The 1,136,128-nt window shown below is 47.0% G+C and overlaps 26 protein-coding genes, 3 long non-coding RNA genes and 8 pseudogenes across 84 annotated transcripts; 19 read left to right on the forward strand and 18 right to left on the reverse strand.

The window, feature by feature from the left end:
- Nucleotides 1-2,857: 2,857 nt before the first annotated feature.
- LOC308645968 (obscurin-like) lies at nt 2,858-99,835 on the forward strand. Its single transcript, XM_081288417.1, is given in 82 exon segments — nt 2,858-3,074; nt 4,302-4,576; nt 9,072-9,347; nt 10,381-10,656; nt 13,526-13,569; nt 15,088-15,319; nt 16,374-16,649; nt 20,328-20,603; nt 21,665-21,673; nt 21,676-21,939; nt 26,139-26,385; nt 26,387-26,412; nt 30,395-30,670; nt 31,920-32,195; nt 36,187-36,462; nt 37,635-37,919; nt 38,038-38,304; nt 38,457-38,726; nt 39,482-39,748; nt 39,994-40,260; nt 40,441-40,553; nt 40,646-40,799; nt 40,984-41,145; nt 41,234-41,338; nt 41,973-42,239; nt 42,520-42,789; nt 43,326-43,592; nt 43,679-43,945; nt 44,031-44,296; nt 45,272-45,545; nt 46,156-46,259; nt 46,263-46,422; nt 46,593-46,859; nt 48,631-48,903; nt 49,348-49,614; nt 50,160-50,426; nt 50,523-50,786; nt 51,075-51,338; nt 53,180-53,443; nt 56,326-56,589; nt 57,040-57,303; nt 58,813-59,079; nt 59,718-59,723; nt 59,726-59,983; nt 60,110-60,285; nt 60,289-60,382; nt 60,928-61,200; nt 61,697-61,893; nt 62,078-62,153; nt 67,488-67,760; nt 68,595-68,704; nt 68,708-68,867; nt 69,412-69,699; nt 69,833-70,114; nt 70,475-70,848; nt 71,243-72,113; nt 72,931-73,203; nt 75,065-75,143; nt 75,393-75,511; nt 75,779-75,976; nt 76,604-76,636; nt 76,861-76,959; nt 77,171-77,389; nt 77,817-77,877; nt 78,105-78,175; nt 78,731-78,853; nt 79,022-79,161; nt 79,708-79,908; nt 80,059-80,138; nt 80,522-80,695; nt 81,553-81,709; nt 82,096-82,212; nt 82,303-82,467; nt 82,603-82,761; nt 82,949-83,126; nt 83,589-83,702; nt 87,985-88,152; nt 88,416-88,518; nt 88,796-88,925; nt 89,700-89,811; nt 96,203-96,245; nt 98,644-99,835. Coding segments are annotated over 82 exon segments (17,529 nt in total). The 5' UTR covers nt 2,858-2,910; the 3' UTR covers nt 99,800-99,835.
- A 1,245-nt stretch (nt 99,836-101,080) lies between these two features.
- Nucleotides 101,081-111,973, forward strand: LOC308646355 (obscurin-like; the record flags this gene model as incomplete). The annotated part of the gene is given in 20 exon segments (XM_081289139.1): nt 101,081-101,136; nt 101,755-101,843; nt 102,995-103,094; nt 103,421-103,551; nt 104,005-104,117; nt 104,359-104,527; nt 104,724-104,805; nt 104,890-105,090; nt 105,761-105,821; nt 106,140-106,217; nt 106,502-106,674; nt 106,878-106,904; nt 107,658-107,810; nt 107,906-107,951; nt 108,319-108,396; nt 108,662-109,963; nt 109,967-110,564; nt 111,249-111,323; nt 111,541-111,651; nt 111,732-111,973. Coding segments are annotated over 20 exon segments (3,870 nt in total). The 3' UTR covers nt 111,959-111,973.
- Nucleotides 111,974-112,068: 95 nt separating this feature from the next.
- On the forward strand, nt 112,069-115,688 carry LOC308646404 (obscurin-like; annotated as a pseudogene). The gene is made up of 9 exons (XR_014024371.1): nt 112,069-112,129; nt 112,767-112,922; nt 113,081-113,251; nt 113,765-113,849; nt 114,048-114,287; nt 114,486-114,709; nt 114,952-115,027; nt 115,246-115,395; nt 115,496-115,688. The product of XR_014024371.1 is annotated as an obscurin-like (transcript).
- On the reverse strand, nt 115,272-554,187 carry LOC308645983 (obscurin-like). The gene is made up of 9 exons (XM_081288440.1): nt 554,086-554,187; nt 553,839-554,005; nt 552,816-552,938; nt 552,488-552,658; nt 551,890-551,974; nt 551,452-551,691; nt 551,030-551,253; nt 550,697-550,787; nt 115,272-115,300 (listed from the first exon to the last, which is right to left on the reverse strand). Exons 2-8 carry the CDS (start codon nt 553,903-553,905, stop codon nt 550,708-550,710), a joined length of 990 nt encoding a protein of 329 aa, XP_081144566.1. The 5' UTR covers nt 553,906-554,005; nt 554,086-554,187; the 3' UTR covers nt 115,272-115,300; nt 550,697-550,707.
- On the reverse strand, nt 126,729-127,352 carry LOC308652853 (guided entry of tail-anchored proteins factor 1-like; annotated as a pseudogene). Its single transcript has one exon. The product of its transcript is annotated as a guided entry of tail-anchored proteins factor 1-like (transcript).
- LOC308646469 (melanoma inhibitory activity protein 2-like) lies at nt 179,789-181,906 on the reverse strand (annotated as a pseudogene). Its single transcript has one exon. The product of its transcript is annotated as a melanoma inhibitory activity protein 2-like (transcript).
- LOC308646517 (obscurin-like) lies at nt 321,462-554,030 on the forward strand (the record flags this gene model as incomplete). The annotated part of the gene is made up of 17 exons (XM_081289544.1): nt 321,462-321,783; nt 322,935-323,034; nt 323,361-323,491; nt 323,945-324,057; nt 324,299-324,467; nt 324,664-324,745; nt 324,830-325,030; nt 325,701-325,761; nt 326,080-326,157; nt 326,424-326,596; nt 326,800-326,826; nt 327,580-327,732; nt 327,828-327,873; nt 328,241-328,318; nt 328,584-329,592; nt 330,277-330,330; nt 553,951-554,030. Exons 3-17 carry the CDS (start codon nt 323,401-323,403, stop codon nt 554,028-554,030), a joined length of 2,415 nt encoding a protein of 804 aa, XP_081145670.1. The 5' UTR covers nt 321,462-321,783; nt 322,935-323,034; nt 323,361-323,400.
- Nucleotides 330,580-334,057, forward strand: LOC308652137 (obscurin-like; the record flags this gene model as incomplete). The annotated part of the gene is made up of 8 exons (XM_081299861.1): nt 330,580-330,679; nt 330,760-330,926; nt 331,827-331,949; nt 332,107-332,277; nt 332,791-332,875; nt 333,074-333,313; nt 333,512-333,735; nt 333,978-334,057. The coding sequence occupies exons 2-8, from the start codon at nt 330,860-330,862 to the stop codon at nt 334,055-334,057; spliced, it is 990 nt and encodes a 329-aa protein (XP_081155987.1). The 5' UTR covers nt 330,580-330,679; nt 330,760-330,859.
- On the reverse strand, nt 349,466-359,301 carry LOC308643395 (E3 ubiquitin-protein ligase TRIM11). Its single transcript, XM_081283256.1, has 6 exons — nt 358,790-359,301; nt 356,786-356,881; nt 356,099-356,329; nt 351,997-352,019; nt 351,804-351,904; nt 349,466-350,774 (listed from the first exon to the last, which is right to left on the reverse strand). The coding sequence occupies exons 1-6, from the start codon at nt 359,195-359,197 to the stop codon at nt 350,227-350,229; spliced, it is 1,407 nt and encodes a 468-aa protein (XP_081139382.1). The 5' UTR covers nt 359,198-359,301; the 3' UTR covers nt 349,466-350,226.
- TRIM17 (tripartite motif containing 17) lies at nt 359,428-368,288 on the reverse strand. Its single transcript, XM_081283251.1, has 8 exons — nt 368,126-368,288; nt 367,614-367,776; nt 365,730-366,163; nt 364,693-364,788; nt 362,972-363,202; nt 361,423-361,445; nt 361,224-361,327; nt 359,428-360,831 (listed from the first exon to the last, which is right to left on the reverse strand). The coding sequence occupies exons 3-8, from the start codon at nt 366,156-366,158 to the stop codon at nt 360,281-360,283; spliced, it is 1,434 nt and encodes a 477-aa protein (XP_081139377.1). The 5' UTR covers nt 366,159-366,163; nt 367,614-367,776; nt 368,126-368,288; the 3' UTR covers nt 359,428-360,280.
- LOC308643407 lies at nt 364,234-367,080 on the forward strand. Its single transcript, XR_014020742.1, has 4 exons — nt 364,234-364,619; nt 365,708-365,916; nt 366,020-366,175; nt 366,976-367,080. It is a non-coding gene; the product is annotated as an uncharacterized lncRNA (long non-coding RNA).
- Nucleotides 369,640-370,050, reverse strand: LOC308655137 (histone H3.1-like; the record flags this gene model as incomplete). Its single annotated transcript, XM_081304986.1, has 1 exon — nt 369,640-370,050. The coding sequence occupies one exon, from the start codon at nt 370,048-370,050 to the stop codon at nt 369,640-369,642; it is 411 nt and encodes a 136-aa protein (XP_081161112.1).
- H2AC25 (H2A clustered histone 25) lies at nt 383,856-384,546 on the reverse strand. Its single transcript, XM_081287341.1, has one exon. The coding sequence runs from the start codon at nt 384,391-384,393 to the stop codon at nt 384,001-384,003; it is 393 nt and encodes a 130-aa protein (XP_081143467.1). The 5' UTR covers nt 384,394-384,546; the 3' UTR covers nt 383,856-384,000.
- On the forward strand, nt 384,695-385,983 carry H2BC26 (H2B clustered histone 26). Its single transcript, XM_081287347.1, has one exon. It carries the CDS (start codon nt 384,706-384,708, stop codon nt 385,084-385,086), a length of 381 nt encoding a protein of 126 aa, XP_081143473.1. The 5' UTR covers nt 384,695-384,705; the 3' UTR covers nt 385,087-385,983.
- Nucleotides 390,277-390,811, reverse strand: LOC308650288 (H2B.U histone 2; the record flags this gene model as incomplete). Its single annotated transcript, XM_081296342.1, has 1 exon — nt 390,277-390,811. The coding sequence occupies one exon, from the start codon at nt 390,809-390,811 to the stop codon at nt 390,431-390,433; it is 381 nt and encodes a 126-aa protein (XP_081152468.1). The 3' UTR covers nt 390,277-390,430.
- Nucleotides 398,978-410,619, forward strand: RNF187 (ring finger protein 187; the record flags this gene model as incomplete). Its single annotated transcript, XM_081299874.1, has 5 exons — nt 398,978-398,992; nt 403,493-404,182; nt 405,514-405,606; nt 408,669-408,890; nt 409,522-410,619. 5 exons carry the CDS (start codon nt 398,978-398,980, stop codon nt 409,522-409,524), a joined length of 1,023 nt encoding a protein of 340 aa, XP_081156000.1. The 3' UTR covers nt 409,525-410,619.
- Nucleotides 434,098-440,054, reverse strand: LOC308654137 (butyrophilin subfamily 1 member A1-like; the record flags this gene model as incomplete). Its single annotated transcript, XM_081303143.1, has 6 exons — nt 434,098-434,859; nt 437,132-437,350; nt 437,827-438,108; nt 438,672-439,025; nt 439,250-439,336; nt 440,018-440,054. The coding sequence occupies 6 exons, from the start codon at nt 440,052-440,054 to the stop codon at nt 434,264-434,266; spliced, it is 1,575 nt and encodes a 524-aa protein (XP_081159269.1). The 3' UTR covers nt 434,098-434,263.
- Nucleotides 447,421-489,698, reverse strand: LOC308645979 (uncharacterized protein). Its single transcript, XM_081288428.1, has 4 exons — nt 489,600-489,698; nt 463,167-463,293; nt 455,823-455,915; nt 447,421-453,984 (listed from the first exon to the last, which is right to left on the reverse strand). The coding sequence occupies exons 1-4, from the start codon at nt 489,600-489,602 to the stop codon at nt 452,225-452,227; spliced, it is 1,983 nt and encodes a 660-aa protein (XP_081144554.1). The 5' UTR covers nt 489,603-489,698; the 3' UTR covers nt 447,421-452,224.
- LOC308657582 (tumor necrosis factor receptor superfamily member 21-like) lies at nt 477,895-480,152 on the forward strand (annotated as a pseudogene). The gene has a single exon. The product of its transcript is annotated as a tumor necrosis factor receptor superfamily member 21-like (transcript).
- Nucleotides 489,855-509,779, forward strand: LOC308645990. The gene is made up of 3 exons (XR_014021291.1): nt 489,855-489,925; nt 502,266-502,392; nt 509,579-509,779. It is a non-coding gene; the product is annotated as an uncharacterized lncRNA (long non-coding RNA).
- Nucleotides 507,210-509,079, forward strand: LOC308652152 (dolichyl pyrophosphate Glc1Man9GlcNAc2 alpha-1,3-glucosyltransferase-like; annotated as a pseudogene). The gene is made up of 2 exons: nt 507,210-508,149; nt 509,042-509,079. The product of its transcript is annotated as a dolichyl pyrophosphate Glc1Man9GlcNAc2 alpha-1,3-glucosyltransferase-like (transcript).
- LOC308652159 (guided entry of tail-anchored proteins factor 1-like) lies at nt 522,185-522,583 on the forward strand (annotated as a pseudogene). Its single transcript has one exon. The product of its transcript is annotated as a guided entry of tail-anchored proteins factor 1-like (transcript).
- Nucleotides 527,157-535,303, forward strand: LOC308652168 (E3 ubiquitin-protein ligase TRIM11-like; the record flags this gene model as incomplete). The annotated part of the gene is made up of 6 exons (XM_081299908.1): nt 527,157-527,219; nt 527,889-527,984; nt 528,441-528,671; nt 532,750-532,772; nt 532,865-532,965; nt 533,995-535,303. 6 exons carry the CDS (start codon nt 527,157-527,159, stop codon nt 534,540-534,542), a joined length of 1,062 nt encoding a protein of 353 aa, XP_081156034.1. The 3' UTR covers nt 534,543-535,303.
- A 106-nt stretch (nt 554,188-554,293) lies between the features above and the next one.
- LOC308646556 (obscurin-like) lies at nt 554,294-560,502 on the reverse strand (the record flags this gene model as incomplete). The annotated part of the gene is made up of 14 exons (XM_081289664.1): nt 554,294-554,322; nt 554,414-554,488; nt 555,173-556,181; nt 556,447-556,524; nt 556,892-556,937; nt 557,033-557,185; nt 557,939-557,965; nt 558,169-558,341; nt 558,608-558,685; nt 559,004-559,064; nt 559,735-559,935; nt 560,020-560,101; nt 560,298-560,447; nt 560,499-560,502. The coding sequence occupies 14 exons, from the start codon at nt 560,500-560,502 to the stop codon at nt 554,294-554,296; spliced, it is 2,166 nt and encodes a 721-aa protein (XP_081145790.1).
- On the reverse strand, nt 560,495-563,511 carry LOC308646614 (obscurin-like; the record flags this gene model as incomplete). The annotated part of the gene is made up of 5 exons (XM_081289795.1): nt 560,495-560,820; nt 561,274-561,404; nt 561,731-561,830; nt 562,991-563,326; nt 563,442-563,511. The coding sequence occupies 5 exons, from the start codon at nt 563,509-563,511 to the stop codon at nt 560,510-560,512; spliced, it is 948 nt and encodes a 315-aa protein (XP_081145921.1). The 3' UTR covers nt 560,495-560,509.
- A 139,721-nt stretch (nt 563,512-703,232) lies between these two features.
- LOC308646672 (melanoma inhibitory activity protein 2-like) lies at nt 703,233-709,964 on the forward strand (annotated as a pseudogene). Its single transcript has 2 exons — nt 703,233-704,768; nt 709,956-709,964. The product of its transcript is annotated as a melanoma inhibitory activity protein 2-like (transcript).
- A 43,403-nt stretch (nt 709,965-753,367) lies between these two features.
- LOC308646719 (guided entry of tail-anchored proteins factor 1-like) lies at nt 753,368-753,766 on the forward strand (annotated as a pseudogene). Its single transcript has one exon. The product of its transcript is annotated as a guided entry of tail-anchored proteins factor 1-like (transcript).
- A 14,481-nt stretch (nt 753,767-768,247) lies between these two features.
- Nucleotides 768,248-899,928, reverse strand: LOC308645737 (obscurin-like). 43 transcript variants are annotated; one of them, XM_081288142.1, is made up of 113 exons: nt 899,770-899,928; nt 895,774-896,776; nt 894,853-895,122; nt 894,359-894,619; nt 893,748-894,056; nt 893,090-893,356; nt 892,483-892,761; nt 891,858-892,133; nt 890,455-890,730; nt 888,997-889,272; nt 880,574-880,849; nt 879,072-879,347; nt 874,067-874,342; nt 872,758-873,033; nt 869,616-869,891; nt 868,097-868,372; nt 866,755-867,030; nt 862,817-863,092; nt 861,481-861,756; nt 856,975-857,250; nt 852,731-853,006; nt 851,208-851,483; nt 846,940-847,215; nt 845,483-845,767; nt 845,098-845,364; nt 844,676-844,945; nt 843,654-843,920; nt 843,142-843,408; nt 842,849-842,961; nt 842,603-842,756; nt 842,257-842,418; nt 842,064-842,168; nt 841,163-841,429; nt 840,613-840,882; nt 839,810-840,076; nt 839,457-839,723; nt 839,105-839,371; nt 837,858-838,130; nt 836,981-837,247; nt 836,544-836,810; nt 834,499-834,771; nt 833,788-834,054; nt 832,978-833,244; nt 832,618-832,881; nt 832,059-832,322; nt 829,964-830,227; nt 826,819-827,082; nt 826,104-826,367; nt 825,389-825,652; nt 823,609-823,875; nt 822,717-822,983; nt 822,318-822,590; nt 821,500-821,772; nt 820,807-821,003; nt 820,547-820,622; nt 816,997-817,269; nt 815,779-816,045; nt 814,953-815,225; nt 813,842-814,114; nt 812,997-813,284; nt 812,582-812,863; nt 811,848-812,221; nt 810,585-811,455; nt 809,489-809,767; nt 807,549-807,627; nt 807,181-807,299; nt 806,716-806,913; nt 806,056-806,088; nt 805,733-805,831; nt 805,303-805,521; nt 804,816-804,876; nt 804,518-804,588; nt 803,840-803,962; nt 803,532-803,671; nt 802,785-802,985; nt 802,555-802,634; nt 801,995-802,168; nt 800,981-801,137; nt 800,478-800,594; nt 800,223-800,387; nt 799,929-800,087; nt 799,564-799,741; nt 798,988-799,101; nt 794,249-794,416; nt 793,883-793,985; nt 793,457-793,586; nt 792,571-792,682; nt 782,158-782,352; nt 780,898-780,997; nt 780,441-780,571; nt 779,875-779,987; nt 779,465-779,633; nt 779,187-779,268; nt 778,902-779,102; nt 778,166-778,226; nt 777,770-777,847; nt 777,313-777,485; nt 777,083-777,109; nt 776,177-776,329; nt 776,036-776,081; nt 775,591-775,668; nt 773,423-775,325; nt 772,664-772,738; nt 772,336-772,446; nt 772,088-772,255; nt 771,065-771,187; nt 770,736-770,906; nt 770,138-770,222; nt 769,700-769,939; nt 769,278-769,501; nt 768,960-769,035; nt 768,592-768,741; nt 768,248-768,509 (listed from the first exon to the last, which is right to left on the reverse strand). In XM_081288142.1, exons 2-113 carry the CDS (start codon nt 896,753-896,755, stop codon nt 768,332-768,334), a joined length of 25,854 nt encoding a protein of 8,617 aa, XP_081144268.1. In that variant the 5' UTR covers nt 896,756-896,776; nt 899,770-899,928; the 3' UTR covers nt 768,248-768,331. The 43 variants fall into 43 exon arrangements, 42 of the variants coding, with proteins under 42 accessions (XP_081144268.1, XP_081144246.1, XP_081144257.1 ...); XM_081288120.1 differs by having other exon boundaries at nt 812,582-812,860; nt 892,483-892,764; XM_081288131.1 differs by having other exon boundaries at nt 780,898-780,994; nt 892,483-892,764.
- Nucleotides 899,929-917,173: 17,245 nt separating this feature from the next.
- LOC308644149 lies at nt 917,174-926,331 on the forward strand. The gene is made up of 3 exons (XR_014020910.1): nt 917,174-917,351; nt 918,374-919,167; nt 920,115-926,331. It is a non-coding gene; the product is annotated as an uncharacterized lncRNA (long non-coding RNA).
- On the reverse strand, nt 919,167-932,365 carry IBA57 (iron-sulfur cluster assembly factor IBA57). Its single transcript, XM_081284910.1, has 3 exons — nt 931,908-932,365; nt 919,859-920,199; nt 919,167-919,707 (listed from the first exon to the last, which is right to left on the reverse strand). The coding sequence occupies exons 1-3, from the start codon at nt 932,246-932,248 to the stop codon at nt 919,316-919,318; spliced, it is 1,074 nt and encodes a 357-aa protein (XP_081141036.1). The 5' UTR covers nt 932,249-932,365; the 3' UTR covers nt 919,167-919,315.
- A 5,878-nt stretch (nt 932,366-938,243) lies between these two features.
- On the reverse strand, nt 938,244-945,979 carry GJC2 (gap junction protein gamma 2). The gene is made up of 2 exons (XM_081302753.1): nt 945,326-945,979; nt 938,244-940,274 (listed from the first exon to the last, which is right to left on the reverse strand). Exon 2 carries the CDS (start codon nt 940,253-940,255, stop codon nt 938,948-938,950), a length of 1,308 nt encoding a protein of 435 aa, XP_081158879.1. The 5' UTR covers nt 940,256-940,274; nt 945,326-945,979; the 3' UTR covers nt 938,244-938,947.
- A 359-nt stretch (nt 945,980-946,338) lies between these two features.
- Nucleotides 946,339-957,870, reverse strand: GUK1 (guanylate kinase 1). Of its 4 annotated transcripts, none has more exons than XM_081298933.1 (8): nt 956,815-957,410; nt 949,045-949,158; nt 948,668-948,709; nt 948,075-948,171; nt 947,466-947,604; nt 947,313-947,397; nt 946,854-946,939; nt 946,339-946,683 (listed from the first exon to the last, which is right to left on the reverse strand). In XM_081298933.1, the coding sequence occupies exons 1-8, from the start codon at nt 956,936-956,938 to the stop codon at nt 946,648-946,650; spliced, it is 723 nt and encodes a 240-aa protein (XP_081155059.1). In that variant the 5' UTR covers nt 956,939-957,410; the 3' UTR covers nt 946,339-946,647. The 4 variants fall into 4 exon arrangements, with proteins under 4 accessions (XP_081155059.1, XP_081155061.1, XP_081155060.1 ...); XM_081298935.1 differs by lacking the exon at nt 956,815-957,410 and adding an exon at nt 956,670-956,796; XM_081298934.1 differs by lacking the exon at nt 948,668-948,709 and having other exon boundaries at nt 956,815-957,870.
- Nucleotides 957,871-980,766: 22,896 nt separating this feature from the next.
- Nucleotides 980,767-984,373, forward strand: MRPL55 (mitochondrial ribosomal protein L55). 2 transcript variants are annotated; one of them, XM_081286399.1, is made up of 5 exons: nt 980,767-980,922; nt 981,149-981,312; nt 982,616-982,687; nt 983,028-983,229; nt 984,139-984,373. In XM_081286399.1, the coding sequence occupies exons 3-5, from the start codon at nt 982,662-982,664 to the stop codon at nt 984,292-984,294; spliced, it is 384 nt and encodes a 127-aa protein (XP_081142525.1). In that variant the 5' UTR covers nt 980,767-980,922; nt 981,149-981,312; nt 982,616-982,661; the 3' UTR covers nt 984,295-984,373. The 2 variants fall into 2 exon arrangements, with proteins under 2 accessions (XP_081142525.1, XP_081142524.1); XM_081286398.1 differs by having other exon boundaries at nt 982,619-982,687.
- Nucleotides 984,374-985,924: 1,551 nt separating this feature from the next.
- LOC308644736 (multiple myeloma tumor-associated protein 2) lies at nt 985,925-989,132 on the forward strand. The gene is made up of 7 exons (XM_081286366.1): nt 985,925-986,952; nt 987,068-987,113; nt 987,196-987,278; nt 987,349-987,421; nt 987,556-987,638; nt 988,229-988,363; nt 988,531-989,132. The coding sequence occupies exons 1-7, from the start codon at nt 986,708-986,710 to the stop codon at nt 988,655-988,657; spliced, it is 792 nt and encodes a 263-aa protein (XP_081142492.1). The 5' UTR covers nt 985,925-986,707; the 3' UTR covers nt 988,658-989,132.
- A 731-nt stretch (nt 989,133-989,863) lies between these two features.
- ARF1 (ARF GTPase 1) lies at nt 989,864-1,004,762 on the reverse strand. Of its 2 annotated transcripts, none has more exons than XM_081286376.1 (5): nt 1,004,612-1,004,762; nt 991,755-991,938; nt 991,555-991,665; nt 991,210-991,334; nt 989,864-991,135 (listed from the first exon to the last, which is right to left on the reverse strand). In XM_081286376.1, exons 2-5 carry the CDS (start codon nt 991,900-991,902, stop codon nt 990,974-990,976), a joined length of 546 nt encoding a protein of 181 aa, XP_081142502.1. In that variant the 5' UTR covers nt 991,903-991,938; nt 1,004,612-1,004,762; the 3' UTR covers nt 989,864-990,973. The 2 variants fall into 2 exon arrangements, with proteins under 2 accessions (XP_081142502.1, XP_081142501.1); XM_081286375.1 differs by lacking the exon at nt 1,004,612-1,004,762 and adding an exon at nt 1,000,000-1,000,164.
- A 19,548-nt stretch (nt 1,004,763-1,024,310) lies between these two features.
- On the reverse strand, nt 1,024,311-1,064,753 carry WNT3A (Wnt family member 3A; the record flags this gene model as incomplete). Its single annotated transcript, XM_081295951.1, has 4 exons — nt 1,024,311-1,024,790; nt 1,029,044-1,029,309; nt 1,049,661-1,049,902; nt 1,064,683-1,064,753. The coding sequence occupies 4 exons, from the start codon at nt 1,064,751-1,064,753 to the stop codon at nt 1,024,311-1,024,313; spliced, it is 1,059 nt and encodes a 352-aa protein (XP_081152077.1).
- A 28,166-nt stretch (nt 1,064,754-1,092,919) lies between these two features.
- Nucleotides 1,092,920-1,120,697, forward strand: WNT9A (Wnt family member 9A). Its single transcript, XM_081298609.1, has 4 exons — nt 1,092,920-1,093,118; nt 1,112,823-1,113,079; nt 1,113,856-1,114,118; nt 1,116,095-1,120,697. The coding sequence occupies exons 1-4, from the start codon at nt 1,093,024-1,093,026 to the stop codon at nt 1,116,575-1,116,577; spliced, it is 1,098 nt and encodes a 365-aa protein (XP_081154735.1). The 5' UTR covers nt 1,092,920-1,093,023; the 3' UTR covers nt 1,116,578-1,120,697.
- The last annotated feature ends 15,431 nt before the right edge of the window (nt 1,120,698-1,136,128 follow it).

A 1,136,128-nucleotide genomic window follows, 5' to 3' on the forward strand; every position in this document is an offset into this window, starting at 1 on the left:
GAGTACAGCACTGATCAGTGGGGTAATTGTGCCCTCACATTATATTTTCTGAATATTGTAATCATGAAATCCTATATCTGAAATACATGCAAACACACACCTATTGTTAGGGTTTAGATATGAAGTGTTCCCCAAAAGCTTATGTATGAGACAATGCAAGAAAATGTAGAGGTGAAGTGATTGGATTATGAGAGCCTTAACCTAATCAATGCAGATGATTAACCCTAGATAGGATTTAACTTGATGGTAACTGTAGGCAGGTAGGTTGTGTCTGGAGAAGGTGGGACACTGAGGACTTGCCTTTGGGGTTTGTATTTTGTATTCATTGAGAGCACAACTCTCTCTGCTTCCTCTTATGATGTTCTGAGCTGAATTTCTCTGCCACATTCTTGCACCCTAGTGTGCTGCCTCACTTTTCACTCACTAGGAATGGAATCTGCCTTGTATGGACTAAGACCTCTGAAACTGTGAGCCCCCAAATAAACTTTTTTTCCTCTAATTTTCTTGTAAGATGGTGACAGTGACAAAAAAAAAAAAAACTAAGTAAAACACACACACACACACACACACACACACACAGATCAAGGCTCAAGGCACAGGACAGTATTTTCTTAGGTCAACATAGAGTTTTAAATTAGATGTTGGCCTGCATCATATTTTAATTAGATGTTTCTGAGAGATAAGTGCCATTCTGTATGAACTCACCTCTTTTGTGTTTGCTTTCATATGAAAACAATTTATGTTTGTAAGAAAAAGGATATATTTACTATAAGAGACAAATATATCCACATGCATTTAAATATAATAAAATTTCAAAACATAATAAACCTCTGTAATCTCCTTAGTCATATACAACAATACATATTTACTCTAGGGAAATGGCCTCAGCCTTTTTCTTTATTGTGGTTTGATTTGATTTGACTTCCTACCTAACAGCATTAGACTTTTCAAAACCTTTAAGGAGCACAACTGCATTATCAATTCAGATAAGGATTAAAGAAAATCATAAACTAATGCAAAAATATTAGGTGAAAATGCATCTTAATACAATAAGCCAGAGATGAACAGAGTAATTCAGAGTTACATCAGGAACAAATTTATATCATTTCACAGCATGATATGTTCTAAATGATTGAAATGAAATTACCCTGTGTACTAGAGTTGACAGCAGAGCCAGGTATGTGTCTCTTTGTGAATTCAAATACAGAAAACCCCTCAACATTGGGAAGTAAAGTCAATTAAAATGTATGAATGATTTTACTTTCCTGTACAAGCAAGTGTTATTTTCCTAAAAACAACCAGACGACAGGCAAAAAAAATTTACCAATAATAGAGAGTTGGTAGTCAAGGTAGAGTCCAAGAAGTTTTCAAAGAAGTGTAGTCTCAATTTGCATCAACATCTAATTAGTTCATTTAATTACTCCATGCTGAGAGTAATTGATTTTAGGCCTAGAAGGAGAAACATGTCTACTATCGGGAAAAAAGTAATTTTGGCTCTTTCAATTGGAATCTGGGCAAAGGTTGCATCTAAGAGTGTATACTTTTTCACATTTTATCTACTATTTCAACATTCTTTCTAGTTATCACCAACATTAAATACCAATGTAATTTAGGTCTGATTAAAAAATGCTCAAATTATGGAAATAAACTTTTATATTATCTAAATAAAATAATATAATGACATAAGTTACAATTAAAGATTTAGATACTTTGTTGAAAGTTTTTGGGTCATTTTTATTCACAGATATTATTTTTATATGGTTTCATGTTTTATTTTAATAAAGAAAAGTTTTTGTTTCTTTTTTTTTTTTACCACATTTCTTCTGATTTCAAACTGCAAAAAGGTGAAAATCCTCCCTCTACCTTAATCTCCAGTTATCCACAGATATCAATTAAATGTTTGCTTAGGTGAAAACTCACTCTTCCCTTACCTCATCCTGTCCTTAAAAGAGTTTTATGTTATGATAGGGCACTTCATGGGCCAAGAAAGAATTTCTGGGGTGACTTCCTTCAGTAACAATCAGAAGTAGAGGCTGAACTTTTTCTTAACAGCTTTTGAGGAGGGCAGGGACTCCTCTCAATGTGGATGTATTTCTTAAAAGAAAAGACTTTAAAATCCAGTCCAGGGCATTGAGAGTTTCTGCACACTTGTGTTGAGATCTCAGAGAGGCGTCCCTAAGGCAAAAGTCTCTATTAGATGACAAAGTGTGAGGTGGCGGGGGTACAACCAGCCAGTCTGTGTGTCTGGTCCCACCAGTGTGATCGACTTCTGTAGTGTGGAAACCCTCTTTTCATGAACAACAAGAGATGCTGGTGGAACTGTTACACAGGAGGGGACGTCAGCACCTGACCTTGAAAGGATAGGGGGTTTCCAGGTAGTGGACATGAGGAGGGGACAGTTATGTTCATTCTCTGTGGGCCTGTCGGTCTGGGAAGCTGGGTCTTCCTTACACATGTGTTCGTCAGCTTCTCCTCATTGAGAGGGAATTCCCAGCAGCAACGAGAAGCAGAGACATGATGACATTGTGTTCCAAGTTGTAAGGGTCACCGGTCAGCCGTGAGCCCCAAACCCAGCTCAACTGCATTCAAAAATGAGGTAAACAAAGAATTTTCAGAAAGCATGTTTAGAGAGCTTACCGTCCACAAGATGGCCAAAGAGTCACCAATGTGTGCATTGTATAAGGAAGAAGATCCAACTTAGGCTAATGAATGGATCCTACAGGCACCAGAATTTGAGGACAAGAAGGTGAGCCCTCATTTATTTATACCAATTGAATTCTCCAACTCTCTGTCCCCAGAGCCCAAAGCTGTGTTTGCCAAGGGGCAGCCGGCACAAAGCGAGGTGAAGGCCGAGGCGGGGGTGAGTGCCACTCTGAGCTGCGAGGTGGCCCAGGCCCAGACAGAGGTGACATGGTACAAGGATGGGAAGAAGCTGAGCCAGAGCTCCCAGGTGCGCATGGAGGCCTCTGGCTGCAGGCGGCAGCTGGTGGTGCAGCAGGTGGGCAAGGCGGATGCTGGGGAGTACAGCTGCGAGGCTGGGGGCCAGAGGGTCTCCTTCCGCCTGGATGTCACAGGTGGGTTCTGCTGGGGTTGGGTGAATGGAGGGAGGGTGGTAACTCTATGGCACCTGTGGCAGCCTAGGCTCTGTGAGGCCTGTGTACTTCCTGACCTTGGACCTCAGCATCTGTGGCCAAGCTTTGGGTGGAGTTGGGCACTGGGGGTTGTTTGTGGCTGGGGAGTGTGTCCTGCAGGGGCAGGGGCTCCCTCTACCTGCCTGTGCCTACTTGCTGGGCCCAGAGCTCCAAAAGCCCTTGCTTGGGCCCTTTGGAATCCTGCATGTCCATCTGTCCTTCCCCCATCTCCTCCCTCTCCCCTCTGTGACCTGTCTCTGAGCCTGTGAAGGGGCCACAAGGGGCTCAGAGCTTTTCTCCTGATAGCCTACCTGGTGCTGGGCTCTCTCCCAATGATCTGCCTGGTGCTGTTTTTTTTTTTTTTTTTTTTTTTCTGATTGGCTCAGGATGATGGTTCTCTGATGATTGGTTCACACTGGCACTTGGCTGTCTACTGATTGGTCCATAGTGGCACTTGGCTGTCTGCTGATTGGCTGGCACTGAGCTCTGTGCTAATTTGCCCCATCTGGTACTGAGTTGTCTGCTGACTGGCCCACACTGTTACTGAGCTCTGGGCTGATTGGCTGGCACTTGACTCTCTGCTGATTGGCTTGCACAGGCTCTGAGGTCTCTGCTGATTGGCCAGCACTGGCAGTTTGGTCTCTTGCATTCCTTTGGTAGCTGTGGCCAACAAAGATGTGGGTTTCTGGTTTGGTGCGGGCAAGGCGGACGCCGGGGAGTACAGCTGCGAGGCCGGGGGCTGCTGTGTCTGCCTCCCCCTGCTTTTGTGCCCCCTGCGTAGTGGTAGAGCTGGGAAGCCACTGATGGGCTGGGGTCCCAGGGAGGAGAAGGGTCATGGTCTATTCCCAATGTCTGGGAGGGTGATGGCATCAGGAGGTAGGCCTGGCTGTGGTGGCCTTGTGGGCCGTGACAGTGCAGTTACCTGCAGGATCAGAGTGGATCAGGAAGTGCTTAGGGCTCTGATGAGGACAGGCTGCCCAGCTGTCCACCCACCAGCCTTGGAGTTTGCAGCTTGGGTCATGCATAGGATAGAACTTAGGCATGGCCATGCAATGTTCTGCTCATGATGGACACTCTGCTTGGCCATCCCTGGGGTGGGCTCAGGCTGTGAGACAGGGCTGGGTCTGTTCTGGAGTCCCTGACCTGTGTGTCCTTTCCCTCTGTCCCCAGAGCCCAAGGCTGTTTTGCCAAGGGGCAGCTGGCACACAGTGAGGTGAAGGCCCAGGCGGGGGCCAGCGCCACCCTGAGCTGTGAGGTGGCCCAGTCCCAGACAGAAGTGACGTGGTACAAGGATGGGAAGAAGCTGAGCCAGAGCTCCCAGGTGCGCATGGAGGCCTCTGGCTGCAGGCGGCAGCTGGTGGTGCAGCAGGCGGGCAAGGAGGATGCTGGGGAGTACAGCTGTGAGGTCGGGGGCCAGAGGGTCTCCTTCCGCCTGGACATCACAGGTGGGTTTCTTGAGGCTTTTCCTTGTGTTGCTTGTGATAAGTGTCAGGAAGTTAGGGTGTGTGCTACTGTTGGCCCCTATTCTCACGAGGCCTCCTACCACTATGGCCTGCCACTGGAAATTCACCCTGAAGACCTGGAATTTGTTGACTGTTGTTTTGTCTTTTTACTTGCTTACACTTTACAACAACTATATGTGGAAGGATTATGATTATACTATTTTAAGATAAGGCTCAGGTAAGCTCTATAACTGGCTAAGATTTGTCTAGTAAGGATTTGCACCATCAGGGGTGTGTGTGTGCTTGAAGAACTCCGGCTTCCCTATTTATGTAGCAGGACTGCTGTGATATAGAGTCCCCGCCTTTTGCTTGTATGAAAACAAGATCTCTTTCATTATGAGGGATCTTTTCTCTGGGTATCAAATTATAGTTCAGCAGTTACTTTTTTTTTGAAAGAGACACTTATATATATTTTTTTATTTTGAAGACTTTTAAATTTTTTAATTTTGTTCTAATTAGGTATACATGACAGTAGAATGCATTTTGACACATCATACATAAATGGAGTAAAACTTCTCATTCTTTTGGTTGTATGTAATCATGTATGAACAAAGGGTATTCTATTGTCATTTCTACCTGCATACGGCCTGCTCTCCCTTCATTCCCTTCTGTCTAGTCCAAATTATCTCACCCCTCCCAACCTTATTGTGAACTAGCATCTGCATATCAGGGAAGACATTTGGCCGTTGGTTCTTCGTGATTGGCTAATTTTGCTTAGCATATTTGTCTCTAGTTTCATCCATTTACTGACAAATGACATCATTTCATTCTTCTTTAAGGTTGAGTACTATTCCATTTTGTATATATACCATAGTTTTTTATCCATTTATATGTTGAAGGGCACCTAAGTTGATTCCATAGTTTAGCTACTATGAATTGAGCTTACTATTTACTTTTTTCCTATTTAAAGAGGCTATTCCATTGTTTTGAGGTGGTGGGTCTGTTATGAGGTGGCTCCACCCTCATGAATGGATGAACACTATCTCCTGGAGGAGGGCAAGTCATGGTTTCCATATTGTACTTTGAAATATTTTCACATTAGGTTTATTATGGTTCCTTTGAGAGTCAGGTATTTTTTTTCCTTCTGTTACTTTTGACTTTTTCATTTCAATTTTGATTTTCTACAGCATGACCTTGATGAAACTTATATGGTTTCCTTTGTATTCATCCCAGTGGGGGTTGCTAAGCATCTTGAATCTCTGGGCTTATATCTTTGATCAGCTGTGTGTGTACTTGGCCTTTGCTGTCCTGTTCCATGTGTGTCCCCTTTCAGGACTCCTGTTTGGCTCTGTTAGACATTTGCATGTTTTTTACATGTATATCCTCTCTTTGCCTCATAATCCTTTCTTCTTTCTTTGCTTTAACCTGGATATTTTCTTTTGACCTGTTTTTCAATTTACTAATATCATGTCCTGCTATATCTAATTGTTTGTCAGTCCCACCAAAAGTGAGTTTACTTTGAGTTATTGCATTTTATGATTCATAAGTTCCACTTCATCAATTTTTTATGGATTCTAAGGTTTGAGATTCTGTAGTGGAAGTCACCCTATAATTCCTGGGTCTTGTACATGTTAAGCCCACATTCTACCAGTGAACTCTATCTCCAGTAAGTTGCCAGATTTGATTCATTTTCTTATCTTTATTTTTTCAGTACTACTAAGCATGGTTATATGCCTGTCCAATAGCTGTAATAACTGAGATCACCTTTCCTCTAGCATGGTATTTTTGTGTGTGTGTGTGGGAGTTTTGATAATATTTATGCCAGTTCCTGGCATGTCAAATAATTTTCAATTAACTGGCATTATATGAGAAAAGATGTTGAATATGGATGACTTTGTCTTGCTTCAGAGAGAGGATTCCTCTTTGCTCTTCTAGGCAGGTGGAAAATCACTGACCCATTTGGGCACATTCCAGAATCCTCTGACTCGAGGCTGAGTTGCAGTTTGATCAGGGTCTTTTAGCTCTGGTTTGCCCTGATCCTGGGCATAGTCCTCCATGGATTTCTCCAAAGATTAGGGTACCAGCAGCTGTAACCATTGTTTCTTTAGGAAAGCAAGATGCTGAAATGTTCACACTAACTGTCAGAGGCTTTCTGCTTCTCTTCTGCTGTAGTTCAGATGTGTTGTATCCAGGATGTCTGTGTGTGGGCTTGGTACCTAGTGCACTGGTGTTTTGAGGTGGTGGGTCTGTTATGAGATGGCTCCACACTCATGAACAGATGAACACTGTCTCGTGGAGGAGGTCAGGTCATGGCTTTCAGTTTTGTGACCAGATCATTACTTACCTGCAGGTGTTGGGCAAGATGTTTGGGATGCATTGGTTCTTGTGAGAAAGGGTTGTTTTAAGAATCCTGGTGCCTCAATGACACCTCACGTACTCTTGCTATTGGGATGCCATGAGGCCTCCTTAGAGCTACAGCAGTGCCATACCATAGCCTCAGACCTGCAGGTCTTAGCAACATAATCTTTTCTTTTCTAACATCTGGCCTCAGCCATATATTTTAGCAATACAAAACGAACCATGACAGCTCTGTAGCCTCCTGCCCCCACGCAGCTTCAAACTCCTCAAAGTCTGGATTGGAAATGACTCAAAAGTGGGCTTCATTCTCTACTGCTCTTTTCCTTGGGGGCTTGGCTCCTCAATATCAAGATTTATTTTTATCTATTTGTGTGAGAAGTCCCTACATCTTTGGCTCCCTTCTTTCTTAGAGCTGCACTGCACCTGGCCCTTTGCATGGGTTTTCACTATTCTGTCATAGAAGCAAAGACAAACAGGGGCCCAGTGTGAGCACACCTCTGAGAATACCTCCCTCAGGACTTTTCCTCCTCACACCCAGACTCCTTGGACTGCTCTGAAGCACACTGCTAGGCGCACATGTCCACTGTCCTGCTCATGCCATGTCTGTTGCTGCAGGATGATCCTTGGCACTCACCAGGGCTGAGGGTCCCCAAATATCACTCTGACCATGGTGTTCCCTGGCTCTGCATCTGCATCACCAGTCTCCTCCTCCAATTTAGGGCACTCACTGATCTCACAGAGTGTGGGACCTCCTGCTCAGTCTCCTCTTCCAGCATGGCATCCTGACCAATTTCACGGAGTGTGGGACCTCCTGCTTGGTCCCCTCCTCCAGCATTGCATCCTGACTGATCTCACAGAGAGTGTGTCCTCCTGCTCAGTCCCCTCCTCCAGCATGGCGCCCTGACTGATCTCATGGAGAGTGTGTCCTGGTGTCCATGCTTTATCTGCCTTTGTCTTCCCCTTCTGAAAGTGCTGTGGGAGCACAGCCTTCTGTCTGACTGGGGCAGCATCTGCTGAGGTCTGCAGTTGTCTGTGGCTGAGTTCTCCACAAATGGTAGCCGTGGAGACCAGTGAGTCAGTGAACACCACATCCACCGGGTGGACTCTCTTCAGCATATTTACATGCCAAAATGGACAGGGATGGAAACTAGTGCTGTGAGGGGGCATATGATTCAGTTGGAGTGGGATGTACACAGTTCAAGAACCTCGAGGTTGTGGGAGGTTGGAGACGGGAGCTGCCCACACTGCTGAGAGTGCCACTTGGTGCCCTGTTTGAGAGGTCTCCTAAGGCCATGCACATCCTGTGCTGCCATGAACATCCACAGTAGCCTTCCTCATTGTATCCCCATCCTGGAAAAAGCCCCAACAAGCCCCAAGAGTAAGGGAATCCCTCAAGGCGCTATGCAGCACAACTCTGTCCCAGCACAGAGACCAATGCCTGTGCGGCCACGTGGTGGTTCTCACAGACTCTGTGCTGGAGGAAGGAGACCAACCCCAGCATGCTCAGCTGTGGGCCTGCTCTGAGAAAGGCTGTCAGTGGGGTGCCGCAAGGTCCCACGGGACCATCATGTGTGCTGCCGCTACACGTGCACAACTGACTTGGTCCTTGAACAACCAGAGGCCAGGCCCTAGCAGGATGTTACAGGGGTCAGAGCAGCGGCTGCCCCCATTCTGCTGTGTGTGGGTGGCCCCTGGGTAGGTTAGTTGGTGTGTTCTGGTTGTGTGGAAATGGGAACACCTGAGGTCGTGGAGCCAATACCTTGATGTGAGCTCACACTGAAGTGAAAGGCACGATTGGTTTGTAGAGGACAAAGGTGTGTCAGCCTGGAGTGTGGTAATGAACAGCCAGGACCTGCCAATGCAGCCACTGTCCCGAGGCAAACAGTGAACCAGGGACCGGGAGTTGATGGTCCAGCCTCTTCCCTCCAGCTTCAGATCGCGCTTGGCTCAGGACATGGCCAACATGAGAAGTTGACCTCTGAGACAGGAAATGCTCTGTGAACACAAGCCTGATGGGAGTGAACACATGATGTCTCTTCATTGAGGACCCAGTTCACGGAGTTTGAAGCTTTAGTCCTGTCAGATGAGTTGATATCAGTACTGTGTCCCTGATCTGTGCGTCCCTCCCCTCTATCCCCAGAGCCCAAGGCTGTGTTTGCCAAGGGGCAGCTGGCACGCAGCGAGGTGAAGGCCCAGGTGGGGGTGACTGCTACTTTGAGCTGCGAGGTGGCCCAGGCCCAGACAGAGGTGACGTGGTACAAGGATGGGAAGAAGCTGAGCCAGAGCTCCCAGGTGCCCGTGGAGGCCTCTGGCTATAGGCGGCAGCTGGTGGTGCAGCAGGCGGGCAAGGCGGATGCTGGGGAGTACAGCTGCGAGGCTGGAGGCCAGAAGGTCTCCTTCCGCCTGGATGTCACAGGTGGGTTCTGCTGGGGTTGGGTGAATGGAGGGAGGGTGGTAACTCTATGGCACCTGTGGCAGCCTAAGCTCTGTGAGGCCTGTGTCCTTCTTGACCTTGGACCTCAGCATCTGTGGCCAGATTTGGGTGGAGTTGGGCACTGGGGTTGTTTGTGTCTGGGGAACATGTCCTGCAGGGGCAGGGGCTCCCTCTATCTGCCTGTGTCTATTTGCTGGGCCCAGAGCTCCAGAAGCCCTTGCTTGGGCCCTTTGGAATCCTGCATGTTCATCTGTCCTTCCCCCATCTCCTCCTTCTCCCCACTGTGACCTGTCCTTGAGCCTGGGAAGGGACCACATGGGGCTTACAGCCTCTCTCTTGATGGCTTACTTGGTGCTGGGCTCTCCCCCCTGCCTGGTGCTGGGGTCTCTCTTGATTGGTCCACATTGGCGCTGAGTTCTCTGCTGACTGGCCCATAGGGGTACTGAGCTCTATGCTGATTGGCTTGCACAGGCTCTGAGGTCTCTGCCGATTGGCCAGAACTGGCAATCTGGTCTCCTGCATTCCTTTGGTAGCTGTGGCCAACAAAGTTGTGGGTTTCTGGTTTGGTGCTCAGGTGGACTTCCCTGCTGTGTCCGCCTCTGCCAGCTTTTGTGCTCCCTGCGTGGTGGGAGAGCTGGGAAGTCACTGATGGGCTGGGGTCCCAGGGAGGAGAAGGGTCATGGTCTATTCCCAATGTCTGGGAGGGTGGTGGCATCAGGAGGTAGGCCTGGCTGTGATAGCCTTGTGGGCTGTGACAGTGCAGTTACCTGCAGGATCAGGGTAGATCAGGAAATGCTTAGGGCTCTGATGAGGACAGACTGCCCAGCTGTCCACCCACCAGCCTTGGAGTTTGCAGCTTGGGTCATGCATAGGATAGAACTTAGGCATGGCCATGCAGTGTTCTGCTCATGATGGACACTCTGCTCAGCTATCCCTGGGGTGGGCTCAGGCTGTGAGACAGGGCTGGGTCTGTTCTGGAGTCCCTGACCTGTGTGTCCTTCCCCTCTATCCCCAGAGCCCAAAGCTGTGTTTGCCAAGGGGCAGCCGGCACACAGTGAGGTGAAGGCCGAGGCGGGGGCCTGTGCCACTCTGAGCTGTGAGGTGGCCCAGTCCCAGACAGAGGTGACGTGGTACAAGGATGGGAAGAAGCTGAGCCAGAGCTCCCAGGTGCGCGTGGAGGCCTCTGGCTGCAGGCGGCAGCTGGTGGTGCAGCAGGCGGGCAAGGCGGACACTGGGGAGTACAGCTGTGAGGCCGGGGGCCAGAGAGTCTCCTTCCATCTGGATGTCACAGGTGAGTCCTCTGAGTTCCAATTTAACCTGCATGAAGGTGACAATGAGTAGGGCATTTGACCTCGGCAGATCTTTTGCCTGGGTCTGTGGCTTTCTTTTGTCTAGTTTCTCAATGTTGCCTGCCCCCAGTGCTTGCTGGGAGCCCTAGTGGGCCAGGTGGGAGAGGGCCCAGGGCTGTTCACACGGTGTCTCATGGAGTGACCCTTGGCCATGCCTCCTAGCACCCAGCACCTTCCTGGTGCTCCTTGGTATCTGGGACTCTGGCTCTGCCTGTGCTTGTGTTCCTGAGTTCCAAGGTGTCTGTCACCTGAGTGTGTGAGCTCTTCCTCTCAGGATGTGTGTCACCTGGCTCTGGTCAGAGGGAGACTGAATATCACGGAACTTTAATGAGGTGGAAGTTTGGCTGTAGGTCATGCTCTAAGGTGCTACAGGAGTGAGCTGCTCATGGTCGATTTCTTGTTTTGGACCCTTCCTCCCATGGGCCTGGAGCTGTTTTATCTTGTTTCCTATGTGCAGTGACATCAAGGGACCTCATTGTTGCTTGTTTCCAGAGGAACCAGGTATTGGCACTGAGGCTGATGGTGCTTATGCCAGATGCTGTCCACAGTTTTCATTGCCATACTAGGTCAGAGCTACCCTGCAGAAATGTAGGAACAAGAAGGAGCGAGCAGCTTCTGCCACAGTAGCAGGCTCTGCAGTGCATTAGTGGCCAAGCAGCTACCCACCTTCAGTGGTTGGAGTGTGCGGGCCTCGGTGGAGAAGCCTGAGAAGCTCAGTGATCTTCCTCTCTCTAGGGTCTCAGGGTGGGTGGGCTGCAGGGCTGTAGGTGGCGCCAGATCTGATTCCTGTGGCTTCCAGGAGTGTGCTCTCTGATGACAGATTGACAGGCTTGGCTTATTCCTAGTAAACAGTGAAAATGGACATAGAAAGTACAGAAATCTGCAGTCGTCCTATGGCGTCTAGATAAATGGAATTAGTGACCAGATCTAAGCCTGATAATTTTCTGGTAAAATATATGAGATACTAATGGAAACAATTATTCCACACGTGTGGAGATTGCCATCACGAGTAGAGCAAGGAGACACCTCTGTGAGTCATTTTAAGCTGAGCACGGGGCAGCAGGGCCAGAACCTGACAAGGAAAGTGGGGGTCAGTGCACAGTCCAGCCACCAGACTCTGGAGGAGTCTAGACATGGAGCACTGGCCAGCCCCTCAGCAGCAGGCAGGAGGGCAGCCTGGAAGCACCAGCTCCAGCACAGCTTTCCCAGCTAAGGTGCTAGACCAAGTCCAACATTATAAATCTAGAGATCAGCGGACGCACTTAGCCTGGTTGAATGGAGCTTTCTTCAGCTGAGGATGGGTGCAGAACACCAGGGCACCTGTCGGGGGCGCCTGGAAGGCCACCGTCACTGTCACCACCTTTGTCCAGCACCTTTGTCCAGGAGCAAGGGGAAAGAAAAGTGGACAGCATAGGTGTAAGAGTGTAGCAATGAGTTCACAGGTGATGATTATCAGTTGAGGAGCCAACAGAACTGCGGGGTTGGAGGTGTGGCTGGGCACGGTCATCACATAGACGACAACGGGCAGAAAACACGTCTTTACCTACACGCACAGGTGACAGCAGAAGTGAAACTCCAGAAAATTCACAACGCATCAAACCGGTCACGTTCCTAGTTCTACCTCTAATAAGGATCTTAAGGTTTGGGGGCATAATTTTTTTTTATGACAGTCAACAGGGCTAAATAAATGAATAAAAATTAATTAAAAAAATCAAAGACATTTACTAATAATCAAAATCCAAACAAGGGTCATTTGGGGGCAGGGCCAGTGGTAGACAAAGGACAAGTGCAGCAACCACACACTGGAGAGGACAGAAAGGCACTGAGAGGCTGTGAGGTGGACAGGACACTTCCATACAGGCCAGGGGTCAAGACAGAGCCACTGCTTGGCACTCAGAACCAGGCCTGCCATCGCCAGCCCTCTCCTTTTTCTTTCTGCCTTGCATTTGTGTGAGAGGTAGAGAAAGATGATGTTTTCATAGTGACTGGACCATTTGAATGTGTGGAAAGATGGAATGACACTGGGTGTGGTCCACATGTTCCAGGGGGTCAGGGCTTCGTGAGCTGAAGCCACAGACACCTTGTGTGTCACACAGTTGATGGAGATGTGGGGGCCAGGTGCCTACCCAACTCCATCCCTAACCCTGGGGCAAGAGAGAGTTATTTGAATGCAACATAATTGAATCCGTGGCTCCTAGGAAGACACCTTCGAGACAGAACAGGGCACGGAGGCCATGAGAAATCACAAAATAAATAAGAGCCAACTCTCTACCACCCCCACACATGAGCACCTCCAATGAAGACAGAAGGGCCACACGATAAGTGGGCAGAAGACTTGAGCAGACACCTAAAGCACCAGTAACTGTCATAGGTGCTCGGCTTTGTGCAGCCTCAGTGGGCACAGGAGCCATGGTAGCCTAGGCTCCCTGAGGAGCAGCCCACAGTTCAGAGCAGGCAGCAGTTGGGCCCTCCCAGGACCTGCCAAGAGACACACACCCAGCATGGTCCTGGGGAGACTCTTCCTGGTCACTGAGGGGCAGGTGCAGCATCAGGCTCTGCAGTTCCTCCCTGGAGGAGCCTGTGCTGGGGCCTGTCACAGTGTTCCCATCTGGAACAGCCCCATGCAGCAGGGGAAGGCTGTGTCACACACTGTGGTCCCTTGTGCTAAGGGTGCTGGGCTTCTCCAGGGCACGAGCTAGCGTGGCCTGCAGAAGGTTCTGTCCTCAACTGTCCAGCCAGAGGTCCTTCCCCAGGAGGCTTCCTGCCATAGACAGAGTCTCTAAACTGTGCGTCCCTCCCCTCTGTCCCCAGAGCCCAAGGTGGTGTTTGCTAAAGAGCAGCTGGCATGCAGTGAGGTGAAGGCCGAGGCGGGGTCGAGTGCCACTCTGAGCTGCAAGGTGGCCCAGGCCCAGACAGTGGTGACATGGTACAAGGATGGGAAGAAGCTGAGCCAGAGCTCCCAGGTGCCCGTGGAGGCCTCTGGCTGTAGGCGGCAGCTGGTGGTGCAGCAGGCGGGCAAGGCGGATGCTGGGGAGTACAGCTGCAAGGCTGGGGGCCAGAGGGTCTCCTTCCACCTGGACATCACAGGTGGGTGATGCTGGAGTTGAGTGAATGGAGGGAGGGTGGTAACTCTAGGGCACCTGTGGCAGCCTAAGCTCTGTGAGGCCTGTGTCCTTCCTGACTTGGGCCTCAGCATCTGTGGCCCAGCTCTGGGTGAAGTTGGGCACTAGGGATTGCTTGATACTGGAGACCATGTCCTGCAGGGGCAGGGGCTCCCTCTACCTGCCCAAGCCTACTTGCTGGGCCCAGAGCTCCAGAAGCCCTTGCTTGGGCCCTTTGGAATCCTGCATGTACATCTCTCCTTCCCCCATCTCCTTCCTCTCCCCACTGTAACCTGTCCCTGAGCCTGGGTAGGGGCCACATGGGGCTCAGAGCCTCTCTCCTGATAGCCCACCTGGTGCTGGACTCTCTCCCAGTGACTTGCCTAGTGCTGGTTTTTTTCTGATTGGTTCAGGATGACAGTTCTCTGATGATTGGTCCACACTGGCACCTGGCTGTCTGCAGATTGGTTCACACTGGCACTTGGCTGTCTACTGATTGGTCCACAGTGGCACTTGGCTGTCTGCTGATTGGCTGGCACTGAGCTCTGTGCTAATCTGCCCCATCTGGTACTGAGTTGTCTGCTGACTGGCCCACACTGTTACTGAGCTCTGGGCTGATTGGCTGGCACTTGACTCTCTGCTGATTGGCTTGCACAGGCTCTGAGGTCTCTGCTGATTGGCCAGCACTGGCAGTCTGGTCTCCTGCACTCCTTTGGTAGCTGTGGCCAACAAAGATGTGGGTTTCTGGTTTGGTGCGGGCAAGGCGGACGCCGGGGAGTACAGCTGCGAGGCCGGGGGCTGCTGTGTCTGCCTCCCCCTGCTTTTGTGCCCCCTGCGTAGTGGTAGAGCTGGGAAGCCACTGATGGGCTGGGGTCCCAGGGAGGAGAAGGGTCATGGTCTATTCCCAATGTCTGGGAGGGTGGTGGCATCAGGAGGTAGGCCTGGCTGTGGTGGCCTTGTGGGCTGTGACAGTGCAGTTACCTGCAGGATCAGAGTGGATCAGGAAGTGCTTAGGGCTCTGATGAGGACAGGCTGCCCAGCTGTCCACCCACCAGCCTTGGAGTTTGCAGCTTGTGTCATGTGTAGGATAGAACTTAGGCATGGCCATGCAATGTTCTGCTCATGATGGACACTCTGCTTGGCCATCCCTGGGGTGGGCTCAGGCTGTGAGACAGGGCTGGGTCTGTTCTGGAGTCCCTGACTTGTGTGTCCTTTCCCTCTGTCCCCAGAGCCCAAGGCTGTTTTGCCAAGGGGCAGCTGGCACGCAGCGAGGTGAAGGCCGAGGCAGGGGCCTGTGCCACTCTGAGCTGTGAGGTGGCCCAGGCCCAGACAGAGGTGACGTGGTATAAGGATGGGAAGAAGCTGAGCCAGAGTTCCCAGGTGCGCGTGGAGTCCTCTGGCTGCAGGCGGCAGCTGGTGGTGCAGCAGGCGGGCAAGGTGGACGCTGGGGAGTACAGCTGCGAGGCAGGGGGCCAGAAGGTCTCCTTCCACCTGGACGTCACAGGTGAGTCCTGTGGTACCTGTTTGGAGGTGATGAGACTGGCTATTGGCCCAGATGGACATTCCTGTGAAATGTTTTCCTATTAGATCTCATCTATCCAGCTTCCATCTTCCTAACTGGAGGACAGTAGCTGGCTGGGAATGGCTCACAGGGAGAGGGCTTTTTATGAACCCCTAGTGGGGTTTCCACTCTCCAGTCACCAGTCACACCACAGAGTCTACCCAGAGCCTTCCAGGTTCTACTTGGTGTGCAGGACACTGGCTCTCCCTGTGGTCTGACGTGGACCAGATGTCATGTCTGTGCGTTTCTTTCTGTCGGATGCCCTGGTGCCCTCCACGTCCCCTCACCTGCACCACGGCTAGTTCCCACTAGTGAGAGAGGTCTGAATTTCCCAACTGGGGTAATGGGTATTTCACCCATCGAAGGGTGTGTGGAATTGTTCAAGGCATATGGGCATGTTGGAGTTCTGGTGTTCTGGGGCAGCCTCCCCTCCTGTGAATGGTGTGGCCATGGTCTGTGACTCAAAGCTGGTGGGAATCCCTGACCTAATGTGGGAGGTTTTCCTCCTGTTCCATCCCACAGATAAGAACCAGCCCTTTGCCCAGTGTGTACATGCTGTGTGAGCCCCTGCCCACTGGCCAGTCATCAGGTGGCGTGGTCAAGGTAGTCAGAGTGTCACAGTCTGATGTTCAAGTAATGGCCCCCAAAATACAATGTGTTCTCATAATTGTGTGCTTTTGTTATTAGGCACTGTTTTTAATTTTTTACTGTGCCTAATTTTAAGATAAGCTTCATCATGCTGTGTGTACGGGGAAACCCAGAACCACACAGGGCTCTGTGGTACCAGTGTCCAGGCATCTGTTGTGGGTCCTGGGTGTGTTCTGAGCAGAGAAGGGGATGCCTCTACTGTGCTGAGGGTGCTGAGGCTTCCCCAGGGTATGAGCTGGTGTGGCCTGCAAAGGGTCTGCCCTAGCCATCCAGCCAGATGTCCTTCCCTAGGTGGCTTCCTGTCCTGGACAGAGTCTCTGAACTGTGCGTCCCTTCCCTCTGTCCCCAGAGCCCAAGGTGGTGTTTGCCAAGGGACAGCCAGCACACAATGAGGTGAAGGCCCAGGCGGGGGCGAGTGCCACTCTGAGCTGCGAGGTGGCCCAGGCCCAGACAGAGGTGACATGGTACAAGGATGGGAAGAAGCTGAGCCAAAGCTCCCAGGTGCGCGTGGAGGCCTCTGGCTGTAGGCGGCAGCTGGTGGTGCAGCAGGCGGGCAAGGTGGACGCCGGGGAGTACAGCTGTGAGGCCGGGGGCCAGAGGGTCTCCTTCTGCCTGGACGTCACAGGTGAGTCCCTGCACAGCACCTTGCCTTGATGGTGACAGGCCCTGTGCTCTCTGTTAGACTTCTGTGCTCGGCCATGCCCCTCCTCCCTCCCTCCTTGTTCATATGTAGCTGGGCTTGGTAGTTGCGGAGGAGGACTGCCCACCCCCTCACTCTGGAGTATAACTTCACGTGGGGTGCACTAGCACCCTGAACGCTGCCCTGCCCCTGCTGATGTTCTCTGCTGTCTGCATTTTGCTCCCTCTGGCCTGCAACCTCTGATAGATCAGGTGTCTCCCCAGGGAACGCTGAATGTTCCTCTGCCTCCTATGATCTGGCTGCTCCTGAATGCTGTCCCCAGCACCACACGGGTAGTTGCTGGTGAGGGACATTTTAATTGATGTCGGGTAGGGTTAGTCTTGGTGTTATCTCAAGATTGACCTTAGGTATCTGGGATGCTCCTATGCCCTTTCTCATAGGGCAGAGATCTCTGTGCACCGCTGGGCAACCTCTAGGCCTGGGCCTTCCTGCAGTGTGTGTGGGCAGAGGGTTGGCAGCCATGTCTGGGCTGCCCCTGGAGTCAGGGTGGGCCTTCAAGGGAAAGTTTGTTTCCTTTTTTTCTTTGGTTAGCACTGTTCTATGTCAGAATTTTACTTTGGAATTTGACTTACAGATTTAGAACTGCAAAGGAATACCTTAGTTGAAGCTACATCAGTTTTCCTTAAAGTTGAGTTTCTGTAACAGGATCCACTAGCTGGTAGAGCAGAGCTGATGTTGTAGAACTTCCTAGTGAGTCGTGTGTGTCTGCCTCCCTGACTGACTCACAGGGAGTCTAAGAGAGCCAAGTGTACTTTCCTTTCACTGTGGAGTCTTAACATCAATCAGGTGGGCTGTGCATAGCAGACCTCCAGGTGCCCAACAGAATGGCATGGCATAGCCACAGAAGGGGTTTGTGATCATGTATGGGTCCCCAACACCCTGTGTGTCTTTCTAAGATGTTATTTTAGGAACTCCAAGATGTTGTTTTATGATATTTATATGGTGATAAATTTGGAAAGTCTTGACAAATTGACAGATTCTTGGGAAACAATATGAAGATGTCACACAAGAAAAAATAGACAACTCAAACTTTCCTATAACTTAAAAAAATAAGAAATATTTTTCATAGAGAAGGGTGTAAGTCCAGGAGCTCTCCTGCTAAATGTTCTGGAAAGAACTGACTCCACCTTCCTTGAGGGTCTTCCAGAGAACAGAAGAGGAAGAAACACTCTCTATCCTGTTGGGCATGGACAGCACAGTCCACCGGGAAAGTGTGGAAGACAGAGATGCATCTCCTGAGATGTCAGCCCACAACTTCAACAGCACCCAGCAAAAGTGATGGAGCAGTGGCCAGGAGGAGACGGTGCACCCCCCACCCCAGGGCAGTGTCCAGGAACGCAGCACTGGCTGAGAGTGAAACACTGGGGAACCCAAAGAGCAGCTGCGATAAGGATACAGCATCAGGCCATCCACCAGGTCCCTGACCACGACAGCAATACGTGGACAGTAGGAAGCGCTAGCTGGCGTGCAGCGAGAGCAGGACCTTGAGGGGAAGGCACAGATGGGAAGAGGAAAATGGAATTGAAGGTACTGCAGTTGGAGTTGAGTGGAATTCTGTGGCTCTGTTCCGGAAATCTAAGGATATGTGATAAGGTGGAGTTAGTGGCTTACCAAGGTAGCCTGTGCAGATTTGAGTCCACTCTGCAGGAGGCGAGCAGTGAGCAGTGGAAAATGAAAGCTCAGAGTAGAGGATGAAGGCCTCTTATCCAGAATGTTAAGCCAGAAGTGCTTGGGTTTTAGATTTTCTTGGATTTGGGGATATTTGCATACACATAATGAGCTATCTTTGGGATGAGACCTGAGTGTAAATGTGAAATTCACTTGTTTCATGAACATTCCATACATAGCTTGAAGGCGATTTTGCACAACATTTTAGGAAGATTTTGTGCATGAAACGAGGCTCCTGGTGTAGGATTTTCCACCTGGAGCAATCATATAGTCACTCAGACAGTTTTGGATTTTGCAGCATTTTGGTTTTGGATCAGGGATGCTCACTTGTGTTTACATAAGAAGCATCTTTCTGATGCTAAGTGTAAAGCAAGACATTGAAAGGCTCTTCAGGGTAAATCAGACATTTTTGAGAGACACCAAATAATGTCTAAGTAAGTGGACATAAGGGCATGGAAGAGTCAGACCATCATCAGCCTGCAGGGTCCCCACGATGTGGAGCAGGCCTGGGTGCAGGGTGCAGAGCATGCTGGCCCTCAGGCTCTGACAGGCAAGCTGAGCATCCCCCATCGCTGAGAATTGACTAAAGCTACGGTAGCAGACAGCCAGTCCACGGTGTGAGACACAGGAGCCCTGCACCCAGCTGTGCCTACGGGACTCCGCATGGCCCTCACACAGGCAACACTGTATTCATTCTTGGGAACGTTTGTGAAGCCACATGGAAACACAGCTGTCTGGTACTTCTCACCATGTACAAAAGCTAGTCCGGAGAACTAGAGATTCAGGATCCTGGGAGAGCTGCGGTGGTCTTAGATGACATCACAGATGCTTAGAGACTTCGTGCCAAGGAAAGATTTCTAACAGAACAAGACATGATCACGGTGGAGCAAGAGTGACAATCTGACTATGTTAAAACAAAGACTCAAGACACGTTGGAGGCTTCTGGTTCAGTGTGCTTGGTGTTGCTGCATCTCAACAACAGGCTGGGTAACATATCTGAGAAGTTCCTGTGGCTTACAATTTTGGTGGCTGAAGGTCCAAGCAGCATGGAGCCCATTTCCTGGTGAGGGTCCCAGCTGCACCACAAAGAGAAGCAGAAGGGGACTGGCCACATGCAGAGGGGGCCAGACACACCAAGATTCGTGACAGCCTGCTCTTGTGAGACCTGATCCATACCTGCAGGAGCCAGCTTTCCCCGCAAACCTCGATTCACACAAGAGGGTGAAGCCCTGAGCTCATCAGCTTCCACTGGGTCCCCTCCAAAGAGTCCCATGACCTCCACACTGCACACAGGAACCAGCTTAAGGCACGGGAGTGTTGGGGGACAGCACATCCAAGCCACGCAACACACAGAGGGAGTCTACAACCATCTTGTGGGGGACAGAAAAGCTTGCATATGTAAAGAGAGCACCTAGATTAAAAGAAAAACCAACAACTGAAAATGCACATCAGGCTTGAACCTTGAAACAACAGAGGAGCACCACTGACGGCCAAAAACACGAGAAGGTCTCTACCCTCAGGACAGGACCCAGGAGCCAAAAGTGACCCATATGTCCCCAGAGGAGCTGCCAACATGCTCAGAGCAGGTAGGAGGTGGGCCCTCCCAGGTCCTGCCCAGAGCTCATGCTCTGCACAGTTCTAGGGAGACTCTTCTTGGTCACTGAGGGACAGGTGCAGCATCAGGCCCTTCAGTCCCTCCCTGGAGGAGCCCGTGCAGGGAGCTGTCACACAGCCCCCACCTGGAACAGCTCCATGCAGCAGGCTGTGTCACATACCATGGTCCCTTGTGCTGAGGGTGCTGGGTTCTCCAGGACACAAGCTGGTGTGGCCTGCAGAAGGGTCTGTACTCAGCCACCCAGCCAGATGTCCTTCCCCAGGTGGCTTCCTGCCCTGGACAGAGTCCCTGACCCATGTGTCCCTCCCCTCTGTCCCCAGAGCTCAAGGTGGTATTTGCCAAGGAGCAGCTGGCACGCAGCGAGGTGAAGGCCGATGTGGGGGCCTGCGCCACTCTGAGCTGCGAGGTGGCCCAGGCCCAGACAGAAGTGACGTGGTACAAGGATGGGAAGAAGCTGAGCCAGAGCTCCCAGGTGCCCGTGGAGGCCTCTGGCTATAGGCGGCAGCTGGTGGTGCAGCAGGCAGGCAAGGCAGATGCTGGGGAGTACAGCTGCGAGGCCGGGGGCCAGAGGGTCTCCTTCCGCCTGGACGTCACAGGTGTGTGCTGCTAGGGCTGGGTGAATGGAGGGAGGGCGGTAACTCTAGGGCACCTGTGGCAGCCTAGGCTCTGTGAGGCCTATGTCCTTCCTGACCTTGGGCCTCAGCATCCGTGGCCCAGCTCTGGGTGGAGTTGGGCACTGGGAGTTGTTTGTGTCTGGGGAGCATGTCCTGCAGGGGCAGGGGCTCCCTCTACCTGCCTGTGCCTACTTGCTGGGCCCAGAGCTCCAGAAGCCCTTGCTTGGGCCCTTTGGAATCCTGCATGTCCATCTGTCCTTCCCCCATCTCCTCCCTCTCCCCACTGTGACCTGCCCCTGAGCCTGGGAAGTGGTCACACAGGGCTTAGAGCCTCTCTCTTGATAGCTCATTTGGTGCTGGGCTCTCTTCCCTGCCTGGTGCTGAGCTCTCTCTTGATTGGTCCACACTGGCACTGAGCACTCTGCTGACTGGCCCATAGGGGTACTTGGCTCTCTGCTGATTGGCTCGTACTTGGCTCTCTGCTGATTGACTTGCACAGGCTCTGAGGTCTTTGCTGATTGGCCAGCACTGGTATTCTGGTCTCCTGCATTCCTTTGGTAGCTGTGGCCAACAAAGATGTGGGTTTCTGGTTTGGTGCTCAGATGGACTCCCCTGCTGTGTCCGCCTCCACCCGCTTTTGTGCCCCCTGCCTGGTGGGAGAGCTGGGAAGCCACTGATGGGCTGGGGTCCCAGGAAGGAGAAGGGTCATGGTCTATTCCCAATGTCTGGGAGGGTGGTGGCATCAGGAGGTAGGCCTGGCTGTGGTGGCCTTGTGGGCTGTGACAATGCAGTTACCTGCAGGATCAGGGTGGATCAGGAAGTACTTAGGACTCTGATGAGGACGGGCTGCCCAGCCATCTACCCACCAGTCTTGGAGTTTGCAGCTTGTGTCATTTGTAGGATAGAACTTAGGCATGGCCATGCAATGTTCTGCTCATGATGGACACTCTGCTCGGCCATCCCTGGGGTGGGCTCAGGCTGTGAGACAGGGCTGGGTCTGTTCTGGAGTCCCTGACCTGTGTGTCCTTTCCCTCTGTCCCCAGAGCCCAAGGCTGTTTTGCCAAGGGGCAGCTGGCACACAGTGAGGTGAAGGCCCAGGTGGGGGCGAGTGCCACTCTGAGCTGTGAGGTGGCCCAGGCCCAGACAGAGGTGACGTGGTACAAGGATGGGAAGAAGCTGAGCCAGAGCTCCCAGATGCGTGTGGAGTCCTCTGGCTGCAGGCGGCAGCTGGTGGTGCAGCAGGCGGGCAAGGCGGACGCCGGGGAGTACAGCTGCGAGGCCGGGGGCCAGAGGGTCTCCTTCCATCTGGACGTCACAGGTGAGTTCTGAGTTTGCTGGTGTGTGAGGATGAGACTGATATAGCGGATGTTCCTGGGTGCTCTTGCCCTCAAATTCCATGTCTCCACATGCCCCGTGCTCACCTGTGGTCTTCAATCCTAGTGTAAGTACCGATGGCCAATCCATGTGGACAGCTAGGCTTCTGCACCAGACTTGCCCTCCCAGGTCTAATGCTGAGGGGCGTTTCTCAGCACCTGGGAAACTATGCACTACGGGCTGTGGCTTTACCTGCTGCTTGGGCTGAGGTGGTCCAGAGACCTGAGGCCATTGGGATCATCGCCCTTTCAGTTCTCTGGGACACTCTTCCCTCTGTCCTCATGGACCTGAAAGCTCTCTGAGCAAGTTCATGGGGGAAACACACGGACCCTAATTTTGTTGCACTGTCTGTGCAACATGAAGGGCGGGGTGGTGCATTTGCTGGGAAGCTGGGAGGCCAGAAAGTCTCTTTTAACAAGAACTATTTTCATTTTGTCTCAAGTTGGAGCAGTCAGTGTCTACATTCCCTCCATGGCTTGGTTTATAAATTCAGAAATGAAAAGGAATAAACCAATGAAGTCACATCTGCATGCTTCATTAAAATTGATTTTCTATACTCTTAGCTGCTGAGGGGTAGAGCGTTAACACACAGCATCCCCCTAATAAGCTGTGTGTCTGCTCCCCCTGGCTGGTTGGCAGGAAAGCTGGGAGCAGCTTCATTTCCTTTGTCGAAGGAGTCTAATGTCACAGAGAGAGGATCATGGGCACAGTGCTCTGCAGTTGCATCTGCATTAAAGTTTTGTGGGTGTATGTGGACACCAGGGAATCCCACTGAGTTCACTGGAAATGTCATGGTGTGAGGATAAACCATTATTTTATACAAGGCAACAAGGTACCTTTTCTTAGTAATCAATTACTAGAAGATCATGTCAAACCTACACAAGAAAAACTAGGGAGTGGAACAGTCCTCTAATCTTCTAAAGAAGTAGAATCATAGTAATAATCTTATAGAGCCTTATCTTAGCCCAGTGGCTCTGCTAACAAATCATACCAAATATTATCCCATGTTAATAGACATTATAGAATGCTGAAGGAGGAAGTACACTCCCTAGCTCATTTTATGTAGGTAGTACATGATCGATGCTAAAGCATACAAGGTCAGCAAGAGGCTTATATCGCCAGTGTGAAGTTCAAGCTCCTCTGCTAATGTTAGCCCAATGAGTCCAGCAAAGTAAAGGGATTGTCTGCTCTAGGAGATGTGAAGTGCAGGAGTACAGGCCTGGTTCACCCAGGAACATCAGGTGGTCACCAGGGCCCAGTGCTAACAGGCTTGAGGGACAGGGTATGACTCTTCCTGGGCATGCAGTGACAGTATTTGATGAGTGTGACATCAGAAGTTGTAAAGATTGTTTGACACAATTCAACATGCAGCTCTTAGCAAACTCTGGATGAGATGATTCCTCCTTAGCTTAACAGAGTGGTTGTAGGAAAAGTGAGGGCAAAGGGACACCAGTGGTGCAGACTTCAGAGTGTCACCTTCAAGACCAGGAGTGGACAAGGGAGGGGTTGCTGTCAGCATTGGAAAGGGAAGGAATGGGGCTCAGACACTCGTGCTGGGGCTCACAGAGGATAGGGTTATCAGTACAGAATGCTGGAAATATCGTTAACTGTGTCCAGGAGGAGAGCAGGGGCAATGTCCATGCTCAGGTGTTAGTGTACAGACTCTTCTTCATCCACACGAGTAAGCAAGCAGATGATGGAAGTGGAGTTTCCAAGAACTAGCGCAGAGCCAAGAGCATGGCGTTACTGTTCCAGGTCTTCTCAGACACAGGCCCACAGACGTGGTGAAGATGCACATCACTAGACACTGGAGAGGAAGCAGAAGGGGTCTAAGTGCATGGAGGCAGTCTGTGGGAGAGCCAGAGGTTCGCAGTCACAGTCCAGGTGCCTGCTACTTCTCTCCAGGAGTAGGAATATCGACAGGCCAAATGGGCAGAGCCACTTCTGGAGAGCAACTGGAGGGCACGGGCGACCAGAGTCAGGACATCCGCATGGCTGAAGGCAGGAGCAGACAAGAGGACAGGGGCAACTGAGCAGTTAGCTCAGAACAACTAGGTAGCTGGTGGGCTGGCCATGCCTGTAACCCCAGGGACTCGGAGGCTGAAGCAGGGGGAGGCAGGTTCGAGGCCAGCATCAGTAACTTAGCAAAACCCTATGTCAAAAAATATAATTTTAAAAAGCAAGTTGGGGATGTAGCTCAGTGCTAGAGTGCTTGCCTAGCATGTGCAAGATCCTGGGTTCAATGCCTAACATCATACACACACACAAACACCCCCCCCAAAAAAAAAAAGGAAAGAAAAGGGACACAGCTCTGAGTGTAACCAGGTCCCTCTCCTCCTTCATGACTCTGTTCTGGTGCTACCAGGAGGTATAGAGAGGGATGTTATTTTCCAAACTAGTTCTAAGACCATTAAACTTAGAAAAAAAAATTGAAAATCAGATATCCAACTCAACACAAAAGGAATCCAATACAGGCTGTACCTCAGCGTAGAGGTGAAGCAGGTCTTCAAGGTGGACCTCAGTGGAGGTGAGGTGGGCTCTTAGCAGGTGTCCTGTGTTTCTCCATGACTTCAAGTTAATTGTACTTTTCTTAGAGAGAACATAGGGCATTGGCCATTAAGCAAACGGATGTATTTACCTGTGGTGAAACTGAAACTGCCCCATCAGAAGACACTCTATAGGAGGAAAGGGCAAGCCCCTTGGATGGGGCCTACTCAGGACCCATGACTGTCCACAACCTAGTAGGTAATCATATGCAGAGCTGCTAAGAAGGAATTGGAAAACACAGTGCTACTGAAAGTGGGCAGGATAGTTTAGCAGGACCAGCCCAGAGCAGCCCAGAGCAGCCCACAGCAGGACACAGCAGCCCAGAACAGCCCAGAGCAGTACAGAGCAGCCCACAGAGCCCACAGTAGCCCACAGCAGCCCACAGCAGCCCACAGCAGCCCAGAGCAGGACACAGCATCCCAGAGCACCACAGAGCAGGACACAGCAGCCCACAGCAGCACACAGCAGCGCACAGCAGCCCAGAGCAGGATGCAGCAGCCCAGAGCAGCCAACAGCAGCCCACAGCAGCCCAGAGCATCCTACAGCAGGACACAGCAGGACACAGCAGGACACAGCAGCCAAGAGCAGCACACAGTAGCCCAGAGCAGCCAACAGCAGCCCAGAGTAGTCCAGAGCAGGACACAGCAGCCCAGGGCAGCCCAGAGCAGCCCAGAGCAGGACACAGCAGCACACAGCAGCACAGAATTGCCCAGAGCAGTCCAGAGCATCCCACAGCAGGATACAGCAGGACACAGCAGCCCAGAGCAGCACACAGTAGCCCAGAGCAGCCCATAGCAGCCCAGAGCAGTCTAGATCAGGACACAGCAGGACACAGCAGCCCAGAGCAGCCCAGAGCAGCCCGCAGCAGCCCACAGCAGCCCAGAGCAGAACACAGCAGCCCAGAGCAGGACACAGCAGCCCACAGCAGCCCACAGCAGCCCAGAGCAGGACACAGCAGCCCAGAGCAGCCCACAACAGCCCACAGCAGGACACAGCAGGACACAGCAGCCCAGAGCAGGACACAGCAGCCCAGAGCAGCCCACAACAGCCCACAGCAGGACACAGCAGCCCCGAGTAGCCCCAAGTAGGACACAACAGCCCAGAGCAGGACACAGCAGCCCAGGGGAGCCCACAGCAGGACACAGCAGCCCAGAGCAGCCCACAGCAGCCCACAGCAGCCCACAGCAATGCAGCAGACATCGGCAGCGTCTACCTCATGGGGCTAAGGAGAGTGGGTGGGAGCCAGAGCAGTGTAGACACACCCAGAGGGATATTGGGCTGGCCCTTCCAGACCCTCCCCAGAGCTCATGCCCTGCACAGTCCTGGGGAGACTCTTCCTGGTCTCTAAGGGGCGGGTGCTGTGTCCTTAGGGAGGAGTCTGAGCTGTCACAGTGTTCCCACCTGGTACAGCCCCAAGCAGCAGGTACAGGCTGTGTCACACACTATGGTCCCTTGTACTGAGGATGCTGGACTTCTCCAGGGCACGAGCTGGTGTGGCCTGCAGAAGGGTCTCTCCTCAGCTGTCCAGCCAGTTGCCCTTCCCCAGGTGGCTTCCTGGACAATCTCTGACCTGTGGTCCCTCCCCTCTGTCCCCAGAGCCCAAGGCTGTGTTTGCCAAGGGGCAGCCAGCACACAGTGAGGTGAAGGCCCAGGTGGGGGCCAGCGCCACCCTGAGCTGCGAGGTGGCCCAGGCCCAGACAGAGGTGACGTGGTACAAGGATGGGAAGAAGCTGAGCCAGAGCTCCCAGGTGCACGTGGAGGCCTCTGGCTGTAGGCGGCAGCTGGTGGTGCAGCAGGTGGGCAAGGCGGATGCTGGGGAGTACAGCTGCGAGGCCGGGGGCCAGAGTCTCCTTCCACCTGGACGTCACAGGTGAGTTCCTATGGGACACTAAGTTGGCTTGTTTGGAGGTGATGACTGTCTGTACCCATGGCTGACCCAGTGGTCTTTCCACTTGACTTCCCCCAACTGCTTACCCCATCTTCCCCACTCCATGGTCAAGCCTAAGGCTGAGCCGGGGGTACTGGAAGGGAAGACAGGAAGGACGAGGGCCCTCTGTGCCTCAGAGGCTTGGTCATGCCTGGCACCTACTCAGAGCTGTCCTGATATCCCTCCGGGTCAAGGACTTCGTCTCTACTAGGCTTTGAGTTCTGAGGTAGGCCGATGTCACTGTCCCGGTTGTGAGGATTGTGACTGAGCTTGAACTGGAGGTTCTGGCAGCTCCAGAGGCCCACATCCAGCTTCTGATTTCAGTGTCTTTGACCCTGATGAGGGGAAACCCAAGCTCCGGTCATACTAGGAGTTATCTCAGGGTTGACCCACAGGTTATCGAGTCTATGTGTCTGGCCTGCTTCCCTCCTGGCATGTGGATTCAACGTTCTCTGTGTGCCCGCCGTGGCATCGTGCAGGTCCACAGTTGGTCAACACGCTCCTTAGGCAAACCTCTGAGGTTTGGAGTCTTCTTTTTAGAGCAAATTTTGTTTTTCTCTTTCTTTGATTAGAGCACTGTGCATCAATGTGCCTCTTAGGAGTTTAATTTGTGAACGTGGAAGTGGAACGAGTGTGAAGCTTATGGCATACCTGTGGGTTTTGTTGGAGCTGTGTCACTGCCACAGCAACCTGACTGGCCAGGCAGAGAGTTCTGAGCATTTCTCTGGCGATTCCTGTGTCTAGCTTCACTGCTGACCCCTGAGAGCTCTGGGAACTGGTGTAGTGCCCAGTGTCAGGGTGCACCTGGCGGGCAGGTGCCCCGAGCTGCTGTGTGATGGCTTGGTCCTTGCCCCGTGTGAGCAGTTGTTGCCATGGGCACCAAACACAGGCTCACTGTGTGTGTTCTTGTCAAGATATTTGTGACATTTTATGATTTAATGCAAGGAAATTTTAAAAAAAATTGACAAATTAGCCAATTCCTGGAAAACTACATCAGAATTTACACAAGAAAAAGTAGAGAACTCAAACAATCCTATAGCTTTTTAAAGCAATGGAGTCTAATTTAAAAAATCTCTCAAAAGAGCTAAATTCATTTATCATGGGTAAATTATACCATATATTTTTGAAATAAACTACTCTGTTCATGATCATCCTTCTAGAGAATAGAAAGGGGATATGTGCCCCCTGACTCATTTTATATAGATGGTATAATACTGACATCAAAATCTGGTGAAAAGTGCATTCAACTTTGCAATCACAGGCTCATCTCAGATGGATACCAGGGCCAAAATCCTGTGCAGAACACTGGCAAACTGCATGGGGCCCATACTGAGAGCACAATACACACTGGGTGAAGATTGGAATCCAGGACACAAAGTTGTTTATTGATCAGAACATCAACAAATCAGTATGATTATGGCTTGAAGAGACCATGAGAGAAAAGGCATGAGTCCCCTTCAGAAGATAGAGTGCCGGGTTTCAGTTCATGACTAAAATGCTCAGGGGTCACTCCAGGGAAACTGGGATGACTGGATTGTGCAAAATAACTACACAAGAGATACACATACCTTTTTCATTGAGGTCCTTGTGACGGCTCCTCTGACCTTAAGGGTCTGCAGGAAGACAGAGAGAGAGAGAGCACACTCTGACCCCTTTTATTAAGGAGAAGCTATTCAAATGAGGCAAGGGGTCAGGTTTCAGGGGTCTGAGTCTATCTTCCTGATGTCCACTGTCAGCAGGTTGACTGACACCTGGATAGGCCACAGCCAAGGGCACAGTAAGAGAAGGGGACACACATAAGGCACTTCCATGGAAGATTCTATTCTAAACAGGGCAAGGGGTTATATTACAAAGGAACAGATGAGTATAGCTCCACCCATGGGGCTGTAGCAAGACACACCCATGCACGAGACACCGACCCTCGGGCCCAAGAAGGGTGGGGAAAGCTCTGCCACATTTCTGTGACTGAGCGCCTCAGCACCCAGCTGGGGAGTATGACTCAGTCAAGTGCAAGGTTGGTCTCCCACAATAGAGAATGGAGTGCTCAATAATGTTACAGAAAATGTGGCACTGGAGAGAGACAAGCTATGCTTGGAGATGTAAACAGCAAGATTCTTTCAGCTCCTCTGCAGGCTCGACAGAGTCTTCTCCGAAGGCTGAGCTCTCCCCTTTGTTCTCAGCATCTTAATACAATACAGACTCCTGGGTTTCAAGACTTCCCTCATGCAAGTGGCCTTGCTCCCTCCTCGATATCCAGGCAGCTGCTGAGCAAGCCTGATTACAGAAGCAGAGACTTGCAGACTGCAACTGTTTACACAGAGAGACCCCTCAGGAAGGAGTTGCTGCTGCAGTAGAAGTTTGACTTCTCGCCTGAGAGACATAGTTTAGCTTCCTTTTGTGTTTAGACCTTCTTAGGCTGGGGTGTGGCTCCATGGTGGAGCACTTGCCTGTGTGTGGGAGGCCTATCAGGTCCCAGCACTGCAGCAAACCCCTGCTCTGGTAAGAAGAGGAGCTTCCTAAGCCCTCTGTGGAGGGCACCACAGCAGCAATCGCCACCCTTTAGCATAACTCTGAGCACTTCCCTTTTAAGGACAACAGGGCCACATGACAGTGTGTCCAGCCTCATGTAGATACTGAGGAGGAATATCAAACAGAGACTCACAGCTTGGGTAAAGTGAGCGTAGATTCCACAGAGGCGGTGGTCAACACTTCTGTCTGTAGATGGGCTGCAGAGTCAGAAAGTAACAGAACTACCATAGTATCCCCAGTACCATGGTTGTAACTGCATGCAGAGGAAGCATATTTAAGGCCTCAGAGGACAAATTAGTAAGTATGTTAGGGAGACACAGAGGTGACACGAGTCAGTGTTGAGAAACGTGTAGAAGACAGAGAAACGTCTGCTCCTGATGATCCACAGAGTTCTTTTTCAGGGAGTGTGAAGATTGTCAAGTTGAGTCCAAAGGCCAGGTGGAGACACCGTACCATGAGCAAAGAGAGAACATTCAATCTGTCTAAACCCAGACGTACTCTTCAGCCATAGTACAGAAGACAGCTGGGCACCACAAGGGCATAGAGACAGGGCCAGGAGAACAGCACATGGAGCCCAGAGACCTGAGCATCCTTTACCATGGCAAGGGTGTGGGGCACAGAAAGAGGATGGCTGTCAGGTGAGTGGTGTGGAGACCTCAGCCACAGGTCTGCATGGAAGAGAATGGAAGTGACGTCTCCCTCTCTCCACACACAGTCATCAATTGGGTGCATCAGATTCCCACCTGGAGTAGAACCAGCTCTTAGCAGGTGGTGTGGATCGTGTATGACCCCAGAGTAACAGGTTCCTACACAGGACATGATGGCGCTGCCCACAGAGGCAGATCAACATATGTCTCCTGAAACGAAGGACTATTATTGAAATATGTCACGAGCCCCAGAACAAACATGAAGGAGAGCTCACGCTACTGACTACTGAGTACAAGTCTCAGCAGGGAGACCAAGCACCATTGGCTAGAAAAGGAAAAGCCTCAGCCACATGGGCCTCAGGATAAGGCACAGGAGTGGCTGAACATCACCAGAGGAGAGAAGCTGTCAGGCTCATAGCAGGCAGGAGCTGGGTGATCCAGCAGAACTCATGCCCTGCACGGTCCTGGGGGGACTCTTCCTGGTCATGGGCAGGTGCATAATCCCCAGGGAGGAGCCTGTGCAGAGAGCTGTCACAGTGTTCCCACCTGCAACAGCCCCATGCAGCAGGGGCAGGCTGTGTCACACACTGTGGTCCCTTGTGCTAAGGGTGCCTTGCTTCTACAGGGCACGAGCTAGTGTAGCCTGCAGAAGGGTCTGTCCTCAGCTGTCTAGCCAGATGGCTTTCCTCAGGTGGCTTCCTGCCCTGGACAGAGTCCCTGACCTACGTGTCCCTCCCCTCTGTCCCCAGAGCCCAAGGTGGTGTTTGCTAAAGAGCAGCTGTCATGCAGCGAGGTGAAGGCCCAGGCGGGGGCAAGTGCCACTCTGAGCTGCGAGGTGGCCCAGGCCCAGACAGAAGTGACATGGTACAAGGATGGGAAGAAGCTGAGCCAGAGCTCCCAGGTGCGCGTGGAGGCCTCTGGCTATAGGCGGCAGCTGGTGGTGCAGCAGGCAGGCAAGGCGGATGCCGGGGAGTACAGCTGCGAGGCCGGGGGCCAGAGGGTCTCCTTCCGTCTAGATGTCACAGGTGGGTGCTGCTAGGGCTGGGTGAATGGAGGGAGGGTGGTAACTCTAAGGCACCTGTGGCAGCCTAGGCTCTGTGAGGCCTGTGTCCTTCCTAATCTTGGGCCTCAGCATCTGTGGCCCAGCTCTGGGTGGAGTTGGGCACTGGGAGTTGTTTGTACCTGGGGAGCATGTCCTGCAGGGGCAGGGGCTCCCTCTACCTGCCTGTTCCTATTTGCTGGGCCCAGAGCTCCAGAAGCCCTTGCTTGGGCCCTTTGGAATCCTGCATGTCTATCCTTTCTTGCTTCCTCATCTCCTCCCCTCCCCACTGTGACCTGTCTCTCAGCCTGGGAAAGTGCCACCTATGGCTGGAAACCTTGTTCCTGATAGCCAGACTGGTGCTGGGCTCTCTCCTGATAGGTCCAGGATGACAGCTGTCTGCTGATTGGCCCACAGTGGCTCATAGCTCCCTACAGATTTTTTCCACACTGGCATTGAGCTCTCTGCTGATTTGCTGGCAGTTGGCTGTCTGCTGATTGGTTCACACTGGCACTTGGCTTTCTGCTGATTGGCCCACAGTGGCACTTGGCTGTCTGCTGATTGGCTGGCACTGAGCTCTCTGTTAATTTGCCCCCATCTGGCACTGAGCTGTCTGCTAACTGGCCCACACTGTTACTGAGCTCTATGCTGATTGGCTGGCACTTTGTTCTCTGCTGATTGGCTTGCACAGGCTCTGAGGTCTCTGCTGATTGGCTAGCACTGGCAGTCTGGTCTCCTGCATTCCTTTGGTAGCTGTGGCCAACAAAGATGTGGGTTTCTGGTTTGGTGCTCAGGTGGACTTCCCTGCTGTGTCTGCCTCCCCCTGCTTTTGTGCCCCCTGCATGGTGGGAGGGCTAGGAAGCCACTGATGGGCTGGGGTCCCAGGGAGGAGAAGGGTCATGGTCTATGCCCAATGGCTGGGAGGGTGTTGGCATCAGGAGGTAGGCCTGGCTGTGGTGGCTTTGTGGGCTGTGACAGTGCAGTTACCTGCAGGATCAGAGTGGATCAGGAAGTGCTTAGGGCTCTGATGAGGACAGGCTGCCCAGCTGTCCACCCACCAGCCTTGGAGTTTGCAGCTTGTGTCATTTGTAGGATAGAACTTAGGCATGGCCATGCAATGTTCTGCTCATGATGGACACTCTGCTCAGCCATCCCTGGGGTGGGCTTGGGCTGTGAGACAGGGCTGGGTCTGTTCTGGAGTCCCTGACTTGTGTGTCCTTTCCCTCTGTCTCCAGAGCCCAAGGCTGTGTTTGCCAAGGAGCAGCCTGCACGCAGCGAGGTGAAGGCCGAGGCGGGGGCCTGCGCCACTCTGAGCTGCGAGGTGGCCCAGTCCCAGACAGAGGTGATGTGGTATAAGGATGGGAAGAAGCTGAGCCAGAGCTCCCAGGTGCACATGGAGGCCTCTGGCTGCAGGCGGCAGCTGGTGGTGCAGCAGGCGGGCAAGGTGGACGCTGGGGAGTACAGCTGTGAGGCCGGGGGCCAGAGGGTCTCCTTCCATCTGGATGTCACAGGTGAGTTCTTGTGGTTCCACCGTCACTGTGTTTGGAGATGAAGGGGAGCCTTGCCAGTGCCCACAGTGACCTGGTGTATTTTCCATCCATGTCCATGTCTGTACGTCTCCTGAACTCACACCTGTGGCTAGGCCACTGGGTGTGAGAGGAAGTGTGTGAGGAGGCCACGGCTGTGTGCTGCACTTGGCGTGTCCACCTGTGATGTCCATCTCATATTCCCATAACCTGTCCTGACCCAGCAGTGTTAGTCTTTTCTGGACTCTGCTCTTCCCTGGTGCTCAGGGCTTAGCCAACGAGGGTCCCTCTCTGGAGTATACCACAGTTCCTCCAGGACTCACCCAGCCCCCCACACGCTCTTCCTGCCAAGAGATTTTTGAGTTTGTTGAACCAACCTGGGAAATCCCAGACACTCAGCCAGATCAGGATTTGACCAATGCTGACATGGGCTATGGAGGGTTAGTTGTGTAGGTGTTCTGGAACACTCTTCCCTTCTTTCCAAGGACTTGGACATGCTGTCTACCCCTCTGTGGACACATGCTGTGCTACTCACAGGAGAGGTTGGAATCTTGTTTTCAAAGCAATTCATGTTTTGTGTTATTTTATCTCTCTCTCTCTCTCTCTCTCTCTCTCTCTCTCTCTCTCTCTCTCTCTCTCTCTCTGTGGTGCTGATAGACAAGTGCTCTACTCTGAGCTACATCCTCAGCCCCAGTTCCAATATTCTGGACCAGAATTCCCCTTGGTGTTCAACTTAGCAACTTAGAGGTAGAACATAGTTCTAAAAAAAAATGTAGTTCATCAATATAGTGCTTTGGCACAGTTGGTGAGGCCGGATTACTATTTGGCTAGGCTGTTCCCTTTTCCTGGGGACTCTGTGTCTGGTTCCCTGCTGATTCATGGAGCCTGCTTGTTAGGAGAGTTGAGCTTCCTGTCAGTGTGGGCATGGTCCACAGGGATACCACATAGCATCCCCGACCTTGCAACCCCAGATGCTCCCAAGGCAGAGGCTTTGTGCTGACATGACCCACAAGTCATGGGCTCCACATTGCACAGCTTCACTTCATATACAAAATTATTAAAAACACTGTATAATCACCTTCAGGCTCAGTGTTTAAGGTCTTCATGAAACATAAATGAATTTTGTGGTTAGCATTGGGTCTCATCCCCAAGAAAGCTCAACATTTGTCTGCAAAGATCTTGAAATCTTTTTTTTTTTCAATCTGTAATCCAAAGCACTTTTGGCCCAGGCATTTTGGAAAAGGGATTCTCAACCCATATTTGGTCTATATACCAAACCCTGTAATATCTATTTTTGATACATTATTTTAATAAGCATATACATTATTTTATGCAACCAGATTTGAAAAGTTTTGATAAATTATCCAGTTTCTTAAAGACTAAATAAAAACTGACCCAAGAAGAAATAGAGAGCTTACATAGTTCTCAGGGCTGTTAACAGTGGAGCCAGGAGGAAAGCAGCTTTTCAGGGGGCAGTAGAAGCCAAGTGGCTCCAGTGGAGAAGTCCCCACATGTGCTGGAAGTGAACTCTCCTGTATCCAGGGAGGTTCCTGTAGAGAATAGAAAGGGGTGCACTTTTAAGTCTCACTTACAGAAGTAGTAACATTGGTACTAACACCAAACCAAAAAAATAGGAGGAATTCATATTTTAGATCAATCTGTTGTCAGTATCAACTGAACAAAGATTTAGCAGGCTGAATTCAGTAATACATTAAGAGAATCAGAATGCTAATGGAATTCTTCATCCAGGGATACATGTCTGCTTAACATTACAAATATCAGGAAATCAACATGAAGCATTATCATATCTGATTGAAAAAAATGTAGTTCATCAATATAAGTGCAGAATAAAGTATTTGATAAAAATTTGACACTGTAAATTCAGAAGAAATGTTTGACAAAATGTATCCTCAATCATGCTATAAAATTCTTTTGTCTTAAGATTTGTAAGGCAGTGCAAAAAGATGTAAGTAGAAGGTTCTTTCTCAATTTAGTAAATAGTTTTGTACAAAATTCACAAAGGGAAACCCTGAGAGTGTCTCTGAGAGCAGGAACCTCCCAAGGCAGCAGCTGTCACAGGTGAAGCCGCAGTGCATAGCACGGTTAGGGAGGAGAGGAAAGGAGAGGTGTGAAATCAGGAAGAAGTGAAGGTTACAGATGGTATGATTTGTCCAAAAGCTAAACCACTGGCTCAATAAGATCTGAGACATTGCAAGTGCCATATATAAAAACAATATAAAGTAAGTGTGTCACAGCACACTAGCAATAAGTGATTTGAAAACGACCCCATGAAAGATCTGAAAGAGCTTCAAAAGTGCTGTTAGTAATTTCAAGCCTGATAAAAGACATCAGAGACCCTGTGTGCTTTTTTGAGAGATGACAAAGATATACATAAATGGACAGAAATATGTGGAAGGATCAGGGATGCTCAGTCCCAGTCAACATCTAAGCAAGTGTGTTTTGGGATGGGGTGCAGAGGTGAGCTCACACACAGACTTGTGCAGAGGTGGAGTCCCAGTACCCGGTCTGCATTACCTTTTCCCACTCTGCACACGTGTGAAGAAAGGATGGCTCTTCTGTAACACAGGGTCGTGTGAGCACGGGAGGGTTCCTGTCTCACAACCTGAGAACGAAGTATGCACACAATGCTGGGTGAGAGCTCGGTAGCAGATTTATCAGAAGCAAGGCCAGCTCCCACAGCATGGAAGGATCCCCAAGGGCACTATGGGGACCCTATGTCCAGGAGTCTTCTGTCCAGGAGTCTTTATACTGCTTTAATGAGGAATTAACCTTTGACTGGAGAGTTCACTTGACTGTTGTCTTCCTATGACTCAATTCAGAGTGTGCAATTTTAACTTCTTATTCCAACAGTGGGATGGTGTAATGTGTTTGTTAACTTGAATGTGTCTTGTTCTCATTCTTTAAAACAGAAGAATTGCCTAGGTTCAAAGCAGTTCCTTGGCATTGATCAATGTTGAGGTCATCAAGAAACCTGGGGGAACAGCAGGAAATGTGGGCTCCAAGCGCGAGTAGAGTCTTCCAGTTAGGAGCCAAAACAAAATAGAACCCAAGCCATCAGCTGTAGCCTAGGGTTTGAATCTGGGGTGGTGGGACCCCATTCTATGAGGTCCAGATTTCTATTTGCCTATGTGTCTCCTGCCTTACTTTGACAAATGGAGCTTTGAACATTTAACCACTTGAAAGAATTAGACCAGTAATTCACAGCTTATAGGGTAAGTTCAAGATGGGTTGGAGAATTCAGTGCAAAAGTCAAACCATAAACATCTGAGATGATGGTGTGTACTTTGTAAGGACCTGAGGAAGGAAAGCTTTCCTGCATAGAACCCAAATGCACTCACCACAAGAGCGAGGTCAACGTATTTGATCACATTAGAACTAAATGCACTGACTCATCAGAAGACTCTAGGCACAGTGAAAAGATAGGAAGACGTTCACATCATAGCAGTGGTCAGATCTCAGGCATTCATTATACAAAGAAGCTGAAAGTGAAGGGAAGAGGACAGTGCTACTGGGCATGGAGTGGAAACTGTGGACTGACACCCAGGATGAGTACACACTGGTGGCTAACAGGAGTGGCTCAGGCTTCAGAGGAGCTGCCAACATGCTCAGATCAGGAGGAGCTGGGCTCTGCCAGGGCCTTGCCCAGAGCTCATGCCCTGCATGGTCCTGGGGAGACTCTTCCTGGTCATTGACAGGGGGGTGCCATGTCCCCAGGGAGGAGCCTATGCAGGAACCTGTCAGAGAGTCCCCACCTGGAACAGCCCCATGCAGCAGGGGAGGGGGCTGTGTCACACACTGTGGTCCCTTGTGCTGAGGGTGATAGGGCTTCTCCAGGGCATGAGCTAGTGTGGCCTGCAGAGGGTCTGTCCTTAGTTGTCCAGCCAGATGTCTTTCTCCAGGTGGCTTCCTGTCCTGGACAAAGTCCCTGACCTGTGTCCCTCCCTTCTGTACCCAGAGCCCAAGGTGGTGTTTGCCAAAGAGCAGCTGGCACGCAGCGAGGTGAAGACCGAGGCAGGGGCTAGCGCCACTCTGAGCTGCGAGGTGGCCCAGGCCCAGACTGAGGTGACATGGTACAAGGATGGGAAGAAGCTGAGCCAGAGCTCCCAGGTGCGCCTGGAGGCCTCTGGCTGTAGGCGACAGCTGGTGGTGCAGCAGGCGGGCAAGGCGGATGCTGGGGAGTACAGCTGTGAGGCCGGGGGCCAGAGGGTCTCCTTCCGCCTGGACGTCACAGGTGGGTGACATCCTGCCAGGGCTGGTCAGGACGGATGCTTGCCTGACCAATTGGGGCAATCAATATTTACCTGCAGGGCTCTCTGGCCTTGTGCATGTTGGGGCCCTTGAGGGACCCCTTCCTGGAGCTTCCAGATGCTGGAAGGTCCTTGGGTCAGAACACCTAGTCATTTCCGTACATTTCTGGGTCTCCTGCCCAGGTTCCTCTACCTGTCCACCATAACTCTATCATAATTCCTGTGATTGAGGCTGGGGCACAGGAGGTGCAGAAAGCTGTTAGGGCCCAGAGTTGGTGGAAAGATCTCCTCCCCAGCTGGAGTCTCCATCTAGGCTAAGGCCCCCTGAATGCTGGGATTCCAGCTTGGCTGTCAGAAGTCTTGGCCCCAATGTCCTCTGCAGATCCTGGCTCTTGTCTTGATCCTGGGGGTCCTGACAGTCCAGCTCTTCTGAGGTGGGCACTGTGGGATGGCACCCTGCCCGCTGCACCTCAGTCTCATTCGCAGCCCCCTTCCCTTTCCTCCATAGCCCCACCCACCCATGTGGTCCTCTCTGCACTCTGTGGGCTTAGCATCTATTGAACACACAGTACCTCTGTCAGAAAGGCTGGCAGGAGTGTCCCTCCAGGCTGACACCCTCCCAAAGAATTCCAGCAGTGTTGATGCAGAGCATCCCACACCAGACTTCTCACTGTAGCAGTCTCTGTCCTTGACTGTGCTCCTGACCACTCGCCCACCAGCCGCTGACTCTGCAACCAATGCTCTATCCGCTTGCTCCGAGGGCAGGATGGGAGGGCCTTCTTGGCTTCCCTGGCCCTCTCTGCTCTGGTGCTCTCTCTAGTGCCCAAAGTCAGTCTCTGCTCTTGGGGTTTGACACCCACACAGTTTCCTTGGGCTGCCTTTGAGGATGCCACCCTCCCCGCAGTTGGGGGAGGCCTGATCTGGACTGCTAGCTGCCCTTTCTCCCTGTGGTATCTGTTTGTGGGTGGATTTCTCTCTGAAGGGCAGGACCTTGGGTAAAGAGCTGGTGGCCCCTAACCTGGTAGCAACTTCTTCTGGCCATCCTGTATGACCCTGAGGACCCTAAATGGTGGCCCTTAGGTGCTGGCCCAACAGAGGCAGTGGTTAGGGCTAGTGTGGAGAGTCCTACACCTTCATGTCAACTGACCTCCCCCAGAGCCAGCACCTGAGTCCCAAGCCCTGGAGAGATCTGGCCGCAGGGAGCCTCTGGTGATCAGGGAACATGAGGACATCGTCCTGACAGCCACGCTGGCCACACCCTCTGTGGTGGCAGTGACTTGGCTCAAGGATGGTGTGGAGATTCGGCGCAGCAAGCGGCACCAGACCACCAGCCTGGGGGACAGGCACACCCTGACAGTCAGAGGAGCCCAGGTGCTTGACAGTGCAGTCTACAGTTGCCGGGTAGGCACGGAGAGTCAGGACTTCCCAGTGCAGGTGGAAGGTGAGCTCCTCCAGGACCACTGGGCCTGCTGCACCCACCTGGTGCAGCCACCCATAGCAGAGCCCCGTGGAGCTTGGGATACGCAAGGTAGCTGACGGACATCCCCTTGTGCTTACAGAGGTGGTTGCCAAGTTCTCTAGGCCTCTGGAGTCCATCACAGGGGATCTGGGTGGCACAGTGACCCTGGCCTGTGAGCTGAGCCCACCACAGGCGGAGGTGGTGTGGTACTGTGGGAGCACGCAGCTGCGGGCGGGCAAGCGCTTCCAGATGGCCGCCGAGGGCACCCTCCGCTTGCTCACGGTGTCGGGCCTGCGTGAGGAAGACGCAGGAGAGTATGTGTGTGAGAGCCGTGATGATCGCACCAGCACCCAGCTCAGTGTCCGTGGTATGCTAGGTGGGGTGGGGGGTGTAAGCTGGGGATGGTAAGGGGATGGGGCAGTGGGCCACCTTCCAGAAACTTCCCTGAGAAGGTGTGCAAGGGGTGGAGATCTTCACACAGAGACACTCCTACCTCCTCAAGCAGACCTTCCCCTGCAGTGCCCCGCGTGGTCAAGTTCACATCTGGGCTGAGTGCAGTGGTTGCAGAGGAGGGCTGCGAGGCCACCTTCCAGTGTGTGGTGTCCCCCAGCGATGCAGTGGTCACGTGGCACCGGGACGGCATCCAGCTGCAGCCCAGTGAGAAGTTCCTCATATCGCAGAGTGGTGCCAGCCGCAGCCTGACCATCTCTAGTGTGGCGATGGAGGATGCGGGCCAAGTCACAGTGGAGTCTGAGGGCGCCGCCTCTTCAGCTGCCCTCCGGGTCAGAGGTGAGCTTGGGAAAGGGACCTATGGGGCAAGCAGCTCCCTGCCACAGACTCCCCTGCAGGCTGGTTCCAAGGAGCTGTATTGTTCCTGCAGCCAGCTAGTCTGGCTGACCTCAGGGGACACAGAACCTGTCCACCAGGAGATGGAGGTGACTTGGGTAACATGAGGAGCTGGGCGCCTTCTCCCTAGAAGGAAAGATACCATCCTGCAGATGCATCTGGTGGGGAAGGGCCAACCGAGGTTGAGGCACTCAAGGGAGACTTCCTGGAGGAGTCGGGGCCCAGCTGATCTGGTGATGGGAAGGTGAAGGGAGTGAGGCTGGCAGCTGGTAGAGGCAGAGGCAGGAGACGGGGAAAGCTTTGAGAGCCAGAACTTCACCTGAAATAAAGTGGGAGCCATGGCAGGTTCCTAAGTGAGGGAGTGATGGGGACAAATGCACTGGGGCACTCACAGAGCAGCCTGGGGTGGGGAAGCCCTCTGGAGTCTGCTTTTCATTCCTTTACACAAGCACATGTTCTTGGTTGTAGTAAAGTGCAGGGATTCTAGTGGCTCTGATGGGCACCACCCATTTGCTGGAGACCAGATACTGCTGGCCTTGGGCCACACTTGGTAGTTCCAGGCACTAGGGCATGGCACGGTTGTTCCAAGCTGGGAGGCTGGGCAACGTAGGGACCTGGTGGGGGCAGTGCGGCCATCTGGGTTATGGGCGGGCTGGCCCTGGGTGTCTAGGATGACCTTGGCTCTTGCGCCATCCCAGAGGCGCCTGTGCTGTTCAAGAAGAAGCTGGAGCCGCAGACCGTGGAGGAGCGGACCTCTGTGACGCTGGAGGTGGAGCTGACGCGTCCGTGGCCCGAGGTGAAGTGGACCCGGAACGCCGCAGTCTTGGTGCCGGGGGAGAATGTGGAGATCCAGGCGGAGGGCACAAGCCATCGCCTGGTGCTGCGCAGCATGGGCTTCACTGACCGCGGCTTTTTTGGCTGCGAGACACCAGATGACAAGACCCAGGCCAAGCTCACTGTGGAAAGTGAGTGTCGCTGTGCTGGCTGGGGCCTGGGGTGTCGGGAGAGGCGGGGCGTCGGGAGGGGCGGGGCGCCACCTTCTCCTGAGGGGCAGGTCCTGGGGTGTGGGTCGATGGCCGCTGGCCTCTGCTCACCTCTGGCACCTCCTGGGGAAGCTGGCGGTGCCTACCCTGGGGTCCCAATGCTGGCTGGTGGAAGGGCAGGGCTCTGGGTACAGCGGACCACTGGCGCCTCTCCTGCATCTCCACAGTGCGCCAGGTCCCGTTGGTTCGGGGCTTGCAGGCAGTGGAGGCGAGAGAACAGGGCACAGCTACTATGGAGGTGGAGCTGTCGCATGCCGAAGTGGAGGGTACCTGGATACGCGACGGACTGCGGCTGCAGCCAGGGCCTAGGTGCCATGTGGCTGCGCACGGGGCCACGCACATTCTCACACTCTCGGAGCTGCAGCCACAGGACAGTGGGCTAGTGGCCTTCAAGGCAGAGGGCGTGCACACGTCTGCCCTGCTGGTGGTCACTGGTGAGTGGGTGGAGGTAGCAGGACCTACTCCAGAGAGGCCTGCGTCCTTCCCCAAGGTGGCCTGGGAGGCAATGGGGACATTGAGGACCAGGATGTGTGACTTGAGACAGCTAGAACTCCCTATCACCCGCCTGGAAAGCACCTTCTAGACCATTGATCACCTTCCTCCTGTCTTCCCAGAGCTGCCTGTGAGCTTCAGCCGCCCACTGCAGGACATGGTGGCTACCCAGAAAGAGAAGGTGACCCTGGAGTGTGAGCTGTCCCGTCCCAATGTTGATGTGCGCTGGCTGAAGGTGCTTCTCTCCCACTCCTTTATGCCCTCCCTGCCTCTCACCAGTGGCAGCTGCCCTCCACCAGTGCCTGACCAGGCCTCTTGGTTCCACAGGATGGTGTGGAGCTACGGTCAGGCAAGACCATGGGCATAGTGGCCCAGGGTACCTGCAGAAGCCTCATCATCTACCGGTGTGAGATGGGGGACCAGGGCATCTATGTGTGTGACACTGGTGAAGCTCAGAGCTCTGCTTCTCTGAAGGTGCAAGGTGAGGCTTGGACAGGTGGAAAGGGCAGGGCCTAGGGTTGTGAGTGCCTCCTTGCGCACCTGCAGCCTGCAGCCAGGTGCTTGGCTGCCTGTGCCCTTAGCTCTCAGCAAACTGGAGCCCTGGGTGGGAGCACCAGGATGGCCACTGTACCTGCAGGCATGGCTGGGTCTTGCTCCCTCCTCAGGCCGAAGTGTCCAGATTGTGCGGCCCCTGGAGGACGTGGAGGTGATGGAGAAGGAAGGTGCCAGTTTCTCCTGTGAAGTCTCCCATGACGAGGTGCCTGGCCAGTGGTTCCGAGAGGGGATTAAGCTGCGGCCCAGTGACACTGTGCGTATTCGCCAGGAAGGTGCGTGTGGGGCAGGCTGGCTGCAGGTGGGGTGGACCCGCCCCCAGGCTGCTCCCTTCATTCCAGGGCTGGGGGCTTTTGTCCCTAGGAAGGACATACACTCTCATCTACCGGAGGGTCCTGGCAAAAGATGCAGGGGAGATCAAATTTGTAGCAGAAAACGCAGAATCGCGAGCCCACCTCCGAGTGAAAGGTGAGTGGAGTGTGGAGAGGGGGGGACTGGGGTGTGGGGGTGTACGGGGTATGTGATAGCCCCGCCATCCCAGACCAGACCGCTTGCTGGGACTGGGACAGCAGTGGTCAGGAGGAGGAACGGGAGTGTCACATCTTTCACAGGAAGATGTGGTCGAAGAGGGAGGAGCAACCTGGGGGGTGTGAGGACTCAGGGTCTCAGTGAACTCTCCCTCCTTGGGTTGCAGCCATCACTGGAGAGGAGGGTGTGCACTCCAGCAGGTGGCGATGTGGCCTGCCAGGGCAGGAGAGGTGGGAGGGTCTGAGGTTGTGGGTGGGGGTGAGTGCAGGATGGGGGCATGTGGGATGGGGCTTGGGCACTGGGACTGTGGTGTGTGGAGCTGGACATGCACATTCAGGGTACACATCAGCTGTGATGTGTGAGGCGTGGTGGGGGGCACGACCATGGTGCAGTGGTCTGTGGCACACAGCTGGTCCTAGACCAGCCTGGATGGGGACAGTCTGGCCCCTGCTGCCTCAGGTGTAAGTGCACAGGCTGTTGGGGGCAGCATCCAGTCCTTCAGCAGCCCTGCTGGGGGAGCCTGTTGCCAAAGTGCTCATGGTTGGGCCCTGAACCCACTGGCCACACACTGCAGAGTTGCCAGTGACCCTCCTCCGCCCGCTGAGGGACAAGATTGCCATGGAGAAGCACCGCGGAGTGCTCGAGTGCCAGGTGTCCAGGGCCAGTGCACAGGTGCGGTGGTTTAAGGGTGGCAAGGAGCTGCAGCCTGGACCCAAGTATGAGATGGTCAGCGATGGCCTCTACCGCAAGCTGGTCATCAACGACGTGCAGCCAGAGGACGAGGATTCTTACACATGCGATGCTGGCGATGTCAAGACCAGTGCCCAGTTCTTTGTAGAAGGTGTGTTCCAGGCCAGCGGCAGCTCTCAGGTTCTTGGGGGTGGCTGTGGTTCCCAAGATCTGTGCTGGAAGTCCTGGAGGTGGCCCGACTGGGGACATCCAGGCAGCTGGATGTGGACACAGGAAGATGTGGGTGCAGAGGGAGGAGCAACCTGGGGGGTGTGAAGACTCGGGGTGTCAGCACACTGTGGGGAAGGTTTGTGTTCAGCAAGGACCTCAGAGCCTGCGGGGGTGGACAGGTCCAGCCTCCAGGTCCACCGTGACTACCTCCTCTCCCACAGAGCAGTCCATCACCATCATACGGGGCCTGCAGGATGTGACCGTGATGGAGCCTGCTCCTGCCTGGTTCGAGTGTGAGACTTCCATTCCCTCCGTGAGGCCACCCAAGTGGCTTCTGGGCAAGACTGTGCTGCAGGCAGGGGCGAATGTGGGCCTGGAGCAGGAGGGAACGGTGCACCGGCTGACCCTGCGGAGGACCTGCTCCACTATGACTGGGCCTGTGCACTTCACCATTGGCAAGTCCCGCTCCTCTGCCCGCCTGGTTGTCTCAGGTAAGCTGAGGTGGGCATGGCTCAGGGCCTCCAGTGGGCGTGGCTCAGATGGTGGGTAATTATGGCCTGGGCTCACAAGGTGGGGGTGTGTGGGGATGCACAGGACAAGGTGGGCAGGATGTATGTAAGGGCTGGGCACACCATGGTGCTTGTGGTACCTGGGCCCGGGGTGGTGGGTGGACACAGCTCAGTGGTTTGTTGGGGGAAGGATCAGGGCATGGGAGATTTTGGCTGGAGCTGGTGCAGGGTTGGGAACCAGTGGTCAGAGGCCTGCAGAGCAGGGTGCAAGCACTGGGGCAGGGCAGGGCAGGATGTGTGGGGCCAGGGCATACATGGGTAGGTGTGTGGGGTGCGGGGTATCTTGGGGACAGGGAGGGGCATGTGGAGCAGAGTGGGGCAGGAGAGGAGGGGCAGGTCATGATGTGCAGGGCAGAACGTGGACTCAGTGGTGTGGGTAGAAGACTACAGAAGAATATAGCTCAGACCCAGGGCACCCAGTCCTGTGGCCCCACAGCCCTGCCTTATTCCCGCTATAGACATCCCGGTGGTGCTGACCCGGCCACTGGAGCCCAAGGCCGGGCGTGAGCTGCAGTCGGTGGTCCTGTCCTGTGACTTCAGGCCGGCCCCTAAGGCCGTGCAGTGGTATAAGGAGGACACACCGCTGGCCCCGTCGGACAAATACAAGATGACGCTGGAGGGCCAGATGGCAGAGCTGCGCATTCTCCGGCTCACCCCTGCTGATGCTGGCACCTACCGGTGCCAGGCAGGCAATGCTCAGAGCAGTGCTGAGGTCACTGTGGAAGGTAGGACATGAGGTGGGCAGGCCATGGGAGGGCCTGGGGTGGGCTGTGGCCGTGGGCAGCACTAAGGCCCAGTGTGTGCCTTCTAGCTCGGGACGTGACAGTGACGCAGCCGCTGCAGGATGCTGAGGCCACCGAGGAGGAGCGGGTGTGCTTCTCGTGCGAGCTGTCCCGCGAGGATGAGGAGGTGGAGTGGTCGCTCAACGGAACACCCCTGTACAACGACAGCTTCCACGAGATCAGCCATGAGGGCCACCGCCACACACTAGTGCTGAAGAGCGTCCGGCGGGCTGATGCAGGCACCGTGCGCGCCAGCTCCCCCAAGGTGTCCTCTACTGCCTGCCTGGTTGTCCGAGGTGAGCTGTGCTTGTGGGGTCTATGGGTCCCCTCTGTTCACGGACAGGTATCAGGCTTCCCTCACCAGCCCCATCTTCCCTGCAGCCAAGCCAGTGGTGTTCCTGAAAGCACTGGACGATGTGTCCGTGGAGGAGTGTGGCACGCTGGCCCTGCAATGCGAAGTGTCAGACTCCGAGGCCCGTGTGGTTTGGCGCAAAGATGGCGTGGAACTTGGTCCCAGCAACAAGTACGACTTCCTGCACATGGCGGGCACACGGGGCCTCGTGGTGCATGACCTGAGCCACGAGGATGCTGGCCTGTACACCTGCCATGTGGGCAGTGAGGAGACCCGGGCCCGGGTCAGCGTGCATGATGCGTGGCCAAGGGCTGGCCGAGGTGGTGTGTGGGAAGGGTTGGCACATGGTGGTCTTCCTGCATCCCAAGAGGCCCATGCTGCTCTCCAAGACCCCGGGGCTGCTTTGCAGAGCCGGGAGAAGTTGGGAGCTCCCACTGTGGCTGGTGCTTGCGGAGGTCCTGTGAGGTCCCAGAGTGGACAGGCAGGGGGATAGGAGACTCTCTGGATATGCCTAGGGGCTGAGGTCGGCAGAGACATTGCTTTGTGCTGCAGGAGCAGGTTTCTGAGCAGAAACCAATAATTCAGGGTCCGGGCAGGGCGTGCCTAGGAAGGGCTCCCTGGCCAAGGGCAAAGCCTGGTCATGCAGTGAGGGCAGCTGCACACAGATGACATGCACTTCCCTTCTTAAGGAGCCAGACCCAACCCTGAACCCTGAACTCTTGGGTCTTTTGAGTGCATCCTTTTCATCTAGGGTTGGGTTCCAACTGCAGGGCCAGCACCCCCTATCCAGGTTCAGTGTCTGGTCATCCTGAGCTTAGTCCCTAACATATTCTGTTTCCAGGGTGTGTGGTTGGCAGGCCCACTAATTTACTGACCTTGTGGCTGCTGGCCCAGGTTGGCCTTGGTGGTTTCTGATGAGACAGGAAAGGAGAGGGGGGTGGAGTGTTTGTCACAGAGTGGGGCTCATGCTGTCTGAAGGCTTTTCTCCTGGGGCTCCTGTCCTTTTTCCCTTGGGGTTTGTGAGTGGTGGGAAATGTGGGTGGTCCTTGCTTCCCCTTCTTTGGAGCTTATAGCCACTGGCTACACAGGCACCAGGACATGGCCAGCCCCAGGCCAAGGGTGCATCATGATTTGGTGATCGTGCCCTGCATAGGTCCTGGGCCTGGGGGCAGGGGGCCAGCCCACCTGCTGGGGCCAGCCCTGCCTGGGGTCTTGCATGGGCAGTGCTGCCGGTGTCTGGCTCTGGCCTGAGGAGTCTCTGTGGCTTGCAGACCTGCACGTGGGCATCACCAAGAGGCTGAAGACGGTGGAGGTGCTGGAGGGGGACAGCTGCAGCTTCGAGTGCATCCTGTCCCACGAGAGTGCAGGCGACCTGGCCATGTGGACTGTTGGTGGGAAGACAGTGGGCAGCTCTGGCCACTTCCGGGCAGCACGCCAGGGCCGCAAATACACCCTGACCATCCAAGAAGCTGCGCTCAGCGATGCTGGGGAAGTGGTCTTCTCTGTGCGGGGTCTCACCTCTAAGGCCTCACTTGTCGTAAAAGGTGAGTGTGATGAACCCAGTTGGGGACTTGTCACCAGAGGCCCCCAGGCTGCTGAGCCTGAGACCCTCTCCAGGTGGTCAGGAGTGGTTGAGGGACTGACCCCAGCCCTCAGTGAGCTTTCCTTTAAAGGATGTGGGGGCATAGAGGCACCTGCTGGACCTGGAAGAGATTCTGGCCCTCTGAGGGGGTCACTCTGAGCTAGTGTCCCTGGGCCAGGCCCAGGGTTTGGGTCTTAATCTGACTGCTCTCCTGGCTGGGGTTCCTAATGCACATGGCTTACCCTACTATCCTGCGACTCTTGAGCCAGGGCCACAGGGTCTATGCTTGGCTGGGAGGTTCCCAGCGGTCTGGACCTGTGCTCTTGGTATACATGCCTGGTGCACACTGCAGGCTCAGTGTTGGGTCTCAGGAGTGGCCTGAGCACTGCTGTGCTGGGTGCTTTCCCCTGGTGGCCAGGGCTCCTGGCAAGTCAGTGTTGGAGGCTCCTGGGGCCTGGGGTCCAGGCTCTGTGGTGTTGGTCTTGAAATGGACGCTCCCAATGCCCACCCCTGCCCCTGCCCCTGGCTGAGCATGTCTGTGCTTCCTGGGTAGACACTTTTGTTCCCTTCAGAGAGGCCAGTGGACATCACGAAGCCCCTAGAAGACCAGCAGGCCACGTTGGGGGAGGACGTGGTGCTCACTTGTGAACTGTCGAGGGCAGGCACCCCTGTGCACTAGCTGAAGGATGGGAAGGCCATCCGCGAGAGTCAGAAGTACAAGCTGCTCCGCGAAGGCACGCGGGCTGTGCTGGTCGTCCATGGAGCCTCTCTCAAGGACTCTGGCACATACACGTGTGAGACGGACGCTTCTAAGAGCACAGCCAGACTCCGTGTGGACGGTGAGTGCCCACACGGCCCCACAGCAGCTCTCCCTTGGCATGCCCAGGACCCCTGCCTCAGAGCAGGAGAGGTCTCTCTCAGGGCTCTGCTTCCACGGCAGGCAGGAGGGACAAGGCTGGCCTGGGATGTATGCAAGCTTTACACTCACCTCTTCTGTCTTCTCTCCCAGAAAAGGCCAACAGGTTTACAGAGGAGCTGGTTGACCTGCAGGTGGAGGAGAAGGGCACAGCCGTGTTCGAGTGCAAGACGGAGCTCCCGGCATCCACTGTGACGTGGCGCAAGGGCCTCAAGGAACTGCGGGCCTCGGGGAAGCACATGTTGAGCCAGGAGGGCTTGGCCCTGCGGCTCACCATCCGCACCCTGGAGAAGACGGACAGTGACACCTACACCTGTGACATTGGGCAGGCCCAGTCCCAGGCCCGGCTCCTGGTGCAAGGTGAGTGGCTGGTGCAGCCACAGTGCTCATGTGTGCCCTGGCTTGCCGCAGTCTTGGCTGGGCACAGAATCACGAGCCACCACACACCTTGTAGATTCAAACAGCAATTCTTTATTCCCAAACTCACACCGGCCTCTACACACGTTCTGGGGCAATCCCAGTTCTGCCGCCGCCCAATTCACCTACTCCACAAGGCTTTTTTCCCAAAATACTTTCTGAATCTCACGAGAACCCAACGGGAGCTCAGGTAGCAGGAACGCCCTATTTCCAGCAGCAATAATCTTCAACCTCCAACTTCCCTAAAACCCATACTGTCTTAAACCGGGAACGCCTTAAACTTGTCTTAAACCGGGAACGCCCTAAACCCAAGGACGGGGGATACTTTCTCAAACCTGATCAGCTCTAAACCCGGATCCGCCCTGGTCCTTGAGCAAGGTCACCTTACATGCAATGTCAACAGCGAAATTCCAAGGCAAGTCCATTTAACATGGGGTACGCTGGCAAGGAAATTTCGATGCGTCATTCCTACTTGGCAATGGCCCTCAGCACTGGCTTTCAGCACCTCGGGGGCTCAGGTGGGCCTTATTGAAACTGACCCTAGAGGCTCTGCTTGGCCGGCCCAGCCTCTCCATCTCTGAGGTAGAGGGGATGAGCTGGGGGCCTCTGGGGTGCTCCCTGTGCCTTTCTGTGGGTAGGTCGATGGCTTCTTCCCCTGGAGCTGTCCTTGCCTGCTGCATGTTCCTCCAGGGCTCAGGCGCACTCTGCTCTGGGCCTGCACACCTTTTTCCCTCTCCCTGCCCACCAGAGGGGCAACCTGACCCAGATGCTGACAGCAGGGAGCCCAGGTGTTCCCAGGGTGGAGCTGTTAGTGTGCCTGTGACAGTAGATGTCTAAACAGGTGGAGGGAGATTCTCCAAAGAATAACGATGTTACTCAGAAGAGCGGAGCATTGCAGGGCCATGGTAAACTAAGCATATGCCAGGGAAGCTAAGGCCAGGGGAAGGCTTTAGGGCACAGCAGGGAGATAGCCAGGTCCAGAGTTGGTGGCCTTGGAGACCCCACGCAGGTGCTGGCTTCTGCGTAGGTGGAGGCCACTGCTCTGCAGGTGTTCTGTCAGAGGTCTGGTTTGTAGTGCTGTGGTCTGAAAGAACGGACTGAGCTGCTGGGTGTGAGGTGTAGGACTGGGAGGTGTTGAGAATGTGCCCATCTGAGATGGGCAGGCAGAGCCTTCCCTGGGGAAACTTCCAGCTCTGGTTTTGTCAGTGTCTCAAGGAGCGTTCCTCCTGGATCATGGCCTTTCACAATGGTTGTGAGGGCTTGTTTGCATCTGATGTACTGGGTGAGAGCCACCATTTTTCTTGCTTTGCAGACAGGTAAGTTGGAACTAAAAGGGTCTGTGGTGGCCTGGGTTGCAGGATGTACCACCAGCATCAGGACAAGTGCGTCCCAGCCCTCCTGACCATCCTTCACCTGGCTCTGGCATCCTGGGCTGGCATCCAGGGCCAATTTTGCTAGAAGTTCTTTCTGGGTCTGTCTTCTGGGGATGGCAGAATGGTGTCGAGAGCCTTGCAGACCTGAGCTGGGAGATGGGACTGGGACTCAGAAGTCACCCTGAGTCAGACTGTTCTGCACTGTTCAGCTCCCACGTGCATCCTGTTGTCAACCCTGACTGGCTAACCAGTCACTTGCTTGCTGCTGGGAGCCCTCCTTGGGTCTGGAGAGAGCAGACTTCCCTGAGTAGCAGGCCCTGATGGCTGTCTGTGCCCTGCAGGGCAGAGGGTGCTCATCACGGAGGAACTGCAGGACATGGAAGTGCACGAGGGCTCCTCAGCCACATTCTGCTGCCGTGTTGCCCCTGCTGACCATGGGCCTGTGCGCTGGTTCCTGGACGAGACACCCTTGCATGCCAATGAGCTCAATGAAATCGTGGTCCAGCCTGGGGGGTACCATGTGCTCACCCTGCGGCAGCTGGCGCTCAAGGACTCGGGTACTATCTACTTTGAGGCGGGTGACCAGAGGACCTCGGCCACCCTGCGGGTCACTGGTAGGTTTTGTACCTCAAGGCCAGGGCCATTTGGGGTGGGGATGTCATACTGTTCATGCTGCTCAGGGTACAGCTTTGAGGAGGGTGGGCAACAGCTCAAGTGGCAGCTGAGTCATTTCTGAGCTTGGGTGCAGACTCATGGTGACGTGAGACTAGCTGTCCTCAGCATGGGGATCCTAGGAAGGCAGGTGTGTGCACTGGTGCTATTTGGGATAAACGCCCCTCGGTAATGCTCAGAATCCTGGTCAGCATGTCTCAAGGTGGCCTGCTCCCTGCCAGGGCGAGAGCCACACAGAGCCCACCCTGTCCCCTCAGCGTTCCCGTCTGTGGCTGCAGCCCGAGGCAGTGGCAGACATGGACAAGATGATGACCATCTGCAGCAGGGGCCCCTCTTGCAGTAACACCACAGCCCCAGGGACCCTTGGCTCCTTTCTCTTCCCCCAGAGAAGCCGAGCATCTTTTCCCGGGAGCTCACAGATGCCACAGTCACAGAAGGCGAGGACTTGACCCTCACGTGTGAGACCACTGCTCCTGACACCCCCGTGCACTGGACCAAGGATGGGAAGATGCTGCGGCCATCTGCCCGGTGCCAGCTGAGCTACGAGGGCTGCTGTGCCCAGCTGGTCATCACAGGTGCCACCCCGCAGGATGGTGGGCGATATAAGTGTGAGGCTGGCGGGGCCTGGAGCAGCTCCATTGTCAGGGTCCAAGGTGAGCTCAGTGCCTGTGGCTCCCAGTCTACCTGGCAGGCAAGGGCTGGGGTGCATGGGTGTCCATGTCGGTGGGTGGCCTGAACTGCATGGCTGCCCTCCTGCTGCTGACCTGCCTCGCTCCTGGCTCCCTGGCTTTCTGGCCCCTTGGCTGGCCTCAGATTGCTTGGGCTGCCCCAGCCTGGGCGGATGGGAACCAGGACCTCACCTCCCAGCCTGGAGGCTTAGGGTCTCGAGGTTGCAGGTTGCAGGGCTGGTGCCTTCTGAAGCCGCCCGCCTGCATGTTCTATGTGTGTCTGGAATTAGGGTCCACTTCTAATTATCTGCCTCCCACACTGTGTCTGGAGGTCCTGGGTCAGGCTCCGGCACCCAATTCTTGGGGCATGCTGGTCTGCCGCAGGTCTGCCGTGTGCCTGCCCTGCTGGCCTGCCTCCTGTGACCCTTCAGGAGTGCGGCAGCAGGGCTGGGACCACCCCCACCCTGGCTGAGAACCTTGTGGCTGGGGGTTCCTGCTCAGGGAGGTGAGCAGAGCATGTCTCTCTGTAGCTCGGCCAGTTAGGTTCCGGGAGGCGCTGAGGGACTTGGAGCTGCCGGAGGGTGGTGCCGCCACGCTGCGCTGTGTGCTCTCCTCGGTGGCGGCGCCCGTGGAGTGGCGCCATGGGGAAGATGTCCTGAGGTCCAGCAGCAAGTACAGCCTGCGCCAGGAGGGTGCTGTGCTGGAGCTGGTCATCCGGGACCTGCAGCCCCAGGACGGGGGCAAGTATTCCTGCTCCTTCGGGGACCAGACGACCTCAGCAACACTCTCTGTGAAGGGTGAGCACCTCTGCCTGCCTGCCTGCCCACATAGCTGGACTGGCTGCTTGCCACTGCAGAACAAAATGATGTTCTCTGTGTCTTTGGTCCCTTCAGCCCTGTCTGCCCAGTTCATAGGAAAACTGAGAAATAAGGAGGCCATGGAAGGGGCCACAGCCACGCTGCGCTGCGAGCTGAGCAAGGCGGCCCTTGTGGAGTGGAGGAAGGGGACAGAGCCCCTCACAGATGGGGACAGACTGAGCCTGAAGCAGGAGGGGGCTGTGTGTGAGCTGCAGATCCAGGGCCTGGCAGAAGAGGATGCTGGGGAGTATTCGTGTGTGTGTGGGCAGGAGAGGACCTCGGCCACTCTGACCGTCAGGGGTAAGGACCACTGTGGCTGTGCAGGAGTGTCTTGGTACCAAGTATGGACCCCACTCTCCATCAGCTTGTCCCTTTCCCTCCCGTCTGTGCCACCCTCCTCTTGTGGACCACAGGGTCCTTCCTGGGCTGTCATGAACCAGGAGACTCCAGTGGCCATGGCCAGTGTCCCTGATGTCACTGTGGCCTCCCCTGTTACCCTGCTGGCTCATCTTGTCCTTTGTCTGACCAGACAAACATCTCCCAACATCACAGTGAACCTGAGGCCCTGTGTCTTCTGACCCTCCCCAGCTCTGCCCGCCCACTTCGTAGGAAGACTGAGGAGTAGGGAGGCCACGGAAGGGGCCACGGCCATGCTGCGCTGCGAGCTGAGCAAGGCGGCCCCCGTGGAGTGGAGGAAGGGGACAGAGGCCCTCACAGATGGGGAGAGACTGAGCCTGAGGCAGGAGGGGGCTGTGTGTGAGCTGCAGATCCAGGGCCTGGTTGAGGAGGACGGCGGGGAGTACTCGTGTGTATGTGGGCAGGAGAGGACCTCGGCCACGCTGACCGTCAGGGGTAAGGACCATGTGTGTCCTCAGACACTGGCTGCTGTGTGTCTGAAGACAGTCTCAGGTTCCCTGTGTGCCGTGTCTGCTGTATCCTCCACTGCTGTGTGCTCTCAGGCTTCTCTCACACTTGCACTGTGGGGCCTGCTCAGACCCAGAGCAGCAGAGAGTGGGCTTCTCCCGGCCCCGTGGGTCACAGCCTGGGATGGAGAATGTGGGTGAGGCCAAAGCATTAAGATGGTGCAGGAGGCCTTCAAGGAGTGCACGCTGGAGAAGGGGTGGGTGGGAGACAGAGGAGGAGCAAGTGGAGGGTACTCTGACAGGCGTCCCTGCAGCCAGGGCAGCTGCCTGCATTGGGGCCGTCTGAAGGGCAGGTGAGGGCCCCAGTGTCTGTTCAGTGTGGCGGGAAGGATCTCCCCCAGCTGTGAGGGGCCTCTCACCCAGGATGCTGCTGTCTCTGCTCCCATGTCAAGAGTCAGGGAGGGACTCCTGGGGCAGTAAAGTGTATTGTGGGGCAGGGCATGGCCATCTGTTCACCTCCACCTGTAGTGGAGGCCCCACAATGTGCACGGATGTTGGTGACCTCTGTGGAGACGCCCCAGTGCCATGACATGTTGGAGCATGGACAGAACGTGTTCCTGCACAGAGGTAGACCCCGGTGTGACAGAAGCATGTGCACACCAAAGCCCACCGTGTTGCTGCAGGACGCTGGAGGGAGGCCACCGGGAAGATGCTCCCTCCCTCAACTCAGGGAGCGCTGCCTGTGGCTGGGAAGTGGGACCCTGCTGACCACCTGAGAGCTGCTTCCAGAACTGGGCATGGCCCAGGAAGGACCAGAGGTGCACAGCCCTCCTGGGCCCTTCCAGAGAGTGCTTCACTTTCTAGGATGCTCCGAGGCACTGTTGCCCTGAAGCCCCTGGGGTGGATGGACCTGGGCTGGTGGCTGGAGGGCCCCAGGAGCCAAGCTGTCCTCCCTTCTCTGTGGGGGCTACCCACCCATGTGCTGCCGTGGATGGGCTGTTGTTCAGTTGTGGGTTATCTCATCAACTCTGCTGTGGAGGCGAGCTTGCTGGCACTGTGAACAATGGGCATGGGCTCTGTGGCTATATGCTCCAGGGTGACAGTTCCAGGAGGAGAGTGGGGGCTTCTCTCCCTGGCCAGGATGCTCCTTTTCTTGGTTTGCTCTGGAAGATGGAGTCGGGTGTGATTATGGGAGAGTTTCAGACAGGCTGTCGATGTCCCCAGTCATCTATCAAGATCAGAGAACAGCTGTTACAGAGAGCTTCAGAGAGGTTGTGGCCAGGCTAGGCCCTTCAGTCTGGTGCTGTACAGAATCTGAGCTGGGCCAGGCCACAGAGGACACTGTGGAGGGGCACGGCCCTTCCAACCCATGTTCCTGCCCATCCGTCTGGGTCCTGTGTCCTTCTGTGGGCCTGTCCTCATGCTGAGGCCCTCTTCCACGTCTCACTGGCCTCCACATGAATGGACAGCCAGTCTGCTGTCCAACCCCCTGGGCCGCCTGGGTCTGGTGCTTCCATTCCTGTTTCCAGGTTGTCTCCCTTGCTGAGTGCCGTGTCTTACCCCATGTGTTCTGCAGAGACCCTGGTGTTCTTTGTGGCCTCCTCAGGCCAGTCCCGTTTATGCCAGGCATGAGGTCTGTGGATGCTTGGAACAGACCCTGGCTGGGAAGCATGCGGGCAAGACCACGGGAAGCCTCAGCCCACAGCTGGTGCTGAGCAGCCCAGCACCGGACATGTCCAGCTGGGCTCACGTCCTCTCTGTACTGTCTGTGTCCTGTCTCTTCTGTGCACTCAAAGAGCATAATTGCATCCATGTCTTTCTGGCCCCCAGCCCTGCCTGCCAGGTTCACAGAGGGTCTGAGGAATGAGGAGGCCGTGGAAGGGGCCACGGCCACTCTGCGGTGTAAGCTGAGCAAAGAAACAGCTGTGGTGTGGAGGAAAGGAACAGAGACCCTCAGGGAAGGCCACAGACACAGCCTGCGACAGGAGGGAGCCATGTGTGAGCTGCAGATCCGGGGCCTGGCTCTGGAAGATGCTGGGGAGTACTCCTGCATGTGTGGGCAGGAGAGGACCTCTGCCACGCTGACCATCAGGGGTAAAGAATGTGTCCTCATGGGTTGTGGCTTGGCATTTTTGTGTCGTCCACTGCCACTTTCTGCTCCATTTGTAGTACTGCTCCTGCATGGTCTGTGGCCCTGTCCTCTGCCTGGGGTCCTCCTGCTCTTGTTCATGTGCTGTGTTGTCCTCCCCTCTGGCCACTTCCCTCCACATTTGTACATTAGTTCACCATCCACACCGTGTGGCTATGTGTGTGGTTCTTTGTGGATCACATGTGCCTTTGGAGTCCTCCAGACTGCCCCATGTTCTCAGTGATCACTTGGCCCTCCTCAGCCTTGCCTGCCAGATTCATAGGAGACCTGAGAAGTCAAGAGGCCACAGAAAGGTCCATGGTCACTCTGCGGTGTAAGCTGAGCAAGGTGGCCCCTGTGGAGTGGAGGAAGGGGTCTGAGACCCTCAGGGATGGGGACCTGTACAGGCTGAGGCAGGAGGGGGCCACGTGTGAGCTGCAGATCCAGGGCCTGACTGTGGCAGAGGCTGGGGATTACTCGTGCATGTGTGGGCAGGAGAGGACCTCGGCCACGCTGACCGTGAAGGGTAATGGCCACTGTGGCTTCCCCGTGCCTCCTGTCTCCTGTCCCCTTATCAGGTGGTCTATGGCTTCCCTGTGTCTCTTGATGATGTCCTCTGATTCCCTGCCATCCTTCTGGGTGGTCCCTCCCAGGTGTGCTCCAGGGATGTCCTGGGCCAGAGTCAGAGTAGACTCCAGGGGTGCAGGGCAGAGACCTGGGGAGCAATAGTGAAGGGCTGCTGCCTTGGTCCACTCAGGCTGCTCTAAGGAGGTGCCACAGACTGGGTGGCTCAAAGGACAGGGGCATGTCTCTTCCAGCTCTGGAGGCCATCGTCCATCACAGCTTCTCAGCAGGGCTGGTCCCTCCTGAGGCCACTCCAGGGCTTGCAGATGCCATCTTTCCCCCTGTGTCCTCATCTCTTCCTCTATGGGTACTGGTCACCTTGGATTTGGGCCACCTGATGACCTTCTTCCTCCTTGAACAATCATGTTCTGAGATTCCAGGTTAGGACTCCAACCTGTGGCATCCACCAGTGACCCCCCCCCCCAGGTTCAGGTCCTTCTCACATGCAAAATACACTGAGTTAGCCCCACCCAGCATCCGACCTTGTCCAGTCTCATCTGAATGTCCCCAGGTTGAGACTGGGTTCCAGCTCACCCCAGGGCAGAGTTCCTCCCTGGCTGTGACTAGAGCTAGGCAAGGCACGTGCTTCCAAAGCGTGGTGGGCCCAGTGTGGGACAGACCCTCAGAGGAGCAGGAACAAGGATGTGGGTCACGAGTCCAGACAGTCGGGAACAGCAGGACCAAGCTCCCTGGATTTCAGGGCTGGACAGCACTCTACTTTGACTTGGTGCTCTGTCCTGCAAACCTACCAAGGTTGAAGTCTGCCCCCAGCCTGAGTGGAGCTGGCCGGTCCTCTGAAACCGAGCAGGGGACAGCCTCATGCTCTTCCAGGCCTGTGGCAGTGGTACTCCTGCCACTCTGACCACCTTCATGGCCGTCTTTTGCTTGAGGGGAAGCCCATGTGTGTGGCTAGTGGCTGTGCTCATCCTGTGGCAGTGTCCTTCATCTCACTTGACTGCTGTCCCTGCAGTCCACACTGCCAGCATTCCTGCTCCTATAACGTTTTCAGCCAGACATGGTGATCCATGCCTGTAATCTGAGTGACTCAGGAACCTGCGGCAGGAGGATGGAAAGTTTGAGGCCAGTCTCGGCAACTTAGTGAGGCCCTAAGCAACTTAGCAGGACCCTGTCTCATATAAAAACTCAAAAGGGCCGGGGATGTGGCGTGGTGGTAGAGCACCCTGGGTCCCATCGCCAGTCTCCAACCATGTGTGTATCTTTAGGACCTCTGTTCTGCCTCGCAGTTGTCGAGTGTCACACCTCTGGCACGTGTGTCCTGCGCAGGGCTTTCCTGTTATCCTTGGCAGTCTTGGCTCCGGGGGAGGAGCTGCCTGGTCACCAGCCACCCGTGAGTCCCCTTAGCAGGTGCTCAGCCACGCCTGACGCTCTCAGGGCATCTCCCACTCTCTTCACTGTGGATCCAGGTGTTTTCTAAGTCTTCGGGGCTGGTTCCTTGTTGATGGACAGTTCTGCCTTCTCACACTCTCCTGTGAGCCATAGGGAGACAGCAGGCCATGCCTGCCACACTTGGCTTAGCTGTCTCCCAGCTGGACATCCATCTGGTCCTGCTGTTTCCCACTGCTGCCCTCCACAGAACACTGGAGCACAATCTGGCCACTTCTGTGCCACTTCATAGCTAGGATCACCTTTCTTCCACTCCCCACGAGTGTTTCCCTGTGTCCATCTAGTCCTGGCCAGAAGCACTGTTAGTGTCTGTATTTCCTCTGTCAGGCCCTTTCTGGCTAGCTGGGATTTTTCTAGCATATACCTCAAAAGTCTTCCAGACTCTGGCCGCCATCCAGCTCGAAAGCCGTTTGTAGTTCTTGTGGGACCTGCTGACAGTGTGGCTGGATCCTGCAGTGAGAATCCCACTTGTTAGGCAGGGAGGCTCACAACTGGGAGCTGCCTCCCACAGGGTCCAGGGAGAGGGGTCACCACGTGGTACAGACGTGAGCTCACAGCTCTAGGCACCTGGTGTGCTTCCCGGCAATGAGAAGTTGTGGGTGGGCAAGATGCCCTTGAAGAAGGAGGACCTGGAACGGAGCACTGCTCCCAGCCACCTGATCAGGAGCAGGCGCGTTCAGGACCTCACTCAGACCCTCACGGATCTCCCACTCCTATGACCCTCCAGGCGTCCTGCTTTATTTTCCTTCCTTGATGTTCGGGTCTTGACCTCAGAACCTGCAGAAGGTTTGATGGCCTCTGTCCATGTGATCCTTCCTAGCCCTGCCTGCACGATTCACTGAAAATCTGAAGTCCAGGGAGGCCATGGAAGGGACCACAGCCACACTGAGGTGTGAACTCAACAGAAAGGCTCCTGTGGAGTGGAGGAAGGGTGTGAAGACCCTCACCAGTGGGGACAGACTTCTCCTGAGGCAGGACGGGGCTGTGTGTGAGCTGCAGATCTCTGGCCTGGCCACAACTGATGCTGGGGAGCACTCGTGCGTGTGTGGGGAGGAGAAGACAGCAGCCACATTGACTGTGAGGGGTAAAGACTATGTGGCGGAGTAATCTGTGTTCTGGTGTTCACATACTGACCTCATGTCAACTGTCACTCAGTCTACCTTCTCTTCCGGGTCTGTGACACCCTCTTACCCCTGCATGGGATCGGAGCCAGCTGGTCTGTCAGTCTGTCTCTTGTCCTCATTATTGTCATGTTCTGTCCCCTGAAGTTCCCCAACACACCTGAGGTTCTTCATGTGTTTCAGACCCTCCCTGGCCTTGCACGTCAGGTTCACAGGGAGGCCTGCGGAGGCCTCAGAGTGGGCCAGGGCCACATGTGCTCAGGCTGCATTGGGGAAAGATGAAGGCCCTGGTGCCCAGCACACCCAGCAGGGGGCTTATGTACAGTTGCGTTTCATGTCCTTTCTGTTGTCCACGTCCATCCTCTCCACGTGCCTGCAGAGCATGATTGCATCCATGTCTTTCTGGCCACCAGCCCTGCCTGCCAAGTTCACAAAGGGTCTGAGGAATGAAGAGGCTGTGGAAGGGGCCACGGCAATGCTGCAGTGTGTGCTGAGCAGAGAGGCCCCTGTGGAGTGGAGGAAGGGTGTGAAGACCCTCACCAGTGGGGACAGACTTCTCCTGAGGCAGGACGGGACTGTGTGTGAGCTGCAGATCCAGGGCCTGGCCCGGGAAGATGTCGGGGAGTACTCGTGTGTATGTGGGCAGGAGAGGACCTCGGCCATGCTGACAGTCAGGGGTAAAGACTTTGTGTGGCCATGTGAACCTCCAGCTGGTGTCTTTACCCTGTCTCTGCCTCCTACCTCCTGCATCCACACACGGCCCAGCTCCTGTGGCAGCCCCGTGGCCACCTGTCCTATCCTCCCCTGGGCTTCTTTCACCTCTCCTTCTCGTGTCCATGTCCATCCTACTGCGTACTCTGTTCCTCTGTGGTTACTTGCTTCCTTCCTCATCTGTGCCACCACCCACCTGTCCACACCATGGTCCTCTGGCAGTGTGTGGCCCCATGTTCTCAGTGACCGCTTGGCCCTCCCCAGCCCTGCCCGTCAGATTCATAGAAGATCTGAGAAGCCAAGAGGCCACAGAAGGGTCCACGACCACTCTGCGGTGTGAACTAAGCAAGGCAGCCCCCGTGGAGTGGAGGAAGGGGTCTGAGACCCTCAGAGGTGGGGCCCGGTACAGGCTGAGGCAGGAGGGGGCTGTGAGCTGCTGATCCAGGGCCTGACTGTGGCAGAGGCTGGGGAGTACTTGTGCGTGTGTGGGCAGGAGAGGACCTCGGCAGTGCTGACCGTAAAGACCTCCCATGACTGTGGGCTTGTTTGGGTTTCTGCCTTTGCTCTGTGTCCAGCCATGGCCATGCTGTCCCTGTTGTCCAGAGGGAGGGTGCCCTTTCCCTCTGTCTCATGCTGTTTCTCTGTCCTGCTTGGATTTCTGTCATAGCACTGCCCAGTGTACTAGTGCCTTGCCAGTCTCCCCAGGGACCTCATATGGCCAGCTGTCACGAGGGACAGAGTTCCCACCTTGTTTTCCTAATCACCTTTTGTCATTCCTCCTCAATCTCTGCATGCCATGTATAGCCCAAGATTTTCTTTCGGGGGCCCTGGGGGTTCTGATGCCCAGGGAGGTTCCCCAGCCTGGGCTCTGCACCTTGCCCCTGATTGCCAGTGTGTCCACGTGAGGCAGTCAGCACCTGCTGCCCCTTAGCATCTCAGGGGCATGAGGGACAATCCTGCCTGGGGATTACTGGGACAGCCTGGCCTGCAATGGGGAATTATGGCCTTTCCTGTGGACTCAGCCATGCCCTAGGGTCTGGCCTGGGGAGACACAAAGCCCTGCCCTGTGATCTGAGCCTCCTGTCCCTGTCCTGGGGTCTGGGAGGAACAGGGCCTTGTCCACAGTCTGGGAAGGATTTTGCCTTGTCCTGTGGTCTTGGGGAGAATCACCCTTCCCTGGGGTCTGGTGGGAGTGGGACAAGGTCTTGTGCTGGCCAAATGACTATATGACTGGACTTGGCCCTGCTCTGGTGGTCCAAGGGGGACACATCCCTCTGGCAAGGCTAGAGGTTCTGAGGGGGAGGCTGCCATTAGAAAAGCCTGTGGCAGATCTCTGCTCTGCCCCCAGCTTCCTCACCTCCCTCCTTACATAGACCCGTCCTGTGGAGGTAGGCCAAGGGGCTGGGAGAACCTGGGCTCCCCAGCTCTGGCCAGCTGTGTGCCTGATCTTGACCCTGCCTCCTCCCCATCTGCAGTTCCACAGGTTGTGTTCCGGGAGCCCCTGCAGTGCCTGCAGGCTGAGGAGGGCTCCACAGCCAGGTTGCAGTGCGAGCTGTCCCTTCCCAATGCCACTGTAGTCTGGAGCAAGAACGGTCTGGAGCTGCAGGCTGATGGGCGCCGGGAGTTGCAGCAGCGAGGCTGCACCGCCGAGCTGGTGCTGCGGGACCTGCGCCGCGAGGACGCGGGCGAGTACAGTTGTGCTTGTGGCTCCCAGGCTACCAGCGCCACCCTCACAGTCACAGGTGACTTCACAAGACAGGGCGAAGCCTAGCGTGGGTGCAGAGTCCCCGCTGACCCTCAAGGCTGCAACCTGAGGGGCGGGGGGGGGGGGGTCCCAGCAGAGAGGACCCGGCTCAGTGGGGCGGGGCGGACCTGCCCTAATAACTTTGCTCGCTCCTCCCACCTCGTGGTTCTGCCCGCCCAGTTCCTCCCTGCGCCCCAAGACCAAAGGACAAGGCTGTGGACAAGGCCCTGTTCCTCCCAGATCCCAGGACAGACAGGGAGCACCACCTAACCTTTCCTCTTTCTCTCTCCCTTACCCGTTGGGCGCCTCTTCCTGTGCAGTCCCCCAATTCCTCCTGGTGGCTGTGATCCCGCCCCCTCCCCGTAGTGCGGGGGTCCTGCCCCTGTGCGAAGCCGCTCCCGTGTGCTCCGCTTCTCTATATCCGCTCCAGGACCTCGCTTCCCTGGGTCTCTCCCTTTCTGGTAGCTTTGCTGGCCGGTATTGCCTCTGCCCCATGCAGTTCCCCAGTTGTTTCTTCCCAAGGGTATGCCTTGTGGGTCCGACCCAGGATTTGCCCGGATGTGGTTCTCCACCTACACGGTTCTGGGTCTTAAATGCTCAGGGTCTCGCTGTCATGTTCTCTTTCCTGCCCAGCAGCTGCGCCCTGCGGTTCCTCCGGGAGCTGCAGGCCTTAGAGGTGGATGAGGGAGCTACAGCGCACCTGCGCTGCGAGCTGAGCCAGGCGGGAGCGAGCGTGGAGTGGCGCAAGGGCTCCCTGCAGCTCTTCCCCTGCGCCAAGTACCAGATGGTACAGGAGGGCTCTGCCGCCGAGCTGCTGGTGCGCGGGGCGGAACAGGAAGATGCGGGAGACTACACCTGCGATGCGGGTCAGGCGCAGACCACAGCCTCTCTTTCCATCCGCTGTGAGCTGCCCACCGGCCCCTGTGCTTCCCCAGCAGCCTCATACCTCAGGGGTGGGCAGGCACCTTGCTCAAGGCGAACATGAGGTGGGAACCTGCAGTCTTAAGCTTTCCTTTCTTGTCCCTCAGCCCCCAAGCCCAAGTTCAAGACCCAGCTGCAGAGCGTGGAGCAGGAGGCAGGCGGCGTGGCTGGGCTCTGTTGCCAGCTGAGCAAGGCTGAGCCAGGGGCCCCTGTGCAGTGGCTAAAGGAGGGCATGGAGCTGCCTGTGGGCCCCAAATATGAGATGCGGTACCAAGGGGCCATGTGAGAGCTGTTGGTCCATGGGCTGGAGACCAAGGACACGGGAGAGTATGCCTGTGTGGTGAGTGGCCAGAAAACCTTGGCCTCTCTCAGGGTCAGAGGTGAGCCAACCAGGACCTCGTGCCACACCCTCTTCCTGACAGCTCCCCTGGGGGCATCCTGGCTGTGACAAGTGCAGCTCACAGGGTGGTGGAGGTCCCTCAGGTTATAGGCTCTCTTCTTGCTACTCCACCCCCATTCTGATCCTCCAAGAGAAGGGCTTTATGGGGGTAGGCATGAAGCCTGCAGCACTGAAGGCTGTGCTCGCTCCTGCCCCCCAGCTGGCAGCAGACTGGCCTGAGCTGGCCTGGTGGCCCTTTCTGGCACCTACCTGCTCTTCCTGAAGGTTTTACTTTCCCGGTGACCTGGCCAGGACTGGGCCTGCAGCAATGTTGGAGCCAAACAGGGCATCTATCCACTGTCCTGCAACCAGAGCTGTACCCTTGGCCTTGGGGAGATAGCTGCCCCAGCTATTTCTAGACTCATTGAGTGAAGCAGCTGGCAAATGCCACACAAGGCAGAGGAGTGTTAGGTGGCCAGGAAGGCTTTCTAGAGGGGCACTGGGGCTGGCCCAGCCTGAAAAGGGACCCTTCTTACCACCCACTAGAGCCTGAGGTGACCATCGTGAGGGGCCTGGTTGATGCCGAAGTGCAGGCTGACGAGGATGTGGAGTTCAGCTGTGAGGTGTCACGGGCTGGGGCCACAGATGTGCAGTGGCGCCTCCAGGGCCTGCCACTGCAGAGCAACGAGGTGACAGAGGTGGCTGTTCGGGATGGCTACATCCACACACTCCAGCTGAAGGGTGTGACACTTGAGGACGCTGGCACCGTGTCCTTCCATGTGGGCAGCCATGCATCTTCTGCTCAGCTCACTGTCAGAGGTAGCCAGCTCTGGGTGGGCCTGCCCTATCACTGCCCCTGGGAGGCTGTCCTGGCCCAGCCTCTGTTCGGGACAGAAGTGGACAGCAAGGGTCCCTGCTTTTGGGATCCTTGGGTGTTGGTAGAGAGAGGGACTATGAACTGGCCATTTCTTAGTAGCCCCAGTCAGGACAGAATGATTCTGGACTGAAGACTGAGTCATGCTGGTGAGCAGGCAGTGGTGGGCTTCCCAGAGCTTACCAGTTTTAAAGCTCCAGTTTCCCTTTCCTGATTTTCATGAGGGGTCATTGCAGACTGGCCGCCCCAGCCTTCAGCCATCTTGGCATTTCCCTTTGGTCAGAGCCCTGGCTAGAGGAAGGACTGATAACACACCCCCATGTACTGTCTTCAGGAATTGGGGTGGGGTCACCAGGGAGGACCCCCAGGATATGGAAGCTATGCTAAAGAAGGGAGCATCCTGGACACAGAGGCTGACACCCATGCCTACCCTGTGTCTAGTCCCAGAGGTGACCATCCTGGAACCCCTGCAAGACATGCAGCTGAATGAAGGCCAGGATGCCCACTTCCGGTGCCGGCTGCCCAGAGCTGCAAGCCAGGAAGCCCGCTGGGCTTTGGGAGGGGTACCTCTGCAGGCCAACGAGATGAATGACATCACCGTGGAGCAGGGCACGCTTCACTTGCTCACCCTGCACAAGGTGGGGCTCTGGGACCTGTTCCACTTGGACAGGGATGGTTCCAGATCCATTCAGAAAGACCCTCCACTAGGGGGTCGGGTTAGGGAGGTGATGAGCCCCATCACTGGGGGCTGGCTAGATGGACCAGTCCTTCCTGTCAGGATGAGTTGGCCAGGGCTGAGCATCTTCCTCCCTGTGTCCTCAGGTGACCCCTGAAGATGCGGGAACCATCAGTTTCCAAGTGGGTTCATGCAGCTCAGAAGCCCAGCTGAAAGTCACAGGTGGGCAGCTCTCTCCTATACCTAGGCCCTGGCCTATGGATGCCTGTTTTCTGGGCACCACAGCATCTTGCCTAGTGGTAGCTGGTGTGTGTGAGTGTGTGTGTGTGTGTGTGTGTGTGTGTGTGTGTGTGTGTGTTGGTGTGGGGAAGAAACCCTAGACTTAGCAATTTTCCAGTCCTTGATCCCTCAAGTCATGGAGTGGGGTAGGCTGGTGAAGATCTTGAGGAATGCTGTGTATGGGGGGAGCACAGGCCAGGATTGGTATTCTCTGTAGGAGAGCCTTGCTGCCTTGGACCCTGAGGTGGAGACAGGGTCTTCTGGACATCATCTTCCAATGCCTGTCCTTCTGATATGGTCCATGTGGGCCCACACACATCCATGTTGAAACTCTCTTGCATACCACACAAGCTCAAAGGTGTGGATGCAACAGCTGATGCGTGACACCTGTGTGGACTCAGGCATGGTGCACATGGCCCCAGAATGCAAACAGGACTTTAGGAATCTTCAACTTGGATTGTACCTTGACTCCACAGGTCACTCTTGAGTGCATTCCCTTGCTACCCTATTCCTGGCTCTCAGACTGGTCCCATCAGTCCACACCAATCATCCATTCATCCATCCACCCATTAACCACCTCTCCATCCACCCTCCCATCCATCCATCTCTATCCATACGTTTATTTATCAACCATCCATCCATCTACCATTCATTCATTTACTACCACCATCTGTCCACTGTCCACTCATGTACCCATTATCCATCTATCTATCCCTCCACTTTCCATTCATCTATTACCTATCTTCCATATCTAGCTATCCACATACCTTTCCACTCATCCTCTGTCCATCCATTTATCACACATTCATCCATCTACCACCAGTTCATTATCCTTCTGTCCATCCACTAACCCATTAACTATCCATCCATCCACCCATCAAACATATACCAGCCACTATCAAACCACTTATCTACTCACCATTGAGCAAGCCCCTACCATGGTCAAGTCCTGGACCTTGAGGTCCAAAGGTAGTTTTGCCCTCAGGGATTCCCCGTCTGCTTGGAGGAGCTGGACATGGAGACAGTGTATGTTTGAATCTCATGCTCTCCTCCCCAGAAACCTAAAGAATAGACAGATATGGTCAGCTCTGTGGCCTGGGGGCTGGGAAAGGCTGCTTAGTGCCTTAGGTTGAGTGATGAAGATGAAGTGTCATGGGTTTCCTGAATGGGAGCAGTGCAGGAAGGGCCTTGTGTGTTCCTGGGGCGATGACTATGTGGGGGTGACATGGCTCTGTGTCCCTTGCCTGGGAAAGATGGCTCATTATGCATCAGGACAGTGATCTCAGGGGGAGGGCCCTGGGCTTAGGTATGTGAATGGATGTCCAGGTAGGGGTGTGATAGGCAGGCCTGGGAACTGTTGCTCGGAGCAAGACCCAGGAGTTGGCAGAGCAGGAGAAGGAGGTGCAGATGTACACTTGGGGAAGGCAGGTGCTGGTGGGGTGCATCGAAGGGGAGGAGTGTGGAGAGGCTTCTGAGGGAGGGCTTGCTGGGGTGGGCATGGGGGCTGCCCCGCACATCACTGTCCTGATGGGCTCTGGTGTCTGCCAGTGACTCCCACCTGCCCCTTGTGACCTGCCTCCTGGGGTAAAGGCATCTAGGCCTTACCAAGCTGAACAGTGTCTCTGTCTTCACAAGGAGGCCCCAGGATGGCCTGTGGAAAGCGCTCAGAGAAGCACAGGGTGGGGGTGACATCCTCCCTGCCTGGCCCTAGGCAGCAGGTGGTGGAAGAAATCTCTGTCTGGTCCTACTGGCTGGCCTGTGGGGATGGGAGGATTAGACGTGGATGCTGGTATCCTCTTCCTCCAACCACCCTGAGTGTCCATCAGGAGGTAGACAGGATGGAGACTGTATGGAGGGCACGGGAGGGCAGCCATGATTCATCTGGGAAGGCCCTGAGCTTGGACCTTCTGTGTGACAGGGACAGGAATATTTGGATCCAGCATCAGGGCCCTGAACCCTGGTGCTGAGGGACTTCAGAGGAAAACTGGATGAGGTGCCCTCTTGGGATTGAAGGTGCCCCCAAGGACAGAGAGGTCCCCTTCTGAGGCCAGCCACCACCCCTGGGGAGAAGCAGGTGCTGGGGCCTCTGCTTCCTGCCCTAACCTGGGTCAGACGAGGCATCCGCACTAGAAGGAGCCCCAGTCATGGGGCTTGGGGATTGTCTGCTCTCCTGATGGATCAGGGTACCATGCATGGCATGGCCTCCTCTGGGTGAAACCTGTAGTGTTCTGATGGGGTGTGAGCTGGGCTCACTGTGGTGGCCTCTGTGCCTCCCTCTGTGATGAGGGTGGATTTCTAGACCCCAGGGCTCAGGTCATCCTTTTGGTCTGGATGGTGCCAGCAGGCCCCAGGGTGGCCCCACACCAGTGAGTCTCAGAACTAGGCCAGCACATCCCATTTCTGACATCTGTTCTAGAGAACGGTCACTATTCTCTTCCTGTCATACTTCCTCAACCTAGAACATTTGACCAGACACTCCCAACAGACATAAGCAGTTCTCCAGTGGACACCCACTGGGTGTCTTGTGATTCAGTTTTAACACTATCTACCCAGATTTAGCACAGACCCTGCAAGCTAAGGGCTCAGTCCATAGGCTTCCCCGGCTTCAGATGTCAATGGCAAATCTCAGATTGCTACCCAAACTTCTGAGTGGCTTCAAGTGAGGGCTCCCACTGTCCTCTCCTCATGATTGACCAGTTTGCTAGAACAACTCACAGAAGTCAGGGACACACTCATCTTGGATAGCTTGTTGCAGAGGATCAGGGACAGCCAGGTGAAAGACAAGAATGGGAAAGGACACAGATTCTATGTCCTCTCCACGCTGCCCTCCCAGCCTGTGTTCAGCATTGTGGAAGCTCATCTGGTCTTGTTAAGAGTTTGTCTTATGGAGATTGATGTCCAACCACCCTGCTTTCTCAGAGGATGGGGCTGAGCCTTGTAACCCTGTAATCACTTGATCTTCTTGGTGACCAGTCCTTTCCTGAAGCTGTCTCAGGGCTGGGCCTGAGTCACCCTATTAACATAATCTCAGGTGTCATTAAAAGAAAAAAAGATCCTGTTATATATAACGAAGGGACTTGCAGCATTTTCAGGAGATTCTGCTGGGTTAGGAGCTCTGGGCCAGGAACTGGGCATAAAGACAAAACCTGCTATCATAGGACACACCTGCATCAGTAGCCCCAGGTAGCCTCTAAGGGATGGACCCAGCCCTCCTTCTTGCCCTCTTATGCAGAGGCTGCACTGTGCCTGGTCCGTGGCCTGCAGAGTGTGGACGTCTTCGCAGGGGAGGTGGCCACGTTCTCCTGTGAGGTGTCTCGTGCGGGTGGGCCAGAGGCCCACTGGTGGCTGGATGGCACCTTGCTACAGGACAGCCCCCAGAGTGCCATCACTGTGCGTGATGGGACCTTTCACTCCCTCACACTTTCGGGCCTGGGGGTGGCCGACTCAGGCACCGTCACCTTCCGCACAGGGCCCCTGGTCTCCACAGCCAAGTTATTGGTCAAAGGTATTGACCACTGGGGACTTCCCCATGCTGGTGCTTCTGCTCCTGCTGCCACATGCTTCCTGCGGGCTCCTGGGGAAAGGGGGAGGATGGGCACTGAGGGTGGGGACTGTCCCCAGAGCCAGAGGTTGGGCATCACTCTACATGTGCCACCTACCCTGGGCACCCCCAGGAGGCACAGTGGGCAGCTCTTACTTTTGAATGGGAGATCTAGCTGGAGGCTAGGTCCACTGCCACCTGCCAGGTAGGGCCAGTGCATTGCCGCCTGCTTGGCCACCAGTCACCTAGTTAGCTGCACATCCCCAGCCACGGGGGCCAGTCCCTTTGGGAGCCTTTTTGGGATTCTGAGGGGAGGCCCATGCCCTTGGCCCTGGCCTACCTGTCCCTGCTCACATCTGCTCCTCTGCTGTGAGCTCAGCTGAGATCCGTGCCCTTCTGGGGAGGAGCTGGCCAGACAGGGAGAGTAGCAGCTGCTAGGGTCTCCCTAGCCTCTTCCCAACAGCTCTGCCTGGTGCCTGCTGTGTGCTGTCATGTAAAATGTGTTGAGATTTCAACAAATGGAGATGGAATGGGGGCCCTGGGTGGGCAGCAAGGCCCCTGGAGAGGAGCAAGCAGGGCAGGGGTTCTGGGTTCTGGGGCAGGCTCTAGGACATCCAGAGGAGCCTTTCCAGTGGCGTATGTTTCTGGGGGCCAGCAGGTATGTGGGGCCAGAGGAGCTCTGCCTGGACAGAGGTGAAGCCTAGGCACTATGCTCATGGGTGAGGTGTGTCTGATGGAGGGCTCTGGGCTGCGGTGTGGGTTCCCTTCCTAGCCACATGCCAGGCAGCTCCTGCTAAACTGTCACCATGAAGCTCCATGCTTGCAGCCGCTGAAGCCACTAACACTGAGTGGGGTGGGTGGGCCATGGTGGTGCTGTTCCTCAGGGCTGATGCGTGTCCGGCGTGTTGGCCGACAGATCCTACGGTGGAGGTGGTCAGTGCCATGCAGGACCTGGCAGTGGAGGAGGGTGGCTCTGCCGAACTCCTCTGCCAATACTCACGGCCGGTGCAGGCCACGTGGAAGATGGACGAGTGGGAGGTACACGCAGATGGGCACCGTGTCATCATAGAGCAGGACTGGACTGTGGCCAGGCTGACCTTCAGGCCGGCCCTGCCCTGTGACAGTGGCATCTATTCTTGTGAGGCCGCAGGCACTCGCGTGGTGGCACTGCTACAAGTGCAAGGTGAGGCCACCTGGCGGGCAGCCCAGGTCCAGCACGGCTTTGGCGTGGCTCTGGCCATGCAGCAATGGTAGAGTGGCAGGCAGCAACAGCCAGCTCCGCACTGCAGGGGACCTACATAGTGGGAACAGGCCCAGGAGGTGGCAGGCAACCTGCCCTGGGCCTGCACTGCTGCTGAGCTTGTGCTTCTGGGAGGAACCATGGCCAAGAGAACCTGAAAGGGAGGAGGGGACAGGGGCCGAGGACCAGGGAGGCCTCCATCAGCAGGGCTATGGGGGGAGTATACCTGAGCAGTGGCAGGGCCAGGAGTGCTATTGGGACACGAGGACAGAGTTGTGTCCATGCCTGTGACTGAGCTGGCTGGGTGGTGTGAGTCTGCAGTCTGTGAACACCTGTGAGTTTCCTGTGGTCAGGAGACCACTGTTGATGTGAGGGGCCCAAAGGGTGGGCAGGGTGTGGAGGGAACACTACAGGCCTGGGTGCCGCCCTCCTGAAGCTGCTGGCTCTCCCAAGGGACAGTGAGGTCAGCAGTCCCTGAGCCTTGCTCTCCCTACAGCCAAGAACACTGTGGTCCGGGGCCTGGAGAATGTGGATGTGCCTGAGGGTGGGGAGGCCTTGTTTGAGTGCCAGCTGTCCCGGCCTGAGGTGGCTGCCCACACCTGGCTGTTGGACGATGAGCCCGTGCACACCTCGGAGAACGCGGAGGTGGTATATTTCGAGAACGGCCTGCGACACCTACTGCTGCTCAAAAACCTGAGGCCACAGGACAGTTGTCGGGTGACTTTCCTGGCTGGGGACATGGTCACCTCTGCTTTCCTCACCGTCAGAGGTAATGGCAATGAGAGCTGGCGGGGCGGAGGTGGGTGAGACCTCTCCCACAGGAGGTTGGGCCACTTTCTGGGCAGCCCAAGGTGGCTTCCAGGACTCTCCCACCAGAAGGGAAGTTGCTCCTTGGGAACCCCCACTCTACCTCCAAAAAGAGTTGTCTGGACTGCTCACTCAGGGGATGGGGCCTGGGACAGGAGAGCTTGCAGGAGAGTCCTCCACCTGGGCTGGTGGCCTCTGGGAGAGTGCTGGGGCCCTGCACGGCTGCTGGATCAGGGCATGCTGCTGCTGAGCTTGTGCTTCTGGGGGACCCATGGCCAAGAGAACCCGAGAGGGAGGGGACAGGGGCCGAGGACCAGGGAGGCCTCCATCAGCAGGGGCATAGGGGGAGTGTACCTGCGCAGCAGCAGGGCCAGGCATGCTGTTGGGACATGAGGACAGGTTTTGTCTATGCCTGTGACTGAGCCGGCTGGGTGGTGTGAGTCTGCCTTCTGTGAACACCTGGGAGAGGGCGGGGCCTGGAGAGTTGGCTGGAGGCAGGACATCAGTCTTTGAGACAAGCCCTGCGGCTAGGGAATGGAGTGAGATGTGGGGAGCCCGAAGGGGGTCTCCAAGACTCCTCCAGGGGCTGGGCAGCGCTCCCAGGACTGGAGTGCAGCTTCCAGTGCAGGGCGTGTGTCTCCCAGGCCCCTCCAGCGTGGGGCTCTGCAGGTAGGGAGAGCTGGTGGAGATGGGATCTCTGTCCACTCCCACTCAGTGGGAGACCCAGTGGGCCGTGCTGGGCTTGCTCTCTCTCGACCCTCCTACACACCCGCATTCATTCCACCCCTGACTGCAGGCTGGCGCCTGGAAGTCCTGGAGGCCCCCAAGGATGTGGTGGTGCGAGCTGGCACACAGGCTCGATTCACCTGCATGCTCAGCGAGGCCCTGCCGGTGGGCGAAGCCACCTGATACATCAACGGAACTGCGGTACAGCCTGACGATGACTGGACCGTCACTGCTGACGGCAGCCACCACACCCTGCTGCTACACAATGCACAGCTACACCACGCTGGGGAGGTCACCTTTGCTGCCCGAGACGCAGTGACCTCAGCTCAACTTTCGGTGTTGGGTGGGTGGTTTGTGTGTGTGAAGGTGTGTCCCTTCTCTGCAGATTGGGTCACACTCCTGACACCAGGGTGGATGACCATCCTGGGCTGGGTCCTGCTATGAATCTGTCCCACCCCCAGAGTCTTAGGATGCTCCCTCCATTCCTAGGTGGCTTCTCCTGCAGGTGTGTGGGCCAGGTCACTAAAGTCTCAGGGCTGCTGTTGATCAGATGTGTCCTGGTTCAACCCTGAGTACCCCCTGAGGCCATGGTCCCCAGATCACCACCTACCTTCCCCTGCTTTGTACCTGGGAGAGGTCCAAGCTGGGCCCTGGAGGGGTGGGCAGGAGGAGCAAGGTTGCCAATCTATACGTGCTGGGGGCTCTCACTGGCCTCCCACTCAGAGTGGGCTCTGGGTATGGTCTCACGATGGTAGCATCCCTTGCTACCAGGGCTCAGGGGAGGTGATCTGCCCAGTGCCTACACTGTGTCCAAACCAGACTGAGGGGTTGCTGGAGGGGGTCCGCAAGTCCCAGTGAATACATTGACCTACTCTTCTTCCCTGCAGGCCTCCCTGATCCCCCAGAAGATGCCGAAGTGGTGGGTCGCAGCGGCCACTCCGTGACGCTGTCCTGGGTGGCTCCCACAAGTGATGGTGGAGGGGGTCTGTGTGGCTATCGGGTAGAGATGAAGGAGGGGTCCAAGGGCCAGTGGCGTTTGTGCCACGAGCTCGTGCCTGGGCCTGAGTGTGTGGTGGATGGACTGACTCCTGGGGAGACCTACCGTTTCCGAGTGGCTGCTGTGGGCCCTGCAGGTGCTGGGGAACCTGTGCACCTGCCCCAGATGGTCAGGCTGGGTGAGTAGCCATCTTGGTCCTGGAGAATGCCCAGCTTCTCCAAGGTGGAGGGAAGAGTTGGCAGGGTGAGGTCTGGACCCTGGAATGCCCCCACACCTGATGTGGCCTGTCCTCCGTGGACACTGTTCCCCAGCAGAACCAGTGGAGCCTGCTCCTCCCCCGCCCCCTACCCCTGTGAGCCGGCAGGTGGTGGCCGGAGAGGATGTCTGTCTGGAGGTGGAGGTGGCAGCTGAGGCCGGCGAGGTCGTCTGGCACAAGGGGACGGAGTGCATCCAACCCAGTGGGCACTTTGAGGTCCTTTCCCGGGGGCGGCAGCAGACACTGGTGATCAAGGGCTTCAGGGCAGAAGACCAGGGCGAGTACCGCTGTGGCCCTGCCCACGCCCTGGCCTCCATGGAGGCTGCTACCTTCCAGGGTGAGTACTAGGTTTTGGGCTGGGAAACCTTGAATGTGGAAGGGGGTGGCCTGTCCCACCCCATCACTTTCTCCCGGGAGGTTGTCAGTGCCCCACCTCGGAGCCTGATCCAGGTGCATTCCCTGTGCATGTGTCCCACCCCTGCAGTGTGGGCCTGTGAATCTAGGCCCAGGCTCACTGTGCAGAGCCATTTTCTGTTCTGGTCACCACATTGTCTGTGCAGGAGGTGAACTGACATAGGGAGGGAAGACTGAGGCTCAGTGCTTCTAGACCTGGTAAAACCAGGTGCCAAGTGGGGAACAGAGGTCCAGTGATTGGCTTGGGGTCACAGCTCCGGTGATACCCTCCTGCTCTCCTCAGTGGTGCTGACCCCTGGCTCTGGGGACGAGGCTCCCACACAGCCCAGCCTGCCCCCTGAGGCAGCCCAGGAGGGTGACCTGCACCTGCTGTGGGAGGCCCTGGCCAAGAAGCGTCGCATGAGCCGTGAACCCACGCTGGACTCCATCAGTGAGCTTCCAGAGGAGGATGGCCGCGTGCATCACCTACGGCAGGAGGTGGAGGAGGTGGCCCCTGACCTCTCTGAGGGCTACTCCACAGCTGATGAGCTGGCACGCACTGGAGAGGCTGACCTCTCGCACACCAGCTCTGACGACGAGTCCCGGGCAGGCACACCTTCCCTGGTTACTTACCTCAAGAAGGCTGGGCGGCCTGGGGTCTCACCCCTGGTCAGCAAGGTGAGCCTCTACTTGGCTTGCAAGGGGAGGCCCAGTGTTTTACCCTTGCCACTACCACCCACGTGCTTGTCCCTCCTTCCACCGATTTCTCCACCCGTCCATCATCCATCTACTGCTAAAGCCTTTTCCTATAAAGCTGGGGCCAGTCTCTCTGGTGTTCCTCATTACCCATCAGTCCCCAGTGGGGACTGTATAGAGTGATTTCAGGGAGTTGGGCTTGCTTTGTGATAGCAACAAGAGCCAGCAGGTACCTCATACTCCATGAGGCTGGCCCAGTTGCCAGGGCCTGAGAGGCAGAATGGATAGCCGTGCGGAGATCAGTGCTGGGCCCTGGTCTTGTGTGTCTGGCCTCGGGGCCCCTGTCTCACTGTGATACTGTGCTCTGTGCCCACAGGCCAGGGCCCCAGCACCCTCCTCTGTGGAACCACAGAAGCAGCAGGAGCACCCAGCCCAGGTGCACCCACCACCGATAGGTCTGAGTGCTGAGGATCTGGGCGACCCCTCCATGGACAAAGCAGCAGTGAAGATTCAGGCTGCCTTTAAGGGCTACAAGGTCCGGAAGGAGATGAAGCAGCAGGAAGGACCCGTATTCTCCCACACATTTGGGGACACTGAGGCCCAGGTGGGGGATGCCCTGAGGCTGGAGTGTGTGGTAGCCAGCAAGGCTGATGTGCGAGCATGCTGGCTGAAAGACGGCGTAGAGCTCACTGACGGGCGGCACCACCACATCGACCAGCTCGCGGATGGGACATGCACCCTGCTGGTCACTGGCCTGGGCCGTGCCGACACTGGTCGCTACACCTGTCAGGTGAGCAACAAGTTTGGCTGTGTGAGCCATAGCGCCTGTGTGGTGGTCAGTGGCACCGAGAGTGAGGCCGAGAGCTCCTCCGGGGGCGAGCTGGATGACGCCTTCCACCGCGCTGCCCGGCGTCTGCACCGGCTCTTCCGCACCAAAGGCCCAGCAGAGGTTTCTGACGAGGAGCTGTTTCTTAGCGCTGACGAGGGTCCCGCGGAGCCAGAGCAACCTGCGGACTGGCAGACCTACCGCGAGGATGAGAATTTTGTCTGCATCCGTTTCGAGGCCCTGGCCGAAGCTCACAGGGCAGTCACCTGCTTCCGAGAGATGTTCACCACCATGGGCATTGGGGTGGAGATCAGCCTGGTGGAGCAGGGACCCAGGGGGGTGGAGATGCGCATTGGCAAGGTGGCCCCCGCCCCTGCAGCACCTCCGGAGCCAGTGTCCACTCAGCTGACTTCTGATGCCGGTGAGTCCAACTGCTTCACAGAGTTGGGTCTGGAGCTGGAGTCCAAGGGAGTAGAGGAGGAGTGAGGCCAGCAGTGGCCAGCACCAGCTGAGAGGTCCAGGGGTTACCTGGGCTCCAGCACTCTGCAAGTGCAGCCTCCGAGGTGTAAAAAGTCCCGACTCATTGAACAGAGCTGAATTTGAATCCTAGAGCTGAATTTGAATCCCAGCTCTACCTCTTATTAGCTGTGTGAGCTTAGGGAAGCCACAGTCTATTGGAGCCTCGGCTTTCATGTGGGCAAAATGGGAATGTGAATACTTACTTTCTGGAGAGTTTTATTTATTTTTTCCCAAGGAGTCTTGGAGATATAACCCGTATAGAACAGGCACCCACTTCCACAAGGCACTTCACTTCCATTTCACCCACTGAGTTACTTATCAGCCACGCCACTGGGCCTGCATCTCTGCAGGGACAGGAGGTAGCTGGGATCAGTTACCCTGGCACGCCCAGAAGTTGCTCTCCTACACTCCAGATCCCGAACAGCCCTCAGCCTTCCACAGTTACTGCTCTTCCCATCCCTGTCTAGCGCTTCATCCCTCTTGCCTCCTGGTGGCCTGGGCAGCAGGAGAGACTTTTAGAGAGCTGGGAAGAGGGCTAAGCCTAGCAGGCAAGCTTCAGGGTCTGTGTCACGTCAGGTCTGCAGGTGCTCCCACGTGGCCTGTTGCCGGGCAGCTCACACATGTCAGACCACCCAGCTGGTGTGATCGGTGTGTTTGTGGCCACAGGCGTGAGTGGCATGCCCAGGCTAACATGCTACATGCCCTGCCTGCTGTTCTAGCCCCCATGTTCCTGACGGAGCTGCAGAACCAGGAGGTGCAGGATGGGTACCCCGTGAGCTTCGACTGTGTGGTGACGGGCCAACCTGTGCCCAGTGTTCGCTGGTTCAAGGACGGGAAGTTGCTGGAGGAGGATGACCACTACATGATCAATGAGGACCAGCAGGGTGGCCACCAGCTCATCATCACTGCTGTGGTGCCCACAGACATGGGCGTCTATCGCTGCCTGGCGGAGAACAGCGTGAGCTCCACCAAGGCTGAGCTCCGAGTGGAGCGTGAGTGCACTCTGGGGGTCTGTGTTACCAGGGTGGGGATGAGAGTCTCCTGAGCAGGGCTGGAAGAGTGATCCAGGGCTCTGGTCTTAGACCAGATAGGAGTTAGGGCCTCCAGGTCTTAAGCTGGTGGAGACTTCCCTTGAGCCAAGCTCAAGGCCACAGTTCCCCTGGGAGCCCAATGGTGGAGGGTGGAGATCTCTTGTGTCTGCCGAAGGCATCCAGGCTGGGGAGACCAGGAAGGTGTGGAAGAGGAACCAGGGGAGCCCAGCTGCTCAGCCACTGCCTTGGGGCTGCTCTGGAGCCCTGGCTATTGCTGCAGGAGACTCTTGGGCATGCGGGTGGCTGCTGCCACAGAGTGTCAGGACACTTGCTCTTTGTTTAGATTCCTGATGGTGCTCATGGGCCTGGGATCTCCTGGGTGTTGAGGGTTTCTGTTGTTCTAATGAGGTGACTCTTGCAGGGTCCCTGTAGCCTTGGTGGGCAGGCTGGCCAGGAAGACAAAGCTTTGACAGGAAGCCTGGAAAGGGCCCCACCCCATCCACTCAGGATGGCATGTGACACAGCTGGAGTAGGGTGCCCAGGCTGTGGGCCTCAGGGAACTTCGGCCTGATGGAAACAGAGGTGCTGGCAGGGGCTGTGCCCACCACAGCTTGCCCGACATGATCTCACATCTGGCTGCTCCTGAGGTGTCCTTAAGTCACCTTCAGCCTAGGCAACAGGACCCTTGGTTGGCTCTGTGAGCTGCCCTGGCAGGTTAACCCTGCCCCAGGGAGACCATGGGTCCTGATTTATATCCACTGGGTCCACCCCAGCGAGGAGCCTGGGCTTCTGACTAGCCTCTGAAGCAGGTTGTCTTGGGGCCTGACCTGTCCCCAGGCAAACAGGGTCAGAGCTGAGCTGGGCTAGAGGACATGCAGCTGGCAGGTGCCCTGGCCACAGAACTGCTGCTGGTGTGTGTGGGGTCGTGGTGGAGGCTCCCCTGCATACAGGTATGCTTGGAGCTGTGGCATGGTGGGCACTGATGGCTGGTCTCCTTCCAGAGCTGAAAGAGCTCTTCACGTGTTCCTGATTCCGGACTGCATCAGAGGCATGACCTTGGTCTTTCCCTTTCTTGGCCATGTACTTGGGGGCACTGTGTCTGGCCTGATGAAGGCTAGGGTCTCTGCTCTTTCTTGACTGCTTGGGCTTCGCCACACTTATGCAAGTGCTGCCTGAATGTGAGTCATAAAGACTCACATGTGTGCTTTCTTCTGGAAACTTGGTGGTAGCTCTTAAGTTGAGGTCTTTGATTCCCTTGGAGGGAATTTGTGAGTGTGAGGTAAGGCTTCAAGTTCACTCTTGCTCAACACCATTTGTAAAAGACTATTTTCTTCCATTTTATTGTCTAAGAAATCTTTTAAAGTCCCCCAATTTTACCTGAACGTCACTGAGAACGTGGCAAGAAGGACCAGGGGTCTCAGCTGCCATTCAGCTCCCACTGGCCCCAGGCCCAGGGCCACACCTCCCAACCATCCTGCTGGGGTAGTGTCTCAGCATGGGCACTCTGGGGACTCTCGCTTGGCCCACAGTGGTGGAAGTCCAGCTTGTTGCCCCTTCTTGGTCAGAAATCCAAGTCTCTTTCTCTTGGTTTTGAGGCTTGTGTCTCCAACCTCTCGTGCCCTGGTAGGATGGAACCAGAAGGTTCTGCCACTGTCCCTGTCTGCTGTTCCTGGAGACTCAGGTCATATGACATTTTGTGCTGGGCCTAAGAGGCTTGCAGTTAGTTATGGGTGTGGAACAGCAGGGGTGGGCAGGCCCAGGAGGGCGCGTCCCCCTGAAATCCCAAAGTCCTGAGCCTCCTCCACTCACTTTTCCTCCCCAGTGACCAGCACAGACTACGACACTGCCGCAGATGCCACGGAGACCTCATCCTACTTCAGTGCCCAGGGATACCTGTCTAGGTGGGGCCACACAGACAGCGGCCCAGGGCCTCCCGGGAAGTGGTGATCTGGGCTGGGTGGCTTAGATTGACTTTCCAAAGCCTGCAGCTTTCAGTCAGACCCTGGCCGTTTCTGTCCCTCTGCCCCTCCACTCAGCAGACAGGGAACCTCAAACCCATCCGCCTCTGACCTTCACCCCGTGGGTCCTCCCGCCTGGACCCTCAGCCTGCTCCACTTTATGGCTACCCCCTTATTTGTCTTTTTTGCCAGCCGGGAGCAAGAGGGAACCGAATCAGATGAGGGGCAGCTGCCCCAGGTGGTGGAGGAGCTGAGGGACCTCCAGGTGGCCCCTGGTACATGCCTGGCCAAATTTCAGCTCAAGGTGAAAGGTAAGGTGCTGGGGAGTGGGCACCGTAGCTGGAGGGAGGCCAGGAGCTGTCTCCCGTTGGTCACACATGGGAAGGGCCTGACCAGTGGAGGTCAGGAGGTCATGTGTGCCTGCTGCTGGGCAACAGGAGGCTGCCACCCCACCCCCACACCAGAGGCTCGCTGGCCTCTGAGCAACCTCTTTTCTGGGCCTTTGTCTGTCTCCCATCGAAAGAGTATAGTGCCCATTGAGAATGGTCCTGTGTTGACCACTCTCCTCCATGGGGTAGGCTACCCAGTCCCCAGATTGTACTGGTTCAAAGACGGCCAGCCCCTGTCTACATCTGCCCACATTCGCATGGCTGACAAGAAGACACTGCACACCCTGGAGATCGTCTCTGTCACCCGGGAGGACGCTGGCCAGTATGCGGCCTATATCAGCAATGCTGTTGGTGCTGCCTACTCATCTGCCCGGCTGCTGGTCCGAGGTGTGTGCCCTGAAGGAGTGAGCAGTGCCACATATACTGCATGCCAGGCCCCATCAGGCTGGGCCCAGCCCATTGCCCCTATGCACAGTGGCACAGATGGCAGAATTGCCCCACAGGAGCGGGTGCCCAGTGGGGCTTGGACACCCTGAGTGATGAGCAGGCTCTTGGGGGAAGCAGACGAACACTGGGCCCAGCAGACCCGCACAAAGCCCCAGTGGCAGCTCTGACAAGAAAACTCCTGTGTCCTTATTTTCCCAAACGTTCTGAGCACTGAGAGCTGACTCCCAGTTTGACCCATACTGGTCCTGCGGAGAGACTGTTGCTGGGTCCTCCTCCTGCCTCTCAGGGTGCAGCCCCAGCTGCCATCTCCTAGTGCCCATGTGGTTCCAGGCGGGGCCCCAGAATCCCAGTGGGCACAGGGAGGGTGGGGATGTCACACGGATGTACACTGGAGTGTGAGTTCTTTGGCCTCCTGGCCAAGGTTTCAGGCAGGGTAATGGACCTTTGACCATGGGTGGGGCCATGCCCAGGTCCCCCCACTGGGCAGTAGGACCAGGACCTTCCCACGTGTAGGGAAGCAAGGGAATCTGTGCGTGCTGCACATCTGACTCCCTCTGCACTTTTCAGGTCCTGATGAACCAGAAGAGAAGTCAGCATCAGGTGAGATGGCCCTGTGGGCAGACAGAGGCTGGGTGGATTGTGGGCATGAGGCCAGAGTGGACCAGCCCTGGGCCTGGTAGTGGTGGAGGTGCAGGAAGAGGGCTCTCTGGGGCCACAGGCACAGGCGGCAGAGAACTACCTGGGGTTCCCAGAACAAGGACATCAGGACATGGGAGCTGAAGGAGGGGTGCCGGGTGTCCCCATGGCTGTCCTTGCTCTCACAGATGTGTGTGAGCAATTGGTGCCACCCCGCATCCTGGAGAGGTTCACCCCCAAGAAAGTGAAGAGGGGCTCCAGCATCACATTCTCGGTGAAGGTGAAAGGTGGGCATCCTCGCTCCCCGGAGAAAGAGCACCCCCCCAGGGCCCCCATGCCACCCTCCCACGGGTCGCCCATGCCACCCTCCCACAGGCCACCCATGCCGCCCTGCATGGCCTCCTGCTCCACCCCTCATATCACTCTGGCCAAGCACCCTCTTCTGAAGGCCCATAGCCAGTGGGGCTGTGTACCCACTGAGCCCTCTCCTGCCCACAGGATGCCCGGCCCCCACCATACACTGGCTCAAGGAGGAGGCCGAGAGAGGCGTGCTGTGGATTGGCCCCAACACCCCAGGCTACACTATGGCCAGCTCTGCCCAGCAGCACAGCCTGGTCCTGCTAGATGTGGGCCGGCAACACCAGGGCACCTACACGTGCATTGCCACCAACACCGCTGGCCAGGCCCTCTGCTCTGCCAGCCTGCATGTCTCAGGCCGTGAGTAGGGAGCCTGGGTGTGGTGAGGGACCAGCTTGGGATGTATGGCCTTCACCCACCTGTGATCCTTCTCCTGCAGAGCCCAAGAGCAGTCTGGGCCCAGTGGTGCAGGCCAGTTTGGCCTGGAACCTCAGCCCTGCCTGCATGGTGCACAGATGGCCTGCGGGCCCTGCCCAGAGCCCTCTGTTCAGCCCCTCTGAGGGATGGTGCTTGGAGGGCAGGCCTGTCCCCCAACCCCATGGGTGACCAAGTGCTGAGAGTGGACAGGGAGGTGGGCTTAGGCATAGACCCTTGCCAGGGTTTCTTAGGGACAGTGCAGGCAGGGCCCCCAGGGTGGTCTAGATGTCCTGGGTAGGGGTCCCAGCCCAGGACTCAAGGTGTCGGAGTACAGGACTGGTCCTGACACTTCCCCTGGATCTCTGGACAGTGCCCAAGGAGGAGGAGCAGGAGAAGATGAAGGAGGCTCTCATTTCTACCTTCCTACAGGGGTGAGTGGGTGCCCTGACTGACTTACCCAGGGGGCTAGGGTGGTGTAGCCCTGTGGGTGGTCACCCCCTTCCCTGTGCAGCTTCTCCACACTATAAAATGAAGTTTTTATGGGCCCCGTCTGGTGTGGAGCCCCTGATTGTGGTGTCCTGGCCCCTAGGCCCCCCTCTATGGGGAGCAGAGTGGTGGGGTCCAAGCTGGGCTTGCAGGACACCCCTCCTCCCCTCAGGACCACCCAAGCCATCTCAGCACAGATGTCAGAGTCTGCTGGTCTCACCGGCCTTGCTGGGCAGAGGAAAGGTATGCCCGGGTTGGGTGCAGGGGGTGCCGCCCTTTGGACCTGAGCAGCCTGGGCTCTGGGCAGGTCCCTGCCCTCTCATGGCCAGCTCCCAGCTCTGGTTGGAGTCAGAGCTGTTCTGACCTCTGTGGTCAGGGGGCCCATGCCCAGTGGGCTATGTGGAGGTTTGGGTTCCAGATGTTAAGAAGAGCCACAAAGTCACCTCGGCCCCCACAGCCCCAACCCCGCCTCAAGCCTGATGCCAGGCTGGACCCTGCCCAGCCCTGTCCTCAGCTCCCTCACCATCTGCCTGTAGCCCTGCCTGCCACCTGCTGCCTCTTAGCTGTGCTTGCCGTTCTCTGGCCACTTGCTGCCTCTTCTGTCCAGACCCGCTCCCTTCATTCTCATCCCTGGTCACAGGCTCTGCATCCTGCTGACCTCACTGGTCTCTTCCTGCTGGCACCACCTCATGGTCTCCCTGCCAGGGCCTGGCCTCCTGCTCACCATCAGCCCCTAGGAGAATTGCAGTGAACTTTTGGGGGAAGCATGACCCCACAGTGTTGTGTTTGTTCCCCCAGGGGAGGCCCTGGTGGCTGAGGAGGCCCATGGCCACCTGTCCCTCGCTGAGGTGGGCACAGAGGAATTCCTACAGAAACTCACCTCCCAGATCACTGAGATGGTGTCAGCCAAGATCACACAGGGTGAGGGGGCCAGGATGGGCATCCAGGGTCCCCAGGGGAGGCTGGGACCCTGTGTCCTCGCATGGGGCCTAGCTAGGACTCTGCGCCTGGGAGCCCTGGAGACTGGCTGGGTGGTAGGCAGTAGGGGGACAGCCTTCCAGGGACATCACAACCTTTGTGTTCGCCCAGCCAAGCTGCAGGTGCCTGGAGGTGACAGTGATGAGGAGTCCAAGACTCCGTCTGCCTCCCCCCGGCATGGCCGGTCGCGGCCCTCCTCCAGTGTCCAGGAGTCATCCTCGGAGTCAGAGGATGGGGACTCCCGAGGAGAGGTGGGTGGGCTGGGACCCTTGGGAACAGGGCTTGGGGCCTGACCTGCTGAAGAGACGATGGGAGGCTGCAAGGGCCTGGTGCTACCAAGGGAGGGGCATCACCCCCAGAGACACCAAGGGACACCAGAGGTTGGAGCAGAGGGCAGGGTCTCTGCACGTGGGTTCCTGCAGAGCACTACCTCTGATGTCCCTCTCACTGCCATCTGTGGAGAGTGCACCTTTGCCTCCAGAGCCCACCACCTCTTGGGTTGCAGGGGGCAGTGGGCAGCAAGGCGCTGTGAGCAACCACAGTCTAGGCGCCCATCCACATGGGCAGGAGCCAGCCCTCTCACTGCCATCTGTTCAGAGTGACCCTGGGGGCTCCTGCCCTGTGGCCCTGGACTGGGTACCTCCTCGGCCCCTGGACTCAGCACCCTCCCCTCTGTGCTCTTGGGGGTTTTAGGGGGTTGGGAGAACCTCTCCCTCCTCAGAGGTGGGGGGCCATGGGGGGCCTTGGCAGGCCTCACCCCTCTGGCCCCAGGACTTAGGCCCATTTCTCTTTATCAGATCTTTGATATCTATGTGGCCACGGCTGACTACCTACCCCTGGGGGCCGAGCAGGATGCCATCACACTGCGGGAAGGCCAGTATGTGGAGGTCTTGGACTCAGCCCACCCGCTGCGCTGGCTTGTGCGCACCAAGCCCACCAAGTCCAGCCCCTCCAGGCAAGGCTGGGTGTCACCAGCCTACCTGGACAAGAGGCTCAAGGTATGGTAGTCAGGAGCTGGGGGAGGGTGCCAAGGCCCTGGGATCCTGGCCCTTCGCCAGAGAACCCTGGAAGTAAGGGACAGGAGCCCGGTGGCCACAGAGGAGGTGGAACAAACTGGTGCCCTGGGACAAACTCCTGTTTCTCAACAGCTGTCTCCTGAGTGGGGGCCCAGTGAGGCCCCCGAATTCCCCGAGGCCATGTCCGAGGATGAGTACAAGACCAGGCTGAGGTATGTGTTGGGGAGGGTTGAGGGTGGAGCCACAGCTGGCTGCTGGGCCTCAAGGGCCAGCTGGCGTTCTGCCCTGCTTCTTCACGGGGGACCTGTGCTTGCTGAAGCTGTGTGAGCCTCCTTAGGTCACGGTCCTGCCCCTGGTTTCTGCAGCTGTGCCCTCCCAGAGCCTCATGCGGGAGGGCTTCCTGGGGAAGAGGTGGTGCCCTTGCTCCACCACCTACCCACTTTCTGAAGCTGGGTGACAGGCTCCTGATCACAGGAACCCCGTTTAACTGCAGTGCAAGGGAGCAAGCTCTCCATGTGTCCCTAGTCTCCTGGAGACTAGGGACAGTGGGAGCAGGGCAGCTGCTGGGCACCCCCTGATGCCACTCTTCCGCCAGCTCTGTCATCCAGGAGCTGCTGAGCTCAGAGCAGACCTTCGTGGGTGAGCTTCAGTTCCTCCAAAGCCACTACATACAGCAACTGGACCGTGCTCCCCGAGCACCAGCAGCCGTGGCCAGCCAGAAGGCAGTCATTTTTCGCAATGTGCAGGACATCAGTCACTTCCACAGCAGGTAGGCAAGGCCACACACATGCATGTGAGGTGCACGCACAGCTGTGGGTCAGGCCTCGTGGAGGGTGACACTCAGCAGCTGGGGTAGGAACTCGATTTACCCATGGGCACATCCCACTTGTGTGATGCCCCAGTGACAGACGCTCGCCATATGGGTTGAAGGCTGCAGAATACCTGCCACCCATGAGCACTCACACAAGCCCATGTGCATGCACATGAATGTACACGGGCACATGGGAAGTCCCATGTGCACACCACATATGCTCACGCACCCAGCCTCAAATGTGCATGCACATGTGCTTGATATGTGTGTGCACATAGTGTACATGTGTGCAAACATACATATGTGAATCCTGTACAAAAATGTGCATACATGCTGGATACACATAGATATGTGCACTCACATGCATGCTGATCTCCATGCACGTGCACTCTTGCACACTCACACAAGCATTTGAGTGCATGTGTGTGCCATGTGCACATCCACAGACACATTCAGGCAAACACATGCACACATATTGTACACACATGCCACACATGCATGGTCACATCTGCACACTTGTGTATACATGCACAGTCACATGCATGCACACATGCACCCACACACGTGCACATGTATATGCATATACCCACATATACATGCTCACATACTACACATCTGCACACTCGTGGGCAAGTGTACATACCCATGCACTTCTGTACGTGCCCACGTGTCTGCACACCCAGCTTAATATACTCAATCTCACAGGCCCAGAACCCACTCCTGGGCAAGAACCATAGCCTCTCAAGGAGAGGGCCCAGGACTGGGCTGTGAGCTGTGCCTGACCCTGTCCCTGACCCTGTCCCTCTCTGTGGCAGCTTCTTGCAGGACCTGCAGCGCTGTGACACAGATGACGATGTGGCCATGTGCTTCATCAAGAACCAGGAAGCCTTTGAGAAGTACCTGGAGTTCCTGGTGGGCCGTGTGCAGGCAGAGTCCGTGGTTGTCAGCACGCCCATCCAGGAGTTCTACAAGGTGCCCGTGCCTGGCTCCATGGCGTTGGCCACCGGGCCCCTCCCTGGCTGCTCCCAGGCCTAGTGCTGGCCTTGACTCCCACCAGAAAACTCACTGACCTGAAAGTCCCCTGAGGCTTAGCCCTTGTCTGTGCTCATGGCCTTAGTTCATATTCCCTAATCTCTTCCCCCACAGTCCCCAGGGCCCCTTGAGCCTTGTAGCTCTGTGCTCCTGGGCTGGCCACTTCACTGCCCAAGTTCTGTGCATGCCTCCGGCTAGATGGTAACACAGCCATTGTCCAGGTTCAGGGCCAGGTGTGAGAGTGCCCCTGAGATGTCCTCTACTGTCAGGATGCCCTAACTGGGGCTGTGCTTTCTTGCCCGAAACCCGCCCTGTGGTGCCTACAGAAATGCGCTGAGGAGATGCTGTCCGCTGGGGACCCCTCGCAGCCACCCCCACCCCCACTGCAGCACTACCTGGAGCAGCCGGTGGAGCGGGTGCAGAAGTACCAGGCTCTGCTCAAGGTGGGAAGCCCTGTCCTGCCCCAGCCTTGAATATCCAGGCCAGGCCTTGGGGCTGAAGCCGTCTGGGTCCTGACCCTTGGTCCGCCTCAGGAGCTGATCCGCAACAAGGCCCGGAACCGGCAGAACTGCGCCCTTCTGGAGCAGGCCTACGCAGTCGTGTCAGCGCTGCCCCAGCGTGCTGAGAACAAGCTGCATGTGTCCCTCATGGAGAACTACCCCGGCACCCTGGAGGCCCTGGGGGAGCCCATCCGCCAGGTGGGGGGACTTGCGTCTGCTGCCATGTGGTGGGGTGTGGCTTTTGTGGGTGCTGGGCTCATAGATGACCCTGGGGTCTGCGCCCAGGGATGGGGCCAGGCAACCACAGTCCAACCACATCTACTCACACCCCAGGGCCACTTCATTGTGTGGGAGGGCGCACCAGGGGCCCGCATGCCTTGGAAGGGCCACAATCACCATGTCTTCCTGTTTCGGAACCACCTGGTGATCTGCAAGCCCCGACGAGACTCGTGCACCGACACCTTCAGCTATGTGTTCCGGAATATGATGAAGGTCTGTGGTGCCAGGGGCTGGGGGTGTCATGCAGGCCAGTGGAGGTTTCCCTGTTCCTGGGCTCCAGGGTGGCTACTGGAGCAGAACTTGCCATTGTTCTGGGGTGACCTGGGCATGGCCCTACTGGACCCTGTCTATCTGGGGATGCTTAGCTCTGTCCTCCCACTAATGTTGCACCCCTCAACAGCTAAGCAGCATCGACCTGAACGACCAGGTGGAAGGGGACGACCGTGCCTTCGAGGTGTGGCATGAGCGGGAGGACTCTGTGCTCAAGTACCTGCTGCAGGCGCGCACAGTCATCATCAAGCACTCCTGGGTGAAGGAGATCAGCGGCATCCAGCAGCGCCTGGCCCTGCCTGTGTGGCGTGAGTGTCCCTGGTGCTGTGCTGGGGTGGGGACCTGAACATCACTTAGATGCCCAGAGGGCTGCACCCAGGCCGGGCACGTGGGCATGGGTTGCTTTTTGCACTGGTGGCTTGGTTCTCCCTTTGTTCAGATCTAGCTGAGGGACCGGTGGCTTTGGCCTCCCAGGGAGCCCCAGAGCAGGAGTTGAGCTGACCCTGACCCAAATGGGGGACACAAAGGGATGTAGTGGGGACACGGCATAGCTCCAGACTTGGGGTATCTGACCAGGTCATGTTTGGGTGTGATGGTCTTGCACCTGGGTCTGTCCCTGCCTCGTGCAGCCACACCCAGCTTAGTCAGTAACCAGGCCCTTGGATGTGGGGCCACTGCTGCTGTTGGGGGCAATTTGCCAGGGTGCACCCAGGGGACATAGGCCTGACATCCCACCCTCAGAGTCCTCAGACCCCCACATGTGTCCTCAGGTCCTCCGGAATTTGAAGAGGAACTGGCTGACTGCACGGCTGAGCTGGGGGAAACTGTAAAGCTGGCTTGCCGCGTGACCGGCACACCCAAGCCTACTGTCAGCTGGTATAAAGGTACCTGCCAGGGCCTACAGACTGACCCTTCACAGGAACCCCCACCGGGGGTGGGCTGCACGGGGGCTGAGGACAGCATGGGGTCTGGTCAGTGGGCTGGGCATGGGGAACAAGAGACAGTCCAGGCCTGTTCAAGGGCAAACATCCTGGGGATGGACAGTGAACAGGTAAGTCAGGTGGTGCCATGGCCACCCTGGGGAATGAGCAGGGTGAGGAGTCAGCACAGGGCTGAGACAGACATGCCTGAGTGCAGCCGAGAGAGCACCAGGACCACAGACGGGCCACAGGCAGGCACCTGGGTGCAGGAGAGGCCAGGAAGGGTGCTGATCACACTGCACCTTCAGGGTCACGGAGCACAGGCCTTACATGGCTCAGGGATGGGAGCTGCCAAGGTCAAGGGAGGTCAGGTGTCTCCCAGGCCTGTCTCACTTGACACTGCCACAGGATTGGGGTCCCGAGACCATCCTCACTTCCTGCACCACCATAGGCTTGGGGTCCCGAGACCACTCTCACTTCTGACGTCCAGTCCACTGGTCCCCAAGGTTGCCTTCAGGTTCAGTGATTCACCAGAAGGTCTTGGAGTTCAGAGCTATTATGCTCAGGGTTAGCATAAAGACAAGACTGCAGCCCCTGAGAAAAAAGAAGAGCACTTCGGGAGGGTTCAGTGTCACCACTTGTGAGCTGCCAGCCTCCCGCTCCCAGTGCAGTGAGGAAGAGCACCTTCTCCTCCCAGTGACACCTGAGAACACAAACAGACCTATGCCAACCAGGAGGCTTAATGAGACTTGACGTCAGCATTTGTCACTGGAACTCTGTCAGACCTGCATGGCTGACCGCTCATGTGGCTGACCTCAGGCTCTAGTCCTCCTGAAGTCAAGATTAATGGCCTGAAGCCCACTATGAATCTCACGTTAGCATAGAAGACAACATGGAGCTCCACTAGGAAGCTCATTGTTAGTGTAGACGCCAGTGTGGCCTGGGTCATCCATCAGGAATCTCCTCATTGGTGTAGATGCCAGTGTGGCCCAGGAATCTCGTTATTGCCATAGACACCAGCGTGGCCCTAGTCATCCACTGGGAATCTCGTCAAAGGTGTAGACACCAGTATGGCCCAGGTCACCCACAGGAATTTTGTCATTGGCATAGATGCCAGCATGGCCTGGGTCACCTACTAGGAATCTTGTTGGCGTAGATGCTGGCTTGGCCTAGAGCATCCATCAGGAATCTCATTATTGGTAGAGATGCCAGCATTGCCCTGGTCACCCACCAGGAATCTCGTCATTGGTGTAGACAGCAGCATGGCCCGGGTCACCCACCAGGAATCTCATCATTGGCATAGAAGCCTTCATGGCCTGGAGCATCCTCCAGGAATCTGTTCATTGGTGTAGACACAGCATGGCCTGGGTCACCTACTAGGAATCTCATCGTTGGCATAGACACTGGCATGGCCTGGGTCACCTACTAGGAATCTCCTCAATGGCATAGACACAGAATGGCCTGAGAATCCCCCCAGGAATCTCATTGTTGGCATAGATGCTGGTATGGCCCAGGTCACCTACTAAGAATCTCCTCATTGGCATAAATGCCAGCGTGGCCCGGGTCACCCACCAGGAATCTCCTAGTTGGTGTAGAGGCTAGCATGGGCCAGAGCCTCTTCCATGAATGCCATTGTAAAATAGAGTGTCCAGTCTGGCCCTGAGCCACAAACCCCTAGGCTAGCCCATCTGTTGTGGCCCAGGGTTCCAGAAAATCCGAGGCTCTTCCCTGGCAGACTGTTCTCGGGTCCCGAGGCACCTTGCTGGTGCCAGGGATCAACATGATTCCTTTGGGCAGCATGGAGCATTGACTACATGGAAACCCCATGGTCTTGTGAGTAGCAGGGGGCATGGTTCATATCTGTCATCTGTCACCTTGGCTGTAGTGCCAAGGGCCTGCTTAGGGACATAGCATCATGTTGGTGGTGGCCATGGTTGCATCCTGGATGCATTTTGAAGGCAGAGCCAGCCAGATTTGCTGATGGGTTGCATGGGGTGTGTGGAAGAGAGATGGCATCCAGGGAGCAGCACAGGGGTTGTGGACAGCAGAGGCCACTGGTCCTATTCACAGAGGTGGGGCAGACCCACAGGGAGGCAGGCTGGTACATTCTGAGCTGGGCAGGGAGGAAAGAAACCCAGATTTGTGAGGTTTTGAAGAATCCAGGTGCCCATTGGGCTCCAGGTGGTTATGGAGGGGATAGCTTGAGAATAAATCTAGAGCTTAGGAGAGATGTCTGGCTGGAGGTGAGAGATGGCAGGCAGGTCCTTGGCATACAGTGTGTCTGAAACTATGGGTCAGGTCTAGTGCACAGCCCTCAAAACAATTCCAGCAGCTCAGGAGACTGAGACAGGAGGATGCAAGTTTAAAGCAGCCTCAGAAATCTAGCAAGGCCCTAAGCAACTTAGTAAGACCCTGTCTCTAAATAAAATGTAGAAAGGGCTGGGGATGTGATTCAGGCCTTTGGGTTCAATCCCTGATGAGAGAGAGAGAGAGAGAGAGAGAGAGAGAGACACAGACAGACAGACAGACAGACAGACAGACTGTGGTCAGTTTGAATGTGGAATGAGTGTGAAGAGATGAGGTTCAGGCTTCAAGGCTTGGGATCTGGGATTCACAGAGTCAGAGAGGTGAGGAACATAAGTGAAGGGGCGGCAAGCCAGAGAGATGGGAGGGACCCCAGGAAGCTAGCGAGGAAGGGCGACCAGGCAGAGAGGGCCCAGGAGTGCCCAGAGCTCTGGCCAGCCCCCAAAACAATGAATGAGTCCAGCTTCCCTTTCCTGGGTGATGAGACTAGCGAGCTGCCATGTCAGTGGGCTTCAGTTTAGCTAGACCATGCGAACCCAAGCCCATGAGTGGAGACCCTTGGATCCAGATTCTCATGGAGTCAGCTGCCTTGCATCAGGGAGTGGAGTGGAGAGCGGAGCCCACCCTGCCCTTGGGGGACATCCACTCATTCACAAAGCTCTCTTCCTTTTGATGAATGCGGCTGGGCAGCCCTTATCTCTTGTTCCTCAGGGAGTCCAATTGGAGCAGTTGCAGTGACAGGAAGAGAGGGGCTCAGGACCAGGCTGGCTTTTATAGCAGCTTGCTGACCTCTGGAGACCAGCACCCATCCCTTCCCAAGTCAGTGCCCTCAGTGACTGATTTCACTTCTGCCGGACCCCACCTCTCAGGAGGGGAGCGCTCCCAGGGCACCCCATTCGGAGCCACCCCATCTGGAGCTGCTGGGCTTGCACGACCTATGTCTGTACCTACCACCTGGGGCCATGGGGGCAGCAAGTGGATAGAGCTGGTGGTGATCACTCTAGCGGCCAGCTCCCTTTGGCCATTTCTGCTGGTCATACAAGGCCATCAAGTTGCGATTCATCTTCTCATTACCTTGGCTGCCTCTGTGTTACAGCAAGGCCTGGCACTTCCTCTACCAGCCACGCAAAGGCTGGGAAGTTGGGGTGTGGCGTCCACGCTCTACTGCCAGGTCTTTGCGTGGAGCTGTCCCAGCTTAGCTGGTTAACTGTCAAACCAAATGGCCATGCCACTTGCAGCAGCCCCTGGGTCAACAAGGGCACATGGCACTAGTGGCCTCAGGAAGACCAGCAGGATGCCTGGCTCCCCCTGAGCAGAAGGCTGGTGCTAAGGGTCCACCATGTGTGAACTCAGAGTCACACGCAGTTTCAGGCCAGAGTTCAGATGCAGACATTATCGCCATGGCACCCAGAGGTCCCTGTCCACAACTGGGTGTCCTGGTGCCTGTGTCCAGCAGAGCCATGGAAATCTGAGTTCCTTCTCGAAGCCCCCTGCAGATTGGATGGGTAGAAGGGCCCTCCATCCCTCTGCATGCTGTGATGAGGGACCAGGTGTGGGTGGGAGGGAAGGGGTGTTAGGCAGTGGATTATGTAGCTGTAGGCTTGGTGGGATTGAGTGAGAATGGGCCCATAGCCAGGGAGCTGGGCATGATCAGCACATGGGAGGTCCACAGGGAGTCACACTGGGGTGGTGGGGCTACCACGGACTTAGCTGTCCATGTGGATGTCTTCTGTCAGGTTCAGGTCTTTCCACCTGGCCCTGCCTCTAGCTAATGTCCAAGGTGGACATAGAGACACAGAGACAGAGGTCTGGGCCACACCAGAGAGAAAGAGAGAGAAACAGAGACAGACCCAGAGAGGTGCAGGCCAGCCCCAGCCTCTCATCCACCGGGGCAGGCTTACAAGGTCCCTGCTCGACGACAGCCCTCACTCCTCCTTTCTAGATGGGAAGCCAGTGGAAGTGGACCCTCACCACATCCTCATCGAAGACCCAGACGGCTCCTGCACCCTCATCTTGGACAACCTGACTGGGGTCGACTCTGGCCAGTACATGTGCTTTGCAGCCAGCGCCGCTGGCAGTGCCAGCACCCTGGGAAAGATCCTGGTGCAAGGTGAGCCTGGAGGCCCGTGGGGCAGGGAGACACCCTGACCAAGCCCACCACGTGGCTCTGGTGGATGGGTGGAAGGGCCCTCCATCCCTCTGCTCGCTGTGATGAGGGACTGGGTGTGGGTGGGAGGGAAGGGCAGGCAGGCAGGCATGTGGGGGTGGAAGCCCTATGTGGTCATGGGCTCACTTAGGGCTCAGGAAGGAATATGGGGGCTCAGACACCCCCAGCTCCATCAGAGTGGCTCCCTGTCTCTCTCCACCCTGCAGTCCCCCCACGGTTTGTGAACAAGGTCCGGGCCTCGCCCTTTGTGGAGGGAGAGGATGCCCAACTCACCTGCACCATTGAAGGCGCCCCACACCCTCAGATCAGGTGGGCCAGCACATGGTGGGGCAGCAGGGGAGGGTCTTCAGGCTCTTGTCTGCAAAACGGGGCTGGGCACAGTGACTGTCTGATCACTGAAGAGAGGGCATTGTGGGGCTGAGACCCACTGGGCATGGGGCTTCTGCCACAAGACAGCATGGCCAAACTGGATGTGGGCATCCACAGGGTGGGTTCACCAAGGACTGTAGAATCTGGGCCAGGGCAGCGGGTCTGCAGCACAGGGAATGTCACACCCTGCCTCATGGACTCTTGGGACGGGTTCTAGGTGGTACAAAGATGGGGCCCTGCTGACTGCGGGCAACAAGTACCAGATGCTGAGTGAGCCCTGCAGCGGCCTGCTGGTGCTTGTGGTCAGAGCAGCTGGCAAGGATGACCTGGGACACTATGAATGCGAGGTAAGACGGGTGGGCAAGGGGCCTCATGGCCAGCTGTCCACTAGGGCTTGACAAGGGAAGGGCCTGGGCCCTTGGCACAGGCCCGGAGACACCAGGCCACTGTCACCCATCATCCCCAACCCACCACACCATGTCTGGCCTTGCTCCTCTTCCACACGAGGCTGAGCCCTGCCACCTGCCATTGTTCTCACCCTCTCAAAGAAGCCCTTTGGTTTTTGCCTTTCTAGGGAACCCAGTACTGACCTCAACTTTCATCCATTTATGTAAAAAGTAGTGTTAGTTTCCACCTTTTCCTGGTGTCACATAGGTGGGACCCTACAGAGGGAAGAGCTGCCCTGTCCCTGTTCATTGTCCAGAGGCCCAAGGCTGGGGCTCCTGAAGGCAAGGCCCAGTCTGAGCCTCTGGTCTTCAGGGCCTGTCCTGGCACACAGTGACATTGAGCAGGTGTGTGCCTGCTACAGGGCCCCCGAGAGCCCCAGGCTCCAGTCTCTGGCTCTTGTCTAGAGGCCAGCCTCCTGCATGTGGGCCCCACATGCAAGTTCCAGGAGGCAGGGAGACCCAGCCAGCTCTGCACTTCAGGGGCTCAGAGCCACACACGGCCAGCAGCCATCTGCACAGCGCAAGATGCCTGGGCGAGGCCCTGGCTGGGAGCCCTGTCCCCTTTGGGGGACACAGTCTCAGTGGGGACCTCAAACTAAAGACCACCAAAGTGGACGAGAGACAGCTAGGTCCCTTGAGGATAGGGGTCCTGAGTGGTTTCTGTCCATCCTGCAGCTGGTGAACCGGCTTGGCTCCACTCGTGGTGGTGGGGAGCTGTACATGCAGAGCCCTGTGCTGCCGGCCCGGGAGCAGCGCCACAGGGAGCAGACTGTGGCTGCCATAGAAGGTAGGTGCCACCGAGCCTGTTGCCCATGCTGCCTAGGTGGGTCCTCAGGCTTGAGCCTTGTGTCACAGCTGCACAGCCAGCCAGGACTGGGGGGCAGCAGACCCACCATGTCTCAGAGCGGGTGCACTTCCTGCAGGGGTGGCTGGGCAGGCATTTTGGGCGGATGACCTGGCTAGAAGAGGAGGCTGCGGGGAGGAGCCCAGAGGCTGCAGGCCACGTGGTCTCAGCACCTGTGGGGCAGGCGGAGGTGGCCAGGAACCCGGAATGAGCGCTGGAGAGGCTGCTCTGTGGTGGGGAAGTGTGAGCCCTGCCCCTGGCCTGCAGGACAACCCACGGAGTCACCTCTGACCCAGGACAGCCTGCCTGGCAGTGGTCACACAGGCCTCCTGCAGGCAGCAGCTGGGATGGGCTGCACTTCTAGAGAAGGGGGTTTCCCCCTGAGGGCAGAGGCAGGACAGTAGGACGTCTGGGGAAGGGTGTCTACACTGAGGGCAGAGGCAGGACAGTAGGACGTCTGGGGAAGGGCGTCTACACTGAGGGCAGAGGGCAGGACAGTAGGACGTCGGGGGAAAGGACATATACACTGAGGGCAGAGGACAGGACAGTAGGATGTCTGGGGAAGGCATCTCCACTGAGGGCAGAGGGCAGGACAGTAGGATGTCTAAGGATGGGGTGTCTACACTGTGGGCAGAAGGCAGGACAATAGGATGTCTGGGAAAGGGGTGTCTAAACTGAGGGCAGAGGCAGGACAGCAGAACGTCTGGGGAAGGGCGTCTACACTGAGGGCAGAGGGCAGGATAGTAGGACATCTGGGGAAGGGCGTCTCCACTGAGGGCTAAACTGATGAGTGGAGAGTCAGATATTGGTCTGGCCCTTTCCCACCAGGCTGAATTGGCCTTGGAGAGGCCAGAGCATTTGTGGTTTAGTGTCCCTGCCCTGGCCTAGGTCACTCCCAGGGTCACAACAAGTCACTCCTACAAGGCCCCATCTGGGTGAGCCAGTGCCCAGGCCACCAGGATGGGAGGAGGGCCACTGTTATATGTCTTGGCTCCCAGGTGGAGTTGCTCCCCTGGAAGGGCTGCCTTGGCAGGTGGGGAGTCCGTGTCCCTACAGCCATGGAGCAGAGGCTGGACCCATGTTGGTGGAGCCACAGCTTCCACACGAGGGTGGTTGGAAAATGTGTCATCCAATTCCTGAGCACAGGCTCCTGTGGAGTGTTCCCACTGCAGTCTGTTCATCCCAGGGACCAACACACAGGGTCTCTGTCCCTCTGGACCATCAGAGGACCAGGCCAGCCAACGCCCTAGATCCCAACCCTAGGAACTTCGAAGCCCCCGTGGCCCTCATGGACTCTTTCTCCAAGGGCAAGTCCCTGTGTGAGGGCTTGTGACCCTCATCTGCCATATTGGACCTGTGTTCCTGGGGACCCCTGACATGTACTGTCCCACAACCCGGGGACAGCAGCACCATGCATATATGCTTTTGCCGCCACCGGCTCGTCCACTTCCTCTGCATTGCGTGTCTCATGGTTGGGGACGTGCCCTTCTCACTGGGGCAGAAGTGTCCTCTGCAGCTGTTCTCTTGTTGGTCACGACGGGTCCCTTTCTGGAAGAAGGCGGGTGTCAGCGTGAAGAGCAGGCCTCCAGAGCCCACTGGGGCCAGGCACATCAATGAGCGCTGGTTCTTGAAGGCCATGTAATCAGAGCCCTGTGCCTCCTGCTTCCTAATCCTGTCCTGCTGCTTTGTCTTAACCAGTGGCTCCGCAGCCAGAGGGGCCCTGGCTGTCTCCTGTCAGTGGCACTGACCTGGCTTGAGTGTCTGCACCGGGCCAGGATGCTGCTTTGCACGGCTGCAGCCCTCCTGTAATGGCAGACTCACTGGGGTCCACAGCTGGTCTGGGGCAGTTGGGGACCATGAATAAAGTGCCAGCTTAGCAACTCAAGGTGTCCTGGAGCAGCAAGATGGAGCAGTAAGCCGGGTCCCTGCCAGGGAGGACCCAGGTGGAGGCCCTGGGCTTTCCTGTCCTTCTGTGCACAGGAGCTTGCCTGCAGATGGCACACAGGTTGTCCCTCTTTGTGCCCAACTTAGTCTAAATACATACAGCTTCCTGACTGGATTCCTATTCCCGCCATCAGCCACTTCCCTGTAGAAAAGCCTGTGCAAACAATTTACACATATAAACGCACACATGCCTCAGCACAGCCTGTGCAAGCAATGCACACATATAAGCACACATGCCTCAGCACAGCCTGTGCAAGCAATGCACACATATAAGCACACACATGCCTGAGCACAGCCTGTGCAAGCAAAGCACACATATAAATACACACACACCTGAGCACATCCTATGTAAGCAGTGCACACACATAAACACGCACACACCTGAGCACAGCCTGTGCAAGCAATGCACACATATAAGCACACACGCCTGTGCAAACAATGAACACATATTAACACACACACGCCTGAGCACAGCCTGTGCAAGCAGTGCACACATATAGACACACATGCCTAAGCACAGCCTGTGCAAACAATGCACACATATAAACACACACAAGCCTGAGCACAGCCTGTGCAAGCAATGCACACATATAAACACACACATGCCTGAGCACAGCCTGTGCAAGCAATGCACACATATAAACACACACACACACACACTGCCTGAGCACAGCCTGTGCAAGCAATGCACACATATAAATGCACACATGCCTGAGCACAGCCTGTGCAAAGAATACACGCATATAAACACACACACATGCATGAGCACAGCCTGTGCAAATAATGCACACATATAAACACACACTCCTGAGCACAGCTTATGCAAGCAATATACACATATAAACACACACACACCTGAGCACAGCCTGTGCAAGCAATGCACACATATAAGCACACATGCCTGTGCAAACAATGCACACATATAAACACACACACACTGCCTGAGCACAGCCTGTGCAAGCAATGCACACATATAAACACACACATGCCTGAGCACAGCCTGTGCAAGCAATGCACACATATAAACACACACACACACACTGCCTGAGCACAGCCTGTGCAAGCAATGCACACATATAAATGCACACATGCCTGAGCACAGCCTGTGCAAAGAATACACGCATATAAACACACACACATGCATGAGCACAGCCTGTGCAAATAATGCACACATATAAACACACACTCCTGAGCACAGCTTATGCAAGCAATATACACATATAAACACACACACACCTGAGCACAGCCTGTGCAAGCAATGCACACATATAAGCACACATGCCTGTGCAAACAATGCACACATATAAACACACACACACTGCCTGAGCATAGCCTGTGCAAGCAATGCACACATATAAACACACTTGCCTGAGCACAGCCTGTGCAAGCAATGCACACATATAAACACACACAAGCATGAGCACAGCCTGTGCAAACAATGCACACGTATAAATGCACACACACACCTGAACACAGCCTGTGCAAGCAATACACACATATAAACGCACACATGCCTCAGCACAGCCTGTGCAAGCAATGCACACTTATAAATGCATACACACACGTGAGCCCAGCCGGTGCAAATAATGCACACATATAAACACACACATGCCTGAGCCCAGCCGGTGCAAATAATGCACACATATAAACACACACATGCCTGAGCCCAGCCGGTGCAGGCAATGCACACATATAAACACACTTGCCTGAGCATAGCCTGTGCAAATAATGCACACATATAAACACACACATGCCTGATCCCAGCCGGTGCAGGCAATGCACACATATAAACACACACAAGCCTGAGCACAGCCTGTGCAAGCAATGCACATATATAAGCACACACTGCCTGAGCACAGCCTGTGCAAGCAATGCACACATATAAACACACACAAGCCTGAGCACAGCCTGTGCAAGCAATGCACACATATAAACGCACACATGCCTCAGCACAGCCTGTGCAAGCAATGCACACATATAAGCACACATGCCTCAGCACAGCCTGTGCAAGCAATGCACACTTATAAATGCATACCCACACGTGAGCACAGCCTGTACAAGCAATGCACACATATAAACACACACAAACCTGAGCACAGCCTGTGCAAGCAATGCACATATATAAGCACACACTGCCTGAGCACAGCCTGTGCAAGCAATGCACACATATAAGCACACACTGCCTGAGCACAGCCTGTGCAAGCAATGCACATATATAAGCACACACTGCCTGAGCACAGCCTGTGCAAGCAATGCACACATATAAACGCACACAAGCCTGAGCACAGCCTGTGCAAGCAGTGCCCACATATAAACGCACGCACACACCTGAACACAGCCTGTGCAAGCAATGCACACATATAAACGCACACATGCCTCAGCAAGCCTGTGCAAGCAATGCACACTTATAAATGCACACATGCCTCAGCACAGCCTGTGCAAGCAATGCACACTTATAAATGCATACCCACACGTGAGCACAGCCTGTGCAAGCAATGCACACATATAAACACACACAAGCCTGAGCACAGCCTGTGCAAGCAATGCACATATATAAGCACACACTCCTGAGCACAGCCTGTGCAAGCAATGCACACATATAAACGCACACATGCCTCAGCACAGCCTGTGCAAGCAATGGACACTTATAAATGCATACCCACACGTGAGCACAGCCTGTGCAAGCAATGCACACATATAAACACACACATGCCTGAGCACAGCCTGTGTAAATAATGCACACATATAAACACACACTCCTGAGCACAGCTTATGCAAGCAATATACACATATAAACACACACACACTGCCTGAGCACAGCCTGTGCAAGCAGTGCACACATATAAGCACACACACACATTGCCTGAGCACAGCCTGTGCAAGCAATGCACACATATAAGCACACACTGCCTGAGCACAGCCTGTGCAAGCAATGCACGCATAAGTATGCACACATGCCTGAGCACAGCCTGTGCAAACAATGCACACATATAAACACACTTGCCTGAGCACAGCCTGTGCAAGCAATGCACACATATAAACACACACAAGCCTGAGCACAGCCTGTGCAAACAATCCACACATATAAACGCACACACACTCCTGAACACAGCCTGTGCAAGCAATGCACACATATAAACACATGCCTGAGCAAACACATGTACATGTGCTGATGTGCACATACATGTATACACACTTGTGTGTGTGAATGTGTGTGCAGCGTGTCTGAGCATGCATATGTGTGCAGACAAGTACACCTGTGTGCACATTTGTATGCAAGGTACATCCATGTGCAGGCACACAAATGTAGCCAGTGTGACCTCCAATGCACACACACACAGTGTCTAATTCTTGTGCTCATCATCTGAGACAAGCTTGAAATGCCATAGTTGCCTAGGGAAAGCCTGTCTCAGTGTTGCAGTGCAGTGAAGCAGAAAGTCCCCTTGTCCAGGAGATGTGGGACCATGTCCCAGTACAGGCCACTTGGCTTTGCTGGCCACCTCCTCCACCTTCCCACTGAGCAGTGAGAGGGCTGCTGAGCCTGGAGATGCCCTGCAGTAGTCAAGCCCAGGCCTGCCCAGAGGTCAAGGGAAGAGGCCTCAAGGTGGTTGGGAGTAGGTGCTGCCTGGTTCCAGATGAGTTTCATCCTCTCTGGAACTCCAGTCCCCAGCAGCAAGATGGAAACATAGGCCCCATGGGCTGGCTTTGGTAAGGGCAACAGCTGGGAAAACCAGGAAAGGCCACGCAGTTGGGACAGCTGCCCTTCACACTCAGACCTCAGGCACCCACCACATGCATGGGGCTCAGATGTGCCACGTGCAGCACTCTGGTGCCCCCTCCCCTGGAGACACTCACCACATGCATGGGGTTCAGATGTCCACATTCAGGACTCTTGTATCCCTCTCCCCTGGAGACACCTTTTGGACTTGAACTCATTTTGTGGCAAAGGCATCAACCATCCTGGCCCCATTGTGGCTGGTGGCCCACTGCATGGCCACAGGCTACTCTTCCCTTTCCCTAGGCCTCAGGGCTATGTTGGGCTACATGTTTGAGGAATTCACAGGCTTATGTCAGCATGAGGAAAAGCCTGGGCCCTTTTGAGTAGGCAACAGATGCCAGCTCGTTCTCCTCCCCACAGCTCCTGTGGCGCTCAGGAGGGAGAGTGGGCTATCCTTGGGGTGCCTGCTGTCAAACCCCAGCCCCTCAGGGCAGACGCTTTCACCCGTCTGTAGCTGAGGAAACTGGACCTCCTAGCTGAGACAGGCTGCTCAGGGACACATGGCCAGTGCTCCTAAGCCCAGCAGATGGCTGCACTGCAGTGCCATCAGGGAGTCAGCCCCAGGCACTGGCTTCTCTGTAACCCTTGCTATTCTGACTGTTTTCTTTGTAGTCACTGAGCAGGCGACTAAAGTCCCCAAGAAAACCGTCATCATGTAAGTGCAGGCGTGTTCCTAACCCGTCCTCGGACTGCAGTGCCCTGCATGCCACTAACCTTCCTGGACCTTGCTGTGTGTCCTGGCCACTTGCAGTGGCTGCACTAACAGCCTGGCTCACTTCTGGCCACCAGTGCCTTGCAGATTTCTCACACAGCCGTGGCCTCAGGTCCCTCCACACGTCATGGCTCTCTTGCTCTGCACACAACACAATGGCTCACCAGAGTCGCACCACTAGGGTGGGGCTAGAACTGAGCCACTTCCCTCAGAAGACTAGAGACAGACTCTTATCCCTTGGTACCCCAGGTCTGGGACGGTATCATCCAACAGAACTTGCTGCAGTGGTGAGAGTATTCTCTCTACACTGCCCAGTGTGGCAGCCACTAGCCACATGTGTCTGTTGAGTACTTGAAGTGTCTAGTGCAGCTTAAGAAATGAATTTTAGGGGCTAGAATTGTGGCTCAGTGGTAGAGCACTTGCCTGGCATGTGTGAGGCCCTGGGTTTGATCTACAGCACTGCACATAAATATATAAATAAAATAAAAAGATCCATTTACAACTAAAAATTTTTTTTAAATGAAGGAATTTTAGCAGTCTCCAAACCCAAGCCTAACCAAGGTTCAGGGAAGTGAGGAGGCTTAGGGTGGCTCCCAGAAGTCAGCTGAGAGCCCATTTCCCCAGAGCCATGCCCGTGGGCTCTTTGTCCTTCAGTACCTTCATGCTGTAGAAAATCTGAGCATGTTGGTGAGCTGACTTGGGGGATCAGAGCTGGGTGAACTCACAGAACGTAGGCTTGCTTATGACCTGGACAGTCCTGGAGACTTGCAGAGGAGGTATGCAGGTGGAGGTGTGGGGATCTGTAGGCAGGACTGGCTGAGGATTTTATAAGTTACAGGCTGGGATGCTCCAGGACAGAAACCTCCATTCCCCAGGGGCTGAGCAGCCGCCAGAAGGGCCTGAAGGTAGCTGTGCTACAGAAGAATTCTGTCATCAGAATTGATGAGGCCCTGGGTTAACTCTTCCCTGACCTCCCTTCTCCCCAGAAGTAGGCTTCTCCTACTGTGCCACCCAACAGATGGGAACAGTTGGGTGGTAGAGTGCCATCCTGGGTACAAGCAGGTGTTCTAGGGCCTCAGACAGGTTATTGCTCCCTTCCCTCCACAGGAGGAGCATTGTAGAGATGGAGCCAGATCCCATTTGGGAAGCTTCAGAGGCGACCTGAGGGGGACTGGGGATCAGAAACATTCTGGGAAGTACCCACCTTCATCCTGCAGAGAAGGCTGTGCCCCCTCAGCTTTGGCCCTCAATAGGCCACCAGGAGCCTCAACCTCCCCACCAGTCAGTGGAGTAGGAGATTCCCTTCCTCCTGGACAAGAGATAGGGAATGTAGGGTTCATCACTGCTGTGCACCTTGAGGGTGCCCATGTGTCTCTGGGCCCGTCCCTGGGAGCAACTCTTCCTGGAGCCCCGAAGTTAGAGCAAGAAATAAAAATAAGTGCTGAGAGAGAGAGATAGGCAGTGCCTTGGTCAAAGCACCAAGTCCTGACCATGGGTAGATCCTCAGCTGAGCCCCGTGGACTTGCCTCCCTCAGCTGGAGCCTGCTCCCTGCTCATGGCCCACTTTACCTCAGCTCCTGCTAGAGCCAGGATCACTGGCTGCAGAGGAGGACCTGGGCTAACCAGTGCATTGCTGACCCTTGGATCTGGGCATTTTTGAGCCTTTCCCCCTGTCCATGCCTGTAAAGGGGATAAGAACCACTGAGGGCCCTTGCTGAGACAGGCCAGGGCTGCAGAGTCGCTGGCCCTCCCAGCATGCACTCCTGAGCTATTGGCCTTGAGCTCTGCCCCTCCCACCTTGGGAGATGCCAGCCAGGCGGGGTACATGGCCATGTGGAGCTCAGTGTTCAGCCAGTCTTCCCCTTGGCCTGATGGGGCCTCACTGGCCTTAGATCCAGAGGCCAGGAGCACAGGCCACAGGCCAGCAGCCTGTCACTTGCCAAGGACTTCACGGCATGCGGGCACTTCCTGGTAGCAGGCTGGGCACCCTGCCTGAGGTACAGAGCAGAAAGCCTGCTGAAGAAGGGGACGGGGAGACAGTGCAGTCCTGGTGTCCAGAGGCTTCAGCTTGGGTGATGTAGCATGGGCCTTCTAGGTGCCTCCACATGTCTTGAGCAGAGCAGAACTTGAGCTTAGCCATGTGAAACACTGTGCTTGGTTTCCTTGGCTTCCTGCCAGGGGCTCTGCAGGTGGGGCTGAAGAGCATGTGTAGGAGTTTGCACACTCACCCTCCTCACCTGTTTGTACCTTAACTTGGTCTCTGGCATGTGCTGATGGCTTGGAGCTGGGTGAGGCTGCAGATCTCTGTGCCCATCTCTTCTTGGGCCCTCTCCCCTACCAGAGAGGAGACCATCACCACCGTGGTGAAGAGTCCCCGTGGCCCACGACGGTCCCCCAGCAAGTCCCCCTCCCGCTCGCCTTCCCGCCGCTCCACCAGCCCACAGAGGCCAGTTCTGTTGGCCCCTGACCTGCTGTTCCTGCTGGGGTCCAGGCAACCTCACAGGCCTGAGACAGAGCCAGGCCGGAAGCCCACTGTGCCCACACTGTACGTGACGGAGGCTGAGGCCCCCTCCGGAGCCCTGCCAGGGGGCACAGGGCCCCAGCCCAAGTGGGTGGAGGTTGAGGAGACTGTTGAAGTCCGAGTGAAGAAGTCAGGTCCTCGGGCTGTGTCTCCCACCAGGGAGGTGCCCAGAGGCATGGGGGCACTGCTCTTCACACTGCCTGGTGGGACACCAGGTGGGGACCCCAATGCCAACAACTCCAACAACAAGCAGCTGGACCAGGAGCCCCATGCCCAGGGTCCAGCTGTGGTCAGCATTGGGGAGTCCCTCGTCTTCCATGTGGATGCTGGGGGCAGTGTGGACTGGGCTGCTTCTGGAGCAGTCAGCCCTGAGCCAGAGGAGACTGGGGCTTCCCTCAGGGACAGCAGCACGGAGTGGGCAGGAGGAGAGGGTGATGGGGAGAGCCCTTTCGTGGTGGAGGAGCCCCAGGACACGGATGGCCTTTGCAGCCATGACCCCAAGATCCTCACACACAATGGTCGTGTGCTGACCCTGGCTGACCTGGAAGATTACGTGCCCCAGGCAGGGGAGACCTTTGGCTGCCGTGGCCCAGCAAGCAGCACCTCCGACGACATGCCCTGTGAGGTCTCCGTGCTCCAGAGAGAGATCAGTGAGCCCACCGTGGGGCAGCCCATCCTGCTCAACGTGGGGCGCCCACCCAGACATGTGGGTCCACCTGGCTTCTTCAGGACGGGATCCCAGGTCCACAGCCCTGAGGACCTGTCCTTCCACGTGCGAGGGGCCCGAGCTGGGCCTGTGGGCAGTGCTCCTTGGACCTCCTCCTGCACCCAGGTCCAGCACTCTACAGACGGCAGGCAGAGCAGCTTCAAGACGGAGGTTTCCACCCAGATGGTCAGCTTGGGGACTGTGGGAGAGACTGTCACTCTGCATATTCGCCCAGATGGAGATGAGGCCCCTGGCCCCTCCCAGGGCTGAGGCCACATACCCTGGCAAGACAGGGAGGCCAGGGCACTCTTACTGTGCCGTCCTTGCAGCATGGGGCCTGCACCCTGCTGGGCAGCAGCACCTGCTCAGGAATCCCAGCTCACCTCAGTCACCTGTGCTCAACGCGCTGCTCTTCTGAGCTCAGGGTTCAGCCTGCCATGCCCTCTGTCCTGGGCCCTTCCTACCTCACTGGACTTTGGTCCTCAACAAAGAGGACCACAGTGCCTACAATGCTGGATGCACTGAAGTCCTTCAAGAGAGCCCTGGCCAGGGGCAGCTCAGAGACCAAGCTCTGGGTTGTCTCTTCTGGCCTGCAGGAGCCTCCAGGCTCTGGACACAGATGTGGACTTGGGCCTGTGTCCTGCTCCCACTGGGCACAGCCTTACCTGTCCCCAGGCTAGGGATGGGACCCAGACCCCCAAAGCCACACCCAGGGCCTAGTGGCCACCAGCGGCTCTGCAGGGTGGACACAGGGTCTGTGTTGGGAAGTGGACCTGTATTCTGGCCGATAGAGCAATAAACCAGTCTGCGCCTCCTCTCTGCTCCTCTCGCTCTCGCACTCAGTACCCCGGGATCCCCTCCACCCATAGCCCTGGTTGGGCCTAGACCAACTGCCCTTGTTCCTTCACTCCAAGGTCAAGCTGGGAGCCACATGGGTGCCCTGTATTGGCTCCTGTGTGCCCAGACGGGCTGTGGCAGCACATGGGCCTGTCTTGTTCCCAGGCAGGGGCTGTGGGGCTGGTCCTGTGGACACATGATATGACCAGAATCACCCATAATTGTCCCTCTGGCCCACCAGGAGCAGTGTAGGCTTTCCTCTACCTGGCAGCTGAGGCTAGTGTCAGGACAGATGTGGTGTGGGCGTGTGATATGGTGGTCCCAAGTTCTCGGCATCTAGAGGTTTACCCCTTTGTCCCCAGCTGAGGTGACCCAGGACAACCTAGCATCTGTCAGAGGGGTGGGAACCACTCTGTGCTGAGCTCCAACTGTGAGGCTTCCCAGGGATCCACTGACCTCTTGGATGGGGAAGGGGAGGGTGGGTTCCCTGACCCCACAGAGGGCATCCTGGAGCTGCCTTTCCATTTTGGGTGCCCCTCCTGGGCAGGGGCTCAGGAGGGCTGGGGAAGGCTCTGGGAAGGGACCTTCTGGGGATGGGAGTGGTCAGCATCCTCAGGCTGCAGACGGTTGGCAGGTGGGAAGGGCAGGGGCCATGCCCGGCAGGGGCCTGGGGAGTCCTTCAGGGATAGGTGGAAAGGGCCAGGGAAGGGTAGCATGGCCTGGACTAGCTGTAAGTGGAGGGTGGACGGTTACTATGCAGATGGAGTTGGGTAAGGATAGGGCAGTGGGTCTGTCCCCAGGAGGGGGGCCAATGGCTCTGGCCACCTGGACACCAGCCCCATGATCCCTTGGACCTTGACATGGTATCAGGTTGCCCCCAGGTTTAGAGCTGGGGTTCAGAGTCAGCCTTGCAGGACAGCCAGCCTTGGGATGAAGTGTGTGCTGGGATTTGGGGCACATGAAGGGTGAAGGGTGGGTTCCCAGTCCCCTGGCCCAGGAGGAGGAGGAGTTCTCCATGGGGCCCCTGGGTGAGGACAGGCCTGAGCTCCAGGGGAGGAAGTAGCTGTCCCCAGTGTGGGTTCTGGGGCTTCTCTCTCTGTGCCAAGCCTCCATTCCTCACAGCCTCCTGAGCAGGCGGGTGAGTAAAGCAGGTGGGAGGGGCCAGCTGGGGTCAGCCCACTGGACTGTCTCTGACAGGGACTGGTCTCTGGAGGCCCCTACCTGGGGTCAGGCCACACCAGACCCTGGGCCTTACCATCTGCTGCTGACCCACCTCTTCATAGGTGTTACCCAGGAGGGCTCTGCCCAGCCCTCCCTTGGAGCCGACCAGGAAGTCCCATCTGTGCTGCAGAGACTGCTGGGCCCTGAGGCTCCAGGCCCTTCTGCAGGGACTTTGCCAGCCCCACCCCTGGCCCCAGGGAACCACTGGCATTTCAGGAGGCTGGCCCCCAGGCCCCAGAAGCCTCGGGCACACCTGGTAAGCCCTGCAGGGAACTGGCTGCAAGGACACATCCTGTGCTGACCCTGTCCTGGCCAAGGAATGTCCTCGGGTTCTGAATTGGCACATGGCGTTCTCAGCATGGTGTCAGTTAGGTGCAGGTCTGACCCAGTGTCCCTCTTGGACCAAGAGTAAGGCAGCTTCGTCTTGTCTGTCACCATCACCACCACCAGCTGTGACAGATTGGTGCCCACAGGGGATGGAAAGGCCAAGGCTAGGGATGGCATCTCTGTGGGAGGCTGCTGGATCAGAGTGGCCACAGAGTTCTGGTGTCCAGGAACGCGGTGATGGAGCAAACCCCTGGTGTTGCTTGGCCTGCCTTGGCACTGGTGTTCACTTTCCCTGCTGCTGCTTTGGGGAGCAAGCCGAGCCCCTTCCTATCCTGGGCTCCCTTTCCCTCCACTCATTCCCTGTGTCCTGCCTAAAGATGGAGGGGTTCCCCTAAGTTCAGCCTCCATCCAGCCCTGTCCTTGGAGGCCCAGCACATTGCCCCTCCCTGCCCACCCCTGTGCTGGCTCCAGCCTGAAATGCCTCAGTTCACCTGCAGCCAGCCTCAGGGCCCTGGAGAACCTCCCCAAGGGCACCACCGCCTGCTCTAAGTGGCCACCTGGTCACCCTACGCCCTACTTTTCTAGCCAGTCTGCTAGGCTATCCTCTGTTTTGTCCCTGGCCACTGATAGAGTGGGCCTTGTCTGTGTGCTATGGCCACAATACAACTTGTAGTGCTGGGTGACGTCACCTGCAGTCTCTCCGGCCCGTAGGAAGCTGCCAGAGCCTATGGCACCCATGGCGTGGGATATAGCCACTTTCCTGGGTCACCGACCTATGCTGTCAGGATGTTCCCTGGATGGCAGCCTAGCTGCTGGGCAGGGACACTGAAGTGGGTGTCCCTGGTGGGGCAGGTGCCTGCAGAATGGACCCCAGCCAGCATGCACATGCTGAGCCATGGGCTGAACCTGGGCTTTGGGGACAGTCTCACCCATGGCCCCCAGGTCCCTGCAAGCAGTGGTCTTGCTGAGCATACACACACCCTGGCCTGGTGATGTGGGGGACAGTTGGGCAGTGCAGGGCCGAGGAGGGTCCCTTGAGCCCCAGCCCAGCTCTGTCTCACGAGGCTCCTCATCTCCCAGCAGCTGAGACCCCAGAGGTGCCACAGCCTCTCATCCGGGAAGTCCTGGAGCAGGAGACGGTGACTGGTTCTGGGGCCCAGGGACGGACCGTCCCCATCCGGTAACCTCCCCCAGTTAACTGAGTCATGAGATGGGGGCAGTCCTGCCAAGGACAGCTCATGGGTGGGCAGGTCCATCCACTCTGGCCGTGTGGTACGCAGAGGTAATGGGGTGGTCCTGTGGCCTCCTGTGCACTCCTTGACTGCCCCAGGCCAAGCCAGTAGGCAGGGAAGAAGGCCAACCTTAGGGCAGGAGGTGCAGGAAGCCCCCACAGCAAGGACCAGGGTCTTCCATCTGCACACCTCATCCCCCCGCATGTGGGGAAAGCCTAGGACCCCATCTTGTCACCTCTAGCCAGCAGAAGCTCACCTAGCTCTGTGATTCCAGGGTGGAGGGTGCTGCCTGGCCAGGGGCAGGTGCCGGGCAGATGCTCTGGGATGTCCACAGCCATGTAATCACAGAGACCACACGAAGGACCTATGTGTACCAGCCCATCGACACCAGTGCTACAAGTTCAAGTATGGGGGTCAGGGGTCAGGGCGTGCTGTGAGGGTGGCCCTGCAGTGCCTGGGCTGGGGGCAGTTGCTTGGAGGGTGGAGGGGCCCGCTAGGTCCCCGCCTGCTTCAGCCCAGGTTCCCCACCCCTTCTCTTGTGCCACAATGGGGTAGGGGCTGGAGCTCTCCTCCAGGAGAGGCAGGCACTACAGATCTGGTGTCTGCTGGACCCAGTCCTGGAGAGAGCCACCACCCCCTAGCATGTTCTGCCTGCCTTGGCTTGACTGTTCTCGTGACTGCTGGGCCAGCTGAGGGCAAAGCAGGGAGACAGTGGTTGGATGGAAGGAAGAACTTCCCAGTTACCAGGGGGTCCTGTTGCCTGTTGCCCTGGGGTGTACTCAGAGCCTCACTGACCACATGTATGGGCTGTGCAGCCTGGGAATCCCTCCTCATGTCCCCCTTTCCACCTCTTCCCAGGGCCCCCAACCATGCAGGTGACCATTGAGGATGTGCAGGTCCAGGCGGGTGGTACGACACAGTTTGAGGCTGTCATTGAGGGGCACCCACAGCCCACTGTGACATGGTACAAGGTAAGAGCTGGCCCAGGGAGGCAGGGTGGGGCCCTCAGAGGCCGGAGGCACCTGTGTGTGCATGTGTGTACGAAAACTGCACCACACGATCCTAGCTGTGCTGCCCCTCCTGCCATCCCCAAGCCCATCATGGCTGGGCATGGGGCTGGACCGGGGGCCGACACACAGCAGGTGCCAGGGAAGGGCAGGTGGGCCTGATGCTGGGATGGGCTGATGGCGTCCTGGCCTGCTGGTGTTTCAGGACGGTGTCCAACTGGAGGACAGTGCCCGGCTGAGCCAGAAGAAGGATGGCACCACTCACTGCCTGCTACTGAAGGATGTGGCCCAGCAAGATGCAGGCGTCTACACCTGTCTCGCACAAAACGCTGCTGGCCAGGTGCTCTGCAAGGCGGAGCTGCTGGTCCATGGGGGTAAGTCGCAGAGCCTCCCAGGCCCAGGGCCACTCGGTCTCCACATGGCATCCCCAGTCCCCACAGGGACCCCAGCTCAAGGTTCCCATGGGCCACAGGCCCAGGCCCAGGGAACAGCCTGCCAGCTCCACAGTACTGGGGACGAGGGTCAGGGCAGTGCCTTTGCCGTCCTAACTATCTTCTGTGCTGACCACAGGAGACAGTGAGCCAGATTCAGAAGAGCAGAGCCATCGGAGGAAGCTGCACTCCTTCTACAAGGTCAAGGAGGAGATTGGCAGGTACACTCCAGCCCTTCTGGCCCCGGGGATGCCCAGGACCCGTGGCACAGCGTCACCATCCTGATCCCCCTCCCTCCTCCCCAGAGGCGTGTTTGGCTTTGTGAAAAGGGTACAGCACAAAGGAAATAAGGTATTCTGTGCTGCCAAGTTCATCCCCCTGCGGAGCAGAACTCGGGCCCAGGCGTACCAGGAGCGAGATATCCTGGCCACGCTCAGCCACCCGCTGGTCACTGGGCTGCTGGACCAGTTTGAGACCCGGAAGACCCTCATCCTCATTTTGGAACTGTATCCTTTCTTCTCCTGGCCTCTTGGGGTTTGAGGAGGGGTGCAGTGGCCACCAGGCTGGGGATTGGAGGAGCGTATGCTCCCTGGGCCTGGCAGGTTGTGAGGGCCTCAGCCCACCTTCCTGTGGCCAATGCTGTGTGACAAGCAGCCCTGTTCCTGCCGCTCGTGATGGTGTTGGTCAGGGGGTTCTTTCTCTCTGAGGGTGGTCCATGGGGGTCACCAGGCAGGGTCAGTGGCTGAGCTGGTCCTGAGGGTCCAGATGTCCTCGGTGGAGATGGCCAGGGGTCTCCTCCCATGGGTGACCTCTCAGATGTCAGGAGAGGTGTGTCCTACACAGGTTACTCCAGGTCTTTGCCCACTGCCCATAGGTCCCTGACTGGGGTCTCAGTGTGGAGGGCCTTGTGGCTGGATCTGCTCCTGTGTTCTTGTCTCTCCCCTGAGGAGGGATTTGTGCAGACAGGCCAGGTGCCCCCACCCTACCACTGCCCTGTGGCCTCAGTCCCCAGGCAGCCCCCCTCATCTGGGCTGGATGCTGTCTGGGGTTCCAGGGGCCCATGGCACCTCCCCTCAACCTGAGCACCAGTACCCCACCCTTGAGACCGCAGGAACCCTGTCCTGGCCACCTCCTGGTGGGTTCCAGCCTCAGCTGCTTTCCTTGACCAGGCCCCAGGTGCTCATCAGAGGAGCTGCTGGATCGCCTCTTCAAGAAGAGCATGGTGACAGAAGCCGAGGTGACCCTGAACCTGCCTGCCACTGGCCTGAGCTGCATGCGGGTCCCAGCCCCACCCAGACACAGCTGCCCCAAATGTGGCCCAGGCCCCGCCTCTCTGGATCCCAGGCCCCGTGGCTACCCGGGCTCTGTGCCCAGCTGCACTGCCTGGCTTCCTGCACACCTTGCTTGTTCCTGGGGATTTCTCTGGCTTTGGCACTTAGGGCTCAGGGTGCCACCTACCCTGTGGGCTTGTCCCAGGTGCTAGACTGGGGCACTCAAGCAGGATGAGTCAAGGTGGAGGGCCAGGGCCCCTCCCTGAGCACAGCATTTGCCACAGGTCAAGGTCTACCTCCAGCAGCTGGTGGAGGGACTGCACTATCTGCACAGCCACGGGGTCCTCCACCTGGACATAAAGGTACTGTCCCTCGGGCCCCTCCAGAACCTGGGTGGGAGAGGGGAGACCTGGGCCTACAGGATAGGAAGGGACAGGCTTACCGTGTCCAGTTTCCTTGACAGGGCTTGCTGTCCTGCAGGGACTGGATGCACTGCTAATTGGCAGCTCATCCGTGGGCTCTGCTCTGACAGTCTGACTGGTGCTCCCCATGCCCCACGTTGGCCTCATGGACCCTGAATGACTCCCTGAGGCCTGGAAACCCCAGGTGGCCCAACCCCCATAGACTCCCCAATACTTTCTGACAGCCCCCCAATATCCTGATGGTGCATCCTGCTCGCGAAGACATTAAAATCTGCGACTTTGGCTTTGCCCAAAAAATCACCCCTTCAGAGCCACAGTACAGCAAGTACGGCTCTCCAGAGTTCGTGTCCCCCGAGATCATTGAGCAGACCCCCGTAAGCGAGGCTTCTGACATCTGGTGAGTTGTCAGGCTGAGTCAGGACTGTGACCCTCCTGGGACCATGCTGGGGAGTCATCTGGCAGCCCAGCAGCCAGCCAAAGGGTCCTCTCTGAACCTCTGCTTCCTTCTGCACCCCTGGGATCCCCCATGCCTCCTCCCACATACTCCTTGCCTGTGGCCAGGCCTGGGGTGACTCACAGTGGGTGGTTTTCTTTCTGCAGGGCCATGGGGGTCATCTCTTACCTCAGGTGAGCACAGCCTGTTTTTGGCAGCTGCTTTTCAAAGCCAACCCTTCTGCAGAATCCTGAGGGCCACGTGTGCTGCTGGCCACACCCCAGACCAGAGACCCAAGAGCCCAGGGGCAGCTATCTTGGGAACAGGCGGTCAGCCAACCCTGATAAGAGGCTCCTGCCCACTGCTCCTCACAAACACCCTGTCATCACTAGGCAGAGCTGAGCTGACCCTGTAGGGTCTGTGGGATTTTTGTCCAGAGTCCACTGGTAGTGGTCACTGCTGCCCTGAAGATGCTGGTGGTACAGACTGATCCTTGACCTCTGCAGACTAAGACCTGTCCCCACCTCAGACATAGACTGGTGCCTATCTAGGCTCCCTGGACTCCTGTCCCAGCTGAGCCTGGATCCCTAGCTCAGGCTGAGGCCAAGTACCCACCCTGGGTTGAACCAGCACCCAGCCTTGGCATACATCCCTGCTTCAAGCTAGCCTGGGTCTCCTTTGTAAGTTCAGCCCTGTACCCACCTCTGGCCATGAGAGCCTCAGGTTAAAGCAGGGCCCCCAGGCCGGCTGACGTTTCCTTGATCCCTGTCCCAGCCTGAGTGGGGACCCCAACCCTGGTCTGAGCCCAGACACCCTCTTAGGCTTTGCCTGGATTGGTGTTCCAAGCTGAGGCAGTATCTGGGGAACCTCAGATACTGCTGGGTGGGAGTGGTGCCAGAGTTCGTCCCCAGGGGCTTTGTTTGAGGGCAGGCTCTGCCTGTTTCCAGCCTGACCTGCTCCTCCCCCTTTGCGGGAGAGAGTGACTGTGCCACCCTGCTGAATGTGCTGGAGGGGCGGGTGTCCTGGAGCAGCCCCATGGCTGCCCACCTCAGTGAGGACGCCAAGGACTTCCTCAAGGCCACGCTGCAGAGGGCCCCAGGGTGAGTGCATGCCTCTCTTGCCTGCCCAGGGTGCGGCCAGCCCTGCCCAGGGCCAGCTGACTGCCTGGCTAACCTGGGCTCTGCTCTCCCTCCAGGGCCCGGCCCAGTGCCTCCCAGTGCCTCACCCACCCCTGGTTCCTGGTGAGTAGGCCCAGCCTGGCTCAAACCCCAGGCCTGCAGGGAGGGACATCCAACCCAAGGTGGACGAGGGCCTGCCTGCATCAGCACATATGGTGGTGGCACCCAGGCCCCTGTGCCCCAGTTCAGAGGATACTTGTCCCTTCAGACAGGCTTGGGATCCTGAGACCCTCACAGGGGGTCAGGGCCTCCCCTGCGACCTCTGGCCTTTGCCTTGCCCTGTCTGGGCAAAGTAAGAGGATGAGCCCATGAGACCCCAGGGCTGAGGGCAAGTCCACCTGCCCCTGCCCAGCTGGGCCTCCATCCCAGGAGGGGCCCCCATCAGGGCGCTGGGGTCCCTCCTCAATGTGGCTGCTCCCACACACCCCAGAAATCCATGCCTGCGGAGGAGGCCCACTTCATAAACACCAAGCAGCTCAAGTTCCTCCTGGCCAGGAGCCGCTGGCAGGTGAGCTGTCCCCTGAAAAGGGGGTGAGGGCAGGGTCAGAAACGCAAGCCTAAGCCCGCCTAGCACACTCCCAGGCCTGGCACCTCATCGGATCTCAGCCATGAGTGTGCCAGGCGCACAGGGATACCCAGTGGCCAGGCAGAAGCCAAGAGCCCTGGTGCAGAGGTTCCCACTGCTCTGGGTCCCCACCGCTTTGGCCCACTGGAGGGAGAAGGCCTGCTCGGTGCCGCGGCCCCACCCAGTGACTGCTCTGTGCCGCCCCCAGCGCTCCCTGATGAGCTACAAGTCCATCCTGGTGATGCGCTCCATCCCAGAGCTGCTGCGGGGCCCACCCGACAGCCCCTCCCTGGCAGTGGCCTGGCACCTGCGCGCAGAAGCCAGCGGCTCCTCCAGCTCCTCCTCCTCCTCCGACAATGAGCTCGCCCCGTTTGCCAGGGCCAAGTTGCTGCCATCCTCGCCGGTGACCCATTCCCCGCTGCTGCACCCAAGGGGCTTCCTGCGGCCCTCGGCCAGCCTGCCGGAGGAGGCGGAGGCCCCACCAGCCTCACAGCAAGGCGCAGGGCCCCTGGCAGCCCCCGGCTGCATCCCCCGGCACAGTGTCATCAGCAGCCTGTTCTACCAGCAGGCAGGCGAGGGCCCTGAGCGAGGCGCCCTGGCCCCTGGAGGCCGCCAACACGCGGCCCAGAGGCGGCACCTGCTCAAGGGTGGGTACTTCGCCAGGGCCCTACCTGGTCTGCGTGAGCTGCTGATGGAGCATCGCGTGCTGGAGGAGGAGGCCGCCAGGGAGGAGCAGGCCGCGCTGATAACCAAGACACCCTACTTTGGGACAGCCCTGCGCCTGCCCAGCGCCAGTGCCCGTGAGGCCTCCGGCCGTAGCCACTCCCTGGACCAAGACCCTCCAAGTGTCATCAGCCCCTTGAGTGAGGCCTGCAGTGAAGGACAGTGCCCTCCCACAGCCTCCACATGGGAGGCTGGTGGGAGAGACCAGAAGCCCCTGAAAGAGCCCAGTCTGTCTCCATCACCTGCTAGAGACTCAGGGCCTGCTCAGCAAGCGGGGTCGTCCAGGCTGGGGCAGGAGGCTCCTTCTTGTCACCCTGAGCAGGGTTCTGCCCCCCAAAAGGGCTGTGGCCCACTGTCACCACAAACTCATGGCTGTTTGCCTCCAGGGTCTGTCAAGGAGATACTTCTGGAGCCCCCCTGCACAGCCCAAACAAGCCCCCTGCCAGGCTCTGAGAAGGAGCCTGGCAGCATCTCTCGACCTGGGGGGCCTTGGACCAGCTCCTCCAGCTCCCTGGAACCAACCTGCCCCACAGGCATGGAGTCCAGCCCTTCCCTGGACACTGGCAGCCTGTCTCAGGAGGCTGAGCATTCCCCTGACCCAACACCCCCCTTACCAAGGCCTCAGGAGCAGGCCACCACCCGGAAGTTCTCCCTGGGGTACCGTGGGGGCTATGCGGGGGTGGCGGGCTACGGTACCTTTGCCTTTGGTGGGGATGCAGGGGGCATGCTAGGACAGGGTCCCTTGTGGGCCAGGATGGCCTGGGCCGTATCCCAGTCCTCCGAGGAGTAGGACGAGGCTGCAGTGGGAAGCCCTCAACCCCAGGCCGACTTGGGGCCAGTGCCTGAGACCAGAGGGGCTACCCTGAGGGCTTCCCCAGAGCTGACCTCGTGGGAGCAAGATGGGCAGGTGTCCCTGGTGCAGATCCGGGACCTGTCAGGGGATACAGAGGCTGCCGACACTGTGTCCTTAGACATTTCAGAGGTGGATCCCGCCTACCTCAACCTCTCTGACCTGTATGACATCAAGTATCTCCCATTCGAGTTCATGATCTTCAGGAGGGTCCCCAAGCCCTGGGAGCAGCCAGAGCCGCCCTCTCCTGAGGCTGAGGCTGGGGAGGAGCTGGCAGAGTTCCCTGACGCTGCGTGGCCCTGGCCAGGGGAGCTGGGCCTTCGAGCTGGCCTGGAGATCACAGAGGAGCCAGAGGACCTGGAGGCACTGCTAGGGGAGGCTGCGGCCAGCAGAAACCACAAGTGGTCCCCCTCCCGTGGCCTATTCCAGTTCCCTGGGAAGTGTCTGCCACTGGAGGAACCCCTGGAACTTGGGCTGCGCCAGAGGGTGAAGGCTTCCATGGCTCACATCTCCCGGATCCTGAAGGGCAGGCCGGAAGGTAACCTCCTCGTCCTATCCCCTGGCACATCCCTGCCCCTTAGGATCACTCACCCTTTCGTGCTCAGGGTCCTGCTGGGCCCCCCCTCTGGTGCTGTTGCCCCTACCTCCCAACTGCATCCACAGCTCTACCTGAGTCCTGGGGGCACCTCTGCTGACCTGAACCTGCCTTACTGGGCATGTGAGGCCATCCTGGAGACAGCTGCAGGGAGGGCACCTGGGGAGACGGCAGCCAGGATCCCAGGCCTCCCCCACTGTAGACCCTCTGACCCAGGAGTCTTATGGCCCCACCCTCAGTGACCTCAGACCTTCTGAGCCCAGTCCTGTGGCCCCAGATCCTCCTGACTCCAGGTCTCTCCTGATCTCACAGCAACTCGACCCTAGGCACAGCTGACCCCAGCTTCCCTGACCCCTGAGCTGCCTGGAAGTCCCAACTCCAGAGCAGCCTCTGTGACCCCCACCCTCCTGACCCCGGCCTGACCCCGGCCCCAAGCAACCCCCTCCTGCACTGTAGGCCTTAGAGCCCCCAACAGCCCACTGCTGAGGGAGGTGGGAAGCAGGTCCAGCTTGTCTTCACACCCCAGTCCCTGAGACCTGGGCCTGCTGGGAGGACAGGCAGTGTGAGGTAGCTGGTGCTGCCTGAGGACAGACCTCCCTACTGAGACCCTTCCCCCTCCTCCTGCAGGCCTGGAGGAGCCCCCCAGAAAGAAGGCAGGCCTGGCTTCCTTACGGCTGTCAGGTCTGAAGAGCAGGGACCAAGGTGAGCAGGCCCCACTGGCTCAGGGTCCTCTCCCAACCACCATGGTGCCTACACCAGAGGGGCAAGCCCCCACCCACCTATGGGGCTTAAGCCCAGAGGCAGGCTGGGCATCGGGGCTGAGCAATCTTGGAGGCTTCCAGGAGGAGGCAGTGCTGCGTCCTGCCCACACTTTCTGGCCTGGACTTCCCTCTGAAGGCTCTTCCTGCCTCCTCCTCAGCACCAACCTTCCTGAGAGAGCTCTCAGATGAGACCGTGGTCCTGGGTCAGTCGGTGACACTGGCTTGCCAGGTGTTAGCTCAGCCAGCTGCCCAGGCCACTTGGAGTAAAGGTAAGGGGCTGGGATACAAGCAGGGCAGCAGGGGCCCTCACTGTCTAGGGGAAACTCAGATCGGCTCTGTGCTGTCACAGATGGGGCCCTCCTGGAGAGCAACGGCCACCTCCTCATCTCCTCCACTCTGAAGAACTTCCAGCTGCTGACCATCCTGGTGGTGACTGCTGAGGACCTGGGCATGTATACCTGCAGTGTGAGCAACCCTCTGGGCACAGCAACCACCACAGGCGTACTCCAGAAGGCAGGTGGGTGCGCTCTGCTAGAGGTCCCTGCCAGGCCAGGGAGGCTGGGCTGGGGGTGCTGAGCCTCGTTTCGTGAGCTGGACTGGGCCACTCCCTCAGCTGTGGGGCTGTGGAATTTGGGGTTCAGGAGGTGACCACAGGTGCATCTGAGTTACCGAGCAGTCCAGTCCTGATGGGCCGGGCATTGCATGTGGCTGCTGTGGGTGCCTTCTGGACTGTCCAGGATCTTCAGGGTTTGGCAGGAGGCAGGAGACTGACAGGAGACAGATGGAAGGCAGGGGTGGGGGAGCAGCGTGCCCAAGAAGGAGGAGAGCGGTGTGGCAGTGTTCCAGCCTGCTGTGCACCCTGCTGCCAGGAGCTGGCCCGAGGCCTCTGCTGGCCAGGAGGCGAAGCTCCCTGTGGAGGGTGCCACCTTGCCCTCCAGTGGTGCAGGAGGGAGGAGCCCCATCCTGTTTGTGTCTTCATCAGAGTCCAGTCAGGAGCTGAGTATGCAGTGCCTGGGGTGTGTGGGCAGCTGAGACGGCTGCTGGCCCAGTCTGGAACTTGCAGACTGACCTCAGGCCCTGTACTGGGGCGTTCAGCCAAGCTTAGAAACCAGGGCAAGGCCCCCCGACCAGAGCCTGGGCCACTCCACCGAGGCCTGAACATACCCTGGCGAAGGGCTGGCCAGGAGGGATCCTGGTGGGGAGGGCTGGGCAGACATCTGACTGCCCACTAGGGAAGGAGGCACACCCCTCCTCCCATTGCTTTCTAGGACCTCACCCACCCCAAACAAATGGCACTGGGAGAGGGTGGGCTTAGGAGCCTAACGTTTGCCGAAAGTAAGGGAGGGTGAGGCAGGGACAGCTAGAAATCAGCCCTGGGGGTCAGATGCTGACCCAGACCATGGGTGGCCTCTTGCAGAGCGCCCCTCGTCTTCCCCACGCCCGGACATCGGGGAGGTTTACACAGACAGAGTGCTGCTGGTCTGGAAGCCCGTGGAGTCCTATGGCCCTGTGACATACATCGTACAGTGCTGCATAGAAGGTACTGTGTGGGCCCTTTGCCCTCTCTCCCTGGGGCCCCTGAGGCTCAGCATGCCCCCAGGGTCAGCATGGAGGGCCCTTGCCCACAGCCTGCTCTGTGTCCTGGGGAAGGTCTTTCCTCCTTCCTCCCCAACTGCCTCTTACTCCATCTGTGACCAGGTGGTACCTGGACCACTCTGGCCTCTGACATCTTCGACTGCTGCTACCTCACCAACAAGCTGTCCAGGGGCGGCTTGTATACTTTCCGGACAGCATGCATCAGCAAGGCAGGAATGGGCCCCTACAGCAGCCCCTCGGAGCAGGTCCTCCTGGGAGGGCCCCGCCACCTGGGTGAGCCACTCCTGGGCAGCCAGTGGATGGGGTGGCTGGCAGATCAGAACTGGCACCCTCCTGCCTGTGGACCCTGTGGTGGCCACTGCGGACCCTATGGTGGCCACTCCTGCACTCAGCCAGCATTCAAAGCCTGCACATTCTGGGGCCCTCACCCTTCAGCTCCCTTCACTCACCCACACCCACTGGTGCCACCCCAAGAGTTGGCAGTGACTTCCTGGGTGCTGGGTCTGGGTTGGGTGGAAGAGTGGTTTGATGGATCAATAGTGTCTGTTGTGGGCCTGGGAAAGGATGGTGTGATGCCATGGCGGTCCCAAACACACTTATGATGAGGGCTTTGTTGTGTCCTGAATCCAAGTTCCCTTCTCCCCTGCAAAATGACCTGAGGGAGCAGAGGCCAGAGCGGGCACTCAGGCAGGGCCACTGTCTGGTGTCTGAGGAGGAGTGAGGGAAGAGGAGGGGAGAGCCTGCGTTGGGATCCTCCTGAACCTGTCACCTGCCCCTCCCTAACAGCCTCTGAGGAGGAGAGTGGCCAGGGGCGGCCAGCCCCGCCTCTCCCCAGCACCAGGAACTTCGCCTTCCAGATGCAGATCCGGAGGTGCAGGGGCCTCTGGGGACAGCGGGTAGTGGGATGGTTCCTCAAGCTGCCCTGCTGGCTCTTGGTGCTCCCACCCCCACATTCCCATGCTCAGCTCAGAGCCTCTTCCTTGTGTCTGGCTGCTGCCCCTGCTGAGCTTGGTCTCTGCTGCTCTGAGTGCATGGGGGCCACTCAGGTCCTGCTGTGTCTCTCTCCCAGGGGCCGCTTCAGTGTGGTCCGACAGTGCAGGGAGAAGGCCAGCGGGCGGGCCCTGGCCGCCAAGATCGTTCCCTACAAGCCTGAATACAGGGCAGCCGTGCTTCGGGAATACGAGGCGCTCAAGAGGCTACGCCACCCACACCTGGCCCAGCTGCATGCTGCCTACCTCAGCCCCCGGCACCTGGTGCTCATCCTGGAGCTGTGCTCAGGGCCCGAGCTGCTCCCATGCCTGGCGGAGAGGTGGGGGCAGAGGGCTGGGTGGAGGGATGGGTGGACAGGCAGATGACGCAGGGTTCTGGGAGGGAACGCCAGGCCTGCCACCCTCCTCCGCATGCCTGACCCCGAGCTGTGTCAGAACCGGGTGCCTTTCCCAGTCCACTGCTCCTTCCCTGTGCACATGCCCCCTCGGGGCCTGTCCTGAGCCACCTCTGCCCCCAGGACCTCCTACTCAGAATCCGAGGTGAAGGACTACCTCTGGCAGATGCTGAGTGCCACCCAGTACCTGCACGCCCAGCATATCCTGCACCTGGACCTAAGGTCTGAAACCATGATGGTCACCGAGTACAACCTGCTCAAGGTTGTGGACCTGGGCAATGCCCAGAGCCTCACGCAGGAGAAGGTGCTGCCCTCTGACAACTTTAAGGACTACCTGGAGACCATGGGTGCGTGTGTGGCCACTGTGAGAGGGCAGGCATGGGCGCCTGACCTGTTGGGGGGGGCAGGAGGAAGCCCTCTCCCTACCTGCTCTACTCTCCCCTCCCCTCAACTCCACTGCAACCCTCCAGCCTCACACCTGAGCCCACCCACCTGGGCCCACCCTCCTGTGCCCATCTGTGGTGCCCACCTACCTGACCTCTCACCTGTGCCCCTCCCTCTGTGCCCACCCACCCATGCCCCTCTGCAGCTCCGGAGCTCCTGGAAGGCCACGGGGCTGTTCCTCAGACAGACATCTGGGCCATTGGTGTGACAGCCTTCATCATGTGAGCCCTTCATGTGTCTGGGGAGAGAGGTGCTAGATGGGCAGGGCAGGGCTCCATCTGTCTGAGGGTGCTCTCAGAGCCCCCATGAATCTCCATGGAGCCATCCAAATATGACCTCAGAGTCCCTGCACCCCATCATCCTTCACTGGTGACCTTGGAGTCCCTGCACCAAATCATCAAGGGTAATGGAGAGCTCCCTGCGCTTCCTGTCCTCTCAGGCTGAGCGCCTAATACCCCGTGAGCAGCGAGGGGACACGCGACCTGCAGAAGGGCCTGCGCAAGGGACTCATTAGGCTGAGCCGCTGCTACGCGGGGCTGTCAGGTGGAGCTGTGGCCTTCCTGCGCAGTGCACTGTGCGCCCAACCCTGGTACCGAGCGCCCAACCCTGGTACCGAGCGCCCAGCCCCACCCCGTCCCGCCGCTCTCGGGCTGCTCTAGGCCCGCTCACCGACCCTCCCTCCTCCCCAGGGGCCGGCCATGCGCCTCCAGCTGCCTGCAGTGTCCCTGGTTGACCGAGGAGGGACCCGCCGCCTCCTGGCCAGCGCCAGTGACCTTCCCCACCGCACGGCTGCACGCCTTCGTGCGCGAGCGCGAGAAGCGGCGTGCGCTGCTGTACAAGAGGCACAACCTGGCCCAGGTGCGCTGAGTGCCAGCCCTGCAGAAGCGCGTGTGTGGAGTCGCTCGCTGGGCCACGCAACGCACAGACGTACCAATAAAAGTGCGAATCCGACTGAAGTGTCTTCTGCCTCAGGGAATTCCGCCGCTCAGGGTTCCGCCTCCCCCGGGTAGCTGCCCCCCCCCCCATGCAAGGCGGGCTTGGGAACAGTTCCCTGGGAACCTGTGCGCTCTCAACCCTGTTGAGGTCGTGTGCACAGCCCTCACTTGTGTGCGTTTATACTAGGACGCCTTAGTTCTGCTTCATCACAGGACCCCACACCCTGGCCAATTGCCTTCCCCGATGCATGCAGCTCCGCCCATTGGACAGTGCATCAATGGCAGTTCTTGAACAAAACCGCGGAGAGGCAGAGGGGAGTTGCTCCCCACAGCAGTCTGTGGGGTTTTCACCCCGCATGTGGCGATTGCTGGCTCTCAGCCATAGTGAAAAGTAGATTGACATTCCAAAAGATGGACAGTTACTACAACAAAATACCTGGGATAATTAACTTTATGCAGAGATAAAATGTATTTGGCTCACGTGTTAGAGAATCCAGGCCATGATGGATTAGCCAGTGGTGAAGCAGCACATCACAGTGGAGAAAAACCCTTGAGGTCATCAGCCAGGAAGCAAAGAAGAAGAGGAGGGAGCAGAGGTCCTACTGTGGATGAGAGGGGAGTACTGTAGAGGGAAACAGAGATGCATGGAGAGAGATGGCAGGATGACAGGAGTGATAAAGTGAACAGATGCAGATACAGGAGACCGAGATCAGAGACAGGTGCAGGCCTACATTCAACCAGAGACTGAGGGCTTCACATGGGTCGGTGGCTGTGGAAGACAGAGCAGGTGGATATAGACATGGATGGATGGATCGATATCTAGACTGACAGATAGTGGATGGTATGGAAGACAGACAGACACACTCACGCACACTCTCTAATTTAGAAACCAAGCGGTTTTCAGCAGTTTTCATGTGCTCACCGTTACCATGGAGTTCCCAGGGACAGGGGATTCTCAGGAGCAGAACCAAGGATGACAGCAGAAGCCAGAGCAGGGCATCTGAAAAGCAAGGGCTGCCCTGTCCTCGCCCAGCCACTGGCTGCAGAGCAGCGTCCTGGCCAACGGGCTGCAGGTGCAGGGCCTCTCCCGCCCAGTGACAGCCAGCACCTGTGTTGAGGCAATGAAGCTGCCCAACAAGGTGCCCCCAAGCCCATCAACCTGCAGACTGCAGAATCACAGCTGATGGATTTTTGGAGCCACACAAATGATTTCTGTGGTGCTGGGAGAGTCTGCTCAAGACGAACACCCATGTGCAGGAAAGTGATGGTCCTTGCAGAAGCTCGGCTGCCCTTGTGTGGGATCGGGTCAACACAGATGGCTGAGTGGCATAGTGCTGGCCACAGGTCTCTGCACAACAGGACAGTGAAGGGACAAGGTGCCAAGGTTTGTGGCCGGGGGTTCTTGGGGAGAGGCAGGTGCCATGGAGGTGCAGAGGTGGCCTCGAAGCCTGGACAGTGCCAAGCAAGAGCTGGACAGCAGCCAACAGGACGTCCTCAACACTAATGTTACAAAACAAGTCCCCAAGGATGTGGCTCCTGGGAGGAAGTGAGCAGTATTTAGGGAGGAAGGAGGAGCTCAGCCTGAAGTGCTGGAGGGAGACACTGAACAGCCACGCTACCACTGAGGGGACATTCAGGGACCTGTGAACAGCAGGCAGTGGACGGTGTGACTCATGGGAAGGGGCTTTGAACAGGGCCAAGCAGGAGGAGCTGGGCCAATGGTGGTGGGCTGGATCATGTTCGCTGGCAGAGGGTACATATGGGGATCCCACAGGGCGTCCCACGCAGTGTTGCTAACAGAGCCGTGGTGAGAAGCCCTGGGGTGTGGACCAGGGCAGGCGGCAGACAGTCAGGCTGTGGGGTAGGTGGTAGGGCATGGGCGGGCAAGCAGAGGATGCTGGCGGCAGGCTGGTGCCTGCCCTCGCAGTCAGGAATGGCATGGTGGCCACACGGTACACTGGTCTCTGTGGAGAAGAAGAAATAGTGTGCAAACCTGGCAGGAGGATGGAGGAGTAAAGCGTCCTCAGTTCACCCACATCGTGAGCCACCAGCCCCACCCTCACCTCTGCCCTCAGCTCCAACCTCACATGAGTTTGTCAAAATGTTTTTAATGAATCACAACTTACTCTTAGCTATACAGCACATACTTCTTTTATATCCTTTTCTCCCAGGGAAACCAGCTATCTCAAGCCAACAGTCCGAATGGAGCAAGGCTAGTATTTTGTGATCTTTCCTGGTTGGCTTACTTCCAAGCAGTCATTTGGGAGAGAGAATTCAGCTCTGTTAAAGATTTTCTCAGAAGGTGATATTGTCTGCCAGAAGAAGAAGTGAGCCCCTGACCATTCGCCTCCTAATCGTCGGTCTCCCTATCTGGTCTGTTTTGTGTTGCTAAGAGCACACCTGGGAGTGGGTGACATGGATGGAGGAGAAGGCTCCAATCGAGCTCCAGCATCGGCCAGGCTCGCTTGCTGCATCACCACATGGCAGAAGGAGGCAGGGCAAACAGGAGAGGGGATGAACTCACCCTCTCAGGATGGCGCGGACCCTATGTTCTCAACGCCCACCTCTCTGCTGCACACGTTTTCCCGGGACGAATGTTCAAACCAGGGTACTCTCAGAACTCGAGAGTGTTCGGTCCCTTTCATGGGGGGCCTTAGGGTGTTCCTAGCTAGGACAAGCTTTTGCCCCCTTCACAAGAACCCCAACAGAAGCTGTGGTCATGACCAGAGTCTCCAGAGCCCGGTTTGCCGAGAGCGGGAACTCCGCACCTTTCTCATCTTGGTGACCCTGTGGAGAAAGCTCCATCACAGGCTGCCTGTGTTTGTGCTAGACTCTTGCTAAGAGGTGTGAGCAGAGGAGTGAGTACCTTGTAAGTCCTGGAGGGTTCTTTGCTCAGTGGTTGTAAGGATTCTTTGTCTCCAAGCTGCCTTTGGAATAATATCAATGCTTTCCATGGCACACCGCTCCCCACATGGACCTCACAGACACTCTAGAACATTCTAGCAGCTGTAGACATTCAGGCTCATCAGACTGTGGTGCTTTCTCAAGGCCAGCCTACATCTTGGGCCACAAAACAGGCCTCAGTAAATTCAGAAAAATCAAAAAATCATTATTTTCTCAGACTGCAATGCAATAAAATTAGAAACTAACAAGAAAAATTGTTAGAAATCATACAGGAACATGGAAACAACATGCTCTTGAACAACAAATAGGGCAGAAATCAGAAAAGAAATTAGAGTTTGCTGGAAGCGAGTGAAGATAGAAGCAGCACACACTCAGGGTCGTGGAGTGTAGCACTGTCGGTCTCAAGAGCAAGTTCCGAGCAGAGGAGCCACATAAGAATGCACAAGGACTTCCGGTGAACAACCCAAGAGTGCAACTCAGGAGCAGAATGACGGGACCATTCAGCCCAACCTAAGGTTAGGAGAAAAAAGGAAATACCAAAGATCAGAGCAGAAACCAGTGAAATAGAGACCAAGAAAACCACATAAAGGAGCAATGAAATAAAGAGCCATCCTTTTAAAAATACACAAAATTGACAAATACTTAATTGAATGAACCCAAAAAGAGAGAGGACCCAAATAAACAACATTAGACATGAAAATGGAGACGTTATAACTGACACCACAGAAGTTCAAAGGATCATTAGAGAACATTTTCAAAAAGTACATGCTAATAAATTGGAAAACGTAAAAGAAAGGGACAAATTTCTGGACACCCAGGACCTATCAAAACTGAATCAAGAGGGCACAGGAACTTAGAGGACCAAGAACAAGGCGTGAGATTGAGTCAGCAATGACGTCTCCCACATGGAAAAGCCAGCATAGATGGCTCCACCGCCGATTTTACCAAACGTCCAAAGAAGTACGAACAGTTGCTTCTCAGATCTTTCCATAAATAGAAAGGGAGGAAAGAAGCCTTCCAAGCTCACCCTACCAAGCCTCACTGTACTCTGCTACACACACACACACACACACACACACACACACACACACACGAGAGAAGGAAAAGAAAACTACAGACCAATAAACTCAATGAACACAGAGGCAACAATCCTTAGCAAATACTTGCAAATCAAATTTAATGGCACATTAAAAAGGTCATACAACATGATCAATTTGGTTTCATTTTAAGTACACAAGGACAGTTGAACATCTGCAAACCAACACATTTAATAAAGCACATAAATGGAACCAAGGTGAGGCTTATGTGGTCATCTCAAGAGACCCAGGAATCTAACTCCCCTTCATGACAAAGTCCCTGAATAACAGGTGAGAGACAGCCCCACAGCCAACATCACACAAACAGAGAAGAACTGAAGCACTTCCCCCAAGATCAGGAGCAAGACAAGGGTGTCCACTCGCACCACTTTTGCACGAGTACATTACTAGAGGTTGCACTCAGAGCAATCAGGCAAGAGAAATAAATGAAAGGCATGCAAAGAGGAAAGAAGAGTCAAACTATCCCTGTTTGGAGATGATATGATGCTAGACAGAAGAACCTGAAGACTGCGCAGAGACTCTAGGAGCAGATGAGCAAATCCCGCCAGGCAGCAGAGAACTAACCCAACATTAGAAAGTCAGGAGCCACTGTATGTACAGCCACAGTGAACTCCCTGGCAAGAAATCCAGAGGCACTCCCACTCCTCACACACACGCCTGCCGGGATACAGCCCTAGCAGAAATCCGGAAGTCCTGAAGGAGGAGTGGCGCCAGCAAAAGAAGAAGAGATAGGACAACGGGTTGCAAGCTACAAGCAGCCTCCAGAAAGATCTGCTGCCCCCAGAGGGGCCTTTATTTTTATACCTTTTTTACAGGTGTTTTTTCGGGTCATTAATGGATAGCCTCAAAGCCTTTTCAAGAGTTACAATCTTTTCTGACATATATTGATTACCTAAGATATTGAGTACATTGTTTAAAGTATTTTTCTGTAACCTTAGCCAATCATGATTAAGCTTTTATGTTTTTACCTCGATCACTAGGTGCTAGGTTATGCAACTAGACTGCATATCCCCAGACCTATTATTCACTTCTAACTTTAAAGCATACCCATAATTATTTCATTAACCTTTAACTTTAAAGCATACCTATGATTACTGATAAACTTTCTTCTAAAGTCCCAATAAAACACACTTAAAATAGTGAAAGTCTATTACTTAAAAGCCTACTACTCTGAAGTGTCTCTAAAATATGTCTATGTTCATTATACATTATTTTATTTTTAATTTCCTGCTGCAGTCCAGCTGCAGCAAAATAACGGGGGGGGGGGGGTGACGAATAACTTGTGTACGTTGATACAGCAGGAGTGGAAGCTGTTTATTGTAGGACCGGAGTGGTATTTATACATTCCACACAGCTTATCTAATTAACATAAACTAGATACAGCAGTCAACCAATAAGGAATTTCCACACTTAATGGCTTGCTTTTGTTACTTCTTAAACCACTCCCTCTGGCATTTTGCCAGGCACCATCCAGACTTGTTTAAGAACTCTAACATTCCCCTGGCAAAATGCCAGGTGTTATTTTGACTTGTTTACAGACTCTAACATTTCCCCCTTTTGTTTAATTTAAATAATGACCATAGTGGTTTTTACAGAAACACCATAAATAACCTGCTACAAACAGAAAGGGAGGATACGAAATGCTACAATACCAAGCCAATTGATGGCTCCATGCAAGAAGCCCTTGGAAAAATTATACCAGCAATGACACCGTTAGCAAAGATACCGAGTTACAATTTGTTGTAGATTACAGTTTGTTGTCTCAGTCCAGGTAAAGCAGTGTCTCAATAGATTAACTCACAGTCCAGGTAAGTTCTGCAGGCAGCTAGCTTAAATCACAGTCCAGGTAAGTTCACAGTCCAGGTAAGTTCTGCAGGCAGCTAGCTAGATCCGAAGTCTTGTCCGGTTCTCAGCCGAAGTCTCATCAGGTTCTCAGAAACACTGGAAATTCTTTCACCTTCATTTTCTCCGGCACTGGGATGAAGGCAGGAACTCTGCAATGCTGGCTAAAGAAAATCCTGTAGCATTCCAGCAGGCACTAAGAAAACAACCTTCTGAGCAATTTAGTACATTATCTCAAGGTTTTTTTACATTTGAAATAGGCCTTAATGGCGCTCGTTTAGCTTCCAGGTGTGGGAGAACTATTGTAGTTACTGGCCTTGGAAATGATCAAACTTTAGGGACAGGCCTCTTCTGACGGCTGTAGCGGCAGCCCTGGATGGCCCTGGGGAGTGTCCCCACTCAAACTGCTTCTGGGCACAGGTTTGGATTTGGGCTCTTGCAGTGGCGTCCGCCCGCTGCCAGCACTTGGAAAGTCCTTGTTGTGCCATGACCGGCTTGCGCACCTGGCAGCCGCCACCGCGACGATTGATGCACCCTCCGGTAGCGAAAAGGATTCAGTAATATCCTTTTGCTGCAACTTTTTTCCTGATAATCCTTCTTCTTCTGAACTTTCTTTTTCTTTCTGATTAGAGTTCCTGGGCTCTTATCAACACATGCCCTAACTGCTCTTGGTTCCACTGGGGTGCCTCTTTCCCTTATCAATTTACTTAACACCCCTTCCATATTTTCATCACAAAGACAATACAATACACTGAGACAAAACAAGACACAAACACACTGTATCAATCTTCTCCATTTTCTCAAAATGGCCATTTTTCCTCTCGCCCTATCTGCCTAAGGACCAGCCTATCTATGGACGGGCAGCTTTTTTTCATCACTTACCCCCGAGTGTCTGGGGGCTCCCCGTAAAGGGCCACCAGCTGCCGCAGTCCGGCTGCAGCAAAATAACCAGGGGGTGACGAACAACTTGCATACATTGATTATTGTAGGACAGGAGGGGTACTTATACATCCCACACAGCTTATCTTAATTAGCATAAACTAGATACAGCAGTCAACCAATAAGGAATCTCCACACTTAATAGCTCACTGGCGTTACTTCACAAACCACTCCCTCTGGCATTTTGCCAGGTGCCATCCAGACTTGTTTACAGACCTTAACATTAACCACTCCCTCTGGCAAAATGCCAGGTGCCATCCTGACTTGTTTACAGACTCTAACAAACATATATTCTATAAATGGTTTAATGTAATGTATAGGCAAATTTAACATTGATAATTGAAAATACAAGCTAAAATAAGCTTTAAAATTTATATCATTGTACATGGATTTAAGAGAAATTTGGTTTACTTATAAAGGTAAGGTAAGGATTAATATTTCATTCTACTTAGGATTCTGCTTGCATTAAAGAATGAACATGTACCTTGGGAAATATAAATATTCAAAATAATATATGTGAAGATATTACATCTCTTCTAACACAGAGGAGAGTACATTCTGAGTCATGTGATCATATATTTTGTACATATGGGGATGTGTGTATATATATGTATATTAATATCTTACATTAAAAATTGAAATAAAATTCAAACATAAACTTTAAATTCATAATTGGGGTACATGAATTCATGTAAAATTCTCCTTAGATATAAAGGTAAGCTCAATATTTAATTTTCTTTGGAATTGGCTTAGGGTTAAAGAACAATAATTGGGAAATCTCAATATTTTAAGCATATATATATGTGGAAATAGGCATTAAAGTGTGTATAAACATACATGTTTTAAGACAGAAAAAAGTATAATTTGAGTCAGATGATTAAATATTATTTACATATGGGGACACAAGCATATAACCCATAAATGGTACATTGTAATGTTTATGTAAATCAAGAGACTCATAAAAATTCATACTGATTTACATATTTTTAAATAAAACATGGTTTAGGTATTGAGGTAAGGTAGGGCTTAATATTTAAATTTGTTTTGGGTTAGGGTTAAGGTTAAGAAATGATAATGTGTAACAGGAATTATCAATATTCATAAAAATGTATGTGTTGTGATATGTATCATAACATATATAAGCATGCAGGTTGTGACACAGGAAAGAGTCAAATGTTAGTCAAGTGATTAAAAGTTCTGTAAATATGGCAATGCAAGAATATATCTCATAAAATATGGGTAGTAATATAAATGCAAATTTAATATTGATGCATATTATGATTACATATGTGAAATACACATAAAATTTCATATTGGTATACAAGATTTTAAATAAAATTTGGTTTAAGTACTGAGGCAAGGTAAGTTTTTATGTAAAATGTTTGTTTAAGTTAGGGTTAAAGAATTAACATATATATGAGGATATATGAATATTCATTAGAAAGTACATGTGAAATTCTGTATGAAAACAGATACATACATGTTCTGACAAAGGGAATAATAAAATATGAGTCATGTGTTTACATATTTTATAAATATGGGAAATGAAATGATATATATTATAAAGGATTTATTGTTATAAAATATGTATATTAGATATTGAAAATTGAGTTAGAAGTAAAAATACCCTTTAATATTGATATAGGTGTACATGGATTTATATAAAAATTGGTTAATATGTAGAGGTAAGATTAGGTTTAGTATGAAATTTTGGTTTTGAGTTAATGTTAGGATTAAAAAAATTAGCATGTATATGTGGAAATAAAAATAGTCCTAAGAATGTACATGAAAATATGTACAAACATATATAAATATACATGTTGTGACACAGAGAAGTGTAAAGTATCAGTCATATAACTACACTTCCTGTATATAGGTTGATTGGAGGATATATACTATAAATGATATATATTAATATATATGCAGATTTAAATTTGATAATTAATAATGGAAGTCAAAATACAATTTAAAATTTATATTGGTGTATTTTGATTCAAGTCAAATTTGACTTAGATATAGAGATAATGTAAAGGCAATATAAATTTTGGTTTGAGTTAGGATTAGAGTACAGAATGGACACATATGCTGGAAAATATCTGTATTCACATGACTGACATGTAAAAATATGTAAAAAAAAACATAAAAGATACATGTCCTGACACAAGGGAGAGTGTTTTGTAAATAATGTGATGAGACATTTTGTAAATATGGAGTTAGAAATAGATACCCTATAAATGATATAGTGATATGTATGTAAATTTATTATTGAAAATTGAAAATAGAAGTCAAAGTACACTGTAAAATTCTTATTGGTATATAAAGGTTGAAGTAAAATTTTCCTTTCTTATAGAAGTAATATAAGGATCAATATAAAATTTTGGATTGTGCTAAGGTTTTAGTGAAAGAATGAATATTTGAATTGGGAAATATCAATATTCATAAGAATATACTATGAAATTATGTTTCATAACATATATAAACACACATGTTGTGACACAGGCATGAGTAAAATGTAAGTCATGTGATTACAAATTTGGTAAACATGGGGATGAAGAATATATCCTATAAACTATATATACCAGTATATATGCAAATTTAATATTGATAATTGAACATATAAGTTAAAATACACATAAAATTTTATCATAGTTTACATGCTTTTAATAAAATTTGGTTTAGTAATTGAGATAAGTTAAGTGTTTACATAAAATTTTGGTTTGAGTTAGGGTTATAATTAGCAAGTGTTTGTGGAAATATGAATATTTCTAACAATACACCTATGAAATTATGTACAAAACATACATGTAGTAATACAAGGAAGAATTAAAAAGTGAGCCATGTAATTACACATTTTGTAATGATGGGAATGTAAGGATACATATCCCATAAAGGATGTAGCGTAATACAAATGCAAATTTAACAGTGACAATTGAAAATAGAAGTCAGAATACACTTTAAAATTCATATTCTTTCCAGTCACAGTGGTGAACATCTGTAATTCCAGCCACTCTGAAGGCTGAAATGGGAGGATTATGAGTTTCAAGACAGCCCCAGCAGCAGCAAGGTGCTAAACAATCCTGTCTCTAAATAAAATACAAAATAGGTCTGGAGATGTGGCTCTGTCCTCAAGTGCGAGTAAGTTCAATTGTGGTTTAAAAAAATCATATTTTGGTATATGGATTTAAGTAAAATTTGGTTTAGATATAGAGGTAAGATAAGGGTTAATATAATCCTTGTTTGTGTTAGGATTAGGGGTAAAGACTGAATATGTATATCAGGAAATATAAGTATTCATAAGATTGTAAAAGTGAAAATATGAATGAAAACATAGACACGTGTTCTGACACAATGAAGAGTAAAATGTTGAGTCATGTGATTACATGTTAGAAGTCAAATAAGTATCAATTCAAATTAACTTAATCAGATTCCCTATTTTGTTTTTCAAATTCATTCCAATATATACAGCAGAAATATTAAATGTTTATAAAACATACTTAATTTGAAATGCTTTCAATACAAAACAATTCAATCACAAAACAATGCATTATGGTCTCATCAGTACATTTATAAAACACTGTAATGAAAAACTAACAGTTGCAAATAAGTAGATGATATACACTATAGAAATGTTCATCCAACTAATGACTTTAGACACAAAGAACACACAATGTCAATTAGTGTTATTCTTTCAATTTTACTACATGAGACAATAAACCAGATGTTCAAGTTCTAGTAGTTGTAATAAAACTTTCTAAAATAGATATAAAAGTACTTAAGTTTGGGCTGCAGTTGTATCTCAGTGGTAGAGCACTTGCCTAGCATGAGTGAGGCACTGGGTTCTATCCTCAGCACCATCTACAACTAAAAAATTTATAAATTAAAATATTTTTAAAAGTATTCAAGTTTTTAGAAAATTTTGACTTTCCAGTTGGCAACAGGACCACAATGTGCCAATAGAGCAAATCAGGAGTAAGGCATGTAGGCCCCCATCCTGTTTCAAATCTGGTGTTACTGTAGAATACTGTAGAATACTGGGATTCTTACAAGAATCTCACATAAAGCCCAAGAACATATTCAATACAAAACTACCCTATGTACTTTGGTTTTTTTTTTTTGTTTTGTATTTTTAAGCAGCAATCAGACTTTTAACCTAATAAGAGAATCATTTTAGAAGTCACAATAGCTGGGATAGGTGCGGTGGGGCACAAGTGTAACTCAAAAACTCAAGAGGAAGAGGTATGAGGATGGTAAGCTTGAGGTCAGGCTGGGCAACTTACCAAGAACCTGTCTCAAAATTAAAAATAAAAAGGACTGTGGCTGGGGTTAGGTGGTAAAGAACCTTTGAGTTCAACCCCCAATTTAACAACACCAACAAAATCCCACAGTGGTATTCATCTTTCTTTTCGACTGAAAGGGTAAAGTACAAGGGGTCACCACAACTTGTTACAGACTAAAATCCAACTAGTAATTCCAACACCACCTGCTGTTCTAGCAGGGAAGGCTACCAGGAGGCCTAGTGGTGTTATCCATTTCCTCAGCACAACAGTCACAGGGGCAGAGTAATACTTCCAAATGAGTGACATCATCAAGGTAGCTTGCAATGTACAGAAAGCAACACTTAAAAATCATTTTATCTTGGCTAGTTGAGCAGTCCGTGCTTTCACATAAGTCTTGAGCTGGTCCACCATCTTGTTGATCTTCCATTCCAGCCTGGCATATCTGGCAAACTCATCCATCTTGTTGACCATGGAGAACTCTTGCTTCATATCCTGGATCTCTGCCCTCATCTGCGGCTCTGGCTCTGCATCATTCTGCAGCACTCTGGACATGAAGGAGGACAAAGTCAGAAGGAGGATCAGAAGGACATTGCATCCAAACAGGAAGCAGAGGACCAGCAGCCACGTCCAGCTGTGGGACTTGGTCAAGTTCTTCCATTCTTCCCAGATACTCCCTGCAGCCCAGGCACCTCTATCAGAAGCTCCAAGGGGACCTCATCAGTAGGCGTACCCGCAACTGCGCAGTGAGTCCCACTAGCCCTGCTTCCTTGAATGAGGTTTGTAAAATTTATTCCTACACACATTACATTTTTGATGCTTTCTTTAATTGTTATAGCCCAACTTAGATTATGGATCAGCCCAATAAGCACCCTATAAAATGGAGGATATTAATAGATAAGACAAGATTAGATAATAGGATAAATAATGTTAAGTTATCCTGGCTGTACTTAAAAGAATTTAGCCTTTGGCTGGAGTTGTGGCTAAGTGGTACAGCACTTACCTAGCATTTGTAAGACACTGGGTTCAATTCTCAGCACCCCATATAAATAAAGTCCATTGACAACTTAAAAACAAAACAAAACAAAACAAAACCTTGCCTAAGTGACTCCATTTGGAAGTTCCAAAATGTAACCCTAGTTATATAACTTATTTCTTGTAAAAGTTGTTTATTTTTTTACTGCATGTGTTTGGAACAAGGATGTGGTTATATGCATTGGGTGGCTGATTGTTAACTTTAGCTTCTGCGTCCTCCTTGTTTGCTTGCATCTACATTTTCGAGTATGTTGTTGTCACCCTTATAAACCCCATAGAACTTGCACCCCGTACTGTTCCTGGCAGAAGCAGTTTGGGTCCATCAGGGAGCAGTCGCCAGCTAGCTAAATAAAGACTCTCCAATTTGGAAAAAATTCAGTTGAGAGTGTTTTCCGGGCTATAGACCCACAACAAAATGGTATCTTTTTTTAAAATCTCTATTTATGAGCATTCACTTCTACCATATATACAATTGATTTTTATTTGTATGTTGATCTTGAATCCTGCAATTTTACTATTACTTCCAGACATTTTTAAAAGATTCAGTGATTTTTACTATAAATGTTCATGTTTTCTGCAAATAAAGTTAATTTATTTTTTAATTTTTCATTAGTATGATTTTTAGTGTTTCCCCCCCTTAACTGAGTACATCGACAGACTCTTTAGTAGCAAACAGAAAGAAATGATATGTACAAAACCCCATTTGTTTCTGAGGATTTGCTTAAGTATTCAGTCTATTGTCATTAAGTATTGTGTTTCCGATAAGTTTTTAATAGATTCCCTGTGTCAGATTGAGGCACTTACTTTCTATTCCTAGTTTGCTAAAATTTTAAACAGAAGTTGATATTGGGTTATTAGGAAATACTTTTCTACACTTATTGATTTTACGAATATATATGTGTATATGTATATGCATATTACATATATATGTCATTTTATATCATTGATATGGAATTGCATTGATCAATTTTGGAATGTTAAATCAACTTTGCATCTCTATGAAAAACTTTGGTATGATATATTAACCTATTTCGTATATTGTTGAATTTTCTTTGCCAAGTTTTGGTTAGAATTTTTGCATCCAAGATCATTGTGTGGGGGGTTGGGGTGGGAGTGTTGGGGGGAATCATTAGGGAATTAGTGATCTTAGTTTGTAATAATATTCTCTTGCAATGCTCATTCCTGGGTTTTTTTTTTTCATGAAAATAATACTGGACCCATTAAGTGAGTTGAAAAGCACTTCATCTTTCTTTATAGTTTTGTGTAAAATTTTATTACTTCTTCCTTTTGTTATTGGAATTCAATATTGTTGCCACTTGAGATTGGATTGGTATTGGTACAAGGGTTTTTAACTAAAATTTCTATTTCTATATATACAAGACAATTGACCAAATCTATTTCTTCTTGAGTAAGTTTTGGTTTATTTTGAACTTTGTAAGAATTTATTCATTTTATAATAGTTGTCAAATTTATTGGCATAAAGTAATTCATAATATTTTCTGATTCTTTTTTTGAGGGGAATGTGGTTGAGTGCTTGTTTGTAGATATTCTGTCCATGGAAATAGACATGGAAGCATTTCCCCTGGTGAGCAAATTCCCAGGGGTGTTAACTGGTGCCCTGATTCCCACAATTGGCATACCCAGCCTCCTCCCTGTGAGGTAATTAGACAACTAAGCAGTCACTATCTGGTCTCCTTAACAATGTCCTTGGAGAGAAATTACTCTGTGTTTGTATTAAGGGGATCTTATCTCAGTTAGCTAGCACTTGGGTTAAAGAAATACTAATTAGAATATAGTCATAATAACAGGAAGTATATATTCTTTGAGTTATAAACCCCCAGGCAGGGAAGAGTGGTCATTTCACTTCTGTACTTCTTCATCATCACTTCATTTTGCTCCTCTCCACTCCTCCTGTTTGCTTGTACTTGTGTGTCTGTGTCTGTTCTTTGTGCACCTCCTTACAGGTATTCCTCCACAGGTGTTCCTTTACACTTGGTATTGAACCCAGAAGTGCTTAACCAGTGAACCCACATCCCTATCTCTTTTCATTTTTTTTTTTATTTTGAAATAAGGTCTCACTAAGTTGCTTAGGGTTTTATTAAGTTGTTGAGGCTGGCCTCAAATTTGCAATTCTACTGTCTCAATCTCCTGAGCCATGGGGATTACAAGAATGTGCCAACAGGACAAGCTGTCTTTTCATTTAATATCCATAGAATATTTAGTGATATAATGTCTCACATTCCTAATATTGGTAATTTTTGTCTATTATTAAATTTACTTGTCATTCTTCTAAAGATTTATCAAGGTTATTTTATTTGTTCTAGAGACAGCTTTTGTTTTTATAGATTTTAGAAGTGTTTTACTTAATTGATTTCTGTGCTGATAGTTCTTTTTTCTCTGACTTCATTAATTTCTTGTTTGTTTTTATTTTCTGCTGTTAAGGTGGAAATTTTATCAATACAAACTAATTGGACAGATAATACATGCAATAACATGTATCCACACCATACCTACCTCTCTATTACATCACATACTTTCCCCTGTGATTTTCATCTTGCATTAGTGGGACACATTTGCTGCAATTAATGACCCCAAATTGGCACTACATTATTAGCTCTATTCCATAACTTATATTGTTTCACTCTGAGTTACACAGTTTTGCGGCTTCTGATAGAATGCATAATGATAGAATGCATTCACCTCCCTAAAATACCCTATGATTCACCTATTTATCCTTCCCCTCTTTCCTCCTAAATTCCTGGTAACTATTGAGTTTTCTAACTCTCTGTATAAATTTACCTTTTCCAAAATGTTGTATAGTTTAAACTTTCTAGTATATAGCATTTTTAGACTACCATCTTTCATTTACTAGTATACATTTATAATACCTCCATGTCTTTTTATGGATTCATACCTCATTTATTTTTATTGCTGAGTATTATTCTGTTGTATGCATGAAGTACTGTGTGTTCATCTATTAACCAGGACAAAGACATCTGGGTTGCTTCCCATTTTGTGATTATCAAAAAATCTTCCATAAATATTCATGTGCAGGCTTTTGTTGAACATAAATTTTTGACTCATTAAGACAAATACTTAGGCATGAAATTGCTGGATTGTAAAGTAAAACTATGTCTTTGCAAGAAACTTCAGAGTGGTCTTCCAAAGTGAATGTACCACTTTTCATTCTGACCAACACCCATGAAAGTTCCTTTTACTTCATATTCTCACTTGTATTTGATATTGTCACTTTTCAAAAAAAAAATAGCCATTTCAATTGTGGCATAGTAGTGTCATGTTGAAAATCCCTAATGACACATGGTATTATGTAGTTTTCAATAAGCTTTTGTTCCATGTGTAGATTTCCTTTGGTAAAATGGGTTTTCAGGTTTTTTAAAATCTATTTACTAATTGTGTTTTTTCCTTATTATTGTATTTTTGGAGTTACTTTTATACTTTGGATGCAGGTTTTAAGAAGATATTTGTTGTGTAAATATATTTTCCAAGACTATGATTTGTTTCTTTATTCTTTCAACATTTTTTCCAGAGTATTAGTTATTGATTGATTGATTGATTGGTTCATGCATTTTTTGTGATGGTATCTCACTATATTGCCCAGGCTTGTCTTAAATTACTGGACTCACATATTCCTACCACCTCAGCCTTCCAGGTTCTTAGAGGTTTTCATTTTATCAAACTTACAATTTACTAGTATTTTTTTTCATGGATTATATTTTGCTATTGAATTTTAATATCCACTGTCAACATCAAGGTCACCTAGACACTTTGTGATGTTATTTTCTGAATGTCTTATATTAAAATTTGGGTTTTGAAGTTTAACTCATAGAAGTAGAGAGTAAAATGATTGTTACAAGACACTGGCATCAAAACAGACATGTCCTCAGTGGAATACCATAGAAGACACAGAGATAAATCCCTACATGTACAGTCATCTGATCCTTGACAAGATATCAGAAACATACATTGGAGAAAAAAACAGCCTTTTAACAAGTGGTTTTGAGAAAACTGGATAACATATGGAGAAAAATTTAATGAAAACCTTATTATATATTTCAAAATAACTAAAAGTAAGTTTAACATGTTTTACCAGAAAAATATCAGATCATTGAATGACTAGATAGATATGTTAATAAGCTTGACCTCTTAATAATTCCATATTGTATACATATATAAAAAATAATGTTACCCCATAAATATTTATAATTATGAGTTCCCAATTTAAAATAATGTTAATAATGTTAATAAAAATTACATCTAAGATGCAGGTTGAATAAATAAATATTTATTGAAAGGAGTAAGGATTGTTTTAGTGTTATGGTTTGGATCTAGTGTTATGGTTTTGGATCTCAAAGGGCTCATGTGCTGAAAGCATGGTCCCAAGTGCATCAAGTTGCACAGATGGGGATTTTAGGAAATTATTGGATCCTAAGTTCTCTAACCTCATCAAAGGATTAATTTATTGATAGTTGAATAGACTTCTGGGAGGCAGGACCTAGTTGGAGCTAGTAGGTCACTTGTGAACTAACCTGGAGATTATCTTCTCCATTGCCTGTTTCTTTGCCTCTCTTTTTCTGCTCCCTGGCTGCCCTGAACTGAAAAGCTCTTTTTTTTTCCACTAAATGCTTCCACCATAATATTCTGCATCACCTCAGGCCCAAGAAATGGAACCATCCAGCCAAGGACTTCAACCTCTGAAACTGTGAGCCAAAATTAATCTTTCCTCTTCCAATTTGTGTCAGGTACTTTAGTATCAGCAATGAAAAACTGAATAGCACAGATCATATCTAGATTAATTTTTTCTTTTTCTTTTTTTTTTTCACTGCTGCTGCTTTTTCATCTCTCCTTTTCCTCTTCCTCCATTTTCAACATATAAATATACAAAGATTTTACTTGGTGTGGAGAAATTATCTTTCCTGTATTGAATTGCCTTTGCTTTTTTGTAAAAGAACAGTTAACTGTGTTTATGTGCTTTCATTTCTGGATTCTCTGTCTTGTTCCATGGATCAATTTGCAAGTCATATAAGTTTTTTCTTTTTCTCCAATATTGTTGACTATATGCGTCTTAAGCCTTTCTATAAGAACTTTAGAATAAGTTTGTTAACTTCCATAAAATAAATTTTTTGGTGTCTTCACTGAATTGTATTGAATGTATAGATCATTTTGAAGAGAAATGACCTCTTGACAACATTGGTTTTTCTCATCTATGAGCATGAAACATCTTTTCATTTGTTTAAATCTTCTTTGATTTTTTTCAATTGAATTTTTAAATTTTCCTCATATAGACTCTGACCATATTTTACCAGATTATATCAAAGTATTCATTTTCTTGATACTAATGCAAATAGTATTGTGTTTTTAATTTCAAATTCCCATTGTTCATTGAAGGTATATAGGAAAGTAGTTGACTTTGTATAGTAACTTTATATCATGGAACATTGTATAACCATTGCTTTTTTTTTAAAGAGAGAGTGAGAGAAGAGAGAGAGAGAATTTTTAATATTTATATTTTAGTTCTCCATGAACACAACATCTTTGTTGGTATGTGGTGCCGAGGATTGAACCTGGGCCGTACGCATGCCAGGCGAGCTTGCTACCACTTGAGCCACATTCCCAGCCCACCATTTCTTAATTATAGAAGTTTTTCTGGTTGAATCTTTGAGATTTTCTACATAAAAAATCAAGTCATCTGTAAATAAAAGCATTTAATTTCTTTATCCCAAAGTTGTATACATTTTATTTTTTTATTTTTGTTGTTTTACTGCATTAGCTAAGAATCCAGGAACAGTAAAATGAGGTATTCATGCCATCCTCCTGATCTTTGGAGCAATCATTCAGTTGTTCACATTATGTATTACATTGCTTGCTGTTGGGTTTCTTATTTTTTTTTTGATAGATTTTTAAATCGAATTGAGGAATTTCCATCGTATTCCTAGTTTCCTGAAAGTTTAGTCATGAATGAGCATTGAAGTCTGTCAGATGCATTTTCTGGACCTTTTTATGTGATCAAATGATTTTTCTTCTTTAGTCTGATTGATGAGTTAATTACTTTAACTATATTTTGAATGTTAAGCTAGTCTTGCACACCTGGAGTAAATATCACTTTTTTGGTGTAGAATAGTTATTATTTTTTGTTATTTTGTTAAAAAAATTGTTATTTTTTTTGGTGTAGAATTGTTATTATGTATTGCTAGAATCTGTTTGCCAATACTTTTTTGAGGATTTAAAAAAAAAATCTTATGTTCCTGAAAGATATTGGTCAGCATGTATTTTTTTCTAATTTTGCCTTTATCTTGTTTTGGTATTTAGCCCCATGGAATAATTTGGGAAATGTTCTATGTTCTTCCATTTTCTGGAAGAGATTATAAGTCACTGTCATCATTCCTTCCTTAAATTTTTGGTATAATTTAACAGTGAAATTATCTGCACCTGGTATTTTTTTTCATTGGAAGGTTGTTGATTATTCACCCTTTTTTTTAGATATAAACCAAACCTACTTAACATTATCTATTTCTGCTTTTGTGAATGCTGTAGACTGAATTAGTATCCCTTTAAAATATATTAGTTGAAACATTGTCTCCTATGTGATGATATTAGGAGGTAGGGACTTTGAAAGGCAGTTAATTTCTGAGGGTGGAACCTCATGAGTGGGATTAGTGCATTGATAAGAGAAGCCACAGGGATCCTCACCCCTTCTGCCATGTGAGAACACATTCATCCATATTGCAGGAAGTGGATCTCATCAGACACTGAAACTGCTGATGGCTTGCATTGATTTTGAACCCACTCATCCTCCAGTAAGATTAGAAATAAGTTTCTGGTCAATTCAAAATAACATCAATCCACCCGGTTTGTGTTTTTCTGTCACATAGCTTCATGAATATATGAAGACACTGTGTTTTGGTATTTTGTGTCTTTCAAGGAATCAGTGCATTTTAAAATTCATAAGCATACATAATTTTCATAATATTTTTGATAACTTTTAAATGTCCATGACATCAGTGGTGATGAACTTCTTTTATTTCTGACATTAGTAGTTTTAAAATATTTTATGTCTGTTTCCTCTCCTCTTATCTTTCCTTCTCTACCTTTTTTTTTTTCTTCTCTCTTTGCTGTTTTCCCTTCTCTTTCAGTTACCTTGGCTTGGGTTTTATCAATTTTATTGGTCTTTTCAAATAATGAACTTTTAATTTTGTTGACCTTTTGATATTGCTTTCCCTTTAAAATTTTCATTGATTCTTGTTCTAATTTTTGTTTCTTTTTTTTCTGCTTTATTTAGGCTCTTTCTCTATTTTCTTAAGGTGGATGCTTAAATTATTAGTGTTATATTTTTCCAGTGCTAAACTCTTACTTCTAAGTACTGTTTTCTCTACATCCCTCAAATTTTGACCAAAAGTTTTAATTTTCAAAATGCTTTCTAATTTCTCTTGAGACTTTGGCTTATGTGTTATTTTGAAGTCTATGGTTTGATCTTCAATATTTTGGGAATTTTGGTGTATTATTCTGATATAGTTTTCTACTTTACTGTTGTTGTCCAAGGCTGTGTTTTGTGTGATCATTATTCTTTTAATTTGTTCAGTTGTTTTTTATATCCTAGCATGTGATCCATCTTGGTTGGAGTTCTATGTGAGCTTGAGAAGAATGTCAATTGTGCTATTGTTGGATGAAGTATTCTATATATGTCAGTTATTTCCAGTTAATGAGCAAGCATCACTCATCATACTTGGTCTCTTTAGACTGAAATATATGGAAATGTTATTCTCTTGAGAGTGGGAAACATAGGATAAACTAGCCAGAAAAGTGGGTGTGTACCTCTCCCTCCCTAGCATTGCTAGCAGCCAGCCAGGTTTAAGATTTACTGTCCTGGCCTGCACTTCCCTGTACTGCCACCAGAGCAGCCTGGACGTGGGGCTCTGCAGGTGTGTGGGGCAAGGAGTGCAAAATGGCAGATGAGTGCATGTGTCTGCAAGTTCCACCTTGGCCCCACATCAGAGAGGAGAGAAAAGGCGAGGAGGATGTGCGCCAAGAGACCTCTGCATCGAGTGAGATATTGGATGTGGGATGGAGGAACCTCAGATAATGTGGACGTGAACCCTGTTCCTGGAACATTGCTCAGGATGCTCACTCTTTTGAAATTGCAGACCTGCAGCCCAGTAGTGGTGGGGGGTACTTGGAAGTACAGCAGATATTTTAAACTTATATTGAAAACTTAGAAATTGTGTTGTTATTGTTAATAAATATTGACAAATGTAATCAGTGGTCTGTTTCTGAAAATGTAGCTTTAAAAGTATCTCCAAATCCCACCACTAAAATTGTTTTTCCTCTTGTTGCATCTAAAGTATAAGAAGCATGTTTTGACTTTTGTGAATCTAAATGTAGGCTGCTGTTTTGTATATTCTTTGAGTAAGTGCAAGTTCTAGTGAAACCTCAGATTAGCGCTAGAATATTGACAGGTGAGATGAGGTGAGTGCACATAATAGGAACTTGTAACTTATGCCATTTCATTACAAATGTGTTTCATAGGAACTATGTAAGAAAAAGTAATAGAGGTTGAACTGGCTCTGTCCTGCATAGTGTAGTTCCTTGCAGTTGCTACTCTGCAGAGTAGAGTGGACCAGAGAACTCTGGCACTGCACTGGCAGACACAGCATCAGGTACAAGAATAAATCTGGATTTTTCTGGCATTTTCTGGGAGACTACCAGCTCCTCTCCCTAGAGGGCTTTGGCTTAGTTGAAAAATGGTTTGTCATTCAGGTTGTTTTAAATGTTCAAATGCTTACATTTTGTGATTTGTTCTGTTTCTGATTTTTGTGGGTTCAGGGTTGTCATGTTGATTGCTCTGCTCTGCATTAACTCTATGATATGCTAGCCAAATGCTTTCAGCAGACCTCAAGGCATTTTAAAACTTTTTAATTAAAAAAAAGGTTTAAAAATCTGGATCACAGGCCTTTTCTTTTCTTGAGGAATTTTTAAAACATTCCTCATGTCTTTCACTCTCTCCATTCCTCGTTAAGTTTTTTTAATTAGTTGTGGCTGGGCATGGTGGTGCACTCCTGTAATCCTAGGGGCTCAGGAGGCTGAGTCAGGAGGATCATGAATTCAAAGCCACCCTTAGCAACAGTGAAGCACTTAGCAACTCAGTGAGACACTGTCTCTAAATAAAATACAAAATAGGGCTGGGGATATGGCTCAAAGGTTGAGTGTCCCTAAGTTCAATCCCTAGTACCATTCCCCCCTGAAAAAAAAAAAAAAAAAGAAAGAAAGAAAGCACATTGTGGGCAGGAGGACAAATTAATGTGATTTTCAGGAAAGTCACTTTGCTGCCATGTATTCAGATTAAGTTTTGTCATCATGGGAAAGTTTAGCCTGAGGGGAAAGGCATTGCAAAGTTACTTTTCCATCATTCATCCCTTTGTGCCAAATGGCTTAATGATTTCATTTCACTCATTTAAGACCATAGTGTATGTGAGTCCCTGAAACAAATGAACATGCAAATACTCACCTGTATTTCAGACACAATTTTAACTTAGCTTTGTGTAACCACCTCCACAAATTAATTAAAATGGAACATTTACAAAAAACCTAATCATTAAGTCCTCCAAGAAAACATTGTTATTTTGCTAAGAGATTTAAAAATAACTAGACTAATTAATTTGCTTGTAGAAATGAATTACCAGATAATTCCACACACAGTCACTGAAGTACAATTAAAAAGTAAGTCACTGGATGTCACTATTACCTGGAGGAAATGTGGCTTCAGAAATCTTTGCCATGAGAGGAGCAGACGGCTTTGCTGCCTTTCCTGTTTCCTTAGTTTTAATTGCATAATATTGATGTTGTTAACAGTTTTATTCTTTGTTTTCCATTGGTATTGCATTCCCTGGAACCCAAGGGGATGCCCCCTCTGACACTGAGCATTCTTGCTAAAGAGTCACATGTGCAGTGCTCTGTGGGGAGGGGCAGTACACTTGCCTGCAGTGAATGTGTTTCTATGCTCAGCTTTCTGTGGCTCTCTGGATGACTCTGTAAATTTCAGTGCTAGCTTTTTCATGTATCACCTCTTTTTTAATTTGTTGTATTTAGTACTCAAATTAATGTTAAAAAAATAAATTGACATTGCCATGAACATTTTAGATAATGAGGTCAATCTCCATAGGGAAAAGATGGCTATTGATGGTTCTTCAAATGTCAAGATTATATTTAAATGGCTTGTGGCTTCAAAGGTTCACAGAGACTAGATAAATTACATTTGATAATTCCTTAGGGCTCCCATTCTGATAGTACAAATTGTGGAAGTAGAAATAATAGAGAATAGGACTGGGGCTGTAGCTCAGCAGCAAAGTGCTTGCCTAGCATGCATGAGGCAGTGGGTTTGATCCTCAGAACCACATAATAATAAACAAATAAAATAAAGGCATTCTGTCCATCTACAACATAAAAAAAGAAATAATAGAGAATAAATGTTATTAATCTTATTAGGTAAGATAGATAAGCTAATATTTCTTTGTTTTCTGAGGATTTGGGAACTATTTGTGTGTGTGTGGTTTTGTGTGTATGTGTACACAAGTAAGACACTTAAAACTTGTATTTGAAATCTGTTATTACCAAGTCATTAAAAGCTATTCTCATGTCTGTTCTATCCTCTGAGAAATTAAATTATTTAATTAATTAATTAATTAATTTTGCTTTACTGAGGATTAAACCCCAGGGCACTTTACCATTGAGCTACATCCCCTGCCTTTTTTTTTTTTTGAGATGGAGTCTCCCTAAATTGATTAGTGCCTTGCTAGTTTGCTGAGGTTGACCTCAAACTTGCAGTTCTCTTGGGAATAGATCCAACATGGCGGCGGGCGCGGAGAGATCAAGTCTCTGACCTCTTCAGCTTTGCGGGCATAGGGAGTCGTAATCAGTCTAAATTCTGTTTGCTCAGGATCATTAGGCAATGCTGAGCTGACGTGGATCTGGGGCGAATAGTCTGGGCCTCTCAGAACACACACTGAGCCCGGATCGGCTGAATTCAAGCTCCCGTTCGCCTGCTTCCCACACAAACAGCTGTGACTCAGCACTAATCCATCCGGCTGAAACAACTGGTCGGCCCTTCTGATCCTATTCATAGGTAGTGGCCACAGGTTTGAAACGGGGCTTGGGAGAGACAGTAAGGACCCACCCGTTGCATTGGTCGCCCGGCAAAGGGAAACAAACTGTCGCCATTTGCAAGAGATACCACCATGGCAGAGAACTGACGTCACCAGACTGCGGCAGAGGAGATAACTTCATTGAAACCAGCGGCTACAGGTGTGTAATCCCCTAGCCTTCCCTTTCTACACATCGGGGAATACTTAAGGGCCACTCCCAGCTCTCCCATGAGTGCGATAGCCAGACCAAGGGAATCAGACGTGGCGCGGGACCCGCAGTGCAGAACTCCCGGCTACTGCTCCCATCAGTGATGACAACTGAGGTCTCTTGCACCAGCTACCGGGGGCGCGGCTACCGGAGGGCAAGTAAAATTCACTGAGGATTCTCAGCCCCAAGCTCTACAAACTTAGGGTCTGAGGGAATGGCAAACAGGGAGAGTGTGCCCAGTCGTTCATGAAAACAGGGCTCCCGGGAGCAGCAGACCTGGCATGTAGCCAGTATTGTGGTGAGCGTCACTGGTGAGAGGAGCCTGGGTAGAGGAGAAGTGGGAAAGTGACTAGACACAAGCGGAGGCCCTAGGCACTCAGGATTGGAGACTCGCCCAGTCTGGGAGGAGGAACTGCTGCACAGTGATTGGTTCCCGTGTATTGACAGGAGAAGCTTGGCCTGGTGGGCACAGCTCCACCTACTGGAAGAGAAGTTAATCAAATTCTAAGACTGCAATTATTAGTTTTTTTTTTTTTTTTTGATTTGGGTTTTTTTTCATTTTCATTTTTCTTTCTTGTTGTTTTTTAATTTTTTTCTTCTAATTTTAATTTTAATTTTTATTATTATTTTTTAAATTTTTTTTTCTTTTTTTATTTCCTATTTTTTTCTTCTTTTGTCTTTTCATTTCTTTTCAATTTTCTTATTCCCCCTTCCTTGAATTCTACCTGCTTACTCTCATTCTCTTTAGTGACTTCTTTCCTTCCCTTCTAATACCTTTCCTCCCAAGCATCAAATAAATTTATAGGAGTAAACAGTAACTCAGCAGTCAAACAGAACAAGAAGTAACATGAGCAGCATCAAAAATCAAGGAAGAAAAGGAGTACAAACAATGCAGGACCTAGAGTCATCAAAAAAATGGTCATATAAAGAACTCAAGGAACACCTTAGACAGATGGAATGGAACCTTAAAGAGGATATGAGACAGCAAATTCAAACAGTGAAAGAACACATTGAGAATGAATTACATAAACAGATAAAAGAAGAAGTTAAGCATCTTTATCAGGAGATAGAGATTATAAAAAAAATCAAACAATAATTCTAGAAATGAAGGAAATGATAAACCAAATTAAAAACTCAAATGAGAGTATCTCTAACAGAGTGGAACAAGTAGAAGCCAGAACGTCAGATAATGAAGACAAAATATATCATCTTGAAAAGAGTCTAGCCAACTCAGAAAGGCTGGTAAAAAACCATGAGAAAAACATCCAAGAGTTATGGGATAACATAAAAAAACCAAACTTACGAGTCATCAGGATAGAAGAAGGTACAGAGATTCAAACCAAGGGAATGAGTAACCTGCTGAATGAAATAATTACAGAAAACTTTCCAGAAATAAAAAAGGAAACAGATATACAAATTGTAGATGCATACAGGACACCAAGCACACAAAATCACAGTAGCCCAACGACAAGACACATTGTTATGAAGATATCCAATATACAGAACAAAGAGAAAATATTAAAATCTACAAGACAAAGGAGGCAGATTACATTCATGGGTAAACCAATAAGGTTAACAACAGATTTTTCAACACAGACGCTGAAAGCAAGAAGGTCATGGAACAATGTATTCCAAACACTGAAAGACAATGGATGCCAACCAAGAATTCTGTATCCAGCAAAATTAAGCTTCAGGTACGACAACAAAATAAAAATCTTTCATGATAAACAAAAGTTAAAAGAATTTGCAGCCAGAAAGCCAGCATTGCAAAGCATCTTGAGCAAAACACTACACGAGGAAGAAATGAAAAACAATAACCAAAACCGACAGTGGGAAGTGCCTCGGTAAAGACAGAGGGCCGGGGGAAAGATAATCATGGAGAAACAAACTAAATTTTAAAAAAAAGGATAAATAATCAAACATGGCTGGAAGTTCAAAATATATATCAATAGTAACTCTAAATGTTAATGGCTTAAACTCTCCAATAAAGTGACATAGGCTGGTATCATGGATTAAAAAAACAAATCCAACAATATGCTGCCTCCAGGAGACACATCTGATTGGAAAAGACATACACAGGCTGAAGGTGAAAGGATGGGGAAAAAATATACCACGCACACGGTCCTCGTAAGCAAGCAGGGGTGGCAATCCTCATATCGAATAAAATCGACTTCAAGACTAAGTTAATCAAAAGGGATAAGGAAGGACATTATATACTGTTAAAAGGAACCATTCACCAACAAGACATAACAATTATCAATATTTTTGCACCAAATAATGGTGCTGCGACATTCATAAAACAAATTCTCCTCAAGTTCAAGAATCAAATAGACCACAACACAATAATTATGGGTGACTTCAACACACCTCTCTCACCATTGGACAGATCCTCCAAACAAAAGTTGAATAAAGAAACTATAGAACTCAATATCACAATCAATAACCTAGACTTAACTCACATATATAGAATTTATCAACCATCATCAAATGGATATACTTTTTTCTCAGCAGCACATGGATCCTTCTCAAAAATAGACCATATATTATGCCATAGGGCAACCCTCAGTAAATATAGAGGGGTGGAGATAATACCATGCATTTTATCTGATTATAATGGAATGAAACTGGAAATCAATGATAAAAGAAGGAAGGAAAACTCCTACATCACATGGAAAATGAACAATATGTTATGAATGATCAATGGGTTACAGAAGACATAAAGGAGGAAATCAAAAAATACTTAGAGATAAATGAAAATACAGACACAACATACCGGAATCTATGGGACACAATGAAAGCAGTTTTAAGAGGGAAATTCATCACCTGGAGGTCATTCCTCAAAAAAAGAAAAAACCAACAAATAAATGAGCTCACACTTCATCTCAAAGCCCTAGAAAAGGAAGAGCAAAACAACAGCAAATGTAGCAGAAGGCAAGAAATAATTAAAATCAGAGTGGAAATCAATGAAACTGAAACAGAAGAAACTATTGAAAAAATTAACAAAACTAAAAGTTGGTTCTTCAAAAAAATAAATAAGATCGACAGACCTTTAGCCATGCTAACGAAGAGAAGAAGAGAGAGAACTCAAATTACTAACATACGGGATGAAAAAGGCAATATCACAACAGATGCTACAGAAATACAGAAGACAATTAGAAATTATTTTGAAAACTTATATTCCAATAAAATAGAAGATAGTGAAGACATCGATAAATTTCTTAAGTCATATGATTTGCCCAGATTGAGTCCAGAGGATACACACAATTTGAACAGACCAATATCAATGGATGAAATTGAAGAAGCAATCATAAGACTACCAACCAAGAAAAGCCCAGGACCGGATGGGTATACAGCGGAGTTTTACAAAACCTTTAAAGAAGAATTAATACCAATACTTTTCAAGTTATTTCAGGAAATAGAAAAAGAGGGAGCTCTTCCAAATTCATTCTATGAGGCCAACATCACCCTGATTCCGAAACCAGACAAAGACACCTCAAAGAAAGAAAACTACAGACCAATATCTCTAATGAACCTAGATGCAAAAATCCTCAATAAAATTCTGGCGAATTGAATACAAAAACACACCAAAAAAATTGTGCACCATGATCAAGTAGGATTCATCCCTGGGATACAAGGATGTTTCAACATATGGAAATCAATAAATGTTATTCACCACATCAATAGACTTAAAGATAAGAACCATATGATCATCTTGATAGATGCAGAAAAAGCATTCGACAAAGTACAGCATCCCTTTATGTTCAAAACATTAGAAAAACTAGGGATAACAGGAACTTACCTCAACATTGTAAAAGCTATCTATGATAAGCCTCAGGCTAGCATCATTCTGAATGGAGAAAAATTGAAGGCATTCCCTCTAAAATCTGGAACAAGACAGGGATGCCCTCTATCACCATTTCTATTCAATATAGTTCTCAAAACACTGGCCAGAGCAATTAGACAGACGAAAGAAATTAAAGGCATAAAAATAGGAAAAGAAGAACTTAAATTATCACTATTTGCGGACAACATGATTCTATACCTAGAAGACCCAAAAGGGTCTACAAAGAAACTACTAGAACTAATAAATGAATTCAGCAAAGTGGCAGGATATAAAATCAACACGCATAAATCAAAGGCATTTCTGTATATCAGAGACAAAACTTCTGAAACGGAAATGAGGAAAAACACCCCATTCACAATATCATCAAAAAATAAAATAAAATACTTGGGAATCAACCTAACAAAAGAGGTGAAAGATTTATACAATGAAAACTACAGAACCCTAAATAGAGAAGTAGAAGAAGATCTTAGAAGATGGAAAAATATACACTGTTCATGGATAGGCAGAACTAACATCATCAAAATGGCGATATTACCAAAAGTTCTCTATAGGTTTAATGCAATGCCAATCAAAATCCCAAGGGCATTTCTTGTAGAAATAGATAAAGGAATCATGAAATTCATATGGAAAAATAAAAGACCCAGAATAGCAAAAGCAATTCTAAGCAGGAAGTGTGAATCAGGTGGTATAGCGATACCAGATTTCAAACTATATTACAGAGCAATAGTGACAAAAACAGCATGGTACTGGTACCAAAACAGGTGGGTGGACCAATGGTACAGAATAGAGGACCCAGAGACTAATCCACAAAGTTACAACTATCTTATATTTGATAAAGGGGTAAAAGCATGCAACGCAGGAAGGATAGCATCTTCAACAAATGGTGCTGGGAAAACTGGAAATCCATATGCAAAAAAATGAAACTGAATCCCCTCCTCTCGCCATGCACAAAAGTTAACTCAAAATGGATCAAGAAGCTTGATATGAAATCAGAGACTCTGCGTCTGATAGAAGAAAAAGTTGGCCCCGATCTGCATATTGTGGGCTCGGACTCCAAATTCCTTAATAGGACACCCATAGCACAAGAGTTAATAACAAGGATCAACAAATGGGACTTACTTAAACTAAAAAGTTTTTTCTCAGCAAGAGAAACAATAAGAGAGGTAAATAGGGAGCCTACATCATGGGAACAAATTTTTACTCCTCACACTTCAGATAGAGCCCTAATATCCAGAGTATACAAAGAACTCAAAAAATTAGACAATAAGATAACAAATAACCCAATCAACAAATGGGCCAAGGACCTGAACAGACACTTCTCAGAGGAGGATATACAATCAATCAACAAGTACATGAAAAAATGCTCACCATCTCTAGCAGTCAGAGAAATGCAAATCAAAACCACCCTAAGATACCATCTCACTCCAGTAAGATTGGCAGCCACTATGAAGTCAAACAACAACAAGTGCTGGCGAGGATGTGGAGAAAAGGGTACACTTGTACATTGCTGGTGGGACTGCAAATTGATGCGGCCAATTTGGAAAGCAGTATGGAGATTCCTGGGAAAGTTGGGAATGGAACCACCATTTGACCCAGCTATTGCCCTTCCCTGAAGACCTTAAAGGAGCGTACTACAAGGATACTGCCACATCGATGTTCATAGCAGCACAATTCACAATAGCTAGACTGTGGAACCAACCCAGATGCCCTTCAATAGATGAATGGATAAAAAAAATGCGGCATTTATACACCATGGAGTATTATGCAGCACTAAAAAATGACAAAATCATGGAATTTTCAGGGAAATGGATGGCACTAGACCAGATTATGCTTAGTGAAGCTAGCCAATCCCTGAAAAACAAATACCAAATGTCTTCTTTGATATAATGAGAGCAACTATGAACAGAGCAGGGAGGAAGTGCAGGAAGAAAAGATTAACATTAAACAGAGACATGAGATGGGAGGGAAAGGGAGAGAAAAGGGAAATTGCATGGAAATGAACGGAGACCCTCATTGCTATACAAAATTACATATAAGAGGTTGTGAGGGGAATGGGAAAATAAACAAGGAGAGAAATGAATTACAGTAGATGGGGTAGAGTGAAAAGATGTGAGGGAAGGGGAGGGGGGATAGTAGGGGATAGGAAAGGTAGCAGAATACAACAGTTACTAATAGGGCATTATGTAAAATTGTGGATGTGTAACTGACATGATTCTGCAATCTGCATTTGGGTTAAAAATTGGGAGTTCATAACCCACTTCAATCTAATGTATGAAATATGATATGTCAAGAGCTTTGTAATGTTGTGAACAACCAATAAAAAAAATATTCCCCCTTGATGAATTTTCTGTGTGTTTTCCACATTCTAAACTCCAATATTTACCTATTTCTTAGTTTTAGAAAAGTCTTACACAATTTGCCCATAGGTACCAAAGTCTCTTGGAGTACTCAGAAAAATCAATATCTGAGTCTTGCCTTTTAGGGAGCATTTCAATTATAAGTGTGCAGCCTTTAAGGCAAGTAGATGAATGATCTGCAGCTGGAATAAACCTTTTCATCAATACCTTGCATTTAAAAGGCACTTCATTTTATTCCTTTTATTAGATACTGTGAATAAACCTACAATGAAAATGGAAGTGAAGTAATTTCTTTAACAAAAGTGTTCCAATTTCTTTAGATATATATCTGGAATTATAATTACTGGGTTATAGGGCATTGTTTAAACAAGAATTGTTATTTGTGGGTTTTTTTGGCACTTTACCACTGTGTTACATCCCTATTTTGTTTTTAATAATACAGGGTATCACTGAGGCACTTAAGCCATTGCCAAGTTTCTGAGGCTGCTCTTGCATTTAAGTTTCTCCTGTTACATCCTCCTGAGCCACTGGGAGTACAGACATTCACAATAATACACTGCTTCAAAAATTATTATTAGTGGATTATATGGGATTTATATTTTGATCTTTTAAGAACCAGGATAGTTTTTTCAAAAGTATCTTATTAAATTTATATTGTAACCAAAATTTTTATCTATACATATACACATATACTCTGGAGTCCCTACTATCGTTCAGATATTTGTTTGGTTTGGTGCTAGGAATTGAACTCCAGAGTTGCTTACCATTGAGTTATGTCCCCAGGCCTTTTTTTAGTCAGGTGATATATCACTAATATCTCACTGAGTTGCTTATAGCCTTGCTATATTGTTAAGGGTATCTTTCAAATCACAATCATCCTGACTCAGTCTCTCCAGTCTCTAATATATTTGCCACCACACCTAGCTCTTTTAGATTATTATAATTACCTTTTCAAAAGCACTTCCCAGGCTACAGAAAGTCTCTTTGACTGATGCATTTTATCCCTGTGGAAAGTTTATATGAAGTAGCCAATGTAAGACTATTCTGTAAAGATTTGTTGGAATAAACAGAGATCATTGGTTTTTAACCTCCTTCTGAACTACTGTTTGGTATCATAGTTCATAAAAGTTCTGGGAAAAGAATGTAAATTCATTTGTTTAAAATCTGTAGAGATTTACATAAGCTTACTCACCTTGTGAGTAAGCTTATGGAACTTCAGGACATAGTAAAATAAAAAAAAAATGTTAAAGTTGAGACATTCAACACACACACACACACACACACACACACACATAAAAAAAAATTCTAGGAGCTATTGGTAATTCTAGCATTATTACTAGTGTCTTAGGGTTGGGGAAGGATTCAGAAAGTGCTAAAATCTCACTCAGGCTAAGAGTAGTTTACTGGATTTCTCCCTATTTCATCTAAAATACAAGCTAGAGTGAACTTCATCTGTCAGCAATAGCAGTTTGGAATATATGCTAGAAGTTTTTTTTTTTTTAGATAAATTGACAGCTTTGATATTTGGGTATTTCTGTGTCTTGATCACAGCTGATGAAACACTTGCAAAGGCTTTTATGGCTCCTAGATATCACCATTTTTTTTTTATCACTTCTCCCATATTTCCTTCTTTTTTTTTTTTTTGTGGTGCTAGAGATGGAACCCAGGGCCTTGTGCATACAAGGCAAGCACTCTAAAAACTGAGCTACATCCTCACATCCTCAGCCCCTCTCTCACATTTCTGTTTACTATAGGTAATGATGGTAATTGGGGATTTTTTCCCAAATGTGATACATTGCTCAAGACAGGACTAATATCCAGTGTATGTAAATCTCTCTACTCACTCATGATTTTGCCATAGAGACACTAATAGTAGTTTTTTCTTAAATGTATCTATAGATGGAGGGAGAGTGTCTCATTTTAATATTCTGCTTTACTTTCAACATCATTCCCTCTTAACATTTGCCTTTTATAGTGTTGCTAAGGTTAGAACTGACTACCTTGCACATTCTTCACACACACTCTACCAGTGAACTTTGCCACTAGGTCCCAATTCTAACTTTAGGTTGGATAGATTCATTCATTCACGTCTAATGTTATTTTTCATATGGTCAGTTTTACATATGCCTTTCATATTGATTTTAACAATACTATTGACATGAATATGGCTTCAGATTTGATTCATATTATGATTTGTTGGTCTGTATTATTGCAATATAGTTTCAGAATTTATATTAAATGTGTCACATAACAATAACTATATTATTTGTTTTTTATTAAAGGTTTTGAGGTATTTTACATATTTTATTTTGAAGATAAATTTATATATTTTCTTGGTCCCTTCTTTTCTTTTCTTTTATTTAGTACTGGGAATTAAATTCAGGGGAAATTAGCCATTGAGCCACATCCCCAGACCTATTTTGTATGACATTTAAAGATGGTGTCTCACTGAGTTTCTTAGGGCCTCACTTTTGCTGATGCTGGCTTTGAGCTTACAATACACCTGTCTCAGGTTCCCAAGTTTCTGGGATTACAATTGTGTACCACCATGTCCAGCTCTCTTCTTGTATTTAAAGAAAAACATGATAAAATTTTGATGGGAAATTATTATATTTTAAATTGAGTTAAAATAGTTGTCTTTGTAATGATTAGTTTTATTTACACACATGGTATTTTATGTGCTTTTGTAAATTTTTATTTAGTTTGTGATAAATTCTACATATTTTTTAAAGCCATTATACATGTGATATATTTAACAGATGTAACTTCAGTATAATACTTATGTGGTATTTTGTACTCTAATTAAACCAAAAATATTTCTGGGCTCTAGAAACCAATTTTTCTCAAACTTTATTATTTTTATTTTTTTGAATGTACCTCCTCTTTCCTCCTAGGCACCAGATTTTCACTGTATTGACAAGTATAGCTCTAGCCTTATACTATCATATAACTGTATGTTGTCATGGTATACACATACGATAATTTCTACAGGTCTAAGCTGATTGATGAGGAGATATATATATATATATATATATATATATATATATATATATATATACAGTTTTCATGAAGAAATAACAGCAATTTCTACTCCATCTTTAGTTCATGAGAATTTGTTTTGAGTCCTCATAAATACTCTGTATTCTTTTGGTTGTTATTGTTTCTTACTGGAAATTTAAATCAGGGGCACAGTGAGGCTGGGTCACACATTGTTGCTTAGGGCCTTGCTAAGTTTCTGAGGCTGGTTTTGAACTCAGGATTATCTTGCCTTAGCCTCCCAATCAAATGGGATTAGAGGTGTGTTCCATGGAACCTGGTTCTATTTTATTTTTATATTGAAATATATATTACTTCTGAAAATAATTTATTCTTGATATTAAGAAATCATAGAATACCATTTTTCCACGCAAATAACACCTTTTTTGGAAAAGATGTCATTTTTTTTGAAAAGATGTCATTAGTGCCAGATGTATACTTTATTGTTGTCTAAATGGCAAGTTGTTTATTATTATTATTATTAAGCTATGTATTACTTACAAAAGTTTATCTGTTCATATTATTATAAAGTATATATTCTTTTATATAGCGTTATAGCATACATGAGTGGGTATCAAAATGACCTGTCGGGGATTGGGAGGGGAGGAGAGGGTTCATGGGGTTAGATATGGTGGTAGAATATGATGTATATTATTTTATAAAATACATGTATTAAGAAGTGACTTTGTGTAAATATGCTTTGTATAAAACCAGAGAAATTAAAAATTGTGCTCTATATGTATAATAAGAATTGTAATGCATTCTGCTGTCATATATAATTTAAAAATAATTAAAAATTAAAAATAAATGATGACATTATGTTCTAACTGGAAATAAATACTACTCCTTTTAAAAATTGAAAAAAAAGGACTGTTGGTCAGTGATAAACTTTATAAAGAATAAAATGTACCCTTAACATTTGGTAATACATAAACCTAGATGTAGGTATTTATAGTGTTGTCACCAAAATTAAGAAAGATATTACTGTATACTTAATGTCTTGCAATGTATACTCATAATTATATGAGCTGCATTTTGTACATATACATATATACTACCATTATATATAATTAATAAATGATTACTACATCTCACATTAACCACATTTATTTCAAATTAATTTGTCTTTTGAAAGCACCAATACATGACATTCTTTGGATATATATATATCCAAATATATATATGGATAAATATATATATATGGATAAAAAACATATATATGGATAAATATTTACTTGGTGTGTCTTCAAATTTGTCACTTTTATATATTATGTTCTTTTCTTTACTCTCCTTTTTATAGAATTTCTTTTTTCAAATTATTGCGACTAATGAATTTTAGACACTTCAGTTTAACAGTGCACTCTGTAGATTTTATTTTTAACCTCAGCTAAAATGCATCCTACATTTTATAGGCTTATTGTTATGTAAATGACTTCTAAAAACCTGCATATATAATTTTCTAACCTGACCTTATTCTGTACAATTGATATCTGAGTTAAGGGGATCTCAAAATGATCCATGGAAAAAGTAGAACAGGGATGGGTCAGGATGTAAGATTGGTGGATGCTGAGTATGTAGTAGTGAGTATTCATGAAAAAGTATTGGTGGAATAGATAGGGGTAGAGAAAAAAGTGCTGTGAAGGAAAGAGGGAAAAAATGACCAGATCAAGGATTCAGATTTAAAATGTCTAATTGTGGATCAATGGTAGCATGAGGTAAGGGGTAGTTTCTTTAGAGGCAGAAATAAGGTAGAAGTGAAAGAAGAAGGTAACAGTCTCCAAGAAAAAGAGTCAGATTAATGCGTTATGTGTTTATTTCTTCCCATCTTGGAGTGGAATTGATAATTCACAGAGTATGTTTCAGTAGGTAGTATAAAACCATTTCCAAGTAGCTTTACAAATTTGTGTGGCCACAATCAACATTTTACAATTGAAGTAACGTAAAATCTTTATACATTTTTATCTGTTTTTTTAAAATTAATTAATTAATTTATTTATTCATTCCATTTTTTCATCCACTTTTGCTTTACTGTTATTGTGTATACACTCCTGGTGAGTATACAATGTTATATATATATATATATATATATATATATATATATATTAGATTCCACTTTTCACATCAAATAGTGTCTGCTAATGGGGCTGATTATAAGATGTCATAGAAAAGGCCATTCAAGCAATCAAAAGCAGAAGTTTATGTAACTGTTTAGAGAATATGTTTACATGTCAATTAATTAAAGTATTATCAGTTTTTATGAATATTTTCTGTATCCAATATTTTTATATGTGTATATGAAAGTGAATACCACAAGTTCAAACATTTTTAAACTGACATAAAGAATTTTAATATTTAAATGTACAATGATGGTGGAGAGTTTTTGTTTTATTTACTATTTGAACATAAATTATTCTCTCTGTATTTTATATGCAAATATTCAAAGTTATTCAGTGTTGAACTTCAAGTGGTATCTTCTCATTTCTCTTTCCTCAGTGTCTCTTAAAATATGAATATTTTATAAAGGATAAAATGCAGAGAAGAAAGCTTATAAAAATTTGAAAAATATTTTAGAATTTTGGTGAATAATAAGCACAATATATCTTAATATTCAATAATTGAAGACACATGCATCAAAATAATTCTTTAAATAGAATTTTTGAACAAAAATATATTTATGATATTTTCCTCAAATCTGAGTGTCTTACTAAAAGAGGCAGTGCTGTAACAGTTTTATATTTTAAAACAAAAGGTGAGAGGCTGAAGATGAGGCTCAAGCAGTAGCATACTCGCCTGGCATGTACACAAAACTGGGTTCGATCCTCAGCATCACATAAAAATAAAAAAATAATGATGTTATGTCCACCAAAAAGTAACTAACTAAATAAATAAATATTTAAAACTTCTCTCTCTCTCTCTCTTTATAAAAAGAAGGTGAACAGACCACCCATAAAAATCACAAAGTCTTTTACTGAGTAGTTGTAATCACAAAGTCTTTCACTGAGTAGTGGTAATTTAACATGTTTTATTACTACACATATAAAATAGTATTTTGTGAAATATGTGATTTAATTGTCCTAAAAAAATTAAATAATTTTATGTATCAATACATTTTTAAAAAAATATATTTTAATTATTTACTATTAATTTAAGCTTAATTGAACTGAATATTAGATTAAATCACTATTCAAAATTTTTGAGAGAATTAAAGATTTCCTACACACTATAATCTTGATTTTTATTATAATTTTCTGCAGTTTCAACTTATTTTTAATTTCATGCAATATTCAACCAGGATAAGTTAACACTAAAAATGGAATAAATTCTTTTACAATTTCATGTTTATAGGCTATTAAAAATAACCAATAATGGATTTGAGTAAGAAAAACAAATTATATTTACTACTATTTAGTATAAAGCTGTTTTGTTTTTTATTTGAAATGCTCTCCAAAAACTTATGTGTTGAAGACTTTGTCCAGTGCAACAATTTTCTAGGGGTGAGGATGTGGATTTCAAAAATCTGACCTCATCAATGGTTTCATCCATTGGGAGTTCATCCATTGAGTATTCAGAGCTAAATAAACTATTGGAACATAGTTGAAACTGTAGGAGGTGGGTCATTTTTGAAGTCGGTGGGCTTTTCAGGGTACATCTTATATCCTTGCTTTTTTGATGCTATAAGGTGAGTGGTTTTTCTGTGCCACATTCTTCTGCCATGATTTTCTGTCTCAACTTGAAAAAAAGAAATGCAGTTTTATGACCATGAACTATAACCTCTGAAATCATTAGCCAGAATAATCTTTTTCTCCTTTAAGTACTTTATTATTTTGACACAGTGACATGGCTTTGAATAGCTAACATTCAGCTACTTTGGAAGAGCTTTGAATTAAGCATCATAAAACCTGAAATTATCTAGAATTTTTAAAATGAACTTTTATCATCAGGAAAAAGACACTTAATTTTATGTACTTCTCTTTAATAATCATGTGATTGGAAAAGTACATCCAAATTATTCTATAATCTTCCCTAAAAACATACTATATTAGTACACATATTTATTTATTTTCTTATTTATATATTTTTTTATCATGGGTTGAATTCAGGGGCACTTGATTAAAAGTCTTAATCATGATACTTGTTGTAATACCGAGCTGTATATATACCAGAGAATAACATTAATTTAAAAAGATAGGACATAATGACAATTAAACAGGAGTATTGCAAGTTCAAGGGCAGCCTCAGCAACTTTGTGAGATCCTTTCTAATAAATGATTCCATCTTTCACTTAAATATAATGTTGGGGATCTAGCTCAGTTGTAGTGCACCCTTGGGTTCAATTTCCAGTGTTAGAAAGAAATGAATAAAAATAAATGAAAAAATAACCAATTAGTTGATAACAGTTTAATGAAATGAACATGTATGTTTTTAAGATAATGTATTAAAAGTTTTTTTATTTAGGTGGAACCAACAAAAGGATAAGGGTTTTTTTTGTCCTAATCATAATAATATACAACTCATGGAATTTCTTTTGGTAATTTTTAAATTACTGAAAAATTGGAGTATTAGTTTAATTATTTATATTTCTCTGTGTTAATAACTAGTTGCCAACTAGTTGTACCTAGTGTATAGTGGGCATGGTTTGGCCACCATTCTTTGATAATATCAATCATTAAATAGTAAATATGGCTTAAGAATCCTAATCTGGAGGCTTACTGAGCCTGGGGTGTGAGTGGCAAATATAGAGGTATGAAAATAATAACAACTTTATAAAATGTTTTTCTCTCTCTCTTTCTCTGATTGATATGGAAATCTATCTATATGTCTATCCATTTATTTAGAAACATGTTTGATTGGAGATTGAAAACCCAATTTTATATTATAGCTTTTTATATGACAAAGGAGGAAACAGTCACCTTTTCCTCTATGAAGGATCTGAACATGTGCGTTCTCTCAAGTCAAGTCATCAAGATTTGAACCATTTGCTACTTAGAAATTGAGGCAATTTACTTATTTTTTCTGTGTCTTTTTCTCTATCTAAAAGGTAGCAATAACTATAACAGCTTGTTTATAGTATTTTCCATTAGTTTTAAATAAATGACTTGGAGACAACTGTCACGTAGACAGTGCCCAGCAAAAATAGCAGCAACTCTTACCACTATCATCCATCTTGTGGTTCTTTCTCGTCATATTACAACAGTGCTGTAGGTTCAGAGAGATTTAATCCCTGACAATATCATTGATTCTCTGTGATATAGATTTTGACATCTAATCTTTCTGGGTTTGGTTTGTCATAAATCAGATGGCGATGAATGGTTCCTTTCCCGCACAGATGTTTGAAAAATTTTATGCATTGTTCATATATTGTTGGGTGAAATTCTTGGAACACATCCAACTGCAGCTATTTGAAATAGTATTACTAACAGCCTTCCAAATTGTCTTCATGACACCTATCTTCTGTAGATTTTCCTATTATTTTTACTTACATCAGACTTTTTTTCTAAAAATAAATTTACTTTTGTCACATTACTTCAGATGTACCTTTAAGATAAAAATACATACAACAGTTACTAATAGGGCATTATGTAAAAATGTGGATGTGTAACCGATGTGATTCTGCAATCTGTATTTGGGGTAAAAATGGGAGTTTATAACCCACTTGAATCTAATGTATGAAATATGATATGTCAAGAGATTTGTAATGTTGTGAACAACCAATAAAAAAAAGAAAAAAAAATAAACTTGCCATTCTAAAAAAAAAAGATAAAAATACAAACACAAAAGAAACTAACAAAAATATAATGAATTCCATTTGTTAGTCAAGAAGCTAAACATATTATAGAAGTTCTCTAATTTAGTCCTTCCAGTGATTCTTCAATATGGGTGATTGTTTTCCCAATTTTAACTGCTGAAGAGACTGGCAGAAGTAAGATGAATCGTGTTCTAGTGGCATCATCTTCTCCTTTTTATTGAGACTTAATGAAGAATCTGTCAGTGATTTTTCTCCTCCTTGCAGCTTAGAAATTAACATGATTTTATGCACTAAAAATAAATACAAAAAATGAAATGTCATGTTACACACCTTTGTTAAGGGAATAGTATAATAAAAATCCTAAATATCAGCAGTCAGATATAAGGTAAAAATTTTTTTAAATATCTGCATCAGCATTTCTGGGAATAATTTGAAAAAGTGATGTAAGGTATTTGAAAAAAAAGCTACAACACTTCACTGAAATAAACAGCACTGTTATTGTTTTGGGGGAAAAAATAAACATTCTGGGTATTTTGAAGTAAAAGATAATTCATACGGTTAAGTTATAAAGGATAATACTTAAATAGTTTAAATTTAACAAAACATTTGTATAGGATGCATAAGTATGATCAAGTATAACTAATCATAATAGAGATACCTGGAAAATAAAAGTAAGTACTTCTACCAAATATTTAAATGTATCATGATACTATAGTAAAACATTATAGTGAGGTCACAAAATAGCAGATCTATTATATGAGAACAACAATGGAGAACTAGAAAATTTCTAATGTTTTGAAAATGAATCTGATAAATTAATTGTAGAACTTGAAATTTTTATACTATAAACTATTTCTAAAAATCTTGTGAGAAATTACAGAAAAAATGTGTGACATTTATGGATGATCACATGCATTGTAAGTTAAACAGTAGAACACATTGTATGTTCAAGTTCTTACAAGCATAACATTAAGCACCTTGCAGCAGAAGAACAAGCTGTAGGTAAATTCTTCTGAGTGACATTATCACCTATATCTTTAGTAGGACTGCATAAGCATCTCAATAAAGTTTAGTATCAATGCACCATTAATAAAGGCTGACAGTAATTTTTGTGTAATTTTTCATCTGCCATCTTTAGAAAAGTAATTAATATATAATTTTCCTACAATAAATATAATATTAACATTTCAACTATTTTGCAGAGATATGATTCATGTCTCAACACAGTGAAAAACTTTAATAAACTTAGTATAACCCTTAAAACATTTATTATAAATATTATGCTAATTCATTATTAATAAGAGATCAGTCTAGTTTATATTCTTTTCTACAAATGGTATTTTAAATTTAAAAATTTCATATTTTTACCTACTTTCATTTCATTTTCAGATGTGCATCTATAAAAAAAATTTTTTGTGAAAAGTAATAAAAAATTATTTTTGATTAGCTACTATTACAATATATATTATGCAATTTTCAAAGAACACTGAAGTATGTACACATTAAATACATTTAAGCATATATGTAAATATTTTAGTATATACATATACACAAGTATGCAACATAATGCATTGTTTTGATGTTCTAGAACAGAAGTATCTACAGAATCCATTACACTAAATTCTAAATCGGCAAGCTGAAATGCATATATTTCTCTCAATGCAATATAATTTAATAGAAATAAAGAAAACTGATTTTTAAATTAATTTAACAACTACCTGTTGTGTTAACAAATAGTGATGTACTAAAATTAGAATTCAAATTCATATCTGTATATACTTCAAATATTTGAGCTTTTTTCATTTTTGCACATGAGTCCAAATTAACAATGAAAATACCTAAATCCACACAACCCTAAGAGACCAAATTTTCACAATACTAATTACATACCAATTCTGTCCCTAGTCCTTGGCAACTCCTGACAATGACTAAAAATTTTTCTAGTAATAGTAGTAATAGAAGGTAAATGTAAATGTTTCTAAACACCAAAATTATTTTTTCAATTTGTAATCTCTTTATAATTTATCTATTATTTCTGCCCACGTATCATTAAGAGATATATGACAGAGCAACCCTGAATGGGACTACATAACTTTCCTGGGAGTTGCATAACAAAATACCACAAACTATGTAGCTGACAACAGAAATTTATTATCTCAAAATTCTAGCAGTCAGAATGTGAAATCAAGGTGTGAGAAACGCTGAGCTCCTTCTGTGACTCTGGATAAAATCCATCCATTCATCCTCCTAGCTTTTGTGATAACACTTAATCCTCCTCCATTTTTGTCAGCTTGCAGCTATATCACTCCAATCTGCTTCTGTTCTCGCAGGTCTCTCTCTTCCCATTATCCTGTTACATAAAAGTCCTTCAAGCATATTGGTTAAGGGCAACATTAATTTCCTCATCTTTACTGCGTGTGATAAAAACATAATGGATTTTACCATCTTAGACTTTTTTTTTAAACTCACAGATTATATTCTTCAAATTATAATTTAAAATAAACAATTTACAAGAGTGATAGGTTTATTTCATTTTTTATTTCACAATCCCACGCACTATTAAGTACCCCATTTTGTAATGCCATTTGAACATTCTTAAGGTAGATATGTACATAGTTGTTTTGCATTAAAATATGCTGGCATTTTAAATCTCTAATTTTCAGTTCAGATTGAATTAATTTAAATGATACTTAAGAAAAATCAAATAGTAATTTCTTTAAAATAACATATTAGCCATTTTAAGTGTGAAATAGAATAATATTAACAATTCATATTGTTGGAACAACCTGGGGTTCCCTTCAACAGATGAAGAAAGTATGGTGTATATATACACAATGGAATATTACTCAGCCTTAAGGAGAATGAACATATGGCATTTTTTTTGTTAATTGATGGGACTGAAACTATCATGCTAAGTTATGATATAAATTAGTCTCAAAAAAATCAAAGGCCAAATGTTCTCTCTGAGATATGGATGCTAACCCATAAAAAGGGAAGATAAGTATAGGATTTCACTTACTTGGACAAAAGGGAATGAAGGGAGGGTATAGAAAATGAAGTAGGATGAATTGTACATGATTCTCCTATGCTCATATGAACACAAGACCAGTGTACCCACACAAGAATAGAATAAAAACTGGAGTGATTTGCACTCCATATATTTATAATATGGTAAAATACATCCTAGAGTCATGTATAGGTAAAAAAAAAACAAATTTAAAAAAGGAGAAATAATTTTATAATTTCATTGAAATTAGAATATTTTATACTGTCAGTGATGAGAAATAAAACAAAGTTTTCTGATGAAAAAAAATCTGTATTTTTATATATTCCTTTCTCAGAATGTTTTTATGGTCATTTGCTTATTTTTGTTATTGCCTAGTATTCTTAAGTTTCTACTTGAAAGACTCCCTGTAACAATTCCCATAAAGTAGGTCTAGTGGTGATTTATTCACTCAGTATTTTTTTTCAAAAAAGATGTTATTTTTTCTTAAGTTTATAAAGGACATTATTGCTGGTGCTCTTTTTCTTTGTTGTCAAATTGTTTTTAATTTGTGTGTGCATCTTTTTTATTTGAAAAATTAATACATAAACTCTGACCTAAATTTTTCTTCCAAAATATCTTCTGATGATTTTCTGAAAGCTCCATTATAAAAGATAAATCACTCTTCAGTTCTTGTGTTCAGAATTCTTTATTTTCATTTAATTTATTTATTTAGTTAGTAATTTTTATTTGTGAATAGACTTTACTTATTTATTTATATGTCATGCTGAGAATTGAACAGACTTTTATTTATTTATTTATAGGAGGTGCTGAGAATTGAACCCAGTTCCTCAGACATGCCAGCCAAGTGTGCTACTGCTGAGCCACAGCCACAGCCCATCAAAAATCTTGATTTTGAAACTTTGGTAGTTACAATTTTGTAGTTACAATTAGGAGGAAGAGTGGATATGCTTCCCTCACTGTAGGTCCTTTGTGGATTTATCTTAATTATTGTTCTTTGAGCTTCTTGAATTTTAGTATCCATTTTCTTTCTCAGAATTGAAAAAAAATTCTATTATTTTTTCAAATGAGTTCTCCTCCCCCTTTTCTTTCTCTTCTTTAGAGATACATGCAAAACACATATTAATTTTTCTGATATTATCTCATAAGTCCCGTAAAGTTTTTTCACTTATAAAATTTTATTTTTTTTGCTTTTCTTTTTATTTCTATCAGTAATTTCAAAAAAGCCTGTATTTTAGTTCAGTGACTCACTCTTGTGATTGATCAAATCTGTTACTGAACACATATAGTGAATTTTTTTCATATATTGTTTTATTTAGCTTTTATACTGTTGTGTTGGCATTTTTATATTTTACATGTATTTTCCTGATTTTTTGTAGTTTTCTTTCCTTTTTTTGAGAGAGAGAGAGAATTTTTTAATATTTATTTTTAGTTTTTAGCGGACAGAACATCTTTGTTTGTATATGGTGCTGGGGATCTAACCCGGGCTGCACACACTCCAGGCAAGTGCGCTACTGCTTGAGCAACATCCCCAGCCCTAGTTTTCTTTTTTTTTTTTAATATTTATTTTTTAGTGTAGTTGGACACAGTAACTTTCTTTTTTTTCTTTTTTTTTCTTTTTTTTTTGTGGTGCTGAGGATTAAACCCAGGGCTTTGTGCATGCTAGGTGACTGCTCTACCACTGAGCCACAATCCCAACTCCTTTGTGTAGTTTTATGCCTGTATTCTGTCATAACACATGTATGTACTTTTAAGAGGACTATTTTCATTTCATGAAATTATTCATATTACCTTCAAAGTCTTAGGATTGGTCTTTTTTAATTGATTTATTTGTGTTTCTGTGTTTCTTCATGTGTCTTGTTCTTTCTGTTACAATTTTTTTTTTGTTTTTGCATTTGAAAAAACAGTTACCTCTTCCAGACTTTGTGAATCAGTTTTGTATGGGGGACAAGTTTCACAAATTAGTTGGAAATGTTGGAAGCCCCTCAAATCTTTTAAGAGAGTGCTTCTTTGTGGACTTGAATTATGGTTTCTGAATTAGACAGGTTTGCTGGTTTCTTTAGGAAGGTCTTGTACTCTCTTCTTCCCCCTGGTGTCTTATTGCAATATTGTAGAGTCTTAGACAGTCCTTTTGAGCTCTCTCTGGTTCTGAGCCCAACTCAGGTATTGAAAGTAAGAGATTTCCTCATATGAGCATTGAGATATGTAAGACAAATCATTTCCTCAGACACTGTCTCTCCCTAAACAACACCTTGAATATTGGAAGCATATCCACTCTTCCTCCTAAGAAAGTAGTCATGAATTATGTTTATCCTGCTAGGTTGGGCATGGGGTTGACAACAGGTTAAAGGAAATGGCTTCTTTCCTTTCTTTAAATAAAACTGTATATTCTATGGAATACCCCAATTTCATAACTGGTTTCCGGTATGTTCTTACAGGATCATTGGACCATAATCTTGCTATGTCAGTGTTTGTCAGAAAGTGAGTTCTGGGGCTTTCTACTCTGAAAAGTTGCAGACACCACTCATGAAAAAAATTTCATTTTAATAAAAAAATTAATACTGTTATTCATATTATAATGTGTCTTTCATTGAAGTATAATTTCTTAAATGTGAGCATGAAATTCATTTTATGGGAAAGCTTAAATACACTTCAGCTGCTTTTATCTTGTAACCCATTGAGTAACTATAAATAATAACATCATGATATTTGTGGTATTGTTTAAATATCCTAAACCTGTTGGGTTTTTCAAGTTGAAATATTTCATAAAATATTTACCATTTAAATTATTTTTCAATGCTGAATAGCTGAATATATTCAATTAAAGTCATATGCAATCTCCAAATTTATAATCCAATTTTCTCAAAAAAGATTAGTCAAATAGTATTTTTTCTGAGCCCTGAAATAAGGGAATCTGATGAGCACATTGAAGGTTCTTATATTCTAAGGTGTTAGATTATAAACCAAATCTGAAATCCATATAATTCCAGAAATTTGGGGAAGATAAAGGTTGAGAATCTTGGCAGGACAAGAAGAACCTTCTGGTTCATTTCAGAACATCAGATCACAAGTGAAGTTTTTCTTCAATGCTCCTATTAACTTCCAATTCTTTTTTATTTTTCTGATACTCCCCTTGCCAGCTTTGCAGTTTTATACCTACGCTTCCCATTTAATAGAAACTTCATGATTTATAATGCCTAACTTACTTTTTTGTCTTCCTAGCTAAAAGATATCATATAATTTAGAGATTGATCTTTATTTTTCTAGCATACTGTCATATCATGAAGTGATCTTTTTATGAATTAATGGGAAAAATTACTTTCTTTTACATTGAATGTTTTCCCATTTATTGTACCATATACATAATACACACATTTCATGGTTGCACATTTGTAAAATATCTTGATTGAAATCAAGATGTAAGACACTGAATCTAGTTTTCCTAATAATAATTAGGTTAATATTAACTGAATTGATAATTTATCATATACAAATCAGCATCATAGGAAAAAAAGTCTACTATATATCACATGCTGTGGTGATAATAGATTTTAGGCTATGGAAAACCGAGGTATTGTTTCGTAGCTTTAAACATTTACTTTTATCTTATAATCTGCTCATAAGTGTCATAGCCATACTCTAAAATACTTTCCTAACATAACAATGAAGGATGGAAATTAATTCCAGTTGTGGATTTTGATTATATGACTTTTGAAAATATATTAAAGTCTCTGAACAATTTGTAGTTTCTGAAGTTCTAATTTACATAATTATTTGGAACTTATTTTTCTTCCAGTGTGTGTGAAGAACTTATAAGTCATCATTCCCATGCTTCAACTGAGAGAAAAGAGTTAAAAAACTAAAAATCAAAAAGCCTTCTTAAATACATCACAGAAATGAGATTCTATGACCAAGAGATGCTCTTAAAACTGGAAAGGTTGACAAATACAGAGAACCATAGCTTGCAAGGAACAGAAGATGCCGGAGCAGAAATGGAGGAATGGTTGAGACCCATCATTGCTTTGTGTGAGATAGCTTGAGAGCAACAAACTCCTGAGAATTCAGTCTCACTGTTCATGCAGAGTTGTAGCTCGAGGAGCTCTTCCAAAATTAATGGTAAACCTCTGAAAAAAATTCATGCTTCCAAAAGAGGCAGAGAAATTCACTTGTGTGGAATATGCTCATGGTAAAGAAATCATTGTGAGAGATTCTCAGGGCATTTGTTTTTCTCTGCCCACAGAGAAAACAATTTCGTCAGTTTGTGACAATGTAGTGGCAGGGAAATCACTCCAGCCCCTTCTATCTTTTCTCACATCAACAGGCAGGTGTGGGGGTGGGAGAGAGTTGAGAAACTTAAGAAGATTTCAAACCACTGACAAGTGCCCACTGAACTAGGATTTATAAGTTTATTTCATGATTTTTCTCTACTCATAAATTGAGATAACTATGGTTAATATGCTACAAATTGTGAGAAATAAATTATTTGTGTCAACTTGCATAAGTGTGGTACTTAGTGTTTTAAATGTTGAAGTGAAGACATTTTTAAGATATGCTTAATATCAACAATCAGATTATTTTAATGAAGGATATAAGCCAAATTAAATATGTGGTCTCATCAAATCAGTTAGAAGCCTCAACAATAATAACTAGTTTTCCTGGGAAAAGAATTCTATCCCGATGCTGGAACACAGAAATACTGCATGAACTTCCAGTTTGGCAGAGTTATGATGACATTCTGACTTGTGAGCTGTGACCAGTGGTTTTACTACATGTTTACAAACTCAGAAAGAGCACAATTTGAAATCTGGCAATAAAGAATTACAGGGAAGAGGTATGGGGATCCATATCTCTGAATGGGTTAAAAAATAAGAATATTTGTGAGAAAAAATAACTCTGTACTGTTATTTCATATCACAAATATTTGGGATTTTTAAAAATGTTATTTTGCAGATGTATACCCTTACTCCTCCTCATTCTATGACTCTTCTGAAGTATTAACATTTTTGGCCAGTGATCTCTTCTCTCTGGTAAGAATAATAATGATGATTATAATTATGATGATAATAATAATATCCTTTTTTTCCAGTGGGTTTTGAGTTAGCTTTATTTTCTTTATGCAATAATCTTACATTGAAAGCACAAATTAAAACAAAAAATGAAAAATTCAAAAAATAATTTAAAAGACATTTTGTTTATTAGTTAAGAAATTTTAAAATTCTATTCAAGTCTCATTATTTATTTATTTTAGATGGAAAAAGAAATGAATTTGCATAAGATTATATTAATAGTATGCAAAGATAGAAGATACACAAACAATATTGTTGAAAACGTGGAACAAGAAAGTTGCAAAATATTTTCCATTAACAGAGAGGAAAAATACTAATTTTGTCTAAAAAGTTCTAACAAGGGAATAATATAATAATTTTTAATGTTAACAAGAATTATATTTGAATATTCATTCGATGCTAACATGTAATTTTAGTTTATTAAATTCCATGAAGTTAGGAGTTGTTTTTCTAATTCCTTAAAAAAATTAGAATGATGCAGGGAGTAAAATTGCAAAATAAATTTTGATAACATGAACCATAATGTCTGTGTTTTCATTAACTAATTCATAATCTATAGGACTATGTTTAGGACTATGTTGATAAGCAAATTGTGTTCTTTTAAATCTCTAGATGATATGTGATTTTAAGTGTAAAAATACATATTTCTCACGTAGGAAAAAACCTGTTTAAAGTTGTCTAAAAAAGCACAGTAAAATCAGAAACATATTTCAAAATTTAGGAATATAAACATTTTTCCAATTACAAATTTCAATGGCAGGTTAACATTTTTAAATTTTTATTTAAATATAGTACAATATCTAACTTGCCTCTATTACTTTTAGTGTTGTCTTCTTCATATTTTGTTTAATAGATGCATTCCTTCTATAATGTATGTTTATATGTCTTATTTTTAAATTTATCTAGTATTTACAATATCTATATAAAATATTTAGTTTTAGATTTTATTATTCTTTGATACACATGGTGGCGGGAATTGAACATGCTTTTCATGCTTAGTAAGTGCTCTACAACCTAAGTCACACACCCCACCCTCAAGTCTATTCTGGAGAGATATGATTTTGTTATATGATTGAAGCTATTACCAACAATTAGATAGGGGATGTTCTTATATACTGATGCTAGTGTTAAATATTTTTATAGTATAAAAAAGATTATTCAGCTAAATGAAAATTGATTAATTCAGAACACTATATTTATAAAGTTTAAATTTGTTTATACATATATCTTAACATGTTAAAATATGTTCTATATAAACTTACTACAAAATTTCTCTAGGAGACATATTATTGCTCAGCAAACAGTTTTAGAGTAGAAATCAATGGTAACACTACAGAAGTCAGGATCAGGGTAAGTGCTAAATACTTTCTTTTGAATATGTGAACCTATACTAGCAGCAATTACCAGTTCCCAACTGGCAACTGGCCTTGTGCAGCTCTTGGAAAATTTGGGTTAAAACTAACTATACCATTTAGTCACACATTATTTACAGATTTGGCAAAAAGTACCTGTTCCCAAATATGCATATTCCTGAAAGTTTGGACATTGTCTTAGTTTACCTTGTATTTCTAAAACTTCTTTAGTTGTGAGGCAAATAGAAAGTAATCAACAGATTTGTTTAAGAAAATTGATTCACTTCTAAAATATTCTTAATTATTTTAAAAAATTAATTTTGATAGCATCCATTATCTTTCAGAGTTTTGTATATATTATTTCAAGCTCTCCTAGTTTTTAAGGGTCTGGCTTGAAAAATCAGCTGAAATCATTTTTGTTTACTTCTAAATATGACCAGTCATTTTTTCTAGCTGCTTTTAGGCATTTGGCATATATATATGCCAAATGCCTAATCTACACAATACACACACACACACACACACACACACACACACACACACACACATATATATAGTATCCACATATATATGTGTGTGTATATAATATATATAATATAATATTATATATATATATATATAATATTATATTATATTCAATTTTACATGGACACAATATCTTATTTATTTATTTTTATGTGGTCCTGAGAATTGAACCCAGTTTCTCAAATGTGCGAGGCAGGCACTCTACCACTGAGTTAGAGCCCCAGCCCCAAGGTTAGGCATTTTTACAATCATGTGCCTTGGAATGGGTTTGTTATAATTTTGTATATTTGAAGTCCTGTATGCCTCCTGTATTTGATTTTCCATTTAATTTTTTAAACTTGAGAATTTTTCTCTTATTATCACATAGAAAATGTATTGCATTTCTTTAATTTGTACCTTAGAGCTTCTTTCTATAAATCCTAGATTTGACCTTTTAGTACTACCCCATATTTTTTTGAAATTCTGCTCATATTCTCTTAAAATTTTTTCTCTTGCCAAGATTATTTTTATTGCCTTGGTTACCTCAATATATATTTTTCAAATGACCTAGTCTGTTGGTGATGTTTTGTATTGAATTTTTAATTTGGTTTATTGATTCTTCAATTACAAGAATTTTCAATTGATTCTTCCTCAAAATCTGTATTTCCTTCCTGACAAGACCTTTCACTTCTTATATTTTCTCTCTGATTCTAATCCTTACATCATTTTTTTTACCTCTTAGATCATCTTGTCTATGAATTTTCTAAATTCATTCCTTGATATTTCCTGTACTGTAGTATCAGTGGAATCTATTGTTAAACATTCTGTTTTGTTTTGGATGTTTTTATCTCTCTTTTTTTATTGTTTAAGTGTCTACCCATATCTACAAATGGATCTGAAGCAGTGGGGTTTTTACTCTACCAGCTTTTATCCTGTAGGTTTCCAGTGCCTCAGAGATTAGGGGGAGTCAAATAACTGCAAAAACCTATGCATATAACACATAGGATTAAATTAAGCACTTAGTTCCTATTATGACATCTACAATGTTGATTGACACCATAAACAGAAATTGTAGGGTATACAATTTCTATCAGTAAAGATAGTAGTTAATCATGAATTTTGTCCATTGTAAACTCAAACAATTGGTATTACCTATGAGTTCCAGTGTTTTAACTGCTTCTAGAGAATTAGTGGTGGGGTCTGACATTTTACAAACTAACCAGTGGTAAGAGAAGTTAAAAACAGTGGTAAATAAGAGGAAAGAAGAAGAAGATATCAGGAAGACAAAGATTTGCAGTTTCAAAATAGGGCTGATCTATAGACAACATACGGTGCATTGTTTATGAGGAGGAAGAAAAGAAAAAATAGAGGAAGAGTGAAAGGGAGAACAATGAGTCTGGCTTCTTGGTGTATCTTCTGTTTGTTGAGAGCCACAGCCGAAGGGGCCCCAGCAAACTTCCAGCTGCCAGCAAACTTTCACCTGCTGGCTGATGATTGGCTCACAGCAGCCCCAGCAACATCTAGGTGATTGGCTCCTCTGTGGTGATCCCTTTCAGACCACGGAGCTGCTCATTGGGGGACTTTTTTGGCTCCGCCCATGCAACCCAGCCAATCGGCCTCAAGAGCAGGAGGATTGTAGGAGGGGGTGAGGCTTGTGGTTGAGGGAGAGGCTTGTGGGAAGCCGGTGGTGGCAGTTGGGCTCTGAAGGTTTTTCCTGAGGAGCTGTTTTGTTTGGCCTGTGTGGTTCTAAAAATAAAGTTTGTTTCTTTTGACAAGTGGCTCCTGAATTGTGCCCAGCCAGACTGCAGCATCTATTCATTTATAAATTTTTAAATTAGTGCATTATAGACATACACAACATTTGAATTCACCATGCTTTATTCATAGATTTACAGAGAGAGTTTGGTTTGTTTCATTCTACTGTTCATCCCTCTGTCCTTCCTGCCTTCCCTATAACCCCTTCCACAGATATCTCTGCTATTCATGTTGGATTCTCCCCTTTTTCATTATGTGGTCAAGTATTCACATATGAGGGGAAACATTTGACCCTTGGCTTTCTGAGTGTGGATTATTTCACTTAGAATTGTGTTCTCATTTGATCAATTTTCCACCTAGTGCCATCATTTAATTCTTAATGACTAAGTAAAACTATATTGTGTATATACACCAGGTATTCTTTATTCATTAGTCTGTTGATGAGTATGTTAGCTGGTGCTGTAGTTAGGTTATTACGAATTGTGTTGCTATAAGCACTGATGTACCTGTATTTCTATAGTATGCTGATTTCAGACATTTGGATATTTACCAAGGAATGGGACAACCAGGTCAGATGGTGGTTGTATTCCAAATTTTGAAAGGGATATTCATACAGTTTTACAGGATGGCTGTACTAATTTGCAGTCCTATCAACACTGCATTAGTGTAAATTTCACCACATATTATTCTTTTTAAAAAAATTCTTTTCAGCAAAGTGTATTTTGACATATTATACATACATGGACTATAACTTTCCATTCTTGTGCTATATATACTGTGGAGTTACACAGGTTGTGTATTCATATAAGAACATAGGAAAGTTATGTTTGTTTCATTCTACTTCTTTTCCTATTCTGATTTCCTCCTTTCCCTTTATCCTACTATGTCTAATCCAATAAGCTTTATTCTTCCTTTCCACCTAAATGTTCTCTCTGATATGTGGATCCCCCCACATTACTCTTGATAATTGATATTTTGAGTGGAGTGAGATAAAATCTCTATGTAGTTCTTTTTGAATCTAATAGTTTTATTGAAGTATAGGGAAAGAGTGAGGGCACAATAATAACAGACTTTGTCTTCCTTGTAGTTTTGATTTGCATTTCCCTGATTCCTAGAGATGTTGAACATATATATGCCACTTGTATTTCTTCTTTTAAGTAATGTCTTGTTTAGATTTTGTGCCAAATTAGTAATTGGTGGTTTCATTTTTAAATATTTTTTAAAAATTCTGTACATTAATTTTCTGAGATTCAGATGAAAAATATTTTCTCATATTGGTAGGCTCTCTGTTTACATTCTTGTTTCCTTTGTTGTGCAGAAGTTTTGAAATTTGATTTTATTTCACTTATTTACTCTTAGTTTTATTTCTTGTGCTTTAGAAGTCTTGTTAAGGAAGTTGATAATTTTGTCAATAATTTGGAGTGTTGGGCCTACATTTTCTTTAAGCAACTGTAGAGTTTCTGGTTTAATTCCTAGGGCTTTGATCCCCTTGGAGTTGGCTTTTTTGCAGGGTGAGACAGATAAAGTTTTATGTTTTTCTACATATGAATATCCAGTTTTTATAGCAGCACTTGTAAAAAAAAGTTTCTGTTTTTTCCAACATATATTTTTGGCCCCTTTGTTGCAAATCAGGCACTGTATCTTTGTGGATCTGTCTGTATTTTCTATTCCATTGGTCTTCAGGTATGTTTTGGTGCCAACATAAATCTGTTTTTTTTTATAAAGCTCTGTGACATAATTAGACATATGGTACTGTGAAGCTCTCAGCATCACTCTTCTGGTTCAGAATACATTTGACTATTCTATTTCACTTCTGGGTCAAAAAGAATTTGAGAAATGTGCTTTGTCTGTGTGTTGTGAAGGATCTCATTAATATTTTGATTGGGATTGTACTGAGTATGTTCACTGGTTAAGGTAGTATGATCATTTAGATAATACTAATTTTGTTTATTCAAGAACATTAGAAGTATTTCCACTTCTAAAGGTTGTCTTCAACTTGTTTCTATTTACCATTTTATAATTTTCAGTGTTGAAGATTTTTATCTCCTAGGTTAGATATTTTACCAAGTATTTATTTTTTAGGGTTTTGTGAATAAAATATTCTCCCCAATTTTTTTGAAGCAGGTTTGTTTTTGCAATATAGGAATGCAATTGATTTATGTATTATGTTCTTGTATCATCTCCTTTGGTAGATTTGTTATCAACATTATAAATTTTCTGATGGAGCATTTTAAATCATCTAAGTAAAATGTTCATGTCATCAGTACACAGAGGCAACAGGACTTCTTCTTTCCTATGTGTATGCCATTAGATTTCTTCTCTTGCCTGTTTTCTCTGGCTAGGGATTCAAGGAGTGGTGAACGTTTACTTCCTTGTTTTGTTTTTATTTTAGAAAAAAATTCAACTTTTTTTTTTATCTAGTTTGATGTTGGCATTTGGTTTCTCACATACAGCTTTTACAATTTTGAAGAAATGTCCTTCTGTCACAAGTTCCTCTGGTGTTTTAAATATGAATTAGTGCTGAGTGTTGTGGACAGGCTTTTCTGAATCTATTGATTATCTCATGGGATTTTTGTAATTAAATATGTTCTTACAGTAACTTTTGTATATGTGTGTGTGTGTGTGCATATGTATATGAACATATATATGTAATCAATTTTTTTTGTACTGGGAATTCAACCAAGTTATGATTTGCCAATTAGGTTCATATGCCACTATCCACTTTTTAATCGTTTCCAAATTTTTGTTAATGCATTATAGTTTTACAGAGCAATGAGATTTATTGTTATACATTCACATATAAATATATTATAAAAATAAGCAATATCATTCCACAGTGTTTCCCTTTCCTCTTTCTTTCCCTCCTCCAGGTCCTTTTACTCCTTTTTATTTCTTCTTCTTAGATATATGTGACAGTAGAGTAATTTGGAGATATTATACATACATGGAATATACCTTATTCTAATTAGGTCTCATTTATGTGGTTGTACATGGTATGGAATTTCACAGGTCATGTATTCATATATAAACATAAGAAAGTTATGTCCAATTCATTCTAATATCTTTCCTATTCTCATGCTCTTCCCTTATCTTCATTCCCCTTTATACACTCCAATAAACTTCTGTTTTTCCCTCCCCATTCCTTATTTCCCTCCCCATTTCCTCCCCATTCCACATATAAAAGAAAATATTTGGCCTTTGTTTCTTAGGACTGACAAATTTTTCTTATCTTGACAGTCCCTAGTTCCATCAATTTACTGGCAAAAGCCTTAATTTGACTTTTCTTTAAGACTGAGTAATTTTCCATTGTGTGTGTGTGTGTATGTGTGTGTATATATATATATATATATATATATATATATATATATATATATCCACATATTGTTTTGGATATTTGATTTTAAGAGAGACTAGGGTGAAGGGTCAGGAGCTTGGAAGAGAAAAGTTATTGGTATGGTTCTGCAATTCCCAGGTGTCTTCATGGAGAATAAAATTGATGCTTCCACCCCAGGCCATCTGTTCAAGACTAGAACAGTGTATCTCAAATAGGGTGCATGACAGTCAATTGGAGAGCTCACTCAAACTCAGACTTCTGGGCCTCAACTCAGAGTGTCTGACTCAGGCACCAGGGGTGGGCCTGAGCTTCTGTATTTTTTATAAGCCCCCAGGGTTTGCTAATGTTCCTGGTCTAAACAATTCGAACTGATGGTCCTTGTCTAGAAATTTCAGGGGAAATGAATGTGACATAAGGTCCTCTTTGGGTGCAGTCTTCACCTTCTTTACCTGCCTCTTTTCCCAGTGCCCTACCTGTAGTGTCTACTTAGATTACACCTGCATATGTTCATGATAAAATGGGGCACTTAGGATCCTCCATTCTCATGGGCATTTCTCATTTGCAGACCTTTTGCCTGAAGACTGCAAGCCCTACCTCTGTACTTCAACAACTGTCTACATATTAATTTTTAGAATCTCATCTTTTGGATTGTTGATTTCCATGTGAATTTCAGAATATCATTAACTCTTAGATTTCCATACTGAGTTTTCATCATATTTTATCCAGATCTTTGTGGACACAGGATGTTGATGACCACGTGAAATTCCTCTTTTTCCCTTTGGTGACAGGAAGCTACCAGTCTGGGACTAACCCCTCTACTGAGTGTTAAGGGGAAGCCAAACATATGGGCCCTACTCTGAAAAATAATACTTACTGGGTGTCTTAAAGAATCTGCAATATGTATACGGGGTAAAAATGGGAGTTCATAATCTGCTTGAATCAAAGGTATGAAATATGATATGTCAAGAACTTTGTAATGTTTTGAACAACTAATAATAAAAAATAAATTAAAAAAGATTTAAAAACTAATGTAATTAAAAAAAATTCAAAACTAATCCACTGGAAAAAAAATCAAGTTACTGTAACACAGTTGTGGAGTGTAGGAGTCCAAACTGAATTATTATAAGGTATATGCTCTGAAAGGTCTAGGGGAAATTTTTCCTTGATTCCTCTAGCTTTCAGAGGTTGTGGGGAATACTTGGCATACCTTCACATGTGCACTCATTTCTCCTTTTTCGGTCACCATTATCACATGGTGTTCTGTCTGCACAAGTATACTTGTCCAAATTTTCCTCTTCTAAGGTGATGAGTCATCAGATTATAGCCCATTCTAATTGACTATGGCCTTATATAACATTTTCATGCACAAAAACCTCATTTTCAGATGATGTAATAAGCTGATGTGCTGGGAAGGACATGACAATTCAACCCAGAGCATGTACTGAGCACTTAATGTGCGCTATTTCCTGTATTTCTCATGGCAGCACTGTGAGGTACACACAGGCATCACTCACACTAAATAAACTAGGATATGAAACTCAGTAAAGTTGTGGTCCAGCTAGAAGCACATGGAACCCACAAGATTGTACTCACAGTGTAGCTGTAGCATGGGTCCACCTGTCCCTTGAAAGAATAATTCTGTACCCCCTGCATCTCTGTAGACATGATACTGCTTCCCAGAAATGGTCCTAGAGTACTACAAAAGACTCCAAATCTTTTTAGTAGCTGCCTCTTTGAGAATCTTAGAGCAGGAATTGATGCATAAAATCAAATTGCTCAAATTTACTCATCATGTATCCCCAAAGTTACAATAAATTTAGATTACTAGAATTTCATTGAACATCCTATACAGGTTTATAGTATGAAATTTTTAAATTAATTTTCTTCACTATTTTTAGACATGTAAATGACAGAAGAGTGAATTCTGAAATACTATATATACATAGAATATAGCATATAACTTATTCTAATAAGGATCCTATTCTTATGGTTGTATATGATATGCAGTTTCACTGTGTGTATATTCATAGATGAACATAGGAAAGTTATGTTTGATTCGTTCTGTCTTTCTATTCCCATTTCTCCACCTTCCTTTTATTCCCCTTTGTCTAATTCAATCAACTTTTCTCACATCCTTGTCAACATGTTCTATTACTTGTACTCTTGATAATTGCCATTCCAACTGGAGTGAGATGGAATGACAGTGTAGTTTTAATTTGCATTTCTCTAATTTGTAGTGATGTTGAACATTTATTTCACATATTTGTTGGCCATTTGCATTTCTTTTATGATGTGCCTGTTCATTTCCTTTGCCCTTTTGGTGATTGGAATACTTGTTTGTACTGTGTTAAGTTTTATGATTTCTTTATATATCCTGGAGATGAACACTAAACCTGATGTGCAGATGCAACAATTTATCTCCCCTTGTAAGTTCTCTTCACATGCTTGATTGTTTTCTTTTCTGTGAAGAAGATTTCTAGATGGGAAACTCATGTAACTCTTGAAGCAATTCAATGATAAGTGAAATATGGAAACCAAAATATAACTTACATGTGTGTCATGCTCATTTAAAGAGCCATAATACACTCAAGAGATAAAGGCAGTGATAATCCTATTTAAAATCATGAATATAGGTTCACAAAATGTAGGCCCTTTTACCAAATCCCAGTGTCAGTAAGTCATAGAGTACAGATAGAAACCTAGTTCTCCTCTGTTATTTATGTTTTCTCTGAGGCAATCTGCAGTAACAGGCCCAACAATCTAATAAATTCAGTTTGTTTGAATAGACATTATAAGACATTCTTATTAAAACCCATCAGTCAAGATAATATGATGGTTTAACATTATGTCCTCTTTGCCAGTGTTAGATGTTGATGATTTAAAATATTGTTTAGCATTCATCACAGATTTTCTAAACACAGAAATTTGGGTGGATAAAGTAGGGGGAGAAGCTCTGCTAATGATCATATAAAACAACAAATTGATTCATTCAAAAGTTGACAGATGTTGCTGAAGAGTGTTAGAACAATCAGTGAAAGAAGCTCAAAAAACTCAGTGAGAAGTAAGCCTGTATTCTCATTTCAATTGATACATATATATAAATGTATTAATACAAACTGCCATTTGTTTTGCCTGCTTTATTTCCCCTTGTATTTCTTTACTTCAGAAGAAAAGGTTAAAGGAGAAAATGCATAAAAGTACACAGGAACAGATAAGAGAAGCAAAATCCTTAGACAACAGGCATATGGAAAAGTAAGTAAAAAGGGTCTTCTTTCCTGTACCTTATACCTAGGAATAATTTTATTGTGCTTCAGAGTAACAGATTTATAACTAGACAGGGCTCTTCTGTGAATTTCTCCACTGATTAACTTTCTAAATGATCACTAAATTTAATAGAGCTCAATCAGGGGGTACTTCAATAATAGTTTAGGCACATGCAGTGCCTTCTAGATAAAAACATAAGAGCTTAGGAGATAGTTAAAGCACCACTATGTGAATTGGCCAAGATCATTAATTTACATCACATGGTGAAAACAAAGCTTGTGTCCTGGAGGCACCTGACCTTTGTACAACAGCTGGCAAATAGTTTTCTCCTAAGAGTTGAAAGAATGTTGGGAGTTCATTTTGAAGTGTGAGGTTCCAGATTAGTTGGTATAATGATCTGTTGTTTCAAGAAGATAAAGATGGTCTGCTTCTGCACCCTGGAGGTGGTGCATCAAGAGTTATGTGGGCTCATGATTCTTTACACTCTTTACAAAGCGTGTGAGTACTTTGTAAGCTTGTTGAAAACTTATGGAAGTAAATACCATGCCCTACTGTACCTTTTGATTACTAGCACCCTGCAGAGTTGCTACAGGTGTAAGCCCTCCATTATCAGTGTTTCTTCACAAACCACTATCTGTATAAAAAGGGTTACTCTGAAAATAGAATAATTTGTTGAAACAGGAGCCTTTAGACATGAGGTAACAGGCAGTTTAAAAAAAAAAGAATTTGGAGTCATCATCAGTGATAGAGAAGACTTGCAGACTCCAGGTGTTACCAGACCCAAGTCCAGGCACCTCATCACTGGAAAACCAGTAGTCAGAAGATGTGAATTAGTGGGAAAGAAATCGGGTTTACTGAAGGTCCAGCACACTGGGGGATTGTGGGGCTGTCATCTTCATAGTGCCCTCTTGGGGATCTCAGGGACACAAAGGGTTTTTATAAAGACAGAAAGGTGGGACTGTGAGGTACTAGGAGGGAAGGTTTCTCTTAGCAGGATTTTTGTCATCCAGGGTGTGTCTCCTTTTCTTCATTTTTGAATGGACCATCACAATGGAGCTTGACTTTCTGGGGTTGGTACCTGTACTTCCTTTAAATAGACAAATTTATTTCTGCATGTAAAAAGTCACAGAAATTTACTTGCTTTGTGTTGATATATAACTAAAGACTAAGAAGAGGCATGACACATTTGATTTTATCTGAGGATCACCAGATGTTCTGGGTTTTTTAAAGGTGGTTATTTAATTAGAGTGCCATGTGAGGGACAGATAAGCCTACTAGAGTGCAGGCGGTCATTGTTTGTGGTGATGGTCAGATCATCGATGTCTGCCCTTCCCTTCTCAGGCTGACTGCTCAGCTAGAACCTTCCATCAAATACTCACTCTCCCTTCTTCTTCCTCCCTTTCTTCTTCTGGGAGAGAGATGCTAGTCTACATAGTAGAAAAACAAAACAAAAAATTACAATAAAGATTGTCCTGAGTTTATGAAATGTATCATTTTGTTATCTTCCATTTGCAAATCACAGAAAATCCAATTAAAACAGGTTTAGACAAACAAGAAAGAATAATATTTTGTATAGCTGAAGTATTCAGGGGAAGAGTGGACTGCAGATCCAGTAGCATCTAGGGACTCATCAGGGTACAATTTCTCTTCACTTTCATTTTTGCCTTCTGCTGTGCGTGTCCCATGGTCAGACAGGCTCTTCCCTCATGGAAGCAGCTCCAGCCTCATGTCACTCTGGGTTTAGAGCCAGAAGAACAGAACTTTCCTCAGGGAGTTATACAGGCCTAGATGTGTTCTAATCTTATCCTGAGCAGAAGTGGAGGGGGCCTGGGTCTTCTGGACTCAGTCCTTCTTAGGCACTTATCTACAGAAATGGCAGTGCACACAGTGGCAAGGTGACCAGCAAGTCCACTGCAGTACTCATGGACACGGGGGAGACTGTCACTGCCAGCCTGGGAAGCAGCAGGTGAGAGGAGGAGGTGCTGTGTTCAACTGATGGCAGGTTTTTCATATGTCTCCAGGAAACCATTTCAGGGCTTTAGACTGATAGCACTGGGGAGAACAGAAACTTGGTGAAGCCTCTTACAGACCTTCAGGTGGATGAGCAGACCCAGCACAAATCCTACTCCTGCTGTGAACTTCACCTTCCATTAGATTTGTGCATGGCAGTGCCACTCTTCAAGGCCACTGAGCTTATTTTCTGTGGGCTCTGAGGTCACATGGCCATTCCCCTAAACACTCCTCTGGTTGGAATTGTGTGGCTGACTCACTACCTTTCTCCTCCTCAATACCCATGATGCATTATGAACAGAGGATTTGCAAATGTGAAAATATGTGCAGACACCGTGGAGAGCAGTGTGAAGGTTCTTTGGAAGAATAAAAATAGAACAACCATATGGCCCAGAAAGACCTCTTTTGTGTACATTTAAAAGAAATGAAATCAGCATGTGGAAGAGATATCTGTACTCATGGGTTTGCTGCAACACCCTTCACAATAGGAAGGGACATAATCCATCTTAATTTCCTGTGGGTGAATGGATGGATGGATAAGCAAATTGGCAGGTGGCCTGTGGAATATTATTCAACCCAAAAAGGAAGGAGATGCCAGCACTTTCAGTAACTTGAGTGATCCTAGAGGACACTGTGCTGAATTACATAAGCCAGGCACAGAGAAATCTGGCACAAGCTCACTTACATGGGCAATCTAAAAATGTAAACTTACAGAGGCTGAGAATAAAGGGTGGTCAACAGGGGTGAGGGTGAAAAATAGGTGTTGGTCAAAGCTACATGGGCACATGTATGCCAGGTGAGTGAGACCTAGAGATCTGCACCCTAAGTGCATGTAGTTAAGAATGTGGTCTTTTGCCCTTTAAAACCTGTTCAGAGGACAGCTCTCTGGTTAAGTATTTTTGCATTACAAAGCAAAACACACAGGGGAGCATGAGGAAATGGCAGGAGGACTTGTGGCCCCAGGGTGTTCCAGGTGTGTGTAGTGGCCAGCCCACTGAGGTGCCATCAGATAGAAGGAATTATTTGTTTTTATTGTGCCTCCTACTAAGGAAGGGGTCATGAAGTGGCAGTGAAGGTGGCTTTTCCAGGGGCCAGGAGGCATCTCTTTCACCTGAGCTCCTAAGTGGACTCAGCTGCTCAGGCTGAACCCTTTCCACCTGCCCGCACCCTCCTCACTGCCTGCATCTGTGGGAGATGTGCTGCATGTGCACATAGATCTTTGGCCAAGGGGCAAGGACTGGGAATGTAGCCCTGCCCTGCTCTCCAGTCCACAATGGAATTTGAAGAAGGGTCCTGGGACTGGCTGCTGCCCTCCTCTTCTTCTCTGCTTTTCTGCTGTTCTACTTGTTTTTTTATCATAAACAGATTAGTAACAAATCCCCTGATTTTTTGGGTGTGTGTGTGTGTGTGTGTGTGTGTGTGTGTGTGTGTGTATGATAGGATGGCCTTACGCCTGAGCCTAAGCAACTCCATTTTAAAAAACCTGCAGTTTCACCAGGCACACCCACAGATCCCTCCAGTATGGCCTCAAACAGTTTCTTTCCCTTACCCTGATAAAAAGAGTGAAGCCCCTGGCAGGCTGTCCTCGTCTGATAAGAGGGAAAGGTGAGAAGATCAGGGTGGAGACCCAAAAACCAGATGTTTCTGACCACAGGGCGAATGATGTCACTGAGAAATCTGGTGGTAGCTGATAAGGATTGAAAGGGAGGTTAAAAAAAAACCCAAATTTAGTATAAGTGATAAAGCAAATGAACTGGGATTCAGCCAGCCAAAAACTGAAATCCCAGTGTCAATGGAGACCATCTGGATGTCTGGACTTTCCCCCTGTCTGGAGGTAACAAGGCTCTTTTTCCTTCCCAGTGAGTTGCTGCTAGACACAGCTAGTGGGGCGGGAGCAATATATCCCTGCTCAGAAATGACAACACCATCCCACAGCACAGCACCACTGGGGACTTGTGAAGCTATAATGAAGCACCTCTGCCCCTCAGTTGAGGGTGTTTCTAGTGGAAGTTCAGTGGGCAGTTTGAACTCCACCCAAATCTATCAGTGATGAGCTTGCATTGAGAAAGCTGGACTTCCTCCTCCATTGGGTGAAAATGGAATGTGCCTCTCACCTCCCAAAGGAGTGGTACCAATGCGACCAATGAAAATAAAGGAAGTTGGTGCCTGCATCTTCATGATGGAGTGTTAACCCTCTGTTTTCTTCTAGAAGTTGCAAGGTTTCTATTCTAATTCCCAAGTTTTGGGTTCATTTAGACTTGACTTTTGTGCAGGGTTAGAGACAGGGGTCTAGTTTCATTCTTCTACATATGCACATCCAGTTTTCCCAGCACCATTTATTCATGTGGACACAGAGGAATGGGCATGAGGGCTCACTGAAAGTGGAGTCCTCAGAACATGAGGTCCAGAGACAGCCCAGCCTCTGGAAGCACAGGCTGTACCTATAGCTTCAGGTGGGCACTGTACAGTGAGCCGGGAAGGATGGAGACAGCAAACCTGTCACTGAGGGGCTTTCATAGCTCCTTATCCTGAAGAGCAAATCATGTATGAATTTTTGCAGAAAACCCTTATGTGTATGGTCAATATTATTATGTGCTGAGGCATCACCAAGAATGAATGGGCATGTGAGAACAGAAAAGAATGGAGTCAGACTCCCTACATCACTTCATACACACACACACACACACACACACACACACACACACACACACACACACCCTCAAAATATATCACAGAACTCAATACAAAATTAAAATTACAGACTCCTAAAAAAATAAGAATACATTATTTTGGCCTTACATTTAGAAGTGGTTACTAATTTAAGGCACTAGCTATGCAATGAAAGAAGTAATAAGTAAATTAAACTTTATTGAAAATTATAGCTTTTGAGCATCAAAGAATGCACTAAAAATGAATTGACAACTCACAGAATGGAAGAAAATATTTGCAAATCATAGATTATAACTCAGAACTGATTGTTACCCCAAATATAGAAAGAACTGTTACAACTAAACAACAAAGAAAATCCAATAAAAAAGTATCCAAAGACTTGAATATGCACTTCTCTAAAGATCATTATGTTTCATAAGTAGTCATCATTTATCATTTATCATTAAGGAATTGCAAATCAAAGTCATAACAAGAGAACACTTTATGAGTAGAAGGATGGCTACAATCAATGACATGGACAATAGCATATGTTCTCAGGGACAAGGATACACTGTGACCTGGTGAAGAAATGTAAAAGATGTGCCTGCTTTCTAGCACAGTCTGGAAACTCCTTCCATGTTAAACACAGACTTACCAAATGACCCAGCAATACCACTCCTAGGTGTACATCCAAGAGAAACAAAGTTATATGAGTGTTCACAGCAGCATTATTCAAATAGCCAAAAAGTACAAGTGACTAAGTCAACAAACAAAATAGTTTAATAAATAAGGCATATCCATCTAATGGAATGTTGTTCTGCAATAGAAAGGAATGGAGTACTGATGACATGCTATGACATGAATGAACCTTGAAAATATTATGCCAACTCAAAGAAGCCAGTCACAAAAAGATAGGGTCTCACTAAGTTGCTTAAGGCACTGATTTTATCCTTGATGAAGGAAGGGTCACTTGGCACTTTGTCCCCCATGCAGACAGCCACACACCTCTCCAGGCACAGTTAGAAACATGCTTACTGAAAAGTTCCTGGGAGAAGCCAGGTTTCACAGCATGCTTTGCATGATCCTCTCCCAAGTTCCTTGATGCCACAATTCCTTTCAACACCTGTTTCTCTGCTAGGTCCTCCAGACAGAAGGCAGCATCTTCTGGAATATTCCTTGTCATGCTATGCCATTACCCTGCCCAGACTTTTCCATTCCTGCCTTCCTCTGGACCTCACCAGAGAGCCACTTTCAAGGTTGCTCAGGGCAGAGCACACTACTCTCAGGGAGCATGCCCTGCAGCCTCAGAAGATGCTCTCCTTAGAGGCATGAAATAATGGAAGAAAGGGGACTCAGGAAAAAGTGCACCATGTAATTTATATCAGAGGATTTTTCTATGGATACATAAAATATATTCATATTTTGAATAGAGGTTTACATGTTCCAAAGGAATTGTCATTTCTTATTTCCAGAAATCTGTCACTTTAAAACTCTAACAATAGGAGGCCACGTTTGTCATATTTTTGACCTTCATAAAGTTGTATGCTGAAAAAAAAAAGTTGCATGTTGTCCTCTGACCCAATATTAATATAGCTAATGCCATAATGACTCATTCAACCAAAATTTCAGGCAAGGATTTCTGAACAGCATGCCGTCACCAACCAAGCCCTCCCAAATGAATCCTCAAATGGACACCTCACCAGTCTGGATATCCCGGGATGTGGAACCATCTAAAACACCTATTGAAATTAGGCCACCTGCCATCCTTACTGAGAACCCACCTGTCTGTTTTCCTTTAGACCCACAGCTCCCTCACTGGTACCCCTGAGTTATTTATTTTCCATTTTACATGTTTGATTGTGGTTAAAATATACATGACATGAAATTTGCTATGTTAACCATTTTTAAAAATGTTTTTTTAGTTGTAGATAGACATAATACCTTTTTTTTATATGTGGTGCTTAGGCTTGAACCCAAGACCTCACATGTTCTAGTGAGTGCTCTATCACTGAGTTACAAACCCAGCCCTCATTTTTTTTTTAATATACAATCCTTTTACTCAATATGAATACTCTCTAATCCATAGCATATTTGAGGAATATTGATATCCCTGAGTGTATAAATTTAATTCATTTCAACAAAATTCTACCATACCCATTTCCTCTATTGTGGAAGAGTAGATGCTCACCAAGTGCAAGGAAATATTTCAGGCCTTTGGTAAAACCACTATAGAATCAAAGAATCCCTGTAATGAATGCAACATTAGAAAATAATTCAGGTCTAATTGTTATTGGTTATATATTTTTGGCTTGTATTTGTTTAATAATGGAGATATTCTCATTTTCTTTTAGATTATTGTTAGTGGTTATTAAAATATAATCATGAGCTGGGATTGAGGCTCAGTGGCAGAACTCCTGCCTAGCATGTGTGAGGCACTGGGTTTGATTCTCTGTACTACATATAAATAAGTGAATAAAGTAAAGGTCTATAAACAACTTTAAAAAGTTTATAAATAAAACACTTAATCATATACCTATTAGTTTCATTCCTTTTTACTATATTTCTCCACATCAGTCATATAAAAAAGACTATTTCTTTAATTATGACAGCTCAACTATCAAGAAGAGGATTCTTCTTAGTCATGGGAATTTTGATTTTTATAATAATAGCCCAATTATTTAGGTAAAGTACATATAAGTATGTACTGTATATATTTTTGTGATGCTCCACGAGTGTTTCCTGGAGGAGGTGGAGGAAGAAAAGGTCCTCTTCTCATGAACCGACTCCTTGGATCCACAGAAAACAATGGACCTCTGATTGGAGGGTAAGATGAGAAAGAAAAGCCAGAGCCAGTTGCTTGGTTTTCAGCAGGGAGAGATGAATCAGGTACATTGGAATCACCTAGATCAACTTTGGTATCATTTCTACTAGATTCCATTTCTGAATATGTAGGCCCATGCATTTTATCCAAAGGCAGCATAGTGGAACTTCTGAGTTCTGCTGATCCAGACGGTCTACCATATTTAGAATAACACCCATCTTGCCTTTGTAGAGGAAGATGTGGATCAGAATATGGTTGGCCTGGTGAAGGGATCATTATCCTATGGGCCTGTTCCCATGGATGTTCCAGGGGCCATATGTCAGAAGGTGCTCTCTGAGGATAAGTTGACTTATCACAGTTTGATTGTCTTCTTTCATTGCTAGTTGGATGGTCCAGAGGATTCTCTGGGCCCCTTGAGCCTCTTTCTCCTCCTACTGGCACCAAAGTTGAGGGTATGAGTGTAGCCTTCTTTTCCAAATGAGAAGGTCTTATTTCACATGAAGGTTGACCCAATGGTGAGGGACCATTTGGAGAATTCTTTTTGCCAAAGGCTGTATTTGAAGCATCAAGCACAGAAGGATCTTTTTCTACAAGCTTAAATTATAACTCTATTTCAGTTAATTTTTGTATATTGTGAGCATTTTTTCCTTAAATTATTGAGGTATCTTTCAGCACTCCTAGCTGCCAACTCATTACCATGAGCTTTTTTCTCATAGTAAATAATGTGCCCCTGATAAAAACAAATGGTTCTCTCCAATTCTTCTTCAAGATCTTTTGATCGCTTTCTATTGGTCTCCAGCAGTTTAGTTGTATGGCTGATCTTTTCTTCCTCTTTGAAAAGTTTCTCTTATTGCTCTACCTGGTAATTTTTCTCTCCTATTGTCTTTGGAGTTTCATTACATTTTCTTGATAGAATTCCATCACGACTTTAAGTTTCTGCTGAAGATTCTGATTCTCACTTTCAAACTGTGTATTTTCTGTTTGCAAAGATGCTTGTTCTGTCTTAAGATTTCTAATATGTTCTATTAGGTCTTCCTTCGTTTCAATTACTTCAGATAATAAAGTAAAAATTTGATTTCTTTCTCTTTCTAAGGTTTTAAAAGAGGCCTTTAGCTTCGCATCATAAACCAGTGTCTTCCAAGACCCTTTTGGCTGATCTTCTAAGTGAGCACTAATTTCTGATTAACTCTTCAATTCCAATTCCAAGCAACCATCATCTGTTAGGACTTTTTCAAGCATGGGAGCCAAATCTTTTATCTGCAGTAAGTGTTCAGTCAGAGAATTAATGTGATTTTATTTGTCTCCTAGAATTTGTTCTGCTTGTACTTTAGAGTGTTCAAATATAATTTTCTGTTTAGTAAGGCCATTCACTTTTTCTTTCCATACTTCAACTTCTTGTAAAAGCTGTTTATGACTTTCCTGAAGTCATTCAAAGCCTCTTTTATTGCTACTGTAATTCTTTCTTTATTCATTTGAAATATTCTCAAGGTTGTTTTAGCTTCAGGTATTTGTGATTCAAGGGATTTTGATTCATCTTCTAGGGACTTAATGCTTTTTGATATATCCACCATCAATTTATCCTGTTGAGAATATTTAGTTTTCTCTTCTTTTAGCTCATTTTCTAGAAAGAGTATTTCATCCTCAAGTTTAGATATGGGCCTCTCCAGTATTTCATATATTACCTCCAAGTTTTCTGTTTTTACTGACTCCTTCACCAAAATGACATCCTTTAAAGGTGACTCTAAGCCTTCATATGCTTTTTGAACAAGGCTAACATTTTCAAGCAATTGACACTTTTTCTTGAATTAGTCCAAAAAGTTTTAGAGCAAGTTTTTTTAACCTTCTCATGTAATGCCTGCTTCTCACAGACTGATAACTTCTCCACAAAAACAAGAGAACAACAAAAAATCCAATAGCTGTACATATCACCAACTCCCATGGACAGCCATAAGGACTAGGGTGTGTCTCCATGTCTTCAGTCAAGGTAGACCACAACCCTACTTACTTCTTCCAGGACCACCCCCAAGTATGGCTGAGAGACAGCTGTTGCCTCTCCATCATGCTAAGGCTACTATGGCTATTCCCTCCACAACCATACAATCCCCAGCCACACCAAAATATGCTGTGAACACTCAGGCCTTTGGTCAGGAGAAAACCTGCACCAGGCAATGGAGCAGACCATTTTGTACCAGTGAGTGGCGGGGAGGGGCTGTGGGCGTGGGCATGGGCATCCCTGGTCATGGGATCTCAGGGGCCTAGCACACTTACACTGCCTGTCAGGGAAGTCTTGGTACCTCTACTATGCTATAAATTCTGAACCAGTGAAGGTTCAAGACAGTCCAAATCAAGCCAGAGAGAAGTCTTCTCCAGGTCACCTGCCCATTGATTTGGTTTAGGCCAGGCTAAGGCAGAACTTATTATGTGCCATTCTATATAGTCATAATATCACCCAGTTTAATGTAACTAAAATTCTACAGCTCTGTAAATTTTTTAAAGAGTTAGTACACCATGTATTTATATTTATACCACTTGCCTTTTTGTTTTAATTACTCATTCCTTTCCCTCCCCTCCTGTCCCCTCTCTTTATCCTTCTTTCCTTTCTTCTTTTTCCCTTTCCTTTTCTTTCAGTGTTGGGGGTTAAACTTCAGGGCCATGTACATGCTGGACAAGCTCTCTACCACTGAGCTACTTGTTTAGCCTTGTTGACAATTTTTATAGAAGTCATCTGAATTATTCCATAGAAAAACTCTTGTGTTAGACATTTGAAAAATAATTTGAGAAGAGTTGCAAACTTGGGAATAAATCAGTTTTGATAAGTTGTTTTAAAATAGTACATGATATGTAATGTTTCTAAAAATAAATTGAGTTAGTTTTCATGTCATTTTTTGTAGACAACTATTTATTTAAGAGTCTTTGAAATCTTTTTTCAGATGTTCTTTTCACTTCTCACAGGATATAAACACTTCTAAGAAAGCTGGTCATTATAAATATATATCAAAGAGAAGGATAAGATAAATGAGATCCTGCCTCAAACAAAATAAAATAAAATGTTGTGTGGGATTCTCACACAGACAGGAGACACCAGGGTATTCAACAGGAAGCAGTGTTTATTTGTGTGCATCTAGCCTCAGTGGATTCTTATCTGAAGGCTGAACATTTAATGTAGAAAGTGATCTCTTATATATTCTAGTTAGTTCCTTTTACATACTATCTTCGTCTTCATATGAGGTAATAGACATTCCTGATTGGACATTCAATTTCTATACTACAAAGTAGCAAGAATGTTCAAGATTGATTTCTGGAGGGCTCACAATGATACAGATGGCATCATGTTCTTTTTCTTTTCTTCTGAGATATCTCTACCATAAAATGTAGCTCAGTGGTAAAGCATCCCTGGTGTCTATTCCCAGTACCAAACCAAAGCAAACCAAATAAATGCATATGCACTTAATTTAGGGCAGAGAGTTTAGCATTATAATGAGTTATAGTGAGCAAAGTTTACTCTAGGTCACTTAGAAGAGCAGCTGTGTATCTTTGACTGGTTTAAGGCCTTTTCTAAAGAGCAGATTCTGAAACAAAGAAACAACTTCAAGTGAAGTTAGCCGTGAGCAACTCTCTGCCTGCAATCACAAGTGTTCCTAAGTTTCTGCCTGTTGGCTGAACACTTTGTAGGCCATTTCCTAGTGGGGAGAAAAGTCTGAAGGGGGAGAAAACTTGAATTCTTGGGTGATTCCCTTCTTATTTGGCTATTCTAATCAACTTTCTGTCAGTACCTCCAGTATCTAACATGCAGAGAGGTTGAATAGCCTCCAAATCTGGATCTTTGAGAACTGATCCTGGCCCTCACCTCACTCCACATTCCTTGGTTGTTTTCTGAAGCACCTCAATACCCGGGTTTTGGAGGATTTCACTTCCTTCCACCTCTATGGCCTCCAGTTCACTGAAATTCCATACAATTTCAGCACATTGTAGTACCTGAAATTGGGAAGGAGTTTCTCCAGGCAGGAGATTCAGTCTTTCTAGCAGGCTATCTTGACCTTGAACCTACATAAGGCAGTCTCTTTAGGACTACCCAGTAGACCACATTTGGGCTATTACTTTTGGGGTTGAGTGTTAGCAATTGTTGCCAGAAAGGCATATCTCCCTTGTTCCCAGGATCTCCCTCACTGAGGTAGTACTTACTATTTGATGGAGGATGAAGGCTATCTAGGTGCCCGCCACTCACTTTTCTCACCTCCTTTGCCAACTGGTATCAGAATCAGCTTTCTCTCACACAGCCCATTGCCCAAGGCCCCGATGACCCAGGAGGCTTTAGAGGCTAGTTATGTAGGAGGGGTGAAGCCATTCTGCATTCTGCAAAGAGACACCTCTCTTCTTAGAGGCTGTAGTGATAGGAATCACCTGCATGTTTTCTTCTAGACCATCTTAACAGTGGGGTTGTGAGGGATGCAGTCAGGAGTTCCTTTAAATCAGCTGTCAATTAAGGCTAGAGATAGACCCAGGAGCCTGTAGTCTTGGGCTAGAGAGAAGAAAGCATATTGTTTCCTTCTATACAATTTCAGCACAACTTTTTATTTCTCTGATTGTACCCAATGTAACAAAGCACTATGTGTGCATTCATATATGTACCTAGGTTAATGATATCCATCTTATTCCACCATCTTTACTCTCCACATGCTCCCTTTCATCCCTCCCTCCCCTTTTCCCCATCATAGTTCCTCCATTCCACCCCCCCCCCATTATGGATCAGCATTCAGTTATCAGAGAGAACACTCAGCCTTTGGTTTTTGTTGTTGTTTGGAATTGGATTACTTCACTTAGCATAATGTTCTCCAGCTCCATCCATTTACCTACAAATGCCATAATTTTATTCTCTTTTAAAGCTGAGTAATATTCCATTGTAATATTCCATACATACCACAGTTTCTTTATCATTTCATCTATTGAAGGGCAACTATGATGCTTCCACAGCTTAGTCATTGTAAATTGAGCTGCTATAAACATTGGCAGCATTACTAAGCCATAATCCCAGCCCACATTAACCATTTTTAAGTGCAAATAGAATTCAAAGTGCTCAGTACATTCACTATCACCACGATCTATTGCTAGACTTCATTTTCATAACAGAAACTCTGCACCCATGAAATATTGCCACCCCATTGCCCATCATCCAGTCCCCTGCTTTCTGTTTCTGTGGGTTTGATGTCTCTATATACATCATCTAAGCAGAATTACATAGTAAGTGTCCTTTTGTGATTGTGTGACTAAACTTAACACAATGTGGGATGAATTATATTCCATTGTGTGGATGGACAACATGTTTATCCATTCCTCCATCAATGGATGCTTACATTGCTTCCACTTCAGTTTTGCGGAACTCCTACTTGGCATTTCTGGAAGCTTGAGCAGTAGAGGAGGTGGGGAATCTACAGGAAATGAGCTGTGGCTGGGATCTCATGGGTCCATTAATTCCACCTTGATGTAATCTGTAGGCAAGAGGAGACATGAGCTGATCCAGGTGAGGGCACCTGCAATTAGCAAAGATGCTACAGGTAAGGCCAGAACAACCTCTTGACTCTAAAGAAAGAGAGGAAATTATGAAACTCAAAGACAGACTTGACAAGAGGGCCTACACCTAAGGAAAGATGAAGTTGCACCACACAAAGAACACTAAGAAGAAATGAATGTGAATGAAGGATGAGCAAAGCTCAGGTACACCCTTCTTCCCAACATCACAGGTTGCACTTGCCAACCTTTGTTGATCAGTTGGTAAGAAGAAGGCTTAGTGTCTACTAGGTTTGAGCACTCCAATTCCAAGATCGCTGTTACCTGCTCCATTTAACAGAAGGATACCATTTTACAGACTTTCCTTTTAAGGACTTAGAAGTTCCCTGAGTACAAGAGCTAAGTCTAATCTTTGCATGTTCCAAAGTGCCTCATGCATAGTCAGCACTGGGCCTTTCTGCAGTGTCAGACTGAGGGCAGGGGTCAGGCCCAAGAAGAAAAATTTAGGAATCCATCAGTTGAAAGAAGATGCAAGTCACTGGGAATATTGGTCATCCATTATTCAGAGGTGGCAATAGCCCCTAACAAGCCCCCAGGGGCATTTCCATATATCTTTTCAATATAAAGGTCAAACAAAGAAGGCACATTGCCAACAAGTTGGTGCATCCCCACAAGCAAAAGTTTATGACCTTGATTATGAAGTTGTACCCCTTTTCTCCACAGAAAAGCCTTAACTGGTCTTCTCCAGAATCTTTACCATGGCTGATTTTAGGACTTCCAGCAAAATAGTTCAATGTAGATAAACTCTCTATTTTTGTGTCACCTGTTTACTTGGCCACTGGCCAAGAAGATACCAGCACTTCAAGTGCTGGACACCCGCTTACTAGTTTTTCACAAACATCCAATATAGTAGTTTGTAGAAGTGTGCAAACAAAGCCTCTGGCCTTGAGCTGGGCTTCACAGAGATGTCTATATTTTTAAGATAAGAGAAATTACTAATTGGGCTCTATAGTAACAGCTGGCAGGGGGAGGAAAGAAAGGGGAGAAGAAGAATCTCTCCACTTTTCAGGTGTTGTCCTTGAAGGGTTAACTTGCCCAAAACACTGAGAGAAAAAGCTGCTTTTATCTGAAGTTCTGTAGACTGCGAACTTCTAAGCCTCTTGCCTTACATGCTGAGTATAAAACTTTGAAACTAACTGAACTCATGGTTCAGGGAATTGATTGATTACAGAAAAGCTGTGCCCTCTGAACCTGGCTGAAGCCAAATAAAACTGCTTCCTGATATCTTCAGGGCCTTGCTTCATCTGTTCCTACAACAATCCAGGCAGTCCTCTCTGTTTTGCTCTTGCAAATTAAACTCTTGTAGATAACTATAAGTCATATGCTGGATTATCTCTCACTGACCTTAGAGTTATAGTTAATTCTACCTATAACCAGAGACTGCCCCAGGGGAAATGCAAAAAAACCCTTGCTACCAACATACCCAACAATGCTTTTTGGAATGTTCCCCTCTGATAATGATAACATCCCATAGAGTCAATGTGTTACTGCCATACCTTCTCTGGGGAAGAACAACATCTATGTGCCTGGGCAGGTGCAGCCCCCTGGAATGTAACTAATGTGCCCCAAAACCATATGGGCTACTTCAGTAACTGCTATGCAGAACAAGCCATTACCAACGGGTATGCAGGAAATCAGTATGGCATGATGGATATCACACCAATATTGCTAGCTGCTAGACCCATCAAATGGACAGCAGCCGGCTGGATAAATGGGTCTATATTGAGTCCATACCCTGACCATGGATTTTGACAATTGCCTTGGTAAGGTTATGCATAGTCATAAAATAATTAGCATCCCAAGCACCCTTAATATACTATATATTATATATACATGGATTTGTCTTTGTGCCAAATTATGCTTGTACCCACTATGCACAAGCTTGTGTTACACCACTCTTTGCCAGGCTAATAATCAATGATACTGATGGCATAAATATCACTAAGACAGAGATCCCTTATGCAGTAAATATATCCTGCTGGCTAACAAATTGTCTAACCCATGCTATGAAAGCTAAATGTCTATTTATTCTCAGAGTGTCCCCAGCAGTCTGGCTTCCAGTGAACCTGCCTGGAGAGTGGAGGAGTCCATGGGACATGGAGATGAAGAATCTTCTAAATGAGATACTACACTGGACAAGGTAGGCAATTAGACTTATCATCACTGGGATTATTGGCCTGGTTGCCACCATTGCCGCCACAACCACTTCTGCTGTTTCACAAACTCAGAGCATCTAGACTGCTCAGACTATAAACAATTTGTCTACTACCATGGCAGAAGCCTATGCCATTCAAAATGACTAAATATATTGTCTCAAGCTGCTATCTTAGTCATTCAGCAAGAACTAGACCTCTACGAAGAAAAACTAGATATTCTGTTTATGTTGCAAAGGCTCACTTGTGACTCTAAATTTTAGAGTATTTGTGTCACCCAATATGCTGTATCTGAAAATGTAACCTTACACTTCTCCAATTTTTCTTAGTATATTAACAGTGTTTGGGATGCTAACTATTTTATGACTATGCATAACCTTACCAAGACAATTGTCAAAATCAATGGACAAAGGTGTCTATCTTGAAAACCTTTTTTTGCTTCCATGAATTGACTGAACATTGGAAAAACCTGATAGCCGAATTAACTAATCCTTATAAAGCTATTACCCTGGCCCCACTGTTCATAATAGTGATAATATTTTCTCTTGTTGTGAGATGGTTATGTAACCATGTGAAGACAACACAAGGAAAAACAGCAATGCTGGCTGAAATCTTTGCAGCAGAGTAAGAGTGGGAAGACGTGGGGAAAAGTGCATGGATTACTGCATAAGTGGCATGTGTTAACAGCGTCTGAGTGGCAGGCCACTCCCCTTGTGCTAGACATGTGAGCGACAGGCCACTCCCCTCATGCTAGGCTTGGCTTGTGAGAGGCACAGCCCCGGGCCATAAGTTGCAGTTCCTGTGCTTGCTCCATGGCCCACTTATTGATTGGTTGCTGCAAGGAAAGTTAGCAGACATTGCATTGGTGGCTGCCTGTAATCTGCTTAGCTACTGCCTGAGTATAAATACATGGTAACTGTGCAATAAAATGAGACCTGTTTTCTGTTTGGTCTCTGGAGATCTTGATTATTGACTCTGAAGCCACACTCTCCTCGACCCTGTTCTGTGGACCTCCTTGTTGGATGAGGCCACACATAGCAAAGAGAGTTAAACATTATTTTCAAAATCACATACTAGTACACGGCTAGGATAAAACTTGCTTCTTGGTCTGTCATCAAAATAGAAAGAGCTACTTCTACTTGAAGCTATCTTGCTAAACTCTTGGTAGTCTCCCTAAAGATTAGGCAGTCTTTGAAAACAGACCTATACAGAGTCTGACATAGTAAAAACAATAATAAAAAATAACAAAAAATTAAAAATAATTGCTGAGGGACCTGCCATTGTCCAACATCGACTGTGGAAGCTTGAGGGAATGGAGAAACCACTTCAAAGATGGTTTCAGAGAACAACATCTGCTTTATTGTACAGCAAAAAATAGCTTTTATACTGGATATGTGCCAATTTACATATAACAGTCGTGATAGACCAGAGATGATACATAACATATCGTCTTATGGGAATCCAGACACCAAGAGTCCAGAAATTGACATGTAGGCTGAACTTGCACCTACAGAGGAAATACTCCTTGTCAAAGAGGCAACGAAATTGGACTTGCCAATATTATGACAGCATTTTGTCCCCAAACATGGCATTCTATGTTAGGATTTCCCTGCTGAACAATGAGCAAGACCCCCAGGTAGGTCCAAGATCAGGGCCTGAAACAGTTCCCAACTCTAAATCTTGAACAACCTGAGTTGTTAAGACAATTTTTTGTTGAGCTTCAGGCATACAGTTAATAAGACTTTTGATAGCAAACAAGGTTAACAAGAGAAGTATACCTAATATGTCATATGTTAACAGACTGTAGGGATTAAACCATGAAACTAACTTTTGTCATTGGTCAGGCAAGTGTGTACCCCACCCTTAAAAGAAAGTGGAAACCATAGGCATCTTAATTTGAATAGAATTAGTTTTTACAATTTGGGCTGTCAGATTGAAGACATTTGTTGGAATTGATTGTCTCAAGTTCCATGAATATAATTTGACACAATAGTATAATTTTATAGAGAATCATTTCAGGAAAATTGAGTCCAATAAATGTGCATAAAATACACATCACAAAGCAGTCTTTAAGTTTGATGTAGAGCTTTGATTTCTTTTATTTATATATGACAGCAGAAAGCATTATAATTCTTACTACACATATATAGCACAATTTTCCATATCTCTGGTTGTATACAAAGTATATTCACACCAATTTTTGTCTTCATACATGTGCTTTGGATATTAATGATCATCACATTCCACCATCATTTATAGTCCCATGCCCCCTCCATTATCCTCCAAAACCTCTGCTCTATCTAGAGTTCAACTATTCCTCTCATGCTCCCTTTCCCTACCCTACTATGAATCAGCCTCCTTATATCAAAGAAAACCTTTGGCATTTGGTTATTTTGGATTGACTAACTTCACTTAGCATTATCTTCTTTCACTCCATCCATTTACCTGCAAATGCTGATTTTATTCTCTTTTATTGCTGAGTAAAATTTCATTGTGTATATATGCCATTTTTTAATCCATTCATCTATTGAAGGGCATCTAGGTTGGTTCCACAATTTAGCTATTGTGAATTGTGCTGCTATAAACATTGATGTGGCTGTGTCCCTGTAGTATGCTGTGTTTAAGTCCTTTGGGTATATATCCAGGAGAATATAGCTGGGTCAAATGGTAGATCCCTTCCCAATTTTTCAAGAAATCTCCATACTGTTTTCCATACTAACTTCCAGATTGGCTACACCAATTTTAAGTCCCACTAGCAGTAAATAAGTGTACCTTTTCCCCCACATTCATGCCAACACTTAGTGTTGTTTGTCTTTATAATAGCTGCCATTCTTACTGGGGTGAGATGAAATATTAGAGTGGTTTTGATTTGCATTTCTCTAATTGCTAGTGATGATGAACATTTTTTTATGTATTGATTGATTGATTGTACATAATTTTCTGAGAAGTGTCTTTCCAGGTCCTTCACCCATTTATTGATTGTGTTATTTGATTTTTTTGGTGTTTAGCTTTTTGAGTTCTTTATTTACCTAAAGGAGAGTGCTATATCTGATATGAGAATGATAAAGACTTGCTCCCAAGATGTGGACTCTCTATTCACCTCACAGATTGTTTCTTTTGTTGAGAAGAAGTTTTTTTAATTTGAGTTCATTCCATCTATTAATTCTTGATTTTAATTCTTGTGCCACAGGAGTCTTATTAAGGAAGTTGAGGCCTGATTCCACATATGAAGATTAGGGCCTACTTTTTCTTCTATTAGTTGCAGGATCTCTGGTTTTATTCCTAAGTTCTTGATCAATTTTGAGTTGAGTTTTGTGCATGGAGAGAGATAGGGGTTTAATTTTATTTTGTTGCATATGGATTTCCAGTTTTCCCAGCATCATTTGTTAAAAAGGCTATCTTTAATCCAATGCATCTTTTTGGCACCTTTGTCTAATACAAGATAATTGTGATTTTGTGGGTTAGACTCTGTGTCCTCTATTCTGTACCATTGGTCTACCAGTCTGTTTTGGTGCCAATACCATGTTGTTTTTGTTACTATTGCTCTGTAGTATAGTTGAAGGTCTGGTATAGTGATGCCACCTGCTTCACTTTTTCTGCTAAGGATTGATTTAGTTTCTTTGGGTCTCTTATTTTTCCAGATGTATTTAATGATTGCTTTTTATATTTCTATGAGGAATACCATTGGAATTTTGACTGGAATTGCATTAAATATGTATATTGCTTTTGGAAGTATGGTAATTTTGATAATATTAATTCTGCCCATCCAAGAGCAAGATAGAACTTTCAATTTTCTAAGGTCTTCTTTGATTTCTTTCTGTAGGGTTCTGTAATTTTCATTACATAGATCTCTCACCTTCTTTTAAGTTTATTCCCAAGTATTTTATGTTTTATGAGCCTATTGTAAATGGGGTAGTTTTTCTCATTTCAGATTTCTGAGGATTTATCACTGGCATAGAGAAATGCTTTTGATATAGGGGTGTTGAGATATATATATATATATATATATATATATATATATATATATATATATATATACTACTTTGCTGAATTTATTTGCTAATTCTAGAAATTTTCTGGTGCAACATTTAGGGTCTTCTAAGTATAGAATCATATCATTAGCAAATAGTGCCAATTAAATTTCTTTTTTTTCCTATGTGTATTCCTTCAATTTCTTTCATTTGTCTGATTGCTCTGACCAGTGTTTTAAGAACTGTGTTAAATAGAAGTGCTGAAAAAGGGCACCCCTGTCTTGGTCCAGTTTTTAGAGGGAACGCCTTCAATTTTTTTTCCATTTAGAATGACATTGGCCTGAGGCTTAGCATAGATAGTCTTTATGATTTTGAGATATATTTCTGTTACCCCCAGTTGCTCTAGTGTTTTGAATGTAAAGGGGTACTGTATTTTGTCAAATGCCCTTTCTGCATCTATTGAGATGTTCATATGATTTTTATCTTTAAGCCTATTGATATAATGAATTACATTTATTGATTGTATATGTTGAACCAACATTGCATATCTGGGATAAATCACACTTGATCCTGGTGCACAATCTTTTTGATATGTTTTTTATTTGATTTGCCAGAATTTTATTGAGAATTTTTGCATCTATGTTCATTAGAGATAATGGTCTGAAGTTTTTTTTTTTCTTTTTTTAATGTATCTCGGCCTAGTTTTGAAATAAGGATGATATTGGCCTCATAAAATGAGTTTGAAAGTTCTGCCTTTTTTTTCTATTTCCTGAAATAAATCGAAGAGTATTGGTACTAGTTCTTCTTTAAAGGCCTTTTAGAACTTGGCTGTGTATCCATTCAGTCCTTGGGCTTTTCTTGTTGGTAGACTTTTGATGACATCTGCTATTTTTTCACTCAAAACTGATATGTTTAAATTGTTTATATCATCCTGATTCAGTTTGGGCAAACTATATGACTCTAGAAATTTTTTGATGCCTTCAATATTTTCTATTTTATTGGAGTACAAGTTTTTAAAATAGTTTCTAATTATCTTCTGTATTTCTGTAGTGTCTGTTGTGATATTTCTATTTTCATCACATATGTTAGTGATTTGGGTATTCTCTCTTCTTCTCTTCATTAGCATGACTAACGGTCTGCCAATTTTATTTAGTTTTTTCAAAGAACCAACTTTTTTTCTCAATTTTTTCAATTATTTCTGTTGTTTCAATTTCATTGATTTCTGCTTTGATTTTAATTATTTTCTGCCTTCTGCTTCTTCTGGTGTTGATTTTCTCTTGTTTTTCTAGGGCTTTGAGATGTAATGTTAACTCATTTAATTGTTGACTTTTTTTTCTTTTAAGGAATAAACTCCATGCAATGAGCTTTCCTCTTAGAATTGCTTTCATAGTGCCCCAGAAATTTAGATATATTGTGTCTGTGGTCTCATTTACCTCGAATTTTTTTTTAAAATTTTCTTTTTGATGTCTTTGGCAACCCATTGTCTATTCATTAGAATATTATTTAGTCTCCAGGTGTTGGAATGGATTTTTTAAAATTTTATCATTTATTTCTAATTTCATTCCATTATGATTTGATATAATGCAGGGTAGTATCTCTACTTTTTATATTTGATAAGGGTTTTTTGTGGTATGGTATATGGTCTGTTTTAGAGAAGGATCCATGTGCTGCTTAGAAAAAAGTATATTCTTTCATTGAAGGATAAATTATTCTATATGTGTCAATTAAGTCAAATTATTTATTATATTATTAAGTTCTATCATTTCTTTGCTCAGCTTCTGTTTGGAAGGTCTGTCTAGTGAAGAAAGGGGTGTGTCAAAGTCACCCAAAATTATTGTGTTGTGGTCTATTTGACTCTTGAACTTGAGAAGAGTTTGTTTGATGAATGTAGAGGCTTCATTGTTTTGGATATATATTTAAAATTGTTAAGTCTTGTTGGTGTATGGTTCCCTTGAGTAGAAGGTAGTGCCCTTCTTTATCCTTTTTGATTGACTTTAGTTTGAAGTCTACTTTATTTGATATAAAGATGGAAACTTCTGCTTGCTTCCACAGTCCATGTGAGTGGTACAATTTCCCCCCACTCTTCACCTTCAGTCTGTGGATATCTTTTTCTATGAGATGAGTCTCTTGGAGGCAGCAGATTGTTAGTCTTTTTTTTTTTCTTAATCCAATCTGCTAGTCTATGTCTTTTGATTGGTGAGTTTAGGCCATTAACATTCAGGATTATTATTGAGACATGATTTGTGTTCCCAGCCATTTTTTTTAATTTATGATATTTAATGTGGCTTGGTTTATCCTCTGATTTTCATCATTGTTTTTATTTCCTTATCTTGGAATATTTTGCTGAGGATGTTCCGTAGTTCAGGCTTTCTAACTGTAAATTCTTTTAACTTTTGTTTATCATGGAAGGTTTTTATTTCATCATCAAATCTAAAGCTTAGTTTTGCTGGATATAAGATTCTTCATTGGCATTCATTTTATTTCAGAGCTTGGTATATGTTGATTTACAGTCTCCTGGTTTTGAGGGCTTGGGTTGAAAAATCCGCTGAGATATGAATTGGTCTCTCCCTATATGTGATCTGATTTCTCTCTTTTGTGACTTTAAAAATTATATTTTTATTCGGTATGCTGCGCATTTTTATTATAATGTGCCTTGGTGTAGATCAGTTGTAATTTTGTATATTTGGTGTCCTGGAATCCTCTCATATTTGGTTTTCCAATTAATTCTTCATGCTTGAAAAATTATCTGATATTATCTCATTGAAGAGATTGTGCATTTCTTTGATTTGAAACTCTGTGCCTTCCTCTATACCAATAACTCTTAAATTTGGTCTTTTGATGCTGTCCCATTATTCTTGGATGTTCTGTTCATGATGTCTAACTATCTTCACTGTGTGATCAAATTTATTCTCTAGATTGTATACTTTGTCTTCATTATCTGACATTCTTTCTTCTAAGTGATATAGTCTATTGGGTATGCTCTCTGTTGAAATTTTTATTTGATTTATTGAATCCTTCATTTCAAGGATTTCTGTTTTTTTCTAGAGTCTCTATCTCTCTCTTAAAGTAATTTTGTGCTACCTGTATTTTCTCTCTTATTGTTGAAGTGATCAATTTCTGCCTGTATTTGCTCCTTTAGGTAATTTACAAATTCACAGATCATTTTAATTATAACATTTTGAACTCCTTCTCTGACATTTCATCAACTTCGCTTTCCATGGGTTCTGTTATTATAGTGTCCTTGTTTGTTTGAGGCACTTTCCTCCATTAGTTTTTCAAGTTGTGTTTGTGTCTTCTTTATTGCAGTGTGGATCTGAGATATTACATTTTTTACCTATATTCTTGTTGTACCTGTGCAGATTATCTGTACCTTGACTCGATGTTGGGCTTCCAGACTTTACTGGTGTCCCTCAATGAATGCTTATGCATACTGAATCTGGGTCCTGCATAAGTTGGCATGGGTAAATGTGGGCAGCCAGTCTGAATGTTTCACATTCTCCTCCCTGGAGCAGAGAGGCTCTCACCATCACTACATTATGAAGTGACCTGGACATTGCCCCAGTCCTGGAGGTTGAGGATGCATCTTCAGAGGTAGGCATGCCACCCCATGGATTGAGTTATGCTCACTTGTTCTTTTGTGATATTACCCCTTTGCTCTGTTTGGGATAGAATGTTCCATGGAAATGCCTTTTGTGTGTCCATTTCTCTTGCTCTGGTTTTGGGTATGGCCTTCTTAGATGTCAGCCAACCTGCTGACAGCAGGCTTCAGAAAAATAGACTCAATCCCTGAAACCAGACCCCTTGCCTCATTTAAATGGCTTCTCCTCAACAAAAAGGTTCAGTATGCGCGTACTCTTTCTCTCTGCAGGCACTTAAGGTCAGAGGAGGCATCACAGGACCCCCCCCAAAAAAAAAGGTATTTCTGTCTCTTGTTTGGTTATTTCATGTAGCCCGGTTGACCTGGAGTTACCCTTGGTGTTTTTATCATGAGAAACATGACAGGTGAATCTGGGCCACTGGGCTTGACCTCTCTTGGCAGTCAGGTGACTGTGGTGGTCTGGGTTGAAATTTGGCTCCCACAGTACTCTGCTGGTCAGAAGGGGTTGTCCTGCACCTGAGGCTAGGCTCTGGTGGGTGTCTGCCCCACCAGGGTAGGGTGGAATGGGATTGCTGTGAGCCTGGGACCACCAGGCCAGTGTTGATTTGTTCTTCTTGAAGTTTATTTTGTTTCAGGAGAACCAAGATGGCAGCATGTAATTTTTTATTGATTTTTTTTGAATCTCAAAAGCAGTGCTTATTTGTTGTATTATGTTGTTATGAGCAAAAAGTAAATAAAAATAAAGAGCTATCTCTAACCATGCACCAAACTTAACTCAAAATTGAACAAGGACCCAGGAATTAAACCAGAGACTCTGTATCTAATAAGAGAAAAAGTAGGTTCTGATCTTCTTCATGTGGGATTAGGACACAACTTTCTTATAGCCCAAGAATTTAAACCAAGAATCAATAAATGGGATGGAATCAAACTAAAAACTTTCTTCTCAGCAAAAGAAATAATCTGTGAAGTGAACAGAAAGCCTACACCTTTTTACCCCTCACACATCAGATAGAGCACTAATCTCTTGGGCATATAAAGAAATCAAAATGCTAAGCAACAACAACAAAAAAATTAACCCAATCAACACATGGACTAAAAACTGGAACAGGTACATATAAGAAGAGGATACACAATTAATCAACAAATATATTTTAAAAATGCTCATCATCTCTAGCAATTTGAGCAATGCAAATCAAATCTACTCTAAGACATTATCTCACTGTAGTCAGATGGCAAGTATTATGAAGACAAACAACAATAAGTGTTGATGAGGTTGTGGGGGGGAAAGGTACTCATCCTTTCCTGGTAGGACTACAAATTGGTGCAGCCCATATGGCAAATAGTATGGAGATTTCTTGAGAAGTTGGGAATGAAACCACCATGTAATCCACCTCTCCCACTCCTCGGTCTATACCCAAAGGACTCAAAAAGAGCATACTTCAGGGACACAGCCACATCGATGTTTATAGCAGCACAATTCACAATAGATAAAGTGTGGAGCCAACCTAGATGCCCTTCAGGGGATGAATGGATAAAAAAACATAGGATATATACACAATGGAATTTTACTTAGCAATAAAAGTCAATAAAATCATGGCATTAGCAGGTATATGGATGGCATTGGAGAAGATAATGCCTTAGCCAATCCCTAAAAAAACCAAATGGTTAATGTTTTCTCTGATATAAGGAGGCTGACTCATAATGGGGTAGGGAGGAGGAGCATGGGAGGAACAAATGAATTCTAAATATGACAGAGGGGTGGGAGGGAAGGAGAGGAGACAGGGAATTAGCAAGGATGATGGAATGTGATAGACATCATTATCCAAAATACATGTATGGAGACACAAATTGGTTTTCATCATACTTTATATAAGAACAGAGATATAAAAAATTGTGGTATATATGTGTAATAAAAATTGTTATGCATTCTGTTGTCATCTTTTATTTTAAATCAATTTAAACAAACAAACAAAACAACAACAACAAGAAAAAGAGCTCTGTCTGGCAAGGGAATGGAGAAGTTCCAGGGTACTTTGGAGAAACATACTGGATAATCAATATCTGCAAACAGTTGAGAATTATTGCTAAAAATTTTAGGAAATGGCCCATCCCTTTCTACACCTATAAGGAAAGGAGCATGAGCCATGAAGGTCCACAAAGAAATAGTCTGTGTACTATTGATGATTAAAGTAGTTAATGAATAAATTAAGAATATAGAAGGCTGGGAGACATTTTGATGTGAATTTAACCCATCTGTTCAGATTGTTTGACCAACACTTTGACATCACCACAGGTTTTTGGATATTGTGGTTTATTGTCGTTGATGATGCTTTCTCATCTTGAGAGTCAGTATCTGCATCTGGGGAGTCAGCCATCAAGTGTTGCACAAGTCTTGCTGGGATCCATATTGGTCTACATATTCTGGAAAAACACAAGCAAAAGCTTTCACTAGGGTTAATAAAGGGGCTGGTGGTTGCCATTATTGTTTTTGAGGATATTTCCAGACTACTTATGGTAACTTGAGGGACTTGTTAATGGCTCCTAGTATTTCTGTATTGGGTTATGGTTAACATCATCAAATTTCAAAAAACATAAGGTAAATAAAGCCATATTGGTTAACATATGAGGAATTTCATCAGTTAGCAAGGGATTCTATCTCTAATTTTTGTGTTTTGAGCCATAAACTTCTTATGGGCTGTCTCAAAAATGGCTTGTGCTTGGGGGTTAAAAGGAATTCTTGTTCTATTGCACACAGAATACAGCAAACATTTTGAAAGTATAAGTTGAACCATTGTGTGCTGTTACATTATGTTGAAAACATTTTGTCACAATGCATTTGAGCATATGTTGAATGACATGATTAGTTTTTTCCCCAACCATAGGAGTAGCTGTAAGTAGTCCAGAAGATGTGTCAATTGTGACATATAAATAGTTTAATTTACCAAGCAAGGGTATGTGTGTGACAACAATCTTCCATAAAGACAATGCCTTTAAACCACATGAAATGACTCCTTGAGGTTGTAAGACACCCCCCCCAAAAAAAAAGAAGCATAACTTTTACAAGTTTTCACTATCTGTTTAGTTTGTAGGATACTGAGTGTAGAAAAAAACTGTTTAAGGGAGTGGACTGAATGATGGAATTGAGCATGTAACTCTTGCAGATTTTCAATCAGGGCCATATTCACTTCACATGGCTTGATCTGTTAAATTATTAAACTTTGAGATAAATCCAGGTAAAACAGTATGTGATGAATCTAGCCTAATTCCATCTTAAGACTGGGAGCCATCTGTCACAAGGTCATGAAAAGTTCATTTCTGTTTTAATGTAAAATACTAATATTTCTATTTGGCCTGATCACACTTTGGTGTTTTAAACTTGCTTGGAACTCCTGCCCAAGCTTTGAACTTACTTATGCCTGGCTCTCCCTCACCAGATAACAACCCTTCCTAAAAATCTCAGCTGCTCCTCATTAATTCTGATGCTGGAATCTGAGTTTACTCCCTACCTTGAGGTGTTAAGATATGTGGATTATTAACCTGCTATCTGCCTTTGCATTATGCTTCCCAGGATCCTGTCAGCTATAAGCTGTCTAGACATCTATCTTTGTAACTTTTTATGTTATAAAAACTTCCCTGCTCTTAGACCAGGCACTGTCCTCTGGCCCTACTCTTGGGTGAGGCAATTCACTGATCAGCTCTCTTATGAACTCAATATAAGCTTGTTTTAATTTGGTTTAGAATTAGCGTCAGTGGGCTTTTCTTTGCATTCTGGGTTCAACATAAGAGCTCTGATATAAGTGATGAACAGTGAGTTACTATATTTTTGGAGCACTCTTTGAGAAGAAAGAAGGAGTATATCAAAGCTGATTTTGCTTTCCCTTTAATAAAGAAACAGGGAAACCTGGCTATAAGTTAGGCACAATAAACACTATCAGTAAAGATGTATATATAGTGACTTAGCTTCAATGACCCAAGTGGTTGCCTGTAACTCTAATAATTGGGGTGAGGCAGGTAGCTCCTTGTAAGTTCAGGTTTTGTATTCATCCCTGGAAAGATTATAAATAAGAATTAATAGGCCACCAGAATAACTGGCATCAGTACTGATAAGGTCAGCTCCAGGAATTTGTTTATCACAAATTATCTTTAAAAAATAAACTGTTTTATCAAATAAATCTTGGATAGGTTTGCAACGAGTAAATGATTAACCAATGAAAAAGTCATAATTGAATGTTGAAACAGGATATTATTTTTCAAATGGAGGTTTACTTCCTGTTTAATTAATGGCAAGACAAATTTATCAGGTTTTAGACCAAATAATTGAAGAGTCCTAGTGTGTAGTTGTAATACCATTAGACAAAACATACTAATTTGGGGGTAATTTTGAAAGGAAAAGCAGCAGAAAGATGCACTGATTCTAAATGACTACTTTATTCCTGGAAAAGAAGACCAGTGGGAATAGGTGAGGTGTATAAACTATAGTAATAATGTCCTTGTCAGGATTCCATTGGCTAAGATGCAAATAATCAGCAAGCTGATTATTAACCTCTTATAAGGCTTTGTAAGCTTCAGGAGTTAATCTTCTTAAAGACAAAGCATATAGATCATTCTCCAAACATTGGAACAGAGGAGGTAGAGCTCTTCAAAGAACCTGTTGAAATGTAAGCCAATTTCTGTTTCCTAAAACCTTTTGTAAATCATTTAAAGAGATTTTATGTAAATGTTGAGAGCCTGTACTAAGATCTCTGCAAGAGTTAATAAATGATTCACAAAAAGTGAAAATGGGCTAATTTTTGAACATTTCCTGGAGCTCTATTTAATTCAATTTCTTTAAGTGTTAATTGGACTTGTTGGAAGATGGAGTCTAGGTCTTGTGCAGAGGGGTGGGCTAAAATAATGTCATCCATATAATGTATAATCATGAGGTCTGGTACCTTGAAGAAAGGCACCAAGGCCCGGAATATACAATATTGACAAATAATAGAACTGGTTTTCATGCCTTATGTTAAGCCTAACATCGCCATCTCTGACATGGTACAGCTTGATTTAATATATGCAGAAAGAGTCAACTCCTCTATATGGCACTGTTGCAACATCTGTGAAAAAGAAGGATATAAGAGCTTATAGCCAAAGAGGAGACTCCTTGCTCTTTCTACATTCTTTCTCCTGTTCTTTCTCCATTTCTACTTAAATCTCAACATCTCATATCAGATACCCCTTTTCTTCTACATCTGTGTTACCCTCCTCTTGCTCACTATCTTTTGTTCTTGTAAGCTTTCCCCATTTTCCTTCTGATCTTCTCTTGCGATAGCTGTCTCTCCCAAACAACAGTGGGCCACTGAGGCGATCTCTTCTCCATCCAGAGAAGCTTATTCCAGGATATTCAAATATACAAATTGGTCATATGGATTAATTGAATTCAAAAACAGAAATAAAAGTGGAGAAAATTTTTAAGTAATGTCATTTAGAAATCTGAATTTTTGAAAATTTTACATAGTCACTTGAAAAATGTTGTGTGACACAAGTTGAGATATGCTTACAAATGAGCAAGAGAGGTACATAAAGTACCTTTAAAGTGATTTGCTACATTAGCAGAAAATTGGATATTGCATGAAGATCATCAAATTAATGCCTGTAGACCAATCCACAGCATGGTCATATGTGTAAATAAAGGCACATTTTTTGACTCTTTTGTTTTATTTTATAGCTGCTAGGCATCAACCTCAGGAACTTTCATGCACACTCATAGTAGGCAATCACCTTGCCACTATTCTAGTAATAAACAGATTTGGAATGAGTCCACTCCCATTCGTTTATTGTCTATTACAGATTTCAGACAATAGCAACAGAAATTTATTGCGTCCCAATTCCTAACATAAATAAAATTATTATTTTCCAAATTTATATCTTATTCATATCTCATTGTGATTTTAAGATATTGAGGATTTTTTTACAATATATCAGGTTTTCTAAGTGAAAAATTATAAGATTAATAATAAAGAACTTTTAATCTTTCTTGTGTATATGTCATTTATCACCTTTCTTTGCTTAAATGTTTCTATTTTCTATTTAAGTATATAAACAGCATTAGCTGGCATGCCTCAGGTTCAAGATTTTAATTGAAAAAATTAAGTGTTTTGCCATCTAAAAATGGTGCTGTCTCCTGATTTGCAGAAGTGGTGCTCATTTCTTTTTCACTTTCAGTGCTGTTTTAATTAGAAGTACTCACCAAGATGCACCTTTATCTGTACTCATCATTAAAGTGTTGATTAGACATGAAAATAATCTCTTATGGATTACTATATCTAGAATATATTTTTCTTGTTTTATAGATTCTCTTTACAGATGTTCTAATTAGATTTTTCCACTTCCATTCATTTGTACAACTTTTATGCCATTGAGTTTATATTCATGTTTTTTGATATTAATAAAATAAAACACCAAGACTTCCATGATAAAATTCTGCAGTCCAGAACATATTGAAGCACCTTAGAATCTAATGATCTGATCTTTAAATTCACCGAGAACTCAGTTATTAACCTATACTGTCTGCTTGCCCACCTAATGGTAGCTTATAGTCTGCTTTCTGATATAATTTATCCATTCATATTTGTTACTTACTGAGTTATTTTTATTTGTTTGAAATTTATTTTAAAAATAGTCCTCCTTCTTGATTCTCAAGTGAATTGCTATTAATTACCTGCCATATTCTTTTGTGATTTTGATTAATTTATTCATTGGTATAGGAGATTGAACTCAGTGGTAGTCTTTCACCAAGCTCCATCCCAAACTTTTTCATATACTAATCTGACACAGAGTCTCATTGTTGCTTAGGGCCTTGCTAAATTGTTGCAACTGGCCCTGAATTTGTGCTCTGATTCAGCCTCCCAAGTAAAATCATTTGGAAAAATGTACATGCCAATCTCCTGGACTTTTTGTTTGTTAAATTCTCTTTACTGGACTGTGGTTACTATTCTTTCTCAATACTAGTATTAAAGTTTCGCTTGCCTTATTTTTTCCCTTTATTTAAGGTTGAGAAGCTTGGCACAGTGCCTCATGCCCTTAATCCCAGCATGGTAGAGGTGGAAGGAAGCAGAGCATCCTAAATTGGAAGCCAGCCTGGGCACTTAGTGTCTCAAAATTAAAAGTGGTCATTTAAAAAGGATGGTGTGTACAGCTCAGTGGTGGAGTACCCCTGGGTTCCATCCCCAGTACTGGGGGTCAGGGAGATTGAGAACCACAAATTTAATGATCATTTGTTTTTTCAATTATATATTTGATAGATTTATCCCTAATATTTAATTTATTGTCATTTATTTTTCATTGTTTAGTATTTCTTAATACTTTTAAAACTGTAGTTTTTGACATTCTTGTTTCTTAACAGAAACACTAAGAAACCTCATTTTCTAGGCCCCACAGATTTTACAGGATAGCATGGCTCTGTGTTATGGCTTTTCTTGGGGTGCTCCTTGAACTAGTTTGCCTTTGGTTGAGAATTTTAGTTTCAAACTTCTCTCTCCTGGTGGCTGCACACAGGGGAAGATCTTCACCAGCAAGCCCAGTTAAGTATTTAAGGGCTTTGTCACCCTTGCTGTGGATACACTCTCTCCAGACACTTAGCTTTCTAGGAAGAAAGCTGTGGAATTCTACCAAAAGTACATAAACTTTTCTTCCACCTGGTTTCTGCACTGTAGGTTCTTTGATGTTCAATTGTTTTTCTTCTTTCTCAATGTGACTAATTATCAAAATATGCCATCAGTTCTGTGTCACAGTAGACAGAAAACAGTTCCCTAAAAATCCAGAATATTGGAGCTATGTTCTCCTTTCTCTGACACCAAAAGGGGAAAACTGAGAATTGGGCAGTTTCTCCTGATCATACTGGTGTGTCAACTTGGGGGAAAAGCTGATCTGTGAGAAAGGCAAAAGTTTTCCTTTATCATTTAGTGAGGCTGTTCTTGGTTTTGCCCTCTATCTCCAGTTCTTATTAGTTTTACTACAACTATTTGGCTGGGTATTGAGGCTGTTTATATACATTTATGTGTGGTTGTGGGAAAGAGAAATCATTTGTTTGGCTGTTTTGGTGGAGTCTAAACTCCCTTCATCCGCTTGGGAGTTCTTGTTATTAGAAGTGGAAATATTCCATTGATGAATGAGTAATTGTAAAATTAAGTGCATGAAATTAAGTGTAGATGTGTTAAAAGTAAAATTCAATGGTAACTTTGGAAAAAGTAATTCTTGGAGTTATGCAGGAAGAGAAAAACACAAGAGTGAGATTCACAAATGAATGGAAGACTTGGGATATGGCTTAGGGTAGAGCATATTCTGGATTCGATTGGAATATCATCAATCAATCAATCAATCAATAAAATAAAACAATTAAAAACTGATTTTAATTTAGTGTTTGCAGACCCTCCTTTTGAAAGACATTGTATCTAAGTGGAATAATGGAGAATAATCTTTGTTCTTCTTTAACTGTATTTTTCAATCTTTACATAATGATCATATGTAAAACTTGAACATTTTAAAAATTACATATGTAACACCAAAAATGCTAAAAAAAGTATTAAGTAATAAATTCATAAAAATTTAATCTACAGTCACCATGAAAATTTCTTCCTGATTTATTAAATAAACTGAGTATTAATTTTCTCATTCTTAATGATAACACAGGGCTGGGGTTGTTTTTCAGTGTAAGAGAATTTTTCTAGCATGGATGAGGCATTGTTTTTGATACTCAGCACCACATATAAATAAATAAATAAATAAATAAATTAAAGGTCTATCAACAATTAATAATGATATTTTTAAAAAGATAACAGGATAGACAGCAGAATACATCAGTCACTAGAAAGGCAATTTATAAATCAATGGAAATGTAACTGATGTGACACAGCAATCTGTATACGGGGTAAAAATGGGAGTTCATAACCCACTTGAATCAATCTGTGAAATATGGTATATTAAGAACTATGTAATGTTTTGAACAACCAACAATAAAATAATATAAAAAAAATAAAAAGATAACAGAATAAGTTTCAAGGGCAGATATGCAAAGTGCTTATTAATATTGAAATGGTGAACTCAATAACAAAACCTGAGGGCAAATTCAGAAAATATTCTTATTTCATAAACTGAATTGTACAGAAAGTCTGTAGAAGAATGATGTGGTGCATATGAAGTGTGTTGTGCATACAAAAGAAAAAACATACATGCAGGTCACCACTCAAGTTTCACAGCATTAGAGGAACATTGGATCAACAAATCAAGACTAAATCCAGAATGTAGCTTGTTTTGGCAAATAAAGTATTTCTGTTGTTGTTTCCTTTTGCCATGCTGAGATTTGTCCTCAGGCTTCATATGTGCTATACATGTACTCTACCACTGAGCCTCACCCCCTTACGCTGAAAATATAGTTTTATTGGAATGCCATCAGGCATTCAATTATTATATTTGCAGATTTTAGGCTATGACCTCAGAGAGCTTCTGGTCCACAAAGCCTAAAGTCTTCATGATGTGCTCCTCTAAAGAAATATTTGCAAATTCCATTGGTATTCATTTTAATATCACCAAATATATTGACATATTGATGGAACAGGGATCCCTATGTGCAATCTACCAGCAGCATTCAGGTTAACTTGAGAGTCAAATATTTGAGCATTTATCCACTGGTTATGAAAATTAAAATCTAATTATAAACTGAAGAAAAATCTATAGAACTACTACTGAAATACACCATTCAAAAATCAAAATCAAAGATATCATGAATAGCCCAGAAATGCTCAGGAACCATCCCAGATTAAAAAAAAAAACATAAGAAACAAGACCACTGGACACAATGAATAATTGATATTAAAATTTCCCAAAATTGGATTTATTTTGGTTCAAAGACAAATGTTAAAATAACTGTCAAATTTTGAATAAGATTTGTAGAGTAGATATTCACAACATAGTTGACTTATTTTGATCATTGCACCATAGTTACAGAGATAATTTCTCATTTTTAGAAAATGTGAGATTTTTTTATTTACAAATAAAAAGACATTGTGTGCATCTTGCAAATGTTTCAGAGATAAAAACTGTTACGTATGTAGACTTATCTAGAAATGAAGAATAACATTTGGGGAATGTTTCTTATGAATTCCTTTCACTGCTGTCTTAAATCTTCTATAAATCTGAGATTATCAAAATAGAACATTTCTGAAAGAAAAATAAATTTTTAAAATATTAACAAGTAACAGCAAACACAGTAAAATAAACCATGAATCTGTATAGGTATAATAAATGAACAAATTTAGTGGTGAATGATACACATTTATATTTATATTAATATTTATAGTCTCAAACTATCTTCACACAAATAATAATTACAAAATAAAATCCTGCAAATACCACATTAATGACCAATATTAACATCAGCAGTAATGAGGATATTATAGGTCACATGATGTGATTCAAAGTGAAAATGAGAGAATTGATTTCTGTGGTACTCTTGCCAAAAACATGTAATCTAGCTCCAATCCATTTTAAGCACATTCTACAAGCTTTCCCTCTGAAAAATTCAAGGTCATGAAGGTTAAGAAAAGACTAAGGAATATTTAATTCAGAAGGCATCTATAAAATAAAACAATTAAGTTCATTTCATGTCTCTGAAGAAAATATTTTTTTATAAAGAACAATATTAGGCTACTAGAAAAACATGAAAATAATCTGAGGATTAAGTGGTCCGAGGCATTACGATAGAATGTATAAGTGCTGATTTGAGAAACAGCATTTGCTTAATGTGTGGTTTTTTTTTTTTTTTTTGCTTTTTTTCTTTATACAATCTTGGAAAATACTAGTGAAGTTGCAGGTTCTAATGCAAAGTACTTTTTCCCACTGAAGCATTTTAAAATGAATTAACATATGCCATCTTTCATGATAGGTTTAGTATTTCCTACAAGTCAGAACATGCTAGACAACAATATAACCTTCATAATGAAACTGATACAATTAACAACTATGCTGTTACCTGTTAATATTTGAAAAATATACTCATAATAAATGAATGTTGAATTGTAGTTATCTAGCATGTTCTGACTTGTACAAAATACTAAAAATATCATAAATGATAGCATATGTAAGCAATTCATTTTAAAATGCTTCAGTGGGAAAAAGTACTTTCCATTAGAACCTGCAACTTCACTAGTATTTTCCAAGATTGTATAAACAAAGAGAAAAGGAAAAAAAAAGATAAAACACTAAGCAAATATTCTTATTAGAAAAATTATTAAGTCAGTGCCTGAAATATAAATTTAAAGATGGCAGTATAATAATTGCAATACATTAATCCATTATTGAATAGAGTAACCAGCATGTAAAAATAATGTTGCCTAATTCTCTGGACCCATATTCAGTGATATAATATAAATAATCCATCATTAATGTGATATTTAGATCTACCAAATTAGTGTTGACTTGGTTGCTGAATTGAGCTTAAATGCTAACATTTAGATAGTCTGAAAACACATCTAATAAAAACTGGTTTGCACTTGCACTTCAAATTTTCTTACAGATATAAATAATTTTCATATTTTGATAATCTCATTATATATGTCACACATATCCATTTCAATAAAGTATTTACATCATACATTTCATAAATAATGTAAATATTACATTAACAGTCTGAAAAACACAATATTAGCTTTCATTTTTTCTTCTTAAAATCTCTGTATATCCTTATGATGTTTCCAAAAGTACATCTTGTCTTGTCTTATTAGTAATTCTTAAGGCAGAAGCTCCCATGGTCAGGATTCAAATTCTGCAGCAAGTGAAGAGAAAAAGAATTATATTTTTTCTCAAACATTTTATAAGTATAAATCAGTGAAGAAGTTTAGAACTTTTTATTGTTTATAAGAAGAAAAAAAGATATGTCCACAATACAAAATCACTATGGAATGCAGTATGCCCATATTTTCATACACAGTTGTCATTATGACTGAGTATCAGAGCTTTGGGTTTTCCACCCCTTATGCATAAATTTGACAACCATATGCTAGGGTATTCTGGCAAGAACTGGGATGACAACATGGAGATGATAATGGACACCTCTCAACAGTCATATACAATAGCTTCAAAAGCAGACAATCAGGCAGTTTCCATACAGAGTCATTGGCATTAGGACAAGGATAAAACAGGTTACTACTGGAACACTTAGAAGGGACTTCTGTCCCAAATTTGTGTGTTTGAGGTCCTTCAATGGAAGTGATACAGTAACACCAGAAGTAAAAGGAGAAATTGTGAGAGAAAGGGAAGAGGTGCATGCAGACACCGAGATGAGGAAGAACACTTGTGGAATCACAGTGGTCCAGTGTCACTAGAATCTAGAGCAAAGTGCCAATAAAGCAAGTGAGATGAGATAGCCTGAGTAACCTGACAAAAATCCAGTTTTTTGGATATTTTAATTTTTGGCTAAGAAATTTCATATTTTTATTGAGGCAAATGTAAACTAATGACAGAGTCATGACAGGGTATTTTAAATGTGTGACTGTTACTAAGTCAGTCTGGGATTTTGGCCATAAACCACAGAAAATGGGTGATGCCATTTTTTTCCCACAAAAGAATGTCAGTGTATAGGCTGACAGTTTCATAGTGGGGCAGAAGTGGGAAAAAAGCAGTTTCACACTTAAGGTCTTTAATTTGTTGATATTCAGAATTGGAAAAAATACATAGCTCTTTAATTGTAATTGATTTCAGAAGTTATGACCAGCAGTTTTTAAACATTTGGCTCATTATAGATGTGCACTTGATGAGTTATGTGGTAAATACTTCCAACTCTTATATAAATATCACCATGTAGAGTGTTCTTTGTATAAAACTCTTCTCTTACTAATTCCCCAAATAGGGTCTAAAATATATTACTGAACATAGTAAGTATGTTGTAGTGATAACAATAAGGTGGTGTCTAATGCCTTTACACATTTGATGTGAAAACAAATGATTTTGACTGACAGAATTCCCATTCCTGTCTTTATGTTCTATTTTTAAAGAAAATTATTTTAAACAAAAATTTTTACTGGTGCATTTGACTATATATAATAGAGGAACTGATTATGACATATTCACAGATGCACATAAAATAATTTGATCACTCTTCCTCTCTAGTAGTTTTTTCCTCTCCTTCTCCCTTCACCTTTGAAGGCATTCTGCAGTGATTATGGAGACATATCTTTGAAACGTGATGAAAGAGTTTAAAAACACTCTTCTATTCAGGCTAGCATGATATGGCAAACTAATGTTCCACAAGGAAATGTAGAACTATTACATTAAGTTTTAAATAAACTAGCTTATGCATAAGTAAAAAAGAAACATCACTTTCTCCCAGAAATACATTGGAAAAAGAGTTGCCTCCCAAATCCCCTTTGCATTGTGTCTACATTAATACACAATTTCTCATTGTTTTGTAAATGGTAAATTATCTCATTTTTTTCTGGTAAGAACTAATAAGAACAACTTCTACTTGCATCCTGCATAACAACTAACTTTCATTCTCTTTTTGTAAATAGTCATCCAATTTCATGACTCTGAAGCACTTCAAACCCGATTCTCTCATTTTTTTTCAGAAAGATATTCATGTAAGCTAAGAAACTGAAAAAAAAAACATATATCAGCTATTAAATTAAATTGTAATTTATATGTTAAAATGATTTCTTTCTGTCATAACTATTTAACTTCAGCATTGTTTTATAAAGCTTAGATTTGTTCTCCTGTGATTTTTTAGGTCAAAATGCCAAATAAAAGAATAAGGTTGAGGCCACATTTAACATAGATATGCATGGCTTTACTATGTGTTAAGAAGTTCATCAAAACACCATTGAAGCAGGGTGTGATGGCACATGCCTGTAATCACAGTGGCTTAAGAGGCTGAGACAGGACAGTCTTGAGTTCAAAGCTAGTTTCAGCAACCGTGAGGCCTAAGCAACTCACTGAGACCCTGTCTCTAAGTAAAACATGAATAGGTTTGGGGATGTGGCTCAGTGGTCAAGTGTCCCTGAGTACAATCCCTGGTGCAAAGAAACAAACAGCCAATAAATAAATAAAACGATGAAAGCTCTAAACCAAGGTGCAATGAAAGCAAGATGGTATCTTTTATTTGTTCATTTTCAAGCAGATATTTCATTATTGTAATAATACCCCTGATAAAAAAAATGTCAAATATTATAGAAATATCTTCAAATGGGTTCAAAATAGCTGGACATTGTTTTTCTTATTAGCTCTTAAAAATACAGCTCATCATTTTTGGACTAATATTTGACTCGCTCAAATGAAGTCTTAGTATGAAGGAAATCACCTGGTTGTACTGAAGGGCTCCTGCTATACAATGCAACTCTAACCCTAACCTAACCCTAACCCTAACCCAACCCAAGCCAGGGAGTTGGGGACAGCACTCAGTGTGGAATAGTGAAATGAATCTGATCAAATTTTTTTGTGAATCCATATGAAAATATCACAGTGAATTTCACCTTCATGTATATTCATAATGCATAATTCAAAAAGAAACTTAAAAACTACAAATAAGTACAAGATCAGTAGAGCAGAAGCAAGAGAACACAGGGAGGAAGAAGGGGAGATAAAGTGGAAGTACTGGTCACTGAATTAGAGCACATTATATTTCATGCTTGTTTAATTATTTCAAAATTAACCTCAATATTATTTATGTCTAAATGCACTTTCAAAATTTTCATCAAATAAAAGAATAATTTAAATGTTACACAAGAGTAAGTGGAGGGATTGTTGCTCAGTGGTAGAGTACTTGCCTACACATGTGAGGCACTGGGTTCAATCCTCAGCACCACATAAAATAAAGAAAATATATAACTAAAAAAATATTTTAAAAAGAGAGTAGGTAGAAATTCTCCATATGTGGGCACAACACTAAAAGAATCAGAACAGAGACAGTGTATGCAATTATGGGTTTGTAATTTCTCTAAAGAAGTGTACATATTTCCAGGGGGCTTCAAACTTCCAATTAAAGCAATGTTGGTGGAAGAGAGACAGAAATCAGCGATGTATGACTTTGCAAGTAACAATGCTGCCTTCTTGAAAGACTCTCCTTGGAAGATTCTTGAGGATGCCATTAGAAATATGGATACTTTAAAGAGAAATATAGCAGATGATGTATACCTTAGTTTATTTGACTACCAAAGCCATTTTACTATGTTGAAGTATATTAAATCATCACGGTTTCCTTAAACACATGCAACTAGAAAATTTTAGTAAAGCTAGAAAGATTCATATTTAGTGAACCAGTTCAAGGACTTAAAGAATGTTCCTTGAAGATATTGTCAAGCATTTACTACCATCATATGTATATTCTACCTATTACCTAGATAAATTAAGCATTTGACAATGAGACAATTCAGAGCAACAGCCACTGGTTCAGAACAAGATAGGTGAGTGGGTGATCAAGATAGATTAAAGCTGCTGCCTAGAAAGTTGGCCCATGAATTTGTTACCAGGGCTTCAGGAGACTGCCCATTCATTCTGTCATTCACAGGCCCCAACACTGATCATCAGAATATTTTTAACCACTTTGCAGGTTATACTTCCCATCATCACAAGTATGACAATGTAGAGAGGAAAAACTATATAGAACATTTTGTCTCTAGATACCATGTAAGGATAATATTTAAAAATTAAAATAAAAATCAGTTAATCTGTCAGGTGTCAGAATGTGCCCAGAGTGTAGTTATAGCAACACTGGACACTTAAGGTGTCAGTTATAATCTTTCAAAAATTGTGAAACTTGTTCATGTTTCCATGTAGAAGCAGTTTTGTCACAATATAACTATGTGAATCACAAAACTTCAAAAATACTTAACTAAAAGTTTAGTATTCAGATGTAAAATGCAAAGGTGAGTGAAAGATAAACTTCCTACACTCATATTTCAAGAGTACATTCATTTCCTAACATTACTTCCACAAATTATAGGGTCTAGTTTGCTTTTGCATGCTACCGATCTCATCAACCTGTCTCAAAGTTATGCAGTAGACAGACACAAATTAAGGAGACTAAGTTGCTCTCTTTCAGTCTAGGTTTTGACATACTTGTGGAATCTGGATTGTTCTGTATGGAAGTGCCTATATTCTCTCAGTTGCATTTCTTAGAATTTTCAGTTCAGATTCCAGATGGCTAATTCTGAGTTCCATCTGACTTCTTATTGAAGTAAAATTAGTCTTTCTGAACTGCTCTGTAATTTCCGGAGCTGCTTCTTGTGTCTAAAGAACATAAAAAGAATATATTTTAAAAATAATTAGAACCCAAATAATTATTATGTAGTTATTTTATTTAGTTCTGAGTCAAAAATTCAGACAGCAATATTAAATGTGAAGAAAAAAATATTAGACTGTAAACTTCTGTCATCAGTATCAATTACATTAAATCTGAACCAATAATAATTGAGTTCTTCCTCTCCCCCTTTCCCCCCTCATTCCCTGCCCTCCTCCTCCTCCTTTCTACTGCGAATGGAACCCAGGGCGTTGCACAGGCTAGGATATCTACCATTGATCTGTGCTCAAAGTAATGAATCATTCTCATGTTAGCACTCAGATCATCCGACAATTTAAAGAATAATAGAATCAATTCAAAATATGAAAGTTGAAAACTTTAACATAACAATTCAAAAGTATATTTCTGCATCACATTTTTTTCTCCTCATAGTCTTACTTATGCCCACTCATATCAAATATCCAACAGTTATCTGATGAAAATTATTACTCAGATCAAATTAGCTGAAAGGATGATGTAAATTGTGGTATTTGAAGGGGCATCAAATGTCTTCCTTCTCTTAGAAATCTACACAACATCTTTCCTCAAGAGATATAGAATACACCTATGATACGTATATCCCAAATACAGTTTACAATGAAATGAATTAAAGCAAACTGCAGATAAGTAAGATAGCCTGTAAAATCAGAAATACTTGTTTTTGCTTCTCCTCTAAATCCCATCTTGCTCGATGTTCAATGTCACATTCCCACCATACTCCTTGGCCTCGTTCTACTCGAGTGCTCTGTGTGTGCCTTGGAAAGTTTACTACATTTTCTTCCAACTTCTTTTGATTCCTTTCTATTTTTTCAAATGTATCTTGTATACTTTTTATAAAAAACAAGTTTTGCATAAAACAGTCATAGTTTGTTCTCAAATGTAAATGCTTTGAAGATGCATTTTTCATCTTTCTAGTGAGATCATCCATCTGCATGAATAAAAGAAGTATGAAAAAACACAATACGAAAATAAGATACTGAAAATATTCGACACAAACTCAAACAACAAATTTTACATAAATTCAATTGCAACAAAACATAATCTATACCAGCATTATGAAGAGTAGATTAAGTTTCTATAATAAGGTATATTAGCTTTTCAGTTGGTAAGGATTACACATCTATAAATCCCAATTCTGGCTACATAATAAATGTTGAGGAAATCTATATAGAAGACGATTTTTCCCATACTGAATTTACTATTGGATTAAGTGAACTTAATTTTATATTTTGTCACTGAAATATAGTTAGAATAAAAGTCTTAACAGGCCAATCTACTAACAAAAAATATTGATTGATATCAAATAGAAATTTTGTTAAAACAACTATTAGGCATTAATATTTTCCATTCATTCTAGAATAGGTGTGGATATCAGATATTACTCTCACCTTGGGAGAATTTATATCTCAACAAGATAATCGCCATGCAAACACTGTTGGTGACACACAAGTCAGAGAAAGTGCATGAAAAATAAAAATTCATTTTATGTGATCTCTGAATAAACATGATCAAGTGAATAAAAACAGACAAGTCAGAAAGTATAGCATGAATAAGACAGAGATATGGTACAATCGGAACAATTCATGAAGACCACAAAGAGGCAGGGTAATAAGAGCATGTCCAAATATTAACTTGTAAATAGATGCCCCTAGTCATGTAGTACTGGAGTTGTCAAGAGGTGGAAGCATTTTATGGTTTAGCAACTGATAACTGGCTAAGTGACATGGTCATAAAACAAAATTCTACTAGACAACAGAAAGAAATAAAAGTGATGCTTGCTACAACACAGAGGATCCCTGAAAAAAGTATTCTAAGTCAATGAAACTGGTAAAAAACAAAAGACCTATTATTGTATAAATTCACTTGTATGAAATATCCATTACAGAGTAATTTTAGAGTTAGAACTATAAGCCAACTTCCAAACAAGATTTCCAAAAAGCAAAAGTTAATAGCAAGAATCAGCAAATGGTGGCTGGTAGTTCAGTGGTAGAGTGCTTGCTTAGCATGTGTGCAGCTCTTGGTTTGATCCTCAGCACCACACGTGAATAAATAAAGATAATGTGTCCATCTACAAATAAAAATATTTTTTAAAAGCATCAATATGGGGCTGGGGCTGGGGCTGTAGCTCAGTGGTAGAGTGCTTGCCTTCCATGTGTGAGGCATTGTGTTTGATCCTCACCACCACATAAAAATAAAGATATTGTGGTCTATGTACAACTATTTTTTTTTAAAAGGATCAATAAATGGGTTGGTATCAAACTAAAAAACTTTTTCACAGCAAAGGAAACCATCACGAATTATGAACAGAGAACCTTCAAAATGTGAGAAAATCTTTGCCATGTGCACCTCAGATAGAACATTAATCACCAGGATGTACAAATAATTCAAATTTTTTAACACCAAAAGAACACCAACCAATAATCCAATCAATAAATGGGCAAAGGAACTGAAAAGGCACTTCCCAGAAGAACATATGCAAATGGTCAGAAAATATATGAAAAAAAATTCAATTAGAGAAATGCAAATGCCACACCGAGATTCCATCTCACTCGGGTCAGAATGGCAACTGAAAAGAATAAAATAATGATAGATGTTGGTGGCAGTGTGGGGAAAATGTTCACTTACACATTGCTGATGGGACTGCAAATTGGTGCAATCACTCTGGAAAGCAGTATGGAGAGTCCTCAGAAATCTTGGAATGTAACCGCCATTTGACCCACTTATCCCACTCCTTGATTTACACACAAAATCCTTAAAATCATCATACTACAGTGACACAGCCACAACAATCTCTAAAGTGGCTCAAATCACAATACTGAAGCTATGAAACCTTCAATAGATGAACAGATTTAAAAAATGTGTCATGTACACAGGATGGAATATTAATAAGCTGTGAGAAAGAATGAAATTATGGCATTTGCCAGTAAATGGATGGAACTGGAGATTATCATCCTAAGTGAAATAAGCCAATCCTCCAAATCCAAAGGCTGGAAGTTGTCTTTCATAAGTGAATGCTAACACACAGTAAGGAATGTGGGGAAAAAAGAATAGAAGTTCATTGAATTAAGACAAAAGGAATGGGAATGAAAATGGAAACAGAAAAGACAGTAGAATAAATCTGAAACAACTTTCCTATATTCACATGTGAATACATGACCAGTGTAACTCCACATTATGTACAAATATAAAAATGTGAAGTTATAATCTATGATGTAAATATTCAAATACAGTCTACTGTCATATATATCTAAAAAGAACAATAAAGAAATAGCGTACTACAGGGAGATAGCCACATCAATGTTTATCGCAGCACAATTCACAATAGCTAGACTCTGGAGCCAACCTAGATGCCCTTCAATGGATGAATGGATAAAAACATGTGGCATATATACTCAATGGAATATTACTCAGCACTAAAAATAATGAGACCATGGCATTTGCAGGGAAATGAATGGCATTAGAGCAGATTATGCTAAGTGAAGTTAACCAATCCCAAGAAAAACAAATGCCGAGTGTCTTCTCTGATATAAGGGGGGTGACTCAAAATGGGGAAGAGAGGAAGAGCATGGGAAGAAGATTACCTCTACATAGGGAAGAGGGGTGGGAGGAAAAAGGAGGGAGAAAGGGAATTGCATGGATGGTGGAAGGAGACCTTCATTGTTATACAAAATACATGTATGAAGATGTGAGAAAAAAATAATAGTGTTACCTTAGATTAGGTAGAGAGAAGTGATGGGAAGGGAGGGGAAGGCTGGGGAGATAGGAAGGATAGTAGAATAAAACGGACATTATTATTACCATGTGTATATATGTGAATGCATGACCAATGTGATTCTGCAACCTGTATACTCAGAAAAATGAGATATTTTATCCCATGTGATTCAAATGTATGATATGTCAAGGTCATTGTATTGTCATGGGTAACTAATTAAAACAAATTTTAAAATCACATAAAAATAAAATAGAGTCTTGCCTAAAGTTAAAAAATAAATAAATAAATAAAAGTACTATTGTTTACATTTGTAAATTACTAAAATAATATATTGGTAGTTTTCTAGGACTTTGGACGTGTAGGGATTAGAAAACTGACAGCTAAGAGGTTCCAGGTTTCTTTTCAAGAACATGAAAATGTTGTAAAATTGACTGTGTAAATGGTTACATAACTCTGTTAATGTACTAAGAGACACTGTATTTTACATGTTATATGGGTGAATTCGATGTCAGGTGCATTACATATATCATAAAAATTCCTTTTAAGAGATGTACTGAAAAAAAACTTAGCTAACATTTTTCATTGTCTAGTTTGGATAACAGTACAGACATAATACAAATATTTATATGCTTCATCATGTATCTAAATAAATGAAAAAATAAAGAAATAGCCCAAGTTTTTCAATAATTAAACTAAAACCTAAACATATCTGTATTTTGAGAAAATCATAAAAAAAGTTGGACACATTTTAAAGTCAATGTAGTAATTACTTGCAGATTTTGAATAGATGCACAAAAATGAAGTAAAACTAACAAATTTTCCTGAAACATTCTATTAAATAGTACCTCTATTTAGTTTTCCTTGTTGTACCATGGAAGTAGAGACAGCATGAAAAGCTGCTGGGTTATAGAAAAAAGTCTCAGCTTTCCTCAGACTAGATATTTTAATGAAAGATGCTGATTTTGTAAGAGAAAAATTCTAAAAGAAAATTTTAAGTGTAAGAAATAAGTGCAGTATAAAGATCCCCAAATATAATAAAATCAATTATAATGAAAATATAAAGAAAGCTGTCCATTGAAATTAGTATCCCAGAATAACTTTTATTACTTAAGCAGGTGTTGATTTACAGATGACATGTTCAATTTTCTACATACATGACTTGTCATTTGTCTTAGTTTCTTCATCAAATCCTGTCTTTATATTTTAAATTTATGTGAAAATGTGCTAAATCTTCTAGAGAAGCCTCTGATACACATTGTAGTTTCAGGGTACCAGCTGGCTGTTTTTCAAGATGTCTCGCAACTACCTGATATTTCTGTTAATGATTTTGTTACTCAGCTCACTTTAAAAATTTATTATTATTATTGTTATTGTTATTATTATTACTATTGTTATTATTATTATTATTATTATTATTATTATTATTATTATATAATGATGTTTACTCTGAAAAAAATATCACTACATACAACAGTAAGCTGCTGTATATTTCTGAATTCCCTTAAGAAAACAGAAGATTGTGTACTCCTGCTTAGTCACTATCACATTCCTTACACAACAGGGTGAGCCCTGTATCTCTACATACTGCCCTTGATAAAGTTGCAATGTTTAACAAACTACTGAAATCTCAATCAAAAATGGTTACACAGGTCTCATTGGTAGTGGTGAATTCTACAGAGGTTATTTATTATCCCTCTCTTATTAGAGACTCAAGTTAATACTCCACATCATCCTCACATCTTTAAAGCTTTGCTAAAATAATTCCAATATACTTTCACAAAGAATAAAGGAGATGCTAGGTAACCTGGTCTCCACCTCACTGCCTGTCCACATCTCCTAGATTTCTCACTGGTCTTCACACCACTCCTGCTTTACATAAACCCGGCCACCCTCATTAGTCTGGACATGGGGGTTCAGTGCCAAATTAATGAATTTTAGATGGCTACAATTATCTTTGTCACCATATAATAGGAATTAGGCCATGAAATGAAGAAAACTATTAGCAAGTTATCATGAATATATGTATCAAATTACAGATGAAATCAACTGTGGTTTTGCTGCAATTCATCACATTAGTCCCAATTTATGATAATGACAAATACATGCTTTTAAAGAGGTGGACAAGACATGAATGAAAACAAAAAAAAAATAGCAGGACAGTTATTTTCAGATTTATGATAAACTTAAATGACTAAAAATAAATTTACCAACTAGAAATATACAAAAATATACTGAAGAAAGTCTATTACAAAATACAGCATCTACATTTCAGTTCAACTGTAAAATCTGGAATGAACTGTAAAAGTAACTAATTTATTTGAAACTAGGTACGAGCATTTCCATTATGTGTTTCATTGTGTTCTTCAAGTATAGCAACAAGAAGACATTAAAATTGTTATTCAGTAATGGGATGTAGCTCATTGGTAGAACATGTGTTTAGCATGTGCAAACTTTGGGTTGAATTAATAGCACCAAAATTAGATATTGTTTCAGCATTATTGAGACCATATTACTAATGTCAGCATATAAACCTACAAAAAAATCTTAACCTCTTAAATTTTTATAAGAAACAATTTCTTAAATTGAAGGGTCAGGCCCAAGTTTTAAAAATTTCCTCCTTTTTAAATATTAAAATCCATTTTAACTAAGTCTTTTGTGTTTAGTTGACACATGAGTACCTATAGTTATTTTAAAATATGTACACAGTGTGCAAGAATCAGAGCAGGGAAATTGGAATACTCAGCACTTTAAACACAGATTTGTTGTGCTGCAAATGAGGTCTAAGTTATTTTCGCTGGACAACAGGTTGTAGTTCTGTGTTGATACAGAAACACATTCATAATTTCTACATTTTTATATTCATCAAGATTCAACATTTAGCCATAAGCAGGTATCACTTTGAGTATTCCTTTGAAGACTCTTTATAAAGATATCTTGCTTGATACTTACTACTTCTGCTTTCTCCTCTCCATATTGATCCAGTTGTTCTTTTAAATGATTAGTTTCATTGATTAATTCCAAATATTTGTTTTCCAGCATGAGACGATATCTGTCATTCCGAGCGTGAAGTTTTTTTATAACATCATAAAATTGGGTTTGGACATTAATAATTCCATCTATTTTATTTTCACCTTTGTTCTGATAGTCATGCAATTGGTCTTCATGCAATGTAGTTTCTCTTTGTAGTTTAGATACCTTCTCTTTAGAAGCTTCCTGCTTTCTGAGGTATTCATTACTTTTTCTTTCTTCATTTTGATACCTGTGTTCCATCTCCTTCAGTTGGCACTGTCTTTGTTTTAGGTGTCTGTTTACTTGATCTGTAGCCAAAGTCATTACTCTTGTCTGATGCAGCTCGTTTTCTAGGTCACTTGTTTTTACCTCAGACTTTGGAACCTGTTGGGAAGGAATCTCACTACTACCGTTTAGGTTAGATACATCAATATTCTTTTTTTCCTGTGAACTAAAGTCTTTATCTCTGCCTCTCTGGAAAGCAACTTCTACATTTCTTTTTGGTGTTGGACTTTCACCTTGATGGGGTGGAGCAGGACCAGATCTGGCAGAGTGAGATTTGACATCTGTTTCTGGTCTTTCTGTGCTTTGTTTTTCACTCTCAGGTGTGAAATTGTGCAATGTATTCTCAACTTTCCAAACACCCAACTGTTCATTGTCCTGAAATATTTCCATAAGTGTTTCCTCATTCAATTTTTGTGTCCATGGAAGGCTGGTATTCTTTTCTCTTAAAATTTCAGTATTCTCAAAGCACTTCTTTTCCTGGTTCTGATATTTTACTGTGTCCATTCCCAGGCTCTTCATAGAGACCTCATCCTTCTTCTTGTGATATTTATGCAATAGCTTGTTCTCTGTCCCATCACTAGGAGAAACCTAAATAAAACCAAGGATACATTTAGCTAGCACTCAATAAAATGTTTCATAATTTTCACTGGAATTAAAGAAAAACCTGTTTATTTATATGGTGAAAGGGTTTCAATAAATAGATACCCACAGAAGAAAAATTAGATGTAAACTTCTGAGCTTATCAAAATATAAATTCCCAAGAGTTCAAAAGTTAATTCAAAAAGATGGATCTATGAGAGTAAAAGAAAATTATAACTTAAAGAATGTAAGAACTGCCAGGTTCAGGGGCTCATGCTTGTAATACCAGTGTCTCAGGATACTGAGGCAGGAGAATCACAGGTTCAAAGCCAGTCTTCAGAAATTCAGTGAGACCCTGACTCATTCATAAATAAATAAATAAATAAATAAATGGCTGGGATGCATCTCAGTGGTTGAGCACCCTGGTTCAATTCCTGGTTATAAAAAAAGAAAAAAATTAAAGATTGAAAAAATCTGCATTATACCAGAATGAAAGAATAGATTAAGTGATTAGTTTGCCAATGTAAAAAAAAAAAAAATAATAACTTTGCAGAAGAGAAGCAACAGAGAAAACCCCACACATATAGTTACCTAATACTAGACAAACACACTATAAAACATGCATTGGGGAAAGGATAGGTTCCTCAGCCAATTGTGCTGGGAAAACTGAAAACCCATATGTCGTAGGAGAAATTTAACCCCTATTTCTCAAAAACAAAGTGGATGAAGGACCTAGATAATAGATAAAAGACTCTAGGCCTATTACAAGACTATACAGGCCCAGCGCTCCATCTTGTCAGTGTAGGAACTGAATTCCTCAAAAAGACACTTAAAGCACAAGAAGTAAAATAAAGAATCAATAAATGGGGTGGTATCTTTACAGCAAAGGAAACCATCAAGAATGTGAGTAGACAGCATATAGAATGTCAGATAGAGCATTAATCTCCAGAGTATATAAACAACTCAAAAAATAACTCACAAACAAAAATAACCCAATCAATAAATGAACAAAAAACTGAGCAAGCACTTCAAAGAAAAATATGTACAAACAGTTAACAAGTATATGAAAAAAAATGTTCAACATCTTTAGCGATTAGAAAAATGAAAATTGAAACTACACTGAGATATAAAGAATGCAAGTAACAATAAATGTTGGTGAGAATGTGGGGAAAAGATTCACTCATACATTGCACCAAGCAATTTTTCAGGAAAGCAGTATATAGATTTCTCACAAAACCTGGAATGGAATGACCATTTGACCCAGTTATTGTGCTCCTCAGTGTATACTCCAATGATACTATAGTGACACAGCCACATAAATATTTATAGCAGCTCTTCACAAAAGTTAAGCTGTGGAACCAACCTAGGTGCCTTTCAACACATGGAAGGATAAAGACAATGTGTCATATATACACAATGGATTCAGCCATGAAGAATGAAATTATGGCATTTGCTGGCAAATGAACGGAACTGGACACTGTCATGCCAAATGAAATAATCCAGTCCTCCAAATCCAAAGTCTGAATATTCTCCTTAACATGTAGTTGGTAACACACATAAGGGTGGAGGATAAAAGAATAGAAGTTTGTTGGTTAGACAAAAGTGAATAAAGGGCTGAGAGGGGAGGGGAATATAGTAGAATGAATCTGACATTATATTCCTATGTTCACATATGAATACATGACCAGAAAAACTCTACATAGAAGAAGTTATATGCTATGTATGTGTAATACACCAAAAGAACTCTATTGTAATATATACCTAAAAACAATAAATAAAAATTAGAATTCACTACTTCTCTGTTGATCCACTTTTAGGATCGTATGATCTACCCTTTAAACAGTGAAAAATTCCAAATATTTTATTATGTACCTGTCTGTTGGGATGGCTTCAGTGGCAAATAAAAGAACACTTAACTTTAAGAAGAATAAGTTTGCAATCTGACACCTCATGTATTCAACCAGACCATAGTAAGAGCCTTAGCTCTACATCTACTGAGACATAACAAAAGTTCTCCAAGGTCTTTTCCTAAAAATATTCCTAGCATATTCTGTTTTCTAACATTTTGTAGCAGTGAATGAGAATTGCAACTATTGATAAATTATAAATGTAGGAACAGCATTAAACACATGATCTGTATCAATGAACAATGTATCACAATTCTGAAAAGGAGCACAAGGCTAAAAACATAGGCAAATTGCATGATTTTTCTCCAAGTCTTTTGTCTCTGCTTCTAGTGCTCATCCACAAAGCCAGTTACTTCTGTCCTATGAATGGATAAACACCAAAGAAGGCCTGTGTTTCAAAATACAAATGACAAGGCAAAATGTGTAAGGCTCTACTCAGAAAATCCTGAGATTTCTACTCAGTAGCATTTGTTTCATCTCAGTGAACATTGAAACATGAGTCAATATAAAATAAAGGAAATAAACAGATCTTATGTATTAGGAACAAATACTTACCAGTAATTTATTTCTAAGAACGTATTATGGTATGCCATTTTTTCCAAAGGTGTTTTGTACTGAAGTAGGAGATTACTTGAAGCAAAGTGTTTGTTTCTCTTCTTAAAAGTGAGAAAATGATTTACAAAACCAGAGTATTTGCTGTCCCCACTTTCCTCCTTACTTAACAGTGGGAGTAGTAATGCACACTAATACGAGAGCGCAAAGTCACTTCCCCAAACTAGAAGATCTACTATTAGAAGCAAGGGTTTTGAGATCATAGAAAAATCAACTATTCCTTTGGAAAATATTAAAAGTCTTTTCTCTTTATAAGGCTACTCTGAAAGTCATCATGAGACTGCTGTGGAGAAATACAGTTGAATTAAGAACATTACTTAATTCAATGGGACAAAAATTGCACCCCTCACCTCCAAAATATGTACATTATGGTTATAAATATATGGATTTAAAACCCTCTATACTTTCCCATAATTAATAGATTTACTGTTTAACTATTTACACACACACATTCTCTCTCTCTCTCTCTCTCTCTCTCTCTCTCTCTCTCTCTCTATCATTTGAAAACAGAAGAAAATAATTCAGGAAACATTTCCTTTCTGCACATGTCTATCTCTTTTTGTTTGCAAAAATGTGTTACTGAAATTTCATATTATAAATTCTGGCATTATGGTCTCATGGGAATTGTCTGTAGGTTTCATTTTGTTCTGCTAAAATCTACAAATTTATTTCAGCAAGGTTTTGGCTGTATATCAGCAGGTGACAGAAGTCTAAAAGATTAATTTAAGAGTGGGACCTTCAAGATTAAAAAATAATTCCAAAAGGTAGATTTATTCTTCATGAGTAAATGTCTTACATTTCACTTGCACAAATGACAGATAAATTTGGGTGAGTGAAAACATTTTTTGGGGTGGGGATGTGGCTCAAGTGGTAGCACGCTCGCCTGGCATGCGTGCAGCCCAGGTTCGATCCTCAGCACCACATACAGACAAAGATGTTGTGTCCGCCGAAAACTAAAAAATAAATATTAAAATTCTCTATCTTTAAAAAAATTTAAAAATTAAAAAAAAACATTTCTTAAATGTAGACAGAAATGTAATTGTGAAACACTTTTTAAAAAAATGATTTAAATAGGTGCATAGATATTTAGTTTGTATTTTAACATAAAACACCTAAATTTGTATTTATGTCAGTGATTAAACTAAACTTCTTCATTCAGAAAAGAAATGCTGAACAACTACCAGATGCTAAGTTTTGCTGTAACTAGTTTTGTCATAAATATCATCATTTAATTTCAGAGTCAGATAACATTGTGGTTTTTTTTTCTGGTTTGTCAGATTTTTTAAAATTTTTTTTATTGCCAAACAATGAACATTGTGTTTTAAATCAAAATAATAGTTTACACTCCACATAGCCATGCTTTGGGAAACAGCAGACTGCATATAAATGGAGGTCCTGTAAGTCTGTGTTTCCTGGCATTGTGGGAGATGTCTGAAGTGTGTGGAAGTACACACACATGATGACTGCATGTTGGTGAAATTGCCAAACAGCACATTCCTCAGACCACATTGCCATCATTAAGTGAAACAGGGCCACATACTATAAGTTAAAGGGATTTTATAAATAATTCAAATGAAATACAGTAAAAATTTGAAACTTTACTGAACGTTCATTTACCTGATTAAAATGATTTCTTGCAGTCTCCAATTCTGTATCTATTGTACAAACAGACATTTCAGCTTGCTTTCTCACTTGATCATCTTTGTTAAATTCTGTTTCTTTTTCTTTTAATGGGTTCTTATTTTTTTCATGTAACATATCATCATTTTTTCTCTTCACCTCATCTTCTTTTAAGGTATATCTGAAGTTAATATGGATGCCTTTTAATTGATTTTTGCCAAAAACCAAAAATGTCTTTTTATGTTCTGGCTCTTTGTATGCTGATTTAGAATCTTAATAAAAATTTTATGTTCTCTAAAGCTTTTCTAGTTTAACATTTTAAATTTCTCCTTTAATCTTGTGTAAAACATACATAATTGAAAGTTAATAATAAAAGATTGTTTTGTTACTTGATAAGTTTCTGTTACTAGCAAATCTTTTAGATACCACAGAAAAGTAAATTAGAAATGATTTGGTAAATTGACAAGTTTAAGGTAATTTTTTTGCACAATCATAGGTCCTCCACAGTTAAAAAGATAATTTCATGTCAAATAAGTTTTAAAGACATTGTTTATATACAAACTTATGAATTCAGTAGTAACATCATTTATCTTCATAAAATATGTCAGGTATACCTATAACTGGCTTATAGTGTAACAGCATATTCAGACATTCTTTTTTCAATATGTTTCTTTTGGGGCTGGGGCTGTAGCACAGTGGTAGAGTGTTTGCCTAGCATGGGTAAGGTGCTGGGTTCGATCCTTAGCACCACATATAAATAAAATAAAGATATAAAAAATATGTATCTTTTGTATTACAATAACCCCGAACTGGGATAAATAATCTAATACCTGTTATTATACTTTTTATGTTTCTTTTATGGTAACACTCTCAACTTACCTTTTTGATCATTATGTATTTTACAAAAAACTCAAAATCCATTTTTGAACAAGATGGGACCTAATATTTAATCCAATAATGAAGAGTAATGTTCTTCAACAGATGAAGGGATTAAAAAAATATGTGTGTGCACACACACAATGGAATATAAGACATAACAAAAATAAATTTATGTCAACATATAGTCTACTGTCATGTATACCTAAAAAACATAGAAAGTATATGTCCTTTCAATATAGAAATATGAACAAATTTATGAATGAGAATGAATCCCTAAAAAACAAATACCAAATGTCTTCTTTGATATAATGAGAGCAACTAAGAACAGAACAGGGAGGAAGAGCAGGAAGAAAAGATTAACATTAAACAGAGACATGAGGCGGGAGGGAAAGGGAGAAAAAAAGGGAAATCACATGGAAATGGAGGGAGACCCTCATTGTTATACAAAATTACATATAAGAGGTTGTGAGGGGAATGGGAAAATAAACAAGGAGGGAAATGAATTACAGTAGATGGGGTAGAGAGAGAAGATGGGAGGGGAGGGGAGGGGGGATAATAGAGGATAGGAAAGGTAGCAGAATACAACAGTCACTAATATGGCAGTATGTAAAAATGTGATGTGTAACTGATGTGATTCTGCAATCTGTATTTGGGGTAAAAATGGGAGTTCATAACCCACTTGATTCTAATGTATGAAATATGATTTGTCAAGAGCTTTGTAATGTTGTGAACATCCAATAAAAAAAATAAAAATTTTAAAAAAATCTGTTTTCATTTCATTTTTTAATGAATGTTAATGTTAGAAGTGTAGCCTAGTGTCTAGCTCAGCACTAGCACATCACACTAGTAACACAAAACCCTGAGTTTGATCCCCAAAATCATCCTAAAAACTATAAAACTATAACATGTTTCAGGGCAGTGAAAAATGCCTCACTGGTGGAATACAAACTTTCTTGAGAGAAATTTAAAAATCCTGTAATCTTTTTAAAGTTTCCCAACTTTAACCAAATAACTCTATATTGAATTTTTTTTTCAAAAGTAAACAGAAATATAGAAAGTTATTTTTTTTTTTCTTTTCTTCTCATCCCCAACTTTGGTACCAGGGATTGAATGCCCAGAAGCTAAATCCCTTAGCTACATCCCAAGGTCTTTTTCATTTTTTTTTTTTTTTTTTTGTTGGAGACAGGGTCTCATTAATTTGCTTAGGACATTGCTGCTATGTTAATGAGAATTATTTTGAACTTTTGATCCTCCTATCTTTGTCTCCCAAGCTGCTGGAATTATAGGCACATGCCATGGTATCTGAGTAGGAAATGATTTTTTTATAAATGATATTTCTTGAAATATTAATTGTAATAAAAAGTTAAAAATATAAACAAATAACAATCCCAAATTATGCTTGTTAAATAAATAGATTACTAGCAGATGGGGTTCCATAGAGACATTAAAATTGTTATGGGAAAAAATATGAACTTAGTTTTTAGAAGTAATCACATTTAATAATATGCTATCATATTTGTAAGAATTTATAATTTATTCACGTTTTCTCCTTTGCAAAGTGCTAACAGATGAGGCAGTAGTTAAAAAAAATTTTGTCCTTCTTATTTTACTGGATTAAAGGAAAAGATTCCATTCCTTCTTTCAATCTAGGATATAATACCTCAAATTGTGGAGTTGTTGTTTCAATTCTATATTTTCTTGCTTAAACTCTGATCCCCTCTTTTTTAGCTCATGAATCTCATTTTCCAGTTGTGCATTTTTTTCAAAATGTAGTGAACACTGTGTGCAGTGACTTTTTTTGCTTTTTATTATTCTTTGAAGTGATAGAACTGCTTTCTGGGTTTTCGATAGGCTAACAGAATCTGCAGAAAAAAGAAGTTAGAAATAAAATATGTGACTAATTTAAATATATGAATGCTGTATATTTCACATGCATTATTTATACACTAAAACAATGAGTGCATAAAACACGTGACACAATATGCTGAACTCTGAAGATATAGCAGATGAGATTAGACCCCTATTGTTCTTTAGCTTAAAATCTAATGGAGAAGACAGACACAAAAAAAGATCATTATAATTTTAGACAGATGATATTAGAAAAGAGGTTTGTGATCTAATACATAAATCTGATCTTTAGAAAAGATTCCCTGAGGAAAATAAAAATACACTGAGAAATGAACAGAAAGCAGGTAGAATGTGAAGAACATTATTCTTTCCAACATAAAAATTCAAGTTTTCTAACTCCCCTGTGGTCTGTACTTGTCTTGTACAGAAACTAAGAGGGACACTCCCACTATAACCTGCTGCTGGACTTTGGTCTTGAGAGAGACAACTCTTTATCTTTCTTGCTTTTTCTTTATTCCCTGTTTACTAGGTTCATTTCTCCCAGTATTAGAATATATCAGCACTCATGTTATAAATCAATATTCTATCCAAAGAACTGTGTAGAATATGTTGTTCTTACCATGGACATGTCCATCTTCTTTCTCTTTTGCTTTATGATGTTTCTCTCCAGATGAGTGAGAAACACACATCTGTGGATGATCCTCAGAAAATACCTGCAAAATAAAGGACCCCAATGAGCTGCATGAAGACTTCACTATCACTCTTTTAGACATCACCCAAATTTTGGTCTTGAAAGCAGCTAACATGTAGATAACTACAGACTGAGCCGTCATACTTTCCATAGGGTGTCTTAGCATTGTGCTCCAGATGAAGCTGAACGCTTATCTTCCAGTGGCTCCTGATTTGGTAAAAGCAGGGTGGATGTCATAGAAAAGGCATTCCTTGACAACATGCTAACAAAGGTGTATACACCCCAAAGGACGGGAGGAATGATATTCATTGTAACTCATCCGACTTTGCATTCACCATCAAATGTGAGAAGGCTTTCAAGTCTTATTTTAAAGAATTTTGAGGAGTATGTTTCATATTAAATAGGATTACACTTTTTAAACAATGAACTAACAAAGTTTTTCTTTGAAAATATGAGACTTAGGTGTTCAGTTGGGGATTTGACACTGAGATATGGCCCCTGCCCAGGATACACCCCAAAGGGAAAGCTGTAAACCCAAGGACCTACATATGCCAGCCAAATAAAATAAATCTAGATGTGTGCTAAATCTCACACCAGGAATGTTGGCAATGTGAGAAAAAAGATGAGATAGCATCTCTAAATTCCATCATTCCCCCATTAATGCACACAAATACATTTCTTTAATATACAAAGACATTTTGATAAAATTATTCAACATATTGACTGAATTTTCTGCAAGGATGAGAAACAAAATGAAAAGGTCACCACAGAAAAATTGTTTAATACATGTAAGAAGACAGAAATTGTGTCAACATACTTTATACACAACCAGAGATATAAAAAAATTGTGCTATATATGTGTAATAAGAATTATAATGCATTCTGCTGTCATTTTAAAAAAATCAATAAAAAATAAACAAAAAATAACAAATAAACATTAGCCAGGATGTAAAGTTAATATATATATATATATTTCAACTTGTAGCAAATAACTACTGATTTTCCCTAGAATTTTGAGCCTTTGACAACATCACCCTTTCACATGAATGCAGTCAGTGACCATTACCATTCATAACCCAGGTGGTTATTCGTCAGTCTCAAATTTAGTCTCAACTTTTTATTTTTCAAAATGTTTATGCAAGTGGAAGCACAAGCAACATTTAGAATTGTTTTGCCTCCATTACATAGTAAATTTAGCCATAAGTTGACAGGACTACTAATGCTATTTTCAGATTCTAACCAGTTCAGAGTGGTTTTAGATGTAATTAGTAATATATAATGCCTGGATTCCAAAAGACTATTTAAAAGGTATTTTCATTTGGCCTCCTTTACTTTCCTCAAGAAAGAAAAACAAGAAGAAACAGGAAGAAATGCTTTATATGTTGACATACCTGAGACTGGGTACATTGAGCGTCATCAAAACTTTTGTGCTCTTCTTCTGAAGTCATGTCAAAATGGGTCTCTGCTGATAAATGAATACATTTACTCACATTCCTTAGAACTGCATTAGAAAGCGTGAACATCAATCCAAATAGAAAAGGATAATTGTAACACCAAAACAACTGAATATTCCCAAATATGATTTCCAATTAAGTTTAATATTTGGTGAATAATTACTGGTTTCAACTTTCCACAGTTTTTCTTTTTTCTTTTTCTTTCTTTGTGTATACACCTTGAGAGTGGACCCACAAACTTATGCATTCTTGTCAAATACTCTACCATTTAGTTCTATCCCATGGCCACTTTAATTGGCAACTGGAGTCCTCTGAGTGGACTGAATACAGCCATCCTTCAAGGCTTGGACTTCCAAGTAGTTGTGAATAAAGATGTACCCATTTGCACCCAACAAACATTGAGTTCTCAGGGAGTATTTTTTCTTGATCCAAATCCTCAACACACATCTTATAGAGACATGACAGGATACAAGGTTCAGTGCAAACCATATTGCCAAGATTTGTCTACTCAAGATCAATGAAATTTGCTCAGAAACAAGCTTGAAAATACACATGGAAAGAAGGGCTGATTCTGGGAAAATGTTAGTACAGAGTAAGCTGCATTCTAAGCTGCACTATTGCATGGAGACCAAAGAGTTGGTGAAGAGCTTCTCAGCAAAGTGAGTGAAAGAGGGATTTTATTCAAATCCCTAAAATTTCTGAACACTGAAAAAGTCCAGAGATTCAGTAATCTGTGTACCATAAACAAAAAAAGCCTACAACCTGCATGCAGATCTGCCTCAGACAAAGGGGGAGAGAGAAGAGGAAGTTGCATTCTAAGTTGTACCATGATGTGCCCTGCTAAGGAGAAACCTGAGATCAAAAATATTGCTTAAACTGATCTGACCAAAAGGTGCACTATGCACTAGTGCTTAAAAAGCATGCTCTTCTCTCAATGGGTGATGGGACTGCTGAAGCCATAGCCATCCTCGGAAAGACTGCAACAGTAATTTCTTTGATTCAGTTCCTCTAAACAACACACACACACACACACACACACACACACGCACACGCACACGCACACGCACATGAGAATCCTGGAAGTGCCTATCAAGGGACCTAGGTTGTGCCTGATGGAAGGAAGAAAAAACTGGTGCAGGCTAGACTATACCCATGTGACTCCGGTGAGAAGGGCAAAGGGGAACCTATGTGTCTGGAAGCTAATGTGACCAGCTGAAGTGTCAGAGAAAATGACCTAAGAAGGCAGAGAAAATGTGCCCCCAGGGATGGTGTTTTTTCTGGCTACTCACCCCTCAAAAAGACAGGTGAGAGGTGAGTAGCCAGAGAGCAGGAGATGGTGAGAGCATGAAATTCTGTAGGCCCACACAGGAAAGAGTATGAAATAGGTCAGGATTTGTCTCAGAATAAAGGGATAGGTGAGGCCTAATGCCAGAGGACAGTTGAGGCAGAGGAAAGGTATAAAGATACAGAATGAGGCTTGGCTCATGTCAGGAAATATTTCTAAGAAACTTCAGAAGGTTGACCTTTCACATTCTAAAGAGATGCTTATGGTGACATTTGCATGGTAGCTAGTTCACTCCAAAGGCTGGAAATAGGGAGAATGTAATAGTATGATATGCAGGGGAAACAATTCAGAATTGAGGGGATATTCCCAGAAACACAGAGGAGAGATCATTTTCTGTGACTACTGGTGACATTGTGAGGAAAATCCTCCCACCTCTTTGGGAAAACCACCTTACATGTGAGAACACTGGTAGCATTTCAAGTGTTTTAACATTGTGTTCCCTGGAGTGTTGTAATGTAAAACTTACCCAATTTGACTGTCTTTTCTTTCACCTTGCCTAATCCTTTCTGTGGAAGCGCCTCTTTTATTGTGATGGGATCGGTGCGCTTGGAAAGAAGATAGTACATAAAGAGTGTAGTTTTCATTGACTACAAAGTTAATAATTTAGAATAAATATAGAAATTTAATTACCTTTCTGAAATCAGATGAATCCCTAGAGGCTGAAAAACAAAAGGGGTATATAATCAAGCAAAGTTGAAGAGGACAAAACAACTCATACATTACAGATGCCTCCACATACATCTGAGGTCCATGCTTCAGCTGTGCTAAAAATTATGCTATCTCCTGGGTTTCTGTGCTGGCTGGTTTGGCTGACAACAATCATGTGACTAAAGGAAATTTGTGAATAGGTTTTGTGAAACATGCTGTTCATTTCACAAACCTGAGATTATTTGTCCAATGACCATAAATAAAACAGACAAGGAAACATATACCAATGCAAAGATACAGATTGATGGAGAATCCAACAATCCTCTAGTGGAGAAGCAAAGAAGGTCCCTAAGAGATTCAATGGCAAAGATGAAGTCAAAACAAAAACAAGCCATAGAACCTATCTTACTGAAATACTATTGAAAAGATTTAATCTTTATAATTTTAAGTATGTAGATATTTACTGCATTTGTCCTTTCATTTTTGTTTAGTAAGGCCAAAGCTGTGTTCAGATCCCAGGGAAATGTTAGGTTCATTTCTCAACAAAGATATCTGTAGGAGTCAGTTGAAATACATATTTTGACACTGAAAGCTATGACATCTATTATTTGTTTCTTATATTCAGGTGGGATGCTGGTTCCTCTTGTGCATCCTCTATTCCTGTATTCTCTGGTTTAAACAGATTAGATTTTCATGATCCCCTTGTGTGAGAACAGATAGTTTCTACATCTAAGAAATAAGGGTTAATTGGTTTAAACTTTTGAGACATAAAAATTTAAAGGGAAAGTTGAAATGGAAGAGCACAGCTTTATCTGATAACAATAATATATTATTACACACACAAACACACGAATATTTGACAAAGATTTTGGGTATTCAAAGAGTAAACTGTATAAAGAGTTCTGTTTGCAAATGAGTTTGGTTTGGTGTGACTTGCCAGTGTTTTAAGTGTATTCACAAAAGGCCAGGCCTATCAGAAAATTATAATTAGCTTTTGAAGGATGAGGATATAGCTCAGTAATGAAGTGAATTTCTAGAATGCCCATGATCAAAATTTTATTTTCAGGCAAATAGGAAAGAAATACAGGAAGTAATTATGTAAGGAAAAAAGACAGAGAGGGAGGTAAGGGAGTAGAAAGAAAAGAAGGAAGGAAGGAAGGAAGGAAGGAAGGAAGGAAGGAAGGAAGGAAGGAAAGAAGAGAAAGAGTAGAGCTGTCATTAAAAATCACAAATGATTCTGAAATGTAATTTTGCTCCTCAGAATGACTCAATTTAAACCACAGCAAGCAGTATGTCTGATAGGTATGGAGAAAAGATGGTCATGGCTGGAATCTTTCCCCAACTTACAAGCCCCTCATGATTCAAATGATGGACAAGTTACAGTCTCTCACATACTGTGGAAAGATAGATATACTGATAGCCCCTGAATTGCATGCTCTCAGTTTCCCCTTCATTCCCTCCAAGATTACCCAGCTAAATTATTTTGTTTCTTCCACATTTCTCCTTCCCAGGAACTTTTCAAAAGCAACATCTTGATCTCTGGTCTTGATTCTTTATATTTTCCATTTTGTCTATGAATTATCCCCACTCTTTCTTTTTCTTTTCTTTTTTTTTTAGTTGTAGATGGACACAATGTATGTATGTATGTATGTATGTATGTATTTATTTATTTATTTGTGTTGCTGAGGATAAACCCAGTGCCTCAGGCATGCAAGGCAAGCACTCTACCACTGAGCTACAACCCAAGTCCACCACTCTTTCTTAATTCCCAATTTAAAGATTAGACCTAAGAAATATAAATTCTATACTTTGAGTTCTTATCACTTGCCAAGAGACAAGATCAGAATAAAAACTAGATGTATGAAATAACTTTATTACATTTGATGTTCCAGTGGCTCTGCATTTAGTTTTGCTAAAAGGAAATCCTCTCCTGACGTCTTTACATGGTGGCCGGCAGATAGTGATCATTGGAATCTCACCTTACGTGGAAGAAAACATAGATGTGCAGGCCAGGTAAGTCAGAGTATGCATTTTGAATAGGGATCCCCACATATGATCTATTAGAGTCTGAGAGTCTGGGTCTGCACTTAGTCTGCTTCTCATTTCCCTGCCTTCAAATGCCTTACAATAATAGAGCCAGTTTTCCACCCAATGATGTTCCCAAACCTGAAGATGAGAAGAAGTCCTTTCTCCTTCATTTACTCACTGTATTCTCTCTGCTTTTCTCAGTGTCTATTCTCCCTTCTCCTTTCCAAATTGTCCAAAGAATATTTTAGAAACCTATGAATTTAGGTATCAGTCCATAACAATTTGCACATTTTTCCACTTCCCATACTTCTGTGTCTGCCATCTGTGCTTCATCCCAGGTAGTGGAAGAATGTCTATGATATAGGTATTTTTATTTTTTATTTGTTTTAATTACAATATTGTTTTATATAAATTTATGACCAGACACATGGATTTATGAACATTTCACTTAAAAAGAAAAAAAAACTTCCTTTCTTCATGATCAGTTCTTCACATGTCAATTCCTTTCTAATGACAACTCAGAAATGAGTGGTGAGAAAAAATATTCACACCTTGAGTCATTTGCACAACTGGAAACTCCCATTTTCCTTCCACATCTTGAACAGGTGGTCTTTTTATTCTGGTACATGACTGAAATTTATCAGCCTTCATGGCTTCTTTTTCCTTCATTTACTCGCTGCACTCACTCTCTCTGCCTTTCCCAATGTGTATTCACCCTTATCCTCTCTACTTTACATTTTCCAACTCCCCTATGATCTATGCATGTCTTGTATAGAAACTAAGAGGGACACTCCCACTATAACCTGCTGCTGGACTTTGGTCTTAAGAGAGACAACTCATTATCTTTCTCACTTTTTCATTATTACCTGTTTACTAGGTTCATTTTTCCAAGTATTAGTATAAATCAGCACTCATGTTAGAAATCAATATTCTGTCCAAAGACCTGTGTAGAGTATGTAGTTCTTACCATGGACATGTTCATCTGCTTTCTCTTTTGCTATATAATGTTTCTCTCCAGATGAGTGAGAAATGCACATCTGTGGACCACCCTCAGAAAATACCTGCAAAATAAAGGACCCCAATGAGCTACATGAAAACTTCACTATCACTCTTTTAGACATCACCCAAATTTTGGACTTGAAAGCAGCTAACTAAAATGTAGATAAGTACAGTCATATTTTCCACAGGGCAACCTCAGATGAAGCTGAACGCTTATCTTCCAATGGCTCCTGATTTGGTAAAAGCAGGATGGATATCATAGAAAAGGTATTCCCTGAAAATTTAATAACATAAATGCATGTATTCTAAGAGTGTAAACAACCATATATCACAACCCCACAAGATGAGAATGCATTAAATACTTAATTAAACATTCTTGAGAAATATAATTCATATTATGTTGAAATACATGTTTTAAATAGCAGACTTATGAGACTCAGTGTGATAAGAGATTTGGAATTATGTGATGTTGAGCAGGAATAAGACTTTATTGGACTTGCCTCATTTTGGTCATCACAGTCTCACAGGATCTAAAGAGCTTATAGTAAGTGTTTCACTGAGAGATAATCCAGTTTAATAAAATGACAAAGTAGGGTGAAGAAATGTTTCTATGGTACTGTTAGAAAGCAACACACAGGATCTGGGTAGAATAAACAACATGTTCCTCTGAGAGAGAACTAAAAAGTACACCAATGAAGAAAAATGACAGCACAAAAATGTACAGCACTTCCTGACTATTTTTCAGAGCTTGAGTCATATTGGCTCCTGTGTGCATTCTGGATAAAAAAAGAGCAGCTATGGAAAAAAGAAAACCTGGAGAGGCACCATAGAGAGCCTCAGACCAAATGAAACCTAGAATTTTGGCTTTTAGAATAGTAAATGAATTCAAGGATTTCACCAGCCATCCATGGGCTGGGTGTGTGAGCTATGCACATTTGAGTATATGAGAAAAACTGGTCTGAAATTACTGTCTGATTAGGATCTGCATGTATGTGTGTCTTTTCACTCACTCTGCCTGTGACACCCACAGAGCACCTGAGATGGGTGTGATTTTCCATGTTTATATGTAACTAAAACTGAGCCACTGGGAAGGACCATCTTTTACCATAAATGTACTCAATGACCATCACCACTATATCTGTTCATTAATTAAAACGGTTATTAGCAAAACCACTAATTTTAACTTCTTCATCATTTTCAGGGGTTAAAAAAACAGAAACCCAAATAATATTCAGAAAAAAAATCTGCCCGAATCACAAGGATAATATTTATCTACGTGTTATCCTGAATTTTAATGCTATTTTCAGATTCATAACCAGTTAAATTCTATTAGGTTTCAATATTAAATTATCATCTTTAGATTTCAAACCACTGTTAGGAAAGGTAATCAAATTTGCCCATATTGACTTTCTTAAAACAAGGAATACAGTAAGAAATCAGAAGTTTTAAAAAATATATCTGAGTGAACACACCTGTGGCTGCTTATTTTTGGTGTCATCAAGACCTTCCTCCTCTTCTTCAGATGATGAGAACCAAAGTGGTTCAGCTGAAAAATGTATGTAGATTTACGTAAACAACTTAGAACATTTAGAGAGAATGATGGTCTGCCAAAAATAAAAAGTAATAATAAGCTTGAATTTTAGGTGCTATTATCTCTTTAACTGTTTATTGGTGGGGTATACTTGTGTGTACTCAGTGATTTAACCCTAGAACATTGCAACATTGGCAAGAGCTCTGCCAGAGTTGTATATTTGTTTATTTTTGGAAACTGGGTCTCTCTAAAGTGTTTGTTTTGGCCTGAGACTGCCATGCTCTTGTCTCAGTCTCCCAATAGCTGTGTTTAGAGGTGATCCACTGTACCCAGCAGAGAATTTTTTTTCAGGGAATGTTTTTAGTGGTATAAAACTTCAACAGTCTACCTGAGGAGACACTATGTAGCACCAGGTTTAAGAAACCAGAATATCTCAAGATGAATGAAAATTTGCCAGAATTAAATTTTAAAAGCACTAAGGAAATGTGGAGATACACACAATTTGGTATTCTCTTCCCCATAACAGTAACTTTTAAAAACAACTATTCATCAGTAGTCATTTCCACAGTGACTTAGACTCTACTGTTATCAATGAACATCTTGCATATGCAATATTTTTCTACATTACTCTAAAAAAATGTGTTCTTCTGTAAGACTTAGTCTGTTCAGTCCTGCATGATTATCAATCTCCTTGTCATAAACTGCTTTTTACCCCCTTGAGGTGTCTCAGCATTTCAGCCACTGCTCAACTGGATACCTACCAGTTGACTTGTAAATTACTCCTTCCCCTGTCTAGCCCTTTGGCTCCTGAACTTGAGAAGACCTCTTTTATATCACCTTAGCATCAACAGTTTATTTGAACCGAGAATTATTATGTTCCCTATGAGAATAGAGTAAAAAGGTGCCAAGAATAATGGCTTTCCTAGAGCTAGGATTCAGCAGAGACTAAAGGAATGAGGTTACCAGTAAGAGGCAGAAAATGGGGAAAGCTTAAAAGGCTGTAGCTAGACACAGAGTGAAGCATTAAATGGGTCAGTATTTGTCTGAAAATATAGGGATTGGTGAGGAGCCATCAAGATGACAGTAAAATTAAGGGAAAGGATAGAGTGTTAGGCTGAACGCATGAAAGATTTCTGGGTAATTTTAAAAGCTGGCCTTTTATCTTCTAGAGAGGATCATAGTCACATTTGCGTTGTAGCTAGATGGCTCCAAATGCTGAAGATAGGATGAGTGTGGAGAGCATGTGCATGAGCAGAAATGAATAAGAAGGTGGCAGGAGTGCCAAATAGAGGGAAGCAGGCCAGAATGGAAAAAATGTTCCATGAAAAATAGAGGATATATCATAATCTTTCCAAGGAATTTTTATCAGGCCATCATCAATGTGCATCTGCTTATTTTTTCTTTTTCTTTTTTTTTTTTTTTTTTTTTGGTTGTTGTTGTCTATAGTCTTTTCTCATTCTTCATTTCCGAATTCTTCTCTCCCCTTTCTTATGTCCCAACTTTCCTCTAATTTCAGCAGGTCTGGAACTAATAACTCAGCTCCTCTAGGACCACTCCAACTTACCCTGTGGTTGCAACTTGATAAGACACACTGTTTCAACTCCCATACTATTTATTATTTTCATTTCTTCCACTATTAAATCATACTAGTGCTCATGTTTTAAACATGCATCATATCCAATGATTTTATAATGAGTGGTTCTTACCTTCTGTATGTCCATTTATACCATCTTTTTCTCTTTGATGTGCATCACCAAATGAATGACCAACATTATTCTGAGGAAGAATCCGAGAGATAGTTGTCTGGTAAAATTAAACAACTAATGAATTATATGAAGACTGCCTAATCAGTATTCTAAGGAGACACCTAATTTTCCAGATTTGAAATAAATTAGATTTAAAAACTAGAGAAGTATACATTAAGAATTGAAATATTTTATATCACAGTGTTATATATACTCTGCAAATCAGCCAAATATTATATTCATTTGTCTACTAACTCTATAAAACCAGGATAGAAGGACAATAGAGAACTATCAACACGAGGGCTAGGGTTGTGGATCATATATATATGAGATAATGGTGTTCATTATAACTTATACAGAAATGCATATATTTAGACAAATCTTACTGCCCAGTACATTTTCTAACCCTTCCGATATCTCTCCACTAATCTACCAAAAGCAGTTGTATGAGGACAGTTTATACTAAGGGCTACCTCCATTTGAAAATCTAAGATATTTCAATTTAAAAACCTCATAATGCATCCCAAGGTCTAAGAAAAACCTCAGTAAATGAATTCTAAAACCAATACAAGAAAAGAATTAATTAAAGTCAGAGCCAAAATTATAAAATAGATAATTTTTTTAAAAAACATAGTAATAATGAAACAAATAGTTTGTTTTTAAAATGGTAAATAAAATTGATAAACCCTTGGCCAAGGGAACTAAAAGAAAAAAGAAGATACAGATGAATAAAGCTAGAAACAAAAAGTGAAATATTAAAACAGATACCACTGAAATCCAGAAGATCTCTAGAGACTATTAGAAAACTTATATTTCAATGAACGGGAAAAAATTTAGACTATTTTAAAGAATAAAATCGAAAGATAAATAAATCTAAGTGATATTAATGAAATATGTCATAAAATGTTGAATCAAATAGATAGAGAAAACCATAGCTCAATAACAAGCAATTAGGTTGAAGCAATAATAAAAAGCCTTATGGACCAGAGGTTCAGAGGTGAATAAATGGCTAAATTTTATCAGATATTTAAAGAAGAACTGATATTAATCCCCCATTACAGTTAAGAGCAAAGGAAAGATGCTTCCAAAGCAATTCTGAAAAGTATTACCCTGACTGGAAAAGTGAAGATTGGACAGAACAAGAAAAAAATAGATATCAATATCCTTGAGGAACATAGTATAAAAATTCTCATAAAATCTTTGCAAACCACATTCAACAACACATTACAAAATAACATACATATCAGGCATAGTGGTGTAGGTCTATACTCTCAGAAAAGCATCAGGTTGTTTGAGGAACACTGTAATTTCAAAGCCAGCCTGGGAAATTTAGTGAGACCTGTTATCAAAGTGAACAATAAAAGGTGCTGGAGATGTGGTTCCTTTGTGCCATGCTCCTGGTTTGAGACTCTAGTCACATACAAAAAAAAATCCATAAAAGCTGATTTTGATCCAGGATGATTCAATACATGCAAATCAATAAAACTAATACATCACATATAGAATCAAGAGCAAAATTACATGATCTTTTAAGAAGCGGCAGGAAAAGCCTTTGACAAATTCAATGGCCCTCATGACAAAGCCCTGAGAGATTAGAAATAGGACAATTTTATTAAAATAAAGACCAAGTATACCAAATCCAAAGCCAATAGTAAAATGAAGAAGAACATTTTCTCTAAAATCAGGAAATACACAAGGATGTTCATTGCTGCCAATCTCACTAATCACAGTACTTAAAATTTTAGAAAAAGAGAAAGAAATAAAAGGGATTCAAATAGGAAAGTTAAAATGTTAAATTATTTCTATATGCAAATGTTTAGTCCTATTCTTAGAAGAACATAAATAATATATTATGAAAATTCTACTTTGATGAATGAATTCATCAGAGTAACAGGATACAAAATAAACATATAAAAATCAACTGTTTGTCTATATACCATAGCAAACCTAGAGAGAATAAAGCAAGAGTAATAGCTCATTCAAATAACTTTAAAAATAGCTAGGAATAACCCTAAACAAGAAAGTGAATGACCTCTTCAAGAAAAATTACACATTGAAGAAAAAAAATAAGAAAACAATAGGAAGAAAAAAGATCTGCTATGTTCATAGAGAAGCAGAATTAATATTGTGAAAATGGGCATAGTACCATTAATGAATTATAGATTCCATGTATTCCCATTCAAATTCAAATGATATTGTTTGCAGGAATGGGGGGAAATAACTACTTCTAAATTTGTATGGAAGAAAAACAAACAAAAAAAAATACTTAGACAAAGTGATACTGATCATAAGAGAAACAATGGATAAACCACAATGCCCAATTTCAAAATAAACAGAGCCATAGTAATAAAAACCATGGTCCCGGTGTAAAGAAAGACCCATAGACCAATGGATAGAAAAAAAGTCAGAGAGCAAACCCAGGGGTACAGTCATGTGATACTAGGCAAAGAAACCAAAAACATATTTTGGAGAAAAGACAAACAACATTTTAGAAATAGTGTTGGAAAAACTAGATCTCCGTATGTAAAAGAAGAAACCTAGATGCCTATTTTCTAACACTGTACAAGAGTTTATTCAGAAAGGACTAAAGACTTATGTACCAGACTACAAGGTTTACAAATACTAGAAGAAAATATATGGAAAACACTTCAGTATGTAGGCAATAACTTCCTGAATAGAGCCCCCTACAGCTCAGAAAATAAGAGCAACAATGGATAAGAGAGGGTGCATCAAACTGAAAAATTCCTGCATAGTAAGTGAAACACAAAACAGTAAGAAGTGGTAGCCTCCAGAAATGGAGAAAAGCGTTGCCAGCTATTCTTCTGACAGAGGATTAATATCCTAAAAATATTAATGCAAATATCTTTTTTTTTTTTTAAAGAGAGAGTGAGAGAGGAGAGAGAGAGAGAGAATTTTTTAATATCTATTTTTTTTAGTTCTCGGCGGACACAACATCTTTGTTGGTATGTGGTGCTGAGGATCGAACCCGGGCCGCATGCATGCGAGGCGAGCGCGCTACCGCTTGAGCCACATCCCCAGCCCCAAATGCAAATATCTTAACACCAGAAAAACAAAAACCTTTTCAATAAATGAGCAAATGCACAGCTAGTTCTCAAAATAAGAGATACAAATGGCTAATACTTCAGGGGAAAAAAAAAACATAACATCTTTATCAATCGGGAATATGCAAATCAAAACAACATCAAGCTCCCATTTTCCACCATTGAAAAAAGCAATCATCAAGAAGGCAAATAATACTGGGAAGATGAGGAGAAAAACCTCTCACATGTGAATGGCAGGAACATAAATTACTATATCACTATGGAAATTCATATGAAGGCTACTCAAAAACTGAACATAGAACTACTTTATTATTCAAATATACTACTCAGTACTTACCAGAAAATATTAAAGTCAGCTTATTTTAGAGATATACATATGCCCATCTTGCCATGACACTATTAATAATAGGCAAGTTATAGAATCAGGCTAGATGCTAGTTAATAAAAGAATGGATAAAGAAAATGTGGTTTATATAAACAAGGAAGATTTCTATGCATAGAGAACAACAAAACTAAGTTAATTTTAGGAAAATGAATAAAACAGGGAAGCATAATGTTAAATAATATAAGCCAGACTCAGGACACAAGTATCATATATTTCTCTCACATGGAAAACTAGAGGTGGAAATGTTCAACATAAAAATAGATGAATAATAAATTTTATCCATTAGCTCTTCATAACTGAAATAAAATTAAAGTAATTTCAAAAACAAAAGATATCGTTTACATTTAACCTTATTTTAGCTTCTTCAGGATATTTGCAAATATATTTCCTAACCTGGAATAGTTCATAAAAATAGTAGTGTTTTACAATAAACATTAAAGTAAGTAAATACAGAAACATCTAAAATTTGAAATTTCAAAATTTGACATAGAATCTATATATTTTAAGAAACTATAATGGAAAAACAACAATTCTGAAACTAAAGTATTACCATACAATTATTGAGTATTTCTGCTTCCAGAACTGGTTATTACTTTGCACACACCATTTATTCTTTGATTAGATGAAGAGTAAATTTTTAAAAAATTTCATTACCTCAAATTTCTTTAGAATTTTTATTGGTTCTTTTCAGTTATACATCAAAATAGAAGTTATGTACTAGAATATAATTATAAAAGCATAAAATATAATTTGTTCTAATTCAGGACCTAGTACTTCCTTCTGTTCTTCTAATCTTTCTGCTATTTATAGTTTTTTTTTTTTTTACATTACTGTCACTTTTAGTGGAAAGACTCAAAGTATGGATATGCAAGCCATTTTAATACAAGTATTAAGATACAGATTCTAGATTTCTGGGTTGCCATAATTCCCAATATTACTTTAGTATAAATATGGAGCCACAGAAAGAAATAGAGAATATAGGTCTCCTCAAATGCTATGATACCAAAATATCAAGGGTCCAAGTAAAAAAAGAAAAGTTATGTGCAATGTATATTATATATTCCAAACTAAAGGCACCAGGGAAATTCCACAATTTTATAAAAATTAATTTAGGCATGAGTATTGTAAGTCATGTAAGAATGATTTAAAAACCACAGTAATGAAAACTGATACAAAAAATCCTTGAATAAATATTATATTTCCTCTACAGTTAGAAAGCTGTTTCTAATGCAATTTTTCTTTCACTATGTATTTCACAGCCCATTGTTACTTCCAGCCCCCACGATCCCCAAGTACTTGAGAGAACAGTGATACAAAAAGCATTTTTTTAAAAAAAAAATCAACATAATTCTTTAAAATGGATTCTTAGCAAATATTCATATAAAATATAAGAAAAAATATAGCTAAATTTTCAGCATTAACATCTTAAAACACAAAATTCAGAGCAAGAACATGAGGTTTTTTACAAAAGATCACTTTACCTTAATAGGAGCTTCATAGCTGTCCTGAACCATTGCAAACAAGGAATCATCTGAGTGTGATTTTTTGATAGATCTTTAAAGCAAAAATGTATAACAAAAATGGTGAATAGTTTTCTTTTTAAAATAAACTCTGTTTAATTTAAGGTATAACTTATTAAATGGTGTTTCTTGATTGATTAATTAAAATATGACCTCCAATTAAAAAAATAGCTTGTGTTCACCTCTTTCTGACTCTACTGCTGTGAATCTATAAAATATTCAATATAGATATTAAGGCACTCTTAGTTCCAATTTAGAGCAATAGCCAATACATGAGCAGAAACAGACAATAATTTGTTCTTGCAAATTGCCTGTCTTGAAGGCTGAATTTAAAACCCAATTAATGGCTGACATTTTTTTTTCACCTGAACTGAAACAAACCTCTGGAAACACAAGACAAGATAACAAGAGGCACAGTTCTCTCTCGTGAATATCCAGGAGTGAAATACTAAGCAATGTTGTTCTTCAGCATGGAAATCACCAATAATAATACACTATTTATTCCCTCTACCCACAAATAATGCACAGAGTTCTCTGGAACTTTAAAAATTATTGAAAGTTAAAAAGTGAATATATATGTTATTTAGAATACCTTTGTCAGAAACATTGAAATAAATTATAAAATTGATTTTTCCTGTATAGGTCTCACTTTATTCAGGTCCTCATAAACTAGCAAGCCCTTTAAAACCTTTACAAGCACTCAGACACCCAGGGGAAAAGACTGCCAGAAAAGCAGAGTCTTGGTATTTGTACCTCTGTTTCCCTAGCTATTATGTAAATACCCTCCTTCCTCTGGGAATCCATTTCCCAGTCACTCATCTGCAAAACTCAGTGGCAGTCTCTAAATTTGAAATCTACATCCCTTGAATATTCAGATTCCTGACACAAGGTTAAACTAAATGGAGTCTCAATCATTGGCCTGTCTGAATACCTTTCCAACTACTCAACTGAAGCTTTGTAATAACTTTCCCTGCCAATCACTCCTTTGCCCAGCACTACATGTACATTTTAAGGACATCAGCAATTTGGAAAGAAAGTGAAGGTGAATGAAAACCTGTTTTGTGCCACAGATCCATGTATTCTAACAATTTCCACAGTCTGTTTCACTAGTCTCTAATCCATTCTTGCATCGCAGAGATGAAAACAGGCAAAATACAAGCTATTAAGACTTCCTCTAAACTTTGTATTAATATGCCTTTATAGAGAGCTTTTAATATTCTGTGTCCTTCATTCCTGTTCTGTGCTCATCAAACTAATCATAAACCCTAAGATTTTGGTCTCTTTTTTAAAATGCTTATTCCTACCCAACACAGTGTTGTTACTCTGGGTGAATACTTTTATAGCCCTTTCCTTCACTAGTTAAATTTTGATCCTCTACCACTGTACTCACTTAAAAATTCTAGTTTTATCCTCTCTAGTTGGGTTCCTATAGTCAATCTTCAATCTATTATTTAAAAAATCACCTTAAAAATGATAACCAGAAAATGTACTGAGCTCAGAATTAAGAAACTGGAGTTTAAATCTCATTGTTGTCATTGTTTGTACCCAGAAAACTCCCTTTAATATATTTAAGTTTTAGGTACATCCTCAAAACTATCATTTGGCTGGCATGTAGAACACATGCTGAAAGACTAGAAGGTTTCTAAAATTCCGTAAAATTCTGAAATTTCTAAACTTTTGATGTGTCAAAAGAAAAAAAATATTCAATTGACAAAATAAAACAGAAACTCAAAGAGAACAAAACAGAAAATACAAATAGAAATTAAATAAAAGGTTATAGTCATAAAAAAGGAAAAAAAAGTATAAAAGTAAAAGTCTTCATAAAATTGTTAGGGGTAGTAATTGAAGAGAAACTACCTGGAAAATCAGGAAGTAGAGAAATTAGAATGTCCTCTAAGGATTAATATAAGTAATACAACATTGTCTAAATGATGTTATTCATAACTTTCAGTAAAATAATTTATCTACAGCACTTGCCTGATCTTCTTGTTTATTAGAAACCATGAGGCCATAGCTCTGTGAGATTTTCCATAAAAGCTTTTGATATATTAAGAAAACATCCTGATTACTAGTGGAACTGTCAATATCAGGACAAAATCTTGGACTACAACCTGGCTTATCAGGTAAAATATAAATCAGAATTAACACACAACTGCCTTTGACTTTCTAAATTGATGATACACAATATGAAAGTTAAAATGTGAATATATATGTTATTTAGAATACATTTGTCAGACACATTGAAATAAATTGTAAAATTGATTTTTCCTGTATAGGTCCCACTTGGTATCAACCTGTACAGTGCAACAACACAATGGAGTTGTCAGCCAGGTAAGACTACAGTCTAAACACAGGCCTGAAACTTATTAATTACACAAATATGGGACAAATAGTCAACCTCTATGAATGACAGCTCTTTATTAGTAATTAACAGATTATAATAGCACAGATACTTTCAAAGTGCTTATAAGATAACTTTAGGAAACAAGTGTTAACTGAATGTGGTGTCTGTCCCACACTAGAATACTCAACAAATCCTTCTACCTTCACTCTCCACTTAGTTAATAGACATTTTTTATTTAAAATCTATAAATTCATACCTTCTTAATGAGTCATCTTTAGGACTTTCTTTCACTATTAAATAAAACAGTAAAATATATAATTAATCAAAAACAGAAATATAAAATATAAAATTTTATGACTCTGATGTTTTGTTATAAAATGTTCCTCCAGACCCATACTCGGAGAAATTTTTAGAATTAATATTAATTGTATTTATGACAGGTAAGTAATGAATGCATTAACAACTCCTATGTTTCCCACTTTGTACTTATCAAATGCAAGGAAGAAACAACAGGAATTATAAAAGTTTGATACTTAAAAGTAAATCATTGGTCCCATAATCATAATCCTTATTAAAAGTTGCAAAAATGAAAGAAAACCTTATCATTGTCAAATAAAGTAGCATAAATATGTAAGTGTCAAACAAGGGGAGACATGATGGTGAATTAGCAGGAAGTGGATTTTCTCACAGCTCCACCATATGGGACTCAGAGAGTGAGAAAACTGCTTCTCTGTGAGGTGGGAGAAAAAAGCATGCCGCTGATACTCAATATTGGACAGAGACCTTGAAAACTGGGGAATTTGGGGTATATCAGACAAAGATGAGAAACAGAGCTGGAGCTTAGGATCTGATGTGATTGGGGGAAATCAGTACATTAGGACAAAAAAAAGACTGAAAAGTGATGCAGACAAGGGGCTAGGGTTGTGGCTCAGTGGTAGAGTGTTTGCCTAGCATGCATGAGGCACTGGTTTCAATCCATGTAAAATAAAATAAAGATACGGTGTCTACCTAAAACTAATTATATATATGAAAAGTGCAGCAGACAGTCTTGGAATGCAGAATGTGGGACCACAGGGTCAAGCTACTCTACTCATTAAACTGTGGCATGAAAGTCACCACCAGTCTGCCTGGAATGTACAGAGAGTTGAAGCTGGAGACATATTTAAATATCTGCACTGCAATGGCACCAACTCAGACTGGGAATTTAGATCCATGTGTTGGGGCTCAGTCCGATATATAAATCTGGCAGACACCATCCACAAGACATAAACTGAGCCTAGCAAATCAGGAGAATTTCTGGCATGGACAGTATTTCTCCTGGGGGTAACACTAGTCAGATAGGCCAAAGAGAGCCTGTCCTCTCCTCCCTGTGCCCAAGACCAGTGGCAGTTGCTTCAAAATCTCAATGAGCAGGAGTGATGGACCTTGGTGCTTGAGGGCAGACCTAAGGAGGTAAGAAAGAACAATACCCTGAAAAAACAGAACTGGTAAAGGACTGGCATCCCTGTCCCATGAATGTAGCCCTGGGGAGAAGAGTAAAGTAGAGTCCTAGGTGTGCACTGATTTATTTATGCCCAGTAACTCCCCATGAAGTGAAACACCTGGGGCAAAGACAGGACCTCACTGCTTCCCCTGAGAACATATTGTAGAACCTAGCATGACCTATACCCTGGGGGTGGAGCTGACAGCACCTTTCACAGCTCCCCATACCATCCCATGGAGAATGGAAACTGAGAGATGGAAAGACACTTTGGAAGAGACAGCAAGCACATACTCTCAGTAACAATCCTGTTTTTTTTTTCTTTTCAGTTTTTGTATGTGTACTGATGGATACATGAAGGACATTCATACACTTGTACATGTTTGTTTATGCTTTCTCATTTGTACTATTCTGAAACATAGTTATTTTTCCTTACTCTGTTGTTAAGAGTTAAAGTTTTCAATTAGCCTATTTTGGATTGAGTTTGTGTTCTGTTTCAAACCTTTTATTTCTTTTTGTTTCTATTTCTTTTCTCTTACAAACAGTCAAATTCCATTATTCTCACTTTACTCTTTATTTCTTTTACTTGTTTTTCCTTCTTCCTCATAAACAATACATCGTATATCACTTTGCTTCTGCCCAACTCACATCTTGAAACTGCTAATCCTTTTCTATCACCATTGCTTTTTTCTTCATAATGAGCTCTATTTTTTTTCATGTCATTATCTACGATATGGTTTATTTCTGTATTTTACTGAAGTATAATTTACATACAGTAAAATGCACAAATCCTTAGCATATAGCTCAGTGACCCATGTGGCCACAACATATGTCAGGATATGAAACATTTGTATCACCCTAGAACAATTCCTCATGCCCCTTTCTGTTTAGTCTACTCCCTGTCCCCTGCTCCTAACTTAAATATCACCTTGGCTTCTCACACTGAAGATGGATTTTGTCTGGTTTTCTACTTCACTTAAAGAGAAACATCCAGTGTCTACGCTTTTGCGTTTCTCTTCTTTTCCTCCACATGATGTTTTGAGATTTGTCTTGTTATTGAATGTGTCTAGACTTCATTTTTTAAAAACTAATAAGTTGTATGAACATTGCACAAATTGATTATTGATTCTCCTATTGATAGATATTTGTTTCTAGTTTGGGGCAATTTAAATGCGGGGCTATGGATATTCTTGACAAATCTTTTTGTAAATGCATGTCCTCATCTATACTCTGTGTACATGTTCAGGGCATATACAGACTAACTAGGCCATGGCAATCACTGAGCAGGTATGTGTTTAACTCTGATAGACACTGCCGGAAGTTTTCCCCAAGTAGTTGTGCCAACTTTTACTCCCATAGGTTGGAGGGTTTGCATGTTCCTTCACATTTTCACCGAGATGGTATTGTCAGTCTTTTCCATTTCACTCATTTGGTGGAACTCTTTGGTTATGGTTTCAATTAACTTTCCATTTTTACCACAGTCAGTGAAATTGAGCATCTTTCCATATGCTTGCTGGTCATTCAGTATCTTCTTTCAGGAACTGCCCAGTCAAGTTTTTTCCCATATAAAAATCTGGGGCTTTTGTCCTTTTCTCTCATATTTGGAGTGTTCCTTCTATGTTCTAGATACAAAGTCCTTTTTCAAACACAGTATTGTTGAGTACTTGCACCTAAGCTGTGCTTTGCCTGTTTACTTCTTAACAATGTCTATGGATAAACAGAAGTTTTAAATTTATTTTATTTTATTTTTTTTATTGGTTGTTCACAACGTTACAAAGCTCTTGACATATCATACTTCATACATTAGACTGAAGTGGGTTATGAACTCCCAATTTTACCCCAAATGCAGATTGCAGAGTCACATCGGTTACACATCCACAATTTTACATAATGCCCTATTGGTAATTGTTGTACTCTGCTCCCTTTCCTATCCCCCACTATCCCCCCTCCCCTCCCCTCCCTTTTACTCTCTCTACCCCATCTACTGTAATCCATCTCCCTCCTTATTTATTTTCCCATTCCCCACCCAGCCTCTTATATGTAATTTTGTATAGCAATGAGGGTCTCCCTTCATTTCCATGCAATTTTCCTCATCTCTCCCTTTCCCTCCCATCTCATGTCACTGATTAATGTTACTCTTTTCTTCCTACTCTTCCTCCCAGCTCTGTTCATATTTGCTCTCATTATATCAAAGAAGACATTTGGCACTTGTTTTTTAGGGATTGGCTAGCTTCACTAAGCATAATCTGCTCTAGTGCTGTCCATTTCCCTGCAAATTCTATGATTTTGTCTTTTTTTTGCTGTATAGTACTCCATTGTGTATAGATGCCACATTTTTTTTATCCATTCATCTACTGAGGGGCATCTATTTTTAATTTCTCCCAGAACTCTTGGTTTATAAAACTCCACACACCACCACTAATGCTAAAGCAACAATGAATACAATTGAAGCTATAGAAAACACCTATTCTTTTATTTTATGAAAGATATAACTCATGATTACTTACCGTTGTTACTGATATAAGTTGATACATTTCTGTTTATTGTGCCAACTAACTTTGTGTGAAAATAAAAATTAAGTATGCAATTTAGTTCTATATTTTTTATGCACAGTTGGTTGCAATTACTTGGCTCCCCCCCAATCTGTGAGCCACAAGATATCTACAGGATCACTAGAAATGCACAGAATACAAGTTCTGTTAGAGATCCATTTTGATACATGAATAGACACACAAACAATATGAACAAGCAAGGGAACAAAGCAGGCCAAACAAACCAGAATGACTCAAAAGCAGATTCCACAAAAACCACAGTGAAGAAAATATCAGAGAAGGAATTTTGAAAGTTTATATTTCAACTGATCTATGAGATAAAAGATAATGTAAAAAGTAAAATCACAGAGAAGACACAAGAAGTAAAATATCAATAAGGAAATAGAAGTTCTAAAGAAAAATCAATCAGAAATTTTCAAAATTCAGAAATCAATAAACCAAATTAAAAATGCAATGCAAAGCATCACCAATACACTAGATGACTTAAAGGACAAATATTCAGGTAATAAAGAAGTAGTGCATAATCTTGAAAATAAAGTTCATCATGGAGAAAAGATGTTACCAGACCATGAACAGAGTTTTAAAAAAATATATATGGGATAATAAGAAAAGGCCAAATTTAAGATTCACTGTGACAGGTGAAGGTATTGAATTTCAAAACAAAAAATGAACAATCTTTTCAATGAAATAATTGAAAATTTCCAAAATCTTAAGAATGAAATGAAAAATTAAACACAGGAGGTATATACAACTTTAAATATATAGAATTACAACACTCCTAGCCACAATAGTATGAAAATGCCTAACATACAGAATAAGTATAGAATTTTACTTATAATAGAATTTTAAAACCTGATAGTGAAAAATGATTGGTCATATTCAGAGGCAAACCGATCCAGATCTCAGCTGATTTTTCAAAGACCCTAAAAGCTAGGAGGTCTTGAAATAATATATACTAAGCTCTGAAAGAAAACAGATTCTGCATAGAATACTAAATAATATCAGATTTTAATATGAGATAATAACATCCATAATAAACAAAAGTTAAAAAAAATCACAACTAGAAAGCTGGCATTATAAAACACACTCAATAAATATTTTATTAAGAAAAAATAAAATATGCAAATAAAAACATACAGAAACTAAAACTAAAAGAATAGTTAATCAAAGTAGAATTTATTTCAACTTGATAACTAGAAATGAACCAAAATAACAGGAAATATAAATCATCTCTCAATAATAACACTGAATGTTAATGGACTCAACTCATCAACACACATACACTGGCAGATTGATATGGAAAAAAAAGAACCCAACAATAGCCTGTCTCCGAGAGACTCACCTCTTAGACAAATATATACACAGACTAACTGTGAAAGGATGGGAAAAACATATCATTTACATGGATCTTATAAACAAGGTTATCTATTTTCGTATCTGATATAATGGACTTTGAGCAAAAGTTCATCAGAACAGATAAAAAATTCAATTTTCATACTGCTTAGTAGAGTAATACAACAGAAAGAAATAATAGTGGTAAATATATATGCTCCAAACTATGAAGCATCTAAGTAATCAAAGAGTCCTTTCTCAATATAGAGAATCAAACAGATCACAATACAATAACATTGGGAACTTTAAGATGCGTCTCTCATCACTAGAAAGATCATACCAACAAAAGTTAAATATAAAATTAAAATTACAATAAATAATTTAGACTTAACAGAAATGCACAGAATATTTTACTCGTCAATGACTGAATACATTTTCTTCTTAGCTGCACAGGGAACATTTTCCAAAATAGACCATATTTTAGTACATAAAGCAACATTTCACAAATACCAAAAATAGAGCTAATACCTTGAACTCTCTCAGACCATAATGGAATAAAACTAGAAATCAACAAGATGAAATTTTTTAAAAAAACTAACACTAGGAGACTAAATTCACTATTGAATAATGAACAGATAGATGAACAAATCAGAGTTTAAATAAAAAATTAAATGTAAATGAGAATAGTGATACAATATATAAAAACCTTTGGGACACTATGAAGGTAGTTCTAAGAGAAATGTTTATACCATTGAGCCCACACATTAAAAGAATAGAAAGTTACTGAGTAAAATAATCTAACTTTATATCTTAAGGACCTAGAGAAAAACACTAAAATCAGCAAAATAAAGGAAAAAATAAAAATCAAAGATGAAATTGATAAAATCAAGATGTAAAAACTGAAAAAGAAATGAATCAAAAATTTTTTAAATGAACAAAATATATAAATATTAACCAAGCTATCAGAGAAAAATGAAAAGTACCAAGACTTATGGTGAAAATGGAAATATCAGCTCAGATACTACTGAAACAGAGCATAAATAGAAGCTATTTTTTCAAAATCTATACTCCAATAATCTAGAAAATCTAAGACATCAGTAAATTCCAGGAGACATGAGCTACCCAAATTTAACCAGAAGTATATAGAAAATTTAAAGAGGATCAATTTCAAATAATGAGAATAAAAAGGTCATCAAGACTCTACCAACAAAGAAAAGCCTAGGACCAGATGGATGCTCAGCCAATTTCTACCAAACCTTTAAAGAAGAACCAATACCAATCCTCCTCAAATTATTTCATGAAATTGAAAAAGAGGGAATTCTTCAAATTCATTAAATGAAGCCTATCTCACACTGATACTAAGTCCAGACAAAGATACATCAAGAAAAGAAAAATTCAGACTAATATCCTTGATGAACATAGATGCAAAAATCCTCAATAAAATACTGCTAAATCTCATACAAAAATAGATTTTAAAAAATAGTGCATATGACCAAGTGGATTTCATCCCAGGAATGCAACACTGATTCAACAAATGGAAATCAATAAATGTAATTCATCACACAAATAGATACAGAGATGAGAACTCTTGATTATCAAAATAGATGCAGCATCTATTTTTTACATAAAACCCCATCTATTCATGCTTTAAACACTAGAAAAAATGAAGGAATCATACCTCAACATTGTAAAAGCTATACATGACACACCGAAGGAAAACATAATTATGAAGGGAGAACAACTACAGAATTTCTTCTAAAAACTCCAATGAGACAGTGATGCCCACTTTCACTACTTCTATTAGTACACAATGCAACTCTTAGCAAATACAAAATGTAGAGATAATACTCTGCAATCTATCAGATCATAAGTGAATAAAACACCAGAAGACCAAATTCACGACTGAATGATAAATACAGAGCTGAACAAATCCCGTCCTTTAATCTCTTGCCAGAGCAAGTTGGCAAAGGAATGTAATTAAAGGGATATGAATAGGAAAGGAAGGGCTAAAACGAGCACTGTTTGAAGAAAACGTGATTCTATATTAAGAAGATCCCCTCAAAAAAAATACTCACTAGAAAGCTTCTAGAACACAAATGAATTCATCAAATTTCAGGATACAAAAGTAACATTCATAAATCAGCTTTGTTTCTATACTCCAATAAAAGATGAGCTAAACGAGAAATTAGGAAAATTATCCTATTCAAAATAGCATAAAAAAACACTTGGGAAACAATCTAACAAAAAAGGTAAAAGACCTCCACAATGAAAATTACAGAACACTCAAGAAATAAATTGAGGAAGGTCCTAGGAATGGAAAGACTTCCCATGTTCTTGGATAGGCAGAATTGATATTGTCAAAATTACCATACTACCAAAAGTGCTATAAAATTTCAATGCAACTCCCTTCCAGAGCCCAAAGAAATGCTCTCCCTTCCAGAGCCCACAGAAACAGATAAAGCAATAATGAAATTTACTTAGATAAACAAGAGACCCAGAATACCCAAAACAATACCTAGCAAGAAAAATGAAGCAGGAGGTATCACAATATCAGACTTCAAATTACACTACAGAGCTATAAAGACAAAACCAGTATGGTATTGGCAACAAAACAGGTAAGACCACCAATGAAACAGAAGACAGAGACAAACTCACATAAATACAATTACCTCATACTAGACAAAGGCACAAATATCATATACTGGTGCAAAGATAGCCTCTTTACAAATGGTGCTGAGAAAATTTGAAATCCATATGTAGTAGAATTAAATTGAACCCTAATCCGCCCACCATGCACAAAAACTCAACTCAAAATGGATCAATTACTTAGGTATTAGACCAGAATCCCTGCACCTGATAGAAGAATACGTAAGCCCAAAACTTCAAAATATCAGCTCAGGAACTGACTTATTAATAAAATCTCTAAAGCAAAAGAAGTTGTTGGTGGGCCTGACCTTGGATCTACATGGAGGAATGCTCATCTTTCTCATTGTGCAGCAGGGATGTCCTAACATACAACACTATATTTTGGAACAGAGTGTTGTCAGAACACTGGCAAGCACCATTTACCTACTCCTTTGACAAGAAATTACTCCCCAGGAAATCAATAAATGTTATTCACCACATCAATACACTTAAAGATAAGAACCATATGATCATCTCAATAGATGCAGAAAAAACATTCGACAAAGTACAGCATCCCTTTATGTTCAAAACATCAGAAAAACTAGGGATAACAGGAACTTACCTCGACATTGTAAAAGCTATCTATGCTAAGCCTCAGGCTAGCATCATTCTGAATGGAGAAAAGTTGAAGGCATTCCCTCTAAAATCTGGAACAAGACAGGGATGCCCTCTATCACCACTTCTATTCAATATAGTTCTCAAAACACTGGCCAGAGCAATTAGACAGATGAAAGAAATTAAAGGCATAAAAATAGGAAAAGAAGAACTTAAAATATCACTATTTGCAGACGACATGATTCTATACCTAGAAGACCCAAAAGGGTCTACAAAGAAACTACTAGAACTAATCACTGAATTCATCAAAGTGGCAGGATATAAAATCAACACGCATAAATCAAAGGCATTTCTGTATATCAGAGACAAAACTTCTGAAACAGAAATGAGGAAAAACACTCCATTCACAATATCCTCCAAAAAAATAAAATACTTGGGAATCAACCTAACAAAAGAGGTGAAAGACTTATACAATGAAAACTACAGAACCCTAAAGAGAGAAATAAAAGAAGATCTTAGAAGATGGAAAAATATACCCTGTTCATGGATAGGCAGAACTAACATCATCAAAATGGCGATAGTATCCAAAGTTCTCTATAGGTTTAATGCAATCCCAATCAAAATCCCAATGGCATTTCTTGTAGAAATAGATAAAGCAATCATGAAATTCAAATGGAAAAATAAAAGACCCAGAATAGCAAAAGCAACTCTAAGCAGGAAGTGTGAATCAGGTCGTATAGTGATACCAGATTTCAAACTATATTACAGAGCAATAGTAACAAAAACAGCATGGTACTGGTACCAAAACAGGCGGGTGGACCAATGGTACAGAATAGAGGAACCAGAGACTAATCCACAAAGTTACAACTATCTTATATTTGATAAAGGGGCTAAAAGCATGCAACACAGGAAGGATAGCATCTTCAACAAATGGTGCTGGGAAAACTGGAAATCCATATGCAACAAAATGAAACTGAATCCCTTTCTCTCGCCATGCACAAAAGTTAACTCAAAATGGATCAAGAAGCTTGATATGAAATCAGAGACTCTGTGTCTGATAGAAGAAAAAGTTGGCTCCGATCTACATATTGTGGGCTCGGACTCCAAATTCCTTAATAGGATACCCATAGCACAAGAGTTAATAACAAGAATCAACAAATGGGACTTAATTAAACTTAAAAGTTTTTTCTCAGCAAGAGAAATAATAAGAGAGGTAAATAGGGAGCCTACATCATGGGAACAAATTTTTACTCCTCACACTTCAGATAGAGCCCTAATATCCAGAGTATACAAAGAACTCAAAAAATTAAACAATAAGATAACAAATAACCCAATCAACAAATGGGCCAAGGACCTGAACAGACACTTCTCAGAGGAGGACATACAATCAATCAACAAGTACATGAAAAAATGCTCACCATCTCTAGCAGTCAGAGAAATGCAAATCAAAACCACCCTAAGATACCATCTCACTCCAGTAAGATTGGCAGCCATTATGAAGTCAAACACCAACAAGTGCTGGCGAGGATGTGGGGAAAAGGGTACTCTTCTACATTGCTGGTGGGACTGCAAATTGGTGCGGCCAATTTGGAAAGCAGTATGGAGATTCCTGGGAAAGCTGGGAATGGAACCACCATTTGACCCAGCTATTGCCCTTCTCGGACTATTCCCTGAAGACCTTAAAGGAGCGTACTACAGGGATACTGCCACATCGATGTTCATAGCAGCACAATTCACAATAGCTAGACTGTGGAACCAACCCAGATGCCCTTCAATAGATGAATGGATAAAAAAAAATGTGGCATTTATACACATGGAGTATTATGCAGCACTAAAAAATGACAAAATCATGGAATTTGCAGGGAAATGGATGGTACTAGAGCAGATTATGCTAAGTGAAGCTAGCCAATCCCTAAAAAAATGCCAAATGTCTTCTTTGATATAATGAGAGCAACTAAGAACAGAGCAGGGAGGAAGAGCAGGAGGAAATGATTAACATTAAACAGAGACATGAGGTGGGAGGGAAAGGGAGAGAAAAGGGAAATTGCATGGAAATGGAAGGAGACCCTCATTGTTATACAAAATTACATATAAGAGGTTGTGAGGGGATTGGGAAAAAAAAACAAGGAGAGAAATGAATTACAGTAGATGGGGTAGAGAGAGAAGATGGGAGGGGGGAGGAGGGATAGTAGAGGATAGGAAAGGTAGCAGAATATAACAGTTACTAATATGGCATTATGTAAAAATGTGGATGATTCAACCTATGTAAATCAACACAGGATTCATTAATAGACTTAAAAAACATAACATAATTATCTCAATAGTTGAAGAAAGCATTTGACAGAATACAGCATCCATTCATGTTCAAAATGGTAAAAAAATAGGGATAATAAGAATGTAACTGAACATTTTAGAAGCTCTGTACCAAAAAAACCAAGACTAACATGATTCCAAATGGAAAAAAATGAAACATTCTTTCTAAGAACTAGAAGAAGACAAGGGTGCCCTCTTTCACCACTTCTATTCAACATATGAATATTGAAATTCTAACCAGGGCAGTTTGGAAAAAGAGATTAAAGGGATATGAATATGAAAAGAAGAGCTCAAAATATCCCTATTTGCTGACAACAATATTTTATATGTAGAAGACACAAAACTACACCACAAAATTTTTAAAACTCATAACCACACTCAGCATAGTAGCAGGATATAGAATTAACAATCATAAATCAATTATGATCCTGTACACAAATTATGCATCAGCTGATGAATCACAATAGATTCAAAACAATTTAAAAAATAAAATAATCAGGAAACAATCTAAGAAGTGAAAGACCTATATTTTGAAAATTACCAAACACTAAAGAAAGAAACTGAAGAAGACCGTAGAAGATGGAATATTTCAAATGTTCATGGATTGGCAGAATTAATGTTACCAAAATTGACATACTACCAAAATGCTATAGTTTTAATGCAACTCCTATTAAAGTGTCAATGATATTTCACAAAGAAATAGAAAAAGCAATCATAAAATTCACTTGGAAAAACAAAAACCCCAGAATATTCACAATCCTTAGTGAAAAAAAGTGAAGGAGACAGCAGACATCACAAGATCTGATCTCAAATTATACTATAGTGCTACAAAAATGGCATGGAATTGGCACCAAAACAGGCAAAATGTCCAATGGAACAGAAAAGACATCACAAAGACAAAAATCACATACATACTGTCTTGTGAATCTAGACAAAGGCACCAACAACATACATTAAAAGAAAAGACAGCCTCTTAAACAAATGGTACTGAGAAAACTGGAAATATGCATGTGGCAGAATCAAATTGAACCCCTACCCCATCCCTGCACAAAACTCAACTCAAAGTACATCAAGGAACTAGGCATTAAACCAGACATCCTGTACCCACTAGAAGAAAATATAGGCCCAACTTTCCATCATCTTGGCTTAGGAACTGACTTCCTCAACAAGACTTCTAAATTGCAACAAATAAAATCAAGAATCAATAAATGGGAAGGAAACAAAGTAAAAAGCTTTCTCACAGGAAAGAAAATTATCAAGAACATGAACAGAGAACCTACAAAATGGGAGAAAATCTTTACCACCTGCACCTCAGAACATTAGTCTTCTGGATATATAAAGAATTCAAAACAAACCAGCACAGGAGGCTGAAAGAGGAGGATCAAGAGTTCAAATCCAGCTTCAGCAATGGTGAGGCACTGAGCAACTCTATGTCTAAATAAAATGCAAAACAGAGCTGGGTATGGGGCTCAGTGTTAGAGAACTAGCCTTGCAGTTGTAAGACCCTGTGTTTGATCTTCAGCATTACATAAAAATAAATAAATAAATAATAAACAAGTAAATAAGTAAACTGTGTCCATCTACAACAAAAATAATAAAAATAAAATAAAATAAAACATAGGGCTGGGGATGTGGCTCAGTGGTTGAATGCCCCTGAGTTGAATCCCCACTACTTGCCCCCATGAAAAAAAAAATCAAAAAACTTAACACACACACACACACACACACACACACAACCCAATATAGTTAATATTCTCTTCTAGTGGTCATAGGATGTCAATAAATGTGCAAAAATCTGAAACTGATTGTTCACAGAACAAGAAATACAATTGGTGAGCAAATATATTTTTTAAATGCTCAATATCCAACCAGCAGTGTATGAGGGTACCCTTTTCCCGCATCCTCACCAGCATTTGTTGTTGTTTGTCTTCATCATGGCTGCCATTCTTACTGAAGTGAGATAGTATCTTAGGGTAGTTTTAATTTGCCTTTCTATGATTGCTAGAGATGGTGAGCATTTTTTCATATATTTGTTGATTGATTGTATATCCACTTCTGAGAAGTGTCTGTTCAGGTCCTTGGCCCATTTGTTGACTGGATTATTTGTGTGTGTGTGTGTGTGTGTGTGTGTGTGTGTGTATGTGTTTAGCTTTTTGAGTTCTTTGTATACCCTAGAGATTAGAGCTGTATCTGATGTGTGAGGGGTAAAAATTTGTTCCCAAGATGTAGGCTCCCTATTCACCTCACATATTATTTCTCTTGCTGAGAAAAAAGGTTTTAGTTTGAATTCATCCCATTTGTTAATTCTTGGGTTTAACTCTTGTGCTATAGGCATCTTATTAAGGAAGTTGGGGCCTAGCTCCACATGAGGAAGATTAGGGCCTACTTTTTCTTCCATTAGATGCAGAGTCTCTTGTTTAATTCCTAGACCCTTGATCCATTTTGAGTTAACTTTTGTGCATGGTGAGAGATAGGGATTCAATTTCATTTTGTTGCATATGGATTTCCAGTTTTCCCAACACCATTTGTTGAGGATGCTATATTTTCTCCAGTGCATGCTTTTAGTACCTTTGTCTAATATAAGATAGTTGTACTTTTGTGGGTTAGTCTCTGTGTCCTCTATCCTGTACCATTGGTCCACCAGCCTGCTTTGGTGCCAGTACCATGCTGTTTTTGTTACTATTGCTCTGTAGTATAGTTTAAGATCTGGTATAGTGATACCATCTGTTTCACTCTTCCTGCTTAGAATTTCTTTTGCTATTCTGGGTCTCTTATATTTCCAGATGAACTTCATAATTGCTTTTTCTATTTCTGTGAGGAATGTCATTGGGATTTTGATCAGAATTGAACTGCTGGTAAGATTATAAATTGGTGCAGCCAATTTGGAAAGCAGTATGGAGATTCCTTGGAAAACTGGGAATGTAACCACCATTTGACCCAGCTATTCCTCTTCTAGGACTATACCCAAAAGACCTAAAAACAGCATACTACAGGGACTCAGCCACATCAATGATTACAGTAGCACAATACACAATAACTAGACTGTAGAGCCAACCTAGATGCCCTTCAATGGATGAATGGATAAAAATGTGTGGCATATATACACAATGGAATATTACTCAGCACTAAAAAATAATAAGATCATGGCATTTGCAGGGAAAAGGATGGCATTAGAGCAGATTATGCTAAGTGAATTTAGCCAGTCCCCAAAAAACAAATGCCAAATGTCTTCTCTGATATAAGGGGGGTGACTCAAAATGGGGAAGAGAGAAAAAGCATGGGAAGAAGATTACCTATACACAGGGAAGAGGGGTGGGAGGGAAAGGGAGGGAGAAAGGGAATTGCACGGATGGTGGAAGGAGAGCCTCGTTGTTATACAAACCACATGTATGAAGATGTGAGGAAAAAAGGAATAGTGCTACCTTAGATTAAGAAGAGAGAAGTGATGGGAGGGGAGAGGAGAGGTTGGAAAGATTGGAAGGATAGTAGAATGGAATAGACATTATTATTATTGGTGTATATATGTGAATGCATGATCAATGTGAATCTACAACCTGTATACTCAGAAAAATGAGATATTGTATCTCATGTGGTTCAAATGTATGATATGTCAAGGTCATTGTACTGTCATGTGTAACTAACTGAAACAAATAAAAATAAAAAACGAATTGTAGTGCAAAAAAGTACATGTAAAATGGCATAAATTGACATAAACATACTTTATATTCAGAGGTAAAATTGTGCTTTATATGTGTAATAAGGATTGTAGTGCATTCCACTGTTATTGTGCACTTAAAAAATTATAAAATCAATAAAAAGTAGAAAAAAACACAAAAATGCTAAATTTCTCTAGAAATTAGAAAATGCAAATTAACACTACACTGATATTCCATTCTTGGTCCAGTCAAAATAGGAATTATCAAGAATACAAGTAACAATAAATGCTGGAGAGAATGTGAGAAAAAAGTTACACTCATACTTTGCTAGTGAGACTGCAAATTGGTGCAAGTACTCTGGAAAACAGTATGGAGATTCCTCTGAGAATGTGGAATGGAAACACCATTCAACCAGTTATCACCCCAGTTGAATCTGGATTTTATTTGTTGCAATTTAGAAGTCTTGTTGAGGAAATCAGTTCCTAAGTTGATATGATGGAGAGTTGGGCGTGTGTGTGTGTGTGTGTGTGTGTGTGTGTGTGTGTATCTCCAAGGGACTTTAAATCAATATACTACAGTGACACAGCCACATCAATGTTTACAGCAGCCCAATTCACAATAGTTAAGCTAAGGAAACAACCTAGGTGAGCTTCAACAGATGAAAGGTTAGAGAAAATGGGGTACATATACACAATGGAGTATTTCTTATCCATAAAGAAGAATGAAATTTATGGCACTTGCTTGTAAATGGATGGAACTTGAGACTATTATACTCAGTGAAATAAGCCAATACCAAAAAAACCAAAGGCCAAAAGTTCTCTCTGATCCTAAATAGAATCAGATGTAGCCCATGTATGTAAAAAACACACTCTCCTGTCATACATATCTAATAAAATAAAATAAAACCTGGTGCTGAAAAAAAATTAAAAATAAGAACAGTGATAAAAAGCTTTAACCTAACACACACATTTAGTAATGGAAAGAGATGACTAAAATTCAGTGGTCTGGACACACTAAAGCAAGACTAGAAATAAATGAAGAAACTCTTACAGAATTATGCGAGTTTGAGATCTTCATTTATGCAGGTTCTCAGCCTAGGTATCTCCCATATATTTGCAGACACCATATTATTGACAAGTATGGAGGAACCACCACAGAAAATGCATTTCAGATCCTCTACTGCCTATATCACTATTTCACTAACATGACTCCACTCTCACAACACTGACAAAGAAAGTTGTTACTTAACAGTGCAAGCTATCACCATTCAGGAGTCCCAGATAAGACATAGGAAACTACAATAGAGACACCATTTGGAAAATAATTCAACATCACACATTTAATCAATAGCATAAGACACATCATCCAGGGAAAACAGTTTCCTAAGCAGACACTCAAATGAATGTGGAAAAGATATATATCCCTGAAGATGTACAAATTTCAATATAGAAATATAAGAAAGATAAAAAGCAAAGTAGCATGACTGTTTTTTATAGTTAATTACCCTAGAAACTATTTCCAAAGATAATGCAATATAAAAAATGCCAGAATAAAATTCAAAAAAAATGTTAAAATAGTGAATTATTTCAAAGATGAAGCAAAGAAAAACTGGGTAGATTAAGGAAAACAATGCAGGGCATGAAAGAACAATTCAATACAGATTCTGAAAAAGAATCAATTAGAAATCTTGAAAATAAAGAGCTCAATACCTCAAATAAATATATCCACTTGAAGTTAGACCCATAGACTAGATCAAGTGAAAGAAAAAAATACCAGAGCTTCAAGTTGATGATGAAATATCACATTCAGACAATATCAACAACAATCAAAATAATTGTAAACAAATTACAAAACCACTAGACACAATTCATAGACTACTTTTATGAATCACTGGTACACATAATGGAGAAGAGGTACAGGCTACAGGCAATGAAAGCTTTCTCAGTGAATAAAAGAAACTATTTCTTATATCTTGTGAAAGTTATGGACATCCAGGTATAAGATTTTAGAATACCAAATGGACATGGCCCAAAAAGAACTTCTCCAAATCATAGTCTATAAAATTACCAAAGGTACACTGAAATCTATAATAAGGGCCAAAGCAATTATAAACATATCAGAAAAATATTAGATTTCTGAGTAGAAATTTTAAGGCCCAGGAAATAGTATATTTCAAACCCCAAATAAAAATGTTAAAAAAGAAACAAAGACAATAATTGTAAAATGGATGGAAAGGGTGGTCATCATGTTAAGGTGAAAAAATCAGAAACAAAACCCCAATTATCACATTCTCTCCCTAACATGTGGAATCTGGGAAGAAAATAAGAATGACTAGAAAATGATGGAGGGAACATTAAGGAAGAGGGAAGGCAACTGGGGATGAAAAAGGGAGTAGAGGGGAAAATGGAAGTAAGGAGAGTGGTCAGGATTCAAGTATTGTATATGTGTGTATAGAAATATCACTGTGAAAGTCACTAATGTAGGCACTCAATAGGAGCTGATATTAACAGTTGACAAGAACACCTGGTTTTATAACAAGTCCAATCTGCTATCATGTGACCATATACGAAACAGAATGTATAATTTAAAAATATTCTTACTTCTGCAAAGACATAAAATTTCAGGGTCAACATTAATGTAAAATTTCTTCAGACAATATCATTCAGATGATAAATTTCTTATAGTTAATTATTAAGATATCCTGGATTCTATATGAGCAAGAAAGATATAAAAAATATGAATGGAATTTGAACATTTATTTTTTTCCACTCTTCTTTTGTGATCAAACATTCTTACTCTTATTTACACAGGGCATGAACACCAAGAGTAACTCATTTTTTTAAGTCTTACCTGGATTGAAATTGAAATTTTAAGTCTTACCTGATGTTCTAGATTGTGCTTTCATGTATTGAAGAATTAAATCCCTGTTTCTATATTTGAAAAAAGTAATAAAATTGGTATTTTAACACTCATATGAAAACACTGACCAAATATAACTCAATACTTTATAATGTTTTAGATCTAGTATCAGAACTTTTTCATATGCTCTCCTAATCTGTATGCCCTATAAACATTTTGTTAACTTGAAAATTATTTGTACAATGCTTGTTTTTTTTCTGTTTTGTGAGATGGTATTTCATGATGATGGTCAGGCTGATCTTAAATACCTGGGCTCAAGCAATTGTCCTGCCTCAGGCTCTTAAGTAGCTGGGGTAAATGCATGTGTCACTGCACCCATAGCTTGAAGTTAAAGAAGAAAAAAGATGAAATGATCATTAATTGAGAACAGGACAGGTAAATATATTAACTAGTGTAGCTTGAACTCAGAAAATGCCCTGTCTCTGTAAAAAAATAGTTTTTTGTTCTTGCACAACTTCTTTCTCTTAGGCTTAAGGCCTTTTAAAAAATAAGGGTTGTATCACTTTAGTTCACCAGGTTGTTATGGAGATTTACTAAGATAATATTGAAACACGTTAAGCAAAATAGTAAAATAATGGCATACTTAACTACTTACAATCTCAGCTAGAACTAATGTGCATTTTTCATAGGTTCTAATATTCAAAAGTTAAAATTATTTTTAAAAATGCTTGAGTCCTAATTTTCATGATCAATTGGGCTCTTCTTTGTGCTTTATAACTCAAAGCAAATCAACAATTAATTTATAAATATTTATAAATATCTCCTTAAATTAGAGAATATAATCATCACCTTCTGTGAGACTAATCAATAATAACAAAGGCAAGAAATTAACAAATGCCAAAAACTTGGACTACTACTATTTCTTCTCTACCTAGTTGAACAGAATCAGCAGATAAGTGTAGCTACATTTCCATGTTGATCTCCAACTGACTTGGAACACAAAATTTTCTTTAACACAATGGATACTGAGGAGTTATGATGGGGCTTAGCTCTCTTAGATTCAATGAATCTGCTTAATCTATTCCTTTTGAGGCAGACCATAATAAATGCTGAAAACTTTAGGCAGCAATTCCAACAGCTTGGAAATTTCCATTACTTGGGAAAACTACTAGAAGTGCCAATCTAAATTGGCACTCACCATGGAAAACACTGATGTGGAACCCGCTGCAGTCAAAGGAAATCTATTTCAAGGGATGGAAGGATTTGGGGCACAGATCTGTTAGCCAAGATGACAGAAAACTCTGATCTCTTCCAGAGATTACTTGAAGCTTTCTAATAGATTTGAATGATTTTAATTTTATGACAGAAAAGACAAAGTCCTAAAAGGATAATGCACCAGAAAGGGCAAGGCTAATATGGGGATTCCACATAAGGTTCCTAAAAGGGGGGACAGGGTCAGAGTGCTTAGTATTTGTTGGCCAAAGCTAGAGGCCAAGCTGTCAAAGCAGAGTGCTTCTGCTTGGAAACAACTGTTGAATAAAAAGCATAAGTGCATGAGAACTAAGAAGAGTGTTGAGTCTAAGTGTGGGTTACCATGAAGACTCAGGGATTGGATCAGTCAGGATATTTTGAAATAAAAGCTCTTCACTACCAGACTGCAGGGCCAGGTCTGGCAGAAACACCACAGCAACAGAACTGACAGAGACAAAGGAACAATTTAAAAATCTATTTATTCCCCTCCATCTGACTACAGAATTATCTTCCTTACACTTCAAGGATATCATTAGGTCCTTGATAAATTAAAGGGGGATGGTAGAATAGCTAACTTCAGCTAAACAGGGAATTTCAAGACTCAAATAGCAAATTATAAAATCATAGGTGTGATACTATCTCTCCCTGTGAGGAGGGGTTATGCTTGAAATGAATTGGATAATGCTAGAAACCCTAAGGATAAAGGTTTACAAAGTCCTAAGATATTAGCTAGTGGTATATCTCAGTGGTAGGAAAATTTCCCAGCATGCATGAGAAGAAAAAGAAAAAGAGAGGGGAAGAGAGAGGAGAGAACAAACCTTGAAGGTGACTCATGCACACATCACTACTTATTTTTTAAAAATAACTAATCCATTTTAATTATGTATATATGACAGTAGAGTGCAATTTGATTCATTGGACACAACTGCAACAACTTTCATTTCTGATTTTACACGATGTACCACTGCATCATATATGCAGTCATACCTGTACCAAGGTAATAATGTCTATCTCACTCCACCATCTTTCTTGCCTCCATTACCCCTCCATCCTTCTCTTTGCCCAATCAAAGTATCATCACTGCTTCCTGGCTAGACTTGAAGGGTTTCTGACTAATGAACTGTCCTAACTCACTACGGTTCCATACATAGTAATGCTATGAAATCTCACCCCATATATAAGATGCAACAGGTGTAACTATAGTGGATATACATCTAATGTTGATTAGTATTGTAATGTAAATACTTACGCAGTATTTCCACTAGCAATGGCATAAGACAAGGCAATCTCTCCACAATTATCTGAAGCAGACACATTAACACCACATTGAAGAAGCAGCTCAGCTATGTGTGTTGATTTATGTTCCACAGCCAACATGAGGGCTGTTCTAAAATAAGAGAGATAACTTCAAATTTAGGTATTTTAATAAGTTTATTTAAAAAGACATTGTAATACATTTTACCAATTTGACATCTAGCTTTACATACACTAACAGACATATACATCTTGGAAGATCAAATCTTTATCTTTCTAAATCATTTGTAAGTCTAAAAGGAAAACAAACACATAAAAAAATAAATCACGTGTCCCAAAAGGGGAGAGTTACAAACTTTAAAATCCTTCAATGAACATTAATTATGATGAGGTCATTCATCTGGAGTTGGCAAAGATTTCAATGAATAAAGCTCCATTTCTTTCTTAGAGTGATGTAATATATTGTAACTCACAGTCGGCCAAAGGTCAAGGAGTAAAAAAGGTATTTGCAGGTATAACGTAATAACAGTAGCACTGGTGATAATAATAATAATTGTTGCTTCAGTCATTCACTCTTGAGAAGCATTTGCCAGGCATTGAAATCAATGCTACATGTATAATCTTGCAACCAGATTTCAAGCATATGTTACACTCTTTTTCAATATAAATGTTCAAAATTTGTTAAGACTAATTAGACGTCACTTAGGAAAAATCTGAAATCAATATTCTACAAATTAAGTAATTTAAAGAAAATAGTCATATAAAGGAAAAAATAATTCTCAATGTCTATCTATACTCAACACAGCATTTCCAAAAGAAAACTATACCAGGAGAAGATGAAATATTGCAGAAAATTTAAAAAGTTCAATACTGAATAAAAGCACAAACTAAAAGTCTATATTTTACAAAACTAACATGAAAACTCTAGCTAACACAAGATTATGTGATCAACAAAATCAAATAGTAATCATCAGCCAATAATTATAAGGGCATGTGAATCATACTACATACTCTTATTTGTGTTGCTCAGTTTGAATAATTGCTCTTCTCCTTAATTTTAGTTTACGTTCATAAATTTCACTCTATTCCAATGATTATGTCATTCCCATTAATTTAATATTTTTAACTTGAGTGATTTTACTACAATATTAACCTTTTTCCAAAAAATATAAAGTACTATACCTTCCCTTATCATCAACTTCATGTATGTTTGCTTTATTCTGAATAAAAAATTCTACCATCATCTTTCTGTTTTTCTTTACGGCGAGTAGAAGTGGTGTTTGGCCTCTCTGAAAAACAACAAATATAGTTTATTCACAAAATTACTACTTTTCAACTGAAGTTAACCTTACAAAATACTGTATGAACATAAGCATATAATAATAATGTAAATTAAGTGTAGCCACTCTCTTCTCTTCCCATTCTGCTGCCATACGTGCTGCTCTTCCATTTTGAGATGCCTCTCCTCTGCCTAGAGTGGCCACATGAACTCCAGCATTTCTAAAACTGCTTCATACATTTACTGTTTCCATGGATCTTTGCCGCTGTCAAGCATTCATCCTGGCATCTTGGAGTTATGTAACATGAACCCTCCTCAACCAAGAGCATCTTTAGGACATAAACTGTATTTTATATCCCAATAGACCCATTCCCTAATACATGTTAGTAAAGGATATAAGTATTATATTTCACTAACAAGCCAAATTCTCAACTCACTAGTAGGGTGTATAAATCATATTCTGAAGAACGTCTACTTTTCCAGTAATACCAAGCCTCATAGAAAAGATTCCTTGTTTTAGTGTTTGAGAAAATTTACACAACTGTGCATTGTATGTCCAGTAGTACAGAAATAGCTTTTCCATTGCTTAACACCTACTTGACACTGATTTTTTATTGGAGATATTCACATGTGAACAATTGAAGTTACAGGAATATATTTCTGAGAGCTTTCCAGCAACATGGAAGTTTTCTCCATGTTATACAAGTCCACTTGATTCTTTTTTATTTATGAAATCAGAATCCCAGATTCCAATGTAAGGAATTTCTGCTTAAAATTGATAGAGTCTGAGTAAACTACGTTGCTTTTTCATAATTGTTCCTGTGTCTTCTCTTATTATAAGCTGAAAGATATTTATCTTACATGTCAGAAAGTTCAATACAAAAATATATTATTTTTATGCAATTGGAGAAAATTTTTCCAACTAATCCACTGAGAGGGGATTAACAAAGAGAAATAATCAACTCAAAAAAAATTAACACAGAGCTGGGATTATGGCTCAGTGGTAGAGCACTCACCTAGCACATGTGAGGCCCTGGGTTTGATCCTCAGCAGCACATAAAATAAATAAAATCAATGTATTGTGTCCAATAAGAATTAAAATATAAATATTTTTAAAAACTCCAAACAAACAAACAAAAAAACCACCCAGTCAATAACTGAGCAAAAGAACTAAACAGAAATTTCTCAAAAGAAACACAAATGTCCCAACTATATATAAAAAAGTCTTCTAACATCTCTAGCAATTATGTTAATGCAAATAAAAACTACACTAAGACTTTATCTTACTCCAGCCACAATGGTAATTATCAAGAACACAAACAGTAATATATACTGGTAAGAATGTGGGGCTGGGGATGTGGCTCAAGCGGTAGCGCGCTCGCCAGGCATGCGTGTGGCCAGGGTTCGATCCTCAGGACCACATACAAAGATGTTGTGTCTGCTGAAAACGAAAATAATAATAATAATAAATATTAATATTCTCTCTCTCTCTCCCTCCCCCTGGTTAAAAAAAAAGAATGTGGGGGTAAGGCACACGTTTACACTGTTGGTGGGACTACATACTAGTTCAACCACCCTGGAAAACAGTTTGGGGATTCCCCAAAATCTAAGAAGGGAACCACAACATGAAACAGCTATCCCATGACTCACTATTTTCCCAAAATTAGTAAAACAAAATTTTATGTGTAACTTTATATTAATACAGTCACATGTGTGTTTACAGTAGCACAATTCACAACAGGTAAATTATGAAATTAACCCAAGTACCTGTGAATGGATGAAAGGATTAAGAAATTCTGGTGCACATACATACAATGGAGTATTACTCAGCCATAAAAATACATTATGTCATTTGTTGGTAAATGAGTTGGTATCCAAGAATATCATGCTAAGTGAAATAAGTCAAATAAGAAACTCAAAGGTAAAATGTGTCATATGTGGAAGCTGGAGTTAATTAAAGAAAAAGAAATGAAGAACAGAATATCAAAAGATGTGTAGAAAAAGAAGATTGAGAGGCACAGAGATAATGAAAAAGGGAAGGCAATGAAGAAGGAAATCTTTAAAATTCATGTTATATGCATATATAAATATACCACCGGTAATTACACCTTTATGTGTAAGTAAAAAAATCAACCAAATATAAATAAATAGACAGGTGATAGGAAAGGTAGCAGAATACAACAGTCACTAATATGGCAGTATATAAAAATGTGATGTGTAACCGATGTGATTCTGCAATCTGTATTTGGGGTAAAAATGGGAGTTCATAACCCACTTGATTCTAATGTATGAAATATGATTTGTCAAGAGCTTTGTAATGTTGTGAACATCCAATAAAAAAAAAAGAACAGAAGTATACCTAGACTATAGGGCTGTAAAAAAACAAAACAAAACAAAACAAACAAAGGAGGTCCAGGAGAAGAGGAGGGGGAGAATGGAGGAGGAGGGGTAGACAGATGGAAAAGAGGGAATCAATGACTCAACTGGAATTCCATGCATGTAAGATTTGGGGGGAATGAATTCAACTACTATGTAAAACTATAAACTCTAATAAAAATAACATTGAAAATGTATTCTCACTTGTAACGACAATCCTGGTAACATAATGCTTGGTTATTTTCCAAAATTCTTTTTATTCTCATCCACTTTAATTGCTACTTAAAGTTACTTATAATTTTAGGCAAAATTTAATTCAGAAATTTTGTGTATCATCAAGATTTATGCTGATCTACACAGATTACTTGTAGTATCATGAAAGGCACTAAACATTTGCATTTTTAAGGAACAAAGCTGAAGACTAATACATAGTACAGCTGGCAAAATCCATGAGTTATCTACTTCTAGCAATAATTTATCCATTCTAGCAATGAGTTGACCTGATCAGCCTTTCAAAAATTCCAGTGGGAACATGATTTTTATAGTATATATAGAGAAAACTATTTAACTTCCAATTTCTAAATTCAAACAATTAATCCCATTTGAAAGAGAATCATAATATATTATGTAGTCCATATTCTTGTATATCAGTAGAAAACATCATGAAATCTTTATCACACTATATTAAAAAAGAGGAGTTGTAACCTCATTTATAGAGGCAAAGTAGGTGATTGGAGTAAGTGCTGCAGTTGCCAGAAGCAAACTGAAGAACATGTGTGCCCAGCATGTGAGAGGCAAACCCTGCACACCACACCACACAGTACTATGGCTCAAGGGGACCGCATCAGGTTCCTTCACAGAAGCTGGAAGTTCAGATTTCTGCATGAGTCTCTTGAATTCTAAGTGTGGATTCAACTGATGGAGGCAAACTAAATACACACATGAGCTACAAAAGAAGGAGGAAGAATACGCGGAGAACTTCCAACATTTGCTAGTATTTTAATAAAAAGAAAATTTGCTTATAATCAGTATTTTTAACATGCATTACTGTTAATTTTAAGAAAAATTTTAAATATTTTGAAAATAATAGTGATTGATATATATACCATGTTTTTGGCTTCAATATCTGCGTTGGATGAAAGCAGTTTTGTTGCTATTAATGTGTTCCTATAAAAGATAACATAGTGGAGCGGAGTTTCACCCTTGTTGTTGTGAACATTTGGATTGGCACCATGTTCTAGAAGAATAATTGCACATTCCTCTTCCTCATATTGTAGGGCCTGTTGGTTTTAACCAAGAAATAGATTGTAAATTTTGGAAATCCAAGAAAAATATTTCACGTTTTACCCATTAGTTATAACTAAATGGCATTAACCATTTTTTCTTCTAAGCATTTCATCAAATTCATTTCCTGCAAAACCACTGGTATATCTACCTTCATCAATGGTGTGTTGCCATCACTGTCACACAAATCGACATTACATTTCCTCTTCACTAGAAGAGCCACCACTGCTGGATTACCATAGGCACAGGCATAATGTAGAGGGGTTCTGTGCAAGTAAGAAGCTTTATTAGGAATTCATAAGGTACCTTTTGAAATACACAACTATTTATGCAATTATAAACATTAAGTAGCTCATAATTCCTCTATTTTCTTATGAAGAAGGTACAATATTTAGTAGCTGTCATTACTTATTTTATTAATGAATGATCAGCCTATGCCACTGACATTTTCTTCTTATTTCTTGTTTCTGATACTGCTGGGGATTGCACCCTGGGTTACTCAACTAATGAGTCATATCCTAAGCACATTTTTATTATATAAACAATTTTGATGCAGGGTCTCACTAAATTGCCCACTGTGGTCTTAAACTTCCAATGCTCTTGCCTCAGCATCCTAAGTCACTGGAATCATGGGTATGTGCAACTGTGCCTGGTTCCATTGATTTTACTTATTTTTGGTTGCTTTGTTTTCATATTGCTGGGGATAGAACCCAGGCCTGAAGCATTCTAGGTAAGGAAGGGCTCTACCACAGAACCACATCCCCAGAGCAGAGCAGCCCACATGCCTAGAAAGAAGATGGACTTGAGATTTAGCTCATCTTCAGTATGAATTCTACTTTAGACTCTGTGATGTACTAGTTATCCCACAGTCTTACTCTCCCTCAATTTCCTAAAAAAGTAAGGATTAAAATGAGTATCTCCCTGAATACTACCAGGATGCTTAATGGAGAATCTATGTAAAACATCTGAAGATTTTGTAGCACCAGCAACAGCTCCATAATTGGTAGCTATTGTAATCAATATTATTGCTTTTTATCAACTAAGAGTATTTCAATTAATAAGTTAGTAGTATTGTAGTGATTTTTAAAAATATATTTTAAAAACTATGTATTTCAATGAGTCTAAGATGATTTTTTTTCTTATCATTTTAACAACACTGACAATGGAATCCCACTAATAATTCAGGCTGCATTACAACTATAATTGGCAGCATTTAATTTTTTCTTCATAAACAAAATAAAGAACCATCATAATTCATGGTGCCTTACCTTAAGTGAAATGTGAGACAAACAATAGATTTATGGCAGTTCTCATGACATGGATGGCATTTAAATTCAGTTTTAAAAGTATGATAGGTAAAGTAGGCTGAATAATAACAGTAAAAGGCCAAACCGAAAGCAAACTTAATGCCAAAGGAAAAAGAACCCAAATGAATTAGTATGGTTAAACTAATTCAGTATTTATATATATATGGGATTTATATATGAATCAGGTGTTTTCAATGTTCAGTATTTAATACTGTCTTAATTTTTCACAAGGGACGTTTACAATTTCTTACCTCCATGAATGCATGATTGAAAAGGAGGAAGAACCGTTTCATTTGAAATTGAGTCCTATCACGTCAGTTTGAATTAACTGGTCACACCTAGAAAGTTTTTATGTAAGAGTTGTCTGAGATAGTAGAATATGTCAAATACAAAATAAGTAGCTGTGCAGTTCTTGCGCATTAAAAACGTATTCATTTTATGAGTACAAATGAATAGAATTAAAGAATAATTCTTTAATGCTTTACTTTATAAAAGCTTCACTTAAAAATACTAAAGTTGAGAAGTTTAGTATTTTTATGTGAAACTTTTATAAAGTAATGCAATATTTTTTCAGGAGTAATAATCTTTTATACTTGCTCTCTTCTATTCTCACCAAAACAAAATTATTAACCTATAATTGCATATGTAAAATAAAATATACATATATAAGAAATGTATGTATAGTAATATCTACAATAGATGAAATGCACTATAGGACATCTATATAGAAATGTACTAGAAGAAAACATAAATGCTTTCTTCATGTTGGCAAAGGCGTTCCAAGAAATAATGAATTTGAAAGAAGACTTCTTTTTTTCCTACCTCTCTTTTTAAAATTTATTATGTTGATGATGATGACAATGTTATTGTTGTTGTTTTGCTGGGGATTGCACCCTTACCCTTTGCTTTGACATGCAAGAAGTGCTCTAACATTGAGCTACATTTCCAACCTTGGAATTCTAATTTAATCAGATAAAATACTCTAATTTTACAGATGCTCAAGTGACAGTGACATATGAACACAGAAAAAAATATTTATGTCCTTGGCAACAGAAGGAATTTAAGTCTAACAAATGAAATAAATTTCGCAGCTACAGTATTTTGAAGATGAAGAGTAGTGGTATTGGGCTGTTGATTATGGCTTGAGCTGTTTATTGCTCCTCAAATAGATGATTTAATGATAACTGCTGTGCCACATTTAAAACTGTGCATGCCACTACCTACCAATTCCATTTTACTCTCCCTTCCAGATATTTGAGTATTCTTTTTATCCTGTTCCAGTCACTTATCTTTTGGCCATTGGCAAACAAGTAATTTGTGAAAGTTAATAATGTATTTTGATACACAGAATGGCAAGTCTTTGTTCATTGCAAACATTTTCTTAGTGTCATCATGACCCTAAATGACTGCGTGTGGAACTAAAAAAATGTACAGATATTTTTATTTGTTTTTTGTGAAATTGATAACCACAGAGAGAGCTCACATTTGGGGTCAATGAGTATTCTAATGCACAAACCACAAGCAGGGCCTACCTTTGATACTCTTAGTCCCTTCAGAACAGAGTAGGGCAAGCTACAGTAGGGCACCAGCAGGCAGCACTGTACAGACTAGGCACCCTTTGTGTGCTACTCCCTTGGCCCTGGTGACTGAGAGCTTGCACTGCCTGGATGCTCTCAACCAATGCTCTACTCTTCATGCTTGTATAGATACACAGTAATGGATAACTACAGGAAAGGCTACTGGAACAGTGGAATCAGCAATTTTGGAATTTTGTGCGAGAAGCTTTTGGCAGATGCTTTTCTACTTTAGTCTAAAGTGATAACAAAATTGAAAAAGCATGTTGTGTCTGGTGTTCTGGAAAGTGTGAAAGCTGCCAGTGAACTCTAGTGTCCTCTGTGGAAAGGTAGCTAAAGGTAGTTAACTTCACTAACTGAAGTTAATGAAGTATTTGCAGAAAATTCAGGGCTTGTCAACACTGTTGTTATGAAAATGGTTGGATGATCAAGATGACACCAAGTTATCCTAATAATTTCATAAATTAGTGAGTGAAGCATGTGAGAAATAAGTAATATCTTATTTTTAGAGGTGGAAGACACACCCCTAAATATACTAGTGTGAAAGAATTTTAAAAATATAAAAAAGAAGAAAGAACATGGAGCCATCTTCCCAATTCAGAGTTCTTGTGAGGCTCTTGGGACACAACAGGTAATAGATTACATCTGAAAATTTTTCAATGCTTTTGAAAATGTGTACATTAAAAGCTGTTGTATTTTTTTTAAATCAGTGACCTTATAGGGAAATTTTAAGTGTCTGGGAAACCAGTTAAAAATTTGGTTTTGTTTAGCTGCCCATTAGAAGTCCTGGGTACTGAACTTCCAAGGTGTGCAGGTCCTGGATATTGAGGACTCCACAGGATATTAAAGTCAAATATTCTGGTGAAAAGAGAACTGGTATCCTTTCTGCTCTGCTCCCATTGGCACAGCCTGGATGGTGCCGGCTTCAATTCCATCAGCCCATTGGTCGCTTACCCCTCAGTCCCTGGCCTCCCAGACCCTATTACCTATTTTTATGATCGGTGCCATCAACAGGACATCCACGTCCCAGATAACGCTTAATTCTTCCCAGTTCACAATTTTTGGCAGCCTGGTGGATCTTCCCAAGAGGGTTATATCCGAAAAACTTGATTCCCAGGCTTATATAAATAAATTTTCTCCAGGCTCTATCCATCCTAAAGACAATTAGGTAACAACCTCTCTCAAGTGGCCTACCAAAGCAGGTCTGCCATTACCTATCTGCCAACCAACTGGCAAGATAGTCGTTGCCAGGTGACACTGATAAACACAAATGCGCATTCCACAATCTGCATGGCCCTAGCTGATTGGCTCCTGGAAGGTCCGCCCCCTGTACTGTGATCAGCGCCTGGCTATTCTGTACAGACCCCACCAAGAACCAGGTGGGACTCCTCTGAGACCCCCCCAAGACTCATACAGTGAGTGAGATGCCCCACCAGAATCAGGTGGGCCTCAATGGCGGGCAGGTGAGAACCCCCCACACCCAGACCTGGGTGGGCAGGACTCATCCTCTCTGCCATTGCACAGCTGCCTATGTCCACAGCAGGAAACAAATACTGCACTCTTCCTATTACTTTATTCAGTAAATAGCAGAAAAGGAGATCCCTGACTTAAGATGTCCATTAAAAAAATCTGGAAAAATTCAGGAATGCATTTAATTTAAAGCAACAGATTAGAAGAAAACAACAGAATAACTGCACCAAAAGCAATTTTAGTGTCACTCTGCTGCATCATCCACTCCCTGACATAGCTCTGCTCAACACAAAGAGGGAGTAAACAGCCCACCAGTTCCACTCAAAAGCAAAAGGAGAATAGTGTAACAACCATCACCCTAGGCTTTCCAGTGTAGTACCAAAATGTTCTGATTTGATTTCTCCCGACCCAGATTACTGAGCAGAGAAGAAGAGATGAGCTATTTGGAGATGATCTGAAACAAAGAAGAAGTGGTGCAACACATGGATCAACTTGCAGCCGAAGAAATCATGGTCCCCAGTGGCTACTGTGACCAGAACCCCCACAACCTCTGCACTGTCTCCTTCTGTAAACAACTCTAGCCTTCATTTCTGGCGTTCCCTCAGGGTTTGCCATTACATACTTCAGGTGCTTTCTCCAAACAGACTGCAGTAGGTTTTGCCACTGAGGAAACCAACAGCCACAGAGGAACCCTGCATCTTTCTCTACTACAAAAAGCCTCAAAGGTGTTTGCATTCACAGTCTCCAAGCACCTGTACCACTACCTCTAGATTCTGCCTACCCAAGGTAACCTCAGCTAGAGTTGCCACAAATCCAGACTCAAGGTCACCAAACAGCCTTCTCCTGTGCAAGAGAACATGAAGGCTGCAGCCCATACTGGAGGCACAATCCCATGTGATGGATGTACACCTGCAGCCATATCCATGCACACTGCCAGATGTTGGACTGGCAGTTGCACATGCACAATACCACTTCCAACACCTGCCACGAGCCACTGCTCGCCATATTTAGCAGCCTCTGAAGTTACATACACATGTGTCACCAGCTCTGTTTCATGGTGTTATTAACATATGTAAGCACCCAGAGTCCCATTAACCATCCCCACCACCATGTAGCTTTGCCTGAAGAGAGTTGTTCTGTGCCACTGCACATGTTTCTCCTCAGTTCCACTCACAAAAAAATAGTGCATGTTTACAGCCATCCTCAACACCTCCATGTCCCTGCCACCATACTTCAATTCACAGGTGAGGTTTCTAGCTTTATGCATCCATGATCAGGCCCCAGATCTGTAGATACACAGCAGCCAGGCAAAGCTCTACTTCTGGTCCTTCCCTGAAGCCCTATGTGTCTACAATCAGATCTGATCTTACAGTCCTGTGCTTTAACAAACTAGGTCCCACCTCATAGGCACTCCTTGCCAGCCCTGGCTTCTGTCCTTGGTCCTAGCTTTTCCTTACTACTTCTCTGCCCACAGGTAGCCTGTCTACATTGCACATGCCTGCAGCTGACACTGCACCAAAGTGTGCACAATGCCTGGCCCATATCTTTCACCTTTTCTAGTCTTCTCTGCATGGATCTAGAGGCACTATCTATGACCCAGCTAGTCCTCATAGCAACTCTAGATTTCCCATAGCTCTAGCCACCAATGACCATGAAGGTTCTCATGTTACCAACAGTTGTACCTGCTAAAAGAGAAGCAATGCATCCTTCAACCTCAGATAACAAAGATGTTGCTCCATGCCACTAGACCAGTGCTATACTAGGTCAGCTTGTCCTCCCGCACTGCTCTGCAGGAAAAAGCTTTTCCATCCTCAAATAAATCCTTAAGTCTGGAAGAAGTAATGGTTTCTTCAAATGTGCATGCACTTTTTCAAGCTACTAGGGTCAAGAAGAATCAGAGAAACGTGGTAACACAAGGAACACAAAAAGTCTTCATTAAATGAATGGTCCAACAAAATTAGAGACCTTGATATAATGAAAATGGGAGAACAACATAACAGTTGGGTTAAAACAAAATCGGTTCAATGAAGAAAGTTTATACCAGGAGCCAACCCATGACACCCACCCTGATTCAGGCACAGATGACTTCCTATTCCTCTTAGAATAAAGTTCAAAATACTCACCATGGTCCACAGTCCCCATGACCAGGCAATGATCTCCGTAATCCTTTTGTACCCTCCCTTGATCTCGCTCCCTCCCCTCAGGGCCTGTGGCATTATTTCATATCCCTGCACTTAATCCAATGCCTCTGGTAGCACCTTGCTCCCACTTTTCCTGCCATCACAGGATAATGAAGCCCTCACTCAGAAGCAAGCCAGTCTTGGAACCGTGAACACTGAATGCCTAGTTTGTGTCCTTTACAGGGCCTTCTTCATTGTAAATATTGTACTTAATTTGTTTTACCCCTAAATATTAACTGAAATGAAGGAGACCAGACATACTATCTTGGACACTGTTCTAACCTACATAACTGACTTGCACTTTATCTTCCAGGACTCAGTCAAATTTGCAAAATGAGTGAATAGATGCATGGAGACACTCATGGACTCTCTGCTTCTCTAGGCTTTCAGGTCAGGACCTCCACATATGGCCCACATCAGCCAGTATCCCTCAATCTCTCTTGATAAGCTTTTTCATTGGCAAAAATAATTTTGGCAAGTCATTTTTTTAAAGAGATAAGCACCATACTCAGGTTCTCATACATGCTAAAGCCCTCTACCACTAAGCCATATACCCAACACCTGGGTCAATGCTTTTAAACAAAACAAGATTCCTATAAAATGGTCTAGTGTTGGGGGGCTGGTTGAGGTGACAATTGGAGGGAGCCATATATGGAACACAGAGTTTTTGTGGCAGATGAAAGGCCTTGTGAGGACCACACTGCATACTCTTTGCACTGCTGAGGTTTGGGGAAACCTTTCTGTACCATGCCCACCCAAAAAGAAAACTTGCCAGCCTAGATTCTTCAGAACTAAATGGAAAACATTAATCAGATAGACTGAACAGACATCTATGGACTATTTAATCCATCAACAATAAATTCATTTGCTTCTCCATGAAACAATGACCATTCTTTGAAATAGTTCATATTGTCAGGCGTGGTGGAGCACACCTGTAATCCCAGCAGCTCAGAAATCTAAGACAGAAGGATTGCAAGTTCAAAGCCAGCCTCAGCAAACAAAAGGTGCTAAGCAATTCAGTGAGATCCTGTATCTAAATAAGGCTGGAGATGTGGCTCAATTGTCAAGTGCCTCTGAGTTCAATCCCTTGAACCAAAAAAAAATCATATTTTTGAGTACAAGGTAAATACAAGAAATAGAGATAACTTCTTGAACCCTATAAGATCATAAATGAAAGAAATAAAAAGTTAATGACAAAAAACAAACCTTTTAATGCCTGGAGGTTAAAATATACAACTCTGGATTAGGATTGGAAAACAGATACAATCAGGGGAGAAAAAATTTCAGAAATAAATGGGAACAGGGATAGAATATGTCAAAATTCATTGGGTTATTAGCACCCATAAATAATTTATGTACCTATATATCAATGGCAAATGAACTGAAAGAGAAATTAGAAAAATATCCCATTCAAAATAGCCTCAGAAAACAATATACTACTTTGGAATATATATAAGAAAAGGTATGAAATAGTTCTACAATGAAAACTACAGAACACTGAAGAAAGAAATTAAAGACCTTTGAAGATGGACAGATCTCCCAGGCCCTAATTCTGCCTATCTTAGGCAGAATTAATATTGTCAAATTAACCATACTACCCAAAGTGCTTTGCAGATTCAATGCAATTCCTATAAAAATACCAATGAGTTCCTTTGTAGAAATAGAAAAATCACCCATAAAACTCATTTGGAAATATTAGAGAATCAGAATAGGCAAAGCAGTCATTAGCAAGAAAAGTGATGCAGGAGGCATTACAATCAGTACCAGAACCATGGTAAAGAAGAGAAGACACAGAGAAAAACCCACATAAGTACAGTTATCTAATATAAAACAGCACCAAAAACAAACACTGAAGAAAAGATAGCATTTTCAACAAATGGTGCTGGGAAAACTTGAAATACACATGTAGCAAAATGAAATTAAACCCCTACTTCTCACCCTGCACACAACTCAAAGTGGATCAAGGACTTAGGCATTAGAACATAGAGACCCTGCAACTAACTGAAGAAAAAGTAGGAATGTAAGCTTAGGAACTTACTTTCTTAACAACACCAGTACAGCACAAGAAGTAAAATCAACAATCAATAAATGGGATGGAATCAAAGAAGCAGCCTTTAAAATTCTTCTCAGCTCAAGAAACAATAAGATGAAGAGAAAGCCTACTGAACAGGAGAAAATCTTTACCACCTACACCTCAGTTTCAGCATTAATCTCCAGGATATATGAAGAACTCAAAAACTTTATACTACTACTAATAATAATATTAATAATAACAACAACAATAACAACCACCCAATCAATAAATGGACTAAGGATCTGAACAGACACTGCATAGCAGAAAAAAATACCATCAACAAATATATGAAAAAATGTTCATCTTTAGTAATTATAAAAATGCAAGTCAAATCTACACTGAGATTTCATCTCACTTCAGTCAGAATGGCAATTATCAGGAATTCAAGCACCAATAAATGTTGGGGGGATGTAGGAAAAAAGGTTCATTCATACCTTGCTGGTGGGAAGGCAAATTTTCAATTTATCATTATGAAAAGCAGCATGGAGATTCCTCAGAAAACTTGGAATTGACCCACTTATCCCACTTCTCAGTTCATACCCAAAGGATTGAAAGTCAGAATACGACAGTGATGCAGCCACATCAATGTTATAGCTAAACTATGAAACCTGTCTAAGTGCCTTTCAACAGATGAATGAATAAAGAAAATGTGGTATACATACACAACCAGATATTACTCAGCCTTAAATAAGAATGAAATTATGGAATTTGGTGATAAATGAATAGAACTGGAGAATATCATGCTTAACAAAATTAACTGATCCCAAAGAACCAAAGGCTGAATGTTTTCACTGAATTTCAGATGCTAATTGACAATAAGGGTTGGGGTTCCTAGGGACGAACAGAGGTACTGTGGATAAGGCAGAGGGGAGTGAAGGAAGGGGGAAAGGAATGGAGGTAGGAAGAATAGCAGAATGGATCTGACATAATTACCCTATGTGCATATATGACTACATGATCAGTGAGTCTACGTCATATACAACCAGAAGAATGAGAAGTTATGCTCCATTTATGTATGTTGTGTCAAAGAGCATTCCACTGCCATGTACAGCTAAATGGAATGAATAAAAAATGTTTTTAGGTGCTCAGGAAAAAAGAAACACATATCAAATAACTGTAAAAGATTAAAAGGTGTATCAAAGATGAAATCAGAATTAGAAATCACCTGATCCAATCCACCTATTTCATTAATGAAAAACCTTATTACAATACTAACATATCCCCAACCAGAAAAAATGAGAAAGTCAAATAATCATCAAAATTATACTACATACAGAATTATAGTTCACATGTGAAAAACACTGTGATACATACAAGAAGAATAAAATGTTATAAGATGAAGGCAATCCTCATACTGCAGACATTTTCTGGCTTAAAATTGGCACCCACGCTTCTCAAGGAAAAAAGATGATGGACATGGAGTCAAACTAATGGAGTTCCCTCCACAGCCATCTGTTTCCTTCTCTGGCTTAGTATCCTTCATCCTTACTGCAAGTTATACTATTCCACCACAAGGATGAAAGATCACCCAAAGGACCATGGCAGGCACACATGAGGAACACCAAAATTGGAGGCGAACGAGAAAGGAGGGCTGTGCTACTACTATCATCAATATGATGGACTAACACTAGCTTCTCTGTGTGCCTAATGCTAGGAATTCAAAAAGAAGTGAGATAATATGAAACTTTACTCAGCCATAAAATAAATGAAATTATGTCATCTGCAGGAAAATGGGTGGAGACCATAATATTAAACAAAATAAGTCAAACTTAGAAGATCAAAGATCATATGCTTTCTCTCATATGTGCAAGCTAGAATGGAAAAAGAAATAGAAAGGTGTTGGGGATGATCTCAGGAAAATCAAAGGGAGATAATTAAAGAAAAAGACCAAGGGTTGTGACGTAGGCAGGGAGGGAAGAAGTGCTGGGAAGCAATATTGGCCAAATTATATTGTTAAATTTTGTGCATGTATAAATATATAACACAAATTCTTGTTATGTACAATTATAATGCACAAATTTTAAAAATGTTGAAAAAAAAATAATAGCCAGTGTGAACTGATTGTTTCAGCTTAAAAATCTACAAATATCTATAACCATTTAATGATGCTCTGTCTCTTGGAAGCCCTATTACAGACGTACACATGTATGTGTAAGTTTTTCTGCATATTTATATTACTGTACTAAACATAGACATAGATAGATAGATAGATAGATAGATAGATAGATAGATAGATAGATAGATAGATAGATTATGACACTCAAGACTTACAAAAGAACTCAACCTATTCATAAGCAGGGTGAGCCCATGACCTTCTAAATGTGGACCCACTTAACTAAAGATAGCATGATTTATGCTCTTTATATAATGGCTTGTGGTTTCCTAACTTAAGTGCTTTTTGTTTGGGTCCTTTATTTATTTTAACCCCAATTTGATATCCCTACAGATATATTCATGTTCTAAAACAGAACGGGATAGACAACCTGTCCAATATTAAAAGTAAATATATTAAATACCAAATAAAAATGCTATTATATATTTTCCAGCATCCAAAATACTGCTAAATGCAAAAATAGGTTCCAAGGAAAAACTTTCTGAATAACAAAGAATAAGAATCAAAAAATAGAAAACTATAAAAGCAACCTTACCCATATACCTTATAAAGGCAACATAAAATGACTTACTTACATATCATAATATAGAAGTTATGGTAGCTTATAGTTATAGGTATTTAATTATATGAGCATTTACTCCCTGCTGAAGAGCATTTATGGTTCAAGGACAGATCTTCTGTTTCTACACTAATATCAATCATTCTTCCAACCATAGGAAAGTTCATTACTGAATTCTCATTCTGTGTCATATGGTCAAGTATTAATGAGAGACAAGGGAATGCCATTCAACTGTAATTGAGATGCTCATATAGTTTTAAGAATTTCATTAAATTCATGTCACTCTACTACAATCATTTTTAAAAGAATGGTTTATAAGTATGAAGAAGGAGTGATTCAAAATCTTATTTTGTTACATCTATAATAGAAACATACCTTGATGTTTTTGATTCAGATACATGGTCAAATGTTTATATCTTCCATTGGGTAGAGTTATTTAATTTTCCATACAAATCCACAAAACATTTGCTTACTGTACCCTGTCAGAAAATAGATTTAGAGGTAAAAGTATCTGTTATTTAAAAACTGTGTAGTGAATATGGCTCTCAAAATATCAGTGGAAAACATACTTATGATTTGTCTTGAGAAAAATATCACTTAATATTAAAACAACAGTTGCAAGATAATAATTGGAACAGCTCAGTGAAATTTCCCACAGGTGGTTAACAAGTCACAATATATAAACACCAATATAGCTGAGAAGGATATGAGTTGGTTTCAAAATGCATTTATAACTTGAAGCTTTTAATTTAAATTTTCCTTCTCTTCAAATCAAGTAGCCCAGCCTGAAGAACTCTCCAAATCTTTTGAGATAAGCTTATGTATATTAAATAAGAATGGATCAAATTTATAGTCTCAATCATTTTTTTCCAATTTGACTTTGAAGAGAAACTCAACACTGAAGCAAAAGCAGTATAAATGAAAATGTAAACCTTAATATATAAAATTGAGATACATTAAGTTCCACTTCAAAATAGCCTTAAAACCTGGAAAAGAATAAACTGAAAAAAAAACAAAAGCTCAAAATTTTGATTAAAAAGTATCTCCTTCCCTGTTAATAATTATCTATTAATATGACTAATATACCATACAACAATTTTAAGAAGGAAAGTTTATTTTTGCTTACATTTTCAAAACCTTCAGTACGTGGTTGGCAAACACCACTGTTTTGGGCTCAAGGTCAAATAGAAAATCTTGGCCAAAGTTGGAGAAGAACATAGAGATTCAGGCTAATGGCGTCAACCTTTTTGATAAAATAACACTAAAAAAAATTTTAAACATTAAAAATAAGATAGACATATACATACACTATACATACAGAATCCCAAAGAAAAAACATTAAGATAAAAAGCAGCTCTGCAAGACATATTATAATCAAAGGATCTAACAATGGAAATAACGAAAAATAGTAAAAGATACACATGAGAAACATTAGGTCACATTTATATAAAATTATATTTGTTTGTATAAATTTCATTATATTTATGTTTATAAGCTTCACTTCAAACTTCTCACCTCAGACTCTAAAATCAAGGGGGTTTGGAATAAAATATTCCAAGCTTTGAAAGTATATATTACCAACCAGACTGCTATGTCCACCAAAGTTATGAACGGAACAAGGAATGACATGATCAGTGACATAATCAGACACAGAATGCAAAGGGCTGAAGGTTTTATACCCTATGAAAAAGCTAGAGAGAAAAATTAAGAACAAACAGGGATCACATAAAAATAGAAGATCACACAGTGATGAGCCACCTGACTGGTTACAAAGACGTAAGAGGGTAAAGCAGTAGCTACAGGATGAAGTGTACTTTGTAATATATAAAAATGCCCTGAAGTTTCTGAGAATTCTCTCTCAATGAGGAATAAATTAAAAACAATATTTATGCCCTAAAAACATCATATGATTTAATTGCCAGAGGAAAGAAACATTGCACATGTATCAACTGAGGCTATGGAGAGAATTCATTCATAAGTCGCCAGAAGGCAGTACAGAGTGCAGTGAGTGAGTGGAGGGCTACTGGCACTCTCTCAGAAGAATGCCAGAACTCCTCATTTTCTTCACTTCAGTCATGGTTTTCACATCTATTGGTAGATTGTTGGGTTTTGAAATGTCTATCCCAAGTACAATATCAATAACCATATTGCCATCTTTGTTTTTGCTCAAATCTGCTGTATGTCACAGCTTCCTTCCTCAAACATCCTCAAGTCCATGTTCAAAGGCTGGTTCTCCAATACAGATGCAAGTACACAGTCTGCTCTGATAAGCTACTGATGCACCAGGACCAACAACATCATGTCTTGACTAGCAAACAGTACTGCAGGAACTTCCACATATCCAAACAGAGCTACCAAAGAGGCACACATTGATAATGGCCCATGAGCTGAATGCTGATGTCACCAGCAGTAGAGTTGATGTTCATGGAAAATGGGGTGCATGGTGTCAGCCAAAGACCAATCACCAGACAATTCTACTTTTTCAAAAATACTAGGGGCTGGGGATGTGGCTCAAGCGGTAGCGCGCTCGCCTGGCATGCGTGCGGCCCGGGTTCGATCCTCAGCACCACATACAAAGATGTTGTGTCCGCCAATAACTAAAAAATAAATATTAAAAAAAAATTCTCTCTATCTCTTTCGGGCTGGGGATGTGGCTCAAGTGGTAGCGCGCTCGCCTGGCATGCGTGCGGCCCGGGTTCGATCCTCAGCACCACATACCAACAAAGATGTTGTGTCCGCCGAGAACTAAAAAATAAATATTAAAAATTCTCTCTCTCTCTCCTCTCTCTTTAAAAAAAAAAACAAAAACAAAAACAAAAATACGAAGACCCCATCCATTCACAGCTTCTACTTCCTTGGTCAGAACAACTTCCTGTTCTCTCAACCCCAAACCTCAATATATGAGTAAGTCAGACTAGCACTAAGCATCTCTTTCTTTCCTTTTTTAAAAAAAATATTTTTTACTTGTAGTTGCACACAATACCTTTATTTCACTTCTTTATTTTTATGTGGTGCTGAGGATCGAACCCAGGGTCTCACATGTGCAAGGCGAGTGCTCTACTGCTGAGCCACAACCCCAGCCCCTATGCATCTGTTTCTTAACAACACTGATCTTAGACATTGGTCTTTCCTTTTTCTCTTTCTACTTGTGATTTTGAGAAGATCCACTTCACGGTGCTGATCAACCTCACTTGCTTCAGGCATACACCTGAGCTCCCAGAGAAGCAACCTGTGAAATTTGAGGGAGGGGCCGACACTGCAGGGTCTCTTAGAAGATCCAGACACTATTCTAGCTCCTGTGATATCTTGCTTCTCAATTGCTGGGCCTCCCTGATCCAAGCCAGCTGCCAGCATTGAGGGTTCCTTCTTCCCTTCAAGCACAAAAATGGAAGAGGCTTTGCTCCTGGAGCTGTAGCTCTCAACAAGATAGGATCCTCCATCTTGGCATGCTGTGGTTGTTGGGGGTTGAGGGTACAAAGTGCAACACACTGGCATTTACACCAGGACACCTGGATATTCAGCTTTTCAGTGGCAAGGTAGTTTTTAAGATGGCTGAGCTTAAAACATTGAATGGGACAGACAGCAAAGTTACTGAGTACTCAGCTTGCACAACTTGATGACAAATGTCAGTGGAAAGACACTGTTTATTGGCAAAGGTAAAATAAAATTCAAAGTACCAGAAGAGATATAAAAAGAGCTTTGGGCAAGGTAAGCTTGTTTTAAATTACAGGAGTCACTGGTATACAAAACAATGAAACCCTACCAACCAGCTATGACCTATTGACTATGGTGAAAAATTTACAAGTTTGCAGGAGACTCCTCATTGAGGAAAAAAAAGTGCTAAATGTTTTTCTGAACCTGGATTTCATATTTGCTATTTCAATATGCTTAATAACAAAAGGAAGTTTCTCTCTAACCAATGCCCACAATCAGTCACCATAAAATACTTCCTCCTCCATGTAATAACCCTACCTCACCCCCAGGTACAGGCCCTACATCCTTGAGGACACACATCCTTACTGGTGTGTGTCCCCAGGCTTGGCATTCTCTAACCTCTTCAAAGATCAATCAGCCAATGTCCAGACCCAAACTGCTACTCCTCAGCCAGTTGCCCCTGCACTGCCTCCCACTGTTTCCCCTCCCAGGACTCCCAGCCTAATCCCCACAAGAACCCTGTCCTGACAGGGTCCTGCATTCTATCAATTCCCCTTTCTGGAAGCTCCCACTGCCTCCCACTTTCCTGCTGCTCACTAATACCTAGACACACATCCCAGGGCTTCCAGGCATCCAAAGCACTGTGGTACATGTATAAGGCAGGTGGTCCTCTCAGTAGCAATATTCAGGAGCACACTTCCCCATCATGTAGGCCACAACTAACCTCCAATTTGCATCATTCCCCTGGAGTCAAGCAGAATCCAGATAGGGGGGCTCTCTTCCATCCTTAAGCACTGGTGATGGTGTCTGCCAAGTGGATGTTGAACCAGAGCCCACACTGCCTTTCTGCTCAACTGCAAACCAGTGCCTCCTAGCTTGCAGCAGGGTCTCCAAGTGTCTCCAATCCACTGATTCATGGTCAGCCTCAGATTCTCTCTCCAGCACCTGCAAGATCACACTTGGTTTGAGTGTGAGAACTGATGTTTCTAGGAGTCATTCCCTTAGCATTGGAGCACCATTCTTCCCATTATACTTGGTGTCCCATCCCATCAACACAACCTGTCATACACAGAAATGGAATTTAGAGTGCAACCCTATCAGGAAATACTCTTCACAAGAAACCAGTTCACTGACTTGAGGCTCATAAAACTTCTACTCAGCAAGCAAGCCCTGAAAACTACCAGGCCAAGGATCAGAGGCAACGGTGCTGCTATTTCCATACACTTCTAATACCAAACACAGTGTGTTACTAAGCATTCAGACAACAGGGATACATTTATCAAAACTGAGCACAAACAGAATGAGCTAAAATAACCATGTTAATATATTTAACTACCACGAATATGTACAACTCTGGTACATCTAAGTTTCTCCTGGTCAAAATATAAACATCATTTACAAAAGAAGGAGAGAGAAAATAAGAACTTCACTCACACTCGACTTTTTTTTTTAGGTTTACATACAGAAGGAAACTGGAAGCAAGAAAGATAAGAAAAGGCAAGGCAATGTCCTCACCATTATTACAGTACTAACAGATCAAGGCTAAACTAAAACAATTCTAGATTCTTCCACCTAGAAAAGATACACACAAATCTCAATATATAGCTAATTTTTTTCACAACATATAATGCTTTTCTGTTCAGAGATATCTTGAAGGATCATACTGCAGTATCCTTTTTCTTTCCTACTTGAGAATGTCATGGTCCCCCTCAGGTTCAAAATACTTTTGAGTACTTAATTGCACATGTGTGAATTCTATTTGGACTAAAAGTCATCTCATCACGCACTTCAAAAAAGGATCTACAGTGGTCTAAATGTCTGTATAGACATTGGGGACCATGTTAATAAACAACATTGGGCAGCTACTCTGCTTATTGGGAAAGACCAAATAAAAGTCAAGAAAGAAGTACACAAAATGTTTCTGACAACATTAAGTTGTGCATGGATGTGGAAATCTTTAGTATACAAAAGAGTGGACCGCTGCCATTCAGTTGAACTGGGATGAACGATCAGTGAACAAGAAAATAACCACTCCTGAGACTAATCAGGTGAAGTATAGACCTGCACTAAAACCCTGCAAGTTCTTCTTCAGAGGAAACACAACCACTGTCAGCTCACGTTCTGAACCTTGACTTCAAATGACACCGCTTCAGGACACTTATTTATGTAAGAAATCTCTCCTTTATTCCAGTCCAAGTGTGCTTCCCACACCCTGAAGCCGTTCCAATTCCCAAGCTTGGCATGCTATCACCTCTGAAAAGCTGCTGCCCCCAATAAACACCCAGCCTCCACTTCCTCTGCTCTGCACAGAACCCCTGAACAGGCTTCAATGGTCTCCCCTCCCCCATCTCCTTCTCACCCCAACCTTCCTCAGCAACACTGTGCTGGTCCCCTGGAACTTCTTTTGACAAAGAATGAAACACCTCCCACTCCCCCTGGTCACCCTAGAGCCTTCCCTACCTGCTGTTGGATGACCTTCCAGGATGGGGTTGGGCTGGCAGGTGATGTCATCCAGGATGGTACAGAAGACTCCAGGCACCACAGGCCAGCCTCTTGGGAATGTAACCCTGCTAACATGAAGCAGAAAGTTTTTAATTCTTACTGAATTGAGATTAAATGTCATTTGTATTTACCTTGGATCCCCATCCAGAATCTGCTAAAAGTTTACCTCCTGTTTTTCCATGAGCTCTTCTTGTCATCTACATCGTTCCTCTTCTATCCATAATAAAGTACATATGAAAAAAGGTTCATTTTCAGAAAAATTCAAAAGCTTGTACATTTCTTTAAATTAAAAGTTTTTTTAATCTATACTGTACATTTCATCATATGCTGGCCTGGTCAAGAATTATCCTTCCATATTTAGTACTTTAGAGCTAAGTTTTTAAACAGTGTGATAACAGAAAAGGGTGGGACGGTATTCCATGTACTTATATTTTTGTGAGTGTTTAAACATTTTAATAACAATATATTAAAAAATAAAAATAAGGACTGCTTCTGTGTAACAGTTGCCACCCTTATCCAGGTGCACTGGTGTATACTTGTCACCTCATCTATTCAGTAGGCCGAGACAGAATATCTCAACTTTGAGGCAAGTTTCAACAACTTAATGAGAGATTGGAACAAAAATGTTTTTTAAAAATAAAAATATATAAGTTCAGTTTTTTGTTAAAGTGCCTCTGGATTCATTAAAAAATATCAAGGAAAAAGGTGGGGAGGGGCTGGGGATGTGGCTCAAGCAGTAGCGCGCTCGCCTGGCATGTGTGTGGCCCGGGTTCGATCCTCAGCACCACATACCAACAAAGATGTTGTGTCCGCCGAGAACTAAAAAATAAATATTAAAAACTCTCTCTCTCTCTCTCTCTCTCTCTCTCTCTCTCTCTCTTTCTCTCTCTCACTCTCTCTTTAAAAAAAAGAAAAAGAAAAATATGGGGAGGACATCACCACTGGGAGCTGTCCTAGGTAGTTACTTCAGCTTTCCTCCCGTGCACCCCACAGAGTTACACCCTCTCTTCCACACAGGTTTCTAAATTTTGGAGAGAAGCTGTGGCTAACTGATTAAGATGTGAACTGCTGTATAATGTTCCTTTAGATTTACAAAGCCCAGAATATCGGGTGATTCTCAGATAAAATCAGAATGTGTCATGCCTCTTCTTAGTCTTCAGCTATATACCAACACAAAACAAGCAAATTTCTGTGACATTTACCATGCAGAAAGAAATATGTTGATTCAAAAAAAGTATAGGTACTAGCCCCAGAAAGTCAAGCTCCATTGTGATGGTCCATTCAGAAAGAAAGAAAAGGAAACACACCCTCAATGACAAAAGTTCTGCTTAAAGAAACCTCTCCCACTGCCTCACAATCCCATCTTTCTCTTCCTATAAAAATCCTTTGTGTCCCTGAGATTCCCAAGAGGACACTATGAGGATGACAGCACCCTCCCTCTACCAGTGTGCTGGACCTTCAGTAAACCTGATTTCTTTCCCACTAATTCACATCTCCTGACTACTGGTTTTCCAGTGATGAGGAGCCTGGACCTGGATCTGGTAACACCTGGAGTCTGCCAGTCTTCTCTATCACTGATGGTGACTCCAAATTCCTTTTTAAAAACTCCCTTTTACATCATGTCTATAGGTTCATGTGTCCACAAATGATTATTTTCTATTTTCAAAGTAGCCCCTTTATACAGATAATGGTTTGTGAAGAAACACTGATTATGGAGTGCTTATACCCTGTAGCAACTCTTCAGGGTGCTAGTGATCAAAAGGTACAGCAAGGCATTGTATTTACTTCCATAAGTGCTCAACAAGCTCACAAAATGCTCACACACCACTTACAGAGTGTAAAGAATCAGGAGCCCACATACCTCTAGGGTGTAGGAGACCATATTTATCTTCTCCCTGAAGCAAGGGATCATTTTACCAACTAATCTGGAACCTCACACTTCAAAATGAACTTCCACCATTCTTATTACTCCTAGGAGGGTACTATTTGCCAGCTGTTGGACAAAGGTCAGGTGCCTCCCAGGATACTAGTTTTGTTTTCATCATGTGCTCTGAATGAAGGATGTTGAACAATTCAGATAGTGGTGTTTTAACCATCTCCTAACTTCTTTTTATATAAAAGGCACTGCATGCGCCACAAACTTTTATGCAACTACCCACTGGTTGATCTCTATTAAATTTAGTGATCATTTCGAAAGTTAATCAGTGGAGAAATTCACAGAGAGAGGGGCCCTGTCTACTTATAAACCTGTTACTCTGAAGCACAATAAAATCATTCCCAGATATAAGGTACAGGAGAAAAGACCCTTTTTACTTACTCTTCCATATGCTTGTGGTCTTACGATTTTGCTTCTCTTATCTGTTCCTGTGTCTTTTTTATGCATTTTCTTTTTTATTTTTTTCTTCTGATGTCAAAATGGGAAAAAAAGGGGAATAAAACGGGCAAAACAAATGACAGTTTGTAATAATACATATATATATATATATATATATATATTCAATTGAAACGAGAATACAGGCTTACTTCTGAGTTCTTTGAGTTCTTTCACTGACTGTTCTAACATCCTTCAGCTATATCTGTCAACTTTTGAATGAGGCAATTTGTTTTTTTTTTAATATTACAAGCAGAGCCTCCCTCCCTACCTCACCCACCCCAAACATCTGTATTTAGAAAATCAATGATGAATCCTAAACAATATTTTAAATTGTCAACATCTAATACTGGCAAAGAGGACATAATGCTAAACCATCATACTATCTGGGACAGTGGGTTTTAATAAGAATGGCTTATTATCTCTATTCAAACAAACTGAATTCATTAGATTTTTGGGCCTGTTACTACAGCTTGGCTCAGGGAAAACACACATAACAGTGCAGAACTAGGTTTCTATCTGTACTCTATGACTTACTGAAACTGGGATTTGGCTAAAGAGCCTACATTTAATGAACCTACTTTCATGATTTTAAATAGGATTATCACTGCCTTTATCTCTTGAAGGTATTATGACTCTTTAAATGAGCGTGACACACAAGTAATTTATATTTTGCTTTCCATGTATCATTTATTATTGAACTGCTTCAAGAGGGACATGAGTTGCCCATTTACAAATCTTCTTTACAGCAAAGAAAACAATCAAGCATGTGAAGAGAACCAACAATGGGAGAAAAATTGTTGCCACCTGCACATCAGGTTCAGCATTCATCTCGAGGATATATAAAGAAATCAGAAAATTTAACACTGTAAAAACAAGCATTCCAATCACCAAATGGGCAAAGGAACTGAACATGCACATCACAGGAGAAATGCAAATGGCCAACAAATATATGAAATAAAATTTCAACATCACTACAAATTAGAAAAGTGCAAATTAAAACTACACGGGCATTCTGTCTCACTCCAATTGGAATGACAATTATCAAGAATGCAAGTAATAATAAATGTTGGAGAGGATGTAGGAAAAAAGTTCACTCATATGTTGCTGGTTGGACTGCAAATTGGTGCAACCAATACTTGAAAGCAGTATGGAGATTCCTCAGAAAACTTGTAATGGAGCCACCAATTTTACCAAGTTATCCCACTTCTCAGTATAAACCTAAAGGACATAAAATCAGCATAATAGACCCTATCAACCAAAGGCCAAATAATCTTAATGATATGTGAATACTAACAAATAATCAGGGGGGAGAGGGAAGGATACATATTGATTGGATTAGACAGAAGGGAATAAAAGAAGGTAGGGGAAATGGGAATAGAAAAGACAGAATGAATCAGACATAACTTTCCTATGTTCGTCCATGAATACACACACACAGTGAAGCCCCATATCATGTTACAACCATAAGAATGGGATCCTAATTAGAATAAGTTATATGCTATACTCTATGTGTATATAATATTTCAGAATTCACTCTACTGTCATTTATATATCTAAATAGTGAAGAAAAATATATTTTTAATTCCATACTATAAACCCGCATAGGATGTTCAATGAAATTCTAGTAATCTAAATTTAGAAGAGTAATATTGCAACTTTTGGGATAATTGATGAGTAAATTTGAGCATTGTTATTTTATTCATCAATTCCTGCTCTAAGATTCTCAAAGAGGCAGCTACTAAAAGATTTGAAGTCCTTTATAGTACTCTGGGACTATTTCTGGGAAGCAGTCTCATGTCTACACATGTCTCATTCTTCCTTCTCCCTCCTGATTATTTGTTAGTATCCACATACCATAAAGATTATTTGGCCTTTGGTTCTTTCAATGGACAGGTGGACCCATGCTACAGCTACACTGTGACTACAACCTTGTGTGTTCCATGTGCTTCTGGCTGGAGCACAACTTTACTGAGCTTCATATCCTAGTATATTCGGTGTGAGTGATGCCTGTGTGTACCTCACAGTGCTGCCATGGGAAATACAGGGAATAGGGCACATTAAGTGCTCAATACATGCTCTGGGTTGAATAGTCATGTCCTTCCCAGCATATCAGCTTATTACCTCATCTGGAAATGAGGTTTTTGCACATAAAAATGTTGTATGAGTCCATAGTCAATTAGAGTGGGCTATAATCTAATGATTCATGACCTTAGAGGAGGAAATTTGGACAAGTATACCTGTGCAGAGAGAACAACATGTGATAATCATGACAGAAAAAGGAGAGATGAATCTACATGTCAAGGTATGCCAAGAATTTCCTACAACTACTGAAAGCTAGAGGAGACAAGGAAAAATCCTCCCCTAGACCTTCCAGAACAGATACCTTATAATAATTCAGTTTGGACTCCTAGACTCCACAACTGTGGTACAATAAATTGATCTTTTAGGACACCCAGTAAGTATTATTTTTCAGAGTAGTCCTAGGAACCCAAAAGGGCCCATGTTTGGCTCCTCCTTGACACTCAGTACAGGAGTTAGTCCCAGACTGGTAGCTTCCTTTCATAAAAGGGAAAAAGAGGAATCCCATTGTCATCAGCAACATCCTGTGTCCACAAAGTCCAGGATAAAATATCATGAAAATGCAGTGTGGAATTCTAAGAGTAAATGATGTTCTAAAATTCACATGGAAATCAACAATCCAAAAGATGAGATTCTAAAAACTGATATGAAGAGAGTGGTTGAAGTACAGAGATAGGGCTTGCAGTCTTCAGGGAAAAAATCTGAAACTGTGGAAGGCCCATGAGACTGGAAGATCCCACATGCTCCAACTTATCATGGACATATGCAGGTGTGATCTAAGTAGGAGCTACAGTAGGTTTCTCTGTAGGGCACTGGGAAAAGAGGTAGGGAAGAAGGTGAAGACTGGACCCAAGGAGGACCTTATGTCACCTTCACTGCCCCTGAAATTTCTAGACCAGGGCCATCAGTTAGAAGTGTTTAGACCAGGAACTTTAGCAAACCCTGAGTGCTTGTAAGAAATAAAGAAGGGCCACCCGGGGCCCTGAGTCAGACACTCTGAGTTGAGGCCCAGAAGTCTGAGTTTGAGTGAGCTCTCCAAGTGACTGTCATGTACCCTACTTGAGATGTACTGTTGTAGTCTTGAACAGATGGCCTGGGGTAAAAGTGTCAATTTTATTCTCCATAAGGACACCTGGGAATTACAGAATCATACCAATAGCTTTTCTCTTCCAAGCTTCTGACCCTTCATCCTAGTCTCTCTTAAAATAAAATATCCAAAAGAATATATGGTTATATATACACAATAGAACATTACTCTGCCTTAAAGAAAAATCAAATTAAGGCATTTGGCAATACATTCATGGAACTAGGAACTATCAAGCTAAGTGAAATACATCAGTCCCAAAAACCAAAGGCCAAATATTTTCTTTTATATGTGGATGCTGATACACAATAAGGGACAGGGAGGAAATAATCAAAGTTCATTGGAGTAGACAAAGAAGAATGAAGGTGAGAGAGCAGCATGATAATAGGAAAGACATGAGAATGAATTGAACATAACTTTCCTATGTTTATATATGAATTCATGACCAGTGAAATTCCACACCATGTACAACCACATGAATGGGATCCTAATTATAATAAGGTATATCTCATCCATATATAATATCTCCAAATGTACTCTACTGTCACATATATCTAAAAAGAAGAAATAAAAAATGAGTAAAAGGACCTGGGGGAGGGAAGGAAAAAAAGGGAAACACTGGGGTACAATATTGCTAATTTTTATATTAGATTTATATGTGAATATGTAACAATAAATCCATTGTTGTGTAATACTATAATGCATTTACAAAAATATGAAAAAAATTAAGACATGGATAGTGGCACATGAACCTAACTGGAAAATCAAGCCTTGGTTCAATTCCCAATTCCAAAAAAAAATTTAAGTACATATATGTGTACATATATACATATGCACACACGCATGCATGAGCGCACACACACACACACATATATACAAAATTTACTGTATAAACAAATTTAAGTACAAAAATACCATGATATAATCAGCAGATTCAGAAAAGCCTGTTCACAACACTCAGCACCCATTTGGGTTAAAAACACCAGAGGGTCTAGTGATAGAAGGAGAAACCAAATGCCAACATCAAACTGAATTAAAATAAATTGAAGCATTTTTTCTAAAAACAAAAGCAAAACCACTCCTTGAATTCCCAGCAAGAGCAAAGAGGCAAGGGAAGAAACTAATTTCATACACATAGGAAAAAGAAGTCCTGTTGCCTCTGTTTACTGATGACATGAACATTTTACTTAGATGATTTAAAATGCTCCATCAGAAAATTTATAGTGCTGATAACAAATCTACTAAAAGATGATACAAGAAAATAATACATAAATCAATTGCAGTCCTATAAGCAATAGCAAACCCTCTTCAAAACAATTGAGAAAAATGTCTCATTCAAAACCCCTAAAGAAAATACTTTGGAAAATATCTAACTTAGGAGATGAAAACCCTCAACCATGAAAATTATAAAATGGTGAAGTAAAACAAATCAAAGACAATCTTAAGAAGTGGAAATACTTTCAATATTCTTGAAAAAAGCAAAATTAATATTATCCCAATGGTCATACTACCTTAACCAGTGACCAGACTCAGTACAATCGCAGTCAAAATATCAATGACATCCTTCACAACACAGACATTCTTCATAACACACAGACAAAACACATTTCTCAAATTCATTTTGACACAGAAATGACATAGAACATCCAAATGTATCCTGAACCAGAAGAGTGATGCTGAGGGCTGGGGATGTGGCTCGAGCGGTAGCGTGCTCGTCTGGCATGCGTGCGGCCCGGGTTCGATTCTCAGCACCACATACAAAGATGTTGTGTCCGCCGAGAACTAAAAAATAAATATTAAAAAAAAAAAGAGTGATGCTGAGATCTTCACAGTACCAGATATCCAATTATATCACAGAGCTTTAGTAAAAACAAAAAAACAAAAAACAAAAAACAAAAAAAAAAACAGCATTATATTGCACCAAAACAGACCTGAAGATGAATGGAAAAGAAAACACAGACAAACCCACATAGATAAAGTGACCTGATATGCGACAAAGGGGCCAAAAATATATGTTGAAGAAAACAGAAACACTTTAACAAGTGGTGCTATGAATACTGGATATTCATATGTGAAAAACATAAAACTTAATCCCTATCACCCTGCATAAAAGCCAACTCCAAGTGTATCAAAGACCTAGGAATTAAACCAGAAACTCTACAGTTGCTTAAAGAAAATGTGGCCCAACACTCCAACATATTGACAAAATCATCAACTTAACAAGACCTCTTAAAGCACAAGAAATAAAACTAACAGTCAATAAATGAGATGAAATCAAATTTCAAAACTTCTGCACAACAAAGGAAACAAGAATGTAAACAAAGAGCTTACCAATGTGATAAAATATTTTTCATCTGTTCCTCAGGAAATTAATATTCAGAATAATAAAAAACGTAAAAAATATTAAACCCCAATTACTAAACAAAACAGGCACAAAATCTAAAACAGACATTGCTTAAAAGAAAAAAATACAAGTGGTGTGTGTGTGTGTGTGTGTTTGTGTGTGTGTATAAATATACATAAAACATATTTAGGAATCAGGGAAATGACAATCAAAACTACAAGGAAGAGAAAGTCTGTTATAATGTCCTTGCTCTTTCCCTATACTTCAATAAAACTATTAGATTCAAAAAGAACTGCATGGAGATTTTATCTCACTCCACTCAAAATATCAATTATCAAGAATATTGTGCAGAGATCCACATATCAGACAGAACATTTGGGGGGAAAGGAAGAATAAAGTTTATTGGATTAGACATAGAAGGATGAAGGGAAAGGAGAGGATGGGAATAGGAAAAATAGTAGAATGAAACAGACATAACTTTCCTATGTACTTATATGAATTACACAACCTGTGTAACTCTACAGTATATATAGCACAAGAATGGAAAGTTATAGTCCATGTATGTATAATATGTCAAAATACACTTTACTGTACATACACCTGAAAATAATTTTTAAAAAGAAAAAAAGAATAATTCATGGGGAAATGCAGTGTTGGTAGGACTTCAAATTAGTACAGCCATTCTTGAAAACTGGATGAATAGCCCTTTCAAAACTTGGAATAGAACTACCATCTGACCCAGTTGTCTCATTCCTTGGTAATATACCCAAATATCTGAAATCAGCATACTACAGAAACACAGGCACATCAGTGCTTATAGCAACACAATATAACCTAATTACAGAACCAGCCATCAAACCCATCAACAGAGTAACTGATAAAGAATACATGGTGTATATACACAATGAAGTTTTACTTAGTCATTAAGAAGAATTAAATTATGGCACTAGGTGGAAAATTGATGAAATGAGAACACAATTCTAAGTGAAATAAGCCATACTCAGGAAGCCAAAGGTCAAATATTTCCCCTCATATGTGAATACTCGACCACATAATGGAAAAGAGGGCATTCAACAGAGATATCTGTGGAAGGGGTTACAGGGAAGGCATGGAGGACAAACAGAGGGATGAACAGTAGAATAAACAAACTAAACTCTCTTTGTACATCTATGAATAAAGCATGGTGAATTTCAATGTTGTGTATGTCTATAATGCAGTAATTTAAAAATCTATAAATAAATAGATGTTAAACCAACAGAAGCCAGACTCATTGTTCTCTCTTTCACTCTTCCTCTAATTTTTCTTTTACTTTTATTTCTTCTCTTCCCCCTCATAAATAATGAACAATAGGTTGTTATTGGATCAGCCCTATTTTGAAATTGCAAATCTTTGTCTCCCTAATATATTCTTCTTTACTCTTAATTATCTCTATTTTTAACTTCTCTTACCACTGGTTAGTTTGTATAATGTCAGACCCCATCACTAATGCAATAGAAGCATTTAAAACACTGGAAGTCATAGGTAATACCAATTGTTTGAGTTTTTGATGGACATAATTCATGATTAACTACTATCTTTAATGATAGAAATTGCTGACCCTACAATTTCTGTTTATTGTGTCAATCAACATCGTACATGTCATAATAGGAACTAAGTACTTAATTTAATCCTATATGTTATATGCATGGGTTTTTGCAGTTATTTGACTTCCCTTAATCTCTGAGGCACTGGAAAATTACAGGATAACTAAAAGCTGGTAGAGTAGAAACCCCACTGTTTCAGATCCATTTGAATAGATGGGTTGATACATAAACAATATGAAAAAAAACAAGAGAAGAAAACATCCAAAACAGAATGATTCAACAATAGACTCTACTGATACTGCAGTGTAGGAAATGTCAAGGAATAAATTTAGAAAGTTCAAAGATAAGAAGACATAAGAGGTAAAAAAATGAGGTAAAGATTGGAATCAGAGAGAAAATATTAGAAGTGAAAGATCATGTCAAGAAGGAGATATAGATTTTGAAGAAGGATAATTTGGAAACTCTTGAAATTGAAGAATCAATAAACCAAATTAAAAATTTAATGGAAAGCATTACCAACAGACTATATCATTTGAAAAATAGATATTGACATAATAAAGGCAATATACATAATCTTGGCATGGAGAAAAGATGTTAAGAGAATAGGAGCTGAATTTCATGAAATACGGGATAGTATTAAAAGGTAAAATCTAGGATGTATAGGGGCTCTGAGGAACAAATTAAAGGAATGAAAAAATATTTTCAATAAAACAATGAGAGAAAAAAATATCAAATATTAAAAATTAAATGGAAAACTCTTTTTGATTTCAGATTTGGTTTATAATCTAACACCTTAAAATATAAAAATCTTAAGTGTGCTCATTAGATTCCCTTATTTCAGGGCTCACAAAAAATACTATTTGACTAAACTTTTTTGAGAAAATTGAATTATGAACTTGGAGAATGCATATGGCTTTAATTGGATACATTCAGCTATTCAGCATTGAAAAATAATTTAAATAATACATATTTTACAAGAATATTGCAACTTGAAAACCCAAAAGGTTTAGGATATTTAAACAATACCACAAATATCATAAATGTTATTATTTGTAGTTACTCAATGGTCATAAGATAAAAGTGGCCGAAGTATATTGAAGCTTTCCTGTAAAATGAATGTTATGCTACAATGTAGCTCACATTTAAGAAATTATACTTGAATGAAAGTCACATTATAATATGAATAGCCTACTATCAACTTTTTTATTAAATAAAATGTTTTCCTTGAGTGATGTCTGAAATTTTTCAGAATATAAAGCCCCAGACCTCACTTCCTCACAAATATTGACATACAAAGATTATGGTCCAATGATCCCATAAGAACATTGCATAAGCCAGTTATGAAATTGGGGTATTCCAGGAATACACAGTTGTATTTAAAGAGGTAAAAAAAAAAAAAAAAAGGCCATTTCCATTCACTTGCTATCAACCCCATGCCCAACCCAGCAAGACAAACATAATTCATGACTACTTTCTTAGGAGGAAGAGTGGAGATGCTTCCAATATTATAGGTGTTGTTTAGGGAGAGACAGATGTCTGAGGAAATGATTTGTCTCACTTGTCTCAAGGCTCTTATGAGGAAATTTCTTACTTTCAATACCTGAGTTGGGCTGAGAACCAGAGAGAGCTCAAAAGGATTGTCTAAGCATCAGATTCTACCATACAGCAATGAGACACCAGGGGGAGGAAGAGAGTACAAGACTTTCTTAAAGAAACCAGCAAACCTAATTCAGAAATCATTTTTCAAGTCCAGAAAAGAACCACTCCCATAAAAGATCCAAGGGGCTTCCAAAATTTCTGGCTAATTTGTGAAACTTGTCCCCCATAAAAAACTGATTCACAAAGTCTGGAAGAGGTAGCTGTTTCTTCAAATGCAAAAACAAAACAAAAAATTATAACAGAAATAACAAGACACGTGAAGAAACACAGAAACACAAATAAATCAAATAAATGAGATAACTCTACAAAGACCAATCCTAAGACTTTGAAGGTCTATGAATAATTTCATGAAATGAAAAGTAGTCCTTGTAAAAATACCTACATGTGTTATGAGGAAACAGCAGAAAACTACACAAAAGGGCTGGGATTCTGGCTCATTGGTGGAGCACTCACCTAGCACACACAAAGTCCTGGGTTCAATCCTCAGCACCACATAAAAAAAATAAAATAAAGATACTGTGTCCAACTACAACTAAAAAATAAATATTAAAAAAATGACACAAAATCAGGAAAATGCATGTAAAGTGTAAAAATGCCAACATGACAGTATTTAAATAAAACAATAATTGAAATAAAATATTTTTTTGAAATTATTGATTGAAACAAAAAGAAAATTAAAAATATAAAATTTTAAATGTGAAGAAACTCTAAGGGACTTATGAGACAACATCACAAGGACAAATATGTGTTTTGCATGTATCTCTAAAGAAGAGAAAGAGAAGGGTGAGTAGAACTCATTTGAAAAAATAAAAGACTTTTTTTTTCAATTATGAGAAAGAAAATGGATACCCAAATTCAAGAAACTCAAAGAAAAATAATTAAGATGAATCCAAAAAGGACCCATATTGAGGAAAATTGTAACAATCAAAATTTAAAAATAAAGATTTTTGATGGGTTGGGGCTGTGGCTCAGCAGAAGCACAGTTGCCTGGCAAGTGTGAGGCACTGGGTTTGATTCCCATCACCTCATATGAATAAATAAATAAAAGTCTGCTCAATTCTCAGCACCATATGTAAATAAATAAAGTCTATCAGCAACTAGAAAATAAATAAATAAGTAAATAAAATGAAAATTAAAAATTTTGAATACAAGAAGTGAAGAGTGATTTATCTCCTAAGATGGAGCTTTCAGAAAAACACCAGCAGATTTTTTGGAAGAAAACTTTAGGTCAGATATGATGTATTAATTTTTCAAAGAAAAAGGATGCACACACACAAACTAAAAACAATTTAACAACTGACAAGAGAGCACCAGCAATAATTTCCTTTAAAAATTAAGAAAAAATAACAACTTTTTTGGCAAAAAAATAAAAGCTAAGTGAGTTAATTACCACTAGACTTCCTTTTTGGAATTGCTACAGGCAGTCTTTCAAGTGGAAACAAAAGAATGGTATAACAAAAAAAGCAAATGATCATATAAACATTCTAGGAAAGGAAAATATGCAAATACTGATTCTTTTTATTTATCAGAGAACATTATTATATTTCTCATCACTGACAGCATAAAATATGTTAATTTGAATACAAAACCTATATAAAATTATTTCTCCTTTTTTAAATTTGTTTCTTTTTACATACACATGACCCTAGGATGTATTTTAACATATTATGCATATATGGAGTGCAAACCATTCCAATTTTTATCCCATTCTTGTGCAGGTATACTGCTCATGTGTTCATATGCACATTCAAAAATCATGTGCAATTCATTCTACTCTTTTTCTTCTTCCCACCCCTCCCTTCATTCCCTTTTGTCCAATTCAGTGTACTCCTATACTTCCCCTCCCTTGTTATGGGTTAGCATCCACATCTCAGAGAGAACATTTGGCCTTTGGTTTTTCTGAGACTGGTTTATATCACTTAGCATGACAGCTTCAGTCCCATCAATTAACAAGCAAATGCCATATGTTCATTCTCCTTGAGACTGAGTAATATTCCATTGTGTATATATACACCATACTTTCTTAATCAATTCATCTGTTGAAGAGTACCTAGGTTGTTCCAACAATGTGAATTGTTAATATTACTCCACTACACACCTAAAATGGCTAAGATGTTATTTTAAAGGAATTACTATTTGATTTTTTTAAGTATCATTTAAGAAAATTTATTCCTAACTGAAAATTATAGATTTAAAATACCAGCATATTTTAACACAAAACAACTATTTGCATATCTAACTTAAGAATGTTCAAATGGCATTACAAAATGGGATACTTAATAGAGCTTGGGACTGTAAAATAAAATACGCAATAAGCCTGTCACTCTTGTAAGTTCTTTATTTTGAATTATAATTTGAACAAAATTAATCTGTCAGTCTATAATAATGGCTAAGATGGTAAAATCCATTATGTTTTTATTACTTGCAGTAAACATGAGGGAATTAATGTTGCCCCTGAAGCAATATGCTTGAAGGACTTATATATAAGATAATGGGAACGGAGGGACCTGTGAGAACAGAAGCAGATTGGAGTGAGGCAGCTTCAAGCTGACAAAAATTGAAGAGGATTAATGGTTATCACCAAAGCTAGGAAGAGGAACAGATGGATTTTATCCATAGTCTCAGAAGGAGCACAGCCTTGCTCACACCTTGATTTCAGATTCTGACAGCTAGAATTTTGAGAGAATAAACGTCTTGTGTTAGCTACACAGTTTGTGGTATTTTGTTACGTAACTTCCAGGAAACTTACATAGCTCCATTCAGGGCTGCTCTGTCACATAACTCTTAACCCCACATGGGTAGAAATAATAAATAAATCATAAAGAAATTACAAACTGAAAAAATAATTTTGGATTTTAAAAAAATAACATTTACCTACTATTACTACTACTACTAGAAACACTTTTAGTTATTGCCAAGAGTTACCATGGAATCTGGATAGAATAAGTGTGTAATTAGATATTGTGAAAATTTTGGCTAGTACGGTGTGGATTTAGGTATTTTCATTGTTATTTTGGACTCATGTGCAAAAATGAAAAGAGCTCAAATATTTGAAAATATATACAGATATGAATTGAATTCTAATTTTAGTACCTTGCTATTTTTTAAAAATATTTATTTTATTAGGTGTAGATGGACACAACACAATGCCTTTATTTTTATGTGGTGCTGAGGATCGAACCCGGGTCCTGCCCATGCTAGGCGAGCACTCTACCGCTAAGCCACAATCCCAGCCCCAACCTTGCCATTTTGTAACACAACAGGTAGTTTTTAAATTAATTTAGAAATCATAGTTTTCTTTATTTCTATTAGTTTATGCTGTATTGAGAGAAATACATCCATTTTAGCTTGGCAACTTAGAATTTAGTGTAAGGAAATCTGAAAGAACTCCCTAGATACTTCTGTTCTAGAACATCAAAACATTGCTTTATATTGTGTGTATGTATGTATGTATGTATGTATATATATATATATACACTAAAATATTTACATATATGATTATATGTATTTAATGTGTACATAATTCACAGTGTTCTTTGAAAATTGCATAGTATACATTGTAAGCTAACAAAAAAGTATTTTTTTATTCCTTTTCACAAAAATCCACTTTTTCTTATAGATGCACATCTGAAAATAAGATGGAAGTAGGTATAAATATGCACTTTTGTTTTAAAATGCCATTTTTAGGGAAAAATATAAACTAGACTGATCTCTTATTAATATTGAATTAGCATAATATTTATAAAATGTTTTAAGGATAATACAAAGTTTACTAAAGTTTTCACTGTGATGAGACTGGCATAATATTTCTGCAAAATAGTTGAAATTCTAATGTTATATTTATTGTAGGAAAATTATATATTAATTACATTTCTAATGATGGCAGATAAAAAAACTACATAAAAATTACTGTCATCCTTAATTAAATGTGCATTCATTCTGAACTTTATTGAGATGCTTATGCAGTTCTACTAAAGAAACAGGTGACAATGTCATGGAGAAGAATTTACCTACAGCTTGTTGTTCTGCTACAAGGTGCTTAATGTCATGCCTGTAAGAACTTGAACACCAATGTGTTCTACTGTTTAACTTACAATGCATGTACTCATCCATAAGATGTCACACGTTTTTTTCTGTAACTTCTGGCAGGATTTTTAGAAATGAAGTTAATAGTATAAAAATTTCAAGTTCTACAATTAATTTATTAGATTTATTTTCAAAAAATTAGAAATTTTCTAGTGATCCTTTTTTATTCTCATATAATAGACCTGCTACCTTGTGTCCACACTATAATGCTTTACTATAGTATAATGATACAGTTAAATATTTTGTAGAACTACTCCTTTTCATTTTCCAGGTATCTCTATTATGAATAGTTATACTTGATGCACACTTATCCATCCTATACAAATGTTTTTGTTAAATTTAAATTATTTAAGTATTATCCTTTATAACTTAAATTTATAACTTATTTTTAATTAAAAATAACCTGAGTGTTTATTTTTTTCTCAAAAACAATAACAGTGCTATTTATTTCAGTGAAGTGTTGTAACATTTTTTCAAATACCTTAGATCACTTTTTCAAATTATTCTCAGAAATACTGATACAGATATTTTTTAAAATTTTATTTTTACCTTATATCTGACTGCTGATACTGAGGATTTTTAGTATACTATTCCCTTAACAAAGATATGCAACATGAATTTCTTTTATTTTTAGTATTTATTTTCAGTGCATAAAAGCATGTTAAGTTCTAAGTTGCAAGAAGGAGAAAATAACTGACAGATTCTTTATTAAGTCTCAATAACAAAGAGAAGATGATACCACTAAAACATGATTCATCTTACTTCTGCCAGTCTCTTCAGCAGTTAAAATTGGGAAAACAATCACCCATATTGAAGAATCACTGGAAGGACTAAATTAGAGAACTTCTATATGTTTAGCTTATCAACTAACAAAAAGAATTCATTATCATTATATTTATGTTAGTTGCTTTTTTGTTTGTATTTTTATCCTAAAGGTACATCTGAAGTAATGTGACAAGAGTGAATATTTTTAGAAAGAAATTTCTGATGTAAGTGAAAATAATAGGAAAAGCTACAGAAGATAGGTGTCATGAAGACAACTGGGGGAGGGGCTCTTAGTAATAACATTTCAAATAGCTGCAGTTGAATGTGTTCCGAGAATGTCACCCAACAGTGTATGAACAATGCATAAAATTTTTCAAACATCTGTGTGGAAAAGGTACCATTCGTCACCAACTGATTTATGACAAACCAAACCAAGAAAGATTAGCTGTCACTATTTAGATCACTGAGAATTAATGATACTGTCAGGGATTAAATCTCTCTGATACTTCAGCACTATTGTGATATGATGACAAAGGACCACAAGATAGATGACAGTGGCAAGAGTCGCTGCTATTTTTGTTGGGCACTGTCTACATGGCAGCTTGTCTCCACATCATTTATTTAAAACTAATGGAAATTATCAACAAGCTGCTATATTTATTGCTACATTTTAGATAGAGAAACAGGAACAGAAAAAAAAAAAAGTAAATTGCCTCAGTTCCAAAATAGCAAAGGGTTCAAATCTTGATGACTTGTCACGACAGAACACCCATCTTGGAGTCCTTTGTAGAGAACCAGGTGACTTTTTCCTCCCTTGTCATATAAAAAGAAATAATATCAAATTGCCTTTTCAATCTCCAATCAAACATGTTAACAAATAAATGGATAAACATATAGACAGACTCATATCAATCAGAGAAAGAGAGAGAAAAATAAACATTTTCCAAAGTCCTTGTTATTATTTTCATAGTTCATTATTTGCCACTCACACCCCAGCTTCAGTAAGCCTCCAGATTAGGATTCTTAAGCCATATTTATGATTAAATGTTTTATATCATCAAAGAATGGTGGCCAAATCATGCCCATTATACACTAGATATAACTAGCTGACAACTAGTTATTAACAAAAAGAAATATAAATAACTAAAGTAATATACCAATTTTTCAGTAATTTAAAATTATCAAAATACATCCCATAAGTCATAAATATTATGATTAGAACAAAATAACCTTATCTTTTTGTTTGTTCTACCTAAATAAAAAAACAACCTTTAATGTGTTATCTTATAAAATACACATTCATTTCATGAAATTGTTATCAACTAATTGGTTCTTTTTTTCATTTATTTTTATTCATTTATTTTCTAACACTGGAGATTGAACCCAGGGATGCACTACCACTGAGCTAGATCCCCAACATTTTATTTCAGTGAAGCAGATGAAACCATTTTTGAGAAAGGATCTCACAGAGTTGCCGAGGCTGCCCTTGAACTTGCAATCCTCCTGTTTAATTGTCATTATGTCCTATATTTTCAAATTAATGTTATTCTCTGGTATGTATATAACTCTGTATTACAACAAGTACTGTGATTAAGACCTTTAAAATTTTCAACATTGAAATATAGAGATATTACCTCCCATTACATGTATTCTAATAAAATGAAAAAAATCACAACAATGTAAAAAACATACAAAGAGTTGAAAACATTTGTCTCAAACTTTAAAGATCATGTAACATACTGGAGAATACATTATAAATTTTCTAAACAATTTATTTAGGTAGCTATAGTATATGAGAAAAGGAGGTGGTGATAGTTTATACTTTGCAAACAGTGAAAAAAACTAAGATAAAACTAATAAAAGAAAAACAAAATGGAAACATAGCTGTTATTTTGGACTTCTCAAATGCATTTAATATTGATGATCTTCCCAAATAATTAGTCTCACTGTGTACTGATATTATCTGATCAATATCTGATATTAAAAGATCAATTACAAAATAAAGAATGTACCAGCACATAATACTTTTTCAATTTTCATTTTTCTGTTTATTATCAGATATTTCATTTTTCTGTTTATAAACTATTTATATCAGATACTTCATTTTTAAGTTCAAATTTTATAGCAAAATTATACCAGAGTTTCCATACAAATACAAATATATTTACCTAACATAAAAAGTCTTTCTGTCCTTCTCTCTCCCCTCTCTCTCTCTACACACACACACACACACACACACACACAGTCATACACGTTTATGCACACAAACATACACACACAGAGAGAAATATTCAGAAAATTCTGCTTTAGCTGGAAAACATTATTAATAAGAAATAAAGGGTTTCTGTATAAGATGTATTGAATAATATAATTTGTGTTAGGAAACAAAGGGAAAAGTGCCAAGATATGATAATTTAAAAATTTGATGCTCAATGGTGAACATAGATTATTATATGTTTAATGGAATTGTTTTACTTCTCTTCATTTTGTTATCACCTTTGTAGAATATTTTTGTTTATGTAGTTCATAAATACATAACTTAAGAAAAAGTGTTGATGAAATAAAAATAGATTATGCATGTCAAAATATTTTTACATATTAAATGTAAATCTTGAGGAGTCTATGATGCAAGTTAAGCAGAATACCTCAATAAATTAATACATTATATCTACTAGAAATCCTTACAATGCCAGCAAAAAAGAAAAGATTAACAAAAAGAATTTTATTTAAATAATGCAGCAATAGTGATGTGTGACTTTTCTTAACTTTTGCACCAAATAAAAGCCAAATACTTTTAGACCTTACATGGATATATATACTGCCTAGATAATAATGCATGTGCTCATTTTCTTGCTGACTAGGTTGATTATTTGTCTGAAGTGCTAGAAAAATAGACATTTTAATTATTAGTAAATCTTAATTTATATCATCATTATTGATATTATTTTTGAATAATCTCAAATTATTCTTTATTCATGACTCATGTGGCCATTTTATTTATTCTTGCATCTCAATACATAAATTCAATGGTATCTATGAAATTCTCCATTTTTATAATATAGTCTGTGGCTGGGGATATAGCTCAGTTGGTAGGGTGCTTTCCTCACATGCACAAGGCCCTAGATTCAATCCCTTGGGATATAAAGGTAAAATTGAGGTACTATTAACAAATATGGTAAAGTAAAAATGACAAATCAATTTTATAATAACACAGTAAACACTTAAAATTAAGTATACTGGAATAAACTATGTAAATTATTGAGAAAGTCAAAGATATTGATGCATAAAAATCTAGTAAAGTTCCAGACAGAAACTGTCATTGTGTGTTTGAGAAACAGTTGTAAAACCTTTTTATTTACATGACAGTATTGAGGACAGTGAGATAACGGTTTGGCTAGGTAGATATTTTCATACTTGGAAAGCCATAATATTAGGGAAATATTGGGATAAATGTGGTAGGCAAGACACAAAAACCATTTTTGAAGAGTGTGATGGTTGGAATGTAGTTAGTTCAGTTATTATAGAAGAAAGTATGGAGAGTCCTCCAAAAACTAAAAATAGAGCTACCACATAATCTTGAAATTCCACTATTGGGGGTATACAAAAAGGAATGAAATGAGCATGGCAAAGAAACACCTGCACTACCCTACTGATTGCAGCACTGTTCATAATAGCCAGGAAATGAAAACAACAGATGTGCCCATGAACTGACAAATGGATAAAGAAAATGTGATATATACAAAGAAATATTATTTGACCACAGAATTAAAAGAAGTCCTGTCATACGCAACAACAGAGATAAACATGGAGGACATTAAGTTAAATAAAATAATCCAGGCACAGAAAAAGAAATATTACCTGATTCCACTTATATGTGAATTCTACAAAAGTCAATCTCATAGATGTTGAGAGAATAGTTGTTACCAGAAGCTGGGAAGAGTGTAGAGGGTGGGAGGATGGAGAGAGATTGGTCAACCAGAACACCATTACAGTTAGGATGAATAAGTTCTTGTGTTCTATGGCAGAGGCGGGTGAATACAGCATTGAATAACTGAAACTAGATAGAAAGGAGGATATTTAAAATATATTTACAATAAAAATGATAAAAGTTGAGATAGATATTACCCAGGAATCAAAGTAATTACATTGTACATACTAATATGTACTTTTGAGGTGTTAAACAATACAAATCTTTGAGAGAAGAAATATTGCCTGGAACGTCAGAATAAATGAGAAGAAAAGCCAGGCACTGTGGTGCACACCTGTAATGTCCATGAGTTTGGAGACTGAGATAGGAGGATGCCCTCTAGGGAAGAATACAGGTGATTTCGATAAGGCAGAGGGGAGTGAAGGGGGTGGAGGAGGGTAAGAGGGTAGGAAGACTAGTGGAATGAATTAGACATTATTAACCTATATACACATATTATTACATGACCAGTGTGAATCTACATCATGTACAACCAAAAGAATGAGAAGTTATACTCCATTTATGTATGTCAAAATACATTTTATTCTCAATTATAACTCATATGAACAAATAAAACAATCAAGTATGCATCCCTTTTCTCCATTTATACCATCATCATTCTAAACCAAACCACTAGCCGGGGCTTGGAGGCCCTGGGATACGTCACAGAACTGCTGTGGGAAACCAAACTTTACACATTTAGTTTCCTCATGAGAGCCCTCATTTGCATTTTGAGGTATTCTAAATAGCAAAAACTATGAAATGAACTTATACAAATATAATCAACACTCAGGTATTCTACATAATTGAAAATCAAAAGTGACAGGATTTCAAAGCATACACACACACACACACACACACAAATATATGTTGAGGTGTAGCCACAACCCCAGCCCAGGAATTCAGGGCTACATATTTTAATGGAAATATGTAAGCTTGGTTGCATCTGCTACACTTAAAAATACTTCTAAGAAATGATACTCCTCATATATTCTCAATCCCACTGTGAAATCCCAAAAGTAAAAAAGAATTAATTATAATAGTGCTGGTTAATGTTAATATTCTTAATTGCCTACTTTGATGCTAACTTGTAAAACCCCTAAGTAAAACCTCGTTAAGACAAATGACCTTGTGGTAAAAATAAAAATTAACCCTAACTTTGCTACCAGCTTCTTTTATCAGATGGTGATCATAATACATTCCCACCTATAGAACATGAACAGAGGCTCAAACATATCAAATGATGAATTGAAAAAATAGAAAACCTTTTTTTACTAAAACTGGTTCTATGAACAAAAATATTGACATGAAATATGTGTGCTACTATAAAGACATGTACTTACAAAATGCATGTCTCAACAGAGCAAAATGTCACCAGAAGACAAATGCCTTAAAAACCTGACCATTTCAACTACAGTTTATCTCCCATTTTAAGACAAAAACAACTGATAATTAAATTTCCATGAAGCTTGAGTAACACACACTGGACAAAATACACATCAAAGTATTTCAGAATGAATATACCCTTTGCACAGCAAAAAGGGAAATGCCAATGGATGAGTAATTGTACTTACTGGGAAATAGTGAACTAAAAAGCAAAGTAAATGAGGACTTCCAAAAATGGTTTCCATAAAAATGATTGATTTAAAATATGAAAGTCATTGATATATAAACAATGAATCATTACAAATCACCTAATTGTAATAAAATATAAGGTACAAGAAAAACACATAAATTATATGTACAGAATGTACAGAATAGACTTATACTAAAAACTTGCAATTTACTCTTTTGGGGGGACAAACAAAAGAAAACACTGGCAGATAAAGTTGAGAACACAGCTTTTAAAATGATACATCGTACACACCGCTTTAAAAATGATACATGTGTACTCCCATTTAAACCAGGTGTTCTGCTTTCTCCCTTTAACATCCTCCCATTCAGGCCAGCCCCCAACCAAAGTTTCCCTTCACACTTACTCCCCCAACAAGGTCCCAATACTGAAGCCAGGTACCGGCCCGAAAACCTCCACCACACAAACTCAGCTGCCTCCAGGAGCACCCAGGAACAGCACTCATGTGCCTCTGCCCCACTGCCCTGCAACCTCTGCCACACCCACTCAGCTCCTGCCAAGAGCACCCAGGAACAGCACACTAACTCCTATGCCCCACTTCCCCACCTCAACAGGCCTTAGCACTAGTGCCCCCTCCAGGCACTCCCTCTCAGCAGGCACCCACTACCCCACCTACCTGCCAGTCCCTCTGCACCTCTCCAGCCAGGGTTGCGCCCCCAGAGGCCTCAGACGTGTGTCTGCTCCAGTCATCATCTTGCAGCCACAGGCACTGAGTGCCCCCTCCCCACATACTACCCCACCTAGCCTCTGGTCCCAGGACACCTCTCCTGCAAGGGTCCAACCCCCACAGGCCTCAGAAAGAGGTCCCTCTCAAGGAACCACCTCAGAGGGGCCAGCACAGCATGCCCCCTCCACACACACTACCCCACCCAGCTCTAACTCATCCAGCTCCAGTCCCCAATGCCTCTCCAGCCAGGGCTGCGCCCCCCCCCAGGCATCCCCTCAAGTAACTGCCTCCCAGAGACAGGCACGGTGTGCCCCATCACCACACATTACCCACCGAACTCCTTCACCACCCAGCTCCGGTCCTCTAAAACCTCTCCTCCCAGAGCCATATGCCACATGCCACTGGGGACACTGGAGTCCTCCCTACCTGAGACTGTCCTCATAAGTCCACAAAGACCAACAGGAGGTGGTGGTGAGGGCCATGCTGCCCCTGTGGGAGGCCCAACATCCTCACCCATGAATGAGAAAGGACGGCAAGGACACCTTCCCAGAGGGTGACATAGTCTAGGGGCAAGACTGGAGCAGCCCAGGCAGCCATCAGTAGAAAGGATCTCTGTGATTTGAAGGCCCCAGATTCTCCACAATCTGCAGTACACTTTTAGGCTGCCCAGAAATCCACTGTACAGATGCAGTTTGGGATAAGTCCCTGCATGAATCAGTGAATGTGTGCAAACTGCATGCACATGTGTGTCGAGGGCGGGGCTATGTGCAGGGATGTTCCCAGGCCCTACCTCACAGTTACAGAAACAGTTCAGCCCTCCCAAGGTACTACCTCACCCAGCTCTGGTCCCCTAAGACCTCTCCAGCCAGGGTTGTGCCCCTACAAGCCTCAGGAAGACTGCCCCCTCCAGCTACCCCCTAGCAAGAACAGGCACAGTGCACCTCTCCCCACAAAAGTTCCTACCCCACCAAGCTCCACCCCATTCAGCTCTGGTCTCCCAATAACTCTCCAGCCAGGACTGCACCCCCACAGGCCTCAGCACAAGCACCCACTCTAGGCATTGCATTGCAGCGACAGGCACAGCAAGTACCCTCCCCATGTACTACCCCATCCAGTTCCTGGTGCCCTAACACCTCTTCAGTGAGGGCCTTGTTCCCACAGGCCTCAGCAAGAGCGCCCCCTCCAGGCATCTCCTCACAGGTACAAACACAGTGTGCCCCCTCCTCACCAACTACCTCACCCAGCTCCGTTCCCCTGAAGCCTCTTCAGCCAGGGCGGTGCCCCCAAAGGCCTCAGCATGAGCTTCCTCTCCAGGCACCACTTTATAGAAACGGCATGCCCCCTCCTCACACACTACCACACCTAGCACCTACCCCATCCAGTCTGGTCCCCCAACACGTCTCCAGCCAGGGCCATACGCCACACATTGCTGAGGACACTGGAGGTCTCCCTACCTAGGCTCTGCTCCCAGGTTCAGCAGGAAGGATCTCAGGTACTTGAGGAACATGCTTCTCCACTGTCTACTGGCCACTTCTGGATGCCTGGAAACTCAGAGCACAGAAACAGTTTGCAATATGCCCGCCCAAGCTTGTGTGCTTCATGCACTCGCCTGTGTGTTGAGGGTGGGGCTTTGCCCAGGAATGTTACCAGGTAATGCCTAGTGGCAACAGGCACAGTGCGCCTCCTCCCCAGACACTACCCCACCCAGCTCAGGTCCCTTAAGATCTCCAGCCAGGACCCTTCCCCCACAAGCCTCGTCACCCCTTCAGTCACTGCCTCTTAGGGACAGCACAGGGCATCCCCTCCCCTGCACTATCCCACCCAGCTCCTACCCCACGGAGCTCCTACCTCACCCAACTCCTACCCCTCCCACCTCCTACCCCACCCTGCTCCTGGTTCCCTAAGAACTATCCCGCAAGGTTCCTATCCCAAACAGGACTCAGCAGGGTCAGCGCATCCAGGAACCTCCTTACAGGGAGAGAGACACACTTTGCCTCTTCCCCATGCGTTACTTACCCAGCTCTGGTCCCATGACGCCGCTCCAGCCAGTGCTGCACCCCACAAACTGCTGGACACACTGGTGCCCTCCCTACCTGAGGCTCTCCACTGGGATCCACAATGTCCAACAGGAGCACAGTGGTGAGCGCCAGGCTGCCTTTGTGGGAAGCCTCACATCCTCACCAGGAACTGCAAAGTGGAAAGCCGGAAGGGACTTCATCCCAGAGGGCGACAAAGCTTCTTGGCCAGGAGCAGAGCAGGCCAGGCAGCCTTCGGAAGGTGAGTCCTCAGCTACGTGAAGACACGTGCTTCTCCACCATCTTCCTGAAACTTCTAGGCCTCAGGAAACCCACTGCACAGAAGTAGTTCGCAGTGCCTCCGTGCGTGCGTGCATCCCTGCGTGCGTGCGTCCGTGCGTCTGACTGGTGCTCCCCATGCCCCACGTTGGCTTCATGGACCCTGAATGTGGGGCCCACCCGACAGCCCCTCCCTGGGAGTGGCCCGGCACCTGTGCACAGAAGCCAGTGGCTCCTCCAGCTCCTCCTCCTCCTCGGACAATGAGCTCGCCCCGTTTGCCAGGGCCAAGTCGCTGCCATCCTCGCCAGTGACCCATTCATTGAAAAATCAACAAAACATCAACACTAGGTAATGCTATAGATACATTTTATGTTTGATTACAGGAGTTCTACTCCATACGATCACTATCACTGATGGAGTCCCATTGATGGAATCATTTTTTTTTTGCCATCATAGAAAGTAAAAGTCAGCAGGAAACAAATCATCTTTCACTTACACTCAACAAAACGTTTTTCCCGCTGTTCATTACTATGTCAAGAACACCTACAAGTTTTAAAGATGTGCAAAGACAATGAAAGTTTTCAACAGCAAAGTGACACCTGAGATTGTTAATGGCTATTTTTCAGTTTTATTTGCCCTCACAAGAACAAGGAGGAATAACTATAATATAACTACAAAAAAAATTATACCTATTATGCAGGATTTAAAGCCTTGTTTGTAGAACTAAGCAAATTTAAAATCTGCTTTCAAAAAAAGCCAAGGCCTGACATTCAAAATTTTTTAGCAAATATAAACTTTTTTGATCATTTCCTTTCATGAAAAGTGACATTACCGATCTCTAGACGTGCCAATTTCACTCAAGAGTATAACTCACAAAAGGAAACATCCCCAATGTACCATCTAATTCAGTTTCACCAAATTTTCCTTGCCAACTCCTTAAACTGTCAGAATGAGAGTTCAGTCCCTAGGACTCTTCCTGAAGTTACCAAAGAACAGGATAACTTTGCTTAGAAGCATAATTTTAGTGAGGACATTTTCATGCTCCCTAAAGGATGAAAATTCATTCAAGTACAAATAAAACTGATCTTGAAGTATTTCTGGAGTATTGTTTTTGATGCATCCAGTTGTTTGGAAGAAAATCTGACAATGTTACCTTTGCTAGAGAGTTTGGTGCTCTTCTTCTGCTGGGTGGCAGAAGGTTCTTTCTTCTTGATCTTCAGGCTCTGGAGCAGCAGGGTCTTGCTGGTCCGCATCTGAGCATCTGAACTGCCTCTGCTGGTGCTGGGGCTGTCATCATCAGACTTTTGCTTATCACTGGCCATCTTGATGAAGTTATCACTTGGAAAACTTTTTTAAAGAGGAAAAAGAAAGAGTCAAAAAATGTTAATCTAATAAATCAATCAACAGCATTTCCTTACCTTAATATCCCCAAATTGTATCTTTATAAAAAGGCTTCAAAAATGTTCACATTTAATGTACGGCAATATTACTGGGGAGGCGATGAGTCTTACAATGCCAGCATTCAGGGATTTACCGAACTCAAGTTAGAAAATCCACTCACATTTTTTTCCATCCCTTGAACAATCTATCAATTGTCTACTTTCTCAGAAGGTATGAAACAGATTTGCCAGGGAACTTAAGTCAACGAACATTAACAACATATGACACACTGTAAATAACAGATTTTGCTCAAAAATGTTAAAAAGTCACTACACATCTAAATATTCACAGACTGACATGGGTTAGAGCTACCAAATTCCCTTTCCCAGAGGAAAACATACCCTGTTAATCGCCCATATGCTTATTTAAGGTGAACATTCCTCTTCTATGCACCTAAAACCTTTAAACATAACACTCAAACTCAACTAACAAGCTGCCTAGCCTTTTCTATGGCCAGCAGTGAAGATTCAAGCGGCCAAGACCCAGCTGCCACTCTGGGAAAAGCAGAATCCAAACTGCGCTTTATGCACAGCTCCCCACATCACCAAGGTTCCTTGCTCAATCTTTACATCACAGGCGACATTTTATCCAAAATTAATGAAAAGGGGGAGGTAAAAAAAGTTTATTCTTTAAGGGGCTAAATTTGGTCATTTAAATTGGTTGAAAAAGTTTTTAAGTTATTGTAAAATTCATTTTAAATTGAGAGACTTTAATGTTAGTAAGAAGTGGTTTTGTATGTTAAAATCTTTTCCCTCCTGTATTCATTATGCATCTTAAGATATGGTAATATACATGAAGAACTATATTTTTAAAATACTTAATTTAGTTTGAAATTATTGTAAGAAAGAAAAGATCTAAAAAGAGATCAGTGGTTTAAAATTCCATAGTGATAATGAAGTTGGAGGGAACCTCTGTACTAAGTGGATTTTAGTCTAAAGACAGTGGGAAAGCTACACTCAAATAATAATATTGGATAGCATTCAATTTATTTTTGAAAATTCATAGCTTGAGACATATCTGAAATATTTGGATTTTTCTTTCATGTTTTGATTTTCTCTTTGTCAATTTTTACATCATAGTTTAAGATGTGGTTTCATGTAAGGATACGCAACAGTTTTGTATAATACATGAAGCACTGAAGATCTGGGTGGATCTAGCTCTTTTACTTGATGTAAATTTTGAATCTGAGTTTCAGTTCTAGTTTTGCTGAATAGCTAGTGGCCTTGAGAAAGTCTTTTTGCCTTTTCAATTTTATTTTTCTTTTTTTTTAACATTTTAACATTTTTAAGGTTTTTTTTTCTTTTTTTTTAATTGGTTGTTCAAAACATTACATAGTTCTTGATATATCATATTTCACACTTTGATTCAAGTGGGTTATGAACTCCCATTTTTACCCCATATACAGATTGCAGAGTCTCATCAGTTACACTTACATTGATTTACATATTGACATACTCATGTCTGTTGTATTCAGCTGCCTTTCCTATCCTCTACTATCCCCCCTCCCCTCCTCTCCCCTCTTCTCTCTCTACCCCCTCTACTGTAATTCATTTCTCCCCCTTGTATTATTTTTCCCTTTCCCCTCACTTCCTCTTGTATGTAATTTTGTATAACCCTAAGGGTCTCCTTCCATTTCCAAGCAATTTCCCTTCTCTCTCCCTGTCCCTCCCACCTCTCATCCCTGTTTAATGTTATTCATTTTCTCATGCTCTTTTTCCCTACTCTGTTCTTAGTTACTCTCCTTATATCAAAGAAGACATTTGGCATTTGTATTTTAGGGATTGGCTAGCTTCACTTAGCATAATCTGCTCTAATGCCATCCATTTCCCTCCAAATTCTATAATTTTGTCATTTTTAGTCCCAATAGTTAGTTAAATGTTCATGATTATGTAAAAATACTTCCTTGCCTGAGAAAATTTTAAAGTGGTATCATTTATATAAATTGCCTTTCTAAAGCAGTATTTATCAAAATACTTCTAAAAGTATAGCATTAAATAGTTAACTATAACCTGCCACTTTAATTGTAAAGTTGGTCCTCTAAATTATGCATTTAGAAAAGTAGAAAAACTTCATTTCTTTTCATTAAATGTCTGAGAATGTTTCAATGTACATCATGATTTCACTAGCAAATGAGTACTAGATGAAAACTTTCTCTAGATAATTAAAATATAAAGCTCTGAGATTTAAATAATTTATCAGTCCTAAAATACTATGCTTGAGCTATGTACAGTAATCAAATAAAAATAAGGTGATACTACTTGAACACAGTAGGACAAACAGTTGTTTAAACAACAGAAATATGTTGTCTTACAGTTCTAGATACCAGAAATCTGAGATCAAGGGTCAGCAAGATGGATTCCTGGTAAGAATTCTGAAGGACAATCTCTCCAGAGCTCTCTCTTAGCTTCTAGGAGCCCCAGGAATTCTTTGCCTATAGATGGCCATCTCAATGAGTCTTCACAGCTATATGCATATCTGTCTCTCTCTCTCTACCTCCATCTCCATTTATTTCTACTGATATAGATACATAGATGGGTGTGTCCAAATTTCCCCTTTTTCATAAAGATACTAGTCATAATGGACTAGGGCCCACATTAATAACTTAACCTTATTTATAAAGACACTATTTCAAAATTTAAGATCACATTCACATACACTGGGAGTGAGAATTCCAATATATGTTTTGGGTGAGGGCCACAGTTTAACCCAGAGCAGGTTCTAACTAAATATCATGAGATCCCATAATCTCTTTGCTTTACCAAAATTAACAGAAAGAGTACCCTTTACCATTGTCCTAAAGATATGTAGGAGGCCATCAGTCCTGTTGGTGAAGCTGTTATCTATACAATAAAGCTTTGGAAGATGTTTAAAAAAAAGGGTGGGGGGGGGGGGGTAAAAGCCCAAGGAAAAACAAACAAAGCGCCAAAAACAGCAACAAATTTCTGTGCCCTCCTAGGGGAGCCCCGGCTCCGCCAGCGGCCACACACCTCTGCAGCCCTTTGCGGACAGAGCTCGCCACGATGGCCGCCAATTAATGGGAGCAGCCAGGCGGCCCACAGCGACTCAAAGACACCTGGGGGCGGGCGCCCCACAAGAACTAAGCCGCCGCCGCCGCCGCCCCCGCCCCGACTACCCCCACGCGGACCTCAGCCCCGCCGCCCGAAGGAGCCCCGCTGCCCTGTCTCAGGGGAAAGAAGCCGCCGCCGCCAACCCCACGCGGACCTTAGCCCCGCCGCCCTACCTTGCCGCCTGAAGGAGCCCCGCTGCCCTGTCTCGGGGGAAAGAAGCCGCCGCCGCCGCCCCCACGCGGACCTCAGCCCCGCCACCCTACCTTGCCGCCTGAAGGAGCCCCCCTGCCCTGTCTCGGGGGAAAGAAGCCGCGCCGCCGACGCCCCCGCCCCCACGCGGACCTCAGCCCTGCCGCCCTACCTTGCCGTCTGAAGGAGCCCCACTGCCCTGTCTCTGGGGGAAAGAAGCCGCCGCCGCCGCCGCCGCCGCCCCCGCCCCCGCCCCCGCCCCCACGCGGACCTCAGCCTTGCCATCTGAAGGAGCCCGGCTGCCCTGTCTTGGGGGGGGGGGGGAAAGAAGCCGCCGCCGCCGCCGCCGCCGCCAACCCCACGCGGACCTCAGCCCCGCCGCCCTACCTTGCCACCTGAAGGAGCCCCGCTGCCCTGTCTCCTGGGAAAGAAGCCGCCGCCGCCGCCCCCGCCCCCACGCGGACCTCAGCCCCGCCGCCCTACCTTGCCGCCTGAAGGAGCCCCGCTGCCCTGTCTCGGGGGGAAAGAAGCCGCCGCCGCCGCCCCCGCCCCCACGCGGACCTCAGCCTTGCCATCTGAAGGAGCCCGGCTGCCCTGTCTGGGGGGGGGGGGGAAGAAGCCGCCGCCGCCGCCGCCAACCCCACGCGGACCTCAGCCCTGCCGCCCTACCTTGCCATCTGAAGGAGCCCCGCTGCCCTGTCTGGGGGGGGGGGGGAAGAAGCCGCCGCCGTCGCCGCCAACCCCACGCGGACCTCAGCCCCGCCGCCCTACCTTGCCCCCTGAAGGAGCCCCGCTGCCCTGTCTCCGGGGAAAGAAGCCGCCGCCGCCGCCCCCGCCCCCACGCGGACCTCAGCCCTGCCGCCCTACCTTGCCGCCTGAAGGAGCCCCGCTGCCCTGTCTCGGGGGAAAGAAGCCGCCGCCGCCGCCCCCACGCGGACCTCAGCCCCGCCACCCTACCTTGTCCCCTGAAGGAGCCCCGCTGCCCTGTCTCGGGGGAAAGAAGCCGCCGCCGCCGCCCCCACGCGGACCTCAGCCCCGCCACCCTACCTTGCCCCCTGAAGGAGCCCCGCTGCCCTGTCTGGGGGAAAGAAGCCGCCGCTGCCGCCGCCCCCACGCGGACCTCAGCCCCGCCGCCCTACCTTGCCGCCTGAAGGAGCCCCGCTGCCCTGTCTGGGGGGGGGGGGGGAAGAAGCCGCCGCCTTCGCCTTCCCCGCAGCCGCCTTCTTCGCCCTCGCCGCCGCAGACTTCGCCGCCGCCTTCTTCGCCGCCGCAGACGCCGCCTTCTTCGCCGCCGCCTTCTTCGCCGCCGCAGACGCCGCCGCAGACGCCGCCTTCTTCGCCGCCGCAGACGCCGCCTTCTTCGCCGCCGCAGACGCCGCCTTCTTCGCCGCCGCAGACGCCGCCTTCTTCGCCCACGCCGCCGCAGACGCCCCCTTCTTCGCCCACGCCGCCGCAGACGCCGCCTTCTTCGCCGCCGCCGCCTTCTTCGCCGCCGCCGCCTTCTTCGCCGCCGCCGCCTTCTTCGCCGCCGCCGCCTTCGCCGCCCACGACGACGCCGCCTTCTTCGCCCTCGCCGCCGCCGCCGCCGCAGACGCCGCCTTCGCCGCCGCAGACGCCGCCTTCTTCGCCGCCGCAGACGCCGCCTTCTTCGCCCTCGCCGCCGCAGACGCCGCCTTCGCCGCCCTCGCCGCGGCAGACGACGCCGCCGCTTTGGAAGATGTTTAAAAAAAAGGGGGGGGGAGGTAAAAGCCCAAGGAAAAACAAACAAACAAAGCGCCAAAAACAGCAACAAATATCTGTGTCCTCATAGGGGAGCCCCAGCCGCCAGCAGCCACACAGCTCCGCGGCCCTTTGCGGGCACAGCTCGCCACGATGGCCGCCAATTAATGGGAGCAGCCAGGCGGCCCACAGCGACTCGAAGACACCTGTGGCGCGGGCGCCCCGCACGAACTAAGCTGCCGCCGCCGCCGCCCCGACTACCCCCACGCGGACCTCAGCCCCGCCTCCCTACCTTGCCGCCTGAAGGAGCCCCGCTGCCCTGTCTGGGGGGGAAAGAAGAAGCCGCCGCCGCCGCCCCCCCACGCGGACCTCAGCCCCGCCGCCCTACCTTGCCGCCTGAAGGAGCCCCGCTACCCTGTCTCCGGGGGAATGAAGCCGCCTTCGCAGCCGCCACGCGGACCTCAGCCCCGCCGCCCTACCTTGCCGCCTGAAGGAGCCCCGCTGCCCTGTCTGGGGAGGAAAGAAGCCGCCGCCCCACGTGGACCTCAGCCCCGCCACCCTACCTTGCCGCCTGAAGGAGCCCCGCTGCCCTGTCTCGGGGGGAAAGAAGCCTTCGCCGCCGACGCCTTCGCCGCCTTCACCTTCGCCTCCGCCGCCGACGCCGCCTTCACCTTCGCCTCCGCCGCCGACGCCGCCTTCGCCTCCGCCGCCGACGCGGCCTTCGCCTCCGCCTCCGCCGCCTTCTTCGCCGCCGACGCCTTCTTCGCCGCCGACGCCTTCTTCGACGCCGACGCCTTCTTCGACGCCGACGCCGCCGACGCCGCCTACGCCGCCGACGCCGACGCCGCCGACGCCGACGACGCCGCCTTCTTCGCCGCCTTCTTCGCCGCCGCCACCGCCGCCTTACTTTGCGGCAGGAATGAAGCTGCTGCCTGGCTGATGCCCACAGGAACCCCAGCCCGCTGCCTTACCTCGCGGTGGAAACGAAGCTTCCCGCTGCCGACCCTAGCTGTCCCCCACGTGGACCCCAGCCCCGCTGCCTTATGTGGCGGCAGGAACGAAGCTGCCACCGCCTTCCCGGCTCCCCATATCGCCCCACCCTGCTCCCCACGCGGCCCCTAGCCCCGCCACCTTACCTCGAGGGTGAGTAGTTTCACTTGTTTGTGTATAACTACCCCCACAATAGACTTTTGTCATTTAAGAGTGCTACAGGAAATCCTGGTAGCAGGCTGGGCACCCTGCCTGAGGTATAGAGCAGAAAGCCTGCTGAAGAGGGGGACAGGGAGACAGTGCAGTCCTGGTGTCCAGAGGCTTCAGCTTGGGTGATGTAGCATGGGCCTTCTAGGTGCCTCCACATGTCTTGAGCAGAGCAGAACTTGAGCTTAGCCATGTGAAACACTGTGCTTGGTTTCCTTGGCTTCCTGCCAGGGGCTCTGCAGGTGGGGCTGAAGAGCATGTGTAGGAGTTTGCACACTCACCCTCCTCACCTGTTTGTACCTTAACTTGGTCTCTGGCATGTGCTGATGGCTTGGAGCTGGGTGAGGCTGCAGATCTCTGTGCCCATCTCTTCTTGGGCCCTCTCCCCTACCAGAGAGGAGACCATCACCACCTTGGTGAAGAGTCCCCGTGGCCCACGACGGTCCCCCAGCAAGTCCCCCTCCCGCTCGCCTTCCCGCCGCTCCACCAGCCCACAGAGGCCAGTTCTGTTGGCCCCTGACCTGCTGTTCCTGCCGGGGTCCAGGCAACCTCACAGGCCTGAGACAGAGCCAGGCCGGAAGCCCACTGTGCCCACACTGTACATGACGGAGGCTGAGGCCCCCTCCGGAGCCCTGCCAGGGGGCACAGGGCCCCAGCCCAAGTGGGTGGAGGTTGAGGAGAACTGTTGAAGTCCGAGTGAAGAAGTCGGGTCCTCGGGCTGTGTCTCCCACCAGGGAGGTGCCCAGAGGCATGGGGGCACTGCTCTTCACACTGCCTGGTGGGACGCCAGGTGGGGACCCCAACGCCAACAACTCCAACAACAAGCAGCTGGACCAGGAGCCCCATGCCCAGGGTCCAGCTGTGGTCCGCATTGGGGAGTCCCTCGTCTTCCATGTGGATGCTGGGGGCAGTGTGGACTGGGCTGCTTCTGGAGCAGTCAGCCCTGAGCCAGAGGAGACTGGGGCTTCCCTCAGGGACAGCAGCATGGAGTGGGCAGGAGGAGAGGGTGATGGGGAGAGCCCTTTCGTGGTGGAGGAGCCCCAGGACACGGATGGCCTTTGCAGCCGTGACCCCAAGATCCTCACACACAATGGTCGTGTGCTGACCCTGGCTGACCTGGAAGATTACGTGCCCCAGGCAGGGGAGACCTTTGGCTGCCGTGGCCCAGCAAGCAGCACCTCCGACGACATGCCCTGTGAGGTCTCCGTGCTCCAGAGAGAGATCAGTTAGCCCACCGTGGGGCAGCCCATCCTGCTCAACGTGGGGCGCCCACCCAGACATGTGGGTCCACCTGGCTTCTTCAGGACGGGATCCCAGGTCCACAGCCCTGAGGACCTGTCCTTCCACGTGCGAGGGGCCCGAGCTGGGCCTGTGGGCAGTGCTCCTTGGACCTCCTCCTGCACCCGGGTCCAGCACTCTACAGACGGCAGGCAGAGCAGCTTCAAGACGGAGGTTTCCACCCAGATGGTCAGCTTGGGGACTGTGGGAGAGACTGTCACTCTGCATATTCGCCCAGATGGAGATGAGGCCCCTGGCCCCTCCCAGGGCTGAGGCCACATACCCTGGCAAGACAGGGAGGCCAGGGCACTCTTACTGTGCCGTCCTTGCAGCATGGGGCCTGCACCCTGCTGGGCAGCAGCACCTGCTCAGGAATCCCAGCTCACCTCAGTCACCTGTGCTCAACGCGCTGCTCTTCTGAGCTCAGGGTTCAGCCTGCCATGCCCTCTGTCCTGGGCCCTTCCTACCTCACTGGACTTTGGTCCTCAACAAAGAGGACCACAGTGCCTACAATGCTGGATGCACTGAAGTCCTTCAAGAGAGCCCTGGCCAGGGGCAGCTCAGAGACCAAGCTCTGGGTTGTCTCTTCTGGCCTGCAGGAGCCTCCAGGCTCTGGACACAGATGTGGACTTGGGCCTGTGTCCTGCTCCCACTGGGCACAGCCTTACCTGTCCCCAGGCTAGGGATGGGACCCAGACCCCCAAAGCCACACCCAGGGCCTAGTGGCCACCAGCGGCTCTGCAGGGTGGACACAGGGTCTGTGTTGGGAAGTGGACCTGTATTCTGGCCGATAGAGCAATAAACCAGTCTGCGCCTCCTCTCTGCTCCTCTCGCTCTCGCACTCAGTACCCCGGGATCCCCTCCACCCATAGCCCTGGTTGGGCCTAGACCAACTGCCCTTGTTCCTTCACTCCAAGGTCAAGCTGGGAGCCACATGGGTGCCCTGTATTGGCTCCTGTGTGCCCAGACGGGCTGTGGCAGCACATGGGCCTGTCTTGTTCCCAGGCAGGGGCTGTGGGGCTGGTCCTGTGGACACATGATATGACCAGAATCACCCATAATTGTCCCTCTGGCCCACCAGGAGCAGTGTAGGCTTTCCTCTACCTGGCAGCTGAGGCTAGTGTCAGGACAGATGTGGTGTGGGCGTGTGATATGGTGGTCCCAAGTTCTCGGCATCTAGAGGTTTACCCCTTTGTCCCCAGCTGAGGTGACCCAGGACAACCTAGCATCTGTCAGAGGGGTGGGAACCACTCTGTGCTGAGCTCCAACTGTGAGGCTTCCCAGGGATCCACTGACCTCTTGGATGGGGAAGGGGAGGGTGGGTTCCCTGACCCGACAGAGGGCATCCTGGAGCTGCCTTTCCATTTTGGGTGCCCCTCCTGGGCAGGGGCTCAGGAGGGCTGGGGAAGGCTCTGGGAAGGGACCTTCTGGGGATGGGAGTGGTCAGCATCCTCAGGCTGCAGACGGTTGGCAGGTGGGAAGGGCAGGGGCCATGCCCGGCAGGGGCCTGGGGAGTCCTTCAGGGATAGGTGGAAGGGGCCAGGGAAGGGTAGCATGGCCTGGACTAGCTGTAAGTGGAGGGTGGACGGTTACTATGCAGATGGAGTTGGGTAAGGATAGGGCAGTGGGTCTGTCCCCAGGAGGGGGGCCAATGGCTCTGGCCACCTGGACACCAGCCCCATGATCCCTTGGACCTTGACATGGTATCAGGTTGCCCCCAGGTTTAGAGCTGGGGTTCAGAGTCAGCCTTGCAGGACAGCCAGCCTTGGGATGAAGTGTGTGCTGGGATTTGGGGCACATGAAGGGTGAAGGGTGGGTTCCCGGTCCCCTGGCCCAGGAGGAGGAGGAGTTCTCCATGGGGCACCTGGGTGAGGACAGGCCTGAGCTCCAGGGGAGGAAGTAGCTGTCCCCAGTGTGGGTTCTGTGGCTTCTCTCTCTGTGCCAAGCCTCCATTCCTCACAGCCTCCTGAGCAGGTGGGTGAGTGAAGCAGGTGGGAGGGGCCAGCTGGGGGTCAGCCCACTGGACTGTCTCTGACAGGGACTGGTCTCTGGAGGCCCCTACCTGGGGTCAGGCTACACCAGACCCTGGGCCTTACCATCTGCTGCTGACCCACCTCTTCATAGGTGTTACCCAGGAGGGCTCTGCCCAGCCCTCCCTTGGAGCTGACCAGGAAGTCCCATCTGTGCTGCAGAGACTGCTGGGCCCTGAGGCTCCAGGCCCTTCTGCAGGGGACTTTGCCAGCCCCACCCCTGGCCCCAGGGAACCACTGGCATTTCAGGAGGCTGGCCCCCAGGCCCCAGAAGCCTCGGGCACACCTGGTAAGCCCTGCAGGGAACTGGCTGCAAGGACACATCCTGTGCTGACCCTGTCCTGGCCAAGGAATGTCCTCGGGTTCTGAATTGGCACATGGCGTTCTCAGCATGGTGTCAGTTAGGTGCAGGTCTGGCCCAGTGTCCCTCTTGGACCAAGAGTAAGGCAGCTTCGTCTTGTCTGTCACCATCACCACCACCAGCTGTGACAGATTGGTGCCCACAGGGGATAGAAAGGCAAAGGCTAGGGATGGCATCTCTGTGGGAGGCTGCTGGATCAGAGTGGCCACAGAGTTCTGGTGTCCAGGAACGCGGTGATGGAGCAAACCCCTGGTGTTGCTTGGCCTGCCTTGGCACTGGTGTTCACTTTCCCTGCTGCTGCTTTGGGGAGCAAGCCGAGCCCCTTCCTATCCTGGGCTCCCTTTCCCTCCACTCATTCCCTGTGTCCTGCCTAAAGATGGAGGGGTTCCCCTAAGTTCAGCCTCCATCCAGCCCTGTCCTTGGAGGCCCAGCACATTGCCCCTCCCTGCCCACCCCTGTGCTGGCTCCAGCCTGAAATGCCTCAGTTCACCTGCAGCCAGCCTCAGGGCCCTGGAGAACCTCCCCAAGGGCACCACCGCCTGCTCTAAGTGGCCACCTGGTCACCCTACGCCCTACTTTTCTAGCCAGTCTGCTAGGCTATCCTCTGTTTTGTCCCTGGCCACTGATAGAGTGGGCCTTGTCTGTGTGCTATGGCCACAATACAACTTGTAGTGCTGGGTGACGTCACCTGCAGTCTCTCCGGCCCGTAGGAAGCTGCCAGAGCCTATGGCACCCATGGCGTGGGATATAGCCACTTTCCTGGGTCACCGACCTATGCTGTCAGGATGTTCCCTGGATGGCAGCCTAGCTGCTGGGCAGGGACACTGAAGTGGGTGTCCCTGGTGGGGCAGGTGCCTGCAGAATGGACCCCAGCCAGCATGCACATGCTGAGCCATGGGCTGAACCTGGGCTTTGGGGACAGTCTCACCCATGGCCCCCAGGTCCCTGCAAGCAGTGGTCTTGCTGAGCATACACACACCCTGGCCTGGTGATGTGGGGGACAGTTGGGCAGTGCAGGGCCGAGGAGGGTCCCTTGAGCCCCAGCCCAGCTCTGTCTCACGAGGCTCCTCATCTCCCAGCAGCTGAGACCCCAGAGGTGCCACAGCCTCTCATCCGGGAAGTCCTGGAGCAGGAGACGGTGACTGGTTCTGGGGCCCAGGGACGGACCGTCCCCATCCGGTAACCTCCCCCAGTTAACTGAGTCATGAGATGGGGGCAGTCCTGCCAAGGACAGCTCATGGGTGGGCAGGTCCATCCACTCTGGCCGTGTGGTACGCAGAGGTAATGGGGTGGTCCTGTGGCCTCCTGTGCACTCCTTGACTGCCCCAGGCCAAGCCAGTAGGCAGGGAAGAAGGCCAACCTTAGGGCAGGAGGTGCAGGAAGCCCCCACAGCAAGGACCAGGGTCTTCCATCTGCACACCTCATCCCCCCGCATGTGGGGAAAGCCTAGGACCCCATCTTGTCACCTCTAGCCAGCAGAAGCTCACCTAGCTCTGTGATTCCAGGGTGGAGGGTGCTGCCTGGCCAGGGGCAGGTGCCGGGCAGATGCTCTGGGATGTCCACAGCCATGTAATCACAGAGACCACACGAAGGACCTATGTGTACCAGCCCATCGACACCAGTGCTACAAGTTCAAGTATGGGGGTCTGGGGTCAGGGCGTGCTGTGAGGGTGGCCCTGCAGTGCCTGGGCTGGGGGCAGTTGCTTGGAGGGTGGAGGGGCCCGCTAGGTCCCCGCCTGCTTCAGCCCAGGTTCCCCACCCCTTCTCTTGTGCCACAATGGGGTAGGGGCTGGAGCTCTCCTCCAGGAGAGGCAGGCACTACAGATCTGGTGTCTGCTGGACCCAGTCCTGGAGAGAGCCACCACCCCCTAGCATGTTCTGCCTGCCTTGGCTTGACTGTTCTCGTGACTGCTGGGCCAGCTGAGGGCAAAGCAGGGAGACAGTGGTTGGATGGAAGGAAGAACTTCCCAGTTACCAGGGGGTCCTGTTGCCTGTTGCCCTGGGGTGTACTCAGAGCCTCACTGACCACATGTATGGGCTGTGCAGCCTGGGAATCCCTCCTCATGTCCCCCTTTCCACCTCTTCCCAGGGCCCCCAACCATGCAGGTGACCATTGAGGATGTGCAGGTCCAGGCGGGTGGTACGACACAGTTTGAGGCTGTCATTGAGGGGCACCCACAGCCCACTGTGACATGGTACAAGGTAAGAGCTGGCCCAGGGAGGCAGGGTGGGGCCCTCAGAGGCCGGAGGCACCTGTGTGTGCATGTGTGTACGAAAACCGCACCACACGATCCTAGCTGTGCGGCCCCTCCTGCCATCCCCAAGCCCATCATGGCTGGGCATGGGGCTGGACCGGGGGCCGACACACAGCAGGTGCCAGGGAAGGGCAGGTGGGCCTGATGCTGGGATGGGCTGATGGCGTCCTGGCCTGCTGGTGTTTCAGGATGGTGTCCAACTGGAAGACAGTGCCCGGCTGAGCCAGCAGAAGGATGGCACCACTCACTGCCTGCTACTGAAGGATGTGGCCCAGCAAGATGCAGGCGTCTACACCTGTCTCGCACAAAACGCTGCTGGCCAGGTGCTCTGCAAGGCGGAGCTGCTGGTCCATGGGGGTAAGTCGCAGAGCCTCCCAGGCCCAGGGCCGCTCGGTCTCCACATGGCATCCCCAGTCCCCACAGGGACCCCAGCTCAAGGTTCCCATAGGCCACAGGCCCAGGCCCAGGGAACAGCCTGCCAGCTCCACAGTACTGGGGACGAGGATCAGGGCAGTGCCTTTGCCGTCCTAACTACCTTCTGTGCTGACCACAGGAGACAGTGAGCCAGATTCAGAAGAGCAGAGCCATCGGAGGAAGCTGCACTCCTTCTACGAGGTCAAGGAGGAGATTGGCAGGTACACTCCAGCCCTTCTGGCCCCGGGGATGCCCAGGACCCGTGGCACAGCGTCACCATCCTGATCCCCCTCCCTCCTCCCCAGAGGCGTGTTTGGCTTTGTGAAAAGGGTACAGCACAAAGGAAATAAGGTATTCTGTGCTGCCAAGTTCATCCCCCTGCGGAGCAGAACTCGGGCCCAGGCGTACCAGGAGCGAGATATCCTGGCCACGCTCAGCCACCCGCTGGTCACTGGGCTGCTGGACCAGTTTGAGACCCGGAAGACCCTCATCCTCATTTTGGAACTGTATCCTTTCTTCTCCTGGCCTCTTGGGGTTTGAGGAGGGGTGCAGTGGCCACCAGGCTGGGGATTGGAGGAGCGTATGCTCCCTGGGCCTGGCAGGTTGTGAGGGCCTCAGCCCACCTTCCTGTGGCCAATGCTGTGTGACAAGCAGCCCTGTTCCTGCCGCTCGTGATGGTGTTGGTCAGGGGGTTCTTTCTCTCTGAGGGTGGTCCATGGGGGTCACCAGGCAGGGTCAGTGGCTGAGCTGGTCCTGAGGGTCCAGATGTCCTCGGTGGAGATGGCCAGGGGTCTCCTCCCATGGGTGACCTCTCAGATGTCAGGAGAGGTGTGTTCTACACAGGTTACTCCAGGTCTTTGCCCACTGCCCATAGGTCCCTGACTGGGGTCTCAGTGTGGAGGGCCTTGTGGCTGGATCTGCTCCTGTGTTCTTGTCTCTCCCCTGAGGAGGGATTTGTGCAGACAGGGCAGGTGCCCCCACCCTACCACTGCCCTGTGGCCTCAGTCCCCAGGCAGCCCCCCTCATCTGGGCTGGATGCTGTCTGGGGTTCCAGGGGCCCATGGCACCTCCCCTCAACCTGAGCACCAGTACCCCACCCTTGAGACCGCAGGAACCCTGTCCTGGCCACCTCCTGGTGGGTTCCAGCCTCAGCTGCTTTCCTTGACCAGGCCCCAGGTGCTCATCAGAGGAGCTGCTGGATCGCCTCTTCAAGAAGAGCGTGGTGACAGAAGCCGAGGTGACCCTGAACCTGCCTGCCACTGGCCTGAGCTGCATGCGGGTCCCAGCCCCACCCAGACACAGCTGCCCCAAATGTGGCCCAGGCCCCGCCTCTCTGGATCCCAGGCCCCGTGGCTACCCGGGCTCTGTGCCCAGCTGCACTGCCTGGCTTCCTGCACACCTTGCTTGTTCCTGGGGATTTCTCTGGCTTTGGCACTTAGGGCTCAGGGTGCCACCTACCCTGTGGGCTTGTCCCAGGTGCTAGACTGGGGCACTCAAGCAGGATGAGTCAAGGTGGAGGGCCGGGGCCCCTCCCTGAGCACAGCATTTGCCACAGGTCAAGGTCTACCTCCAGCAGCTGGTGGAGGGACTGCACTATCTGCACAGCCACGGGGTCCTCCACCTGGACATAAAGGTACTGTCCCTCGGGCCCCTCCAGAACCTGGGTGGGAGAGGGGAGCCCTGGGCCTACAGGATAGGAAGGGACAGGCTTACCGTGTCCAGTTTCCTTGACAGGGCTTGCTGTCCTGCTAATTGGCAGCTCATCCATGGGCTCTGCTCTGACAGTCTGACTGGTGCTCCCCATGCCCCACGTTGGCCTCATGGACCCTGAATGACTCCCTGAGGCCTGGAAACCCCAGGTGGCCCAACCCCCATAGACTCCCCAATACTTTCTGACAGCCCCCCAATATCCTGATGGTGCATCCTGCTCGCGAAGACATTAAAATCTGCGACTTTGGCTTTGCCCAAAAAATCACCCCTTCAGAGCCACAGTACAGCAAGTACGGCTCTCCAGAGTTCGTGTCCCCCGAGATCATTGAGCAGACCCCCGTAAGCGAGGCTTCTGACATCTGGTGAGTGGTCAGGCTGAGTCAGGACTGTGACCCTCCTGGGACCATGCTGGGGAGTCATCTGGCAGCCCAGCAGCCAGCCAAAGGGTCCTCTCTGAACCTCTGCTTCCTTCTGCACCCCTGGGATCCCCCATGCCTCCTCCCACATACCCCTTGCCTGTGGCCAGGCCTGGGGTGACTCACAGTGGGTGGTTTTCTTTCTGCAGGGCCATGGGGGTCATCTCTTACCTCAGGTGAGCACAGCCTGTTCTTGGCAGCTGCTTTTCAAAGCCAACCCTTCTGCAGAATCCTGAGGGCCACGTGTGCTGCTGGCCACACCCCAGACCAGAGACCCAAGAGCCCAGGGGCAGCTATCTTGGGAACAGGCGGTCAGCCAACCCTGATAAGAGGCTCCTGCCCACTGCTCCTCACAAACACCCTGTCATCACTAGGCAGAGCTGAGCTGACCCTGTAGGGTCTGTGGGATTTTTGTCCAGAGTCCACTGGTAGTGGTCACTGCTGCCCTGAAGATGCTGGTGGTACAGACTGATCCTTGACCTCTGCAGACTAAGACCTGTCCCCACCTCAGACATAGACTGGTGCCTATCTAGGCTCCCTGGACTCCTGTCCCAGCTGAGCCTGGATCCCTAGCTCAGGCTGAGGCCAAGTACCCACCCCAGGTTGAACCAGCACCCAGCCTTGGCATACATCCCTGCTTCAAGCTAGCCTGGGTCTCCTTTGTAAGTTCAGCCTTGTACCCACCTCTGGCCATGAGAGCCTCAGGTTAAAGCAGGGCCCCCAGGCCGGCTGACGTTTCCTTGATCCCTGTCCCAGCCTGAGTGGGGACCCCAACCCTGGTCTGAGCCCAGACACCCTCTTAGGCTTTGCCTGGATTGGTGTTCCAAGCTGAGGCAGTATCTGGGGAACCTCAGATACTGCTGGGTGGGAGTGGTGCCAGAGTTCGTCCCCAGGGGCTTTGTTTGAGGGCAGGCTCTGCCTGTTTCCAGCCTGACCTGCTCCTCCCCCTTTGCGGGAGAGAGTGACCGTGCCACCCTGCTGAATGTGCTGGAGGGGCGGGTGTCCTGGAGCAGCCCCATGGCTGCCCACCTCAGTGAAGACGCCAAGGACTTCCTCAAGGCCACGCTGCAGAGGGCCCCAGGGTGAGTGCATGCCTCTCTTGCCTGCCCAGGGTGCGGCCAGCCCTGCCCAGGGCCAGCTGACTGCCTGGCTGACCTGGGCTCTGCTCTCCCTCCAGGGCCCGGCCCAGTGCCTCCCAGTGCCTCACCCACCCCTGGTTCCTGGTGAGTAGGCCCAGCCTGGCTCAAACCCCAGGCCTGCAGGGAGGGACATCCAACCCAAGGGGGACGAGGGCCTGCCTGCATCAGCACATATGGTGGTGGCACCCAGGCCCCTGTGCCCCAGTTCAGAGGACACTTGTCCCTTCAGACAGGCTTGGGATCCTGAGACCCTCACAGGGGGTCAGGGCCTCCCCTGCGACCTCTGGCCTTTGCCTTGCCCTGTCTGGGCAAAGTAAGAGGATGAGCCCATGAGACCCCAGGGCTGAGGGCAAGTCCACCTGCCCCTGCCCAGCTGGGCCTCCATCCCAGGAGGGGCCCCCATCAGGGCGCTGGGGTCTCTCCTCAATGTGGCTGCTCCCTCACACCCCAGAAATCCATGCCTGCGGAGGAGGCCCACTTCATAAACACCAAGCAGCTCAAGTTCCTCCTGGCCAGGAGCCGCTGGCAGGTGAGCTGTCCCCTGAAAAGGGGGTGAGGGCAGGGTCAGAAACGCAAGCCTAAGCCCGCCTAGCACACTCCCAGGCCTGGCACCTCATCGGATCTCAGCCATGAGTGTGCCAGGCGCACAGGGATACCCAGTGGCCAGGCAGAAGCCAAGAGCCCTGGTGCAGAGGTTCCCACTGCTCTGGGTCCCCACCGCTTTGGCCCACTGGAGGGAGAAGGCCTGCTCGGTGCCGCGGCCCCACCCAGTGACTGCTCTGTGCCGCCCCCAGCGCTCCCTGATGAGCTACAAGTCCATCCTGGTGATGCGCTCCATCCCAGAGCTGCTGCGGGGCCCACCCGACAGCCCCTCCCTGGCAGTGGCCCGGCACCTGTGCACAGAAGCCAGCGGCTCCTCCAGCTCCTCCTCCTCCTCCGACAATGAGCTCGCCCCGTTTGCCAGGGCCAAGTCGCTGCCATCCTCGCCGGTGACCCATTCCCCGCTGCTGCACCCAAGGGGCTTCCTGCGGCCCTCGGCCAGCCTCCTGGAGGAGGCGGAGGCCCCACCAGCCTCACAGCAAGGCTCAGGGCCCCTGGCAGCCCCCGGCTGCGTCCCCCGGCACAGTGTCATCAGCAGCCTGTTCTACCAGCAGGCAGGCGAGGACCCTGAGCGAGGCGCCCTGGCCCCTGGAGGCCGCCGACAGGACGAGGCTGCAGTGGGAAGCCCTCAACCCCAGGCCGACTTGGGGCCAGTGCCTGAGACCAGAGGGGCTACCCTGAGGGCTTCCCCAGAGCTGACCTCGTGGGAGCAAGATGGGCAGGTGTCCCTGGTGCAGATCCGGGACCTGTCAGGGGATACAGAGGCTGCCGACACTGTGTCCTTAGACATTTCAGAGGTGGATCCCGCCTACCTCAACCTCTCTGACCTGTATGACATCAAGTATCTCCCATTCGAGTTCATGATCTTCAGGAGTGTCCCCAAGCCCTGGGAGCAGCCAGAGCCGCCCTCTCCTGAGGCTGAGGCTGGGGAGGAGCTGGCAGAGTTCCCTGACGCTGCGTGGCCCTGGCCAGGGGAGCTGGGCCTTCGAGCTGGCCTGGAGATCACAGAGGAGCCGGAGGACCTGGAGGCACTGCTGGGGGAGGCTGCGGCCAGCAGAAAGCGCAAGTGGTCCCCCTCCCGTGGCCTATTCCAGTTCCCTGGGAAGTGTCTGCCACTGGAGGAACCCCTGGAACTTGGGCTGCGCCAGAGGGTGAAGGCTTCCATGGCTCACATCTCCCGGATCCTGAAGGGCAGGCCGGAAGGTAACTTCCTCGTCCTATCCCCTGGCACATCCCTGCCCCTTAGGATCACTCACCCTTTCGTGCTCAGGGTCCTGCTGGGCCCCCCCTCTGGTGCTGTTGCCCCTACCTCCCAACTGCATCCACAGCTCTACCTGAGTCCTGGGGGCACCTCTGCTGACCTGAACCTGCCTTACTGGGCATGTGAGGCCATCCTGGAGACAGCTGCAGGGAGGGCACCTGGGGAGAGGGCAGCCAGGATCCCAGGCCTCCCCCACTGTAGACCCTCTGACCCAGGAGTCTTATGGCCCCACCCTCAGTGACCTCAGACCTTCTGAGCCCAGTCCTGTGGCCCCAGATCCTCCTGACTCCAGGTCTCTCCTGATCTCAGAGCAACTCGACCCTAGGCACATCTGACCCCAGCTTCCCTGACCCCTGAGCTGCCTGGAAGTCCCAACTCCAGAGCAGCCTCTGTGACCCCCACCCTCCTGACCCCAGCCTGACCCCGGCCCCAAGCAACCCCCTCCTGCACTGTAGGCCTTAGAGCCCCCAACAGCCCACTGCTGAGGGAGGTGGGAAGCAGGTCCAGCTTGTCTTCACACCCCAGTCCCTGAGACCTGGGCCTGCTGGGAGGACAGGCAGTGTGAGGTAGCTGGTGCTGCCTGAGGACAGACCTCCCTACTGAGACCCTTCCCCCTCCTCCTGCAGGCCTGGAGGAGCCCCCCAGGAAGAAGGCAGGCCTGGCTTCCTTAAGGCTGTCAGGTCTGAAGGGCAGCAACCAAGGTGAGCAGGCCCCACTGTCTCAGGTTCCTCTCCCAACCACCATGGTGCCTACACCAGAGGGGCAAACCCCCACCCACCTATGGGGCTTAAGCCCAGAGGCAGACTGGGCATGGGGGCTGAGCAATATTGGAGGCTTCAAGGAGGAGGCAGTGCTGCGTCCTGCCCACACTTTCTGGCCTGGACTTCCCTCTGAAGGCTCTTCCTGCCTCCTCCTCAGCACCAACCTTCCTGAGAGAGCTCTCAGATGAGACCGTGGTCCTGGGTCAGTCGGTGACACTGGCTTGCCAGGTGTTAGCTCAGCCAGCTGCCCAGGCCACTTGGAGTAAAGGTAAGGGGCTGGGATACAAGCAGGGCAGCAGGGGCCCTCACTGTCTAGGGGAAACTCAGACCGGCTCTCTGCTGTCACAGATGGGGCCCTCCTGGAGAGCAACGGCCACCTCCTCATCTCCTCCACTCTGAAGAACTTCCAGCTGCTGACATCCTGGTGGTGACTGCTGAGGACCTGGGCATGTATACCTGCAGTGTGAGCAACCCTCTGGGCACAGCAACCACCACGGGCGTACTCCGGAAGGCAGGTGGGTGCACTCTGCTAGAGGTCCCTGCCAGGCCAGGGAGGCTGGGCTGGGGGTGCTGAGCCTCGTTTCGTGAGCTGGACTGGGCCACTCCCTCAGCTGTGGGGCTGTGGAATTTGGGGTTCAGGAGGTGACCACAGGTGCGTCTGAGTTACCGAGCAGTCCAGTCCTGATGGGCCGGGCATTGCATGTGGCTGCTGTGGGTGCCTTCTGGACTGTCCAGGATCTTCAGGGTTTGGCAGGAGGCAGGAGACTGACAGGAGACAGATGGAAGGCAGGGGAGGGGGAGCAGCGTGCCCAAGAAGGAGGAGAGCGGTGTGGCAGTGTTCCAGCCTGCTGTGCACCCTGCTGCCAGGAGCTGGCCCGAGGCCTCTGCTGGCCAGGAGGCGAAGCTCCCTGTGGAGGGTGCCACCTTGCCCTCCAGTGGTGCAGGAGGGAGGAGCCCCATCCTGTTTGTGTCTTCATCAGAGTCCAGTCAGGAGCTGAGTATGCAGTGCCTGGGGTGTGTGGGCAGCTGAGACGGCTGCTGGCCCAGTCTGGAACTTGCAGACTGACCTCAGGCCCTGTACTGGGGCGTTCAGCCAAGCTTAGAAACCAGGGCAAGGCCCCCCGACCAGAGCCTGGGCCACTCCACCGAGGCCTGAACATACCCTGGCGAAGGGCTGGCCAGGAGGGATCCTGGTGGGGAGGGCTGGGCAGACATCTGACTGCCCACTAGGGAAGGAGGCACACCCCTCCTCCCATTGCTTTCTAGGACCTCACCCACCCCAAACGAATGGCACTGGGAGAGGGTGGGCTTAGGAGCCTAACGTTTGCCGAAAGTAAGGGAGGGTGAGGCAGGGCCAGCTAGAAATCAGCCCTGGGGGTCAGATGCTGACCCAGACCATGGGTGGCCTCTTGCAGAGCGCCCCTCGTCTTCCCCACGCCCGGACATCGGGGAGGTTTACACAGACAGAGTGCTGCTGGTCTGGAAGCCCGTGGAGTCCTATGGCCCTGTGACATACATCGTACAGTGCTGCATAGAAGGTACTGTGTGGGCCCTTTGCCCTCTCTCCCTGGGCCCCTGAGGCTCAGCATGCCCCCAGGGTCAGCATGGAGGGCCCTTGCCCACAGCCTGCTCTGTGTCCTGGGGAAGGTCTTTCCTCCTTCCTCCCCAACTGCCTCTTACTCCATCTGTGACCAGGTGGTACCTGGACCACTCTGGCCTCTGACATCTTCGACTGCTGCTACCTCACCAACAAGCTGTCCAGGGGCGGCTTGTATACTTTCCGGACAGCATGCATCAGCAAGGCAGGAATGGGCCCCTCCAGCAGCCCCTCGGAGCAGGTCCTCCTGGGAGGGCCCCGCCACCTGGGTGAGCCACTCCTGGGCAGCCAGTGGATGGGGTGGCTGGCAGATCAGAACTGGCACCCTCCTGCCTGCGGACCCTGTGGTGGCCACTGCGGACCCTATGGTGGCCACTCCTGCACTCAGCCAGCATTCAAAGCCTGCACATTCTGGGGCCCTCACCCTTCAGCTCCCTTCACTCACCCACACCCACTGGTGCCACCCCAAGAGTTGGCAGTGACTTCCTGGGTGCTGAGTCTGGGTTGGGTGGAAGAGTGGTTTGATGGATCAATAGTGTCTGTTGTGGGCCTGGGAAAGGATGGTGTGATGCCATGGTGGTCCCAAACACACTTATGATGAGGGCTTTGTTGTGTCCTGAATCCAAGTTCCCTTCTCCCCTGCAAAATGACCTGAGGGAGCAGAGGCCAGAGCGGGCACTCAGGCAGGGCCACTGTCTGGTGTCTGAGGAGGAGTGAGGGAAGAGGAGGGGAGAGCCTGCGTTGGGATCCTCCTGAACCTGTCACCTGCCCCTCCCTAACAGCCTCTGAGGAGGAGAGTGGCCAGGGGCGGCCAGCCCCGCCTCTCCCCAGCACCAGGAACTTCGCCTTCCAGATGCAGATCCGGAGGTGCAGGGGCCTCTGGGGACAGCGGGTAGTGGGATGGTTCCTCAAGCTGCCCTGCTGGCTCTTGGTGCTCCCACCCCCACATTCCCATGCTCAGCTCAGAGCCTCTTCCCTGTGTCTGGCTGCTGCCCCTGCTGAGCTTGGTCTCTGCTGCTCTGAGTGCATGGGGGCCACTCAGGTCCTGCTGTGTCTCTCTCCCAGGGGCCGCTTCAGCATGGTCCGACAGTGCAGGGAGAAGGCCAGCAGGCGGGCCCTGGCCGCCAAGATCGTCCCCTACAGGCCTGAAGACAGGGCAGCCGTGCTTCGGGAATACGAGGCGCTCAAGAGGCTACGCCACCCACACCTGGCCCAGCTGCATGCTGCCTACCTCAGCCCCCGGCACCTGGTGCTCATCCTGGAGCTGTGCTCAGGGCCCGAGCTGCTCCCATGCCTGGCGGAGAGGTGGGGGCAGAGGGCTGGGTGGAGGGATGGGTGGACAGGCAGATGACGCAGGGTTCTGGGAGGGAACGCCAGGCCTGCCACCCTCCTCCTCATGCCTGACCCCGAGCTGTGTCAGAACCGGGTGCCTTTCCCAGTCCACTGCTCCTTCCCTGTGCACATGCCCCCTCGGGGCCTGTCCTGAGCCACCTCTGCCCCCAGGACCTCCTACTCAGAATCCGAGGTGAAGGACTACCTCTGGCAGATGCTGAGTGCCACCCAGTACCTGCACGCCCAGCATATCCTGCACCTGGACCTAAGGTCTGAAACCATGATGGTCACCGAGTACAACCTGCTCAAGGTTGTGGACCTGGGCAATGCCCAGAGCCTCACGCAGGAGAAGGTGCTGCCCTCTGACAACTTTAAGGACTACCTGGAGACCATGGGTGCGTGTGTGGCCACTGTGAGAGGGCAGGCATGGGCGCCTGACCTGTTGGGGGGGGGCAGGAGGAAGCCCTCTCCCTACCCGCTCTACTCTCCCCTCCCCTCAACTCCACTGCAACCCTCCAGCCTCACACCTGAGCCCACCCACCTGGGCCCACCCACCTGGGCCCATCTGTGGTGCCCACCTCCTGACCTCTCACCTGTGCCCCTCCCTCTGTGCCCACCCACCCATGCCCCTCTGCAGCTCCGGAGCTCCTGGAAGGCCATGGGGCTGTTCCTCAGACAGACATCTGGGCCATTGGTGTGACAGCCTTCATCATGTGAGCCCTTCATGTGTCTGGGGAGAGAGGTGCTAGATGGGTAGGGCAGGGCTCCATCTGTCTGAGGGTGCTCTCAGAGCCCCCATGAATCTCCATGGAGCCATCCAAATATGACCTCAGAGTCCCTGCACCCCATCATCCTTCACGGGTGACTTGGAGTCCCTGCACCAAATCATCAAGGGTAAGGGAGAGCTCCCTGCACCAAATCAGGGACTTGCCTATGCTTGGGGTCCCTGGCCACATCAGATCATACTGGATGTGACCCCATGGACTCGCCTAGGCTTGGGGTCCCTGGCCACATCAGGTCACAGTAAACAGTGTTGACTAAAGAAGACTTTGAGATGACCTCTATTGAATCGCCAAGGCCAGACGATGCACAGGGGAAGCTCTAAGGGAAAGTGAATCAGGTACTTGTGGTAGTTTTGATTTTGGTAAAATCACAATCTCTGTCCTGGCCGCTGTTGTTATTATCATTAGTTTTCATCTTAGCCATCCCTGAGTGCACATTTGGGTATTGTAAATTACATTCAGAAATTCTATTCTGAGTCAAAAGCACAAAGCAGATTAGGAGGAAAGAAAGAACCTGCTGGAACTAGAGCAGCCCCGGGCAGGGAGAATGTGGGCAGTGGGAATGCCTGTGTGTCCACCAAGTCACTGTATGAAATACACGAGGTTGGAGTCTCAGAGGCAGGTCAGGTCTGCATGTCCCTCCCATGGAACTCTCCAGTAAGGACAAATACAACACAGCCTGGGACCCATGCACGAAAATGGCAATAGGGATTAGCCACTGAAGTCAGCACCTACCCTACACAGCACTCATGGCTTAGGTTGACCCAGAGCAAATAGCCTGTGGCCAGAAGCCCTCCCACAGCATCCCCCCAGTGACACATGGTCCAGGTGTCAGATTTGGCTGGCTCTGAGAGGGAAGTATGAGGTGACCAGATGTCCTGGGGACGAGACTCATGTCTGGGTGTGCAATGCATCTGCACCCTGTGACCTCACACCCGTGCGGGCAGACAGTGGCCTGGGAAGTGCTGTCAGCACCTGCATTCTGCCTGTGTCCCCCCATCAGGCAGGAGCAGGTGCCCAATAGCAATGCCTCCCTACTTAGTGTCTAGGAAAGAGGGTGAAAATAAAAGGTGAAATTGACGCATCCACAACCATATCAGGGGATTTTACCACATTGATCAGGTAGAGAAAAAAATAAATGGATTTGTACAAGTATTGCAAAAAAATTATTGGAAATACTTGTGTGATAGACAGATAGGTAAGACTGTGAGACCAGAAGAGGTTTGTGCTACATGCAGAACCCCAGAGGGGTCACAATCCTCCCTCACTGAGGCAGTGCAGGCCACATGTTCTGGCCACTGTGGAATGATGTCAGTGACTATCGGTGAAAGAATGACCAGCAAGCAGGGCTAGCCGTTTGGAAGTTCTAGAGAACAATCTAAGTGATACCTGTGTCGAATGGAAAAACAAACTAAAAATCAACTTTAAAGAGTATCTCACGGAGGAAGCAGGAGTCTGGCAGCCAAGTTCTCTCCCAGCTCTAGGAGTTCTTGGGTCAGTGTCAGGAGAACCTCAGATTCTAGGCATATGCAGTTTTCTGCACTGAACTAGCAATGAGATTAGCACAAAGCATAGAGCATCAAAGACAACTCAAGGTTTGAAATGTCACCATGCAGAACATTTTCACCACATGGACCTTAGATACAAAAAGCACTGAGAACACAGACCCTTAGCTTCTCCTGAGACCCTGTGTTCTGTCAGTGTGACATCAACACAGATACCTCACGTCCCATGCACATATAGATGCTGAAACCTCCATCAGCTTTTTCACTGCTGTGACTTAAAGACCTCACCAACACATCCATAGGGGAGGAAGAGTTTATTTGAGGGCTGGGCTCACAGTCCATGGAAGGCCAGCTCCATTCCTCTGAGCTGCAGGTGAGGCAGGACATCATGGGGGAGGAGTGTGGCAGAGAGAAGCAGCTCACCTCACAATGATCAGAAAGCAGAGAGAGGTCTCCACTTGCCAGATACAAATAGATATCCCAAAGCCACACCCCAATTCCCACCTCTTCCAGCCACACTCTACCATGTCAGTTAATCCCATTAGAGATCATTTCACGGATTAGGCTAAGTCTATAACCCAAACATTTCTCTTCCAATACTTCTTGCATTGTCTGACACTTGAGCTTCTGGGGGATACCACATCTAAACCATAACATGGGGCAACTGGGCTGAGAGTGGTAATAGTTGGATGACAGGTAGGTAGGTAGATTGACAGACAAAAAGATGGCAGAGTTAGACAGATAATAGATGGGTGAATGAAGACGATACCTAGATGGGTGGATACAGATGATAGGCGGATGACAGCTGGATGGGGATGATACCTAGATGGGTGGATGACAGATGATAAGCAGATGACAGATGATAGGCAGTTGGCAGCTGGATGAAGACAATACCTAGATGCACAGATGTTCCATAGGATGCTTCATCTCCTAGGAGGGCACAGGGGCATGCCATGGGAGCTCATCACACTACATAGGTTGGTGTGCAGCTAAAAACTTAGGAATTTTTCACCTACTATTTTTAACACACAGTTGACCACAGGTAACTGAAACCACAGAGCGTGAACCTGTGGATGAGAGGGGAGTACTGTAGAGGGAAACAGAGATGCATACAGAGATGGCAGGATGACAGGAGTGATAAAGTGAACAGATGCAGATACAGGAGACTGAGATCAGAGACAGGTGCAGGCCTACATTCAACCAGAGACTGAGGGCTTCACATGGGTCGGTGGCTGTGGAAGACAGAGCAGGTGGATATAGACATGGATGGATGGATCGATATCTAGACTGACAGATAGTGGATGGTATGGAAGACAGACAGACACTCACACTCACGCACACTCTCTAATTTAGAAACCAAGCGGTTTTCAGCAGTTTTCATGTGCTCACCCTTACCATGGAGTTCCCAGGGACAGGGGATTCTCAGGAGCAGAACCAAGGATGACAGCAGAAGCCAGAGCAGGGCATCTGAAAAGCAAGGGCTGCCCTGTCCTCGCCCAGCCACTGGCTGCAGAGCAGCGTCCTGGCAAACGGGCTGCAGGTGCAGGGCCTCTCCCGCCCAGTGACAGCCAGCACCTGTGTTGAGGCAATGAAGCTGCCCAACAAGGTGCCCCCGAGCCCATCAACCTGCAGACTGCAGAATCACAGCTGATGGATTTTTGGAGCCACACAAATGATTTCTGTGGTGCTGGGAGAGTCTGCTCAAGACGAACACCCATGTGCAGGAAAGTGATGGTCCTTGCAGAAGCTCGGCTGCCCTTGTGTGGGATCGGGTCAACACAGAAGGCTGAGTGGCATAGTGCTGGCCACAGGTCTCTGCACAACAGGACAGTGAAGGGACAAGGTGCCAAGGTTCGTGGCCGGGGGTTCTTGGGGAGAGGCAGGTGCCATGGAGGTGCAGAGGTGGCCTCGAAGCCTGGACAGTGCCAAGCAAGAGCTGGACAGCAGCCAACAGGACGTCCTCAACACTAATGTTACAAAACAAGTCCCCAAGGACGTGGCTCCTGGGAGGAAGTGAGCAGTATTTAGGGAGGAAGGAGGAGCTCAGCCTGAAGTGCTGGAGGGAGACACTGAACAGCCACGCTACCACTGAGGGGACATTCAGGGACCTGTGAACAGCAGGCAGTGGACGGTGTGACTCATGGGAAGGGGCTTTGAACAGGGCCAAGCAGGAGGAGCTGGGCCAATGGTGGTGGGCTGGATCATGTTCGCTGGCAGAGGGTACATATGGGGATCCCACAGGGCGTCCCACGCAGTGTTGCTAACAGAGCCGTGGTGAGAAGCCCTGGGGTGTGGACCAGGGCAGGCAGCAGACGGTCAGGCTGTGGGGTAGGAGGTAGGGCATGGGCGGGCAGGCAGAGGATGCTGGCGGCAGGCTGGTGCCTGCCCTCGCAGTCAGGAATGGCATGGTGGCCACACGGTACACTGGTCTCCGTGGAGAAGAAGAAATAGTGTGCAAACCTGGCAGGAGGATGCAGGAGTAAAGCGTCCTCAGTTCACCCACATCGTGAGCCACCAGCCCCATCCTCACCTCTGCCCTCAGCTCCAACCTCACGAGTTTGTCAAAATGTTTTTAATGAATCACAACTTACTCTTAGCTATACAACACATACTTCTTTTATATCCTTTTCTCCCAGGGAAACCAGCTATCTCAAGCCAACAGTCCGAATGGAGCAAGGCTAGTATTTTGTGATCTTTCCTGGTTGGCTTACTTCCAAGCAGTCATTTGGGAGAGAGAATTCAGCTCTGTTAAAGATTTTCTCAGAAGGTGATATTGTCTGCCAGAAGAAGAAGTGAGCCCCTGACCATTCGCCTCCTAACGGTCGGTCTCCCTATCTGGTCTGTTTTGTGTTGCTAAGAGCACACCTGGGAGTGGGTGACGTGGACGGAGGAGAAGGCTCCAATCGAGCTCCAGCATCGGCCAGGCTCGCTTGCTGCATCACCACATGGCAGAAGGAGGCAGGGCAAACAGGAGAGGGGATGAACTCACCCTCTCAGGATGGCACGGACCCTATGTTCTCAGCGCCCACCTCTCTGCTGCACACGTTTTCCTGGGATGAATGTTCAAACCAGGGTACTCTCAGAACTCGAGAGTGTTCGGTCCCTTTCATGGGGGGCCTTAGGGTGTTCCTGGCTAGGACAAGCTTTTGCCCCCTTCACAAGAACCCCAACAGAAGCTGTGGTCATGACCAGAGTCTCCAGAGCCCGGTTTGCCGAGAGCGGGAACTCCGCACCTTTCTCATCTTGGTGACCCTGTGGAGAAAGCTCCATCACAGGCTGCCTGTGTTTGTGCTAGACTCTTGCTAAGAGGTGTGAGCAGAGGAGTGAGTACCTTGTAAGTCCTGGAGGGTTCTTTGCTCAGTGGTTGTAAGGATTCTTTGTCTTCAAGCTGCCTTTGGAATAATATCAATGCTTTCCACGGCACATCGCTCCCCACATGGACCTCACAGACACTCTAGAACACTCTAGCAGCCGTAGACATTCAGGCTCATCAGACTGTGGTGCTTTCTCAAGGCCAGCTTACATCTTGGGCCACAAAACAGGCCTCAGTAAATTCAGAAAAATCAAAAAATCATTATTTTCTCAGACTGCAATGCAATAAAATTAGAAACTAACAAGAAAAATTGTTAGAAATCATACAGGAACATGGAAACAACATGCTCTTGAACAACAAATAGGGCAGAAATCAGAAAAGAAATTAGAGTTTGCTGGAAGCGAGTGAAGATAGAAGCAGCACACACTCAGGGTCGTGGAGTGTAGCACTGTCGGTCTCAAGAGCAAGTTCCGAGCAGAGGAGCCACATCAGAATGCACAAGGACTTCCGGTGAACAACCCAAGAGTGCAACTCAGGAGCAGAATGACGGGACCATTCAGCCCAACCTAAGGTGGGGAGAAAGAAGGGAATACCAAAGATCAGAGCAGAAATCAGTGAAATAGAGACCAAGAAAACCACATAAAGGAGCAATGAAATAAAGAGCCGTCCTTTTAAAAATAAACAAAATTGACAAATACTTAATTGAATGAACCAAAAAAGAGAGAGGACCCAAATAAACAACATTAGACATGAAAACGGAGATGTTATAACTGATACCACAGAAGTTCAAAGGATCATTAGAGAACATTTTTGTGGGAAGCCATTCTAACATGTGATTAGGTGACTCCCGTTAAGGGCCTGAGGCGCTTTGGCTGTGTCGAAGCTTTCCCGGCCCTTTCCTGATGAGAGAGCCCATCCGTGTGGGGGTGTGCCTGACCACTGACCCCGGGGACCCAATCACTGACCCTGACCTTGGAGTGCAGCCCCCCCTCAACCTTCATTGGATGGAATTCTCCCCTGAATCTCTTGTTCCCCAATAAAAGGCTACTCCCCGGCGTGTTCACTCTCTCTCTCTCCTGCTAGCCCTGAGTAATCCTCGCTGCCCTGCTGGGCGGCTAGAGGTGGGAACCAGAGAGGTGAGCCATCTCGGACCTAGCAATATAAATAAGGTAACTGAGTTTGTGTGTTTTATTTCGATCTCTTCTAACCAACTTTATGCCTAGAACCTCATTAATGAAACCACTGCGCAGGCCGCGTGGTAGACATTTTGAAAAAGTACATGCTAATAAATTGGAAAACCTAAAAGAAAGGGACAAATTTCTGGACACCCAGGACCTATCAACACTGAATCAAGAGGGCACAGGAACTTAGAGGACCAAGAACAAGGCGTGAGATTGAGTCAGCAATGACGTAAAGAAGTAGGAACAGTTGCTTCTCAGATCTTTCCATAAATAGAAAGGGAGGAAAGAAGCCTTCCAAGCTCACCCTACCAAGCCTCACTGTACTCTGCTACACACACACACACACACACACACACACACACACACACACACACACACGAGAGAAGGAAAAGAAAACTACAGACCAATAAACTCAATGAACACAGAGGCAACAATCCTTAGCAAATACTTGCAAATCAAATTTAATGGCACATTAAAAAGGTCATACAACATGATCAATTTGGTTTCATTTTAAGTACACAAGGACGGTTGAACATCTGCAAACCAACACATTTAATAAAGCACATAAATGGAACCAAGGTGAGGCTTATGTGGTCATCTCAAGAGACCCAGGAATCTAACTCCCCTCCATGACAAAGTCCCTGAATAACAGGCGAGAGACAGCCCCACAGCCAACATCACACAAACAGAGAAGAACTGAAGCACTTCCCCCAAGATCAGGAGCAAGACAAGGGTGTCCACTCGCACCACTTTTGCACGAGTACATTACTAGAGGTTGCACTCAGAGCAATCAGGCAAGAGAAATAAATGAAAGGCATGCAAAGAGGAAAGAAGAGTCAAACTATCCCTGTTTGGAGATGATATGATGCTAGACAGAAGAACCTGAAGACTGCGCAGAGACTCTAGGAGCAGATGAGCAAATCCCGCCAGGCAGCAGAGTGCTAACCCAACATTAGAAAGTCAGGAGCCACTGTATGTACAGCCACAGTGAACTCCCTGGCAAGAAATCCAGAGGCACTCCCACTCCTCACACACACACGCCTGCCGGGATACAGCCCTAGCAGAAATCCGGAAGTCCTGAAGGAGGAGTGGCGTCAGCGAAAGAAGAAGAGATAGGACAACGGGTTGCAAGCTACAAGCAGCCTCCAGAAAGATCTGCTGCCCCCGGAGGGGCCTTTATTTTTAATACCTTTTTTACAGGTGTTTTTTCGGGTCATTAATGGATAGCCTCAAAGCCTTTTCAAGAGTTACAATCTTTTCTGACATATATTGATTACCTAAGATATTGAGTACATTGTTTAAAGTATTTTTCTGTAACCTTAGCCAATCATGATTAAGCTTTTATGTTTTTACCTCGATCACTAGGTGCTAGTGTAAGGGTCCGGCGGAGCGTCAGAGAAAGAGACCACACAAGAGACTGGCTCCATGCAATGGCAAGGGGGGATTTATTGGGGATCCATTCCAGCGCGCTGGGGCTCCGTGCTCACTCAAGAAGGGAGAGCAGCCCAGAGCCCAGAGCAGAGGTCGAGCAGAGCTTAAGTACATTTTGGGGGGGGAGGGCAGTGGGGGGGGCTTTGCATACATCAGAACAAATCATCATGAGGCGTGGGAAAATTGAACAACAACTCTGAGAAGTGATTAGCACATTCATTGGCGGGAACAGGTCGGGCGGGGGTGATTGGTCACTCCTAAGCGGGGTACACATTTAAACTGATTGGTTCGGGCCCTGTGACAAACTGCACAGGGCCCTAGGCTAAATGGCCAGTAGGGCGTTGTCTTAACTATCTCAGGAATTTCAGGTTCTGGGTGTAGCAGAGGAACTTTGCAATGCCCGGGTCTTTTACATGTTAATTTTGCAGTTTAGAATTAGCTTAGAAATTTTACCCTTACACTAGGTTATGCAACTAGACTGCATATCCCCAGACCTATTATTCACTTCTAACTTTAAAGCATACACATAATTATTTCATTAACCTTTAACTTTAAAGCATACCTATGATTATTGATAAACTTTCTTACTTCTAAAGTCCCAATAAAACACACTTAAAATAGTGAAAGTCTATTACTTAAAAGCCTACTACTCTGAAGTGTCTCTAAAATATGTCTATGTTCATTATACATTATTTTATTTTTAATTTCCAAGGTAATTTCCTTTGTTCATATGACCTATTTAACTGCTTTCTTACAGAGTTTTCTTGATCCTTGGTCAAAGCACACCAATTCTTATGTCTTTGTAATCTTTAACTAAAGGACAGGCTTTGCACCTCAACCCATTTGCCATTTATATTAAATATGTGTTTTCCATTCTCATCATGAATTCCTGTGTAAGGCAAAGGAGGGTCTGTTGGTGGGGGAAATGTATGTTGTACAGGTTGTGGCTTTAGAATGGGGGGGCTTAATGCAAATTGTTCTTTTCTCAGGAACCTCGAATTGCAATCCTTTTCCCTTGAATTTCTTGAGGAATAAAACCATTGCTTGTATCCTGAAAGACACTGAAGCCACCTCATGGCATGTCTCCATCGTATCCTTAGTCTCATTCTGGGAATTTTTCTGCAATCTCAGGCGATACGTACTGTTATTATTGATTGACATATGCCCTGTTATCCATATCATGAGGATCATAAACAAAACCCTCAACATTCCCCATGGTTCCGGTTTCCAGATGGCGCGGCCCTGCTGCAGCATCCCTCACGCTGTGACCCTGTCAGGCAGCGGAAGCAGGAACACCTTTACCACATGCCCAGGAATGAGCCTCGTAAGAACACAGAAGGCCTCTACATGAAAACAACCAAATGCTGAGGAGGGAGATGGAAGAAGCCACCTCCTACACCTGTGGATTGGAATAATTAGCATTACTAAATGCCTGTGTTACCCAAAGCTGCCTACAGATTCAATGTGACTCCCCGAAGCCAGTGACATTCTCCACAGAGCTAGACAGAGCAATCCTAGAAGTCACAGGGGGGCACAAGGACCCCAAAGAGCCCAAGCAATGCTGAGCAGAAGCAGCTGAGCTCAAGACACACCCAGTAGAAGGGCCTAACAAAGCAACATGGTGCAACATGCAGGACCCAGAAGCAGTCCACACAGTTTCAGCCTCTGCATTCAGACCAAGGTTCAGGAACATCCTTCGGAGGGAGAACAACCTCAGCAGATGTTGCTGGGAGCCAAGGTGTTCACACAGAGAAGACTGGAACCAGACCCCGTTGCCCACCTGCACAGCAATCCACCCAACTCCTACACCACCAGAGAAAAGCTCTGAGGAAACACTTCCAGATGCTGGCACAGAAGGCAATGCCCTGGACAGGATGTACAGTCCAGGGAAGCAAAGGGAGAACTGGCTAGTGGGGTTGTGTCAGATGAAAAGCCTTCTGCACAGCAAAGGAAACAATCCGCAGAGTGAAGAACAACCTACAGGACCATAGAAAGATGTGCCTGCTATTCATTGACAAGGATCAATATCCAGAGTGTGTAAAGAACCCGACAAACTAAATGTCAAACAAAACAAACCTACTAATCAGTCCTACTAAAAACAGTAGATGGTTCATAGCCAGCCTCAGCAACTTGGCAAGGCCCTGTCTCAAAAAATAATAAATAAAAACGGCTGGGGATGTGGCTCAGTGGTTGAATACCTCTGGTTTCAATCCCTGGCACCAAAAACAAACCAAAATCCCACAACCTCCTGCCCCCAAAAGGTAAATGATCTGAATAGACACTTTTCAAAGAGGAAATACAAATGGATCATAAACACATTAAAAAAAAAAACTCTTCAATACCTGCAGTCACCAGAGAAATGCAAATCAAAACCTCAGTGAGATTCCCTCTCACCCCAGTTAGAGTGGCCGTCACCAAATGAACAGAAAATAACAGATGTGGCAAGGGCACAGAGAAAAAAGGGCACCATGTCCCGCAGCTAGAGTGTGGATTAGTGCAGCCACCTGGAGAACTGTCCACAGCTCTCAGAGGACTCAGAACACACTGCTCGTGACCCAGCTGTCCCAGTCTTTGTTGCTTATCTGAAGGAGGGAAGGTCATGCAAAGTGGTGCCTCACTCCCGTGTTCACTGCTGCTGTGTTCACGTGGCCCAGCTAGGGGACCCGCCCATCCCCTCAAGGATGGTGGATGTGGAAGTGAGGCTTATCCACTCAACGGAGTGGTACTCAGCCTTTAAGAGGAGTGAGATCCCATCACATGCAGGGACGATGGAGCTGGAGAACGCTGTGTTCAGAGGATCTAGACTCAAAAAAGACAAGAACTGTTTTCTCTCCTATGTGGAAACTTAAAGAAAATGACCTGAAAGTAGACCAGGGATGGCAAAGTAGGTTGGGGAGAGGACGGAAGGAGGGTGTGCCGTGTGGGCACCTCCCAGCAAACCCACAACTCCTGTAGCCAACGTGCTGATGGCTACACACTGTCAAAACAAAAGAGCAAAGAACAGGAGACCACCAGACCCCACGCCTGACCTCCAGGCCTCCCCACACGTCCACTCTGAGATCTCAGTTCACATCTTTCCATCTTACCTGTTTCTAACACAGTGGAGTAGTTTTTATTTTGAAGTGTGTTGTTTTTGAATCTTCGTACTACATACATGAATGGTCTATGTACCACACTGACAATATTAGAGCAATCTGAATTTGTTCATATGATGATTTTTAGCAGTGAGTTTTATACCTTCCCATGTTTCCCTTTGGATTTTAATTTGCTTCATGTACCAATTGCACGTACCTCTAGGGTTAAGTACAGTGCTTTAACACCAGTGTGACACACCAGGGAAACTCAGCTGCTCTCTGTCCACTCCCGCCCCGTGCCCTTCAGGATCCCTGGGAACCACTCATCTACTTTCAGGTCAGCATTGTGGTTTTTGCTTCCACCTTGACATGGCGGTGTCTGGCTTGTTTTGCTACCTAACCTCCTCCACTTTCATCCATTCCTTTTCCTGCAAGTGACAGGATTTCACTCTTCTGTGGCCACATGATACCCATTATGCACACGTATCCCTTCCTCTTGACTTCTCACCAGCACATGGGCTCCTTACCTATGCACACTTCAGTACTGTGAACAGGGCAGCAGTGAGCTGAGCGTGGGGGGTCTCTGGAGGAGCTCACTGTGTCCTTGCGATGTGCACTGCACTCTGACTTCCTTGACGGGCCTCTGTGCTCCACCAACAGTGTGCCCCTCCCTCTCGTCCATGGCCTCAGTAGCACTGTTACTTCGTGTTTTGGATAATAGCCATTCCGGCTGGGGTGAAAGGCTGCCTCACACTGGTTTTGATTTGCATTTTGCTGATACATAGATATCGAGCATTTTTTATATATTTATTGGACATTTGCATTTCTTCATTGAGAAGTGTCTATTCACCATTTTAAATTGGATTATTTGTTCTTTTGTTGTTAAAATTTGAGTTCCTTATATATTTTTGTGTTACCACTTTGCCATGTTTTCTCCTTATACAGTAACATCACTTTTACCTTGAAAAAATTTCTTTAGCATTTCTTATAAAACAGACCTGGCAGAAATACATCCTCTTGTCTTTTGTCTGGGATGTCTTTCTTGCTCCTTCATTTCTAAAGGATAGCTTTACATATAAATATATAAAATAAATAGCTTTATATAGAGATATTTAAAATGTAAATATATAAGGAACTAAAAAAAATTAACAAAAACAAAAAATCCAATTTAAAAATGGGTGATTCAAATAGATACGTCTCAACAAAGAAATGTGAATGGCCAATAAATACATGAAGCATCACTTCATTTCTGGAGCACCATGTTCTCAGCGGGTGGTGCCTGGGCTCTGGTGTGCACCCTGCTGCCGTCTGCTGCAGGCCAACCTGGCACCCTGTGCTCACTTTCCTGCGCCTTGGAGAACCTTCCTGTCTTTCAGGTCTTGGGGTGGACTGGGTTCAGCTGCCTGACCCAGGACCCCACTCTCCCGGCACCTGGGTTTGTGACCTTCTCTAGACTTGGGGAGCTTTCTGCTCTTTCTCTGAGTTGGCTCCACATTCTCATGGCTTTCTCAAGTCCTTCCTGACCCAAGTCAGCCATGTGCGCTCTCAGGACCTCCCCAACCTTCCCATCATATCCATCGATATGGCTGCAGTCTGAAAAAGGAACTTTCTTCCCTCCTCTTGTCCTTCTTTCTCCTTGGTGACTTTTTGAGAGACCTGTCTTTGAGCTCACTGCCTCTTCTGTTTGATCTATTATACTAGTGATGCCTTCTATCATGCTTTTAATTTCACTGAGTGTGTTTTTCAGCTCAAGAATTTGATTTTTTGAAATTGCTTCTGTTGCATATTGATACAGATAGAGGTAGACAGAGAGACTCCTGATGGGAACATGTCAACGGTCAGCAAGCAAGCAGCGGGGTGATGCAAAAGCAGGGGACACAGACTTCTCCAAAGAGAAGGGCCCCGAGTCAGGAGTCCGTGGGGAGTTTTGGCCTGTTCTTTTTATGGTCTCTGGAATTTCATCCTTTCCTTATCTCCTCCCCTGCCCACGCTCTCCTCACTATTATTGATTGGCGTCCCCTGTGTCCATACGTCTGTTTTGGTTTTTATATTGGATCCCCCACTTAGGAGCACAAGTACAGAAGTGTCTGTCTGGTTGGGTCCCCTGCTGGCGTCCACAAGCTCTTTTGTCAGCCAGGAAGTTGACCTCCCTAGAAGCCCCTTTCCAGACCTCTTTGTTCTGGACCTGCCCCCAACTTCCTCCTCGCCATCTTGCCCTGGACGCCGAGGCTCTTCTACATCTCCCTCATATTATAATCCTGAGAGCAATCGCTAGCCTTGTCCCCATCAATAGGAAAAAAAAAAGACTAAGGTGGACCACTAGAAAACAATTACTTGATGCAAAAAAAATGGCAAAGGGACAATAAACTCAAAACATGCAATAGAGAGAAAATAGCCAAAGGTTAGAGTACGTAAACCATGCAACGTAACCCAGGCAAGAGCGCGTGGTGCTCTAGGTGAAAGTCAGACATGGCCCATGGAAATTAAATTTTTTAAATGTGATTTTTTAAAAGGCACAGATTGGCACTGAATGGAAAAAAACAAACAAACAAACCACAGTGTTGTTTACAAGATACACACACTTCAGATCAAATGACACAAACAGTTCAGAATTAAAAGCAGAAAATGATAACCCTGGAAAAGAGAACCATGAGAGAACTGACCTCGTTAGACCAACAGAGTGGACTTAAAGAAAACAAAGAACAACTCTTCAGAGCAGAGCAGTGTCCCCCCAAGGGGCCTGGCGGATTGCCTCCAGTCTAGAGGCTCCAGGCTCTGGCCTGTCTGCACAGTTCCCATTCTGTCCACACCACCAGCTGCAGTGCAGGCCCTGCTCAGGGAGCCAGTGCGCCGTCTTCAACAACAGCCTCTCAAGCTGGGGGCAGATGACAACTCACCATGGCTATGTTTCACTTTTCCCCAGCGATTAGCTGCCCAGTGCTCAGCCATGGTAAATATTGGAGGAGACAGAAACACTAATTACCTTGATTTTTATCATTGCATGTTGCACAACACATGTTAATTAAAGTCTAAATTAGAAACAAATGGATACATAGTGATAAAAGATTGATTCATCAAGAAGACATGATAAAACAGCCTCAAACTTCACAAGGCAAAATCTGTTGAAATTAAAGAGAAAAATAGACAATTCAACAGTAATAGAGATTTCAATAGCTCCTATGAACAATGTACAAAATAAGGGGAAAAATGTGAATTGGCAAACTGTTAGCTTTCTGTGAATATGTATCTTCAAATTAAAGAGAGGAAAGGTTTATTTGGGCTTTAAGGTCACTTGGCCCTGTTGCTTTGGACTGTGGCAGCACAGTACATCATGAGAGGGGCACGGTGGAGGGGCTCTATTCACCAGACACTGGATGTCCCCAGGCCCCCTTTAAGGGCACGCCCCCATGACCTACCTTCCCACCCACCTCCTCTATGGTGCTGGGGACTGGTACCAAGCCTCCCCAGGCCCACCTCCTGCAGGTCCCTCCGTAGCAGCACAGGCTGGTGGCCAGGCTTCCACTCAGGGACTGCAGGGGGCCTGCAGATGCAGACCTTGGCAAGCAGGCCCACACGTGTCCTGGACTCCAGTTTGGCTCTTGGCAGCCTCTCATCAGAGCCCACGGCCACCGTAGGGTTCTTCTGTGATCCCGGGCCTCTGGTGCTGTGGCTGCCCAGAGTAGGGACAGACTGCCATCCTTGTGGGGCTGGCCACTTGTTAGAGAGCAGAGGGCTTGTCCAGACCGCACATCTCACCGCAGAGGCCCAGAGCCTTCGCCCACAGCACAGGGCAGCCCTGCTTTGGTCACCCAGGGCCAGGTAGACAACCAGGGACTGTCCCGTGCTCCAGAGGCCACTGGAGCCACTCGGCCCAGCCAGCTCTGGCCCACTGGCCCTGTCCTACCTGCTTCCCCTACAGGGATTCCAAGGAGGCCCTGGGAGACTCTCTGGCTCGTGGCAGCTTGCCCCCTTCTCCTGGGAAACGAGTGTGGAGAACCTCTTCCAGTGCTGTCCTGCTGCCATCCCAAAACATAAGGAAAAGGGAAGGGGGCAGCCGCAGCTGCAGAGGAACTGAGGAGCACAGTCGAAAGGGTAGTACAAGGACACTGTCCTGGAGTCTGTGGCCAAGGCACCAAGGTCAAGTGCAGGAGCAAAACAAGCCCCAAGTGAGCCAAAAGAATAGTGGCAAGTAGGGTGGGGCTCTGAAAAAACAGGAGCCAGTCAGGTCCACTTAAAACCATCGCCCTCTGGTGGAGCAGGACAAACCCAGTGAGCGGGCAGCTCCTGGCTCTGACCTGGGCGTGCCCTACCACCAGCCCCAGCAAGAGCCTGCATGTCCCCCCCGCACACACCCCCCATAGAAGCTGCTGGCCAACGATAAGGGTGGTGGGATTGAAGACTGTGAAGCTTCTGGGGCTAGGACAGGGCCTAATGTGTACTTCCAGTCAGGAGCCTCAGGGTCAGCTCCCTCTCTGAGCCGGTACCCCACATCTCTCACCCTATGGTCAGGCTGTCCTGGGACCACCTCCAAAGCCCCTGGTGGCTGTCCTGTCCCAGTCACTCACAGCACTGTCAGCCGACAGGTGGCAAGCCATGCCACTACCTTACTGCCCGTGATCTGGTGCAAGTTGGTGTAGTAGCACCTAGCAGGCCCCTGAGGGAAGTCCATCAGGAACAGCAGAGTGGGCCAGGACTCAATCACAGGCACTTGGGAAACATTCACCAAGGTTGGTCACGCCTGAGAGCTGGGGAGGACCCAGGGTCAGTCCTGGCTGTGGTAGTCCCTGGAGCCTGGCCCCATTGGGTTCCCATTCTTCACCCACAGGAGAAGCAGGCGGCAACTGTAGTCAAAGTTTATTTAGGGTGGAAACACTGTCATCACAATAAATAAAACAGGAATAAAATCCCAACCTAATACAAAAGCAATCCTGGGTTCTCCTGGGGTCACTGCTATCCTGTTGCGGGCCAGGAGGCCTGGGGAGGTACACAGGGGTTGCCTGCACAGCCACCAGCAGGAGGCCACTAGGCCAGGGAAGCATGTGTGAGGGTAAAGCCAGGGAATATCACCTGGAGCGCCACTCACCAGCTCAACAGGCATCCTGTATATAGAGCGTGTACAACCTGTCACCAGGCGGGTCCCCTCACTTCCTGCCCAGGCCATCCCCTCCCTGAAGGCTCTGTCTGCTGTCCCCTCATCCCTATCCAGAGCCCTCCAATTCATGGCACCAAGCCTTGAGGGGCTGGAGGGCTCCCCATGGCCTTGCCCAGCATCTTTACTGAGCTGGGGTTCAGGGAGCTTCTGGGGCTAGGACAGGGCCTACTGTGCACTTCCAGCCAGGCTCACCAAGCTCTTGGAACTCGAGGCCAGAGACGCTGGTACAGAGGGTTCAGGGGGCCTGTGGAGGGCCCACAGGGAGGAGAGCCCACCTGCACCCTGATGCAGTCCCCAGAACCAGGGCCTGGAGCACTCAGAAGGCACTATATGTTCTTCCTACCACTCAGGACACACTCCCCTCCTCCAGGGTCCCCACATGGCCGAGAAACCCAGACTCTATGACTAGGGCCCTGGGGAGGTGCGGGGCCTTCCTTGAGAGCATCAGTCACTGGGGAACCAGGGTGTCCCCTGGCCTGCCTTTCAGCTGACAGATGGTCATAGGGGTGGGGCTGCTGGAGAGAGGCGAGAACAGGGGCCTGAGTGTCCCAGAGAAGGTCGTCTCTGGGAAGATGAACAGCAGGGACCCATCAGTCACGCTGTAGAATGAGAGGTGTCCAGCCTCATAGTCCAGAAAGATCCCCACGCGCCGAGGAGGGTCCCGGAGCGGAGAGAAGGCCGGCTCCGTGGAGGTGAAGTAGCTCCCCAGGAAGACGAGGATCCAGAAGCCATTGCCAGCGGACAGCTCCCCCTTCTCTTTGCGGTTGACATTCTCTCTACACACACCCAGGGCCCAGCTGGTGCGATCCCCCACCTCCACCTCCCAGTAGTGGCGGCCCGAGGTGAAGCGTTCCTGACCTAGCACACAGGGGCCAGGGTCAAAGCGCTCAGGGCTGTCGGGCAGGGCCTGCCGCAGGTCACCTCGCTGCACGCTCCTCCTGTCCTCAGATAGGACCAGCTCAGGGTTGGCGGTGTCCGGGTCCAGGGTCACGTCCCCTGAAGAGAGAAGCTGGAGGTCACCAGGCATGGTGGTCTCCAAGGCAGCAACCCCTGCTCGGGCCCTGGTGGCAAAACCCACCCATCAACCTGTGTGCTGTCCACCCAAGGTTCATCCACCCTCACAGCCTGCTAAAGGGATCAGCTTTCCTCAGGAGGCTACTGACCTCCCTGGAAAAACCTCACCTAGTCAATTCTCGTCATGATTCAGAATGTTCTAGAAACTGCTCCCCATTTCTACATCAGATGATGTAGGAAATCCTGAGTGCTTTCTACATCCCTTCTTTTAATCCCAAATCCGAGTCTGAGAGCTATGGCCCAGCTTCCTCACTGGGCTCTGCTGGACCAGGCCACACCCAGAGTGACATAAAGACCCCTCTCTGGGACGAGAGGGCAGCTATCCCCACCAGGTAGTGCGCCAGGTAGTCTTTGAGTGTCCACCTCCAGGCCAGGCAGGGCCCAGCACAGAGGTGCTCCTGTCGTGGCCCAGGTGGGTCCTAGACAGCCCCGTGGAGTCTAGGGCCCAGAAGACCGAATGTCCAGGCATGTCTACCGACTGCCCTTTAGGCAGGGGAGGAGCTGAGCTCATTACCAATGACCAATGACCGACCAAAACCAGCCAGGAGTGAGCTCTGGGAAGGGCCCTGAGCAGGGGGGGCAAGTTCCAGGCTGGAACCTTCCTAGGTGTCAGGAGGATGGTGCTCGGAGAGGGCACGGAGCACCTGCACCCTTCCCCAAACCTCGGGCTACCCATGTCTTCCATCCCCGTGTTCCCTTGAGTTTTGTGATCTATTGAGGCAAATTATCTCATGTGAGGCAGGGGTCACGGGAATTCTGATCTACAGCAGGCAGGTCAGAACTATGGATGCCACCTGCATGCCAAGGGGCTGAGCCTTTAACCTGTGGGGTCTGCAGAACTCCAGGGAGATGGTCAGAGCTGAGCTGAGTCACTGGGACACCTTGCTGGTGTCCAGAACACTGCAGACAGCTGGGTGTGCCAACTGCTGGTCTCACTGGTCACCTACCCACCTCGAAACCTCCGCAGAGTCTCTACCAGCCCCGGGACCCTGCACACGGTCCTCAGCTCCATGGGCACCACCTCCGGGGGCTGCAGCTTCACATCCTGAACCCTGTGGGAAGCAGCCCATTTTACCACCATGGCCAGCAGGTAGGCCCCACCCCACCCCCTGCCACCTGCCCTGGGTGAGGCAAGGGCTCATACCTGCGCAGGGCATCCTTGATGTCCTGTAAAAAGGAGAAAAAACACATGCTCAGTACTAACACCTGCCACCTGGTCCGGGGCAGCAGAAACAGCACTGGGCTCAGAAAACCACCCTGAGCATGTGCCATGAGATGCTGGGCAGAGGCCTGGACACTTGAGCAGAGAACATGAAGGAGAGTGTGTCCCCCATCCCCCCACGTGCCAGGGGCTGGCAGGGCCTGTGTCCAGGCTTCTAGAAATGGGTGGCACTATGTACGGGTGTCTCGCCACCAGGAACCCACCCTGTGGTGCCTCAAGTCTCCGGCTCTGCCCCACCACCCCCCAGGGCCCTAGCTCTACTTTCCTCCTGGACGCTCCTCTTGCCTGTGTCTCAGGCTGACAGGTGATAGCAGCATACTCAACATCAAGGCAGACCCCTGCCCTCTGCCCCCCAAATGCAACGCTGAAGTCCTGACCCCTGGGACCTCCAAGTACAACTGTATCTGGAGAAGCGGGATGCTCATCAGCTTCCCATCACAGCGACAGGAAACAACCTAGAGGGGCTGGGGCTCAGCAGTAAGCGCTCGCCTTGCATGTGTGAGGCACTGGGCTCCATCCTCAGTACCACATAAAAATAAATAAACAAATGCATTTGTTCATCTACAACTAAAAAAGCAAAACAAAACAAACCAACACATGCAACCTAGAGATTCATTTGGACTCAGTCTCAGAGGTTTGGGTCACACTGGGTGGCTCCGTTACTTCAGGCCTGGGGTGAGAGAGGACACCAAGATGGAAGGGTGTGGTGGAGGAAAGGTGTCAGTTGACGGCAGCTGGGAAGCAGGCAGACAGACAGGTGGGGGTGGGGGAGTGCTGGGGACCAGTGACACCCTTCCAGGTACAACCTCGGGGACCTGCACCCTCCAACCAGGCTCCCTCCTGCGCTCACCAGCACCTCCCTGTAATGCCAGCAGTGACAAACCATCACCTGATCACTCCACAGTGAGGTCGGAGCCCTCGGGATCCCACCACTTCCCAGGAGCCCCCACACGCTGCAGTGAGGACCAGCCTTCAACAGACTTTTAAGAGGAAGTGAAATTGGAACAGTTATTAGTGTGGGCCCCTACCCAATGGGGGTCATGTGCCCGCAAGAAGAGATCAGGACACAAGACACACAAGAGTGCTGACCATGGAGGGCACGGGAAGATGGTGCCAGGAGGCGTGTGCGGCCATCGTCTGGCTATGGTGTGTGTTCCTGAGGGCCGGGTTGGGGACCTCGTATGTGCAGCTGGCAGGGTGGACCCGGAAGGCGGGCCTGACCCTTGGTGAAGCCTCCCCACCCTGCTTCCTGCTTTCCTGCGGCCTCTCCCCTGGATGTGCTAGTGTTGTCACGTCTGCCGTTATGTGACACTCCAAGGGGCCCCACAGAGCCATGCTGGGTGATTTGGACTTTCAGCCTCCAAAATCATGAGTTAAACAATCAACTCTCTTCATGAAGTACCCGCCTCAAGTGTTTCATAGCCACAGAAATTGAGTCAACACGTCCAACCTGCTGACACCATGGACTTCCAGTCTCCAGGGTTATGAGAACACAAACCTGTCACTTACTTAAGGCATAGTCTGGACTTTATGTGGAAGCCCCAGGTGAGTCACACACCCAGTTATTGGAAGCCAGCTCGCCCAGGTCCCAGGCTCCCTGTAGGTGGGGCAGACAGAGGCAGTCTCTCTCACACAAGGAGGTAACTGTTAAGGGCAACAGGTCACACAGACCTGGACGGGAAAGGGAGACTCCTAGAGGGTCATGAGGCCCCAGGCAGACCAACTGGCACAGGCTGGAAGATAGACATGCAAGGGCCTGGGCATGTGCAGGCTGGTGAGCACACAGCAGCAGGGCACAGCTGTCCTGGTGGTCATGTGGCCTGGGCAGGGCTACAAAAGGGGGGGGTCTGTACCCCTAAGGGTGTGACAGACATGTCCATTTAGGAAACTCACTGCACCACAAAATAGGCCACTAAGGAGTCCTGGAGGGCAGCGGGACCCAGGGGTGGGTTCAAGTCACCAAGGTCCTCCCCCTTCACCGAAGGGCATCTGTCCCTGGGGCAATAGGTGACCTTCCCCAGGTGCTGCCAACCTCCTGACTGAGGGGAACAGGTAGGCAGCAGGTAAGCGGGAAGGAGGAGCAAGAGAGGGGACAGGTGGAGAAGGAGGCCATAGGTGGGCTGCCTGGTGAAAGCCTGGCCCTCCCCACAATCCGTGTGCACCCCCCTTTCTGATCACCCCTTCCTCCTATAGCCTTCTTGACATTCTGATGTTCAGGATCTCAGGAGGGTAAGTGTGGTTCACAGTATCATGCTGAATATTTCGAAGTAGCTGGCAGAGAGGTTTTCCATGGGCTCACTACAAAGAAAAGACAACTGGACCTAGTGATGGACAGACAAGTTACCCCAACTTAAAAAAATACACGACACAAAGTATCAAGATACAACACTGCACCCCATGAATGTGTGCTTGTTACCTGCTGGCTAAAAACCAAGAGTTTTATGAACCTAAAGAAATTTAAGGAACAAACCTGTCAGTCCTCCACAAGGGTTCCTCAGCCTTCTGGACAGCGGACCCCTGCTTTACCGACCAGCATCTTCTCCTGAGCCAGTCCTGTTGCACAGGCTCCAACCCTCTGGCAGCTCAGGGTACGCACAGGGTCAGGTTCAGTGTCCCCTGGACACCTCTCCCTGTCCCTGAAAGAGCCACCTGGAGTGGGAGGCTCCTTGCCAGCAGGCTGCCCCATGGAAGGCAAGAGCCCTGCCTGCTGGCCACCCATGGCCTCTCCTACAGAAAAGTCCACCGAGTCCCGACTCCAGCCCGCATGGGCCACTCAGCAGTCACCACTACTTGACAGCCAGGGAGGCTCAGGCATGGAGCCTGTGGAAAGACCAGCAGGTCCCAAAGCAATGGTCAAGCCTTTTAGGGTCAACTGACCTGCCACCAAGACAGTGGGGAAGGGCATGCCAAGTGTTCTGGTTTGGGAAGATGGCAAGAGAAGGCCAGGTTCAGAGCAGAACCAGCTCTCCCAAAACACATGGGAGCACCTGCCATGGTTCAAACATCCCCATTGGAATTGAACTTGACCACTCTATTAGGTGTCAGGAGGTGGGGCCTTCCAGAGGGCATTGGATCATGAGTGTCTGCAGATTCCCCACCAGCAAGAAGGTTGTTTCCAGACGCACCCACCAACCTTGGACCTCTCAGCCTCCAGACTATAAGCCAAAGTAAACCTCTTCACACCTCTTTTTCATAAATTACCATCTCAGGTACTCTGCTACAACAGACTAAGCCAGCAGGCCAGGGTGGAGATACTCAAGTGCCCAGTGGTGGGGACAGAGGACAAGGGGCATGGACTTCCTGCTGAGAACACAGGAGCCCCTATGGGGAGTCCAGGCAAAGATGGGCGAGGGTGATCCAGGGCAGCCAGAAGTAGAGGAGCAGGAGTGTTCTCCAGGGCCACACATGTCATGAGGCAGGCCAAGCAAAGCCCACTTTGCTGTGTCCACAGAGCAGCTGCCCTGGGGAGCCTGAGAAAACTGAAGATAAATGGCAGGTTCTTGCAGAGTGCACTTGACCCTCCCCATGCACCGGTTCTGCGTCTGTGGATTCAACCAATAGTGAGTTGAAAACTTTTGCAAAAAACAAATCATGTCCATACTTGAAGGCACACCAGCGTTTTCCCTGCGTTTACACTACGTTTCCATACAGCAGGTGCTGTATGTCACTAGAGACTACTTAAACACACGGGGGACCATGCAGCTGATATACAATATTACACGGCAGGGAACTGCAGCCAGGTGGATTTCAGTGTCTCCCAGATACAAGAGAAGACTGTACCTAAGAGATCTGGGTGCAGGGAGGAAAAACCAATCTTTCTTCTACACTGGATGTGGGTTGGGAGAACGGCTGGGCACCTCGCTTGGCCCTGCAACATTTCACAGCGGGGGACAGCCGGCCCAAGCCCTCACAGACCAACCTGAGTCCTGGGTCACCTCTGCCCCACACTGCCTGCACTCTCGCGCTCCACCCCTCGCGGAATCCAGTCTCCAGCCATGTGCACGCCAGCCTGGGGCTTGCTCACCTGAAGAAGTCCCAGAGCCGGCAGCTGGCAGCGGCCCTCCAGCTCTGTGATGAGCGTGGCCAGCTGAGCACTCTGCTGGCCCAGCCTTGCAGCGCCCTCACGCAGCCGGGGCAGCACCTCCAGCTCCTCCTCCTCCAGCTTCTGCAGCAGCTGCTGCTCCTCCTCGGCCAGCAGGCGGCGCAGGCGCTCAAATTCACCCAGCACGTTCTGGCGTTGGCTCTCCACCATTTTCTGCAGGGTGGGGGGCGGGGGATGGACAGCAGGACAGCTCAGCTGACTAAGCCAGACTACTGCTGGCACCAGGGTCCCAAACCTGCCATCTGGACCCACCCTCACCCCAAATCCACCTTCAAGGCCCAACACCATTATCCTTGACCCCTAAACACACCACCTGGGGTCTCTCCATGTCCAGCTCCTCACTGACTTCCAGATCTATTCCTGGGCCTCCTCTCATGCTTCATTCCTCCCACCCGCAATCTACCATCCCAAATGTGCCAGGACCCCAGCAGGGATGCTGGGGGGCAAGACACCCCGCTACAACCAAGGCATTCTACTTGACTCTTAGAGTCAGTCCTCCCTCACCCACCTTGGCTTGGTCCCAGTGAGGCCAGGCCACAGCAATGACCACCAGATCCTCCACCCCCACCTGCTGACCCAACTCCGAGGAGCCCACAGCCTGGCACCTGCCTGCCACAAGGCACAGGTCTCCTCTGCTTGGGCCTGGGACAGTAGGGCATCTTCCATTTGCTTCCGCAGGTGCTCCAGGGACTTCTCCAGCTTCCCCTGGGGAGACAGACCAGGCAGAGCCATGGACCCCAGCCCAGCACTGGGACACACCAGGCAGGGCCCATGCCTGCACATGGGAATCTGCCCTTTCACACCTGACCTCGTCCCAAGTTCCTCCTGGGAGCACAGACTGTACCCTGCCCAGAGAACAGTGTGATTCCATGGGCAGCATCCTCCTCTGGCCACCCTGGCTGAGACCCTCTTTTCCCCTATCAATCAATGGTGAAGGCCAAGTTGTTTTTCCTCACATGGGACTGGACGTCTGGTTCTCAAACCTGTTGCCCTACCCCAGGCCCTGCTCACTTTTGCAGAGTGCTCTGCGTGTTCAGGTTCCTTGAACAGGACAGTGTCCCTACCAAGCTGGCTCTGGAAGCACACAGCTCACTCTCCAAGCCTCCCTCCCCTTCTCTTCTTTACAACCTGTTGGTTCATAAAGACCTGTGCTAAGTCAGATGCTGTGGTCTGCATGTGTACATCTCCCAAATTCAGAGATTGGAATCCTCACCCCAGATGATGGTGTCGGGAGGTGGGGTCTCTGAGAAGTGATGAGGTCACGAGATGGGAGCCTCACGATGGGATCAGTGCCCTTATAAAGGGACCCCAGTAACCCTCTACCCCTTCTCCATGTGAGTATACAGGGCAACCAGAAGCAGAAGCAGCCCTCACCAGATAGAAATGTGCCACACTGTGACCTTGGGCTTCTGGCCTGCAGAACTGGGAGCTGTACATGTGGGTGACACATGAGCTGCCCTGGCCAGGGTTGTTCAGGCAGCCTGCAACAGCTAGGACCCTTGACTTCCAGTGCTTTTCCTCCAAGCCCTTAGCATCATCAAAAGGATCTGGGACCAGTATAATTATATTGCTCTGCCCTTGATCCCAACTTCTCATTTCCACTTTTTCTTAGTTCTGTGCACCACTGAACAGCGAGTTCTATAAATAAGTGACTTGGTGGCTCCAGTTTGGGTTGTTCTAAGTCTCCTTAAGGATGTGTTTACTTTGATCCACATACCCATCCACTATAGGAGTGGGCTGGCCATGCTGCCCCACTTTCCTGCCCTGATGGTGACATGGGGCTGAGTATTGACCCAAACATCAGCTCAAGGTAGACCTGATGTACTTGTTAGCAGATGCACAAAACTGAGAAGATGCAGCCAAGAAGCCTGAGGGCTAGGGTGGGGGTTGACTAGTATCCCCAAGGGCTCAGATTCCAACTTCAGCATCGCACAAAACTTTTAAACTTTGACCCATCTTTTCAATACCTAGGAAACCAGAAGCCCTGAGACTCTTCAATATGGGTTTGTTTGGTTTAAACCAGAAAGACGTGGGGAAAGAAGGTGGGTGAGATCCATCAACACAAGGAAAAAAGGTCCCCACTACTCCATCTAGAAATCCAGGGCAGTCATGGAAGGACCCAGGCAAACAATGCCTTTGTCCCCTCATCTTCCCCAGGACCCAGCAGTGGCCTCAAGGCAGATCTCTGCACTTGCCCACAACGCTCTGAGTCCGCCAGCAGGAGTTCACCTAGGGCAATAGGCCCACACCTTCTCTTCTGTTTTTCCTGGCTTTGGACTCCTTCACAAGTGACCCGCGGCTCCCGGAGGCCACCAGGAACCCCACTATCCTCACAAGAACTTATCAGCAGCCTCCTGAGTCCCCTACCCCGGCGTGACTGCCGTTCCAATTCTCCAAGGGCTGGGATAGGATGTGCCTCCTAGCTGTCCCGACACCACCCCACCCCGGCTCCCCTCAGTCCCCCAGCCGCGACTGTGCTCAAGAGGCCAGGCAACCCAGTGCCCTCCTCCCAACCAGGACAGGCTTCGCCTAGAGCTTCCCCGCCCCGGAACAGGCTGCGCTCCCACCCCCACTCCCCGCCAGGCCGTGCCCCTCTCCGCACAAGGGACGCACTTTGAGGTCGTCGGCCGCGTCCTGCAGCGGGCGTACGCGGTGCGTCCAATGCTCCCCCGAACGCTCGCAGGCCGCGCACAACAGGCGCAGCTCGTCGCTGCAGAAGGCGGCCAGCGGCTCGCGGTGTGCGGCGCACACGCCCTGAGGGACGGGCGATGGCGGGTGCAGGCGCCGCGCCATCTCGGCCATCTTGGCAAGCGGGCGGTTGGGCCGCAGGTTCCTCTGCGGGGACAACTCGCGGCACTCAGGGCAGGCGTACGGGCCTTCGGGCTGACCCCAGCAGCGCCGGATGCACTCGCGGCAGAAGTTGTGGCCGCAGTCGGTCATCACCGGGTCAGTGAAGTAGTCGAGGCAGATGGCGCAGGTGGCCTCCTCTTGGAGGTTGGTGGACAGGTCAGGGGCGGCCATGGCGCGCTCTCCGCCGGGTCAGGCGGCCTGGGCCGGAGCGCCAAGCCGCTGGGGCAGTGGGGCTCCGGGACGTCGGCAGGAAGCGGAACCACGGCGGAAACAGGAAACGGACTTTTTTTTTTGGAACCACCCACTTTTGCTGCAGATTGGCGGTAGTCTGTCACGCGGCCCGGACAGACTCGGGTGTGTCCTTGGGTGACCAGGCACTGCGACCGGTGTCCCAGCGGCTCGGGTTCCCCGGGCCAGGAGTGGGGTGCAGAGCGCGTGCAGGTGCAGGGCGGGGCTATGCACACACCGCCACCTCCGGACCGGGAAACTCGCACGCTTATCCCGGGACCTGTGTCGTTGGACGCACCAGGCTCCGCACGCGTTCCGGGGCGGGCCACCGTGGGAGTATTAGGATGGGAGTGGAAGAGAGTATCGTGCCACGACCTTCTCCCTTCCGCGCCCACAATAGAAACCATCCTGGAGTTGCGTGGTTCCAGGGGCACCCCTTTATCCCGGCCAGGAGTGTCTGTAGTATGGAATTCTGGGGGCGCTGGTGACTGTTCTTGGAGAGGGACTGTTAGGAACGGGTTGACGGAAGGGGAGAAGAAACCCCCCAAATTATCCTTATTGTTTTTGGATTTTCTTATGTAACTTAAGGGGGCCAGAAGGATAGGGTGGTCAGCTGAGGCTTTTTAGGGGCTCAGCCCTTCTCAAATCCACCCCCCTACCCCCCTTTTTTCCCCGTAAAGGACCCCATAGCGGAAGAAGGCCCCCCGGGAAGCCAGGACACAAGTAGTTAGTAAATTTGGGGTGAAGTACAGCTACACACACACACTAGACTGCTGTTGTGCTGGTGTGTACACAGTGGTCACTAGGAAATGCCCTTTCTTTCCACAGTTCCCTCTTGGAAGCATCTGTCAATGCAGTCTCAACATTTGACCCCTTTAATCATGGTTATACTTTGAGGGATTGCATAGTGGATGACTCTGAGTCACACGGAGGAGCCTGGCAGGTGGCCATGGCAAGCAAAGGAAGGACCCTTCTGAGGAGACCCAGGTAGCCCTGCAGGGCCTCTGCCCCACCCCATGCCTGAGCCTACCCTTTCACCCACAGAGTCACCGTGGAGATGACCATCTGGCCCGATTTGGGAGTCCCCAAGCAGAAGAACGGCTGCAGGGGCCCGGGAAAGGTGGCTTGGGAGTAGGTGTGCAGGTGGGACCCATCGTTCACACTATAGAAGGACACCTCCCCGGCCTCAAAGTCCAGGAAGATGCCCATGTAGCTGGGAGGCTCCATGAGTGTGACCGGGGGTGCAGGGGGCACTGTGGACAAGGGCTTCTTCCCCTTAGACAGCTGCACCACCCAGAACCCATTTTCGGGGGACTTCGGCACCCTGTCCTTGCGGCTCACGTTGTCTCTGCACACACCGAGTGCCCAGAGTGCATCCCCGGTGAGGTTCATGCCCACTTCCCAGTAGTGCCTCCCTGAGGAGAAGCTCTTCTGGCCCACAGCACAAGGGTAGGCCATAAACCTGTCCTTGCTCTGGGGGGCGCTGCTCTCTGGCAGGTGGCTCAGGTAACGTCTCTGACGGCTCTCATATAGGAGGAGATACGGGTATGCGGAGGTGGGGTCTGGCAGTACATCCTCTGTAGACAGGCCCAGGCAGACATGAGGTCAGAGGTGGAAGGGCACAGCCCCAGGTGTGGTGGGGCAGATGGCGGCTGTGGCTGAGTGGCCCCACTTCTCCCTGGCTCCTCAATGCCTCCCCTCCTTGAGTCCAGCTGTGAGTCAGGGTTATCTAATGGCCCCATCCCCCATGACATGTGACTCTTGGTGGCCATGAGTAAATGAGGGTAAAGGGGAGCTTAATCCAAATATGACAACCAGTAAGTTGACTAGGTGGAAGGGCAGGGCTGAATCTGACCACACAATGCAGCCCAAGACCCCCATCAGCAGCTCTAGCCCTATGGTGGAGGGTGGGGTTGGGCATTACCAGCAGGATTGGGATGGATCTGGGTCCACACCTGGGCTCCCTTACCTTGGAAACCTTTGAGGATCTCTATCTGCCCGGGAACCCTGCACACAGTCTTGAGCGCCGTGGGTAGGGCCACCTCAGGGTACTGCACGCTCAGGTTTTTCTTCCTCCAGTGAACACAGACTCGCTGTCCCCTCTGGGTCCATGACAAGGCCTCCCTCGCCCACCTCTGCCACCACCTGCATTGCACTGCATAGCATACCTGTCCAGGGCATCCTTCATGTCCTGCAAACAACAAGGAGGAGAGCTGGGGATGGTGTGCAGGTGGGACCCATCGTGGGCTGCAGCTGTACTCCCCTCTGTCCTTCCATCTGCGAGCCACTTCTTTGGGGCAGACCAGGGATGTGATTTTCTGTTGGAGATCAAGCCCCCCCCCTTGGTATCCTCCCTCCTATTCCTACAAGGAGACCATCTGCTTCACCTAACCCAACACACTCCCTCTACCCACATCAGACACCTGGGATCCTGCATGATCCAGCTTCAGTTCTGTAAGTGTGTGTGTGTGTGTGTGTGTGTGTGTTGGGGGGTGTCTCAAGGTCCACAGTGAAATGTATTTTTGCCATAGATTCTAGTCACTCCATGTACTCGATGAGGGATTACCACACATCAGCATATGTTGTCCCTTGGCCACAGCCAAGGGCTATAGCACACAGCACATTCCTGTAGCCCTGTGATTGTGCTTGTCCACAAAAGGTCCCAGAGTACATGCTAGCCAGTGTGCCGCCACTACAAGGTGACAGTGAGTACTCGCCCCAGTTGCCCATGTGGATGCCAGGGGCCCCAGACCAAATCCCTGGGCCTGGAAGGGATCAGTCTCATAAGTTGGAAGTCCTAGTCCCCAGGATCTTACTTGGAATGATCCTAGGCTGGTGATGAGGCCATGTCCTGATCAACTCATTGAAAACTGAAGATTCCATAAGAGGAAAGTGCAGTTAGCACACCTGACTGACTAGCACCCCAGCTGAGCAGTGCAGCTTTGTGCTGCAGACTGGCTCACTCTTGGCCTCCTGGGGTGACAGAGCTACAGCTCACTACTGCCACAGCAGTATCAAAAAAGCAGGATATTGTCAGCCCCGGAAAAGACCCAGATTCAAAATGCAAAGCTCCATTTTTACTGAATGCAGTTGCTTTTGCACCACCTTAAAATTGAAATGTCAGAATCGAAACATTAGCAGGGCCATTTGTATTTGGAGACAATTCAATGGGGTGGGTGGCCTCTGATCCAACCTGACTGGTATCCTCATAAGAGATCATGACACAGACACACGGAAGATGACCAGGGGAGGACAGGGAGCAGAGGGCCCTCTACAAGCCCAGGGGAGAGGCCTCAGGAGGAGCCAACACACCCACACCTCGACCCCAGACTTCAGCCTCAGGACTGTGAGAATAAACTTGTGTTTTTTAAGCCATTGGTATAGGTTAAGCATCGATAATCTGAAATTTGAAATGCTCCCAAATCTTACTCTTTTCTGAGCGCTGACCTGACACTACAGTAGGACATTCCATACCTGTCCTCATGGGGTAGGTCACAGTTAAAATGCAAGTGCACTAAAAATACTGTACAAAACCACCTTTAGTAAAACAAATGCATTTCCTGTCTAGACAGGGATCCTGACCCAAGATATCTCATTATGTCTATGCAAATAATCCCACATCCAAAAAGATCTGGCATCTGAAATGGTCCTGGGTCCCCGCATTTCTGATACAAGAGGTTCCACCTGTGTTTGCCACGGCAGCCCTGCTGGTCTCACCTGCAGCATCTGGAGCGGCTCCCGATGGCTTCGGTCCTCCAGCTGCAGCAGCAGCAGGTCAAGGGAGTGGCCCTGCTGGTCCAGGCAGGCCTTGCTGTCCTGCAGCCTCGCCGCCATTGCCTCCTCTTCCTCCTTCAGAGCCTGGAGGAGCCTCCGCTCTTCTTCCACCAGGAAGAGGGCCACCTTCTCAAACTCCACCACGATGCGCTGTCTCCTCTCCTTCACTCTGTCCTGCAGGTGCGGGACCCCCCACACTCAGCCACGAGGTGTGGCTCCAGGCGGAATGGCCCTGCTTGGTGGCTCCTTGCATTATTTCCTGGCTCCCTCACTGAACCAGGGACTTGGACAGAGGTCCTCATACCATCACTAGTGTTGCCCCTGAACCTAAGGGCAATGACTACACCCAAACACCCATGTGCTCTTGCTTATGGGGTTCAGAAGTTCCACCTAAAGTAGGTCACTTGGGCATGTTGCATAAAAATTACAGGAAGACATTGTTTTGGAACAGCCTCCTGTACTGGGCCCCAACAGGCAGGCTAACGTCAGAATGGAGTTACCCATGCTGAGGTTTCTCAGCACCAGAGCTATTTATCAGACCTGAGAAATCAGGGTTTACAGAGTCTGCAGCCTAACTTCCGCAATAGGCTTCTTAACCGTGTGGTTGATCCTTACACAACAGCCACCAGAGCCTGGAATGTAGCTCAGTAGCAGAGCACTTGCCTCACATGCCCCAGGCCTGGGCACAACCCCAGCACCTCAAAATCAAATTTAAAAAGTGGCGAAGTTGGTGTTAATCTGTTATTTTCCTGTTTGACCTGTCTCAGAATTCCTGCCTAACCAGGAAAGTGACTTTCAGACACCATCCACTTTTTGTGTTATTCTCTCTTTTTCAGTCTTTAAAATCAATCTTCTTGGCTCCGCCCACACTTATCCTATTTTGTGGAACAAAGTGTTGCCCAATTCTAGAATCAGAGATAAAGAAAATTAAGATCTTTAACCCAGCCAGGTGTGGTGGTGCATGCTTGTATTCCCAGCTACTCTGGAAGCTGAGGTAGGAGAATTGCTGCCTTTGAACTTGGGCAACATAGTCTCAAAAAATAAAATAAAATAAATAAAAAAGGGCTGGGGATGTAGCTTGGTGGTGGGGCTCTTGCTTAGTATGTGTGAGGACCTGGGTTCAACCCAATTGAAATGAATGAATGAAATAAACCAACTGAGCCTGGTGGAATAGCCTGAAATTCCAGCTCCTAGGGAGGCTGAGGCAGGAGGATCACTTAAGCCCAGGAGTGCCAGGCCAGCCTGAATTACAGAACATTAATTTTTTTTTTTTTTTGAGATTGCATGACCCCATCTTTAAAAAAAAAAAAAATCTTTGAACGTGTTGGAATATGTCCTCTGACAAGCTTCAAATGGTCTAGAAGGCTCTACCATCTGAATCTAATTTTTGTGTGAGGCTCCTCCTTCCCACTACTTGCATGTCTCTATAATTAAAAATTGTCTTCCTTCCCTCCTGTTCACCTGTCTTATGTAGGTTTAATTCCTGGGCCAGCCACCAAACCCAGAAGGGTAGAAGGATTTTTTTTTTCTCATGCTGTAACCTTGCAATGGAGACGAGGAAGCCTTTCACAACATCTCCCATTGAGCAAAGGTAAGATATGGAGACCTGTGAGATGGAAAAGGGTGGGAGAGGGGCTATAGGACCCACCTGGACCAGCACCTACCTGCCATTCAGCCAAGGTCTGTTCTTCTTGGGCTTGCAGTTTCTCTGTCTTGGTCATCTCCTCCCGAAGGTACCCCATGTCCTCCTCTAACTTCAACTGTGGGGTACACAAAACCACAGAACTTGGGGTCAGTGTTTCCCCCACCTCTGCCCAAAATCTGAACTGTAGTCTCTGGAGCTGCATTGACTCCAAAGACCTTCCCAAGGAAAAGCATAGGGTTCAGATACACTACCTAATGACACACAAGCCAGCAGTGATGTTCAGAGCCCACACCCTGACACTCACCTCTGAGCACAACACCCAGCACCCCACCTCAGAGCCTGACACCCTAACACACAACTGTGCCATAAGCATCATTTGAGCTAAAGGAACTAAAAAAAGTGCAGCTGCAAGACTCCCTCTGGTTCGTCCCTTCTTCTTCCCGAAGAGGGAAGAAACCACCATGTGGAAGACATTCTCCCTATATCAGGAGAAAAGCAAAGGTCTCCTGATAGGGTGGGAGGTGAGAACCCAGAGTAAGCTACACAGGCAAGCCTGGTGAAACTCACTCTCCTCCTGCCACTTCACCTGTGACTGCTCTAGGCTGAGCCCCTTTGACTTTAACTTTTTTAAAAAAAAAAAAAATTTTTTAAAGAGAGAGTGAGAGAGAGAGAGAGGGAAAGAGAGAGAATTTTAATATTTATTTTTTAGTTCTCGGCGGACACAACATCTTTGTTGGTATGTGGTGCTGAGGATCGAACCCAGGCTGCACGCATGCCAGGCGAGCGCGCTACTGCTTGAGCCACATCCCCAGCCCCTGACTTTAACTTTTACAATTTCCCCCTCTTTGCTCAAATCAGGAGATTGTCCTGTAGTGTTCAGGGACACCAACACGCCTAAGTTGGCCCAGACCGTGGAGGCCTGATTTCCACCTGTTTTGTCCATGAGCGAGAGGACACTTGCACCACATGATCCTGCATGTGGGGCTGTTAGTGCTGCTCCTGAGCCCCAACACACAAACACACTTCTGTCCCAGATGCCACCCACCTGGTGCCCACCTTGTACTCCTGAACAGCCTCCTCCACCGGCAGCACTATGTGCAGCCGGTGCTCCCGAGCCTCCCTGCAAACAACACAGATGGGAGTCTGGTCCTCCTGGCAGAACAGCTTGAGGGGCTCCTGGTGCATCTGGCACAGGTCCTGCTTATGGAGCCCAGGATGCTGGCGTGCCATCTCGGCCACCTTGGTGAGTAAGCGGTTGGGCCGCAGGTTCCTCTGGGGGGACACCTCCCTGCACTCTGGGCAAGGGAAGGAGCCCTTCTGCTTCTTTCTCCCCTTCTTGCCTTTAGTCTTCTCCCAGCTTGTCTGGATGCACTCGCGGCAGAAGTTGTGGCCGCAGGTGGTCATCACGGGGTCTGTGAAGTAGTCTAGGCAAATAGAGCATGTGGCCTCCTCCTGCAGCTTCCTGGCAAGTTCCACAGCATCCATGTCTCCTGGAGTATGAGGTGAGGGTTTCTGTGAAACTCCTGGATAGCAGCTCGGCCTCAGACCTGGTGCTTGGGCTGGCTCCCTGTCTCTACACACTGCCTGCCTCCTCTAAAAGTCACCCTTCATAGATGAGGACAGGAGCCTGACACAACTCTGACTTGAGAATTATTTGAACAAGGGAACTAAAACAAAAGTGCTATTGCAAGACTCCCCCTTGTCCTCCCCCTTGTACTTCCTGATGAGGGAGGAAAGACAGTTAGGGAGTTGACAGCTGTTTGATTCATTTTATTGTATTTTAAAATTTATTTTTGATACTGGGGATTAAACCTGGAGTGCTTTACCATTGAGCTACATCCCCAGTCCTTTTTATTTTTTGAAACAAGGTCTCACTAAGCTGCTGAGGGATTCAACAAAGATGCTAAGATTGGTCTCAAACTAGTGATTCTCCTGCCTCAGCCTCCTCAGTTGTTAGGATTACAGGTGCCACCACACACGGCAGCTGTTATTTTTAGATTCCTTAATAACAGGCAGAAATGCCTCCTGGAAACTACAAGGACCCTTTTTAGCTAAATGCCACAGGGCCCCTCCAACCCATCCTCCAGCCTGACCCTAGCCCTGGGTTATCTTCAGCCTACCCACCCAGTCTTCAAAGAGAATCCTACTGAGTAGCCCCACTTGGGTACTAGGTCAAGCCCTCCTTCCCTCCTTTGGTGTCTAATCCTGATCTGCCTTTTGGGTGGGGGTACCCTGCTGAGCCAGTTTAGCTGGAAGCCCCCTTCCCTCCAAGTTTCCCCTTACATGGCTTCCATCGTCTCAGCCACAGTGTGTCCCTGCCTGCCTCTGCTGCGTTTGGAGGGAGCCCCATTTCTGCACTAAGGAAACACTTCCATTGCAACATGTTCCAATAAAGAGCCTTTTAAACATTGTCAGAATAATTTTTTTTTTCTTTAACAAAACCCCAGTACAACAAAAGAAGGAGAACTTCAGGGAGATGACAGCTTTTCCATTAGGGAGCAAAGTGTAGTGTGGAAAAGACAAGCATGTGCATGACTATGCATGTGCATGCGCGCACACACACACAAATACAGGTGCTTATATGCACACATGAACACAAAACGTACAAAGGTGTATGAAAACATGGGCTCACACTAATACCCCCCAAATGTGCACATTTACAAACACACGTGCACATAGAAAACATACAAATGCACAAACTAACCACATAGGAACAGGCATGTAAACGTGTGCACTACACGGTATATGTGTACAAATGCATACACTAAAACATACCACATGCAGGTATATGTAAACATGCATGCCCACAGGTATACATGCATGTGCACATATGCTTGCATACAGAGACATGCAGATGCACAGGGCATATGCAACACACAGGCACCTTTCCAAATTTGAAGAGGCAGGACTCATGCATGGGGAGACCCTTCCCCTCCCTACCTCACAAGGTCCTTGTTGGGGCCAGTAGAGAGAACGGATTCGAACCTGTCTAAGCTCCCAGCGCTCACTCCTACCCCACTCTTCTGCAATCCCTAAAGCCGTGGCGTCTCTGGAGTCCACAGATGTTCTGAAGTGGGTCCACGTTAATTTTAAAGAGAGCCCTCTGTAAGCAGAGCAGGTGACATTAGCTCCCAGCCCCCAGTCCTCAGGAGCCCGAAGGAGGACATGGCTGGGCAAGGGAAAGGTGGACATGGGTGTCTGGCTTAGGCTGAAGCTCTGGCGGCCCTCAGGGTTCTGGGCACTCCTAATGTCCCACTAATGTCCCATTGTCCATCTGGGCTTCATCTAAGGAACTGAGAATACAGACTGGTCCATGGTCCCAAGTGTGACCCTCCCCAGGGACAGAAAAGCCCAGCAGAAGCGGGAAGGATGGCATTGGGGGGCGGCGGGGCGGGGAGTCAGAGGCTTGACCAGACACGGCGGGAGGTGGTCTCTGAGGAGCTGGTACTCACAAAAGAGGGCCCTACACTGCGCCCGGCGCCCAGGCCCAGCACGCACACTCGCGGCTGGGAAAGGCTGGGTTTGCGCGGCGGAGTCCATGGGGTGACCGCCGGGCCTGGGGGCGCCGGGGTAGTGCGGCACAGGGGCTTTGTGGCGTCAGCAGGACGAGCGGGTCAGCAAGGGGCAGGGGCCTCGGGGCGGGACTTGCAGGGAGAGCGAGATGGAGGCGGGGCCTCTCGGCCATGGGGCGGGGCTTGCTGGAAGCCGGAGGAGATAGAGGCTGGGCCTTGCCAGCCCGAGGTAGGGTTCGAAGGGGAGGAAATAAAGCAAGGGCTTGGCTAGCCCGAGTTGGGGGTGAGAGCGGAGGTAAGCCTGGGCGGGGGTGGGGCAGGGGAGGATAGAGAGATTGCTGTGCGGTGAGGAAATCTGCCTGGAGGGCAAGGAGGTGGCGCCCTACTAGGAGAAGATGCAAAAGGTGAGGACCCCAGGCTGCACAAGCTTCTCCGTTGGGGGAAGGGGTTAATAGGACAGGCAGCAGAGGCAGGGAGCGGTACCTAGTGGGGTTGGAGGTTGCTTGGAGGAGTGTGCAGCGCGGGGTCAGGGTGGCGAAGCAAAAGGGAGCTGGCGACGTGTGGGGAGATGAAGGGGGTGCTCTCCCTTGTCATTACTGAGGGATGGAGAGTGGGAGCAGGAGTTGGGGTCCTGGCTTAGGTGCAGAGGATCGGGTCCCCTGGGCCTGGGGTGGGAAGAGGTTCTTTTCAGTACCCGCTGATGGATTTGACCCCCAAAGCCACTCCCCACCCAAACTCACCAAGCCGGTGCCTGTAATGTCCTCTAGGTTCATCCATGTGGTCAAAGATGTCAGGGTTCCATCCTTTTTAAAGGCTGCATGGTGTTCCTTCCACTGTCTGGACATCACATTTTCAGTGTCATTCATTCCTTGGTGGGCACACAGAGGGGTCAGGTGAGGAAGTGGAGGCTGGGGCTGCACAGAGGAAGTAGGGACCAGTAGGGCCACAGAGCCCTGTGAGGGTAGGCATCTCCAGGGCTGTGTAGAGTCTGGCTTTGGGTGTAGATGGCCTGTTCTGGGTGAGCATCGCTGGCTCTGGATTTAGAGGGCTGCAGGTGTAGACAGTGGCTTTCCCTGAGCCTGCTGTGCTGCAGAGTGGTGTGTTCTGATCCCAGTGAGCTTCCTGGGGGGGGGGGGGGGGGGTTCCTGTAACACTGACCCAGACTAGTTCCTGGCTCTACCATCTGGAACAGCGTCAAGGCCGGATTCAGGACAATCTGTTGGAAACAAAGCTCATAACTCGGCACTCAACTGGGAGCAGGCTGGAAGTTTGAATTACCCCATGCACATAACCAGCCTAACTAAACATTACACAGGGGAGACAGAAGAGAGCAAAAGGAGAGGAAACCCTGTGGTTAGAAACCCCAGAGTGGTACAGCCACTTTCTCCGACTTATTGAGTGGCTCTGAAAAGAGCCTTTGGGGTGACAGAGGACGAAGTGGGTGACCCTAGGGCCTAGGCCCGTTCCCCGCGGATGCGGCGGGCCAGCTGGATGTCTTTGGGCATGATGGTGACGCGCTTGGCGTGGATGGCGCACAGGTTGGTGTCCTCGAAGAGCCCCACCAGGTAGGACTCGCAAGCCTCCTGCAGAGCCATCACAGCGGAGCTCTGGAAGCGCAGGTCGGTCTTGAAATCCTGCGCAACCTCGCGCACCAGGCGCTGGAACGGCAGCTTGCGAATCAGCAGCTCAGTAGACTTCTGGTAGCGGCGGATCTCACGCAGGGCCACAGTGCCTGGTCGGTATCGGTGTGGCTTCTTCACACCTCCGGTTGCAGGTGCACTCTTGCGAGCCACCTTGGTGGCCAGCTGCTTTCGTGGTGCCTTGCCACCGGTAGACTTGCGAGCCGTCTGCTTGGTTCGAGCCATAGCTCTGGTACTTCTTCTGTCTTTCTCTGACTGTTGGAACTACGGAGCCAGCCCACCTTTATAGAACCTCCTGTGTTCCCATTGGCTGGCCACCGGGTGGCGTGATGACAGACTACACTCTGATTGGTCTGTGGGCTACGTCCGTCGGCTGCCTGCCTCTTATATTCACGTTTGCTCTCCAAGCTCGCAGGAACAGCAGCAGCATGTCAAGGCCAATCAGGTTGTGCGTGGCCCTGAGTCTCTCTCCTCTCCAGGATTCCTTCACTTCCTTTCAGCCCTGTTCTTACCCTCTCCTCGCTTACCAAGGTGGGAAGAACCTTCCAGAAGCCAGCACTGTGCTTTGCGTTTTTACGTGGTGATAATGTTGAATTTTTCTGGGAGTTCTGGGAATCTGGAAAATAGCCATAGTTTAAAGGAATCTCCCATCCCTTATGATGGTCAGATAACTCCTTTCCCTATATGGCCTAGAGGAGAGGGATGCTGTGGGGTTAAAAATATGAACTAACAGCAATTAAAACAAATTAAAAACTATATTATAAAGTAATGTTTTGAAGAAAAAAAAAAGAAAGTAACATTTTGTCAGGGCTGAGAGGCTGAGGTGGGTCACCCACCTCAGCTCTCCACACCAACCTGTGTAAACAAATCTTGTTAAACCAACATTTATCTTTCTAGTTCTTTTCCTCCACAGTTGCTACTCTGTTAAACCTAGTGTGTAAGCAATTAAACCTACTCACTTCTTCACCCAGTTAACTACCCTGACCCAAGCACGCTTTGCCTCATCAATGATTAACTGTACTGCTTGTTTTCACTCATCAATCCAAACAAGAGAAGCAAGTCACCCTTTTGCCCAGCTTTGGATCCGCCTCAGTCCTCTCTCCAGGGCCCTCCTGGAATAGGCTGGTCTCAGGGTGAAGCATTCTCAGACCTGTCCCTCAACCACTCTTCATCCTATTTCCTCATGAGTCACTCACCCCATGCTTCCAGTTCAATTTCCCAGACATTGAAAAAATTGAAAGTTGAAACTTCTGAGGCCCCTGGAACTTCTTAGAGTCCATCTGGTCCACATTCCATTTCCAGCATTCCTCAGCATGACCACTAGATTATCCCTCCAGGGGCTTCTGCTCCAGGTCATACTGGACTTTCTTCCTTTTTATTTATTTATTTAATTTTTTAAAAATGTAAATGGACACAATACCTTTATTTTATTTATTTATTTGTATGGGGTGTCGAGGATCAAATCCAGGGCCTCCAACATGTTAGGTGAGCACTCTACCACTGAGCCACAACCCCAGCCCCTAAAACTGGACTTTCTTATCACTTGGGCAATGATATATTTTGTCATCACACATGGTGCAGGGGTTTTTGTTGGAGAGGTCTTGTTTTATCAGGATGAGACATGATCAGTCAGGGTTTTTTGTTTGTTTGTTTGTTTTGTTTTGTTATTATTTTGGCACTGGGGGATTGAACCCAGGGCAATTAATCACTGAACCACATCTCCAGCCCTTTATATTTTTTATTTTGAGAAAGGGTCTCCCTAAGTTGCTTAGGGCCTCGTTAAGTTGCTGAGGCTGGCCCCAAACTTCTGGTCCTTGTGCCTCAGCCTCTCAAACCTCTGGGATTAAATTAGGTAGGCACCAACATGCCTGGCTTCAGTTATTACTTTATTCAAAGTTTACTGCTTGCTTAAAAAGATAACTGTTCAATATCAGCAAAATGTTTTCAGTAATGATAGGGAATCCTTTTCAATTTATCGAACACCTTGGTTCTTATTTATTGGTCATCTTATGTTGAAAAGTACTGGCATTCCTGCACATAAACTGCTTTTTTTCTGGCACAGGAGGTCCATTGAGAGGTTCTGACTGGCTGACATGCTGTCGCTGTTTTATCCAATTAGACAGCTAGACTGACAGCGCCTGGTTCAACTGTGCACATTAATCCAATCAGATGTTACATTTCCCTGAGCCATTATTTAGACATAAGTCATATAAATTGGGCAACTTGTGCTAATGACCTTTTCAAGGCTCTTGCCTTGTGTCCACTGGAAGTCTGTTTCTGCATTCAGAACAGGTTCACATTTAGGTGTGGCTCATTTTAGAAAGTTGGAGTAGGGCTGGGCCACAGACTCTGAGACAACTCATGTCCAACTCTAAGGGGGCTGCTTATATCTCATGTAAAATTGACTGGCTGAGCACCAACCCAGAGCTTATGAGAGAGTCAGCTTGACCCCATGGCGTTTGATAGAGAAAGTTGAGTTCCAGTGGCATTTTACAGCATAGGCAAGTTCATCACTAGGAATTCTTCCCTTGAGTCCTCACAGAATTTGAGGAAATGCTTACATTTACCAGTTTACCATAAAGGGTATTTTAAAGGATACCAATATCAATGAGAGGAGATATACAGGGTGAGTTCTAGAAGGTCCCCAGTGCAGGAGCTTCCATCCTGTAGGGTTGGGGTGTTCCACCCTCCTGACATGTGGATGTTTACCTTCCTATGAGCTTCCAAGTGTTCAGAGGCTCTCTGAACCCTATACTTTGGTTTTTTATGGAGACTTCATTGCACAGACATGATTGAAGCAGGGACAACCATGTATAAATGTAACTGAACACAAAGGTTGTGAACTAAGGCAAAGAGACTGGGTGGGAAACCCAGGGAGGCCTGTCCTTTCAGATTGCTCACAGCCCTTCTCTGCAGCATTCCTTCCTCCTGGGTATTGTGCAGGACCCCTCTACAATGGGGGTCGAATGATCTACTGCCAGATGGGGTAGATCTTGAAGGCAGCTTCAAGACAGAAAGGGAAAGATTAGAGTGACTTTTAGTTCTTATGACCCAAGGTTGGGGAAGAGAGATTGCCTTCAGGAGAGAAAGAACAGGTAAAAGGAAGGCAGAAGAGGGGAAAGAGAGAGAGAGAGAGAGAGAGAGAGAGAGAGAGAGAGAGAGAGAGAGAGAAAGAAAAAGAAGAAGAAGAAGAAGAAGAAGAAGAAGAAGAAGAAGGAGGAGGAGGAGGAGGAGGAGGAGGAGGAGGAGGAGGAGGAGGAGGAGGAGGAGAAGAAGAAGAAGAGGAGGAGGAGGAGAAGGAGGAGGGCAGGGGATGGAATGGGAATTTGCTTTCTGAGCCTCAGGTAACCCAAGATTCTAACAAAAGGCCACGTTTCACATTTATTGCTCTAAAGCTATACCAGGAACCAAGAACAGAAAGGTCAGGTGATTTGATGGAAGATGTTCCCATTGTTCTAGATGTTAGGGCTATGGTAATGATAAGTCAGGGCCAGGGGCAAAACCAGACCAAAGCCAGCAACCACCACCATATTCGTAGATGTGTAGGCATGTGTACAAAATAACATCAAAATGCCACAGAGTAAATAATTTACACAAAACATGAATTCATTTTCGAGGTTCTGGGGGTAAGAAGTCCAAGGTGAAGCACAGACAGGCTTGGTGTCTGGCCATAGATGGCCATAGATGATGCCTGCTAGCATCTTTATTGATGAAGGAGGGGAAGAGAGAACCATGCCTACAAGCCCCTTCACGAGGACCTCATTCCACCTACAAGGCCTCTGCCCCTGACTCAATCACCGGCTACTGCTGTCATGTTGGTAATTCAGACCTAGCTTTGCCCACAAATCAAGTGATTGAACAATGGAAGCCCAGCCCTTCCAGCAACTGTATGCCCAGTGATTAGAGGGAAGCACTTTCTAGAACTGCTGGGATTTTTAAGTAATGCCAGTTTTGTTTTAGACTTCTAAATATCTCTAGTTAACCAAATCAGGGACTACAGGGCTAAATCAGTCAGCTTTGGGTGCTGTGCTGCTGCAAAGCAGACTTCCATAACTTCACATGCCCTTCCTATCTGCCAGGGGCCTGCTGGTGGCTGCAGGGCCTGATTGGCTCAGCTCTGCTCAGATGTGCTCCCAGCACCCGTTCATCTGGGATTCAAACCTAGGAGTGATGAAATTGTACTCATCCCTGGGTAGTGAGGGGGGGTGTGGAGAGCAGGCTGTGCACCCCCTCCCAGGAACTCTGGAAGGCCCAGAATGGCACCATTGAGACCGTGCCTAGCTCTGAGTTTCCACTCCACTCTTCGAAGCATGGTTTACCCCCAGGAGAAAGGCTCTGCACCTTGTTTGTACCAGTCCACAGCCAGCACCTGCACAGTACCACCGTAAGTAAGTAAGGCCCAGACCCCTAAATCTGTTGGTGGTGCTCCTCAAAAGGATGACCTGTGAAGGTGTTGCATTGAATCAAGCCCACAGACTCATGGGTCTATAAAACCTCATGGAAACTTGTTCATCAGTCACACCAGATGGAACCCCCTCACCTACAAGCCATCTGAGGAGAAGTTGCAGGAGTGTGTGCCCACCTGTCTGTCAGGCTGTCAGTTCCAGGCGTCTCTAGGTAGATAGATGTCAGCAGAGGGTGCTTCTCACCTGTGCCCACTCTCATGAGTTGCTGCTCTTGGCATAGCTGCTTCCACAGCTCCAGAAGGACCACATTAGGCTGGTTGTCTCTTCTGGCCATCTATCCCTGCTGCCAGGTCAGCCCTCATTTCATGCAAGACACTCTGATGGCCCTTTCTTCCTTCCTTTGTCTTGCATATAGGCCCTCTCCTGTACACATTTTTGGACTGCTGTCTGCTCTCAGCTTCTCCCAGGCTAGCCATCATGGTAGTAACCTCATTAAATGGGGCGACCAACATGTGGGTCTAAAATAGCCATTGAGGACCCAATGTTGCAGGTGGAGCAGGCTACAGAACCAAGTCTCTCATGCCACTGGTACATCTTCCATCACCTGGCCCCGGTAATTCAGATTAAACATCGCCTGACACATGCCAAGCTCCTGTTGAATCTGCTCCAAATCCGCACAGGATTGCCATTTACCCCAGTTTCTGGCAGTTCTCCAGATCAGTCCACACAGTTCATGCAGCTTCATAAAGCAAACTATTCAGGCAGCGATGATGGTCTCCACTCTTGTGATGATTGCAGTTGCTGTCTCAGGGAGAAGTGGGTGGTAATGGATGTTTGGTCTCCTCTGGAGACCAAACAATGCATCCATCCCTAGGTTCCACTGTTGCAAAGCCCTGCTGCTAGGGGCTCCCCAGATTGCTAGCAAATAACTTACAAAAGCCCACTAATGCTGCCTGGGTGTATGTGGTATGTTCTGTAACATTCAGCTGCTCCATTGCCTGACCTCCAGGGGTCCTAGTCTGACGAGGGGCCATTGCCACCTCTGAATAAAGATGACCAATATCCCAACTGCCTTGCATCTTCTTTTAACTGCCCTTGCTTCCCAGGCCTGAGCTTCACCCTATGCCTGACAACAGACTGCCACAACCAAAAAGCCTCCATCTCTCCACAACCCTGTGGGCTTCAGCTCAGCTCTTTTCCCTGATGGCACATGGCCCACTTGGGAACTGCCCCTGCCCTGACGCTGGCCTAGAATCAATTCCCTGCTCTGCTGTGGGGTGCACTGAGCAAGGTCCCTGGCTGGTTTCTCGCCTCCTGTGAGCACCGGGGTGACTTCTTCACCTTCACACCTGTTCTCTGGTTTAGGTCTCAGAGCAGCTATTTAAGACCCCATGGTCACCTTAACCCTTTATTATGATGGCAGCTGGAGAAGCCTGGAACATTTTCTCAGAGGCTGCACAGCCCAGTAGGGTGTCCTCAAGGCCACGCAAGGTGACCTGCCTTCGAGGGCTTTGAGACCACGTGGGTAATAAAGTTCCTCAGGCCAGAATCAAGAGTTTGAGCATGTGAGTATGTTGAGTGTGTTGTGCACAAGCACAAGCCCTTTGATTCGCCATCTGCGTGGGTGTGAGGAGCCCTGCGCCCTGCACACCTGGAGGGATGCTCTGGTGGGCCACACTGTCCAGAGTGCTCCACCAGGTGGGTTTCTTTGGCCTGCTGAGTGCTCAGCTTTGCAGTGGGGAGAACTGGGAGTCAGGCCAACACACAGTGCCTTGACGGGGGGAAACGGAATCAGTGGAAAGGATGTGCCCTGGCTCACTGGTCTTGGAGTGGCCCCCAAACTCCACAGTACCAGAGACCTGTAGAAGTTCCCTCAAGGCCACAGGTCATGCCACAAAAGGGCTCACAGGCCCCATTAAAAGACCAAATAGCACAAGTCACTAAACAGAATTAAAGCACAAAATGAGAAGCAAGCGGAAAGGGACTTAAGTGTCCGGGGAGGTACTGCTGCTGATACTGAGCATAGGGGTCCCTGGGTGCTGTTGCTGTCTGCTGGCAGCCTTTGCTGTGGGCAGTGTGTTATGAGGATCAGGAGGGTACTGCACCCGTGGCACACAGATGTGACTGGGGGGCAGGCTCCCCTGGCCATGCCAAAGGGAAAGTGGCTTGCATGGGGGGGTCTGCCCTGGTTGTATGGCAGCTCTGCATGCCCCAGGTGTGCTATTCCCTTGAGTGTACCTGGATGTCCAGGGCCTAAGTGCCTCCTGCATGCTTGACTTATCCACGTTTAGTGCTTCCTGTCTGCTCCCTGCCTCCTGGGCATGCAGTGCCTAGGTCTCCTCACCCACTTCTGCTCTGAGACCCTCAAACTCTTCCTTCTACCTATCTCTGCATAGCACACCCTAGGGAATTCTTCCATCTTCATGTCAACAGAGTGGTCAGGCAAGAGGAAATGAAAGGGCTTGGCCTGTTCAAAAACCAAGTATGTTTTTTAACTCTTTTAACTGGGGAGATTCCTCACATGTCCTGGAGCCCAAGCTTCCAGCTGTCCAACTTGCAAGTGTCTTCTTCTGGTCTACAGGAAGCTTGCTCTTTTCTTCACCTGGCCTTTTTTGCAGAGCATTTTTTTTCCTTTTGATTACATCCAAATGATCAGTGCTTCCTCTTATGGATCATGTGCTACGTGTCACATTTAGGAGTGTGTTGTCCAGCCCTGCCTTCTGAGAGTTTTCTTCTGTATTCTTTATGTACAATTTTTTGCAGTTTTGTTTTTCATTGAAGTCCACTTTGAGTTGATATTTGAATAAGTTCATCTCTCCCCTTTGTGATGTCCAGTGCTCTGGTCCCATTTGCTGACAAGGCTGCCTTTTGCCTGCTGACTGTCTGCCTGCTTTTACAAGCACAGTGCACACTGTGTGTACTGAACTGTAGCTCCTCTGGGTGTTGTGTCCTTTGCGCTGATCTCTGAGTCCTCCACGGATAAAACACACGGCACCTTCTGTAGCCATAACATCCACAGAGGGAGTCTTCTCTCTTCTGCTGTCCTCTTCAAGGTTGTTTTAGCTCTGAAGGAAGTTTTACAACAAGCTTGTTTATGCCTGCAAAAATCCTTGCTGGGACTGTGGTGGGAATGGCAAGAAACCCATGTATGGGGCTTTTCCTCTTCTATGTCTCTTGTTCTGGGCATCGTTATAAAGACACTTATGGTTGGCTTCATGATCCACGATGATCTCCTCATTTAAAACTCTTTAACTTTATTACACTTGCAAAGACCCTTTTTCCAAAGGTTATGGCCATAGGGAGGTGCAGTTAATATTCAAGACAGGGCAGCAGCAGCTGAAGTAGAGAGGAATGCATGCATGCATCTGGACTGTCCGGAGTTGACTCCAGTAGGATATTCTCGTGGTTTCTGCAATAGCTAGTAAGACAAAAATGAGCCAAGGACCCTGCTGTGGTCTGAAAGTTTGGGTCCCCTCCAAATTTGTGTGTTGAAGCCTAACCCCACAGATATGGTGTTAGGAGGCAGGGCCTTGGAGATGGAGCCTCAGGATGGCATCAGGGCCTGCTCTGGTTTGAAGGTGGCCCTCAAGTCTCCTGCATTGCAAACTTAATCCCCAAGGTCATGTGTTGGTGGTCTGTGGAGGGACAGAGTCAGGAAGGCCCTGCTGTCACCAGGGCACTAGTGGGTCGAGGTGGGTGTGGCTTTGTTAGCAAAGTGTGCTGTCTCTGGCACACCTGTGGGGGGCCACCTGAGGCCCTCCTCAGGTCAAGGTGCAGCAGGAAGTCCTCACCAGATGCCAAGTAGATGCCAGTACCATGGTATGGATGGCCCAGAATTGTGAGCTACATAAATTATTCTTTATAAGTTACTCTGTCTGTGCCATTTTGTTATAGCAACAGAAATTGGACTAAGTGCCTCATAAGAGACTTGAGTGGACTTCCTGCACCAGGAAGGCACAACAGGTGGCGCCATCCCTGAAGGAGAGTCACACCAGACACCATGTCTGTCAGCAACTTGATCTTGGACTTTCAGCCCTCCAGAACCTTGAGAATAAATTCTGTTGTCTATAAATCACCCAGCCTATAGTAGTTTGTTTTAGAAACCCAATAAGATTTAAAAAGGCATATTTTATTGGCCTATTTTTCTTAATTGAGAAGGAAGGTGGTGAAGCTGTTTAAGGGCTAGGGAAGGTGGGGAAACCTGTGGGGCCACTGGAATGTGATGTGGCTCAGTGATTCTGGTGCTGGGAGAAGTGGGTGGCACAGGTGAAGCCTGGCTCTGGGGAGAGGCCATGGTCTAGATAAGACCACAAGAAAAGAGGAGGATCAGGAGGATCAGCCAGAGCCTGAGGTGAGTGGCAGTAATGCTGGCCAGTCCTACCTCAGGCCTATGGCTCTCAACATCAGCCCAGCTGGCCTATGACTTATTACGATCCCCAGTGTCCCGTGAGGGACAGTGTAGAGTCCAGATGGGGCCTTAGGGCTCCTTGAGCCCAAACTACTAACTAACCACTGACTCATCCCTCATCCTCCAGTTGACCAATACCTGATCCCTCAGCTGACCCATCCCTGATCTCCTAGTTGACCCATCCTAACCCTCTACCTGACCTTCCACATGACCAGTCCTCCCGACCAATCCTGACCTGCCAACTGACATCCTTGAACACCCAACTGATTCATCCTGACCCCCCATTTCACCTATCCTTGACCTTCCAGCTGACCCATCCCTCATCCCCCAGCTGATCCACACTTGACCATCACTATCTTCCTCCAGTAGGCAGCAAATGCCCATAAACTAGCATTAGTCTGTCCACCAACTGAAAGAGTTCTGCCCTGGGCTGAGGGTGAGGCCAGAGCCCAGGCCCCAGGGAGGTGGCCTAGGGCCCAAGGGTAGCCCTCCAGGAGAAGCAGCTCCTACCTCCAACGTCCAGAGCCTGACTGAGCAGCAAGGGGACCTGGCATCCCAGCCACCTGAGCAGAGGTAGCTGCAGCCAGGCAGTGAGATGGCAGGCACCTATAGGGAGGGGGCATGGCTAGAGGCATGATCAGCGTGGCTGTGGACCTCTTCCTGGGCCAGGGAGAGCCTCCTTGCTGTGTGGCCCAGGGCTTGCTGAGTTATACCCTCGACACAGAGGCTTCTGGGGACCAAGGCAACTCAGGATCACCGCTACAGGACAGATAAGGCACCAAGGGGAGATGCTAAGCTCAGCACAGCCGGATGTCTTTCTGGAGAATTGGTGTCAGCTAAATGACACTATAAGTCAGAGCCCATGGGGACCCAGAGTTGGGAGGTGGTGAGTGGTCAGTATTTTCTTCGTAGGGGGATTTTACCATCTCCCTGGCACCATCCCCTCCAGCCCCATAGCCACAATTCTGCTCAGCTTCTGGGAGTTTGGCTTCTACATTCCGCAGCTGGAGGATCAGGGATGGCTTAGCTGCAGAGTCCAAAAGAGAGACCATGTGGTAGCCGTCCTTCTGTGCCTGGCTTCTTTCATTTGGCATAAGGTCCTCCAGGTTCATCCATGTCAGGAAAAGAGGATTCCCTTATTTTCTGCGACTGAGTAGTATTCCATTTGTGTACAGCTGGCCCTTCACATCTGCAGGTTCAACCAATCTAAGATCAAAAACCATTTTTTAAAATTGTGTCTGCCCTAAACATGTGTGGTCTTTTTTTGGTGTGCAGGAGCTGGGGGGGTATAGTCTTTTTTTGGGGGGAGGTCATGATTTCTTTTTAATATTTTTTAGTTGTCAATGGATCTTTATTTTAGTTATTTATATGCAGTGCTGAGAATCGAACCCAGTGCCTCACACATGCTAGGGAGGTGTTCTACTACTGGGCTACAACCCCAGCCCTGGTCACGGTTTCTTAAACCGTATAGCAGAACAAATACTTACATGGCATTTACATTGTATTATGTACTAGAAGTCATCCTAGATAACTTAAAGATTTTAGGTTAGACACAAATGGCATGCTATCATATATAAGGGTTGTGACCACACTTAAGGTTTGGTATCCACAGGATCCTGAAGTCAGTCCCCTGTGAGTACTGAGGACAACTGTAATGTCCTCTAGGTTCATCCATGTGGTCAAAGATGTCAGGGTTCCATCCTTTTTAAAGGCTGCATGGTGTTCCTTCCACTGTCTGGACATCACATTTTCAGTGTCATTCATTCCTTGGTGGGCACACAGAGGATTGTCTATCTTGGTTGTTGTGAACAGTGCTGCTGTAAATACAGGAGTGCAGGTGTCTCTTGAACACAAACACACTTCATCTCCATTGGATATGTGCCCATAAGTGCAATTGCTTCCTATGGTGGACTTTACTTTTCATTTTTGAGATAGGAGATTATTGGTTATGTGGATGAGGCTGCAAGGACAGACCCAGCAGAACAGTCTAACATGAGGGCTGGAGGGGGACAGACCCACACCTGGAGAGGGTACAGACACAGCAAAGCCAGGCTGGAGCCCCACATGACACAAACTGTCTCTAGGGGTGTCTCTGAGTCTGTCCCAGGCTGCATTCTTCTTCTGGAACCTCATACTTCTTTTTCTTAACTTCCTTAATAAAATGCCTGCCCTAGGGAGGTGTGTGGAGGGACTGAGCTAATCCTGACGAAGATGTGTATGCAGGGACAGTGGGCCTGGAGAGGCCTCCTTGCTCCTACAGACACAGAAGTGGGCTGGCCCAGCAGAAGTGAGCTGCACATGGGCACGTCCAGAGGTACCTGCTGTGACCACCCAGAATGATTCAATGTCCCACCTTATAAGTGGTCTCCAGGTGATGGTAGGAGCAGCACCAGCGCTACTTCATTCCACCTAGAAAGCATTCTACCTAAAAAGCATTCCTCCCACCCCTCCTCCTTTCTGACATCTGGTCTACTTGTACCTGGCCCTTCCAGGGCTCCTCTGTTTTTCTCTTCTTTGGTCCTCCCTGTTCGTTTTTATTATTTCAGACACATTCAGTTATCAGGATCAGATTTTTAAAAATTGAGGTGAAATCCATGTGACGCATGGTGAACCATTTTTAAGTGAACAGTTCCAGGAAATTAAGTACATTCACAGTGTTGTGCAACTGCCATCTCATCCTGGTTCCCAAACATTCTCATCACCACCAAGGATCCTGTACCCATTAGGCAGTCCCTGTTACTCTTCCCCTTCCTCCAGCTCCAAGCTACTAATCTGCTTGCTGCCTCTCTGAATTTGCCTGTTCTGGACACTTCATGTAAATGGAATTATACAATACGTGTGTTTTTGTGTCTGACTTACTTGGCACAATGTATGAGGTTCATCTATGTTGTAGCATGAATCAGTGCTTCATTCCCTTTTTTTTTTTTTTTTTAGAATTTTTCAATATTTATTTTTTTTTTTTAGTTTTCGGCGGACACAACATCTTTGTTTGTATGTGGTGCTGAGGATCGAACCCAGGCCGCACGCATGCCAGGCGAGCGCGCTACCGCTTGAGCCACATCCCCAGCCCCTTCATTCCTTTTTAATGACAAGTAATTTTCTATAGTGAGGATAAGGCCACTATTGTTGACCCGTTCATCAGTTATTTCTGCCTTCCAGACAGTGTGAACAATGCTGCTGTGAACATTTAAGTACAAGTGTTTGTTGGGTGCATATTTTCATTTCTCTTGGGCATATTCCTAGAAATGATTTGCTGGTCATGTGGTGCTTTCTTCCTTTCACAAGAATCTAATAAGTATTCTCTTAGAGAGACAGGTAGTTCTTTACATTTCTGAAACTGATAATCTGATAGATCCCCAGATCTTAGGAGCTGACCAATCAGAGCTTTTTGTGATGATGGAAACATCTTCTATCTCTGCTTTCTAACATGGTACCTGCTGGCCATGCAAAACTAGAGCTCAAATGAAATTACTCATTTACATTAAATCTTAATCAATTGAAAATAAACAGCCCTGTGGCTTGTTGCTGTGTACTGAATGGTTCAGTTTTAATGGCAAAAGATGAAAAGCTACCCTGAGTAGACCACCGCCATTGCTGCCCTCTTAATAACTCATTTGAGTAATTTTTATGTAGATGTGAAAACCATGGTGATACTTGAAATATCTACATCCCAGTCCCTGAAAGTTTCTTGTTAAATGCCACTTAAGGTAGAATGTGATAGATATCATCATCCAAAGTACATGTATGAAGACACGAATTGGTGTCAACATACTTTATATTTAACCAGAGATATGAAAAATTGTGCTGTATCTATGAAATAAGAATTGTAATGCATTCCGCTGTCATTCACTTAAACAAAATCATTAAAAAATGCCACTTAAATGCCACTGAGACCCTCAGAGTCATGAATACATACAGTTAGAATTGCAGGCTATCACTAGAAACGTGAGGAATCTCTGGAAGATCAGTCTTTGCAGCCCGTTTTACTGAAGTAGGGCATATACACATGTTGCATGAACTACATACTTTCTGTGAATATTTTATTGCTGAAAACCATACTATTAGAGCAGCTCCTTATCAATTTTTATGCACTAGTTTCCCACACTGGGATATTTTGTAAAGGCAAGCAGATTTGTGATTAGCTCCACAGATGGTATCTAGAGAGCCCTGGTCTGAGCAGATCAAGTTTTAGTAGGATAAATACATATTGTGTGCAAAATTATATAATGTATATTACATAATATTCCTGAATTGCATTGCTGGCTTGTATTTATTGTTTATAATAAAATTAATAAAACAGTACAGGTAATAACAAGGTAAAAAAGGTACCATTTACTGAGCTCTGATTTTTGTGGCACACATCATTCAAGGGATCCTGATAGATCATGACAGAGCTCACCTAGTCCCCTCTATTAGGGTAAGTGCTATTAGAATAGCCATTTCTGTCCAATTTGCTTGGAGCTCTCCAGTCCTCCTTTTTAATAAAAAGTGGAGATAATGAAGTAATCTTCCGAAAAGTCCACACAAATGCTACTTTATCTGTCACTAGCAGTTTTAATTTGCTGTTTATTAAAATGTAAATTTAAATATGCTAAACTCAGAAACCTAATTCAGTGTACAAATTTTGTTCTGACTTAAGCAAAAGTGAATCTTCAATGTTTGACCAACTCAGATTTAAAATAAAACTTAATTCCTTTTACTCATTCATGAATAAATCTTAAAAATGTTTACACATCCTTTAAGACTAACAACTTGGTTCTTTTCAAGTATTGAGAACAGGTCTAGCAAACAAACCCTTTACCAAGACCTTTTGAAGTCCCAGTTCAATTAGATCCTGATTTTGGAGGACTTTGTTTTGTTAAAATTTAGCTATTTTAACTGGTTCACTCTCGTTCCAAGTGGAAACCCCAAGACTCACCTATCAGAATTCCAAATGGCAAATTTTATTAAAGTGTAATACACTTTTAATATCAGATGAACCGACCCAATTGTCCCTAGGAGAAAAAAAACGCAATCCTGACTTTTTTGGAATCCCAAGTACCTGTCATTGGTAATTCTAGAGACACTTAACAGAGGATAAAGCTCCACTATTCGCAAGCAAACGGACAGGTCCGGCGGTTTTCCCGGCCTCTAGCAGAAGCCCGTCTCCCACCTCGCGCAGGTGCGTGTCCCTCCCTTGCGCCATGGTCCCAGTTTGAGCCCTTTGCTTTGACTAATGAGCACTAATGCTCTTAAAGGAATCGAAGGGGACCCCCGCCCCAGGCCAAAAGGCTGCGAGCTCAAAGCGGCTCTTTTCTAGAATCAGTGGTGGCTCTGAAAAGAGCCTTTGGTGTCCACGGGGCGCGCACAGGCGGCAGGGCCTCACTTGCCCTTGGCTTTGTGGTGACTCTCCGTCTTCTTGGGCAGAAGCACCGCCTGGATATTGGGCAGGACGCCGCCCTGCGCAATGGTCACGCGGCCCAGCAGCTTGTTGAGCTCCTCGTCGTTGCGGATGGCCAACTGCAGGTGGCGGGGGATGATTCGCGTCTTCTTGTTGTCTCTGGCCGCGTTGCCCGCCAGCTCCAGGATCTCGGCAGTCAGGTACTCGAGTACTGCAGCCAGGTACACCGGTGCTCCGGCACCCACGCGCTCAGAGTAGTTGCCCTTGCGCAGCAGCCGGTGCACGCGGCCCACCGGGAACTGTAGGCCCGCGCGCGAGGAGCGGGACTTGGCCTTGGCGCGCGCCTTGCCGCCCTGCTTACCACGGCCAGACATTTCTGACGCAGAGAAGAAGAAATCGAAAAATACAACAGGGGATATCAGGACTACAGGCCCCAGCGAGCCCTTATATACGATCCGGAGGTCGGCTAAAAAGCACTGTCTGATAGGATGGCATCGATAGCCAATCAGAAAAGGACACCAGCATTTCCCGCCCCCCTAATTTGCGTAAGTCTTTCCAAGCGATGACGTAGTGAGACGTTCTATCCAACCAGAAGCGAGTAGTTCCTGATCCTTCATTTGAATTCAAGGCTTACAAATAGAGTTGTTGTGGTCCTCCCTGCAATCTGTCAGAGGAGACCCGCCATCATGCCAGATCCTTCCAAGTCCGCTCCGGCCCCCAAGAAGGGCTCCAAGAAGGCCGTGACCAAAGCGCAGAAGAAGGACGGCAAGAAGCGCAAGCGCGGCCGCAAGGAGAGCTACTCCATCTACGTGTACAAGGTGCTCAAGCAGGTGCACCCCGACACAGGCATCTCGTCCAAGGCCATGGGCATCATGAACTCGTTCGTCAACGACATCTTTGAGCGCATAGCCAGCGAGGCCTCCCGCCTGGCGCACTACAACAAGCGCTCGACCATCACGTCCCGTGAGGTGCAGACGGCCGTGCGGCTGCTGCTGCCCGGGGAGCTGGCCAAGCACGCTGTGTCGGAGGGCACCAAGGCCGTCACCAAGTACACCAGCTCCAAGTGAGGCGCGTCCCTGGCGCCCCGAACCCAAAGGCTCTTTTCAGAGCCACCCACACAGTCGAGAAAGGGTTTCGAACACGGTGATGGGTTATTAACCCTATGTTTTACCTATACACCTTAGCGGTTCCCAGTTACTGGGTGCATCCCGCCAGTGAGTGAGCGGAGTGTGGGAATGTAACAGCCCATTGTAGAGGAACGGTGGAAACGGTGCCCTTGCGAAAAAGCAGGCGTGCAGGTGAGGGGCGTCACTTCCCCCAGAAGGCTCTACCGTCGGTCTTCTCACCTGTGTTCCCTTGGCGAGATCTGGGTGCGCCAGACCACGAGTTTGGGGAGGCCTTGGGTGTTGTAACGCTGCCTGGCGGTGGCGCCATACCACCTTTCCATCCCTGCCCGCATCAGACGTCTTTATCCTCAAGCAAAGTACATCCCGGTAGGATGTTTGCCTGGAAAGATCCTGCAATGACAGTATACTGGACAAGAGGGAAGTGGAGGCTGGCGGATCACCACAGCGCTTTGTGCGCGAGCTGGGTTAGTAAGTGACAGCTGCCAGCAGCTTTCACCCTTAGTGGTGGGGGAAGGTTAGAGGAACGGAATTACCTTGTTTTGAGCAAATGTAACTGCCTCCCCTTTTGGCCGCATGATTTTCTGTGAAGTGTTAGTAACTGAATTCTTTTCTTCACATTTATGGCATTTATTTAAGGAGTGCCATTGTGCTTCAGGAAAAGCATTTTGGCATGAAGCTTTCATACTGGAAGGGACATGGCTTATCTTTTCCTTGCTTTGACTTTTCTTATTTATTAAAAGAAAAAAAAGGATTAATAATGATTCTTTGAGCTGTTGTGAGAAGTATTGAGAGTTTGTACCATTGTCTCCAGCAAGGAAATTTTTAAATAAAAATCTGTAAAACACACGCTTTTTTTTTTTTTTTCTTTTAAGTGTCTCCACAGGGCCCTAGCCTGTCATGTGTCTAGACTGGTGCAAACTGGCAGACTGGTGGGTCAGGGGAGGAAATGTCATCACAACAAGGTGCTCCCTAAAATGGCTGTATCACCACCCGCCTCTTTCCTGCTTGGGTCCACATAAAAGGATTTTTGGAAATTTCACACGTTTTAAAGTTGTCACCTACTGTATTTTTATAAAAAATTCAAATAGCTGCAAGGATGCACATCCCAACATAAGACATTTTAAAAAGCAAAATGGCCACATCAGTATTTTAAATATACCTATTGGAACATCAATTTGATATCATAATCAGTTCATAAAATACATGATCAAAATCTATATCAGCCAGATATTTCAGGAGATGCTTATTTTCTGCCTGAACCATTATTTTTCCATTTTTCTTCTGCCTCAGGATTTTACCCTACAGCAATTATAGGTATTATGGTTTATCTATTACTTTTCTTGCAAAAAAAAAAAAAATCAAGGTTTTTTGGGGCTGGGGATGTGGCTCAAGGGGTAGCGTGCTCGCCTGGCATGCGTGCGGCCCGGGTACGATCCTCAGCACCACATACCAACAAAGATGTTGTGTCCACCGAGAACTAAAAAAAATAAAAATAAATAAATATTTAAAAAATTCTCTCTCTCTCTCTCTCTCTCTCTCTCTCTCTCTCTCTCTCCTCTCTCTCTCTCTTTAAAAAAAAAATCAAGGTTTTTTTTTTGCAAGAAAAGATTTGAATACATTAGATAACCAAAGGTTTCTTTGGTCTGAGCAGAGGCCTGGTGTGGTGGCTCTCGCCTATAATCTCAGCAATTCAGGAGGCTGAGGCAGGAGGATAGTGAGTTCAAAACCAGCTTTAGCAACTTAGTGAGGCCCTAAGCAACTCAGTGAGACCCTGTCTCTAAATAAATACAAAACAAAGGGCTGGGGATATGCCTTGATTGTTAAGAGCCCCTGGGTTTAATCCTCAGTATCAAAAAAAAAAAAAAAAAAGAAAGAAAGAAAAAGAAAAAAAGTATCTGGGCAGTACACAATTATATATATCTTAGAGACAAAAAAATAAAATATCTGGGCAGTACATATGTATATATGTATATATTTTAGAGACAGGGTCTCACTGAGTTGCTTAGCACCATGCTTTTTTTGAACTCAAAAATCCTCCTGCCTCAACATCCTGAGCAGCTGGGATTACAGGCATGCTCTACCCTGCCAGTGAGACAAGTATATTTTGATAGATCATGAGCAAATAAGAAAAGTTTAGTGAAACTGGCTCTTTAATGAGATGGCTGGTAGTTCCTCTGTTCTTCTTTTCTTGGTGACTTCTGCTGCAAGTACCTGTGCCTCCTTCGGCATAGGTGGTCTTGTGTAGTCTCATGCTAGTAGTGTACAGCTTCCCCTCCATTCCATTGTTTTCTATGTTTAAAAACTTAAGGAAATTGGGGCTGAGATTGTGGCTCAGCAGTAGAGCGCTCGCCTCACACGGGCGGGACCCGGGTACGATCCTTAGCACCACTAAAAATTAAAGATGTTGTGTCCACCGAAAACTAAAAAATAAATATTAAAAAATTCTCTCTCTTTCTCTCTCTCTCTCTCTCTCTCTCTTAAAAAAAAAACACTTAAGGAAATCGGTCAAACACAATGACACATGCATGTAATTCAAGCAACTCTGAAGGCTAAGGCAAGAGGATCACAAGTTCAAAACCAGCCTCAGCAAGGCCCTAAGCAACCCAGAAAGACCCTATCTCTAAACAAAATATTAAAAAGGGTTCCAGATGTGGCTCAGTGGTTCAGCAACTCTGGGTTCAATCCCCCGTACCAAAAAAAAAAAAAAAAAAAAAAGGAAATTGCTGGGCCTTGTAGTACACACCTGTGATCTTAAGCTACTTGGAAGACTGAGGCAAGGGGAGTGCAAGCTCAAGGTCACTTGGGGAACTTAGAGAGATCCTGTCTCAAAAAATAAAAAGGACGGGGGTATAATTCAGTGGTAAAGCACCTTTGGGTTCAATCATTTTATATATTTTTATATGTATATAAAATAATTGTTTATGTATATATACACACACATATATAAACACAGTAGGAATGGAAATTCTGCCATAGGTATTTTATGTTTATATATATATATATGTAAATATGTATATACATATGTGTATATGTGTGTGTGTGTGTGTGTGTGTGTGTGTGTGTATGTATAAACACGGTAGAAATGGAAATTCTGCCATAGATATTTTACTCAATTCTTTACTTTCAGTAATAATCTGAAGCTTAAAACTGTGATCCGTCATTGAAAGTAAGCAGGACCTGTCAATAGTCTTAATTCTCTCAAGATATAGGATCAGTAGAGAAAATGACTGAATTCAGTCCTTTCCACTATGAAACAGATGCCAGATGACTGAGACCTCCAAACCCTAAGCCTCCTAACAACCTAAATTGAGAGTCAAGACTTTAAAAATATTTTTTTAATTAAATTTATTTCTTGCAGTGCTGGGCAATTGTTCTATCACTGAGCTACATCCCTAGCCCAGAGTTGTTTCAAAGGAGTGTTTATAGTCACTAGAACTAGGCCCACAGTTCCATGTGATTCTCTACCTTCAAGAGCTGAATGCATAAAATGAAACTTGTCTCCAGCAGAGTGAATGTGTTAGCAGTAGACAACATTGTTTAGTCCAGAGAGTCAATGAACAAAACATAGCACCGTAATTTCCAAATATAACTCTACAAGAATACATTTTGTTGTAGATAATGCAAAACATGGAGTGATTTTTCAGGTTTTCTGACTGCTCTGACTAAAGTCTGAAGTAATAGACTGCCTCTATTCGCTACACTGGCAGGCCCAGGGCCAGAATGGGCAGGACTTGTTCCTCTCTCCTAGCCTGGGGTTGTTAAGGGAGTGCCAAAGAACTGCTATTGAGATTTTTGTCATCAAGAAAATTGGGAGATTGTCTATGGAACCCATGTCTGTACTTACATTATTATATAACAGATAAAAAGAACAATCAGGTTAAGTTAAACGAAGACAGTGCACATCAAATATTTGAAAATCCAGAGGCTAAGCTAGGACTTAATTAAGCATTCTATGTATCTGAAACAGTTTAAAATATTATAAAATATTTTAATAAATAAGCAGGGCTCTAGAAAAAAATGGGATTTTGCAGGCATCCAGTCTGGAATGCATTGAAGAGTCTGCCCTTCCCCCACCTCAGCTAGACCTTTCAATTCCAATTTGCTAATTTGGGAATAGAGCAAAGAATTTGGAGGGAGACAAGGAACTGTCTGGCTTTTTAAGAAGAAACTACAAACACAAGGAAGCGAATGTACTGTAGGAGACTCTAAGAGGTTAAACAGTGACAAAAATGCTTGGCTGTCATTGGAGGTGGTGTGAGGAGTAAGACAGGCCATTGTCCACTGGTGGGAACCAAGCTGCAAATCCGAATTCATGGAAACTGGTCTCCAGAGTGGGTAGACCCTCGGTATTCTTGGTTGAGAAATCGCCGATATTTCACCCATTTTAGAGTGCACCTCAGTCCCAGTTAGACTTGCATCCCTTGGTTATTACTTGATACCATTAAGTAGACATCATACTTACTTTGCATATAACGTATTGGATTTTTCTTATTAAAAATCTCCTTTATTAAAAAGGATGTTTCACTGTTTGCTAGGCTTAGTTATATGTTTGTAAGATACATTCATATTCAGACACATATATACACACACATTTCTGGGGATGAAATAAAATAGATTTTTCACCGTTTGCTATGGGGGAAAACCCATGTATATATGTGTATGGAAGAACACAGATCTTTCTGGGATATCCTAGTTGAGTGAAGCGGGTGCCCATGAACCAGATGTGGTGTTTCCGAAATGAAACGCGACGTAAAGGGCTGATTATGTGAAACACAACTGCAGTTTGCTTTCCCACAGACGTTCGCGGTGGTTAATGGAGGCTAGGGACGGAGGGAGGGCGAAGAAAGATGTTTTCAAGCCCTCCAGCCAGGGCGGTGTAAACACCCAAGGCATCCTCCAGCCTCACGCTCGAGGGGACACGGAGTGGGGTGTGGGGTGGCAGAGGATGGGCCAGAGGAGCTGGGTACACTCCCCATGCAGCCTGATTTCCTCCGGTGCCATCACCAGGACCGTTCCAGCTTCCTATGGCCAAAGCTGACTTGATTGATTTAAAGCAAAACAGACATAGAAAGAAAGCAAGGAAGGGGTTGGGGGGGGGGGGGAGAAAAAAGTGCCGTAAGGAACAAGAGGTCCAATCTTAGGAGTTATGTCCTCCATTGCGCAGTGCACCCTCCCCCCAGCACCCGATTGGATCACAGGTCACAAGAGGAGGTGGCACACTCCTTTTTGAGCTTAGAGGTGGCTCTGAAAAGAGCCTTTGGGTTCGGGGCGCCAGGGACGCGCCTCACTTGGAGCTGGTGTACTTGGTGACGGCCTTGGTGCCCTCCGACACAGCGTGCTTGGCCAGCTCCCCTGGCAGCAGCAGCCGCACGGCCGTCTGCACCTCGCGGGACGTGATGGTCGAGCGCTTGTTGTAGTGCGCCAGGCGGGAGGCCTCGCTGGCTATGCGCTCAAAGATGTCGTTGACGAACGAATTCATGATGCCCATAGCCTTGGACGAGATGCCGGTGTCGGGGTGCACCTGCTTGAGCACCTTGTACACGTAGATGGAGTAGCTCTCCTTGCGGCCGCGCTTGCGCTTCTTGCCGTCCTTCTTCTGTGCCTTCGTAATGGCTTTCTTGGAGCCCTTCTTGGGGGCTGGAGCTGAGCGAGAAGGCTCCGGCATGACGAGGTGGCGACAGAACGGACTGGGATGGTAATGCGTGGAGAGCAGGGCTATTTGTCATCTTTATATTCAAATGAAGGCTCCAAATCTCTAGCATCTGATTGGACAGCCTGTAGCCGCGGCCTAGACAACGAAGACTTTATGTAAATAAGAGATGCCGATTCTTCTTTCCTATTGGACCATAGTTCAACCAATCCAAAAGCGCATCAGCCGCGCGCCTGCGCTCAGGTTGTGTGTCTTTGTTCAAACCCTTTGTTTTAAACCCAGAGGAGATCTTGGGGGTACTCTGCGTATCTGGGCTTGGCTAAAAGGAAAATGACAACCTCGGGTCTGTTTTGTCTGCTATGAGGCAAATACGCAGGCAACAGCTAGAGAGAGAAAGCTTGATGCTTTTCCAGCAAGACGGAGGAAATGGCAGCTCCCACTGCAGTAACTGTTTATTTTCCTCATTCTCGCAGCCCTCTATAGACCAAACAGATGCACTCCTTTTAGAATTCAAGAGCGAGGCCCGGGGCGGGGGGGCGGGGGGGGGGAATCAAGAGCAAATCCAAACGTTTCTTTGGGAAATACTGAGAATGCACTAAGGTACTTCCATCGGAAGTGTGTAGCCAGACAGTTTTAACCGTGGAGAAGAATAAAACGTCAGTTTTTCATATTGTTTTGTTATTATTGTCCACGAAAACCCTGAAGTGTCAACCAGATTGTTATATGCTTGAAACTGGGATTTCACCAGTGTCCTAACATCTCCAGGGGCAGGCACGATTACTGTTGATTACTGTTACACTGTAATAGGCTTAGGGCACCCATCCCGGGTGCCTCCCCTACTACAGTGCCTTCCAGTAGAGAAACAAGGTGTTACACATTCCCATTTCTCACTTATTTCAGCATCTTCTGGACAACTGGCTAGAAAAACAGAATCTTAGCGCACACACACACACACACACACACCCGAAATGGATGAGTCAGATCCCATTTTAGAAAGATCCTTGCACACGTTATATACAGCGAGAAGTCCTGCGCTGGAAGCCATTTAGCTGCTCTACCTCGGGCATTTAGCTGCTCTACCTTCTTCGCACCTCCACTTCTTCATCTTTAAAATGAGGTATCAGTGGGCTTGCTGTGAGTTAATGTGCTGGAAGCAGCTTGCAGGGTGCCCGCAAGTGTGTTTAATTCTTTCCTTCTCACAAGCCATCCAGCCAGCAGCAGCTTGGGCCGCCCCTCCAAGCTCCTCTTCCGGCTCTAGTACATTCACGCATAGCATGACCCTTTCTCTTTCCCGCTGCAACACCGACTCAGCTGGGATCATCAGGGCAAAGGTGTGCCTTTCACCTCCTCATCTCCAGGTAGAACACAGCGTGGCACCTGACAGATGCCAGTCAGAGCATGGGAAATGAACAATCCTGCTAGCCTGGCAGCGCCCTCTACCGTAGGTTGTTCTGTTGGCTGAGGTTCCCAGGGGCATCCTGAGCTCTTGGGCTTCCTGAGCTGCTGTGCCTATTCTCAGCATATTGTTTCCTCTTAAAAACAAACAAACAAACAAAACCCCCCAAGAATTTAATATATAATAAAGATAGCATCACAACTCAGTGGAGAAAAAAATGGCCCAATTGTGTCAGAAAATGTATTAACTACTTGGGGGAAAATTAATTGTTCTCAGCTAAAGGAAAGGCTTTCAAAGTATTTTTAAAATTATAGAACTATGACCTTCCACACACAAAACTGGGGGTAAAATTATTTGCAATAGGAGACAAACAAAATATTAATATTCTTAATATAATAAAAAAAACTTATTAGTAAAGAAAAAACATTTTACAAAATAGTAAACTAGACTATGAAAAGACAACATGAAAAACATTAACTTCACTAATATCAAAGGGATGCATATTAAAAATGATAGCTGAGTGCAAAGGGGGACTCCTGAAATACCAGTGGCTCAGGAGGCTGAGACAGGAGGATCACAAGTTCAAGGCCAACCTCAGCAACTTATCCAGGCCCTAAACAACTTATTGAACCCAGGGGTGCTTAACCACTGGGCCACATCCCAGTGGTTAAGCACCCCTGGGTTCAATCCCTGTTACCAAACAACAACAACAAAATGAGATATCACTTTTCACCTATTAAAATGATGAAAATAAAATATACACTATGCAGTACAGGCATACACTTTCTTTCATACATTGCTTAAAAGAAAAAACAAGATGGCAATCTATTCCAATATGTGTCTACATTATATACTTCCTTCCAGAAATTCCACTGTCAAGCATCAGTCTCTTAAGGAAATAAACATGGCTTGGGGGGCTGGGGTTGTAGCTCAGTGGTAGAATGCTTGCCTCACATGCGTGAGACCCTGGGTTTGATCTTCAGCACCACATAAGAATAAATAAATAAAATAAAGATATTAAAAAAATAAAATAAACATGCTGGAACAAAGCTTGGCAGGAAGCTCCATCAACAGCATCCATAATAAGAAAAAAATAGAAACAACCTTGAATCACAGCCCACTTTAACAATGAATGTCATGAATTTACTGAATATTTTAAAGACTATTTAATGATGAGGTAATAATACTCATTAACTAAACACAGCAGTAAGGAAGCCTGCATTGCATGCTTCTCCCAGGGACCACCACAATGTAAGTTAGAGGATGTAACTGAAAGGGGCCCTTCCAGCTTCCACAAGGACCTTTTCTGCTCCAAGCCCCTGCTCCAGGCCTCCAGCTGAGGCCTTTCTCAGGACTCTTACCTATTCCCTCCCCTGCCTTCCTTTGTTACTGGACCCTAGTGCAAACACTGGTCTGCTCAGCAGCACAAAGACAGGCATACTTGCATTACCTTAAAAGACAGCTTTCCCACAGTACCTATCAGCTGGTTTTGCTCCCCCAACACCTCTCTTAGGAAATGAGCTGTTTCTCCAACCCCTACCTCCATTCCTCAAAGCTTCCATTATTTCCTGCATATGATAGGCACTCAAATGATCCAGTAGTATAAATCTAAATCTGATAAGGGATATCAAAATACTGTTTCAGAACTAGACAGGTTACTGTGTGCTTTCATTCCCTTCACATTTTCCTCCATCTTTTCTAGAACAAATTCATATCATGCATGCTTTTATAATAAAAAGAGAATAAACAACCAGAACCATATTTTTGTTTCTGTTTTAACTGGCTCCTCAGTCAAGATTAGAGATGTGCATGCTTGCCCTGGGATCATAAATGAAACTCAGTTATATGATTTCCATATATTTTGGAAAATGTTTAGGACCTGTGGAAGATTTGGTGGTATTCTTCCTCCTCACCAGTGGCCAGCCAAATACATAGAAGGTTTAGCTGTGAGGAGTTCTGCTGATTCTACCTGTGACTTTTCAGGGCTTATCGGTAGATCTGCCAGATGTTCTCAGGTCTACCAGGGCTGGTCCAGTGCTGTGATGTAATCCATTCAAAGCGCAGAATCTACAGGTTCAAACTCTCAAAGTGCTCCCCAAATAGCCTCCTAAGTTCACCACCTTGCCCCAGTATGGCCCCATATGCTGGGGGGACTGGGTTGCTAGGACTGAATTGTGGTACCCTGAAATTCATAACTATTAGCATGACTTCCCACACGTGAAAACAAGCTTGTACTTGGAGATATGACCATTAAAAAGGAAATAAAAAGCACCTTAACCTCATGGTACTGGGGTCCTTTCAAGAATATATTAGGGCACACATTCACATACACACACACACACACACACACACACACACACACACACACACAGCAAGACTATAGGAGTCAGGAGGAGGACACTCATTTGTAGCAGGAGGCATCAGGAAGAACCACCTTCTTACAAACACCATGATTTTGAACTATCAGAATTATGAGAAAATAAATTCTAGTTCTTAAATGCATTCTGGGTCCTAGTATTTTCTTGGATAACAATTAGACATAAGTTATAGAGAAAAAAAAAGAAAACAGAAGAGAAAACAAAAAGAAGTCTAAGACAGTAATAAATGGCATCTAAAAGACTGAAAAAGTACCAAGCAGGACACTTTAAGTTTCCGATTACATTAGATTTGATTTCTGTAAACATGCAAAGCTGAGATTCCACCAGGAATCGGAACAGAGAATCAGCGCTTCATTGAGGACATTGTCAACCCAAATCCAGAATCCTGTCAAAACTAAACCTATGGGCCTTGTCAGTTATTCCCCTCAGGGTCCTGTCACTCCTCCCCTCAGGGTCCTGTCACTCCTCCCCCTCAGGGTCCTGACCCTCCTTCCCCTCAGGGTTCTGACCTTCCTTCCCCTCAGGGTTCTGACCTTCCTTCCCCTCAGGGTCCTGTCAGTCCTCCCCTCAGGGTCCTGTCAGTCCTCCCCTCAGGGTTCTGTCAGTCCTCCCCTCAGGGTCCTGTCAATCCTCCCCTCAGGGTCCTGACCTTCCTTCCCCTCAGGGTTCTGTCAGTCCTCCCCTCAGGGTCCTGTCAGTCCTCCCCTCAGGGTCCTGTCAGTCCTCCCCTCAGGGTCTTGACCTTCATTCCCCTCAGGGTCCTATCAGTGCTTTGTAAGAGTCGTTAATTCTTCTGGTTAAGGCATTGTGATTTCTTCACTTTTGTACTTTTTGTGGAAATTCCAAGTAGTTCTAGTCAATCCTTTAATTATGTCTTTTTGATTTCTTTGTGTTTGGAAACCCCAGAGGTATATTTTGGATTTTTTTTGTTTCTTAGTTTATGGAAAGGGCATTTTTTTTTTTTTGCTTCTGAAATATTTTGAAAGTTGGTGTTTTTATTAAAATGCCAAATTTGGTAATTCGTTTTAATGTAGTTTTTTAACGTCAAAAGTTTGAAAGTATGTCAAGAATTTTCATTATATCTGGTGTTAAAGTCAACTCATCATTTATCTTTTTTTAGTTAGCCATTTATTTTGAAAAATTCATTTCTCTCCCTTTTCAATGTGATGTTTGGGATTGGGGCACTTTCTCTTACTTGTTGGCAGTGATTTTGGGGACAGCCTGAGCTCCAGAGTGTCTGGATGTGGATAATGCCTGTGGATGGCCTGTGCGGCCTCCTGGACCTGGCGGACTCTTTAGCTCTCCTCACGTCCCTCCCAACCTTTCCTCTGCCCTTCATTCCTGCTAGGGTTTGAATACTGTCTGTCCCCACTGAGGTGCAGGTTGAAATCACCATTAGCAAATAGTAGAAGCTGGGTCCTTTGAGAGTGATTAGGGCTCTGATCTCTTGATTGGATTCATCTGTCCTTCTTTTTTTTTTTTTAAAGAGAGAGAGAGAGAGAGAGAGAGAGAGAGAGAGAGAGAATTTTAATATTTATTTTTTGGTTTTTCGGCAGACACAACATCTTAGTTTGTATGTGGTGCTGAGGATCGAACCTGGGCCGCACGCATACCAGGTGAGCGTGCTACCGCTTGAGCCACACCCCCAGCCCTCATCTGTCCTTCTTTAATAGATTAGGATTGCTATGGTTTAGATATGAGGGGTCCACCCAAACTTGTGTGTAAGACAATGCAATAATTTTCAGAGGTGAAATGATTTGATTTGTAAAGGTAAAATTTCTAAGCTGATTCTAAGCTGCAAAAGTCTGAGTTACAGTGTAAAAGACTAGGGCATTGTAAAGCTTCTAGATTACAAGGCCTGGGCTAAAAGGTAAAAGCCTATTGTTACAATTCCTCTGCTATCCCCGGAACCTGTAACTTGTTAGGACAATGCGGGAGCTGCTCAGTAAATATCTCCATTGATTCCCTGGTTGTTTAATAGCTAAGGGCTCCAGGTAACATGGCACGTAGGCATCCAGGCCCCAGAACCAATCAGTTTGAATGTGTACCCCTCTTAGAAGTGACCAATCACCCCTGCCCAAACTGTTCCCTCCAATGAATGGACTAATCATGTATCAGAATTGTTGTTCAATTTCCCCGCGCCTCATGATGATTTGTTCTGATGTATGCAAAGCCCCCCACCCTCTCCAAAATGTGTACTTAAGCTCTGCTTGACCTCTGCTCTGGGCTCTGGGCTGCTCTCCCTTCTTGAGTGAGCACAGAGTCCCAACGCGTTGGAACGGATCCCTAATAAAAATCCCCCTTGCCATTGCATGAAGCTAGTCTCGTGTGGTCTTTCCTTCTCCAACGTTTCGCCAGACCCTTACAGATTATGAAAGTCGTAAACTGTCAGTGTATTAATCCACTGATGTAGATTAATTGAACAGCACTTGTAGGCAGGTGAGATGTGGCTGAAGGAGGTGGGTCACTTGGAGTGTGACTTTGGGATTTTTATTTTGTCCCTGGTTAACAGAGCTCTCTGCTTCCTGATTACCATGTTCTGAGCTGCTTTCATCCTCCATTCCCTTCCACCTGGATGTTCTGCCTCACATTGGGCCCAGAGCAGTGGAACCAGCTGTCTATGGATTAAGACCTCTGAAACTATGAGCCCAAATAAAGGTTTCCTCCTCTATGTTGTTCTTGTAGGGTCTTTTGGTGAAAGTGATGAAAAAGCTAACTAAAACAGATGACTAATGAGTCATCTTGGGAGTGAGTCTTCAATAAAATCCACTTTGGTGGGGTTTCTCCTGTGCTCTGTATATGATAATCCTCTGTTGCCCTGGGATTCTGTCAGTAAGTGCATCACCAGATGCAGTCTCTTGACCTTGGACCAGAACCATGAGCTCAAATGAACCTTTGTTATTTCTTTATAAATCTCCAGTCTGTGGTATTGTTTCAACAGCAATGAAGCCAGATTTAAAATTAGGTAGTCAGTGTAGTTAGGTAAATCGGGTCTAATATCATATCGAGTGAAATCTAAAATGGAGGCCATGCTGATATTGATTCCAGAAACGCAGGACAACTCATGGAATGTTAATGAAAGGCCCTAGGTCAAAGTCCACCCCAAAGAAATGTTAATGGAACCCAGGAAACAGCCCCCAACAGATTTGGAGATAGCCCATCCCAAAGAAGTGATAATGAAGTCCTTCCTGCCCAGATTACTTCTTTGGCCCACCTGTGTCCCAACCCTTCCCCCTTACATTCCATCAGCAAAACTATAAAAAGGGGAACACATTCACCTTCAACAGATTCCACCTCTTGGGTCCCCTTCTTCCTCCGGGAGAAGTCTTTTCTGCTGTCCTTTAATAAACTTCTAATTTCTACTCTGACTTTGCCTCGGCGTGCTTCTCTGGTGTTATTTATTCTTCAACATTGGGGAAGCAAGGACTCACTCGACACCGGTCAACAGCGGTAACAGCAACAGAAAACAGCTTATTGTTGTAGGTCTGCATAGATATGCCCAGCATCCACCCTTTGTCTGTTGGTGCTAGTCCCCACCCAAGATGGGAGGCCTGGCACTGAGTTCTCAAGCTCTTTCTGTGGTCACAGGAGATGACTGCTATGACCAGCACAACACCTACCTTTTTTTGGGGCCAGACATTTAGAAGATAGGAGCTCTTATTTGCTAGGCTGGGGTGACTGTAAATGGAAGTCCATATAGCCAGTGTCTATGGGGAGACAACCACCTGGGGAGGAGATTGGAAGGAGGAGGAGGTGCATGTCCCAGTGTGTGGAGATATTACCAGGCCCCCACAGCTCCCTCCACCTGAAGGTCTTGGGTTGTGATGGTCTTTCAGGTGTCTAACCCTTCCTTTTTTCCATGTGCTGCTGTTTCCAGTGTGCTCCTGTCACCTGCATCCAGTGGTCCTGATGCATCAACTTGAAGCTGAAATTTGATTCCCTAGAAATGTTATTTGGGCCACTTTGTTCAGATATGACAGAGATGTGTCTGGAAGTGGATTGAATCAACCCATTTTTTGGTCACATCCTGGATTTTTAAACCATGGGAAAACCTGAATAAACTTTCTAGCTTCACTTGTTTGTAGTTTCTTGCTTTTAGTTGACTAAAAATCACTAATTCTAGCTGGGCACTGTGGCGCATACCTGTAATCCCAACAGCTTGGGAGGCTGAGGTAGGAGGATTGCAAGTTGAAGCCAGCCTTAGCAACTTAGTGAGGCTATAAGTAACTTCATGAGTCTCAATTTAACACATGAAAAAGACTGGGGATGTGGTTCGGTGCCCCTGGGTTTAATCTCCAGTGCCAAATAAAAACAAAACCCCTCCTAAATCTGGTGGTCACACAGCTGGGCAATATGCTGTTCCCACCGACTGCTGTGGATGGTACCGCTGGCCTGTGGGTCATGACGATGAGGGTTGCCGAGGTACTCTACACCCATGGGAAACTTTTGACATCAGGAAGCTGGAATCTCCACCCTGTGGTACACTAGCACGGCTGTTTCTGAACACATGTCCCATGAACTACCGTGAAGATTGACTACATATGTGCAGACCAATGACCTTGTCTCCACTCATCTTTCCCCACACCTTAGACCACCCTACTTCCCTATCTCATTTATATCCTCAAGTCCTATCCTAAAGAAGGTTGATTGGAAACTTGATGTCCTGTCTTCATACTTGGCTGTCTCATAAATGCTGCACAACCTGCCATTCCAGTGATCGGCACACTGTGTGGCAGGCAAAATGGCCCAGGTGCAGGGTGGGTTTTTTTTTTTGTTGTTGTTCGTTTTAATTTTTTTTGGTGTTGAGGTTCAAACCCAGGGCCTTGTGCATGCTAGGCAAGTGCTCTATCACTGAGCTACAGTGATAACAGCCTTGGTAATAATTTGAGCACTAAGTTGGATCTGGCCATGGTGGTCCATGTAACTCAGGCAAGCTTAGGAGTGCCTAATGAAAATCAAATTAAGAAACCAGAAAGAAATTTCAAATTTTATATATGTGTAGAGATTGTCAGTATCTGCAGTATCTGCTGGGCACTGTGGTATACACCTGCAGCGGATGGTTCCAGGGCCTTTAAGGATACCCAAACCCCAGGACACTCAAGTCTTTATGTAAGAGCTCATATTTTCAGGTAATGTGTACATTCTTTCATATACTTTAAATTTCCAGATGATTTGTAATATCCATTACAATGTAAATGCTACCTAAATAGTTGCTGTACTGTATCATTTAACTGTAAGAACAAAATGGGTACATGTTCACACTCAATTTTTAAAAAAACAGTCTTGATCTGTGGTTGATTAATTTCACAGGGAAGTTGATCAATTTCACAATTTCATCCCTGAGAAGAAGGATGAAACCCTGCATACTGAGGGCATGAACATATGGCTGTGCCCACTGTCCTTGCTCCCAACACTCTCCCACCACCCACCGGCAACCACTCTGTGCACAGAGGACCCATGGGTCCTCCATGGATGGGCCCAGTACCTCCAAGGATCCCAAAGCCCTCAGATCTCAAGTCCCTTATATAAAATGGCATAGTATTACATAAAATTGCACATGACCTACACAATCCCCAGTGGACTTTGAATCATCCCTAAATGACTCTTAACATCTAATTCTATGTAAATATTATTAAATAGTTGTCTTGCTGCATTGTTTAGGGAATAATGAAAAGAAAAAGTCTGTACATGCTCATTACAGCGGTAGCTATTGTAGGGTAACTACATGGTACATGTTAACAAGGTTACATTAAAAAAATAATCTCTTGGGCTGGGGATGTGGCTCAAGCGGTAGCGTGCTCGCCTGGCATGCGTGCGGCCCGGGTTCGATCCTCAGCACCACATACCAGCAAGGATGTTGTGTCCGCCGAGAACTAAAAAATAAATATTAAAAATTCAAAAAAAAAAAAAAAATAATCTCAATCTGCAAATTCAGAGCTTCCTTCATGGTTGTGGAGAACTGACTCTATTTGTATGACATGCTTTTCGGATGAATTCTTGGGAAATGTGTGCTGTTTCGTGTGCACATTGCCCGTTTTCCACTTGCAGGAGTGCCACATCCTGTCATTTGTCTCTGGCTTTCTTCACTCTGTACTGTCCAGTCTCCACAGGTGTATCTGTCACTGTAGTGCACCGTCTTCTGTGGAATGTGGCCCCCTGCTGGTGTGCAGAACTTCCACTAGGGCTACCCTCTACATTAGAAAATGCACTCCACAAACACATCACTCGACTAAGGTGTGTCTTCATGATTTTCTGTAGTTAGAACTTATTTCTAATGGTCTATTTTTTGTTGCTTAAAAACCCAAACCAAACCAAACCAACCAAACAAACAAAAAATACTTCAGGGGCTGAGGTTGTGGCTCAGTAGTAGAGCACTTGCCTAGCACATGTGAGGCACTGGGTTTGAACCTCAGCACCACATAAAAATAGACAAATAAAATAAAGGCATTGTGTCCATCTACAACTCAAAACAAAACAAAACACTTCAGCTGGGCATGGTGGATCATAAATTAGAGACCAGTCTCAGAAACTTAGCAAGACCCTGTCTCAAAAAAAAAAAAAAAAAAAAAAAAAAAAAAAAAAAAAGACGGGTAGGGGGATGTAACTCAGTGGCAAAGTGCTCCTGGGTTCAGTCTCCAGCAGAATAAAAAGACTTTATCACACTATGAGATTTTTTTATAGTTCTCAATGAAACCCCCAAACATTTTACATGAATCAATTTAAATTATTATCTTGGGAAGAAAGATGCTCATCATCCAGCACAATTTTGTGTGAGAGTCTGACTGCATTATGTCCTCAACTCATCAATCACATGGCTCCCTGAAGCAGTATCTGCAAAATCAGATACTTTTTTGGTGGGGTCTGTGTACTTAATAGTAAAAAAAGGAGTCTCATTTTATTTTCCTATTTCTTAGTGTGTACATTTTTCTCGTATTTATTCAATCATTTGTGGTTTTTTTTTTTTTTCCTATGAACTGGGAAATCCCCCTTGGGATGTCTCTCCATTGCACCCTTCCTTACCAAATTTATGAACTATGCAGATTTGTGGCTAAGATTTTCCTAGTTTTGCTGTTTGTGTTTGATTATCATTCCTGGTTATTATTATTATTTTTTTGGTCACTTACACTCTCTAATGCAGCTTACTCAATTTTTAAAATAAGTCTTAACTAAGTTCCTTTTCTTGCTCTTATGTTAATATTTTAAGTTAAATATTATGCCAACCAGAAGAGCTAGTTAAGAACTAGCAAGGAGTTCCCACACATTTCCCCAAACTAGGGACCTCTACAGAGATTTTCTCACTTCTCGATTGGTAACTGCAATGCCTGCACTGTGGTTAGGTGCTGTGAAACAGGCCTCTACAAACGGCTTCCACCTCTTGGAAAGGCAATTTCACAGACAACATAAAATTCCTCTCATAGTTGTCCCTTTGATTCAGGAATTTGACTTTTGTCAGTTTTCTGGTTTAACTACATTTATTTATGCATTTGCTTGGTCTCATGCTATCTCCAGACTTTCCCGGTTCAACAGACAAACCAGGCTGGACTGGAAGCCTTCTAACTACCCTACACAAAACTAACTTGAGTTTGCTTTTCAACTACTTTCAACTACTCATGTAATGCCTTTGCAAAAGGACACCATATTTAAAAACACACCTCAAAGACACAGTGATACATCGGAATAACTTTCACTTGTATGGAATAAGAAATTTTTTAAAAATTATTTTTTAGTTGTAGTTGTCAATACCTTTATTTATTTTTTTATGTGGTGCTGAGGATCGAACCCAGGGCCTCGAAGGCGCTAGGCGAGTGCTCTACCTCTGAGCCACAACCCCAGCCCGAAATTAACGTTTTTAAAACTTCAAAAGTATGTAGTTTTAATTTACATCTTTTCAAAAAACTGTGTGTTTGTTTAAAAAAAAATAGATTGCTTCTCTCAAGTTGACGTTTTGAAAAAGGACAAAAGACCTCCTTCCTTCTTGAATCAGAAAGCTTCCTTAAGGTCAGAGTCCTCCATGGCAGGGGTCAGGCCCCTGGCAGACAGTGGACACCAAGGTCGGCTCCCCAGGGGGCCAGAAGAGAGGCCCCGACAACTAACGTCCATGCAGGACTGGTCCACGCAAGAAGGTCCTAAGCAGGGCAGGTGTATGGAAGGAGTGTCCATGCAGGGTAAGGGTCCAGGAAGGATAGAAGGATGTCCACGCGGGACAGGTACATGCGGAGACCTGTGCAGCAAGGAGTGCCCGCCCGGGCAAAGTCCTCAAAGGGCAGTCCACAAGGGACTATTCACAAAAAACGGGTCTGCGGAGAACCGGTGCAGGCGAGGAGGGTCCGCCCAGGAAAGGCTAGGCAGGAAGGGGCAAATGGAGCATAGCCACGCGGGTCGACGCAGGCAGGACAGGGGCACACAGGACAGGTGCAGGAGAGGAAGGCCCTTCAGGAAAGGTGCTCTCAAGACACATCCACGGGGGGCAGATGCGCTCAGGGTGGGTCGGAGGAGAACTCATGTCTTGAAAAGAAGCCCGTGCGGGGTGCGTGCGCTAGAGGAGGGAGCGCGCAGAGCGAGTCCATCAAGGGCACAACTCCAGGACCCGCGCTCTGGGGGCGGGCCCACGAGGGTCATTTTCCGGCTTCGCCCCCACCCACACGTGGGCGTGGAGCCCCGGGAGCAAGCTGGTGGCCCAGGTCCTAGCAGCTTACAAAAAAGGCTTTTTAAAAAAATGGAATCTTCAAGTGATAATATGTTGTTTCCCTTTCGCCCACTATTCGTCTACGCAAAAGTGACAGTCTTATTAAGATTTCACATTCTGAGGACGTGGGACAGCCTGTGGGGTGACAGGCACTGCTGCCAGCATCCGGGCTCGGGCGCGCTTCTGCCAAGACCGGGGCTGCAGGCTTTCGGTTATCGGGACCCTCGTTCGTGTAGTTCCGGAACGCGCCGACGTCAGGATCCCTATTATGGAATACACCGCTGCCGGGACCCTGTAGGAGGAGAGCGCGGAGCCAGGGCGCCAGTGAAGGAGCGCACCGCTGCCAGGACCTTGACGGAGGAGCGCGCGGCTGCGGGGACCCCGCCCCGCAAGCGCGTCCTCGGCGTTGGCGTCGTCAGCGTCGTCCCGGTCCCCATCCTCGTCTGTGGCCTGCTGTCGCTTTCCCTCTCCGGCCGCTCCCCGGCCGTCCCGCGCCCTCGCCGCTCGCGCCCTCGCCGGCCCCGCCGCCCGCAGCCCTGGCGCTCCCCGCCGGTCCCGCCGAGGCCGCCTGTGCCCTGTGCCAGCGCGCGCCCCGGGAGCCCGTGCGCGCTGACTGCGGCCACCGCTTCTGCCGGGCGTGCGTGGTGCGCTTCTGGGCAGAGGAGGACGGGCCCTTCCCGTGCCCCGAGTGCGCCGACGATTGCTGGCAGCGTGCGGTGGAGCCCAGCCGGCCGCCGCTCAGCCGCCGCTTGCTGGCGCTGGAGGAGGCGGCCGCGGCGCCCGCGCGCGACGGACCGGCCAGCGAGGCCGCGCTGCAGCTGCTGTGCCGCGCCGACGGGGACCCGCTGTGCGCCGCCTGCCGCATGGCCGCCGGCCCCGAGCCACCCGAGTGGGAGCCGCGCTGGAGGAAGGCGCTGCGCGGCAAGGTGCACCGGGGTTGGGGGACCTTGTGTCTTGCCCATTCTGGGGTCCCCGCGGTGCTCTGATTTTCTTTTTCTGGGGTCACTGTAGAGTCCCCTCCAGGCTTGCCGCTCCTCGTGCCCAGCGCTGTGCTCACCCCAGGGGGCCCTGCAGTGCCCTGTGCCTTCTCTACTACCCATGGTCTCGACAGAGCTCCGTGCCCCTCCTGGGTCCGTGAGAAGCCCTGTTCCCCCCCCCCCCCCAATATTTACTGGCATTACTGGACCCTTCCCTGTCCCTCCATCTACGACCTTGGAGGATGGCCGTTTTCCCTCCCCAACCCCGGTCCTTGAACCGCAGCGCCTCATCTCCCTATTCTCCACCTGTAGGCCAGGATCTTTTCCCCATCCTCTGCATCCTCTTCTTACTCCCACCGCTGGCCCTGCTCTGAGAGGCCTCATCTCACCCCAGTGGATGACCCCTCCCCTCATTGCACTGCCTTGGGACATCAGTGCACTAGATCCAACCCCCTTGCTGATGGAACCCAAAATTTCTGTCTTGGGGACTAGGTCTTTCTTTCATTGTGCATCCTGCAGACCTTTGAGGTTCCTACTATCAACCTGGTTCTGGAACCTTCTCCGCTTGCTCTCTTATGGCCCTTTGATTGAGCAGAACCCACCCCCAGAATCTGTCCATAGCTGGGTCCTGAGGCCCTGGAGCTGTTTTTGAGAGAATAGATAGCCAAGTCCCTGGGGACCAAGACAATTCTGCTTGGTCCCTGCTGAGCAGAGAAGAGACAGGTAGGTCAGCTTTATGTGTTTGCACATCAGCCTGAGTGTTGCTAACAGCCCCTTTGGGGACTATACACCTCAAGCATGGGATGTGGGGGTCACTGCCCATTCACAGTGGGAGGTGAGGGCAGATGGCTGCCTTCCAATCCCAGTGTGGAGTAGGTGGCCTGTCCTGTGGTGTGGCTGTACAGTTTTACCATTGGCTTCCCCTTCCTGGCCAGACTGACCCCAGCAAGGGCCAAGCAGAGCACAGAAGAGGCCAGGCAGCCTGTTGGTATGGATACAATTCAGCTTGGGGGGCCTGTTCAAGAACGTGGGGTTTCAAAGATGACCTCCAGAGCTGCTTTGGCTGGTTCCAGTTCCTTCTGAGAGGGTGAAGTGCCAGGGCATCTGTTGCTCATTAGCGCCTGCAGCCCTTTTCTTTTTTTGCACCGTCTGTGGCTGGAGACCATGTTCTTGGGGATTATTTCTGGGACAGTGAGACTTTCTGGAATTGGCAGGTGTGAGGGTCCCTGCACTGAGCTGGTGCCCCACCCATCCCCAAGTTACCAGCTTCTCTCTCCTAGGAGAACAAGGGGTCCGTGGAAATCATGAGAAAGGACTTGAATGATGCCCGGGATCTGCATGGCCAGGCAGAGTCGGCGGCTGCTGTGTGGAAGGCAAGTGGGGAGCAGGTGGTGGGCTTGGGATCTTGGTGGACTTGGGTGCCAGGAATAGGCTAGGCAGCTGCTGGGTCTGCTTGGCTGAACCTTTGAGTGGACTGTAGGAACTCCAGGGTGGCTTTCTAGATGCTTGAGGATGTTTCCCAAGTGAAGTCTAGCCAAAGCAAACAGGGATTCACTTTTCCCCCACATTTTATGTGTAGTGATTTGGTAAGTGTCCTGGCTGCTGGAACAAGATACTAAAAACTGGGGGGCCTGGAAATCAGACATTTGTTGCTGTAGTTCTAGAGGGTAGAAGACCAAGGTCCTGGAATTTGGGGAGTGCATCATTCAGTCCATAACACTTGCCTCTGCTCTCTGGGGCCTTACATTTGTTGTCTCCCAAGGTGACCAAGCACTATAGTTCTTTTCAGTCAGTTGCCAGCAGAACTACACATTAACTTGACCTCTCTTAGGTGGCTTTTCTTCGTATGTATTAAAATCTATGACCATTTTCTCTAGGTTTCACAACTTTTTTAATCATGTAGAAACAAAGCACTTCTGAAGACTGCAGAGGTTCTGAAGCTCTTGGACATGACCAGCCCCTTGAGGCAGAGGCCACCTGTCCTGTCCAGGGGTAGTGTTCACTGCTCTGGGTCAGCTCAGCCCTTGCTCCCTGCACAGAGCACGAGGTGGAGATAAAGGGGTGATCCCTTCCTGTTTACCATAGAGAGCTGTGGCCAGTACTCTCACATCAAAAGACAGGCTGGCAAGCAAATAGCATGGCATGTTAATTTCATCTTGGCTTCACATGATGTGGTACCCTTGAGCTTGAAGACTCAAGAGATCCAAGGTGAACTTCCCATTTTTATGCTCAAGTGTGATGTATCAGGGGCAGCAATGCAGAAATAGGTCTGGACAGAAAGAATGTGCAGGTAGTATTAGTAGGCTAATAGTGATAGGCTGGGGAGCCCTGCAGGCCTGTTTGTGCAGTGTCCCATCCTCCCAAGTATGGGAAGGACCTTCTGAAATGGATCTTAGGAACTACTGTGAGCTGGGCAGATCAGAGGATTTTTCTATGACCAGTGCCAAGACAGAAAAATCTGAAGAGTAGAGTATTATTTTTAGGCTTTATGGCTTGCTTTGGGGAAGATGGGTTCTAGTTTCTAGGATCTGCATTGAGGAAAAGAAATTCTATTTCTGTGCCCTGCCTTTGGGAAGACGGGTGAGAGAGGAGGTCAGAGAGTGGCTTTGCTTCCAGGCTTGCACTGTGGGGTAATCATCTTCTGAGCCTGACTCAACTCCCTTGGACAGTGGCAGAGAGATGACAGATGGAGCATTTGATGCCTGCTGGACCTCTGGCAGCACACACCACCCTCTGGGGTCAGTCTGCACTTTGTATTCTAAACAGTGCAAACTGCAGAGTGCTGTGATGCTGCCTGGCCCTTGGGAGCTCCAGCTTCTCAGTGACCCTGCCGTCCCAGAGGACTTGTCTGACCCACAAGTTTCAGCAGCCTGGAACTTTCATCTGACTTGACTTAGGAGAGGGTGGTGGAGGCATTGAGAGAATCCTGAATTCAAAGGAAGGACTTTGTGGCTCACCATGCTGGCCGGCCAGCAGGGTCCTGCTGGTATTTGTATTCTCTCAGCTGTGGAAGCATTTGCCCTTTTCAACCACAGGTGGCCAGGGTGGGAGTCCAGAGCCAGGTTGGAGACGTGGGTGAGGCTAAGTAAAGTCAGTGTAGCTTCTTTGCTCCTGTTTCTAGGTGAGGTACTGGCTGAAGGGTGGCCCATGGCTTTCACCCCTGGTGCCAGGCGAGGTGCAGCAGAGAAACTCACCAGGAAGGTGGGTGTATGTCCTGAGGCCATTGAGGGTCATATGCCCACAGGTCACGGGCTCCTTGGCTCTGGGGTCAGTTCATCTTCAGATGTAGCCCAGTGCTGGGCCCCTGGAAACCTGCATGCTGCCCAGCTCAGATCAAAAGTGCATCTATACCCAGCATGCAGATGGTCTCTAGTCATTATTCCTGAACAGTACAGCTGAAAAACTATTTCACAGTGTTTAGGCTGTATTAGGTATTATAAAGTATGTCTGAGGATGAGCGCTAGTCATATGCAAATACAATGCCATTTCATAAAAGACCCTTGAGACCCAAGAGTTTGTGTCCTGAGGGGCATCTTGGAAGCAGTCCCCCAAAGACATTGAGGGAGAAAATTCCCTGCTCTCTTAGGGTCCCAGGCTGGGCCTGAGAGTTGAGATGATATAAGATAGATCACAGAAGAGCGTGCACATTCATTGGCATGAGTTTTATGTGTCATTGAAGCTGTTGGGAGGAAGTGAAGATCTTAAGAAGCAGAGTCGCAACATCCTTGTACCAAAACGGATAAAGAACAGCAGGCTGTGAAGCAGCTGAGTTGTTCAGCAGGCAGGGGGATGAGTTTTTTGACAGGGTCTGTACAGAATCCTCTCAGCCTCGACTTCATCCTCAAAGATAAGAACATCAGTACTTTGATGAAGGGAGGGTGTGCTGCTTTTTTTGTTTTAAGAAAATACTCAAGCCCGAGTACTTTTTAAAGATAAGAGGCTTACTTAGCTCACCTTTCTGGGGGTTGGACACCTAGATCGAGCAACCCCCCTGTTTCGAATCTGGTGAGGTGGTGGGCAGCATCCTCTTGGGAAAGCTCAGTCAGTCTTGCCTCCTGACAGCTTGCTCTTGCAAGAACCACTGAAGTTCTGTGAGACCAGCACTGGTGCCTGCCTGGCCAGGGCCCTAAGTGGCCTAGCGGGCTCCTGAGGCCCACCACCTCTACCTTCCCATGCGGAATTTGGGGGGAGGTGCCTAGACCCTGGCAGAGGGCACCTTTGCCGTGGATTCTCATCTGCTTTGAGAGTGTGGAGGTCAGACAGTCTGTCACATCTGGGCCTTTGATTTGCGATGTCTGGACAGCCCATCTTGGGGTGTCGTATTCTCAGCTCCTTTTAGAGGGCACAGATTTCTCCTGGCATTGGGGAGGGTGGGACAACTTTCTCATGGGGGCCATGGAAGATGGGTCCCTTCTGCCACCTGCCCACCCTGCAGGGGCATGTCATGGACCGCAGAAAGAAGGCCCTGACTGACTACAAGAAGCTGCGGGCCTTCTTTGCTGAGGAGGAGCAGCACTTTCTGCAGGAGGCTGGGAAGGACGAGGGTGTCCCAGAGGATGAGCAGGCTGACCCAGCCGAGCGGTTCCAGTCCTTGCTGCAGGCGGTGTCGGAACTGGAGAAGAAGCACCGCAACCTGGGGCTCAGCATGCTGCTGCAGGTATGTGCAGTGGGGCTGGGTAGCAGGAGGCCCAGGTCCCTGGGGGGGGGGTACTCAGAGAAGCCCAGAGCCATAACCTGGATGGCCAGGCTGTGGCCTCCTGGGCTGGACCTCAAAAATGAAGAGGTGGTCAAGGACAATGGCATGAGGGAGTTTGACACTGGGGAGTGCACAGTGCATCATCCCTAGCCTTTGAGGGTGGTGGGGTGTTTGTATCACCGATATGGAAACATCGGAGGCTGGCCCCACGCTGAGGCTCTGTGACACCCCTTGGTGTCAGCCCTGAGGCCTGGACTGAGCCTGAGACCCCCAGCACTCCCTCTGGGCCTCTGCACTTGGGTCTATTGTGACAGAACCTGAAGCTCTTAACTGCGAGGCCTTGGTTTTCCTCCAGCAGAGCTCAGCCTGCTCAGCCCAGCTGCTGCAGTGACCTGGTGATGGGCTGTGGCCTTGGGGAGACAGGGTTGGGGCTTAGTGTAGGGGGGGCCCAGTCACAAGATTCTGGGTGGGTTGTGCCCAGGACAGTAGCTGTCTGTCTCTCTGTGTCTCACTGTCTTTCTGTGTATCTCTATCTCCTTCCTGTCTCCCTGTCTCTCCCTCTGACTCTCTTCCCTTCTCCCCTCCCCTGCAGTGATGGCACTGGCCCAGCAGGTGGGTCCCCAGAGTGAGAGCAGAAGGCTCTACCTTCCACAGCTGGCCTGCAGCAGCCCCACCTGCCCCACCCCTCGGTCCCTCTTCCTGGCATCACCTTCCATCCTGGACGGATCCTCAGCTCCACTGGCACTGACAGTGCTTGGGCATGGGGTGAAGCATTGTAGGTGCCCATACCTTTGGTGTGCATCTAGTTCCAAGTCTCAACAAAGTGTCATTTCAGTTTTCCCCAGGGCGTGAGTATGTTCAGGGATGTGCCAGTTCTTATCAGAGGCCAGCCTTGGGACACACTCCCCAGTGTGTCCCAGCCCTGGCCTGGTTGTTCCATGGTCCTGTTCTCCAGCTGGCTACGGCTTGGGGCCTGGTGTGTGGGCATCTGGCATCAAGGGCACCAAGCACTGCACCATGCCTAGGGCAGGCTGCTCTGTGAACCTCCTTCCCTTCCAGGGGGCTGGACGCCTTGGCAGGGCCCTGGGACACACCAGGAAGGTCACATTGAGGGGTTAGCACCAGGGATGCAGCTCTTGGGGAAGAGAAAGTAAGTGGAGTATTCTCCACCCTTCCTAGATTGCCCTTCCTCCCTTGGGGTCCTGGTAGCTCTGCCCTCCACTTCCCCTTCCTTCCTGGCTTGTGGCCCTTGGTGCTCACAGACACCTGAACCTTCCTGGCCCCTCACCCCTGGAAGGCCCGTTCTCCCCAGGGTACAGGGGGCTCTGCCAGCCCTCCAGCCCACCCCATGTTCCACCTTGCTCATCTTTGGCTTCTTGCTTCCTGTCTCCTCTGATAGGTGGATTTCACAAAACCCGTGACAGAACATGTGGTGTAGCAGTAGCGTGGTTGCCCGTAGCATTGTGTGTAGATTAGTCCACGTGACAAAACCCAGACCAAGTGAGCAAGAACAGGAGGTCAGGGTGTGCAGATGCAGAGCGGCTAGGTTTGCCCCAGTGCATGAGTCGGTAGCTGGGTCGCTATGAGTGGGGCCCTTTTGGGGAGGAAGTCCCTGGCCTCAGGTGGGCTGACAGTCCGGCCTACCTGTGTGGGCCAGATTCTGGGTGCCGAATAAAGTGGGTTTGCTCCAGCCTGTTTGCTATGTGTTCCTCCTCTGGTCTGTGTGTCCGGGTGACCTCTTTTCTTGCCCCTGACCAGTCTCCACTGGGGGAGAAAAGTTACTCATTGATACTGGTTAACATAGGGCAGACTTCACTCAGCACCATCGAGATTGCTGACTGGCTTACTGCAGCAGGGTCTTCTGGTGGGGAGGACAGTTGGGGCTCCACTCCAAGCACAGTGAGTGTGAGTAGAAGGTGATGGCCAAGGTGGAGTGTCCTGGGCTGGAAGGTGACTAGGAACAGACACAGGTGAGGGGCTCTAGCTGGACCCAGCTGATAGGATTCTTGCTATAGGCAGACCAATGATCAGACATCACCTAGGGACGGTGGGGTGAGGAACCCTTCAGATACCGAGGGTGGCTGTGTATCCAGGATGGGGTTCCCTGTAGCCCAGAGAGGGGAGCCACAGCCTCATGGGTGTCAGAAGAATGGGATGAGGGGTGGGAGGCAATGGGAAAGCAGCCTTCCCCCTTGAGATCTCTGCAGTCCGATGGTGTGGGGGGTGGATGTGGAAGTCAGAATTCTTAAGTCAGCTGTGGGGTGGAAACTCTCTCCTCCCTCTCACAAGTGGCAGATGTAAGGAATTCTGAACAGACTGGAACACACTGCCTTTTTGTGTCATGGAAAGAGTGACTGGTTCACCCTGATTCTAAATATTGGCCCAGAAAAACCATTTGACCTTGGTAAAGAGCCTAATGAACATCCCTGATTGGCCCCTAAGATGTGTGATCAGCACTAGGAGTTCCCAGGGCCCTATCCTCAGGCCTCCGTCTCCAGCAAGGCCAACTGGATCTTGGAAAAAGCAGTGCTTAATGAGAAGGCCTCCAGCCTGCATCCCAGCTGCCCCCTGCCAGCCAGGCCTGAGGCCTCTCCACATAAACCTGAGACTGAGAGAAATCCACATCTGGCTCCAAGAGAGGAATGCACAGTGTGGCTGGCACAAGAACACCTCCACTCTACCCCATCTCCTGCTCAGCAGAAGGCTCCCTTCTGTCCTGTTCACATCAGTGCCTGTGCCCAGTGAAGCCCTGGCCCTATCCACACCTTCTAGCCCCTGGGCCTCCCTTGTCACCAGGCCCTACTAGATCTGGCCCTTGGCCTTCTCACTGTGGGGGAGTGGGCCCCTGCCTGCAGCCTCCCTGTGCTGATAGCCTTGCCCTCAACTACACCAGTGGGGAATGGGCCTTCTTCCCTTGTCTTTAGATCAGACTCCCACCTGGTGAGGGCTACTTGTAGTGCACAGTTGCCCCTTCTCACTGTGTCCTCCTGTGGCAGGGGCCCCCTGAGTTCCCTCTGGTCTGGTGAGAACCTGGTCCCATCAGAGGTTCCAGTCTCATAACTTCACCCCCCAAAGGCCTCACCTAATACTATCATGGGGTGGAGAGGATTTTGGTGTAAGTTTTGTGGCATCATGGTCCATACCCAAAGCCCCAAAAGCTCAGGTTCCCAGGGAGAGGGATGCTTCAACTCATGTCGGTTTTTGAGTAACAAATTGTGCACCCACAATGGTTCCTCCCTGGGGGCTGGTGGAGATGAGGAAGTGGCTGCCCAGCTCCAGCCTCCAGCTTTTACTGCTGGTGCAGAGGGCATGTTACTCCCAGTGTCTGGCAGCATCCCTCAGATGAAGGGTATAGTGACCTGAGGACCAGCAGTCCCCACCCCATGGGTGTTACATTCTACAGGCATCCACTGCCACACACCCACAAAGGTTTACATGCTTGATGTCCCTGTACTGGTTTGGGTCAGGCATGGTGGACATCCAGTGCCCTTTGCCGGAAGGGTGGAGGGTGCAATGGGGATGGGGACACAGAGATACTGCAGCCTGGGAATAATAAGATAAGCCAGATGTGTGCCACATGGGTACTGCAGAAAGCATGAAAATGGGACCAGACTTAAAACGTGCACACATAAAGCTACCCATGGCTTAAAAGAACACTTCAGACATGAAACAGTGGAGCCCAGAGGACTGGTTGCCTGTGGGACAGGAATAGGGGAATGGGATGGGGTCATAAGGGGAATGATGGGAATATCAATACGAGAAGGGGTGGGGAGGGGCAGGGCTGTCCATGCTCATTGCTTTGTGTGGGAGGACACTAGGCTCCAGTTCCTGCCTTTCTGTAACTAGCACCCTTTCACATCTTGGGAACAAAATCGGTGAAAAGAACCATAGATGTTTCTGGAGTAGTATAGTCATGTACATATTGGGAAAGGTTCAGGCCATATGACAGTTCTTTTGTATCATGACATTTCTTTTGTATCCACAGGGATGGGTTTCAGGACCTGTGGACACTAGGTGCTCAAGTCCTTTTTGTTTATCAATCCCACACATCCTCCTGTGTGCCTTAAATCATCTCTAGATAACAGAATATTTAATGCAATGTAAGTGCTGTGTAAATATTTATTCTACTGTACTATAGAGGGAACACTCACAAGAAAAAAAAAATAATGTTTGCTAAGTACACTCCCCCCGCCCCCCGAGTGTTTTTGATCTGTGTTTAGTTGAACACACAAATGTGGAGCCCACAGGTGGAGGACCAACTGTACTTGGAATACTCCATCGCAAGGAAACCAGTTCAGCATTCAAGACCCATGTGGGTTTCTGGCAGTGCCCCTCATTCAGATTTCAGATGGACTGCTCTCAGCTTCCCTTGGGAACTTCTCAAGAGGCTGTGCCCTTGAGCACATCCTTCTCATCTCAGAAGACTGGAGGCTGTGTGTGAAATACGAGTGAGCTCTTAAGATCTCTGTCAGGCCTCCAGGATGGGTCAGCTGCCCTTGTCCTGACAGCAGGTCAGCCTAAAGACCAGCCCTAGCCTCTGCCCAGCATTTTCTCAAGGGAAGGTGGGGGGCCACATGATAAGCAGAGGACAGCTGCCAAAACCGTGAAAGTGAGGCTCCCATGAGTTGTGGGGTGGGCAGGGGGAGGTGCCCCTTGCACCTGTGTCTTGTGTAAAGGGGCTGATTCCCTCAGAGACTTTCACTCAGTATGGAGACTGAAGACCCTGAAGTCTTCCCCTGCCTCTGGAAAGATAATCTTTTGGACTTTGAGTTTATAATTAAATTTTCATTCATTAAGAGGAATGTGCTATTAAGACACTTCTATTTGGCAAATAAGTATTGAATTTATAAGTATTCCATTTGTAAATGAAGAAATGTCAACTAAAAATGTTGCCACTGACATAGCCTAAGAGATTAAGTCAGCCAGTCAGAATTAAACTCAATGGACAAAGGAGGATGCTGAAGTACTTTTTATAGGACCCTTGCTGGTACAAACAAGAGTAGACAAGTTTTAAAAACACTGTCAGGAAGCATAACATGTTAGTAATAGACACATGCCTCACAGCTCCTGTTTGCAGAACAGCATATCTTGTAAGAGTTCAATTCTATGCAGATCTGCCACTGAATTTGTCTTGTGACTAGGACCAGTATGTTTCCCTGTGCATAAGCAACTTCTGGGTATTTTCCAAGATTTCTTTCTTTTCTTAATTATAAGATTGATACTGTCTGTACTAGGCTTTGGAGTCCTTGGCCATTAGACTGGGTGGGCTGCAGGGTGCTGTCCTTTTGCAGTCACCAGAGCAGCCTGGGCCTCCCCCGTTGCACCCTCTCAAGCTCCTGGCCCTCAGAACCTCTGGCACCAGTCTCTTACCTAGGCCCAGGCCTCCCACCCAAAGGATTGCGACTCAGAGTCAGCACCCACCTGTAACCCTAAAGGGATGTGGCCAAACTGAGGCTTGACAGATCTCATAAAACTTGGGAGTGTGAGCAGGTGTGATGGTGCACACCTGTAATCCCAGTGGCTCAAAAGGCTAAGGCAGGAGGATCGCAATTCAAAGTCAGCCTCAGCAACTTAGTAAGGCCCTCAGCAACTCAGTGAGACCCTGTCTCTAAATAAAATATTAAAAAAGGATGGGAATGTGGCTCAGTGGTTAAGCTCACCTGGGTTCAATTCCCGGTAATAAAAAAACAAAACTTGGAGTTCGAACCAGGAGTAGTCCAGGATGCCCCTCCCCACATACTCCACCTTGGGAAGGTGACTGCTTTGAGCTAAAAGGCACTTGGAAAACCGCAAATGCAGGCAGAAGCTTTCCCCAAACTAATCATATCTGCCAGGAGGAACTTGGCATCAAAGCAGTAGGCCTCTCCAGAGTTTCCGCGAAGGTGAACTCAGACCACAGAGACCAGAATTCGACGCCCTATTAACTCCAGCGTCAGGAACTATTCTAGTTATTCCTGCTTACCATTTCCTGAAAGTCCTTTACTCTGTCCTGGGTCGGCCCCTCTGCTTTCCCCTAAGAAGGAACACAAGCGCCTAGATCTCGCTCTTAGGGGGAGCATTCACTTTTTCACACGCACCTCTGTGTACCTTTTCCCCAGACTCTGCCCGTTCCAATTACCCAACCTCGGCGGGTAGCACTTAAGGAGCGCGCTGAGGCGAAACGCCGGCTCCTCCGCCTTCCAACCAGCACAGGCGGCACGGAGATTCGAGCGCGGGGAGCTTGCTATCCCAAGAGCCGCAGGCTTCCGAGGCAGGGAGGCGCCGAGCAGACCTCGCTGGCCGTGAGCTGAGGCCTTCAGGGCTGTATGCAAAAGAGGCGACTTTCCAGGTCTTGTCTGATTGGACAAAGAGCTCCACGGAGCAGCCAATGGGACTCCAGGGCTTCAGAGCCTCTTCAGCCCATTGGTGGATACAACATCCACAGCCCTGTATAACAGTTGGGCGGCGAAGCTTTTGACGGTGTAAGTAGCCAGTCGCTGCTCCTGGTCAATTTCTGCCGAGCTGGTTTCCTTCGGCCTCTTCGCTCTACCGGAAGGGCGTGGTCCTCGCGCGCACGCTTAATTCCCTGCGGGCCTCGAGCATCTGCTGCCGCTTAAAGCGTGAGGGCGCTGGCGCTCCAGCACCCGAGGACCCAGCGGCCGCAAAGACATCCTTGTCGCCCCGACCTCCAGCTGCAGGGCGCGTGAGCATCGCGCAGATTGCCGTCTGACACCTCGGCTGCATGGAGAGCCACCACAGGGCCGCTGAGGTCGTGCCGCCCTCGTGAACTCCTTGACGGACACTAGAGTCTCTTTTCAGAACCACTCTGTGAAGGGGGGAGTCACTGATATGTCGTTTCTCTTTAACCCCATTTGGGTCACTGTTCCTCTGAAATCCTTGCGTGGAGGTCGGCACCCGAGAGGTGCAAGATGGGAAACTCTGTTGGCCTAAGCAGGTTTTCCAAACCTGGTCCACAGCTGTGAGCTGCCTGCCTTAACCAGTCCTTTCCCTTATGGTGCCCGCAGGCATGGATGGTGCTTTGTAGCAGGTAGAATGCCTTTCCCCAGGTGACCTGGCAGCCCAGGGATGGCCACCAGCACTTCCCTGCTGAGGGAATCCTTTCCTGAGCAGAAGTCATCCCCAGGGGAAGGCACATGTGAGAGTCTGTGGTATGTTAGTCTGTGCAGGGAGTTAGCTGGGAAACAGGCACATGGGGAAAGGAGCCAGTCGGCAAACAGGGCTCAGTGCCAGATGCTGTGGGGCTGGATCCTCCTGCTTCACTTAGGCCTCTGTGTGGAACCTCTTAATTCTGCTTTGGTTCCCTGATCCTACTGGAACATAAACATTGATTAACTGGCCTCCTTTCCCCATGTGTTTGTGAACTACATGACTAGGAATCCTAAATAGTTGGAGCTTTCTGTCCCTCAAATGCTGTGGCCTAGTGAAGTCTGGCACAACTGACCCCAGTGTCTTAGCAGTCATGGATACTCTCTCAGATTTCAGTTGAGGATTGTTACAGTCTGTTCTGGTTATGAGGAGTGGGGCACAATCTGGGAAGAGAAAGGGAAAATGAAAATTTGCCAGTTTCCAGGGTGTGTGTGTGTGTGTGTGTGTGTGTGTGTATGGTGTGTTCACGTGCACACATGAGAACAAAAGGGTCAGTGTTTTTAGCAGGACACAGAAATTGCTGTTCAAGCAACCTCCTTCTTTGTAGCTGACCACTGATCTCTGGCCAAGCAAATCTCTGAAGTCTTCCAGAATGTTCCCTTCCTCTAGGAAGCCTGTTGACGAGCTCAGAACAGGTACAGTGGCTGAGAAGTCTCTAGATACCTATTAGCTGGTCCTGGGAATTAGCTCATAAACCTTAAGAACAGAGAGCAATTGAGTGAGCCTGAGAAAAGGAGGGCACGGTGTGTTAATATGCCAGAGACAGCAAGAAGGCCCAGCAAGACTGTGATGGATTCCAGAAGGGCAAGGCTTATTATATGTGGTAAAAGTGGTGGGAGGCACAAACGTTTTTCTTAGCCATGAGCACTTGGGGCAGCTCCCATAGGCCCGAAATCCTATGGAATCCCAAGCCTCCCCAGTTCACTTCTGTCTTTCCTGCCCTGGCTTACTTTGCCATCATCTCCTGCAGTGGGGTGGCCAGGTGCCATCCGCCGTCTTCCTAGACCACCAACTTAAAGTCTCTCCTCCCCCAGAGCATGGCTATAGCAATACCACCTTCTTTTATAAACAGGTTTGATTTGATTATTAGCATTTCCACCTATGGAATAAGAACAGGACTCTGTTTTTTTTTTTTGTTTGTTTGTTTGTTTGTTTTTGGCATATTTTGTTTACTGCTCTATCCTTGGTGCCAGAATAACACTTGGCATGTAGAAGATGCTTATTCATGCCTGAATAAATGAAATGCCAGGGGTCTTGGAGGTGATACTGACAAAATCTTCACAGTTTATAGATAAGGAAGTAAAGACTCAGAAAGATGGAAAAATTTCTTAAAGATTTGCTTAAGGGCAATTCAGGACTCATTTTAAAAATTATTTATTTTTAATTGACAAAATTGTATATATTTCTGGGGTATCCTGTAATGTTTTGATCCATGTTCAGGTCAGGGTAAGTATATGTATCTCCTCAAACACATAATTTGTGATTTAAAAGCATTGAAAATCCTTCTGGCTTTTTTTGAAATATACAGTACTTGTGGTTACCAATAGTTACCCACTGTGCATCCTTGCTGCTCCTACCTAACTGTAACTTAGTACCCTTTGATCAACTTTGCCCTGTCCCTCCCTCCCCACTACTCTTTCTGGCCTCTGTTAGCTATTATTTTATTCACAACTTCTCTGAGATTAACTTTTTTTAGATTCCATATGAATGAGATTGTGCAATCTTAATATTTATATGGAATTGTTAAAAAAAAAACCTAATAGCAAAAACAATCCTGAATAAGAAGAACAGAGTAGGAAGCATTACACTATCTGACTTCAAAATATATGACAAAGCTAAAATAAGCAAAGCAGCATAGTGTTATAATAAAAACAGACCAAATGGGAACAAAATAAAGAGCCTAGTCATCAACCCACACATCTATAGCCAACTGATTCTTGACAAAGCTGCCAAAAACGTATTATAAAAAGTATAGTCTTTCAATAAGCTAGGAAAATGGAAACTTGACCCTTACCTTTCACCCTGTATAAAAATCAACTCGAAGGGATTTAATACTCAAATAATTTAAGATTGGGACTTCATTTGACTAACCCATAGCTGTCATGATGAAATAGGGAACTCCTATATATGTTTCAGGGGATGCTACCCTATGATGGCTTTACCCTTTGGTCTGAAAGACAGTCCCTCAAGATTAGGTTTTCTTTCTCTCTCTCTCTCTCTCTCTCTCTCTCTCTCTCTCTTTCTCTCTCTCCTCTCTCTCTCTCTCTCTCTCTCTCTCTCTCAAGAGAGAGAAAGAATTTTTTAATATTTATTTTTCAGTTTTCGGTGGGACACAACATCTTTATTTTATTTTATGTGGTGCTGAGGATCAAACCCAGCGCCCCACACATGCCAGGTGAGCAGCACGTTACCGCTTGAGCCACATCCCCAGCCCAAGATTAGGTTCTCTTTACCCATGGCCAACATACCCCAGCCCCTCTCCACCAGATTTCCAGGCCTTAGTAAAAATGGGATAAGGTTACCAGTCCCACTGGGTTGTCATATGGCAGAGAGAATTATGTGAAGCATATTTGTAGCCGGTGGCTTTATATCAGGCTCCCTCAAGGTATCACAACACCCTAAGTGTCAAGAGCCATACGTGGGTTATATATGGAATATCAGCATCACAACCAGTGAGGGGATGGGTCTGGCACTGGAATGTCCCATGGCCCCCCACAGGGATAGACTGCCTGGTGCAGGTGAACTTCCCCCTCAGCTCTGCCAAAGGTCCCACATAGCACTGGAGATGGGGTGACCTGCTGTAGCCGCACAGCCCCTCTGAGGTAGGTGTGAACTGCCAAGATGCCAATCAACCTGCTGACTGTAAGATATCAAGAAGCAAGACTCCACCCCTGAAACCTTATCCCTCCCTTTGATGTGCCCCCCTTAAGTCAACAATGGGGTACATTTTATAATTATCTAGCTCCAGCTCCTTTGTGGACTGGACCAATCAGGGGCTCTACCTTTTTGAAACTGTCTTTCTGACATTGTCTTTTGTCCTTCACCAATTATTCTAGACTTTAATTTCTTAGGTGGTTTATATGGCAGGAAGAAGAACCCCCTAATGAAGGGCTGCCCCTTCCCCATACCCAAGGGCTGGTCCATTAGAGGTTGGAAGGTGCACCTCTTACACTGATTGGAGATGAATACTATGCCATTTTATAGAAGGAGTTAGCATCCAAGTATCTATGGGGTTCTGGGACTCATCCCCCAAAGGCAGTGAGCACTGACTGAATATGTTCATCTTATATTTATATGTGTAATTATTTTCTTGGTGGAGGACCAATATGCTCAACTTCTCAGAACAACTTGCTCTAGGTTTCCTCTCAACTGAGAAGGACAAGCATATTTTAAATTCACCATGTGAAACCCTGCCATCTCCATCTGATTTGCTGTTGCCTCTCTTTTCAATTAGCAGCTCTTATAAACATTTAGCTTCCCAATTCTATCACCCCTCAATGCCATACCCTCTCTCACTGACAGAAACATTTTAATATTTCTGGTTGCTTTAACAGTACCACAGTCTCTGTTCCATAGGCTGTGATTAGTGTGGGGTTTTTCCCCCATTTTTGAGGATTGAACCTGGGGCTTCACACATGGTAGGCGCATGCAGTCTACCACTAAGTTACATCCCCAGCCCAAGGAATTTTGTTTTTATACTAGCTCTACCACGCGACCTGCGCAGTGGTTTCATTAATGAGGTTCTGGCATTAAGTTAGTTAGAAGAGATCAAAATAAAACACACAGACAGTACCTTATTTTATATTGCTAGGTCCGAGACGGCTCGCCTCCCTGGTCCCCGCCTCAAGCCGCCCAGCAGGGCAGCGAGGATTACTCTGGGCTAGCAGGAGAGAGAGAGAGCAAACACGCCGGGGAGTAGCCTTTTATTTGGGGGGACAAGAGATTCAGGGGAGAATTCCATCCAATGAAGGTTGAGGGGGGCTGTACTCCAAGGTCAGGGTCAGTGATTGGGTCTCCAGGGTCAGTGGTTATGCACACCCCCACACGGATGGGCTCTCTCATCAGGAAAGGGTCGGGATAGCTCCGACACAGCCAGAGCGCCTCAGGCCCTTAACGGGAGTCACCCAATCACGTGTCAGAATGGCTCCCCACAACTAGCAAATTAGCAATACCACACATTAAGAGGAAAGTTGATATTCAACCTTACAACTTTTGTCCCGTGTATATACAATTATAATGTGCACTATGATGATGGCTTCATCTCCAATCTCTCTTGCCAAGGAGGGTATAAGCCACCTAAGAAATTAAAGTCTGGAATAATTAGTGAAGAACAAAAGACAATGTCAGAAAGACAGTTTCAAAAAAGGTGGAGCCCCTGATAGGTCCAGTCCACACAGGAGCCAAAAAATCAGTTCATACTTTACTGTGTGTTTGAGAGATCAAGAAATGGTGGGAATCAAGAAACAATAAATACCATCAATTTTGGTATTTGTTTCAGTGCTTCACTCTAAATAGCTAGAAAAGAGATGCATCTTTTGATTTGCTGCCTAGAGGGAGGAATAGTTACGCAAATCAGCACTATCGCTAACTACAAGGCAAGAACCCTACATTACTAAGGGAATTGACTTGGAGTCTTTAAAAGCTGGTAATTGCAGTCAGGACCCTTGGATATCTATCAGGTTCTTGCATGGGCACAGGGTGAGAAGGCAGGAGCACTGGTGCCAGGAAATGTAGAAGTGATCTCTGGCCCTGCCTGCCTCCATTCTAAATTATCAATATTGGGCATCTTGGCTCTATGCCCAAAAGGGTACTCAGCACTATAGGTAAAAACCATTCAGCAAACCATTATCTACACTGTGATAATTTCAGTCCAAATGGGAGAGTAGGGTGCAAACAGTTACTCAGCAACAGGCAAAACTTAAAAGCAGTTAATATCCACTCTGTGGTTCCCAGCGGAGCACAAAATCTTCAGAGCCAGCTGGCTCACATCTAGAAATATAAAGAGGCATCTGGCTCATGTAGAAATATCGGGAAAAATTTCAATGAAGAAAAAGAACAGTGAGAGGAAACGGGGAAAGGATGTTCCAATTATAAAGAACAGCACAGGCAAGTTTCCAAGTATTTGCCCTATTTTAGCTGTGAATGTCTCCTCAATTTCCTGAATCCTTGGGTCACCCTCATTCCTGGTGGTCTGGAAATATCCGCACAATGTGCTTGCCATTCATCACCCAGGCCATGCATTCCTGTTTTCCCCACATTGTAATTTCTTCCCAGTTTCTTACTGAGACATGGTGTCCCCACATATTACCTCTTGACCCCAGAAGTCTGTTATTCTAGTCTTCCTAGGGGTGTTGTGCAATCAGGGAAACACCTAGGTTCTCAGCTCAGAGAGACTGTAAGAGTGTTTCAGAAGAGAGAAATATCATCACAGTGCTCTTTTCTATGACTGATTAAGGTCATACAACCAGAACATGTGGCTTGCTTCTCCCCTCCTGCTTGCTGGCAGTTGGAGATGGCACATCTTCTCCCCCTGCTTAGCTCAGTGAATCCCACACTGGAGGTTCTGACTTCCCATACACCTGACCAAGAGACAGTTGTTTTAACAGTCAAGATCAGCCCAGGACCTCCTTGTAAGGTTCACATTTGGTTGACAAACATTTCAGTAAGTTGTGGTTTTTGTTCAGACATTGATTGACCAGTCTGAAATGACTTGATTTCCTGGTTATTGGAATAAAAATCATTAGTTACCTAGTTTATTTTGCACAATAAGGTTACCTGTCAAACTGTATGCAGATTTCGCTTGAGTCTTGCACCTTCACAAATACCCTTCAGGTACACACCCAATAGCACTCTTACTGGCTCAGGAAGTTTTCAAATCTGTTAATTGTAGGATTCTGAAATGCATATTTCAAAACTTTCAGATAGCTCTAATTTAGAGCCTTTGACTGTTTATTTATTTATTTTTGTAGTTGTAGATGGACATCATGCCTTTATTTTTATGTGGTGCAGAGGACTGAATCCAGTGCCTCATGCGAGGCAAGCACTCTGCCCCAGAGCTCCAGCTCCAGCCAGAGCTTTTGACTTTGACTCAATCTTCAAGACCTACATGTGAGGTGATTCCAGAGGGATCACCTCTACCTGTGGGTGGCCTCAGGTGACTGAAGCCAACTCCACTTAAGTGCAAAAGTCTCCACCCATCTGATTACATGACATATGTAGTGAACACTTTTCCTTTGGATTGCAAAACCTCCAAACAGGCCCAACCATGGCTTAACCCGCATAATCAGACAATGGCCAGAGAAGGAGCACTGCCTACACCTACTCTAGCCACAGCTCCTACATCGAGAAATCTACTCTGGTGCTTAGCATACACAGCTTAAAAACCACTCTAAGCCAAGCCACATAGTTTTGGTATGTTAACTTCAAAGTCCTACTAGCTGAATCCACAGTTCAAATATATAGAAACCCCCAAAGTCTAGCGTCCCAACTTTGGACTACTACGGACTGAAGACACAGCTAGGAGGCCGCGGATGGGTACTGCCCTGCGCCAAGAAGCTCAGAGCCAGTCTGCGCTGCGTCAAGGTCCCCTGGACGTTTCCACGGGGAAGCTGCGGCTGCGGCCTGTCCAGTTCCCGAAGAATGCACAGAAAAGTAAGACGGTGGAGTCAGGCGTGCTTACCTCCTTTTATAAGCAACTAGCGGACCAGATTGAAAGCCACCCTCACAAGGTCCGATCGCCGCCCCAACTGCACCCTTGGTATTTAGCGCCCTCCCTGGAGGGCGCGGGCACTGCAGCGCTTTTTCGTTGACAAAACAAGCAAACCAAAAAAACCCAACAAACCAAAACAAAACCAACAAACCAAAACAAAACAAAACTGGGAAACCTGCGGCCCTCGCTGGGCTTGTTCACACCGACCCTCGTCTTCTCTGAGGGTTTCTGAACTGCAGTCCGTTTTCTGACCTTTCTTGCAAGCTTCCGGGAAGACTTGGCGAGCTTTTTTGAAGGCAGGCGCTCCGGTGTTTTCAACGGTAGCTGCCTCTTGCTGAGTTTGTGCCCATACCTGGAGACTTTCTAAAGTCCTCACAGATGTTATTAATACCAAACTGCCCATTTTATGTTTCTGGGGAAAACCGGGATAATTGTTTGAGAATGAAAATGACATAACCGTGAGCATAGTGTAGTTTCACTCATTTTATTAACGTAGATGATACTCTTCCTCCTGTCACACACATCTTTCATTAACCCAGAGGTTTCTAAAGCTCCACCAGGATCTGGGCAGGCAACTGGACCAACCTGCATTTCTTACAGGTGCACTTTCCAGGCTAGCACCAGCATGACCCTTTCTCTCATGAACAGCTCTTAGCTCCCAAGAATGCAAGAGCCAAGTGCCAAGGCCCGCTTCAGAATCCTGTGAGATGGACTGCAGTAGTCATGGGGACACAAGATACCCTCAACATCCGAGGGGCGAGAAATCAGAGGACTCTTCAGAATGAGTGCCTGCTAAGGTGTGGTGGGTTGATGTGCCTGTTGAAGATAAAGCCACTCACAGAAGTGGTCAGGACAGAGTTTCATCAGGAACATACTATTGCCGTGGTAAAGAGTTGCATGTGAACTGGACTCGACTTGGGTGTGTACAGATCTCACTGGATATTTTAACCCAGAATGAGAGAATGGGAGGGGGCCAGGAAGGCTCCATAGAGACAGGGAAGTGAAATGTTGCCAGAAGCAAAAAGGGGAGGGGGGGTCCTCTGGACCCCCTCTGGCTTGCTTGCTGGCAGTTACTGATGTAATCCCCTACCCTCCCAGGCCTGCTGTGGTTAACTTTTTGTGTCAACTTGTCTGGAGGCTGGGTACCCAGCCAGCTAGTGAAGCACTATTGCTGGGTGTCTGTGAAAGTTGTTTTCTGAAGTATCAGAAACAGAATAGAGATCCTTCCTCACCAATGTGGCAGACACCTATCCAATTTGCTAAAGGCTTAATAGAACCCAGGACAGTGGGAAGGTAAAGCTCTCTCTACTTGATATTTTAACCATTTGGTAACCTGGAACACCCAAGCTCCTGTTCTACATCCTGTGCTACATTTGTACTCTGGGGTCTTACTCCAGCAGACCTCCTGGTTCAGAGGTATCACCTGTTGTTCTAGTCTCTGGCTTGAAGCCAGCAGGTGGTAAGACCTATCTGCCTCCATAACTATCTGAGCACATTGTCATAAAAAAAAAAATCCTCATATATGTCCTGCTGGTTCTGTCTCTATGCTGACACTCCAGGAGCACTGTCTCCAAATACAGCCACTCTCTCAGGTACTGGTGACACTGAACAAGGGCTTAGCACTGGTTCTTGCAGAAAGAAGGACTTCATTGCAAGATTGACTGGCAGAGAGGCCAGGAGCAAAAAACTCAACTGATCTGCCTCTCCTATCAGGTGGTAGCTGGGGAATTTATAGGAACGGGGTGCGGAGCTGCTTGTGGCCTGGTGGCCAGAAAGGGAGGTTGTTTCAGGTTCTCTTGCTCGTTGCTCATTTCTTCTGTCCACATGTATGTTTTGGGGGCAGGTATCATGTTCTACACTGGGAATTGAGTTTGTGATGTCCAAAGGCTTCTGCGCCTATTCATTCTTGAGTTCATCTCTGAGTGAGTGCTAAAGGCTTTTCCTGGAAGACTTCTTGAGCACTTTGGTATTTCAGGAATTCTTGCTAGGTGTGTCCAGGCTTTGTTTGCTCTCAAGGGGGATTGAGACTTCATCATAGGAATTTGGGGGCACAGTTCAGCCCATGATGTTGCCCCAGATAGCCCAGTGACTGTCATGGAGCCGGCCTTGCTGACAGGCTGGGGTCTGACAACTGTGCCAGAGCTGGTCAGGACCTGGAAATGCCAAAGTGACCATTGTGGTCTGTCTTGCCTCAGGCTCACATCCCTGAGTGTCCAGAGGTTGGCAGCCTCTCTTCCCATGGGAATTTGAACCGAACAGGAAAGACTCCAAGACATTACCCAGAAGGGGGTGTGGGGCTAAAGGGTAGCCTCCACTGGGTTCCACATGTCCCAAGACCTTCCCATGGGTGGGAAACCTGTGAAAGAGCCCCCTACCCACTGGAGAAGTCTTCTCCTGGTTACTCCCAGTAGGCACAGGGTGCCCCAGACATGTCCTGAAGACAAAAAAGTGAATCCCGTCAGCACTGACGAACCTGGAATAAGCCAGGCACAGAAAAACCAATGCTTTATTTCATTTATACATGGACTAAAGAAGAGTGGACCAGAATGGTGGCTTCCAGTGCTGAAGGCTGGGGAAGTGGGGAGGTGATGGCCAATGGGATCTGTTTCAGTAGTACGGAGAAGTCAGTTCTGAAGATACTGTAGAGCACACTGCTGATAGCTATATACTATACTGCAAGCTTACAATTTCTAACACAGATCTTATGTTCAGTTCCTACAAAAAAGAAAACAAAAACCAGACAAAGCCCCAATAATAATGATTAAGAAGGCACTTCTGGAGGACACTTCTGGAGGAGAGGGACATGCATATGGCTCTGATGGTGGGGATGATTCCATGGGTGCTTACTTATCCCCAATCACAGCAAGCTGTGTGCATTAAATATACACAACTGTCATACCATATCTCAATAAACTGTCAATCATGTCTCAATAAAGTGTTTTAAATAAAAATAAGAATAAAGAATAGGAAATTTTATCATTTTGTGAGTTGTCAGGAATGAATGCACAGGAACTCTAAGAGGCAGATTTTGGTAGTATGTGCTTGTTGTTCTGAATGATTTGTTCGAAGTCCAGGTTGGAAAATATAAGGGTGCAAGAGATTGTGCATTTCAATCGGAAGCTATATGTGGAGCCAGGGCTGAGATTAGATTCCTCACCAGTCAGGAGACCTGTCTTTGCCTGGTCTGGGAGAGCCAGCTGGGTTGGGTCACTGCATGGGGCTGGGATGCTGGGAGAGACCACAAGGCCTCTAGGTAGGGCCCCAGGAAGTTGAGCTGAGGTCACTATGTAGCCAGGGGCAGGGAGCTGTCCTTGGCACTCCTGGGCTTAGGGGCTGGAGATGCCTCATTGGACTGTTCTCCTCCTGGGGGCCATTTATGACTGCTGAAGAAATCTAGGCACATCTCTGAAGCAAAAACTCCACCTCAGTGATCAGCTGTTTCTAACTTGTTGTGGTGGCCCTACCTACAGAAAGATCTTCTGTGTTCTGATTCTTAGGTCCCAGACGCCTGGCTGTCCCAACAAGAGCTGAATTGCAACCAACTCTGCAGAATGGGCATGTGGTTGATGCTGAGGGTCTGGAGTGACAGGCAGGGCGGACTGACTCAGGTAGCAGGACCATTCCCATGGCTTTCCAGGACGCTGCTGCCCCCGTGTGGAAATTCACGGGAGCACTGCACAGCAAGGGCTGTGTGTCCAGAGTTAGAGCACTTCCCTACCAGGAGCAAGGCCTGGTTGCACCCAGCACACCCACCCTTCCCACACAACTGAACAGAGAGGTGTGCAGAAGAAGAATGAGCAGTCGTGGCAAAGGACGAGGAGGAGTAACCGTCTGCTTGATGGAGTGTTGTTTGGATCCATCTCACAGCGGAGGATTCTGTAGCTCACATAGCAGCAACACCCCTCCCACTTGGTCTACATTGTCACCAAGTCTTTGTGACACTCCAGCTTTCTGTCAGCACAGGCAAATCTTCTCACAATGGGGGATCCCTGTCAGTGTTTGCACAGATGAGTATCACCAGAGTTACTCCAGGACACAAGGAGACAGCAGCCCACTGGGACAGCACATAGCCCAGAGGGCTCCCTGAGGGACATGGGAGGGATGCTGTGGACTGGGGTCAGACCTTCCCCATGTACAGCCCCTAGATATGTCCTGAGGTGGGAAGGAGAGGAGAATCCTCAGAGGTGGAGCAGGTGTGTGGTGGTGGACACAGGCCTTGAGAAGACGCTGGGCACCCTGGGGCAGGAAGAAGTGGCCAGGAGCAGATGAAGAACACTGCTGGATTTGTAAGTTCAAACATCACTTCCTGGGACGTGCAAATTGAAAGGACAGTGGGAGAGCATTGAATCCATGTTAGAATGGCCCAAATCCAGAACTCTGACACCACCCAGTACTGGGGAGGATGGGGACAGTAGGAACTCTCATTCACTGTTGGAAGGAATCAAAATGGTGTAGCCACTGTGGGGGGCAATTTGGCCATTTCTTAGAGAGCCAAGCACCATGCTCCTTGATTACTCAGATGACCTGAAAACTTACCCACACGGATATCTGTACACAGATGTTCACAGAAACTTTCTTAATAATGTCAAAGTTTCAAAGCAACCAGGATGTCCTTTGGTAGGTGAATGGAAAAGCTGAGTGCATCTGATAATGGAGCATTCTTTCAGCGCTCAGAGTGGTGGCCTTGGCGCATAAGAAGATGGGTGGGGCACCTAAGGCATGGCTAAGGGAGAAGCTGCTGGAGAGGCTGCAAACTGCCAGAGCCAGTGTTGGTCAAGAGCCAGCGGGTGGTGGGAAGATTAGTGGTTGCCAGGGGCTGGCAGAGTGGGAGAGATGAGTGGGTGGAGTGCATGGTGCTGCATGGCACTGCATGCTGCAAGGTCACAGAGTGCCCAGCTCTTGGAAGGAGCTCTGTGGCCAACCATGGACCATGTGCAGTGCAGGCTCACTGATCCTGATAGAAGGACACTCTGCTGGGAGAACCACGGAGGAGGCTATGCACACGTAGGGACAAGGGGTGCATAGGGCTCTCTGTACCTTTTCCTCACCTTGCTGCAAACCTAAAACTGCTCTGAAGATCTTAGGGAATGAGAAATGTGAGGTATCTTGATGATAGTGGGAATGTTGACAACTTCATTTGGGGTATTGTTGTGTAGTTCTGCAAGATGCTAAAGGACACAGGGGGTCTCTGTATTATTTCTTACAACTGCAAGTCAATTTTTAATGACCTCAAAATACAGAGTTTAGTTTTAAAAGTCTCCTCTGGCTGCAGTGGCAAAACCCACAATCTTTCCAACAAAGAAGAAGTACACAGCTGTATTTTAAAAAATGTATTTTGGTGTTTACCTCACACTGTATATGGAAAAATCAAATCACAATGAACCACATGTTAGCTTGCAGGGTGGGCTGAACACTCGACCCCCACCCATCTGGTTTCTTATTGCTTGGGTGGTCTGAACACTCAACCCCACTCAAGGCTGAACACTTGACCTCCACCTGTCTGGTGCAACGGAAACCTACATCAGGCCTTTGCCTGGTCTGTCTGAAGGCAGAAGATGACACCCTTAGCAACTATTGTATGATCCAATCACTGTACCATAAGGCAGCTTGCAGACCCAGAGACCCCATTAGATTTTGGCTATAAAAACTCCCTCCTTCTGGGCCCTCCCCCCACTCACTTTGCGAGCGCACTGCTCTCTCTCCTGTCTGTCTCTCTCTCTCTCTCTCTCTCTCTCTCTCTCTTGTTCTTCCTTCTCCTGTCGATCAGACAATGCCACAATAAAGATCTCTTGGTCGCTTTGAGTGTCATAGTCACTTTCCTTTCACCACAGGCCTAAATGTAAGATCCCAAACTATAACATATCTTGAAGAAAACACAGGGATAAATCTTTGTGACATCAGATTAAATAAGTTTTAAAGAGTACACCAAAAGCAGGTAACTCAACAGAAGAAAGGGGGGTGGTATTGCCGAGGAAAAAACCTGAACAAACCATCTCGGGTCACTCCGCTCAGCTGACCTGGGAATTTCTGGGCAGCACACCATGGGCCTCCTGCTGGCTGTGCTGTAGGCCACACCTCTGGAGTGTGGGTTCAAATGATAATGGTTGCTGTGGTTACTTGGGACCTGAGGCCTCTTTTGCTAAAACCCTAACCCCTCATGGCATGGTGCTGTCTGATAGGTGGGAGGAAAGGGCATGGCCTCTCTGTTTTCATATCATGTGCTTGGTCACCTTTATGTTAGATTCTGCTCTGCTCTGCTCTGCATGTAGACCTGTTGTCCAGAAACATTCTCCCCTAGACTTGCCCAGGCTCTCTCTTCCTAAACTTCAAGGCTAAAGACACCCCAGCACCATGAGTGAAATCATCAAGCCAAGAGAGTGAGAAAGAGGCGGTACAGAGTTCCAGAAAAGACACACAATTCTCCCTTTTCCAGCCTGCTGCTGCCTGCCATTCCTGTCCTGGATCTGTGCCCCTTGACACCTGGAGCCATCAGCCTACCATTTCCTGCCATCCTGCACCTGTGGCCCTGGGCACCTGGAGCCATTAGCCAGTCCCTCCTTCCTATTCCCTTCCTGCACCTGTGGCCTTCCACACCTGCAGCTGAGCAGCTGATTGGTTAGCAGAGCACTTTCTTCTCCACTCTCTGGCAGATAACGCCCTTCCTGTTCTCCAACGCTAGTGTCTGAGACATTGATTTTAATGTGAGATGAACCTCCAAGGTGAGTTTGGTAACAAAAGGGCTTTTGCCATTTTTTTTTCAGTATATGGTGCAGTTTTATTTTATTTTTCCAGATGTATTTAGGTACAATTGGCAAGGAAAGATTATATATGGGGGGAATCAAGGGAAGAATGGAGTAACTTTGGATTGGGAGAAGGGGTGTGAGGGGAGGGGACAGAGTATGGGGGTGGGAAAGACGTGGGATGAGACAGACATTATTACCCTATGTATGGGTATCACTGCACGAATGGAATGACTCTACAACAAGAGAAATGAAAAGTTGTGCTCCATTTGTGTACAATGAGTTGAAATGCATTCTGCTGTCATCTATAATTAATTAGAACAAATTAAAAAATAAAAGATTGTATATATTTAAGATACACACTAATGATTTGATGTATATGTATATACTTTATTTGTATAATTATGAAATGATTATCACAAACTAATTAACATACCTATCACATCACACAGTTCTAAGATATTCTTTCTTGGCAAATTTTTGAGGACACAATACATTGTTATTAACCAGGGTCATTGTGCAGCTTTATGTTAGGCCACCAGAGTAGTGGTCAGTTTTCATTGCTTTAACAAAACACCTGAGATAGACAATTGAAATAGTGTCAGAGGTCTCTGTCATGGTCACCGGCTCCATCATGTGGCTTGTGGTGAGGCAGCACATCATGGACAGAGGAAATGGTGGAGCAAGACTGCTGAGCTTGGATCAGGACAGAGAGAGAGTGGCAGCATGGGGACAAGAGGCAGCCTTCCAGGCACACCTTGTGATCTGCTCCATCCGCGAGGCCATCTCCTGTGGTGCCACACCTCCCAGTAAATGGAGGCTGTGCACAGGCCCACCCAGGTGAGGCCCCAGGCCTCATGGCCCTCCTTGCACACTGCCACAGGGGAGCAGCCTTCCACACAGGGACTTTGGGGGACAGTCCCAGTCCAGACCATGACAAGAGCTTCTGCATTTTATAACTGAAAGTTTATACTCTTGCACCAACACCTTCCCTTTCCCTCCCCAGCCCCACCTTTCTAGATGAATAATTAAGGAAACAAAAAGACAAGCCACAGTGTGCCAGAACATTTTACAGAACACAGATTCAGTGAAGGGCTCGTATGCAGAACACATGAGGAGTTCTTATAATTCGGTCATGCAGAAACAGAACCCAGTACTAAGCCATGGGCAGATAACGGAAGCAGACATCCTGCTGAGAGGATATATGGATCTTCATAAGCACAGGAACAAGCCCTCAGACCTGATGTCAATAGAGGAAAGCAAACCACATTCCCACTTAGGACCAAATCACACATGCAGCGTCTCAGGTAAAGTTAGGGCCGAGATCCGGGCCACCATGACTGCAGTGCAGGCAGGAATCAGAACACTCAGGACTCTGGTGCCTGCTAGTGAGAAGGTAAGGCCCTGCACCACGCTGGAAAACAGCGTGGCCATCTCCTGGATGTGGACCTGTGATACTGTTACTTACCATACCCAATGGCTCATAGCAACTCAAAAAACTACTCAGTGATGAATGTGATAGATTTTATTCTGCAACAGGCAACAGCATGGGTGAATCTCAAGGGCTATGTTGAGGGAGGGAAGTTGTTATGTTGTGGACAGGGTTTGAGTGTGACTCCAGGGGTCATATGCTAGAAGCTTGGCTGCAGGGTGGGAGGCAGGAGGTGAGAGGTCCTTGGAGAGGTGGGGCCTGGTGGAAGATGCTGAGGTCCTTGGGCTAAGCCCTCAGAAGGGAAAATGGGTGCTCTCATTGACCTAGCCCCACAAGAGCAAGTTGCCATTGGAGAGCGGCCAGCCTGCCCTTTCCTCAGGGTTCCTGTCTCAGGAGCCATCTCTCCTCTCACATGGCTCCTGGTATGATGCTGTAACATGGAACATGGATGTCAGGTGTGTTCTTTGTCTCATGAATTCAAAGAATGAAATCCACAGACACAAGGGTGAGAGAAAATTAACAGGATTTATTAGGGAAATAGGAAGCAAGCAGGGCTCCAAAAGGGGAGGGGTCCCAAGAGAGGGGTGTCCACAGATGTCGGCTATCTGGGCTGGTTTTCTGGGCTGGTCTGTCCTTATAGATGATTGGTGGAATAGAGGATTCAGAAAGGGGGCAATCAACTCTATTTTGCCTTCTTCAGCAAATCTGGAGAAAAGTGATCTCTAAGCCTTAATCAGCACATGAATGGGAGTGAGGCTCTGTTGCAGGAGAAAGTACCATTGATAGTTGGTCCTGTCTAGGGGCTAAGGAGCTATCCTTGAGGCTACAGGTAGCTCAACTTCCCAATTCTCTCTTCCCCTTCTTCTCCAAGACCTTTTTCCTGGCTGCCTGTGGGTGGTCTTTCTTTCTGTCTAATGCCACCCACCAAGATAGAATGAGGCCAGAGAGTCTTCCAGCACCATGCTGTGTGGACCTCAGTCTCTGCACTGAGAGCTACAGGAGCCTCTTATTTACAAGTCTCCCAGCCACAGGTGTCTTGTATGACAGAGGACAATGGACTACCATGGGAGTCCAATGGACAAACACAGGGTCTGCTTCCATGAAATTCCAGCACGGGGTGAAGGGAACACCATGTAGCTATGTCAGAAAATCAGGAAAACTGGTGGATGAATGATGTCACTAAATGTAATGGATATTCCAAAGTGAGACCAGAGATAATTAAAAGACAACTAGAGCTGTGGAGGGCAGATCAGGACTAGCAGGGGTGGGAGTGGAATAGGGGCTCCATTTCTACCAGACTTGAGGGAATGTTTAGTCTCTTGATGGTGCCATAGCACCAGTGTATGCTGTGACCAAATCCACTAGCATGTGCCCTTAGAACCAGCACACTCACTGCATACAAGCATCACACTCATAAGAGAAGAACATTGTTAAGAAAGGCTTTACCCTGAGGTCGAGTGAGAGGGCTATGAGGAGGGCAGGGAGATGGACTTTTATGTCACCCTTCCTATTCCTGTCCATACAAATCCTGGCCTCTCCCAAAGGCTGAGTCTGGACCCCTGCTTCCCTGGACTGTCTGGCCTCTCCACTGGTAATCCACGCCTGTGCTCTGGATTACAAACCTAGAGCACTAGGAGTTCCTTGTTTGTGTGTGAAGAACTTGTGTCTCAAAACATCTACAGATCCCTTCAGGGCTCTTGCTCACCACACGTCCCTGCCATTCTGAGGAGGTGCCAACACGTGGAACGGTGTGCCAATCATCTGGCCAGAACTCTGGGTGGATTCAGGATCCCCAAACATGTCCAGGTCCTGACCCCTGGCTTCTGAGAACAGGACTTCATCTGGAAACGTCTTTGCAGAATTAATGAAGGCAGGAACCTCAACAAGAGATGACCCTGCATGAGGTGAGTCCTAATGCCAACGACAAGTGTCCTTTTGAGAGAAAGGCCAGGGGATTTTAAACACAGGGAGAAATCAGTGGTGTGACGAAAGAGGCAGCACTCGGAGCAGCAGTTCTATGAGGCAAGGAAGACTGGCAGCCCCAGAAGCTGCAAATGAGCCCAGCCTGGATTCTCTTCATAGCCTCCAGGGGAAACCAGCCCTGTTGACCCTCGATTTCAAAGCTGGGCTTCAGAACTGGGAAGAACAGACCCTGTTTTGAGCCCTGCGCCTGGCTCTGCAGCAGCCCCAGGGCACACGGCAAGCCTCCTACAGTGGGCTGGGCTCCAAAAGCTCACCCCCCCACTGCTGCCTGGTGGGCTTTGCCACTGGCAGCAGGAGGAGGGTCATGGCTAGACACAGTCAAGCCTGTCCCTCTCAGGGCCACCCAGCAGCATGGCACCTGGCCAGACTGCATTCCCACTGGCCTGGGTGTCCTGAGCAGCACCTCTGTGCCTTCCTTTGCTCTCTCTCCCCTCTGCCCTCAGCCATGGTAGTTGGCAGCTCGTTCCTCCTATGTTTCCTTGTTTCTGGTCTCCTGGGTTCTTCAGTGCCTCATTGACGCTTGCTTCTAGTCTACTCTCTCTGCCAAAAGGCTTATGTGGTTCTAGTCCTGGATGAATGCTGACCAATGCCCAGGGATCTTTGGCTTGTTCTGACTTCTCACAGAGAGGGAAGAAGGGACTTGAGGTAGACCAGATGTCTGAGTGATTGCTGTAGGGAGCAGAGGTGAGGAGGGAGAGGTGGAAGAGAGGAGAGGAGGAGAAGGAGAGGAGAATGGCCAAGATGATGAAGGAAGAGGAGGGGGAGGACAGGGGGGGAAGGCTGGCAGTTATTGTGTGACTACTACCTGTCCAACGCGAGCTGGATATTTTACATATGCACCCAGGTACATGGCAGAAGTAGACAATGCTGAGCTGATAATGGTGTGGTTTTATCACAGCAGAGCTGCCATCACAAAGTTCTGCAGATGGAGTGACTTACACAGCAGAAAGCCCTTTCCTCTCACTTCCAGAGGCTGAGGTCTGAGACCGGGTGTGGGCAGCTTGGTTCCTTCTGAGGCCAGATCTGTGGCTTGTGAGAGCGCCTGTCTGAGTCCTCACAGGCTTTCCCCTGCGTGTGCCTGGGTCCCGATCTCTTCTCACAGGAACACCAGATCTGTGACATCAGGACCACTCACATGAAGGCACTGATTTCCTCTTGAAGGCCCATCTGCAAGGGCAGTCACATTCTGAGGTCCTGGGCTTAGGAGTTCAGCACAGGGATTTGGGAAAGGTAGCAAGCCAGCCCTGACACTGCCCTCATGCACACAGAATCTGATTGATGTCACCAGGAGGCAGAAGCCAGGGCTTATGGATGCTGTTCTCCCTCAGCAGAAGTCTCCGGGACCTCTGGGGGAAAGGACAGGCTTCCAGGGAGGGCTTGTGTCTTCCTGGGTCTCTCTGGCCACTGAGCAGATGGTCAGGGGTCTGGGATCATGGGTCCAGAGGCAGAAGAATGGCTGCAGGGGGCCAGAAAAAGACAGTTCAGAGAACCTGTAGACCAGGGACCCCTTGGTGGCATTGTAGAAGGAAATCTCCCCTGCGTCCCAGTCTAGGAGGATGCCCAGCTGTCGGAGGGGCTGGGAAGGAGAGAGGCGAGTTCTTGGATAGGAGAGAGCCCAGAATCTCTTCTTATACAACTCCACTGCCCAGAGGCCATGCTGGGGGGATTTGGGGATCCAGCCTTCTCGACCTATGTTCTCCAGGCAAACCCCCAGAATCCAGGCCTGTCTGTCTCCCACCTCAACTTCCCAGTAGTATCTCCCAGCCAAGAACTGCTCTTGGGCCAGGACACAGGGGTCCTGGTCAAATCTCTTGGAGTTGGGGAGCAGGTACTGGTCGAAGAGCAGCCTCTTCACACTTTTCTGATCCTCTGACACCATGAGTTTGGGACTTGCTGTGTCAGGGTCCAGTGAGGGGCTCACTGTGGAAAGAGGAGAGGGTCAGTGGGTCTGCACCCTATGTTCCTTGCAGACCAGGGCTCCCAGGGTTGTTTCCTACATCAGGGTGTCCCTTGCTCTAGAATCCCATTACTGTCCCAGTCCTGTGCCAAAAGCCTGTCCAAACAGCCTGTTCCCTGGAAGAGGAGCACACCAGACTGGGAGGCAGAGCCAAAGGGTTCCTGGGAGCTGTGGGCACGACTACACCCAGTGTGGCCCTGCTAGCTCCCAACATGTGCCCTGGGCTTCCTTCGTGGCTAGTGTCTGTGTGTGGATGACAGAGATGGAGAGAGAGAGAGACAAGAATGCAGAGATAGTGAGAGGGACAGAGATGGTAATGCAGAGACAGAGACAGTAAAGCAGAGAAGTGAGAGAGAATGCACTACACCCAAACCTGAATACTAACATGGATACAATATTATTAAATGCCATCATGAAATCTGCGGGACATCCTCAGTTGTCTCCAGTCCTCCAATCACTCTCTGATGCCCAGCAGACTTGGCTCTCCCTTCCCACCACTCTGCTCTTCAGTCCTCACTAAGGAGATTGTACCCGGAGATGGAAGGTCACTGTTTCTCCACTGTCATGGTAATGGCCTCCCCTGGGTGCCCAGTCTTAAAAAAACAGCCTCCTCCCAGCACCTGCCACATGCAGGATGCCTTTGTCAGCACACCTCCCTCTCCCAGGAACTCAGAAAGGAACTAAGGTCTCCTGGGGCAGCTAAAGTCTGACTTATAAGGATGTGGCATCAGCAGTTGACACAGTGCTTCTGCTCTCTGAACAGATGTAAGCATCTCTTATAGACACACGAATGCACACACATACATACACACACAAACATCCAGAAATACATTCACAGACATAAGCATGCACCTCACAGATACATACACACATGCACATGCATACACAACACACATACACATACCACACAAATGTACACACACATGCATATACACTGACACATCAAGACAGTGCACACAGGCACACAGATGAAATTGGATGCACATGCATGGACATGCATGCATTCACATGTACATATGTGCACCTTCATAACTCATGCATGCACACATGATTGCACAGGCATGCACTCACATGCATGACCCACACATGCAGATACCAATGTGAACACATATGTGCAAACACACAAACCAAAGACATGCATCACACATGAACACTCACCTGCATGCACGTATGTGTGCACAAACACACAAGCACACATGAAAACTGCACACACAGGCACTAATGCTTGTACACATGCATATACACACGTGTGGACACACATATATGTATACACTCATGCACAGACATGGTGGTCTGTGTATACATGTGGGGATGAACATCAGAAAGCAGATAGAAGCCAGAGACATCCTCATGTGTGTCCCTCTCTCACCACCCCCTTGGAATTTCTTATTTCTGTCATGTGAGAGTGGGTGAGGGTCAGAAAACAAGACCCATAAGCTACTAAGAATCCCACCCTTTTCTTTTTCTTTGAGACTAGCTCTGATTTCAGGGTCTCCTGGTGTCACTAGTCATTTTTCATCCCTGCCAGATGGGCTCAGGTCTGTGCTTCTGGGTCTTCTCCCTGTGGGGAGCTGATCAGGGGTGGATCTTTGGTCTACAAATGCATGAGGTTTGGAGGCTGTACCTGAAGTCACACTCTCTAACCTGCAGGGAAACAAAAAGACCCTATACTGTGGGGCCCTGCTTATGAAATGGGGCTGAACTTGTGTACTGCAGCCTCTAGTCTGCCTCACAGGGCTCCTCTCAGAGTGTCTCTGGAGATGAGAGCTGGAGACTGTGCCTGGTGCCTAGTGACACGACAGGGAGGCATTCACTGCCAAGGAACACTGTCCTCAGCCTCCCTTCAGCCTTCCCCAGTCTGTCATGACACAGCCTTGACAGCCAGCAAGGGGACAATCTCTATATCCAACACAGGAGCCTGAGGCTAGGGACAGGTCCCCAGGCCCCGAGTGAGCTTTCAGCTTCCAGAACTGGGAGCTAAGGAAACCTCTTTTCTTCATATATCACCCAGCCTTGGGTATTTGGGAAGACCAACCTGGCTGCCCGGATTATGTAGTGAAGACTCCTTCAGAGATAAGGGTTTTCACTGTGTATCATATGGGTAGCTCTGGAGTTGGGATCCCTACTGATCATTCTGTTCCTGCTGGGTTTGAGGACAGACAGCCTCTGCTCTGGGCTGCGTGTTGAGGCCCGTGCTTGAGGGGCATCACGTGTCCTGCTAAGCCTCCTACTCACCGTGGAATAGCTCAGCCTTGGTACTGCTGGCTTGTGGCCTCTGTGCTGTTTCTTCTTGCTCTGTCTCTTCTAGCAGTATCTGGGAACTTTTCTTTTGCTGCTTCCCTAAACAGCAGAGTACTCCAGAGACCAGGAATCCCAGAGCAGCGAGGGCCAGAGACAGAGCTAGTTGCCACTCTGTGAGAGGAGGCCCGGAGAGGGGAGCTGAGGACATAGGAACTGAGAACAGCAGTTCTGTATTAGCATACGTGGTGCTGAGGTCAGAATGGGGGGGGGCTCCCCATGAGTGAGCCCAGATGTAAATTGTGGGTGCCAGATGGTAATAAATCTGCTCTGGGGCAGGACTTTTGTATTGAGAAAGCTACACATGTTCGGGGTATATGGAAGATCTATGCACTTTCTGCTCACCTTTGCTGTGAGCTAAAACTGCTCTAAAAATAGTTCATTTTGTAAAGAGTTAAGAATTACAAAAACAATATGGGGGTGAAACTTCTTGTTTCCACATAAATGCAAAGCTCCCCTGGTACTCTCCCCGTACCCCATCTCTGCCCCATCCTCAGCCATTACTTAAATCTGCATCCCCAGAGTTCTGCCAGGCTGTGCACAGAAACCAGTTCCCACCAGATCTTACTTGGAACCCTGGAGTCCTGGCACAGGTCTCAGTACTGTGCTGTCAGGGCTGAACAGACACTCACCAGGCAGCCAGCTCTCAGCCCCCTTCCTCTCGGGGAGGAGGGGGTTGGAAATGGAGCAGGACAGACCCTGCACAGCCCCATTCTGGACGGTCACCCTGGACACCACAGCCACGAGGCCCGTGGTGGCCGACAGTGAGAAGTTGGTCACAGCAGGCACTGGCTGTCCTCTGAGGTATCTCCACTCCACCAAGGGCTCTGGGTACCAGCCTGCCGAGGTGCATTTCACTTGGATACCTGTGCCCTGGTCATCCACCACTTGCACTCTGGGCTTTGAGCCCAGCCCTGGAGGAGAAACATCAGTTGGGACGTTGCCACCACAGCTGCTCCATTAAAACACACCTTTAAGACTTTAGTGTGTATCACCAACTGTTCACAAGCCATCACTCCCTGAAGTAAGCGCATCCCTAACAGGTACGCCTTTGTCCTAGATAAAATAGCAGAGTGGGGCAGGGACAGTTCGGCAAGACAGAAGGGGCTCCTGTGTCACACAGGTGAGTGAGTGCAGGGAACAAGGAGCTCGCTGGCCTGCCTCCAAAGAACAGCCCTGAGCCACCCAGGAAAACTGTACCCCAAATGCCTTTGTCCCTCCATGCCCTCCTTCTCAGCCTGCCTCAGCTCCCCCGTCTTTCCCTCTTATCAGTGCAAAGGGAAAGATCAGAAAACAGCTGTGCTTCCAGAACTATGTTCCCTGAGAAGCGCAGTGATGTGCAGACCCTCGGGTGGCCTTGCTTGGGACTGTGTGTCCAGCAGGTTCTCAAGCTGTAGGACTCTGGTCACACCGCCAGGATTGGGGCCAGGTGTGAGGAAACTCCCCAGCAGGGCAGATGGCCACATGCTGCCCTTACCTGCCACTGTCAGCCAGAGTGTGGCCTGGTTGGAGGAAGTGCCCTCCTTGAAGAGGCAGTGATAGGTGCCGTTGTCAAACAGAGTGACGTTATGTATCTTCAGTGTGGCCTCGCCCCTGGCTACATGGTCACTCACAAAGCTCGTCCTTCCCTGATACTCCACCATCTGCTCTTGATGCACGTCCTCCCCATTCCTGTGCACGAGTACTGCTGGGCTGGACTGGTTCCTGTACCACCTCAGCTCCATGCCTTCAGTGCTGATGCTGGGGACCAGTCGACATGACAACTCTGCATCTTCCCCCACCAGGGCCAGCACGGGGGCATGAGGCCCTTGGACTTGGAAATCAGCTCTTCCTTAGGGAGACAGATCCACAAGGACGGGGTCAGGCCTCGTGTAGGGAGATGGTGCTCCCTACCCCACAAGGCCTTTGAGGGTGCAAGCGTCCTCTAACCCTGCGCTGCAGCAAGGCCTCAGCTGGCCTGTCCCTCCACCCTGGGTCTCAGTGAGACCTCAGCTCGTCCCCACCTGGGAATGTCCCTCCTGGTGCCCTCCAGAGCTGGCAAGGGAGACTTCCTACCGTTTCCAGGAGGTGGGAGCTGAAGGAAGAGGAAGGCAACAGTGCAGCGCAGTAGAGATGCACGTCCACAGCATGTCTTTGCCATCCCTGTTGGGGACAGAGACACATGAGGTGGGACGTGCATTGAACATGGAGGGAGAGAAGCCCCCTTCTCATAGGAAAGAAGGGGAAATTGCCCTGGCAGAGAGAGGTGGTCCATCAGGTCCACATGTAGCCAGCAAGCAGGCCAACGACCCTTTCTGTCATGTCTCCTTCTCGAGATCACCTTCCACTTGTGTGCCAGCCCTGCAGAATGCCATGGAGATATCCCAGGCCTTATTCTCCTGCTCGTGTGAGGGTTTTCACCCAGTAAGTAGCTCTTTACACCCACCAGTCACCAGAAGGTGTGTGGAAAACCCAAACTCCCACCAGGCAAATCTGAGGTCAGAAGGATGACAACAGCCCCCCCCCCCAAAAGCCCCTTTGCCTGTTGTCCTACAGGACTTCTACAGCTGGGTGCAGGACATGGTCCCTCCTGACAGGAGTTCAGCCACTGTTGCTGGCTGTCCTGAACTGACTGGGAGAGCAGGGGTGTGGAAGCCTTCTGCCATTCTGGGTGGATTCTGACACAGCCTCATGGGGTCTGCTCTTATGTCTGGATGAACAGGGAGGCCTGCGAAGTTTGGCTCTTGCCTTGGAGAAAAGCCCACGGGGCTCTGTGCCCACTGAGCATGGGGAGAGAGTGAGGAGGCAAAGACTCCAGGAGAGCCTTACACAGAGGACACTCACCTTTCTCTGATGCAGCTGCCCTGCTTCCTGGGGACATCTTGGTGACTTTGAGGGGATCAGCCTGGTTCTTGGCAAATCCCAGGCAGGGACAATGTCTCCAGGTAGTGATCAGAGAGAGAGCCTGGAGATCCCGAGGAAGTGCCAAGCTCCAGAGCTTCTGCAGAGCCCTTATTACTTTTCGCAAAAATAACCAACTGTGCCTTTTTGGCAGCTGCAACAGATTCCAACAGGCAGGGGTGTGGCCAAGAGTCCTGAAGGGATGAAGATGCTGGTAGCAGGAGATAAGGGAAGAGTCTGAGATCAAGTACAGACCCTGGAAGATGGCCAGCAGGACCAGCTTGGGGCCACCAGGAGCCCTAAGGAGGGGCTCAGATCGCCAAGGCTGGGAGCTTAGCCAACCTCTAGAGCCAGAGAGTTCAGATAAAGCTCCATGGTTATCTGGAGACCTTCAGAGCTGCCGAGGGCTGCAGTTCCTTCGGGAAAGTTCTCCAGATCATGGGGACCTCGGTCTGATTCTGGCATTGTCCCTGGAGACACCCTTCCTCATTGCTTCCCAGTCGCTGAGACTGTGTGTCCTGGAGTCTGTCCTCCCTGGGCTGCTTGCAGATCTTTCACTGGGTTCCCTTCACCCCTTAAGGCCTGCCCCCACCCGCTTGTTCTGCCTGTTCTCCCCTCAAGCCTCACACACCCTTGAAAGTTTTGGTGGGCGAAGAGCCACTGGGAAGGCTGCCTGGGCATCAGGGGGCGGTATCTGGTTTCACCCAACAGAGGTGTTAGGGGCTCTGAAATGCTCACTTATTGCTGAGAAAGTCTAAGCCCCTGATGCCTCCCTACCTCCTCAGGAGGAACCTTCTCTTGTAAGTCAGCTGTCCTCTCTCAGATAGAAACACAAGGATCACACCTTGTTTATGTGGTCCTGTGAGTGGCTCTCACCAGGCAACCTCTCTCACTTGTCCTTTGGAGTTGGGAAGGAGGGCTTGGGTCCTGACCACCTAGAGTGCTCCAGTGCAGTCATTAGGGAGCACAGTAGGGAGGTTCCTATAGTGGAAGCACTGGAGATCCATCAACCCACTCCACACAGGTGTAGAGGACATGGGATGGTATGCCTGAGAGGCACCAGGTTGCCATGCTCCCTGCAGCCCTATCCATGGCAGCCAGACCTAGAAGCAGCCAGGCATCCAGAAGATGGGTGGCTAAAGGAAACGTGGAGACTTCACAGGATGGGAGACACTCATCCATCTAAGAAAGAGGTCCTGTCCTCTGTGTTGACATGGATGGAACCAGAGATCCTCATACCAAGTGACCAGAACTAACACACAAAACCAGCCCTGCAGGGTCTCCAGCAGATGTGGGAGCTCAGGGCCTAGGGCATCCATTGTGGGGAAAGCAGGGCAGAGGGGCGGGGAGGCACAGTTGGTGCTTAGAAGCTAGGAGAAAGGGTGGTGAATATCTGAGAAGACCTGCTCCCCTAGTTCAAACATGGCATAGCGTACACATGCACCCAAACATCACGTGACACCCCAGGGATAAGTGACACTTTATATACCATTTACAAATTTTACATTTAAGGAAACACAGTGTGCTCCCAAGATTAGCAGAGCAAATTGTGATAGAAGCAGATGTGAAGGGCTAAGTGCTAGCAACATCTAGAGAGACTGGGAACCATCCTTTCTATGGAGTGGAAATCTGTTTGAAGGCCCAGGGAGGGTGCTCCTTGCTAAGCAGGGGCTCACTGTGGTGCAGAGCCTCCAGTAAAAGCTGCCCAGACACAGGTGCCTCAGGTACCAGGCTTGAAGTCCTAAGGCAGGAGGACCACAAACTCAACACTATCCTCTGTGGGACTCCATCTCCATGAAGTGATCAGAAGGGGTGAGTCCAGGGAGAAAGAGTTACGGGGGTGGGGGGTGGGGGAGGAAGAAACAGAGGGAGATGGGGAGAGGAGGAAAGGAGAGGGAGATAAGGAGGGGAAGGGGAGGGAGGGAGAGAGGGGGGAAGGGAGGGGGGAAGGAGAGAAGGAGAGAGAGGGAGATAGGGAAAGGGAGAGAGAGGGAAAGAGAAACAGTGAGTGAGAGGGAGAGGAAGAGAGAGGGAGAAGGGGAGGGGGAGGGGGGGACAGGTAGGGAGAGAGAGGGGAATGGAGGGAAGAGGAGGAGAGAGGGAGAAGGGGAGGGGGAGGGGGGACAGGTAGGGAGAGAGAGGGGAATGGAGGGAAGAGGAGGAGAGAGGGAGGGAGAGGAAGATGAGGAGAGGGAGAGAAACAGTGAGTGGGGGAGAGGAAGAGAGAGGGAGATGGGAGAGGAGGAAGAGGAGGGAGGGAGGAGGAGAGGGAGATAGGAAAGGGAGGAGGGAGAGTGAGAGAGGGAGGGAGAAGAAGATAGGGAGGGGGAGGCTAGGGAGGGAAGGAGAGAGGGAGAGGAAGATAGAGGGGGAGGGGCAGAGAGGGAGGGAGAGAGGGACATGGGAGAGGGGGAGAGAAGGGAGAGAGGGAGAGAGGGAGGGAGAGGGAGAGACAGAGAAGGACAGAGGCAGAGAGCCAACAAAAATTAATTTTGGGTGTCAAGGACGGGGACTGGGCAGGAGGTGGAAGTGGAAATGAGTGCAGCTGCTTTGTGGTTTGGAGGTTTTACTTGAGTATGCTGGGAATGTTTTGAAATCAGAGATGGTAAAGTGGCACCCCCTTTCTCCACAGAAAAGTCTTAACTGGGCTTCTCCAGAAATCTTCACCATGGTTGACTTTAGGACTGTCAACAAAGGAGTCTCTACAAAAGAGTTCAATGTAGAAAAACTTCCTACTTTCCTGTTGCCCTGTTTTACATGGCCACTGGCCGATAAGATACCAGTACTCCAGGTGCTAGACACCCCCTTACTAGTTTTCACAAATATATCCAGTAAAGTAGCTTGTAGAAATGTGCAAACAAGGCCTCTGGCCTTCAGCTGGGCTTCACAGAGATGTCTACATTTTTAAGATAAGTTATCAACTGGGCTCCATGGTAACAGCTGGCAGGGGGAGGAAAGAAAGGGGAGAAACAGCTCTCCTTCTCAGGTGTTATCCTTGAAGGATTAACTTGCCCAAAACAGTGAAAGAAAAAGCTGCTTTATGTGAACTTCTGCAGACTGTGAACTTCTGAGTCCCTCCCCTTACATGCTGGGTATAAAACTCTGAAAATACCTGACTCAGGATTCAGGGGATTGATTGATTACAGCAAAAGCTGTGCCCTCTGAACCTGGCTGCAGCCAAATAAAACTGTTTCCATGGGGCTGGGGATGTGGCTCAAGCGGTAGCGCGCTCGCCTGGCATGCGTGCAGCCCGGGTTCGATCCTCAGCACCACATACAAACAAAGATGTTGTGTCCGCCGAAAACTAGAAATAAATATTAAAAAATTCTTATCCCATTCCCCTCATAACCTCTTATATATAATTTTGTATAACAATGAGGGAGGGGAATGGGATAACAAACATGGAGGGAAATGAATTACAGTAGATGGGGTAGAGAGAGAAGATGGGAGGGGAGGGGAGGGGGGATAGTAGAGGATAGGAAAGGTAGCAGAATACAACAGTCACTAATATGGCAGTATGTAAAAATGTGATGTGTAACCGATGTGATTCTGCAATCTGTATTTGGGGTAAAAATGGGAGTTCATAACCCACTTGATTCTAATGTATGAAATATGATTTGTCAAGAGCTTTGTAATGTTGTGAACATCCAATAAAAAAAAATATTAAAAAATTCTCTCTCTCTCTCTCTCTCCTTCTCTCTTTAAAAAAAAACTGTTTCCTGCTATCTTCAGTGCCTTGCCTCATTTGTCCCTACAACAGTGGTAGAAAACATTGTGTCATAAATGCCACGGAATGCTATACTTTAAGTGGTTAATTTTATGCTATGTGAATTTCAATTCTATTTTTTTTTTTAAAGAAAAACAGGGATAAAACAGAATAAGGAAAAAAATCAAAAAAGGAAAAAAAAATTAAAAAGGTACATGATTACCTACTCAAGAGGAGATTAATTTTTTTAAAAAGAAAGAAAAGAAAAAAGAACCCTTCCCAGCAACTTCCCCTAAACAGACCTGTGAGCTCTCTGGGCGCCCTCTGCAGGGATCCTGGATCCTCTGCCAGCCCTCCCCATTCCAACCTGGCCCCTCTTCCTCCATCTCCTCCCCCTTCTTAGCTTTGACCCTTTTCCTCTTCCTCCTCCCTAGCCCCAGGCTCTCCTCTCCTTCCTCCTCTTTAGCCCTGGCCCCTCCTATTCCTCTTCCCTTCCTCCCCCTCCTCTCCTCTCCCTCCCCCTTAGCCCTGGCTCCTTCTATGTTTCTTCAGCACATTGAACGTAATGTCCTTGAAGAATTCTAGCATTTTCTCTCCTCTGTAGGTGGTCACACACTGGAAATAGTGATAGCAGATCTGGTTCACTCACCTCAGGATTCTCTTCTTGAACCACTCTGCTTGAGGTCTTTGGTTGGATGTGATTAGCAGGCACCCTAGACAATGAATGGCTGGATTCAACAGAGCCCTGCCAACTAGAGGAGGGGAGCCGAGTTTCCCAAGCACAGCCACCAGAGGGCCACATCTGGCTGAGTTTCTAGCAGCTGTTTCCTTTGGATAGACTTGTCCTTGTAAATTTAAAACTAAAGCATTCTTCAGCTTTTTGAATCAAAAGCAATGAATTGATTGTGAGTCAAGATTCGGTTATAATAAAAGCTATATGTAGTCAATTTGACTAATGTTTCATATTAATCTTTGTAGGCCTCAGATAAATAAAGGAAATGGAAATAGTGTGGATCTGCAGTATCTTCTGCAAGAACCTGGGCTGTCTGTGTTTCAGCTAACACCAAGAGAATGTCTGTTCCCTGGACTGGAGTGAATGGTGCTGAGGATGAGGAATCTCACTTGCTGCCTGGATCTGTTTTCAATTACTGTACCTACCATGGATGTGCTGATGTCCTGTCTCAATAAAAGTAAGAGTCATGAAGTAAAAAGGCAAAACCCATGTAAAATAAGAATGACTTGGATGTATTTCAAGGACTTTTCAATATCGGAGTTGGTTTTGTTTTTATTATCACCATGGCTCACCATTGCTTCAATTGAGCCAAATGCATGTTGAAACCAGACAGGTCATTTCATAGCTTAAGTGCTGTAAGGTCACCATGATTCCAGTCCTTAAAGAAGGGTGAGGGATAATAACCTGCTGAAATAGCGCTTGCATTGTGAGGTAAAAACAAGGAGAAAACACAGAGAAAATGAAAGGGAATAGGCCAAAGAGAGGAACCCAGCCTCGCAGAGTAAAGAGCGGAAAATCGCCAGGAGGTGGACAGGTGAAGACCAGCAGAGAAAAGGCCTTGGGGGTGGCTTGGAAGCAGCGCAAAGACTGCGAACCAGATTCTGCTCCAGGGGAACATGCTCGGCTGACAGGTCTGCCCTGGGCTGTCAGTGTCATGTCAGAGACTTACTTTACCATGTCTCACAGAAACGTCCAAGCTGTACAGACCAAGCTCACAGAAGGTGCTGCAAGAAACCGGGGGCAGTGACTAATTCATGGGAGGGTCCAGGGGTATTTTTCAAGGCACTCTTGAAAAGTAGGTGATGTTGGACAGATGAGGTGGGACACCGAGGAATTTTCAGGAAGCAGGTTTATTTAAGCCACAGCAGTCCAGAAGGGCTAATACCTAAGTATCTCTGGACCCTGAGTTTGGAAATTCCTTTGGATTTATATTCAGTGGGGTGGTTACATGACAGTGGGTTAGGCTAGACAGAGGTTTCACAAAGTTTTTACCAAGAAAACAGAGATAGTATCTGTAGCATAGCAACAAGCTCTCTTTGAGACAGACTCCATCACAACTTTAGTCTGCAAACCGGGCACTTACAAGGAAAAGGAACCTTCAAACCACAGTGCTGTCTGCAGAAATCCTGCTGACATCTGTAAAGATCTTGTTGATCAAGAGAGAAACTTGTATGCTACAGTTATGGTAGGGGGTCTCTTTGATGGGGGATACCTGGTCTGTATCATAGGTAGATGTCTTTTAGGTAGAGATGGAGGAAACAGTCTGAGAGGTGGGGCTGGAGAGGACACCATCTTTGTCATCATCATTGCCATTGTCATCATCAGAAATCAGTGATAAGCCAGGTATACTGCTACGTATTTTATATGCACTATCACCTTGACTTTGAAAATGGCCCTGTTGTCCTCATTTTACAGATGTGGACATTTCCCCCAACATGCGAAACTCTCATAAATAATGCATTAAAACTCATAGTGGAGATTGAAAGAAATCAAGGGCCATCTGTAGGTGTCAACACTGAGAAGGAAGCAGCTTCAGAGCAGTGAGGATGAAACTGAGAGCAGGAAGTAGGAACTCAGGTGCAGAGACAGGGGCTGCAGCATGCCTGGGCTGGATGGGACAGGCAGACAGTCTGACAGGCGGGTTGCAGTTGCCATTGTCATAAGTTGGGCTAGGATTAGATTGACAGCTGGAAGGACACCTACACCATCCTCAGGCCAAGGATGGACTGTCCACACTGTGAATGTGACTGTGTTCATCACCTTTTCATCACCACAGCAAAACATCTGAGACCATCGACATGCCCTGAGAGAAGACTGGCTCGTCACCATGACTGTGGTGTGTGGACACTTCCTCGAGCCAGCTGCCCATCTCATCACCAGGACATAGAAAGAAGGAGTAGGAGTAGTGGGCTGGATCCTACCAGGAAGCCCCCAATAACCAAAGACCTTGGGTGAGGCCCCGTTAAGGTGTCCACTTCTTCTCCTTAGGGCCACGCAGGACCAAACCTTTAACATATGGGCCTGTGGGGGACATTCAGCACCCACACACAGCAGAGACCAGAGAAAGCTCCTCCAGTTCTTTAGGAGGCAGGCAGGAAGATTCTGTGTGGAAAATAAAGATACCTGGTTGGGAAATGAAAATGCCAAGCCCAGCCCCAGATTCACGCTACCCAGAAGCTGAGGAGCCCAACATCACCAGTGTCTACATATCTACATTTATACCTGTATTTTACCTACATCTGCCTACCTACCTATTGTCTGTTTTGTATCTATCAATCATCTCTGTCTATGATACCCAAAGAGAGAACTTGGAGGCCCCAAACACACAAAGTTCCTACCATAAGCATATCTATAATCCAGGGCTGACCTGGCTCAGCAGGGCAGGGAGGCAAGACCTACTAAAGACTCATTTAACCAGTAAGGAAAAACCCGCAAGAAAATCAGCAGTGACAACAGAAACAATAATAAATCATGATAAACTAACAGAGAAAGTACATAATTTAAAGAATTAAAATGAGTTTTCAAAGCCATATGTTAAAGAGAAAATATATCCAAAAGATGAATATGAAATAAAGTCTAGAGAAGTGAAATTTATTGTCACTCACTTTATTTTTTTCATGATTTAAATTCTTCATCGTTTTTTTTTTATTGGTGCATTACAGTTGCATATAATGGTGGGATTTGCTGTTACATATCCATATATGCACATGACACAATAATACAATTTGGCCATTATCAACCCCCAGTATTTCTGTTTCCCTCTCCTCCTCCCTTATGTGTCCCTTTCCTATGTTCCATGATCTCCCTTTGATTTTCATGAGATCTCCGCCCTCTCCCACCTTTCTTTTCCCTCTTCCTCCCATCCACAGATGAGAGACAACATGTGACATTGAGTCTGGTTTATTTTGCTTAACATAATGTTCTCAAGTTCCATCCATTTTCCTGCAAATGGCATAATTTCATTCTTCTTTATGGCTAAATAAAACCCACTACATTTTTTCCCCATTCATCCAGTGCCAAATACCATACTAATAACTGCAAATAAATGATGGGGGCAGAAGGTACATAAACCAAATGATTCTAAAAGCTTTTTAAAACACAGTTTATTATGAGAAAATAAAATGTGATAGGAAAGTAAAAGAAAGTTTAGAATGTTCAAAATGTGAAAAGAGAGAAAGTAGAGAATATGTAGCAGGTGATGCTACAAAGAATAATTTAAAAAATAGAAAAAAAAAGCAAGGGGAGAAAAAGAGAATAGAATTTGGTTGTTAGCAATAGAAGGAGAGAAAGTGAAATAAGAGGAAACAAGCAATCAAAAGCAAAACCAACAAACAAAATTCCTTAATCTTCAAAAGTCAAGGAAAACTGTCACTAAAAATGAGAAAAAAAAAGAAACAAATATGTATGTGTATATATATCCACAAGCCAATCATCACAGCCTTGGATGTGAAACCCACAGTCAGCCCAGCCACCCACCCACTATGCTCTATTCACATGGAGGGTCTTGATTCCAACCCAGAGGAAGCTGAAGTCTGTCAGCTGAAGGAGCCCACCCTGTGGTGGACCATTTAATTTCTCATTTGGCTGACAGACTTCAGGTTCCCTCCGGGATGGAATAAACTCACCTGTTCAGCTCATGAACCCCTGGAATACGCCCACTGCGGGCTGCTTGAAGAGTTCTGCTGTTCACAGTGTTCCCAGGCTCTAGGTGTACCTGCCCTTTCCATCAACCAGGATGCAGTCCAACCCAGGAGCTGCCCGCTTACAGAGCAACTGCCTGTCAAACCACCTGGAGTTCCACAGCGGTGCTCACAGTGCCCCCATTCCCATTCCCAAACCCCAAGGATCTCGCTGTCTGCACATCCTTGACAACACTTGTTACTGGCCATCATGGAGTAATATGGATTGTAAAATTAACTCGTAAAAGTCTGCAGTAATAAAACCAAAAAGCCTCCCTGGGATTTCCTAGGGATGGAGTTGAATCTATAAACCAGTTTGATCAATCTCTGACACTTCCTGAAATTGTGAACCTCCCACGCAATAAAATGAGTGATTCTTGGTGCCCACCTTCCCTGCCTACCCCAGGGCCATACTTCCTCCTTCACACAGTGGGCCTGAGCTCACCTGGGAAGCTCACAGGGGTCAGGATGGCTGGGGAAGCACAGTGCTGGGCTCAAAGCAGGGCAGAGAGTATCTGCAGAATGAGTGGAAGAGGGAGTGCCAGACACCCAGGGGCAGGATCCACAGGGCACAATCCTTTCCTTGGGGGGCACCAGCCATTGTGTACAAGCCTGCAGTGGGAAAACAGAGTGTCTGCGTATGCTTCCTGCACTGGCCCCTCCACCTGTGAGGGCCACCTGAGGAGGACATGCTGGCAGGTTGCTCCATACAGGCATCAGCACAAGGGTCCCACTGGTCATTTCTCAGGTGACTTGCTGAGTAACCATCCCAGGACTGTTACACTGATGACCCGTTAGCAGCGATGTAATCAATGCAATCGTCAGATGTTTTATGAGAGTATCTGTGAGGTCTGCATGCTTAGTGGATCCTTCCTGACCAGATGTTAGAAATTTCCATGTCAAAGAGTAAAATCTCAGCTCAGCCCCCTCAGTGAGAACAGGCCCTTTTGGAGAGCACCTTCTGAGTGGAGAGGGAGTGTTTTGTTCTGCAAACTCCTTCAGGAGGTGAAGTTGAACATGGCCTCAGGGCCTGCTTCTGAAGATTGTTTGGGGTGAGGACAGCAGGGGCCATTTATCCTGCCTGGGACACCCTGCCCCTCTCCTACCATGGCTGTGTCTTCCTGGGCCCTGCACACACCTCGAGAGCTCAGAGGATGGGACTGTAGTTAATGGTGCCAGGGTATGGGGTGAACATAGCTGAGATGGGATGTACCCCTAGGGGAGGGAAGTCACCGTCTTCCTTTAGGTCTCTGATTCTCATCTGGAAAATGGATATTTGATGACCCTGATGTGCAGGCATGGTGTGTGCACTAGGTTTAGGTGGGAGGGCATGTGAGAGAGCTTGCTACTGGTACTCTCAGGGCTATGGCACCGTGAGGCAGGTGTGAGTTCACATCACAGGTTCCAGATGAGGTCAGGCTGGAGAGACCAGGCCACAGCCTGAGGTGACACTCCGAGTGCTGGATCTGGGAGCATCACTGCACCTGGCTCACCCACTTATCCAGGGCCCACAGTCAAGGGTCAAGTGCTAACCAGTGCAGGGAATTTTCATTACCTTTTCTCTGACCATGGTTATGGAGCACCTCAACCTGGGTCCCCTAGGGATGAACCCCAGGCAATCCAGAAGAAAAAGCAGCAGCAGGTGAGGGCCTTGAGGTGGGGAGAGACCTCCAGATCAAGAGAGCAGGTGAGCTTTCTCCTTCAGCTCTTCCCTTCTGCTGTGGCTAGGAGAGGTGCCTCCAGCACAGAAACTGGGCAGGAGCAGGGCAAGCTGGCTCATGGTGACTTGGGTAAGGTATGGCTGGGACCCATGGTGGAGGTGACTGGGGGCAATGCAGCAGGAGTCAGGACAGGATCCTGATGGTTAGGGAGCCTGTACAGAGCCCTCAGGTCTCAGGGCTTGGAACCTTTTCCCTGAGCCTCACAGATACCCCACCAGCCTGCCCACTGTGATCGCTGGGCCTGTACATAACACTAGCCTGCCCTCAGGTCTCAGGGCTTGGAACCTCCTCCCTGAGCCTCACAGACACCACACAAGCCTGCCCACTGTGAGTGCTGGGCCTGCACATGATCCCAGTCTGCCCTCAGGTCTCGGAACCTCCTCCCTGAGACTCACAGACACCCTATCAGCCTGCCCACTGTGAGCACTGGGCCTGCACATGACACCAGCCTGCTCTCCTCATGGAGATCAAGGACTGCCTGAGAAAAAGGTACAGGACAGCAGCTGAGCTGGGCTGAGTGCCTCTCAGGCAGTGCCCAGGGAAGGAGACTCAGGTGGGTCCTCCAAAGTCAGGAAGGTCCAATGTGGATAACAGTATGGGCACTGTTTCTTTGAGGCTTCAGTTTCCCTGGTCCCTTCTCCAGAGCCCAAAGCTGGATGCAAGTCCAAGGCCTTTTCATTCACACTGTCTGATCTCCTGACCCTGGCATGAGGGTGGTGAGGATGGGACTAGGAATGCTTCAGGGGGCTTTCTGATGGACTTAGATCTGCCTGCCTTCCAGAGCAGTCTTATTAACTTTCAGGAAATGAAGGAGAGCAGTGGGACCCGGAGTTTAGGGACAGTGGAAATGTGAGAGACCCCTGGCTGGGTGAGGTGGCACAGGCCTTCCTGTAATCCCAGCTGCTGAGGAGGCCAAGGAAGGAGAATTGCAAGTTCAAAGCCAGCCACAGTAACTCAGCAAGGCCCTGAGCAGCCTCTATGGCATTCCTGATGCAAGTCCAGTCAGCACCCATCTGCTTCTTTGTTTTGAGATGGGATCTTGCTATGCCACCTGCTTGCCTCCTTCCAACTGCAGTGACTCTGTACATAATGATAAGGACCTCTGACAGGCAGTATTTTCTGGCATATAGTCAAATATTTTAAAATAATCTCCAATACTATATTCAACACTTTCATTGGAAAATTAACATACAAATTACAGATACTGATAATTTTCCTTCATTACAAAGTTTATACATAAAAAGTCAGAAGGTGTGTTAAAAGCTTTTACAAGTTAAAGAAATGTATGAAGGTTTACTTTATTCATAAAGTGTTCATGAAAGTAACCTGCCTGATAAGACATTCTCAATTTGTTACTTTTCCATATGATTGTTCCTATTTTCCATAAGCTGACTTGGGAATCAAAGGTGACAGTACAGGTTTCTCTCATGTGGGAATTTTTGCAATATAAAAAGAGAGGTAACTTCTCTTAGAAACTTTATAAAGTGAATTAACTACAGTGGGTTTGCAATGAAATGCAAATAGCTCATGCACTGGTCCAACAGAGTATTTCTTGCTCATGTGAAATAAGAATGGAGCATTCTGGGATACAAGTAGAAAGACCTCTGCTCTCTCCAATAAATTACATTTCTCTTAAGTCCCAGTGCCTCTATCTCTGGCTCTCAAGGCCAGCCACCTGGTATTCATGCTCACATGAGGCCCAGAATGCATGAGAACTCAGGGAGCAGAACCTGATGGAAGTTCTGAGCTAGGCTGGGCTGGTCTGTGGGGAATGACTGCCACAGGTACACATTCTGCTGTGCAACTCAGCTCCAGGGCCCACACAGGAGAGGCGTCCCCTGGAGGCTGAGCACCCCAGAAAGAACTGGATTCTGGGGACCACAGAGCCTGCTGTGGGGACTTCTCTCTCTGGCTTCCCTGGCATCTGCTGACATGTGCCTTTTCACTAACTCTGTCCCCACACTTGCTCACTGTGGGAGGATTCCCCTGTGTGCATTTTCTGATGCCTGGTGGAAGAGCTCTCCATATACATCATATTCGTGCCGTCTTCCCCAGGTGTGTTCTCTGATGGACAGTGAAGGATGACTTACGGTAGAAAGTTTTCCTGCATTCTTGACATTCATACTGCTTCTCATTCTGGTGAGTCATCTGATGCCTGCTGAGGTATGACTTCTGGTGAAAGGCTTTTTCACACTCGCCACACTCATAGGGCTTCTCACCTGTGTGGGTTCTCCGATGCACAGTGAGGTGTGACTTGCAGTAGAAAGCCTTCCTGCAGTCCTCACAGACATAGGGCTTGTGGCCTGTGTGAGCCCTCTGATGGACGGTGAGGGAAGACTTATGCAGGAATGTCTTCCTGCACTCTTCACAGGTGTACGGCTTGCTGCCCGAGTGAGTTTTCTGATGCACAGTGAGGGATGACTTGTGAAGGAAAGCCTTCCTGCAGTGCTCACACTCATAAGGCTTCTCATCTGTGTGAGTTCCCTGGTGCGTGCTGAGGTGGGACTTTTGATAGAAGGTTTTCCCGCACACATCACACTCATAGGGCTTCTCACCTGTGTGCGTTCTCTGGTGCACGGTGAGGTTAGACTTGCGGTTGAAAGTCTTCCTGCATTCCTTACAGGCATAAGGCTTGTCACCCGTGTGAATTCTCTGGTGCACAGTGAGGTGTGACTTAGAGTAGAAAGTCTTCCTGCAGGCTTCACATGCGTAGGGCTTCTCACCCGTGTGAGTCCTCTGATGCACAGTGAGATCTGACTTACAGTAGAAGCTTTTCCTGCACTTCTTACACTCATAGGGCTTCTCACCTGTGTGAGTTCTCTGATGAATCGTGAGGGACGACTTATGGTAGAACGTCTTCCAGCATTCCTTACACCCATAGGGTTTCTCGCCTGTGTGTGTGCCCTGGTGCCTGCTGAGGTGGGACTTCCGGGAAAAGGATTTCCCACACATATTGCACTCATAGGGCTTCTCCCCAATGGGAGTTCCCTGATGCCTGCTGAGGTGTGACTTCTGGGGAAAGTGCTTTCCATATTCGTAACCTTCAAAGGGTCTTGCTCTTCTGTGAGTCCTCTGGTGCCCAGTAGGTCGTGTCTTCTGACAAAAGTTCTCACATTCATTGAATGTATGGGGCTTTCCCTCTGATTCTGATTGTGACCTGTGGAATTTCGTAAGGTATGGCTTCTTAACCAATAGCTTCTTGCCACCACTACATTCATCACATTTCAGTCTTCTCTGTATTTTCTTATGTGCATTGACTTTAGAGTTTTTACAGAAAGTTTCCCTACACATATTACATCCTGAAGTTTTCTCTCTTACCTGAGTCCTCTCTTGGGCAGTAAGTGCCACCTTATCCAGGGTTTTTCCACCTCCACTGAGTGTGCTGGAGGCCTCTCCCACATGAAGCCTCTTCAGTGTCCACAATGCTTTCACTGTGAAGGATTTCCCCTGTCCACAGTGATGGAACTGCTGCTGCCTACTTTGAACCTTTAGTAGACTTCTTTGATCAGGATGCCTGGGGGGCTTCTCAGGAATGTTAAGACCATTAGGCTCCTCTCCATCCTGTACCTCCTCAGGCTTGCTAGGGAGAAGCTCCTTCTGCCACACATTAAGCCCCTCTGGCCCACTCTTTGGAGCCGGACTTGAAACCTGCTTTGAGCTCAAGTTAAACCTTGTTCCTAATGTGAACCTCTCCTCAGTTGAGGTGCTGCTGTTGGGGAGTACAATTTGCCAGAAATGCCTCTCTTGCTTTTCCTGGCTGGTCTCATTCAGGCCATTCACTTTCTGGACATCTAAAATGATACAAAAAAGAACAATATCCATGAAAAACACATAAGCATTTGCTATGAAATTCAACAACAAAGAAGTGCCTTCTTATCCTAATGACGTGAAACTGCAAAATACCTGTGTTGATTTAAGAGTGTTTTGGCCCTAATAAATGTAAAAATTATAATTAATAATTTTAGTATCTATCATGTTACTTTGTTGCTTGAGGTTACTTTATTCTTCTGAAATGTAGGAAGATATTTGGTTAAAACACTCACCGAGTGCCTAGCTGAAGGTTTCACTGGTTTCATCTGTTATTTGTTCTGTTCTTTTTCTCTAGTTCTTTCTTATAACATTTGTAGATATAATCCCACCCTGCTGTGCTTCTCTTTCAGGTTTGTAGTGGCCAAGTTTTCTTGAGTTGGCTACTTACATCATGCAGGCATGGCTGATCCGTCTCTTACCTGAGCAGGAATATAGTTTAGGAAAGAACTGCTATCTGTGTGTTTTAGTTTTTACTTTTCCCTAAGGAAATGTAGTAGAAACCTTTGGGGTTTTAAGAATTCAAGTTACCCTTCCCACACTAAAGACAGCTTCCACTTAATTCCTAATCTAATGTATCTATGCTTCTCAGGAAGCTCCAATCCATCTTCTTGCTGGAATATAAAGGATTTGGCTCAGTAAACCAAGCTGAACCTGCCATCTTTGAAATGTATATTGTTTGTATCAGTTGTTGCTACTGCCTTTCTGGCTCAACACTAATGGCATCCTCTCCCAGTCCCAGGCACATGTACCCTGGCTGGCAGCTCACTGCTTCTGTAGGCTTTTGTGTTTGGAGGTTCAGCCGTCTTCTACTTTCACAGAAAAGAGAGTCTCCTGTACAAATCTATTATCTTTGAATGATTTCCACAGCACGAAGGGTAAAGGCTAAGTACAAATTCCATTTCCCAACAGACACTGAAGCCTTTCAACATGAAGTTCCTGATTCCCTTGGCCTGCAGACCCAAGGTCTCCCGGTTGTCCTCCCAGTCCAGGACTATCAATTCGCACACTTTTATGCTGGGTGTTCCTCACCTCATGAGTCCTGACGTGGTGCACAAGGCTCCAGCCTTGGACCTCTCTTCTGATTTTCTTATCCATTCCTTAGGTGACAACCTGAATAACTATGATGTAAATACTAGCATTAGGCTATTGATTTCCAAATCTGTATCTCCATTATACTCATGACCAGTCTCAAAATCTAGATTTTACATTTACCTATGTTTTATATACCAAACTTGGAAAACATCATCTCAAAATGAGCCCAAGGGATGACAATTTCCTTAAAACTTTCTTCTCTTTACGTTTCTAAAATCATAACAACATGTTTTTCTTTCTCTCATCCTAATAAAATATTCTTTGTGGCTCTTACTGCCAAATATTATATACATGTATTATATTTTTTTCCTCAACAAAATGTAAAGAGAAGATGCATTTGTTTCATTAATGGTGATATCCCCAGAGTTTAAAAAAACACTGCCTATAAAGTGATCAACTAGCAAGTGCTAAAGAAATAATGTGAATAAAATGCCTGAAATAGTAGGCTATGAAACTGGAGGAAAGAAAAGTAACCAATCAAAAAATGCCAAGATCCAAATGGGGGTTGGGGGTTTGGGAAAATTTAATGAAGTATACATTATGAGAACATAAACATGGGTGTACATGAGAGAGCACTCCTTGGAGACTGTACAAAGGAAGGGGCTGAAGCACAAGACCTGCTTCCTCAGGTTTGGGACCTGAGGAAACACAGATGAAAACAGCTCAACGTGGCTGGTGTCTGTGGGGCTCTCCTTCTGGTCTCCCTGTGCAGCGTGCACTGACTGACCTGGGAGGCGCTGGTGTGAGGCTTCGCCTACTGTCCACGGCCCAGCACCTTGCTCCAGCTTGAAGATCACCTCAGGTTTTGCAATGCAGTGCCCTGTTAACAGAAAACAGTGAAAGATTTGTGCCAGGCTGCTTGTCAGGTGCACTTAGGGATGACACAGCCTTTTGGGAGCTGTGCAATGATGAGACTGATCTAAACACTTTGTGAGAGCATCTCACTCACATTATTATGGTCTGGAACAATGTACTGGGGCAGAATTAAACAGCTGGAGAAAGAATTCAAGGAATGATTTTTAAGAAAACTGAGGAGTCAGAAGAATACAGATGGACAATACAAAGAAGTTAGAAACACACGTTATGATATGTAGAAGAAATTGGACACAGACATAGATGAAATAAAAAAGAACCAATCAGAAATCAGGGGAGATAAAAAACTCAATAAAATTAGAAAGAAGAAAGGGAAAAACATAAGCAAACAAGTCAGCTAAAAGCCTAAACAGCATAATTGATCAGAAAGAAGAATCAGTTTCTGATCTTGAAGACAGGTATTTTAAAATAATCATGTCGGATCTTAAAAAGAAAAAGTTAAGAAAAACGAAGAATGCCTTTAAGACTTTTGGTCATCATAAAGAAAGCATTATAGGTATTCCAGACAGAGAATAGACAGACATTTAAAAAATATATGCAATGAAACAACTTGTCAAACTTTTTAATCTGGGAAACATATGGGCATTCAGTCCAGGAAGCTCCCTTATGAATTTTAGCAAAAATGGTCCTTTGAGTCATGTTATAGTAAAACTGTCAAAACTATAAGACAAAGGGAACTGTGAAAACTGCAAGAGAAAAACATCAAGTTACCTACCAAAAAAAAAAAAATAAAATAAAATAAATAAATAAAGAGAGACACCCATTAGAGAAGCAGTAGATTCTCAACAGAAACCTCACAGGATAACATTGAAAGTTCTGGGGGGAAAAATGCTAGCCAAGACTATGTACCCAGAAAAGCTATCCTTCAGAAATAAAGAAGAAAGACTTTCCAAGACAAGCAAAAGTTGAGGGAATTCTTCACCATCAGATATACGAAAGTGCTTAAGGGAGGAGGAGTGAAAGGATGATAACTACCATCAAGACACACAGAGTACAGAGCAGACAAAGAAAAAGAATAGGGCTGGGGATGTGGCTCAAGCGGTAGCGCACTCGACTGGCATGCGTGCGGCCCGGGTTCGATCCTCAGCACCACATACCAACAAAGATGTTGTGTCCGCCGAGAACTAAAAAATAAATATTAAAAATTCTCTCTCTCTCTCTCCCCCCCTCCACTCTCTCTTTAAAAAAAAAAAAAAGAAAAAGAATAAATCCCTATCAATACAGGAAATCACCAAATGAGAATTAACCAGAGAGGAAGAAATGAAACGGATATTCAAAACAACCAGGAAAGAAAATAACAATGACAGGAGTAAGTCTGTACATATCAGTGTTAACCCTGAATGTGTAAAAAGAAGAAATTTCCCAAGAGATGACTGAAGGGATAAAAAGAAAACTAGATGCAATGATATGCTGCCTAAAAGAAAACCACTTCACGAGGGCAGAGCACAGGGACTGAAAGTGAAGGGGTGGAGAAGGATATGCTCTGCAAATAGGAACCACCTGGAGGAAGATACACCTATACTTGCAGCACACAAAGCATATTAAATCAAATCTGCATTATAGAATGCACTGCACAGTGATAAAGAAATCAGCAACTGTAAGGACACATACACCCCATGTTGGAGCAATCATTTATAACGCACACATTACTAGGGAGAAGCAGATGCTAATACAGTATACATGGGGACTTCAACAGTCAGGTCGTCTGGGTAATCAAGGAGCAAAGAAATACTGGTGTTAAACCAGGCCACAGACAAACTGAACCTACAGACACTTCCAGAGCATCTCACTCAATGGCTGAAAGATATACATTTTTCTCATAAGCATATTGAATGTTCTCTAGGGTAGTTCAAATGTTAGGAGACAAAATAAGTCTCTACAAATTAAAACAAAATTAAAATCATGCTATGTGTCCTTCTGACTATGATGGAAAAAAACAGAAGTTGACAATAAAATACACATTAGAAATTTTACCAATATGTGGAACTAAATATTCTTTGAATGACTGATTGGTAAGAAAGAAATTAAAATGCAAATTTTAGAATTTATTGAGATAAATGAATTTGAAAAACACAGTAGCCAAAACCTATGGGTACAAAATCAGTACTATGGAGCAAAAATGCCACTAAAGGGGAAGTTTACAGCAATAAGTACCTACATCCATACAAAACAAAACAAAAATTTCAAATAAACAACCTAGTGTTGCAATGTAAGGAATCAGAAAAGGAAAAACAAACCAAATTCAAATTAAGTAGGAAGAAAAGTGTGAGCAAAAATAAAAAAAAAAATTTGAGACTGAAAACAAAACAAACAAAAAAAGAATACAAAGGACCAATAAAACAAAGTTTTTCTTTTCTTTTTTAAGATAAATGAAACTGACAAATTTTTAGCTAAGCTAACCAAGGAAGAAAGAAGATTCAAATAAATTACAATAGACATGACAAAGAACACATTTAAAGTGAAATCACAGAAACACAAAGGACTATTAGCAACTATACACCAATGGAAAACTTGGAAAATATAGATAAATTGCTGGACACACAACCTACCAAAATTGAACCACGAAGACATACAAAATCTGAACAGACTAATAATTCACAATGAGACTAAATCCCGAATGAAAAAGCTCCCGACAAAGTAAAGCCCAGGAAGGATTGGAGAGCTTCACTGGTAAATTGTGTCAACTTTTAAAGAAGAACTAACACGAATTCTAAAGTTATTCCCAAGTCTTGAAAGGGAGGGAACCCTCCAAACTCAATAAATTAGAACAGCATTACCCTTGATATCAAAAGACACAACAACAAAAATAAACAAACAACAACAACAAAAAAAAAACAAAACTAAAGACCAATAATACAAGGAGATGAACATGAATGCAATTCTCAACAAAATGTTAACAAATAAAATTAAAGAGGACACAAGATCATACACCATGATCATAAGTGACTTATCCCAAGGATGCAACACTGGCTCAATATATGCAAATCCATAAATGTAATTCGACATATCAACAGAATGGAGAATTAAAACTATATGCACAAGCAACAATAAGTGTTGGCAAGGATGTGAGGGAAAAGGTACACTCATATGTTGCTGGTGGCACTGCAAATTGGTATAACCACTCTGGAAAGCAGTAAGGAGGTTCCTTAAAAAACTGGGAATGGAACCACCATTTGACCAAGCTATCTATACCACTCCTGGGTCTATATCCAAAGGACTTAAAATGAGCATACTATAGTGATGCAGCCACATAACATTTATAGCAGCTCAATTCACAGTAGCTAAACTATGGAAGCAACTTAGATGCCCTTCAATAGATGAATGGATAAAGAAACTGTGGTATACATACACAATGGAACATTCTCAGCATTAAAAGAGAATAAAATTATGGCATTTGCAAGTAAATGGATAGAGTTGGAGAATATCATGCTAATCGAAGTAAGCCAACCCCCAAAACCCAAAGACTGAATGTTCTCTCTGATAAGGGGATGCTCATCCATAATGGGGCAGGGCGTGGGTGGGCATGGGAAGAATGGAGGAACTTTGGGCAAAGGGGAGGGAGGGGCAGAGAGGAGACTTGGGGGTAGCAAAAAAACCCCCACAAAACAATATGCATATCTCAACAGACACAAAAAGGAAGATCATAAAATTCAACATCCTTTTATTAATACAACTCTCAAAAACTTAGAAGGAATATACCTTAGTGCCATAGGGGCTAAATATGACAAACCCACGGCCTACATCTTTTTATTTCTTTAATGGACACAATACCTTTATTTTATTTATTCATTATTTATTTATTCATTGTATTTTATTTTTTTAGAGAGAGAGAGAGAGAGAGAGAGAGAGAGAGAGAGAGAGAGAGAGAGAGAGAGAATTTTTTAATATTTATTTTTTAGTTTTCGGCGGACACAACATCTTTGTCTGTATGTGGTGCTGAGGATCAAACTCCGGCCGCACACATGCCAGGCAAGCATGCTACCACTTGAGCCACATCCCCAGCCCCAATTCATTATTTATTTTTGTCTGGTCCTGAGAGTCAAACCCAGTGCCTCACACATGCTAGGCAAGTGCTCTGCCACTGAGCTACAACTCCAGCCCCAGGCTACATCTTAATGAATGGGGAAAACCTAAAATTGTTTCTTCTAAAATATGTAGTAAGAAAAGGGTCTACTTTTACCACAATTATTTAACATAGTACTGGAAATAAGACAAGTGAACAAAATAAAGGGCATGCAGATCAGAAAGGAGGTCAAACTGTCCTTATATACAAATAACATGATTTTGTATTTACAGGAAAACCTAAAGATTCCAACAAAAAAACTGTTAGAATAAATAAATGAATTCAGTATGATTTCAGGGAACAAAATCAACATAAAAATCTGTAGTTTTTAAAATACAATAATGAAATTGCTGGGATTAAAAAACAAGAAAACAATCCCATTCATAATAGCTACTGAAAAATAAAACATTTAGAATAAATTTTACCAAGCAATTGATGAATCTCTGTGAAATTTATGAAATACTGAAAGAAATTAAAGACAAACACGTGCGATTGTGCGCGCACAATCGCAGAGAAGGACAAACCACTGTTATAAATTGGGAGAGCATTTACTGGAAAAAAAGAGTTCTAAACTTTATATGGATGCACAAAAGATCCTGAATAGTAAAAGCAATTATGAACAAAATGAACAAATCTGGAATTAGAATAAAAGCTGTCTTCAAAACACACCACAAAGAGACAATAACAAATACATCAGGATACTGGCATAAGAAAAGACAAATAGGCCAATGGAACATGAGAGAGAAACCAATAGTAAATCTATATATTTACAGCCAACTGATTTTCACGAGGGGCAGCATAAGCATATATTGAGAAAGGAAGCTTTTTTCAGTAAATGCTCGGAAAACTGGACATCCACGTGACGATGGAAGATATTAGACCCCACCTCTCACCACATAAAGAAATCAACACAAAATATATTAAAAACTTCAATATTAAGACTTGAAATTATGAAACTGCAAAGGGAAAACAGGGGATTTCACTTCAGGACATTGATCAAAGCAAAGTTTTTGTTTTTTGATATGGGATCTTGTTATGTTTGCACAGGCTGGTCTCAAAACTCCTGGGCTGGACTGACTCTTCCACTTTATCCTCCTGAATGCTGGGACTAAGGCATGCACCAGCAAGCCCTACGCAAAAAATTTTTTTGACATGACCCCAAAAGCACAGACAAAAATAGCAAAAACTGATAAATTAGATTATATCAAAGTAGGCTGAGTGCAGTGGTGCATGCCTGTAATCCTAGCAGCTCAGGAGGTTGAGGCAGAAGGATTCCGAGTTTAAAGCCAGCCTCGGCAACAGCAAGGTGCTAAGCAACTCAGTGAGATCCTGTCTCTAAATAAAATACAAAATAGGGCTGGGGATATGGCTCAGTGGTCAATTGTCCCTAAATTCAATCCCCAGCACCAAAACAACAACAACAACAACAACAAAAGATTATGTCAAACTAAAAGGCTTCTGACAAAAAAACAATTAGCAGAGTGTATAGTCAATGCATCTAATGCAGAAAATATTTACCATTTACCCCCAAAACATTAATTTCTGGAATATATGAGGAACTCAACAGCAGAGAAATAAACCAATTAAAAACTGAACAGATGACCAGAATAGGCATTCTCAAAAGAGGACACAAACAATCCACAAGTATATGACTAAACCTCCAGGTCTCTAATCAGAACCTGGAGGAGGCATTAATGCTCTGCAGCCTGCAGCCAGCGTGGCTATCATCAAAATGATACAATGTAACACAGGCCTGTAGGATACAGAGGAAGAAGTGCTCTCCCATGCTGTGGGTGGGAATGAGAAAGAGGAGAGAAGCTATGAAAACCAGTAGAAATAGAATTACCACATGATACAGTCAGTTGCCCATAGCCAAAGGAGGCAAAGGAACCCAGTGCTTTGAAGAGAAAACTATTGTGGGAAGCCATTCTGGCAGGTGATTTGAGTTACCTCCCTGGCTGGATGAGAGGTGCTTAGACACAGCTGTGTCAGAGCCTTCCCCACCCTGTCCCAGGTGCAAGGGCTTGTCCGTGTGGAGGGTATGCCTGACCACTGATCCAAAGACCAATCACTGACCCTTACCTTGGACCCCTCGACCTTCACTGGATGGAATTTTCCCTTGAATTTTTTGTTCCCCAATAAAAGCTCACTCCCTGGCATGTTCCCTCTCTCTCGCTGGCCTCTCATGTTAACCTCACCACCACATTAGGTGGCTGGAGGCAGGAGCTAGGAGGAGCTGTCTCTGGGCTGGGCAACTAAGGAAATGAGAATTATGTCTCTTTAATTTTAAAACTCACTAGTTAATTTTTATGCTTCGAACCTCTATTATGAAGCTAGCATGCTGGTCGCGTGGCTGAAACTACGCTTAGCACATTTACTGCAGTACTATTCACAAAAGCCATGATGAGGATCAACTTCGGTATGCAAGGACAGATAAAAGGATAAAGAAAACTCGGGACACATACACATTTAGAAAACAAAATTCCATCATTTGTAGCAACATGAATGCAACTAAAGAACATTATGTTAACTAAAATTAGGAGGAGAAAAACAAATCCTGCATATTCTCGCATGTGTGGAGAGAACTGTGTTTACCAGAGCATGGGAAGGGTACAGGGGAAAGAAGGTGGGTTAGTATGTTCAGGGGTGCTTTAGGATAGGAGGAATAACTTCTAATATTCTGTAGCATAGAAGATCAACTATGGTTGACAACAATTAACTGAACATTTCAAAATAGCTAGTAAAGGGCTGGAATTGTGGCTCAGTAGTAGAGTGTTTGCCTATCACGCTTAAGGCACTGGGTTCAAAACTCAGCACCACATAAAAATAAATAAAACAAAGGTATTGTATCTATCTATAACTAAAAATAAAAATAAAAAAAGATAGTAAAAAGAATTTTAAATGATCCCAAAATAAAGAAGTGATATATATGTGAGTGATGAACTTGCTAATTACCCTGATCTGATCATTACACACTATATACCTGTATTGAAATGTCACACTCTACCCCATAAACATGTGCAATTACTATGTCAGTTAAAAACACATAATAGTAATATTAAAACTTAAAAATGATTCCTATATTTGCTGACAAAGAAAATGCTTCTAGTAAGATTACCAGGGCATTTCACTCACCCAAGGACACCAGGCTTCTGTAGGTCTCCAGCATCACATCCCTGTAGAGGATCCTCTGAGCATCATCCAGGTCCTGCCACTCCTCCCAGGTGAAGTCCACGGACACGTCCTCGAAGGACACCATCCCCTGTAATGGTACATGTCTCTTTAGCCCAAGCCTTCCACCCTGGGTCAGAAAAGGAATATGGAGCTCACTCTTGTGTGTGAACAAGTATCTTAGGTAAGATGCAACTTATGTTGTGTGTGGTGGTGCACACCTGTAATCCTAGCAATTTGGGAGGCTGAGGCAGGTGAACTGCCAAGTTCAAAGCTAGCCTCTGCAAATTAGTGAGACGCTGTCTTGTAATTAAAAAAAATACTATTAAAGAATTCTTATATGGGGCTGGGGGTGTGGCTCAGGCGGTGGCGCGCTCACCTGGCATGCGTGCGGCCCGGGTTCGATCCTCAGCACCACATGCAAACAGGGATGTTGTGCCCGCCGAAAACTAGAAAATGAATATTGAGAGTTCTCCCTCTCTCTCTCTCCCCCTCCGTTCTCACTCTCTCTTAAAAAAAAAAAAGAATTTTTATAGATTCATAACTATTCTTTTTTTCCTAGCAAGAACAGGATGAATACGATTCTACACCTGAAAAGAGCTGAATCCAGTCTGAAGACATAAACACATACTAGGGATAATGTGTTAGTTGAACTAAACCACATGTTCGGCATAGAACAGGGCGATAAAGAAATAGAAAATGACAAAACCAGATTGTTACCAGGTTGAACTTCACTGTTATATCTTCTGTCTGAATTCTCATGAATATGAAGCAACAGAAGTCAAGATGTGAAAGCCACAAAACATGCAGGTTTTGTGGAACTACAAACAGCAACATACACAGGTGAATATTCCTGTGTGAGTTGACCAATGAAATGTGTTCAGATAACTCACAACGGGGTGCTTTTGCATTTCAACCCCTAGCACCATTCCAACGCCTTAAATTTCACGTGCCCACTGTTGGCAAATCACTTACAAATTAAAGTACATAGTCATATTTCCCTCCCAAATTCAAAAGATATACTAGTGTCCACATAAAAGTGAGCATCACCCACTTCTTACACAGCATGTAAATAATGAGGGGTCAGTAAAAAGTTGTACGTTACCTGAAAAGGTGTGTGGTGAAAGGAGAATGCAGAAAGACTCAAGGGAGAGCTGGGCAGTGCGGGTGGGGGGACACAAAAACAGAATCAGGAGTAGAATTTGGTGCTTATTTGTTATGCCTAGAGTGGAAATGGGAGTCTACTTCCAAGTTGTCTGGGCAACAGCTAGAAAGGAGCTGAATGTAAACTAAAATTGAGGGAAGGGATAATGACTAAGATGGGATGAAAGACATGTGGGGAAGGCCAACTGGCAAGTGAATACTGGCTCTAGAGCTCAGAGGAGAGGTTTAAAGTGAGGATAAAGATTCAGGAAACAGTGACTACAGGGCAGCTAAAGCCTCTGGAGTGGGTGGAATGGCTCAGAAAGAACTGGGAGACAAAAGTTGTGTTTTTTAAGATGTAGTCGTGTTTGTCATGGTGTCTCAGCCTGCTGGAGACTGGGTTGGGAGGGCATAAGTAGGACCTATCTCACACTATTTTTCCATAACAGGTTTTAAATCAACCTATCTATACCTGAGAACATGATGTTTCCATTAATATAATGTTAAACTAGGTTACTGGCTTAGGGAGAATGGATGTCCTTACGATGCAGAATTTTACTGTCCATGAATATGGTAGTCTTTTCATTTGCTCAGTTCTGTTTTGCATCCTTTGCTTTTTCCCCTTTCATATACTCATATATTTTTCTTCTTAAATGTATTGTTAGTTTTTTTTTTTTTTTTTGCTTTGGTGTTTCTGTTATTGTATTAATGTTCTCTTGAACATGAGGATTTTTTTTTTCTAATGATGATTTAATAAACAAATTGCAAAAAAGAAGGTGGCTTCAAAATCCATCTTCTAGACTGAAAGCTCTTGAGACTTAGGTTTTATCTCCTCTATTATTGAAAGATGTCCAAGGAGGATTTTTGGTGGAAATATGATAGAAGTTAAAAATGATAGATCTCAAAACACAAAGGGAATTCCCCCCGAAAATCACTGGTTGAAATGAGAAATGTTATTTCTCACCCAAGTACAAAGTGGTACAAGTTTTCTGAGAGACAATTTGGCAAAATGATTCAAGATTTCTAAAATTCAAATTCCTTTTAATCAGGAAATTATATATTTAGGTGTTTTTCTGTGTAGTATGATTCCACCTTATACTATATCCAAATCTATAAATTTCTATCTATATTTATATATAGCACATAAAATACCAAAATGTTAACAGTGGTAGGTTGAATAAAGTTCAATTTTTTACATTTTCATTTCATTTTTAAATATGGAACATATTTTTCTTGTGTGATTTTCAAAAATGGCAGATTTATTATAAAAGATTCAGATTCAGAGGCCAGGATAGAGTACGTGGCTAGGATCCTGGGTTCGATCCCCAGCGCAAGTAAACAAACAAATGAATAAATAAAAGATTTATGCCAGAATTCCTACTGAATGTTTCAAAATTTTGCTTAAGATTTCCAACAAGCTACATGGTTACCTGATCCCATCTCCCCAAACCAAGCTATCTGATTATCTGATCTCAGTTCCTATTCTTCTGTTGTTGTTGTTATTATCTTGTTGAATGTTGATTTATTGAATGTCTTACTGGAATAGTTTTGAGGATACTCTTTTTTGTTTTTAGGTATAAATTACAAGGGTATCATCATAATCTTTCTCATTTTTGAGTTTCTCTTTTCATTTAAATTAATCAGTACTTTTCCTACAGTGGAAAATAGTCATAGTGAAGCAGCAACTTCACCCATTCTTGCTTCCCTGGTCATGCTGCCTTTTAGGCCTGGAGATTTACATTTATCATGTTAAAAAGAATGTCCTGAGTTCTGTTATTGAGGGTCTTATTTTTTGGATACCTTCTGCATATCTATGTCGATCATAGGATTTTTTTCTATAGAATGATGAATACAATAAAATACATTAATTGACTTCTTAATATTGACCTTTTCTTAATTCCCAGAACACATATTTATAAATCTTCAGCTTTCATGGCATGTTTTTCTCCCTTCCTTACTGTTCATGTTCCCTTGGGTTCCATCAGGTTTCCATTCTTCTTTCAGTCTCTCAGGTTCTCTCTGAGCCATTTTACCCATTCAGGTGGCTTCAGCTGTCCCTGAGGTCTTGCTGCTGTTAACGTCTTTATCTTTTCCTTAACCCTCTCTTAGGTTCTCTGAGTAATTTCACCCTCAGGAAGCCTAGGATCCAAGGGCCAGTGTTTAGTCCTGAGAAGGTATCCCTATCCACTCCCTGGCTTACACAGCTACCTTCTTGATGTATCTTCACACAGTGGAGGTCACCAGTCCTATGAGGTTAGGGCCAGCACTGATGGCCTCATTAAGCCACAGTTACCTCCTACAAGCCTCATCTCCAAATGAAGTAACATTAGGCTTTAGGAGTAGGCTTCATCACATAAATTCCTTGGGGACACACTTCATCCATTGCATTGTTATACCTTTCCTTGAAAAAAGTTTAAGTACCCTCTTGCAGTGAAATTCAAGCAGGCTTGTATTTCCTCACTTGCTTTTAGCTGATCAAAGGCATTTGGATGAGGTGAAATGTGATCTCAGAAGTTGTAGGAGCCACACACAGGTCTCTACTATCTCCCTCTTTCCTGAGGGCTAACAATGCTACAAAAAGAAATAATCCTCTCTCTGGTACTCTGAAGCAAAGAGCAACAAATACTTCTCTGACCCTTCAAGCATAGGAACTATAAGTCAAAAAGAAATATTTGCTTCTAATCTACCTAGAAATATTAACACCATTACAAAACAAAACCAACACCATGAACAATGACAATGACCAAGACAAAGCTGGTGATCCATGCTTTCTTAAAGCTAATTGAAGGGGCTAAAACAGTACCAAGTGGCTCACTACCTACCCACAGTGCTACTTGAGCAGCTGTCACTCATGAACTTACTTAGAATGACAGCAACTATGCAATATATTACTAAGTCATGTGTTTACCTACAGCTCAAGGAAAATAGGCTGAAAAGTAAAATGATAGCAGTATATTTCAGTTACTTTCATTATTTAGGAAAATACCATAATGCGGAATTCATGAAAGAAAAAGCCACAGAAAAGGCAGGAATAAAAAAGAATAAGGAACAATTAGAAATGTGAGGACATGTAAGATTCCAAAACTCTGAAAGTGTTTTTCATTTCTTATTTTACTATATAAAAAAACTTTTAAGGTTGTCTCTAATAGTTCTCACAGAAAAACATACACAAATGCCTTCAAAATGTAACAAATCTCTTCATGATAAGTAAAAAATTATTTTATGACATTGTTAAGACCTATGAATAGATTAAATTTACCTCCAGAGGTAAAATGGAACAGATTTAGAATGAAGTCCTCCTAGGAAAACTGAGGCTGAAAAAAAACACATTAACGTTGGGGGAAAAAACCCACAAAGCCAATTCTCAAAAACAAACAAACACCCAGAAATAGGTGAAATGATAAAGACATAAATCTATCTATGCTTTCTAAGAGTCATAACATCATAAAAACAGTCAACCTGGCATGGTGGAGCATGTATTTGGCCCCAGTTACTCTGAGGTATAGCTGAGGCAGGAGGATGCAAGTTCAAGGCCAGTCTAGGCAACTTATGGAAACCCTATCTCAAAATTTAAAAGGGTGGGGGAGGCAGCTCAGTGGTAAAGCACCCCAGGTTCAATCCCCAGTACCAAAAAACAAAACTACCACCAAACCAATCAAACTGAAGAAAAATTGATGGTGGGTTAAGGCAAAAAGGCTTTTGAAAAATTTTTTAAATTTTTAAAAATTTTTTAGCTTTAGGTGGACACAATGTCTTTATTTCTATGTGATGCTGAGGATTGAACCCAGTGCTTCACGCATGCCAGGTGAGCACGCCACCACTTGAGCCATATCCCCAGCCCCCCAAAAGGCTTTTTAATAATATGAACAGTAAGTATGTCTAAAGGGCACCCGAGCTGGGTGCAGAGGTGCACACCTGTAATCCCAGTGACTTGGAGGCTGAGGCAAGAGGATCAGAAGTTCTAGACTATCCTTAGCAATTCAGTGAGACCCTGTCTCAAAATAAAAAAATAAAAAGACCCGGGATATAGCTCAGTGTTAAAGTGCCCCTGGGTTCCAACCCCCTACCAACCAATAACAAAAAACTAAAACCAAACCAAAAACTAAAAGGCACCTTACCTTTGAACATAACAGATTTAAAGGCACTCATCAAGACAGACCAAACTGGGTGACAGAAGAATTATAGAAGCAGAGAGAGCTGCCATGAAGAAGAGTGTCTGGGAGTCCCTGGGTGCAGAATCCAGGCCTCATGAAGTAAGGTGTCCACTCTTGGTAGAGGGGACTCAACCCAGGGTTTCAAATGCCATGGAGATGTCTCTAGTGGTTCCCCCCGCCAGTTTATTGTTGTCCTGCCCACCCACCACCTTCGTATACTAGGTACAGAGTAGATTGCAACTTTTCTCTTTAGGTCACAAGTCCCTGGAACATGATAGCTCACATTTGGGTGACATGGCCTCAGTCAGAGATCCTGGACTTTCAGTGCAAAGTGCTGAACAGTTGGGACTGCAGGGGTGTCTGTGACAAAAAGAGGAAGTGAAAAACGTGTAAAGAGAGGAATTCCAGATGTTGTGATGCCAGCCCATATGTTTTTCATTGCTGTTTTTGAGAAAAGACCGTATATTCTCACTTTCATGATGAAGGAACTCTGGCAAGGAGAGAAACCTCACACTGGGCGGAGGAAATGTCAGTAGAAGTGAACTGTCATTTCTGATGAGCAGTAAAAGCTGGTGTTTAATTCATTGCTCCTTTCCTTCTAGTCACTATGGTCAGAATGCTCCAGAAACACCATTCTGTCGAGCTGTCATAGCCACAGAGATTTGATGCACATTTTGTGATCCTTCGATAATTTGCGATTACCAAAACACAACCTAGGTCACTGCCCCTGATATTCTAAAAACCCACAAAAAAAGCAACAATTAGAGAAGACCATTCTAGTGTATGGATGACAACCCAAACTCACAGGGAATCCATGGGATAAACAGATAAGCACTTTAATAAGTGGTACCTTTATTTAGTAAGTGCATAAAAAAAGTAAAAGAATTACATAATGAAATGACTCTGCTTTTTATCTTCAGTTAGGAAAGGATATTTTATCAGCATACAACTAAAAACTGAGAAACCTGAGTATAAATGTAAAAACATTTCTTCTTATGACAAAAGGAAAAACAAACAGCAAAGCCAAAAGAAAAACAAGCCACATCACATAAAACCTACCTTCCCCGTAATTAGTATTATGTTCATAGTAAAAAACAGAGAAACAGTGAGCATTTCAATAAAAAGTAAGGAGCCCAAACTGACATGGCACTCCCCACCCTCCACAGATATGAAGTTTTGAAAGTATGAAGACATGCTCAAATTCTGACAAAAATTGAAAACACAAATTAAAAATACACTGCAATGCATTTTTTTTCACCTAAAAGAATTAACAAAATTCCAACAGCTTAAAAAGGTCAGAGTGTGTGAAGTAGGGAGAACATGACCAACCTCATGGTTCTACCTTCAGAGAGGGAGTTTTCTGTGTCTGTGTGCCTTGCACCCATGGATCCAACCACAGGAAACATTTTCCAAATGTGATGAAAATTGAGAACCTGCTGAACCAAGAAGCCCTGTCTACAGGTCACAAACTATATAGTGAAGAACTGTTCCCAAAGAAAGGTTCTGCCTTTGCCCAGATCCGGGGAATTTCTCTCTGTCCCTGAGTATCTTGGCTGGTATGAATGTTTGTTCACCTTAAGCCTTTGGACACACAGACAGTCTAAGCATACAATGTGATCTGTGGGGACAGGCCTTGAGTCATGTGATATCAGCTTGAACTCTGAATGTACTGGAGACTAAGGTGTTAATGTGATTGAATCCTAAAAAGACTTTGAAATGGGCCTGGGTAAGATGGCCTTCTTGTTACTATCCCATGGCTGTTACAGTACACTGTTGTTTGTAGAAAGAGCCAAAGACAACAGGCTTCCACTGACAGAAAATAATCTGAAGCTCATGCAAAAGGACTCTAGGAACTTGTTATATGTGCTGGTCTCTTGTCAATTTTAGTGGATCCTTTCATAACAATAAACCGTAACCGTGAGCATTTGCTAAGTCCACCGATGGTAGTTTGGCAGAGTGTTATATACAGAATCCATACCCAGCATATTGACTATTCCAGTAAGAACCAAGTGCTGACCCTTCCATGCTGGAAGTGGTCCAATGTAAACATAAATTGTGTAAAGTATAGGAGGTGGGTGGGGCTTGGCTTAAGGAAATGGGTCCTTGGGGATGTACCCTTGGGGACTTTAACTTGCCCTGTCCTCTCTCACTGTCTCCCAGATGCCATGGGGTAAGCAGATTTGCTCTACCACACTTTGTACCATAATGTACCACATCACCTCATGCTCAGAAATGAGGGAACCAGCTGAGCATGGAGTGAAACCTCTAACCCTAACCCTAACCCTTTATTTTTTCTTAGTCTTTTTGTTGGCTTTCTCAGGTATTCTGTCACAGTGACAAATAGATGACTAACACATGTTGCTTCCAAGTCCCTGATCATGCAACCAAACCACTAGCTGCAGCTAGTGATATATAGCAGCACACTAGCCTTATTTCCTTTCAAGCAAAATGTACCACCAGGCACAGTGCCCAAAGCTCTGCCCTCTGCAAAACTTCCCTCTATCACTGTCCACAGGGATGTAAGAGAAAGGGTCTGTATTGCTAAAGCTTCTAACTTCAGGTGGTGCCTGCATAATGTGCAGACCCAAATGCACACACCAGGCATCTATAGATCATTTCTCCCAACAGCTGCAGAAAACACATTTTTTCTCAGCAGTGCATTGGAACATTCTCAAGGACCAATTACATCAAAGTCCACAAAACAAGTCTCAGCACATTTTTTTAACCACAATGTAATAAGACTATAAAGAAATAATAAGAAAAACTTGGAATGCTATGCAAATACATGGAAATTATACAACTTACTTCAGAACAAACATTAGCTCAAGAAGAAATTTAAGTTTCTAGAAACAAATGAAAATGGAGATACAACATACAAAAATCTATGGGGGGGGCTGGGGATGTGGCTCAAGCAGTAGCGCACTCGCCTGGCATGCGTGTGACCCGGGTTCGATCCTCAGCACCACATACCAACAAGGATGTTGTGTCTGCCGAGAACTAAAAAATAAATATTAAAAATTCTCTCTCTCTCTCTCTCTCTCTCTCTCTCTCTCTCTCCCTCCCTCCTCTCTCACTCTCTCTTTAAAAAAAAAAAAAAAAAACCCTCAGATTATTTAAAAAAAAAAAAAATCTATGGGGTACAAGAAAAGCAGTACTGAGGTAAGTTTATAGCAATCAATGCCCACAGCAAAAAGTGGAAAGACCTCAACTAAACAACTTATCATTGCATCTCAAGGAATTAGAAAGAAAAAAAAAAGAATATAGAAAACAAATGAAACAAAGACTTGTTCTTTGAGAAGATAAACAACATTGTCAATCCCATAGACTAAGGAAAAAAGAAAGATGACACAAATAAGATCAGAGGTAAAAAGGGACCATTACAACTGACAATGCAGAAACACAAAAGATCACCAGAGATTATTAAAAATAACTATACACTAAAAAATATGATGGCCTAGAAGAAACAGACAAAATCCTAGACACGTACATCTTACCAAGACTAAATCAGGAAAAACACAAAACCTAAACAGACCAATAACGAGTAATGAGACTGAATCAGTGAAGTCTCTCATCAAAGAAGAGCTTGGGATCAGATGGCTTCAGCACTGAATTTCAAGAACTAATATCACTTTCCTTACATTTTTCTCAAAATAAAACCAGGAGGAATTCTTCTAAGCATATTCTATAAGACCAGCATACCTGGAGAGAACACCAAAACTAGATGAGGACACAACCATTGTCAGACTCGTTGACAATTTGTAATTTTTGGTACAGCAGAGATGCTTAAGAAAGACACATGTACACATATGTATTTAGTAGAAAATGAGTACTGTCTTTACTTTTTTTTTTTTATACAGCATTGTTAATTAAAACAAGGGGAAAGAAAAAACATCCTTTTTTCAGCTTAATCCTTATAAGCATGGATAAACATTTTTAGGAAAACTTTGTTTATGATCATAGTGTTCCATATTTTTTATCAGTTAATTTGTGATTAGTTATTTCTAGGCAAACACACACATATATATATATTTTACACTTGGCAGAACATTTTTTTTCCTATCTTAAGACAGCAACAAGGACACAGTTCAAAGAGTTCACACTTTCTCACAGAACTCCTTGTTTTGCTAAGCACAGCAAAACTTAACTGTGTGCGTGAGCTCACAAACCATAAAAACTACAAACCAATATCCTTAATAAACAAAATCCTTCACAAAATACTAGCAACCATAATCCAAAAGCCCATTAAAAGATGACGCACCAGCTGAGGATATAGCTCAGTTGGTAAAGTGCCTGCCTCGAATGTACAAGGCCCTGGGTTCAAACCCCAGCACCACAAAATAAACAAGCAAAAGATGACTCACCATTATCAAGTGAGATTACACTCAGGAATTCAGTATGGTCCAATATATGCAAATCAATGAGTGTGATATATAACATCAACAGAATGAAAGACAAACCATATGATCATCAACAGATGTAGACAAGGCATTTAATATAAAGCAAGATTCTTTCCATGATAAAAGCTGAAAAAATTAGCTGAATGTGGAGACACATTACCTCAAATCCTATTTGCTCAGAAGCCTGGGCAGAAGATTGCCAAGTTCAAGGTCAGTCTGAGAATTTAGGGAGACCCTGTCTCAAAATAAAATTTTTAAAAAGGGCTGGATTGTAGCTCAGTGATAGAAAGCTTTTCCAGAATGTCTGAGATCCTGGGTTTAATCCCTAAAACCAGAAAAACAATAATGATATAAAAACAAAAGGAAGGTATTATTAAGAACTGCTCCCTGTGTATCTTTCTCTCGATTCTCACTGAAACTGTACCCACTAAGTGCGTACTCCTAGGCCTCACCACACCTGCTTGCTATTAGCACAGCCCAGGAGAGTCCAACCTCGTCACTAAGCAAACACACCTATTCATGTCTTCGTAACAGTGACATTTCCAGTGTAAAAAAGGCTACTACTATATCTGTTTAGACTAATATCTCCTATTTAGGCCTAATTTAGTGCACTACAGGCACTAAGATAAAAATTTAACAAGAAACAAAAACAGTTGGATTTGACAACTGATGACTCCAAGACCAGAGAGGGGCGGGAGGAACCAGGGCAAAGTTCCCTTTGATGTTTCAGGTGTAGCTGATGGAAATACCATATAAGGGAAGAATGGAGGATGTGGTTTCACTTAAGATTCATAGAGCCTGAGAGGCCCTCAAGTAAGTGAACCATTGCTTTAAAGGCTGGGGAAGAGGTCCACGCAACAGAGAAATACGTAGGAGTCTCAAACCAGTGTGCAAAATACGAGTCCAGGGATCCATTTTTAGAATACAGTATTTAGCCTTAAATGTAAACTGGTATAAGAAAGGCAACTTGTAGCCTATCCATCTAAATACCTGGAGCTTCCCAATCTGTATCCAATCATAGCCATTTTAACTTAGCCCTTCTCTTTACCTTCCCCAATTTTAAAATTAACCACAATTGCATAGATCATGACCCTGAGCTCCTCCTGCCAGAGCAAGGGGCAGTACTGCATTAGGGATAAAAACAGGTGGACTGCCCACCAAGTTGTGCTTGCTTATTGGACTTTGTTCAGTAGCACACACTTCTGCAGAAGTAAAGTTTGCCTTGCCCAGCTACTTCTGAGTATGTGTCTGATTCCTTGAGGTACCCTGGTACTTCTAATACCACAGGGCTCAATAAGACAAGAATAGCAGAGTAGGTGAATGAGGAACAGGACAAAACACCTCGATAATCTTTGTTAATGAGAAAAAAATAGAATTCAGGGAAAAGAAGAAAAAAGCACCAGTAAGGTCATGACAGAAGACTTGAATAAGGCAGATATAAGAACAGCTTTGCAGTTGACTACCATTTAAGTTCCTGGTGAACTTTTGAAAAACTGAACTAAGACTAAGGAAGAGTAGGTTAGAGTGCAAATGAGCACTAGACACATTTATCAGAAAAGACAACTTTGGACACTCTGCATTATGATTTACATACACAGACAATGTAGCAACATACTGGCAGTTATTTAAAGCCCTGTACCAGACTCTGTCCTCCACACATTCCAGGTCTTCCAAAGCTATGTGGGACCACATGGTTTTAGCAACTCCAGAAAACTGTTTTAATTGATTTGTTTTAGCACTAGATTGTCTAACACTAGATTCTCTAATACAGCAGAATGCTGTGACTGGCAGTGAAGCACTGTCCACAACATCTATGCAAGCCTCTGTTTTAGATTACATATGCCAGGAGAATTTAGCGTGTTCTCCTCTTAGTGTCAATTCCAGCCATATAAAATAGGTCTTTTGGCCATGGTATCAGAAAGATCAGAACCCAAGTTGCATGAAGTTCAGATGGCTCCAAGATTTTATAATCTGGCTCTATCAACATATCAACTTTTATCTTCTTTGTGATGTTAAATTTATTTGATTCTTTTTTAGAGAGAGAGAGAGAGAGAGAGAGAGAGAGAGAGAATTTTTAATATTTATTTCTTAGTTCTCGGCGGACACAACATCCTTGTTGGTATGTGGTGCTGAGGATCGAACCCGGGCCGCACGCATGCCAGGCGAGCGCGCTACCGCCTAAGCCACATCCCCAGCCCAAATTTATTTGATTCTAATCCCATTTGAATTAAGGAGTAAAAGCTCCTAAAATACACTAAAACAAGCTGAGGAATATAACTTACCACAGTGGTATTCATTTTCTTTGTTCCTGGAGACAGACAGGAGACTATGGAATTACAGTTGGAAGACAAGGTGAATGGAAGGAATCATGAGAGTTGGTGTGCCTTGTTCCTAGGTTCTGTTGTACAAAGATCTCTACACAGTAGCTGGTGGAAAAGAAAAAAAAAAAAAAGCTAAAAACCAATAACAAGAAAGCCTCCTTTTATGAATGTAGTCCCTTATATGTGAGAATTATTGAAAATATCTTGTTAAAGGAACACTAGCAATTCTATTATTGGTAGAGATTAAACATACAATTTATCCTTAGGTTAATGAAAATACTCATTTGCCATTGATTTAGTAATAATGTTAACATGAAGAAATAATGTAAAATTTTAAGGATGATTGTTTAATGAAACTAAAGAAAGAAACACTATGTAATCACTAAAATTTAAGTTACACAACAAAACTTAGGCAGTGTTAACTGTTTTCCCAACAATACAGATGGATAATGTAGCACTCTGTATTAGTGTTTCTGCTAGAACATCTCTTGATTTTACATTTTTAAATTTCATAGAAAGCATGCATCTTACAACCTATTGTCTTTTCCGCAAGACAGCATGGGAATACTGTGCATCTGCTATAGTACACTTTTGAGTACCACTCCCTAGGGTGTGTCTCCGTGCATCTTCATCTCCATTTTAACCCTAATCCTTCCACAATGACTCTGGGCTTCACCATTTCAGTTGCTCTGGCCAATGGGACAATAATAAATGTGATAAAAATTCTTTTTGAAAAAGAATTTGCCTTCTTAGAATCCTGCCTGACATTTTGTGAAGGAGCTAAACTGTTGGATACATATGGCCAGCACAAACCAGCAGACAAGAGTAAAGCCATCTTCAAGGAACCAGTCGTTTAAGGGACAAGATGACTAATGCTTCATTAGGGATCCCAGTCAACACCAGCAAAAGCATTGCCCAGATGCATCCAGCACAAAATGCTGATGCACAGAATAATGAACAAATGACACGCTTCCTTTTTTTTTAAGCCCAGAAAAATTTTGGTGATACATTATGTAACGAACAGATACCTGTGATCTTATAGTATTCAATGTTTTTAACATACTGGTAGAGCAGTGAGAAATAATTTAATGATATGCCAAAAATAATCAAAAGAACTTCACAATCACACATGAGTGATTTCATAAGCACAATAAATATTAACCAGAGAGACCTCAGCAAGACTTAGGCACTGAGGCCATAGGAATCAAACAGAGAAACTGGCAATCATGTCTACATTTTTATATTGTGATCTTATCACTTATGTGTTGCTAGTGTACTGTTTTAAGAAACTAGAAGTAAAAGCAATTGTGCTTAATTTCCCATTTTAAATAATGAAAAAATAGGCCCCTATTGGCTGTAGCACTCATGAATTTCAAGAACAGATTATAGACATTAAGTTAAAAAAAATCTGTATTATCTCCTTGGGTTCATACAATTCACAGAAAACCACTGGGATTAAAAGGATAAGCATGTTCAAGGCAAAAATCTTCTAAAATAAAATTTGTTTTAAATTGACTGCTGAAACTGATCTCAAAAACAACAGCTTTTACTTCATTGTGGCAAAATAGGTAACACAAGTCAAAAAGCCAAGATGCCCGACACCTACAAAACATGAGACCTGGTACTGTTCACTTACTACCACAAATCCAACTTTCTCTACCTTTCTCATCAGCCAGCAAGATGCTGGCAAACTTCCTGAATTACTAGGAAGAACCACCAGGATATAGGGAACACCATTAAGTCTAGAGAACAATGTGGTGAAGATGAGGTTTAGGAACTTAATTCTGTACATAAAGAGGACAGAGTAAAGTTATAGAAGTGTTATGGAGCAATGTAGATAGGATTTGCCAAACAGGACAGGCTGTCCCTCCACCCCAGGCATACCCTCACTGTCCCAAGAATAAGCAATATTTGCTAGGCCCTTCCCTAATGGTCACAGCCCACCTTAAATTGCTCTTCTGAAAGTTATCCAGAACTTCCAAATAGCATCCTGTCTCTGATAGCCTCTGGATGAGGTAGTATTGCTCAAATCTTATTCACACTAGGTGGTAGTATCAATAATTATTTGGTCCACATCAAAGCAGGACCTTCTCTTTTCTTAATCTCCTTTGCCTGGGCTGCCAGAGAGAGGATTCAAGTTGCAAGGATATTCTTTAGGGTGGAATTTCTATTCATGAAGCCTCCTACCTCATACTACATAAGGACTACCTTGTTCCAAAGAAAAACAGGGCTACCATCCAGTACCCCAATATGCCTTGTAGAACTCCCTGTCTCTGGAAATGAGGTCTTCTATGAACTCCCTAAACTCACACCAGGAGTGCTAGGCAGGCTATGAAATGCGGGATTAGATTCAAAATCTTCTTGCCAGAGACATTAATAAATCACATGGGGCGGGTCTGGGCAGCGGAGGAGGGTGTTTGGTAGTGGCTGGAGGCTTCGCTATGGGAAGTTGTCCCTTTGCTCTCTCTGGGCCAGCCCTCCTCCCTGGTTCTCCACAGCCGCTGTCTGAGGAGAGCGCCGGGAAGCGCAGGCTGCAGCCGCGGCTGTTTCTCCCAGCCCGGGCGGCCGCGCCGCTCGGCAGGTGCTGAGCGCCTCCAGAGCTCCCTTGCCACCTCCCTCCCCTGTCCCGCTGCCCGGCTGCTGCAGTGCACATGGGGTGTTGGAGGTAGATGAGGCGGCGGTGGATGCAGCGCTGGACAGTAGCAGCCGCCGATTCTAGCTGCCGTGGGGCCACGAGCCCCGGGCGTCCCTGCGAGCCCCCGGCTCAGCCATGGGGACCTCCGCGAGCAGCAGCACCGCCCTCGCCTCTTGCAGCCGCATCGCCGGCGATCATCGTGGGCTCCCTTCTCCTGCTTGGATTCCTTAGCACCACCTCGGCTCAGCCAGAACCAAAGGCCCCAAGTCTCACTGGCACATACCGCCATGTTGACCGTGCAATTGGCCAGGTGCTAACCTGTGACAAGTGTCCAGCAGGAACCTATGTCTCCGAGCATTGTACCAACACAAGCCTGCGAGTTTGCAGCAGTTGCCCTCCAGGGACCTTTACCAGGCATGAAAATGGCATAGAGAAATGCCATGACTGTAATCAGCCATGCCCATGGCCAATGGTTGAGAACCTTGTGCTGCCTTGACTGACCGAGAATGCACTTGCCCACCTGGCACGTTCCAGTCTAATGGTACCTGCGCACCCCATACAGTGTGTCCTGTGGACTGGGGTGTGCGGAAGAAAGGGACAGAGAACGAGGACGTGGAGGTGTAAGCAGTGCCCTCGGGGTACCTTCTCTGATGTGCCTTCTAGTGTGATGAAATGCAAAACATACACAGACTGTCTGAGTCAGAACCTGGTGGTGATCAAGCCGGGGACCAAGGAGACAGACAACGTCTGTGGCACACACCTGGCCTCCAGCACGGCCCCGCCTTCCCCTGGCACAGCCATCTTTTCAAGCCCTGAGCACATGGAATCCCATGAAGTCCCTTCTTCCACTTATGTTCCCAAAGGCATGACCTCAACAGAATCCAACTCTTCTGCCTCTGTTAGACCAAAGGTACTGAGTAGCATCCAAGAAGGGACAGTCCCTGACAACACAAGCTCAGCCAGTGGGGAGGAAGGCGTGAACAAGACCCTCCCAAGCCTCCAGATAGTCAGCCACCAGCAAGGCCCCCACCACCGACACATCCTCAAGCTGCTGCCATCTATGGAGGCCACCGGGGGGGGGGGGGGGGGGGGGGCGAAAAGTCCAGCACACCCATCAAGGGCCCCAAGAGGGGCCATCCCAGACAGAACCTGCACAAGCATTTTGACATCAATGAGCACTTGCCCTGGATGATTGTGCTTTTCCTGCTGCTGGTGCTTGTGGTGATAGTAGTATGCAGTATCCAGAAAAGCTCCAGGACTCTGAAAAAGGGGCCCAGGCAGGATCCCAGCGCCATTGTGGAAAAGGTGGCGCTGAAGAAATCCATGACTCCAACTCAGAACCGAGAGAAGTGGATCTACTACTGCAATGGCCATGGTGTTGACATCCTGAAGCATGTCGCAGCCCAAGTGGGGAGCCAGTGGAAGGATATCTATCAGTTTCTGTGCAATGCCAGAGAGAGGGAGGTGGCCGCTTTCTCCAACGGATACACAGCGGACCACGAGCGGGCCTACGCGGCTCTGCAGCACTGGACCATCCGGGGCCCTGAGGCCAGCCTCGCCCAGCTAATTAGTGCCCTGTGCCAGCACCGGTGCAACCATGTCGTGGAAAAGATTCGCGGGCTGATGGAGGACACCACTCAGCTGGAGACTGACAAACTGGCCCTCCCAACAAGCCCCAGCCCACTTAGCCCAAGCCCCATCCCCAGTCCTAACGTGAAACTTGAGAATTCCACTCTCCTGACTGTGGAGCCCTCCCCGCTGGACAAGCACAAGGGCTTCTTCGTGGATGAGTCCGAGCCCCTTCTCCGATGTGACTCCACATCCAGCGGATCCTCGGCATTGAGCAGGACCGGCTCCTTTATTACCAAAGAAAAGAAGGACACAGTGTTGCGGCAGGTACTCCTGGACCCCTGTGATTTGCAGCCTATCTTCGATGACATGCTGCACATTCTGAACCCTGAGGAGCTGCGGGTAACTGAAGAGATTCCCCAAGCTGAGGACAAACTAGACCGGCTATTTGAGATTATTGGAGTCAAGAGCCAAGAAGCCAGTCAGACCCTGCTGGACTCTGTTTATAGCCATCTTCCTGATCTGTTGTAGAAGTAGGGAGACTGCATTCTGAGGATCGTGCTGGAGATTAGTGACAGGGTGGTTTTGTTTTGTTCCTGACTTTTGTTTTTTTGAGGGTGTGTGTGTGTGTTTAACAGAATATATGGCCAGTGTTTGAGTTCTTTCTTTTTCTTTACCCTTCTGGGAAGTTCGATTATAAGTCTTTTCAAGGTATAACTGTTGCAAAATATCCACCACTAAAGGTTTTTAAGTTCTGTATTATCTCCGTTTTTGCCGCCTTATGTATTTTCAAAATTGTTCTGTGCACTTTAAATTCACTTAACTTACCATAAATCTCAGTGTGACTTTTCCTGCACACTGGATTATGGGACTCTTAACTTCTTAAAAGTGTAAATGGCATCTCATGAATTCTATAAGCAGTCTTTATGTCTTTCAACACCTACTTTTCTTTTTCCACACCTACTTTAAAAAAATTATTACTACCATTTTTATTATTGTTTGTCCTTTACACATGTTCTTAAGAATTAAGGAAATTTAAGACCCTGTTGAGTTACTGTAATGCAATTAGTCTTTGGATTATCTTTTTAATATGTCTGTGTGTAGTTCATATTCATGGCTGAAACTTGACCACACTATTGCCGATTGTATGGTTTTCACCTGGACATTGTGCAGAATGCTTGATTACTTGTGCCCCTCTTAATGTTAATATGCTCTGGGCTAGAGAAATGAAATCCTCAAGCCATCCGGACTTGCCGTTTCAGTGGCTTGACACCTGGGCCACCAAAGAATTTGAACTTCATCTTTTAGGGATTGAGCTGTTCTGGCACACATTGCTGCACTTCGGAAAATCAAAATTGAGTGCCAGTGGCACCTTTTCCATAGAGAATTTGCCTAGCTTTGCTTTAAAAGATGTCTGTTTTTATACACACATAGCCAATAGATCCAGTCTGCCCTCAAGGCCTTGATCTTGCTGGATTTCCTTCATCATTCAAACACTTTAATTAAAAATGGCTGCAGCTGTAAGAACTCTTGTCTGATATATTTGCAACTATGCTCCCATTTATAAACCTACTGTCTAATGCTCAGTTGCCAGATTCTAATGCAAAGGTGGTGTGAACTCCCTTTGTGTGTTGGGGGTTTGTGGGTAGTGGTGAGGGACCGATATCAGAAAAATGCCTTCAAGTGTACTAATTTATTAATAAATATTAGGTGTTTGTTAAAAAAAAATCACATGATGGGCTGGGATATAGTTCAGTGATAGAGTGTTTGCCTGGCATATACGAGGCCCTGGGTTTGATCCCTAGTACAAAAACAATAAAACTCCCACAAATACTAACTTTGCTTAGGACACTTCACAACTGCTTCTCTGGGAATTCAGTGGCATTCACTAGTAATAAAAATACACTCATCTTACATATGGGTGAACTGAGTGTCAGTCAGGTTATGAGAAGACCCTGCAGTGGTAGAGCTAGAATGTGAACTCACACTGCACACCTTTCAGGCTCAAAACCCCATCATCATCCTCATCTTGGACTCAACCACACTATTCCAGAGCTTCTGAGCCAGACTTCGTATGTCTGGAAGCATGCTCCCAGAACTATTTTCTGGCAAAACACTAATTTGAAACATGTGCAGCTGCAACTTCATCATCCCCAGACCTGAAGATCCCACACCAATGTCACCCTTCCTGACAGCTATCTGAAACCCTAGGGTTCCTCGAAGCCCCTGGCTTGTCTTCCAACTTACACCTATCTTCAGGGACACAGAATTCAATTTGGTCTGCAGAGAATCCTAGGGAGAGCCAAACAGTAAAAAATTTCTGTGCAGAAGATGGTAGACTGAACGGAGTTGCACATACACAGAAGGAACCTGGAAGAGTCCTCCTCCCTCCTGGACCTCTCCCAGAGATATCACTGTATTTCCTACAAAACTCTGAGCTCTTCCATTAGGAACAGGAAGTTTTGTTATCTTCCCAATAGAGTGTCCTGTTAGTAGGAAACCAGGTCCTAATAAACCAAGAAGGGTCAATTATTCATGTAACAGCCAGGTGGAATTATTATTCCTTATTAAATCTGGTTTAACACCCTGGGATGTTGCAATAGTAATAAGGAAATCTGGATGTTGAGACACTTAATGACATTAAAAAACAGCTTTGTTTTAGTACTCATATTAGTATCACTACCACAGAACCCATGTTTACTTTTTACAGATGCATGCCAAAACATGAAAAAATGTTAGATTTGCTAACAAACAAAAAAATGGCAAATCTCTACCAAACCCACTAATTTGAATTTTCCTTGGACTATAATACAGTTAGAGAAACTGCTCTTGTGAAAATAATGGAATAAATGGCAGGGTAATATGGCTGTGTTCCACAGTCCACATGCATGTTTAAACTTCCAGTGTCTACATTATTTACCCTAACTATTCCTTCTGTGGCTTCTGCTACAAACTAGACAAGGACATGGGGTTTCTCAGAGTTCCACTGACAATGAAGTTTCTCCTCAAGCAGGGAAATGCCCAGCTTGAGCAGTCGGAGGTGATGTGTGCATTGAGTGGTATTTAGTGAAAGGGGAATGAGGTTTGTGGGAGGGGTGTGAGAGGCTTGACTCTTGCATAAGAGCCTGGCTGGCTCTTTTCCTATATATGCATTGCATTGTTCACATGCTTCTGTCTCCCTTGATTAAAATGACCCCAACTCTTCCATATATCTAGGGAACCCAGCCTGGATCCTCTCAAAGGCTTCTGTCCTCATACTTTGAAATTCTCATCTCCCTTCCTCAGAGCTGTGGATCCTGGATCTCTCTCTTAAGCATCCACGGGTATGGTACCAGGGATCTGTTAAACAGGTAAATGGCATTTGGTGAGGGGAGTTGGCAGCACCTCTGGGATATGGGATGTTGTTCCTTCACTTAGTGGGCCTGGTTCTTCTATTGACAGAACTGGAGATGGCAATACACTTATGTATGCAGACCTCACCCTGAGCCAGTTTGTAATAACAGAAAGGATAACAATACAACCCCTCTCAAATCCCTCTACAAGAAGTCCTCAGAGGCAAGACATGGTAGCTCAGGGAGGATACCAGGTGTTCTCAGCACAAGCCACAGGTTCTATTATTCAAGGTTCAAGTTCTCACATCTTTTAAAAAAATTATTCCTAAGTATTTTCTTTTTGATATCATTATAACTGGAATTATTTCCCAAACTAAGTTTTTGGGTTGTTCTTTATTTGTGTACAGAAACAACTGATATCATACATTGATTATGTGTCTTGTTACTTTGTTAAACTTGTTACCTGCACATATGTGATCCTAGTACTCTTCTTCCAGTCTATATATCTTAGAATTATTTTCCTCTTGTCCTGGCTACTACTCCAGTACAATTAAGAACAGATATGTGAGAGCATGTGTTTATCTTTTGTAATCTTAGAAAACAAATATAAAGGGGGCTGGGGTTGTGGCTCAGTGGCAAAATGCTTGCCTAGCAGGTGTGAGGCACTGAGTTTGATTCTCAGCACCACATAAAAATAAAGTTACGTCCATCTACAACTTAAAAAACAAAAACAAAAAAAAAACTTGCTGGATCTTTGGCTTGAATTCTAATTAATTTCTTTTTTTTTTAAAGAGAGACAGAGAATTTTTAATATTTATTTTTTAATTTTCAGCGGACACAACATCTTTGTTTTTGTATGTGGTGCTGAGGATCGAACCCGGGCCGCATGCATGCCAGGTGAGCGTGCTACCGCTTGAGCCAAATCCCCAGCCCCTAATTCTAATTAATTTCAATTAAAAAAAAAATATAAAGATTTCACCATAAAGTGTAATACTGATTATGGAATTTTATGAGGTCATTTTCAGCTTGAGTAGTTACCTTTTCTTCCTACATTGTTGAATCATCATGATAGGTTTTGAATTTTGTCATCCTGTTGTCTCCCTCTACTGAGGTGATATGTTAAAAATTGTACTGATAGACTATTATATTAAATGATTTTTGGATACTAATCCATCGTATATTCCAGGGATGAACAAACTAGGTGACAGTATATATTTATCATCATATGTTGATGGGTTCTGTTCACTTATGTTTTTTAAGTATTTTCATCTCTCTCTATATTTTTTCTCCTTCTCTTCCGATTCCCCCTCCCTTTCATTCTACGGATTGTACCTAGAGGAGCTCTACCACAGAGCTACATTCTCAGCTCTCCTTACACACACTTCTACCTAGGTCTCTTTGGAGGAAAAATGAAACTAAGACACCAAGAGGACTAAGCAAATCACAACATCCCTTACTTTAACCAATTCCAAGATACTGGTGGGAACCTCAGCCCGACACTAGCCCCTATAAGCCAGAAAAAGGGAGGACAGGGGGCTGGGGATGTGGCTCAAGCGGTAGCGCGCTCGCCTGGCATGCGTGCGGCCCGGGTTCGATCCTCAGCACCACATACAAACAAAGATGTTGTGTCTGCCAATAACTAAAAAATAAATATTAAAATTCTCTCTCGGGCTGGGAATGTGGCTCAAGCGGTAGCGCGCTCGTCTGGCATGCGTGCGGCCCGGGTTCGATCCTCAGCACCACATACCAACAAAGATGTTGTGTCCGCCGAGAAATAAATATTAAAAATTCTCTCTCTCTCTCTCTCCTCTCTCACTCTCTCTTAAATAAATAAATAAATAAATAATTCTCTAAAAAAAATTCTCTCTCTCTCTCTCTCTCTCTCCCTCTATCACTCTCTCTTAAAAAAAAAAAAAAAAAAAAAAAAAGGAGGACAGGACTCCAAGGCTGACACATTCACCTGACACATGAGATGACAGAACAACCAGGCAGCAAACTGTGCAACTATCAAGAGAAGACAGGAGCTATAAAGATCACCCCATCCCCAAAACGAATTCCAAGAGTAAATATGAAATTTCTGATAGTAATAGCCTTCCCCATATGTAAACCAAAATTGTTTAACTGCAGATAATAATGCATGCCTATTAGCTTTAGAAGAAAAGATCTGTTTAGGCAACAGAAGTACTTTAAAACAAAGAGAATATCTCCACATGCAGCCACAAAGTACACCAGGTACCTTACATTCCAAGGTTGCTGCTAAGGAGGAAAGAATCACAGTACGTGACTTCTACAATCAGACTGAATTGGTCACCTTGTCAAGCTGTTGCTGACAGAATAGTTTTCCAGATTTGCACAGTTTTGACCGCTACCACTTGATATTGGCTACATTGGCATGATGCAAATGGTCACACAGATTTAAGATGCAAGGAAGCTGGGTTTCCTTCTGCTGTTGAGAGAAACCATCACAAACACAACGGTTAAAGTAACAGAAACTTACACTCTCGTTGGGGTGGCTGATGTCTGGATGAGTGATGCTGCACTAAACCAGTGTTAACATGAGCACACTCTTTCCAGAGGCTGTAGAAGAGACTGGTCTAGCTTATGGTGACCTGTGCTTGCTTTCTCTAAGTTTTGAGAGAGCCCTCAAGTGTGAAGACAGGCGAGCTTTTCCAACCCCACATACATGGCAGAGCCTCCAGGGAACCTGTCCTCATCCAGTGCTTGCCAGAACTAGGAAAAGGCAGCTCCATGCACAGGAGAATGATGGAAGGGAGGGGACCTTGGGACTGCAGAATAGAGTAGGTGGTGGAAGACCCAAAAGAGTGAGACATGGGGAGAAGACAGCCACGTACACTGCCTCTGATATCCTGCACAGGAAAATTTAAGAGATCCCAAACAAGATGAGCTCATTGGACACAGGCAAACCCAGACAAGAGAGCAGAGGACGGAACCATGTTGGGACTGAGGGCCATACTTGTGTTTCTTACCAGACCCTGGAGCCTTTCCCAGCTCCACTAAGCCTGAGATCATCCCAGTTGTTACCCCTGTTATCCTTTGCATACCCATGTTCTTCCCCATACAACCCATGTGGAACACCATATCTACTTCAAACCTCAGGGTATATACATGTCAGTTAACTCTGTGCGTATATTATTCCCTCCTAAACCTTCTCTCAAAAACTCTGTACTGTGAGTTTTTGTGGTCATCTCTGTGAAACAAACACTTTCGTCATGTCACATCAGCATGTCTCCATGCTCTCTTCCATGTGCTCTGCAAAGCTAAGGCAATTGTAAGACCTACCCAATTTGATCCATTAAAAAATAATGCCCTCTTAGTGGCTTCAGAGGACTGACTCCTCAGGTAGAGCAACTTGGGGTATATGGTGCTTCCCTGAGTGACAGAGGAACCTATGCTAGTAGTGGTGTTGATAGGGAACAGACAAACATGAGCAGTGGGAACAGGAAGTTAAGGGCTTAATTCTATAAACTGGGTCCACTGTGCTGATGCCCACATGCTTTCTTTCCTATGAAGCAATTTACTATAGCCCTGCCTGGCTCAAGTTGAGAGTATTATTACCTTCCTCAGCAAACTACCTTTTATATGCAGGCCCCTAAATGCTGAAAATAACAAAAGTTAGCTTGAAGGGGGAGGCTTTTGTGACCTACACACAGATCAGATCCCAGAACTCAGGAAGCTAAGAATAATTGCCCTTAACCATAAAATCTGTAAGAACAGGTTCTGATTAGAACTGGTCAGCATAGGACAAAGTGACCCAGAATTGTCATGGCAGTGTGGACTTGAAACTCTGCTGTCATCTTGCTTAGTCCAAAGTCAAGAGGTAAACCTGGGTGGGTAGGATTCTCTGGAAACTTCCCGGAACCCCCAATAAAACTGGAGGGAAGGAGAGGCACTCTGTCCCTTTCCTTTCTGAGAGGACCCAACTTTCTCCCTTGAGTGTGTGTCCTTTACTTTTTCCCACCCTTATTAAACTTATACCTGTTACTCTGAGTGACATGTCTGAAATCTTTCTTGACTTGACCACAAGAATCAGGTTTTGAAAGGGGGTGCCTGGTGCTTCCTAAGTATTGCAGAAGGCCCCAGCCTATAACACTGAATCATGATCCAGCTTGGATACTGGTACTTTCCTGCTTCCCTTGGAATGATTCATTGGACATGGCTAGTCCTCTGGTCCTGCCAAACTCTCAGGGAGCTTGGAGATGTGGAGACTGGGTGAAATGATAACATTTTCAATACTTAGCATGAACGTCGTACCCATACCGGGAAACCTCTGCATTCTCAAAGCAATCCAATAGTCCCTTCTCCCAGCCTGTAAACAGGTGATAAAATAATCCTCTGTGAAAGATAAAGCCAGATGTCATTAAATTGGCAAAGAATGGTTTTAATCTGTAATATACTGTTGCACTAGGAAAAAGAGTCATGTAAATTCGACTTCAATTTGTACAGAGGTGATTTTATAAGAAAGCATAAGTGCCCCCTTCAACCTTTTAAAAGCAGGTGGAGAAACTCTAACCTCTGCTTGATCATCATTTCCTTCTTAACTGCTTAGTGCCTTCTTAATATTTGCCCCAAGGTGATCATTAACTCTACCTGAAATCAGCATCCTGGGGGCCACATAATGACAAGCAGAAAAACTGAATGTGGAAGTAAAGGAGATGGGAGACAGTCTGACAACCCAAAAAGTGAGGAGGAAGAACCAGAATCTGGGCTCTGAATAGACTGAAGGATTCGGATCCCAGCCTGCAATTCCTGGAGTTCCAATGCTACATGTGAACCACACATGAGGTCAAAGCAGGGGTTAGGAAGGTTTAGGGGAAGGAAAGGAGAGGCACAGTCAGAGTTGAGGGGAAGGCGATGAAATAGGAAGTTCTGGAATAAAGAGAACAAAAAGCTCCTGCTATAGTTGGAGCCAGCACTTTTGGCTGGACATATGAATTGGCCTTAGTTGCCTCTGTAATTTTAGGTACCCTAGTCTCCTCTTCGTTCAACCCATCTTCAACTTTTAATTCATAGTAACTCCACCCCCACCGATTCTGTTGGAATAATATGGGCAGATACACTGATGCTGGGATCTTTATTCTAGGCCTGGGGCTGTGAAGCAGTGGGCTACTGCAGCACAGGACATACAAGAAGATATCGAATACACACACACAGGCATGGGAAGAAATGAGACTCATTAAGACTGGCCCTTTCCTTCTCGTAGGCAGATGTGTGTATTGTAAACAAGGGACAACACAATGAAGGCAGTTCATAGGGAAAATGAGTTAGTAGCAATTTGAGGCTCAAGGTATTTTTGGAAGGCAGCCCATGGTAAGAAATACATTTTATATCATCCTAGTACACACCTATACATCCTTGAAAATTTCAAAGACATTCAAACGAAATAAAGCTTATCTTTCAACGTGTGAAGTTCTCTGATGTATTATTTTGCATTGTGTTCTATTTCAATTATAAGTAATCATCAGCTCCCCAGAGTCAACTCTATCTGCAATTTTAGAAAATGCTGAGTTAGGGCTGGGGTTGTGGCTCAGCGGTAGAGCGCTCGCTTCGCACATGCGAGACCCTTGGTTCGATCCTCAGCACCACATAAAAATAAATAAGTGAAATAAAGGTGTTTAAAAAAAATGCTGAGTTAGAACAATGCATCCAATGGTCAGGTACTGCCTGTTCCACCTTCCCCTGCCTCAGTTCCAGATGGTGAACTCACTAAGCCAGCCCATCTTCTTCTATGTGTTGGGATGGGCAATGTTACATTTTCCTCTAAGACTTTCCGACTTTGGTACCACATACTTTGATTTTCAAACAGATCCCCTTTATCCAGTGGCAGAGTTTAATCTTGCCGGCCTAAGAGTCACTCTCCTACTTTACAACATATCTGCACTTAATCCATTTGAGAATTTTATCCGGAAGCCAATTTTATTTCAGAGGTCCTGGAAGGGTAGCTCTCTGTTATACCTCAATATTTCTCAGCACTGCCAATCAAAAGAATAATAATAATAATAATAATACTTGGTTTCTATATCATAACACAAAAATTCCACAGACTTAAAAGCAAAATGTAGCCTGGTGGTGTACCCTGTAATTCCAGCAATTAGAGGAAGCTGAGCCAGGAGGATCATTAAGTTCCAGGCCTGCATCAGTAACAACACAGCAAGGCTCACAAGCAACTTGACCAAATTCAAAAACAAAAACACGGGCATGTTTTAAATTTTTAAAAAAAGAAATAAAAAAAGCAAAAGCACAGGCAAATTTTACAAAACGAGAGTAAAGAAAACCCAAATTCATTAAACAAAAATTTAAAGATACTGAACATATCAGAGGTAGTATCTTCAAGTTCTGTAGAAAAGCAAGATCTCTCAGGGGGAAAGAAGGGATAGAGGTCCCATAGGTCCTCTAACACAGGAACCCACACACAAAGTGAAGATTCTCCCTCATCCTGTCCTCCCCACAGTGTATGGAGGGAGATACACGGGGCTGTAAGCTCACATCCGCCTGGGAGGGCTCCAGCAGGGCTGAAGTCTCCACGCAGAGACCGGACCAGAGACCACGGTTCAAGCTGCTGCCCAGCTCACCCCACAGCCTGAGAGCACAACTCCCAGCTGCACAGAGGGCTCCAGCGGGGCCGAAGTCGCCACGCAGAGAGGGACAGGAGCCCTGGGTTGCGGCTGCCGCCCAGCCCACCCACGGCCGCGGGTAACCAATGTCCGGCCGCCCCGGAGGACTCGGCCTGCAGGAGGCCGGGCCCTCCGCCAGGAGGCGGGTCCCGCCACAGCCAGCGCGCGGTTCCCGACGGGCGCCGCCGGTCTCAGAACTCCGCCGCACACTCACCATATCCGGCTTCCGGGGAGGCTCGCGCACTCGGGGTGGATGACAGGGCGACTGGGGACGGGCAGAGCCTCCGAGGCCTGCCAGGCGGAATAACGGATTCCAATATGGCGGAATCCCGGAACCAAGATCCGCGAGGTTAGGAAATCCTGCCTTCTCCTTTCTAGAAATGTGCTTGATTGGACAGTCCTCATGCACGTGTCCCTGATTGGATAGAGCTTGAGACCCCGCCTTCTTATACCCCAAGTGGGAGTGAATGGATAACCTTCTGCTGAATGAGGCCAAAATAACATTCTTTGCTGGATCTTTCCATTCCCCCTACTATGCAGGTACATTTGCATTTTTAACCTTGTATATAAGATCATATCCATTTATCAATTGTATGTGTATGTATATGTTAATCACAAATGGACAGAGTACAATGAAAATAATTTTTAAATTTCCTGTAACTTTGGTGTCTATTCTTGTGAGGAGGAACTTGAAGGAAACAGTCACTTAAGAAAACTATGTGCAATACAAATAATTTAAAATTTTCTTGGATTTTTATATTAAAAATTAAGAAGATTGCTAGGCGTGGTGGCGCATGCCTGTAATCCCAGCCGCCTAGGAGGCTGAGGCAGGAGGATTGCGAGTTCAAAGCCAGCCTCAGCAATGGTGAGGCACTAAGCAACTCAGTGAGAGCTTGTCTCTAAATCAAATACAAAATAGGGTAGAGGATGTGGCTCAGTGGTTGAGTGCAGCTGAGTTCAATCCCTAGTACCACAAAAGGATGAAATTGTCATATTTTAATCCAAAATATTATCATTGTTATTAACATAAAATTATTGTGACATCTATACACTAAGTCTTGCTACTAAGTCTTCAAATCTCACATTGTTGTAAGGCTCCAGCACTGTCCAGCCGAGCAGCTACATTCCAACTTTTTGAGCTATAACTCCCTGACCTCAGGGAGGTGAAGGGCTTGACCTCCATTTCATACCACATGTGAGGGAACAGAAAATCTATAAGGCACCTACTGTTTGCCAGATAACTTGTAATCAACATGTCACTGAATATTAGCATCCTGCCTATCACTATTAGTTTATCCATCACTAGATGATAGGTCATCCCAAAATATATTAGTTTATAACCAGTGGTCAGCAATTTATACTGAGCTCATCTGGGCTCCTCCTCCTGTATGTGGTTAGCTGGCTAGATGGCTCAGCTTCAAAGTGTGATCTGGCTGTCATCTGGGATACCTATTCTCCTCCCCTTGATATCTCATCCTCCAGTAGGTCAATGTGGGCTGGTTCTCATGGATAGCAGGGTTCTAAAAGAAAAAGAGAAAGCATTCAAGACCTTTTGAGCCCTGGTACCATACTGATACACTTTTGTCATCACAGCTTTGTATGAGTTGTAGCAAATAAGGCCATCCCAGATATAAGGTTTGGTAAACAGACTCTTGTCTCTTGATGGAAGCAGCAGTAAAAGCACATTGCCAAGGTAATTTACTGTTTCCATAATTTAAAGTTTAATCTTTTGGTAGATACTGTTGAGTTATACAGGCATACGTGTAGAACTGCATGCGTGTGATTTGGCTTAAGCTCACACAGTACCCCATGCTACAGGAGAAACACACATTGGTAGCCTGACAATTAAGTCCAAGGCCGAACTGCAAAATAAGTTTGCTTTAATCTATTTAAACTCTGGAGGTCAAGGCTTTGGGAAGATCTAAAGACATGAGATTCCCTCCTCTTCCCTTGTTTGCTCTCCCATCTCTGCAAGAGGGATGGGCCTTGGCCCAGCAGAAAATGGGTAGAATGATATACCTTTGGAGGCTTCCTGGTGGAGTTCCCTGCCATCTGTCAAGGCATTGTCTCTCCCTGTTCTTGACCCTGAGGAGAAATATTGGTAGGTAAAAGTGTTTCATCATTTGTGGCATGAAATGGAGCTTCAAGTCCTGCACTTCCCTGAGTTCAGGGGAGGAGTCAGCTTTCAAAGCTGAAATGTGACTGCTCTGATCTGACATGTGCAGGAGGCTTAAAATAGAGTGAGCTTTGAAGATTTATAGCAAAAGTATATTTACTTCGCAATAATTACATATTGATACATACTATAATGATAATATTTTGGATGTATTGTTATTACAATCAATTTTATCTTTTCTTTTAGTATTTTAATGCGAATACTAGTGCCTCCCATTTTATTTGTGTTGGATATTGCTGCCTTTGGGTATTGCTTCCCAGTTCAAAGTTCATGCTACTGCCTCACAAGACCAAAGATCAGAAAAGCTATGGAAACTTTAAAAATAATATTCACTACATTCTTTCCATTTGTGAATAATATGTACATTCACATAATTAAAAAGTTGATATGACCTTGTTGGGCCCGTAAGTTGGAAAGCAGCCTATGTTAGGAACTCTTAGGGTTCAGCACTCTGAACCCAGATGTTGCAGTTGGCACACTAACCATGCTCAGCCTTATCACCATGGTAACCTGGCTTCCCTTGTGTGCTCAGCCTGTTTCTTTCTTGCTGTTTTTCTGCCATTGACCTTTTAGTTCATGGGTCGCCACTCCTAAGCGTGTTGCTAGCTCATGGGGTTATGTGACCCTCAGATCAATCTGCCCAGTAACAGGATATACATACCTTATATATAATCAGAGAGATGATAAATTATTGTATAATGGTACATTAAGAATTGCAATGCAAAATAAATAAATAAATAAATAAAAATCATTAAAAAACCTTGCCTATGCAGTAATAAAGTAGATCGAGTTCTTTTTTTTTTTTTTTGAATCAAATGGGGTATAATTTCTCATTTTTCTGAGTGTACAGGTTGTAGAATCACATTGGTCATACAGTCACGTATATACACACAGCAATACTAGTGTCTATTTTATTCTGCTGCCCTTCCTATCCGCTCTTCCCCTCCCCTCTCCTTCCATCACTTCTCTCTACCCAATCTAATGTGACACACTTTTTTTCCCCTCACATCATCATACAGGTATTCTGTATAACGATGAGGGGTCTCCTTCCATTTTCCATGCAATTCCCCTTCTCCTTCCCTTTCCCTCCCACCTCTCTTCCCTATTTAGTAGTAATCTTCTTCTCATGCTCTTCCTCCCTATCCCATTTTGAGTCCCCCCCCTTATATCAGAGAAGACATTCAGCATTTGTTTTTTAGGGATTGGCTAACTTCACTTAGCATAATCTGCTCTAATGCCATCCATTTCCCTGCAGATGCCATGATCTTGTTATTTTTTAGTGCTGAGTAATATTCCATTGTGTATAAATGCCACATTTTTTTATCCATTAATCCACTGAAGGACATCTAGGTTGGCTCCACAGTTTAGCTATTGTGAATTGTGCTGCTATAAACATTGATATGGCTGTGTCCCTGTAGTATGTTGTTTTTAGGTCCTTTGGGTATAGTCTGAGAAAAGGACTAGCTGGGTCAAATGGTGGTTCCATTCCCAGTTTTCCATACTGCTTTCCATATTGGCTGCACTAATTTTCAGTCCCACCAGCAGTGTATGAGTGTACCTTTTTTCCCACATCCTTGCCAACACTTGTTGTTGTTGTCTTCATAATGGCTGCCATTCTTACTGGGGTGAGATGGTATCTTAGAGTAGTTTTTATTTGCATTTCTCTGATTGCTAGAGATGATGAGCATTTTTTCATATATTTGTTGATTGATTGTATATCCTTTTCTGAGAAGTGTCTGTTCAGGTCCTTGGCCCATTTATTGATTGGATTATTTGTTTTTTTTTTTTTTTTGGTGCTTATCTTGTTGAGCTCTTTATATACCCTAGATGTGTGAGGGGTAAAAATATGTTCCCAGGATGTAGGCTCTCTATTCAGCTCACAGATGATTTCTTTTGCTGAGAAGAAACTTTTTAGTTTGAATCCATCCCATTTGTTGATTCTTGGTTTTAATTCTTGTGGTATAGGAGTCTTATTAAGGAAGTTGGGGCCTAAATCCACATGATGAAGATTAGGGTCTACTTTTTCTTCTATTAGATGCAGAGTCTCTGGTCTAATTCCTAGGTCCTTGATCTATTTTGAGTTAACTTTGTGCATGGTAAGAGAAAGGGATTCAATTTCATTTTGTTGCATATGGATTTCCAGTTTTCCCAGCACCATTTGTTGAAGATGCTATCCTTTCTCCAGTGCATGCTTTTGGCACCTTTATCTAATATAAGATAGTTTTAATTTTGTGGGTTAGTCTCTGTGTCCTCTATTCTATTCCATTGGTCTACCAACCTGTTTTGCTGCCAGTACCATGCTGTTTTTGTTACTATTGCTTTGCAGTATAGTTTAAGGTCTGATATAGTGATACCACCTGTTTCACTCTTCCTGCTTAGAATTGCTTTAGCTATTCTGGGCCTCTTATTCTTCCAGATGAATTTCATGATTGCTTTTTCTATTTCTATGAGGAATGCCATTGGGATTTTGATCAGAATTGCATTAAATCTGTATAATGCTTTTGGTAGTATGGTCATTTTAATAATATTAACTCTGCCTATCCATGAGCAAAGTAGATCTTTCCATCTTCTAAGGACTTCTTCTATTTCTCTCTTTAGGGTTCTGTAGTTTTCATTGTATAGATCTTTTACCTCTTTTTTAAAGTTGATTCCCAAGTATTTTTTTTTTTTGAGCATATTGTGAATGGGGTAGTTTTCCTCAATTCCTTTTCAGAGGATTTTTCACTGATATACAGAAATGCCTTTGATTTATGGGTGTTGATTTTATATCCTGCCACTTTGCTGAACTCATTTGCTAGTTCTAGAAGTTTCCTGGTGGAGTCTTTTGGGTCTTCTAGGTAAATCATATCATCAACAAATAGAGCTAATTTAAGTTCTTCTTTTCCTAAAGTTATTCCTTTAATTTCTTTCATCTGTCTAATTGCTCTGGCCAGTGTCTCAAGAGCTATGTTGAATAGAAGTGGCGAGAGAGGGCATCCCTGTCTTGTTACAGATTTTAGAGGGAATGCCTTCAGTTCTTCTCCATTTAGAATGATGTTGGCCTGAGGCTTAGCGTACATAGCCTTTACAATGTTGAGGTAAGTTCCTGTTATCTCTATTTTTTCTAGTGTTTTGAACATAAAGGGGTACTGTATTTTGTCAAATGCTTTTTCTATGTCTATCAAGATGATCATATGGTTCTTATCTTTAAGTCTATTGATGTGATGCATTACATTTATTGATTTCCGTATGTTGAACCATCCTTGCATCCCTGGGATGAATCCCACTTGATCATGGTGCACGACGATCTTTTTGATATGTTTTTGTATTAGACTTGCCAGAATTTTATTGAGGATTTTTGCATCTATGTTCATTAGAGATATTTGTCTGAAGTTTTCTTTCTTTGAGATGTCTTTGTCTGGTTTTGGAATCAGGGTGATATTGGCCTTGTAGAATGAATTTGGAAGTATTCCCTCTTTTTCTATTTCCTGAAATAAATTGTAGAGTATTGGTATTAGTTCTTCTTTAAAGGTCTTGTAAAACTCAGCTGTATATCATTTTGGGCTTTTCTTGGTTGGTAATATTTTGATGGCTTCATCTATTTCCTCACTTGATATTGGTCTGTTTATGTTGTATATATCTTCCTGACTCAGTCTGGGCAGATCATATGACTTAATGAATTTATTGATGCCTTCACTATCTTCTATTTTATTAGAGTATAACATTTCAAAATAATTTCTAATTATCTTATGTATTTCTGTAGTGCCTGTTGTGATATTGCCTTTTTCGTCCAGTATGCTAGTAATTTGGGTTCTCTCTCTTCTTCTCTTCATTAGCATGGCTAAGGGTCTGTCAATCTTATTTATTTTTTCAAAGAACCAACTTTTAGTTTTGTCAATTTTTTCAGTTGTTTCTTTTGTTTCGATTTCATTGATTTCAGCTCTGATTTTAATTATTTCTTGCCTTCAATCTATGATTATTTTGTAAGGTATATAGGGACAGAATTTTATTTTTCTTCATTTATATCCATTTGATTTAGCAACATTGGTTGAAAGTTTGATAACAATGTGAAAAAGCAAAAAACTAAAAATTTAATAGAACATACATACATCATCTACTATATCAGAAGATGTATCATACACCTCTTTCTATCTTCACAACATCATGTAGTATAAGTCCTTATTTTTAATTGAGAAATGAAGAAAATGATATTCCAAGAGCTGAGCATGCTGCTCAGAAATAACATCTACTAATCAAAAGAGCCACAAATGCAGTGGAGGAAACCGAGCCAGACATTTCCCTGGGGATTAGGACTGAATCATCAGAGTCACCTTTTACTGAGCAAATACTCTATAGGACCTGAGGTAGAAATGTGTATAAGGAGAGTATTTTTGAAAGTAACCTCAAAGAGTAGGTGCAAGGAAGTAGGAAAAGTGAGACAGGAAGGGAGGAAAAGGCAGTGAAAGGTGTGCTGCTGAGTTGGGGACCACTGTGAGAAATCCGGGTTCTGGGTAGTCCCTGAGGGTCCAGGTTGCAGGCATCTCAGTGGTCCCCTGAGCCATGGGAAGCTGACACCTCTGCCTCTCATGTGGCAGTTGCCATCAGCCACATTGACCTCCCTGTGAATGAGCCAAGTGAACTCTTGGACTTGGGAAATAATTGTGGCAAAAGAATCGAGAGTCAAAGCTTAAATTGATTGGGGCTGTGTCCCTGTGTATGGGGTCTGTCCTCCAAATCAGCAGCTGGGCTGAGGGGCAGAGCCGGGGCCTTCAGAGGACCTGTGCACTTTAAAAGTGGCATTCAAACCCCACTGCAAGTCTCGCTTTCCTCTTAACTCCTCAAGGCTGGCAGCACCCTCTCAAGTAGAGCAGCAGCTGGAACGATTAGTAGAAGAATCACGGTCCTGCTGCTGTAGCTGGTGCTGAGGCTGTACCCGATGTGACTTCTTCCTACAGTTCTTCAGTTTTAAGTTGGCACAACTGAACACTCACACTTAGGGCTACGTGGCACACAGGGAAGGGACACTTGTAGGAGAAAGCACACATCTGCATGTGCTGCAGCACACCTTTTAGCATTTTCTACTAACCACATGGTATATTAACTAGCAGTTGCAGAATTTTATGATATTTAACAGTTTTGTGAATTATTTTCAGACAGTTTCAGCATTTGCCTATGAACATGAGAATGACAATTGGGGAATTTAAAGCAAAGCAAAAGTTTCAGCCACCCAGATCATCACAGCCATGTACAAAGCCCACTAAGCTCACAGGTAGTAACAGGACTATTCATAGGATACCATCACTTGGTTCAGTTTAACTTTGTTTACGAATTGATGCATCACTGCCCAGTGTCCATTACAAACGTAGTTCCCAGGTCAGTCAGCTTGTGCAATTCTAGGACTTCCAGCATGCCCTGTGAAGAGCTCTGTGGATCTACCCCCAACCCCCAGCAAAATCACAGGAAATTGCTAAACAGCAACAGCAGCAACAGCCAGTCATGTTCATTCATTGGGAATGGTTCCAGGATGTATGAAGATGTAAAAGGCAGTGTAACGCTCAGTTTCTTCTCTTTACTCTTAACTGAGCTAGAAAGCAATAGTATGAAATTACAAATAAAACATACTCTTCTTCCTATACCATATGGAAATGTAACATATTTGCTAATTAGAATACAACGAAGTTGGGTGGCAGTGAAGCTGTAATGGGTTAATGTGACTCCAGGTGATAAATCAGGAACAAAAAGAAAGAAAAAATTCAAATCAAGAAAACAATGGATAATAAATAAGGTTAAGATGACTAAATTCATAAATACCTTTTACCTCTCAGCTTTTTCAAAAGGCAAAACACCAGGGAAAAATAGAATACTCAGGTAAATTCAGATATTACACAGGAGATGTTACTATCTCCCTTAGAAAAACAAAATTATATTTAGAGAAAAGTAATATGAACAATGATTATGTCATTGTATTAGGTAATTCACATGAAATGGGCCAGTATCTGGAAACACAGACTAGACACAAGATAGAAAATAATGTGAAGAGACCTATCACAAGTGCAGAGGGTTTCATCAGCAATAATTATCGGCTGCACACCAAGAAGTCTCATGTCCCTGTTATAGTACACTGGAGAATGCTACCAAACACTGGGAGATGTAATATTAGTTCTTCCCCAGTGCTCTAAAACATGAATAGTAGATGCAGTTCTCATCTCATTTTGAGTCAATAGTGCAGTGATGCCAAAATTGTACAAAATTATTCACAAAAAATAATAACAAGGGACTGGGGCTGGGGCTCAGTGGTAGAGTGCTCGCTTAGCACGTGCAAGGCCCTGGGTTCGATTCTCAGCACCACATAAAAATAAATAAATAAAATAAAGGTTAAAAAATAATAACAAAACTACTTATTCTGGGCTGGGGATGTAACTTAGTGGTCTAGTGGTTTTGCCTATAGCCTATGAGTTTATGTGTTTCATCCCCAGCATGCAAACAAACCAAAAAAAAAAAAAAGCCATAAAAATTCTTTTTTAAACAAAAATATTTATTTTTTTTAATTGTAGTTCACTTGGCTTTGTTGTTTCTGGGCCTTTGGTGAGTCAGTGTCATGGTGGGAGTACATGCTTGAGCTGAGCTTCTCACCTCAGGGTGACTGGGAAGCAGAGAGAAAGCACAGAGACAGAAGATACCCTTCATGGTTATACCCTCAGTGACCTGCCTCCCCAACTACCTCACCTGTTAAGGTTTTACTACTTTCCAGCAGCCCATGTGTCATTGCTAGAAACACTGAAGTGCTGCAAGAATTCAGGCATGTAGATGGGCATGGCAGACTCTACTCCTGCCAGAAGGGTGTGCCACCAAACCTGGCTGGCAAGTGCTGGGCGGGCAGTCTGCCTGCTTTTATCCCTGACACAGTGTCTGAAAGGCCAAGGTTCGTCGTCGGAGATTAAAATGCACACACACAGATAGCAGTGACAAAGATGAAGCACTTTACTGCAAGCTGGTTCTAGCTTATATAGAAAGTGAGAGTCAGTTATCTTAAACCAGGAAGCTCCCAGGGCCAATCATAGTAAAGGTCAGATCATCACCTACGGTGCACGCACGTCTACCCTGCATAAGATTCATGGGGGGCACGAGCTGTCCACGATCACGGAAGACTGGAGGACCAATTAGAAAATTTTCAAAACAACTTGTTATCCGCCCACTGGCAACTTGCCTGCCACCATGTTGCATTAGGGGCTCCTTATCTAAAAGGCCCAGGGAGTTCTAGCCGCCCACTGGCAATTTGCCCACCGCCATGTTTGAAAGGCCCGGGGAGTTTTCAGGGAGACTCCCAACAGTGTCCCCCCTTGCCCTGATAGGAGGAGGTCTGGGTTATACTCTGTCAGTTGGCTAATTTTAAAATTGGGATGGGCAAAGGGAAGGGCTGAAGTTAAAATGGGTACAATTGGATCTTACCAATTAAGGCTTAGTACTATGTTCTGAAAGTGGACCACCAAACTGTTTCTCACATTATGAATCTACGTATGGATTAATCCTTTGATGAGGCAGAATCCTCACGATCCTATCACCTCCCAAAGACCTCACCTCTGAATGCTGCTGAACTAGGGACAACGCCCTCAACATATGAATTTTGGGGGGACATTTCACATCAAGCCATAGCTTAGCATGTATCTCTTCCATTTATACACCATTGGCCAACCAAGGCAAATGGAAGATTATAAATGATCTTTGAGTTTCACTGTGAGGGGATCTGTAATTCTTTGTCATAGAAAACCACCACAGTTAATACTGTGTAAGAATCGCGCCCCACCCCCACCAGCCCCCCTCTATGTGGGAAGCTTATTCTAAGCCCAAATATGATTGTATTTGGAGATTGTGAGAAACACACTCACCTGTCCAAACCCAAAGAATGGATTGAGAGACAAAGGTGTGGAGAAAGCAAGACTTTAATGATGATCTGGTGTCTGAGGGAGCAGGCACACCCAGAGTTGCAATCAGCATTTTATCCCTTAGTACACAAGCCCCTCCTTGCCCCTGCACCCCTACTGTGGGGTATGCTATCACCTAGGTTTTACTGTTTCCTATTGGGTTTTTTAAAGAAATGCATCTTTAATTGTCCCCCACCTCCCTTTGTTCTCTTGTAGCTGGAAAGCCTTCTTGAGGTGAGTGCATCTTGCAGTTTACCTCTCTGTTGGTTCAGCAAGCCCTTTCCCCTCACCTCCTATCTGTAAAGGGACTGTGAATTTTCCACACTCTAATGTTATCTGCCTGTAACTTTCCATTCTGTTCTCTCCTGCTGCTTTTCTTACCTCCCATATTTATATTCAAGGCTAAATACTGTATTTTGAAAATGGAACACCAGACTTTCCATTTCTCACGGAGATGTCATTTGGGAGATAGTTATGGTAAAATGAAGTCCTCAAAGTGGGCTATAGGATTGATGGTGTTGAAAGGAGATGGAATTCTCTCTCTTCTTCCAGGAAAGGATATGGGTAAACCAGGAGGAGACCACACCAGGAACTGAATCAGCTGGCTGCTGGACCTGGGTTCCCAGCCTGTAGAACTGCCAGAACCAAGTTCCACTGGAGCGTCTCAGTCTGTGGTATTTGTCTTGGTATCCCAGACGCTGAAGCAGGGACGGGCACAAAGATTGCCTATCATACATTGTCTGTGTTTGCTTACTTTCTCATAGCAACTTTGAATCAACTTGTTTGCATCTACAAGTGTGTAGTTTGTATGAGATAATCACAGTGACTGGCTTAGGGAACCCTGATATCCCTATGCACAATTTTACTGTTTATGAATGTCTTTTTATTTGCTTTTTTTCATCTTCCATTTTTATTCTCCTCTCATCCACTTGCCTACCTTTTTTTGTCTTGCTGGAAGATTTTTCTTTTTGATGTTTTTATTATTTTATGGATGTTTGTACATACGTAAAGACTTTAATATATGGTATTTATAGTCTTCTACTTTATTGAATATTCTATTTTGAGTCACTTTTCAGGAGATTCTTTTACAATCTTCACTTTTGTTTTTCCCTTTTTGTTTGTATTAATGCCTGTCAAGTAGCACTCAGTGCTGTGATGATGGAGAATGCTTCTCCTCCCTGTGTCCACTTGAACTGTCATGCTGCCTTGGGTCTAAGACACATGTGTTCACATTCAGATCATGCCATCATATTGAAGGTGCTCATTACAAGTGGGATATTATTTTTAAAGACACTTCCTCAGAGTCTATAATGGGTGACATTTGGTTTTCCACAGTGCTATGTGTATGATGAAATACATTCATTTCTTAATATTGAACTTGGCTTTCATGCAGAAATACATTTTAAATGTTCTTCTGCAGTTCTTATATCTTTATCTTCCCATCAAATTCTTCTATCAACTTCTAGGTTTTCTTCAAGCCATTTCATCCACTTAGATGGCTTCAGCAGTCCCTGAGGTCTTGCTGCTTCCTGAATCTTTAATTTACCTTTGACCTCTCTTCTGAGTTGTGGACCATGCATCCACTTACCAGGTGGGCATCCCTACACACCTGATCACAGGGACTTCGAACACAGCAGGTCTGAGGTCAGACTGCCCATCATGGCCGTTGTTTGTTGTGTTTTCCAGCCTGGGTCTACACAGCTGCTTATGCAGATAGCTTGGAAGTAAATGCCTGTTTTAGCAGTAGGCATTTACTTCCAAGCTAAAATTAGTACCGTGTTCTATTTCTACTTTTTCCTTTCTTTTTTTTTCTTTTTCTAGGATGAGTTCTCTATGCTGCATTCTTAATGCTCTGTTCCCTGGTGTAGGTGGTCATGTGTCACCAGTTTCTTCTCTGACTCTCCTATTAAGTTTTTCCATTCTCTTTAGGGGAAGACTTCCAAAATGCAGATCTGTTTAATCTAGAATGGAAATACAAGACTGCCTGTGAGAGTATTTTAATTAAAAAATTTTAGATGTTGATGGACCTTTATTTTATTCATTTGTTTATCTGCGGTGCTGAGAATCGAACCCAGTGACTCACACATGCTAAGCAAGCATTCTACCATTGAGCCACAACCCCAACCCCTCCATCCCCCACTGTGAGAGTACTTTATAATCTATCAATAGTTTCTAAGAAGAGTGGGCACATGATTTTTTAACTGTTGGAATTAGGCAAAGCATTTATATTCACATCACTAGGTTGTCAGTCCCCGACACACTTGCTGCCTTTACCACATGTCACAGCCTAGTCAGCCTCACCTAGACTGACACCACTGTAGTTCCATTAGCCTGGCGTGGGTTCTTTGTATTTCACAGTCTGATTCCAGGGCCAGCACACATTCATCTAAGTGAAATATATGCTGGGAACATGGATCAATCTGTTTTTCCCCTTCTTCCCCACCCTATCTTACTACAAATATGTGGCTTAGTTTATTTAACATAGTATTTCAAGTATGTGTTCGTATTGAAGTCTTCACACTAGATTTATCTCTTTTTAGGAACAGAACTTTTTTCACCCTGTTTCTGCTGTGAACAAGGACACTTCTAAATCTATAAAGGAAATTCTATAATAGTGATGTAGGGTTACCAAATTAGTACAAAGACAAGGTATTTTTATTGGTATTTTCCTCTCCCATAATACAAATCAAGCTGTATCTTATAAAAGACATATGTAAGACACATATTCACACAAGAGTGAACTCTGTATTTCTGTTCTGACCCAGGGTGGAGGGCTTGGGTTGAGGAGACATGTTCATTACAGGGGATGGTGTCCTTCAAGTACGTGTCTGTGGACTTCACTTGGGAGGAGTGGCAGGACCTGGATGAGGCTCGGAGGACCTTCTACAGGGATGTGATGCTGGAGACCTACAGCAGCCTGGTGTCCTTGGGTGAGTGAAAAGCCCCAGTGATCTTATTAGAAGCAATTTCATTGTCAGTATTTAGAGGAATCATTTTTAAATTTTAATATTACTATTATCTTATTTTTATTTATCTATCTATTTATTTATTTATTTTAATTTTGAGTACCAGGAATTGAACTCAGGGGTACTTGACCACTGAGCCACATCCCCAGTGCCCCCCACCGTCTCAGCCCCCCAACTTCCTTTTTATTGAATTTTATTCAAAGACAGGGTCTCACTGAGTTGCTTAGTGCCTTGTTTTTGCTGAGGCTGGCTTTGAACTTGTGATCCTCCTACCTTAGCCCCCCAACCTGCTGGAATTACAGGTATGCGCCACCTCCTGTTACAGGTGCACCTGTACCACATTCATTACCATCTCTTCTCCACTCTCCCTCCCACACAGCCTTTCCAAGTTTACCTTATATATTTTAACTTACACATAGTAATTGCACATATTTATGGGGCAAAGTGTGGCATTTCAGTACATGTATATAGTGAATTACACAAATTATCAGTAATAGGCAGGTTTGTATTGGGAACATTTAAAAGCTAATAGATATTTTGAAATATTTAAAAAGCTGCTCTGCTCTTTTAATTATGCTTCTCTGCTGCAGAATATTAAAATTATTCTCCTATGCAGGTGCACCACCACATGCATTACCACCTCTTCTCCACTCTCCCTCCCACACAGCCTTTCCATGCTCCAGTAACCACCATTCTCTGTATCTTTGAGATAAACTTTAGCTTCCACTAATAAATGAGAATATGCAGTATTTGTTTTTCTGTGCCTGACTTATTTTACTTTACATAAATGTCCTCCAGTTCCATTCATGTTGCTGCAAATGCATTTTTTAAAAACTGAATAACAGTCCCGTGTGCATACATACCGCATTTTCTTTGCCCATTCATCTAAGATGGACATCAGAGTTGATAACCTATCATGGATTTTGTAAGCAGTGACACAATAAATGTGCAAGTGCAGGTTCCTCTTCAAAACAAGGAATGAGTTTTCCCTGAATACATATACACCATACTGCTATAAATATGGTCATTCTGTTTCTAGGTTTTAGGGACATGCAGACTGTTTCCCATAGTGGCTGCACCAGTTTGCACTTTTAGAACCAGTGTGGAGGTTTTCCTTTCAGTGCCTCCTGGCCAGCTGTTTTGTTCTGTGTCTTAATAATGAGCACCTAAAAGTGGTGTTATGATGGCTTGTTTGGATTCTGATCTTTTACCTGATAATTATGGTGTTGAACATTTATTCCTGTGCTTATGGGTATTTGTGTGTCCTCTTGAGAATGCCTGTTCAGGTTACTTGTCCGGTTTTTAATTATATGATTTTTTTTTTTGCCATTGAATTGAATTCCTTATTTTTTCCAGAAGTTAATACCTTTTCAGATAGTTTGCAAATATTTTCTCCCATTCTGTAGGTTAAATTTTTACTCTAGATAGTAGAACTTCCACTCTGGATAGTTCTTAATATTAAATGTATTCCTGCCTTAAATACACATAAGAACTTTCACTGTAGATAATTCTTAATATTGAACTTGGCTTTTGTGCATGAATACATTTTAAAAGTTCTTCTGCAGTTCTCTTGAGAAATGTCTGAGATTATTATATTTTCCAGAAGGCAATCCCTTGTCATTTTGCAAATATTTTCTTTACAGTTTTTAGTTTGTAAACTCCATTTGTTAATTTTTGCTTTTGTTGTTTTTTTTGAAAGATCAATGTCTGTGTTTCACTGGTATTTTCTTCTAGTAGTTTAATCATTTCAGGTCTTAGGTATTAAGTGTTTGATCCACTTCGTTGATTTCTCTGTCTGGTGAGAACGGGGTCTAACATTGCATATGGATGATCAGTTTCCCACAATTATTGATGAGCTTACTTTCTAAACATATATTCTTGCTACTTTCCTGAAAATCAGTTGGAGATTATATATATATAATATCTTATATCTTAATAATGGTTTAATATTGGTTTCTGTTATGTTCCATTGGTCTGGAGTCTGTTTATGCCAGTACCATGCTGTGGTTTAATATTTTTAGTTGTAGATGGACACAATATCTTTATTTTCTTTCTTTATTTTTTTGTGGTGAAGAGTGAACCCAGTGCTTCACACCAGCTATAAATACTCTTATCTATCACTGAGCTACAACCCCAACCCACCATGCTGTTTTGATTATTATCCCTTTGTAGTTTGTTTTGAAGACAGATATTAGAATGATTCCAGCTTTGTTGTTTTTGCTTAAGTGTGCTTTGACTATTTGAGGTCTTTTGTGCTTCCATATGATGTTTAAGACTATTTTTCTAGCTATGTGAAGAAAAGTTATATGAGGATTACATTGAATATGTCAATTGCTTTGGGTATTAAGGGTTTTTAGCAATATTAATTCTTCCAATACATGAAAATAGGATGTATTTCTTTTGTGTGTCCTCCTTAATTTATTTTCATCAGTGTTTTGAAGTTTTTGTTGTAGAGATCATTCACTTCTTTCATTAAATTTGTTCCAAGGTAGTTTTTTTTTAAATTAACTATTTTAATTGAGATTTCTTTCATGTTTTCTTTCTCAACAATTCTGTTTTTGATGTATAATAAGGCTACTGATATTAGTTTGTTGATTTTGTACTTTCCAACTGAGGATACGACTGCATTCATTTATCAGTTCTAATAGTTTTTTTTTATTTTGGAGGAATTTTTGTATACAAATCTCTGTTTTTTTCTGTATACAAATTCATGGTGTTTGCTAATAATTATTTAACCTCCTCCTTTCCTACTTGGATGCCCTTTCTTTCTTTCTCTCTTCTTACTGTTTGAGTCAATGTGTTCAGTCCTGTTTGAAGAGCAATGGAAGCCAACACCTTGCCTTGTTCCAGATCCTGCCAGAAACAATCTGAGACTTTCCCTGTTCAGTACGATGTGGGTTAGGATTTAATATGCAGCCTGTGTGTTCAGGAACATTACTTTTAACTCTAGCTTTTCAAGGGTTTTTATAATAGAACTGTGTTGAATTTTATCAAATACCTTTTCTGGGTCTGTTGACATACATGAGTTTTTTTGGTGCTGAGGACTGAACCCAGGGGCACATAACCACACTGCTGCATTCCCAGCCCTTTTTTTTTTTTGTATTTTATTTAGAGACAGGGTCTTGCTGAGTTGTTTAGGGCCTCACTAAATTGCTGAGGATGGCTTTGAACTCAAGACCCTCCTGCCTCTGCCTTACAAGTTGCTGAGATTATAGGCGTGTGCCACCATGCCCAGCAAGATATATGATTTTTAATCCTTCATTCTGTTTATGCAATGAAATTACATGTATCAACTTTCATATATTGAACCATCTTCCATTCCTGTGGTTCACATGGGGTCATGATTTTTAAACCTTGCTGATGGATTGAATTTGCTAGTGTTTTACTGAGAATTTTAAATCTGTGGTCATCAGGCTATTAGTGTTCTTGTGCAGGTTTTGATATTAGGGCTAATGCTGGTCTCATAGGATACATTTGGAAGATTTTTCCTTTATTTCAATATTTCCAAATAATTTGAGAAGAATTGGCAGTTGTTCTGTAAACTTTTGATAAAATTTAGGAGTGAAGCCATTTGGCCCTGGGCTTTAGTTTGTTGGAAGTTTGTTCCTGATGTGCTCTCCTTGGATACATCTGTTCTGTTAAGGTTTCTAGATCCTTATGGTTCAATTTTGGTTGTTATGTGTGTCTATAAATTCATTCGTTTCTGGATTTTCCAATTATGAGTGTGTGGTTTTTCAAGATATTCCCTAGGGATCTGCAGGTTAGTTGCAACATCTGTTTTTTTTTTCTTCATTATTGCTTTGATTTATTTGGATCTTTTTTCCTGGTTAGTATGATTATCAGGTACTTTGGAATGACTTGATATCACTTTTCCCAAACAATCTACACAGAAAAGAAGATTTTCCTTAATGCATATGAGGCTTGAGTTCTCCTCATAATACCCTAGAGGCCTGGCAGGGGCACTGAGAATGGGTCCTTTTGGTCATTTAGTTTGATTTTGCTTAAAGAATCTCCTACAATTCCACAAGCTTCAGACCCCACCAAACCTGGATCTCTCCTCACTTGACACTATGGGCTTAGCAGTCATATGAACTTTTATTAAAGAAAAGGCTATTGTTTTCTGTAAGTATGCAAATACATCCTAGTCTTCATATTTCTGGGAAATGTGTTCACATACTATGAATACAGATCTGTTTACTAGTTTGTCAAAAGTTGTTTTTAAAAAACTCCAAGTTCAAATGCCCATAAAGACACTGATCACTGTTTCCAAGGCTATTTCCCCATGCCTACATCAATGCATGGTTTCCTATTCACAGGGAGCCTTCCTATACATACCAGGTTGATACAGATCAGACTCACTATAGGCAAAAATCAAGCATGTTACTGAGGAAAGAAGAGCCTGACTCAGTTAAAATATCAGCAAAAGTTTAGTCCCTGTTATTTAAGGCTTTATAGACTATATTGACCCTCTTAGCACTCATAGCGTTACTTGAGATTGAACATGTTCCTTTAGCAATAGAGTGTGGACAGCATTTATCAAATAAGGAAAAATAATCCATGTCCACTAAATGACTTGACTACTGAGAGAAAACTCTTGGAGAGTTTGACAAAGACACTATTAAATAATTTTTTAATAAATGCTCAAGACATTATATTCCTAGAAATGGGAAACTGTTAAGAGCCTCCATTCTGCATGTCTGTGATTTATACAAAGTACTTAGGTTTGATTGTGTTCTCAGGTAAGAATAACTTATACATGGAAAGTGCACGGTGCTGCAGCAATGGTGGCGCTCGGAACCCTAACGGGTAGTGGCAATTGGTTTTCTGCTTTGGCGATCCGGGTGACTCTCCTCAAATGCCTTCTCATTTCCACCTACCATTCTACAGATTTTGAAGTACACCACAACTGGCTTGCTATCACTCACAGTTTGCCAATATCACATTGGTATTATGAGGCAACTTCAGAGTGGACCTTGGCTTATCCCGCTTTTTTGTGTGGTTTGAATACGTCCTGTCACTTGTTGCCAAATATTTTGCTCAAGTGATGCATAATGTTCATAATATGAACTACTGCAGTTTAAGAACCTTATTTTTCCAGAGATTTTCTGTCATCTTTACAGATGCACTCTTTGTGTATGCTGTCTATGAGATTGAATTATATCACTACATCCAGCTATCTTGATTAATTAAGTTGCCCAGCCTGACCTCAGAGTTGCAGTTCTCCTGCCTCAGCCACTGGTATTATAGATATTCATTTCCAGTACAATGGATTCCTATTTTGATTAATGTTGCTCTCCATTGCACGATTATTTCAGAAAAGGCATGTGGAAGGAGCATTTTTCTTTGCCGTTCTCCTACATTTGAAGCACATCTACTTCTATGTAGCACCAGCTTACAGTATATACCTGCTATGCTCTTACTGTTTTGCTGCAAATAAACCAGATGGGTCTGTCTGATGGAACAGTTTTAGCTTTGTCCGTGTTATTTTGCTGGGCCTCATTGTTTTCCTAGTTTCTGCTCTTTCACTGGGTCCTTTCCTAGCCTTAAACCAGCTGCCTCAAGTCTTTTCCCAACACTTTCCTTTCTAGAGGGGCCTCTGCCATGCATACTGGGCTTCAAACTTCTGGGCCTTATACAATGCTTTGGACAAAGTTCTGTCTGTCATTGGTTTGGAATTGAAACTTCTTGATCCCAACAAGATCCCTAAGGCCTCAATGGCAAGTAGCCATACTCCTCGAAATTCTCCCAATGATCCTTTTGTCTGTGGAAAAAGCAGGAGATGCTTCAATTTTTCTGATTCTGACCACAACAGGACATTATTCCCTCTTCCCTCTGCTCTGCACTGCCCCAGAACTTCCCATTAAAATCTTACTCATGTTACTATTCTCCATCTATAGTATTTCTTCACTGAAGATTCTATTCAGAAAAGAAAAACCTCTTTTATTTATTTATTTATTTTTTTCTTAGTTCTCGGCGGACACAACATCTTTGTTGGTATGTGGTGCTGAGGATCGAACCCGGGCCACACGCATGCCAGGCGAGCACGCTACCACTTGAGCCACATCTCCAGCCCAAGAAAAACCTCTTTTTAATTGGATGGAAATTTTCTACCTCCTTGGCTTGGGGATTCTGGAAGTCTGCTGTGAATTTGTATTCCCTTTTACCTCCTGGAAGCTGAAGTGCTCCTTTTTGCCCTTTGTTACTGACTTCAGTGTATTGTGCAGTGGGCATCACATGCTTGGTTCATACTGTATGTTTCAGTGTTGACTGGTCCTCCGATCAGCAAGACAAAGGAGCAATGAATAGAGGAACTGCTTGGAAGTAGGCAAACCAATTATTTCATGGGAAATTAATCAGAACTTGAAGAAAGTTGCTTGTGGCATGAGCCATTCATTTTAGAAGATCTGTTTAGAGAATCATTCTTCCATCATTGGCCTTGTCGAGCCTAGCAACCTGATTGTTACCATGGTAAGAAGCTACTGCTCTCCATAAGCAGTGAAATTCATCTGAAAAAAAAATCTCATCTTCCTCTGTTAAAATTGTCTGAGATCATTCAGACTGCTATGTTTTCTGAAAGCTAACAGAGTCTGATTAACCGCATAATTATTTGTAGACTATGTCAACCATTGTCAGGATATAAAGGATAATTAGACTCCTCTACTGAAGGAAACAAATAAAATGGCATTTTTTATTTCTGCAAAAAAAAAAAAAAAGAATATCTTATACACTACAGTTGTCTTGCTCTTAGGTGACACTGTGCATATTTATACTTGAAACTGGTAATACTGTGCAGGAACTTGTAGGATTAATACACTATAACAAAGATAATAAAAAGTAATGCTTTCCACAAGGCTTCAATGAAGAAAGTATACAAATCTTCAAATCAAGGTATCAATATGGAGATTCCTCAGGTCAAGCATATTACTTGAACATCATGGGTTTTCTTCCCATGTAGGCCAACAAAATAGATTGGTCTGCACCCCCAGTCATGGTCAGGGACATTTCCATGAGCGATTTTTTGAACTTAATGGAGAGGAGGGAAGACATCAATGGAAATGGATGAAAACAAACATTATCTCTCTTAGAAGAGTGATTCAAAGTGTACGTCCTACCTATACTGATCCAGAATTTCTTTTCTTGGAATATGAAGGGCACTTTTGACTGGGGAAGAAAGCAAAAGGAAGCTTCTGGAGAAAAATTACAAGTGCGGAGATTCCAAGTCAGACCTACCCACTGAATTGACTCCATGGATCTGTAAGTGTGGCCACTCCTCAGATATCACCATCAAGGAATAAAATGTACTTCAATATGTACTTCAATCCTCCTTAGAGTAGTGGGGGCAAAGAAGCTGTCAGGTAGAGTTTGTGCTTTACCATTAGGAGAAAATGATGCAGGTGTTAGATTCTAACTGTGTAGTTGCTACATGGGAGAAGAGTGAACCCCATATATCAGAGTGACAATCCATGAGACAGATTTAAAGAACTGGACAAACAATCAAAACATGGACATTTTATTATTCTCCCTCTTCTTCCTCCAAATACCCAGAAATTAATAAATGGCAGATTCACAGGGAAAATGATAAAATATTTTTTTCTTCCTCCAGTTGTGTCTCCCAGTAGGAAGTGAAGGAAATGACAACTGCTTATACAGAAAACAGAACTCTAACTCAGAATCTGTGTTCAAAATTCCCCTAGAGTTCCCTTCAAGAGAACAGTTCCACATAAAACACTCTCATTTGACTAAAAGAGTTTTAGAAGGCAGCCCACGCAGTTGCTCATATTTTTTAAATAATAGATCCTGTGTCATAGACTATAGTTGCAGTCCACACAATTTGGTTTATCCTCAGGGACAGAGAGAGTATATAGAGAAAGAAAAGATAGAGAAAGGGGGAGGAGTGAAGGGGAAGGGAAGAGGAAAAAGTAAACACAAGCCAATGGTATAGGCTATCTAGAAACATTTTACCCTCTCTGCAAAATTCATCTGACTCAAAAATTTCCTGCTGATTAAAAAGATCATGTAAAAATGTGCATGATCTCTGAGAGTGCAACTTCCAGCAAGTCCTGTTCTGGAAGAGCTGCTCTCATGACCAAACCTCATGCAAGCTGACACATAGAGAAGAATGGTTTCCTCCTGAGAACCAGCTATAAATGGAGGAAAAATGGCATTCAGTCTGTGTGGGAAGAAGACCTATGCATTTTTTTAGATATGTATGTGCATCTCATTACATTCATGTTGGTTCTCAAGAACATTTCAGTTTAGTCATAAAGTCTACAGGAAACTACTATTTAAGTTTTTAAAGCACTTCTTATGAAAATAAAGGTTAGCCAGCAAAAGCATTGAGCATCACTGAGGTCCATGGTTTTGTATTGGAACCTGATTTTCCACCCTGCTGGCAATATCCTCATTAAAATTTCTCAAACACAGGAGGCTGAGGCAGGAGAACTGCAAGTTTGAGGTCAACCTCAGCAAACAAGCAAGGCACTAATCAATTTAGGGAGACCCCATCTCAAAAAAAAAAAAAAAAGGCGGGGGATGTAGCTCAATGGTAAAGTGCCCTGTGGTTTAATCCTCAGTAAAGCAAAATTAATTAATTAATTAATTAACTAATTTAATTTCTCAGAGGATAGAACAGACATGAGAATAGCTCTTAATGACTTGGTAATAACAGATTTCAAATACAAGTTTTAAGTGTCTTACTTGTGTACACATACACACAAAAACACACACACACACACACACACACACACAAATAGTTCCCAAATCCTCAGAAAACAAAGAAATATTAGCTTATCTATCTTACCTAATAAGATTAATAACATTTATTCTCCATTATTTCTTTATTTATAGTTGTAGATGGACAGAATGCCTTTATTTAATTTGTTTATTATTATGTGGTTCTGAGGATCAAACCCACTGCCTCATGCATGCTAGGCAAGCACTTTGCTGCTGAGCTACAGCCCCAGTCCTATTCTCCATTATTTCTACTTCCACAATTTGTACTATCAGAATGGGAGCCCTAAGGAATTATCAAATGTAATTTTTCTAGTCTCTGTGAACCTTTGAAGCCACAAGCCATTTAAATATAATCTTGACATTTGAAGAACCATCAATAGCCATCTCTTCCCTATGGAGATTGACCTTATTATCTAAAATGTTCATGGCAATGTCAATTTATTTTTTTAACATTAATTTGAGTACTAAATACAACAAATTAAAAAAGAGGTGATACATGAAAAAGCTAGCACTGAAATTTGCAGAGTCATCCAGAGAGCCACAGAAAGCTGAGCATAGAAACACATTCACTGCAGGCAAGTGTACTGCCCCTCCCCACAGAGCACCTGCACATGTGACTCTTTAGCAAGAATGCTCAGTGTCAGAGGGGGCATCCCCTTGGTTTCCAGGGAATGCAATACCAATGGAAAACAAAGAATAAAACTGTTAACAACATCAATATTATGCAATTAAAACTAAGGAAACAGGAAAGGCAGCAAAGCCGTCTGCTCCTCTCATGGCAAAGTTTTCTGAAGCCACATTTCCTCCAGGTAATAGTGACATCCAGTGACTTACTTTTTAATTGTACTTCAGTGACTGTGTGTGGAATTATCTGGTAATTCATTTCTACAAGCAAATTAATTAGTCTAGTTATTTTTAAATCTCTTAGCAAAATAACAATGTTTTCTTGCAGGACTTAATGATTAGGTTTTATGTAAATGTTCCATTTTAATTAATTTGTGGAGGTGGTTACACAAAGCTAAGTTAAAATTGTGTCTGAAATGCAGGTCAGTATTTGCATGTTCATTTGTTTCAGGGACTCACATACACTATGGTCTTAAATGAGTGAAATGAAATCATTAAGCCATTTGGCACAGAGGGATGAATGATGGAAGAGTAACTTTGCAATGCCTTTCCCTTCAGGCTAACCTTTCCCATGATGACAAAACTTAATCTGAATACATGGCAGCAAAGTGACTTTCTTGAAAATCACATTAATTTGTCCTCCTGCCCACAATGTGCTTTCTTTCTTTCTTTTTTTTTTTTGAGGGGGGGATGGTACTAGGGATTGAATTTAGGGACACTCAACCATTGAGCCATATCCCCAGCCCTATTTTGTATTTTATTTAGAGACAGTGTCTCCCTGAGTTGCTAAGTGCTTCACTGTTGCTAAGGCTGGCTTTGAATTCATGATCCTCCTGACTCAGCCTCCTGAGCCCCTAGGATTACAGGAGTGCACCACCATGCCCAGCCACAACTAATTAAAAAAACTTAATGAGGAATGGAGAGAGTGAAAGACATGACGAATGTTTTAAAAATTCCTCAAGAAAAGAAAAGGCCTGTGATCCAGATTTTTAAACCTTTTTTTTTAATTGTCAGATTAAAATGCCTTGAGGTCTGCTGAAAGCATTTGGCTAGCATATCATAGGGTTAATGCAGAGCAGAGCAATCAACATGACTACCCTGAACCCACAAAAATCAGAAACAGAACAAATCACAAAATATAAGCATTTGAACATTTAAAACAACCTGAATGACAAACCATTTTTCAACTAAGCAAAAGCCCTCTAGGGAGAGGAGCTGGTAGTCTCCCAGAAAATGCCAGAAAAACCCAGATTTATTCTTGTACCTGATGTTGTGCCTGCCAGTGCAGTGCCAGAGTTCTCTGATCCACTCTACTCTGCAGAGTAGCAACTGCAAGGATCTACACTATGCAGGACAGAGCCAGTTCAACCTCTATTACTTTTTCTTACATAGTTCCTATGAAACACATTTGTAATGAAATGGCATAAGTTACAAGTTCCTATTATGTGCACTCACCTCATCTCACCTGTCAATATTCTAGCGCTAATCTGAGGTTTCACTAGAACTTGCACTTACTCAAAGAATATACAAAACAGCAGCCTACATTTAGATTCACAAAAGTCAAAACATGCTTCTTATACTTTAGATGCAACAAGAGGAAAAACAATTTTAGTGGTGGGATTTGGAGATACTTTTAAAGCTGCATTTTCAGAAACAGACCACTGATTACATTTGTCAATATTTATTAACAATAACAACACAATTTCTAAGTTTTCAATATAAGTTTAAAATATCTGCTGTACTTCCAAGTACCCCCCACCACTACTGGGCTGCAGGTCTGCAATTTCAAAAGAGTGAGCATCCTGAGCAACGTTCCAGGAACAGGGTTCACGTCCACATTATCTGAGGTTCCTCCATCCCACATCCAATATCTCACTCGATGCAGAGGTCTCTTGGCACACATCCTCCCCGCCTTTTCTCTCCTCTCTGATGTGGGGCGAAGGTGGAACTTGCAGACACATGCACTCATCTGCCATTTTGCACTCCTTGCCCCACACACCTGCAGAGCCCCACGTCCAGGCTGCTCTAGTGGCAGTACAGGGAAGTGCAGGCGGGGGCAGTAAATCTTAAACCTGGCTGGCTGCTAGCAATGTTAGGGAGGGAGAGGTACACACCCACTTTTCTGGCTAGTTTATCCTATGTTTCCCACTCTCAAGAGAATAACATTTCCATATATTTCAGTCTAAAGAGGCCAAGTATGATGAGTGATGCTTGCTCATTAACTGGAAATAACTGACATATATAGAATACTTCATCCAACAATAGCACAATTGACATTCTTCTCAAGCTCACATAGAACTCCAACCAAGATGGATCGAATACTAGGATATAAAACACAACTGAACAAATTAAAAGAATAATGATCACACAAAACACAGCCTTGGACAACAACAGAGTAAAGTAGAAAACTATATCAGAATAATACACCAAAATTCCCAAAATATTGAAGATCAAACCATAGACTTCAAAATAACACATAAGCCAAAGTCTCAAGAGAAATTAGAAAGCATTTTGAAAATTAAAACTTTTGGTCAAAATTTGAGGGATGTAGAGAAAACAGTACTTAGAAGTAAGAGTTTAGCACTGGAAAAATATAACACTAATAATTTAAGCATCCACCTTAAGAAAATAGAGAAAGAGCCTAAAGAAAGCAGAAAAAAAGAAACAAAAATTAGAACAAGAATCAATGAAAATTTTAAAGGGAAAGCAATATCAAAAGGTCAACAAAATTAAAAGTTCATTATTTGAAAAGACCAATAAAATTGATAAAACCCAAGCCAAGGTAACTGAAAGAGAAGGGAAAACAGCAAAGAGAGAAGAAAAAAAAAGGTAGAGGAGAAGGAAAGATAAGAGGAGAGGAAACAGACATAAAATATTTTAAAACTACTAATGTCAGAAATAAAAGAAGTTCATCACCACTGATGTCATGGACATTTAAAAGTTATCAAAAATATTATGAAAATTATGTATGCTTATGAATTTTAAAATGCACTGATTCCTTGAAAGACACAAAATACCAAAACACAGTGTCTTCATATATTCATGAAGCTATGTGACAGAAAAACACAAACCGGGTGGATTGATGTTATTTTGAATTGAACAGAAACTTATTTCTCATCTTACTGGAGGATGAGTGGGTTCAAAATCAATGCAAGCCATCAGCAGTTTCAGTGTCTGATGAGATCCACTTCCTGCAATATGGATGAATGTGTTCTCACATGGCAGAAGGGGTGAGGATCCCTGTGGCTTCTCTTATCAATGCACTAATCCCACTCATGAGGTTCCACCCTCAGAAATTAACTGCCTTTCAAAGTCCCTACCTCCTAATATCATCACATAGGAGACAATGTTTCAACTAATATATTTTAAAGGGATACTAACTCAGTCTACAGCATTCACAAAAGCAGAAATAGATAATGTTAAGTAGGTTTGGTTCATATCTAAAAAAAAAGGGTGAATAATCAACAGCCTCCAATGAAAAAAACACCAGGTGCAGATAATTTCACTGTTAAATTATACCAAAAATTTAAGGAAGGAATGATGACAATGACTTATAATCTCTTCCAGAAAATGGAAGAACATAGAACATTTCCCAAATTATTCCATGGGGCTAAATACCAAAACAACATAAAGGCAAAATTAGAAAAAAATACATGCTGACCAATATCTTTCAGGAACATAAGATTTTTTTTTAAATCCTCAAAAAAAGTATTGGCAAACAGATTCTAGCAATACATAATAACAATTCTACACCAAAAAATAACAATTTTTTTAACAAAATAACAAAAAAATAATAACTATTCTACACCAAAAAAAGTGATATTTACTCCAGGTGTGCAAGACTAGCTTAATATTCAAAATACAGTTAAAGTAATTAACTCATCAATCAGACTAAAGAAGAAAAATCATTTGATCATATAAAAAGGTCCAGAAAATGCATCTGACAGACTTCAATGCTCATTCATGACTAAACTTTCAGGAAACTAGGAATACGATGGAAATTCCTCAATTCGATTTAAAAATCTATCAAAAAAAAAAAAAAAAAGAAACCCAACAGCAAGCAATGTAATACATAATGTGAACAACTGAATGATTGCTCCAAAGATCAGGAGGATGGCATGAATACCTCATTTTACTGTTCCTGGATTCTTAGCTAATGCAGTAAAACAACAAAAATAAAAAAAATAAAATGTATACAAATTTGGGATAAAGAAATTAAATGCTTTTATTCACAGATTACTTGATTTTTTATGTAGAAAATCTCAAAGATTTAACCAGAAAAACTTCTATAATTAAGAAATGGTGGGCTGGGAATGTGGCTCAAGCGGTAGCGAGCTCGCCTGGCATGCGTACGGCCCAGGTTCAATCCTCGGCACCACATACCAACAAAGATGTTGTGTTCACCGAGAACTAAAATATAAATATTAAAAATTCTCTCTCTCTCTTCTCTCACTCTCTCTTTAAAAAAAAAAAGCAATGGTTATACAATGTTCCATGATGTACAGTTACTATACAAAGTCAACTACTTTCCTATATACCTTCAATGAACAATGGGAATTTGAAATTAAAAACACAATACTATTTGCATTAGTATCAAGAAAATGAATACTTTGATATAATCTGGTAAAATATGGTCAGAGTCTATATGAGGAAAATTTAAAAATTCAATTGAAAAAAATCAAAGAAGATTTAAACAAATGAAAAGATGTTTCATGCTCATAGATGAGAAAAACCAATGTTGTCAAGAGGTCATTTCTCTTCAAAATGATCTATACATTCAATACAATTCAGTGAAGACACCAAAAAATTTATTTTGTGGAAGTTAACAAACTTATTCTAAAGTTCTTATAGAAAGGCTTAAGACGCATATAGTCAACAATATTGGAGAAGAAGAAAAAACTTATATGACTTGCAAATTGATCCATGGAACAAAACAGAGAATCCAGAAATGAAAGCACATAAACACAGTTAACTGTTCTTTTACAAAAAAGCAAAGGCAATTCAATACAGGAAAGATAATTTCTCCACACCAAGTAAAATCTTTGTATATTTATATGTTGAAAATGGAGGAAGAGGAAAAGGAGAGATGAAAAAGCAGCAGCAGTGAAAAAGAAAAAGAAAAAGAAAAAATTAATCTAGATATGATCTGTGCTATTCAGTTTTTCATTGCTGATACTAAAGTACCTGACACAAATTGGAAGAGGAAAGATTAATTTTGGCTCACAGTTTCAGAGGTTGAAGTCCTTGGCTGGATGGTTCCATTTCTTGGGCCTGAGGTGATGCAGAATATTATGGTGGAAGCATTTAGTGGAAAAAAAAAGCTTTTCAGTTCAGGGCAGCCAGGGAGCAGAGAAAGAGAGGCAAAGAAACAGGCAATGGAGAAGATAATCTCCAGGTTAGTTCATAAGTGACCTACTAGCTCCAACTAGGTCCTGCCTCCCAGAAGTCTATTCAGCTATCAATAAATTAATCCTTTGATGAGGTTAGAGAACTTAGGATCCAATAATTTCCTAAAATCCCCATCTGTGCAACTTGATGCACTGGGGACCATGCTTTCAGCACATGAGCCCTTTGAGATCCAAAACCATAACACTAGATCCAAACCATAACACTAAAACAATCCTTACTCCTTTCAATAAATATTTATTCAACCTGCATCTTAGATGTAATTTTTATTAACATTATTAACATTATTTTAAATTGGGAACTCATAAATATTTATGGGGTAACATGATTTTTTATATATGTATACAATATGGAATTATTAAGAGGTCAAACTTATTAACATATCTATCTAGTCATTCAATGATCTGATATTTTTCTGGTAAAACATGTTAAACTTACTTTTAGTTATTTTGAAATATATAATAAGGTTCTCATTAAATTTTTCTGCATATGTTATCCAGTTTTCTCAAAACCACTTGTTAAAAGGCTGTCTTTTCTCCAATGTATGTTTCTGATATCTTGTCAAGGATCAGATGACTGTACATGTAGGGATTTATCTCTGTGTCTTCTATGGTATTCCACTGAGGACATGTCTGTTTTGATGCCAGTGTCTTGTAACAATCATTTCACTCTCTACTTCTATGAGTTAAACTTCAAAACCCAAATTTTAATATAAGACATTTATAAAATAACATCACAAAGTGTCTAGGTGACCTTGATGTTGACAGTGGATATTAAAATTCAATAGCAAAATATAATCCATGAAAAAAATACTAGTAAATTATAAGTTTGATAAAATGAAAACCTCTAAGAACCTGGAAGGCTGAGGTGGTAGGAATATATGAGTCCAGTAGTTTAAGACAAGCCTGGGCAATATAGTGAGATACCATCACAAAAAATGCATGAACCAATCAGTCAATCAATCAATAACTAATACTCTGGAAAAAATGTTGAAAGAATAAAGAAACAAATCATAGTCTTGGAAAATATATTTACACAACAAATATCTTCTTAAAACCTGCATCCAAAGTATAAAAGTAACTCCAAAAATACAATAATAAGGAAAAAACACAATTAGTAAATAGATTTTAAAAAACCTGAAAACCCATTTTACCAAAGGAAATCTACACATGGAACAAAAGCTTATTGAAAACTACATAATACCATGTGTCATTAGGGATTTTCAACATGACACTACTATGCCACAATTGAAATGGCTATTTTTTTTGAAAAATGACAATATCAAATACAAGTGAGAATATGAAGTAAAAGGAACTTTCATGGGTGTTGGTCAGAATGAAAAGTGGTACATTCACTTTGGAAGACCACTCTGAAGTTTCTTGCAAAGACATAGTTTTACTTTACAATCCAGCAATTTCATGCCTAAGTATTTGTCTTAATGAATCAAAATTTTATGTTCAACAAAAGCCTGAACATGAATATTTATGGAAGATTTGTTGATAATCACAAAATGGGAAGCAACCCAGATGTCTTTGTCCTGGTTAATAGATGAACACATAGTACTTCATGCATACAACAGAATATTACTCAGCAATAAAAATAAATGAGGTATGAATCCATAAAAAGACATGGAGGTATTATAAATGTATACTAGTAAATGAAAGATGGTAGTCTAAAAATGCTATATACTAGAAAGTTTAAACTATACAACATTTTGGAAAAGGTAAATTTATACAGAGAGTTAGAAAACTCAATAGTTACCAGGAATTTAGGAGGAAAGAGGGGAAGGATAAATAGGTGAATCGTAGGGGATTTTAGGGTGGTGAATGCATTCTATCATTATGCATTCTATCAGAAGCCGCAAAACTGTGTAACTCAGAGTGAAACAATATAAGTTATGGAATACAGCTAATAACGTAGTGCCAATTTGGGGTCATTAATTGCAGCAAATGTGTCCCACTAATGCAAGATGAAAATCACAGGGGAAAGTATGTGATGTAATAGAGAGGTAGGTATGGTGTGGATACATGTTACTGCATGCATTATCTGTCCAATTAGTTTGTATTGATAAAATTTCCACCTTAACAGCAGAAAATAAAAACAAACAAGAAATTAATGAAGTCAGAGAAAAAAGAACTATCAGCACAGAAATCAATTAAGTAAAACACTTCTAAAATCTATAAAAACAAAAGCTGTCTCTAGAACAAATAAAATAACCTTGATAAATCTTTAGAAGAATGACAAGTAAATTTAATAATAGACAAAAATTACCAATATTAGGAATGTGAGACATTATATCACTAAATATTCTATGGATATTAAATGAAAAGTCAGCTTGTCCTGTTGGCACATTCTTGTAATCCCCATGGCTCAGGAGATTGAGACAGAAGAATTGCAAATTTGAGGCCAGCCTCAACAACTTAATAAAACCCTAAGCAACTTAGTGAGACCTTATTTCAAAATAAAAAAAAAAAATGAAAAGAGATAGGGATGTGGGTTCACTGGTTAAGCACTTCTGGGTTCAATACCAAGTGTAAAGGAACACCTGTGGAGGAATACCTGTAAGGAGGTACACAAAGAACAGACACAGACACACAAGTACAAGCAAACAGGAGGAGTGGAGAGGAGCAAAATGAAGTGATGATGAAGAAGTACAGAAGTGAAATGACCACTCTTCCCTGCCTGGGGGTTTATAACTCAAAGAATATATACTTCCTGTTACTATGACTATATTCTAATTAGTATTTCTTTAACCCAAGTGCTAGCTGAGATAAGATCCCCTTAATACAAACACAGAGTAATTTCTCTCCAAGGACATTGTTAAGGAGACCAGATAGTGACTGCTTAGTTGTCTAATTACCTCACAGGGAGGAGGCTGGGTATGCCAATTGTGGGAATCAGGGCACCAGTTAACACCCCTGGGAATTTGCTCACCAGGGGAAATGCTTCCATGTCTATTTCCATGGACAGAATATCTACAAACAAGCACTCAACCACATTCCCCTCAAAAAAAGAATCAGAAAATATTATGAATTACTTTATGCCAATAAATTTGACAACTATTATAAAATGAATAAATTCTTACAAAGTTCAAAATAAACCAAAACTTACTCAAGAAGAAATAGATTTGGTCAATTGTCCTGTATCTATAAAATAAATAAGAAATTTTAGTTAAAAACCTTTGTACCAATACCAATCCAATCTCAAGTGGCAACAATATTGAATTCCAATTACAAAAGGAAGAAGTAATAAAATTTTACACAAAACTATAAAGAAAGATGAAGTGCTTTTCAACTCACTTAATGGGTCCAGTATATTTTCATGAAAAAAAAAACAGGAATGAGCATTGCAAGAGAATATTATTACAAACTAAGATCACTAATTCCCTAATGATTCCCCCCAACACTCCCACCCCAACCCCCCACATAATGATCTTGGATGCAAAAATTCTAAGCAAAACTTGCAAAGAAAATTCAACAATATACGAAATAGGTTAATATATCATACCAAAGTTTTTCATAGAGATGCAAAGTTGATTTAACATTCCAAAATTGATCCATGCAATTCCATATCAATGATATAAAATGACATATATATGTAATATGCATATTCATATACACATATATATTCATAAAATCAATAAGTGTAGAAAAGTATTTCCTAATAACCCAATATCAACTTCTGTTTAAAATTTTAGCAAACTAGGAATAGAAAGTAAGTGCCTCAATCTGACACAGGGAACCTATTAAAAACTTATCAGAAACACAATACTTAATGACAATAGACTGAATACTTAACCAAATCCCCAGAAACAAACGGTTTTGTACATATCATTTCTTTCCGTTTGCTACTAAAGAGTCTGTCGATGTACTCAGTTAAGGGGGTAAAAACACTAAAAATCATACTAATGAAAAATTAAAAAATAAATTAACTTTATTTGCAGAAAACATGAACATTTATAGTAAAAATCACTGAATCTTTTAAAAATATCTGGAATAGTAAAATTGCAGGATTCAAGATCAACATACAAATAAAAATCAATTGTATATATGGTAGAAGTGAATGTTCATAAATAGAGATTTAAAAAAAAGATACCATTTTGTTGTGGGTCTATAGCTCGGAAAACACTCTCAACTGAAGTTTTTCCAAGTTGGAGAGTCTTTATTTAGCTAGTTTGCGACTGCTCCCTGATGGACCCAAACTGTTTCTGCCAGGAACAGTATGGGGTGCAAGTTCTATGGGGTTTATAAGGGGAAAAACAACATCCTCGAAAATGTAGATGCAAGCAAGCAAGGAGGACACAGAAGCTAAAGTTAACAATCAGCCACCCAATGCATATAACCACATCCTTGTTCCAAACACATGCAGTACAAAAATAAACAACTTTTACAAGAAATAAGTTATATAACTAGGGTTACATTTTGGAACTTCCAAATGGAGTCACTTAGGCAAGGTTTTGTTTTGTTTTGTTTTGTTTTTAAGTTGTCAATGGACTTTATTTATATGGGGTGCTGAGAATTGAACCCAGTGTCTTACAAATGCTAGGTAAGTGCTGTACCACTTAGCCACAACTCCAGCCAAAGGCTAAATTCTTTTAAGTACAGTCAGGATAACTTAACATTATTTATCCTATTATCTAATCTTGTCTTATCTATTAATATCCTCCATTTTATAGGGTACTTATTGGGCTGATCCATAATCTAAGTTGGGCTATAACAATTAAAGAAAGCATCAAAAATGTAATGTGTGTAGGAATAAATTTTACAAACCTCATTCAAGGAAGCAGGGCTACTGGGACTCACTGCGCAGTTGCAGGTGCGCCTACTGATGAGGCCCCCTTGGAGCTTCTGATAGAGGTGCCTGGGCTGCAGGGAGTATCTGGGAAGAATGGAAGAACTTGACCAAGTCCCACAGCTGGACGTGGCTGCTGGTCCTCTGCTTCCTGTTTGGATGCAATGTCCTTCTGATCCTCCTTCTGACCTTGTCCTCCTTCATGTCCAGAGTGCTGCAGAATGATGCAGAGCCAGAGCCGCAGATGAGGGCAGAGATCCAGGATATGAAGCAAGAGTTCTCCATGGTCAATAAGATGGATGAGTTTGCCAGATATGCCAGGCTGGAATGGAAGATCAACAAGATGGTGGACCAGCTCAAGACTTATGTGAAAGCACGGACTGCTCAACTAGCCAAGATAAAATGATTTTTAAGTGTTGCTTTCTGTACATTGCAAGCTACCTTGATGATGTCACTCATTTGGAAGTATTATTCTGCCCCTGTGACTGTTGTGCTGAGGAAATGGATAACACCACTAGACCTCCTGGTAGCCTTCCCTGCTAGAACAGCAGGTGGTGTTGGAATTACTAGTTGGATTTTAGTCTGTAACAAGTTGTGGTGACCCCTTGTACTTTACCCTTTCAGTCGAAAAGAAAGATGAATACCACTGTGGGATTTTGTTGTTGTTGTTGTTAAGCTGGGGGTTGAACTCAAAGGTTCTTTACCACCTAACCCCAGCCACAGTCCTTTTAATTTTTAATTTTGAGACAGGTTCTTGGTAAGTTGCCCAGCCTGACCTCAAGCTTACCATCCTCATACCTCTTCCTCTTAAGTTTTTGAGTTACACTTGTGCCCCACCGCACCTATCCCAGCTATTATGACTTCTAAAATGATTCTCTTATTAGGTTAAAAGTCTGATTGCTGCTTAAAAATACAAAACAAAAAAACCCAAAGTACATAGGGTAGTTTTGTATTGAATATGTTCTTGGGCTTTATGTGAGATTCTTGTAAGAATCCCAGTATTCTACAGTATTCTACAGTAACACCAGATTTGAAACAGGATGGGGGCCTACATGCCTTACTCCTGATTTGCTCTATTGGCACATTGTGGTCCTGTTGCCAACTGGAAAGTCAAAATTTTCTAAAAACTTGAATACTTTTAAAAATATTTTAATTTATATATTTTTTAGTTGTAGATGGTGCTGAGGATAGAACCCAGTGCCTCACTCATGCTAGGCAAGTGCTCTACCACTGAGATACAACTGCAGCCCAAACTTAAGTACTTTTATATCTATTTTAGAAAGTTTTATTACAACTACTAGAACTTGAACATCTGGTTTATTGTCTCATGTAGTAAAATTGAAAGAATAACACTAATTGACATTGTGTGTTCTTTGTGTCTAAAGTCATTAGTTGGATGAACATTTCTATAGTGTATATCATCTACTTATTTGCAACTGTTAGTTTTTCATTATAGTGTTTTATAAATGTACTGATGAGACCATAATGCATTGTTTTGTGATTGAATTGTTCTGTATTGAAAGCATTTCAAATTAAGTATGTTTTATAAACATTTAATATTTCTGCTGTATAGATTGGAATGAATTTGAAAAACAAAATAGGGAATCTGATTAAGTTAATTTGAATTGATACTTATTTGACTTCTAACATGTAATCACATGACTCAACATTTTACTCTTCATTGTGTCAGAACACGTGTCTATGTTTTCATTCATATTTTCACTTTTACAATCTTATGAATACTTATATTTCCTGATATACATATTCAGTCTTTACCCCTAATCCTAACACAAACAAGGATTATATTAACCCTTATCTTACCTCTATATCTAAACCAAGTTTTACTTAAATCCATATACCAAAATATGATTTTTTTTTAAACCAGAATTGAACTCACTTGCATTTGAGGACAGAGCCACATCTCCAGACCTATTTTGTATTTTATTTAGAGACAGGATTGTTTAGCACCTTGCTGCTGCTGGGGCTGTCTTGAAACTCATAATCCTCCCATTTCAGTCTTCAGAGTGGCTGGAATTACAGATGTTCACCACTGTGACTGGAAAGAATATGAATTTTAAAGTGTATTCTGACTTCTATTTTCAATTATCAATGTTAAATTTGCATTTGTATTACGCTACATCCTTTATGGGATATGTATCCTTGCATTCCCATCATTACAAAATGTGTAATTACATGGCTCATTTTTTAATTCTTCCTTGTATTACTACATGTATGTTTTGTACATAATTTCATAGGTGTATTGTTAGAAATATTCATATTTCCACAAACACTTGCTAATTATAACCCTAACTCAAACCAAAATTTTATGTAAACACTTAACTTATCTCAATTACTAAACCAAATTTTATTAAAAGCATGTAAACTATGATAAAATTTTATGTGTATTTTAACTTATATGTTCAATTATCAATATTAAATTTGCATATATACTGGTATATATTGTTTATAGGATATATTCTTCATCCCCATGTTTACCAAATTTGTAATCACATGACTTACATTTTACTCATGCCTGTGTCACAACATGTGTGTTTATATATGTTATGAAACATAATTTCATAGTATATTCTTATGAATATTGATATTTCCCAATTCAAATATTCATTCTTTCACTAAAACCTTAGCACAATCCAAAATTTTATATTGATCCTTATATTACTTCTATAAGAAAGGAAAATTTTACTTCAACCTTTATACACCAATAAGAATTTTAGAGTGTACTTTGACTTCTATTTTCAATTTTCAATAATAAATTTACATACATATCACTATATCATTTATAGGGTATCTATTTCTAACTCCATATTTACAAAATGTCTCATCACATTATTTACAAAACACTCTCCCTTGTGTCAGGACATGTATCTTTTATGTTTTTTTACATATTTTTACATGTCAGTCATGTGAATACAGATATTTTCCAGCATATGTGTCTATTCTGTACCCTAATCCTAACTCAAACCAAAATTTATATTGCCTTTACATTATCTCTATATCTAAGTCAAATTTGACTTGAATCAAAATACACCAATATAAATTTTAAATTGTATTTTGACTTCCATTATTAATTATCAAATTTAAATCTGCATATATATTAATATATATCATTTATAGTATATATCCTCCAATCAACCTATATACAGGAAGTGTAGTTATATGACTGATATTTTACACTTCTCTGTGTCACAACATGTATATTTATATATGTTTTGTACATATTTTCATGTACATTCTTAGGACTATTTTTATTTCCACATATACATGCTAATTTTTTTAATCCTAACATTAACTCAAAACCAAAATTTCATACTAAACCTAGTCTTACCTCTACATATTAACCAATTTTTATATAAATCCATGTACACCTATATCAATATTAAAGGGTATTTTTACTTCTAACTCAATTTTCAATATCTAATATACATATTTTATAACAATAAATCCTTTATAATATATATCATTTCATTTCCCATATTTATAAAATATGTAAACACATGACTCATATTTTATTATTCCCTTTGTCAGAACATGTATGTATCTGTTTTCATACAGAATTTCACATGTACTTTCTAATGAATATTCATATATCCTCATATATATGTTAATTCTTTAACCCTAACTTAAACAAACATTTTACATAAAAACTTACCTTGCCTCAGTACTTAAACCAAATTTTATTTAAAATCTTGTATACCAATATGAAATTTTATGTGTATTTCACATATGTAATCATAATATGCATCAATATTAAATTTGCATTTATATTAATACCCATATTTTATGAGATATATTCTTGCATTGCCATATTTACAGAACTTTTAATCACTTGACTAACATTTGACTCTTTCCTGTGTCACAACCTGCATGCTTATATATGTTATCATATGTTATCACAACACATACATTTTTATGAATATTGATAATTCCTGATACACATTATCATTTCTTAACCTTAACCCTAACCCAAAACAAATTTAAATATTAAGCCCTACCTTACCTCAATACCTAAACCATGTTTTATTTAAAAATATGTAAATCAGTATGAATTTTTATGAGTCTCTTGATTTACATAAACATTACAATGTACCATTTATGGGTTATATGCTTGTGTCCCCATATGTAAATAATATTTAATCATCTGACTCAAATTATACTTTTTTCTGTCTTAAAACATGTATGTTTATACACACTTTAATGCCTATTTCCACATATATATATGCTTAAAATATTGAGATTTCCCAATTATTGTTCTTTAACCCTAAGCCAATTCCAAAGAAAATTAAATATTGAGCTTACCTTTATATCTAAGGAGAATTTTACATGAATTCATGTACCCCAATTATGAATTTAAAGTTTATGTTTGAATTTTATTTCAATTTTTAATGTAAGATATTAATATACATATATATATACACATCCCCATATGTACAAAATATATGATCACATGACTCAGAATGTACTCTCCTCTGTGTTAGAAGAGATGTAATATCTTCACATATATTATTTTGAATATTTATATTTCCCAAGGTACATGTTCATTCTTTAATGCAAGCAGAATCCTAAGTAGAATGAAATATTAATCCTTACCTTACCTTTATAAGTAAACCAAATTTCTCTTAAATCCATGTACAATGATATAAATTTTAAAGCTTATTTTAGCTTGTATTTTCAATTATCAATGTTAAATTTGCCTATACATTACATTAAACCATTTATAGAATATATGTTTGTTAGAGTCTGTAAACAAGTCAGGATGGCACCTGGCATTTTGCCAGAGGGAGTGGTTAATGTTAAGGTCTGTAAACAAGTCTGGATGGCACCTGGCAAAATGCCAGAGGGAGTGGTTTGTGAAGTAACGCCAGCGAGCTATTAAGTGTGGAGATTCCTTATTGGTTGACTGCTGTATCTAGTTTATGCTAATTAAGATAAGCCACCAAGTCACTTATTTATAGAACTCGCTGTTCAGTGGTGCACAGAACTAAGAAAAAGTGGAAATGAGAAGTTGGGATCAAGGGCAGAGCAATATAATTATACTGGTCCCAGATCCTTTTGATGATGCTAAGGGCTTGGAGGAAAAGCACTGGAAGTCAAGGGTCCTAGCTGTTGCAGGCTGCCTGAACAACCCTGGCCAGGGCAGCTCATGTGTCACCCACATGTACAGCTCCCAGTTCTGCAGGCCAGAAGCCCAAGGTCACAGTGTGGCACATTTCTATCTGGTGAGGGCTGCTTCTGCTTCTGGTTGCCCTGTATACTCACATGGAGAAGGGGTAGAGGGTTACTGGGGTCCCTTTATAAGGGCACTGATCCCATCGTGAGGCTCCCATCTCGTGACCTCATCACTTCTCAGAGACCCCACCTCCCGACACCATCATCTGGGGTGAGGATTCCAATCTCTGAATTTGGGAGATGTACACATGCAGACCACAGCATCTGACTTAGCACAGGTCTTTATGAACCAACAGGTTGTAAAGAAGAGAAGGGGAGGGAGGCTTGGAGAGTGAGCTGTGTGCTTCCAGAGCCAGCTTGGTAGGGACACTGTCCTGTTCAAGGAACCTGAACACGCAGAGCACTCTGCAAAAGTGAGCAGGGCCTGGGGTAGGGCAACAGGTTTGAGAACCAGACGTCCAGTCCCATGTGAGGAAAAACAACTTGGCCTTCACCATTGATTGATAGGGGAAAAGAGGGTCTCAGCCAGGGTGGCCAGAGGAGGATGCTGCCCATGGAATCACACTGTTCTCTGGGCAGGGTACAGTCTGTGCTCCCAGGAGGAACTTGGGACGAGGTCAGGTGTGAAAGGGCAGATTCCCATGTGCAGGCATGGGCCCTGCCTGGTGTGTCCCAGTGCTGGGCTGGGGTCCATGGCTCTGCCTGGTCTGTCTCCCCAGGGGAAGCTGGAGAAGTCCCTGGAGCACCTGCGGAAGCAAATGGAAGATGCCCTACTGTCCCAGGCCCAAGCAGAGGAGACCTGTGCCTTGTGGCAGGCAGGTGCCAGGCTGTGGGCTCCTCGGAGTTGGGTCAGCAGGTGGGGGTGGAGGATCTGGTGGTCATTGCTGTGGCCTGGCCTCACTGGGACCAAGCCAAGGTGGGTGAGGGAGGACTGACTCTAAGAGTCAAGTAGAATGCCTTGGTTGTAGCGGGGTGTCTTGCCCCCCAGCATCCCTGCTGGGGTCCTGGCACATTTGGGATGGTAGATTGCGGGTGGGAGGAATGAAGCATGAGAGGAGGCCCAGGAATAGATCTGGAAGTCAGTGAGGAGCTGGACATGGAGAGACCCCAGGTGGTGTGTTTAGGGGTCAAGGATAATGGTGTTGGGCCTTGAAGGTGGATTTGGGGTGAGGGTGGGTCCAGATGGCAGGTTTGGGACCCTGGTGCCAGCAGTAGTCTGGCTTAGTCAGCTGAGCTGTCCTGCTGTCCATCCCCCGCCCCCCACCCTGCAGAAAATGGTGGAGAGCCAACGCCAGAACGTGCTGGGTGAATTTGAGCGCCTGCGCCGCCTGCTGGCCGAGGAGGAGCAGCAGCTGCTGCAGAAGCTGGAGGAGGAGGAGCTGGAGGTGCTGCCCCGGCTGCGTGAGGGCGCTGCAAGGCTGGGCCAGCAGAGTGCTCAGCTGGCCACGCTCATCACAGAGCTGGAGGGCCGCTGCCAGCTGCCGGCTCTGGGACTTCTTCAGGTGAGCAAGCCCCAGGCTGGCGTGCACATGGCTGGAGACTGGATTCCGCGAGGGGTGGAGCGCGAGAGTGCAGGCAGTGTGGGGCAGAGGTGACCCAGGACTCAGGTTGGTCTGTGAGGGCTTGGGCCGGCTGTCCCCCGCTGTGAAATGTTGCAGGGCCAAGCGAGGTGCCCAGCCGTTCTCCCAACCCACATCCAGTGTAGAAGAAAGATTGGTTTTTCCTCCCTGCACCCAGATCTCTTAGGTACAGTCTTCTCTTGTATCTGGGAGACACTGAAATCCACCTGGCTGCAGTTCCCTGCCGTGTAATATTGTATATCAGCTGCATGGTCCCCCGTGTGTTTAAGTAGTCTCTAGTGACATACAGCACCTGCTGTATGGAAACGTAGTGTAAACGCAGGGAAAACGCTGGTGTGCCTTCAAGTATGGACATGATTTGTTTTTTGCAAAAGTTTTCAACTCACTATTGGTTGAATCCACAGACGCAGAACCGGTGCATGGGGAGGGTCAAGTGCACTCGCAAGAACCTGCCATTTATCTTCAGTTTTCTCAGGCTCCCCAGGGCAGCTGCTCTGTGGACACAGCAAAGTGGGCTTTGCTTGGCCTGCCTCATGACATGTGTGGCCCTGGAGAACACTCCTGCTCCTCTACTTCTGGCTGCCCTGGATCACCCTCGCCCATCTTTGCCTGGACTCCCCATAGGGGCTCCTGTGTTCTCAGCAGGAAGTCCATGCCCCTTGTCCTCTGTCCCCACCACTGGGCACTTGAGTATCTCCACCCTGGCCTGCTGGCTTAGTCTGTTGTAGCAGAGTACCTGAGATGGTAATTTATGAAAAAGAGGTGTGAAGAGGTTTACTTTGGCTTATAGTCTGGAGGCTGAGAGGTCCAAGGTTGGTGGGTGCGTCTGGAAACAACCTTCTTGCTGGTGGGGAATCTGCAGACACTCATGATCCAATGCCCTCTGGAAGGCCCCACCTCCTGACACCTAATAGAGTGGTCAAGTTCAATTCCAATGGGGATGTTTGAACCATGGCAGGTGCTCCCATGTGTTTTGGGAGAGCTGGTTCTGCTCTGAACCTGGCCTTCTCTTGCCATCTTCCCAAACCAGAACACTTGGCATGCCCTTCCCCACTGTCTTGGTGGCAGGTCAGTTGACCCTAAAAGGCTTGACCATTGCTTTGGGACCTGCTGGTCTTTCCACAGGCTCCATGCCTGAGCCTCCCTGGCTGTCAAGTAGTGGTGACTGCTGAGTGGCCCATGCGGGCTGGAGTCGGGACTCGGTGGACTTTTCTGTAGGAGAGGCCATGGGTGGCCAGCAGGCAGGGCTCTTGCCTTCCATGGGGCAGCCTGCTGGCAAGGAGCCTCCCACTCCAGGTGGCTCTTTCAGGGACAGGGAGAGGTGTCCAGGGGACACTGAACCTGACCCTGTGCGTACCCTGAGCTGCCAGAGGGTTGGAGCCTGTGCAACAGGACTGGCTCAGGAGAAGATGCTGGTCGGTAAAGCAGGGGTCCGCTGTCCAGAAGGCTGAGGAACCCTTGTGGAGGACTGACAGGTTTGTTCCTTAAATTTCTTTAGGTTCATAAAACTCTTGGTTTTTAGCCAGCAGGTAACAAGCACACATTCATGGGGTGCAGTGTTGTATCTTGATACTTTGTGTCGTGTATTTTTTTAAGTTGGGGTAACTTGTCTGTCCATCACTAGGTCCAGTTGTCTTTTCTTTGTAGTGAGCCCATGGAAAACCTCTCTGCCAGCTACTTCGAAATATTCAGCATGATACTGTGAACCACACTTACCCTCCTGAGATCCTGAACATCAGAATGTCAAGAAGGCTATAGGAGGAAGGGGTGATCAGAAAGGGGGGTGCACACGGATTGTGGGGAGGGCCAGGCTTTCACCAGGCAGCCCACCTATGGCCTCCTTCTCCACCTGTCCCCTCTCTTGCTCCTCCTTCCCGCTTACCTGCTGCCTACCTGTTCCCCTCAGTCAGGAGGTTGGCAGCACCTGGGGAAGGTCACCTATTGCCCCAGGGACAGATGCCCTTCGGTGAAGGGGGAGGACCTTGGTGACTTGAACCCACCCCTGGGTCCCGCTGCCCTCCAGGACTCCTTAGTGGCCTATTTTGTGGTGCAGTGAGTTTCCTAAATGGACATGTCTGTCACACCCTTAGGGGTACAGACCCCCCCCTTTTGTAGCCCTGCCCAGGCCACATGACCACCAGGACAGCTGTGCCCTGCTGCTGTGTGCTCACCAGCCTGCACATGCCCAGGCCCTTGCATGTCTATCTTCCAGCCTGTGCCAGTTGGTCTGCCTGGGGCCTCATGACCCTCTAGGAGTCTCCCTTTCCCGTCCAGGTCTGTGTGACCTGTTGCCCTTAACAGTTACCTCCTTGTGTGAGAGAGACTGCCTCTGTCTGCCCCACCTACAGGGAGCCTGGGACCTGGGCGAGCTGGCTTCCAATAACTGGGTGTGTGACTCACCTGGGGCTTCCACATAAAGTCCAGACTATGCCTTAAGTAAGTGACAGGTTTGTGTTCTCATAACCCTGGAGACTGGAAGTCCATGGTGTCAGCAGGTTGGACGTGTTGACTCAATTTCTGTGGCTATGAAACACTTGAGGCGGGTACTTCATGAAGAGAGTTGATTGTTTAACTCATGATTTTGGAGGCTGAAAGTCCAAATCACCCAGCATGGCTCTGTGGGGCCCCTTGGAGTGTCACATAACGGCAGACGTGACAACACTAGCACATCCAGGGGAGAGGCCGCAGGAAAGCAGGAAGCAGGGTGGGGAGGCTTCACCAAGGGTCAGGCCCGCCTTCCGGGTCCACCCTGCCAGCTGCACATACGAGGTCCCCAACCCGGCCCTCAGGAACACACACCATAGCCAGACGATGGCCGCACACGCCTCCTGGCACCATCTTCCCGTGCCCTCCATGGTCAGCACTCTTGTGTGTCTTGTGTCCTGATCTCTTCTTGCGGGCACATGACCCCCATTGGGTAGGGGCCCACACTAATAACTGTTCCAATTTCACTTCCTCTTAAAAGTCTGTTGAAGGCTGGTCCTCACTGCAGCGTGTGGGGGCTCCTGGGAAGTGGTGGGATCCCGAGGGCTCCGACCTCACTGTGGAGTGATCAGGTGATGGTTTGTCACTGCTGGCATTACAGGGAGGTGCTGGTGAGCGCAGGAGGGAGCCTGGTTGGAGGGTGCAGGTCCCCGAGGTTGTACCTGGAAGGGTGTCACTGGTCCCCAGCACTCCCCCACCCCCACCTGTCTGTCTGCCTGCTTCCCAGCTGCCGTCAACTGACACCTTTCCTCCACCACACCCTTCCATCTTGGTGTCCTCTCTCACCCCAGGCCTGAAGTAACGGAGCCACCCAGTGTGACCCAAACCTCTGAGACTGAGTCCAAATGAATCTCTAGGTTGCATGTGTTGGTTTGTTTTGTTTTGCTTTTTTAGTTGTAGATGAACAAATGCATTTGTTTATTTATTTTTATGTGGTACTGAGGATGGAGCCCAGTGCCTCACACATGCAAGGCGAGCGCTTACTGCTGAGCCCCAGCCCCTCTAGGTTGTTTCCTGTCGCTGTGATGGGAAGCTGATGAGCATCCCGCTTCTCCAGATACAGTTGTACTTGGAGGTCCCAGGGGTCAGGACTTCAGCGTTGCATTTGGGGGGCAGAGGGCAGGGGTCTGCCTTGATGTTGAGTATGCTGCTATCACCTGTCAGCCTGAGACACAGGCAAGAGGAGCGTCCAGGAGGAAAGTAGAGCTAGGGCCCTGGGGGGTGGTGGGGCAGAGCCGGAGACTTGAGGCACCACAGGGTGGGTTCCTGGTGGCGAGACACCCGTACATAGTGCCACCCATTTCTAGAAGCCTGGACACAGGCCCTGCCAGCCCCTGGCACGTGGGGGGATGGGGGACACACTCTCCTTCATGTTCTCTGCTCAAGTGTCCAGGCCTCTGCCCAGCATCTCATGGCACATGCTCAGGGTGGTTTTCTGAGCCCAGTGCTGTTTCTGCTGCCCCGGACCAGGTGGCAGGTGTTAGTACTGAGCATGTGTTTTTTCTCCTTTTTACAGGACATCAAGGATGCCCTGCGCAGGTATGAGCCCTTGCCTCACCCAGGGCAGGTGGCAGGGGGTGGGGTGGGGCCTACCTGCTGGCCATGGTGGTAAAATGGGCTGCTTCCCACAGGGTTCAGGATGTGAAGCTGCAGCCCCCGGAGGTGGTGCCCATGGAGCTGAGGACCGTGTGCAGGGTCCCGGGGCTGGTAGAGACTCTGCGGAGGTTTCGAGGTGGGTAGGTGACCAGTGAGACCAGCAGTTGGCACACCCAGCTGTCTGCAGTGTTCTGGACACCAGCAAGGTGTCCCAGTGACTCAGCTCAGCTCTGACCATCTCCCTGGAGTTCTGCAGACCCCACAGGTTAAAGGCTCAGCCCCTTGGCATGCAGGTGGCATCCATAGTTCTGACCTGCCTGCTGTAGATCAGAATTCCCGTGACCCCTGCCTCACATGAGATAATTTGCCTCAATAGATCACAAAACTCAAGGGAACACGGGGATGGAAGACATGGGTAGCCCGAGGTTTGGGGAAGGGTGCAGGTGCTCCGTGCCCTCTCCGAGCACCATCCTCCTGACACCTAGGAAGGTTCCAGCCTGGAACTTGCCCCCCCTGCTCAGGGCCCTTCCCAGAGCTCACTCCTGGCTGGTTTTGGTCGGTCATTGGTCATTGGTAATGAGCTCAGCTCCTCCCCTGCCTAAAGGGCAGTCGGTAGACATGCCTGGACATTCGGTCTTCTGGGCCCTAGACTCCACGGGGCTGTCTAGGACCCACCTGGGCCACGACAGGAGCACCTCTGTGCTGGGCCCTGCCTGGCCTGGAGGTGGACACTCAAAGACTACCTGGCGCACTACCTGGTGGGGATAGCTGCCCTCTCGTCCCAGAGAGGGGTCTTTATGTCACTCTGGGTGTGGCCTGGTCCAGCAGAGCCCAGTGAGGAAGCTGGGCCATAGCTCTCAGACTCGGATTTGGGATTAAAAGAAGGGATGTAGAAAGCACTCAGGATTTCCTACATCATCTGATGTAGAAATGGGGAGCAGTTTCTAGAACATTCTGAATCATGACGAGAATTGACTAGGTGAGGTTTTTCCAGGGAGGTCAGTAGCCTCCTGAGGAAAGCTGATCCCTTTAGCAGGCTGTGAGGGTGGATGAACCTTGGGTGGACAGCACACAGGTTGATGGGTGGGTTTTGCCACCAGGGCCCGAGCAGGGGTTGCTGCCTTGGAGACCACCATGCCTGGTGACCTCCAGCTTCTCTCTTCAGGGGACGTGACCCTGGACCCGGACACCGCCAACCCTGAGCTGGTCCTATCTGAGGACAGGAGGAGCGTGCAGCGAGGTGACCTGCGGCAGGCCCTGCCCGACAGCCCTGAGCGCTTTGACCCTGGCCCCTGTGTGCTAGGTCAGGAACGCTTCACCTCGGGCCGCCACTACTGGGAGGTGGAGGTGGGGGATCGCACCAGCTGGGCCCTGGGTGTGTGTAGAGAGAATGTCAACCGCAAAGAGAAGGGGGAGCTGTCCGCTGGCAATGGCTTCTGGATCCTCGTCTTCCTGGGGAGCTACTTCACCTCCACGGAGCCGGCCTTCTCTCCGCTCCGGGACCCTCCTCGGCGCGTGGGGATCTTTCTGGACTATGAGGCTGGACACCTCTCATTCTACAGCGTGACTGATGGGTCCCTGCTGTTCATCTTCCCAGAGACGACCTTCTCTGGGACACTCAGGCCCCTGTTCTCGCCTCTCTCCAGCAGCCCCACCCCTATGACCATCTGTCAGCTGAAAGGCAGGCCAGGGGACACCCTGGTTCCCCAGTGACTGATGCTCTCAAGGAAGGCCCCGCACCTCCCCAGGGCCCTAGTCATAGAGTCTGGGTTTCTCGGCCATGTGGGGACCCTGGAGGAGGGGAGTGTGTCCTGAGTGGTAGGAAGAACATATAGTGCCTTCTGAGTGCTCCAGGCCCTGGTTCTGGGGACTGCATCAGGGTGCAGGTGGGCTCTCCTCCCTGTGGGCCCTCCACAGGCCCCCTGAACCCTCTGTACCAGCGTCTCTGGCCTCGAGTTCCAAGAGCTTGGTGAGCCTGGCTGGAAGTGCACAGTAGGCCCTGTCCTAGCCCCAGAAGCTCCCTGAACCCCAGCTCAGTAAAGATGCTGGGCAAGGCCATGGGGAGCCCTCCAGCCCCTCAAGGCTTGGTGCCATGAATTGGAGGGCTCTGGATAGGGATGAGGGGACAGCAGACAGAGCCTTCAGGGAGGGGATGGCCTGGGCAGGAAGTGAGGGGACCCGCCTGGTGACAGGTTGTACACGCTCTATATACAGGATGCCTGTTGAGCTGGTGAGTGGCGCTCCAGGTGATATTCCCTGGCTTTACCCTCACACATGCTTCCCTGGCCTAGTGGCCTCCTGCTGGTGGCTGTGCAGGCAACCCCTGTGTACCTCCCCAGGCCTCCTGGCCCGCAACAGGATAGCAGTGACCCCAGGAGAACCCAGGATTGCTTTTGTATTAGGTTGGGATTTTATTCCTGTTTTATTTATTGTGATGACAGTGTTTCCACCCTAAATAAACTTTGACTACAGTTGCCGCCTGCTTCTCCTGTGGGTGAAGAATGGGAACCCAATGGGGCCAGGCTCCAGGGACTACCACAGCCAGGACTGACCCTGGGTCCTCCCCAGCTCTCAGGCGTGACCAACCTTGGTGAATGTTTCCCAAGTGCCTGTGATTGAGTCCTGGCCCACTCTGCTGTTCCTGATGGACTTCCCTCAGGGGCCTGCTAGGTGCTACTACACCAACTTGCACCAGATCACGGGCAGTAAGGTAGTGGCATGGCTTGCCACCTGTCGGCTGACAGTGCTGTGAGTGACTGGGACAGGACAGCCACCAGGGGCTTTGGAGGTGGTCCCAGGACAGCCTGACCATAGGGTGAGAGATGTGGGGTACCGGCTCAGAGAGGGAGCTGACCCTGAGGCTCCTGACTGGAAGTACACATTAGGCCCTGTCCTAGCCCCAGAAGCTTCACAGTCTTCAATCCCACCACCCTTATCGTTGGCCAGCAGCTTCTATGGGGGGTGTGTGCGGGGGGGACATGCAGGCTCTTGCTGGGGCTGGTGGTAGGGCACGCCCAGGTCAGAGCCAGGAGCTGCCCGCTCACTGGGTTTGTCCTGCTCCACCAGAGGGCGATGGTTTTAAGTGGACCTGACTGGCTCCTGTTTTTTCAGAGCCCCACCCTACTTGCCACTATTCTTTTGGCTCACTTGGGGCTTGTTTTGCTCCTGCACTTGACCTTGGTGCCTTGGCCACAGACTCCAGGACAGTGTCCTTGTACTACCCTTTCGACTGTGCTCCTCAGTTCCTCTGCAGCTGCGGCTGCCCCCTTCCCTTTTCCTTATGTTTTGGGATGGCAGCAGGACAGCACTGGAAGAGGTTCTCCACACTCGTTTCCCAGGAGAAGGGGGCAAGCTGCCACGAGCCAGAGAGTCTCCCAGGGCCTCCTTGGAATCCCTGTAGGGGAAGCAGGTAGGACAGGGCCAGTGGGCCAGAGCTGGCTGGGCCGAGTGGCTCCAGTGGCCTCTGGAGCACGGGACAGTCCCTGGTTGTCTACCTGGCCCTGGGTGACCAAAGCAGGGCTGCCCTGTGCTGTGGGCGAAGGCTCTGGGCCTCTGCGGTGAGATGTGCGGTCTGGACAAGCCCTCTGCTCTCTAACAAGTGGCCAGCCCCACAAGGATGGCAGTCTGTCCCTACTCTGGGCAGCCACAGCACCAGAGGCCCGGGATCACAGAAGAACCCTACGGTGGCCGTGGGCTCTGATGAGAGGCTGCCAAGAGCCAAACTGGAGTCCAGGACACGTGTGGGCCTGCTTGCCAAGGTCTGCATCTGCAGGCCCCCTGCAGTCCCTGAGTGGAAGCCTGGCCACCAGCCTGTGCTGCTACGGAGGGACCTGCAGGAGGTGGGCCTGGGGAGGCTTGGTACCAGTCCCCAGCACCATAGAGGAGGTGGGTGGGAAGGTAGGTCATGGGGGCGTGCCCTTAAAGGGGGCCTGGGGACATCCAGTGTCTGGTGAATAGAGCCCCTCCACCGTGCCCCTCTCATGATGTACTGTGCTGCCACAGTCCAAAGCAACAGGGCCAAGTGACCTTAAAGCCCAAATAAACCTTTCCTCTCTTTAATTTGAAGATACATATTCACAGAAAGCTAACAGTTTGCCAATTCACATTTTTCCCCTTATTTTGTACATTGTTCATAGGAGCTATTGAAATCTCTATTACTGTTGAATTGTCTATTTTTCTCTTTAATTTCAACAGATTTTGCCTTGTGAAGTTTGAGGCTGTTTTATCATGTCTTCTTGATGAATCAATCTTTTATCACTATGTATCCATTTGTTTCTAATTTAGACTTTAATTAACATGTGTTGTGCAACATGCAATGATAAAAATCAAGGTAATTAGTGTTTCTGTCTCCTCCAATATTTACCATGGCTGAGCACTGGGCAGCTAATCGCTGGGGAAAAGTGAAACATAGCCATGGTGAGTTGTCATCTGCCCCCAGCTTGAGAGGCTGTTGTTGAAGACGGCGCACTGGCTCCCTGAGCAGGGCCTGCACTGCAGCTGGTGGTGTGGACAGAATGGGAACTGTGCAGACAGGCCAGAGCCTGGAGCCTCTAGACTGGAGGCAATCCGCCAGGCCCCTTGGGGGGACACTGCTCTGCTCTGAAGAGTTGTTCTTTGTTTTCTTTAAGTCCACTCTGTTGGTCTAACGAGGTCAGTTCTCTCATGGTTCTCTTTTCCAGGGTTATCATTTTCTGCTTTTAATTCTGAACTGTTTGTGTCATTTGATCTGAAGTGTGTGTATCTTGTAAACAACACTGTGGTTTGTTTGTTTGTTTTTTTCCATTCAGTGCCAATCTGTGCCTTTTAAAAAATCACATTTAAAAAATTTAATTTCCATGGGCCATGTCTGACTTTCACCTAGAGCACCACGCGCTCTTGCCTGGGTTACGTTGCATGGTTTACGTACTCTAACCTTTGGCTATTTTCTCTCTATTGCATGTTTTGAGTTTATTGTCCCTTTGCCATTTTTTTTGCATCAAGTAATTGTTTTCTAGTGGTCCACCTTAGTCTTTTTTTTTTCCTATTGATGGGGACAAGGCTAGCGATTGCTCTCAGGATTATAATATGAGGGAGATGTAGAAGAGCCTCGGCGTCCAGGGCAAGATGGCGAGGAGGAAGTTGGGGGCAGGTCCAGAACAAAGAGGTCTGGAAAGGGGCTTCTAGGGAGGTCAACTTCCTGGCTGACAAAAGAGCTTGTGGACGCCAGCAGGGGACCCAACCAGACAGACACTTCTGTACTTGTGCTCCTAAGTGGGGGATCCAATATAAAAACCAAAACAGACGTATGGACACAGGGGACGCCAATCAATAATAGTGAGGAGAGCGTGGGCAGGGGAGGAGATAAGGAAAGGATGAAATTCCAGAGACCATAAAAAGAACAGGCCAAAACTCCCCACGGACTCCTGACTCGGGGCCCTTCTCTTTGGAGAAGTCTGTGTCCCCTGCTTTTGCATCACCCCGCTGCTTGCTTGCTGACCGTTGACATGTTCCCATCAGGAGTCTCTCTGTCTACCTCTATCTGTATCAATATGCAACAGAAGCAATTTCAAAAAATCAAATTCTTGAGCTGAAAAACACACTCAGTGAAATTAAAAGCATGATAGAAGGCATCACTAGTATAATAGATCAAACAGAAGAGGCAGTGAGCTCAAAGACAGGTCTCTCAAAAAGTCACCAAGGAGAAAGAAGGACAAGAGGAGGGAAGAAAGTTCCTTTTTCAGACTGCAGCCATATCGATGGATATGATGGGAAGGTTGGGGAGGTCCTGAGAGCGCACATGGCTGACTTGGGTCAGGAAGGACTTGAGAAAGCCATGAGAATGTGGAGCCAACTCAGAGAAAGAGCAGAAAGCTCCCCAAGTCTAGAGAAGGTCACAAACCCAGGTGCCGGGAGAGTGGGGTCCTGGGTCAGGCAGCTGAACCCAGTCCACCCCAAGACCTGAAAGACAGGAAGGTTCTCCAAGGCGCAGGAAAGTGAGCACAGGGTGCCAGGTTGGCCTGCAGCAGACGGCAGCAGGGTGCACACCAGAGCCCAGGCACCACCCGCTGAGAACATGGTGCTCCAGAAATGAAGTGATGCTTCATGTATTTATTGGCCATTCACATTTCTTTGTTGAGACGTATCTATTTGAATCACCCATTTTTAAATTGGATTTTTTGTTTTTGTTAATTTTTTTTAGTTCCTTATATATTTACATTTTAAATATCTCTATATAAAGCTATTTATTTTATATATTTATATGTAAAGCTATCCTTTAGAAATGAAGGAGCAAGAAAGACATCCCAGACAAAAGACAAGAGGATGTATTTCTGCCAGGTCTGTTTTATAAGAAATGCTAAAGAAATTTTTTCAAGGTAAAAGTGATGTTACTGTATAAGGAGAAAACATGGCAAAGTGGTAACACAAAAATATATAAGGAACTCAAATTTTAACAACAAAAGAACAAATAATCCAATTTAAAATGGTGAATAGACACTTCTCAATGAAGAAATGCAAATGTCCAATAAATATATAAAAAATGCTCGATATCTATGTATCAGCAAAATGCAAATCAAAACCAGTGTGAGGCAGCCTTTCACCCCAGCCGGAATGGCTATTATCCAAAACACGAAGTAACAGTGCTACTGAGGCCATGGACGAGAGGGAGGGGCACACTGTTGGTGGAGCACAGAGGCCCGTCAAGGAAGTCAGAGTGCAGTGCACATCGCAAGGACACAGTGAGCTCCTCCAGAGACCCCCCACGCTCAGCTCACTGCTGCCCTGTTCACAGTACTGAAGTGTGCATAGGTAAGGAGCCCATGTGCTGGTGAGAAGTCAAGAGGAAGGGATACGTGTGCATAATGGGTATCATGTGGCCACAGAAGAGTGAAATCCTGTCACTTGCAGGAAAAGGAATGGATGAAAGTGGAGGAGGTTAGGTAGCAAAACAAGCCAGACACCGCCATGTCAAGGTGGAAGCAAAAACCACAATGCTGACCTGAAAGTAGATGAGTGGTTCCCAGGGATCCTGAAGGGCACGGGGCGGGAGTGGACAGAGAGCAGCTGAGTTTCCCTGGTGTGTCACACTGGTGTTAAAGCACTGTACTTAACCCTAGAGGTACGTGCAATTGGTACATGAAGCAAATTAAAATCCAAAGGGAAACATGGGAAGGTATAAAACTCACTGCTAAAAATCATCATATGAACAAATTCAGATTGCTCTAATATTGTCAGTGTGGTACATAGACCATTCATGTATGTAGTACGAAGATTCAAAAACAACACACTTCAAAATAATAACTACTCCACTGTGTTAGAAACAGGTAAGATGGAAAGATGTGAACTGAGATCTCAGAGTGGACGTGTGGGGAGGCCTGGAGGTCAGGCGTGGGGTCTGGTGGTCTCCTGTTCTTTGCTCTTTTGTTTTGACAGTGTGTAGCCATCAGCACGTTGGCTACAGGAGTTGTGGGTTTGCTGGGAGGTGCCCACACGGCACACCCTCCTTCCGTCCTCTCCCCAACCTACTTTGCCATCCCTGGTCTACTTTCAGGTCATTTTCTTTAAGTTTCCACATAGGAGAGAAAACAGTTCTTGTCTTTTTTGAGTCTAGATCCTCTGAACACAGCGTTCTCCAGCTCCATCGTCCCTGCATGTGATGGGATCTCACTCCTCTTAAAGGCTGAGTACCACTCCGTTGAGTGGATAAGCCTCACTTCCACATCCACCATCCTTGAGGGGATGGGCGGGTCCCCTAGCTGGGCCACGTGAACACAGCAGCAGTGAACACGGGAGTGAGGCACCACTTTGCATGACCTTCCCTCCTTCAGATAAGCAACAAAGACTGGGACAGCTGGGTCACGAGCAGTGTGTTCTGAGTCCTCTGAGAGCTGTGGACAGTTCTCCAGGTGGCTGCACTAATCCACACTCTAGCTGCGGGACATGGTGCCCTTTTTTCTCTGTGCCCTTGCCACATCTGTTATTTTCTGTTCATTTGGTGACGGCCACTCTAACTGGGGTGAGAGGGAATCTCACTGAGGTTTTGATTTGCATTTCTCTGGTGACTGCAGGTATTGAAGAGTTTTTTTTTTTAATGTGTTTATGATCCATTTGTATTTCCTCTTTGAAAAGTGTCTATTCAGATCATTTACCTTTTGGGGGCAGGAGGTTGTGGGATTTTGGTTTGTTTTTGGTGCCAGGGATTGAAACCAGAGGTATTCAACCACTGAGCCACATCCCCAGCCGTTTTTATTTATTATTTTTTGAGACAGGGCCTTGCCAAGTTGCTGAGGCTGGCTATGAACCATCTACTGTTTTTAGTAGGACTGATTAGTAGGTTTGTTTTGTTTGACATTTAGTTTGTCGGGTTCTTTACACACTCTGGATATTGATCCTTGTCAATGAATAGCAGGCACATCTTTCTATGGTCCTGTAGGTTGTTCTTCACTCTGCGGATTGTTTCCTTTGCTGTGCAGAAGGCTTTTCATCTGACACAACCCCACTAGCCAGTTCTCCCTTTGCTTCCCTGGACTGTACATCCTGTCCAGGGCATTGCCTTCTGTGCCAGCATCTGGAAGTGTTTCCTCAGAGCTTTTCTCTGGTGGTGTAGGAGTTGGGTGGATTGCTGTGCAGGTGGGCAACGGGGTCTGGTTCCAGTCTTCTCTGTGTGAACACCTTGGCTCCCAGCAACATCTGCTGAGGTTGTTCTCCCTCCGAAGGATGTTCCTGAACCTTGGTCTGAATGCAGAGGCTGAAACTGTGTGGACTGCTTCTGGGTCCTGCATGTTGCACCATGTTGCTTTGTTAGGCCCTTCTACTGGGTGTGTCTTGAGCTCAGCTGCTTCTGCTCAGCATTGCTTGGGCTCTTTGGGGTCCTTGTGCCCCCCTGTGACTTCTAGGATTGCTCTGTCTAGCTCTGTGGAGAATGTCACTGGCTTCAGGGAGTCACATTGAATCTGTAGGCAGCTTTGGGTAACACAGGCATTTAGTAATGCTAATTATTCCAATCCACAGGTGTAGGAGGTGGCTTCTTCCATCTCCCTCCTCAGCATTTGGTTGTTTTCATGTAGAGGCCTTCTGTGTTCTTACGAGGCTCATTCCTGGGCATGTGGTAAAGGTGTTCCTGCTTCCGCTGCCTGACAGGGTCACAGCGTGAGGGATGCTGCAGCAGGGCCGCGCCATCTGGAAACCGGAACCATGGGGAATGTTGAGGGTTTTGTTTATGATCCTCATGATATGGATAACAGGGCATATGTCAATCAATAATAACAGTACGTATCGCCTGAGATTGCAGAAAAATTCCCAGAATGAGACTAAGGATACGATGGAGACATGCCATGAGGTGGCTTCAGTGTCTTTCAGGATACAAGCAATGGTTTTATTCCTCAAGAAATTCAAGGGAAAAGGATTGCAATTCGAGGTTCCTGAGAAAAGAACAATTTGCATTAAGCCCCCCCATTCTAAAGCCACAACCTGTACAACATACATTTCCCCCACCAACAGACCCTCCTTTGCCTTACACAGGAATTCATGATGAGAATGGAAAACACATATTTAATATAAATGGCAAATGGGTTGAGGTGCAAAGCCTGTCCTTTAGTTAAAGATTACAAAGACATAAGAATTGGTGTGCTTTGACCAAGGATCAAGAAAACTCTGTAAGAAAGCAGTTAAATAGGTCATATGAACAAAGGAAATTACCTTGGAAATTAAAAATAAAATAATGTATAATGAACATAGACATATTTTAGAGACACTTCAGAGTAGTAGGCTTTTAAGTAATAGACTTTCACTATTTTAAGTGTGTTTTATTGGGACTTTAGAAGTAAGAAAGTTTATCAATAATCATAGGTATGCTTTAAAGTTAAAGGTTAATGAAATAATTATGTGTATGCTTTAAAGTTAGAAGTGAATAATAGGTCTGGGGATATGCAGTCTAGTTGCATAACCTAGTGTAAGGGTAAAATTTCTAAGCTAATTCTAAACTGCAAAATTAACATGTAAAAGACCCGGGCATTGCAAAGTTCCTCTGCTACACCCAGAACCTGAAATTCCTGAGATAGTTAAGACAACGCCCTACTGGCCATTTAGCCTAGGGCCCTGTGCAGTTTGTCACAGGGCCCGAACCAATCAGTTTAAATGTGTACCCCGCTTAGGAGTGACCAATCACCCCCGCCCGACCTGTTCCCGCCAATGAATGTGCTAATCACTTCTCAGAGTTGTTGTTCAATTTTCCCACGCCTCATGATGATTTGTTCTGATGTATGCAAAGCCCCCCCCACTGCCCTCCCCCCCCAAAATGTACTTAAGCTCTGCTCGACCTCTGCTCTGGGCTCTGGGCTGCTCTCCCTTCTTGAGTGAGCACGGAGCCCCAGCGCGCTGGAATGGATCCCCAATAAATCCCCCCTTGCCATTGCATGGAGCCAGTCTCTTGTGTGGTCTCTTTCTCTGACGCTCCGCCGGACCCTTACACTAGCACCTAGTGATCGAGGTAAAAACATAAAAGCTTAATCATGATTGGCTAAGGTTACAGAAAAATACTTTAAACAATGTACTCAATATCTTAGGTAATCAATATATGTCAGAAAAGATTGTAACTCTTGAAAAGGCTTTGAGGCTATCCATTAATGACCCGAAAAAACACCTGTAAAAAAGGTATTAAAAATAAAGGCCCCTCCGGGGGCAGCAGATCTTTCTGGAGGCTGCTTGTAGCTTGCAACCCGTTGTCCTATCTCTTCTTCTTTCGCTGACGCCACTCCTCCTTCAGGACTTCCGGATTTCTGCTAGGGCTGTATCCCGGCAGGCGTGTGTGTGTGAGGAGTGGGAGTGCCTCTGGATTTCTTGCCAGGGAGTTCACTGTGGCTGTACATACAGTGGCTCCTGACTTTCTAATGTTGGGTTAGCACTCTGCTGCCTGGCGGGATTTGCTCATCTGCTCCTAGAGTCTCTGCGCAGTCTTCAGGTTCTTCTGTCTAGCATCATATCATCTCCAAACAGGGATAGTTTGATTCTTCTTTCCTCTTTGCATGCCTTTCATTTATTTCTCTTGCCTGATTGCTCTGAGTGCAACCTCTAGTAATGTACTCGTGCAAAAGTGGTGCGAGTGGACACCCTTGTCTTGCTCCTGATCTTGGGGGAAGTGCTTCAGTTCTTCTCTGTTTGTGTGATGTTGGCTGTGGGGCTGTCTCTCGCCTGTTATTCAGGGACTTTGTCATGGAGGGGAGTTAGATTCCTGGGTCTCTTGAGATGACCACATAAGCCTCACCTTGGTTCCATTTATGTGCTTTATTAAATGTGTTGGTTTGCAGATGTTCAACCGTCCTTGTGTACTTAAAATGAAACCAAATTGATCATGTTGTATGACCTTTTTAATGTGCCATTAAATTTGATTTGCAAGTATTTGCTAAGGATTGTTGCCTCTGTGTTCATTGAGTTTATTGGTCTGTAGTTTTCTTTTCCTTCTCTCGTGTGTGTGTGTGTGTGTGTGTGTGTGTGTGTGTGTGTGTGTGTAGCAGAGTACAGTGAGGCTTGGTAGGGTGAGCTTGGAAGGCTTCTTTCCTCCCTTTCTATTTATGGAAAGATCTGAGAAGCAACTGTTCCTACTTCTTTACGTCATTGCTGACTCAATCTCACGCCTTGTTCTTGGTCCTCTAAGTTCCTGTGCCCTCTTGATTCAGTGTTGATAGGTCCTGGGTGTCCAGAAATTTGTCCCTTTCTTTTAGGTTTTCCAATTTATTAGCATGTACTTTTTCAAAATGTCTACCACGCGGCCTGCGCAGTGGTTTCATTAATGAGGTTCTAGGCATAAAGTTGGTTAGAAGAGATCGAAATAAAACACACAAACTCAGTTACCTTATTTATATTGCTAGGTCCGAGATGGCTCACCTCTCTGGTTCCCACCTCTAGCCGCCCAGCAGGGCAGCGAGGATTACTCAGGGCTAGCAGGAGAGAGAGAGAGTGAACACGCCGGGGAGTAGCCTTTTATTGGGGAACAAGAGATTCAGGGGAGAATTCCATCCAATGAAGGTTGAGGGGGGGCTGCACTCCAAGGTCAGGGTCAGTGATTGGGTCCCCGGGGTCAGTGGTCAGGCACACCCCCACACGGATGGGCTCTCTCATCAGGAAAGGGCCGGGAAAGCTTCGACACAGCCAAAGCGCCTCAGGCCCTTAACGGGAGTCACCTAATCACATGTTAGAATGGCTTCCCACAAAAATGTTCTCTAATGATCCTTTGAACTTCTGTGGTATCAGTTATAACATCTCCGTTTTCATGTCTAATGTTGTTTATTTGGGTCCTCTCTCTTTTTTGGTTCATTCAATTAAGTATTTGTCAATTTTGTTTATTTTTAAAAGGACGGCTCTTTATTTCATTGCTCCTTTATGTGGTTTTCTTGGTCTCTATTTCACTGATTTCTGCTCTGATCTTTGGTATTCCCTTCTTTCTCCCCACCTTAGGTTGGGCTGAATGGTCCCGTCATTCTGCTCCTGAGTTGCACTCTTGGGTTGTTCACCGGAAGTCCTTGTGCATTCTGATGTGGCTCCTCTGCTCGGAACTTGCTCTTGAGACCGACAGTGCTACACTCCACGACCCTGAGTGTGTGCTGCTTCTATCTTCACTCGCTTCCAGCAAACTCTAATTTCTTTTCTGATTTCTGCCCTATTTGTTGTTCAAGAGCATGTTGTTTCCATGTTCCTGTATGATTTCTAACAATTTTTCTTGTTAGTTTCTAATTTTATTGCATTGCAGTCTGAGAAAATAATGATTTTTTGATTTTTCTGAATTTACTGAGGCCTGTTTTGTGGCCCAAGATGTAAGCTGGCCTTGAGAAAGCACCACAGTCTGATGAGCCTGAATGTCTACGGCTGCTAGAGTGTTCTAGAGTGTCTGTGAGGTCCATGTGGGGAGCGATGTGCCGTGGAAAGCATTGATATTATTCCAAAGGCAGCTTGAAGACAAAGAATCCTTACAACCACTGAGCAAAGAACCCTCCAGGACTTACAAGGTACTCACTCCTCTGCTCACACCTCTTAGCAAGAGTCTAGCACAAACACAGGCAGCCTGTGATGGAGCTTTCTCCACAGGGTCACCAAGATGAGAAAGGTGCGGAGTTCCCGCTCTCGGCAAACCGGGCTCTGGAGACTCTGGTCATGACCACAGCTTCTGTTGGGGTTCTTGTGAAGGGGGCAAAAGCTTGTCCTAGCCAGGAACACCCTAAGGCCCCCCATGAAAGGGACCGAACACTCTCGAGTTCTGAGAGTACCCTGGTTTGAACATTCATCCCAGGAAAACGTGTGCAGCAGAGAGGTGGGCGCTGAGAACATAGGGTCCGTGCCATCCTGAGAGGGTGAGTTCATCCCCTCTCCTGTTTGCCCTGCCTCCTTCTGCCATGTGGTGATGCAGCAAGCGAGCCTGGCCGATGCTGGAGCTCGATTGGAGCCTTCTCCTCCGTCCACGTCACCCACTCCCAGGTGTGCTCTTAGCAACACAAAACAGACCAGATAGGGAGACCGACCGTTAGGAGGCGAATGGTCAGGGGCTCACTTCTTCTTCTGGCAGACAATATCACCTTCTGAGAAAATCTTTAACAGAGCTGAATTCTCTCTCCCAAATGACTGCTTGGAAGTAAGCCAACCAGGAAAGATCACAAAATACTAGCCTTGCTCCATTCGGACTGTTGGCTTGAGATAGCTGGTTTCCCTGGGAGAAAAGGATATAAAAGAAGTATGTGTTGTATAGCTAAGAGTAAGTTGTGATTCATTAAAAACATTTTGACAAACTCGTGAGGTTGGAGCTGAGGGCAGAGGTGAGGATGGGGCTGGTGGCTCACGATGTGGGTGAACTGAGGACGCTTTACTCTTGCATCCTCCTGCCAGGTTTGCACACTATTTCTTCTTCTCCACGGAGACCAGTGTACCGTGTGGCCACCATGCCATTCCTGACTGCGAGGGCAGGCACCAGCCTGCCGCCAGCATCCTCTGCCTGCCCGCCCATGCCCTACCTCCTACCCCACAGCCTGACCGTCTGCTGCCTGCCCTGGTCCACACCCCAGGGCTTCTCACCACGGCTCTGTTAGCAACACTGCGTGGGACGCCCTGTGGGATCCCCATATGTACCCTCTGCCAGCGAACATGATCCAGCCCACCACCATTGGCCCAGCTCCTCCTGCTTGGCCCTGTTCAAAGCCCCTTCCCATGAGTCACACCGTCCACTGCCTGCTGTTCACAGGTCCCCGAATGTCCCCTCAGTGGTAGCGTGGCTGTTCAGTGTCTCCCTCCAGCACTTCAGGCTGAGCTCCTCCTTCCTCCCTAAATACTGCTCACTTCCTCCCAGGAGCCACGTCCTTGGGGACTTGTTTTGTAACATTAGTGTTGAGGACGTCCTGTTGGCTGCTGTCCAGCTCTTGCTTGGCACTGTCCAGGCTTCGAGGCCACCTCTGCACCTCCATGGCACCTGCCTCTCCCCAAGAACCCCCGGCCACGAACCTTGGCACCTTGTCCCTTCACTGTCCTGTTGTGCAGAGACCTGTGGCCAGCACTATGCCACTCAGCCTTCTGTGTTGACCCGATCCCACACAAGGGCAGCCGAGCTTCTGCAAGGACCATCACTTTCCTGCACATGGGTGTTCGTCTTGAGCAGACTCTCCCAGCACCACAGAAATCATTTGTGTGGCTCCAAAAATCCATCAGCTGTGATTCTGCAGTCTGCAGGTTGATGGGCTCGGGGGCACCTTGTTGGGCAGCTTCATTGCCTCAACACAGGTGCTGGCTGTCACTGGGCGGGAGAGGCCCTGCACCTGCAGCCCGTTTGCCAGGACGCTGCTCTGCAGCCAGTGGCTGGGCGAGGACAGGGCAGCCCTTGCTTTTCAGATGCCCTGCTCTGGCTTCTGCTGTCATCCTTGGTTCTGCTCCTGAGAATCCCCTGTCCCTGGGAACTCCATGGTAAGGGTGAGCACATGAAAACTGCTGAAAACCGCTTGGTTTCTAAATTAGAGAGTGTGCGTGAGTGTGAGTGTCTGTCTGTCTTCCATACCATCCACTAACTGTCAGTCTAGATATCGATCCATCCATCCATGTCTATATCCACCTGCTCTGTCTTCCACAGCCACCGACCCATGTGAAGCCCTCAGTCTCTGGTTGAATGTAGGCCTGCACCTGTCTCTGATCTCAGTCTCCTGTATCTGCATCTGTTCACTTTATCACTCCTGTCATCCTGCCATCTCTGTATGCATCTCTGTTTCCCTCTACAGTACTCCCCTCTCATCCACAGGTTCACGCTCTGTGGTTTCAGTTACCTGTGGTCAACTGTGTGTTAAAAATAGTAGGTGAAAAATTCCTAAGTTTTTAGCTGCACACCAACCTATGTAGTGTGATGAGCTCCCATGGCATGCCCCTGTGCCCTCCTAGGAGATGAAGCATCCTATGGAACATCTGTGCATCTAGGTATTGTCTTCATCCAGCTGCCAACTGCCTATCATCTGTCATCTGCTTATCATCTGTCATCCACCCATCTAGGTATCATCCCCATCCAGCTGTCATCCGCCTATCATCTGTATCCACCCATCTAGGTATCGTCTTCATTCACCCATCTATTATCTGTCTAACTCTGCCATCTTTTTGTCTGTCAATCTACCTACCTACCTGTCATCCAACTATTACCACTCTCAGCCCAGTTGCCCCATGTTATGGTTTAGATGTGGTATCCCCCAGAAGCTCAAGTGTCAGACAATGCAAGAAGTATTGGAAGAGAAATGTTTGGGTTATAGACTTAGCCTAATCCGTGAAATGATCTCTAATGGGATTAACTGACATGGTAGAGTGTGGCTGGAAGAGGTGGGAATTGGGGTGTGGCTTTGGGATATCTATTTGTATCTGGCAAGTGGAGACCTCTCTCTGCTTTCTGATCATTGTGAGGTGAGCTGCTTCTCTCTGCCACACTCCTCCCCCATGATGTCCTGCCTCACCTGCAGCTCAGAGGAATGGAGCTGGCCTTCCATGGACTGTGAGCCCAGCCCTCAAATAAACTCTTCCTCCCCTATGGATGTGTTGGTGAGGTCTTTAAGTCACAGCAGTGAAAAAGCTGATGGAGGTTTCAGCATCTATATGTGCATGGGACGTGAGGTATCTGTGTTGATGTCACACTGACAGAACACAGGGTCTCAGGAGAAGCTAAGGGTCTGTGTTCTCAGTGCTTTTTGTATCTAAGGTCCATGTGGTGAAAATGTTCTGCATGGTGACATTTCAAACCTTGAGTTGTCTTTGATGCTCTATGCTTTGTGCTAATCTCATTGCTAGTTCAGTGCAGAAAACTGCATATGCCTAGAATCTGAGGTTCTCCTGACACTGACCCAAGAACTCCTAGAGCTGGGAGAGAACTTGGCTGCCAGACTCCTGCTTCCTCCGTGAGATACTCTTTAAAGTTGATTTTTAGTTTGTTTTTCCATTCGACACAGGTATCACTTAGATTGTTCTCTAGAACTTCCAAACGGCTAGCCCTGCTTGCTGGTCATTCTTTCACCGATAGTCACTGACATCATTCCACAGTGGCCAGAACATGTGGCCTGCACTGCCTCAGTGAGGGAGGATTGTGACCCCTCTGGGGTTCTGCATGTAGCACAAACCTCTTCTGGTCTCACAGTCTTACCTATCTGTCTATCACACAAGTATTTCCAATAATTTTTTTGCAATACTTGTACAAATCCATTTATTTTTTTCTCTACCTGATCAATGTGGTAAAATCCCCTGATATGGTTGTGGATGCGTCAATTTCACCTTTTATTTTCACCCTCTTTCCTAGACACTAAGTAGGGAGGCATTGCTATTGGGCACCTGCTCCTGCCTGATGGGGGGACACAGGCAGAATGCAGGTGCTGACAGCACTTCCCAGGCCACTGTCTGCCCGCACGGGTGTGAGGTCACAGGGTGCAGATGCATTGCACACCCAGACATGAGTCTCGTCCCCAGGACATCTGGTCACCTCATACTTCCCTCTCAGAGCCAGCCAAATCTGACACCTGGACCATGTGTCACTGGGGGGATGCTGTGGGAGGGCTTCTGGCCACAGGCTATTTGCTCTGGGTCAACCTAAGCCATGAGTGCTGTGTAGGGTAGGTGCTGACTTCAGTGGCTAATCCCTATTGCCATTTTCGTGCATGGGTCCCAGGCTGTGTTGTATTTGTCCTTACTGGAGAGTTCCATGGGAGGGACATGCAGACCTGACCTGCCTCTGAGACTCCAACCTCGTGTATTTCATACAGTGACTTGGTGGACACACAGGCATTCCCACTGCCCACATTCTCCCTGCCCGGGGCTGCTCTAGTTCCAGCAGGTTCTTTCTTTCCTCCTAATCTGCTTTGTGCTTTTGACTCAGAATAGAATTTCTGAATGTAATTTACAATACCCAAATGTGCACTCAGGGATGGCTAAGATGAAAACTAATGATAATAACAACAGCGGCCAGGACAGAGATTGTGATTTTACCAAAATCAAAACTACCACAAGTACCTGATTCACTTTCCCTTAGAGCTTCCCCTGTGCATCGTCTGGCCTTGGCGATTCAATAGAGGTCATCTCAAAGTCTTCTTTAGTCAACACTGTTTACTGTGACCTGATGTGGCCAGGGACCCCAAGCCTAGGCGAGTCCATGGGGTCACATCCAGTATGATCTGATGTGGCCAGGGACCCCAAGCATAGGCAAGTCCCTGATTTGGTGCAGGGAGCTCTCCCTTACCCTTGATGATTTGGTGCAGGGACTCCAAGTCACCCGTGAAGGATGATGGGGTGCAGGGACTCTGAGGTCATATTTGGATGGCTCCATGGAGATTCATGGGGGCTCTGAGAGCACCCTCAGACAGATGGAGCCCTGCCCTACCCATCTAGCACCTCTCTCCCCAGACACATGAAGGGCTCACATGATGAAGGCTGTCACACCAATGGCCCAGATGTCTGTCTGAGGAACAGCCCCATGGCCTTCCAGGAGCTCCGGAGCTGCAGAGGGGCATGGGTGGGTGGGCACAGAGGGAGGGGCACAGGTGAGAGGTCAGGAGGTGGGCACCACAGATGGGCCCAGGTGGGTGGGCCCAGGTGGGTGGGCTCAGGTGTGAGGCTGGAGGGTTGCAGTGGAGTTGAGGGGAGGGGAGAGTAGAGCGGGTAGGGAGAGGGCTTCCTCCTGCCCCCCCCCAACAGGTCAGGCGCCCATGCCTGCCCTCTCACAGTGGCCACACACGCACCCATGGTCTCCAGGTAGTCCTTAAAGTTGTCAGAGGGCAGCACCTTCTCCTGCGTGAGGCTCTGGGCATTGCCCAGGTCCACAACCTTGAGCAGGTTGTACTCGGTGACCATCATGGTTTCAGACCTTAGGTCCAGGTGCAGGATATGCTGGGCGTGCAGGTACTGGGTGGCACTCAGCATCTGCCAGAGGTAGTCCTTCACCTCGGATTCTGAGTAGGAGGTCCTGGGGGCAGAGGTGGCTCAGGACAGGCCCCGAGGGGGCATGTGCACAGGGAAGGAGCAGTGGACTGGGAAAGGCACCCGGTTCTGACACAGCTCGGGGTCAGGCATGAGGAGGAGGGTGGCAGGCCTGGCGTTCCCTCCCAGAACCCTGCGTCATCTGCCTGTCCACCCATCCCTCCACCCAGCCCTCTGCCCCCACCTCTCCGCCAGGCATGGGAGCAGCTCGGGCCCTGAGCACAGCTCCAGGATGAGCACCAGGTGCCGGGGGCTGAGGTAGGCAGCATGCAGCTGGGCCAGGTGTGGGTGGCGTAGCCTCTTGAGCGCCTCGTATTCCCGAAGCACGGCTGCCCTGTCTTCAGGCCTGTAGGGGACGATCTTGGCGGCCAGGGCCCGCCTGCTGGCCTTCTCCCTGCACTGTCGGACCATGCTGAAGCGGCCCCTGGGAGAGAGACACAGCAGGACCTGAGTGGCCCCCATGCACTCAGAGCAGCAGAGACCAAGCTCAGCAGGGGCAGCAGCCAGACACAGGGAAGAGGCTCTGAGCTGAGCATGGGAATGTGGGGGTGGGAGCACCAAGAGCCAGCAGGGCAGCTTGAGGAACCATCCCACTACCCGCTGTCCCCAGAGGCCCCTGCACCTCCGGATCTGCATCTGGAAGGCGAAGTTCCTGGTGCTGGGGAGAGGCGGGGCTGGCCGCCCCTGGCCACTCTCCTCCTCAGAGGCTGTTAGGGAGGGGCAGGTGACAGGTTCAGGAGGATCCCAACGCAGGCTCTCCCCTCCTCTTCCCTCACTCCTCCTCAGACACCAGACAGTGGCCCTGCCTGAGTGCCCGCTCTGGCCTCTGCTCCCTCAGGTCATTTTGCAGGGGAGAAGGGAACTTGGATTCAGGACACAACAAAGCCCTCATCATAAGTGTGTTTGGGACCACCATGGCATCACACCATCCTTTCCCAGGCCCACAACAGACACTATTGATCCATCAAACCACTCTTCCACCCAACCCAGACTCAGCACCCAGGAAGTCACTGCCAACTCTTGGGGTGGCACCAGTGGGTGTGGGTGAGTGAAGGGAGCTGAAGGGTGAGGGCCCCAGAATGTGCAGGCTTTGAATGCTGGCTGAGTGCAGGAGTGGCCACCATAGGGTCCGCAGTGGCCACCACAGGGTCCGCAGGCAGGAGGGTGCCAGTTCTGATCTGCCAGCCACCCCATCCACTGGCTGCCCAGGAGTGGCTCACCCAGGTGGCGGGGCCCTCCCAGGAGGACCTGCTCCGAGGGGCTGCTGGAGGGGCCCATTCCTGCCTTGCTGATGCATGCTGTCCGGAAAGTATACAAGCCGCCCCTGGACAGCTTGTTGGTGAGGTAGCAGCAGTCGAAGATGTCAGAGGCCAGAGTGGTCCAGGTACCACCTGGTCACAGATGGAGTAAGAGGCAGTTGGGGAGGAAGGAGGAAAGACCTTCCCCAGGACACAGAGCAGGCTGTGGGCAAGGGCCCTCCATGCTGACCCTGGGGGCATGCTGAGCCTCAGGGGCCCAGGGAGAGAGGGCAAAGGGCCCACACAGTACCTTCTATGCAGCACTGTACGATGTATGTCACAGGGCCATAGGACTCCACGGGCTTCCAGACCAGCAGCACTCTGTCTGTGTAAACCTCCCCGATGTCCGGGCGTGGGGAAGACGAGGGGCGCTCTGCAAGAGGCCACCCATGGTCTGGGTCAGCATCTGACCCCCAGGGCTGATTTCTAGCTGGCCCTGCCTCACCCTCCCTTACTTTCGGCAAACGTTAGGCTCCTAAGCCCACCCTCTCCCAGTGCCATTCGTTTGGGGTGGGTGAGGTCCTAGAAAGCAATGGGAGGAGGGGTGTGCCTCCTTCCCTAGTGGGCAGTCAGATGTCTGCCCAGCCCTCCCCACCAGGATCCCTCCTGGCCAGCCCTTCGCCAGGGTATGTTCAGGCCTCGGTGGAGTGGCCCAGGCTCTGGTCGGGGGGCCTTGCCCTGGTTTCTAAGCTTGGCTGAACGCCCCAGTACAGGGCCTGAGGTCAGTCTGCAAGTTCCAGACTGGGCCAGCAGCCGTCTCAGCTGCCCACACACCCCAGGCACTGCATACTCAGCTCCTGACTGGACTCTGATGAAGACACAAACAGGATGGGGCTCCTCCCTCCTGCACCACTGGAGGGCAAGGTGGCACCCTCCACAGGGAGCTTCGCCTCCTGGCCAGCAGAGGCCTCGGGCCAGCTCCTGGCAGCAGGGTGCACAGCAGGCTGGAACACTGCCACACCGCTCTCCTCCTTCTTGGGCACGCTGCTCCCCCTCCCCTGCCTTCCATCTGTCTCCTGTCAGTCTCCTGCCTCCTGCCAAACCCTGAAGATCCTGGACAGTCCAGAAGGCACCCACAGCAGCCACATGCAATGCCCGGCCCATCAGGACTGGACTGCTCGGTAACTCAGACGCACCTGTGGTCACCTCCTGAACCCCAAATTCCACAGCCCCACAGCTGAGGGAGTGGCCCAGTCCAGCTCACGAAACGAGGCTCAGCACCCCCAGCCCAGCCTCCCTGGCCTGGCAGGGACCTCTAGCAGAGTGCACCCACCTGCCTTCCGGAGTACGCCCGTGGTGGTTGCTGTGCCCAGAGGGTTGCTCACACTGCAGGTATACATGCCCAGGTCCTCAGCAGTCACCACCAGGATGTCAGCAGCTGGAAGTTCTTCAGAGTGGAGGAGATGAGGAGGTGGCCGTTGCTCTCCAGGAGGGCCCCATCTGTGACAGCAGAGAGCCGGTCTGAGTTTCCCCTAGACAGTGAGGGCCCCTGCTGCCCTGCTTGTATCCCAGCCCCTTACCTTTACTCCAAGTGGCCTGGGCAGCTGGCTGAGCTAACACCTGGCAAGCCAGTGTCACCGACTGACCCAGGACCACGGTCTCATCTGAGAGCTCTCTCAGGAAGGTTGGTGCTGAGGAGGAGGCAGGAAGAGCCTTCAGAGGGAAGTCCAGGCCAGAAAGTGTGGGCAGGACGCAGCACTGCCTCCTCCTTGAAGCCTCCAATATTGCTCAGCCCCCATGCCCAGTCTGCCTCTGGGCTTAAGCCCCATAGGTGGGTGGGGGTTTGCCCCTCTGGTGTAGGCACCATGGTGGTTGGGAGAGGAACCTGAGACAGTGGGGCCTGCTCACCTTGGTTGCTGCCCTTCAGACCTGACAGCCTTAAGGAAGCCAGGCCTGCCTTCTTCCTGGGGGGCTCCTCCAGGCCTGCAGGAGGAGGGGGAAGGGTCTCAGTAGGGAGGTCTGTCCTCAGGCAGCACCAGCTACCTCACACTGCCTGTCCTCCCAGCAGGCCCAGGTCTCAGGGACTGGGGTGTGAAGACAAGCTGGACCTGCTTCCCACCTCCCTCAGCAGTGGGCTGTTGGGGGCTCTAAGGCCTACAGTGCAGGAGGGGGTTGCTTGGGGCCGGGGTCAGGCTGGGGTCAGGAGGGTGGGGGTCACAGAGGCTGCTCTGGAGTTGGGACTTCCAGGCAGCTCAGGGGTCAGGGAAGCTGGGGTCAGATGTGCCTAGGGTCGAGTTGCTCTGAGATCAGGAGAGACCTGGAGTCAGGAGGATCTGGGGCCACAGGACTGGGCTCAGAAGGTCTGAGGTCACTGAGGGTGGGGCCATAAGACTCCTGGGTCAGAGGGTCTACAGTGGGGGAGGCCTGGGATCCTGGCTGCCCTCTCCCCAGGTGCCCTCCCTGCAGCTGTCTCCAGGATGGCCTCACATGCCCAGTAAGGCAGGTTCAGGTCAGCAGAGGTGCCCCCAGGACTCAGGTAGAGCTGTGGATGCAGTTGGGAGGTAGGGGCAACAGCACCAGAGGGGGGGCCCAGCAGGACCCTGAGCACGAAAGGGTGAGTGATCCTAAGGGGCAGGGATGTGCCAGGGGATAGGACGAGGAGGTTACCTTCCGGCCTGCCCTTCAGGATCCGGGAGATGTGAGCCATGGAAGCCTTCACCCTCTGGCGCAGCCCAAGTTCCAGGGGTTCCTCCAGTGGCAGACACTTCCCAGGGAACTGGAATAGGCCACGGGAGGGGGACCACTTGCGCTTTCTGCTGGCCGCAGCCTCCCCCAGCAGTGCCTCCAGGTCCTCCGGCTCCTCTGTGATCTCCAGGCCAGCTCGAAGGCCCAGCTCCCCTGGCCAGGGCCACGCAGCGTCAGGGAACTCTGCCAGCTCCTCCCCAGCCTCAGCCTCAGGAGAGGGCGGCTCTGGCTGCTCCCAGGGCTTGGGGACCCTCCTGAAGATCATGAACTCGAATGGGAGATACTTGATGTCATACAGGTCAGAGAGGTTGAGGTAGGCGGGATCCACCTCTGAAATGTCTAAGGACACAGTGTCGGCAGCCTCTGTATCCCCTGACAGGTCCCGGATCTGCACCAGGGACACCTGCCCATCTTGCTCCCACGAGGTCAGCTCTGGGGAAGCCCTCAGGGTAGCCCCTCTGGTCTCAGGCACTGGCCCCAAGTCGGCCTGGGGTTGAGGGCTTCCCACTGCAGCCTCGTCCTGTCGGCGGCCTCCAGGGGCCAGGGCGCCTCGCTCAGGGTCCTCGCCTGCCTGCTGGTAGAACAGGCTGCTGATGACACTGTGCCGGGGGACGCAGCCGGGGGCTGCCAGGGGCCCTGAGCCTTGCTGTGAGGCTGGTGGGGCCTCCGCCTCCTCCAGGAGGCTGGCCGAGGGCCGCAGGAAGCCCCTTGGGTGCAGCAGCGGGGAATGGGTCACCGGCGAGGATGGCAGCGACTTGGCCCTGGCAAACGGGGCGAGCTCATTGTCGGAGGAGGAGGAGGAGCTGGAGGAGCCGCTGGCTTCTGCGCGCAGGTGCCGGGCCACTGCCAGGGAGGGGCTGTCGGGTGGGCCCCGCAGCAGCTCTGGGATGGAGCGCATCACCAGGATGGACTTGTAGCTCATCAGGGAGCGCTGGGGGCGGCACAGAGCAGTCACTGGGTGGGGCCGCGGCACCGAGCAGGCCTTCTCCCTCCAGTGGGCCAAAGCGGTGGGGACCCAGAGCAGTGGGAACCTCTGCACCAGGGCTCTTGGCTTCTGCCTGGCCACTGGGTATCCCTCTGCGCCTGGCACACTCATGGCTGAGATCCGATGAGGTGCCAGGCCTGGGAGTGTGCTAGGCGGGCTTAGGCTTGCGTTTCTGACCCTGCCCTCACCCCCTTTTCAGGGGACAGCTCACCTGCCAGCGGCTCCTGGCCAGGAGGAACTTGAGCTGCTTGGTGTTTATGAAGTGGGCCTCCTCCGCAGGCATGGATTTCTGGGGTGTGAGGGAGCAGCCACATTGAGGAGAGACCCCAGCGCCCTGATGGGGGCCCCTCCTGGGATGGAGGCCCAGCTGGGCAGGGGCAGGTGGACTTGCCCTCAGCCCTGGGGTCTCATGGGCTCATCCTCTTACTTTGCCCAGACAGGGCAAGGCAAAGGCCAGAGGTCGCAGGGGAGGCCCTGACCCCCTGTGAGGGTCTCAGGATCCCAAGCCTGTCTGAAGGGACAAGTGTCCTCTGAACTGGGGCACAGGGGCCTGGGTGCCACCACCATATGTGCTGATGCAGGCAGGCCCTCGTCCCCCTTGGGTTGGATGTCCCTCCCTGCAGGCCTGGGGTTTGAGCCAGGCTGGGCCTACTCACCAGGAACCAGGGGTGGGTGAGGCACTGGGAGGCACTGGGCCGGGCCCTGGAGGGAGAGCAGAGCCCAGGTCAGCCAGGCAGTCAGCTGGCCCTGGGCAGGGCTGGCCGCACCCTGGGCAGGCAAGAGAGGCATGCACTCACCCTGGGGCCCTCTGCAGCGTGGCCTTGAGGAAGTCCTTGGCGTCTTCACTGAGGTGGGCAGCCATGGGGCTGCTCCAGGACACCCGCCCCTCCAGCACATTCAGCAGGGTGGCACGGTCACTCTCTCCCGCAAAGGGGGAGGAGCAGGTCAGGCTGGAAACAGGCAGAGCCTGCCCTCAAACAAAGCCCCTGGGGACGAACTCTGGCACCACTCCCACCCAGCAGTATCTGAGGTTCCCCAGATACTGCCTCAGCTTGGAACACCAATCCAGGCAAAGCCTAAGAGGGTGTCTGGGCTCAGACCAGGGTTGGGGTCCCCACTCAGGCTGGGACAGGGATCAAGGAAACGTCAGCCGGCCTGGGGGCCCTGCTTTAACCTGAGGCTCTCATGGCCAGAGGTGGGTACAGGGCTGAACTTACAAAGGAGACCCAGGCTAGCTTGAAGCAGGGATGTATGCCAAGGCTGGGTGCTGGTTCAACCCGGGGTGGGTACTTGGCCTCAGCCTGAGCTAGGGATCCAGGCTCAGCTGGGACAGGAGTCCAGGGAGCCTAGATAGGCACCAGTCTATGTCTGAGGTGGGGACAGGTCTTAGTCTGCAGAGGTCAAGGATCAGTCTGTACCACCAGCATCTTCAGGGCAGCAGTGACCACTACCAGTGGACTCTGGACAAAAATCCCACAGACCCTACAGGGTCAGCTCAGCTCTGCCTAGTGATGACAGGGTGTTTGTGAGGAGCAGTGGGCAGGAGCCTCTTATCAGGGTTGGCTGACCGCCTGTTCCCAAGATAGCTGCCCCTGGGCTCTTGGGTCTCTGGTCTGGGGTGTGGCCAGCAGCACACGTGGCCCTCAGGATTCTGCAGAAGGGTTGGCTTTGAAAAGCAGCTGCCAAGAACAGGCTGTGCTCACCTGAGGTAAGAGATGACCCCCATGGCCCTGCAGAAAGAAAACCACCCACTGTGAGTCACCCCAGGCCTGGCCACAGGCAAGGGGTATGTGGGAGGAGGCATGGGGGATCCCAGGGGTGCAGAAGGAAGCAGAGGTTCAGAGAGGACCCTTTGGCTGGCTGCTGGGCTGCCAGATGACTCCCCAGCATGGTCCCAGGAGGGTCACAGTCCTGACTCAGCCTGACCACTCACCAGATGTCAGAAGCCTCGCTTACGGGGGTCTGCTCAATGATCTCGGGGGACACGAACTCTGGAGAGCCGTACTTGCTGTACTGTGGCTCTGAAGGGGTGATTTTTTGGGCAAAGCCAAAGTCGCAGATTTTAATGTCTTCGCGAGCAGGATGCACCATCAGGATATTGGGGGGCTGTCAGAAAGTATTGGGGAGTCTATGGGGGTTGGGCCACCTGGGGTTTCCAGGCCTCAGGGAGTCATTCAGGGTCCATGAGGCCAACGTGGGGCATGGGGAGCACCAGTCAGACTGTCAGAGCAGAGCCCATGGATGAGCTGCCAATTAGCAGGACAGCAAGCCCTGTCAAGGAAACTGGACACGGTAAGCCTGTCCCTTCCTATCCTGTAGGCCCAGGGCTCCCCTCTCCCACCCAGGTTCTGGAGGGGCCCGAGGGACAGTACCTTTATGTCCAGGTGGAGGACCCCGTGGCTGTGCAGATAGTGCAGTCCCTCCACCAGCTGCTGGAGGTAGACCTTGACCTGTGGCAAATGCTGTGCTCAGGGAGGGGCCCCGGCCCTCCACCTTGACTCATCCTGCTTGAGTGCCCCAGTCTAGCACCTGGGACAAGCCCACAGGGTAGGTGGCACCCTGAGCCCTAAGTGCCAAAGCCAGAGAAATCCCCAGGAACAAGCAAGGTGTGCAGGAAGCCAGGCAGTGCAGCTGGGCACAGAGCCCGGGTAGCCACGGGGCCTGGGATCCAGAGAGGCGGGGCCTGGGCCACATTTGGGGCAGCTGTGTCTGGGTGGGGCTGGGACCCGCATGCAGCTCAGGCCAGTGGCAGGCAGGTTCAGGGTCACCTCGGCTTCTGTCACCACGCTCTTCTTGAAGAGGCGATCCAGCAGCTCCTCTGATGAGCACCTGGGGCCTGGTCAAGGAAAGCAGCTGAGGCTGGAACCCACCAGGAGGTGGCCAGGACAGGGTTCCTGCGGTCTCAAGGGTGGGGTACTGGTGCTCAGGTTGAGGGGAGGTGCCATGGGCCCCTGGAACCCCAGACAGCATCCAGCCCAGATGAGGGGGGCTGCCTGGGGACTGAGGCCACAGGGCAGTGGTAGGGTGGGGGCACCTGCCCTGTCTGCACAAATCCCTCCTCAGGGGAGAGACAAGAACACAGGAGCAGATCCAGCCACAAGGCCCTCCACACTGAGACCCCAGTCAGGGACCTATGGGCAGTGGGCAAAGACCTGGAGTAACCTGTGTAGAACACACCTCTCCTGACATCTGAGAGGTCACCCATGGGAGGAGACCCCTGGCCATCTCCACCGAGGACATCTGGACCCTCAGGACCAGCTCAGCCACTGACCCTGCCTGGTGACCCCCATGGACCACCCTCAGAGAGAAAGAACCCCCTGACCAACACCATCACGAGCGGCAGGAACAGGGCTGCTTGTCACACAGCATTGGCCACAGGAAGGTGGGCTGAGGCCCTCACAACCTGCCAGGCCCAGGGAGCATACGCTCCTCCAATCCCCAGCCTGGTGGCCACTGCACCCCTCCTCAAACCCCAAGAGGCCAGGAGAAGAAAGGATACAGTTCCAAAATGAGGATGAGGGTCTTCCGGGTCTCAAACTGGTCCAGCAGCCCAGTGACCAGCGGGTGGCTGAGCGTGGCCAGGATATCTCGCTCCTGGTACGCCTGGGCCCGAGTTCTGCTCCGCAGGGGGATGAACTTGGCAGCACAGAATACCTTATTTCCTTTGTGCTGTACCCTTTTCACAAAGCCAAACACGCCTCTGGGGAGGAGGGAGGGGGATCAGGATGGTGACGCTGTGCCACGGGTCCTGGGCATCCCCGGGGCCAGAAGGGCTGGAGTGTACCTGCCAATCTCCTCCTTGACCTCGTAGAAGGAGTGCAGCTTCCTCCGATGGCTCTGCTCTTCTGAATCTGGCTCACTGTCTCCTGTGGTCAGCACAGAAGGTAGTTAGGACGGCAAAGGCACTGCCCTGACCCTCGTCCCCAGTACTGTGGAGCTGGCAGGCTGTTCCCTGGGCCTGGGCCTGTGGCCTATGGGAACCTTGAGCTGGGGTCCCTGTGGGGACTGGGGATGCCATGTGGAGACCGAGCGGCCCTGGGCCTGGGAGGCTCTGCGACTTACCCCCATGGACCAGCAGCTCCGCCTTGCAGAGCACCTGGCCAGCAGCGTTTTGTGCGAGACAGGTGTAGACGCCTGCATCTTGCTGGGCCACATCCTTCAGTAGCAGGCAGTGAGTGGTGCCATCCTTCTGCTGGCTCAGCCGGGCACTGTCTACCAGTTGGACACCATCCTGAAACACCAGCAGGCCAGGACGCCATCAGCCCATCCCAGCATCAGGCCCACCTGCCCTTCCCTGGCACCTGCTGTGTGTCGGCCCCCGGTCCAGCCCCATGCCCAGCCATGATGGGCTTGGGGATGGCAGGAGGGGCCGCACAGCTAGGATCGTGTGGTGCGGTTTTCGTACACACATGCACACACAGGTGCCTCCGGCCTCTGAGGGCCCCACCCTGCCTCCCTGGGCCAGCTCTTACCTTGTACCATGTCACAGTGGGCTGTGGGTGCCCCTCAATGACAGCCTCAAACTGTGTCGTACCACCCGCCTGGACCTGCACATCCTCAATGGTCACCTGCATGGTTGGGGGCCCTGGGAAGAGGTGGAAAGGGGGACATGAGGAGGGATTCCCAGGCTGCACAGCCCATACATGTGGTCAGTGAGGCTCTGAGTACACCCCAGGGCAACAGGCAACAGGACCCCCTGGTAACTGGGAAGTTCTTCCTTCCATCCAACCACTGTCTCCCTGCTTTGCCCTCAGCTGGCCCAGCAGTCACGAGAACAGTCAAGCCAAGGCAGGCAGAACATGCTAGGGGGTGGTGGCTCTCTCCAGGACTGGGTCCAGCAGACACCAGATCTGTAGTGCCTGCCTCTCCTGGAGGAGAGCTCCAGCCCCTACCCCATTGTGGCACAAGAGAAGGGGTGGGGAACCTGGGCTGAAGCAGGCGGGGACCTAGCGGGCCCCTCCACCCTCCAAGCAACTGCCCCCAGCCCAGGCACTGCAGGGCCACCCTCACAGCACGCCCTGACCCCAGACCCCCATACTTGAACTTGTAGCACTGGTGTCGATGGGCTGGTACACATAGGTCCTTCGTGTGGTCTCTGTGATTACATGGCTGTGGACATCCCAGAGCATCTGCCCGGCACCTGCCCCTGGCCAGGCAGCACCCTCCACCCTGGAATCACAGAGCTAGGTGAGCTTCTGCTGGCTAGAGGTGACAAGATGGGGTCCTAGGCTTTCCCCACATGCGGGGGGATGAGGTGTGCAGATGGAAGACCCTGGTCCTTGCTGTGGGGGCTTCCTGCACCTCCTGCCCTAAGGTTGGCCTTCTTCCCTGCCTACTGGCTTGGCCTGGGGCAGTCAAGGAGTGCACAGGAGGCCACAGGACCACCCCATTACCTCTGCGTACCACACGGCCAGAGTGGATGGACCTGCCCACCCATGAGCTGTCCTTGGCAGGACTGCCCCCATCTCATGACTCAGTTAACTGGGGGAGGTTACCGGATGGGGACGGTCCGTCCCTGGGCCCCAGAACCAGTCACCGTCTCCTGCTCCAGGACTTCCCGGATGAGAGGCTGTGGCACCTCTGGGGTCTCAGCTGCTGGGAGATGAGGAGCCTCGTGAGACAGAGCTGGGCTGGGGCTCAAGGGACCCTCCTCGGCCCTGCACTGCCCAACTGTCCCCCACATCACCAGGCCAGGGTGTGTGTATGCTCAGCAAGACCACTGCTTGCAGGGACCTGGGGGCCATGGGTGAGACTGTCCCCAAAGCCCAGGTTCAGCCCATGGCTCAGCATGTGCATGCTGGCTGGGGTCCATTCTGCAGGCACCTGCCCCACCAGGGACACCCACTTCAGTGTCCCTGCCCAGCAGCTAGGCTGCCATCCAGGGAACATCCTGACAGCATAGGTCGGTGACCCAGGAAAGTGGCTATATCCCACGCCATGGGTGCCATAGGCTCTGGCAGCTTCCTACGGGCCGGAGAGACTGCAGGTGACGTCACCCAGCACTACAAGTTGTATTGTGGCCATAGCACACAGACAAGGCCCACTCTATCAGTGGCCAGGGACAAAACAGAGGATAGCCTAGCAGACTGGCTAGAAAAGTAGGGCGTAGGGTGACCAGGTGGCCACTTAGAGCAGGCGGTGGTGCCCTTGGGGAGGTTCTCCAGGGCCCTGAGGCTGGCTGCAGGTGAACTGAGGCATTTCAGGCTGGAGCCAGTACAGGGGTGGGCAGGGAGGGGCAATGTGCTGGGCCTCCAAGGACAGGGCTGGATGGAGGCTGAACTTAGGGGAACCCCTCCATCTTTAGGCAGGACACAGGGAATGAGTGGAGGGAAAGGGAGCCCAGGATAGGAAGGGGCTCGGCTTGCTCCCCAAAGCAGCAGCAGGGAAAGTGAACACCAGTGCCAAGGCAGGCCAAGCAACACCAGGGGTTTGCTCCATCACCGCGTTCCTGGACACCAGAACTCTGTGGCCACTCTGATCCAGCAGCCTCCCACAGAGATGCCATCCCTAGCCTTTGCCTTTCCATCCCCTGTGGGCACCAATCTGTCACAGCTGGTGGTGGTGATGGTGACAGACAAGACGAAGCTGCCTTACTCTTGGTCCAAGAGGGACACTGGGCCAGACCTGCACCTAACTGACACCATGCTGAGAACGCTGGGGTGGCCATGTGCCAATTCAGAACCCGAGGACATTCCTTGGCCAGGACAGGGTCAGCACAGGATGTGTCCTTGCAGCCAGTTCTCGGCAGGGCTTACCAGGTGTGCCCGAGGCTTCTGGGGCCTGGGGGCCAGCCTCCTGAAATGCCAGTGGTTCCCTGGGGCCAGGGGTGGGGCTGGCAAAGTCCCCTGCAGAAGGGCCTGGAGCCTCAGGGCCCAGCAGTCTCTGCAGCACAGATGGGACTTCCTGGTCGGCTCCAAGGGAGGGCTGGGCAGAGCCCTCCTGGGTAACACCTATGAAGAGGTGGGTCAGCAGCAGATGGTAAGGCCCAGGGTCTGGTGTAGCCTGACCCCAGGTAGGGGCCTCCAGAGACCAGTCCCTGTCAGAGACAGTCCAGTGGGCTGACCCCCAGCTGGCCCCTCCCACCTGCTTCACTCACCCACCTGCTCAGGAGGCTGTGAGGAATGGAGGCTTGGCACAGAGAGAGAAGCCACAGAACCCACACTGGGGACAGCTACTTCCTCCCCTGGAGCTCAGGCCTGTCCTCACCCAGGTGCCCCATGGAGAACTCCTCCTCCTCCTGGGCCAGGGGACCGGGAACCCACCCTTCACCCTTCATGTGCCCCAAATCCCAGCACACACTTCATCCCAAGGCTGGCTGTCCTGCAAGGCTGACTCTGAACCCCAGCTCTAAACCTGGGGGCAACCTGATACCATGTCAAGGTCCAAGGGATCATGGGGCTGGTGTCCAGGTGGCCAGAGCCATTGGCCCCCCTCCTGGGGACAGACCCACTGCCCTATCCTTACCCAACTCCATCTGCATAGTAACCGTCCACCCTCCACTTACAGCTAGTCCAGGCCATGCTACCCTTCCCTGGCCCCTTCCACCTATCCCTGAAGGACTCCCCAGGCCCCTGCCGGGCATGGCCCCTGCCCTTCCCACCTGCCAACCGTCTGCAGCCTGAGGATGCTGACCACTCCCATCCCCAGAAGGTCCCTTCCCAGAGCCTTCCCCAGCCCTCCTGAGCCCCTGCCCAGGAGGGGCACCCAAAATGGAAAGGCAGCTCCAGGATGCCCTCTGTCGGGTCAGGGAACCCACCCTCCCCTTCCCCATCCAAGAGGTCAGTGGATCCCTGGGAAGCCTCACAGTTGGAGCTCAGCACAGAGTGGTTCCCACCCCTCTGACAGATGCTAGGTTGTCCTGGGTCACCTCAGCTGGGGACAAAGGGGTAAACCTCTAGATGCCGAGAACTTGGGACCACCATATCACACGCCCACACCACATCTGTCCTGACACTAGCCTCAGCTGCCAGGTAGAGGAAAGCCTACACTGCTCCTGGTGGGCCAGAGGGACAATTATGGGTGATTCTGGTCATATCATGTGTCCACAGGACCAGCCCCACAGCCCCTGCCTGGGAACAAGACAGGCCCATGTGCTGCCACAGCCCGTCTGGGCACACAGGAGCCAATACAGGGCACCCATGTGGCTCCCAGCTTGACCTTGGAGTGAAGGAACAAGGGCAGTTGGTCTAGGCCCAACCAGGGCTATGGGTGGAGGGGATCCCGGGGTACTGAGTGCGAGAGCGAGAGGAGCAGAGAGGAGGCGCAGACTGGTTTATTGCTCTATCAGCCAGAATACAGGTCCACTTCCCAACACAGACCCTGTGTCCACCCTGCAGAGCCGCTGGTGGCCACTAGGCCCTGGGTGTGGCTTTGGGGGTCTGGGTCCCATCCCTAGCCTGGGGACAGGTAAGGCTGTGCCCAGTGGGAGCAGGACACAGGCCCAAGTCCACATCTGTGTCCAGAGCCTGGAGGCTCCTGCAGGCCAGAAGAGACAACCCAGAGCTTGGTCTCTGAGCTGCCCCTGGCCAGGGCTCTCTTGAAGGACTTCAGTGCATCCAGCATTGTAGGCACTGTGGTCCTCTTTGTTGAGGACCAAAGTCCAGTGAGGTAGGAAGGGCCCAGGACAGAGGGCATGGCAGGCTGAACCCTGAGCTCAGAAGAGCAGCGCGTTGAGCACAGGTGACTGAGGTGAGCTGGGATTCCTGAGCAGGTGCTGCTGCCCAGCAGGGTGCAGGCCCCATGCTGCAAGGACGGCACAGTAAGAGTGCCCTGGCCTCCCTGTCTTGCCAGGGTATGTGGCCTCAGCCCTGGGAGGGGCCAGGGGCCTCATCTCCATCTGGGCGAATATGCAGAGTGACAGTCTCTCCCACAGTCCCCAAGCTGACCATCTGGGTGGAAACCTCCGTCTTGAAGCTGCTCTGCCTGCCGTCTGTAGAGTGCTGGACCCGGGTGCAGGAGGAGGTCCAAGGAGCACTGCCCACAGGCCCAGCTCGGGCCCCTCGCACGTGGAAGGACAGGTCCTCAGGGCTGTGGACCTGGGATCCCGTCCTGAAGAAGCCAGGTGGACCCACATGTCTGGGTGGGCGCCCCACGTTGAGCAGGATGGGCTGCCCCACGGTGGGCTAACTGATCTCTCTCTGGAGCACGGAGACCTCACAGGGCATGTCGTCAGAGGTGCTGCTTGCTGGGCCACGGCAGCCAAAGGTCTCCCCTGCCTGGGGCACGTAATCTTCCAGGTCAGCCAGGGTCAGCACACGACCATTGTGTGTGAGGATCTTGGGGTCACGGCTGCAAAGGCCATCCGTGTCCTGGGGCTCCTCCACCACGAAAGGGCTCTCCCCATCACCCTCTCCTCCTGCCCACTCCATGCTGCTGTCCCTGAGGGAAGCCCCAGTCTCCTCTGGCTCAGGGCTGACTGCTCCAGAAGCAGCCCAGTCCACACTGCCCCCAGCATCCACATGGAAGACGAGGGACTCCCCAATGCGGACCACAGCTGGACCCTGGGCATGGGGCTCCTGGTCCAGCTGCTTGTTGTTGGAGTTGTTGGCGTTGGGGTCCCCACCTGGCGTCCCACCAGGCAGTGTGAAGAGCAGTGCCCCCATGCCTCTGGGCACCTCCCTGGTGGGAGACACAGCCCGAGGACCCGACTTCTTCACTCGGACTTCAACAGTTCTCCTCAACCTCCACCCACTTGGGCTGGGGCCCTGTGCCCCCTGGCAGGGCTCCGGAGGGGGCCTCAGCCTCCGTCAGTGTGGGCACAGTGGGCTTCCGGCCTGGCTCTGTCTCAGGCCTGTGAGGTTGCCTGGACCCCGGCAGGAACAGCAGGTCAGGGGCCAACAGAACTGGCCTCTGTGGGCTGGTGGAGCGGCGGGAAGGCGAGCGGGAGGGGGACTTGCTGGGGGACCGTCGTGGGCCACGGGGACTCTTCACCACGGTGGTGATGGTCTCCTCTCTGGTAGGGGAGAGGGCCCAAGAAGAGATGGGCACAGAGATCTGCAGCCTCACCCAGCTCCAAGCCATCAGCACATGCCAGAGACCAAGTTAAGGTACAAACAGGTGAGGAGGGTGAGTGTGCAAACTCCTACACATGCTCTTCAGCCCCACCTGCAGAGCCCCTGGCAGGAAGCCAAGGAAACCAAGCACAGTGTTTCACATGGCTAAGCTCAAGTTCTGCTCTGCTCAAGACATGTGGAGGCACCTAGAAGGCCCATGCTACATCACCCAAGCTGAAGCCTCTGGACACCAGGACTGCACTGTCTCCCTGTCCCCCTCTTCAGCAGGCTTTCTGCTCTGTAGCTCAGGCAGGGTGCCCAGCCTGCTACCAGGATTTCCTGTAGCACTCTTAAATGACAAAAGTCTATTGTGGGGGTAGTTATACACAAACAAGTGAAACTACTCACGCTCCAGGTAAGGTGGCGGGGCTAGGGGCCGCGTGGGGAGCAGGGTGGGGCGATATGGGGAGCCGGGAAGGCGGTGGCAGCTTCGTTCCTGCCGCCACATAAGGCAGCGGGGCTGGGGTCCACGTGGGGGACAGCTAGGGTCGGCAGCGGGAAGCTTCGTTTCCACCGCGAGGTAAGGCAGCGGGCTGGGGTTCCTGTGGGCATCAGCCAGGCAGCAGCTTCATTCCTGCCGCAAAGTAAGGCGGCGGTGGCGGCGGCGAAGAAGGCGTCGGCGTCGAAGAAGGCGGCGGCGGCGAAGAAGGCGGCGGCGGCGAAGAAGGCGGCGGCGGCGAAGAAGGCGGCGGCGGCGAAGAAGGCGGCGGCGGCGAAGAAGGCGGCGGCGGCGAAGAAGGCGGCGGCGGCGAAGAAGGCGGCGGCGGCGGAGGCGGAGGCGAAGGCCGCGTCGGAGGCGGAGGCGAAGGCGGCGTCGGCGGCGGAGGCGAAGGTGAAGGCGGCGTCGGCGGCGAAGGCGAAGGTGAAGGCGGCGAAGGCGTCGGCGGCGAAGGCTTCTTTCCCCCCGAGACAGGGCAGCGGGGCTCCTTCAGGCGGCAAGGTAGGGTGGCGGGGCTGAGGTCCACGTGGGGGCGGCGGCTTCTTTCCTCCCCAGACAGGGCAGCGGGGCTCCTTCAGATGGCAAGGTAGGGCGGCGGGGCTGAGGTCCGCGTGGGGGGGCGGCGGCGGCGGCGGCGGCGGCGGCTTCTTCTTTCCCCCCCAGACAGGGCAGCGGGGCTCCTTCAGGCGGCAAGGTAGGGAGGCGGGGCTGAGGTCCGCGTGGGGGTAGTGGGGCGGCGGCGGCGGCAGCTTAGTTCGTGCGGGGCGCCCGCGCCACAGGTGTCTTCGAGTCGCTGTGGGCCGCCTGGCTGCTCCCATTAATTGGCGGCCATCGTGGCGAGCTGTGCCCGCAAAGGGCCGCGGAGCTGTGTGGCTGCTGGCGGCCGGGGCTCCCCTATGAGGACACAGATATTTGTTGCTGTTTTTGGCGCTTTGTTTGTTTGTTTTTCCTTGGGCTTTTACCTCCCCCCCCCCTTTTTTTTAAACATCTTCCAAAGCGGCGGCGTCGTCTGCGGCGGCGAGGGCGGCGAAGGCGGCGGCGGCGTCTGCGGCGGCGAGGGCGGCGAAGGCGGCGGCGGCGTCTGCGGCGGCGAGGGCGGCGAAGGCGGCGGCGGCGAAGAAGGCGGCGGCGGCGAAGAAGGCGGCGTCTGCGGCGGCGTGGGCGAAGAAGGGGGCGTCTGCAGCGGCGAAGAAGGCGGCGTCTGCGGCGGCGAAGAAGGCGGCGTCTGCGGCGGCGTCTGCGGCGGCGAAGAAGGCGGCGGCGAAGAAGGCGGCGTCTGCGGCGGCGAAGAAGGCGGCGGCGAAGTCTGCGGCGGCGAGGGCGAAGAAGGCGGCTGCGGGGAAGGCGAAGGCGGCGGCTTCTTCCCCCCCCCCCAGACAGGGCAGCGGGGCTCCTTCAGGCGGCAAGGTAGGGCGGCGGGGCTGAGGTCCGCGTGGGGGCGGCGGCAGCGGCGGCTTCTTTCCCCCAGACAGGGCAGCGGGGCTCCTTCAGGGGGCAAGGTAGGGTGGCGGGGCTGAGGTCCGCGTGGGGGCGGCGGCGGCTTCTTTCCCCCGAGACAGGGCAGCGGGGCTCCTTCAGGGGACAAGGTAGGGTGGCGGGGCTGAGGTCCGCGTGGGGGCGGCGGCGGCGGCGGCTTCTTTCCCCCGAGACAGGGCAGCGGGGCTCCTTCAGGCGGCAAGGTAGGGCGGCAGGGCTGAGGTCCGCGTGGGGGCGGGGGCGGCGGCGGCGGCTTCTTTCCCCGGAGACAGGGCAGCGGGGCTCCTTCAGGGGGCAAGGTAGGGCGGCGGGGCTGAGGTCCGCGTGGGGTTGGCGGCGGCGGCTTCTTCCCCCCCCCCCCAGACAGGGCAGCCGGGCTCCTTCAGATGGCAAGGCTGAGGTCCGCGTGGGGGCGGGGGCGGCGGCGGCGGCTTCTTTCCCCCCGAGACAGGGCAGCGGGGCTCCTTCAGGCGGCAAGGTAGGGCGGCGGGGCTGAGGTCCGCGTGGGGGCGGGGGCGGCGGCGGCGGCTTCTTTCCCAGGAGACAGGGCAGCGGGGCTCCTTCAGATGGCAAGGTAGGGCGGCGGGGCTGAGGTCCGCGTGGGGTTGGCGGCGGCGGCGGCGGCTTCTTCCCCCCCCCCCCCAGGCAGGGCAGCGGGGCTCCTTCAGATGGCAAGGTAGGGCGGCAGGGCTGAGGTTCGCGTGGGGGCGGGGGCGTCGGCGGCGGCGGCTTCTTTCCCCCGAGACAGGGCAGGGGGGCTCCTTCAGGCGGCAAGGTAGGGCGGCGGGGCTGAGGTCCGCGTGGGGGCGGCGGCGGCGGCTTCTTTCCCCCGAGACAGGGCAGCGGGGCTCCTTCAGGGGGCAAGGTAGGGCGGCGGGGCTGAGGTCCGCGTGGGGTTGGCAGCGTCGGCGGCTTCTTCCCCCCCCCCCCCCCAGACAGGGCAGCGGGGCTCCTTCAGATGGCAAGGTAGGGCGGCAGGGCTGAGGTCCGCGTGGGGGCGGGGGCGGCGGCGGCGGCGGCTTCTTTCCCCTGAGACAGGGCAGCGGGGCTCCTTCAGGCGGCAAGGTAGGGCGGCGGGGCTGAGGTCCGCGTGGGGGCGGGGGCGGCGGCGACGGCTTCTTTCCCAGGAGACAGGGCAGCGGGGCTCCTTCAGGTGGCAAGGTAGGGCGGCGGGGCTGAGGTCCGCGTGGGGTTGGCGGCGGCGGCGGCGGCTTCTTCCCCCCCCCCCCCAAGACAGGGCAGCCGGGCTCCTTCAGATGGCAAGGCTGAGGTCCGCGTGGGGGCGGGGGCGGGGGCGGCGGCGGCGGCAGCGGCTTCTTTCTCCCAGAGACAGGGCAGTGGGGCTCCTTCAGACGGCAAGGTAGGGCGGCAGGGCTGAGGTCCGCGTGGGGGCGGGGGCGGCGGCGGCGGCGGCTTCTTTCCCCTGAGACAGGGCAGCGGGGCTCCTTCAGGGGGCAAGGTAGGGCGGCGGGGCTGAGGTCCGCGTGGGGTTGGCGGCGGCGGCGGCGGCTTCTTCCCCCCCCCCCCCCAAGACAGGGCAGCCGGGCGCCTTCAGATGGCAAGGCTGAGGTCCGCGTGGGGGCGGGGGCGGCGGCGGCGGCTTCTTTCCCCGGAGACAGGGCAGCGGGGCTCCTTCAGGCGGCAAGGTAGGGTGGCGGGGCTGAGGTCCGCGTGGGGGCGGCGGCGGCGGCTTCTTTCCCCCGAGACAGGGCAGCGGGGCTCCTTCAGGCGGCAAGGTAGGGCGGCGGGGCTAAGGTCCGCGTGGGGTTGGCGGCGGCGGCGGCGGCGGCGGCTTCTTTCCCCTGAGACAGGGCAGCGGGGCTCCTTCAGGCGGCAAGGTAGGGCGGCGGGGCTGAGGTCCGCGTGGGGGTGGGCGGGGGCGGCGGCGGCGGCGGCGGCGGCGGCTTAGTTCTTGTGGGGCGCCCGCCCCCAGGTGTCTTTGAGTCGCTGTGGGCCGCCTGGCTGCTCCCATTAATTGGCGGCCCTCGTGGCGAGCTCTGTCCGCAAAGGGCTGCAGAGGTGTGTGGCCGCTGGCGGAGCCGGGGCTCCCCTAGGAGGGCACAGAAATTTGTTGCTGTTTTTGGCGCTTTGTTTGTTTTTCCTTGGGCTTTTACCCCCCCCCCCCTTTTTTTTAAACATCTTCCAAAGCTTTATTGTATAGATAACAGCTTCACCAACAGGACTGATGGCCTCCTACATATCTTTAGGACAATGGTAAAGGGTACTCTTTCTGTTAATTTTGGTAAAGCAAAGAGATTATGGGATCTCATGATATTTAGTTAGAACCTGCTCTGGGTTAAACTGTGGCCCTCACCCAAAACATATATTGGAATTCTCACTCCCAGTGTATGTGAATGTGATCTTAAATTTTGAAATAGTGTCTTTATAAATAAGGTTAAGTTATTAATGTGGGCCCTAGTCCATTATGACTAGTATCTTTATGAAAAAGGGGAAATTTGGACACACCCATCTATGTATCTATATCAGTAGAAATAAATGGAGATGGAGGTAGAGAGAGAGAGACAGATATGCATATAGCTGTGAAGACTCATTGAGATGGCCATCTATAGGCAAAGAATTCCTGGGGCTCCTAGAAGCTAAGAGAGAGCTCTGGAGAGATTGTCCTTCAGAATTCTTACCAGGAATCCATCTTGCTGACCCTTGATCTCAGATTTCTGGTATCTAGAACTGTAAGACAACATATTTCTGTTGTTTAAACAACTGTTTGTCCTACTGTGTTCAAGTAGTATCACCTTATTTTTATTTGATTACTGTACATAGCTCAAGCATAGTATTTTAGGACTGATAAATTATTTAAATCTCAGAGCTTTATATTTTAATTATCTAGAGAAAGTTTTCATCTAGTACTCATTTGCTAGTGAAATCATGATGTACATTGAAACATTCTCAGACATTTAATGAAAAGAAATGAAGTTTTTCTACTTTTCTAAATGCATAATTTAGAGGACCAACTTTACAATTAAAGTGGCAGGTTATAGTTAACTATTTAATGCTATACTTTTAGAAGTATTTTGATAAATACTGCTTTAGAAAGGCAATTTATATAAATGATACCACTTTAAAATTTTCTCAGGCAAGGAAGTATTTTTACATAATCATGAACATTTAACTAACTATTGGGACTAAAAATGACAAAATTATAGAATTTGGAGGGAAATGGATGGCATTAGAGCAGATTATGCTAAGTGAAGCTAGCCAATCCCTAAAATACAAATGCCAAATGTCTTCTTTGATATAAGGAGAGTAACTAAGAACAGAGTAGGGAAAAAGAGCATGAGAAAATGAATAACATTAAACAGGGATGAGAGGTGGGAGGGACAGGGAGAGAGAAGGGAAATTGCTTGGAAATGGAAGGAGACCCTTAGGGTTATACAAAATTACATACAAGAGGAAGTGAGGGGAAAGGGAAAAATAATACAAGGGGGAGAAATGAATTACAGTAGAGGGGGTAGAGAGAGAAGAGGGGAGAGGAGGGGAGGGGGGATAGTAGAGGATAGGAAAGGCAGCTGAATACAACAGACATGAGTATGTCAATATGTAAATCAATGTAAGTGTAACTGATGAGACTCTGCAATCTGTATATGGGGTAAAAATGGGAGTTCATAACCCACTTGAATCAAAGTGTGAAATATGATATATCAAGAACTATGTAATGTTTTGAACAACCAATTAAAAAAAAAGAAAAAAAAACCTTAAAAATGTTAAAATGTTAAAAAAAAAGAAAAATAAAATTGAAAAGGCAAAAAGACTTTCTCAAGGCCACTAGCTATTCAGCAAAACTAGAACTGAAACTCAGATTCAAAATTTACATCAAGTAAAAGAGCTAGATCCACCCAGATCTTCAGTGCTTCATGTATTATACAAAACTGTTGCGTATCCTTACATGAAACCACATCTTAAACTATGATGTAAAAATTGACAAAGAGAAAATCAAAACATGAAAGAAAAATCCAAATATTTCAGATATGTCTCAAGCTATGAATTTTCAAAAATAAATTGAATGCTATCCAATATTATTATTTGAGTGTAGCTTTCCCACTGTCTTTAGACTAAAATCCACTTAGTACAGAGGTTCCCTCCAACTTCATTATCACTATGGAATTTTAAACCACTGATCTCTTTTTAGATCTTTTCTTTCTTACAATAATTTCAAACTAAATTAAGTATTTTAAAAATATAGTTCTTCATGTATATTACCATATCTTAAGATGCATAATGAATACAGGAGGGAAAAGATTTTAACATACAAAACCACTTCTTACTAACATTAAAGTCTCTCAATTTAAAATGAATTTTACAATAACTTAAAAACTTTTTCAACCAATTTAAATGACCAAATTTAGCCCCTTAAAGAATAAACTTTTTTTACCTCCCCCTTTTCATTAATTTTGGATAAAATGTCGCCTGTGATGTAAAGATTGAGCAAGGAACCTTGGTGATGTGGGGAGCTGTGCATAAAGCGCAGTTTGGATTCTGCTTTTCCCAGAGTGGCAGCTGGGTCTTGGCCGCTTGAATCTTCACTGCTGGCCATAGAAAAGGCTAGGCAGCTTGTTAGTTGAGTTTGAGTGTTATGTTTAAAGGTTTTAGGTGCATAGAAGAGGAATGTTCACCTTAAATAAGCATATGGGCGATTAACAGGGTATGTTTTCCTCTGGGAAAGGGAATTTGGTAGCTCTAACCCATGTCAGTCTGTGAATATTTAGATGTGTAGTGACTTTTTAACATTTTTGAGCAAAATCTGTTATTTACAGTGTGTCATATGTTGTTAATGTTCGTTGACTTAAGTTCCCTGGCAAATCTGTTTCATACCTTCTGAGAAAGTAGACAATTGATAGATTGTTCAAGGGATGGAAAAAAATGTGAGTGGATTTTCTAACTTGAGTTCGGTAAATCCCTGAATGCTGGCATTGTAAGACTCATCGTCTCCCCAGTAATATTGCCGTACATTAAATGTGAACATTTTTGAAGCCTTTTTATAAAGATACAATTTGGGGATATTAAGGTAAGGAAATGCTGTTGATTGATTTATTAGATTAACATTTTTTGACTCTTTCTTTTTCCTCTTTAAAAAAGTTTTCCAAGTGATAACTTCATCAAGATGGCCAGTGATAAGCAAAAGTCTGATGATGACAGCCCCAGCACCAGCAGAGGCAGTTCAGATGCTCAGATGCGGACCAGCAAGACCCTGCTGCTCCAGAGCCTGAAGATCAAGAAGAAAGAACCTTCTTCCACCCAGCAGAAGAAGAGCACCAAACTCTCTAGCAAAGGTAACATTGTCAGATTTTCTTCCAAACAACTGGATGCATCAAAAACAATACTCCAGAAATACTTCAAGATCAGTTTTATTTGTACTTGAATGAATTTTCATCCTTTAGGGAGCATGAAAATGTCCTCACTAAAATTATGCTTCTAAGCAAAGTTATCCTGTTCTTTGGTAACTTCAGGAAGAGTCCTAGGGACTGAACTCTCATTCTGACAGTTTAAGGAGTTGGCAAGGAAAATTTGGTGAAACTGAATTAGATGGTACATTGGGGATGTTTCCTTTTGTGAGTTATACTCTTGAGTGAAATTGGCACGTCTAGAGATCGGTAATGTCACTTTTCATGAAAGGAAATGATCAAAAAAGTTTATATTTGCTAAAAAATTTTGAATGTCAGGCCTTGGCTTTTTTTGAAAGCAGATTTTAAATTTGCTTAGTTCTACAAACAAGGCTTTAAATCCTGCATAATAGGTATAATTTTTTTTGTAGTTATATTATAGTTATTCCTCCTTGTTCTTGTGAGGGCAAATAAAACTGAAAAATAGCCATTAACAATCTCAGGTGTCACTTTGCTGTTGAAAACTTTCATTGTCTTTGCACATCTTTAAAACTTGTAGGTGTTCTTGACATAGTAATGAACAGCGGGAAAAACGTTTTGTTGAGTGTAAGTGAAAGATGATTTGTTTCCTGCTGACTTTTACTTTCTATGATGGCAAAAAAAAAAATGATTCCATCAATGGGACTCCATCAGTGATAGTGATCGTATGGAGTAGAACTCCTGTAATCAAACATAAAATGTATCTATAGCATTACCTAGTGTTGATGTTTTGTTGATTTTTCAATGAATGGGTCACTGGCGAGGATGGCAGCGACTTGGCCCTGGCAAACGGGGCGAGCTCATTGTCCGAGGAGGAGGAGGAGCTGGAGGAGCCACTGGCTTCTGTGCACAGGTGCCGGGCCACTCCCAGGGAGGGGCTGTCGGGTGGGCCCCACATTCAGGGTCCATGAAGCCAACGTGGGGCATGGGGAGCACCAGTCAGACGCACGGACGCACGCACGCAGGGATGCACGCACGCACGGAGGCACTGCGAACTACTTCTGTGCAGTGGGTTTCCTGAGGCCTAGAAGTTTCAGGAAGATGGTGGAGAAGCACGTGTCTTCACGTAGCTGAGGACTCACCTTCCGAAGGCTGCCTGGCCTGCTCTGCTCCTGGCCAAGAAGCTTTGTCGCCCTCTGGGATGAAGTCCCTTCCGGCTTTCCACTTTGCAGTTCCTGGTGAGGATGTGAGGCTTCCCACAAAGGCAGCCTGGCGCTCACCACTGTGCTCCTGTTGGACATTGTGGATCCCAGTGGAGAGCCTCAGGTAGGGAGGGCACCAGTGTGTCCAGCAGTTTGTGGGGTGCAGCACTGGCTGGAGCGGCGTCATGGGACCAGAGCTGGGTAAGTAACGCATGGGGAAGAGGCAAAGTGTGTCTCTCTCCCTGTAAGGAGGTTCCTGGATGCGCTGACCCTGCTGAGTCCTGTTTGGGATAGGAACCTTGCGGGATAGTTCTTAGGGAACCAGGAGCAGGGTGGGGTAGGAGGTGGGAGGGGTAGGAGTTGGGTGAGGTAGGAGCTCCGTGGGGTAGGAGCTGGGTGGGATAGTGCAGGGGAGGGGATGCCCTGTGCTGTCCCTAAGAGGCAGTGACTGAAGGGGTGACGAGGCTTGTGGGGGAAGGGTCCTGGCTGGAGATCTTAAGGGACCTGAGCTGGGTGGGGTAGTGTCTGGGGAGGAGGCGCACTGTGCCTGTTGCCACTAGGCATTACCTGGTAACATTCCTGGGCAAAGCCCCACCCTCAACACACAGGCGAGTGCATGAAGCACACAAGCTTGGGCGGGCATATTGCAAACTGTTTCTGTGCTCTGAGTTTCCAGGCATCCAGAAGTGGCCAGTAGACAGTGGAGAAGCATGTTCCTCAAGTACCTGAGATCCTTCCTGCTGAACCTGGGAGCAGAGCCTAGGTAGGGAGACCTCCAGTGTCCTCAGCAATGTGTGGCGTATGGCCCTGGCTGGAGACGTGTTGGGGGACCAGACTGGATGGGGTAGGTGCTAGGTGTGGTAGTGTGTGAGGAGGGGGCATGCCGTTTCTATAAAGTGGTGCCTGGAGAGGAAGCTCATGCTGAGGCCTTTGGGGGCACCGCCCTGGCTGAAGAGGCTTCAGGGGAACGGAGCTGGGTGAGGTAGTTGGTGAGGAGGGGGCACACTGTGTTTGTACCTGTGAGGAGATGCCTGGAGGGGGCGCTCTTGCTGAGGCCTGTGGGAACAAGGCCCTCACTGAAGAGGTGTTAGGGCACCAGGAACTGGATGGGGTAGTACATGGGGAGGGTACTTGCTGTGCCTGTCGCTGCAATGCAATGCCTAGAGTGGGTGCTTGTGCTGAGGCCTGTGGGGGTGCAGTCCTGGCTGGAGAGTTATTGGGAGACCAGAGCTGAATGGGGTGGAGCTTGGTGGGGTAGGAACTTTTGTGGGGAGAGGTGCACTGTGCCTGTTCTTGCTAGGGGGTAGCTGGAGGGGGCAGTCTTCCTGAGGCTTGTAGGGGCACAACCCTGGCTGGAGAGGTCTTAGGGGACCAGAGCTGGGTGAGGTAGTACCTTGGGAGGGCTGAACTGTTTCTGTAACTGTGAGGTAGGGCCTGGGAACATCCCTGCACATAGCCCCGCCCTCGACACACATGTGCATGCAGTTTGCACACATTCACTGATTCATGCAGGGACTTATCCCAAACTGCATCTGTACAGTGGATTTCTGGGCAGCCTAAAAGTGTACTGCAGATTGTGGAGAATCTGGGGCCTTCAAATCACAGAGATCCTTTCTACTGATGGCTGCCTGGGCTGCTCCAGTCTTGCCCCTAGACTATGTCACCCTCTGGGAAGGTGTCCTTGCCGTCCTTTCTCATTCATGGGTGAGGATGTTGGGCCTCCCACAGGGGCAGCATGGCTCTCACCACCACCTCCTGTTGGTCTTTGTGGACTTATGAGGACAGTCTCAGGTAGGGAGGACTCCAGTGTCCCCAGTGGCATGTGGCATATGGCTCTGGGAGGAGAGGTTTTAGAGGACCGGAGCTGGGTGGTGAAGGAGTTCGGTGGGTAATGTGTGGTGATGGGGCACACCGTGCCTGTCTCTGGGAGGCAGTTACTTGAGGGGATGCCTGGGGGGGGGGGGCGCAGCCCTGGCTGGAGAGGCATTGGGGACTGGAGCTGGATGAGTTAGAGCTGGGTGGGGTAGTGTGTGTGGAGGGGGCATGCTGTGCTGGCCCCTCTGAGGTGGTTCCTTGAGAGGGACCTCTTTCTGAGGCCTGTGGGGGTTGGACCCTTGCAGGAGAGGTGTCCTGGGACCAGAGGCTAGGTGGGGTAGTATGTGGGGAGGGGGCACTCAGTGCCTGTGGCTGCAAGATGATGACGGGAGCAGACACACGTCTGAGGCCTCTGGGGGCGCAACCCTGGCTGGAGAGGTGCAGAGGGACTGGCAGGTAGGTGGGGTAGTGGGTGCCTGCTGAGAGGGAGTGCCTGGAGGGGGCACTAGTGCTAAGGCCTGTTGAGGTGGGGAAGTGGGGCATAGGAGTTAGTGTGCTGTTCCTGGGTGCTCTTGGCAGGAGCTGAGTGGGTGTGGCAGAGGTTGCAGGGCAGTGGGGCAGAGGCACATGAGTGCTGTTCCTGGGTGCTCCTGGAGGCAGCTGAGTTTGTGTGGTGGAGGTTTTCGGGCCGGTACCTGGCTTCAGTATTGGGACCTTGTTGGGGGAGTAAGTGTGAAGGGAAACTTTGGTTGGGGGCTGGCCTGAATGGGAGGATGTTAAAGGGAGAAAGCAGAACACCTGGTTTAAATGGGAGTACACATGTATCATTTTTAAAGAGGTGTGTACGATGTATCATTTTAAAAGCTGTGTTCTCAACTTTATCTGCCAGTGTTTTCTTTTGTTTGTCCCCCCAAAAGAGTAAATTGCAAGTTTTTAGTATAAGTCTATTCTGTACATTCTGTACATATAATTTATGTGTTTTTCTTGTACCTTATATTTTATTACAATTAGGTGATTTGTAATGATTCATTGTTTATATATCAATGACTTTCATATTTTAAATCAATCATTTTTATGGAAACCATTTTTGGAAGTCCTCATTTACTTTGCTTTTTAGTTCACTATTTCCCAGTAAGTACAATTACTCATCCATTGGCATTTCCCTTTTTGCTGTGCAAAGGGTATATTCATTCTGAAATACTTTGATGTGTATTTTGTCCAGTGTGTGTTACTCAAGCTTCATGGAAATTTAATTATCAGTTGTTTTTGTCTTAAAATGGGAGATAAACTGTAGTTGAAATGGTCAGGTTTTTAAGGCATTTGTCTTCTGGTGACATTTTGCTCTGTTGAGACATGCATTTTGTAAGTACATGTCTTTATAGTAGCACACATATTTCATGTCAATATTTTTGTTCATAGAACCAGTTTTAGTAAAAAAAGGTTTTCTATTTTTTCAATTCATCATTTGATATGTTTGAGCCTCTGTTCATGTTCTATAGGTGGGAATGTATTATGATCACCATCTGATAAAAGAAGGTGGTAGCAAAGTTAGGGTTAATTTTTATTTTTACCACAAGGTCATTTGTCTTAACGAGGTTTTACTTAGGGGTTTTACAAGTTAGCATCAAAGTAGGCAATTAAGAATATTAACATTAACCAGCACTATTATAATTAATTCTTTTTTACTTTTGGGATTTCACAGTGGGATTGAGAATATATGAGGAGTATCATTTCTTAGAAGTATTTTTAAGTGTAGCAGATGCAACCAAGCTTACATATTTCCATTAAAATATGTAGCCCTGAATTCCTGGGCTGGGGTTGTGGCTACACCTCAACATATATTTGTGTGTGTGTGTGTGTGTGTGTGTATGCTTTGAAATCCTGTCACTTTTGATTTTCAATTATGTAGAATACCTGAGTGTTGATTATATTTGTATAAGTTCATTTCATAGTTTTTGCTATTTAGAATACCTCAAAATGCAAATGAGGGCTCTCATGAGGAAACTAAATGTGTAAAGTTTGGTTTCCCACAGCAGTTCTGTGACGTATCCCAGGGCCTCCAAGCCCCGGCTAGTGGTTTGGTTTAGAATGATGATGGTATAAATGGAGAAAAGGGATGCATACTTGATTGTTTTATTTGTTCATATGAGTTATAATTGAGAATAAAATGTATTTTGACATACATAAATGGAGTATAACTTCTCATTCTTTTGGTTGTACATGATGTAGATTCACACTGGTCATGTAATAATATGTGTATATAGGTTAATAATGTCTAATTCATTCCACTAGTCTTCCTACCCTCTTACCCTCCTCCACCCCCTTCACTCCCCTCTGCCTTATCGAAATCACCTGTATTCTTCCCTAGAGGGCATCCTCCTATCTCAGTCTCCAAACTCATGGACATTACAGGTGTGCACCACAGTGCCTGGCTTTTCTTCTCATTTATTCTGACGTTCCAGGCAATATTTCTTCTCTCAAAGATTTGTATTGTTTAACACCTCAAAAGTACATATTAGTATGTACAATGTAATTACTTTGATTCCTGGGTAATATCTATCTCAACTTTTATCATTTTTATTGTAAATATATTTTAAATATCCTCCTTTCTATCTAGTTTCAGTTATTCAATGCTGTATTCACCCGCCTCTGCCATAGAACACAAGAACTTATTCATCCTAACTGTAATGGTGTTCTGGTTGACCAATCTCTCTCCATCCTCCCACCCTCTACACTCTTCCCAGCTTCTGGTAACAACTATTCTCTCAACATCTATGAGATTGACTTTTGTAGAATTCACATATAAGTGGAATCAGGTAATATTTCTTTTTCTGTGCCTGGATTATTTTATTTAACTTAATGTCCTCCATGTTTATCTCTGTTGTTGCGTATGACAGGACTTCTTTTAATTCTGTGGTCAAATAATATTTCTTTGTATATATCACATTTTCTTTATCCATTTGTCAGTTCATGGGCACATCTGTTGTTTTCATTTCCTGGCTATTATGAACAGTGCTGCAATCAGTAGGGTAGTGCAGGTGTTTCTTTGCCATGCTCATTTCATTCCTTTTTGTATACCCCCAATAGTGGAATTTCAAGATTATGTGGTAGCTCTATTTTTAGTTTTTGGAGGACTCTCCATACTTTCTTCTATAATAACTGAACTAACTACATTCCAACCATCACACTCTTCAAAAATGGTTTTTGTGTCTTGCCTACCACATTTATCCCAATATTTCCCTAATATTATGGCTTTCCAAGTATGAAAATATCTACCTAGCCAAACCGTTATCTCACTGTCCTCAATACTGTCATGTAAATAAAAAGGTTTTACAACTGTTTCTCAAACACACAATGACAGTTTCTGTCTGGAACTTTACTAGATTTTTATGCATCAATATCTTTGACTTTCTCAATAATTTACATAGTTTATTCCAGTATACTTAATTTTAAGTGTTTACTGTGTTATTATAAAATTGATTTGTCATTTTTACTTTACCATATTTGTTAATAGTACCTCAATTTTACCTTTATATCCCAAGGGATTGAATCTAGGGCCTTGTGCATGTGAGGAAAGCACCCTACCAACTGAGCTATATCCCCAGCCACAGACTATATTATAAAAATGGAGAATTTCATAGATACCATTGAATTTATGTATTGAGATGCAAGAATAAATAAAATGGCCACATGAGTCATGAATAAAGAATAATTTGAGATTATTCAAAAATAATATCAATAATGATGATATAAATTAAGATTTACTAATAAGTAAAATGTCTATTTTTCTAGCACTTCAGACAAATAATCAACCTAGTCAGCAAGAAAATGAGCACATGCATTATTATCTAGGCAGTATATATATCCATGTAAGGTCTAAAAGTATTTGGCTTTTATTTGGTGCAAAAGTTAAGAAAAGTCACACATCACTATTGCTGCATTATTTAAATAAAATTCTTTTTGTTAATCTTTTCTTTTTTGCTGGCATTGTAAGGATTTCTAGTAGATATAATGTATTAATTTATTGAGGTATTCTGCTTAACTTGCATCATAGACTCCTCAAGATTTACATTTAATATGTAAAAATATTTTGACATGCATAATCTATTTTTATTTCATCAACACTTTTTCTTAAGTTATGTATTTATGAACTACATAAACAAAAATATTCTACAAAGGTGATAACAAAATGAAGAGAAGTAAAACAATTCCATTAAACATATAATAATCTATGTTCACCATTGAGCATCAAATTTTTAAATTATCATATCTTGGCACTTTTCCCTTTGTTTCCTAACACAAATTATATTATTCAATACATCTTATACAGAAACCCTTTATTTCTTATTAATAATGTTTTCCAGCTAAAGCAGAATTTTCTGAATATTTCTCTGTGTGTGTGTATGTTTGTGTGCATAAACGTGTATGACTGTGTGTGTGTGTGTGTGTGTGTGTGTGTAGAGAGAGAGGGGAGAGAGAAGGACAGAAAGACTTTTTATGTTAGGTAAATATATTTGTATTTGTATGGAAACTCTGGTATAATTTTGCTATAAAATTTGAACTTAAAAATGAAGTATCTGATATAAATAGTTTATAAACAGAAAAATGAAATATCTGATAATAAACAGAAAAATGAAAATTGAAAAAGTATTATGTGCTGGTACATTCTTTATTTTGTAATTGATCTTTTAATATCAGATATTGATCAGATAATATCAGTACACAGTGAGACTAATTATTTGGGAAGATCATCAATATTAAATGCATTTGAGAAGTCCAAAATAACAGCTATGTTTCCATTTTGTTTTTCTTTTATTAGTTTTATCTTAGTTTTTTTCACTGTTTGCAAAGTATAAACTATCACCACCTCCTTTTCTCATATACTATAGCTACCTAAATAAATTGTTTAGAAAATTTATAATGTATTCTCCAGTATGTTACATGATCTTTAAAGTTTGAGACAAATGTTTTCAACTCTTTGTATGTTTTTTACATTGTTGTGATTTTTTTCATTTTATTAGAATACATGTAATGGGAGGTAATATCTCTATATTTCAATGTTGAAAATTTTAAAGGTCTTAATCACAGTACTTGTTGTAATACAGAGTTATATACATACCAGAGAATAACATTAATTTGAAAATATAGGACATAATGACAATTAAACAGGAGGATTGCAAGTTCAAGGGCAGCCTCGGCAACTCTGTGAGATCCTTTCTCAAAAATGGTTTCATCTGCTTCACTGAAATAAAATGTTGGGGATCTAGCTCAGTGGTAGTGCATCCCTGGGTTCAATCTCCAGTGTTAGAAAATAAATGAATAAAAATAAATGAAAAAAAGAACCAATTAGTTGATAACAATTTCATGAAATGAATGTGTATTTTATAAGATAACACATTAAAGGTTGTTTTTTTATTTAGGTAGAACAAACAAAAAGATAAGGTTATTTTGTTCTAATCATAATATTTATGACTTATGGGATGTATTTTGATAATTTTAAATTACTGAAAAATTGGTATATTACTTTAGTTATTTATATTTCTTTTTGTTAATAACTAGTTGTCAGCTAGTTATATCTAGTGTATAATGGGCATGATTTGGCCACCATTCTTTGATGATATAAAACATTTAATCATAAATATGGCTTAAGAATCCTAATCTGGAGGCTTACTGAAGCTGGGGTGTGAGTGGCAAATAATGAACTATGAAAATAATAACAAGGACTTTGGAAAATGTTTATTTTTCTCTCTCTTTCTCTGATTGATATGAGTCTGTCTATATGTTTATCCATTTATTTGTTAACATGTTTGATTGGAGATTGAAAAGGCAATTTGATATTATTTCTTTTTATATGACAAGGGAGGAAAAAGTCACCTTGTTCTCTACAAAGGACTCCAAGATGGGTGTTCTGTCGTGACAAGTCATCAAGATTTGAACCCTTTGCTATTTTGGAACTGAGGCAATTTACTTTTTTTTTTTTCTGTTCCTGTTTCTCTATCTAAAATGTAGCAATAAATATAGCAGCTTGTTGATAATTTCCATTAGTTTTAAATAAATGATGTGGAGACAAGCTGCCATGTAGACAGTGCCCAACAAAAATAGCAGCGACTCTTGCCACTGTCATCTATCTTGTGGTCCTTTGTCATCATATCACAATAGTGCTGAAGTATCAGAGAGATTTAATCCCTGACAGTATCATTAATTCTCAGTGATCTAAATAGTGACAGCTAATCTTTCTTGGTTTGGTTTGTCATAAATCAGTTGGTGACGAATGGTACCTTTTCCACACAGATGTTTGAAAAATTTTATGCATTGTTCATACACTGTTGGGTGACATTCTCGGAACACATTCAACTGCAGCTATTTGAAATGTTATTACTAAGAGCCCCTCCCCCAGTTGTCTTCATGACACCTATCTTCTGTAGCTTTTCCTATTATTTTCACTTACATCAGAAATTTCTTTCTAAAAATATTCACTCTTGTCACATTACTTCAGATGTACCTTTAGGATAAAAATACAAACAAAAAAGCAACTAACATAAATATAATGATAATGAATTCTTTTTGTTAGTTGATAAGCTAAACATATAGAAGTTCTCTAATTTAGTCCTTCCAGTGATTCTTCAATATGGGTGATTGTTTTCCCAATTTTAACTGCTGAAGAGACTGGCAGAAGTAAGATGAATCATGTTTTAGTGGTATCATCTTCTCTTTGTTATTGAGACTTAATAAAGAATCTGTCAGTTATTTTCTCCTTCTTGCAACTTAGAACTTAACATGCTTTTATGCACTGAAAATAAATACTAAAAATAAAAGAAATTCATGTTGCATATCTTTGTTAAGGGAATAGTATACTAAAAATCCTCAGTATCAGCAGTCAGATATAAGGTAAAAATAAAATTTTAAAAAATATCTGTATCAGTATTTCTGAGAATAATTTGAAAAAGTGATCTAAGGTATTTGAAAAAATGTTACAACACTTCACTGAAATAAATAGCACTGTTATTGTTTTTGAGAAAAAAATAAACACTCAGGTTATTTTTAATTAAAAATAAGTTATAAATTTAAGTTATAAAGGATAATACTTAAATAATTTAAATTTAACAAAAACATTTGTATAGGATGGATAAGTGTGCATCAAGTATAACTATTCATAATAGAGATACCTGGAAAATGAAAAGGAGTAGTTCTACAAAATATTTAACTGTATCATTATACTATAGTAAAGCATTATAGTGTGGACACAAGGTAGCAGGTCTATTATATGAGAATAAAAAAGGATCACTAGAAAATTTCTAATTTTTTGAAAATAAATCTAATAAATTAATTGTAGAACTTGAAATTTTTATACTATTAACTTCATTTCTAAAAATCCTGCCAGAAGTTACAGAAAAAAACGTGTGACATCTTATGGATGAGTACATGCATTGTAAGTTAAACAGTAGAACACATTGGTGTTCAAGTTCTTACAGGCATGACATTAAGCACCTTGTAGCAGAACAACAAGCTGTAGGTAAATTCTTCTCCATGACATTGTCACCTGTTTCTTTAGTAGAACTGCATAAGCATCTCAATAAAGTTCAGAATGAATGCACATTTAATTAAGGATGACAGTAATTTTTATGTAGTTTTTTTATCTGCCATCATTAGAAATGTAATTAATATATAATTTTCCTACAATAAATATAACATCAGAATTTCAACTATTTTGCAGAAATATTATGCCAGTCTCATCACAGTGAAAACTTTAGTAAACTTTGTATTATCCTTAAAACATTTTATAAATATTATGCTAATTCAATATTAATAAGAGATCAGTCTAGTTTATATTTTTCCCTAAAAATGGCATTTTAAAACAAAAGTGCATATTTATACCTACTTCCATCTTATTTTCAGATGTGCATCTATAAGAAAAAGTGGATTTTTGTGAAAAGGAATAAAAAAATACTTTTTTGTTAGCTTACAATGTATACTATGCAATTTTCAAAGAACACTGTGAATTATGTACACATTAAATACATATAATCATATATGTAAATATTTTAGTGTATATATATACATACATACATACATACATACACACAATATAAAGCAATGTTTTGATGTTCTAGAACAGAAGTATCTAGGGAGTTCTTTCAGATTTCCTTACACTAAATTCTAAGTTGCCAAGCTAAAATGGATGTATTTCTCTCAATACAGCATAAACTAATAGAAATAAAGAAAACTATGATTTCTAAATTAATTTAAAAACTACCTGTTGTGTTACAAAATGGCAAGGTTGGGGCTGGGATTGTGGCTTAGCGGTAGAGTGCTCGCCTAGCATGGGCAGGACCCGGGTTCGATCCTCAGCACCACATAAAAATAAAGGCATTGTGTTGTGTCCATCTACACCTAATAAAATAAATATTTTTTAAAAATAGCAAGGTACTAAAATTAGAATTCAATTCATATCTGTATATATTTTCAAATATTTGAGCTCTTTTCATTTTTGCACATGAGTCCAAAATAACAATGAAAATACCTAAATCCACACCGTACTAGCCAAAATTTTCACAATATCTAATTACACACTTATTCTATCCAGATTCCATGGTAACTCTTGGCAATAACTAAAAGTGTTTCTAGTAGTAGTAGTAATAGTAGGTAAATGTTATTTTTTTAAAATCCAAAATTATTTTTTCAGTTTGTAATTTCTTTATGATTTATTTATTATTTCTACCCATGTGGGGTTAAGAGTTATGTGACAGAGCAGCCCTGAATGGAGCTATGTAAGTTTCCTGGAAGTTACGTAACAAAATACCACAAACTGTGTAGCTAACACAAGACGTTTATTCTCTCAAAATTCTAGCTGTCAGAATCTGAAATCAAGGTGTGAGCAAGGCTGTGCTCCTTCTGAGACTATGGATAAAATCCATCTGTTCCTCTTCCTAGCTTTGGTGATAACCATTAATCCTCTTCAATTTTTGTCAGCTTGAAGCTGCCTCACTCCAATCTGCTTCTGTTCTCACAGGTCCCTCCGTTCCCATTATCTTATATATAAGTCCTTCAAGCATATTGCTTCAGGGGCAACATTAATTCCCTCATGTTTACTGCAAGTAATAAAAACATAATGGATTTTACCATCTTAGCCATTATTATAGACTGACAGATTAATTTTGTTCAAATTATAATTCAAAATAAAGAACTTACAAGAGTGACAGGCTTATTGCGTATTTTATTTTACAGTCCCAAGCTCTATTAAGTATCCCATTTTGTAATGCCATTTGAACATTCTTAAGTTAGATATGCAAATAGTTGTTTTGTGTTAAAATATGCTGGTATTTTAAATCTATAATTTTCAGTTAGGAATAAATTTTCTTAAATGATACTTAAAAAATCAAATAGTAATTCCTTTAAAATAACATCTTAGCCATTTTAGGTGTGTAGTGGAGTAATATTAACAATTCACATTGTTGGAACAACCTAGGTACTCTTCAACAGATGAATTGATTAAGAAAGTATGGTGTATATATACACAATGGAATATTACTCAGTCTCAAGGAGAATGAACATATGGCATTTGCTTGTTAATTGATGGGACTGAAGCTGTCATGCTAAGTGATATAAACCAGTCTCAGAAAAACCAAAGGCCAAATGTTCTCTCTGAGATGTGGATGCTAACCCATAACAAGGGAGGGGAAGTATAGGAGTACACTGAATTGGACAAAAGGGAATGAAGGGAGGGGTGGGAAGAAGAAAAAGAGTAGAATGAATTGCACATGATTTTTGAATGTGCATATGAACACATGAGCAGTATACCTGCACAAGAATGGGATAAAAATTGGAATGGTTTGCACTCCATATATGCATAATATGTTAAAATACATCCTAGGGTCATGTGTATGTAAAAAGAAACAAATTTAAAAAAGGAGAAATAATTTTATATAGGTTTTGTATTCAAATTAACATATTTTATGCTGTCAGTGATGAGAAATATAATAATGTTCTCTGATAAATAAAAAGAATCAGTATTTGCATATTTTCCTTTCCTAGAATGTTTATATGATCATTTGCTTTTTTTGTTATACCATTCTTTTGTTTCCACTTGAAAGACTGCCTGTAGCAATTCCAAAAAGGAAGTCTAGTGGTAATTAACTCACTTAGCTTTTATTTTTTTGCCAAAAAAGTTGTTATTTTTTCTTAATTTTTAAAGGAAATTATTGCTGGTGCTCTCTTGTCAGTTGTTAAATTGTTTTTAGTTTGTGTGTGTGCATCCTTTTTCTTTGAAAAATTAATACATCATATCTGACCTAAAGTTTTCTTCCAAAAAATCTGCTGGTGTTTTTCTGAAAGCTCCATCTTAGGAGATAAATCACTCTTCACTTCTTGTATTCAAAATTTTTAATTTTCATTTTATTTACTTATTTATTTATTTTCTAGTTGCTGATAGACTTTATTTATTTACATATGGTGCTGAGAATTGAACAGACTTTTATTTATTTATTCATATGAGGTGATGGGAATCAAACCCAGTGCCTCACACTTGCCAGGCAACTGTGCTTCTGCTGAGCCACAGCCCCAACCCATCAAAAATCTTTATTTTTAAATTTTGATTGTTACAATTTTCCTCAATATGGGTCCTTTTTGGATTCATCTTAATTATTTTTCTTTGAGTTTCTTGAATTTGGGTATCCATTTTCTTTCTCATAATTGAAAAAAAAAGTCTTTTATTTTTTCAAATGAGTTCTACTCACCCTTCTCTTTCTCTTCTTTAGAGATACATGCAAAACACATATTTGTCCTTGTGATGTTGTCTCATAAGTCCCTTAGAGTTTCTTCACATTTAAAATTTTATATTTTTAATTTTCTTTTTGTTTCAATCAATAATTTCAAAAAAATATTTTATTTCAATTATTGTTTTATTTAAATACTGTCATGTTGGCATTTTTACACTTTACATGCATTTTCCTGATTTTGTGTCATTTTTTTAATATTTATTTTTTAGTTGTAGTTGGACACAGTATCTTTATTTTATTTTTTTTATGTGGTGCTGAGGATTGAACCCAGGACTTTGTGTGTGCTAGGTGAGTGCTCCACCAATGAGCCAGAATCCCAGCCCTTTTGTGTAGTTTTCTGCTGTTTCCTCATAACACATGTAGGTATTTTTACAAGGACTACTTTTCATTTCATGAAATTATTCATAGACCTTCAAAGTCTTAGGATTGGTCTTTGTAGAGTTATCTCATTTATTTGATTTATTTGTGTTTCTGTGTTTCTTCACGTGTCTTGTTATTTCTGTTATAATTTTTTGTTTTGTTTTTGCATTTGAAGAAACAGCTACCTCTTCCAGACTTTGTGAATCAGTTTTTTATGGGGGACAAGTTTCACAAATTAGCCAGAAATTTTGGAAGCCCCTTGGATCTTTTATGGGAGTGGTTCTTTTCTGGACTTGAAAAATGATTTCTGAATTAGGTTTGCTGGTTTCTTTAAGAAAGTCTTGTACTCTCTTCCTCCCCCGGTGTCTCATTGCTGTATGGTAGAATCTGATGCTTAGACAATCCTTTTGAGCTCTCTCTGGTTCTCAGCCCAACTCAGGTATTGAAAGTAAGAAATTTCCTCATAAGAGCCTTGAGACAAGTGAGACAAATCATTTCCTCAGACATCTGTCTCTCCCTAAACAACACCTATAATATTGGAAGCATCTCCACTCTTCCTCCTAAGAAAGTAGTCATGAATTATGTTTGTCTTGCTGGGTTGGGCATGGGGTTGATAGCAAGTGAATGGAAATGGCCTTTTTTTTTTTTTTTTTTTACCTCTTTAAATACAACTGTGTATTCCTGGAATACCCCAATTTCATAACTGGCTTATGCAATGTTCTTATGGGATCATTGGACCATAATCTTTGTATGTCAATATTTGTGAGGAAGTGAGGTCTGGGGCTTTATATTCTGAAAAATTTCAGACATCACTCAAGGAAAACATTTTATTTAATAAAAAAGTTGATAGTAGGCTATTCATATTATAATGTGACTTTCATTCAAGTATAATTTCTTAAATGTGAGCTACATTGTAGCATAACATTCATTTTACAGGAAAGCTTCAATATACTTCGGCCACTTTTATCTTATGACCATTGAGTAACTACAAATAATAACATTTATGATATTTGTGGTATTGTTTAAATATCCTAAACCTTTTGGGTTTTCAAGTTGCAATATTCTTGTAAAATATGTATTATTTAAATTATTTTTCAATGCTGAATAGCTGAATGTATCCAATTAAAGCCATATGCATTCTCCAAGTTCATAATTCAATTTTCTCAAAAAAGTTTAGTCAAATAGTATTTTTTGTGAGCCCTGAAATAAGGGAATCTAATGAGCACACTTAAGATTTTTATATTTTAAGGTGTTAGATTATAAACCAAATCTGAAATCAAAAAGAGTTTTCCATTTAATTTTTAATATTTGATATTTTTTTCTCTCATTGTTTTATTGAAAATATTTTTTCATTCCTTTAATTTGTTCCTCAGAGCCCCTATACATCCTAGATTTTACCTTTTAATACTATCCCGTATTTCATGAAATTCAGCTCCTATTCTCTTAACATCTTTTCTCCATGCCAAGATTATGTATATTGCCTTTATTATGTCAATATCTATTTTTCAAATGATATAGTCTGTTGGTAATGCTTTCCATTAAATTTTTAATTTGGTTTATTGATTCTTCAATTTCAAGAGTTTCCAAATTATCCTTCTTCAAAATCTATATCTCCTTCTTGACATGATCTTTCACTTCTAATATTTTCTCTCTGATTCCAATCTTTACCTCATTTTTTTACCTCTTATGTCTTCTTATCTTTGAACTTTCTAAATTTATTCCTTGACATTTCCTACACTGCAGTATCAGTAGAGTCTATTGTTGAATCATTCTGTTTTGGATGTTTTCTTCTCTTGTTTTTTTTCATATTGTTTATGTATCAACCCATCTATTCAAATGGATCTGAAACAGTGGGGTTTCTACTCTACCAGCTTTTAGTTATCCTGTAATTTTCCAGTGCCTCAGAGATTAAGGGAAGTCAAATAACTGCAAAAACCCATGCATATAACATATAGGATTAAATTAAGTACTTAGTTCCTATTATGACATGTACGATGTTGATTGACACAATAAACAGAAATTGTAGGGTCAGCAATTTCTATCATTAAAGATAGTAGTTAATCATGAATTATGTCCATCAAAAACTCAAACAATTGGTATTACCTATGACTTCCAGTGTTTTAAATGCTTCTATTGCATTAGTGATGGGGTCTGACATTATACAAACTAACCAGTGGTAAGAGAAGTTAAAAATAGAGATAATTAAGAGTAAAGAAGAATATATTAGGGAGACAAAGATTTGCAATTTCAAAATAGGGCTGATCCAATAACAATCTATTGTTCATTATTTATGAGGGGGAAGAGAAGAAATAAAAGTAAAAGAAAAATTAGAGGAAGAGTGAAAGAGAGAACAATGAGTCTGGCTTCTGTTGGTTTAACATCTATTTATTTATAGATTTTTAAATTACTGCATTATAGACATACACAACATTGAAATTCACCATGCTTTATTCATAGATGTACAAAGAGAGTTTAGTTTGTTTATTCTACTGTTCATCCCTCTGTTTGTCCTCCATGCCTTCCCTGTAACCCCTTCCACAGATATCTCTGTTGAATGCCCTCTTTTCCATTATGTGGTCGAGTATTCACATATGAGGGGAAATATTTGACCTTTGGCTTCCTGAGTATGGCTTATTTCACTTAGAATTGTGTTCTCATTTCATCAATTTTCCACCTAGTGCCATAATTTAATTCTTCTTAATGACTAAGTAAAACTTCATTGTGTATATACACCATGTATTCTTTATCAGTTACTCTGTTGATGGGTTTGATGGCTGGTTCTGTAATTAGGTTATATTGTGTTGCTATAAGCACTGATGTGCCTGTGTTTCTGTAGTATGCTGATTTCAGATATTTGGGTATATTACCAAGGAATGAGACAACTGGGTCAGATGGTAGTTCTATTCCAAGTTTTGAAAGGGCTATTCATCCAGTTTTCAAGAATGGCTGTACTAATTTGAAGTCCTACCAACACTGCATTTCCCCATGAATTATTCTTTTTTTCTTTTTAAAAATTATTTTCAGGTGTATGTACAGTAAAGTGTATTTTGACATATTATACATACATGGACTATAACTTTCCATTCTTGTGCTATATATACTGTAGAGTTACACAGGTTGTGTAATTCATATAAGTACATAGGAAAGTTATGTCTGTTTCATTCTACTATTTTTCCTATTCCCATCCTCTCCTTTCCCTTCATCCTTCTATGTCTAATCCAATAAACTTTATTCTTCCTTTCCCCCCAATTGTTCTGTCTGATATGTGGATCTCTGCACAATATTCTTGATAATTGATATTTTGAGTGGAGTGAGATAAAATCTCCATGCAGTTCTTTTTGAATCTAATAGTTTTATTGAAGTATAGGGAAAGAGCAAGGACATTATAACAGACTTTCTCTTCCTTGTAGTTTTGATTGTCATTTCCCTGATTCCTAAATATGTTTTATGTATATTTATACACACACACAAACACACACACACACACACACACCACTTGTATTTTTTTCTTTTAAGCAATGTCTGTTTTAGATTTTGTGCCTGTTTTGTTTAGTAATTGGGGTTTAATATTTTTTACGTTTTTTATTATTCTGAATATTAATTTCCTGAGGAACAGATGAAAAATATTTTATCACATTGGTAAGCTCTTTGTTTACATTCTTGTTTCCTTTGTTGTGCAGAAGTTTTGAAATTTGATTTCATCTCATTTATTGACTGTTAGTTTTATTTCTTGTGCTTTAAGAGGTCTTGTTAAGTTGATGATTTTGTCAATATGTTGGAGTGTTGGGCCACATTTTCTTTAAGCAACTGTAGAGTTTCTGGTTTAATTCCTAGGTCTTTGATACACTTGGAGTTGGCTTTTATGCAGGGTGATAGGGATTAAGTTTTATGTTTTTCACATATGAATATCCAGTATTCATAGCACCACTTGTTAAAGTGTTTCTGTTTTCTTCAACATATATTTTTGGCCCCTTTGTCGCATATCAGGTCACTTTATCTATGTGGGTTTGTCTGTGTTTTCTTTTCCATTCATCTTCAGGTCTGTTTTGGTGCAATATAATGCTGTTTTTTTTTTGTTTTTTGTTTTTTTGTTTTTACTAAAGCTCTGTGATATAATTGGATATCTGGTACTGTGAAGATCTCAGCATCACTCTTTTTTTTTTTTTAATATTTATTTTTTAGTTCTCGGCGGACACAACATCTTTGTATGTGGTGCTGAGAATCGAACCCGGGCCGCACGCATGCCAGACGAGCACGCTACCGCTCGAGCCACATCCCCAGCCCTCAGCATCACTCTTCTGGTTCAGGATACATTTGGATGTTCTATGTCATTTCTGTGTCAAAATGAATTTGAGAAATGTGTTTTGTCTGTGTGTTATGAAGAATGTCTGTGTTGTGAAGGATGTCATTGATATTTTGACTGCGATTGTACTGAGTCTGGTCACTGGTTAAGGTAGTATGACCATTGGGATAATATTAATTTTGCTTTTTTCAAGAATATTGAAAGTATTTCCACTTCTTAAGATTGTCTTTGATTTGTTTTACTTCACCATTTTATAATTTTCATGGTTGAGGGTTTTCATCTCCTAAGTTAGATATTTTCCAAAGTATTTTCTTTAGGGGTTTTGAATGAGACATTTTTCTCAATTGTTTTGAAGAGGGTTTGCTATTGCTTATAGGACTGCAATTGATTTATGTATTATTTTCTTGTATCATCTTTTAGTAGATTTGTTATCAGCACTATAAATTTTCTGATGGAGCATTTTAAATCATCTAAGTAAAATGTTCATGTCATCAGTAAACAGAGGCAACAGGACTTCTTTTTCCTATGTGTATGAAATTAGTTTCTTCCCTTGCCTCTTTGCTCTTGCTGGGAATTCAAGGAGTGGTTTTGCTTTTGTTTTTAGAAAAAATGCTTCAATTTATTTTAATTCAGTTTGATGTTGGCATTTGGTTTCTCCTTCTATCACTAGACCCTCTGGTGTTTTTAACCCAAATGGGTGCTGAGTGTTGTGAACAGGCTTTTCTGAATCTGCTGATTATATCATGGTATTTTTGTACTTAAATTTGTTTATACAGTAAATTTTGTATATATGTGTGTGTGTGTGTGCGCTCATGCATGCGTGTGTGCATATGTATATATGTACACATATATGTACTTAAATTTTTTTTTGGAATTGGGAATTGAACCAAGGCTTGATTTTCCAGTTAGGTTCATGTGCCACTATCCATGTCTTAATTTTTTTCATATTTTTGTAAATGCATTATAGTATTACACAACAATGGATTTATTGTTACATATTCACATATAAATCTAATATAAAAATTAGCAATATTGTACCCCAGTGTTTCCCTTTTTTTCCTTCCCTCCCCCAGGTCCTTTTACTCATTTTTTATTTCTTCTTTTTAGATATATGTGACAGTAGAGTACATTTGGAGATATTATATATGGATGAGATATACCTTATTATAATTAGGATCCCATTCATGTGGTTGTACATGGTGTGGAATTTCACTGGTCATGAATTCATATATAAACATAGGAAAGTTATGTTCAATTCATTCTCATGTCTTTCCTATTATCATGCTGCTCTCTCACCTTCATTCTTCTTTGTCTACTCCAATGAACTTTGATTATTTCCTCCCTGTCCCTTATTGTGTATCAGCATCCACATATAAAAGAAAATATTTGGCCTTTGGTTTTTGGGACTGATGTATTTCACTTAGCTTGATAGTTCCTAGTTCCATGAATGTATTGCCAAATGCCTTAATTTGATTTTTCTTTAAGGCAGAGTAATGTTCTATTGTGTATATATAACCATATATTCTTTTGGATATTTTATTTTAAGAGAGACTAGGATGAAGGGTCAGAAGCTTGGAAGAGAAAAGCTATTGGTATGATTCTGTAATTCCCAGGTGTCCTTATGGAGAATAAAATTGACACTTTTACCCCAGGCCATCTGTTCAAGACTACAACAGTACATCTCAAGTAGGGTACATGACAGTCACTTGGAGAGCTCACTCAAACTCAGACTTCTGGGCCTCAACTCAGAGTGTCTGACTCAGGGCCCCGGGTGGCCCTTCTTTATTTCTTACAAGCACTCAGGGTTTGCTAAAGTTCCTGGTCTAAACACTTCCAACTGATGGCCCTGGTCTAGAAATTTCAGGGGCAGTGAAGGTGACATAAGGTCCTCCTTGGGTCCAGTCTTCACCTTCTTCCCTACCTCTTTTCCCAGTGCCCTACAGAGAAACCTACTGTAGCTCCTACTTAGATCACACCTGCATATGTCCATGATAAGTTGGAGCATGTGGGATCTTCCAGTCTCATGGGCCTTCCACAGTTTCAGATTTTTTCCCTGAAGACTGCAAGCCCTATCTCTGTACTTCAACCACTCTCTTCATATCAGTTTTTAGAATCTCATCTTTTGGATTGTTGATTTCCATGTGAATTTTAGAACATCATTTACTCTTAGAATTCCACACTGCATTTTCATGATATTTTATCCTGGACTTTGTGGACACAGGATGTTGCTGATGACAATGGGATTCCTCTTTTTCCCTTTTATGAAAGGAAGCTACCAGTCTGGGACTAACTCCTGTACTGAGTGTCAAGGAGGAGCCAAACATGGGCCCTTTTGGGTTCCTAGGACTACTCTGAAAAATAATACTTACTGGGTGTCCTAAAAGATCAATTTATTGTACCACAGTTGTGGAGTCTAGGAGTCCAAACTGAATTATTATAAGGTATCTGTTCTGGAAGGTCTAGGGGAGGATTTTTCCTTGTCTCCTCTAGCTTTCAGTAGTTGTAGGAAATTCTTGGCATACCTTGACATGTAGATTCATCTCTCCTTTTTCTGTCATGATTATCACATGTTGTTCTCTCTGCACAGGTATACTTGTCCAAATTTCCTCCTCTAAGGTCATGAATCATTAGATTATAGCCCACTCTAATTGACTATGGACTCATACAACATTTTTATGTGCAAAAACCTCATTTCCAGATGAGGTAATAAGCTGATATGCTGGGAAGGACATGACTATTCAACCCAGAGCATGTATTGAGCACTTAATGTGCCCTATTCCCTGTATTTCCCATGGCAGCACTGTGAGGTACACACAGGCATCACTCACACCGAATATACTAGGATATGAAGCTCAGTAAAGTTGTGCTCCAGCCAGAAGCACATGGAACACACAAGGTTGTAGTCACAGTGTAGCTGTAGCATGGGTCCACCTGTCCATTGAAAGAACCAAAGGCCAAATAATCTTTATGGTATGTGGATACTAACAAATAATCAGGAGGGAGAAGGAAGAATGAGACATGTGTAGACATGAGACTGCTTCCCAGAAATAGTCCCAGAGTACTATAAAGGACTTCAAATCTTTTAGTAGCTGCCTCTTTGAGAATCTTAGAGCAGGAATTGATGAATAAAATAACAATGCTCAAATTTACTCATCAATTATCCCAAAAGTTGCAATATTACTCTTCTAAATTTAGATTACTAGAATTTCATTGAACATCCTATGCGGGTTTATAGTATGGAATTAAAAATATATTTTTCTTCACTATTTAGATATATAAATGACAGTAGAGTGAATTCTGAAATATTATATACACATAGAGTATAGCATATAACTTATTCTAATTAGGATCCCATTCTTATGGTTGTAACATGATATGGGGCTTCACTGTGTGTGTGTATTCATGGACGAACATAGGAAAGTTATGTCTGATTCATTCTGTCTTTTCTATTCCCATTTCCCCTACCTTCTTTTATTCCCTTCTGTCTAATCCAATCAATATGTATCCTTCCCTCTCCCCCCTGATTATTTGTTAGTATTCACATATCATTAAGATTATTTGGCCTTTGGTTGATAGGGTCTATTATGCTGATTTTATGTCCTTTAGGTTTATACTGAGAAGTGGGATAACTTGGTAAAATTGGTGGCTCCATTACAAGTTTTCTGAGGAATCTCCATACTGCTTTCAAGTATTGGTTGCACCAATTTGCAGTCCAACCAGCAACATATGAGTGAACTTTTTTCCTACATCCTCTCCAACATTTATTATTACTTGCATTCTTGATAATTGTCATTCCAATTGGAGTGAGACAGAATGCCCGTGTAGTTTTAATTTGCACTTTTCTAATTTGTAGTGATGTTGAAATTTTATTTCATATATTTGTTGGCCATTTGCATTTCTCCTGTGATGTGCATGTTCAGTTCCTTTGCCCATTTGGTGATTGGAATGCTTGTTTTTACAGTGTTAAATTTTCTGATTTCTTTATATATCCTCGAGATGAATGCTGAACCTGATGTGCAGGTGGCAACAATTTTTCTCCCATTGTTGGTTCTCTTCACATGCTTGATTGTTTTCTTTGCTGTAAAGAAGATTTGTAAATGGGCAACTCATGTCCCTCTTGAAGCAGTTCAATAATAAATGATACATGGAAAGCAAAATATAAATTACTTGTGTGTCACGCTCATTTAAAGAGTCATAATACCTTCAAGAGATAAAGGCAGTGATAATCCTATTTAAAATCATGAAAGTAGGTTCATTAAATGTAGGCTCTTTAGCCAAATCCCAGTTTCAGTAAGTCATAGAGTACAGATAGAAACCTAGTTCTGCACTGTTATTTGTGTTTTCCCTGAGCCAAGCTGTAGTAACAGGCCCAAAAATCTAATGAATTCAGTTTGTTTGAATAGAGATAATAAGCCATTCTTATTAAAACCCACTGTCCCAGATAGTATGATGGTTTAGCATTATGTCCTCTTTGCCAGTATTAGATGTTGACAATTTAAAATATTGTTTAGGATTCATCATTGATTTTCTAAATACAGATGTTTGGGGTGGGTGAGGTAGGGAGGGAGGCTCTGCTTGTAATATTAAAAAAAAAACAAATTGCCTCATTCAAAAGTTGACAGATATAGCTGAAGGATGTTAGAACAGTCAGTGAAAGAACTCAAAGAACTCAGAAGTAAGCCTGTATTCTCGTTTCAATTGAATATATATATATATGTATTATTACAAACTGTCATTTGTTTTGCCCGTTTTATTCCCCTTTTTTCCCATTTTGACATCAGAAGAAAAAAATAAAAAAGAAAATGCATAAAAAAGACACAGGAACAGATAAGAGAAGCAAAATCGTAAGACCACAAGCATATGGAAGAGTAAGTAAAAAGGGTCTTTTCTCCTGTACCTTATATCTGGGAATGATTTTATTGTGCTTCAGAGTAACAGGTTTATAAGTAGACAGGGCCCCTCTCTCTGTGAATTTCTCCACTGATTAACTTTCGAAATGATCACTAAATTTAATAGAGATCAACCAGTGGGTAGTTGCATAAAAGTTTGTGGCGCATGCAGTGCCTTTTATATAAAAAGAAGTTAGGAGATGGTTAAAACACCACTATCTGAATTGTTCAACATCCTTCATTCAGAGCACATGATGAAAACAAAACTAGTATCCTGGGAGGCACCTGACCTTTGTCCAACAGCTGGCAAATAGTACCCTCCTAGGAGTAATAAGAATGGTGGAAGTTCATTTTGAAGTGTGAGGTTCCAGATTAGTTGGTAAAATGATCCCTTGCTTCAGGGAGAAGATAAATATGGTCTCCTACACCCTAGAGGTATGTGGGCTCCTGATTCTTTACACTCTGTAAGTGGTGTGTGAGCATTTTGTGAGCTTGTTGAGCACTTATGGAAGTAAATACAATGCCTTGCTGTACCTTTTGATCACTAGCACCCTGAAGAGTTGCTACAGGGTATAAGCACTCCATAATCAGTGTTTCTTCACAAACCATTATCTGTATAAAGGGGCTACTTTGAAAATAGAAAATAATCATTTGTGGACACATGAACCTATAGACATGATGTAAAAGGGAGTTTTTAAAAAGGAATTTGGAGTCACCATCAGTGATAGAGAAGACTGGCAGACTCCAGGTGTTACCAGATCCAGGTCCAGGCTCCTCATCACTGGAAAACCAGTAGTCAGGAGATGTGAATTAGTGGGAAAGAAATCAGGTTTACTGAAGGTCCAGCACACTGGTAGAGGGAGGGTGCTGTCATCCTCATAGTGTCCTCTTGGGAATCTCAGGGACACAAAGGATTTTTATAGGAAGAGAAAGATGGGATTGTGAGGCAGTGGGAGAGGTTTCTTTAAGCAGAACTTTTGTCATTGAGGGTGTGTTTCCTTTTCTTTCTTTCTGAATGGACCATCACAATGGAGCTTGACTTTCTGGGGCTAGTACCTATACTTTTTTTGAATCAACATATTTCTTTCTGCATGGTAAATGTCACAGAAATTTGCTTGTTTAGTGTTGGTATATAGCTGAAGACTAAGAAGAGGCATGACACATTCTGATTTTATCTGAGAATCACCCGATATTCTGGGCTTTGTAAATCTAAAGGAACATTATACAGCAGTTCACATCTTAATCAGTTAGCCACAGCTTCTCTCCAAAATTTAGAAACCTGTGTGGAAGAGAGGGTGTAACTCTGTGGGGTGCACGGGAGGAAAGCTGAAGTAACTACCTAGGACAGCTCCCAGTGGTGATGTCCTCCCCATATTTTTCTTTTTCTTTTTTTTAAAGAGAGAGTGAGAGAGAGAAAGAGAGAGAGAGAGAGAGAGAGAGAGAGAATTTTTAATATTTATTTTTTAGTTCTCGGCGGACACAACATCTTTGTTGGTATGTGGTGCTGAGGATCGAACCCGGGCCACACACATGCCAGGCGAGCGCGCTACTGCTTGAGCCACATCCCCAGCCCCTCCCCACCTTTTTCCTTGATATTTTTTAATGAATCCAGAGGCACTTTAACAAAAAACTGAACTTATATATTTTTATTTTTAAAAAACATTTTTGTTCCAATCTCTCATTAAGTTGTTGAAACTTGCCTCAAAGTTGAGATATTCTGTCTCGGCCTACTGAATAGATGAGGTGACAAGTATACACCAGTGCACCTGGATAAGGGTGGCAACTGTTACACAGAAGTAGTCCTTATTTTTATTTTTTAATATATTGTTATTAAAATGTTTAAACACTCACAAAAATATAAGTACATGGAATACCGTCCCACCCTTTTCTGTTATCACACTGTTTAAAAACTTAGCTCTAAAGTACTAAATATGGAAGGATAATTCTTGACCAGGCCAGCATATGATGAAATGTACAGTATAGATTAAAAAAACTTTTAATTTAAAGAAATGTACAAGCTTTTGAATTTTTCTGAAAATGAACCTTTTTTCATATGTACTTTATTATGGATAGAAGAGGAACGATGTAGATGACAAGAAGAGCTCATGGAAAAACAGGAGGTAAACTTTTAGCAGATTCTGGATGGGGATCCAAGGTAAATACAAATGACATTTAATCTCAATTCAGTAAGAATTAAAAACTTTCTGCTTCATGTTAGCAGGGTTACATTCCCAAGAGGCTGGCCTGTGGTGCCTGGAGTCTTCTGTACCATCCTGGATGACATCACCTGCCAGCCCAACCCCATCCTGGAAGGTCATCCAACAGCAGGTAGGGAAGGCTCTAGGGTGACCAGGGGGAGTGGGAGGTGTTTCATTCTTTGTCAAAAGAAGTTCCAGGGGACCAGCACAGTGTTGCTGAGGAAGGTTGGGGTGAGAAGGAGATGGGGGAGGGGAGACCATTGAAGCCTGTTCAGGGGTTCTGTGCAGAGCAGAGGAAGTGGAGGCTGGGTGTTTATTGGGGGCAGCAGCTTTTCAGAGGTGATAGCATGCCAAGCTTGGGAACTGGAACGGCTTCAGGGTGTGGGAAGCACACTTGGACTGGAATAAAGGAGAGATTTCTTACATAAATAAGTGTCCTGAAGCGGTGTCATTTGAAGTCAAGGTTCAGAACGTGAGCTGACAGTGGTTGTGTTTCCTCTGAAGAAGAACTTGCAGGGTTTTAGTGCAGGTCTATACTTCACCTGATTAGTCTCAGGAGTGGTTATTTTCTTGTTCACTGATCGTTCATCCCAGTTCAACTGAATGGCAGCGGTCCACTCTTTTGTATACTAAAGATTTCCACATCCATGCACAACTTAATGTTGTCAGAAACATTTTGTGTACTTCTTTCTTGACTTTTATTTGGTCTTTCCCAATAAGCAGAGTAGCTGCCCAATGTTGTTTATTAACATGGTCCCCAATGTCTATACAGACATTTAGACCACTGTAGATCCTTTTTTGAAGTGCGTGATGAGATGACTTTTAGTCCAAATAGAATTCACACATGTGCAATTAAGTACTCAAAAGTATTTTGAACCTGAGGGGGACCATGACATTCTCAAGTAGGAAAGAAAAAGGATACTGCAGTATGATCCTTCAAGATATCTCTGAACAGAAAAGCATTATATGTTGTGAAAAAAATTAGCTATATATTGAGATTTGTGTGTATCTTTTCTAGGTGGAAGAATCTAGAATTGTTTTAGTTTAGCCTTGATCTGTTAGTACTGTAATAATGGTGAGGACATTGCCTTGCCTTTTCTTATCTTTCTTGCTTCCAGTTTCCTTCTGTATGTAAACCTAAAAAAAAAAGTCGAGTGTGAGTGAAGTTCTTATTTTCTCTCTCCTTCTTTTGTAAATGATGTTTATATTTTGACCAGGAGAAACTTAGATGTACCAGAGTTGTACATATTCGTGGTAGTTAAATATATTAACATGGTTATTTTAGCTCATTCTGTTTGTGCTCAGTTTTGATAAATGTATCCCTGTTGTCTGAATGCTTAGTAACACACTGTGTTTGGTATTAGAAGTGTATGGAAATAGCAGCACCGTTGCCTCTGATCCTTGGCCTGGTAGTTTTCAGGGCTTGCTTGCTGAGTAGAAGTTTTATGAGCCTCAAGTCAGTGAACTGGTTTCTTGTGAAGAGTATTTCCTGATAGGGTTGCACTCTAAATTCCATTTCTGTGTATGACAGGTTGTGTTGATGGGATGGGACACCAAGTATAATGGGAAGAATGGTGCTCCAATGCTAAGGGAATGACTCCTAGAAACATCAGTTCTCACACTCAAACCAAGTGTGATCTTGCAGGTGCTGGAGAGAGAATCTGAGGCTGACCATGAATCAGTGGATTGGAGACACTTGGAGACCCTGCTGCAAGCTAGGAGGCACTGGTTTGCAGTTGAGCAGAAAGGCAGTGTGGGCTCTGGTTCAACATCCACTTGGCAGACACCATCACCAGTGCTTAAGGATGGAAGAGAGCCCCCCTATCTGGATTCTGCTTGACTCCAGGGGAATGATGCAAATTGGAGGTTAGTTGTGGCCTACATGATGGGGAAGTGTGCTCCTGAATATTGCTACTGAGAGGACCACCTGCCTTATACATGTACCACAGTGCTTTGGATGCCTGGAAGCCCTGGGATGTGTGTCTAGGTATTAGTGAGCAGCAGGAAAGTGGGAGGCAGTGGGAGCTTCCAGAAAGGGGAATTGATAGAATGCAGGACCCTGTCAGGACAGGGTTCTTGTGGGGATTAGGCTGGGAGTCCTGGGAGGGGAAACAGTGGGAGGCAGTGCAGGGGCAACTGGCTGAGGAGTAGCAGTTTGGGTCTGGACATTGGCTGATTGATCTTTGAAGAGGTTAGAGAATGCCAAGCCTGGGGACACACACCAGTAAGGATGTGTGTCCTCAAGGATGTAGGGCCTGTACCTGGGGGTGAGGTAGGGTTATTACATGGAGGAGGAAGTATTTTATGGTGACTGATTGTGGGCATTGGTTAGAGAGAAACTTCCTTTTGTTATTAAGCATATTGAAATAGCAAATATGAAATCCAGGTTCAGAAAAACATTTAGCACTTTTTTTTCCTCAATGAGGAGTCTCCTGCAAACTTGTAAATTTTTCACCATAGTCAATAGGTCATAGCTGGTTGGTAGGGTTTCATTGTTTTGTATACCAGTGACTCCTGTAATTTAAAACAAGCTTACCTTGCCCAAAGCTCTTTTTATATCTCTTCTGGTACTTTGAATTTTATTTTACCTTTGCCAATAAACAGTGTCTTTCCACTGACATTTGTCATCAAGTTGTGCAAGCTGAGTACTCAGTAACTTTGCTGTCTGTCCCATTCAATGTTTTAAGCTCAGCCATCTTAAAAACTACCTTGCCACTGAAAAGCTGAATATCCAGGTGTCCTGGTGTAAATGCCAGTGTGTTGCACTTTGTACCCTCAACCCCCAACAACCACAGCATGCCAAGATGGAGGATCCTATCTTGTTGAGAGCTACAGCTCCAGGAGCAAAGCCTCTTCCATTTTTGTGCTTGAAGGGAAGAAGGAACCCTCAATGCTGGCAGCTGGCTTGGATCAGGGAGGCCCAGCAATTGAGAAGCAAGATATCACAGGAGCTAGAATAGTGTCTGGATCTTCTAAGAGACCCTGCAGTGTCGGCCCCTCCCTCAAATTTCACAGGTTGCTTCTCTGGGAGCTCAGGTGTATGCCTGAAGCAAGTGAGGTTGATCAGCACCGTGAAGTGGATCTTCTCAAAATCACAAGTAGAAAGAGAAAAAGGAAAGACCAATGTCTAAGATCAGTGTTGTTAAGAAACAGATGCATAGGGGCTGGGGTTGTGGCTCAGCAGTAGAGCACTCGCCTTGCACATGTGAGACCCTGGGTTCGATCCTCAGCACCACATAAAAATAAAGAAGTGAAATAAAGGTATTGTGTGCAACTACAAGTAAAAAATATTTTTTTTAAAAAAGGAAAGAAAGAGATGCTTAGTGCTAGTCTGACTTACTCATATATTGAGGTTTGGGGTTGAGAGAACAGGAAGTTGTTCTGACCAAGGAAGTAGAAGCTGTGAATGGATGGGGTCTTCGTATTTTTGTTTTTGTTTTTGTTTTTGTTTTTTTAAAGAGAGAGGAGAGAGAGAGAGAATTTTTAATATTTATTTTTTAGTTCTCGGCGGACACAACATCTTTGTTGGTATGTGGTGCTGAGGATCGAACCCGGGCCGCACGCATGCCAGGCGAGCGCGCTACCACTTGAGCCACATCCCCAGCCCGAAAGAGATAGAGAGAATTTTTTTTTAATATTTATTTTTTAGTTATTGGCGGACACAACATCTTTGTATGTGGTGCTGAGGATCGAACCCGGGCCGCACGCATGCCAGGCGAGCGCGCTACCGCTTGAGCCACATCCCCAGCCCCTAGTATTTTTGAAAAAGTAGAATTGTCTGGTGATTGGTCTTTGGCTGACACCATGCACCCCATTTTCCATGAACATCAACTCTACTGCTGGTGACATCAGCATTCAGCTCATGGGCCATTATCAATGTGTGCCTCTTTGGTAGCTCTGTTTGGATATGTGGAAGTTCCTGCAGTACTGTTTGCTAGTCAAGACATGATGTTGTTGGTCCTGGTGCATCAGTAGCTTATCAGAGCAGACTGTGTACTTGCATCTGTATTGGAGAACCAGCCTTTGAACATGGACTTGAGGATGTTTGAGGAAGGAAGCTGTGACATACAGCAGATTTGAGCAAAAACAAAGATGGCAATATGGTTATTGATATTGTACTTGGGATAGACATTTCAAAACCCAACAATCTACCAATAGATGTGAAAACCATGACTGAAGTGAAGAAAATGAGGAGTTCTGGCATTCTTCTGAGAGAGTGCCAGTAGCCCTCCACTCACTCACTGCACTCTGTACTGCCTTCTGGCGACTTATGAATGAATTCTCTCCATAGCCTCAGTTGATACATGTGCAATGTTTCTTTCCTCTGGCAATTAAATCATATGATGTTTTTAGGGCATAAATATTGTTTTTAATTTATTCCTCATTGAGAGAGAATTCTCAGAAACTTCAGGGCATTTTTATATATTACAAAGTACACTTCATCCTGTAGCTACTGCTTTACCCTCTTACGTCTTTGTAACCAGTCAGGTGGCTCATCACTGTGTGATCTTCTATTTTTATGTGATCCCTGTTTGTTCTTAATTTTTCTCTCCAGCTTTTTCATAGGGTATAAAACCTTCAGCCCTTTGCATTCTGTGTCTGATTATGTCACTGATCATGTCATTCCTTGTTCCGTTCATAACTTTGGTGGACATAGCAGTCTTGGTTGGTAATATATACTTTCAAAGCTTGGAATATTTTATTCCAAACCCCCTTGATTTTAGAGTCTGAGGTGAGAAGTTTGAAGTGAAGCTTATAAACATAAATATAATGAAATTTATACAAACAAATATAATTTTATATAAATGTGACCTAATGTTTTTCATGTGTATCTTTTACTATTTTTCGTTATTTCCATTGTTAGATCCTTTGATTATAATATGTCTTGCAGAGCTGCTTTTTATCTTAATGTTTTTTCTTTGGGATTCTGTATGTATAGTGTATGTATATGTCTATCTTATTTTTAATGTTTAAAATTTTTTTTAGTGTTATTTTATCAAAAAGGTTGACGCCATTAGCCTGAATCTCTATGTTCTTCTCCAACTTTGGCCAAGATTTTCTATTTGACCTTGAGCCCAAAACAGTGGTGTTTGCCAACCACGTACTGAAGGTTTTGAAAATGTAAGCAAAAATAAACTTTCCTTCTTAAAATTGTTGTATGGTATATTAGTCATATTAATAGATAATTATTAACAGGGAAGGAGATACTTTTTAATCAAAATTTTGAGCTTTTGTTTTTTTTTCAGTTTATTCTTTTCCAGGTTTTAAGGCTATTTTGAAGTGGAACTTAATGTATCTCAATTTTATATATTAAGGTTTACATTTTCATTTATACTGCTTTTGCTTCAGTGTTGAGTTTCTCTTCAAAGTCAAATTGGAAAAAAATGATTGAGACTATAAATTTGATCCATTCTTATTTAATATACATAAGCTTATCTCAAATGATTTGGAGAGTTCTTCAGGCTGGGCTACTTGATTTGAAGAGAAGGAAAATTTAAATTAAAAGCTTCAAGTTATAAATGCATTTTGAAACCAACTCATATCCTTCTCAGCTATATTGGTGTTTATATATTGTGACTTGTTAACCACCTGTGGGAAATTTCACTGAGCTGTTCCAATTATTATCTTGCAACTGTTGTTTTAATATTAAGTGATATTTTTCTCAAGACAAATCATAAGTATGTTTTCCACTGATATTTTGAGAGCCATATTCACTACACAGTTTTTAAATAACAGATACTTTTACCTCTAAATCTATTTTCTGACAGGGTACAGTAAGCAAATGTTTTGTGGATTTGTATGGAAAATTAAATAACTCTACCCAATGGAAGATATAAACATTTGACCATGTATCTGAATCAAAAACATCAAGGTATGTTTCTATTATAGATGTAATAAAATAAGATTTTGAATCACTCCTTCTTCATACTTATAAACCATTCTTTTAAAAATGATTGTAGTAGAGTGACATGAATTTAATGAAATTCTTAAAACTATATGAGCATCTCAATTACAGTTGAATGGCATTCCCTTGTCTCTCATTAATACTTGACCATATGACACAGAATGAGAATTCAGTAATGAACTTTCCTATGGTTGGAAGAATGATTGATATTAGTGTAGAAACAGAAGATCTGTCCTTGAACCATAAATGCTCTTCAGCAGGGAGTAAATGCTCATATAATTAAATACCTATAACTATAAGCTACCATAACTTCTATATTATGATATGTAAGTAAGTCATTTTATGTTGCCTTTATAAGGTATATGGGTAAGGTTGCTTTTATAGTTTTCTATTTTTTGATTCTTATTCTTTGTTATTCAGAAAGTTTTTCCTTGGAACCTATTTTTGCATTTAGCAGTATTTTGGATGCTGGAAAATATATAATAGCATTTTTATTTGGTATTTAATATATTTACTTTTAATATTGGACAGGTTGTCTATCCCGTTCTGTTTTAGAACATGAATATATCTGTAGGGATATCAAATTGGGGTTAAAATAAATAAAGGACCCAAACAAAAAGCACTTAAGTTAGGAAACCACAAGCCATTATATAAAGAGCATAAATCATGCTATCTTTAGTTAAGTGGGTCCACATTTAGAAGGTCATGGGCTCACCCTGCTTATGAATAGGTTGAGTTCTTTTGTAAGTCTTGAGTGTCATAATCTATCTATCTATCTATCTATCTATCTATGTCTATGTTTAGTACAGTAATATAAATATGCAGAAAAACTTACACATACATGTGTACGTCTGTAATAGGGCTTCCAAGAGACAGAGCATCATTAAATGATTATAGATATTTGTAGATTTTTAAGCTGAAACAATCAGTTCACACTGGCTATTATTTTTTTTTCAACATTTTTAAAATTTGTGCATTATAATTGTACATAACAAGAATTTGTGTTATATATTTATACATGCACAAAATTTAACAATATAATTTGGCCAATATTGCTTCCCAGCACTTCTTCCCTCCCTGCCTACGTCACAACCCTTGGTCTTTTTCTTTAATTATCTCCCTTTGATTTTCCTGAGATCATCCCCAACACCTTTCTATTTCTTTTTCCATTCTAGCTTGCACATATGAGAGAAAGCATATGATCTTTGATCTTCTAAGTTTGACTTATTTTGTTTAATATTATGGTCTCCACCCATTTTCCTGCAGATGACATAATTTCATTTATTTTATGGCTGAGTAAAGTTTCATATTATCTCACTTCTTTTTGAATTCCTAGCATTAGGCACACAGAGAAGCTAGTGTTAGTCCATCATATTGATGATAGTAGTAGCACAGCCCTCCTTTCTCGTTCGCCTCCAATTTTGGTGTTCCTCATGTGTGCCTGCCATGGTCCTTTGGGTGATCTTTCATCCTTGTGGTGGAATAGTATAACTTGCAGTAAGGATGAAGGATACTAAGCCAGAGAAGGAAACAGATGGCTGTGGAGGGAACTCCATTAGTTTGACTCCATGTCCATCATCTTTTTTCCTTGAGAAGCGTGGGTGCCAATTTTAAGCCAGAAAATGTCTGCAGTATGAGGATTGCCTTCATCTTATAACATTTTATTCTTCTTGTATGTATCACAGTGTTTTTCACATGTGAACTATAATTCTGTATGTAGTATAATTTTGATGATTATTTGACTTTCTCATTTTTTCTGGTTGGGGATATGTTAGTATTGTAATAAGGTTTTTCATTAATGAAATAGGTGGATTGGATCAGGTGATTTCTAATTCTGATTTCATCTTTGATACACCTTTTAATCTTTTACAGTTATTTGATATGTGTTTCTTTTTTCCTGAGCACCTAAAAACATTTTTTATTCATTCCATTTAGCTGTACATGGCAGTGGAATGCTCTTTGACACAACATACATAAATGGAGCATAACTTCTCATTCTTCTGGTTGTATATGACGTAGACTCACTGATCATGTAGTCATATATGCACATAGGGTAATTATGTCAGATCCATTCTGCTATTCTTCCTACCTCCATTCCTTTCCCCCTTCCTTCACTCCCCTCTGCCTTATCCACAGTACCTCTGTTCGTCCCTAGGAACCCCAATCCTTATTGTCAATTAGCATCTGAAATTCAGTGAAAACATTCAGCCTTTGGTTCTTTGGGATCAGTTAATTTTGTTAAGCATGATATTCTCCAGTTCTATTCATTTATCACCAAATTCCATAATTTCATTCTTATTTAAGGCTGAGTAATATCTGGTTGTGTATGTATACCACATTTTCTTTATTCATTCATCTGTTGAAAGGCACTTAGACAGGTTTCATAGTTTAGCTATAACATTGATGTGGCTGCATCACTGTCGTATTCTGACTTTCAATCCTTTGGGTATGAACTGAGAAGTGGGATAAGTGGGTCAATTCCAAGTTTTCTGAGGAATCTCCATGCTGCTTTTCATAATGATAAATTGAAAATTTGCCTTCCCACCAGCAAGGTATGAATGAACCTTTTTTCCTACATCCCCCCAACATTTATTGGTGCTTGAATTCCTGATAATTGCCATTCTGACTGAAGTGAGATGAAATCTCAGTGTAGATTTGACTTGCATTTTTATAATTACTAAAGATGAACATTTTTTCATATATTTGTTGATGGTATTTTTTTCTGCTATGCAGTGTCTGTTCAGATCCTTAGTCCATTTATTGATTGGGTGGTTGTTATTGTTGTTGTTATTATTAATATTATTATTAGTAGTAGTATAAAGTTTTTGAGTTCTTCATATATCCTGGAGATTAATGCTGAAACTGAGGTGTAGGTGGTAAAGATTTTCTCCTGTTCAGTAGGCTTTCTCTTCATCTTATTGTTTCTTGAGCTGAGAAGAATTTTAAAGGCTGCTTCTTTGATTCCATCCCATTTATTGATTGTTGATTTTACTTCTTGTGCTGTACTGGTGTTGTTAAGAAAGTAAGTTCCTAAGCTTACATTCCTACTTTTTCTTCAGTTAGTTGCAGGGTCTCTATGTTCTAATGCCTAAGTCCTTGATCCACTTTGAGTTGTGTGCAGGGTGAGAAGTAGGGGTTTAATTTCATTTTGCTACATGTGTATTTCAAGTTTTCCCAGCACCATTTGTTGAAAATGCTATCTTTTCTTCAGTGTTTGTTTTTGGTGCTGTTTTATATTAGATAACTGTACTTATGTGGGTTTTTCTCTGTGTCTTCTCTTCTTTACCATGGTTCTGGTACTGATTGTAATGCCTCCTGCATCACTTTTCTTGCTAATGACTGCTTTGCCTATTCTGATTCTCTAATATTTCCAAATGAGTTTTATGGGTGATTTTTCTATTTCTACAAAGGAACTCATTGGTATTTTTATAGGAATTGCATTGAATCTGCAAAGCACTTTGGGTAGTATGGTTAATTTGACAATATTAATTCTGCCTAAGATAGGCAGAATTAGGGCCTGGGAGATCTGTCCATCTTCAAAGGTCTTTAATTTCTTTCTTCAGTATTCTGTAGTTTTCATTGTAGAACTATTTCATACCTTTTCTTATATATATTCCAAAGTAGTATATTGTTTTCTGAGGCTATTTTGAATGGGATATTTTTCTAATTTCTCTTTCAGTTCATTTGCCATTGATATATAGGTACATAAATTATTTATGGGTGCTAATAACCCAATGAATTTTGACATATTCTATCCCTGTTCCTATTTATTTCTGAAATTTTTTCTCCCCTGATTGTATCTGTTTTCCAATCCTAATCCAGAGTTGTATATTTTAACCTCCAGGCATTAAAAGGTTTGTTTTTTGTCATTAACTTTTTATTTCTTTCATTTATGATCTTATAGGGTTCAAGAAGTTATCTCTATTTCTTGTATTTACCTTGTACTCAAAAATATGATTTTTTTTTGGTTCAAGGGATTGAACTCAGAGGCACTTGACAATTGAGCCACATCTCCAGCCTTATTTAGATACAGGATCTCACTGAATTGCTTAGCACCTTTTGTTTGCTGAGGCTGGCTTTGAACTTGCAATCCTTCTGTCTTAGATTTCTGAGCTGCTGGGATTACAGGTGTGCTCCACCACGCCTGACAATATGAACTATTTCAAAGAATGGTCATTGTTTCATGGAGAAGCAAATGAATTTATTGTTGATGGATTAAATAGTCCATAGATGTCTGTTCAGTCTATCTGATTAATGTTTTCCATTTAGTTCTGAAGAATCTAGGCTGGCAAGTTTTCTTTTTGGGTGGGCATGGTACAGAAAGGTTTCCCCAAACCTCAGCAGTGCAAAGAGTATGCAGTGTGGTCCTCACAAGGCCTTTCATCTGCCACAAAAACTCTGTGTTCCATATATGGCTCCCTCCAATTGTCACCTCAACCAGCCCCCCAACACTAGACCATTTTATAGGAATCTTGTTTTGTTTAAAAGCATTGACCCAGGTGTTGGGTATATGGCTTAGTGGTAGAGGGCTTTAGCATGTATGAGAACCTGAGTATGGTGCTTATCTCTTTAAAAAAATGACTTGCCAAAATTATTTTTGCCAATGAAAAAGCTTATCAAGAGAGATTGAGGGATACTGGCTGATGTGGGCCATATGTGGAGGTCCTGACCTGAAAGCCTAGAGAAGCAGAGAGTCCATGAGTGTCTCCATGCATCTATTCACTCATTTTGCAAATTTGACTGAGTCCTGGAAGATAAAGTGCAAGTCAGTTATGTAGGTTAGAACAGTGTCCAAGATAGTATGTCTGGTCTCCTTCATTTCAGTTAATATTTAGGGGTAAAACAAATTAAGTACAATATTTACAATGAAGAAGGCCCTGTAAAGGACACAAACTAGGCATTCAGTGTTCACGGTTCCAAGACTGGCTTGCTTCTGAGTGAGGGCTTCATTATCCTGTGATGGCAGGAAAAGTGGGAGCAAGGTGCTACCAGAGGCATTGGATTAAGTGCAGGGATATGAAATAATGCCACAGGCCCTGAGGGGAGGGAGCGAGATCAAGGGAGGGTACAAAAGGATTACGGAGATCATTGCCTGGTCATGGGGACTGTGGACCATGGTGAGTATTTTGAACTTTATTCTAAGAGGAATAGGAAGTCATCTGTGCCTGAATCAGGGTGGGTGTCATGGGTTGGCTCCTGGTATAAACTTTCTTCATTGAACCGATTTTGTTTTAACCCAACTGTTATGTTGTTCTCCCATTTTCATTATATCAAGGTCTCTAATTTTGTTGGACCATTCATTTAATGAAGACTTTTTGTGTTCCTTGTGTTACCACGTTTCTCTGATTCTTCTTGACCCTAGTAGCTTGAAAAAGTGCATGCACATTTGAAGAAACCATTACTTCTTCCAGACTTAAGGATTTATTTGAGGATGGAAAAGCTTTTTCCTGCAGAGCAGTGCGGGAGGACAAGCTGACCTAGTATAGCACTGGTCTAGTGGCATGGAGCAACATCTTTGTTATCTGAGGTTGAAGGATGCATTGCTTCTCTTTTAGCAGGTACAACTGTTGGTAACATGAGAACCTTCATGGTCATTGGTGGCTAGAGCTATGGGAAATCTAGAGTTGCTATGAGGACTAGCTGGGTCATAGATAGTGCCTCTAGATCCATGCAGAGAAGACTAGAAAAGGTGAAAGATATGGGCCAGGCATTGTGCACACTTTGGTGCAGTGTCAGCTGCAGGCATGTGCAATGTAGACAGGCTACCTGTGGGCAGAGAAGTAGTAAGGAAAAGCTAGGACCAAGGACAGAAGCCAGGGCTGGCAAGGAGTGCCTATGAGGTGGGACCTAGTTTGTTAAAGCACAGGACTGTAAGATCAGATCTGATTGTAGACACATAGGGCTTCAGGGAAGGACCAGAAGTAGAGCTTTGCCTGGCTGCTGTGTATCTACAGATCTGGGGCCTGATCATGGATGCATAAAGCTAGAAACCTCACCTGTGAATTGAAGTATGGTGGCAGGGACATGGAGGTGTTGAGGATGGCTGTAAACATGCACTATTTTTTTTGTGAGTGGAACTGAGGAGAAACATGTGCAGTGGCACAGAACAACTCTCTTCAGGCAAAGCTACATGGTGGTGGGGATGGTTAATGGGACTCTGGGTGCTTACATATGTTAATAACACCATGAAACAGAGCTGGTGACACATGTGTATGTAACTTCAGAGGCTGCTAAATATGGCGAGCAGTGGCTCGTGGCAGGTGTTGGAAGTGGTATTGTGCATGTGCAACTGCCAGTCCAACATCTGGCAGTGTGCATGGATATGGCTGCAGGTGTACACCCATCACATGGGATTGTGCCTCCAGTATGGGCTGCAGCCTTCATGTTCTCTTGCACAGGAGAAGGCTGTTTGGTGACCTTGAGTCTGGATTTGTGGCAACTCTAGCTGAGGTTACCTTGGGTAGGCAGAATCTAGAGGTAGTGGTACAGGTGCTTGGAGACTGTGAATGCAAACACCTTTGAGGCTTTTTGTAGTAGAGAAAGATGCAGGGTTCCTCTGTGGCTGTTGGTTTCCTCAGTGGCAAAACCTACTGCAGTCTGTTTGGAGAAAGCACCTGAAGTATGTAATGGCAAACCCTGAGGGAACGCCAGAAATGAAGGCTAGAGTTGTTTACAGAAGGAGACAGTGCAGAGGTTGTGGGGGTTCTGGTCACAGTAGCCACTGGGGACCATGATTTCTTCGGCTGCAAGTTGATCCATGTGTTGCACCACTTCTTCTTTGTTTCAGATCATCTCCAAATAGCTCATCTCTTCTTCTCTGCTCAGTAATCTGGGTCGGGAGAAATCAAATCAGAACATTTTGGTACTACACTGGAAAGCCTAGGGTGATGGTTGTTACACTATTCTCCTTTTGCTTTTGAGTGGAACTGGTGGGCTGTTTACTCCCTCTTTGTGTTGAGCAGAGCTATGTCAGGGAGTGGATGATGCAGCAGAGTGACACTAAAATTGCTTTTGGTGCAGTTATTCTGTTGTTTTCTTCTAATCTGTTGCTTTAAATTAAATGCATTCCTGAATTTTTCCAGATTTTTTTAATGGACATCTTAAGTCAGGGATCTCCTTTTCTGCTATTTACTGAATAAAGTAATAGGAAGAGTGCAGTATTTGTTTCCTGCTGTGGACATAGGCAGCTGTGCAATGGCAGAGAGGATGAGTCCTGCCCACCCAGGTCTGGGTGTGGGGGGTTCTCACCTGCCCGCCATTGAGGCCCACCTGATTCTGGTGGGGCATCTCACTCACTGTATGAGTCTTGGGGGGGGTCTCAGAGGAGTCCCACCTGGTTCTTGGTGGGGTCTGTACAGAATAGCCAGGCGCTGATCACAGTACAGGGGGCGGACCTTCCAGGAGCCAATCAGCTAGGGCCATGCAGATTGTGGAATGCGCATTTGTGTTTATCAGTGTCACCTGGCAACGACTATCTTGCCAGTTGGTTGGCAGATAGGTAATGGCAGACCTGCTTTGGTAGGCCACTTGAGAGAGGTTGTTACCTAATTGTCTTTAGGATGGATAGAGCCTGGAGAAAATTTATTTATATAAGCCTGGGAATCAAGTTTTTCGGATATAACCCTCTTGGGAAGATCCACCAGGCTGCCAAAAATTGTGAACTGGGAAGAATTAAGCGTTATCTGGGACGTGGATGTCCTGTTGATGGCACCGATCATAAAAATAGGTAATAGGGTCTGGGAGGCCAGGGACTGAGGGGTAAGCGACCAATGGGCTGATGGAATTGAAGCCGGCACCATCCAGGCTGTGCCAATGGGAGCAGAGCAGAAAGGATACCAGTTCTCCTTTCACCAGAATATTTGACTTTAATATCCTGTGGAGTCCTCAATATCCAGGACCTGCACACCTTGGAAGTTCAGTACCCAGGACTTCTAATGGGCAGCTAAACAAAACCAAATTTTTAACTGGTTTCCCAGACACTTAAAATTTCCCTATAAGGTCACTGATTTAAAAAAAATACACACAACAGCTTTTAATGTACACATTTTCAAAAGCATTGAAAAATTTTCAGATGTAATCTATTACCTGTTGTGTCCCAAGAGCCTCACAAGAACTCTGAATTGGGAAGATGGCTCCATGTTCTTTCTTCTTTTTTATATTTTTAAAATTCTTTCACACTAGTATATTTAGGGGTGTGTCTTCCACCTCTAAAAATAAGATATTACTTATTTCTCACATGCTTCACTCACTAATTTATGAAATTATTAGGATAACTTGGTGTCATCTTGATCATCCAACCATTTTCATAACAACAGTGTTGACAAGCCCTGAATTTTCTGCAAATACTTCATTAACTTCAGTTAGTGAAGTTAACTACCTTTAGCTACCTTTCCACAGAGGACACTAGAGTTCACTGGCAGCTTTCACACTTTCCAGAACACCAGACACAACATGCTTTTTCAATTTTGTTATCACTTTAGACTAAAGTAGAAAAGCATCTGCCAAAAGCTTCTCGCACAAAATTCCAAAATTGCTGATTCCACTGTTCCAGTAGCCTTTCCTGTAGTTATCCATTACTGTGTATCTATACAAGCATGAAGAGTAGAGCATTGGTTGAGAGCATCCAGGCAGTGCAAGCTCTCAGTCACCAGGGCCAAGGGAGTAGCACACAAAGGGTGCCTAGTCTGTACAGTGCTGCCTGCTGGTGCCCTACTGTAGCTTGCCCTACTCTGTTCTGAAGGGACTAAGAGTATCAAAGGTAGGCCCTGCTTGTGGTTTGTGCATTAGAATACTCATTGACCCCAAATGTGAGCTCTCTCTGTGGTTATCAATTTCACAAAAAACAAATAAAAATATCTGTACATTTTTTTAGTTCCACACGCAGTCATTTAGGGTCATGATGACACTAAGAAAATGTTTGCAATGAACAAAGACTTGCCATTCTGTGTATCAAAATACATTATTAACTTTCACAAATTACTTGTTTGCCAATGGCCAAAAGATAAGTGACTGGAACAGGATAAAAAGAATACTCAAATATCTGGAAGGGAGAGTAAAATGGAATTGGTAGGTAGTGGCATGCACAGTTTTAAATGTGGCACAGCAGTTATCATTAAATCATCTATTTGAGGAGCAATAAACAGCTCAAGCCATAATCAACAGCCCAATACCACTACTCTTCATCTTCAAAATACTGTAGCTGCGAAATTTATTTCATTTGTTAGACTTAAATTCCTTCTGTTGCCAAGGATATAAATATTTTTTTCTGTGTTCATATGTCACTGTCACTTGAGCATCTGTAAAATTAGAGTATTTTATCTGATTAAATTAGAATTCCAAGGTTGGAAATGTAGCTCAATGTTAGAGCACTTCTTGCATGTCAAAGCAAAGGGTAAGGGTGCAATCCCCAGCAAAACAACAACAATAACATTGTCATCATCATCAACATAATAAATTTTAAAAAGAGAGGTAGGAAAAAAAGAAGTCTTCTTTCAAATTCATTATTTCTTGGAACGCCTTTGCCAACATGAAGAAAGCATTTATGTTTTCTTCTAGTACATTTCTATATAGATGTCCTATAGTGCATTTCATCTATTGTAGATATTACTATACATACATTTCTTATATATGTATATTTTATTTTACATATGCAATTATAGGTTAATAATTTTGTTTTGGTGAGAATAGAAGAGAGCAAGTATAAAAGATTATTACTCCTGAAAAAATATTGCATTACTTTATAAAAGTTTCACATAAAAATACTAAACTTCTCAACTTTAGTATTTTTAAGTGAAGCTTTTATAAAGTAAAGCATTAAAGAATTATTCTTTAATTCTATTCATTTGTACTCATAAAATGAATACGTTTTTAATGCGCAAGAACTGCACAGCTACTTATTTTGTATTTGACATATTCTACTATCTCAGACAACTCTTACATAAAAACTTTCTAGGTGTGACCAGTTAATTCAAACTGACGTGATAGGACTCAATTTCAAATGAAACGGTTCTTCCTCCTTTTCAATCATGCATTCATGGAGGTAAGAAATTGTAAACGTCCCTTGTGAAAAATTAAGACAGTATTAAATACTGAACATTGAAAACACCTGATTCATATATAAATCCCATATATATATAAATACTGAATTAGTTTAACCATACTAATTCATTTGGGTTCTTTTTCCTTTGGCATTAAGTTTGCTTTCGGTTTGGCCTTTTACTGTTATTATTCAGCCTACTTTACCTATCATACTTTTAAAACTGAATTTAAATGCCACCCATGTCATGAGAACTGCCATAAATCTATTGTTTGTCTCACATTTCACTTAAGGTAAGGCACCATGAATTATGATGGTTCTTTATTTTGTTTATGAAGAAAAAATTAAATGCTGCCAATTATAGTTGTAATGCAGCCTGAATTATTAGTGGGATTCCATTGTCAGTGTTGTTAAAATGATAAGAAAAAAAATCATCTTAGACTCATTGAAATACATAGTTTTTAAAATATATTTTTAAAAATCACTACAATACTACTAACTTATTAATTGAAATACTCTTAGTTGATAAAAAGCAATAATATTGATTACAATAGCTACCAATTATGGAGCTGTTGCTGGTGCTACAAAATCTTCAGATGTTTTACATAGATTCTCCATTAAGCATCCTGGTAGTATTCAGGGAGATACTCATTTTAATCCTTACTTTTTTAGGAAATTGAGGGAGAGTAAGACTGTGGGATAACTAGTACATCACAGAGTCTAAAGTAGAATTCATACTGAAGATGAGCTAAATCTCAAGTCCATCTTCTTTCTAGGCATGTGGGCTGCTCTGCTCTGGGGATGTGGTTCTGTGGTAGAGCCCTTCCTTACCTAGAATGCTTCAGGCCTGGGTTCTATCCCCAGCAATATGAAAACAAAGCAACCAAAAATAAGTAAAATCAATGGAACCAGGCACAGTTGCACATACCCATGATTCCAGTGACTTAGGATGCTGAGGCAAGAGCATTGGAAGTTTAAGACCACAGTGGGCAATTTAGTGAGACCCTGCATCAAAATTGTTTATATAATAAAAATGTGCTTAGGATATGACTCATTAGTTGAGTAACCCAGGGTGCAATCCCCAGCAGTATCAGAAACAAGAAATAAGAAGAAAATGTCAGTGGCATAGGCTGATCATTCATTAATAAAATAAGTAATGACAGCTACTAAATATTGTACCTTCTTCATAAGAAAATAGAGGAATTATGAGCTACTTAATGTTTATAATTGCATAAATAGTTGTGTATTTCAAAAGGTACCTTATGAATTCCTAATAAAGCTTCTTACTTGCACAGAACCCCTCTACATTATGCCTGTGCCTATGGTAATCCAGCAGTGGTGGCTCTTCTAGTGAAGAGGAAATGTAATGTCGATTTGTGTGACAGTGATGGCAACACACCATTGATGAAGGTAGATATACCAGTGGTTTTGCAGGAAATGAATTTGATGAAATGCTTAGAAGAAAAAATGGTTAATGCCATTTAGTTATAACTAATGGGTAAAACGTGAAATATTTTTCTTGGATTTCCAAAATTTACAATCTATTTCTTGGTTAAAACCAACAGGCCCTACAATATGAGGAAGAGGAATGTGCAATTATTCTTCTAGAACATGGTGCCAATCCAAATGTTCACAACAACAAGGGTGAAACTCCGCTCCACTATGTTATCTTTTATAGGAACACATTAATAGCAACAAAACTGCTTTCATCCAACGCAGATATTGAAGCCAAAAACATGGTATATATATCAATCACTATTATTTTCAAAATATTTAAAATTTTTCTTAAAATTAACAGTAATGCATGTTAAAAAATACTGATTATAAGCAAATTTTCTTTTTATTAAAATACTAGCAAATGTTGGAAGTTCTCCGCGTATTATTCCTCCTTCTTTTGTAGCTCATGTGTGTATTTAGTTTGCCTCCATCAGTTGAATCCACACTTAGAATTCAAGAGACTCATGCAGAAATCTGAACTTCCAGCTTCTGTGAAGGAACCTGATGCGGTCCCCTTGAGCCATAGTACTGTGTGGTGTGGTGTGCAGGGTTTGCCTCTCACATGCTGGGCACACATGTTCTTCAGTTTGCTTCTGGCAACTGCAGCACTTACTCCAATCACCTACTTTGCCTCTATAAATGAGGTTACAACTCCTCTTTTTTAATATAGTGTGATAAAGATTTCATGATGTTTTCTACTGATATACAAGAATATGGACTACATAATATATTATGATTCTCTTTCAAATGGGATTAATTGTTTGAATTTAGAAATTGGAAGTTAAATAGTTTTCTCTATATATACTATAAAAATCATGTTCCCACTGGAATTTTTGAAAGGCTGATCAGGTCAACTCATTGCTAGAATGGATAAATTATTGCTAGAAGTAGATAACTCATGGATTTTGCCAGCTGTACTATGTATTAGTCTTCAGCTTTGTTCCTTAAAAATGCAAATGTTTAGTGCCTTTCATGATACTACAAGCAATCTGTGTAGATCAGCATAAATCTTGATGATACACAAAATTTCTGAATTAAATATTGCCTAAAATTATAAGTAACTTTAAGTAGCAATTAAAGTGGATGAGAATAAAAAGAATTTTGGAAAATAACCAAGCATTATGTTACCAGGATTGTCGTTACAAGTGAGAATAAATTTTCAATGTTATTTTTATTAGAGTTTATAGTTTTACATAGTAGTTGAATTCATTCCCCCCAAATCTTACATGCATGGAATTCCAGTTGAGTCATTGATTCCCTCTTTTCCATCTGTCTATCCCTCCTCCTCCATTCTCCCCCTCCTCTTCTCCTGGACCTCCTTTGTTTGTTTTGTTTTGTTTTGTTTTTTTACAGCCCTATAGTCTAGGTATACTTCTGTTCTTTTTTTTTTTTTATTGGATGTTCACAACATTACAAAGCTCTTGACAAATCATATTTCATACATTAGAATCAAGTGGGTTATGAACTCCCATTTTTACCCCAAATACAGATTGCAGAATCACATCGGTTACACATCACATTTTTATATACTGCCATATTAGTGACTGTTGTATTCTGCTACCTTTCCTATCACCTGTCTATTTATTTATATTTGGTTGATTTTTTTACTTACACATAAAGGTGTAATTACCTGTGGTATATTTATATATGCATATAACATGAATTTTAAAGATTTCCTTCTTCATTGCCTTCCCTTTTTCATTATCTCTGTGCCTCTCAATCTTTTTTCTACACATCTTTTGATATTCTGTTCTTCATTTCTTTTTCTTTAATTAACTCCAGCTTCCACATATGACACATTTTACCTTTGAGTTTCTTATTTGACTTATTTCACTTAGCATGATATTCTTGGATACCAACTCATTTACCAACAAATGACATAATGTATTTTTATGGCTGAGTAATACTCCATTGTATGTATGTGCACCAGAATTTCTTAATCCTTTCATCCATTCACAGGTACTTGGGTTAATTTCATAATTTACCTGTTGTGAATTGTGCTACTGTAAACACACATGTGACTGTATTAATATACAGTTACACGTAAAATTTTGTTTTACTAATTTTGGGAAAATAGTGAGTCATGGGATAGCTGTTTCATGTTGTGGTTCCCTTCTTAGATTTTGGGGAATCCCCAAACTGTTTTCCAGGGTGGTTGAACTAGTATGTAGTCCCACCAACAGTGTAAACGTGTGCCTTACCCCCACATTCTTTTTTTTTAACCAGGGGGAGGGAGAGAGAGAGAATATTAATATTTATTATTATTATTATTTTCGTTTTCAGCAGACACAACATCTTTGTATGTGGTCCTGAGGATCGAACCCTGGCCACACGCATGCCTGGCGAGCGCGCTACCGCTTGAGCCACATCCCCAGCCCCACATTCTTACCAGTATATATTACTGTTTGTGTTCTTGATAATTACCATTGTGGCTGGAGTAAGATAAAGTCTTAGTGTAGTTTTTATTTGCATTAACATAATTGCTAGAGATGTTAGAAGACTTTTTTATATATAGTTGGGACATTTGTGTTTCTTTTGAGAAATTTCTGTTTAGTTCTTTTGCTCAGTTATTGACTGGGTGGTTTTTTTGTTTGTTTGTTTGGAGTTTTTAAAAATATTTATATTTTAATTCTTATTGGACACAATACATTGATTTTATTTATTTTATGTGCTGCTGAGGATCAAACCCAGGGCCTCACATGTGCTAGGTGAGTGCTCTACCACTGAGCCATAATCCCAGCTCTGTGTTAATTTTTTTTGAGTTGATTATTTCTCTTTGTTAATCCCCTCTCAGTGGATTAGTTGGAAAAATTTTCTCCAATTGCATAAAAATAATATATTTTTGTATTGAACTTTCTGACATGTAAGATAAATATCTTTCAGCTTATAATAAGAGAAGACACAGGAACAATTATGAAAAAGCAACGTAGTTTACTCAGACTCTATCAATTTTAAGCAGAAATTCCTTACATTGGAATCTGGGATTCTGATTTCATAAATAAAAAAGAATCAAGTGGACTTGTATAACATGGAGAAAACTTCCATGTTGCTGGAAAGCTCTCAGAAATATATTCCTGTAACTTCAATTGTTCACATGTGAATATCTCCAATAAAAAATCAGTGTCAAGTAGGTGTTAAGCAATGGAAAAGCTATTTCTGTACTACTGGACATACAATGCACAGTTGTGTAAATTTTCTCAAACACTAAAACAAGGAATCTTTTCTATGAGGCTTGGTATTACTGGAAAAGTAGACGTTCTTCAGAATATGATTTATACACCCTACTAGTGAGTTGAGAATTTGGCTTGTTAGTGAAATATAATACTTATATCCTTTACTAACATGTATTAGGGAATGGGTCTATTGGGATATAAAATACAGTTTATGTCCTAAAGATGCTCTTGGTTGAGGAGGGTTCATGTTACATAACTCCAAGATGCCAGGATGAATGCTTGACAGCGGCAAAGATCCATGGAAACAGTAAATGTATGAAGCAGTTTTAGAAATGCTGGAGTTCATGTGGCCACTCTAGGCAGAGGAGAGGCATCTCAAAATGGAAGAGCAGCACGTATGGCAGCAGAATGGGAAGAGAAGAGAGTGGCTACACTTAATTTACATTATTATTATAAGCTTATGTTCATACAGTATTTTGTAAGGTTAACTTCAGTTGAAAAGTAGTAATTTTGTGAATAAACTATATTTGTTGTTTTTCAGAGAGGCCAAACACCACTTCTACTCGCCGTAAAGAAAAACAGAAAGATGATGGTAGAATTTTTTATTCAGAATAAAGCAAACATACATGAAGTTGATGATAAGGGAAGGTATAGTACTTTATATTTTTTGGAAAAAGGTTAATATTGTAGTAAAATCACTCAAGTTAAAAATATTAAATTAATGGGAATGACATAATCATTGGAATAGAGTGAAATTTATGAACGTAAACTAAAATTAAGGAGAAGAGCAATTATTCAAACTGAGCAACACAAATAAGAGTATGTAGTATGATTCACATGCCCTTATAATTATTGGCTGATGATTACTATTTGATTTTGTTGATCACATAATCTTGTGTTAGCTAGAGTTTTCATGTTAGTTTTGTAAAATATAGACTTTTAGTTTGTGCTTTTATTCAGTATTGAACTTTTTAAATTTTCTGCAATATTTCATCTTCTCCTGGTATAGTTTTCTTTTGGAAATGCTGTGTTGAGTATAGATAGACATTGAGAATTATTTTTTCCTTTATATGACTATTTTCTTTAAATTACTTAATTTGTAGAATATTGATTTCAGATTTTTCCTAAGTGACGTCTAATTAGTCTTAACAAATTTTGAACATTTATATTGAAAAAGAGTGTAACATATGCTTGAAATCTGGTTGCAAGATTATACATGTAGCATTGATTTCAATGCCTGGCAAATGCTTCTCAAGAGTGAATGACTGAAGCAACAATTATTATTATTATCACCAGTGCTACTGTTATTACGTTATACCTGCAAATACCTTTTTTACTCCTTGACCTTTGGCCGACTGTGAGTTACAATATATTACATCACTCTAAGAAAGAAATGGAGCTTTATTCATTGAAATCTTTGCCAACTCCAGATGAATGACCTCATCATAATTAATGTTCATTGAAGGATTTTAAAGTTTGTAACTCTCCCCTTTTGGGACACGTGATTTATTTTTTTATGTGTTTGTTTTCCTTTTAGACTTACAAATGATTTAGAAAGATAAAGATTTGATCTTCCAAGATGTATATGTCTGTTAGTGTATGTAAAGCTAGATGTCAAATTGGTAAAATGTATTACAATGTCTTTTTAAATAAACTTATTAAAATACCTAAATTTGAAGTTATCTCTCTTATTTTAGAACAGCCCTCATGTTGGCTGTGGAACATAAATCAACACACATAGCCGAGCTGCTTCTTCAATGTGGTGTTAATGTGTCTGCTTCAGATAATTGTGGAGAGATTGCCTTGTCTTATGCCATTGCTAGTGGAAATACTGCGTAAGTATTTACATTACAATACTAATCAACATTAGATGTATATCCACTATAGTTACACCTGTTGCATCTTATATATGGGGTGAGATTTCATAGCATTACTATGTATGGAACCGTAGTGAGTTAGGACAGTTCATTAGTCAGAAACCCTTCAAGTCTAGCCAGGAAGCAGTGATGATACTTTGATTGGGCAAAGAGAAGGATGGAGGGGTAATGGAGGCAAGAAAGATGGTGGAGTGAGATAGACATTATTACCTTGGTACAGGTATGACTGCATATATGATGCAGTGGTACATCGTGTAAAATCAGAAATGAAAGTTGTTGCAGTTGTGTCCAATGAATCAAATTGCACTCTACTGTCATATATACATAATTAAAATGGATTAGTTATTTTTAAAAAATAAGTAGTGATGTGTGCATGAGTCACCTTCAAGGTTTGTTCTCTCCTCTCTCTTCCCCTCTCTTTTTCTTTTTCTTCTCATGCATGCTGGGAAATTTTCCTACCACTGAGATATACCACTAGCTAATATCTTAGGACTTTGTAAACCTTTATCCTTAGGGTTTCTAGCATTATCCAATTCATTTCAAGCATAACCCCTCCTCACAGGGAGAGATAGTATCACACCTATGATTTTATAATTTGCTATTTGAGTCTTGAAATTCCCTGTTTAGCTGAAGTTAGCTATTCTACCATCCCCCTTTAATTTATCAAGGACCTAATGATATCCTTGAAGTGTAAGGAAGATAATTCTGTAGTCAGATGGAGGGGAATAAATAGATTTTTAAATTGTTCCTTTGTCTCTGTCAGTTCTGTTGCTGTGGTGTTTCTGCCAGACCTGGCCCTGCAGTCTGGTAGTGAAGAGCTTTTATTTCAAAATATCCTGACTGATCCAATCCCTGAGTCTTCATGGTAACCCACACTTAGACTCAACACTCTTCTTAGTTCTCATGCACTTATGCTTTTTATTCAACAGTTGTTTCCAAGCAGAAGCACTCTGCTTTGACAGCTTGGCCTCTAGCTTTGGCCAACAAATACTAAGCACTCTGACCCTGTCCCCCCTTTTAGGAACCTTATGTGGAATCCCCATATTAGCCTTGCCCTTTCTGGTGCATTATCCTTTTAGGACTTTGTCTTTTCTGTCATAAAATTAAAATCATTCAAATCTATTAGAAAGCTTCAAGTAATCTCTGGAAGAGATCAGAGTTTTCTGTCATCTTGGCTAACAGATCTGTGCCCCAAATCCTTCCATCCCTTGAAATAGATTTCCTTTGACTGCAGCGGGTTCCACATCAGTGTTTTCCATGGTGAGTGCCAATTTAGATTGGCACTTCTAGTAGTTTTCCCAAGTAATGGAAATTTCCAAGCTGTTGGAATTGCTGCCTAAAGTTTTCAGCATTTATTATGGTCTGCCTCAAAAGGAATAGATTAAGCAGATTCATTGAATCTAAGAGAGCTAAGCCCCATCATAACTCCTCAGTATCCATTGTGTTAAAGAAAATTTTGTGTTCCAAGTCAGTTGGAGATCAACATGGAAATGTAGCTACACTTATCTGCTGATTCTGTTCAACTAGGTAGAGAAGAAATAGTAGTAGTCCAAGTTTTTGGCATTTGTTAATTTCTTGCCTTTGTTATTATTGATTAGTCTCACAGAAGGTGATGATTATATTCTCTAATTTAAGGAGATATTTATAAATATTTATAAATTAATTGTTGATTTGCTTTGAGTTATAAAGCACAAAGAAGAGCCCAATTGATCATGAAAATTAGGACTCAAGCATTTTTAAAAATAATTTTAACTTTTGAATATTAGAACCTATGAAAAATGCACATTAGTTCTAGCTGAGATTGTAAGTAGTTAAGTATGCCATTATTTTACTATTTTGCTTAACGTGTTTCAATATTATCTTAGTAAATCTCCATAACAACCTGGTGAACTAAAGTGATACAACCCTTATTTTTTAAAAGGCCTTAAGCCTAAGAGAAAGAAGTTGTGCAAGAACAAAAAACTATTTTTTTACAGAGACAGGGCATTTTCTGAGTTCAAGCTACACTAGTTAATATATTTACCTGTCCTGTTCTCAATTAATGATCATTTCATCTTTTTTCTTCTTTAACTTCAAGCTATGGGTGCAGTGACACATGCATTTACCCCAGCTACTTAAGAGCCTGAGGCAGGACAATTGCTTGAGCCCAGGTATTTAAGATCAGCCTGACCATCATCATGAAATACCATCTCACAAAACAGAAAAAAACAAGCATTGTACAAATAATTTTCAAGTTAACAAAATGTTTATAGGGCATACAGATTAGGAGAGCATATGAAAAAGTTCTGATACTAGATCTAAAACATTATAAAGTATTGAGTTATATTTGGTCAGTGTTTTCATATGAGTGTTAAAATACCAATTTTATTACTTTTTTCAAATATAGAAACAGGGATTTAATTCTTCAATACATGAAAGCACAATCTAGAACATCAGGTAAGACTTAAAATTTCAATTTCAATCCAGGTAAGACTTAAAAAAATGAGTTACTCTTGGTGTTCATGCCCTGTGTAAATAAGAGTAAGAATGTTTGATCACAAAAGAAGAGTGGAAAAAAATAAATGTTCAAATTCCATTCATATTTTTTATATCTTTCTTGCTCATATAGAATCCAGGATATCTTAATAATTAACTATAAGAAATTTATCATCTGAATGATATTGTCTGAAGAAATTTTACATTAATGTTGACCCTGAAATTTTATGTCTTTGCAGAAGTAAGAATATTTTTAAATTATACATTCTGTTTCGTATATGGTCACATGATAGCAGATTGGACTTGTTATAAAACCAGGTGTTCTTGTCAACTGTTAATATCAGCTCCTATTGAGTGCCTACATTAGTGACTTTCACAGTGATATTTCTATACACACATATACAATACTTGAATCCTGACCACTCTCCTTACTTCCATTTTCCCCTCTACTCCCTTTTTCATCCCCAGTTGCCTTCCCTCTTCCTTAATGTTCCCTCCATCATTTTCTAGTCATTCTTATTTTCTTCCCAGATTCCACATGTTAGGGAGAGAATGTGATAATTGGGGTTTTGTTTCTGATTTTTTCACCTTAACATGATGACCACCCTTTCCATCCATTTTACAATTATTGTCTTTGTTTCTTTTTTAACATTTTTATTTGGGGTTTGAAATATACTATTTCCTGGGCCTTAAAATTTCTACTCAGAAATCTAATATTTTTCTGATATGTTTATAATTGCTTTGGCCCTTATTATAGATTTCAGTGTACCTTTGGTAATTTTATAGACTATGATTTGGAGAAGTTCTTTTTGGGCCATGTCCATTTGGTATTCTAAAATCTTATACCTGGATGTCCATAACTTTCACAAGATATAAGAAATAGTTTCTTTTATTCACTGAGAAAGCTTTCATTGCCTGTAGCCTGTACCTCTTCTCCATTATGTGTACCAGTGATTCATAAAAGTAGTCTATGAATTGTGTCTAGTGGTTTTGTAATTTGTTTACAATTATTTTGATTGTTGTTGATATTGTCTGAATGTGATATTTCATCATCAACTTGAAGCTCTGGTATTTTTTTCTTTCACTTGATCTAGTCTATGGGTCTAACTTCAAGTGGATATATTTATTTGAGGTATTGAGCTCTTTATTTTCAAGATTTCTAATTGATTCTTTTTCAGAATCTGTATTGAATTGTTCTTTCATGCCCTGCATTGTTTTCCTTAATCTACCCAGTTTTTCTTTGCTTCATCTTTGAAATAATTCACTATTTTAACATTTTTTTTGAATTTTATTCTGGCATTTTTTATATTGCATTATCTTTGGAAATAGTTTCTAGGGTAATTAACTATAAAAAACAGTCATGCTACTTTGCTTTTTATCTTTCTTATATTTCTATATTGAAATTTGTACATCTTCAGGGATATATATCTTTTCCACATTCATTTGAGTGTCTGCTTAGGAAACTGTTTTCCCTGGATGATGTGTCTTATGCTATTGATTAAATGTGTGATGTTGAATTATTTTCCAAATGGTGTCTCTATTGTAGTTTCCTATGTCTTATCTGGGACTCCTGAATGGTGATAGCTTGCACTGTTAAGTAACAACTTTCTTTGTCAGTGTTGTGAGAGTGGAGTCATGTTAGTGAAATAGTGATATAGGCAGTAGAGGATCTGAAATGCATTTTCTGTGGTGGTTCCTCCATACTTGTCAATAATATGGTGTCTGCAAATATATGGGAGATACCTAGGCTGAGAACCTGCATAAATGAAGATCTCAAACTCGCATAATTCTGTAAGAGTTTCTTCATTTATTTCTAGTCTTGCTTTAGTGTGTCCAGACCACTGAATTTTAGTCATCTCTTTCCATTACTAAATGTGTGTGTTAGGTTAAAGCTTTTTATCACTGTTCTTATTTTTAATTTTTTTTCAGCACCAGGTTTTATTTTATTTTATTAGATATGTATGACAGGAGAGTGTGTTTTTTACATACATGGGCTACATCTGATTCTATTTAGGATCAGAGAGAACTTTTGGCCTTTGGTTTTTTTGGTATTGGCTTATTTCACTGAGTATAATAGTCTCAAGTTCCATCCATTTACAAGCAAGTGCCATAAATTTCATTCTTCTTTATGGATAAGAAATACTCCATTGTGTATATGTACCCCATTTTCTCTAACCTTTCATCTGTTGAAGCTCACCTAGGTTGTTTCCTTAGCTTAACTATTGTGAATTGGGCTGCTGTAAACATTGATGTGGCTGTGTCACTGTAGTATATTGATTTAAAGTCCCTTGGAGATACACACACACACACACACACACACACACACACACACGCCCAACTCTCCATCATATCAACTTAGGAACTGATTTCCTCAACAAGACTTCTAAATTGCAACAAATAAAATCCAGATTCAACTGGGGTGATAACTGGTTGAATGGTGTTTCCATTCCACATTCTCAGAGGAATCTCCATACTGTTTTTCAGAGTACTTGCACCAATTTGCAGTCTCACTAGCAAAGTATGAGTGTAACTTTTTTCTCACATTCTCTCCAGCATTTATTGTTACTTGTATTCTTGATAATTCCTATTTTGACTGGACCAAGAATGGAATATCAGTGTAGTGTTAATTTGCATTTTCTAATTTCTAGAGAAATTTAGCATTTTTGTGTTTTTTTCTACTTTTTATTGATTTTATAATTTTTTAAGTGCACAATAACAGTGGAATGCACTACAATCCTTATTACACATATAAAGCACAATTTTACCTCTGAATATAAAGTATGTTTATGTCAATTTATGCCATTTTACATGTACTTTTTTGCACTACAATTCGTTTTTTATTTTTATTTGTTTCAGTTAGTTACACATGACAGTACAATGACCTTGACATATCATACATTTGAACCACATGAGATACAATATCTCATTTTTCTGAGTATACAGGTTGTAGATTCACATTGATCATGCATTCACATATATACACCAATAATAATAATGTCTATTCCATTCTACTATCCTTCCAATCTTTCCAACCTCTCCTCTCCCCTCCCATCACTTCTCTCTTCTTAATCTAAGGTAGCACTATTCCTTTTTTCCTCACATCTTCATACATGTGGTTTGTATAACAACGAGGCTCTCCTTCCACCATCCGTGCAATTCCCTTTCTCCCTCCCTTTCCCTCCCACCCCTCTTCCCTGTGTATAGGTAATCTTCTTCCCATGCTTTTTCTCTCTTCCCCATTTTGAGTCACCCCCCTTATATCAGAGAAGACATTTGGCATTTGTTTTTTGGGGACTGGCTAAATTCACTTAGCATAATCTGCTCTAATGCCATCCTTTTCCCTGCAAATGCCATGATCTTATTATTTTTTAGTGCTGAGTAATATTCCATTGTGTATATATGCCACACATTTTTATCCATTCATCCATTGAAGGGCATCTAGGTTGGCTCTACAGTCTAGTTATTGTGTATTGTGCTACTGTAATCATTGATGTGGCTGAGTCCCTGTAGTATGCTGTTTTTAGGTCTTTTGGGTATAGTCCTAGAAGAGGAATAGCTGGGTCAAATGGTGGTTACATTCCCAGTTTTCCAAGGAATCTCCATACTGCTTTCCAAATTGGCTGCACCAATTTATAATCTTACCAGCAGTTCAATTCTGATCAAAATCCCAATGACATTCCTCACAGAAATAGAAAAAGCAATTATGAAGTTCATCTGGAAATATAAGAGACCCAGAATAGCAAAAGAAATTCTAAGCAGGAAGAGTGAAACAGATGGTATCACTATACCAGATCTTAAACTATACTACAGAGCAATAGTAACAAAAACAGCATGGTACTGGCACCAAAGCAGGCTGGTGGACCAATGGTACAGGATAGAGGACACAGAGACTAACCCACAAAAGTACAACTATCTTATATTAGACAAAGGTACTAAAAGCATGCACTGGAGAAAATATAGCATCCTCAACAAATGGTGTTGGGAAAACTGGAAATCCATATGCAACAAAATGAAATTGAATCCCTATCTCTCACCATGCACAAAAGTTAACTCAAAATGGATCAAGGGTCTAGGAATTAAACAAGAGACTCTGCATCTAATGGAAGAAAAAGTAGGCCCTAATCTTCCTCATGTGGAGCTAGGCCCCAACTTCCTTAATAAGATGCCTATAGCACAAGAGTTAAACCCAAGAATTAACAAATGGGATGAATTCAAACTAAAACCTTTTTTCTCAGCAAGAGAAATAATATGTGAGGTGAATAGGGAGCCTACATCTTGGGAACAAATTTTTACCCCTCACACATCAGATACAGCTCTAATCTCTAGGGTATACAAAGAACTCAAAAAGCTAAACACATACACACACACACACACACACACACACACAAATAATCCAGTCAACAAATGGGCCAAGGACCTGAACAGACACTTCTCAGAAGTGGATATACAATCAATCAACAAATATATGAAAAAATGCTCACCATCTCTAGCAATCATAGAAAGGCAAATTAAAACTACCCTAAGATACTATCTCACTTCAGTAAGAATGGCAGCCATGATGAAGACAAACAACAACAAATGCTGGTGAGGATGCGGGAAAAGGGTACCCTCATACACTGCTGGTTGGATATTGAGCATTTAAAAAATATATTTGCTCACCAATTGTATTTCTTGTTCTGTGAACAATCAGTTTCAGATTTTTGCACATTTATTGACATCCTATGACCACTAGAAGAGAATATTAACTATATTGGGTTGTGTGTGTGTGTGTGTGTGTGTGTGTGTGTGTGTTAAGTTTTTTGATTTTTTTTTTCATGGGGGCAAGTAGTGGGGATTCAACTCAGGGGCATTCAACCACTGAGCCACATCCCCAGCCCTATGTTTTATTTTATTTTATTTTTATTATTTTTGTTGTAGATGGACACAGTTTACTTATTTACTTGTTTATTATTTATTTATTTATTTTTATGTAATGCTGAAGATCAAACACAGGGTCTTACAACTGCAAGGCTAGTTCTCTAACACTGAGCCCCATACCCAGCTCTGTTTTGCATTTTATTTAGACATAGAGTTGCTCAGTGCCTCACCATTGCTGAAGCTGGATTTGAACTCTTGATCCTCCTCTTTCAGCCTCCTGTGCTGGTTTGTTTTGAATTCTTTATATATCCAGAAGACTAATGTTCTGAGGTGCAGGTGGTAAAGATTTTCTCCCATTTTGTAGGTTCTCTGTTCATGTTCTTGATAATTTTCTTTCCTGTGAGAAAGCTTTTTACTTTGTTTCCTTCCCATTTATTGATTCTTGATTTTATTTGTTGCAATTTAGAAGTCTTGTTGAGGAAGTCAGTTCCTAAGCCAAGATGATGGAAAGTTGGGCCTATATTTTCTTCTAGTGGGTACAGGATGTCTGGTTTAATGCCTAGTTCCTTGATGTACTTTGAGTTGAGTTTTGTGCAGGGATGGGGTAGGGGTTCAATTTGATTCTGCCACATGCATATTTCCAGTTTTCTCAGTACCATTTGTTTAAGAGGCTGTCTTTTCTTTTAATGTATGTTGTTGGTGCCTTTGTCTAGATTCACAAGACAGTATGTATGTGATTTTTGTCTTTGTGATGTCTTTTCTGTTCCATTGGACATTTTGCCTGTTTTGGTGCCAATTCCATGCCATTTTTGTAGCACTATAGTATAATTTGAGATCAGATCTTGTGATGTCTGCTGTCTCCTTCACTTTTTTTCACTAAGGATTGTGAATATTCTGGGGTTTTTGTTTTTCCAAGTGAATTTTATGATTGCTTTTTCTATTTCTTTGTGAAATATCATTGACACTTTAATAGGAGTTGCATTAAAACTATAGCATTTTGGTAGTATGTCAATTTTGGTAACATTAATTCTGCCAATCCATGAACATTTGAAATATTCCATCTTCTACGGTCTTCTTCAGTTTCTTTCTTTAGTGTTTGGTAATTTTCAAAATATAGGTCTTTCACTTCTTAGATTGTTTCCTGATTATTTTATTTTTTAAATTGTTTTGAATCTATTGTGATTCATCAGCTGATGCATAATTTGTGTACAGGATCATAATTGATTTATGATTGTTAATTCTATATCCTGCTACTATGCTGAGTGTGGTTATGAGTTTTAAAAATTTTGTGGTGTAGTTTTGTGTCTTCTACATATAAAATATTGTTGTCAGCAAATAGGGATATTTTGAGCTCTTCTTTTCATATTCATATCCCTTTAATCTCTTTTTCCAAACTGCCCTGGTTAGAATTTCAATATTCATATGTTGAATAGAAGTGGTGAAAGAGGGCACCCTTGTCTTCTTCTAGTTCTTAGAAAGAATGTTTCATTTTTTTCCATTTGGAATCATGTTAGTCTTGGTTTTTTTGGTACAGAGCTTCTAAAATGTTCAGTTACATTCTTATTATCCCTATTTTTTTACCATTTTGAACATGAATGGATGCTGTATTCTGTCAAATGCTTTCTTCAACTATTGAGATAATTATGTTATGTTTTTTAAGTCTATTAATGAATCCTGTGTTGATTTACATAGGTTGAATCATCCACATTTTTACATAATGCCATATTAGTAACTGTTATATTCTGCTACCTTTCCTATCCTCTACTATCCCTCCTCCCCCCTCCCATCTTCTCTCTCTACCCCATCTACTGTAATTCATTTCTCTCCTTGTTTTTTTTTCCCAATCCCCTCACAACCTCTTATATGTAATTTTGTATAACAATGAGGGTCTCCTTCCATTTCCATGCAATTTCCCTTTTCTCTCCCTTTCCCTCCCACCTCATGTCTCTGTTTAATGTTAATCATTTCCTCCTGCTCTTCCTCCCTGCTCTGTTCTTAGTTGCTCTCATTATATCAAAGAAGACATTTGGCATTTTTTTTAGGGATTGGCTAGCTTCACTTAGCATAATCTGCTCTAGTACCATCCATTTCCCTGCAAATTCCATGATTTTGTCATTTTTTAGTGCTGCATAATACTCCATGTGTATAAATGCCACATTTTTTTTTATCCATTCATCTATTGAAGGGCATCTGGGTTGGTTCCACAGTCTAGCTATTGTGAATTGTGCTGCTATGAACATCGATGTGGCAGTATCCCTGTAGTACGCTCCTTTAAGGTCTTCAGGGAATAGTCCGAGAAGGGCAATAGCTGGGTCAAATGGTGGTTCCATTCCCAGCTTTCCCAGGAATCTCCATACTGCTTTCCAAATTGGCCGCACCAATTTGCAGTCCCACCAGCAATGTAGAAGAGTACCCTTTTCCCCACATCCTCGCCAGCACTTGTTGGTGTTTGACTTCATAATGGCTGCCAATCTTACTGGAGTGAGATGGTATCTTAGGGTGGTTTTGATTTGCATTTCTCTGACTGCTAGAGATGGTGAGCATTTTTTCATGTACTTGTTGATTGATTGTATGTCCTCCTCTGAGAAGTGTCTGTTCAGGTCCTTGGCCCATTTGTTGATTGGGTTATTTGTTATCTTATTGTTTAATTTTTTGAGTTCTTTGTATACTCTGGATATTAGGGCTCTATCTGAAGTGTGAGGAGTAAAAATTTGTTCCCATGATGTAGGCTCCCTATTTACCTCTCTTATTATTTCTCTTGCTGAGAAAAAACTTTTAAGTTTAATTAAGTCCCATTTGTTGATTCTTGTTATTAACTCTTGTGCTATGGGTATCCTATTAAGGAATTTGGAGTCCGAGCCCACAATATGTAGATCGGAGCCAACTTTTTCTTCTATCAGACACAGAGTCTCTGATTTCATATCAAGCTTCTTGATCCATTTTGAGTTAACTTTTGTGCATGGCGAGAGAAAGGGATTCAGTTTCATTTTGTTGCATATGGATTTCCAGTTTTCCCAGCACCATTTGTTGAAGATGCTATCCTTCCTGTGTTGCATGCTTTTAGCCCCTTTATCAAATATAAGATAGTTGTAACTTTGTGGATTAGTCTCTGGTTCCTCTATTCTGTACCATTGGTCCACCCGCCTGTTTTGGTACCAGTACCATGCTGTTTTTGTTACTATTGCTCTGTAATATAGTTTGAAATCTGGTATCACTATACGACCTGATTCACACTTCCTGCTTAGAGTTGCTTTTGCTATTCTGGGTCTTTTATTTTTCCATTTGAATTTCATGATTGCTTTATCTATTTCTACAAGAAATGCCATTGGGATTTTGATTGGGATTGCATTAAACCTATAGAGAACTTTGGATACTATCGCCATTTTGATGATGTTAGTTCTGCCTATCCATGAACAAGGTATATTTTTCCATCTTCTAAGATCTTCTTTTATTTCTCTCTTTAGGGTTCTGTAGTTTTCATTGTATAAGTCTTTCACCTCTTTTGTTAGGTTGATTCCCAAGTATTTTATTTTTTTGGAGGATATTGTGAATGGAGTGTTTTTCCTCATTTCTGTTTCAGAAGTTTTGTCTCTGATATACAGAAATGCCTTTGATTTATGCGTGTCGATTTTATATCCTGCCACTTTGATGAATTCAGTGATTAGTTCTAGTAGTTTCTTTGTAGACCCTTTTGGGTCTTCTAGGTATAGAATCATGTCGTCTGCAAATAGTGATATTTTAAGTTCTTCTTTTCCTATTTTTATGCCTTTAATTTCTTTCATCTGTCTAATTGCTCTGGCCAGTGTTTTGAGAACTATATTGAATAGAAGTGGTGATAGAGGGCATCCCTGTCTTGTTCCAGATTTTAGAGGGAATGCCTTCAACTTTTCTCCATTCAGAATGATGCTAGCCTGAGGCTTAGCATAGATAGCTTTTACAATGTCGAGGTAAGTTCCTGTTATCCCTAGTTTTTCTGATGTTTTGAACATAAAGGGATGCTGTACTTTGTCGAATGTTTTTTCTGCATCTATTGAGATGATCATATGGTTCTTATCTTTAAGTGTATTGATGTGGTGAATAACATTTATTGATTTCCTGGGGAGTAATTTCTTGTCAAAGGAGTAGGTAAATGGTGCTTGCCAGTGTTCTGACAACACTCTGTTCCAAAATATAGTGTTGTATGTTAGGACATCCCTGCTGCACAATGAGAAAGATGAGCATTCCTCCATGTAGATCCAAGGTCAGGCCCACCAACAACTTCTTTTGCTTTAGAGATTTTATTAATAAGTCAGTTCCTGAGCTGATATTTTGAAGTTTTGGGCTTACGTATTCTTCTATCAGGTGCAGGGATTCTGGTCTAATACCTAAGTAATTGATCCATTTTGAGTTGAGTTTTTGTGCATGGTGGGCGGATTAGGGTTCAATTTAATTCTACTACATATGGATTTCAAATTTTCTCAGCACCATTTGTAAAGAGGCTATCTTTGCACCAGTATATGATATTTGTGCCTTTGTCTAGTATGAGGTAATTGTATTTATGTGAGTTTGTCTCTGTCTTCTGTTTCATTGGTGGTCTTACCTGTTTTGTTGCCAATACCATACTGGTTTTGTCTTTATAGCTCTGTAGTGTAATTTGAAGTCTGATATTGTGATACCTCCTGCTTCATTTTTCTTGCTAGGTATTGTTTTGGGTATTCTGGGTCTCTTGTTTATCTAAGTAAATTTCATTATTGCTTTATCTGTTTCTGTGGGCTCTGGAAGGGAGAGCATTTCTTTGGGCTCTGGAAGGGAGTTGCATTGAAATTTTATAGCACTTTTGGTAGTATGGTAATTTTGACAATATCAATTCTGCCTATCCAAGAACATGGGAAGTCTTTCCATTCCTAGGACCTTCCTCAATTTATTTCTTGAGTGTTCTGTAATTTTCATTGTGGAGGTCTTTTACCTTTTTTGTTAGATTGTTTCCCAAGTGTTTTTTTATGCTATTTTGAATAGGATAATTTTCCTAATTTCTCGTTTAGCTCATCTTTTATTGGAGTATAGAAACAAAGCTGATTTATGAATGTTACTTTTGTATCCTGAAATTTGATGAATTCATTTGTGTTCTAGAAGCTTTCTAGTGAGTATTTTTTTTGAGGGGATCTTCTTAATATAGAATCACGTTTTCTTCAAACAGTGCTCGTTTTAGCCCTTCCTTTCCTATTCATATCCCTTTAATTACATTCCTTTGCCAACTTGCTCTGGCAAGAGATTAAAGGACGGGATTTGTTCAGCTCTGTATTTATCATTCAGTCGTGAATTTGGTCTTCTGGTGTTTTATTCACTTATGATCTGATAGATTGCAGAGTATTATCTCTACATTTTGTATTTGCTAAGAGTTGCATTGTGTACTAATAGAAGTAGTGAAAGTGGGCATCCCTGTCTCATTGGAGTTTTTAGAAGAAATTCTGTAGTTGTTCTCCCTTCATAATTATGTTTTCCTTCGGTGTGTCATGTATAGCTTTTACAATGTTGAGGTATGATTCCTTCATTTTTTCTAGTGTTTAAAGCATGAATAGATGGGGTTTTATGTAAAAAATAGATGCTGCATCTATTTTGATAATCAAGAGTTCTCATCTCTGTATCTATTTGTGTGATGAATTACATTTATTGATTTCCATTTGTTGAATCAGTGTTGCATTCCTGGGATGAAATCCACTTGGTCATATGCACTATTTTTTAAAATCTATTTTTGTATGAGATTTAGCAGTATTTTATTGAGGATTTTTGCATCTATGTTCATCAAGGATATTAGTCTGAATTTTTCTTTTCTTGATGTATCTTTGTCTGGACTTAGTATCAGTGTGAGATAGGCTTCATTTAATGAATTTGAAGAATTCCCTCTTTTTCAATTTCATGAAATAATTTGAGGAGGATTGGTATTGGTTCTTCTTTAAAGGTTTGGTAGAAATTGGCTGAGCATCCATCTGGTCCTAGGCTTTTCTTTGTTGGTAGAGTCTTGATGACCTTTTTATTCTCATTATTTGAAATTGATCCTCTTTAAATTTTCTATATACTTCTGGTTAAATTTGGGTAGCTCATGTCTCCTGGAATTTACTGATGTCTTAGATTTTCTAGATTATTGGAGTATAGATTTTGAAAAAATAGCTTCTATTTATGCTCTGTTTCAGTAGTATCTGAGCTGATATTTCCATTTTCACCATAAGTCTTGGTACTTTTCATTTTTCTCTGATAGCTTGGTTAATATTTATATATTTTGTTCATTTAAAAAATTTTTGATTCATTTCTTTTTCAGTTTTTACATCTTGATTTTATCAATTTCATCTTTGATTTTTATTTTTTCCTTTATTTTGCTGATTTTAGTGTTTTTCTCTAGGTCCTTAAGATATAAAGTTAGATTATTTTACTCAGTAACTTTCTATTCTTTTAATGTGTGGGCTCAATGGTATAAACATTTCTCTTAGAACTACCTTCATAGTGTCCCAAAGGTTTTTATATATTGTATCACTATTCTCATTTACATTTAATTTTTTATTTAAACTCTGATTTGTTCATCTATCTGTTCATTATTCAATAGTGAATTTAGTCTCCTAGTGTTAGTTTTTTTAAAAAATTTCATCTTGTTGATTTCTAGTTTTATTCCATTATGGTCTGAGAGAGTTCAAGGTATTAGCTCTATTTTTGGTATTTGTGAAATGTTGCTTTATGTACTAAAATATGGTCTATTTTGGAAAATGTTCCCTGTGCAGCTAAGAAGAAAATGTATTCAGTCATTGACGAGTAAAATATTCTGTGCATTTCTGTTAAGTCTAAATTATTTATTGTAATTTTAATTTTATATTTAACTTTTGTTGGTATGATCTTTCTAGTGATGAGAGACGCATCTTAAAGTTCCCAATGTTATTGTATTGTGATCTGTTTGATTCTCTATATTGAGAAAGGACTCTTTGATTACTTAGATGCTTCATAGTTTGGAGCATATATATTTACCACTATTATTTCTTTCTGTTGTATTACTCTACTAAGCAGTATGAAAATTGAATTTTTTATCTGTTCTGATGAACTTTTGCTCAAAGTCCATTATATCAGATACGAAAATAGATAACCTTGTTTATAAGATCCATGTAAATGATATGTTTTTCCCATCCTTTCACAGTTAGTCTGTGTATATATTTGTCTAAGAGGTGAGTCTCTCGGAGACAGGCTATTGTTGGGTTCTTTTTTTTCCATATCAATCTGCCAGTGTATGTGTGTTGATGAGTTGAGTCCATTAACATTCAGTGTTATTATTGAGAGATGATTTATATTTCCTGTTATTTTGGTTCATTTCTAGTTATCAAGTTGAAATAAATTCTACTTTGATTAACTATTCTTTTAGTTTTAGTTTCTGTATGTTTTTATTTGCATATTTTATTTTTTCTTAATAAAATATTTATTGAGTGTGTTTTATAATGCCAGCTTTCTAGTTGTGATTTTTTTTAACTTTTGTTTATTATGGATGTTATTATCTCATATTAAAATCTGATATTATTTAGTATTCTATGCAGAATCTGTTTTCTTTCAGAGCTTAGTATATATTATTTCAAGACCTCCTAGCTTTTAGGGTCTTTGAAAAATCAGCTGAGATCTGGATCGGTTTGCCTCTGAATATGACCAATCATTTTTCACTATCAGGTTTTAAAATTCTATTATAAGTAAAATTCTATACTTATTCTGTATGTTAGGCATTTTCATACTATTGTGGCTAGGAGTGTTGTAATTCTATATATTTAAAGTTGTATATACCTCCTGTGTTTAATTTTTCATTTCATTCTTAAGATTTTGGAAATTTTCAATTATTTCATTGAAAAGATTGTTCATTTTTTGTTTTGAAATTCAATACCTTCACCTGTCACAGTGAATCTTAAATTTGGCCTTTTCTTATTATCCCATATATATTTTTTTAAAACTCTGTTCATGGTCTGGTAACATCTTTTCTCCATGATGAACTTTATTTTCAAGATTATGCACTACTTCTTTATTACCTGAATATTTGTCCTTTAAGTCATCTAGTGTATTGGTGATGCTTTGCATTGCATTTTTAATTTGGTTTATTGATTTCTGAATTTTGAAAATTTCTGATTGATTTTTCTTTAGAACTTCTATTTCCTTATTGATATTTTACTTCTTGTGTCTTCTCTGTGATTTTACTTTTTACATTATCTTTTATCTCATAGATCAGTTGAAATATAAACTTTCAAAATTCCTTCTCTGATATTTTCTTCACTGTGGTTTTTGTGGAATCTGCTTTTGAGTCATTCTGGTTTGTTTGGCCTGCTTTGTTCCCTTGCTTGTTCATATTGTTTGTGTGTCTATTCATGTATCAAAATGGATCTCTAACAGAACTTGTATTCTGTGCATTTCTAGTGATCCTGTAGATATCTTGTGGCTCACAGATTGGGGGGGAGCCAAGTAATTGCAACCAACTGTGCATAAAAAATATAGAACTAAATTGCATACTTAATTTTTATTTTCACACAAAGTTAGTTGGCACAATAAACAGAAATGTATCAACTTATATCAGTAACAACGGTAAGTAATCATGAGTTATATCTTTCATAAAATAAAAGAATAGGTGTTTTCTATAGCTTCAATTGTATTCATTGTTGCTTTAGCATTAGTGGTGGTGTGTGGAGTTTTATAAACCAAGAGTTCTGGGAGAAATTAAAAATAGATGCCCCTCAGTAGATGAATGGATAAAAAAAATGTGGCATCTATACACAATGGAGTACTATACAGCAAAAAAAAGACAAAATCATAGAATTTGCAGGGAAATGGACAGCACTAGAGCAGATTATGCTTAGTGAAGCTAGCCAATCCCTAAAAAACAAGTGCCAAATGTCTTCTTTGATATAATGAGAGCAAATATGAACAGAGCTGGGAGGAAGAGTAGGAAGAAAAGAGTAACATTAATCAGTGACATGAGATGGGAGGGAAAGGGAGAGATGAGGAAAATTGCATGGAAATGAAGGGAGACCCTCATTGCTATACAAAATTACATATAAGAGGCTGGGTGGGGAATGGGAAAATAAATAAGGAGGGAGATGGATTACAGTAGATGGGGTAGAGAGAGTAAAAGGGAGGGGAGGGGAGGGGGGATAGTGGGGGATAGGAAAGGGAGCAGAGTACAACAATTACCAATAGGGCATTATGTAAAATTGTGGATGTGTAACCGATGTGACTCTGCAATCTGCATTTGGGGTAAAATTGGGAGTTCATAACCCACTTCAGTCTAATGTATGAAGTATGATATGTCAAGAGCTTTGTAACGTTGTGAACAACCAATAAAAAAAATAAAATAAAATAAATTTAAAACTTCTGTTTATCCATAGACATTGTTAAGAAGTAAACAGGCAAAGCACAGCTTAGGTGCAAGTACTCAACAATACTGTGTTTGAAAAAGGACTTTGTATCTAGAACATAGAAGGAACACTCCAAATATGAGAGAAAAGGACAAAAGCCCCAGATTTTTATATGGGAAAAAACTTGACTGGGCAGTTCCTGAAAGAAGATACTGAATGACCAGCAAGCATATGGAAAGATGCTCAATTTCACTGACTGTGGTAAAAATGGAAAGTTAATTGAAACCATAACCAAAGAGTTCCACCAAATGAGTGAAATGGAAAAGACTGACAATACCATCTCGGTGAAAATGTGAAGGAACATGCAAACCCTCCAACCTATGGGAGTAAAAGTTGGCACAACTACTTGGGGAAAACTTCCGGCAGTGTCTATCAGAGTTAAACACATACCTGCTCAGTGATTGCCATGGCCTAGTTAGTCTGTATATGCCCTGAACATGTACACAGAGTATAGATGAGGACATGCATTTACAAAAAGATTTGTCAAGAATATCCATAGCCCCGCATTTAAATTGCCCCAAACTAGAAACAAATATCTATCAATAGGAGAATCAATAATCAATTTGTGCAATGTTCATACAACTTATTAGTTTTTAAAAAATGAAGTCTAGACACATTCAATAACAAGACAAATCTCAAAACATCATGTGGAGGAAAAGAAGAGAAACGCAAAAGCGTAGACACTGGATGTTTCTCTTTAAGTGAAGTAGAAAACCAGACAAAATCCATCTTCAGTGTGAGAAGCCAAGGTGATATTTAAGTTAGGAGCAGGGGACAGGGAGTAGACTAAACAGAAAGGGGCATGAGGAATTGTTCTAGGGTGATACAAATGTTTCATATCCTGACATATGTTGTGGCCACATGGGTCACTGAGCTATATGCTAAGGATTTGTGCATTTTACTGTATGTAAATTATACTTCAGTAAAATACAGAAATAAACCATATCGTAGATAATGACATGAAAAAAAATAGAGCTCATTATGAAGAAAAAAGCAATGGTGATAGAAAAGGATTAGCAGTTTCAAGATGTGAGTTGGGCAGAAGCAAAGTGATATACGATGTATTGTTTATGAGGAAGAAGGAAAAACAAGTAAAAGAAATAAAGAGTAAAGTGAGAATAATGGAATTTGACTGTTTGTAAGAGAAAAGAAATAGAAACAAAAAGAAATAAAAGGTTTGAAACAGAACACAAACTCAATCCAAAATAGGCTAATTGAAAACTTTAACTCTTAACAACAGAGTAAGGAAAAATAACTATGTTTCAGAATAGTACAAATGAGAAAGCATAAACAAACATGTACAAGTGTATGAATGTCCTTCATGTATCCATCAGTACACATACAAAAACTGAAAAGAAAAAAAAAACAGGATTGTTACTGAGAGTATGTGCTTGCTGTCTCTTCCAAAGTGTCTTTCCATCTCTCAGTTTCCATTCTCCATGGGATGGTATGGGGAGCTGTGAAAGGTGCTGTCAGCTCCACCCCCAGGGTATAGGTCATGCTAGGTTCTACAATATGTTCTCAGGGGAAGCAGTGAGGTCCTGTCTTTGCCCCAGGTGTTTCACTTCATGGGGAGTTACTGGGCATAAATAAATCAGTGCACACCTAGGACTCTACTTTACTCTTCTCCCCAGGGCTACATTCATGGGACAGGGATGCCAGTCCTTTACCAGTTCTGTTTTTTCAGGGTATTGTTCTTTCTTACCTCCTTAGGTCTGCCCTCAAGCACCAAGGTCCATCACTCCTGCTCATTGAGATTTTGAAGCAACTGCCACTGGTCTTGGGCACAGGGAGGAGAGGACAGGCTCTCTTTGGCCTATCTGACTAGTGTTACCCCCAGGAGAAATACTGTCCATGCCAGAAATTCTCCTGATTTGCTAGGCTCAGTTTATGTCTTGTGGATGGTGTCTGCCAGATTTATATATCGGACTGAGCCCCAACACATGGATCTAAATTCCCAGTCTGAGTTGGTGCCATTGCAGTGCAGATATTTAAATATGTCTCCAGCTTCAACTCTCTGTACATTCCAGGCAGACTGGTGGTGACTTTCATGCCACAGTTTAATGAGTAGAGTAGCTTGACCCTGTGGTCCCACATTCTGCATTCCAAGACTGTCTGCTGCACTTTTCATATATATAATTAGTTTTAGGTAGACACCGTATCTTTATTTTATTTTACATGGATTGAAACCAGTGCCTCATGCATGCTAGGCAAACACTCTACCACTGAGCCACAACCCTAGCCCCTTGTCTGCATCACTTTTCAGTCTTTTTTTTGTCCTAATGTACTGATTTCCCCCAATCACATCAGATCCTAAGCTCCAGCTCTGTTTCTCATCTTTGTCTGATATACCCCAAATTCCCCAGTTTTCAAGGTCTCTGTCCAATATTGAGTATCAGCGGCATGCTTTTTTCTCCCACCTCACAGAGAAGCAGTTTTCTCACTCTCTGAGTCCCATATGGTGGAGCTGTGAGAAAATCCACTTCCTGCTAATTCACCATCATGTCTCCCCTTGTTTGACACTTATATATTTATGCTACTTTATTTGACAATGATAAGGTTTTCTTTCATTTTTGCAACTTTTAATAAGGATTATGATTATGGGACCAATGATTTACTTTTAAGTATCAAACTTTTATAATTCCTGTTGTTTCTTCCTTGCATTTGATAAGTACAAAGTGGGAAACATAGGAGTTGTTAATGCATTCATTACTTACCTGTCATAAATACAATTAATATTAATTCTAAAAATTTCTCCGAGTATGGGTCTGGAGGAACATTTTATAACAAAACATCAGAGTCATAAAATTTTATATTTTATATTTCTGTTTTTGATTAATTATATATTTTACTGTTTTATTTAATAGTGAAAGAAAGTCCTAAAGATGACTCATTAAGAAGGTATGAATTTATAGATTTTAAATAAAAAATGTCTATTAACTAAGTGGAGAGTGAAGGTAGAAGGATTTGTTGAGTATTCTAGTGTGGGACAGACACCACATTCAGTTAACACTTGTTTCCTAAAGTTATCTTATAAGCACTTTGAAAGTATCTGTGCTATTATAATCTGTTAATTACTAATAAAGAGCTGTCATTCATAGAGGTTGACTATTTGTCCCATATTTGTGTAATTAATAAGTTTCAGGCCTGTGTTTAGACTGTAGTCTTACCTGGCTGACAACTCCATTGTGTTGTTGCACTGTACAGGTTGATACCAAGTGGGACCTATACAGGAAAAATCAATTTTACAATTTATTTCAATGTGTCTGACAAATGTATTCTAAATAACATATATATTCACATTTTAACTTTCATATTGTGTATCATCAATTTAGAAAGTCAAAGGCAGTTGTGTGTTAATTCTGATTTATATTTTACCTGATAAGCCAGGTTGTAGTCCAAGATTTTGTCCTGATATTGACAGTTCCACTAGTAATCAGGATGTTTTCTTAATATATCAAAAGCTTTTATGGAAAATCTCACAGAGCTATGGCCTCATGGTTTCTAATAAACAAGAAGATCAGGCAAGTGCTGTAGAGAAATTATTTTACTGAAAGTTATGAATAACATCATTTAGACAATGTTGTATTACTTATATTAATCCTTAGAGGACATTCTAATTTCTCTACTTCCTGATTTTCCAGGTAGTTTCTCTTCAATTACTACCCCTAACAATTTTATGAAGACTTTTACTTTTATACTTTTTTTTCCTTTTTTATGACTATAACCTTTTATTTAATTTCTATTTGTATTTTCTGTTTTGTTCTCTTTGAGTTTCTGTTTTATTTTGTCAATTGAATATTTTTTTTCTTTTGACACATCAAAAGTTTAGAAATTTCAGAATTTTACGGAATTTTAGAAACCTTCTAGTCTTTCAGCATGTGTTCTACATGCCAGCCAAATGATAGTTTTGAGGATGTACCTAAAACTTAAATATATTAAAGGGAGTTTTCTGGGTACAAACAATGACAACAATGAGATTTAAACTCCAGTTTCTTAATTCTGAGCTCAGTACATTTTCTGGTTATCATTTTTAAGGTGATTTTTTAAATAATAGATTGAAGATTGACTATAGGAACCCAACTAGAGAGGATAAAACTAGAATTTTTAAGTGAGTACAGTGGTAGAGGATCAAAATTTAACTAGTGAAGGAAAGGGCTATAAAAGTATTCACCCAGAGTAACAACACTGTGTTGGGTAGGAATAAGCATTTTAAAAAAGAGACCAAAATCTTAGGGTTTATGATTAGTTTGATGAGCACAGAACAGGAATGAAGGACACAGAATATTAAAAGCTCTCTATAAAGGCATATTAATACAAAGTTTAGAGGAAGTCTTAATAGCTTGTATTTTGCCTGTTTTCATCTCTGCGATGCAAGAATGGATTAGAGACTAGTGAAACAGACTGTGGAAATTGTTAGAATACATGGATCTGTGGCACAAAACAGGTTTTCATTCACCTTCACTTTCTTTCCAAATTGCTGATGTCCTTAAAATGTACATGTAGTGCTGGGCAAAGGAGTGATTGGCAGGGAAAGTTATTACAAAGCTTCAGTTGAGTAGTTGGAAAGGTATTCAGACAGGCCAATGATTGAGACTCCATTTAGTTTAACCTTGTGTCAGGAATCTGAATATTCAAGGGATGTAGATTTCAAATTTAGAGACTGCCACTGAGTTTTGCAGATGAGTGACTGGGAAATGGATTCCCAGAGGAAGGAGGGTATTTACATAATAGCTAGGGAAACAGAGGTACAAATACCAAGACTCTGCTTTTCTGGCAGTCTTTTCCCCTGGGTGTCTGAGTGCTTGTAAAGGTTTTAAAGGGCTTGCTAGTTTATGAGGACCTGAATAAAGTGAGACCTATACAGGAAAAATCAATTTTATAATTTATTTCAATGTTTCTGACAAAGGTATTCTAAATAACATATATATTCACTTTTTAACTTTCAATAATTTTTAAAGTTCCAGAGAACTCTGTGCATTATTTGTGGGTAGAGGGAATAAATAGTGTATTATTATTGGTGATTTCCATGCTGAAGAACAACATTGCTTAGTATTTCACTCCTGGATATTCACGAGAGAGAACTGTGCCTCTTGTTATCTTGTCTTGTGTTTCCAGAGGTTTGTTTCAGTTCAGGTGAAAAAAAAATGTCAGCCATTAATTGGGTTTTAAATTCAGCCTTCAAGACAGGCAATTTGCAAGAACAAATTATTGTCTGTTTCTGCTCATGTATTGGCTATTGCTCTAAATTGGAACTAAGAGTGCCTTAATATCTATATTGAATATTTTATAGATTCACAGCAGTAGAGTCAGAAAGAGGTGAACACAAGCTATTTTTTTAATTGGAGGTCATATTTTAATTAATCAATCAAGAAACACCATTTAATAAGTTATACCTTAAATTAAACAGAGTTTATTTTAAAAAGAAAACTATTCACCATTTTTGTTATACATTTTTGCTTTAAAGATCTATCAAAAAATCACACTCAGATGATTCCTTGTTTGCAATGGTTCAGGACAGCTATGAAGCTCCTATTAAGGTAAAGTGATCTTTTGTAAAAAACCTCATGTTCTTGCTCTGAATTTTGTGTTTTAAGATGTTAATGCTGAAAATTTAGCTATATTTTTTCTTATATTTTATATGAATATTTGCTAAGAATCCATTTTAAAGAATTATGTTGATTTTTTTTTTAAAAAAAATGCTTTTTGTATCACTGTTCTCTCAAGTACTTGGGGATCGTGGGGGCTGGAAGTAACAATGGGCTGTGAAATACATAGTGAAAGAAAAATTGCATTAGAAACAGCTTTCTAACTGTAGAGGAAATATAATATTTATTCAAGGATTTTTTGTATCAGTTTTCATTACTGTGGTTTTTAAATCATTCTTACATGACTTACAATACTCATGCCTAAATTAATTTTTATAAAATTGTGGAATTTCCCTGGTGCCTTTAGTTTGGAATATATAATATACATTGCACATAACTTTTCTTTTTTTACTTGGACCCTTGATATTTTGGTATCATAGCATTTGAGGAGACCTATATTCTCTATTTCTTTCCGTGGCTCCATATTTATACTAAAGTAATATTGGGAATTATGGCAACCCAGAAATCTAGAATCTGTATCTTAATACTTGTATTAAAATGGCTTGCATATCCATACTTTGAGTCTTTCCACTAAAAGTGACAGTAATGTAAAAAAAAAAAAACTATAAATAGCAGAAAGATTAGAAGAACAGAAGGAAGTACTAGGTCCTGAATTAGAACAAATTATATTTTATGCTTTTATAATTATATTCTAGTACATAACTTCTATTTTGATGTATAACTGAAAAGAACCAATAAAAATTCTAAAGAAATTTGAGGTAATGAAATTTTTTAAAAATTTACTCTTCATCTAATCAAAGAATAAATGGTGTGTGCAAAGTAATAACCAGTTCTGGAAGCAGAAATACTCAATAATTGTATGGTAATACTTTAGTTTCAGAATTGTTGTTTTTCCATTATAGTTTCTTAAAATATATAGATTCTATGTCAAATTTTGAAATTTCAAATTTTAGATGTTTCTGTATTTACTTACTTTAATGTTTATTGTAAAACACTACTATTTTTATGAACTATTCCAGGTTAGGAAATATATTTGCAAATATCCTGAAGAAGCTAAAATAAGGTTAAATGTAAACGATATCTTTTGTTTTTGAAATTACTTTAATTTTATTTCAGTTATGAAGAGCTAATGGATAAAATTTATTATTCATCTATTTTTATGTTGAACATTTCCACCTCTAGTTTTCCATGTGAGAGAAATATATGATACTTGTGTCCTGAGTCTGGCTTATATTATTTAACATTATGCTTCCCTGTTTTATTCATTTTCCTAAAATTAACTTAGTTTTGTTGTTCTCTATGCATAGAAATCTTCCTTGTTTATATAAACCACATTTTCTTTATCCATTCTTTTATTAACTAGCATCTAGCCTGATTCTATAACTTGCCTATTATTAATAGTGTCATGGCAAGATGGGCATATGTATATCTCTAAAATAAGCTGACTTTAATATTTTCTGGTAAGTACTGAGTAGTATATTTGAATAATAAAGTAGTTCTATGTTCAGTTTTTGAGTAGCCTTCATATGAATTTCCATAGTGATATAGTAATTTATGTTCCTGCCATTCACATGTGAGAGGTTTTTCTCCTCATCTTCCCAGTATTATTTGCCTTCTTGATGATTGCTTTTTTCAATGGTGGAAAATGGGAGCTTGATGTTGTTTTGATTTGCATATTCCCGATTGATAAAGATGTTATGTTTTTTTTTTCCCCTGAAGTATTAGCCATTTGTATCTCTTATTTTGAGAACTAGCTGTGCATTTGCTCATTTATTGAAAAGGTTTTTGTTTTTCTGGTGTTAAGATATTTGCATTTGGGGCTGGGGATGTGGCTCAAGCGGTAGCGCGCTCGCCTCGCATGCATGCGGCCCGGGTTCGATCCTCAGCACCACATACCAACAAAGATGTTGTGTCCGCCGAGAACTAAAAAAAATAGATATTAAAAAATTCTCTCTCTCTCTCTCCTCTCTCACTCTCTCTTTAAAAATAAAAAGATATTTGCATTAATATTTTTAGGATATTAATCCTCTGTCAGAAGAATAGCTGGCAACGCTTTTCTCCATTTCTGGAGGCTACCACTTCTTACTGTTTTGTGTTTCACTTACTATGCAGGAATTTTTCAGTTTGATGCACCCTCTCTTATCCATTGTTGCTCTTATTTTCTGAGCTGTAGGGGGCTCTATTCAGGAAGTTATTGCCTACATACTGAAGTGTTTTCCATATATTTTCTTCTAGTATTTGTAAACCTTGTAGTCTGGTACATAAGTCTTTAGTCCTTTCTGAATAAACTCTTGTACAGTGTTAGAAAATAGGCATCTAGGTTTCTTCTTTTACATACGGAGATCTAGTTTTTCCAACACTATTTCTAAAATGTTGTTTGTCTTTTCTCCAAAATATGTTTTTGGTTTCTTTGCCTAGTATCACATGACTGTACCCCTGGGTTTGCTCTCTGACTTTTTTTCTATCCATTGGTCTATGGGTCTTTCTTTACACCGGGACCATGGTTTTTATTACTATGGCTCTGTTTATTTTGAAATTGGGCATTGTGGTTTATCCATTGTTTCTCTTATGATCAGTATCACTTTGTCTAAGTATTTTTTTTTGTTTGTTTTTCTTCCATACAAATTTAGAAGTAGTTATTTCCCCCCATTCCTGCAAACAATATCATTTGAATTTGAATGGGAATACATGGAATCTATAATTCATTAATGGTACTATGCCCATTTTCACAATATTAATTCTGCTTCTCTATGAACATAGCAGATCTTTTTTCTTCCTATTGTTTTCTTATTTTTTTTCTTCAATGTGTAATTTTTCTTGAAGAGGTCATTCACTTTCTTGTTTAGGGTTATTCCTAGCTATTTTTAAAGTTATTTGAATGAGCTATTACTCTTGCTTTATTCTCTCTAGGTTTGCTATGGTATATAGACAAACAGTTGATTTTTATATGTTTATTTTGTATCCTGTTACTCTGATGAATTCATTCATCAAAGTAGAATTTTCATAATATATTATTTATGTTCTTCTAAGAATAGGACTAAACATTTGCATATAGAAATAATTTAACATTTTAACTTTCCTATTTGAATCCCTTTTATTTCTTTCTCTTTTTCTAAAATTTTAAGTACTGTGATTAGTGAGATTGGCAGCAATGAACATCCTTGTGTATTTCCTGATTTTAGAGAAAATGTTCTTCTTCATTTTACTATTGGCTTTGGATTTGGTATACTTGGTCTTTATTTTAATAAAATTGTCCTACTTCTAATCTCTCAGGGCTTTGTCATGAGGGCCATTGAATTTGTCAAAGGCTTTTCCTGCCGCTTCTTAAAAGATCATGTAATTTTGCTCTTGATTCTATATGTGATGTATTAGTTTTATTGATTTGCATGTATTGAATCATCCTGGATCAAAATCAGCTTTTATGGATTTTTTTTTGTATGTGACTAGAGTCTCAAACCAGGAGCATGGCACAAAGGAACCACATCTCCAGCACCTTTTATTGTTCACTTTGATAACAGGTCTCACTAAATTTCCCAGGCTGGCTTTGAAATTACAGTGTTCCTCAAACAACCTGATGCTTTTCTGAGAGTATAGACCTACACCACTATGCCTGATATGTATGTTATTTTGTAATGTGTTGTTGAATGTGGTTTGCAAAGATTTTATGAGAATTTTTATACTATGTTCCTCAAGGATATTGATATCTATTTTTTTCTTGTTCTGTCCAATCTTCACTTTTCCAGTCAGGGTAATACTTTTCAGAATTGCTTTGGAAGCATCTTTCCTTTGCTCTTAACTGTAATGGGGGATTAATATCAGTTCTTCTTTAAATATCTGATAAAATTTAGCCATTTATTCACCTCTGAACCTCTGGTCCATAAGGCTTTTTATTATTGCTTCAACCTAATTGCTTGTTATTGAGCTATGGTTTTCTCTATCTATTTGATTCAACATTTTATGACATATTTCATTAATATCACTTAGATTTATTTATCTTTCGATTTTATTCTTTAAAATAGTCTAAATTTTTTCCCGTTCATTGAAATATAAGTTTTCTAATAGTCTCTAGAGATCTTCTGGATTTCAGTGGTATCTGTTTTAATATTTCACTTTTTGTTTCTAGCTTTATTCATCTGTATCTTCTTTTTTCTTTTAGTTCCCTTGGCCAAGGGTTTATCAATTTTATTTACCATTTTAAAAACAAACTATTTGTTTCATTATTACTATGTTTTTTAAAAAAATTATCTATTTTATAATTTTGGCTCTGACTTTAATTAATTCTTTTCTTGTATTGGTTTTAGAATTCATTTACTGAGGTTTTTCTTAGACCTTGGGATGCATTATGAGGTTTTTAAATTGAAATATCTTAGATTTTCAAATGGAGGTAGCCCTTAGTATAAACTGTCCTCATACAACTGCTTTTGGTAGATTAGTGGAGAGATATCGGAAGGGTTAGAAAATGTACTGGGCAGTAAGATTTGTCTAAATATATGCATTTCTGTATAAGTTATAATGAACACCATTATCTCATATATATATGATCCACAACCCTAGCCCTCGTGTTGATAGTTCTCTATTGTCCTTCTATCCTGGTTTTATAGAGTTAGTAGACAAATGAATATAATATTTGGCTGATTTGCAGAGTATATATAACACTGTGATATAAAATATTTCAATTCTTAATGTATACTTCTCTAGTTTTTAAATCTAATTTATTTCAAATCTGGAAAATTAGGTGTCTCCTTAGAATACTGATTAGGCAGTCTTCATATAATTCATTAGTTGTTTAATTTTACCAGACAACTATCTCTCGGATTCTTCCTCAGAATAATGTTGGTCATTCATTTGGTGATGCACATCAAAGAGAAAAAGATGGTATAAATGGACATACAGAAGGTAAGAACCACTCATTATAAAATCATTGGATATGATGCATGTTTAAAACATGAGCACTAGTATGATTTAATAGTGGAAGAAATGAAAATAATAAATAGTATGGGAGTTGAAACAGTGTGTCTTATCAAGTTGCAACCACAGGGTAAGTTGGAGTGGTCCTAGAGGAGCTGAGTTATTAGTTCCAGACCTGCTGAAATTAGAGGAAAGTTGGGACATAAGAAAGGGGAGAGAAGAATTCGGAAATGAAGAATGAGAAAAGACTATAGACAACAACAACCAAAAAAAAAAAAAAAAAAAAAAGAAAAAGAAAAAATAAGCAGATGCACATTGATGATGGCCTGATAAAAATTCCTTGGAAAGATTATGATATATCCTCTATTTTTCATGGAACATTTTTTCCATTCTGGCCTGCTTCCCTCTATTTGGCACTCCTGCCACCTTCTTATTCATTTCTGCTCATGCACATGCTCTCCACACTCATCCTATCTTCAGCATTTGGAGCCATCTAGCTACAACGCAAATGTGACTATGATCCTCTCTAGAAGATAAAAGGCCAGCTTTTAAAATTACCCAGAAATCTTTCATGCGTTCAGCCTAACACTCTATCCTTTCCCTTAATTTTACTGTCATCTTGATGGCTCCTCACCAATCCCTATATTTTCAGACAAATACTGACCCATTTAATGCTTCACTCTGTGTCTAGCTACAGCCTTTTAAGCTTTCCCCATTTTCTGCCTCTTACTGGTAACCTCATTCCTTTAGTCTCTGCTGAATCCTAGCTCTAGGAAAGCCATTATTCTTGGCACCTTTTTACTCTATTCTCATAGGGAACATAATAATTCTCGGTTCAAATAAACTGTTGATGCTAAGGTGATATAAAAGAGGTCTTCTCAAGTTCAGGAGCCAAAGGGCTAGACAGGGGAAGGAGTAATTTACAAGTCAACTGGTAGGTATCCAGTTGAGCAGTGGCTGAAATGCTGAGACACCTCAAGGGGGTAAAAAGCAGTTTATGACAAGGAGATTGATAATCATGCAGGACTGAACAGACTAAGTCTTACAGAAGAACACATTTTTTTAGAGTAATGTAGAAAAATATTGCATATGCAAGATGTTCATTGATAACAGTAGAGTCTAAGTCACTGTGGAAATGACTACTGATGAATAGTTGTTTTTAAAAGTTACTGTTATGGGGAAGAGAATACCAAATTGTGTGTATCTCCACATTTCCTTAGTGCTTTTAAAATTTAATTCTGGCAAATTTTCATTCATCTTGAGATATTCTGGTTTCTTAAACCTGGTGCTACATAGTGTCTCCTCAGGTAGACTGTTGAAGTTTTATACCACTAAAAACATTCCCTGAAAAAAAATTCTCTGCTGGGTACAGTGGATCACCTCTAAACACAGCTATTGGGAGACTGAGACAAGAGCATGGCAGTCTCAGGCCAAAACAAACACTTTAGAGAGACCCAGTTTCCAAAAATAAACAAATATACAACTCTGGCAGAGCTCTTGCCAATGTTGCAATGTTCTAGGGTTAAATCACTGAGTACACACAAGTATACCCCACCAATAAACAGTTAAAGAGATAATAGCACCTAAAATTCAAGCTTATTATTACTTTTTATTTTTGGCAGACCATCATTCTCTCTAAATGTTCTAAGTTGTTTACGTAAATCTACATACATTTTTCAGCTGAACCACTTTGGTTCTCATCATCTGAAGAAGAGGAGGAAGGTCTTGATGACACCAAAAATAAGCAGCCACAGGTGTGTTCACTCAGATATATTTTTTAAAACTTCTGATTTCTTACTGTATTCCTTGTTTTAAGAAAGTCAATATGGGCAAATTTGATTACCTTTCATAACAGTGGTTTGAAATCTAAAGATGATAATTTAATATTGAAACCTAATAGAATTTAACTGGTTATGAATCTGAAAATAGCATTAAAATTCAGGATAACACGTAGATAAATATTATCCTTGTGATTCGGGCAGATTTTTTTTCTGAATATTATTTGGGTTTCTGTTTTTTTAACCCCTGAAAATGATGAAGAAGTTAAAATTAGTGGTTTTGCTAATAACCGTTTTAATTAATGAACAGATATAGTGGTGATGGTCATTGAGTACATTTATGGTAAAAGATGGTCCTTCCCAGTGGCTCAGTTTTAGTTACATATAAACATGGAAAATCACACCCATCTCAGGTGCTCTGTGGGTGTCACAGGCAGAGTGAGTGAAAAGACACACATACATGCAGATCCTAATCAGACAGTAATTTCAGACCAGTTTTTCTCATATACTCAAATGTGCATAGCTCACACACCCAGCCCATGGATGGCTGGTGAAATCCTTGAATTCATTTACTATTCTAAAAGCCAAAATTCTAGGTTTCATTTGGTCTGAGGCTCTCTATGGTGCCTCTCCAGGTTTTCTTTTTTCCATAGCTGCTCTTTTTTTATCCAGAATGCACACAGGAGCCAATATGACTCAAGCTCTGAAAAATAGTCAGGAAGTGCTGTACATTTTTGTGCTGTCATTTTTCTTCATTGGTGTACTTTTTAGTTCTCTCTCAGAGGAACATGTTGTTTATTCTACCCAGATCCTGTGTGTTGCTTTCTAACAGTACCATAGAAACATTTCTTCACCCTACTTTGTCATTTTATTAAACTGGATTATCTCTCAGTGAAACACTTACTATAAGCTCTTTAGATCCTGTGAGACTGTGATGACCAAAATGAGGCAAGTCCAATAAAGTCTTATTCCTGCTCAACATCACATAATTCCAAATCTCTTATCACACTGAGTCTCATAAGTCTGCTATTTAAAACATGTATTTCAACATAATATGAATTATATTTCTCAAGAATGTTTAATTAAGTATTTAATGCATTCTCATCTTGTGGGGTTGTGATATATGGTTGTTTACACTCTTAGAATACATGCATTTATGTTATTAAATTTTCAGGGAATACCTTTTCTATGATATCCATCCTGCTTTTACCAAATCAGGAGCCATTGGAAGATAAGCGTTCAGCTTCATCTGAGGTTGCCCTGTGGAAAATATGACTGTACTTATCTACATTTTAGTTAGCTGCTTTCAAGTCCAAAATTTGGGTGATGTCTAAAAGAGTGATAGTGAAGTTTTCATGTAGCTCATTGGGGTCCTTTATTTTGCAGGTATTTTCTGAGGGTGGTCCACAGATGTGCATTTCTCACTCATCTGGAGAGAAACATTATATAGCAAAAGAGAAAGCAGATGAACATGTCCATGGTAAGAACTACATACTCTACACAGGTCTTTGGACAGAATATTGATTTCTAACATGAGTGCTGATTTATACTAATACTTGGAAAAATGAACCTAGTAAACAGGTAATAATGAAAAAGTGAGAAAGATAATGAGTTGTCTCTCTTAAGACCAAAGTCCAGCAGCAGGTTATAGTGGGAGTGTCCCTCTTAGTTTCTATACAAGACATGCATAGATCATAGGGGAGTTGGAAAATGTAAAGTAGAGAGGATAAGGGTGAATACACATTGGGAAAGGCAGAGAGAGTGAGTGCAGCGAGTAAATGAAGGAAAAAGAAGCCATGAAGGCTGATAAATTTCAGTCATGTACCAGAATAAAAAGACCACCTGTTCAAGATGTGGAAGGAAAATGGGAGTTTCCAGTTGTGCAAATGACTCAAGGTGTGAATATTTTTTCTCACCACTCATTTCTGAGTTGTCATTAGAAAGGAATTGACATGTGAAGAACTGATCATGAAGAAAGGAAGTTTTTTTTTCTTTTTAAGTGAAATGTTCATAAATCCATGTGTCTGGTCATAAATTTATATAAAACAATATTGTAATTAAAACAAATAAAAAATAAAAATACCTATATCATAGACATTCTTCCACTACCTGGGATGAAGCACAGATGGCAGACACAGAAGTATGGGAAGTGGAAAAATGTGCAAATTGTTATGGACTGATACCTAAATTCATAGGTTTCTAAAATATTCTTTGGACAATTTGGAAAGGAGAAGGGAGAATAGACACTGAGAAAAGCAGAGAGAATACAGTGAGTAAATGAAGGAGAAAGGACTTCTTCTCATCTTCAGGTTTGGGAACATCATTGGGTGGAAAACTGGCTCTATTATTGTAAGGCATTTGAAGGCAGGGAAATGAGAAGCAGACTAAGTGCAGACCCAGACTCTCAGACTCTAATAGATCATATGTGGGGATCCCTATTCAAAATGCATACTCTGACTTACCTGGCCTGCACATCTATGTTTTCTTCCACGTAAGGTGAGATTCCAATGATCACTATCTGCCGGCCACCATGTAAAGACGTCAGGAGAGGATTTCCTTTTAGCAAAACTAAATGCAGAGCCACTGGAACATCAAATGTAATAAAGTTATTTCATACATCTAGTTTTTATTCTGATCTTGTCTCTTGGCAAGTGATAAGAACTCAAAGTATAGAATTTATATTTCTTAGGTCTAATCTTTAAATTGGGAATTAAGAAAGAGTGGTGGACTTGGGTTGTAGCTCAGTGGTAGAGTGCTTGCCTTGCATGCCTGAGGCACTGGGTTTATCCTCAGCAACACAAATAAATAAATAAATACATACATACATACATACATACATACATTGTGTCCATCTACAACTAAAAAAAAAAGAAAAGAAAAAGAAAGAGTGGGGATAATTCATAGACAAAATGGAAAATATAAAGAATCAAGACCAGAGATCAAGATGTTGCTTTTGAAAAGTTCCTGGGAAGGAGAAATGTGGAAGAAACAAAATAATTTAGCTGGGTAATCTTGGAGGGAATGAAGGGGAAACTGAGAGCATGCAATTCAGGGGCTATCAGTATATCTATCTTTCCACAGTATGTGAGAGACTGTAACTTGTCCATCATTTGAATCATGAGGGGCTTGTAAGTTGGGGAAAGATTCCAGCCATGACCATCTTTTCTCCATACCTATCAGACATACTGCTTGCTGTGGTTTAAATTGAGTCATTCTGAGGAGCAAAATTACATTTCAGAATCATTTGTGATTTTTAATGACAGCTCTACTCTTTCTCTTCCTTCCTTCCTTCCTTCCTTCCTTCCTTCCTTCCTTCCTTCCTTCTTTTCTTTCTACTCCCTTACCTCCCTCTCTGTCTTTTTTCCTTACATAATTACTTCCTGTATTTCTTTCCTATTTGCCTGAAAATAAAATTTTGATCATGGGCATTCTAGAAATTCACTTCATTACTGAGCTATATCCTCATCCTTCAAAAGCTAATTATAATTTTCTGATAGGCCTGGCCTTTTGTGAATACACTTAAAACACTGGCAAGTCACACCAAACCAAACTCATTTGCAAACAGAACTCTTTATACAGTTTACTCTTTGAATACCCAAAATCTTTGTCAAATATTCGTGTGTTTGTGTGTGTAATAATATATTATTGTTATCAGATAAAGCTGTGCTCTTCCATTTCAACTTTCCCTTTAAATTTTTATGTCTCAAAAGTTTAAACCAATTAACCCTTATTTCTTAGATGTAGAAACTATCTGTTCTCACACAAGGGGATCATGAAAATCTAATCTGTTTAAACCAGAGAATACAGGAATAGAGGATGCACAAGAGGAACCAGCATCCCACCTGAATATAAGAAACAAATAATAGATGTCATAGCTTTCAGTGTCAAAATATGTATTTCAACTGACTCCTACAGATATCTTTGTTGAGAAATGAACCTAACATTTCCCTGGGATCTGAACACAGCTTTGGCCTTACTAAACAAAAATGAAAGGACAAATGCAGTAAATATCTACATACTTAAAATTATAAAGATTAAATCTTTTCAATAGTATTTCAGTAAGATAGGTTCTATGGCTTGTTTTTGTTTTGACTTCATCTTTGCCATTGAATCTCTTAGGGACCTTCTTTGCTTCTCCACTAGAGGATTGTTGGATTCTCCATCAATCTGTATCTTTGCATTGGTATATGTTTCCTTGTCTGTTTTATTTATGGTCATTGGACAAATAATCTCAGGTTTGTGAAATGAACAGCATGTTTCACAAAACCTATTCACAAATTTCCTTTAGTCACATGATTGTTGTCAGCCAAACCAGCCAGCACAGAAACCCAGGAGATAGCATAATTTTTAGCACAGCTGAAGCATGGACCTCAGATGTATGTGGAGGCATCTGTAATGTATGAGTTGTTTTGTCCTCTTCAACTTTGCTTGATTATATACCCCTTTTGTTTTTCAGCCTCTAGGGATTCATCTGATTTCAGAAAGGTAATTAAATTTCTATATTTATTCTAAATTATTAACTTTGTAGTCAATGAAAACTACACTCTTTATGTACTATCTTCTTTCCAAGCGCACCGATCCCATCACAATAAAAGAGGCGCTTCCACAGAAAGGATTAGGCAAGGTGAAAGAAAAGACAGTCAAATTGGGTAAGTTTTACATTACAACACTCCAGGGAACACAATGTTAAAACACTTGAAATGCTACCAGTGTTCTCACATGTAAGGTGGTTTTCCCAAAGAGGTGGGAGGATTTTCCTCACAATGTCACCAGTAGTCACAGAAAATGATCTCTCCTCTGTGTTTCTGGGAATATCCCCTCAATTCTGAATTGTTTCCCCTGCATATCATACTATTACATTCTCCCTATTTCCAGCCTTTGGAGTGAACTAGCTACCATGCAAATGTCACCATAAGCATCTCTTTAGAATGTGAAAGGTCAACCTTCTGAAGTTTCTTAGAAATATTTCCTGACATGAGCCAAGCCTCATTCTGTATCTTTATACCTTTCCTCTGCCTCAACTGTCCTCTGGCATTAGGCCTCACCTATCCCTTTATTCTGAGACAAATCCTGACCTATTTCATACTCTTTCCTGTGTGGGCCTACAGAATTTCATGCTCTCACCATCTCCTGCTCTCTGGCTACTCACCTCTCACCTGTCTTTTTGAGGGGTGAGTAGCCAGAAAAAACACCATCCCTGGGGGCACATTTTCTCTGCCTTCTTAGGTCATTTTCTCTGACACTTCAGCTGGTCACATTAGCTTCCAGACACATAGGTTCCCCTTTGCCCTTCTCACCGGAGTCACATGGGTATAGTCTAGCCTGCACCAGTTTTTTCTTCCTTCCATCAGGCACAACCTAGGTCCCTTGATAGGCACTTCCAGGATTCTCATGTGCGTGTGCGTGTGCGTGTGCGTGTGTGTGTGTGTGTGTGTGTGTGTGTTGTTTAGAGGAACTGAATCAAAGAAATTACTGTTGCAGTCTTTCCGAGGATGGCTATGGCTTCAGCAGTCCCATCACCCATTGAGAGAAGAGCATGCTTTTTAAGCACTAGTGCATAGTGCACCTTTTGGTCAGATCAGTTTAAGCAATATTTTTGATCTCAGGTTTCTCCTTAGCAGGGCACATCATGGTACAACTTAGAATGCAACTTCCTCTTCTCTCTCCCCCTTTGTCTGAGGCAGATCTGCATGCAGGTTGTAGGCTTTTTTTGTTTATGGTACACAGATTACTGAATCTCTGGACTTTTTCAGTGTTCAGAAATTTTAGGGATTTGAATAAAATCCCTCTTTCACTCACTTTGCTGAGAAGCTCTTCACCAACTCTTTGGTCTCCATGCAATAGTGCAGCTTAGAATGCAGCTTACTCTGTACTAACATTTTCCCAGAATCAGCCCTTCTTTCCATGTGTATTTTCAAGCTTGTTTCTGAGCAAATTTCATTGATCTTGAGTAGACAAATCTTGGCAATATGGTTTGCACTGAACCTTGTATCCTGTCATGTCTCTATAAGATGTGTGTTGAGGATTTGGATCAAGAAAAAATACTCCCTGAGAACTCAATGTTTGTTGGGTGCAAATGGGTACATCTTTATTCACAACTACTTGGAAGTCCAAGCCTTGAAGGATGGCTGTATTCAGTCCACTCAGAGGACTCCAGTTGCCAATTAAAGTGGCCATGGGATAGAACTAAATGGTAGAGTATTTGACAAGAATGCATAAGTTTGTGGGTCCACTCTCAAGGTGTATACACAAAGAAAGAAAAAGAAAAAAGAAAAACTGTGGAAAGTTGAAACCAGTAATTATTCACCAAATATTAAACTTAATTGGAAATCATATTTGGGAATATTCAGTTGTTTTGGTGTTACAATTATCCTTTTCTATTTGGATTGATGTTCACGCTTTCTAATGCAGTTCTAAGGAATGTGAGTAAATGTATTCATTTATCAGCAGAGACCCATTTTGACATGACTTCAGAAGAAGAGCACAAAAGTTTTGATGACGCTCAATGTACCCAGTCTCAGGTATGTCAACATATAAAGCATTTCTTCCTGTTTCTTCTTGTTTTTCTTTCTTGAGGAAAGTAAAGGAGGCCAAATGAAAATACCTTTTAAATAGTCTTTTGGAATCCAGGCATTATATATTACTAATTACATCTAAAACCACTCTGAACTGGTTAGAATCTGAAAATAGCATTAGTAGTCCTGTCAACTTATGGCTAAATTTACTATGTAATGGAGGCAAAACAATTCTAAATGTTGCTTGTGCTTCCACTTGCATAAACATTTTGAAAAATAAAAAGTTGAGACTAAATTTGAGACTGACGAATAACCACCTGGGTTATGAATGGTAATGGTCACTGACTGCATTCATGTGAAAGGGTGATGTTGTCAAAGGCTCAAAATTCTAGGGAAAATCAGTAGTTATTTGCTACAAGTTGAAATATATATATATATATTAACTTTACATCCTGGCTAATGTTTATTTGTTATTTTTTGTTTATTTTTTATTGATTTTTTTAAAATGACAGCAGAATGCATTATAATTCTTATTACACATATATAGCACAATTTTTTATATCTCTGGTTGTGTATAAAGTATGTTGACACAATTTCTGTCTTCTTACATGTATTAAACAATTTTTCTGTGGTGACCTTTTCATTTTGTTTCTCATCCTTGCAGAAAATTCAGTCAATATGTTGAATAATTTTATCAAAATGTCTTTGTATATTAAAGAAATGTATTTGTGTGCATTAATGGGGGAATGATGGAATTTAGAGATGCTATCTCATCTTTTTTCTCACATTGCCAACATTCCTGGTGTGAGATTTAGCACACATCTAGATTTATTTTATTTGGCTGGCATATGTAGGTCCTTGGGTTTACAGCTTTCCCTTTGGGGTGTATCCTGGGCAGGGGCCATATCTCAGTGTCAAATCCCCAACTGAACACCTAAGTCTCATATTTTCAAAGAAAAACTTTGTTAGTTCATTGTTTAAAAAGTGTAATCCTATTTAATATGAAACATACTCCTCAAAATTCTTTAAAATAAGACTTGAAAGCCTTCTCACATTTGATGGTGAATGCAAAGTCTGATGAGTTACAATGAATATCATTCCTCCCGTCCTTTGGGGTGTATACACCTTTGTTAGCATGTTGTCAAGGAATGCCTTTTCTATGACATCCACCCTGCTTTTACCAAATCAGGAGCCACTGGAAGATAAGCGTTCAGCTTCATCTGGAGCACAATGCTAAGACACCCTATGGAAAGTATGACGGCTCAGTCTGTAGTTATCTACATGTTAGCTGCTTTCAAGACCAAAATTTGGGTGATGTCTAAAAGAGTGATAGTGAAGTCTTCATGCAGCTCATTGGGGTCCTTTATTTTGCAGGTATTTTCTGAGGATCATCCACAGATGTGTGTTTCTCACTCATCTGGAGAGAAACATCATAAAGCAAAAGAGAAAGAAGATGGACATGTCCATGGTAAGAACAACATATTCTACACAGTTCTTTGGATAGAATATTGATTTATAACATGAGTGCTGATATATTCTAATACTGGGAGAAATGAACCTAGTAAACAGGGAATAAAGAAAAAGCAAGAAAGATAAAGAGTTGTCTCTCTCAAGACCAAAGTCCAGCAGCAGGTTATAGTGGGAGTGTCCCTCTTAGTTTCTGTACAAGACAAGTACAGACCACAGGGGAGTTAGAAAACTTGAATTTTTATGTTGGAAAGAATAATGTTCTTCACATTCTACCTGCTTTCTGTTCATTTCTCAGTGTATTTTTATTTTCCTCAGGGAATCTTTTCTAAAGATCAGATTTATGTATTAGATCACAAACCTCTTTTCTAATATCATCTGTCTAAAATTATAATGATCTTTTTTTGTGTCTGTCTTCTCCATTAGATTTTAAGCTAAAGAACAATAGGGGTCTAATCTCATCTGCTATATCTTCAGAGTTCAGCATATTGTGTCACGTGTTTTATGCACTCATTGTTTTAGTGTATAAATAATGCATGTGAAATATACAGCATTCATATATTTAAATTAGTCACATATTTTATTTCTAACTTCTTTTTTCTGCAGATTCTGTTAGCCTATCGAAAACCCAGAAAGCAGTTCTATCACTTCAAAGAATAATAAAAAGCAAAAAAAGTCACTGCACACAGTGTTCACTACATTTTGAAAAAAATGCACAACTGGAAAATGAGATTCATGAGCTAAAAAAGAGGGGATCAGAGTTTAAGCAAGAAAATATAGAATTGAAACAACAACTCCACAATTTGAGGTATTATATCCTAGATTGAAAGAAGGAATGGAATCTTTTCCTTTAATCCAGTAAAATAAGAAGGACAAAATTTTTTTTAACTACTGCCTCATCTGTTAGCACTTTGCAAAGGAGAAAACGTGAATAAATTATAAATTCTTACAAATATGATAGCATATTATTAAATGTGATTACTTCTAAAAACTAAGTTCATATTTTTTCCCATAACAATTTTAATGTCTCTATGGAACCCCATCTGCTAGTAATCTATTTATTTAACAAGCATAATTTGGGATTGTTATTTGTTTATATTTTTAACTTTTTATTACAATTAATATTTCAAGAAATATCATTTATAAAAAAATCATTTCCTACTCAGATACCATGGCATGTGCCTATAATTCCAGCAGCTTGGGAGACAAAGATAGGAGGATCAAAAGTTCAAAATAATTCTCATTAACATAGCAGCAATGTCCTAAGCAAATTAATGAGACCCTGTCTCCAACAAAAAAAAAAAAAAAAAAATGAAAAAGACCTTGGGATGTAGCTAAGGGATTTAGCTTCTGGGCATTCAATCCCTGGTACCAAAGTTGGGGATGAGAAGAAAAGAAAAAAAAAAATAACTTTCTATATTTCTGTTTACTTTTGAAAAAAAAATTCAATATAGAGTTATTTGGTTAAAGTTGGGAAACTTTAAAAAGATTACAGGATTTTTAAATTTCTCTCAAGAAAGTTTGTATTCCACCAGTGAGGCATTTTTCACTGCCCTGAAACATGTTATAGTTTTATAGTTTTTAGGATGATTTTGGGGATCAAACTCAGGGTTTTGTGTTACTAGTGTGATGTGCTAGTGCTGAGCTAGACACTAGGCTACACTTCTAACATTAACATTCATTAAAAAATGAAATGAAAACAGATTTTTTTAAAATTTTTATTTTTTTTATTGGATGTTCACAACATTACAAAGCTCTTGACAAATCATATTTCATACATTAGAATCAAGTGGGTTATGAACTCCCATTTTTACCCCAAATACAGATTGCAGAATCACATCAGTTACACATCACATTTTTACATACTGCCATATTAGTGACTGTTGTATTCTGCTACCTTTCCTATCCTCTATTATCCCCCCTCCCCTCCCCTCCCATCTTCTCTCTCTACCCCATCTACTGTAATTCATTTCCCTCCTTGTTTATTTTCCCATTCCCCTCACAACCTCTTATATGTAATTTTGTATAACAATGAGGGTCTCCCTCCATTTCCATGTGATTTCCCTTTTTTTCTCCCTTTCCCTCCCGCCTCATGTCTCTGTTTAATGTTAATCTTTTCTTCCTGCTCTTCCTCCCTGTTCTGTTCTTAGTTGCTCTCATTATATCAAAGAAGACATTTGGTATTTGTTTTTTAGGGATTCATTCTCATTCATAAATTTGTTCATATTTCTATATTGAAAGGACATATACTTTCTATGTTTTTTAGGTATACATGACAGTAGACTATATGTTGACATAAATTTATTTTTGTTATGTCTTATATTCCATTGTGTGTGTGCACACACATATTTTTTTAATCCCTTCATCTGTTGAAGAACATTACTCTTCATTATTGGATTAAATATTAGGTCCCATCTTGTTCAAAAATGGATTTTGAGTTTTTTGTAAAATACATAATGATCAAAAAGGTAAGTTGAGAGTGTTACCATAAAAGAAACATAAAAAGTATAATAACAGGTATTAGATTATTTATCCCAGTTCGGGGTTATTGTAATACAAAAGATACATATTTTTTATATCTTTATTTTATTTATATGTGGTGCTAAGGATCGAACCCAGCACCTTACCCATGCTAGGCAAACACTCTACCACTGTGCTACAGCCCCAGCCCCAAAAGAAACATATTGAAAAAAGAATGTCTGAATATGCTGTTACACTATAAGCCAGTTATAGGTATACCTGACATATTTTATGAAGATAAATGATGTTACTACTGAATTCATAAGTTTGTATATAAACAATGTCTTTAAAACTTATTTGACATGAAATTATCTTTTTAACTGTGGAGGACCTATGATTGTGCAAAAAAATTACCTTAAACTTGTCAATTTACCAAATCATTTCTAATTTACTTTTCTGTGGTATCTAAAAGATTTGCTAGTAACAGAAACTTATCAAGTAACAAAACAATCTTTTATTATTAACTTTCAATTATGTATGTTTTACACAAGATTAAAGGAGAAATTTAAAATGTTAAACTAGAAAAGCTTTAGAGAACATAAAATTTTTATTAAGATTCTAAATCAGCATACAAAGAGCCAGAACATAAAAAGACATTTTTGGTTTTTGGCAAAAATCAATTAAAAGGCATCCATATTAACTTCAGATATACCTTAAAAGAAGATGAGGTGAAGAGAAAAAATGATGATATGTTACATGAAAAAAATAAGAACCCATTAAAAGAAAAAGAAACAGAATTTAACAAAGATGATCAAGTGAGAAAGCAAGCTGAAATGTCTGTTTGTACAATAGATACAGAATTGGAGACTGCAAGAAATCATTTTAATCAGGTAAATGAACGTTCAGTAAAGTTTCAAATTTTTACTGTATTTCATTTGAATTATTTATAAAATCCCTTTAACTTATAGTATGTGGCCCTGTTTCACTTAATGATGGCAATGTGGTCTGAGGAATGTGCTGTTTGGCAATTTCACCAACATGCAGTCATCATGTGTGTGTACTTCCACACACTTCAGACATCTCCCACAATGCCAGGAAACACAGACTTACAGGACCTCCATTTATATGCAGTCTGCTGTTTCCCAAAGCATGGCTATGTGGAGTGTAAACTATTATTTTGATTTAAAACACAATGTTCATTGTTTGGCAATAAAAAAAATTTTAAAAAATCTGACAAACCAGAAAAAAAAACCACAATGTTATCTGACTCTGAAATTAAATGATGATATTTATGACAAAACTAGTTACAGCAAAACTTAGCATCTGGTAGTTGTTCAGCATTTCTTTTCTGAATGAAGAAGTTTAGTTTAATCACTGACATAAATACAAATTTAGGTGTTTTATGTTAAAATACAAACTAAATATCTATGCACCTATTTAAATCATTTTTTTAAAAAGTGTTTCACAATTACATTTCTGTCTACATTTAAGAAATGTTTTTTTTTAATTTTTAAATTTTTTTAAAGATAGAGAATTTTAATATTTATTTTTTAGTTTTCGGCGGACACAACATCTTTGTCTGTATGTGGTGCTGAGGATCGAACCTGGGCTGCACGCATGCCAGGCGAGCGTGCTACCACTTGAGCCACATCCCCACCCCAAAAAATGTTTTCACTCACCCAAATTTATCTGTCATTTGTGCAAGTGAAATGTAAGACATTTACTCATGAAGAATAAATCTACCTTTTGGAATTATTTTTTAATCTTGAAGGTCCCACTCTTAAATTAATCTTTTAGACTTCTGTCACCTGCTGATATACAGCCAAAACCTTGCTGAAATAAATTTGTAGATTTTAGCAGAACAAAATGAAACCTACAGACAATTCCCATGAGACCATAATGCCAGAATTTATAATATGAAATTTCAGTAACACATTTTTGCAAACAAAAAGAGATAGACATGTGCAGAAAGGAAATGTTTCCTGAATTATTTTCTTCTGTTTTCAAATGATAGAGAGAGAGAGAGAGAGAGAGAGAGAGAGAGAGAGAGAATGTGTGTGTGTAAATAGTTAAACAGTAAATCTATTAATTATGGGAAAGTATAGAGGGTTTTAAATCCATATATTTATAACCATAATGTACATATTTTGGAGGTGAGGGGTGCAATTTTTGTCCCATTGAATTAAGTAATGTTCTTAATTCAACTGTATTTCTCCACAGCAGTCTCATGATGACTTTCAGAGTAGCCTTATAAAGAGAAAAGACTTTTAATATTTTCCAAAGGAATAGTTGATTTTTCTATGATCTCAAAACCCTTGCTTCTAATAGTAGATCTTCTAGTTTGGGGAAGTGACTTTGCGCTCTCGTATTAGTGTGCATTACTACTCCCACTGTTAAGTAAGGAGGAAAGTGGGGACAGCAAATACTCTGGTTTTGTAAATCATTTTCTCACTTTTAAGAAGAGAAACAAACACTTTGCTTCAAGTAATCTCCTACTTCAGTACAAAACACCTTTGGAAAAAATGGCATACCATAATACGTTCTTAGAAATAAATTACTGGTAAGTATTTGTTCCTAATACATAAGATCTGTTTATTTCCTTTATTTTATATTGACTCATGTTTCAATGTTCACTGAGATGAAACAAATGCTACTGAGTAGAAATCTCAGGATTTTCTGAGTAGAGCCTTACACATTTTGCCTTGTCATTTGTATTTTGAAACACAGGCCTTCTTTGGTGTTTATCCATTCATAGGACAGAAGTAACTGGCTTTGTGGATGAGCACTAGAAGCAGAGACAAAAGACTTGGAGAAAAATCATGCAATTTGCCTATGTTTTTAGCCTTGTGCTCCTTTTCAGAATTGTGATACATTGTTCATTGATACAGATCATGTGTTTAATGCTGTTCCTACATTTATAATTTATCAATAGTTGCAATTCTCATTCACTGCTACAAAATGTTAGAAAACAGAATATGCTAGGAATATTTTTAGGAAAAGACCTTGGAGAACTTTTGTTATGTCTCAGTAGATGTAGAGCTAAGGCTCTTACTATGGTCTGGTTGAATACATGAGGTGTCAGATTGCAAACTTATTCTTCTTAAAGTTAAGTGTTCTTTTATTTGCCACTGAAGCCATCCCAACAGACAGGTACATAATAAAATATTTGGAATTTTTCACTGTTTAAAGGGTAGATCATACGATCCTAAAAGTGGATCAACAGAGAAGTAGTGAATTCTAATTTTTATTTATTGTTTTTAGGTATATATTACAATAGAGTTCTTTTGGTGTATTACACATACATAGCATATAACTTCTTCTATGTAGAGTTTTTCTGGTCATGTATTCATATGTGAACATAGGAATATAATGTCAGATTCATTCTACTATATTCCCCTCCCCTCTCAGCCCTTTATTCACTTTTGTCTAACCAACAAACTTCTATTCTTTTATCCTCCACCCTTATGTGTGTTACCAACTACATGTTAAGGAGAATATTCAGACTTTGGATTTGGAGGACTGGATTATTTCATTTGGCATGACAGTGTCCAGTTCCGTTCATTTGCCAGCAAATGCCATAATTTCATTCTTCATGGCTGAATCCATTGTGTATATATGACACATTGTCTTTATCCTTCCATGTGTTGAAAGGCACCTAGGTTGGTTCCACAGCTTAACTTTTGTGAAGAGCTGCTATAAATATTTATGTGGCTGTGTCACTATAGTATCATTGGAGTATACACTGAGGAGCACAATAACTGGGTCAAATGGTCATTCCATTCCAGGTTTTGTGAGAAATCTATATACTGCTTTCCTGAAAAATTGCTTGGTGCAATGTATGAGTGAATCTTTTCCCCACATTCTCACCAACATTTATTGTTACTTGCATTCTTTATATCTCAGTGTAGTTTCAATTTTCATTTTTCTAATCGCTAAAGATGTTGAACATTTTTTTTCATATACTTGTTAACTGTTTGTACATATTTTTCTTTGAAGTGCTTGCTCAGTTTTTTGTTCATTTATTGATTGGGTTATTTTTGTTTGTGAGTTATTTTTTGAGTTGTTTATATACTCTGGAGATTAATGCTCTATCTGACATTCTATATGCTGTCTACTCACATTCTTGATGGTTTCCTTTGCTGTAAAGATACCACCCCATTTATTGATTCTTTATTTTACTTCTTGTGCTTTAAGTGTCTTTTTGAGGAATTCAGTTCCTACACTGACAAGATGGAGCGCTGGGCCTGTATAGTCTTGTAATAGGCCTAGAGTCTTTTATCTATTATCTAGGTCCTTCATCCACTTTGTTTTTGAGAAATAGGGGTTAAATTTCTCCTACGACATATGGGTTTTCAGTTTTCCCAGCACAATTGGCTGAGGAACCTATCCTTTCCCCAATGCATGTTTTATAGTGTGTTTGTCTAGTATTAGGTAACTATATGTGTGGGGTTTTCTCTGTTGCTTCTCTTCTGCAAAGTTATTATTTTTTTTTTTTTACATTGGCAAACTAATCACTTAATCTATTCTTTCATTCTGGTATAATGCAGATTTTTTCAATCTTTAATTTTTTTCTTTTTTTATAACCAGGAATTGAACCAGGGTGCTCAACCACTGAGATGCATCCCAGCCATTTATTTATTTATTTATTTATTTATGAATGAGTCAGGGTCTCACTGAATTTCTGAAGACTGGCTTTGAACCTGTGATTCTCCTGCCTCAGTATCCTGAGACACTGGTATTACAAGCATGAGCCCCTGAACCTGGCAGTTCTTACATTCTTTAAGTTATAATTTTCTTTTACTCTCATAGATCCATCTTTTTGAATTAACTTTTGAACTCTTGGGAATTTATATTTTGATAAGCTCAGAAGTTTACATCTAATTTTTCTTCTGTGGGTATCTATTTATTGAAACCCTTTCACCATATAAATAAACAGGTTTTTCTTTAATTCCAGTGAAAATTATGAAACATTTTATTGAGTGCTAGCTAAATGTATCCTTGGTTTTATTTAGGTTTCTCCTAGTGATGGGACAGAGAACAAGCTATTGCATAAATATCACAAGAAGAAGGATGAGGTCTCTATGAAGAGCCTGGGAATGGACACAGTAAAATATCAGAACCAGGAAAAGAAGTGCTTTGAGAATACTGAAATTTTAAGAGAAAAGAATACCAGCCTTCCATGGACACAAAAATTGAATGAGGAAACACTTATGGAAATATTTCAGGACAATGAACAGTTGGGTGTTTGGAAAGTTGAGAATACATTGCACAATTTCACACCTGAGAGTGAAAAACAAAGCACAGAAAGACCAGAAACAGATGTCAAATCTCACTCTGCCAGATCTGGTCCTGCTCCACCCCATCAAGGTGAAAGTCCAACACCAAAAAGAAATGTAGAAGTTGCTTTCCAGAGAGGCAGAGATAAAGACTTTAGTTCACAGGAAAAAAAGAATATTGATGTATCTAACCTAAACGGTAGTAGTGAGATTCCTTCCCAACAGGTTCCAAAGTCTGAGGTAAAAACAAGTGACCTAGAAAACGAGCTGCATCAGACAAGAGTAATGACTTTGGCTACAGATCAAGTAAACAGACACCTAAAACAAAGACAGTGCCAACTGAAGGAGATGGAACACAGGTATCAAAATGAAGAAAGAAAAAGTAATGAATACCTCAGAAAGCAGGAAGCTTCTAAAGAGAAGGTATCTAAACTACAAAGAGAAACTACATTGCATGAAGACCAATTGCATGACTATCAGAACAAAGGTGAAAATAAAATAGATGGAATTATTAATGTCCAAACCCAATTTTATGATGTTATAAAAAAACTTCACGCTCGGAATGACAGATATCGTCTCATGCTGGAAAACAAATATTTGGAATTAATCAATGAAACTAATCATTTAAAAGAACAACTGGATCAATATGGAGAGGAGAAAGCAGAAGTAGTAAGTATCAAGCAAGATATCTTTATAAAGAGTCTTCAAAGGAATACTCAAAGTGATACCTGCTTATGGCTAAATGTTGAATCTTGATGAATATAAAAATGTAGAAATTATGAATGTGTTTCTGTATCAACACAGAACTACAACCTGTTGTCCAGCGAAAATAACTTAGACCTCATTTGCAGCACAACAAATCTGTGTTTAAAGTGCTGAGTATTCCAATTTCCCTGCTCTGATTCTTGCACACTGTGTACATATTTTAAAATAACTATAGGTACTCATGTGTCAACTAAACACAAAAGACTTAGTTAAAATGGATTTTAATATTTAAAAAGGAGGAAATTTTTAAAACTTGGGCCTGACCCTTCAATTTAAGAAATTGTTTCTTATAAAAATTTAAGAGGTTAAGATTTTTTTGTAGGTTTATATGCTGACATTAGTAATATGGTCTCAATAATGCTGAAACAATATCTAATTTTGGTGCTATTAATTCAACCCAAAGTTTGCACATGCTAAACACATGTTCTACCAATGAGCTACATCCCATTACTGAATAACAATTTTAATGTCTTCTTGTTGCTATACTTGAAGAACACAATGAAACACATAATGGAAATGCTCGTACCTAGTTTCAAATAAATTAGTTACTTTTACAGTTCATTCCAGATTTTACAGTTGAACTGAAATGTAGATGCTGTATTTTGTAATAGACTTTCTTCAGTATATTTTTGTATATTTCTAGTTGGTAAATTTATTTTTAGTCATTTAAGTTTATCATAAATCTGAAAATAACTGTCCTGCTATTTTTTTTTTTTGTTTTCATTCATGTCTTGTCCACCTCTTTAAAAGCATGTATTTGTCATTATCATAAATTGGGACTAATGTGATGAATTGCAGCAAAACCACAGTTGATTTCATCTGTAATTTGATACATATATTCATGATAACTTGCTAATAGTTTTCTTCATTTCATGGCCTAATTCCTATTATATGGTGACAAAGATAATTGTAGCCATCTAAAATTCATTAATTTGGCACTGAACCCCCATGTCCAGACTAATGAGGGTGGCCGGGTTTATGTAAAGCAGGAGTGGTGTGAAGACCAGTGAGAAATCTAGGAGATGTGGACAGGCAGTGAGGTGGAGACCAGGTTACCTAGCATCTCCTTTATTCTTTGTGAAAGTATATTGGAATTATTTTAGCAAAGCTTTAAAGATGTGAGGATGATGTGGAGTATTAACTTGAGTCTCTAATAAGAGAGGGATAATAAATAACCTCTGTAGAATTCACCACTACCAATGAGACCTGTGTAACCATTTTTGATTGAGATTTCAGTAGTTTGTTAAACATTGCAACTTTATCAAGGGCAGTATGTAGAGATACAGGGCTCACCCTGTTGTGTAAGGAATGTGATAGTGACTAAGCAGGAGTACACAATCTTCTGTTTTCTTAAGGGAATTCAGAAATATACAGCAGCTTACTGTTGTATGTAGTGATATTTTTTTCAGAGTAAACATCATTATATAATAATAATAATAATAATAATAACAACAATAGTAATAATAATAACAATAACAATAATAATAATAAATTTTTAAAGTGAGCTGAGTAACAAAATCATTAACAGAAATATCAGGTAGTTGCGAGACATCTTGAAAAACAGCCAGCTGGTACCCTGAAACTACAATGTGTATCAGAGGCTTCTCTAGAAGATTTAGCACATTTTCACATAAATTTAAAATATAAAGACAGGATTTGATGAAGAAACTAAGACAAATGACAAGTCATGTATGTAGAAAATTGAACATGTCATCTGTAAATCAACACCTGCTTAAGTAATAAAAGTTATTCTGGGATACTAATTTCAATGGACAGCTTTCTTTATATTTTCATTATAATTGATTTTATTATATTTGGGGATCTTTATACTGCACTTATTTCTTACACTTAAAATTTTCTTTTAGAATTTTTCTCTTACAAAATCAGCATCTTTCATTAAAATATCTAGTCTGAGGAAAGCTGAGACTTTTTTCTATAACCCAGCAGCTTTTCATGCTGTCTCTACTTCCATGGTACAACAAGGAAAACTAAATAGAGGTACTATTTAATAGAATGTTTCAGGAAAATTTGTTAGTTTTACTTCATTTTTGTGCATCTATTCAAAATCTGCAAGTAATTACTACATTGACTTTAAAATGTGTCCAACTTTTTTTATGATTTTCTCAAAATACAGATATGTTTAGGTTTTAGTTTAATTATTGAAAAACTTGGGCTATTTCTTTATTTTTTCATTTATTTAGATACATGATGAAGCATATAAATATTTGTATTATGTCTGTACTGTTATCCAAACTAGACAATGAAAAATGTTAGCTAAGTTTTTTTTCAGTACATCTCTTAAAAGGAATTTTTATGATATATGTAATGCACCTGACATCGAATTCACCCATATAACATGTAAAATACAGTGTCTCTTAGTACATTAACAGAGTTATGTAACCATTTACACAGTCAATTTTACAACATTTTCATGTTCTTGAAAAGAAACCTGGAACCTCTTAGCTGTCAGTTTTCTAATCCCTACACGTCCAAAGTCCTAGAAAACTACCAATATATTATTTTAGTAATTTACAAATGTAAACAATAGTACTTTTATTTATTTATTTATTTTTTAACTTTAGGCAAGACTCTATTTTATTTTTATGTGATTTTAAAATTTGTTTTAATTAGTTACCCATGACAATACAATGACCTTGACATATCATACATTTGAATCACATGGGATAAAATATCTCATTTTTCTGAGTATACAGGTTGCAGAATCACATTGGTCATGCATTCACATATATACACATGGTAATAATAATGTCCGTTTTATTCTACTATCCTTCCTATCTCCCCAGCCTTCCCCTCCCTTCCCATCACTTCTCTCTACCTAATCTAAGGTAACACTATTATTTTTTTTCTCACATCTTCATACATGTATTTTGTATAACAATGAAGGTCTCCTTCCACCATCCATGCAATTCCCTTTCTCCCTCCTTTTTCCTCCCACCCCTCTTCCCTATGTAGAGGTAATCTTCTTCCCATGCTCTTCCTCTCTTCCCCATTTTGAGTCACCCCCCTTATATCAGAGAAGACACTCGGCATTTGTTTTTCTTGGGATTGGTTAACTTCACTTAGCATAATCTGCTCTAATGCCATTCATTTCCCTGCAAATGCCATGGTCTCATTATTTTTAGTGCTGAGTAATATTCCATTGAGTATATATGCCACATGTTTTTATCCATTCATCCATTGAAGGGCATCTAGGTTGGCTCCAGAGTCTAGCTATTGTGAATTGTGCTGCGATAAACATTGATGTGGCTATCTCCCTGTAGTACGCTATTTCTTTATTGTTCTTTTTAGATATATATGACAGTAGACTGTATTTGAATATTTACATCATAGATTATAACTTCACATTTTTATATTTGTACATAATGTGGAGTTACACTGGTCATGTATTCACATGTGAATATAGGAAAGTTGTTTCAGATTTATTCTACTGTCTTTTCTGTTTCCATTTTCATTCCCATTCCTTTTGTCTTAATTCAATGAACTTCTATTCTTTTTTCCCCACATTCCTTACTGTGTGTTAGCATTCACTTATGAAAGACAACTTCCAGCCTTTGGATTTGGAGGATTGGCTTATTTCACTTAGGATGATAATCTCCAGTTCCATCCATTTACTGGCAAATGCCATAATTTCATTCTTTCTCACAGCTTATTAATATTCCATCCTGTGTACATGACACATTTTTTAAATCTGTTCATCTATTGAAGGTTTCATAGCTTCAGTATTGTGATTTGAGCCACTTTAGAGATTGTTGTGGCTGTGTCACTGTAGTATGATGATTTTAAGGATTTTGTGTGTAAATCAAGGAGTGGGATAAGTGGGTCAAATGGCGGTTACATTCCAAGATTTCTGAGGACTCTCCATACTGCTTTCCAGAGTGATTGCACCAATTTGCAGTCCCATCAGCAATGTGTAAGTGAACATTTTCCCCACACTGCCACCAACATCTATCATTATTTTATTCTTTTCAGTTGCCATTCTGACCCGAGTGAGATGGAATCTCGGTGTGGCATTTGCATTTCTCTAATTGAATTTTTTTTCATATATTTTCTGACCATTTGCATATGTTCTTCTGGGAAGTGCCTTTTCAGTTCCTTTGCCCATTTATTGATTGGATTATTGGTTGGTGTTCTTTTGGTGTTAAAAAATTTGAATTATTTGTACATCCTGGTGATTAATGTTCTATCTGAGGTGCACATGGCAAAGATTTTCTCACATTTTGAAGGTTCTCTGTTCATAATTCGTGATGGTTTCCTTTGCTGTGAAAAAGTTTTTTAGTTTGATACCAACCCATTTATTGATCCTTTTAAAAAAAAATAGTTGTACATAGACCACAATATCTTTATTTTTATGTGGTGGTGAGGATCAAACACAATGCCTCACACATGGAAGGCAAGCACTCTACCACTGAGCTACAGCCCCAGCCCCAGCCCCATATTGATGCTTTTAAAAAATATTTTTATTTGTAGATGGACACATTATCTTTATTTATTCACGTGTGGTGCTGAGGATCAAACCAAGAGCTGCACACATGCTAAGCAAGCACTCTACCACTGAACTACCAGCCACCATTTGCTGATTCTTGCTATTAACTTTTGCTTTTTGGAAATCTTGTTTGGAAGTTGGCTTATAGTTCTAACTCTAAAATTACTCTGTAATGGATATTTCATACAAGTGAATTTATACAATAATAGGTCTTTTGTTTTTTACCAGTTTCATTGACTTAGAATACTTTTTTCAGGGATCCTCTGTGTTGTAGCAAGCATCACTTTTATTTCTTTCTGTTGTCTAGTAGAATTTTGTTTTATGACCATGTCACTTAGCCAGTTATCAGTTGCTAAACCATAAAATGCTTCCACCTCTTGACAACTCCAGTACTACATGACTAGGGGCATCTATTTACAAGTTAATATTTGGACATGCTCTTATTACCCTGCCTCTTTGTGGTCTTCATGAATTGTTCCGATTGTACCATATCTCTGTCTTATTCATGCTATACTTTCTGACTTGTCTGTTTTTATTCACTTGATCATGTTTATTCAGAGATCACATAAAATGAATTTTTATTTTTCATGCACTTTCTCTGACTTGTGTGTCACCAACAGTGTTTGCATGGCGATTATCTTGTTGAGATATAAATTCTCCCAAGGTGAGAGTAATATCTGATATCCACACCTATTCTAGAATGAATGGAAAATATTAATGCCTAATAGTTGTTTTAACAAAATTTCTATTTGATATCAATCAATATTTTTTGTTAGTAGATTGGCCTGTTAAGACTTTTATTCTAACTATATTTCAGTGACAAAATATAAAATTAAGTTCACTTAATCCAATAGTAAATTCAGTATGGGAAAAATCGTCTTCTATATAGATTTCCTCAACATTTATTATGTAGCCAGAATTGGGATTTATAGATGTGTAATCCTTACCAACTGAAAAGCTAATATACCTTATTATAGAAACTTAATCTACTCTTCATAATGCTGGTATAGATTATGTTTTGTTGCAATTGAATTTATGTAAAATTTGTTGTTTGAGTTTGTGTCGAATATTTTCAGTATCTTATTTTCGTATTGTGTTTTTTCATACTTCTTTTATTCATGCAGATGGATGATCTCACTAGAAAGATGAAAAATGCATCTTCAAAGCATTTACATTTGAGAACAAACTATGACTGTTTTATGCAAAACTTGTTTTTTATAAAAAGTATACAAGATACATTTGAAAAAATAGAAAGGAATCAAAAGAAGTTGGAAGAAAATGTAGTAAACTTTCCAAGGCACACACGGAGCACTCGAGTAGAACGAGGCCAAGGAGTATGGTGGGAATGTGACATTGAACATCGAGCAAGATGGGATTTAGAGGAGAAGCAAAAACAAGTATTTCTGATTTTACAGGCTATCTTACTTATCTGCAGTTTGCTTTAATTCATTTCATTGTAAACTGTATTTGGGATATACGTATCATAGGTGTATTCTATATCTCTTGAGGAAAGATGTTGTGTAGATTTCTAAGAGAAGGAAGACATTTGATGCCCCTTCAAATACCACAATTTACATCATCCTTTCAGCTAATTTGATCTGAGTAATAATTTTCATCAGATAACTGTTGGATATTTGATATGAGTGGGCATAAGTAAGACTATGAGGAGAAAAAAATGTGATGCAGAAATATACTTTTGAATTGTTATGTTAAAGTTTTCAACTTTCATATTTTGAATTGATTCTATTATTCTTTAAATTGTCGGATGATCTGAGTGCTAACATGAGAATGATTCATTACTTTGAGCACAGATCAATGGTAGATATCCTAGCCTGTGCAACGCCCTGGGTTCCATTCGCAGTAGAAAGGAGGAGGAGGAGGGCAGGGAATGAGGGGGGAAAGGGGGAGAGGAAGAACTCAATTATTATTGGTTCAGATTTAATGTAATTGATACTGATGACAGAAGTTTACAGTCTAATATTTTTTTCTTCACATTTAATATTGCTGTCTGAATTTTTGACTCAGAACTAAATAAAATAACTACATAATAATTATTTGGGTTCTAATTATTTTTAAAATATATTCTTTTTATGTTCTTTAGACACAAGAAGCAGCTCCGGAAATTACAGAGCAGTTCAGAAAGACTAATTTTACTTCAATAAGAAGTCAGATGGAACTCAGAATTAGCCATCTGGAATCTGAACTGAAAATTCTAAGAAATGCAACTGAGAGAATATAGGCACTTCCATACAGAACAATCCAGATTCCACAAGTATGTCAAAACCTAGACTGAAAGAGAGCAACTTAGTCTCCTTAATTTGTGTCTGTCTACTGCATAACTTTGAGACAGGTTGATGAGATCGGTAGCATGCAAAAGCAAACTAGACCCTATAATTTGTGGAAGTAATGTTAGGAAATGAATGTACTCTTGAAATATGAGTGTAGGAAGTTTATCTTTCACTCACCTTTGCATTTTACATCTGAATACTAAACTTTTAGTTAAGTATTTTTGAAGTTTTGTGATTCACATAGTTATATTGTGACAAAACTGCTTCTACATGGAAACATGAACAAGTTTCACAATTTTTGAAAGATTATAACTGACACCTTAAGTGTCCAGTGTTGCTATAACTACACTCTGGGCACATTCTGACACCTGACAGATTAACTGATTTTTATTTTAATTTTTAAATATTATCCTTACATGGTATCTAGAGACAAAATGTTCTATATAGTTTTTCCTCTCTACATTGTCATACTTGTGATGATGGGAAGTATAACCTGCAAAGTGGTTAAAAATATTCTGATGATCAGTGTTGGGGCCTGTGAATGACAGAATGAATGGGCAGTCTCCTGAAGCCCTGGTAACAAATTCATGGGCCAACTTTCTAGGCAGCAGCTTTAATCTATCTTGATCACCCACTCACCTATCTTGTTCTGAACCAGTGGCTGTTGCTCTGAATTGTCTCATTGTCAAATGCTTAATTTATCTAGGTAATAGGTAGAATATACATATGATGGTAGTAAATGCTTGACAATATCTTCAAGGAACATTCTTTAAGTCCTTGAACTGGTTCACTAAATATGAATCTTTCTAGCTTTACTAAAATTTTCTAGTTGCATGTGTTTAAGGAAACCGTGATGATTTAATATACTTCAACATAGTAAAATGGCTTTGGTAGTCAAATAAACTAAGGTATACATCATCTGCTATATTTCTCTTTAAAGTATCCATATTTCTAATGGCATCCTCAAGAATCTTCCAAGGAGAGTCTTTCAAGAAGGCAGCATTGTTACTTGCAAAGTCATACATCGCTGATTTCTGTCTCTCTTCCACCAACATTGCTTTAATTGGAAGTTTGAAGCCCCCTGGAAATATGTACACTTCTTTAGAGAAATTACAAACCCATAATTGCATACACTGTCTCTGTTCTGATTCTTTTAGTGTTGTGCCCACATATGGAGAATTTCTACCTACTCTCTTTTTAAAATATTTTTTTAGTTATATATTTTCTTTATTTTATGTGGTGCTGAGGATTGAACCCAGTGCCTCACATGTGTAGGCAAGTACTCTACCACTGAGCAACAATCCCTCCACTTACTCTTGTGTAACATTTAAATTATTCTTTTATTTGATGAAAATTTTGAAAGTGCATTTAGACATAAATAATATTGAGGTTAATTTTGAAATAATTAAACAAGCATGAAATATAATGTGCTCTAATTCAGTGACCAGTACTTCCACTTTATCTCCCCTTCTTCCTCCCTGTGTTCTCTTGCTTCTGCTCTACTGATCTTGTACTTATTTGTAGTTTTTAAGTTTCTTTTTGAATTATGCATTATGAATATACATGAAGGTGAAATTCACTGTGATATTTTCATATGGATTCACAAAAAAATTTGATCAGATTCATTTCACTATTCCACACTGAGTGCTGTCCCCAACTCCCTGGCTTGGGTTGGGTTAGGGTTAGGGTTAGGTTAGGGTTAGAGTTGCATTGTATAGCAGGAGCCCTTCAGTACAACCAGGTGATTTCCTTCATACTAAGACTTCATTTGAGCGAGTCAAATATTAGTCCAAAAATGATGAGCTGTATTTTTAAGAGCTAATGAGAAAAACAATGTCCAGCTATTTTGAACCCATTTGAAGATATTTCTATAATATTTGACATTTTTTTTATCAGGGGTATTATTACAATAATGAAATATCTGCTTGAAAATGAACAAATAAAAGATACCATCTTGCTTTCATTGCACCTTGGTTTAGAGCTTTCATCGTTTTATTTATTTATTGGCTGTTTGTTTCTTTGCACCAGGGATTGTACTCAGGGACACTTGACCACTGAGCCACATCCCCAAACCTATTCATGTTTTACTTAGAGACAGGGTCTCAGTGAGTTGCTTAGGCCTCACGGTTGCTGAAACTAGCTTTGAACTCAAGACTGTCCTGTCTCAGCCTCTTAAGCCACTGTGATTACAGGCATGTGCCATCACACCCTGCTTCAATGGTGTTTTGATGAACTTCTTAACACATAGTAAAGCCATGCATATCTATGTTAAATGTGGCCTCAACCTTATTCTTTTATTTGGCATTTTGACCTAAAAAATCACAGGAGAACAAATCTAAGCTTTATAAAACAATGCTGAAGTTAAATAGTTATGACAGAAAGAAATCATTTTAACATATAAATTACAATTTAATTTAATAGCTGATATATGTTTTTTTTTCAGTTTCTTAGCTTACATGAATATCTTTCTGAAAAAAAAACGAGAGAATCGGGTTTGAAGTGCTTCAGAGTCATGAAATTGGATGACTATTTACAAAAAGAGAATGAAAGTTAGTTGTTATGCAGGATGCAAGTAGAAGTTGTTCTTATTAGTTCTTACCAGAAAAAAATGAGATAATTTACCATTTACAAAACAATGAGAAATTGTGTATTAATGTAGACACAATGCAAAGGGGATTTGGGAGGCAACTCTTTTTCCAATGTATTTCTGGGAGAAAGTGATGTTTCTTTTTTACTTATGCATAAGCTAGTTTATTTAAAACTTAATGTAATAGTTCTACATTTCCTTGTGGAACATTAGTTTGCCATATCATGCTAGCCTGAATAGAAGAGTGTTTTTAAACTCTTTCATCACGTTTCAAAGATATGTCTCCATAATCACTGCAGAATGCCTTCAAAGGTGAAGGGAGAAGGAGAGGAAAAAACTACTAGAGAGGAAGAGTGATCAAATTATTTTATGTGCATCTGTGAATATGTCATAATCAGTTCCTCTATTATATATAGTCAAATGCACCAGTAAAAATTTTTGTTTAAATTAATTTTCTTTAAAAATAGAACATAAAGACAGGAATGGGAATTCTGTCAGTCAAAATCATTTGTTTTCACATCAAATGTGTAAAGGCATTAGACACCACCTTATTGTTATCACTACAACATACTTACTATGTTCAGTAATATATTTTAGACCCTATTTGGGGAATTAGTAAGAGAAGAGTTTTATACAAAGAACACTCTACATGGTGATATTTATATAAGAGTTGGAAGTATTTACCACATAACTCATCAAGTGCATATCTATAATGAGCCAAATGTTTAAAAACTGCTGGTCATAACTTCTGAAATCAATTACAATTAAAGAGCTATGTATTTTTTCCAATTCTGAATATCAACAAATTAAAGACCTTAAGTGTGAAACTGCTTTTTTCCCACTTCTGCCCCACTATGAAACTGTCAGCCTATACACTGACATTCTTTTGTGGGAAAAAAATGGCATCACCCATTTTCTGTGGTTTATGGCCAAAATCCCAGACTGACTTAGTAACAGTCACACATTTAAAATACCCTGTCATGACTCTGTCATTAGTTTACATTTGCCTCAATAAAAATATGAAATTTCTTAGCCAAAAATTAAAATATCCAAAAAACTGGATTTTTGTCAGGTTACTCAGGCTATCTCATCTCACTTGCTTTATTGGCACTTTGCTCTAGATTCTAGTGACACTGGACCACTGTGATTCCACAAGTGTTCTTCCTCATCTCGGTGTCTGCATGCACCTCTTCCCTTTCTCTCACAATTTCTCCTTTTACTTCTGGTGTTACTGTATCACTTCCATTGAAGGACCTCAAACACACAAATTTGGGACAGAAGTCCCTTCTAAGTGTTCCAGTAGTAACCTGTTTTATCCTTGTCCTAATGCCAATGACTCTGTATGGAAACTGCCTGATTGTCTGCTTTTGAAGCTATTGTATATGACTGTTGAGAGGTGTCCATTATCATCTCCATGTTGTCATCCCAGTTCTTGCCAGAATACCCTAGCATATGGTTGTCAAATTTATGCATAAGGGGTGGAAAACCCAAAGCTCTGATACTCAGTCATAATGACAACTGTGTATGAAAATATGGGCATACTGCATTCCATAGTGATTTTGTATTGTGGACATATCTTTTTTTCTTCTTATAAACAATAAAAAGTTCTAAACTTCTTCACTGATTTATACTTATAAAATGTTTGAGAAAAAATATAATTCTTTTTCTCTTCACTTGCTGCAGAATTTGAATCCTGACCATGGGAGCTTCTGCCTTAAGAATTACTAATAAGACAAGACAAGATGTACTTTTGGAAACATCATAAGGATATACAGAGATTTTAAGAAGAAAAAATGAAAGCTAATATTGTGTTTTTCAGACTGTTAATGTAATATTTACATTATTTATGAAATGTATGATGTAAATACTTTATTGAAATGGATATGTGTGACATATATAATGAGATTATCAAAATATGAAAATTATTTATATCTGTAAGAAAATTTGAAGTGCAAGTGCAAACCAGTTTTTATTAGATGTGTTTTCAGACTATCTAAATGTTAGCATTTAAGCTCAATTCAGCAACCAAGTCAACACTAATTTGGTAGATCTAAATATCACATTAATGATGGATTATTTATATTATATCACTGAATATGGGTCCAGAGAATTAGGCAACATTATTTTTACATGCTGGTTACTCTATTCAATAATGGATTAATGTATTGCAATTATTATACTGCCATCTTTAAATTTATATTTCAGGCACTGACTTAATAATTTTTCTAATAAGAATATTTGCTTAGTGTTTTATCTTTTTTTTTCCTTTTCTCTTTGTTTATACAATCTTGGAAAATACTAGTGAAGTTGCAGGTTCTAATGGAAAGTACTTTTTCCCACTGAAGCATTTTAAAATGAATTGCTTACATATGCTATCATTTATGATATTTTTAGTATTTTGTACAAGTCAGAACATGCTAGATAACTACAATTCAACATTCATTTATTATGAGTATATTTTTCAAATATTAACAGGTAACAGCATAGTTGTTAATTGTATCAGTTTCATTATGAAGGTTATATTGTTGTCTAGCATGTTCTGACTTGTAGGAAATACTAAACCTATCATGAAAGATGGCATATGTTAATTCATTTTAAAATGCTTCAGTGGGAAAAAGTACTTTGCATTAGAACCTGCAACTTCACTAGTATTTTCCAAGATTGTATAAAGAAAAAAAGCAAAAAAAAAAAAAAACCACACATTAAGCAAATGCTGTTTCTCAAATCAGCACTTATACATTCTATCGTAATGCCTCGGACCACTTAATCCTCAGATTATTTTCATGTTTTTCTAGTAGCCTAATATTGTTCTTTATAAAAAAATATTTTCTTCAGAGACATGAAATGAACTTAATTGTTTTATTTTATAGATGCCTTCTGAATTAAATATTCCTTAGTCTTTTCTTAACCTTCATGACCTTGAATTTTTCAGAGGGAAAGCTTGTAGAATGTGCTTAAAATGGATTGGAGCTAGATTACATGTTTTTGGCAAGAGTACCACAGAAATCAATTCTCTCATTTTCACTTTGAATCACATCATGTGACCTATAATATCCTCATTACTGCTGATGTTAATATTGGTCATTAATGTGGTATTTGCAGGATTTTATTTTGTAATTATTATTTGTGTGAAGATAGTTTGAGACTATAAATATTAATATAAATATAAATGTGTATCATTCACCACTAAATTTGTTCATTTATTATACCTATACAGATTCATGGTTTATTTTACTGTGTTTGCTGTTACTTGTTAATATTTTAAAAATTTATTTTTCTTTCAGAAATGTTCTATTTTGATAATCTCAGATTTATAGAAGATTTAAGACAGCAGTGAAAGGAATTCATAAGAAACATTCCCCAAATGTTATTCTTCATTTCTAGATAAGTCTACATACGTAACAGTTTTTATCTCTGAAACATTTGCAAGATGCACACAATGTCTTTTTATTTGTAAATAAAAAAATCTCACATTTTCTAAAAATGAGAAATTATCTCTGTAACTATGGTGCAATGATCAAAATAAGTCAACTATGTTGTGAATATCTACTCTACAAATCTTATTCAAAATTTGACAGTTATTTTAACATTTGTCTTTGAACCAAAATAAATCCAATTTTGGGAAATTTTAATATCAATTATTCATTGTGTCCAGTGGTCTTGTTTCTTATGTTTTTTTTTTTAATCTGGGATGGTTCCTGAGCATTTCTGGGCTATTCATGATATCTTTGATTTTGATTTTTGAATGGTGTATTTCAGTAGTAGTTCTATAGATTTTTCTTCAGTTTATAATTAGATTTTAATTTTCATAACCAGTGGATAAATGCTCAAATATTTGACTCTCAAGTTAACCTGAATGCTGCTGGTAGATTGCACATAGGGATCCCTGTTCCATCAATATGTCAATATATTTGGTGATATTAAAATGAATACCAATGGAATTTGCAAATATTTCTTTAGAGGAGCACATCATGAAGACTTTAGGCTTTGTGGACCAGAAGCTCTCTGAGGTCATAGCCTAAAATCTGCAAATATAATAATTGAATGCCTGATGGCATTCCAATAAAACTATATTTTCAGCGTAAGGGGGTGAGGCTCAGTGGTAGAGTACATGTATAGCACATATGAAGCCTGAGGACAAATCTCAGCATGGCAAAAGGAAACAACAACAGAAATACTTTATTTGCCAAAACAAGCTACATTCTGGATTTAGTCTTGATTTGTTGATCCAATGTTCCTCTAATGCTGTGAAACTTGAGTGGTGACCTGCATGTATGTTTTTTCTTTTGTATGCACAACACACTTCATATGCACCACATCATTCTTCTACAGACTTTCTGTACAATTCAGTTTATGAAATAAGAATATTTTCTGAATTTGCCCTCAGGTTTTGTTATTGAGTTCACCATTTCAATATTAATAAGCACTTTGCATATCTGCCCTTGAAACTTATTCTGTTATCTTTTTATTTTTTTTATATTATTTTATTGTTGGTTGTTCAAAACATTACATAGTTCTTAATATACCATATTTCACAGATTGATTCAAGTGGGTTATGAACTCCCATTTTTACCCCGTATACAGATTGCTGTGTCACATCAGTTACATTTCCATTGATTTATAAATTGCCTTTCTAGTGACTGATGTATTCTGCTGTCTATCCTGTTATCTTTTTAAAAATATCATTATTAATTGTTGATAGACCTTTAATTTATTTATTTATTTATTTATTTATATGTGGTGCTGAGTATCAAAAACAATGCCTCATCCATGCTAGAAAAATTCTCTTACACTGAAAAACAACCCCAGCCCTGTGTTATCATTAAGAATGAGAAAATTAATACTCAGTTTATTTAATAAATCAGGAAGAAATTTTCATGGTGACTGTAGATTAAATTTTTATGAATTTATTACTTAATACTTTTTTTAGCATTTTTGGTGTTACATATGTAATTTTTAAAATGTTCAAGTTTTACATATGATCATTATGTAAAGATTGAAAAATACAGTTAAAGAAGAACAAAGATTATTCTCCATTATTCCACTTAGATACAATGTCTTTCAAAAGGAGGGTCTGCAAACACTAAATTAAAATCAGTTTTTAATTGTTTTATTTTATTGATTGATTGATTGATTGATGATATTCCAATCGAATCCAGAATATGCTCTACCCTAAGCCATATCCCAAGTCTTCCATTCATTTGTGAATCTCACTCTTGTGTTTTTCTCTTCCTGCATAACTCCAAGAATTACTTTTTCCAAAGTTACCATTGAATTTTACTTTTAACACATCTACACTTAATTTCATGCACTTAATTTTACAATTACTCATTCATCAATGGAATATTTCCACTTCTAATAACAAGAACTCCCAAGCGGATGAAGGGAGTTTAGACTCCACCAAAACAGCCAAACAAATGATTTCTCTTTCCCACAACCACACATAAATGTATATAAACAGCCTCAATACCCAGCCAAATAGTTGTAGTAAAACTAATAAGAACTGGAGATAGAGGGCAAAACCAAGAACAGCCTCACTAAATGATAAAGGAAAACTTTTGCCTTTCTCACAGATCAGCTTTTCCCCCAAGTTGACACACCAGTATGATCAGGAGAAACTGCCCAATTCTCAGTTTTCCCCTTTTGGTGTCAGAGAAAGGAGAACATAGCTCCAATATTCTGGATTTTTAGGGAACTGTTTTCTGTCTACTGTGACACAGAACTGATGGCATATTTTGATAATTAGTCACATTGAGAAAGAAGAAAAACAATTGAACATCAAAGAACCTACAGTGCAGAAACCAGGTGGAAGAAAAGTTTATGTACTTTTGGTAGAATTCCACAGCTTTCTTCCTAGAAAGCTAAGTGTCTGGAGAGAGTGTATCCACAGCAAGGGTGACAAAGCCCTTAAATACTTAACTGGGCTTGCTGGTGAAGATCTTCCCCTGTGTGCAGCCACCAGGAGAGAGAAGTTTGAAACTAAAATTCTCAACCAAAGGCAAACTAGTTCAAGGAGCACCCCAAGAAAAGCCATAACACAGAGCCATGCTATCCTGTAAAATCTGTGGGGCCTAGAAAATGAGGTTTCTTAGTGTTTCTGTTAAGAAACAAGAATGTCAAAAACTACAGTTTTAAAAGTATTAAGAAATACTAAACAATGAAAAATAAATGACAATAAATTAAATATTAGGGATAAATCTATCAAATATATAATTGAAAAAACAAATGATCATTAAATTTGTGGTTCTCAATCTCCCTGACCCCCAGTACTGGGGATGGAACCCAGGGGTACTCCACCACTGAGCTGTACACACCATCCTTTTTAAATGACCACTTTTAATTTTGAGACACTAAGTGCCCAGGCTGGCTTCCAATTTAGGATGCTCTGCTTCCTTCCACCTCTACCATGCTGGGATTAAGGGCATGAGGCACTGTGCCAAGCTTCTCAACCTTAAATAAAGGGAAAAAATAAGGCAAGCGAAACTTTAATACTAGTATTGAGAAAGAATAGTAACCACAGTCCAGTAAAGAGAATTTAACAAACAAAAAGTCCAGGAGATTGGCATGTACATTTTTCCAAATGATTTTACTTGGGAGGCTGAATCAGAGCACAAATTCAGGGCCAGTTGCAACAATTTAGCAAGGCCCTAAGCAACAATGAGACTCTGTGTCAGATTAGTATATGAAAAAGTTTGGGATGGAGCTTGGTGAAAGACTACCACTGAGTTCAATCTCCTATACCAATGAATAAATTAATCAAAATCACAAAAGAATATGGCAGGTAATTAATAGCAATTCACTTGAGAATCAAGAAGGAGGACTATTTTTAAAATAAATTTCAAACAAATAAAAATAACTCAGTAAGTAACAAATATGAATGGATAAATTATATCAGAAAGCAGACTATAAGCTACCATTAGGTGGGCAAGCAGACAGTATAGGTTAATAACTGAGTTCTCGGTGAATTTAAAGATCAGATCATTAGATTCTAAGGTGCTTCAATATGTTCTGGACTGCAGAATTTTATCATGGAAGTCTTGGTGTTTTATTTTATTAATATCAAAAAACATGAATATAAACTCAATGGCATAAAAGTTGTACAAATGAATGGAAGTGGAAAAATCTAATTAGAACATCTGTAAAGAGAATCTATAAAACAAGAAAAATATATTCTAGATATAGTAATCCATAAGAGATTATTTTCATGTCTAATCAACACTTTAATGATGAGTACAGATAAAGGTGCATCTTGGTGAGTACTTCTAATTAAAACAGCACTGAAAGTGAAAAAGAAATGAGCACCACTTCTGCAAATCAGGAGACAGCACCATTTTTAGATGGCAAAACACTTAATTTTTTCAATTAAAATCTTGAACCTGAGGCATGCCAGCTAATGCTGTTTATATACTTAAATAGAAAATAGAAACATTTAAGCAAAGAAAGGTGATAAATGACATATACACAAGAAAGATTAAAAGTTCTTTATTATTAATCTTATAATTTTTCACTTAGAAAACCTGATATATTGTAAAAAAATCCTCAATATCTTAAAATCACAATGAGATATGAATAAGATATAAATTTGGAAAATAATAATTTTATTTATGTTAGGAATTGGGACGCAATAAATTTCTGTTGCTATTGTCTGAAATCTGTAATAGACAATAAACGAATGGGAGTGGACTCATTCCAAATCTGTTTATTACTAGAATAGTGGCAAGGTGATTGCCTACTATGAGTGTGCATGAAAGTTCCTGAGGTTGATGCCTAGCAGCTATAAAATAAAACAAAAGAGTCAAAAAATGTGCCTTTATTTACACATATGACCATGCTGTGGATTGGTCTACAGGCATTAATTTGATGATCTTCATGCAATATCCAATTTTCTGCTAATGTAGCAAATCACTTTAAAGGTACTTTATGTACCTCTCTTGCTCATTTGTAAGCATATCTCAACTTGTGTCACACAACATTTTTCAAGTGACTATGTAAAATTTTCAAAAATTCAGATTTCTAAATGACATTACTTAAAAATTTTCTCCACTTTTATTTCTGTTTTTGAATTCAATTAATCCATATGACCAATTTGTATATTTGAATATCCTGGAATAAGCTTCTCTGGATGGAGAAGAGATCGCCTCAGTGGCCCACTGTTGTTTGGGAGAGACAGCTATCGCAAGAGAAGATCAGAAGGAAAATGGGGAAAGCTTACAAGAACAAAAGATAGTGAGCAAGAGGAGGGTAACACAGATGTAGAAGAAAAGGGGTATCTGATATGAGATGTTGAGATTTAAGTAGAAATGGAGAAAGAACAGGAGAAAGAATGTAGAAAGAGCAAGGAGTCTCCTCTTTGGCTATAAGCTCTTATATCCTTCTTTTTCACAGATGTTGCAACAGTGCCATATAGAGGAGTTGACTCTTTCTGCATATATTAAATCAAGCTGTACCATGTCAGAGATGGCGATGTTAGGCTTAACATAAGGCATGAAAACCAGTTCTATTATTTGTCAATATTGTATATTCCGGGCCTTGGTGCCTTTCTTCAAGGTACCAGACCTCATGATTATACATTATATGGATGACATTATTTTAGCCCACCCCTCTGCACAAGACCTAGACTCCATCTTCCAACAAGTCCAATTAACACTTAAAGAAATTGAATTAAATAGAGCTCCAGGAAATGTTCAAAAATTAGCCCATTTTCACTTTTTGTGAATCATTTATTAACTCTTGCAGAGATCTTAGTACAGGCTCTCAACATTTACATAAAATCTCTTTAAATGATTTACAAAAGGTTTTAGGAAACAGAAATTGGCTTACATTTCAACAGGTTCTTTGAAGAGCTCTACCTCCTCTGTTCCAATGTTTGGAGAATGATCTATATGCTTTGTCTTTAAGAAGATTAACTCCTGAAGCTTACAAAGCCTTATAAGAGGTTAATAATCAGCTTGCTGATTATTTGCATCTTAGCCAATGGAATCCTGACAAGGACATTATTACTATAGTTTATACACCTCACCTATTCCCACTGGTCTTCTTTTCCAGGAATAAAGTAGTCATTTAGAATCAGTGCATCTTTCTGCTGCTTTTCCTTTCAAAATTACCCCCAAATTAGTATGTTTTGTCTAATGGTATTACAACTACACACTAGGACTCTTCAATTATTTGGTCTAAAACCTGATAAATTTGTCTTGCCATTAATTAAACAGGAAGTAAACCTCCATTTGAAAAATAATATCCTGTTTCAACATTCAATTATGACTTTTTCATTGGTTAATCATTTACTCGTTGCAAACCTATCCAAGATTTATTTGATAAAACAGTTTATTTTTTAAAGATAATTTGTGATAAACAAATTCCTGGAGCTGACCTTATCAGTACTGATGCCAGTTATTCTGGTGGCCTATTAATTCTTATTTATAATCTTTCCAGGGATGAATACAAAACCTGAACTTACAAGGAGCTACCTGCCTCACCCCAATTATTAGAGTTACAGGCAACCACTTGGGTCATTGAAGCTAAGTCACTATATATACATCTTTACTGATAGTGTTTATTGTGCCTAACTTATAGCCAGGTTTCCCTGTTTCTTTATTAAAGGGAAAGCAAAATCAGCTTTGATATACTCCTTCTTTCTTCTCAAAGAGTGCTCCAAAAATATAGTAACTCACTGTTCATCACTTATATCAGAGCTCTTATGTTGAACCCAGAATGCAAAGAAAAGCCCACTGACGCTAATTCTAAACCAAATTAAAACAAGCTTATATTGAGTTCATAAGAGAGCTGATCAGTGAATTGCCTCACCCAAGAGTAGGGCCAGAGGACAGTGCCTGGTCTAAGAGCAGGGAAGTTTTTATAACATAAAAAGTTACAAAGATAGATGTCTAGACAGCTTATAGCTGACAGGATCCTGGGAAGCATAATGCAAAGGCAGATAGCAGGTTAATAATCCACATATCTTAACACCTCAAGGTAGGGAGTAAACTCAGATTCCAGCATCAGAATTAATGAGGAGCAGCTGAGATTTTTAGGAAGGGTTGTTATCTGGTGAGGGAGAGCCAGGCATAAGTAAGTTCAAAGCTTGGGCAGGAGTTCCAAGCAAGTTTAAAACACCAAAGTGTGATCAGGCCAAATAGAAATATTAGTATTTTACATTAAAACAGAAATGAACTTTTCATGACCTTGTGACAGATGGCTCCCAGTCTTAAGATGGAATTAGGCTAGATTCATCACATACTGTTTTACCTGGATTTATCTCAAAGTTTAATAATTTAACAGATCAAGCCATGTGAAGTGAATATGGCCCTGATTGAAAATCTGCAAGAGTTACATGCTCAATTCCATCATTCAGTCCACTCCCTTAAACAGTTTTTTTCTACACTCAGTATCCTACAAACTAAACAGATAGTGAAAACTTGTAAAAGTTATGCTTCTTTTTTTTTGGGGGGGGTGTCTTACAACCTCAAGGAGTCATTTCATGTGGTTTAAAGGCATTGTCTTTATGGAAGATTGTTGTCACACACATACCCTTGCTTGGTAAATTAAACTATTTATATGTCACAATTGACACATCTTCTGGACTACTTACAGCTACTCCTATGGTTGGGGAAAAAACTAATCATGTCATTCAACATATGCTCAAATGCATTGTGACAAAATGTTTTCAACATAATGTAACAGCACACAATGGTTCAACTTATACTTTCAAAATGTTTGCTGTATTCTGTGTGCAATAGAACAAGAATTCCTTTTAACCCCCAAGCACAAGCCATTTTTGAGACAGCCCATAAGAAGTTTATGGCTCAAAACACAAAAATTAGAGATAGAATCCCTTGCTAACTGATGAAATTCCTCATATGTTAACCAATATGGCTTTATTTACCTTATGTTTTTTGAAATTTGATGATGTTAACCATAACCCAATACAGAAATACTAGGAGCCATTAACAAGTCCCTCAAGTTACCATAAGTAGTCTGGAAATATCCTCAAAAACAATAATGGCAACCACCAGCCCCTTTATTAACCCTAGTGAAAGCTTTTGCTTGTGTTTTTCCAGAATATGTAGACCAATATGGATCCCAGCAAGACTTGTGCAACACTTGATGGCTGACTCCCCAGATGCAGATACTGACTCTCAAGATGAGAAAGCATCATCAACGACAATAAACCACAATATCCAAAAACCTGTGGTGATGTCAAAGTGTTGGTCAAACAATCTGAACAGATGGGTTAAATTCACATCAAAATGTCTCCCAGCCTTCTATATTCTTAATTTATTCATTAACTACTTTAATCATCAATAGTACACAGACTATTTCTTTGTGGACCTTCATGGCTCATGCTCCTTTCCTTATAGGTGTAGAAAGGGATGGGCCATTTCCTAAAATTTTTAGCAATAATTCTCAACTGTTTGCAGATATTGATTATCCAGTATGTTTCTCCAAAGTACCCTGGAACTTCTCCATTCCCTTGCCAGACAGAGCTCTTTTTCTTGTTGTTGTTGTTTTGTTTGTTTGTTTAAATTGATTTAAAATAAAAGATGACAACAGAATGCATAACAATTTTTATTACACATATATACCACAATTTTTTATATCTCTGTTCTTATATAAAGTATGATGAAAACCAATTTGTGTCTCCATACATGTATTTTGGATAATGATGTCTATCACATTCCATCATCCTTGCTAATTCCCTGTCTCCTCTCCTTCCCTCCCACCCCTCTGTCATATTTAGAATTCATTTGTTCCTCCCATGCTCCTCCTCCCTACCCCATTATGAGTCAGCCTCCTTATATCAGAGAAAACATTAACCATTTGGTTTTTTTAGGGATTGGCTAAGGCATTATCTTCTCCAATGCCATCCATATACCTGCTAATGCCATGATTTTATTGACTTTTATTGCTAAGTAAAATTCCATTGTGTATATATCCTATGTTTTTTTATCCATTCATCCCCTGAAGGGCATCTAGGTTGGCTCCACACTTTATCTATTGTGAATTGTGCTGCTATAAACATCGATGTGGCTGTGTCCCTGAAGTATGCTCTTTTTGAGTCCTTTGGGTATAGACCGAGGAGTGGGAGAGGTGGATTACATGGTGGTTTCATTCCCAACTTCTCAAGAAATCTCCATACTATTTGCCATATGGGCTGCACCAATTTGTAGTCCTACCAGGAAAGGATGAGTACCTTTCCCCCCCACAACCTCATCAACACTTATTGTTGTTTGTCTTCATAATACTTGCCATCTGACTACAGTGAGATAATGTCTTAGAGTAGATTTGATTTGCATTGCTCAAATTGCTAGAGATGATGAGCATTTTTAAAATATATTTGTTGATTAATTGTGTATCCTCTTCTTATATGTACCTGTTCCAGTTTTTAGTCCATGTGTTGATTGGGTTAATTTTTTTGTTGTTGTTGCTTAGCATTTTGATTTCTTTATATGCCCAAGAGATTAGTGCTCTATCTGATGTGTGAGGGGTAAAAAGGTGTAGGCTTTCTGTTCACTTCACAGATTATTTCTTTTGCTGAGAAGAAAGTTTTTAGTTTGATTCCATCCCATTTATTGATTCTTGGTTTAAATTCTTGGGCTATAAGAAAGTTGTGTCCTAATCCCACATGAAGAAGATCAGAACCTACTTTTTCTCTTATTAGATACAGAGTCTCTGGTTTAATTCCTGGGTCCTTGTTCAATTTTGAGTTAAGTTTGGTGCATGGTTAGAGATAGCTCTTTATTTTTATTTACTTTTTGCTCATAACAACATAATACAACAAATAAGCACTGCTTTTGAGATTCAAAAAAAATCAATAAAAAATTACATGCTGCCATCTTGGTTCTCCTGAAACAAAATAAACTTCAAGAAGAACAAATCAACACTGGCCTGGTGGTCCCAGGCTCACAGCAATCCCATTCCACCCTACCCTGGTGGGGCAGACACCCACCAGAGCCTAGCCTCAGGTGCAGGACAACCCCTTCTGACCAGCAGAGTACTGTGGGAGCCAAATTTCAACCCAGACCACCACAGTCACCTGACTGCCAAGAGAGGTCAAGCCCAGTGGCCCAGATTCACCTGTCATGTTTCTCATGATAAAAACACCAAGGGTAACTCCAGGTCAACCGGGCTACATGAAATAACCAAACAAGAGACAGAAATACCTTTTTTTTTGGGGGGGGTCCTGTGATGCCTCCTCTGACCTTAAGTGCCTGCAGAGAGAAAGAGTACGCGCATACTGAACCTTTTTGTTGAGGAGAAGCCATTTAAATGAGGCAAGGGGTCTGGTTTCAGGGATTGAGTCTATTTTTCTGAAGCCTGCTGTCAGCAGGTTGGCTGACATCTAAGAAGGCCATACCCAAAACCAGAGCAAGAGAAATGGACACACAAAAGGCATTTCCATGGAACATTCTATCCCAAACAGAGCAAAGGGGTAATATCACAAAAGAACAAGTGAGCATAACTCAATCCATGGGGTGGCATGCCTACCTCTGAAGATGCATCCTCAACCTCCAGGACTGGGGCAATGTCCAGGTCACTTCATAATGTAGTGATGGTGAGAGCCTCTCTGCTCCAGGGAGGAGAATGTGAAACATTCAGACTGGCTGCCCACATTTACCCATGCCAACTTATGCAGGACCCAGATTCAGTATGCATAAGCATTCATTGAGGGACACCAGTAAAGTCTGGAAGCCCAACATCGAGTCAAGGTACAGATAATCTGCACAGGTACAACAAGAATATAGGTAAAAAATGTAATATCTCAGATCCACACTGCAATAAAGAAGACACAAACACAACTTGAAAAACTAATGGAGGAAAGTGCCTCAAACAAACAAGGACACTATAATAACAGAACCCATGGAAAGCGAAGTTGATGAAATGTCAGAGAAGGAGTTCAAAATGTTATAATTAAAATGATCTGTGAATTTGTAAATTACCTAAAGGAGCAAATACAGGCAGAAATTGATCACTTCAACAATAAGAGAGAAAATACAGGTAGCACAAAATTACTTTAAGAGAGAGATAGAGACTCTAGAAAAAAACAGAAATCCTTGAAATGAAGGATTCAATAAATCAAATAAAAATTTCAACAGAGAGCATACCCAATAGACTATATCACTTAGAAGAAAGAATGTCAGATAATGAAGACAAAGTATACAATCTAGAGAATAAATTTGATCACACAGTGAAGATAGTTAGACATCATGAACAGAACATCCAAGAATAATGGGACAGCATCAAAAGACCAAATTTAAGAGTTATTGGTATAGAGGAAGGCACAGAGTTTCAAATCAAAGAAATGCACAATCTCTTCAATGAGATAATATCAGATAATTTTTCAAGCATGAAGAATTAATTGGAAAACCAAATATGAGAGGATTCCAGGACACCAAATATACAAAATTACAACTGATCTACACCAAGGCACATTATAATAAAAATGCGCAGCATACCGAATAAAAATATAATTTTTAAAGTCACAAAAGAGAGAAATCAGATCACATATAGGGAGAGACCAATTCATATCTCAGCGGATTTTTCAACCCAAGCCCTCAAAACCAGGAGACTGTAAATCAACATATACCAAGCTCTGAAATAAAATGAATGCCAATGAAGAATCTTATATCCAGCAAAACTAAGCTTTAGATTTGATGATGAAATAAAAACCTTCCATGATAAACAAAAGTTAAAAGAATTTACAGTTAGAAAGCCTGAACTACGGAACATCCTCAGCAAAATATTCCAAGATAAGGAAATAAAAACAATGATGAAAATCAGAGGATAAACCAAGCCACATTAAATATCATAAATTAAAAAAAATGGCTGGGAACACAAATCATGTCTCAATAATAATCCTGAATGTTAATGGCCTAAACTCACCAATCAAAAGACATAGACTAGCAGATTGGATTAAGAAAAAAAAAAAGACTAACAATCTGCTGCCTCCAAGAGACTCATCTCATAGAAAAAGATATCCACAGACTGAAGGTGAAGAGTGGGGGGAAATTGTACCACTCACATGGACTGTGGAAGCAAGCAGAAGTTTCCATCTTTATATCAAATAAAGTAGACTTCAAACTAAAGTCAATCAAAAAGGATAAAGAAGGGCACTACCTTCTACTCAAGGGAACCATACACCAACAAGACTTAACAATTTTAAATATATATCCAAAACAATGAAGCCTCTACATTCATCAAACAAACTCTTCTCAAGTTCAAGAGTCAAATAGACCACAACACAATAATTTTGGGTGACTTTGACACACCCCTTTCTTCACTAGACAGACCTTCCAAACAGAAGCTGAGCAAAGAAATGATAGAACTTAATAATATAATAAATAATTTGACTTAATTGACACATATAGAATAATTTATCCTTCAATGAAAGAATATACTTTTTTCTAAGCAGCACATGGATCCTTCTCTAAAACAGACCATATACCATACCACAAAAAACCCTTATCAAATATAAAAAGTAGAGATACTACCCTGCATTATATCAAATCATAATGGAATGAAATTAGAAATAAATGATAAAATTTTAAAAAATCCATTCCAACACCTGGAGACTAAATAATATTCTAATGAATAGACAATGGGTTGCCAAAGACATCAAAAAGAAAATTTTAAAAAAAAATTCGAGGTAAATGAGACCACAGACACAATATATCTAAATTTCTGGGGCACTATGAAAGCAATTCTAAGAGGAAAGCTCATTGCATGGAGTTTATTCCTTAAAAGAAAAAAAAGTCAACAATTAAATGAGTTAACATTACATCTCAAAGCCCTAGAAAAACAAGAGAAAATCAACACCAGAAGAAGCAGAAGGCAGAAAATAATTAAAATCAAAGCAGAAATCAATGAAATTGAAACAACAGAAATAATTGAAAAAATTGAGAAAAAAAGTTGGTTCTTTGAAAAAACTAAATAAAATTGGCAGACCGTTAGTCATGCTAATGAAGAGAAGAAGAGAGAATACCCAAATCACTAACATATGTGATGAAAATAGAAATATCACAACAGACACTACAGAAATACAGAAGATAATTAGAAACTATTTTAAAAACTTGTACTCCAATAAAATAGAAAATATTGAAGGCATCAAAAAATTTCTAGAGTCATATAGTTTGCCCAAACTGAATCAGGATGATATAAACAATTTAAACATATCAGTTTTGAGTGAAAAAATAGCAGATGTCATCAAAAGTCTACCAACAAGAAAAGCCCAAGGACTGAATGGATACACAGCCAAGTTCTAAAAGGCCTTTAAAGAAGAACTAGTACCAATACTCTTCGATTTATTTCAGGAAATAGAAAAAAAAGGCAGAACTTTCAAACTCATTTTATGAGGCCAATATCATCCTTATTTCAAAACTAGGCCGAGATACATTAAAAAAAGAAAAAAAAAAACTTCAGACCATTATCTCTAATGAACATAGATGCAAAAATTCTCAATAAAATTCTGGCAAATCAAATAAAAAACATATCAAAAAGATTGTGCACCAGGATCAAGTGTGATTTATCCCAGATATGCAATGTTGGTTCAACATATACAATCAATAAATGTAATTCATTATATCAATAGGCTTAAAGATAAAAATCATATGAACATCTCAATAGATGCAGAAAGGGCATTTGACAAAATACAGTACCCCTTTACATTCAAAACACTAGAGCAACTGGGGGTAACAGAAATATATCTCAAAATCATAAAGACTATCTATGCTAAGCCTCAGGCCAATGTCATTCTAAATGGAAAAAAAATTGAAGGCGTTCCCTCTAAAAACTGGACCAAGACAGGGGTGCCCTTTTTCAGCACTTCTATTTAACACAGTTCTTAAAACACTGGTCAGAGCAATCAGACAAATGAAAGAAATTGAAGGAATACACATAGGAAAAAAAAGAAATTTAATTGGCACTATTTGCTAATGATATGATTCTATACTTAGAAGACCCTAAATGTTGCACCAGAAAATTTCTAGAATTAGCAAATAAATTCAGCAAAGTAGTATATATATATATATATATATATATATATATATATATATATATATATATATCTCAACACCCCTATATCAAAAGCATTTCTCTATGCCAGTGATAAATCCTCAGAAATCTGAAATGAGAAAAACTACCCCATTTACAATAGGCTCATAAAACATAAAATACTTGGGAATAAACTTAAAAGAAGGTGAGAGATCTATGTAATGAAAATTACAGAACCCTACAGAAAGAAATCAAAGAAGACCTTAGAAAATTGAAAGTTCTATCTTGCTCTTGGATGGGCAGAATTAATATTATCAAAATTACCATACTTCCAAAAGCAATATACATATTTAATGCAATTCCAGTCAAAATTCCAATGGTATTCCTCATAGAAATATAAAAAGCAATCATTAAATACATCTGGAAAAATAAGAGACCCAAAGAAACTAAATCAATCCTTAGCAGAAAAAGTGAAGCAGGTGGCATCACTATACCAGACCTTCAACTATACTACAGAGCAATAGTAACAAAAACAACATGGTATTGGCACCAAAACAGACTGGTAGACCAATGGTACAGAATAGAGGACACAGAGTCTAACCCACAAAATCACAATTATCTTGTATTAGACAAAGGTGCCAAAAAGATGCATTGGATTAAAGATAGCCTTTTTAACAAATGATGCTGGGAAAACTGGAAATCCATATGCAACAAAATAAAATTAAACCCCTATCTCTCTCCATGCACAAAACTCAACTCAAAATTGATCAAGAACTTAGGAATAAAACCAGAGATCCTGCAACTAATAGAAGAAAAAGTAGGCCCTAATCTTCATATGTGGAATCAGGCCTCAACTTCCTTAATAAGACTCCTGTGGCACAAGAATTAAAATCAAGAATTAATAGATGGAATGAACTCAAATTAAAAAAACTTCTTCTCAACAAAAGAAACAATCTGTGAGGTGAATAGAGAGTCCACATCTTGGGAGCAAGTCTTTATCATTCTCATATCAGATATAGCACTCTCCTTTAGGTAAATAAAGAACTCAAAAAGCTAAACACCAAAAAAATCAAATAACACAATCAATAAATGGGTGAAGGACCTGGAAAGACACTTCTCAGAAAATTATGTACAATCAATCAATCAATACATAAAAAAATGTTCATCATCACTAGCAATTAGAGAAATGCAAATCAAAACCACTCTAATATTTCATCTCACCCCAGTAAGAATGGCAGCTATTATAAAGACAAACAACACTAAGTGTTGGCATGAATGTGGGGGAAAAGGTACACTTATTTACTGCTAGTGGGACTTAAAATTGGTGTAGCCAATCTGGAAGTTAGTATGGAAAACAGTATGGAGATTTCTTGAAAAATTGGGAAGGGATCTACCATTTGACCCAGCTATATTCTCCTGGATATATACCCAAAGGACTTAAACACAGCATACTACAGGGACACAGCCACATCAATGTTTATAGCAGCACAATTCACAATAGCTAAATTGTGGAACCAACCTAGATGCCCTTCAATAGATGAATGGATTAAAAAATGGCATATATACACAATGAAATTTTACTCAGCAATAAAAGAGAATAAAATCAGCATTTGCAGGTAAATGGATGGAGTGAAAGAAGATAATGCTAAGTGAAGTTAGTCAATCCAAAATAACCAAATGCCAAAGGTTTTCTTTGATATAAGGAGGCTGATTCATAGTAGGGTAGGGAAAGGGAGCATGAGAGGAATAGTTGAACTCTAGATAGAGCAGAGGTTTTGGAGGATAATGGAGGGGGCATGGGACTATAAATGATGGTGGAATGTGATGATCATTAATATCCAAAGCACATGTATGAAGACAAAAATTGGTGTGAATATACTTTGTATACAACCAGAGATATGGAAAATTGTGCTATATATGTGTAGTAAGAATTATAATGCTTTCTGCTGTCATATATAAATAAAAGAAATCAAAGCTCTACATCAAACTTAAAGACTGCTTTGTGATGTGTATTTTATGCACATTTATTGTACTCAATTTTCCTGAAATGATTCTCTATAAAATTATACTATTGTGTCAAATTATATTCATGGAACTTGAGACAATCAATTCCAACAAATGTCTTCAATCTGACAGCCCAAATTGTAAAAACTAATTCTATTCAAATTAAGATGCCTATGGTTTCCACTTTCTTTTAAGGGTGGGGTACACACTTGCCTGACCAATGACAAAAGTTAGTTTCATGGTTTAATCCCTACAGTCTGTTAACATATGACATATTAGGTATACTTCTCTTGTTAACCTTGTTTGCTATCAAAAGTCTTATTAACTGTATGCCTGAAGCTCAACAAAAAATTGTCTTAACAACTCAGGTTGTTCAAGATTTAGAGTTGGGAACTGTTTCAGGCCCTGATCTTGGACCTACCTGGGGGTCTTGCTCATTGTTCAGCAGGGAAATCCTAACATAGAATGCCATGTTTGGGGACAAAATGCTGTCATAATATTGGCAAGTCCAATTTCGTTGCCTCTTTGACAAGGAGTATTTCCTCTGTAGGTGCAAGTTCAGCCTACATGTCAATTTCTGGACTCTTGGTGTCTGGATTCCCATAAGACGATATGTTATGTATCATCTCTGGTCTATCATGACTGTTATATGTAAATTGGCACATATCCAGTATAAAAGCTATTTTTTGCTGTACAATAAAGCAGATGTTGTTCTCTGAAACCATCTTTGAAGTGGTTTCTCCATTCCCTCAAGCTTCCACAGTCGATGTTGGACAATGGCAGGTCCCTCAGCAATTATTTTTAATTTTTTGTTATTTTTTATTATTGTTTTTACTATGTCAGACTCTGTATAGGTCTGTTTTCAAAGACTGCCTAATCTTTAGGGAGACTACCAAGAGTTTAGCAAGATAGCTTCAAGTAGAAGTAGCTCTTTCTATTTTGATGACAGACCAAGAAGCAAGTTTTATCCTAGCCGTGTACTAGTATGTGATTTTGAAAATAATGTTTAACTCTCTTTGCTATGTGTGGCCTCATCCAACAAGGAGGTCCACAGAACAGGGTCGAGGAGAGTGTGGCTTCAGAGTCAATAATCAAGATCTCCAGAGACCAAACAGAAAACAGGTCTCATTTTATTGCACAGTTACCATGTATTTATACTCAGGCAGTAGCTAAGCAGATTACAGGCAGCCACCAATGCAATGTCTGCTAACTTTCCTTGCAGCAACCAATCAATAAGTGGGCCATGGAGCAAGCACAGGAACTGCAACTTATGGCCCGGGGCTGTGCCTCTCACAAGCCAAGCCTAGCATGAGGGGAGTGGCCTGTTGCTCACATGTCTAGCACAAGGGGAGTGGCCTGCCACTCAGACGCTGTTAACACATGCCACTTATGCAGTAATCCATGCACTTTTCCCCACGTCTTCCCACTCTTACTCTGCTGCAAAGATTTCAGCCAGCATTGCTGTTTTTCCTTGTGTTGTCTTCACATGGTTACATAACCATCTCACAACAAGAGAAAATATTATCACTATTATGAACAGTGGGGCCAGGGTAATAGCTTTATAAGGATTAGTTAATTCGGCTATCAGGTTTTTCCAATGTTCAGTCAATTCATGGAAGCAAAAAAAGGTTTTCAAGATAGACACCTTTGTCCATTGATTTTGACAATTGTCTTGGTAAGGTTATGCATAGTCATAAAATAGTTAGCATCCCAAACACTGTTAATATACTAAGAAAAATTGGAGAAGTGTAAGGTTACATTTTCAGATACAGCATATTGGGTGACACAAATACTCTAAAATTTAGAGTCACAAGTGAGCCTTTGCAACATAAACAGAATATCTAGTTTTTCTTCGTAGAGGTCTAGTTCTTGCTGAATGACTAAGATAGCAGCTTGAGACAATATATTTAGTCATTTTGAATGGCATAGGCTTCTGCCATGGTAGTAGACAAATTGTTTATAGTCTGAGCAGTCTAGATGCTCTGAGTTTGTGAAACAGCAGAAGTGGTTGTGGCGGCAATGGTGGCAACCAGGCCAATAATCCCAGTGATGATAAGTCTAATTGCCTACCTTGTCCAGTGTAGTATCTCATTTAGAAGATTCTTCATCTCCATGTCCCATGGACTCCTCCACTCTCCAGGCAGGTTCACTGGAAGCCAGACTGCTGGGGACACTCTGAGAATAAATAGACATTTAGCTTTCATAGCATGGGTTAGACAATTTGTTAGCCAGCAGGATATATTTACTGCATAAGGGATCTCTGTCTTAGTGATATTTATGCCATCAGTATCATTGATTATTAGCCTGGCAAAGAGTGGTGTAACACAAGCTTGTGCATAGTGGGTACAAGCATAATTTGGCACAAAGACAAATCCATGTATATATAATATATAGTATATTAAGGGTGCTTGGGATGCTAATTATTTTATGACTATGCATAACCTTACCAAGGCAATTGTCAAAATCCATGGTCAGGGTATGGACTCAATATAGACCCATTTATCCAGCCGGCTGCTGTCCATTTGATGGGTCTAGCAGCTAGCAATATTGGTGTGATATCCATCATGCCATACTGATTTCCTGCATACCCGTTGGTAATGGCTTGTTCTGCATAGCAGTTACTGAAGTAGCCCATATGGTTTTGGGGCACATTAGTTACATTCCAGGGGGCTGCACCTGCCCAGGCACATAGATGTTGTTCTTCCCCAGAGAAGGTATGGCAGTAACACATTGACTCTATGGGATGTTATCATTATCAGAGGGGAACATTCCAAAAAGCATTGTTGGGTATGTTGGTAGCAAGGGTTTTTTTGCATTTCCCCTGGGGCAGTCTCTGGTTATAGGTAGAATTAACTATAACTCTAAGGTCAGTGAGAGATAATCCAGCATATGACTTATAGTTATCTACAAGAGTTTAATTTGCAAGAGCAAAACAGAGAGGACTGCCTGGATTGTTGTAGGAACAGATGAAGCAAGGCCCTGAAGATATCAGGAAGCAGTTTTATTTGGCTTCAGCCAGGTTCAGAGGGCACAGCTTTTCTGTAATCAATCAATTCCCTGAACCATGAGTTCAGTTAGTTTCAAAGTTTTATACTCAGCATGTAAGGCAAGAGGCTTAGAAGTTCGCAGTCTACAGAACTTCAGATAAAAGCAGCTTTTTCTCTCAGTGTTTTGGGCAAGTTAACCCTTCAAGGACAACACCTGAAAAGTGGAGAGATTCTTCTTCTCCCCTTTCTTTCCTCCCCCTGCCAGCTGTTACTATAGAGCCCAATTAGTAATTTCTCTTATCTTAAAAATATAGACATCTCTGTGAAGCCCAGCTCAAGGCCAGAGGCTTTGTTTGCACACTTCTACAAACTACTATATTGGATGTTTGTGAAAAACTAGTAAGCGGGTGTCCAGCACTTGAAGTGCTGGTATCTTCTTGGCCAGTGGCCAAGTAAACAGGTGACACAAAAATAGAGAGTTTATCTACATTGAACTATTTTGCTGGAAGTCCTAAAATCAGCCATGGTAAAGATTCTGGAGAAGACCAGTTAAGGCTTTTCTGTGGAGAAAAGGGGTACAACTTCATAATCAAGGTCATAAACTTTTGCTTGTGGGGATGCACCAACTTGTTGGCAATGTGCCTTCTTTGTTTGACCTTTATATTGAAAAGATATATGGAAATGCCCCTGGGGGCTTGTTAGGGGCTATTGCCACCTCTGAATAATGGATGACCAATATTCCCAGTGACTTGCATCTTCTTTCAACTGATGGATTCCTAAATTTTTCTTCTTGGGCCTGACCCCTGCCCTCAGTCTGACACTGCAGAAAGGCCCAGTGCTGACTATGCATGAGGCACTTTGGAACATGCAAAGATTAGACTTAGCTCTTGTACTCAGGGAACTTCTAAGTCCTTAAAAGGAAAGTCTGTAAAATGGTATCCTTCTGTTAAATGGAGCAGGTAACAGCGATCTTGGAATTGGAGTGCTCAAACCTAGTAGACACTAAGCCTTCTTCTTACCAACTGATCAACAAAGGTTGGCAAGTGCAACCTGTGATGTTGGGAAGAAGGGTGTACCTGAGCTTTGCTCATCCTTCATTCACATTCATTTCTTCTTAGTGTTCTTTGTGTGGTGCAACTTCATCTTTCCTTAGGTGTAGGCCCTCTTGTCAAGTCTGTCTTTGAGTTTCATAATTTCCTCTCTTTCTTTAGAGTCAAGAGGTTGTTCTGGCCTTACCTGTAGCATCTTTGCTAATTGCAGGTGCCCTCACCTGGATCAGCTCATGTCTCCTCTTGCCTACAGATTACATCAAGGTGGAATTAATGGACCCATGAGATCCCAGCCACAGCTCATTTCCTGTAGATTCCCCACCTCCTCTACTGCTCAAGCTTCCAGAAATGCCAAGTAGGAGTTCCACAAAACTGAAGTGGAAGCAATGTAAGCATCCATTGATGGAGGAATGGATAAACATGTTGTCCATCCACACAATGGAATATAATTCATCCCACATTGTGTTAAGTTTAGTCACACAATCACAAAAGGACACTTACTATGTAATTCTGCTTAGATGATGTATATAGAGACATCAAACCCACAGAAACAGAAAGCAGGGGACTGGATGATGGGCAATGGGGTGGCAATATTTCATGGGTGCAGAGTTTCTGTTATGAAAATGAAGTCTAGCAATAGATCGTGGTGATAGTGAATGTACTGAGCACTTTGAATTCTATTTGCACTTAAAAATGGTTAATGTGGGCTGGGATTATGGCTTAGTAATGCTGCCAATGTTTATAGCAGCTCAATTTACAATGACTAAGCTGTGGAAGCATCATAGTTGCCCTTCAATAGATGAAATGATAAAGAAACTGTGGTATGTATGGAATATTACAATGGAATATTACTCAGCTTTAAAAGAGAATAAAATTATGGCATTTGTAGGTAAATGGATGGAGCTGGAGAACATTATGCTAAGTGAAGTAATCCAATTCCAAACAACAACAAAAACCAAAGGCTGAGTGTTCTCTCTGATAACTGAATGCTGATCCATAATGGGGGGGGTGGAATGGAGGAACTATGATGGGGAAAAGGGGAGGGAGGGATGAAAGGGAGCATGTGGAGAGTAAAGATGGTGGAATAAGATGGATATCATTAACCTAGGTACATATATGAATGCACACATAGTGCTTTGTTACATTGGGTACAATCAGAGAAATAAAAAGTTGTGCTGAAATTGTATAGAAGGAAACAATATGCTTTCTTCTCTCTAGCCCAAGACTACAGGCTCCTGGGTCTATCTCTAGCCTTAATTGACAGCTGATTTAAAGGAACTCCTGACTGCATCCCTCACAACCCCACTGTTAAGATGGTCTAGAAGAAAACATGCAGGTGATTCCTATCACTACAGCCTCTAAGAAGAGAGGTGTCTCTTTGCAGAATGCAGAATGGCTTCACCCCTCCTACATAACTAGCCTCTAAAGCCTCCTGGGTCATCGGGGCCTTGGGCAATGGGCTGTGTGAGAGAAAGCTGATTCTGATACCAGTTGGCAAAGGAGGTGAGAAAAGTGAGTGGCGGGCACCTAGATAGCCTTCATCCTCCATCAAATAGTAAGTACTACCTCAGTGAGGGAGATCCTGGGAACAAGGGAGATATGCCTTTCTGGCAACAATTGCTAACACTCAACCCCAAAAGTAATAGCCCAAATGTGGTCTACTGGGTAGTCCTAAAGAGACTGCCTTATGTAGGTTCAAGGTCAAGATAGCCTGCTAGAAAGACTGAATCTCCTGCCTGGAGAAACTCCTTCCCAATTTCAGGTACTACAATGTGCTGAAATTGTATGGAATTTCAGTGAACTGGAGGCCATAGAGGTGGAAGGAAGTGAAATCCTCCAAAACCCGGGTATTGAGGTGCTTCAGAAAACAACCAAGGAATGTGGAGTGAGGTGAGGGCCAGGATCAGTTCTCAAAGATCCAGATTTGGAGGCTATTCAACCTCTCTGCATGTTAGATACTGGAGGTACTGACAGAAAGTTGATTAGAATAGCCAAATAAGAAGGGAATCACCCAAGAATTCAAGTTTTCTCCCCCTTCAGACTTTTCTCCCCACTAGGAAATGGCCTACAAAGTGTTCAGCCAACAGGCAGAAACTTAGGAACACTTGTGATTGCAGGCAGAGAGTTGCTCACGGCTAACTTCACTTGAAGTTGTTTCTTTGTTTCAGAATCTGCTCTTTAGAAAAGGCCTTAAACCAGTCAAAGATACACAGCTGCTCTTCTAAGTGACCTAGAGTAAACTTTGCTCACTATAACTCATTATAATGCTAAACTCTCTGCCCTAAATTAAGTGCATATGCATTTATTTGGTTTGCTTTGGTTTGGTACTGGGAATAGACACCAGGGATGCTTTACCACTGAGCTACATTTTATGGTAGAGATATCTCAGAAGAAAAGAAAAAGAACATGATGCCATCTGTATCATTGTGAGCCCTCCAGAAATCAATCTTGAACATTCTTGCTACTTTGTAGTATAGAAATAGAATGTCCAATCAGGAATGTCTATTACCTCATATGAAGACAAAGATAGTATGTAAAAGGAACTAACTAGAATATATAAGAGATCACTTTCTACATTAAATGTTCAGCCTTCAGATAAGAATCCACTGAGGCTAGATGCACACAAATAAACACTGCTTCCTGTTGAATACCCTGGTGTCTCCTGTCTGTGTGAGAATCCCACACAACATTTTATTTTATTTTGTTTGAGGCAGGATCTCATTTATCTTATCCTTCTCTTTGATATATATTTATAATGACCAGCTTTCTTAGAAGTGTTTATATCCTGTGAGAAGTGAAAAGAACATCTGAAAAAAGATTTCAAAGACTCTTAAATAAATAGTTGTCTACAAAAAATGACATGAAAACTAACTCAATTTATTTTTAGAAACATTACATATCATGTACTATTTTAAAACAACTTATCAAAACTGATTTATTCCCAAGTTTGCAACTCTTCTCAAATTATTTTTCAAATGTCTAACACAAGAGTTTTTCTATGGAATAATTCAGATGACTTCTATAAAAATTGTCAACAAGGCTAAACAAGTAGCTCAGTGGTAGAGAGCTTGTCCAGCATGTACATGGCCCTGAAGTTTAACCCCCAACACTGAAAGAAAAGGAAAGGGAAAAAGAAGAAAGGAAAGAAGGATAAAGAGAGGGGACAGGAGGGGAGGGAAAGGAATGAGTAATTAAAACAAAAAGGCAAGTGGTATAAATATAAATACATGGTGTACTAACTCTTTAAAAAATTTACAGAGCTGTAGAATTTTAGTTACATTAAACTGGGTGATATTATGACTATATAGAATGGCACATAATAAGTTCTGCCTTAGCCTGGCCTAAACCAAATCAATGGGCAGGTGACCTGGAGAAGACTTCTCTCTGGCTTGATTTGGACTGTCTTGAACCTTCACTGGTTCAGAATTTATAGCATAGTAGAGGTACCAAGACTTCCCTGACAGGCAGTGTAAGTGTGCTAGGCCCCTGAGATCCCATGACCAGGGATGCCCATGCCCACGCCCACAGCCCCTCCCCGCCACTCACTGGTACAAAATGGTCTGCTCCATTGCCTGGTGCAGGTTTTCTCCTGACCAAAGGCCTGAGTGTTCACAGCATATTTTGGTGTGGCTGGGGATTGTATGGTTGTGGAGGGAATAGCCATAGTAGCCTTAGCATGATGGAGAGGCAACAGCTGTCTCTCAGCCATACTTGGGGGTGGTCCTGGAAGAAGTAAGTAGGGTTGTGGTCTACCTTGACTGAAGACATGGAGACACACCCTAGTCCTTATGGCTGTCCATGGGAGTTGGTGATATGTACAGCTATTGGATTTTTTGTTGTTCTCTTGTTTTTGTGGAGAAGTTATCAGTCTGTGAGAAGCAGGCATTACATGAGAAGGTTAAAAAAACTTGCTCTAAAACTTTTTGGACTAATTCAAGAAAAAGTGTCAATTGCTTGAAAATGTTAGCCTTGTTCAAAAAGCATATGAAGGCTTAGAGTCACCTTTAAAGGATGTCATTTTGGTGAAGGAGTCAGTAAAAACAGAAAACTTGGAGGTAATATATGAAATACTGGAGAGGCCCATATCTAAACTTGAGGATGAAATACTCTTTCTAGAAAATGAGCTAAAAGAAGAGAAAACTAAATATTCTCAACAGGATAAATTGATAGTGGATATATCAAAAAGCATTAAGTCCCTAGAAGATGAATCAAAATCCCTTGAATCACAAATACCTGAAGCTAAAACAACCTTGAGAATATTTCAAATGAATAAAGAAAGAATTACAGTAGCAATAAAAGAGGCTTTGAATGACTTCAGGAAAGTCATAAACAGCTTTTACAAGAAGTTGAAGTATGGAAAGAAAAAGTGAATGGCCTTACTAAACAGAAAATTATATTTGAACACTCTAAAGTACAAGCAGAACAAATTCTAGGAGACAAATAAAATCACATTAATTCTCTGACTGAACACTTACTGCAGATAAAAGATTTGGCTCCCATGCTTGAAAAAGTCCTAACAGATGATGGTTGCTTGGAATTGGAATTGAAGAGTTAATCAGAAATTAGTGCTCACTTAGAAGATCAGCCAAAAGGGTCTTGGAAGACACTGGTTTATGATGCGAAGCTAAAGGCCTCTTTTAAAACCTTAGAAAGAGAAAGAAATCAAATTTTTACTTTATTATCTGAAGTAATTGAAACGAAGGAAGACCTAATAGAACATATTAGAAATCTTAAGACAGAACAAGCATCTTTGCAAACAGAAAATACACAGTTTGAAAGTGAGAATCAGAATCTTCAGCAGAAACTTAAAGTCGTGATGGAATTCTATCAAGAAAATGTAATGAAACTCCAAAGACAATAGGAGAGAAAAATTACCAGGTAGAGCAATAAGAGAAACTTTTCAAAGAGGAAGAAAAGATCAGCCATACAACTAAACTGCTGGAGACCAATAGAAAGCGATCAAAAGATCTTGAAGAAGAATTGGAGAGAACCATTTGTTTTTATCAGGGGCACATTATTTACTATGAGAAAAAAGCTCATGGTAATGAGTTGGCAGCTAGGAGTGCTGAAAGATACCTCAATAATTTAAGGAAAAAATGCTCACAATATACAAAAATTAACTGAAATAGAGTTATAATTTAAGCTTGTAGAAAAAGATCCTTCTGTGCTTGATGCTTCAAATACAGCCTTTGGCAAAAAGAATTCTCCAAATGGTCCCTCACCATTGGGTCAACCTTCATGTGAAATAAGACCTTCTCATTTGGAAAAGAAGGCTACACTCATACCCTCAACTTTGGTGCCAGTAGGAGGAGAAAGAGGCTCAAGGGGCCCAGAGAATCCTCTGGACCATCCAACTAGCAATGAAAGAAGACAATCAAACTGTGATAAGTCAACTTATCCTCAGAGAGCACCTTCTGACATATGGCCCCTGGAACATCCATGGGAACAGGCCCATAGGATAATGATCCCTTCACCAGGCCAACCATATTCTGATCCACATCTTCCTCTACAAAGGCAAGATGGGTGTTATTCTAAATATGGTAGACCGTCTGGATCAGCAGAACTCAGAAGTTCCACTATGCTGCCTTTGGATAAAATGCATGGGCCTACATATTCAGAAATGGAATCTAGTAGAAATGATACCAAAGTTGATCTAGGTGATTCCAATGTACCTGATTCATCTCTCCCTGCTGAAAACCAAGCAACTGGCTCTGGCTTTTCTTTCTCATCTTACCCTCCAATCAGAGGTCCATTGTTTTCTGTGGATCCAAGGAGTCGGTTCATGAGAAGAGGACCTTTTCTTCCTCCACCTCCTCCAGGAAACACTCGTGGAGCATCACAAAAATATATACAGTACATACTTATATGTACTTTACCTAAATAATTGGGCTATTATTATAAAAATCAAAATTCCCATGACTAAGAAGAATCCTCTTCTTGATAGTTGAGCTGTCATAATTAAAGAAATAGTCTTTTTTATATGACTGATGTGGAGAAATATAGTAAAAAGGAATGAAACTAATAGGTATATGATTAAGTGTTTTATTTATAAACTTTTTAAAGTTGTTTATAGACCTTTACTTTATTCACTTATTTATATGTAGTACAGAGAATCAAACCCAGTGCCTCACACATGCTAGGCAGGAGTTCTGCCACTGAGCCTCAATCCCAGCTCATGATTATATTTTAATAACCACTAACAATAATCTAAAAGAAAATGAGAATATCTCCATTATTAAACAAATACAAGCCAAAAATATATAACCAATAACAATTAGACCTGAATTATTTTCTAATGTTGCATTCATTACAGGGATTCTTTGATTCTATAGTGGTTTTACCAAAGGCCTGAAATATTTCCTTGCACTTGGTGAGCATCTACTCTTCCACAATAGAGGAAATGGGTATGGTAGAATTTTGTTGAAATGAATTAAATTTATACACTCAGGGATATCAATATTCCTCAAATATGCTATGGATTAGAGAGTATTCATATTGAGTAAAAGGATTGTATATTAAAAAAAAATGAGGGCTGGGTTTGTAACTCAGTGATAGAGCACTCACTAGAACATGTGAGGTCTTGGGTTCAAGCCTAAGCACCACATATAAAAAAAGGTATTATGTCTATCTACAACTAAAAAAACATTTTTAAAAATGGTTAACATAGCAAATTTCATGTCATGTATATTTTAACCACAATCAAACATGTAAAATGGAAAATAAATAACTCAGGGGTACCAGTGAGGGAGCTGTGGGTCTAAAGGAAAACAGACAGGTGGGTTCTCAGTAAGGATGGCAGGTGGCCTAATTTCAATAGGTGTTTTAGATGGTTCCACATCCCGGGATATCCAGACTGGTGAGGTGTCCATTTGAGGATTCATTTGGGAGGGCTTGGTTGGTGACGGCATGCTGTTCAGAAATCCTTGCCTGAAATTTTGGTTGAATGAGTCATTATGGCATTAGCTATATTAATATTGGGTCAGAGGACAACATGCAACTTTTTTTTTTCAGCATACAACTTTATGAAGGTCAAAAATATGACAAACGTGGCCTCCTATTGTTAGAGTTTTAAAGTGACAGATTTCTGGAAATAAGAAATGACAATTCCTTTGGAACATGTAAACCTCTATTCAAAATATGAATATATTTTATGTATCCATAGAAAAATCCTCTGATATAAATTACATGGTGCACTTTTTCCTGAGTCCCCTTTCTTCCATTATTTCATGCCTCTAAGGAGAGCATCTTCTGAGGCTGCAGGGCATGCTCCCTGAGAGTAGTGTGCTCTGCCCTGAGCAACCTTGAAAGTGGCTCTCTGGTGAGGTCCAGAGGAAGGCAGGAATGGAAAAGTCTGGGCAGGGTAATGGCATAGCATGACAAGGAATATTCCAGAAGATGCTGCCTTCTGTCTGGAGGACCTAGCAGAGAAACAGGTGTTGAAAGGAATTGTGGCATCAAGGAACTTGGGAGAGGATCATGCAAAGCATGCTGTGAAACCTGGCTTCTCCCAGGAACTTTTCAGTAAGCATGTTTCTAACTGTGCCTGGAGAGGTGTGTGGCTGTCTGCATGGGGGACAAAGTGCCAAGTGACCCTTCCTTCATCAAGGATAAAATCAGTGCCTTAAGCAACTTAGTGAGACCCTATCTTTTTGTGACTGGCTTCTTTGAGTTGGCATAATATTTTCAAGGTTCATTCATGTCATAGCATGTCATCAGTACTCCATTCCTTTCTATTGCAGAACAACATTCCATTAGATGGATATGCCTTATTTATTAAACTATTTTGTTTGTTGACTTAGTCACTTGTACTTTTTGGCTATTTGAATAATGCTGCTGTGAACACTCATATAACTTTGTTTCTCTTGGATGTACACCTAGGAGTGGTATTGCTGGGTCATTTGGTAAGTCTGTGTTTAACATGGAAGGAGTTTCCAGACTGTGCTAGAAAGCAGGCACATCTTTTACATTTCTTCACCAGGTCACAGTGTATCCTTGTCCCTGAGAACATATGCTATTGTCCATGTCATTGATTGTAGCCATCCTTCTACTCATAAAGTGTTCTCTTGTTATGACTTTGATTTGCAATTCCTTAATGATAAATGATAAATGATGACTACTTATGAAACATAATGATCTTTAGAGAAGTGCATATTCAAGTCTTTGGATACTTTTTTATTGGATTTTCTTTGTTGTTTAGTTGTAACAGTTCTTTCTATATTTGGGGTAACAATCAGTTCTGAGTTATAATCTATGATTTGCAAATATTTTCTTCCATTCTGTGAGTTGTCAATTCATTTTTAGTGCATTCTTTGATGCTCAAAAGCTATAATTTTCAATAAAGTTTAATTTACTTATTACTTCTTTCATTGCATAGCTAGTGCCTTAAATTAGTAACCACTTCTAAATGCAAGGCCAAAATAATGTATTCTTATTTTTTTAGGAGTCTGTAATTTTAATTTTGTATTGAGTTCTGTGATATATTTTGAGGGTGTGTGTGTGTGTGTGTGTGTGTGTGTGTGTGTGTGTGTGTGTATGAAGTGATGTAGGGAGTCTGACTCCATTCTTTTCTGTTCTCACATGCCCATTCATTCTTGGTGATGCCTCAGCACATAATAATATTGACCATACACATAAGGGTTTTCTGCAAAAATTCATACATGATTTGCTCTTCAGGATAAGGAGCTATGAAAGCCCCTCAGTGACAGGTTTGCTGTCTCCATCCTTCCCGGCTCACTGTACAGTGCCCACCTGAAGCTATAGGTACAGCCTGTGCTTCCAGAGGCTGGGCTGTCTCTGGACCTCATGTTCTGAGGACTCCACTTTCAGTGAGCCCTCATGCCCATTCCTCTGTGTCCACATGAATAAATGGTGCTGGGAAAACTGGATGTGCATATGTAGAAGAATGAAACTAGACCCCTGTCTCTAACCCTGCACAAAAGTCAAGTCTAAATGAACCCAAAACTTGGGAATTAGAATAGAAACCTTGCAACTTCTAGAAGAAAACAGAGGGTTAACACTCCATCATGAAGATGCAGGCACCAACTTCCTTTATTTTCATTGGTCGCATTGGTACCACTCCTTTGGGAGGTGAGAGGCACATTTCATTTTCACCCAATGGAGGAGGAAGTCCAGCTTTCTCAATGCAAGCTCATCACTGATAGATTTGGGTGGAGTTCAAACTGCCCACTGAACTTCCACTAGAAACACCCTCAACTGAGGGGCAGAGGTGCTTCATTATAGCTTCACAAGTCCCCAGTGGTGCTGTGCTGTGGGATGGTGTTGTCATTTCTGAGCAGGGATATATTGCTCCCGCCCCACTAGCTGTGTCTAGCAGCAACTCACTGGGAAGGAAAAAGAGCCTTGTTACCTCCAGACAGGGGGAAAGTCCAGACATCCAGATGGTCTCCATTGACACTGGGATTTCAGTTTTTGGCTGGCTGAATCCCAGTTCATTTGCTTTATCACTTATACTAAATTTGGGGGTTTTTTTAACCTCCCTTTCAATCCTTATCAGCTACCACCAGATTTCTCAGTGACATCATTCGCCCTGTGGTCAGAAACATCTGGTTTTTGGGTCTCCACCCTGATCTTCTCACCTTTCCCTCTTATCAGACGAGGACAGCCTGCCAGGGGCTTCACTCTTTTTATCAGGGTAAGGGAAAGAAACTGTTTGAGGCCATACTGGAGGGATCTGTGGGTGTGCCTGGTGAAACTGCAGGTTTTTTAAAATGGAGTTGCTTAGGCTCAGGCGTAAGGCCATCCTATCATACACACACACACACACACACACACACACACACACACACACACACACCAAAAAATCAGGGGATTTGTTACTAATCTGTTTATGATAAAAAAACAAGTAGAACAGCAGAAAAGCAGAGAAGAAGAGGAGGGCAGCAGCCAGTCCCAGGACCCTTCTTCAAATTCCATTGTGGACTGGAGAGCAGGGCAGGGCTACATTCCCAGTCCTTGCCCCTTGGCCAAAGATCTATGTGCACATGCAGCACATCTCCCACAGATGCAGGCAGTGAGGAGGGTGCGGGCAGGTGGAAAGGGTTCAGCCTGAGCAGCTGAGTCCACTTAGGAGCTCAGGTGAAAGAGATGCCTCCTGGCCCCTGGAGAAGCCACCTTCACTGCCACTTCATGACCCCTTCCTTAGTAGGAGGCACAATAAAAACAAATAATTCCTTCTATCTGATGGCACCTCAGTGGGCTGGCCACTACACACACCTGGAACACCCTGGGGCCACAAGTCCTCCTGCCATTTCCTCATGCTCCCCTGTGTGTTTTGCTTTGTAATGCAAAAATACTTAACCAGAGAGCTGTCCTCTGAACAGGTTTTAAAGGGCAAAAGACCACATTCTTAACTACATGCACTTAGGGTGCAGATCTCTAGGTCTCACTCACCTGGCATACATGTGCCCATGTAGCTTTGACCAACACCTATTTTTCACCCTCACCCCTGTTGACCACCCTTTATTCTCAGCCTCTGTAAGTTTACATTTTTAGATTGCCCATGTAAGTGAGCTTGTGCCAGATTTCTCTGTGCCTGGCTTATGTAATTCAGCACAGTGTCCTCTAGGATCACTCAAGTTACTGAAAGTGCTGGCATCTCCTTCCTTTTTGGGTTGAATAATATTCCACAGGCCACCTGCCAATTTGCTTATCCATCCATCCATTCACCCACAGGAAATTAAGATGGATTATGTCCCTTCCTATTGTGAAGGGTGTTGCAGCAAACCCATGAGTACAGATATCTCTTCCACATGCTGATTTCATTTCTTTTAAATGTACACAAAAGAGGTCTTTCTGGGCCATATGGTTGTTCTATTTTTATTCTTCCAAAGAACCTTCACACTGCTCTCCACGGTGTCTGCACATATTTTCACATTTGCAAATCCTCTGTTCATAATGCATCATGGGTATTGAGGAGGAGAAAGGTAGTGAGTCAGCCACACAATTCCAACCAGAGGAGTGTTTAGGGGAATGGCCATGTGACCTCAGAGCCCACAGAAAATAAGCTCAGTGGCCTTGAAGAGTGGCACTGCCATGCACAAATCTAATGGAAGGTGAAGTTCATAGCAGGAGTAGGATTTGTGCTGGGTCTGCTCATCCACCTGAAGGTCTGTAAGAGGCTTCACCAAGTTTCTGTTCTCCCCAGTGCTATCAGTCTAAAGCCCTGAAATGGTTTCCTGGAGACATATGAAAAACCTGCCATCAGTTGAACACAGCACCTCCTCCTCTCACCTGCTGCTTCCCAGGCTGGCAGTGACAGTCTCCCCCGTGTCCATGAGTACTGCAGTGGACTTGCTGGTCACCTTGCCACTGTGTGCACTGCCATTTCTGTAGATAAGTGCCTAAGAAGGACTGAGTCCAGAAGACCCAGGCCCCCTCCACTTCTGCTCAGGATAAGATTAGAACACATCTAGGCCTGTATAACTCCCTGAGGAAAGTTCTGTTCTTCTGGCTCTAAACCCAGAGTGACATGAGGCTGGAGCTGCTTCCATGAGGGAAGAGCCTGTCTGACCATGGGACACGCACAGCAGAAGGCAAAAATGAAAGTGAAGAGAAATTGTACCCTGATGAGTCCCTAGATGCTACTGGATCTGCAGTCCACTCTTCCCCTGAATACTTCAGCTATACAAAATATTATTCTTTCTTGTTTGTCTAAACCTGTTTTAATTGGATTTTCTGTGATTTGCAAATGGAAGATAACAAAATGATACATTTCATAAACTCAGGACAATCTTTATTGTAATTTTTTGTTTTGTTTTTCTACTATGTAGACTAGCATCTCTCTCCCAGAAGAAGAAAGGGAGGAAGAAGAAGGGAGAGTGAGTATTTGATGGAAGGTTCTAGCTGAGCAGTCAGCCTGAGAAGGGAAGGGCAGACATCGATGATCTGACCATCACCACAAACAATGACCGCCTGCACTCTAGTAGGCTTATCTGTCCCTCACATGGCACTCTAATTAAATAACCACCTTTAAAAAACCCAGAACATCTGGTGATCCTCAGATAAAATCAAATGTGTCATGCCTCTTCTTAGTCTTTAGTTATATATCAACACAAAGCAAGTAAATTTCTGTGACTTTTTACATGCAGAAATAAATTTGTCTATTTAAAGGAAGTACAGGTACCAACCCCAGAAAGTCAAGCTCCATTGTGATGGTCCATTCAAAAATGAAGAAAAGGAGACACACCCTGGATGACAAAAATCCTGCTAAGAGAAACCTTCCCTCCTAGTACCTCACAGTCCCACCTTTCTGTCTTTATAAAAACCCTTTGTGTCCCTGAGATCCCCAAGAGGGCACTATGAAGATGACAGCCCCACAATCCCCCAGTGTGCTGGACCTTCAGTAAACCCGATTTCTTTCCCACTAATTCACATCTCCTGACTACTGGTTTTCCAGTGATGAGGTGCCTGGACTTGGGTCTGGTAACACCTGGAGTCTGCAAGTCTTCTCTATCACTGATGATGACTCCAAATTCTTTTTTTTTTAAACTGCCTGTTACCTCATGTCTAAAGGCTCCTGTTTCAACAAATTATTCTATTTTCAGAGTAACCCTTTTTATACAGATAGTGGTTTGTGAAGAAACACTGATAATGGAGGGCTTACACCTGTAGCAACTCTGCAGGGTGCTAGTAATCAAAAGGTACAGTAGGGCATGGTATTTACTTCCATAAGTTTTCAACAAGCTTACAAAGTACTCACACGCTTTGTAAAGAGTGTAAAGAATCATGAGCCCACATAACTCTTGATGCACCACCTCCAGGGTGCAGAAGCAGACCATCTTTATCTTCTTGAAACAACAGATCATTATACCAACTAATCTGGAACCTCACACTTCAAAATGAACTCCCAACATTCTTTCAACTCTTAGGAGAAAACTATTTGCCAGCTGTTGTACAAAGGTCAGGTGCCTCCAGGACACAAGCTTTGTTTTCACCATGTGATGTAAATTAATGATCTTGGCCAATTCACATAGTGGTGCTTTAACTATCTCCTAAGCTCTTATGTTTTTATCTAGAAGGCACTGCATGTGCCTAAACTATTATTGAAGTACCCCCTGATTGAGCTCTATTAAATTTAGTGATCATTTAGAAAGTTAATCAGTGGAGAAATTCACAGAAGAGCCCTGTCTAGTTATAAATCTGTTACTCTGAAGCACAATAAAATTATTCCTAGGTATAAGGTACAGGAAAGAAGACCCTTTTTACTTACTTTTCCATATGCCTGTTGTCTAAGGATTTTGCTTCTCTTATCTGTTCCTGTGTACTTTTATGCATTTTCTCCTTTAACCTTTTCTTCTGAAGTAAAGAAATACAAGGGGAAATAAAGCAGGCAAAACAAATGGCAGTTTGTATTAATACATTTATATATATGTATCAATTGAAATGAGAATACAGGCTTACTTCTCACTGAGTTTTTTGAGCTTCTTTCACTGATTGTTCTAACACTCTTCAGCAACATCTGTCAACTTTTGAATGAATCAATTTGTTGTTTTATATGATCATTAGCAGAGCTTCTCCCCCTACTTTATCCACCCAAATTTCTGTGTTTAGAAAATCTGTGATGAATGCTAAACAATATTTTAAATCATCAACATCTAACACTGGCAAAGAGGACATAATGTTAAACCATCATATTATCTTGACTGATGGGTTTTAATAAGAATGTCTTATAATGTCTATTCAAACAAACTGAATTTATTAGATTGTTGGGCCTGTTACTGCAGATTGCCTCAGAGAAAACATAAATAACAGAGGAGAACTAGGTTTCTATCTGTACTCTATGACTTACTGACACTGGGATTTGGTAAAAGGGCCTACATTTTGTGAACCTATATTCATGATTTTAAATAGGATTATCACTGCCTTTATCTCTTGAGTGTATTATGGCTCTTTAAATGAGCATGACACACATGTAAGTTATATTTTGGTTTCCATATTTCACTTATCATTGAATTGCTTCAAGAGTTACATGAGTTTCCCATCTAGAAATCTTCTTCACAGAAAAGAAAACAATCAAGCATGTGAAGAGAACTTACAAGGGGAGATAAATTGTTGCATCTGCACATCAGGTTTAGCGTTCATCTCCAGGATATATAAAGAAATCATAAAACTTAACACAGTACAAACAAGTATTCCAATCACCAAAAGGGCAAAGGAAATGAACAGGCACATCATAAAAGAAATGCAAATGGCCAACAAATATGTGAAATAAATGTTCAACATCACTACAAATTAGAGAAATGCAAATTAAAACTACACTGTCATTCCATCTCACTCCAGTTGGAATGGCAATTATCAAGAGTACAAGTAATAGAACATGTTGACAAGGATGTGAGAAAAGTTGATTGAATTAGACAAAGGGGAATAAAAGGAAGGTGGAGAAATGGGAATAGAAAAGACAGAACGAATCAAACATAACTTTCCTATGTTCATCTATGAATATACACACAGTGAAACTGCATATCATATACAACCATAAGAATAGGATCCTTATTAGAATAAGTTATATGCTATATTCTATGTATATATAGTATTTCAGAATTCACTCTTCTGTCATTTACATGTCTAAAAATAGTGAAGAAAATTAATTTAAAAATTTCATACTATAAACCTGTATAGGATGTTCAATGAAATTCTAGTAATCTAAATTTATTGTAACTTTGGGGATACATGATGAGTAAATTTGAGCAATTTGATTTTATGCATCAATTCCTGCTCTAAGATTCTCAAAGAGGCAGCTACTAAAAAGATTTGGAGTCTTTTGTAGTACTCTAGGACCATTTCTGGGAAGCAGTATCATGTCTACAGAGATGCAGGGGGTACAGAATTATTCTTTCAAGGGACAGGTGGACCCATGCTACAGCTACACTGTGAGTACAATCTTGTGGGTTCCATGTGCTTCTAGCTGGACCACAACTTTACTGAGTTTCATATCCTAGTTTATTTAGTGTGAGTGATGCCTGTGTGTACCTCACAGTGCTGCCATGAGAAATACAGGAAATAGCGCACATTAAGTGCTCAGTACATGCTCTGGGTTGAATTGTCATGTCCTTCCCAGCACATCAGCTTATTACATCATCTGAAAATGAGGTTTTTGTGCATGAAAATGTTATATAAGGCCATAGTCAATTAGAATGGGCTATAATCTGATGACTCATCACCTTAGAAGAGGAAAATTTGGACAAGTATACTTGTGCAGACAGAACACCATGTGATAATGGTGACCGAAAAAAGAGAAATGAGTGCACATGTGAAGGTATGCCAAGTATTCCCCACAACCTCTGAAAGCTAGAGGAATCAAGGAAAAATTTCCCCTAGACCTTTCAGAGCATATACCTTATAATAATTCAGTTTGGACTCCTACACTCCACAACTGTGTTACAGTAACTTGATTTTTTTTCCAGTAGATTAGTTTTGAATTTTTTTTTAATTACATTAGTTTTTAAATCTTTTTTAATTTATTTTTTATTATTAGTTGTTCAAAACATTACAAAGTTCTTGACATATCATATTTCATACCTTTGATTCAAGCAGATTATGAACTCCCATTTTTACCCCGTATACATATTGCAGATTCTTTAAGACACCCAGTAAGTATTATTTTTCAGAGTAGGGCCCATATGTTTGGCTTCCCCTTAACACTCAGTAGAGGGGTTAGTCCCAGACTGGTAGCTTCCTGTCACCAAAGGGAAAAAGAGGAATTCCACGTGGTCATCAACATCCTGTGTCCACAAAGATCTGGATAAAATATGATGAAAACTCAGTATGGAAATCTAAGAGTTAATGATATTCTGAAATTCACATGGAAATCAACAATCCAAAAGATGAGATTCTAAAAATTAATATGTAGACAGTTGTTGAAGTACAGAGGTAGGGCTTGCAGTCTTCAGGCAAAAGGTCTGCAAATGAGAAATGCCCATGAGAATGGAGGATCCTAAGTGCCCCATTTTATCATGAACATATGCAGGTGTAATCTAAGTAGACACTACAGGTAGGGCACTGGGAAAAGAGGCAGGTAAAGAAGGTGAAGACTGCACCCAAAGAGGACCTTATGTCACATTCATTTCCCCTGAAATTTCTAGACAAGGACCATCAGTTCGAATTGTTTAGACCAGGAACATTAGCAAACCCTGGGGGCTTATAAAAAATACAGAAGCTCAGGCCCACCCCTGGTGCCTGAGTCAGACACTCTGAGTTGAGGCCCAGAAGTCTGAGTTTGAGTGAGCTCTCCAATTGACTGTCATGCACCCTATTTGAGATACACTGTTCTAGTCTTGAACAGATGGCCTGGGGTGGAAGCATCAATTTTATTCTCCATGAAGACACCTGGGAATTGCAGAACCATACCAATAACTTTTCTCTTCCAAGCTCCTGACCCTTCACCCTAGTCTCTCTTAAAATCAAATATCCAAAACAATATGTGGAGATATATATATATATATATATATATATATATATATATATATATATATATATATATACACACATACACACACACACACACACACACACACACACAATGGAAAATTACTCAGCCTTAAAGAAAAGTCAAATTAAGGCTTTTGCCAGTAAATTGATGGAACTAGGGACTGTCAAGATAAGAAAAATTTGTCAGTCCCAAGAAACAAAGGCCAAATATTTTCTTTTATATGTGGAATGGGGAGGAAATGGGGAGGGAAATAAGGAATGGGGAGGGAAAAACAGAAGTTTATTGGAGTGTATAAAGGGGAATGAAGATAAGGGAAGAGCATGAGAATAGGAAAGATATTAGAATGAATTGGACATAACTTTCTTATGTTTATATATGAATACATGACCTGTGAAATTCCATACCATGTACAACCACATAAATGAGACCTAATTAGAATAAGGTATATTCCATGTATGTATAATATCTCCAAATTACTCTACTGTCACATATATCTAAGAAGAAGAAATAAAAAGGAGTAAAAGGACCTGGAGGAGGGAAAGAAAGAGGAAAGGGAAACACTGTGGAATGATATTGCTTATTTTTATAATATATTTATATGTGAATGTATAACAATAAATCTCATTGCTCTGTAAAACTATAATGCATTAACAAAAATTTGGAAACGATTAAAAAGTGGATAGTGGCATATGAACCTAATTGGCAAATCATAACTTGGTTGAATTCCCAGTACAAAAAAAATTGATTACATATATATGTTCATATACATATGCACACACACACACACATATACAAAAGTTACTGTAAGAACATATTTAATTACAAAAATCCCATGAGATAATCAATAGATTCAGAAAAGCCTGTCCACAACACTCAGCACTAATTCATATTTAAAACACCAGAGGAACTTGTGACAGAAGGACATTTCTTCAAAATTGTAAAAGCTGTATGTGAGAAACCAAATGCCAACATCAAACTAGATAAAAAAAAAAGTTGAATTTTTTTCTAAAATAAAAACAAAACAAGGAAGTAAACGTTCACCACTCCTTGAATCCCTAGCCAGAGAAAACAGGCAAGAGAAGAAATCTAATGGCATACACATAGGAAAGAAGAAGTCCTGTTGCCTCTGTGTACTGATGACATGAACATTTTACTTAGATGATTTAAAATGCTCCATCAGAAAATTTATAATGTTGATAACAAATCTACCAAAGGAGATGATACAAGAACATAATACATAAATCAATTGCATTCCTATATTGCAAAAACAAACCTGCTTCAAAAAAATTGGGGAGAATATTTTATTCACAAAACCCTAAAAAATAAATACTTGGTAAAATATCTAACCTAGGAGATAAAAATCTTCAACACTGAAAATTATAAAATGGTAAATAGAAACAAGTTGAAGACAACCTTTAGAAGTGGAAATACTTCTAATGTTCTTGAATAAACAAAATTAGTATTATCTAAATGATCATACTACCTTAACCAGTGAACATACTCAGTACAATCCCAATCAAAATATTAATGAGATCCTTCACAACACACAGACAAAGCACATTTCTCAAATTCTTTTTGACCCAGAAGTGAAATAGAATAGTCAAATGTATTCTGAACCAGAAGAGTGATGCTGAGAGCTTCACAGTACCATATGTCCAATTATGTCACAGAGCTTTATAAAAAAAAACAGATTTATGTTGGCACCAAAACATACCTGAAGACCAATGGAATAGAAAATACAGACAGATCCACAAAGATACAGTGCCTGATTTGCAACAAAGGGGCCAAAAAAAAATATATGTTGGAAAAAACAGAAACTTTTTTTTACAAGTGCTGCTATAAAAACTGGATATTCATATGTAGAAAAACATAAAACTTTATCTGTCTCACCCTGCAAAAAAGCCAACTCCAAGGGGATCAAAGACCTAGGAATTAAACCAGAAACTCTACAGTTGCTTAAAGAAAATGTAGGCCCAACACTCCAAATTATTGACAAAATTATCAACTTCCTTAACAAGACTTCTAAAGCACAAGAAATAAAACTAAGAGTAAATAAGTGAAATAAAATCAAATTTCAAAACTTCTGCACAACAAAGGAAACAAGAATGTAAACAGAGAGCCTACCAATATGAGAAAATATTTTTCATCTGAATCTCAGAAAATTAATGTACAGAATTTTTAAAAAATATTTAAAAATGAAACCACCAATTACTAATTTGGCACAAAATCTAAACAAGACATTACTTAAAAGAAGAAATACAAGTGGCATATATATGTTCAACATCTCTAGGAATCAGGGAAATGCAAATCAAAACTACAAGGAAGACAAAGTCTGTTATTATTGTGCCCTCACTCTTTCCCTATACTTCAATAAAACTATTAGATTCAAAAAGAACTACATAGAGATTTTATCTCACTCCACTCAAAATATCAATTATCAAGAGTAATGTGGGGGGATCCACATATCAGAGAGAACATTTAGGTGGAAAGGAAGAATAAAGCTTATTGGATTAGACATAGTAGGATAAAGGGAAAGGAGGAAATCAGAATAGGAAAAGAAGTAGAATGAAACAAACATAACTTTCCTATGTTCTTATATGAATACACAACCTGTGTAACTCCACAGTATATATAGCACAAGAATGGAAAGTTATAGTCCATGTATGTATAATATGTCAAAATACACTTTGCTGAAAAGAATTTTTTTAAAAAGAATAATATGTGGTGAAATTTACACTAATGCAGTGTTGATAGGACTGCAAATTAGTACAGCCATCCTGTAAAACTGTATGAATATCCCTTTCAAAATTTGGAATACAACCACCATCTGACCTGGTTGTCCCATTCCTTGGTAAATATCCAAATGTCTGAAATCAGCATACTATAGAAATACAGGTACATCAGTGCTTATAGCAACACAATTCGTAATAACCTAACTACAGCACCAGCTAACATACTCATCAACAGACTAATGAATAAAGAATACCTGGTGTATATACACAATATAGTTTTACTTAGTCATTAAGAATTAAATGATGGCACTAGGTGGAAAATTGATCAAATGAGAACACAATTCTAAGTGAAATAATCCACACTCAGAAAGCCAAGGGTCAAATGTTTCCCCTCATATGTGAATACTTGACCACATAATGAAAAAGGGGAGAATCCAACACGAATAGCAGAGATATCTGTGGAAGGGGTTATAGGGAAGGCAGGAAGGACAGAGGGATGAACAGTAGAATGAAACAAACCAAACTCTCTCTGTAAATCTATGAATAAAGCATGGTGAATTCAAATGTTGTGTATGTCTATAATGCACTAATTTAAAAATTTATAAATGAATAGATGCCGCAGTCTGGCTGGGCACAATTCAGGAGCCACTTGTCAAAAGAAACAAACTTTATTTTTAGAACCACACAGGCCAAACAAAACAGCTCCTCAGGAAAAACCTTCAGAGCCCAACTGCCACCACCGGCTTCCCACAAGCCTCTCCCTCAACCACAAGCCTCACCCCCTCCTACAATCCTCCTGCTCTTGAGGCCGATTGGCTGGGTTGCATGGGCGGAGCCAAAAAAGTCCCCCAATGAGCAGCTCTGTGGTCTGAAAGGGATCACCACAGAGGAGCCAATCACCTAGATGTTGCTGGGGCTGCTGTGAGCCAATCATCAGCCAGCAGGTGAAAGTTTGCTGGCAGCTGGAAGTTTGCTGGGGCCCCTTCGGCTGTGGCTCTCAACAAATAGAAGATACACCAAGAAGCCAGACTCATTGTTCTCCCTTTCACTCTTCCTCTATTTTTTCTTTTCTTCCTCCTCATAAACAATGCACCGTATGTTGTCTATAGATCAGCCCTATTTTGAAATTGCAAATCTTTGTCTTCCTGATATCTTCTTCTTCTTTCCTCTTATTTACCACTGTTTTTAACTTCTCTTACCACTGGTTAGTTTGTAAAATGTCAGACCCCACCACTAATTCTCTAGAAGCAGTTAAAACACTGGAACTCATAGGTAATACCAATTGTTTGAGTTTACAATGGACAAAATTCATGATTAACTACTATCTTTACTGATAGAAATTGTATACCCTACAATTTCTGTTTATGGTGTCAATCAACATTGTAGATGTCATAATAGGAACTAAGTGCTTAATTTAATCCTATGTGTTATATGCATAGGTTTTTGCAGTTATTTGACTCCCCCTAATCTCTGAGGCACTGGAAACCTACAGGATAAAAGCTGGTAGAGTAAAAACCCCACTGCTTCAGATCCATTTGTAGATATGGGTAGACACTTAAACAATAAAAAAAGAGAGATAAAAACATCCAAAACAAAACAGAATGTTTAACAATAGACTCCACTGATACTACAGTACAGGAAATATCAAGGAATGAATTTAGAAAATTCATAGACAAGATGATCTAAGAGGTAAAAAAAATGATGTAAGGATTAGAATCAGAGAGAAAATATAAGAAGTGAAAGGTCTTGTCAGGAAGGAAATACAGATTTTGAGGAAGAATCAATTGAAAATTCTTGTAATTGAAGAATCAATAAACCAAATTAAAAATTCAATACAAAACATCACCAACAGACTAGGTCATTTGAAAAATATATATTGAGGTAACCAAGGCAATAAAAATAATCTTGGCAAGAGAAAAAATTTTAAGAGAATATGAGCAGAATTTCAAAAAAATATGGGGTAGTACTAAAAGGTCAAATCTAGGATTTATAGAAAGAAGCTCTAAGGTACAAATTAAAGAAATGCAATACATTTTCTATGTGATAATAAGAGAAAAATTCTCAAGTTTAAAAAATTAAATGGAAAATCAAATACAGGAGGCATACAGGACTTCAAATATACAAAATTATAACAAACCCATTCCAAGGCACATGATTGTAAAAATGCCTAACCTTGGGGCTGGGGCTCTAACTCAGTGGTAGAGTGCCTGCCTCGCACATTTGAGAAACTGGGTTCAATTCTCAGGACCACATAAAAATAAATAAATAAGGATATTGTGTCCATGTAAAATTGAATATAATATAATATTATATATATATATATATATATAATATTATATTATATATATTATATACACACACACAAACATATATGTGTGGATACTATATATATGTGTGTGTGTGTGTGTGTGTGTGTGTGTGTGTGTGTATTGTGTAGATTAGGCATTTGGCATATATATATGCCAAATGCCTAAAAGCAGCTAGAAAAAATGACTGGTCATATTTAGAAGTAAACAAAAATGATTTCAGCTGATTTTTCAAGCCAGACCCTTAAAAACTAGGAGAGCTTGAAATAATATATACAAAACTCTGAAAGATAATGGATGCTATCAAAATTAATTTTTTAAAATAATTAAGAATATTTTAGAAGTGAATCAATTTTCTTAAACAAATCTGTTGATTACTTTCTATTTGCCTCACAACTAAAGAAGTTTTAGAAATACAAGGTAAACTAAGACAATGTCCAAACTTTCAGGAATATGCATATTTGGGAACAGGTACTTTTTGCCAAATCTGTAAATAATGTGTGACTAAATGGTATAGTTAGTTTTAACCCAAATTTTCCAAGAGCTGCACAAGGCCAGTTGCCAGTTGGGAACTGGTAATTGCTGCTAGTATAGGTTCACATATTCAAAAGAAAGTATTTAGCACTTACCCTGATCCTGACTTCTGTAGTGTTACCATTGATTTCTACTCTAAAACCGTTTGCTGAGCAATAATATGTCTCCTAGAGAAATTTTGTAGTAAGTTTGTATAGAACATATTTTAACATGTTAAGATATATGTATAAACAAATTTAAACTTTATAAATATAGTGTTCTGAATTAATCAATTTTCATTTAGCTGAATAATCTTTTTTATACTATAAAAATATTTAACACTAGCATCAGTATATAAGAACATCCCCTATCTAATTGTTGGTAATAGCTTCAATCATATAACAAAATCATATCTCTCCAGAATAGACTTGAGGGTGGGGTGTGTGACTTAGGTTGTAGAGCACTTACTAAGCATGAAAAGCATGTTCAATTCCCGCCACCACGTGTATCAAAGAATAATAAAATCTAAAACTAAATATTTTATATAGATATTGTAAATACTAGATAAATTTAAAAATAAGACATATAAACATACATTATAGAAGGAATGCATCTATTAAACAAAATATGAAGAAGACAACACTAAAAGTAATAGAGGCAAGTTAGATATTGTACTATATTTAAATAAAAATTTAAAAATGTTAACCTGCCATTGAAATTTGTAATTGGAAAAATGTTTATATTCCTAAATTTTGAAATATGTTTCTGATTTTACTGTGCTTTTTTAGACAACTTTAAACAGGTTTTTTCCTACGTGAGAAATATGTATTTTTACACTTAAAATCACATATCATCTAGAGATTTAAAAGAAAACAATTTGCTTATCAACATAGTCCTAAACATAGTCCTATAGATTATGAATTAGTTAATGAAAACACAGACATTATGGTTCATGTTATCAATATTTATTTTGCAATTTTACTCCCTGCATCATTCTAATTTTTTAAGGAATTAGAAAAACAACTCCTAACTTCATGGAATTTAATAAACTAAAATTACATGTTAGCATCGAATGAATATTCAAATATAATTCTTGTTAACATTAAAAATTATTATATTATTCCCTTGTTAGAACTTTTTAGACAAAATTAGTATTTTTCCTCTCTGTTAATGGAAAATATTTTGCAACTTTCTTGTTCCACGTTTTCAACAATATTGTTTGTGTATCTTCTATCTTTGCATACTATTAATATAATCTTATGCAAATTCATTTCTTTTTCCATCTAAAATAAATAAATAATGAGACTTGAATAGAATTTTAAAATTTCTTAACTAATAAACAAAATGTCTTTTAAATTATTTTTTGAATTTTTCATTTTTTGTTTTAATTTGTGCTTTCAATGTAAGATTATTGCATAAAGAAAATAAAGCTAACTCAAAACCCACTGGAAAAAAAGGATATTATTATTATCATCATAATTATAATCATCATTATTATTCTTACCAGAGAGAAGAGATCACTGGCCAAAAATGTTAATACTTCAGAAGAGTCATAGAATGAGGAGGAGTAAGGGTATACATCTGCAAAATAACATTTTTAAAAATCCCAAATATTTGTGATATGAAATAACAGTACAGAGTTATTTTTTCTCACAAATATTCTTATTTTTTAACCCATTCAGAGATATGGATCCCCATACCTCTTCCCTGTAATTCTTTATTGCCAGATTTCAAATTGTGCTCTTTCTGAGTTTGTAAACATGTAGTAAAACCACTGGTCACAGCTCACAAGTCAGAATGTCATCATAACTCTGCCAAACTGGAAGTTCATGCAGTATTTCTGTGTTCCAGCATCGGGATAGAATTCTTTTCCCAGGAAAACTAGTTATTATTGTTGAGGCTTCTGATTTGATGAGACCACATATTTAATTTGGCTTATATCCTTCATTAAAATAATCTGATTGTTGATATTAAGCATATCTTAAAAATGTCTTCACTTCAACATTTAAAACACTAAGTACCACATTTATGCAAGTTGACACAAATAATTTATTTCTCACAATTTGTAGCATATTAACCATAGTTATCTCAATTTATGAGTAGAAAAAAATCATGAAATAAACTTATAAATCCTAGTTCAGTGGGCACTTGTCAGTGGTTTGAAATCTTCTTAAGTTTCTCAACTCTCTCCCACCCCCACACCTGCCTGTTGATGTGAGAAAAGATAGAAGGGGCTGGAGTGATTTCCCTGCCACTACATTGTCACAAACTGACGAAATTGTTTTCTCTGTGGGCAGAGAAAAACAAATGCCCTGAGAATCTCTCACAATGATTTCTTTACCATGAGCATATTCCACACAAGTGAATTTCTCTGCCTCTTTTGGAAGCATGAATTTTTTTCAGAGGTTTACCATTAATTTTGGAAGAGCTCCTCGAGCTACAACTCTGCATGAACAGTGAGACTGAATTCTCAGGAGTTTGTTGCTCTCAAGCTATCTCACACAAAGCAATGATGGGTCTCAACCATTCCTCCATTTCTGCTCCGGCATCTTCTGTTCCTTGCAAGCTATGGTTCTCTGTATTTGTCAACCTTTCCAGTTTTAAGAGCATCTCTTGGTCATAGAATCTCATTTCTGTGATGTATTTAAGAAGGCTTTTTGATTTTTAGTTTTTTAACTCTTTTCTCTCAGTTGAAGCATGGGAATGATGACTTATAAGTTCTTCACACACACTGGAAGAAAAATAAGTTCCAAATAATTATGTAAATTAGAACTTCAGAAACTACAAATTGTTCAGAGACTTTAATATATTTTCAAAAATCATATAATCAAAATCCACAACTGGAATTAATTTCCATCCTTCATTGTTATGTTAGGAAAGTATTTTAGAGTATGGCTATGACACTTATGAGCAGATTATAAGATAAAAGTAAATGTTTAAAGCTACGAAACAATACCTCGGTTTTCCATAGCCTAAAATCTATTATCACCACAGCATGTGATATATAGTAGACTTTTTTTCCTATGATGCTGATTTGTATATGATAAATTATCAATTCAGTTAATATCAACCTAATTATTATTAGGAAAACTAGATTCAGTGTCTTACATCTTGATTTCAATCAAGATATTTTACAAATGTGCAACCATGAAATGTGTGTATTATGTATATGGTACAATAAATGGGAAAACATTCAATGTAAAAGAAAGTAATTTTTCCCATTAATTCATAAAAAGATCACTTCATGATATGACAGTATGCTAGAAAAATAAAGATCAATCTCTAAATTATATGATATCTTTTAGCTAGGAAGACAAAAAAGTAAGTTAGGCATTATAAATCATGAAGTTTCTATTAAATGGGAAGCGTAGGTATAAAACTGCAAAGCTGGCAAGGGGAGTATCAGAAAAATAAAAAAGAATTGGAAGTTAATAGGAGCATTGAAGAAAAACTTCACTTGTGATCTGATGTTCTGAAATGAACCAGAAGGTTCTTCTTGTCCTGCCAAGATTCTCAACCTTTATCTTCCCCAAATTTCCGGAATTATATGGATTTCAGATTTGGTTTATAATCTAACACCTTAGAATATAAAAACCTTCAATGTGCTCATCAGATTCCCTTATTTCAGGGCTCAGAAAAAATACTATTTGACTAATCTTTTTTGAGAAAATTGGATTATAAATTTGGAGATTGCATATGACTTTAATTGAATATATTCTGCTATTCAGCATTGAAAAATAATTTAAATGGTAAATATTTTATGAAATATTTCAACTTGAAAAACCCAACAGGTTTAGGATATTTAAACAATACCACAAATATCATGATGTTATTATTTATAGTTACTCAATGGGTTACAAGATAAAAGCAGCTGAAGTGTATTTAAGCTTTCCCATAAAATGAATTTCATGCTCACATTTAAGAAATTATACTTCAATGAAAGACACATTATAATATGAATAACAGTATTAATTTTTTTATTAAAATGAAATTTTTTTTATGAGTGGTGTCTGCAACTTTTCAGAGTAGAAAGCCCCAGAACTCACTTTCTGACAAACACTGACATAGCAAGATTATGGTCCAATGATCCTGTAAGAACATACCGGAAGCCAGTTATGAAATTGGGGTATTCCATAGAATATACAGTTTTATTTAAAGAAGGGAAAGAAGCCATTTCCTTTAACCTGTTGTCAACCCCATGCCCAACCTAGCAGGATAAACATAATTCATGACTACTTTCTTAGGAGGAAGAGTGGATATGCTTCCAATATTCAAGGTGTTGTTTAGGGAGAGACAGTGTCTGAGGAAATGATTTGTCTTACATATCTCAATGCTCATATGAGGAAATCTCTTACTTTCAATACCTGAGTTGGGCTCAGAACCAGAGAGAGCTCAAAAGGACTGTCTAAGACTCTACAATATTGCAATAAGACACCAGGGGGAAGAAGAGAGTACAAGACCTTCCTAAAGAAACCAGCAAACCTGTCTAATTCAGAAACCATAATTCAAGTCCACAAAGAAGCACTCTCTTAAAAGATTTGAGGGGCTTCCAACATTTCCAACTAATTTGTGAAACTTGTCCCCCATACAAACTGATTCACAAAGTCTGGAAGAGGTAACTGTTTTTTCAAATGCAAAAACAAAAAAAAATTGTAACAGAAAGAACAGGACACATGAAGAAACACAGAAACACAAATAAATCAATTAAAAAAGACCAATCCTAAGACTTTGAAGGTAATATGAATAATTTCATGAAATGAAAATAGTCCTCTTAAAAGTACATACATGTGTTATGACAGAATACAGGCATAAAACTACACAAAGGAGTTGGGATTGTGGCTCAGTGGTAGAGCAGTCACCTAGCATGCACAAAGCCCTGGGTTTAATCCTCAGCACCACAAAAAAAAAAAAAAAAAAAAAAAAAAAGAAAAAAAAAGAAAAAAAAGAAAGTTACTGTGTCCAACTACACTAAAAAATAAATATTAAAAAAAAAAAAGAAAACTAGGGCTGGGGATGTTGCTCAAGCAGTAGCGCACTTGCCTGGAGTGTGTGCAGCCCGGGTTAGATCCCCAGCACCATATACAAACAAAGATGTTGTGTCCGCTAAAAACTAAAAATAAATATTAAAAAATTCTCTCTCTCTCTCAAAAAAAGGAAAGAAAACTACAAAAAATCAGGAAAATACATGTAAAATATAAAAATGCCAACACAACAGTATAAAAGCTAAATAAAACAATATATGAAAAAAATTCACTATATGTGTTCAGTAACAGATTTGATCAATCACAAGAGTGAGTCACTGAACTAAAATACAGGCTTTTTTGAAATTACTGATAGAAATAAAAAGAAAAGCAAAAAAAATAAAATTTTATAAGTGAAAAAACTTTACGGGACTTATGAGATAATATCAGAAAAATTAATATGTGTTTTGCATGTATCTCTAAAGAAGAGAAAGAAAAGGGGGAGGAGAACTCATTTGAAAAAATAATAGAATTTTTTTTCAATTCTGAGAAAGAAAATGGATACTAAAATTCAAGAAGCTCAAAGAACAATAATTAAGATAAATCCACAAAGGACCTACAGTGAGGGAAGCATATCCACTCTTCCTCCTAATTGTAACTACAAAATTGTAACTACCAAAGTTTCAAAATCAAGATTTTTGATGGGCTGTGGCTGTGGCTCAGCAGTAGCACACTTGGCTGGCATGTCTGAGGAACTGGGTTCAATTCTCAGCACCTCCTATAAATAAATAAATAAAAGTCTGTTCAATTCTCAGCACGACATATAAATAAATAAGTAAAGTCTATTCACAAATAAAAATTACTAACTAAATAAATAAATTAAATGAAAATAAAGAATTCTGAACACAAGAACTGAAGAGTGATTTATCTTTTATAATGGAGCTTTCAGAAAATCATCAGAAGATATTTTGGAAGAAAAATTTAGGTCAGAGTTTATGTATTAATTTTTCAAATAAAAAAGATGCACACACAAATTAAAAACAATTTGACAACAAAGAAAAAGAGCACCAGCAATAATGTCCTTTATAAACTTAAGAAAAAATAACATCTTTTTTGAAAAAAAATACTGAGTGAATAAATCACCACTAGACCTACTTTATGGGAATTGTTACAGGGAGTCTTTCAAGTAGAAACTTAAGAATACTAGGCAATAACAAAAATAAGCAACTGACCATAAAAACATTCTGAGAAAGGAATATATAAAAATACAGATTTTTTTTCATCAGAAAACTTTGTTTTATTTCTCATCACTGACAGTATAAAATATTCTAATTTCAATGAAATTATAAAATTATTTCTCCTTTTTTAAATTTGTTTTTTTTTACCTATACATGACTCTAGGATGTATTTTACCATATTATAAATATATGGAGTGCAAATCACTCCAGTTTTTATTCTATTCTTGTGTGGGTACACTGGTCTTGTGTTCATATGAGCATAGGAGAATCATGTACAATTCATCCTACTTCATTTTCTATACCCTCCCTTCATTCCCTTTTGTCCAAGTAAGTGAAATCCTATACTTATCTTCCCTTTTTATGGGTTAGCATCCATATCTCAGAGAGAACATTTGGCCTTTGATTTTTTTTGAGACTAATTTATATCATAACTTAGCATGATAGTTTCAGTCCCATCAATTAACAAAAAAAATGCCATATGTTCATTCTCCTTAAGGCTGAGTAATATTCCATTGTGTATATATACACCATACTTTCTTCATCTGTTGAAGGGAACCCCAGGTTGTTCCAACAATATGAATTGTTAATATTATTCTATTTCACACTTAAAATGGCTAATATGTTATTTTAAAGAAATTACTATTTGATTTTTCTTAAGTATCATTTAAATTAATTCAATCTGAACTGAAAATTAGAGATTTAAAATGCCAGCATATTTTAATGCAAAACAACTATGTACATATCTACCTTAAGAATGTTCAAATGGCATTACAAAATGGGGTACTTAATAGTGCGTGGGATTGTGAAATAAAAAATGAAATAAACCTATCACTCTTGTAAATTGTTTATTTTAAATTATAATTTGAAGAATATAATCTGTGAGTTTAAAAAAAAGTCTAAGATGGTAAAATCCATTATGTTTTTATCACACGCAGTAAAGATGAGGAAATTAATGTTGCCCTTAACCAATATGCTTGAAGGACTTTTATGTAACAGGATAATGGGAAGAGAGAGACCTGCGAGAACAGAAGCAGATTGGAGTGATATAGCTGCAAGCTGACAAAAATGGAGGAGGATTAAGTGTTATCACAAAAGCTAGGAGGATGAATGGATGGATTTTATCCAGAGTCACAGAAGGAGCTCAGCGTTTCTCACACCTTGATTTCACATTCTGACTGCTAGAATTTTGAGATAATAAATTTCTGTTGTCAGCTACATAGTTTGTGGTATTTTGTTATGCAACTCCCAGGAAAGTTATGTAGTCCCATTCAGGGTTGCTCTGTCATATATCTCTTAACGATACGTGGGCAGAAATAATAGATAAATTATAAAGAGATTACAAATTGAAAAAATAATTTTGGTGTTTAGAAACATTTACATTTACCTTCTATTACTACTATTACTAGAAAAATTTTTAGTCATTGTCAGGAGTTGCCAAGGACTAGGGACAGAATTGGTATGTAATTAGTATTGTGAAAATTTGGTCTCTTAGGGTGTGTGGATTTAGGTATTTTCATTGTTAATTTGGACTCATGTGCAAAAATGAAAAAAGCTCAAATATTTGAAGTATATACAGATATGAATTTGAATTCTAATTTTAGTACATCACTATTTGTTAACACAACAGGTAGTTGTTAAATTAATTTAAAAATCAGTTTTCTTTATTTCTATTAAATTATATTGCATTGAGAGAAATATATGCATTTCAGCTTGCCGATTTAGAATTTAGTGTAATGGATTCTGTAGATACTTCTGTTCTAGAACATCAAAACAATGCATTATGTTGCATACTTGTGTATATGTATATACTAAAATATTTACATATATGCTTAAATGTATTTAATGTGTACATACTTCAGTGTTCTTTGAAAATTGCATTATATATATTGTAATAGTAGCTAATCAAAAATAATTTTTTATTACTTTTCACAAAAATTTTTTTTTATAGATGCACATCTGAAAATGAAATGAAAGTAGGTAAAAATATGAAATTTTTAAATTTAAAATACCATTTGTAGAAAAGAATATAAACTAGACTGATCTCTTATTAATAATGAATTAGCATAATATTTATAATAAATGTTTTAAGGGTTATACTAAGTTTATTAAAGTTTTTCACTGTGTTGAGACATGAATCATATCTCTGCAAAATAGTTGAAATGTTAATATTATATTTATTGTAGGAAAATTATATATTAATTACTTTTCTAAAGATGGCAGATGAAAAATTACACAAAAATTACTGTCAGCCTTTATTAATGGTGCATTGATACTAAACTTTATTGAGATGCTTATGCAGTCCTACTAAAGATATAGGTGATAATGTCACTCAGAAGAATTTACCTACAGCTTGTTCTTCTGCTGCAAGGTGCTTAATGTTATGCTTGTAAGAACTTGAACATACAATGTGTTCTACTGTTTAACTTACAATGCATGTGATCATCCATAAATGTCACACATTTTTTCTGTAATTTCTCACAAGATTTTTAGAAATAGTTTATAGTATAAAAATTTCAAGTTCTACAATTAATTTATCAGATTCATTTTCAAAACATTAGAAATTTTCTAGTTCTCCATTGTTGTTCTCATATAATAGATCTGCTATTTTGTGACCTCACTATAATGTTTTACTATAGTATCATGATACATTTAAATATTTGGTAGAAGTACTTACTTTTATTTTCCAGGTATCTCTATTATGATTAGTTATACTTGATCATACTTATGCATCCTATACAAATGTTTTGTTAAATTTAAACTATTTAAGTATTATCCTTTATAACTTAACCGTATGAATTATCTTTTACTTCAAAATACCCAGAATGTTTATTTTTCCCCCAAAACAATAATAGTGCTGTTTATTTCAGTGAAGTGTTGTAGCTTTTTTTTCAAATACCTTACATCACTTTTTCAAATTATTCCCAGAAATGCTGATGCAGATATTTAAAAAAATTTTTACCTTATATCTGACTGCTGATATTTAGGATTTTTATTATACTATTCCCTTAACAAAGGTGTGTAACATGACATTTCATTTTTTGTATTTATTTTTAGTGCATAAAATCATGTTAATTTCTAAGCTGCAAAGAGGAGAAAAATCACTGACAGATTCTTCATTAAGTCTCAATAAAAAGGAGAAGATGATGCCACTAGAACATGATTCATCTTACTTCTGCCAGTCTCTTCAGCAGTTAAAATTGGGAAAACAATCACCCATATTGAAGAATCACTGGAAGGACTAAATTAGAGAACTTCTATAATATGTTTAGCTTCTTGACTAACAAATGAAATTCATTATATTTTTGTTAGTTTCTTTTGTGTTTGTATTTTTATCTTTTTTTTTAGAATGGCAAGTTTATTTTTTTTCTTTTTTTTTATTGGTTGTTCACAACATTACAAATCTCTTGACATATCATATTTCATACATTAGATTCAATGGGTTATAAACTCCCATTTTTACCCCAAATACAGATTGCAGTATCACATCGGTTACACATCCACATTTTTACATAATGCCCTATTAGTAACTGTTGTATGTATTTTTATCTTAAAGGTACATCTGAAGTAATGTGACAAAAGTAAATTTATTTTTAGAAAAAAAGTCTGATGTAAGTAAAAATAATAGGAAAATCTACAGAAGATAGGTGTCATGAAGACAATTTGGAAGGCTGTTAGTAATACTATTTCAAATAGCTGCAGTTGGATGTGTTCCAAGAATTTCACCCAACAATATATGAACAATGCATAAAATTTTTCAAACATCTGTGTGGGAAAGGAACCATTCATCGCCATCTGATTTATGACAAACCAAACCCAGAAAGATTAGATGTCAAAATCTATATCACAGAGAATCAATGATATTGTCAGGGATTAAATCTCTCTGAACCTACAGCACTGTTGTAATATGACGAGAAAGAACCACAAGATGGATGATAGTGGTAAGAGTTGCTGCTATTTTTGCTGGGCACTGTCTACATGACAGTTGTCTCCAAGTCATTTATTTAAAACTAATGGAAAATACTATAAACAAGCTGTTATAGTTATTGCTACCTTTTAGATAGAGAAAAAGACACAGAAAAAATAAGTAAATTGCCTCAATTTCTAAGTAGCAAATGGTTTAAATCTTGATGACTTGACTTGAGAGAACGCACATGTTCAGATCCTTCAGAGAGGAAAAGGTGACTGTTTCCTCCTTTGTCATATAAAAAGCTATAATATAAAATTGGGTTTTCAATCTCCAATCAAACATGTTTCTAAATAAATGGATAGACATATAGATAGATTTCCATATCAATCAGAGAAAGAGAGAGAGAAAAACATTTTATAAAGTTGTTATTATTTTCATACCTCTATATTTGCCACTCACACCCCAGGCTCAGTAAGCCTCCAGATTAGGATTCTTAAGCCATATTTACTATTTAATGATTGATATTATCAAAGAATGGTGGCCAAACCATGCCCACTATACACTAGGTACAACTAGTTGGCAACTAGTTATTAACACAGAGAAATATAAATAATTAAACTAATACTCCAATTTTTCAGTAATTTAAAAATTACCAAAAGAAATTCCATGAGTTGTATATTATTATGATTAGGACAAAAAAAAACTTATCCTTTTGTTTGTTCCACCTAAATAAAAAAAACTTTTAATACATTATCTTAAAAACATACATGTTCATTTCATTAAACTGTTATCAACTAATTGGTTATTTTTTCATTTATTTTTATTCATTTCTTTCTAACACTGGAAATTGAACCCAAGGGTGCACTACAACTGAGCTAGATCCCCAACATTATATTTAAGTGAAAGATGGAATCATTTATTAGAAAGGATCTCACAAAGTTGCTGAGGCTGCCCTTGAACTTGCAATACTCCTGTTTAATTGTCATTATGTCCTATCTTTTTAAATTAATGTTATTCTCTGGTATATATACAGCTCGGTATTACAACAAGTATCATGATTAAGACTTTTAATCAAGTGCCCCTGAATTCAACCCATGATAAAAAAATATATAAATAAGAAAATAAATAAATATGTGTACTAATATAGTATGTTTTTAGGGAAGATTATAGAATAATTTGGATGTACTTTTCCAATCACATGATTATTAAAGAGAAGTACATAAAATTAAGTGTCTTTTTCCTGATGATAAAAGTTCATTTTAAAAATTCTAGATAATTTCAGGTTTTATGATGCTTAATTCAAAGCTCTTCCAAAGTAGCTGAATGTTAGCTATTCAAAGCCATGTCACTGTGTCAAAATAATAAAGTACTTAAAGGAGAAAAAGATTATTCTGGCTAATGATTTCAGAAGTTATAGTTCATGGTCATAAAACTGCATTTCTTTTTTTCAAGTTGAGACAGAAAATCATGGCAGAAGAATGTGGCACAGAAAAACCACTCACCTTATAGCATCAAAAAAGCAAGGATATAAGATGTACCCTGAAAAGTCCACCGACTTCAAAAATGACCCACCTCCTACAGTTTCAACTATGTTCCAATAGTTTATTTAGCTCTGAATACTCAATGGATGAACTCCCAATGGATGAAACCATTGATGAGGTCAGATTTTTGAAATCCACATCCTCACCCCCAGAAAATTGTTGCACTGGACAAAGTCTTCAACACATAAGTTTTTGGAGAGCATTTCAAATAAAAAACAAAACAGCTTTATACTAAATAGTAGTAAATATAATTTGTTTTTCTTACTCAAATCCATTATTGGTTATTTTTAATAGCCTATAAACATGAAATTGTAAAAGAATTTATTCCATTTTTAGTGTTAACTTATCCTGGTTGAATATTGCATGAAATTAAAAATAAGTTGAAACTGCAGAAAATTATAATAAAAATCAAGATTATAGTGTGTAGGAAATCTTTAATGTGAGGATGTAGCTCGGTTTTTAGAGTGCTTGCCTTGTATGCACAAGGCCCTGGGTTCCATCTCTAGCACCACAAAAAAAAAAAAAAAAAAGAAGGAAATATGGGAGAAGTGATACAAAAAAAATGGTGATATCTAGGAGCCATAAAAGCCTTTGCAAGTGTTTCATCAGCTGTGATCAAGACACAGAAATACCCAAATATCAAAGCTGTCAATTTATCTAAAAAAAAAAAACTTCTAGCATATATTCCAAACTGCTATTGCTGACAGATGAAATTCACTCTAGCTTGTATTTTAGATGAAATAGGGAGAAATCCAGTAAACTACTCTTAGCCTGAGTGAGATTTTAGCACTTTCTGAATCCTTCCCCAACCCTAAGACACTAGTAATAATGCTAGAATTACCAATAGCTCCTAGAATTTTTTTTATGTGTGTGTGTGTGTTGAATGTCTCAACTTTAACATTTTTTTTAATTTTACTATGTCCTGAAGTTCCATAAGCTTACTCACAAGGTGAGTAAGCTTATGTATATCTACAGATTTTAAACAAATGAATTTACATTCTTTTCCCAGAACTTTTATGAACTATGATACCAAACTGTAGTTCAGAAGGAGGTTAAAAACCAATGATCTCTGTTTATTCCAACAAATCTTTACAGAATAGTCTTACATTGGCTACTTCATATAAACTTTCCACAGGGATAAAATGCATCAGTCAAAGAGACTTTCTGTAGCCTGGGAAGTGCTTTTGAAAAGGTTATTATAATAATCTAAAAGAGCTAGGTGTGGTGGCCAATATATTAGAGACTGGAGAGACTGAGTCAGGATGATTGTGATTTGAAAGATACCCTTAACAATATAGCAAGGCTATAAGCAACTCAGTGAGATATTAGTGATATATCACCTGACTAAAAAAAGGCCTGGGGACATAACTCAATGGTAAGCAACTTTGGAGTTCAATTCCTAGCACCAAACCAAACAAATATCTGAACGATAGTAGGGACTCCAGAGTATATGTGTATATGTATAGATAAAAATTTTGGTTACAATATAAATTTAATAAGATACTTTTGAAAAAACTATCCTGGTTCTTAAAAGATCAAAATATAAATCCCATATAATCCACTAATAATAGTTTTTGAAGCAGGGTATTATTGTGAATGTCTGTACTCCCAGTGGCTCAGGAGGATGTAACAGGAGAAACTTAAATGCAAGAGCAGCCTCAGAAACTTGGCAATGGCTTAAGTGCCTCAGTGATACCCTGTATTATTAAAAACAAAATAGGGATGTAACACAGTGGTAAAGTGCCAAAAAAAACCCCACAAATAACAATTCTTGTTTAAACAATGCCCTATAACCCAGTAATTATAATTCCAGATATATATCTAAAGAAATTGGAACACTTTTGTTAAAGAAATTACTTCACTTCCATTTTCATTGTAGGTTTATTCACAGTATCTAATAAAAGGAATAAAAGGAAGTGCCTTTTAAATGCAAGGTATTGATGAAAAGGTTTATTCCAGCTGCAGATCATTCATCTACTTGCCTTAAAGGCTGCACACTTATAATTGAAATGCTCCCTAAAAGGCAAGACTCAGATATTGATTTTTCTGAGTACTCCAAGAGACTTTGGTACCTATGGGCAAATTGTGTAAGACTTTTCTAAAACTAAGAAATAGGTAAATATTGGAGTTTAGAATGTGGAAAACACACAGAAAATTCATCAAGGGGGAATATTTTTTTATTGGTTGTTCACAACATTACAAAGCTCTTGACATATCATATTTCATACATTAGATTGAAGTGGGTTATGAACTCCCAATTTTTAACCCAAATGCAGATTGCAGAATCATGTCAGTTACACATCCACAATTTTACATAATGCCCTATTAGTAACTGTTGTATTCTGCTACCTTTCCTATCCCCTATATCCCCCCTCCCCTTCCCTCACATCTTTTCACTCTACCCCATCTACTGTAATTCATTTCTCTCCTTGTTTATTTTCCCATTCCCCTCATAACCTCTTATATGTAATTTTGTATAGCAATGAGGGTCTCCGTTCATTTCCATGCAATTTCCCTTTTCTCTCCCTTTCCCTCCCATCTCATGTCTCTGTTTAATGTTAATCTTTTCTTCCTGCACTTCCTCCCTGCTCTGTTCATAGTTGCTCTCATTATATCAAAGAAGACATTTGGTATTTGTTTTTTAGGGATTGGCTAGCTTCACTAAGCATAATCTGCTCTAGTGCCATCCATTTCCCTGCAAATTCCATGATTTTGTCATTTTTTAGTGCTGCATAATACTCCATGTGTATAAATGCCACATTTTTTTTATCCATTCATCTATTGAAGGGCATCTGGGTTGGTTCCACAGTCTAGCTATTGTGAATTGTGCTGCTATGAACATCGATGTGGCAGTATCCTTGTAGTACGCTCCTTTAAGGTCTTCAGGGAATAGTCCGAGAAGGGCAATAGCTGGGTCAAATGGTGGTTCCATTCCCAGCTTTCCCAGGAATCTCCATACTGCTTTCCAAATTGGCCGTACCAATTTGCAGTCCCACCAGCAATGTACAAGTGTACCCTTTTCTCCACATCCTCGCCAGCACTTGTTGTTGTTTGACTTCATAGTGGCTGCCAATCTTACTGGAGTGAGATGGTATCTTAGGGTGGTTTTGATTTGCATTTCTCTGACTGCTAGAGATGGTGAGCATTTTTTCATGTACTTGTTGATTGATTGTATATCCTCCTCTGAGAAGTGTCTGTTCAGGTCCTTGGCCCATTTGTTGATTGGGTTATTTGTTATCTTATTGTCTAATTTTTTGAGTTCTTTGTATACTCTGGATATTAAGGCTCTATCTGAAGTGTGAGGAGTAAAAATTTGTTCCCATGATGTAGGCTCCCTATTTACCTCTCTTATTGTTTCTCTTGCTGAGAAAAAACTTTTTAGTTTAAGTAAGTCCCATTTGTTGATTCTTGTTATTAACTCTTGTGCTATGGGTGTCCTATTAAGGAATTTGGAGTCTGAGCCCACAATATGTAGATCAGAGCCAACTTTTTCTTCTATCAGACGCAGAGTCTCTGATTTCATATCAAGCTTCTTGATCCATTTTGAGTTAACTTTTGTGCATGACGAGAGGAGGGGATTCAGTTTCATTTTGTTGCATATGGATTTCCAGTTTTCCCAGCACCATTTGTTGAAGATGCTATCCTTCCTGTGTTGCATGCTTTTACCCCTTTATCAAATATAAGATAGTTGTAACTTTGTGGATTAGTCTCTGGTTCCTCTATTCTGTACCATTGGTCCACCCGCCTGTTTTGGTACCAGTACCATGATGTTTTTGTCACTATTGCTCTGTAATATAGTTTGAAATCTGGTATCGCTATACCGCCTGATTCACACTTCCTGCTTAGAATTGCTTTTGCTATTCTGGGTCTTTTATTTTTCCATATGAATTTCATGATTCCTTTATCTATTTCTACAAGAAATGCCATTGGGATTTTGATTGGCATTGCATTAAACCTATAGAGAACTTTTGGTAATATCGCCATTTTGATGATGTTAGTTCTGCCTATCCATGAACAGGGTATATTTTTCCATCTTCTAAGATCTTCTTCTACTTCTCTATTTAGGGTTCTGTAGTTTTCATTGTATAAATCTTTCACCTCTTTTGTTAGGTTGATTCCCAAGTATTTTATTTTATTTTTTGATGATATTGTGAATGGGGTGTTTTTCCTCATTTCCGTTTCAGAAGTTTTGTCGCTGATATACAGAAATGCCTTTGATTTATGCATGTTGATTTTATATCCTGCCACTTTGCTGAATTCATTTATTAGTTCTAGTAGTTTCTTTGTAGACCCTTTTGGGTCTTCTAGGTATAGAATCATGTTGTCCGCAAATAGTGATAATTTAAGTTCTTCTTTTCCTATTTTTATGCCTTTAATTTCTTTCATCTGTCTAATTGCTCTGGCCAGTGTTTTGAGAACTATATTGAATAGAAATGGTGATAGAGGGCATCCCTGTCTTGTTCCAGATTTTAGAGGGAATGCCTTCAACTTTTCTCCATTCAGAATGATGCTAGCCTGAGGCTTATCATAGATAGCTTTTACAATGTTGAGGTAAGTTCCTGTTATCCCTAGTTTTTCTAATGTTTTGAACATAAAGGGATGCTGTACTTTGTCGAATGCTTTTTCTGCATCTATCGAGATGATCATATGGTTCTTATCTTTAAGTCTATTGATGTGGTGAATAACATTTATTGATTTCCATATGTTGAACCATCCTTGCATCCCAGGGATGAATCCTACTTGATCATGGTGCACAATTTTTTTGGTGTGTTTTTGTATTCAATTCGCCAGAATTTTATTGAGGATTTTTGCATCTAGGTTCATTAGAGATATTGGTCTGTAGTTTTCTTTCTTTGAGGTGTCTTTGTCTGGTTTCGGAATCAGGGTGATGTTGGCCTCATAGAATGAATTTGGAAGAGGTCCCTCTTTTTCTATTTCCTGAAATAACTTGAAAAGTATTGGTATTAATTCTTCCTTAAAGGTTTTGTAAAACTCCGCTGTATACCCATCCAGTCCTGGGCTTTTCTTGGTTGGTAGTCTTATGATGGCTTCTTCAATTTCATCCATTGATATTGGTCTGTTCAAATTGTGTGTATCCTCCAGACTCAATCTGGGCAAATCATATGACTTAAGAAATTTATCGATGTCTTCACTATCTTCTATTTTATTGGAATATAAGTTTTCAAAATAATTTCTAATTGTCTTCTGTATTTCTGTAGCATCTGTTGTGATATTGCCTTTTTCATCCCGTATGTTAGTAATTTGAGTTCTCTCTCTTCTTCTGTTCGTTAGCATGGCTAAAGGTCTGTCGATCTTATTTATTTTTTTGAAGAACCAACTTTTAGTTTTGTTAATTTTTTCAATAGTTTCTTCTGTTTCAGTTTCATTGATTTCCACTCTGATTTTAATTATTTCTTGCCTTCTGCTACATTTGCTGTTGTTTTGCTCTTCCTTTTCTAGGGCTTTGAGATGAAGTGTGAGCTCATTTATTTGTTGTTTTTTTCTTTTTTTGAGGAATGACCTCCAGGTGATGAATTTCCCTCTTAAAACTGCTTTCATTGTGTCCCATAGATTCTGGTATGTTGTGTCTGTATTTTCATTTATCTCTAAGTATTTTTTGATTTCCTCCTTTATGTCTTCTGTAACCCATTGATCATTCAGTAACATATTGTTCATTTTCCATGTGATGTAGGAGTTTTCCTTCCTTCTTTTATCATTGATTTCCAGTTTCATTCCATTATAATCAGATAAAATGCATGGTATTATCTCCACCCCTCTATATTTACTGAGGGTTGCCCTATGGCATAATATATGAGAAGGATCCATGTGCTGCTGAGAAAAAAGTATATCCATTTGATGATGGTTGATAAATTCTATATATGTCAGTTAAGTCTAGGTTATTGATTGTGATATTGAGTTCTATAGTTTCTTTATTCAACTTTTGTTTGGAGGATCTGTCCAATGGTGAGAGAGGTGTGTTGAAGTCACCCATAATTATTGTGTTGTGGTCTATTTGATTCTTGAACTTGAGGAGAATTTGTTTTATGAATGTCGCAGCACCATTATTTGGTGCAAAAATATTGATAATTGTTATATCTTGTTGGTGAATGGTTCCTTTTAACAGTATATAATGTCCTTCCTTATCCCTTTTGATTAACTTAGTCTTGAAGTCGAGTTTATTCGATATGAGGATTGCCACCCCTGCTTGCTTACGAGGACCGTATGCGTGGTATATTTTTTCCCCATCCTTTCACCTTCAGCCTGTGTATGTCTTTTCCAATCAGATGTGTCTCCTGGAGGCAGCATATTGTTGGATTTGTTTTTTTAATCCATGATACCAGCCTATGTCGCTTTATTGGAGAGTTTAAGCCATTAACATTTAGAGTTACTATTGATATATGGTTTGAACTTCCAGCCATGTTTGATTATTTATCCTTTTTTTTTTTAATTTAGTTTGTTTCTCCATGATTATCTTTCCCCTGGCCCTCTGTCTTTACCGAGGCACTTCCCACTGTTGGTTTTGGTTATTGTTTTTCATTTCTTCCTCGTGTAGTGTTTTGCTCAAGATGCTTTGCAATGCTGGCTTTCTGGCTGCAAATTCTTTTAACTTTTGTTTATCATGAAAGATTTTTATTTTGTTGTCGTACCTGAAGCTTAATTTTGCTGGATACAGAATTCTTGGTTGGCATCCATTGTCTTTCAGTGTTTGAAATACATTGTTCCATGACCTTCTTGCTTTCAGCGTCTGTGATGAAAAATCCGTTGTTAACCTTATTGGTTTACCCATGAATGTAATCTGCCTCCTTTGTCTTGTAGCTTTTAATATTTTCTCTTTGTTCTGTATATTGGATATCTTCATAACAATGTGTCTTGTCGTTGGGCTACTGTGATTTTGTGTGCTCGGTGTCCTGTATGCATCTACAATTTGTATATCTGTTTCCTTTTTTATTTCTGGAAAGTTTTCTGTAATTATTTCATTCAGCAGGTTACTCATTCCCTTGGTTTGAATCTCTGTACCTTCTTCTATCCCGATGACTCGTAAGTTTGGTTTTTTTTATGTTATCCCATAACTCTTGGATGTTTTTCTCATGATTTTTTACCAGCCTTTCTGAGTTGGCTAGACTCTTTTCAAGATGATATATTTTGTCTTCATTATCTGACGTTCTGGATTCTACTTGTTCCACTCTGTTAGAGATACTCTCATTTGAGTTTTTAATTTGGTTTATCATTTCCTTCATTTCTAGAATTATTGGTTGATTTTTTTTATAATCTCTATCTCCTGATAAAGATGCTTAACTTCTTCTTTTATCTGTTTATGTAATTCATTCTCAATATGTTCTTTCACTGTTTGAATTTGCTGTCTCATATCCTCTTTAAGGTTCCATTCCATCTGTCTAAGGTGTTCCTTGAGTTCTTTATATGACCATTTTTCTGATGACTCTAGGTCCTCCTGAATATTTAGGCTGTCCTGCATTGTTTGTACTCCTTTTCTTCCTTGATTTTTGATGCTGCTCATGTTACTTCTTGTTCTGTTTGACTGCTGAGTTACTGTTTACTCCTATAAATTTATTTGATGCTTGGGAGGAAAGGTATTAGAAGGGAAGGGAAGAAGTCACTAAAGAGAATCAGAGTAAGCAGGTAGAATTCAAGGAAGGGGGAATAAGAAAATTGAAAAGAAATGAAAAGACAAAAGAAGAAAAAAATAGGAAATAAAAAAAGAAAAAAAATTAAAAATAATAATAATAAAAATTAAAATTAAAATTAGAAGAAAAAAATTAAAAAACAACAAGAAAGAAAAATGAAAATGAAAAAAACAACCCAAATAAAAAAAAAAAAAACTAATAATTGCAGTCTTAGAATTTGATTAACTTCTCTTCCAGTAGGTGGAGCTGTGCCCACCAGGCCAAGCTTCTCCTGTCAATACACGGGAACCAATCACTGTGCAGCAGTTCCTCCTCCCAGACTGGGCAAGTCTCCAATCCTGAGTGCCTAGGGCCTCCTCTTGTGTCTAGTCACTTCCCCACTTCTCCTCTAGCCAGGCCCCTCTCACCAGTGACGCTCACCACAATACTGGCTACATGCCAGGTCTGCTGCTCCCGGGAGCCCTGTTTTCATGAACGACTGGGCACACTCTCCCTGTTTGCCATTCCCTCAGACCCTAAGTTTGTAGAGCTTGGGGCTGAGAATCCTCAGTGAATTTTACTTGCCCTCCGTTAGCCGCGCCCCTGGTAGCTGGTGCAAGAGACCTCAGTTGTCAGCACTGGTGGGAGCGGTAGCCGGGAGTTCTGCACTGCGAGTCCCGCGCCACGTCTGATTCCCTCGGTCTGGCTATCGCGCTCACGGGAGAGCTGGGAGTGGCCCTTAAGTATTCCCCGATGTGTAGAAAGGGAAGGCTAGGGGATTACACACCTGTAGCTGCTGGTTTCAATGAAGTTATCTCCTCTGCCGCAGTCTGGTGACGTCAGTTCTCTGCCATGGTGGTATCTCTTGCAAATGGCGACAGTTCGTTTCCCTTTGCCAGGAGACCAATGCAACGGGTGGGTCCTTACTGTCTCTCCCAAGCCCCGTTTCAAACCTGTGGCCACTACCTATGAAGACTCGGTTGGCATTTACCTCCGTAGGATCAGAAGGGCCGACCAGTTGTTTCAGCCGGATGGATTAGTGCTGAGTCACAGCTGTTTGTGCGGGAAGCAGGCGAACGGGAGCTTGAATTCAGCCGATCCGGGCTCAGTGTGTGTTCTGAGAGGCCCAGACTATTCGCCCCAGATCCACGTCAGCTCAGCATTGCCTAATGATCCTGAGCAAACAGAATTTAGACTAATTACCACTCCCTATGCCCGAAAAGCTGAAGAGGTCAGAGACTTGATCTCTCCGCACCCGCCACCATGTTGGATCTCTTCCCAAGAGAACTGCAAGTTTGAGGTCAACCTCAGCAAACTAGCAAGGCACTAATCAATTTAGGGAGACCCCATCTCAAAAAAAAAAAGGCAGGGGATGTAGCTCAATGGTAAAGTGCCCTGGGGTTTAATCCTCAGTAAAGCAAAATTAATTAATTAATTAATTAATTAAATAATTTAATTTCTCAGAGGATAGAACAGACATGAGAATAGCTCTTAATGACTTGGTAATAACAGATTTCAAATACAAGTTTTAAGTGTCTTACTTGTGTACACATACACACAAAACCACACACACACAAATAGTTCCCAAATCCTCAGAAAACAAAGAAATATTAGCTTATCTATCTTACCTAATAAGATTAATAACATTTATTCTCTATTATTTCTTTTTTTATAGTTGTAGATGGACAGAATGCCTTTATTTTATTTGTTTATTATTATGTGGTTCTGAGGATCAAACCCACTGCCTCATGCATGCTAGGCAAGCACTTTGCTGCTGAGCTACAGCCCCAGTCCTATTCTCCATTATTTCTACTTCCACAATTTGTACTATCAGAATGGGAGCCCTAAGGAATTATCAAATGTAATTTATCTAGTCTCTGTGAACCTTTGAAGCCACAAGCCATTTAAATATAATCTTGACATTTGAAGAACCATCAATAGCCATCTCTTCCCTATGAAGATTGACCTCATTATCTAAAATGTTCATGGCAATGTCAATTTATTTTTTTAACATTAATTTGAGTACTAAATACAACAAATTAAAAAAGAGGTGATACATGAAAAAGCTAGCACTGAAATTTACAGAGTCATCCAGAGAGACACGGAAAGCTGAGCATAGAAACACATTCACTGCAGGCAAGTGTACTGCCCCTCCCCACAGAGCACTGCACATGTGACTCTTTAGCAAGAATGCTCAGTGTCAGAGGGGGCATCCCCTTGGGTTCCAGGGAATGCAATACCAATGGAAAACAAAGAATAAAACTGTTAACAACATCAATATTATGCAATTAAAACTAAGGAAACAGGAAAGGCAGCAAAGCCGTCTGCTCCTCTCATGGCAAAGATTTCTGAAGCCACATTTCCTCCAGGTAATAGTGACATCCAGTGACTTACTTTTTAATTGTACTTCAGTGACTGTGTGTGGAATTATCTGGTAATTCATTTCTACAAGCAAATTAATTAGTCTAGTTATTTTTAAATCTCTTAGCAAAATAACAATGTTTTCTTGGAGGACTTAATGATTAGGTTTTATGTAAATGTTCCATTTTAATTAATTTGTGGAGGTGGTTACACAAAGATAAGTTAAAATTGTGTCTGAAATACAGGTGAGTATTTGCATGTTCATTTGTTTCAGGGACTCACATACACTATGGTCTTAAATGAGTGAAATGAAATCATTAAGCCATTTGGCACAAAGGGATGAATGATGGAAGAGTAACTTTGCAATGCCTTTCCCCTCAGGCTAAACTTTCCCATGATGACAAAACTTAATCTGAATACATGGCAGTAAAGTGACTTTCCTGAAAATCACATTAATTTGTCCTCCTGCCCACAATGTGCTTTCTTTCTTTCTTTCTTTTTTTTTTTTTTTTTTTTTTGAGGGGGGAATGGTACTAGGGATTGAACTTAGGGACACTCAACCATTGAGCCATATCCCCAGCCCTATTTTGTATTTTATTTAGAGACAGTGTCTCACTGAGTTGCTAAGTGCTTCACTGTTGCTAAGACTGGCTTTGAATTCATGATCCTCCTGACTCAGCCTCCTGAGCCCCTAGGATTACAGGAGTGCACCACCATGCCCAGCCACAACTAATTAAAAAAACTTAATGAGGAATGGAGAGAGTGAAAGACATGAGGAATGTTTTAAAAATTCCTCAAGAAAAGAAAAGGCCTGTGATCCAGATTTTTAAACCTTTTTTTTAATTAAAAAGGTTTAAAATGCCTTGAGGTCTGCTGAAAGCATTTGGCTAGGATATCATAGAGTTAATGCAGAGCAGAGCAATCAACATGACTACCCTGAACCCACAAAAATCAGAAACAGAACAAATCACAAAATGTAAGCATTTGAACATTTAAAACAACCTGAATGACAAACCATTTTTCAACTAAGCCAAAGCCCTCTAGGGAGAGGAGCTGGTAGTCTCCCAGAAAATGCCAGAAAAATCCAGATTTATTCTTGTACCTGATGCTGTGCCTGCCAGTGCAGTGCCAGAGTTCTCTGGTCCACTCTACTCTGCAGAGTAGCAACTGCAAGGAACTACACTATGCAGGACAGAGCCAGTTCAACCTCTATTACTTTTTCTTACATAGTTCCTATGAAACACATTTGTAATGAAATGGCATAAGTTACAAGTTCCTATTATGTGCACTCATCTCATCTCACCTGTCAATATTCTAGCGCTAATCTGAGGTTTCACTAGAACTTGCACTTACTCAAAGAATATACAAAACAGCAGCCTACATTTAGATTCACAAAAGTCAAAACATGCTTCTTATACTTTAGATGCAACAAGAGGAAAAACAATTTTAGTGGTGGGATTTGGAGATACTTTTAAAGCTATATTTTCAGAAACAGACCACTGATTACATTTGTCAATATTTATTAACAATAACAACACAATTTCTAAGTTTTCAATATAAGTTTAAAATATCTGCTGTACTTCCAAGTACCCCCCACCACTACTGGGCTGCAGGTCTGCAATTTCAAAAGAGTGAGCATCCTGAGCAATGTTCCAGGAACAGGGTTCACGTCCACATTATCTGAGGTTCCTCCATCCCACATCCAATATCTCACTCGATGCAGAGGTCTCTTGGCGCACATCCTCCCCGCCTTTTCTCTCCTCTCTGATGTGGGGCGAAGGTGGAACTTGCAGACACATGCACTCATCTGCCATTTTGCACTCCTTGCCCCACACACCTGCAGAGCCCCACGTCCAGGCTGCTCTGGTGGCAGTACAGGGAAGTGCAGGCCGGGACAGTAAATCTTAAACCTGGCTGGCTGCTAGCAATGCTAGGGAGGGAGAGGTACACACCCACTTTTCTGGCTAGTTTATCCTATGTTTCCCACTCTCAAGAGAATAACATTTCCATATATTTCAGTCTAAAGAGACCAAGTATGATGAGTGATGCTTGCTCATTAACTGGAAATAACTGACATATATAGAATACTTCATCCAACAATAGCACAATTGACATTCTTCTCAAGCTCACATAGAACTCCAACCAAGATGGATCACATGCTAGGATATAAAACACAACTGAACAAATTAAAAGAATAATGATCACACAAAACACAGCCTTGAACAACAACAGTAAAGTAGAAAACTATATCAGAATAATACACCAAAATTCCCAAAATATTGAAGATCAAACCATAGACTTCAAAATAACACATAAGCCAAAGTCTGAAGAGAAATTAGAAAGCATTTTGAAAATTAAAACTTTTGGTCAAAATTTGAGGGATGTAGAGAAAACAGTACTTAGAAGTAAGAGTTTAGCACTGGAAAAATATAACACTAATAATTTAAGCATCCACCTTAAGAAAATAGAGAAAGAGCCTAAATAAAGCAGAAAAAAAAAGAAACAAAAATTAGAACAAGAATCAATGAAAATTTTAAAGGGAAAGCAATATCAAAAGGTCAACAAAATTAAAAGTTCATTATTTGAAAAGACCAATAAAATTGATAAAACCCAAGCCAAGGTAACTGAAAGAGAAGGGAAAACAGCAAAGAGAGAAGAGAAAAAAGGTAGAGGAGAAGGAAAGATAAGAGGAGAGGAAACAGACATAAAATATTTTAAAACTACTAATGTCAGAAATAAAAGAAGTTCATCACCACTGATGTCATGGACATTTAAAAGTTATCAAAAATATTATGAAAATTATGTATGCTTATGAATTTTAAAATGCACTGATTCCTTGAAAGACACAAAATACCAAAACACAGTGTCTTCATATATTCATGAAGCTATGTGACAGAAAAACACAAACTGGGTGGATTGATGTTATTTTGAATTGACCAGAAACTTATTTCTAATCTTACTGGAGGATGAGTGGGTTCAAAATCAATGCAAGCCATCAGCAGTTTCAGTGTCTGATGAGGATCCACTTCCTGCAATATGGATGAATGTGTTCTCACATGGCAGAAGGGGTGAGGATCCCTGTGGCTTCTCTTATCAATGCACTAATCCCACTCATGAGGTTCCACCCTCAGAAATTAACTGCCTTTCAAAGTCCCTACCTCCTAATATCATCACATAGGAGACAATGTTTCAACTAATATATTTTAAAGGGATACTAATTCAGTCTACAGCATTCACAAAAGCAGAAATAGATAATGTTAAGTAGGTTTGGTTTATATCTTTAAAAAGTGTGAATAATCAACAACCTTCCAATGAAAAAAAAACACCAGGTGCAGATAATTTCACTGTTAAATTATACCAAAAATTTAAGGAAGGAATGATGACAATGACTTATAATCTCTTCCAGAAAATGGAAGAACATAGAACATTTCCCAAATTATTCCATGGGGCTAAATACCAAAACAACATAAAGGCAAAATTAGAAAAAAATACATGCTGACCAATATCTTTCAGGAACATAAGATTTTTTTTTAAATCCTCAAAAAAAGTATTGGCAAACAGATTCTAGCAATACATAATAACAATTCTACACCAAAAAAATAACAATTTTTTTAACAAAATAACAAAAAAATAATAACTATTCTACACCAAAAAAGTGATATTTACTCCAGGTGTGCAAGACTAGCTTAACATTCAAAATATAGTTAAAGTAATTAACTCATCAATCAGACTAAAGAAGAAAAATCATTTGATCACATAAAAAGGTCCAGAAAATGCATCTGACAGACTTCAATGCTCATTCATGACTAAACTTTCAGGAAACTAGGAATACGATGGAAATTCCTCAATTCGATTTAAAAATCTATCAAAAAAAAAATAAGAAACCCAACAGCAAGCAATGTAATACATAATGTGAACAACTGAATGATTGCTCCAAAGATCAGGAGGATGGCATGAATACCTCATTTTACTGTTCCTGGATTCTTAGCTAATGCAGTAAAACAACAAAAATAAAAAAATAAAATGTATACAACTTTGGGATAAAGAAATTAAATGCTTTTATTCACAGATGACTTGATTTTTTATGTAGAAAATCTCAAAGATTCAACCAGAAAAACTTCTATAATTAAGAAATGGTGGGCTGGGAATGTGGCTCAAGCGGTAGCGAGCTCGCCTGGCATGCGTACGGCCCAGGTTCAATCCTCGGCACCACATACCAACAAAGATGTTGTGTTCACCGAGAACTAAAATATAAATATTAAAAATTCTCTCTCTCTCTTCTCTCACTCTCTCTTTAAAAAAAAAGCAATGGTTATACAATGTTCCATGATATAAAGTTACTATACAAAGTCAACTACTTTCCTATATACCTTCAATGAACAATGGGAATTTGAAATTAAAAACACAATACTATTTGCATTAGTATCAAGAAAATGAATACTTTGATATAATCTGGTAAAATATGGTCAGAGTCTATATGAGGAAAATTTAAAAATTCAATTGAAAAAAACCAAAGAAGATTTAAACAAATGAAAAGATGTTTCATGCTCATAGATGAGAAAAACCAATGTTGTCAAGAGGTCATTTCTCTTCAAAATGATCTATACATTCAATACAATTCAGTGAAGACACCAAAAAATTTATTTTGTGGAAGTTAACAAACTTATTCTAAAGTTCTTATAGAAAGGCTTAAGACACATATAGTCAACAATATTGGAGAAAAAGAAAAAAACTTATATGACTTGCAAATTGATCCATGGAACAAGACAGAGAATCCAGAAATGAAAGCACATAAACACAGTTAACTGTTCTTTTACAAAAAAGCAAAGGCAATTCAATACAGGAAAGATAATTTCTCCACACCAAGTAAAATCTTTGTATATTTATATGTTGAAAATGGAGGAAGAGGAAAAGGAGAGATGAAAAAGCAGCAGCAGCGAAAAAAAAAAGAAAAAGAAAAAATTAATCTAGCTATGATCTGTGCTATTCAGTTTTTCATTGCTGATACTAAAGTACCTGACACAAATTGGAAGAAGAAAGATTAATTTTGGCTCACAGTTTCAGAGGTTGAAGTCCTTGGCTGGATGGTTCCATTTCTTGGGCCTGAGGTGATGCAGAATATTATGGTGGAAGCATTTAGTGGAAAAAAAAGAGCTTTTCAGTTCAGGGCAGCCAGGGAGCAGAGAAAGAGAGGCAAAGAAACAGGCAATGGAGAAGATAATCTCCAGGTTAGTTCACAAGTGACCTACTAGCTCCAACTAGGTCCTGCCTCCCAGAAGTCTATTCAACTATCAATAAATTAATCCTTTGATGAGGTTAGAGAACTTAGGATCCAATAATTTCCTAAAATCCCCATCTGTGCAACTTGATGCACTGGGGACCATGCTTTCAGCACATGAGCCCTTTGAGATCCAAAACCATAACACTAGATCCAAACCATAACACTAAAACAATCCTTACTCCTTTCAATAAATATTTATTCAACCTGCATCTTAGATGTAATTTTTATTAACATTATTAACATTATTTTAAATTGGGAACTCATAATTATAAATATTTATGGGGTAACATGATTTTTTATATATGTATACAATATGGAATTATTAAGAGGTCAAGCTTATTAACATATCTATCTAGTCATTCAATGATCTGATATTTTTCTGGTAAAACATGTTAAACTTACTTTTAGTTATTTTGAAATATATAATAAGGTTCTCATTAAATTTTTCTCCATATGTTATCCAGTTTTCTCAAAACCACTTGTTAAAAGGCTGTTTTTTTCTCCAAGGTATGTTTCTGATATCTTGTCAAGGATCAGATGACTGTACATGTAGGGATTTATCTCTGTGTCTTCTATGGTATTCCACTGAGGACATGTCTGTTTTGATGCCAGTGTCTTGTAACAATCATTTTACTCTCTACTTCTATGAGTTAAACTTCAAAACCCAAATTTTAATATAAGACATTTAGAAAATAACATCACAAAGTGTCTAGGTGACCTTGAATTTGACAGTGGATATTAAAATTCAATAGCAAAATATAATCCATGAAAAAAAATACTAGTAAATTGTAAGTTTGATAAAATGAAAACCTCTAAGAACCTGGAAGGCTGAGGTGGTAGGAATATGTGAGTCCAGTAATTTAAGACAAGCCTGGGCAATATAGTGAGATACCATCACAAAAAATGCATGAACCAATCAATCAATCAATCAATCAATAACTAATACTCTGGAAAAAATGTTGAAAGAATAAAGAAACAAATCATAGTCTTGGAAAATATATTTACACAACAAATATCTTCTTAAAACCTGCATCCAAAGTATAAAAGTAACTCCAAAATACAATAATAAGGAAAAAACAAAATTAGTAAATAGATTTTTAAAAACCTGAAAACCCATTTTACCAAAGGAAATCTACACATGGAACAAAAGCTTATTGAAAACTACATAATACCATGTGTCATTAGGGATTTTCAACATGACACTACTATGCCACAATTGAAATGGCTATTTTTTTTTGAAAAATGACAATATCAAATACAAGTGAGAATATGAAGTAAAAGGAACTTTCATGGGTGTTGGTCAGAATGAAAAGTGGTACATTCACTTTGGAAGACCACTCTGAAATTTCTTGCAAAGACATAGTTTTACTTTACAATCCAGCAATTTCATGCCTAAGTATTTGTCTTAATGATTCAAAAATTTATGTTCAACAAAAGCCTGCACATGAATATTTATGGAAGATTTGTTGATAATCACAAAATGGGAAGCAACCCAGATGTCTTTGTCCTGGTTAATAGATGAACACACAGTACTTCATGCATACAACAGAATAATACTCAGCAATAAAAATAAATGAGGTATGAATCCATAAAAAGACATGGAGGTATTATAAATGTATACTAGTAAATGAAAGATGGTAGTCTAAAAATGCTATATACTAGAAAGTTTAAACTATACAACATTTTGGAAAAGGTAAATTTATACAGAGAGTTAGAAAACTCAATAGTTACCAGGAATTTAGGAGGAAAGAGGGGAAGGATAAATAGGTGAATCGTAGGGGATTTTAGGGAGGTGAATGCATTCTATCATTATGCATTCTATCAGAAGCCGCAAAACTGTGTAACTCAGAGTGAAACAATATAAGTTATGGAATACAGCTAATAATGTAGTGCCAATTTGGGGTCATTAATTGCAGCAAATGTGTCCCACTAATGCAAGATGAAAATCACAGGGGAAAGTATGTGATGTAATAGAGAGGTAGGTATGGTGTGGATACATGTTATTGCATTTATTATCTGTCCAATTAGTTTGTATTGATAAAATTTCCACCTTAACAGCAGAAAATAAAAACAAACAAGAAATTAATGAAGTCAGAGAAAAAAGAACTATCAGCACAGAAATCAATTAAGTAAAACACTTCTAAAATCTATAAAAACAAAAGCTGTCTCTAGAACAAATAAAATAACCTTGATAAATCTTTAGAAGAATGACAAGTAAATTTAATAATAGACAAAAATTACCAATATTAGGAATGTGAGACATTATATCACTAAATATTCTATGGATATTAAATGAAAAGTCAGCTTGTCCTGTTGGCACATTCTTGTAATCCCCATGGCTCAGGAGATTGAGACAGAAGAATTGCAAATTTGAGGCCAGCCTCAACAACTTAATAAAACCCTAAGCAACTTAGTGAGACCTTATTTCAAAATAAAAAAAAATGAAAAGAGATAGGGATGTGGGTCACTGGTTAAGCACTTCTGGGTTCAATACCAAGTGTAAAGGAACACCTGTGGAGGAATACCTGTAAGGAGGTGCACAAAGAACAGACACAGACACACAAGTACAAGCAAACAGGAGGAGTGGAGAGGAGCAAAATGAAGTGATGATGAAGAAGTACAGAAGTGAAATGACCACTCTTCCCTGCCTGGGGGTTTATAACTCAAAGAATATATACTTCCTGTTACTATGACTATATTCTAATTAGTATTTCTTTAACCCAAGTGCTAGCTAACTGAGATAAGATCCCCTTAATACAAACACAGAGTAATTTCTCTCCAAGGACATTGTTAAGGAGACCAGATAGTGACTGCTTAGTTGTCTAATTACCTCACAGGGAGGAGGCTGGGTATGCCAATTGTGGGAATCAGGGCACCAGTTAACACCCCTGGGAATTTGCTCACCAGGGGAAATGCTTCCATGTCTATTTCCATGGACAGAATATCTACAAACAAGCACTCAACCACATTCCCCTCAAAAAAAGAATCAGAAAATATTATGAATTACTTTATGCCAATAAATTTGACAACTATTATAAAATGAATAAATTCTTACAAAGTTCAAAATAAACCAAAACTTACTCAAGAAGAAATAGATTTGGTCAATTGTCTTGTATATATAGAAATAGAAATTTTAGTTAAAAACCCTTGTACCAATACCAATCCAATCTCAAGTGGCAACAATATTGAATTCCAATTACAAAAGGAAGAAGTAATAAAATTTTACACAAAACTATAAAGAAAGATGAAGTGCTTTTCAACTCACTTAATGGGTCCAGTATTATTTTCATGAAAAAAAAACCCAGGAATGAGCATTGCAAGAGAATATTATTACAAACTAAGATCACTAATTCCCTAATGATTCCCCCCAACACTCCCACCCCAACCCCCCACACAATGATCTTGGATGCAAAAATTCTAACCAAAACTTGGCAAAGAAAATTCAACAATATACGAAATAGGTTAATATATCATACCAAAGTTTTTCATAGAGATGCAAAGTTGATTTAACATTCCAAAATTGATCAATGCAATTCCATATCAATGATATAAAATGACATATATATGTAATATGCATATACATATACACATATATATTCGTAAAATCAATAAGTGTAGAAAAGTATTTCCTAATAACCCAATATCAACTTCTGTTTAAAATTTTAGCAAACTAGGAATAGAAAGTAAGTGCCTCAATCTGACACAGGGAATCTATTAAAAACTTATCGGAAACACAATACTTAATGACAATAGACTGAATACTTAAGCAAATCCTCAGAAACAAATGGGGTTTTGTACATATCATTTCTTTCTGTTTGCTACTAAAGAGTCTGTCGATGTACTCAGTTAAGGGGGGGAAACACTAAAAATCATACTAATGAAAAATTAAAAAAATAAATTAACTTTATTTGCAGAAAACATGAACATTTATAGTAAAAATCACTGAATCTTTTAAAAATGTCTGGAAGTAATAGTAAAATTGCAGGATTCAAGATCAACATACAAATAAAAATCAATTGTATATATGGTAGAAGTGAATGCTCATAAATAGAGATTTTAAAAAAAGATACCATTTTGTTGTGGGTCTATAGCCCGGAAAACACTCTCAACTGAATTTTTTCCAAATTGGAGAGTCTTTATTTAGCTACCTGGCGACTGCTCCCTGATGGACCCAAACTGCTTCTGCCAGGAACAGTACGGGGTGCAAGTTCTATGGGGTTTATAAGTGCAAGTTCTATGGGGTTTATAAGGGTGACAACAACATACTCGAAAATGTAGATGCAAGCAAACAAGGAGGACGCAGAAGCTAAAGTTAACAATCAGCCACCCAATGCATATAACCACATCCTTGTTCCAAACACATGCAGTAAAAAAATAAACAACTTTTACAAGAAATAAGTTATATAACTAGGGTTACATTTTGGAACTTCCAAATGGAGTCACTTAGGCAAGGTTTTGTTTTGTTTTGTTTTGTTTTTAAGTTGTCAATGGACTTTATTTATATGGGGTGCTGAGAATTGAACCCAGTGTCTTACAAATGCTAGGTAAGCGCTGTACCACTTAGCCACAACTCCAGCCAAAGGCTAAATTCTTTTAAGTACAGTCAGGATAACTTAACATTATTTATCCTATTATCTAATCTTGTCTTATCTATTAATATCCTCCATTTTATAGGGTGCTTATTGGGCTGATCCATAATCTAAGTTGGGCTATAACAATTAAAGAAAGCATCAAAAATGTAATGTGTGTAGGAATAAATTTTACAAACCTCATTCAAGGAAGCAGGGCTAGTGGGACTCACTGCGCAGTTGCGGGTACGCCTACTGATGAGGTCCCCTTGGAGCTTCTGATAGAGGTGCCTGGGCTGCAGGGAGTATCTGGGAAGAATGGAAGAACTTGACCAAGTCCCACAGCTGGACGTGGCTGCTGGTCCTCTGCTTCCTGTTTGGATGCAATGTCCTTCTGATCCTCCTTCTGACCTTGTCCTCCTTCATGTCCAGAGTGCTGCAGAATGATGCAGAGCCAGAGCCGCAGATGAGGGCAGAGATCCAGGATATGAAGCAAGAGTTCTCCATGGTCAACAAGATGGATGAGTTTGCCAGATATGCCAGGCTGGAATGGAAGATCAACAAGATGGTGGACCAGCTCAAGACTTATGTGAAAGCACGGACTGCTCAACTAGCCAAGATAAAATGATTTTTAAGTGTTGCTTTCTGTACATTGCAAGCTACCTTGATGATGTCACTCATTTGGAAGTATTACTCTGCCCCTGTGACTGTTGTGCTGAGGAAATGGATAACACCACTAGGCCTCCTGGTAGCCTTCCCTGCTAGAACAGCAGGTGGTGTTGGAATTACTAGTTGGATTTTAGTCTGTAACAAGTTGTGGTGACCCCTTGTACTTTACCCTTTCAGTCGAAAAGAAAGATGAATACCACTGTGGGATTTTGTTGGTGTTGTTAAATTGGGGGTTGAACTCAAAGGTTCTTTACCACCTAACCCCAGCCACAGTCCTTTTTATTTTTAATTTTGAGACAGGTTCTTGGTAAGTTGCCCAGCCTGACCTCAAGCTTACCATCCTCATACCTCTTCCTCTTGAGTTTTTGAATTACACTTGTGCCCCACCGCACCTATCCCAGCTATTGTGACTTCTAAAATGATTCTCTTATTAGGTTAAAAGTCTGATTGCTGCTTAAAAATACAAAAAAAAAAAAAAAACAAAGTACATAGGGTAGTTTTGTATTGAATATGTTCTTGGGCTTTATGTGAGATTCTTGTAAGAATCCCAGTATTCTACAGTATTCTACAGTAACACCAGATTTGAAACAGGAATGGGGGCCTACATGCCTTACTCCTGATTTGCTCTATTGGCACATTGTGGTCCTGTTGCCAACTGGAAAGTCAAAATTTTCTAAAAACTTGAATACTTTTAAAAATATTTTAATTTATATATTTTTTAGTTGTAGATGGTGCTGAGGATAGAACCCAGTGCCTCACTCATGCTAGGCAAGTGCTCTACCACTGAGATACAACTGCAGCCCAAACTTAAGTACTTTTATATCTATTTTAGAAAGTTTTATTACAACTACTAGAACTTGAACATCTGGTTTATTGTCTCATGTAGTAAAATTGAAAGAATAACACTAATTGACATTGTGTGTTCTTTGTGTCTAAAGTCATTAGTTGGATGAACATTTCTATAGTGTATATCATCTACTTATTTGCAACTGTTAGTTTTTCATTACAGTGTTTTATAAATGTACTGATGAGACCATAATGCATTGTTTTGTGATTGAATTGTTTTGTATTGAAAGCATTTCAAATTAAGTATGTTTTATAAACATTTAATATTTCTGCTGTATAGATTGGAATGAATTTGAAAAACAAAATAGGGAATCTGATTAAGTTAATTTGAATTGATACTTATTTGACTTCTAACATGTAAGCACATGACTCAACATTTTACTCTTCATTGTGTCAGAACACGTGTCTATGTTTTCATTTATATTTTCACTTTTACAATCTTATGAATACTTATATTTCCTGATATACATATTCAGTCTTTACCCCTAATCCTAACACAAACAAGGATTATATTAACCCTTATCTTACCTCTATATCTAAACCAAATTTTACTTAAATCCATATACCAAAATATGATTTTTTTTAAACCACAATTGAACTTACTAGCACTTGAGGACAGAGCCACATCTCCAGACCTATTTTGTATTTTATTTAGAGACAGGATTGTTTAGCACCTTGCTGCTGCTGGGGCTGTCTTGAAACTCATAATCCTCCCATTTCAGCCTTCAGAGTGGCTGGAATTACAGATGTTCACCACTGTGACTGGAAAGAATATGAATTTTAAAGTGTATTCTGACTTCTATTTTCAATTGTCACTGTTAAATTTGCATTTGTATTACGCTACATCCTTTATGGGATATGTATCCTTGCATTCCCATCATTACAAAATGTGTAATTACATGGCTCACTTTTTAATTCTTCCTTGTATTACTACATGTATGTTTTGTACATAATTTTATAGGTGTATTGTTAGAAATATTCATATTTCCACAAACACTTGCTAATTATAACCCTAACTCAAACCAAAATTTTATGTAAACACTTAACTTATCTCAATTACTAAACCAAATTTTATTAAAAGCATGTAAACTATGATAAAATTTTATGTGTATTTTAACTTATATGTTCAATTATCAATATTAAATTTGCATATATACTGGTATATATAGTTTATAGGATATATTCTTCATCCCCATGTTTACCAAATTTGTAATCACATGACTTACATTTTACTCATGCCTGTGTCACAACGTGTTTATATATGTTATGAAACATAATTTCATAGTATATTCTTATGAATATTGATATTTCCCAATTCAAATATTCATTCTTTCACTAAAACCTTAGCACAATCCAAAATTTTATATTGATCCTTATATTACTTCTATAAGAAAGGAAAATTTTACTTCAACCTTTATACACCAATAAGAATTTTAGAGTGTACTTTGACTTCTATTTTCAATTTTCAATAATAAATTTACATACATATCACTATATCATTTATAGGGTATCTATTTCTAACTCCATATTTACAAAATGTCTCATCACATTATTTACAAAACACTCTCCCTTGTGTCAGGACATGTATCTTTTATGTTTTTTTACATATTTTTACATGTCAGTCATGTGAATACAGATATTTTCCAGCATATGTGTCCATTCTGTACTCTAATCCTAACTCAAACCAAAATTTATATTGCCTTTACATTATCTCTATATCTAAGTCAAATTTGACTTGAATCAAAATACACCAATATAAAATTTAAATTGTATTTTGACTTCCATTTTTAATTATCAAATTTAAATCTGCATATATATTAATATATATCATTTATAGTATATATCCTCCAATCAACCTATATACAGGAAGTGTAGTTATATGACTGATATTTTACACTTCTCTGTGTCACAACATGTATATTTATATATGTTTGTACATATTTTCATGTACATTCTTAGGACTATTTTTATTTCCACATATACATGCTAATTTTTTTAATCCTAACATTAACTCAAAACCAAAATTTCATACTAAACCTAATCTTACCTCTACATATTAACCAATTTTTATATAAATCCATGTACACCTATATCAATATTAAAGGGTATTTTTACTTCTAACTCAATTTTCAATATCTAATATACATATTTTATAACAATAAATCCTTTATAATATATATCATTTCATTTCCCATATTTATAAAATATGTAAACACATGACTCATATTTTATTATTCCCTTTGTCAGAACATGTATGTATCTGTTTTCATACAGAATTTCACATGTACTTTCTAATGAATATTCATATATCCTCATATATATGTTAATTCTTTAACCCTAACTTAAACAAACATTTTACATAAAAACTTACCTTGCCTCAGTACTTAAAACAAATTTTATTTAAAATCTTGTATACCAATATGAAATTTTATGTGTATTTCACATATGTAATCATAATATGCATCAATATTAAATTTGCATTTATATTACTACCCATATTTTATGAGATATATTCTTGCATTGCCATATTTACAGAACTTTTAATCACTTGACTAACATTTGACTCTTTCCTGTGTCACAACCTGCATGCTTATATATGTTATCATACATATCACAACACATACATTTTTATGAATATTGATAATTCCTGTTACACATTATCATTTCTTAACCTTAACCCTAACCCAAAACAAATTTAAATATTAAGCCCTACCTTACCTCAATACCTAAACCATGTTTTATTTAAAAATATGTAAATCAGTATGAATTTTTATGAGTCTCTTGATTTACATAAACATTACAATGTACCATTTATGGGTTATATGCTTGTGTCCCCATATGTAAATAATATTTAATCATCTGACTCAAATTATACTTTTTTCTGTCTTAAAACATGTATGTTTATACACACTTTAATGCCTATTTCCACATATATATATGCTTAAAATATTGAGATTTCCCAATTATTGTTCTTTAACCCTAAGCCAATTCCAAAGAAAATTAAATATTGAGCTTACCTTTATATCTAAGGAGAATTTTACATGAATTCATGTACCCCAATTATGAATTTAAAGTTTATGTTTGAATTTTATTTCAATTTTTAATGTAAGATATTAATATACATATATATATACACATCCCCATATGTACAAAATATATGATCACATGACTCAGAATGTACTCTCCTCTGTGTTAGAAGAGATGTAATATCTTCACATATATTATTTTGAATATTTATATTTCCCAAGGTACATGTTCATTCTTTAATGCAAGCAGAATCCTAAGTAGAATGAAATATTAATCCTTACCTTACCTTTATAAGTAAACCAAATTTCTCTTAAATCCATGTACAATGATATAAATTTTAAAGCTTATTTTAGCTTGTATTTTCAATTATCAATGTTAAATTTGCCTATACATTACATTAAACCATTTATAGAATATATGTTTGTTAGAGTCTGTAAACAAGTCAGGATGGCACCTGGCATTTTGCCAGAGGGAGTGGTTAATGTTAAGGTCTGTAAACAAGTCTGGATGGCACCTGGCAAAATGCCAGAGGGAGTGGTTTGTGAAGTAACGCCAGCGAGCTATTAAGTGTGGAGATTCCTTATTGGTTGACTGCTGTATCTAGTTTATGCTAATTAAGATAAGCTGTGTGGGATGTATAAGTACCCCTCCTGTCCTACAATAATCAATGTATGCAAGTTGTTCGTCACCCCCTGGTTATTTTGCTGCAGCCGGACTGAGGCAGCTGGTGGCCCTTTACGGGGAGCCCCCAGACACTCGGGGGTAAGTGATGAAAAAAAGCTGCCCGTCCATAGATAGGCTGGTCCTTAGGCAGATAGGGCGAGAGGAAAAATGGCCATTTTGAGAAAATGGAGAAGATTGATACAGTGTGTTTGTGTCTTGTTTTGTCTCAGTGTATTGTATTGTCTTTGTGATGAAAATATGGAAGGGGTGTTAAGTAAATTGATAAGGGAAAGAGGCACCCCAGTGGAACCAAGAGCAGTTAGGGCATGTGTTGATAAGAGCCCAGGAACTCTAATCAGAAAGAAAAAGAAAGTTCAGAAGAAGAAGGATTATCAGGAAAAAAGTTGCAGCAAAAGGATATTACTGAATCCTTTTCGCTACCGGAGGGTGCATCAATCGTCGCGGTGGCGGCTGCCAGGTGCGCAAGCCGGTCATGGCACAACAAGGACTTTCCAAGTGCTGGCAGCGGGCGGATGCCACTGCAAGAGCCCAAATCCAAACCTGTGCCCGGAAGCAGTTTGAGTGGGGACACTCCCCAGGGCCATCCAGGGCTGCCGCTACAGCCATCAGAAGAGGCCCGTCCCTAAAGTTTGATCATTTCCAAGGCCAGTAACTACAATGGTTCTCCCACACCTGGAAGCTAAACGAGCGCCATTAAGGCCTATTTCAAATGTAAAAAAACCTTGAGATAATGTACTAAATTGCTCAGAAGGTTGTTTTCTTAGTGCCTGCTGGAATGCTACAGGATTTTCTTTAGCCAGCATTGCAGAGTTCCTGCCTTCATCCCAGTGCCGGAGAAAATGAAGGTGAAAGAATTTCCAGTGTTTCTGAGAACCTGATGAGACTTCGGCTGAGAACCGGACAAGACTTCGGATCTAGCTAGCTGCCTGCAGAACTTACCTGGACTGTGAACTTACCTGGACTGTGATTTAAGCTAGCTGCCTGCAGAACTTACCTGGACTGTGAGTTAATCTATTGAGACACTGCTTTACCTGGACTGAGACAACAAACTGTAATCTACAACAAATTGTAACTCGGTATCTTTGCTAACGGTGTCATTGCTGGTATAATTTTTCCAAGGGCTTCTTGCATGGAGCCATCAATTGGCTTGGTATTGTAGCATTTCGTATCCTCCCTTTCTGTTTGTAGCAGGTTATTTATGGTGTTTCTGTAAAAACCACTATGGTCATTATTTAAATTAAACAAAAGGGGGAAATGTTAGAGTCTGTAAACAAGTCAAAATAACACCTGGCATTTTGCCAGGGGAATGTTAGAGTTCTTAAACAAGTCTGGATGGTGCCTGGCAAAATGCCAGAGGGAGTGGTTTAAGAAGTAACAAAAGCAAGCCATTAAGTGTGGAAATTCCTTATTGGTTGACTGCTGTATCTAGTTTATGTTAATTAGATAAGCTGTGTGGAATGTATAAATACCACTCCGGTCCTACAATAAACAGCTTCCACTCCTGCTGTATCAACGTACACAAGTTATTCGTCACCCCCCCCCCCCCCGGTTATTTTGCTGCAGCCGGACTGCAGCAGGAAATTAAAAATAAAATAATGTATAATGAACATAGACATATTTTAGAGACACTTCAGAGTAGTAGGCTTTTAAGTAATAGACTTTCACTATTTTAAGTGTGTTTTATTGGGACTTTAGAAGAAAGTTTATCAGTAATCATAGGTATGCTTTAAAGTTAAAGGTTAATGAAATAATTATGGGTATGCTTTAAAGTTAGAAGTGAATAATAGGTCTGGGGATATGCAGTCTAGTTGCATAACCTAGCACCTAGTGATCGAGGTAAAAACATAAAAGCTTAATCATGATTGGCTAAGGTTACAGAAAAATACTTTAAACAATGTACTCAATATCTTAGGTAATCAATATATGTCAGAAAAGATTGTAACTCTTGAAAAGGCTTTGAGGCTATCCATTAATGACCCCAAAAAACACCTGTAAAAAAGGTATAAAAATAAAGGCCCCTCCTGGGGCAGCAGATCTTTCTGGAGGCTGCTTGTAGCTTGCAACCCGTTGTCCTATCTCTTCTTCTTTTGCTGATGCCACTCCTCCTTCAGGACTTCCGGATTTCTGCTAGGGCTGTATCCCGGCAGGCGTGTGTGTGTGAGGAGTGGGAGTGCCTCAGGATTTCTTGCCAGGGAGTTCACTGTGGCTGTACATACAGTGGCTCCTGACTTTCTAATGTTGGGTTAGCACTCTGCTGCCTGGCGGGATTTGCTCATCTGCTCCTAGAGTCTCTGCGCAGTCTTCAGGTTCTTCTGTCTAGCATCATATCATCTCCAAACAGGGATAGTTTGACTCTTCTTTCCTCTTTGCATGCCTTTCATTTATTTCTCTTGCCTGATTGCTCTGAGTGCAACCTCTAGTAATGTACTCGTGCAAAAGTGGTGCGAGTGGACACCCTTGTCTTGCTCCTGATCTTGGGGGAAGTTCTTCAGTTCTTCTCTGTTTGTGTGATGTTGGTTGTGGGGCCATCTCTCGCCTGTTATTCAGGGACTTTGTCATGGAGGGGAGTTAGATTCCTGGGTCTCTTGAGATGACCACATAAGCCTCACCTTGGTTCCATTTATGTGCTTTATTAAATGTGTTGGTTTGCAGATGTTCAACCGTCCTTGTGTACTTAAAATGAAACCAAATTGATCATGTTGTATGACCTTTTTAATGTGCCATTAAATTTGATTTGCAAGTATTTGCTAAGGATTGTTGCCTCTGTGTTCATTGAGTTTATTGGTCTGTAGTTTTCTTTTCCTTCTCTCGTGTGTGTGTGTGTGTGTGTGTGTGTGTGTGTGTGTGTGTGTAGCAGAGTACAGTGAGGCTTGGTAGGGTGAGCTTGGAAGGCTTCTTTCCTGCCTTTCTATTTATGGAAAGATCTGAGAAGCAACTGTTCCTACTTCTTTGGACGTTTGGTAAAATTGGCGGTGGAGCCATCTATGCTGGCTTTTCCGTGTGGGAGACGTCATTGCTGACTCAATCTCACGCCTTGTTCTTGGTCCTCTAAGTTCCTGTGCCCTCTTGATTCAGTTTTGATAGGTCCTGGGTGTCCAGAAATTTGTCCCTTTCTTTTAGGTTTTCCAATTTATTAGCATGTACTTTTTCAAAATGTTCTCTAATGATCCTTTGAACTTCTGTGGTGTCAGTTATAACGTCTCCGTTTTCATGACTAATGTTGTTTATTTGGGTCCTCTCTCTTTTTTGGTTCATTCAATTAAGTATTTGCAATTTTGTTTGTTTTTAAAAGGACGGCTCTTTATTTCATTGCTCCTTTATGTGGTTTTCTTGGTCTCTATTTCACTGGTTTCTGCTCTGGTCTTTGGTATTTCCTTTTTTCTCCTAACCTTAGGTTGGGCTGAATGGCCCCGTCATTCTGCTCCTGAGTTGCACTCTTGGGTTGTTCACCGGAAGTCCTTGTGCTTTCTGATGTGGCTCCTCTGCTCGGAACTTGCTCTTGAGACCGACAGTGCTACACTCCACGACCCTGAGTGTGTGCTGCTTCTATCTTCACTTGCTTCCAGCAAACTCTAATTTCTTTTCTGACTTCTGCCCTATTTGTTGTTCAAGAGCATGTTGTTTCCATGTTCCTGTATGATTTCTAACAATTTTTCTTGTTAGTTTCTAATTTTATTGCATTGCAGTCTGAGAAAATAATGATTTTTTGATTTTTCTGAATTTACTGAGGCCTGTTTTGTGGCCCAAGATGTAGGCTGGCCTTGAGAAAGCACCACAGTCTGATGAGCCTGAATGTCTACAGCTGCTAGAGTGTTCTAGAGTGTCTGTGAGGTCCATGTGGGGAGCGGTGTGCCGTGGAAAGCAAAGAATCCTTACAACCACTGAGCAAAGAACCCTCCAGGACTTACAAGGTACTCACTCCTCTGCTCACGCCTCTTAGCAAGAGTCTAGCACAAACACAGGCAGCCTGTGATGGAGCTTTCTCCACAGGGTCACCAAGATGAGAAAGGTGCGGAGTTCCCGCTCTCGGCAAACCGGGCTCTGGAGACTCTGGTCATGACCACAGCTTCTGTTGGGGTTCTTGTGAAGGGGGCAAAAGCTTGTCCTAGCCAGGAACACCCTAAGGCCCCCCATGAAAGGGACCGAACACTCTCGAGTTCTGAGAGTACCCTGGTTTGAACATTCATCCCAGGAAAACGTGTGCAGCAGAGAGGTGGGCGCTGAGAACATAGGGTCCGTGCCATCCTGAGAGGGTGAGTTCATCCCCTCTCCTGTTTGCCCTGCCTCCTTCTGCCATGTGGTGATGCAGCAAGCGAGCCTGGCCGATGCTGGAGCTCGATTGGAGCCTTCTCCTCCGTCCACGTCACCCACTCCCAGGTGTGCTCTTAGCAACACAAAACAGACCAGATAGGGAGACCGACCGTTAGGAGGCGAATGGTCAGGGGCTCACTTCTTCTTCTGGCAGACAATATCACCTTCTGAGAAAATCTTTAACAGAGCTGAATTCTCTCTCCCAAATGACTGCTTGGAAGTAAGCCAACCAGGAAAGATCACAAAATACTAGCCTTGCTCCATTCGGACTGTTGGCTTGAGATAGCCAGTTTCCCTGGGAGAAAAGGATATAAAAGAAGTATGTGTTGTATAGCTAAGAGTAAGTTGTGATTTATTAAAAACATTTTGACAAACTCATGTGAGGTTGGAGCTGAGGGCAGAGGTGAGGGTGGGGCTGGTGGCTCATGATGTGGGTGAACTGAGGACGCTTTACTCCTCCATCCTCCTGCCAGGTTTGCACACTATTTCTTCTTCTCCACGGAGACCAGTGTACCGTGTGGCCACCATGCCATTCCTGACTGCGAGGGCAGGCACCAGCCTGCTGCCAGCATCCTCTGCCTGCCCGCCCACACCCTACCTCCTACCCCACAGCCTGCCCGTCTGCCGCCTACCCTGGTCCACACCCCAGGGCTTCTCACCACGGCTCTGTTAGCAACACTGCGTGGGACGCCCTGTGGGATCCCCATATGTACCCTCTGCCAGCGAACATGATCCAGCCCACCACCATTGGCCCAGCTCCTCCTGCTTGGCTCTGTTCAAAGCCCCTTCCCATGAGTCACACCGTCCACTGCCTGCTGTTCACAGGTCCCTGAATGTCCCCTCAGTGGTAGCGTGGCTGTTCAGTGTCTCCCTCCAGCACTTCAGGCTGAGCTCCTCCTTCCTCCCTAAATACTGCTCACTTCCTCCCAGGAGCCACGTCCTTGGGGACTTGTTTTGTAACATTAGTGTTGAGGACGTCCTGTTGGCTGCTGTCCAGCTCTTGCTTGGCACTGTCCAGGCTTCGAGGCCACCTCTGCACCTCCATGGCACCTGCCTCTCCCCAAGAACCCCCGGCCACGAACCTTGGCACCTTGTCCCTTCACTGTCCTGTTGTGCAGAGACCTGTGGCCAGCACTATGCCACTCAGCCATCTGTGTTGACCCGATCCCACACAAGGGCAGCCGAGCTTCTGCAAGGACCATCACTTTCCTGCACGTGGGTGTTCGTCTTGAGCAGACTCTCCCAGCACCACAGAAATCATTTGTGTGGCTCCAAAAATCCATCAGCTGTGATTCTGCAGTCTGCAGGTTGATGGGCTCGGGGGCACCTTGTTGGGCAGCTTCATTGCCTCAACACAGGTGCTGGCTGTCACTGGGCGGGAGAGGCCCTGCACCTGCAGCCCGTTGGCCAGGACGCTGCTCTGCAGCCAGTGGCTGGGTGAGGACAGGGCAGCTCTTGCTTTTCAGATGCCCTGCTCTGGCTTCTGCTGCCATCCTTGGTTCTGCTCCTGAGAATCCCCTGTCCCTGGGAACTCCATGGTAACGGTGAGCACATGAAAACTGCTGAAAACCACTTGGTTTCTAAATTAGAGAGTGTGCGTGAGTGTGAGTGTCTGTCTGTCTTCCATACCATCCACTATCTGTCAGTCTAGATATCGATCCATCCATCCATGTCTATATCCACCTGCTCTGTCTTCCACAGCCACCGACCCATGTGAAGCCCTCAGTCTCTGGTTGAATGTAGGCCTGCACCTGTCTCTGATCTCAGTCTCCTGTATCTGCATCTGTCCACTTTATCACTCCTGTCATCCTGCCATCTCTCTGTATGCATCTCTGTTTCCCTCTACAGTACTCCCCTCTCATCCACAGGTTCACGCTCTGTGGTTTCAGTTACCTGTGGTCAACTGTAGGTTAAAAATAGTAGGTGAAAAATTCCTAAGTTTTTAGCTGCACACCAGCCTATGTAGTGTGATGAGCTCCCATGGCATGCCCCTGTGCCCTCCTAGGAGATGAAGCATCCTATGGAACATCTGTGCATCTAGGTATTGTCTTCATCCAGCTGCCAACTGCCTATCATCTGTCATCTGCTTATCATCTGTCATCCACCCATCTAGGTATCATCCCCATCCAGCTGTCATCCGCCTATCATCTGTATCCACCCATCTAGGTATCGTCTTCATTCACCCATCTATTATCTGTCTAACTCTGCCATCTTTTTGTCTGTCAATCTACCTACCTACCTACCTGTCATCCAACTATTACCACTCTCAGCCCAGTTGCCCCATGTTATGGTTTAGATGTGGTATCCCCCAGAAGCTCAAGTGTCAGACAATGCAAGAAGTATTGAAAGAGAAATGTTTGGGTTATAGCCTTAGCCTAATCCGTGAAATGATCTCTAATGGGATTAACTGACATGGTAGGGTGTGGCTAGAAGAGGTGGGAATTGGGGTGTGGCTTTGGGGTATCTATTTGTATCTGGCAAGTGGAGACCTCTCTCTGCTTTCTGATCATTGTGAGGTGAGCTGCTTCTCTCTGCCACACTCCTCCCCCATGATGTCCTGCCTCACCTGCAGCTCGGAGGAATGGAGCTGGCCTTCCATGGACTGTGAGCCCAGCCCTCAAATAAACTCTTCCTCCCCTATGGATGTGTTGGTGAGGTCTTTAAGTCACAGCAGTGAAAAAGCTGACGGAGGTTCCAGCATCTATATGTTCATGGGACGTGAGGTATCTGTGTTGATGTCACACTGACAGAACACAGGGTCTCAGGAGAAGCTGAGGGTCTGTGTTCTCAGTGCTCTTTGTATCTAAGGTCCATGTGGTGAAAATGTTCTGCATGGTGACATTTCAAACCTTGAGTTATCTTTGATGCTCTATGCTTTGTGCTAATCTCATTACTAGTTCAGTGCAGAAAACTGCATATGCCTAGAATCTGAGGTTCTCCTGACACTGACCCAAGAACTCCTAGAGCTGGGAGAGAACTTGGCTGCCAGACTCCTGCTTCCTCCGTGAGATACTCTTTAAAGTTGATTTTTAGTTTGTTTTTCCATTCGACACAGGTATCACTTAGATTGTTCTCTAGAACTTCCAAACGGCTAGCCCTGCTTGCTGGTCATTCTTTCACCGATAGTCACTGACATCATTCCACAGTGGCCAGAACATGTGGCCTGCACTGCCTCAGCGAGGGAGGATTGTGACCCCTCTGGGGTTCTGCATGTAGCACAAACCTCTTCTGGTCTCACAGTCTTACCTATCTGTCTATCACACAAGTATTTCCAATAATTTTTTTGCAATACTTGTACAAATCCATTTATTTTTTTCTCTACCTGATCAATGTGGTAAAATCCCCTGATATGGTTGTGGATGCGCCAATTTCACCTTTTATTTTCACCCTCTTTCCTAGACACTAAGTAGGGAGGCATTGCTATTGGGCACCTGCTCCTGCCTGATGGGGGGACACAGGCAGAATGCAGGTGCTGACAGCACTTCCCAGGCCACTGTCTGCCCGCACGGGTGTGAGGTCACAGGGTGCAGATGCATTGCACACCCAGACATGAGTCTCGTCCCCAGGACATCTGGTCACCTCATACTTCCCTCTCAGAGCCAGCCAAATCTGACACCTGAACCATGTGTCACTGGGGGGATGCTGTGGGAGGGCTTCTGGCCACAGGCTATTTGCTCTGGGTCAACCTAAGCCACGAGTGCTGTGTAGGGTAGGTGCTGACTTCAGTGGCTAATCCCTATTGCCATTTTCGTGCATGGGTCCCAGGCTGTGTTGTATTTGTCCTTACTGGAGAGTTCCATGGGAGGGACATGCAGACCTGACCTGCCTCTGAGACTCCAACCTTGTGTATTTCATACAGTGACTTGGTGGACACACAGGCATTCCCACTGCCCGCATTCTCCCTGCCCGGGGCTGCTCTAGTTCCGGCAGGTTCTTTCTTTCCTCCTAATCTGCTTTGTGCTTTTGACTCAGAATAGAATTTCTGAATGTAATTTACAATACCCAAATGTGCACTCAGGGATGGCTAAGATGAAAACTAATGATAATAACAACAGCGGCCAGGACAGAGATTGTGATTTTACCAAAATCAAAACTACCACAAGTACCTGATTCACTTTCCCTTAGAGCTTCCCCTGTGCATCGTCTGGCCTTGGCGATTCAATAGAGGTCATCTCAAAGTCTTCTTTAGTCAACACTGTTTACTGTGACCTGATGTGGCCAGGGACCCCAAGCCTAGGCGAGTCCATGGGGTCACATCCAGTATGATCTGATGTGGTCAGGGACCCCGAGCATAGGCAAGTCCCTGATTTGGTGCAGGGACTCCAAGGTCACTCATGAAGGATGATGAGAAACCTCTTTTCCTTACATATTTCCCAGCCTTGGGTACAGTGATGGAAGACAGACCCAGTGTCCATGCATTGATGCTGGCAGAAATGCAAAACAGGAGGGAAGTAGGGCAGGAGTGGGGGACCCATCAGCTTGGTTTTTGAGATGTTCAGGTTTTAGGTCAAGTGTTCTGGCTTCAGTAAGATTGGATGGGTGGCAGTATTCCAGCACAGTGACCTGGAGATAGGGAGGTGGAGGCAGGTTGGACTCACGGCACTGGGCAGTCACTGGGTCCCTGGGATTGTCTGAGACCAAAAGGCTGTCCATGCCTTCCAGCCCAGTGCCCCCAGGAACACAGCTGCGGGTTATCCTTGGTTGCAGTGAAGATTGCCCTTCTCCACCCCAGCAACCACAGCATGCTCAGGAAGCAGGCGTGGAAAGAACCAAGGGACTGGGGCTCATCTGGGTCATCCCAAAGAGCAATTGAGGAGGCAGGTATGTGTTTGCTTGGCTACTGTCAGTTGTGATGGTGCCTCCCCACACCCCACCCAGGGGTGGCCACACAGCCGATCAGCAGTGGCTGTTTTGGGCTGGTGTGCTTCAACTGTGCTGAGACAGAAGTGGGAGGTGGCCTGGCTCTCAGAGGGACCTCGAGGCTGGCATGAGAGAGGGGGTTACATGGGAGAGAAGGACCCCAGGCCAGTTCTGGGATGTCTCCATTGGGATCCTGCTGGAGCAGGGTGTTGGACATGCCGAGAGGCTTGGTTCTAGGTGCTGCTCTTGGGAGGCGATGGAGACTTTGGGCTGGTGGGAGGGCATTAGGTCATTGGAGTGTGCCCTCCGGGGGGATAGTAGGACCTCTGCTCCCTCCTCTTCTTCTTTGCTTCCTGGCTGATGACCTCAAGGGTTTTTCTCCACTGTGATGTGCTGCTTCACCACTGGCCAATCCATCATGGCCTGGATTCTCTAACACGTGAGCCAAATACATTTTATCTCTGCATAAAGTTAATTATCCCAGGTATTTTGTTGTAGTAACTGTCCATCTTTTGGAATGTCAATCTACTTTTCACTATGGCTGAGAGCCAGCAATCGCCACATGCGGGGTGAAAACCCCACAGACTGCTGTGGCGAGCAACTCCCCTCTGCCTCTCCGCGGTTTTGTTCAAGAACTGCCATTGATGCACTGTCCAATGGGCGGAGCTGCATGCATCGGGGAAGGCGATTGGCCAGGGTGTGGGGTCCTGTGATGAAGCAGAACTAAGGCGTCCTAGTATAAATGCACACAAGTGAGGGCTGTGCACACGACCTCAACAGGGTTGAGAGCGCACAGGTTCCCAGGGAACTGTTCCCAAGCCCGCCTTGCATGGGGGGGGGGGGGGCAGCTACCCGGGGGAGGCGGAACCCTGAGCGGCGGAATTCCCTGAGGCAGAAGACACTTCAGTCGGATTCGCACTTTTATTGGTACGTCTGTGCGTTGCGTGGCCCAGCGAGCGACTCCACACACGCGCTTCTGCAGGGCTGGCACTCAGCGCACCTGGGCCAGGTTGTGCCTCTTGTACAGCAGCGCACGCCGCTTCTCGCGCTCGCGCACGAAGGCGCGCAGCCGTGCGGTGGGGAAGGTCACTGGCGCTGGCCGGGAGGCGGCGGGTCCCTCCTCGGTCAACCAGGGACACTGCAGGCAGCTGGAGGCGCATGGCCGGCCCCTGGGGAGGAGGGAGGGTCGGTGAGCGGGCCGAGAGCAGCCCGAGAGCGGGGCGGGGCGGGGTGGGGCTGGGCGCTCGGTACCAGGGTTGGGCGCACAGTGCACTGCGCAGGAAGGCCACAGCGCCACCTGACAGCCCCGCGTAGCAGCGGCTCAGCCTGATGAGTCCCTTGCGCAGGCCCTTCTGCAGGTCGCGTGTCCCCTCGCTGCTCACGGGGTATTCGGCGCTCAGCCTGAGAGGACAGGAAGCACAGGGAGCTCTCCATTACCCTTGATGATTTGGTGCAGGGACTCCAAGGTCACCCGTGAAGGATGATGGGGTGCAGGGACTCTGAGGTCATATTTGGATGGCTCCATGGAGATTCATGGGGGCTCTGAGAGCACCCTCAGACAGATGGAGCCCTGCCCTGCCCATCTAGCACCTCTCTCCCCAGACACATGAAGGGCTCACATGATGAAGGCTGTCACACCAATGGCCCAGATGTCTGTCTGAGGAACAGCCCCGTGGCCTTCCAGGAGCTCCGGAGCTGCAGAGGGGCATGGGTGGGTGGGCACAGAGGGAGGGGCACAGGTGAGAGGTCAGGTAGGTGGGCACCACAGATGGACACAGGAGGGTGGGCCCAGGTGGGTGGGCTCAGGTGTGAGGCTGGAGGGTTGCAGTGGAGTTGAGGGGAGGGGAGAGTAGAGCGGGTAGGGAGAGGGCTTCCTCCTGCCCCCCCCAACAGGTCAGGCGCCCATGCCTGCCCTCTCACAGTGGCCACACACGCACCCATGGTCTCCAGGTAGTCCTTAAAGTTGTCAGAGGGCAGCACCTTCTCCTGCGTGAGGCTCTGGGCATTGCCCAGGTCCACAACCTTGAGCAGGTTGTACTCGGTGACCATCATGTTTTCAGACCTTAGGTCCAGGTGCAGGATATGCTGGGCGTGCAGGTACTGGGTGGCACTCAGCATCTGCCAGAGGTAGTCCTTCACCTCGGATTCTGAGTAGGAGGTCCTGGGGGCAGAGGTGGCTCAGGACAGGCCCCGAGAGGGCATGTGCACAGGGAAGGAGCAGTGGACTGGGAAAGGCACCCGGTTCTGACACAGCTCGGGGTCAGGCATGAGGAGGAGGGTGGCAGGCCTGGCGTTCCCTCCCAGAACCCTGCGTCATCTGCCTGTCCACCCATCCCTCCACCCAGCCCTCTGCCCCCACCTCTCCGCCAGGCATGGGAGCAGCTCGGGCCCTGAGCACAGCTCCAGGATGAGCACCAGGTGCCGGGGGCTGAGGTAGGCAGCATGCAGCTGGGCCAGGTGTGGGTGGCGTAGCCTCTTGAGCGCCTCGTATTCCCGAAGCACAGCTGCCCTGTCTTCAGGCCTGTAGGGAACGATCTTGGCGGCAAGGGCCCGCCCGCTGGCCTTCTCCCTGCACTGTCGGACCACACTGAAGCGGCCCCTGGGAGAGAGACACAGCAGGACCTGAGTGGCCCCCATGCACTCAGAGCAGCAGAGACCAAGCTCAGCAGGGGCAGCAGCCAGACACAGGGAAGAGGCTCTGAGCTGAGCATGGGAATGTGGGGGTGGGAGCACCAAGAGCCAGCAGGGCAGCTTGAGGAACCATCCCACTACCCGCTGTCCCCAGAGGCCCCTGCACCTCCGGATCTGCATCTGGAAGGCGAAGTTCCTGGTGCTGGGGAGAGGCGGGGCTGGCCGCCCCTGGCCACTCTCCTCCTCAGAGGCTGTTAGGGAGGGGCAGGTGACAGGTTCAGGAGGATCCCAACGCAGGCTCTCCCCTCCTCTTCCCTCACTCCTCCTCAGACACCAGACAGTGGCCCTGCCTGAGTGCCCGCTCTGGCCTCTGCTCCCTCAGGTCATTTTGCAGGGGAGAAGGGAACTTGGATTCAGGACACAACAAAGCCCTCATCATAAGTGTGTTTGGGACCACCATGGCATCACACCATCCTTTCCCAGGCCCACAACAGACACTATTGATCTATCAAACCACTCTTCCACCCAACCCAGACTCAGCACCCAGGAAGTCACTGCCAACTCTTGGGGTGGCACCAGTGGGTGTGGGTGAGTGAAGGCAGCTGAAGGGTGAGGGCCCCAGAATGTGCAGGCTTTGAATGCTGGCTGAGTGCAGGAGTGGCCACCATAGGGTCCGCAGTGGCCAACACAGGGTCCGCAGGCAGGAGGGTGCCTGTTCTGATCTGCCAGCCACCCTATCCACTGGCTGCCCAGGAGTGGCTCACCCAGGTGGCGGGGCCCTCCCAGGAGGACCTGCTCCGAGGGGCTGCTGTAGGGGCCCATTCCTGCCTTGCTGATGCATGCTGTCCGGAAGGTATACAAGCCGCCCCTGGACAGCTTGTTGGTGAGGTAGCAGCAGTCGAAGATGTCAGAGGCCAGAGTGATCCAGGTACCACCTGGTCACAGATGGAGTAAGAGGCAGTTGGGGAGGAAGGAGGAAAGACCTTCCCCAGGACACAGAGCAGGCTGTGGGCAAGGGCCCTCCATGCTGACCCTGGGGGCATGCTGAGCCTCAGGGGCCCCAGGGAGAGAGGGCAAAGGGCCCACACAGTACCTTCTATGCAGCACTGTACGATGTATGTCACAGGGCCATAGGACTCCACGGGCTTCCAGACCAGCAGCACCCTGTCTGTGTAAACCTCCCCGATGTCCGGGCGTGGGGAAGACGAGGGGCGCTCTGCAAGAGGCCACCCATGGTCTGGGTCAGCATCTGACCCCCAGGGCTGATTTCTAGCTGGCCCTGCCTCACCCTCCCTTACTTTCGGCAAACGTTAGGCTCCTAAGCCCACCCTCTCCCAGTGCCATTTGTTTGGGGTGGGTGAGGTCCTAGAAAGCAATGGGAGGAGGGGTGTGCCTCCTTCCCTAGTGGGCAGTCAGATGTCTGCCCAGCCCTCCCCACCAGGATCCCTCCTGGCCAGCCCTTCGCCAGGGTATGTTCAGGCCTCGGTGGAGTGGCCCAGGCTCTGGTCGGGGGGCCTTGCCCTGGTTTCTAAGCTTGGCTGAACGCCCCAGTACAGGGCCTGAGGTCAGTCTGCAAGTTCCAGACTGGGCCAGCAGCTGTCTCAGCTGCCCACACACCCCAGGCACTGCATACTCAGCTCCTGACTGGACTCTGATGAAGACACAAACAGGATGGGGCTCCTCCCTCCTGCACCACTGGAGGGCAAGGTGGCACCCTCCACAGGAAGCTTCGCCTCCTGGCCAGCAGAGGCCTCAGGCCAGCTCTTGGCAGCAGGGTGCACAGCAGGCTGGAACACTGCCACACCGCTCTCCTCCTTCTTGGGCACGCTGCTCCCCCACCCCTGCCTTCCATCTGTCTCCTGTCAGTCTCCTGCCTCCTGCCAACCCCTGAAGATCCTGGACAGTCCAGAAGGCACCCACAGCAGCCACATGCAATGCCCGGCCCATCAAGACTGGACTGCTCGGTAACTCAGACGCACCTGTGGTCACCTCCTGAACCCCAAATTCCACAGCCCCACAGCTGAGGGAGTGGCCCAGTCCAGCTCACGAAACGAGGCTCAGCACCCCCAGCCCAGCCTCCCTGGCCTGGCAGGGACCTCTAGCAGAGCGCACCCACCTGCCTTCCGGAGTACGCCCGTGGTGGTTGCTGTGCCCAGAGGGTTGCTCACACTGCAGGTATACATGCCCAGGTCCTCAGCAGTCACCACCAGGATGGTCAGCAGCTGGAAGTTCTTCAGGGTGGAGGAGATGAGGAGGTGGCCGTTGCTCTCCAGGAGGGCCCCATCTGTGACAGCACAGAGCCAGTCTGAGTTTCCCCTAGACAGTGAGGGCCCCTGCTGCCCTGCTTATATCCCAGCCCCTTACCTTTACTCCAAGTGGCCTGGGCAGCTGGCTGGGCTAACACCTGGCAAGCCAGTGTCACCGACTGACCCAGGACCACGGTCTCATCTGAGAGCTCTCTCAGGAAGGTTGGTGCTGAGGAGGAGGCAGGAAGAGCCTTCAGAGGGAAGTCCAGGCCAGAAAGTGTGGGCAGGACGCAGCACTGCCTCCTCCTGGAAGCCTCCAAGATTGCTCAGCCCCCTTGCCCAGCCTGCCTCTGGGCTTAAGCCCCATAGGTGGGTGGGGGCTTGCCCCTCTGGTGTATGCACCATGGCGGTTGGGAGAGGACCCTGAGACAGTGGGGCCTGCTCACCTTGGTCCCTGCCCTTCAGACCTGACAGCCGTAAGGAAGCCAGGCCTGCCTTCTTCCTGGGGGGCTCCTCCAGGCCTGCAGGAGGAGGGGGAAGGGTCTCAGTAGGGAGGTCTGTCCTCGGGCAGCACCAGCTACCTCACACTGCCTGTCCTCCCAGCAGGCCCAGGTCTCAGGGACTGGGGTGTGAAGACAAGCTGGACCTGCTTCCCACCTCCCTCAGCAGTGGGCTGTTGGGGGCTCTAAGGCCTACAGTGCAGGAGGGGGTTGCTTGGGGCCGGGGTCAGGCCGGGGTCAGGAGGGTGGGGGTCACAGAGGCTGCTCTGGAGTTGGGACTTCCAGGCAGCTCAGGGGTCAGGGAAGCTGGGGTCAGATGTGCCTAGGGTCGAGTTGCTCTGAGATCAGGAGAGACCTGGAGTCAGGAGGATCTGGGGCCACAGGACTGGGCTCAGAAGGTCTGAGGTCACTGAGGGTGGGGCCATAAGACTCCTGGGTCAGAGGGTCTACAGTGGGGGAGGCCTGGGATCCTGGCTGCCCTCTCCCCAGGTGCCCTCCCTGCAGCTGTCTCCAGGATGGCCTCACATGCCCAGTAAGGCAGGTTCAGGTCAGCAGAGGTGCCCCCAGGACTCAGGTAGAGCTGTGGATGCAGTTGGGAGGTAGGGGCAACAGCACCAGAGGGGGGGCCCAGCAGGACCCTGAGCACGAAAGGGTGAGTGATCCTAAGGGGCAGGGATGTGCCAGGGGATAGGACGAGGAGGTTACCTTCCGGCCTGCCCTTCAGGATCCGGGAGATGTGAGCCATGGAAGCCTTCACCCTCTGGCGCAGCCCAAGTTCCAGGGGTTCCTCCAGTGGCAGACACTTCCCAGGGAACTGGAATAGGCCACGGGAGGGGGACCACTTGCGCTTTCTGCTGGCCGCAGCCTCCCCCAGCAGTGCCTCCAGGTCCTCCGGCTCCTCTGTGATCTCCAGGCCAGCTCGAAGGCCCAGCTCCCCTGGCCAGGGCCACGCAGCGTCAGGGAACTCTGCCAGCTCCTCCCCAGCCTCAGCCTCAGGAGAGGGCGGCTCTGGCTGCTCCCAGGGCTTGGGGACCCTCCTGAAGATCATGAACTCGAATGGGAGATACTTGATGTCATACAGGTCAGAGAGGTTGAGGTAGGCGGGATCCACCTCTGAAATGTCTAAGGACACAGTGTCGGCAGCCTCTGTATCCCCTGACAGGTCCCGGATCTGCACCAGGGACACCTGCCCATCTTGCTCCCAGGAGGTCAGCTCTGGGGAAGCCCTCAGGGTAGCCCCTCTGGTCTCAGGCACTGGCCCCAAGTCGGCCTGGGGTTGAGGGCTTCCCACTGCAGCTTCGTCCTGCTCCTCGGAGGACTGGGATACGGCCCAGGCCATCCTGGCCCACAAGGGACCCTGTCCTAGCATGCCCCCTGCATCCCCACCAAAGGCAAAGGTACCATAGCCCGCCACCCCCGCATAGCCCCCACGGTACCCCAGGGAGAACTTCCGGGTGGTGGCCTGCTCCTGAGGCCTTGGTAAGGGGGGTGTTGGGTCAGGGGAATGCTCCGCCTCCTGAGACAGGCTGCCAGTGTCCAGGGAAGGGCTGGACTCCATGCCTGTGGGGCAGGTTGGTTCCAGGGAGCTGGAGGAGCTGGTCCAAGGCCCCCCAGGTCGAGAGATGCTGCCAGGCTCCTTCTCAGAGCCTGGCAGGGGGCTTGTTTGGGCTGGGCAGGGGGGCTCCAGAAGTATCTCCTTGACAGACCCTGGAGGCAAACAGCCATGAGTTTGTGGTGACAGTGGGCCACATCCCTTTTGGGGGGCAGAACCCTGCTCAGGGTGACAAGAAGGAGCCTCCTGCCCCAGCCTGGACGACCCCGCTTGCTGAGCAGGCCCTGAGTCTCTAGCAGGTGATGGAGACAGATTGGGCCCTTTCAGGGTCTTCTGGTCTCTCCCACCAGCCTCCCCTGTGGAGGCTGTGGGAGGGCACTGTCCTTCACTGCAGGCCTCACTCAAGGGGCTGATGACACTCGGAGGGTCTTGGTCCAGGGAGTGGCTACGGCCGGGGGCCTCACGGGCACTGGCGCTGGGCAGGCGCAGGGCTGTCTCAAAGGAGGGTGTCTTGGTTATCAGCGCGGCCTGCTCCTCCCTGGCGGCCTCCTCCTCCAGCACATGATGCTCCATCAGCGGCTCACGCAGACCAGGCAGGGCCCTGGCGAAGTACCCGCCCTTGAGCAGGTGCCGCCTCCGGGCCGCGTGTTGGCGGCCTCCAGGGGCCAGGGCGCCTCGCTCAGGGCCCTCGCCTGCCTGCTGGTAGAACAGGCTGCTGATGACACTGTGCCGGGGGACGCAGCCGGGGGCTGCCAGGGGCCCTGCGCCTTGCTGTGAGGCTGGTGGGGCCTCCGCCTCCTCCGGCAGGCTGGCTGAGGGCCGCAGGAAGCCCCTTGGGTGCAGCAGCGGGGAATGGGTCACCGGCGAGGATGGCAGCGACTTGGCCCTGGCAAACGGGGCGAGCTCATTGTCGGAGGAGGAGGAGGAGCTGGAGGAGCCGCTGGCTTCTGCGTGCAGGTGCCGGGCCACTGCCAGGGAGGGGCTGTCGGGTGGGCCCCGCAGCAGCTCTGGGATGGAGCGCATCACCAGGATGGACTTGTAGCTCATCAGGGAGCGCTGGGGGCGGCACAGAGCAGTCACTGGGTGGGGCCGCGGCACCGAGCAGGCCTTCTCCCTCCAGTGGGCCAAAGCGGTGGGGACCCAGAGCAGTGGGAACCTCTGCACCAGGGCTCTTGGCTTCTGCCTGGCCACTGGGTATCCCTCTGCGCCTGGCACACTCATGGCTGAGATCCGATGAGGTGCCAGGCCTGGGAGTGTGCTAGGTGGGCTTAGGCTTGCGTTTCTGACCCTGCCCTCACCCCCTTTTCAGGGGACAGCTCACCTGCCAGCGGCTCCTGGCCAGGAGGAACTTGAGCTGCTTGGTGTTTATGAAGTGGGCCTCCTCCGCAGGCATGGATTTCTGGGGTGTGAGGGAGCAGCCATATTGAGGAGAGACCCCAGCGCCCTGATGGGGGCCCCTCCTGGGATGGAGGCCCAGCTGGGCAGGGGCAGGTGGACTTGCCCTCAGCCCTGGGGTCTCATGGGCTCATCCTCTTACTTTGCCCAGACAGGGCAAGGCAAAGGCCAGAGGTCGCAGGGGAGGCCCTGACCCCCTGTGAGGGTCTCAGGATCCCAAGCCTGTCTGAAGGGACAAGTGTCCTCTGAACTGGGGCACAGGGGCCTGGGTGCCACCACCATATGTGCTGATGCAGGCAGGCCCTCGTCCCCCTTGGGTTGGATGTCCCTCCCTGCAGGCCTGGGGTTTGAGCCAGGCTGGGCCTACTCACCAGGAACCAGGGGTGGGTGAGGCACTGGGAGGCACTGGGCCGGGCCCTGGAGGGAGAGCAGAGCCCAGGTCAGCCAGGCAGTCAGCTGGCCCTGGGCAGGGCTGGCCGCACCCTGGGCAGGCAAGAGAGGCATGCACTCACCCTGGGGCCCTCTGCAGCGTGGCCTTGAGGAAGTCCTTGGCGTCTTCACTGAGGTGGGCAGCCATGGGGCTGTTCCAGGACACCCGCCCCTCCAGCACATTCAGCAGGGTGGCACGGTCACTCTCTCCCGCAAAGGGGGAGGAGCAGGTCAGGCTGGAAACAGGCAGAGCCTGCCCTCAAACAAAGCCCCTGGGGACGAACTCTGGCACCACTCCCACCCAGCAGTATCTGAGGTTCCCCAGATACTGCCTCAGCTTGGAACACCAATCCAGGCAAAGCCTAAGAGGGTGTCTGGGCTCAGACCAGGGTTGGGGTCCCCACTCAGGCTGGGACAGGGATCAAGGAAACGTCAGCCGGCCTGGGGGCCCTGCTTTAACCTGAGGCTCTCATGGCCAGAGGTGGGTACAGGGCTGAACTTACAAAGGAGACCCAGGCTAGCTTGAAGCAGGGATGTATGCCAAGGCTGGGTGCTGGTTCAACCCGGGGTGGGTACTTGGCCTCAGCCTGAGCTAGGGATCCAGGCTCAGCTGGGACAGGAGTCCAGGGAGCCTAGATAGGCACCAGTCTATGTCTGAGGTGGGGACAGGTCTTAGTCTGCAGAGGTCAAGGATCAGTCTGTACCACCAGCATCTTCAGGGCAGCAGTGACCACTACCAGTGGACTCTGGACAAAAATCCCACAGACCCTACAGGGTCAGCTCAGCTCTGCCTAGTGATGACAGGGTGTTTGTGAGGAGCAGTGGGCAGGAGCCTCTTATCAGGGTTGGCTGACCGCCTGTTCCCAAGATAGCTGCCCCTGGGCTCTTGGGTCTCTGGTCTGGGGTGTGGCCAGCAGCACACGTGGCCCTCAGGATTCTGCAGAAAGGTTGGCTTTGAAAAGCAGCTGCCAAGAACAGGCTGTGCTCACCTGAGGTAAGAGATGACCCCCATGGCCCTGCAGAAAGAAAACCACCCACTGTGAGTCACCCCAGGCCTGGCCACAGGCAAGGGGTATGTGGGAGGAGGCATGGGGGATCCCAGGGGTGCAGAAGGAAGCAGAGGTTCAGAGAGGACCCTTTGGCTGGCTGCTGGGCTGCCAGATGACTCCCCAGCATGGTCCCAGGAGGGTCACAGTCCTGACTCAGCCTGATCACTCACCAGATGTCAGAAGCCTCGCTTACGGGGGTCTGCTCAATGATCTCGGGGGACACGAACTCTGGAGAGCCGTACTTGCTGTACTGTGGCTCTGAAGGGGTGATTTTTTGGGCAAAGCCAAAGTCGCAGATTTTAATGTCTTCGCGAGCAGGATGCACCATCAGGATATTGGGGGGCTGTCAGAAAGTATTGGGGAGTCTATGGGGGTTGGGCCACCTGGGGTTTCCAGGCCTCAGGGAGTCATTCAGGGTCCATGAGGCCAACGTGGGGCATGGGGAGCACCAGTCAGACTGTCAGAGCAGAGCCCACGGATGAGCTGCCAATTAGCAGTGCATCCAGTCCCTGCAGGACAGCAAGCCCTGTCAAGGAAACTGGACACGGTAGGCCTGTCCCTTCCTATCCTGTAGGCCCAGGGCTCCCCTCTCCCACCCAGGTTCTGGAGGGGCCCAAGGGACAGTACCTTTATGTCCAGGTGGAGGACCCCGTGGCTGTGCAGATAGTGCAGTCCCTCCACCAGCTGCTGGAGGTAGACCTTGACCTGTGGCAAATGCTGTGCTCAGGGAGGGGCCCCGGCCCTCCACCTTGACTCATCCTGCTTGAGTGCCCCAGTCTAGCACCTGGGACAAGCCCACAGGGTAGGTGGCACCCTGAGCCCTAAATGCCAAAGCCAGAGAAATCCCCAGGAACAAGCAAGGTGTGCAGGAAGCCAGGCAGTGCAGCTGGGCACAGAGCCCGGGTAGCCACGGGGCCTGGGATCCAGAGAGGCGGGGCCTGGGCCACATTTGGGGCAGCTGTGTCTGGGTGGGGCTGGGACCCGCATGCAGCTCAGGCCAGTGGCAGGCAGGTTCAGGGTCACCTCGGCTTCTGTCACCACGCTCTTCTTGAAGAGGCGATCCAGCAGCTCCTCTGATGAGCACCTGGGGCCTGGTCAAGGAAAGCAGCTGAGGCTGGAACCCACCAGGAGGTGGCCAGGACAGGGTTCCTGCGGTCTCAAGGGTGGGGTACTGGTGCTCAGGTTGAGGGGAGGTGCCATGGGCCCCTGGAACCCCAGACAGCATCCAGCCCAGATGAGGGGGGCTGCCTGGGGACTGAGGCCACAGGGCAGTGGTAGGGTGGGGGCACCTGGCCTGTCTGCACAAATCCCTCCTCAGGGGAGAGACAAGAACACAGGAGCAGATCCAGCCACAAGGCCCTCCACACTGAGACCCCAGTCAGGGACCTATGGGCAGTGGGCAAAGACCTGGAGTAACCTGTGTAGGACACACCTCTCCTGACATCTGAGAAGTCACCCATGGGAGGAGACCCCTGGCCATCTCCACCGAGGACATCTGGACCCTCAGGACCAGCTCAGCCACTGACCCTGCCTGGTGACCCCCATGGACCACCCTCAGAGAGAAAGAACCCCCTGACCAACACCATCACGAGCGGCAGGAACAGGGCTGCTTGTCACACAGCATTGGCCACAGGAAGGTGGGCTGAGGCCCTCACAACCTGCCAGGCCCAGGGAGCATACGCTCCTCCAATCCCCAGCCTGGTGGCCACTGCACCCCTCCTCAAACCCCAAGGGAAGGGGCCAGGAGAAGAAAGGATACAGTTCCAAAATGAGGATGAGGGTCTTCCGGGTCTCAAACTGGTCCAGCAGCCCAGTGACCAGTGGGTGGCTGAGCGTGGCCAGGATATCTCGCTCCTGGTACGCCTGGGCCCGAGTTCTGCTCCGCAGGGGGATGAACTTGGCAGCACAGAATACCTTATTTCCTTTGTGCTGTACCCTTTTCACAAAGCCAAACACGCCTCTGGGGAGGAGGGAGGGGGATCAGGATGGTGACGCTGTGCCACGGGTCCTGGGCATCCCCGGGGCCAGAAGGGCTGGAGTGTACCTGCCAATCTCCTCCTTGACCTCGTAGAAGGAGTGCAGCTTCCTCCGATGGCTCTGCTCTTCTGAATCTGGCTCACTGTCTCCTGTGGTCAGCACAGAAGGTAGTTAGGACGGCAAAGGCACTGCCCTGACCCTCGTCCCCAGTACTGTGGAGCTGGCAGGCTGTTCCCTGGGCCTGGGCCTGTGGCCTATGGGAACCTTGAGCTGGGGTCCCTGTGGGGACTGGGGATGCCATGTGGAGACCGAGCGGCCCTGGGCCTGGGAGGCTCTGCGACTTACCCCCATGGACCAGCAGCTCCGCCTTGCAGAGCACCTGGCCAGCAGCGTTTTGTGCGAGACAGGTGTAGACGCCTGCATCTTGCTGGGCCACATCCTTCAGTAGCAGGCAGTGAGTGGTGCCATCCTTCTGCTGGCTCAGCCGGGCACTGTCCTCCAGTTGGACACCATCCTGAAACACCAGCAGGCCAGGACGCCATCAGCCCATCCCAGCATCAGGCCCACCTGCCCTTCCCTGGCACCTGCTGTGTTTCGGCCCCCGGTCCAGCCCCATGCCCAGCCATGATGGGCTTGGGGATGGCAGGAGGGGCCGCACAGCTAGGATCGTGTGGTGCGGTTTTCGTACACACATGCACACACAGGTGCCTCCGGCCTCTGAGGGCCCCACCCTGCCTCCCTGGGCCAGCTCTTACCTTGTACCATGTCACAGTGGGCTGTGGGTGCCCCTCAATGACAGCCTCAAACTGTGTCGTACCACCCGCCTGGACCTGTACATCCTCAATGGTCACCTGCATGGTTGGGGGCCCTGGGAAGAGGTGGAAAGGGGGACATGAGGAGGGATTCCCAGGCTGCACAGCCCATACATGTGGTCAGTGAGGCTCTGAGTACACCCCAGGGCAACAGGCAACAGGACCCCCTGGTAACTGGGAAGTTCTTCCTTCCATCCAACCACTGTCTCCCTGCTTTGCCCTCAGCTGGCCCAGCAGTCACGAGAACAGTCAAGCCAAGGCAGGCAGAACATGCTAGGGGGTGGTGGCTCTCTCCAGGACTGGGTCTAGCAGACACCAGATCTGTAGTGCCTGCCTCTCCTGGAGGAGAGCTCTAGCCCCCACCCCATTGTGGCACAAGAGAAGGGGTGGGGAACCTGGGCTGAAGCAGGCGGGGACCTAGCGGGCCCCTCCACCCTCCAAGCAACTACCCCCAGCCCAGGCACTGCAGGGCCACCCTCACAGCACGCCCTGACCCCTGACCCCCATACTTGAACTTGTAGCACTGGTGTCGATGGGCTGGTACACATAGGTCCTTTGTGTGGTCTCTGTGATTACATGGCTGTGGACATCCCAGAGCATCTGCCCGGCACCTGCCCCTGGCCAGGCAGCACCCTCCACCCTGGAATCACAGAGCTAGGTGAGCTTCTGCTGGCTAGAGGTGACAAGATGGGGTCCTAGGCTTTCCCCACATGCGGGGGGATGAGGTGTGCAGATGGAAGACCCTGGTCCTTGCTGTGGGGGCTTCCTGCACCTCCTGCCCTAAGGTTGGCCTTCTTCCCTGCCTACTGGCTTGGCCTGGGGCAGTCAAGGAGTGCACAGGAGGCCACAGGACCACCCCATTACCTCTGTGTACCACACGGCCAGAGTGGATGGACCTGCCCACCCATGAGCTGTCCTTGGCAGGACTGCCCCCATCTCATGACTCAGTTAACTGGGGGAGGTTACCGGATGGGGACGGTCCGTCCCTGGGCCCCAGAACCAGTCACCGTCTCCTGCTCCAGGACTTCCCGGATGAGAGGCTGTGGCACCTCTGGGGTCTCAGCTGCTGGGAGATGAGGAGCCTCGTGAGACAGAGCTGGGCTGGGGCTCAAGGGACCCTCCTCGGCCCTGCACTTCCCAACTGTCCCCCACATCACCAGGCCAGGGTGTGTGTATGCTCAGCAAGACCACTGCTTGCAGGGACCTGGGGGCCATGGGTGAGACTGTCCCCAAAGCCCAGGTTCAGCCCATGGCTCAGCATGTGCATGCTGGCTGGGGTCCATTCTGCAGGCACCTGCCCCACCAGGGACACCCACTTCAGTGTCCCTGCCCAGCAGCTAGGCTGCCATCCAGGGAACATCCTGACAGCATAGGTCGGTGACCCAGGAAAGTGGCTATATCCCACGCCATGGGTGCCATAGGCTCTGGCAGCTTCCTACGGGCCGGAGAGACTGCAGGTGACGTCACCCAGCACTACAAGTTGTATTGTGTCCATAGCACACAGACAAGGCCCACTCTATCAGTGGCCAGGGACAAAACAGAGGGTAGCCTAGTAGACTGGCTAGAAAAGTAGGGCGTAGGGTGACCAGGTGGTCACTTAGAGCAGGTGGTGGTGCCCTTGGGGAGGTTCTCCAGGGCCCTGAGGCTGGGGGCAGGTGAACTGAGGCATTTCAGGCTGGAGCCAGCACAGGGGTGGGCAGGGAGGGGCAATGTGCTGGGCTTCCAAGGACAGGGCTGGATGGAGGCTGAACTTAGGGGAACCCCTCCATCTTCAGGCAGGACACAGGGAATGAGTGGAGGGAAAGGGAGCCCAGGATGGGAAGGGGCTCGGCTTGCTCCCCAAAGCAGCAGCAGGGAAAGTGAACACCAGTGCCAAGGCAGGCCAAGCAACACCAGGGGTTTGCTCCATCACCGCGTTCCTGGACACCAGAACTCTGTGGCCACTCTGATCCAGCAGCCTCCCACAGAGATGCCATCCCTAGCCTTTGCCTTTCCATCCCCTGTGGGCACCAATCTGTCACAGCTGGTGGTGGTGATGGTGACAGACAAGACGAAGCTGCCTTACTCTTGGTCCAAGAGGGACACTGGGCCAGACCTGCACCTAACTGACACCATGCTGAGAACGCTGGGGTGGCCATGTGCAAATTCAGAACCCGAGGACATTCCTTGGCCAGGACAGGGTCAGCACAGGATGTGTCCTTGCAGCCAGTTCCCTGCAGGGCTTACCAGGTGTGCCCGAGGCTTCTGGGGCCTGGGGGCCAGCCTCCTGAAATGCCAGTGGTTCCCTGGGGCCAGGGGTGGGGCTGGCAAAGTCCCCTGCAGAAGGGCCTGGAGCCTCAGGGCCCAGCAGTCTCCGCAGCACAGATGGGACTTCCTGGTCGGCTCCAAGGGAGGGCTGGGCAGAGCCCTCCTGGGTAACACCTATGAAGAGGTGGGTCAGCAGCAGATGGTAAGGCCCAGGGTCTGGTGTGGCCTGACCCCAGGTAGGGGCCTCCAGAGACCAGTCCCTGTCAGAGACAGTCCAGTGGGCTGACCCCCAGCTGGCCCCTCCCACCTGCTTCACTCACCCACCCGCTCAGGAGGCTGTGAGGAATGGGGGCTTGGCACAGAGAGAAGCCCCAGAACCCACACTGGGGACAGCTACTTCCTCCCCTGGAGCTCAGGCCTGTCCTCACCCAGGTGCCCCATGGAGAACTCCTCCTCCTCCTGGGCCAGGGGACTGGGAACCCACCCTTCACCCTTCATGTGCCCCAAATCCCAGCACACACTTCATCCCAAGGCTGGCTGTCCTGCAAGGCTGACTCTGAACCCCAGCTCTAAACCTGGGGGCAACCTGATACCATGTCAAGGTCCAAGGGATCATGGGGCTGGTGTCCAGGTGGCCAGAGCCATTGGCCCCCCTCCTGGGGACAGACCCACTGCCCTATCCTTACCCAACTCCATCTGCATAGTAACCGTCCACCCTCCACTTACAGCTAGTCCAGGCCATGCTACCCTTCCCTGGCCCCTTCCACCTATCCCTGAAGGACTCCCCAGGCCCCTGCCGGGCATGGCCCCTGCCCTTCCCACCTGCCAACCGTCTGCAGCCTGAGGATGCTGACCACTCCCATCCCCAGAAGGTCCCTTCCCAGAGCCTTCCCCAGCCCTCCTGAGCCCCCGCCCAGGAGGGGCACCCAAAATGGAAAGGCAGCTCCAGGATGCCCTCTGTGGGGTCAGGGAACCCACCCTCCCCTTCCCCATCCAAGAGGTCAGTGGATCCCTGGGAAGCCTCACAGTTGGAGCTCAGCACAGAGTGGTTCCCACCCCTCTGACAGATGCTAGGTTGTCCTGGGTCACCTCAGCTGGGGACAAAGGGGTAAACCTCTAGATGCCGAGAACTTGGGACCACCATATCACACGCCCACACCACATCTGTCCTGACACTAGCCTCAGCTGCCAGGTAGAGGAAAGCCTACACTGCTCCTGGTGGGCCAGAGGGACAATTATGGGTGATTCTGGTCATATCATGTGTCCACAGGACCAGCCCCACAGCCCCTGCCTGGGAACAAGACAGGCCCATGTGCTGCCACAGCCCGTCTGGGCACACAGGAGCCAATACAGGGCACCCATGTGGCTCCCAGCTTGACCTTGGAGTGAAGGAACAAGGGCAGTTGGTCTAGGCCCAACCAGGGCTATGGGTGGAGGGGATCCCGGGGTACTGAGTGCGAGAGCGAGAGGAGCAGAGAGGAGGCGCAGACTGGTTTATTGCTCTATCAGCCAGAATACAGGTCCACTTCCCAACACAGACCCTGTGTCCACCCTGCAGAGCCGCTGGTGGCCACTAGGCCCTGGGTGTGGCTTTGGGGGTCTGGGTCCCATCCCTAGCCTGGGGACAGATAAGGCTGTGCCCAGTGGGAGCAGGACACAGGCCCAAGTCCACATCTGTGTCCAGAGCCTGGAGGCTCCTGCAGGCCAGAAGAGACAACCCAGAGCTTGGTCTCTGAGCTGCCCCTGGCCAGGGCTCTCTTGAAGGACTTCAGTGCATCCAGCATTGTAGGCACTGTGGTCCTCTTTGTTGAGGACCAAAGTCCAGTGAGGTAGGAAGGGCCCAGGACAGAGGGCATGGCAGGCTGAACCCTGAGCTCAGAAGAGCAGCGCGTTGAGCACAGGTGACTGAGGTGAGCTGGGATTCCTGAGCAGGTGCTGCTGCCCAGCAGGGTGCAGGCCCCATGCTGCAAGGACGGCACAGTAAGAGTGCCCTGGCCTCCCTGTCTTGCCAGGGTATGTGGCCTCAGCCCTGGGAGGGGCCAGGGGCCTCATCTCCATCTGGGCGAATATGCAGAGTGACAGTCTCTCCCACAGTCCCCAAGCTGACCATCTGGGTGGAAACCTCCGTCTTGAAGCTGCTCTGCCTGCCGTCTGTAGAGTGCTGGACCCGGGTGCAGGAGGAGGTCCAAGGAGCATTGCCCACAGGCCCAGCTCGGGCCCCTCGCACGTGGAAGGACAGGTCCTCAGGGCTGTGGACCTGGGATCCCGTCCTGAAGAAGCCAGGTGGACCCACATGTCTGGGTGGGCGCCCCACGTTGAGCAGGATGGGCTGCCCCACGGTGGGCTCACTGATCTCTCTCTGGAGCACGGAGACCTCACAGGGCATGTCGTCGGAGATGCTGCTTGCTGGGCCACGGCAGCCAAAGGTCTCCCCTGCCTGGGGCACGTAATCTTCCAGGTCAGCCAGGGTCAGCACACGACCATTGTGTGTGAGGATCTTGGGGTCACGGCTGCAAAGGCCATCCGTGTCCTGGGGCTCCTCCACCACGAAAGGGCTCTCCCCATCACCCTCTCCTCCTGCCCACTCCGTGCTGCTGTCCCTGAGGGAAGCCCCAGTCTCCTCTGGCTCAGGGCTGACTGCTCCAGAAGCAGCCCAGTCCACACTGTCCCCAGCATCCACATGGAAGACGAGGGGCTCCCCAATGCGGACCACAGCTGGACCCTGGGCATGGGGCTCCTGGTCCAGCTGCTTGTTGTTGGAGTTGTTGGCGTTGGGGTCCCCACCTGGCGTCCCACCAGGCAGTGTGAAGAGCAGTGTCCCCAAGCCTCTGGGCACCTCCCTGGTGGGAGACACAGCCCGAGGACCCGACTTCTTCACTCGGACTTCAACAGTCTCCTCAACCTCCACCCACTTGGGCTGGGGCCCTGTGCCCCCTGGCAGGGCTCCGGAGGGGGCCTCAGCCTCCGTCACGTACAGTGTGGGCACAGTGGGCTTCCGGCCTGGCTCTGTCTCAGGCCTGTGAGGTTGCCTGGACCCCGGCAGGAACAGCAGGTCAGGGGCCAACAGAACTGGCCTCTGTGGGCTGGTGGAGCGGCGGGAAGGCGAGCGGGAGGGGGACTTGCTGGGGGACCGTCGTGGGCCACGGGGACTCTTCACCACGGTGGTGATGGTCTCCTCTCTGGTAGGGGAGAGGGCCCAAGAAGAGATGGGCACAGAGATCTGCAGCCTCACCCAGCTCCAAGCCATCAGCACATGCCAGAGACCAAGTTAAGGTACAAACAGGTGAGGAGGGTGAGTGTGCAAACTCCTACACATGCTCTTCAGCCCCACCTGCAGAGCCCCTGGCAGGAAGCCAAGGAAACCAAGCACAGTGTTTCACATGGCTAAGCTCAAGTTCTGCTCTGCTCAAGACATGTGGAGGCACCTAGAAGGCCCATGCTACATCACCCAAGCTGAAGCCTCTGGACACCAGGACTGCACTGTCTCCCTGTCCCCCTCTTCAGCAGGCTTTCTGCTCTGTACCTCAGGCAGGGTGCCCAGCCTGCTACCAGGAAGTGCCCGCATGCCGTGAAGTCCTTGGCAAGTGACAGGCTGCTGGCCTGTGGCCTGTGCTCCTGGCCTCTGGATCTAAGGCCAGTGAGGCCCCACCAGGCCAAGGGGAAGACTGGCTGAACACTGAGCTCCACATGGCCATGTCCCCCGCCTGGCTGGCATCTCCCAAGGTGGGAGGGGCAGAGCTCAAGGCCAACAGCTCAGGAGTGCATGCTGGGAGGGCCAGCGACTCTGCAGCCCTGGCCTGTCTCAGCAAGGGCCCTCAGTGGTTCTTATCCCCTTTACAGGCATGGACAGGGGGAAAGGCTCAAAAATGCCCAGATCCAAGGGTCAGCAATGCACTGGTTAGCCCAGGTCCTCCTCTGCTGCCAGTGATCCTGGCTCTAGCAGGAGCTGAGGTAAAGTGGGCCATGAGCAGGGAGCAGGCTCCAGCTGAGGGAGGCAAGTCCACGGGGCTCAGCTGAGGATCTACCCATGGTCAGGACTTGGTGCTTTGACCAAGGCACTGCCTATCTCTCTCTCTCTCAGCACTTATTTTTATTTCTTGCTCTAACTTCGGGGCTCCAGGAAGAGTTGCTCCCAGGGACGGGCCCAGAGACACATGGGCACCCTCAAGGTGCACAGCAGTGATGAACCCTACATTCCCTATCTCTTGTCCAGGAGGAAAGGAATCTCCTACTCCACTGACTGGTGGGGAGGTTGAGGCTCCTGGTGGCCTATTGAGGGCCAAAGCTGAGGGGGCACAGCCTTCTCTGCAGGATGAAGGTGGGTACTTCCCAGAATGTTTCTGATCCCCAGTCCCCCTCAGGTCGCCTCTGAAGCTTCCCAAATGGGATCTGGCTCCATCTCTACAATGCTCCTCCTGTGGAGGGAAGGGAGCAATAACCTGTCTGAGGCCCTAGAACACCTGCTTGTACCCAGGATGGCACTCTACCACCCAACTGTTCCCATCTGTTGGGTGGCACAGTAGGAGAAGCCTACTTCTGGGGAGAAGGGAGGTCAGGGAAGAGTTACCCAGGGCCTCATCAATTCTGATGACAGAATTCTTCTGTAGCACAGCTACCTTCAGGCCCTTCTGGCGGCTGCTCAGCCCCTGGGGAATGGAGGTTTCTGTCCTGGAGCATCCCAGCCTGTAACTTATAAAATCCTCAGCCAGTCCTGCCTACAGATCCCCACACCTCCACCTGCATACCTCCTCTGCAAGTCTCCAGGACTGTCCAGGTCATAAGCAAGCCTATGTTCTGTGAGTTCACCCAGCTCTGATCCCCCAAGTCAGCTCACCAACATGCTCAGATTTTCTACAGCATGAAGGTACTGAAGGACAAAGAGCCCACGGGCATGGCTCTGGGGAAATGGGCTCTCAGCTGACTTCTGGGAGCCACCCTAAGCCTCCTCACTTCCCTGAACCTTGGTTAGGCTTGGGTTTGGAGACTGCTAAAATTCCTTCATTTAAAAAAAAAAATTTTAGTTGTAAATGGATCTTTTTATTTTATTTATATATTTATGTGCAGTGCTGTAGATCAAACCCAGGGCCTCACACATGCCAGGCAAGTGCTCTACCACTGAGCCACAATTCTAGCCCCTAAAATTCATTTCTTAAGCTGCACTAGACACTTCAAGTACTCAACAGACACACGTGGCTAGTGGCTGCCACACTGGGCAGTGTAGAGAGAATACTCTCACCAATGCAGCAAGTTCTGTTGGATGATACCGTCCCAGACCTGGGGTACCAAGGGATAAGAGTCTGTCTCTAGTCTTCTGAGGGAAGTGGCTCAGTTCTAGCCCCACCCTAGTGGTGCGACTCTGGTGAGCCATTGTGTTGTGTGCAGAGCAAGAGAGCCATGACGTGTGGAGGGACCTGAGGCCACAGCTGTGTGAGAAATCTGCAAGGCACTGGTGGCCAGAAGTGAGCCAGGCTGTTAGTGCAGCCACTGCAAGTGGCCAGGACACACAGCAAGGTCCAGGAAGGTTAGTGGCATGCAGGGCACTGCAGTCCGAGGACGGGTTAGGAACACGCCTGCACTTACATGATGACGGTTTTCTTGGGGACTTTAGTCGCCTGCTCAGTGACTACAAAGAAAACAGTCAGAATAGCAAGGGTTACAGAGAAGCCAGTGCCTGGGGCTGACTCCCTGATGGCACTGCAGTGCAGCCATCTGCTGGGCTTAGGAGCACTGGCCATGTGTCCCTGAGCAGCCTGTCTCAGCTAGGAGGTCCAGTTTCCTCAGCTACAGATGGGTGAAAGCGTCTGCCCTGAGGGGCTGGGGTGTGACAGCAGGCACCCCAAGGATAGCCCACTCTCCCTCCTGAGCGCCACAGGAGCTGTGGGGAGGAGAACGAGCTGGCATCTGTTGCCTACTCAAAAGGGCCCAGGCTTTTCCTCATGCTGACATAAGCCTGTGAATTCCTCAAACATGTAGCCCAACATAGCCCTGAGGCCTAGGGAAAGGGAAGAGTAGCCTGTGGCCATGCAGTGGGCCACCAGCCACAATGGGGCCAGGATGGTTGATGCCTTTGCCACAAAATGAGTTCAAGTTCAAAAGGTGTCTCCAGGGGAGAGGGATACAAGAGTCCTGAATGTGGACATCTGAACCCCATGCATGTGGTGAGTGTCTCCAGGGGAGGGGGCACCAGAGTGCTGCACATGGCACATCTGAGCCCCATGCATGTGGTGGGTGCCTGAGGTCTGAGTGTGAAGGGCAGCTGTCCCAACTGCGTGGCCTTTCCTGGTTTTCCCAGCTGTTGCCCTTACCAAAGCCAGCCCATGGGGCCTATGTTTCCATCTTGCTGCTGGGGACTGGAGTTCCAGAGAGGATGAAACTCATCTGGAACCAGGCAGCACCTACTCCCAACCACCTTGAGGCCTCTTCCCTTGACCTCTGGGCAGGCCTGGGCTTGACTACTGCAGGCCATCTCCAGGCTCAGCAGCCCTCTCACTGCTCAGTGGGAAGGTGGAGGAGGTGGCCAGCAAAGCCAAGTGGCCTGTACTGGGACATGGTCCCACATCTCCTGGACAAGGGGACTTTCTGCTTCACTGCACTGCAACACTGAGACAGGCTTTCCCTAGGCAACTTATGGCATTTCAAGCTTATCTCAGATGATGAGCACAAGAATTAGACACTGTCTGTGTGTGTGTGCATTGGAGGTCACACTGACTACATTTGTGTGCCTGCACATGGATGTACCTTGCATACAAATGTGCACACAGGTGTACTTGTCTGCACACATATGCATGCTCAGACACGCTGCACACACATTCACACACACAAGTGTGTATACATGTATGTGCACATCAGCACATGTACATGTGTTTGCTCGGGCATGTGTGTTTATATGTGTGCATTGCTTGCACAAGCTGTGCCCAGGCATGTGTGTGTTTATAAGTGTGCATTGCTTGCACAGGCTGTGTTCAGGAGTGTGTGTACGTTTATATGTGTGCATTGTTTGCACAGGCTGTGCTCAGGCTTGTGTGTGTTTATATGTGTGCATTGCTTGCACAGGCTGTGCTCAGGCAAGTGTGTTTATATGTGTGCATTGTTTGCACAGGCTGTGCTCAGGCAGTGTGTGCTTATATGTGTGCATTGCTTGCACAGGCTGTGCTCAGGCAGTGTGTGTGTGTGCTTATATGTGTGCACTGCTTGCACAGACTGTGCTCAGGCAGTGTGTGTGTGTTTATATATGTACATTGTTTGCATAAGCTGTGCTCAGGAGTGTGTGTTTATATGTGTGCATTATTTACACAGGCTGTGCTCAGACATGTGTGTGTTTATATGTGTGCATTGCTTGCACAGGCTGTGCTCACGTGTGGGTATGCATTTATAAGTGTGCATTGCTTGCACAGGCTGTGCTGAGGCATGTGTGTGTTTATATGTGTGCATTATTTGCAACAGTCTGTGCTCACGTGTGTGTATGCATTTATAAGTGTGCATTGCTTGCACAGGCTGTGCTGAGGCATGTGTGCATTTATATGTGTGCATTGCTTGCACAGGCTGTGTTCAGGTGTGTGTGTGCATTTATATGTGTGCATTGTTTACACAGGCTGTGCTCAGGCTTGTGTGTGTTTATATGTGTGCATTGCTTGCACAGGCTGTGCTCAGGCAAGTGTGTTTATATGTGTGCATTGCTTGCACAGGCTATGCTCAGGCAGTGTGTGTGTGTTTATATGTGTGCATTGTTTGCACAGGCATGTGTGCTTATATGTGTGCATTGCTTGCACAGGCTGTGCTCAGGTGTGTGTGTGTTTATATGTGTACATTGCTTGCATAAGCTGTGCTCAGGAGTGTGTGTTTATATGTGTGCATTATTTGCACAGGCTGTGCTCATGCATGTGTGTGTTTATATGCGTGTATTCTTTGCACAGGCTGTGCTCAGGCGTGTGTGCATTTATATGTGTGCATTGCTTGCACAGGCTGTGCTCAGGCAGTGTGTGTGTGTGTTTATATGTGTGCATTGCTTGCACAGGCTGCGCTCAGGCATGTGTGTGTTTATATGTGTGCATTGCTTGCACAGGCTGTGCTCAGGCATGTGTGTCTATATGTGTGCACTGCTTGCACAGGCTGTGCTCAGGCGTGTGTGTGTTTATATGTGTTCATTGTTTGCACAGGCGTGTGTGCTTATATGTGTGCATTGCTTGCACAGGCTGTGCTCAGGTGTGTGCGTGTTTATGTGTGTGCACTGCTTGCATAGGATGTGCTCAGGTGTGTGTGTATTTATATGTGTGCCTTGCTTGCACAGGCTGTGCTCAGGCAAGTGTGTGCTTATATGTGTGCATTGCTTGCACAGGCTGTGCTGAGGCATGTGTGCGTTTATATGTGTGAATTGTTTACACAGGCTTTTCTACAGGGAAGTGGCTGATGGCAGGAATAGGAATCCAGTCAGGAAGCTGTATGTATTTAGACTAAGTTGGGCACAAAGAGGGACAACCTGTGTGCCATCTGCAGGCAAGCTCCTGTGCACAGAAGGACAGGAAAGCCCAGGGCCTCCACCTGGGTCCTCCCTGGCAGAGACCCGGCTTACTGCTCCATCTTGCTGCTCCAGGACACTTTGAGTTGCTAAGCTGGCACTTTATTCATGGTCCCCAACTGCCCCAGACCAGCTGTGGACCCCAGTGAGTCTGCCGTTACAGGAGGGCTGCAGCCGTGCAAAGCAGCATCCTGGCCTGGTGCAGACACTCAAGCCAGGTCAGTGCCACCGACAGGAGACAGCCAGGGCCCCTCTGGCTGCGGAGCCACTGGTTAAGACAAAGCAGCAGGACAGGATTAGGAAGCAGGAGGCACAGGGCTCTGATTGCATGGCCTTCAAGAACCAGCGCTCAGTGATGTGCCTGGCCCCAGTGGGCTCTGGAGGCCTGCTCTTCACGCTGACACCCGCCTTCTTCCAGAAAGGGACCCGTCGTGACCAACAAGAGAACAGCTGCAAAGGACACTCCTGCCCCAGTGAGAAGGGCACGTCCCCAACCATGAGACACGCAATGCAGAGGAAGTGGACGAGCCGGTGGCGGCAAAAGCATATATGCATGGTGCTGCTGTCCCCGGGTTGTGGGACAGTACATGTCACGGGTCCCCAGGAACACAGGTCCAATATGGCAGATGAGGGTCACAAGCCCTCACACAGGGACTTGCCCTTGGAGAAAGAGTCCATGAGGGCCACGGGGGCTTCGAAGTTCCTAGGGTTGGGATCTAGGGCGTTGGCTGGCCTGGTCCTCTGAAGGTCCAGAGGGACAGAGACCCTGTGTGTTGGTCCCTGGGATGAACAGACTGCAGTGGGAACACTCCACAGGAGCCTGTGCTCAGGAATTGGACGACACATTTTCCAACCACCCTCTTGTGGAAGCTGTGGCTCCACCAACATGGGTCCAGCCTCTGCTCCATGGCTGTAGGGACACGGACTCCTCACCTGCCAAGGCAGCCCTTCCAGGGGAGCAACTCCACCTGGGAGCCAAGACATATAACAGTGGCCCTCCTCCCATCCTGGTGGCCTGGGCACTGGCTCACCCAGATGGGGCCTTGTAGGAGTGACTTGTTGTGACCCTGGGAGTGACCTAGGCCAGGGCAGGGACACTAAACCACAAATGCTCTGGCCTCTCCAAGGCCAATTCAGCCTGGTGGGAAAGGGCCAGACCAATATCTGACTCTCCACTCATCAGTTTAGCCCTCAGTGGAGACGCCCTTCCCCAGATGTCCTACTATCCTGCCCTCTGCCCTCAGTGTAGACGCCCTTCCCCAGACGTTCTGCTGTCCTGCCTCTGCCCTCAGTTTAGACACCCCTTCCCCAGACATCCTATTGTCCTGCCTTCTGCCCACAGTGTAGACACCCCATCCTGAGACGTCCTACTGTCCTGCCCTCTGCCCTCAGTGTAGACGCCCTTCCCCAGATGTCCTACTGTCCTGCCTCTGCCCTCAGGGGGAAACCCCCTTCTCTAGAAGTGCAGCCCATCCCAGCTGCTGCCTGCAGGAGGCCTGTGTGACCACTGCCAGGCAGGCTGTCCTGGGTCAGAGGTGACTCCGTGGATTGTCCTGCAGGCCAGGGGCAGGGCTCACACTTCCCCACCACAGAGCAGCCTCTCCAGCGCTCATTCCGGGTTCCTGGCCACCTCCGCCTGCCCCACAGGTGCTGAGACCACGTGGCCTGCAGCCTCTGGGCTCCTCCCCGCAGCCTCCTCTTCTAGCCAGGTCATCCGCCCAAAATGCCTGCCCAGCCACCCCTGCAGGAAGTGCACCTGCTCTGAGACATGGTGGGTCTGCTGCCCCCCAGTCCTGGCTGGCTGTGCAGCTGTGACACAAGGCTCAAGCCTGAGGACCCACCTAGGCAGCATGGGCAACAGGCTCGGTGGCACCTACCTTCTATGGCAGCCACAGTCTGCTCCCTGTGGCGCTGCTCCCGGGCCGGCAGCACAGGGCTCTGCATGTACAGCTCCCCACCACCACGAGTGGAGCCAAGCCGGTTCACCAGCTGCAGGATGGACAGAAACCACTCAGGACCCCTATCCTCAAGGGACCTAGCTGTCTCTCGTCCACTCTGGTGGTCTTTCGTTTGAGGTCCCCACTGAGACTGTGTCCCCCAAAGGGGACAGGGCTCCCAGCCAGGGCCTCGCCCAGGCATCTTGCGCTGTGCAGATGGCTGCTGGCCGTGTGTGGCTCTGAGCCCCTGAAGTGCAGAGCTGGCTGGGTCTCCCTGCCTCCTGGAACTTGCATGTGGGGCCCACATGCAGGAGGCTGGCCTCTAGACAAGAGCCAGAGACTGGAGCCTGGGGCTCTCGGGGGCCCTGTAGCGGGCACACACCTGCTCAATGTCACTGTGTGCCAGGACAGGCCCTGAAGACCAGAGGCTCAGACTGGGCCTTGCCTTCAGGAGCCCCGGCCTTGGGCCTCTGGACAATGAACAGGGACAGGGCAGCTCTTCCCTCTGTAGGGTCCCACCTATGTGACACCAGGAAAAGGTGGAAACTAACACTACTTTTTACATAAATGGATGAAAGTTGAGGTCAGCACTGGGTTCCCTAGAAAGGCAAAAACCAAAGGGCTTCTTTGAGAGGGTGGGAACAATGGCAGGTGGCAGGGCTCAGCCTCGTGTGGAAGAGGAGCAAGGCCAGACATGGTGTGGTGGGTTGGGGATGATGGGTGACAGTGGCCTGGTGTCTCTGGGCCTGTGCCAAGGGCCCAGGCCCTTCCCTTGTCAAGCCCTAGTGGACAGCTGGCCATGAGGCCCCTTGCCCACCCGTCTTACCTCGCATTCATAGTGTCCCAGGTCATCCTTGCCAGCTGCTCTGACCACAAGCACCAGCAGGCCGCTGCGGGGCTCACTCAGCATCTGGTACTTGTTGCCCGCAGTCAGCAGGGCCCCATCTTTGTACCACCTAGAACCCGTCCCAAGAGTCCATGAGGCAGGGTGTGACATTCCCTGTGCTGCAGACCCGCTGCCCTGGCCCAGATTCTACAGTCCTTGGTGAACCCACCCTGTGGATGCCCACATCCAGTTTGGCCATGCTATCTTGTGGCAGAAGCCCCATGCCCAGTGGGTCTCAGCCCCACAATGCCCTCTCTTCAGTGATCAGACAGTCACTGTGCCCAGCACCGTACAGCTGCACAACCCTTGTGTTGCAGACAAGAGCCTGAAGCCCCTCCCCTGCTGCCCCACCATGTGCTGGCCCACCTGATCTGAGGGTGTGGGGCGCCTTCAATGGTGCAGGTGAGCTGGGCATCCTCTCCCTCCACAAAGGGCGAGGCCCGGACCTTGTTCACAAACCGTGGGGGGACTGCAGGGTGGAGAGAGACAGGGAGCCACTCTGATGGAGCTGGGGGTGTCTGAGCCCCCACATTCCTTCCTGAGCCCTAAGTGAGCCCATGACCACATAGGGCTTCCACCCCCACATGCCTGCCTGCCTGCCCTTCCCTCCCACCCACACCCAGTCCCTCATCACAGCGAGCAGAGGGATGGAGGGCCCTTCCACCCATCCACCAGAGCCACGTGGTGGGCTTGGTCAGGGTGTCTCCCTGCCCCACGGGCCTCCAGGCTCACCTTGCACCAGGATCTTTCCCAGGGTGCTGGCACTGCCAGCGGCGCTGGCTGCAAAGCACATGTACTGGCCAGAGTCGACCCCAGTCAGGTTGTCCAAGATGAGGGTGCAGGAGCCGTCTGGGTCTTCGATGAGGATGTGGTGAGGGTCCACTTCCACTGGCTTCCCATCTAGAAAGGAGGAGTGAGGGCTGTCGTCGAGCAGGGACCTCGTAAGCCTGCCCCGGTGGATGAGAGGCTGGGGCTGGCCTGCACCTCTCTGGGTCTGTCTCTGTTTCTCTCTCTTTCTCTCTGGTGTGGCCCAGACCTCTGTCTCTGTGTCTCTATATCCACCTTGGACATTAGCTAGAGGCAGGGCCAGGTGGAAAGACCTGAACCTGACAGAAGACATCCACATGGACAGCTAAGTCCGTGGTAGCCCCACCACCCCAGTGTGACTCCCTGCGGACCTCCCATGTGCTGATCATGCCCAGCTCCCTGGCTATGGGCCCATTCTCACTCAATCCCACCAAGCCTACAGCTACATAATCCACTGCCTAACACCCCTTCCCTCCCACCCACACCTGGTCCCTCATCACAGCATGCAGAGGGATGGAGGGCCCTTCTACCCATCCAATCTGCAGGGGGCTTCGAGAAGGAACTCAGATTTCCATGGCTCTGCTGGACACAGGCACCAGGACACCCAGTTGTGGACAGGGACCTCTGGGTGCCATGGCGATAATGTCTGCATCTGAACTCTGTCCTGAAACTGCGTGTGACTCTGAGTTCACACATGGTGGACCCTTAGCACCAGCCTTCTGCTCAGGGGGAGCCAGGCATCCTGCTGGTTTTCCTGAGGCCACTAGTGCCATGTGCTCTTGTTGACCCAGGGGCTGCTGCAAGTGGCATGGCCATTTGGTTTGACAGTTAACCAGCTAAGCTGGGACAGCTCCACGCAAAGACCTGGCAGTAGAGTGTGGACGCCACACCCCAACTTCCCAGCCTTTGCGTGGCTGGCAGAGGAAGTGTCAGGCCTTGCTATAACACAGAGGCAGCCAAGGTAATGAGAAGATGAATCGCAACTTGATGGCCTTGTATGGCCAGCAGAAATGGCCAAAGGGAGCTGGCCGCTAGAGTGATCACCACCAGCTCTATCCACTTGCTGCCCCCGTGGCCCCAGGTGGTAGGCACAGACAGAGGTCGTGCAAGCCCAGCAGCTCCGGATGGGGTGGCTCCGAATGGGGTGCCCTGGGAGCGCTCCCCTCCTGAGAGGTGGGGTCCGGCAGAAGTGAAATCAGTCACTGAGGGCACTGACTTGGGAAGGGATGGGTGCTGGCCTCCAGAGGTCAGCAAGCTGCTATAAAAGCCAGCCTGGTCCTGAGCCCCTCTCTTCCTGTCACTGCAACTGCTCCTTCCCCCTGGCAAGACTCCCACGAAGTCATGAGGCCACCAAGGGGAACCCCACCAGATGGCACCATGCCCTTTGGACTTTCAATCTGCAAACAATCTCTTCACTTTATAAGCAACCCAGACTCAGGTGTCTTGTTGGCACATCAGGAAATAGACCAAGACACGTCGCACGTTCCTGAGACAGACCGTTTCGCGGCTAGAGCCCTTGATAAGTGAAGCGTCCCCTGGGTCTGGGACTTATCCCCTGCCAGACATGGCTGTCAGATACCACTTTTGAAAATCGGCTCTCAGCATGCAGTGGGGCTTTGGAGGAAACCAGATGCCCAACCCAGTGAGGCCTTGTGATCTTCCACTCAGGGATAGGCCAATTGGACTCCCTGAGGAACAAGAGATAAGGGCTGCCCAGCCGCATTCATCAAAAGGAAGAGAGCTTCGTGAATGAGTGGATGTCCCCCAAGGGCAGGGTGGGCTCCGCTCTCCACTCCACTCCCTGATGCAAGGCAGCTGACTCCTGAGAATCTGGATCCAAGGGTCTCCACTCATGGGCTTGGGTTCGCATGGTCTAGCTAAACTGAAGCCCACTGACATGGCAGCTCGCTAGCCTCATCACCCAGGAAAGGGAAGCTGGACTCATTCATTGTTTTGGGGGCTGGCCAGAGCTCTGAGCACTCCTGGGCCCTCTCTGCCTGGCCGCCCTTCCTCGCTAGCTTCCTGGGGTCCCTCCCATCTCTCTGGCTTGCCGCCCCTTCACTTATGTTCCTCACCTCTCTGACTCTGTGAATCCCAGATCCCAAGCCTTGAAGCCTGAACCTCATCTCTTCACACTCATTCCACATTCAAACTGACCACAGTTTGTCTGTCTGTCTGTCTGTCTGTCTCTCTCTCTCTCTCTCTCTCTCATCAGGGATTGAACCCAAGGGCCTGAATCACATCCCCAGCCCTTTCTACATTTTATTTAGAGACAGGGTCTTACTAAGTTGCTTAGGGCCTTGCTAGGTTTCTGAGGCTGCTTTAAACTTGCATCCTCCTGTCTCAGTCTCCTGAGCTGCTGGAATTGTTTTGAGGGCTGTGCACTAGACCTGACCCATAGTTTCAGACACACTGTATGCCAAGGACCTGCCTGCCATCTCTCACCTCCAGCCAGACATCTCTCCTAAGCTCTAGATTTATTCTCAAGCTATCCCCTCCATAACCACCTGGAGCCCAATGGGCACCTGAATTCTTCAAAACCTCACAAATCTGGGTTTCTTTCCTCCCTGCCCAGCTCAGAATGTACCAGCCTGCCTCCCTGTGGGTCTGCCCCACCTCTGTGAATAGGACCAGTGGCCTCTGCTGTCCACAACCCCTGTGCTGCTCCCTGGATGCCATCTCTCTTCCACACACCCCATGCAACCCATCAGCAAATCTGGCTGGCTCTGCCTTCAAAATGCATCCAGGATGATGGCCACCACCAACATGATGCCATGTCCCTAAGCAGGCCCTTGGCACTACAGCCAAGGTGACAGATGACAGATCTGAACCATGCCCCCTGCTGCTCACAAGACCATGGGGTTTCCATGTAGTCAATGCTCCATGCTGCCCAAAGGAATCATGTTGATCCCTGGCACCAGCAAGGTGCCGCGGGACCCGAGAACAGTCTGCCAGAGAAGAGCCTCGGATTTTCTGGAACCTTGGGCCACAACAGATGGGCTAGCCTAGGGGTTTGTGGCTCAGGGCCAGACTGGACACTCTATTTTACAATGGCATTCATGGAAGAGGCTCTGGCCCATGCTAGCCTCTACACCAACTAGGAGATTCCTGGTGGGTGACCCGGGCCACGCTGGCATCTATGCCAATGAGGAGATTCTTAGTAGGTGACCTGGGCCATACCAGCATCTATGCCAACAATGAGATTCCTGGGGGGATTCTCAGGCCATTCTGTGTCTATGCCATTGAGGAGATTCCTAGTAGGTGACCCAGGCCATGCTGTGTCTACACCAATGAACAGATTCCTGGAGGATGCTCCAGGCCACGAAGGCTTCTATGCCAATGATGAGATTCCTGGTGGGTGACCCGGGCCATGCTGCTGTCTACACCAATGACGAGATTCCTGGTGGGTGACCAGGGCAATGCTGGCATCTCTACCAATAATGAGATTCCTGATGGATGCTCTAGGCCAAGCCAGCATCTACGCCAACAAGATTCCTAGTAGGTGACCCAGGCCATGCTGGCATCTATGCCAATGACAAAATTCCTGTGGGTGACCTGGGCCATACTGGTGTCTACACCTTTGACGAGATTCCCAGTGGATGACTAGGGCCACGCTGGTGTCTATGGCAATAACGAGATTCCTGGGCCACACTGGCATCTACACCAATGAGGAGATTCCTGATGGATGACCCAGGCCACACTGGCGTCTACACTAACAATGAGCTTCCTAGTGGAGCTCCATGTTGTCTTCTATGCTAACGTGAGATTCATAGTGGGCTTCAGGCCATTAATTTTGACTTCAGGAGGACTAGAGCCTGAGGTCAGCCACATGAGCGGTCAGCCATGCAGGTCTGACAGAGTTCCAGTGACAAATGCTGACGTCAAGTCTCATTAAGCCTCCTGGTTGGCATAGGTCTGTTTGTGTTCTCAGGTGTCACTGGGAGGAGAAGGTGCTCTTCCTCACTGCACTGGGAGCGGGAGGCTGGCAGCTCACAAGTGGTGACACTGAACCCTCCCGAAGTGCTCTTCTTTTTTCTCAGGGGCTTGTCTTTATGCTAACCCTGAGCATAATAGCTCTGAACTCCAAGACCTTCTGGTGAATCACTGAACCTGAAGGCAACCTTGGGGACCAGTGGACTGGACGTCAGAAGTGAGAGTGGTCTCGGGACCCCAAGCCTATGGTGGTGCAGGAAGTGAGGATGGTCTCGGGACCCCAATCCTGTGGCAGTGTCAAGTGAGACAGGCCTGGGAGACACCTGACCTCCCTTGACCTTGGCAGCTCCCATCCCTGAGCCATGTAAGGCCTGTGCTCCGTGACCCTGAAGGTGCAGTGTGATCAGCACCCTTCCTGGCCTCTCCTGCACCCAGGTGCCTGCCTGTGGCCCCCTCTGTGGTCCTGGTGCTCTCTCGGCTGCCCTCAGGCATGTCTGTCTCAGCCCTGTGCTGACTCCTCACCCTGCTCATTCCCCAGGGTGGCCATGGCACCACCTGACTTACCTGTTCACTGTCCATCCCCAGGATGTTTGCTCTTGAACAGGCCTGGACTGTCTCTTGTTCCCCATGCCCAGCCCACTGACCAGACCCCATGCTGTCCTCAGCCCCCGTGCAGCCCACCCCCGGTGGGGGTTCCTGTGAAGGGTCAGTCTGTAGGCCCTGGCAGGTACCTTTGTACCAGCTGACAGTAGGCTTGGGTGTGCCGGTCACGCGGCAAGCCAGCTTTACAGTTTCCCCCAGCTCAGCCGTGCAGTCAGCCAGTTCCTCTTCAAATTCCGGAGGACCTGAGGACACATGTGGGGGTCTGAGGACTTTGAGGGTGGGATGTCAGGCCTATGTCCCCTGGGTGCACCCTGGCAAATTGCCCCCAACAACAGCAGTGGCCCCACATCCAAGGGCCTGGTTACTGACTAAGCTGGGTGTGGCTGCACGAGGCAGGGACAGACCAAGGTGCAAGACCATCACACCCAAACATGACCTGGTCAGATACCCCAAGTCTGGAGCTATGCCATGTCCCCACTACATCCCTTTGTGTCCCCCATTTGGGTCAGGGTCAGCTCAACACCTGCTCTGGGGCTCCCTGGGAGGCCAAAGCCACCAGTCCCTCAGCTAGATCTGAACAAGGGGAGAACCAAGCCACCAGTGCAAAAAGCAACCCATGCCCACGTGCCCGGCCTGGGTGCAGCCCTCTGGGCATCTAAGTGATGTTCAGGTCCCCACCCCAGCACAGCACCAGGGACACTCACGCCACACAGGCAGGGCCAGGCGCTGCTGGATGCCGCTGATCTCCTTCACCCAGGAGTGCTTGATGATGACTGTGCGCGCCTGCAGCAGGTACTTGCGCACAGAGTCCTCCCGCTCATGCCACACCTCGAAGGCACGGTCGTCCCCTTCCACCTGGTCGTTCAGGTCGATGCTGCTTAGCTGTTGAGGGGTGCAACATTAGTGGGAGGACAGAGCTAAGCATCCCCAGACAGACAGGGTCCAGTAGGGCCATACCCAGGTCACCCCAGAACAATGGCAAGTTCTGCTCCAGTGGCCACCCTGGAGCCCAGGAACAGGGAAACCTCCACTGGCCTGCATGACACCCCCAGCCCCTGGCACCACAGACCTTCATCATATTCCGGAACACATAGCTGAAGGTGTCGGTGCGCGAGTCTCGTCGGGGCTTGCAGATCACCAGGTGGTTCCGAAACAGGAAGACATGGCGATTGTGGCCCTTCCAAGGCATGCGGGCCCCTGGTGCGCCCTCCCACACAATGAAGTGGCCCTGGGGTGTGAGTAGATGTGGTTGGACTGTGGTTGCCTGGCCCCATCCCTGGGCGCAGACCCCAGTGTCATCTATGAGCCCAGCACCCACAAAAGCCACACCCCACCACATGGCAGCAGACGCAAGTCCCCCCACCTGGCGGATGGGCTCCCCCAGGGCCTCCAGGGTGCCGGGGTAGTTCTCCATGAGGGACACATGCAGCTTGTTCTCAGCACGCTGGGGCAGCGCTGACACGACTGCGTAGGCCTGCTCCAGAAGGGCGCAGTTCTGCCGGTTCCGGGCCTTGTTGCGGATCAGCTCCTGAGGCAGACCAAGGGTCAGGACCCAGACGGCTTCAGCCCCAAGGTCTGGCCTGGATATTCAAGGCTGGGGCAGGACAGGGCTTCCCACCTTGAGCAGAGCCTGGTACTTCTGCACCCGCTCCACCGGCTGCTCCAGGTAGTGCTGCAGTGGGGGTGGGGGTGGCTGCGAGGGGTCCCCAGCGGACAGCATCTCCTCAGCGCATTTCTGTAGGCACCACAGGGCGGGTTTCGGGCAAGAAAGCACAGCCCCAGTTAGGGCATCCTGACAGTAGAGGACATCTCAGGGGCACTCTCACACCTGGCCCTGAACCTGGACAATGGCTGTGTTACCATCTAGCCGGAGGCATGCACAGAACTTGGGCAGTGAAGTGGCCAGCCCAGGAGCACAGAGCTACAAGGCTCAAGGGGCCCTGGGGACTGTGGGGGAAGTGATTAGGGAATATGAACTAAGGCCATGAGCACAGACAAGGGCTAAGCCTCAGGGGACTTTCAGGTCAGTGAGTTTTCTGGTGGGAGTCAAGGCCAGCACTAGGCCTGGGAGCAGCCAGGGAGGGGCCCGGTGGCCAACGCCATGGAGCCAGGCACGGGCACCTTGTAGAACTCCTGGACGGGCGTGCTGACAACCACGGACTCTGCCTGCACACGGCCCACCAGGAACTCCAGGTACTTCTCAAAGGCTTCCTGGTTCTTGATGAAGCACATGGCCACATCGTCATCTGTGTCACAGCGCTGCAGATCCTGCAAGAAGCTGCCACAGAGAGGGACAGGGTCAGGGACAGGGTCAGGCACAGCTCACAGCCCAGTCCTGGGCCCTCTCCTTGAGAGGCTATGGTTCTTGCCCAGGAGTGGGTTCTGGGCCTGTGAGATTGAGTATACTAAGCTGGGTGTGCAGACACGTGGGCACGTACAGAAGTGCACGGGTATGTACACTTGCCCACGAGTGTGCAGATGTGTAGTATGTGAGCATGTATATGTGGGTACATGCATGTACATGTGCACGTGTGTGGGTGCATGTGTGCATGCATGTGACTGTGCATGTATACACAAGTGTGCAGATGTGACCATGCATGTGTGGCATGTGTGTATAATATGTGTGCATGTGTTTGCCTGAATGTGTCTGTGGATGTGCACATGGCACACACATGCACTCAAATGCTTGTGTGAGTGTGCAAGAGTGCACGTGCATGGAGATCAGCATGCATGTGAGTGCACATATCTATGTGTATCCAGCATGTATGCACATTTTTGTACAGGATTCACATATGTATGTGTGCACACATGTACACTATGTGCACACACATATCAAGCACATGTGCATGCACATTTGAGGCTGGGTGCGTGAGCATATGTGGTGTGCACATGGGACTTCCCATGTGCCCGTGTACATTCATGTGCATGCACATGGGCCTGTGTGAGTGCTCATGGGTGGCAGGTATTCTGCAGCCTTCAACCCATATGGCGAGCGTCTGTCACTGGGGCATCACACAAGTGGGATGTGCCCATGGGTAAATCGAGTTCCTACCCCAGCTGCTGAGTGTCACCCTCCACGAGGCCTGACCCACAGCTGTGCGTGCACCTCACATGCATGTGTGTGGCCTTGCCTACCTGCTGTGGAAGCGACTGATGTCCTGCACATTGCGAAAAATGACTGCCTTCTGGCTGGCCACGGCTGCTGGTGCTCGGGGAGCACGGTCCAGTTGCTGTATGTAGTGGCTTTGGAGGAACTGAAGCTCACCCACGAAGGTCTGCTCTGAGCTCAGCAGCTCCTGGATGACAGAGCTGGCGGAAGAGTGGCATCAGGGGGTGCCCAGCAGCTGCCCTGCTCCCACTGTCCCTAGTCTCCACATGGGGACTAGGGACACATGGAGAGCTTGCTCCCTTGCACTGCAGTTAAATGGGGTTCCTGTGATCAGGAGCCTGTCACCCAGCTTCAGAAAGTGGGTAGGTGGTGGAGCAAGGGCACCACCTCTTCCCCAGGAAGCCCTCCCGCACGAGGCTCTGGGAGGGCACAGCTGCAGAAACCAGGGGCAGGACTGTGACCTAAGGAGGCTCACACAGCTTCAGCAAGCACAGGTCCCCCATGAAGAAGCAGGGCAGAACGCCAGCTGGCCCTTGAGGCCCAGCAGCCAGCTGTGGCTCCACCCTCAACCCTCCCCAACACATACCTCAGCCTGGTCTTGTACTCATCCTCGGACACGGCCTCGGGGAATTCGGGGGCCTCACTGGGCCCCCACTCAGGAGACAGCTGTTGAGAAACAGGAGTTTGTCCCAGGGCACCAGTTTGTTCCACCTCCTCTGTGGCCACCGGGCTCCTGTCCCTTACTTCCAGGGTTCTCTGGCGAAGGGCCAGGATCCCAGGGCCTTGGCATCCTCCCCCAGCTCCAGATTACCATACCTTGAGCCTCTTGTCCAGGTAGGCTGGTGACACCCAGCCTTGCCTGGAGGGGCTGGACTTGGTGGGCTTGGTGCGCACAAGCCAGCGCAGCGGGTGGGCTGAGTCCAAGACCTCCACATACTGGCCTTCCCGCAGTGTGATGGCATCCTGCTCGGCCCCCAGGGGTAGGTAGTCGGCCGTGGCCACGTAGATATCAAAGATCTGATAAAGAGAAATGGGCCTAAGTCCTGGGGCCAGAGGGGTGAGGCCTGCCAAGGCCCCCCATGGCCCCCCACCTCTGAGGAGGGAGAGGTTCTCCCAACCCCCTAAAACCCCCAAGAGCACAGAGGGGAGGGTGCTGAGTCCAGGGGCCGAGGAGGTACCCAGTCCAGGGCCACAGGGCAGGAGCCCCCAGGGTCACTCTGCACAGATGGCAGTGAGAGGGCTGGCTCCTGCCCACGTGGATGGGCGCCTAGACTGTGGTTGCTCACAGCGCCTTGCTGCCCACTGCCCCCTGCAACCCAAGAGGTGGTGGGCTCTGGAGGCAAAGGTGCACTCTCCACAGATGGCAGTGAGAGGGACATCAGAGGTAGTGCTCTGCAGGAACCCACGTGCAGAGACCCTGCCCTCTGCTCCAACCTCTGGTGTCCCTTGGTGTCTCTGGGGGTGATGCCCCTCCCTTGGTAGCACCAGGCCCTTGCAGCCTCCCATCGTCTCTTCAGCAGGTCAGGCCCCAAGCCCTGTTCCCAAGGGTCCCAGCCCACCCACCTCTCCTCGGGAGTCCCCATCCTCTGACTCCGAGGATGACTCCTGGACGCTGGAGGAGGGCCGCGACCGGCCATGCCGGGGGGAGGCAGACGGAGTCTTGGACTCCTCATCACTGTCACCTCCAGGCACCTGCAGCTTGGCTGGGTGAACACAAAGGTTGTGATGTCCCTGGAAGGCTGTCCCCCTACTGCCTACCACCCAGCCAGTCTCCAGGGCTCCCAGGCGCAGAGTCCTAGCTAGGCCCCATGCGAGGACACAGGGTCCCAGCCTCCCCTGGGGACCCTGGATGCCCATCCTGGCCCCCTCACCCTGTGTGATCTTGGCTGACACCATCTCAGTGATCTGGGAGGTGAGTTTCTGTAGGAATTCCTCTGTGCCCACCTCAGCGAGGGACAGGTGGCCATGGGCCTCCTCAGCCACCAGGGCCTCCCCTGGGGGAACAAACACAACACTCTGGGGTCATGCTTCCCCCAAAAGTTCACTGCAATTCTCCTAGGGGCTGATGGTGAGCAGGAGGCCAGGCCCTGGCAGGGAGACCATGAGGTGGTGCCAGCAGGAAGAGACCAGTGAGGTCAGCAGGATGCAGAGCCTGTGACCAGGGATGAGAATGAAGGGAGCAGGTCTAGACAGAAGAGGCAGCAAGTGGCCAGAGAGCGGCAAGCACAGCTAAGAGGCAGCAGGTGGCAGGCAGGGCTACAGGCAGATGGTGAGGGAGCTGAGGACAGGGCTGGGCAGGGTCCAGCCTAGCATCAGGCTTGAGGCGGGGTTGGGGCTGTGGGGGCCGAGGTGACTTTGTGGCTCTTCTTAACATCTGGAACCCAAACCTCCACATAGCCCACTGGGCATGGGCCCCCTGACCACAGAGGTCAGAACAGCTCTGACTCCAACCAGAGCTGGGAGCTGGCCATGAGAGGGCAGGGACCTGCCCAGAGCCCAGGCTGCTCAGGTCCAAAGGGCGGCACCCCCTGCACCCAACCCGGGCATACCTTTCCTCTGCCCAGTAAGGCCGGTGAGACCAGCAGACTCTGACATCTGTGCTGAGATGGCTTGGGTGGTCCTGAGGGGAGGAGGGGTGTCCTGCAAGCCCAGCTTGGACCCCACCACTCTGCTCCCCATAGAGGGGGGCCTAGGGGCCAGGACACCACAATCAGGGGCTCCACACCAGACGGGGCCCATAAAAACTTCATTTTATAGTGTAAAGAAGCTGCACAGGGAAGGGGGTGGCCACCCACAGGGCTACACCACCCTAGCCCCCTGGGTAAGTCAGTCAGGGCACCCACTCACCCCTGTAGGAAGGTAGAAATGAGAGCCTCCTTCATCTTCTCCTGCTCCTCCTCCTTGGGCACTGTCCAGAGATCCAGGGGAGCTGTCAGGACCAGTCCTGTACTCCGACACCTTGAGTCCTGGGCTGGGACCCCTACCCAGGACATCTAGACCACCCTGGGGGCCCTGCCTGCACTGTCCCTAAGAAGCCCTGGCAAGGGTCTATGCCTAAGCCCACCTCCCTGTCCACTCTCAGCACTTGGTCACCCATGGGGTTGGGGGACAGGCCTGCCCTCCAAGCACCATCCCTCAGAGGGGCTGAACAGAGGGCTCTGGGCAGGGCCCGCAGGCCATCTCTGCACCATGCAGGCAGGGTGAGGTTCCAGGCCAAACTGGCCTGCACCACTGGGCCCAGACTGCTCTTGGGCTCTGCAGGAGAAGGATCACAGGTGGGTGAAGGCCATCCATCCCAAGCTGGTCCCTCACCACACCCAGGCTCCCTACTCACGGCCTGAGACATGCAGGCTGGCAGAGCAGAGGGCCTGGCCAGCGGCGTTGGTGGCAATGCACGTGTAGGTGCCCTGGTGTTGCCGGCCCACATCTAGCAGGACCAGGCTGTGCTGCTGGGCAGAGCTGGCCATAGTGTAGCCTGGGGTGTTGGGGCCAATCCACAGCACGCCTCTCTCGGCCTCCTCCTTGAGCCAGTGTATGGTGGGGGCCGGGCATCCTGTGGGCAGGAGAGGGCTCAGTGGGTACACAGCCCCACTGGCTATGGGCCTCCAGAAGAGGGTGCTTGGCCAGAGTGATATGAGGGGTGGAGCAGGAGGCCATGCAGGGTGGCATGGGTGGCCTGTGGGAGGGTGGCATGGGCGACCCGTGGGAGGGTGGCATGGGGGCCCTGGGGGGGTGCTCTTTCTCCGGGGAGCGAGGATGCCCACCTTCCACCTTCACCGAGAATGTGATGCTGGAGCCCCTCTTCACTTTCTTGGGGGTGAACCTCTCCAGGATGCGGGGTGGCACCAATTGCTCACACACATCTGTGACAGCAAGGACACCCATGGGGACACCCGGCACCCCTCCTTCAGCTCCCATGTCCTGATGTCCTTGTTCTGGGAACCCCAGGTAGTTCTCTGCCGCCTGTGCCTGTGGCCCCAGAGAGCCCTCTTCCTGCACCTCCACCACTACCAGGCCCAGGGCTGGTCCACTCTGGCCTCATGCCCACAATCCACCCAGCCTCTGTCTGCCCACAGGGCCATCTCACCTGATGCTGACTTCTCTTCTGGTTCATCAGGACCTGAAAAGTGCAGAGGGAGTCAGATGTGCAGCACGCACAGATTCCCTTGCTTCCCTACACGTGGGAAGGTCCTGGTCCTACTGCCCAGTGGGGGGACCTGGGCATGGCCCCACCCATGGTCAAAGGTCCATTACCCTGCCTGAAACCTTGGCCAGGAGGCCAAAGAACTCACACTCCAGTGTACATCCGTGTGACATCCCCACCCTCCCTGTGCCCACTGGGAGTCTGGGGCCCCACCTGGAACCACATGGGCACTGGGAGATGGCAGCTGGGGCTGCACCCTGAGAGGCAGGAGGAGGACCCAGCAACAGTCTCTCCGCAGGACCAGTATGGGTCAAACTGGGAGTCAGCTCTCAGTGCTCAGAACGTTTGGGAAAATAAGGACACAGGAGTTTTCTTGTCAGAGCTGCCACTGGGGCTTTGTGCGGGTCTGCTGGGCCCAGTGTTCGTCTGCTTCCCCCAAGAGCCTGCTCATCACTCAGGGTGTCCAAGCCCCACTGGGCACCCGCTCCTGTGGGGCAATTCTGCCATCTGAGCCACTGTGCATAGGGGCAATGGGCTGGGCCCAGCCTGATGGGGCCTGGCATGCAGTACATGTGGCACTGCTCACTCCTTCAGGGCACACACCTCGGACCAGCAGCCGGGCAGATGAGTAGGCAGCACCAACAGCATTGCTGATATAGGCCGCATACTGGCCAGCGTCCTCCCGGGTGACAGAGACGATCTCCAGGGTGTGCAGTGTCTTCTTGTCAGCCATGCGAATGTGGGCAGATGTAGACAGGGGCTGGCCGTCTTTGAACCAGTACAATCTGGGGACTGGGTAGCCTACCCCATGGAGGAGAGTGATCAGCACAGGACCATTCTCAATGGGCACTATACTCTTTCGATGGGAGACAGACAAAGGCCCAGAAAAGAGGTTGCTCAGAGGCCAGCGAGCCTCTGGTGTGGGGGTGGGGTGGCAGCCTCCTGTTGCCCAGCAGCAGGCACACATGACCTCCTGACCTCCACTGGTCAGGCCCTTCCCATGTGTGACCAACGGGAGACAGCTCCTGGCCTCCCTCCAGCTACGGTGCCCACTCCCCAGCACCTTACCTTTCACCTTGAGCTGAAATTTGGCCAGGCGTGTACCAGGGGCCACCTGGAGGTCCCTCAGCTCCTCCACCACCTGGGGCAGCTGCCCCTCATCTGATTCGGTTCCCTCTTGCTCCCGGCTGGCAAAAAAGACAAATAAGGGGGTAGCCATAAAGTGGAGCAGGCTGAGGGTCCAGGCGGGAGGGCCCCCAGGGTGAAGGTCAGAGGCGGATGGGTTTGAGGTTCCCTGTCTGCTGAGTGGAGGGGCAGAGGGACAGAAACGGCCAGGGTCTGACTGAAAGCTGCAGGCTTGGGAAAGTCAATCTAAGCCACCCAGCCCAGATCACCACTTCCCGGGAGGCCCTGGGCCGCTGTCTGTGTGGCCCCACCTAGACAGGTATCCCTGGGCACTGAAGTAGGATGAGGTCTCCGTGGCATCTGCGGCAGTGTCGTAGTCTGTGCTGGTCACTGGGGAGGAAAAGTGAGTGGAGGAGGCTCAGGACTTTGGGATTTCAGGGGGACGCGCCCTCCTGGGCCTGCCCACCCCTGCTGTTCCACACCCATAACTAACTGCAAGCCTCTTAGGCCCAGCACAAAATGTCATATGACCTGAGTCTCCAGGAACAGCAGACAGGGACAGTGGCAGAACCTTCTGGTTCCATCCTACCAGGGCACGAGAGGTTGGAGACACAAGTCTCAAAACCAAGAGAAAGAGACTTGGATTTCTGACCAAGAAGGGGCAACAAGCTGGACTTCCACCACTGTGGGCCAAGCGAGAGTCCCCAGAGTGACCATGCTGAGACACTACCCCAGCAGGATGGTTGGGAGGTATGGCCCTGGGCCTGGGGCCAGTGGGAGCTGAATGGCAGCTGAGACCCCTGGCCCTTCTTGCCACGTTCTCAGTGACGTTCAGGTAAAATTGGGGGACTTTAAAAGATTTCTTAGACAATAAAATGGAAGAAAATAGTCTTTTACAAATGGTGTTGAGCAAGAGTGAACTTGAAGCCTTACCTCACACTCACAAATTCCCTCCAAGGGAATCAAAGACCTCAACTTAAGAGCTACCACCAAGTTTCCAGAAGAAAGCACACATGTGAGTCTTTATGACTCACATTCAGGCAGCACTTGCATAAGTGTGGCGAAGCCCAAGCAGTCAAGAAAGAGCAGAGACCCTAGCCTTCATCAGGCCAGACACGGTGCCCCCAAGTACATGGCCAAGAAAGGGAAAGACCAAGGTCATGCCTCTGATGCAGTCCGGAATCAGGAACACGTGAAGAGCTCTTTCAGCTCTGGAAGGAGACCAGCCATCAGCGCCCACCATGCCACAGCTCCAAGCATGCCTGTATGCGGGGGAGCCTCCACCACGACCCCACACACACCAGCAGCAGTTCTGTGGCCAGGGCACCTGCCAGCTGCATGTCCTCTAGCCCAGCTCAGCTCTGACCCTGTTTGCCTGGGGACAGGTCAGGCCCCAAGACAACCTGCTTCAGAGGCTAGTCAGAAGCCCAGGCTCCTCGCTGGGGTGGACCCAGTGGATATAAATCAGGACCCATGGTCTCCCTGGGGCAGGGTTAACCTGCCAGGGCAGCTCACAGAGCCAACCAAGGGTCCTGTTGCCTAGGCTGAAGGTGACTTAAGGACACCTCAGGAGCAGCCAGATGTGAGATCATGTCGGGCAAGCTGTGGTGGGCACAGCCCCTGCCAGCACCTCTGTTTCCATCAGGCCGAAGTTCCCTGAGGCCCACAGACGGGGCACCCTACTCCAGCTGTGTCACATGCCATCCTCAGTGGATGGGGTGGGGCCCTTTCCAGGCTTCCTGTCAAAGCTTGGTCTTCCTGGCCAGCCTGCCCACCAAGGCTACAGGGACCCTGCAAGAGTCACCTCATTAGAACAACAGAAACCCTCAACACCCAGGAGATCCCAGGCCCATGAGCACCATCAGGAATCTAAACAAAGAGCAAGTGTCCTGACACTCTGTGGCAGCAGCCACCCGCATGCCCAAGAGTCTCCTGCAGCAATAGCCAGGGCTCCAGAGCAGCCCCAAGGCAGTGGCTGAGCAGCTGGGCTCCCCTGGTTCCTCTTCCACACCTTCCTGGTCTCCCCAGCCTGGACGCCTTCGGCAGACACAAGAGACCTCCACCCTCCACCATTGGGCTCCCGGGGGAACTGTGGCCTTGAGCTTGGCTCAAGGGAAGTCTCCACCAGCTTAAGACCTGGAGGCCCTAACTCCTATCTGGTCTAAGACCAGAGCCCTGGATCACTCTTCCAGCCCTGCTCAGGAGACTCTCATCCCCACCCTGGTAACACAGACCCCCAGAGTGCACTCACGCTCCACTCGGAGCTCAGCCTTGGTGGAGGAGACGCCCATGCTGTTCTCCGCCAGGCAGCGATAGACGCCCATGTCTGTGGGCACCACAGCAGTGATGATGAGCTGGTGGCCACCCTGCTGGTCCTCATTGATCATGTAGTGGTCATCCTCCTCCAGCAACTTCCCGTCCTTGAACCAGCGAACACTGGGCACAGGTTGGCCCGTCACCACACAGTCAAAGCTCACAGGGTACCCATCCTGCACCTCCTGGTTCTGCAGCTCCGTCAGGAACACGGGGGCTAGAACAGCAGGCAGGGCATGTAGCATGTTAGCCTGGGCATGCCACTCACGCCTGTGGCCACAAACACACCGATCACACCAGCTGGGTGGTCTGACATGTGTGAGCTGCCCGGCAACAGGCCACGTGGGAGCACCTGCAGACCTGACGTGACACAGACCCTGAAGCTTGCCTGCTAGGCTTAGCCCTCTTCCCAGCTCTCTAAAAGTCTCTCCTGCTGCCCAGGCCACCAGGAGGCAAGAGGGATGAAGCGCTAGACAGGGATGGGAAGAGCAGTAACTGCGGAAGGCTGAGGGCTGTTCGGGATCTGGAGTGTAGGAGAGCAACTTCTGGGCGTGCCAGGGTAACTGATCCCAGCTACCTCCTGTCCCTGCAGAGATGCAGGCCCAGTGGCGTGGCTGATAAGTAATTCAGTGGGTGAAATGGAAGTGAAGTGCCTTGTGGAAGTGGGTGCCTGTTCTATATGGGTTATATCTCCAAGACTCCTTGGGAAAAAATAAATAAAACTCTCCAGAAAGTAAGTATTCACATTCCCATTTTGCCCACATGAAAGCCGAGGCTCCAATAGACTGTGGCTTCCCTAAGCTCACACAGCTAATAAGAGGTAGAGCTGGGATTCAAATTCAGCTCTAGGATTCAAATTCAGCTCTGTTCAATGAGTCGGGACTTTTTACACCTCGTAGGCTGCACTTGCAGAGTGCTGGAGCCCAGGTAACCCCTGGACCTCTCAGCTGGTGCAGGCCACTGCTGGCCTCACTCCTCCTCCACCCCCTTGGACTCCAGCTCCAGACCCAACTCTGTGGAGCAGTTGGACTCACCGGCATCAGAAGTCATCTGAGTGGACACTGGCTCCGGAGGTGCTGCAGGGGCAGGGGCCACCTTGCCAATGCGCATCTCCACCCCCCTGGGTCCCTGCTCCACCAGGCTGATCTCCACCCCAATGCCCATGGTGGTGAACATCTCTCGGAAGCAGGTGACTGCCCTGTGAGCTTCGGCCAGGGCCTCGAAACGGATGCAGACAAAATTCTCATCCTCGCGGTAGGTCTGCCAGTCCGCAGGTTGCTCTGGCTCCGCGGGACCCTCGTCAGCGCTAAGAAACAGCTCCTCGTCAGAAACCTCTGCTGGGCCTTTGGTGCGGAAGAGCCGGTGCAGACGCCGGGCAGCGCGGTGGAAGGCGTCATCCAGCTCGCCCCCGGAGGAGCTCTCGGCCTCACTCTCGGTGCCACTGACCACCACACAGGCGCTATGGCTCACACAGCCAAACTTGTTGCTCACCTGACAGGTGTAGCGACCAGTGTCGGCACGGCCCAGGCCAGTGACCAGCAGGGTGCATGTCCCATCCGCGAGCTGGTCGATGTGGTGGTGCCGCCCGTCAGTGAGTTCTACGCCGTCTTTCAGCCAGCATGCTCGCACATCAGCCTTGCTGGCTACCACACACTCCAGCCTCAGGGCATCCCCCACCTGGGCCTCAGTGTCCCCAAATGTGTGGGAGAATACGGGTCCTTCCTGCTGCTTCATCTCCTTCCGGACCTTGTAGCCCTTAAAGGCAGCCTGAATCTTCACTGCTGCTTTGTCCATGGAGGGGTCGCCCAGATCCTCAGCACTCAGACCTATCGGTGGTGGGTGCACCTGGGCTGGGTGCTCCTGCTGCTTCTGTGGTTCCACAGAGGAGGGTGCTGGGGCCCTGGCCTGTGGGCACAGAGCACAGTATCACAGTGAGACAGGGGCCCCGAGGCCAGACACACAAGACCAGGGCCCAGCACTGATCTCCGCACGGCTATCCATTCTGCCTCTCAGGCCCTGGCAACTGTGCCAGCCTCATGGAGTATGAGGTACCTGCTGGCTCTTGTTGCTATCACAAAGCAAGCCCAACTCCCTGAAATCACTCTATACAGTCCCCACGGGACTGATGGGTAATGAGGAACACCAGAGAGACTGGCCCCAGCTTTATAGGAAAAGGCTTTAGCAGTAGATGGATGATGGACGGGTGGAGAAATCGGTGGAAGGAGGGACAAGCACGTGGGTGGTAGTGGCAAGGGTAAAACACTGGGCCTCCCCTTGCAAGCCAAGTAGAGGCTCACCTTGCTGACCAGGGGTGAGACCCCAGGCCGCCCAGCCTTCTTGAGGTAAGTAACCAGGGAAGGTGTGCCTGCCCGGGACTCATCGTCAGAGCTGGTGTGCGAAAGGTCAGCCTCTCCAGTGCGTGCCAGCTCATCAGCTGTGGAGTAGCCCTCAGAGAGGTCAGGGGCCACCTCCTCCACCTCCTGCCGTAGGTGATGCACGCGGCCATCCTCCTCTGGAAGCTCACTGATGGAGTCCAGCGTGGGTTCACGGCTCATGCGACGCTTCTTGGCCAGGGCCTCCCACAGCAGGTGCAGGTCACCCTCCTGGGCTGCCTCAGGGGGCAGGCTGGGCTGTGTGGGAGCCTCGTCCCCAGAGCCAGGGGTCAGCACCACTGAGGAGAGCAGGAGGGTATCACCGGAGCTGTGACCCCAAGCCTATCACTGGACCTCTGTTCCCCACTTGGCACCTGGTTTTACCAGGTCTAGAAGCACTGAGCCTCAGTCTTCCCTCCCTATGTCAGTTCACCTCCTGCACAGACAATGTGGTGACCAGAACAGAAAATGGCTCTGCACAGTGAGCCTGGGCCTAGATTCACAGGCCCACACTGCAGGGGTGGGACACATGCACAGGGAATGCACCTGGATCAGGCTCCAAGGTGGGGCACTGACAACCTCCCGGGAGAAAGTGATGGGGTGGGACAGGCCACCCCCTTCCACATTCAAGGTGTCCCAGCCCAAAACCTAGTACTCACCCTGGAAGGTAGCAGCCTCCATGGAGGCCAGGGCGTGGGCAGGGCCACAGTGGTACTCGCCCTGGTCTTCTGCCCTGAAGCCCTTGATCACCAGTGTCTGCTGCCGCCCCCGGGAAAGGACCTCAAAGTGCCCACTGGGTTGGATGCACTCCGTCCCCTTGTGCCAGATGACTTCGCCGGCCTCAGCTGCCACCTCCACCTCCAGACAGACATCCTCTCCGGCCACCACCTGCCGGCTCACAGGGGTAGGGGGCGGGGGAGGAGCAGGCTCCACTGGTTCTGCTGGGGAACAGTGTCCACGGAGGACAGGCCACATCAGGTGTGGGGGCATTCCAGGGTCCAAACCTCACCCTGCCAACTCTTCCCTCCACCTTGGAGAAGCTGAACATTCTCCAGGACCAAGATGGCTACTCACCCAGCCTGACCATCTGGGGCAGGTGCACAGGTTCCCCAGCACCTGCAGGGCCCACAGCAGCCACTCGGAAACGGTAGGTCTCCCCAGGAGTCAGTCCATCCACCACACACTCAGGCCCAGGCACGAGCTCGTGGCACAAACGCCACTGGCCCTTGGACCCCTCCTTCATCTCTACCCGATAGCCACACAGACCCCCTCCACCATCGCTTGTGGGAGCCACCCAGGACAGCGTCACGGAGTGGCCGCTGCGACCCACCACTTCGGCATCTTCTGGGGGATCAGGGAGGCCTGCAGGGAAGAAGAGTAGGTCAATGTATTCACTGGGACTTGCGGGCCCCCTCCAGCAACCCCCGAGTCTGGTTTGGACACAGTGTAGGCACTGGGAAGATCACCTCCCCTGAGCCCTGGTAGCAAGGGATTCTGATACGTTTCTCTACCATCGTGAGACCATACCCAGAGCCCACTCTGAGTGGGAGGCCAGTGAGAGCCCCCAGCACGTATAGATTGGCAACCTTGCTCCTCCTGCCCACCCCTCCAGGGCCCAGCTTGGACCTCTCCCAGGTACAAAGCAGGGGAAGGTAGGTGGTGATCTGGGGACCATGGCCTCAGGGGGTACTCAGAGTTGATCCAGGACACATCTGATCAACAGCAGCCCTGAGACTTTAGTGACCTGGCCCACACACCTGCAGGAGAAGCCACCTAGGAATGGAGGGAGCATCCTAAGACTCTGGGGGTGGGACAGATTCATAGCAGGACCCAGCCCAGAATGGTCATCCACCCTGGTGTCAGGAGTGTGACCCAATCTGCAGAGAAGGGACACACCTTCACACACACAAACCACCCACCCAACACCGAAAGTTGAGCTGAGGTCACTGCGTCTCGGGCAGCAAAGGTGACCTCCCCAGCGTGGTGTAGTTGTGCATTGTGTAGCAGCAGGGTGTGGTGGCTGCCGTCAGCAGTGACGGTCCAGTCGTCGTCAGGCTGTACCGCAGTTCCGTTGATGTACCAGGTGGCTTCGCCCACCGGCAGGGCCTCGCTGAGCACGCAGGTGAATCGAGCCTGTGTGCCAGCTCGCACCACCACATCCTTGGGGGCCTCCAGGACTTCCAGGCGCCAGCCTGCAGTCAGGGGTGGAATGAATGCGGGTGTGTAGGAGGGTCCAGAGAGAGAGCAAGCCCAGCACAGCCCACTGGGTCTCCCACTGAGTGGGAGTGGACAGAGACCCCCATCTCCACCAGCTCTCCCTACCTGCAGAGCCCCAGGCTGGAGGGGCCTGGGAGACACACGCCCTGCACTGGAAGCTGCACTCCAGTCCTGGGAGCGCTGCCCAGCCCCTGGAGGAGTCTTGGAGACCCCCTTCGGGGTCCCCACATCTCACTCCATTCCCTAGCCGCAGGGCTTGTCTCAAAGACTGATGTCCTGCCTCCAGCCAACTCTCCAGGCCCCGCCCTCTCCCAGGTGTTCACAGACGGCAGACTCACACCACCCAGCCGGCTCAGTCACAGGCATAGACAAAACCTGTCCTCATGTCCCAACAGCATGCCTGGCCCTGCTGCTGCGCAGGTACACTCCCCCTACGCCCCTGCTGATGGAGGCCTCCCTGGTCCTCGGCCCCTGTCCCCTCCCTCTCTGGTTCTCTTGGCCATGGGTCCCCCAGAAGCACAAGCTCAGCAGCAGCATGCCCTGATCCGGCAGCCGTGCAGGGCCCCAGCACTCTCCCAGAGGCCACCAGCCCAGGTGGAGGACTCTCCTGCAAGCTGCTCCTGTCCCAGGCCCCATCCCCTGAGTGAGCAGTCCAGACAACTCTTTTTGGAGGTAGAGTGGGGGTTCCCAAGGAGCAACTTCCCTTCTGGTGGGAGAGTCCTGGAAACCACCTTGGGCTGCCCAGAAAGTGGCCCAACCTCCTGTGGGAGAGGTCTCACCCACCTCCGCCCCGCCAGCTCTCATTGCCATTACCTCTGACGGTGAGGAAAGCAGAGGTGACCATGTCCCCAGCCAGGAAAGTCACCCGACAACTGTCCTGTGGCCTCAGGTTTTTGAGCAGCAGTAGGTGTCGCAGGCCGTTCTCGAAATATACCACCTCCGCGTTCTCCGAGGTGTGCACGGGCTCATCGTCCAACAGCCAGGTGTGGGCAGCCACCTCAGGCCGGGACAGCTGGCACTCAAACAAGGCCTCCCCGCCCTCAGGCACATCCACATTCTCCAGGCCCCGGACCACAGTGTTCTTGGCTGTAGGGAGAGCAAGGCTCAGGGACTGCTGACCTCACTGTCCTTGGGAGAGCCAGCAGCTTCAGGAGGGCGGCACCCAGGCCTGTAGTGTTCCCTCCACACCCTGCCCACCCTTTGGGCCCCTCACATCAACAGTGGTCTCCTGACCACAGGAAACTCACAGGTGTTCACAGACTGCAGACTCACACCACCCAGCCAGCTCAGTCACAGGCATGGACACAACTCTGTCCTCGTGTCCCAATAGCACTCCTGGCCCTGCCACTGCTCAGGTATACCCCCCCCCATAGCCCTGCTGATGGAGGCCTCCCTGGTCCTCGGCCCCTGTCCCCTCCTCCCTTTCAGGTTCTCTTGGCCATGGTTCCTCCCAGAAGCACAAGCTCAGCAGCAGTGCAGGCCCAGGGCAGGTTGCCTGCCACCTCCTGGGCCTGTTCCCACTATGTAGGTCCCCTGCAGTGCGGAGCTGGCTGTTGCTGCCTGCCACTCCACCATTGCTGCATGGCCAGAGCCACGCCAAAGCCGTGCTGGACCTGGGCTGCCCGCCAGGTGGCCTCACCTTGCACTTGTAGCAGTGCCACCACGCGAGTGCCTGCGGCCTCACAAGAATAGATGCCACTGTCACAGGGCAGGGCCGGCCTGAAGGTCAGCCTGGCCACAGTCCAGTCCTGCTCTATGATGACACGGTGCCCATCTGCGTGTACCTCCCGCTCGTCCATCTTCCACGTGGCCTGCACCGGCCGTGAGTATTGGCAGAGGAGTTCGGCAGAGCCACCCTCCTCCACTGCCAGGTCCTGCATGGCACTGACCACCTCCACCGTAGGATCTGTCGGCCAACACGCCGGACACGCATCAGCCCTGAGGAACAGCACCACCATGGCCCACCCACCCCACTCAGTGTTAGTGGCTTCAGCGGCTGCAAGCATGGAGCTTCATGGTGACAGTTTAGCAGGAGCTGCCTGGCATGTGGCTAGGAAGGGAACCCACACCGCAGCCCAGAGCCCTCCATCAGACACACCTCACCCATGAGCATAGTGCCTAGGCTTCACCTCTGTCCAGGCAGAGCTCCTCTGGCCCCACATACCTGCTGGCCCCCAGAAACATACGCCACTGGAAAGGCTCCTCTGGATGTCCTAGAGCCTGCCCCAGAACCCAGAACCCCTGCCCTGCTTGCTCCTCTCCAGGGGCCTTGCTGCCCACCCAGGGCCCCCATTCCATCTCCATTTGTTGAAATCTCAACACATTTTACATGACAGCACACAGCAGGCACCAGGCAGAGCTGTTGGGAAGAGGCTAGGGAGACCCTAGCAGCTGCTACTCTCCCTGTCTGGCCAGCTCCTCCCCAGAAGGGCATGGATCTCAGCTGAGCTCACAGCAGAGGAGCAGATGTGAGCAGGGACAGGTAGGCCAGGGCCAAGGGCATGGGCCTCCCCTCAGAAGCCCAAAAAGGCTCCAAAGGGACTGGCCCCCGTGGCTGGGGATGTGCAGCTAACTAGGTGACTGGTGGCCAAGCAGGCGGCAATGAACTGGCCCTACCTGGCAGGTGGCAGTGGACCTAGCCTCCAGCTAGATCTCCCATTCAAAAGTAAGAGCTGCCCACTGTGCCTCCTGGGGGTGCCCAGGGTAGGTGGCACATGTAGAGTGATGCCCAACCTCTGGCTCTGGGGACAGTCCCCACCCTCAGTGCCCATCCTCCCCCTTTCCCCAGGAGCCCGCAGGAAGCATGTGGCAGCAGGAGCAGAAGCACCAGCATGGGGAAGTCCCCAGTGGTCAATACCTTTGACCAATAACTTGGCTGTGGAGACCAGGGGCCCTGTGCGGAAGGTGACGGTGCCTGAGTCGGCCACCCCCAGGCCCGAAAGTGTGAGGGAGTGAAAGGTCCCATCACGCACAGTGATGGCACTCTGGGGGCTGTCCTGTAGCAAGGTGCCATCCAGCCACCAGCGGGCCTCTGGCCCACCCGCACGAGACACCTCACAGGAGAACGTGGCCACCTCCCCTGCGAAGACGTCCACACTCTGCAGGCCACGGACCAGGCACAGTGCAGCCTCTGCATAAGAGGGCAAGAAGGAGGGCTGGGTCCATCCCTTAGAGGCTACTGGTGCAGGTGTGTCCTATGATAGCAGGTTTTGTCTTTATGCCCAGTTCCTGGCCCAGAGCTCCTAACCCAGCAGAATCTCCTGAAAATGCTGCAAGTCCCTTCGTTATATATAACAGGATCTTTTTTTCTTTTAATGACACCTGAGATTATGTTAATGGGGTGACTCAGGCCCAGCCCTGAGACAGCTTCAGGAAAGGACTGGTCACCAAGAAGATCAAGTGATTACAGGGTTACAGGGCTCAGCCCCATCCTCTGAGAAAGCAGGGTGGTTGGACATCAATCTCCATAAGACAAACTCTTAACAAGACCAGATGAGCTTCCACAATGCTGAACACAGGCTGGGAGGGCAGCGTGGAGAGGACATGGAATCTGTGTCCTTTCCCATTCTTGTCTTTCACCTGGCTGTCCCTGAGCGGGATCCTCTGCAACAAGCTATCCAAGATGAGTGTGTCCCTGACTTCTGTGAGTTGTCCTAGCAAACTGGTCAAGCATGAGGAGAGGACAGTGGGAGCCCTCACTTGAAGCCACTCAGAAGTTTGGGTAGCAACCTGAGATTTGCCATTGACATCTGAAGCCGGGGAAGCCTATGGACTGAGCCCTTAGCTTGCAGGGTCTGTGCTAAATCTGGGTAGATAGTGTCAGAACTGAATCACAAGACACCCAGTGGGTGTCCACTGGAGAACTGCTTATGTCTGTTGGGAGTGTCTGGTCAAATGTTCTAGGTTGAGGAAGTATGACAGGAAGAGAATAGTGACCGTTCTCTAGAACAGATGTCAGAAATGGGATGTGCTGGCCTAGTTCTGAGACTCACTGGTGTGGGGCCACCCTGGGGCCTGCTGGCACCATCCAGACCAAAAGGATGACCTGAGCCCTGGGGTCTAGAAATCCACCCTCATCACAGAGGGAGGCACAGAGGCCACCACGGTGAGCCCAGCTCACACCCCATCAGAACACTACAGGTTTCACCCAGAGGAGGCCATGCCATGCATGGTACCCTGATCCATCAGGAGAGCAGACAAGCCCCAAGCCCCATGACTGGGGCTCCTTCTAGTGCGGATGCCTCGTCTGACCCAGGTTAGGGCAGGAAGCAGAGGCCCCAGCACCTGCTTCTCCCCAGGGGTGGTGGCTGGCCTCAGAAGGGGACCTCTCTGTCCTTGGGGGCACCTTCAATCCCAAGAGGGCACCTCATCCAGTTTTCCTCTGAAGTCCCTCAGCACCAGGGTTCAGGGCCCTGATGCTGGATCCAAATATTCCTGTCCCTGTCACACAGAAGGTCCAAGCTCAGGGCCTTCCCAGATGAATCATGGCTGCCCTCCCGTGCCCTCCATACAGTCTCCATCCTGTCTACCTCCTGATGGACACTCAGGGTGGTTGGAGGAAGAGGATACCAGCATCCACGTCTAATCCTCCCATCCCCACAGGCCAGCCAGTAGGACCAGACAGAGACTTCTTCCACCACCTGCTGCCTAGGGCCAGGCAGGGAGGATGTCACCCCCACCCTGTGCTTCTCTGAGCACTTTCCACAGGCCATCCTGGGGCCTCCTTGTGAAGACAGAGACACTGTTCAGCTTGGTAAGGCCTAGATGCCTTTACCCCAGGAGGCAGGTCACAAGGGGCAGGTGGGAGTCACTGGCACTCACCAGAGCCCATCAGGACAGTGATGTGCGGGGCAGCCCCCATGCCTACCCCAGCAAGCCCTCCCTCAGGAGCCTCTCCACACTCCTCCCCTTCGATGCACCCCACCAGCACCTGCCTTCCCCAAGTGTACATCTGCACCTCCTTCTCCTGCTCTGCCAACTCCTGGGTCTTGCTCCGAGCAACAGTTCCCAGGCCTGCCTATCACACCCCTACCTGGACATCCATTCACACACCTAGGCCCAGAGCCCTCCCCCTGAGATCACTGTCCTGATGCATAATGAGCCATCTTTCCCAGGCAAGGGACACAGAGCCATGTCACCCCCACATAGTCATCGCCCCAGGAACACACAAGGCCCTTCCTGCACTGCTCCCATTCAGGAAACCCATGACACTTCATCTTCATCACTCAACCTAAGGCACTAAGTAGCGTTTCCCAGGCCCCAGGCCACAGAGCTGACCGTATCTGTCTATTCTTTAGGTTTTTGGGGAGGAGAGCATGAGATTTAAACATACACTGTCTCCATGTCCAGCTCCTCCAAGCAGACGGGGAATCCCTGAGGGCAAAACTACCTTTGGACCTCACGGTCCAGGACTTGACCATGGCAGGGGCTTGCTCAATGGTGAGTAGATAAGTGGTTTGATAGTGGCTGGTAGATGGTTGATGGGTGGATGGATGGATAGTTAATGGGTTAGGGGATGGACAGAAGGATAATGAACTGGTGGTAGATGGATGAATGTGTGATAAATGGATGGACAGAGGATGAGTGGAAAGGTATGTGGATAGCTAGATATGGAAGATAGGTAACAGATTAATGGAAAGTGGAGGGATAGATAGATGGATAATGGGTACATGAGTGGACAGTGGACAGATGGTGGTAGTAAATGAATGAATGGTAGATGGATGGATGGTTGATAAATAAACGTATGGATAGAGATGGATGGATGGGAGGGTGGATGGAGAGGTGGTTAATGGGTGGATGGATGAATGGATGATTGGTGTGGACTGATGGGACCAGTCTGAGAGCCAGGAATAGGGTAGCAAGGGAATGCACTCAAGAGTGACCTGTGGAGTCAAGGTACAATCCAAGTTGAAGATTCCTAAAGTCCTGTTTGCATTCTGGGGCCATGTGCACCATGCCTGAGTCCACACAGGTGTCACGCATCAGCTGTTGCATCCACACCTTTGAGCTTGTGTGGTATGCAAGAGCGTTTCAACATGGATGTGTGTGGGCCCACATGGACCATATCAGAAGGACAGGCATTGGAAGATGATGTCCAGAAGACCCTGTCTCCACCTCAGGGTCCAAGGCAGCAAGGCTCTCCTACAGAGAATACCAATCCTGGCCTGTGCTCCCCCCATACACAGCATTCCTCAAGATCTTCACCAGCCTACCCCACTCCATGACTTGAGGGATCAAGGACTGGAAGATTGCCAAGTCTAGGGTTTCTTCTCCACACCAACACACACACACACACACACACACACACACACTCACACACACACCAGCTACCACTAGGCAAGATGCTGTGGTGCCCAGAAAACAGGCATCCATAGGCCAGGGCCTAGGTATAGGAGAGAGCTGCCCACCTGTGACTTTCAGCTGGGCTTCTGAGCTGCATGAACCCACTTGGAAACTGATGGTTCCCGCATCTTCAGGGGTCACCTGAGGACACAGGGAGGAAGATGCTCAGCCCTGGCCAACTCATCCTGACAGGAAGGACTGGTCCATCTAGCCAGCCCCCAGTGATGGGGCTCATCACCTCCCTAACCCGACCCCCTAGTGGAGGGTCTTTCTGAATGGAGCTGGAACCATCCCTGTCCAAGTGGAACAGGTCCCAGAGCCCCACCTTGTGCAGGGTGAGCAAGTGAAGCGTGCCCTGCTCCACGGTGATGTCATTCATCTCGTTGGCCTGCAGAGGTACCCCTCCCAAAGCCCAGCGGGCTTCCTGGCTTGCAGCTCTGGACAGCCGGCACCGGAAGTGGGCATCCTGGCCTTCATTCAGCTGCATGTCTTGCAGGGGCTCCAGGATGGTCACCTCTGGGACTAGACACAGGGTAGGCATGGGTGTCAGCCTCTGTGTCCAGGATGCTCCCTTCTTTAGCATAGCTTCCATATCCTGGGGGTCCTCCCTGGTGACCCCACCCCAATTCCTGAAGACAGTACATGGGGGTGTGTTATCAGTCCTTCCTCTAGCCAGGGCTCTGACCAAAGGGAAATGCCAAGATGGCTGAAGGCTGGGGCGGCCAGTCTGCAATGACCCCTCATGAAAATCAGGAAAGGGAAACTGGAGCTTTAAAACTGGTAAGCTCTGGGAAGCCCACCACTGCCTGCTCACCAGCATGACTCAGTCTTCAGTCCAGAATCATTCCGTCCTGACTGGGGCTACTAAGAAATGGCCAGTTCATAGTCCCTCTCTCTACCAACACCCAAGGATCCCAAAAGCAGGGACCCTTGCTGTCCACTTCTGTCCCAAAGAGAGGCTGGGCCAGGACAGCCTCCCAGGGGCAGTGATAGGGCAGGCCCACCCAGAGCTGGCTACCTCTGACAGTGAGCTGAGCAGAAGATGCATGGCTGCCCACATGGAAGGACACGGTGCCAGCGTCCTCAAGTGTCACACCCTTCAGCTGGAGTGTGTGGATGTAGCCATCCCGAACAGCCACCTCTGTCACCTCGTTGCTCTGCAGTGGCAGGCCCTGGAGGCGCCACTGCACATCTGTGGCCCCAGCCCGTGACACCTCACAGCTGAACTCCACATCCTCGTCAGCCTGCACTTCGGCATCAACCAGGCCCCTCACGATGGTCACCTCAGGCTCTAGTGGGTGGTAAGAAGGGTCCCTTTTCAGGCTGGGCCAGCCCCAGTGCCCCTCTAGAAAGCCTTCCTGGCCACCTAACACTCCTCTGCCTTGTGTGGCATTTGCCAGCTGCTTCACTCAATGAGTCTAGAAATAGCTGGGGCAGCTATCTCCCCAAGGCCAAGGGTACAGCTCTGGTTGCAGGACAGTGGATAGATGCCCTGTTTGGCTCCAACATTGCTGCAGGCCCAGTCCTGGCCAGGTCACCGGGAAAGTAAAACCTTCAGGAAGAGCAGGTAGGTGCCAGAAAGGGCCACCAGGCCAGCTCAGGCCAGTGTGCTGCCAGCTGGGGGGCAGGAGGGAGCACAGCCTTCAGTGCTGCAGGCTTCATGCCTACCCCCATAAAGCCCTTCTCTTGGAGGATCAGAATGGGGGTGGAGTAGCAAGAAGAGAGCCTATAACCTGAGGGACCTCCACCACCCTGTGAGCTGCACTTGTCACAGCCAGGATGCCCCCAGGGGAGCTGTCAGGAAGAGGGTGTGGCATGAGGTCCTGGTTGGCTCACCTCTGACCCTGAGAGAGGCCAAGGTTTTCTGGCCACCCACCACACAGGCATACTCTCCCGTGTCCTTGGTCTCCAGCCCATGGACCAACAGCTCGCACATGGCCCCTTGGCACCGCATCTCATATTTGGGGCCCACAGGCAGCTCCACGCCCTCCTTTAGCCACTGCACAGGGGCCCCTGGCTCAGCCTCGCTCAGCTGGCAACAGAGCCGAGCCACGCAGCCTGCCTCCTGCTCCACGCTCTGCAGCTGGGTCTTGAACTTGGGCTTGGGGGCTGAGGGACAAGAAAGGAAAGCTTAAGACTGCAGGTTCCCACCTCATGTTCGCCTTGAGCAAGGTGCCTGCCCACCCCTGAGGTATGAGGCTGCTGGGGAAGCACAGGGGCCGGTGGGCAGCTCACAGCGGATGGAAAGAGAGGCTGTGGTCTGCGCCTGACCCGCATCGCAGGTGTAGTCTCCCGCATCTTCCTGTTCCGCCCCGCGCACCAGCAGCTCGGCGGCAGAGCCCTCCTGTACCATCTGGTACTTGGCGCAGGGGAAGAGCTGCAGGGAGCCCTTGCGCCACTCCACGCTCGCTCCCGCCTGGCTCAGCTCGCAGCGCAGGTGCGCTGTAGCTCCCTCATCCACCTCTAAGGCCTGCAGCTCCCGGAGGAACCGCACAGGCGCAGCTGCGGGGCAGGAAAGAGAACATGACAGCGAGACCCTGAGCATTTAAGACCCAGAACCGTGTAGGTGGAGAACCACATCCGGGCAAATCCTGAGTCGGACCCACAAGGCATACCCTTGGGAAGAAACAACTGGGGAACTGCATGGGGCAGAGGCAATACCGGCCAGCAAAGCTACCAGAAAGGGAGAGACCCAGGGAAGCGAGGTCCTGGAGCGGATATAGAGAAGCGGAGCACACGGGAGCGGCTTCGCACAGGGGCAGGACCCTCGCACTACGGGGAGGGGGCGGGATCACAGCCACCAGGAGGAATTGGGGGACTGCACAGGAAGAGGCGCCCAACGGGTAAGGGAGAGAGAAAGAGGAAAGGTTAGGTGGTGCTCCCTGTCTGTCCTGGGATCTGGGAGGAACAGGGCCTTGTCCACAGCCTTGTCCTTTGGTCTTGGGGCGCAGGGAGGAACTGGGCGGGCAGAACCACGAGGTGGGAGGAGCGAGCAAAGTTATTAGGGCAGGTCCGCCCAGCCCCACTGAGCCGGGTCCTCTCTGCTGGGACCCCCCCAGGTTGCAGCCTTGAGGGTCAGCGGGGACTCTGCACCCACGCTAGGCTTCGCCCTGTCTTGTGAAGTCACCTGTGACTGTGAGGGTGGCGCTGGTAGCCTGGGAGCCACAAGCACAACTGTACTCGCCCGCGTCCTCGCGGCGCAGGTCCCGCAGCACCAGCTCGGCGGTGCAGCCTCGCTGCTGCAACTCCCGGCGCCCATCAGCCTGCAGCTCCAGACCGTTCTTGCTCCAGACTACAGTGGCATTGGGAAGGGACAGCTCGCACTGCAACCTGGCTGTGGAGCCCTCCTCAGCCTGCAGGCACTGCAGGGGCTCCCGGAACACAACCTGTGGAACTGCAGATGGGGAGGAGGCAGGGTCAAGATCAGGCACACAGCTGGCCAGAGCTGGGGAGCCCAGGTTCTCCCAGCCCCTTGGCCTACCTCCACAGGACGGGTCTATGTAAGGAGGGAGGTGAGGAAGCTGGGGGCAGAGCAGAGATCTGCCACAGGCTTTTCTAATGGCAGCCTCCCCCTCAGAACCTCTAGCCTTGCCAGAGGGATGTGTCCCCCTTGGACCACCAGAGCAGGGCCAAGTCCAGTCATATAGTCATTTGGCCAGCACAAGACCTTGTCCCACTCCCACCAGACCCCAGGGAAGGGTGATTCTCCCCAAGACCACAGGACAAGGCAAAATCCTTCCCAGACTGTGGACAAGGCCCTGTTCCTCCCAGACCCCAGGACAGGGACAGGAGGCTCAGATCACAGGGCAGGGCTTTGTGTCTCCCCAGGCCAGACCCTAGGGCATGGCTGAGTCCACAGGAAAGGCCATAATTCCCCATTGCAGGCCAGGCTGTCCCAGTAATCCCCAGGCAGGATTGTCCCTCATGCCCCTGAGATGCTAAGGGGCAGCAGGTGCTGACTGCCTCACGTGGACACACTGGCAATCAGGGGCAAGGTGCAGAGCCCAGGCTGGGGAACCTCCCTGGGCATCAGAACCCCCAGGGCCCCCAAAAGAAAATCTTGGGCTATACATGGCATGCAGAGATTGAGGAGGAATGACAAAAGGTGATTAGGAAAACAAGGTGGGAACTCTGTCCCTCGTGACAGCTGGCCATATGAGGTCCCTGGGGAGACTGGCAAGGCACTAGTACACTGGGCAGTGCTATGACAGAAATCCAAGCAGGACAGGGAAACAGCATGAGACAGAGGGAAAGGGCACCCTCCCTCTGGACAACAGGGGCAGCATGGCCATGGCTGGACACAGAGCAAAGGCAGAAACCCAAACAAGCCCACAGTCATGGGAGGTCTTTACGGTCAGCACTGCCGAGGTCCTCTCCTGCCCACACACGCACGAGTACTCCCCAGCCTCTGCCACAGTCAGGCCCTGGATCTGCAGCTCACACGTGGCCCCCTCCTGCCTCAGCCTGTACCGGGCCCCATCTCTGAGGGTCTCAGACCCCTTCCTCCACTCCACGGGGGCTGCCTTGCTTAGTTCACACCGCAGAGTGGTCGTGGACCCTTCTGTGGCCTCTTGGCTTCTCAGATCCTCTATGAATCTGACAGGCAGGGCTGGGGAGGGTCAAGCGGTCACTGAGAACATGGGGCCACACACTGCCAGAGGACCATGGTGTGGACAGGTGGGTGGTGGCACAGATGAGGAAGGAAGCAAGTAACCACAGAGGAACAGAGTACGCAGTAGGATGGACATGGACACGAGAAGGAGAGGTGAAAGAAGCCCAGGGGAGGAAAGGACAGGTGGCCACGGGGCTGCCACAGGAGCTGGGCCGTGTGTGGATGCAGGAGGTAGGAGGCAGAGACAGGGTAAAGACACCAGCTGGAGGTTCACATGGCCACACAAGGTCTTTACCCCTAACTGTCAGCATGGCCGAGGTCCTCTCCTCCCCACACACGCACGAGTACTCCCCAGCATCAGTTGTGGCCAGGCCCTGGATCTGCAGCTCACACACAGCCCCGTCCTGCCTCAGGAGAAGTCTGTCCCCACTGGTGAGGGTCTTCACACCCTTCCTCCACTCCACAGGGGCCTCTCTGCTCAGCACACACTGCAGCATTGCCGTGGCCCCTTCCACAGCCTCTTCATTCCTCAGACCCTTTGTGAACTTGGCAGGCAGGGCTGGTGGCCAGAAAGACAGGGATGCAATCATGCTCTGCAGGCACGTGGAGAGGATGGACGTGGACAACAGAAAGGACACGAAACGCAACTGTACATAAGCCCCCTGCTGGGTGTGCTGAGCACCAGGGCCTTCATCTTTCCCCAATGCAGCCTGAGCACATGTGGCCCTGGCCCACTCTGTGGCCTATGCAGGCCTCCCTGTGAACCTGATGTGCAAGGCCAGGGAGGGTCTGAAACACATGAAGAACCTCAGGTGTGTTGGGGAACTTCAGGGGACAGAACATGACAATAATGAGGACAAGAGACAGACTGACAGGCCAGCTGACTACGATCCCATGCAGGGGTAAGAGGGTGTCACAGACCCGGAAGAGAAGGTAGACTGAGTGGACAGTTGACATGAGGTCAGTATGTGAACACCAGAACACAGATTACTCCGCCACGTAGTCTTTACCCCTCACGGTCAATGTGGCTGCTGTCTTCTCCTCCCCACACACGCACGAGTACTCCCCAGCATCAGTTGTGGCCAGGCCAGAGATCTGCAGCTCACACACAGCCCCGTCCTGCCTCAGGAGAAGTCTGTCCCCACTGGTGAGGGTCTTCACACCCTTCCTCCACTCCACAGGGGACTCTCTGCTCAGCACACACTGCAGCATTGCCGTGGCCCCTTCCACAGCCTCTTCATTCCTCAGACCCTTTGTGAACTTGGCAGGCAGGGCTGGTGGCCAGAAAGACAGGGATGCAATCATGCTCTGCAGGCACGTGGAGAGGATGGACGTGGACAACAGAAAGGACACGAAACGCAACTGTACATAAGCCCCCTGCTGGGTGTGCTGAGCACCAGGGCCTTCATCTTTCCCCAATGCAGCCTGAGCACATGTGGCCCTGGCCCACTCTGTGGCCTCCGCAGGCCTCCCTGTGAACCTGATGTGCAAGGCCAGGGAGGGTCTGAAACACATGAAGAACCTCAGGTGTGTTGGGGAACTTCAGGGGACAGAACATGACAATAATGAGGACAAGAGACAGACTGACAGACCAGCTGGCTCCGATCCCATGCAGGGGTAAGAGGGTGTCACAGACCCGGAAGAGAAGGTAGACTGAGTGGACAGTTGACATGAGGTCAGTATGTGAACACCAGAACACAGATTACTCCGCCACGTAGTCTTTACCCCTCACGGTCAATGTGGCTGCTGTCTTCTCCTCCCCACACACGCACGAGTACTCCCCAGCATCAGTTGTGGCCAGGCCAGAGATCTGCAGCTCACACACAGCCCCGTCCTGCCTCAGGCGGAGTCTGTCCCCACTGGTGAGGGTCTTCACACCCTTCCTCCACTCCACAGGAGCCTTTCTGCTGAGTTCACACCTCAGTGTGGCTGTGGTCCCTTCCATGGCCTCCCTGGACTTCAGATTTTCAGTGAATCGTGCAGGCAGGGCTAGGAAGGATCACATGGACAGAGGCCATCAAACCTTCTGCAGGTTCTGAGGTCAAGACCCGAACATCAAGGAAGGAAAATAAAGCAGGACGCCTGGAGGGTCATAGGAGTGGGAGATCCGTGAGGGTCTGAGTGAGGTCCTGAACGCGCCTGCTCCTGATCAGGTGGCTGGGAGCAGGGCTCCGTTCCAGGTCCTCCTTCTTCAAGGGCATCTTGCCCACCCACAACTTCTCATTGCTGGGAAGCACACCAGGTGCCTAGAGCTGTGAGCTCACGTCTGTACCACGCGGTGACCCCTCTCCCTGGACCCTGTGGGAGGCAGCTCCCAGTTGTGAGCCTCCCTGCCTCACAAGTGGGATTCTCACTGCAGGATCCAGCCACACTGTCAGCAGGTCCCACAAGAACTACAAACGGCTTTCGAGCTGGATGGCGGCCAGAGTCTGGAAGACTTTTGAGGTATATGCTAGAAAAATCCCAGCTAGCCAGAAAGGGCCTGACAGAGGAAATACAGACACTAACAGTGCTTCTGGCCAGGACTAGATGGACACAGGGAAACACTCGTGGGGAGTGGAAGAAAGGTGATCCTAGCTATGAAGTGGCACAGAAGTGGCCAGATTGTGTTCCAGTGTTCTGTGGAGGGCAGCAGTGGGAAACAGCAGGACCAGATGGATGTCCAGCTGGGAGACAGCTAAGCCAAGTGTGGCAGGCATGGCCTGCTGTCTCCCTATGGCTCACAGGAGAGTGTGAGAAGGCAGAACTGTCCATCAACAAGGAACCAGCCCCGAAGACTTAGAAAACACCTGGATCCACAGTGAAGAGAGTGGGAGATGCCCTGAGAGCGTCAGGCGTGGCTGAGCACCTGCTAAGGGGACTCACAGGTGGCTGGTGACCAGGCAGCTCCTCCCCCGGAGCCAAGACTGCCAAGGATAACAGGAAAGCCCTGCGCAGGACACACGTGCCAGAGGCGTGACACTCGCCAACTGCGAGGCAGAACAGAGGTCCTAAAGATACACACATGGTTGGAGACTGGCGATGGGACCCAGGGTGCTCTACCACCACGCCACATCCCCGGCCCTTTTGAGTTTTTATATGAGACAGGGTCCTGCTAAGTTGCTTAGGGCCTCACTAAGTTGCCGAGACTGGCCTCAAACTTTCCATCCTCCTGCCGCAGGTTCCTGAGTCACTCAGATTACAGGCATGGATCACCATGTCTGGCTGAAAACGTTATAGGAGCAGGAATGCTGGCAGTGTGGACTGCAGGGACAGCAGTCAAGTGAGATGAAGGACGCTGCCACAGGATGAGCACAGCCACTAGCCACACACATGGGCTTCCCCTCAAGCAAAAGACGGCCATGAAGGTGGTCAGAGTGGCAGGAGTACCACTGCCACAGGCCTGGAAGAGCATGAGGCTGTCCCCTGCTCGGTTTCAGAGGACCGGCCAGCTCCACTCAGGCTGGGGGCAGACTTCAACCTTGGTAGGTTTGCAGGACAGAGCACCAAGTCAAAGTAGAGTGCTGTCCAGCCCTGAAATCCAGGGAGCTTGGTCCTGCTGTTCCCGACTGTCTGGACTCGTGACCCACATCCTTGTTCCTGCTCCTCTGAGGGTCTGTCCCACACTGGGCCCACCACGCTTTGGAAGCACGTGCCTTGCCTAGCTCTAGTCACAGCCAGGGAGGAACTCTGCCCTGGGGTGAGCTGGAACCCAGTCTCAACCTGGGGACATTCAGATGAGACTGGACAAGGTCGGATGCTGGGTGGGGCTAACTCAGTGTATTTTGCATGTGAGAAGGACCTGAACCTGGGGGGGGGGTCACTGGTGGGTGCCACAGGTTGGAGTCCTAACCTGGAATCTCAGAACATGACTGTTCAAGGAGGAAGAAGGTCATCAGGTGGCCCAAATCCAGGGTGACCAGTACCCATAGAGGAAGAGATGAGGACACAGGGGGAAAGATGGCATCTGCAAGTCCTGGAGTGGCCTCAGGAGGGACCAGCCCTTCTGAGAAGCTGTGATGGACGATGGCCTCCAGAGCTGGGAGAGACATGCCCCTGTCCTTTGAGCCACCCAGTCTGTGGCACCTCCTTAGAGCAGCCTGAGTGGACCAAGGCAGCAGCCCTTCACTACTGCTCCCCAGGTCTCTGCCCTGCACCCCTGGAGTCTACTCTGACTCTGGCCCAGGACATCCCTGGAGCACACCTGGGAGGGACCACCCAGAAGGATGGCAGGGAATCAGAGGACATCATCGAGAGACACAGGGAAGCCATAGACCACCTGATAAGGGGACAGGAGACAGGAGGCACGGGGAAGCCACAGTGGCCATTACCCTTCACAGTCAGCGTGGCCGACGTCCTCTCCTGCCCACACATGCACGAGTAATCCCCAGCCTCTGCCACAGTCAGGCCCTGGATCTGCAGCTCACACGTGGCCCCCTCCTGCCTCAGCCTGTACAGGTCCCCATCCCTGAGGGTCTCAGACCCCTTCCTCCACTCCACAGGGGCCACCTTGCTCAGCTTACACCGCAGAGTGACCATGGACCTTTCTGTGGCCTCTTGACTTCTCAGGTCTCCTATGAATCTGGCAGGCAAGGCTGAGGAGGGCCAAGTGATCACTGAGAACATGGGGCAGTCTGGAGGACTCCAAAGGCACATGTGATCCACAAAGAACCACACACATAGCCACACGGTGTGGATGGTGAACTAATGTACAAATGTGGAGGGAAGTGGCCAGTGGGGAGGACAACACAGCACATGAACAAGAGCAGGAGGACCCCAGGCAGAGGACAGGGCCACAGACCATGCAGGAGCAGTACTACAAATGGAGCAGAAAGTGGCAGTGGACGACACGAAAATGCCAAGCCACAACCCATGAGGACACATTCTTTACCCCTGATGGTCAGCGTGGCCGAGGTCCTCTCCTGCCCACACATGCAGGAGTACTCCCCAGCATCTTCCAGAGCCAGGCCCTGGATCTGCAGCTCACACATGGCTCCCTCCTGTCGCAGGCTGTGTCTGTGGCCTTCCCTGAGGGTCTCTGTTCCTTTCCTCCACACCACTGATGTTTCTTTGCTCAGCTTACACCGCAGAGTGGCCGTGGCCCCTTCCATGGCCTCCTCATTCCTCAGACCCTCTGTGAACCTGGCAGGCAGGGCTGGGGGCCAGAAAGACATGGATGCAATTATGCTCTTTGAGTGCACAGAAGAGACAGGACACAGACAGTACAGAGAGGACGTGAGCCCAGCTGGACATGTCTGGTGCTGGGCTGCTCAGCACCAGCTGTGGGCTGAGGCTTCCCGTGGTCTTGCCCACATGCTTCCCAGCCAGGGTCTGTTCCAAGCATCCACAGACCTCATGCCTGGCATAAACGGGACTGGCCTGAGGAGGCCACAAAGAACACCAGGGTCTCTGCAGAACACATGGGGTAAGACACGGCACTCAGCAAGGGAGACAACCTGGAAACAGGAATGGAAGCACCAGACACAGGCGGCCCATGGGGTTGGACAGCAGACTGGCTGTCCATTCATGTGGAGGCCAGTGAGACGTGGAAGAGGGCCTCAGCATGAGGACAGGCCCACAGAAGGACACAGGACCCAGACGGATGGGCAGGAGCATGGGTTGGAAGGGCCATGCCCCTCCACAGTGTCCTCTGTGGCCTGGCCCAGCTCAGATTCTGTACAGCACCAGACTGAAGGGCCTAGCCTGGCCACAACCTCTCTGAAGCTCTCTGTAACAGCTGTTCTCTGATCTTGATAGATGACTGGGGACATCGACAGCCTGTCTGAAACTCTCCCATAATCACACCCGACTCCATCTTCCAGAGCAAACCAAGAAAAGGAGCATCCTGGCCAGGGAGAGAAGCCCCTACTCTCCTCCTGGAACTGTCACCCTGGAGCATACAGCCACAGAGCCCATTGTTCACAGTGCCAGCAAGCTCGCCTCCACAGCAGAGTTGATGAGATAACCCACAACTGAACAACGGCCCATCCACGGCAGCACATGGGTAGCCCCCACAGAGAAGGGAGGACAGCTTGGCTCCTGGGGCCCTCCAGCCACCAGCCCAGGTCCATCCACCCCAGGGGCTTCAGGGCAACAGTGCCTCGGAGCATCCTAGAAAGTGAAGCACTCTCTGGAAGGGCCCAGGAGGGCTGTGCACCTCTGGTCCTTCCTGGGCCACGCCCAGTTCTGGAAGCAGCTCTCAGGTGGTCAGCAGGGTCCCACTTCCCAGCCACAGGCAGCGCTCCCTGAGTTGAGGGAGGGAGCATCTTCCCGGTGGCCTCCCTCCAGCTTCCTGCAGCAACACGGTGGGCTTTGGTGTGCACATGCTTCTGTCACACCGGGGTCTACCTCTGTGCAGGAACATGTTCCGTCCATGCTCCAACATGTCATGGCACTGGGGCGTCTCCACAGAGGTCACCAACATCCGTGCACATTGTGGGGCCTCCACTACAGGTGGAGGTGAACAGATGGCCATGCCCCGCCCCACAATACACTTTACTGCCCCAGGAGTCCCTCCCTGACTCTTGACATGGGAGCAGAGACAGCAGCATCCTGGGTGAGAGGCCCCTCACAGCTGGGGGAGATCCTTCCCGCCACACTGAACAGACACTGGGGCCCTCACCTGCCCTTCAGACGGCCCCAATGCAGGCAGCTGCCCTGGCTGCAGGGACGCCTGTCAGAGTACCCTCCACTTGCTCCTCCTCTGTCTCCCACCCACCCCTTCTCCAGCGTGCACTCCTTGAAGGCCTCCTGCGCCATCTTAATGCTTTGGCCTCACCCACATTCTCCATCCCAGGCTGTGACCCACGGGGCCGGGAGAAGCCCACTCTCTGCTGCTCTGGGTCTGAGCAGGCCCCACAGTGCAAGTGTGAGAGAAGCCTGAGAGCACACAGCAGTGGAGGATACAGCAGACACGGCACACAGGGAACCTGAGACTGTCTTCAGACACACAGCAGCCAGTGTCTGAGGACACACATGGTCCTTACCCCTGACGGTCAGCATGGCCGAGGTCCTCTCCTGCCCACATACACACGAGTACTCCCCGCCGTCCTCCTCAACCAGGCCCTGGATCTGCAGCTCACACACAGCCCCCTCCTGCCTCAGGCTCAGTCTGTCCCCGTCTGTGAGGGCCTCTGTCCCCTTCCTCCACTCCACGGGGGCCGCTTTGCTCAGCTCGCAGCGCAGCGTGGCCGTGGCCCCTTCCGTGGCCTCCCTACTCCTCAGTCTTCCTACGAAGTGGGCGGGCAGAGCTGGGGAGGGTCAGAAGACACAGGGCCTCAGGTTCACTGTGATGTTGGGAGATGTTTGTCTGGTCAGACAAAGGACAAGACGAGCCAGCAGGGTAACAGGGGAGGCCACAGTGACATCAGGGACACTGGCCATGGCCACTGGAGTCTCCTGGTTCATGACAGCCCAGGAAGCAGGAAGGACCCTGTGGTCCACAAGAGGAGGGTGGCACAGACGGGAGGGAAAGGGACAAGCTGATGGAGAGTGGGGTCCATATTTGGTACCAAGACACTCCTGCACAGCCACAGTGGTCCTTACCCCTGACGGTCAGAGTGGCCGAGGTCCTCTCCTGCCCACACACACACGAATACTCCCCAGCATCCTCTTCTGCCAGGCCCTGGATCTGCAGCTCACACACAGCCCCCTCCTGCTTCAGGCTCAGTCTGTCCCCATCTGTGAGGGGCTCTGTCCCCTTCCTCCACTCCACAAGGGCCGCCTTGCTCAGCTCGCAGCGCAGCGTGGCTGTGGCCCCTTCCATGGCCTCCTTATTTCTCAGTTTTCCTATGAACTGGGCAGACAGGGCTGAAGGGACCAAAGACACAGAGAACATCATTTTGTTCTGCAGTGGCAAGCAGCCAGTCCAGCTATGTGGGCAGGCAGGCAGGCAGAGGTGCTCACCCTTCACAGAGAGTGTTGCTGAGGTCGTCTGGTCCCCGAAGGAGCAGGAATACTTGCCCCCGTCCTGGGGCTGCAGGTCCCGGATGACCAGCTCCAGCACAGCACCCTCCTGGCGCAGGCTGTACTTGCTGCTGGACCTCAGGACATCTTCCCCGTGGCGCCACTCCACGGGCGCCGCCACCGAGGAGAGCACACAGCGCAGCGTGGCGGCACCACCCTCCGGCAGCTCCAAGTCCCTCAGCGCCTCCCGGAACCTAACTGGCCGAGCTACAGAGAGACATGCTCTGCTCACCTCCCTGAGCAGGAACCCCCAGCCACAAGGTTCTCAGCCAGGGTGGGGGTGGTCCCAGCCCTGCTGCCGCACTCCTGAAGGGTCACAGGAGGCAGGCCAGCAGGGCAGGCACACGGCAGACCTGCGGCAGACCAGCATGCCCCAAGAATTGGGTGCCGGAGCCTGACCCAGGACCTCCAGACACAGTGTGGGAGGCAGATAATTAGAAGTGGACCCTAATTCCAGACACATAGAACATGCAGGCGGGCGGCTTCAGAAGGCACCAGCCCTGCAACCTGCAACCTCGAGACCCTAAGCCTCCAGGCTGGGAGGTGAGATCCTGGTTCCCATCCGCCCAGGCTGGGGCAGCCCAAGCAATCTGAGGCCAGCCAAGGGGCCAGAAAGCCAGGGAGCCAGGAGCGAGGCAGGTCAGCAGCAGGAGGGCAGCCATGCAGTTCAGGCCACCCACCGACATGGACACCCATGCACCCCAGCCCTTGCCTGCCAGGTAGACTGGGAGCCACAGGCACTGAGCTCACCTTGGACCCTGACAATGGAGCTGCTCCAGGCCCCGCCAGCCTCACACTTATATCGCCCACCATCCTGCGGGGTGGCACCTGTGATGACCAGCTGGGCACAGCAGCCCTCGTAGCTCAGCTGGCACCGGGCAGATGGCCGCAGCATCTTCCCATCCTTGGTCCAGTGCACGGGGGTGTCAGGAGCAGTGGTCTCACACGTGAGGGTCAAGTCCTCGCCTTCTGTGACTGTGGCATCTGTGAGCTCCCGGGAAAAGATGCTCGGCTTCTCTGGGGGAAGAGAAAGGAGCCAAGGGTCCCTGGGGCTGTGGTGTTACTGCAAGAGGGGCCCCTGCTGCAGATGGTCATCATCTTGTCCATGTCTGCCACTGCCTCGGGCTGCAGCCACAGACGGGAACGCTGAGGGGACAGGGTGGGCTCTGTGTGGCTCTCGCCCTGGCAGGGAGCAGGCCACCTTGAGACATGCTGACCAGGATTCTGAGCATTACCGAGGGGCGTTTATCCCAAATAGCACCAGTGCACACACCTGCCTTCCTAGGATCCCCATGCTGAGGACAGCTAGTCTCACGTCACCATGAGTCTGCACCCAAGCTCAGAAATGACTCAGCTGCCACTTGAGCTGTTGCCCACCCTCCTCAAAGCTGTACCCTGAGCAGCATGAACAGTATGACATCCCCACCCCAAATGGCCCTGGCCTTGAGGTACAAAACCTACCAGTGACCCGCAGGGTGGCCGAGGTCCTCTGGTCACCCGCCTCAAAGTAGATAGTACCCGAGTCCTTGAGCGCCAGCTGCCGCAGGGTGAGCACATGGTACCCCCCAGGCTGGACCACGATTTCATTGAGCTCATTGGCATGCAAGGGTGTCTCGTCCAGGAACCAGCGCACAGGCCCATGGTCAGCAGGGGCAACACGGCAGCAGAATGTGGCTGAGGAGCCCTCGTGCACTTCCATGTCCTGCAGTTCCTCCGTGATGAGCACCCTCTGCCCTGCAGGGCACAGACAGCCATCAGGGCCTGCTACTCAGGGAAGTCTGCTCTCTCCAGACCCAAGGAGGGCTCCCAGCAGCAAGCAAGTGACTGGTTAGCCAGTCAGGGTTGACAACAGGATGCACGTGGGAGCTGAACAGTGCAGAACAGTCTGACTCAGGGTGACTTCTGAGTCCCAGTCCCATCTCCCAGCTCAGGTCTGCAAGGCTCTCGACACCATTCTGCCATCCCCAGAAGACAGACCCAGAAAGAACTTCTAGCAAAATTGGCCCTGGATGCCAGCCCAGGATGCCAGAGCCAGGTGAAGGATGGTCAGGAGGGCTGGGACGCACTTGTCCTGATGCTGGTGGTACATCCTGCAACCCCAGGCCACCACAGACCCTTTTAGTTCCAACTTACCTGTCTGCAAAGCAAGAAAAATGGTGGCTCTCACCCAGTACATCAGATGCAAACAAGCCCTCACAACCATTGTGAAAGGCCATGATCCAGGAGGAACGCTCCTTGAGACACTGACAAAACCAGAGCTGGAAGTTTCCCCAGGGAAGGCTCTGCCTGCCCATCTCAGATGGGCACATTCTCAACACCTCCCAGTCCTACACCTCACACCCAGCAGCTCAGTCCGTTCTTTCAGACCACAGCACTACAAACCAGACCTCTGACAGAACACCTGCAGAGCAGTGGCCTCCACCTACGCAGAAGCCAGCACCTGCGTGGGGTCTCCAAGGCCACCAACTCTGGACCTGGCTATCTCCCTGCTGTGCCCTAAAGCCTTCCCCTGGCCTTAGCTTCCCTGGCATATGCTTAGTTTACCATGGCCCTGCAATGCTCCGCTCTTCTGAGTAACATCGTTATTCTTTGGAGAATCTCCCTCCACCTGTTTAGACATCTACTGTCACAGGCACACTAACAGCTCCACCCTGGGAACACCTGGGCTCCCTGCTGTCAGCATCTGGGTCAGGTTGCCCCTCTGGTGGGCAGGGAGAGGGAAAAAGGTGTGCAGGCCCAGAGCAGAGTGCGCCTGAGCCCTGGAGGAACATGCAGCAGGCAAGGACAGCTCCAGGGGAAGAAGCCATCGACCTACCCACAGAAAGGCACAGGGAGCACCCCAGAGGCCCCCAGCTCATCCCCTCTACCTCAGAGATGGAGAGGCTGGGCCGGCCAAGCAGAGCCTCTAGGGTCAGTTTCAATAAGGCCCACCTGAGCCCCCGAGGTGCTGAAAGCCAGTGCTGAGGGCCATTGCCAAGTAGGAATGACGCATCGAAATTTCCTTGCCAGCGTACCCCATGTTAAATGGACTTGCCTTGGAATTTCGCTGTTGACATTGCATGTAAGGTGACCTTGCTCAAGGACCAGGGCGGATCCGGGTTTAGAGCTGATCAGGTTTGAGGAAGTATCCCCCGTCCTTGGGTTTAGGGCGTTCCCGGTTTAAGACAAGTTTAAGGCGTTCCCGGTTTAAGACAGTATGGGTTTTAGGGAAGTTGGAGGTTGAAGATTATTGCTGCTGGAAATAGGGCGTTCCTGCTACCTGAGCTCCCGTTGGGTTCTCGTGAGATTCAGAAAGTATTTTGGGAAAAAAGCCTTGTGGAGTAGGTGAATTGGGCGGCGGCAGAACTGGGATTGCCCCAGAACGTGTGTAGAGGCCGGTGTGAGTTTGGGAATAAAGAATTGCTGTTTGAATCTACAAGGTGTGTGGTGGCTCGTGATTCTGTGCCCAGCCAAGACTGCGGCAAGCCAGGGCACACATGAGCACTGTGGCTGCACCAGCCACTCACCTTGCACCAGGAGCCGGGCCTGGGACTGGGCCTGCCCAATGTCACAGGTGTAGGTGTCACTGTCCGTCTTCTCCAGGGTGCGGATGGTGAGCCGCAGGGCCAAGCCCTCCTGGCTCAACATGTGCTTCCCCGAGGCCCGCAGTTCCTTGAGGCCCTTGCGCCACGTCACAGTGGATGCCGGGAGCTCCGTCTTGCACTCGAACACAGCTGTGCCCTTCTCCTCCACCTGCAGGTCAACCAGCTCCTCTGTAAACCTGTTGGCCTTTTCTGGGAGAGAAGACAGAAGAGGTGAGTGTAAAGCTTGCATACATCCCAGGCCAGCCTTGTCCCTCCTGCCTGCCGTGGAAGCAGAGCCCTGAGAGAGACCTCTCCTGCTCTGAGGCAGGGGTCCTGGGCATGCCAAGGGAGAGCTGCTGTGGGGCCGTGTGGGCACTCACCGTCCACACGGAGTCTGGCTGTGCTCTTAGAAGCGTCCGTCTCACACGTGTATGTGCCAGAGTCCTTGAGAGAGGCTCCATGGACGACCAGCACAGCCCGCGTGCCTTCGCGGAGCAGCTTGTACTTCTGACTCTCGCGGATGGCCTTCCCATCCTTCAGCCAGTGCACAGGGGTGCCTGCCCTCGACAGTTCACAAGTGAGCACCACGTCCTCCCCCAACGTGGCCTGCTGGTCTTCTAGGGGCTTCGTGATGTCCACTGGCCTCTCTGAAGGGAACAAAAGTGTCTACCCAGGAAGCACAGACATGCTCAGCCAGGGGCAGGGGCAGGGGTGGGCATTGGGAGCGTCCATTTCAAGACCAACACCACAGAGCCTGGACCCCAGGCCCCAGGAGCCTCCAACACTGACTTGCCAGGAGCCCTGGCCACCAGGGGAAAGCACCCAGCACAGCAGTGCTCAGGCCACTCCTGAGACCCAACACTGAGCCTGCAGTGTGCACCAGGCATGTATACCAAGAGCACAGGTCCAAACCGCTGGGAACCTCCCAGCCAAGCATAGACCCTGTGGCCCTGGCTCAAGAGTCGCAGGATGGTAGGGTAAGCCATGTGCATTAGGAACCCCAGCCAGGAGAGCAGTCAGATTAAGACCCAAACCCTGGGCCTGGCCCAGGGACACTAGCTCAGAGTGACCCCCTCAGAGGGCCAGAATCTCTTCCAGGTCCAGCAGGTGCCTCTATGCCCCCACATCCTTTAAAGGAAAGCTCACTGAGGGCTGGGGTCAGTCCCTCAACCACTCCTGACCACCTGGAGAGGGTCTCAGTCTCAGCAGCCTGGGGGCCTCTGGTGACAAGTCCCCAGCTGGGTTCATCACACTCACCTTTTACGACAAGTGAGGCCTTAGAGGTGAGACCCCGCACAGAGAAGACCACTTCCCCAGCATCGCTGAGCGCAGCTTCTTGGATGGTCAGGGTGTATTTGCGGCCCTGGCGTGCTGCCCGGAAGTGGCCAGAGCTGCCCACTGTCTTCCCACCAACAGTCCACATGGCCAGGTCGCCTGCACTCTCATGGGACAGGATGCACTCGAAGCTGCAGCTGTCCCCCTCCAGCACCTCCACCGTCTTCAGCCTCTTGGTGATGCCCACGTGCAGGTCTGCAAGCCACAGAGACTCCTCAGGCCAGAGCCAGACACCGGCAGCACTGCCCATGCAAGACCCCAGGCAGGGCTGGCCCCAGCAGGTGGGCTGGCCCCCTGCCCCCAGGCCCAGGACCTATGCAGGGCACGATCACCAAATCATGATGCACCCTTGGCCTGGGGCTGGCCATGTCCTGGTGCCTGTGTAGCCAGTGGCTATAAGCTCCAAAGAAGGGGAAGCAAGGACCACCCACATTTCCCACCACTCACAAACCCCAAGGGAAAAAGGACAGGAGCCCCAGGAGAAAAGCCTTCAGACAGCATGAGCCCCACTCTGTGACAAACACTCCACCCCCCTCTCCTTTCCTGTCTCATCAGAAACCACCAAGGCCAACCTGGGCCAGCAGCCACAAGGTCAGTAAATTAGTGGGCCTGCCAACCACACACCCTGGAAACAGAATATGTTAGGGACTGAGCTCAGGATGACCAGACACTGAACCTGGATAGGGGGTGCTGGCCCTGCAGTTGGAACCCAACCCTGGCTGAAAAGGATGCACTCAAAAGACCCAAGAGTTCAGGGTCCAGGGTTGGGTCTGGCTCCTTAAGAAGGGAAGTGCATGTCATCTGTGTGCAGCTGCCCTCACTGTATGACCAGGCTTTGCCCTTGGCCAGTGAGCCCTTCCTAGGCAGGCCCTGCCCGGACCCTGAATTCTTGGTTTCTGCTCAGAAACCTGCTCCTGCAGCACAAAGCAATGTCTCTGCCGACCTCAGCCCCCAGGCATATCCAGAGAGTCTCCCATCCCCCTGCCTGTCCACTCTGGGACCTCACAGGACCTCCGCAAGCACCAGCCACAGTGGGAGCTCCCAACTTCTCCCGGCTCTGCAAAGCAGCCCCGGGGTCTTGGAGAGCAGCATGGGCCTCTTGGGATGCAGGAAGACCACCATGTGCTGACCCTTCCCACACCCCCCTCGGCCAGCCCTTGGCCACGCACCATGCACGCTGACCCGGGCCCGGGTCTCCTCACTGCCCACATGGCAGGTGTACAGGCCAGCATCCTCGTGGCTCAGGTCATGTACCACGAGGCCCCGTGTGCCCGCCGTGTGCAGGAAGTCGTACTTGTTGCTGGGACCAAGTTCCACGCCATCTTTGCGCCAAACCACACGGGCCTCGGGGTCTGACACTTCGCACTGCAGGGCCAGCGTGCCACACTCCTCCACGGACACATCGTCCAGTGCTTTCAGGAACACCACTGGCTTGGCTGCAGGGAAGATGGGGCTGGTGAGGGAAGCCTGATACCTGTCCGTGAACAGAGGGGACCCATAGACCCCACAAGCACAGCTCACCTCGGACAACCAGGCAGGCAGTAGTGGACACCTTGGGGGAGCTGGCGCACACGGTGCCTGCATCAGCCCGCCGGACGCTCTTCAGCACTAGTGTGTGGCGGTGGCCCTCATGGCTGATCTCGTGGAAGCTGTCGTTGTACAGGGGTGTTCCGTTGAGCGACCACTCCACCTCCTCATCCTCGCGGGACAGCTCGCACGAGAAGCACACCCGCTCCTCCTCGGTGGCCTCAGCATCCTGCAGCGGCTGCGTCACTGTCACGTCCCGAGCTAGAAGGCACACACCGGGCCTTAGTGCTGCCCACGGCCACAGCCCACCCCAGGCCCTCCCATGGCCTGCCCACCTCATGTCCTACCTTCCACAGTGACCTCAGCACTGCTCTGAGCATTGCCTGCCTGGCACCGGTAGGTGCCAGCATCAGCAGGGGTGAGCCGGAGAATGCGCAGCTCTGCCATCTGGCCCTCCAGCGTCATCTTGTATTTGTCCGACGGGGCCAGCGGTGTGTCCTCCTTATACCACTGCACGGCCTTAGGGGCCGGCCTGAAGTCACAGGACAGGATCACCGACTGCAGCTCACGCCCGGCCTTGGGCTCCAGTGGCCGGGTCAGCACCACTGGGATGTCTATAGCGGGAATAAGGCAGGGCTGTGGGGCCACAGGACTGGGCGCCCTGGGTCTGAGCTATATTCTTCTGTAGTCTTCTACCCACACCACTGAGTCCACGTTCTGCCCTGCACATCATGACCTGCCCCTCCTCTCCTGCCCCACTCTGCTCCACATGCCCCTCCCTGTCCCCAAGATACCCCGCACCCCACACGCCTACCCATGTATGCCCTGGCCCCACACATCCTGCCCTGCCCTGGCCCAGCGCTTGCACCCTGCTCTGCAGGCCTCTGACCACTGGTTCCCAACCCTGCACCAGCTCCAGCCAAAATCTCCCATGCCCTGATCCTTCCCCCAACAAACCACTGAGCTGTGTCCACCCACCACCCCGGGCCCAGGTACCACAAGCACCATGGTGTGCCCAGCCCTTACATACATCCTGCCCACCTTGTCCTGTGCATCCCCACACACCCCCACCTTGTGAGCCCAGGCCATAACTACCCACCATCTGAGCCACGCCCACTGGAGGCCCTGAGCCATGCCCACCTCAGCTTACCTGAGACAACCAGGCGGGCAGAGGAGCGGGACTTGCCAATGGTGAAGTGCACAGGCCCAGTCATAGTGGAGCAGGTCCTCCGCAGGGTCAGCCGGTGCACCGTTCCCTCCTGCTCCAGGCCCACATTCGCCCCTGCCTGCAGCACAGTCTTGCCCAGAAGCCACTTGGGTGGCCTCACGGAGGGAATGGAAGTCTCACACTCGAACCAGGCAGGAGCAGGCTCCATCACGGTCACATCCTGCAGGCCCCGTATGATGGTGATGGACTGCTCTGTGGGAGAGGAGGTAGTCACGGTGGACCTGGAGGCTGGACCTGTCCACCCCCGCAGGCTCTGAGGTCCTTGCTGAACACAAACCTTCCCCACAGTGTGCTGACACCCCGAGTCTTCACACCCCCCAGGTTGCTCCTCCCTCTGCACCCACATCTTCCTGTGTCCACATCCAGCTGCCTGGATGTCCCCAGTCGGGCCACCTCCAGGACTTCCAGCACAGATCTTGGGAACCACAGCCACCCCCAAGAACCTGAGAGCTGCTGCTGGCCTGGAACACACCTTCTACAAAGAACTGGGCACTGGTCTTGACATCGCCAGCATCACATGTGTAAGAATCCTCGTCCTCTGGCTGCACGTCGTTGATGACCAGCTTGCGGTAGAGGCCATCGCTGACCATCTCATACTTGGGTCCAGGCTGCAGCTCCTTGCCACCCTTAAACCACCGCACCTGTGCACTGGCCCTGGACACCTGGCACTCGAGCACTCCGCGGTGCTTCTCCATGGCAATCTTGTCCCTCAGCGGGCGGAGGAGGGTCACTGGCAACTCTGCAGTGTGTGGCCAGTGGGTTCAGGGCCCAACCATGAGCACTTTGGCAACAGGCTCCCCCAGCAGGGCTGCTGAAGGACTGGATGCTGCCCCCAACAGCCTGTGCACTTACACCTGAGGCAGCAGGGGCCAGACTGTCCCCATCCAGGCTGGTCTAGGACCAGCTGTGTGCCACAGACCACTGCACCATGGTCGTGCCCCCCACCACGCCTCACACATCACAGCTGATGTGTACCCTGAATGTGCATGTCCAGCTCCACACACCACAGTCCCAGTGCCCAAGCCCCATCCCACATGCCCCCATCCTGCACTCACCCCCACCCACAACCTCAGACCCTCCCACCTCTCCTGCCCTGGCAGGCCACATCGCCACCTGCTGGAGTGCACACCCTCCTCTCCAGTGATGGCTGCAACCCAAGGAGGGAGAGTTCACTGAGAGCCTGAGTCCTCACACCCCCCAGGTTGCTCCTCCCTCTTCGACCACATCTTCCTGTGAAAGATGTGACACTCCCGTTCCTCCTCCTGACCACTGCTGTCCCAGTCCCAGCAAGCGGTCTGGTCTGGGATGGCGGGGCTATCACATACCCCGTACACCCCCACACCCCAGTCTCCCCCTCTCCACACTCCACTCACCTTTCACTCGGAGGTGGGCTCGCGATTCTGCGTTTTCTGCTACAAATTTGATCTCCCCTGCATCTTCTGCCAGGACCCTCCGGTAGATGAGAGTGTATGTCCTTCCTAGGGACAAAAGCCCCCAGCCCTGGAATGAAGGGAGCAGCCTGGGGGCGGGTTCACCCCACCTGCAGCCAGCCTGCCCCACACGCACCTTCCTGGCGAATACGCACAGTGTCACTGGGCCGCAGCTTAATCCCCTCTCGGAACCACTGACCAGGCACCTCGTCATGGGAGACTTCACAGGAGAAACTGGCACCTTCCTTCTCCATCACCTCCACGTCCTCCAGGGGCTGCACAATCTGGACACTTCGGCCTGAGGAGGGAGCAAGACCCAGCCATGCCTGCAGGTACAGTGGCCATCCTGGTGCTCCCACCCAGGGCTCCAGTTTGCTGAGAGCTAAGGGCACAGGCAGCCAAGCACCTGGCTGCAGGCTGCAGGTGCGCAAGGAGGCACTCACAACCCTAGGCCCTGCCCTTTCCACCTGTCCAAGCCTCACCTTGCACCTTCAGAGAAGCAGAGCTCTGAGCTTCACCAGTGTCACACACATAGATGCCCTGGTCCCCCATCTCACACCGGTAGATGATGAGGCTTCTGCAGGTACCCTGGGCCACTATGCCCATGGTCTTGCCTGACCGTAGCTCCACACCATCCTGTGGAACCAAGAGGCCTGGTCAGGCACTGGTGGAGGGCAGCTGCCACTGGTGAGAGGCAGGGAGGGCATAAAGGAGTGGGAGAGAAGCACCTTCAGCCAGCGCACATCAACGTTGGGACGGGACAGCTCACACTCCAGGGTCACCTTATCTTTCTGGGTAGCCACCATGTCCTGCAGTAGGCGGCTGAAGCTCACAGGCAGCTCTGGGAAGACAGGAGGAAGGTGATCAATGGTCTAGAAGGTGCTTTCCAGGCGGGTGATAGGGAGTTCTAGCTGTCTCAAGTCACACATCCTGGTCCTCAATGTCCCCATTGCCTCCCAGGCCACCTTGGGGAAGGATGCAGGCCTCTCTGGAGTAGGTCCTGCTACCTCCACCCACTCACCAGTGACCACCAGCCGGGCAGACGTGTGCACGCCCTCTGCCTTGAAGGCCACTAGCCCACTGTCCTGTGGCTGCAGCTCTGAGAGTGTGAGAATGTGCGTGGCCCCGTGCGCAGCCACATGGCACCTAGGCCCTGGCTGCAGCCGCAGTCCGTCGCGTGTCCAGGTACCCTCCACTTCGGCATGCGACAGCTCCACCTCCATAGTAGCTGTGCCCTGTTCTCTCGCCTCCACTGCCTGCAAGCCCCGAACCAACCGGACCTGGCGCACTGTGGAGATGCAGGAGAGGCGCCAGTGGTCTGCTGTACCCAGAGCCCTGCCCTTCCACCAGCCAGCATTGGGACCCCAGGGTAGGCACCGCCAGCTTCCCCAGGAGGTGCCAGAGGTGAGCAGAGGCCAGCGGCCATCGACCCACACCCCAGGACCTGCCCCTCAGGAGAAGGTGGCGCCCCGCCCCTCCCGACGCCCCGCCTCTCCCGACACCCCAGGCCCCAGCCAGCACAGCGACACTCACTTTCCACAGTGAGCTTGGCCTGGGTCTTGTCGTCTGGTGTCTCGCAGCCAAAAAAGCCGCGGTCAGTGAAGCCCACGCTGCGCAGCACCAGGCGATGGCGTGTGCCCTCCGCCTGGATCTCCACATTCTCCCCCGGCACCAAGACTGCGGCGTTCCGGGTCCACTTCACCTCGGGCCACGGACGCGTCAGCTCCACCTCCAGCGTCACAGAGGTCCGCTCCTCCACGGTCTGCGGCTCCAGCTTCTTCTTGAACAGCACAGGCGCCTCTGGGATGGCGCAAGAGCCAAGGTCATCCTAGACACCCAGGGCCAGCCCGCCCATAACCCAGATGGCCGCACTGTCCCCACCAGGTCCCTACGTTGCCCAGCCTCCCAGCTTGGAACAACCGTGCCATGCCCTAGTGCCTGGAACTACCAAGTGTGGCCCAAGGCCAGCAGTATCGGGTCTCCAGCAAATGGGTGGTGCCCATCAGAGCCACTAGAATCCCTGCACTTTACTACAACCAAGAACATGTGCTTGTGTAAAGGAATGAAAAGCAGACTCCAGAGGGCTTCCCCACCCCAGGCTGCTCTGTGAGTGCCCCAGTGCATTTGTCCCCATCACTCCCTCACTTAGGAACCTGCCATGGCTCCCACTTTATTTCAGGTGAAGTTCTGGCTCTCAAAGCTTTCCCCGTCTCCTGCCTCTGCCTCTACCAGCTGCCAGCCTCACTCCCTTCACCTTCCCATCACCAGATCAGCTGGGCCCCGACTCCTCCAGGAAGTCTCCCTTGAGTGCCTCAACCTCGGTTGGCCCTTCCCCACCAGATGCATCTGCAGGATGGTATCTTTCCTTCTAGGGAGAAGGCGCCCAGCTCCTCATGTTACCCAAGTCACCTCCATCTCCTGGTGGACAGGTTCTGTGTCCCCTGAGGTCAGCCAGACTAGCTGGCTGCAGGAACAATACAGCTCCTTGGAACCAGCCTGCAGGGGAGTCTGTGGCAGGGAGCTGCTTGCCCCACAGGTCCCTTTCCCAAGCTCACCTCTGACCCGGAGGGCAGCTGAAGAGGCGGCGCCCTCAGACTCCACTGTGACTTGGCCCGCATCCTCCATCGCCACACTAGAGATGGTCAGGCTGCGGCTGGCACCACTCTGCGATATGAGGAACTTCTCACTGGGCTGCAGCTGGATGCCGTCCCGGTGCCACGTGACCACTGCATCGCTGGGGGACACCACACACTGGAAGGTGGCCTCGCAGCCCTCCTCTGCAACCACTGCACTCAGCCCAGATGTGAACTTGACCACGCGGGGCACTGCAGGGGAAGGTCTGCTTGAGGAGGTAGGAGTGTCTCTGTGTGAAGATCTCCACCCCTTGCACACCTTCTCAGGGAAGTTTCTGGAAGGTGGCCCACTGCCCCATCCCCTTACCATCCCCAGCTTACACCCCCCACCCCACCTAGCATACCACGGACACTGAGCTGGGCGCTGGTGCGGTCATCACGGCTCTCACACACATACTCTCCTGCGTCTTCCTCACGCAGGCCCGACACCGTGAGCAAGCGGAGGGTGCCCTCGGCGGCCATCTGGAAGCGCTTGCCCGCCCGCAGCTGCGTGCTCCCACAGTACCACACCACCTCCGCCTGTGGTGGGCTCAGCTCACAGGCCAGGGTCACTGTGCCACCCAGATCCCCTGTGATGGACTCCAGAGGCCTAGAGAACTTGGCAACCACCTCTGCAAGCACAAGGGGATGTCCGTCAGCTACCTTGCGTACCCCAAGCTCCACGGGGCTCTGCTATGGGTGGCTGCACCAGGTGGGTGCAGCAGGCCCAGTGGTCCTGGAGGAGCTCACCTTCCACCTGCACTGGGAAGTCCTGACTCTCCGTGCCTACCCGGCAACTGTAGACTGCACTGTCAAGCACCTGGGCTCCTCTGACTGTCAGGGTGTGCCTGTCCCCCAGGCTGGTGGCCTGGTGCCGCTTGCTGCGCCGAATCTCCACACCATCCTTGAGCCAAGTCACTGCCGCCACAGAGGGTGTGGCCAGCGTGGCTGTCAGGACGATGTCCTCATGTTCCCTGATCACCAGAGGCTCCCTGCGGCCAGATCTCTCCAGGGCTTGGGACTCAGGTGCTGGCTCTGGGGGAGGTCAGTTGACATGAAGGTGTAGGACTCTCCACACTAGCCCTAACCACTGCCTCTGTCGGGCCAGCACCTAAGGGCCACCATTTAGGGTCCTCAGGGTCATACAGGATGGCCAGAAGAAGTTGCTACCAGGTTAGGGGCCACCAGCTCTTTACCCAAGGTCCTGCCCTTCAGAGAGAAATCCACCCACAAACAGATACCACAGGGAGAAAGGGCAGCTAGCAGTCCAGATCAGGCCTCCCCCAACTGCGGGGAGGGTGGCATCCTCAAAGGCAGCCCAAGGAAACTGTGTGGGTGTCAAACCCCAAGAGCAGAGACTGACTTTGGGCACTAGAGAGAGCACCAGAGCGGAGAGGGCCAGGGAAGCCAAGAAGGCCCTCCCATCCTGCCCTCAGAGCACTCGGATAGAGCATTGGTTGCAGAGTCAGCGGCTGGTGGGCGAGTGGTCAGGAGCACAGTCAAGGACAGAGACTGCTACAGTGAGAAGTCTGGTGTGGGATGCTCTGCATCAACACTGCTGGAATTCTTTGGGAGGGTGTCAGCCTGGAGGGACACTCCTGCCAGCCTTTCTGACAGAGGTACTGTGTGTTCAATAGATGCCACGCCCACAGAGTGCAGAGAGGACCACATGGGTGGGTGGGGCTATGGAGGAAAGGGAAGGGGGCTGCGAATGAGACTGAGGTGCAGCGGGCAGGGTGCCATCCCACAGTGCCCACCTCAGAAGAGCTGGACTGTCAGGACCCCCAGGATGAAGACAAGAGCCAGGATCTGCAGAGGACATTGGGGCCAAGACTTCTGACAGCCAAGCTGGAATCCCAGCATGCAGGGGGCCTTAGCCTAGACGGAGACTCCAGCTGGGGAGGAGCTCTTTCCACCAACTCTGGGCCCTAACAGCTTTCTGCACCTCCTGTGCCCCAGCCTCAATCACAGGAATTATGATAGGGTTATGGTGGACAGGTAGAGGAACCTGGGCAGGAGACCCAGAAATGTACGGAAATGACTAGGTGCTCTGACCCAAGGACCTTCCAGCATCTGGAAGCTCCAGGAAGGGGTCCCTCAAGGGCCCCAACATGCACAAGGCCAGAGAGCCCTGCAGGTAAATATTGATTGCCCCAATTGGTCAGGCAAGCATCCGTCCTGACCAGCCCTGGCAGGATGTCACCCACCTGTGACGTCCAGGCGGAAGGAGACCCTCTGGCCCCCGGCCTCGCAGCTGTACTCCCCAGCGTCCGCCTTGCCCGCCTGCTGCACCACCAGCTGTCGCCTGCAGCCAGAGGCCTCCAGGCGCACCTGGGAGCTCTGGCTCAGCTTCTTCCCATCCTTGTACCATGTCACCTCAGTCTGGACCTGGGCCACCTCGCAGCTCAGAGTGGCGCTAGCCCCTGCCTCGGTCTTCACCTCGCTGCGTGCCAGCTGCTCTTTGGCAAACACCACCTTGGGCTCTGGGTACAGAAGGGAGGGACACAGGTCAGGGACTTTGTCCAGGGCAGGAAGCCACCTGGAGAAAGACATCTGGCTGGACAACTAAGGACAGACCCTCTGCAGGCCACACTAGCTCATGCCCTGGAGAAGCCCTATCACCCTCAGCACAAGGGACCACAGTGTGTGACACAGCCCCCTCCCCTGCTGCATGGGGCTGTTCCAGGTGGGGACTCTCTGACAGGTTCCTGCATAGGCTCCTCCCTGGGGACACAGCACCCCCCTGTCAATGACCAGGAAGAGTCTCCCCAGGACCATGCAGGGCATGAGCTCTGGGCAAGGCCCTGGCAGAGCCCAGCTCCTCCTGATCTGAGCATGTTGGCAGCTCCTCTGAAGCCTGAGCCACTCCTGTTAGCCACCAGTGTGTACTCATCCTGGGTGTCAGTCCACAGTTTCCACTCCATGCCCAGTAGCACTGTCCTCTTCCCTTCACTTTCAGCTTCTTTGTATAATGAATGCCTGAGATCTGACCACTGCTATGATGTGAACGTCTTCCTATCTTTTCACTGTGCCTAGAGTCTTCTGATGAGTCAGTGCATTTAGTTCTAATGTGATCAAATATGTTGACCTCGCTCTTGTGGTGAGTGCATTTGGGTTCTATGCAGGAAAGCTTTCCTTCCTCAGGTCCTTACAAAGTACACACCATCATCTCAGATGTTTATGGTTTGACTTTTGCACTGAATTCTCCAACCCATCTTGAACTTACCCTATAAGCTGTGAATTACTGGTCTAATTCTTTCAAGTGGTTAAATGTTCAAAGCTCCATTTGTAAAAGTAAGGCAGGAGACACATAGGCAAATAGAAATCTGGACCTCATAGAATGGGGTCCCACCACCCCAGATTCAAACCCTAGGCTACAGCTGATGGCTTGGGTTCTATTTTGTTTTGGCTCCTAACTGGAAGACTCTACTCGCGCTTGGAGCCCACATTTCCTGCTGTTCCCCCAGGTTTCTTGATGACCTCAACATTGATCAATGCCAAGGAGCTGCTTTGAACCTAGGCAATTCTTCTGTTTTAAAGAATGAGAACAAGACACATTCAAGTTAACAAACACATTACACCATCCCACTGTTGGAATAAGAAGTTAAAATTGCACACTCTGAATTGAGTCATAGGAAGACAACAGTCAAGTGAACTCTCCAGTCAAAGGTTAATTCCTCATTAAAGCAGTATAAAGACTCCTGGACAGAAGACTCCTGGACATAGGGTCCCCACAGTGCCCTTGGGAATCCTTCCATGCTGTGGGAGCTGGCCTTGCTTCTGATAAATCTGCTACCGAGCTCTCACCCAGCATCGTGTGCATACTTCATTCTCAGGTTGTGAGACAGGAACCCTCCCGTGCTCACACGACCCTGTGTTACAGAAGAGCCATCCTTTCTTCACACGTGTGCAGAGTGGGAAAAGGTAATGCAGACCGGGTACTGGGACTCCACCTCTGCACAAGTCTGTGTGTGAGCTCACCTCTGCACCCCATCCCAAAGCACACTTGCTTAGATGTTGACTGGGACTGAGCATCCCTGATCCTTTCACATATTTCTGTCCATTTATGTATATCTTTGTCATCTCTCAAAAAAGCACACAGGGTCTCTGATGTCTTTTATCAGGCTTGAAATTACTAACAGCACTTTTGAAGCTCTTTCAGATCTTTCATGGGGTCGTTTTCAAATCACTTATTGCTAGTGTGCTGTGACACACTTACTTTATATTGTTTTTATATATGGCACTTGCAATGTCTCAGATCTTACTGAGCCAGTGGTTTAGCTTTTGGACAAATCATACCATCTGTAACCTTCACTTCTTCCTGATTTCACGCCTCTCGTTTCCTCTCCTCCCTAACCGTGCTATGCACTGCGGCTTCACCTGTGACAGCCGCTGCCTTGGGAGGTTCCTGCTCTCAGAGACACTCTCAGGGTTTCCCTTTGTGAATTTTGTACAAAACTATTTACTAAATTGAGAAAGAACCTTCTACTTACATCTTTTTGCACTGCCTTACAAATCTTAAGACAAAAGAATTTTATAGCATGATTGAGGATACATTTTGTCAAACATTTCTTCTGAATTTACAGTGTCAAATTTTTATCAAATACTTTATTCTGCACTTATATTGATGAACTACATTTTTTCAATCAGATATGATAATGCTTCATGTTGATTTCCTGATATTTGTAATGTTAAGCAGACATGTATCCCTGGATGAAGAATTCCATTAGCATTCTGATTCTCTTACTGTATTATTGAATTCAGCCTGCTAAATCTTTGTTCAGTTGATACTGACAACAGATTGACCTAAAATATGAATTCCTCCTATTTTTTTGGTTTGGTGTTAGTACCAATGTTACTACTTCTGTAAGTGAGACTTAAAAGTTCACCCCTTTCTATTCTCTACAGGAACCTCCCTGGATACAGGAGAGTTCACTTCCAGCACATGTGGGGACTTCTCCACTGGAGCCACTTGGCTTCTACTGTCCCTTGAAAAGCCGCTTTCCTCCTGGCTCCACTGTTAACAACCCTGAGAACTATGTAAGCTCTCTATTTCTTCTTGGGTCAGTTTTTATTTAGTCTTTAAGAAACTGGATAATTTATCAAAACTTTTCAAATCTGGTTGCATAAAATAATGTATATGCTTATTAAAATAATGTATCAAATATAGATATTACAGGGTTTGGTATATAGACCAAATATGAGTTGAGAATCCCTTTTCCAAAATGCCTGGGCCAAAAGTGCTTTGGATTACAGATTGAAAAAAAAAAAAAGATTTCAAGATCTTTGCAGACAAATGTTGAGCTTTCTTGGGGATGAGACCCAATGCTAACCACAAAATTCCACATTTATGTTTCATGAAGACCTTAAACACTGAGCCTGAAGGTGATTATACAGTGTTTTTAATAATTTTGTATATGAAGTGAAGCTGTGCAATGTGGAGCCCATGACTTGTGGGTCATGTCAGCACAAAGCCTCTGCCTTGGGAGCATCTGGGGTTGCAGGTCGGGGATGCTATGTGGTATCCCTGTGGACCATGCCCACACTGACAGGAAGCTCAACTCTCCTAACAAGCAGGCTCCATGAATCAGCAGGGAACCAGACACAGAGTCCCCAGGAAAAGGGAACAGCCTAGCCAAATAGTAATCCGGCCTCACCAACTGTGCCAAAGCACTATATTGATGAACTACATTTTTTTTAGAACTATGTTCTACCTCTAAGTTGCTAAGTTGAACACCAAGGGGAATTCTGGTCCAGAATATTGGAACTGGGGCTGAGGATGTAGCTCAGAGTAGAGCACTTGTCTATCAGCACCACAAAAGAGAGAGAGAGAGAGAGAGAGAGAGAGAGAGAGAGAGAGAGAGAGAGAGAGATAAAATAACACAAAACATGAATTGCTTTGAAAACAGGATTCCAACCTCTCCTGTGAGTAGCACAGCATGTGTCCACAGTGGGGTAGACAGCATGTCCAAGTCCTTGGAAAGAAGGGAAGAGTGTTCCAGAACACCTACACAACTGACCCTCCATAGCCCATGTCAGCATTGGTCAAATCCTGATCTGGCTGAGTGTCTGGGATTTCCCAGGTTGGTTCAACAAACTCAAAAATCTCTTGGCAGGAAGAGTGTGTGGGGGGCTGGGTGAGTCCTGGAGGAACTGTGGTATACTCCAGAGAGGGACCCTCGTTGGCTCAGCCCTGAGCACCAGGGAAGAGCAGAGTCCAGAAAAGACTAACACTGCTGGGTCAGGACAGGTTATGGGAATATGAGATGGACATCACAGGTGGACACGCCAAGTGCAGCACACAGCCGTGGCCTCCTCACACACTTCCTCTCACACCCAGTGGCCTAGCCACAGGTGTGAGTTCAGGAGACGTACAGACATGGACATGGATGGAAAATACACCAGGTCACTGTGGGCACTGGCAAGGCTCCCCTTCATCTCCAAACACAGTGACGGTGGAACCACAAGAACTCACCTGTGACATCCAGATGGAAGGAGACCCTCTGGCCCCCGGCCTCACAGCTGTACTCCCCAGCATCCGCCTTGCCCGCCTGCTGCACCACCAGCTGCCGCCTGCAGCCAGAGGCCTCCACGCGCACCTGGGAGCTCTGGCTCAGCTTCTTCCCATCCTTGTACCATGTCACCTCTGTCTGGGACTGGGCCACCTCGCAGCTCAGAGTGGTGCAGGCCCCCGCCTCGGCCTTCACCTCGCAGCGTGCAGGCTGCTCCTTGGCAAACACAGCTTTGGGCTCTGGGTAGAGAGGGGAAGGACACATAGGTCAGGGACTCCAGAACAGACCCAGCCCTGTCTCACAGCCCAAGCCCACCCCAGGGATGGCTGAGCAGAGTGTCCATCATGAGCAGAACACTGCATGGCCATGCCTAAGTTCTATCCTACACATGACACAAGCTGCAAACTCCAAGGCTGGTGGGTAGACAGCTGGGCAGTCTGTCCTCATCAGAGCCCTAAGCACTTCCTGATCCACTCTGATCCTGCAGGTAACTGCACTGTCACAGCCCACAAGGCCACCACAGCCAGGCTTACCTCCTGATGCCAACACCCTCCCAGCCATTGGGAATAGACCATGACCCTTCTCCTCCCTGGGACCCCAGCCTATCAGTGGCTTCCCAGCTCTCCCACCATGCAGGGGGCACAAAAGCAGGGGGAGGCAGACACAGCAGGGAAGTCCACCTGAGCACCAAACCAGAAACCCACATCTTTGTTGGCCACAGCTACCAAAGGAATGCAGGAGACCAGACTGCCAGTGCTAGCCAATCAGCAGAGACCTCAGAGCCTGTGCAAGCCAATCAGCAGAGAACCAAGTGCCAGCCAATCAGCATAGAGCTCAGTAACAGTGTGGGCCAGTTAGCAGACAGCTCAGTACCAGATGGGGCAAATTAACAGAGAGCTCAGTGCCAGCCAATCAGCAGACAGCCAAGTGCCACTGTGGGCCAATCAGCAGAAAGCCAAGTGCCAGTGTGAACCAATCAGCAGACAGCCAACTGCCAGCAAATCAGCAGACAGCTCAATGCCAGTGTGGAAAAAATCTGTAGGGAGCTATCTGCCACTGTGGGCCAATCAGCAGACAGCTGTCATCCTGGACCTATCAGGAAAGAGCCCAGCACCAGTCTGGCTATCAGGAACAAGGTTTCCAGCCATAGGTGGCACTTTCCCAGGCTGAGAGACAGGTCACAGTGGGGAGGGGAGGAGATGAGGAAGCAAGAAAGGATAGACATGCAGGATTCCAAAGGGCCCAAGCAAGGGCTTCTGGAGCTCTGGGCCCAGCAAGTAGGAATAGGCAGGTAGAGGGAGCCCCTGCCCCTGCAGGACATGCTCCCCAGACACAAACAACTCCCAGTGCCCAACTCCACCCAGAGCTGGCCACAGATGCTGAGGTCCAAGATTAGGAAGGACACAGGCCTCACAGAGCCTAGGCTGCCACAGGTACCTTAGAGTTACCACCTTCCCTCCATTCACCCAGCCCTAGCAGCACCCACCTGTGACATCTAGACGGAAGGAGACCCTCTGGCCCCCGGCCTCGCAGCTGTACTCCCCGGCATCCGCCTTGCCTGCCTGCTGCACCACCAGCTGCCGCCTGCAGCCAGAGGCCTCCACGCGCACCTGGGAGCTCTGGCTCAGCTTCTTCCCATCCTTGTACCATGTCACTTCTGTCTGGGCCTGGGCCACCTCGCAGCTCAGAGTGGCACTCGCCCCCGCCTGGGCCTTCACCTCGCTGCGTGCCAGCTGCTCTTTAGCAAACACCACCTTGGGCTCTGGGGACAGAGGGGAGGGACACGCAGGTCAGGGACTCTGTCCAGGGCAGGAAGCCACCTGAGGAAAGCCATCTGGCTAGACAGCTGAGGACAGACCCTTCTGCAGGCTACACTAGCTCGTGCCCTGTAGAAGCAAGGCACCCTCAGCACAAGGGACCACAGTGTGTGACACAGCCTGCCCCTGCTGCATGGGGCTGTTGCAGGTGGGAACACTGTGACAGCTCTCTACACAGGCTCCTCCCTGGGGATTATGCACCTGCCCATGACCAGGAAGAGTCCCCCCAGGACCGTGCAGGGCATGAGTTCTGCTGGATCACCCAGCTCCTGCCTGCTATGAGCCTGACAGCTTCTCTCCTCTGGTGATGTTCAGCCACTCCTGTGCCTTATCCTGAGGCCCATGTGGCTGAGGCTTTTCCTTTTCTAGCCAATGGTGCTTGGTCTCCCTGCTGAGACTTGTACTCAGTAGTCAGTAGCGTGAGCTCTCCTTCATGTTTGTTCTGGGGCTCATGACATATTTCAATAATAGTCCTTTGTTTCAGGAGACATATGTTGATCTGCCTCTGTGGGCAGCGCCATCATGTCCTGTGTAGGAACCTGTTACTCTGGAGTCATACACGATCCACACCACCTGCTAAGAGCTGGTTCTACTCCAGGTGGGAATCTGATGCACCCAATTGATGACTGTGTGTGGAGAGAGGGAGACGTCACTTCCATTCTCTTCCATGCAGACCTGTGGCTGAGGTCTCCACACCACTCACCTGACAGCCATCCTCTTTCTGTGCCCCACACCCTTGCCATGGTAAAAGGTGCTCTGAGGATGCTCAGGTCTCTGGGCTCCATGTGCTGTTCTCCTGGCCCTGTCTCTATGCCCTTGTGGTGCCCAGCTGTCTTCTGTACTATGGCTGAAGAGTACGTCTGGGTTTAGACAGATTGAATGTTCTCTCTTTGCTCATGGTACGGTGTCTCCACCTGGCCTTTGGACTCAACTTGACAATCTTCACACTCCCTGAAAAAGAACTCTGTGGATCATCAGGAGCAGACGTTTCTCTGTCTTCTACACGTTTCTCAACACTGACTCGTGTCACCTCTGTGTCTCCCTAACATACTTACTAATTTGTCCTCTGAGGCCTTAAATATGCTTCCTCTGCATGCAGTTACAACCATGGTACTGGGGATACTATGGTAGTTCTGTTACTTTCTGACTCTGCAGCCCATCTACAGACAGAAGTGTTGACCACCGCCTCTGTGGAATCTACGCTCACTTTACCCAAGCTGTGAGTCTCTGTTTGATATTCCTCCTCAGTATCTACATGAGGCTGGACACACTGTCATGTGGCCCTGTTGTCCTTAAAAGGGAAGTGCTCAGAGTTATGCTAAAGGGTGGCGATTGCTGCTGTGGTGCCCTCCACAGAGGGCTTAGGAAGCTCCTCTTCTTACCAGAGCAGGGGTTTGCTGCAGTGCTGGGACCTGATAGGCCTCCCACACACAGGCAAGTGCTCCACCATGGAGCCACACCCCAGCCTAAGAAGGTCTAAACACAAAAGGAAGCTAAACTATGTCTCTCAGGCGAGAAGTCAAACTTCTACTGCAGCAGCAACTCCTTCCTGAGGGGTCTCTCTGTGTAAACAGTTGCAGTCTGCAAGTCTCTGCTTCTGTAATCAGGCTTGCTCAGCAGCTGCCTGGATATCGAGGAGGGAGCAAGGCCACTTGCATGAGGGAAGTCTTGAAACCCAGGAGTCTGTATTGTATTAAGATGCTGAGAACAAAGGGGAGAGCTCAGCCTTCGGAGAGCTGAAAGAATCTTGCTGTTTACATCTCCAAGCATAGCTTGTCTCTCTCCAGTGCCACATTTTCTGTAACATTATTGAGCACTCCATTCTCTATTGTGGGAGACCAACCTTGCACTTGACTGAGTCATACTCCCCAGCTGGGTGCTGAGGCGCTCAGTCGCAGAAATGTGGCAGAGCTTTCCCCACCCTTCTTGGGTCCGAGGGTCGGTGTCTCGTGCATGGGTGTGTCTTGCTACAGCCCCATGGGTGGAGCTATACTCATCTGTTCCTTTGTAATATAACCCCTTGCCCTGTTTAGAATAGAATCTTCCATGGAAGTGCCTTATGTGTGTCCCCTTCTCTTACTGTGCCCTTGGCTGTGGCCTATCCAGGTGTCAGTCAACCTGCTGACAGTGGACATCAGGAAGATAGACTCAGACCCCTGAAACCTGACCCCTTGCCTCATTTGAATAGCTTCTCCTTAATAAAAGGGGTCAGAGTGTGCTCTCTCTCTCTCTGTCTTCCTGCAGACCCTTAAGGTCAGAGGAGCCGTCACAAGGACCTCAATGAAAAAGGTATGTGTATCTCTTGTGTAGTTATTTTGCACAATCCAGTCATCCCAGTTTCCCTGGAGTGACCCCTGAGCATTTTAGTCATGAACTGAAACCCGGCACTCTATCTTCTGAAGGGGACTCATGCCTTTTCTCTCATGGTCTCTTCAAGCCATAATCATACTGATTTGTTGATGTTCTGATCAATAAACAACTTTGTGTCCTGGATTCCAATCTTCACCCAGTGTGTACTGTGCTCTCAGTATGGGCCCCATGCAGTTTGCCAGTGTTCTGCACAGGATTTTGGCCCTGGTATCCATCTGAGATGAGCCTGTGATTGCAAAGTTGAATGCACTTTTCACCAGATTTTGATGTCAGTATTATACCATCTATATAAAATGAGTCAGGGGGCACATATCCCCTTTCTATTCTCTAGAATGATGATCATGAACAGAGTAGTTTATTTCAAAAATATATGGTATAATTTACCCATGATAAATGAATTTAGCTCTTTTGAGAGATTTTTTAAATTAGACTCCATTGCTTTAAAAAGCTATAGGATTGTTTGAGTTCTCTACTTTTTCTTGTGTAAATTCTGATGTAGTTTTCCAGGAATTGGCTAATTTGTCAATTTTTTTCAAATTTCCTTGCATTAAATCATAAAATGTCACAAATATCTTGACAAGAACACACACAGTGAACCTGTGTTTGGTGCCCGTGGCAACAACTGCTCACACGGGGCAAGGACCAAGCCATCACACAGCAGCTCGGGGCACCTGCCCCCCAGGTGCACCCTGACACAGGGCACTACACCAGTTCCCAGAGCTCTCAGGGGTCAGCAGTGAAGCTAGACACAGGAATCGCCAGAGAAATGCTCAGAACTCTCTGCCTGGCCAGTCAGGTTGCTGTGGCAGTGACACAGCTCCAACAAAACCCACAGGTATGCCATAAGCTTCACACTCGTTCCACTTCCACGTTCACAAATTAAACTCCTAAGAGGCACATTGATGCACAGTGCTCTAATCAAAGAAAGAGAAAAACAAAATTTGCTCTAAAAAGAAGACTCCAAACCTCAGAGGTTTGCCTAAGGAGCGTGTTGACCAACTGTGGACCTGCATGATGCCACGGCGGGCACACAGAGAACGTTGAATCCACATGCCAGGAGGGAAGCAGGCCAGACACATAGACTCGATAACCTGTGGGTCAACCCTGAGATAACTCCTAGTATGACTGGAGCTTGGGTTTCCCCTCATCAGGGTCAAAGACACTGAAATCAGAAGCTGGATGTGGGCCTCTGGAGCTGCCAGAACCTCCAGTTCAAGCTCAGTCACAATCCTCACAACCGGGACAGTGACATCGGCCTACCTCAGAACTCAAAGCCTAGTAGAGACGAAGTCCTTGACCCGGAGGGATATCAGGACAGCTCTGAGCAGGTGCCAGGCATGACCAAGCCTCTGAGGCACAGAGGGCCCTCGTCCTTCCTGTCTTCCCTTCCAGTACCCCCGGCTCAGCCTTAGGCTTGACCATGGAGTGGGGAAGATGGGGTAAGCAGTTGGGGGAAGTCAAGTGGAAAGACCACTGGGTCAGCCATGGGTACAGACAGTCATCACCTCCAAACAAGCCAACTTAGTGTCCCATAGGAACTTACCTGTGACGTCCAGGTGGAAGGAGACTCTCTGGCCCCCGGCCTCGCAGCTGTACTCCCCAGCGTACGCCTTGCCCACCTGCTGCACCAACAGCTGCCGGCTACAGCCAGAGGCCTCCACGTGCACCTGGGAGCTCTGGCTCAGCTTCTTCCCATCCTTGTACCACGTCACCTCTGTCTGGGCCTGGGCCACCTCGCAGCTCAGGGTGACGCTGGCCCCCACCTGGGCCTTCACCTCACTGTGTGCTGGCTGCCCCTTGGCAAACACAGCCTTGGGCTCTGGGGACAGAGGGGAGGGACGCACAGGTCAGAGATTGTCCAGGAAGCCACCTGGGGAAGGGCAACTGGCTGGACAGCTGAGGAGAGACCCTTCTGCAGGCCACACCAGCTCGTGCCCTGGAGAAGTCCAGCATCCTCAGTACAAGGGACCACAGTGTGTGACACAGCCTGTACCTGCTGCTTGGGGCTGTACCAGGTGGGAACACTGTGACAGCTCAGACTCCTCCCTAAGGACACAGCACCCGCCCCTTAGAGACCAGGAAGAGTCTCCCCAGGACTGTGCAGGGCATGAGCTCTGGGGAGGGTCTGGAAGGGCCAGACCAATATCCCTCTGGGTGTGTCTACACTGCTCTGGCTCCCACCCACTCTCCTTAGCCCCATGAGGTAGACGCTGCCGATGTCTGCTGCATTGCTGTGGGCTGCTCTGGGCTGCTCTGGGCTGCTGTGTCCTGCTCTGGGCTCCCCTGGGCTGCTGTGTCCTGCTCTGGGCTGTTGTGTCCTACTTGGGGCTACTCGGGGCTGCTGTCTCCTGCTGTGTCCTGCTCTGGGCTGCTGTGTCTTGCTCTGGGCTGCTGTGGGCTGCTGTGTCCTGCTGTGTCCTGCTGTGGGCTGTTGTGGGCTGCTCTTGGCTGCTGTGTCCTGCTCTGGGCTGCTGTGGGCTGCTGTGGGCTGCTGTGTCCTGCTCTGGGCTGCTGTGTTCTGCTCTGGGCTGCTGTGGGCTGCTGCGGGCTGCTCTGGGCTGCTCTGGGCTGCCCTGGGCTGCTGTGTCCTGCTGTGTCCTGATCTGGACTGCTCTGGGCTGCTATGGGCTGCTCTGGGCTACTGTGTGCTGCTCTGGGCTGCTGTGTCCTGCTGTATCCTGCTGTGGGATGCTCTGGACTGCTCTGGGCAATTATGTGCTGCTGTGTGCTGCTGTGTCCTGCTCTGGGCTGCTCTGGGCTGCCCTGGGCTGCTGTGTCCTGCTCTGGACTACTCTGGGCTGCTGTGGGCTGCTCTGGGCTACTGTGTGCTGCTCTTGGCTGCTGTGTCCTGCTGTGTCCTGCTGTGGGATGCTCTGGGCTGCTGTGGGCTGCTATTGGCTGCTCTGGGCTGCTGCATCCTGCTCTGGGCTGCTGTGCGCTGCTGTGCGCTGCTGTGGGCTGCTGTGTCCTGCTCTGCGGTGCTCTGGGATGCTGTGTCCTGCTGTCGGCTGCTCTGGGCTGCTGTGTCCTGCTGTGTCCTGCTCTGCGGTGCTCTGGGATGCTGTGTCCTGCTGTCGGCTGCTCTGGGCTGCTGTGTCCTGCTCTGGGCTGCTCTGGGCTGATGTGGGCTGCTGTGTCCTGCTGTGGGCTGCTCTGGGCTGCTCTGGGCTGGTCCTGCTAAACTATCCTGCCCACTTTCAGTAGCACTGTGTTTTCCAATTCCTTCTTAGCAGCTCTGCATATGATTACCTGCTAGGTTGTGGACAGTCATGGGTCCTGAGTAGGCCCCATCCGAGGGGCTTGCCCTTTCCTCCTATAGAGTGTCTTCTGATGGGGCAGTTTCAGTTTCACCACAGGTAAATACATCCGTTTGCTTAATGGCCAATGCCCTATGTTCTCTCTAAGAAAAGTACAATTAACTTGAAGTCATGGAGAAACACAGGACACCTGCTAAGAGCCCACCTCACCTCCACTGAGGTCCACCTTGAAGACCTGCTTCACCTCTACGCTGAGATACAGCCTGTATTGGATTCCTTTTGTGTTGAGTTGGATATCTGATTTTCAATTTTTTTTTCTAAGTTTAATGGTCTTAGAACTAGTTTGGAAAATAACATCCCTCTCTATATCTCCTGGTAGCACCAGAACAGAGTCATGAAGGAGGAGAGGGACCTGGTTACACTCAGAGCTGTGTCCCTTTTCTTTCCTTTTTTTTTTGGGGGGGGTGTTTGTGTGTGTGTATGATGTTAGGCATTGAACCCAGGATCTTGCACATGCTAGGCAAGCACTCTAGCACTGAGCTACATCCCCAACTTGCTTTTTAAAATTATATTTTTTGAGATAGGGTTTTGCTAAGTTACTGATGCTGGCCTCGAACCTGCCTCCCCCTGCTTCAGCCTCCGAGTCCCTGGGGTTACAGGCATGGCCAGCCCACCAGCTACCTAGTTGTTCTGAGCTAACTGCTCAGTTGCCCCTGTCCTCTTGTCTGCTCCTGCCTTCAGCCATGCGGATGTCCTGACTCTGGTCGCCCGTGCCCTCCAGTTGCTCTCCAGAAGTGGCTCTGCCCATTTGGCCTGTCGATATTCCTACTCCTGGAGAGAAGCAGCAGGCACCTGGACTGTGACTGCGAACCTCTGGCTCTCCCAAAGACTGCCTCCATGCACTTAGACCCCTTCTGCTTCCTCTCCAGTGTCTAGTGATGTGCATCTTCACCACGTCTGTGGGCCTGTGTCTGAGAAGACCTGGAACAGTAACACCACGCTCTTGGCTCTGCGCTAGTTCTTGGAAACTCCACTTCCATCATCTGCTTGCTTACTCGTGTGGATGAAGAAGAGTCTGTACACTAACACCTGAGCATGGACATTGCCCCTGCTCTCCTCCTGGACACAGTTAACGATATTTCCAGCATTCTGTACTGATAACCCTATCCTCTGTGAGCCCCAGCACGAGTGTCTGAGCCCCATTCCTTCCCTTTCCAATGCCGACAGCAACCCCTCCCTTGTCCACTCCTGGTCTTGAAGGTGACACTCTGAAGTCTGCACCACTGGTGTCCCTTTGCCCTCACTTTTCCTACAACCACTCTGTTAAGCTAAGGAGGAATCATCTCATCCAGAGTTTGCTAAGAACTGCATGTTGAATTGTGTCAAACAATCTTTACAACTTCTGATGTCACACTCATCAAATACTGTCACTGCATGCCCAGGAAGAGTCATACCCTGTCCCTCAAGCCTGTTAGCACTGGGCCCTGGTGACCACCTGATGTTCCTGGGTGAACCAGGCCTGTACTCCTGCACTTCACATCTCCTAGAGCAGACAATCCCTTCACTTTGCTGGACTCATTGGGCTAACATTAGCAGAGGAGCTTGAACTTCACACTGGCAATATAAGCCTCTTGCTGACCTTGTATGCTTTAGCGTCGATCATGTACTACCTACATAAAATGAGCTAGGGAGTGTACTTCCTCCTTCAGCATTCTATAATGTCTATTAACATGGGATAATATTTGGTATGATTTGTTAGCAGAGCCACTGGGCTAAGATAAGGCTCTATAAGATTATTACTATGATTCTACTTCTTTAGAAGATTAGAGGACTGTTCCACTCCCTAGTTTTTCTTGTGTAGGTTTGACATGATCTTCTAGTAATTGATTACTAAGAAAAGGTACCTTGTTGCCTTGTATAAAATAATGGCTTATCCTCACACCATGACATTTCCAGTGAACTCAGTGGGATTCCCTGGTGTCCACATACACCCACAAAACTTTAATGCAGATGCAACTGCAGAGCACTGTGCCCATGGTCCTCTCTCTGTGACATTAGACTCCTTCGACAAAGGAAATGAAGCTGCTCCCAGCTTTCCTGCCAACCAGCCAGGGGGAGCAGACACACAGCTTATTAGGGGGATGCTGTGTGTTAACGCTCTACCCCTCAGCAGCTAAGAGTGTAGAAAATCAATTTTAATGAAGCATGCAGATGTGACTTCATTGGTTTATTCCTTTTCATTTCTGAATTTATAAACCAAGCCATGGAGGCAATGTAGACACTGACTGCTCCAACTTGAGACAAAATGAAAATAGGTCTTGTTAAAAGAGACTTTCTGGCCTCCCAGCTTCCCAGCAAATGCACCACCCCGCCCTTCATGTTGCACAGACAGTGCAACAAAATTAGGGTCCGTGTGTTTCCCCCATGAACTTGCTCAGAGAGCTTTCAGGTCCATGAGGACAGAGGGAAGAGTGTCCCAGAGAACTGAAAGGGCGATGATCCCAATGGCCTCAGGTCTCTGGACCACCTCAGCCCAAGCAGCAGGTAAAGCCACAGCCCGTAGTGCATAGTTTCCCAGGTGCTGAGAAACGCCCCTCAGCATTAGACCTGGGAGGGCAAGTCTGGTGCAGAAGCCTAGCTGTCCACATGGATTGGCCATCGGTACTTACACTAGGATTGAAGACCACAGGTGAGCACGGGGCATGTGGAGACATGGAGTTTGAGGGCAGGAGCACCCAGGAACATCCACTATATCAGTCTCATCCTCACACACCAGCAAACTCAGAACTCACCTGTGACGTCCAGATGGAAGGAGACCCTCTGGCCCCCGGCCTCGCAGCTATACTCCCCGGCGTCCGCCTTGCCCGCCTGCTGCACCACCAGCTGCCGCCTGCAGCCAGAGGACTCCACACGCATCTGGGAGCTCTGGCTCAGCTTCTTCCCATCCTTGTACCACGTCACCTCTGTCTGGGACTGGGCCACCTCACAGCTCAGAGTGGCACTCGCCCCCACCTGGGCCTTCACCTCACTGTGTGCCAGCTGCCCCTTGGCAAACACAGCCTTGGGCTCTGGGGACAGAGGGGAAGGACACACAAGTCAGGGACTCCAGAACAGACCCAGCCCTGTCTCACAGCCTGAGCCCACCCCAGGAATGGCCGAGCAGAGTGTCCATCATGAGCAGAACATTGCATGGCCATGCCTAAGTTCTATCCTACACATGACACAAGCTGCAAACTCCAAGGCTGGTGGGTAGATGGCTGGGCAGCCCGTCCTCATCAGAGTCCTAAGTACTTCCTGATCCACTCTGATCCTGCAGGTAACTGCACTGTCACAGCCCACAAGGCCGCCACAGCCAGGCCTACCTCCTGATGCCAACACCCTCCCAGCCATTGGGAATAGACCATGACCCTTCTCCTTCCTGGAACCCCAGCCCATCAGTGGCTTCCCAGCTCTCCCACCATGCAGGGGGCACAAAAGCGGGTGGAGGCGGACACAGCAGGGGAGTCCATCTGAGCACCAAACCAGAAAACCACATCTTTGTTGGCAACAGCTACCAAAGGAATGTAGGAGACCAGAATACCAGTGCTGGCCAATCAGCAAAGACCTCAGAGCCTGTGCAAGTCAATCAGCAGAGAGCCAAGTACGAGCCAATCAGCAGAGAGCCAAGTACCCCTATGGGCCAGTCAGCAGAGTGCTCAGTGCCAGTGTGGACCAATCAAGAGAGAGCTCAGCACCAGGCAGGGAAGAGAGCCCAGCACCAAATGAGCTATCAAGAGAGAGGCTCTAAGCCCTGTGTGACCACTTCCCAGGCTCAGGGGCAGGTCACAGTGGGGAGAGGGAGGAGATGGGGGAAGGACAGATGGACATGCAGGATTCCAAAGGGCCCAAGCAAGGGCTTCTGGAGCTCTGGGCCCAGCAAGTAGGCACAGGCAGGTAGAGGGAGCCCCTGCCCCTGCAGGACATGCTCCCCAGACACAAACAACCCCAATGCCCAACTCCACCCAGAGCTGGGCCACAGATGCTGAGGCCCAAGGTCAGGAAGGACATAGGCCTCACAGAGCCTAGGCTGCCACAGGTGCCCTAGAGTTACCGCCCTCCCTCCATTCACCCAGCCCTAGCAGCACCCACCTGTGACGTCCAGGCGGAAGGAGACCCTCTGGCCCCCGGCCTCGCAGCTGTACTCCCCAGCATCCGCCTTGCCCGCCTGCTGCACCACCAGCTGCCGCCTACAGCCAGAGGCCTCCACGCGCACCTGGGAGCTCTGGCTCAGCTTCTTCCCATCCTTGTACCACGTCACTTCTGTCTGGGCCTGGGCCACCTCGCAGCTCAGAGTGGCGCAGGCCCCCACATCGGCCTTCACCTCGCTGCGTGCCAGCTGCTCCTTGGCAAATACCACCTTGGGCTCTGGGGACAGAGGGGAGGGACACATGGGTCAGGGACTCTGTCCAGGGCAGGAAGCCACCTGGGGAAGGACATCTGGCTGGGTGGCTGAGTACAGACCCTTCTGCAGGCCACACCAGCTTGTGTCCTGGAGAACCCAGCACCCTCAGCACAAGGGACCATGGTATGTGACACAGCCTGCTGCATGGAGCTGTTCCAGGTGGGGACTGTGTGACAGCTCCCTGCACAGGCTCCTCCAGGAAGGGACTGCAGGGCCTGATGCTGCACCTGTCCCTCAGTGACCAAGAAGAGTCTCCCTAGAACTGTGCAGAGCATGAGCTCTGGGCAGGACCTGGGAGGGCCCACCTCCTGCCTGCTCTGAGCATGTTGGCAGCTCCTCTGGGGACATATGGGTCACTTTTGGCTCCTGGGTCCTGTCCTAAGGGTAGAGACCTTCTCGTGTTTTTGGCCGTCAGTGGTGCTCCTCTGTTGTTTCAAGGTTCAAGCCTGATGTGCATTTTCAGTTGATGGTTTTTCTTTTAATCTAGGTGCTCTCTTTACATATGCAAGCTTTTCTGTCCCCCACAGGATGGTTGTAGACTCCCTCTGTGTGTTGCGTGGCTTGGATGTGCTGTCCCCCAACACTCCCGTGCCTTAAGCTGATTCCTGTGTGCAGTGTGGAGGTCATGGGACTCTTTGGAGGGGACCCAGTGGAAGCTGATGAGCTCAGGGCTTCACCCTCTTGTGTGAATCAAGGTTTGCGGGGAAAGCTGGCTCCTGCAGATATGGATCAGGTCTCACAAGAGCAGGCTGTCACGAATCTTGGTGTGTCTGGCCCCCTCTGCATGTGGCCAGTCCCCTTCTGCTTCTCTTTGTGGTGCAGCTGGGACCCTCACCAGGAAATGGGCTCCATGCTGCTTGGACCTTCAGCCACCAAAATTGTAAGCCACAGGAACTTCTCAGATATGTTACCCAGCCTGTTGTTGAGATGCAGCAACACCAAGCACACTGAACCAGAAGCCTCCAATGTGTCTTGAGTCTTTGTTTTAACATAGTCAGATTGTCACTCTTGCTCCGCCGTGATCATGTCTTGTTCTGTTAGAAATCTTTCCTTGGCACGAAGTCTCTAAGCATCTGTGATGTCATCTAAGACCACCGCAGCTCTCCCAGGATCCTGACTCTCTAGTTCTCCGGACTAGCTTTTGTACATGGTGAGAAGTACCAGACAGCTGTGTTTCCATGTGGCCGAATGAATACAGTGTTGCCTGTGTGGGGGCCATGCGGAGTCCCGTAGGCACAGCTGGGTACAGGGCTCCTGTGTCTCACACCGTGGACCGGCTGTCTGCTACCATAGCTTTAGTCAATTCTCAGCGATGGGGGATGCTCAGCTTGCCTATCAGAGCCTGAGGGCCAGCATGCTCTGCACCCTGCACCCAGGCCTGCTCCACAGCGTGGGGACCCTGCAGGCTGATGATGGTCTGACTCTTCCATGCCCTTATGTCCACTTACTTAGATATTATTTGGTGTCTCTCAAAAATGTCTGATTTACCCTGAAGAGCCTTTCAATGCCTTGCTTTACACTTAGCATCAGAAAGGTGCTTCTTATGTAAACACAAGTGAGCATCCCTGATCCAAAACCAAAATGCTGCAAAATCCAAAACTGTCTGAACGACTATATGATTGCTCCAGGTGGAAAATCCTACACCAGGAGCCTTGTTTCATGCACAAAATCTTCCTAAAATGTTGTGCAAAATCGCCTTCAAGCTATGTGTGGAATGTTCATGAAACAAGTGAATTTCACATTTACACTCAGGTCTCATCCCAAAGATAGCTCATTGTGTGTATGCAAATATCCCCAAATCCAAGAAAATCTAAAACCTAAGCACTTCTGGCTTAACATTCTGGATAAGAGGCCTTCATCCTCTACTCTGAGCTTTCATTTTCCACTGCTCACTGCTCGTCTCCCGCAGAGTGGACTCAAATCTGCACAGGCTACCTTGGTAAGCCACTAACTCCACCTGATCACATGTCCTTAGATTTCCGGAACAGAGCCACAGAATTCCACTCAACTCCAACTGCAGTACCTTCAATTCCATTTTCCTCTTCCCATCTGTGCCTTCCCCTCAAGGTCCTGCTCTCGCTGCACGCCAGCTAGCGCTTCCTACTGTCCACGTATTGCTGTCGTGGTCAGGGACCTGGTGGATGGCCTGATGCTGTATCCTTATCGCAGCTGCTCTTTGGGTTCCCCAGTGTTTCACTCTCAGCCAGTGCTGCGTTCCTGGACACTGCCCTGGGGTGGGGGGTGCACCGTCTCCTCCTGGCCACTGCTCCATCACTTTTGCTGGGTGCTGTTGAAGTTGTGGGCTGACATCTCAGGAGATGCATCTCTGTCTTCCACACTTTCCCGGTGGACTGTGCTGTCCATGCCCAACAGGATAGAGAGTGTTTCTTCCTCTTCTGTTCTCTGGAAGACCCTCAAGGAAGGTGGAGTCAGTTCTTTCCAGAACATTTAGCAGGAGAGCTCCTGGACTTACACCCTTCTCTATGAAAAATATTTCTTATTTTTTTAAGTTATAGGAAAGTTTGAGTTGTCTATTTTTTCTTGTGTGACATCTTCATATTGTTTCCCAAGAATCTGTCAATTTGTCAAGACTTTCCAAATTTATCACCATATAAATATCATAAAACAACATCTTGGAGTTCCTAAAATAACATCTTAGAAAGACACACAGGGTGTTGGGGACCCATACATGATCACAAACCCCTTCTGTTGCTATGCCATGCCATTCTGTTGGGCACCTGGAGGTCTGCTATGCACAGCCCACCTGATTGATGTTAAGACTCCACAGTGAAAGGAAAGTACACTGGGCTCTCTTAGACTCCCTGTGAGTCAGTCAGGGAGGCAGACACACACGACTCACTAGGAAGTTCTACAACATCAGCTCTGCTCTACCAGCTAGTGGATCCTGTTACAGAAACTCAACTTTAAGGAAAACTGATGTAGCTTCAACTAATGTATTCCTTTGCAGTTCTAAATCTGTAAATCAAATTCCAAAGTAAAATTCTGACATAGAACAGTGCTAACCAAAGAAAAAAAGGAAACAAACTTTCCCTTGAAGGCCCACCCTGACTCCAGGGGCAGCCCAGACATGGCTGCCAACCCTCTGCCCACACACACTGCAGGAAGGCCCAGGCCTAGAGGTTGCCCAGCGGTGCACAGAGATCTCTGCCCTATGAGAAAGGGCATAGGAGCATCCCAGATACCTAAGGTCAATCTTGAGATAACACCAAGACTAACCCTACCCGGCATCAATTAAAATGTCCCTCACCAGCAACTACCCATGTGGTGCTGGGGACAGCATTCAGGAGCAGCCAGATCATAGGAGGCAGAGGAACATTCAGCATTCCCTGGGGAGACACCTGATCTATCAGAGGTTGCAGGCCAGAGGGAGCAAAATGCAGACAGCAGAGAACATCAGCAGGGGCAGGGCAGCGTTCAGGGTGCTAGTGCACCCCACGTGAAGTTATACTCCAGAGTGAGGGGGTGGGCAGTCCTCCTCCGCAACTACCAAGCCCAGCTACATATGAACAAGGAGGGAGGGAGGAGGGGCATGGCCGAGCACAGAAGTCTAACGGAGAGCACAGGGCCTGTCACCATCAAGGCAAGGTGCTGTGCAGGGACTCACCTGTGACGTCCAGGCAGAAGGAGACCCTCTGGCCTCCGGCCTCACAGCTGTACTCCCCGGCGTCCACCTTGCCCGCCTGCTGCACCACCAGCTGCCGCCTACAGCCAGAGGCCTCCACGCGCACCTGGGAGCTCTGGCTCAGCTTCTTCCCATCCTTGTACCATGTCACCTCTGTCTGGGCCTGGGCCACCTCGCAGCTCAGAGTGGCACTCGCCCCCGCCTGGGCCTTCACCTCATTGTGTGCTGGCTGTCCCTTGGCAAACACCACCTTGGGCTCTGGGGACAGAGGGAAGGGACACACAATTCAGAGACTCTGTCCAGGACAGGAAGCCACCTAGGGAAGGACATCTGGCTGGATGGCTAGGGCAGACCCTTTGCAGGCCACACCAGCTCATACCCTGGGGAAGCCTCAGCACCCTCAGCACAGTAGAGGCATCCCCTTCTCTGCTCAGAACACACCCAGGACCCACAACAGATGCCTGGACACTGGTACCACAGAGCCCTGTGTGGTTCTGGGTTTCCCCGTACACACAGCATGATGAAGCTTATCTTAAAATTAGGCACAGTAAAAAATTAAAAACAGTGCCTAATAACAAAAGCAAACAATTATGAGAACACATTGTAGTAAAGCCTGTGGTTTGGGGGCCATTACTTGAACATCAGACTGTGACACTCTGACTACCTTGACCACGCCACCTGATGACTGGCCAGTGGGCAGGGGCTCACGCAGCATGTACACACTGGGCAAAGGGCTGGTTCTTATCTGTGGGATGGAACAGGAGGAAAACCTCCCACATTAGGTCAGGGATTCCCACCAGCTTTGAGTCACAGACCATGGCCACACCATTCACAGGAGGGGAGGCTGCCCCAGAACACCAGAACTCCAACATGCCCATATGCCTTGAACAATTCCACACACCCTTCGATGGGTGAAATACCCATTACCCCAGATGGGAAATTCAGACCCCTCTCACTAGTGAGAACTAGCCGTGGTGCAGGTGAGGGGACGTGGAGGGCAACAGAGCATCCGACAGAAAGAAATGCACAGATACGACATCTGGTCCACGTCAGACCACAGGGAGAGCCAGTGTCCTGCACACCAAGTAGAACCTGGAAGGCTCTGGGTAGACTCTGTGGTGTGACTGGTGATTGGAGAGTGGAAACCCCACTAGGGGTTCATAAAAAGCCCTCTCCCTGTGAGCCATTCCCAGCCAGCTACTGTCCTCCAGTTAGGAAGATGGAAGCTGGATAGATGAGATCTAATAGGAAAACATTTCACAGGAATGTCCATCTGGGCCAATAGCCAGTCTCATCACCTCCAAACAAGTACCACAGGACTCACCTGTGACGTCCAGGTGGAAGGAGACCTTCTGGCCCCCTGCCTCGCAGCTGTACTCCCCAGCGTCCACCTTGCCCGCCTGCTGCACCACCAGCTGCCGCCTGCAGCCAGAGGCCTCCACGCGCACCTGGGAACTCTGGCTCAGCTTCTTCCCATCCTTATACCACGTCACCTCTGTCTGGGCCTGGGCCACCTCACAGCTCAGAGTGGCGCAGGCCCCTGCCTCGGCCTTCACCTCACTGCGTGCCGGCTGCTCCTTGGCAAATACCACCTTGGGCTCTGGGGATAGAGGGGAAGGACACACAGGTCAGGGACTCCAGAACAGACCCAGCCCTGTCTCACAGCCTGAGCCCACCCCAGGGATAGCTGAGCAGAGTGTCCATCATGAGCAGAACACTGCATGGCCATGCCTAAGTTCTATCCTACAAATGACACAAGCTGCAAACTCCAAGGCTGATGGGTGGACAGCTGGGCAGCCTGTCCTCATTAAAGCCCTAAGCACTTCCTGATCCACTCTGATCCTGCAGGTAACTGCACTGTCATAGCCCACAAGGCCACCACAGCCAGGCCTACCTCCTGATGCCACCACCCTCCCAGACATTGGGAATAGACCATGACCCTTCTCCTCCCTGGGACCCCAGCCCATCAGTGGCTTCCCAGCTCTACCACTACGCAGGGGGCACAAAAGCAGGGGGAGGCAGACACAGAAGCCCCCGGCCTCGCAGCTGTACTCCCCGGCGTCCGCCTTGCCCGCACCAAACCAGAAACCCACATCTTTGTTGGCCACAGCTACCAAAGGAATGCAGGAGACCAAACTGCCAGTGCTGGCCAATCAGCAGAGACCTCAGAGCCTGTGCAAGCCAATCAGCAGAGAGTCAAGTGCCAGCCAATCAGCCCAGAGTTCATAACAGTGTGGGCCAGTCAGCAGACAACTCAGTACCAGATGGGGCAAATTAGCACAGAGCTCAGTGCCAGCCAATCAGCAGACAGCCAAGTGCCACTGTGGACCAATCAGCAGACAGCCAAGTGCCAGTGTGAACCAATCTGCAGACAGCCAGGTGCCAGTGTGGACCAATCATCAGAGAACTGTCATCCTGAACCAATCAGAAAAAAAACCAGCACTAGGCAAGTCACTGGGAGAGAGTCCAGCACCAGGTGGGCTATCAGGAGAGAGGCTCTGAGCCCCATGTGGCCCCTACCCAGGCTCAGGGACAGGTTACAGTGGGGAGAGGAAGGAGATGGGGGAAGGACAGATGTACATGCAGGATTCCAAAGGGCCCAAGCAAGGGCTTCTGGAGCTCTGGGCCCAGCAAGTAGGCTCGGGCAGGTAGAGGGAGCCCCTGCCCCTGCAGGACATGGTCTCCAGTATCAAGCAATCCCTAGTGCCCAACTCCACCCAGAGCTGGGCCACAGATGCTGAGGCCCAAGTCAGGAAGGACACAGGCCTCACAGAGCTTTGGCTGCCACAGGTGCCCTAGAGTTACCACCCTCCCTCCATTCACTCAACCCCAGCATCACCCACCTGTGACATCCAGGCGGAAGGAGACCCTCTGGCCTCCAGCCTCGCAGCTGTACTCCCCAGCATCCGCCTTGCCAGCCTGCTGCACCACCAGCTGCCGCCTACAGCCAGAGGCCTCCACGCGCACCTGGGAGCTCTGGCTCAGCTTCTTCCCATCCTTGTACCATGTCACCTCTGTCTGGGCCTGGGCCACCTCGCAGCTCAGAGTGGCACTCGCCCCCGCCTCGGCCTTCACCTCACTGCGTGCCAGCTGCTCTTTAGCAAACACCACCTTGGGCTCTGGGGACAGAGGGGAGGGACGCACAGTTTAGAGACTCTGTCTATGGCAGGAAGCCACCTGGGGAAGGACCTCTAGCTGGACAGTTGAGGACAGAACCTTCTGCAGGCCACACTAGCTCGTGCCCTGGAGAAGCCCAGCACCCTTAGCACAAGGGACCACAGTGTGTGACACAGCCTTCCCCTGCTGCATGGGGCTGTTCCAGATGGGAACACTGTGACAGGCCCCAGTACAGGCTCCTCCAGGGAGGAACTGCAGAGCCTGATGCTGCACCTGCCCCTCAGTGACCAGGAAGAGTCTCCCCAGGACCATGCTGGGTGTGTGTCTCTTGGCAGGTCCTAGGAGGACCCAACTGCTGCCTGCTCTGAACTGTGGGCTGCTCCTCAGGGAGCCTAGGCCACCGTGGCTACTGTGCCCACTGAGGCTGCACAAAGCCGAGCACCTATGACAGTTACTGGTGCTTTAGGTGTCTGCTCAAGTCTTCTGCCCACTTATCGTGCAGCCCTTCTGTCTTCATTGGAGGTGCTCATGTGTGGGGGTGGTAGAGAGTTGGCTCTTATTTATTTTGTGATTTCTCATGGCCTCCGTGCCCTGTTCTGTCTCGCAGGTGTCTTCCTAGGAGCCACGGATTCAATTATGTTGCATTCAAATAACTCTCTCTTGCCCCAGGGTTAGGGATGGAGTTGGGTAGGCACCTGCCCCCCACGTCTCCATCAACTGTGTGACACACAAGGTGTCTGTGGCTTCAGCTCACAAAGCCCTGACCCCCTGGAACATGTGGACCACACCCAGTGTCATTCCATCTTTCCACACATTCAAATGGTCCAGTCACTATGAAAACATCATCTTTCTCTACCTCTCACACAAACGCAAGGCAGAAAGAAACAGGAGAGGGCTGGTGATGGCAGGCCTGGTTCTGAGTGCCAAGCAGTGGCTCTGTCTTGACCCCTGGCCTGTATGGAAGTGTCCTGTCCACCTCACAGCCTCTCAGTGCCTTTCTGTCCCCTCCAGTGTGTGGTTGCTGCACTTGTCCTTTGTCTACCACTGGCCCTGCCCCCAAATGACCCTTGTTTGGATTTTGATTATTAGTAAATGTCTTTGATTTTTTTAATTAATTTTTATTCATTTATTTAGCCCTGTTGACTGTCATAAAAAAAAATTATGCCCCCAAACCTTAAGATCCTTATTAGAGGTAGAACTAGGAACGTGACCGGTTTGATGCGTTGTGAATTTTCTGAAGTTTCACTTCTGCTGTCACCTGTGCGTGTAGGTAAAGACGTGTTTTCTGCCCGTTGTCGTCTATGTGATGACCGTGCCCAGCCACACCTCCAACCCCGCAGTTCTGTTGGCTCCTCAACTGATAATCATCACCTGTGAACTCATTGCTACACTCTTACACCTATGCTGTCCACTTTTCTTTCCCCTTGCTCCTGGACAAAGGTGCTGGACAAAGGTGGTGACAGTGACGGTGGCCTTCCAGGCGCCCCCGACAGGTGCCCTGGTGTTCTGCACCCATCCTCAGCTGAAGAAAGCTCCATTCAACCAGGCTAAGTGCGTCCGCTGATCTCTAGATTTATAATGTTGGACTTGGTCTAGCACCTTAGCTGGGAAAGCTGTGCTGGAGCTGGTGCTTCCAGGCTGCCCTCCTGCCTGCTGCTGAGGGGCTGGCCAGTGCTCCATGTCTAGACTCCTCCAGAGTCTGGTGGCTGGACTGTGCACTGACCCCCACTTTCCTTGTCAGGTTCTGGCCCTGCTGCCCCGTGCTCAGCTTAAAATGACTCACAGAGGCGTCTCCTTGCTCCACTCGTGATGGCAATCTCCACACGTGTGGAATAATTGTTTCCATTAGTATCTCATATATTTTACCAGAAAATTATCAGGCTTAGATCTGGTCACTAATTCCATTTATCTAGACGCCATAGGACGACTGCAGATTTCTGTACTTTCTATGTCCATTTTCACTGTTTACTAGGAATAAGCCAAGCCTGTCAATCTGTCATCAGAGAGCACACTCCTGGAAGCCACAGGAATCAGATCTGGCGCCACCTACAGCCCTGCAGCCCACCCACCCTGAGACCCTAGAGAGAGGAAGATCACTGAGCTTCTCAGGCTTCTCCACCGAGGCCCGCACACTCCAACCACTGAAGGTGGGTAGCTGCTTGGCCACTAATGCACTGCAGAGCCTGCTACTGTGGCAGAAGCTGCTCGCTCCTTCTTGTTCCTACATTTCTGCAGGGTAGCTCTGACCTAGTATGGCAATGAAAACTGTGGACAGCATCTGGCATAAGCACCATCAGCCTCAGTGCCAATACCTGGTTCCTCTGGAAACAAGCAACAATGAGGTCCCTTGATGTCACTGCACATAGGAAACAAGATAAAACAGCTCCAGGCCCATGGGAAGGGTCCAAAACAAGAAATCGACCATGAACAGCTCACTCCTATAGCACCTTAGAGCATGACCTACAGCCAAACTTCCACCTCATTAAAGTTCCGTGATATTCAGTCTCCCTCTGACCAGAGCCAGGTGACACACATCCTGAGAGGAAGAGCTCACACACTCAGGTGACAGACACCTTGGAACTCAGGAACACAAGCACAGGCAGAGCCAGAGTCCCAGATACCAAGGAGCACCAGGAAGGTGCTGGGTGCTAGGAGGCATGGCCAAGGGTCACTCCATGAGACACCGTGTGAACAGCCCTGGGCCCTCTCCCACCTGGCCCACTAGGGCTCCCAGCAAGCACTGGGGGCAGGCAACATTGAGAAACTAGACAAAAGAAAGCCACAGACCCAGGCAAAAGATCTGCCGAGGTCAAATGCCCTACTCATTGTCACCTTCATGCAGGTTAACTTGGAACTCAGAGGACTCACCTGTGACATCCAGATGGAAGGAGACTCTCTGGCCCCCGGCCTCACAGCTGTACTCCCCAGTGTCCGCCTTGCCCGCCTGCTGCACCACCAGCTGCCGCCTGCAGCCAGAGGCCTCCACGCGCACCTGGGAGCTCTGGCTCAGCTTCTTCCCATCCTTGTACCACGTCACCTCTGTCTGGGACTGGGCCACCTCACAGCTCAGAGTGGCACAGGCCCCCGCCTCGGCCTTCACCTCACTGTGTGCCGGCTGCCCCTTGGCAAACACAGCTTTGGGCTCTGGGGATAGAGGGGAAGGACACACAGGTCAGGGACTCCAGAACAGACCCAGCCCTGTCTCACAGCCTGAGCCCACCCCAGGGATAGCTGAGCAGAGTGTCCATCATGAGCAGAACACTGCATGGCCATGCCTAAGTTCTATCCTACGCATGACCCAAGCTGCAAACTCCAAGGCTGGTGGGTGGACAGCTGGGCAGTCTGTCCTCATCAGAGCCCTAAGCATTTCCTGATCCACTCTGATCCTGCAGGTAACTGCACTGTCACAGCCCACAAGGCTATCACAGCCAGGCCTACCTCCTGATGCCACCACCCTCCCAGACATTGGGAATAGACCATGACCCTTCTCCTCCCTGGGACCCCAGCCCATCAGTGACTTCCCAGCTCTCCCACCACGCAGGGAGCACAAAAGCTGGCAGAGGCGGACACAGCAGGGAAGTCCACCTGAGCACCAAACCAGAAACCCACAACTTTGTTGGCCACAGCTACCAAAGGAATGCAGGAGACCAGATTGCCAGTTCTGGCCAATCGGCAGAGACCTCAGAGCCTGTGCAAGCCAATCAGCATAGAGCTCAGTACCCCTATGGGCCAGTCAGCAGAGAACTCAGTGCCAATGTGGACCAATCAAGAGAGACCCCAGCACCAGGCAGGGGGGAGAGCCCAGCACCAAGTAAGCCATCAAGAGAGAGGCTGTAAGCCCCATGTGGTCCCTTCCCAGGCTCAAGGACAGGTCACAGTGGGGAGAAGGAGGAGATGGGGGAAGGACAGATGAACATGCAAGATTCCAAAGGGCCCAAGCAAGGGCTTTTGGAGCTCTGGGCCCAGCAAATAGGCACAGGCAGATAGAGGGAGCCCCTGCCCCTGCAGGACATGTTCCCCAGACACAAACAACCCCAGTGCCCAACTCCACCCAAATCTGGCCACAGATACTGAGGTCCAAGGTCAAGAAGGACACAGGCCTCACAGAGCTTAGGCTGCCACAGGTGCCCTAGAGTTACCACCCTCCCTCCATTCACTCAACCCTAGCATCACCCACCTGTGACGTCCAGGTGGAAGGAGACCTTCTGGCCTCCAGCCTCGCAGCTGTACTCCCCAGCATCCGCCTTGCCCGCCTGCTGCACCACCAGCTGCCGCCTACAGCCAGAGGCCTCCACGCGCACCTGGGAGCTCTGGCTCAGCTTCTTCCCATCCTTGTACCACGTCACCTCTGTCTGGGACTGGGCCACCTCGCAGCTCAAAGTGGCACTCACCCCCGCCTGGGCCTTCACCTCACTGCGTGCCAGCTGCCCCTTGGCAAACACAGCCTTGGGCTCTGGGGATAGAGGGGAGGGACGCACAGATCAGGGACACAGTACTGATATCAACCCATCTGACAGGACTAAAGCTTCAAGCTCCGTGAACTGGGTCCTCAATGAAGAGACATCATGTGTTCACTCCCATCAGGCTTGTGTTCACAGAGCATTTCCTGTCTCAGAGGTCAACTTCTCATGTTGGCCATGTCCTGAGCCAAGCGCGATCTGAAGCTGGAGGGAAGAGGCTGGACCATCAACTCCCGGTCCCTGGTTCACTGTTTGCCTCGGGACAGTGGCTGCATTGGCAGGTCCTGGCTGTTCATTACCACACTCCAGGCTGACACACCTTTGTCCTCTACAAACCAATCGTGCCTTTCACTTCAGTGTGAGCTCACATCAAGGTATTGGCTCCATGACCTCAGGTGTTCCCATTTCCACCCAACCAGAACACACCAACTAACCTACCCAGGGGCCACCCACACACAGCAGAATGGGGGCAGCCGCTGCTCTGACCCCTGTAACATGCTGCCAGGGCCTGGCCTCTGGTTGTTCAAGGACCAAGTCAGTTGTGCACGTGTAGCGGCAGCACACATGATGGTCCCGTGGGACCTTGCGGCACCCCACTGACAGCCTTTCTCAGAGCAGGCCCACAGCTGAGCATGCTGGGGTTGGTCTCCTTCCTCCAGCACAGAGTCTGTGAGAACCGCCACGTGGCCGCACAGGCATTGGTCTCTGTGCTGGGACAGAGTTGTGCTGCATAGCGCCTTGAGGGATTCCCTTACTCTTGGGGCTTGTTGGGGCTTTTTCCAGGATGGGGATACAATGAGGAAGGCTACTGTGGATGTCCATGGCAGCACAGGATGTGCATGGCCTTAGGAGACCTCTCAAACAGGGCACCAAGTGGCACTCTCAGCAGTGCGGGCAGCTCCCGTCTCCAACCTCCCACAACCTCGAGGTTCTTGAACTGTGTACGTCCCACTCCAACTGAATCATATGCCCCCTCACAGCACTAGTTTCCATCCCTGTCCATTTCGGCATGTAAATATGCTGAAGAGAGTCCACCCGGTGAATGTGGTGTTCACTGACTCACTGGTCTCCACGGCTACCATTTGTGGAGAACTCAGCCACAGACAACTGCAGACCTCAGCAGATGCTGCCCCAGTCAGACAGAAGGCTGTGCTCCCACAGCACTTTCAGAAGGAGAAGACAAAGGCAGATAAAGCATGGACACCAGGACACACTCTCCATGAGATCAGTCAGGGCGCCATGCAAGTAAAAAGACAAATATGCTAAGCAAAATTAGCCAATCATGAAGAACCAAAAGCCAAGGAGGAGAGGACTGAGCAGGAGGTCCCACACTCTGTGAGATTGGTCAGGACGCCATGCTGGAGGAGGGGACTGAGCAGGAGGACACACTCTCTGTGAGATCAGTCAGGACGCAATGCTGGAGGAGTGGACAAGCAGGAGGTCCCACACTCTGTGAGATTGGTCAGGACGCCATGCTGGAGGAGGGGACTGAGCAGGAGGACACACTCTCTGTGAGATCAGTCAGGACGCAATGCTGGAGGAGTGGACAAGCAGGAGGTCCCACACTCTGTGAGATTGGTCAGGACGCCATGCTGGAAGAGGAGACTGAGCAGGAGGTCCCACACTCTGTGAGATCAGTGAGTGCCCTAAATTGGAGGAGGAGACTGGTGATGCAGATGCAGAGCCAGGGAACACCATGGTCAGAGTGATATTTGGGGACCCTCAGCCCTGGTGAGTGCCAAGGATCATCCTGCAGCAACAGACATGGCATGAGCAGGACGGTGGACATGTGCGCCTAGCAGTGTGCTTCAGAGCAGTCCAAGGAGTCTGGGTGTGAGGAGGCAAAGTCCTGAGGGAGGTATTCTCAGAGGTGTGCTCACACTGGGCCCCTGTTTGTCTTTGCTTCTATGACAGAATAGTGAAAACCCATGCAAAGGGCCAGGTGCAGTACAGCTCTAAGAAAGAAGGGAGCCAAAGATGTAGGGACTTCTCACACAAATAGATAAAAATAAATCTTGAGATTGAGGAGCCAAGCCCCCAAGGAAAAGAGCAGTAGAGAATGAAGCCCACTTTTGAGTCATTTCCAATCCAGACTTTGAGGAGTTTGAAGCTGCGTGGGGGCAAGAGGCTACAGAGCTGTCATGGTTCTTTTTGTATTGCTAAACTATATGGCTGAGGCCAGATGTTAGAAAAGAAAAGATTATGTTGCTAAGACCTGCAGGTCTGAGGTTATGGTATGGCACTGCTGTAGCTCTAAGGAGGCCTCATGGCATCCCAATAGCAAGAGTACGTGAGGTGTCATTGAGGAACCAGGATTCTTAAAACAACCCTTTCTCACAAGAACCAATGCATCCCAAACATCTTGCCCAACACCTGCAGGTAAGTAATGATCTGGTCACAAAACTGAAAGCCATGACCTGACCTCCTCCACCAGACAGTGTTCATCTGTTCATGAGGGTGGAGCCATCTCATAACAGACCCACCACCTCAAAACACCAGTGCACTAGGTACCAAGCCCACACACAGACATCCTAGATACAACACATCTGAACTACAGCAGAAGAGAAGCAGAAAGCCTCTGACAGTTAGTGTGAACATTTCAGCATCTTGCTTTCCTAAAGAAACAATGGTTACAGCTGCTGGTACCCTAATCTTTGGAGAAATCCATGGAGGACTATGCCCAGGATCAGGGCAAACCAGAGCTAAAAGACCCTGATCAAACTGCAACTCAGCCTCGAGTCAGAGGATTCTGGAATGTGCCCAAATGGGTCAGTGATTCTCCACCTGCCTAGAAGAGCAAAGAGGAATCCTCTCTCTGAAGCAAGACAAAGTCATCCATATTCAACATCTTTTCTCATATAATGCCAGTTAATTGAAAATTATTTGACATGTCAGGAACTGGCATAAATATTATCAAACCTCACACACACACACACAAAAATGTCATGCTAGAGGAAAGGTGATCTCAGTTATTACAGCTATTGGACAGGCATATAACCATGCTTAGTAGTACTGAAAAAATAAAGATAAGAAAATGAATCAAATCTGGCAACTTACTGGAGATAGAATTCACTGGTAGAATGTGGGCTTAACATGTACAAGACCCAGGAATTATAGGGTGACTTCCACTACAGAATCTCAAACCTTACAATCCATAAAAAATTGATGAAGTGGAACTTATGAATCATAAAATGCAATAACTCAAAGTAAACTCACTTTTGGTGGGACTGACAAACAATTAGATATAGCAGGACATGATATTAGTAAATTGAAAAACAGGTCAAAAGAAAATATCCAGGTTAAAGCAAAGAAAGAAGAAAGGATTATGAGGCAAAGAGAGGATATACATGTAAAAAACATGCAAATGTCTAACAGAGCCAAACAGGAGTCCTGAAAGGGGACACACATGGAACAGGACAGCAAAGGCCAAGTACGCACACAGCTGATCAAAGATATAAGCCCACAGATTCAAGATGCTCAGCAACCCCCACTGGGATGAATACAAAGGAAACCATATAAGTTTCATCAAGGTCATGCTGCAGAAAATCAAAATTGAAATGAAAAAGTCAAAAGTAACAGAAGGAAAAAAATACCTGACTCTCAAAGGAACCATAATAAACCTAATGTGAAAATATTTCAAAGTACAATATGGAAACCATGACTTGCCCTCCTCCAGGAGATAGTGTTCATCCATTCATGAGGGTGGAGCCACCTCATAACAGACCCACCACCTCAAAACAATGGAATAGCCTCTTTAAATAGGAAAAAAGTAAATAGTAAGCTCAATTCATAGTAGCTAAACTATGGAATCAACCTAGGTGCCCTTCAACATATAAATGGATAAAAAACTATGGTATATATACAAAATGGAATAGTACTCAGCCTTAAAGAAGAATGAAATGATGTCATTTGTCAGTAAATGGATGAAACTAGAGACAAATATGCTAAGCAAAATTAGCCAATCACGAAGAACCAAAGGCCAAATGTCTTCCCTGATATGCAGATGCTAGTTCACAATAAGGTTGGGAGGGGTGAGATAATTTGGACTAGACAGAAGGGAATGAAGGGAGAGCAGGCGGTATGCAGGTAGAAATGACAATAGAATACCCTTTGTTCATACATGATTACATACAACCAAAAGAATGAGAAGTTTTACTCCATTTATGTATGATGTGTCAAAATGCATTCTACTGTCATGTATACCTAATTAGAACAAAATTTAAAAATTTAAAAGTCTTCAAAATAAAAAAATATATATAAGTGTCTCTTTCAAAAAAAAAAAGTAACTGCTGAACTATAATTTGATACCCAGAGAAAAGATCCCTCAGCATGAAAGAGATCTTGTTTTCATACAAGCAAAAGGTGGGGACTCTATATCACAGCAGTCCTGCTACATAAATAGGGAAGCCGGAGTTCTTCAAGCACACACACACCCCTGATGGTGCAAATCCTTACTAGACAAATCTTAGCCAGTTATAGAGCTTACCTGAGCCTTATCTTAAAATAGGTATAATCATAATCCTTCCACATAGAGTTGTTGTAAAGTATAAGCAAGTAAAAAGACAAAACAACAGTCAACAAATTCCAGGTCTTCAGGGTGAATTTCCAGTGGCAGGCCATAGTGGTAGGAGGCCTTGTGAGAATAGGGGCCAACAATAGCACACACCCTAACTTCCTGACACTTATCCCAAGCAACACAAGGAAAAGCCTCAAGAAACCCACCTGTGACGTCCAGGCGGAAGGAGACCCTCTGGCCCCCGGCCTCACAGCTGTACTCCCCAGCATCCTCCTTGCCCGCCTGCTGCACCACCAGCTGCCGCCTGCAGCCAGAGGCCTCCATGCGCACCTGGGAGCTCTGGCTCAGCTTCTTCCCATCCTTGTACCATGTCACCTCTGTCTGGGACTGGGCCACCTTGCAGCTCAGGGTGGCGCTGGCCCCCACCTGGGCCTTCACCTCACTGTGTGCCAGCTGCCCCTTGGCAAACATAGCCTTGGGCTCTGGGGACAGAGGGAAAGGACACACAAGTCAGGGACTCCAGAACAGACCCAGCCCTGTCTCACAGCCTGAGCCCACCCCAGGGATGGCCGAGCAGAGTGTCCATCATGAGCAGAACATTGCATGGCCATGCCTAAGTTCTATCCTACAAATGACCCAAGCTGCAAACTCCAAGGCTGGTGGGTGGACAGCTGGGCAGCCTGTCCTCATCAGAGCCCTAAGCACTTCCTGATCCACTCTGATCCTGCAGGTAACTGCACTGTCACGGCCCACAAGGCCACCACAGCCAGGCCTACCTCCTGATGCCACCACCCTCCCAGACATTGGGAATAGACCATGACCCTTCTCCTCCCTGGGACCCCAGCCCATCAGTGGCTTCCCAGCTCTACCACTACGCAGGGGGCACAAAAGCAGGGGGAGGCAGACACAGAAGCCCCCGGCCTCGCAGCTGTACTCCCCGGCGTCCGCCTTGCCCGCACCAAACCAGAAACCCACATCTTTGTTGGCCACAGCTACCAAAGGAATGCAGGAGACCAAACTGCCAGTGCTGGCCAATCAGCAGAGACCTCAGAGCCTGTGCAAGCCAATCAGCAGAGAGTCAAGTGCCAGCCAATCAGCCCAGAGCTCAGTAACAGTGTGGGCCAGTCAGCAGACAACTCAGTACCAGATGGGGCAAATTAGCACAGAGCTCAGTGCCAGCCAATCAGCAGACAGCCAAGTGCCACTATGGACCAATCAGCAGACAGCCAAGTGCCAGTGTGAACCAATCATCAGAGAACCATCATCCTGAGCCAATCAGAAAAAAAAAAAAAAAAAAAAAAAACAGCACCAGGCAGATCATTGGGAGAGAGCCCAGCACCAGGTAGGCTATCAGGAGAAAAGCTCTGAGCCCCTTGTGGCCCCTTCACAGGCTCAGAGACAGGTCACAGAGGGGAGAGGGAGGAGATGGGGGAAGGACAGATGGACATGCAGGATTCCAAAGGGCCCAAGCAAGGGCTTTTGGAGCTCTGGGCCCAGCAAGTAGGCACAGGCAGGTAGAGGGAGCCCCTGCCCCTGCAGGACATGCTCCCCAGACACAAACAACCCCCAGTGCCCAACTCCACCCAAAGCTTGGCCACAGATGCTGAGGTCCAAGGTCAGGAAGTACACAGGCCTCACAGAGCCTAGGCTGCCACAGGTGCCATAGTTACCACCCTCCCTCCATTCACCCAACCCCAGCAGAACCCACCTGTGACATCCAGGCGGAAGGAGACCCTCTGGCCCCCGGCCTCACAGCTGTACTCCCCAGCATCCGCCTTGCCCGCCTGCTGCACCACCAGCTGCCGCCTGCAGCCAGAGGCTTGCACGCGCACCTGGGAGCTCTGGCTCAGCTTCTTCCCATCCTTGTACCATGTCACCTCTGTCTGGGCCTGGGCCACCTCGCAGCTCAGAGTGGCACTCACCCCCGCCTCGGCCTTCACCTCGCTTTGTGCCGGCTGCCCCTTGGCAAACACAGCTTTGGGCTCTGGGGACAGAGAGTTGGAGAATTCAATTGGTATAAATAAATGAGGGCTCACCTTCTTGTCCTCAAATTCTGGTGCCTGTAGGATCCATTCATTAGCCTAAGTTGGATCTTCTTCCTTATACAATGCACACATTGGTGACTCTTTGGCCATCTTGTGGACGGTAAGCTCTCTGAACATGCTTTCTGAAAATTCTTCGTTTACCTCATTTTTGAATGCAGTTGAGCTGGGTTTGGGGCTCACGGCTGACCGGTGACCCTTACAACTTGGAACACAATGTCATCATGTCTCTGCTTCTCGTTGCTGCTGGGAATTCCCTCTCAATGAGGAGAAGCTGACGAACACATGTGTAAGGAAGACCCAGCTTCCCAGACCGACAGGCCCACAGAGAATGAACATAACTGTCCCCTCCTCATGTCCACTACCTGGAAACCCCCTATCCTTTCAAGGTCAGATGCTGACGTCCCCTCCTGTGTAACAGTTCCACCAGCATCTCTTGTTGTTCATGAAAAGAGGGTTTCCACACTACAGAAGTCCATCACACTGGTGGGACCAGACACACAGACTGGCTGATTGTACCCCCGCCACCTCACACTTTGTCATCTAATAGAGACTTTTGCCTTAGGGACGCCTCTCTGAGATCTCAATGCAAGTGTGCAGAAACTCTCAATGTCCTGGACTGGATTTTAAAGTCTTTTCTTTTAAGAAATACATCCACATCCACCTTATGTATGATTCTATTGTTATGTCTGCTGAGATTTGAGGGTATCCCCAAGGTCACATGTGCCCTGTGGGTTAGCAGATGGAGTGCCCACCAAGAGCTGGCCTGGTGGGAACCCCAGGGATGGACGGAGCCCAGGAAGACCTGGGGGAACCTGGAGGGATTCTTGGCTCTGGAGGAGGGTGTCACAGAGAGGTGAGCCCCACCACACTTCTCTGGCTCCTGTCTAGGGATGTGACCTCTCCTGCTTACAGGCTTCTCTCACATGGTACTACCTCTGGAACCTCCAGAGCCACAAGCCAACAACCTCCTTCACGAAAATGTGCCCTGGCCTCAGGGACCGTTTTGGTGTCAAAGACTGGACCGAAACAATACCCAAGCCTGTCTTCAGAAAAGGTGCAGGAAAGCCCTGTTTTCCTATCCCTCATCCACCACCGCTGGGGACCTGGTGGCCAGGACAGACAGGACCACAGCAAGAGGGCTGGAGACCCCACCATCCTCTTAGACTCAGGACACAGCTATGGGCAGGGCTTTTGGGGCAACGGTCAGCCTCCACCCACTGGCTCTTCCCCCTACTCTGTCCCTCATGCTCAGAGCCAGGCCCACAGGAGAGCAGTCAAGACACCTGTCCCCCCACAGCCACTAAACTCTGCCACAGGCCACATACCCACACCCAGGTGGCTCTCCCCTCGGCCTCCGTGGCCTGCCCATTTCCTGTAGCATTGCTGCCCTCCTCTCGCCCTTGGCAGAACTCCTTGGCCCCACAACACTCTCTGAATCCTGCCTGTTCATCTTCCTCCATGAGTGAGACCCCCTAGCACCCCAGGAGCGGCTCACATCACCCTCTTCCCACAATGACATCCCATATCTCCCACCACCCACCACTGCCCACCACCCAGCACCCACAAGGTCCCAGCCAGGCAGCAGCTGCCTCTGTGGGTCCCAGGCAGCCCAGGCTGGCTCATGGACAGTCCCAGTTCTCTGTCATGGCCAAGAAACACAGGAGGCCTCCGTTGCTCTGTGACCTGGCCAGCCGAAGGCTTCCGTGCAGCCTTGAGCTGCAGCAGGGCCTTGGACTTGCAAGGATAGGGGAACTTTGAGGCTCAGCAGGCAGATGGGGCCAGCCCCGGTTCCCGCACTTCATTGGAGCTGTGCACCACGAGCTCACAGTGGACACCAGGGGACCCTCAGCCCTGCTCTCTGCTTGCAGCCCTCTCAGCATTGGTTGCTAACCACGCTGCACTTTGTTTTTCACTTAGAACCTAATGAGGACAAGACAGGATGGTTTGGGCCATCCCCAGTGAGGACTGGGAACCACACCTCAGGAAAACTCCATATACTGCACCAGCCAGAGAGATCAGCTCTTGGCCTGACCACTGCCAGGTGGAAACTGCACTGTGTCCTTGAGCAGCCTGGACTCCACTGGGGAGAGTGTCTACACCTCGACCTGCCCCTGTCCACAGCCCTCCCAGGTGCCCCCTGCCCTGCACCCCTCCCAGCCTTCAGTCCACCTCGGGGAGCCCCTCCTCAGACCTGCCCATATCCACAGCCCTCCAAGGTGCACCCTGCCCTGCACCCCACCCTGTCTGCAGTTCACCTTGGGGAGCCCCTCCTTCTCAGACCTGCCCCTGTCCACAGCCCTCCCAGATGCCCCCTGCCCTGCACCCCTCCCAGCCTGCAGTCCACCTCGGGGAGCTTCTCCCCCTGATCTCTGCGTGTGCTGGAGCCCAGTCCACTCTGCCCCACCCCTGAAGCTCTCTGCAGCCTGGGTTCCTCTCCATCTCCTGATAACTGCCTGTCCTCAGACCTGGTCTCTCCAAGTTGAAGCACTGCAGAGCCTCCTGCCTTTCTCCCTGTTAATAGTCTAAGTTGTTACCCTCCTTGCCTACCCTCAGGAATCACAAGGCCGCTCCCTTTCTTGGCCTCTCCAGTTGCTCCAGGGTTTCCCCAGAAGAAAGGTCACATGCCTTTCAAATGTACTTCCAGTTCCAAACCTGAGTTGGTGTGTTTTCTGTTCTGTAACAAAATGCCTGAGGCTTCACTGTGTGGAGAAAGGAGCTCTATTTAGCTTATTATCACAGCTTTGGAGGTTGAAGTTCCAAGACTGGGCTACTCCTGGTGAGGGCACCTTGCTATGTCACATTATGGAGGAAGTGTGGAAGTTAGGAAGGCAAAGAGGTTCTGGGGTCAGGCTCGCCCTTCAGGAACAACCCACCTGGAAACAAAATCACCCTGGGAGGCAGTGCTAACCCTCCTGAGGGACACCATAGTGCCCAGCCACACCCACCACTCCCACACTCAGGAGCCTGGGGACAAACCCCTCCTAAGGATAGCAAAGCTGTCCTCAAAGTCAGGGCATAATGCCCACAGGCGCAGCTGGCTCAGAGCACTGGCCTCTCTGGCCAGCAGGAGGGCGACCCCTGCACATACTGGACCCAGGCCCACTCCCTGCAGTTGTCTTCCTGGCCATTGTGATAGACCCAATCTGATCTTTTCTTAAAATTGGGAGCAATCTCGCCACAAAGCCATGAAAAGATAATTTCGGCTTTACTATAAATTACTGCAAATTCTGAACCTGCTTGGAATGCCTGCCCGTGCCTTGAACTCACCCATGCCTGGCTCTCTGACCAGATAGCAGCCCTCTCTGAAACTTTAGTGACACCTCATAAATATTGGCCTTCCCTGGCCAGACAACGACCCTCTCTGAGGCTCTAATGGTCCTCATAAATTCTGATGTTGGGGCCAGCAAAAAATGTAAACTACCATTAGTGTAATGCTTGTCAGAGTTCTGTTATCTGTAACCCCCCTTTGTGTAACTTTCTGGGCTATAAAGCTGGGCTGCAGGAAAGCGGGGGTGCTGTCTTGTTCCCGCCGTTTTGGGAGAGAGGCAGCCTGGCCGGTCGAAATAATAAGCTTGCTTTAATTTGATTTTAATTGGAGTCAGTAGTCTTTTCTTGCTCCTGGCCTAACAATTGGAGCCCAGGTGGAGACCCAGCTGAGCACCTGCTCGCCTTCCCTCAGGGTATAGCACCTGGCTAGTGTCACCTTTTCCTGTGACTTCGCAACCACCTCCAACAAACACCTCCAGACCCAACACATGAGATGCCCTCCTGGACCAGCCTGTCTCAGGCTGGAACTGGCCACGTCCTGCTGGTTGACCGCCCAAACACACACAGCTCTAGGGTAGGGCTTCCCCAGGTCCTCCCTCACGTTCAAGGTTCACCTTACAGAGAGTCACAGTGGACCTCAAGGGGAACCCCGTCCCTCTGGAACTCCCAACCACTGTGTGTGTGTGTGTGTGCGCGCGCGGGCGCGCACATGTGTGCATGATTATTCACAAGTGTGTCTTTAAATGTGGGGATGCACGTGTGTCTAAGTGCCTGCATGACCTCATCCATGAGTGTGTGTGTTACTGTGCAGTGTGTGGATGAGGGTGTAGATCTGTGCGTGTATGTTCGAGTGTGTATATGTGTTTAAATGTGTTATGTAAATGTGCACATACTATGTGTGCATACATTCACATGTGCTGTGTACTAGTGTATGGGTGTGGCATATGTCTGTGTTATGTGCCTAGTGTGAGGATAAGGCATGCGTGTGTTATGTGAGTGTGTGTGCATGCACATATGGGTGTGCCGGTCTATGTGTCAGGGAGCACATGCAAGTTTACATGTAGCTGTGTGTGTGTGTTGAAGTGTGTGTGTATGGGCTGGGGATGTGGCTCAAGCGGTAGCACGCTCGCCTGGCATGCGTGCGGCCCGGGTTCGATCCTCAGCACCACATACCAACAAAGATGTTGTGTCCGCCAATAACTAAAAAAAAATAAATATTAAAAAAATTCTCTCTCTCTCTCTCTCTCTCTCTCCTCTCTCTTTCTAAAAAAAAAAAATGAAGTGTGTGTGTATGCATGTGTGTAAATGTGTGCATGTCCACCGGATTGCACAATCTAAGGAACGTAAGGCCGGCTGGACATTCAAACACTCCTCCGCGGTATCAGCAAACAGTGACTTCTGAAAACTAACTCCTCCTCCAAAGCAATGAATTGCTTGAATTGACCTTTTCAGAACTCTGGGAATTACCCAAAGGACTGCAGAAGTCTGGGGAGTGTGACTCCAGGCAGACAGCTGAGGCCGGGGACAGCCATCCCCTGCCTGGTCTCTGAGGGGCTTGGAGGCGACAGTTGGGCCAGGTAGGGCCGGTGGGGGCACTGCGGAGACCTGTGGCTGTTCTGCTGCCTGAATACAGAGCCCTGGAAACTCCACTTGCAGGGCTCTCATGGTCAAGGTCCCCCAGGGAAGCAGCCTTGCCCCCAGGGGGGTTCACTGGACTCTAGGTGGCCGAGGCAGTGAAGAACAGGGAGCAGAAGACCCGAGGGGGCCCGGCTGAAAGGCACCTCCACACGCCTGCCACTCACGCCTGGGGAGGGTGGACTGCACCAAGGGCCCCTAAAGACCAAGCACCTGGGCCTCGGGTCACGGCCCAGCCACACAGGCTGGGCACACGGCTTCACAACAAAGCGCGGCCAACACACTTGGGGCCACGGACCTCGAGAGTCTCCCCCCTACCCCGTGGCATTTCAGACCCACAAGACGCGCCAAGAAGCAGGGAAAGCAGCCATGCGAGATCGCCCCTGGGCGGCCCCCACCTGCTTCGGCAGCTGTGAAGCCCACCTCAGTCCACCTCCGGGAGCCCCTCCTCCTCAGTCCTGCTCCTGTCCACAGGAGGACCTGAAGGAGACCACTCCAGGGGCCCAGCCTGGGCGGCCCCCACCTGCCTCAGCAGCTGCCCTCGAGAGCACTCCAGAGACGTGAAGGCCCAGAGGGACTCACCTAGAGGGCATCCGCACAAAGAAAGTGCTTTTTAAAGGAACTAATAGATTTGAAAAGTACAAAGGATGAAATTATAAAAATACTGCGAGAGGTTCCACATGGCCCATCTGAGCAGGCAGCAGGCGCCAGGGCACAGGCGGCAGCAGGAGCCAGGGCGCAAGCGGGCAGCAGGCCTGGGGGGGCGGGTTTCCACCCTTCACACACAGGACCAGGAACAGCTCCACCCAGCCTAGAGGCTCTTCTGTATTACCCAGCAGTCTGGAAGCAGGTGGGAACCAGCTGAGTCACATGCCTGGGGAGGCCCGTGTAGACCATTTAAAACCCCACAAAGCAACAGTAAAGGCAACAGCCTGGCTTAAAAGCAGGCAGAGAGACCAGGATGCATCTCAGTGGTAGAGGTTGCCTAGTGAACACAGAGCCCTGGGTTCCATTCCCAGCACCACTTCAAAACAAATTAACAAACAAAAAAACAGGCAAAGAGAGCATTCAAGAAGATTTTTTCTCCAAAGAAAATAGCCAATTAGCAAATGAAAGAAAATGTGGCATATATACATAATAGAGTAATACCCAGCCATAAAGAAGAACAACTTGGGCTGGGGTTGTGGCTCAGTGATAGAGCGATCACCAAGCATGTGTGAGGCCCTGGGTTGGATCCTCAGCATCACATAAAGATAAATAAATAAAGGCATTGTGTCCATCTACAACTAAAAAATATTTTAAAAAAAGAAAAACTTGACATTCGCCAGTAAATGGATGGATCTAGACAAGTTATGCTAAGTGAAAGAAGACAGTCCCCAAAACCAAAAGTCAGACCTTTTCTCTGATATGTGGAAGCTAACCCAAAATAAGTGAAGAGAGGGAGATTAAGAAACAACAGAATAGAAGCCCAGTGGAGTAGACAAGGGGCGAAGGGGAGGGAGGAGAACTGGGGCAAGGAAAGACAGTGGCCGAACCTGACGAACCTTCCTGTGTGCGTGTGTGGACATACCACGAGAGTCTCACCTTCCTGTCACCCACAAGAAACTGACTTAGAAACAACCGTAGGTCAACGGCAGAAAGATCAAGAGCAGAAGTGGGAGGGGAAAGAGAGGAGCTGGGACTGAAGAGCAAGAGGGATACCACCTTTTCATATTCATGTCAAAATGGACTCACTGTCGTGTGTGACTAAAAAGGACCCTAAAATAAAATAAAGCTGCTCAGTGTCATTAGTCAGTAAGGAAATGCACACCGAAGCACAAGGAACACCACTTCTCACCCAGTGGGGAGGCTGTCCGGCAGACAGACAGACAGACAGCAAGAAGCCTTGGCGACCCAGGGTCCACTCAGCCCGCAGCCCCTCTCTCTTCCCTGGAGGCTGACCCTGCCTTGGTCTTTCAGGGACCAGCCCTGGGCTGCCAGTCAGCAGTGGGCTCAGCAGCAGGCAAGACTCAGCCCCTCAGAGACTCCAGGACCTCAGGAGCAGACACCAGGAACCGGCAGAGACCAAACACACATCTCACATCACCACAAGCTCTTCCTGGCCAGACGGGAAGGAAGGGACAGGAGCTCAGTTCCGCAGCAGCCAGGCTGACCTCTGGCAAACAAACAGGGCCATGGACCAGACCACCACCGAAGAAACCAAGTTCCTCCCACAACTTGGAAGAGGAACCAGCAGAATGAGCCAGCCAGAGACACAAAACACAGGACCCAGCCACAACATGCCCAGAACTGACAGAATTGTGCACCACTAAATTCGTGCCATTTTAATCCACTGTTTGTGACAATTTATTACACAGCACTGGTGTGCTCGTGATCACGCACGCGCACGCGCGTGTGCACACACACACACACACACAAAACTTGATACATACTCATTCCATATTCTTTCTGCTTTTAATGTTAAATGTGATGGCTGGAGCTGTAAAAGCCATCTTGCAACCATAAGACAGCAAGTATCCACCCTCCCTCTGCCCTGAAAAAAAAAAATCACAGTGGTAAAGAATTAACATGTAAGTCCTTGGAATAGACTGTCAAAATGTCTCCAATTGGTCCAGCCTCCCTGAGTCCACAGCCTCTACAATGGGATATGCTTCTCCCATCCCAACAGTCTACTCTGTGTCCTTGGGATTAGGCTGGCATTAAGCTTCTCTGACCAACAGAACCGTACACAGTAACATTCTGACCTGCAGAAGGTGGACATTTATGAGCTTTGTGGCTCTTCCTGTGCCTGGAGTCAGTCCAGCCAAGGCAGAAAGAAACCAGGGCTCTCCACAGAGAACCCCACCCAGGATGAGAGCTGCTGGGCAGCAGTGACCAGAGGGAGACAGGGCTGCAGACACAGAAACAGCCAGCCACGCCACAGGGGGAAAGAAGTCCCTGTGCAGCGAGCCAATCCAACCACAGCCCAACGGGGAGCACCTGTGTTAGGCCAGGGGGACCTGCCACCACAGGCCCAGGTGACCACCGTGGCTTTGCTCCAACTGGTGTTCTGGGCCTCTGAGGTTCAGGGTGACCAGTTACTCGGCAGGAGAGGACGAGTTCATACAGGCCCTGGATGGCCCATGATGAGGACATCCCTCCACGCCCGTCCCATGTTGTGACCAAAGTCCTTTCATCAACTCACCTGTGACGTCCAGGCGGAAGGAGACCCTCTGGCCCCCAGCCTCACAGCTGTACTCCCCAGCATCCGCCTTGCCTGCCTGCTGCACCACCAGCTGCCGCCTACAGCCAGAGGACTCCATGCGCACCTGGGAGCTCTGGCTCAGCTTCTTCCCATCCTTGTACCATGTCACCTCTGTCTGGGCCTGGGCCACCTCGCAGCTCAGAGTGGCACTCGCCCCCGCCTGGGCCTTCACCTCACTGTGTGCCAGCTGCCCCTTGGCAAACACAGCCTTGGGCTCTGGGGACAGAGGGAAAGGACACACAAGTCAGGGACTCCAGAACAGACCCAGCCCTGTCTCACAGCCCAAGCCCACCCCAGGGATGGCTGAGCAGAGTGTCCATCATGAGCAGAACATTGCATGGCCATGCCTAAGTTCTATCCTACAAATGACACAAGCTGCAAACTCCAAGGCTGGTGGGTAGACAGCTGGGCAGTCTGTCCTCATCAGAGCCCTAAGCACTTCCTGATCCACTCTGATCCTGCAGGTAACTGCACTGTCACGGCCCACAAGGCTATCACAGCCAGGCCTACCTCCTGATGCCAACACCCTCCCAGCCATTGGGAATAGACCATGACCCTTCTCCTCCCTGGGACCCCAGCCCATCAGTGGCTTCCCAGCTCTCCCACCATGCAGGGGGCACAAAAGCGGGTGGAGGTGAACACAGCAGGGAAGTCCACCTGAGCACCAAACCAGAAACCCACATCTTTGTTGGCGACAGCTACCAAAGGAATGCAGGAGACCAAACTGCCAGTGCTGGCCAGTCAGCAGAGACCTCTAGCCTGTGCAAGTCAATCAGCAGAGAGCCAAGTGCCAGCCAATCAGCCCAGAGCTCAGTAACAGTGGGGGCCAGTCAGCAGACAGCTCAGTACCAGATGGGGCAAATTAGCACAGAGCTCAGTGCCAGCCAATCAGCAGACAGCCAAATGCCACTGTGGACCAATCAGTAGGAAGCCAAGTGCTAGTGTGGACCAATCATCAGAGAACTGTCATCCTGAGCCAATCAGGAATAATCTAGCACCAGGCAGGTCATTGGGAGAGAGCCCAGCACCAGATGGGCTATCAAGGGAGAGGCTCTGAGCCCCTTGTGGCCCCTTCCCAGGCTCAGGGACAGGTCACAGTGGGGAGAAGGAGGAGATGGGGGAAGGACAGATGTACATGCAGGATTCCAAAGGGCCCCAGCAAGGGCTTCTGGAGCTCTGGGCCCAGCAAGTAGGCATAGGCAGGTAGAGGGAGCCCCTGCCCCTGCAGGACATGCTCCCCAGCCACAAACAATCCCTAGTGCCCAACTCCACCCAGAACTGGGCCACAGATGCTGAGGCCCAAGTCAGGAAGGACATAGGCCTCACAGAGCCTAGGCTGCCACAGGTGCCTTAGAGTTACCACCCTCCCTCCATTCACCCAGCACTAGCAGCACCCACCTGTGACGTCCAGGCGGAAGGAGACCTTCTGGCCCCCGGCCTCGCAGCTGTACTCCCCAGCATCCGCCTTGCCCGCCTGCTGCACCACCAGCTGCCGCCTGCAGCCAGAGGCTTGCACGCGCACCTGGGAGCTCTGGCTCAGCTTCTTCCCATCCTTGTACCATGTCACCTCTGTCTGGGCCTGGGCCACCTCGCAGCTCAGAGTGGCACTCATCCCCGCCTGGGCCTTCACCTCACTGTGTGCCAGCTGTCCCTTGGCAAACACAGCCTTGGGCTCTGAGGACACACAGGGAGTGATGTTGGTTATAAGCCCCACCCAAACCTCTGGTTTCTAATTAATAGGCTCTGGACCCCAGGCTAACAGAGCCTGCCTTGTGGATCCCTCAGGATACATTTCCCTAAGCAAAGTGGGAGGGGATGCCCCTCCCCATGAGACCCTGGTGTGCACAGGAGAGTCACAGGACAGACCTTGCAAAAATTGCCAAGATGTCCTTTATAAGCCCAGAGAACGTCTCCCTTGTGTCCAAACTCCTGCCCACCTCCATAGCACACTTCCCACAGATTGAGTTTGCTCCAGCAGGGAAACCTGACAGTACCTGCCTTCAGCTCTGCATATAGCCAACCAGCCCCTGACAGTGACACCTGGTTGTGACTTCTAGTGTGAAGCGTCCAATGCTTGCCTCTAGAGCTGGTGTGTGACTGGCATTGCAGGGCCTCCCTGTCCCTGGGTCCACAAGCTGCACCCGGCCTGGGGTAGCCCAGGCTGGGAACCAGAGCCCATCAGGGCCACACTGGAGCAAGCCCTCCTGGGGTGGGCTGCCCCAACAGCCTCACAGAGGCCTAAGAATCCCTTGTGCATTTGTCCCTGAACTTCCCAGCCTATATCTCTGAGCCCTGGGAGCTTCTAGGAAGGTCATGGCCGTGGTCAGACCCACCAGACTTAAATCTCAACCTCAGAGGACACTTCACATATCTGTGGGTCCCCTCAGCCCTCGGTTTAAATGGAAAAGGAGGGCTTCAAAATCCTGTGAGCTTCCCAGCCAGAGCCCAGTCCACAAGCACAGAGTAAGCAAGAGGCTTTCAGGACTGCAGAGTGGCCCCCTGCAGGGCAGGCACAATGGGCAGTGGAGGTTCAAGCAGAGGAAACACTCTCCCAAAGCTGGAATAGAGTTCATCCTTTGTTCCTAAATTTCCTTCCTGGTACTTTCTTTTCCATGTTTGGATCCTTTAACCTTCTAAGCATTAGTTTGGCATTTTATTTTATTTTCCCAAACAGAGAAGAAGCTGCCCCCAACCACTGGCTCAATAAAGAAGGGTCGAGAAGGTCAGTCACATTGTACTGTGTACAGCAGGATCTGCTCTCCACCCACAGGTATGGGTACAGGTATACATAAGGCACTTACCAGAGACCCGTAGGTGGAAGTCCACAGAGTCCTCACCCACACGGCAGGAGTAGGTGCCCTCATCCTGCCTGCTGACTGAGGCCACTACCAGCCGATGCCAGGTCCCCACGTCCTCCTGAGAGAAGCGCTGGCAGGAGCCACCCAGCTCCTTGCCATCTTTAAACCAGCACACGGGGACGTGGGCATCCGCGGTCTCACACTCAAACCTCGCTGGGCCCCCCACCTCAGCATCCACACAGCCGCCCACTGTGTCTTTGTGTAGGAAGGGCGTGAGGCCTGCAGAGTATGGCAGAGGTGGTCAGGGACCACAGAGCTCCTGACTGCGCACCTGGCACAGAGGCTGCAGGCTGGAGGGCCCAGGCTCACAGACCACACAGGACACTGATTCTGACCTAGATAAGAGGCACCCTGGCCAGCTTGCTGAGTCCCAACCATGGTACTCACTGCTCACCCAAGTGGCCACCCACAGTTATCCCTCCTACAGAGTTGGGCCTGCCCTCCCACTCTCCCCATGCTGCCCTGCTGCCCAGAACCCCTTGCAGCCTGGGGACAGGGGATGCATGTCCCGCACCACAGAAGGGCCAGGAAGGATGTGGGCCCTGGCTTGCCTTCCCAAGACCCTCACCTTGCACAGACAGTTGGTAGGCAACACGGCTCCCGTGGCTGACACACTCATAGAGGCCAGCGTCATCCTTCCCCACGTCGCGCACCAGCAGTGCCCGCCACCCAGCTGAAGCCTGTTCCTCGTACTTGGGCCCAGGAGGTAACACACGGCCGTCTTTCAGCCACGTCACAGCTGCAGCCTGGTCTGACAGCTCAGCCAGCAGCTGAGCCTCCTCGTGCAGCCTGGCCAGCACCTCGCGAGCTGCTACTGCTGGTGGCTTGTGAGCAGTCAGCCCAGGAGCTGCTGGGGGCCAGGGATGGGTGGACAGAAGGGACCAGGGCAATGGAAGGCAGTAAGGGAGGGAGACGGGGGAAAGAAAAAACAAGGTCAGAATGAGGAGAGGATGGGGTGGGTGGATGAAGAGGAGGGTGGAAGAAGGAGGCAGGCAGAGAGGCAGGGTCCAGCTGAACCTGCTGTCCACACACACCCTGCCTGGCCTGCCTGCCTCAGCGCCCCACCCCCTACCCTGCTTCCTCTTGCTGCTGCAGGCTAACTCCACAGGGACAGCTCTCCCAGGACCCCATGCTGACACTGCCTCAAGGAAACAGGCTCCTGGACCCAGGCCTACCTCGGACCTCCATCCGAATGCTGCTTTCAATGCCGTCAGCCACAAACTTGAGCTGTGCCCCGTGCAGGCTGGCAGGCACCTCTCGGATGGTGAGTGTATGCCGGGTGCGATCACAGCGGATCACATACGTGCGGCTGGCCTTCAGAGCCACCCCATCCAGGAACCATTCACCAGCAGAGGCCACAGTAAGATCCACAGAGAAGGTGACTTCTCCACCCTCCACTGCTGCCACTGCCTTCAGGGGCGTCCTCACGGCCAGCTGGGGGGCTGTGGTGCAGGCAAGTTAGGAGAGGACCAGGGCAGGTGAGGTCCCTGCCTCCCCTTCCTCTTCCTCCAAAGGACGGGTATTTGGGCTCAAATCACAACAGACAGGGAGCCATAAGCACAAGTCACAACAGACAGGGAACGAGCCAGAACCACCTGGCAATACCCCAGGATCCCACAAACCTCTGAAGCTGGGCAGCACTGAAGCTGCATCCCCTGGGGCTACTGGAGACAGGGGACCCTGTCTTGGGTCCCCTCCCTTCCCACTAAGAAGGCCCCAATGTCCCCACCCTCACAAAGAGTCTCTTCAAGGCCTTGCTGGAGGCTGTGCTCTGCTCTTGCCGGGGCAGCCCCTGGTGCCAGGGGTCACTCCTTTCTAGGCAGCTTCACTTACCTAGGTGGATGGTTCCCGGGAACTCCAGGTATGGACTCTGGCCAAAGCTGTTGACAGCTGACACCCTGAACTGGAAGTCACCCTCCTCAGTCACACCTGTGACGGTGAGCTCAGGTGTGGCCACCCACTCATCCTTGTGGCACCGGCTCCAGATGTAGGTACCCAGCCGCCGCTTCTCTACCAGGTAGCCATCAATGGTCACAGGGCGGTCCCCGGGGGGTGGTGGATACCAGCCAAGGGTCACAGAACTCTCCGTTCTGTCCTTCACCACAGGGTCCACAGGGGGGTGGAGAGGTGGCCTCCTGGGGGCTAGCAAGAGATGGGCCAAGGTCACTAATGGTGGCCCAGAAAAGGAATCACAGAACCTCAGCCCTCCAAAAGACTGGACCACCAGCCATCAGGGAAGCTGTGGCCTCAGGACCCTACCCCAGACCTGCAGTCTCTGGGTGATACCGAAGAGGCCTCACCTGGAAGGAGGAGCGTGACCCACACCTCCCCCCAGCCTCCCCACAGCCCTGATCAAGAATCAGGGGCCGCTGATGGCCATGTGCCCAAGGACTGAGGCAGGGGTCCTAGGGAAGAAGTCATTGCAGTATCACTCAGGGCCTTACCAGACACGCAGAACTGGGTGGAAGTGCGGGAGTCTCCAGCCATGAAGACCACCTCGCCCATGTCTTCCAAGCTGCACTGAAAGATGGTCAGCATGTGGCACGTGCCTTCTGCTGTGATGGCCACTTGGCCACCAGTCACCACCTCCTCCTGGTTCCTCAGCCAGCGCACAGGGCCCTCAGGCACTGCCAGCTCCACGCAAAAAATGGCAGTGTCCCCCTCGCGCACCACTGTCTTCCGGGGCAGTTTCCGCGTCAGGTTCCCTGGGATGGAAAGAGCCCAGGCTAGTCAGCCTTGCCCCTAGCCCTACCAGCGGCCAGCATACTGGCTCCCCATCGCATTTCCCAATCCTGCCCCTGACTTGCCCCTGCCCACCCCTGCCAGGCCAATCCTCCCACCCCCTCCCCAACTCCCCAACTCCCCCCCCATCCCCATCCTCGCCCCTTTTGTGCGCGCCTGTCGCGCCAATCTGCCCTCCCCGCCCTCCACCGCCTGCCTTGGACAGCGAGCTCCGCCACGGTGCGGCTGCCCTCCATGGTCTCGCAGATGTACACGGCATCGTCGTCAGCCGAGACATTGTGCACTGTCAGCCTGCGCTCGGTGCCCTCCTCCTCGATGCCGTACTTGGCGCTGGTCCACAGCCGCGTCTCCTCCTTGAACCACGCAGTCTCGGTGGTGGGCTGCGGCACCTCGCACTGGAACGTGGCAGACTCCTTCTCCCGCACCTCCAGGTCCTGTAGCCGCCTCTTGAAGGGCACGGCGGGCTCTGTGGAGACCGGCTGGTGAGAGGGGCCGGAGGATACCGGAGGACAGGAGGCTCCAGAGTGCAGGAGTTGGGATCTGGGAGTTGAGAAGTGGGGGGGGGGACCCAGAATTCGGAGACAGAAGAAGGTGGAGGAGGTGGGAAGGGGTAAAAAGGGTGTAGGATATAGGGTGGCCGGTGGCAGGGGGCCCCAGGGGATGGGGATCAGAAATGGGGAAGAGGCAATGTCGGATAAAGGTGGGGAAGTGGGGTTTGGCAAGGAAAACGTGATAAGGGAAAGACAGGGGGCTAAGTATTAAGGTTCCGGAAATGGTGAGGTTTGGAGGGGTCTCGGCAGGGTAGGGATAAGTGCGGTGGGAGAGGGGCAGGGACTTGGCGGGTTGCGCTGCTGTGGTGGAAAGCGGGTCCCTACAATCAGCAAAGACGGAGGATCTTAGCCCCTGCATTGTGCAAACCAGAAACAAAACCTGTGAAAGGCGAGAGCCACCCAGACTTCCAACTCTGGTCTATATTCCACGACCGACTTGCGCCATTGGGCTACCTATGGCAGCGGCGGCTAGGGCAAAAGGAGGTGGGCATAGGGACCAGGGAGGACCCTTGCCTGCGCGCAGGCAGCTTCTCGCTGGGACCGCCGCCTGGCACCATGGTCCTCACCTCGCACCACCACCAACACGGAGCTGTAGGTCTGGCCCACGAGGTTGGACGCCGTGCAGGTGTAGAGGCCGCGGTCCGATTGCTTGCAGAACAGAATCTTCAACACGAAGTTCTCTTGCGCGTCCTCATACACCACGTGTCGCCGTCCCTCTGTCACCAGCTGCCCATCCTTCTTCCACACGATCTCAGGCTTGGGCTCACCCGTCACGTAGCAGCTGAGACGCGCGTGTTTGCCCTCTGTCACCGTGCAGGTGCGGGTGCCGGCGCCGGGTGGTGAGGCGGGGACGCCCTCTGCGCGCATGGCTTCACGTCGCTGCTGCAGGTGAGCCAGGAGCGCTGCGGTTGAGGCCCCAGGTGGGCTGGCAGCTTCCGTGTCTGAATCTACCACCAGCGAGGCAGCAGCACTGGCTGCACCCAGCGGGTTCTCTGCCCGCACCTCGTAGGTGCCACCGTCCCGCGGTCGCGCTGCCCGGATGCGCAGCTTGCTCGCCTCGCCTTGCTCCTCCACGCGCACACGGGGGGCGTCTGGTGCACCCAGGCGCCGCCCGTCCTTGGACCAGCTCACAGCCGGTCGTGGCGAGCCGCGCACGCGGCAGCTAAATGTGGCCTCAGCGCCCTCGCGCACGCGGATGGACGTAGGCCGTAGCAGAAAGTGTGGTGCCTGCTCAGCACACGCGGCCTCAGCGTCCACTTGCAGGCCCACGGCCGCAAAGGCTTCGCCAATCGCGTTGCGCGCGCGGCACACATACTGCCCGCTATCGCCAAGCGCTAGGTCCAGGATAGTGAGGCGGTATATGTCGCCGTCCTGGGCCAGACGGAAGCGTGCGCCTGCCTCCACCGGCTGCCGGTCCTTCTCCCAGCTTACGTGTGGCGTGGGGTTGCCCACGATCTGGCAGCTCAGTGTGGCGTCCTTGCCCACAGACACAACGAAAGCCTTGGGCCGGGTCAGGAAGCGCGGTGCACCGCTGAAGGAGTGATCCATGGTGGTGGCAATGTTGGGGACCTGTGAAGGAGTGGAAAGAAGGTCCCAGTGGTGTTGGGATGAGCCCCTCGCCATGCCCCACCTAAACCCCTCCCTTCCTCAGTGCCACCTGCAGAACCCAGTTTAAGGCGGGGTGCTTCCTCCCAGGGGTCTCTTCTTGTCCTGCACATTACCCCACCCACCAAGCCTGGCCAGATGGCACCATGGCCCAGCAGTGCAGAGCTCTTTAACTGTAAAAGCATCTCCTCTTCCTCCCCCTCCAGCTCCAGTCTCCCCAGTTGAGGTTCCTCCAGCAGCCAGGCAGCCCTGCTTCTCCAGCAACTTGGCACTTGGCCTTCTGCCTTCTGATAGCTCTCCCCACAGACCTACCCAGTGCACCTGGGCCACGCTGCCGGTGAGTGCCATCCCCTGCCACACACTGCTGCTACCAGGGTCTAAAACTCCAATTTGGCTATGTTTCCCTGGCAATAGGAGGGGGAGGCCAGGCAGGCTGGGCCTTAGAGGCCCCCAGTGGGCACCAGTTTTCTGTCTGCTCCCACTGTGGATGCCATTGTGTACCACAGGTGGCAGTTCTCTACACAACCAGCTTTGCTCTGAGCCTCCTCCAGGTGTGCCCACATCCTTTATCCCTCACCTTTTCTGTGGGGTTCCACAAATCCCCTTGACCCCATTCTTCAGCAGCAGAAGAAAAGGAAAGGAACCCCCCAGCCGGCCAGGCTCCTCTAAGCCAACAAGCACTCCAAGCCCACTCAGCTGCTCCAGACCCCACACCCTGGCTCACAGTGCTCATCTGCTGCCTGCCCTCCTCATACAAGTCTCTGGCCCAAGTAGGAACAGGGAGGTTCAAGAGTGGGACAGTGACATGGCTGGAAAGGACAGCTGAAGGATCCTGGCCAGCTGGGGCTGGCAAGGTCAGCAATGTCCCCTGGAACAGCCTGGGGTCTCCAGCTAGTCTGGGGCTGTGAGTGGCCTGGTCACTCCACAGATCTGTCATAGCTCTGCCAGCTCTGGGCTGGGAAGGGGTCAGAAGCCTCAGTCAGCCTGAGGCTGAGCCCCAGCCAGCACCCAGTACAAGAGAGGAGACTTCCTGCCTGCACAGGGTCTTGCCTAAGAATGACAGGAGGAAGCACTGACACTCTCCACCTGGGCAGACACAAGCACCCCACTACACAGAGGTCGTCACCATGTACCCTGCAGAGCCCCCAGTTTCTTGGCTGGGCTGCCCAGGATGGAGTAGTTGGATCCATGTTCCCTGCAACCCTCCAGCTCCCAGTGCTCTGATTCAGGTACCTAATCTCCCCTAATCCCCTTCCAGGAGGCTGAGCCTGGACCAGGGCTGGGCTGCAGTTGCTGTCTGCTGACTCACTGTGCAGTCAGCACCTCTGTTTCTCCACCACCACGGCCAGGCCCCATCTCTCTGGGCCTCGGTAGGATTTGGGTAGGAGTGGGGGTCACCAGGCAGCACAAATCAGGACCCCAGTGTAGAAGCTGCTGAGGCACCTTTATATGAAAGTAGTACTTTGGCATCAGCATCCAAAAACCCTAAGCACCCAGGTCTTAACAGTGCTTCCTGAAATTATATGGTCAATCTGTGGGTTCCCAACCCCCCACCACACCCATAGCCTGAGCTGCCCAGCCAGAGAAGCTTGAACAAGCTTGTGCAGGCAGCCAGTCACTGCACAGGTTTAAGGGGACCTGGCCACAGCCCTCAGCAGGTACACAGGTTGACTCTGGCCTAGCAAGAGTGGTGGACACCCCAAAGTGTTTGTAGGCTTCTGGGGGACAGTGTCTTGCCCTGCAGTCTGCTCAAGACCTACATTCCAGCCACCAGTATGTTTCGAGTGGTGATTTACCCCAGTAATGACCATGGGGCCCAGGGGTTCATCCAAATATATCAGCTTCAGGGGACCTCAGCCATCCTGCAGGTAGACATCCCCACTGGTCAGCAGGACTAAGGCCAGAGAGAGGCTGCTGCATGAACATGCTCCAGGAAAGGGCAGCTGCTCATCTTCCCAGGCACCCATTCAACAGAGGAGGAAACTGAGGCCCCAAGAAACCCACCCAGGGACATGTGCAGAAGCACCTTCCTCCTGCCTGGTTTGAACTGGGGTCTTAGGAATGTGCTTCTTCATAAACACAGCAGAAGCTTCTCAGCAGGGGAAACTGAGGTCAGACTTTTTCCTCTCTGATGTCTATGGACCACACTGGGTTCCTCAGCCTGCAGAGGGCTTCTCCAGCCTGCAGGACTCTTGGATCCCTCTCCCACCTGGGCTATCCCCAGGAGCCCCTGAAGCTGGCCCCAGCCCACATATGCTCCTCACCCCACCCCATCCCAGGGAACCCCTCTGAGCGAACTCGCACAGAACTTTGCTATTCTCTGATCCTTGCAGGCCTGGGCCTGTATTTCCAGGTGAACCTAGAGTGGGAGGTGGCTCAGGGACCCTGCAGAGTACCTCATCCCATTCCCAGGAATCCCACTTGCAGGCCCTCTGCCTCCACTGAAACAGATCCAGTGACCTGTGACCTCTGTGTCCTTTCAGAATGTATTTCCAAGGGCAGCTCCTGAGCCTGCGCCTCACCTTAGACCCTGAGCCTACTGACCGCCCCCACTCCAGGGGAAATTCTTTCCCGGAATCAAGTGTCAGTGCCCCTCTGGCTGTCCCCTCCACTGAGCCAACAGGCCCAAAATAGCCTCAGCTGTCAGCAGGCATCTATCTCGGTACAGCTGGGGGCAGGGCCGGCCGGACCCCCAGGCAGCTCTGGGGGGCAGACAGCCCAGAGGGGCAGTGGGTGCACCCTGCCGACCCCAGACCTCCCAGCTCCAGCGGGACAGGCTGCTTCTCCTGCTGTGAGGGCCTGGCACTGAGTTACCAGAGGACTGGGGACTGGAATCCTCTGCTCCCTGCTCAGGAGGGACTTGGCCCAGCTAGACCCCTGGAGTCGCAGTTGCACAGAACTGCAACCTCCACTCAGGAGCCAAGGATGGCGGCTGCCCTCACCACAGCTCTCCTCACCTGTCTCTACGGGAGCTCGGGGTGGCGCCAGGCGGAGGGTACAGGTGGTGCGTCAGGGGCTGCCGGGTCTTGCCTCCTTCCTAGGGCCCAGGACCGACGTGGTTCCCACCCAGCAGCCCACACTCCAGCTGGCCCTCAGACTGGACAGGGACGAAAGGACAGGCAAACGCAGTCAGCTGGAGCAGACTGGGCCCGCCCCACCCCGCCCCCACCATGGAGAGGCCAGCCCAGCCCAGCTCCAAAATAGGCCTGGTGTCACTGTTCCCGATTCAGTTTCCACCTCGGCCCCCAGGAGGCAAAGGGCAGGTGGCCAGGGGCACAGCCAGGGGCAGGAAGATGCCTGTGTCCTCCAGCAATGATGTGGACTCAGGGTTGGCACAGCTGGCCTAGTCCCTCCTCAGAGCAGTGTCTAGAGTCCAGGGGGGCAGGAGCTGGGCAGCAGGACAACTCCAGGAGTCAAGTGGTCAACCCTGAATGAAACTTAGCACTGAGCACCAGAGAGACCCATTACCACCTTGATGGGGACCCAGGATACTCCATAGACCTAGTACCACCCCTAGGGGACCAAGACCACCACAAGTAGACCTAGCACCATCCCCAGGATTATCTGTTCCCCAAGCTCTGGAGCTGTGACTTGCCATGCCACCTGGTATGTGGTTCAGCTCACACTCAGTGCTGGACCCAGGGTCCTGCCACACACTTGTGGGAACCCCTTCACCAGACAACAACTGCATCTGGTAAGCAGGGACAGGTGGGTCTGTCCCTTTACATGCCACTTCTCACCAACATGCACCAGGAAGGGCTTTTGAGCATGGCATGCTAGACACACGGGGTGTACTTCAGTGCAGATGGTGCTCCACAAGGCGCTACACCGGACAGAGGAGTCTTTGGGGCCAGGGCTTAGCACTTGCTCCTAATGCCCAGGAGGCAGACCTGGCTCCACAGAGCTGCAGGGGCCACAGAGAGTGACACGAACACCTGACCCATGAGAGAGAAGGCAGAAGGCAGGAGAGAAGGGGCAGGCCAGTCTGGGCTGTGCTGAGAGCTCATCTAGACCATGAGGGTGCAGGATGAATGTGGGTACCTGTCCAACTCTTCCACGGCCCACCTGCTCCTCTGTGCTCCTCCATGTGTGAGTCCTCCTGCTCCACAGCCCACCTCCTCCTCTGTGCTGAATCCTCCTGCTCCATGAACATCTGTTCCTCTATGCTCCCTCATGTGCTAAGTCTCCTGCTCCACAGCCCACCTCCTCCTCTGGGCTGAGTCCTCCTGCTCCATGACCCACCTGCTCCTCTATGCTCCTCCATGTGTGAGCCCTCCTGCTCCACAGCCCACCTGCTCCTCTGTGCTCCTCCATGTGTCAGTCTTCCTCCATGACCCACCTCCTCTTCTGTGCTTCTCCATGTGTGAGTCCTCCTGCTCCACAACTCACCTGCTCCTCTATGCTCCTCCATGTGTGAGCCCTCCTGTTCCACCACCCACCTCCTCCTCTGTGCTCCTCCATGTGTGAGCCCTCCTGCTCCACAGCCCACCTCCTCCTCTGTGCTGAGTCCTCCTGCTCCACAACCCACCTGCTCCTCTGTGCTTCTCTATGTTTAGTCCTCCTGCTCCACAGTCCACCTCCTCCTCTGTGCTCCTCCATGTGTGAGCCCTCCTGCTCCACAGCCCACCTGCTCCTCTGTTCTCCTCCATGTGTGAGTTCTCCTGCTCCATGACCCACCTCCTCCTCTGTGCTCCTCAGTGTGTGAGTACTCCTGCTCCATAACTCACCTGCTCCTCTGTGCTCCTCCATGTGTGAGACCTCCTTTGTGCTCCTCCATTTATGAGACCTCCTGCTCTACATCCCCCTCCTCCTCTGTGCTGTGTATGGGTCCTCCTACTCACAGTCCCCATAGTTCCACGTCATTCATATGGAGCAGGACAGAAGGCAACTATGGCCAGGAACAGGAGGAAAGCAGGGCCCCACAAACACCCTGGCCACCAGGGGACAGCCACACTGGCCAGGCTGAAAGATCATGAAGAAAGGACAAAATCTCTGGGTTGCTAGCCCTGCAGAGAACACATCCCTGAGCCCCCAGCCCTTTGCAGGTGGAAACTGGGCCCCGCGGGTTCAGGGAGAGATGTCAGCATAGATACCAACCAGAGCGTGATTCTCCAAAGAATAACGATGTCACTCAGAAGAGCGGAGCGTTGCAGGGCCATGGTAAACTAAGCATGTGCCAGGGAGGCTGAGGCCAGGGGAAGGCTTTAGGGCACAGCAGGAAGATAGCCAGGTCCAGAGTTGGGGGTCTTGGAGACCCCAGGCAAGTGTTGGCGTCTGCGTAGGTGGAAGCCACTGCTGCGCAGGTGTTCTGTCAGAGGTCTGGTCTGCAGTGCTGTGGTCTGAAAGAACGGAGCGACTTCTGCTCGTGAGCTGCTGGGTGTGAGGTACAGGAGCTGGGAGGTGTTGAGAATGTGCTCATCTGAGATGGGCATGCGGAGCCTTCCCTGGGGAAACTTCCGCCTCTGGTTTTGCCAGGGTGTCAAAGAGCATTCCTCCTGGATCATGGCCTTTCACAGGGATGAGGAGGGAGCCCAGGGCACAGATGTCCTGGGGAGAGACAGACCAAGCTGAGGAAAGGGAGCCAGAGAATATGTGCACACAGTATCTCAGGTTCAGGGGCAGTAGCCAGAGGGTGTTCAGGTGCCACCAGGGCCCAGGTACAGTGTGGGGGCATTGGGCCAGAGCCCACTGCTATGGAAGGACAGGAGGTCTGGGTGCAGCAGGGGCAGCCTGGGCCAAACAGCAGGGAGCCAGGGCACCGCCAGGTGAGCCCATGGTTCACGCAAGGGCAGGACATGAGCCAGGACTGAGCTCCAGGAGGGGAGCTGGGCACTTGCAGCTGCTCCAGCCTCTGCTCAGGACCAGCTGGTGCTGCCAGTCCTCAGACTTCTACCACCACAATCTGTCCCCACAGGGACCCTCATCTAAAAGGCAGAAAGCAATAATCCCTGACAACATGGCAGGCCAGCAGCAGGACCCAGGAGATGTGGCCAGACTATGGAAAGTGAGGCCTCCTCCACACCCCTCTGCCTGCCTGCAGGGACTCATTCCAGGACCCTCGGATACCAGGATCTACCAATGCTCCAGGCCCACATGGGAAGCAGGGCGCTGTGCTCCTGCACCCCATACTCCCTGGACACACTCCGGGCCCACGTGAAAAGCAGTGTGCTGTGCTCCCGCACCCCCACACTCCCTGGACATGTTCCGGGCCCATGTGGGAAGCAGGGTGCTGTGCTCCTGCACCCACACTCCCTGGACATGCCTACACTCTCACCTAGGTGACTCCTGAGGCCTGATGCAATGTGAGCAGCTGCCACCGCACTGCTCAGGAAGACAGCCAGAGCCAGTGCTATGGGCTCTGTGCACGTCTGCCACCACGTGCAGACCTACCTCTAAAGGAGGGGAGTTGAGTGTAGAAGAGACCTCCCACCGCCCACGGCGACTGCCGCCTGTTCACAGTGGCCTAGGAGGACAGCACCACAGCCCTGCACTGAGTGTCAGGGGAATGTGGAGCCTGATACAGCCAGAGCATGGTGGGCACGTCCAAGGAGATGAGCGGGCAGGAGGGCAGTAGCTGTCACTTTGGCCATGTTGCCCTCCAGCCCAGACCGGTGGAAAGGCACACAGGAAGCTCTGGTTAGCGTCTCTTTCTCTTCCCCAGCCTGATGTGCAGTGACTGAGGTCAACATTTTCCACACCCTTGCTAGAGAGTGGACTAGTGTGTGTCCACAATGACAAGGAGTATGGGAGCTGACGGTTTTGTGGAGACACTTGGCTGCGTCATTCCAGAACACGCCCACTAGACTCCTGAGCAGGGTCGTCATTAGAAGTGGGGTGGGGGATTGATATGACAGATCTGTATATTACAAGTTGGGTAATGTTGGAAATACTGGGAACCCAAAGTATTCCAGAGTTTTCCTCATATTGTAGAATCTTTGCATAGCCATAGTGAGCTGTCCTGGAGACGAATGGAGTCTGGACACAAGCCCACTTCTGCTTCACACACACCTTACACACACGTCTGAAGGGGGCTTGGACAGTTCTGAGTGCAGTGTTGGCTGCAGTCCATCTCATGGGCCAGCAAGGCGTGGTCTACTTTGGCATGAAGCTGGCCACAGAGAGGTTCGGCCTGGAGCTGGGTTGGCTCAGGGATGAAGAGCCTGCCTGGGCTGCGCGCAGCCCAGTTCCACTCCCAGCACCGCAAACAAAAAGTTTGGGATTTTGAATTTTTATATTAGGGATGCTTGGTCTGTATTGGAATTTTGAATGGTGAGCACATATCTCTTTTTTTTTTTTTTTTTTTTTTTTTTGGAGGAGAGTACCAGGGGTTGAACCCAGGGGCACTTTATCAATGAGCTGCATCCCCAACCCTTTTTTAATTTTATTTTTTATTTTGAGAACCTAGGTTCTCACTAGGTTGCTAGGCTAGCCTTAACCTTGCAACCCTCAGCCAGGCACAGTGGCACACACCTGTAATCCCAGAGGTTCGGGAGGCTGAGGCAGGAGGACTGCAAGTTCAAAGCCAGCCTCAGCAACTTACTGAGGCCCTGTCTCTAAATAAAATAGTTTAAGAAGGGTTGGGGATGTGGCTCAGTGGTTGATCACCCCTGGGTTCAAACCTTCATACAGAAAAAAAAAAAAAAAAAACCACTTGTGACCCTCTTGCCTCAGCCTTCCAAATTGCTGGGACCACAGATGTGCACCACTGAGCCCAGCTGAGCACAAAAAATAAAAAGAGAAGGACAAAAATGAGTTCCAGAAAAACAGGAGGTGCTGTAGATAGAGGTCCTCCCTGCCCTCTGTGCATGTGACCCACAGGCGCCCCAGAGGTGGAGGGCACAGGGGTGTACCACACAAAGAGGAAGGCCACCGGGGAGAGGGGGAGGGCAGATTCTGAAGAGGCACTCCTTAGAGCCACCGTCAGCTGTTCTGCAAACACAGCCACCAGCCAGGGCACCTCCATTAGTGGAAGAGCAGAAACAATGGCTGTCCCGGAACAGGGAATCAGCTGGTGGCAGGAGGTCCCCATGACAGCACAGCACAGTGCCACACCCCTGATGCTGGCGTAAAGAGACCCGAAGGGCTGCTGTCTGTAGAGTACAGGTGTGCGCGTGGGCACCGTACTCCCTGCTCCACTGCCATGCCAGTCAGCCCTCCACCATGGCACAAAGCACCCGACGCAGGCCGACCTCACAAGGAACAAGAGGCTGTTGAGCTCCCACTTCCAGAGGCGCACCATCCCTAAGAGCTGTGGGAAGAAGGGTTTTGTACGGTCTGCTACTCCAGGCCTCCCCTGGGGATCTCGGGGCACACCTGCACCACTATGGGGTTACTACCCATCTGCAAAGGAGGAAGGAACACTCACTAAAGAAAGCAGACTCACCCTGAGGCTCCCTAGCCCACCCCACATCTGTGGTCAGCCGTGGTCAGCGGCTGCTCCTCTGCTCCTCTGCTCCTGGCTAGGGTGGGTCTGGCCAAGAGGGTGGGCCACTCCCACACCCCTACCAAGAGCCCAGGTGTCTCACCAGGAGGGCACACATTCCTTGCCCTCCAGCAGGTGGAGGAGGCTGAATTCCTGGCCAGTGCTGAGAGGTCAAGCCGCCCTGCCTCCACGCTGCCACCCTGTCGGCTGTGAGAGCAAGGCGCTGTGGCCTACCCACCTCTACTCAAGATCCACCTGACCAAGGAGATCGCCAAAGCTCTCCCGGAGGAAGCAGTCCCTTCTGAAGCCATGTGGCAAGGTGCACACTCATTATTGTTCTTGAGAACAGTAGTGGCTGGGACATGGCCCGCGTGTCCCCCAAGGATCGTGGGCATGTTGCAACAAATGCAATGTTCAAGCCCCGCCCTTAGGTGTTCAGAAGATGGAAACTGGATGACAAGGGTATTCAGAGAAGGAGCCTTTGGGAGGCCACAGGTTTAGGTAAAGTCATCAAGGTGGTACTCCAGGAAGAGTCCCGGTGGCCTTGAGAGATGGGAGAGAGAGCAAAGAGGACTGGGAGCCACACACATGCTCCCTGTCTCCTGGCATTCGAGGCACCACCTCAGGACTCACCAGCAAGAAGGTCCTCAGCAGACGCAGCCCCTCAACCTTGAGCCACAAGTCAAAATAAACATCTTTCCTTTTCAAGTTGCATAGCCTCAGCTATTTTATTATAGTAATAAACAAATACAAGCTCCTTTTGTCCAGATCAACAAGCTCAACCACAGGCAGCTGAGTCACCAGAGACCATAGAAAGATGGTGAGAAAAGCCTCCTGGGTCAGAACCAACCTCAGGACTGGGTCAAAACATATGGCTAAAAGATGCCAGAGCAACTCATGCCCTAGAACACCAGGGATCAAGGAGAGTCAAAGAGAGTCTTCTGAAAACCACAGTCCTCCCGCACAGGTATCAAGGAACCCATTCCCTGGGGAAGTCACCCTCTCTCTCACCAGAACAGAATCCTTTAAAATGCTCAGCAGAACATTGAAACAAAGGCAACACACTTAAAATTGTCAATGTCATCCAGATCCATAACCATCACTAAGCCTCATTTAAAATCCTGAGGGATGCTTCAAACAGCCTGCTGTGAGGTTCTGGTGTTCTTGGTGGAAACCCTCCCGACGTGTCCCAGGGTGGATGTCAGCAGCATGGCTGTGAGCCTTCCTCTGCCTATCATGATTTAAAATTAGACATGATGGGGCCACGGCCACCATGTAATGGAGTGACATCTCCACCCAACAGCTGCCATCTCTCCTTGAAATGCTAAGATTAGGACTGCACAGATTCTCAGAGTAGAAGTAAGGGCCACAATTAACAGGGTGACTTAACTGGCAAACGCAGTCCCACCGTGGCTGGAAAGGGGCCCATGTCCCCTTCCACAGCTCTGCCAGAGTGGCTCAGAGCAACCCACATCCCAGGTCTCCCTAGGAACCGACTCGTGCTCTCTCGGCTGTCACATTCTGGACATCAGCTCTGCCATCCTCTGCCCCTGTGTCCTGTCACGGCTGTGCTGGGACATACTTCCAGGACCTCCAGGTGGCCACTGCTGGCTCTCCAGGGACCAGGACCAGGACCGCTCCCTGGGGAGCTGAGAGGACAGGTCCAAGCGAGATCAGTGTGCAGAGAAAGCTGTCCACACAAGCAACAGCTGCTGCTGCCGGCCACCCATAGCTGGCATAACAGTCAGAGAGGAGTCGGTCAATGGTGGGACTAGCAGGGCACCACAGGGGACTGCACAAGGCAAACCCTGTGAGTGTGGAGTCCTCCCGAGAAGAGAGTGCCTGGGGGTGATATGAGGCCATTGGGTACTGACACTCTGATCCCATAAACCTTGGCCACAGGCTCATCATAAGGGTGGCGGCTGCTGCGTGAGGTGTGGGCCATATTCTCAGGCACTGTGCGTGAGATCCCTCCATCGCCTGGGCTCTCGGCCTTTTTCTTCTGTCAGGGAACACACAGGCCACTGTTCCAATGCTGGTAGCTCACACGGGGCACCTGAACCTGCCAAAAGCTCGGGAGTCTGCGTGCTGAAGCTGGTGCCTCGGGGTTGGCAAATGGGCCATGAAAGGTGGAGATCGGCTGGAATTGAGACAAGGTGATGGACACATGTAGAGGGGACAAGGTGGGTCAGCAAGTACAGAGGCTCAGAGGGGAAGGTGGGTAGATAAGTGAAAGAAGAATACCACAGGTAAGGAACCACTGCAGGGCAGATGGCAGATACGCTGAGGGACGGGTGATGTGAAGACACATAGAGAGATACAACACCATCCATCCCTAAGGTGCACGAGCAGATGGCACATGATGACAGGTACCTAGCCTCGGCAGATGGCACCCTGAGTCATAGGCAGGTGATATAGTCACAGAGTTGTATAGATGTATGTCTAAATGCAGAGACATGTCCCAAAATGAGCAGACATTGACTGTGGTGACATTTTTGAGGATGGAAATGGGAACAAAGTTTTTCCTTCATGTTCAACTATATAGTTAAATTCTATTCAGTTAAAAAAATAATAATAGGTGCCAGCTACACTAAGAGCAGGAGTGGCCAAAAACACACAATGGGTGCCAGTCTAAACATTTCCTGAAATGAAATCTTGAACAGAGCCCAAACCCACAAGGCAGACAGGAACAGCAGTGCCTGGAACTTTGACTCTCACAGCACCATCACAGCATAGCAGGAGAACCTGGGGACCTGTTAAGAGGCACCAGAGCTCTATGTACCTATCTATCTCCTCAGATGATTCTAGAGTCCTCCACATCCCCTCCATGAGTGTGGAGTCCTCCTGAGGCCACAGGACTCCAGGGCACAGGGTCCAGTATTTTCATGAAGCAGGTGTTGGAGATCTGCTCATGAGAAGCATTGCCACGTTTTCCCCCTACATTTTTTCAGAGAATATTGATTTTTCTATAGAAGTATGCTTTCATCAACCTAAAATGTACTAATTTAAGTTGAATGCATTAGTAAACGATGACAGATTTCTTCAGTTTTGACACTGACACTTTATCCCACAGAAACCACAACTCTGGGGTGCACAACTGTTTAAGGGTTGTAATAATTCCTAGCCTGAGTGTGGTGAAACCTGCTCTTGCCCTCTCCAGGGTTCACAGGCATAAGTCTATACGCGGCTCCCTGACAGGACCAATCAGAGGTGGGACGGAGGAGTGGGTGCCAGGACTCACCCGCGTGAGCCTTGGGCACATAGCCCACACTGCAGAGCCCCACACCAGCTACAAGAGAGTTACTAGGAGTCCCTGGAAATTCACCAAACTTATTTATAAGCATTGGTATCAAAAAAATCAAGTAAGAAAAAAAATAGATAAGAACCATTTCACAAGTATGCCATTTGCCACAGGACCAAAATTATTCTTTCCTTGTGTAGATCACGTTCTATATTCATACAAAGACAACTGTTTCTAATCTAACAAACTGTGCATATTAAAATCAAAAGCTAGTCTAATCTTCTCAGTATCATTCCAATTTTAGTATCTGTGCTACAGAAGTAAGCACCCAAAATTATTATCATTATTATTTTGTTGTTATTATTATCATTATTTAGATACCAGGGATTGAACCCAGGGGCACTTACCCACTGAGCCACATCCCCAGTGCTTTATTTTTTATTTTAAGACAGGCTCTCACTAAGTTGCTCAGGGCCTCTCTAACTTGCTGAGATGGGCCTTCAACTTGCTATCCTCCTACCTCAGCTACCTGGTTGCTGTGGTTACAGGCTTGCAACATTGCATCCAGCCCAAAATTATTTTAAATGAATAAATTTAATATGTAGCAAGAACTGTAGAAGAACAATATGGATATTTTAAAATTAAAGTAGGCCTAAATAAATGGAGAGACAGGCAATGTTCATGAAATTCAAGAGTCAGTAACACAAACACATCAGCTCTCCCTGGTGTGATCCACCATTTGAGGCAACTCTGGTGGGAACGTGACTGCACGTGAGCATGAACGTGGGGGCAGGTTTGGAAAGTCTGGCTCTAAAGGGCACACTGAGAAGCAAGGGCCAAGATACCAAGACACCGTCTGACAGCACCGCACCTTTACTGAGAATCGCGCTCAGGGACCAACAACCCTGTGGGACAGCATCAGAGCCCAGAACCTGCTCCTGAGTGGCTCAATGTCATCCCATGGCTTGACATCACATGATCAAGTAGAATCTCACTTCCTCCATAGAGACTATCCAAAACAATAAAAAATGATCTTACACTGAAAAAAGAAAACTGCCCTTGTCTCACTCTCGTTGAGTGCATCCATGGCTTCTCATGTTCCTGAATTCCCACTGACCACCCATGAATGCTGCTCTTTGGAGAAGCTTCCTCCCTCCCACCATGTTCCCTCCCTCCGCCTCTCCCTCCCTCTGCCTCCCTCCCTCTCCCCTCCCTCCCTCTCTCTCCTATCCCCTCTCACGCACCCAAGAGCCTGCAGGAGCAAGCCCCATCTGTGTGGGCTGCAGGAGCTCCACACCTGGAGCTGCCTGCTGGGGGGAGCCCACCTGGGCACCAGCCCTCCTCTCCTCCCACCACTTCTAGATTATTCCTGGGGCTGCAGGAGCAAAACCTGCACAAGTGACCTCACTATACCAGTGTCTCAACACCACCTCCCACCACACTAGAAAGTTTGCACATCGTCTACACTGAATCCCCCCACCACAAAGACTGCTGGGTGCACCATCTCTACTGCCAGCATGACATAGCACTGTGTGGAGGGTCTTTTCAAATATTCTATCACTGTGTCAGAAGCCCCAATCATCATGATTTCCAGTCATGGCTATAGCAGCACTGTTCACAGTGGCCAAGAGGTGGAACCAACCTGGACACCCATCACCTGACTAAAGTGGGCAAAGGATTTGAGCAGAACTTTCTCAAATATGAGGCTCAAACAGCCCACAGGCAAGTGACCATCGGTAGTGCAGGCCTGACCAGTGAGACAGCTCCTCTTGCCCATCTGCACAGCCACCATCACAAGGCAGAGGATGCCCAGTGCTGGCGAGGACAGGTGTGGACCTTGTGCACAGGCAGGGAGAGAGAAGCAGGTGCCCACCACAGAGACAGGAGGACGGTTCTCCACACTCACGCTGAGTTGCCACAGGCCGGTACAGAGAAGGTGGTCTGCATGGTCTGCACCAGCTCACAGCAGCAGTGCTCACAGACGCACAGTGGCACATGCTCCTACACTGATGGCATCATGCTGAACACGCCAGCCACGTGGCTGCACTCACAGGAAGCCCTGGGAGCCTAGCCACTCCCCCAGGTCGGAGTGGAATGCAGGGGGTTGGGGCTCAGGTCTGCGCTTCAGGGCAGGGACAGAGCCTCCATCTGAAGGTGAGCCGTGCCAGAGATGGGGGTAGTGACCCTGAAGGGACAACGAGCTGTGCACTTGAAGATGGTCACGGCCATGAGTTTTATGTATACTCCCTCCCAGTTTTACAAGCCAGTATGGTACCAGAAAGGACACACGAACGCATCCAGAGGACAGCATGGAGAACTGGAGAACGCCCCCTCCGCTCGCAGGACTGATCTGTGGCACAGCTCCAAGCACTCAGTGGAAGACATTTGCCTCCACCAAACAGGGATGAGCAGCTGGACACCCACGTGGGAAAAGAGAGCCTTGCCTGAAGCCTCAGCTGCCACACACTCACACAGAGGGTTAGAGGTGTCAGCGTGGGGCCAGACCCCTGTGTGTCAAGACCTGGGAAACAAAGGAAAGGTACTCACGCTGGAGGCTGTGAAGGAAGGAAGGGCCCTTGCTCTGCTGCCGGGCAGTGTCTGGACCAACTTGACAGAGGCCCAGCCTTCTCAACCTCCTTCCATAGGTCGTGGCCTGACCACCCTGTTACGTTTCAAGAATCTATGTGTAGCCAGGCGCCCTGGTCACATCTGTAACCCAGCCTCTGGGAGAACGAGGGAAGAGGATCACAAGTTAGAGGCCAGCCTGAGAAACTTAGCAAGACCCTGTCTCAAAATAAAAAGGGCTGGAGGTGTAACTCAGTGGTGGAGCTGCCAGGTTCCATCCCTAATGTGTATACTCCTCCTCTTTCTGCCTCAACCTCCTTTAATTTGCCCAAAGCTAAAGTGCATCTCTGGTCTCAGCATCCACGCGCAGAAGCAAATCTCTGAGTGTGAAAGGGGATAGCCACCCTAGACAGCAACCGGACCACGTTTTATAAAATAAAACAAGTGAGGGTCAGACCACCAGCAACTGCACTCCTGGCATTTATCCCAGAGTTGGAAATGTATGTTCACACCCAAATCTGCACGTGGATATCTAGCAGTTTTCTGTGGGATAGCCCCAACCTGCAGACAACCCAAATGCTCAAGGGTGTCTCCATTTGCTCTGCTGGCACATCAGAGTACCACAGACCCAGCAGCCTGAACACAGAACTGTGCTCTCTGACCACCCAGAGGGAGGCTGGAAGTCCAAAATCAGGGTGGGGACAGGCTCCCCCAGCCTCCACCTGGGCTTGCAGACACCACCCTCTCAACCTTCTCACGGCTGCCCTGCGGTCTGCGTCCTGGTCCTCTCACCAGGCACTGGTCCTGTAGGATGAGGACCCACCCCAGTGACCTCACCATACCTTAACACCCTCCTAGGAGGCCCCACCTCCAACACAGCCTCATTCTGAGGTCCTGGGGCTAGGACTTCATCGTGGGAATTTAGGGGCAGAAGTCAGCCCTAATCAAATGGGTGCACTAAACAGACTGTGGTACATGCACTGGAGGAGACACCACTCCACAGCAAACAGGAAGGAACTGTCCCAGGGGCCTTGCCCTGCTGGATCCCAGGGAATGATGCTGGGCTTGCAAAGGCAGACCTTCTCCAGGTCCATGCTGCCCACGGTTCCTTTCCTACAATGTTTTTGAAGAGGCAACATTTGAGAAAAGGAGGGCAAGTGAGTTGCTGTTGGGATTGGAGACTGGGGGAGGAGGAAGCTGCAGAAAGCCCCTGGGAGGATCCAGTGGTGATGGACGGTTTGCATTTGGTGGGGGACACACTTGCCTCCACTTGTGGCACAGTGCATGAAACTCCACCATTCTCTCCTCCCCTCCAGCTGTCCTGAGGTCTTCTTACCTCACGGGTAACGTGTCACCCCACCAAGCAGCAGTACACCAGAACTTCTTCCTCTGGCTAAGGCACCACCTGCTGATTGGATCATAAGCACCATACTCACACTGCACTCCAGAACCATGCGCTACAGTCACATATCAATCACAAACAAATCCTTAAGTACTTTTCAAAAATGCACACGGCTGGGGGTCTAGTTCAGCCATACAGCACATGCGTAGCATGCGCAGGCCCTGGGTCTTTAAAAATTAAAACTGGTAATGATAAATTTAAAATTCCATAGAAACAAACACAGTTATATATGGGGGTGTCTGATAAGGAGCATGGTTTGCATCAAATCCCACGTCTTGACCAGATGCTGCCAGTGGTTTGCAGAGTCCCCCTTAAGGAAAACTAGGTAAAGCAGCACAAGGGGTCCCTTGTCGTTCCCTACAACTATCATTGCAGTAAAAACTTCAGTTAAATCCAGCACCAGGCATCCCCCACGGCGGCCCTAGAGGAGGTCCTACTTCAGAGCCTGCTTCTTGGTGCCTTCTCCCAAGTGTCTTCCCCCCCACATCTGAGGGCACCTGAGTGCAAAACCATGGCGCACACAGCCCAGGGCGACAGCGCACATCTGGCTAGGCATAGGGGCCTGCCTGACACATGCAGGGCCCTCCCCACCATGGGCCCTCCCGCACGAGGCCCTCCCCCTCATGCCCCCCCCATAGGGCCCTCCCCCTCATAGGGCCCTCCCACGCACAGGGCCTTACACTCGCTGGGCCCTCCCACTCACCAGACCCGCCTCGCCACCTGGCCCTCCCACTAAAAGGGCCCTCCCACTCATATGGTCCTCCCACTCATAGGGCCCTCCCCCTCACAGGGGCCCCTCTCTCACAGGGCCCTCCCTCTCACAGAGCCCTCCCCCTCACAGGGCCCTCTCCCTCATAGGGTCCTCCCACACACAGGGCCCTCCCCGTCACAGGGCCCTCCCCCTCACAGGGCCCTCCCGCTCACAGGGGCCCTCCCACATACAGGGTCCTCCCACGCACAAGGTCTGCCCCGCCACAGGGCCCTCCCGCGCATTCGTTCCCACCCCGCTTCCTTGGCTTCATTGCACTGCAGTGGACACTGTGTGCTGCTCTTCGACAGCCGCTCCTGAGTTGGGGAACAGCAAGGCGGGAGGCACCCAATGCCCATCAGTCTCCAGGGGTGGTGTTCACTAAGGTTATCCTGCTTGTTGCTACTGGGATTCCTAAGGAAGCTTCCTCTTTTGATTGGCACGTAACAGTGGCACTCAGTCATGGGGGACAGGGCCGTCAACTGCATGCTCAGGATAGTGACACCAGCACATCCACTGCCCCCAGCTCCTTCAGTTCCCAGCGGCTGTACACTGGGCCTTCACTGTGCCCCTCCTGGGTTCTGAAATGCACAAGCTACTCTCGGCCAGGTCTGCTGCTCCTCCTATCCCCCTCCTCCACGCCTGTCACCTACAGTCCCACCCTTCCTTTTCCTCTGACATAAAACACACTCAGTAACCACTAGTTCTCCCCAACACCAAGGGCCAACCTAAGGCTGACAGCACATCAGGGAATTCAGGCAGGGGCTGCAGAGGTGGTAAGGAGCCCAGACCCCTGACGGACAGCAGCAGGTCAGGGCTCTGCCTCGGGAACACAGCCTGGGCCGCCAGGGCCCCCGGGCCCACCCTTCCCCTTCAGCGTTCACCAAGCCAGGCCTTCACCCACCTCGACCAGAACAGAAAAACAGCCCGGAGGGGGTGCACCTCAGTGCAGAGCACTGCCTGGCATGCCCAGCCCTGCAAGGCACTGGCACACTGCCTGAGGACTTCTCGTCCTGACAGGCATACGTGCAGTGCTGGTCCTGCCACATTAAACAGCAGAGACAGTCCCAGAGCCTCGTGAGGAGGCAGCCTTCCTGAGGACAGCAGGTTGCTTCTGCATTTGTGGAGACACTGTGCAAACCAACCAGGGAGCTGGGCTGTGGGAGAGGTGGCCCACGGTTACAGACAGTGGCTCACAGTCACCATGAGTGGTGGGTGTTACTTGTTTGTATGTTCACTATGCCACACTCTGGTCTGTTCAGCTCTGTTTACCAATCCACTTTAATAAGAACTACAAGCTTTCCAACGCTCCATGGGGTTCGCACAGAGCGCAGAAAGTCAGCCAGCAAGGCACAGGGACCAGAGAGAAGACTGGTCCATTCCTCCAAGTGCCTGGAAGATGCGTCTCCGCCAGGTCCACAGCGCTGGCAATCCCCAGTAGTGCTCAGGCCATGAGCAGCGACTGCCTCGAGGCCAGTCTGAGTGACTGCTCCCGGGCCAAGGGCCTGAGTGACCAGAGAGGTGACCCATTCTCACGAGGCGCAGGCCAGGACAGGATGACCTCACAACGCCTCATTGTTTATGAGCCAGGCCAGGCCTGGCCTCCAGGTGAGGAATGGAGACTGAATGTCCACAAACAAAGCCAGGGGGCTGGCCGGTTCCTCCCCTCCCCCTCCCCAGGCAGCCAGTGCAGTTGGGGTCTGCAGGCTTCCCCCAGTGCTGTGTTCCCAGCCAGCATTTCTTTGGAGATGCTCCTTCCTGTCCCCTGGAATTGCCTTTGAGCCACCAAAGGTCACGTGCAGCCACCTCTCTCCTGACCTCTCAGCCCAGCTCTCACTTCTTCCCTGGACCTGTGACTGTCTTCCAGGAGCTTCTCTGTGCTTCACACCCATCCATCCTCAGACACTGCAGTCTCCAATTCTTCCGGAAACACTTGGGACTGGGTTTGGTGGGTTTTGTGACTCTTGTTTTTCTTGGTACAGGTGATTAAACCCTTGGGCGCTCTACCATGGAACCACATCCCCAGCCCTTTTTATTGTTTAAATGAGATGGGGATGGCTACATTGTTGAGGCTGGCCTCAGATGTGCATCCTCCTGCCTCAGCCTCTGAGTCAACAGGATTACAGGCCATGTCACCATGCCCAGCCTGAGGGTTTTTGGCTTTTAGGACCTTGTAGTTCTGGCTTCCCAGGAAAGTGGTGCTTGTTTCTTGTCAGAAATAGATACCCATCCTCCCCTTGCTGGTTCGAGTGGTCAGATTGCTGGCATTACAAGCAAGTGCCACCATGCCTGGCTGGCATATTCTATTTTTATCACTGGAGATTCTCTTGCTTTTCCAAATCCACATGACCATTTAAACAGCCTCTTGCTTCTTTTCTGTTTAATATTTATTTTTTAGTTATAGCTGGACACAACACCTTTATTTCACTTATTTATTTTTATGTGGGGCTGAGGATTGAGCCCAGGGTCTCATACGTGCACTCTACTGCTGAGCCATACCCCAGCCCGCATCTTGCTTCTTATACCTACTTATTTCCCATAGGCTGATCATAGTTGTGCCTCCTTAGGGGTAGTGTGATGTTTTGGTACGTCTGTGCCCCCCAATGATCCCTTGGGATAGGCAGGTAACCTGGCTGCCCATTTAACTCACTGACCATGCAGGACCTCTGGCACACTTTATCTGCACTGGTCACCTCTAGTGCAACAGTATTCCTCCAGGCTGTGACTCCCAGGCCTCTCCCTTACTGTCCTGGCCTCTAGTGACCACTATTCTGCTCTGGACGTCAACTTTCTCAAATTTAAAATAAATGAAGTAATTTATTTTACTTCATTAAATGAATTTAATATACTTATTGTACATGTCTGGCTACACTAACACCCTACTCTTGCAGATTGGTTCCACTGCCTGTTGTTCTGCTGGCTCTTGCTCATGGTATCACTGTGTGTGTGTGTGTTTGTGTGTGTGTGTGTGTGTGTGTGTGTGTGTGTAGCTTTCCCCTGCATGTTATATCTTAAAGACCTCTTAAAGACCCCTCTGGCTGGGAGAGCCCCCTTCTCCCCTGACAATTCCTACAGGAAAGGCCCTGGGAGCCTCTACTGTGCACACTAACCACCCCCAGGAGGCAGTGTTTCTCCACCTTTCCCCTGCAGTGGGCGACTAGGAATACCCCCAGCTCCAGACAGGGAGCCCTCTACAGTGAGGGTCAGGATATGCCTGCCTTGCCTTCCCAGGGACCTGCAGTCATCACCTGCAGCCTGCCTGTTAACTGCCCTGGTTTTCCCAAGCCCTCCTGTCCCTGGCAGCAGCTCCTGACTGACATCTCAGCAGAGCTCAGTTGGATGAGTAGGACTTCCTAAGGACCACATCTCCTCTCAACAGTCCATCTGTGAGGCCTGGTGTGGGAACGGTTTTCTCCAAAAGGTTTTCACTTGTGTCTGCCTTAAATTATGGCAGTACATTTTCCAGAATTTTGTACTTTTTATAAGACAAACTAAAAAGCAGGGTTGAAAGCCAGCAAAGAGTTTTCCAAGTGTCTGCACCAGCTTTCGTACAGATCAGCACTCCTGAGGCTGGTGTGGCCATCGTAAAGGTCAGGGGCTGTGTGCAGCTGGAGCAGGCCCAGGGCTCTGCATGGAGCTGGGCTGGCTTGTCAACAGGGAAAGCGTGTTTATCACAAGCACATCCTTTTCTGAATGCTGGGACAAAACATGGCAAACACCCATTTCTTCAATGCAGGCCCAGTATTCTGAGATCACAGCCCTGGAAGGCTCCCAAGGACACCAGGGATGAACGGGCAGGAGGGGAGCACCTGTGACCACAGCACATCTGTCTCCTGGCCTCCTCCCCACCAGGAAGCCATCCAGGCCCCTGCCAGGACAGCACAGCCCCTGGGCAGCAAGGAGCCCCGGTGGTTCAAGCTCACTGCATGAAGTCCTATTCCAGGGGTGCAGACGTGGCTCAGCTTGGCGCTGGGCTCAGTCACATGCCTGGCTGCAAGGCTGCAACCCAAGAGGAACTTGGCCTAGAATCTGCTCAGAGGCATTAACGTCAGTGTAAAGTGCAGCCTGCGGGGCTGGAAGGCAGGGACAAAAGGTCAGTCCCTTGCAGGGCCTGAGGCACCAACAAGCAGAAGTTTCAAGAGCACAGAGTCCTCATCACAGGTAAGGATGGCAGTGGCATCTGCCCTCTACCAAAATGACCTCCTTCGTGCCCCAGTGCTCAACAAAACTGAGATGCATATTTCTTCAGACAGAAAAGAGGGAGGACTTGGCTATTTTTATGGTCTTGGCCCTGGCTTCCCCTTGGGGCCTTGTGTGCACATGCTGGGGCCTGGACAGCCTTTGTGTGTCCATGAGGAGTCCATTCCATTACCGTCAGGCTAGTAGCCTGGGCACTTGAAAACATGCCTGGGCACTCAGCAGTTAGCAGCCACAAGCAGCACTGTGGCAGGGTCAGGCTGCCTGTGTCCTTGCCCAAGGAGTCCACCTGTGCTCGCCAGCTGGCTGAGCCCTCATCACCGACTTACCAGTCTGCTGCTGATGATGACAGCCAGGCCTTCTCCTCCTCTCCCTGTTAGGGTAGGACATGAGGTGTCCCCAAAGCTCATGAAACAATACAGGAATGCCCAAAGGTGAAATGGTTAGACTGAGATGATCATCTGCCAAGCTGATCATCTGAACTGACTCCTGCTCTGGGGGTGGTGACCACGGGTGGGGGCTCTGGCTGGAGGAGGTGGTTCACCAGGGCCTGCCTTGGGGTTGATATTTTGCCCCTGGTGCCTCCTGTTCTCTCTGCTTCCTGGCTGCTGGGAGCTGAGCAGCTTTCCTCCACCTTGTCCTTCCATCCTTCCGTCATGATGCCCCACCTCTCCTTGGGCCCAGAGCAAGGAATCCGCTGACTGTGAACTGAGACCTCTGAGACCATGAGCACAGTAAGCTCCCTCCTCTAAGTTCTCCTGAGAGGAGTTCTGGTCACAGTGACACAAGTCAACTAACACACGCCCGGCCTCCTCCTGAGCCCCTGTGCTCAGGCCAGAGTTCACTGAGTCCCAGCCCCTACCCGAGGCGACAGTTTCTAGAGGGCCCTCCACTCACCCAGGCCCACCCCCGGGGACTTCCCCAGTCTTTGCAGTGCAGCAGCACCCGCGACTCTGTGAATTACAGGTTACTTATCTGCTTTTCAGGCGGTGCTGGGGACCTGACCCAGGTCTGCACATGCTGAGCAGGGGTTCCTCCACTGAGCTACACTACCAGCCAGATTCGGTTCACCTGCTGTGTCTGCTTGTTCTCCAGGGAGAGCTGTTTCCTGTGTCCAGTCCATCTGACCCCCCAAAACAAAGAACAGCCTTCTCCCACCCAGAATGAGATGAGACTCCCAAGGCGCTGCTTCAGGTCACACTTTAATAGTCCCTCCGAGGGCTACCCCAGTGGCCAGTCCACTTGGCAACAGAGGGAAGAAGACAGTGGTTCAAACAGGCCATCACTCACCAGCAAGTCGCTCACTGACTGAAAGCAAACATATATGTCCCCAAACCTGCAAACAGGTAAGGCGGGAGGAAGCAGCAGCAGCTGGGCCCTGCCCCTCCTGGGGCTTCCGGAGGAGGGGCTGGATTCCCAGTGTGGAGTGAGCAGGGCTCACCTGGCCACCCAAGACCAGAGCTACCTGGCACACACAGGTGCCCGCCTCCTCCAGTGACCCACTCTGGAGGCACACAGGACACATCCCCCCCCGTGGGGGACAATGCCAGGGAGCTGCCAGGACTGACAAAGGCTCATGCTCTTGTGCTCACAGACCGTGTGTGAGCTCATCTGGGACCTGGCCCAGGCAAGGACTCAGCACCGCACACGGGTGGACCCGGGCTCTCCATCCTGTCCCCAGCACTGAACTCCCCACAGTCAGTTCATGAGTCTGGGACCCTCCACAGGATGCACCCACCTGAAGCCCGGGGCAACCATGCACACTCAGGAACCTCCCCAGGTAGGTGTGCTCAAGTGGCCACCACGGGGAGCACCCACGTTCACCCTGCTCATACCCAAGAGGGCACAGCAGACAGACTGAATACCAGGAACAGAGGCCCCAAGGCGCCCCGTAACTCTAAGGCTTGCAGAGTGGAGGGTGTCTAGGACTACTTGGTGGCCACGGGCCACCAGCCTGGCACAGATGCAGTTACTGCCACCTGATCACTTTCAGAGATCCTGATGTGGAGAGGACCCTTGATTTTCTCCAAACGCAGCAGGGCCAGCCCCACATTCCCCTGGCCAGCCCTGAATTTGCCTGCCGCCTGTCCCGATGCAGTCAGTACTGCAGTGCCGGGGCCCACACCGCCTGCAGGGAGGGGGCCAGTCAGCCGCACAGGAAGGAGCCGCTTGCGGATGACACCCATGTGGTGGGTGCGGGTGGTCAGCTCCTGGCCGATGTAGCAGCCCTTGGTGAAGCTCACGCCATTCATAAAGGCCAGGTTGGACTCCAGAGGCAAAGCCACCCCTGGGGGCAGGTCACGGACCCCCTCGGGGATGCCTGTGGGGATCAGAAACCAGAGATGGGCCTATCAGCAAGCTTGCCCTCCCACGGCCCACCACCTGTGCCAACCACCCCCAGCCCCTGCCCTGCCCTCCAGGAGCCCCCAGCTGTCCTACCCTGCTACCCCACAGCCCTGCCCCACTCATACCTTGCTGGTATCGGTGCGTATGATAATCCTGGAGGTCTCCAAGCTGGGCCTGGGGCAGCAGGGCTGGACCCTCCTCCTGGGTAAGGAGCCGCCACCCCATGCATGCAGTCCGGGGATCGCGGGTGAGGATGGCAGTGGCCTCTGCCCTCTCCTGTAGCGGTGCAGTCTGGTCAGCCTGGGGAGAGTTGGGCAGCACCGCCCACACTCGGAGCTCTGGGCGCGGCTCCATTGTAACTTTCCGCCGTATCTTGTACAGTGCAAGGTGCTTCTGCAGTGCGCCCAGCACAGAGCTGTCACACTCCAAGAAGAAGCCCGATGCCTCCTCTGCATACCCGGGGAGCCTGCCAGGAGAGAGGCAGGAGGCTCAAGGGCAGGCAGGAGCACCCGCCCCCAGCCAGCTCACCAAGCACATGGTGAGGAGCAGTGGGCAGAGAATGGTGCCCCAGGCCACGATGGGCTGGGCCTCCAGGGCACACAGCACCCAGCAGACAAGGATGCCCTGCACACCGACATGCTAAGAGCCATGGCCACAGCCACAAAGGACTGCCCCTCCAGACACATATCCTCACAGCACACAAGTGACCTGCAGAGACCAATGTGCAGAAAGTCGTGATCCTGGCTGGGTAGGGCTGCAGCCTGCAGTCCAAAGAGGGCCCTGGTCTCAATACTCAGGAAGTGACAAGAGAGCCCTGCACATGGCCACCATGGACCATATAGCTCCACAAGAGCACACAGACGCAGTGAGGACCAGCAGGCCAACAGTTGTGACCTGGCCACCCAGGGCTGCACCTGCATAGCACCGCCCACATAGGTAGACAGGGGCACTGCAGGAGTAGGCACAGGGAGCCTGGCCCCCGTTCTCCCAGGGCTGCTCCTGCACAACAGTACGTGGGAACTGAAAGCCACGCTTCAGTGGGGCCAGACCCATCACAGGCTGCAAAGTGACAACACCCACGGAAAAGCATTGTGCTGAGTAGGTGCTGAGCCAGGATGGGAAAGATGAGACTCGGCCAACTGCCCTGCAGAGAGGCAAGGGGGTGAGCCTCAGGGAAGGGACACAGAGGTATCCTGGCTCCAGGAGGTAGAAGGCCGTGGACAGCCAGGACCTGCCTTCTGCATTCCCAGGAAGACACTGAAGAGCTCAAGAGTCCTGAGGTGAGTCCTGAGGTGGGTCCTGAGTGAGAGCCAGTGGGGCTCAGCCAGGTACAGTGTTCTGAGAGGCCACACCCTGCCCATACTCACGCCCATTACCCCAAAGTAAGTCCCAGAAACACGCTAACTTTCACACTGCCCACTGCAAGGGATTTGAACCGCACCACTCAAATGACCCTGGCCAGACAGAAATCAAGGCGACTTAAAGACAGGGACTCATACAGACTTGCTGGTGGGGAACGGAGACATCCAGGATTCAGCCTGGGTTGTGGAGATGGACTGAGCCTGGATCCACAGCCCCAGGGAAGACGAGACTCCAGGAGGGGCACAGTAGAGAAGAGCCATAAGCAGGTGCCCTGGCCCCTCCCAGGCCAGAGGGCACTAAGTTCTCTCCAGAGAAAGAGCTGTGGGCAGGAACACACTCCACGGCACCATCTCTGGCCTCACCCCACAGTCCAGACACTGCCTGGGCACCCCTTGTCACTTGGCAACAGGCAGGTACTGAACCCTGGCACAGTGAGTCAAAGCAAATACCTCCCAAACAACATCACAGAATTCAAGGTGACATCCATGGGAGAAGGAAAAGCACACTGTTCACAGGTGTGCATTTAGAATGCCAGTGTGTGACAAGGTTGGCACCACTGGTCACTAGTGAAACTCACGTTGGATACACCTCGAGATTTATGTCACACCACCAAAATGGCCAAAGCAGAGAGAGGTGGCAACCTGCATGCCCACAAGGATGTGGAGGAGACGAATGGTCACTCGGCACCTCTGGTCAGAAAGCAAACAGCTGGCAGTTTCTTATGAGACCAAACATGCAGCTAAAGTGGGACAGGAGAAGTAAAAGGCGAGGGACAGGAAGAGAAAGGAACCCTGTGGGGTGCCTCCCTAGTCTCCAAGCCGGGTTTCCTCCCCGCTGGCCACTGCCAGACCCCTGATAAATGGGTACACCTTGAAGTCACTTCAGGTTCACCCACAGTCTTGACCACCGTGAACCCACTCATTAAGGAAACTGCCCTGGGCACTTGTGATCCACCCGTGCAAGGTACCGACACGTGTGCTTTTAAAACAGATACAACAAAGGGAAATACCATGTTTTAAGAAACCTATGATGGGGGACTGAGGTTGTGGCTCAGCGGCAGAGTGCTGGCCTAGCATGCGCGAGGCCCTGGGTTCGATCCTCAACACCACATAAAACTAAATAAACAAAATAAAGGTATTGTGTCTAACCACAAAATAAATACTAAAAAAAAAAGAAACCTATGATGGGGCTGGGGTTGTGGCTCAGCGGTTGAGCGTGGCCTAGTATGTGCAAGGCCCTGGGTTCGATCCTCAGCACCACATAAAAATAAATAAATAAATAGAAATTATCAAGAATAAAAAAAAGAAAAAAGAAAAAGAAGTCTATGATGTAGGGTACACTCCAGATGTCATCTACTGACCAGAGAGAAGAGATTGCCTCCACCTAAAGAGCCTGAGAATGGCCATATCACCATGAACAGTCTTGTGATCCCAGGGTGACACCAATCCCACATGCCTTCCCAGGCCCCCTTCCTCACAAAAGCTCCTCTAAAACAGCTAGAGACCCTAAGAGGTACCTCTCACTGTTCAGATGGCCTGAATTCTGCTCTGAGAATGTGCACCTTCACACCTCACTCTCTAATGAAGTTCTCCCTCTTCGCTGAAATCTGACCTGTCCTCTGCCTCTGGGGAGACCTCCAAACCCCCTCACGAGTGACACCACCACACACAGCCCAGCATCTGCCTCCAGGGTACCTTTCCTGCAGAAATGACAACTGCACACTGAGCACCCAAGAGTTCACAGCAGCCAGCTAACTGCTAATAGCCAGAAGGTGAAGGGCAAAGGCCCACGAAACTATGGCCACCTGGCTACAGCAGGCAAGGAAAAGGGACAGTGACCAAGTGGGGAGGCCTGAGAGCCAACGCCAAGGTACTGCAACTGCACATGTAGCCCCAGGATGCTTCTGAAATGACAGAGATATGGGGGGCTGGGGCAGGTGCTCGTCCAGAGCAGGAGAAGCCGCCTAGGCATGGAATGTTCTGGATCTGGATCATGGTTGAGCAAATCTACATGGGCGTAAACCCTCAGAGCTGTGATCCCTGACAGATAAGACATCTGGAAAAGCCCAAGATTGGCCGCCCTCTGCTTCCTGCTTGTGGTCCTAGGCCACAGTTGGAAAACCGGGACCTCTCGCACACAGTGCTTTTGCAGTTCTCTGGGAACCTATAATTATTCCAAACAAAAAGCTAAAAAGGAAAGGAGCGGCCTCAAGGTGGGGGATTCATGCTGAGAGAGAAGGCAGCACAAGGGTACTTTCCGTCATGACCCTTTTCACATTATTATAGATTTTACCCAAATGCATGTTTTCATTTTAAAAATCTACAGTAAAGTCAGCAGAAAGACTAAGTGAAACCCGGGAAGCAGCCATCAGAAGTGGGTATAGAGCCAAGCAAGAAAGGAAGAGCAAGGGCGAGCTGAGGGAAAGTGCAGGGCGGGACCGTGGCACCAGCAGAGGGAGATGAAGGGCCACAGGTAAGGCCAGTATGGCAAGGTGACCACCCGGCCCACCTCACAGGGCCGGGCGTCCTGGCTGCTGGCTGCCAACTGCCCGAGGGAAAGGCCAGCTGCCGCCTGTGGATGAAGGGTCCAGGTGAGCAGGGGAGACTTCAAGCCCTGCAGGGCAAGAACAAGAGCTGCAGAGGCTGGGGAGGGCCACAGCCGCAGGATAGGAAGGTGCAAGGGTACAGGAATGGGTCACGGGCTCCTCAGCCAACCAGTGTGTCCTGAGCTCCAAGGCAGGTCCCTTTCCCAGTGGGCTGCAGACACTGGCTTAGCTGCTCTACTTGGCTCAGATGCCCACCCAGGCTGAGTTAACCCCTCCACCCGGTATTTGCTGGGCACCCTCAGCCTTACTACTTCTCACGGGGCCTAGGTTCTGGGGGCAGGGCACTTACACCCAGGTGTGCCTGTGAATGAGAACAACATAAGTTCCTTTGTACAGCCAAGGCTGGGTTGTGGCCCCAAGTCCTCGCGGCAGCACTGGGACCAGAGGGAGGTCTAGCTCCCCAGGGATTGACGGGGACTGATGGTAGCAGTAGCCTTGAGGTACGGGTGAGCAGGATTGGGGCAGCTCTCTCGACTCCAACACTGTGGCACTGTCTGTCAGTGGACATGCCCACTCAGCCCTGAGGACTACCACCACAGACACTGCCCGGTGTCTCCAGGGGGCAGAACCACAGATGAAATACAGGACATCTGAGTTACATCTGAACTGAAGATCAGCAGGGCGTGAGTCTTAGCACTGTTGTCCCTCAGTATCCAAAGGGCCCTTATATCAAATGGTGCAGACTCTGCACAGAACTCACACACACCTCCCACCTTCAGGTCACCTTGGGTGGCCTGGAATACCTGACACAGTGCACACCGGTGTGATGGCTGACACTATGCACCACTGAGGGAAAGGAGAGGAGTGGAGTCTGCACACATTCAACACAGGCCAGGTTACCTTTTCAAACTTTCCACTGAGGTTTGTCAAAACCACATAGCAGAGCCCAGGGAAATGAAAGACCTACTATGGGAGTATACCCCAAATGCTGCGCAAGGATACCAACAGTCACCCCATGCTCTCCTGAGTCCTGCAGCCCTGCCAGCGTGCAAAGCCCAGGCAGAGGAGGTGGGCTCTGGGCAAGTCTGGCCCAACAGGAGGGCTGCCCCCATGAAGCAGCACCCAGGCATGTACATGCCTCCACTTCTACATGGCCACAGGTGCATCCTGCAGAGGGAGGGCACTGCCACCAGGGCGGAGAAGCCAACCCCCCAAGCCCTACATAGAGGTCTCCTCCTGATCCCATAGAGCCCCGTCTGGAATACCAACTGCCCCTACAAAGGCTGGTGCAGGCCCAGCCTCCACTCACCTTGCAAGGGATAGCCCCAAACCACAGGATCCTGAGCAAGGACACAGGCTCGGGAGTTCTGGGGACTGGGATGCAGGATACACAGGTGGACAGGGACCAGGTCCTAGACATCCTAATGAAGGGCAAGCTGCATGCCCCAGGGGAAACCTATCCAAGGGTCAGGACCAAGAGTTTGCAATCATTCTTCTCCAAACAAGTCTCTCCTGTTCCTTGGTGCTGGTCTTATGGTGACCAGAGCCCAGATACAGTAGAGACCAGAGACTCAGGCAAAGCTTGTGTCCATGTGGGTCATGGAACCCTGGCCACTTGGGAGGGAGGAGAGAGCCAAGACAAGCCCAAGTTGCGGCTCATCATGTGTACCCACAGGGCAAGAGGACATCTCTATGGAAGACAAACAGGCATGGGATGCCTTCTGACTCCACTGGGTTCCTTCTGAGAGCAACACTGCTCTAGGACTGAGACTTCACAGGAGTCCCACAGAGTTCAGCACACACTGAGGCCACAGTCCAGTCCTGCCCTCCCAGCCTCCAAGAGAAAGACAGGTCAAAACCACTGACAAAAAAGGCACCAGAGAAAGCTTCAAAACACTGAAGTCTCATCTGGGAGTGGAAGCATGCTGCGGCCCTCCCCTGACTCAGGCAATGGCAAGGCCCTACTGAAGTGGATGGTGCAGGGCATCCATCCTCTGGAGGAGGGCAGTATGTTTCTGGGAATGGGCGGTTTGTTTTTCTATTCCTGTTAATAAGTATAGTTGCGACTTCTCATATGACCATTAAGTATGAAGGAAAAAACATGACTTTCCAATTGATGCAACTACTTCTAAAGAATAAATCTGTTTGCTCTAAATGCAGTAATTCAGCTGTGGAACGTAAATTGCTAATGTTTAATGAGAAACCCCCTGAAGGAAAAATAGTCAAGGAAATTTTTGAGAAATTAGAGAAGAAGAATTAATGTTAAGAAGACAGATTAGTGCTTGGTACTGGGCAACTTGTTCTTGTTCCTGTGCACAATGGTTTGTGCTCTTACTCTTTGTTTGATTAAAATTAGTAGCCTCTCTTTTCAAGTTAACCACTTGCCATAACCGCGGCGCCGGTTCTAGTCAGTAAGTCAAGAAAGAATAGTCAAGGTATAGGCCAATAGTCTGGGACATTTCTAACTATTATTAAAAGCTAACTAAGTAGAAATAGCTCAAAGCAAACGTGAACTGAAAATAAAAATGCTTGCTTATGCATAAGCCAAGATACATTCTTCTTATCTAATTGTAGCTACGTAAAATTTTGTTTCTTTGAATAATGATTCCTGTTTTGTAACCACAAAGTACTGTGAGCCTGCCAAAATGAAAAGTATATATGATCAACTTCACAAGTAAAGATTGGGATTCAGCACCTTCACTTTTGTGTATGTGTTGTTTCTTCACCCCCTTATGCCAACTCCTCACCATCCATTCGTCTCCTGAGACCCCCTATTGGAGCTGGACTCCAACAGAAACAAAAGACAATGAAGAACTGATATCCAAGGCAGAGACCTTAAAACTCAGCAATCAGCTAAAGAAGGCGAAACCCACACCACTAGGGAAAGAGGCCTTCTGAAAGGCTGCATCCTGCGTGCCTCCAACTCTGGTCATTCAGAAAAGGCAGAACTACATCGAGGTGCCGAGGAAGGAGGAGCAGAGGCTGAGCACAGAGGTGGCAGGCATCGTTCACCCACACAGAGAGGTCCATCTGTTCGCCCCACAGAGGGTCCAGAACAAGAACCAGCCCTAGTGCACACAGACCTGGGGTCACTTGTCTCTCCATTCACGCCAGCAGGTGCTCCCTATGATGCAGATGCAGACAGTGGGGCGGGGATGTTGGCTTATGGGAACTCTGCACCCTCTGCTCAACCTCACTGTGAACCTAAAACAGCTCTAAAAAGTCAGTTCTATCAGCCCCCTGCCCCTGCACAAAGAAGCGGGGCATGATGGCTCTGGCCTATAATCTCAGAGACTCAGGAAGCCGAGGCAGAAGGGTCACAAGTTAGAAGTCAGCCTGGGTAACTCAGGGAAAACCTGTCCCAAAATTAAAAAAGGAGGGGGAATGTGCTCAGTGGTTAAGCACCCATGGGTCCAATCCCCAGTACAAAAAAAAAAAGCACAAACACTATCGCTGTATCTGAGAGACGGTGCCGCATCCAGGAAATCAGAGAGGGTTTTCTAACAAGGGAAGCCCAAGGTCAGGAAGCTGGAAGCGCAAAAGTAGAGCGCTGACACAGAACCACCGGTGGCCTGACCCCAGCAACTGGGTGGCCTGAATAGAGGATGAAAGTTTAAGGCCAGCCTGAGCAACTCAGTGAGACCCTGTCTCAAAATAGAATAAACATGGCTGAGAGCGTAGCTCTGGGGTAGAGGCCTTGTCTAGCAAGGTCCTGGGCTGGGGATTGGGAGAGGTCCATGGAGAAGAGGATGAGAAGGTCAGAGACAGAGGGGAAAAGAGACAGAAACAAAGAAAGAAAGATGGGGGGATGGGTGGGCGAAATGCAGAGAGAGTGCCCAACAGCACTGCCCAGGACAGCAGGCTCCACAGGCTGAGGCTTTCCAGGGAGAGCTGCCCTAACTCAGCGCTGCTCCTTTGCCCAAAGCAGCAGCCTTGGAGAGAGAAACAAGCAGCCAGCAGCAACTCAGACCCAACCTCAGAAGCCCCAAGCAGGCATGCGGGGAAAGACCAGGCTCAGTCCTAATCCACCCCATGTCATACGCAGAGCAGGGGGAGGTACCCTGTGAACCACACTACAAACACCCCAAACCTGGCAGAAGCCATCGAGGGGAGCCTCACGTGGCCTCTCCTTGGACTACTGAGGAGAGGCAAGACCACAAATTTGAGGGGAACCCAAGCTGGAGGGTTGCAAGAAGCATTATTATGATGATCCTGAATTAATGCCCACCCCAGCCTCTCCCAGATCTCCTGCCCAGGTATTCCCTGGCACACACCCTGAGTGTAACCTCAGAAGGAAGGTCAGAGCAGGTGATGCTGTCCTTCTGTGCCTTCAGCATACAGAACAGCAGGAGACATGCTGAGTGTGTAGGCCACCAGCCGTGGGGTGGGAGGTGGTGCAGGAGAGTCCCACACACACAGGGTACATAACCAGTCAGCTGGGAAAGAGCTGCAGAGGAATGACAGCTGCTGGCACAGCAGTTGGGCAGACACAACCCAGACCAGTGGGAAGGTAGAAAGAAGAGAGAAAGCCCTAAGAAACAAACCAAAGTCCCTCAGTAGAAGACTCACTGAATGGGAATTCAATGGAACAAGACTCAGAGAGGAGGAGAGGGGTTAGAAAATTTGAGGAGGGAGCCTGAGGCCTGAGACAGCAGCTAGAGGAACAGGTTACAGCAGTGATCACAGAAATGGTGTTAAAGCCCTATGCATTCAACCTGTGCTGCAAATGCCCCATGTGAGGACCCTCTGAACACGCCTAACCTGTTGAACATCCCAGCTCAGTGGCAGCACAGCAGTGCTGATTGTGGCCGGCTGCGCACTGCAGCTTGCTGCTGCTGCCTAGCAGAGAAGTTTGGACCAGATATTGCTAGCTCAGGAAAACCTCCAATTAAAACTCAGCACAGTTTCTACTGAATACATACTACTTTTGCACCACATCGAAGGTCAAACAAGTTGGCAACCATCTGTACTACAAATTACTATATAGAAGGCTCAAGATGATCAAAGATCATTAAATTAAATTAAAATTAGAAAATTAAATAAGATTAGGAAATTCTACAGTAGAGGGGGTAGAGAAAGAAGAGGGGAGGGGAGGGGAGGGGAGGAGGGATAGTAGAGGATAGGAAAGGCAGCAGAATACAACAGACACTAGTATGGCAATATGTAAATCAATGGAAGTGTAACTGATGTGATTCTGCAATCTGTATACAGGGTAAAAATGGGAGTTCATAACCCACTTGAATCAAAGTGTGAAATATGATATATCAAGAACACTATGTAATGTTTTGAACAACCAACAATAAAAAAAAAACCCATGAAACACAATTTAACATATTACAAGTTATATATCACTATTTCTTATGGCTATACTTGTTCTATACCTCATAGCTTTCTTACACTCTCCTGCCTTATCAGAAATCCTGGGGAGGGCTGGGGATGTGGCTCAAGCAGTAGCGCGCTCGGGTTCGATCCTCAGCACCACATACCAACAAAGATGTTGTGTCCGCCGAGAACTAAAAAAAAATAAATATTAAAAATTCTCTCTCTCTCTCTCTCTCTTTAAAAAAAAAAAAAAAGAAATCCTGGGGAAAATTATATTAGATAGAAAAAGCCATTCAAACCTGAAGAACTAGTTAAACAGCAAAATACTTTTACCCTGTTGATAAGAAAATTGGACAACATATCTGTTTCTGAATCAATTCATACTTTGGGAGTGCTTTCAAATATTTTAAAACAGAATATGTTTAAATTATTATCAGAAAGCCATAAGTTATAGGAAGAGGAATAAATGTTTAAGGAGAAAATTATGTGTTAATATGTTTTGTCTAAAAAGAAATATTTATTTTCTTATTTTAACTAATTGTATTAAACAATTGAATGGAGGGGAAAAAAAGATTAGGAAATTCGGCTGGTTATGGTAGTGTAGACCTGTAATCCCAGCTAACTGGGAGGCTGAGGTACGAGTATGGCAAACTCAGGGCCAGCTGGGCAACTTGGATAAAAAATGAAAAGGGCTGGGGATATGGTTCAGTGGTAGAGCTGAAGTGGGCACCCCCTTTCTCCACAGAAAAGCCCTCTTCACCAGGGCTGATTTGGGGACTATCAGCAAAAGAGTCTCTGCAAAAGAGTCCAATGTAGATAAACTTCCTATTTTTTGTGTCACCCTGTTTACTTGGCCACTGGCAGAGAAGATACCAGCACTCCAGGTGCTGGACACCCCCTTACTAGTTTTCACAAACATATCAAGTAGTACTTTGAAGAAATGTGCAAACAAGGCCTCTGGCTTTAAGCTGGGCTTCACAGAGATGTCTACATTTTTTAAGATAAGTTACAATTGGGCTCCATGGTAACAGCTGGCAGGAGGAGGAAAGAAAGGGGAGAAGAAGCTCTCCCCTTCTCAGGTGTTGTCCTTGAAGAGTTAACGGGCCCAGAACAGTGAAAGAAAAAGCTGCTTTTATGTGAACTTCTGCAGACTGTGAGCTTCTGAGCCCCTCCCCTTACGCTGGGTATAAAAATCTGAAACTCCCTGAATTTAGGGTTCAGGGGATTGATTGATTACAGCAAAGGCTGTACTCTCTGAATCTGGCTACAGCCAAATAAAACTGTTTCCTGCTGTCTTCAGTGCCTTGCCTCATTTGTCCCTACAACAGAGCAGCCCTAGGTTCACTCTCCAGTATTGCAAAAAAATTAAAAGGGGGTGGGAGGTAAGGAAATTAAAGCATTAGAGGGAAAGAAAATAAACATATAAGGCAAACAGAGACAATGGCACCAGTGAAGCAGTCTCAAGAGACTCAAGCCTCTAGGGTTTTCTGCAAAAGGCAGATGGTGACTAGCTTAGGCTTAAGGTCTTGTGGTCTCTACCATAACTCTGCCATTGACTGGAAGAACAGCTCCAGACCAAGGGGAGAGGAACAGCTATGGCAGGGTTCTTCTGGCAGGACTTAACTTACCAAAGCAATGGCGGGGGCCTTGGCTCCACAGCTGTCATTTGTTTAACCCTGTTCTAGATTCAAAGAGCCCACTAAGACATGTGATGGGAAAGACCCCCAGAAGGCCCATCATCATTAAGACTCTGAAGACAATACATACATGTATAGAAATGTCACAGTGAAAATCCATCAACTCATACAATATGAGTTAGTAATGAATGACACTGGAGACAAGAAGAATGGCACGAGGCTTCTCTGCAGACACACAAGCAGTGAGAGCACAAGCCATGCTGCCACACTGTGGGGACCACTTTCCACTTTGAATTTCATCCCTCCAGGCACTCAGGGAAAGCCCCTTGCAGAGACACAATTTGTGAGTCCCAACATTCACCTCAATATCTGACAATCACAAGAAGGTGTCCCCCAACTCCAGTGCAGGAGGACAGGGTTCAGGAGGACCTCTTCAGGAGTCCACAAGAGCCCAGTGCACCCAAGAGGACCAACCATGTTCCTGGACATAGGAACACATTCAGATTACACAGAGTGTTCAGATTCAAGTCCTGGAAAGTTGGGCAAGTGAAAACCTAATGCTACATATACTACAGGACCCCAGCAAGCCTATTTACAGTCAAGATAATGTCAGCACAGGAGACCAAAAAGATCTATTGGAAAATGGCAGGCCTGTAGAAAGGAACAAGAGAAGCACAGGCACAACCCAACAGGAAACTATGAGGCTGCATATGCAAGAGGCGACCCTGAATCAACAAGAGGCCAGTGACCTTGTTCTTCATGTGGTGAGGAGGAATTGGCAGGCAGGGCTGAAGGGAGTCCCCACCCAGAGAGTGCCCACCTCCAGACGCAGGGCACAACAGTCCCTGACCTAAGCATTTGGGAGCCCAGGCCCTCAACAGATGCCAGTCATGGCTCGTCCCTGGATGCCCTTCTCTGGGTTCTTCTCCAGAGAATACAGCCCAGCCTCCCTGGGCGATCTCCCCGAGGTGTCTGGTAGAGCCTACCCTGAGCATCCTCTCCGGATGTCCAGTCCACCCTTCCCTGGACGTCCTACCCCGGGTGTCAAGCACAAGCTCCCCCTGGGTTCTTCCCGATGTTTCCAGCTCACCCTTCCCCAAGCATCCTCCCCTGGTTGTCCAGCCCACCCTCCGCTGGGTGCTCTCGCCTGGGAGACCAGCGCACACCCCCCAGCCCTGAGCATCCCCTCCAGACAATCCAGTCCATCCTTCCCCGGCTCAACGCCCAGCGCCCCGCCTCTCCCTCGGAGGCCCACCCCTTACGCATCCCCCGCCCCTCCCAAAGTTTACCACCCACGCCCATGCTCACCCGTACAGGATGACGTCATAAAGCGTGCGCCCCTGAACGTTTAGGAAGTGGGCGTAGGCCGCGCGCACAGGAGGCGTGGCCGCGTGGTCCGCGGGACCCGGAAGCGGCAGCTCATTGGTCAGTAGCCCCAGCAGGAAGGGCGCCGCGTCCGGGCCGCGCACGCGCAGCAGGGAGCGCTCGTCTAGCAGGAAACACGCCCAAGCCGCCCTATCCGTACGGTCCCTGCCAAGACGGCCAGAGCTATGAGCCAGACGGCGCCTCGGGACCGCGTGCAGCCTCCAGCACCAAGCTGGGCCGCCGCGTCCCGGAGCCGCGCCCCGGAGAAGCGTCGCGACCGCCATCTTGGGCACTAGTGAGACGGCGGGAGGGCAGGCGCTAAAGCGGCCTCTGGCGGCAGCCGCCGGTAGAAAAGGACAGGCGTGTGCGCGGGAGGGGTGTGTCAGGGTGGGGACAGGGGTGTGGCCCCGCGGGCCGAGATAAGGGCGGGGCGTGCGCGAGGGGCGGGGCTGCGTGGGTGGGAAGAACAGCGGTGCCGGCGGGGCGTGTGGGGTGGGGCCTGCGCCTGTCCGTCAGCGCCCTGGCATCACCCCCAAGTATTTCCAGGCTGGCTCCCGGTCTCCGTGTGGGGAGGTTCGTTTCATTGTGGGTCAGAACATAACGCCTAAAATTGGCCTTCTTAAACACTTTTTTAATTGTGGTAACAATGCTTGTCCCGGTAACGGTGTGGGCGTTCAGTTCAGCATGTTCCGCTGCTCTGTAGCCACGCCCATCCCCAGCACTTCTTTCCAGACTGAAGCTGGGTTCCCCCAAGTTCCTCTGTCGGAGTGGGAGGGCTCCAAGGGCCTCCTGGGGTGCAGTTACGTTGTGGCTGCCCTTCGTGGCTGCCTACTTCCACGAGGCACAGTGGTCTCCGGGTTCATCCCCCCCACAGACAGGGCTTACTCTGTTGCCCAGGCCCATCTTGCACCTCTGGGCTCGAGGGTCCCACCCGAGTATCTATGGGTGTCCACCACACCTGGCAGAATGTTCTTCTTTTGGAAGATAAGTCGTATTCAGCTATATGAGTAGATCGCACTTGGTTCACCTGTTCATCCTTCAGTGGGCCCTTAGCTTGCTTTCAGCTTCTGGCCCCTGTGAACATAGGTGGACAGACAGCTATCTCTTTGAGAACCCACTTTGGATTCTTGGGGGTATGTTCCCAGAGGTGGGATTATTGGGCCATATGATGATGCTAAATTTTTTTGAGAAACTGCCAGCCTGTTTCCTAGAGAGCCCTCGTCCATTTTGGCTACCATTACAAAGTGCTACAGCCAAGGTGCGGGGTCTGTCAAACAGTAGTTTTTTGTCTGGACGTTCTTGAGGCCAAATCTCCAGATGTGCCACAGGTCTAGTTTCTGGTGAGGCTTGTCTGTCTTCTCCGTGTCCTCGAATGGTCATTACTCTATGTATGTGTGTCCTAATCTTGTCTTATGAGGACACCAATCCTGTAGGATTAAGGTCCCGGCAGTGACCACATTTAACCTAACCATGTCCTTTAGGGCCCCATTTCGAAGTCACACTGAGGTCAAGGACTACGGTGGCCTGAGGCTCCGTGAATGCCTATTCAGCTTCTACAGCTCATGAGTAACTTCCTGAAGGCTGGAAGTCCAAGGTCTAGGCAGGGCAGGTTACAGTGAGGGCTGCTGCCTGTGGTATCCTCACCTGGAGGGGCAGGGACCTCCTGGGGTCCTTTTAAAAGGACTCATCCCATCAGGAGGCTCCCCTCATGACCTCATCATGTCCCAGAGGTCCTACCTCCTGACACCATGGCCTGGGAGAGGATTTCAACCTAGGTGTGGAGAGGTGAGAACGTTCAGTATCCTGTGTTGATGCACTCCCAGCTCACGGACACCAAAGGAGTGACAAAAGGAACAGTCATGTGGCTGTCCCCTCTGTTCCTGATGGCCCATTTCTCACTGCCTCTTCCTTCTCCACAGTCTCTCACATTTTGCTCTTTTGTTTGCTGGGCCCTGGGGATGTTGGCTGCAGGCATAGGACTCACCATCTCCATGTGTCTCCCAAGGACAAGGACAAGTGCCTATACCTCTGGCCTCTGAGCAGTGACATTGTGGCATGACAGACACCACCTGCCTCTCAGCTACCATCATGCCCCCACTGGTCTCCTTCTAGCCAGTGTCACACATGGTTTGGCTATGATTGTCATGTCTCTCACCTCATGGGCCCTCCCCAGGACCACCCATGGCTGAACTTGGGACGTCATGGCAGGAATCACCTGCTGAGGAGCCACAGCCACCCCAGGGCACTTCTTGGGGAAGGGTAAGGGGGCCAGTTGTGGCCCAGTGCAGGGTACCTGTGCATCAGATTGCCCTGGGACCTGCATGCCAACTCCTTTCTCCACAGCTGTCCACTCTGGCCCAGCACGTCAGGGCTCCTTTGAAGGTTTTGTGTTTATGGTCCTGAGCTCCAGGTGGGAGGCATGTTTTGTGCGGCTACTCACAGTACCTGTTCAGATGACAGCAAGGGAGCCTGTATGGAGGGGCCGTGGTGACAGAGGAGAGCTGGGGCTCCACAGAGGTGGGTTGGTTGGTAGCTGGAAAAACAACCAAGAGAAGATGCAGATGAGGGCTCCGACTGGACCCAGTGGCAGGATTCTGCTGTGGGCAGGCCAGTGACTAAACATCCCTGGGGATGAGGAACCATCAGATGGTGAGGGTGGGGCTTCTAGCTAAAAGTGGGTTTTCCCCCCAGGACTGGGAACTGAAACCCAAGAACATTCTACCACTGAGCTACATCCATAGCCCTTTTTATTTTGAGACAGAATCTCATTAAGTTGCCCAGGCTAACCTTGAACTTGAGATTCTCCTGCCTCAGACTCCCAAGTAGCTGGGATTACGGCTGTGTGCCGTGAATGCCTATTCTTTACAGGTATGTGCCACCATGTCCAGCTAAAGCTGAATTTTATGAGGTTCTGACTGCAGTTTGGCCAAACAGAGCATCTTTACCGGAACTCGCTGCTGTACCCCAGTTTCCGGGCAGCCCTGGCACATACTGGCACTCAGTTAATACTGGAGGAATTAGCAAGTTACCTGCCAAAAGAAGAAGACAACTGAGCTTGTGACTCTGGCTGTGATCAGGCCTCAGTCTCTGGACTTTGCCTTCGAGGCCCCTCTGTCTAGCCCAAACCCTATGGGGCTGTGGATCCCTCCCAGTTGGGCCTGACCACTGTTGAGGCAGAGCCTGGACTGGCAGAGGCCCAGGCAGAAACCCCAATAGTTCCCCCACCCTAGGGGCCCTTGGGCCACAGGCTTCCTGATTGACAGCAGGCAGGCTGAAATGCACTGCCTGCCCACCGCCCCCTCCTCTTCCCTGGGCTGGAGGGTGACCTGGCACCTCCCTGCCAGCCTCAGTGAGGAGAACGGAAGCCAGGCAGGACAACACTGGCAGGGGGCAGCACCCATCTCTGGCTTCCCACCCATGCAGGGCTAGCAGGAAGGGCACACAGGCAGCTTATCTGGCCTCTCAGAGCTGGTCTGGCCTGCAGCGCCCTCCAGGCCCACCCTGACTGCCAGCCAAGACCTACTGGGCTGTTGAGATACAGGCAATCAGAGAAAATAAGATGGACTTTGCCTTTGGGTGGCCAGGTGTGGGAGGGAGGCTCTAGGAGGCAGGGACTCATCCTGTAGGGCTGGCTTCAGTAGGGGTGTAAGAGCTGGGAAATGGCCAACCTGTGTCCCAGCCCAGTTTCCCCAGGTAGCTGTGGTTTCCCGTTTTCCTCTTTCTTGGCTTCCTCCCACCCAGGGGAAGGAGGAAGGAGCTGCCCCATTCTGCCTTTGAACCTGGCCCTATCCAGCCCTGCCCTCTGCACATTCCCCTCACAGCAGCTGGTTGGCTGAGGCTGTAGAAACAGATGAGGCAAGGCATTCCACCCTGATCCTGCTCCAGGGCCTGGCCCGTGTCCCAACAACTCCTGGGCAGTGTCCAGGCTTGGCCTGGTGCCCTTGTTGTCATCCCATGCAGTCAGGGAAACTGAGGCACGGGGAGTTTTGTCTTCAGTAGCTCGGTGTCTTGCCTTGTGGTACTGGGGAATCAAACCTGGACCTCACGCATGCTGGACGGATGTTCTGCCACCAAGCTATCCCCCACAGCCTTATTTTACTTTTGAGACAGGGTCTGTCCCAGCTGGCCTTGAACTTGTGATCCTCCTACCTCCGCCTCCAGAGGGGCTAGGATGACAGGTGTACCACAGGTGTGGCACCTAGTGACTGTCAGGCAGCAGGTCTATGTGGGTGGGTTTCTTCCCCAGAATGAGGAGGCCAGTAATCTCTGGGCTGCCTCTTGCACCCTTAGAGGCAGCCCTCCTACTAGGGCTCAGACTGGAGGTCACCGCTCTTCCCAGATGTGGAGGATATGGCTTTGGAGGTGGGACCTGCAGATCCACGGGGGCCAAGGACAGTGGGGGTGCTCCGGATGGGAGGATGGGGCAACAAGACCTAGTGATCCCCATGAAATGCTCACCGAACTGATGGGCTCAGTGGCTCCTAAGCTCCCAGGTCTCTGGGAGGAGAAGTTATCCCTTGGGGCCCCTTTGTCCACCTCCATGCCATGGGGCTTCCAGCTAGACATACGCCATTGTACTTGGGCAGCGTCTGAAGTCCTAGCCCCGGGACCTCAGAACAAGGCTGTGTTTGAGGTGGGCCTCCTCGGAGGGTATTAAGGTACAGTGAGGTCATTGGGGTGGGTCCTCATCCTACAGGACCCAGGGCTGCTGCGAGAGGGTGGGGAGGGAGGCGGAGGCTGGGGAAGCCTGCCCTGCCCGCACTGTGCCTGGGACCTGGGAATGGAGGAGAAGCAAGTGGTGGCAGCCCAGCAGGCTGAAGCTCCCTTTGCAGCTTCCCTGTCACCTGGGTCCCTCTGAACAGGCTCCAGCCAAGGGGTGTGTACGGACTGGAGATCTCCAGAGGAGCAAAACCAGCCCGAGGTCTGGAGACTTCATCTGCTTGGACTGTGACAGTTCCCTCACACGCCCTCGGCTGGGCCACAGGGTGCCCAAGCGCCTGGCCAAACATCATTCTGTAGTTGATGACAGTTATTATATATGTCATAAAGAACCAGAAGGCAGGATTCAAAGGCTCTGCACACAAAGATGTTTTATACATTGAAGACATCTAACCCATAAACGTGCAATTATTATACGAAAATTAAAAACAAAATTTCAAAAATCATTATTGTGAGTGTGTCTGGAGAAGTGTTTCCCCACAAGATTAGCCTTTGGGTAGAGTAAAGCCAATGGTGGGCCTCATCCAATCAGGTGAAGACATGAACAGCACTAACCAGTTGAGAGGGTGAGAGCCATGCCCAATCCCAGGCTTGGCACCATAGTTCCAGCACAGAGACCTTCCTTCACTAGCAGCAGCTCCTCCAGCAGCACAGCTCCAGATCTGGATGGCCTCTAATGTGGAACTTTCACTAGGAGATGCTGGCAGGTAGCCCCGCTGGAGGAGACACCTGCTCTGGGGTGGTGTTTTCCTACCCTCTTAGTCACCATCCATGACTTCGTGGGGCAGTGCTTAGAGTGGAATGAGGATTCACCTGGGGACAGAGGTTCCCTAGAGCCAGGATCCATCTGGTGCTGAGCCTAAAGTCAGGGCTCCTGGAGGTGAAGGTTAGCTGGGGCCAGGGCTCAATTAACTAGGCCCCAGAAAGGAAAGGGACTTAGCATGCACTTGGCGCCTGGCCAGAGTCAGCCTGCCATTAGACTTGGGACTCAGCCAGGGTTTGAACCAGGGACTCCAAAGAGGGGTTTTCAACCCAGGAAAGTGGGGAGGCAGCTGTGTCACCTGGGGTCTGCACCAAAATGGCCCCCTGCTGGGAGTGGCAAACTCTGACCAGCATTCCAACATCTCCAGGGCCTGAGATGGACTGCCCTGTCCCTGAGTGGCAGAACAACCTTGTGCATGACTGTCCTTTGTTTCCTGACAAGTGTGGCCTCCACCTCCTGGCCCCAGCACACTCCCTGGCACCCAGTGGCACCATCTTGTGTTTGATAATGACCTTCAGGAGCTCCATCTCAGGCCTTGCTCCCTGCTTGTCCCTGGGGAGAGGTCTCCCAGCCAGGCTGGTGCTGAGCTAGGTGCCCCCTGTGGCTGGTAGTGGACACTTGGGCACACATGTGCCTGCTTACATGTATGCAGTCACATACATAGCCACAGTGCATGCAGTTACCAGTGTGCATATTAACACAAACTCACTCTTGCTCAGATTTACACAAGTGCACACACCCTGTTGTAAACAAAAGTTAGTTTTATTTTGCTCCCTTAGTTCCAGAAGCTGGCTCTGAATTAGGAAGGCAGACAGAGAGGCCATGGGCAGGCTTCCCAAGACCCCTTCCTCTAGCATAACCCAGCCACAGGTCCCCAACCACTGCTTTGTCAGTCTAGGCAGCAAACCTTAGCTGATACTTTTTGCCATAGAGGCTCAGAGAAGGGGTGGTCCTGTCCATCCAAGGTCCTCTGCAGAGTGTCACCCCAGGAGAACCAGGAACTGGTGCAGGTTGGGGCTGAGCCCAGGACCCTCTGCCTGTCCTGGGATTGCTGGAACCAGGGCTCCAGGCTGAAGGTGTGGCAAAGGAACCACATATTGTGGCAGCGAATGAAAACTGTGCAGTCCCCAAAATGTCTGTTCCAGGGACTTAGGTGGTCAGTGGGTTGGCAAGGGAGCTCAGAGGGAAGGAATGGGAGGCAGGCAGTGGTCATCTCTGAGGGCCCAACAGCTCAGCAGGGGCACGGCCAGTCATTCCTGGGCCCCTGCTTAGCCCACCCTTGGGGGCACACAGGCTTCCTCCTCCCCATCTTTCAGCCTCAGAGGTGCCCAGATCCTGCCTCCTGTTGGCCTTCAGCCCCTTCTCCTCCCTACAACGTCCCTCCCTAGGCAGGAGAAGCAGCCAGAGCTGCCTTGGGTGCCGCTGTCTGAACAGAATTGAGATCAACTTTCCTCCAGAGCCCCCCACATCAGCCCTCCCTCAGCAATCCCTGCCAGTATCCTCAGATCCACACAGTGGCCTTTCCGTCCCTACTGCCAGTACTTCCCTTCTCGGAGCCAGCCCTGGTTTTGGCGCCTGGCCGCTCATGGGCCCCAGGCCGGCCCTGCTCTCCGGCGGTGCCCCCAGACGTGGCGCTGCCGGTTCCAGAAGCCGGTGCGCCGGCTCTGGGTGGCCCCCGGTTGGCCGCGGAGAGCCCGGGGCAGGGCGGGCTATCCCGGTCTCCGCCTGCTGCCGCCCCATCACGCAGCGCCTGCAAGGCCAGATTAGCCAAATTCTGGTCATGCGCGCGTGCACGCTCAGCAGCACGCACCACCAGGCTGTAGTCGGGCGGGCAGGCCAGGCCGGTGGCTGGGGCCGGGAAGGCACAAGGTGGTGGGCGCGGCCCGGGACCAGGCGCCGGCGCTGGTGGACCCCGGCGGCCACGTACGGCGTCCTGCGCGCTACCCAAGCCCAGGTGAGCCATCTCGCAGAGGTTGAGCAACAAACACAGGCAGCTGACCACGTACATGACCAGCAGGAAGACGGTCTTCTCAGTGGGCCGCGACACGAAGCAATCCACCACGTGTGGGCAGGGCGGGCGGCTGCAGGCGAAGAAGGGCCGCACCTCGAAGCCGTACAGTAGGTACTGGCCCACCAAGAAAGCCACCTCAAAGGCAGCCCTGACCACCAGTTGGGCCACGTACACGCGCATCAGTCCCTCCCGCTGGATGCGTCGCCGTCCATCGTGTTGCCCGGCTGGACCCGGGCCCCCAGCCGCCTTGCCGTCTACCCCAGCCCCCTTGGTTGCCATCTCATCTATGCGCTCCTCCTCCGTGTCCTCTCCCGGCCCCTCGGGCACTCCTGGCTCTTCCTCTTCTTCCTCCTCTAGCCCAAGCATGGGTTCCGCCTCGCCCAGGTCAGTGGGCTCCGGCCATCCAGGCGGTGGCAGGTGCGCCCTGAGAGCGCGTCGGGGACCTGGGCGGCGGCGGAGCGCGCGCCTCCGCTCCTGCTCCGAGGCACGGGCCAGGCGGTGGACGGCGTAGCCCAGGTACATGACGGAGGGCGTTGAGATGACCACGATCTGAAAGACCCAGAAGCGCACATGCGACAGGGGTGCGAAGGCGTCATAGCAGACGTTGTCGCAGCCCGGCTGCCGCGTGTTGCAAGTAAACTTAGACTGCTCATCGGAATAGATAGACTCGCCGCCCACAGCAGTCAACACGATGCGGAAGACCACCAGCACGGTGAGCCACACCTTGCCCACGAAGGTGGAGTGGTTGTGGATCTCCTCCAGCAGCCGCGTCAGGAAGCTCCAGCTCATGTTGGTCATGGGCGCGGGCGGGCAGGACCTGTGGGCGCGGGCAGCAGTCAACGACGGCCAGATGGGGGCATCTGGAAACCCGGCACTCAGGGTTCAGTCGAGAGGGCTGCAGTCGCTCAGCTTACCTATAGCTGGTGACCCAAGCTCACCATCTTGCCTTCCCTGGGTGGGAAAGGCATTCCCCACCCAGGCCTAAGACCCTGTCCGTGGGACTTAGGGAGAACCTTCCTTGGCAGAGCTGCATCTCTTGCTGAGCACCTGCCCAACCCTCTCTCCCCCAGAACTCCTCAGGGGAGCTCTGTGGTCAGATCCTGCTGCACCACCTTGCCCCACTCCCTCCTGCTCCCACAGAGTTATGCCCCAGGATCTGAGGGTCTCTCCCAGGACCTAGTCCCCAGCTTGCCCAGCCACCCAAGCCCCCACTACTTCTACAACTTCCCAGCCTCTGCAGCCCCCAGCCCTAGTAGCCTCATCAATCCCCACAGCCCTGAGTCCCAGCAGCCCTGCCCTTCTCCCTCCACACCCTGCACAGCAGCTCTAGAGATCCTCTGCCTCGATAAAGGACCCCATCCTCTCCAAGCCCCTGCTGGTTCTGCTGCACCTAGCCTGCCAGCTGCCTCTCCCAGCACAGGACCACTGGGGCTCCCCATGCAGCCCCAGCTCCTTCCCTCTAGACTGTTCCCAGCTAGGGGAACCAAGGAAGCCAGCATCTATCCAGGTGGGACAATGTCTGGTGAAGCTGAAAACACAATGATGCACAGCCACCTTGGGCAGTGACAGAGACAGCCACATCTATGTGCTCAGAGGGGCTCTGGGGCCTGGTGAGACCCTCATATTTACCCTACCAGGAGTCACCGAAGTACAGCAGGGGTGGCCTGTTGGGTGGGAATTCCAGGCCACAGGAGGGAGAGGTGAAGCAGCTGAGACCCCACCAGGCAGTAACACCACGGCCTGGCCATACAGAGGGGAGTCTGGCCAGGCAGAGTTTGCTTATGGACCTAGTGGGGATGTGAGGAGAAAGCCATGGAGGATAAGGACCAGGGACAGGGAGGCCATTTTGGAGGGGAGATTGGCATCTGAGTCTGGAATTGAGGGTGCCTGTTGGTGTCTGGGTAGTTAGGGAGGCAGCTGGACCCACGAGAATTACCAGGTGACTCCTGGTAGGGTAAATATGAGGATCTCACCAGGCCCCTGCACCAGGCAACCTGTCCCCCACCTCTGGCCTGGGTCCTGCTGCCCCTTCTGCTGGCCAGAGCCAACTGCTGCTAGGCCACAGCTGCCTCCTTCCACACAGAGGTAAAGTGCATAGTACTGCACACACAGGTGCTCTCACACACCAACATGCCTGTGCACACGTACACACATGTGCCTGCCCTTCCCCATCCCCTCTCCATGCATCATCTGTCTGTAGCGGGTGAATGCTCTGTGGATAATGATGGCAGCCAGACCCATGGAGCTCCTATCCAGTCCGCCAGAGAGGTGGACAGCTTCACAGAGGAAGTTCACAGACAAAATGCAGAAAACCATGGGTTTGTGCACACACTTGTCTTTGCTGTCACCTGAAAGGGCCAGAATGCAAAAACGCCTGAGGATCTGGGGACGTGCCTGGCCCCAGGCTGTGGTCTCTAACTCCAAGCCCCTGAAAGGAAAGAAGCGCTGATGCCAGAGCCAGGACAGAGACACAGGGTGGCTTTGGAGAGGAGAAGCCTAAACACGAGGCGGGTGCACAGAAGCAGGACACACAGTGGGGCCTGTCAGAGGGAAACCAAGTCAGCTGAAAGCGCTCCTGGTGGCTAAGGCTGCTTGGACTTAGACTGGGCTTAGACCCCTGAGGGCTTCAGTGGAGCCAAGCTGAGGAGAGCAGACAGATCCTGCCAGGAGATGCACCTGCCACCAGACCCACCTCCCACCACTGGGAGGCAGGACAGAGGAGTCCCACCTTCGCAGTGATCACTGCTGTCTCTGCCATGACCCAGGACAGTGCCGTGGCCGAGCACTGTATGGGTACCATTTGTGAGATGGGCTTTTCCTCCCCAAACTCACAGCCCCGCAAAGCAGAGAGCTGGAGTCCTCCCCATGGGGCGTACTACAGAATGCCTGGGCAAATTTGTCCAGCATCCCAGGGAGGAGGGGGGGCATGGGAACTTTGTGACCTTCACAGAACTTGCATGAACTTCCCAGCTTTCCTGGGAGTCCACACATGTTTACGGTAAAGGACGCACCACAGAGGGGCCAGCCAGTGCAGGGCCTTGGAGCAGGGGAACCCTCCCCCAACACTAGGCCTACAGTGGGATCTGGGAGGGGGTCCACTGGAGGGCCTGGCTCCTCCAAGGGGCGCCCTGGTGTCAGGCCCCAGGCAGGCAGTGAAGAGCATGGTGGTGCGAGGGAGGGGTGACTCCAGCTGGCCCTGGAGCAGTCAGTCAGAGGCCAGGGAAGAGCAGGAGGTGCAGGCTCTGGAGTTTGGAGGAAGGATATGGGTTCAGGGAAGGAGCAGGGACTCACAGAAGGCTCACAGAGATGACAGGGGTCTAACAGTGGGGTTGGGAGCGCAAACCAGGGCTCACAGGAGTGTGGGGGCTGGGGCTCACTACAGGGCTTGCCTGTGCCCAGCAGCCCTAGGTGTTTCCTAGCCCTGGGCACTCTGAGGCCATCAGGCGGGAGGCTCCCAGTGATAGGGGAGGCATGGAGCTGGTGGAGGGGGTACAGGCAGTGGGGGCTGCCTCTGTGGGGGTCTCTTTCAGGGCAAGTAGGAAAGGCTGCCTGTCAGCAATCTCCAATGTCAGGGCCTGGTCAGCATGCCCAGTCCTGGCACAGTGGGAGACCAGTAGCCCCAGACCTACCAGCAGTGGGATGGGCTTTCCCCCTGAGCCCTGATCACTGGCTCTGATCTAGGTCCTGGGAAACACCCTCAGGCATCCTCATGCGTCCACCCCTCTCAGAGTCCGGCGGCTAGGACCAGGCTTCCCCTGCTCTGGTGGCTGCTGGAGGGGCACCCTCAAGTGCTCAGCTCTCCAAGCAGGGGCTGGGTGGGGGACTGTCCCTTGTCCACACATCAGCACCCCTCATGCCTGACGCCCCAGTCCTGATTGTCCCCTCCCAGGGTCCTCAGAGGTGGCTGTAACACTCACCCACAGCAGCCTCGGCACCCACCCTATAGGCTGGGCCCTGGCACACCCACCTGAGCTTCGACCATGCATCTCCTGGCGTGCTGGCCCAGAGGGGATGTGCACCCTTAACCACCAGGACCCAATCCTCAGGCCCTGGTGACCTTGGCAGCCCATGGCAGTGAGCCTGCTGCCCCTGTGTGCACGGGCAGTCCACCTTTGGCCTTTCTCTCTTGCCTCCTCGTCCCAGCCTGCTTCCCACTTCTCCAGCCTCCCCTCTCGACCACACAGGTGTGCCGAGGGGTGTGCAGCCCGTGCTTAGGTTCACACCCACTTGAATACTCATGCAACCAAGGGCTCTTAATTCCACACCAGCCAGTACCTCCCTGGGGAAGCCCCCCAGGCCTGGGGGGCAATCCAGCATGTCAGTGGACACTTGAGCTTCTTGGGAGGTGGCCTAGAAATTCAGCCAGACCCCAGCTGCCTGGAGATGCAGGCGTGGGCTGAGGTAACTGCTGCCATCTTGTGGGCCTACTGGCCTGGGACCTGGCACTCCAGGCTGGGGGCTCCTCACCCTGGGTACCCTGTAGTGACCATGTCTGCTCCCCCACCTGCTCTCCTGAGTAGGACAGCTTGCAGCCTGTGTCCGAGGGGCCCCACCTGCCACCCTTCCCCACCTGCAGTCGAGCCCCCTCCCTGGGTGCTCAGGGAGGCACAGAGCCCCCTGGACCAGGACCCAGGAGGTGAGGGGCCACCTCTTCCTCAGAGATGGAGAGACCAGGTGGGATGAGGGAAAATCACTGCCCTGCCATTGAGATAGCTGCTGCTGCAGTACAACATGGAACTGAGTGGCCGGTCCTCCAGAAGTGGGGCTGCTGGCCTGAGTGTGGGTGGGGGAGACAGAGGGATGGGGGTGACAGTCTCCTCCAGAGCCACCAGGGAGACCTCCCACAACTACCGCAGGCAGGACTCTATGAAAAAGGGTGGCAGGACGGAGAAGTTGCACCTTCCCAGTGATCACTGCTAACCGTCTCTGCCATGTCCCAGGGAGGGTGCTGTGCTGCCCACTCCCACAGGGGTCTACATGCACCCCCTGCACATTGTCCCTGGACCCACATCCCTCATGCCCTCCCACAGCAGAGGCCTGGGCTCATGAGGACCTCCTGTGCAGAAGCTTTGGTGGCCCTGGTGCAACGGTCAGCAGAGCTGTTCTGGACAAGTCCTTCTTCCCCCAGGCCTTAGTACTCCTCCTTGGGACCCTAACACCAACCACCCATCCTTGCCCTAATGCCTTCCTAACAGGCCTGCTCCAGCCACCTCCAGAACCCCACGCACCCTACTCAGCACAAGGTTTGCTATCCTTGCATGACCTGCTCCTTGGCCATAGGTCTGTTCTGCTCCCCGCTGAGGCCCTGGGCCCAGCAGGCGAGAGGGGCTTGCTCAAAGGATAGCCAGCCTGCCTGGGGTCCTGAGTGATTAGGGGCTGAGTGCCTGCTGGCAGTGGAGCAGACCCTCTGGGTGGGACCCCTTGCCTCTGGCTTTCTCAGTCAAGCCAAGTGTTGCCCAGGCCCAGCCTCTGAACACACTGCAACTGGCTGGGGGCTCATCAGCTGCAGCCAAGGGGCCCCAGCTGCTGGGGGAGATGCCAAATGCACACCTTGCTCACCAGGCAGGCCCTGTGCAGCCTGAGGCCCCATCTACTACCCAGAAGCCCCTAAGTGGACCCTGCTCACAGCTGGGCAAAGATGAACAGACACCCAGAGGGGCCCCTCAGTGCACAATCCAAGCAGTTGCATGCTCCCCAGGATGGGTCCTTCTGTAACCCCCCGACGTCCCCACAGGTCCTGAGGCTAAGCCAGGAGTGGGGTGCAGCAGGGGTGAAGCCACCCTACCTCAGCTGGCTGAGGGGTTCACCGCTAGTTCCTGCTCTGGATGAGTCTGGGGAGGTGGGTGGGGTTCCCAGGCAGAGCCCTACCTTCTCCAGGCTGGGAAATACAAGTCTCACTGAGCCCTTCCACCTGCCGGACGATGCTGGTCCTTCCCGAGGGTGTGTGGCTGGGCCAGGGCCACCTCTCGCCACCAAGCACAATGGGGAGTGAAGGGGGGGGCCTTCAAGGGCTCCATTGTTCCCCCTGCAGGCCTCAGGGTCTGAATCCCTGATTGTCCCTGGGGGTGGGGTAGCTGGGAGCTGGAAAGGCCTGCCCAGGCCCACAGCAGTCCCCGACACTCCACCTAAGGTCCAGGCCTGGTTCTGGCCTGCCTTCCTTGAAACACATCTGGCCTTTTGGACAGGGCCCAAGACGCCTGGTCTCCCTAGCTATTTCCGCCTGGGCTTCCTGCCTGCTTCCCTCTTCCAAATCCTCATCCACCCACATGTCTAGGTCTTGCCCTGAGTGGCTTCACCTGGACATTCATAGGCAGGGCTGGGGCTGACCCCCCGCAAATGTGGTGCCCCTCTGCTGGGGCCACTTTCCTGGGCCAACCATACAAGAGAGGCCCAGCACAGCCAGGGGTCCTGAGGCACACCACTGGGGGCCAGGACAAGATGGACAGCTACCTCTGAGGAGGCATCTCCCTTGGGAGCCCCCAAATCATCCTGGCCTCCACACCTCAAGGATCTGGAACCTCTATGGAGGCTCTGGGCATCTGCTCCTACACCAGCCCCTAGGACCCTGATCCCACAGCCTCAGCTCCCTGTTCCCTACCTGGATTCTCTCTCTGATGCCCCCAGTTGGCCCAGGAGCAACTAGGAGAATAGGCAGCAGTGGACTCCCAGAGCTGGGCCTGGGCTCCCCAAGGGGACATGCTTAGGAACAGCCCTGGATGACATTTCCATGACTGGTGGACACTGGGTCAGGTAATGGAGTAGGTGCCAGCAGACACTATCCTTAGGGCTCGCTGGGTAGGAGTGGAGACCAGGGATCCCGTGTGGAGGAGCGTAGCTGTGGCCTTACTCAGGATTAAGTCCCCACCTCAGGGTGGCAACACTCTAACCCAACAGTCACTTTATTAGGATGTCAGTCCCGCTCCAGCGGGAGGGACATGGGAAGGGACAGAGACAGCTCAGGGAAGGCAGATGGGGGCACCTCAGTCCTCCAGCCACAGTGAGGGAGGGAGGTGGGCAGCAATCCCACCCCACATGCCAAACACCAGCTGAGGTGCAGAGCTGCCATGTGGCCAGCAAGGAGCAATTGTGCCCACCCCACGTTGGGAAGCCATCCTGAGTGCTGTGTGGATCCTCAGCAGCCCAGACAGATGCAGGGCACGGGAAGCGCCTGTGGGTTGGACAGCTGGTCCTCAGGAATGGCTTGTCCCCTGAGCTTTCTTGATTTCCTGCCCAGGAGGAAGAGAAAAAGGTCAGGGAAGTCTGGGATTGGGGAGGACTGGGCCTCCCATCTGCTGACACCCGGTCTTGTGCTAGTGTGGGTACACCAGGCCTCTCCAGAGTCCACACAGGATGCAGCCTGAGCAGGGGCTGCCCAGGACCAAGGAGGGAGGCCCACCTCAGACAGTGCCTGCTTCAGTGCTGCGTAGGCTTCATCCAGGTTATCATTGATGATCACCAGGTCGAACAGGCCTGGCTCCTTGCCTGGGGACGAGATGGGGTCAGGGACAGGCAGCACCAAACTCATCACCTAGCTGTGTTCCCTTGCTGCTATTCTGTGAGGCAGCCCCTGCATGTCCAGGCTATGGGAGGGACAGACCCCGAGGGCCAGGTGCCAAGCCACACTCTCCTCTCTGCAGAACCCCAGCAGGGGCTCAGTCCTGTCAAGCTCTTGAATCCAAGCTCAAGACACTGGTCAGGGCTAGCAGTGCAGGTGATGTGGTTGCCCCCCGCCCTTGCAGAGACAGCAGAAGGGCCAAGCAACCCCCACCTGCAGCAAACTGAGCACAAACCAGAGGGAAGAGGATCCAAGTGGAGATGGGGGTGTGAACCTTTAGGGGACCCCAGCTGCACTCACTGCTGTCCATGTCTGCCCGAGCGGCAGCCAGCCGCTTCGCCAGGCTCTCCTCTGTCTCTGTGTTACGCTGGCGCAGCCGCTGCTCCTAGAAAGCAGGTCCACGTGGGGTCAGAGCCTCCTGGGTACCCGCCCAGCCCTGCCCCAGGCACCCACCAGCACATCCAGTGAAGGAGGCTGCACAGAGATGTAGATGGGGTGAAGGTCTGTCTTCTTGATGTTGCGTACGCCCTGCAGGTCCACGTCCAGCACGCAGATGCGGTTCATGGCCTGCACGGCCCGCACGGCCGCCTTGCTAGGGTCAGAGATGGGCATAGCCAGAAGCTCAGTGGCACTGCTCTGCTCTACCAGGCCCCAGGCCTCCAAGACTTTCAGAGGGACTTGGCCCCTCCCTCCCAGCCTCCCCTGGGCAGCTGCAGGGCCTCACCTGTCCCCAGCACCCCCTGCACTTTCCAGAGCACCCCAAGCACACCCCTACCAGGCCCTTGCCAGCATAGTCACTTGTCCTGCAGCCACATGGGGTTCCTCTTGGTGGGCACTGCCTGACCCTGGGCTTCTGGACAGCCTGTTTCTGTGCCTCCTCATGTGCTCCCTTACCCACTAGATGGCTCAAGGGTTCCATGGGAGCTGGGGAAGGGCACTCTGCAGCAGGCAGACTGGGTGGAAGGTGTCGGAGGGGAAGACTGGAGAGCCCACTGCTGCCATGACATGGGGATCCTGACCCACGACCCCAGGGGTTTGGGGCCTACCCCATGCACAGCCCACCTTGTCCCATACAGGTTTCCTGAGAACTCAGCATGTTCAATGAAGTCCCCAGCGGCGATGTCATGCTGCATCACCTCCCTGGTCACAAAGTAGTAATCTGGAGAGGAGGAAGGCTGTCTAGAGGTGCCCACCATGCGGCCTGGCCAGCATCCCCATCTCCTCGGAGTACTGACAGCCCTCCTCCCATCCCGCGTCCGGGTTGCTCTGTCCATGTGTCATGTGCCACTGCTTGCACTGTCCCCTCTGTGGGGACAGGAGACTGCCAAGTTCCACAGAGGAGGTGGGGACCCCTGGGCGACACATCAGCATGGAGTGTCTGGGACATGCTGGAGGAGCATACTCCAGCACACCACACAGCAGCGGGGCCAAGCTCAGGGCAACCTGGGTCAGGTGCCCAGGACACTACTTCTGTAGCTTCCCCCAGGCTGACAAGAGGCACAGGACCTAATCACACCCACCACCCCTGAAGGCAGGGACCCTCTCACAGGTGGGAGACCACTGTGTGCACTGCAGCCAAGAGGCAGGGGATGAGGAGACCTCCCAACACCCTGCCAGCTGCAGCCAGGGCCCATGGACTACCCAAGCCAACTCACCTCTGCCGTTCTCCTCACCAGGCCGCGGGTCCCTCGTGGTATCTACAAAAAAGACCCACCACCCACTGAGAGACCCTGGGGCCCACCAGCTCCACAAGTCTTCTCTGGCAGGTGTGCTCCGCCCAGGGGCCCGCCGCAGGGCTATGCACCAGACCTGAGGCCTGCACCGCATAGGCAGGAGGCTGTGGCAGCCCAGCCCTGCCCTCTGGGGGCCATGGAGACCAGGAGGCTTGCTGCAGACTCAGACCCCAGGAAAGGGGCATAAGCAGAGCACCCCCAGGTTGTGTGTTTGCCTCTGGAGCCTCCAGAGTGGCTGCATGCTGGGACAACACCCCTAACCTCTGAAGCCCATATCTTCATGTCCCCAAAGTACTCACGGGACACACTGAAGCCAAAGATGCTGCCATGCTCCTGGAGCAACCTCTTCAGCAGGGTGCTCTTCCCAGCCCCGGATGGCCCACTCAGCACCACGGGCCTGGGTCCCGACATGCCTGTGCAGGGGCAGGTGCAGGTGTGGGCAGCTGTGCCCTGACCCATGCCAGCACTGGACCACACAGGAGGCAGTGGGGTGAGGGCCGCCCTGTGCAATGTGCACCATACACAGAAGAGTGCTAATCCAGCAAAGATGGCCACAAGAGCAAGGAGGCCAACAGGGCTCCAGCCTTACCCTTGTGTCTCCCCCAGCTAAGCCTGGGTCAGATGACACTGTCCACTCCAGTTCCATCCTTCTCAGGACTGCCTCCAGGATCCCATCCTGAAACCCCTGCTCCACCCAGGGCTGCCTTACCCAGTGCCACCCCTCTGGGACCCTGAGACCTCTACCCCATGTGGGAACCTAGCTTTGGCTCCTACAGGTGGTACTGCCTGCTGGGTGGCCGGGTCTGAGGTGGGAGTGTTCCTGTCCCCACAAGTGTGGTCTCATTAAGGTCTGCTCAAAGTCTGTTCTGGGAACCTCCCACTAGTCCTGGTCTCTGATGCCAGAGTTTGGGAAGCACAGGCTGCTGGCAGGTGGGGCAGCCCTAAGAGGGGAAGCTGGATGTGGCTAAGGGCTCAACACCTGTGGCAGGAAGGCACTGAGCAGCCTGTGCCAAAGGGGAGGTCTGTGGGATCAGCTGAGCCCTACCCCACAGCTCAGCACAATCTTGCACCAGTTTCCTTCCTTATGGATCTGCTGGCACTGCCCTAGGACAGGGATCCTTCCCTAGGATCGACTGAATTCTAGCCCTGACCCCATGGTCTCCCAGCGTTTGACTGCCCCAATTCACCCTCCCACCAACCTGGCCCTGAACAGGCCTCCTTTCCCTGGGGGACAGCCCCTCCTGTCTCCCTGGGACAGCACCCACCTGCCTGGGGTGCAGCCTCCTCTGTGGTCAGCCTGGGGCAAGACTGCAGTTGCTCTGCACTCAAGGCTGGGGGTTAATCTCTGACAAGCCTGCACCCTGCCCTTCTGACAGCTAAATCCCCTGGACACCCAATCCCGCCCTTCTTAGAACTAGATCCCCTGGGTGCCCAACCCCACCCTTCTGAGAGTTAAATCCCCAAGCGCCAACCTTGCCCTTCTGAAAGCTAGATTCCAGGGGCCCTTACCCTAACAAGGAAGCCAGCCCCACCCCCATACAGAGGAGGAAGGAAAAGGAAGTTCCTTGCCCTGCCCTACCCTAGCCCACGTGAGCTGAGGGGTGCAAGACCAAGTCTGCCCAGGGCAGCACATGGGTGAGAGTAGGAGGGAGGAAAATCCAGGCAGGATTTGGGGGACTAAAGCTGCCACTCTGTGCTGGCCTGGGCAGAGGGAGACCCTGGGGGCTGTGTAGGAGCTGGAGGGGTTGCCTGGCAACCCAAGCACCTTAGCCCTGGGCTGTTAGCAGCACAGTGCCTGCAAGGACAAGCACCTGTGTGGGCAGGCCTGCTTCTTAATCTCCAATGTAGGCCACGAGGTTATCTCAGAGCACCCTGCCGGCTCTTCACATACAGGGGCACACGCCACAGGACACTGCCCACAGGTGCCCCTACAAGGTACACACACTCAAAACATGCACATCCACACGTACACACTGAAACGCATGCGTTTGTGTGTGTTCTTGAGAAGAAACACTCAGGACCGCTTGCGAAATATGCAGGAAGGAGGGATAGGGGAGCCTGGCCCACATCTCCAGCAGGTCAGTGACAGACTACTCTGGCCTGCCTGTCCAAGGTGTCTTCTCACCTGTCATGCTGCTCTGTATGCCACCTTCTCTGGGGAGTCCAGACAGAGCTCACGCCCCCCGGCCAGCCCCTGCTCACCCAGGCCTGCTGCCAGCTGCACATCCTGGCTCCACAGGGTGGCCCTCCCTTCTGCCTACACCAGGCACTCAGGTGGCCACAGGTTGGTGGCCTGCTGCTGCCTGTGGGGGCTCTGCATCCTGCTGACTTGGCACTTTCAGTTTCTCATACCCCAGAGTGTCCCAGGACACAGGAGCCCTGTGACCCAGGCCAGCTTCTAGAGCTCCTGGCTCCCGTGAGGGTAACATGGGTTCACGGCAGGGCTCACCTTGGGGCTGTCCAGACTCAGTGCATTCCCCAGCACTGTCCATGCAGTCTGTCTGGTTTGCCCCACTCAGCTGGCTTGTCTACAAAGACTGAACACCTAGAAGGTGACTAACAGGCCACGTATGACCGGCTGCGCCAAGGGCCTCAAGCTTCAGTATCACCCGACTTCTGTGCCAAATGACACAACTACCAGAACTCCAACAGTTTAGTTACCCTGGTAGCAACCAGGAAGGACCACATAAAAGAACAGATGGCATGTGGATTCCTAGAAAACAGACACCTTCCCCAAATCCCTGATTTCCACTAACCTAGTCTATGATTCTGGAACCCTCAGGGGTGGAGAGGTGGAGCTGTGAGGAAATCCTGCTTTTCCATTCTTTAGCTACTGAATAAAGCTTGTACTGCTGATGCTCAGCTTTGGTTTTGTTACTGGCTGCCCAAACCTGAAAGAGGAAAGGTCTCTACCTTGAAGGTCTCTCCCTCATAGGAAGGGAGCATTTCATCCCTAACAAGTATACGGACTCCTTCAAGCAATCACAGCACAGCTACTTTGGTTGCTGAAAAGAGAAACCCACCTGGAAGAATGATGAATACTACTGTACCAGGAGGAGGAGCACTGCTGAAACAGGAGGAGGAGCACTACTGTACCAGGAGGAGGAGTACTATTATACCAGGAGGAGGAGTACTGATGGAACAGGAGGAAGAGGAGCACTGCTGTACCAGGAAGAGGAGTACTAGTATACCAGGAAGAGGAGTACTAGTGTACCAGAAGCACTACTGTACCAGGAAGAGCACTGCTGGAACAGAAGAAGGAACACTGCTGGAACAGGAGGAGGAGCATTAGCGTACCAGGAGTACTACTGTACCAGAGGAGCACTGCTGGAACAGGAGGAGGAATACCACGGAACAGGAGAGGAGTACTACTGTACCAGGAGGAGGAGTACAACCATACCAGGAGGACAAGCACTGCTGGAACAGGAGGAGGAGCACTACTGGAACAGAAGGAGGAGTACTACTGTACCAGGTACTGCGGTACCAGGAGGCTGAGTACTACTATACCATTAGGAAGAGGCTGTCCCACATTTTGGGAAGATGGGAGTCTGTACTCCATCCCCAGGGCCACTCACCTGTGGGCTGTGGTAGCAGTCAGGGGGACAAATGGGTGACAGTGAGGGATAGGGAACAGACAGGCATGAACAGTGAGAATCTGAGATTAAGGCGATAATTTTGTAAACTGGGCCCACTGTGCTTTCTTTTCTTTTTTTTTTTTTAAGAGAGAGAGAGAGAATTTTTTAATGTTTATTTTTTAGTTTTCAGCGGACACAACATCTTTGTTTGTATGTGGTGCTGAGGATCGAACCCGAGCCGCACGAATGCCAAGCGAGTGTGCTACCACTTGAGCCACATCCCCAGCCCCACTGTGCTTTCTTTTAAAGAGTAATTTACCTGCAGCCCTGCCTGGCTCAAGTCCACAGGATACATTCTCGGCTAACTACCTGCTATCTGCATGAGAAATGCAGGCCCAAAATGTCAAGAAGAACACAAGTTACCCTGAGGGAGACTTCTGTGGCCCCCAGAACTCAGGAGATGAAGGATAATTCTCCCAACCATAAAATTGGTAAGAACAGGTTCCAATCAGAATCAGTCAGTATAGCCAAAGTGAACTAGAGTTGTCATGATAGCCTGATGTCAACATGCTGTCAAAGGGCTGGGGTTGTGCTTATGGTAGAGTGCTCACCTAGCACGTGCGAGGCCCCCTTGATTCAATCCTAGCACCACGTAAAAATAAATAAAATAAAGGTATTGTGTCCAACTACAAAAAAAAAAAAAAAAACACCCAAAAACATGCTGTCAAAAGTCAAGAGGTGGACCAGGGTGGGACTGCTGTCCCCTCTCTGAGAGGACCTACTCTCTCCCTTGAGAGTCTCCTTTTCCCTTCCCTTCAATAAGCTCATGCCTGCCACTTTGAGGGACATGTCTGGTATCTTCCTGGCACGACCCCAAGAACCGGGTAAGAAAGGACTGCTGCGACTGACTCAGCTTAGCAGCAGGCCTTGCTCTAATAGAAGCACACTGTACAGGTGCCTATACCCCTGCATCACAACCAGCTCCATCCCTGCCATGGCCCTGCTGCACTGTGCACCCCAGGCCCAGCTTGCCAGCCTCTTCAGGAGGATGCACCCCTCCTGTCCTATCTGGAGGAGAGGCAGGAAGATACAGCTGGTAGACACCAGCTTGGCCTGGCAGACCTGGCACATGTTCTAAGGGCTCCACAGAGTCTCGCCAGGGCACAAGCCACACACTGAGCACCAGGAGCTCACAACCAGGAGTACCTGTCCCTCTTCCACAGGACCACATTGCCCTGGCCAGCCCCACCAGAGGAACCACAGGCTGACAGCAGGTCCAGCTGAGCTGGTGTAGGCCCCTACTGGAACAGTGGGGTGTGTGCACCTGCGCTGGGGAAGCTGGCACAACCAACGTGGGACACAGCTGTAGCCCCAGGCACCTCCCCTAGGAAGGAAACTGCACAGCTGACTCTCACCCTAGCACCCATCAAGAGCATTGAGCCAAACCATAGGCCAGAGGCAACTTGTTTTGGGGAGACTGTGGAAAGTACTCTGGACCCTTTGCTCTTTGGTTCTTTCAGTTCCAAACCCTGGTCACGAGCCAAAACCCCCACATCTGTAAGAAGTGGCTGAGATACAAGAGAATTCCATAGGAGCTCAGGAGGGACTGTCACCCAGGAGCATTTGCTGGGAACTACTTGAATTGGGCTTCCCTTGCACCAGCAGCCCCACTCCTCTCTTCCCTACAGCCTGCCCCTAGGACTGGATTCTGCCACAGCTGCCCCCTTCCCTTTGCCTTCCAGAAGACACCAAAAGAACAAAGATGTCATCTCCCTCTAACCCTCTCCTGAGAAACAAGTGGCTTTGGGCACCGAGGTGACATGTCCCAGCTTGAGACCACCCAGCCCTATGGAGCTTCTTCTAAATAAGGTGACACCTAGACCAGGTGCAGTAATGCCTGCCTGTAATCCCAGCGAATTGGAGGGTTAGGTAGAAGCATCACAAGTTCAAGGCCAGCCTCAGCAACTTAGCAAGGCCCTCAGCAACTTAGTGAGATCCTGTCTCAAAATTAAAATAAAATAAAAAATAAAAGGGCTGGGGATGTAGCTCAGTAGTAAAGTGCTCCTGGGTTAAATACCCATTACCTGACCCCCCAAAAAACAAAATCAAAAACAAAACAATAACAACAAAAAAACCTAGCACCTGGAACAGCCTGAGCATTTTCTGTCTTATCCTCCTACCCAAGTGGGACAGGATCTACCACTGCCTTCAGAGGAGGCTAAGGCAGGGCAGAGCACCCAGCCCTGTACAACTGCCATGCCTTGCTGACACTGCCCTGTTTGAGATTCTCCCCACCAAGAAAAAGGAACAAGGGCAGAACAAGCATAGAGAGTAGAACCAAACAACAGTAGAGTGCAAGGACCCCACAGGGCTGGCCAGCAGCCCTCTTCTGCAGGGGGAGACCCAGCCCAGCACAGTCAGGGTCAGGGAGGAACCTGGAGCTGAGTACAGAGGCACCTTCCTCCTCCACTCCTCCACCTGCTTTCCTAGGCTTACCCCCACTCCCTCCCTTTCCTTTCTGATGATGTGGGATCACTCTCCTCACATCCGCTCCTTCTACCTCTTTCTCAAACCATCTCAACATGCTTCCTGACTATTCTGCATGTGCCTGAACAGACAGGGGAAAGTGTGGGGTGGCTGGAGCAAAATGTAATACATTCAAGTTCACAACTTCAGGACGTGCTGGTCTTGTTTTTTCCAGCCAAAATCTAGTGCCAGGCCAAGGTTTCCAGAACCTCAAGGAAAGGCAGTGGCACCACTGGCCAGCACGGCAGGAAATTCTGCTATCAGTGACTGAGACAGGAAAGCCCCAAGTAGCAAATCCCATCCTAACCTGTCCTTCCTGGGGACTGAAGAAGAAAGTTTTCCTGAGTTCCTCAGAGTAAAACATGGTCTGGGAAGTCTAAGAGTGACAGAAAACTCCAGAAAAGCCCACACTGTGGCAGGCAAAGCCCTCTGAAGACCGTGCAAGGGTGAACTTGAAGGACACCCTTCTACAGAAGCAAACTGCGTTCCTTCTCTTCCCTTGACTCTACCCAAGAGTGGCCAGCTATCACCTGGCTTCCACCCTCTCCTCAGGACAGGTACTACATGGCACCTTCACCTGCTCCAAGCATCACCTGTAGGAACTCCTGCACTCCTCGCTTGGAGAGCAGGCTATATATGTTCTCAGTTCTCAGGCTGAGCCTAAACTTGAGTTTCTCCATTTTATGAAGCAGTAGTTTGCTACTCATTTTGAGTGCAAGTGCCAAGATAGAATGACTCCATGCCTTGTTTATACAAGTAAACCACCATCATCTGCCCAATACAACCTACTGTAAGGCACACATTGATAAATAACTTATATATGCCAACTTATCAAACTAAATTAAGGAGCACTTGGAAGCATGGACAAACCAAATTACATCAGGAACATCAGACATGGGAGCTTATCCATCTCACCAGATGCAAACCCCTTCCTTGCTTGAGACCCATAAAAGGAGGAGCCTTGAGACTGAACGGCAACACCTTGACCCCATCCCTTGGGCACTCATCAACAGCCTTGCTCAGGAAATTCACTAGTGAGGAGCTTCCATTTCCTGTCCCCGTTGGGCTGCAGCAGAGAAGTCTGTCCTGCTGGGATGGCCACACATGGCCCCACTCTAAGCTGACACCGAAACTGCCATCCACCTGGACTCTGACAACTCTGCAGAACTGATTCGTTAAAATTCTTATCTGACCACCTACCTGCAGTGACTCAGCCTGGGCTCATGCTGCAGCACCCTGTAAGCCTGCACTGCCTTGACCCTTCCTCAGTCTTTCTCCTGTATACACCATTGTGTGATGTGGGACTTGAGTATTAGACAGGAGGAAATAGGGCTGGATAAAAGACCTCGTATTTTCTTGGATTACAACTTTCAGCGAACCCATTCGATGAAGGCGTGTCGTTCAACAGATTCTGACATTGTGGAAAGACATAAACGTGTTTGGCCTGTTAGTGACAGAGCCCCCTCACGACAGCATCCTGTGCCCTGCAGGCTCCATCTCGGCTCAGACCGTGCTTGGGGACAGCTCCGCACCGGCGGCTTCTGGAAGCCAGGAGGAGCCCGGCCCCGTCGCCACAGCCGCGCTCGGGACACTTCTAAGCGCCGGCCTACCCAAAACCCCGCAACTGCCCGCCCGCGAGCCTCGCCGGGGACCTCCGGGGCGGGCGCGGAGCGCGCGGACTGCCGGCGGCTGCAGCTCAGCGCCCGATCCCGCCACGCAAGGTTTTAAGGACCGGCGGGGACGCGACTGCCAGGCTCCCGAACACGGAGAGTCGCCACCGCGGCCCCGGAAAAGCCGCCGCCAGCAGCCAGCACAGCACTCACCGTCCAGAGGAGCCCGGCCCAGGGCGGCAGCCGCCAGCCCGGCCAGCGGGCGCCGCAGCATCAGGGCCGCTGCCGCCGCGCTGCCCCGCCCCGCCCCGCCCTTGAGACCTACGTCATAGCGCCGAGCCGGCCCGTGCGCGCTTACACGTGTATGCGTCACAGGGCCGCGCCGGCCCCGCCCACGCGGGCCTCCGGCCGCCTGCGCCAACCACCTCCGTGACGTCACATCCCCGCGCCGGTTGCCCTAGCGCTTCGGAGGCCCACGGCATTGGTTGGTTTCTACGCAGTGTACCCCTGCTGCCCGTGGAGGGCAGGGGCTGGCTCTTCCAGGACGCAGCGTGGGCTCCGAACGGTTAGGGGTCGCGGGCGGAAGAGAGCAGCCCGCTGTCGAGGGAGGACCGCGTGGCAGCACGGTCTCGGGTGGGACTGGCCCGTGCTTGCGGCGTGTAAGCCGGGCAGCCTCTGTTCTTACAGGGAAACTAGGTCCTTGCCACCGTTTCCGAACTGACAACGGGGACGAGGGATTGCGAAATAGGAAAGTTTTATTGTAAAGGAGAAACAGAGGACTTTTGTCTCGAGGCTGTGATTCTCCCAGAGAGGGAGGACGGAGGACTTTTAGAATAATAATAGTACAAGTGCTTGGCCCCAGATATTATCAGTAGCTATGATTAGTGTCCCTTGGTGTCCTTGAGAGAGCTGTTGCTCCAGTTCCCAGGCTTAAGTTCTTTTACTCTTGTGGGCAGTGACACTTCTGGGCTATGAAGGACACAGATTATCCTGGGACAGAAAAAATAAGACACTTGGCGGTGGAGGGGCAAGGTTTACCCTCAGAATGAAGTTGACCCCGGTTACAGTTCTACAGGATGTAAGGAAAGCTCCTCTGCTATTAGCAGGATTGTGGGTTCTGTAAAGTGGGGGCAAGGAGAAAGAAAATAACGAATAGATTAAATTAGGTTACTTTTTGTAAGGATTATTAAAAGACAAGAGTCTGGCATGACATGTTGAAGTGTGAATGTTAGAGAAGCACACCCAGGCAAGCATATAAAGCAGGGTTTATTTAAAAGGGGTACAATAGACTTATCCCAGGAAGGAGAAGGGGGCTATAGCTGGAAGAACCCAGGCGTTTGGCCCTTTTTATATGTCCTAGGCTTCCTTTGTTCTCCTGCCCTCTTCCCCTTACCTTTCTCCTTCCTGCCAAGGTGACTAGGCCCAGGAATGCTGGTGGGATGACCAAAAGGTGGGAAACAGGTGGGCTGAAGGGGGAAGGGCAGGATAATGCAGCTCAAGACACATTAATTAACCTTATAGCTCCCTGTAGGGAGGGGCATTTCCTGGGACAGATTACCTTAGAACAGGTTGGAGCAGGGGCAGGTTCTTGGTAAGGGTGGAGGAAGGGCTTTGAAGGAATTAACATTTCAATCTCTCTGGGCAGCCTTCAACTTCCCAGGACTCAAAATTGGCCTGACTCTATCTGACCTGACTTTATTTATCTCTCTATACTGACCTGCCTGTCTAATTCTGGCTTCAATATGATTCTTGAAATTCTAATAAGAAAGGCAGGTGGGATCAAGGAAAAATTAAGCTGTAAGTGAAAAATCAGCCTCTACCTCAGAGCAAAGCCTGTCCAAGGAAAGGGACATGACCTTTGTCCTTGGAAAGACCCACAGAGCACTCAGGCACATTCCCAACCTGCTAAATTGTTTATCTACAAATGAGATCTGCTGCGCCAGGTGTCCTTGAAAGTCAGGCTAGGTGGGGACCCAGAGCAACCCCCTAGCAGCCACCAATCAGCATGAGACAGAGAAATACCTGGGATACCAGATGACCCTCCCAGTAGTTTATGGTGTTGGGAAACCCTGTAATTCAGCATGAACACCCCTCTTGGCTTAAACCAATCAGTTCAAATGAATACCCCTTTTGTAGTAACCAATCACCCCTACCCAACCTGTTCCTGCCAGTGAATGTGCTAATCATGTTTTAGAGTTGTTATTTTATTTTCCCGCGGTGTGTGATGATTTGCTAAGAGATGCTATGACGTATGTGGGGGTCCCTGCCTTCTCCAAAGAATGTATAAAACTGCTGCAAACCCTGGGCTCGGGGGGCCTCTCAGCTTCACCAGTTGCTGTGTGTGCACGCGGAGGACCGAGCTAGCTCTCAATAAACACTTCTTTGCTGTTTACATCGATCTTGGTCTCTGGTGGTCTTTGGGGGTCCCAAATTCGAGCATAACATAAGAGCAGCTTGGAAAGAGCAGCCCAGAGTGAGGCTATCAACTTCGCCGGTTGTGCAGTTTGTCTTTTTGATTATGACATTGGGCAGTTGGGTCAACTTGCTATGACCCACACTTCAGAAATGAGATTTGTCTCCAGAAATTTACATGTAGTGTTAAACCACCATGCAAAGAAAGACCACTGACTCCAATTTTAAATCAAATTAAAGCAAGCTTGTATTATGTACACAAAGAAAGCTGGCCAGGCTGTCTTTCCAATCAGGGCTAGAGAGCAGCCCCCCAGCTTTCCAGGAACAAGGTTTTACAGCACAAAAAGTTGCAAAGGAGGGTGTCTTGAGAACTTACAGCTAACAGGATTTTTAATACAAAGGCAGATAGCAGGTTAGTGATCTACATGGCATGATATTTCAAGGTAGGGAGTAAATTCAGATCCCAACATCAGGATTTATGAAGCACCGATGAGGTTTCAGAGAGGGTTGTTATCTGGTCAGGGGGAGCCAGGATTTGTGAGGTGCCACTAAGGTTTTAGAGAGGGTTAAGTAAAACAGAAATTAACTTTTCATGATTTTGTGATGAGATGGCTCCCAATCTTAGGGTTCATCATCATTGTCCAGCTTCAGTTTACAGGGCTTCAGAAAGTACCAGGTTTCTGTTCTCAGAGACTAAAAGGCTCAGGGTTTACTCCAGTTGAACTGAGCTGACTGGGCTGCGTAAAATAACCACACAAGAGACACAGATACTTTTTACTTTGGGGTCGCTGTGCTGGCTCCTCTGACCTTAAGGGTCCCCAGGAAGAGAGAGATCGAGAGCAAGTGCTGACCCCTTTTATTGAGGAGAAGCTATTCAAATGAGGCAAGGGGTTAGGTTTCAGGGGCTGAGTCTATCTTCATGATGTCCACTGTCAGCAGGTTGACTGACATCTGGGCAGGCCACACACAAGGACACAGTAAGAGAAGGGGACACACACAAGGCGCTTCCATGGAAGATTCTATCCTAAGCAGGGCAAAGGGTTATATTACAAAGGAACAGGTGAGCATAGCTTTACCCACGGGGCTGTAGCAAGACACACCCAAGCATGAGACACCCTCGGACCCAAGAAAGGTGGGGAAAGCTCTGCCACATTTCTGCTACTGCATGCCTCAGCACCCAGCAGGGGAGTGTAACTAAGTCACGTGCAAGGTTGGTCTCCCACAAGGAAGGAGCATTCTTGTTCTTGTTTGGAAAGTTCTCAACCAGATCTTGGAGGAAACTAGAACATCCAGTCCAGACTACAGGCAGGCAATAGCAACTTGAAAATGTTGTACAGGGTTATAGTCCAATGACAAGCGTGCTATCTTGTTTTTCTTCTAAAACAGTTTTTCACATTAGTTACCCCTACTTCTATCACTCATATATGACTAATCTGGAAAATAAGTTAAGCCTCATCAACTTGTCCTGATTGTTTATAGAACTGCAGCAAGGACTTCTGATAAGAAATCTCAGATTGAGGGGCTGGGGATGTGGCTCAAGCAGTAGCGCGCTCATCTGGCATGCATGCGGCCCAGGTTCGATCCTCAGCACTACATACAAACAAAGATGTTGTGTCCGCCGAAAACTAAAAATAAATAATAAATATTTAAAAAAATTCTCTCTCTCTCTCTCTCTCTCTCTCTCTCTCTCTCTCTCTCTCTCTCTCTCCTCTCTCTCTTAAAAAAAAAAAGAAATCTCAGATTGGATATTTAAAAATTTCCCAGCACTAGGAAGCCAAAACAAGGCTATATTTCAGATGTTACCTGTAGTACCTATCAATTCCTTCTGTATACATTCTCAAATGTGACATGTGGTGAAAGCTTTGTATATAAACAGTATTTCCAATTGTATTCTATTACAAAGAAAACAATGCTTAATAACTATGCAAATTACTGTGTTGCCATAAAAATAAGGATACTCATGATAGACCCAGCCTAAAACCCTCTTAAGATTGGGAGCCATCTTGTCACAAAGGCATGAAAAGTTAATTTCGGCTTTACTATAAATTATTGTGATTTCTAAACTTGCTTGGAATGCCTGCCCATGCCTTGAACTCACCCATGCCTGGCTTTCCCTGACCAGATAACAACCCTCTCTGAAACCTTAGTCTAATAAATTCTGGCTTTCCTTGACCAGATAAAAACCCTCTCTAAAACCTTAGTGGTGCCTCATAAATTCTGACGTTGGGATTTAAATTTACTTCCTAAGTGCTGAACCATTTAGACCATTGTATTATGCTTGTCAAAATTCTGTTATTTGTAAGTTCTCAAGACCCCCCCCCCCACTTTTGTAACTTTTTGTGCTATAAAACTGCATTCCTAGAGAGCTGGGGTACTGTCTTCTATTCCCACGGGTTTCAGAAGAGACAGCCCTGGCCAGTCAGAATTACAAGCTTGCTTTAGTTTGATTTAAATTGGAGTCTTTTCTTTTCATCGTGATTTAACACTCATGAGTACTTTCTGAAATCTGAGGGGATCATATAGGGAGAAAAGCAAAGATTGATTTTTGTTCACAAAGATATACTTTTACCAAATTGTAACATGCTATAGGTAGCTTAAAAAGAAAAATGCTTTTTAATTTAAGAAATTGTCATCAAATTTAAGTTAACTGACATCTCATAATTGTTCATCCACTGTCACCCATTCATCCAGTCTGGTGTCATGTTTGTTTTTGTGGTGCTGGGATTGAACTCAGAGCCTTGTCAGTGCTACACAAGTTCTCTACCACTGAGATAATTGCCCTAATATAATTATTGAGTCCAGTTTTTCCATTAGAATTTTGGAAATCCTTACACAAGTCTAAGGTATATCCTTAAAAGTTACCATAACCAGCATTTGTCAGTAACTTTTCCATCCTTTCCACAGTCTCTTTGAAGACACTTTATAATGATAATCACTTGCAAAAAAACTTCTAGAAAAGCATAAGAATAAAGCATTTAACTCTGAACAACATGAAGTGGCCATGGTTGGAAATTAGATGAGAGTTCATTACAATAATCATGTAACTGAAAGGGAAATTTAGTTATTTCTGTGGCCTGCACTTTAACATAAATGGCAGTTGACAACATATCAGACTTTTAGGAATTTTCTGTTTGTTTTGGATTCCCGTTGTGTTGCCCAGGCTGTTCTCAAACTTGTGGGTTGAAGTTGTGAGAAATAGAGGGTTCAGTGATCCATTTTCAGAATATAGTACCCATTTTAACTAATATCTAGTTAATACAATATTAACTTTAATATTGTAGCCATTTTAACTATAGCCCTTCCCTTTGACCTCCCCAATTTTAAAATTAGCCCATCCTTTATATTGTAACCCTGAGCTGCTCCTATCAGAGTAAGGGGCAGTGCTATATTAGGGATAAAAATAGGTAGAATCCTGCCCAGGTGTGCTTGCTTGCCAAACTTTGGTAGTGCACCATTCTGCAGAAGCAAAGTTTGCCTTGCCATGCTACTTCCGAGTACCTGTTTGATTCCTTGCAGAACCCAACTTATTTCTAACAATTTTGGCACCCCAAAGTGAGATCCATGCATTACCTAAAGGGTCTTGGGGACTCCCTCCCATTGCCTTGACTGGGCAGCCAGCAGCCTTGGAGTGGGGAGAGTACTTGTGATCCCTGAGGCTGACAACGGACCCAAAATCAGAAGTGGATGGGCAAGTCCTTTGAGTATAGATGGAGGAGAGGGATAGCTGGGTCAAATGGTGGTTCCATTCCCAATTTTCCAAGGAATCTCCATACTGCTGTCTGTATTGGCTGCACCAATTTGCAGTCCCACCAGCAGTGTATGAGTGTGCCTTTTTCCCCACATCCTCGCCAACAGTTATTGTTGCATATATTCATAACAGGTGCCATTCTGACTGAAGTGAGATGATATCTTAGAGTGGTTTTGATTTGCATTTCTCTAATTGCTAGCAATGATGAACATTTTTTCATATATTTGTTGATTGATTGTATATCATCTTCTGAGAAGTGTCTGTTCAGGTCCTTGACCCATTTATTGATTGGGTTATTTGGGGTTTTGAAATTTAGCTTTTTTAGTTCTTTATATACCCTAGAGATTAGTGCTCTATCTGATGTGTGAGGAGTAAAAATTTGCTCCCAAGATGTAGGCTCTCTGTTCACCTCACCGATTGTTTCTTTTCCTGAGAAGAAACTTTAGTTTGAATCCATCCCATTTATTGATTCTTGGTTTTAATTCTTGTGCTATAGGTGTCTTATTAAGGAAGCTGGGGCCTAATCCCACATGATGGAGATTAGGGCCTACCTTTTCTTCTATAGATGCAGAGTCTCTGGATTAATTCCTAAGTCCTTCATCCACTTGAGTTGAGTTTTGTGCATGGTGAGAGAGAGAAGTTTAATTTCATTTAGTTGCATTTGGATTTCCAGTTTTCCCAACACCATTTGTTGAAGAGGCTATCTTTCTTTTCTCCCATGCATGTTTTTGACACCTCTGTCTAATATAAGACAATTGTAATTTTCTGGTTTAGTCTCTGTGTCCCCATTCTGTACCACTGGGACACAGCCACATCAATGTTTATAGCAGCACAATTCACAAATAGCTAAACTGTGGAACCAACCTAGATGTCCTTCAGTAAATGAATGGATAAAAAAATGTAGCATATATACACAAGGGAATATTACTCAGCAATAAAAGAGAATAAAATCATGGCATTTGTAGGTAAATGGATGGCATTGGACAAGATTAATGAAATTAGCCAATCCCCAGAAAACAAATGCTGAATGTTTTATCTTATATAAGGAGGCTGATTCATAGTGGGGTAGGGAGGGAGCATGGGAGGAATAGAGGAACTCTAGATAGGGCAGAGGGGTGGGCAGGGAAGGGAGGGGGCTAGAGTTAGCAAGGATGGTGGAATGTAATGGACATTATTATCCAAAGTACACGTATAAAGCACGAATTGGTGTGAACATACCTTATATACAATCAAAGATATGAAAAATTGTGCTCTATATGTAGAAAAAACTGTACTTAAATATATATATATATATAAATATATTGATCAAGGGAAAAAAAAAAAAGAAGTGGATGGGGAATGCAGGGAAAGGGCAAGCAGTTACCACAGCAACCTGCTAACTCCACACATGGCCATGGCAGGAAAATCTGTTCTTGAGTTCCAGAGAGAAGTACTTCTTGGTGGTTGAGACATCTCAGAGGTTGTGTGAGTGTGACTGAGATGTGAGTGCAAGAAACCACACGGTGGTGGTGGTGGTGCGATTGAGCCTCTAAGTAAAAAACTCTAGAAAAAGAGGGTTCCGGAAGGGGAAAAGACAACAAAATTCCCCCAGGTAGCCCTCCAGGCCTTATGTTAAAATATTAGAAAGATAGTCCTGGGATGAAAGGGAAAAAGAAACCAAAGATGATAAAATACCATTGTTTTATTTGGACTCATTGAGCATGCAGGGAGTTTGTGGTGTACAGAAATCTCCAGAAATAAATTCTAGGGGGCTGGGATTGTGGCTTAGTGGTAGACCACTTGCCTAGCATGTGCAAGGCCCTGGGTTCGATCCTCAGAACCACATAAAAATAAAATAAAGATATTGTGTCCATCTACAAATAAAAAGTAAAATATTAAAAAAGAGAAAAGAAATTCTAGGCCCAGGGACAGGAAAGGAAAATGGAAATCACAGGCCCTTCCCAAATCTGTGATAGACTCTATTTTAATTTCTAGAGGGTTAATCAGCTCACATGATGTAAATAAAACTTAACAAAAAGGATCAATCTAAATGAAAGATGCCTTTGAAATTACTAACCTGTACATTTTTCTAGGGGCCTAGCCAATCAGCATGTTGGTTTCTATAGAATGTTTAAAGTGCAATGTCTATTGCTTCTAAGGATTTTTCTTTGGCAGAAAAAACTGACAGTGTTAACTTTTTTGTTGTTGTTCTTTTTAGATATATATGACAGTAGAGTGACATGCTGTGAATACATGTAGTATAACTTATTCTAATTAGGATCCTGTTCTTGTGGTTGTGCGTGATATGGAGTTACCATGGTCGTGTATTCATATACAAGAATAGGAAAGTTATGTCCAATTAACTGTCTTTCCTTCATTCCCCTTTGTCTAATCCAATAGACTTCTATTTTTCCCTCCCCACCCTCTCTTGTTGTGAGTTAGCATCCACATATCAGAGAGAACATGTGGCCTTTGGATTTGGGGATTGATTGACTTATTTCACTTAGCATGATACTCTCCAGTTCCATCCATTTATGGCCAAGAATGCCATAATCTCATTCTTCTTTATGGCTAAGTAATATTCCATTGTGTATATACACCATGTTTTCTTTATCCATTCATCTGTTAAAGGGCACATGGATTGGCTCCATAGCTTGACTATTGTGAATTGAGCTTCTATAAACATTGATGTGGCTGTATCACTGTAGTATGCTGATTTTAAGTCCTTTGGGTATAAACTGAGGAGTGGGATAACTGGGTTAAATGGTGGTTCCATTCCTAGTTTTCTTTTTTTTTTCTTTTTTATTTTTTTTTAGTTCTCGGCGGACACAACATCTTTGTTGGTATGTGGTGCTGAGGATCAAACCCCGGTCACACGCACGCCAGGCGAGCGCGCTACCGCTTGAGCCACATCCCCAGCCCAATCCATTCCTAGTTTTCTGAGGAATCTCCATACTGCTTTCCAGAATGGTTGTATCAATTTGCAGTCCCACCAGCAATGTATGAGTGAACCTTTCCCCCCACATCTTCACCTACATTTATTGTTATTGTATTCTAGATAATTGTCATTCTGACTGGAGTGAGATGGAATCTCAGTGTAGTTTTAATTTGCATTTCTCTAATTTCTAGAGATGTTGAACAATTTTTCATATATACATTGACCATTTGTATTTCTTCTGTGACGTGCTTGTTCAGCCCATTTATTTTTGGGGCTATATATCATTTTTTTGGTGTTAAGTTTTTTTTGTTGTTGTTGGTTTTTGGTACCAGGGATTGAACTCAGGGGCAGTTGATCACTGAGCCACATCCCTGACCCTATTTGTATTTTATTTAGAGATAGGGTCTCACTGAATTGCTTAGCGCCTCACCATTGCTGAGGCTGGCTTTGAACTCACAATCCTCCTGTCTCCTGAACCACTGGGATTACAGGCGTGGGCCACTGTGCCTGGCCGGTGTTAAGTTTCTTTGAGTTTTTTTTTTAATTAGTTGTTAATGGAACTTTATTTGTATGTGTATGTGGTGCTGAGAATTGAACCCAGTGCCTCATGCATGCTAGGCAAGCACACTACTACTGAACCACAGCTCCAGCCCTCTTTGAGTTCTTTATATATCCTGGAGATTAAATCTCTGAGGTGCAGGTAGTAAAGATTTTCTCCCATTCTGTGTAGGCTCTCTGTTCACATTTGTGACTGTTTCCTTTTCTGTGAAACTTTTTAGTTTGATACCATCCCATTTATTAATTCCTGATTTTACTTCTTGGGCTTTAGGATCTTATTGAGGAAGTTGGTTCCTAAGCCGACATGATAGAGAGTTGGGCCTACTCTTTCATTCTAGTAGTCACAAGGTCTGCAGTCTTATGCTTAGGTCCTTGATCCACTTTGAGTTTGTGCAGAGAGGGGTTCAATTCCATTCTACCATATATGGATTTCCAGTTTTCCCAGCACCATTTGTTGAAGAGGCTATCTTTTCTCCACTATAGGTTTATGGCGCTTTTGTAATTAGACTTGTTTAATTCTTGGTTTTCACAGGTAACCCAAGTTAGAAATGGGTAGTTTAACATAGTTGGAATTAATCTTCATAAATGGGTTTGTTAGAAGAGACATCTGATTAATTTGAGAAGTCACAAAAAATCAAGTAAGTTCAAGTAATCTTGGCTTCTTGAATTCTATGAGGTAACATATTCAGGTCTATTAAATATGGGGTTTTTTTGTTTGTTTTGGTTTTGGTTTTGGTACCAGGGATTGAACCCAGGGGCATTTAACCACTGAGCCACACCCCCAGCCCTTTTTTGTATTTTCTTTAGAGACAGGGTCTCTGTAAGTTGCTGAGGCTGGCTTTGAAATCACAATCCTCCTGCTTCAGCCTCCCAAGCCTCTAAGATTACAGGCATGTGCTACTGTTCCCAGCTTTTTAAATGTGTTTTTATAAATTAATAAATGGGAAAAAAGTTTAAAATTACTTGTTTCTAGGTCTTAACCTAAAAGCAAGTTAATTGAGATTTAAAATTCTAACAGGTATAATTCTATATGCAAAGAGTACAAAAAGTTTCAGCTGTGTTTCAATTAAATTACTGTAAAAAGCTTATTAAAAGCTGGGTGTGGTGGCACATGCCTGTAATCCAGTGACTTGGGAGGCTGAGGCAGGAAGATTTCGAGTCCAAAGCCAGCCTCAGCAATGGTGAGGCACTAAGAAACTCAGGGAGACCCTGTCTCTAAATAACATACAAAAAAGGGCTGGAGATGTGGCCCAGAGGTTGAGTGCCCCTGAGTTCAATCCCCAGTACCACCCAAAAAAAAATTATTGAAAAGGAGTAATTTGTCTCAATTCTGAAATTTCATGATTGTTTCAGAATTTAAGAATTTAAGAAAGAGTAAACAACTGGGAAGAAAGAAATAAAAGAAAGTTGTAGGTATGGAAATATATTTTAGTATGAAAAATTAGGAAAAAGAAATGTTCAGGACTTGATCAATGAAGTATGAATGTATGGAAGTATCACTGAATGCTTTGATTTGTAGAATTATATGTATTAATTTTAATTAAAAAGTGAAAAATAGTTTCTGGATGAGAAAGTATTTTGTGTAGTAAAATAAACAAGTTGTAGAATGTCTAAGTTGCAAAAGTTTGTGGAACATAAATCTCAAAAAGTTCATGTGTGTGATTGAGTTGACTATCATTAAAGTTATTCAAGGTTTTTTCTCCCTAAGTCTAACCTTTAATAAGCTATTTTTTAATGTTTAGAAACAACAAGGAATTCTTAAAACTCGGATCTGCTCTTATCTATCAAGGTAATTACTTGTGTCTGTTTGGTTTTATTAGGGAACTACGTCTTAAAGAGATTAGGGTTTGTACCTATTTTAATTTTTTTTAAGTGATTACTTCATAGCTGGTTAAATAAACATCTGTTTTGTATGCATCTGAGAATTGTTTGAGCTTTAAGTTTTAATGTAAAAGTAAAACTTAGTTATAAAGGACATCTATAATTGTGACTCACCCAACCATTACTGGCTTCTCTGTATATTAGGTGTATTCATGTTCTTCAAGTATACAAGCCTTTTAAAATGTAAACCTTAGAAGAGCATTTTACCAAGTTGTTTAGATGTTCTCTAAACTAAAATTGTCTATATCAATAGTGTCCTTCAGATTTATATAAAAATAACCAATTTGGCTGGTATTTATGTCGTTTAATGTTTTGTAGCTGGATAAAGGTAACCTATTATCAATAAGTTATATATATATAAATTTGTGTTACTCTTTATGCTGGGATAGGAATTTAAGTCATTTTTGGAAGGTAATAAGGAGAATCTGATTTGTTTAAGAGGTCCCTTAGCCTTTCTGTGTGATTCATGTTTCGGATGTAATGTTGTATTAGATAGATTGAGAAAAATCATGTGAGAGCTTTGTAAATGATATTTAAGAAAAGGCAAAGATGAGCTTCAGAAATAAAGCACTTTGCTGGGTGCAGCGGCTCATGCCTGTAATCCCAACAGCTTGGGAGGCTGAGGCAGGAGGACAGTGAGTGCAAAGGCAGCCTCAGCAAAAGCGAGGCACTAAGTAACTCAGTGAGACTCTGACCCATCCTGGTAGATGGGATAACTGATAGAGGAAAGCTAAAGAGGCTTCTCACAAAATAGGGTGGGATATGGCTCAGTAATTGAGTGCCCCTGAGTTCAATCCCCAGTACGAAAAAAGAAAGAGAGAGAGAGAGAGAGAGAGAGAGAGAGAGAGAGAGAATTAATTAATTAATTTTGGCTAAGATTTGTCAAGCCCTGCCTCATTTGAGATAAGGCTCCGCCTCTCACCCTAGTGCATATGAGAAAGGCTCCAAAGTAGGCCAGAATTAAACACATTTAAGTTATGTTCAAGAGGTTGATTTGTTGTTGTTGAGATCTCTAAATAGGGGATATAATACATAACTAAGTAAAGGTTTAGGTTTATAAAAATTATGTTTCTTGGTTCATAGCTATTATATAAACTGTTTTTGCTCTTTTTAATTTCATTTTGTATTTTCCTTGTAAAACTTTAAAACTGTTGCCTATGTTTTGCAGAAGCATACTTGTATTAGAACAAACTGAGTTAATCTGAGACAATGAGCCTTCACCTATATCACAAACAGGATATACTACAGACTCCCAACACTAATACTGAAAGCTAAAACCTAGTCCTCCTGCTTTAAGACTGAAGAAACCAGCCCACTAGATGGTAAAAACTGAAACTTAGAGACCAAAGCCAAGAAGTAAAAGGGCCAAGAAAAAAGTAGCCAATTTTTCACCCTTATCCTCTAAGGTAACCAGGGCTCAGGGAATGACAGGATGCCTTTAGGGGGCCTGCCACTCTGACTCGCTGATTAGGGGACTCAAAAGGGTGCTAGAGAATGGGAAGCTAGGCAGTTTACATTCTGCAAAGAGGGGGGTTATTGGAGAAGGAAATGCCTCTGATGCTCCCAGGGGAAGCCACATGTGGTCGAAAGACTGACCCATCCTGGTAGATGGGATAATTGGTAGAGGAAAGCTAAAGGAGCCAAGAGGCCTCTCACAAGTTATCAAGAGTAATCCCTGACAAGTCAGCTGGTACTAACAGTAGATAGGAAAGAGGTCACTTCTGACCAACTTGGTCTTAGACACCTGGCAGGAGAATGTGACCAAAACACAGCTTGACATTAAAGGATAAAGACAATGGCTCTTTTACTTGAGATGAAAATTTGTGTCAGTCGTCCTGAAAGTGAATATAACTGGGAGGTTGCAAAGGGAGGGTTTTTATACAGAGTGCCTGATAAATATCACAAAAAGCTCTGTCAAAGTCATAAGTTTGTTCTGAGTGAATTTGAGACTTACAAATCTTCCTAACCTCTTGCATAGGTGGACTTGATCTGTGTCTGTTTTGCTTTTGTCTTTTGCTGGTATGCTTATTATGACCTGCTGCTCATACTCCTAGAGTTCACAAGTCATCACTTTCAGCCTCATGACTTGATTTTATTTATTTTTATTTTATTATTATTATTATTTTAAATTTATTTTGCATTACAATTCTTAATACACCATTATACAATAATTTACTGTGGGGAGCCATTCTGACACGTGATTGGGTGACTCCCGTTAAGGGTCTGAGGCGCTCTGGCTGTGTCGGAGCTTTCCCGACCCTTTCCTGATGAGAGAGCCCATCCGTGTGGGGGTGTGCGTGACCACTGACCCCGGAGACCCAATCACTGACCCTGACCTTGGAGTGTAGCACCCCCTCAACCTTCATTGGATGGAATTCTCCCCTGAATCTCTTGTTCCCCAAATAAAAGGCTACTCCCAGGCCTGTTTGCTCTCTCTCTCTCCTGCTAGCCCAGAGTAATCCTTGCTGCCCTGCTGGGCGGCTGGAGGCGGGAACCAGGGAGGTGAGCCGTCTCGGACCTAGCAATATAAATAAGGTAACTGGTTTGTGTGTTTTATTTCGATCTCTTCTAACTAACTTTATGCCTAGAACCTCATTAATGAAACCACTGCGCAGGCCACGTGGTAGAATTGGCGCCCAAGAGGGGGGCATTCTAGATTAGTTAGATTGAGTGGGAGCGCGCTATAAAGATAAGGAAAAAAAATAAAGATAAAGGAAGATAAGGAATAAAAATAAAGATAAAGGAAGATAAGGAATAAAAATAAAGACAAAGGAAGAGGTGACAGTTGGGTCACAAAAGTACCTGGAGATATTGAAGGAAAGAGACGTTAAATTACTTAAAATGGGAAATTCTACTTCTACGGATAAGGAAATGTATCTGACTATTTTAGACAGTATAATTAATCAGAAAGGAAAACAGATAAAGAAAACTCAGTTATTACAATTCTTAAAGATTGTAGGAGAATATTGTCCTTGGTTTTGTGACCAAGAGTCTCCAAATTTACTTACTTGGGAGAAATTAGGAAGAAAGTTACAGAGAGTCTGTCTTTCTACTGAAATACCTGGAGGTATAGAAAATATACAGAAAACTTGGACAGCCCTAGAAGTTTGTCTTTTTGAATATATGGGCCAAAGTTCGTGGCCCCCTGAAGACCTTTTAAAAGGCATTCAAAGAGCTGTTAGGTCTATTCAAATGGAAAATCAGCCTGAGACTAAGTTAATTTCCTTTCCCTTGAGCCGTTTAAAAACAAAAGCGCTAGGAGCCAAGACAAAGGTTAGAATCGTGCAGGCTAGCCCGCAGACAGATTGTACAGAACAGCATAATACAGGAGAGACATCTCTAATCTTAGAGAGCCCTCCGGAAGTGGTAAATGATCTTCCTAGAGAGGAAGATACAGAAGAAACTCCTAGAGGGGCTCAGGGTTCTCTCAACCACGTGATTTAGAAACCCAAATTCCAAATGGCGATAGCGCAGAGTCTGACTGTAGCTCACAGTCTGAGGAAGAAGAATTAGACGTGGAAACTCAGGACTTAGAGAGAAATTTTAATAGACTGCATTTAACACCGCCTGCCCAAGCTTTTAAAATTCAGCCGGTACCTGCTAGAAGGACCAAATTTAACAGGTATGCTGAATTAAAGATGACTTTTCTTACCCCAGTTCAGCAAGGTATTAGGAAGGCTCAAGAAATGGGAGAGGATACTACTGGTTTTCACCTCTTTCCAGTTTTTGAGCAAACTAATGAGCAAGATCAGAGAGTTAGAGTTCATGCTGTAATTCCATTTAAAACTATCAAGGAATTGAAAAGTGCATGTGAGACATATGGTCCAAATTCACCTTTTGTTCAGAGTCTGATAGAAAATATTTGCTCACAACCCCTTCCTCCTAGCGATTGGATTTTTTTAGCCAGATCTTGTCTGAGCGGGGGAGATTACTTGCTTTGGAAAACTTATTGGACTGATTTTTGTAATGAACAGGCAGAAAGAAACAGAAGACAGGGCATAGAAACGCCAGTAACGATGTTTTTAGGGACTGAAGATTTTGCTGATTTAGAAAGACAGTTAAATTATGATTTTGTAGTATACAATCAAATAACTGATTGCGCAAAACGCGCCTGGAGACAAATTGTCCCCAAGGACCAGTCCAATTTAGTTCTTACCAAAATCAGACAAGGTGCCAATGAGACTTATTCAGATTTCGTAGCCCGACTGTATCAGGCTGCGAACAGGTCCATCGGGGACCCAGGAGCTAGCGAATTTATCGTTAGGCAATTGGCTTTTGAGAACGCAAATAAAATTTGTCAGGATGTTCTCAGACCACATCGTAAAAAAGGAACAGTTTCTGAGTATATTCGCTTGTGTTCTGACTTAGATTCCACTCAGTTGCAAACGGTGGCCTTAGCAACAGCATTAAAAGAAACCTTGGGGCCGCAAAATTCAGGTCCAAAGTCCCGCGGTAGGTGTTACGTTTGTGGGAAAAACAATCATTTTGCCTGTGTCGCGTGCGCAATTTTAGGTTTAGGGCTCCATCTACTGGCGATAATAGATATTGCAGGACTCAGCGCCACGCAGTGGATTCAGATGGCGCTGATGAGCCTGCCTTCTCGCCGCAGGCATTTCCCCCTAGCGAGGGGACAAAAAACTTCCGTTCGGCCTCTCCCCGGGCCCAGCAACAATACGGGGAAAGGTCGCACAGTGTGACGTCACTAGCGGCGCCGACCAGGACAGTCCGCGATTTTTACCGGGACAGGGACAGAGATCACAGACAGTTTTCTTAGGACCTTCAAAGACAGTTGAATTAGATCCTGAAACGGGGCCAGAACAAATCCCTACTGGGATTTTCGGGCCACTTTCTGATAATACTGTAGGTTTAATTTTGGGGCATAATAGTTTAAAGGGAGCCATTGAGGTCATACCTGGTGTGATAGATTCAGAATTTAAAGGGCAGTTATATGTTACTGTAAGATCCAATTATGCCCTAAAGCTCACCCCAAAGGATATTTTTGCTCAATTAATATTATTGCCTTGTGTCTCAGAAAGGCACCTGCCGGTAGATTCAGTTTCTAAACCGCCAGACAGAGTATATTGGTCCCAGTTAGTACGACAAGAACGCCCTTTATTAAAACTTAGAATTAATAATAAAAATTTCCTAGGTATAATTGACACAAGAGCTGATAGCTCGGTATTGTCCAGTTGGTTTTGGCCTAGGAACTGGCCTTTACATGTAGCACCAGCTAACCTAGAAGGAATAGGACAGGTTTCACAGCCTGCTCAAAGTGCCAACTATCTCAGTTGGGAAGATTCGGATGGGAACAGTGGAATATTTAAGCCTTATGTGTTAGAGTCTTTACCAGCTAACCTATGGGGAAGAGATATATTAGCCAAAATGGGATTGTTATTAGTTACTCCAAATTCTATAAGATCAGTTGAGGAAGTTAATCAGAGGTATTTTCCTGGAGATGATAAGGAGACCTTTCAGGAAGAATATCTGTTTACAAGCCAGTCTCCACGACAAAGATTAGTAAATACTCCAAACCAAAATTTTTACTAGGGGCCCTGAGTACTTCCCCGATCCCTAAAACAGCTGAAAAAATCACGTGGCTCACAGAGGAGCCTATATGGATTTCTCAGTGGCCCATCTCAGGGGAAAATCTTAAAATAATTCATAGATTAGTTGAGGAACAACTTCAGGCTGGTCATATTGAACCAACGCTTAGTCCTTGGAACACACCTATTTTTGTTATTAAGAAAAAGTCAGGAAATTGGAGATTACTACAGGATTTAAGGGCAATAAATCAGGCAATTCAGCCTATGGGATCATTACAGCCAGGACTTCCCTCCCCCACAGCCATTCCTTTAGATTATAGCTTGATGGTAATAGATTTTCTCTATAAGGTTACATCCTGAAGATTGTGAAAGATTTGCTTTCCCTGTCCCAGCAATTAATTTTAAGGAACCTGTTAAAAGATATTGCTGGAAGGTACTTCCTCAGGGAATGCGTAATAGTCCTACACTGTGCCAAAAATATGTTGACCAGGCAATAGATCCCATTAGAAATAGCTTTCCTGATGCATATATTATTCATTTTATGGATGATATATTATTGGCTCATGCTAATCCAAAGGTACTTTCAGAAATTTTTACTCAGAGACTTCGCTTACAGCAATGGGTTTATGTATAGCTCCTCAAAAAATTCAAAAGGTATCTCCTTTTCAATATCTAGGTCAGATAATTCAAGGAAGTATAATCCGTCCTCAAAATCTTCAGATAAGAGTTAAAGAGTTACGTACCCTTAATGATTTTCAAAAACTATTAGGAGATATTAACTGGCTAAGACCATCTTTAAAACTAACTACTTCTGAGTTAAGTCCTTTATTTCAGATATTACAAGGAAATCCTTCTCCAACCTCTCCACGTCAACTAACTGTAGAAGCTAAGGCAGCCTTGAGAAAAATTGAAATTGCAATTAAAAATGCACAGCTTACTAGAATAGATCCTAAGGAAATAGTGTATTTATTAATATTTCCAACTGAGCATACCCCAACAGCAGCCATATGGCAAAGATTAGGAGTTATTGAGTGGATTTATTTATCCCACTCCCCTCAAAAAACATTAATTCCTTTTCATGATTCTATAGCTAAATTAGTAATTAAAGGTAGAACTAGGATTTTACAATTAATTGGATCTGAGCCTGATATCATAATTATTCCATTTTCTGTTCAACAGACTAATTGGCTTTTTCAAACTTCTAGCTTCTGGCAGATAGCTTTTGCAGATTTCCCTGGCCAGATAGATAGCCATTATCCTCGTGATAAGATTGTACAATTTGCATCATTAACATCACTTATTTTTCCAAAGATTGTACGTTCTTATCCAATAGAGGAAGCTTTATCGGTGTTCACGGATGGTTCCAACTCTGGTAAGGCAGGTTTCTTCAGCCGTGTTCACACAGAGGTAATACAAACTTCTTATACTTCTGCCCAAAGGGCAGAGCTTCAAGCTCTGATTTGTGCCTTAGATTATTTTTCAAATGAGCCTATTAATATCTATTCTGACAGCTTATATGCAGTCGGAGTTACCAAAAATATTGAAACCTCAGTTATTGGGTTTACTTCATCACAGGAGTTATTTGAATTATTTCATAATTTACAAAAGACAGTGCTAATGCAAAAGTACCCATGTTTCATAGGACACATCCGTGCCCATACTAACCTTCCTGGACCTCTAGTTGCAGGTAATGACAAAATTGATAAGTTAGTAGCTTTTTGTCAACAGATGTCTTCGTATGACTGTGCACTAGCTTCCCATTCCTTGCATCATCAGAATGCTTCTAGCTTACGTAAAAAATTTAATATTACTAGAGAACAAGCTCGTCAGATTGTAAGCCAATGCCCTAAGTGTGTTATTCACACTCCATCTCTGCCATCCGGGGTAAATTCCCGTGGATTAAAACCAAATCAAATATGGCAAATGGATGTAACTCATATTCCTCAATTTGGTAAGCAAAGTTATGTGCATGTCATAGTGGACACTTATTCTAGATTTATTTTTGCCACAGCACGTACTAAGGAAAATACTCAACATGTAATTTCTCATTGCTTAGCAGCTTTTTCCGTTTTAGGGTGCCCTATGCAGATTAAAACAGATAGTGCTCCAGCTTATGTAAGCTCTTCTTTTCAACAATTTTGCCAAGAGTTTAAAATTAATCATAAAACAGGAATTCCTTATAACCCCCAAGGTCAAGCCATTGTGGAACGAGCTCATTTATCTATTAAGCTTCAATTACAAAAATTAAAAAGGGGGAATAAGATTGTGACTCCCCAAAATAGCCTTAATCATGCCTTGTTTGTTTTAAATTTTTTAAACTGTGATGCAGAAGGTCACACTGCTGCTGAGAGTCAAATGTCTCCCTCAGTAACAGGCCCCTTAGGCAGAGTTCTGTGGAAAGATTTACAGACTGGTCAGTGGAAGGGTCCAGACCCGGTAATAATGCGGGGAAAAGGCAACATTTGTATCTTCCCAGAAGGTGCTTTCCGTCCTATTTGGGTGCCTGAACGTGCTATCAGACATGGAGGAGATAGAACCCAGATTCAAGAGACTGCGGATCGACCGGAGAAGCCACAACCCAGAAGAAGGAGATATTGGAAAAGGATGAAGAAAAACCAGATTGAACCAGCCGAAAAGCTGATTTCGTGGAAAGATGTGAAAAAGCTAACAACCCAGGCTTCCCAAATACTTCGACGCCTAGGAAAGAACAGGACCCCAGTCTTGATGGTAGCGACAGTAATTGCCCTACTGGGCTGTCAGGTAAAAGGGAATCAAGTAGACACTTATTGGACATATTTCCCAGATCCACCCCTGGTACACCCAGCTGTGTGGACTGGAGAATCTATTCCACTATTTACTAATGACTCATTCATGATGGGAGGATTTACAGATACTCATATTACTCCCAATCATGTGACTAGATTTAATTATTCTGGCTACTGTGCCCAATTACCTTTGTGTTGGTCACATGATAAACATGCTGGCTGTCTGAAAGTATCATTTGAAGAAAAGACAGCGATTGGTAAACCTAGACTGACAAATAATTCTATTTATGGGGACTTAAAACCTAATACTAGATCAGTAATTAAGATGGGACTTTCCCATAACAAGCCAGTCATTTCTACAAAACCTCCACCGGTACCCCACTGTCCAAATAGTTCTATAATTGAAATTGGCACCTTTCCTAAATGGATGGATTGTGTAAATACCTTTCCTGTACAACATAGGGTGTCTAAAGCTAGTGGGTATATTTTAGACTGGTCTCCAAAAATTGATAAGAGACAATTACGAAGAAATTCTGCTATGACACCTGCAGGATTTGTTAGTAATATTTTGACTTATAGTGAAGGAGGTGTTCAAAAAGATATTTGGCGTTTAATTGCTGCCTCAGAGTATTTACATTTTACAGATAAACCTTTACCAAAATTTGTCGGCAAGAACTGTAAAGAGGGATCTTGCTATGGCTTAAGAGCCTGTGTCCAATCTCCTTATGTTTTAATTATTGGAAATGTAAAAGTTAAATGGATAGATGACAGATATATTGTTACTTGTAATAAGTGCAACCTAACTAATTGTATTTCTAGGTATAATAGAGGAAAAGGAGTGCTGATACTTCATCAGCCCTCTTTTGTTTTATTACCTGCTAATATTTCAGAGCCATGGTATGCTGATGCTGGTTTACAAGTCTTGCAGCAAATTCATGCCCAGCTAACAAGACCTAAACGTGCTATCGGAGTTATAATTGTTGGTGTTTTAGCACTGGTCTCATTTATTGCCTCAACTGTCTCTGCATCTCTGACATTGTCTCAGAATATTCAGCATGCAAAATTTCTTAATAATTTAGCTCAAAATACTTCCAAGGCTCTGCATAATCAAGTAAATATTGATGAAAGGATTGAGACTAAATTAAACGCCTTAGAGGCGACTGTTATAAACATAGGTAATGAACTTTCAGCCTTAAAATTTAAGGAAAGGCTTAAATGCCATGCTAATTATAAGTATGATGTGTTACAGCTGCCAAGTACAATGCTTCTCTCTGGGATTGGGAGAAGATTAAAAACCATTTATTAGGTATTTGGCAAAATAGTAATAATAGCTTGGATATTCTGGAACTTCATCACCATATCCAAGACATTCAAAATAATAGAGCTGATTTTTCAGATCCTTCTTCTTTGGCTAACCAAATATTGAAGGAGTTAAATGGATTCAACCCTGGAAATATTCTTAAGCACTCCACTTGGTACATTATTGGATTATTTTCTTTGCTGTTAATTCTCTTTTGTATTGTAACTATAGGATGGCGATTCTTCCAATCAAGAATCTAAGAACTCCAGAGAGTGAACCGCCGCCTCATTGTTAAGAAAGGGGGAATATGTGGGGAGCCATTCTGACACGTGATTGGGTGACTCCCGTTAAGGGTCTGAGGCGCTCTGGCTGTGTCGGAGCTTTCCCGACCCTTTCCTGATGAGAGAGCCCATCCGTGTGGGGGTGTGCGTGACCACTGACCCCGGAGACCCAATCACTGACCCTGACCTTGGAGTGCAGCACCCCCTCAACCTTCATTGGATGGAATTCTCCCCTGAATCTCTTGTTCCCCAAATAAAAGGCTACTCCCAGGCCTGTTTGCTCTCTCTCTCTCCTGCTAGCCCAGAGTAATCCTTGCTGCCCTGCTGGGCGGCTGGAGGCGGGAACCAGGGAGGTGAGCCGTCTCGGACCTAGCAATATAAATAAGGTAACTGGTTTGTGTGTTTTATTTTGATCTCTTCTAACTAACTTTATGCCTAGAACCTCATTAATGAAACCACTGCGCAGGCCGCGTGGTAGAATTTACCATCTCTCTGATTATATAAAAGGTATGTTGATACCAAATTCACATTTTCTTTTTTTTTTTTAAAGAGAGAGTGAGAGAGGAGGGAGAGAGAGAGAGAGAGAGAGAGAGAGAGAGAGAGAGAGAGAATTTTTAATATTTATTTTTTAGTTCTTGGCGGACACAACATCTTTGTTGGTATGTGGTGCTGAGGATCGAACCCGGGCCACACGCATGCCAGGCGAGCGCGCTACCGCTTGAGCCACATCCCCAGCCCCCCAAATTCACATTTTCATACATGTATTTGTATAATGATGAGAGTCTCCTTTCACCACCCATGTTATTCCCCTTCTCCCTCCCTTTCCCTCCCACCCTTATTCCCTTTCTAGAGGTAATCTTCCTCCCTTGCTCTCTCTCCCAACCTCATTTTGAGTCACCCCCCCCCCTTATATCAGAAAGTACCAGGGACTGGGTAAGAAAAACCACTGGGTGCTATTTGTGGGGCTCCCAAATATTTCCAGTGGTTACCAGTCTGTTTTGGTACCAGGGATTGAACTCAGGGGCGCTTAACCGAGTCATGCCCCAGCCCTTTTTGAGACAACCTCTCACTAAGTTGCTGAGGCTGGCTTTGAACTTAAAATCCTACTGCCTCAGCCTCCCCAATCACTGGGATTACAGGCATGCACCATCATGCCCAGCAATCAGTCTGTTCTTGAGCATAAAAGTGTGTGCAGAAAAAACAAACCACCGAGGCCTGGGAACTGCCTGGGCAGCTACCAACATGGAGACTTTGTACAAAGTCCCTTCTTAGTGCTCAAATGTCCCACCTGAAGCCGAGAAGCCACCTGGGTGCATACATAACCAGCCAAGGCGGTTTATGCTCTGGTGGTGTCTTTTCATCATCACTGGAGGAATAATTTGTGATGTTATAGTTGAACCTCCAAGTGTTGGCTCTATGATTGGGAATGTCGGCATCAGAAAAGAGTAGGCTTCTTGGTCTACACAGTAAATGGACAATACATTATGGTGGGACTTGCATCCCGCTTCCTGTTTACAATGGGAAGTTTAGGTTTCACAATCCTGGACTGATGCAATGCACCAACTATTCCAAAACTCAAGATATTTCTTCTGTTCATTGAATTCGCTTGTGTCCTACTAAACTTCCATGGCTGGAGTATTCATGAGAATTAAACTGCTGGGGTATCTGATGTGTTCTTTTGAAAGAAATCAGTGGATTCTGGATTTGCTCCTGTAAATAAGTTTTAAAGGCTGTACCAGTCCTCTGCTATGAAACGTGGCAAAGAATAACAAGAAGCAGTGAAAAAATTACCAAGTGAAAAAATAGGCAGCATATTAAGGCTTGGGCTAAAATTTCTTGGTATTAGAGACAAGTTTATCATTATTTTTTTCCCTGACCTATTCTGATGTACCAAAGATGTCTTGATTCAGGTGCCAGTCACAAGCCCAAGCTCCTCAGCTCGGCTGACTCACTGGCTGTAAATCAGGGTCCCTGAGCCTCATTAGGCTGGATTAACTTGCTTATGTGGCTCAGGGAGACATGTTTATCACCTTTATATGGAGGCTATTTTAAAGACTACAGATAAACCTCCAGATGAAAAAAAAAGACATGGGATTTTGTGTCCCATTGCCACAGGACTTCTGTCCCCCATACACTCCTGCTGCACCAGAAGCTGATGCTGGGACCATGCTCTTGGGTCTCATAACTAGAGACAAGATGTGATACCGCTAGAAACAAGAACTCATCCCCGACCAGACAGAACAGACCAGGGCAGAGTTCATCACACACCGAACCGTGCACCCAGGCTTGAGCCTCTGAATTTCTAGAAGCTCTGCTGCCTGACTATAAACAGATAAAAGCGCATCCTGACACCGCCCATGAAAAGGGGGAGGGGGGAGTGAGAGAGACACACATGGGATGGAGTCTCTAGAGTCCAGCCAAGAGTTACGTTTAGTGGAGTGGACGAGTGGGCGGGCGTCATTTCCACCTTCCAGTGAGTTCTGGAAGGTGTTTCTGTGGAGGCGTCGCTGCGTGGCTCCACACCGCGGACGACCATCCAAGCCCATCCACCAACACGGGCTCCGGCCTGCAGACCAGCCTCCTGTCCCCGAAGGGCCCTGCACACCACCTGGGCCTCCAGTCTACGGCCAGGCGGGCGGCGGCCCTTCCCAGAGGCCGTCTTTCTCTCCTGGCCAGCGTCCGTTCGCTCGCCCGGGCCCGCGGGCAGAGTCCCGAACCGCAGGACAGCCCAGCAAGTGCTCACTGGCCGGGTATTCAGGGCATCGCAGGCTACGCCCCACAACTGCACGTTCTGTCAAGCGCACGTCACGACGCCGCGTCCACCAGCCCGGGTCACGTCGCGGCGGTGCACAGGCCCCGCCCACTCGGCCCTCGTCCCGCCTGTGGAACGCGTCACCGCCGCGCCGGCCCCGCCTCCGCTCGTCAGTGCGGCGCGACGCACGGTCCGCGGCCGGCCGTGGTGACGCTCCGGGGTCTCGCTGTGCTCAATCCCTTTCCCGCTTGTGCAGCGGAGTCCGGACGCTGGCCTTTCGGGCCGTCGCCGAGACAGTTGCGACCGCAGGTTGTAGACGGCGCGGCATGCAAGCCGGGGCGGACCGGGAAGCGGGCGGCGCTGCCCTGTCCTGAGCGCGTTGCTTTTGTCGGGGGGAGGGAGACCCGGAGTGGGTAGGGGGCTCGCCCGCTGACTCCCGGGCCGGGGGAGGGAGGTCGTGGGCGTAGCAGGTGAGGAGCGCGGTTTTCATTTTGGAGGCAGCAGGACCCCTTCCCTCCTTCCCTTCTTTGAGTAGAAAGGAAGCGCGGAAAGAAATCTGGCGCCCAGAGTGCAGTCTCGAGTCCTCGACTCCGAGTATTGGAAATTCTTGGCCTCTACCTAGGACGCCCGTGCACGACTTCTCTGTGAATTGGGGCAGAGGAAAAGCGGCCTTGGGCTTCCTTTCTCTTCTTTAAGCAGGTATGCAATCCTCACCTCGCTTTTTGTGAAAATTAGCGGGTGCCTTATCGAGGCCTGAGCCAAGCTCCAAGGTTAGAGCTCTGGCTCTAACCCACCGGAATGGGTGAGCCTGGGCCCTGGCACAGAGTCTGACTCAAGAGCTTCCAGAGTAAAGCTCTGGTAGCTGCTTTTAGGAAAATTAATCACAGGTCATTCTTTTTTTTTAACTATTCTATTTGTTCTAATTAGTTATACATGACAGTATAATGCATTTTGACATGTTGTCCACAAATGGAGCACAACTTCTAATTCCTCTAGCTGTACATGGTGCAGAGTCACTCCAGTAGCATAATCATACATGTATATAGGGTAATAACATCTGTCTCATTCTCCCATCTTTCCCATCCCCACAACCCCACCTCTCCCCTCACTCACCTCTCCTCACAGGACATTCCAATTCAAGAAGACCAATAAATTAGTGGGATAGATTGGCAAGTGACTTGGTGATCACTCTTCCCTCTATCCAAGGAATTAACCAATCATAGCTTTAAAATATTAAAAACAACATTTGAGTCTACAGTGAACGTTTACCAGTTGGTGTGTTTAGGATCACCGACTTCAAGGAGGAAAGTGGGCCTCCTGAGAAGTCAGTTCCCCAAATTTCATTGAAATCCATTCATCAGACTTTTTTCAGAAAACTCACTTGAAATGCGGGTGCCCACCTGCAACTAACTGCAGTTTACCAATGGCACAGATGATTCAAAGTGAAATTGTGCTTACCAGCTCTGAGAAGTGGTCTGCTTCATGCTTCAACAGGGAGAACCCCAGTGTGCTCAATTAGAATAAAGTTAGTTCCTGCAAGTTGAAACTGATTGCACAAACTGCTTCAGTTCTGCACTTGCAAGCTGTTCTCAGCAACTGCATTGAAGGCACAGTTCAGGCCCAAAATATAAAGTTTGCTAGCAAGAGAGTCCTTAAGATCAACAGTTTTGAGGAGGTTTCCCTCCCTTAGTATACACTAAATAAAATAGTATATTGCTTATGAGGCATTTTCATTCTCTTAGGCTTTATAATGGTCTAAAGTATTTAGGAGCATATGTACAAGTCATATACAAGTACTACCATATATATGAGGGACCTAAGACCTATGGATATTGGTATCTGCTGAGTGCTCCTAGAATAAATTCCCCACATATACTAAGGAACAACCTGGTATGCATGTCAGACACCTACATGGGTCAGTGACTCATTCCTGGTCAGGATTTTATGAAGAGCAATGAAATAGGAAAGCCTTTTTGTAGAACTCTCTCCTTTCCTTGGCTAGCAGATTACACACCAGGGCCAGTGACTGACCAAGTCCCTGAAGAAGAATGGCGGCTGTGGGCAACCTGCTTGGGTAAGCATGCATTTTCAGGCCCCTCAGGACTTCTGCCATGGCACCTCTCACCAGGACAGGACAATGTTAAGCTGCTTGTCCTTGTCAGCTCATCAGTGCTGGGAGACATGTTCCCTCAATCATCCACTGTTGCCTTTTTCTGGTTGTGGGGCCAGAGCTGTTTCCACCATGGCCTGTAGCTCCTCAAGGACCCCTAGGTGTGGATCACCAAGTGTTGCTGGCGTCTCTGGCAGCTGGGGAATTCTCTGTCATGACAACATGATGTCTGGCTTGCCTGACCATGTTGGTACTCTCTGCCCCAGCATTATCCACTGACCAGCTCTTTCATGTTTGTTTGTAGCCTGCTCCAACAGAGTGCTGTGAAGGCAGCTTCCCCTAGGCTCTGCTGCCTGCACACATCTTCCTGGCTGGCTGACAGCAGCAGGGCTGTGCTCACTCGCCTACATCGCCAGGCCTATGCACGCCTCTACCCAGTGCTGCTGGTCAAGCAGGACGGCTCCACCATCCACATCCGCTACAGAGAGCCACGGCGCATGCTGACAGTAAGCATCTATCACCAGGTGTTGCTAGGGGCCCTGATGGAGGCTGAACCATGGTGGTGGGACCTCTGGCCACTGAATGATGACAGGTGTAGCATGGTCATTGTAATGCACTACCAGAGGAGGGGGACAGGTTGCTGGAGGAGAGGAGGATGGTTTAGACCAGAATTCTCTCCATTTAACAGATAGGGTAAGTACGTCACCGTCTTTTAAAAACACCAAATCTGGGGAAGTGGAGCAGAAAAAAAAGTCTCTTAATAAAATGAAAGGTTAGTTGGATGCGGTGGTACAGGCTTGTAATCTCAGCATCTCAGGTGGCTGAGGCAGGATCACAAGTTTGAGGTCAGCCTGGGCAACTTTAGCAAGAGTGTCTCAAAAAGGGCAGGGTGTGTAGCTTGGTGGTATAGTGCGCGCGCGCGCGGGCGCGCACACATATACACACACACACAAAGAAAAACAAGATTTTAAGGGAGAAAAAAACAATGTATAAAAATTGGACTGAGGCCAGGTAATGCACACCTGTATTTCCAGTGGCTTGGGAGGCTGAGATAGGAGGACAGTGAGTTCAAAGTCAGTCTCAGCAAAAGTGAGGTGCTAAGCAACTCAGTGAGACTCTGTTTCTAAATAAAATACAAAATAGGACCGGGGATGTGGTTCAGTGGTCGAGTGTCCCTGAGTTCAATCATTGGTACCAAAAAAAAAAAAAAAAATTGGCCTCAGGATGTAGCTCATTGGAAGTGCAATGGTCTAGCATGCACAAGGACCTAGGTTTGATTCTCAGCACTGAAAAAAATAATTAAGTTAGCTTAGTGCAGAAGACACAGGCAACTGTAAGTCTCAGTGGCATCATCTCAGTAGTTCTATTTCTCAGAACAAGGTATGGGGGCACACCTTGGCTTCTCTCCCACTCAGATGCCCTTAGACCTGGACACTCTGTCTCCTGAGGAGCGCCGGACCAGGTTCCGGAAACGAGAGGCTCAGCTCAGACACAAGGAGGAAGAACCAGAGTTTGCTGATGACTTTGACACAGAGCGTTACAGACAGTTTTGGATCAAGACTAAGAAGTGACAGTGGCTTGAAACTGCCTGAGGACAGTCTGAGGATAGAAGGACATCTTTCTGTAAATTGCATGTACCTGAAATCACCACCTCTTGTCAGTGTCTTCCTTTAGGTGTGTGCCCAGCATAATAGCTCATCACCTCTCACAGACTCAAGCTGGGTGTGGTGGCACAGGCCTGTAATCCAAGCAACTCAGGAGGCTAAGGCAGGAGGATGGCAAGTTTGATAGGCTGGGCAATTTAGCAAGACCTTGTCTCAAAGTTGGGAGTGTAGCTCAGTGGCAGAGTGCCTTTGAGTTCAGTCCCCAGTACACACAACAGGGACATACACATAAAAGCTCAGAGCAGATTGGAGGGTTTGGGATGGGTTTAGGTGAAATCTGTGAGTTTTAGATAGAGCTACAAAGCCACGGAGCATGTGGGCAGCCAGGGAAGGAAGCATCCAGAAACCACCAGCTGGGTGTTCTGAGAAACTCTCAGATCCCTTCTAGTCTCAGGAGAACTCAGGGCTGTTGCTCCAGCTGGGTGTTCTGGGAGGCAGAAACTTCTAGGTTGCAGCCTACAGCTGCCTCCCTTCACAGGTGCTCCCTAACACTAGGAGCAGGCACATCCCCAACCTAGGGGCCTCTGTCCCCTGATAGGGGAACCATGCAATGTCCAAAACCAGAATGTCTGCATTTTTGGGTTTGGTTACATACAGCCAAGGCCTGTGAACACATACCTTGTGTTCTGTACTCCTGATGTAGGTAAAATCTAACTCCCTCCAGATGCCAACGTGCATCAAGCAAAGGAGGATACAAAAAAGGCTTGTGCCTGTCCTGGGTCATCCCAGGTCCTGGTTCTGCTCATCCTGTCCGTCTTGGGTGCTCTCAGATCCTGATCCTGCTCAAGTCTGTACCTGGCTGTCTCAGGTTTCGGTTCTCATTGTGACTGGTGGCCACTCCTCAAGGTTGCTTAGGCTAATGGCTTTGGACTATAGCTGCCCAGCCACATACCCCCTGTCCCCTATTGGCCACACTCAGCACACATACTGTGGTCAAACACTATAACTGAGCTTCCACATACACCTGGCCTGTTCTGGGGCCCTCAGGAGTTGCCTGCCTTCTTGAGAGTTCTTTCCTGGGAGCCTGCCAGATGACTTCTCTACACATTACTATGGCCCACACTGCTGCCCAGTGCCCACTGCTTCCTGCTTGTCTCCCCTAGACTGCCCATGCCACAAGCTTCTGCTCCCATGGGATCCATGTATTCTTCAGAACCAGGACACAAGCTCAAGGTTTATCCCAGTGCCTCACTTGTTGCCCCTGTAGATGCTCAGTGCATATGTAGAATAAATCCATTGGGGGTGGGAGGGGGAGGTGAAGCTGTCTATTTGCTTTCCTATCTGAAAGTACCAGGGACTGGGTAAGAAAAACCACAGGACCCTGGGTGTCTGTTTTTCCCTCACTGAACCTGTAGCTGGAGTGGCCCCCCAAACGGTGGCAGAGTAATTCCCACAAAGGAGTGGTCCTAAATTTCCCAAGATAGGGTTGGTTGGGATCTGTAAGAAAGAAGCACTAACTGCCAGGGTGATGGGTCCACAGCATTTATTAGGAAACTGGTTATAGAGGGCTGCAGTTTATCTTCACAAGGGGCAGCAAGAGGTGGGGATAGGACTGGGGCTATAGCTCAGTGGCAGAGTGCTTGCCTAGCACGTGGGAGACTGGGTTCCGTCAGCACCGCATAAAAAAAGTAAAGGCATGCTGTCCTTCAACTACAAAAAATCGAGGCAGGATGTCTGCAACAGAGGGCTGTGGTGTGCAGTTACACAGGCACGCAGTGTTAGGGGAACTGCTTCAACCAGAGCCGCTTCCTTCAGGGTTTGGGCAACACCCTCAACACTGACGGAACATTGCGCCTGAGGTCCCTTCGGTCAGGGGCGCCCCCACGCGCCGTGGGCGGGCTTGGGCGTAGTCACTGCCGCTACCGGAGCTCGTGGGACGCTCTGGGTCCTAATGTAGTGTACACAGTGGCTTTCTTGATGACGGCTGTCGCACAGGCACTGAGGTCGGGTCCGTCCAGCCTCTACACAGGGCGCTCCGGGCTCGGCGGCCGTGAAGGCAGTGCGCAGGCGCGTGAGGCGAGAGGGCAAGAAAATTCGCAAGCGAGCGGAGCGGGATTGAGGCTGTGCGGAACTCAAGCTCAGTGAACGACGCAGTGGGCAGGCGCGCGTGGCCGAGTGGGCGTGGCGATTCCGCAAACTGGGACCAGATTCGTGGTAGGGCGAAGTGGAGGCGGCCCGGTGTGCATTGCGCTGGTGCATTGCGCAGGCGCATGCGGCGGCCGGGGCGTGACGTCACGGCGCGCGTCGGGATCGGCAGAGTAGTCCGGTTTGGTGTTCCGCGGTCGCTGGTGGCCCTGTGGCTGCCCCGCCGCCAGGCACCATGTTCGGCTCCAGCCGTGGCGGCGTACGCGGCGGACAGGACCAGTTCAACTGGGAGGACGTGAAGACCGACAAGCAGAGGGAGAACTACTTGGGCAACTCGCTGATGGCGCCCGTGGGCCGCTGGCAGAAGGGCCGCGACCTCACCTGGTACGCCAAGGATCGTGCACCGCGCGAGGGACCGAGCCGTGAGGAGGAGCTGGCGGCCGTGCGGGAGGCGGAGCGAGAGGCGCTGCTCGCTGCCCTGTGAGTGAGCGGGACTGGAGGGCGGGGCTTAGCGGACCGGGGCGGAGCCGCGGGGAGCTGGGGCCTGGCTTGGCGGGTCGGGTCGCACCCCTGATTCCACCCCTGGCCCTCGTAGTGGCTACAAGAACGTGAGGAAACAGCCTACAGGCCTGAGCAAGGAGGTAAGCCGGGCGCAGGGCCCCGGGGGCCGGCGGGGGTCCGTCAGAGTCGGCCGAGCGCCTACCGTCCTCTCCGCACCTGTAGGACTTTGTGGAGATCTGCAAGCGGGAGGGAGGCGACCCCGAGGAGAAGGGTGTGGACCGGCTGCTGGGGCTGGGCAGCGCCAGGTGAGGTGGGTTGGGCGGGGAGGGGGCGGGGCGGGAGTCCAGGGCCGTCCTTACCGCGCTGTCCCCACAGTGGTTCTGCCGGCCGCGTGGCACTGTCCCGGGAGGACAAGGAGGCTGCCAAGCTGGGGCTGTCGGTGTTCACGGTAACCCTCCCCCCCACACACACACCGCTTAGTGCTCTGGGAGCCAGGGGGTGCCAGTGGGGAGAGCGTGGGGGTAGGCGGGCCCGGCCCCAACATCCCCGCCTGCCCTCCCCACGGCACTGCTTCCCCCGCAGCATCACCGCGTGGACAGCAGCAGCCCGGGCACCTGTCCAGCTTCCAGGAGGAGGCCGCGCACGGAGGAGGAGGCTGAGCCGAGGTAAGGCAAGGGGCCCGAGTCCCAGCAACTGGAGCTGCCTGTCTCTCATGTGTCCCCTGGGGAGTGTTTGTGGGGCTGCAGTGCTCACAGTTGGAGACAGAGCCCACTTCACAGCTGGTGGGGGCTTTTCCTGCATAGGCCAGGCGCCAGCAGCCCATGAAGCTTCCCTGGGTTGGTCCCAGGCTGACCTCACAGGCCTGCCTGCCAGGAGGCCAGAGGAGCTTGGCAGAGATTGGGGAGCCAAGTGGATTGATGGGGAGGGCACAACTGTCACTTCAGAAAAGTGGATATCCCACTTAGTTTAGTGGGAGGTGCAGTGGCAGGACCTGAGATACCCCCAGCAGGCACTGTCCTGCAGTGCTTTCTTTCCTAACAGGATGCTCCAGTCTGTTGGCAGAATGTTACTGTCCAGTGAATGAGGAGCCTCTTAGGTTCCTTTACTACTGTCACAGAGCCACAAGCCATGAGTAGGTGCTGGTTACCACAGTGCAGGAGCATGTGGATTGCTGGTGGGACTGCCCTGGCCCCTCAGCTGTCTCCTGTATCCCAATGCTAGGCCTCTGACTCTGTTTTTTATATTTACTTTTAAGCACTGAGAGCCACAAGAAAAGCAAGAAGGAGAAGAAGAAAAAGAAAAAGAAAAAACATAAGAAACAGAAGATGAAGAAAGACAAGGAGTCCAAGAAAGAGGCTGATGCCTCTTCCTCATCCCCTTCTCCTGTTCGGTAAGCCCACAGTCAGCTTGCTCTGCCTTGGGGATCCAGTGCTGGCTGGGGCCTGATGGAGTAGTCGGGAATTCCTGAGCAAGGCCCTGGGGCTCCTGGAATCTAACAGCTGGGTGCCCACCCAGGGTCCTTCCCCTGAATGTGTCTAGCTATCTTTGTTTCCTCAGATCTGGGCGCCAGAGGCATGATTCCGACTCCTCTTCCCTTTGCTGCAAGAGGAGGAAGCGGGGACATAGCAGGGACAGTGGAAGGAGCCCATGCTACAGACGTCAGGACCGAGGCTCTGATGCTTGAGACTGCAGCTGGGTCAATGGAGGCCAGAGCCTTGGACCCTGCCCACCACTGTACCTTGTGGGGCATGAGAGGACGACTGGACCCTATGTGTTCTGGGTGCCAGCTCGCTCCTCCCACCCTGTTGGCCCGTTGGACCACCCAGGGAAAGGCCTCCTGTCTGGGTTGAGGCAAAGGCTGTGTACTGTGCCTGCGGGCCATGTGCTGGCTGGCCAACTTAAGAGGAACCTGCTTTGTGGAGACCCTCCAGATTCCTGTGAAGGGAGTCCATAGAACCCAATGGGTTCTGGGACAACCATCCCTGGTCTTGCCTGCTGCCAGACAAGATCTGCACCTGCCTAAGAGCCTCTTGCAGAGACTAGACTCCTGTGTAGCCATCCAGGCCCATCAGAGGCTTAGTTAAAACCAAGTGTGGTTATCTCTATTCCTTTTTGTATGGACTCACTCTTTGTATTTTAATAAATACCTTAAAACACGAGTGTGTCATCAAGAATGAAACCCCACTAAAGGGAGACAGTGGCAATGGCCTTGCATTCACAGTATGGTCTTGGCCTAGCAGTAGTGTGGAGCTGCCTGACAGCTGGGTAGCTGATGACAAGGTCAGGTGGTGGGGATACCTAGAGCCTCTAGGTACCTCTTCAACCTGCCCAGGGGCTTAGCCTGCCTTGCCAGTGGGGCTAGACTGCTATACTGACCTGGGGCAGAGCCCAGGCTGGATTTTTTTTATGATGCTTAGTTCTCCTGATTCTAAAAGAAACTTGAAAATGCTAGGTGTGGCCCAGGACAGATCCTGAAGCTGTCCTCTAGGGGTCTGGACTCTGACTTGTACACTGCCCTCAGCCCTGCACATGGATAGCCTGAGTGGAGGCTGCTATCTCTTATTCCAGGAAATGAAGGTGAGTTCCATCTTCCAGGGCAGCCTCTTCTTGGGGACACTGTCCAGAGGGAGAGTAGACTTTGGACCTGCTTGCCAGCTGCTGAGAACTGAGGCGCTGAGGTGGCCAGGGCATTTGCTGACTCCTATTCTGGCTACCTCCTGTGGCACTGATAAGCTGGAGGATGCTTTCATGGTAGAAATGAGACTTCCAGAAGGCTTTCCCTCTTACGCATGGTCAGGCCTGACTTGGGGAGCAAAGTACCACCTGTACTTCCTGGCATGAAAGCGACTCTTTCCTACCTTGCAGGAGACAAAAACATTGGAGCCAGTGAAATAGTTAAGAGACTTTATTCTAATAGCTATAATTACAGTGCTTGTCGAAATGAAAACTGAAAACAAGTATACAAAACAGTTGATTACTAATCGTGTATTGAAAGCATTAAGAGGTTCCACGACACCAAATAAACCAGTTCTGAGGTTTCCCCAAGATAAATTTAACAGCTCCAGCTTCTTCAGTGTTTATCAAAATACAAAAGAAAAAAGTAGAGGTCGTCTTTTTCGATGGCAAATCGGACCCTTGCAGGCTGAGGGAGGAAGCTACTTCACACATGGAGATGGGGGTGCTCCGGGACCTGTGGGTCTGGAGTGGACCAACCCTCCCAGCTTGCACGCACTCATGCTGGTGAGACCCAGACCTCCTGCCAGCGGGCTGAGCAGGTGCAAGAGTGAGTGGGTGCTGGGAACATGGGCTACTGCTCTGGCCACACGCCAACAAAGGGCGCATCTGGGCCATGTGCCCTGCAATGGCTCTCCCAGCCCGCCCCCAGGTGACTGTGTGAGCACAAGTACAAGCACAACGCTATGGAATGCAAGTGACCCAAAGACAGGCGAGTCACGGGGTCTACTGGGACCATGCAGTGGATGGCGGTTTGTGTCACCGTCTTTGTGTTCCCACAGGGGAACAGCTGATCCGATGGACTAGCATTCAGGCTGTACACTAGGCATAGTCTCCCTTCTGTGTGTTCAAGTGTTCTCCTTGTATTTTTAACTATTTTAAAAAATGCACTGAGTTTGGGTTAAAAACCAACCACCAAATGGATCCCAACACTAATCTACAGCCCAGGAGCTCCTGGAGGCCAGGTGCCCACAAGCTTAAATCCCTCCTCAGTACTGACAGTGAGTTGATTCTCTTTTTACAATAAAAAAGCTGAGTAATATTGCATAGGAGTACCAGAAACTGCCTCAGTGGAAACAGAAACTATTTACATTAAATAAAAACCTGGCTGCAGGCTGCGTCTGCACATGTACAGCACGGTGCGATGCACACTGACCCAACCCATGGAGACAGCTTCTGGCACTCAGGACCACAGAGTCGCACGTTTGCCACATGAGAGGAAAGCGAGGGCGGAGAGGAGAAAGTGAGGGGGTGGGGGGGTTCTGGTTCACTTCTGGTTCCGGAGCTGATTGGACAGCCAGTCCAGTCCTTCATAGAGCCCGTCCCCGCTGGTGGCACAGGTGGCCTGAATGTACCAGTTCCTGTGACGTAGCGAGTGCAGCCCCAGCTTGTCTGTGATTTCAGCTGCGTTCATGGCATTTGGGAGGTCCTGGGGGGAAGAAGGGGTCAGTGCAGAGCCTGAGCTTGGCACCAGGCCCACCCCCGCTCCTGGGTGGTACCCACCTGCTTGTTGGCAAACACCAGGAGGACAGCGTCCCGCAGCTCATCCTCAGCCAACATCCTCATGAGCTCCTCGCGGGCCTCATTCACACGCTCTCTGTCATTGCTGTCCACCACAAAGATCAAGCCTGCAATGCAGCAGCATTACTGCAAATGTGGACAACAGCCCACCCAAGCGTACCCACAGGCAACAGATACAACCACAGGCTCACAGGCAGCCCTCACGGCCCTGGGCATGGCTTTCCTGGCCATGATTCTATAGCGTGCCTTCTGCCCTGTCCAACAAGGCTACAGAGCTTCTATTAGGAGGCAGATGACAGGAACCTGGGGTGAAGGTCAGCTGCTCACCTTGGGTGTTCTGGAAGTAGTGGCGCCATAGTGGCCGGATCTTGTCTTGGCCACCCACGTCCCACACAGTGAAGCTGATATTCTTGTACTCAACGGTTTCCACATTAAAACCTGAGGGTGAGATTGTAGCTTAGGGTCCCCTGGACCCATCAACCCGTCCCTGGCCTCCCGAGCCTCCCCAGCCCCTTCAGAAATCTCACCTATGGTGGGAATAGTGGTCACAATTTCACCCAGCTTCAGTTTGTAGAGAATCGTCGTCTTCCCTGCAGCATCCAGGCCCACCATGAGGATGCGCATTTCTTTTTTGCCAAAAAGGCCCTTGAAGAGGTTTGCAAAGATATTCCCCATCCTTGTGGGTGGTTGGAAGCGACACTGGCCAGAGACCTGGGGAGGCAAGGTGTCCGGGCCTGTTTCCATGTTGCAGTGGACAGAAACCCCCGGCCCAGGCACATGTTCCTCCTGAAATCCCATGGGGGTATGACAAGAGCCCAACAAGGCCTAGCCTAGCTGGTGGCCCAGGAAGGCAGAGATGCCAGAGTGACCTCTTGCCTCCCAGCACATTTATTTGGCCTGATACCATCAGGCTGCGGGGACATTTGACACAGCCACACTTGCTCCTACTTGTGGAGTAGGCAAGCAAACATCTGAAAATTGGGTTTTCAGAAGCATGAAATATTGCTACAAAGACAGCTCTTAGGGGCTAGAACCACTCAACATCCCTCCCCACACAACTAGAGAGGAGGGGCTAGGAGGCCCCCCCAGAGGGTTAGAGAGCAGGTGTCACTAGTCTCAGGACCACAGGCCAAACCTCCCCAACACACCCAGGAACTCAATGTGCTGCCTCAGCACAACATAGGACAAGCCAGGGAGCACTGTGGTGTCACCTGAGCCAGTCAAGCAGGCTCTCTGCCAGCTCAGGTCTCAGCATCATCTTTCATTCCAGATGACCCAGGTAGCCAGGGCCCTGAGGAGCACATGGTTCCATGATGCCATGCTGCCACAAGGGCTTGCATGTCAACCCACACTACAACTACAGGATCCATTAGAAAAGAAACGTAGGAGACACCAAGCAAATCATTTGTTACCAAATCACCAGAGCCTGGTCCAAGACTTGAAGTGCCTCTGGGAATGTGATGAAAACTGCCCAGGCTCTGGCCTTACCATCCAGGGCACTTTCATTTTTCAGTTGTTTTTAGTCAAAACAGAAATTTATCACTTTTTAAAAATGTTGATTGCTGAAGGCCTTCAACTGGGGGCTGTGCAGCCCTCACCAACCAACAGGAGGGCAAAGCAGCTCGGTGAGATAGGGTAATGAGATGGCTACAAAAGAACACCCCCACACAGGGCAGCGTGTTTACTGCTTACAGCTCCAGGGCTGGAAGTCCAGAGTCAAGGCCTGGCAGGTTCCATATCTGGTTCTAAGATGGAGCCTTGTCCTACATCCTCCAGAGGGTAGAGGCACAGGAGAGAATCCACCCCTGAAAGCCCCTTTCAAGGCATCACTGATTCATTCACCAGGTCAGAGCCTTGTGACTTGAATACTTGCCTGCTACTGTTGCACTGGGGTTCAACCTCCCACACACAAATCTTGGGGGACACATTCAGTCCACAGCACTGTGTGTCAATCAGGAACAACAGAAGTGGGAGAGATCACCTGCAATTAACTGCACCAGCAAGTCACCTCAGATGGCTGTCTTCCTAGCACCCACCTGTGGATCTCCACTGCCCATCCATCTCCAGTGACCCTGTGTACCCAGAAGCATTCTGGGAGATTCCACCCCTCACTATACCTTCTCCTCCTCCAGGTTCAGAGCCCCCGATGACGCCCAGCTGCAAGGGTATGTATGCCTTACAGTTGGGATGACAGTCAAAAGTTACTTACTAACTTCCTCACCTGCGGTGTAGTACTCACTTCAGGGACACCTTCCCTTCTCCATTTCTTGGTACTGCTCAGTGGGCACCTGTCTTGCTCAGGGGGTTAGACCCAGCAGCCCTGCTGATTTGATATCACCATTGTTCCATATATAGCCTCTGGAGCCCTTTCATGCTGGATCCTATGCCCTGGGACAGTTTCCCTTTTTGGATTTGCACATTTCGTATTAAAAACTTACTCAATGTCTACAATGTAAGCAGACTTTGCTATTACGGTCCCTTTTCTGGGATAGCTAAGCTCCCTGGGTAAAGAGCCTTTGGGAGACAGAGCAGACAAGCACCACCCTACCCCTCAGAGCACTCCTGAAATCACTGCCCATAGGGCAGTAAAATCTCAAGAGAGGAGAGGGGAGGGGAGGGGAGGGGAGGGGAGGGGAGGGGAGGGGAGGGGAGAGGGGGGAGAGAGAGAGAGAGAGAAAGGAGCGAGACATTTAGGACTACATGTGTGGCTCTCACCTTTAGTTCTCATCAGGGTAAGAGAAGAGTAACAGTAATCTCAGGCCCACAAGCCTCCCACGGGGATCCAGGGTCAGGGTGAGAGGAATGGAGTCCAGGAGACCAACACCCATCCATGCAAAAATTGCACCTCCTGAGACACAGGCTGTGGACAGAGTCCAGCCCTGAGCACCCTAGGAGCAGATGCACCAGGCAGACACCATAGGGAGGGAGAACAGGAATGTGAGCACACGGAGAGCCCTGGAACACCCAAGCATATAAAGACATGGTCAGTCTAAGGCCTCAACGCAAGGACCCACTGACTCAGCATCTGGAGGCCCCATATACTCTCAGAAAGCCTCCAATGAGCAACAAGCAAAAAGGAATTTGGTAGGAAGCAGGAAAAGACAAGAGATGGAATTTATCTTCAAGGAAAAACAGAGCTGGGGATGTAGCTCAGTGGTAAAAGCACTTGACTTTTGGCACCAGGTTAGATATCCAACACTCGAAGGAAAACCAAATAGTAAATAGGAAATAAAAACCAAAAAGGAAAAACAATTAAGCAAACAAAACAACAAAAAATCCCAGACCCACTCTCAACACCAATAGGTTAAAAGATACTATGTCCACAAAATAAGAATAGGATTCTGAAACAAAAACAAGAGACTTTTATATACAATACCAACAGCCAAAATGAAAAGTTTACAATGAAGGCTCTCAGAAAGCAGGACAAAATGAAAATATGGGAAATAAGGAGCAAAATGAAGATCAACATCAAAGGAAGAAATAAAAAAAGAAAAAATATCAAGGAAGAACCCAAGGAACTGCAGGGAGATTCTTAAAGGCTGAGGCCTTGCCTGTAGCACTCTGGACACAGCAGCACCAGCAGATCAAAGGCTGGCTCAGGTGATATTCTTGCCCCTCTCTCAACACTGAAAACAAGACTCTCAACCAGGTATTAGGAAGAAAAAAAAAAAATCTCCCACAGAGATCCAGGTACAGGGTGAGAAGAAGAGAGCCCAAAGTGATGGGAAGCAGCTGGGAGACAATCCCATTCAGATTCAGCACTGCCCACTGCTGCCGCCGCCGCCTTCTTCTTTTTTAAAAATGGTGCTGGGGATTTAATCCAGGGCCTTGTGCATGCAAGGCAAGCACTCTACCAACTGAGCTATATCCCCAGCCCACTGCTGCTTTCTTGTGCCAAGGATGCCTCAGAATTACATGTGCTGGGCCTGGCCTGCCTTGCAGCACCCTCAACAGAGGAGCTGTGGGGACCACAGTGGTCACAAACCCCTCCCCATAGGTGGTTTTCTTTTTAAATTTTAAACAAAGTACCAGAGTCACCCCTCCTCAAGGGGAAAAGCAGTCACACAATTTAGTGGGGGAATCAGGAAGAGGCGAGCCTGAAGTCTCAGGTTCAAGACACACCCCACAAGCACTCAGGCCTATTCTACTGTCTTCACAGGCAGAGGAGGTCAGAGCTTCCTGCCTCGACACGCCCCAGTGTCCCTGAGGGGCCTGGGTATCATCCACTGCTGCTTTCATAGGCCCAGGTCCAAGAGAACCTCTGCATTGGAGGAAAAAAAGTCACTGCCAAGGTACAGGCCCCAAATAACTGTGCAATGCCCAGCCTAGGTACTGTCACCTTTCCTCCACCAGAACACTGTACAGAAGCCAAACCTGCCTTTCAGGTTCCTCTGAATTACCCTGTTATTAGTAAGCAGTGAAAACCAACTTCCCTGAGAGTCTCCTGCCCCTTCCTTCTGTGACTCCACACTATCAGAGGTCATGCAGTCCCATCATGGTTCTTTCCTACCAGGCTTTGGGCTCTACCTTAGGCCAAGAAAGATCCTTCACAAACAATGTGCTCTAAGACACCAGTGCAGGTGGTCTCTGCTCTGGAGTCTCTCTGGCAGGAGGGAACCTGCTGGCCTCCTGAGCTGGGGTGAGGAGATAGAGCAGCTTCAAGGAGTGAAGACTACCTGACTGGTCCAGGTGCTAAAGAAGATACTGACTAGCAGCCAGCACCCCAACTGTCCCTCCATAGCTCTCAGGGATACCTCAGGACAAGCCAGACAGCCCTTGTCTAAATTCGGCTCTGGAGAACAATAGGTTCAGGTAGAGAGTTCAGTTTTCCTCCAACTATTAGTGCTGTTCACAGAACCTAACTAGGAAGGCAAGGGCCTGCCACTGGAGCACACAGGGATGGGTTCCATGTGCCCAGACTTCTCCCGGTTGCTGATCCAGCTGGGGGCTATGCTCATGAATGCTGTGCTTGCACAATGTGTTTTACTACCACGGAACACTGGTGACATTAAGAGTTCTTCTTCTGGGCTAGGGATGTGGCTCAAGCGGCAACACGCTCGCCTGGCATGCGTGGGGCACTGGGTTCGATCCTCAGCACCACATAAAAATAAAAAATAAAGATGATGTGTCCACCGAACTCTAAAAAAAAATTCCCTCTCTTAAAAAAAAGTTATTCTTTTTTTAAAGCTTTATTAAAGTCAAATTATTATAGCATTAATTACATACAGTAAAATGCACTGATAACTGATTCATAATCTCAGCTTTCATATCTAATTTGAGGAAAATTTAAAAATTTGAAGATTTTCTGGAGGAACTTATATCATAAAACATTTTCTTTAAGACTTAGCAAAGAGCAACCGTGTTCCAACAGTGATGCAAGCACAATCAGTTGTGTGAAAGCCTGATTCATTTCCAATATAGGAGATTCTTAATTTAAAGCGGCTCTTCTACCTTCTACTTTCATGCGAGACTTGGTGAGATGTACTCTGCACACACTGCTTTCTGTGTAACAATACGGGGTCTTAGCACATCTATTCCTAAAGTTTCAGGTCACTGCATGCCCCTCAACCATGTCCAGGTTTCTAGGTCTGCTGTGTATCTGCACTGCACATCTTGACACCATTTTATAAAACGTGTGTAAGAAAACCATATGTGCTGATACTGTGGACAGGCAGACACACATTGGAGGCCTGCAGAACTGTGACAAAGGTATGACCCAACCAGAACACTCGAAAAGGCCCAACCCCAGGCACTCTCCACATTCAACCAGGTTGACTGCGCCTTAACTGCCAAGGAAAGAGCACACCCAGTGCCAAAGGCTGGCTATGCAGTCCACAGGGTAGGCCCAACCTTGCACCTCAGCTGAGCACAGGCTATATAGCTGTCTCATAGCTGCAGGTCTTCTCAGTTAAGGGAGGGGTATTACCCACCAGGTGTGAGGCTTAGGTGGGTCGATGACTAAACTTCAAGTTAGATCACTCTTTTCAGGCTTGAAATTCAAGATGAAATCAGTTTGAATCTGGACAGCTAGAACGAATGTGACTCGTGAATCTATCCTTGATTCACAGTAGCTCAAATGCCAAAGAGATTTGTCCACGGACTGCTGCACGTTTATATTCTGTGCTCCCTGTTATTCAAATGTTTGTTACTAATTTTACCACAACTGCCTCAAAGCACTTTATCAAACACATTTAAGGCCTTATGAACTTCATACCTGGGTAGCTCCGAGCAAATATCCAGATGGGCTCTCACATGGCCTCCAACAGGAGCTTCAATAAGGAATAATGCAGCTCTTCAATAAGGAAACATGCAGCTCTGGGAGTCACGGAGGCCTTCTCTAGAGCTTGTACCAGGAATACCTTGCAGTCTCCATCCTTGTAGTTGACAGTTTATTCATCCCTCAGTGTTTTGTCCTGCCCTTCTCTCTCAGTAACAGAAACCTGACTTGTCACTGGACACAAGACCTTCCAGAATAAAAACCATAAACCCCACACTTCCTGGCCATCCCTGGTATCATTGCATGCCCACGGCCAGGGACACCAGCAGAACCCAAATACTGGAGCATTTCTACTTTGGCAGGAAGGATACAGACTGCCTCTACCCAACTTGAAATGTAGTTAAGTCTGAAAGACCAGTCACTGAAAAGCAAAACCCAGCATCCCAAATCTGCATCAACCTAAAATGAAAATGGAGTAAACCATGATAACTTATGGCAAAGATGCAAGTGAGAAACCACCTTGTAGTTAATCGGTGGGGTCACCCCACAGGCTGCCCCAGCCACGCTACAGTCATTAGTCAGCAGTCCTCACACTCAGCCCACCCCAGGGGTCACAGGATTGTCATGTGGGGGTTATTCTGTTGTTCATGTAGAAGACCCTCCCCATGCTCTCTGTGCACAGTCTTGACTCCTGGTAAGGCCCCAGGTCTTGGGTTGCCTGCATGCCCCAGAGCCTACCCCTTCACACAGATGGAGGGCATACTTGTGCACCAAGGGCAGTGCTGGCCACAGGCAGGTGCAATACATCCTTGTGGAACAGAATTGAGGGAGGACCCTTGTGGTGACCATGCCCCAACCTCCATCTTGAGATCCACAGAACCCTAGTTTGCTAGCAGTGCATGTTCCCAAACCTTACTGAGAGGTCTCTGGTTGCAGCAATGACCTTCCAGCATAGCTGTCGTCTTTTCACTGAAGTCCCCCACCCCAACTCCTCATGGAGGGTAGGCAGGCACACACCTAGACTATGTAACAGAAGCTCATAATAAACACCACTAACCAGGATTCAGTGGGATATGACCTGGGAAGAGAAGTTGACCAGCACTCTAGTTCTGCGGCAAGGCAATTCGTAGCAATTTAGCTTTGCCAGTTCACCTCCTTAACTACGAGTTCTCTATAGAATACAAAGGGCTTCCCTCCCTGCACAAGGGTAGGGGTAGGGCTAGGGGGCTGGTGTCCTGGAGGCCCCTTTCCACACCCTAATAAAAAGGGAACTGGAACAGCTAATGGCTGTGGCGCTTTCATAAAATAAGCTCCCAGAGAGCCCAATGGTGCTTCCTCAAACCACTCAGAAGGGGCAGGGCCTTCCAAGGGTGATTAAGCCAATCTCTAAAATTTGATTTCTGTCTTAAGGGATCTTTCATTTTTGCAGGAAGGCAGGCAGGAAGCAGCCTACTTCTTTTGAAGACTTGCTCTTCCAAAGGAAACAGAAGAGTAAAGTGGAGTTGGAAGGAGCAGTCACTAGGTTCCCTTTGCTCTCAGGGTCCACCCTACTCCACCAGGGTCTGCCAGACATACAAAGGGACAGGGACCTCCACCACACATATATACACACACAAGCCCTGAAGAACATTGTCCTAGCTGAGCCTATGGTCTCTGGCCACACCCTTGGCAGCCCCAGTGTCTGGAAAGCCTAGCACCTGTCTCTGCTCTCCAGGTGAACATGGCTCCTGCACATGACCCCATGTATACATTTCCAGCTTTTCCATCAAAAAGCACCCCCCCTTCCAAATGTGTAATATCAAAAAACTCCAGTTTTTCTGACTCAACCCCTGGTGACATGCCACCTCCCCTCACCTTCCCCAACACTGTATCAAAACATGCTTTAAAACACCCCTGCCACTCCAAAAGGCAGCCAACAGACAACCTAACTGACACACACACACCAACTGTAGACTACAGAGAATCGGCGAGGCTGCCCCAGCAATGACGTCACCCGGAGATAGAGGGGGGTGACTTCCACTGAAAGGCGTGTTTCAATGCTGGGCATTGCCATGCCTGAGGATGGAGGGAGGTGGCCAGAGAGCCCCCCTACCCAGGCCACTGGAGCACTGAGTGCCAATCTCAAGAGCATTTCAGTTCTATGAATGACTCCCCCCCACCCCCCCAAACAAAGAACAACTCTTGGTAAAGTTCTGAATGGAACAAAACACAATTACCCCTGACTTACAAGGTAACTGCATTCCTGGAAAATTAAGAACATGTTAAAACCATGCCAAAAACAAGCAAAAAAAAAAAAAAAAAAGGCAGCTTTGTCTGTAAAACAGATCAGACTGAGGATATTACAGATAGATTTCCCACCTACATGAAAGCCACACAAGTGCATTCCTGGTGCTGCCAACAAGCACCAGGGCTGATTCCCAACCTGGGAAAGCAAACATGCTCCCACAAACTTCAAAATGCCCTTTCTGGGGACTGTATTGCACTCAAGAACCAGGACCACCCAGCAGGCAATCTTACCCTCCCCAACTGCTTCTGGCAAGCCCAAACCCACCCACCTCACAGGACCCTTGTGCCAACTGTCCTGGGCTATGGAGAAGCTGCAGATCCCTCGTTCCTTCATATCTCTGCTCAAATGTCACCTGCCAAATGGCATCCCCACTAGCACAGACAGCTTTGTGTCTCCTGCTGAGCACAGCCTCCCCCATCTTCTTCTGCTAGGCCCCTTGCTGAGAAAGGGGAGAAATCAGAGGGATAGAAAGAAAGCAATGGTTAAAGAAAGTTATCAGGGCCCTTGGGACCAAGAATATCAACCACACATGTCCGAAGGTATGCTTTTTCCTAAGAACGAAGTCAGGTAAAAAACTACAGTGTTAACAATGAACACTGTTAACCTATACACAAATATGGTTCAGTCTGAAAATTCCTGTGACTCTAACAATGTGGAGACTCAGGCCTGCAGAGACACTGGGAACTGCTGAAGGCAAAAGTACTGCATCTCCACTGCTCTATTCAATGTCCAAATCATGAGAGGGAGTGGAGTATGCATAAAACCTGCCCTCAGGTACTTCCAACAATAAAAACAATGTTATGGTTAATTTCCCTGGTAATTTTCAGGATCAGGTATCATTTTGACAATATAGAAATACTAAATGCTATAAGTATTTCGAGCAAAATTTCACCACCAAAGTTGCCAAAAGATATAGTATTTTTAAAATAGATTAATGGATTTAACGAGTGTGGAACGACAGTCTCACCTAGAGAAGACAGGTAGCTTCACAGGAAATCAAACTTATCACCTGGCAGGCACATCTAACTCTGCCTTCATTTCTTTTACTCTTCAGAAACAAGTCTAGATAAAAAATCTAGAAATCTGCTTCTTGGCCACTTGTGCCTGAAACATACTGATAGAATACTTATAGACCTTCTGTTAAAAACCCCCAAAGGGGGCTGGGGATGTGGCTCAAGCGGTAGCGCACTCGACTGGCATGCGTGCGGCCCGGGTTCGATCCTCAGCACCACATACAAAGATGTTGTGTCCGCCGAAAACTAAAAAATAAATATTAAAATTCTCTCTCTCTCTTAAAAAAACAAAAAACAAAAAACAAAAAAAAAAAAAAACCCCAAAGGATAAGTACAAAGCTTCCTACTTAGGCATATGGTACAGCAAAAGTTTTGAAGTGAGGCATAGACAAAAAGGTGTTAAATCTTACATATAGGCATCTACCACTAGAAATTATTCCTAGCCTGTTACCATCATTTAAGGAGTAAAACTCTTTTTGCGATACTAAGGATTGAACATAGGGGTGCTCTACCACTGAGCTACTCCCTAGCCTTTTTTATATTGTATTGTGAGACAGCATCTCTTTAAGTTGCCCAGGCTGGCCTTGAACTTGCCATCCTCCTGCCTCAGCATCTCAAGCAGCTGAGATTAAGGCAAGCACCACCACAACCAGCAAGGAGAAAAACTTAGGTTTTTGAAAATGTATCATACACTTCTTCGTGGCACGTGCATGGATCATACCAAGTCTCCTAAACATTAGTGACCCCTGGGTCTCAAGAGGTATGTGGAAATATGTGCCTCCTAAAGTGAATTACTCCTAAATGCTATCTGCAAATACCTGCCTGCTTTTTATACTTTCTTCTGTCTCTTCCCTTTGACACTTTAACCTTCCCTTTATATGGGCTTATAAGAAATGCCACTCTGCCTTGTTTGTTGGCTAACCACTATTAATAAAATTCAGGAAATGAGGACCAGTTAGAGACAATATGGAGGTGGGGCCCTGATCAGACATCCTTACCACACCTCCCAACCTTGGTGGCAGGCTGGGTTGACAAGACTCTGGGTGAGGCCCAACAGATCCTCCTAAGAACAAAGAACTTGGACGTGCTTAACCGTGCAACATTTTTCCCACCTAGTCAGGCCATTTGACCAATCTGAAAATGCTGAACAGTGATATTGTTGCACAGCCGTCACCCATGAGCTGCAATTGCACTTCAAAGATATAGTATTTTTAAATAGGAACCTAAGTGGGGTGCATGTGCTAGGAATCCCAACGCCTCTCTATCCCCTACGTGCACCTGCAAGAGCAATTCCAATGAGGAGTGGATATGGCACAAAAAAAGACATTCTTAACTAAGATTCCAACTGAAAGAAATTTTCCTGTTTCTCTCCCAGCCACCTCGGACAGATGTGCATTTACTTCCTTTCACTATCCTCATTTTATGAAAGTGAAAGGTCAAAGGGGAGATGGCCCAGAAGAGGCAATGAATGGTACGGCAAGCCTGTGCTAGCTGGGGTCTGAGATCTGCTCAGTGAGTACAGCCATAGCTCTCAGAGGAGTGTCTGGAAAAGCCTGGTAAGCAGGGCTTGTGATTAAAAGCAGATTTAAATCCTCACATAAGTGTAACATTTAACTTGAAGAAAAAAATAAATAAATGGATCCAACTCTCTCAAACCACAGGAAACAGGAACATAGTATCCCATGAACCTGCATAACAGGTTTCTTCTCTTGTTTAGTTCTACTCTATTGCTGCCTGACTGGGGTCACCTCAGCAGCTGGCAGGCCACATTACCTTTTGCTGCAGGAAAATAAAAAAGCCAAACATCCCTTCCTCTAATTTCAAGCCTGCCTGGTCTTAGACAGAGACACCTGATAGGTGAAGATGTCTGAACACCCTCTACTCTCTCCATACTGAATTGTGCAAGAGACATAGCAAATAGCTCAACTAACATGATTTAAGAGTGCAGAAAAAGGTTTTGCTTTCTACTAACTTTCTTTCCACGATAGGCAGACTATGTGAGTCAGCTGTTGTCCACATCAACTGTAATGTGTGTGTGTGTGTCAGTGTTTTGATAGTGGTGCTGGGGATCAAACCCAGGGCCTGAGCATGCTAGGAAAATACTCTCTCACTAAACTACACCTCAGCCCATAAACCTTTTTCAAGTAGTGACTCTGTGTATCTGCTTCATGGACAAAAGCAAATTGCTAGAGTTCCAACAATTCAGGTTAGTTCTCACCAAGATAACTGAGGACAATAACAAATGCTTCCCTATCCAACATGACCAAACCTTTATGCCAAGAGACAGTGCAGCCAATTGAACTGTGCCTAGCACTCACACACTCATCTCTCAAGTTTGGACCCTGCTGTAACACTGGATTTCAAGTCCTCAGTTTTGGCAACTTGTGCTACTGAAAACTCAGATGAAGTAAGGACACCATCCACCAAGTGATGCATGTTCGAAGCTAGTCAAGGCCACTGATGGCCAGCAGACCACTCACTGTGGCATCTCACCAGCCTTCAGACAGACACTGCAGAAAACGCCAGAACCAACTGGCAGGAAAAACTGCTGACCACTAGTTCTGAAACAAAAACTACAATTGACCGTTCCAACATCAGTAGTGACACCAACCACACAGCTCTCCACACAGACTTCTGAGACCACCCAAAACAGCCATAGATCTTCTTTTCCTGCCAGCAGTTTCATGTACAATCCTACCCTATTTCTGCAAAGCAGCCACTTGCTGTTTGGATGGAATGGGAAAATGCCCCCTTCTCCCAGCCAATTATCCAGCACTTCAGGTGTTCTACAATGGTCCAGTTACAATCTGACACGCCATGACCACCCTGATTGTGCAACCACAACTGTGCAATGGGTCTCGCCTCCGCAGTGAAGGCTGTGAGCACACCATTCCACACGCAGGTTAAAGATTCACCAGCCTGAAAGAGCCCTTATCTACCCAGGACAGCACCAAGGAAACCAGCCTGGAGTTGAAGCAAGGATCAGCCAGCCCTCCCTCCGCAGGCCACGGGGCCTTGAATGCACACCACAAATCTTGTCTCACGTGAACAGCAGAGTTAAAGGGGACGCTCTGGATTCCCCTGCAGGCCCCAGGCCCTTGAGTGAACACTGCAAGAAGGGAAAAGAGGGAAATTCTGGGAGAGCTGACCCCAAATCATGTCTCACAGAATCAGGGGGGGGGGGCATTCTGGGCTCCTCCTGAAGTCTCCAGATGCTCCCTCCTTCCATTCCAAGCAGTCAGTCCCGCAACCCGGGTCCCTGCCCACCAAATGCCCTCCCGGCTCCTCCCGCAGCCCCCGTCCCCGTGAACAGGAACTGGACTCCGGAGGCTAAGATACAAGCCCTTGCCACCCGCGTGACCTTGACGGCGTCTCGGGGTCGCCCAAGCCTCAGTTTCCCCATCCCCACGGCTAGGACCGCGACTGAAGGCAGCCGGATCGCCCTTCTTGCGGGGGCAGACCCCGCGGCCTCGCCCGCCCCCGGAAGCCCGCTCCCCTCCACCCAGCACCCGGGGTGCCGGGCTCCGGAGGAGTGTAGAGCGGAGCGGAGGAGGCAGGAAGCCCAGGCTTCCTCAAGAGCCCGGCGTCCCGGGCGGACTTCCGGACTGCGGTGGCCGCGGGAGGGTCGGGGCAGGAGGAAGCGGGGGACGCCGCGGGGCAAAGCCGGGGCCTGAGAGGCACGCCCGGCCCGGCCGCCCAGGCCCTCTCGGCCCCGATCCCGGCCCCGGCCCGGCCGCGCCCGGCCCTTGCCTCGTCCGGCCCCGCCGCCGCCGCAGCGGCCGAGTGTCCCCGCGAGCCCTACGCCGCCCTGCCCCCGGGCCCGACCCCAGTCCCGACCCTGGCCGCTGGCTCGTCCCGCGCCCTCACCTCAGCGGCGGCTGCTCCGAGCCAGGCGTTGGTTTCGCTCCCACAAGATGGCGGCGCTGACGGCGGCCACGTCAGCGCCTGCGGCCGCGAGGTACACCGGGAAGAGGCAGGCACGACTGAGGTCACGCCCACAACTCAGCGCACGCGTACTGACTATAATTGGGCTGTGAGGGGCGGAGCCAGGGACGCCCAGCTCCCGGATCGCAGCCCTTGCTCGCACCCGCGCTCCCGGTTTCGGAGCGCGCCCCTCGGCCGGCCGTCGGGCGTGGCTTCTGAGTCGGTGGGCGCGTGCGCATGCGCTCCACAGTGCCCAGACTCCAGCCCATTTCGCGGATGCGGAGACTGAGATTGCTCTGCGTCTTTCTTGCCCCAAAGCGGCAGTCCCGGGGTGTCACCCTTACCGTCCACAGCCAGGCAGTGGTCCCGAGTTCTGGGAAAACCATGTGAGGACCAAAAGGGTGCGATATCCCCCTCAGGATTCTCCAGGGTCCCGGATTCTCCTGCTGGAACCGGACACCGAGGAAACCAATGTCACTGAAAGGTGGCCAAAACGGTTAGAGACGCAAGCCAAGTATCAGACACCCACTATGTTCCTGCGCTAGCTTCATTACCCTGGAGACTGCAATAACCAGAGCCGACTTGTGCCCACTCTCCAGAGCCAACGAGGGGGAGTAAGGGTCAGAAGCTAGGTGGGGAGCCGGCTGATCAGATTCAGTAGGTGACAGAGGCCACGGTGGGGACATCACTGCCCCAGAGTGGTCAGGGTCTGCAGGGGACAGAGGCCAGCGTACAGACCAGGCTGCCTTGAAGGGTGGTCAGAGTGGCCTCTGGTAAGGTGGCCTTCAGCTGGGATGCAGGTGCAGCAGAGGCACCCCTCCCCCCTTGACCCCTACGACAAGAAAGCAGCAGAGGACCATCAGAGCCCTTCTCTATATTTGAAGGAATGAGACCTGGCAACCTTTGTGTTGGAGGGCAGTGGAGGCTCTTTTCAGCCCAGTACCCTGTGTGTTATGGAGAGTTAGGAAGTAGGTGGTCATATGGATCCTGGCCCAGTTACCCACTGTGTCCAGGCTGAGGCAGGAGGCAGGGCTCAGCTCAGGGGTTTCTGGGCCTGGCCAAAGCCTTCTGCTTACTACCCTGTCCTTCTCGCCCACTCTCTCCCTTGGTCAGGGCATCTGGTGGCTGACACTTCTGGAAACTCCTCTGCAGCTGATCTTGTGGAGGCTGCAGAGATCCCAGGCAATGGTGACCCCTGGCCCTGAAATGCAGCCCCTTCCTCTGCCTGGGCTCTGGCATGAGTCTCACTGCCATCAAGGAGCAGTGGGTGGCTGTTTGGAGATTGTTCTCTCCCACCCTAAACACAACAAATGCTCACACAAAGCCTCGGGAGGGTGCAGAGACCCACTGGACTTTCGTGGTGCTGGAGAACCCCCACATCCACAGGGGGACCTGCAATCCCAGCCATCCTTTGAGGCAGCAATGACGGCCACTTTAGAGGCATGCAGATCAAGAAAGGGGGTATTCAAAAGAAAAACTGAAAAAAATGCAGACAGGGTGATGGACTGACTTGCAGATTACTGTGATTTGGTCATTACATGCTGTATGTACTTATTGAAATGCCTCAGGTATCCCATAAACATATGCAATTACTATATGTTGGTTAAAAATGTGTTTTTTTTAAAGAGAGAGAGAAAGAGAGAGAGAATTTTTTAATATTTATTTTTTAGTTTTCGGTGTACACAACATCTTTATTTTATTTATATGTGGTGCTGAGATTGGACCCAGTGCCCCGCGCATGCCAGGTGAGCGAATTACCGCTTGAGCCACATCCCCAGCCCGGTTAAAAATGTTTTAAAAGTTCTTGTATGTATAAAAAAATACATACATAAATCAGTAAATAAAATATTGCTATGTTCCAGCAAGCAATCATACCCTAAGTAGGGCTAAGCCCTCAGTAAAACTGCACTGTCTTGGTGGTGTTTGAGTGTTAAAAAAATTAGATATTCACTTAAAAGATTTATATATTAAAAATTAGACAATAAAAGAAATTTCCATTTTTTTGAGAATAGTCAGTAAAATGAAAAAAAAATAAAGAAAGGAAGAAGTTTATTTAAGATACATTCAGTTAAAAAAAAAAAAAGCCCGAGGCTGGGGGTGTGACTTAATGGAAGACCCCTTGCCTAGCATGCACCAGGCACTGGGTTTGATCCCCAGCACTGCAAGATAAACAATAATAAAATGAAATAAGAATACATTTGCATTGCTTTGAATGTGGAAAAAAAAATGAGACAAATTGCTCAATGCCCTCCTTAAACTAAGAAATGGACCTTCTTTCTTGTTGGGATGTCTGTTTGGGATCCATCCTAGGGTAAGAGAGCCAGGCAGGTGTAGAGAGTCCTGGAACAGGTCCTTGCCAGAAAAGCTGCAGGGGAAACTGGCTTTGCTCCCTGAAGTAGTTTGGGGACCAGAAGCCTCTCTTTCCGGAGCACCGAAATGGGAGCAGCTTCGGCCAGGAGGGGGCGAAGTGAGTTGGCTGGAGGGAGCTGTTTCTGTGGAGGCAGCCTGGAGACCCCTGGTGCAGGGTGGCACCTGCACCAGCCAGCTCAGCGCCTAGCTTTTAGCCAGGGCTCCTCCCCTCAGTGCCTCCCTGTGCCTGAGGACTGGGTCAGAGACAGGGATGCTGAATAGACTGGCTTCCTGGAGAGAGTAGCTAGAGAGATGGATGGTCCAGAGTCAAGGGATGAGGCAGGAGTGCCCAGGAGGTGAGAACCGACAGAAGACCAGTGACAGTTGTTTGTACCCAAAAGGATCCCACTCTTCACCCAGGCATTTTGTGCAGCTTCTGTGTACAGACTGAGGTGGGTGGCATTTGTGCCAGGCTTCAGGTGCTCAGAGTAGTTGTATCTGTACCTGAAGTGGAACACAGCTGGGATGGAGCCCCTAGATCTGCCTGTGGCCAGCTGGTTGGCTCTTTCCTCAGGCCCTTCCCTGCCTCTTGGGACTTGATGGCTCTGACGCCTCTCTGCAGGTTGCAGTGTTATCTGTATTTCTTTGCCCAGGAGCTCACTATTGAACCAGGTAGTCCAGCCTGTTGGGTTGGTTGTCCACCACATTGGACAGATCAGAGGCCACCTCTTTGGGGTTTTCTGCCCAACTCTGCCCTTCCATGAATTCTCTCTTCCCAATCACCCAGCAGGAGACTCAGAGCAGGCTAATTTTGGAGGAATCTCAAGCTCAGCTGAGCTGGGACGGTTCTGTGTGGTATCCTGATTCTCAGTTGGATTTGATCTTTTGTCCACCATACAGACACCACCATACATGCACTATACAAGCACCACTGTACATGCACTTGAAGGCACCACCATACGTGCACCATACAAGCACCACCATACGTGCACCAATAAGGCACCACCATACATGCACATACAGGCACCACCATACATGCAACATACAAGCACCACCATACATGCACATACAGGCACGACTGTACACGCACAAACAGGCACCACTATACGTGCACCATACAGGCACCACCCTACGTGCACCAGAAGACACAACCATACATGCACAAACAGGCACCACCATACATGCACATACAGGCATCACCATTCATGCGCCATAAGGCACCACCATACATGCACCAACATCAGCATCTGAGTACAGGAAGAACTTTATGCCCTTAATGGCTGCCTGGAGGGTGGGGTGGGGAGAGAACCATGCCCTGCTCTCTTCTCCAGAGCTGCAACACTGTGAGATATGTATTTGGTCATCCTTAAGGTCCTGGGAGTCTCTTAAGGGCTGTGTTTTCCTGCTGCTGAGCCCCCTACTGACTGGCAGCCCAGGCAGCTTCAGGATAAGGCTGGCCCCTGAAAGACCAAGGCAGGGTCAGCCTCCAGGGAAGAGAGAGGGGCTTCGGGCTGAGTGGAACACCAGTGGCCAGTGATTTAATGTGTCACACCCATGGAAAGAAATCTCCATAAACCCCCAAAATCACAGGGTTCTGAGAGCCTGGTGGCTGAACCTGTGGTTCCTGGAGTATGGAAGTCATGTAGCCCTCTTCCCCTACCTCACTGATGTGTCTCTTCATCTGCATCCTTTGTAATATCCTGTGATAAAGCAGTAACTGTAAGGAAGTATTTCCCTCTGCTCTGTGAACCACTTGAGCAAATTAATCCAATCCAGGGAGGGTTGCAGGGATACCAATTTATAGCCAGTTAGGGCAGCCTGGCTGGCATCTTAGATGGGGGTTTCCTTGGGGACTGAGCCCTCAATCTGTGGAATCCGATATTGTTCACAGAATCAGAGCTGAATTGAGCTAGAGGACACCCAGCTGGTGTCCAGTGCTGCAGAATTGCAGCTAGCATATAGGGAGAAAATCCTGTGGTGTGGGGTCACAGCAGCCTCCTGCACTGGGTGCTAAGAGTATGGGAGAAGCTGAATTTGATTTTTCTTTTCTAGGCTATCCCGCCCAGAAGATCAGGTTGAGAATGGAGATGGGGTGGACTCAGGAACCTCTCTCACTTCTGGAACTTTCAGGCAATTTCTCTTTCCCCTTATACCTGCTCCAGCCTCATTCTCTCCATCCCATGCCAGCCTAGAGGGGTGTGTGGCCTTGTTGCGCAGGCCAGGTTTCCTCTGCTGGGACAAGGCCTGGGGATGGGGCCCCTGATGCCCCCTGAGGTGTATCTCAGTCCTGGCACAGCAGCCCACACTGGCAGGCCAGCACCACCAGGCAAGGTGGTGTTCTGTGCGGTCCTAGCCTCATCCTATAGCAGGTGGACAGGTGTGGAGGGAGAGTCAGCAACAGGTTTGGCTTTATCAACCTCTGATTGACATTTAGCTTTTTCTTCCATTTTGAATGCAGGCAACATTGCCCAAAGCAGTATTAGCAGGACCTGTGTTTTTAAAAACTCTTTGGTTGGCACAGAATAATCGTGTGAGCTTATGGGGTACATTGATAGTTGACAGATGTCTTCGACTTGTAATGATTGTCAGGGTAATTAGCATTCCCATCTCCGCAGACATTCCTCATTTCTCTTTCAGGGTCTTTGAACCTTTCTCTTCTCATTCTTTAAGAAGTATGTAATAAACTTGTGAACCGTAGTCACCCTGCCATGATGAGGGTTGCTCCTTTCTAGCTGTGTGTCTCCCTCTGCATCCCCCCTTAGTCCCTCTCTCCCTCCCAGGGGCAGATAGTCCTGGCCCCTCCCTGGGATCCCAGCACTCTGCCTCTTACCTGCAGTACAGCTGCTTTCATTCTATGTGGACCAAGGCCAGCCAGCCCAGAGTCCTGAGGCCCTAGGGGTTCTAGGGGGAGACAGAATCCCTAGTCTCTTTTCAATGCAAATGTCCATGAATTGGGATTTTCAGAAATTTGGAAAAACCCTCTCAGAATCTGCAAAGGGCCCAACTCGAGCTCAGGGCCTGTTCAGAAACCCTTTGTCCCAAGGCTTAGGCAGCCCTAGGGAGATCTCCCACTCCTCCTGCTGCAGGGCATGTGGCGGACAGAAAGTTGCTAGCTTCAGTCGCTCCCCCTCCTGGGATGCCAATATGCCCTCGTGGGCCCCTCTACCATCCCTCCTACATAGGACTGAGGATTTGGCCCCCAAGCATGGGTTTGGGGAGACCCTTCCAGACCACAGCAGCTTCCAGGGGCTCTGGTGACTTGGTGGCAGTCCTCACATTTGTTCTCCCTGGGTCCTGGGGGTCAGGACCTTGGGAGGGCTCTCCATATGGTCTCTGCACACAGCAGTTGCAGGGCAGCTATCTTTCTTACAGGTGGCTACTGGCCTGCTCAGCTGAATATGTGTCCTTCCCAGGTCAGTGTGGACAGTAGTTGGTTGGGAGACAAGCTCCGAGGCAACCTGTTGCCTTAGTGACCGTCTCAGGGGAATGAAGTGGCTCTCTGCTGGTAACCCTCTGCCAGGAACCCCAGAAGAACCTAGGGAGCACCTGGCTCAGTAGACCTTGGGCCCTCAGGTCTGGGGAGAGGGCCAGGGTTGCATGGGGCACCTGGCCCTCCTGAGTAGGTGAAGGGCTTAGAGTGGCCCAGAAGAGATCCCCTACTCCTCCTCCCTCACTCATCACTCCCCAGAACCCCCCATGCACGTGTTTGGAGAAAGCCAGGCATGGAGAATGTCAACTCTGCAGCTGCAGGTACTGCAGAACTGCCCTGAATAAGGGCAGGCAGCTGCACAGCTGGACACTGGTGGCCACCCACCTGCCCACCAGGCCAGTGTCCTCAGATGCATGGGTCAGGATGCACAAGTGCTCTCTCAGGGACCCATAAACGTCTGGCCTGAGGTCCTAGGGCACAGCCCCTCCTGCAGGGCTCCAGGGTCATGTGCAGGTCAGGCACATTGCCGGTATTCTTGTTCAGGAGCCTGTGAGACCTCTGTGCCCTGGAGAGGAGCTTGAAGTCCCTGGTACTTGCAGCCATCTCACTCAGGCATGGATGGTGTCACACTGTAGATCTGGTTTGCTTCTCCCTGGTAGCCAAGTGTGTTGAGCATCTTTTCATGTGTTGTTGGCCATTTGTATACCTTATTTGGAAAAACATCTGTCTTTTCTCTCATGTTTTCTTTAAAATTTTATTTTATTTTTGTGATGCTGGGAATTAAACTCAGGAGCCTTTTATCACTGAGTGACATTCCCATTCCTTTTTTACGTTCTATTTTGAGACAGTCTCTCTGTTGCCAGGCTGGCCTGGAACATGCGATCCTGCCTATGCCTCCAGAGCAGCTGGGGTTACAGGTGTGGTTAGCATGCCTGGCTCCCTCCTGTAGATTTCTGCCCCTTTCTTGGCTGGAACAATCTTCTCTGCTTCTCTTGCTGTTCCACTTAATTTCATTGTGTATGTACATTTGACAGATTTATTTGTTTATTCTTTTTGGCTGTCTTTGAAGTGAACACACGACAGATGCTCAGGAAAAGCTTATAGAATGAAGGGTTGGGTGGCATTATTCCAGGATAGGGAAGGAATGAGCAGGGACCAGAGAAGATGAGGTGGCTCAGCAAGGGGCCACCTGGTCTGGGGCCATGCAAACTGGACAAGAGGGGCTTAGGACAGTACTGAGATCTGGCATGTCTCCTGCCTGCAGGCTGGCAGAGCTTCCCTGTCACCCACCAGCTGGACTGCCCTTGGAGAGAGCAAAGTTGTGAGGTGGCCGTCAGGTGGGGGCGCTCCTGCCCAGGCTACTGCACTGTAATCACATGGCCCCTCTCCTTGACCCAACTCTGCCATCACATTCTCTACTTAATTGGGGCCCTTCAGAGCAGCCAGCAGAGGTTAATTAAAAAGCCCAGCTGAAGGCATCTGCCGCCAGCGTGGGCCCCACCCCTAGCATCTGGGCTCAAGGCTGGGCCAGGAGCATGGACAGGACCTAGCCCTGGGGAATGGCTCCTCCATGTTCCCTCAGGCTTGTCACCAAACCTGGAGCCACCCTCACAGCCTGGACAGCAACTTCATGCTCCTATGCTGGGCATCTTCAGGCAAACTGTCTCCTTGATCTCGTGGAAGGGGCACTGGCCCTCCGGTACTCCAGCATTCTGATTACCTAACTGTCCCCCATGGGATCTGGGTGTTGCATGTGGCTCCTGAGCCTGCTCCCTCCAATTCCTGGCCCTCCACTGCAGGTTCAGTGGGCTTGCTACTCAGAGCCCCTATTCAGGAGGGGTTCTCCAGCTTCTGTCCACTGGCTGCTGCAGAGAGTGGCCAGGGCCTCTGGGAGGGAGGGTGCAGCAGGTGTGTACAGGGATAGATGGCTCCAGAAGGGAGGCAGTCAGGGATGGAAGGGGAGCCTGCCTCAGGGTGTCAGAGTCTGCAGGCCTCAGGCCCTCACATTCCCCTGGGCTTGGCTGCAGTGAGAGAGACCAGGGATGGGGGGCAGAGAGGGAGAGACACAGGCAGGTGGACAGGTGAGCCTGGGCCTCTGTTCCCAAGGGGATGGCAGAGATCCTTCCCTGGCCTGCAGGATGACAGCCTGCCCAGGGCCAGAGCACCCATCTGGGTAGTGCTCAGCTACTGTTCTGGCCCAGAAGTACCTGCAGTGCTGAGAATAGGAACAGGGCATGGGGCGTGGAACATGGGGGCAGGCCATGTGGGACGGGGGCGTGGCCTGTGGAACCTCGGGGCAGGCCAGGTGGGACCAGGGCATGGTGGAATGTGGGGACAGGCTATGTGGGAACGGGACTGGTGTGTGAAGCATGGGGGGCAGGCCATGTGGGAACGGGGCGTGGCCTGTGGAGCCTGGGGGCAGTCTATGTGAGGAGACCCAATCCAGCACTTTGGAGTGTGAAATGGAACCATCATCCACAGAAGAGAAAAGCCCAGAAATCCACCTAATGGCAGAATAGAAGCTGGGGACTCAGGTTATGCTGGGAGCTGGTCAAAGGTGTGTCTATGGGCTGGGCCTTCTGCCTGGTCAGCCTGAATGCTGAACTTCCTGCCAGCCAGGTGAGGCACAGACCTGGAAGGCCACTGGTTCTGTAGGGCCAGCCCGATGTGTCCCACATACTTCACAACCAGGGACTGTTCAAGGACCCCAGGACCCAGAGGGAGGGACATGACGGTCATCACACTCTCCTGCTTGCTCATGAACTGCCTGGCTCTGGGAGCAAAACAGTGGATGGTCCAGCTCTACCTCAAAGCTTCCGCAGGATGACCTGGACCAGGCTTACCTATAGTTAGGAGGAGCCAGACCTGGGTTGAGGAAACTTCTATCTTTACCTGAATTCAAGACTGGGCCATCAGACAGGAAAGGCAAGGAGGATGACCCAAAACCTGTCACCATAATGTCCCACCTGTACCATCCCCACCTGCACAATCCCAACCTGTACCATACCACCTGCACCACCCACCTACACCATCCCCACCTGAACCATCCTCACCTACACCACCCCACCTGCACGATCCAACCTGCACCACCCACCTGCACCATCCCCACCTGCACCATCCCACCTGCACCCCCTCACCTGCACCATCCTCACCCGCACCACCCCACCTGCACCATCCCCACCTGCACCACCCACCTGCACCATCCCCACCTGCACCATCCCCAACTGCATAATCCCACCTGCACCATCTTCACCTAAATATCCTCACCTGTACCATCCCCACCTACACCATGCCTACCTACACAATCCCCACATGCACCATCCCACCTATATCATCCTACCTGCACCATCTTAATTTGATCTATCCCCACCTGTACCATACACATTTACACCATGCCCAACTGATCATCTCCACTTGCACTATCTCCACATGCACCATCCCACCTATATCATCCTACCTGCACCATCTTAATTTGATCTATCCCCACCTGTACCATACCCATTTACACCATGCCCAACTGATCATCTCCACTTGCACTATCCCCACATGCACCATCCCCACCTATGCCATCCTACCCGCACCATCCTCCTGATTTATAGCCACCTACCACCACACCTGCATCATCCCACATGCACCATCCCCACCTGCACCATCCCTACCTGCACTATCCCACCTGCACCACCCCACCTTCACCATCCCCTACTTGCACCACCCTCCTACATCATTCCACCTGCACATCCTACCCGCACCATTCCACCTGCACTATCCCCACCTGCACCATACTACCTGCACCACCCCATCTGCACCATTCCATCTGCACCATCCCCACCTGCACCATCCCTTCCTGCACCATCCCACCTGCATCATCCCCACCTGCACCATCTTCACCTGCACCATCCCCATCTGCACATCCCACCTGCACTGTCCCACCTGCATCATCCCATCTGAACCATCCCCACCTGCACCATCCCACCTGCACCATCCCCACCTGCACCATCCCACCTGTACCATCTTCACCTGCATCATCCCCACCTGCACCATCTCACCTGCACCATCCCACCTGCACCATCCCCAGCTGTATCATCCCACCTGCACCATCCCACCTGCACCATCTTCACCTGCACCACCCCACCTGCATCACCCCACACACCGTCTTCACCTGCACCAACCCCAACTGCATTATCCCATCTGCACCATCCCCACCTTCACCACCCCACCTACACATCCCCAACTGTATCATCCCACCTGCACCATCCCACCTGCACCATCCTATCTGCACCATCCCCACCTGCACCACAACACCTGCACCATCACCACCTGCACCATTCCACCTGCACCATCTTCACCTGCACCACCCCACCTGCATTACCCCACGCACCATCTTCACCTGCACCATCCTCACCTGCACCATCCCCACCTGCACCACCCCACCTGCACCATCCCCACCTGCACCATCCCACCTGCACCACCCCATATGCATCATCCCCACCTGCACCATCACACCTGCACCATCCCCACCTGCACCACCCCACCTGCACCATCACCACCTGCACCATTCCACATGCACCACTCCCACTTTCACCATCCCGTCTGCACCATTCCACCTGCACCACCCATCTGCACCATCCCCACCTTCACCATCCCCACCTCCTCCATCCCACCTGTACCACCTCACCTGCATCATCTTCACCTGCACCACCCTCACACATCATTCTACCTGCTCCATCCCACCTGCACCACCCTACCTGCACCATCTCACCTGCACTATCTTCACCTGCACCATCCCCAGCTGTGGCTTCCTCACTTGCAGTTTCCCCACAACAGTGTGCCTACAGTAGATGAGAAGCAAGCTTTCATTATATGATAAGAAGCAATCAGATCGGGCTTGATGAGCTGTGCCTGGGGCAGCTGCTTGATGGCCAGAGGTGCCCAGTCCTCTGACAGGTAGGCAGCTTGGGACGGGAGGACTGTAGGCCCATGTCTGGGGTGTCCAGGAGTCTGACTTGGCCACCTCCTGCACACCATGGAGGCTGTTCACACATCCTCAGGGGCACCTTAAGTCCTCCTTATCAGGCTGAGCTGACCTGGTCTAGAGACACAGGCCGAATTGTCCCCCCTGGTTGGTGCTGCCTGAGTGGAGAAGACCAGCAGCAGCCTGAAGACCCTTGTCTTCCAGCTGGGCTGGCTCAGCGTTACAGCCTGGCTTGTTCCTGGCCCTGGGTTCCTCGTTCCTAATGAGACTGGCTGTGGTGCCACAATTCTGAGACAGGGGCCGTTCCTCACAGCCATGCTGCTGTGTGAGGGCTGTCCCTCCTGGGGCAGGTCTGGGGGCAGGACTCTTGGCCCAGGATGTGGCTCTTTGGTGCACATGTCTCCAGGGACCATTTCATAGGTGCCTCAACTCTACCCCAGATCATAGGGCGCTCCCCACAATGGCCCTGCAGTGCAGATTGAGCTGACTGTCCAGCCTGTTGGAGGGCTGGACCTGGGGAAGCAAATCTGCTGGGAACTGGGACTGTGGGAGCCAGCGGAGGTAGAGAGAGAAGAGCAGTGCTGAGCTGGGGGCCTCCCCTGCAAGGCACGCAGGGTGTCCAGGGAGAGAGGCCAGGAACACATAGCTACCCTCTTCCTTACCATGCATGCGCCTAGTGAGTCCCAGGTCCCTTCCAGGGCCCCTAGGAATGTGAGCAGGGGAGGCCAGTGAGGTAGAGTTAGCCTTGGAGTCAGTGGGAGTCATTGAGGGTTATAAAACAGGATGGAGAGAGGTGAGCACGTGGCTCCTGCTAGAGGTGATGAGAATGCTGGTACAGAGGTTAGGGGATATCTGAGGCTGAAGGAATGGAGGCAGGGGACAGAAAGGTAGTAGCCCCCTATTGGGGGCCCAATTCTTGCTCCATCGATGGGAGGCTCCACTGCAGAATCAGATTTTGACGGGTCACAGGTTGAGAACTCAAATTCTATCCCTTGGGCTCTGGGGAGCCATGGAAGGTGCTTGAGCAGAGAAGATACAGGCTCAGGTCTGTGCCCAGCGGAAGGCTGCCTGGACCAGTCTGCTGAAGGCCCTTAATCCAGACTCCAGTGATAATAATGTCTGTTCCAGACTCTACATGTCGATCCGTCTTCCCTGGAGCTCCTGCACTTGGGCCTCTGCAGGCTGCAGTCTGCACTGGGCTGGAGCCAACTTGCTTTGTGAGGGCTGGTATTGCAGGGCAGCAGGGCAGCTTGTGCCAAGCCAGGGACTGAGAGGGGACAGAAGAGGCTGCTGTGATGCCCAGGTTTCTGGGCAGAGTGAGGGAGCCAAGGAGCCTGGGTGGAGGCCCGCTGAGCAGCGCAGCATGCAGAGGCTCTGCTACCGGCCTCCCTACCAAGGGGCAGGTATCTGGAGGCCCCTTCTCCCAGCAGGACCTCCAGCCTCCATCTGCCCAGCATGAAGTTCCCCTGGGCACCCTCTGCACGCAGGCCTTCATTCCTGCTCTCTATCTGCAGATGGCCACTGGGCGAGGGGGCCTGCGTGCAGCGGGGCCTGAGAAAACTTGAGCTTCTCTCTCTCTCTGGGGACTGAATCCCAGCCTTGCTTGTGCTGAGCTTGTACTCTGCCACCCAGCTGCCCCAGCCCAGGGGTCTCCTCAGAAGGGCTCCCCTGCTGTGGGAGCCTCAACTCTTCTAGGAGCTCTCCTGCATCAACCCACAACCCCAGCTGGGCCTGGAGACTGGGGGGTGCCTCCCTCCTACCCTGTGCCTCCTCCCTCCCAGCCAGCCTGTGTTTGGGTGGAGAGTCCTGGTCTTCACACCATAAACACCAATTTGCAGGGCCCTGAGAGCCAAATGACTATTTACCGTGTGCCTAGAAGCTCAAATAAAAAAAGAGAGAGAGAGGGGAAAAGGCAAGAGCCAGGAGCAGGCTCCAAGCTAAACAGCAATTAGCACCTTCTCTAGCCCCTGTCCCAGCTGCGGCCAGGAGGGGCAGGCAGGCAGTGGGCAGCTCCTAGGCTCCCCAGCCACGGCCCTGTCCTGGTATCAGAGGGATGACCTCTCAGAGGATTTCGGAGCCTTGGAGACAGGACCTCGTGTTCGCCTCCTGCTGAAACCCTTCCAGGCAGGCCTGAGGGCAACAAAAAGGATGGGTTCAATTCTCCAAGGAGAGACACTGACCCTTTCCCCAGCCTGGGGTGTTACCCTGGAAGGTCATGCACTTCTCCAGATCACTGGACTCCGGATGGACAGCATGCCAGCCCAGCATGTGGGGCAGTGTGTGTGTTGGGGGGAGGGTATCCAGCCCCTGCTCTGGCCCTGGAGGCCAAGGGCTGCTGGAAGGGAAGCTGCTGCCCCTGAGGGCTCTGACCTCAGTGTCCTGCTCTTGGGTGTCCCTTTGGAGAGGGTTTCTGAAGGAGACTGGGGTATTCTCAAGGGTAGTATCCAGGCAAGAGGTGAGCCTGGGGCCTATTGGGGCAACTGTAGGGGAGAACTGGAGGGAACAAGGGCCCAGCCCAGTCCACCAGCTAGGCTCTGAGCAGGGCCATGTCCCCCAGACCCCCACGCCCCAAGGCAGAGGCATGTCCCCCACATCCCAGGTCCCCAGGGCAGGGCTATGTCCCTCAGATACCAGGGCAGGTCTGTGTCCCTCAGATCCCAGGGCAGGGCTGTGTTCCTCAGGTCCCAGGGCAGGGCTGTGTCCCTTGGGTCCCAGGGAAGAGCTGACTCTCAGACTCCCTGGACATGTGGAAGGTCAGTACTTGTCTGACACTTGCTCCTCGCTCCACTAGGGCAGCTCAAGGAGGGCAAGGACTGTGGGTGGGAGGGCAGGGGCTGTAGCCAGGGCCCTGAACAGAAGGTGGACCATTGACCAGCTGAGCGCTACTTGGCTGACTGGAGGCCTGGGGGCCCCACTCGATGATGCCTGGCTCTGAGCTTGGGCTGCAGTGTAGCCATGAGTATTATCTCAGGTGAAACGCTCTTGACGGGGAAAAGGCATGTGCATTGTCAGGTTAGGCTCCGGAAGTCTCCAGGGAAGCAAGGAGCGAGGCCATTTGCTGGATCCCAGTGGCTGGGCCACCCTTGTCAGGACTGATTTGACCAGACAACCTCTCAGCTATACAGACTGGTAAACTGAGGTGATTAGGTGATGAGAAGGCTGGTACAGAGGTTAGGGGGTATCTGTACAGAAACCTGGGGCTGGTGTTATTACAAAACACCCTGTCCTCAGAGGGGCTGTCCCCGGGGCTGTCACACCCCCAGCTCTCTTCCTTTTGGGGCAACCCAGTTCCCCCCAGTCCTAGCAATAGGCTTCTGGATGATTGCCTCTTCCAGGATGCCTGGGGACTTTCCCTAGTTCTTTCCTGTGCCTCCTGTTCCCAGGCATCTCCTGGAGACTGTGAAAGCTCCCTTGCAGCCTTAGGTGTAGGGCTCCCTATGTCTTGCCCTAGACTTCTCAGCCCACAGGGTCGCCCTGCTGGTCATGGCCTCCAGGTGTGTCTAGGTGGCTGGTCCTTGGCACCTTGTGCCAGGCATGGAGATCCAAGTTTTGCTGGCACCTGCTGCCCTGGGGTCAAAGCCTGGCTGGCTTCAAGTGTTCTGGGAAGGGGGCTTGGCCAGGATAGCAGCCTTCAGGCTTGTCCCCAAAGGAAGGAAACTGAGGCCCTAGGACCTCCCACCTCCCAGAAAGTGGGAGTCCAGGGGAGGGTTGGCAGGGGGTGGGCCCCAGGTGGGGCCGGCCACACCCCCTGAAGGACTTCAAAGCCCCAGAGTGTGAGATCTGCAGGGACTGTGGCAGGGGCCCCTGGTGGGGTGGGGCCCCACAGCCTTTTATATGGTTATTCGTGGGCTGTCTCAACGACCTGTGAACAGGCCCACCAAGCTCATTTCCTCCCTGCCGGGGCGGGGAGGGGGCTATAAACTCCCCAGAGAGGCAGCTTCTGACACCCCGCCTGGCTCTGAGTGGGGCCAGGGGGCTGGGGCTCCTGGGGGGCATGCTGAACTCTTGGCAGGTGAGGGACTCCAGAGTGGCCTCTGATGGCAGCTGGGCCAGCAACACCGTGTGGGAGAATCCTGCAGGCCACTTCCTCTTCCATGAAAGGGAAACTGAGGCCCTGAGCAGAGCTTTCTCAAGGGTTTCTCATTACAACCCCCACATGGGCATTAACTGGGATCTGTCCTGTGGCCCTGTGGGCTGAAGATGCCCAATTCCTTGGCACTCTTCTGGGATCTGCCCCTGTCTACCCCAGGGCCATGGCATTGGGGATGGGAACAGCTGGCCAGGCGTCTCCCTTCTAAAGAGCTTAGACCATCTTCCCAGTGATCTCCCGTGCCCAGCCGGGTCAGGATGCTGCTCAGGGACCTACATCTGAGCATGTGGGCTCTGCTCCTCTGAAAGCTATGTGGGACTCTAGGCATCTCAGCCCCCTGGGAATCTCTGGGCATCTCACCCCTGCGTGACTCCAACTTCTCAGGTATCTGTGGCCTGGTGGCCGTGCCCACACTTTGCCACCTCCTCTGCCCGCCTGCCCAGCCGCCTCCCGGTTGAGTCTGTCTCTTTCATCTGGGATGCCCCTGGCACTGGGCCCCCGGCAGGTGCCAATTAAGGTGGCTCCTGCTCAGGGCCCCAACTCAGAGAAGCTGCACACCTGACAGACTGGCCTAGACCAAGGCTCCCCTCACTGCCCCAGGGACTGACCGTCTTATAGCTATCACCCAGGATGGCTTGACAGGATGAGTGGGCCTGGGATCCCCTGCCCCTCCCATTGATGACTCATTTCCCAGAGGGGAGAATGGGTGCCTGTCCTGCTTTGGCTGGGCTCCACACCCTTAGTCACAGGCTCTCTTTACAGAGCATCTGCTTGCCACCTGTCTGGCCCTGGCTGACCCCTGCTCTACCTGGGCATTCCTCAGTAGCCCTACCTGGTGGTAGGTCAGGACTACTGCACCCCTGCAGCTCCAGAGAGTGGGCTACCTCCTGGAATGTGCCTGGTGAGGGTGCAGCGAGCCCTGAGGCCTGAGGGCAGGAGTCCATGGGTTGGAGAAAACGACATGGGAGCACCTGCCCAGAGGGCACACAGGGCTGAAGCAGGGACTCAAAAGGCGATAGAAGGGGTACTGGTGGTCCAGAGTCTGGGCCTGGGCCCTGCTTCCCCATGGACATGCCAGGCTCTGGCCAGTCAGCCCTTCAGGTACTGCAAGGCACCAGCACAGAATTGTTCCCAAGACCATCCAGCAGCTGTGCCCCCAGCCATCCTCCCCTAAGGTCTGAGAGCTCTAAGGACACTGTGAGGGGACAGTGTGCCTGAGGGTCTGCGTGGCTCTGCGACCTGGCCAGAGTGGGTGTGTGTCTGTGCAGGATGTCTCTGTAGAATCAGAATAAGACCCCAAGACCTTCACCAGTATCCATGCTCAGCAAGTGGTCACCATTCTGTCCTCACCTTGGCTCCCACATATGCCCCTTTTCCCATCCTGACCATGGTACCCACCTCGACTCCCACACACGTCCCATCCTGCCCACATTGTCCCACGATGCCCATCTCTGATCCCACACATGCTTGCCTGTCCCCACCCTGTGTGACGCTGGTGTCCTTGACAAGATGATGTGACCAAGGAGGCCTTGCACATTTAATGTGGTGGGCAGAACTGGCAGAAGTCAGCCGGCCCTGGGCTGTTTTGCACATTGGATCTATGCAAGGACTGCACCGGGGGTTAGAGCAATGCAAGGCATAGATAGATGTTGAGGTGAGTGTGTGTGTTCGGGTACTGGCCCTGTGTCACTGCATCTCAGGTCACCTTCTTTCCCCTAACCCCTCAGACTCCACAGTGCACTCCTTGGAGGGCCTGTGGGCCATATTGGCAGGGTCCGGGCCTTCCTGTGTCCGCTCAAGGGCTTCAGGGGCCTCCTGGGCAGCCCTGCCACAAAGCCAGTAAATGGGTCCTTTGACTCGGAAATGGTACCATGGTACCAGCCCCACAGTGTAGGTGTCATGCTGCCAGCTCCGTGGGGCTCCCTGGAGCAGGTGCATGTGGCAGGTCAACAGCAGCCTTGTCGGCTCTCCTCCAGCCTTCACAGCTTCAGTGCCCAGGGGCCAGCCTCCTCCTGGGGTTATATGTGGTTGGCAGATTGAGAAGTTGTGTTGGGGATGAGCGGGCCTGGTAGGGCCCTGCCAATGACCCAGGCAGCCCCAATTCCCCATGTTGGCCTCCTCCCCCAGGCCAGGCAGCCCACCTCTGCTAAGGGTGGGTGTGTGCTGTGTCCACCCTTCTCCAGGGCTGCCTCGGTCCTCCTACCTCCTTACTCCACATAGCTGTGCTCTCCTTTCTCCCTTGCCCTTGTAGGCCAGATGGGTTTCCCAATTCCAGAGCTCATGGGTGAATTACAGCAATCGGACATCAGGCTGAGAAAGACTGCCAAGGCCTTCTCTAGCCCCCTGGCCCTGTCTTACCATCAGCTTGCAAATGGCCTGTAGGAATGGCTGTGTTGGACATGAGCTTTTGAGAGTGTGGGACCAGGCCTGCTTCCTTCAGCTGCCTCCACCTTCTCAGCTTCCCCTGGAAGACCTCAGCAGGACATCAGGGCAGGACCAGAGGTAGGGTCAGTGAGAAGGGGCAGGCATGAAAGGGCAGAGAAGAGAGCAGAGACCCCGGCAGGGCTTGGACAGGCAGGAGTGTGGTCTTGAGAGGGGCCTCCAGCTTGTTTCTAGGATGCACTTTTATTCTGAGAGAGGTGGGCATAAGCCTGCTCAGCAAGCAGTGGGATGCCTTGCTTGTTCTGGGGACTCTCCCTGCTTGGCTTGGCAGAGGCCCTGGGCTGCCTAGAAAGCAGTACAATTTTGGTCCATAGATTCCCACAGATGGGGTCTGAGATATTCCCGGTTGCCAGCCCCACTCTGGGGTCCTGTGAGTCCTGCAGGATCCAACTGACTCCACTCAGAAGCCAACAGCAGACAGGCTGCTACCTCCAAACCTAGAAGACTTGGAACATACAGGGTGATGCTGGGATGCTGGACACGTGAACATGGACGTATGTGGAGGTGACCTGATCCCTGTCTCCTCTACAACACTGACTTGCATGAAGTTTGGCCCAAATCCCTTCTCAATGTCTGTTCATCAGTGGCTGCCTGGTGCCCTGCTCCCACACAAGGCCTCCTACCACCCCCATCGTCACCCCACTACCCAAGGACTCTGGTCCACAATGATCTAGACTGTGGCACAGCTGCTGGGTCCTCCTCTGTTTGGCTGAGCTGCCTCTGCTCCTTCCTCCTGGAATGCTGGTCCTGAGCCCCCTGAAGAGGAGTGCTGCTGACAGCTTCCTTGTGGCTGGCCATGTGTCCCCTGTCCCGGATCCCTCTCCTGAGCAGCATCTTCACTTTCCCAGCATGGGCCCAGCCCACCACAAACGGTAAGGGCAGGAGACTGCACGTGTCAAAATATCACCCTGAGTCTCAAGTATGTGCAATTAGTAGATGCTCATCCAAAATAATAAGATCAAAGGGAAAAAACCCAGCACAAGCCACAAAAAAGCGTGCTTATTTATTTTATTTTCCCCATTATTTGAAACTTACACACTATCACTAAAATAATTTCTTTCATAGAAAGAAAAGAAAAAAAGGTAACACATCTGTTTGTCAAACTCCAGTGATAGCAGCATCGGAAATGAAATTAAGACCCAGAATGAACAATTCCAGGCCGAGGACGTTCCTGGCACATGGCCTCTTCTAGCCTTCAACTCCCCTTCCTGGCTGTGTCCCCTCCCCTACCTGGAGGGTGGGGACATTTCACAGTGGCAGAGACAAAGGAGAGTTCTCTGTGGACAGCCCCTGGGCACCAGCTGGATGGGTCCAGTGTCCTCTCACTCCCAGCCCAGGCAGAGACTTCAAAAGCTCCTGGATGTTGGCTGGTGGCAGGCAGGTTTGGACACCTTGGCCTCAACAGCAGGGTGGAGGGTTCAGTGCTGGCCATGTGGGGATGGGAGGGAGACTGCCGTGGCTGTGGATCCTCTGTCTAAGGCAGGGTCTGCACTGATGCCCCAACAGTTTTCACAGAACTCATCTCTGAGTGGCCTTGGGGGCTGGGCACAGCCCAGACCAGAACAGGAACTTCAGTGGGCTGGGAACAGTGGCACATTTCCTGGAAGAGACCTGGGATTGGAGGCCAGGCCAGAGGCAGGCCTCAGTGGGAAGAGGCTCAGGAATTCAGACCCCCCTCTCCAGCCACCCTCTACCAAGTCAGTTCTCCCAGGTCTGAGCTGGGTTCTCAGGGTTGGAGGGCGAGGGGACGCCGGAGACTTTCCTCCAGAGGGGTCCCAGTGGGGAGAGTGGGAGTCCCTAGGTGGAGAGAGAGGTGCACAGGGGTTGGAGAAAAGCTCCCAGATTCCAGAAGCATGGAAACGGGGATCCAGTGCCGCCCGCGGGGTCTCTGCAGCTCACTTCATCAGGGGATGCGCTTTGCTCAGCGGGTAGGAGAGGAGGGTAGTGGGCCCTCAGGAGCCCCGCCCCACAGGAAAAGCCCCACCCTCAGAGAGGAGCCCCGCCCCATCCAAAGTCCCACCCACGGGAGGCCCCCTCCAGTCAGGAACTCCACTTAAACAGGAAAAAGCCCCTTCTCCAGGGGCCCAGTTCCCGCAGGTCCCTCCCTTCAAGCCGGGCCTGGGACAGCAGCTCCACTCCAGGGAGAAACCGGTTCCGAAGTCTCGCCCCTTTCAGAGCCTGGCTCTACTGGAAGGGGCTCCACCCAGTCAAGCAACCTCTGCTCATTCACCAGCCCCACCTGTCCAAGGAGTAACTCCACCTGCCCCTGTCTAAGCCCTGCCCTGTCAGAGAGGAGCCCACCTCCAGGTGGGGGTCGGGCCCTAGTGGGAGCCCTGTCCCGCGGTCTCGGAAGAGCTGCCTATTTGCAGGTGTGCACGTCGTAGACGCGCGCACACTCCTGGCAGCTGACATAGCAGCACCAGTGGAACACGCAATGGCATTTCTCCCTGCGCCGCTCGGTGCGCGCATTGTGGCCACGGCCGCAGCATAGCAGGTCGCAGCCGTCAATGCCATGCGAGCTCACGTTGCATGTGCGGTCGCGCGTGCCAAAGGAGCCGGTCTCCGGGTTGGGCTCACAGAAATTGGGCGAGGCCTCGTAGTAGACCAGGTCACGCTCCGTGGGCACCTTGAAGTAGGTGTAGCGCGGCCGCAGGGTCTCCACCCAGCCGCGCGACTCGCGGTGCTTCTCCACCACCATCTCAGAGGCGCTGTCATACTTGTCCTTGAGAAAGTCACCAATGGTGCGGAAGTCGGGCTGCGACCACCAGCAGGTCTTCACCTCGCAGCTGCCCGACAAACCGTGACACTTGCACTTGAGGTGCATATGACTGGCAATGGCCTGCAGAAGTGCCCATGTGAGTCAGGGTCTGCTCAACCCCCTGCTGCTTCTCTCTCTGCTCTTTGCCTGCAGCCCCCCTGCTCCATAAAGCCCGCAGGGCCCTTCGTGCTCCCCCAGCACCACCACCTTCCCTATAGCAACTAGTGCTCCAGCCCAGAGGTCTGTCCTGCCAGATCCAAGGCCTCTAAGTCACAGGACCTGAGAGGCTTCCTTTCTGTGTATGTTCTGTGGGTGTGATGGGAGACATTAAAATCATACGTGTCATGGTCTGTGGATGCCAGAAGGAAGACCTTCATCCAAAGAGGGAGAATTGGAGGGCTGCCCAGAATAGTTGCTTGAGGGCTGGGAGTTCTGAGTAGGAACCCTGGGAGTGATCCCTTATGGACTCAGGGAGGCCTTGGGGGCCTGAGGACATTGGGCAGGGCCTGGATGAGGAGTGTGTTTGGTAATAGAAAATGCTTCTCTTCTCTGGGGAAAGGCAGGAGAGGTGGGACTTCAGGAGGACAGTGGGAACACAGCCTCCCTTTCCTTCTTTGGGGAAAGGGGTGTAGGTGAAGGCAAAGGGGCAGCTGGCATTCAGAACTGTCTATGGCGACACTGTTGACTTGGTAGGACCTGGTCACTCATGACCCTCCAGATATGGCTAATCCTAATGGAGAAGTGCTGCATGTGCAAACCCAATGCTGGATTCCCAGGACTTAATGAAGAGAAGGATGTAGAGGATCACTTTCATGATTTGGGTATTGACTGCATTCATTCCTAACCTGACATGTCAGCTGCGTGGGGCTGCCATGGTTTGGATGTGGTGTTTCCCCCAAGGTTCATGTGCTGGGAGCTCGGTCCCCAGGGTGGCCCCCAGGGTGGTGATGTGGAGAGATAGTAAGACCTTTAAAAGGTGAGGCCTAAGTTGGACAAAAGAAATGACTTCTAATGTGACATGGTGAAGTGGGGGTAACTATGGTGTTGACCACAAAATGACCAGTGGAGAGGATTCTGAACATTCCCAGGACAAAGAAATGATCAACGTTTGAAGTGATAGAAATGCCAGTGACCTCGTTCTGATCTTTACACATTGTATACATGTATTTAAATGTCACATTGTATCCCAAAATATGTGCAATTATTATATGTCAATTAAAAATAAAAATACACTTAAATAGAAAGAGGTGAGAAGGTATTAGCTCACTGGGGACACAGCCCCTGTTGTGTCTCCTACTGAGGGGCCTGCTCTTTCCGTGCAGCTCACCTGCAGGAATCCCAGGCAGAACAGAGGCCCTCTCCATGTGCCCCAAGAGCCATCACGTTCCTATGGAAGGATGGTACTCCTGTCAGACTCAAGGCTCCCAAAGCAGCAGCCTGTGATGTCCCTCCTTATGGACCCCCTTGGCTGATTCTACTTCTATAATGTCTGTGATGAAGGAAGAAATTGAGAAAGTCCTTGTGGGCCCTGGTTAGTTCTTGTCAGAGGGTTTATAGAAAATCAAGCCTGGCCCTCCCTGCTCCCTGTCTCTCTATGAGATCTCTCCCTCTCACTTGTCCTCCCACCACGGTGCCATCTACCATGAGTAACTCAGCCAAGGGGGCTTCTCACGATGAGATGGAAATTTGGTTCTCTGTCTCATCACCCAACCACACTTCTCAACTCTCCCCCTCCCCAATCTAATAACTATAGCAGAATTTCAGTAAGATCAACATTTCTGCTGATGGTGTTAGCCCCATGTTAAATGTCATACTCCATGAAGCCATGTGGTGTATTATTTCTTTTCCCACATGACTTTTTCTCTTTGCTGTTATTATTGTATCTGTCATTGATTCATCCTCCAATTCTTCCTTAATTATCTAAATGCTTTCTTCAGGATGCTTATGCATCTATCAATTCTATAAATTTCATCTTCTTGGAGATATCTTTTTTTGCCAGAAGATGACTTCTGGTAAATTTTGTAAAATATGTATATCTGAAAACAAATATTTTCTACTGCATATGCTGTTTAATGTATAGTTTAGCTGGGTCTGAAACTCTTGGTTTAAACCATTTTGTCCCTCAGAGTTCTGAAGGTATTACCCTATTTTATTCTAACCTTCATTGTTGTTCTGAGAAGTCTGATCCAATTTTGATTCCTGATCTTTTGCATAAACCCAAACATTCTTCCTGAAAGTTAGTGGGCTTCAATATGTTGTAGGCTCTGAACTTCACATCAGTGAGTCTTGTGGGTCTTTCCTCCTTGCTGTTCAGCCACTGACAGTTCTGGGGAAACTTCCTGATTTTTTTTTTTTTGGTGTGTGTTTGTGTGTATGTATGTGTGTGTGTGTGTGTGTGTGTGTGTATGTATGTGTGTGTGTGTGTGTGTGTGTGTGTATATATATATATATATATATATATATATATATATATATGGGCTAAATTGCTCCTCTTTGTATTCATCTTTGTGTTTGTTGGAAAGACCTGCCACATTTTCTGTTCTTGCTTATCTTTCATCTCTTTGGCTATTTTTGGCTCTTTCTGTCTTATGGGAAAGTGTCTTAACTATCTTCCAAAATTTATATATATATATATAGATAGATAGATAGATAGATAGATAGATAGATAGATAGTAAGTACCAGGAATTGAACTCAGGGGCACTTGACCACTGAGCCACATCCCAGCCCAATTTTGTATTTTATTTAGAGGCAGGGTCTCACTGAGTTGCTTAGCACCTCACTTTTTGCTGAGGCTGGCTTTGAACTTGCAATCTTCCTGTGTCCACCTCCCAAGTCACTGGGATTACAGACATGTGCTACCATGCCCGGCTAAGATATTCTGAATTTTTAAAATTCATATTTTATATTACAAATAGCTCTTTTTTTCCCTCTGACTTTTATTTAAATTTACATCCTATTCCAATGTCATGGATATGGTGTATTGTTTCTCTGTAGATACTGACAGTTTTTTGAAGTTCTCTTCTCTCCTTACAATACTCTTTCCCTTAAGTTCTGTTCTTGTTCGTGTATTTTACTCTTAACTATTGTTGGTAGCAGAGGCTTTCTTTAGGTGTCTGGTGGTCCCTGGCTGTCTGCACACACTGAAAGTGTTACACTGAGTAGCTTGCTGGAAATCCTCATGTGTGTGGGGGGTGCGTCAACTTTGATGCTCACTGAAGTATGATAGGCTGCCTTATTTTGTTAGGGACTCCCCCATGAGTATCTTAAGCCTTTTCTTCTGGATGGGTTGGATTACCAGAGAGACTCTTCTATCCTCCTGCCTGAAGCTAATGAAGGTCTGCTCCTGTAACTGGGGTTTCAGGAGAGAGATGAAGGTCTGAACGTCACATGCGGACACTATTTTCATGTTGGCAACTCTCCCTCAGTTGTGCTTAGTGTCCCTCAGGCAGAGACCCCTGCTCACCCTTTTTGAAATACACCCCACACTCCTGCCACATAAAGAGGTTGCTCCTGGCTACAAGAAGCTAGACAGAGGGCTGGGGTTGTGGCTCAGCAGTAGAGCGCTCGCCTAGCATGTGTGAGGCCCTGGGTTCGATCCTCAGAACCACATAAAAATAAATAAATAAAGGCATTGGGTCCAGTTACAACTAAAAAATAAATATATATAAAAAAAGAAGATGGACAATGGGAGCCAATGGGTATAAAATACTTTAAAAATAGACTTTCATTCCTGGGTCTACTAGACATGGAGTGTTCATGGTCTGGAAGTTTACTCTCTGAAGAGGGCGAGCAGTGAAAATAGCCCTCTGCACAAGAAAATTCAGGCGTCTGTCTTTCTTCCTGAAACCCTGATGCAAACAGCAAGATCCTATTACCTCCAGGCAAAAGGTGGAAGCTTTCAACGTTTTGTTCTTGTCCTTTCCTCTTTTGTTTTTCACATTCTCATGAATATCTGCTTGCCCTTATCCATCCACCACCTGTCCTCCTGTCTTTGTCTCCCTCCCCTTGGTGAATGGTCACCTCGTGTGCATGTCCTGGTTGCAGACTCCCCTGCCTGGCTCTCTTTCTCCCTGGATGGCACAGGGGATCATGAAGGCCTCCCTCCTCCCAGTGACCCCACACACAGGTGGCCTCGCCATCCCATAGGCATGCAGGGAATGTTTGGAGCGCAGGTGGACAGTGCTGACCTTCAGGCATTGCTGGACAGGATGTGACAGACCTCCAGTCTGGGCACCGCAGGCAGCCCTCCCCGCGCCCGCCATACTGCCCGACAGACGCTCGCCCTGCTGAGGAAGCCCCCATTGCCCCAGGACCCTTGATCCCGGGGACGTACCTGGCGACCAGCCTCATTGTTGTGGCGGTTCATGGCGGAGCGGGCATCCGGCCGGTTCTCCCGGGCATCAGCGAACTCTCGAGACACCATCCCGCCAAACTCGATGTCCTCGCTGCAGCCGCCCCACTTCCAGCCCTCGCCGGGCGCGCCCTGGTGGCGGCTGCTGCAGCCGCAGATGGCGGCCGAGCCCTCTGCGCACGAGCGCGTCACCGCGAAGGCCACGCCGGCGGAAGCAATCGCGTGGACGAAGGCCGACTCCCGTGTGGCTGCGGAGAGAGGAGGGACGGGGTCGGTGGGGCTGGCAGGAGGCTGGGGGAGGGCGCGCAGCCACCAGCCTAGGAGAGCGGGAGGAGTGGCCTGGGTGGGGCGTCCTGCCCAGACCAGGTGGGGAAGCGTTTCCCGTTTTCTTCCAGTGGTTTGACATTTCAGGTCTCACGTTTGTCTTTGGTGTGGTTTAGTCTCCTTCCTCTGCAGGTGATCTCTAGTCCCCCAGCACCATCTATTGGAACGACTGTCCTTTCCCCAGTATGCGTTCTTGGCGCCTTGTTGAAAATCATCGGCTGTCAATATGTGGGTTTATCCCTGGGGTCTCTGCTCTGCTGCATTGTGTGGGTTTGTTTTCATGCCAATACCATGCTATCTGGGTTATTATCGCTCTGTAGTATGCGCAGTGAAAGACTGTTCAGTCCTTAAAAAAAGCGAATCCTGTCATTGGCCACATGGATGGAAATGGAGATCATCATGTTAAGCGAAATAAGCCAGGCACAGAAAGGCAAGTAGCACATGTTGTCACTCATATGTGGAAGCTGAAACATCTGTTCTCATAGAAGTGGACCAGAGGCTGGGACAGGAGGAAGAAGGGCATTAGGGAGAGGCTGGTCAAAATTGCAGTAAGACAGAAGGATGGCTCTGTATAATATATTGTTACAACTGCTTTATTTCAGTGCGCAGAGGGCTCGACAGCGGCCACCAGAGCCATCCTGCTGTCTTACTGCAATTTTGACCAGCCTCTCCCTAATGCCCTTCTCCCTCCCATTCCAGCCTCTGGTCCACTTCTGTGAGAACAGATGTTTCAGCTTCCACATATGAGTGACAACATGTACAACAGGGTGAGCCCAGTGAGCAAAAGTCATCGAATATTTAAGCATAGCTAAGAGAGGGGCTGGGGATGAGTCTCAGCTATAGAACATTTGTCTGATATGCATGAGGACCTGGGTTTCGATTCCCCAGGTTGAGGGGGGAGCTAAAAGAGAGGATTTTAAATGTTTTTACTACGAAAATGATAAATATTTTTTTTAATTTTTTTAGAGAATTTTTAAATATTTATTTATTTTTTTTTTTAGTTCTCAGCGGACACAACATCTTTGTTGGTATGTGGTGCTGAGGATTGAACCCGGGCCGCACGCATGCCAGGCGAGCACGCTACCGCTTGAGCCACATCCCCAGCCCCGAAAATGATAAATATTTAAGGTGATGGATATGCCAAAAGCCCTGGTTTGAACATTAAATGATGTATTTGTGTATCATAAATATGTGAAATTTTAAAAAGTGCACAAGGGTCTACAAGCACATGCTCAACACTCCTTGGCAAGGAGCAGTGCAAACCAAAATCAACAGAGGCTCCACTTATACCAAGAAACAGCTGGAGTTGCAGAGTCAGAGAACAGCAAGGAGGAGGCAGTGACACAGTGTGTCCCTTGGAGAGCATGCTGGCAGCAACTCCAGAAGCTAGGCGTATTCCCACCGAGTCACTGGGTCCCTCCCCTAGAGAAGCCCACATCTGCACTAAGACAAGACAAAGGTAACAGCAGTGCTCTTGTGACAGCCTCAAATGGGAGGCACCCAAGTGTCCATCAACAGGTAGATAGATGAAAAGCCATGGCATGTCCATCCCACGGAATTCAATTAGCAATTCAGTAGCTCCCTTATCAGAGGTTTCAGTTACCCATGGTCAACCACAGTCTGAAAATATTAAGTGGAAATTTTCAGAAGTAAACAAGTCATAGCTTGGCATGGTAGCACATGCTGAAATCCCAGAGGCTCAGGAAACTGAGGCAGGAGGATTGCAAGTTCAAGACCAACCCTGGGCAACTTAGCACGCTGCTGACTCAAATTGAAATATAAAAAGGGCTAGGGATGTAGCTTAGTGGGAAAGCAACCCTGGGTTCAATCCCAAGTGTGTGTGCACACGCGCGCGCACACACACACACCACAAAAAAAAAAAAAAAAAAAGAAGAAGAAGAAGGAAAGATAGGAAGAAAGAACTCACCAGTTTAAACAACACAGTGGTCTGAGTAATGTGAAGAAATCTCACAGGAGCCTGCTTAGTCCTGTGAAGGTGTGAGTCATCCCTTCCTCCAGTGAAACCACCGTGTACACATTACCCATCTATTAGTTACTCAGTAGCTACCATGGTTATCAGATTGACAGTTGCAATATCACAATGCTGTGTTCAAGTTACCCTTGTTTACCTAATAATGGCCCCAAAGTGCAAGAGCAGTGAAGCTGGCAATTTGGATATGCCAAAGAGAAGGTATTTATTAAATGCCTCTTGTATGTGAAAAGGAGCAAGTTCTCAATCTGAAGAAAAGGAAAGGAAAGAAAGAGTATGCTGAGGTTGCTAAGAAGAAGGAAAAAGAAACACATGGTAACTTTCCTGTAATACCTCAGACTGCAGAAAAATATGAGGTCCACAGCTCATAAAGGAAAACTTACCAATATGTTGAGAGAGACCACATTTGCTTAACTTCTGTATAGTGTATTGTTACAAACTGCTTTATTTCAGCATTAGTTGTTAAGATCTTACTGTACCTTACTGAAACATGAAATGTCATCACAGGTTTATAAGTTTATACAGGAAAAAAAAAAGCATGGTTTAGAGAGGGCATGGTACCATCCATGGTTTCAGCATCCACTGGGGGTCTTGCAGTGTATCCCTGTGGATAAGTAGTAACTAATGTAACAGGACCTCAAAATAATCATGGGGCTGCAAGAAGGCAGCAAAACAGAAGTTACCTGGTCCTGGGCCTGGGACCCATGTGGAGACCACCACCCCGCCCCCCAGTGCAACTCTTGTTCTGCCTGTGGCAACCTGCTCTCACCGTCCTCTCTGCCACCCCTCACTCCAGGAACCTGCAAGGCCCAGGTGTAGGGATGCCTCTTCTGGAACTGTCTCAAGGCCAGTGGCCTGCAGTGCACACTCTGCCTGTGCCAGTTCCACTGCCCTCAGCCTGGGCCCATGGCCACTGAGGGCTACAGGGAATATATGCTGGCCACTATTGGCTCATGTGTAATATTGGAGCTACCTAGTGTTCCGTGATTCTTCCTAAAACAGGGAAACTGAGGCTGAGGAGGAAAGTGGTGGTATTTTTGTGGAAGGGCAGTTGAGGAGGGCTGGAGTTTGTGAGAAGGTTGTCGGTGTGGGGGGCTGGGATTCAAGGGAGGCAGATGGCCTTCAGACAGCCTGGGCTTGGAGATGCAGGAATGAGTGGTACCTCTGTTCCTGAGTGCATGCAGCCTCTGCTGCCAGGTATCCAGTCACTGCCTGCTGGGTGGGGGGGATGTGGGCCCTGTGGTCCATGGAGGTCACTCTCTTCTCCACCTGCCATCTGATGTAGGTGTGCTAAGCACCTGCTGTATGTTAAGCATGGCATTCTGAGTGGGAGAAAGTGCCAGAGCAAGATGAAAGAGAATCTGACCTACTGATTAGCAGGGATTATATGAACCTAGCTAAAAAATGCTCTGGGCTTCCAGTGCCACAGGCCTAGGTCTCTGGGGGCTCACACACCCTTGCGCGGTTTCTTAGTGTCTCTGCTGTGGTCCTGCAGGGACCTTTTCTTATCTCTCTCTCCTTGATGCCCTGGGCTGTCAGGAGGAAGAAGAGAGCAGGAGACCTCCCTCAGTGGGACAGGAAGGGGTGTGGAGGGTCTCTCGGGCAGGCTCCTCCTGAGCAGACGTTCCCTCAGGCCCCTTGGGGTTGGAAGGCTGTGGCCTCCTTAATTGCCCAGGAGCTCTGTCCCAGGGCAAGCAGGTAGGTTGCAGGGCTGCTTCCACACCTTCTGCAGCTCAGTCCTGGGAGGGAAGCCCCACAGCTTCGTGTGCCCCAAAGCCCAGGCAGGCAGGGCACGGGAGCAGTAAGCAGGCACCCACACACTGCAAGGCTCAGCACATGTCCACGTGTCCATCACCTGAAGCATGCTTTCCCCCAATCTGAGGATTCACAAATCAGAAAGTGTTTTGGGTGGTGGCTTCCTGCCACCTTTCCCCTGGCTGACTGGTCACAGCCTCCCTGGATCCCTCTGGGTGACCTGGTGACCCTTTCCATGGATTTGCACACACTCCCTGGATGACCCTTTACAGACCCCAGCTGCTCTTTTACCCTTCCTAGGGCTCTACCAAGAGCCTGGACAGCTCCTGCATCCAGCTGGGAGCCCAGAAAGGAACTCTCTACTCTCCCAAGTGGGCCCTGGGGTCTCCCAGTCTCTTCCACCCTTCTAGGCCCTTCTCTGTGAGTCTGTCTCCCACCTGGACCCCAAAGAGTTTCCTAATTGGGCTTGGCACCCCCAGTTCCATATAACTCCTCTGACACACACACGTATGTATACACACACACACACACACACACACACACACACATGCACACCTGCCACACAAGCCAAGTTCTTTGTATAAAGCCAAATGACAGTGTGGCACTTCCCAAGATTTGCAAGGCTACTCCTTGCGTGACCCTGCTTTTCCATCTGTTGCTGCTCCCAGTTCTTCCCTGGCTTAGGCTGTGCCTGCCACAGTCCTATCTATTCTATGGGGCAGCAGCCAGGGTCCTGGATGTTGTCTGTAGCTGGTATGGCCCCTGACAGCCTCCAGATCTCCCAGCTGGGGGGTCCCCCCTACACCAGCCTCCACTGCTCCTCAACTGGACCTGCACTGCTCCTGTGATGTGTCCCCAGCCTGGACACTTCCTAGGGCAGGGATTGTGTCTTGCTCACCTTTCATTTCCAGTTTGGAGAACAAAGCTACTCAAAGTTTGTGGGGCCAGAGGAAAGGGTAGGAGCCCTGGGGTAGGCAGCGAGCCTACCTTCAGCAGGCCAGCTCCTGCTGTTCTAAGGCACCCAGGCTAATGGCACTGGGTGAGCCATGTCCTCTGGTGGACCCAGGATAGTCCCCCTGCCAGGTGGCCACTTCCTTGCACCTTCCTAAGGTCCTCCTGTTTTCCTTTCCTCATATGAATCCTCAGTTCACAAACAGGCCTGGAGTGGCCTTTCCCAGGCCCTAAGGCACTGAGTAGGTAGATGCCAGTATATGCCAGACACCAGCCACTTCTCTCCTGCCTCCATTCTACAGAGACCCCTCCTTAATCTATCTCTATTTATTTTTAAAAATTTTATCTTATTTATTTATTTATTTACTTGTGGTACAGGGGATTAAACCCAGGGGTGCTCTACTACTAAGCCATACTGCAGCTCTTTTATTTTTTGAGACAGGGTCTTTCTAAGTTGCCCAGGCTGGCCTTGAACTTGTGATCCTCCTGTCGGGGCCTCCAGAGTCTCTGGGATTATAGGCTGGCTACCACACCTGGCTTTATCCTATCTTTCAAGGACCTGAGATGCTCCCTCCCTGCCCCTCTGGGGTAGGGGTTGGGCATACTTTCTTCTTAACCCTCTGGGACTGGCCTACCCTTCCCTGCTGTCCCTGAGCCTGGGTTAGGAATTCTAAGCAAGTGGCCTGGGGGATTTTGCAATTTAGCTTTCCTGGCTGCCCCTCCCACGGCAGCCCAGAGGGAGCATCTAACTGACCTCCTGGAGAAACACATTCGGCTTCTCCACCTGCCCTCTCTCACTCCAAGTTTTGTGGACCTTCTCCAGGCTGACACTCCAATTCCTGAATGCTCTGACCCAGACAAGAAAACCCGCTTTGTTGCAGGAGCTGTCTCCCAGCTGGTCCCTGCTCCCTGCCCTTCTCTGTCTTCTGAACAGACCCTGAGAGATAAGGAGAACCAGGGACCAGAGCTCTCTAGGCCTTGCCCCTGCCCTGCCCAGGATAAGGGCTGAGAGATCCCTGCTTATCAGAACTTAGGCAAATAGCACAAGGCTGGCAGACACACTTGAGGGCAAGGGTGTGCAGGGGAGGGAGGGTGGAGCTCAGGACTTAAGACACAGGGAAGGGACCTCATTTTTGCTTGGCTCTATCACCAGCAAATTGATCAGTGTTCTCTGCTGAGTCTCAGTTTCCTCTGATGTCAAATGAGGAGGTGAGGTTCCTTCCAGAAAATGTCAGGCTGGCCAAGCTGAGGAAGCCCTGAAACTGGCCTTCAACTGGCTCAGGAAGAAATGAGATGCCAGGGCTCTGCAAACAGGGTCAGACCACTAGGACAGAAATCCCCAGCTGCAAGGCCGTCATAGAAGCTGCAGGCCAGAGAAGTGAGAGATGGTGTGTTCTGAAGTCACTAATCCCCAAGCAGCTCCCCACGACACTGATGGATCACAAAGAGAGACCTGTGGCCTGTGGCTGTGTGCTGGAGACCCAGCAGACACCCTAAGCAAGGGATGGCATCAGCATCCCAGCAATGGACAGGCACCATGGGACCCTGAGGGCACTGCTCCACCTTCAAGGGGCACAGCCTGCACCTAACTGTCAGAAGACCTCCCGTGAACCGAAATCAAGGGCCTTCCTAAAAATACCTGGCCATATCCTCGGTGGTCCCAGGGTCAGGACAGGGGAGGGAGGGCAGAGGAGCCTGAGCAATGTGGTGACAAAAAGCAATGAAGGACCTGAGATGGGATTTCGGGACAGAAAAGGGAGGTCAGTAGAAAAGCAGTGACGTGAGTCAAGCCAGCTTACTTGGTAGACTGGAGTCCTGGCTTTGGTGCATGGTTGTTCCTGTGTCAGCATCATGGAGCCAGACAAGGGCTCTGGGACTCCTGGTGTTCCTCCCGTCAGGCTTTTACAGATCAAGGACTATGTCAAAATTGAAAGTCAGAAAACATCCTGAGGCTGCCCAGGAGAATGGCCCCAGGTGACATTCCGAAGTACAGGGACTGCTGATTTCATCCAGGGGTCGAGGGGCAGGCAGTCCTCTAGGGTTGGCAACCCTCTGAGGTTGTGGCAGAATGCATGGGTGTGTCTGGGAAGGAGTGTGTGTTCCTGGAAAGAGCATCTGTTGTTATTATCAGATTTCCTCAGGGTGTTGCAATAAGCAGGTTGTCAATGAACCAGTCCAGAGTAATCTCCTTCCTGGAGTTGCTGGGGACAAGGCTTCATGAGGTCCCTGAGGAGGGCAAGGCTGCTGCCTTCATCATAGCCAAGTTCTTTGCCACAAATAACACCGTGGTTAGAAATTTCCGTTTCTGTTGGCACAACAGAGGTCTGTGGGTGGGTGTGGGGTGAAGCCATCAGCCAACACTCCAGAGAGCAGGAGACCTTTCCAGTCTGAGGTAAAATGCCTTATTTCAAATGGGCCACTCAAAGTCAAAGGAGGAGGGGTAGAGGCTGTGGGCTGAGGGATCAGGACACTTAGACTAATGCTGACATTTGGCCAAATCTTGGGTCTGAACAGAACAAACTCTCTATAGCCTGAAAAGTTCACCCAGGCTCTGCTCAGACCCAAGATTCTTCCTACAATGTGGTCAGGTGTAGGGAAAGAGAAAAATAAGAGAAATATGTGGTAAATTGTTCCAAAATAGAAGTGAATGACACCTGGGGAAACCATCTTTGTCCAGCACTTGCTGTAGTTTCATTTAGCAAGTTCAAGCAAAGTATCAATTATCTATCCTTCCTTCCTTCTTTCCATTTTTTTAAATCAACACACTCACCCATCCACCCTTCATCCACCATTCCCCACCCATCTATCTATATCCATCTATCATTCACTCCCCATCTATTCAATCCATCCACCATCCATCCATCTATCCATCAATTCACTCATCCATCCATCTGGCTACCATCCATCCAACCAACCAACCATCCAACTAATCAGCCATCTATCTATACGTTCTCCATCAATCACCCATTCATCCTATTCTCCAGCTCCCACCCACCCCCATCCACCCATCATCATCTATTCTATCCATTTTGTCTTCCAGATTCCATTTACCCAACCGCCATCCACTCACCAACCTACCATCCATCTGTCCATTCACTGATCTAGGATCTGAGAGTTCATTATGAGCAAGGTGCAGGGAAGCTCAAATCCAGCCACAGCCTGCACAGATAGAGCCCTCTCTGGGTCCTCCTCTGCCTCAGAATTCTTGGAGCACAGGACCTATCCCTGCTGAAACTGCCAGTGCACAGGAATGGACCTTGGGGAGGTCCTGGCAGATGGTCATAGAAAGCACAGCAGATTAATCCACCAGCATCAGCACTTTACAACACCCCCGCTCACCTGGCCCACACAAGGGTCAGGATGGGCACCCGCTGCCCCAAATGCACCAAGCCTCTTCCTCAAGTTCCCCCAGTTTCCACCAGGGTCCTGTCTGGGGGTTCACTCTGAGCTGGGATGGGAGGACTCAGCGATGGAGTCCATCCTGGTAGGGGCCTCCAGGCCACTCTGGACATGGTCCTGGCTGCTCCAATCCTAGGTCACTTGGAAGCAACCAAACCATCCTTCCCATTTCGGTAGGGAAGGCTCGGTGGGCTTCCAGAACTCCCAACGGTGGGCACCCCTTCCCGGCCTAGTACTCCAGCTAGTCAGGTTGGCGGGAGGACCAGGCACTGCCAGGCAGACAGGAGCGGGCGGTGTGCCCCAGCGGGTGCGCGCTGGCGGCCGACGCCCTGGCGCCTCTTGTCCAAGCTGCCCACCTTCCCTCCTTCCCGCGGCCCCTCTCCAGGCCGCTGAGGAGCCTGGCGGCCCGGAGGGGGTGTCGCGGTGGCATTTGGTAATCACACGGCGGCACAAAAGGCCCAGGAGCCACCTGAGAGCGGAATGCGCCCGCGCCCCAGCGTGGCCGCGGCCCCTGACACCGCCCGGCGGCCCGCGCGGCCGGACGCCTTGCTGACCCGCTGGGGCTGATGAATCCGGCTTTGTGCCGCACTGTCACGCCGCGTTAGGCCCACAATGGCCGGCGATATTTTATATGAATTTCCCCCTGGCCGGTGATTAGGCGATCCTCAGCCAGTCATAGCAACCTGGAAGTATGCGCTGCCCGCCGGGCCGTCGGCGCGAGGGGAAATCCCTATTCAGTCGCTCTAATTCAACACCCCGAAGGGCGTGTGAATCGCCAACAGCATTTTCACTTTTCCCTTGTGCTTAATCTTGTCGTCGTCGCGGGGACATTGTGCTCAGAGCCGGGCGCGGCGGGGTGTCGGCCGGGGTCCCCCTCCCACTGCGGAGAGTTAATGATATACCAGAGAGGCCCCCGGAGCCAGCCAAGCCCCCACCCCCAATGCGCCGTGAATGGCAACACTTTCGGATGGGAGGGGTCAGGGGTCGAAACCTGGATTTGGGGATGCCGTTTCCCTAAAGAGCTGCCCTTTGGTCCCCTCCTGAGCACGCAGGCTGGGGACGCCCGGGCTGGCCGGCAGCCCCTCCCCTTGCCGGCCCTCTGGGTAGGCTGTGGACACACAGGACGGTGCAGGGACCACCCCCTGAGGGGTTCCGGATGTTGGAGACAATCATTAGGAAGGGGCTTTGCCCTGGAGGGAAGGAAAGCTGGGCTGCCCCTCTCTAAAGAGAACAGGGTTTAAGTTTGGGAGACGTGGGCGTTTGTCTCTGGGCTGACCAAGGGCACACACTGAGAACCTGACACCCAAAAACCCCCACCTCTGCCACCCTTGGGGCTTGAGGAACTCTGGGAGTCTGACCATACCCTACATTGAGTGGGGTCAGCCACCCCTCAACAGGAGGCAGAATGTGTGGGCTGGGGACTGCCCAAGTGGGTTAGGTTCCAGTAAGAACCCTATAGTGAGTAAGGGCTGCCTCTGCCAGCAGAGCACCCTCAGGGGCTGCTGGGGACAGTGGAAGAGAAATGCCCCCAAGGCGGGTTCAGAGAGGCAAGCCTTGACAGGCCCCTCCTACAAAAGGAGCTGCATGGCCCAGGAACCCGGGCTTAGGAGGACTCTGGGAGCAACTCTTATCAGGGTGGGTGCAGCCTGAGGCCCCAGCATCCAGGGGTCCTGGGGCATCAGACCTCATCCCCTTATGATCCCTGTAATTCTTCTCTGAGATACAAACGGCTCACTCGGCCAATACAAAGACGGGCTCGGGCCCGGAAAAGCCACAAGTCACCCCCAACCCTGCTGGGCAGCCACATCCACCGCACTTCCCACTGGCCTCCTCCCAGGAATGTCTGCTGCTCTTCTGACGTCCCTCTGTGGGTCCCAGGCCCTGGAGCTGAGCAGCCTTCTTTGGACAGCCCTGGCAGGCCTCTCTGTGCTTACAGCCTCCCTACTGGCTTCACCTCACCAGAGGTCAAGAGAGGGTGTCAGCTGGCTCAGGCCCTCCAGGTGTCCAGGGCCGGCCTTAAGGAACAGATAAGCTGCACCAGTCTCCAAGCTCTCAAAATTCCTCAAATGCTTTTCTGCCCAGAGCTAGGTTGGATTGAAGAGGAGAGAACTCTTCAGAACCTGCCCGGCTCTGCTTCTCTGACTGTCCCAGGCACCGGTGCTTCCCCAAGCTGTCTGGTGGGCCTGGCCCACAGTCCCAGGCCAGATGGACCAAGGGCAGATGGGACTAGAAGCAGAAGGTGTACATGGCCCTTCCTTCCTATTCTCACAAACTACTACAGTGCAAACACGCCGCCCACATAACACACATTCACACACATGCATGTGCACTCCACAAGCACAGCATGGCGCATCATACACATGCCCGTACACGCAGATACTCCCCACACAGCACACACGTGCACACACATGTGCACACACGCATACACCCACACACCCACACACAGTGAATGCTCAGATGCACTTTCACACGCACACTTGCGTGAGGCTGGCCCCCCTCACAGGTTGGCCGATGTTAAACTCTGTTCAACAAGGCCGCCTCAGCAGGGTGACCAGGCATCCCCATGGTGTTTGCCACAAAGCCGGGGGTGACCTTTGACATGATTAGGGCCACCCTGACCCTAATCCAATCAGATTGATTACTGTGAGCCAAGTTGAGCCTCTGAGGCTGGCGGGATTGGGGGATTCCACAATGGCTCCCCTAGCTGGCTTCTATCTGGGGCACCTGGAGGGGCCCACTAGGAATCCTGCCCTTTAATCCCAGGCATCCTTTTTCCTATTTAAACCAAGTAGTGAGAGTTCCCTGCTCATCCAGTGGAAAAGGGAGGAGGGTGAGATAGTCTGAGAGAAGTACAAGGAGAGGGGAGAGAAGGGGGGGCAGGAGAGATAGAGGAGGCTGCTAACTGATGGCGGGCGCTCAGACATGTTTAGAGAAGGGACAATGTAGCCTGTTCCCACCCTGAGGCAGGACAGAGTCTGCATTGGTGGGGAGAGGGTGTGGGATGCTGAAGCCAAACAGTCCAGGTGCCAGCACATAGGCCACTGTTAGGAAGTGAAGGAATGAATATGAGGGTCAGGGGTTCCCCTAGCTCTCTGGGCAGAAGGCAGCTTGCCTGTCCGCTCCTTAGGGCAGGACCAGACACCTGCAGAGGTTGCTTGGCCTTGGGGAGCCTTCTGAGTTTATTCAGGCCCTTTGAGAAATCTTCAGTGACCTGCAGACCCTTCACCCTCTCCCCAAACAAACTTGGGGGTGAGGTGGGGGCTCAGGAGTCTTAACCCATTCCTGGCCTCCATAGCAACTGTCCTACCCTCCAGGCAGTCCCCACTACCTCCACAGGCCTGAGCCACACCAGGGGGACCTTGTTGGGCTCATATCCGAGGCCCCACCCTCTGTTTGGAGTCTTTGTAGCTAAGCCATTGAGGCTGGAGGCCCATATGGCCACAGTGCCTTGGTTTTCTCTCTTGGAAAACAGGCTCACGACAGCGTTGGCCTTGTTGGATGGGTATTAAGACTGAGTGGCTGCCAGGTGTTGAACCCTGAAATGGTACCTGGAAAGTACCATCTGTGTGTTGAGAGGGAAAGTACTAGGAGATCTGGCCAAGGGTGCTTCCCCTGGGGGAACACTTCCCACTGCACAGCCCCAGGCACAGCCCTGTCTACCCTGGACACACCTTCACAGAGCACCTGCGGAGAGCTGGAGCATACCTCTGTGCTGCCCTCAGGGCACCAACTGTGTAGGGGGGGGGTGTGTGTGTGCCTGCAATAGGGAGGACTGTATACATCAGGACCATGGATACCCCTCTGGTTCTAGGATATCCCAGAATCTTCCTGGAAAGCCCTCAGCCTTAGGGATTTGTCCCAGAAGTAGGGTGCTATTCATAATGATTGGATCTTGTGAGAATCAGTTACTTCTAATTTCCTGTTTTCCACACAATTTAAGGAAGATCTGATTGATTTGTGTGCTGACAGACTTTTAAACTTTTTGTTAATAGATGGCCTTACGGTTTTTGGCACATATAACTCCAAAAAATTCCAAAGAATCGAATGATGCATTATAATAAAACTCTCCCATTTCCTCTCTTTATCTGTAAGGACAAGGTTTTCACACCTAGATCCATAAAGCTTAAAAATGGGCTGGGCCCACCGCTGACATGGTGCCCAATGGTGAGAAGCTGGATCTTCCTGATTTGGAGGGAAACGCGAGTGCCCCACCTCTACTGCTGTTCAACGTGTCCTGGATAAAAGGAACCTGGACTGGGAAGAAGAGGTAAAACCCTCTTATGTACAAAAAAAGATATCTGCAAAAATCCTGTATGTCAGAACAATGAACAACTTCAGCCAGGTTACAGAGCTCCTGTGGCGTACTAAAAATACACAACGCTGGGTGTGGTGAACACCTGTGATCCCAGTAACTCCAGAGGCTGAGGCAGGAGGATCGAAAGTCAAGGCCAGCCTGGGAAACCTAGTGAGGCCCTGTCTCAGAATGAAATACAAAGGCCTGAGAGGGTAGCTCTGAGGTGAAACACTTGCCTACCATCTACAAGGCCCTGGGTTCAACGTCCAGGTCTGCAAACAAACCACAAACAAAATCCCCAAAACAAACACCACACACCAGGAATGAACAATCTGAACAGAAGATGAAGAAAACAACACATTTATGACAGCATCAAAAATGAATATGGCAGTTGGGAGTGGATTTAATCCAGGAAGAATAAGAATGGTACTCTCAAACTGTGCCACATTGGGAGAAATTGAGACCAATGTAAATGGAAAGATTCTGCGTTCATGGATCAGAAGATTTAATGTTGTTGATATGGCAATACTCCCCAACTGACCTGCAGATTCCACACAACCCCTAAAAATCCAGTCTTTTGTGCTAAAACTGGTAAGTTGATTCTTTTTTTTTAAAAATATATTCATTTACTTGAACACAAGTATCTTTATTTATTTTTATGTGGTGCTGAGGATCAAACCCAATGCCTCACACATGTGAGGCAAGCACTTTACCATTGTGCTACAGCCCAAGCCCCTGATAAGTTGATTCTAACATTCATGCAGAACTGTCAGAGGCCTCAAATAACCAAATAAATCTTGAAAAAAAAGGTAAAAGTTGGAGACCTCTCAGTTTCTGACTTCAAAACATGCTACAGAGCTACAGATACCAAAGCAGTACAGCAGTACAGTACAGTGTAGAGTCAGGCAGAAAGACCAGTGGAACAGAAGAGGTGGCCCACAAATAAAGGCAGTTCAGCTTTGACAAGGATGCCCAGACCAACGGGGCTGGCTGTGGAAGTGGGGATCTGTCCCTGCAGCAAATGAGGCTGGAACAGCTAGACTTTCACATGGAAAGGAAAAACCATGTCTCACACCATACACACAACTCAACACAGATCAGAGACTCAAACGCAGCAGTTAAAGCTATTAAGACTCTTACAAGAAAACTTGAGGAGAGTACATCTTTGTGACCTTGGATTAGGCAGTGGTGCCCCAAACCAAGCAACCAAAGAAAAAAGAAGATGAATTGGACTTCATCAAAATTGAAACTTTTATGCTTCAAAGTGAAAAGACAATCCACAGAGTGAGATGTGCAGAACATGTCCTGGATAATGGATTGCACACCAACTATACAAAGGACTTCAGAACTCCAGAGCAAAAAGACAATGCCATCAGAACGTGGTGGAAGGACTGAGCAGACATTTCTCCAAAGAGGACACTCAGATGGCTAATGAACACACGAGAACACACTCCACACCCTCGGGCCTCTGGGGAATCCAAGGGAAAACCCCAGTGAGACACCCCTGCTCACCGAGCAGGGTGCTCAGAGCAGAGCAAAAGCCAGAAACAGCAAGTGCTGGTGAGATGGAGCCCTCATCTCTGGCCGAAGGAAGGTGAAAGGACGCAGATGCTTTGCAGACGTTTAGCTGTTCCTCAAATGCCAGTGGTCCTCAGTGGCCAGCCACACTGCCCTGGCTATCTTCTCCAGGGAACTGGAAACATACACCCCTACAAAGAGTGGCATTGTTTACAATAGGCCAGAATAGAGAACAACCCAAATAAGCACCGACTTCTGAGTGGATAAGCAAAGTGTGGTCTAGCCACACAGGAATACAGCCCAGCCCTGAAGATGAGTCCCAAGGTATGCCAGGGGCTCAGAGAGGGACACGTCGGCTGGCTCCTCCAGCCGACTTAGATGAGGCCACAGGCTGACTTTGGGGTTTGCATTCACCCAGCTGGTCCCAAAGTCAATCTCCAGTCTAGGGCCCTGGTGTGCAAACCTGTGCCTTTCCAAGGTTGTGGTCCAGTCCAGGCCCTGGTAGCTGTGCTCCTGAGGGTTAGTCTTGGGGACAGACTTGCTGTCTGAGTGGCAGCCCTACAGGAGTTCGTCTACCTGCTCCCTGCAGCCCCTCACTGAAATGGGGTCATAGGGCCATCTTCTCTCCTGGCCCAAGGACAGCAGTTATGGAATCATGCAGGTGTCTTCCCCTCTCCTGAGAGACACCCTGACTATCGTGGCATGCCCCCAGGCTCCCTGGATGGCAGCAGGGCTTCTAGGGAAGGATGGTATCCCCTGCTCACCCCACTCCGCACACCCTCCTCCACCACCTGGGCTGGCTGCCAGGTGGACAGGCTTCTTGCCTTCTTTCCAAATCCCTGCTGCTTACTCCTTTTCTGGGGAGGGGGAGGCCCTGGGAACTCTACCTGGCTCTCCAGCCACACACCCACCTGACACCAGCACCCTGTCTGGGTCTGCTCGGCAGTATCACACGCGGCACACTTCTCCCTGCCCCAGGCCACTGTCCTGCACCATGTATACACGTGCGTAGCACACACCAAGCTACATGTGCTACCTGTATGTGCAGTACACACTACAGCGGGTGTGTGTGCCACATGCATACATGTCCTGCACCCACACACACCAAGACACAGTGCTACCTATATGCACAGCACACACTGTAGCATATGTGTGTGCCACATGCATGCACGTCCTGCACCCACATACACCAAGACACACACACGTGATAACTGTGGCCAATATACACACATGCACACGGACCATTGTGTGTCAGCACTGCACGCATTACACATACACACATCCCACACTCAAGTACACATGCCTACACAAGTAACACCTCCATACCCTGACATTCCTGGGGAGCCACGTGGCCCTGAGGACCCAACTCCTCCGTTTCCAGAACCAAGCTGCGATCAAGTCTGTGACACCTGACCAGCAGCTCTGTGAAGTGGCAGGCTTCAGCATTCTCCCACTTCATAGACAGGATGCTGACAGTCCAGGACGTGAGCCACTCTCCTTCAAGGGCACAGGGGCCTCAGGCCCCCAGCTCCAGTCTCTTCCTCTACCTCCAGCCGGACTGCCATCCTGGATTACTGCCCCTCAGGGGGTGGGGCATGGCCACACCTGGGTGCAGACTCTCCCAGCCAGGCTGCACCAGCCACACACAGGCCTCCTCAGCTGGCTTCCACCAATGCCTGTGGCCCGCAGGGCTGGCTCCTCGACTGGACACCCAACCTCCTGAATCCCAGCTGCTGGGCTATGGCAAGGCCACTTGCTCCTTCCTTGGGTATCAGACAGTGTGTGCAAAGTGGGCTTCCCCTGGCCTTGGGCAGGGTGGGCTGCACTGACACTGTACATGGGAAGGAAAACTGAGGCAGGGCTGGTGGACTGAGAAACCATATGAGGGGAACAGAAGCACTGGGGGTGGGGACTATGTATGACAAAGCCTGTTGGCATGAGGACAGGGCCCTGTGGGACCCGGGTGGTGAGCCGTAAAGACAGAGGGGGAAGAGTGCTCCTGGCAGCCCTCCCTGGTGTGAGTCAGGAGTAAACTGTGCCTCGAGTTTGAGAAGCAGCCAGGAGGCCCACGGGTGGACGGGTCAGGGAGTGTCTTGGTCCACTTGGGCTGCCTGACAAGGACGCTGGCCCTGGTGGTGTGAAACACAGATGTGCTGCTCCAGTTCTGGAGGCCGAAGCCCAAGGTCACGGCCTGGCAGGTTCTGGCCTAGTGAGGGCTGCTTCTGGCCCACGGCCACCCATCTTACTGTCCTCACATGGTGAGGACAGAGGTGGATCCTGGGGCAGGGCTTCCTGGGATCCCCTGATAAGGACGCTGATCCCATCGTGAGGCTCCCATCTCATGACCTCATCACCTCCCACAGGCTTTACCTCCTGATACCGTGGCCTGGGGGCTAGGAGTGCAGGGGCACACACATTCTGTGCATTGCCAGGACAGGGCCGAGGAGGCAGGTGGGCAGCGTGGCATGGCTGTCAAGGGAGGGACACCAGTTCTCTTGGTCATGGGGCATGACCAATGGGTCTCATGGGAGCGCCTGCAGTGACTGGGATCTGGGTGGTGGGAGGGCATGGTGGGAAGTACCAGGCTCTGGATTGAGGCTGAAGGTGTTGCCAAGGGGCTCTGAGCCTTAGAGGCTCATCGGGAGCCCGAGGTTTTTGACCTGAGCAATGGAAGGCTGGGGCTGTGGGTGCAAGCCCAGGAAGCCAGAGGAGAAGGGCTGTGGAGACGGGAAGTGGACCCCAGCTGTGGCCATGCTGTGAGGAACACTGCAGGATGCAGGGTCCCTGGTGGGCCCTTCCCACACGACCTGGCCCTCTGCCCAAACTCCTCCCTCCTGCTGGTCACCTGGGTGCCTCAATGGACAGTGTGTTCCTGGGCCCTGCTCTAGGAAGCGATGGCCCCTTCAGGAGCTGACTACACTGCAAACTTCATGAGGCTCCTCCATGGTGACCTCTATGCCATCGAGTGGTGGGGTCTGTGGTCTGCTCCCACCCCAGGACCCAGTAGGAAACTCCAGGAGCCATGGAAAAGCAAGCCCAAACTGTCAGACCCCACAGTCAGACCTCTGGAAATAGCCAAAGGGCACAGCGCCCAGCAAAGGGTGGTGTAGGTGTGGGGGCTGAGCCTGGCACAGGGAGGTCTGGGGACAAGTGGCAGCCAGCATCCCAAAATGGACCTGGCATCTCTCTGAGTCAAGACACTGCTTTGCTGAATTCTGAACTCTGTGGGGGCAGAGCAGTGACTGCACAGGGTTTTCCTTGAAAACATTCAAAAGTGAAGTACAGAAACCTCTGCCACCTGGGGACCCCGTGGGGACCTGTAACCAAGTGGCACACAGTGGTGAAGGCTGAAGGCCTCTGGCCTGGTGGGGGACCAGGCAGGCTGCCACTCTCACCACTTCTCTTCAGCAGGGCTCTGGAGGTCCGAGCCAGAGGAGTTAGGGAAAGAGGTAAGGGGAGAGTAGTCCTGCTTCTCTTCAACCTGTCCCTAGAGGATTACAAGGGGCAAACGGTATGCACACAGACGTGCATACAGTACACATACACACACATACACACACACACACACACACACACACACACACACACACACACTTCACAGCCAATAATCAAAATTGCAGGATACAGACTCAAAGCACAGAAAACTCTTATCTTATAATTTTTGGGGGTACTGGGATTGAACCCAAGGACTCTTTACCACTGAGCTACATCCCCAGCCCTTTCTACTCTTTATTTTGAGGCAGCGTCTTGCTAAGGTTGGCCTTGAACTTTGATCTTCCTGTCTGAGTCTCCCAAATTGCTGAGATTACAGATGTGCACCATGGCACCTGACAAGATGTGTCTCTAAAGATCAGTAATGAACAACCTGGAGAAAGAATCAGGCAGCAATTCCATTTACAACAGCACCAGGAGAACAGAGCACTCAGGAATACATTAACCACAGAGGTGCAAGCCCTGTGTCCTGAAAGCCACAGCATACAAGTAGGCACAGAGAGGGTGCTCCATCCTGCACTCTTGAGGGAAGACGCAGTGTGGTTGACAGGGCAGGACCATCCCAAAGCAGCCCACAGCTTCACTCAATCCTACCAGAAGCTCAACTGACTTTTTGCAGCAATGGAAAAGCTGATCTAAAATTTGTATAGAATTGCAAGGTAGAGTGACGTTGGCCAAATTATATTATCACGTTGTGTGCACGTTTGTATATATAATAACAAACCCATCAACTTGTACAACTATAATGCATCATCATCAACAACAACAACAAAGTGGAAAAAATAGAATTGCAAGGAACTCCAATAGCCACAATGATTTTGGAAGAGAAATCCAAAGTTGGGACACACATTGCCCAAAACATCCTCCAAAGCTACAACAATCAAAATAGTGTAGTATTCACAAAAATATAGACACATAGGCCAATGGAATGGAATTGGCCAACTGATTCTTGACCAGGGTGTCAAGATCATTCAGAGGGAGAGGGACAACCTTTCAACAGAAAGTACTGGAATGACAGGATTCCACAGGCAGAGGAATGTGACCGTATCCCCACTTGATAGCAAATGCATGAAGAAGCTCAAAGTAGCTCACTCACCTGGCCTGAAGGTAAGAGAGAAAGCATAGCTGTGCATCTTTGTGAGTTAGGCTTAGGAAATGCTTGCTTTGATATGACATCTAAATTTATTGGACTTCATCAACAGTAAGCTCTTTTGTGCACCAAAGGCTACTATCACAAAAGTGATACACATGGTAGGACATATTTGCAAATCATGTATCTGATAAATGTTTAGTATCCAGAATATATAAAAAGCACATATAACTCAATGATAAGAAGACAAACGATTCAATTAAAAAATGGACCAAGGATTTGAACAGACAATTCTTCAAACACAATATGCAGAAGACCAATGAGCACACTTTACCATTGGCGTGTGCACATGAAACACAGACAGATGTCTCACACATACACCACAATGGCTCACAAGCGAAAATGAGCGTTGCTGAGGATGTGTAAAATCGGCATCCTCAAGGCATTGCTGGTAGGAATGCACAATGGTTCAGCTACTATGGAAAACATTGGGCAGTTCCTCGAAAAACTAAGTATAGAATTAGCATATGACCCAGCAATCACCACTCCTGATTTTATTCCCCAAAGATTCAAAAAGAAATGCTTGCCCAAGAAATGCTGTTCTTAGCAGCACTCTTTACATAGTCAAAAGGTGGAGACAACCCTGGTGTCCACCAACTGGGGAAGGGATAGACAATGTGGTCCATCCCTCCTGGGAGAGTAGAGTATTCATCCACTAAAAGCCACAAAGTGCTGACATGCTCCTACAGACGTCCCTTGAAACGCCATGCTGAGGGAAGAAGCTAGCCCCAGAAGTCGCACCGTGAGTGACCATGCTGTAGGCAATGTCCACAACAGGAGAGTCCATAGGTACAGGCAGCAGGCCAGTGGCCAAGGGTCTGGAGGGGAAGAGGGCCTGGAGGGGCCACTCATGGGCATGGGTTTCCTTGAGGGTGATGCAAACATTCTGGAACGAGAGGTTGTGTCACACAACTCTATGAATGTGCTAATGCACAGGATTGTATGCTTAGAAGTGATTCCAATCATGATTTTCCTCAGTTTTGTTCCAAAGCCACAAAAGCTTGCATTTTGTGTGTCCTCTCTCCCATGGTCCCCCTTGGTGTCTCTCTCTCCACCTTTGCCTCCTGTTTCTCTTTGTTTCCCTCTGTCTCTCTGCCTGGCTGTGTCTGTTTCTGGGTCTCTGTGTCTTTGTCTCCCTACCTGTTTCTCCCTGTCTCTGTCCCCTAGTCCCTTGTCTCAGTCTCTTTGTTTCTCTTTGCCTCTCTCTGTCTTTGTCTGTCTCTCTCTCTCATCTCCATCCCTGTGCCTCTTTCTCTCTCTCTCTTTGTATCTCTGCCTCTGTCTCTCTGTCTCTGTCTGTCTCTTCCTCTCTCTCCCTATATCTGCCCTGAGATCCAGGCCCCAGGCTGTTAAGAAGCCCCCGTCGAGTAGGCTCTTCATAGTGTCCAGCTGGGCTGGTCTCATGACATGGGCAGATGCACCCCTGGCCAGCAGGCTGCAATGGCACATGGTAATCATTGCTCTAGCCACTACATTATGGGTTAATTTGCTCTTTGGCAGCAGCCAACCAACACCCAGTCTCCCACCGTCCTCTCTTTCCTGGACTAACCCACAGCCCCAGCTCCTCTCCCTTCCTAAGGTTTTCTCCCTAGAAGCCCTGGTTCCTGAGAGGGAGGGAGGAGGAGGCACACCCAGGGACCCTGCATCTGCGCATCCCAGGCCAGCCTGCCCCTCCCTCCCAGGCTTCCCAAGTCCCTGAGAGTACACATGGTGGCAGGGCAGGTACCTTTGTCGAGCACAGGCCCGAAGATGGCCAGGCTGTCATCCACAGTGGTGCAATTCCAGCGGCGGCCACGGAACTGGTGCTGGCACTCCTGGATGCCCAGCTTGACACCCTCAGCCACGCTAGGCATGATCTCCACGTAGTTTCTGCAGAAGCGCAGCTGCTTGGGCACCAGGCCCGGGATGCTGGCACAGAGGATGGGGTGTGTGCTCAGAGAGGAGTACTGGGGCCCGATGGCCAGTGACCTAGCAAGGAGGACAGGTGGTTAGGGCCAGCCGGGAACACAGTGGGGAGGCTGCCCTGCCCTGGGGCACACGTAGGCCTTTTGCTTTGGGGGAACCTGTGCACTGAGGGGCAGGACACTTCTGCTTTGAAGGGAACTTGATATTAAGGAAAAGCCAGGGCCCTGCCCATCCGTGTATCTGAGACAGCACTGAGCAAACTGATGGATGTGGGAGGCAAAAGAAGGGCCCCCACCCCCACCCTTGGGAATGCAGAGATCCTGGGTGCATTAGGACACTGGTGGAGGACCCCAAAGCCTTTGGAGAATGCAGAGACTAGAATTGCTGGCTACTAAAGGGCCTTGGGATGGACCCCAGAGCAGGTGGCCCCAGGTTTGCACAGGGGCTTCCTAAATAGGGGCACCTTAGGGCCCAGGAGGAGAAGCTCAGCTTCTGGAGTAGGGGTGTGATCGGGGCAAGAATCACATGAAACCCATTCCTGCCCATATTTGGCTATTTACCCCAAAGATACAAGACATGCACCCTCAATAAGATGTGTTCAAGACACAGCACCCCTCAGTATCCACAGGGTGGGGACTGGCTCCTAGATCTCCCATGGATACCAAGATCTGCAGTTACTCAAGTCCCTTGCATAAAATGGCACATTGTCCCCTAAAGCTTTAAACCATCTCTAGATTACCCGACACAATGTAGCATGGCTGCTAAAGTGTATCATTCAGGGAATAGGACCCCAGGGTTCAGGACACATGCAATTTTCTCCCAAATATTTCAATCCTCAGTTAACCCTGCAGATGCAGAGCCTCAGATGCGGGACCAGCTCTATAAAACTGCACCTCAATCTAAAAGAAAGATTTGCCAAGTCCTTTTGGAGAAGGGTGGGGTGGGAAGAACAGAAAGAGACTCCAGTGGGTCCAACTGCCTTTTGCCCGCCATCACCCCCTCTGTTGCCTCCAAACCCCACTCATGGTGTCACGGGTCCCCTGTGTGCAGGACATTGTGGGTCACACTTGCTCTTCACCCCACTATTGTGGGGTCTGCGGGCAGGTGACACCTGCCAAGTTTCCCCACATGTCCCTCCCTGTAGTGCTACTGGGAGGACTGGCCCTGGAGCACCTGGGGGGCCACCTCTGGTCTCAGAGTCACATGGTCTTTCCCATCCAAGGTCCTGTGCTTCTCTCTTAGATCCAGCTCAGGGTACACCTGCCCCACATGGGATGAGAATGGCTCACATTTTCCTCTCTGGGTACAGACCACGGAGACCCCCTAGTGTCCATGCTAGTGCTGCACAAACCACATGGGTGCTCCGGGTGTAGTCTGAGTGGCACTTGGCAGGACAGAAGGACAGCTTTCCTTTTTCTTTCTCTTTGAACCTAAGGCCTCCTGTATGCTAGGCAAGCTGTATTGCTGAGCTGCCTCCTGCACCAGCCCTTTCCATGAATTTTTATATCGAAGCAGGGTCATGCTAAGTTGCCAGGCTGACCTCTAACTTGCAACCCTCCACCCCCAGCTGGGTTACAGCTGGGATCACAGGCACGCACCATTATGCCTAGCAGAAGGTCAGCCTTCTGCCTGGGCCCTGGCTCAAGGGCTGAGAAACTGGAATGGGGCCAGGATCAGTGGTCCCTGCCCTCAAGAGTGGGACAGAGGAGGGGCAGGCCAGGTGCCCCAGAGCCCAGAGAGGGGAGGGACTGAACCAGGGAGAAGGGTGTGGCCGTACCTCATGCTCCCCTATACTCTTGGCTGACCACACTGAAAACCAGAGGCCCCCAGATGTACCCACATCAGGCCTGCCCACTGGGCACCTGCTTACCTCCTGCAGCAATGAGTCATGAAAAGCTCTAGCCACTCCCTCCATGCCTCAGCCCTCTCTCTGGTCCAGCTGTCCACTGGCACCCACCCTGTTCCAAGATACTCCTAGCTGTAAAAACTAAGAAGAATCTCCCCTCAGTCATGCTTCCCTTCAAAGCACTCACACCTCCATCACCTGTTGTCCAACCCTCTCCATCCTGGTTTCTACGTCCCCCACTCTGATGACTGCTGAGGTTTCCTCCCCGGCTCCCTCTTGGGTCCCCTCCTGCACGTGTCGCTGGGGCTCTGAATTCAGCTGTGCCTTCTCCTTTTGGGGTCCGCCCTCATAGGCAGCCCGAGGTGTTGGGATGACACCCTCAGCCATGAGTGGAGGTTTCAGGGAGAGGGGTCTCTGAGGACCAAGTAGCTGGGGGGTCTCGTGGGTGTCCAGCACATGGGCAGGCACAGACTGGAGGAGACATCTGGTCTCCCTCTGACTGGCCCTTCTCACTTCCAGCCAGGCCTCCTGAATGAGAAGGGGGTGAGGAGGGAGCCCTCTGTGGGGGTTGAGCATGGTGGGAGTCAGGAGCCCCAGCCCCAGCTGAGGTGCCTCAGGGGCAAGTGAGTGTGGTGAGCTGGGGGACTGGCCACTCAGGACTGGGAGCCTTCTGTCTAATTGGGGATGGGCTAGTTACCCTCGTGGGCTTCTCCTCCACCAGGACCAGGGTGCTTCACTTCCACCCCTTCTATGGGGTGACATTGTACACGTGATGTCACCGGCACACAGGAGGTGCTAGTTAGCGACATGCATGCCCGAGTGGTGGAGGGCAACAGGGGTTGGCTTGTACACAAAAGCATGAAGAGGGAAGGATGGGCCAGAGAGGATGGCAGGTCCAGAGCACTCCAGGCAGCGTGGAACGTGGGGTGTGGACCCGTGGTGTTTGGGGTTCAGGCTCTGCATCTCTTCTGGATGTTCAACGATCTCCCTGACAGAAAGTTGTGGGGAGAGGTTTGTAGGTTGTGGCTCCATCTGAGAGCTTCTCAGAAATGGCCCAGTCCTGAGGCCCACAGAACCTGTTCTTCTCTTTGGTTACTCACAGCCACCAGGGAAGGGGTGAGCTACACCTGTCTGTCCATCTGTCCATCCATCCACAAGAAGGAAACTGTTGTTGGATGTTTTGTTGACTCGGAGACGAAGAACAAGTGGAAAATAAAGGAATCTGTTTAGACAGAAAAATCGAGGACTCGTCTCTCTAGCTGTCTTCAAAATAGGAACTGATCCTGGGGCTGTGACCATTTCTGAAGGACAGGTGGCTTCCTCGGCTGGATGCTAGAGGCCGCATCTTACTCTGGGGCTGCTGATGTGGATGGGGGAAGTGAGCTGATGAATGCCCAGCCCTGGACCCTGCAGCTTCTGCAGACAGGACAGGGCCTGCAGTCTCAGCACCTTTCCCACCTTGCCGGGCGGTCAGGACGGGGTAGGGTGGGGTGCTGCTGGGAGGCAGAGGGGGCTCCCCAGGCTCTCCCAGCGCCAGCTCTTCCGGGTGCTGAGTCAGCTCCTCTGCTCCCCCCACTGCCCTGGCAGGCCCCAGCTTGCCACCTTCCCCAACCAGGGTGCCAGCAGCTGCTCTGGCCCCCACCAATTCTCACTGGGTCCCTCTGCTTGTCCTCATGGACTTGGGGAGGTTGGAGGGGAGGCCTCTCCTGTCTTCTCTGAACCCCAGGGCCCTTTGAGTTAGGGTTCCCAGACCCTTTCTCTTTCCTAGAGAGCTGGGCCCAAGAAGGCCCCAGCACTGCAGCATCCCGGTGTGGGGGCAGCAGCTAGGAGGGCTCTCATTGATGAGGGAGAGGCATAAGGCCCAAGGGGGCTCAACTGGGCCTTAACAACCCTACACAAGATATTTGTCCTATGAAACATCATACAGAAGTACACACTGTGCACACTGTCCCTCCCTTCCCCAGAATCCCCAGGACACAAACTTCTAGTCCAGGGAGAACACAGGTGCCCCTAATGAATCAATAGCTGCAAAGCCACCACCTGTGGCACCCTCTGGGAGGACATGGAGGCTCTGGCCTGGGACAAGGGCCAGGAGAGGGGAAGGCCTGGACGGGTCTCTTTAGGGAGCTGTGGCTAGGATGGTGGCGCTGAGTGGCAGAGGACTTCACAAGCTGAAAAGGGATGGCACAGAGTGCTCGTGTCTCCCAGCCACTCTCAGAACAGTTTCTCAGGATGCACAAAATATGACATCAAACTCACCTGGGCTCTTGGGCCGGTCACACAGACATGGGAGTCTGCATTTGTGGGTTGAGGTGCCCAAGTATTAAGGAGGGAGCAGGTGGAGAGGGAACAGTTTCAAGGAACCAAGTCCAAGCATTTGATGGCTGAGGGTTGTCAAATTCAAGTTCCTGACCCAGCTACTCATCAGTCCTTAGTGAACAACATCAAGAGCACCTGCTACTCATGCAACCCCTGGACTGGGTGCTGGATATGTCCTCCTCAAGTGCTGGCCCAGAAGGGACGAGTGGAGCACAGGTAAAGAAGGAGGAATCAGACGTGTGGACAACAGGCTCCTGGTCCCCGGCCCGTGACCCTCAGCTCACCCAACACGTGGCTGAGTTCCTTCACAATTTTAGAGAACTGATGGCATTTGTGTTCTCCACATCAACTGTTGCCTGAGATGAGAGTGCCTGCCTTCTCCCTGTGACAGTGTGGCCATAGCCACCCTCATTTAGGACGGAAGGCAAGACCCTCCTGCAACTAGTGGCAGGTGAAAATGAGATGTTGTTTTCCAGTCTGTCTTGGGAGGCCGGAGAGGTCCTGCTCAGTGGCCTGGCACCCAGAGGCTGCCCTGAGCCTTAATAGAGATGTGATGTGAGATCTGGGGACACAGACCTCCTCCCAGGGCTCTTCTCCACCTCAGCTCTCCTGCTGCTCCTCTCAGCTGTCTGCTCTGCACCCAGAGGACCTGGCCTGGATAGTGGATGGCACCTGCCTTGTCCTCATCCCCAAACCTCTGCAAGCTCAGAATCTGGCAGGACCCCAACTTCCCCATCCCGGGACCCAGAACTGTGCAGAGGATGCCCCAGTGGTATTTTGCAGATGAAAATCAATGTCGGGTAATCCGAGTTACTGTGGCCACCCTGAGCACTCTGAGTCTTCTCTGGAGCCTGGGATGCACCTTGCAATTGCTGCCCCTGAGAAAGGGGCCACACTCCAGATACATAAAATGACAACTAAGAGCTGAGAGGGACCCTGGGCCACAGCCTTCCAGGACTGGGAGAGTAGATCCTACAGCTAGCAACTGCTCCTTGACCACGAGGACGAGGGTAGAGACAGGCTTTTCCTAAGCCAAACAGACTCCTTGGTTTTGGCTTCCCGAGACCCTGAGCTTCGGATGCAGACAGGCCTGTGAGCCCCAGGAGCCCCTGTCTTACAGCAGTAGGAGCCTAAGGTTTACCACCTCCCTTCTCCCGCTCATACTGGACTTCCCACCTTCCCTGAGTCCCAGCACCCTCTAAGCTCGTGGGTCCAAAGGGGAAAAGAAACGTGTTGAGGAGTGACACAACTTCCCGAGCCCAATGCCTCAAGCTCTGGGGATACAAGCCGCCCGGAGGATCCACCTTCCGCCACGCCTGTGCCACAGTGCCCTGCTTTGCACAGGGACTCTTGCTGTGCTAAATTGGTTCCTCCAACCCCCACTGCTCCTGCCACTTGTGACTGTCCCCAGCTGTCTCCCCCTTCCCATCTCCCATGTGACCACAAGACGGAGCTCATGGATGATGCCCTCTCTCCCGTGTATGGCTCCCTCCAACACACAACCTGCAGGACAACTGGAGAGCCTCCAGGAGCCTGTGCATGCTGTTAGGTTGGGATGGCAAAACAGGGTTTCCAGCATGTTGGACCCAAGGTCCTCCCTTCCCAATACCCTATGGTGACCCTAAAATGTACTAAGCCCGGTCCATGCAAAGTAACATTTACGATGAGTCTGATCTCAATGGCATGGCTCAATAGCCCCCACATCCAGCCACCACAGGCTAAGGACATAGGATGTCACAGGATGCCCACCTCCTGCCCTGCTCCATTTGCATATTAGGATAGTCCCTGAGGGGACAAGGGTGGTGGCCCCTTGTCAGGTCTTGCTCCCCCAGGGCTGGTCTACTCTGGCCTGTCCTTTGAGACTCTTGGCACCTCAGCTGAACTGGGAGGTCCCTGGGTTAGAGCAGGGTCCTCTCAGGTGGTCCCAAGACAGCAGAGCTGCTGGTTTAAGACAAGCTGGATTCTGAGGCTACTTGTGGCTCAGATGTTCCAAGATGTCAAAGGCTGGTGGGCAGACCAGAATTTTCAAAGACTTGAGTCCAAATGCAAAATGTGTTTGCCCTCCACAGCCCTGAGTATAAGTTCACAGGGATCCCAAGGTCCCTGCCATCTGCCCTCCTGCTTCCCTCCAGCCCATCTCCATAGAAGCAACTGGGAGGGTCCGGATGTCTAGACCTTCAACTTGCCTTCTGGAGGACACAAGGATGCTACAGATAGCCAGGTGTACCATTGATACACAAACAGTGGGGACACCCCAGAGTAGGCTGGCACAGGACGCAAAGCTGCCAGGTGTGGGCAGGGACACAGCCAGTGGACCCTGAGTCTGGCAGTCGGTCCCAAGAGACATCTACAGGCCAGCAGCCAAGCTAGAGGTCTCACCCCTCCAGCATGGACCCACCCCTGCCTGGAGCCTCAGGTGCCCACCCAACTCCCACCAGGTTCCTGCAGGCTTCTCACTACCCTCTCACAAAGGGGCTTCAGAGGACGAAGACCAGCGTCCAGACCGAGAGGAGGCCTTTATTCAAGGTCACTCACTTGAAGGACCATGGAGTCTGGGCTCAGATCACACCCTCAGCCTGCCCAGGTGAGCACTGGGAGTCGGACCCTGTAATCAGTAACTTCCACTCACACCCTGCATCCCGCCTGTCTGTCCATCCAGGTCACAGGGAGGTCCATCCCTGCCTCGGGGATAGTGGCAATAGCAGAGACTGGAGGGCCCTGCCCAGCCCAGGGGGAGAAGCCGAGAGGCTGGCCCGCCCTCGCTGCACCCATTTCCCTGCACCTGGCCTCGGTGATTCACCCTGTGAGGAATTCACTCCAGTTCCCCTCTCACAGCCAACCAAGTCTCAGAAGGTGTGCACAGTCCCTGCTCAGCTGCCCCCTGGCCAAGCAGCAAGGCTCTTAACTGTCCCACTGTGACAAGGCGATGTCCCCCAGACCCCCAAACTTGGTGTCCATGTGGAACACACCACTGTGCCTTCATCTGGAATCACAGCCTTCAGAGACCATGCCCCGGCCAGAAAGGGCCAATGGCCAGGCTTAGGCAAGTGGGTCATGGCCTGAGCATCGGCGAGTGGAGGCCACCCAATGGTCACTATCAAGGAGGAAGACGTTGTTCAACAATGACAGGAGGCCTTGGAAAGCAGAATGGGCCTCTCCTTCCGTAGGAAGCACGTCTGAGAGTGAAATGAGCATGACTGGAGAAGCCTGCGTGGGACGTGTGTCCTGCCTCACTCTCTCACGCTGGTGGCTTTTTGTTTTTCGGTCCTACTGGTTTTTAAGGGGAGACCATTGCCTTCAACTCTGAGCTTGCAGAATGCTGTGCTGGAAAGCAGACCCTGTGCCTCGCTCACAGCTTCAGCTGTGGACACAGCCACACGAGCCACGCCCGCCATCCGCCAGCACTAATGGTTTTCCCTCCTCCCCTCGCTCCTGTTGAAAGGCCGGGCACCTGGCCAGGGGTACAGCAGAGATGCTGGCTGTGACATGCTGGAGGAAGGAGGCCAGCCCAGGACTTCAAGACGGGCAGCAGGCCAGCCCAGCCTGGGCCAGTGCTGGCCTCTCTGGGCTGAGGGCCTCCAGCTTCTGTTGGGTCTCAAGTGTGTCTTAGTGTTCATGTGTCCCGTCTCTGGTGGCACTTAGCTCAGGGCAGGCCCTGTGATGCTGGACTTGCAGGCCTCCTCATACCCTGTGGATGTGGGGTTCTGGTATCCCAGGGGGTCCTGCTCCAGAGTCGCTGCTGCTCCCCAGCAAGTCCTCCCGGGGCTGGCAGGCTTTCAGGTTTCTTTTTGTAGTACAATTTGGCAAGGTCGGAGCACCTGTGCACCAAGGACATAACTCTGTGCTTGCATGTCCCAGGGAGGGGGTCCAGGTACAAGCAGGGGACCTGCCAGTCATTCTTCATGTAGGCTGCTGGCAGGGAGAAGGGCTCGGCAGTGGGGCTGAGGCCAGTGGTATTGCGCTGGGCCCCAGCATTCGCTGGCTCACTGTGACAGCCTTGCCCGGCCTGAGCCTCACCTTTCCTCTCTGTCAGACAAGGTGATCGGGTCTTGACCTACCCAAGGCTCCAGGAGAGAGGCTGAGGAGGGGCTGGACTTGTGTCCACTCCCAGGTCTGCATTGCTCCTCTGACCTTACTGGGGATGGACCCATCCCAAGACAGCTCTTCAGGGGTCACCCCTAGTAGGAGAGCTGTGTGCCCTGGCCCTGCTGGTGCCTTCCTGGTGCCTCTGACCCTCACCCAACTTCTCCCACATCGGCATCTGGGGTAGGAGGCACCTCTCCTGTCTGATTCTTCACTGGCACAGAGTTTGATCTAGGCAGGGAGGATACAGTGGCTCTGCCCAACCCTGAGCGACAAGGAGAATTCGTGTCGGGGGTGGTCTCTGCTGCAGAGGGCCTGGCTGGGCTGCGTGTATGAAGGCCTCCAGAGCACTGGTCCTGTTTTGAAGGGTCTTCTGACCTCAGGGCCTTTGCATGGGCAGGATAAGATCTCCATCCTCAGATCTATGACCCCAAGTATGGGGCTGTTCACCCTCTCAGTGGATGGATGACCCAAGTAGTCTGTCCTCGCCAGCAGGGGCTGCCTGGGAGCCACCTGGACTCTTTTCATCCATGGGAGGCACTTCTTAGTGGCCAGAGACTTTCTGAGCTGGGGGGTTCCCAGTCCCGTGGGGTCGGGGCCACTGCCTCCCTCCCCAGGCTGCACAGCCCTGCCTGGGGCCCTCACAGTCAGCGCCTAGTCCTGCCCCACCGGGCCTCCGGATTACTGACACATACCTTGACGAGTCCCAGCAGGCGGGGAGGCTCCCGTGCCGGCGGCCATGCGTTTGCCAGCCTCCCTGGGCGGCGGCAGCACGTTTTGCTGGGGAAGGAATGTGGAAGCTCCAATGTGTGAGACACCTCCAGGGTGTCACCTGGGGAACCTGGGAGGGAGACCGAGGCACAGGCAGAGGCCGGGCCCCTGAGCCTCAGGGCTGGGATCTCATCAACCAGTGGGACGGGCAGGTGGTGAAAACATTAAATTGTGTCCTCCTGTCTGCCCAAACTCAAGTGCAGTGTCTGTTTTCCACAGGAAAGACCCTTTGCCCATCTGTCCACCTGTTCTTCATTCAACATGACCTTCCTGATAGTGGCAGAGGGGAAAGGTAGGACCAGAGGAGAGGAGAACAGTGCCTCCTGCTCACTGGGCACCCCGCACCCATATCCAGCCCCAGTGGTGCAGGTGATGGGTCATTCTCAAGGGAGGGACACATCCCGTGTGGGCAGGCGTCAGGGCATGTGGCAAGTCCATGCCTCAGTCCTGCTCCTCAGGCCAGCGTCCTCAACACCTGTCCTCTGGCTGTGGATTTAAGGGTCGTGCATCTACTGGGAGGACTGTGGTAGTGGCTGTAGCATGTGGTTTTGTCCCCAGTGGTGTCATAGGATCGCCGCTGTGTCTACGGCCGGCTCCCGGCTCCCTGCTTCCTGTCCTCAGCATCTGGTTCTGCAGATCGCCATCTCGCATCAACCCAAGGCAGCCTTTCCCCACTCTGAGCCCAAACCAGCCTTCTTGTCCACCACCTGCACCCTTAGTTCCCAGCTCCTCTCCTGGAGCCACGCAGTGGCTTTCAGAGATGCCAAGCCAGTCTTTTTCTAAAACCTCTCAGCAGTGTTGTCCCCAGCCCTTTAACTTCTCTCAACAGGGGCAAATGTAAACCTCCAAGGACAGGGGCAGGGGCAGCAGTGTGTGTGGAAGACCCTCCCTTCTGGAGGTGGTCCAGACAGGCCAGCAGGTGTGGAGGTGCCCTGCAGACATCAGTCACTCTGGTAAAGGGCATGGAACACTGCAGCACGTGACACAGCTGCGACAGCACCGGGAACTCTTCTTCCAATTTCTGTTTCTATTTCTTCCTAACAACTGACCAGCTGTGCACAGACAGGCTCTGGTGGGCGAACCATACCTTGAGAAGTGCCGGCCATGTTTTCTGGATACAGGTAACAAATCTGAGCTCTGCTTCCTCCTTCCTGAGTCACACCATGAGAAGGGAGGCAGAGCTGCCAGGGGGCTGGAATTTTCCATCTGCCTAGGCTGGAGGTTTGTCCAAGAGACTCTGGAAGAAGTGTCCACCAGGCCATTGGCGGTCCCCTGAGATTGCATTCAATGTGACTGTACTACCCATCCATCACCTCATCCATCCGGCTGATTACAAAGGGGCTAGAAGGTTTATTTATGCAAATAAGCATCATTTGAACAGGGTAAAAAGGCACAAGGTCTGAAGAAAGAGAGCAGCAGGCTGGGAGATGCAGCCCTAGGCAGGCTCCCAGGCACCGCAGCCCAGGTGGGACAAGTGAGCTGAGGCAGGAGCTCTGTGCTCTCAGGAAGGGGCTTGCCATGAACTAGTGTGTGGGTTCTGGTCCTGGTCCTGTGTGCCACAATGATTCTGGCCACAGATTCTCCTCCTGAAGCCATTTCTGATTGTGCCCCTTGTAAAAAGTTTGATTTTTGTCGGTTCCAGAAAGAAATCCTCACCACAGTTCCCTGAGATTCCCAGCACAGGCCTAGGATTCATCTAGCATGTTGGTTTCTCTCGCTTTTTAAGTTCTGTATGCTAAGTACTGATCTGGCCAGCTAGAGGTGCAGAAAGGGGCCCCAAAGACAGAGAGATGGGGTGGGGGAGGCTATCCTCCTGGGCAGGCTCAAAGGAGCAGGCCAGCTCTGCAGTGGGGGGGGGGGGTGGCCAGACACCTTGCTCAGCCTTCCCTGTGTCCCTGTTGTCACCAGTACCTGCCCAGCTGGCCTCTTGATCTCCTCATCTGCTCTGCACTGCTGGCCACGTGCCTCTCATCACACAAGCTTGTGAATCTCATCTGGAAACTTCTCTCTATCCCACCCCTCCCTAGGGTCCCAACCACTCTCTGTACACTCTCCATCACCAACCCTGATTCCACTGGGATGCTTGGTCCCCACAAGCACTGATGACCATGATGACCATGTACCTCCAGGTGGAGCTAGGCTGGGAGGAAGGGCTGAGTGCTCCACCCCAGGTCATCTGTGTTGGTGGGGCCAGCATGTGGGGGTTGGGGTCAAAGAGGAGGCAAGAGGCCACAGAGGGCTGACACTGAGCAGAGGGATTCAGGTATGGTCCTACACTCATGAAGTGTTACTGTCACTGTGATATGGGCATCAGGCTCTGAGGGCACCAGGGAGTCCCTCAGAGGGGGAGTTGTCTAAATCTGAGCCACCAAGGAGCAGGGAGAAGGCTGGACACTGGCCTCATACTGCTCTATAGTATGGCCTCTGTGCTTAGGAGCTCATGTCCAGCAGGCACAGAGGGACCAAGCAGCAAGAGAGAGGCCCTGCTGGGAGAGAGGGGCCAGGGCATGGGCTAACCCTGCTCTGCAGGCAGTGGGCAGTGGCCAAATCAGATGGGAAATCCAAGTGACAGTAAGGGCATAGGGCCCAAGGGAAGGACAGTGGGTGAGAACTGTGAAGGGAGGTCAGAGGTGGCTGGGCAGGAGTGCAGCCTAGTGAGGGAAGCACAGGAACTTGGAAGAGGACCAGTAGCTGCTGAGGTTGGGGAGGAGAGGCTGGCCTCCAGGGGCCTGCTGAGGACATGATGAGATGCCATCATCCCAGACATGGGAAGGAGGAGGAGCTCACAGTACATCTCAGATCAATCGGTACCTATGGATACTGTCCTCCATGTCCTCTTAGCCACCTCACCTGACCGCTGATATGTGGGCTCTTCTGATGAATTATACTTCCATGTAAAGAGAACTGAATAGGCGAGTGGAGGGAGCAAGAGACATACCTCCCTGCAGTGTGTGTTCCTGTAGGGCCATGCCTTGGTCTGGTCCGTTCACCTGGCTCCCTTCTGCCACTTCAAGATCCCAGGATGGACCTTCTTGGAGTTCCACCCAGCTCTGGACTGCTCTAGTCTTGCTTAGGATGGCTAGTTTCTCTGGGCTCACTCCTACTCTGCCTTGGGACCCCAGAGCACCACATGAAGGGTTGAAGGCACAGCCCCACTGAGCAGGTCTGGGGGTGGGCAGCCCTTTCACATTCCCACAGGGCTGCCTACAGCAATGGCTGCAGTGACACCTCCCTGCTCCCCTCCTCCAAGAGTCACACCAGCTTCAAAGCCTAATCGCTCCTGATGTGAGCTGCTTCCTGGCTGGGCTTATCCAGGTGAGGAGGTCCCAGTCATGCACATTCTATGTGTGGTGCTGGGGCAGGGAGGAGAGCGGTGGGGCTAGCTGCTTTGTTTTAGGGAGGGAAGGTGAAACTAAACAGCCAATCAGGGAGGCTGAGGGTGAAGGTGAGAAGTCATAAAGAAAGCCCCCTAAGCACCTTCTCTGCTTGCTCACCACCAGCGCCCCCAACAATGGCCAAGATGGCCCTTCCCCTCCCTGGGAAATGATCCGCCTGGCCCAGAGTGGGAGCAGGAAAGACCAAGCACTGGAAGTTTGGGCAGGTAGAGGGTGCAGATGAAAAAGAAGCTTCCTGAAGCAGCTGCACCTGGCTGCACCCGCCTGGCTGTGGTCACTGAGGCACTGACACTGCACTGTGGCTGGCCAAGTCACTGAGGCACTGACTTTTGGAGCCCTCCTATCTGTGTGCTCTTGCCCAGCTGCGGGTGGGGCGGGGATGGATAAGGAGGCAGGAGGAGGACTCTATCTTGTCACCCTCCACAAGGGGGGCGGGGAACCTCTTCTCAGGAAGCAGAATTGCTAAGTGTGAGAATCCCACTGAGAACAAAGTGGGAGTGTGGGCCGGTGGCCCTCCCTCCCACCCGTATCATAGGGGACGGACTTCCATGCCACCCCCCCGCCTCCTGGGGCAAAAGGGCTGCCCAAGTCTCTTGATGGGGGGTGGGGAAGGCTGCATCCCTCCTGGCTCACCTGAAGAATGCCAGGGTGCGACTGAGTGTATCTGAGAGTCCATCTGGGATGGAATTCATACAGCCCAGGTGAGAAGGGTTATGAATCTGTATTGGGGTAGGTGGGCAAGGCTAGGGACCCCCAGGACGGCCGGGGCAAGGATTCCAGGTCGCAGGGCAGCCCAGAGGCTGGCGACGAAGCCCATCTCCAAGGGAGGAGCGCGGGGGCGAAGCGCTTCCTCTTGCGCGCAGGAATGCGGCGGCGGCGGGTTCTAATTAGAAGCCTGGCGCAGGAGCGGGCAGCCCGCGGGGCTCTCCTGGACGCGCTGCCCCTGGCTCCCCACAGCCGTCGGGACGCGCGTCAGTGTCCCTGCGCCCAGGGGCGCGCGCCGCCTCAGCCGGCGCCCGGGGAGGCCACCCAGCGCCTCAGGTGCCACGCCGCGACGCGGGGACGCGGGGCATGCGGGGATGTCTGAAGCGGATCTCGTGTCCGCTGCCCTGCAGCCTGGCGCAGGAGCGGGCAGCCCGCGGGGCTTCAGCAACCCTAGCTGCCCACCCACCCTCCCCGCACTGCTGCGCCTGGCCCCGCGTCCCCACCTCAGGCTCCCTGGCTCCTCTCTTGAACCATCTCGAAGAGAAAAATTATTATCGGATTAGATGTACTTCGGCTCGCTCGGTCTCCCCGCTTCCCTTCGGTGTAATTATTATAATTCTAGGCAAGCCGTCGGAGAGTTGTTCCTGGGTGGGAGGGGAGGGTGTGCATGTTTGCGGGGAGGCTTCTGTCCAACTAGGTCCCCATCAGCGGCGCTTCCCAGCCCCTTGGCGCCCGCATTCCTCCCACTTGTGTTCCTCACATCTGGGCATCTGCAAGCGTCCCCTCGTCGGAGCTGGGATGACCCTTGCACGATGGTGGGGTGCTCTGAGGAATTACCCGTGGGGAAGGGTCTCCCTTATTCTCCCTCCCTTCAGGGTAGGTGCAGCGGAGACTGGAGACAGGAGAACGCAGACCTTGCTTTTGGTTTATCTGTACTTCCACCCCCAAGTTGAGGAGGGTCTCGCAAGTAGCGTGCCTTGTGTGGAATGGATCAGACAGCACGCTCCTCTCCGATGTGAGTCCTGGAGCCTCCCCCTCGCTCTCAAATCCATTGCTTTATCCCTCTCTCCAGCAGCCCTTCCTTGCTAGGCAGATGCAGGCAGCGGGCAGCGGGCTCACAGAGAGTGTCCCTGGGGACCCCCACATCTGCAACGGCCGGGCGGCGCGCAAGGCTCAGAGCTGGCTCCAGTGCGCACGCCGCCCGCTCCGCGCCACTCCCCGCCGGGTCCGGGCTGTCTTTACGTAACTACACGGCTCCGAGCTGTTCAGTCTTGTCTCTCTGACTTTGTTTTAAAGTGTGTGTGTGTGTGTGTGTGTGTGTGTGTGTGTGTGTGAGAGAGAGAGAGAGAGAGAGAGAGAGAGAGAGAGAGAGAGAGAAAGAGAGAGAGAGAGACCCTAAAAGAGTCTCTGGAGAAGCGCTGCTTCCCGCTTGCCCTCTTCCCTCGCCCCTCGCCTAGGCTAGTGCTATCTAAACTGACCCTCTTTCCACCTCTGTCCGATGCCCGACGCCGATGCTGGGGACAGCTGGAACCTTCTCCGTTCCCTCTACCCAGATGGGGCGGTAATTGCCTCCAGAACCTCGCTACCCGCTGCCTGAACAGGTCCCAGTGGAGACGAGGAAGACAACCCGCTCCGCGCGCGGAGCGTCTTCAGGGGCCATGCCCGAAGGGACGGCTGCTCTGGGGCGGCACCCGGGCCGGGGAGAACGCGAGGAGCTCACTCACCACCAGATCGGGTAGCTGCCCAGCGCCTGCTCCAGGCTGCAGAGCACTAAGAAGTATCCGAGAGGAGCCATTGCCAGGCTGAGGACCTGAGGGCCAGGAGTCCGCCCCGAGAGCGCGGGCGCCGGGGCGGGCCGGGCCCGGGGAGCAGGAGAAGCTGCGGCGGCACTCGGCGCTCCTGTGGTCGCGGGGTGCGCGGGGTGCACGGGTGTGCACCGGTGCGCGGGCTCCGAGGGCGGCGCTGCGCCAGGTGGGCAGGCGGCCGGGCGGCGGGCCGAGGCCCGGGGCGGCGGGGGCGGGGCAGCGCCGCAGGGGGCGCCCGCCGGGGCTGGGGCTGGGGCGGGGCAGGCAGGGGGCGGGCGGGGCCCTAGGAGTTAGAGCCTTGTGGTGCTGGCCCCTCCTGCGGCCGTAGGTGCGTGGGGTGCTGGGGTGAGTGGGAGCGCTTGGGGTACTGGGGTGCTGAGGGTGTATGCGGGGTGCAGGAGTGTCCGAATGAGTAGCACAAGGTGTTCAGATGTGCGCGGGCACTAGGGGTGCTAAGGGTGTGCAGTTGCACGCAGGAGTGGAGAGTGCTGGGGTATCCAGGTGGACGTGGGGTATTGGAGTGTATGTAAGCTGGCTTCGAGGACCAAAGCTGCTCCCGCCGGGATCCGGTACGGTGTAGTCCCTAGGCGCCCCCAGGGAGCACCTGTACCGCGCCCCTCGGGATTCCTGGGCTGCTTCCTGGGTTTCCAGCCAGGCGCACCTTTTGCTTACGGTGGGACACACAGTCCCCTATTCGTTCCTACTCTGCCTCACCCTTGCCTTCACAGTGGTCGGGCTGCTCCCTCAACCACCACCTTGCCTAGGGAAATGTTTGTCAGGGGCGGATCCCTTGGCTTGAGCCTAGCAGCTGTGACTGCAGCCTCATCCCCTGAGCAGTGACCACGGGAGTTGGGGGGTTGCTGGGTGACCAAGGATCAGCCCAGCATCTGCAGGTCACCCTTAGGAAGTTGGGCTCTGTTTGGGGGTCAGCGGTTGACGCTTCCACTTTCTCCCACAGAGCAGCCTCTGGGATAGAGTGGGGTAAGGTACAGCCCTTTGCTCCCTGGGACCATCCTGCCTGCTCAGGGCTGTAACCTCTCCAGCAGATGGACTTCTTGACAATTTAGGTAGTTTTGCTGATGGAAAGGGAACATGAAGTGCCCTAGGTCACACACAGACCCGACTGCTCCTCAGTGCCAAGTTTGTTTGCGTGCTCAGAGTAGCCCAGGAAGGGCCTGGGGAGTTTGGTGATTTGGGAAGGGGAAAATCCAAGTCTTGATGTGTCCTCAGCTTCCCCTGGGGCACCTGAAAGCATGACGGTTAAGCGGGGCCTCTCTACCAGCACTGGTCCTCATCATAGCAACGTTGTGACTCAACTTGGCAGAATTCTTATCAGCATTTTGAACTGAGAGAGGCTCAAGGGTTTGCCATCAAGGGCAGAACCGCAGCCAGAGAGGACAGTTTCTGGCTCCTTAGTGCTGTGGTTGCTCCCCAGAACCCTGGGCCTTGAGCCTTTCCTCACTGTGTTGCTTGCAGAATGTTGTATGGGGGTCCCCAGAAGGTCGTGGCCTGGCACATGATTGGTTCTCAGGGCAGGAGTGGGCTTGGTAGTCCCTCTAGATTTAGCACAGGATGGAGAACCAAGGCAGGTCTCACCTCACAGGGTGCCACTCCCCCCGTTCTCTACCTTGGTTTCCTACCTGCATGGGAGCCAGTGGGTTTGAAAATGCCATGGTCCTACGGATTTTGGCCCCAGGGGTCACTTGGTGACCATCAAGAGCCCCTTCCTGAATTCAAAGTGAGGGCTATCTCTTAACAAAAGTTCCTTTTCCTCCATACCGCTGTTGAGATCCAGTTCAGTCTAAGCATGCCCGGCCCATCCACCCCCCTCCTCTGAGTCACTGCATGCCCCCCACCCTCACAGGGAAGAATTCCAGAATGAGGCAGGGAGGGGAGCTGGCTCTCCGTACTCTGGACTTTCCCTCTCTCTTAGCGAAAATCCCACCCAATTATCGCATTACTGGGGGAACCTGGCTGTGGGGTGGGGTGGGGGCCTGAGCCCAGGCAGGAAGACTCCCACTGCCTCTGCCTTCCCAGTGCTGGGGCCTGGGGATTAGAGCCCTGGTGGGGCACCACAGCTACTGTGGCTCTTCACACACAAAGGAGAGTGGCCATGCCCACCATGCAGGCAGGTGGCACTGCCTTCTCAGGCCTCCCCCCACTCCACCCCTCGCCTTCCAAAGCCCTCTGCCCAGTGGCCAGCTCTGTGCCTGTGGGTAGAGGCACCAAGAGCTGGTAGCCCCCCCCCCATCACTGGACAGTAAGAGGGGTTGCTGAGAGCCAGGTAAGATCTCGTCCTCCTCAGCCAGGCTCCCTGCTTCTGAGTGTTTGCTGCAGGCTTGGATCACCCTGGGATGAACGAGCCAGGACAGGTGGAGGAGGTGCTGGGCGGGGGGTTCCAGCCTGCTTCTTTCTTTCTTGCACAGGGCACTGTGCTGGGAGGGTCTTTTCATTCCCCTCATTTTCTGTGAGCACTGGCCCCTGGGCAGCCTGACTTTAGGTACCCTCCAACCTGAGCAGTCTTACTACGCAGCACCACCGCGCGGCTGTAGGGGGCTGGTGTCCTCCCTGGGAGCGCCCTCTGCTGTTCCTTGCCTGTCAGGCAGGGTCAGTATCCTCAGGGACCATGCACTTAGGGGTGGCATGGCACCTGTGCCCTGGTCACAGGGCAGCTGCTGGTGAGTTTGGGGTAGATGCTGGAAGACAAGCAGGACCTGGCTGCCCTGTCAGCCACTTGCAAATGGAGGGACCACTTCTGACTACAGGGAGGGGCGAGACACAGAAGCCAGCAGGGAGGGGGTGGTGGTGACTGGAGAGAGGGCATTTGAGAAGCCCTCTTAAAGGGGTGGCTTTGGAGCTGAACCTCGAGAGACCTGCCAAGGCTCTGTGAAACAGGAGACCCTGCCATTGAGGCTGGATGCTGGGACTCCCGGGGGAAAGGAGGCGCTTCTTCCCACCCCCAGAGCTCTGGGGGCTGGGCAGAGACACGATGCTGGGGAGGGAAGCGCCTCTTATGAGCTGTTAGCTTTGTGACATAGTGAATTCCCCATCGACGCTGAGGTCGGAATCCTTGTTCCCAGCGGGAACAAGCAGATACAAATGGCTTCATCTTTTGCCTGGGAGCTCCAAGGACGAGGGACCCAGGGGAAGGGGCAGCCAGCAGTGGTGGTGGATCCAGGTATGAGAAGCAGCAGCCCCACCCCGCCTGTGGCCTGTTGGGTGCTCAGGTGCTCCCAGCACTGCCCTGAACAGCCTGTAGGGTGCCTCTGCCTTCCTTCTCTGTAACAGTGCCCTTTGAGCTCAAAGGCAGGGACTGCAGCTTCTGTGCTCAGACTATAAGAAGTACCTAATGACTCTATGTATAAACAACCTAGATGTCGTTATTTGGAAAAGAATCCACACAAGATAAAAAAGATATGCACACTGTTATGTGTGTGTGGTGCTGAGTGGAACCTGGGGCTCCTGCAGGCAGGTGCCGGCCATGGAGCTGCTCCCTGGCCAGTGAATGCTACCTTAGCCCCCATCTCAAACAACCGCAGTTATCTGCCCACCAGAAGTGAGAAGCAGCACCGTCATGTTGCAGCAGCGCTCCCCCCGCCCAGCCAGCTTCGCACAGGGGTGGCTTTGAGAGGAACACAGCCAGTGGAACTGATTGGAGTTTGCAGGTGTCTGGCTTGCAGATGACGGTACTGCTGGGCCTCCCCAGGGAACTGAAACTATCCCACAGTGTGCTGGAATCTTTGTGGTGCAGGCTGCCTGGTGCGCGCTTTGGCAGTCCCACTCCAAGCGAGAAGCCTGGCTGCTCATAGAACCGACCCAGAGAGAGGACTGGACCCACATCTCCTGGAGCAGGTCTCCTGCCCTTGCTGCCCTCCGTCCAGTCTCTATGATCTCCATGTCCCTGCTGCTTCCTGTGCAGCTGGATGGCTCTTTCTGTGTGCACCCTCCCTCCCCTCACCCCTTCCCACCAGCTCAGGACCCTGCATGACTTGTCACTTCCAGGTCCATCTCTGGCAATCGCTGACATGGGTACATACTGGTAGGGCCTTCGCCAGCAAGGCTTCAAGCTCAGGATGGTCCATCTGTGTTTGGAGCTCGCCAGGCCCTCAGTACCGGCTGTTGTGTGGTTATGTCCTAGCTGTTCTGCTCCTAGAATCTCGGCTCAGACTGGGCTCCCACTTGCAGTCTGGCTGCCATCCAGATAGGCACATCCAGTTGGCCACTCTGCCTACCCTGTTGAGCACACCAGCCATCAGGACACCTCTGCCGCCCGTGGCTCAGCTTGCAGCACCTCACCTGCTGGTATGCCCCCATGGGCCCCTCCCACCTATCCGTAGGAATGTGCCTGGTCCTTACTTCCTCAGTCTACAGTTGCGTTTACAGTACTACCCCCTCGTTATCTGACGTTTCTCTTCCTGCAGTTTCAGTTATCCTTGGTCAACCACAGTTCAAAACTATTAAATGGAAAATCCCAGAAATAAACAATTTATGAATTTCAAATTGTGCCATTTTGTGTATCCTGATGAAATCTTTCACTGTCTCCCTTTGTCCCACGTGAGACATGAATCACCTGTGTGCAGTGTTTCCATGCTGGATACCTCGATTGTCTGTTAGTCACCTCCACTGTGAGGCCAACAGTCGCAGTGTCAGTGAGGTGTTCAAGCCCAGTTATTTCACTTTGTAGTGGCTCTCAAGAGGCATGATTCTGGCAATTTAGCTAGGCCAAAGAGGAGCCAAAGTGCTCCTTTCACTGCAAAGATGAAAATTCTTGAATTAATTAGGAAAGACAAAATCAGATGCTGGGGTGGCTAAGATCTATGGGAATGCATAACTTGTGCTTAGTTGCAAAGAAGGAAGAGTTCTTTTCATTATTAGTTATTGTTCTTTATCACATTTGCAGTGTTTATGAGCTGGACTTCATTGCAGGTGTATGACTGGGGGAAACAACCTGTGCAGGGGGTGGTCCAGTCCGGGGCTTCAGGCGGCATGGGGTCTGGGATGTGTTCCCTGAGGATGAGGTGAAGCCGGTCAGGTCAGCTTTCCCCCATGGTGACATGCATTAAAAGGAGGGGGAAAGGGAAGGGAAAGAGAGAGGAAGGAAGGGGAGGGAGAGGGGTGCCGGGACCAGGGACCTGCGCCCTCCAACCAGGTCCCCTCCTGCACTTGCCAGCACCTCCCTGTAATGCCAGCAGCTACAAACTATCAACGGATCACTCCACGGTGAGGTCGGAGCCCTCATGATCCCACCACTTCCCAGGAGCCCACCTCTGCACAAGCCGCAGTGGGGACCAGCCTTCAATGCGCGTACCTTGGGGGACATTCCAGGTCCACATGCTGACAGGGGCTACTGTGCATTCTCCAGGTCTCTCCTCAGGTCTCTCTTCAAAGTGCCTTGTGGAAACCCCACTTGGCCTTCTATCAGCTTAGACCCTGTCTCAGCCTGTGGCTCAGAACACACATCACAGGCTGAGGAAGTTGCCAGGGGTTATTCAGCACACATTTATTTGGGCTGGTGTTTGGAGATCCAAGGAGGAGCGTCTACCTCTAGTGGGTGCCTTCTTGCTAATAGAGACCCAAGATGGTGCAGAAGGTTACACAAGATAATGTGTGTGTGGCTGTGTTGTCCCCTCTGATCTATCTCCCAGAGCCACCAGGCCTCCTCCTGGGGTGCCACTCTGATGACCTTGTCTGATCCTCTGGCCTCCCAAGGCTCCGCTTCTGAACACCACTGTCATTCAGTTTTCACCCTCTGAATACCTCCCAGCGGGGACTGAACTTGAGCCCAGGAGCCTTGGGGGACATGCAGTCCATGTCTGAGACTCAGCAGAGCCTGCAAAGCAACCACGACCCTTGGGCAGCCCTCTCCTTGTTCAGGGTGAGTGGCACAGAATGAGGGGAGGAGGGCTGACCTTGGCCTCCACCTGCCCCCAGGTCCTTCCTGCTGGCTCTGAGACTCCTCTGTTCCTGGTCTGCACCTTGGATGCCATCCAGGGTCTGCCAACAAAGCCCTGCCACGTGGATGCCCCTTCGGACCAGGCGGCTGTGTGTCTCAGGTGGGCAGCCCTCGGTGCCACTGGAGGTCATGCCTGCTCCTCGGGTCTCCTGTGGTCACGCTCAGCTGCCTGGCTGCCCAGCCCGGCTCCACGGTGCTCAGCGCTTCCTCCAGGGCTCATCCCACAGGAGAAGCCTGCTCTCCTTCTGATTGCATGCAGGCTTAGCTGGAACCTGTTCTTCCTGGAGATGGGGACTGTGGAAGGAAAAGATGGAAAGCTGAGTCACGGCTCCCACAGAGCTGAGAGAACAGAGCGGTGGGCTCTTGGGATCTTGTGATTCTCTAAGCCGTGGACAGAGAGTCTTAGGACTGTAAGAAATGGGTTAGGGGTTGAAATGCACACACATGTCACGGAGTTCTGGAGCAGTAGCCGGCGTCAGTGCCATGAGAACCTCCAATCAGTGGTGTGGTGTGGTGCTCTGGTTCCCCGGGTCAGTGTAAATGGGGTCCTTTGCTAGCCTGTCCTCACAAAGAGGCTAAGTTTTGCTCTGACCACGGCTGGCTAGGGTCATGTGTTCTGAGTAGCCGCCTGCTACTGGGCCAACACTGCCACCCTGTGGAGATGCTGGGAGTGAAGTGGCTTGGAAGGGACTCTATGTCCCTGTATCTGGAGGCAGTGTCCCTTTTGGGAACAATTGAGGACAGATTTGGTGACATCTCCTCCCCAGCCCTCAGCTTTGCTGTGGCCCGAGTGGGGTTTCACATGAGATGGGACAACTCATCTCCTGATAACGATGGTGACCACCACAACTGCTTGCTGGATCCTGGGTTTCTTGTGACCCAGTGTAGGTCCCACCTGGGTGGTGGTACCACTACCCTTGAAGCATAAACTGGAGCTGGTACTCCACTCCTGGGCACGTATCCAAAGGAAACCAAATCAGCACATCACAGAGACACCAGAACTTCACGATCACTGCAGCACTGTTCACAGTAGCCAAGACATGGACACACCTGGGTGTTCATCTAACAATGAGGATAGAGGAAATTGGTGCATAGTGTCAACAGAATGTCGCTCAGCCATGACAAAGGATGTCATCGTGACAACCTGGTTGGACAGGGAGAACATCATGGGTACTGTCAGCTTTCATCACTGTGACAAACACCTGAGTGGACATCAAGGAAGAAAAGTTTATGTGGGCTCCAAGATTCAGAGGTTTCTGTCCATGGTTGGCACAGCAGTTTGGGGCCCAAGGTGAGGTAGAACATCGTGGAGGGAGTGTGTGGCAGAGGAGGGTGTTCACTGCATGGCTGCAGGAAGCAGAACAAGAGCTCCCCAAACTCACTGAGCTCTAAATCCATACATGGTGGACCCACCTGGAGGCAGAGCCCTCATGACCCTGTTCCCTCCTGGAGCCCTGCTCTGAGTGCTGCGGCACCGGACACCAGCCTTCAGCACGGGAGGCTCTGGGGGACGCTCCAGGTGTGAACTACATGTGTTAAACCATGTGAACCAGACCTGGAAAGGCAGACATGGGACGTGCTCTCCCACACAGCAGCGGGGGGCGCTGAGCCCAGAGTGGAAGGGAACAGAGTGCCACCAGAGGCCTGCAGGGCTGGGCTGGGCACTGGAGGTGGCAATGGCAGGCCCAGGAGCACAGCCAGCAGGTAGATGATCTTGCATTCCAGGGGCTGCAGTTCAGGACGACCCCGAATGGGAGGGAGGAGCTCAGAGGTTCCAGGGAGTGTCGGGCAGGGAGGTGCTGCTCTGCTGGCTTGACCCCTGCACTCAGCAGGCCTGGGTTGAAATACCGCACCACAGCCACAGTCAGCACAGTCACTATGTGTTAATTATAAGAAAAAGAGCACGGCTCAGGGTGGCTGAGAGCGAGATGGTGGGGCTGCTGTCCAAGCACGGGCAGGGTGGCTCCAAGGCCACCCTCTGGTCCAGGATCAGGATTCTTGGGCTCTCTCGGTACCGGACACCCTCTCCTCTACTCTGGACTCCCCGGCCTCACTCTTGGTGCCTCCCATTGCCCTGAACTGCCCCACCTAGTGCAGGCTCAACTCTAGGAACGTTTTGGGGTCCCCTGGGCTTGGGATAAATGCTCTTGTGCCAGTAGATTTTGTGGGAATGTGGCCCTAGGGAACAGCAGAATGGGGAGCTATGGCAAGGAGAAGGGGACCCAGGGACTGTCTATTGGCCGCCATCTTGCCTGGCCAAGGGGGACTGGGACATCACTCGCTCGGGCCTCTTTCCAGTCCCGTGGACCAGCCATTCGCTGGCCAGGGGAGATGAGGTCTTGTGTGCAGGGCCAGGTCCCCATCCGTCCACCCCTGTCACCCTGGTTCCCAGGAGAGGGAATACTTTGTTTCCTACAAGGCCATGTGCTCTCCCAGTACCCCACCTCCCTGCACACCCCCTACTACAGTAGCCCCTGCTATCCTGCTTACTGAGGGAAACCGAGGCCCCCAGCTTCTGCTGTAGCAACCTGCAGACAAACCATCACCTCCCCTGCCTCAGAGGGTGAGAGTTCCCATTTGTTACCTACCAGTCTGGCGGGTACAGAAGGTCTGAAAAGTCCTGCTCTCCCTGGGGCCCTCTGGTACCTGCTAAGAGCCTTCCTTGTCTCTCCTGAATCTTCTATCCAACTCTTGTGCCAGCACTTCCCCTTGGTCCCAAAGTCCTTGGGCTGTTTTAAATGGTGGTGTTTCTTTCCATCTCTGTGTCTTGTTACTAGTTCAGGTGGTCCCCAATAGCAGAGGCTCGACTTGGACTCCATGATGTATTTGTCAGGGTATTAAATGCATTTCCAGTTTATGAGACTTCAACTTGTGGTGGGTTTGTTGGGAGGCAACCCCATTACAAGTTGAGAAGCAGCTGTACTGACTTTGGTATATCCATCTTCTATCCTTCACCCTTCCTGAGCCCACTCACTCACTCCAGTGGATTGTTCTTTTTCATAGATTAGGTAGGATCTTTGCACAAAAATATGTGTCACCTGTAATCAAAGACAGGTTTTCCCTTCCCTTCCAGATCTGGAGAACTTTCTTTTTCATGTCTTATTGCACTGGTTAGGAACTCCAGAACAATGTGCAGTAAAATCTGTGAAGGTTGGATATCTTTGGCCTTGGATGAAGCTTGGTGGTACATGCTTGCCCAGCATACTTGGAGTGGGTTCCATGCCCAGGAGAGAGAGAGAGAGAGAGAGAGAGAGAGAGAGAGAGAGAGAGAGGGAGGGAGGGAGGGAGGGAGAGAGAGAGAGAGAGAGAGAGAGAGAGAGAGAGAGAGAGAGAGAGAGAACAAAAAAGAATGGCCATTGCTTTGTTCTTGACATTAGGGCACCAAGCGTGCAGTGTGTCATGAAGACATCAAGCCCTTTATCAGGCTGAGGAAGGTCCCTGCTATTCCTAGCTTGCTGAGAGTTTGTAACCAAATGTCAGAAATTGTCAAATGACTGTTCTGCATCTATTGAGACAATTTCATGGCTTTTGTTTTTAGTTTATTTATTTACTGTATCTATAGTCTCTCCATCATTCACCAACACACAACCTATGGTTCTATCATCTATTTAATCTGTCAGCTGTCTCGATCATCTGTTTTTCCATCTGCCACATCTATCCTATCTGAACTTTTATCTATCTACTCACCATCTTTTTGCTTATCTATCTAATCATCCATCTATCATCCATCTGCCATTGATCATATCCATCTGATTTACTATATCCCTCCCTGTAGCAGAATCCAAGTTTGATGAGGGCAAACCTCTTGCCTAGCTTCCTGTGTGCCCAGTACCTAGAACAGGTCACAGCCCTTAGTATTTAAGAAACACCTGTCACTAAAATGCACAAGTCTGTCTACATCGGCACTGCCCCACAGGCACTTCTGTGGAGGCAGGAGTGCGGAAGCCACCCCTGATGGCTACAGGTGGCTCCTGTGATTGGGACCTCGGTGCTAGGTTCTAGTTCATCTTAGTCAATGTATGGGCAATGACTCCCCTTGGTTTCTGGTGTGGACGGCCTGGCCTCTAGCAGTATGGCCATATGTGTTCTGCCTCTAGACTGTCCCATCTGCACAGTCTGGGAAGCGCCACGCTCAGGGTGTTGGCCAGAGGGGTCCCTGTGAGCCCCTGCCCTTCCCAGGGTATGCCTCCAGTTTCAACTTTCCTCCTTTGCCCAGTTGCTCTACCAGAACCTCAGTGCCACACCGCCTCCGCCTGGCCCACCTCTCACCACCGAGTCTGGGGTCAGCCGGGGTGTCCATACAGGTTTGGGTGGAGGAAACACCTTCTAGTTCTTGTTTACTGAGGGATGTTTGATTTTGTCCAGTGATTTTTCTTCTTCAGTTGAAATGTTCAGTTCTCCATTCTTCATCTTGCTAACATGGTCTTAGGTTGATTGCTTTGGGTAAGAATAAATCCCACCTGAACAGGTGTAAATCCTTTTAATTGTTGCAGAATTCATTATGTTATTATTTAACTTTTTTTTTTCAGTACAAGAGATTGAATCAGGGGCACTGAGCTTCATCCCCAGCCATTTTAATTTTGAGACAGGTCTTGCTAATTTTGCCTAGGCTGGCCTCAAACCTGTGGTCCTCCTGCCTCAGTCTCCCAGTTGGTAGGATGACAGGTGTGGCCACCTCCCGTTTTTTGCACCAGTTTCCACAGGGATGTTGGTCTGTGGTTTTCCCTGCAGTGTCTTTGTTCAGCCCTCATGTTGGGGTAATGCTGGCCTCGTGAAATGAGCTGGGGGGTGTTCCCTCCCCTCCGTCTCCTGAAGGTCTGAGGGTGTGCTGCTGGCTCTCTTCAGAGTGTGTGGCAGTGCCCTCTGGTGAAGCCCTCCTGCCCTGACTTCTTTGTGGGCAGGTTTGTGATGACTGACTCAGCCTCCTGCTGGCTACGCCCCTCACCCCTCAGGAGTCAGTGTCAGCTGGGTTTGTTTCTGGGAGCTTCTGTCTTGGCTGAGTTGTGCAGTTTCTGGGGAGAACCACTGGGGGTGCTCAGCTGCAGGCGAGATGAGCTGGGTTCAAAGGCGCTGGCTGCGGCAATAAAGTGAAAAAATAGCGAAGAAACCATGCAAAACATGAAGGGGGGGGGTGCTGAGATTGTGGCTCAGTGGTAGAGCACTCGCCTAGCAAGGGCGGGACCCGGGTTGGATCCTTAGCACCACATAAAAAATAAAGACATTGTGTTGTGTCCATCTACACCTAAAAATAAATAAATAAATATAAAGAAAGTTGTGAGCATTAAAAAAAAAACCAAAACCAGAAACGTGGGTTTCCAGGGTGGGACTGCTTAGTGACTTCAAGGGTCAGCTCCATGTTGGATAGCTCTAGACAGAGCAAGAGAGCAAGAGTGCACCTGGAATGTCCTGCCGTCCCCTATTTATTGGGGAAAAGACATTCGATAGAATATTCCACTTAAAGAGGCAAGGGGTAGGGTTTTGAAGGGTGGAGTCCTGTGGTCAGCAGATTGATTGACTTCTTGGCAGGCCCCGCCCATCTCAGGTGCTGTGTAGGATCACAGGCAGAGCTAGAGGAGAGGCAACTTGTGTCCACAGCCCAATCAGCACGCAGTGCCAGACCTGTCCCCTCGTAGGCTCAAATGTGCACAGCTCACACACACAGCCCACGGATGGCTTGTGATGCTCAGCCTGGCAGTTCTGCAGTGTGTCACCTGCCAAGCCCACTCCGGTCCCAGGGACCGGGGTCCTCTTTCTGGCTGCAGCTCGTCACTTTCCCTGTCCTCTGCTCTACCTGACTGTCGCCTTTCCTCTTCCAGGCTCCCTGTCTCTGGTCAGATCTTCACTTTGCACCTTGTGGCCAGCTTGGGGTCCCTTGCTCTTCTTTCCCCACACTCCAGGCTGCGCGGGCAGCGTGACTGGACCCTCTGCCTTGCTTTGTGCTGGTGTCTGGAGCTGGGAGTTCTCTGCTGGTTTTCACTGGGCTGCTGCCTTTCCATGTGTTTTGCTTCTGGTTTTGTATGCTTCAAGGTTTTTCCTGATTTCCCTCGTGATTTCTTCTTTGATCATTGGTTACCTGAGGGTGTTGATTAATTTCCATATATTTGTAAATTTCTCCATTTTCCTTCTATCATTGATTTATACTTTCATTGCACTGTGATCAGAAAAGTTGCTTTGTATGATTTAAATCTGTTCAGATTGACCCGGAACTGTTCCGCGGTTGAAGGATGATCCATGCTGGCGCCTGTTCTGCATGCCGGGGGCCCCGGGGCTGCTGCAGCTCTGTGCGGGGCTGGGCGAGGCCGTTCTGCTTAGGCTGTGTTCCAGATTCTCTGCTTCCTTCCCACTCTCCTCTCTGCGTTTTCTATCATCTTACAGTGGAGCACTGAAGTCTCCGGCTGTTACTGTAGAACTGTTTCTCCTTCAATGCCGTCAATGTCTGCTTCACGCACGTCGGGGCTCCACTGTTAGATGCATGTATTTTGCAATTGTTGCATTTCCTTACTGCTTAAGACTTTTATCAACATAGATTATTTTTGTCTGGCTCTTGTAAAGTCTATTTAGAGTCTGCAGCTCTTTTGGTTACTGTTTAGATGGACTACCATTTTCCATTCTTTGATTTTCAACCTTTCTGCATCCTTCTATCCAATGTGTACCATATAGACAGTACACAGGTGGATGCTGCTTTTTTTTTTTTTTAATTAAATTCAGTTCACCAATCCCTACCTTTTCTTTTTGGTACCAGGAATTGAACCCAGGGCGCTTAATCACTGAGCCACATCCCCAGTCCTTTTTTATATTTTATTTAGAGACAGGGTCCCGCTGAGTTCCTTAGTGCCTTGCTAATCTTCTGAGGCTGGCTTTGAACTCTCATTCCTCCTGCCCCAGCCTCCTGAGTTGTCTTTTAAGAAGACAGTTTCTGCACTTACAATGGATGTGATCAGTGATGGAAAGGATTTACTTCTGCCATCTGTCTATTGTTTTCTGTGTCTCCTGTGATTGTTATTCCTTAACTACTGTATTTTTTTGTATTTAGCTCATTTTTTTAATAGTGTATAATTTTTGGTCTGATCTTTCCTTTTCTGTGTATTTTTTTTCTTTTTCAGGGAGTGGCTGGGTGGGGTGCAGGGGATCAACCCGGGCCTGTGCATGCTTGGTGAGTGCTCCAGGCTGAGCTGTCCCCAGCCCTGTCCTAGGTTTTCCTCTCAGTGGTTCCCTTGGGGCATTGGCTGGCAGTGAGCCTGGCTCATGTGGAGGCGAGATCAGTCCAGGAGGGAGCCAGGCTCTGCCCAGGCTCTCCACATAGCTTCTGGTCCTTGTGGAGTTCTTGCTTCTTTCTGGGTGCTTGAGCCTAGGCTCTTCTGAGAACCCGGCTTCCTAAGGATGTTCGCCAGCTCCTGTCCCCGGGCCTACTGTGCTCTGCGGGTCTCCACCACCACCTGGTGCCTGCGGCTCGTCTGCTCTGAGGTAACATAGCCTGCTGCTTGTCCAGCCTGTGTTCTGGACAGTGAGCACCTGCGTCTGTCCTCAGTGCCCCAGACGGGTCAGGACCAATGGGCACAGTTGTATGCAGATGAGGGTTCTGCTGGGTTGGTGGGGCCAAGCCCCTGCTGGCCACGTGGGGTCCCTCCTCTGGCTGCTGTGCCAGGGCGGGGGCAGCAGCAGGCAGGCTGACATCCCTCGCCAGGTGCTCTTTCCCCACCTCGGCCTCCCTGGCTGCTGCAAACCTGCCACTGTCTGACCGCCTTTGCCTGATTCTGAGGTTTCTGTGAGATATCAGGACTGCTGGCCCCTCTGTTTCCCTCTCAGGTTGGTCTTTCCTGTGTTTTTTTCCTCTGGCAGTTTATTGGCCTTGAATATGTGGGTTTATATTTGTCATAAAATTTGGAAAAATTCAGCCATTCTTCCCCTTTAAACCTTCCCTGCTCCTCTCCTGTGGGGACACCAGCTCCTCATGTGTGAACTTGTTGCATGGCTCTCGGTGGCTCTCTCTGGTCTCTGCACTCTCTGTGGTCTCTGTGGCTCTCTGAGCTCTCTGTGGCTCTCTGGGGTCTCTATGCTATGGTCTCTGTAGTCTCTGTAGCTCTCTAGGGTCTCTGTGGTTCTCTGGGGTCTCTGTGGTCTCTGTGGCTCTCTGCACTCTTGGTGGCTCTCTATTGTCTCTGTGGCTCTCTGAGCTTTCTGTGGCTCTCTGGGGACTCTGTGGTCTCGGTGGCTCTCTGCACTCTCCAAGGTTCTCTGCGGTCACTGTGGCTCTCTGAGCTCTCTGTGGCTCTCGGCACTGTTTGTGGCTCTCTGTGGTCAGTGTGGCTCTCCGTGGCCTGTGTGGATCTCTGCACTCTGGGTGGCTCTCTGTGCTCTCGGGGGCTCTCTGGCTCTCTGTGGTCCCTGAGGCTCCCTCCTACTCTCACTCTTCTCAATGCGTTGTCTGGAGAGTTCCCATTGCTCTGCCCTCCAATCACTGGTTCTTTCTTCTTCAGTGTCTTAATTTATGGTTGATCCCATCCAGGGATCTTCTTTATCTCTATGATTTCCAATTGAGCCTTTAAAGGTATTTCCTAAGTCTCTCCTCAACAAGCTCTCGCTTTCCTCTGCTCTCTGGAGCCCATGGGGTATATTAAGAAAGTCAAGCTGATTAAGTCCACCGCCTCTGTTTTTCTGGGCCGGGACTTTGGAACTGTGGTGTCTTGCATTCCTGGTCACATTTGATTGGATGTCAGATATTGGGCTTTTTATTTTGTGGGTGTTGAATTTTGTTGTCTGTTTACAAGGCTTCAAGCTCTGACCTGGCCACACATTGATCCTTTCAAAGGCTGCTTTTCACTGTTGTCCCACAGGAGTGGTGGCATACATAAAAATTTAGTGACTGACAACTCTGTGCCCTGGGGACCTGTCCCCAGACTCCCAGTGTGACGATCTCCCACCTGGGTGTTAGTGGTTGGTCCCAGGCCCTCTGTGCCCTGGGTGCCCTCCCCCAGACTCCCTGTGTGGTGGGCTCCCACCTGGGTGTTTGTGGCTGATCCCAGGCCATGAGCTCCGTGGGCCTTCCTCCTGTCCCCTCCCAGTGTTTCTTAGGAGGGGACACAGGGAGGTCCTTGCCGATCCCCAGAGTGCTCTCCCTGTCCTCTCCGTGGGCAGCTTGGCCTCAGAGGAGTTGGCTCCAGCTGTCATAACAACATGCACAGCAGGGTAAAGGAGAGTCTGTGGTCCTTTTCAAGGTCCCCGGGTGCAGGTGTTGGGGCAGTCCTCCCAGGCCTCTCCTTTTTGCCTGTGGTCTTGCTGTGTCCCCCCGTGGCCTGCCTCTGTGTGTGTCCCTTGAATCTCCGTGTGTCCACATCTGATCTTGTTAGGACAGCAGTCCTATTTGATTAGGACCCGTCCTACTCTCCTGAGGTGTCTTGGTCACCTCTTCAGAGGCCCCATCACCAAATGCAGCCCCATCCCAAGTCCTGGGGTAGAGCCCAGCATGTGAGTCAGGGAACAACAGGACCCAAAGCAACCCCTTGTGCCCCAGAAATGCCTGACTCCCACCGTGGCTGGAGGAGTCTAGGCCCATCCACCCTCCCTTCTCTGGGCTGGCCATCCTGACTTCCCATCACACAGGTCCAGTCTAGTTTCTTGGGTTGTGGGGAAGGAGGTGAGTCTGGTCCTGTCATTTTGTCTTGGCTGGATGTGGTCTCCCCAGTGTGGACGTTTGTCCCTGATTCCTGCTCCATCTTGCCCCAGCCCTGGCCAGCCCTGGTACTTCCCTCGACGTGGCCCAGAGAGCCCTCCTGTTCTTAGGTTATAACTGTCCCTGCCAACCAACCACCCACATCCCTTGCTTTGTCTATGCACATGGGCCTCCCCTGTCCCTCCGCCCTCATGGGCCTTCTTTATTTTTATAAATTCATCTTGATGAGCTCTTGGGAGGAAGAAGGGAGTCACGTGTGGGATCCCCAGCAGCTTTAGCTGAATGCGTCCACCAGCCTTGGAGCAGCGAGCTTTGCTCGGACACACTGTTGGAAAGCAGGTGTCCTCCAGGAACGCTCTGGCCATGGCCTGGCCTGGCATGCTCTTCGCATCTGTTACTTTTCTTTTCTTCTTTTTTTAAAATTGTTTTTAAAATTGGTGATAGACCTTTATTTTATTCATTTCTACGTGGTGCTGAGAATCAAACCCAGTGCCCCACCCGTGCCAGGCAAGTGCACCACCACTGAGCCCCAGCCCCAGGCCCAGCGCACCTTTTACTTCTCCAGCAGAAACACCTGGAGTCTCGGGGAACACGTTGGGGTACGTGGCCTAAGAGATGGCGCCATCTTACTCTTCCTGTGCTTACAAAGAGCTTTCTTGCCCAGCGGTCAACTCAACAAGTCTAGATTTTAGCCCCCTTAATGCACCCGAGAACTGTGTGCAGCGTAGGCTGGGAGCCTGCACTGAGGAGTCAGGAGGGCACTTGCTCTCTCCAGAAGAGCTCAACGGGCACATCCGTGCTGAGTGTCCAAAGGTTTTTACTTGGCACATAATAGTGGCATGTACTTTCTGGGTGCAGTGTGAGGCATCAACACGTGTGTGCAGTGTGCACTGATGGAATCAGGGAGGTTTGCACATGTGTCCCTTCTCTGTGCTGGGAGCACATGAAACCTGCTTTCCTCAACAGGCTACAGTCACCCCACTGTGCCACAGGCTGGGCTTGTGCCCGCCTAACTGCCTTCAAGCCTGGCAAGGGCGCCTCTAACCCCTTCCCAGCCTCTGCTCACCTCTCTTCCTCCCTGTTGCCGTTGTTGTTTTAGACAGTCTCACCTTGTTGCCCTTGGCCTCCCACCTGCTGGGCTTGGGCTGGCCTCCCTGTTCCACTCTCCACCTCCCCAAGCTCATCACATGAGCTGAGCGCGTCTGCCTCCTTCCACTCCTCAAATTGGGCCAAGGGCTGGATCCAAGTCTCTGGGAGAAGGCTCAGGTCTGGCTGGTGGGTTGGGATCCTATCTGGCCCGGGAGGTGTCCCCCAGGACCTTTTTTCTCAGAGCCCGGGGCTCTGCCCTGAGCATGCTGGCAGCTCTGCTACGGTATGTGGATGCCAGCACCCCCGCACTGAGGCTGTCCTGTGGTCACTGCCCAGGCTCTCGGCTGGGGCTGGACGGGAGATGTGAATGCAGAGATGTGTGAACACTGATTGTGAGATGGCCTCACACTGCTTGGGGCTCGCTACGCATCTCTAGTGAGCTACAGTCTATGTGGCTGTGGCTCTGGAGGCTGGCAGCCCAGGAGCTGGGCGCTGGCACCTGGAAATGGCATGTTGGAGACTGCAGTGTGCAGCTCCTCTTACGGGACTCCGCTCACCTCACCCTGAGCCTGAGCTCGATGCACTCAGAGGGCGCAGCCCACAAGGCTCGGTCACCTCCCGCAGGACCCTACAGATACCTGAACACATGACCTTGGGGATTAAGCTCCCAACACACAGATTCTCAGGGACACTCCTGAACTACAAAGACATCTGTGTGTGGGTAGACGGGACCAAGGTGGATGTGAGGTGGCTGTGAAGTCCCTTGGGGTGGATCTGGAGCCCAAGTGTTCTCTAACGCTTTCCAGCCTCTCCCATGATGAGGGGCCTGGAAAGGAGAGGTGACTGTCCTCGGCTCTGTGTGGCACACACCCTGGCCAGCGGGGGGCAAGGAGCCCTGGCAGGAGTCTCAGAGCCTCACCACTACCTCCCGGCATGGACGCTAGGGGCACCACACCTTTCCTGCCCTGGCCGTGGTGTAGGTAGTATCCCACCAAGGTCCACGGCTGAAGGTTGGCCCCAGAGAGCTGTGGGACCTTTAGATGGCAGGGCTGGGGGGAGGTCCTGAGGTCACTGTGGATGTGCCCTTGAAGGTTTCAGAGGCCCAGCCCTCTCCTGTCTCTCCTTTACTCCAGGCTCATGATATGAGCAGCTTTGCTCTTTCTGCCTCACCCTCCTGCTAAGATGTCGTGCCTTTGCCAGAGTCCCAGAGCCACCTGATCTTCACCTGGAAACTCCAAAACTGTGAGCCAAATACACCTTTCTTTTTGTGGGCTCGTGACCTCAGGCATTTCACTGTAGTATGGGAAGCTGGCTGGCACAAGGGGCTCTGAGATGCACAGAGGTGCAGGGTTTCCTCCATCCACACAGGAGGCAAAACCCACCTGGGCTCCCGACACATGCGATTCAAGTTCAGCAAGCTGGTGTAATCCAACAGAGGGGTTAGAGAGGTGGAGAGCCTGCTTACAGTCCCTTGGCTCAAGCCCCTGGCCTTCTCTTCCCCAGACCTTCGAGGATGAGCCTGCCAAACTCTGTGGGGAGCTGTAAGGCCAGGCCAGTCCTTCCCAGAGACATGCTGGTGACCTTAGCCAGGATTTCGGCATCCATGCCAGCTGCCTTGGATTGGCAAACCTGTGGATATGGGCTGCCTCTGGGACCTGGAGGGACAGGGACTCAGGGCAGGGAGACCCTGGGGCAGGAATCTGAGCTCTGGAGGTCCACCAGGGAGCCTGCAGTCCAGGGGCATCAGGAAAGAAAGGTCCTCTTGGTTAGATGCTGGTCAGAGCTCCTTTGGGACAGAGGAGGGGCACACAGAGGTGCATCTCTTGGGTCTGTGACCAGCGAGGGTAGGAAGGGCTGAAAACCCTGTGGGAAAGCCAGCAGCAGGCCCTGCACTCCCAGCCTGGTGCCTAGCCCCTACACCCGGCCCTGCCAGGAGAGGCCCTTCTTCCAGGCCGTGAGGATGTTCTGAGCACAGGTGTGGTGTCCTCCAGAGGAAGCTTCTGCCCTCTGCTGCCCTGTGGTTCCCACGCTTCCCAGGGTGCCCCTGAGAACAGCACCCGTTGTCAGTAGTGGGTAGATATAGGGAGGAAAAGAAGCTAGTTTAAAAACTATCTGGGAAGAAAATAAAAATAACAACCTTTTTCAAATCAGGCATTAATGTCCAATTATGGGGTGGAATCTTTCTGCTTCAATAGTCTAAAGCCAATTGGGTCTAAGATCCCAATTCAAGAAACTAGAAACATAGGAGAGGGAAACAGAGAAAGCAAGGAGAGGGAAGGAAATAAGAAGAGCAGAAATAGGTGAAAATAGGAAAATGATGGAGAAAAGTAATAAAAGAAAACCTGATGGTTCCAAAAATCAATATGTGCAAACCTCTAGCAAGATCAGAAAGGGTGAAAAAGAGAAAAGACACAAGCTTCCAATGTCAGATGAAATAGGGAATATCTCTAAATTCCTTGAAGCCTCAAAAGAAAAATGAGATAGGAATACAAGCACCCTCACACTTGTAGATTCAATGACTTGGAAGAAATGAACCAGTCCTCACAAACCACAGACCATGAAAACTCACCCAAGATATGAGCAGTCCCATCTCTTAAAAAAAAAAAAAAAAAAAAAAAAAAAAGCTGATGTAAGTGAAAAGCTCTCAAGAAAGAAATATCCATGCTCAAACAGTTTCACTGGAGACTTCTAACAACCATTTAAAGAAGAAATAAAACCAATTTAATACATGGACTCAAATAGCAAAGATGCCAATTTAATACAATTTCTTCTAGAAAATAGAAGAGATGAGAATAGATCCCAACTCATTCCATGAAACTGTTATTACCCAGATACCCAAAACAAAGACAACACAAATACAATACAAATACAAAATGACAAAACTATAGAATAACATCCCATAGGAAATTAGAAGCAAGAAATGCTAAACAAAATATTAGCAAATTGAATCCAACAGTAGATAAAAAGAATTACACACCACAGCTGAGTAGGATTCACTTTGGTTAGGCAAGGATGGGCCCACATTTGAAAATCAATCAATGTCATCTATCATATCAACAGGCTAAGCAAGAAAGAGATATGGTAATATCAATTGATGCATAAACAGCATTTGGGAAAATTCATTCATGACAAAAGTGCTCAGCAGACTATCAAAATAAGGGAATTTTCTCTAATGATAAGTACATCTGTGACCCCTAGCGTCATACTTAATGGTGAAAAGAGGCACTTTCCCCAAAAGATCAGTAGGAAGACAAAGATATCAGCTCCTACCCACTCTGGAACCTCAACCTAGCACTGGGACTTCTAGCCAGTTAATAAGGCAAGAAAAGGGAATAGAGGGAACACAGAGAGGAAGAAATGCACACAGAGATAAGGAAGAAATAAAACTGTTCCTACTGCAGATGACTTGATTGTGTGTAGGAAAATTCCAATGGATCTCCCAAAGAAACTAAAACTAGTGAGTGAGTGAGTTCCACAGGACTGCAGGTACAAGGTTAGCATACATGCCAGGTGTGGGATGTGCACCTTCAGGCCCAGCTGCTTGGAGGCTGAGGTGGGATGACCATTTGTGAATAGGAGTTTCAGGCCAGCCTGGGCAACACAGCAAGAATCTGGAAAAAAAAGAAAGAAAGAAAAAAGAAAAGAAAATTCAATAACATTTCTAGTTTTAAGTCTCATCAAATATGTATAAGATCTGTATGTTGGAATTACAAATGATACTGAAATAAGTCAAAGAAATCCTAAACTGATAGGTATACCATGTTCATGGACTCAAGTAGCAAAGATGCCAATTCTCCCCAAATTGATCTATAGGTTAATGGAATTCCTATCAAAATCTCATCAAGTTTTTTCTATATAGGTACAAACTTATTCTAAAATGTATATGGGAAGGCATGATCCTAAACTACCCCAAATAATCTGGAACAAAGAATAATTAAGCAGGAGAAATCAGGCTTACCGTAAGGCTATAGAAAACAAGACAGTATGCTGTTGGCTAGGGATAGACGCACATATAGATGGAACATGACACAGACCCCAGAAAAAGCCCCACTCAGTTATGCACAACTGGTTTTTAAAAATGAAAATACAAACACAATTTGATGGACAAAAAACAGCCCTTTTGACAAAGGGCTCAGGAGCAACTTGGCATCCACATGATGGATGTCAAGAATAGATCTCAACTCACATCTCACAACTTCCAAAAAATCAACTCAAAACTGACCACAGACTTAAATTTAAACTGAGACTTATATAAAAGTAGGAGACAAACTTCAGAATTCATGGCTAGGTCAAGACTTCTGTCTTGACACCAAAAGCATGATCCATAAAAGGAAATACTGATAAACTGGAATTAAATTAGGAAGTATTGCTCTACAGAAGTCCAGGCAAAGAGAAAGACATGTGAAGATGAGTTATGTGTTGAGATAACATTTTTGCAAACTGTATTTGCAAGGGAACTTTATCTCCAATATAGAAATAACTTTCAAAACTCAACCTTGCAGAAAATCCAACTACAAGTAAAGAGGAGATATAGATTGCAAATAAAAATCGTTATGGTCAATGCCGCTAGTCATTAGGGAAATACAAATTGAAACCCCAGTGCACGCGAAGAATGGCAAAGGGCAACAATGACCCCAGCTGCTGCAAGAATGCAGAGAAACCCTTTGCTCCCAGGGACACAGCCACTCTGCAAGACAGCTTGCAGTTCCTCTCAAAACCAAAGTTGTTAGTGCCCTATGATTCAGCTGTTACTGTCCTGGGCATTTATCCCAGAGGAAGGAAACTACGTTCACATAAAACCTGCATGTCAGCATTTACAGCCACTTTACGTGTAATAGCTGGAACCTGGAAACCATCCTGGTGGGCCTCAGTGGTGCCCAATTAGGCAGACAGTGAGCATCCAGAGTGGATGCTGTGGTTTGAAAGTGTCCCTGAAGATCTTGTGTTGGACACCAGATCCCCAGGGCGTATGTTAATTGTAGTTGGAGTTGGAACCTTGGGAGGTGACTGGCTCTTCAGGGCTGTGCCTTAGTGAACTGAATGGATTGACAGGATCTGGTAGGATGGTGGCTTTGTGACACAATGAAGCTCTCTTTAGCACACTTGCTCTGTCTTGCCATGTAATGTCCTGTGCCACCTCTGGCCTCTGCAGAGTCCCCACCAGCAAGAAGGCCTCATCAGACGCAGCCCCCAATCTTGGACCTCCCAGCCTCCAGAACTGTAAGAAATAAATGTCTTTTATTTACAAATTACCTAGTCCTAGGTACTCAGTTATAGTGACAGAAAACAGACTCAGGGAGTGGAATATTGTTGTCTCCTTACCTGTAGTTCTGTATCCTCAGGCTCAACCAACTGAGGATCCAAAGCATTAGAAAAATTGCATCCATGTGACACATGTACAGCCTCGTTGCCTTATTGTTATGCCCTAAACAATGCACTACAGCAATCATTTACAGTGCATTAGGTATTTAAGTCATCTAGAGACTATTTAAAGGATAACACTGAGTATTGCATATAATCCTTAATATTATAGCCTCATATATAGATTCTTTTAAAAAATATTTATTTTTTAGTTGTAGTTGGACACAATACCTTTACTTTATTTATTTATTTTTATGTGGTGCTGAAGATCTAATCCAGTGCCTTGCACGTGCTACGTGAACACTCTACCACAGAGTCACAACCCCAGTCCTCGGATACAGATTATGTGAGAGGCTGTGGAGGTTGTGTATGAATGTTATCCACTTAATCTAAAAGACTTGAACATCTGAGGATTTGGGTGCCCATGGGGGATCCTGGGACCAATCTCTCTATAGATACCAAGGGATGGCTGTACTGGGAAGAAATCAAAAGGAACAAACTATTGACATATGTAACAATTTGGGTAGATCTCAGGAGAACCATGATGAACGAATAAGATCATTCAAAAGGCCACGTACTGTATGATTCCATTTATATAGTGTCCTTGAAATGTCAAAATGGCAGGTGGAGAGCAAATCGGTGGTGGCCCATCTATCCAGCAATGGGGATGTTGACCTCCTGTGCTGTGGGGTGGACACATGAACCACCATGCCTGGTGGAACTGTACCACACATGAGTGTACATAGGAAGGTACTCAGTGGTCTCCACCCAACCTCCTGCTGCATGCTGCCCATCAGTTTGCCTGGGGGAAAATGGGTGCAGGGTCCAAGGTTTCTCTGTGTTCTTTCTGTTTAGATCTCTGACACATCTCACAGTGGACAGAGTGTATATGTGGTTTTCTCACTGTGAACAATAAGCTCCATGTCTATTGAGCATCTGCCCTAGGCCTTGAGCTAGGTGCTGCTCAGAGGGTGTGTGCATGCTAGACAAGACCCTGACTAGGCTTGTGGTCAGGACGGTCACTGGGATGGCAGCCAGGACGGTCACTGGGATGGTTGTCAGGCTGGTGGTTGGGATAGTCATTGGGATGGTAGTTGGGATGGTCACTAGGTTGGTGGTCAGAATGATTATTGGTATGGTCACTGGGATGTGGTCAGGATGGTTGTCAGGATGATCATTGGGATGGTCACTGGTATGGTAGTTGGGATGGTCGCTGGGATGGTGGTTAGGATGCTGGCTTTCTCCCTTGACCTGCAGGGGGCAGCCTGGCTGTGCAGGGACTTGGGTTGGCTGAATTAGTTGGACGGGGCTCAGCTGTCCAGGCCTGACCAGGTGGGCCCTGGGGTTCCTTCTCCCCACCTCTCTGCTGTCTCCCTTTCTCTCCTCCCCTGTCGGCTTTCCCTCCCCTTTTCTCTGGCTTCTGTCTCCTCTGCTCCCTTGTCCCGCCCCAACCCTGTCACAGCCCAAGCTCAGCCCACCCACGCTGGCAGTCTGGATGGGATCCTGTCTCCTTGGGCTCTCTGTCCAGCTCCATTTCAAATGACTCATGCACGGTTTCTGCGTCTCCCCCAGGGAGACCCCCTGCCTGGCCTCATAAACCCTCCCAGTTAGGCAGTGTTTCCTGGTAAGTGGCCCCAGGCCCCTGCTCCTGACCACCTGACTCTGCTTCCCCTCCCAGTCAGCAGCCGGCCCCTCTCCAGGCCTCCAGAAGCCCCAGCAGGGAGTGCAGAGCCCTGGAGCCCAGCCCTCTCTCACGCTTCCAGGTGCTTGGAGACCCAGGCCCAGAGGGTGCGCAGCTGGGGGACCTGTGCTGCCTCCTGGCTCACCTCTCTCTTCAGTCGGTCCTCTGCAGTCGGCACTCTCTTCCTCCCTTTCACCTGATGTGCCTCCTCCCCCTCCTCCCACACTTGGCCCCTTTTTGTCAGTCTCTCTGGCAATGATAATGATGATGATGATGATGATAATGATTCTCTTTCACTCTTTTTCTTTCCTTCACTCTCTGAGCCTCTGTCCGACAGGGAATCCTGGCTTCGGAGAGGGGCCCATTGCTGGGGTCACAGGAGCCTCCTAGCCCACGCTGCCTCCACAGTTGCCCTATGCTGTCCGGAATCCAGACAGGCCTGGCAGAGATGTGTGGTGGGCCTGACCAAGGGATGCAGCGGCCCTCCCCTGCCTGGGGTCCTGGTGGGCCCAAATGCCACGGGGCTCATGCAAAGTGTGGACTGACCAGGCCCCACAGCCTCCCCCAGATGCCCTGGCTGTCATCCTCAGTTACTGAGTCCAGCCCCTCACGGGCAGGGGTCTCCAAGGCTGGAAGTGTGGAGGACTCAGGTAGAGGTGCCCACTCCCACCGGTTTTCCTTTCAGGAGCAGGATTCATTGTGGGGCTCCTCCCTCCCTTCAGCAAGCCTGGGGCTGTGCCCTCAGGGCCCTGCTCCCCTGCTTCCAATGCCAGGCATGCTGGGCAGGGACACACCAGCCTGGCCTTACCCATGCTCACTCTCCCTCACATCCTGGGGAGTCTGCCAGCTGCTGAGTGTCTATTCCTGCAATGACCACTAGATGGACTTGGGGACCCACGGTGAGGAGTCTCCGACTGCAGAGATCAGCCGCCCCCACAAGCCTGTGTTCTCATTGGAGGGCCCAGGGGGTGTTGTGGGTCCTTGGAAGTAGGCCAGAGCCAGTGTCCCCCGGTCCCGGAAGGTCTGATGGCCTTCTAGCAGGTGGTCCCTTGGTAAGGGGCCCTGCGCAGCAGGAAGAATGGTCATGGGGGCCTCCTCTCCTCAGGGGCTCTGGCCTGCAAGCTGGTTGAGTCAGGATCAGCTGAGCAGCTGTGGCTGCATTTCTAGGATCTGAATGGAACTTTGCTCTTCACCGTAGACCCAGTGGATCTTGTCCAGCCCCCTGCCCCCTTATTTGGATGACTTCAGAGGCCTGGATGATTGAAGTGGGGGATGGCAGGCCTCCCATCCAAGGAAGGCCATGGCCCCAACAGAAATAAGGGGGGGCACTTGGCCATCAGCCAGAGCATAGAACACTAGATGAGGAGAGTCTGTTTGCCTGGAGAACAGCCCCTTCACACACTGCCCAGAGCCAGGGAAACCCCGGCACGTGGCCGAGCAGGGGCCATTTTTCCTCCCTGGCTTTCCAAGTGCCTTTGGTGAATTCTGCCAAACCTCTGGGGCTCAGTTTAGACCCCACAGAGGTAGGTGCCTGGCAGGTGCCTGTCAATACCTCTCCCCTGAGAATTCACTTCTGCCTCCTCAGTGGCCCCGATGGGTCCCCCATTCTGTCCAGCATCAGAAAAACCAAAATTGCAACAGTTGTCTCCCCTGGTGCAGCCCCATGGCCCCTTCCCTCAGCTTCACGCCCCCTGCACCTACCTTCAGGGACTGGAACTGGCTGTGCAGGTACGGCTACACCTCCAAGGAGCAGCTGCCTTCCATCCTGGTGTGGGCCATTGGCGACAGCTGGGCAGATGCCGAGGGCCCACAAGCCACAGTGTTCCCAGTGGACAAGGGTGCACAGGGCAGGCTGGGTGAGGTAGAAGTGAGCAGGGGTATGCAGCACCCTGGGCCTATCTGAAGTCTGGGTTCCACAAGCACCTTAAGGGCCTGTGAGGGAGAGGGAACTGCTTCAAGCTTGTCCTGCTCTGAGGAAGGCCCACCTCTGCCGTGGGTAGGGTGGAGCAGGCAATTCCTGGGCAATGGTGGCCTGACGAGGTGTGAAGCCTGAGGCTCACAGGGCAAGGAGGGTCTACTGGGGCCCACTTAGGGTGAGAACAGTGATGGCATCTCCCCAGGGACGGGCAGTTGAGAGCTGGGGTGGTCTCCCAGGCCCTCAGGTAGCTCTGGCATTACCCTACACTAGGCCCAGTCACCCACATGCTCTGGTTCCCTGGGGTGTCTGATATGTTCTTGCTTGGAGCTGGGCCAGGGCTTCAAGTGGGAGTTTGGTTAGGCAGCTCCCCTCACTCAGCTCTCTAACCCTATCCCACCACCACCAAAGAAAGCAAAGCTCTTCCTGAGTGCATGAATCCTTGCCAGAACCCCTTACACCCAGTGTGGCCCAGGGGTCCAGGGAGCTCTCTGCTCCTTGGCTGGCCAGCTGCCTCCTTTAGCAGGGACTCACTGGGTGGCCAATGTGACAGAGCTCCACTCTGGCTGGAAGGGAGCTTTGTAACACCCGCAGTGCCCTGTGACACACATTTACAATCTCACACGTCATTTTTCTTGGAAGCAATCTCATGCCTTTAAACATGTCATCGCTCTGGGTCTCCCGTCCCCTGCTTCCTACGGCTGCCCCTCCACTGCCTCTCTTCCCTGACTGCAGCCAGGCCTTCAGGTGGAAGGAAGTCCTGGGAGCCACACTGGGCACTGCAGCTGGGGTGAGCTGGGGCTGCTTTCTGTGCTTCTTTGCTGCAGGAGCCCTATTGGGGGGCCTGGCAAAGTGTGAGCAGAAGAGGGCAGGGGAGAGGTCCCGGGAATGGGAATGATGTGAAGCTGGTCACACCTAACAAAAAGGCAGACCCTGGGCTACAAGGTGACATCACAACTTGGAAAGAGCCACCATTCACTGGAGTTAGATGAGTCTCAGATGAGAGAAGGGGGCTCAGAGAGGAAGTGACCTGCCCAGGTGGCTGCTCTCTGCCCACCCCTACCCAGCCACACAGCCAGCGTGAGCTCCTCTGGCAGGACACAGCATGCTCACATGGCAGGCCAGCCTGCCAAGGCTTGGCTTGGACCATCAAATGGGTGCAGGTTCTGCTCCTGTCTCCTCCTTTGCTTTTGCCTTGCCACAGAAAGCGAGTGTGTAGGTTTTCACAGCTGAAGAGCCTAGGCCTCCAGAGGTGCTCCTACTCAGACTGGGAGGTGGCAGGCCAGAATTAGCTCAAAGGGTGCTGGCCCACACTAGGGCCAGCAGCAGAGCGCCTCCTGGTGGGCCCAGGGCTCTGAGACCCATACTCTGTGTCTCAGGCTCTGACAGTGGCTTCAGTATGGGGTGCTTCAGGCACTGAAGGTGTCCAGGTGAGGAAGCTGGCACTGCCAGGGCACCTACATGCCTGGGCCAGGCAGCTTTGATCCCCAGTCCCTTGCTGTATGGTCACAAACATACACAATGCAGAGGCCTCCTGTCCAGGGGACTTTTTCTGAGCCTTCTCAATGCCAAGGTCCATCCATTGGTCAATTCAGTTTTAATTTAGGCTTTGAATTCTCTGACACCATCTTGCTCTTGCTCCAGAAACGGATCTGAATGAGACACTGGTAGTCCATGCTTCCATACTCCAGCACCTCCATCCCCAAGAGTCACCCTTCATTCACCATCCTCATGGATGGTGAGGTCATGGGCTCTGGGAACGGCTGCTTGATGGTCAGTGCTGGCGGTGACTTCAGGTGCTAGCTCTTCTTCCTCAACCTAACTATGGAGAGTCAGAAGCCCTAAGGGACCAGATCGCACCGGAGTGGACCCAGGCCCAAATCGTCCACGGTGACCACTATGGGGAACAGCCTCTTGGGTCTCCTTCCTTGGAAGTCCCATTTCCATTTCCTCTTCGTACTTGGTTGCCTGGGTGCCCCAACTCCGCGCAGGCAGCAGCGGCCCCAGACTCAACACCCTTCGAGAGTCCTGGACTCGCGCCCGCGTTTTTGCCTCGAGGCCAATGTCCACCCCCGCCCCCGCCACCCCGCCCGCACAGCGGTCCAAGTTTCCTCGCAGTCGCACCCGGCTCTCCAGCCTTTCCCATCCCCGCCCCTGGCCTTCTAGCCCCTGGCGGCACTCATCCCGCCCCAAATTCTCCCAGAGCTCCAGTTTCTGCTCTGCTCCGGGCCATCCCGCTGCGGATACCCGATTCTGGCCCTCCGGATCCGGCCCCCACACTACCTCCCGCCGAGGACCCTCTGCCGGGTCCCACCGCTCCGGCGGGCCCTCCCCTCCCTTCCCGGCGGGCGCGCCCCAGACCCGCCCCGGGAGCGGCCAGGCCGAGCGAGCGGCAGGCGGGGCGCGCGGCTCGGGTTTCGGCCCGCCCCCGGCGCCGGCGTGACCCCTCCTCCCGGGCGCAGGGCGGGCCTGGCCAGCTGGCTGGCGCCCCGCCCCGCGGCCGCAGCTGCGGGCGCTATAAGAGGGCGGCGGCCGCGGCGCACCCTGCGCGGAGCCGGGAGCGCGATGGTCCGCCGCCGCCGCGCGGCAAGATGCTGGATGGGTCCCTGCTGGCGCGCTGGCTGGCCGCGGCCTTTGGGCTGACGCTGCTGCTCGCTGCGCTGCGCCCTTCGGCCGCCTACTTCGGGTAGGTGCCCTGGGCGGGCGGCCGCGCGCGCAGGCGGGTGGGGACGGCGGGGCCGGGGCGGGGGTGCCCGGAGCCCCGGGGCTCGCGCGGTCTGGGTGCCCGGGCCAGCGCTCAGCGGGGCCCCCGGGTTGCTTGGAGCTGTTTGTTTGCGGCTCGCGCGTCGCTTGATCCGTGGGTCGGTGTCCTCCGCTGCGCACTGGGGGTAGAGAGGCCGGCATACCCGACGGGCTTGCGCAGGGTCGAGGTCTTCCGTGACCCCAGAGTCGTCGCCGTCGGCGCCTTAGGCCGCGGTGTTCCTGCCAAAAGGCTGGAGCCTCCCGGCCCTTGCCCACCCACCCCCCTTTCTCTCCTCGAGAAGTTAATTTAACAACAACAAAAAAATACGTACAAAATCCAGATGTTCCTTGCACTGAGCCCCAAAGGGGGAAAAGAAAACCCTCCAAGCCAGAGAAATTTATTTTTCTTGCGCGTTGCTTTTGACGCCCGCCCGGGCCCCAACCCTGGCCCTTGGGAGCGCGTCTGTGAGACCTGGCCAGGGCAGAGGACGCCGCTGTCCCGCGGGTCGCTACCCACAGTTTTGAGTCTCTGACATAGCAGTTTGCGGCACTGTCGGCGCGTCAGTCCCCCCCCCCCCCCTTTCTTTTCCCCCCTTTTCCCCATCTCCTCCCTTTCTCAGGTCTGGGATGCCTGAACCCAGCGACCTTTAGAAGGACCCACGCTGCGCTTTGGGCATGCTGAGGTCCAGGGTGTGAGGCAGCGCCCCAGCTCTCTCCCCCCTCCCCGGGCGCCGTCCCTGGGAGCCCTGGCTAGCTCTTTGGGTCCTCGTCGGCCTCCTGGGCGCCCTGGGCCGCTTCAGGGCCGCCGCCCTCCGCGGTCACCTGTTCCCTCGCCTCTGGCCCAGGCACGGGCGCTTGCAGCGGCCTCGCCGGCAGAGGGCCCCGTTGGTCCAGGAATCTGGCACCCGCCAGGGCAGGGAGAGGCCGGCCTGGGCTGAGGAGCCCTGCAGGTGTATCCTGTTCTCAAAGAAAATAAAATATTTTCATGGGAAACTTTCCCTTTGTGTTTTTCTTTCTCCTCCTTTTCTGTCTGTTCCTTTCTCCAGGGTTGTCTTCCAGGGTCAGCTTCGTGTCTTGGTTCCCCTGGGGTCCCCACCCTGGCCCTCTCCTGGCTCGGACTGTGGGTATAGCCCCTGCCTGCCATCTGTGCATCCCTGAGCCTCACCCCCCGGGGCAGGAGCAGGAGGGAGGGCCGGAGAATGGCCGTCTGGCCACAGGTCCACCGTGAGTCACAGCCTTATCCGCCAGCTGTGCCTTACTCTCCAGCTCCGCCAAGAGGCTCTGCTCACCAGGCTCTTGACACACCCTGGGCTTGTCTGGGCAGCAGGTTTGCTCTGCCTGGGATCTCTCAGACCCACGAAGATGGGGAGGATGGGATCCTGGGCCTCCATCCCAAGCTTTGCAGTTTTAGCTGTGCCTGTGTGTTACAGCTCCCTAATAATCCTGGCTGCTGGCCATGTGCAGGTAGTAATGGTTTCAGTGCCACTGTGTCTCTCCTGGTCAGCCCCTCTGCCCAGCTGTGTGGCCTCAAAGGACCCCTCAAGGGAGTCCCCTCTGAGTGCTGCTCAAGTATATCTCTCCTGGTAGCTGTCCTGTAAGGGGGGCTGAGAGCAGATGTGCCCGGTAGGGGCACAAAGTAGGGGGACACTGGACTCTAGTGGACTGAGAGTGGGCTCCTCCCTGAGCCAGGGGACAGGCTAGGTGCCTTGAGCCTTCCCTTGAGTTGATTCCTAATATGCTGTGGAGGAAGGCAGGCTGGGGGCTGAAGGTCTGCTCCTAGCCCAGCCAAGGGAGGAGATAGGTTCCCAAGTGCTGAGAGACTCAACTGGGCCTGAGCTGCGGGAGGAGCCTGGGGGAATCTCCCTGCGGGTGTGGGTGTTCTGGACATCCCTCCCCAGCTTGGAGTGGACAGGGAGCAGGGAGAAGAAACTGGAATCTAGGGCTCTTTTCTCCCTTCCCCCTCTCCAAAGCTCTGCCTGGCACGAGGCTCCCAGGCAGGAACGCAGCTCCAGTTACAGCCCAGGAACCCGGAGAGGAGAGGCTGGCCCCGGGGAGGGTCACGTGGCCAGCGGGAGCCCTCCCTGCCCCCTCCCTGAGCTGCAACCCAACCTTAGGCTGCCCTTCCCTTCTCCAGGCCTCTGGCCACCCCACTGCTGGACCCCTCCAGATTGGCCCCTGGCTGTGCCGAAGGGGCTCTCCTCTTCCCCCCTTGGACCAGCTCTGCATCTTAGCCTGATTAGCAGGTGGCATTCCCATCTGGCTCTCCTAGGGCTGCCAACATGCCTGTGCTCCTGGGCCTGGCTGCCCAGCCCCAAGTCACAGACCCCGGTCCTCCCCTGGTGGCCATGGGGGTGGGTTTCAGACTTTGACTCCCTTGTCCCCTGCCCATCTCCCGGAATTCTCAGGTGAGGGGATGAATCTGAAGGGCCCAGTGGGTGAAAGTCTAGAACAGATTGGGGTGTCCCCTCCCCCCGCTGGGATGTTTTGTATTTAGAAGAGTATAGAGTCCAGATCTCGAGGTCTTGGGGCTGCTCCTGGCAGGCCTGGGCAGCTTGCAGCCCTCCTCTCAGGGGTGCTGTGCAGGGGAGAGCCAGCCCCCCCTGCAGGGCCCTCGGAGCAAGGGACTTTCCATTTGATTTCTTAGAAGGCCTATCATACACCTGGGGCTAGGTTTGGGTTTGACCCCTTGCATTCTGTATCAGGGAACATTTGCAGGCCACTTTGGGAGACAGAGATGGGAAGCTGGGCCCTGATGGAGTTCTGCAAGCCAGGTTCTGCCTCTCTCTTGCCTGTTGCAGGTCTGGTGTCCCCAGCCGCATCCCCACAGCAGGCCAGACATCAGCATGAGTTGATGGTCTTGGAACCAGCACAAGCAGCAAAGTTTGGGTGCTTCAGGCCAAGAGGGGTCGTAGGGGCCCAGTGGTGCAGGGCTGCTGAGGCTGGGCTGGATATAACCCCCATCCCGTCGAGTTCTTCAACTGGGAGCCTTTGGTCCACCCATAGCCATCACTAATTCCAGAACCTTGCCCTCAGGGTTGAAAAAACTGCTCTGCTGTCCCTGTGGATTTTCCTGCTCTGGACACCTCCCATCAACAGAAGCACATGCCGCATGACCTTCCTGGTCTGGCTCCTCCCCCGTGTCATTTCCAGGGTCCTCCACCTCGAGCTTGGCTGGTGCTTGCCCCTTGTCTGACTTCCTCCGTGGGATGAACAGACAGGTGTTCTAAAGCGCTGTCAGCTGACACATAGTTGGGCTATTTCGGCTGTCTGGTTGTTTGGACAGTGTTGCTGTGAACAGGGTGAGCATTGCTTTTCCTTGAGCAGACCTGTGTCTTCAGCTCTTTGGGGGTTTGCACCTAGAAGTGGGGCTCCTGGGTCCTGTGGTCATCTGTGCCTCACTTTCTGAGGAGCTGCCAGACTGTCTTCCTAAGTGGCTGTGCTGTTTGGCATCCTGCAGCATGCACATGGCTGCAGTTGGCAGCTTTCTCTCCAACACTTGTTTTATATTTTCCTGGTTCTAGACACCCTACCCTGGTGGGTGTGAAGGGGCGTCTCTTTGTGGTATTGACATACACGTACAAGGTGGCTAATGGTGTTGAGCAACTTTCTGTGGCTTTTGGCCCTGTATATAATCTTCTTTGGAGAAGCATCTGTTGTGTTCCTTGCCTGTTTTAGTCAGGTTGTTTGTCTTTGTTGTTGAGTTGTAAGAGCTCTTTACTTATTCTGGCTTTCTTCTTGGGTAGAGAACCTTGTCTTTTGATCCCCGAGCAGGCAGACACTTGTCCCTACACATGGAGGTGGTGGCACCCCCAGGTGCTTCTACATCCTAGCATGTGGTGGGTGTCTGGGGGGGTCTCTTCCTGTTCACAAGAACCTTCTGTGAGGGCCTGTTCTCACAGAGGAGGCTGCTGTTATGGGGGTGGAGGATACTGATGAGGATACAGGCCCCTCAGGGTAAAGGGCAGGGGCTGCCCACCCCTCATCCCCGCCTGCTAGTATGTTTATCCCGTTCCTGGCTGGGGATGCCTTGGGGCCATGCGCCCAGGTCTGACAGCTGCTTGGTCTGGGGGTACTCAGCTGGCCCCTAGAGAGGGCATAAGGCAGGAGGGGCCTGGATCACCAGGCTTTGTGGTGCTTGAGAACCATGTGGTGGGAGCACAGCGGGTAGGGGGTGGGGGGCTGGCGGGCGGGGGTGTCTAGGCCTGGGCTCCTGCTGTGAGCAGAGTGGACAGAGCAGGGAAGTCGGAAAGGGGGGTTGGGCTGACCTGATTAGGAGGGGCTGCCATGCTGTGGACAGATGCTGTCCATGGAGACCCCTGGTTCCACCCCAGGAAAGCGTGGGAGCCAAGGGTGGGAGGGATCCAGGACAGGGCAGTGAGGGAGCTGTGGGGAGACTGGGCCAGCCTCTTTGAGGCGGCCCTGGAAGTGAGGCCGGCAGTGGTTGTGAGGAAGACCAGGGTCTGGCCAGAGGAGGAGCGCTCCCTCAGCTGGAGAGATGGGTATGGAGATGGCGTCCATCCTTGGCTCATGAGGGCCTGTGTGACCAGCAGAAGGAGTGAGGGGCCTGTGCAGGCAGGCTTGGGATGTGGGTGGGAGGAGCCCCTGCATGGAGCACAGAGGACCGAGGGCCTCCATGCAGCCTCAGCCTGCCCAGTGTCTCCATCCCTGGCAGGGGTCTTCCCTGGCCCCCAACGTGGGCTAAGACTAGACCCCAGGGTGAGAGTTCTCAGGCTCCCTGGAGCTCTCTCTAGGAGAGGGGTGTAGGGCAGCCCAGAGGCAGATCTGAGGTGAGGCGGAAGTGTCGGCCACCTGGTCCCCTCAGCTGTGTGCACAGATGTCCTGCCCACAGCCGGCCGTCTGGACAGGGCGTCAGCTGCCTAATCCCATTCCCATCCTCACCCCACGTGCTGCCTCCTCCTGCGGCGGCTCGGATCTTGCCCTGGGCAGGGCCTGGTGGGTGCCAGTCAGCGTCCAGATGCCCCAAGGGCAGGAGCCACTCCTGTCAGTCCGGCCCCACCCCCGCCCTGGAGCGTGGCCATCACAGGACAGCATGTGGGTAGTTTTTACCCCAGAAGAGAGTACACACGTACAGATCCCTCCCCAGAGGCCCGGGCTCCAGGGAGGGCGAGGAGCGATAAGTGTGGGTGGCCGGGGAGTGGGACCGCCTGTTTCTCCTGCTGACTGCAGAAGAGTGGCACCTGGTGACAGGCCTCCTGCCCTTGCCCTCTTGATCCCAGCCTGCTGGGCACCCGGCCCCTTTGTGCACTGTGCTGGGCGACTGGGTAGTGCTGGCAGGTTGCAGCAGGCTTGGGACCAGGCCCAGACATCGGGGACCAGGCCCGTGCCTCGCATGAACCCTGGGGTGACCACGGGTGAAACCAGGCCCCTGAACCACGGGAGGTGGGCATTCGGGGACTCTCTTCTGACTGGTGTCTGACTCTGCAGAGTCAGGGTGAAGGGTGCCATGTGCCCCTGCAGCCCTCAGCTGCCGCCTGAGGCTCCCCTGTCCTGGAGGCTCTGCCTGGGTTGCCCTCTCTTCCAGAAGCCCCTAACAGCCCGGCTGTGTTTAATTCTCCTGGGTAGCCAAACCCAGGGCAAGCAGGAGGGACTGTGAGTCTCCCCTAGTGGGCACTGTCCCCTGCCCAAAGGCTCTGAGGCCATAGGGTCCCTCTGCTACCTTACGGGGCTCATGGCACTCATTCCTTAGGCAGTCTGGCCTGGCCCACTGTCCTGGCTGGCCTTAACCAGATGTGCCGTGTCCACACCTTCTGGTCGTGGCCAGGGAGCGTCTATGGCCCTAGCTGCCAGGCCACCTGACCTTCTAATGCATGGATGGTGGCCCAGGTACAGTGTGCCTACACCACTGTGAGGAGGGATCCCGGGTGTGGATGGCCACAGGGGCAGTCATCAGAGCCTGGCCCATCAGGGACTGGCAATCTGCTGGTTTTCCTTCGGAGGTTAATCTGGAAGTACATCTGTGGGCCAGGCCCAGCCCAGTGGCAGGTGTTGGGGGACAGCCTCACTATACCCGTCGGTCTGGGTGGCACTGGGCTGCCCCTGCTCTGGGCCCCATGGGCCTACCCCTCCTGCAAGGTCCCTGCTGGCCGAGTGCCGCTGCCCACAGGAGGAAACCCCGCCGCCCAGCTGGCAGCCCCAGCGCCTTGGGCCGGGCAGCCAGACGAGGTGAGGGAGAGGCAAGCCACAAGCCGCGTTCGCTTCCTCCACGATGCTGGGCCCGGAGCCGCCAGGGCCAGTGGGTGGGAAGCCTGGTGACCATGAGGTGCTGCCAGAGGCGTCCAGGCCCTAGATCTCCAGGACCTGCTCTGCCCCGGCAAATGGCAATGGTGGGGCTGAAGCCCCAGGCGACAGCCTTGGCACAGTGCTAGGCCCTGGGGGATAGCCATCTCTGGGAGGAAGTGATGCAGGGGTCCCATGCTGCCCCTGCCTTCCCTGTGGTCAGGCTGCTGGTGAGGACCACAGGGGCCAAGGTCACTAGCAGAGGTGGCTCCTCCAGGAAGCCGCCACTCCCCTCTTCTCCCCAGGGGTCCAGTGCACAGCTCTGGGGCCTGGGGCTGTGGAACTCATCTGGCTGCACCGAGGGTGGACAGGGCCGTTTCTGGTAGGCTCCAGGACATGGGCCTGCTGAGTGACAGCTGGGTCTTGGGCCCGTGCTCCCTCGCAGCTCCTGTCCCCAGCCTGGGCCTGGGCACGTCTGGGCACTGGGTGTCTTTGCTGCCCTGCAAGATGCCCCTGGGCTTGGGTTGGAAGCTAGGCCGAGCAGGGCTGCGCTGCAGGGCTTGGGGCGGGTGGAGGGTAACCTCAGCCCCATGCTCTCAGTGCTGGAATTTGTTTTGATTTTGTTTCACATGGAAATTAAAGCTGTCTGGCCAGCCGAGGTTCACGGGCGGGTGGGGCTCTGCGGCTCCTGGGGTGCAGCCTTGGCTCAACCGCCCTGGCTGGGGGAGCACTGGGTCCCGGCAGGGTGGCCGTCAGGGTGGCCAGGCCTGCTGGCAGGAGAGGGCTGTCAGGGGTAGCAGTGGGGGCCTGGCCTCCCTCCCTCTGCCCTGAGGGGAAAGAGCTCACAGCTCAGGTGACCAGGCACATTGCCAGCCTGGTCAGCCTGGGGAGGGACCTGCTCTCTAGCTCTTACCTGAGGACAGGGATCACCGGGCTTGTCAGATGGGCAGCCATGGCATGGCAGCCTCAGGCCCAGCCCCAGAAGCTGGGATGGGGTGGGGTTTGTCCTCAGAGTGCCTCTCACTGCCCTGGGCTGCTGCCGGACAGGTCTGGGTGGTGGGCTGCCAGGCCCCTGCCTTTCAGCACTGGTTTCCCTGCTCTGGCCAGTCTCCAGGGCCCAGGGAAGCCATCCTATGACCCTTCCAAGGGTCACACCTCCCAGGCAGAGGCCTGGGCGCCCTGGAACTTTGTGTGTGCTGTCATAAGGCAGCCCCGTCCCCAGGACACCGCCCCCCCCTGCCGTGCCCGTCTGTATGACCACTGCCCCCAGTGCCCTGCCCATCCCCACGACCACCCCACCGTCTACACGACCACCTCCCCCCTGTGCCCATCTACACAACCACCCCCTGCCCCCTCTGCCTGACCACCGCCACCCCCGTGCCTGTCTGCATGACCACCCCCCATGCTGCCCTGTCCCCACGACCACCTCCCCTGCGCACGACCACCACCCCGATGCTGGTCTGCACGACCACTGCCCTTCGTGCCCTGTCTGCATGACCCCCACCTCCCCGCACAACCCCCCCTCTGCGGGCCCACTGCCCCCCAAGCCCTGTCCGCATGACCACCCTTCCTGCTCCATCTGAAAGACCAACCCCCGTGCCCTGTCTGCAAGAACCACCCCTGTGCCCTGTCCACATGACTACTGCCCCTGTGCCCTGTCTGCATGACCACCCCCCCGCCCCGTCTGCACAACCACTACCTGCCTGTGCCCCATCTGCACGACCATCTCTCTAGCCCTAGAAGCTGGGACGGAGTGGGGTTTGTCCTCAGAGTGCCTCTCACCACCCCCGTGCCCCGTCCACATGACCACCTCCCCCCGCCCCATCTGCACGACCACCCCTGTGCACCGTCCGCCCGACCACCACCCACCCCCGTGCCAGAGCAGCTTCCCTTCCTGGAAGGCAACACATCTTCCACAGCTGCAGTTTGAACCATGGGTACAGGATGATGGGGTGGGAGCTGGCTCAGGTTGCCTGGGGCCCAGGGCTGCGGGCACCCCCTGGAGACTGCAGGGACTCCTCCCTGGGAAGGCAGCATGAGTGGGTGCTGGCTGTGGCCTTGGGCCAGGGCTGCAGACTCTCACCGGGGAGCTGGTGGCAGTCTGGCCTCTCTCCTCTGGTGGCCGTGCAGCCCTGGCCACAGCACTTGAGCCTGACCCTCAGTGTCCTGCCTCTGTGCAGCTGACAGCACCCAGCAGGCCAGGCACTGAGGGTGGCCTGAAGGTGCATGGGGCGCTTGTGCAGACACCTCTTCCAGCAAGGAGGTCCATCACCAGGAGTCACAGCTTCACCCTGTGCAGTGTGGAATCTGTACATACGTGGGCTCGTTTGTACACGTGTGCTACGTGTGTGCATTTGTGTATGTATATTGCATGTGCACATATGTGAGTGCATGTGTGTGTATTTCACAGCGTGGATTTGATGTGTGCATGCAGGAGTGAGAGCATTATGTGTGTGTGTGTGAGCGTGTTGGGGTATGTATGTGTGTGTGTGAGCGTGTGGGGGTATGTGTGTGGGTATGTGAGTGGGGGTAAGTCTGTGAGTGTATAAGTGTGTGGTTGTGGTATGGTAAGTGTGTGTGAGAATTGTGGTTATGTCTGTGTGTGTATATCTGTGTGTGTCTATGGGTGTGTGTATGGTATGTCTGTGTGTGCCTATGGGTGTGTATATATTATGTCTGAGTGTCTCTGTGTGTATATGGTATGTCTGTGTGTCTGTATAAGTGTGTATGTATGGTATGTCTGCGTGTCTGTGTGTGTATATGGTATGTTTGTGTGTCTGTGTAGGTGTGTGTGTATGGTATGTCTGTGTATCTGTGTAGGTGTGTGTGTGTGTGGTATATCTGTGTGTGTGTATGGCATGTCTATGTGTGTGTGTGTATGATATATCTGTGTGTGTGTGCAGGTGTGTGTGTATGGTATATCGTGTGTGTGTATGGTATGTCTGTGTGGGTGTGTGTGTGTGGTATGTCTGTATGAGCATGTATGGATATGTTTATGTGTGTGTCTGTGCAGGTGTGTGTGTGTGTGGTATATCTGTGTGTGTATTGTATGTGTGTGTGTCTGTGTGTGGGTGTGTGTGTATGGTATGTCTGTGTGTCTGCAGATGTGTGTGTATGGTATGTATGTATGAGCATATGTGGGTATGTCTCTGTGTGTGTGTATGGTATGTCTGTGTGTGTGTATGGTATGTCTGTGTGTGTGTGTCTGTATATGTGTGTGTGTATGGTATGTCTGTGTGTGTGTCTGTGCAGGTGTGTGTGTGTGTGTATGGTATGTCTGTGTGTGTGTGTCTGTATATGTGTGTGTGTATGGTATGTCTGTGTGTGTGTCTGTGCAGGTGTGTATGGTATGTCTGTGTGTGTGGGTATGTGCATAGTATGTCTGAGCAAGTGTGGGTATGTGTGTGTCTCTGTGCAGGTGTGTGTGTGTGGCATATCTGTGTGTGTGTATGGTATGTCTGTGTGTGGGTGTGTGTGTGGTATGTCTGTGTGAGCAAGTGTGGATATGTCTGTGTGTGCAGTGTGCTGGTGGGGAGGTATGGTGCCCGTAAGGTGTTTGTGGGTGTGCATGAAGGTGTATCTGAGGCCGTGTGCACACACAGTGCATTTCTCTTTGAGTCTGCCCAAGAGCTGACGAGCTGAAGGGAAGCTGAGAGCCATGGGAACAGCGCTGCCCTAAAGGTGGGGGCCGAGCAGAGCCCAGGGCCTGCTGCAGGTTGGGGTACTTGGAGGACAGCCCTGGAGCCCGTGGGAACCCCAAGACCACCATCTTTGGGCCCCCAGGGCAGGCCAGGTGACGTGCAGGGTGCTGGCCTGAGTTGCTGGTGTGGCCCAGGCACAGCCTGGCCTTGGCCTTGGGTGTTCTGGGTGTGGGACCTGCGTGGCTGGGGACCTGGCTGGCCCCCTCCCTGAGGAGGCTTCCTGAGACCAGCATCAGCATCCTGGGTCAGCTGTAGCAAGGCACCTTGAGCTGGGCACCCTGGAGCAAGAGGATTTGCATTCCTGAGCCCGGAGGATGTCTGAAACAGATCTGGGCTCCCTCTAAAGGCCGCAGCCAGGGTCCCCTGCCTTCCAGCTGCTGTCCTGCTAGGGCCTGAGGTGTCCTGGGCAGCATCTCCCCAACACCTGCCCCTTTGCACGCAGCCTCCCTGTCCTGTGCTCACCTTTCCTTACAAGGACACTGGCTCTAGCCCTGTTGTGACCTTGCCTTGAGGGTCACCCTTCCCTACTTCTGCAGGACCCCTGATCCAAAGGAGGCTCCTCCAGAGGCCTGTGACCGGACTCTCTGTGCTCTGTGGGGACATAGCTTGACCCACACAGTGTCTCGTCCTCTGCTTCAGACTCTACCTGTTCACAGTTTCTTAAATTTGGTGACCAGTGTGTGGTGAGGGATAAGGAGGCCTGCGGGGCCGTGTGGCTGGGACCTCAGAGATGACAATCCAGACCCATCTCTAGATCCCAGGCAGAGTGGGACAGCCCTTCTCACGTCCCAAGAAGGCCGATGACAACAGCAGGAGACCAAGAATGAAGAAAAGAAAGGCAACCAAAGCAGTTAAGCTCAGAATGTCTGTGAGGAGCGAGCGGAGCGCCACAGGAACTGGCCCAGCAGGTGGAAACGCCAGGCAAGACGGGGTCAGCAACAGACTGAGAAGCCATCAGAGACTGTGGAGGGAGGTCAGGAAGCTGGGAGCCTGGTCAGAAGAACCGCCAGTGCAGCCGGAGACAGGAAACTGGGGAGGGAACAGGCCTGGGCTGAGGCTGAAGGGAAAGGAGGCGAGGTCTCTGAAGCCCAGTAAAGCCATGAAGAAAACTCAAGGGGCCCAGCGTCTTCCCAGGCAGGGAACAAAAATACATGTGCACAGGAATGTGACATGCTAGGATTAAAGGACACCAGAGCCAAAGACTGTAAGAGCAGTTGAAAAAACCCAGTCCAGGTGGTGTTCCCCAGAGCCGCTGGGCGCCATGGGCTGACCCAGCTCTAAAAGCAGAAGGCCCTGCGGAGAGTGAGGTCCCTGTGAAGGGCCAGTGCAGACCCAGGTAACAGCCTTCTTGGGCCTGAGATGGAACCACTATGCCCAACAGCATGACCGCGGGCGGGGCAGGGGGTGCCACCAGTGCCCCAGGGCAGCCGAGAACCAGGGAGCAGGTCAGACCCGGTGCTGAGGGCAGCCGAGGACCAGGGAGCAGGTCAGACCCGGTGCTGAGGGCAGCCGAGGACCAGGGGGCAGGTCAGACCCGGTGCTGAGGGCAGCCGAGGACCAGGGGGCAGGTGAGCAGACTTTTAATGAACAAAGGGAAAACTTCAGGCAGACAGAAAAGAAGGCAAAGTTCAGGGCAGCATGGTCAGCGGTCCAGATGGACCCAGAGAGCACACCAGGACCCCAGACCTGAGAGTGCAATGCACGAGGTAAGGTGTTGGGGTCTGTGCCCGCGTCTGTGGCCCTGTCTGCTGCCCGGGTCTGTGACTGGTCACCTGAGTGCTGCCTGGGTCTGTGACTGGGCCCCTGAGTGCCACCTGGGTCTGTGACTTGACCCCTATCTGCTGCCCAGGTCTGTGACTGGCCCCTGAGTGCCGCCTGGGTCTGTGACTAGGCCCCTGAGTGCCGCCTGGGTCTGTGACCAGTCCCCTGAGTGTCGCCCGGGTCTGTGACCGGTCCCCTGAGTGCTGCCCTGGTCTGTGACTGGTCACCTGAGTGCTGTCCTGATCTGTGACTGGGCCCCTGAGTGCTGCCCTGGTCTGTGACTGGTCACCTGAGTGCTGTCCTGATCTGTGACTGGGCCCCTGAGTGCTGCCCGGGTCTGTGACTGGGCCCTGTGTGCCTCCCTGGTGCTGGGACTAGACTGCAGGTCAGGAGTCACTGGAAGGATGACAGTTTGTGCCTTCCATTCCCATTTTGAGGAGGAGTATGACCTGAAAGCATGGAGCTGATACCTGGGAGCCAGTGAAGCTCTTCTTGTGGACCCCAGGGCACGTGGCGGAGGACAGTGCAGACTGTGTGTCTATCACGTACCTGGAGCAACAGCAACAGCAGGTCACCTGATCCAGTAAAGGGGGAGTCCAGAGCACACGTCCCCTGCCTAAAGATGGACAGTGCGGTGCAGCCACTTGGGAGGATACGCTGACAGTTCTCCAAAGTCTAAGCGCGTAGCTCGGCGTTGACTGGCATGCCCATTCCCAAGTTAGGTACCCAAGAGAAGTGAAGACACTTCCTCAAACATGTGCGTTCCCAGAGGCTTCAGGCATAGTTGTTGGAAAGTGGGACCAACCCAAGTGTCCATCCCTAATAGACAGAGAAGCAGAATGTGGCGTGCACTGGTGGGAGGCCTTCCTCTTGAAGGCAGTTCTGACACGTGCCATGATGGAGGCGACCTGGACAGTCCTGGGGCAAGTGAAGCATACTGGGCATAGGCACTGCTGCTTCCGACCTCCTCAGACTGTCCAGAGCAGGTGCGTCCACTGAGACGGGAGGCTGCCTTGTGACATGAGTGCAAGTAGATTCTTTTTGAGGTGATGAGAGGGTTCCAAGTTGGCTATGATGGTCCCACATACTGTGAATACACAGCTGTGGACACATGGTCTGTGCCTTAAATCGCAACCTTTCAGAGTGAAGGGAGAAAGGGGGTTGGAATGGAAATTATTCCACCAAGAGAAGCTCGGGTGTAGGTGGCTTTATGGCAAGTTCTTCCAGATAGCGAAGAGGATGTGATTGTCCTAGCCCAGACCTTCAGGAGACTCAGAGCACCCGCCAGGCACCAGAACTTGACAGGAAGAGCAAAGGCAAAGAAAAGGGCCAACACTGGCGAGCAACCTCCATCAAGTGCTGTCGGAGACCGTCCGTCAGGGTACCAGCAGGATGGAACCCTCTGACTAGGTAGGTTGGTCTCTCCAGGTCACCACAGACATGCAGAGCTCTGTGTGACAGTGCTACGGCTAAGGATTTTTTTGTTACACTGGGGATTGAACCTAGAGGTGTTTTGCCACTGAGCTGTGTCCCCAGCCCTTTTATTTTTTGAGACAGAATCTCACCGAGTTACTTTTGGCATCACTAAATTGCTGACTGGCCTTAAACTTGCAATCCTCCTGCCTCAGCCTCCCAAGTTACTAGGATTCCAGGTGTGCACAAGCACACCCAGCCCACTTAAGGATTTTGAAAGGTTCTTTGCTAAGAACCACAGGGAACGGCAGCATGATCCTGGGTGACCAAGAGGCATCCCACAGAAGTTCAAGTGTAAGATGGGGGTGGCTGTGCTCACTCTTCATAAATAAGTGACCGGCTTATACCCATTAGAGCCTCCCCAGGAAGCCCACAGAGCCGCGCATGGAGTGGTGGGCACCAGGGGTGGGCGGAGATGCCAGTTAGGTGTAGGGAGTGCTCCACCACACAAAGAGCGAGCTAGCGGTGTGGTGGATGGGCTGCCCAGCTCAACCGGATCACCGTGCAGCAGACGTGTTTCAAAATACCATGTTGTGCACTTGTGTGTGCACTGACAGACATACAGTCACGTATGCAGTCGTCCAACTGTGAACCTTACAAAGAAGCCAAGCCCATCTCTGAACACGTGTGGTCATGTGCAGAGAACATGGAAGACCTCCAGTGGTGGTGAGGGCATGCGGAGGCAGCAGAGCCTGGTCAGCACAGGAGCCCATTCATCATTTGTGTGTCAGCAGTGGGCCCAGTGAACCTTGTAAAGACAGGTTGGAGTCCAGGACAGAAGTCTTCAGAGTAGACAGGAAGGGACCCCCTGCGAGTCCATGGAGTGGACAGGAAGGGACCCCGAGTCCATGCCCGCAGACCCTGGAGCCCAGTGTGGCGGTCAGCTGGCTCGCCACCGATGGCCCTGCCTGCCTAGGGAGCTCTTGAGGAAGTCCTAGCAAGAACTGGGCTATGGGAAGGCGGGAATGGCTGTGGCGCTGCAGGCATGAGGCCGGCTTCTTGAACGTCATGCTGGGACGGTCGTGTTCCCTAGGGACATCGGGCCTCCCAGAGATGGTGTGCTCCAGCTGGTATGGCTCGCTGGGAGCTGCCTGAGGTCAGCAGGCGGAGGGCTTTTGGAAGGTCCTTCGTGATTTGAGAGCAGGTGGGCTCATTTTTAAAAAGTGTTTTCTACATTTCTACTTTGAAATGACAGGTCCCATCGCCTGTGTCTGTCGGGCACTGCATGGTCCACTGTGGAAGGGCTGCTGGGGTGAGTTCTCACCTGCACAGCCTCACGGGGCTGCGTGCCTGCAGCAAGGAAGCGTGGAGTCCGCTCTCTGCATCTTTCAGGAGTCGCCATGCTGTATGACCGACAACCTGAGCCTATTCTTCTGCTTAGCAGAAACCGTGTGCCTTGACCAACCCTCTGGCCCTGGTGACGAGCATCGACTGCTGCAGCGTTTGGCTTTCTCAGCTGCAGAGTGTGAGGGAGCTCGCGTGGCCCTCGTCTCTCAGAGCCTGATTCACTCCATGGACCTGACAATCCCCTGCTCGAGTGTGCAGCCTCTTGAACTCTCTAGCATGCACTGTCAACGGGGCCTCAGTGGGTGCTATCAGTGGGTGGACGGGCTGTTCCTGTGTCTTGGCTGCTGGGCAGGGGGCTGCGGTGAGGGGCAGTTCTGGTGCCTCTTGGACACACTGACCCACGTCCTCCACAGGTGCCCCATGTGTTGCACATGATTGGACGGGCAGTTTCCACACTCTCCTCCACAGTGGCGCACATGTCCCTCTCCTCTGCCCCTACCTGCTGTCCTTGCTATTTGTGACAGTAGCCATTCTTCCTGGAGTGAGCAGGTGTCTCCTTGTGATTCTGATGGACATTTACCTGATGATTAGCTTTCTTTCATGTACCTGTTAGCTATTTCTTCATCCTCATTTGAGACATGTCTGTTTAGATCTCTTGCTCATTTATTAAATGGTTTATTTCTTGCTACTGAGTTGAGTTCCTTCTATGTTTTGGATACTAACCTCTTATCAGAGGTATGATTCTGAGCCAGGTATGATGGCACACACCTATAGTCCCGGCTACTTGGGAGGTTGAGGCAGGAGGACCACAAATTTGAGGCCAACCTCAGCAACCTGGAGAGACCTGTCTCCAGGCTGTGTGCATGTGGTTTGCGGGTGCCCTCTCCCACTCTCCATCCCGTGGCCTCTTCTCCCGTTGGCCGGCTCCTTTGCTGTGCAGCTCTTCAGCTCCATGCCACCCCATGTGCTCTCTTTGTTGATGTTGCTTGTGCTTTTGGGTCACGTCCAAGAAATCTCGCCAAGACCAACGTCGTGTGCATTTCCTGTTTTCACCGGTGGTTTTCATGGTTTCAGGCTTAGGTCTCAACTCACTGACCTACTCCAAGTGGATTTTTGTGTATGTCGTGACATGAGACTTCCAAAATTGGAAATAAGAACATCTAAACAAGGTGGAGCCCGTTGTGCCATCGAGCTGCCAGCTCTGAGCAGAAGACGGCAGAGGGTGGGCAAAAGGGCCTGTGCCCCAGAGGAACTGCTGTCCCTGCCAGGAGGTGGCTGTGCTGGGTTCTGCAGCCGGCCTGTCTGCCCCCTCTCGGCAGGTTGCCTGCTGGGGACTGGGTGGCAGCTGCGTTAAGCCTGGCAGCAGGTGGTCTGTGTGAGGTGGGCAGCTGGTTCTGTTGGCGGGGACCTGTGCGGTGCATGCCAGCCTGCCTGGGACTCTGCAAGGCAGAAGCCTCGAGGTGGCAGCCCCGTGGGCAGAGCCAGCCACCCAGGCTGGTGTGCAGGGTGGGCAGGCACAGGGATGGCTTTCAGCCGTGTGGAGAGGACAGGCTTCCCTTGCCCCAGGTCACCTGTTGTGGGCCTTTCCCTGTCCTGTGCTGGGAGTCCTGCACACCTCTCAGTGCCCCTTGTCTGCTGAGTGGGGCTGGGGCTGGGTCGGGGGTGCACCGTGGCTGCCGCTGCTTTAATGGCAACTCAACACCCATGGCCACGTGGGTCTGACATACCGGCCACATTCCTGCTCCCTCCCCGAGTCCACTCAGCCATCCTGCATTGTGAGCGTGGTTCCACAGGACCCAGTGTCCTCGGCCCATCATCAGGCCACCTGCCCATTGGCCCACGATATATCATGACCAGAGCTGCTTTGAGCTCACTCCCCCTCTGGCACCTCGGAGCTCAGCCAGCCCAGCTCGAAGGCACCCAGGGCACCCAGGTGGCCTTTGTCGGGCAGCCGTCCAGTGTGAAGCCTGTTCTGTGGCACTGCTCCCACTCCTGGAGCCCCAGGGCACGGTGTGGAGCATCTGGCTGTCCATCTTGCCACGTCCTCACATGGTGGAGGGGCAGAGGCTCCCTGGGGTCCTTTAGTCAGGACACTGATCCCATCACGAGGCTCCCACCTTGTGACCTCGTCATGTCCCAAAGGCCCCACCTCCTGACACTGTGGCCTGGGGTGAGGACGAACATTCAGACCAGGTCGGTGGATGAATCGTGGAATTTCATAGGCACACTGTTCTGGAGTTCCTGCCAGGGAGAGCCTGTCTTTCCCTGTCCTGGCGCACAGTCTGCTCCCAGGTTTGATGCGTGTTCCTCTGATAGAGACAGAACAGTGCTGTTTGGTGGTGGAGTGTCCCACGTCCCAACAGCTGGCTGTTTCCTTCCTCTGAACTGCATGTTTGTCCTTTGTCCATTTCTGTTATTGTTTGTCTTTATTTTTGTTTTTTAAACTGATACATAAAACGTACACGTGTGCATTGGTGTTCTGATGTGTAGACTGCGTGTTGTGTAAATTGGGTGAAGCTATCTTATCTCCTCCGACACTTCTCAGTTGTTCATGGTGGGAAGGTCTGAGGTCCTCTCCTAGCGTCAGGCACGCTGCGTGATTGCCACCTGTGGTCCCACTACTGTGCAACGGCACACAAGGTTCTTATTCCTGTCCACCCTGTCCACTTCGATGGACTCCTGGGGTTCATTTATAGAAAACAGATGTCCACAGACACACACCCACGCATGGCACGCATGCACAGTTAGTTCTCGCTCAGGGATGTAAGTTGCACACTGATATTTTCCCCAATATTTCCCCATATGTCACTTGTCTGCTGGTCTTTAAGTCTCTTCTTTTGCTCCCTCTACAGAGATTTTTAGAAATACCTTAATCATTGCTTCTGTAACGCCCGCTGGGTTCAGTCACAGAGACAGCGCTCCTATTCTAGGTTATTGTGTGACCTCCTCATCTTCCCCCAGGGCTTCCAAGGGTCATTCTTGGCTTTGAGGTTGGTATGGTGGGAGTCCTGACCTAGTAGACAGCATGCCACCTCCTCACCCTGGGCCTCCCCGTCGTGTGCCACAGCCCCAGTCCTCTCCCCTGTGTACCCTCCTTGGTCCTCACATGGCACTGGCTTGGGACAGGAGCCTCTAGGACAGTTGTCCCTGAGGCTATGCATAGAGCTAAGACAGGGTCAGCCATGGGCAGAGGGTGGGGAGCACAGGCTGGCCAGGTGGAGACCCGACCTCTCGGGTCCCTACTTATAGTGGGACAGGCTGGCCCACTGGAGTGGAGGGAGTATCCCCCAGGCACAGACACATGTGGAGTGTCATTGTCTTAACACCCCCAACTGGCTGTGTGTCAGGAAGTGTCCTTGGCTTGCAAGTCCCTCCCCTGTCCCCACTTCCTCTTTGTCTCCCTTGATCCTCCTCTGCCTGCCCCTTGTGCCCCCTTCTACAACTCCACATGTACTTTGTGCCCCCATGAGACCCCCATGAGGGTCTGGGCCACAGAGCTTCCCTGGACACGGGAGCGTCTTGGCAAGTCCAGGCCGTGGCACATGGAGTGGACGCTGAGGCCTTTCTGGTGCTTCTGTCCTGAACCTGGCTGTGACATTCTTATCTGGGGACAGAGGTCTTCGGTGAGAGCTGCCTTTGAGTTTGGGGTGTGGCTCTGCCTGCCTTGGTTTTCTCTGGTGGGCAGCCACCAGGCTCTGCCCCAGCCTGCCTCCACCCCTGCCCCTGGTGGGCAGCTCTCCTGGGGCCTGGTCTGGAGCCATCATTGAGCTCAGCCACCTGGCAAGGTTGGAGTCCACCGGTGGCCTTTGGTCCTCCCGGAGGCCCTCTACTCGGATGGAGCTTTGGAGGTGAAGCCCAGCCCTTGGTGGGGCTCTGGCCCTGGCCCTCCAGTCAGCTTCCTCCCAACCCAGAGCCTCTCTCCAACCTGGGAGCTCCCAGGGGCCCCTGCCTCTGCCCCGCTGTGCCCTCCTGCATCCCTCTGCTCTCCTGGAGGCCCCACCCCACTCCATGCTCCCAGGGCCCTACCCCTGCTGTGGGGCTGACACATCCCCTCTGCGACCTCTTGGCCCTGCTCCCGCCCCAGCCCTCGTGTAGACCACCCTTAGGCAGGTGAGTCCACAGCCCCCTACGAGGGATTCGGGTGAGGGCAGTGTTCCAAAGCCGCTACCCCCGATCATTCCCAGAGGAGCCTGGGCACAACAGCATTGCCCCTGCTGAGGGGCAAAGGGGACTATCTCCTGTGGTGTTTGAGGCAGGGAACTTAGTCCTGCCCACATGCAGACAGATGCCTCCTCGTCCAATGATGAAGGCCTGGGCATGGTGGGAAGTGTGTGTGCCTGCAGGCTCCATGTGCAGTCTGCCCACATGGGGTGCTGAGGCCTGTGGGTGACGCACAGAGGTGGCAGGACTCGGGTGTCAGTCCTGGGATGGAGCAGGGTGCAGAGCTGCCGGGTCAGGGCTGAGGCACTGAAGCTGGGAGCCTCGCTCAGTGTGCACAGCCTATGCCTGCACAGATATGTACTGGACAGGGCCTGCTGGAGTGTCCAGGGGTTGCCATCTGCTGTGGGGACATGGGGGTCTAGCAGGCTTGAATTCGGAGGAAGGAGGTGCAGGAGCCTGGGGCAGGAGGGTACGTGATTGGAAGGCAAGGAGGGGAGGGCGAGCCCCTCCTTGGTCGGCCATTAGGCTGGGGGATGAGCTCTTTGGTCACCTGTGAAGAACTGGGCCCTGGGGTGTCTTCACTGGGAACTGTCCTTTCACTCTGGTGGCCAGTCCTGCCCTTCTAAGACTGAAAGACCCTGCCCGGTCACCAGGCTGCAGAGGCAGGCAGGGAGGAACAAGCCAAGGCCTGCCCCTGAAGCCACAGACCCATGGGACACCCCCAGCTGGTGGCATCAGAGGGAAGTGGTCTCTAAGCTGGGGAGGGGAGCAGAGTGTGGTAGAGACACCAGGGAGCTGTAGTCCTAGATTTGGCCCTTTCCCCTGCTGCAGCTTGAGCCTGGCTGTGCTCGTGGGGGTGGTATGTGTCGGGGAAGGGGCTCCATGGGTCTGGGCAGTGTGGCTGGTGTGGACTGGACTCCCTGAAATGGCTGGGCTCCTCCTGCTTGGCTCTGTGGGATGGTTCTTCTGTCCCCAGCTCCCGCGGTCCTGGCTGGAGCTGGGGCTCACTCTTGCCTCTCCATCCCCAGGCTGACTGGCAGCGAGCCCCTGACCATCCTCCCACTGACCCTGGAGCCTGAGGCGGCTGCCCAGGCTCACTATAAGGCCTGTGATCGGCTGAAATTAGAGCGCAAGCAAAGGCGCATGTGCCGGAGGGACCCGGGCGTGGCGGAGACGCTGGTGGAGGCAGTGAGCATGAGTGCGCTCGAGTGCCAGTACCAGTTCCGCTTTGAGCGCTGGAACTGCACCCTGGAGGGCCGCTACCGTGCCAGCCTGCTCAAGAGAGGTGAGTGCCCAGGCCCTGCCCAGATCCGGCCAAAGAGCCCAGGTGGCAAAGGTAGGACTGCAGGGCTGTGGGCATATCCCTCCTGCATGCTCTCTTCCTCTGGGTCCCAGGTGACCTGAAGCCTGGCTTCTGGCAGTGGCTGGGGCCTGGACAGGGCAGCCCCTCACCTCCCTCCACCCATCCCCTCACCTCCCTCCACCCATCCCCTCACCTCCCTCCACCCATCCCCTCCATCACACACACTCATGGAAGGCCTGGTGGCATAGGACATCTTTGCTCAGTCTTTGACAGGTCCCGGGGCTATCTGTGAGTGCTTGACTCATGCCAGGTATCTGAGTGCCCAGACACCTCCACCCAAGGAGAAGCCCTCCTCTCCTCCTTCCTGCACCTGGGGCACAGAGGTCGGGCCCCTCCACAGCCTTGTCCCAGCTGAGGGCTGGGGTGCTGGGTGGATGATCAGCGGTAGATGCTTAGGGAGGTCCTCCACGGAGAAGGCCCTGGATTCCATCCTGAGCACGGCCAAAACAAAACCAAAGGAAACCAAGCATAGGGGACTTGAGGCCAGGGCAGGGCCACGCCCTGAGTTCCAGCACCCTGGACGTGCCCTGCACCCCAGGCAGGCAGCACCACACACCTGCCCACCTGAGGGGATGGTTTAGAACCCCCAGCTGTGGTTTGGCTGCAACACGTGTGAAATGGGAACCTCCAGGTGGGCTGCAGGGTCCTGGGGCCTACCTGGCTACCTGGCCTCACTGACCTGCCCCTGCTGACCCCAGGCTTCAAGGAGACCGCCTTCCTCTATGCTATCTCCTCCGCCGGCCTGACACACGCCCTGGCCAAGGCGTGCAGCGCCGGGCGCATGGAGCGCTGCACGTGTGACGAGGCACCGGATCTGGAGAACAGAGAGGCCTGGCAGTGGGGCGGCTGCGGGGACAACCTCAAGTACAGCAGCAAGTTCGTTAAGGAGTTCCTGGGCAGGCGGTCAAGCAAGGACCTGAGAGCCCGCGTGGACTTCCACAACAACCTCGTGGGTGTGAAGGCAAGCAGAGCGGGGCAGGGCGCAGGGTGGGTCTGTTGAAGGCCCCGGAAGGGACAGGGCAGGTGGGCGGGGTACAGAGTGAGTAGGTGTGGCAAGACATGGTGGGTTGGGTACAGGATCTGTGGAGAGGCAAGGCGCAGGGTGGGTGGAGCTGGGCATGCAGTGGGCAGGGCCCAGAGTGAGGGGAAGGGGCTGGGCGCAGGCCTGGGGTTGAATGTGGATAAGTGGACATAGGAAGGGAGGGGCTTGCTGGACGGAGGCTACTTCCCGTAGAGCTTGTTAACCACAGGACAGAAGAGCTGGAAGCCCCACGATAGTCTGGGAGGGACAGCTGGATGGGCCCCTCTGGCCTGCCACTGCTGGTCTAGAGCCCAGAAGGGTTCCTGGGTTGTCGTCTAACCAGGGGGTCGGCGGGATGTGCCCCTCCTGCCAGGGTAGCCTTCAGGCTTGTCACCAAGACTGTTGAGAGCAGCCATAGAGGGAATGTGTCGCCTGGGGGTCCTGGGAAGAGTCTGGGAGTGCAGAACCCACTCACCCAACTCAGGGCTGTCCACGCCTCTTCTGCTGGCCGCTCTATAGCCAGACTCCGAGCAGAGCTAGCTACAAGAGACCCAACTAAAAAGACTCAAGTTTCAGAAAGAGAAATTTCCAAGCTCTCCAGTGGGCCCTTTGGGAGGCCTTGGGCTGCAGCCTGGGTGAACCTGGCTCTATGGCTGTCCTTCCCTCCTCGAGTCACCAGAGCTCCAGATGCTGGCTCCTGCAAGGGAGAGGCAGATCCCTAACTCTAAGACACCCGACCCCAGTCCCCAACCAGCCCTGACCACCAAAGGCTGACTCCAGGCCCAGCCTAGGCCTCAGGAGGGCAGGGCCAGCACGCTTCCTCAGGAGCCGCTCTTTATGAGAAGGCAGAGTTCTGGCCACGCACTTGTTAAGCACTCAGTCTCCCTGTCCATCAGTGCTCTGCTGCCTCCTCCTGCCTTCCTGAGCCGGCTGGCAGGCGGGTGAAACTGGAGGGCAGATTAAATCCCCAGGCTAGGCCCTGGTTTTCCTTTGTGTTGACCCCTCCTTCCCCAGTCGCCCTTTTGTGAGCTATTAATGAAAAGTCAGAATGTGAAAAGCCCTGGACCTGGGGCAGCCACATTTTAATTAAACCCGTCTAGGTTTCTCAGCAAAGCATCACTAAGTGGAGTCTCTGTGGCCGCAGGAGGGGGCGGGTGGCTGCATTTCTTAACCCCCTCACCCAGCCTGCCCTCCTGGGGCCATGGTGGGAACTCGTGGTCTGGCTCAGGGCCCACCTGGGAAAGGGCTAGTCCCCTCCCCACTTGCTTCTGCCCCAGGGAAGAGATCCCAGGCTGGAGATCCCAAGGGAAAGCCAGTCCCTCTTGGGACCCCAGCCTCCTCCCAGTGTGGACCATGGGTGCTCAGCTGGGGCTGCTCCTGGAGAGGCAGAGGAGCACCCCGCTCGGGAAGCTCTTCCAGCAGTAGAATTCTCTCGCTGTCAGGAGTGGGCTTCTGCCCTTCTGCAGCAACTGACCTACAACAGAAGCTGGGGCTCAGAACCGTGCCTGTGGGTCCCCAGTACTTAGGTGGGGACCGGTCAGCCCAGGTGCAGACCCTGGGTCAGGGCACGGTTGTCCAGCTTATCCAGTGAGTGACATAGCAGACTTCAGTGGGGCTAGGGTTGTTGAAGGGGAAGAGGGGTGGACATCCAGGCAGGAAGGGGTGTCTCAGCAGGGTGGGGGGTATCTGCTCACAGAGGTTTGGGGAGGTGTCCTGGAAGCTAAGGTGCAGCCATAGGACCTCTGTCCTGGGTAGTCCCTGGCTTGGAGGGAGAGGGACCTGCACAGGGACTAGGGAGTGGAGCCTCCATGTCAGAGAGATGGTGATGACCCCTGCTGGCCAGGTCTGGGTCTGTCCAGCCCTGGGTGGGTGGTTGGGCTACCTGGCAGGTGCTCTCATGTCCACGCCTTCTGCAGGTGATCAAGGCCGGGGTGGAGACCACGTGCAAGTGCCATGGCGTGTCGGGCTCCTGCACTGTGCGGACTTGCTGGCGGCAGCTGGCGCCCTTCCACGAGGTGGGCAAGCACCTAAAGCACAAGTATGAGACAGCGCTCAAGGTGGGCAGCACCACCAATGAGGCCACGGGTGAGGCAGGTGCCATCTCCCCACCACGGGGCCGGGCCTCAGGGGTGGGCAGTGCTGACCCGCTGCCCCGCACACCCGAGCTCGTGCACCTGGACGACTCACCCAGTTTCTGCCTGGCCGGCCGCTTCTCCCCAGGCACAGCTGGCCGCAGGTGCCACCGTGAGAAGAACTGTGAGAGTATCTGCTGTGGCCGCGGCCACAACACGCAGAGCCGGGTGGTGACAAGGCCCTGCCAGTGCCAGGTACGCTGGTGCTGCTATGTGGAGTGCCGGCAGTGCACACAACGCGAAGAGGTCTACACCTGCAAGGGCTGAGCCCAGGCCCTCCAGCCCTGCAGTGTGCACACAGTGAGAGGAGGTCTACACCCACAGGGGCTGAGCCCAGGCCCTCCAGCCCTGCCGTGTGCACACAGTGAGAGGAGGTCTACACCTGCAGGGGCTGAGCCCAGGCCCTCCAGCCCTGCCGTGTGGGGTGTAGGCAATGCACACAGTGAGAGGAGGTCTACACCTACAGGGGCTGAGCCCAGGCCCTCCAGCCCTGCCTGGGGTGTAGGAAATGCACGGAGTGCAGGGTTCACACCTGCAAGGACTGAACCCTGCCTGTGGCAGGCATTGTGCAGCAGGAGGCAGCTCCAGCTGCAAGGGCTGAGCCCAGGGCCCCAGGGTTGGTGTCTGGGTCAGCTGTGGAGGCCAGCTTCTGTCTGGCCTCCCCAACCCCTGTGCTCCTGCCCAAGGCCTGAGCTTTCTCCCATGACCCGAGAGCGTTGCAGCAATGCTTTCTCAGCTGTCTCCATCCCTGACACCAGTCCCCCATCTGGACCCCAGTCTGTTGGCTGCCCCTCCCCGCCTCCGGGCTCCCTCTGAGGCTTGGAGGGCAGGTGCACCTTTGTGACCGAAAGGCCGCCATGGGGCACGGGCCTGGCCCGGCACCCAGCACCAGCACTGTCTTCAGAGAGCCAAACCACTAGGAGAGTGCACAGCCCTCCATCTCCAGGGCCCTGCTGCCCAGGCGCCCGGGCGGGGAGGACTCTGCCTTCCCTCTCTGACATCGAGCACTTCTCTTTGGAGTATCAGTAACTTTAAGTTATTATATTATATTATATTATTATTATTATTATTATTTAACTAATATAATAATTATTATTTTCTCCATCCCCTTTGCCTCTTGGGCTGACTCTGTCTTGCCCTGAGCTGGGCAGGGAGGGCTCCTCTGTCCCTGTGCTCCAGTCTTCCTCCCGACCTGTTTGCCCTGTCGTTTGAAACCACTAAATTGAGATGATATTGTTAAATGAAGCAAGTGGCCTGCAGAGCTTCTTGGAAGCCGGCCCCCCACCCCATGCCAAGGGGGCAGTGCCACTTGGTGGCTGTGCTCTGTACCTTATGGGCAGAAAGTCAACACCAGGGTCTCTTGCAGATTCTGGGCCTTTGGGTGGCAGAGGGGTGGGCTTGGTGAAAGAGGCAAGGCCATCCTTTGAAGGTTCATGCCATGGAGAGACCACACTTGCTCGTGTGTCACAGGGGTGGGGGCAGGCAGGGACAGATGCACTTGCAGAGTCTCTGGCTGGCCTCTGACAGTGGCACACCCTTCTTTGGGGCCATGCTGTTGTTTTTTCAGGGGGAGGGGTGACCGACACTGACCTAGCTTGGTTTGAGCATGTGTTTGGGGGGTGTGTGTGTTGCGTGAGTGTAGGTCGTGTGTGCATACTGTGCTGGTGTGGTCAGCGGTCACTTGGGTTGTCCCACCTCCTTGGTGTACCACATAGTGGCCCTTTGGCTTGCAGAGGTCTGGCCTGCAGCTTTTTTGGGTGGGTGGCCTCATGTGGGATGGGGTCTGGGAGGAGGCAGGTGTGGAACTACTGAGCAAGGAGTGGGCTCCTCAGAGCCCGGTGTCCAGGAAGCAAAGGAGAAACTGTTTTTGAAAGGAAGCCTGTTTATGTGGCTGCAGGTCTCTGGTCCTTCTGAATAGTGTCAGTACCGTTTATTCTCCTGGGTTCAGATGGCAGCCCTTGGTCAAGGCCCCGTCCTAGCAAGTGAGTGTGGGTGGGCTGTGTGAGGGCTGCATCGAGGTGACCAGAGGGGCAGAGTGGCTGGCGGGCCCGGGTGCCTGTCCTCCCAGGTGTCCACACCTGCCAGGGTCCCAAGCAGCAGGCCTGGCCACTCTGCCCCTGAGACTGGAGCTCAGTCGTGTGATTTGTGGAAGGACACCCGAGGGCCAAGGTCTTCTTACCCAATACCAGTTGAGCTCTGCCCTCAACATTCAGAACAGGCTCTTCACCCGAGGCGGCCTGCAGAGGTCTGTTGGTGGTTTTGTTTCTCTCTAAAGACACACAGAGCGTCCTGCTCAGTGAGGAGGCCACCGTGCCGGCCGCGGCCTCTGACCTTGTGGGACAGCGTGGAAGGAGCTGTTCTGTGGGGCGCAGAGCCAGTGGTCTCCCTGTGCTCCATCCACCTGCTCCCACCAGCCCAGCGGGGGCCTGACCTGAGGCCTGCCTCTGGCTGGGTGGGTGGCCCAGGAGGGAGGGGCGTCCCTGTGCTGAGGCTCCCACGAGCCTGTTGATTTCTCTACCTCATCTGTAGCCCGTGGGTGTGAACCCGAGTGACTGTGGAGAATGTATTTATTTAACAGCTTTGTATAACAGAACCAGAAACAAATGGAGTACTAAATAAATGTATTTTAAGTTATGCCCACTTGAGTCTGCCACCTTCACAGGGGCCCTGGGGGTCGGGGCAGGCAGAGGAGGCGGTTGCAGGGGAGTGGGGAGTGTGAGGAGGACTGGAGAGGAAGCCGGGGCAGGCAGAGGGAGGACGGGAGGAAGAAGATGTGGGCCCAGGACGAGGAGCCGTTGCTCGTGGTGGGCCTGTGTCCCCATGCCATGTGGCTGCCCAGGCCCCACTGGTCTCTCTACCTCCTGTGTCCTCTGGGCAGGGGCTTACTCACCCACTACCACCCAGTTCCCTCCCTCCCTCCCAGGCTGTCCAGGGGACGGCCCCCAACAGGCCAAGCCCTCCTACTCAAGTCCACCGTGGTCCCCACCCCCTGACACATCCTGCTGGAACCCCTGATGGCTCCTGCTCGTGCCCTGACTCCCCTGAGTTGCTGCCCTCTCAGCCCTCCACCTGTTCCCTGGGCCTCGGGGGAGCATCGGGGAGAGGCCTCCATGGAGAAATTCAAATCTGCCTAATTTGAATTCCAAATTCTCTTTCCTGACCCTGGGACTCTCCTGGAAAGGGAGGATGGCCCCCAATGCTGAGTCCTCGCCTCCAGCCTCTGGCCTCTACTGGGCTGAAGTCCCCCTCTCAGGATCTCCACAGAATACCTTTAGCTCCCAGGCCTCTGTCCAGCAGGCCAGGCCTGAGTGGGCCTGTTCTTGAATGTTGGAGGCAGAACTGTCCAGCCTGGGTGAGAATCTGGCCGGGTTGGTTTCCCATGGCCTGCCCCACTGAGGAACCCTGACTGGTCTTCTCCAGTGGGTCCTGGGTCCAGCTGTGCAGCTAGGGTTCCCGTGTGGGGTGGATTGTCCAGTGTTCAGGGTCTGTACCTGCAAGCGTGCATACAGGTGGCGTTGTGGCTGTGTGCAGTTGCGTCTGTGTGTCCACATGTGTGTACGTGTGTGTTCAGAGGGGCTAGGTCCATGCATCTGTTATACATGCATGTCTGTGGCTGGGACCATGTTTGTTCACATGTACCAAGTGTGTGTGTGCACACATACATGGCCCGCATGTCTGTGTGCTCGCCCATGGCTGGCTCCACAGTCTGCATGCTGTGTGTGTGCATGTGTGTTGTTCACGTTTTTCTGCATGCATGTGCATGTGTGAGTGCTGTGGGGACTAGTGCTGGGCTGTAGCTTGCTGCCTTGCCCTGTGCAGTATGGGGGGCCTGCCTCCAGAACCCCCTGCCCCTCTCTCTGGCCTCTTCAGCTCTGAGCTCCAACAGGTCCGTAGCCTGAGGCAGGAAGGAAAACCTCTCCTGACCAACCGCTTCTGCCAGGTGGGTAGAGACACCCTGTAGGCTGCCAGGTGCTCCCCACCTATTAGGGCAGAGGAGAAGCTTCTAGGCAGTTCTGGAGCACAGGGCACCTGGAGCTGCCATCCTGGAGGTGGGACTGAGGGTCACAGCCCCTTCCTGGTGGCCCAGAGCTCTGGGCTGGGGTCTCTGTCCTGGCCAGTGTGGGGGCTGGGAGGGTGGTGGCCTGACTGGCAGCTTTGCTGTGGATGGGAGAGGAGGAGGAGCCAGCACGTTGCCAAGGAAACAAGACCCAACAAACACTCCCCCCTGGGCCTGGTGGGGGGCCTGTGGCAATGACCTCATCTGCCCACCCAGCCCCTCTCCCAAGGCCAGGCTGAGGTGGGGGGTCCTGGGCTGTTTGTGTTGGGCCTAAGTCCATGGAAACGGCTGTGGTTGTGAGCAGGCAACCGGTGGCCTGACCTCCCAGAGCTAGGGAGGGAAGGGGTCCTAGAAGGGAGGGGAGAGAAAGGGGAGGGAGGAGGAGGAAGGAATGGGGAAGTGGGGTACCCAAGAAGCGGGAGGAGGAAAGAGGAGAGAGGGTGGGGGATCCAAGAAAGAAAGGGAGGGGAATTAGGGGGGAAGAGAGGGGGAAGGGAGGAGGTGGGGGGGCGAGGTGGGAGGAGGAAAGGGGAGAGGGACAGGGAGAGGGGAAGAGGAAGGCAGAGGAGGGAGAAGGGAGAGAAGGGAGGAGGAGGACAGGGGAAGGAGAGCAGGAAGAAGAGGGGGGAGGGGACTGAGGAGGGAGGCTGGAGAGGCACCTGCCCTTGGCAGTGAGGGGCCAGGGCAGCTCCTGGGGGAGGTGCCCTAAAGGACAAGAAGGGCCTGAGTGAAGGGGCTCAGGACATGGGGCAGGTGGGCCAGCCCTGCCAAGCCCTGGGGGGTCCGGGGCTGGGTAGGGTGAGAGCTCTGTGGAGCAGGGCCTCCGTGTGGATTTTACCCTGTGTGTCTTCCCCAGCCAATGTCTGTGGGCAGGTTGGAGGCCACCCAGCCTGCCGTGAGCTCTGACGCTGGCCCTGGTGCCGGCCAGGTAGCCATGGTTAGAATGCCCACAGCGAAGGTCCAAGGGTTCCAGGGGTCGTGTGTCTCAAGGCAGGGGCCAGAGCCTGTTTTCCTCCCTCTCAAAACGTACGCATCTTTGTGTTGTTTTCCAGGCCGTTTGAAATAAGTTGGAAACATCTGATTCTGTGTCCCAAATGATATTCCTCCCAAGGTGGCTGTTTCCACCCTGGCATGAGTGCACCCCACCCCTGCTCAGCCCCCTTCCTGCCGAGGTGTTTGAGGTGTTTGCTTTGGTTGTTTGCCCCCCTGACTAGGGATCCTGAAAAGATAAGCCTCTCCTCTGGGGCCTTGTGTTCAGCAGAAGGCGGTGGCCACACTTGGGAAATGGAGATGTTCTTCTGTCCTTCCTGTCTATTGAGAAACTTAGTGTTGTGTTTTTCTAGCAATGTCAAAGATAGGTAAGATGTTTTTCTTCTAAATTTGGTGTGTCATGTAGGCTGAATGTCAATCATCTAAAATGCTTGGGGCCTGAGATGTGTTGCAGATGTTAGGCTTTTTTTTTTTTTTTTTTTTTTTTTTGATTTGGGGATATTTGTAAAAGTTGAATACTCCTAATCTGAAAATCCAAAATCCTAAAATCTAAAGTCCAAAATTTTTTTGAGGGTCACATAGGTACTTAAAGTTTTGGATTTCAGATTTTTTGGATTAGGGATGCTCAACTGCAAAGCAGTGCCATTGTTACTGGATAATTGCATTTCTCTATCCATTCATCTAGCTGTCCATCCACTTATCTATCCATTAGTCTATCCTTTCACCCTCCTATCCACCCATCCATTCATTTCTCCACCCATCCATCCATCTACCCATCTATCCATCCATCCATTTCCCCATCCATCCATCCACCTACTTATCCATCCATCCATCCATTTCCCCATCCATCTTTCTATCCATTTCCCCATCCATCCATCCATTTCCCCATCCATCAATCCACCTACCTATCCATCTATCCATCCATACATACGTACATACATCCCCAGCCACCCACCTATACATCCACCTATCCATTCATTGCCCCATCCGTCCATCCAGCCCCCATCCATCCAACCACCTATCCATTCATACATACATACATACATCCCCCAACCACCCCCCTATACATCTATCCATCCATTTCCCCGTCCATCCCCACCCACCCGTCCATCCACCCACTTCCCCGTCCATCCACTCAGGACAAGTATCCATCAAGTGCCTCATACATGCCAGGTAATGCCAATGCTAAAATCAAGGGTATCAGTATCAGCATGAAAACTGTATGTTCCATGGAGGAAAATCTATTGTGAACAACTAACTGTCCATGCAACTGTCCTACCATAAACTATCAGGGGGACAAACCCTGCAAACTCTAAGACTGTTATGGTGGTGACATGTATGAGAAGAGGTCCCCAGAGTCTGGCCACAAAGAAGCCCCTGCTGATGCCCACAGAAAACACATCCAGCCCACAGGGAAAGCTTTGAAGGAAATGGATTGTAGGCTGCCCAGAGTGGAGCAGAGGCCAGGCGTCACTGCCTGTGGGATGGAGTGTGAAGACGGCAGGTGCAGACTGTCAAAGGGCCATGCTCAGGCAGGAGTGGGGTGGCTGGAGCAGGGTGGACGGCCAGCTTGGGACAGCTGAAAGCTGCCACCTGGGTCCACAGAGGCCACAGCATGGAGTTTGGGCAGTAGCTGAGGACAGCCTCCCACATTCTGCGACTTCCCCCTGCGAGGTTCAGGCTGTAACCAGCCCAATGGCCTGACTTTTGGACTTGTGCTTGTCTCTGCACTGTCCACTTTTAGCAAGAGCTCTGCTTCAGCACCCTCGCTATCTGATGGGTTCCTCACCCCACCACCCCCAGATGATGTCTGGTCACTGGCCTGCCTGCAGCAAGAATCCTGGGTCCAGCCAGAGCCCCTCTCTGCTCCTGGCCACATCCCAGCCATGGATCCCGCTTTCCACTTGTTCATGCTGTGTCTGGAGGGGAGCCTGGATCTGTACCAAGACTTCTTTCTCCCTATTGAAATTGCCCTGAATAAAATATGATTTTGCTGCTATAATTTCCATCCAGCTCTGGTTTCCTTGGATGCTGGTGTCTCTCCCAATATGAGAAGGGGGGGGGGGGTGGTTTGCCTGGCCATTTGCTGCTACAGGTGTCCAAGGAGCTGTGCAGAATGGTCCTGCAAACAGAATCCCCAGGAAGGAGCAGGAGGGAGGACACTGCCCACCACCCTGGGGCACATTCTGGTGAGCAGGAAACAGCAAGAGGAGCCGCGGGTGGTGTGGGAGCGAGGGCATCCCTGTGGGAGAGCAGTCGGGACCAGAAGCGGGTGCTGGGAGGAGGGAACTCCTAAGGCAGGGCAGTGGGGGTCAGCCGGGAGAGTGCAGGCCAGGGGCTGTGCTGGTGAGGTGTGCCCAGCCCCCCAGGTCAGATAGGGGAAGTCAGGTTTGGTACAGGGAGGGCTAGGGCAGGGATCCAGGGAGTCAAGGGGTCTCCTGGAAGAATCTTGATAGTGGGTAGGGAGGGGTGAGGGGGTGGCGGACACTGAGAAAGAGGGTGCCGTAGGGGATGGGCCAGCAGGCTCCAGCAGGGGCCTGGACACAGCTGTAGGGGAGCTGGCCAACTGTGGAGGAGAGGGAGTCAGCTTCCCTCCGCCACCCCGTGCTGGAGCCCAGGGAGGAGCCAGGGCCGTCCCCTGCCCGCCAGCAGGGTCCTTCTCTAGATGCCAGCACAACCTCAGTGGCATTTCTGCACCAGGTTTCGAGAACGGGGGAGGTGCGGGGGCGAGGAGGCCCATGCAGGCCATGGACCCTGGACCCACTGGGAGCGAACTCTCCTGTTAGGACCCTGTCTGGTTGAAGGGCAGGTCTCTGGCACACCTGGGGCCAAGCTCGGGGTCTGTGGGTGCCACCAGCATGGAGCAGCCTGGGCACCTGTCCCAGGTGCCAGCAGAGCAACAGCTTCTCTGCCTGGCTGGCCTGAGGAGGTGACAAGGCACAGGGGAGCCTGGAGGGGAGCCAGAGGACAGAGTGGAGCTGGCTCCATGTGGCTGCGCATGGTGACGGAGCCACAGGACAAGAGTGCCACTCAGCCAGTGCCCGCTGAGGGACCCGCTGCTGTGGGATCCCCGCTGTAGGCACCTGTGTGCAGAACGATGTCCTCTCTCGCCTCCTGTCCACTCACGGTCTCCAGGCTGGGCCTGAGGGTCCCTCTGTGCAGGTGGAGTCTGCTCCTCAGGGAAGGGGTGTGTCCTGGGCGGGGACCCCTGTGGTGTGACAGGGACCCTAGGCAGATGTCTCAGCAGAGGACACTGTTGGGCCCACCAGGGGACCCAGAGAGGCTACAACTTTGTGAAGTAAGCACAGCAAGCAGCAAGACACGAGGGGCTGCCCCACCCTGGCTTGGCCCACTGCACAGGGCTCAGGGAAGGTGGCCAGCTGTGGATCTTGGAAACTGTCACTGATAGTGTCCCCTGCTGGTGACGTTTGTGGTGCCCCAGGAAGTTCTCCATGCCAAATAGCTCCTTAGGGCTCCCACATGGCAGATGGACAGGTGAAACCTGGGCCATGCGGGGCGTGAGGATTTATTGCAGGGTCCACAGGCGGGGGCTACTTCCCAGGACCCCCAACCCCAGCATTGTGCTGGATGTTGGGTGGACCCTGAGCCCACGGGGCCCAGAGACCCTGTCCTGCCTGGCATCTCAGCTGCTCCCATGTCCTGGTACACAGTGGTGCTCAGACAGACACAGAAGACAGGTGGGCCCCATCCTCCTTCTGGGGGACAGTGAGGTAAACCCCTTTCCCGAAGGTCCTCAGCGAAGGGCTGTGCACGGGAGGAAGGGCCAGTAGGCCTGGGAGGGGTGCTGACTTGGAGGAGGCTGGGAGGGACCCAGGGCAATTGGGGAGGGGAGGACGGGCTGGAGGGACTGTCCCCACTGCCTGCACCTCTGCTGCAGCCCCCACGGAAGGGCTGGCTCTGGTCACCGAGCAGCCATGCAGCAGGCTGGACAGGGACAGCCTCCAAGCCACATACCACAGTCCGCCCTTTGGGCTCAGGGAGAATGTCCCCCTCCAGCCGAGGGGACCTGGGGCAGAGCTGCCCTCTTGGATCTGGGGATAGCAGCAGGCAAACACCACAGGTGCTCCAATGTCCTGCTGTGTGTGTCCCCAGAGCCTCTGCAGGCTGCACCCCTACTGGCTTCTGCCTGACCTCACAGTCACACCCACCAGCTAACTTCTGCTGCCCTCTGGGTGTTCCTCTGTCCCTCTGGCTGCCCCCTGGCTGTTCCCGGACCCTGGGCTGCCCCTGTTCATCATGAGGCTGCCCAGTGATTTCCCCCCTGACGGATGGAGCCCAAGGGAGCAGGGATCCTCTGCACCTGAGCCTTGCCCCGCTCCTGCTGTAGGAGGAGAGGAACCTGCTCCCTGACACCGTCTTCAGTGTGTGGCCCCTGGACGGCCCGGTCCTGAGGACAGCCCAGAGCCAGAGAGAGACAGGCAAAGAGAGAGAGAAACAGAGAGAGACAGGGAACAGAGGGGGACAGAGATAGAAAGAGAAAAATACAGGCCTCCAGTGCAGGTCACCTCCCCTGGGGAATGGAGCGGACAGGGACAGTCCTAGCGAAGCCCCCCCTTCCACTGCCGATAGGCGCTAGGGGTGCTCTGCTGGAGGAGGGGGTGGACTGAGCCCTTACTGGTGCCCCCCACACCCTCCCTGAATTCTGCTCCCCAGACCCCTGCATTTCACCCAGCCTAGCCTCCTCCCTGGTGCCTGAACCCAGAAACCTGGGGCTGCGGCCTCCTGGGGGATCAACCTGCTCATCCATCTGCCCCTCCACACTGTGACCCTGTGACCAGCAACTGGACTGTCCTAGGATGCATCCTGTCAAGACCTAGGAGCCTGCCTGGAACCCCAGCCTTCTCACCCTTCAGTCAAACTCCCTTTCCAAGGGCTCAAGTGGCCAGGTGCAGTGCCACACCTGTAACCCTGGTAACTCTGGAGGCTGAAGCAAGAGGATTGCAAGTTTGAGGCCAGCCTGGGTTACTTTGTGAGGCTCTGTGGGGGTGGGCTCAGCGTAGAGCCTGGCTTAGTCCCCAGCGCCACGCACAGGACCCAGGTGCCACGTCCTCCTGCCTGCAGCCATCTGGGTTACCTGCCAGGCCCAGGGGATGGGAGTGAGGGTACAACCATCGCCGGGGGGGGGGGGGGGCACCTCGTGTCTGTGTTCATGGGGAGAGGGGCTGAGGGGCTTTCTGGACCCAGGGTTGACTGGTGGAGGAAAGCTCAGGACGCCTCCCCAGAGGGGGTGAGATACGGAGGAGAGGCCAGACTTGTCCCTTGATGCCTCAGGACAGTGATCAGTGCTGGCTGCCAGGAGCCCAGGGGAAGCCTGGGCGTGGGCTGGGGCGAGAGCTCACGCCAGTCCGCAGGGCTGCAGGGCAGGGACGGAGGGGGAGTATTATGTAAACACTCGGCTGCCGCATTCTAGCAGGATGAAATCATGCTCCTCTGGCTCAAGGCTGGGAGCCGACCAGGAGGGCTGGGTGGGCCTGGGGCTGCACCAGGCTCTCGGTGAGGGGTCTTGGCGAGGAGCATGCTGAAGTCCCCCAGGCTGAGGCAGCCAGAGCGCAGCCACCGCTGGGAAGCAGTGCCTTGGCTGGGTTATTCTCCGCCAGGCTCAAGGGCCTGCGAGAGAAAGGGTCAGGGCCCTGCTGCCCAGGAGGCCGCAAGTCTCCTGTGGGGCCCACTCCTTCCATGTGGCATACAGAGGCATGTGCATAGAGGACACTGCACAGCTCCTCCTGGACCCACAGCACCTGTGGCCACCTTGTCCCCTAGAGCGTCCACCCTGGAGGCCAGAGGCCTGGCTGTGCTGGACTTGCCCAGCCCCACTCAGCGATGGAGATTTAGGGAGAGAAACAGGGGGACAGAGACAGGGATGGAGAGATAGAGAGACAGGGGACAGAGACAGGGATGGAGAGACAGGGAGAGAGACAAAGGGACAGAAACTGGGAAAGAGAGACAGGAAGAGAGGCAGGGGGACAGAGACAGGGAGAGAGAGAGGGGACAGAGACAGGGATGGAGAGATGGGAGAGAACAGAGGAACAGAGGCTGGGATGGATAGACAGGGAGAGAGACAGAGATGGAGAGATGGGGAGAGAGATAGGGGGACAGAGACAGGGATGGAGAGATAGGGAAAGAACAGAGGAACAGAGGCTGGGATGGATAGACAGGGAGAGAGACAGAGATGGAGAGATGGGGAGAGAGATAGGGGGACAGAGACAGGGATGGAGAGATAGGGAGAGAGATGGGGAACAGAGACTGGGATGGAGAGACAGGGTACATAGTCAGGGATGGAGAGATAGGGAGAGAGACAGGGGGACAGAGACAGGTGGACAGAGACAGGGATGAAGAGATAGGGAGAGAGACAGGGAGACAGAGATGGGACAGAGACAGGGATGGGGAGATAGGGAGAGAGACAGGGATACAGAGAGTGGGATGGGGAGATAAGGAGAGAGACGGGGAGACAGAGACAGGGATGGAGAGACAGGGTACAGAGTCAGGGATGGAGAGATAGGGAGAGATACAGGGAGACAGAGACAGTGGGATAGAGACAGGTATGTGGAGATAGGGTGAGAGATGGGGGGGCAGCAGCAGGGTTGGAGAAACAGGGAGAGAGACAGGGAGACAGAGACTGGGGGATGGAGACAGGGATGGGGAGATAGGGAGAGAGACGGGGGGACAGAGACAGGGATGAAGAGACAGATTACAGAGACAGGATGGAGAGACAGAGAGAGACAAGGGACAGAGACAGTGACCTAGGCGGAGATGGGGACACGGGGAGAGACACAGAGACAGAGTCAGCGGGTGGGAGACATCCCCAGTCAGTGATGTGGCTGGGGATTGGCTGGGGTGGTGGCCCCAGGACATGGTAAGTCTGTTGCCTCTGGGGAGTTCTGAGTCTTCTGAGGGCAGCTGGGGGGTCACTGGTCATGGGGCCCTCATGTTCTGGCCTCTGCTCTGCGTGGCCCCTCCATCCCCATGTCCCCAGGGGCGGACAGCCTGCTGCCCACTGCTCACCTCAGGAGCAGGAGCCCACACTGATGACTGCGCCTGCCTACTAGTGTCCCCCCCTTTCCTCAACCCCCGCCTGTGCTGGGTGTCACCAGTGTGTCCTCATGTGTGTGGGCAGATGGAAAACAGGTGTCGGGGGCTGCAGCTGACATGGGGATTCCCTGGGGATCCTGGGGCTTGAGCTCAGGTGCTGGGACCTGGGGAGAGACCTGGAGAGGTGACGTGAGTCCGCCATCCCACCTACCTTGGAGGGTGTCTGGCCAGGGACGGTTGGGGGCCCGGCCAGCCTCTCAAGTCCCTACCCCAGCTGCCTGCAAGGGCTGAGCTGGGGAGAAGCCCCCACTCTTGGCCCTTGGGCAGGGAGCCATTTGCCCACCTAGGGCAGGTTCCTGGGCCCTCCCCCATGGGTCCGTGGGCAACAGGTGGGAAACAGCGGGTCCTCCCAGCCCCCTGTGCACATGGGGTCCCCAGTGCTCAGATGGGTCTCCAGTGGTCCCGGGGTCACCGTGTCCCACTCTTGTCAGGCAAACAGGGAGGACTTCCTGGAGGAGGGTTGGGCCAGGCTGGAGCTGAGGCGGCCTCAGGGGATGGCATGGGATTGCTCTGGAAGCTATGGGAAGAAACCTTGAGTTCTGTGTGTGCATGAGTGTGCATGTGCATATGTGTGCGCTCCCCATCCAGGCCCTGTGAAGACCCGGGGGCAAAATGACTCAGATCTATCTGACGGGGGACACTGTGGCACCATGTGTCAGGTTCCGGGCAGTGGCGGTCAGCTCCTAGCCTCTCCCCTTCTGTGACTCCTACCTATGAGGATGTGGCAGAAGGCTCAGGTCAGGACAGGACTGAGCCGCTCTGGTGGCCTGAGGGCAGAGTGAAGCCCGCCACTGCAAAGGCATGAGGATGTGGGCTCCTCTGGGTGACTTCGCTGATGCCACCTGCTTCTCAGCAGCCCTGTCCCCTCTTCAGAGCTGCCTCCACTGGCTGGCCCAAGGGAGGGCCCCACCTCAGCCCAGTCCAGGGCTCCGCGCCCTGCCAGTGCCTGTCCAGGAGCTCTGCAGGACTCCAGCGGCAGATCTGAGGTGTTGGTCCAGGCCCCTGCTGCTGAGAGCAGGAGGAGAGACCCTCACCATGGCTGGGGTGGCCTACAGACTCCACTTCCCCATGGGGCTGTTGAGGGAGGACATGCCCAGGCTGGGGACTTGGGTCAGCAATCAAGTCTGGCTGGTACAGATGGACTCAGCCCCCTCAGCTGCCCTGGGGACCAAAGTCCACTCTGGATGGGTCTGTGGCCTGTGTCTGGGAGTCTGGCTACCACCTGTGACCATCTCAGATCTCTGAGGAAGGGCCGTTCCAACCCCATCTCCACAGGGGCGCTCCTGAGCAGAGAGCCTCTTCCTCTCCAAGGTGGGTGGGCACCCAGGGGCAGGCTATGCAGGACAGGGATGGGATACTGGGCAGCATCTTTGTGTGACCCCATGGAAAGTGGTAAGGCAGCTGGGTCTGGGGTTTGGGCAGGGGTGGCCAGAAGAAGGAGGGGGATAGTCTCCCATCCCAGGCCCCTCTGCCCTCACTCTGCCCTCCTTCAGAACCACAAGATCCTGAGAACTAGCCTCCTTCTGGCCTCCTGGCCTTTGTATAGCCTGGCCTCTGGCCTGGAGTACTCTTCAGGCTTCGTGAACTCTTATTCACACAGCAAAGCCCATCTCAAAAGGCCCCCTTCCCTGGGCCATCTTCCCTGATAGAGAGCTGGAAATTTCCCCTAGATGACTCTCCATCCTGGGCCCACCCCACCACTCTGCTTACGTACCTGCTCCAAGAGCCCTTTCACTGTGGACCCCAACCTGGGCAGGGTGGAGGTACCAGCTCCTAGAACATGGCTCAGGGTCAACAAGTGACCTCTCAGGGATGGAAGATGTAGGACTGGATGGTCAGAGAGCACTTGGATCGGGAGCCTGAGACCTAGAGAGACTCCTGGAAGCAGGTGCCCATGTGCCCCAGACCTCCCACACACCCCTTCCTCCTCACTGCTGCTCTTTGTCCTCCTCCTGGGCCCAGTGGGCAGCCCAGGCCTTGCTGCCTGAGGGGAAAGCAGCTGGATGCCCATCCCTTGCCGCAGTCCGGCTGCAGCAAAATAACCGGGGGGTGACGAGCAACTTGTGTACATTGATACAGCAGGAGTGGGAGCCGTTTATTGTAGGACAACAGAGGTATTTATACATTCCACACAGCTTATCTAATTCACATAAACTCGATACAGCAGCCAACCAATAAGGAATCTCCACACTTAATGGCTCGCTGGCGTTACTTCACAAACCACTCCCTCTGGCAATATGCCAGGCGCCATCCAGACTTGTTTACAGACTCTAACATTTGCCAGGCGCCATCCTGACCTGTTTACAGACTCTAACAATCCCTGAGCCCAAGTGAGACTCCCAGTGGGCTTGGTGCTGAGCAGCTGCCTGACACACGCTGTCCACTGGGCCCTCAAGGGGTGGGCACAGCAGGCCCCCATGACCAGGTGGAGCTGCTCTCCCAGCTGAGCATGCCCAGGGGCCTGAGGCTGGCAGCCCTGAGGGACTTCCCCTCACACCTGGGGCCACTCTTCCCAGGAGCAGGCCGAGCCCCAGGAGCCCAGGCTGATTGCTGCCTGGTGGATGGCCCCAGCAAGAATGACCCTTTCCACCTGGGTTTGGGATGGGGAGGAACATAGAGAGGTCAGAGTCTGTCCTTGGCCAACTACTCTATTCCTACTGAGCTCTGCCCTGACCACTGGGCGCCCATGCTGATCTTTGCACTGTCCAGCTTCGGGAGAACCCTGCTGTGTCAATGCAGCTGAAAGCCCTGCCCTCACTGCTGCCCAGCTCCTCACCCCTCCACCCTGGATGATGTCTGGCCACTGGCCTGCTGAGTCTTGCCAGCTGGGTCCAGCCAGAGTGCCTGACCTGTGTCTTCGCTGGGTCAGTTTCTAGCCGTGGACCTACCCTTGGCCACCAGTGTACACTCATCACTGTGCTGGGGCATAGCTCTGTCTGCTCCCCACTGTGAGACCCCCGATAAAGTCCTTCTGTCTTGACGAGGGTTGTTAGGCCTTTCTTAACAGAGGGACAATGGCAAGTCCAGGCAACGTCCCCAAGTCACCCGACTGCCTGGGGAAGTGACTCCTGCTGCTCTGACAGGCCAACAGACAGAAAGTAGAGCCCTATTATCCATGTGGACCGTGCGAGAGGGCTTCGTGCCCACAAGTTGCCAGGCAGCCTCCGAGCCTTGTGGACACCGGCAATGGGGCCCTCTACCTGAGAAGCCTCACCCCATTCCCCCACCCTCAAGCCCCAGGGGCCTCCTGCTCCTGGGCAGCCCCCGCTTCTCTGGGTGTGCACACTCCTACCTCTCCACCTGTGTGTGAGCCTGTGAACGCTGAGAGACCCATCCGGCAGCAGGAGCTGGTGCTGCCCGTGGGCAGGCATGGATGGGCACGTGTGTCCTGGACACAGTGCAGACGTGGTGCGCGTCTGCAGGCACTTGTGTGTTGGCACAAGCACATGTGGGCACTGGCATGAGGCTGTGCACGGGCAGTGGTGTGGGCGTGGACACGGGTCGAGTGCATCTTGGATGTGTGTCTTGGGCGCAGGCCTGTCTTGGGCAGCCTGCGTTGCTGTGGGGGAGATGCGTGGACACGGTATTTCAAGCTCAGACACGTAAGTCACGGGCACCCTGCACCCGCGTGTGGGCTCAGACCTGAGTGTCCAGGTGTCTGTGCTCCATGGCTGTCCGGCTGCACCCATCCTGTCCTACGCCCAGGGCTGCCCCTGCCCCTTGGCTTACTCTGCTCTCCCTGTGGAAAGGTCTGATGCATCTGAGAAATTCCACTCCCAGGTGGCCCCAGGGACAGGTCTGGTTTCCTAACTGCTAGAGAGGAACTGGGGCTGCTGCCCGGGGTGGGGCTCCCGCCCCCTGCGGGTGTGTTCCCAGGATAAGCCCTGGATGGGGTTGGCAGTTCCCACATGAAGGGCCCCAACTGTGTGGGGGTGACATTTGGAGACCCTGTGCATGCCACCAATGCCTGGGTCCTGGGTGGGCCTGGGGTGGTCAGGGAAGAGGCTGGAGGGGTGAGTTGGAGAAGCCTTGGGGAGCTCAAGTGCTCCCTGCAGGGTGCCCTCTGGCTCAGGTCCCGCCTCCTGCACCCTCCAAGGCAGCTGGGGCCACCCTGCCTGCTTTGGAGACTGAAGGAAGTTGGCTGCGGCCCTTGTGGGAGGGCTTCACCCTGAGTCTGTGGGGCTCAAGGGGACTTGCTGGGTGTGGGCTGGTCTTCAGGGAGGACTCGACATCCACTGGTCTTGCTGCAGCTGTGATAGCTCAGGAGCCAGCAGAGCTGCAGCCAGACCACTGTCCACCAGCCTGGGGAGGACATCTGGAGACACCGCTGAATGCACCCTGGGCTGGGGTAGGGGCCAACGGTGCCCTCTGTTCTCCTGGGGTGCTGGCACACCAGGCATGCCCGACCTTCCTGCGGCCTGGGAGAGGGGCAGGCTTGGAGAGAGGCAGGGCTCCCTAGCAGGGGTGGGGTTTGCTTTGCCAGGCAGGGTGCCAGCCCCGGACCTGTTTGTTGAGCTCCCCACCTCCTATACCTCTACCCTACCCTACCCCAACCCTTTCTTCTGGGGCCCAGAGACCCCAGGGCCTTGGGTGGCTGCTGGAGGATGGACCCTGGTCAGTGGCCACTGCAGTCTTCTGCTCTCCTGCCTGTCACATCTCCCAAGGCCCCCAACACAGGACCCATACTGCTGCAGCTGCCAGCTGAGCTCCCTGAGAGTGCTCAGGCGGGTCCTGAGGGCCCTGCCCAGACCTGCCTTGGCTCACCGTAGCCTCCCTGGCCCCAAAGGCAGCCCCTGGTCCTCGTGACCTGGGATGGGCTGTGTGTAGCTGGCCCTGTCTTCCCTGGATGTCTGGGGCAGACAGACCCGGGGTGCTTCCCTGAGCCCCAGCTGGGGCTGATGGACGGAGGACGTGGTGAGGCCAGTCTGAGGAGGCTGCCACAGGGAGGCAGTGAGAGCAAAGGGCCCTGGGGGGGGTGTCCAGTGTGTCCAGCCTGGGGGAAGGTGGGTGGTGGCCCTGAGGACTCCACTGTGGACTGGGAGCTGGTTTCTGCAGATGTAAAGGTGACAGTCCTCTTGAAGACTTCTGAAAGCCAGTATCCAGTATCTGGAAAGTCACACCAGTCTTCCAGCACCTCTGGCCCCCTGGCTCTCCTCCCTGTGAATTCCTGGAATTCTTTCCCCACCCCCTGCTGGGCTGGGTGCGACTGGGGCTGTACTTCCCAGGGTCAGTCAGGCGCTCAGCTTCCAGGCCCCAGGCAGTCGCCCCTGCCAGGCACCAGGCTGCCCTCAGAGGCCACCGGTGCTGTGGAGCTTCTGCCCTGCACCCAGGGCTTGGTTGCAGGAAGCTTGAGCTCATCCACCCTGGAGGAGGACTCACTGTGGGTGTCCTGTGGGCTCCTGGCGCTTCTGACCACACATGCAGGGGTCCAAGAGCAGGTGGGGAGAGGCAGAGACAGGGGGACAAAATGGGGCGGAGACAGGAGGCCAGTAAGAGAGCAAGAAGGGCTGGGGGTAGCTCAGAGGTGGAGTGGGCACTTGGCTGGCCTGTGAGAGTCCTGGGTTCATCACCAGTGGGAAAGAGAGGGAGGAAAAGAAAGAGAGAGAGAGAGAGAGGGAGAGATGGAGAGAGAGAGAGAGGGAGAGAGAGAGAGGGAGAGAGAAAAATGGAAAGAGAGAGAGGAGAGATGGAGAGAGGAGAGAGAGGGGGGAGAGAGATGCAAAGGCGGAGAGAGAGAGGAAAGAGAGAGGAAGAGATGGAGAGACAGTGGGGAGAGGTGGAGAGAGAGGAAGAGATGGAGAGAAAAATGGAGAGAGAGATTTAGAGAGAGGGGGAGAGAGATGGAAAGAGAGATGGAGAGAGAGAGGAAGAGATGGAGAGAGAAACGAAGAGAGAGGGAGAGATGGAGAGAGGGAGAGAGATGGAGAGAGGGAGAGAGAGAGAGGAAGAGATGGAGAGAGAGAAACGAAGAGAGAGGGAGAGATGGGGAGAGATGGAGAGAGAGAGGGAGAGAGAGAGGAAGAGATGGAGAGACAGAGACAGAGGAAGAAAAAGCATAAGACAGACCGAGATGCTGAGGCAGAAAGGGAGATAGAAAAACAGAGATAAAAGAGGGAGAGGGACACCCAGAAACAGACCCAGATAGAGCTGTAGAGCTGTAGAGAGGGAGAGAGAGACTGATGGGGACAGAGGTGGCAGGACAGCTGGGGCAGGCCACAGCTGCGGTCTTTTGTGCCAAGGGAGAGGTCTCAGGCTGTGGCAGACCCAGGAGCCCCGCTGGGGGGAGGTGGTGGTCTGGAACACCCACGGCTCTGAACTGCTGCTGGACATTTGGCCTTGTGGCTCCCAATGCAAGCTTCACCCTGACCCCAAGCCTGTCCTCTCAGGCCCTACTGACCCCACATTTAAATAATCTGTGGCTCAAGGCAGATAGCCTGGGCCCTTGGCCTGCTGGCTCCACATCTAGGTGACAGCATCCACCACCTTCTGATGTTGGGGATGCTGATGGAGTGGGGGACAAGGGCAGCCCCACGGCTCGCCCCTGAGACCAGGCGGCAGGCAGGCCAGGGTCCATGGAAGTATTTGCTGTGGTGCCTCCCTTGGGTCCCCAGTCCTACTTGAGGCCTCTCAGGAGAAACAGAGTGTCCCTGCACCTGGCCTGCCCCAAACCTTAGTTCCCTTCCTGGGTCACAGATGGGGCAGAGAACAGAGGAGCTGGATGCCCAGGGGTCCTCAGCCTCAAGCCTGCTGCCCACTGCTGGGCTGCGCAGGGGCTAGGAGAGGGCAGGGCCTTTGAGGGGAGGCTTTTCCAGCTCTCCTCCCTAGCCACCCCCAAGCCTCAGTGACAGCTCATGTCCTCAGGCCCCGTTGCCCAGACTGGACTTGTTTCCCAGACCCACCCGCCCTGGGGATTCGGGCCAAGCCCCCGCCTTGCAGAAGCCCTGTGGTGTGTGTGGGGTCCAGAGCCCATGGAGGCCCCATGTGACAGCCCCTCCAGATTCAGCAGCTCACCAAGACTCTGTCTGGGGCAAGCTGGGCAGTGCAGGTTCTGGCTGCTCTGTACCCTGGGGCACCCTGAGAGCCCTGGAGCAGCAGGGACAGAGACTCCAGGCTGCTCGGCTCCCTGCTGGCCCTGGCCACCGGCTGGAAAGGACCCTTCCTGCTGCCTTAGGGCTGGACCTTGGCCACCTGTGGGAAGACCAGGGCTGGAAACCTGCATGGGGAGCAGAAGGGTATCTGCAGGGGATGGGGAGGTGGCCCTTGCCAGGGCTGCTGTGGGGTCCTGCCTGGGCAGAGGAGTCCACCCACAGATGCCCACCAAACCTGGCCGTGGGAGGGACCCACCTTGGCTCCATTGCCCCTTCCAAGCCTCTAGTACGCGTTGTAAGGACAGCCAGCCTGGCACCCTCTGCACCTCTCAGGGTCTCCCACCTGGGACATCCTCCCTTCTGCATGGCTGGGCCAGCACGGCTGCTCTCACCAAGACCCTTACTTGGGCAGAGTGACTGCCCCTCACTGTGGCATGGCCTGGCCTAGAGTTCATAACTCTCCTCCTAAGGTGGGAACCACCCAGGGAGGTTCCCAGCAAGGACACCAAAGGGACCTGTGGTGAAAGCGTGGGGGCACAGCCCAACCCCCCCTTCATAGAGGTCAGAGGGGGT

This window comes from Spermophilus citellus, assembly GCF_964194105.1.
Source record: "Spermophilus citellus genome assembly, chromosome: 1".
In the NCBI taxonomy this organism is placed as follows: domain Eukaryota; kingdom Metazoa; phylum Chordata; class Mammalia; order Rodentia; family Sciuridae; genus Spermophilus; species Spermophilus citellus.

What these genes read in the sequence shown, in the direction of transcription:
- TRIM17 (XM_081283251.1), bottom strand. Translation starts at nt 366,158, where the DNA reads ATGGATGCTGTGGAACTTGCCAGGAAGCTGCAGGAGGAGGCCACATGC. An exon ending in ATGAAGGATGCCCTGGACAG is followed by an intron (nt 361,328 to 361,422) that starts GTATGCTATGCA and finishes TGTTCACTGGAG; the next exon opens with GAAGAAAAACCTGAGCGTGC. An exon ending in GATCCTCAAAGGTTTCCAAG is followed by an intron (nt 360,832 to 361,223) that starts GTAAGGGAGCCC and finishes GCCTGTCTACAG; the next exon opens with AGGATGTACTGCCAGACCCC.
- ARF1 (XM_081286375.1), bottom strand. Translation starts at nt 1,000,149, where the DNA reads ATGGGGGAGGCTGTGCTCAGCAGGAGACACAAAGCTGTCTGTGCTAGT. An exon ending in TGGCACAAGGGTCCTGTGAG is followed by an intron (nt 991,939 to 999,999) that starts GTGGGTGGGTTT and finishes TTGCCTCCCCAG; the next exon opens with GTCTCTGGCCAGTGTCGCTT. An exon ending in TGGTGTTTGCCAACAAGCAG is followed by an intron (nt 991,136 to 991,209) that starts GTGGGTACCACC and finishes TCTTCCCCCCAG; the next exon opens with GACCTCCCAAATGCCATGAA.
- LOC308645737 (XM_081288109.1), bottom strand. Translation starts at nt 896,755, where the DNA reads ATGGATCACTCCTTCAGCGGTGCACCGCGCTTCCTGACCCGGCCCAAG. An exon ending in AGCAACACTCTCTGTGAAGG is followed by an intron (nt 832,882 to 832,977) that starts GTGAGCACCTCT and finishes TGGTCCCTTCAG; the next exon opens with CCCTGTCTGCCCAGTTCATA. An exon ending in AGAAGCCTCGGGCACACCTG is followed by an intron (nt 780,998 to 782,157) that starts GTAAGCCCTGCA and finishes CTCATCTCCCAG; the next exon opens with CAGCTGAGACCCCAGAGGTG.
- IBA57 (XM_081284910.1), bottom strand. Translation starts at nt 932,248, where the DNA reads ATGGCGGTCGCGACGCTTCTCCGGGGCGCGGCTCCGGGACGCGGCGGC. An exon ending in TATGACGTCATCCTGTACGG is followed by an intron (nt 920,200 to 931,907) that starts GTGAGCATGGGC and finishes CTCTCCTGGCAG; the next exon opens with GCTCCCCGGGTATGCAGAGG. An exon ending in TACGCACCGATACCAGCAAG is followed by an intron (nt 919,708 to 919,858) that starts GTATGAGTGGGG and finishes TGATCCCCACAG; the next exon opens with GCATCCCCGAGGGGGTCCGT.
- LOC308643395 (XM_081283256.1), bottom strand. Translation starts at nt 359,197, where the DNA reads ATGGCCGCCCCTGACCTGTCCACCAACCTCCAAGAGGAGGCCACCTGC. An exon ending in CGGCTCTGGGACTTCTTCAG is followed by an intron (nt 352,020 to 356,098) that starts GTGAGCAAGCCC and finishes TCCTTTTTACAG; the next exon opens with GACATCAAGGATGCCCTGCG. An exon ending in GACTCTGCGGAGGTTTCGAG is followed by an intron (nt 350,775 to 351,803) that starts GTGGGTAGGTGA and finishes TTCTCTCTTCAG; the next exon opens with GGGACGTGACCCTGGACCCG.
- LOC308645983 (XM_081288440.1), bottom strand. Translation starts at nt 553,905, where the DNA reads ATGTATACCTGCAGTGTGAGCAACCCTCTGGGCACAGCAACCACCACG. An exon ending in CGTACAGTGCTGCATAGAAG is followed by an intron (nt 552,659 to 552,815) that starts GTACTGTGTGGG and finishes ATCTGTGACCAG; the next exon opens with GTGGTACCTGGACCACTCTG. An exon ending in GGACTACCTGGAGACCATGG is followed by an intron (nt 550,788 to 551,029) that starts GTGCGTGTGTGG and finishes GCCCCTCTGCAG; the next exon opens with CTCCGGAGCTCCTGGAAGGC.
- WNT9A (XM_081298609.1), top strand. Translation starts at nt 1,093,024, where the DNA reads ATGCTGGATGGGTCCCTGCTGGCGCGCTGGCTGGCCGCGGCCTTTGGG. An exon ending in TGCCAGCCTGCTCAAGAGAG is followed by an intron (nt 1,113,080 to 1,113,855) that starts GTGAGTGCCCAG and finishes TGCTGACCCCAG; the next exon opens with GCTTCAAGGAGACCGCCTTC. An exon ending in ACAACCTCGTGGGTGTGAAG is followed by an intron (nt 1,114,119 to 1,116,094) that starts GCAAGCAGAGCG and finishes CGCCTTCTGCAG; the next exon opens with GTGATCAAGGCCGGGGTGGA.
- MRPL55 (XM_081286399.1), top strand. Translation starts at nt 982,662, where the DNA reads ATGGCGGCTGTGGGCAACCTGCTTGG. An exon ending in GCTGTGGGCAACCTGCTTGG is followed by an intron (nt 982,688 to 983,027) that starts GTAAGCATGCAT and finishes GTTTGTTTGTAG; the next exon opens with CCTGCTCCAACAGAGTGCTG. An exon ending in AGCCACGGCGCATGCTGACA is followed by an intron (nt 983,230 to 984,138) that starts GTAAGCATCTAT and finishes TCTCCCACTCAG; the next exon opens with ATGCCCTTAGACCTGGACAC.
- H2BC26 (XM_081287347.1), top strand. Translation starts at nt 384,706, where the DNA reads ATGCCAGATCCTTCCAAGTCCGCTCCGGCCCCCAAGAAGGGCTCCAAG.
- LOC308644736 (XM_081286366.1), top strand. Translation starts at nt 986,708, where the DNA reads ATGTTCGGCTCCAGCCGTGGCGGCGTACGCGGCGGACAGGACCAGTTC. An exon ending in TGGGGCTGTCGGTGTTCACG is followed by an intron (nt 987,422 to 987,555) that starts GTAACCCTCCCC and finishes CTTCCCCCGCAG; the next exon opens with CATCACCGCGTGGACAGCAG. An exon ending in TCATCCCCTTCTCCTGTTCG is followed by an intron (nt 988,364 to 988,530) that starts GTAAGCCCACAG and finishes TTGTTTCCTCAG; the next exon opens with ATCTGGGCGCCAGAGGCATG.
- H2AC25 (XM_081287341.1), bottom strand. Translation starts at nt 384,393, where the DNA reads ATGTCTGGCCGTGGTAAGCAGGGCGGCAAGGCGCGCGCCAAGGCCAAG.
- GJC2 (XM_081302753.1), bottom strand. Translation starts at nt 940,255, where the DNA reads ATGACCAACATGAGCTGGAGCTTCCTGACGCGGCTGCTGGAGGAGATC.
- LOC308645979 (XM_081288428.1), bottom strand. An exon ending in CAGAAGCCTGGTGTCCTTGG is followed by an intron (nt 455,916 to 463,166) that starts GTGAGTGAAATG and finishes TTCTGTTAACAG; the next exon opens with GGCACTGCATTGCAAAACCT. An exon ending in CTCACACCAGCGCCTCCCAG is followed by an intron (nt 453,985 to 455,822) that starts GTCAGTCAGTGC and finishes GTATCATTTTAG; the next exon opens with ATGTCCAGAAAGTGAATGGC.
- GUK1 (XM_081298933.1), bottom strand. Translation starts at nt 956,938, where the DNA reads ATGCCGTGGGCCTCCGAAGCGCTAGGGCAACCGGCGCGGGGATGTGAC. An exon ending in CTTTGGCTTCAGTGTGTCCC is followed by an intron (nt 948,710 to 949,044) that starts GTGAGTACTTTG and finishes TCTTTTTTGTAG; the next exon opens with ATACCACGAGGGACCCGCGG. An exon ending in TGAAGCAGGCACTGTCTGAG is followed by an intron (nt 946,684 to 946,853) that starts GTGGGCCTCCCT and finishes CCTCCTGGGCAG; the next exon opens with GAAATCAAGAAAGCTCAGGG.